At 43.6% G+C, this 1,110,966-nt stretch overlaps 16 protein-coding genes, 2 long non-coding RNA genes and 1 pseudogene across 62 annotated transcripts; 8 read left to right on the top strand and 11 right to left on the bottom strand.

The window, feature by feature from the left end:
- Positions 1-271: 271 nt before the first annotated feature.
- CACNA2D4 (calcium voltage-gated channel auxiliary subunit alpha2delta 4) lies at positions 272-121,973 on the top strand. Its single transcript, XM_088166047.1, has 40 exons — positions 272-282; positions 1,101-1,550; positions 6,245-6,326; positions 11,878-11,994; positions 13,443-13,502; positions 15,068-15,230; positions 17,429-17,560; positions 18,122-18,182; positions 18,698-18,848; positions 20,466-20,540; positions 21,558-21,647; positions 27,738-27,851; positions 28,869-28,947; positions 30,909-31,042; positions 31,920-31,937; positions 33,111-33,188; positions 34,442-34,522; positions 36,858-36,932; positions 37,824-37,910; positions 41,139-41,210; positions 45,455-45,516; positions 46,218-46,285; positions 46,402-46,447; positions 47,884-47,981; positions 50,099-50,192; positions 51,185-51,280; positions 53,487-53,614; positions 57,033-57,113; positions 97,911-97,972; positions 99,080-99,094; positions 101,489-101,533; positions 102,460-102,522; positions 107,783-107,853; positions 108,696-108,771; positions 110,532-110,584; positions 111,550-111,605; positions 112,942-112,962; positions 117,918-118,035; positions 120,186-120,298; positions 120,576-121,973. Exons 1-40 carry the CDS (start codon positions 272-274, stop codon positions 120,776-120,778), a joined length of 3,699 nt encoding a protein of 1,232 aa, XP_088022173.1. The 3' UTR covers positions 120,779-121,973.
- Positions 71,129-94,130, bottom strand: LRTM2 (leucine rich repeat transmembrane protein 2). 7 transcript variants are annotated; one of them, XM_088164623.1, is made up of 5 exons: positions 93,609-94,130; positions 82,018-82,169; positions 81,317-81,478; positions 76,878-77,468; positions 71,129-75,425 (listed from the first exon to the last, which is right to left on the bottom strand). In XM_088164623.1, exons 3-5 carry the CDS (start codon positions 81,381-81,383, stop codon positions 74,971-74,973), a joined length of 1,113 nt encoding a protein of 370 aa, XP_088020749.1. In that variant the 5' UTR covers positions 81,384-81,478; positions 82,018-82,169; positions 93,609-94,130; the 3' UTR covers positions 71,129-74,970. The 7 variants fall into 7 exon arrangements, with proteins under 7 accessions (XP_088020749.1, XP_088020747.1, XP_088020748.1 ...); XM_088164621.1 differs by having other exon boundaries at positions 82,018-83,120; XM_088164622.1 differs by lacking the exon at positions 93,609-94,130 and adding an exon at positions 82,981-88,680 and having other exon boundaries at positions 82,018-82,154.
- Positions 113,404-114,805, bottom strand: LOC148223512 (uncharacterized; annotated as a pseudogene).
- A 5,331-nt stretch (positions 121,974-127,304) lies between the features above and the next one.
- ADIPOR2 (adiponectin receptor 2) lies at positions 127,305-171,878 on the bottom strand. 2 transcript variants are annotated; one of them, XM_014870009.2, is made up of 8 exons: positions 171,722-171,878; positions 149,334-149,569; positions 136,787-136,906; positions 134,811-134,982; positions 134,197-134,383; positions 132,934-133,121; positions 131,570-131,763; positions 127,305-130,078 (listed from the first exon to the last, which is right to left on the bottom strand). In XM_014870009.2, the coding sequence occupies exons 2-8, from the start codon at positions 149,499-149,501 to the stop codon at positions 129,947-129,949; spliced, it is 1,161 nt and encodes a 386-aa protein (XP_014725495.1). In that variant the 5' UTR covers positions 149,502-149,569; positions 171,722-171,878; the 3' UTR covers positions 127,305-129,946. The 2 variants fall into 2 exon arrangements, with proteins under 2 accessions (XP_014725495.1, XP_014725506.1); XM_014870020.2 differs by lacking the exon at positions 171,722-171,878 and adding an exon at positions 171,357-171,378.
- Positions 171,879-180,434: 8,556 nt separating this feature from the next.
- On the bottom strand, positions 180,435-195,511 carry WNT5B (Wnt family member 5B). The gene is made up of 4 exons (XM_014870006.2): positions 195,384-195,511; positions 194,444-194,691; positions 187,605-187,897; positions 180,435-181,003 (listed from the first exon to the last, which is right to left on the bottom strand). Exons 1-4 carry the CDS (start codon positions 195,461-195,463, stop codon positions 180,545-180,547), a joined length of 1,080 nt encoding a protein of 359 aa, XP_014725492.2. The 5' UTR covers positions 195,464-195,511; the 3' UTR covers positions 180,435-180,544.
- Positions 195,512-209,694: 14,183 nt separating this feature from the next.
- On the bottom strand, positions 209,695-214,427 carry LOC148223513 (uncharacterized). The gene is made up of 2 exons (XR_015803633.1): positions 214,099-214,427; positions 209,695-214,010 (listed from the first exon to the last, which is right to left on the bottom strand). It is a non-coding gene; the product is annotated as an uncharacterized LOC148223513 (long non-coding RNA).
- A 772-nt stretch (positions 214,428-215,199) lies between these two features.
- On the top strand, positions 215,200-218,788 carry FBXL14 (F-box and leucine rich repeat protein 14). The gene has a single exon (XM_014870003.2). It carries the CDS (start codon positions 215,215-215,217, stop codon positions 216,415-216,417), a length of 1,203 nt encoding a protein of 400 aa, XP_014725489.1. The 5' UTR covers positions 215,200-215,214; the 3' UTR covers positions 216,418-218,788.
- Positions 218,789-263,472: 44,684 nt separating this feature from the next.
- ERC1 (ELKS/RAB6-interacting/CAST family member 1) lies at positions 263,473-538,669 on the bottom strand. Of its 10 annotated transcripts, none has more exons than XM_088164627.1 (20): positions 538,522-538,669; positions 527,598-528,433; positions 479,110-479,526; positions 467,721-467,795; positions 465,643-465,798; positions 463,813-463,896; positions 461,280-461,447; positions 454,974-455,141; positions 438,089-438,226; positions 436,480-436,620; positions 435,271-435,411; positions 431,670-431,705; positions 424,955-425,148; positions 394,835-394,970; positions 376,545-376,676; positions 360,973-361,133; positions 318,638-318,782; positions 295,246-295,347; positions 280,859-281,047; positions 263,473-270,233 (listed from the first exon to the last, which is right to left on the bottom strand). In XM_088164627.1, exons 2-20 carry the CDS (start codon positions 528,264-528,266, stop codon positions 270,096-270,098), a joined length of 3,390 nt encoding a protein of 1,129 aa, XP_088020753.1. In that variant the 5' UTR covers positions 528,267-528,433; positions 538,522-538,669; the 3' UTR covers positions 263,473-270,095. The 10 variants fall into 10 exon arrangements, with proteins under 10 accessions (XP_088020753.1, XP_088020754.1, XP_088020755.1 ...); XM_088164628.1 differs by lacking the exon at positions 538,522-538,669 and adding an exon at positions 538,335-538,404; XM_088164631.1 differs by lacking the exon at positions 263,473-270,233 and adding an exon at positions 293,583-293,649 and having other exon boundaries at positions 280,909-281,047.
- A 107-nt stretch (positions 538,670-538,776) lies between these two features.
- Positions 538,777-553,201, top strand: RAD52 (RAD52 DNA repair protein). Its single transcript, XM_014870002.2, has 12 exons — positions 538,777-538,882; positions 544,820-544,905; positions 546,213-546,314; positions 546,895-546,988; positions 548,808-548,875; positions 549,117-549,235; positions 549,322-549,397; positions 550,311-550,507; positions 550,712-550,848; positions 551,435-551,515; positions 552,033-552,260; positions 552,483-553,201. Exons 2-12 carry the CDS (start codon positions 544,822-544,824, stop codon positions 552,539-552,541), a joined length of 1,245 nt encoding a protein of 414 aa, XP_014725488.1. The 5' UTR covers positions 538,777-538,882; positions 544,820-544,821; the 3' UTR covers positions 552,542-553,201.
- Positions 553,202-555,017: 1,816 nt separating this feature from the next.
- Positions 555,018-651,983, bottom strand: WNK1 (WNK lysine deficient protein kinase 1). Of its 18 annotated transcripts, none has more exons than XM_088164643.1 (32): positions 651,195-651,983; positions 620,375-620,547; positions 616,585-616,805; positions 614,375-614,532; positions 598,834-598,922; positions 597,723-597,942; positions 597,171-597,507; positions 595,848-596,032; positions 592,561-592,818; positions 590,493-590,921; positions 587,206-587,277; positions 586,448-586,597; positions 584,908-585,381; positions 583,609-583,890; positions 582,829-582,920; positions 582,124-582,286; positions 581,688-581,804; positions 579,331-579,504; positions 578,504-578,555; positions 578,202-578,342; positions 576,390-577,816; positions 573,701-573,784; positions 570,656-570,742; positions 569,956-570,025; positions 568,410-568,486; positions 567,257-567,915; positions 566,188-566,390; positions 564,990-565,184; positions 563,689-563,781; positions 561,367-561,408; positions 558,133-558,320; positions 555,018-557,851 (listed from the first exon to the last, which is right to left on the bottom strand). In XM_088164643.1, exons 1-32 carry the CDS (start codon positions 651,966-651,968, stop codon positions 557,537-557,539), a joined length of 8,001 nt encoding a protein of 2,666 aa, XP_088020769.1. In that variant the 5' UTR covers positions 651,969-651,983; the 3' UTR covers positions 555,018-557,536. The 18 variants fall into 18 exon arrangements, 15 of the variants coding, with proteins under 15 accessions (XP_088020769.1, XP_088020760.1, XP_088020761.1 ...); XM_088164634.1 differs by having other exon boundaries at positions 570,656-570,733; positions 589,701-590,921; XM_088164635.1 differs by having other exon boundaries at positions 563,710-563,781; positions 589,701-590,921.
- A 2,333-nt stretch (positions 651,984-654,316) lies between these two features.
- LOC148223514 (uncharacterized) lies at positions 654,317-657,998 on the bottom strand. Its single transcript, XR_015803637.1, has 2 exons — positions 657,720-657,998; positions 654,317-655,169 (listed from the first exon to the last, which is right to left on the bottom strand). It is a non-coding gene; the product is annotated as an uncharacterized LOC148223514 (long non-coding RNA).
- A 21,007-nt stretch (positions 657,999-679,005) lies between these two features.
- On the top strand, positions 679,006-723,924 carry NINJ2 (ninjurin 2). The gene is made up of 4 exons (XM_014869926.2): positions 679,006-679,191; positions 720,403-720,634; positions 721,903-722,087; positions 722,885-723,924. The coding sequence occupies exons 1-3, from the start codon at positions 679,147-679,149 to the stop codon at positions 722,064-722,066; spliced, it is 441 nt and encodes a 146-aa protein (XP_014725412.1). The 5' UTR covers positions 679,006-679,146; the 3' UTR covers positions 722,067-722,087; positions 722,885-723,924.
- A 1,551-nt stretch (positions 723,925-725,475) lies between these two features.
- B4GALNT3 (beta-1,4-N-acetyl-galactosaminyltransferase 3) lies at positions 725,476-788,963 on the bottom strand. Its single transcript, XM_088166048.1, has 20 exons — positions 788,822-788,963; positions 750,350-750,453; positions 749,011-749,088; positions 743,248-743,343; positions 742,639-742,729; positions 741,745-741,845; positions 741,315-741,382; positions 740,715-740,793; positions 740,266-740,332; positions 738,400-738,528; positions 737,979-738,088; positions 736,856-736,956; positions 736,162-736,238; positions 734,169-735,162; positions 732,783-733,087; positions 732,293-732,446; positions 731,547-731,619; positions 730,958-731,111; positions 730,136-730,262; positions 725,476-729,392 (listed from the first exon to the last, which is right to left on the bottom strand). The coding sequence occupies exons 1-20, from the start codon at positions 788,961-788,963 to the stop codon at positions 729,284-729,286; spliced, it is 3,159 nt and encodes a 1,052-aa protein (XP_088022174.1). The 3' UTR covers positions 725,476-729,283.
- An 8,508-nt stretch (positions 788,964-797,471) lies between these two features.
- On the bottom strand, positions 797,472-809,274 carry CCDC77 (coiled-coil domain containing 77). Its single transcript, XM_088164649.1, has 11 exons — positions 809,085-809,274; positions 807,546-807,762; positions 806,580-806,722; positions 804,598-804,694; positions 803,291-803,348; positions 802,465-802,559; positions 801,392-801,540; positions 800,822-801,062; positions 799,832-799,957; positions 799,587-799,739; positions 797,472-797,859 (listed from the first exon to the last, which is right to left on the bottom strand). Exons 1-11 carry the CDS (start codon positions 809,126-809,128, stop codon positions 797,713-797,715), a joined length of 1,470 nt encoding a protein of 489 aa, XP_088020775.1. The 5' UTR covers positions 809,129-809,274; the 3' UTR covers positions 797,472-797,712.
- A 2,308-nt stretch (positions 809,275-811,582) lies between these two features.
- KDM5A (lysine demethylase 5A) lies at positions 811,583-860,571 on the top strand. Of its 2 annotated transcripts, none has more exons than XM_088164650.1 (28): positions 811,583-811,959; positions 813,798-813,875; positions 814,907-815,029; positions 817,179-817,349; positions 817,806-817,940; positions 823,004-823,109; positions 823,664-823,752; positions 826,699-826,857; positions 829,247-829,366; positions 830,451-830,609; positions 832,168-832,349; positions 833,758-833,920; positions 834,734-834,853; positions 836,050-836,244; positions 836,348-836,529; positions 836,793-836,917; positions 837,191-837,341; positions 840,071-840,188; positions 842,920-843,275; positions 843,820-843,958; positions 844,825-845,004; positions 846,396-846,557; positions 847,491-848,042; positions 848,815-848,958; positions 851,797-851,956; positions 852,451-852,671; positions 854,793-855,203; positions 856,680-860,571. In XM_088164650.1, the coding sequence occupies exons 1-28, from the start codon at positions 811,795-811,797 to the stop codon at positions 856,890-856,892; spliced, it is 5,079 nt and encodes a 1,692-aa protein (XP_088020776.1). In that variant the 5' UTR covers positions 811,583-811,794; the 3' UTR covers positions 856,893-860,571. The 2 variants fall into 2 exon arrangements, with proteins under 2 accessions (XP_088020776.1, XP_088020777.1); XM_088164651.1 differs by having other exon boundaries at positions 840,074-840,188.
- Positions 860,572-862,826: 2,255 nt separating this feature from the next.
- On the top strand, positions 862,827-901,179 carry LOC106849409 (sodium- and chloride-dependent GABA transporter 2). Of its 6 annotated transcripts, XM_088164653.1 has the most exons (17): positions 862,827-868,810; positions 869,870-870,026; positions 870,145-870,209; positions 871,536-871,757; positions 876,517-876,651; positions 877,518-877,658; positions 878,193-878,277; positions 880,430-880,562; positions 884,475-884,609; positions 893,291-893,394; positions 896,055-896,179; positions 896,728-896,840; positions 896,988-897,125; positions 898,174-898,276; positions 898,895-898,995; positions 899,389-899,559; positions 900,673-901,179. In XM_088164653.1, the coding sequence occupies exons 2-17, from the start codon at positions 869,926-869,928 to the stop codon at positions 900,790-900,792; spliced, it is 1,992 nt and encodes a 663-aa protein (XP_088020779.1). In that variant the 5' UTR covers positions 862,827-868,810; positions 869,870-869,925; the 3' UTR covers positions 900,793-901,179. The 6 variants fall into 6 exon arrangements, with proteins under 6 accessions (XP_088020779.1, XP_088020780.1, XP_088020778.1 ...); XM_088164654.1 differs by lacking the exon at positions 869,870-870,026; XM_088164652.1 differs by lacking the exon at positions 862,827-868,810 and having other exon boundaries at positions 869,913-870,026; positions 899,389-899,564.
- A 136-nt stretch (positions 901,180-901,315) lies between these two features.
- On the top strand, positions 901,316-946,847 carry SLC6A12 (solute carrier family 6 member 12). 3 transcript variants are annotated; one of them, XM_014869981.2, is made up of 16 exons: positions 909,006-909,117; positions 911,556-911,688; positions 916,580-916,776; positions 920,356-920,490; positions 920,774-920,914; positions 922,286-922,373; positions 923,934-924,066; positions 926,909-927,043; positions 928,510-928,613; positions 930,055-930,179; positions 930,450-930,562; positions 931,254-931,391; positions 932,683-932,785; positions 938,835-938,935; positions 940,000-940,170; positions 942,691-946,847. In XM_014869981.2, exons 3-16 carry the CDS (start codon positions 916,584-916,586, stop codon positions 942,835-942,837), a joined length of 1,827 nt encoding a protein of 608 aa, XP_014725467.2. In that variant the 5' UTR covers positions 909,006-909,117; positions 911,556-911,688; positions 916,580-916,583; the 3' UTR covers positions 942,838-946,847. The 3 variants fall into 3 exon arrangements, with proteins under 3 accessions (XP_088020784.1, XP_088020785.1, XP_014725467.2); XM_088164658.1 differs by lacking the exons at positions 909,006-909,117; positions 911,556-911,688 and adding an exon at positions 901,316-901,894; XM_088164659.1 differs by lacking the exon at positions 911,556-911,688 and having other exon boundaries at positions 908,995-909,117.
- Positions 946,848-965,579: 18,732 nt separating this feature from the next.
- LOC106849410 (sodium- and chloride-dependent GABA transporter 1-like) lies at positions 965,580-989,162 on the top strand. The gene is made up of 14 exons (XM_014869986.2): positions 965,580-966,097; positions 970,189-970,320; positions 971,011-971,111; positions 973,590-973,699; positions 974,063-974,195; positions 975,363-975,497; positions 976,925-977,028; positions 977,315-977,439; positions 978,122-978,234; positions 981,810-981,941; positions 982,664-982,766; positions 983,181-983,281; positions 984,041-984,208; positions 986,890-989,162. The coding sequence occupies exons 1-14, from the start codon at positions 965,857-965,859 to the stop codon at positions 986,992-986,994; spliced, it is 1,803 nt and encodes a 600-aa protein (XP_014725472.2). The 5' UTR covers positions 965,580-965,856; the 3' UTR covers positions 986,995-989,162.
- A 6,395-nt stretch (positions 989,163-995,557) lies between these two features.
- On the bottom strand, positions 995,558-1,093,990 carry IQSEC3 (IQ motif and Sec7 domain ArfGEF 3). 4 transcript variants are annotated; one of them, XM_088164660.1, is made up of 14 exons: positions 1,093,493-1,093,990; positions 1,053,089-1,053,169; positions 1,034,653-1,034,941; positions 1,027,562-1,028,640; positions 1,021,882-1,022,043; positions 1,013,252-1,013,374; positions 1,012,445-1,012,611; positions 1,010,228-1,010,367; positions 1,009,327-1,009,452; positions 1,007,752-1,007,851; positions 1,005,518-1,005,679; positions 1,004,692-1,004,784; positions 1,004,211-1,004,254; positions 995,558-1,002,015 (listed from the first exon to the last, which is right to left on the bottom strand). In XM_088164660.1, exons 1-14 carry the CDS (start codon positions 1,093,975-1,093,977, stop codon positions 1,001,578-1,001,580), a joined length of 3,489 nt encoding a protein of 1,162 aa, XP_088020786.1. In that variant the 5' UTR covers positions 1,093,978-1,093,990; the 3' UTR covers positions 995,558-1,001,577. The 4 variants fall into 4 exon arrangements, with proteins under 4 accessions (XP_088020786.1, XP_088020787.1, XP_088020789.1 ...); XM_088164661.1 differs by lacking the exon at positions 1,034,653-1,034,941 and having other exon boundaries at positions 1,093,493-1,093,525; XM_088164663.1 differs by lacking the exons at positions 1,053,089-1,053,169; positions 1,093,493-1,093,990 and adding an exon at positions 1,004,048-1,004,127 and having other exon boundaries at positions 995,558-1,001,998; positions 1,034,653-1,034,789.
- Positions 1,093,991-1,110,966: the final 16,976 nt, after the last annotated feature.

A 1,110,966-nucleotide genomic window follows, 5' to 3' on the forward strand; every position in this document is an offset into this window, starting at 1 on the left:
TCTCCATTCAATGTTTTCTGGTTTTATTTCCTTTTCGCTATTTCTTCTGTCACTTCTATTATGCCTTTTAAAATGCATCTGGGCTGGTTTTGGCTTGGATATGATTAATTTTCTTTACAGTTGCCATCCATACTAGGGGCCTTTATTTTATTTCAGTGTTTTGACAGCCAGTTTCCCCCTCCATGTCCTTAGAGAAACCTAAGGATCCAGTGTGGATTTGCATTTTACATTGCATTTTACATTCAACATGTCATTTGTAAATGTGCAAACGATGATTGGAAGGTATGGTAAGAAATGTGTCAATTCATGGCCATAGAGTCAAGCTGTTCAACAGGTTGCTGTAGTAATTTATGCTCTCTCTGCTGCCATATCTGTATTTATTTATAATTCATAATTCTCATAATCATAATGGGTTTCCACAGTGTGTCCCTCATCTGAGCGTGCAGTTTGCTGCTTCCTGCCATTCATCAAGCTCAGCCATTGGGCTCCTTTGATTCATTGCTCTCCAGACACAGATGAGGGGATGGCAATCTCTACAGAATGTTGGCCAAACTGCAAGGTCTGGCTATTAATAAATAATCATTCCCATTAGGAGGCGATCAGTTGAAACTGGCAGAGTCTTTTCCTCTGTGTCCCTTTTGCTTCTTGCTGCTCATCTGCCCTCCTCTCCCCTGGCTTGGAGGGAGATTGTCTTGGAGCTGTCCTGGATGCTGCCACGGCTCTGCCCAGCTTCATCATCCCCGTGCAAACCTCGGCACGGACCCGCTGGTACCTTCAGGGCTCCATCACTGCCCCAGCCCCCGGTGCCAGCCCCCGACTGCCTTTGGACAGGAGATAACGCTGGGACAACCTGCCAGCATCCTGCAGGTCGGGGAGGCCCTGCTAGGCTGAGATCAAAGGTCAGGGAAGGGTTTGGGGGATGTGGATGCAACCCCCGTAAAGCAGGCACGGCCTGACCTCCGACTGGAGAAGCCAAGACCCGTCTTCAGAAATCAGAGTAATCCCGGGTGATTTTATCCCACCCCACTTCCCTAAATCTGTGGCTGCTGCTGCTTGGCGAGGGGATTAAGGGCTGGCAGGGGATTACGGAGCCGCTGCAGCTCCCAGCGCGGAGCTCCCTCCTGGCGCGGCCGCTCCGGGGCTCGGAGCCGCTCCGGTGTTCGGTGTCCCGGGCCGGGCTCGGAGCCGCTCCGGTGTTCGGTGTCCCGGGCCGGGCTCGGAGCCGCTCCGGTGTTCGGTGACCCGGACCGGACTCCCCCGACGGCGCCCGGCGGCCGCAGCGGCGCTCCCGGGGCAGAGGCGGCCGAGGAGCCCCCGGGGCTCGGCCCCGCACGGGCTGGGCTCCCAGCCCGGCACCATGGCGAGGGCCACGGGACAACCCCGCCAGGGCAGCAGGAACGGCGGGGAGCCCCCGCACGCCGCCGGCCGCAGCCCCTGCTGATGGCTGGTGCCCGGAGGATGGGGCCCGGCGCCGTCCCGTGCATGATGATGCTCTGTCTGCTCTGCATCCCGCCCTGTGCCAGGGCCCAGACGAAGATCCCGCTGGAGACGTGAGTGTTTCTCTGTGCTGCTGGCGATGGGCAGGCGGGTGGGGATGCTGTGGATGGCACGGAGGGGACGGGCTCTTCTGGAGGGACACTAGGCTCGAGGGCGGTGGCGTTTCCCTACCTTGGCACAGGACACAGATATGGGAGGCACCAATTCCCAGGTCTAGACTAGGATGCAATGTCTAGACCAGTGCCCAGGTCTAGACTAAGATGCGATCCCTCTTCCTCCCCACTCGTCAAGTGTAGCAATGATACTCATCTCCTTTAATTAAGTACTTTGACATCAATTAATGCTCTGCTGGATGCACTGGGCAGCAGAAGGCAAAACCAATGTAAAGACGTGTTCATAACCCCCACTGCTGCTGCTGCTGTGACTTGCAGGCAGGCATGAGTGGCCCCAGCCTGGCAGCTCCCAGCTGAGCAGAGTGCTTTCAGTAGACACTGCTGGGTTTCAGTGTGCCAGGAAGATGGAAAATCTTCCACATCCCCAGTGTGCCAAGGGATGCACAGCACTGGCCACGTTCTGGCTGTGGAGGATGCACACAGGGTGTTTGAGGGTCTCTTTGCACCCAGATTGTGCAGGGCAAGGTTTGCAGCTCCAAAGCTCTGATCCCTTTCATTGTTCTGCATCACTACTGGCTGAAGAAGGCCTGGATAATGCACAGAGCCGTGTTTATTCGTGTGTGTGGCTGTCAGAGGATGTCACTGAGACGAGGCTAAATAGAGGAAAGAGGCCTCAGCACTTCTTGCTTGCGCTTGCTCCACCTCTCTACAAAAAGAGAAATGGTCCTTCCCAGAGCTCTGGAGCGAAGGAATGAGAAGTTGAGCTGCGATACAAACCTACCCAGCCATGGTTGGTGCATGCACTGCACATGCAGGGACTCGAGATGCATTTTTTGGGATGAGGGTTTGCAGTGTGCCCACGCCTGTGTGTCCCTGTGACGAGTGGCTCTGTCACTGCTGGAGAGCTCCCTGCACAGTCCTGGCAGCCCCCCAGGAGCCCAGCAGCTCTCAGCAACCCCAGTTTATAAAAACTTCACCTTGTTAAGCTGATTTGCACAAGTTAAATCCTATAAGGATTAAAAATGTCAGCACTGGCATTGGTAAAAGTTGTAGTGGGGCAGCTTTGGGGTTGTGGGTGCAGGAGAGCAGCTTGGTCTGGAGAGGAGACAACACTGCTCAGCGAGTTTCAGAAGGAGGTACATCTGAAAAATCAGCTCAAGTCAGCTTAAGCCCTTTCCCACATTTGGGGAAATGTTTTTTATTCAGAAGTTGCCAATAATGCCCCTACAGATGTGCCACCAATAACCATCTGACCAGGAGCTGCACTGACATTATCATGGGGGGGGTCTCAGGAAACTTTGCTTTTTTGTTCTTGCACCATCAATCCCTTCCCCAGCAAAAGTGCTTCTGATTTGGGTTTCACAGAAAGGGCACAGAGGTTACATAAGATAAAATCCAACTTCTGCCAACTTCAAACCATGCAAATCAACTTTCCAAGTCCAGGATAAATAGTGCATAGGAATACCTTTCAGCATTGAAGCCTGTGGTGTTTAGAAGCCAGCCTGTCCTTTCTGCTGTTCTTGTCACTGAATACAAGAGCAGGGATTAGAGGCAGGCAATCTCTGACCAAATCCTTTTCTGATGTGTTTCGTTATAATGTGATAGCCCTTTACTACTGAAAAAAAAAAAAAAAAAAAAACAAAGAGGTTTACGTCACTTTGCACAATTTGGAACTTATTCCTGTGTAAGAATGAAGAATAAACAATAGAAAAAGAGCTTTTCTCCTCTGGTACTAAAACCAGACCAAGAGCTGAATTAATCCCTGGTGTTTCAAATCCACTCATGAATTTAACCAAAACGCAAAAGTCCCCTTTTGAAATGAAATTTCAGTAGAGAAATACGTTGGCCAGAGGCCCAGAGGGAATAAATCAGCAGAAAATGGCTCTGTTTCATGGGTTACACGGGGACATTTTGGGGACACAAAAAGCAGAGACCTTCAAGCAGCAGCTGGGTTCGATCAGGGTGAGGTGACACAAGGCTCAGCCTGGCTGTGCTCCTCCCCAAGCTGTGTCTGGCTCTGCTGCACCGTGCTTGGATCACCTCCAGCTTATTCCAGAGCTCACTCAGCTCCAGCTCCAGCAGTGCAAAAATCTGCTCAGTCAGTTGCTAGGGATGCTGCTGGGGTGCAAGTTCAGCACACAAAGCATCTCTTCTTCCCCCTGGACACTGCTCTGCTCATCCACCAGCCACGGCGTGGGCAGGAGTGCTGGTGAGGAGCTGGGGCTGGCTGCTTCTTGTGGTAATGGAAACACTGGGAAACGCTGCTGGGAGAGGCAAAATCAGCCTGGTGTGGCCTCTTTAGGCTGCTCCTGTTGCCTTTGTACATCTGCTCCTGAGCTGCACAGAGCCTGAGACCTTAGAAGAAATTTCTCTGCAACCTGATGAATTTCAGACTGACTTTTCCTCTCACTTGTTTAGAAAAAAAAAAAAAATTTAGGGAAATGTATTTAAGTTCAGCAGGATGCCCTTAATTTCCCAGTATTCTAATGTTGCTCATTTCCCTGGCAAATAATTGTCTTTTAAATATGTAAATGCCAGTGTATTTCTGCCTTTTCACTTTCCTACTTTTCGGCTTCCATGAATGCCACCAGATATGACACGAACTTTTTAATGACACGAACTTTAGCCCTGCACACAGAGATTTGAGACCTTTGTGGCCTCTCATTCCTCTGTGCCCTTTAACCTTCCAACCAGTCCTCCAAAGCTGCCAGTCTCTGGCCTTCTCTTTGGTCCCCCTGTCTTTGTGCCTTGTTTCTCCTCTGCTTTGAGGCCAGGACAAATACCAGTCTCTGGGCCAGAGTAGACAACCCAAAACTACACAAACCCCTTTTTTAATCAAGTTCTGCTTTTGCTGGAAGTTTCAAGAACTTTCAAGAAGATGCTCAGCTGTACCTACTAATCAGAAATTAACACTACAGGCTCTTCCACCCTGCTGGGTTGAAAAATGTTGAGGGCTGGAAGGAGTAGGGGCACACTACATATATGACACAAAAAAGAGGTGAGGGGAGGGAAACAGGGTAAAAACAAACATCCCTGCTAAAATTACTATCCCTTCATGTTTATGTTTTCTCTTTCTATATAAAAGGTGAGGAGACTGGAAGATATTGGTTAAATTCAGCACAAAACATCTTGTATATAAAAGTTACAAAGCCAGCAGAAGCAGATGGGCATCAAGTTAAATGTTGATTCAGAGATCCTCACATCTAAGGGAGTGCATTAGTCACAACTACAACAAACAGGAAAGCATCCCATGGGATCCCTGTTTCTCGTTTCCTCTTTTATTCCAGGCTTGCTAGAATAACTCTGATATAGCCCAATAAATCCTGGTCTCCTAGAAAATACCTGTATTCTTTTTTTCTCTAAGAATAAAATGATGAGATAAAAGCTCTGGCTTTCAAGATGCAGAGCACAATGCAAAAAAAAAAAAAATTGGCTTCAGCTGGTGCTAGTTCACACTGAGTGGTTAAATATGAATGGCCCATTCCCAATTAAGGATTGATTTTAAAAGGCACCCACTCTCATGCTTTTTATATAGCAGTGGAGAGAGGTGCAGTGCAGAGCTGGAGCTTTGTGTTTGCACCAGATCATCCCCTGTAGCTTCCTGTGTGCAAGAGGGGAGTCTAAGCAGGCTTTGCTCGGTTGAAGGGAGCTCTTGTGATTATTCCACCGTGGCTGTGCTGGTTTGTTATTTGTGGTGCAATGCACTGGGAAATCAGGCCCTGAGGTTAAAGCTTCGAGCAGCTCCACTGGGAGCTGTAGGTAAGGCTCCTACACATCATAAATAAGAAGTGTATTCTAGTAAGTAGAGAAGGCTCCTTATTGCATTAAATAAATCTCTCTGGAGTGGATCCTCGTTGAGGGAGCTGCATGGAGGTGGAGCTGCCCAACATGTAGCAGCTTTCTGATGAAGTGCTCTGTCAATTTTGGGAGCCATCTATTTCAATTTGGTGTTCAGGCTGCTCCTCAACATCCAGATGTTCTCCATGTGGGACCACTGCCATCCATTATTTCCAGGGTGACACAAGTTTGAGGGGTGCTTTACAGTGACAATGTGCATAATCTGCTGTGGCATTTTCCAGCAGCAGCAGCAGCACCAGTGAGAGCAGAGAATTCTTCTGGCTCATCAGTCTCTGGCCTGCCCTGCTGGAGGAGCTGAATCCAAGGGGTGAATCATGACACCTTCTTTAAGTCCTGACACTTATTTCTCTTCAGCAGATTTGGCACTGCATGTGTAGCCCTCCACCCCAGGGCCTGCCAGGGAAGACAAATAGGTGTCTGCAGAAAGCAATTTATTTCACTTTCTTAGCAACAGAAGGGGCTCAGATGCTGTCTTAGACCAAATTTGTGCATCTAAAGTTGGGGGGGACAAATTCAACTCCAAGCACAGTGACTGAGACCAGCAGAACTCAGTGTTTTTTCCCTGCTAACCAGTGTCAAAGAGCAGCACTGTGTCCTGCCTTACTGCCTGTCTGGCTGGAGTCTGGGGACAAAACTTTGCTACTGTTGAAGAGTGGCTTCAAGAAATACAGGAGTTCATACTCAGGAAAATGGAGTTTCACCTGTCTGAAGAAGCAACCAGTTCTACAGACTTGGAGTCCTTAACATTGATTTTCCTTCTTTTGGCCTTTTTTTAGGGTGAAGTCCTGGGCAGATGCCTTTGGTGGGGAGCTGTACTCCATTGTGACCAAGTATTCAGGCTCTCTCCTGCTGCAGAAGGTAGGCAAAGCCTGGGAGGGCTCCTCTTTTTTTGTGTGTGTGTCACCTCCCCAAATGCCTCCCAACGTTTCCCCCAGGGTGGAGGAAAGAATAAAACACTGGTGTGCAGCTGTGTTTTAAAACCATGGAGTGCCATATCTCTAAGCCCAGATGATGCCCTGTGGCCATTCTCCATGAACTGGAGAGGGAGATCCATCAATGCCTTCCCTGCTTGCATTGCTGAACACCACCTTAATTGTACCAATCAGTGTTAAAAATGTTTTTAACAGCACTCCTCATGTTTCCCCTCTGATGATCATTTCCTGCTCTCCCATGCTGACCCCACATTCCTCCTTTCCTAAGTCCCTCTGCTGTTCATCACTCACCTGCTCATTGTCACCTCATTGTCCCCTCCTGAATCCTTCCAGCTGACACTATTTTTTATTTTTCTTCTTTCCCATCTGTATTCAGCCAGTTGTTTATCAATTCTTTGCATTTTGCCCTTAAGACTGCATCAGGCAGGTGCCCTGGAAGGGCTTTGCTTGGCCTGTTCACCAAACAGGCACTACTGCAGTAAACTCCACCAGCATTCAAGGGTGTAGCTCCAGGGGCTTTAAACACATGGTCCCTTTTGCTTAAGTCACTGGTGAATGGCTGCTCCTCTTTCAGAGCTGGGGATCTCTGCCCTGCACCTCCCAAGTGCTGCTCTGGGGGACTGGTGGCTGCTGACTGCATCCAAAGGAATTCAGGCTCCACTTCGTGGCCATCCAGTTCTTTTTTTCTTTACTCTTTCTCTGATTCTCCAGCACAAGCCATGAGTTGCCCCTTGTACCTTCTAAGTGTCTGACTTTTGTCCTCATATTAACAATTATAGCCACATCCCAGTGCAAAACACAGGATTTGGTATCACTTTCCTTGCCTTGCTGCTAAGCCCTGTCTCCCTGTCCCCTGTACTTCTGCTTTTTGCCTGGAGTAAGGGATCATATCCTGTAGCACTAACTTTGCTAAGTTTGACCAGGACAGGCTTTCAGCATCCATCACCAAGGTCTATGCTGATCATCAGCTCTTCTTGGGAGCAAAGAGTGACCCTGCAATAAAAAGCTGTCAGCCCTGATAAAGGCACTTCATGCACTAACCGTGGGGCAGCTGCAGCAGGATGTGGATGCAGGCAAAAATTAGGCTTTTAGCAGTTTGGATGATGCCTCTGCATTGCCTGTTTTCCCCTGGGGTCCCCAAGCTATAGCTCCCAGAGGCAAAGTGGACACAGTGGCTGTGACTCAGAAGGAAAATGTCACTTTGAGCAGGGGCTACAGATGAGCTTGATCCAATCTTACTCTGTCAACACTCCTGCAAAGAATTATCCCCTAAATTCATGTTGTGTTGCTCTCTGCCCTAACTTAACTTGAACAGTTTAGGCCCCTCAAGTTTGTCCTTCAACCCCACTTCTTGAGCTTTTTCATCTCCTGTTGTTTCCCTGGGAAATGAGGAAATAGGGGAGAAGCAGCCAGCACTCACTTCAGTTCTCCTCTCAGCCCCCTTTTCATTAGGTAGGTTTGGCACCCTCTCACAATTCATCATCCCAGAGGGCTCCCACTGCATCCCTGCCACCTCCAGCATTGCAAGTGGATGCAGACAGATCTTTTACTATTAAATATAATTTTCATGCACCTTGGCAGACCCCAAGTAACTTTATGTAGATCATCTCATTGGCACAGATTGTGGGCACATTTGGGGAACCAAACATACCAAAGTCTGGAAACTGAACACATGGATTTACCTGATTTACAGGTACCTCTCTGCATGCATGGGGGTGCCCAGACCAGCAGAAGGGTGGGGAGCACAGTGCAGAGGTCCAGGTGATTGTTTTTTTCTGTGCTTGTCTAATTCAACAGGCATTTTGTTGGAAATTCCCACTTTGAGGAAATACAAACTGAGATAACAGCACCTTTTTTTATCTTATTTCATGTCTCCCTTGTGCCTAATAGCCTTGAAGTAACCAGCTTATTGTTGCTGGGAGAGTCATGATTTTTCAGTACTTTGCATGTAAACCTTGTCTTTAATACTTGGCATAAACTTTGTTTTGTGGCTTTGAGATTGCTTGGTTTTCTTTGGACTTCTTGTTTGTTTCCTCCAGAAGAACCTTAAAATCATGTTGTAAACTCAAATAGTTGACATCCTACCAGGCTATATCATTCCCAGAAATCTGGTGAGCTAACAGATATCCCTGGAATCCCCAAGGACAGGCTTTTACCCTGCATCAGACCTCTGCCCAGCCATTATTAGAAAGCCCAAAAATCATGGCAAAGAACAGACAAACTTGAGGAGTTCAGTCAAGACGTTTTCCTGGGTGAAGATGAAAGGAATGTCTTTCACACTCTTAATTTAGTTCCACTAGCAGTGAGTAATGCAGCACTGTGTACTTCAATAGGCTGAGTTTTATGGAGGTGGGAACAAGAATATATATTTGGTGACATATCTCTGTTCACAGATAAAACTTAGGATACTGAATTCTGGATATTCCACTTTTAAATCACCACCCCCGTCACTGCAGAAGGGGAATCTTAATGAATTGCTCCTGCTGTTTTAAGGGAATGCTAAGTGCTAGATGAATAAGAAAAGGTTTTCTGTTAGAGCTGAGCTAACTTTTTGGCCTCTTTTCAACATCAGATCCTTTCAGCCTGTTCTCCTGAGCCCAATTCGTGTTCTGTAACTCGTAAAGATCTGATAGCCTGAACCCTAAGCACGGGTTGTACAGGATAATCTTGTACATGCACTTGAGCTGACTTTCAGACAGTATTGGAATCACAGCTCTGTTGCCCACCATTAGCATATCTTGGATGAATAGTCATCAGTAGCCAGAGATTTCCGTGGCAGAAATACAGGCATGCAGTGGTTTGCTGATTCATTTGTAGGAAAAAACCTGGTGTATTCCTTTGCAAACTGGAACTTTGCTGAAACTCCTTTTGGTGTTGGAGATTGGGGGTTTTTTCCTTCCCATCTCTGGGCTGGGACATGTGTGCCATTATCAGACTGCTCGTGATTTTTCATGATTACTTTTACCCTAGTAACATCTACTTGTGAGTACGTAAATTAAAAAAAAAATAATAAAAATAACTGAGAGGGGGGGAAAGCCCTGTTGGTTTTGAGGCTGTGATCCAAGGTAACTGGTGGCAGGTTGCTTTGTGAAGCATGAGCTTGCCCGTGCTGGTGTGTCCCCCCTTGGTGAGGGTTCCCAGCAGAGATTACCCTCCTCCCCCCGAGCAGGGCCTGATTAAACCCAGCCTGGCAGAGATCACTTCTGTCCCGGCAGAGCCATGACATGGAGCTGAACACCAGCTGGGTTTGTGCTGTGGTCTCATCACCAGCCAGGTTTGGGGCTTGTGGCATTCCTCTTCTGGCAGCGTGGTTACCCCAGCCTTCCTGCTCAATCCCTCCTCCTCCTCCTCCTCCTCCTCCTGCTGCTGCTTCCCCCCCTGCCCGTCCCAGCTCCCATCCCCAGCGCCGGGGATGTGAGCCTGGCGTTTTTAATCCAGTAAAACCCTTGCTGTTAATCATGCCAGACAGAGCAAGCAGCCTCCCTGCCATGCCTGCTGCGGGCTGGATGCTGCTGCTATTTCTGTCTGACCTCCTCAGCCTGCCCCATCCTCAAGGCATTTCTTCCTCTGCCTCTGCTCAGCCACCCTCCCAGACGGTCCAGGAGCTTCTTGAACAAAAGGGGCTCCACTGGCTCACCCTAAACACATGCAAATTCCTTTCCCTGCTGCTTCCCTCTAATTCAAGTGTCACTAGAGCCTCTGCCATCTCCTTGCCCTTTTCACCACCTCGTTGTTTTTTCCCAGCACAAGAAGCCCAGCCCTGGCTGAGGTTGCTGCTGTGATGCCAACACAAGGTGAAGATGGAGGGCAGCTGTACACACTGCAGACAAAACTGACACTGAGGGACCATGGAATTGCAATTGGTTGCCTTTGTGTTTCCACACTGCCCAGGAGATAAGGCTTTGTCCTTCCTGAAATAAGTTAATCATCCTGTGTCCTTTCACAGGTTTCTTTACTCTTTCTCCCTAGTTATATCTGTTAGCTGTGGGATTTTTTGGAAAGGAGAAATCGAGGCCATTGTATCCAGTCTTAAAAGAGGAGATTTAAGGAGGCAGATTATGGTTACACAGTTTTGATGTACTCTTGGGGTTTTTTTCATTCCTAGGTTATATGAAACATGGTGAGAATAAACTGGTTATCTCTAAAGCTGTGAGATTTAGCTCCTCCTCATTACAGCACCTCTCCCCCTGGAGGCAGCACCAAATAGCCATGCTCATAATTCCTAGGTTTTGGGAATTGCCTCTGTGGTGCTCTTGGCCTAAATTATGCTCTTAGATACCCAATAAATGGCATCATAACTGTCTGTCTCAGATTTCCTTGGCAGTCTCCCCTGTGAGCACTGAGCAGACCCTTCTTGCTGGAGACCTGGCAGGTTCCCTCTCAGATGTGGTGGCCCTGAGGCAGGACAGCCCCAGGACATGTGTGATGTAGGAAGAGCTGCAATGACAGCACAAAGCTCCATTCCCTTGCTCTTCCCTCTGCCTTAAGTGATCTGGAGGTGTGTGATGTGTTTAGTGCTGTTGTGGATGTCATCATATTGCACGGTTTAGGTTTTTAAAAGTTGGCTTGTGGATCTCAGGAACCTGGGTTTTTGAGCTTTCTGTGCTGTCAGGCACTGACCCCCTGGAGAACACTGCTTGTGACCTGAGGCCTTGGAGAAGGCTCCCAAATTTGAGTGATGGAGTTAAAATCACTGGTGTGAAGTTAAATAGGAGTATGTGTTTTCATATGATGGAGGGTTTTAAATCTGAGGTTTTATAATATAGTCATAGATATGGGACAAGATGGTGGATTTTGAGTAGTGTCTCTTTTGGTGCCCATCTTCCTTCCTCATGATTTTAAGTAGTAATTTCTAGTTGGACAATTAGTGCCACACTGAGAGTCACAAAAATTTGGTTATTAGCTTAAAAGTATAAATAAGTGTTATTTCTCTGTTAGACTGTTTAGCTTTAAGAGACTTTGTAGCAGCTGGATCTATCTCCATTTTGTTCACTTCTAGCTGGTGGCTAGAAGTGTTGCTGAACTTTCTGTACTTCTGATAAGATTTAATAAACAGCCCAAACACAAGAAAATCCATTTCCTTCATGTGTTTTTCTAATCCTGGCTCTGAGTGAAGACAGAAGAAACTCCAAACAAATCAGTAATTAAGTGATGCAAAACACCACCACCGTTACATTGGCCTTCTGCTTTTCTCTCTAATTTGTAGGCACTAATAGCTTCAGGTGCATTGCTGCTTTCAACAGCCACAAACTCACAAGTGGATCAGTTGTATTTATTTGGTCAAATATTTTGAGTTAATAGCCACTGTTCTGCATGCCTTGAATTATGTGATGAAAAAGGGGAAAGGCAAAGATGGAAGGTGTTAAAATCGGAGCAGTTGTTTCAACACCAAGACCATACCCAGCTGGCAGTAATAGATTCATCCCTCTTCTCGAGGACCTCCTGCTCAGCAGGATTTTCTTCTTTCCCTTGGGTAGAAGTACAAGGATGTGGAGCCAACTCTGAAAATCAAGGAGGTGGATGGCCTGGAGCTGGTGAAGAAGTTCTCGGAGCAGATGGAGAGCATGCTCCGCAGGAAGGTGGAAGCTGTTGAGGTATGACCGCTGGGCTTCGGGAAGGAATTCGTGTCCTGCCAGCCCTGGAGCAGCAGGCAGAGGCCTCCTGCCTGCTCCTGGAGCCTGTGTGTGGGTGCAGGGGTTGTGTGAGGACTTCCCTGCCCAGGCAGGAGCCTGCTGGTGCCGCTGGCTGCTCGCGCTGAGCTTTAAGCAGACACTGGTGGGAGGGCGTGGGCGTTCAGACAAGGGGATGCTGGCTTCTCCCTCTGCTCGAATTAGAAAAGAAGACAAAAACAAAGTCTGGAAATAAATATAAGGGAGCGAGCACTCTTTTAGGAGACAAGCTGTTTAAAGAAGTGGGGGGAGAAAACCTCTCGAAAGTGAAAAGATCCAGTTCGTCCTTCAGTAATGCACTCTGGCTGCTGAAGACTGGGGTCTTGTTTCAGCTGTGTGTGTGGCTCAAGGGGAATTTCTGCACCTCCTGAGCACAGGCTGCAAGGAAGGTGCTTGGGTTTCCAGCTGTGTACATGGGGAAGTGTGGAGGAGGTGGCAAGGGGTCTGCAGTGCAGGAGATCAGAGCAGGTAATCGTTCTGGCCCCTCTTGCTTCCTGCATCTAAGGATTTATCATATTCCCGTGTATTTACCCACTATGAAAAGCATATTTCTGTAGTCACAGAGCCTTGACTGTTTAAGGCTTCTAATGTGGAAAAGTCATCCAGAAACACATCATTTGAATCTCCAAGTGAAATGTGGGCATATTTAGTCCCAGAGCTTTGGCCCATAACATTAAATTCTTAGCCAGACTTTTCCAGTGTTTTCATTGCCTTATCCTTTGTGAAGGAGCAAAATGTAGTTTTGCTGAGACTGATGCTGATTGTGCAACCCTGAAAACATGTACGTGTTTAGTTGGATCCCTTCCCAGTCTGTACCAATCGAGAATTAGTGCCCTGAAGCATCATACTGGAGAAAACTGCCTGGTTTTATTGCCTTCCATAAATGGTAAGAGCTTATAAATGGCCACAGCATCACTGAGCCCTTTACGAAATCCAGTCATGGTCTTTGTCTCAGTAACAATGCCATACTGAGACTCCCACAAGGCCTTTTCCTTTGATGGGATACTGACATCAAGCTGGAGCTGAAATGCCTTTCCCATGGCTTTTTGGAAGGGTTCATGGAAAATGAAATTAAATCTGTCTGTTGTTTCTCTAAATGGACCTGTTTCTGTTTGTATATGTCCTGTGATATCTAAAATTGCAGGGACTCTGGAGTAAGTAGGTGTGAATACACTTGGCAATAAATAGCTGCAAATAATGTACCTTCCAACCTGTGAAACTGCAGCACAGAAGGACAGGTCAGCAGGGAAGGAGGGAAGTTTATAACCCCAGACTTGGTTGTGGTGAAGGAGGCAGTTGCTGATACAGCTGGAAGAATTCCTGGAGGGCTTTGCCACAGCATCCACTCACCTTCCTTTGTGTGCTTGCTTTAGAGGCTGGTGGAAGCAGCAGAAGATGCAGATCTGAACCATGAGTACAACTCCTCACTGGAGGTGAGTTTGTCCTGGTCAGTGACAAAATGTGGTACACCTCCTCAGAGCAGCCAAAAAAATGGGCACAGCCAGGTTCTGGGAGGGTCAGGAATTTCCTTGTCTGCAGGGCACCCAGCTCCTCCAGAGACTGCTGCAAGTGAGAGACATCCTTGTTGGCAGATGCCCAGCCTAGGAACACCAAAAGGATTTGTCCCTTTGGCTCTGGGAGGGGAAGGATTTGGGAAGACATTGCACTGCATGGTATTATTGGCATTACTTTTACTGCACAGCCAGTGTATGTGACACTTTAGTGCAAATTAGCTGGCACTTTGTGGGTTACTTGACTGGAAAATGAGCTAAAAATTAAGTGTGAATGAACAATGAGGAGGATGCTGTTACAAATACCCACAGCAAGCTGTTAATCCAAATGAACTGAGTTTGTCACCATCTCTTTCTTAACAGCTCCCATCATCTTTTCTGTACCAGACAGACACCCACTCATCAGGACTTCCCTTAAGGTGAAAGTCTGGTGCTGTCCAAGCAATTTGGATAATTGGCTTTCTGTTAATAACTGTTTGTTGTGGCCAAGCTATGGGATTATTGCTGGTGAAGGGAGCTGGAGTGAAAAGGCTGTGGAAGGAAGTCCTCTGTCCACAGGACAAGCACAGACAGCTTAGCAGAAGGACAGGCTATCCCTGTGAGTGCATATCAGTGCTGGGAAAAGTGAAAACACTCCTTGAAATAAAGCTAGTTGCTAATTCCATCTCCATTTTAAAAAATGTTTTACTTTTTTTTTTTTTTTTAAGAATCCCATGAGTCATGTTAGTTGGGTCAGCTGCCCTCACAGTAAGGGTCATGGGTGAGTTGGGGTACACTGTTCTGTATTTGCAAACTCCATTTGCATCCTCTGAGTGCTGCTGGTGCTTGAGCACTAATTCTTACATAACCTGGCTCAGATAAAGCCAGCAAAAAAATCTTAAAAACATAGGTTATCCAAGGACAAAGAATGCCCTGAATATACTAAAGTGACTGTAGGTGGTCAATCCCCAGTGACCTTCATGGGTGAGGGGGACACTGCATTTGTCTTTGAGCACCTTCTGCTTGATCCTTTGCTCTCCATGAGTGCCTGGAGTGACAGAATGAGGGGATAATCCTGGCTGGATGTCCATCAGGAGTTAACTCAGCCGGTGACAGCTGCAGAGACAGGGCAGGGGAGGTCGGCACTGTGTCCTGTGCTAAACCTGGGAGCCAGACCCACTAAAATACTTCACCTTTCCAGCTCATCCCCAAAATAAACCTCTGGGAGGCACAGGAGGCTGCCACGCTGCCCCTTTGCTCTTAAATGGCTCTTAAGCAAATCTCCTTTTGGTCATAGGGGCACATGACAACAACAAACTGGCCATAAACCATCATTTGGGCAGCTTGACACTTGCAGTTGGTAATAGCTTGTTTGTGGCTCATTTTGATCCTCTTTGAAGCCCTGATTCTCCATATGTCCCTTCTTTGTTTTAAAGAGTATTTCCCCCCATCCTCTGGCAGTGCTGGTAATTGTCCTGTTCTCTCTTTGTCTTTCTCTTTTTCAACAGTTTGATTACTACAACTCTCTCCTGATTAATGATAAGGATGAAAATGACAATTATGTGGAGCTTGGGGATGAATTCATTCTGGAGCCAAATGAGCATTTCAATAACCTGCTGGTGAACACAACCTACAGTGATATCCAGCTGCCCACCAATGTCTACAACAAAGGTAATGGCCTCTGCTTTCTCACTGCTGGTCGGCTGGTGTGGAAATTATCAGCAGTAATACTGTAAACAAGGATGGGAATAAAAAAATAGCAACTGACATGACAAAAAAAAAAAAAGGCAGGGTTGGAAGGGTGCTGTCCTTAGGGACAGTCGTGTCTGTGCTGTCACTGTGACAGGGCTCAGGTACAGTCTGCTCTTGGAAAACCTCTCCTGGTGGCCAGGCCTGGATCTCAGGCAGGCAGTGTGTTCTCCTACAGCTCCTCTACCCAGCCAGAGATGCTGTGAGACAAACTGAGGTGAGATTTTTATTGGCGATTGTCACCCTGGATGAGGGGTTCGCTCTATCATGGCCTTTGGTTGTCAAGAATCTCACTGGTGTCTGTGCTCACAACTGCTGTTATTTAGAGACACAATGGAGAGTTCTATTTCTCCCATGATTTCAAATCAGTTCCATCTGCTCTGACAGGCCCAGACCCTAAAATATTGCTGACAACAGAGCAACCAGCAGAGCTGGCTGTGGGTAGGTACAGCAGAACTGTACAAAGTGAGCTGCTGCCTGTTGGAACCCAGAAACCTGGGAGATTTGAGTTTTGTGGCACTGACCCCCAGGAGAACACTGCTTCTGACCTGAGCCCTTGGAGAAGGCTTCAAAATTTGAATGATAGAGTTAAAATCATAGATGTGTGGTTAAATAGAAGTGTGTGATTTCACATGGTGAAGGGTTTGGAATTTGAAAGGTTTAGAATATAGTAATAGGTATGGGACAGGATGGAGGTTTTTGGAAGTTGTCTCTTTCTGTCTTCTTCCTTCTTCATGATTTCAGGCAGTAGTTTCTGGCTGGATGGTTAGTGCACTGCAGGTCACAGGAGTTTGGTTATTGGGTCAAAAGTATAAAATCGGTGTTAATTCTCTATTGGACTGTTTAGCTTTAAAATACCTTGTAACTAGCTAAATTCAGCTCCATTTTGCTTGCTTTTAGCTGGTAGCTAGAAGTGTTGCAGATCTCTCTGTACTTAAGATAACCTTTAATAAACAACCAAGCCCAAACACGAGAAAATTCATCTCCTTCGTGTTTTTAATCCTGGCTCTGAGTGAAAACAGAAGAAAATGAAGACAAGCCACTAATTAAGTGGTGCATTTACCAACACTGCCCAGCCAGCTGGTTTCCTGCCCCTACACCTGGCCATGACCCAAGCAGCTCCTGTGGCTGCAGGATGAGCAGGAGATGGAGGAGAGCTGCCTCTGTGCCCAGGGCTCCTCCAGGGAGCTGTGTCCCCCAGTGCTCACTCCCCACCTTGCAAACAGCAGCAAGCCTGGCTCTCCACAGCATTTCTGGCTCTGCCTTCCTGTGGGACTGACTTTGGCCTCATCCCTGGGGAGTCACAATTCAGTTTTTCCCTCCTTTTTGACCAAAACTGCCTTTAGTAAAGTGACTAAACAGGGAGTGGTGGGTGAAAGCCCCACCCTTTTGGACACTAACGCAGTTAATCCTCCAATGACCAGTTTGTCATGATTCACTGTTCCTGCTGCTGCCCTCTTTGGTCTCCCGAGGCAGTGAGTCAACACAGACACCAAATATACACTGCCTCCTAGGAGTTCTTGGAATCTGCAGCTTCCTGTTGATTCTGAGGAGATGGGGGCATGGTGGGACAGCCTAGGCTTTGTCAAGGAAAGGGCAGGCAAAGAACAAAAGAAAGATTTGATGAGGAAAAGAGGAGAGAGAGTGCAACTGTGTAAATCCTAGAGCTCCTGTGTCTTAGGTGGTTATTCCTGGCATAAATTTAGACAGTCCTGGTAGAAAGGCTGTCAGTGATGCATCAGGCAGCTGCTTCTCAAGAGCCACATGTCCCCTGTCAGGCAGCTGAGCCCTGCCTGTAGGGTGTGCCAGCTGGGCTCAGCACTGTGATGGCTCTCCTGGGTCTCTGAGAGCATTATTCCAACCAGATGTAGGGCTCAAGGGCAAGCAGGGTTGGAAAGAGAAATGGGGTTAATAGTGTCTGACCAAGCTGAGATCACCTGTGGTGGCCAGGGGTGGCCTGGCCTCCAGGATTCGCTTGAATGGGCAGGGAACAGGATCCATCAATGTAAGAGCTTTGGAGAAGGTTGCATTCCTCATGAAGCTGCCTTTGTTCCCATCCCTCTCCTCCATCAGGGGTGCTGAATGCTCTCCCTTCTTCTACACACTTTTCTCCCCCACAGACCCTGACATCCTCAATGGAGTTTACATGTCAGAAGCCCTGAATCCTATTTTTGTGGACAACTTTGAAAGGGATCCCACACTGACCTGGCAGTACTTTGGCAGCTCCACTGGATTCTTCAGGCTGTACCCAGGTAAAAGAATAGAAATTGGCTTTGCTCTTTCAGTGCAACACAATAATTTTGTGGGGCAGGGTCTGTGCCATGGAAGAATCCAAGAAGAATCCATGGCCACTTGGTCAGATGGCTGCACACCCTTGTTCTGTGACCTGGCATGTGCTGGGGAGGGTAAAAGCAGAGATGATTGTGAACAGAGCCTGTAGCAGAGAATCTGGGATGCATCCCTGTCACTGCTGCTGCTTTTTTATGCTCTCAACCACCCCCTGGGAGAAAAAAATTTCTGTTGTTGAGAACTACATCAAAGTGACAAAAAGTTCAAAGTACAAGCAGTTGCTTCCCAAATTCGAGCAGACTATGCCTAGGTACATTTATTAAAGATGAACTTAATAAACGGTTTACTCAGAACTGCCAAAGACCGTGCAGATCTGTTGGTGTCCCTGCAGAAAGGCCAGTGCTGTGGCTGGCCAGCCTCGTGTGCTCCTGGGGTAGCCAGGGAACAGCAGCAGTGCAGGTGCCTGGGGAGCAGGTGCCTGCCTGCCCATGTGTGCTGATTGCTCCTGTTGCTGCTCTCCTCAGGAATAAAGTGGTTACCAGATGAGAATGGAGTCATCTCCTTTGACTGCAGAAACCGTGGCTGGTAAGTTTTGGCCAAAGCACCTTTCATCCTTCCTCTCTCCCTCTCCTCCAAGGTGGTTCCTTGGTAAGTTACTGATCAGTAATTAATGTCCTGTGGTGTTTCTTCAAGAGATGAGGATATATAAAGAAAGGTAAGATATATATATATATAATAGCAAGTTAGGAAGCCCTGCCAGCAACAGTTTTCCCTGTGGCATCTAACACGTGCCACATGGAAATTACACTTCTGTGACTGGGAGCTGGGGATATTTAAATTTCACAACTGTGGTGTGTTTACTCAGTCTGCTCAGCATGGCTAAAGCAGACTTGAACAATTGTCACTCTTGGCTGTGTCTGCAGTGGGCTCAGCCCTCCCCAGTGCAGGAAGGGAGGTGCTGGGGCCAGCTGTGGACAGCTGTGCTGGACAGCTGTGCTCATGGTGCATGTGCTGCTGTGGCTGGCACTGTGTGACAGCAGCATGTCCATCATCCCTCCTCCCTGGCTCTCACCCTGCTCCCTGTGTTCTTTGTTGTGCAGGTACATCCAAGCTGCCACCTCTCCCAAGGACATTGTCATCATCGTGGATGTCAGTGGCAGCATGAAGGGCCTCAGGATGACCATTGCCAAGCACACCATCGTCACCATTTTGGATACTCTGGGAGAAAATGACTTTGTCAACATCATTGCAGTACGTCTGCCTCCATTCCAGTGCTGAGCTGTGTCCCTGGTGCCTCACACCCTTTCCTCCTTCCCCTCAGCAGATCACAGTGTCCCCCCCTACAGCAGCACCTCTGTGGGATGGGGAATTAACCCAAATTGCCTTTGGGAAGGCAGCTTTGTGTGGTCAGCAGGGTGGCTGCCAGGTCATCTCATCTCTCCTCCACTGAGGACGTTGGCTGCATTTTTTTGCTTTCTTAGGGATGTGACTGCAACAGATAACAAAGGGCTGCAGAGAGATACCTGATCTGAGCTAATAATTCACCTAACTTGCCATAACACTGTATTTGGGTCCAGCAGCAGCAGTGTAATCCTCAGGATAACGTTTCCAGGCTAGAGAACTGCCACCAAATGCCTTTTTGTGCATCCTGCAAGGCTGCCCTAACAGCTCTGAGTTGATCAGCTGGAGCTGCATGGAGCTTGGTCAGGAAGCCTCAGTGTTGCTCTCTTTGTTTTTGAGCCCTGGCAAGGTGAGGATGGGCTGGTTACCCACAGAGGACCAGCACCACTGACCACAGAAAGCAAAACGTCTTTCCATGACTCATAGCAAGACTGGTGCCATGTTAAAGGCTCCTTGCCTTCTAATTTTCACAGCTAATTCAAACTCCATCTCCTCCCCAGGCTTCTTTCTATGATAGCTTGCCAGGACACAGCCACTGAGATATAAATTCTACTTTTTGTTGATAGCTTCTTATGTTAGCTAATTAGAAACTCCAGTGGCAACAATTCTGTCTTTATATGACTGGACAGATGGAAGAGTGAACAGTGTTGGCAGAAAAATGGAGGGGAGTCATTAAGGAGTTTGAAATATCATCTGTTCTTCAAAAACAATCCCAGAAATACCCTGTTTTATAGATATATTTATATATATATATATTCCTTTATTGCACTCACACCAAGAACCTGCTGGCTCAGAGGCATTACAGCCTGACCTAAGCTCCTATTGATCAGCTGAGCATCAGTGGCCTCTTAGGAATTGCACTCTCAGGAACCTTGCAGGAAAAGGCTCACAGGGGCCTTACCAAGCTTTATCTCACATGTAACAGCCTGGAATCATCCACTCCCCTAATTATCCCAGTCCAGTGGATGTGTGCTCACCTGATTTTTTTTTATTTTTTTTTTTTATTGCTCAGCCGTGCACCAGAAGCTTCAAACTTCAGGTTGTAAGGTTCCACTGGTGGCTGGGGACTCACAGAGTCCCCAGAAGTTAAAATTATGTGCAAAAAGTGGTAGAGGCAAGGCCAGGGATACAAGTTCATAAAGTGGGGATAAAAACTTTGTGGTGTGAGTGGGGAGAAAAGAAAAAAAAGTAACTTTGTATGTGTAAATATGCTCAGCTAGAGCTCAGCAAAACACTGTAATTAGTGGGTTATTCAAACAAACAGAAGATTCATCAAAATCCTAGTTTGCCATGGTCACTATAAACATAAAATATATGTTTATATTTTAAAATATCATATTTGTAAGGGAAACAGGTATAAAATGGCATAATGCTCCATGCTGTTTCCTGAACATCCACCTAGGGCATGAACCCATTTTGTGAATTTTCTCCCATGACAACCCCTTTGTTCTCATTTTCTCTTTGCAGTACAATGATTATGTTCATTTTATTGAGCCCTGTTTTAAGGGTATCCTGGTCCAAGCAGACAGAGATAACAGAGAGGTGAGTACCAGGCCCCTCTCAGGGTAACTCAGGTGCTCTTTTCACATAGGCAGAGCAGGGGGTTGAGATGCTGTGAGGTGAAACTCCAGGGACAAGGAACAAGGTTTTTATTTCAGAAGCCAGCACAGTTCAGGGCTGTGTGCTGGCTCTGGCTCACCCTGGCTGTGCCATGGGTTCAGCTGGGGGTGAGCAGCAGCCACAGCTTCCCTGTGTCCCCACTGCTGCCCCACGAGCACACCCAGCCCAGGCTGCCTTCTTAAAAACTGAGCAGAGGGCAAAAGGTCTCTGTCTTGGACACCCCACATCCTCAGCCCTCAGAAATGGGAATTACCTGTCCTTTCATGCAGAATATGTTCTCAGCCTGGCCTGATCCTTCATCAGGGTGGACCAGCGAGCCCTCTCTGAGGAGGGGTTTTGCTGCTCTGATCCAGGAGGGTTCAGCAGCCCTGAGGTGGCCAAGCTGTTCCACCACCCTCTGGGCTCACTGGTATTTTTAACTTCTCTCCCTGTTTTCTTTTTTCCTTCCTCTTTCAATTTTTTTAGTTTGTGTTACTACATCCCTGAACGCCTTCAACAACCAGATTTCTTTCCCAGATTAGCCCTAGGTCACAGAGTGACTGCAGAGGGTGATGTCTTCTGCAGTGTTCCCCAAAGAATTCCCAAATATCCTAGACACTATCTTACATAGAGGGTTTAATTTAAGCAGATCAATGCCATTTAAGTCATAGACAAGCATTCAATTTTTTTTTCTTTTTCCCCATCCTATCGCTTTGGGGTGTACACGAATTTTTTTTCCCTGAAGGAGCAGATAAGGGAAAGTCAGATTTCCAGCAGTTTTGCACCTTCCATGATCTTACATGGATTGTCAGTGGTTCACAGTGCAGAGACTGAGAAATGCAGTCCTGCTGGAGCTGGATGGGCACAGCCTTTTCTGGGCTTCCCTTTCCTTCCCTGGTCAAAGGGAACACCCTGCCTGCTACTCATTCCTGGCTTTTTTTCCCCTTCTCTTCATGGCAGCACTTCAAGCAGCTGGTGGATGAACTGCAGGCAAAAGGAGTGGGGACTGTGAGCAAGGCTTTGACAGAATCCTTCAAAATCCTGAGAGAGGTAAGAGCTGGTGCTGATGCTTGTGTGACAGGACATCCCTCGGGGTGCTGCAGTGCTCCCAGGGATCCCAAATTTGTGCCAAGCAGTGTGCAGGGCTCACCCATCCTAGGGGCAGTGTTGGTTTGTGCATGATGGCCACAGCCACCAGCCCAGGAAGGCTCAGGAGCCAGCAAGGCTGTGGCCTCACGAGTTTTCTTAATGAGCCCCACAACTGGGCATTGCCCAGGCACCTTTACAGATGGCAATAAAATATAACTGACCAGCTGAGGGCCACAGTTCTGGGTGTAAATAATGTTATTAGTGAGCAGTGATGATAATGAAGAATGTGAAAGATCATTCTTCAGATTTATTTCAATGTCGCTTTGCCGAGTATCAGTGCTTGGGGAAGAAATCACAGGTACAGGAGAATTAATCCCTCTGATATGAACCATAAATGATTCATTGCCTCATGTGAATAGGAAATTCAGTAGCCTAGAGGTAAACATAAAATTTAAATTATGTTTTGTAAGGAGTGGTAACAAGAAAAAGGACCAAGAACCAGCTGAATGCCTCCATCCCCTCATGGCACTGTCTGTAGTGGGATTGTGGGTCATAGAATCATAGAAGGGCTTGGGTTGGAAGGGGCCTTAAAAGCTGAGACAAAATACATCCTCCACTGACATATCTAAACCAAAGATACTTACAAGGAGAGAGTGTTGCCCAAGCACCCCAGTGGACTAACATGACTCCACTGCAACAATAAAGAAGAAACTCCTTGATGGGTAAAGAATGTCGTTTTTCTCTCTATTTAGCATTAAAAAATACAGTCAACAATTTCAGTAGTCATCGCTTATCTTGATTCTTGTTGATTCTTTCTTGCTTAATGAGCTCTAAACAGCTCTGAGATTGCTCTTGGACAGTACAGCACCCAGCGGTGATAAAACCTTCTGCTGTTATTCACTCACAAGTGAAGTGAGTGAACACTTCATGCCTTTGGCTGTCACCTTGGATCTGGGGACAAAGCTCAGGCATTTGAGCACCTGCAGATGAGGAAAGTCGTGCTCTTCTGTGCCTTGGAAGTGGCTGTCCATAAAACAGTGTTTCAGATACTTTGGTATCTTCATTACCAAAGAAATGTGTGAAACAGAGTGCCTTAACATCAGCAGCTGGAGCAGCCCAGGCTCTGCAAGTACCACAGCTTAAGGCAAAAGGGTGCCTTAAGGGCTCTCTGAAATCATCTCCTCAAGTTTCTTAGACCTGTACTGGTAATAGCAAAGGAAAAGGGTTTTCATCAGTGTGCCCCAAAACAAATCTGTGCAGCCACAGTCAGCAGAAAGGGGAACTTTGGTGGAATTGATCACCCCCTTCTCATCAGACAGAACTCCCACTCTCAGATTCTCCTGTTAATGCTCATGGGAGCATTCGCAAGAGAATGAAAATTGCGACATCACACTGATGAAAGAGCCTTTGCTGATTACAACAGACAGCCAGGAATAATATCTGTAATGAAAGTGGCTGCAAAATTTCCCTGGTAATTTTCCTCAGTCCAATTGCTCACAGCATTAATAGCCCAGCAGAGACCCACTCAATGAGGTATGAGTAGCAAAGAGGGGTTGAAGAAGAGCACAGATCTCTCACTGTCTTTGTTTTCCTCCATTATCCTCTGGGGAAGGCAGGGCATATTTTAATCCGTGATGCAATTTTCAGAGCAGTTTCAGGAGGGCAGTTAGCCAGAGACCCCCGTGTCCCTCTGCCATGCTCAATAAACCACTTGAACTCTCCATTTCCATGTAGCCACAAACCAAGTGGTTTCAATAAAATATGCATCCCAGGGAAACCGTGGTCTTAAGCACACATTTATCAAGTGCTTCAAAATTCTCAGATGTAAAGTGCTATCATTTGAGGTCTTTTCTTATTTATTAAGTTTTAATCTATCTTACTACTCTCTTCCTTGTTTCAACAAGCTTGGCCTGCCTTGTTCTCTCCCCTTTTTCCTGCAGGATTTTTACCGTTTTGTTCTGCTTCCAGGCTGAAGAAGCATCCTCCCAACAGTGTGTGAGTGCTGCAGCTGAGAGCTATCAGGTGCTAAGCAGAGCAGAATAATTGCCTTCCCTGTTTTACACACCGTGTATGTCCTCTTAACAGGACATAAGACAACAGCTTCGTTTTTTTCAGGCACTGTCACATTGTTAATTCCTATCCAGCTGATGTGTCTCTGCAGCATCCCTCCCCAGGCAGTATCCACCCTCCTCTTCTGTGTTCGAGCCACTGCCTCTCCTTTCCAATGTACGTGTGTCCTCCTTTCTCAGGATACACTCAGAGCAAGTATTTTGAAAGCTGTTGCTTTTCCCACCCCGTGGAGGACAAGAAAAGCCAAGTTTTGCTTTTCGAGGCCACCTTAGAATGATGTTTTCTCTTACCACCAGGCTGATTCAGTCATGTCTTGACTCACTGCTGATCTCAGAAATCACATAAATATTGAAGCTAATTGAGTGGGTCATTCCAGAATGGCTATAGGTGGAAAAAAGATGATGAAACTGGTAACAGATTGGATTTCAGTGAGACAAAAAATTCTGAGTAACTTGAGCAAACTGGTGCCATAAAAAGAATGAACCTGTATGCTGATTTAAGTAAACAAAGGTTTGTGGCCTCTCATGTCTTACTTGTGTGTATTTCATTTATGTACTCACAAGATGCGTGTGTTACTAATTTTTCTATCAGCATGCTAGATGTTTAAGGACAGTTTATCCATCCATCCATCTTCTGTGCTTTTTGTTGATTCCCTCTTCATCCTTTGGGCTCTTGTATAGTCCCAGTCAGGTCTCAGCCTATGAGGCAAGTAGTTCAGCTACACCTTCTGCAATTCTCTCCCTTCATGCTGAGCACAGATTATTCAAATGCTTTCATTAGTTTTTGTTTTAACCCTACCACTTTGTGACCCTGCCTCTAATTCATTCATCCTTTTCTTAGTTTATCACTTCAGCAGGTACCCAGCCATTACAATAATTTTCTTTTGATGATAAAGGATGGAGGCTCTAAAGCCTCTCTGCCTGACCATCTCCCTCTGTTTTTTATCATCTGGCATCATATTGTTTTTACACCCTTTCTTGCTTCTTCTCTGATCACTTAGAAATTGTTTCTTGATTCCAGTCACATTTTTATGGACCTGTATTCTACAGCATATTTTTCAGGATATGCAAAGCTCAGAATTTCCTGTTTACCAGTTCCTACTATTTTGCTTAACACCCTTTCTTGTTTCTCCTTCACTGGCTTTGTTTTCTTGTCTGCTGCTGATTTTCTCCCCATGAGACGCTTTCCACCAAGTTTGAATTTTCAGTAGTTCTGGAGGCCACTCCAGAGGCAGATCTGCATAATAATGGGGCAGGAGGAGATGGAAAGGGGCTGCTCAGTCTCCTGGTCAGACGTGCACATACTCAGCACGTGTGCCTGCACATCTGAGCCGTGCTGATGGTTCCTATTGCTTCACTAGGAGCTCCGTGCCAGCCTATAACTGCAGAGTAAAAGGCAGTGAGCAAACAAGGGAGTACCAGAGACTGTGACCCTGAATTAATTAGAGCATGCCTGTTAGTCCTGGCAACGTGACTGAAGTTACACAGCCCCGTGCCTCCTTCACTGACCCAGCTCTAGCCTGCATTTCTTCAGACATCTCTTCTGTGGACATGTTATTCCTCATCTCCCCTTCTTGCACGTTCCTGAGACTTCAGTCAGAGCAGGGAATTATGCTCGGAGCTTGCTGTGAATGCTGTCAGATCATTTGCTACAGCTGCAGCCAGTCACAAAAGACCTAAAAACCAGGGATTACCTCTTGTTCGTTTGTTTTCTAAATCTGTCTTTTTAATCTCCATTTCTATGACACTGATGATCTCATTTTCCCTGTTGAAAATATCATCTACTCCTGTAATTAGGAGATTGCTGGTTCTGATACAGCATCTAATTTCTCAGTGTCTCAGTATTATGAGTTCTGAAGTAAGCTTCGTGAAGAGATCTTAAGTAGTTTGATGAAATGGCGGGTGACCTTAACCAAGTGTTAATTTAATAATAATAAAAACAGACATATTGTAGATTGCAACAGTTTGGCATAATCTGCTTTCGTAACCACAAGGTTCATATATCTGTGATCTGAGCCCTGGGAATTCACCCTGTGCCTCCCTGATGGACACTCACACTGTTCTCCCTGCTAATCTGCACCCAGTTGATCTCTGTCCTAGAAATAGCTCACTTGGTGCTCTGGTTATTTCCTAACTGCTGGTCTTTAGCAGAATCCCATGTGGCTCTCACCTGCTTTTGTTCCTAAGAGCATCCTGTGTTTGTTCTTGTTGCACACCCTCAGCCTTTGCTGCCTGTCTCCCCTCTGAATGAGGGACACGAGGAAGGAGGAGCACATCCAGACACCCCATCCTGACTCAGTGCTTCCCACAGATGTTTCACCTGAGAGCAGCTAGTTAGAAATGAACCTATTACAGCACCCTTCTCACTCCTGGTCATCTCTCCTGGTTCTGGTCACAGCCAGAGAGGGGTTTGCACCTGTGGTCATTCAGAAGCTGGTGAATCCAGGCTTCCTGCAGTAAAGTTAAGGTACTGTGTGAAGTTGGAGGAGGCAGGACTGATAACATAGATGGTGGCAGAAGGTGACATTATGGTGATATTAGCACTGAACCTGGTAATTTCACAATAAGGGACAATTGCAACATAATTGTAGGAGGGGTGAAATTACTGGGGAAATCTGGGCTTGGAACTGGCTTCGAGGTAATCATGGTCATGATGTTAATCTGCAGTGGAACCACAGGACCAGCCACGCTGGTAAAGGCATTTGTCTGTCATAGCAGAGCATTACCAAACTTGAAAGGAGTTGGGAATTGAACTCTGAAACATCTAAAAACTCCCAGTTCACGGTCTATGCTCTTATTCTCCCATACAGGGATTTCATTTTCTGTAATTAATCTTGCCACTTGGATACCTTTTTTCTCATTTGTAAGATACAACTACCCTCTCCAGTTTAGAACTGCTGCTGTTTGATGTAACCTTAGTCACCCTTCAGCTGGTCTCCTGTATACTCTTCATCTTGCACTATCTCATTTATCTTTGTTAGCAGGAGAGCTGTCATCTCTCCTTCTTCCCATAATTTTTTAGCTCTGCATCAGTTTCTGTGCCCTCCTCTGTTGCTCAGGCTTTTCCTTGCTCAGAGCACAGCAGCAGGGAGAGGCAGGACAAGGAGAAGCACAGAGTGCCACCGAGCTGGCAGCTGCAGTGAAGTGGCTGCTCAGTTTTGTCCCTGGGATGGCCTCAGCTGCCTCTGCTGCTGGCTTTAGCACCGTGTTGATGTTGCATAAGGCTCTCAGTTCTCTAGAGCAGGTAGCTGGGGGCACGGGAAGCACACAGAGCAGGAGACAGGCAGCATTCCAAGGCTGGTTCTCCCTGGCTGGACAGGCAGGGTCTGCCTCGCTGGTCTGTCCAACACCTCTGCAGGTGCCCTTGGGAGCACGCCAGTGTTTGTACCAGAGTCCTGCTGCACTTCTGCTCTGCCTTAAAAATCCCTTATGCATAGATAACAGGTCAGCTGTCATGTCAGTGTACGGCCTCTCTCTCTGGCACATCCATAACCTTTCCCAGCTCTGATGGCAGTACCCTTTTTTTCTCATATGCTCCTGCCTTTCTTTGCTGTTCTTTGGCAGATTGATGGATTCACCCTGAAATAATGAGACTGATTTCCCACTTCTCTCACATTTTCTGCCATAAAAAGTGACAGTTACTGCTGTCAAATCAGAATTACCATGTTTATGGTCAATCTATATTTGTTTTGCATAAACTAATGCGACTGTGCAAGATGTGAAGCAGCAGGGAATCACACCCTTCCTCCACTTCTTTTCTCCTCATTATTTTACTTCTGTAAGGCCTCCTGTGTCTGCATGTGCCAGGCAAGGCTGTATAAATAAAAAAATCTATACACAGCATGCGAACACAATCCTCTTTCTGAGCAGGGTGAGGTTTGCAAATGGAAGTCATGATCTGGCCCACTGTAAAAAAACAGAGTGCAGTTCCTCAAAAACAGCCTGTGCTGGCATAAGCAGTGCTCTCCCTCTGTGTTTGTAGTTCAGAGACGCTGGCCAAGGAGGTCTGTGTAACCAAGCCATCATGCTGATCACCGATGGAGCCGTGGAGGATTATGAAGCTGTGTTTGAAAAATACAACTGGCCTGATCGAAAGGTTTGTCTGGGGAGTGATAAACAGAAAGGGAGGGGAAAGGTGCAGTTCTGGTGGGGTGGGAGTAGAAGAGAATAAGCCAAGCATTCACATAGTCCTGAATACCCTGACTGTAAATGCAAGCAAAGCAGCCAGGCCTGGAGACTTCCGAGGTGAGAGGATTACAAATGCCTATCTCTAGGTCAGGGAAGCTTTTCTTTTTCATCAGCTTTGTCTTATAAAGGTTTGTTTTAAAATGTTCTCCTGATAAGATTATATAAAGGCTGAGTTGAGTATTTCAAAATTAAAAACCAACTTTTGCTAAGAGTTTTAATTCCATGCAGGACTGTTTATAATTGATCCTGTTCAGGAAAGGTTTGGCTATTCTGAGTTCTTATGGCAGCCAGGGGAATGATCTAAACAGCCTCTCTAGGTGCCTTCCAGCCCTGTTTACTCTGATGTCTGTGATTACAGACTTGCACCAGCAGAGCTGGCTGTGAAAGTGGAACAGACCTCTGCTCATCCTAAACCCTCCTGGCTTATTTGTTTACCTCATCCCAGCTAGCAACAATGCACAAAGGGAGAGAAGCAGCCTAGTGAGAGACCAGAGCAGGGAGCTATTAAAACAGTTTATTTTGGAATTGGCTCTTTTGTTGGTGGTTAAACCCAAGAGAAATGGTAAAGCTCTCTAAATGATTCATGTGGCCAGCTGTTCCCCTGGGTAAAGGATTCCTGGGAGCCATAAACCTCTCTGCATGTGGTTGCTGAGTGCCTGGCAGAGCTGCTATCATAAAATCAAACAGAATTTGCACTTTTGCATTGTTATTCTGATGATTCTGGGTGCTACTTGGCTTATTGTAATTGGAAATCAAGTTCCAGGCCACAAAACAGGAAACAAATGGTGCAAGAGGCTCCTCTGCATGAAGGCAGAGCCATTGCTCCCAACACATTCACACCAGAGCACAAGAGGGTGCCAAACTTCAGCCATTTGGATTTGGTAGCACATTACAGCCTAATTCTCCTGTCTTTGCACCCTTGCAGGTCCGGGTGTTCACATACCTCATTGGACGGGAGGTCACTTTTGCCCCAAATGTGAAATGGATCGCCTGCAACAACAAAGGTGCTGTGCAGGAACGGTGCCCAACCTCCCTGCAGCCCTCCAAGGCTTACCCACCACTGCTGGGGCCCACAAGCCCTTGCTTGGAAGGCAACCTAAGGAAAAAGCAGACCCTGCTGGCTCACATGAAGTGTGCCTGTGTCCAACTAACACAAGTCCTCCGTGCTGAGCCACCACATTTTCCTGTCACCAAGCCAAGGGACACTATGACCGAGATTCATGCTGGCTGTAGTCCACCTAAGTCCCCTGTGCTTATTGTGTCCCAGTTGCTGGCTTTTGACAATCTGTCCAAAGCTCTGTCAAAGAGCCTGACATCTTTTGGCTGAGATATAAAACAAACATTGCTGCTTTAAAGATTTTACAGCAATTTTCACAAGGTCTGCAGGTTAACCCCTGTATCCTGGCCAAAATCTTTGTGTGTAAGTGATTTTCACTGAGGCACCAAAATAGCTTGTTAATCCCATCCCAAACCCACTGTTCTCTCTAACTGGCATGAAATTACGTGAATGAGAAAATCCATCCACAGTAGGTGAGTCACCTCTATGCATTTGGGGCCAGTTAAAAAGTCAAGTTAGCACTGTCAGAGTCTGCAAGAGTAAAGGAAGAAATGGAGGGGAAAAAAAAAGCCATCCATGTTTGGGGATGACCTGGCCTCTGGAGACAGTAATGCTACTTACATCAGTGTCCTGTTTAAACAGGGAAAGGGAGGGAAAACTGAAGCTGGGTGTCAGGTACAAACTGTTTTCCAGCCTGAGCAGTGGTTCCAGCAGAGCATGAAATGCAGGGGAACATTTGCAGCTGAAAACAGTTGATAGGAGAGCTGCTGGCCTGTGGAATGTCTGCGAGCTGGGGATGCTCAAGGCTCAAGCATTCATCTAATCAGCACTATGAATTGCACATAATATTTTTAGGTTTTGTTAAATGAAGCAAACCCCTGGGTATCAGATTGTATATTCAGTGACAGAGAATTCATGGTACTCTTGGTTCACTGTAAAATGTCAGAATGCACTCTTCTGAATAACCAGGTAACAAAAATGTGCTCTTTGCACTTGCATTCTCACTTTCCAGATCTGAGCTGTGCAGAGGGCTCTGTGATTTTGGTTCTTATTTCAATGCATTCTAGAACTCTTTGGGTCCTTGTTTTCAAGCACACTAAATCTGTTTCCACATCACAAAGCTTATCAGAACATGAGCCCTTTCACATGACAGTGTTTTCCTGGTGATAGGAAAGTTTTCCATCTCTCTGACGTATTCTACACCAAGTACAACCAATGCCTGTGGTGAGAAGCAGGACACAAGAATCCTCGTGACATTACTCTGTGTTAGCACTTCTAACCAGCAGCTAGTTCTGAGCACCTTTTGGTAACTTGAGAACATCCTTCCCCTTTACTCCTTATTGTAGTTTTAGAGTGCTGTAGGTCCAGCTGCAAGGACAAAGCTTTGGCAATAGGTAACTTGCACTTTTTATTCTGCTTCTCATGTGTAGATGGTAGTAGTTGCCATCCTTGGATGCTAAGCTAGGCAGACTGAAGAGTGCTGGAAAAAAATCTGGAAGAGGAGGTGGGAATTTGATCTCAATATAAAATAGGGCAGAACAAGCAGGTAGCCTGGTGAAAAACCTTCCTTGTATATGTTTGGCCTTTCAGACTAAAGGGAGTCTGATTAGTGGAAGGTTTTTGCCGAGACCTGAAGCAACATTTTGCATCTGCTTTGCACAAATCTGGTTATATCAAGACTCTTGTCTTGCACATTGCTTCCAATTTTAGAACAGAACCACTGCTTCAAAACTCTAGATTTCCACAGATGCTTTTGGATACAAGGTATATCAAGGCCCATTTTACAAAGGGCAGATTACCCACCTGGGTAGATACGGTCTTTGACATTCCGTTTTCTAGCTTTGCACTCATTTAGAAACGGGGGAGATGTGTCAGCAGAGTGACTCACGCCTCTGTTTCTCCATGAAGGCTACTACACGCAGATCTCCACGCTGGCAGATGTCCAGGAGAATGTCATGGAGTACCTGCACGTGCTCAGCCGGCCCATGGTCATCAACCACGACCACGACATCATCTGGACCGAAGCCTACATGGACAGCGCGGTAAGGACCCCGAGCACGAGTCAAAACCTAAATAAAGCCCTGGCATTCAGATAAAACAAGCCAGGAGTTGGTTGATTGATGGAAATGACTGGTCTCTGGCTCTACTGAGACAGACAATATTTCTTTTCTGCTTGCTCCTGGAGTTAAGATGACGATCATCTTCATGGCACGAAGATGATGAATCTTTAATTCATTCAGACATGAATCTGCAGTGACTCGGGTGCCCAGGACTAATCACACAGGCACAACTCCACCTAAGATGTGCTTCTGTGCAAGCAGGTTACCTTCTAAAGGATTATTCACACAATGGATTATTTATGGCTCAGGGCAGACTGATTTCCTCCAGCCCAGTAGCTACTCAAAGATACAGATTTCAGCTGAGGCAGCAGGCTCACTCCTTTCTTAAACTAACAAGACCTAACTCACCACAGTAGTCCTGAGCCCAGCCTTGTGGGCAAAGGACACATGGCAAAGGACCAGACAGTCAGCCCTCCCAATGTCCCCTGCTTTGTCTCAGGTGTGCCCTATGGGAAGACATTTGGCTCTGTGAGGGTGACATGGGGGTATCTGCTGCTGCATGACCTTTGCCAAATGAGGGCTGGGACATGGTACTTGAGTGTACTCATCAAAGCCTCCAGAAATGCTGCTAATTACCCAGGAAGTTTATTTTATCAGCAGACTTGCCACCTCTGGCACTAGTGTGTAGGGTCACACTTCCCAAAGCAGCCACAGGCATTTGTTTGCTGCATAGTTTGTTCTGCATCTTGTTTCTTGCCTTTTGTCTTGCCATTCTCTTCCTCTGTCCTAGCCTCTCCTGTCTGTAATTCATTCCTCCATTCATGTATTCATTTGTGTGTTCATCCATGTCTCCCACCAGCTGCCACAGTCTGAGGAGGTAACTGCAGCCTGTTTTTTGTGTGTGCTGTTTCCCTTGTGCCAGTCGGTGTGTCAGTGCCAGCCTTCACAGCCACAGCTGGCCTGTACATCTGGAGGGGTGGGGGCTGCAGCACTCAGAGTCCTCTTGCACCAGCAAGAAGAGGAAATGCTGGATGTACTGGTGAGCTGTGCTGTTGGTTCAGAGTAGGTAGGGCTGTCTGTGCTGTGCAGTGGCTTAATTCACCTGATCTCTTTTTCCACATGTCCAGTAAGTGCAAGAGAAGTTTACTTGCTGTGTGTTAGTGTCAGTGTTGCTGTGAATGGGAAGATTCCACAAAAAATTATCCAGAGAAGTAATTCAAGATACCAAGTCCAAATCTCCATCAAGTGACTAGATTGTTGACTTACTCCTTTATGGCTCCCAGCATGCTCTGTAAAAGGGACAAGAGGTCATGTCTTGCCTTGCTACTCACTTCACCAAACGAGAGATGGAAGAGATGCTACTGGCAACAAAGGATTAGAATCTTTTGATAGCTAGGCATGTTTGGGAGACTCCTTTGCATACGGCTTGCCTGTTTTACCTCCTCTTGTGTGCTTTTCAAGCATCTGCCCTCTGTTGAATGGGGAACATCTCTTATCCCATTACACATGCATGTCCTGTATCCCTCATTGAGATAGCTCACTATGGTGTGTCTGTTTGGATCATGACTTTGTCTCTTTTTCCTGAGCTTAGATGGTTGAGTAACAAGTGTATATAAGTAGGCTTTGTGTGTATTTGTGTCATTTAAATATTTGTCTGTGGTGTTTTTCATTTGTGGTTATACATATGTTTGCAGTATAGATGACACCTTGTTTGTGATTTTGCTCGTACTTATGTTGCTTTTTCTCTGTTCTGTGATGCTTGTGCTGGTGGTTTGTGCACTCAGTGTATAAGTGCTCGTGTCTACACTCATAAAGAGAAGGTTGTGCCACCACTTCTACAGGTTGCTGTCTCTTCATTAAAACAACTCTTCAATGCATTTCACTGACTTTCATCCCATATCCTCTTGGACACAGAGTATTTAGAAGTGTGGGAGGCAAGGAGGTGGCCAGTTGTAGTCCACATCTGGGTTCTTTGGGAACTGGAGCCTTGCCCTGGGGCTCCCTGGGGTGCTGCAGCCCTTGCTAACACACATGCTGTTGTTCTGTGCAGCTCTTTGCATCGCAGGCTCAGAGCCTGTTGCTCATGACGACAGTGGCCATGCCAGTGTTCAGCAAGAAGAACGAGACGGTGAGTGAGGCACAGGGGACAGGAGGCAGCAGAACTTTCAGGGGTTCTAAAGCTAAAACGCCTCTGAACCAACATCTGGCCATTAGGAAAGGCAGCAGACCTCTGGCAGGGTGGATGGGGATAATTTATCTGTCAGAACGATAGTCTGTCATTTCTTCAAAATACCCCTTAAGTATGACACTTCTCCTTGGTTTATCCCTTCCATTTTCAAACTGACCCTAGTTCATAGACCCTGAAATTTCAGGCTGGAAGAGATCATTACCTTGTGTAGTCTGCATTTTATTGCAGGCCTTTACCTCTCACATAGATGAGCCAAATACCCTGGTTTTGGCAGAAGTGTTATTGAAAAATGCATCCAGGCCCAAGCTCTCGTCATCGTGGTTTCCAAGTCTTTGTGAAAAACTAGTATCTAAATTCTGCTTTTAATTTTTCTGACTTCACCTTCCTGTCATAATGGCTTCCTCAGATTAAAAAGCCTGTACCCTTTAGTAAGTTCTCATGGGAAACATCTATACTGCCATAAAAATCAAACCTGTCTATCTTGGTAAGATTAAAAAGGTTGACTAATTTAGATGATTTGATAAGGGCATTTCCTCTGGGGTTTAAAACCCTTTAGACATTCTTTTCTGTAGCATTCCTAATTTCTCAGCATCCTTTTAAAATGGAGACTGGTACCTTAGCATTGCTGTACAAGGGATAAACTCTTCATGCAGGTCATACAGAAGATTGTCTGCCCTCTCCACCTGGGGCTGGCTGTAGCCTGCATTAGCACAGCACTGCAGTGGGAGCCTGTGTGTAATTTATCTATAGTGCTCTCCAGATGCTTATTAAACAGCCAGATCCCCATGTCATGGAGAGGGGATTTCCTTTTTTTTTCTAGGTTAACAGTTTTGTATTTGGCATTTGATTTAGTTGGCCCAATTTATCAACGCGTTCATGTTGGTTTGCATTATTTTCTTGACCTTATTGCTGAATGCAGGTGTTTGCCCTCAAAACTTGTTTTCAGTGATTTTATGTTATTTCTGAATCACAGTAGTGAATACTAACTAGTGTTGTGTAGAAATACTCTTTTCCATAAACACTGGAATAACTCTTTGGACTTTTTGAAGAATGTTAATTGGTTTTGAATAACCACTTTCACACAAGCCTAGAGGAGATGGGTGAGAGACTACTAGGGAGAGACAATAATGTGTTTTCAGGTAGAAAACTACCCAGGTTTTGCTTCTGAAAATGGATTCTCCTTTGTTTTAAAGCGATCCCATGGCATTCTTCTGGGTGTGGTGGGCTCTGATGTACCACTGAGGGAGTTGTTAAAACTTGCTCCACGGTATAAGGTAAGACTGAGATAATGCAATTGGTTCCTTTGCACAGTAAAGTCACTGCTCACACTTCCATGGGCACAACTGAAAAATCACTTCTCTGCTCTATAGGAAAAACTATGAGCATAAGGGAAGAGTTGTTGGAGGTAGTGGTGTGTGGTTTCTATATAGCACATATGAAATCATTCACTGCTACAAGCTTTTAAGCTGCTTCAGCAGCACAAGGACTGGGTGATCCAGTGGGTTGGCAAAAGGTCATGGAACCTTTGCATCCTGATGGTCACCAACCCAGATCCCTCAGAGGTGACAGCCCATATTAGAAGAATTAAAGTTTTATATCCAGTTCCCAATGGACAAGAGTTGCCATGCCAGCTGGCAGAAAATGTACTCGTTTCACTGTCAATATTCTTAGCAGAAAAACTGAGGGCTGAATGGATTATGGAGAGCCAACTCTCCTGTCATGCCTAGAGGTTCCTTTCTCCAGATCATCATGATGGTTTCTTGGCAGGACAGTGTACAGAAAGTTGGCTCTCACTTGCTTTGTGCTGTACCTGGATAGAGTACTTGCTCTCCAGAATTATTAGTCAAAAAACTTTCCATTAGCTCTATGTTCAATATATCTTAAAAAAAAAAAAAATTGTTCATCCATAGGAAATTCCCCTAGAGACATACTGTTTGGTTTGGGTTCTGCTGTAAATTCCAGGCAGTGACCCTTTGTTCAGGCTGCACAGCAGGAGACAACGAGCACATCCAAGGACCACCACGAAATCTGGAAATTTGAGCCAACATTTCAAGTTTTTCGCTTTCTCTTAAATAACTATCAGACAATTACTACCAGTGAGGCAGTTGTCCAAAATCTGATTGCTGAAGACTCACAGGACTGAAAGTGCTGTCAGAAGCTGTGAATTTCTGTGGTGCTTCCAGACATGGATGCAGGGCAGACCATTAACAGGCAGCTGTAGGAAATGATCCTGCAGACAGCCCTGGAACTGTGAGTGTCAGGGTGCCTGCATTCAGCATGCAAAGCTGCCTGCTTTGGGTCCATTTTTATATGATTAGTTTCTTCATAAGAATAATGCCTTTTCATCTCCCTTTCCCCATGTCACTCAACGGACAGATATACAATAATTTTTCTTCTGGGCTAAGGGAGGTCACTGTTCTTTCCTCCAAGCAGTGCCAGGAAAGGAAGGGGGGAAAAGTTTTGGATTTTATTATATCAGTAGCAGGACATATCTTCTCAGAAACTCCTCCAACTCCAGACCAGTTTGGAAACTTAGGATCCTCAATTTGAATTCCCTGGCATATGGGTCCAAAAGGATCAGTTCCAGTGTTCCAGACCACTGGAGCTTGTATATTAATGATGGTGCTTTTACAGGGCTGGGAAATTTCAGCTTTAATAGGCCAAAAAAGAAATTTGCTGATCCAGTGTCTTGGTTTTATTCTTGCCACACTGAGTTAAGCCAAGTGTGTTTTTCAAAAAGCTGGTTCAGGTAGAGACGTTCCAAGGTTTTGGTCTGGGACGTGTGAAATAGCAAATTGATTCCCTGAATGCAGAGACAGATTGTAAATGACTTACCTCCTCACTTCCCTACCATTATCCCTCCAGGATTGTCTCTATAGGAAAATAGAGTTGCAACCTTTTTTTTGAAGATGGAAACTTTATCCATTGTTGTTTTCCTTGAGACACCTCTTGTTTTGGCAAGCACAGGCTATCTGCAGGTTTTTAGCAACTCAGGGTGTAGCTGGAATTTGCATTATATATGGGGTTGAGCTGAGTAATTGTCTCAGGTCAGCCAGTGTCTGCTCTTGTTAGATCATGCTATTCCTTAAAAAGCATTTTAAGACTCCAAGCTTGTACAATTGGCCTGGGCTAAGTCTGGTCTTGCCAGCACTGAAACATAATGCAGAGCTCCTCTGAAGCCTGACTGGGTTTCCAGGGAAGCCATCTGTGAGATTCATCCCCACTTGTTCATTCAGTGCTCTGCAGTGCAGTGATGGGCACACAGAGCTGTCACCACTGGTTCTGTGCCGTTTGCAGAATTCCCCATCACTGCCCCTTTCCTTTTCTGCTGTGGAGAGCTCAGTCTGCCTCTGGCTGCTAATTGTCCACAATGACAATCAGACTGTAGGAGGGCATATTTTTCTGAATGTGTACACAAACCTGCAAATCCTTTTGCGCATCCAAGCACAGACAGATATCTGTTCTGGGATGAATTCTATTTTCTGCTTATTGATACCTTTAAAAGAAAAAAATACTTCTCAATATCGGTGGTGCCTGGGTATCAGCAGCACCCATTACTCAGCAGTGTTTGTAGCTAAAGCACTGATTATTCTAATGCCTCTTTCTCAGCTGGGTGTCCATGGCTACGCCTTCCTGAACACCAACAATGGCTACATCCTTTCACACCCAGACCTCCGTCCTTTGGTACGTACAGCTGTGCATCTGAGACCCTTTGCTGACTTGAACAGTGACCTTCAGCGCTGCTTCTGATTTCTTTGGGGTTTTTGAGCTCTGAAGGCCACCAGCCTCTGACATAGAGGCACCCAGGAGCAGGAGGGCCAGTTGACCTCATTGCTGAGATGCCAAGGCGTGTGAGGATTTTACATTTCAGACATGAGCTGGTCAGCACAAATCCACCTGCTCACAGCTATGAGCATTAGTGTGGTCACCACAAGAGAAAGCTGCTGTGAAGCCTCGTGGTGGCCCTGCCTTCAAAGAGCAGCTTTGCCCAGGGACACCACAGGGTGGGACAAGGCAAAGCCAGGCAAAAAGGTGCTGCTTTATCCTTCCACCATCAATTGGCCTCTCCCAGTTGCCTTCTCCCTCGCCCTGGAGGTCAGTGGAGTAGCCCTCTTGTGTCAGTTAGCTCTTGGTGAAAAGTCTCAGTCAGTGGAGTCAAAGCCTGACTCCCACCACAAAAGATCTCCTGCTGGTATTATAATGTTAATGGGATTATACTCTTAGCTGCAAGAAAAAAACCTGATTTCCTGCAGGCAAGGGTGTTGTAGTGATCTGTTTAGGAGAAGGAGGCCATAGCCTTTACCTGTAAGTTTAGCTGTGTTTCTGTCTGTCCCTTTCTCCTGGAGCTGCCTGTCCCACTGGAACTCCCCTAGCCCCTCACTGCCAGTGTAAAGAAACATGTGACATGGGATCAAGAAGACATTTGCACAAACTCTGCCTTCCTAGTCAGAGAAGAAATGAGACACCCCTCTTTTTCAAATTACACACCAATTCTCAAAGGGTTAGTTTAGGAAGTGATCTAGCCACTTATTTGAATATTCTTCTTTCTTTTTCTTTTTTTTTTTTTAATGCCAGTATAAAGAAGGAAAGAAACTGAAGCCAAAGCCGAACTACAACAGCGTAGATCTCTCAGAAGTGGAGTGGGAAGATCAGGATGAAATAGTGAGTGTCAGAAAGTGCATTTTGCTGCTCTTGTAGCACCTTCTCTCTACTACTTTGTGTGCCTGTATGGAAGATGTGGGGGGCACTCCTGTTGTTTTTCTGTGCCTGACTGGCTCTAAGAGACATGAATGGTTTACAAGAGGACAAAGCATGAAGGTCCCCTACCAAGTGCTTCTCTTCCTTCCCAGCATGAGATTTCCTTCTCATGGAACAAAGAAGTGCTGAGAGGAGGAAGCAAGCACTTTGGAGGATGCTCCAGTCTGTGTGTACAAGGCCCTAATGCTGCCCTAATATAAAGCCAGAGTAGTTTAGGAGTGTGGCAGTGTCCTGTGATGTCTCCCACACGTGCTGTATGTGAGATACAGCTGAAGTCACTCAACAGGATCAGGAGCAAGCAAGTACATTCATCAAGAGACTAAAACTAGCAGTCACTATTAATAACAGACATAGGGAATAAAGGACTTAGACAGCTGGGGGAAAAAAAAAATTCCAGAAGCCACCTTATTGCACAGGTGCAGAGGCACTGAAAGCAGTACTTGACCAGAGGGAAAAGATAAAAAATAAAACCAAACCCTTTTCTACTGTCTTTTGGGCAAAATTATTAACAAGTGATAGAGAAGAAACAACATGCACCTTTAACAGCTGCACACTGCTGCTTTGCACATCTAGGACCCCAGATAAAATGAGAATATAAAGAGATTTCTCTGTGGCTGGTTTTCTTTTACTCAGAACTAGGAGGAAATAGATACTTAAATTACGAAGATAAGAGCTGAATTTGGAGTAAGATAGAATTAGCTGTGAGACACATGCTTCTGGATTACAGGGGAGACTGCTGAGATAAACGGATCTGATGCTATAGATATCCACTTAAACAGGTAGGACAAACAGAGCAGCAAAGGATCAAAGGAGCTACTGCCACTAGTGTAGGCCAAGTATAAAGGTGACATCAAAGGAATTTGGGAGAATTTGAGAAAGGGAACACAGCAGAACTATGTAATGTGGAAAGCAAGACAAAAATAAGAGGTTTTACATGCAGTGGAACCACCAAGATGCAAGTTGTCAGCAGCTTTGTGTAGGTTCACTGATCTCTTATAGGACTTTGCTCCCACTGTAGTTTTCTCTCTCACTGGAGCCACTTTCAGAGCTATTCCTCTTTTCCTAGTTTGCTATTTTAAAAAAATAATTCAGGAAATGAAAGAAAGTTGCTTTGCTCTCATATTTATTTGGCTAGTGGGTTCCTGCCTGACCAAGTGACACTGATACCTGAATGCAAATACAATTGTAAGGTTTCTGTCCTTAGGCAATTAGAGTAAAACTATCCAGGACAAAAAAATATCACAAAACCAGCATGAGAAACAAAAGCCACTTTGTGTTCCTGTACTGCATCTTCCAGAAAAAAAGAAAGGTTGCAGTCAGAGAGGGTGCAGAGACATTCAGTGACGTGAGCAATATCTGCAGTGTGACTTCAGCAAGTCTAGAGGCTCTCAAGATACACCCACTGCAGCAGAAAGCTGCCAACATTTCAACACTCATATTTGTAGCTATGGTATTAGATCAATGACAGACTCAACATCAGTTGCAGTATAATCTCAGCAACACTGATAAGCAGCACATTCAGGCTGGAAAAATATGCCCAAGTGCTAATGATGTGTGATACAGCTGGCTGCAAAAAGAAATCCAGGAGAGGGAAGTTGGCATTGTCTGAAAAACACCAACTGCTGCATAATGGTGCAACCTGCAGCCAGGCAGCAGCAAGGGTTTGGGCTTGGCAACACACAGATATTCACAATGTGAGGGGGAAAAGGGAAAAAGGGGTCAGGGGTCTGGAGGGGAAGCCATACAAGGAGTGGCTGAGGTCTCTTGGTGTGTTCAGCCTGGAGGAGACTGAGGGGAGACTTCACTGCAGTTACAGCTCCCCTGAGAGAAGAAGATGGGGTGCAGGCACTGATCTCTGCCCTGTGGTGACAGCAACAGGACCCGAGGGAATGGCCTGGAGCTGTGCCAGGGCAGGCTTAGGTTGGATATCAGGAAAATGTTTTTCCCCCAGAGGGTGGCTGGGCACTGGAACAGCTCCCCAGGGCAGAGGGCACAGCACAGCCTGCCAGAGCTCAAGGAGAGTTTGAGCACATGGTGTGACTCTTGGGGTGTCCTGTGCAGGGCCAGGAGCTGCACTCAGTGATCTTTGTTTCCAATTCAGGCCATTCCATGATTCTAAACTCAGAACCCATAGCAAATCTTGCAGGCTGTCAGACCAGAACAGAGAGTATGCTGAGGCTCTGGAAGAAGGTCAAACACTCTTAGCCAAAAAGGAGTAATAGTACCAGTCAATGTTTTCATTTCCAAGATGTGGGCCTTGGGAAACATGAGCTTCATATTCTAGGTCTGTAAATAACCCACATCAAACAGCCATAATAAACAAAACCGTGGCCTTGTAAAGCCACTGCAGTTGAGACTGGCTAGCACCTGAATGGAGGCCTGTCTCTGGAAGTAAGGAAACAATTTGTGAATGAGTAAGTTACTTCCCACCTATTTTTTTCTAACCAGCCTGAAGCAATAGACTTGATATGCTCTGGCAGGCTGGACCTGAAGTCAAAGCCTCTGTACTTTTGGAAAAATTTCCTGGCTCTTTCTTGCAAGAGGCTGGGAGTCACTGTGAAAATTACATTTTACCTGTGGAACCTGGGTTGAATAAAGTGGTCTTCTCACTGCCTACCCTGCTCTCATACAGTCTTGCTTTGCTGTGCTAAACAGCTGCTTTGCTGCGCCTCAGAAGTGGTGCTGAATACAGCCTATAATTTATAAATCAGTTTTTAAAATGTCAAAGAGCTTTGGATTCAATCTGAGGGAGTTAGTAGGTTTCTCAGTTTTCTCCTCTTCCAGGCTCTCAAAGCACCATGCTAATGAATTTCTGGCTGCCAAACAGCAAAGTCTGTAATTGGGGCTGGCAATTTCAGAGATTCCAGATCCTTTCTTTTTACTAAAAGACATATCAATAAGCTTTCAGGATAAAGTATTACTATCCTGTATCACTTATCAGCTTGACTGTCCAAGGATTCTGATCACTGCAAACAGGATTTCTGTTTAAAAGAAGCAAAACAGAGCTGGGGAGGAGAGGGAACCAACAGTGATTCTTTCTGCCAGCCCCTGTCTGTTAATGATGAGTGGCTCTGTTAATTCCTGCTGGGCCTTGCTTGGAGACACTAACACCAAACCTGTTCACCTCTGCAGCTGAGAAGTGCCATGATCAATGGGGAAACAGGCTACCTCTCTATGGATGTGAAGGTCCCTGTGGACAAAGGGGTAAGAAATTATCCTTCTGTTCAGGTCACACAGGGGAGTGGATGGGAAGTGGACGCTGAAAAACCACAAAGGATGTGGTTTTTAATGTTTGGCATTCCTGAGTGTGAGGATTTTAGTATTTCACCACATATAAAATGCATGTGCTAAAGACATACAAGAGAGCATCATTAGAAGTGCTCGTTATACCCACCAAGATTCTGCTCTCTGAAAGGTACTGGAAATGTCTCTCAGCTCCCTATTTTGTCCAGGCAAAGCCAAAAAGCCTGTTGTTCATTGTTTATAGGGCTGTGAAATGAATCAGAGATATTCAAGAATAGGGGAAGACTATGCTGAACTGACTTAGACAGAAGGAGATTTGGAGATTATTTTGCCACCCTCTTTCCCTACCCAAAACCACTCATGAAAACTTTGTCCCTCACTTCGTCAGAATGTGATTCCCTTTACCTAGATCCAGGATTAAAATTCTATCCAAATATTTGCAGATGTTTTATGAAAAGTCCTAGTGAAATGGTGACTTTTGAACACTCCCTACCAGCTCTAGGGCAGGGTTATACATCTTCCTTTGGAATCAGTGCAAAATTATCTCGTACATTTATGTTCACTGGTACTTTTTCATTCATGTTTATTTAACTCTCTCGAAGATTTTGGCTTTCATCATTTCCTGTTAGGAAGTATTCCAGAGTCCTGCAAGTTACACTGCCCAAAAGTCTTCTATATTTCAGGAAAATTTTCCACCCTTTATAGAGAGCATTTTTTTTCAGTGACTGGCTGAACTACTCCCATGCTAAGCCACAAACCAAATGCTCACAGCCACTGCTGAAATGGGGCCATTTCCCACAAACCAAATGCTCACAGCCACTGCTGAAATGGGGCCATTTCCTAATGAAGACACCCTTCTTTTTCCTCTCAATAGTTGTCCTGCTAGATCTTGTCACTACATTGTTTCTCTCTGTTCTTGGTCTTTGCAACTCTCATGGACCTGTCGATGGCTTTGCTTTTCTTCTCCTGGGCATTGCTAACATCTGCATTTGAAATATTTGCACAATTTTAAGCTATTATGATTGTTCCTGTTGATTGTTCTATCATTTCTGGTGCCCAAGTACCAGAGCTTCACTGAATTATGTGACTGTTTCCCTGTTGCTCTGTATAGAGCAGCCATTCTCTGCAATAGGGTATTTCTGAACAGGGAGTCCCCAAATCTCTTTTCTGCTGTCCCTTCAATTTTTTTCTCCCTCCCACAGCTGCACTGGAACTGCTGCCCTCACTTCTGTGTTTCTTAGCTATTTTTTCCAGTTGCCATTTTTCCACATGAAACTCATTTCTCCTTTTCATCCAGCCTTTCTAATTTTAAGGGCTGCTCAAACACTTTTTTCAGTATGCAGAGAAATGTTCTATTTTGTCTTACAGATAGATCCCTGTACAGAAGGGCTGCTAAGGCAGAATCTGTTCCTCCCATTAGATTTTCTTCTCTCGATGGCCTGTTGTTTACTGTTCCTTTTTGTTTACAGTTCTGCAGCTAGTTCTCCCTTCATATCTTATTTAAGCCCACTTTAATTGATTCTTTGGAATAAAAGTTCATGAGAAGCTGTTTCAAGTACTTTATATAAACTCAGATATATTGCATGTCCTTTATTTCCTTCATCCATTTCCTTAGTTCTCTATCAGAAAAGTAATCAAGGTTTTAGAGCAAGATCTATTCTTTGTAGGTCTAGATTGCTTCTTTGCTAGCTTAACCCCTTTGTGCGCCCTCAATAACACTTCTGAGTCATCCAATGATATCTTTTAGTTCAATATTTTAGAGACCTCCTTCTGCTCCCCTACCCAGAGGGAAAAGAAGATAACAAAAAGTAGCCTTGGTAAAGAGATATTATTTGTTTCATTCTGCTGCTCTGGAAACCTTACGAAGCACAATAGGGGACTGAGGCTGTCTGTGACAGTTTTACTATTATCAGAATACACATGGAGTGGAAACCAGAAATGAAGCTTAGTAATTCCCACTTGTACTCTGCTAGCTGATGAAGCAGAGCAGCACAGAAACAAAGGAAGTGCTGACAGAGCCTTGAAACAAAGAGCACGAGGTGGCCAGACTGTGGAGAGCAGATCTGAGTGAAGGGGATAGAAATTATTCTGTCAGCCATGTAAATGTCGATACCCCACGTTGATTTCAGGAAGGTATCGAGAACAGAGTGAGATAGAGAGGAAAAAAATAAGGAACAAATACAGGAGGCAGTTGTTAGGGAGTTCTAAGGGCAGAAATGCCTCTGCTTGAAGCTTGAGTACAGAAGGGCTGCGACTGTGAAAGCAAAAGAGAGAGGACAAGGGTAGAAGTTGTGGGAAACCTCTGGTAATGGCAATAGGCAGGCCTGGATGCCTAGCACAGCATCCAGTCTGGAAATCCACATGTTCCCAGACTGCAGGGGATGGCAGTCAGCCATCCTGTCACTGTGCCAACATGCCCATGCTCTCCTTCCTTGAGCCCCCTATGTAGCAAAGTCCTCCCCGATCATCCTCGGCCCCACTTGGCTCAAGGGTGCCTCTGCTTCTTTTCCATCCCATGGATAAGTGGTGGTACCTTTAGCTCTCTTGGGGCTGGCTGAGCAGTCACCAGAAGAGGGGCAGGTGAAGAGAAAAAAGGAGGAACAGAACAAGCCCTGCTAAAGGAAAGGGTCTCAGAGTAGTGACCAGGTCTTTTCCGTTGCCTCCCTGCCTCCATGATGAGATCAAGACAGGCAAGAAAAGGGAGGGTTAATACCTTTTGTACCACCCACAGCCACCAAAACACCACCAAGTGATATTCTTTAGGGGTATCACAGCCCTTTGGAAGATCTTGCACATTAAAGAGAAATAACTTCATGGAAAGGGTTATTTAAAAATTGGAATGGACTGCCCAGGGAGGTGGTGGAGTCACCATCCCTGGAAGTGTTCAAGAAATGACTGGATGTGGCACTGAGTGCTATGGTCTGCTTGACAAGGTGGTGATAGGTCAAAGGATGGGCTCAGTGATCTCAGAGGTCTTTTCCAACCTCAAGGATTCTGTGATTCTGTGTGGTCTTGGCCCAGCAGAAGACCCTGTTGTTCAGCAGAACAGTTGCCATACATGGAGAGAGAGGAGGAAAGGGGTTAAGCCACCTGCCACCTCCTCACCTAACAATATCCTGAATCCCCATCACACCTAATGATATCCCCCATCCCTGTCAGCACAGTGAGCACAAACTTGGTGCACACTGTGGAACTGGAGCCCTCTGTGCCTCACTCCACTTCCAGGGCTGCTCAGCTGGAGCAGGTTAGAGCAGGCACGACTTTCCCTGGGGAACACTGAGTTTTCTGTGTTCACTCCCCTGTCTCCCACACACATCCTCTCACCTCGTTCTCAGACTGGGTCTAGGATTTTAAACATATTAGGGTTCATATACTGGCATAAGGCTTGGATAGAAACTTTCCAGAAACTTTTCTCTTTTGGAAAAGCGTTCCACTGAAATCAACACTTTCCTACAGGAAAAGGCCAGTCTGGCAAACAGATGAAGTTCTGAAGCAGCTTTCAATAATCTGAAATGTCTTCAGTTGAAATGTCAGTCTGAAAAAAAATATTTGCATGCGAATCAAAATGGCTTGGATCTGAAACGGTACTTTTTTCCCAAATTGAAAATGTAAATTTCTTTAAACCGATTTTTTAAACAAAATTGGAATATGCTAATGTTTTGTCCCACTTTGGCATGAAAGTAAATGTCAAGAATATCAGCATTTCCCACAGGAGTGGGGAGACTTGGCCCTGGCTGCCCACCCACACAGAGGATAGGTTTGCTATTCTGCCTCTCCTTCAACTCCATCCTTCCTTCCTATCTGCCCCTGAGCCCTGCTGCCGCTGGAGATGATGATGATGATGATATGCAAAGCTGTCAGGGTTGCTGTGTCTAGTAGAAGAGCAGCAGGGGCCCAGCACTTGTGCCTGGAGGGGACGAGAGGGAGGGCAGCTTCCCTCCACCCCTTCCTGCAGCCAGTGCAGGAGTAGAACAAAGAAAGGTTTATCTGCAGCCCTTGTTGGAAAGATAGAGTGGCTGCCTGGATCCTGAAAGTCTCAAGGTGCTGGATATGCTGAATACTGCACATTCATCCCAGCCTCCAGCCAGCCTAGCAAGGTGTGAGGTGTTGGTTTTGCTCAGCCTTGGGGACATTACCCCAGGTCCCCTTCACCATTGTACCCTTACTCTGTTAGATGGTCTCTCTTATTCATTCTCTTATTTCAGAAACGAGTTCTCTTCCTCACCAATGATTATTTCTTCACGGACATCAGTGGCACACCCTTCAGGTGAGCAAGGACCCATGTGGCACCAATAGAGTGTATCAGAAGTCTGATCAGGGACAGCAGATTAGTCCCCCCTCTTCATAAATCTTGCTAGAAGTCATGAGTAGAGCAGTAGGAATAATTGACTTCTTTGTTCCTATTGCCATTAAAATATTATTTGGGGTCAATTCAAAAGGAATATTATGATTTACCTGAAATTCAGAGTCCAAAAGCTATACCTTAGGTAAAGCATGTTGTTTAATTTCAGAGAAATGATACAGCTTAAATTTTCATTCCCACTCAATGTGGTATATGGTTCTGGTGTATGGCTCTAAAAAAACCCCAACATTGCTATACACTGAAAATTATAAGCCAACAAACAACAAATGAAGCAAATTGGGGGGGGGATTGGGGGGGGGGGGAGAGGGGGGGTGTTGGTTTTATTCCCCCAGCTGAAATGGTTTGAAACTGGTAGAGATTTGAGAAACGTTATCATGGACCTGAACCCACAATGTTGGCCAAAAAAATTGTAACTAGCAATGCCTCACAGCTCCACAGACAGGTTCCTTGGCCCCCTGTGCTGAAATCAGATCTCACTTAATCCTCTTCCGATGATGTTCTTTTCTTTAATAGCTGTGGAGGGAGTTAATGTCTTTAAGGCTTGTAACTGCAGGGAATGACACTTTCCTTGCTGACAAGCCCTTTGTTTTCCTTCTTGCCTGCAGCCTGGGTGTTGTGTTGTCCAGGGGGCACGGGGAGTACATTCTGCTGGGGAACACTTCCGTGGAAGAAGGTAGGGTAATCTGAAAGGGACAAGGGAGCTGCTCTGAATGTCACCACTTCCCCTTCGCAGCCTGTATGTGTCTGTCTGCTTCCTAGCTGAATACTCTATGTACTCTCTGGTTTCAGGTTTGCACGACCTGCTCCAGCCAGACCTGTCTTTAGCAAATGAATGGTAAGTGGAGGAAATCCTGTCAGTGACACAGGACTTTGTCATGATATTTGGGCAAAGTTCCCAGCAATCTGGTTTGAGTTCACCGCCCTCTGTGGCCGAGGGAAAAAAGCAGTGCTGTACCTGCAAAGACTTGATTGCCTCCAGGCAACTGAGTTGCACCTCTTCCTTTGGGAGATCCCACCAAGACTTGGCACATTCCTCTCCTAAGGAACAGCTGAGATTTATCCTCAGTCTTCTGTGCTCAGACTTACCTTGTTCATATTGCTCAGAACTGTCTTAACAAAACCTACACTATGTCAGACCTGTTAGAGAATTTTGTTGCAAGCTTGGTGAGAGATTGAAATGCTTTTTTAAATCCTAGTTTATTTTTGGTTGGCATCCTTCTGAACTGAGCCTAGACCTAACTTCTAGTGAACATGGAGGTGATTTATGACCCCTGTTTCAAGAGCAAGCAGAACTTACGGTTTTGCTTGGTTTGGATTTGAAACAGGGTGAAGCACGGCACTTTCCATTTATTGCTGTGAGGTTTGGGGTTTTCATGAACCCAACATTCAGTCCCACTCAGTCACATGAACCCAGCCTGTATCAAAGCCAAAATAACTGTATTCAAGCAGCCCTGCACCCCATCTCACCTCTCATTACACTGTCAAGTTTCACAAGCAGCACATTTGAGACACAAACAGCAACTTCTTCTACTCCTGACTTCAGGTGTCAGCTTACCACATTTTACATATTCATTTCTCTTAGACTTTTCTCATAAGTCATTCCTTTCAGCCCCTTTATGAGTTTTAATTCTCTCTTATAACCCCTTCCTCTCCCTTGTCCTGACAATGGAGCAATAAAAATTGGAAGCAGGATTAGAAGACTGGTTTCCTTTATAGCACAGAGCATTTCTAATACATTCTTCTGCTTCTCCCCAAACTGTGCCCTGAGACTTCTGCACTTGTGTCCCTGTGGGACAGCTTTTGTTGTCACCATATCACACTGCAAGATCATTCCTCATCTCACACTTTGTTCCTCTGTCTGTTATTTTTTCTGCTCCTAGTCTGGTCTCACATTGCACATGACCCTCTGCTTTTCAGGTCTCTCCATCACACTGTTACTGTCTATACAGGCACACGTACACATCTTACACAACATAACACAGGAAACTGCTGGCAGGATTTGGAATAGCTCTGTTGCATTGTGAGCTTATGCTGGAGAACACAGCAACCCTACTGAGCACAGCAGTCAGGTTAATTGGTGTTTGGTTTCGTGGTAGGGTTTGACTTACAGCCACACTGTTAGATTTAGAGTGGGCACAACATGCAGCAGTGGTAAAGACTTTGCAGACCAAGGTTTCTTGCTGACTTCCTTTTTGCAGTTGCTATCCAGGAGCATTTGTTTGACTGTGGTTTCTCTTTGCCCTTTTGGGTTTCTTCTTCCCATCCCACCAGGATTTATTGCATCACTGACATTGATCCCGACCACAGGAAGCTCAGCCAGCTGGAAGCTGTGATCCGTTTCCTCACTGGAGAGGAGCCTGACCTGGAATGTGAGTCCCAGGCACTGAAAGTGCCCTGCTGGGGTTTTCCTGTACCCATCACAAGGGAGAAGTGACTGTGACTAACTGATTAGTGACAGACTGAGCCCCTGTGGCACTTGCTTACACAGGCAGGACTGAACTCAAGCCCGGATTAATTCACAAGTGGAAATGAGCTGAGGAGCCACCTCCTTGTCTCCATCAGAGGATTTTTTTCTGTTTCAAAGCCGACACATAACTCAGCCATGTTGAAAGTCTCAGCATAGGAAATACTGGAAAGTGGAAGGCTTGACTGGAGCTTGGCAGGGGCTGCTCACCAGGTTTAAGACGAACTGACTGACTGGCCTAGAGGGGGCGATGGCAGGAGAAAAAGGAAAAGTGCTGAGACAATTCATTTTCCCAGGGACACCAGGCATCATCCTCCAAGGGCTTGTGGTGCCCTCTGGAGAGATGGGTTCTTTCAGAACAAGGATTATTAATGTAGTTTTCCAAACACAACAGGTAACTGATCTAGGAGAAAAAAATGGTTACATGATTATTATCTTTCCTGTTCCCCCTGCTGCCCATCCCTTGCACCAGGTTCCATTCTCCTGCAGCTGTTGCAGCACCACTGAAGAGTGAGATCTCTATCAGGGGTCAGAGATGGTGCATGGGAATTCCTTACAGCAATTTGGTTTTAGGATGTCCTTCAGACCCTTTAGTTGTGCCAAGTACAAGCTTTTGCATGTAATGCTGCACTTCAGAGGCACAAACCTTTGGCACGAGGATGGGAATCTCTTAAAAGTAAAATTAACCACAATCCAGTAATCCTTCCTCTCTTGCACAATGTGAGCAGACCCCTCCTGGCTGTCCTTGGAGTAGGCTGCAAAGAGGAGATGTTTGAGTTGAAGAGGCCAGGGAGGAGCTCTCCAGTTTCAGGAGAGCTGACTTGGAGAAATACGTAGGCTTGGAAGTGCTGTGGAGTAAAAAACAAGTATGATTTGAACACATGAATCCTGGATATGGGGGACCTGAAGAGGGAAAGATCTCATGGTAGGCTCTCATTTTGAGGCTTGAATAACAACATATGGAGAGAAGGATCCTGAGATCTATGACAAAGAAATTTGGGAGAACTTCAGCTAAAATATTAAAGGACACCTGGAACATCAACCCAGAAAGTTTCAGTGCCAGAAACACTGAAATGGTGAAGTGGCTTCATCTAGAACAGCACTGAAAGGGGCATTTCTGCAACATGATAGTCACCATGTTGTCACAGATTAGTGCAAGCAGGGCAATACAGAAACAAAGCAGGTCAGAGAAATGGGGTTCTGGGGCATGTCATTTAGTACATGATGATACCTTGAACTTTCCTAATCACTTCTTAGCTCCAGTCCAAAGTGGATTAGACTGGTAGCCAGGACTGGCTTGAGCATCTGGCGAAAACCAGGACAGGAAAATGTTTTGTGATTCACAGGAAGGAAGGGGGGGATAACAGAGAGGCCAGTGAGCAAAGGGACAGAGTAGAGGCCATAAAAAAAGTCTCTAGTGGTTTTGAAGGAACCTACTTGAGTGGAAGATGTTGGCTGGTATCCTTTCTACAGGATACCCAGAAGAAAGGTCAAGGCAGGGATTTGAGGCTCAATGAAAGAGTCAAGTGATGGTCTAATTCATAACTTCATTTGAAAGCCTCTCACTTGCCCACACTTGTTTGGGCACCACCTTTCCATAGTTTGCAGGGAAAGTGGTCTGATGATTTTGGAGATTAGGAAGAAATTCTTCACAGAAAGGGTGATTAGTTATTGGAATAGCTACCCAGGGAGGTGTTTAAGGAAAGACTGGACTTTTGGCACTCAGTGCCATGGTTTGGTTGACATGCTGGTATTGGGTCATTGGGACTTGATCTCAGAGGTCTTTCCCAACCTCATTGATTCTGTAATTCTGTGATCTTGGTTGTAACATCTGCTCCTGTGTTTTCCACCACCCAGGGTGTTGGGACCTCTTCTCTGCCCTACAGTTGGAGGCCTCTTTTTTGTGCCACATTGATCCACTGTCCTGGACAGGCAGATGCTCTTACCAAGGGACTCTCTTAACACATCTAGGGAAAAGCATGTCTTTCTCTCCTGATTTTTCTTCTTCCTTTTTCTCTGTAGGTGATGAGGAGTTGGTCCAGGAAGTGCTGTTCGATGCAGTGGTCACTGCCCCCATGGAGGCCTACTGGACAACACTGGCCCTCAACATGTCCTTGTAAGTGTAGGAGACAAAAATATGGATAGAACACCACTGAAGATGCATCTCCAGATTCTATGGATTTATGCAGTACCTGAAATAATCATAAACTTTTGCACAGCATACAAGAAACTGTAGAAATAGCTCAAAAAGCTGATAGCAATAGCTCAATATCTTTAGAAATAGCTTGAAAAGTGTCTCTCAGGAGTGAACTCCAGTAAGCTGGGGCTTCTTGGGAGAGTCTTTAGTTTGGTGAGGGTTTTTCTAGTGGAGAAAAGGAGTTTGGTCTTGTCTCTATTGGTGGTACCTCCAGACTGAACCTCAGGAAGACAGTGGATAGGCTGGCTTCAGTAAACAACTTTGTATTTTATTATTTCCACTGAGGCACCTGTTGCTTGTGGTGTCTTGTATCATGTCACACAGATCTTTCAGCAGACAACATGTTTCTTAGAGATTTACATGGCCACTGGACTCCTGTCCCCATTTCACTTCCTTGTATCCCTACAATAACAGAAGCTGAGCCAATGACAATCCTGCTAGGACATCCAACTATCAGCACAGCTTTAAATGGCTACACCAACACACCCTCCTTGGTCACATTCTGCTACCCTGGCCATTTTCTGCATCCTTGATCCACCCATTCTCCTTTTGCATTTCCTCTCCTGCACTTCAGCCTCATGAGAATAGCCTGGAGCAGAGCTAGCAGAGGCCAAGAAGGTTGTGGCCTTCTTGAAAGAGAATTAAGTGAGCAGACTTCAAAGGTTTAAACCTGAGCACAAGGGTTAAACCTGCTAGTTGTCATCCAGTAACAACCTGTTGGCATTAGCAGGGAGGAGTCAGTACCACTTCTGGTGTAAATGGGTTATATTGCAAATATAACCTGTATTGGTTATACTGGGGCCAGGGCTCCAGATGTGGCTTCAAGTTTGAAAGGCCCTCACCCTGGGACAGGGATCATGGCTCTTCTTGTGTGAGCTGTTTGCTTCTGCTTGTGTGTTTCTGTTCCACAGGGACACTGAGGCAGGCATTGAGATGGCATTTCTGGGCACTCGGGCTGGACTCATGAGGAGTGCCCTGTATGTGGGCTCTGAGAAGATTTCCAACAAGTAAGTCCCTAAACTGCATTTAGGGGGTTGCTATCAGGGTCTCTGAAGGGACAGCAGGAAATCACCACCAGCCTTAGAAATGCTTTTGTGGAGATAGAATGGAAAGAAGCAACACCTTGATGGCATTAATGCTGATTCACAGAATCAGGGTAGGGGGGCCTTTGTCTTCCTCTGGTCCTTTTGAGTTTTTCTTAAAATACTGTGCCAAAGTGCATTCATTTGAATGAAACCCTTCAACCATTCCCTGACTTCAGTGAGCTGATATAGAAAATGCCCACAGTTACTACATCTCCCCAGGACCATTGTGCAGTGCAAAGGCTCTGCACTCCAGTGCCCCAGCGACATTCCAGCTTGGCTGTGTTTGATCTTTGTGTCTCAATTCCTCTTCCAGATTTATGCTGTTCTGCCTCTCACAGTGCCCACATAGCAGCAGCATCCCAGTGAGGCGTTAAGTGATGTGACTGACATCTGTCACATCCCATTCACTCTTTTGTCCTCTCCCTCAAGGCAGTGTGTGTGCACTGAAGGGTTTTGACATGGAAAGGGCAGTTTGCATTCTGGATACGCAGGCTGGTGCATGCTGCCATAGGAAAGGACAGGTCATAGAGGCACACCAGCAGATGGAACAGAAAGGGACCATGTGGATGGTGGTCATTAGCTTCTTGGCAGCTGTTTCACTGTCCCCGAGTTCCCCAAACACGAGCTCTACACTCAAGCTCTGCTGTGCCTGAAAGGTGACACTCTTCATGTGTTTGAAGCAGTCTGAACAATTCAGAGTAGTCAGTCTCTGGCAACAGGGAGAAATGCTGTGTGCTGCAGGAGGCTAATGTGATGATTCCCGATTCCCCAGTGCTCATCAGGAACAGCATTCAGTGCTTTAAACAGTCACAGTCACCACACTGCAGGGACAGACCTCCACATATCCCATAGGAGGAGCATCTGGAATCCCCTGAAAGGAAGGAATCATAAATGAGGAATTATCATTACATCAAAATATGCAGCAAAACAAGAGCCTGAAAACAAAGGGATTTGCCAGGCAGGCTGTATGAACCTCCAGGGAAGCAAATGACCTGATTTTCATGAGGTCTCTCCAGAACACCCACTGCCTGTCTTGCTATGCTCCCAGGACACATCCTCTTGCCTTCAGAAACCCCTCTTTGCTCGAGCACTTCAGTTCCTGCCTCTCTAGGAATCACAGAATCATCGAATTTAAGGGGTTGGCATGGACCTTTAAGGTCATCTGTTCCCAACCCACTCTGCTATGGGGAGAGACACCTCCCACTAGACTAAGTTGCTTTAAGGCCATATCCAACCTGGGCTTGAACACTGCCAGGGTTGGGGCATCCACAACCTCCTTCAGCAACCTGTGCCTCACCAGCCTCACAGTACAAGATTTCTTCCCAGTATCTTACCTAGATTTCTCCTCTTTCAATCTGTACCCATTTCTCCTTGCTCTATCTCTACAGTTCCTAACAGAGTCCCTGTCCAGCTTCCCCATAGCTGGACAGGGACTTCAGACACTGGAAGGTTGCTGTAAGGTCTCTGCTCTGAGCATCTCCTGAGGAGATGAGGATTCACACACAGTTGCACAACCTTATGTTTGGGGTGGGTGGTCCTTTTTTGTAGGAGACCGCCTAATCCCCTTTCCTCACCTGCTCCCCATCCCCTGCAGTATGTAATGGCCACAAGCCAGCCGCACCCGTGCTTCCCTCGCCCACCCTGCGCTGCGGCGCTGCCCCCGGGGTGTCATTCCCGGTGACCCTTCCGTGCTGCCCGGTGACCTTTCTATGCTGCCCGGTTCCCCCCACCCTGCGCGGCCCTCGGAGCCCGCGGCCCTCGGAGCCCGCGGCCCTCGGAGCCCGCGGCCCTCGGAGCCCGCGGCCCTCGGAGCCCGCGGCCCTCGGAGCCCGCGGCCCTCGGAGCCCGCGGCCCTCGGAGCCCGCCCGGGGCTGCCGCGGGCCTGGGCCGGGCCAACAGCGGCACCTGGCGGCGGGCGCGGGAGGCGCGGCGGGCGCGGCCGCCCCTCAGGAACGAGAGAGGGCCCGGCCCTGCCCCGAGGGGACACGGCGGGACGCGGCCACACCGACACCGCCTCTCCTCGCCCATGGAAAAAGCCCCGGGTGATGAGGTGTCCCCCTGCATTGCACCGAGGAGGGTTGCCGCTCCTCCACACCGTGTTGTAACACAACGTGTTGTCTCCCGGCAGGAAATTCCTGACACAGAAGGACAAGGAAAGCATCTTCACCATGGACCACTTCCCTCTGTGGTACCGCAGGGCGGCCGAGCATCCCCCCGGCAGCTTCATCTACAGCATTGTCTCAGAAGACGATTCAGGTAACCCCAGCCTGAACACAGAGCAGAGAGAGGGAAAGAGGAAAAAAAGTCTTCCACACCTTTCATCCCACACTGAGCCCATCCCAATCCCTTTATCACTGCTTCCCGCAGAGTGGGAAGCGCTGAGACCTCCTCTCTTGGCGTTACCTTTGCACTAGTGAGGGGCAGAGAGCTCATGGGCAAGATACTGATCACAGCTGAGAGCAGAAGCTGCAAGGTGCGGAGAATGCAGTCAGGAATGAGTAATGCAGGGCTACAGAGGAGCAGAGGGTGGAAATGGACATGGAAATGGACATGGAAATGGACATGTAATGGACATGGTAATGGACATGGACATGGAAATGGACATGGTAATGGACATGGAAATGGACATGCAGGGCTTGGTAGATGGAAAGGTTTAGGGAAGAGGGAGCTGGGGGAACACAAGGTACTTCTGGGGCTGGAACACACACGAAACATGAGAAGGGAACAGGAAAGGTATAGCAGAAGGAATGAGACACAAAGGTGTGGCCAGGCTTGGGAAGGAACGACATCAGCCCTGCTGGATGACAGTAACAGCTGGCACTGGTGAGGGACCAGCAAACAGTCAGGAAGTCTAAGTTCAGAGGGTGTCAGTTTTTCCATCACCACTTTCCATGACAGGAAAGGATGGGTTTGTTATGGAAGGTGGTGGAGGAAAAGGGTGGAGGGGAAGGCTTTTCCATAGCATTGGTGTCCTGCATCCTTCTAATCCTAGTACTAGAATATGGCATCTCTTGCTCAGCAAAGAAGTTCAAACACCAGAGGAAAGCGAGGAATGGCTTTTCAATATCTCTTGCTTAGGATGTTGGTTCCTGTGAGCATGCAGGGCCAGCCAGGACCTTCTCAAAGGCTGGAAGAGAGCAGAAGGGCCTAAAAACAAACAAGCAAAACAAAATATTCATGTGAGACTCCTCCACAAAAGCAGAAATCCCCTCTGTGCTCCTCCCTGGCCCCTAGTTCTCCATCTCTGTCACGGAGCTCAGCACTGGAGCTGTTAAAGCTTTTTGTGGCACAGTGGTGGGAGTCTGGTGGGTGGGAAAGCAAGTAGCAAAAAGAAAACCAGCCTGGGAGGCAAGAGATGAACCAGGATGTAAAGGGAAAGGAATGGAAAGAGAAAATACTTGAAACCTACGAAAGCCTCTCTCCCCCCAACGCCCTTACATCTCACTTAAAAGACAAGTGTGGAGAGAGGAGGAGAGATGGCAGGAGGGACCTTTTACACCCCTGCAAGCCATGGTATCTGCTCTTTGGAACAGAGTGTGGGCTAGAAAACCAGGCAGTGGCACCCTGTGGGACTTCCTAGGACATCCATTACCCAGGCCACAGTAGTCACTGCTGGCTAAACATTGGGGTTGTGGCTTGTAGTTTTCTTAGAAGTCAGAGCTATTTTTGGGTAAAGACAGAGAATGAGTAGTTGGCACTATTCTTTGTTTTATACGACCATAGGTCAGAAGCTTCAGTGAAGCCCAGAACCCCACTCACCTGGAAACCCTGCAGGCACCTTGTAAGAAGCAGCACTTGGCCCTGAAGACCTTGTGCCCTAAACTGCAAGGGAGATTATTAATCTTTAGGGATGAGCAGCTGGGCTCAGAGAGACTGTGATCCATGGGATCACACAATATGCCTGGAAAGGGTCAGGAAATAATACCCAGTGCTTCTGAGACAGTGGTTCACTGTAAAGCAGAGCCCAGGCCTTTCCATATCATCTGATGAAGCAGGGCTGCCCCACATTTCAGCCAAAATAGGCCACCCAGTTTCTTATTAAATTCTATCAGATGCTGAATTCCCCTTTTCATGTTTTCCACAAGTCCCCTGCTGTGACTGGAGGTTTTCATGGCAAATGGACTTCTAATCATCTAAGAAAGAAAACCCCCAAGAGCTCTCTGTTGAGGAGGAAATGACTGCATGTCACCAGAGTCATTTATGCACAGCACCTCCTTCCAGCGTCCAGAAGTCTCAGAAATAAAAGGGCAGCAGGGAAGCCTCTGCATGTCAAGTAAAACTGTTCTTGCAACCTAGATTTTTTATGTGTTGGGTGGGGGGGTTTTTCTAGAGACCCTAATTGTATTTTGCTTCTTTGGCCCATCCGAGAGCAAGAAATATGAGGTTCACCATAAAGGCAGGATCATGCTCAAGTCATGTGAGCTGAGTATTTATTTCATAAAGGTTTTACTGCTTTTGACGCACTTGAGCAGGATAATCTGGCTTCAATCAAAAAACAAGAACAAAATAGTGAGAGTCTGCAGGCTAAACTGTGGTAGGCATTGAATTTTGTTCTGGACACACCTAGAATGATGAAGGCAGACATGGAAAGCAGTAATAGATGCTGGAGTTGTGGGGAAGGAAATGCTGGAGTGGGGGAAGAAAGAATCCCTGACCCATCTGGATTTCCATCGAGCATGTGAGGAGGAAACCAGGTGCAGACTACATAGATCAGACTGGCCTTCAAACTGTCCCCTGGCAATTCCCAAAGAGATGCCCAGCTGAAGCTAATCTAATCACTTAAAAAAAAATACAGAAATGGAATCTGCCACATGGATAATTGCAGGCTGAAACAACTGCACTGACAAAGAGAGATGAGGTTCAGTTGCTTGAGCCTATCCAGCCATATGATTTTAAATGCCCCATGGGAGATCAGAGATCTGCACAGGGCTGGCAGATGTGTCACAGGACCTACAGGATGCTTAAAGCAGCAGCTCAAGGATAATTGGGAGACCCTGGGGCATAAGGGAGTTCAGGCAACAAAGTCCCAGAAGAGTTGGATTCTGAAATGGAGTGCATTCTGGAAGCACCTGGCAGTGCTGTGTCTGCAGTTTGTAGTGCTGCCCTGGCTTGGGTAAGAGTTAGACATAAGCCTGGCCTTTGCTGTGCAGGTGTTATCAGAATTACCTGTCCTGCTTCTCCTCTGTCCACAGAGTTTAGATGGTGCATTGAGCAGAACAGCTCTCTGGCCTAAGAGAAGCTCTACATGCCCAAAATAGAGGAGGCCAAACCTTTATATTTTATCACAGAATTACGGAGGATTTTGGGCTGAAAGGAACCTTAAAGGTCACTTAGTTCCACACCCCTTGCCACGGGCAGGGATGTTTTCCATGAGACCAGGATGCTCAACCCAACACCCCCCCATGCAGCCTTGGACATTTCCTTTATGCTAAGGATGCCACTTTTATCATGAACCATAGAGAAGTTAAAAATAAAATCTACTCATAGCCCATTAGGCTGCTCTTGTGTCTGGTGTCTGGAAAGATGAACCCTCGAAATTCTGGGATGTTTCAGAATTGAGGCATATGTACACACTGTCCTGAATGGGAAAATGTGTGGGCAAGCTGCTCCTGCTGCATTTCTATTCCTCTCTGGGGGTAAGCTAACCGAGCCTGCTGTATTTGTGTCTTGACAGAGGGGGGTGGCCTGCCTAAAGTGGTGACAGTGAGCACGGCTGTGTCTGTGTCTGTGGACGGGAAGATGGGAATTGCTGCAGGTAGGACATTCTGGTTTCTCTTTTTATCTTGAATGAAATGGCTGCATCTTGCCTTGAGTGTGGGAGCTCAGAGCTGTTAGCTTGTCATTCAAGGGAAGTGACAGGAGCCACAATAACTTGTGGTATTGAGAACTAGGCTAAACAGAGAATAATGGAACAGGTACTGAATGGCTGACAGGCTTCTGAAAGGGAAATGGGCTGTTTGAATGGAAGCTTCCCATCTCCAGTGCTGGTGAATTTATGGATTGATACTTTCTCTGGAGTAGGTTGGGAAGTCCGTGCAAGTTTAAAACTTCGCAGGAAACGCTTTTGGCTTTGGAATAGCATCATGTGTATGCATCTCCATTGTTATCTCAAATGAAAAATAACTTCTGCTGGTGGAATGGGCATGTTGCTAGAACTCCAAGTCGGACCTATAGATTGCCAAATTTTTTGTTGTATCTGAGCTTTAAACTCCTTTTGACAGACCTTCACTAGACTGCATCTTCTTTTGGAAAATTCATGCAGCACATTTTTTCCAAAAGCTTTTCCCAAAGCTTTTGAAGATTTACCATTTTCTGTACTAATGGCTTCAGCCTTTATGAAAGTACATGGAGCTCAGAAGTGAAGCAGAGCAGCCATTTAACAAAACAAACCAGCATTATCAGTAACCATATCCAACTTAACCACTCAGAATAGGAATACTGGGGTAAGAGAAGATGCAGCTCCATGGAAATTGTTTTATACCTGGAAACAGTGACTAGAGGAAGAGACTGATGGAACAGGTAATGGAGTAATTCTATGCTGTGATGCAAAGCTTCTTGGGAAAGAATGGTTAGTGCTAATGGAGCCTTGCATGGTGGAAGGAATGGCAACTATAATGGGCAAAGAACAACTTCATTACAGGAGCACCCTGTAGGGAGAAGGCCATCCTTCAGATCACAGAGTCTGCCATTGCATTTGCCTAGGCTGGGTAGGAGACAGGGAATGTTCTTCAGTACTGCTAGTCAGTAAAACTGTAGCAATTCAACTTCATCTGATGAAGCATTCCTTAATTTCCAGGATTTCAGTAAGTTCTAGCAGACAGTGATACACTTTAACTATCACCTGGGCATTGAGAAAGTACTTACAAGCTGAAGTGTTATGAAATAGAACATTTCACTGTTATGCCCAAAGCCAGAAAATTGTTATGAAGTCTGCCCAAAGACTGTGAACAGAAATGGTTCCAGCAAAGTTCACATGAATAGGTGTTTGGATGATAGAAACTGCTCCCAAAACTGATACCAACTCACACTGTTACACCCAGCAGAAAATGAAAGAGCATTGAAACCACACCAAGGGCCTCTGTACAGCACTGAAACATTTTTCTAAGCATTAATTTGAGAGAAGAACTTTTTTTTTTTAAAGTTTGTTTTTATGATCTTTTTTCTTCCCTTTCATGACCTGTGGATTAGAGAAGAAGCACACAGGCAGTTCATCTGTGTTGTGGTTCAAGCCCAGCTGGAAATTAAACACCACACAGCCACTCACCCAACGTCCCTCTCACCCTTCCATCCTGGTGAATTGGGTAGGAGAATCAAACTAAAACTTGCAGTTTGAGATAAGAACAGTTTAATAATTGAAAATTAACTAAAATACAGTAATAATGGTAAATGATGATGATGATGATAAAAAAAGAATTAAAAGGAAAAACAAGCAATGCAAGATACAATTGCTCACCACTCACTGACCCATGCCAGAGCTCTCTTCCCAAACCCAGACTTGTCCCTCTTCTGGGTAACTCCCCCCAGTTTCTACAGTGGACATGATGTTCTGTTGTGTGGAATGTCCCTTTGGTCAGTTCAGGTCACCTGTCCAAGTTTCCTTTGTTCACCTCCTCACTGGCAGAGCATGAGACAAAGAAAAAAAACCCTTGACTTAGGATAAACACTTAGTAAAAAAACAAAACATTCTCATTATGAATTCAAAACACAGCACTCAAACAGCCACTGAGAAAAAATTAACTCTACCCTAGCTGAAACCAGGACAATCTGGCACTCAGCATAAATACAAGGAAGGAAACTTCTCTGTGGAAGCGCTGGAGCAAGAACAAGTGGCAGGAGGATCTGTCCCTGACAGAGCCATTTCTCTTCTGTCAGCAGCACTTTTCCCTGTGGAGATTTCCACCCACTCACTTGTGCTGAATACTGTCTGTGTGGACATGCCATGAAGGGGCAGGATCCTTTGCAGGGGGTGGAGGAAACAGCAGAGGATAGGGAAACAAATCATAACAAACAAAACAATAACAATAAGGTGAAAAATCTGTCATTTTTGGAAATGATGCAGAACCAGTTTTCTCACTGGAAACCATGGAAGTTGAGGCACACAAATGAATTTTCAATTGCTTTTGCTCCTTAAGGGTACCATGGTCCCTCTCCCTAGCAGGTACACTAAGTGGCCTGACCACAAGCACCTTCTGGTACCCTCACACATGGTGGGTGTTCTTCATTCCTGGTTTCTCATACTTTGATGAAAACAGCCCATCTCTGATCCATGGTATGGGTGGGCTAAATGATAGCATCAGGGCAAACACTCCCACCCAGAGGGTCCAAAGTTCTTCCTGTCCCCAGCTGTAGCCTCCACTGACTTCAGCAGGAGCACAAAGGTTTGCTAAGATAGGTTCCGTGTGCTGGCTTGGGTGTCAGTTTACACCACGTTTGGGGAGGTTCAGGGAGGAAAAAAGTGCTCTATTACCATTTGTTTCGTTTCCAGTAATCATCATCTGAATCTTTCATAGTAGAAGTCATTTAAAAACAAGGGCAGTAACTAGTAGTCACATTACCAATTGAAATACTATTTTCTCTTGAGGATGTCAGCTTAGAGAGTAAGGATGTAAATCTCACTTCATTTCTTCTCACAGTAATGTAATTATCCTGAATGGTTAGACCCTGATTCTAGGGGACTGTGAGAGGCTGCAGCAGAAATGATGCTGTGGAGAGCTGCAACATCCTGGGTACAGGAGAGGGGTGAAGGAAGGGGAGGGAGTGTGGAGGCACACAAGAGGCAATCAGAGCAGAATGAGATGCAGATTGTTGTTATTGTTATTCTGATGCCATCAGCCCTTACTGGGACTGATACCATGGTAATTTAGGTACAATACTACCAGAAGTTTGGTACCCAGCACTGGTTCCTAGAAAGCCAAATATCTGGGTAGACTTGTAGTTTCTGAATAAATGCAGCCACAGTTCTGTAAAAGGGGAACAACAGAGACTTTTTAGGTGCCCTTATGAAAGAATCAGTGGTATGAACTGGCCTGCCATTCTGCCACTGATCATTACTGTCACTTGTTTGACTTGATGGTGCTTGAGGGGATTTGTAAGCACTTTGAAATGTTCACTATGCATGCAGTGAAAAATTAAGCTCCAGGATTTACAGCCATGCTCATGGGGAGGGAGCACCCCCAGTGCCCCTGTGGGGAGAATGCCAGTGACAGGGAGCATTGGGCCCCTTTTCTTCTGGCAGATGAATGGCAGTCCCCAGCCAGGGCAGGGTAAGGCAAACTGGTAAAATCAAATGTCCAGGAAGATGACACAGGCCTGGCTGCTGTCAGGGAGTGAGGGAGCAGTCAGATGGGATTAGAGAGTTGCAGCCTGGAGGGCTGAGAGAAGGGATGGAGGAGGAAGCACAGGGGCCTCCTTCCTCCCATATCAGCCTGTTTTAGCTCAGTGGGAAATCCCAGAATGAGTTTGAGGGGGAGTCCGAGCTGCTCCTCCATCTTGTAGAGATGCTACTCCACACTCCAGGTGGAGAGGTGGCCAAATTCAGAAGGCAAAGGAAGTGTCCTTTGCCCTGTCCTATCCTCATCCCTTTTCATCCATCCCTCTCCTTCCTCCATGGGCCTGGGACGGGTGCACAGGGGGCTCAGGGTACACATGGATTTCTTGGAGGACGTGGTGTGAGCTGAGTCAGTGTGGTCTCCTTGGTGGGAAGCCACACAGGCAACCCTGGCTTGACTATACCTGTTTCTTGGAATGAATATTATCTACCTGCTGTATTGTACTTTGGCACTTCAAAGCACTATGCAAACATTAAGTAATGCCTGGATGATTAATTATAATTAATTAGAAGGCAGCTATTCTCCTGGGATGTCAGTCCAGTACCTTTCACGCACACTAACTGCGTTGGAAATGAGAAATAAGGAATGGTGATGGCATTCTCCCCAAGCCATGTCCTGCCCCAGATAGCACTGTCATCTGCTCCCTCCCGTGAGTCAGTAGCCTGGGGCTTTCTGATCCTCAGGCTGCAAGGCAGAAATCACATGGAGTTGCTGACAGAAGCTTTTAGTGATTTAAAGCCTCAGTGAAACCGCTGGAATCTGTGCAGGAGTTCAGCTGTCACTTTGGGCTGTGGATGACGTCTCTTTCATTGCCTGACCTTCTGGCTGTTCAACTTCTGGGGCTGTCAGCTGGCTGCCAGTCCCAACAGGGACAGGTAGGATTAGGATCCCTGCCATGGCTGTCACGTGGCAGGGATGGGAAACAGACAATGGGGCATGCACATGGTGTCCAAGAAAAATATTCCAAATAGGCATTTGGGAGATGCAGGTTTATTTTATACAACACTTCTCTCCTCTGTTGATATTGGAAGTAGCTGTTCTTACCAGCAGTTATTGGACCACAGTGAAATCATTATCCCATGACATCAGCAATTCATGGAGATGTATTTGGGGAGAGCACTAGGGAAGCTCAAACCAGGGGCAGAGAAGAGAAATGTCTCTGTTTTAAAGATAGAGTTTTGGGACACTGAGTTATCGAGACCAGTATTTTCAGAAAAGATCTGTACTCACAGCAGGAGCAGATTTTAAAAAATATTTTGATTCTTTTTTTCCAAAAGAATTTGAAATCAATCAGTCTGAAAAGTTGGTAATGGGGAGTAATTTTGCCATTTTACCTCTGGTTAAAATCCAGCCTCTGTCATTCTGATGGAAGCTCTTCATTTGAAAAGCAATTCCTGGCCAGCTTGATGTCTCTCCATCTCTTTCTTGATCTCCAGTTTTGGCTACCTGCTGTCTGCTACCAGCAAGCAGGAACAGGAGGGGCAGGTGGCTTTTTCAGCAGGACTGTTGCTGTGGCATCTTTTCAAGCTAATCTGCACACAATTCTGTATTCCTACAGTTTTGTTGCTTGGATCCAGCTTTCTCTCTGGAAAGTGACAGTAGCATCAGTAGAAGCTGTTAAAATGCAGGGAAATAAGCTCTAATAGCATAAGCACCTTTTCCATGGAAATAGCTGCATATAAACTGGAGAATTAAAATTATTTCACTAGGCTGGTTCAGAAAGCAGCATTAAGATACCCATATAAAAGACGAGGGTAGCTGATCTCTTGAATGTGTGCTGCAGTATTCAGAGGGAATGCTGTCCCTCTTTTTGTGCCAAAGGTTGTGCCAGAGTTTTCTCAGTCTAGAGACTTCTGTGAGTCCCTGAGGCATCACCAGGTGCCTTTATGGAAATCATGGTCCCCCTGGCATGCAGTGGTATGGTGGATACAAAGGAAGAGAACTCATTTTCAGCCCATCACCTGCTATGTCTGGTTTTTCCGTGATGCCAGCCCCTTCTGGCAATCCCCAAAGCCCGAGCAGTTTCTCATGCATCCATTTGATCCGACAAAATCAGAGACATCTGAACAGGCCGTGCCCTGGAAATGAGTCATGGAAAGTGTTGGGACACTCGTAAGGCAGACGTGCTGCTGATTTTAATGCTACCAGCAGCTGTGCCTTCTCCACCTCTCAGGACATCTGCCTGGGGGCTGCTATCAGTGGGAACACACTTGGCTGGTCTAAGGGTTGAGCCACTACTCTGCTGTCACAGTGTCCCCATGACATGTTAGTGTGCCAAAACCAGTGTCTCTTGCACTCTTCATCTCCCCATCTGCCTGCCTGCCACCCACTGCATTCTGCTTACACACTGAGCCTTGGGGTATACCTCTAGGCACCCAGGCTGCTTTTTGGGGTGTTCCTGGGGCACACACGAGCTGTTCCACAAGCCAGACAAAAGTGAGGTGGTTGCATTATTTTGCACTGGCTCTGGTCTTACAAACTTTGCCTTTTGTCAAGGTTTGGCATCAGAGCTGGGGCCACATAGTTCCCTTTTCAGAGCTGGTTATCCTCCTGCCGGGTCAGTGAACAGGCAGAGAGAGCAACATCTGCCTGCAGAACTCCAGATAGATGTCTCCATGCATAGACAGTAACAAGAGGGACAAATAAGACTATTTTGACCTCAAAAGAAGGCTAAAAATAGTCATGTGAGGCATCTTTCATAGCGTTCTGCTCACCCTGGCTAGACCTTAGCAATTTCTTTTTCTTCCATGGTGTTTGTGCTGTCTGCATAGGCTGTAAGGTTTTCAGCACAGTGACCATGCCTCCCCACTGTGTGTGCAGACATTGCCTCTTGCCTTGGGATGAGGCCTTGTCTGGAGAAAAACTGAAGACAATAGGCAATTCTGTACATATTTCTTTGTAGTCTTTACTGAGTGCCTGACTTTGTACACTGCACCACTTATGAGGGAAAAAGCTCTAAGAGAGTGAGCCCTGCCTTCCTCAGCCTGTGCAGGCAGTGCTTCACCCAGCACAGACCCTGTGGGTAGATTCCTGTACCCCAGGCCCTGCCCTCACCACCCCTTTCAGAAATTTTTCTCGGTGGGACCCCAACAGAAAATTGTGAGCGATGAGTTTTCTCATTTGGGGTGTGGTGAGGCATCTGTGCCAGGATATCCTTAGCCCTGGAGCCTGTTCCAGGCTGGAGCTCCAGCCCAGGACCCCACTCTTGCCTGTACATAGCAGAAATCTTCTTGCCTGAGGTTATCCATCACCACCACCTCTACAGCTCCTCTGATTGCCATGGTTGTCACTCTTAAAGTGAATAGAGCTCTTGACACTGACTCAGGAGAGTCTTGATATAGCTGGATTTTTTAGATTGGCACCCAGCGCCTTTGCCATGTTGCCTTTGCTTGCAAATTATTTGATATCATTTTAATTCTGAGCCGAATTAGAGCAGTGCATGGGTTGCCATAGCAACCATTACCTTGTGCCTTTTGGTCTGACTCATTGCAGACAATTACTCTTGCGCTCCAGGATTCACAGATGTGATAGGAGAAGAATCATGTGCTGGGCTTTCAACTTTTTTTGCTTTTAATTTCCTTCCCAGCCTCTCTTCCATTAACTCCTGCCTACCTAGCATCAGCAGGGCCCTGTATCCCCGCCCAGGGGTGCTCGAGGGAGTGCACTGGATGTGAAGATAAACGATGTGTGAGGTGATTTGTGCATGCATGTGTGTATCTGCATACATAAAGAGCTGCTCTGCAGTGCGTTGTGAGATCCTTGGGCTCCCTGTGTGCACATCTCGCTGGGGACGTGCACAGACACTCAGAACCACAGAGCAATTTGCACTTCCTCCTGTCTGTGGTGTTTCCCAGGTAGGTACAGGGTTGGTCCCTATGGCCATGGTGTTTTACCCAGGGGCTGCCAATAAGCAGCCGGGTATTTAGAGGGTCTGACAAAGTGCCAGGGTCATGAATGGTGCATGACCTTCCATTTGAAGCTGTGTGAAGATCCACAGGCTGCCAGGCAAGTGGCACTGACATCCCTGACACCACCTGAATCTCTGTGTGAATGCAAGGCCAGTTCACTACCCTGCTCACACCTGTCCCCCCAGTGCCCCATGTCTTTTATGCAAAGTGCATGGGGTAAAGTGCTGTTGTCTGTAGCCTTAGCACAAGGTATAAGTGATCTCCTGAGCTGTATCAGCACCTACAGTTTAGCAGAGGAGCAAAGCCACATGAGAAGATGCTGAAAAGAATCACATGAGCAGTCTGTAGATGTGAGGATGAAGGTGGTAAATGTCACAGCAGAGGAGGTTACAGGAAATGTCTTGTATGATGGTTTAGCTTAAATTCAGCCAAGGCAAAAGCAGACAAGTTTTGCAAGGTGAGAACCACAGAAACTTAGCAGGTCTGAGTACAGCTCCAGCCTCCTCCTAAGATACATTTTTTTAGCCACTAAACTCATCCTGAATTCTATTTCTCCTGCCCTACCTATCACCTAAGGCACAAATGTTTGTAATGGGATTCTGACTGACTTTCTGACTTTCTCTTCGCAAGACCTTTTTCTTCTCTTCCTTTCTCTCACTGGGACACAGAAACCCCACTCACAAGATCAAAGATAATTCTGGTTAGATGGCACCTCTACACTCTGCTGCCCAGTGTGTGGAAGGTGTTCTGCTGCTTACTCGTGGCATTGCTTTCACAGGCAGCAGTGCAAAGTCTGGAGTGTGGGGAGGGAGCAGATGAGCTTTTGGGGACAGTGTGAAGCCCCCATTTCTGTGTGGATCCTGATTCTCTTGCCTTCCATCTGTCTGTGATGACAAGCAGCTGCTTAAGCTGGCTCTGCAGAGAGACTGTGTAGAGTGGAAGAAAGGCAGACAGCAAAGAAGGCTGACTTGCCCAGCCCTGCCCTGCCCTGCCCTCCCTTAGAGGTCAGAATTGTAGGGATAAAGTGAGGATTGCTTACATATCAAGCTGAGCTAGACCTTGCAAAGGAGGTTAAAACAAACAGCATAATATTCTTCAGCTCTTTGGGGAATTAAAAAAAAAAAAAAAAAGAAAGAAGTAGGGTCACTTCTGGTCAATAAGAGTGAAGTTGGGATCAAGGAGTCTGTAATCTGAGCGAAAACCAAAGAATTCTCAGTGGCCAAGGTATTGATAAGGACAGAAATATCCTTGGGGAAAGAAACAAGCTGAGTGCTGTGAATAAGCAGCTCAAGCTGATTAGTGCACTCACAGTGTTGGGCCTGGGTGCTTTCTGGCCCTGGGAGAGCTGGCCTGTGGAAACACACACTTACAGCAAAGGGCTTTTTTCCATTCTGCACACAGTGGTGACACCATGCAGTCTGCAAAGGTGAAGATTTAGCAGTTAGGATTAAAGAAAGATGAGAAAGTTTGTCAGTCTCAGACTTTTAAGCATGACCTCTTGCAATGTTTGTAGCACTTTAGAGGAGAACTTCAAGGAAAACATAATTATTATCAAGCAGTTAGGGGAAAAGGGAGTCGGGCAGTATGAGTTTATCAGTGCTGGATAACACCAGTCCGAGCCATCATCTTTCTTTCAGATGATTGTTTTCCTGGAAGGCAAAAGAAATTTCAAAGGTCTCATCTCTGTATTTCAGTAAAGCATTGAACATGCCACATAAGAAACAATTAGTTAGACTGGAGAAGATCAAAAGAGGCAGAGAAGTTTTAAGGGGCAGGGAGGGAGAAGTTCAGTCTGGGAAGACAGCAGCATCAAGATCACCTATCAAAGTCTAGCAAAATGTTACTTGTCACACTGTCCATGGTCGCCCATGGGATTAGCCTTTGCTAATATTAACCTGAGACCCTGATCCAGATAGGTAGAGAGAGAGAGGATCCTGATGATTCAACACTAGAAGGCATTACTAGCACAGGGAAGGACCAGGATATTGCAGAGGAAACCTTATTTGACCTTGGCAGGAGTACCAGAAACAGAATGAATTTCAGTAGTACGATAGACAAGGTCATATGCTTGACAGCTAATAATAGAAATCTTCTGTAAGCTGGGAACTCTGAGAGATCTGGCAGAGAGCACAGCAAGCAGGACTGGAGGCAGTCCTTGTCTTTTGGGAACTGTTGAGCCAGTTTTGCCAAGTCTCAGTGAGGATCCTCAGTGTGGATCATCAGTATAAGCCGTACTCTGATGCTCACATTAAATTCAGGGAACCATTGTCATCTGCCAAGACCTGTCCTGAGAACCTTGCTGAAAGGGAGCCGGATAGACTTAGAGAAAGCATCTATCCCGAGAAAGCTCAGGAAAAAAAGGCTGGGATCTTCTGTATTAGGGGATGGGGGCATGATGGTGAGTCACAGTGTGGTTCGGTTGTGGACAAAGCAAACACTGTTGTAGAGCTTAGGGAGGTGTTCCCAGTGGGAAAATACATTGATGCTCCCACCCAAAGCTCTGTGAGACCTCTCCTCTAGTCTGTGTTACAGTTTTGGTCAAAGGAATACAGGCTGAGACAGGAGCAGACAGGATGGGGCAAATGATGAGAGGAAAGGGAAGTCTGATGTTGTGAGGAACCTGGGAGCACCCAGCTTGTTTAACCACGTGCAACCAAGGACAAAGCAGAGAGGATTGCTGTAATGAATGCACCTTGGAGGACACATTTAATCTAAAACACACAGTCGTATGGAGATAGTGTAGTACACATAGGCCAGCAAAATACTTAAGGTGCAAAACTAGAAGTGGATTTCTGTTTGGTAGGGTAATGCAGATTTACCCACAATTTGAGGTGTAAAGACAACAGATTTAAGCTGGAGCTTAAAAGTGTGTAAGAAAATGGTGGTCCCTTGAATAGAAAGAGCTGAGACTCTGTTAACCTGTAGTCCCTTGAGCAGGGAACAACTGAAGTCCCTGGCCTCACCATGTCACAGAAAAAAAAACACATCAACAAGCAAGGTAAACACTCAGAGAACTTCCCATTCACTGCAGTATTCCCCTTGGGCACAAGGCTGGGAATACTTACTCTATAGTTCACACACTCCGTGATTTTAGTCATGACTGAATAAAAATAAGCTTGTTAATGCAGCTGAAAACCCCAGCACAGGACCTTGAAGGCCAGAAGCTAGGGCTGACCTAAACCCCTCTCTCAGCCTTTGACATTGTGGTGGTTTCTCTTGATTGCTTTGAGTTTTGCAAAGTAAAGAACAGTGAGTAGAAAAACCCCTGTTTACAATAACAAACCCTTAAAAAGCAGATGGGGATGTGGGGGCTGGTGTGTTTTGTGACAGTTGAATAGACCAGAGCAGGGAGAATCTGAGAAGCAGCTGGTCAGAGGCACTCATTGAAAAGGGGATGATCAGTCACAAGAAGACAAAAATAAGGGAGAAAGAATAACTGGGGAATCCAAGACATTTATATCTAGTGAGAGATATGTAAAAAATAACCATCTGAGGCTGTGAGTGGATGAAAAAGTGGAAAATGCTAGAAGGGGATCATCCTTTTAAATAAAGGGCTAGATTTTCTCATGCCAAGAATTGTATAAATCTGGAGGCTCGTGTTTAAAATGCACTGAATTAATACTACTGTAAAGGTAGGATCAGAACCACTTACCCATAATCTGCCTTCCTCAAAATTACTTGTTAGGGTTTTGTCCTAGCAATTACCTTTGCCTCCATCTTTAAAGCAGGAACAATGTTCACACAGCCTAGTGAGTGTACTGTGAGACATTCTTTGGTGGGAAGGAGTAGAGAAAAGTGGCAAAAGTCATGTAGTGTCTACAATATAGAGCACAGATACTGGTGGATGAGGAGAATACTTCTAAAAGGAGGAGAAAAAGCTGGAAACAGTGTGACAGTAGGCTCCAGTGTTGTTCCAAAGGTGAGAAAATGCTTTCAGTGAACTCAATTAACTCAATCTGCCTATTGTACCTAAAAGAAGACTGAAAGATTAGTTGATTTAGAGTATAAAGTGGCTCTACAGAGAGAGCTGTTGGTTACTGAAGGTTTATTTTTTTTTAATCTAGTGGAGAGAATAACAAAAGCTGTGACAGAAAAACCAAACAAATGAGTTAGTAAGCATGAATGCTAACCATGAGCATGAATAGGTATTGTGAGAAGATACCAAGGGAAACAATATTTTTGCCTTTCTTGAGTGCTTTTCAAATCAAAGGTAGATGCCTTTCTGGAATATTCAACTTAGCTGCATGTAAATACTCATTGTTGGTCTTTCTACAGGATAGCTTTTCTAATTTCTGTTTCATGGACTAAACAGATTGAGCTCTTTCAGCTTTTCACAGGAAGGCATTTTCTGCCACCCCCAAATAATGCTTGTGGTTCTTTTCCACACGATTTCCAAGTAGCGTGCGATACACAGAAGGTCAGACTGGATGATCTAAAGTCCCTTCTGGCCTTTATATTCTCTGAATCTCTGCCTCTGTGAATTCATTAATGTTTGCAAGCTCCCAGAGAGCTGCCAAAGGCAAGCACTATAGAAATGCAAAGCATTGTTGTTACTCTGCATATTTCCCTTGAGCTTTACACGGAGCTGGTTGAATGTCGCAGGGTATGTCTGTGTGTATTCCCTCAAATGAAATACCTGCATTCCTCACTCCTGCAATGCCCTTTCCGAGTTGATTTTCTGCAGCTGTGCTAACAAACAAGTTTATTCCCAAGTTAGGACTGAGGAAAAGCAAATGTGAAGGGGCAAATCTCTGCCGGAGCCCCAAGCAAAGAGCAGTGCGTTGGTGTCCTGCCCCACTGCCTCCCTCCACGCAAGGCAGAGTTATTGTCAGCATCGTGCTCTGCTTTCTCCTTGGCTCCAGGTGCCCTGCACATGGCCTCTGCCTGGCTGCAGCACAGCAGAACTGTGGGAAAGACACATCTGGCCCTTGTTCCCCCTTTCTCTAAAGGGGGAAGAGCTGTGAGGATGCTGCCTTTTCCCCGGGTTTGCAGGGCTGCAACAGATGTGGAGAGCACCCTGGGATGATTCAGGAAATGTTTATTTATTCACATTTCATTCTGTAACTGTTGTTGTATTGCCCATTATTCTTGGAGAGGAGTCTATTTGGCCCTCAGAAATGCCATGCTAGGACTTGCATTTATCTGGTCAGAGGATAGGAGCTAACTCTCTGCCTGTGCTTCCAATCAGTGCTAGCAAACGCTCTTCAAGCCAGCACAGTGGGCTGCTGATGGATGACATACTGAGGAGGAATCCTATTTTTATTTTTACCTGATATATGTACATAATTACATGGTTATTATATAGGATGTTATATGTGTGCATGAGTAGGTATGCAAGCAGGACAAATTCATTGGTCCATATGAAATAGTAATCAAATGATTATAAATCAAATTGCAGAAAATCGCAGCCTGCTCCCAGGTAGTTCATGAACTGAAAAAGCCTAGAGTCATCAGATGAATGTGTTGGCTTTGCTTTTTTTCTGCTCTGTGTTTCTGGTATTATATGAAGTGCTGAGTAGTATTTGTGTGCACTCCTCTACCTATCTGGCAAAATTAGATTAAACTATGTGTCATAGACACCATGCTATTAAACAATAATGGTGACTCTCCTGCAGCACATACCTTTTTAGCAGAACAGATGCCTCAGCCGTGAGCAGATTAAGAGTAGCTGGGTTCTGCTCCCAGCTTCTCTCTGAAGACCAGACTGAGCATAGCAGGGTGACTGAGTACAGCAGTGTGAGTAGGGTGGCACAAGGGTTTGCTCGTGATGGGGTTTAACATCCTCCATGGTTTCACACATGTCAGGATGAGCTTATTCTTACAGCAAGGGAATGTGATGAATTGTGTATGTGGCCAAGTGGGGAATTTAAACTTCTTAGCTGTATGTGATAGACCTAGCCAGAGAACAGCTGGTGGAGAGACTCTTTTAGCTCTAGGGGTGACAGCTTGTGTAGTTGGGGGTGCAATAGGATTAGACAGCAATTTCCATCCATTTTGAAATAACCTTGCTCAAGAGGGTCAGGAATCTGGAGATGTAGGAACCCATAGCTCCCTATTTGTTACATTATGTTCTAATTAAAAAAAAAAAAAAAAAAAAAAAAAAAAAAAGAGAGCTTTTGGAATCAAATTTGACCTGAATATAACTCCATTGGCTCCTGCATTCTTACACTAGGGATTAATTTGGCCCTTTCTACTTTTATGTAATGAGCTGATTGCCACAGTATCTTATCCTTGTTACACAATCACCCTTGTCTGGCTGTGTCCCTGGAGCATTCAGTGTGTGTGTTTCTAGATCTAGGGTCTCACCTTCACCGACTGTGTGTTTAGTCCTAGAGCCTCACCCTGACTTACACTGATAGAGTGTGTGTGTGTGCACGCTCACTCCAACTTTTAACAGTGTGTGCAGACAAGAATATATCTGTGGGAATTGAGAGGCTTTCTCCTTTGGCTGGCTGAGTCCCTGTGGTGTTTGCTTCTGCAGGGGATAGGGAAAGAGTGAATGGTACTACCAGAGATCTCATTTAAACAAGAAGGAGCATAGGAAAATACATTCTTTATTATTATTCTGTAACAACAAGCCAGAAATATAATATACCTTTAAAAATTTTCTATCTCATGCCAAAGAAACCTCCATTCAATCATTTTAGAAAATCTTGTTGCTCTCCCTCAAACGGTAACAAAAAAGAAAAAAGGAATTACAAGTGTCATCTGTTCCCTGCAAGGGATGTGCCTGCCTGTCCCACAGGTGGATGTGTGGGGAAGGGGAGCAGGGGGAGCAGAAGGGGTGTTCCTGGTGGCCCTGCCAGCCCTACATGTGTTGGACCTGCCAGCCCAGAAGACCCTTTCCTGGGGGCAGGCACCTGCATGTGTCATTGGAGCAGCTGCCTGCATCCAGGTGGATTCCCCCCACGCCCAGCCGTGCCTGCAGGGACAACAGGAGCCACTGTCCCCGCACACCAGAGGAACCCATTGTCTGGGCACACAAGGAGCACTGGGTCTCATTCTGTATCCAGCATCCCAAAGAGCTTTGTTTCTGCCTGCTCTGTGTTCCCTGCAGTGCCTGTGGGCAGTGCAGCAGCTCAGTCTCACCAGGGCAGTCTGATTTCCAGGTGTGCTGGGGAATGGAGAAAGAACCTGTTTGCAAACAGTGCCGTGAAGAGGGCACTTCCCAGTGAGCCCTGGTACTCTGCTCTGCATGCAGAAGGACAGGTCCCCATCCTGCCAAACAGAGTATTTGCCTTCCAGCGGGACTCCTCATAGCCAGCCTTCGTGTTTCCCAGCAACACTCAGTTCTCCCCTTTCCTGTCTTCTCCTTTCCTGGGTGGGTTTCTAAACATAGCAGTCCCTTGTCTAGGGTTGAGATAAATCCAGACTTTCTGCTGTATAAATTAAAACAAAAAAAAGGAGAGGATGGGCAAGGTCATCACCATCCCCACAACACAGGATATAGAAAATATTATTAGCAACAAAGAAAAATTGGTCAGGGCAGGAGGAAGTCACAGGGAAGGTGCAGGGAAATGAGGATTTCACACCCTCAACCCCTGCATTGTCCCCTACCTTCTTCCCATTTGTTTCACCTCTAGTCTATTCCCTTAAAAACAGTCTCTCTCTTATCACACACACACACACACACACACACACACATACACACACACACATATATAGATCCCATTTGTTTTGTGCAATATGTCACCATTATTTGATGCAAGTAAAATATAGATCTATAAATATACCGCTCTGACTCAAGTCCCATTTCAAGTATGATTGCGGAGTCCAGTATGGTAAAGGGAGAGGTTCCCCTGAGAGGGAGGTTGGGGAGAGGTTTGGATCCAGCAGGCAGGGTCTGGTCCTGGCTTGCTGGGAATGTGGAGCAGCAGTAACACGCATACAGAGTCTGCAGTGCACCAGTTCTGCCCTTCAAAGCGGGCTAGGCTTGGAGCAGATGGGATGATTGGGGTGGCTGTACAGTGCATGGGGGAAGAGTCCTTCCTCCTCACATTTCACCAGCCCCCCTCCTTCTCTTCCTCTTCCCCACAGTGTGCTGGAAGCGGGGGGAAGCGTGTGCGCACACTGGTGGGTGGGCTGACTGCTTCTCCCAGTTCTTCCTTCGTGGCAGCCTGGTCTTCTGCTTCCCTGAAGAACATTCTCCTCTGCCTCATGTATCCCTGTGTTGAAGGGAAGTCATGCTAAAACAGTCCAGAGCATCCTGCCTCCCTGGCTCTGGTGACCCTGGGTAGTCCAGGAGAGGTTCTGCCGCTCCAGGCTTTGATTAATGATGTTGTGTGCCCAGGGGTCAGTACAACCACCTGTCTGGGACCAGAAGGAGTGAGGAGCCAGCGTGCATTTCCTGCACAGGGATCCAGTCACAGCGAGCAGGAGGGCTGTGAGATGTCCAACAGCACTGGGATTCAGATGGAGCAGGTGGAAGAGGTGATGCGCCCTGGCAGGGGCCACCTGCAGAGCATGCAGGTCTCTGAACACAGGTTCCTCGTGAAATACCCTGCAAAGCTGGGCTGGCTGCCAGCTTGTTTCCTGATGGCAGGGATCACACCATCCACAGGCACTGTGGATGCACGACCTCCGGTGTCATCTTCCTCGCCCAGGAATACCCACTGTGACGGGTTAGAGCAGGTTACCATGGCAATGTGCGCTCTCCCCTGGAGACAGCATTTTATCCCACTTCCAGTGATACAAAATGAGTCCTTATGTTTAGTTCCTTTCATGTTTTTTCCCCTCTCACTTTTTTTTTCCTTGTCAGGTCAGAATGAGCTAAGACTAATAGGAGGCACTGCAGTCTGAGGGCTTTAAAATCTGGTTAGGGGAAATCAGCCTACGTGACAGTGGCAGTGTGCATGGCTGTGTGTGGGCACACTCGGGTGCAGCTGTGGGTGTCACTGGACACCCCAGTGATGGTGGAGGGTGTGCATGTGAGCTCTGCTGCCTTCTGTGCCAGACCCTTCCTGGGCTCTCCCACATTTGCCATGCTGTGCTCCAGGTTCCAGCCTTCACCTCAAGACCCTCCAGAACTCTATCCACTCTTTTTGGTCACTCTGACTGCATCACCCTGTTCCACACACGCTGCTGGCCCCTGTGCTTGTGCAGCTCCTGGGCTGTGTGACTTCTTCCCCTGACACCTTCCCCTAGGCTCACACTACTCAGCACAGCTTATGCTCCTGGTAAGCCACCTCCTCCTCTAGTCTTTCCTGATGACCCACTTCTGATCTGCCAATCAAATAGTTCTAAATGGAGGCTTCATATCCTTACCCTCTCCATTTATTAGAGAAGACGTAAAATAGATAAGAACACAGCTTTTTTTTTCATTCTATGTACTTATTTCCACAGACTGGTGTTGTAATCTCAATACCTTTGCCTCTCTCCATCCTCTGCTGCCAGTTCTGCACTATGGCTGAGATGTTTTTGTTACTCCTTAGTGGCGTGTGCATGTTTTTTGTCTGAAGCAGAAGGTGATACCACTACTATGATCAGGGTAAGATAAAGTGGCTGGATGTATCCATGGCTGCATGCAGAGGGCAGGTTAGCATGGGCATGAATGGTAGCTCTGCATGTGCAGGTGAGGTGCCTGGATGCCTGGAACTGGGACTGGCTCTGTGTGTGTGTGTTGGGATCAGAATGAGTCAGTGTGTGTGTGTACAGGAGGATGGCTCTGTGCCTGTGCACCTGCAGCAGATGACATGTGTGCTCAGCTCAAAGGTTTGGACTTGGCCAGGAGCAAAAAGAGGGACCCTGTGCTCCCTGGCAATGTGTTAGGGTGATACAGATATCTTTCCATCTCTAAAAGTGAGAAGGGAGATCTCCCACTGACTGTTGCCCTACCGTAGGAACCTTGCCTCCCTTCTGATGTAATCTTGGCAGCACTGATTTGTAGGGTAGGCAGCAACTTAGTATCACACGACAGCAGTGACCCAACGGTGAGGCATGGACACTTCTGGTGTCCTGCTCCCCACATAAGGTTTCATACAGCTGCTCTCTGTTTGCAGAGAACTCTTGACAGGATACAGGACGACTCAGGACCAAAGCTGAGAGGATGACACAGGTTCCCAGAAGGTGCCAGCTGCCTTTGCAGCAGGCATGTGAGGGAAGCTCTGTGCAAGGGCATGAGGTACAGCAAGCACTCAAGGTCTGACTCTACTTTATTTGTCTGGGAGGGCCCAAGGGTAACAGGGCACAAAAATGGGCCTGGAGCAGAGGAAAAGAAATTGAGCCAGGTGCCCTGACCCCCAGAAGCATGTTGTACTACTTGGGTGAGTGGAGCAATAGCACAGTCTGTCTGGGAAGATGTATTTTGGGAGGACCCCATGCTTGACTGCTCTCAGGTACCTTTTTTCATCGCTGTCCCTTCCTTCCTAGAACAGTTTCACGCCACAGAAGAGATTTGTTTTTGTTCTTCGTGTTCTCCTTCTGTGTCACCCATGAGTGGCTGCCTCTTCTTCAGCTCCCGGTGGTACTTGGCCATGAGGGAGGCGTAGATGCAGCCATAGGCAGCTGCCACCACCATCATGATGCAAACGATGCCACAGACCACCCCTGCAATGATCACAGTGCCAATAGCCCGGCGCACGCTCACAGGCCTGTACCGCTGTTTCTGAGGGCATCCCACACTGGGCTCCACTTCTGTTTCTGGGCCTGATTTAGATTTGGAAGGAGCAGGGCTTCCTTTAGTGCAAGGCGGGCCAGTATTTTCCAGCACTGTCGAGCTGTTCTCGTCATCCAGCTGGGAGCAGTAGTTGAACATCTCCATGGGCACCATTCGCATGTCCTTTCCTTTCAGCTCCTTGGGCAAGGTGCAGGCCAGCTGGTCGATTTTCCCACCTGTCCAACAGAGAGAACAGGAATCAGTCGCAGCTCCATCCCCATACAGAGACAGCAGGGTTAGATCCTCAGCTGGGGTGAGTTCATGGGCCTCCATTCACACCTGCTGAAGTATTTTCCCTGCAGAAGCTTCAACCATGTCAGCTGGCCAGTATGCCTCTGCCTAGCTTGGGTTTGACACTAAAGCTCCTGGTGCATGATATCTGCATAGGCCAAGACATGAAAGCCCTCTGAAACCATTTAAATCAGCCTCATACTGTTTAGTGAGTTATGTAAGTCTCAGTAGAAGCACTTTAGAAGAGGAGAAATTAAAGTAAAAAGATAGGACCAGGCTGTATCTTCTCAAAAAAAAGAAGAGATACACGTCCCATCTTCTGACAACTAATCCATCTCTGTGAAAATAATGACAGATGTTGAAACAAATGCTTGAGTGAGTTTGAGCAATCTCCTTGGAAAGGGAGGAAAAAAAGCAAAGTTATGTCTGCATCCTTTCCACTGACTTTGTGATACGGTAGTCAAGAAAAAAAACAAATTAAAAAAAAGTGGAAAGTGGCACTCGTATGCTTGTTTGATTCTGCTCACACAAATGCCTATTTCAGACTGCAGTGTAGCCATAGGCAGAGATAATCTCCTTGCAGCATGGCTGTGATCAGCAGGGATGTGACAGCTGACTGTTGCTAGCTGCATGAACCTACTCATTGGTTCCAGAAACAGAAGGTCAGGCCTTCAATCCTCACTCCTGTAAAATGTGCCATCTTTCTTTGAGTTGAAGCTCCTGAAAGCATGTCATCCCATCAGCATTCCTGATAAGTGACATGTACCTTTCTAGTCTTCTGTGTTTCAAGGAAAATCTGGAAATACAAACTTGTCAAAAACTGCTAGGTTTGAAATGATGATTTTATAGCCAGTCTGATTTGGGGCCTGACTTGTTAATTTGAGCTGTAGGTTGGGTTCTCCAGTATGAGTTGCAGTATTTTTCCTAAGTGTCACTGTTCCCTAAGGTTCTTTTTTTGGCAGAAAACCTGGTGCATTACAGCCAAATCTGACTTCTAATTCTCTCAGTTTAAGAAAAAGAATGGGATGGCTATTTCCAAGTGTGAAAAGCATTTCTTCTCTTTAGGCAGAAAGAGTGGGGTGAATTCATAATCCTAAACTTTTAATGTTACTTGAGGAAAGTTCTTTCTTCTCTTAAGATTTAAAAAAAAGAGGTAATAGTTCCGATTAGAAACAGAACAAGTAAATAGGAGATCTAGGGCTGCTGGGAACTTCACAGACTGGCAGTGTTGCTATATGAAGGTGCAATGGCACTAAATTGTAGCGGGGTCCTCATGTTCTTCAGGTCAGCCTGACCTGCCAGTATCTGCTCCTGTTTCTTCCCTGCCTGCCTTTGCTTGCCTTTCCTGGAAGAGCAGCACTCCTCCTCTCCCTCCCTCCCGCAGCGCCAGCACCTACCTCGGTAGGAGAACCACTCCATCCAGTGCTTGAAATCTCGGAGGTTGCAGTCGCATTCCCAGGGGTTATCCCCAACCTGGAGTTGCTGCAGGCTGGTCAGAGGCTCGAAGGTCACCCTGTCCAGGCTCTGCAGGCGATTGGACCTGAGGGAGAGGGAGCGGAGGGCAGGCAGGTCGTCAAAGATGCCCGAAGGAATCTGGGCCAAGCCGTTGATGGAGAGGTCCAGCTGGCGCAGCAGGGCCGTGTGCTGTAGCAGGTCCTTGTCCAAGGCCCGGATGCTGTTGTTCCTCAGCTGGAGCTCTGTGAGGTTCCCCAGGTCGCTGAAGATGTTCTGAGGGAGCTGGTCCAAGAAGTTGTTGGATAGATCCAGCCTCTGTAGAGCAGAGAGGTTGGAAAACACTGCTCCTGGCAGGATGCTGAGTTTGTTGTTAAGAAAGAGGAAGGTCCTGGTGTTTGTGGGGATGTCCGAGGGAATGGAAGAGAGGCCCAGGCCACTACAGTCCACTTCCAGGTTGCCACTGTTACACTTGCAGGAGGAAGGACAAGCAAAGAAGGACTCAGCAGCACATAGTGAGAGCCAGCAGCCAAGCACTGGAAGGTGAAAAGCGGGGAAGAAAGAGGGCATGGATTAGATCAGTGCTTTCCCATCCTCAGCCACCACAAGTACAACACAGCCCTCACAGCAGGACTCTTCACTGCAATGCCCTGCAGTGTAATGAGTTTCCTCACAGCTAAATCCCTTTACCACTGGCCTGCATCCTGACAGCATGACTCTGGTTTTAGCCTGGTTTTTTTATGAACAAGCAAGTAAATATCCTTCCAGTTTCCCAATGAAGTCAGAACAGTGAATCCCAGTGGACTTTGCCAACAGATGCTGAAGCACTGGTACTTGTCAGAGAAGAATGGAGCAGACAGTGGTGGGAGGTGTCACCTCTGACAAAGGACAGCTCTTTCTAAACAGAGTAGAGAGAGGAGGGACCAGGTATATTTAAGAAGTTCAAATTTTTCAGAAACAGATATGTTACTAAAAAGCTTTTAGGAAAAATGGAATTAAAACAACCTACATTTCAGGTGTGCTCCTGCAGTTTGAATCCTAATATTTGTGATAGATAAGACTCAGATCTAAGACTCTAAATCAGGGTATTGTTTTCTTACCATGTTCACAGTGTGTCATATGGGCCTTGTGTCCACTTTTTAATGAATTACATTACATTACAAAGGGATGACCAAGACAACTGCTAAGAAGTAACAAGGAGTCCCTAAATCTCTGGACACCTGGTACTTGCCATTGCTCTCAAACCAGTTTCTGAATCCCATAACAACAGCCCCAAAAGTATATCTAAGTGGCCAGTGATCCCCCCAATCTAGAGATGGTAACTGGGTACAGATCCAGCATTGTTCTTATCAGGAACTTTGCACACATTCTGGATTACAGTCCTATGCAAATCATGGGGCAAACCCTGAGTCATGGCATGTTGGGCAGACAACAGACATGTAAAAGTTTAAACCACATCTGACCAAAATTGCCCACAATAATGGCATGAGGAAAAGAAATGTAATTGTGAAAAGCAGTGTCAGGAAAAGGGTTAACACATACACACACCTTTTCTCCTACACTATCTCAAAGTTAAGGGTGGACAAACCACAAATCAGCATTCTTTAGAGCTGCTCTGGATTCCAGACATGGGTACAGATCCTGCCAGTGGCACCAAGGCTCTAGTTACCAACCTTCCCTGGGAGCTAGTGGCCTTTCAAGCTCTCATTTTTGTGACAAAGAAGCATTATCAACAAGAAAGCAAGCTTTGTGCCTCTTGTCATTAGAGAAGTGGGAGTTATGTTTAAGCAGACTATGTAAAACATTTGTATCCTTCATCTTAGTTCCTTTTGTGGAATTGAGATCTCACAATGAATTCCACTATTCTCCAATGTGGGAAGCAAATTCAGCTCCCTCGCAGTTTTTAAGGTGACAAGTTTGAGCATTTGACTAAAACTGAAGCAGGTTTGTCTGTACATCATGCCTGTCCTCTCCCTTTCTCACTTTTCTTCAGAGAAGGCAGTCCCTTGGTTTGTAGAGTCTTTTTAGGGGTGAATGGTAGCTAAAGGGAATGCAGTTATTGTCTTGCCTTCCTGAACGGGCAGTCAGGTTCTTCTGTCCTGCTTTTCTTCAAGGAACCAACAAGCACGTGTTTTACTTCTTAATTCTAAAGGAATTGTGAAAACACTGCCACAAGAGAGGGAGCCAAAGGAGACCCATACTGTGGAGAAGCTCTGCCTGGAGCAGCTTTGCAGTCAGCCCTGTTCTTCCTTTCTTCCCTTGTTCCACTCTCTAGAGCTTAATCTGACCCACAGCCCATTTTTTTATAGCAGCTTTGCTTTGGTCAGCATTGTGCCTTCATACTCCTGTCATCCTGCACGGGGCAGGTTTTGTGTTCCCAGTGATCCTTGTGAGAATTGGCAGATTTGTGGACCAGTAGTCTAAGGACAACGAGCCCATTTGAATCCCAAGCTATATGACTTTATCAAGGACCAAGGGATAAATGTTCAGAGATAATATATCAGTTCTCTCTTATTTCATCCATCTTTTGCAATTCTTCAATAATTTTTTACTATCCTACAGCTGAGATCTCAGGTGTACATCAGCCCAGGCCATGCCAATAAATGTGCTCTTTTAAAGAGAATTATGGACCCTTATGGTGAAATGGAAGACAGATCTTTACCCAGAGCACCTCTGTGCTTTCTTGTCATGCAGAGGCTGGGACCCACAGCAAAAATCGCCATGAAATTAGATCATAGCCTATGGTCTACTGCAGTACAGGTAAAGACTGGCTGGCTGATATTTAATTCTGTTCAGAATACATCACACTCTTGTTGTAGGGAGAGAATTAAAAGAATGGGAGCTAGAGTGGGGAAGGGAAAGAGCCATGAGTCATTCAAGTGACCCCCGTCTTTTCCTGGATGCTTAACAAAAGCCCAGTATTAATAATAGATTGGCAGCTGTGATGATGAGATAACAGCTGCTTTGTACACCAAGAAAGGCAAGAGCAGCCCATGTGTAATGCTATCCAGGTGGCATTCTGCTCAGGGCTTATCTCTCAGAATGCCTGGCTGCCTGCGGCGCCGACTGGGTGGCTGTGGGGTTCCACCAGTGTGTGTGCTGGCAGTGGCTGGCAGGAACAAAGTCTCAAGCAGCTGGCTGTGGTTATGTTCAGGAAATGGATTTATGCCAAGCTTCTGCAGCCATGTAGGATATGCCAAAAATGTCTTGTTGTTACCCATATATTGCTATATGCTTTTGGAAATATTTTACTGAAATCATACAGAAAAGAGATTTCGTTTTCATTTCCCTGCAAGAAGTGCATCCACGAGGATGTGAGCTGAGGCCAGGGAATTCATTGTGTTGGTTGAGATGCAGCTCTACAGGAAAGAGAAGCAGGCAAGCAATAGACAGGACTTGAAACTGTCTTCCAGCTCTACAGAAAGATGGATAACAAGTGTTTTTGTGTTTGGGGAAGATCAAGTTACTTTGTAGGGTGTTTGGTGACTAGTAGGTGGCAGAAAGTTGATCCAAGTATATCAGATTAAGCCAAGACTCAGTAGCACTCATTGTAAATAATTTACACAGTCTAGTCTGTGAGGATGGATTACAATGTTTGTTTTCTGGAGAAGGAAATTATTCCCCCAGCTTCTTACAGCTGCAGCTCCAAATGTGACCAGGAGGACTGGAACAAGGGAAACCACAGACCTACTTGGTGCCTGGGCATGCAGTAGTGAGGGACACTCTCCAAGTGTCCCCTTTACTCTGCTGTGGTCCCCAGATGCTTCTCTGAGATGCAGATAAATTCTCAGAAGCCCCACATCACCGTAGCAGTGCCTGCTCTGCACTCAGGGGTACTCTAGCAGCTGCCCCAGCTCTCTGGGAATATGCACAGGCTGAACGTTTACAATTTAATTTGAAAGAGAGCTTTATTTACTCCTTGATTTTCACTACATGTGGCAGTGCCCAGTAGGAGAATTCTGCCTTCACATCCTGCATTTCCTTCTAAAATCTGTTATGACTTTTTCTGTGAAGAACTGGGAGCCTTGCTCAGCAGCCTGTGTATAAATCCCAAGCACACGAGGAGTCTGCAGCTCATAGGACACAGATTTGAGAACTGTTCGTGGTGGATCTTTGTGTCTGTCATGCTGTTTCTCACCTGCCAGGCCCACTGGAATTCAGAAGCAATCATCACTTGCTGTCCCACTTTAAGCCCATCTTCAGCTTTAGAATATCACTCTCCCTCCCAGCTAGCCTGGCCTCTAAAGGAATCAGGAATTAGTTCAAACATCTCCATTCTTAGCTGTCCCTCTCCCCTGTTCTTAACCCTGATGTGACCTATTTTCTTCCCACTCCCTTGACAAACAGGAATATTGTAGTTAGTACCTGAGTAGGCATTACTTACGACAAGCCTCTTGCCACCTCATGAGGAACCTGCTCCTCCACCGGTGGCCAGCACTTGTAGGCAGCATCGTGGTCTTCTCCAGCGTGTCCTCACATCCAACAGCCAGCCTGGCACACGGCCCCACAGGGAGAAGGAATGACCTTGTAGCCTGCCTGCCAGGTCCTGGAGAGGGAAAGCAGAGCAGAGCAGATGAGATTCACTAACCTGGGTGCAGCACACGGGGCTGAGCTCAGTGCTGTCCTTTCCCTTCCCCAATTAGTGTTTTGCCTTTGAGGCATCAGCTCTGTTTTGGAGGAGAAATGGAGGATATTTCAGGAGGCGCAGTGTGTTGAAGGCGCAACATTAATTCATTTTGAACCTCACGGTGCAGAAATAAAACCTGATTCACCTAAGTGCCAGAGAGAAGTTTGTGCTTGAATAGCCTGCTATGGTAGCTACATTAGCCTCATGCTCAGGGTTAACCTGATGAATTGCTAAGGTGACCCTGCCAGGGCAGCAGACTCCGGCTCATTCCTGTCGCCTCCACGCAGGCTGGTGCCACCTGTGCATCCTCTGCCTGACGCACGGCTCAGGCTCGCTGCGATCTGGGCACCAGCGGCTGCCAAGCTCCTTCTCTCCCCGCTCCTCCTCCCCCCGACTCCACCACACCCCTCTCTCCCTCCTTCCCCCCGCCACCCCATGCCGAATTCCCTATTCCCTACCAGCACTTCCTGTCTGTTTTAAGGTAAAATGGATGTGGTGGCTAGAGCAGCACAGCTTCAGCTTGGGGATTTCCCACTGCAGCAGCTGCAGGAGCTGAAGAGCGAGCGAGCCTCGGAGGAGAAGGAGAAGGAAGGACCTGAGGCGAGGGAGACTGAGTGGGAGTGTTGAAAAGAGAGGAATTGCATCTTAATTAGTAGAAGGAAAAATCCTCAATCTAATTAGAAACCCAAAGACCATAAACTCTCCCCTGACAATAAGTGACTGACAACAGGTTTCAACTTCCCTCCCGCTTCCCTTTTGGATACAAGGAGGCAGGAAAAATGAAAACACCACAAGCCCTTCTGTCCCCCTGCGTACTCTCTGACGTGCCACCCACAGTCACAGCAGCAGTTAGATGGACACATTTCAACCAGAGTACAGAAATAAGCCATCCTCCCTTCCCTCTGAGGGGCTCTGACAACATCCACAGCGGCTATTTTAGCTGGGTGCTGCACTGCCACCAGGACACTCTCCCCACACACGTGCCGGGTGCCTACCCTCCCCCAGGCTCCCAGACTGATTTATTTTATATGGGAATGTAAACCACTGGGAAATATTAAAATTATCATCTTGATGAAAATTATGTGCAGATTCAGTAGCTAGACTAGCACATTTGGAAAGCTGTTTAGATCATTTACCTAAATGCAATGCACCAAATACCTCTCATGGTACAGAAACCAAATCAACCTTCATCCGCTGCAGCCCCCCACTCTCCAAACTGAGCTGGAGCCCTTTCCCTGCAGTTCCCACTGAAGGAGAAGCTGCAACAAATATCTGTCCCCGTTTGGTGCTTGAGCTCGACCCGACCGTGAAGACTTTCAGCCTCCCCCATAGAAACGTCTCCATCCTAAAAGCCACCCCTGAAGTCTCCTGTCCCCGCCTGTCCATACGGAAAAGGAGGATGAAAAGCTGCCGGCACTTACCTGGAGGGGTTCTGCCTGCAGCCACTTCCACCCGACTCCCCGGACACTGCCCAATTACAGCCTCTTCCTTCCCTCTCCCTCCTTGACTTTCACTCCCCAGCAGCAGGCTTTCCGTGTGCTCTATTTAACTCCCTACAGCACTGGAATAAACGGCAGAGTTAAGCTGACAGCCACAGAGCCTTATCTGCCTGCTGGATAGCGCCAGTCGATCAGCTCCAAATCCTGTTGCCAAATGATCACGTCCTTGCTCTCAGCATCAGGGGCAGCCGCCTGCCATGCTCTGCCTTTCCCTCTTCCCCACCTTCACTCCATCTAACTTTGTCAGGGTTATAGATAGCTCTGTTCCTTGTGCTCTTGCCTTTTGGCTCTGTTTTGTAACACCCCATCTGTATCAGCTGGCTTGGTTCCAATTAGGGGGCTAAGCAATTAAAAAAAAAAAAAAAAAAAAATCCAACCCCCAAACCAGCTTCCTTGGTGGTGACACGGTTTCCCTCTATGGTGTCCCCTCAGCCCAGGCCCCTGCTCAGGCCATGCACTGGTGCCTCTCCCTGCATGCTCTGTGCATTTTATCCACGCCGTCCCCAGGCAATGATGGGGGCTGAGGGCAGGGCTTGGCACACCCAAACGCGGGGATGGGGACAGGGTCAGGGTTTCCACCCCCAGCTCCTTCTGCTCTGGCAAGGCAAGTCCAGCTCTTGCACTCATTTCTGGTACCTCACGGGTGCCTCCTTCCCTCAGGCAGCACCAAGGCTCAAGCAGAGAGTGCAGGGTGGGAGGAGCAGCCATGTATAAATAAGCCTTTTCCCTAAGTTTAGAATTTATTACAGTGCATAGTGATTAACACCTGTTCGGGCTTTAATGCTGTCTCCTGCACTGCAACATGCACTGAGATGGAGGGGCCTTGATAAACCCAAGATTATTTTAAAGCATGTCACATATATGCCACACTCCCCACTCCATAGATAGCATCCACCCTGTGTGCACTCATACACGTGTTCCCAAGGCTTGAAAGCAACTACCTTCATGTACAAATGCACAGAGTCACCAGCCTGGCTTACATTTACAAATATGTGCACGGAGTTGGGCTTGCACATGTGCCAGGGACTCTTCTGTAACCCATATTTATTAACCTCCATGTCTCCCACAAAGCTGCCTGCATCTCCAGGCATACCATATGCCCAGGTGGCAGAGCAGTAGATTTGGAATATGTAGAGTTTCTTGGCTGCTGAAAGGTGAGGGTCAATGAGCTTCTGCATTTATACCTTAGAGAAGTATGTTCATGGAGAAATTTTAATTCCAAAGATCCAGAAAAAAAACCCAGTTTCTCCTACGCATCTACTGCCCATAAGAACATTATACCCTTAGTGATTAATATTCCATAGTCAGGGGAGAGCAAGGAGGCAGAGAGGATTTTTAAGAGTTGTTTTTTTTAAAGGTTTCCTCTGGCTTGTCTTGAATTCTGACTTAATTAGCAGTTTTCTTGTGGCCCAAGAGATGCCTTCTGCTCTGCAGAGCACCAGGCCAACTGCATTCGCTGCCAGTGCAGCACTGGGAACGTGTAATCTTGGAGCAAATAGCACCTGCCCACACCTCCAGCCTCTTCAGTGCAGCACCAGATGTGTCTGGCTGCTTTCAGCCTGACAGTCAGGGATTTTTCCAACAGCAAGCACTCTGCCAGACCTAGGAGTGCTCCCTATATGCCCCCAACTCAACAAGAGAGGCACCGTGCCATCTGTTCTGAGCTTGCCTGGCATTGCTTGGATTTGGGGGCTCAGGGCTGGTCAGCATTGCTGGAGCTCTGAATGCTCTGAAGTCCCCCAAGGGCTCCACAAACCAGGCATTAGTCTTTCTCATGGGCTTTCTAGATGGTTCCTTCTCCCTAGAGCAACATGTCAGCTGAATACCCTGTGATGATCCATGGGGCACAGTGGCCAGAGCTTTCTTCCGTGTGCTTGGAGTTGCATGACTTTCCACATTCTGGAGAAAACAGGGTTGCCTGTGGGGCTGGTGATGGCCTTTTCCTATTACTGTTTCAAATAGGGCAGTAAAAGACAACTTTTTTCATTTCAGCTCAAAGCAACAAAATGAAATCATCCGTTTCTGGCCCATGGGCTCCAGTGGCCAAAAATACACCGAGCTGAAGTGCCACTTGGACATTTGGCCTGCTGTCAGACTCTAGAGGACTCTCTAATGAGGATTCCCCTAATTAGATTGAACAGCAAACCTTACTGCTGGGGGCAGGGGAGCGAAAGAAGGGGAGAATGCAGAGGGGATTGTAATGACTCTGCAGCACTTGCCAGGGCTAAAAACTATGGCAGGCACTATTTCTTTTTTGTGCCTGCTCCTCTGTGCCCAGACACCAGTAATGTTTGCAGTATCACTCCAAAGCCATGGCTTTTTGGGGGAGGGTCCCAAGGATCATGCTACGAGAACGGGGGAGGGTTTCAGTTTACTGTATCCACAGGCTGGTTTAGTAACTCTTCCCAATTCTGTGTCACCTTCTATCCAAAGCTTGCCATGTGCTCTATGAATGGCTCTTACCACAGCTGTCAGGCAGTGTTATTTTGTGTTTAATGACCCCCAGAAGTAAGGCTGAGGTAAGAGCCAGTAGTGCTTCTGCTCTGGGTAGGTGGGTAGATCTATCCCATTCTCCAGACAACAGCACTGAGGCTAGAGACACAGGTGACTGTGTCACTGGGATGAGACACTGTCAGAAGCAACCTCTGTCTCTGATTATCTCTCCAAGTTCCATGCACTAACCCTTGGATCACGGCTGAGGGATCAGACTCCGTTAACAGCCTGGCTTATGAGCACTGGCAGGGCATGTGGGTGACCTATATTACAGAAGGGTAGGTAGCAGAGACTGCAACAGATGCCAGCAATAAATTATCAGAAAGTATGCACAGACTTTCATCCCTCCCCCACACTCTCCTTGATGGCAAAGTCCCTTTCCCCTTTCCAATGCTGAATTGCTTTAGCCTTTATCAGAAAAGCAGCAGCGTGAGGGAGGGCATGGAGGACACTTTAAGGAGATTATTTTCTTTCTTTCCCCTTTCCTTGTTGCTTTTAAGATTCATGTTCTATTGCTATCACCCCATAATGGGGGGGATAGTGGTACTCCAGCATTTAGTGACTAAAGCATGTTGTTCTGTGCATCTCCCTTCATCTGCCTTTGGCAGGGCAAGAGGCAACAGAGACACAAAATCTGTGTGGCCTGACCACCACACCACCAGCGGCTTTAGATGGCATGGAGATCTCTCCCATTCTTGGTCCCCCAACAGACCTGTTAGTTGTGCAAATTATCGATCCCAAGAGGTCACATTGTCTCAGTGGCAGCCCCTCATTTGTCATCTCTTTGGAATGCAAAAGCACTCAAAGGTGGCAGAGAAGCTCAGCAGTGCAGTAGAAACATCCAGTGTGTGTCACTGCCCCAGTGAGCTTCCAGGCTAAAGAGCTGGGGCTTCATTTGCAGCACTTGCTGATGTATTAACACGTGTTCAAGATTCATTAGTGTTGTGCTGTCACAATCAATGGAAAGCACATTTTAAATTCATACAAGAAACTCAGCTGCAGAAGAAATAGTGCCCTCTGACTTGCAGTGATCAATCACAGCTAAAGGAAACACCTCATACAGAAAGCTGTAAAGCAAGTAGAAAAAGTGTAAAACCCGCTTGGTCTTGTAAGGGACTCTGCCACATTTCTGGCCTGGTGTGAATAAAAAACCTCATCCTTTTATCTGTGATGTGAAAAGGTCGAAAAGCTTCTGATTTTTGGATTGGCAATGTAGGCACCTCTGAAATGCAAATGTGGTGGTGGTAAAAAATGTTTCCAAGAAAGATCAACTTTATCCTCATTTTATGGAGAGGCAAACTATGATGCAGGTAAAACTGGCTGCTGATATTGGCTGGCTGAAATTTTAGTGGCCTTGCTTTTGATACTTCATCATTAGTCCACATCAGTTCCCTACTCACACAGGATTTTCAAAGCTGTCAAGTGCAGCGTTTGCACTTGGGTTTGTAAATGCTCTCCTGTCTTGCAGAGAGTATTTGTAGGCCTTATCAAAGTTACACAGAATAAAGGATTTTTGGCCAGGTTTTCCCAGTTTCCTGACGGGCCTGTGCCAAAAACAGGAGAGAAGTCAGTTTTCTTGATTCCTCGTTCCATACCTTAAGCAGAAAACACCATTTGCATCCCAAGCCTCCTTGACCAATGCACAATAATGAGACTGGGAAATTCTGGAGGAGCTGGAAATACCAAGGGCATAAAGCCTCAGCAAATCCTCTGAGAAATACAGAGCATCAGAAGGGGAGACAGGGAGGGTGGCACTGCTGGGAAAGACCCAGATTGCTGTGGAGATGTGGAATTCCTTGGGAAGCTGTGGAAGCAGGTGGAGGGAGCGGGATATCCAACCAGGAGTGACAGGAAAGTCCCAGCACAGTGAGAGTGCAGCATATGGAGGAGGCCCAGAGCAGCAGCAGGAGGAGAGCTGAGGGGGCAGTTGACAGGAAGAAATCCAGCCATGTGTGTGCCAGCATCTTCTCCAAGTATTACTGAACGCGACAGACCACGTGCATGTTTCCTCCCTGCAGAACGGAGGCAGCTGAGAAGGGAAGCGGGTGAGGGAGTGGGAGAGGGGCTCAGAGGAGGGACACGTGAGCTGACTTCCCAGTTTCCTCCTCTTTTTCTTGCCACGGGGTGATGTTTTTGTTCTTCTCACACTGTTGGCAAAAATTGGTAACCAAGTGAGATGTAGGGGGGGGGGGGGGGGTTCTACATGAAGGTTGAGATAACATTTTCTGATCCAGCTGGGAACAGTTGGCTGTGGGTGGTGGCTTGTCACCAGCCCTGCCAGTTCTAATCCAGATCCCAGTTTTTCTCATTCTCTCAGCTGTGGAGTGAAGAGCCTTCCCTACAACTTTAATTTCCTGCAGGGGTTAATCCCATGGTCAGTGGTAGCTCAGGCCCTTAATCCTTTTGCTCAGTCCCTTGACAGAAGGACTGCAGCCACTCCTGCCCTGGCAGGTCTGAGGGAGGCACCCTTCTGCTCCCAGTTCCTCCTCTACACCCCACGAGCATCCTTCAGCTCACTGGCATTTAAAATGCTGCTCCCCCCTTCCTGGCAAGCCTACCCCGGGGGTGTGGGTGGGTGGTACAACCAGGAAAAGGTTGCAGGCAGAGAAGACAGCTTGGTGGGAGAATCCTGGTGCTCTGGTCCTCATTCCCATCACTACTGTGCTCACAGGTATTTTCTGCACTTCTTGGCTGGACAGTGCTCTGAATCCCAAAGTATTCTCGTTCTTGTTTTTATTCAGGTGGTGAAGAAGGAAGGTGTGTATGGGCCCACATTTGGGAAGGATTCTCTGAGGGGTCAAAAATTTTAACATGGCTCAGTACCTTTCCTGGGTCTCTTACTTAGAGTCAAAGGATGCTGCAGATCTGTAAGAGGGAAGGTGCCAGCCTGTCTGAGATAAGAGATACATTTACATGCACAGAGTAGTAGATGGAGGTGCATCAATTGAGCATCAAGACAGAAAAATGTAAGTTTTTAATCAATATATGCTCTGTCCCTGGAGTGCTAGGCCAGATGCTGTTGAAGAGCATGACCAGGCTGCCAAATCAAGGGGCTTCCAGATCAATACCCCTGTTTACATTTTATGAGGGTCAAGGCACTTGAGCCACAAGCCTTTCTCTTTTGGTTTCTCATTCCAAAAATGAGGCAAGCTTTTGCAAGCCTGAGTGATCCCTTTCACACAAAATTCTCCACTTGCGCTTTTTTCCCATCATTCATTTCTGCATTAGCCCAAAAACTGGTTTTGCTATTTTCGTTGCCTGCATTTTGAAATACACTGGGCCCTTGAGCTCACTGGCCTTCCTTATGCTTGACTCTTGTTATTCTTTCTTCTGGTGGAGAAGCCAGCATGGTGAAGAACTGCTGCCACCAAAGCTGCTCCCCTTTTTCTTCACTCCCCTTGTTGGCTGTGCTTCCCTGGGTACCAGGCTCCCAAAATGAGCTGTAAGGGTAGTGGCTTGTCACTTTGGCAGCTGGAGCAGGAGGAGAGAGAGGATGTAGAAAACACTGGAGAAATGGAAGAACTTAACGAAGGTCTCATGAGGCTATGCCCTGGGCATGTCCAGAGGGGCAGGAACCATCCATGCCTGCACAGTGATGGGGCAAAGCATGAGATGCTGGCAGTAAAAATCCTCTCAGCTCCTCTCGTAAGGGAATCAGTGACCCAGCATGCACATAGCTCCTGGCAAACCTCCTGAGGAAAGGCTGACTCTCATCATTCCCACACAATGCATTTGTACTGGACTCTGAAGGAGACCTTTTCCTGCCTTAGTGGGTTGCAGAGATCTGTCTCAGTTGGTTGCCACTGTAGCACAAGGTTGTTGGTGCTGCCTCTAAGAGCCTGGAGCTGTTCTGCTTCTCCATCGCCCCCCATCACCTTCCCGGAGCCCCAAGAGGGACAACCCTGCAAAGTCCCCACAAACTGCATGGGATCTGGGCTGCTGCCTTCAGCTCCAGGGCTGCCTGCAGATCTCTGGGACACATTTATGCCTTTTACAAGCTGGGAACATTGCCCATAGCTCAACAAGATGTGGTGACAGCTCTCCCAACCCAGAGCTCCAGCCAGGATCTTTGGATGCATCTGGGTTAGCACACAGATCACAGCCTCATGCTGCAGAGCTTGCCGAGGCTGAGGAAGGTCTGTAAATTTGATGTGACTTTAGTTTTCTACGGGGTTTGCAGCTACAGAAGAGATACCTTTATGGCAAAGTTGACATCCCATCAAAATCACTAGAAGTGGTGTGGTAAGCAGGGCCCACCTTCAGCCCCTCTGTCCCCACACGGGCACCTCACAGCAGAGTCACAGCAGCATCACACCCTGCTTTGGGCAGCACTGGCACTACAGAGTCTCACCAGGAGGGCAAACGCAGCCCAAGACATGAGTGCCAAGCCAAGTTGCCTTTAACAGCTCATCTCCAGACTCAGGGTGAGGTCTTGCTTTCTTATCCCTTGTGTGAGAGCATGGTTCATGGGGAACGAATCTTCAAGACTCCTTGAAGTGAGGAGGAGCATGGTAGCAGGGAATGTCTTCCAAGTAACAGCCTTTTCTTGCAGTCAGTCCAGAAGTTCTGACTGTGTGGCTTTGCTGTAAATTTAAGTCTCAGTCCTTCCTGTCATGGGCATAGGGCATTGCAGAGCATAGATAATAGACAGTCTCTTGTTTTCCCATCCATTAAAATATAACGAGGAAACTGTCATTTTGTTAAAAGAAAAAAAAAATTGCCATATGATAAAACAGGCTAGCAAAGCCAAGGACTTAGATGTGAGCTTATACTTGCCCAACCTTCATTCAGCCACTTGCATGCATGCAGCACAGCACTGCCTTTGCTTACCCGACCAAGTACTATTTCTTTTTTTTCACAGGACCCTGTCCCATACTCAGTGCAAAGGATACATGATACTCAAGCTAACAATGAAAATGTTGTAATAAATAAGGCTGTTTTTATATTAAATTAGAATTAAACGGAATTAAACATTAAACCACAGTTTTGGCAGGAGGCCACAGTCTGTGCATTCCTAATTTTGCGGGTGCCCAACACGAGACCCTTGGGGCCATTTTGCAGAACTGCTGAGCACTCACAGCTGTTTTTCCAAAATGCTGGCAGCTTAACCAGCAAACTGGTACAATCTCAAGGACTCAATAGCACTGAGAGCCAAGAAGTCTCAGGCTCTGGCCCTGCACCTGCTGCTCCTTCCCTGTGTGGCTAAAAGGGGGAGTCTCTTTTCCCTTCAAAAGCCAGGAAAACAACCACTCTCTCTTGCCTCATCAGGAGCATAAATTCTCTATCATCAGCTACAAGGCAACTGTAGCTGCTAACATCTTCAGAACACCACAAGACAATGAATAGTGATGTATTGCCTGCAGGGCTTGCTTGGCAGGCAGTAAACAAATAAAACAGGCACACATTTTGCAGTACCAAAAAAAAAAAAAAAAAAAAAAAAAAAGGAAAAAAAAGAAGCCCCCTGCATCACTCCTTGAGCACCATGTAGCCAAGTACCTGAATGAAGCAGCTTATGAAAATACAGCATGTGATCCTACCAGTCAGGACTGCAACCTAGTGCAAGTGGCACGCTGCCTCCAGTACCAGTATTTCCTAACTTTCAACTGCTTGTTTTTACAATATGAATAATATATTTCACATAATCAAACCCCTCACAGATGAAGCAACTTTTCCTTCCATCTCAAGTCTGGAATTGAACTAGTTTATAGGAAAATATGCACATCTTCTTGCTGTTGCCATACCCTCAATCACAGAAAGGTTTTTTGTGAGCCAGCATTTTGTTAAAGCCACAGCAGGAATAAGGTATGTGTGACAAGGTATTTCCCTGCAGCAGGGGGAACATCCCAGAACTCCCACTCCTGCTTCTTTCCACTGAGGACTGAGCGTGTCATGGTGTAGCATGCTGAAGCATTACCCAGCTGGCAGGAGCATCCCAGTATGGTCATCTGAGTTATGGTTTGAGCCACCCAGGACTGGGACAGTTGTCAAGCAGTGTAAGCAGCTGCTTGTAACCAAACATGGCAAGTGAAGGAAAGTGCCTGCTCTGTCTTTTGACTCAGCAACAGGCAAGAGTCACTGAAGAGCTACCCAGAAATGCCCTTCCACAGGCTTGAGCCTCTCCCCATCCTATTCCAGCCTCTGCTGCTCCCTGAATGCTCCTGTCCAGGTATCCTTGTGGCCCCATGCTGCTGCTGACCCTCCCAGTCCTACTGAGACACAGGTCTGCCTTCATCAGGCTTCTTTGGTGCAGAAGAGCCTAGAAAATCCTTTCTGCATCAGATTTTAAAAAAAGCTGGAGGAAGGACAGGGAGCTGGAGTAACTCTTAAAGATATCTGAGCTGAGAGTACACCTTGCTAGCATGTGACATTCACTTTGCTGGAGGAAAGGGTAAAGCTATGATCTGGCATAAAAATTGCATAAGAAGGCTTCCCCCTTTCTCTTTGCAAACAGCCCCTTTGCTCAGATTTACCATAATTCCTCCAAGTGGACAGGATGCACTAACAGAGGCAGCACTGATGTCTGACAGGGAGACAACTCCCGCAAGCCTTTCACTCATGTGGAATAATTCCCTTGCAAATGTTGTTTGCCCACAGCAGTTAGAGGAAGATCTACCCCCGCCCCCTAATAGATCTGAGTGACAAAGCTCAGAAGAAAAATGGTCTGCAGTTCTGGAAAGGCTCCCTTCTCCTCACTGCTAGGAACGTTCCCTGCTTTGGGACAAGTCGCTGTCTGTGTTTAAGGGTTCCCCTGTCTTTTAAGGGTTTCCTTCTCCTGCAGCAGCAGCTGCTTCAGTCCTTCCCCAAATGAGATGTTAATTTCTCTCTCCATCCTTGACTGGCAGGTCAGACCCCTGCAGCAGAGCAGTGCTGTATCCTGCCTGCTGCCATTCCCATCAGGGCTGTGCTGGATGTGGCACATTCAGGTTACCTGGCAGTTCACGTGGTGGGCCTGGAGCCCAGCTTGGCCATGACCTGGTTGGAGCAACAGCTTCAAAATACCCTCTCTCCCCAAATCGGGAGAGCTCCAGTTTAACGTGTCTCTCTTAATTAGCAGGAGATGCAGGGACGGTAATAAACTGGTCGGGCAGAGGGAGGAGGAGGGGGCAGAATGCCCTGTGTGGGATGAGTGTGTGCACGTGTCTGTGCATGCGTATGTATGCACACACACACACACACAGGCTAACGCTTACATAGATACACCCGTGTCCATAGTGTGCTTCACCTCGGCCCATTTGGGGCCTCATTCTCACCCTTTCCTCCCCGTCAGGGCTGGAAAAGGCTGGGAAGCTTCTCTGTGCTGTATTTCACCCACCCCCCCCCTCAGTGCTGTGCCTTCCACCCAAAAGTTCAGAAATCACAGCCTCCCCCTGCAGAGATGCTGAAAACAACTCGGGACTTATTTTTCGCTCTACTTGTGATTTGGCATCCTTCACTTCATGTCCTGTGGTCATGTCCATGAGCACACACACCCACACACTTCTATAACATACATCCCCCCGATCCTAAAGCTGTGCACTGAGTGCTGAACCTGTTTGATTTTGGCCCGTACTTCTCCATTTTAGGTTGTTCTTACTGAGACAGCCGAGTCCAAAATGATAGCCAGCAAAGCCATCACAAGTCAGGCGGGTGGCCCCTCTCATGCTGACCCTTCTGAGAGCCCCGAGGAGGGGACAAAAGGCAGGGCTCACCAGGAGCTGCCCGGTCCGGCGTGACCCCAGCACCGAGTTCTCAGCCTCAAAGCTGCACCTGAGCCGCCTGTGGTGCAAGGAAAGCTGTCGCTGCCATTCTCAGCTGGGAGAAGTTGCTCCCGGCTGCCTGCACTGAAACTGGACTGGAACCAGTAAAAGCAGCAACCTCTGCAGCAGGTTTGCATGGGGGAAATCGCTGCCCATTTGTCAGTCTGGCACAGTGGAGCCTTGAGCACTGAGCTGCCTGGCACACGGTGCTGCCCTGGCTGCCACCCTCCTCCCCGGGGAAGCCGCTCCTGGGGGCAGCTCCACTCACCTCGCTTAACCGGGCATGGGGGAAAAACGCTGAAGGGAGACGTCTTCACTTACCTCTCTCAGGCTGGAATGGACTCTCCTGTGAGAATGGAAGCTCTCCCAGCTCTCCGAACCCGGTACAATCCCAAAGCAAATCCAGGAGAAAGTGCCTCTGTTCGCAGCTGGGCTCCCGGCGGACCCTAGCTGGCAGGAGCCCTCTCTAGCCAGCCGCTTGCCTCCCGTGGAGGGTAGGGGAGCCGCACAGCGAGATGACAGCGTGGGAAAGGGACTGTAATCCTCCGTAAATAATAAACAGGGGGTGAGAGAAAGAAAGAGAGAGGCGGGAGAGGGAGCGACTGTGCGCGGTGAAGTGACAGCTGGGGGTACATCTGCGATGGCAGCAGCACACGCACAGGAACGCGCACAGACAGTGCAGAGGAGTCACCCCGCCAGGCAGGCAGGATCTGCTCCCAAACACCCAGAGGAAGGAGCTCGGGAGGTTTTCATTCCTCTCAATGCATCCTGGAGAAAGGGCAGTTGTTGTCAGTGCCTCTGCCTCCCTCATCCCGCCCTCGCTGCCATCCCTCTCCGGGTGCCAGGAGCCGAGGGGCTCGAGGAGGGGTGAGGAGATGCCAGGGCGGGAGGAGCTCCCCGCAGCCCCTCGGGAGGTAGATTGGTCAGGCACAGGTTACAAGAGAAAGCACCGAGCGGAACAGTTCCTCCCCTCCCTCCATCTCTCCCCTGCTACAGCTGAAGACAATAAACTCGGAGAGAAAGGCGCCAGGATGAGAGGGGACGAGCCCATGCTTTTGTATAGGAGCGAAGGCAGCGGCTGCAGCGATGGGGAGACAGCGGGGGAGAACCCGGGGGGCTTGGGGGAAACGCACCCCCTTCGTTCCAGTGCTGCAGAGACGGTGGTGGGGAGGGAGTGCATCCAACAGGGACACAGCCGAGAGGTGCCCACGGTGGGCAGCACAACCCCGTGTCTGTTTCCTTAGAGATTCAGGGGAAACTTGACGGGTGCTGTTAGGGGGTAGTTGGGACGAGGGGAATGGGTGAAAGATTCCTTCCCCTGAACTTTGGGTGCAGCAGAGTGTGTTCAGCCATAGGTGCGTGTGTCAGATGCAGTGACATCCGTCAGTGACAGGCATTCCCTGCCCTCCCTGACATCGCCTGCTGGTACAGGGATGCAGTAAGCAGCCAAATCCAGCCCACTACCTCTGCTGGGATTTCCTTTGTGCTCTCCCATGGGCTCCCATAGCCTTCCCCCCCGAAAATCAGACCCCTATCTTGCCTTCCTGCATCTTGATGAAGACCTCACATTTGTAAGAATTACTCTTTTATTGATCTATTTCAACTACTCCTTCTTATCAGGTCCAGTATTGTAAACAGGCTTTTTTGGGCTTTTTGCTCATTTTAATTTGTCTGGAAGTTATCTTTTTAAGTGAAATTTTTAGAGGACTCAAAGTAAAATTTCAAGTTACTGATTCAAGAGGGAAAAGATTAAGAAATGGGGAATAAAGAATGCAAATGGATGGTACAGGCATGGCTGTTCTGGTACTTTCCATTTGAATCACAGATTTTATGTAACCATTAGACCAACTGTCATGAAAACAGGTTGTGAATGGCAAGGTAAATCTTGATAAGCCCTCTGCAGGATGCAATCCTGAGACTTTTTTATGCCTTTTTGTTGTGCAGCAGGCCCAAGAATTAAATCTTGGGGAAAGCTCCTTATGTGAACAGCATATGGATAATCAAAGAGAGAAGCCAGAGACTGCAGACAGAAAGAGAGGCAAGCAGAGGATGAGCTAATGAAGCAGGCATGCTCAGCAGGGGGATGAACAGGTGGAGGGGAAGGCTCTTCTCTCCATGGTGAACAGCTCCAGGGAAGGCCCACTGCAGCCACGGTTTGCAGGCAGGGTGGGAAGTGGTGCACAGCTTTGGGTACCGTGTCAATACAGTGATGCCTACCTGTGCCAGGTGTTCAGCACTGCTTGTCCTCCTGTTTTATTGCATTGCTGGGCTGCTGCAGTGACACAGGTTGCTTGCATATGAGTAGGAATAAAACTATTAGCCATGGTCTCTCTGGGGACTCTGCAGTGGCCATTCATCATTTCATGGACCTCAGATCTTCCTACTGATGCAGCATACCCTTTGCCACCAGAGCAAAAGGGCTCATTAACAATCAGCTATTCTTTGGAACAAGCACAGAGGAGTTTATTCCAGTTTTTTCCCTCTCACTTGAGCTATAACATCATCCTTATCTCAGACTGAATCACTGCTTTCCTCCTTTCTCCTTGACCTCACCAACAGTGTGAATATGCACAGATGACTATTCCTAGCACTGGGGGGGTTGATTGTGGCCTGCTTCTCCTCAGCTCCCATGTCTTAGGTCACCCAGATGATTGAAAGTTTCTCACAGTTCTTGCCAGCAGCTGCCACTTTCTGTCCCTGCCACTGGCCACCAGTCTGACCCCCCAGGTTTTCTTCCTCATCATGTTGCAGGCAGCTCTGTCCAGGCTGGGTAAGTGCTACTTATGCCTCCTGGGCAGAAGCAAGGATTTACAACCAGGGGCTAAGATCTCTCTGAAGAACTGTTTGAGGCCAAGTGTTCCCACTGGCAAAACCATGAGCCACTGAGTAAGTCTGCATTGACAGGTTAGTTATGTAGGTATCGACTCCTCTTCAAGTCTCATGAAAACTGTATGTGCTGGGTAATGCTGATATCCAACTGATGTGATCTGCTGTGCTAAGGGGAATGACTCTACCTTAAGATGGTTTGGAAAGATGAATTTATTTAAACCTGTGTACCAAATCAGATGCATGGACCTCATGGGACTCAGCAGCAACATCACCACTGCCTGCTGTCATGGTGTGCTGGTTTGTCAGCAAGGGCACCAAGCCAAACCATGCCTGCCACAGCCTTGCTGAAGCCAAGGAATCTTAGCCCAGGCCAGACTCAGCCCTGTCCTTCCTCCTTTGTTTGCATTCTTTGTCTTGTCTGGTTTGTGCTCTGCAAGGCTTAGGGCAATGCAGCTCTACAGAATCATTGCTTTCCCCCACAGACAGGCAGTCAGATTCAGTTTACAGCAGGGAGAGCTGGATGAGAAATGTGCCTCTGATACATGGGATTTGTAAGTAGGAATGTGACAAGGACACTGGTATAAAACACAGAGCTGATGCCAGGTGCCATGGTCTCTATACGTGAGGCAAGAAAATATACCACTGCATACTCCATATGTACGGGTATGAAGTTTTTAATTCATACCCATCTGAATTAGAGCATCAGATCATACTGTTAGCTTAAAAGCACCCACACGGCATGATTCAGATTTAAAGGATCTGTTCCCCCCTTTGAAGCTCCTTCTAATTCAGAGGAAATCTGTAGAAACAGTAACACTTCATCCTCCTGATATTGGTGTTGTGAAAAAAGGCTCCAGATCTCCCTCCCTGTATTTCTTTTTCTTCCTCACTTGCACTTTATGTTCTATTTCAAGGTCCTGCTTGAGGCTGTAATTCCTCCAGAGCTCTTGGATTCAACTAGTTGACACACAGCCCAGTTGTTCCCCATCACTGTGCCAGACTGTGCATGACTGCACTGGTTATTTTGTGTGCTTGTAGGCAGCCTACCCAGGGACAGCCAGGTTATCCTGTCAGGGAGATCCTGCACCATTCCTTCTCCTCTGCAACTATGCCTTAATTCAGGAGCAGGATGCTGGGAATAGAAGGGAAATTAAGCCAGGAAATTAGGACACACTTCATTAAGAAACACACATACACAGAGTTCTGCTTAGCCCACCGTGCACTAGGCTGGGAACAGGTAACAAATCACTATTCATAATCGACACTTTCTGTCAAGAGCATTCATAATTCTGTGCTTTTGTAGTGGCTTAGGAAAAATCTAAATCTCCGTGGTTCCCCCTTGAGACAGGTGGGTTTTCAAATTAATCCCTTCCCCACTGGCCTACTTTATTTCTGATTGATGCTGCATGGTGTAGGAGTTGAGGCTGGGGCGATCACAAACATCCATTCTGGCCAGGCAGATCTGAAAAAGATGAAGGAAAAAGCTCGTGCCACCCTTGGGGGCTTTGGAGGATTTGTTGTTGTTGTTGTTGTTGAACTGTTTGTAGCTTCATCGTGTTTAGTGTGACAGAAATCTCAGTACCTCGGTACAGTCAGTGTCCCTTTCTCCTCTCCCTTGTTAAACCTCTGACTCTCTTGGCAGTCTGACTCAGCGCTTACCATTCACACTTGGAAGAAGGTTGCAATTGTGATTTCCATCCCATCACCTTGGGCAAATACTTACTCCTCTTTTCCCAGCTTGTATCTGTCTTTAATGCTCCTCTTTTGATCCTCCCCGTTTTTTGTTTCCTGCAGCGGTGGGTGTGCAAATAAAGCTGGATTTGCTCCAACGCAAGTTTTGGATGGCCATGCAACAGGTAGGAGCATCAGCAATCATGCAGAGACACAATTTAATGCTCTTTGTCAGCAAGGTCAATGCTATGTTACGTCACATACGATGGCATTTTAATGAGGGCTTTCATGGAATTCATATTAAAAGATTTATGAAGTAGATTAGTTTGAAGTCACACATTTCTGTAATCCACTAATGCGGCGTGAGCCATGAGTCTGTTCTGCAGATGCCGTGGTGACAGTGTCAGCATTCTGGCCTGGCATTAGCTCTGCTGCATGTGACACATTTAATTGTGGAAATATGCTTGTGCTCATTCAGCCTTTCAGGAACCTCATGGAAATCTGCAATTTTGGGCACACAGAAAAAAATCTTCTGCCTTCTCTTATCATCTTGCTAATGATAACAAAACACTACCAGCTTGCCAAAATAAAAATTATTTGCTCCAGGGATAAGCTTTTGGTGTTGTCCTAATATTAGATACTCTTCTGGACTGAAAGAAGGGGGATAATTAAAACAACTCCCCTGGTCTGGGGAGCAAGAAAAATGAAACACCTTTCCCTCACCACCTAGGGGCTTTCTCCCCAGGCTTTGCTTTCAGGGAGGTCTGCTGGAAGGGTGAGCATGACAGGATGGTAGCAGCACACAGCAGAAGTGGCTCTCTGCTGTCAGGAGAGGGAACTGTCATCAGACGAGGATGACAGAGAAGATAGGAGGGCAGGAAGCTGCTCTGTGGTGGCAGGAGCATCCTCACAGGTGGGAGATCACATAAACCTAAATCTGAGCTAAAAAGATTTCTGCAAAGCACATGAGCACATCCTGAAACAGCAACATAGAGCTCCGTTTTAAAAACCCTGCTCAGGGCCATACCCAGGCAGTTCTCACACTAACAAGCCCTAGTGGGTGTTAAGTGAAGCTGGGAGGCATTATTAACGCAGGTGAAGCCATGTGCCAAGTGGCCACAAGCCGTGACCCTGGTAGGTGCTGGTGTGAAAAAAGGCTCCCTGTGGTTTCCCAGGATGTGAGTGCTGTTGGACAGAGGAAAGACTAACAGATTTTGTTTTCTCTCTCTCTCTCTCTCTCTCCTGCCTCACTGATGCTGTGCTGCTCTGGATGTCCACGCTGTGTCTCCCAGCCCAATGACAGTGATGTAAGTAGACAAAAGCTGGGGACAGGGAGGCATCCTGGCGTGCCTCGCAGCCAGGCTTGGCTTCCTAATTGTGTCATTTGTGTGCCATCATATTATAGGCACTGTCCCTTGTCTGCAGCCACTGGAGAGGGTCCAAACCTGTCACAGCTATGTTTGTCTTCACAGTAATTAAATGTCTTTGGCAAAGCTCAAAGTGCTCTGGGTCACAGAGACCTGACCAGCAGCAGGAGGATGCTGTGAGGTAGGCTGGTCTCTGAGGAGGGAGCTGTGCCCATGAAGCAGCAGATGGGGTCTCAGAGCAACCAGGGAGCACAGGCTCAGTTCTGCTCCATCTCAGGGGCTCCCTGCAAGCTGCCAGTGCTCTCAAACCAGGGTCCTGGCTGTGGTGCTGCTGCTGTATGGCCAGCCCAGCACCAGGCACTGCTGGAACTTTTCCAAGTCTGGAAATGCAGTGGCAGTGAGACTCAGCCCTCAGATTGCTGAGGAAGATGTGTGAGACACGAGCCCTTCTTGTGGAAAACCACTGTGGTTCACCTGGGTTTCTGTTCTGATATTTGAACCCTGGGCTCTGTATTTGTTATCCCCAAAGGCCATAACTGTGGTTTGTTGTGACCATGTTTCTCTGCTGACCAAAGGAAGGAACCTGCCGGGGTGGAGCACAAGGCCACCTCTAGGAATACATCCAGGGAAATAAAACAACCTCGTGCTGCTTTGTGGTGAGGCAGGGGTGAGATTGTGGCTTGCATTTGTGGATAAAGGATTTTTTTAAAACCATCATCCCTAGAGTCTCAAAAAGCCAGCTGGATTCGGAGTGTGAACATGTGATATTGCAAAGCTGTGGGACTTGAAACAAACTCAGGCATCTCCAAACCTCCTCTGAAGTTGAATAGAGGGACAGAAAACCAGTTTTGTTCTGCAAAACTCAAGGGGAGAAACAAATTCTAACTGAAAGTTACAGTCTTGTTGTGGTCTGGAATGGCAAATTTACCTCTTGTTTCTGAGAATCACCCAGAAAGGGAGATGGATTTTATGTCTAAGGGTTTTGAGAAAATAGTGCTTGGCTGGCTGAGAGCAGACTGCCTATGTGCTGTGCCAGTGTCCTTCCCTGACCCCAGAAAACCTCTGGAGGAAGGGGACTCCATGCACAGAAAAGGCAACACCGTGTCAGCTTTCTTCCCTCTGCTACTGGAGAAAATAGAATTAAAAAATAACACAAAGAGACAGACACATGCAGCCATGGCAAACTCTGAACAATTATGAAATCAATAAGCACCTGAAGGCCTTTGTTACTCACCACTTAACCCCTCATGTCCCCACCCAGTTCAATGTTGTGAAACACATGTCAAGTCCACTACACAGAAATTCTAAATGAAAGAAATGGATGGTGCCTTGGGCTACATGTGCACCATTCACATCCTATTTTATCATTAGCTATCTGGAGAATAAAGAAACCAACAGCAAGAACAACAACAAAACCCTGCCTGGGAAGAACCCTGATCTAAAATACCATGCTATGTTTTTAGTCCAGATACTAACAGATGCTGAAATGCATGCTGGTTTCTCCCTGGTGCACAATAACCTTTGCTTTCGCCCTTTCTTTACAAGAGCCTCCTCTGCTTGGAGTGCACAGGTCCTGCTGGGAGCGTGTCAGGGAGGCAGGTGCTGGATCTGAGCCCTCAGGAAAGGGCATGCTGCTCATAGAGGTGGGGAGTTGGAGTGGCTGACCTGGGAGTGGTACCTGTGCGTGCTGTTGAGCTTGTCCTGCTGGAAATGCCAGCAGAGCTGTATGGGACACTGTTCTGGAAACCTTTAACCAGCAGTCCCAAGGGGGAGGCAGTAAGATGAGCTCATGCCATGTGCTGGGGGATACACTCAGTGCAGGTGGCTCCGGGTGCAGCTGCAGGTTGAGCTCTGGGAGCCCCAGGCAAGAGGCCGTGAACTGGCACTGACCCTTGGCACAACAAAAGGCACCATGGGGACAGTGGGGGACAGCCAGGTGTCCACACAGCAGGAGCAGATGTCTCATCAGGACAACCCCAATCACACGCATGGACTGTGAGGGTATAAAAGCCCAGTTTCCTTTGTTTGGGGCCCCTCCTCAGAGGCACCAGCTTGATCTCTTTCTGTGTTGTTGCACCATTCATAAATTGCTTTAAGGTTCTGCATGTCTGAGACCCTGCTGTGGGAAAGCTGGAGTTGAACGAGTAAGGAAAACTTGTCTGGCTGTGTGAGTGTGGGGTTTGTAGGGAGACCTGTGGGGTCACTGCAGCTGCTGCTGCCTCAATCCCAGCAGTGAAAGCCTCTGGTGGTGGGGGAGTGACTGCCAGAGCTGCTCCTGCATGGTCAGTGAAGTTTCCTTCACACTGTGGTTAATTCTCTGCTTTCCCTTTGCAGTGCAGTGGTGTGGATGGAGCCTGTCCCCTCAGCTGTCAGGATGATGTAAGTTGCCTTGGTTTCTTCCCTGTACCTGTGATGGGTGTGATTGACCACTTGCTCTGTGGACATCTCTGTCTCCCCAAAAAAGGCATTGCCTTGTAGTGTCAACACAAGAGACTGAACAGCTGGGGCAGAAACCTCATACTAACAAGACAAATCCACAGTTTAGGTCTTCCCCCCAGCTGGGCCAGGGCAGAGACATTGGGATTCCAGCCAGTGAAAGCCCTTTAAAAATCTCCTTTAAATCTGTCTCCCTGGCATCCCAGATCTTCAAAAAAAATGTGGCTGTCAGCAAGACATGCATGCTGGACACCTCTCTTTGTGTCTGTGCCACTGCTTCAGCCTTGGTATCAGGAATATGTGGGACAGGAGCTCCTCTGCCCTGAAAAATAAGATCACCAGAGATTTTCTGTTGTATGTTCATGTAGGATTTTCTCTGCCTCCTAGTTTTCCCCTGCAAGACCTAAAGGTTTTCAACTAAGCTCTGTGCCTCCATTTCCTGCTTTGCAAAATAAAAATAAGATCAGCACTGCTACTCAATGGTGGGGAGAGGGTTATTTCATGAGTGGTTATAAGACTCTGAAATCTGAAGATGGAAAGCATTAGATGCCATATTATTAAAGAGAAGAGCACTCCAAATATCCTGTCTTCTCCCGAAGGATGCCTTGCCTTAACTGTGGCTCACAGCTTGCTAAACCTGCACAGAGTCTCCAGCCCTGGCCACAGACAATCTCTGTCACAGTTCATGAACTCAATACCTCAAAAAGGAGACAGAGAGGGAAAATTGTGTAAAACTCATGGTAGCTGAGCTGTGGGGCTTGGCATGGAAATGCTGAGGCTGTTGCCATCATCACAAAGAGACACTGCTCCATCCTGAACACAAACAGGGAAAAAGCCATCTTTAATATTGCTTCTCTTCATCTCTGCAGATTCTGAACTGCTTCCTCATTGACAACAACGGCTTTATACTTGTTTCCAAAATACCTGAAGAGGTAAGAGAGGATAAGAGAAGGAGGAGAGTGGGGTTTGCTTGCTCCTGAATAACCCACCAGAGCTGGTTAAAACAAATGAAGTTGAATTGTGTAATAAGGGTGGCTATGGTGTAATTAAATTCAACTGCACAGTGAGGGGGAAGGCTCCCAGCAGAGTGACAGCACATCCTGGGTGAGGAAGGAGTTTGCAGTGATTAGGAAGGAACTAGTCAAAATATCTTTTGATCAGAATAAAGGAAATTAGACTCCATTCCCTTGGCACAGATGCTATTGAAAGATTATCTGAGAGGGAAGGGAAGGGAAGGGAAGGGAAGGGAAGGGAAGGGAAGGGAAGGGAAGGGAAGGGAAGGGAAGGGAAGGGAAGGGAAGGGAAGGGAAGGGAAGGGAAGGGAAGGGAAGGGAAGGGAAGGGAAGGGAAGGGAAGGGAAGGGAAGGGAAGGGAAGGGAAGGGAAGGGAGCAGCACTTTAGAGTGTCTCTGAAGTCAAAGCAGGTGTTCTTCAGGAAAGGAAACTGAGGGGATGGTAAGAGCAAAATGCTAAAGGCAAAAAACAGAGATAAAATAATTTAGCAAATTGGAAATAGGAACACACATAAAGAATTGGAGAACTTACTAGACTTGCAGAGGTGAAAGGAGCAAGGGAAAAGGCTCAGAATAGAAATGAAAATAAGGTGTGTGGTTCCACAGCCATTTCTAGGGAGTTGAAGGGGTGCAAGTTGGATGTGACATCCTGTGCAGCTGGGTCAAGTCAGCACTACCAGTCACTGCAAAGTTGAGTTGCACTTTTCTATTCTCTGATAAATTCACCACAGAGCTACTTCTTTCGAAATAATTAAATCCCTTAGTTCTGGACATCAGAAAGTGCTATGTGGGAACAGTCTCATAAACTGCAAAGCAATAAGTCAATAGTAAGAGTGGGCTTAGAGAAGAAATGGGAAATGAAGAGGTTTTGTTGCTGGCAGAATTGTGGAGTTTCATTAAAATTGCCATTGTACTGGAGTCAAAGAATGCAGTTTGGGTATTTCCAAAAGGCAGTAGATCCAATCCCATAAATTACTTTCTTCAAGATGTGACATTGGATGGAAATTAAGGTAACAGAACTCCTGGTGGATGTGATTGGCACAAGCAGCACAGCTTCCAGAGGGAAGAAAACTTATCAGCTATAGTTCTTTGAAAGTGTGACAAAATCAGGAGATAAGGGAGACTAGATAACCTGTTGAATTTCAGTGCTCTTCAGCCTTGAACAGGGTCCCTTACAAGAAGCTGGTGAAATAGTGAAGCATGAAGTAGTGACATGGACCTCAAAGTATCTGGGACAGAAGAGAAAGAAGAATTTTTAGATGGTTATTTAGATGGAAAACATCTGTATGAGTCCCACGGTTTCCCATCTGGATTTGGGCTGGTTAGCATATTCAGAATGGGCTGGAAAAAAACATCAAAAAAGATGAGACCCTGCATTCTACAGGCAGTGAGTTCAGAGAGGCTGAGATGAGACTCTTGAGAGTCACAGAGCAAAACCAATCACCAACACAGAGGCACTGGGGGGGATACAGACAGATACCAAGGGGAGCTCATTGCAAGGGATAACCAACCTCTTCTCTGTAGGAAAGTGAAAAGTGCCCTACCCAGCACACTGAATTGCCCAGTAGAAGTGTCCCTTCAATGACATGGTGTGTCAAAAAACAAAAAAGCAAATAGAACTTGGAAAATAAGGGAGGGAAATGCTGTGAAAGTTACATTGGCTCCCTACTCTGGGAGGCCAGGTCCTACTGAGTGTTTGGGGTGGACTGGTGGTCTTAGGAATTGCAGTTTTCTCCTCTGACCCCCATGGCATTTTCAGAGATGCTTTCCTGAGTCCTGTGAGGTGTGTCCATCAGTGGAGACAACTGTGCCTTTTAGCTGCCATGTCACCTGTGTGTCCTCAGCACTGCCCTCCTGGGTTCTGCCTCTGTACGTTTCCCTGAATCTTATGGAAAATGGGTTTTTCCAAAGCTCATATCTGAAAGATTTGACTAGCAGAAGCATGGAATTGTAGTAGATTTGGGTAAATTATAAACATTATCCACATGCCTCCAAGATCAGGCATTTTGGCAAGCACCAGAGCTGTCCTCCTCCAGCTTTTACCTTCCCTCACCTCAGAGAGTTCACCACTGGGGTTTTTTTCTGATTTCTTTATTCTCTTACAGTTACTGTTTTTATTTCCTGGTGGCACCATGAGTCTCCACACTGTTAAACCCTACAGGGAATTCAAGACAGCAACACTAAACCAATGCCCTGAGTTTCCTAGCTTTGCCACCTGCATGTTGCTGCATGGGATCATTTGCTGCTTTGTGGCCTTGCCTGCCCCATCCTGTAGTCTTCCATCAAGGCATCCTTTTACATAATGCAAAAAAAATCCTGTACCTGGATTTTTGTGGATATTTTGGCTTTTCTGCCTGCCAGAGCTGCCTGCTGCCTGCACCTCCTTCCCTGGGTGACACTGGAAATCAGAGTCGCTTCCCACAGGAATGGGGTGAGGACAGACTCTGCTCTCCTCTGCCCTTGGAACGGGGGATCAAGGTGAGGGATTGGCTCTAATAACCTCTGTATGAAGGCAGCAGGAAGCTTACTGGAAGTTGGAAACCACCATGGAAAAGGGACTCGGGATTTTAATGAGTGACAAGTTGGAAGCTCTCTGCAGGATTACTTGGGGAAGAACGGGTAATCTCTTAATTCGAGCTAATCTCCCCATCCAGTCTCATCCCAGAGGAAGCAAAGAGTTAAAACACAGAGCCAGGAGAAAGGCGTGAGTGAGGACCAGGTGCTCTGGGAGGAAGGAAAAATAAGTGGCAAGGTCGGGCTGTGCTGCAGAGAGGGCTGCTCTGTGTTTTCTGCCATGGTTGCAGCTGTGCCCCCACAGCCATCCCTGCATTTTTAGCTGCCTCTCACTGCCAGTCATAGGCACAGCTGTGGATCCCAGGTCTTGAGCTCCCTCCACCTGCTGCATCCAGATGTTCCCTCACTCACTAAACCTCTTTTTCTAGGATTGCTGCCTTCTGGCTGAGGCATTTTGCAGAGGATGTCTGCAAGCTCTGCCCAGGTACTCCAGGAGCAGGGTGCAGGGAGGCAGCTAAAAGGTCAAGATGCCACCATAGCTCAGGACTTGTGGAGAAGCAAGGGCTGGCTCTGAGCCACACAACAAGGAGCCTGCCTGCCTGCCCAAAGCCTGAGCAATTTGGCAGATCCTGTTTGTCTACAGCTCCTTAGCGTACAAAAAGTGTAAATTGCTCAATAAGCCAGCAAAGCATGATGCATGTGAGCAGTGATGTAGCTTTTGAGTCATATGTGTTCTCTGAGCTGCATGTCTTTCCTGTGCACAGCCTGCACATGTGCCTGTACACTCAGCTGCAGGGGGGAGTGACACTGTGTGTGTCACACGGGATGTCAGAGCAATGCTTCGTGCTGTCAACCTCTGAAATGGCAAGGGCCTGTGGAAACTTGCCCAGAGATGGGAGTTAGGGGAAACACAGCAGAGGGATGCCTAGGACAGCAGCAGTCACTGGAGGAAGCAGGATGTAATGAGAGCTGCTTTACAAAATGTTTCTCTAGTACAGGATCACTTTGGTTTCTGCCAAGTGATGCTTTTCTGTGTTACTGCCTGCACAGGGTACCTAAAACAGCAGCAAGCTCTGAATGTCTGGTTTGGTGTTGGAGGCCAGTTTGCTGATGCTTTTCTGAACACACTCCCTAGGCCATACTCTTACTTGCACTAATAGTTCCTCATTCTTATACAAATACAAAAAGGAGAAATTTGGCCATACATCAGCATCTCTTGACAGGATGAGCCTCATTTACAGTCTTGCAGTGACCCCCTCTCCTTGCCCCACTGTCTGCAGCTTGCACTGTGTTAAATCTCACTGCTGGGTCTGCAGACTGGTATTAAATGGAAGCAGCTGGCCTCTTCACCACCCTAATCAGATTGAAAGAGCGAGGGAGGTGAAAAAAAGTTAGTGCTTGCTCAGGCACATTGGACTGTCTGAGACGATTACAGCCTAAATGCTCGAAGGGGAGTTGATGTTATGTATCAATTTATACAGTGAAATGACTTCTAAAGCCTTTTGGGAAGAGGCTCATAACCATGTAACACTACTGTTAGATGATTACCATGTGATCTTAGGTAAATCTGCCTAAGGGTTTGGGCTTTTTCTGTGGAATGTCCCACTCAAATAAATGAAGTCATCTGTCATCTGCTAATACATGCTAAATGACTGCTAGCCTATCAGTGGAAAAGCAAAACACCCCAGACTGTGTGAATGCTTCCATAAAACATGGGAACTATTTACTCTGTCAGGACCCATGAGCCAGGGAAACAGACAGAGGACAGCTCATATCCGCACTTTCATTATATACAAACATTTCATTTACTTGCCTGTGAACAAAGGGGTGGACTTGACAGGTTTGAAGCAATTTTGCAATAGATTTGTCATAGTTTAGTAAGCAGGAAGGCCAGAATTGTTTATTTGAGGAAATCTTTGCAGCAGCAGCTACCAGATTTGAGATTGGGTCCATATTTGAGGTTATTGACTCCAAGGCATCCATGGGACCAGAGGGCTACAAGCTCCACCTTTAGTTCGGGCCTGCAAGCAGGATTAGGGGGTTGTTGTTCCCCCAAATGCAACTTAGTTCTAGCTATGCCAGTGCACCTAAGCTACAGGGATGGATGATTTTGTGTTTTGTTGTTTGGGTTACTGCCTGCTCAGAACTCACATAGCAGTGAGTTGTAATATTGCATTTGCCACCTAAATAAATCTGTACATCACACTTGTGCATGGTGGGTCAGTTCATCTAGGACAGCAGGAGAGCAGAGGCTTCCAAAAACAATGTGGCCATGGGTAGCAGAGAGGCTCAAATGGAAGACTCAGGTATTCAGATCCAGAAAATATGGATTCCCAGCAACCCATGGGAGAGTCCAGGCTTCCAGTGATTCAGCATGCTTGGGTCTCTGCAGCTTGAGAGTCTGCCTTTTTCTGACACAAGCTGCAGGGACTTATGTGGGCTAAATCACTTTCAAGCGTGGTAGGAATGGTGCAGGATGCCCAGCTGGTGATGGGGGAAGTCCTCCCTCAAGCTTTCCAGCCAGCCAAAGGACAAAGCTCAGCATTGCCTCCTTATAAAAACCCTCCTTGTGTACAGCAAGCCTCTAGACAAACTAGATCAGCTGGAGCCATCAGGCATTTGGAAAATTTACAGTTTATTCTGTTTTTCCCTTTTTGTGCTTGCAGACTGGAAAATTTTTTGGTGCAGTGGATGGCTCAGTGATGACCCAGCTGCTAAACATGGGCATGTTCAGGCGGTAAGTGGGGGATCTCCACACTGTACTTCTTGTTCTTCACTGCTGTGTGGGTCAGAGCATGTTGGTCCTTCTAAGAAGCACTTGAGCAAGGAAAATGCTCATGCTGATGATGCATGTGACTCTCTTATTCAGACACAAGAGCTCCTTTAGCTACCTGCCCCCTCTGCTGACTGCTCAGCCATCATCAGCACACACACTGTTTCTCCTCATCTCTTGTTCTTCCACCTGCTGCAAAACACAGAGAGAGACAGAAACTTCCAATTTCTGTGTGGCCAGAGAGCAGCTGCTTCTCTCTCTTTTCCAGGACAAGATATGGGGGAACACTTCTTGGCATTTTAGGGACAGAAGTGCCTCAGTTCCTCCTGCCACTTGGAAAGCCTTTTTGGGGAGTGGTTGCCTGAGAGCCTCACAGATGCAGCATTGCAGCTGGCTGACTACATTTCTCTCTCTCTTAAAAATACTTCTGTTCATTTCACTCCACTCCCCCAGCTGATGTCAAAAGAGAGTTCAGAGTTTCAGTGGCTTGAAAACAGGAACTAGGGGGACCTAAGTTAGTTACAATTATAATTCCTCTGCTTCATAGCCTGCTTTACTCACTGTCTGAAATTAGGGACATATTTCCTCCTGTACTGACCCAGTTACATTAATCCAGAGCCTGTATTTCTTGCTCTGCAAGATTCAGCACTGCCCAAACAGCAAAGACATGTGTAAGCAGGTCACTGCTTTAGTGAATCCAGGAAACAGTTCATACATGACATTTTTGAGAAAAAGCTGACGTGTCTGTCCCGTGGGTGGCTGCATTGCTTGCTTTTGACTGCTTGCTTGTTGTGTTTTGCTTGCAGAGTGACCATGTATGATTACCAGGCAATGTGCAAGGTGCCCTACCACCACCACAGCGGCGCCCAGCCCCTGCTCAGCGTACGTATCTGTCACCATGCAGCTCTCCCTGGGCTGGGCTTCCTCCTGCAGGGCATCTCCAACATTCCCCAAAAGACTTTCAGGTGATGAGACTGTCCAAACTCACCTCAGGCACATTCCTGAAGCAGTGGTGGCCACTGATGTTGGTTTCCAGTGTGGCTCTCTATTGCCACATAGGATCTCACTAAGAATTGGAAGGACCAGGGAAAGGACAGGAGCTAGACTATGACAGGCTCTCCTGAAAGCCAAGGAATAAGCCAGCAGCTGAAATGAACAGGAATGCTTTTACAGGGTTTTATTCAGCTCAAGAAGGAGAGTTGCAATGTCAGGGAACAGAACATGTGGGGGAAAATGGCAATCACTGGGGAAGTATGAGTGAGCTTGGAGCAGAAGAGAGAGTGAGAATGCTGGTAGCCCAAGGAACAAACTAACAGAGTGAAGGGTTTTACCAGTACCCGAATGCAACTTCTCTTTAGGCTGATAGAAACTCATACTCTAATTCCCCTCCACCTTCCTACCCTTGCCTCAACCAGGCAGAACAAAGTAATTATTCAACACTTAGGCCACTTGAAACTGCTTGACACAACCCTAAACAGGGATGTGTTCATTATTGTTATGATCCTTTGATACTGGAAGGAGTGCAGGAAGTACTCCTTACAGCATGACATTGTAATTTTTTTCCAGTAAAAGAATTTTCAACAAAGTATTGCCTTTTAACAACATTCTTAACCATAACACTTTTAACAATGTCTGGTTTGCAATGGCTATACTTAAGCTGGCTAGATAACATATGGTGACTGTAGTGAAAATATTTGCTGCATTATATCCTCCAATTCTGATCACTGAAAGAAATGTCATAAACAATAAGATGCCAAAAATGGGGTGAATTGGGAAGAGAATAAAAATGTGAGCATTCAGCCTCCATCTCTCATCTTCCCCTCTTAGCAAAACCCTTGAAAAGGAAGGAATCAAGAAAAGTCAGTTTTCCATATACAGAAATAAAAATCAGTCAAATTGACAACCATGCCTACATTTTACTATTTGCTGACTTATTTTGGCTGAAGAGAAGTCATCAGTAAAGAAACATTATCATGAGTCCTGTGACTACTGCATCTGTTATGGGTTTGAGGACATGGGCATGATTATGAGAGAGGGAGATGGAAATTAGACGTGGTTACCATGAAGAAAAGAAGCAGCAGTATCCTCTGCAGATGAATTGTCCCTGGGATAATGCTGAATTTCCAATTTGTAGCTGAAAAGCAAGAAGATGATAGAAGTCATGCCATCTTGAGGAAAAGCTGGATGAAAGCACAGTTAAGCATAATCAATCAATGGCAGATAATACTAAATCCTGGGCAGTGCTGTCACTTGTCCTAGAAACACCACTTGCTCTCAGAACACAAAAGCATCCTAAACTGGTGGTGTCCCATTTAACTGTGTTTCTCTCCTGCTCTGAGCTCTGAAGGTCGTCCACACTGGAGAGAAATCATCAAGCAATTACATCTTCAAAGTCCTTCATACATTCCTGATAAACTCCCTGACCCTGATGGGGAGGGGGTGAGGAGGTATTATTAGTAGCAGGGCAACTCTGCTGGCTTTTGATGTATTTTGAACATTTTCCAGACCTTGAATTTCCAGCCTGTCTTCAAGAGCTCTGATCAGTGGAGAGTCTTGGTCTGAAATGCAGGGTCCTGCATAACAATTACAAATTCTCTGACCAGGTCCTTATGGTATTTCTCATTTCTTCTTTTGTTCTCCAGCCAATTTATGCCTTTGTAGCTGCAGTGAAGTGGCTGATAAGTGATTTCCTCATGTGAGTACCAAAAGATGGGGGTGTTTGGGAGGCTCAGGCCAGGAGGGGCAAGAGCTGGGAAAGCTGCAAGTGGATGCCCCCGTGTAGGGCATTGCTGTCAGCCTTCTCCTGACATTCAGCTCTGCACTGTGCTCCTGGGAGACACAAAGCTATTACTATTGCCATTTTGAGAGGCAGAGGCCCACAGCAGGTCTGGGATTTACCTGAAGTCACTCAGTACAAAGTGCCTGAGTCAGAAATAGGACTTGTGTCTCCTGGGGCTCTGTGCAGATCCTTGGTGCCGAGTCCTCTTGCCTGTCTTGTTTGCCCGTGAGGAGCAAATGCACATCTTCCTCTCACAGGGGGGGAAGGCTGAAGGCAGCAAGCCAAGCAGCTCAGGTCTGAGTGCCAGGCAAGGAGGGAGAGAGGGGATGCTCTCCTCTGGGTTTGGGTTCACCTCAGGCTTCTGGGGTGAATCAGAGTTCAAGCTCAAATGAGGATGGAAGTGCTGCTGCTCTGCTTGCTGGGTGTGCAAAAGGGGAGATGTGGTAAAGGTCCAGCTCTGAGGGCTTTAGCCTGTTGGTACAGAATAATTCCATGTAGTTACCTCCAAGCAGCCAGAGTGTGGGCTTCTGATGGCCATCATGCCTGCTCCCCAGGGGGGTCCTACAGTGGCTGAATCCCCTCCCAGCCTCAGGGGCTGCCATCCTTGTTCCTTCCTTCACTGGTGAGTCCCTTGCAGAGGATATACTTCAAGAAAAAGCCCATTCAGATCTCCTACAGCACAGATCTCACGATACAGAGCTACATTCTAGCATGTAGAGAGGGAAAAAAAATTAAAATTTAAAAAAATCAGGCTTGCACTGCCAGAAATTTGTAGTAAACATTTTAGAACTGATACTCACTGGGCAACAGGGCCATCTCATTGACACCTGCATCCTTCCAGGCTGCTGAAAAAGCATCCTCTGTTCTTGCTCTTTTGACAGCTTCCTTTTGGAGTTTAACATGAGTAGCTTCTGGCACTCAGACAACTTGGCAGATGGTGAGTACACAAGAGTCCAGCCATCCCATAGCACGTGAGTGTTGCAGCCACTGGTGATAGAAGAAACTGTATGGGGAAGCCTGGCCTTGTGCAAGGAGCCTGCCCTCTGCCCTACACCCCCTCCTGCATGGACACTGGAATCCAGCTTCCAGACCCCACCATCTGCCCCCCATTTCCACTCCATCCCAGGCTGCCACAGCACCAGGGTGGTCAGGGTGAGGTGTGTGCTGCTTGGAGCACACTGCTTGCTTCCCTCAGGGTAATTTGCTGAGGAGAGGGACGACACCTTTTGCTGAGGATCCCTACCCTATGTGCAGTGGGATGAGAGAGGCCATCAGTTGCAAAGAACTTCTGTTGGAAAGCCTCCCTTCCAGTCTGTGCAGGACAGGACAGAACAGAGCAGGGGTGGAGCAGCAGTCTCTCCAGAGTCTAGCAGAGGTCCCAGGAAGCCAGACAGAAACCTTAGAGTTCAGTAACACACAGAGGGTCTTCACTTACCCACAGGGCCTGCTCTGAAAGAGAGAAGATGATGGCACATAGTATTGCATAGCATTTGAGTTCAGCAGAGGGGCGTGTGTGGCTTGAAATCCAGACCTGTCCTGCAGCTGAAGTGCTGCCTGCTGAAAACACCCCAGGAATCTCTGCAGTCCCATCCCAGCCCCAGCAAGCATGGGGGATGTTAATGGCCCTGAGGACACTCAGAAATGAAGGGGAGGTGTGCTCTGTGCAGCCAAGCAGGGGCTCTAATTAGTCTTGCTAATGACTGATCACTAGCGGTGCCTTTAGTGGAGGCAGTGGTACTTTCCATGCTGGCTGTGGGGCTGGGTCTTCTGCACTGAACTCTCCTGGCATAATGAGGAAACAGTCATTTCTTGAAAGTGAAATTCCCCTCTAGAGAATGAGTTCTATGGATGCTGTTTAGGTCCCACTCTCCACCTCCAAAGAGATGGCAGTAGAAGCTGCAGCTGTCCCCTAAGCAGGATAACAGGAGTGGACTCATGCAGAAATTGGTGAGGAAGAGTCAGATGAGCAGGTGCAGTACTCATGGCAGTTCAGGACAGACTGCTCATTCAGGGGAATGGAGTTCCTGCTGTGGATATTCTGTGGCTGCTGTCTGATTTAGTCTGTGCATGAGGAAAGCAAAAAGGGAGGGGTCGATGTCACTGCTGTCCTGCTCATCACCATTTCTTTTTGTGCTGCCTTCATCTCTTTCCCACATCACCTCACCTCCATGACTGCTGTGTGCAAATTCATGTCTCCATGTCACTGCCATCCTGTGGAACTGTCACGTGTCTCCATCATCACTGTGTGTCTGTGTGTCATGGGACTTCTCCAGCCAAGGCTGTCTTCCATCACTGTAAGTAGAACCACCTAAGAGTTAAAAAAAAAAAAAAAAAGTAGAATTCACTAGAAATTCCTAGGCTAGGAAAGACTTTTTTCCACCTTTTGTACAGTGGGGGACTTGTAGAAAGGTGTGACAGGGCCAAGGCAGAGCCTGGCTCTGTTTCCCTGGTCTGCAAAGAAGAGATGCTATTGCTCATTTAGCTGGCTGAGCTGGTGATTGAGGGTCTGTCACTGAGAAGTTGATAAAAGAAGGAACACACGAGCCTCCTGAGGAGCTGCAGCCACAGACAGCAGCATCACTCATTGCTATGGCCTGGCTGGGCCTGTGGCCCATGATCCATGGCATGTCCTTCACCGTGGTTCCCAGCTGGCACATTCTTTTTCAGCTGTTATTCCCCAACCAAAGACTAACCCGTGCCTTCTTGCAGGAGAAATGACACGGGTCTTGTAGACTTCAGTTATTAAGAAGTAACTTAAGTCTTCTTTTCCACACACCATGGCTTAGCTCCTTCTGATAAATCCCAGCCCAGCTCTGGGATAATGCAGGAGGACTTTCAAGCGGTTCAACTGATAAGTATATGCTGTAGCTCATAAATCCACTCCTACAGAGTAGTTAGAAATTCCTCCAAGACAGAGTCCAGACTGTGGCTGTGTTTGTATCTCCCTCCTTCCATATCTAGCTTGTGTTTGCCAATTTGCTCTCTGCCCAGCAAGACGTATGTGTGAGACAGAGATGGAGAAATAGAAACTGTTGGAATGTCTTACTGGATGGAGAAGAGGAAGAGCAAGAGAGGGTGTCTGCAGATGAAAAAAATGAGTGTCCATGTGTGTGGGGGAGTAGCAGGGTGGAAGAATACTATTGGGGCTGGAAGAAATGGATTGCACATGTTGTTAAGAAGGGGCTGTAGATTTTTGCCAGAGACGTTAACATTTTCTTGACTGCACGCCAAGGCTGGTGTATGCGAAAAATATGAAGCGAAGGAGACATTTTGTGAGAGAGAAATTGAGCACACGCATTTTTTCCGGGTTATGTGCAGAGGAATTAATGATCAGGGATCTAATGCTCTCCCTTGCCTGGCTGTGTACCTCTGGCTCTGCAGCACTGAACCTATTTCTGCTTCCCAAGTTCTCTTGTTTTCTGGGAAGGTGAGACTTGCTGTTGGAATATGGGCGTGATGTATTCAGACTGCACTCATCATACAAATCTGCTTTTCAGAGGTGGTGAGAAGACATGTTTGCTGCCACAGATTTTTTCTCTGCTCTCAGCATCTCAGTTTCTCTCTGTGTTTATAAGGGCTTCTGCTTTTATGGACATCAGCACAGGTTTGAAAGCTTTTAATTAAGCCAAAAATATTTCCAGCAAGGCATGCAGCCTAGAAAGAACTATTTCTACAATTCTGTAGATCATAAAAGCTTCTTTTTTTTACTGCATGGTAATGTACACAGAAGGTATTTTACAAGATAGTTGGTTAAATTCTATGTTTTATATAGGTAACTAAGTGGCAGATTTTGTCATGTGTCCCAGAGGAAATCCTCTGATTTGAGTGCACGATTTATGCTGGTGGGAAAGAGTTCACAATCTGGACTCTATAGTTCATAATGAGGCACAGCAACTGCCTTTTCTGCTCAGAAGGATTGGTTGCCAAATGTCTGACAAAGTCTTTCTGGAAGTGCAGATGGTAGCAACGACAGCCTGGAATTAACTCACTCTTTGCTATAAAGTTTGCAATTTGTTATCAGCTCCTCTGGCTGTTTACTAATCCCTGACCAGCAGACTCTCAGGGCACTGATAACATTTTGATGTCCAGCATGTGCATGCAGGAGCTCAGCCTGAGCCTTTTGCTGATGATGTACATGCTTCTCTGAACCTCTCAATACTGCTGCAGCTGCATTGCTTCCCAGCAAATTAAGTGGCAGTAGGCTTAAATATAATCTCTGTCATAGGTCCTGTCTCTGTGCAGGAGTTAGATTTTCAAGCAGCTTCTTTTTTATTCAGCCAAAAAAAAAAAAAAAAAAAAAAAAAAAAAAAAAAAAAAAAAAAAAAAAAAAAAAGAAACAAGGAAAAAAAACCACTTTAAGGTCTGTACAGGCCACTTCTGCCAGTTTAAAAATACACCTTGGTGCTGGCCACGTTTATCCTGGGTATAGTTCATGCAGTCTCTTCAATTGACTTTTCCCTTGTGGGGCCTGGATCTCCAAGCCCACCATGACACCCCTCATCCAGCAGTGGCTGAGGTTGAGAGGCCTCATCAACTTCAATTCTGCATTTTCCAAGCTGATGGTCTCATTCACCCCTCCTTGCAGCCTGTCCTTCACACCACTGTATTTTATATTTCTTGAACTCCATCTGCTTTGATGATGTTACAACAGGAAGCTTGTAAAGGATATGATATTATAACAGGAGCTAGTAAAGGATGTCATCCTTTACCAGGGACAGGGGGAAAATGAGGTCCTGGTATGTCAGGGCTCTTTGCCACTCATGGCATGAGCCATATGTTAAATTCTTGCAAGCAGTTTGCCCCCAACTTTACGAGGTCACCTTTGTGGTCATCACAGCGATTCTTCTGAGCAAGAACTGCTCAGTCCATTGCCAACAGCTGTGCTGCAGTGGCAGTGCTGTAAATCCAGGGCCAGCTCAACGGGACTGTGATGGTTTGTGGCTGAGGGACCAATGTGTGGTCTTACCACAAGCATGTCCCTGAGAAGGGCTATCCCTGGTACAGGCTGTGATAGCCTGGCCACCTGTTCCAGGGTTTGGAGCTGCTTTCCCAGCCCCCAGTACAGTGAATTAAGGCTGAAAGAAATGCTGCTCTGTTTCTCACACTCCTTTATTCTTAGTTTGGGGATTTTCCTGGCCAGAATATACTTACAGCCCTGCAGCTGCTCAGAGCCAGAAAGTGTTTGCAGCTTCTCTCCTTACAGCATAAATGGGGATATTCTGCATGCCCCATCAGAAGTGTCAGAAATTCACCTCAGAAACAGGGTCATCTTCTGCTCACCCCAGATCTCCTCAGGGTTGTCAGTCCCTGTGATGGGTCCTAATCAGAGGCATTCTCCATCAGCAGAAATGGGAGAGGCTTTTCCCTGCCTCTGCAGCATGGGGTTTGCACAGAGGGACAGCAAATGGTGGCAGAGCACAGCCAGACAGCTCCTGGCTGGTGACAGAGGTGCTGCCGGCCCCTGGAATGACAAGTTCGGGTGATTAATTCAGTGTGAATCCAGGGTGAATACAGAACGAGGCATTGTGCTGCAGTCAGGCTCTGGGTGCTTTTGAATCTGTGCAAAATGAACCTCACCACGACATCAAAAGGTGGGTCCCATAGTCTGGGAGGGTTTAAAGCAGGGGGCTGCCTCCTGAGTGCTGGTTTTTGAAACTTCTGAATCAAAGCACAAAGTACAATTACCAGAGGCTCTGCACTGCAGGAAGGGGTTTGAGTGCCCATCATAGTCACCTGGGCAAGGCATTAGAGGCAAGATTGGGCTGCAGTTCCTGGCTCTTAATGGATGTCTTGTGTTGCTGGATTGCCATGGTGGAGAGAAAAATCAGAGAAAATCATGCCGTTTTTCTCTCTCTCGTGTAATCCACATTGTCTAGACAGCAAGCTCTGCGGGGAGGTGCCTGCTGCTTTCTGCCTGCTCTGGCAGTGCCTGCTGGGGGAGAGGAGACCATTGCTCTCAGCAGTGAGGGTTTTACAGTGATGCAAATCACCTATCCAATCATTGATGCCCTTCTGATGCCTGCTCACCATACTTTTGCTGATTAAAACCCAGGTTGCTGCATTTTTCTAAAAATCTTCAGCACTTCTGCTGCAAGGGGTAAACTGGACATCCTCCAGGTGAGGAGGACCCTCTTCCCTGCTGGTCCCCCCAAGAGCACTGCCTGTAGCTGCTGTGTGGGTGGGGGGCTGCAAAGTGAGGCTTTTGTGCTCAGATCCAAAGCTGATGTAGAAACCATTTCTGGTACTTGCTGCTGGCTGAGCCGCAGCCACCTCTGCCCTAGCAACAAAGCTTCACTTTTCCATCAGCAGCAGTCCCCTGTGTGTCCTACAGAGGCAGGAGCTGGCTTTGCTACCTCCAACTGCAGAAAATAATTGCCAGAACGGCCCAAGGCAGTAGTTCCAGGCAAGACGGATTTTGCTGAACTCCTAGAAAGAATGCTCTTGCTTCTTGAGGGAGGCTTAGTGAGGTGGTTCAGCTCTCCCTCATCCCCAAATTAGTTTGGGAGTCCCACAGAGTGTGACTGATGAGTGATGGAGCAGCTGCTCCATCCAGGAGCCAGTGCTGTTCATTAGCTGGGTCTCTCCTGGTTCTCAAGAGCTGTCATCTGTTTCCCTGTGGTCTCAGGCCAGATCTGTTTGCTGTGGTGGTTTCGTCTTGACATGACACATATTGAGCCCTTCCAATTTCCTGCTGTGGGCTCACTCCGAAATGTCAGGGCTCAGGAGGGATCAGCAGGTGATGAGAGCCCCACCACAGACACTCTGGGTTCCTGCAGGGGCAGAGCCCTTGGCACAGGCACAGAGGACCAGCCCAGGCACATGTTTTAGTGTTTAAAAACTGCGTGAACCAGGGCTGGCTTAGGCAGGAGGGATTTCGTCGACACGGCTCGTTCAGTAGCTCCTTTGAACACAGGAGTTCCTGTGCCCAATGTCCCTGCCTGCCTGGCTAGGGGTGTCCCTGGGCTGCTGTGGCCACTGCGGCCCCTCGGTGAGTCCAGGCTTGCTGCAGAAGGCGAGTGGCGATACTGGAGGCGTTTCTTACATTGGCTGGTTTTCCCACACCACCTAGTGGGAGCGGGGATCACTGCCTGGCTGCTTTCTGCAGCATCTCCTTCCCTCTGTTCTCGGTGGGCACCTGCTCCCGGCCACTGCTGGAGGGTAGCTGCTCCTCCAAAGTCCATCAGCAAATCTGGAACGTTTCCAGCTCCCCTGTGCCACTCACGGGTGTCCTTGTCTCGTCCCCTGGCAGCTCACAGGCACAAGAAGCACGACACGCTGCAGCCCTGCGACACCGAGTACCCCGTGTTCGTGTACGAGCCGGCCATCAAGGAGACCAACGGGCTCATCAACTGTGGAGACTGCCAAAAGTAAGAGCTGCAGCTCCCCTTGCAGCTGGGGGCCTTGCCTGAGGGCTGCTGGGCATGGCAGCAACAGGAGAAGGGTCACAAGCCACTGTGCCCATGGCACGGCCACCACAACATCCACAGCTCTGGCCACGGAGCCGTGCTGGACACAGAGAGGTGAAGAGACCAGGGTACTGATTCTTAATCAGAAAAAAACCCATCTGTTAATAAGCAGAGGTGGCTGGAGAACAAAGAGAACAGCATTTAAATATGTATCTTTCCATTCCACAGATTTCAGAAAGGAACTTTTTCTGTTCATTCATGTTTCTGGCAAAAGCTTTCTTAGAAAGTTTTCCCTTTTTTCTTCATTTCCCTCCTTTTCTGTATTTCAAAAACAAACAAACAAACAAACAAAAAACCAGGGATAGGGGGAAAAGTGTTAGACTGAAAAAACTAAAAACAAGGGTCCACTTTTTTACTGCCCATTTTCATTGCAAGTGAATGGACAGTCAAAAGTAACAGGAAAGTCATTGTGAAAAGAGGATATTTTCAATGGTTGCACAGTGCCATCAGCAATCACATGTCGAAAGGTGACAAAAAGATGAATTTCCACTGATTCAGCTTTTCCTAACATGAGATCTGACTGGAATTGCTCCTAAAAAAAAAAAAAAATCCTACCTAGTCTTCAGTATTGGATCAACTGCAGGAAAGACTTAAAGGTTAGAAAAACAGCTCTAGGAAAACCAGAGCCTTGCCAAATATTGTTTCAGAAGAGACTGCAGATTTGATGGCAACAAGGTATTGCATTAAGCTCTGGGCACATCCAGAGGAACTGAGTGACCTCTTTGGCTGGCAGATCTCTGCCACAAACAAAGCTTGGGACTGCCTCTTCCCTGCTGGAGGCAGCACCTCACCAGTGCTGGAGCAGCAGGTGCTGTGCCCTGCTTGGCTCATTTGTAGTTACAGCCTCTGGCTCCCAGGTGCATCTTGTGCATCTTTTATCCAGATATTTGGGAGAGACACGCCCACCACAGGCTCCGTGGAGCATTAGCATTAGCCAGGGCATGGAGGCATTCCTGATCACATTCCACAAGCTCCTGTGGAGCAGGGGTAGGCTGGGTGCTCCATGCTGGGCAAAAACATTGACTGATGCATGGGGCATCTCTGTGCTGGTGACTGAACCTGTGCATGGGTTGAAGGCTGCTTGTCAAAGCTCCCAAGGCAGTCATTAGTCAAGGAGCACTAATGAATGGTCAGCTGCTGTGTGCGTGGCATTCATCACCTTTAAAAAGGGACACAGAAATCCCCAGAGGCTGGAAGGCAGCAAGGCCAGGTGGTGAATAACCAGGGACACTGGGCACTCCTCCAGCACAGTCAGCTCGGCCACTGCAGTGGGCACATTCCCACAAGCCTGTACTTCTATTCCAGAAGCCCTCTCTTGAGGGATTCTCTTCTGGAATAGAAGTACAGGCTTCTGGGGATGTGCCCACTGCACTGGCCAAGTAAGTGACTTGGGAGTCACTGAGCCATGCACCAGTTGCAGCCTTGCAGCCCTGCCACCAGTGCAGGCACACTGGGCCTGATGTCCCTGTTCCTTCCCTGTGCCCAGTGCCTCCAGGACATGCTGGCTCCCTGCCAAACACCAGTTGGTCAGTCCCATCACACCAGTGTAGCCACAGTGTTACTGGGTTCCTCTATTTCTCTCTCCAGTAAGCTGAAATTTAGCACAGCTCTGTTCCTACCAGAACAACAGAATGCAGACACCCTTGCATTGTACAAGCACACATAAATATACATTAAACAGACACTGACATACCTCTGGGTGAAGCCAGGCTTTGCTCAGGTGTCATCTGCTCTGACATGCTGCCCCATCTGGGAAGGGCTTCTGTTTGGTTTGGCTGGTTAGCTGGGTTCTTGGGTTAGTTTTGACTTTTGTGCCTAGCATGGAGTTGTAGATTTGAGCCAGTTCAGAGCCAAAAAGGAGGCCAAAGAGGAGTGCCTATGGCACTTCTCCCTGTGTACTCCTGCTCACTGGTCTCTCCTGCTTTCTGCTGGCACCCTGTTTCCAATGATTTCTGTTTTCTTTCCATTTCTTTGCTGTGGTTCAGGCAATGCCAGGGCAGCTGCTCTGGGCTGGAGAGTTATGCATTTTCTCACCTGCTGTTCCCTTGCAGGATGTTTGTGGCACAGCAGATCATCAGCAGTAACCTCCTGCTCCTCGTCACGGACACTGTCTGCGATTGCAGTGTCTTCCCACCCGTCCCAATGGATGCAAAAGAGGTCAAATATATCCTTCCATGCACAGCAGGGATGCAGGGCTCCACAGGCCTTGTCATCTCCATGTTTGCCAGGGTGGAAAATGTGCTTCTGCTGCCATTGCCATGGGCGTGCAGAGCACGACCCGGCTTGGAGAGGTCTCCAGCCCACTCAGGGTGACTTGCCCTTCCCTTGTCCTCCCCGCTGGTGCACTTACACCCAGCCAAACTCACACCGGAGCCCCGTGGGTGTGTGTGGCATCCATCCCCTTTCCCTGCCCGCACTGTGGGTCCTTAACAGCCTCGCACACAACGCTTCAGTGAAGTGTGAGCGGATGCGCTCGCAGAAGCTGCGCCGGCGGCCGGACTCGTGCCACGCCTTCCACCCTGAGGTATCCCGGGACAGCGGGGCAGGGAGGGACAGCAGGAGGCCGGAGGGCACCAGGGGCATGGCTGTGCCCAAAATGTCTCCTCTGGTACCCTGGCATAGGCTGGAGCCTGCACGGTCCTGAATCCCCGAGGGGGTTCCTAGAGGGAGGATTTCACATTGGCACCACATGGGAAGGGCTTGAGCTCGGAAACCACAGGGTTAGGAGCAAGCACACACACACACACCCTGCTAGGAGCCGAGGAGGCTTCCGAGCCCATGGCGGGGCTGCTGTGGCCAACAGGAATCACACCAGTCCCTTCCTTGGCTCCTGGGGATATTCCGGCCACAGGCATTGCTCCCTCTCCCGAAGGTGACAGGCAGCAGGCGGGCTGACTTCTTGTCTCCCATCTCGCAGGAAAATGCCCAGGACTGCGGTGGCACTGCCGGGATCTCTGTGTGTCCGACGCTGCTGCTCCTGCCCCTGGTGCTGCTCCTGCGGTGACACTGCCTGACGCGGTAGGGACCCGGCGGGACAGGGGGAGGAGGTGGGGTCCCCTTCTGGGACACCCTCTGCGGCTTCCCGAGGTGTCCTTCACCCCAGGGTCCGGCACGGTGCCTACGGTGGGAGCTGCCGCCTCCTTGGAAGCCTGTGGCAAAAGGAGATGCGAGGGGCAGCTCCTGGCACAGCAGCTGCTGAGCGGCTCCTCCCCGACAGCGCTCAGAGCCCGGAGTGCTGCGATCATGGGCACGGAGAACATTCCACATCAGCCTGCCTCCCACGGAGCTACCTGGGCTGCAGGCGGCAGAGGGCTCGGAGGAGCAGAGTTGGCTTTAGGAGAGCAGGAGACATCACCTGCCTGCCCCTCGGGAGGAGCCGCCGGGATTTTGGGCACCCGGGTGTTCAAGCAGCATGTCCTGGTCTTGGGGGTGGTCCTCAGCCGGGACCCCAGGGGTGGAACACGGCACCAAAGCTGAACTGCACCAACCTCACCTGCAGCTGGACAGTGGGAGGCAGCACAGCTCGACTGGAGAGTCGTGCCAGCTCTGCCAGGGAAACCTCTCCTAGCACTGCAAAAGCAGCATCCGGGTTCTTGTCTACATGTGGACTTTCTTCTGGAAAGGGGTTTTGTATGACCCACCAGAGGAGACTTACCTGCTCTCTTCATTGCAGAAGCAGCTAAGAAAACAGGCACTTTTCCCCTCGAAGCAGCACTGCCCTGCTCAGGGCAGCCTGGCATTCCCAGCTGGTGGGCATGGGCCATTTCTCACAGAGCTTTATGGACAATGGGTGGTGATCACCCCTTTTTTCTTCTTTTTGTATGAACTGTTCCATACCATCTCGTTAAAAATAAATATATGGCATGTTCTACATAGACACCATAGCTTCAGCATGTTTGGGGGGACTGCAAACAGAGCTGTGGTGGCCCCAGGCCAGCAGGGTAGTACAGCAGCAGAGACTTTCCCTGGTCACTTTAGGAGCCTCCTGCACCCCTCCATGCCATCTGTGTGGCTCGTCACACCAAGATGTCACCTCCTGCAGGACAAGGACCCTCCTGGCTCGCTGCCTGACAAGCAGCACTGCCCACACGTGCCCTGCCTTGGGGAGCTGCAGGCTCCTCTCCAGGGCCACCATGGCACCCACTCCCACAGCCAGCACTGCCAGGCTGGACTCCAGAGCAGCTTCATCCTCACACCAGCTCTGTCTCTGCCCTGCACAGCAGGCACCCACAAACACACTCCAGGCATGCTAGGGCTGCTGTCCTTATGGCCACCCGTGTCACCTGACACTAAAGGAACAGGATCAGTCCCAGCCAGGTCCTGGCAGGGACCTTCCAGGACCTTGGAGTCCCACAGTGGGATTTTGCCTGGCTGGAGGGCAGTGCTACAGCAAAGAGGAGAGGAACCACTGCAGTACTGGAAGTAAAAGTGGAGGTGGAGAAGGTTCCAGGCTTCAGAGGCAGTGACCTTATCAGAGCCAGAGCAGCCAGGGGAGATGAAGGCAGGACGGAGGGAGAAGGGGCAGCTGTCAAGGCTGAGGAGCCAGGAGCTGCTCACAGATGGAGGAGCCGCTGGGCCAGGGCACCCCTGGGCTGGCACAGCTCCCCCAGCCCCACAGCCTGCCTGTGGTGCCTTGCTCTCCTGGGGCACCACTCTCAAGGATGACCTCCCTGTCAGAAAGGATTAGCAGCCCCATGTCTACTCAGCTTAAACAGGACACAGAAATGCACATTGCTCTGCTGTGGATGAGCCATGCTTGGCTTCAAGTGCACTAAGCCACAATAAACACAGTCCTGCAGAAGTACCTGCACTGAGACGGTAAGACCAGAGTTATACCTGGCTTAGTTGGCTCAGTGAGTTTGTCCACAGGTGAGACAGGAGTGAGAACTGGATTATTTCTTAAACTGAGAAATACAAGCAAAGATTTGCCTGACTCAAAACCTGAGCACACACCAGGAACAGCTTTCTGGATTGTTTGCTGTTTGTTTTGTTGTTGTTGTTGTTGGGGGTTTTTTTGCAGCAAAGGAGACCATAAGCAAACCTACCCAATTCTGGGCTCCAACACGGAGTTAAGCAAATTCCATTTCATGCTCTGACAGAGATAGTGACTCATGGCCCTTCAGCAAGAAAAAAAATCCCCAGGAAAAGCAGCTGCCTTAGCTTCCAACTTCTTCAGCCATGTGCTGGGCACAGCAGATGAAAATAGGTCAGCAAAAGCAAACAGCGAGCTGAGGCTGGAGGATCCAAGCAGCAGTGGAGCAGCTGTGAGAGGAGCCATCTCTCACCTCCAACTGAGCAGCATCCTGCTGCCATCCTGATACTCCCCAAATCCCAGCTGTCCTTCCTGCCAGACCCCGCCCGTGAGCACACCAACCAGAGGCAGCAGGGTTTGTTCTCTTAGGACAAGATGCAATGGGAGAAAATTCCCGGGTGGTGCTCTGCAGGCAGGGCTGTCCGTCAGACCCACATCTCACTGCTGCACAGATCAGGGGCTTCACAAGCCAAAAATCTGCAGCCGATTTCCTCTCAGGCAGGGGGACAAGGAGATGGGAAGGGGCCTGAATTCTCTCCCTGACGCTCCTTACAGGCTTCAGAAACACCCCACGGCAGGCTGAGGTAAGGCTGGCTCTCCCCCAGGCGCTGTGGTGGGCAGGGACACACACCTTGCAGTCACACACACCCTGACTCAGGGCTGGGGACAGAGCAGGCTGCTGGCTTCAACTGCGGCCACACAGGGATGACTTCATTCTATAAAACAGTGGGAAAATCAGCCCCGGATTTACAGCAGCTGTTTGCAGTTGGGATCAGGCACAAAAGGAGGCTGGCCTGAGCTGGTTTGGATTTAGCAAGAGACTGGCACATGCCAGGCTGGGTATAGCAGTGGCCACAGGCAGGAGCCAATGCCCCAGGTATGTTAAGAGGTGGCTGTGGCCCATCTCTGCCACAGCCAAGGACCAGTACCATGGTTCTGCTCGGTTTCATGCACACCTCAAGCTCCTCAGAGTTGCTTTTTCTGCTGAGAAAGCCCAGTGGCACTGTCAGCACAGAAAGCCTGAGCTCTCACAAGCCTCTGCTTGCAAGAGAGGAGTGCTGAGGGCAGCCCAATGCAGCAGATAAATTTGTGCTAAGCCAATTCTTCAAAGCAAGAAGAGAAGGAGCATCAAACACCCATGTGCTAAACACTCCATCAGCAGCTGGGCTCTCACTGAAGGGGAATTGCTGCTCCTGTCCCCCAGGCACCGGGGAGCTCCCTCATCCCAGCACAGGCTGTTCCCCCACGCCACCTCTGCCTGCCCTAGGCAGGAGCCTTTACAGCTCCTGTCATTCAAACACCTCTGTCACTGTCTCCGTGACATCAGCCACAGCCACAGCACTCTGCAATGGCCCCACTCAGACACCACCACATTTCTGCTATGGAAATTTCATCGGCCCTTCCTGCTTTGCTTCCTGCTGCTGCTGCTGCCTGAAATTTTGGGAGCCCTGGCTCCCCCACTTTCCCCAGGCAGGCCCCTGCTGGCAGCAGAGGAGGGCTGGGCACTGAGCCTTGTCTTTAGACCTGTTTGGCTCTCCAGGACCAGGCAGCTGCCACTGTCCCTCCCAGGAGCAGAGCCTGTGTCACACAGGGATGTGCATGGCTGCTCCTCAGCTCTCCTCCAGGAAGAGTGGGGACAGTGGCAGGAGCTGCCAGCCTCACTGGAGGCCACTCTTGCACCAAGGGTTGGCCTCTCATGGGCAGCAGGGAAGGAGACAAATCCCCATAGCAGTGACACCAGCCAAAGCTCCCAGCTGCTCTTGCTTGTCTGTCTCAGCCAGCAGTGACTTTCTTTAGCCCTGGCAGCAGGGGCTGGAGCCTGCTGTCACCTCCTCCTGCCCAGCCCTGAGGGACAGAATATCACTTTCCAAGCTGGCAGGAGGCTCCCTGGCAAAGGCAGCAATCCCAGCCTGGCTGCCCCTGCAGGCAGCAGGATGGGGAGCTGGGCCAGAGCCAAGGCAGAGTCCAGGCTGGCCACCGTGGCCAGGAGGTGGCAGGGAGGTGGTGGCAGCGGCTGCTCCCTCCCAGGGGGGGTGGCTTCCCGTGCCAGCAGCAGATGCCACCCCACAGCCCCGTCTGCCAGCGCCAGCACTGCAGCCTGGCCAGAGCCACAGAGAAAACTTGGGATTGGGGGAGCTCAGCTCCAGCCAGCGCCAAGACAACCCCCAAAACACCGGCACAGGTGGGGCAGGGTTCGAGGTGAGAGCACAGCCAGGCACTGGAACCAGCTGGGTGGCATTTGCCTCTCTAAGGGAAACTCACCATTGCTCTGGGAACTCAGCCAGGCCAGTGATTTTCCCATCTCATTTACAACTAGACCAGTTCAGTTTTATGCTGTAAAGATACTCTGTGCTCAGTGATGCCACTACAGAGATGAAGCTGCTACTAAACGAGTTCATGGTGAATCTCCAGTGCAACCTTCTCCCCACTCAGGAACACCAACACCTCTGTAGTTTAAACATGAATTTTACTGGAGAAAGGCAAAGGTGAAGCTTCCAGAAATGCCAGAAATCTTCATCACTATGAGGGTGATGAGACACTGGTACAGGTTGCCCAGAGAAGCTGTGGCTGCCCTATCTCTGGAAGTGTTGAAGGCCAGCTTGAATATGGCTCTAAGCAACCTGGTCTGGTTGGAAAGGTGTCCCTGTCCATGGCAGAGGAGTTGGAGCTACGTGATCTTTAAGGTCCCTTCCAGCCCAAACCACCCTGTGACTCTGGGATAAGATCCAGGTGGCAAACCAGCTCTGTGCACTCACCCAGGAGTGCTGGGCTCCCAAGGAGCAGGAACAAGGCATAAGGAACTGCTCACACTGCAGGGCTCTCACAGCAGCTGCCTTGGTCATGTTGGGCAGATTCCACCCACACTTTTCCTTCACTGCTCATTGCTCAAACCTGGAGATGACCAGGTGTGGCATTCTCCATGTTGCCGTGCACTCAAGGCCAGTATTCCTTCTTCAAGAGCAATAGGCACTTAGGAATCACCACATACACTCTCCAAGGAATCAAGCTTTTTAAGCAACTTCATTCCAACCACATTAGTGCTCTGCACTCCTGGAAATCAGCCTGGAGAATTTCAGCTTAGGCATTCCAGGCAGATACAGAAGCACTGTGCAGCAGGAGAGTTTGGTTCAAACAAGTTGCTTTGATGCCACACGGGAAGCAAGGGTTAAAAAAAGATAAAGGGAGAAAGAACTCAATTTTGCAAGGAAGCCTTTAATAGCTTCAACGAAACCAATCAGCTCTTCCATCCTGATCATGTACTTAATTTCTTTCCAGCTCGTTAGAAAGTTAGGCAATGGCCTCAGACACTCACCTTGATTGCAGCACTCCAATCCATTCTCAGGTACTTGGCAATGAATGAAGCAAATGATTCTTGGGAGAGGGCAGAGCAGGGACACAACTACACACAGAGGAGGTGGGACATATAATTTTATCCTGCCCAGACAGCTTTTAAGTATCACTCTTCTTTCTGGAAACAAACCCAATTCACATTCAAATGTGGCAGCTACTTTTAGTGTAGTCATAATTGGTGTGAAATCTGATACCGACATTCTCCATGTTCCTTGAATTTACTTTTCATTAAAATAACAATAATGGTAGTAATAATCCATCCTGAGACATCCATCAAGCTGCAGAGGTCATTAACAGGAGCTGTCTCTCTTACAAGTCACTGCAGAACACTCACCTTGAGTGAAGGAACTGACAAAAGCACAGCTCAGCTGAGGGCACCAGGCCTGGTGTGAGCCAACCCAAGAGCAGGATTAGGTGTGACCTTTTCAGGCAGTTCCCAGACGTTTGCTGACAGCCAAGGAGCAGCAGGAAGCCCCACCAGGCATAGGCTGTTGTGGCCACCACCAGCCCCTCTCCCTGCCCAGTCAAAGCCCACTCGTGCCAACACCAGCCCACCAGGAGGAGATGATGAATCCTTGACATGCATACAGGATAGGAGGCATTTCCTCTATACCAGGAATTTAAGTCCAAGCCTCCTGAACTTATTTTCTTTATTTCAACTCACCTAAAATTTTGCCCACAACCAGCAAAGTCTCCAGCAACGACCCTCTCTTCCCCCCAGCTCTTGTGCTTTGCACCCTTGCCCCTCTTGTCCACACAGTGCAGAAAGACCCAGACCAGACAATAATCAATTTGGTTCTTTTATTAGCAGAAGTTAAGAATACAGCAAGTAATAAGATCCCATCTTATATGGAACCATCACCAGAGTCCCCAGCCATCAAAACCCCAGAATGTGCTTCATTGCTTCCAACAGTAAGCAATTGTTAAAAAGAAATATACTGAACAAGGCCACTATTTAATGGGGAAGGAAAGAAGCTGTAGGTCCTAACTATTCTATGGCAATAACCTGCACACAGAGCAAGCAAGCCTCTGACTGCTGAGAGTAAGGCATTCAGGTGCCAACCTGGGAAGAGTTCTCAGCAAAAGCTACAGAAAAGTGCACAGCTAGGTTGTTTTTATTGGAACACACAAACTTCTTGAACAGAGAGACTGACTGGGTTAAGAATAGCAGGTGGAGTACTGTGTTTTTGTAATAGTTCTGTGCTGTGTAGGACCAGGTTACAATCACCCTTGGAGGAGTGAACGTGGGATAATCCAGGATGGAGGCTGCTGCTTCTGCTGGTACTGTTCTGAGGTATCCCAAAGCACTTCCAGCCAGCTCTGATTCTGATATGTACCACCCTTGGCTCAGACACCAGCACAGTTACTCCTTGTCTGGGATGCCAGTGCTATTAGCCCTTACACCCAAGGTAATTCCACCCTTTCCTTCATTTAAATACCACAGACCTGGGATAAACTACTTCCAGCCCTACGGGCATCCAGTGTCAGGATCCTACTGAGAACACATCCCTCTGAACTCGCAGGCTGCTGCAGCACCTCCTTCTGCAGGTGACCTTACCCTCAGAGGCTTTACTCCACTCCAGGGGTGAAGCCTTAATGCCCACTCAGGTTTAGGAGGGCATTCTGCTTCTACCTGACTCCATTAGACAAAGCGACTCCCCAAAACACACTGTGACATCCAGGGTATGGGAAGATCTTTGCAATCCATCTCTTTCTCTTGAAGAATGAAAACTGAAACTTGAGGGAATCTAAAAAAAAAAAAGAAGCACCAAAACCCAACAACAGCAACAACAAAAAAAACCACCTCACACAACAACCAACCACCCTTTACCTTCCTTCCCTGTGAAATACTGCATGGTATGAGCTGTTTAACTCATCTGTGAGAGAGGTAATTGCTCTGAATTTCCAGCTAAAGCCTCCAAGCAATACCTGTGCCATAACAAACAAAATGTTCAAGTTCCACCTTACTACTCCAAAGATTCTCCTTCAGTCTGGCTTCTGACTGGGCTCCAAAGCTCAAGCTACATCAATTACACAGGAGAGGGGTATTTGCCTCCCCTTATATAGGAGGTGTGTCTGCTCCACAGCAATCCAGCTGAACTCTCAGGTTTAGGCTTAAGAAATACCAGCAGTCCCACTGCTAAAGCACAGATGGAAAGCAGACCTAAGGACAAAAAAAAAAAAAAAAAAAAGGAACTGCATTGGACTGGTTAGGGATCTATTCCTCCTTAAAAAGAAAAACCTGCAAACTGCCTTGGCATATGGAGCCTGACACACAGGATGGTAATGTGCCTGAGGTCTGCAGTGCCTGTTAATTCCAAATCCTGGAGCACACAGCTTCCTCTTTCCAGTCCATCTTAACCCCACCTCTGTTTCCCCTCACATGCTCAACAATCTTCTGACAAGTCTATTACCATCACCCCTCAGAGCAAACAAAGCAGGCTTGCAAATGGCAACCATCCTCTCCCTGGGGGCCTCTGGGTGTAGGCAGGCACTGATGGAGTTGGACTGTTTGCCATTTCATGTGCAGTTACCCACCATGCTCCAGTTCCTAGGATGAGACCCAAACCAACCAACTGCAGGATCCATTATCCCAAAGCTCCCACTGCACACAGGCTGGGAATGCAGCTGTCCCCCACACTCAGGCAGGGAGCAGATGCACCTTTCCAGTTACTGGAGCACATCCATTTGCTCACACTGTGACCTGGATGACACCATGATTAATCCAGCCTTCACAACCCTCCTGTACCTGTCCTGAACCTACTCCAGGTGCTGGCCAGGACCCCACACTGCCCAGGGCATGCTGGCCACCAGGAAAATCTACAGGGCCAGCGTGCTTCACTCCTGGGAATTTTACCTGGTCCTCCTGCAATCATTTATTTTGTGCAAAATTGAAACAGTGTGTGGTACTTGCATGTTGCATTCTTTACAAAAACCCTTTTCCCCCCACCCATTGTTTAAAACATTTATATAAATTTTATTTAAACAGAAAGTTAGAAATCTTATTTACAATTTGTTTTTCTCCCAAAAGAGCATCTAAAATCAACGCCCAAACCCTCCAAGAGGATATAAATTTAACCTTGACTTTTTTTTTTTCTTTTTTTTAAAAAAAAGGAAACTGCTAAGCTATCCCTCCCCAATTCTACAAATAAATATGGCATTGAACAGAAGCCGATTTGGAAAGGGTCCTCTGTAGCTCAATCTGTAGATCCCAAGAATAAATTAGGTTTTCAGAATTTCCTGGTCTTCAAATTGATTTATTCCATTGCTTGAGGTATAGAATTTATCTTGATTAGTCAGAATCCCCATGAAGCTCCATGCCTCATCAGCTGAAACTTGGATTCTTCTTAGGTATTCCTTTTGCTAGGCCTGGATGCTTCACCCGTGCCGGGGCTCTCTTTTGGTTCTGCTCTCGGGCTGCAGCTGCCCCTACTGCATCCCATCCTCCTCTGAGCAGCCCCCTCCGACTGTGAAGCGGAATTCCTGCAGGTTGGAGACCCCGTGGAAGTGCACGAAAGCGCCAGCCACGACAAACACGTGGAACAGCTGATGGGAGTGGAACTGCGGGAAGGAAACACCTGCGTTCAGCCAGGGCCCTGGGGCCACCCTGCCCCCAAACCCAAACCCACATTCAGCTGAAGTACACAGTAACACAGAGCAGTGCCTCACCCAGGAGCTGCACAGCTCTCCAGGCTGTGTGGTAAAGCTCACCCCTCTACTATCTTTAGCAAAATAATCAAATTCTCCACACACACGCATCCTCCCCTTCCCTTCAGAGTCATCTGAACCAACTGGTCAGCCAAAAATTGTGCTACAGAACTGCTGTAACTCATCTTTGCAAAGGGACAAGGAGAATTGCAGAAGCTTAGGCAAAAGGCTTAAGCAGGACACTTAAAATTAGTTCCTCCACAAGATACACTGGTGGTTTATGGACATTTATCTCTCATACAGATAACAGGTACAAACTCTGCTCTGGTCACAGGCATTAAGTTTTAGCAAGTTGATTCTGCATGCTAGTATTTTATTCCTATACCACAGAGAAACAGAATAGAAAAACATGGAATTATATTAAAACCTAGAAATAACTGGATGTTCTGAATGAATGCCCAGGATGTCACTGATTGGAGTAGTGCAGAATGAAAACTGTGAGAGAGCTCCATGACAAAGCCTTGTCTGAGGGAAGCCATACCAATATGGATAATGCTCCTGAAATATTCCTACAAATGTGTATTTGCAGGCTTCATGGGAAGCTTGGAAAAGAGTTGGTGGTACACCAGTGCTTTGGAGATTAGCTCACTATAGTAACAAACCTGTGCACAAGCTGCTCAAACAACCCAGGTCTCATTCTCACTTCTGGTCTTCTTATGGGATCTTAAACTATCCTAAGTGCAAGTACAGTGGCCTTCCAAAGGTCCACTTTCCCTCATCTCTACTCTTGCTCCACCCAGCTCCTTTCCTTACATCTTCCTCAGGTATTTCTCCTCCAGTCTTCACAATTCTTTCCTTCATACCAAGTTTTCCACCCACCCACTTGCTCACCCCACTATCCCTTCTTCTGGGCCAGAGATTCCCCCCAAAGCCTACCACCTCTGTCCAGCATTTTCACTGGCCATACAAGATGAGGAGCCAGACATGGGGAACAGGAGAGAACATTGAGAACACGTTCCCAGAGAACACACTGAACATCAATGAAATAACCATGTACTGCTGTGCACAGAGGCAAGGTAAAGATGTGTCCGTGCAGGATCCTCAACACATACACACAAAAATGTTTGCAGTTTCTTGCTCATCTGTTAAAGCTATCCAGAAATGTACTGAGGGGAATCTGCACACCAGCAGCTACCTCAGACCAGCCAGGTTGTGACAACTTGGGAAGAGAGGCACCAGCTAAGCCAGGCTCAGAGAGCCCAGACTCATTTGGTCCCTGAAGACCTATGGCCTCTGGTGCAGTATTGATACTTGCAATAAGAAAACATTGACACAACATCCTTCAGGCTCAAGGGGAACCAGCTTTCAAATTGGTCTCCTCCTCCAGTCACTCAGTAGACTCACCCAGATGTCACACTTGCCAGGGAAGAATCTCTCCGGGATGCGGGCAGCATAGAGTGCAGCACCAGTGATGTACAGGCATGCCATGAGTGCCAGCCAGCCTATCTGCCCCATGGTGGCTGCCTTCAGGAGCCCCTCAGAGATGACAAAGTGCAGAGTGGGAATTACCCCACTAAGACCCAGACCTAGAAATACTCCTGGGAGGTAAAGAAAATGCGGGAGAGTCAGGTTTGAATGCAGTGGTGGCAAAGGAAGACAATGAAAACACAAAAGCTACAGAAGCAAAACTCAGTATTTGCCAAAGTAGCAGAGAAGTGACAGCTCTTGAAGCTGCAAGTCCCCAGAAGAGATTTATTGGAAAGGAAGCTAAAGAATGCACAAACTTCCTCCGTATACCAGAAGCTACTTAGTTATATGTTCCAGCAAATAGCTGGAATAGTTCATTCACTGATTGTGCCTGCCAGCTCCAGTGTAAGTGAGGCCAGTTCCTGCTCTTGGCCTGTAGAGGGAACTGAGACCACACAGACCGTGCCTCACTTCACCACAACCACTCAAGAGCAAGACAAGGAGACACAACAAAGAGATTGTTTATCATATTCTGCACAAGTACTCCTAGGAAACAGAAAAGCAGCATCTCTGCTGATCTGATCTGCCATGTAAGAGAACACTATTTGTTTAGATTTTAGCAGCAAGGACAGAAAACTTGTGGGCATGGGGGGAATATTCATGTTCCATACGAGATTTTAAGTTTGGAAAGCTGAATGCTCTGAAGGTACCCAAACCTGTCCAGAAAATCTAGATTTACTGTAGACAGCATGTGCAGGTTAAGAAACAAGAAATATTAATATTCAACCCAGCTGTGTGCACATTCCATAGCTGCCCTCTAAAGCTCTTCCTACCTCAAAACGGGAAACCAAATCTGGTTTTGTTCTTTTGATGAGAAGAGGAAAAGTCTTTATCTTAATATTGTTTTATCCAGGCAAATCATTCAGATTAATTCAATCATTCAATGATTTGCTATAAGAAAAGCACAAGCACTACAAGTACACATACACACACCAAGCAGTCAGTCGTTTTTTGAGAGAGCAAGGTTGCTAAATGCAGCTAGAAATCCTTTGTACCACCTTTCCTACTGCATGTGTTACTGTCCATTTCAGGAATGCACTTCCAGGACTGGCACCAGCCCTGATCTGTGCATCCAGCTGAGTACAAGAAACGCTGAAAGAAAACCCACCAAGCTCCCAATTCAAGAACATTAAGTCTATAAAATTATGCTCTCTTAAGTCTTCCCAAGGTGGTTTTTCCAAGTGGCAAGTAGGAAGCAGGAAAGACAGTCAAGAAGCAAAACAGTTGACTTCAGGTCTTACCTGCCCTTACACCCCGGTATTCAGGGGTGGCAAACATGTCCCATTGTGAGACAATTATGGCTGCAATGCCCAGGACACAAATCACAATCAAGTAGATGAAGCAAGGCTGAGGGTTGCAATAGAAGGAGTAGTACAACCATGGTACAAAGCTGCCCATTATGAGGAGTGCAATGCCAGAATAATCCAGCCTAGAAGAAAACAAAAATCAGTGTCATAAGAAGTGTGAACCTTTGGAAATCCTCACACCCACACACTCTTCTTTAGTAGAGCTACTGTCTACTTCTCACTGCAACTAAATTACTCTCACTATTGCAGCTTGGGTCCTGATGGCAACTCTTCCACCTACAGGAATGGATTACCTTGACAGACAGCCAGGAAGGCCATTTTTGAGACAGTCATCAGCAATACCTTCAGCAGCCTTTAGACCAAAGCTGACCAAAGCTTTCTGATGAAAACTCGCATTTTAGTTTCAGATGAGGAAAAAAAAGCAGTGCAAGAGCCCTCTAAAGACAGGGCACACAGTATATTCTGAGAACACAGCCAAGGCAAACACTTCAGTATCTGACAAGTGTGAGTTAACTGGGCATCAGCTTCAGTGATCACAGTCGATTAATGCTGCAATTTTTCAACCATGCTGGTTTTTTGTACACCCGTGTAAAAAAAGGAAATCCACAGCCACTGCTTTTTGCCACACCCTGACAAAACACTCCTGCAAAAGTTGACGGAGTTAGTTTTTCAGTAGGGGTTTTAACTGCTGGGCTACTTTAGAGGTGGTCTTGCAGATTACAGAATCTTAGGTTGAGCAGTCTTAGGAAATATCAGATATTCAGGAGCCAGCCAAAAAAGAACGTGCAGTGAAACCCAAAGACCAAGACATCTTGATACACACTGTGGAACTGTCTTACATAAGTTTAAGGTTCAAAGTCAGTCAGAACAGCTGAAATGACAGGAAGTAACGGTTGCACCAAAAATTCCAAGTCCTGCAACTAAGCTCAAGGCATATTACTTACAGCAGCAAATGCAAGCACATGCTTGCCAAACAGCACAAAATGATGGAGTTTTAAGACTCAAATGACAGCACAAAAACTCATGCTGAAACAAACTATAATTAGAAGAAGCTGCATTAAATCTCTGCTCAACTCTGTTCCAAAGTACATGCAGTCATGAAATGAACAACTCCCACACTGGGGCTCCAGGCACAAATCCCAGCCCTGTTTTCCCACCTGTTTCCTATTTGGCCTGCCCTGTTCTCTAGGCACTTACTTGGAGAAGAGCCGGGAAACACCTTCTGAGTGGCAATAAACTGTGTGGAAGAGCCATGAGAAGGAGAGGCAGAGTATGGCTCCCAAGAAGAACAATCCAACGACCACTTTCTCCTGCACAGGTGCTACAAAGGACATGTTTGGCCGGAACATGTAGAAGATTCCCAGACAAAGGAAGAACACACATCCTGAAAAACAGCAAGGCAGAGAGGTGTCAAGTTCATGCATACTGAAAGCTTTTTTTTCCTATGAGCATCACCACTTCCCTTCAAGGCTCTCACAAGCTGGAAACACTCAGAGAAGATGCAATCTGTGGCAAGAAATACAATCCCAATTAACACCTACACACTTGGGAAAGGAAGGCTCTAACACTAATTTATTAAGGATTAGGAAACGTTTAATGCATTTGTTTGTATAGTATCCATAATTAAACAAGTCCTATCCAGCTCTGATGGGATAAAATCAGGAGAGGGGTAACAAGCTGCTAATTTAACAGGTTACAGGTGGAACGAATGCTGACAACCCCACAGCCCTTTCTGTCTTGCTCTCTTTTCTTTGAGAGTATCAAAACCATTGGGTGAGATTTAGGATTAGATTAAAGCAAGCTGAGAGTACCTAAGAGATGTGTCCAGATGTTGCCAGTTTCTGTGTGTATTCTGAAGATGCTCTTGAAACAAGCCCGGAAGGAAGGCATGGGTGGTCTGTGTCCATGCAACAGGTAGTCATTGTCCTTCAGCCAGTCAGGCAGAACGTCGTGGGGAATGACTCTCCAGCGGCCCTCCCATACCTAGGGGTTAAAAGAGTTTAGTGAAATGCAGGAAGTGGAGCTCCATCATGGAAATAGTCAGAAAACCCATATTGGTAAAAGTGCTGGAGTTAGCCTGTGAGTGCAGTAAGCAGAAGAGAGTAGATGGAACATCTCTGGGGAAAAGGTTTTACACTTGAGATATCATGCTAAAGTCACTGCTCCCAGTTCAAAACTGTACCATTATGAATGCACCATCAGAGAAAGAAATACTTCAGCACTCCATTGGACAGGAAGGCTACTGGCTGCTTTTACTGCTGATGAAGAGAAAGTATTTAATTCACTTCCATGTTCTGTTATTTTACAGGCCACCTTTTCCATTTAATTGAAGAAGCCCATACCTAGTTCTCTCCAATAAATAAATGAACCTGATCCTCCACCACAAGCCAGTCTCACTGTCTATCTGCTACCATTTGGGGCAGGCTAGCAGAAGAAGCCACCCATTAGCACTAATAGGGGCCAGAAAATGTGAAAGAGTGAGAGCCCAGCAAGAAGAGTCCAACCCCTTATTCAGGTTGCTCCTCTCAACCTCACAAACAAACAGTGACAGAGCAGTTAAGGCAACAGACTCCTGACTCTCAATTCCATGGGATTTCTTCTTTAAAGGGAGAGAGGGGGTTTTGTGCACAGAGCGATTCTTGCAGCTGGCTCCACAGGAAATAAGTGTGCACAGATGTTCCCAGCACTGCTTCAGTAACACAAGACACATGGAGGCTTCAGTGTGGCAGCTTGGGGGAGCAGGGAACTGCTTTATGTACCGGGGCTGTTCCTGCAGGATTCCTTGGACTTGCCGGCGGGCTAGAGTTACGGGAGCAAGGCTGAAGGTTCCTGAAACACTAAGTTTAAAAAGCTACATTCTTATTTCAGTTTCAACAACAAGAGCCCAGAGTTTTTGAATCAATTCTCCACACTCGTGCGTGGAAGCAAAACAAAGCCATTCAGAATAACCAGCTCCAGTTTAAGACTGGGTTCTTAAATTAAACAAGAAAATAACTGGTTTAGTTCATGAACAAAAAATGTGAATTGAGGTAGAAATAGGAGGAGGGAATTAGTTTTACACAATTCAACCTACAAAATATTTTAAAAGAGGCAAAGATGCATAGAAAAAAAAATCAACAAAAGCAAAAAAAGCAAAATGACCCATACACACCACCAAGTAAATAAGGTCCCTCTGTAAAGATATCAAAACTAGTTCATAAAACTAGCAGGAACCAGTGTATAAAGGGGCAGCATTCCTTTCAGCAAGAAAGGAGAGCCAGAGACTGACACAGCCCAGTGGCTCTAAAAAGTAGCAAAAATTGAGCCAAGGTCAACAATTACAAAATCTATAATGGATTTACGTATGGTTTCAATACAGCATTGTTTTCAAGTCAGGGACAAAGCTTATTCTACAATAGATGCAAAAGGTGGTGGAAAAACAAAGTATTTGCAAATCTGAAGAAATCTGGTCAAATGACCTTGAAAGTCAAAGTGCCTCGAACCAGAAAGCTTTTGTTCTGCTTTGCATTCACAGGTGTTTCTCAAGGGACACACCTGAGTGGCATGAGCAGCTTTGGTGTCTCAGCTGTAAATCCCTATTGTTCCACGCTCTACAGTTTAATCCTGCACGACAGACAGATGCTGAGGAAGTGCAGTATTGCTACTTAGAACACGAGATCCCCATTTGGGGACAGTGAGAACCTCCTCTCCCTCACATTAGCACTGCAGCTGCTCCAAGTGGAATCTGCTGCCCACTGGAGCTTCCCAAAAAAAGGAAGTTACTTCAGCAGTTTCCACGTGCCCTTACCTTACACACAAATTCTTCCATTCTCTCCATAGCATGGTGGGCTTGTAGAAGAGGTGACATTCCCATAAAACCTTCATCTTCTTGAGGTGGCTCATCGTTGTGTTTATCATCCTCAGAACACTGGAGGGGAAAAAAAAACATAGAAAATGTATTGTAGAAAGATGAACAGAGGAAGGTGATGTTGTTTTCCATACAAAACTATGATTTGAGGTCTTGGCAAATAAAGAAGTCTCTCCATGTACGGCACTGAGAAAAGAATTCAGAAGAACAAGCAAAAAAATGATTACATTCTTAGGCATCCGAGAACAACTCACATGTTTAATCCATTCTGCATATGTTTCTAGCAGGTTTGGAAGCCAGCAGTGCTCCTCTAAGTCATGCCTCATTAAATCCCAGATATGGAGTCTGAGCCTTCCCACTTCTAGGGAAGGATTACTCCCTATTTTATGTTTCAATGTCACTGTGCTGGTGTTAATGCCTCTATAATGTACCTGGCATTTCAGGGTAATGAAAGGTAAGCCAAGGAGAGGAATTCATTTACCTTTTAAAATGTTTCACCTCAATTTGCAGTCCAAATACAAAAATCTATTCTGTTTAACTGACACTTCTGTTCAGCTTGTAATCCAGTACTGGAATTTACTCATTCATTTGATTTTTCAAGGTATTTCAGAAACTACTATGAAACTTCTGCCAGTTAGACAAAGGCAAGTTATCAAAGAAAAGCAGTAACAGGGATCAGAGTTTTAAGCAAAGTTCGAATAAAGAGAAACATCCATATCCTTGGGGAGTACCAAGAGATTTATGAAAAGGAAAACTAAAATAATTCACTGAGCTGGGATATGAGGCTGGTAGACATCATTAAAACTTTACAGGAACAGTTTGGTAGTTTTCTGCTCTATCATGACTAATCACATCATCTGCATATTTTGATACACACTAGCTTCCCATGGAGGAAAAAAGCAGGGGGCCATGGAAGTCCCACATTCCTGTTTGCTTCCTGCAATGCTCATGGCCCATCAGGGACTCCATTCAACACTTCAGCTTCCAAGGTAAACAAATTGGAGGAAGCTAGGAAGGAGAGAAGGAGCTTTTTGCACCCTTCAGATGTAAAGCAGAGAGCTGCCATGCACCACATGGCCATGCCAAGAAAGCTCCACAGTCAGCACAGAGGGAGACTGGCCCCCTCCACATTTCCCAGAACACTTCTCCCCATCCTATTCCCATACCACAGTTAACAACTTTAAAAATCAAGATGATGCATCAATAATACCATCCAAAGGGACAGAGAATATGGTATATAACCTCGCTTACTTTATCTACAAATTATTATCAGTAATGTTGAGATTAATGCCCTGAATTGTCAAGCCAAGGATGGGAGCTGGCTGTGCATTTGTCCCACATTACAGCTCTCTCCTTGGTGTCAAGCCTTATTAACTATTTCTGTCAACTCAATAAGCTGCTTAAAATTTTCATTTTTGAATAAATAAAAGGAGACTTCTTCCAGCCTACAGTGTGCCATCCAGAACCTTCAATATTTTGGAGGGTTTTGATGGAGAAATGACAGGTTCATACCAGTTTTGTACCCAAGTTTTGCAGTAGTCACTGAAGCTTCATCTTTCAAAGAGGAGGTCCCACCCCTCCTGACCCAATTTCTTACCAAGTTCTTGACCCAATTTTGCTTACCCAGAATGCCATTTTTGGTATGTAATATACAGTACACATCCTTCAAATTTTATGAATGACCTCACATTTGTCCACACTAAGAAAACTTGATGGCCTAAACAATTTCTTGTAGATAACCCATGTCCCTTGCACTGTCTACTCACCTTCATTTATCATTCCAGTGAACAATATCTTGTATTTTACAGCAATGATTGATATATTGACCAGCCCTAAGCAGATTCTCCAGCAGAAAAAGACAGTATTAAATACATTCACTCTGCCTAGGTTATCCCATTAGTCCTATTCAGAAAGGCATCAGGCAACAGCAAGATGCAAATAGGTTTAATATCCTTCTAAAATAGGCACAATTCCTGTTAGGCACAGGAATGAAAAGCAAATTTGGTTTCATTCTGACTCAACAACATTCACTGACATTGTTTCCCCACAACCTCAATTTTACTGGCCCTTTTTTACTAATGGCACTCTCTAGGATTCTCAGTTTTCAATATCATAAATAATTAACTCAAGGTCATGGAAACATAGAATGGGTTGGGTTAGAAGGCAGCTTTAAAAATCAACTAGTCTAAATGCCCTGCCATGGAGGTCTGGAGAAGATGCTCATGATAGTCTGCACAATTTAGAAACCAAAGAAACTTTTGGTTTCCAAGAGCGTGCCTTATGGAAAAGCAAGGATGGCTTTTAAGTTTTAAAAGTTTAAGTTCCAGTACATTTGACAGAAGGAGCACTGCTGTGCCTTTTAGCTACTCTAGAATTCCCTCCCCCAGCAGCACACAATAAGCAGCTCCAATGGGGTGAACAAGTTAATAACCCTCAATTTACACAACTGGGTGGACTGAAGGAAAAAAAGGTCCCTTACAGAATCAAAGCCTGTATTCATTGCAGTCTGCCCAGTGACTCAAAGCCAAAAAATGTTCATTTCCCCCTCTGCACATACTCTCATTTCTAGAATGATGGGAAGGCTTAAATTTGAACAGACTGTAAAGCTTGAAGAGCACAGCTATTTCTGAGCTAGTCCAAAATCCCTGCATTTTGGCCATGTGCCGACAAACAAATCATTACTGAGCTTCTTTTGGTGATAAAAGGAATTCATATCATATACACAGTCCAGATTACTGCCAAAAAATGGAATTGATTTTACTATCTCCTTCCTGCCATTAAACTGCAAAATTAGCATTCAAGGGAAAAAAAGCTAAAGCTCAGCTTCTTAGTCCTTTTCTTGCTAAGGAGGCAAAAGGAGGCCTTTTCTGGAAGAACCATCCTCCCTTGACTCCCTCCTGTAACATCTCCTTGGGAAGAGCAGTAAACTGTGCTTGTTGAAAGCCAGAAATCTACAGTGAAGGGCAACATCAACTCCAATTTTCACATGGAAGTCTGAAGGAGTCCACTGACCTTCAGTTCTTAAGGCAATGACTGAAAGGAAAGAACATCACTCTTCTGCTCAGAAGGCATATTGTAACATTTCCACTGTGACTAGCTCCCTTCATATCTCAGGACCCACATATTTTCTCCTCTTCAGCTGATTGTAGCAGAAATTCAGAAGTAATTCTAGACCTTAACAACATAAGCAAGCACATTCTTTTAGGACACATTTTCAACTATTTCTGTGTCCTGCCCACAGAATCACATTTTGAAATGAGAAACATATTGGGTAAATAGTATCACTTGCCTAAGACTGTGCAAGAAATGAGAGCCTAGGAGAAAACTCCGATACTCCCACTTTTAATGAGGTATGGTATATCCTGAATTAAGTGCTTCAAGAATAACTTCTGCCTTTGTAGATCACAAGCCAAAGGGATTTTCACTTGGCTGATGTTTCAGATGTTTTTACATAATCCTATTTACTCAACTTCTTTTAAAGCATCTCACATTTGACTAAGTAATTCTGTGAAGTCTTCAGAGCAGTTTAGAGTATCTTTAAATAAACCCCTGGTTTGTAACAAGCAAACTTGTTACAATCAGCAGCTGTCACTCTTCTGCTGCACACATGCAGCAATGCCTACAATCAGTCCTTCACATTAATCAAAAATCATGGCTTCTGGATACTCACACTCTAAAAGGTCTGGACACTTAACTCTATGGAAGTGCCAAGCAATCGTTCCAATTTTAATCCTACTCCCTGTGCAAATTCACAAAGTGTTAAAGCTACCAAAAACCAGTCTCTCATTTCTATGAGATGGAAATTATCCAACAGATGTATAAACATCTGTATAAATCTGAGCTCAGTAACGGTACCAGAGAATAAAACACATCTGAAGGACAAGTGAAAATATCCAGAGGAACCAGCTTTACCGGTTTATCCATATTCATTTTATTTTGTTAAGTGTTACAGCTTCTTTTGTGATAACAGTGACAGACAAGAATGTAAATGAAAAGGTAGAAATCAGAGAACCAGGCAACACACTTCCGGGGACAGATCATGACCTGATGGATTTCAGAGCATATTTTGGTAGGGAATCAAAAAAGTTTAATACCAAACTCAAGACTTGGAGCACCAGAGCAAACAAAGAGCAAGAAATCCAAGAGCTCAATTGCACAGTGCTGATCATTAAGTAAGTTTAAAAGTAAAATCTCACTTTTATAGCATAAAAGGTAAAACAAAGTTTACATTTAGTACAAGAATTTCTCGTCTGAATGCAGTCCAAAAATGTCAGATCACATAGCCAAAGATCCTGTTACAGAGAAAAGTGCAGTAAAACCTGCTCTAGGAAATGCAACATACTCCTCTTGTCTACTACAACAGCTTATCCTTCTGACACAAAGCTTCTATACTATCACTCTCAAATCTGTTCCCAGACACACTGTTTAAAAGTGTCCTTACTGTGGAAAAAACCTCTGAGAAGTCAAGTCATAATTGCAGAAGAAGATTCCAGAAACATCTTTTTCACTTTTGAGTAAGTTACATTCAATGGACTTCAAGTAAAGTGTATTTTCTTGAGGTCTGTAGTTTCTTGATGTCAGTTTAAAGATTTCTAGAAAGTTTCAGAGTTTGCACATGACTGCTCCTTGCACAGGTGACAAACAAGTTCTTGTTCAAAAAGTGTCATCAATGCTGTTCATTTGAGCGTGCAAACTAAAACATCACTGAAATCTGAACGGAGCCACCTTTACTCTGTAAAATGTGGTCACCTTCTCTCTCAGCCCCATCTGACCAATGCCCATCCCCTGCCCCAGCAGAGACCAGCAGCTCCCAGCCAGCTCCCTCCCAGTCCATGCACTGGGGTCGATGTTTCATGGTCTGGAATATTCCTTTGGATATCTGGAATATCCTAACTGGGGTCAGCTGCCCTGGCCATGCTCCCTCCCAGCCTCGTGTGCCTCTCTTCACTGGCAGAGCACGGGACAATGAAAAGTCCTTGATTCAGGGGTAGCACTGCTTAGCAACAACTAAAACATCAGTGTGTTATCAATGTATTCTAAATTCAAACCATGGAACTGTACGAGCTAGTAGGAGGAAAATGTTCTGCTATCCCAGTCAAAACCTGGACAATAGCAACTGCAATAAAACTCTCCTAAACCCCAGAAAAGGCACAAGTCTTATTAGAGTTTCTTCTCAGACACAATCACTACTCAGTTACTCAGGAGTCTAACTGACTGTGCACATACCTGTGTAGTATTAAGCTCTGGGGTTAATGAACTCCCATGTCTCAAAGTTCAACTGTCTGTGATGCCAATTCACCACCAAGATGTCACCAGTGCCCTAAATCTACCATCACAGGAATTTTCAAAGCATGATGCAGTCTGAATCTGTTCTCATATCCTTGCTTCCTTCAGCTGCTGACAGACACTCCCCCACTGTCTTCTTGATCAGTGCCTTGACAAAGCTCTGTGCCTTGGTAGGGACACAGGCAAGATAACTCAGAAAAGCCAAATGTCTTGATTAACACTGAGTCATGGCATGTTATATAACATGGTACTTATACATTATTTTCTTAAAACTCAAGTTACAAAACGTATGTTGTTGTATTTATAAAACCAGTTATCCTCCACATTAAACTGAAGTCACAAAGTCTAGACGTGACTCTGAGTTTTTGCTTGTTTATCTTGATCTCATCAGATGAATGATTAATAGTGCTTAACACGACATTCAAGTAATTTTATGTTCCTTGGGGCAGCGTGCCAGATTCAGTAACTCGAGAGCTTTCAGCATAATGGTCAAGATACGTTCAAGGCTATCATATAAAAATGTTACTTTTCTGATCGCAGTTCTGTAACATCCTTTTCACATTGCTTTTTCTCAGCAGCAACTCCTCTGTGCCCATTCTGTCAACTGACCTTTTATCAACCAGCCTTTCATAAGGGGCAAGCAATGGCTGCCATGCCATTTCTCCTAAAAGCCTGTTGCACATTTTTCAGAATTTCATCAACTTAGATTCTTTGAGTTGTAAGAAATAAACTGGAAACAGACAGCATCATAAAACTTTCCCTGACTTCCCCTAACTTCTGCACATACCAAGTTATTTTAAAGTAACAGCTTTGTTCTTTAGAATTCACATTCTCCCTGACAAGCTTGTAAACACAGCCACACCACAGTTTCCAAAAGGCTGACTACATCCACCTTCTAAGCAGGGTGTGCAAAGCTGTGTTTGCTGTAACTGGACCAAAAAAAGTCATTCATTAGCACAGTGCCAAAAACCTTTTAGGCCTGTTGGTCAAAATGTCAAGCACTTGGAAGTTCCTGGAGTTCAGTGTTTTTCCTTTGTAGGTCACCTTCTTATAAAAGATACAGTCCATTTAATATTGGAACTTGAGAACAGCTTTACAACTGGTCATGGGTGACTGCTTGCTGGCACTCATTAAAAACAAGCACTAACATTGAAAACTCATTTAGCAAATAGTCCTAGGACAAAGTCACATTTTTGTTTCAGCAGCCTTGCTACAACACTGATTAGAACTAGCTCCCTTCTTAAATATCTTCAGATGAAAAGGATCTGTTAAATCTCTGAGCAGCAACTACTGATTTTCTGTCAATGCCCAGTATCTGACGAGGGCCCAAGGCCTCAATGCCCTCATGTGCTCAGAAGTGGTTTGGGGGAGACCCTGTAGAAATTGTTTCTACTGCAGAAGAGTCTCATGTGCCATTTTCTGCTCCTCTGCCCTTGTTAATCCTGATAGCAGAAAAAGAAAACAAGCATGCTGGGCTTATAGAAAAAGAAACGCTCTGCTATAAAAATAAACAAAGAGCTTGAAAGTGTACTGCTGAACTTAACATAACAGCAGAGTCAATCAATCTGAAACAGCTGGAGGAAGATGCAAGTTAACCCACCAGTACAACACTATTTTTTTCTCTTATTTCACTGTAAAAGGTCGGCACGCCCCCCCACTGCTGCCCAAATCAGGCAGATAGGATCTCCAGGAAAACAAAGGCAAAACCTGTGGAATCCAACCCCTGTCCAGGGAAACTGTTGTGCCAGTGAATTATAAACAGAACTACTCCCTCCCTCTCTTAGTTTCAACACACAGCACAGCAAGCAATGGTTACAAAACCTGCTGGCAGGCAGCAAACTCCAAGCACCAACACTTCCCCTCCCAAAGCACAAAAACTCCACAGAAATAGGGCACAGTTGAATCCAGCTGCAACTCAACAGCCATCACCTAGGACAAATTCCTTTACTTCAGAGAGAGTTTTCTGGGAGACAGAGCAGACATGGAGAATGGCCATTTCCTACATATTAGCAGCCTTCTGGGCACTGCCCATGCATCACCAGTTTGCCTTTTCTGCACTCCCAAGCTCTGACAGTCTGTTCATAACCCAGGCACATCAACTGCCAGCAAGGGAGGCACCAGCATCCGACCAGCTCAGGCCTGTGGAGCCTGGAAACCATCTCTGTAAACATGTCCCATTGTCTTCACACCGTCTAAGTGGGAATATTTGGGAGATATTCTGCTCTGTGTACCAAAAAAATGCTTTGCTGTACAAAAAAAAAAATTACTATATTCAAGCACTTACTTCAGTGACTAGTAGTCTGAGTAAAATTCACATTACTTCCAGTTCTTAGAATAGCAAGTGAAGGAGAAATGCAGATGTTAAGATCTTTTGATCTGAAGCAAAATGTCAACTCACATGCTTTCAAAGAAATAACATTTCATCCCAAGACTTGCAAAAATGAAGGAAAGGAAGAGGTGATAAAGAAATCTACAGAACAGCGACATTTGAACACAATCAGCTTTAAAACGAAAAGAAATGTGCTTTGGTGGGGCCTCAAATTCGATTTTACCAGGCCTCTTCCATTCACACTCTACTTACAAAACCTGCAATGAAATAGAGGAAGAAGGCAAACACAGAAGCAAATGCCAAGATTTGAATCATAACACCAAAGAACCAATAGAAAAATGCCAGACTGAAAAGAAAGCTAAATGGTTTGAAACTTGCAAGTAGATCTACAAAGGATGAAATTTCACACATTCAGAATTTACAAATATTAGCTCCAGAAAGACTATTCTTAAGACTCAAATGTCTCCCTTTGACCTTCAAGATTTCATCTGTCTTTTTCACTGAGCTGGCATACACCAGAAAGTCAAGCAGACAATTCAATTTATTTACATGCACCCTTCTGCAACACCAAAAAGTCTGTCTGCAGTCTGGTTTTGTAGGTAATACATAAGCACTTCTGTAACAGAAAAGGCTTTGAGTAAGTTCTATGATTCAAGTTAAAAGTCTTGAGCCATTTGCTCACCCTCAATTACTCTAAAAATTCTCTTTTGTACCTGAAATTCTGTTACATCCTCCTGCCTTCCTCCTTCAAGTCGCTTTGGTATTTATGCTCTAGAAAGACTTCTGTAGGTACATGGAGATACCATGAAATCTCTCAGAGGTCAACTAAGTTCTCCTGTCAAAGCCCACACTCCCTGAAAAGCAATCCAGAGGAGTATTTCCCCAAATTTCTTCTGCTCATTCAGACGACTTGAGGGCTACACAAACCTCCTCCCAGAACCTTACTGCAGGTTATCAAACACTTCAAAGCAACAGGTCTCCACCTTTTGGGTACATATCGGTGCCACATCGGACAACTGCATGGAAGATGAAAGGAATCATCATCCAAGCACGGGAAAACCCATGACTGGAACAAAGCAAAGAAAATGGTTCCTTTGTCTACCTCCTGTCACTGACAGGTTAAAGTACAAAAGAAAAGAGTCAAGCACAGGGTTTGGGACTGCATAAAGAGCCCATTCAGCACATGGTAAGAAGTCACATGCATTTGATTGTGTCAGCTTAACAAAGTCACAGTAGGAGAGATTTCTTTAGGAACTAACACTGCTGGAATTACAAAGGCAGTTAAGACACAGAAAGGCTAGGACAGGAGAAAGGATGCTGTCCCAAAGGCAAGGCAATCCAGGATGCTGCAGGAGGGAAGCACCTGCTGAAAAATGCCTTATCAGCACATAGTGTAAACCAGAAAAAGGAAAAGAGGTTTGAACTGCTGAAGGAACAGAATTATGGAGCTTGCTTGATCCTTTTTTCATCATCGTGCAGACAAATGGTCACTATTTGTCTCCAAGTCACAGAAGGCTCACCACTCACCTGCCACTACACTAATGTCATGTTAAAAGACAGCAAGATGTGTCTCTAGTCCTTGAAACCCGTACTGGGAAGAGGGGATAATCTATGGACATATTTGCACTCTAGGAGAGAATAGAGAGTTATGGAATAAAATACAGACTGAGAGGTTTGGGTATAAAAAGGATATTGATGTTTCACGATTTCTGTCTTCTCAGAGGAATCGTTATGAAATTGGCAGATTAACAGCACTGGTAGAAGGATGCAGCTGTGTTATTATTATTATCTTGAATAAGTATGTTCAATATGGCTAGTAATTCTTTGCTACATATATCTACTGAATTAATTTACAGAAAGTAGGAACTTTAGTTTTTAGTTCACAGCTATGCAACCTCAAAGGTAGGTGCCAGGATCAAAAGCCTCAGGAAAAAAAAAAAACCTCTTAAGACTAAATCTTATTTCTTAATATCATCTTAATTTTCTTAGCAAAAAAACTGCTTTATTACTTATGAGGACCAATATTTTGGCCCATCAAAATCAGAAGTACATAATATACAATTCAAGCTGTGAGGAAGATGGAAATTAATTCTGAACAACATAATGACATGCTTCCATGCCTTCCTTCTTAGAAAAGACTATTAAAATAATTCATCAAAAATTCATCAACTAGTACTGCTTAAAAGCTCAGACTGCTTACTTCTACAAGTGGAGCAGGAAGTGGATATACAAGTAGGGAAAGGAATCTTGTATAGAAGAGTTTGGAGAAGATTTTATACAAGTACAGAGCAGCAATGATATAAGCAGGAAAATAAACAATGTCATATTATCACAAGATAAAAATACACATACTTTTACACTAATGCCTCAAGTCCTAGCCCAGTACATTTTAGAATACGTATTTATTATGATAAAAGCTTTTCCTAAGTAGTAACATTTAAAAGCATATTAAATGATGATGGTGGTTCTATCATCAAAACACTACACAGCCCTCATCCCCTCTCCTCATCCAACACAGAATTTTTACCATCAACTCCATCGTGGCTGCATTTAGCACCAGAACACTGATGGAGTGGGCACTACTTGAGACCTTTTATAAGGCTATGTTTAGCCTGAGCACTATTGCCACCAGCCAAGAACAATATCCTTATATTACTGTTATCTAAACATGAATCTCTTCCAGACCAGAGGAAAATCAGGCTTTTGAACTTATAAGTCACGCTAATGAACTAATAGGTCTCTCTGCTGAGACAGCTGCACAGAGCCAGAATGCACAGCAAAGCAGAAGAGTGAATCTGAGCTGACATTTGAGCAACAGCTGTGCTGAGGCTTACACGAGGCAGAGGAAGATGTACAGCATGATGTTTTTTCCAGATTATTTGGAACACTGCAGCATATCACATAATAAAGGCCATTTGGCAAGCCAATATTGGTACTTTTGACAGCAAAGTGTTTTGGGATGATCCATTAGAAGCATCAATTATTCAGCCTTTTAAGACAAAAAACCATTTAAAGACATCATACTAACAAACCCCAGAAATCACAGAGGACAGGAATAAAAGGATGAAAAAAATTGAAAAAAAGCAGGAGGCCAAATATGGCAGAGAAAGTGATGCAGATTAAGATAGAACAGCAAGGCCCAAATGGCAAAAACAAGTTTCTGTGACAGCACTTTAGAAGGCCAAGAAAGAGAAAAGAAATCAAACACGAGAAAGCCAAACATTTGTAGTGAGCCAAAACAAAAAACCCACAAACTTTTGTTGTATGGATGAAAGCAAAAAATTAAGAGACAACATGTGCTATTAATGCCTGAAAGAGAGAATGAAGGTATTTCAACCATTTCATTGCCAAAGTGTTAGAATTAAACACTGATTCATCCAGATAGTTCCTGTTCAGCTAAGCAAATGTACAGAAAGAATTAAAGCACATAAGCAATTATGGACATTTTCCTTGAGTATTCCATCCACAGGATACAGTTAACTCTCATTGTTCAACCAGGAAAGTCAGAGACAAGACAGAAAACAGCCTTCAAAGCAGATGATCCCAAACACAGCAACAGATAAACGTGTAAATTCAAAGTATCTGCTAGCATAACCCAACTTTTCTTTTTCTAACCCGTCTTGGCCAAGACTTTGCACCTTAAACACATGCTTCACAACCTTCCACAAAATGGGAAAAGACTGAGTGTTTCCCTTATCAGGATACTGAGAAGGTCCTAGAGAAGTTATGGCAGTACAACTGTGAGTGCATTGGCTTGGCTGCCTAGACATGAATACCAGTCCTGACTTCTCATTACAAGAATGCTCGGAACTAAATTCTGTAAGGGCTCCAACTCATCAAGCTGAGAAGGCAAATACCAGTTCTCATGTCAGCTGATCCATGACAGTGGGCCATGCACATACCCAGAACTTGTGGCAAATGCAATTACAGCCACAGCCCAACATACATTAAGTAGCACCAGCATGTTTTTGCTGCTGGCTAAAACCACACAGTTGCTGTGACTGAGCTGATACAGTAAACTCATTAATCCATGATAAATTGGATAGTGAGCCTAAGATGAATGCCTCTTCCACTTAACTATGCTGATATCCATCTGAATATATCCTGAGAGAAGCATTACTTACAGCTCTGGAACTTTCTAACCAGAAGGTACTTGAATCCAGTGCTTGGATATTGTCTCTGTAGAACACCTAATTAAGCTGTGAACCCCTTTCTGCATGTTGTGGCTGCTAAAACTTACAAAGGTTCATGCACCAAAAACTTACTGATACTGACACAGGCTCAGAAAACCTGGGAGCCACCAACTGCTAAAGATTGGGAGACTATCCTAGGATAGTCACACAAGATGCTTCCCCATGTTTTTGCTCTTCCCTGTGAGTCTGTTACTAGCTACTGGTCCAAGATAGGGTGTCATGCACTGTTCAGTCTAATTCCAGCAAGAATGCTTGCAAACAGATTTTTCTATCCTAATCATCAAAAATATACCAATTAGCCAAGGTTCTGATTACATGCAGTAAGAGCCAATACTTCTCTTTTCACTTACAATTAATTGAAAATTACAGAACAAAAATATTTTGTTATGAGCAGCATCTCAGCAGAACACAAAACAGTTACAAGTCCCATTTCTTTGAGGACAAAATAAAAACATAAAAGCTGGTAAGACTAGTTATGCCCAGTCTTGTCACCCAAGTTCCCATAAATTCAACTGAATACTTCTGGAATCTTCCTGGTATTATTACAGTTATTTAGCAGGCATTAAAAGGTTGTAGGCTCTAGGTCCACATTTCCAAAGGTTATTTAAAACACTGAAACATTTATACCAGAACTTTGATTGCCTGTTAAGTTTGCTAGGAAAAGAATCATGAGACTTACATTTTCCTGGTCAGAAGACAGTAGTGGTTCCTCTAGAAGAAGGCTCTGTTGAGAGCTGTCCTCTTCAAAGGCTGCCTGTGTTGTTGCAGTGTCAGACATGTGTCCTTTTCTGAGCCGCAGACCTGGCTCTGGAGAACCAGCATTATCGGGTTCCCTTAGTTCGTTCATGAGATGCTGGAAGCCTTCTCAAATATTCTCTTTCCTCTTGGTTCAGTTTGGCTGATTATGTCTTGGCTCTGAAAGACAAACAGTTTGTGTAACTCAACTGAAGTTAAAAAGAAGAGTGCAAAAGTTGGCTGGAAGGAGAGCTCGCTTGCAAGCTACCAAACAGCTATGACAACTGCTTTTATATGTGCCCAAAATCCCACAGGATCAATTACACAGATTTCTACACTGCTGGATAATGAATTCTCATCCTGAGAGCACTTACAGTTTCATACCCTAACACAAGTTAAACACAACTTTGAAAGATGACCAAAAGTGAGCTTCATAAAACAGTAAACCTACAAAACCAGAGCCAATTTTTATAAATCATTTCTACAAAATTGCAAGCAACAATTAGGCTGTTAATATTATTTAGAAACAAACTATTTCTCACAGGTACTCTATAATTATTGTATCTTTGCAGGTATGAAGCTCATATCCCTAGCTCAGTCATCCAGACTAAGTTTCACCAAAACAAGGACATTAAGTACTGGTAATAGCAATAAAGCAAAGCTCAAGCAGAGCTCAAGTAGCAACTAATTTTAGACAGACTGCAAGGAGAGCACTAGTACACAGAGTGATTATGCTTCCCTTGCTTAAATTAACATGGTCACAATCACTGCCAGGAATGGGTTTGTACCTTTACTTGTGCAAGGAATTAGAGCAGACAAATCTAAACATTGTTCATTCCATCAGAGCAAGCAGAAACAGGTAAATCCCCCAGAAAACAATAACCCATGATTTCTACTCAGAAAAGTAACTGCATTTTAGACTCACAACACTACAAAAAGGACTCAGGGTAAATTTAACTCAAAATGATAAAGATTTGATCAAACGTACAGAAAATTGATGACAGCTGTAAATCTGAGCCCTCATCAAGAGTATTATTGATTACCCATTTGTTTTGTGAGGTGTCACTTCGGCAGCCAGTTCAGAGAGACCTGTTTGACACTGGCAGCCTTGGGAGGCACAACCTTCAGAGAACTTTGCAGTCTGAGTGCCAGAAAGCATCAGAATGTATTATGAGAACGAAGGCACAGCTGAGGCTTCAGAATCACTCTGAATGACAATCTATTCGTTTTGCACTAATCACCTGGTGTCATTCTTATTACTGCAGCACCTAAGTGCCCTGATGTGACTAACACACAACATTAAGTCAACCCATCTAACAAGTTTTAACTTGCCAGTATGCATAATTAAATTGGAATTTTAGTGCCCAATAAAAGATGCTGAAATTTTTCATAATGTAGGAGGGAAAATTAAAAATATAAGATGGGGAATTGATATTGGCAGTTTTGTAATAAAATATCACCTCCAAAAAGCCAATAAATAACGTATTCTGTCCTTACAGGAACTCATTTAATTTACATATGATCACTGCAAGGTAATTCTCAGCTCTGACAAATGGGCTATAGTTAATTTTGCTGCAGCAGTTTGTAATATTATATCCCCTCAGCTACCTGGCAATCCTCACAGGAGAGAGCAGCTAATGAGCCAGTAAGAGATTCTGCAGAAATAAATGATACCTCAAGTTGTCCAGAGTTCAGTATGGCACACTGCTTTAATCACCCAGGATGGTAAGGTGACAATGTGACAGTAGAGCAGGTGGCATCCCCACCTTCCTGCTACCTCCACTACAGGGTCAGAAACCTCCATCTGAGAAGCAACATCTAAAACAGCCACAGCTGTTTACTTGGTAAACACAAGAGCCACAGGAGAATTCAGAGGAAGTTTAACAACATTACATAGGAAGCTCAGTGAAAAAGTTGAGCAAGTAGATTTTAAGAGCAGGAACAAATATGCAGAAAGCCACAGAACTGAAATCTTAACTGGTTTTGTCATATTTCAAGCAGCCCAATCACAATTCTATTTTTATGCAAGAAACATGAAGACATAATCACACTGCCATTTTGCCAAACTGATGTACGAAAGAAAAAAGTAAGCAACAACAACTACAGTTTGAAATGAAGCTAATGGATGTCTTAATTTGAAAAGCAATCTATAAGAGACAATTTCAGTACAGTATTATGCTGGTTTTGGATGGATAGCTGAATACCTGACTGCCCATAGGAAGTGGTGAATTAATTCCTTGGTTTGCTTTGCTTGTATCCACAACTTTTGCTTTACTTATTGAACTGTCCTTATCTGAACCCACACGTTCTCTCTTTTATGATTCTCTTTCCCATCCCACTGGGGCAGAGTGAGCAAGCAGCTGTGTGGGGCTTAGTTGCCTGCTGGGGTTAGACCACAACAAGTACAATGAACCAATTTGAAGATGTAGCTAAAATCAGAAAAATGCAAGTAAGCAGAGCAGCTGCTTTACAAACAACAGTTACACACAGGGACACCCCCCTGCCTGCTATTCCACACATTTCAAACAGGTAGTCAGTACAAACAGGCCTAGTTAGTTCCCCAGATTGGGCAATTTCATGAGACGTTTAACCAGCAAGTTTTACTGGTTCTTCTTTCAGCCAGATTGAAGCAATAGCATTGCCACTGTGTGCTGCATTGCCACTGATATTGCCTAATGCCTGTCCTTACATCACCTCTGTGACATTGTGGGAGCAATGCCCTGGGACACGGTACAGCCACACAACAGGCTGAACCACACTTGGCCAAGATGCTTGCAAAAGGCTCTTCGAATACAAGAGACAGGAATGCCAAGAGATTTTTACATTGGGCCTTGAGGATTTACTTCACCAGCAGTTGCTGCCAAGCACTCACTAAGGTTAAAAATAAAAGATGCATTTCACCTCCAGCAAGTGAGATTTGCATTCAGCAGTAAAGCTGATCTTCAGAGCTCTGCAGAAACAGAAGTTGTTGTTTCTTGAAATAACAGGGGGATTATTCAGTGAACTAAGATGCTTCCATGTCATTCATGCATGATCTTCACAGTGCTAAATATGCTTGCCCAAAAATGAACATGCAAAGGTAAGCAAGAAAAAAGCTAATCCAAAAGCATCACTACTGGGTTTTACTTCTTTTTAAAAATGTACTACTGACTGAATGCAAATGAAAAGTGCCAACACTTAAGTGTAAATAGCCTGAAATATTTGTTGACAAGTGAAAGAAAGCAGTGAAGATTATGAACAGGAAAGGCATAGGAGGTCCTTAAGTTCTATCATAAAGTTTCTATGACTCACAGTTCAGTGAAGGAGGACCTTTACCTAAGAAATCAGGAAATCTAAATATGGTCAGTAGCATCTAACCAGAAGATGACGGTTGAACCATTGTGAGCATACTTACTGCCCCATTCTGTCTAAGACTGCACAGCTCACAAAAACAAAAACTAGAAAATGGAAAGTTATACAACACTTGAGGTCTTGGAAAATATTGTTTTGTGTCTCATTGAGATTATAAATCTCATAAATGAAGTCCTTTAACATTTTTTGTAGCATGCAAATTAAAGGGTTCATTAAAATTAGCTTCCATTTAAAGAGGAAGTTGCTATTATGACTTAAAATCTACTTAATGATTGCATACATAATATCAGCATGTAGATGAATCAGTGAGTTCCTGCTGTGCTTAAAATAAGCTGAGAAAAGCATCTACAGAGTTTGGTCTGTTGGGTTTTTTAATACAGAAAACTTCTAAATGCTCTGTCAGCTTTTAGAAAGGATTTAGCAGTTTAATGCAAGCAGGGCTCTAAACACAGCCTATAAACACAAAATGAGGTTTTAGTCAATTCAGTGTGCTGCTGCCTTGTCACACACTCCTAGAGCAGCCTCAGCTGCTCCCTGCACCCTGGTTCAGCAGCAGCCAACCTCACAGGAAGCTCAGGAAGAAGCTGAGCAAATAGATTTTAGGAGCAGGAACAAATATTCAGAATATTTGACAGAAATAAAATCTTGACTGCCCACAGGAGGACAGTCAGTGCCAGTTTGTGGCTCAGCCCTGCCATCTTTCCAAGCAGAACTAGAAGGCAGTATTATTTCAGCATTCACTGCAGTTGTGCAATGTCACAGGAGTCAACATCCACAACTACAGCACATTTAAAACACTGCTTCACTCCTAAAGATGATAAGCAAAGACTAGTTAAACAAACTTAATCACCACGGGATAATGCCATTGTTCTCTGTATGACACTCCATAGGATAAGCACTGCAGCCCTTCTAACCTCCCAGAACTCATCTGGCACAAGGACTGATTTACAGCCTAGGATAAATGACACATGGCAATAAAACAAAGAAAACACATTAAGGATAGTGTTTGTAATTAAATTTAAAAGACCTGTCACTCCCTTTTGAAGATAAAACAGTCCTGGATGGTCAGAGTACCTCCCACTACCCCTAAACAAAGCAATCTCTCCAGTACTCCACTCTTGTCAGTATGTTCATTCCTGTAAGCAGCATGAGAATGATCCTCAAAAGGCATTTAGTTCTGTCTGGAGCTGTTATTTGGAAGCAGAATGAAAATTGCTTTCCCCTACAATCCCCTCTCAATTGCCTTACTGGCAGAAACTTTGCTGTTCAGGTAGGCAGTGGCATCCACTGTATGCCTTTTCCTTGCTGATCCTCCCCCAGAGCATCCATTAAAGCAGCACAAACAGTGTATACACAGTGGATGATTCCTCCTAAGATTAGCTCGTTTCCCCTAACAGACCTTAAGTTATCAAAAGAACAAAAAACCATCATGAAAATTTCAGGCTACACATTTCTCAGAACATTCATTAATGCTTAATGTTTAATGAAGGGCTCGAGTGCCCAAAAAAATCTTGTAAGAGATGCTGCATCGATCTACAAACTGCCTTGCCTGTGTCCGTGTGCCATGACAGTGGCGAAGCTGATTGAACAATAAGACTTCATCAAATCCCGAGCTGTTTAGGCAAGCTCTCAGTAACAGAATAGGCAAAATTCCCTTCCCAGGACTGCCAGCACAGGTACAAATGGCAGAGCACTTCCACTACAACCCATGGACAGACTGACTGGGAAAAGAACATAGCCTGTATAGGGTGATGGGGAATTTTGTGCCTATGAAACAGTTGATTTTGGCTACCTTGAGTGAAATAAAGTATACTTATTGAAATGCAGTTTTCTTGGCACACTGTATTTCTACTACTATCTTCTGGTAGGGAAGTTCTGTCACAAGTAGTAGCTCATAAACTGTATTGTAAGGCCAACTTGAAATAAGGGACTTTAATCTTTTTTAAATTTTTATTTATTTAGCAGTCTTTCAACGATTGAGCTTTTTCAATTCACGAGTTAAACATTCACAGTTAACATTCCAAATATTCTCTACAGCTACAGTCAAAAACAAAGCAAACAAGGCTACGTATGAACAGAAGGAGAAGGAAATTCTCACAGAAGACTTTGTTTTCTCAATGTACCCTAAAGGAAAAGTACGAATCAGCCTGTAAAAATTCTTTGGAGGTCATCTTTAACAATGAGGAACAATGAGGAAGTAATCCAACACCTCTTTTCTTCATGTAATTTCCCTAGATAAAGAGGCATCTACAAAACAAAGATTAGACTCCCGCAGAGGGTCAGTGGCCAAAAAGCTGTCTTTGTAACTTGTAAACTGTCACTGGACGCTTCAGCCCCAGCTATTTCACAGCAGGCTGCAGAGGCAAACAATCAAGCACATTCTGATGCATTTGGATCCAAAGAAAGGGAACAAGCCAGCAGCCTGCCTGCATTATCAAAATGCTTCCATTTCAGAGGATCCCATTACATTGTTACAACATTTGTCCAATTTGTACTGCAAATTGGACCCCATTTTTTTAACTGGGCTGAGTTATGTCAGAGGTTGGCCCACCCCCAGAGCACAATGTCCGGTCCTTACAGACTGGATGACTGCTGTAAATCAGTTCTACTCTTCAATAAACCAAAACCAAGGGAATTGCTACAAAAGCAGTACAAAACCGAGAATGGAAGTTCAAGTTCTTTTCACATTACATTCCACAAATATCCACAGCCCAGAGCCAGAAAACTTGCTTTTGATTCATTTTTCATTGAATGGCTCAGTTTCTCCAAGTGAGAAACACCCCATCTTTTGCTCTTTCATGATTTTATTTCTATGGCATGCTACTCACACCAACTTGCTTCATGGCTGCCAACAAGAAAAAGATGCAGTTCTTCTATGTTAGTAACACTTGGGATCACAGACTGTCTAAAAGTGAAAGACTGAAATTAAATGTCACTCTCCTCTTCAGTGAAAATTCAGAATACATACTTTTAGCTACTGTCTCAAGGGCACCGAATTCACAAAACTCTTGGGTGAAGATGAAGAAACCAAAGTATTTGGAGCAGGCACTAAAATCCAGAGCTAGACCACGAAACTGAGGTTATATTCCTTCTACCCCTCTACAGAGAGAATCTTTGAATGGGAATGTAAAGGGCACCAAGACAGCAGCAATCCAGAGGCACAAGCAAACACCTATCCTTCCTCCTAGGACGCCTGAGTTTCAATCTCTAAAAACTGCATCAAGAGCTTTTCCTGCTCAAGAAAATGCTCCAAGGCCTGGAGCAACTGTACAAAACCAAACACTGCAGCCCTGTTTTTAAAACCAAAGAGAAATATGCACGTTTCAGGCTGCAAACTTCCAACAGCAAATTATTAGGACAGCTGCCTTCAGTGCTTCTTACTGGCCTGCGTGGACATGTCTTCATTTAGATGCCATCACTGCAGATTTAAAGTCTGGCTGGTGCCCAGAGGGGGCAGCTCCACTTTCCCCTGTTTGGGCAATAAACAGCTCCACTGCTCCCAGAGGCACTCTGGGATGTTTGTCACAAGCCCTTCCAGGTGACTGTGGAAAAACATTGATCAAGGGAGGGGAATGAGATCATCCTTTGCCACCAAAGACGCAAATGCTGTCAAACACTGCACTGGCTCAAAGCTCTGCTGGGGAAACAGCGTGGACAAGGGGGCAAAGGGCAGCATCCCACCCCCAAACGTGTAACTAAATATTATAGGCAGTATTTTCCCAACCTATGAAAAACTGGCAGTTATCTGTTGGCCCCGACCTTTAATTGTTATAAAGGCACACACCATGGCCTCTATTACAATCTACTGACCAGGGGCAGACCAGACCTGGCACAGCAAACCAGACACCTTATTAAGATCACTAATTTTAATAGAGGCCACAGTAAAAAGCTGACACTCTTCCCAGTTTTTGGAAGTACATGCTCTCTAGTTTTATTGATAATCTTGATAAGGTTCACTCGTGAGGTTTGAGCTTGCTCATCAGTGTTTTGTTTAGTGGCCGACAGGTTTGGTTTACAAAATGCTTGCATTCCCATATCAGTAAAAAAACAAGAACGAAGCAAAGTTACTGCTTCACTCGCCCTCAGAAAAGGCATCTCTTCAGCTGAAAGCAGCACATGCCCCTCTCCTCAATAGCCACAATGTTGTTTTGCTACAAGTCAGACAACTAAAAAGTTGCTACTTTTCTGTAGCAAAAATGCTACAAGAACACTGTAGAAATAGCATTCACATCCACAGAATTGTATCAGTCCAGGATCAAAAAAATGGTGCATCATCTTTCAGATTCCTTCCTAAAGAAGCAGACTCACCATAACTAGGCTGCATCTAATTTATGCCAATTAGAAGCAGATTTAGTCATGTGGCTGAAGTTCCACGTAAGACCAGGTAAAGCTACTTATTAATTACTTTACTTCCTTAATGCAATAGCCAGAGAATAAATTCAGGTTTAAAAGACAAATATTGTTGAGAATTAGGAAAAGCTGATGTGAACATTTAGTTTCCTCTATATTTAGTGCCACTCCCTCAGATACAAATTTTTTTCCTGGTAACATAGTTCAAAATCATCTTGAATTCTGAAACAAGACCAAGGACACTGATACTGTAAGACACCACTGATGCAATTTAAAAGCAGAAAGGTTAAGTTAATCCTTTACTTTTTACTATCATATGACTAAGGAGAGATTTCAAAACATCCAAAGTCTACTTGTGAGAATACTGCTAAAATGAGGTAGGGTTGTACCTTGAACTCAAAACACATCTGTAGATCCTAGACCTAAAGACTCACACAAAACGTCATCTTGCTGTGGTTTGTTTGACCAAAATACTTTCTGCTGGTACCACTGTGTTCCTCACAGAGGTTTTTGCTGGTGTCTGTGGTCTAACCAGTACAGCCATCCCAGTGCAAATTCTAAGTCTGAAACAGTTTAAGATCATAAATATGTTTCATGTTAACTCACAAGTAATCAGGAAGCATTTTGTGAATATACATGTTAGGTGTTTTTCATGACTTAACACCACTTACTGGTGCATTCAGACAACCATTTTGAGACAGAAGGTTGTAGTGTGTGATCCACATCTCTTTCAACTCAAAAAAAACTAAAAAACCTTCAAAAGCAGAAAAGCCCCACAAACACACAATGGAGTTGAGGAAAAAAACCTGCAAATGAGCTGGGCAATGAGGAGCACCTACCTTTAATACCTTCGGTGCAAAAAATATATCGTGTCCCTACTCTGAAGCATGCATTTGCCACCCACCCTTTGTAACAGAGCTACACTGTTTCATAAGTACAACGAGGACTGGCTGTAACATTGGACTGGTGACTACGAGCACCATTATAGGAAAATAAAGATTATTTTTTCTATCAAACTATTTACAGAAGATCATTTACAACATGAAACTCCAGCAACAGCAGATTTAGCAAAAAATTCCTCAAGGGAAACAGACACAAAGTTTACAATTACAAAACCCTCTTATTACAAAGCAGGAATAAAGGCTTAATTTCACATAAACAGAAGAAGTTGGACATCCAGGTTGCCTTAATCATGGGCAGAATAGAGCATTTACTCTAATTATGAAATTGTGACATTCAGGGATCTGGGGACATGGAAGGAGGGGAAAACCATAACCTTGCAGCCGTGTAAATGCAGCAATGCCAGTACCAGCCCAAGCCCATGTGCTCCATATGGAGCCACAAGGGCAGGACTGAGGTTTATCAGGCTTTCTCTGCAAGAACAGCAGCTTTTCTAACCAGCCTAGATGCCATTTACTTTTGTTTACCGTGGTGTGATATAACCTCTAGTTATATTCCACAGAAAGAGGAATTTGCAGTGATGTTGAGAAATGACAACAGCAGAGGAGCAGGATGCAGTGCACAGGAGTACAGGCATGGGATATGAAATAGGACACAGCCTTGCCACCAGGAGACCCCCACAGCTAAAGAACTCATTAATGCACAGTCAAAAAATGCAGACCTGTTGCTGGGCAAATCTGGCTTTAGGGGCAACAAAGAAATTGTAACTAGCACAAAGGCATTGTAACATACATAAAGGCCACCATATATAATAAATTCAGAGATAACCTGAAGCTTTAGACCAATGAAGAAAAAAAAAAAGAGGAATAAAAACATATTAGCAAAGATACCAAGGAAACTCAAGTGGATCCTACAGAGAGGAAAAAAGAAACAGGCAACATCAACATCATACTCCTCCCAACACGAGTCCTAGGGCTGATAACCTGTTACCCTATCCAAAGCTGCTGCCCTAAAGACCCAGAGCAGCAATGGAAGGGTGAAAATAAATCCCAAAGAAGGGACAGAAACCAAAAAGCCCATGTGTTACAATTTTAGCTGTGTTTGGCAACATTTCTGTGTATGTAACTGCAATGTTCTTCCTAGAATCATTAGTCAGATGTTCATAAAGAAAAATTGAGTCACACTGTTAAGATTTCCATTGTACCAGCAATAAATTCTTGGCCTTGCTTGCATGCATGTTACTTTTATAAGCAGACACATGCACAAGGGGTACTTCCTCTTTGACCATAAACAAGAATATAACAGCAAGGGAGAAGGAATGCAAGACTCCATCCATTGTTGTCTTCAAAGTGTTACAGGAAAATTACAATAGAATAACAAAAACAGCCCCAGGAGAAACAACCAAATGGGCCACCTGAACTGGTAACATTCTCTGCCCAGAGAGGGAACTCTGTGCTGGGGTGACCTGTCAGTGCTGTTTTCCACCTAAGGGCCTTTCATACATATATACACCTTCCTATAATAGCACCTAAACACAAAACACTGAGCCTGGCATTCACTGTCTGTGCTTTCTGACTGCAGAAAGAATCTCTAGGTATCATAGGAGACACTCCATTTCTTTAAGAAACCTTAAGAACAGGAAGGAAACATGGCTGAGTCGATAAGTCTTCACGATCTTACAAGCAGGAAGGGTAAGAATTTCAGTTTATTTGCTGGAAAAGGGCCCAGACAGAACATGAGCAGAAAGCAAGAACTGGGTCAGCAAACTACTGAATAGTTATTTGTCCTAGTTTTCAAATACTTACTGAAGGTGTTCTTGCCCTAGCCCAACTGCATCTGTAAAAGGCATTAACAGATGTAGAACTACACAGATAAACTGTTCTGGAAAGAAGAAAAAATACCTTAGGCTGACACAACACCTATTGTCAATGGAGCTAGCAGATAAAGGATCTCTTTCTAGGACAGGTTTGTTCTCTCTCTGTAAGAAAAAGAAGCTATCTAGTGTCATTTTGATGTGAAGACAAACTACCATATGCACAGGTGTGGCTGAGATGCAACACAGCTCTTTAGATTCACCTGATGGGCACAAGAGACACAAGCTAAGCTTCCCAGCAGATACTGAGTGCTACATACAAAAGCCAGCACTAATTTGTACACCAAAGATGTACTCAGCTGAGTTCTCTGCCTGAGAACTCCATACAGGTGGTCAGATCTGAACAGAGCAAAAATATCACCTTACCCACCTGCATCCCCAGGTACATCATTATGGAAAGCATGAAAGGTTCTTCCAGTATTGACAGCACAGTAGTGGCACTTATGATTTTGGAAAAAAAGGAAACACTGACAGGCTGTAAGTCCTAAGGAAAGTCAATAACCAGTGCTGTGAATTTAATACATTAGAAAAAGCAGAAGGAAAACCTTGGAGGACCTTTGACCTGCCCAGATAACCAGGCAAGGCCTGACGTGTGTAGATAAGCTAGCAGCTGAAGCTAAGTAAACAAGTAACATGTGAAACAAGCCTTGAACTTATGAAATACAAAATCCAGTATCTATTTTTAGTATGTGCTACTTAATGTGTAATAGTTTGTAAGTTTTACATCACATTTTACACATTTACTAAATTATTTGAAAGGTTTCCTTTGCGATAGGAAACCAGAAGTGACAAATCAAAACTGCAGTTAAGATTTCAACAGAGCACAAGGTTTCCTAATCTTTGTGCCTACAACAGCACCACTCCAAACAACAATAAGAAAAAGTGAAGATACCAACCACTGCCTAAGGTCACACAGAGTCAGATCAGGTTGGGCAACCTCAAACGCAAAGAAGTCGTTTCTGACACAGCAACAGGCAAACCTTGAAACTTTTTGCTACAGGATGACGATTCACAAGGAAAACGGACAAATATACAGGGTAAATCCATCAATGGATATTAAGCACATGAAGCTACCTTTAGCTCTAAAAATCTCTGAATACCAACGCATGTCTGTCTTATGTTGCTTGCACATTCATGCTTAGAAGCTATTTTCTTCCTTAGGGGATGGACATCCTCACTAAAAACTCCCTAAAAGAGCTCACTCTGAGGAAGGACAGCAAAGGGCCTAATACACACAAAGCAGGAAATAAAATTATTATGAGACAGAAAACAAAAAAGTTTGTAGAAAAATGGATGAGGGCTGAAACAGCAAATTTCCTATGCAGACTATGCAAAGCACCCTAAGAAAACCAACAGCTCCCCAAAGGCATCCAAGAAGCAAGCAGGCATTGCCCTGAGAGGCTCTGGCCAGAGACTTACATAAGAGGACAAGGGGACAGAAAAACCCCATGGCTGCCAGATTTCTGCCTCCTCCCCTGAATGGTCAGCTTGGCTGGGACTGGTAGGTGGCCCTGCAGCTTGGCCAGGCTTCAGACTCAAAGGGTACAACTAGAAAGGTCAGGGACAGAGCACAGTCAAAGGCTCAGCTGGAGGTGCTGCAATCTGGCACATTTGGCACCCACAGGTCAGAATTTCATCCAGCAGCCAGGGACACATCAGTGATCCGTGCCATGCCACAGCCAGGGCACAACTCTCCCACTCCCCATCACCTCAGCACCAGGGACACACAGAACCTGCTGAGCACAGCCAGCCCAAAGCTTCTCGGTCTCTCTGCTTCAGCGAGGTCTTGTCACTTGAGCATGGGTGACACACAGGGACAAGAAAACTGAGCAAGTGAAGCACAAGAACATGAAGATGTTTCTGCAGCAGGGCTCAGTGCACACAGGTGGGTGTCACACAGCCTGCTTGGACTGCACACAAGAGGCTGCTCTGAGAGTCTCAAGGGCAGAAGCCTAAGCAGCAACTCCACAATGAAGGCAGAATCCTGAGCCAGATATAGTTTTACTAGTTTATGTTATAGCTCTTCTGGAATTTCAAGTTTTGATGAAATTTGACTTAAAGAAATCAAAACACTCAGTGTGCCCTAATTTTTGTCTTACATACACATTAGATAAAATCTTTTAACTATGATTTTTAGCTTCTGTCAGGGAGTGTGTTTAAACTGTCACAAAGCAATCTGATGTCATTGATTTCCACTGACAAAAGTCAGAACAGTAGGTGCAAATGGAAAAGAAAAAACTAACCTAAAAAACCCCACTCCATACAAAAAAACCCAAAACCCAAATTCACAAAACTGAAAAACAAACAAAATAAACCCTTCAACAATTCACTGCTACAGTTTATCTCCTGAAGGGGAAAAGAATTACATCTTCCAGTCCTGTCTGTGACTGGTTTATATTTTCCTGCAGCTCACCTCAACAATCAACTCCAATTTGGAAGCCCCACTTGTCAAACCCTCACCCTGTTACAGAAATATCCAAATTCATTGTAAGCTTCATTTTTGAGAAGTACAAGATAGAGCAATGAAACAAATATCTTGTACATTCCACATGGAGTAACACACAGCAGTTATCTACAACACTGCAATAATTTTCCCCAGCACACCAAGTATTCCTGACTCTAATTTGTTACTGCTCTCTCACAAATAGCTGTGCTACCTGTGAGGAAGCAAAGACCAACTTCTCTCACCTCAAATTCTTCCCTGGTTCTTGATGCTTGTATTCAACCTTAGGAAGGTTACAGTCCAAGACTGCTACAAGAAAGATGTGTAATCAACATGAAGGCTGTTTCTCCAAGAAAACTAAAAATTAGATAATAAATTTAAATAGAGAGGAAAAAAAATCCAAAGTATATGTGTCCTATACAGCAGTTTGTAAACATTTACATCACATTCGATGACAAAATGCATGCCTACAACTAAATTAACATCCTTCCATTTTTGTAGGCTCACTCACCCAGATAACGTTGACTTAACTCCACACAGTTACAGCTAAATTCCATAAAGATGCATCAGCACAAAACCAAGGAAAGCAGGAAATTTTCAACCATCTCCACTATATCATTCTCTACAAAATGTTCAACTTAACTCCAGATACCGTATCTTATCCAAACTCTCTGCCAAACAAATCTCTGCCTCGGTACTTGTTAAAGCTGATTTATTACTGTCAAATACATTAATCTGCATGTTAATCTGCCTCAGGTCACCTGAAGTTAGTGAAAAGGGACCTTTGTCAAGCCATATAAAATGTTGCTTTTGGGAGTTTGAAATAAGAGCTTGGGAGAGATCCTCTATGACATAAATATTACAGCATGAAAACAGCAAGGAACGCAGAAGACTTTTCCTGTAATCCATTTCCATTTTCTCTGCTTCACTTCATGGCATGTTGTTAAAGCCTAAAAATTCCCCTAAATGAAGGCTGAGTTTATCTTAGGATCCTGTGTCGCTGGAGTTGTAAAGCACCAGCGTGACAGCTTCAATCTGACATTCACTGCACTCCAGTGGAGGAGGGAAGGCTTGTAATTTATACAACCTACTTCATCCATACTGCAAGTAGTACACAAGACAGAAAATCTGGCTCCAACATTACACACACTATATTATGTACAGTGAGTGCTGGTAACAATTCTATAGAAAGCCTTACATCCAACAGTATAAAACCTCCCCAGGCTTCCTTATTCAACAATTCCAACAGAAAGCAGAACTGGTTTTCACTAGCAGACCACTTGCTTCCTAATATAATCAATTCTCTAGACAACTAACCAGACGACCCAAGATTTCAGTACAAACCAATCAGAAGTTCAAAGGTGAATAAAGACTGTTGGGCAATCCCTGAAGAGAAGCAGTTTTAACATACACATCCTGCACGTTTGCTTAGCAACTGGATCACCATAAGCAGCACAATATATTGGTACTGGTGTATTACCTGTCACGTCCTCTGAAGAAGCAGTCTCAGATGCAAGCAGCAGCAATGAGTATATTCCCTGCCTTTCCTTTTTATGTTTGCAGAGTAATTAATTTTAAGTGCCAGTAATTCTCAATTGCTCCATCATTAGCATGACTAAATGTCATTCTATGGCAGGAATTATGCGACTATGCTTTGGTCAACCCCAAATACCACCACTGTTACCTGTGACTCTGAATGGTGTAACAAATAACTTGCTTATGAACTGTTCATTTATTACAAAGACATTACTTCCATTACTGTCCAATTCATGAGTCCCTTCAGCTTGAAATGAGAAAGTGTTACCTCAAAACAAGATCTTCAAGAAGGAAGCACTGAGCTTTCAGGAAGTTTTAATGTCTACATGTGACAGTCAATCAAAATGTAATGTGATTTTAGGTGGTAGTACAAGAACTACTGGACACATCACACCTACTGCTAAAAGAACAGGAATGTGGAATTGTGCCTTTTCGAGGATGGCCTTAGCCTACAGAAAAGACTCATGTGAGTCTTGCAGGCAGATAAGCCCTCAGGCACTTGTATAATAATGAACTATTGAAGCAGAGCCAAGACATGACTTTTCAGAGGAAAACAGTCATGGGTTCTGCGATCATGCTTTGCTTCTCACAATGACTACTGTGATGTGTAACAAGGGGCCGTTTGATCCAGTTAACCAATCCAGAAAAAGTCAGCTGGAAAGGGCTTGCACGAAGGAATGAAAAACTAATGTGCTTTGAGAGCATCTTGTACCACTTTTCCAACAGCATTTTAAGACTCTGCTGCTCCCAACCCAACGTGTGCCCCGGTTACTCACAGTCCTGCAGAGCTGTACTGCTACATCAATCCTGACCTTATCCGAGCATTTGAGATCGTGGAGTATTATCTCAGACAGTCTTGTACATCACCTCCCTTTGCCCTCACTGACCCCTACCCTGGAGTCCTTCCAAGTCAGTTGACACAACTGGCATTTTCAACAGCATCATGTGCTGCTTGGGTGCTTGGGACACAAACATCTATGCCAGGGCTCTGAAACTTGGTCAGCTTCTCTTGCTGTCCATCAAGGATAAGCTGAACTTAAAATTGAGTTTGCCTTCATGGCAGAATACATCCTACCCTTAAACTCTAGAGCATAGGTTCAAAGCTAAATTAGAAGAGTTTTACAGACAAAGTAACTAAAACCAATAGACACCTCCTCAGATACTTTAGCAACAAGCCACTTCCCACTGAATCAAAGATTTCTTTTGTAACCCAGAAAGTTTTAACATTTTATTACTGACCTTCTTTCTTTACAGTCCTGGTTGATATAAGAATGCCAGAATAAACACTTACAAAAAACCCTAACAGAGAGAAAGGAGGCTGCAGCAAATTATACTCTGTGTTTCTGGGGGATGATCTAAAAAGAGAACAAATAATTGGTATATATTTGTATTTAAATAATATCAAATGTATATTTAAATTTCCTCTTCTATATCAAAAATGCATTTGAAAATTGCCCCTTGACAAATACCTTACAAATCAAGTCTAAGCTACCTAGCAACTTCCTTCCCTGCATTAGTGAAGCTCGTGAAAAGGAAAGGATTTTTATAAAACATCTATTATTGAACTAATTTTGTAATGCTGCAGATTTCACATGGTTGCCAATTATTAAAACGTCACAGAGCAGGAAGTCAAAGAGCAGTTGCACTTAACCACAGACATTAAGATAACCATGACACAAGCCTTTTTCAGCATCCTCCTTCTAGCTTGGAATACATAAGGGTCAGAAAACCACTAAGTAAAGCTTTTGTTGACTTTGTTATGCTTTTCTCAACTCTCAGAACACTCACCTCAGAAAATAATCCATTTTGTTCCCCACTGAAGGTACAGCAGGCAGAAAGCCAATAGTTGGCACTTTGTCACACAGTTACTTTAATAAAAATTATGAATAGACTCTTACTTCTATTTCTACAATCATGTTCCATTAAAACAAAAAACTATTTGCCTAAAAGATTAATATTGAGAACAGCAGAACATTGCTGTGACCAGCCTTGCAATGCCATATGCCATTCTGGGAAATACACAGACACACAAATAATTCTTAAACTAACACAATTTGCAAAGCACATTGCTCTTCAGGAGCAAATTGGCTGTATCATCTCAAAAGGTCTGAAAGTACCAGATTGCACCACCACTAACTTACCTCTGCAGCTTTAGTATATGTCTACATGCCCACGATTTCCACCAGCCATGGAGACCAACACATAAATTTAATTTATGTGTTTTACTTTTCTTCTTTAGGGAAGAAAACAGAAAAAGTGAATCCTTCAGTTTAGACCAGGCAACTGCTCAGTCTCAGGAGCAGTCCACCAGGAAAAGCAGAATTCTTCATGACGAAACCATACCTAAGCTGTCAGCTGAGAGATGCTGAAATGCATGTGACTCTTCATCCCAAGTCCTACTAGCCAGCCACTTCCTTGTTCCTTGTTCCAAATGCTGAAATCCCTTTCCCTGCAGCTACAAGCCTGCCAGGACTCTCAGGACTGGGATGTAGCCAGGCTCAGCTATACTTCTCTTTGCACTGCATGGCTTTTTCAAACAGCTCCCACAGCTGTCTGGGGGACATAGATATGTTTCTAGTACAAGCAAGAGTTAAAGATTAACTTACAGAATTTTACCACCAGCTAAAGGAATTTTAGTATTCAGATTTAATTCAAGTAGCCAGTTGGATTTGCTTTCAAAAGACAGCTTTTACTGCTTCTATTCAACTATCTAATTTCCATCACAAGCTCTGCATTTTACAAAAACCAGCAACAATGTACAGATATATGTGATCTTGAAGTCCTTATCATGGTTACATTTCCCAAAATCTAGTATCACCTACCAAATAGTTTGAAAAAGAAATCAAAGGAGTAAAAGTAAGTGTCTTTAATGAAGTCTGCAGAATTACGTGAATACTTCATACAGCAGGAAGGCCCAAGGCTCATTCCCTCCAGGAACAGCCTGTTACTCAAATATCCATAAACATCCAATTTACTAACACACACTTATGACAACATTTTGAGAAAAATCAAACTTGACAAGTAAAAAACATTCATCAGTAAGGAGCTAAAACAGGAACCTCGCCAGAATGTTGTCACTAAAACACAAAAAAGGCCACTAAAGGCTCCTACCAGCAAAATGACCCTTATCTAGACGTTGTAGAACTGCTTAACACATCCAGTGATCTAAAAAAATTCCACAGCACATAAATTGCCATCCTCTACACCCAAACAGAACAGCACAATTGACCTTGGCTTTACACAAACAATGGCAGCCTCTGCAACCCTCTAAGCAGATGGAACCTACATGTTGGAGAAAAAGAGCATTTGATTTGGTTGAGAAAAAGGAAAACTGGATGAACAGATATGAGAAATGGCTTTGGTGTACTTGTGATAAAGCAGTCTAGTGACACCTTATCTCTGAATACATGCAGATGATCACAGATACTCTTAGAAAAACAACCATTCCACAACAACAAACCTCTTTGGCAGCGAGCTAGACTCTTACAGGATCTATTCAAATGCAGGCAACATTGTAGCATAATGACATCTAGATCTATCTGGTGTACCTTTGCTTTTCATCATTAAGTGAGAAACACGAACGTTTAGCATTTTGAGATAAAATACCAGCTGGAAGAAGAGAATAAAACAAGGGAAAAAAAAAAACAAGTAGCCTTTCCCGTAGCATGTTTGCAATGCACTTAAATGTGCTGGCAGAGCACTGAAATACCCACTTGGAATATTCAGATATGACTTTCAGCCCATTCTGCAAGTAAATTGTCTCCTCTCTTGCCTACTGCTGCCTAAAGGTACCTCAGAGCCAATGATTACAGCTCTGCCTGTTCCAACACTTTCCTCCTGTAAATAGTGCCTGACTATTTTCTGTTCTCACAAGGGCTTAATTAGTCCTGTTCACAGTGCTACAGCAGCTGGCACATCCCAGCAAACTCCATTGCATTTTCACAGCTATTGAAATCCATCTGAACCATGCAGAACATTTTTCCACACTAACAATTATGTGTCCTGTGAAATTTACATCCACCCATATGCCTGAAGACCCCTTTCTGCAGTCAATTTAACCACAGGACAGCTCTGAGATGTCCCAAAATCACTGACACACATGCAGTTCACAGAAGCCCAAAGAATCCTGCCTGGTCAGAAAAAGAGACCCTCTCCTCCACCAACAGAGCAGCAGAGACATGCAACTCCAGAATACGTGAGTAATCACGTTAAATCAGAAAGCAAAATGCTATTTAGACATAAAATATTTGCTTTTCATATTTCTAAGCACCTTAATTTTGCCAACTCATTTCAAGTTCCTTGCTATTTCTCACATCAAGTAGCAACCATAAGCTGTGTGGCACCTCCTTTCCTGGGAGAGGCTGCCTGCTTATCACCACACCAGCTGCCCCATCTCCATGTGGTGAGCAGCCCTCTGGAAACACAAAGTCTGTCAACCCTGTCCTGAAAGGGAACCTTGAGGTTCATCATCAAATTGGACTAATTTAACCATTGGGATAAACTTTCCAGAAAATATATGAAATCACTGGGTAAGTTCAGTTTTACAGTTACTTGATAGTAAAAGTCTGCATCCCTCACTCCACAACACAAAAGGCAGGAGGTTGTTCTCTTCGAAGTTCTGCAACAGGAACTATGTGAAAACAACTCACCTCCTGCTTCTTATTAGCTTACACACTGACCTGCAACATCCTACTTCAAAAGTCAAATGTTCCAGTGGTAGGAACATATTCAAATAAATAAATGAACGTTAATAATGTCTTCGGAAATCAGTTTCCTGAAGAATCAGAACTAGCATCTTATTTGTTTCCATAATCTTAAGTTTTGAAAACCAGTTTCTGTGTTACACTTGTCTTGACAAACAGACAAGTTTCTGCTTTAAAAAGCAGAAGCAGACAGTCATCATGTTAAGCACAACCAGCTGAAATACTTGTAAAAAGACAAGGCATTTAAAACAAGTTCTATCAGAAAACAATAGTTTAAAATAATAGTCCTCCCCTTAAACACTGTCCCAAATACGTTTTCATAATCACCATCATTATCTTGTGCAACGTCTTTTCAAAATCTACCAATGCCGTCTGTCAGAAAATTCTCTGAATGACTCAGACAGACACTTTCAAATCATAAATACTCCAAACGGCTATTTCCATTTCAGAACTACTTCTGTTCAAGGATTTGAATTGCTGATGTAATAATAATCCAACGACCTCCTGAAGTTTCCTTACCAAGATTTTCATCATGCACAAATATCATGTCCACTGGCGAAAGCAAGCCTTGTTGCTTTGCACAGTGTCTTGGACAATATGGTTATGCAATCCCAAACTGTAAAACTTGCAAAATTTTTAGTGCCTAATATTGAGTATCTTTCATACATGAATGCTTGACACAGCTCCTTGAACACGCAACTGAAGACATGAGACAACAGCAGAGATCCAAGCATTAAAATCACTGGCATTACATGCCCCGCCAATTCCCATTAATTTTCCTTCATCACAGATCTACAGAAACCCTTGCCCAGAGCAAGAACAAGCTTTCCAAAGCCCAGCCTTCTAATCCTGCGTCCAGGAGTCAGGCTTCCAGTTTGAATCTCACCCACATTGCCAAAACCACTGGTCACTAGCCACTTGCCAAACTTGTAGCAATGTCACCAGCTCAAAAGCACCAACTCCAACCAATCCCACTCCATTAGGTCAAAGACTGGGGTAAGGGGGTGATGGAAAGCCTCACAGGTCTGGCTCTCTTGTCTCTTTAAGACAATTTAAGCTCCTATACCCATGGCATTTTAAATCTATATTTGAGAACATACATACAATACATAAGAACCCGTTGGAGAAATTTCATCATGAAAGGTTTTGCTTGAAGAAGTACACCAAAAATACACTCTTGTCCTTCACACCACATTATGTTTTCATATCTGATTTACGCTCAGAGAGCATCATTTTTAAAACCTGGGCTGGGTTGGGACGCAGCTTTTAGCTCCTCCATTACTTATTCTGATTCAGTTTTCCACATTAGCAACTATCCTCCATGGCTTTCACAGCAAAGCTGCCAACAACCTTATTCACACCCATATTTAGCTGTCAGCTCAGACAAGGGAATAATTTCTGTATTTTATCAACTGATCTTACACTTCCAACACAACAACAACCTTTTAAGTTGCCTACTTAACACACACTTATAGCTTTCATATAGGTTTAAGTGTCATAAAACAGATGAAGGCTCACACATTAACAATAAGTTATCCCTATAATGCAAAAACCACAGCATGAAATCTTCTTAACTGCAACTGGCTGGCAACCCTACAGGAAAAGAAAAAAACTAACTCAAAACACAAACTTCCTTTCTCCCATAAACAAGGCTAGGTCATAGCCAAAGATAACAAGGAGAACTGGCCATGTTTCATGATTGTGCTGCACCCATAACTCCATGACACAACGCCTACTTCTGTTGAGCACAAACATATTTTCCTCTGTTACAGCAGCTACTACAAATCTGAAGTAGTCTCAATAAGGTTCTGCAGCAAACAAGCACCTCCACACTGAAATACTACAAAAAGGCCTCTGAAATCTGAGGACTTTTACAACAATTCTGAGAGTGCTGTGCAGCTCTTCTCTTCCAGAACAGGCCTGTGAAGACCAGAGCTAGAATATGGAGCCAGAAATTCAATACTCCCTGACACTGACTACAGCAAGGGAGTAAAAAACAAGAGTTTAAATTACACTCTAAGACATCAACTCTTGAAACCAGATTATGCCAAGAAGGGTTTGCCCAGAGGGCCTAGCCAGTTTCATAAAATTCAATCAATTTTTAAAGATACATAAGACAATTCAGCTGCCTGAAAAAACTTCAATGCTGCAGGAAGAACACAAAGTTTCTTTAAACGAGGGGTAACATCTAAAAGCTTTTCTGCTGTGTGACAAGTGCATGATAGTTTACATAAACAAAGCGACAAAGCCCGTATGACAAAAAGGAAGTTATAATTTAATATTAATGGTTTTCTCAAAACAAATGCCCACACACCCACTGAAGCCACAAAATCAACTGACTTGTAAGGCTAAGACAAACACAAAAAGAAACTAACAGTGCTTGAAAACCCCAGCAAAGAACAGCAGCTGTCATCTCTTCTTTGTCTTCCAGGCGATTACCATATGTTTCAATGTCTTTGTTGTTCATCGCAAGCAAACAAGAGATGAATACCTGACTCTCTCGAGAAAAAAAAAACAACAACAGCAAAAAGTTTTTTTTAAAGTTTCTTCTGATGCCACTTGAGAATATCCAAACTGTGGTTACCCTAATATCAAGTATTTATATTACGTTATCTACTGTTGGTAACTGCAGTGTTTATAGACGTATGCACTTAAAAACACTCTGCTGGCAAAAAAAAAGGTTCTCGTACTGTGCAAGCAGAAGAATTATTATTTATATTGCCTCCGTAAGAAGATTTCAGGCGCAGCAGCAGATTTCCCTGCCCTGACAAGCAACAAGTGCACGGAAGGCAATAAACAAGACCCACTTACGGTGCTCTTGACCCACTTAGAGCGCTCCGCTGGCCTAAAGCCTCCTGCTGCACTGGGCGATGCCGCCGTGCCCCAGACGGAACCCGCTGCCCGCAGGCTCCGCTCGCCGCCCCGGCCGCCGCCCGCAGGCCCTAACCCGGCCCGGCCCGGCCCGGGCAGCGCCTCCGCCGCCTCCCGGCCCCGGCACCCCGGCTCCGCCGCCGGCCCCGCCAGCCCCGGCCGGCCCCGCCGCGCTCCCTCCCCTCCCGCCGCCCCGCACAGCGGCCGCACAGCCCGGGCGGGGATCCCCGGCCCCGCGGGCGGCGGCCGGGCCGCGCACACCCCGCGGAGCCGAGCGGGGCCGCGGCTCCCCGGCGCTCGCTCACCTGGCAACGGCCGGCGGAGGTGCTGCCACCGCCGCCCCCGTCCCGCGGCCGCCGCTGCCTCCGCCGCCGCCGCCGCCGCCCGCCCGGCCCGGCCGCCGCCTCCTCCGGCCCTACGGCGTCACCATCGCACGAGGCCGCCGCCGCCAATGCGGGACGCGCGGCCGCGGCTGCGCGCCCGGCGCCGGAAGGACGCGCGGCGGGCCCGGCCCGCCCCGGGCCGCTGCTCCGGGAGAGGCGGCGCCGCCGCCGCGCAGCCGCGCCTGCAGCGGAGCGGGGCCCGAGCCGCGGTTGTTCCCCTTGCCCCCCCCCCGGGAACGGGTTGGTGAGATCGGTGCGGAAAGAGGTCTGAGATACCGGGCCGATGTGTGGCCACCATGTTAGACCAGGGCACTGAGTGCCATGTCCACTCTGTCCTTAAACACCTGCAGGGATGGCGACGCCACCGGCTCCTGGGCGGCCCATTTGTTCTTCTGTAAAGAAGTTTTTACTGATGTCCAGCCTAAGCCTTTTTCAGACTCTGTGCTCTCGTCCTGTCGCTGTTGTCTGGGGGAAGAGCCCGACCCCCGCCTGGCTGCACCCTCCTGTCAGGGAGTTGTAAAGAGCCAAAAGGTGTCCCCTGAGCCTCCTTTACTCCAGGCTAAACACCCCCAGTTCCCTCAGCTACCCCTGGTAAAGCGTGCGTTCCAAACCCTCCACCAGTTTCATCGCCCTCGTCTGGACTAGCTCTAGCATCAAAAAGTTCCTCCTGAACTGAAGGGCCCAGAATGGGACACACGACTTGAGGTGTGGCCTTACTAGTACTGAGTACAGGGGGACAATCACTGCCCTGGTCCCGCTGGCCACATTCTTCTTGATCCGGGCCAGGATGCCATTGTCCTTCTTGGCCAACTGGGCACACTGCTGGCTCATGTTCAGCCGGCTGGTGACCAAAAGGGTCAACTCCCAGGTCCCTTTCCAGCTGGCTTTCCAACCACTCTGTCCCCAGCCTGTACTGCTACATGGGATTGCTGTGGCCAAAGAACGGAAGGGATTGGCAAAGAATGGAGTTTCCAGCCCCCAGCGATGGCCTCCGGGCTGGAGGGAGGTTCCACTTTTCACGGCTTCCTGTGTGCCCTGAGCAGACAGCAGAGCATCGCCCTCTCCTCTCAGAATCGGTGTCAGGGGAAACCCCAGCACTCCATGACAGAGGGGCCGCCTTTGTGAACAGCCCAGAGCCATCCAGGCACGGCATAATGCACAGCAGGGAAGGTTCTCAACAGAACAGGTAGCAGAAAGGACAAAAAGAATTATTATCAGCAGTTTTAAAGGCCCAAATAATAATAAACCCCCTGTTATAATACAATGATCATACCATGCTCATGCCCTCCATCCATCAGTCTTCTGCAGGACCTGAAGCTGTTACTAAAATGTCTTGTTTCTTAGCTTTGTTTAAATGACAGTGGTGCCAAGAGGATGGAGCCAGGCTCTTCTTGGTGATGCCAAGCAATAGGATAAGAGGCAACAGGCAGACACTGATGCACAGGAAATTCCACCTGAATATGAGGAAGAACTTCTTTACTGTACGAGTGACTAAGCACTGGAACAGAATGTCCAGAGAGGGTGTGAAATCTCCCTTTAGGGAGATATTCCAGAACCCTCTGGATGCAATCCTGTGCCCTGTGCTCTGGGATGGCCCTGCTCGAGCAGGGAGGTGGGAGCAGATGACCCTTCCAGCCTGACCCAGTCTGTGATTCTGTGATTCTGTGATTCTGTGATTCTGTGGTGTGCACATCCCCTGTATCCAGGGCAGCCAGAGAAGGATGAAGAGGCCCCACTGGACAGGGCATGGCACGGGGCAGGGAGGCCATAGCTGGTACAAGACCAGAAGGATGATGAAAACCAGACAGTGTTCCCAGGCCCGATGTCACAGGAGGCACCTGGGGAGCCTGGCTCGGGTGACACAGCCCAAATGCTGTGTCTGGTGTAGAGGCACAGAGGGGGAGCACCAAAGAGAACAAGAACTTGCCCTGTTAAGGAATGGGAAGTGTTGGCTGAGCAGCAGGAAAACCTATGTGACGTGGACATTTCACCTCCCAAAATAGTGTCCTTGGGGAAAATGGTGGAAACCCTACACCTGCGTGTTTTACAGTGTGACCAGTCAAAACACGAAAGGAGCACTGCTCTGTTAAAGGACAATCTTAGCAATTGCCAGGGAGAATAACTGGATGATTTGGAGAGCCTGTCTGTAATTTGTGTGGCTCTATGTACTTTAATGCTTTGCTGAGCCACACTCCAATCAGTACACTTGTCTCCACACCCAGAAATTTTAGCTCATACCAGTAAGTGTGAATGAGATAGTTAATGAAAGCAAAATTATCCCTATAAATTAATATTTGAGTTGTTTTGATCCCTAATACCCACAGAAAATAAATACATCCTGCCCATTCCTTAAAACTGTTTATAAAACTATGATTCCCTATTGTCTCCTTTAAAATATGTCCCATCTCACACATTCATTAAAGTTTTTGTTATTGTGAAGGGAGCAAGGTAGTACTGAACACTACAGTTGCACTCTTACACGAATTTACAGTTTCTCTCATCAATCAAAATGTATTTTGACAGCCACTGGGCAGCAGCATGAGGAGCAGCAGCTGCAGTGGCTGCTCCAGCTCCACCCCGTGCCTGTCAGATGAAGTATTTCCTGCCCTGTCTTTCAGGATTTCTTCTGTAAAATGGTTCTAATGATTTAAAAATATTTTGAGCTTCATTGACGAAAAATATATGTAAAAACTGCATGTCATTTTCATCTGTCATTTCCTGTCACCATAACTTAACATGTGCGCAGCCAATTAAGAGGGAAAATGAGATAGGAATACTGATTCAATAAATATTAAATAAAAGTAGTTTATTCTGGTTCAAGAGCCCGGAAATCAAAAAGCAAAGCTGTGCCCTGCAGTACAGCAAAACAAATTTTCAAAAACAGAGTTATGTACTGCCTGGGCATTCGCAGATTCCTAGAAAACGTAGCAATAATAAAATGTTCATTGCCTTAATTCCTTCAGAATGTGTTTGTGCTATATACACAGCCCTGTGATTTGTGGAAGTTGGCAGGTCATTACTGGTTAACTCTGTTGTTCCCAAGCAAGAGAAAACAAATTTGCCTGTGGCAAATGAAACTGAGACCTGCCAGAATCATCACAGTGAATTGCAAAGAGCTGCCACTCTAAAAAACTGGTCTAGGTGTTTGCTCAGGCCAAGATGATGCTAAGTGCTTGTGCAGTTCCTTGAGGCTGTGGACAAGACTGGGTTACCATTAGCTCCAACAGTGTGGGACTACCCCACATCTTTTCATTTTTTTCCTCTAAAGGCGGTGTTGTCCTTGCATGGTAATGCCCCATCCTGCCCATCCCGCATAATCTCGACGTTTTGGGAGTCTTGTGAAGGGCTGACACACGGATATGGCACTCTAGGAAGAGCCACAAGACAGATGATGATTCAGAATAAAACTGCCTCTGGGCAAGGAAGAGCCTGGACCTTTTTTTTTTTTTTCTCTCCAGGATGCGTGTTACTGCTGCAAACCTTTAAACTGCTCATCTCTGTTGGCTAAAACATACCTGAGCAGCTCCCTTCTGAAGCCCCCAGGACTGCTGCCAGGATGTGACAGCAGTGATGGGAAAAGGGCCTGGGTGAGGTCCTGCAACGTCCCCCACTCCCAGCCAAAAAAAAAAATTTAAAAAAAAAAAAAGAGTCTCCCTCTCGTCCCAAATCACCAGGGGCCCGACCCTCACCACACACTCAGTCCCACTGCTGAAGACTGGTGCAGCTGGAACAGCTGCCAGTACTGGAAGTTGGGGGGAGCTTCAGAGCCAGCTTGCATTGGGTGGGTGACATGGAGAGCTAACTGTGACACTTAGGGCAGGTGTCCAATTCGAGTGTCACAGGGCAGTATTTAGTAGTTCCTTTTATGGCTGCTGCATTTTATCACTGCTCACAGGGAGAGCTCCTGACCCTGCTTGATCCCCCTTTCTCTCTTTCTATCTTCAAGGAAATGCTATCATGTAGGTTCATACATTTTTTAATTCTGATGCAAAAAAAAAAATATATATATATATCTCAACTGTCATTTAAACAGGGCTAAGAAACAAGATATTTTATAATGGATGGAATACGAGTGTGCTGTGATCATTTTTTCCTACTGGGGGGTTTATTATTTTTATTTGGGCATTTACAACTGCTGATCATGATTCGTCTTTTCTAGCAGGTGTTCTGTTGGGCACAGAAATGTAACCTTTGCTTATCTTTGAGCTGGTTATATTTAGACTTCAGAGCTGGTATGCTCAGGAGGTGGCCCAGTCCCAAAGCCTGGAGCTGGGACAGGCTACCCACTCGACAGTGTCAGCATCCACAAGCCTTTGCACACAGGGTGTTGGTGCCAGGGAGTCAGAATATGGCCAGGATACACATCTGCACCAAGGGGATGGGATGCATCTCTGTGTCCCACGGATTAAACACAGCCAGAGTCTGCCTGTGAGAAGAAGGGGATCTGATATTTTGTTCACATCTGCCATGTGTCTGTCCTATGATAGTTCCTTCACAGCCTGCCCTTCAGTGAACCTCACTTCACAGAGTATCTGCTAGAAACTATTTAACCTGAAATGTAGTTAAACAAAAGCTAAATGAAAGTTAATGACCATATAAGCATCTGATTCTGGAAAAGCCTTGTGACAGACACTTGAGAAATGCCCTGTAGTCACTGGAAGGTATTTCCCAAGGTCTCCTTGGGATGTTCTGTAGCTGTGTCAGCAGATGAAAATACTGTCTATATTTCTGTAGCCACAGGTGATGAGGAATTGCTCCCACAGTGTAATTTAAACCTACTAGGCTTCTCCCTGGATGGGGTCAAGTGAGCAGAGACTGTTTGATTTCATATGACTGAAAAATATTTGCTTCATTTGTGCTTTGTCAGGGTCCATAGGGAACAAACTTTGGTCCATATATAAAGTGTAAGTTACACCAAGGCTGCATGTCTGGATTCAACGTGGCTGTTTCCTGAATTGCAAAAGGCAGCAGCTGCTCTGCTACTTTGAGCTCTGTGCAGGCACAGACATTTTGGGGACAAAGAATGGGAGCCTCCAAATTATTCAAGTGGCCTGAAGTTCAGCAGTGTTAAAAGGTTCGTTTAAATTTTCTCACAACCCTGCCACCTTCTTTTTTAGCATGATGAATGTCAACTGAAAGCTCCTGTTCAGGGATCAGCTATTGCTTAGCTTACCTTGCAGCAGAGCATACTGAGGCCTCATTCATTCCCACTCTAACTTAGGCAGTAGTTGCCAGCTGGAAAATGATGACAGATTTGCATCCTGTTCTGCTCCGTTTAGGAGCCCATGTTCACTGACTTGCAGTAACAGTATATTTGCATAGTGCCTTTAAGCCCAAAATATTTTAGTTTTACATGACTTAAGGGTGGCCATTTCTATCAGCCTTGAAGTGCAGCGACTTCAGGGTTGGAATGTGGCAGGCAGTTACCAGCCCACAGTATATAATAGTGTACTGTGTGAGTATCTTATCCATATGAAACTGCAGACAGAATTAGAGCAGGCAGAAACCAGGTTGACCTCCCTAAGCCTTACTTTAGCTACAAGATCTTCAATTGCCATAAATAAACAAGCCCTGAGCTGACCTCTCTTGTGTGGCACAATCCTTCCTCCAGCATTGTGCCAGAATAATTCTTTGGTGTTACAGAGCCTCCAAGGCTTCTGCTGAGCCCCCCAGCAACCCCCTCCAATCCTGCAAGGTGCAGCTGAGCCTCTCTGTGCCCAGCTGAGTGTCCCCACACAATGTGGGTACAGCTGTCTGCCTGCCAAAGTTAATGAGCAGAGAACTCAATTAATTATGCCTTCAATTAAACCTTTTTCCAGTCATATTTCTCAAAGATCTTTACAGAAAAAGGAGGTATCCTGCTCCTTATTTTATACAGAAGGAGGCTGGAGGCTAACATGCAAAGAAATTAAGTAACTGTTGGGGAATTACAAAGCAGATTATCATCAGAGCTCAGAATTAAGCTTAGCTCCCAGCCCCACACCCCTTTCTATCACTTTGTGCATCAAACAAGGCTCAACTTAAAATCCACCACTTTTTAATTTCCATGGGAAAGAAGCAGTTCTGCTGCAGCTTTCTGTTTTACTTCCTTTGGATTTGTATCAAGCCAATCTGGCCTTACTTTTATTTTACACTTACTACCACCCTATGGAGGTTCTTTTATGTGTGAGTGCCATTGAAATTAAGTTTGAAGCTAGAGTTTAGTGGGATCAAATTTTTGGATATAAAATTCACAGAAAATCTAGAATACTGAAACCCGGGTCTTGTGAAAAAAAAGGGGGAGGAAAGAAATCTAATGGTCACTTCTCTCCTATCACTGTATGGTCCCAGTCCAATAGGAACTGCTGGCTCCAAGCAGGCTGCCAGAGGTCTGGAATGCTGGGACAAAAGGCCAAAACACATCTTTTTTTCCATCCAGACAACATTTTAGGTGGAAATAGGACATATCCAGGGACACCAGATGAATAGCAGCCCTAACAATGCCAACTTTTCTGCTCCCAGAGTTGTTTACACCCACAAAATTAATCGTGGTGCCAAACCGCAAGGAGGGTTGTGACTCCCTAAAATGTGTGGTCTTTATCAGAAAGGCCAGATGAAGTAATTTTGAACTATTAGACACATTAACAATGCCTGAGGGTGTCATACACAAAGAGCTGACACCTTCAAGCGCTGATACAATAAGGATGGACAAGAACATGAGGTGAGGGTAGTGGGAGGAAAGTTCATTTTCAGATCTATCCAAGGTGGAGCAAATTTTATTACTGGGCTAGGAACAGAGTATCCCAGGAGTGAATAGCTCACACATTTGATCCAATCTTGGGCTCAGTCCAGCTCCCACTGAAGTTTAATGGGAGTTGGATCAGGCCACTGCACTCACATTTTTTCCATGCATGGAAAACTATTTCCGTTACTTTGAATTACAATACCACTGGCTTTGGATTTTATATAATAAAGTAAATCTAGGCCACTGTTTATATTCCAAAAAACTGCATTCTGGGATGCCAGCAAATATATTGCCTGTTGGATTAAAAAAAATAAAATAAAAACTGGACACATTGGTTTAAAAAAACAACAGCTCCTAATTATTAAGCATAATTTCTCTTCCTTGTGCTTTTCTGGAGTCCTCAAATATTTGAAGTATGAAAGGTACATATAAATTCTTCTCTGGTGGTTGAAATGGTGGAATCTGTAAAACTGCAATGTTTTATAAGAAACAGAGGTTTAATATAAAAATAATAATCTTCATGACTGGCTCATTGCTTATTGGCATATTTTAAAATTTACAGGGAAAAGAAAAAACAACACCCTTGCAATGTCAGTAACAAAGCGGATGTATATTAGCAAACCCTTATATTTTGGGAATTGGCATCTCTTGATGGTTCTGACTGCAAATGAACTCTGCAGATGCTGAGAGGTACAGGAAATGTCTTGTGCTAGAAACAGAATTTGCTCCCTGCTTTATGAATTGGATTGTACTAAAATCCCAGTGTGGCAAGACTGATTAGCAGACCTTGGTAATGCCTTCTGCCCTGGTACACTTTTATTACAGTCTTTTTATTCCCAAGGAAAAACACAGAGAAGACTTCCACAGTGAACATCCACCCACACTCTGGGAGCAAACGTTCCTGTGGTTAGCTGATGCTGGGGAAGAGCACTGCCCTCTGAAACACAGAGCAGTAAAAGAAAAGAACCTCACCAAAAATCAAACAAAACGCATGTATACACAAGCAACAGAAGGAAAGAAATATCATTGAGGGGCGTTTAATGTTAAAGAGAAACTATACAACTGGGCTGGTGGTGAGGAGGATTTCACAGAGCTGAACAAGGTGACCACCTGCATCCACTTCAGAGAGGAGAACTGGCAGCAGGATGAGGAGTGCAGCCACGTGCATGTGTGCAATGCTTCTTTCCACTGACAAAATATACTCTGCAAACATCCCTGGCACCGGCAGCTTTTCCTCTCTATTGAAAAATTAAGTTTCAGCATGGGATTTAAAGGAAAAGAAAAAAAAAATCCCTCACACACACAGCCATGTGGTTTGAGCTGGGCAGACTTCCCTCAGCCCAGGCACTACAGAAGAGCCAGGTGTTGGCTTTATGGGCACTCCCAGGCTGTGCACTGGTCAGCCACAGGTTGACCTTCCTTCCTCATAACAGCAGGCTGTGAACTTTCCTCTACCCCACTGTGGTCTGGGGAGCATCCAGGAATGGTTTACAAGACTGTGGATTTTAAGCCATACCCTTGTAGCCTTAGCTAACCTTCCCTCTAATGTGACAAAGCCCTTAGAGGGACCAAGAATCAGTTCTGAATTTCCCAGTGCAGGATTTGAAATCTGAATAACTAGGACTCACCCATGTCTGGCTGTAATTTCCAATGTGCAGTAACTATTGCAAAATGCTGAGATTTACTCATCAGAGAGAAGAAAGAACTCATTCCTCTTCCTCTCACTGGCTTTCTGTCTGTAATGAAAGAGCAGGTGCTGGTGTGCTTTGCCAGCACCTCCTCAGCTTCTTCACCCTGACTGAAGCATTGGAGGGGAGATGCACCCAAAGACAGATTCCCCAGCAGAACTGAAGGAACATCAAATTACCTGGCCTGATGGGGGGGGGGAGGGGAAATTCCAAAACCAAAACGTCTCTTAAATAAGCTTCTTTAATTATTATCACCATCTGTTTATTTATACAAATATAAAATATATTTATATAGATTTATATAATATAGATTTGTTGCTTTGGCGGCTCCTTTCATTTACAGACGTACTGGTCGACGATCTCTGTGCACTTTTTACACTTGACGTAACAGCACCAGTGGAACTTGCAGTGGCAGCGCTCCACCTGCACGCTCTTGAACTGGTCGTAGCCCCGGCCGCAGCACATCAGCTCGCAGCCGTCCATGCCCTCCGAGGTCTTGTTGCACAGCCTGCCCTGCGTGCCCAGCGAGCCCGTGGTCTCGTTGCGGAGGCAGTAGTCCGGGCTGGGGTCCACGTAGACCAGGTCCTCCTGGGTGGGCATGTTGAAGCGGGTGTTGACCAGCTCCAGCTTGCCCTTGCGGCTGATCCTCATGGCGGCGGCGCTGTCGTATTTCTCCTTGAGCAGGTCGCCCACCTTGCGGAAATCGGCCAGCTGCAGCCAGCAGGTCTTGAGGCTGCACGAGCCCGACACGCCGTGGCACTTGCAGGCCACGTCTGCCAGCTTGTACACGGCCTGTGGGGAGAGAAATGCAATCAGGCAGAGCTGGGTTCGTTCCCGCTGCACTGGCAGCTGGCTTAATTGCAATGAATTCATCGCGCTCTCAGAGCTGCTTTGATTATCCCGCAATTTCTGTTGTTTCGCCCTTCAGAGGAGACAAAGGTCTTCTCCTCCCCCTGTTGCGACTGCTGTGTTCCTGTTCCCCAAATATTTCTATTTCTGCTCACACTGCCTGCAAACACGACTTCCTCACCCCACCTTCTTTCCCTCTGCCAGATTTCTGCCTTGACAGCAGGGTCAGGAGCAGGAGAAAAAGAGAAGGAGCCCTCTTTGCGTGCACTCTGGAAATTCCCCACCTGGCAGACCACCACAGTGTGGCATGTTATTCCCATTCAGTGCTGCAGAAAGGGAACACACCTGGGAACCAGCCCATTTCCTACCACCTGCACCAGGACTCGACACTGTCATTACAGGGATACATCTGCATCCTTTGGAAATAAATCCACACCCTTTCCCTTCATCTCTGCCGAGAGGAGCTGGTCCAGGGGCAGTGTCCAGAGAGAGGCAGGCAGGGGTGGTGGTGCACAGATGGACACATCTCCCTGGAAGGCAGCTGGAGGTGCTCTCCAGGCAGTGCAGGGCTGAGCCGGGAGCCCTCGCTGCGTTCCTGCGCCATCTCGTGCCCAGCTCCCTCCACTAGCAGGGCTGTCACCAGGCAGAACAGCCGGGATTTCAACAGCACACCCAAGATCCTTGTGCTGCCTTTCCCCAGACACTTCCAGCTACATCTTCAGGAGCCTGCGGGGGCTGGAGATGCATCATACCCCTGGAAATCCAGCATCAAAGTTAGCAAAGAGTCTTGAAAATTCAGAGTGTAAAAACCTCATCAGAGCAAGCACAGGATGTTAAAGGAAATGGTGTTTACTCTCCACACTAACTGGGAAGTGAGAGAAATACTGAGAAATAAAAACCAAGGAAAGCAAATTGAAATGCAGGTTGGGTTTGTTCTTCCCATTCATTTCAGAGACAGGTACAAAAGTGCAATGCCACGTGAGCTCCTGTCAGCTTTCAGACACTGAGCTTGCCAAGCAAGAGCTGGGCATCCCCTTCCCAACAGAGCTACTCTGCGTTACAGCAGCTTGATCCCCCAGCCCTTGGCTCCTCATCCTCTCACCATCAGGCTCACATCTGCTCTCCCAAGACCATCCTGTATCCTGCAGTGCTTCTGCCAGATCCTGCATGCCAAGCAGAGAAGTTTGGCATCGGCTGCAAAATTACCACCAGCTGTATGTGATGGGGGAGAGCAAGGAACATGAGAACAAAATAGAGTGCTCTAAAAGAGATGGCCATGTGTCTTCCAGCTAGGTTTTCTGCTGAAAAAAGCAGCCAAACACAGAGGTTTCTTTTTTGCCTCACTCACTGACACAAAAGAAAGCTTCCCAGCTCCCTGCTTTCACATGCCAAGGTGATTAAGGCAATTGAGCATGCTGCAAGCAAAAGCTTCTGCCTACAACAACGTTCTGGACCAGCAGGGAGAGGTCAGAGTTCTCCTACAACAACTGGTTGCTCCTTGCTTAGCTAATGTCTAGTGCTTTTGACAGCTAGTGAAGATTCAATTTGGCTTAATGGCTAAATCACATGGAGGCCAGTCCAGCTCCTGAGAAAGTCAATGGGGTGAGTCCTTAAAACAGAAAAGCTTTGGTTCTGCTCCTCAGAGCTCAATTTACCAAGGCAATCCCTCATGGTGCAATGTAGCAGCTACAAGCTGGGAGTTAAGCACTTGTCTTGGATCAAACTACAACTGCAGAGGACCAACCACACTGTTACTTAAGGATTCCTGCTGTACTATGACCAGACAGGCTACAGCTGAATTTCCTGAGCACCAGACACTTACTATATCCTCACTGCACTGCCAGCCTGCTTGTTATAAGCCTGTGTTAGCACTTTTTGGTTATGGTTCTGTCAAATCCCAGGCCACTCATGCCTCCCTTGCCCTTGCATGTGTTTTTATAAAGTATTATGATTCTTCCTAATCCTGGGCTTTGTTCCTTTAGAAAAACACTGCAACTCAATCCCCCTCAGTTAATGTCATGGGAATGAATTCACTCTGACTTGGCTTTCGGCAACTGATGCTCAAAACATCTGGCCCATGTGGGCAGTAACTGCTCGGGGGAAGGCGAGGGCTACCAGTGATCACAGGTGAGCATGGTGCCACTCAGCCCCCCACAGCTCCCACCACCCATGTCCTGTGGAGCCAGCCATAGCTCCAGTTGCTAAATGACTCTGCCACTCTCCCCCTTCATTGCCCAGATGAGGAGAAAGCAGAGGAAATTGGAGAATTCCTCTCCAACCAGGCTCGGGTCAAGGTAAAGAATAACAGACCCCACATGCAGTTCTGAGGGCAGGATCTGATCGATGGCCATGCCACTTAAACAGGTTGAAAATGCCTCTAATGGAAGGGCTTAAAGCCCCTTCCCATAAGCCCAAGTTCTCTTCCAATTCTTTTAGTGCAGGAATGGGAACAGGAAGAGAATTAATGGATAATTCCTATGTGGTCAATTAGCCAGACCCCCTTCCAGGCTCTTCTGGCAGTGGCTGGAGTGACTGATGACTGAAGGCTGCCATATGCTGACTGGGTAAACAGCAAGGAAGGACTGACTGCCACAGCCTGCCAGACAGAGTGACAGATAAGGAAGGGGGGCAGTAAGAGAGGCTAATGGAGACCAATTGGAAGAAAAGACAGATGGAAGGAAAGGACATATTGAGATAACAGCCAAAGACAAACAAACAAGAGCAATAAAGCCAGAAGCCACCACCACAAGGACTATGATGTGGAGTGAAGGGGTGATGGGGTCAGGACTGCCTGAAAGATGAAAGAGCTCTGATTCCCTTCTGTTCCCCCCCCCAGCTCCTTCTGAGAACCACGGAGAGGAGGGACAATCCTCTCTCCTGCCACCAGAGCTCCTCAGGATTCAGTGAGAACTTTCTCACTCATAGGAAACTGAGCGAAGGGACACGCCAAAATCTGCTTTAAATTGGAAGGGATCAGCTGAAACCCTGGCTGTGAACGCAGGGCAAGGCTGCAGTGGGATGGCAGCTGGTGGTCACTCTGCAGTGCTCACTGCCGGGTCCCCAGCAGTCCTTTCATCCACTATAAACTTCTGGGAATGAGGAGTTACATATGCACCTTCCTACTTACAAAACCAGTATCTCAGAAGTTGAGGAATGCACACTAGACAGGACCTCCTGTGTTATTAAGTATGATCTCTTGCTATTGTAGGCACTGCTTCAAGTAACATTTTCCCTAAATGCATAGGATGCCCTTTTAAAAGCAATTAGGTTTTCAGCCACCATTATTCTGATTGCCATTCCAACAATATCTTTTTCTGATTTCCAGCCTATATGTATTTACTTTATGCCCATTTGCTATTGTGCCAAATTGGCCTTTTGCTTAAAAAGTACTTTTCCTTCCCTGTTATTTCTCCCACAAACACAGACATCAGTCATATCCTCTCTCCACTTTCACTTTACTAGGCTAAATATGGCAAGCTGCTCTAGCACACTTTCTTAAGAAAAGATTCCTATCCCTTGGGTCAGCCCTAACAAGCCTTTTCTAGTCTGAGGTCATTTTACTTGGGAATATGAGAACATACAATACTTTGGGGCCTCACGAGAGCTTAATACAATGGCATTAGTATTCCCCCACGTTGTATAAAAAGACTTATGTCTAGTATGTTACAGGATATTTACCACCTTCCAAGCCACATTACATCTGCAGTCATTTGCAGCCAACTGCTGCGACCAATTCTTTCCTACCCTTTTCCTAATGACTAAAGATGTATTTCATGCAAGGCCTCAAATGACGATCTTAATGTTGTTTTACTGAGTGTCATTAGCTGCTGGTACAGAATTCAGATTCTCCTCTGTAGTTATAATACCTGCCACCTTGGCATCAACAGCAAAGTTCATCAGCCCATTCCTAGCACTTGTGTTGAGGCTGAGAAACAAAAATCCTAAAGGCAAGTCCTTGATGAGCTCTGCTAATCAAGCTCCATTAAAATCAAGCTACATTTTTTCACACAACTTACTGACGTCTTACTTTGAACCAGTTTCTTATCCATCCCACAGCTACTGCAATTTTCAGTATATTTCCCAGTTTAACCAAGAATTTCCCATGGGGAAAATACCTCAAATGTTTCACAGTTCATGTAAATGAGACCTATCAGATCTAGTAAGCTTTTAGAAAAATCAGTGATGTTCTAAATGATTGTGTGATCAACTTTTGAAAAAGTCTTCTCAAATTATTTTCTGTTTTCCTCTGAGATATCCAATGCCCCCCACTACAACTCGAAGCCCCAAGAAAAACACTCACTCACTTTGGGTAGCAAAACTTCTCTGCCTTTAGACTCAGCCTCATCCTCACTGGCTGTCTCCTTTCTTCCAATCTCCTCCAATTTGCAAAGTTTAAAAAACTTTTGCTGTTTATTTTATTAGCCTTTTCAAGGTCTGACTCAGCATGATTTTTCCTGTTCTCACCTCCTCTTTCCACTTCTTGACCTCTAAGACAGAGCTTTTTGTTATTTATTTGCTATCTTTTTTTCCTCTCCATTCTTAGTAGGCTCTTGGTCTATTCCTAACAGCTTCTCTGTGGCAGTTATTTATTCAGTGAGGTCTGGATATTCTTTCTACAACTTTTTTTTCTCTTGTTGGCATGCAGAGTTGTAATGGCTTTAGCATCTTTGACTTGAAAAAGTTCCAGACCTCCTCCACATCCAGTTCCTCGGCTGGGCTTATTAATCAGCTCCCTTAGTTTATCAGGGTTTTGTGTTATGTTTTTTTAAATCCACAATCTTAATTACACGCTGGTTTATACTTCCATTTAATTTAATCTCGTCTAAAATGACTTGTGTTCATTTAATCAACATTACTGCAATTCACCTGGCACCTCAGACGAGGGGCCATAGTCTGTCTCTGGACCCCTCAAGGCTGTTGGATTCTCATGTTCACTCCTTGCTTTAGGCAGGGTATTTATTTGTAGTAACCCAAGTTCATGTTCCAGATACACAGGATGTTCAAAGCAAGCAATGCAGAAAAGAATGTCACATTCAGGCTACTACTCCAGCACACAAAACCCCATTTCTAAGCAAATGCAGAGCCTCTGCCTATCCAAGCAAAAAAAAAAAAAAACAAAAACCCAATCCCAAACCAAAACTCACTGAGTTACAGAGTTTTCAAGTCCAGGTTTTCACCTACTGCAAATTTTCCCCAATTGGATTTTGCAAAAGAACCAGGAAATACTGGCAATGCTTCAACCTGACACATTGATTTCACAACCAGAAATACTGAATAAATCATCTTTGGTGTCAAAATGAACCCAAAATTACACACAGAAAAGACAGACATCCAAGGGAAAGGGAAAGATAATTCAGTAACAATTAGAAGTAAAAAAGGGGAGAAAATTGATAAGAAAACCAAGGATTTTAGTTATGAATGTGCAGAAGAGCAAGACTAAACACACTTAATGGGATTTTTTAACATGAATTAGAAATAAAATTAACCTTTGAAAAGCTTACTTTTAGGGAAGAATGATAAAAACTTAAAACACCCTGGGGAAAATGCATGAATGTTCAAGTTAGTATTCCTGTTCTACTTTTGGAAAGAGGCAGGATTACACAGCTGCACTACAGATGAATGATGCTACACCTTCCAGGCTATTAATCACAGACAGAGGAATTGTGTGAAAAGCAAAAGTGCATGCACTGAATGCATACGAAAGCAGTATGGGAAAAAGGAAAGGGTACACTAAAATGACAGGGAAATTATTTGATGGCTGATGAGAACCTCTGAGAGAGCCTTCAGAACTCAATCTAGTTTGTGAAGAAAGAATGGTGAATAAATTACAGTAGATAAATACTTGTATGCCAAGGAAATTCTGATTACTAAGAGGGTCTTGGATTTAGCTGTAAAAGTCAGAAAAAGAACTGACTGGAAGCCCGTGCCAGATAAATTCAAATGATTACTAGGTTCAGAGTTGAAACAGTGATTAATGCTGGTATCATACTACAAAGGGAAGTGATGGATTCTCCATCCCTAGGGGTCCTCAGATCAAAACTGTGAATCTTCTCAGAAAGTGTTTGTCACCTAAATGCAAACTATTTATTGTGCCCACTACCAAGGTAACTGAGCAAGGCCTGAGTTTCAGAGATAGCCAGGCTCCTAGCCCTATATTCCCAAAAATCTAAACGATGGTATTAGAAGACAATTCTACATGCCAAAGGGTTCTGCTTTTTACCACCAGCCCGTCACTCTCAGAGCTCTGGGAAGCTGATTTCTCAGACATAAACCTTAAAAATGGGCCAGAACAGCACCTAGTTTATTTGGAAAGGGCTTAAGTGCCTGCATATGTGTGCCACACAGTATCTCAACAGACCCCAAAATTCACTGGCAAAGGAAGCCTGATATTAAAACCGGAATATTGTCCATATTGTAATACTCACAAAAATGCCGAACATGCTTTTCCTGGGCTATCACTGGCTTAGCCCCCATCAAACCTCCAAGGGATCTGATATCCAGCCACCCCCAGGTAAAGGAGGCAGCCAGCACTCAGTGCTCTTACCCTGCGGCCAGCCTCGTTGTTCTGCAGGTTCATCAGCATGCGAGCCTGCTCCTCCGACCCTCTCACGTAGTTCTTCTCCCTCTCCTTGGCATCCACGAACTCCTTGGCGAAGCGGTAGCCGTACTCCACGTTGTCCCCGCAGCCGCCCCACAGCCAGTCCCGGGGCAGGTCCTTGGGCCGGGCGGTTCGGCTGCAGCCACACGAGGACAGCTCGCCCTCGCGGCACGCGCGGCTGATGGCGTTGACCACGCCGGCCGCGCTCACCGCGTACGTGAAGGCGGTCTCTCGGCTACCTGCGACACAAGGGGCGACAGAAAAAAAAAAAAATAAAAAAAAAATCAACACAGCACGTGCGAGGGATTTGCTGGAAGTAAAGAATGCGAGGGCTCCATCCCCGTTCTGGGTTGTTGGCTGCTAGGAGGGTCCGTGGAGATCCGATGCTCCGAGCCGCAAAGCGGCCAACGTTCCCAGGAAGAGTCCCGCAAGGGATTGCCTTCTAAGGGGGTCTCTGGCAGCTCTCCCAGTGCCAGATACAGCTCAGCAAGCGTGGCCACAAGTGATCAGCTCTGATCAGTGATTTCAGCTCCCAGGCCGACTCAGGGACAAAACACAGAACCGTCATACGGTGATTCCACAGAAATTCCTTTATTATCCAGCAGCTTTGAAAAAGAAACCAAGGACGACAGCTCCCTTAGAATTTGGGGGAAAAACTGGGGTTTTTATGGGGAAAAGCAAGGGTGGTACCAAGAGGGAAAAACTAATAGGTTACAAAGAATTAACATGGGTACTAGGGCACAGTGGGATGACTGAAGCCTTTGGGAATAGCTCACCATGATAAGAAAAGATGTGCCAACCTAAAAAGCATCCTTCCAGGAAGGCTGAGATAAGCAAACCACAGCCCATTCAAGGGACATCCCTCCAAGGCAAGGCTGCAGGTGGAGCCTAGCAGGCCCATGGGCCTCCACACTGGGTAGCAACTCCAGAGGCAGGGACTGCCCATCCCCTTTACACTTTGTCCTGGTTTAGGGCAAATTTGGGAGGAACCGCTGAATGGGGTCCCTCTGGGAAACGGATTCAAGCAGTCCCTCCCCCAGCTGGTTCAGGGAAATATTTCCTCAGAGAGAAGTGGAAAAAAACCTGTTTATTTAACAGGCAAAGCACTCCCCAGCACAAAAATGAACAATACTAAAGAGCAAAACCTCTCACTGCTCTGATGAGATGACAAATTCAGAAGAGTCCCTTCCATGGTTTACAGCCCAGCTCAGGCTGTTCTCAGTCCCTCCATCCCTGGGAAAGGTCACAGCCCAGATGAGCCACAGGTGTGAGCTCCCGGTGCTCCTCTGGGTTTTCAGTCCAGAGCAGGTTCGGACAATTCCAAGAAAAAGGAAAAAAACAACCCACAGTCCAGGGAGCTTCTTTGCCTCTACTCTCCAGAAAAACTAACCAAGAGCAAAAGAGAGCTCTCTGCTGCTGTCCACTGCAGACAGCACAGTCTGTGTGAAGGATGCAGGGGAGCAAATGCAGTCTCTGATAACAAACTCTGCACCTCTTCTCTCACCCTTCTCTCCTGGAACCAGTCTTAAAGCTGCAAACTCAATATTCAACACCAACAGAACAGACAATTGGGGATACAAGCATCATAAAGTCACCCCAAGCAAGACATCCAATCATTCTATTTCATTGAGGAAACTCTCAACCAGCAGGTGGGTCATTCACTTGCTGAAATTACAGCCGCTGACTTAGCCACTGCATTTGGCAATAATCATTAAGAACAAGTAATGAGGCTGGGTCTGTGCAAAAGGAGTACTCTGGTTAACCCAGTTACTGCTCTGGAGTGCCTTTCATTTAATTGGGACATGCAGTCTTTGTGGGCTCCTCTTCACTGAACTAAGTTTAGTTTATGTAAGGTCAGCTGAAAATTATTGGTAGACAAAGTGAAGGAAAGTAATTTTTGCACTGCAACATCAAGGCAGGGGCTCTTCCACTGCCTGCAGAACCACAGTGCTGGAAGAAGTAAAACTCCCATGTAGACCATAATAAATGAAAAGACTTTCCATTAAGCAGGTTTACTAGGGACTGCCCTGCTTGGCGTGCATGCCCTCCACAGCTCAGCAGCTGAGCCAAGCAGCTGGATCAGGTCTCCAGCTCGGTATTCCTGGCAGGGATTCAGCCCCAGTGTGACCGGGGCACCAGCACAGCCAGAGCCCTGCGTGAGACCAAGCACCATGAGTGCTGAGTGTCTGCAGAGGGGGAGAGGGAGAAAGAGGCAATCCACACCTGCACTCTCACCACATGTCTAATAAATAGCTGAACCAACACCTTCAGAGCCATTGTGCTCATTACCAAACTTGCACGTGATAAAGAGAACAACTGCCAAAGCTTCATTAGAATAACCAATCTAATTGTGAAGGGCTACTTACACCAAACCCCAGCAAGATGCTCTCGAGCAAATTTTAGTGACTTCAAAGGGCAGATCCTCAAAGAATAATTTATCACCAGCTCAGGAGGTTCTCAGTGCCAGCTCCCTCAGCAGGGCTGAGCTGACGCATTTGGTGTGCTCTTGTTCCAATTTGCACGTGCTGACAATCCCTAATTAATAGCAGCTTATCACCAGCTTAGTGGTAATGACCCAAGACAAAGGCAAGGCTGTAAATAGCATCCACTTTGCAGAACAACTTTTGATTTTTTTACCTCACCTAAATGAGAGATGAACACTAAGGTTTTTTGATCGGGAACACAGCTGACAAAATGCTACATGACACATAATACAGAAGGAAGGTCCTTACTCGCAGGTCGTTAGAAGAGAACTATGCTCACCAAACCTCCCTGGTCCAAGAGATGCAGAGGAGTGACTCCTAGTTAAGGAAACTCAGATGAGAGTGGCCCATAAGAGAGTTAGGGCAATTCTTCAGTAACCAAAATCAAGCTTTTACTCATCTGTACTCATCTACTCATTGTTTTTGCATGCTATGGGTATTTTATGGTAACAGTCCAATGTAGAGTTTTGCCCCTACCTGTATGGAGAAAGCCCTGAGGACACACCAATCATCCTTTTAAGGAGAGCACTGCCCTGTCTATAGAGATTAAAATACATGCACGGAAAGGACCTCACACTGTGACAGCTCGTGCAGCAGAGCCTGCATGACTCCAGGTGCTTAGCATCCTTACAGCCTGAGATTCCCGAAAAGACACTGGGATTTACACTTTTACTGTCCGTATTTTAACCCTCTCCACCTGCCAGATGTAGCAGCACAACTCAGCCTGCAGCCCCTGCATCTGCACGAGTTTTTCAGGCTGCTGAGGATGGTGGTGGGACAAGAGGCTGGAACAAATCACAGCAGGGTGGGGTTTTTCGCTTTGGTTTCCCCCTCCCCCTTGCCGCCCACAAAGCAAACACTTGGAAAAGCATTTGGGTTTTCGCTGGTCCTCTCCAAGGACTGGGGTGTTATTCCGGACTCAGCGGTGGCCTCTCAGCGGGCTGTGGTCGCCGGGAGCTCGGCGGAGCTCTGCTGCCCTCCTGTGCCCGCCCGCCCGGAGCCGCGCCCGGGCAGCGCTGCGCTCCCCCGGAGCTGCTCCAGAAGGAAACGCGAGAAGAACGGACCCCGCTCGGGGACACCGACACCAATGAAAAATGAAAAAGTTTTCGTTTCAACTCGTTGTTTTCAAAAGCATTACCCCAAAGTTTGCCGATCTCGAAGAAAAACAAGGGGAAAAAATTTCTCTTTGTTCTCTACTTTTATGACTGTCTTTTTTTTTTTTTTTTTCCCTTTTAGCAGTTGAAAAGACAGAAGAGATAAGATCTTTGGCTCCAGAAATGACTGGACTAACCTGGAAACCCCAGGCTTGCATTTAGGATTCCTCTGGAGGAGATATGTTCTCTCCTCCCCTGAGGAAATTCTAACATGACCTTTTGGGGTGCTCAGTCCTCTCCCCCTCATAAATGTAGCAGTAAGGAATGTGTCTGTGTATAATGTATAGAGCTACATATACACACACATGCACAGTCCATAATCTGTATTGACAGAACAGGAAGCAACAGGAAGGATAATTTTTTACATCATTAGATATTGTTATTGAATAAAGCACATTTAAAAGCTAAGAGCAAGTCTTATAACAACACAAACACTAGGAGAAAACAGTGCTCCAAAGCAGCCCACTTCAGTGCTACGGGTGCCCCTCCAAAAGCTTCGTGTCACCGGACTGCCTCACTCCCATGAAAAGCACAAAATGAAGGTGTAATGATTAAACACAGACCGACCAGCTCTCCTGCTCCTGAGCTAAGTCAAGTTCTGTGAAGGGGAAAGGAAACTGATCTTCCAGGTTTCTGAGTGAAAGCTCTCACACAGATCTCCCAGGCTTTGGCCAAGTCAGGCTCTCCTCCCCTCTCACAATCCAGCTCCAGAAATCATGTAATATATGCCATGCTCGCAGTGGTGGGTGGGCAGCGAGGGTTGTTGGCACTCTGTGCACCTTCTGGGTCCTTCTTATCTCCTTTCCCCTCCCTCTCCACAACAATCTGGCATGTCTGTGCACTCTTGCAGATATTCTGGTCTCCAGACCTTTCTCGTGCCATTGGCACAGAGTACAGAAAAAGGGCTGTGGTCCAGATTTGGGGCTCAGAGGTTGAAAGTAGGAGACAGACACACAGTATGAACCCAGGGAAGAATGACTTTATATCTGGCATAACCTAAGAGATTGAAAGGCATTGTCTTCTTCCCCAGCGTGGAAAATACATTTGCTGAAATGATAAGCAATGATTCATTACAAAGTAGGAAAATGTAAAAGTAAGGAAGGTAATAAAAAAGAGAGGCAGCATCTCCTTCCACAGCAGCTTATCAGTGACACAGATAACAGCCATGAATCACCAAAGACCCGGGAATACCCCAGGACACCTGCAGTGACATTTTTCTTTTGTGCAGTCTCTTGCCGGAGTATAAACATCTCAATGTGCTCTAACTGACCAGAGAATGGTTCCAAAACTCTGCTGGAATAGATTTTCAAAGAGTGGGCAACTGCAGGCAGTCACCTCAGACACTGCCATCAGCAGATTCCTACCACAGATACAACAGAACAGGGCTCACTCAACAAGCAAATGCACACAAATACACACAAACCAAGGAGGACTAATGCCATACCCGTCACACACCTCTATCTCCACCAAAACACAAAGAAGTCTGCTCCCAATCTTAACTCATAGGATCAAATTCATTTTAGAAAGGAGAAATCCTCCCCCTCCCAGTATCCACTCTAGTTCCTTCTTCCTCTACACATTCTGATTCTTCCTGACAGCTTTTCATCTTTCAGCTCTGATCTTTGCTCTCTTAGTTCACCCTTACTTCTCTTCTCCACGTGTGGACCTTCTCATCACACCAACCCAGAGTTGCAGAAAGCTACTGGAGTATGAGGAATGCTCTAGAAGGGGAGATTCCTATTTTACTGCATCCTTGTGGAGTCACAAGTATTTATTTGGGGAAATGAAACACTATTGTTTATGTGAGGGAGTGACATCAGAGAGGATAGATGGACGTTATTTTCCTTTGGTGGATGAAATTTCAGTTTTCATCCCCCAAAGTTTTAATAATCTGGGACTGCATGCAGCCCCATCGGGCCACCACCCTTCCTATCAGAAAGTGAGAGATCAAGGATGCACAGATGCTTTGGATGTGTGACAGGAACTGGAAGTATGTGTAAGGAAACGGCATTTCCCAGGGGAATACCCCAGAGAAGAGCTGTTGGGGTATGAGCTAGGCAGAAAGGGAAGAATTAGAATAGCTCTGGTGGGCTGAATTAGGAATTCTGCAAGATTGAGTTAACATGTGCAGAAATATCCCTAGAATTCTCGAGGATGACACATGAATTTCAGGATCAAATGGAGGAGATCACAGGACTTTGTGCCCTATCGCCTAAACGCCCCAGAGGTATTAAAGATGCATCTCCCGGTGTCCTGCTGCCTATGCAGTTTCTTTGAGAGTGAAACCAAAACCAGTGCAAGCAGTACTGGGGGTACAGGAGCTGAAGGTCTTTTTCCATCCCTCGAGTTCACAACCGAGAAATACTTCTGATTCTTCTGTGTAAATGATTGGCTTTGTGGGTGGGAAACAAAACCTTCGGACAGGGGTTGTGGAGAGTGAGTGAGTGTGTGTGTGTTTGTGTGTGTGGCTGTTTTAACACCTTTTCTTTATTGGCCTGGCTGTCGGACATATCAAACCGAGCCCGGATTTCTCAGTTTCTTGCCATCAGATGACTGCATTTCAAAAGGAGCTGGGACAATGTAGCTAGGTCACACCTCAATTCAAGTGCAGCAATGGCCTGTCAATGTGCCTCTTATTGGGCAGGAATTATAAAAATCCCTTAAGTTTACACAGAAAGTGGCAGTATGGGGAAGTGGGGGAATTTCCATGCCCGAAGAGTCCGTATTTCCCACATCTCAGGGCTGCATTCCCTCTCCGAGATGCTGGGAACGATAACACGGGGCCATTGTTCCTGCCTCCAGCTTCTTCCCTCATTACCTTTAAAGCCCACCAGACAGAGGCAGCCCCCCTTTTCCTGACCTTCCCGTGCTCCCCCCAAAAGAAACTGTGTCCCGCTCGCCCCCCCGCTGGCTCCTGCTGTGGCCGAGCTGCATCGGTGCCACCAGCCAGGCACAGGCAGCATTCGGGCAGTGCCAGGGAATGGGACAGCTCGTTAAAGGCAGCTTCAGGAGCCGTGCTAATGGGGCTCATCACTCCTGCCTGCGTATTTGGAAGACGGGACAGAGATGCAGAGGGACAGTGCAGCTGCCTGAGCCCAGCACTTCACTGTGCTGCCGGGTGTACTTCTGTACTTCTAGGTGCTCCTACCTATTTTCATCACCCTCCCAAAGACGGAAGTGTTGTCCACCGTGCTGCAGTTCCACCGCCGCTGCCGAAACTGGTACTGGCACTCCTTGATGGCGCTGCGGGCCCCTTCCCCGATGAACACCATGTGCTCCTGGTAGAGCTGGCAGAGCTTGCGCTGCCCGGGGGACAGCCCCGGCAGCTGGCTGCACACCGGCTGGGCGCCGATGATGTACATCTCAGGCCTCTGGATGGGGTTCATGGCCAAAGACCTACGATGAGAAAAACATCCCAGGGAGTCTGGAGGGAGAGGCCCCCTCCGCGAAGCGCCCGACACCTCTCCCCACCAGCCCAGCCCAGCCCAGCCCCGCTCCGGGAGCCCGGGCGCATTTCTCATGTCAGCTGCCTCCCTCCACTGCTCTGCCAGATGCGAGGCTTTTCCAAGGCTCTAGCGGGAGCAACACTGTTCGTTTGTAAGCCGAGTTTAAACACAGAGGACACCCGGGATGGGGAGGAGGCAGAGAGAAAGCTCGGCACTTTCCCTGCAGCAGAAAGCGAGCAGCTATTTTACACAGCGCCAGCGAGCGATGCCTGCCTTTGAGCCAGGCTATTTTCCGCTCTTCGGGGGAAGGGGCTCCGCGGCTGCTCCCCGGGCTTTTGGCAGCGGGTAGGAAACCTTACCCATCCACTCCCTACACATTCCCCACATCCTAAAGCCCGGACGGCATTTCAGCGAGCCCGTACAAAAGGAGCCCAGAAATGCCTGGAGGAGAGGGGCTGCGTCCCACCACTCCTGAAACAGGGCAGGGACAGCGGGAGGAGAGAGGGGGGAACCTGGAGAGAAGCGAGCTGCTGCGAAAGAAGCCCGGGAGGCAGGGAAGTTCCCGAGGAGGACGCAGGGCAGGAGCTGCTGCACGGCCCCGGACGGTCCCGGACAAAGGCTCCGCCGGCTCCCCTCACTTACCACCAGGAGTTGGCGTCGGCCACCGGCGAGGTGCAGCTGCAGAGAAGCGCGGCGGCGAGGGCCAGCCTCGGCCCGGTCATGGTGGGCTGCGGGGGCAGCCCCCGCGGAGCCGGCCGCCGGGACGGGGCGCCCTGCGGAGAAGTGCCGAAGGAGAAGCCCTTGGAGCGGGGCCTGCGTGCGGCGGGGGCGCGGCGAGCTCAGCCCGGCTGCCGCCCCCTCCCACCCCGCAGGACCCTCCCCCGGCCGCCGCCTCCCGGGGGCTCCGGCGGCGGCCCTGCCTCCCGCCCGCCCCCGGCCCCGGGGCAGGGGCCGCGCTGCCGGGGCTCCGCCGCCGGAGCCTCCCGGTGCGGCCCGGGGGGAGCGGACAGACGGCGGGGCTGCTCTCACCCTTGCGGTGCCTGGGGGCCGCCCCCCAAAGCTCGGCTCGGGCTTTGATGCGCGCCCCGGTCCGGCGGTGCCGGGAGCCCCACGGCCGCAGGTGTGCGGGAGCCGGCGGGGCACATCAAAGAGCCGCGCTGGCCCCGCTGCCTTTGTAATGCAGAGGCGGCTCGGAAAGGAGCTGCCCCCTCCCCAAAACGGCCTCTCGAAGGGCCCCACGCCACGGCCCCAGCCCCGTGCCCCGGACGGGGGGTCTGCGAGGCTCGGCCGAGCCGCCAGCGACGAGCGCAGATAGGGCTGGCACCGGAGCCTAATGGCTTTATGGGCAGGGGAGGTGGACAGGAGAAAAGCTTCAAAGACTCCTCTTGTCCAAACACCCTCTCCCTTCCCCGCTGGAATCACCGCGAATCTCAAAGGCAGGGCAATCGAGCTGCAACCCTGTCCCTCCCGGACACCGGCAGAAACAAATGCAGGTATCCTGCACTGTGTGCAGGTATTTCTGATGTGCTCCTCACACCCTGCCTCCCTCATGTCGTAGGGAAACAGACACCTTATCACACCATCGACGCTGCCTTCACCTCTATAAGGCTTCCCACTACCGTCCTACCCTGCACCACCCGGTTCCCACCTCTCTTCCATGGAAAAATGCCCCACCCCAGCCTCCTCACCAGGCCTGGTGTCCCCCCAGCCCTGCCCCTGCCCAGCGGGTCCCCAAAGGCAGGCTGAACGTGCGGGTCCTCCCCAGGCTGCGGGGTACACGAGTACCCAGCCTTGCCGTCTGCCCCGCCAGCAGCACCCGAGACATGAATCACCAGCCTCGGCAGCTCAGACTGCTGAAGTGTATTTTCTATCGAATTCCTTGCACCCGCCACGGTGGACTTGCTGTGTTTGTTTGCAGCACGCTTCACTTCCTCCCCCATCCAGATGTGCTGTACCTGCAGCTGGTGGCCCATCTCACCTGGCAGGCAGATGTGGGGCTGCAAGTGCCAGAATTAGCCTCAGGACAAAAAAGCCTTGTGTGACCCAGCACCTCAGTGGGAGGGGAGTTTTACTGCTTGGGCACAGCGGGATCCATGTCTGAAGAAAACAGGGTGACTTTATTCACATCTTCTATATCCTCCCTTTTCCTCCTCCCACAGCCCCGAGCGTGACGGAGCGATGGCGAGGTGTATGTGTGTGTAGCCACGCATACATGTTTTGGGTCTGTTTCTATAGGGAATAGACAGAATGGAAAGTTTATCTCCGTGAGTCTGGGGAGGAAGGAAGTTGTGTATGGATGAATTGCTTTTCCATGACAAACAATGAGTCTGCACAGACATGGTGTGATGTCACCTAAAGAATTTCCAAGCCAGCCTCAGATACAGAAAACCTTTTCGCTGGCAGAGATGAGAGCGTCCCACCTTTCCATCTCGCCACTGCCAGAAAGAAGAACTAGGGCAGGGGGAAAAAAAATAAAAGACCTCACTGTCTCACACACACACAAGGCATGTGCCATGTAAATAGATGACATGATGGGAGAAGTGCATCTCCAAACTTTGCCCTCACCCCGCGGATTCTGAGAAAGGAGTAAACCATGGCGAGCCGCCCGGGTGCCTCTCCCAGCCAGGAATGTGAGACGGCAGCAGCTGATGAGGCAGCTCCACAAATACAGGTGATGTCAATGTCCATGTGAGCTTCTCTGAGCACATGTGCGCAGTTGCAGCACTCAGGGGGCAGCCAGGACACACCACCAGGCAGCCCTCCACTGGGGGTTCACTGACAGCACCGTGGCGTGGTGGAAACAAAAACCCTGCCAGCCGGAAAAGACTGGGAGATGCTCACGTGAAACTTGGTCCAGAAACACATGGCACTAATTAAATATCTCATTTTAAGCATTAATATGCACAGGCAGACAGTGATGAACGACAGTAAAGTGTTATGAATACTGCTGCTAGCAACCTGACTGCCAACGAGCACATGCAAGTGCTTGCAATCTTATTTTGAAACACGAGACATAAGTATTGCTGTATGGGATAAGATCGCTTCTCCAGCCAGCCTAATATCCTGTCAAAGGTGGCAACTAAAGGAGTTCCTTCAGCAGGAGAGGTCTCAAACTCTGAATTCTGCCTCAAATCTGCCGCTGGTGAAAGGAACTGCCATTCAGCTACTACGTGAATCATGGAAGCAAGTCCTTCTCAAGGTGCTGGAAATAATTTTTTCACTGACTGTGTTTATGACCTCAGATAAAGTGATAATAGCAGCTGAGGCATTGCTGCAGGGATTTGGGCTCAGCCAGCAACTTCCACACCAAAAGCTGAAAAGCACTTGGCTGGTGGTCTGGAGAATATGGTCTTCCCCTCTTGTGCCTGTTTCTACTTGCCACCAAAATCCTGAATGAGAGGTTTTGATTTTATGAATAAACAGTTTGGGTTATCTTTTAAGCTCAACTGCAGGGCTGGTTCAAACAGCTTTGTGACATTGTTTGCCCAAGCAGGGCTGGGTGGGAGGCATCAGTGACATTTTGTGAGGATGAGAGGTGGGGTGCAGTGGGGCTGCTGGTGGGCTGGGATGAATGATTAGTCAGAGAAGCATTAGGTAGGAGAGCCCAACCTCACTGCAGGCACACCACCCCTCCTGGACATCATCCCTGTCCATCGTCCCCCTTTCATCCCCCTTTCATCCCAAACCATCCTTCCCCTGCAGCAGCCCACTCACACCGACTCAGACCACTCCTGCTACACCAGGGGATGAAGGAGCAGGAGGAAGAACTCCAAAACCACAGGTTGCTCTTACTTCTTTGGCAAAAGGTCCCATCCCACCCCGTCCAGTGGGCAAGGATCACTCAAACAGCAGGAGTGAACCTGCTTGAGCACTGCAGGTCTGATGCTTGCACCCAGAGCACTAAGGATCACCTGGGCCAAGTTAGGAGCTGTTGCCTGAAAACAGAACATGAATCTCAACCCTTAGATTAAAGGTCTAATGCTTCTTAGAGGGCAGAGCAGTGGCAGCAAGCCTTCATCTTTGTAAAGCCTTGGCATTCTGCTGCATTCAACAGTCTGCTGCCCTAGGCAACTGTCTACTGTGTTGGCTGGCTGCCTGAAATTTGTACCTGTGTTTGCCTTTGTTCACTTTTCAGAGGTGACAACTGTGCATGAAGCATAAATTTACACATCCAGTTTCCAAAGTCACAGCGAAGCAGCTGGAGAGCTATCATGTGTTCCCAACACTGTCCCTGCCATGTTTGCTGGAGGGAAGCTGCAAGACTCCAAGAAAGGGAGGTCATGTCCATGAGATCATTTGCAAAGATTTGGCAGACTGTGAAAAGAGTTGAACCCTTGCTGGAAGACAGCCCTGATAAATGAGAAAGGGAGGGTTGGTTACTCATGCAAATTCCTTGTCCTACCCTTATTGTTTCTTAAAAATTCGGGATGTCCCCAAATGTGACACAGATCTTTATTGAGTGCTATAAGAAGTGTTGCAAGAAAACATCACTCCCACGTAACTCGTGTTCCTCATTTCTGCAACTTGTCTGATTTCTTCTGGTCTGGGCAGAACTGGATATACATTCTTCCTGTAATGATCATCTTTTGAGTTCCTGTTTACTCTTACAGCTTGAGTGGAGTTCAATGCTTGCTGTTAATGCCTCGCAATGTCCAGTGCATCCAGAAACAATTATTGCTTTCTCTGACACAAGGCACTCAAGATGTGAAGGATATCCACTGAAGCGGTCTCCTCAGCTTTAGGAGCCAGTAGAGATGCACTGCCCAGTGTCATGGTTTAACCCTCCTCCTCACCCCAGCTTGTATTGCTGAGCACACCATCACACGGTCTGGGAGATCCCTCTGGCCAGTTGGGATCAGCTGTCCCAGCTGTGTCCATTCCCAACTCCTCGTGCACCCCCAGCCCACTCACTGGCAGGGTGGGGTGAGAGGCAGGAAAGGCCTTGACTCTGTGCAAGCCCTGCTCAGCAATAACCAAAATATCCCAGAGTTATCAACGCTGTTCTCAGCACAAATCCAAAACACAGCCTCATACCAGCTATTATGACGAAAATTAACTTTACTCCAGCCAAAACCAGCACACCCAGGAAGGAGGCTTTCCATGTGCTGCTCCAAGGGGAATCCCTGCCCTCTGGTTCTGTGCCATGAACCTGCTGCTGACAGCATCAAGAGATGTATCATAACGTCCTGCTATCCATCTGCTTCTGGCAGACAGGCTTTAACCACAGTTCTTACTAAGACTTCAGGAATCTCATTAAAATCACATACTTGCCCATTCAGCTGAACCAGTTTCAGAGGGAGTGTAGATTAAAAAAAAAAAAAAAAAAAAAAAAAAGACAAGGGAAAAAAAAAGCCAAAATCACTTGAAGCTAAATTGCAGTCTTCACACAGAAACCTAAATCATCTTTTATCTCACCACTCCCTGACTAGTCTGGTTCTGTGCTGCTCCCCTGCTGCCAGCCTGTCCTCTCTCAGCACTGTACCACCACACTGCTGTACTGTGTTAGATGATTCTTCTAACTCTGTTAGATACATTCCCAGATCTAAATGTGTTTATTTAATTGCACTGCAATTATTACTTAGCCAGCAATTGGAGCCACCTCCATAGGTCCAGCCACAGCTGGGGTGTTACAGAAGGTGTAATAAAACCTTCTTAAAGTATCCCAGCACATCAGTCCTTCATGTCTGCCCTTTTGTCTTGACATTGCCTTGCCTCACTGAATTGTCTCTGCAGGAAAGCCAGATAATTCCTGCTTATATCCTGCTTGTTTCTTTTGGTACTTACAGAGTCGGTTTTATCTCCTGATGTGCTCATGCACTACCTTTTTCTGCATCTCATCACCTGTCACCCCTGCTGACAGATCCAGATTTCCTTTCAGCACTACCTTGCCCTTTCATTTTTCCATGACTCCCCTGGCCAATGACATCCAGCCTCACTGTCACCAGGGCATGTAGTGCAGCAAATGCCAAGATATACCTGCCAGTCTCAGCAGACTCAGTGACAGCTGTCCCTGAAGTGCCTCACCAAGGAGAGCAAGAATGGAGGAAGCTTGCAAATAAAGCCGAAATACTTCACAACAAAGGCGGCCAGATACTAAACATTTTCACCATTTTAAACCAGAATATGTATAAAGGATAATTATTCTATGAATAGAACAATTTTGCATTCATGAAAGATACAGAATATATGCATAGCCTAAGGAACATTGTCATTTTCAACACAGTATTTCATGACAGGCAATGAGCTCACTTGGAGCAAGACCATCTCACCTGCTACAAGAAAAGAATCAAACTCTAAAGATTAATCAGGACAAGATCCTCCTTCCTCTCAAGAGGATTTAGTGGTACTTGTCCTCACTCTCACAGCAGATTAAATCCCAGTGTTGAGCCAACCTGATCCACTGAGACCAACACAAGATGTCCCAAAGCAAAAGTGCAAGAGACTCAGCAGAAGCTGCATATGCTGAAACAAAACTGATTTAGATTTTTTGAAATCAAGAAAGAAGCAACACAGACCCATCCCTGCAGGTATATAGCTGTCTGGAAACTGTCCACATTTATGATATTCCCATGGACAGATCCAAGCCATCCGGTTCCATTATACATGAGAAATCTATTTGCATGTTGGCGGCCTCAGCTGAGAGCCAGAGTCCTAAACCAGGACATGTCTAGCCCAAATTCTGCACTTCTTGTTCCCACGACTGCTATAATACCAGGGTTTCTGGGGCTGCAGCAATCATCCATAATCACAAACTGAAACCTTCTGAGCGTCCTCTATTTATATGGGAAAGTGCCATAAGAAATTAGACCAGTTCTACTATGTATAATTATAAATGTAACAAATCATTAGATACATATATTTGAGAGAAGTACCAAGCATTATCCTCTGCTGACCATTCAGCAGCTTATTTAAGATGCCCACAGTGTCACAGCTTCCTTGCCAGACAAGCACCCCATCTCCTTAAACTGCACTAATTTCATCTTCAGAAAATGTTCCCCAGGCCCCCTCAAAGGAGCCATGGGGGTCAGGTTGAAACACAAGCCCAGGCAGAGTTAGGAAGCCCATGCTGCTGCTCCCCAACATCAGATTTCCAAGAATGAAAGACTCCATCCCTTAAGGCCATCTAGCTCACATCTAGCTTCCCCAAATGTTAAACTTACATGAAGGATTAACCATCCTAGAGGGGATGAGAAAAGCGAAAAGAAGAACACACATCCCTCCTTTGTTTTCCAGAGGCAAACCCTGGGAGCTGGTTTGCTACCTGCTCTATCTGACCATGGCACAGACCCCTCAAGCAGTGACAGGAGGGCAGCCCTGGTCCTGCTGGGGAGCTGATGCTGCTTGCAGGATTTGTAGGAGAACTCTAAACTCAGATTATAGTGGTTATGTGCACACACGTCAGCCCTCCTTGAAGGTTAGTAAGCATAAGAACACAAAGTTCTCTGACAACATGAGCAAGGAGGCAGAGCAAGGCAATCCAAGTCAAAGCAACTTCTCTGCAGAGATTTTAGGACAGGCCAGGGGATGGAAACAGTTGGATGACTTTAAGTGTTCTGTTCCTCACTCTGCTCTTGGAAAGCATGGAGCACCTTCATCCTCTCTAAAGGGGTGTCCAGCTCCCCCAGTCCCAGTGGAGCCATCCCAAACTGAGATTTATGTCTCTGCATCTCACAGGCCTGGAGCTCATTTTTGCCCTGGACATATATTCCTTTTAGCTTGTTCCATACTCTGTAATAATTACATCAACTGCCAAAGGAAATCAAATATTCAAAGTACAGTTAAACTGTTGCTGCAGTGGTTCTTAATTCTCCAGAAATGAATGACTGGAGGAAATGGAGATGCACTGTTTACTCCTGTGTCTTGGACATTCTGCACCTCAATGCAGCTCACAGGGACCAGCATCAGACTGGGTCAGATCAAGACCCTCCTGTCAGTTAAATCACTGCCAGCAAAGCCTGACATGTACATTTCCAAAGGCAACAGTAAACCGTTGGAATAAATCCAAATTCATTATAATTTTTCTCCTTCTTAATAGGCTCTTCAAAGAAGTTCTTACAATGTCTAGTCTAATAAAAATAATAATGGCCAGCTTTTCCTCCACTCTAGACTTGCAAAACAAGCACATAAATCCCTTAGACCCCACAACTCTGAGAGCCACTGTTTTTCCCTTACCTTACAGAAAGGGAAAGAGAAGTGCAGGAGAGGGTGAGTGACAGGTTAAAAACAGTAAATCTGTGGTGCAGATTTACCTCCATTCACTAAAGCATTAAAGCAAGTGCCTGAAAGTAAGTATATCCCTACTAATTTTTTGCTGAATCAGGATCAAAATTAAAATCTACTTGCTTTTTTCATTCTTTCAGCCATCAAATACTTTTGCCATCAATTAAATGTTGTTTCTGCTCAAATACAGTGGGTTCAAATACAGAACATTTTAGGAATAATGCCCAAGTGTATAATTGTACAATCTCCACAGTTTTCACAAACAGTTTCCAAACTGAAAAAGCATTTTTAAAAGCATGCTTACTGTGTTCCATATTTAAAGATGAACCTATAATAAAGGCTGAAGCACTATAAATAAAGCCCTGTCTATATCAGCAGATTACACCAATTTAACCAATTTCAGAACTTATCTTCTATACCGCCACACTTCAGTGAAGGAATTTCCTGTTAATTCTGGGTACAACCCAGAATTTAAGCTAAACCTATTCAAACTGTCTGGGGAATAGACTGCATACACATTTGTACCAAAAAGGAGATAATTTTATATCTCAACTTCATTCTAGCACCAATCACTTATGTGCAATTTGAACTGCAGAAAATAAAGGTATCCTGTTACAGATCTTGTTTTGAAGTTCACTGCCACAGGCTGAGGGCACAGAGAATGAACATCAGCCTCCTGGACAGGAACTACACAAAGCTATGATGCTGCCAAAGCCCCTGTGTTATCAGGGCAAGGCCTGAAGTGCAAGAACATGATAGCAAAAAAAAGGGAAAAAAATTAAATCTATGTGTTAAAATATTTTACAACAAAGCATTAGTTTGAAAGATGGCTCTATGTAAAAATTACCTGATTTGTAGCAGATGAAGTTTCCAGTATTTGTGCTAGCATTTGCTGCTTTGTAAATCCTTCCCAAAAAGAAAAAAAAAAGAACAACTGGAAAAGTAACTGAAGCTGCTAGTGCACTTTACTCAAATTTGTTCATTCTCATTGACTTTCCCTCAGTTTTCAAAGCATATTATATAGATATTTTAACTGCCAAAGCTATCCAAAAGCTTTCCAAAAAAAGCTATGCTTTTTTCCTGCTTCTCTTGCCAACACGAACTTTAATGTGACATTTTGGTACAGACACTAGAACAGCATCCATCTCCTCCTCCCACAGCTCTGCCTGCCCAGCAGGGCTAACGAAAATTAAAACTTGCTTTACATCAACACAGCCAGTGCAAGTTATCACCAGACCAACTTTCCACCCCTGGTGAGGCTGTCTGAGCACATCCTGCACTCCACCAGTGGCAATCTCATCCTCCAAAGAGCTCAGCCCACACCTAGGCTACAAAACAAGGAATCAGATTTCAGAGGTGCCTCTGGAAAACTGTGCTTTTCCTTTCCTGCTTTGGACATGAAAAATGCTGTAGACACAAGAAACATAACTCCAAGGGGTTAAATTATCTGGAAAAAGTGTGTGCTTATCTAACACCTCATCTACTCGGAAAGCAGTGTACAAGCCCTGGAACGACTGGCACCAGAGAATTTGGCCCTGAGTGGTTCTGAGAGTCCAGATGGCAACACCCACATTTTGCAGCCCTTCAAATACAGATTTAAAAGTCACTGTTCCCACAGCAGGTGCAGCTGGGCTGGATAAGGCTGCCCGATTCAGATCACTACGATCCTGCAACCTTCAGAAAGGCACTTGGATATTCTGACTTCTAATGCCAAGCAGTTTTCAATCCAGTTTGCTATGGAGAGCTGAGGGAGGGCAGAACTGCTTCTTTTGACATAGTGTAGGCTGATGTCATCTTTGAAAGATCATACACCTGCAGTGTAATACGGTGTGAGACTGCCACAAGGTCTCAGAATCACACCTGAAGAATTAAATGAGCAGGTACTGAGTGATTCTCATTCCTGGTGAAAATTCAGAGAGAAGGGTGTTTTCCTCAGAAGCAACCAGTGCTTGGAAGACTGAGGTTTTGGCCTCTCCTGAGGCCAAACTGTACCCTGGGCACAGGGTGGACATCAGGCCAGGTGCCCTGCAGGGACAGAGCTGCCTCCCCTCCCCACTCACCATCACACCTTTATGCTAATGGCACTTTCTGGCCATAGAACATAAATATCCTCCAGTGAAAACATGTAAATATTGTTATTATTTAGTCCATGCTCACACTAGACCTTGTGCAGAACTTAGCACAAACAACTGAGCAGTCTACAGAAGACGGCTTTTTTAAAAAGAAGGAAATGTGTTTTTTCCTTGAAACTAAAGGCAAAACACATAATCAATGGGAGAAATCCAAGGGGTTAAGTTCTTCCAACTGCCACTCAAGTAGAGAGAACTAAAATTATCTATTTTATGCTACAGTCCAAAAGAATATTTACAGTCCTGCAGATTCTCTCCCCAACCTCTTAACATATTTATTCTCTCTAGCAATATACTATTGAGTAAGTTGACTGGACAGGACTAGGGAATTTATACAGGTGGAACAGCTGTACATCTGGAATGCAACCTTTGCTTTACTGGACAACTACAAAGTTCTTGCAAAGAAAAATGTGTTTGTCCTGCAAAACAACCCCAGTGTATCCACAGAGAAGATAGGAATTGCTCGTCTTGCAGGAGAGGGAAGCATGCTGCATTGCACAGAGGGGCTAGAGGCTTGCTTGCAGGTGTGGACCTCAAGAAAGCTGCTGTATGAGGATATGTGCACCATCCTTGCAGCAGGCAAGGTGTGGGATGAAAGGGGGAATTGCCTGAGTCTCTACACTGCAGGGGAAGCAAGAAATCCTATTAAGGATTTATGCTGTTCCAGCAAAATAACTTCCTCACTTGAAGCAGAAGCCAGCTTTTTCACTGTCTTGACTTTGTTCGTGCTGACAGCATGCAGCTCTTCGGTCAAGCCCAGTGCCAGCTCTGTACAGAGAGATTCAGCATCAGGAAATGGGCTAGCAAGGCTCCTACTCCTGCTCTCAGTCACAATCTCACTTACCTCTGAGATGCACTTCCAAGACTTTGAGTGAACAGCCCTCCTGTTTCTGAACACTTATAGAGAGAAAGAAGTTATTTACTACATGAAATAATTGTGGTTTGAAAATACAGTGATGTGCACATTCAAAAGTATGTTCTAGAAAAGGCATGTATGGGAGATGCCTGAGAAGACATTTGTGTAATAATTACAGTGTGTTTTCATTTACACAGTGTCTCCTCCACGCACAAGGGAATACAACAAAATGTAGCTAATACCACATATCCTTACAAATAAAGGGACAGATGGAGAGAGAGAGTTTCATATGAAGGTTAAACAAAAAATTCTCTTTAGTGTCACTTTGGGGATTACAGGAACTGGAGCAAAACAAACATCCAGAAGAAACTTTGAAGGGCTGCTTCAGGAAAAGCACGTGTGTGCCACCACATCTGCATATTCAATATGTCTTGCTGGGACAGCTTGGGGAAAAATAGGAAGCTGGAAATTTTCAGTGTGGGAATTAGATGGAAGAATGTGAACCATTCTAAACAAAACAGAGTGAAGTTGCCAGCTGACTTGCTAAAATGCCAGTGCTCTCTAGGATCCCTTGAAACAGAGCTGAGGACTGGCCTTGCTGCTCAGGGAGTGGGTATGGAGCCAGGAGATCTGGGCTGGATTCCTGGCCCTGCAACAAACCCAGCATGTGACCCAGCTGGGAAGTCATTCAGCTCTCAGTTTCCAAAAGCTGATTTCATGCCTACCCTTCTGGGCACCTAGCGTGAGACAGCGTGAGCCCAAACATCCCGGATTTCAAACAAAGTTAAGCTGCAGGTACTCATTTCCCATCCATGAAGAACACACAGCTTGGGACTTAGTTTCATCACAGATGAAGCAGGGCTAAAACCTGCAAAGGAACCTGAAATGCTACAAAGCTCCAGGTATTTCATTATTAGATATCTTTTGCCACAGGAGAGGTGCTATGGATATGCAAAGGACTATTACTGAGTTACCTGTTGCTTCCCATGTCCTCTGGCAACTGTTGCCATTCTATAAATATTTTCACAGATTTCAATACATGTGAAGGTTTTTGTTTATTCTTCCTACTTCAGGGCATCAAGGAATAATATTCTCACAAAAGGATTCACTGTTCCAAAAGGAACCTAAAGAATACAGATCAAGATTGCTGGCAAAAAGCAGGGAACAACAACACTGACAAGACTAGGAAAATACTACATCTCAAGAACGAAATAGTGGAAAGACACTTTTCCACATAATTTAGTCAGCATGTATGCTGGAGGGGAAAAAACCAAACAGAAGTAAAAGCCATATTTCTAACTTATATTTTCTGTATACACATATTTTTATAAAAAGTTGGAACCATCAGAACTAGAGCAAGTTGTATTCTCATTGTACACGAGGGAGTCTGGAGACACAGATTAATTTACATTATACTGCAGGCAAAGGTTTATTACGGTTTTTTTAAATGAAAACTGTAGACACAAATTGAAAGAACAAGTGTAAAACACCGATCTTGTTCTACCCATTTATATTTCCACTTCCAGCATGGTGAACTCTTTACCTTCTTCCTGCCCTGTTTGTGTCTGCCCTTAATTTTACCCCTGCGTTTCCAGAGAGGATTTCCAAGATTTTTGTCGTGCACAGATATATAACACATGTTGGTGAATTTAGCTGCCTTAATGGGGTTTTAGAGCTTCCACATGAAGCCAAGAACAAAAGCAAGAACAAAAGATGTTTCTGAAAGGGATGTCCCCTTGTAACCATTTTTCTGTGCATCCATTGTAGTTGCACCAGATAACTTTCAGAAAATCAGGGGAATTTAGCACAAACAGTTTCTGTGCTGTTACTTCTAGGAATAAAATATTACAGTAACCTTCCTCTGGCCAGAAGCAATCCAAATCCTCCATTAAGTAAAACATTTTATTTTGAGTCTTTAGCCTGCCTTCCTTATAAAACTGTACGTTCTAACTCTCACCTTTGTGCCAAGCTCCAACTATGATTCTCATTTTCACAACATGTTTCCAAAACAGTATTGCCCTATTTTCCTCCAAGAACTTACTTCAGAGCTGGTGCTCATAAGCAGGTGACATAACTTGGTCCAATTCAAGTGAATTCCGATTTTAGAATGCCATTTACTACCTGAAAATGTGCTGGTGGCCACAGGCCAGAGGGGGAGGAGTCAATAGTTAAAAGTAATGCTGCAGTAATGCACGGGTACAAAAATTCTGTGTTTTAAGAGCCACACAACTACATCAGTGCCCTCCCTAAGCTGAGCTTAACCTCTGGTGAGTTTACCTTCCACTCTCACTTTGGCAAGAATATATGAATTACTTGTCCCTGGACCTCACTCTGAGGACCCCATGCAAGGCTTGACTGGAAAGCCCAGGGAGTGATGTCTTTTCTCCCTTGCAGCTTCTGACAGGGAGCACAGGGAGAAGCTTCCCTGACAGCCAAACACCCCTTACCTACAAGTAATGCTACACCTGCCCCGACTGCCTGGAAGCCTTGGGCAGAGAGAAGGCTGCACCCACTCTGCCAGAGCCTCAGCCAAGGGCTGCAGCATCTCCCCCATCCCAGGGTGAGTGTCCTGGCTGTCAGTGGAGCTACACACACAGAGCATCCATCTATGTCTGCCATCTGGGATTTGGACTAAACCTCTGCTACAATGGAAGATTTCCCAGACCTGCTGCTGTAACAGGTACCACACGGAATGTCAGAGTTTCTGCTGTGACTGCAGGGGCTGGCTGTCCCTTTTAGCTCCAGTTGTAGAGGTCTCTGAGTTCAATCCTCAGGAACGGCTTATGAAAGCAATTACCACCTGAAAGGTCTCTTTGTTTTTGTGCCACTGCTTTTAATAATAGCGATTGCATCAGATATTTTCTGCCATCTTGATCTTCTTTGGTTCTGCTAACTAAGAAATGACAAAGCCCAACGCTTAAAATAGAAGCCAATACAATGAACGCAAACACTCAGTTTGAGGTTTTACATCCTGCCCTCCCAAAGCACTTTCCCTTTGATGATTTTAACCACTGAGTACCAAGCTCCACATAAGCCCTGAAGGGTGTGACATGCATGGCCGAACCAGGGAATCACCTGCAGGCAGGGGCCCAGGTCGCCTGCTCTGAGCACCAGACAGTCCTGTCCCACAGGAGCAGACAGACAGACAGACAGGAGAGGCACATGGCATTTGAGGGAGCTGTCTGGACAATCACAAATTGTTTTGATTCTTCAGGCAGTCCTTTCATTTATGCTTGGTTCAATCTGTTACAGCAGCAACAATTGCTGGCCAATTTGACAGCAAAGCTGGGAATATAATCCAGACCTCCCACACTTCACATCCTCTGACCATTCCCCCCCATGTCAGCAGAGTTATGCTCTTGTCAGCTGACTGACAAGTTAAAACAAGACCTGAAGAAAATACCCAAATCCCAAAGGCTCAAATTTAGAGCTGGAGTCTGCACTGAAACATTAGCTCTGAATTTTGCCCCAGCATCTCACCATACATCCACAGTACATTGTATTTTGAATCAACCATCTGATTCCAGAAACTATATGGTAGATGAGAATTACTTTGTGCAGAACAAACCACGTAATTGTAAAATACAGCCTCATGTAGCACCTATTAGAGACATAAAGCCTGCAAAAGTACAAAAACCCACTTTTTTTTAAAGAAAGCATCATAGTGACCTAATCCTCACAACAAATCTCAATAGGCAAAAGGATCCCAGAATTACAATTTCCAAATAACCCTCTGATCATTTTCCTTATATTCTCTGACCAAAAAATGAAAGCTCCCAACCAGTATGAATTCCAAAGGGAATCCATTCACTGAACACTCTATGCTGACTTGTGTATGATATGCACACGTGCAGCACAGAATCATTGAGAACTTTTGTTTGGAAGGGACCTTGGAAAGGCCACCTAGTCCAACCCCCTTCCACTTTGGAAAGTCCACCTAATCCAACTCCCTGCAATGACCAGGGGCATCTTCAACTAGACCAGGTTGCTCAGAGTCCTGTCCAACTTGACCTTTAATGCTTCCAGGATTGCAGCAGCCACCATCTCTCTGGGCACCCTGTGTCAGTGTTTAACCATCCTCAGTGTAAAAAACTTGTATCCAGTCTAAACTGACCCTCCTTTAGTTTAAAACTATTAATTATTTCCCCATTGCAACAGTTCCAAAAGGACCCTTTTGGCTTCATTCATAAAGAAAAAAAGATTCCCCAAATTGAATTTGAAGAAGCTCAACTAAACCAACTTAAAACCCAGTTTAAGACCATGAATTGTATCAAACTTAGTTGATTTTTTGTGGTCATGCTTCAAATCTGATGAAGAAGGTCTGGAAACCAACTTGTGAAGGACAACTGTAGCCACGAGGAGTGTGGCTGCATCTAAGTTTAAATGGATCAAAAGAGAGAGAAAGGTTAGCTGGGCATGGGCTTTATTGTCCAAGAGTTTTTGTGTCGCTTCTGTCCTGCAGTCCCAATGGCCACTGCCCATAGGGAAAAAAAAGCCAAAGGCTAAAAAGGTTCCTGTGGATAAATTCACAAGTTTTTCACTCCACAGCTGAAGCTATGAAAATGCATCAATGCACATGGAGTAGGGTGGCAGAAGAAAAGGAAGGATAAGGAAGGACTCTGTTATCTCTTAAATGACTAAACTGAGCCAAAAGTTATCCTGCAAATTGACAGGCAAAAGTAACAAACAAGGCCAGGCTGAGATGGGAACTAGAGACAGACCTAGTGGATGTTATACCCAACCATGCAATAAAAGATGCAGGATAGACAACAGTGCAGCTTTATCAGCACAAGCTGCTTCCAATCATAGAAGCCACGAGTGAGTTATGTGGATCCTCCTGTACCCCTGCCAAGCAAAACTGTATGGCCTCCACTGAACACCGGTGTAACTGGAGGAAAAAAAATGAAGCATTTATCTGGCAAGTGCTTTCTAGAAGAGAGCGTGGCTGTTGGGAGCCACTCCAGGGGCTGGAATGCTAGAGATGGTTCCAGGGGGATGGAGCAGCCATCAGAGTGCATAAAAGACAGGCACGGATTTTTAAGAAAATGCAGTTTTTCACACAGTGATTACCACCTCCTATTTATACCACATGAGATCATGAAAAACATGGCACATATTCCTTTACAGCTGGAAACACAAAGTCAACTGAACAACCACGTGACAAATTGTTCCTTTTCATGCACTTCATACTTTGTCTTTCTAAACATCTATTTCCAAACATCTGTCACTTAAGACTGAGAAATAAAAATCTGCTGGAATAATAATTTCTGTGCCTTCCTCTTCCTAGATCAACACTACAGTAGATTAGGATTATGAATCCAAATTCCAGGCTGTTCCACTCAACATGTAAACCTTAACTGTTCACAAGAAAGGACAGATGGTCTAAGTATATAATACGTGAGAAAAAGAATTCAGTCTCCAGAAAATGCATCATCTACTTTACTCTCTGCTGGCCACACACAAGAGGCATTACAGACACAATATGCCAAGACACAAAGAAAAAAGTATTTCAGGTAAGCTTTTCGGCCTTGAAGAGCACGCCTTTTCCTACTCCCCTTCAAATGTGGTTTGAAAGGCTTAGGGAGAGGAAATACCACATTATTTCCATGGTAAGAGTCTGCAGTTGAGTTTGGGACAATACAGTGAAAGCCTTCATTAGCACTCTTTGAGAATGACTTGTAGAACTTGCTTGTAGCTTTGCCAGTTATGAGTAATGCAACAATCACTAAGATACACCAACACTTCTGTGTCACATTTCCTTCACACATTGCCTGATGTCTACTGGACTCAGCCTTCTTGTGAGCGATCCTGCTGCCTCCAGACAAGGAGTCCCTGCCATGACAGGTCCGTGAGATGCCACACCTTTCACCTGCTCCTCATTCCAGGGAAATTCGCCATTTCAGTTGTGATGCTCTGCAACTGATCTGAGCACAGCCGATCTGCAGAGAAAAAAATATATCGCTCCTAATCTTTTGCTTATTTACCTGGGGGTTAACCAGCCTCCCAAGAGCACAAACTGCAACAATAATGCTACAAAGGTAATACACACTGGGTGACACCCCTGTGTGTGACTGCAGCTCCACAATCACTAAAACCAGGTCTATGCATTGCTGGATCACCCAGGAGTACAAATTTCAGCGGGATCAGGCCAAGGCATGTGATCAGGCTGCTGCTGATGGAGCCAGAGCGCAGGATGCGGGGCCAGCGCCAATCCTGCTCTGGCCACGTGCCAGGCACAGGGTGCAGACGATACCTGATCTGGCTGGAGCTGAGCACAGTGACACCTGAGCCGGCATAAAGTCTGCTAGTAAAAAGTTAACCTGTCAAAAACTTCTTGAATTAACTTGAGCAGGCAGGGTGAATGAATACCAGGTCAGAGCTTCACATCATGTGGCCACCCCATTTTGGAGCCAATAATAGGAGCTGCACTGCTGGCTTTTGTGCGCTGCCAAACCACAGCCTAATGTCGATAGTGATGTTTATATGCATGGGGAACTCGGTGCAGGATCGGGGCCTCAGAGTCCTTCAACTCGCCTTGCCTCCAACTTAAAGCAAAAAGGAAAGAAAAAAGCAGAGTGAAACCTAAACGTTTAACCTCTAAGTAGTCAACAGAATCCACTAATATGGAATCTGTACATGAAGGTGGAGCCATGACTGCTTCTGTAGCAGATAAATGTAAATGATGATTAAAATAGAGCCTATTTCTTCAGATTAGTAAAGGCATCAGTACGGCAAACACATCAGTAACTAGGCTGATTTGTGCAGTATTTTAGCAAGCCAGACAGTATTAAAAACACACCCTGTCATGTTGAAAAAATGCAAACTTTATTTTTTCTTTACTAAGAAACGGCAGTTCTGCTCTTCTGGAACTGCTGAAAAGCCTTACCTGATGTCCGGAAGAACTTAAGCCATTTTTAATGCTGCAGCAATACTGCCCAGTGCTGAGATGTACACGAGTCCCATTACACAACGCTAGAGGCACATAGGAAACATGGTTTTCAAACATTCTTTCTTGAAATTGCTGGAAGTCACTGGAAATTGCTTGGTTTATGTCAGTACTTCAACAATTTTCAGAGCTAGTTCAGGGAGGCCATTCTGAAAGCCATTTTCAGAAGATTTTCCATTTCCTGTTACAGAGGCCCTAAAATGGTCCGTGCAGAGATGTAGGGCAACCTTGACAGCTACCCAGATCTGAGCTGTTTACAGCTCTGTCCTATCTCTCCTGCAGGCCTGCCCAGACAGAGGGTTCCCAAACTTTGGTCCTCAAGGCTGTCACACTGCCTCACAGCCATGCCACAGGCAGCAGCCGGTGATCCAGCAGGCAAGGGTGAGGCAGCCATCCACGTTCCCTTTGCCACCTTCCACAGCTGCATTAAACCCCTGTCCCTCCTCATGGGGCTCCCAGAGAGCTCGAGGAGTTACCAGCCAGCCCAGCAAACCTCGATGCAGAGGTGACCCAGTGGCAGATGCCAGGGTGAAGCGAGGGGGCTGGCTGGAGCATAGCACAGTGCTGAGCTGGAGTCTCCAGCTGTGCCAGGGGAGGTTTAGATTGGACATTATGAGGAATTTCTTCACAGCAAAGGGTGATTAGACATTGGAAGGGACTACCCAGGCAACTGGTGGAGTTACTGTCCCTGGAGGTGTTTAAGGAAAGACTGGACCTGGACGTGGCACTGAGTGCTGTGGCCTGGGTGATACGGTGGTGTCTGGTCATAGGTTGGACTCAATGATCTCAGAGGTCTTTTCCAATCTAATCGAGTCTGTGATTCTGTGAGCACTACTCTCTGAGGCCCTGCCACCCCTGCCCTGGTGGGGACCTGTCATCCCTGGGTGACAACACAGCACCCGCCATGGCTTCTCTGCACTGACAGGGCAGGAAGCGGGCAAGAACTGGGATTAGTAATGCAGTAGGGAAAGTACCACCAGCAGGGAGATGATCCTGCTTCTTTACTCAGCCCTGGTGTACTGCATCCAGTTTTGGGCTCCCCAGCACAAGAGAGACCTGGAGCTCCTGGAGAGGGGCCAGTGAAGAGTGACAAAGATGATGAGGGGACTGGAGCATCGCTGTTATGAGAAAAGGCTGAGAAAATTTAGCCTGCTCAGCCTCAAGAAGAGATGACTGAGAAAGGACCTCATCAACATTTGTAAGCACCTGAAGCATGAATCAGGAGGATGGAGCCAGGCTCTTCTCGGTGACACCAAGCAATAGGACAAGAGGCCAGCTTTATCAGGTATTTCTGATACACAGAAAGTTCCTCCTGAAAAAAAGGAATAACTTCTTTACTATGTGGGTGCCCATGCACTGCACCAGACCGCCCAGAACATCTGTGGCATCTCCCTCTCTGGACAATCAAGAACCGTCTGGACGCCACCTTGTGCCATGTGTTGGAGCTGGGGGTGGCCCAGGTGACCGCTGAGGTCCCCCCGGCCGGGCCGGGCCCAGGTGACCGCTGAGGTTCTTCGGGCCGGGCCCGGAGCCGCGGTAGCGCCCCCGGCGGCGGCGCGGGGCAGCGCAGAACTCGGCGGGAGCGGCGGGGGCGCCCCGCGGCCCGCGCTGTTTCCAGGGCGACGGCTCGCCGTGTTCCGGACCGTACCATTGCGAAAGCGGCGCGGGTGGGGGCGGGCGGGGGAAACAGGCCGGGCCCGGCGCCGCCTCCTCCCCGGCTGCCTCCTCCCCCCGCGCCTGGCCGCGCCTCCCCCCCTCCCGCGGGCCGGAGCGGCGCCGGGCCCAGCAGCGCGCGGTGCGGAGCGGAGCGGGCGGGCCCGGAGCGGCGGAGTCGGTACCGGCGGCGGGCGGGCCGGGCCGGGCCGGGCCGCGCCACCCCCTGCCCTCGCTGCCTCACCGCCGGCGCGGGATGCGGGCGGCGCGGGGCCGCGGGCTGTGAGCGGCGGCAGCGCGGAGACAAAGGGAGGCGGCGGCGGCGGCGGCGGGGCTCGGCGGCCGGCGCTGGGCACGGGGCGCGGGGGCCGCCGCCGGGGCGCGCCCGCCGGGATGCGGCGCGAGGCGGCGCGGCCGCGGCAGCAGCGCGGCGGCGGCAGCGGCGCGGCCCGCCCGGCGCGGCGGTAGAGGCGGCGGGGCCGGGCCGGCGGTCGCGCAGTAGCGTCTCCCGCGCCGCCCGCGCCGGCGATGTGAGGGCGGCGGCGGCGGCAGGAGGAGCGCGGCGCGGAGCGGAAGGCGGGCGGGCCCCGGGCGGAAGCGGGCCGGGCCCGGCGGCGAGGGGCAGCAGCGCGGCGCCGGCGGGGGCGGCCGGGCGCGGGCGGGCGTGCGATGGAAACGCACATCTCGTGCCTGTTCCCCGAGCTGCTCGCCATGATCTTCGGGTACCTGGAGGTGCGCGACAAGGGCCGCGCGGCGCAGGTGTGCACGGCCTGGCGGGACGCCGCCTACCACCGCTCGGTGTGGCGGGGCGTGGAGGCCAAGCTGCACCTGCGCCGCGCCAACCCCTCGCTCTTCCCCAGCCTGGCAGCGCGGGGCATCCGGCGGGTGCAGATCCTGTCGCTGCGGCGCAGCCTGAGCTACGTGGTCCAGGGCATGGCGGACATCGAGAGCCTCAACCTCAGCGGCTGCTACAACCTCACCGACAACGGGCTGAGCCACGCCTTCGTGGCGGAGATCAGCTCCCTGCGCTCGCTCAACCTGAGCCTCTGCAAGCAGATCACGGACAGCAGCCTGGGCCGCATCGCCCAGTACCTCAAGGGCCTGGAGGTGCTCGAGCTCGGAGGCTGCAGCAACATCACCAACACCGGCCTCCTGCTCATCGCCTGGGGCCTGCAGCGCCTCAAGAGCCTCAACCTGCGTTCCTGCCGGCACCTCTCCGACGTGGGCATCGGGCACCTGGCGGGCATGACCCGCAGCGCGGCCGAGGGCTGCCTGGGCCTGGAGCAGCTCACGCTGCAGGACTGCCAGAAGCTCAGCGACCTCTCGCTCAAGCACCTGGCCCGCGGGCTGGGCCGCCTCCGCCAGCTCAACCTCAGCTTCTGCGGGGGCATCTCGGACGCGGGGCTGCTGCACCTGTCGCACATGAGCAGCCTGCGGAGCCTCAACCTACGCTCCTGCGACAACATCAGCGACACGGGCATCATGCACCTGGCCATGGGCAGCCTGCGGCTGTCCGGCCTCGACGTCTCCTTCTGCGACAAGGTGGGGGACCAGAGCCTAGCCTACATCGCACAGGGCCTCGATGGGCTACGCTCGCTGTCCCTCTGCTCCTGCCACATCAGTGACGAGGGCATCAACCGCATGGTGCGGCAGATGCACGGGCTGCGCACCCTCAACATCGGCCAGTGCGTCCGCATCACCGACAAGGGCCTGGAGCTCATCGCCGAACACCTCAGCCAGCTCACGGGCATCGACCTCTACGGCTGCACCCGCATCACCAAGCGGGGCCTGGAGCGCATCACCCAGCTGCCCTGCCTCAAGGTGCTCAACCTGGGACTTTGGGAAATGACTGAGAGTGAAAAGGTCAGGTGAGAGGAGGAGGAGGGTGCCCCGAGACCTCCATCTCCTCTGGAGGGACTCATTGACTGACTGACTGACTGACTGCTGCAGAGGAGGAGAGAAAGAGAGAGGGGCATGCACAGAGACATGCTACCCACGCACTCTGGCACTGCAGGGAGGAACACAGAGAAAGAGGGTATGTCCTCGACCCTTCTGTGCTGCCTACCTATCCTTGCTGTGGAGGAGGAGGAGGAGGAGGAAGGGGGAGCAGGAGGACAGAGAGAAAGCACCTATCCATTTTCCAGGTCACGCCTCAAGCTCCGTGCTAGGGAGACAGAGCTCTCCCTTCCCACAGCATCCTTCCCTGCGGAAGAGGTAGAAGCCCACACTCTTATGCACTGGGGCTAGAGACACCCCTCTTTATCCCCACTCCCACATTCCATCCCCTCAAGCACTAAGGATGGATAAAGAAAGACCCTTGTTCTGCCATGTATTCAGAATAGATTATTTTTGGTTTATATAAAGGAGAGTGGGAATGGAGATGGGAACAAAAAATAGTAACAGCAGAAAAGGCTTCCTAGTTACACTTGTGTACCCAGCCACCCAGTCATCCTGCACTGGGCACAGACACAGCTTGTGATAAAACAACCATTCCACCTCTGTGCTTGCCCCTCCCCTGTCAACACATTTGTGACACAAATTCTGCTCCGTAGGTACATTGATTTTTTTTTTCCCCCCCTTTTAAATCTCTCTTCAGTCTCCAGTTTCATGTTATTGTCTGCTGTGGGTGGATACAACCTCCCACTATTCCAGTTCTCCACTGCACTGAGACTAGCCATAGCTACAGCCTCCCCTTTTGTCAGTCTGTTTCCGTGTCATCCTGCACTATGGGTAATGGAAAAGTCCAGGCACTCCATTCTCTCTCCCCATCTCTCCACTGGAGATGAATACATCATTTCCTCCTTCTCCTGTCTCTGTGGGGACTGGACACAGACCCCACTCTCTAACCCTTCCTGTGCACTGGAGGACACTGAGAGTTACTGAGACTTGTCTTCCCTTTCATCATTCTCTTTTTCTCCCTTCCTCCTCCTCCTTGGCAACAGGGATAGACATATCCAGCCACATATCCATTCCTCTCTGGGTCGGGGGGTGAGCAGGTAGAATGGGGTTCTAGCTCCTCTCTACCTGGAGGCCATGAGGAAGAATCTCCAGCTTCATTTCTGCTTCATTTGAGATACTGTGACCTGTTTTTATTTTTAAATGCATAAAAAAAATTACTGCTACAAAAACAGCCTCTTACTCTCCCATCTATCCCTTGCTTACATCCTGTAATTGATCCCAGTTTTCCTCACTCATTCTCCCCTTTACAGTATTCATTTTCTTACATGGTTTTATTTCTAAAGACATATGAAGTTGCTGTTCTTGTGGATTTTTAAGTACATTTTTTTTCTGCTGAATATATTCTATATATATAAATCTATATATGATGTCTGGCTACCTCGTTTTAATTTGTTACTTTTTTTTCCCCTCCTCGAAAGCCCTGGAATTCTTACAGGAAAGAGATTTTGAGACTGAAACATTTTTGTGCCTAGACTGGAATAATGCCCCTTGGGTTTGTTCTTATTTTTGCCTCTCCTCTGCCCCCAACCCTTTTTTTAATTTTTTTTTTTTTTTAAATTTTTAAATTTTTTTTTTTTTAGGCTTACCCTACTGTGTCCCACCTTCACATTCTGGTTGTGCCTCTCCCTCCCTCCTCACTGGGAACTGGGGACCCAAACTGTGCTTCTGCATTTTTACTCTTCTAGCACAAATATGTAACGTGAGAATCCATGCTGAGGATTGGGCTACTGTTAACAGAAATGTGTAAAATGCAAGTTTGTTTAAAAAAAAGAAGAAAATATATATATGGATATATGCAAATGCTTTCCCCTCCCCTCCTAAGCCACCTACAAAAGGTCACTATGCCAGGCTTCCTGTTTGTAGGTGGAGAGGAGCAGAGCTGGCCTAGGGGCCCCAGAGCTGCCATGTGAAGGGGAGGAGACTGAAGTTCATCTGTCTTATCTCTGTTCTGTTAATAAAATGGAGCTGGGTCTTTAGATTATTTTTTAATTATTATTTTAAAGAGGAAGAGTAAGTTTGGGTTTTGTTTTTGTTTTGATTTTTTTTGTTGTTTTTTTTGTTTGTTTTTAAATATCTTGGCTTTTTTTTTGCTTATCTGTTCAAAATCTCAAATCCTCAACAGTAACAGGCCAGACCACGGAGTTAACGCAAACCCAGAGACCCCTATGGATTAATTGTACTGTTTGTGAATTTGTATAAAAAATAACAAAGATCCTCTTAAAACATTTTATATTCTTACAATAAAAGGTTAAACATATTTATATAATAAAAGAGGAAATATGAAGTATGTTTTTGAAAAAAAAAAAAAAAAAAAAAGCCGTATCTGTGTTGTCTGTGCTTATTGAAGATGTGTATCTGTTGGGTTTGGTAAGAACAGCCTTGTGGCCAGTGGTGGGATTTGGGACTGGCTCTGCTGAGCGGTGGAGGAGGAGAAGGAAGGAAGGGAGCCTGATGCCTCCTGTGCAGGATGTTGGGTAACATCACCATGAGGAATTTGTAAGGAAGGGGTTTGGCAGGACCAGCCATGGCCGTGAGGATGCTGGCAGCATCCCTGAGGACAAACCCAGTTCAGCTGCTGAGTCTGAGGTCGGACAAACCTAAAGTGCTGAAACTTGCTAGCAGCCGAATTGACTACTTGGTGACAAAGGACAGCATTTGTCGGGGGTGGGAAACGCCTGTGTTTCTTAATTTTTCTTTTTTTTAAAGCTCCAGACAAATTCCATGGTGGAGGATTTTTTAGGGATTTCAATTACGGCCCTCCCCGGATGGAAGACCCGTCAAATAAAAACATTTCCCAGCAGTGACAACCACCAAAACCCCTTGCTCTTGCAGACCTGAGAAATCTGAAACGTCTTGGTTGATTTCCACTGCCCAGCCGAAGATTAAAGAGAAAGTAAGTGGGACTGTGTTAAAAAAAAAAAAAAAAAAAAGTTTGAATAATCTTAACGTGTCCTTTGTCCTCCACCATAATCTTTCTCCTCAGCGTTATGACTTTTAACCCGATGCGGTCCCTTTTTAGCCTCCCCGACGTGGGGTGTTTTATTGTTGCTGGAGATGGAGCTTAAGCGGTGTTTATAGGGAAGCCACAAAGCCCCGTCTCCCCCAGCCCGGCGGCGGGGCTCGCTCGCCCGCTGCCCCCTTCCTGCCTCGAAGGAGGGGGAATGCGAAATGGTGGAAGAAGGCAGAGCCATTGTTCAGGAAAGTTAAAAGAGGAGCTGTCCTTGCTTGCTTGCTCAGTCATGCATACTCAATCTGGCCGGGCCCGGGTCCCTATGGAAAGGAGGAGGGCGATTCTTCCCCTCTTTTTAACATTCCTCTCCAGGCCTGGCTGTATTTAAGCTGCTTTCCTCCGCGCCGAGGAGGAGGGAGGGGGATGGTCTGAAGTTCCTGTACATTTGCATTTTAAGCACTTCCAGCGCTGAGCAGGCCACTTTGTTCCCGCTCCAGCAGCCGTGCCCGGGTGCTGCTCCATCCAGGTGGGATGCTCTCCCAGAGGAGGTGCCGCACCTGCCCGCCCTGCTCCACCTCTGCCTCCACAGGTATTTTTGGCTGAGGCTGCACCAGGCATACTCTTGTTGCCAGCTCTATCCACCTCACCTCTTTTGTGTCAGTGCTGCATTTCTAAGGGGAAAGTAGTGCCTGACTCCGGCCCTCTTAAAAAGAAACACCATCTCTTCTGCATCCTAAGGACCTGGACCATCTCAGGGTCTGGACTTTGGGGCGTGTGTTGTTCTGTTCCCTCCTTTCCAAGACTTCCAAGCTTTCTGCTGGCAGTTCATTCACAAAAGCTGCATTGTTCACTTTAGGAAAAGCCACCACAATTGGATCTAATTGAGCCTGACACTATATCCATCTTCCTCTACTTGCAGGGAGGTGTTTGGGTCTGTATTTCCTGCATTAAGAAAAGAGTTTACAGTAACTTCTTGATGGAAAAAGAGCATGTATGTATGAGTGTTATAAACAACAGGAATTCCAGATCAGGTTCCCATAACAGCTGAAAACGTAATTGCTCCTGGGGTCAAGCAGCAGTCCCAGCCAAGAATTGGGAATGATAAACCTCTCATAAAGTACATTTGTTTCTGCTGGGTTTGGGTGAAAATGGCATCTCCTTATTAAGCCTCATGTTCACATGGATAATAGTTGGGACATTTATGTTTCAATATAATGTGTGTGCTCATAAGCTCCATAATCAGAACTAGGACAGAATTTTTTTTTCTTAAAAAATCCCCTGAAATTCCTCTCTCAACTTATGAAAAAAATCCCAAACCAAAAGCATTGCCCACATGGCCCAACATCCTCTTTTAAGGAGAACACAAGCCAAAGGAAGTTGCCAAAACCAAAGCCACCCTGAAGCTCAGTTCATAGACACCCTGGACTGTTCCCATAGATGGAGCAAGTGTTCCTCATCCCTTCCTCTCATGCTCCATTGTGACAGCACCTCCTCGGACACAGATGCATGCCAACAGCCATAGACCAATTACCACATAACTTCTCAGCATAACCAACCACTCTTGAATTTTTGAACATGACTCAGTGGGAAAATGGGGTAGAAAATCATAAAAACCACTCTACTACTTGGAAGTGAGCTCCTGTTTGTGTCAGTGAGCCCACAGTGCCCCAGCAGTGGCTTTGGTGCCAGCTTTCACAGCTGTGCCCAGCAGAAGTGGTGGGGCAGCAGGGCCCCTTGCCCACACCTGCACAGGGCAGGGCACAGAGGGTGGCACAGGGACCTGCTTTATGGAGCAGCAGCTCTGAGGAGCAGAGGGGCCACGCTCAAGAGGTGGTGGCAGAAAGCAGAGCAGAGCAGGAGCGATGTGGAGGAGGGATGAAGTGACTGAGCAGGACAGGAGGCAGCCAGGGACCCAGGGGCAGCAGCTGGGGATGCCAGCTCGCAAGAAGTCCTGCGTGTGCGTGGGCTCCCTGGTCTGCTGCAGCAGCTGCTCCCCTCGCCAGATCCACGGCTGGCTTCTCTCCCTGGGAGATGGGAGCAAAAAGCAGGCTCCACCTGGGTCCTACTGCCCTTGGACTAGCACATGGGAGGTCCATGCATGACAGATTTATACATTTTATACCTTCCTGCTGCACGCTGCGGGTTCGGCTGAATCAGTTTGTCATGGTGGCTCTGGGGTCCTTTGTTTCACGGTTATAAATAACGGGGTCACGGGGCAGCTGTCAGCCAAACCACCTGGGGCCTGTGCTATGGCCAGAGGTGATCTCCGTGCTAGGCAGCACAGAGCTTACTGCTGAACCTGCCCCTTGGGGGTCAGGGAAGGGTTAAAGTGAGACCTGGGTGGCCAAGACACTCGCAGATTTTGGAACCAAGGCTAGAAATTAGCACAGGCTACCATTAACAGCTCAAGGGGAGATGTCCCCGGATCTGGCAGCCTCGCTATGTGGGATGCTACAAGCAAAGTGAACCTTTTTTTGTTTTCTACCTTAAATGCCACTCTTTCGGCCAGCAGCTCTTTAACAGTGCCTTCTGCAGAGGAAAAAGATAAATGGATAAACTTGACTGGGGTGATGTGGGCTGGAACCCTCAGGACATCAGTGAGGCCCCACGCCAGAGCTGCTGGCTGGGCTGCACTGACACTCCCCAGCCTGGCCAGCCAGCCAGGCCCTCCTGCTCAATTCCCCAGCCCCAAGCTGCACGGAAGAAAGAGCTGGAGAGGGTTCATCAGGCTCCTGTGCCAGAACTTAAGCCTCCAGCCACATTTGGCAGGGATGCTAGTGCTTCTCCCCCTTCTTTAATTAAATTTACCATATGCACTAGCTCAATGACAGCCCCAACTGAAATCACATGATGGAGATTTTGAAAGATCTGAATTTCATCTGTCCCTGCAAGATGACTGGAAATGGGATTTTCCTAAAATCTGTGGTGTTTCTTAGAAAAGGTGTCAAAAGTTTAGTACCAGTGCCTGGACACGCCCTGAGCAAGTGTTTCCACATGAGAGGGTTACTGAGACATAAACCAAACTCATATCCTGCTACAGAAACTAGCTCAGATCTAGAAATGGGAACCTCCTCCTAGTTATTTTCCTTCCTCTGAGTCTTGTTTCTCTGGGCACCGTCTAGTGATTTCATGATGAAGCAATTTCCCCTCCCAACTTTGGGGAAAAAAAAAATCCCAAACAAATTTTATCTGAGCTTTGTCCTGCTCCTCCCTCTCCTTTGCCTCTTTCTCCTGCCAAACATCCCAGGTTTACAACCCTTGGATGTTTTTAGGGGTTTGGCAGTTGGCACACAGCATCACAGGGGCACGCAGATCCCAGCTCTGCAGCTAGCAGCCTCTCTCCTGGTTCAGTGAGCTGAAATGCCAATAAATCCCTGCCATTATCTCCCTTGGTGACAGCTGTGGTGGCACTCTTGGCTCCCCAGCTTCAGCGTGAACCAGGTGCATCCTTCAGTGCCATAAACTCCTCCTGCCACCCGCCGGGTAGGGGTCTTGTGAGCCAGGTGAGCTGGCTCCCTCTGCTCCCCCGGGCTCCTGCAGCTGCCAGGGATGCAGTGCCTGGCTGGGCTCGGGCACATCTCCCTCCATCCGCTTGGCCAAGGCACCCTGTGCAAATTGGCCAGAGGTGACTCATAACGAGATCCCTCGGGCTGCTCCTCTACCTAACACCCAGGAAAACCAGGAAAACAGATGGAGACCATGCTGCTGCCTGTGCTGCTGGCGTGGTCTCTGCAGTCGCACGGGCTGGGTGGCACATCCCCAACCCCATCCCATTCCTGTTCCCGATCTTCATCCCGTTCCCATTCCAGATCCCCATCCCCATCCCATTACTGTTCCTGATCCCGTTCCTGTTCCCGATCCCAATCCCCTTCTCGATCCTCATCCCCATCCCGTTCTCGTTCTCATTCCCGTTCCCGATCCCTTTCCCCATCCCCATCTCGATCCCAATCCCAATCCCTGTCCTGATCCTGTTTACGTTCCCGATCCCTTTCTCCATCCCTTTCTCCCTTTCCCCGCAGCGGCAGGGCCGGCTCCCCGCGGGTGCAGTGCGCGTTCTGCCCGCCAGGCGGCAGCATTGCCCGCCGAGTGCCGCGCCCGGCCCCGTCCGTAATTAACCGCAATTAACGAACGGCTCCGCACGGCTGCAGCCTACCCGCGGCTCCTGGGGGACACCCGTGGCACCCAGTGGGAGGGGCGAGAAATCGGATGGACTAAAGGGTGCACCTGTCCAGCCCTGGACACGATCCAGCACGGTGCAGCCGAGGCGGGAGGTGCAAAAGAATGGGGAACTCGAGGCTGCTCATCATCATCAGCAGTATTTGGTGACAGTGTAGGGTTCTGAGGGTTTGCACCATAAACCAAACTGGAAAGCCACAGCTGAACTGGGAGTCAGTCACAGAACCAGTGAATGGTCAGTAACCTAAACCCAACTTCTTTCAGTTTAAAGCCATCCTCCCTTGTCCTATCACTACACATCTTAGTCAGAACTCCCCTTCCAGCTCTCTTGTGGCCCATCTAGGTACTGGAAAGTGCTCCAAGGCATCCCCAGAGCTTGCCCTTCTCCTGGCTGAACAACTCTAACTCTCTCAGGCTGTCTTCACAGAAATGCTCCAGCCCTCTGATCACTCCCATGGCCCTCCTCGGGACTTGCCCCAACAGGTTCATCTCCTTATTATGTTGGGATGTGCATCAATGCTCCCCATCATGTGAGAACTTCACACCCCAGCCTAAAGAGCTGCCTCCTGGAAACCATCCATCCTAGACTTAGCACTTGTGCCCTAAAACTCCATCTCTTGACATCTGTAGCTCGACAGCAAAAAAATTTTTGTTTTTTTTTAAAGCACGCAAGTGTGAGAACGGTAATGGAGCAGGACCAAACTTAAAATAATGCTTAGATTATTTTATTTCAGGTTTTTTTGTGCAGGGTTTTGCTGTACTGTTGGCACAGTTACTCCACTGGATGCCTCTGCAGCGATTAAAGTATGTGGAGCTGCATGTGTGTGTCCTTTTTGGCAAATAAATTTAAATAGTATTTTTTAACCAGTTCTCACACTGCTGCTACAGGTACAGTGATGGTGTCTTTTTCGGAAGCAACTACACCTTATAATTTACAGAATTTTAATAATTAGTTTCTGCAGACTCATTACATACACAGACATCAAAAAGGGAAAATCCGCACTAATGGGGGGAGGTGGAAACAACTTGACTAAGGCAACGTCCCAGATCCCTGAGTGGCCAAAGAGTGCTTGGTGTCCACCCATTCCATCTCCAGTCCTGCTGGTTTCTGCCACCTGGAGCAGCACAAATGGAAATGAGCTTTCCAGCCTAAGGTTGTCCTGGAGAGGGAGGGTTAGGACAAAGAACATCTTCCTAGTCTCCCACACCAGAGTCACTCAGCAGCCTGGAAAAGCTGGTGTACAAGTGTGGGCTGTGGAAGAGCTCCCAGCAGCAGGAGCCCCTCCAAGAAACCACCTCTCTCTCCGTGTGCAAACTCCACTGCTGTCACAGCTTTTATTCCAGGCAATGGCCAGTCTGACCCGACAAACGCAGAGCTGACAGCCCAGCAGGGACACATCCCGACACAACAGGTACAGCTCTGCCTGCAGCCCTCCAGCTGCTCCTGGACATCTCCACCAGGACTGTCCCTGCACCAGGGACCACCCATGCAGATCAAAGGCACCACACCATCCTTAAGGCTGCAAATTCTGTCTCTGCCCATGGTCTCCCTTCCCCAGAGTCACCTGCCCATCAGCGCAGACTTGCCCAGACCACACGGAAGGGCCAAGCCAGCCACGGCGACTTTTGCCCTGCACACCCAGACCACACAGCCCAGTGGTGCCTGGGCTGCCCGCTCCCTTCCCATCACCTCCACTGGGATCAAATGCAGCGAGCCAGGGGGAACATCGAGGGGAGCAAATATCATCTCCCAGCACACCTGCCAGGGAGTCAGTGGGACAGGGGAGGCTGCATGTGAGCGGCCGGCTGTAGCTTCCACCCTGTCCCCAGTGCCAAAAACAAGCATGTTAAAGCTAATCTACCCCTGTCTCAGCTCAACTGCTTTTCTGTGACTAAGCCCCTTATAATGGTTTTACTAAAATCCCCTTTTGATGGAAAAAATCCCAGCTGGAAGTTTCGGGCAGCGGCACAATGTGCAAGTCTGCGTGTCCCTTTCCCCGGCTTCACAAAAGCCTCTAATCGAGTGGAAAATTTGCTGGAGGCCAGAGGTTTAGGCCTGCAATTATTTTTTAAGGGATTATCAGGAGAGAATGGCGGTACTTACGACCCTCCCTCTCTTTGTGCTCTGCTCTGTGCCGCTTTCAGATGGACTCAGCCAGAAACCTAAACCACCGCAGCTGGATTCAGCAAAACCAGGGCTTGGCTGGGCAGCTTGCCTCCTCTCTGTCTCACAGGACAGATCCCAGACTCCAGGTTAGATGAGTCCCACTCCACCAGCATGCCACGAACAGAAGTGCTTTTCCACAGAAGCAACACTCTCAGATATTTTTTTTTTTTTAAAGAAAAGCCTGAGAAAAAGCAAACTATTCCAGCCCCGTGAGCCTCAGTGAAGTGAAAAACCAAGGAGCCAGAAGGGATGAGGTCCATTGGACAGGCTGGGCTTTGGCTCTGCAAAGCCATTATGTAGGAGGTCTGACACAAGTTACTTGCAGCAAGCTCCAAAAAAGTCTTGGCACGGAGGATGCACACACTCTAACACCCAGCTTTTGAAGGCTCTCCTCCAAGGGTGGATCCTGGCACTGGGGTCCTCCGTGCTTTTGTGGCCTCTGAGAACAGCCAGACACCACTAAGGATCCAAAACACCTCCTTGGCTGGGCATGGAGCCACTCATGTCAGCGCCCTGAGCATGGGCAAGCCAGAGGAGAGGCACTGCTGGCCCGGCTGCCCCGGGGCTCCGTGCCTTGCTCAGAGCTCCCAGGAGCTGCCTGTGCTCACACATGGCCCAAAACCAGGTGCTGCTCCTCTTCCATCAAATTGCCACCTTCCCAGCCATAGCCAGAGGGAGCAGTGGTGTTCCTGATTCTCAACAGCAGCCTAAGGAAGCCCTGCTTTAATCCCTGCCTCCATTCACTCCCAGCCTATCCCTCCTGGAGAAGGCACGAGCTAACCACAGGAAAAAGGGCTGCTCTTCACTGGTCCCATGTAAGCCACACCAGAGTGTGGATGATTATTCCAGAATCAGAGCAAGAAATAAAACATCTGAAGGAAGCAATGGACCTCTCAGCATGTGGCACAAAGCAGCTGTTGGCTAAAACAGAGAAGAAGTTCATCTTTTGAAAGATGCTTCAAAACAAAGTGTCAGCTGCCACTAAGGTTTTTTTATCTTATCATGCTGGGTGTGCACCCGGGCAGGATGAGGGGCCAGGATGCTTGCCTTCTGCATGGTGGTCAGACTCAAGCACTTTGGGGCAGGAATTCAAGCAAAAAACTCAGCACCCAAGGGGTGTTAAACCAGAAATAATTAAAAAAAAACCCCAGACAAGCACAGAGAAAAAGTCAAACGAGGCATTTGCGGAATTATGATGCCTCAAGGAGTTAGGTGGTGCCTAAGCTGGGGATTTTGCAATTTTAAATGCTGCCTAAATGTCATTTGGCTTTGTTTTGGTGTTTTCTTGGATCAGATTTTTTTGCCCCTCTCGACCTCATTCTCTCCATCCACATGTACACTGTTTTTGCAGGATTTTAAGACAGTATGATAAAAAGACAAATGGCCAATCCTTCCCAAAACTGCTCATTAAGGCTGATGTGCTTTGAGATACTCTCTGAGTCTGCTCTCCAAGCCAGCTTGGGAACTCCAGTGTCCCAAGACAAGGAATGCAGTCACCAGTAAGGAGTAGCATAGGATGTGATCTGTGTGGTTCATTAGTGGCACTAGAAGTGTAAGATCAGGTGAAGAGTCAGCTCCAGCCCCAACTTCTCACCCAAATAAATGGAGCAATGTGCACAGTGCTACAGTAGAGCCATCCTTTACCACCTCCAAGGAAGCAGATTTTCCCCAGCCTGCTGTTCCCAAGAACCACTGGTGAGCCTTGCTGTTGGAGTCCTAAGTATTTCTGCTTATATAAAGTCTGCTGTCCACAGATAACCTTGAAAAGCCCTGCTTACAGTATCACCATGGACCTCCAGAGACCAGCATCCAAATTCTGCACAGAGGTAGGATCATATATACTTGGATAATTTCTGAAAAACGTTTATCTTACCTGTATATAGCCTGCAGCACCCTTACTCAACCACTTCCAGTTTACTTCTAATAATTTTTCTCTCTATCCACCTCAAATATTTTTATTTTTTCCCCCCAGATTAAGATGTGTTTTTAATGCTCTCCACTAGTGGCAACAGAAAAAAAAAGCTGATGAGCTTTCTGTTTCAGACAGACTCCTCCATCCTGGATGAACACTCCTTTCCCTGAGTCCTTGCAGATGCACCTCAGATGCTTCAACTCCACCTCTGTGAAGAGCCCAGTTATCATGTTGCATTGTACAGGTAGATTTCTAGATGTATGATAAACATGTCTGGAAACTATTACTATCCTCAAGAATATTACTGAGAGTTGAAACCAGAATCCCGACAACATAAAGAGATTTACCTCACCAGGATGCTATGCAGATTTCATATGTTTCAACATTATAACATTGTTAAGGTATATATTATAATGAAGATGTAACTTGTCACATGTTCTCATACACGTTCATTTCTGGCCTGAAGAAGGGGCCCTGCAGACAGAAGGGTTTCCAAACACGTCTGCAGTCACTGCTCTGGAGCTGTGCTGTGTCAGACACAGGCTGGGTGTTGAAAGGACTGTCTATATGCTCGGCTGCATATTGTTACAAACATTTAAAGAAGCTGCTGTTTCCAGAAAGGAAGGACAAGTTATTATAATTATGAAAGCTGGGGGGTTTCCAAGGCTGCTGGTGTGCCAGCAGAGGATCCAGAGCCAGGAGAGACAACCACGACAGGAGAATCTACAAGTGCCTGAGGAGCACCTACGCAACATCTGCGTGTCTCCCGCACCAGGTGCTGCTCCCTGGAGCACATAATTTGGGCATGCACTCAGTGTGCCACTCCTACCAGCCCCTGGCTTCCACCAGAACAATGTCACACGCTGCCTACAGCAACGTGCAGAGCGAGGAGCGCCAGCCCCAGCTCAGAGCAATCTGTCATTTACCAGGAATATGTTGTGTCAGTGCAAACCTAGCCCGCAGCTGGGAATTGGCAGGACATGCTTGAGGTATCACACTCACAGAGCAGGAACAGAAAAACTGCTTTGCCCACAACCACCCGAAAACTGCAGGCAGTTTAAGTCAAAAAAAGGAGGCACACAGAGAAGTCAGGGGTTAGGCTCCAAGAGAGACACAGATTCAGACTGCAGACAACAGGCTGCAGAGAGGAATTCATCCCAGCAGCAAGTGTCACACTGCACAAGGATGTGCCTTCTCTACAGAGGTGAATGCACCTATCACAGCTCTGGTCACTTAGTCCACGGATCCTTCACAGTTTAAGGATGGGAGCATCTCTCCTTTATGCATGAGTTATTCTCAAAAGCTGAGGCTGAAATCCTGGCAATAGTCACTTTCTTTAAAAGTGAAAGAAAAAAAACCCACCCAATACAACTACAACAAAAATAAAAAAAACCACATCCCGAGTCAAGAGTCTGCTGCAGCACAGAGGGAAAAAGTGCTTACCCTTCTTCAGGAAGAGAAAATATTTCTTATATCAGGCTGAAGGTGGCCATGGAATGGGATTCAGCACATGGATGCATTTCTGGAGGATCTTTATGCTAATAAATATGCAGGGGCAAAACCTCTGTCAATACAAATCCTATGGAAAATATTGCTCCTGTAGACAGAAGAGAGACCAGTTCTGTCTGTGTACTCAGGCACTGCATATATGAAGATATTTTAGAGGCCTCTATACTTAGCCATTGTGGTTTCAATCTTTCCCAGGCCAGAGGTAGCTGTGTAAGCATATAGTCAGCACTGGCTAAACAAGAACTTTTGAAACCATACTATTATTACCAAATTAGGGTGGGGGGGGGTGTTTGGTGTTTTTTTGGGGTTTTTTTGAAGGGGAAAATCTAGACTTCAAGATAAAATCATAAAAAAAGCTCACAAAACAAACAAACAAACCACGAAGAAAAAGAAACCCCAAAACAAAACCCTTCTAGCCCTTAGAGTGAGATGTGTTTTTCTCAGTATCTCTTTTCACTTAACTGCAGCCAGACCAGTCCAGGTCATGCTTTCACCTGACCTCAGCAGGATGGCAGCCCCTGGTCCAGGGACACCGTGGTCCTTTGGAAGCCACGTGTGTGACTCAGGCAGTGCAGCTCCTTCCTCTGAGTCAACACTGCCCCAGTGTTCCAGCACCACGCTGACCTGTTGTGTTTCAGAGGAAATAAATGGGTGCCTGACCACACTGGTGGCTGTTAAAGACAACACCAAGCTTTGCACAAACACTGGCACTTGGCTACGTGACCGCTCCCCGGTGTGTAATTACATTTCTGCCTTCCTCCCCGCTCTGTCCTGAATTGTTTCAATGGCTGCTGTGTTCCACCAGCCTTAAATGCAATCTGAGGCTTGGAGGAGCAGCTCCAGCACTGCCCAGATCCAAGAACCTGGAATTTTATTGCTGACCCCACCTTTGGTTGGCTGCATGACCTAAGCGTGTCTCTCCGACCTTTTCCTCTCCCTTGCTTTCCCCACGTGCAAAAGCGAGATCACAAGAAGAATCTCTTCTGTAAAATGCACTGGAAGACACTGATGAAAAACCCTATGTAAGTCAGCACCACAAAGGTGAATTATGTGCTATTAATTAGATACACTGATAAAACATTCTGGGACTTTTTTCAGTAGAAAAGGCATTAGGGAAAATAAGGAAGATTTGTGAGGAAAGAAATTAAATCTTCGGATTTTATATAATCAAGACCTAGGATCTTTCTTTAATCCAAGAGAGTCTTGGATTAAGGACCAGACAGGTATTTCCCCCTTTGATGTGAGGGAGTTCAGTGATGCCTACTCGACAAGAAATTCTCAAAAGGTGCTGAGCATTAGCTGAAGGTTTTTTTCCACAGGCAACTCAGCTGCCTATAATTACCTGAAGAAAAATTTGTCCTCTCCTTCCCTAATGCCAGTGCTTTGATCACATCCTACATTTGCTCTGGGGACTCCATTTTGGAGCCATGTGACAATTTACAACACACAGCCTGAAAAACCCCCGTGGATCTGAGATTTGGCACAAGCTTGCTGAGGGTCCACCAAAAGGTTTGTGACCCTTCTCAGCACAACCAGGAGCAAGTTAGAGTTTGGCACTGTATCACGCAGCTTGGGCAAGTAAAAAATGTGATCAAACTTGGAAGCTTTGACCAAGATGCACTTGGAGAGTTTTAGTTCAATTTAGGCATAAGCTCAGTTCACAGGCTGGAACAGAGGGCAGCCAAAGGATCTGCACACACCTGTATGGCAAAGGGCTTGGCTCAACACAGGTGACAGGGACTCACAGCAGCACAGAGACAGACACCAGCACTGTAGGTCAAATAGGGGATCCCTTCTGAAGAAAATCCCCCACCACTCATGCAAGTGGTTTGCAACTTTGAGCAGCCTTAAAGCTTGCAAATGGGATTCTCTCTGGATGAAACTACACTGCAGACTGTGCTTGAGGAGGGTGCTCTGTGCATTCTCCACATCCATGGGATCAAACAAGAACTAGTCCAGAATAACACTGCCCCACCCCACAGTGCTATTGCACGGGTGCCAGGTGTTCAGCACCACCTGTGCCTCCTCCAGGTCTGCTCCTCCCCGCCTACTCTGCCACCAAGAACTGAACTGGAGTGCAGAGGTGCAGCAGTACCCGATTATTTGGGATATCTGCTTTGGAGCACCCTCTGCTGGATATTACAATCCTTAATCCCCTCCAGGCCAGCGATGCTGGCAGGTTACCTGTGATCACCTAGCAAGATGCTGGGGTGTGGAAGTAGAGAGCCTGTCCTGGGCACCCCCAGGATGCCCTGGCACACAGTGCAGTGTGAGTGGATGAATCATTGTCCACTGAAAACAATCAGAGCCCAAAGACACACCCACCACCAAGAAAAGTCAAACCCAGCAAAAGCCTTCCCCACATGACTGAGCTGCTTACAGCTCACTGAGTCTGAAGGAAACACGCTGCTGGAAAAAAGATGCTGATGGGAACACCTGAAATGCATTATGCCCCAAGAGGATGGAGCTGCCCAGGCTCTGATGATGTAACATTTCCTCCTGCAGAGGTCACCTATCCACCACAACGCTGGAGCTGATGACTGGTAAAGAGGTAACTCAGGCCAGGGTGGTTTGACAAGACGGGCAATTGTCACCTTGCATCTGCAGTCCATGAGGAAAACAACAGCAGCCTCATATCCTACATTTCAGCCTTCGGGTGATTAGAAAGTTGTGGCCACCTCTGATGCTGGTAATCACTGAATGCAGAGATGTTCTGGAATGTTTAGGCTCAGGCAGTGACTCCTCTAAGCCAGTGCCCAGTATCAGATGTCTCAGAGGAAGGCACTGGAGGTTTATAGGGCCAGGAAGAGCTTTTAACTGGCTGCAGCTAGAAGACTGTCCAGGAGAAGGAAGCTCCACACCTTCTAAATGAGTTAGAATAAAATTAATAAACCGCAAGATTTTTATCCACATATCTAATCTTTTCTGCATTCTACTACATTCTCAATCTCAATTATTTATGTGCTGTAACAAATAAATAAGTTTCACGTGCGTCAGATGTTTTATTTCAGTTTCATTGGAAAACTTGTATTACATAAAAGTATACACAGGAATGCCTGGTTTACTTCTCTGTACTTCTGAGTTTATATACTTTTGTCACGTTGCTTTTTATTAGTCTTCACTCTAATGAAGGATGCATAATCTTTTTAAGTCTTTCCACCCCTCCAGGCATTTTCATCACCTTGTTCTGTTAAGTATTTGTAGCAGGGCGATCAGAAATGAATGCATGATATTTTATTTTTCTGACCGGACTCCCAGAGAATCGCTTGTCCTTCCACCAAGGAGATCACACAAATCCCCAAGGCCAGCAAAAAGTCAGGGGGGGAAGAGAGATGGAGGCAGCAGGATTTGTTTCACCCTCTCACACTGCAGAATTCACCACTACTGGAGGAGTTACACGCTCCCATCCCATGCCAGCCAGCTCAGCTGTGGTAAGGCAAGCAAAAGGCATTAACCCTGCTCCCTGCTAGGAAACAAAGTCCCCCACTCATTCCCCAGAAAAGTTAAAGGTACTCATTTCTGAGGGACTTTACAGTTCTCCAAAGACAGCTCAGAAATAACCTGGGAGGATCCCAGATGAAGGCTGGGTGTCTTCTTACATCTGTCTGGTTTCCGAGATGGAGTGTAAACAGTGGCACATTAGCTTAGATTAATTACAGGCTGCCGGTATTTTGCTTTCATGTAGCGAGCCCTGGGAACATAACACCGCCGATAATTAAATAGTGCCTTGCCATCAAAGGGCTCCAAACCACCCAGCAAAGCAGGCAGGCTGCTCAGGCAGGGCTGCTGGGGTGGCACACAGCAGCAGCTTAGCAGGACACAGGAACACAGCACGCTTGTTGAGGAAATGAGAGATTTCTACTGAGGCTACAGAAGGAATTATCACATGTTTTACATTAAGTACTGTACAGTCAGACCTGGGCAGGATTAGCATCACTGCCAGGAGACCTTCACCATTTGCACACAAAGTTTTATATCCCATGAGAAAAATAATTTCTCCCGTGATATGACTCCCTACTTAGTTTTTATTTTTTTTTTTTTACTTTTTTTTTTCCCGGAACAACGGCACAGGAATGAGCAATTAATGACTGAGGAATAAAACAAAGTTATCTCCTACTTTGTTTTCTGCAGGCTGAGAAAATACAGAACCAGTGATAGATGCCAACAGAGAAAAACTCATAGGAGTGGAGTTAATTTTCTGTGTCATCACACCCCCTCCTTGCCCAGCTCCTTCCACACACACCACTGCCCATCAGTTACTTGAGATTTTGTGCCACGGTCACCAGTGTAGTAACAGTGTCAATACTGGGGTGGATGACCAAACCTTCCTTCTCTTATGCCATATCCCATCTAGGTTACCACATCCCTGTTCATTTCCTTTTCCATCTCTACTTTTTCTAGTCCCAAAGCTGCTTTCCTGCTCTTACCCCATGCCCTTGAATCAATGCTGACCAAGGTCAGGGAAGACCACGGCTGGGGTGGCTGAATGAACTCCTCCTGTAAGGCTGGGCTGCTCCCCAAAACTGCAGCCCTGAACTCACCCAATGCTCTCTTAAATCACCAAAATGAGAGGTCCACGTGGAAGCCAAGGGGAGAGCAGGGGTTGCCAGGATGTAGTTTAATGCTCTCACTTGGAACAAGGAGCAGAACTAGTGGAGGGGTGCAGGTTTTTCCTGCCCACCACAGCTGCTGGCAGTGCCTCACACTGCCCTGCTGACAGGACTGGGAACCTGCAGGTCAGGAACCCAGCATCTCCAGATCAGCTGCCCTTTGCAGGCAGGATCTAGGGACTGGGGTTATTAACATACTGAAACACACACCACATCCCTTTAGTATTCCCAGAGCAACCCAGAAACTCCAGCCTGGGCATCAGCAGCACTACCAAGGGACAAAAACCTCATGCTGTCCTTACGAGCACAGCATTATCATGGGCTTCACACAGCCTGCCCTCAGTGCAGGGACAGTGACCAATACAGCAAATTTCACCTTTCCCAGACTTAAGGCAAGGCCACAGATTCTCTCCAAAACCCACTGACATGAGACATGCCTGGCCAGGAGGAGATCCACAGCAATGACAGCTACAGAGAGAAGGGCTCGGGAGGGAAAGAAGGGAGGGAGCAAACTTCACATAGGAGCAACACTGATTTTTGCACGGTTAACTGCATGTTGCTGTGGTTTAGTTAATAATCTGAAGTGAGACACGCTGCCAAGCAGTGCCTCCTCACCTAACAAATGCATCTTTCTGGCACCTCCTGCAGACTGCCATTGTCACACAACAAATGAACATAAAAAGCCATGAATATTAAGTCTGCACCCACAGCATTTGATACAGCAGCTGCAACATGCTTTAAGGCACCAAGCAATAAAGAACAAGAAACTCAGAGATAGAAAGCTACCAAATTTCTACAATACCTGCCAGCATTGTTCAATTACCTACCACCTTCCTATGAACCATGGACAGTCAAAACAGCAGGACCAGACACAGAGCCCAGAAATGAAGCTAAAGAAAAGTACTTCTCTGCTCTCTCACACTCCTGAGCAACACAGAGGATAAACTCCACCTGGGCTGGTTTAAATGGTAATTGTAATCTTTGCACTCTCTGCTGCCTGCAGGTGTCAGTGCCCAGGTGAAGCTCACTAAGGAAAGGAGCCACTCAGGTTTAAGAGAAGTCACAGAGGCTGGGTTAACCCTGTAAATCTCAGCTCCCAGCCCTCACCCTCACAACTGAATCCTCCAAGTGAAATCTGGAAGCCTTTATACCCATGAAGTGCATATCCCAGAGCCTTCAGATCTCTCACTTTAGACCAGGACCCCAGCGTGCCATGAGCTCTCTGCCTGGGTATGTTCCCCAGAGTCCCAGCAGATTCATCCAAAGCATCCACACTCTCCCTGCTGCTATTTGGGTGTGGCAGAGACCACAGCCAGCTCAGGTGGGCAGGGTCCACCCCTTGACACTTCCACACCCCAGGAATATCTTCCTGTCTCCTGAAATCACTCCTGCTGCACCAGCAGAGGAAGGCAAGCCAAAAAGCAGAACTAGAAACTGCAAAACCCAAGCCCTTTTTAGTCACCAAGCTGCGTTTTGTGGAGGGATACATTTCTGTTCCACCACCAGGGAAAGCCCAAGGTCTCCAGTTGTCAGTGTACTGCCAGTGCTGGGCTTCTTTCTGATATATTTAGAGCTTGCAGCTCCTCTACTCATTAAGCCATGATATTTGAGCTATGACTTTCATTGCTGCTTTCAAGGTAATCTATCTGAACAAGCTCTCAGATTGTAAATCTAGTTACTGAGCAAGAAAAATACGGCTGCCCCAGTGTGATTTTGTCGCTGCAACGAGCTTGGCTTTTTATTTGGAGGGCAGGTTTTATGTCTGTCTTGCAAGGACAAACTCCTGATCAAGACTAAAAATCTGGGTGAGACAACTGCCCAATGCATCTGACCCATGGCTGAAAATAAAAGCTGGCTTCCCACCTTAGTTTCCAAGTGAACTCCACCAAATGACGCAGCACCCCATACTGCATTTCACAGGCAGTACAGATATATTTAGCCCAGTATGCCCCTCCCAAAGCACAGTGTGGGGCACAACTGGCTGAGCACAAACCAGGCAGGAATACAGGGAAACAAGCCAGCCAAACCATCCTCTCCTACTCAGGAGTGTGGTTCTTGTTCACTTGCTTTGTTGAGCATAAACAAACAAGCAAAACCCCAAAACAAGGAAACCTCACAAGAGGAGTTTTATTTTCAGGTCAGGCAGCAAACCCAACAGTTGTAATTAAGTCCTGGAAATCAGCAGTTTAATTTATTTGTATTGTTGGGTGTTCTTTGTATTTCCATCCGAGAGTCAGAAAAAAAACAGCATCTACCCTTTCCCTAGAGGCTTTTGAGAGAAAAATGGTGTAAACACCATCAAGCATCAGCCCATGTGAACACAGAATCTCCTTTCACGGATGTGAAATGAGGAAAACAAGTCACTTGAGCAGTGATACTTGGGTGCCTGAAAAAGCACACTGGTTGCTTTTGGGATCTAGGAAAGCACCCGAGGGAGAGGAATTTCAGAGGTGTAGAGACAACTAACTTGCAAATGACTTGGTGTATTTCAGAAGGCACCTCAAGATGTTTCCAGGGGATCACCCCAGGGCTGTGGGAGGGTTAGAAAATAAATGTAGCTCTAGGAAGCGGAGGTTTTACCCTCAGGGCTCTGGGAAGTGATCTCCTCCTCAGCCTCCATCAAATCAGATATCAAACAGGTGAAATTATTGTGATTAGAAAATAGAAGGCAGTGGCTGCTCAGAAGCACCACCAGGCAGGGCTTTGGCACCAGCTGGTTGTAGGAGGTGATGATGATGAACCAGATGATGAAGCAGAGATGTTTCCAGCCAGAAAGCTACAGGAGGGCTGTCTACCTCCTCTCTGCCACACAGGGCATCTTCTTGGCTTCCATGTGGGGCAATCTCCTGGCTTCAGCTGAAGAAACTACACACTTAGTCATAAAAGACTTCTCAAACCAGGAAAACGATCCGTTGCATGCTAGAAATGAAGCAAGAAATCACAGCAAAACATAACAAAGTTGTGTGAACAGGAGTATCCTATCAAGACCCCTTTAGGCAGCTTTGCCTAACAGGGCTGGCTTTAGTTCAAGTCTTTGGGAAACTCTCACTCCAAAGGATGAACTTTCAGCTCCGAGCTGGCCCAAGCAGGGAGCGATTCCTTAAGGAGCCCTCAGTGCAAAACACAAAACATTTCTCTTACTATTTTCCTCATCCCCAAAAGGGAGGCAAGGTGGAGTCAGGGAGGACTCGTGGCCATGGTAAAACTTTAATGTCTGAGTAACAAGCACAGAGACTTTTGATTTCTCAGGCTTGCACTACCTCATCCTCTCCTGTGACAATTCAAGAGTGGAGTGGCTGTCTCCCAGACTTCCACTCCTTTCCCCTAAAGTGTGCTCTCTTCAGGCTTTATATCCATGTCCTTCCCTCAGCCAAGAGAGGCCAAGCACAGCTTTTTGCTCCTGTTATCTCTGCCCCAGACAGCCAGGAGAAGAGACTATTATTTAAAGAGGTGCAGAGTGAGACTGGGATATGATTGTAATTACTGGCCCCTGGGCACCCTACAATGTGCTGAGAAGCGAATAACCCTCCTCCTGCAGGAGAGCTGAGGAAACCTCTTTTTCTTATCTGACTTTTTAAAAAGCAATAGAAGATTTTTCTCTAACTAGAGGTAAAAAATTGTTTTAAAAAAAAAAATCCTGCAAGTAATTCCTGTCCCATAGGTTGTGTATGTATCACTGACAATGTCTGCTACCCAAATACTTAAGAATGACAGGCTAATAATAATGATCTTTTTATCCCTGACTGGGTGAGTGCAATGCTTGGAACCAAATTTATGATGCAAATATTTGAAGTTAAGATGTCAAAATTCAGGTCCCTTCTGCATGCTACCATTTCATCCATAATGAAAATCACTTGTTAAAATACAAAGAGCACGGTGAGCTCTTCAAACACAAACACCACTCTTCCCCTAAATATTGGCCAAAAAGGTTAATGCACTCACCTAGCTCATCACTAGTGATGTAATGTTTGTAACAGTCCCACCACACACAAGGGAGGTTTCTGTGAGAACAGGCTTTTCCCCTTCAAGAACAAGTCTCCTGCTCGTTTAGATTAATTGATTTCACACACAGTTGTTTATGTGTGTGGCCTTCCTTGATTTTCTGAGCTCTCCTTGCTCCAAACAAAACAGCTTAGGGATGCAGATGGAGCCAATTGCATTTGGGAAGAGGGGAGATAACACCTCAAAGCCAGACAGAAAAGGACATTTCTTGTTCTCTGGATGACGCTTTGAGGCAGCCTGACAAAAGCATGCATCTGGGGAATACCATAAAACTGCTTCACAGACACACTGCACAGAGCCCGGCAGGAAAAACCTCCCCACAATGCTGGGAAGGGGGAAAAGTAACTTCTGAGGAGAAAGATATATGGCAAGCTATGAGATTGCAAACAACAGACAACCAAGAAACTGTCTGAAATTTTAAAACATCCCGATTTCATAGAACAGCTTGTAGCTAGACTGGGAGAGCACCAGGGTCCTCATTTGTGCATGGAACATGAACCAGGCAGCTGTGCAGAGCACCACCAAATGCTGGTTCGGAAGGGAATTTCTTCTTTGGAAAGAAATCTGGATATAAATTTGAAAGCACAACACAGAGCAAGAAAGATTAACTGCCCTCAGCCTCTCCAGCCATGTGGACACACCACGGGTGCAATCTGCACTGAATTACAAGTCATCACTGACAAAGTATTGAAGTAGCCAGCCAGCAAAACCAGTGGAAATATACTTTTGTGAATCTGGTCAGAGAATAGAATCTCAGCTCCCCAAGGAAGGGCTGGGATTTCAGCATTTGCCTGCATCTCAAATAGGGATGAAAGGTCCAAATATTACAATGTTTCTTAGCATGAACAATTCCAAATGCTCTTGATTTGAAAACGCAGGAGTGGGAAGGAAGATATTATTGATAGAAACAAAACATTCAAAATGTTTCAGCAGAATTTCCTCTGTTTACCAGCACTGTACAAATGCAGGAACCCTGGAATCTTGTCTTCCATTTTGGTCCTTGCTGTGCAAAAAAGAAAGATGTGGACAGGCTGGAGAGGGTCCAGAGAAGGGCCACAAAGATGACCACAGCAGTGGGAAGCCTGCCAGTGAGGAGAGGCTGAGAGAAGAGAGAAGAAGAGAAAAGAAGGCTTGGGGGAGATCTTATCACCATGTTCCAGCATTTAAATGATGGCTACCAAGGAAATGGAGACTCCTTCCTTACAAGGAGCCACATGGAAAAGATAAAGGGTAATGGGTACAAGTTACTCCTGGGGAGAGTCCAGCTGGGCAGAAAAGGAAAACTGTACACAATGGAAACAATCAGCCATTGGAATAATCCCCCTGGGGATGTGGTGGATTCCCCAATATTGGACACTTTTAATATTTGCTGGACACGGTGCTGGGCCATCTTGTTCAGACTGTGCTTTTGCTTTTGATCCAAGGCTGGATCAGATGATCCTTGATGTTCCTTCCAAACTGTTATTCTGTGATTCTGTGAAATTGAAATGTTCATCCAAAATGAGAGCTTTTGGGGTGCTGACCTGAAATTTAAACTCTTGTTCTGGATTTCAACATGAAATGACATTTAAGTCGAAATGTCAATTGGAAACAGAAATCATTAGGTTTTGAAACATCACTACAGAAAAGCATGTTTTTCTTCTGAAATTTCAAATTAGATCAAACCATGCTTTCTTCTGGGAGCTTTCTTTTCATTTTACCATCTCTGTGTTTGTTTGTTGTGCTGCTTGAGGACTGGACATTTGCTCCAGGCACATGGATGTCTGCACTGGGGTTATCCACACTGGAGACACACTGGAGATTTCTTATAGAAGTCCAGGAATACACCTGCACCCAGGCTTTCTTAGGAACCTGAACTATTACAGAGTAATTAGCTATTTTAATTTAGGGAAATGGTCCCAGGTGTCAGACAAGAAGCAAACAGAAACTCAGTTTGCACACAGAGGAGGAGTGGGGTCTGCAGATACTTCTGGTTGCCTTCCAAAGCATCTCCTCTTCATCAGCATCCACGATTACACATCTCTCTCCAAAGGCTGGCTTTGCAAAACCTTGGAGAGGAAAAGGCAAGTGGACCTCTGGAAGCATTAAACTGCCTCTAAAAACTCAATACTTATTTAATATCATTCCTCTGCAGAAACAAACCCTACAAACAAAAGCCTAACTCCAGCCTCAGTAATCCACAAAGTTTTTGTGCAGACCTTTAGGCAGATGAGCAATCACCAGCACACTCTGCCCTGTGCAGGAACAACCAGCCAAAGCCTGCTGTGGAAGCAGGGACAATGACAGAAAGCAAAATTTCCCTAAAACCTGCTGCTTCACACCCACAGCATGACAATTTACAGGGAACTAGTCACAGATGCAAGGCCTCAGATTGCCACTCATCAAGACAGTCTGGCAGATCCACCCAGCACAATGCTGAGGTATGCCAAGAGGAAGCCTTGCCAAAGCAGGAGTGACAGGACCAGGTAATGAATTCGATTTGATGATGCTGGTATTAAAAGCCAAAGGTGTCTGTACATGTGGACAGAGCAGCTGAAGGGAAAGGCAAAATGTGTTTAGGTGGAGTCACAGCTGTTGACTGAGCAGACCAGCAGCATTTGCCTGAAACCAAATGGAGAACAGATTATGTTCAAGCAACTCTGGAGCTTTTAACATCAGAGCAGCACCTGCGAGTTGATGGACTCTCTGGATGCCAATCTACAGCTTGGGTATGGGTGTCACTTTGGAGCTCTTTCAATCCCAGGCTGAGTTTAGGAAGCTGTGACCATCCCATGGCAGTCTCTGACACCTGTCCCAAGATGTCCAGGAGCCACAGTTTCCACAGGCCTGGACCCTGCCCCTGCTCCAGCACCCAGCATACACATCCTCTTGCTCACAGCTCTGCTGGATAATCCTTCCCTGGCAGGGGACAGAGGTTTTGGGCTTTGGGAAGATCACCACCTCTTTTACCAGGAGGAAGAATGAGTTACTGAACCAGCTGGGAAGTCAGAGGATAATATCCCTTGTTGCCTTAGGGAGGTGCAGGAACTGGCAGAGGCCACAGGAAAGCTTTCCATGCCTGCTCCCAGGCATCCTGTGGTGGCCAACTTCCATCTGCTCAGCTGGGCATGCACTGCATGAAGCACGAGGTTTGCCAACTCAGATCTCACCCAGCTTTACCAAAAGCACCAACAAACTGACAGAACTTTCTAATGTATTTAAAACACATTTCCTAGTTCAGCCTTGTCCTTAAGCTAAAGTAAGGCTTAGGTAGCACAAACTAACTCTGTCTAAACTTAACTGCTATTCCAATTGCTTCTAGCTTGGTTTTATGGTTGACTTGAAAGCATTACCTGGCCTCTCTAAGTAGGGCCTCATCCAGACTTTCAAGGTTACTCCACAAAACTTTTTTTAGTTCAAGAAACGAAGGAAAAAAAAAAAAAGAAAAAAAATAAATACACACTCCTCCAAACACCGCAGTGTCAGCTGTGCTGACAAAGATGCCTCCACGGTCACAGCTGTGCCCACAGAAAATGCTGTGGCTCCCCTTCTTTCATGGCATAGACACAGTCTAACACAAGCAGCCAAACTCAGACAGTAAATTGTTCCTGGAGTGTGAGTCTGACCCGACTGGCACCATTTTCTTGGAAGATAAAGAAGTTTCATGTGTCTTGTAGATGACAGTTTGGGTTGTTACCTGCAATGGGGTTTTACACCACTGGGCTACAACTGTTGTGCAGAAATACAGATCCCTACATCTTCTCAGCATGCTGTGGAGGAGAGCTTTTGAGCCTTCCAGCAGGCTCAAAACAGCAGAGATGCTGGAAGAGCCTGTGCAGCTCCAGTAAAAACTGAACAAAGCCAGTGCTGCACTTACCAAGCTTACCCAGCTGAAAAACCTCCTTGCCATTCATAAAAAAATTATTAGAAGTTCATTCTGAACGCTGGCAGAACTCCCAAACAGCTAGTTAAGAATAGGTGGAAATGGGGAATAGTTATAAAAACAGAAGAGAAATTGGAACAGGTAATTGGTCATAATTCACAGGAGCCCTCACTGCACTCTACCTGTACCCCAGGCTGTGAAATCTCCACAGGTGGAATAACAGCTGCAGCCACCCACAAGGCTGCAGATGTTGCTGAGAAACCTGGTTTGTGCCCACCACACACAGGAGAAAGAGCTGACATTTTGGTCTAAAACCAGAAACTTCCATTGCAGCATACAGAATAATGGGGTTAGCCCATGAATATCTGCATCATCTCAATGTAAGACTGTAAAGCATCCGTTTGTTTTCTGAGCTGCAAAACTGGGCGAAATTGACAGTGATGACAGCCACAGGACACTACAAACCTTCCTAGCTGTGACATGGAAATGATAATGGCGAAATATTTACTAAACAAAACCCTGGCATGCTGCCAGGACCAGTATTTTCGGTAATTACTACCAAATCTAAAACATAGAATATAATAAAGGAACCTGGAGAATTGGTCGAGCTGTAGAAACAGAGGGAGGGGGAAGTAACTTAATTTTCTTTTGTACAGTATCAATTTATTATGATTGGAGGCAATTTTGAAGTACTCAGGAACACCTCAGGGAGTAATGAACCCGACAGACACAAAATTATTTTTTCTGAAAAATTTTCCATTAATGAAGACATGCTTGGGCTCATATGTCTCTCTCGACACTGTGATACATAACAAAGCTCAGAAAGGTTTTCCAGCTAAGCAAGGCAGATTCTCGTTTAATTTGCTTTACAGCTCCAACTTGTCCATAATAGAGGTGCTACAATGCTTCAGGACTCAGTTAAACAATGGTACCAAACCAGCCAAAAAGCTAAATACAGAACAACTGGAAAAGGAAGACAAATTTAGAGAGACCACTGAAATATTAGTATTCCTGTGACTTTTGTTAACCCTCTGCCCTTAATGATGGACAAAAACAAATCCGAAACACATGTTCCACCCAATCACTTCAGTCTCCCTCACCTCCAACCGAGATGGGAGAGTTTGCAGAAAATGTATTTTCCCTCAAAATCCTTCAAATAAACCAAGACTTAAATTTCATATGTAGTCACATATCTCTCTGTATAAAGACACAAAATGTTGCTCTGCTTTTCTTCCCCTAAGACAAAAACCATCAAACCCTGTGAGCCTTTCCCCTGAGCTACTTAAAACCACAAATTAATCGAAACCAAGAGCTCTTTACCCATCCCTGCACGCAACAGTGCCATGAGCTCTCCAGCCACAGACCAATTCCCAGGAAAATTCACTCCATTTGAGTATCCCTGGTACGTTCTGCATTAATTCATCTCGTTCTGTTTTGCTCCAGAGGCCAAGATGAAGCTTTGCAAAATGGACTAGTCACTTTGAGTAATCAAGTCCAGACTACTCAAGAATGCCCAAGTATCCGAAATAGCTGAACCTCAGGGAAAAACGGGACCTTTGACAGCATTTAGAGTTGAATACCCCAAATCACCAGTCATGAAAGCCCTGGCCTGGGTTACCTTTGCTCTGAATATGAGAGTATTAAACCCCAGGCCACCGGGTTAGCTCAAAGAGGGGCAGAGGAGGCCAGGACTCAAACCATCCCTCTCATGTGGCAGACCACAGCATTAGCTGCAGGCATGCCTGGAAACAGAGATCAGTCAGGGGTCTCCTGCAGGGTTATGCAGGACACTAATGGTTTGAGCCCAATGGTTTTATTTAGATGGAGAAGGCTGCCAGGTTGGGCTGCATTTACTGTCCCAAACTCAGAAATCCTAAAGAAAGCAAATTCTCTCCAGCCTGACAGAAAGAGGAGCACTCCCTTTCCTCTGTTTGTCCCTCTCTCCTCCTCCTCTGAACATGAGGGGCACATCACTCAGCTCTCAAACAAACTCACACAAAAGCCAGCTTGGGGAAGCCCAGCTCTGAACTAAGTGAGATAAGGAAGATGTCTTTGCAGGAAAACACCTACTGCTTCCCCACTGCTGGATCCCTACAGGAGCAGAAAGAGCCACTGTCCCTTTAGAGCTGGCCAGGGAGCAACTCAGCATGCCTGGCCTCTGGGAGCAGCCACAGCCAGGGAGGAAAACTGTGGGCTACAGTGGGACAAGGGGAGATTTCCTGAAGCTCGCTGCAGAATAAACACTCAGAGATGAGAGGACAAGGGACCCTCCAGTCCTGAGGGCTGTGAAACCAGATTTAAAAATAAAACCTACAAGAGGGAGAACTGGCTTGCCCGGGACCTTGAAAGAGCCAGCATCCGCTGAGAAGAGGGAGAGAGCAGCAAACCACCAGCCCCAGGCAGCCAGGAAATGCAGCAGCAGCCAGAGCCACAGCCCAGCCACAAGGGAACAGGTCAGCTTAGCAGGGATGGAACCGGCTGGGGAGTTAAATTTAGACAGGTAAACATTCCGAGGGGAAGAGATGGGGTTCACACAGCCCTCGTGTCTGCCCGGGACAGACCCTGGGGACAGCCCTTCAAAGGCTGCTGGGTGCTGAGGCATGGGGCTGTCGGGGCCAGGGAGCACACAACTCTGTGGGCATCTTCACCCCAGCATCTGCTCCAAGCATCTTCCTGCCTGGCAGCATCCCCAGCGAGCAGGAAAGCTGTTGAGAGAAGCGTGGAGGACACTGCAGCGTAAGGAAAGGTGCAAATCCTGGGTACACAGGGTATGGAGGGACCTTGCAAAGGAAATGTACCAGGGGAAACCCAACCAGCAAGACACAGCTTCAGCGTGGCCATTTGGGTGGCAGAGCATTTCTGAGCTCCCTTTCAGACGGAAAAAAAAAAAAGAGTAAAAGAACCAAAACCAAGGAGAGAGTCTTGCAAACTCAGCCAGCCTCCAGAGCTCGAGTCATCCAGACCCTGTGAACTGGAGGGGACACACAGCATTTCTGCAGCCCCGAGAGCTCACTGCCTGTTTTCCAGCTCCAAGGACAAGGCAAGGATCCATCCCCACTACAGGCAGACACGCTACAGCCATCTGCAATGGGCAGCCAGCAGCTGTGCAGTCACAGGGCAGGGACAGCATCCCCACCCTGGGGACCATCTGCCCCAGGGACCCCCCAGCTCCACCTCTCACAGGGCAGGGCAAGGCCTGTCTGAGCTTAATCCAGTCCTAAGGCAAAGCTTGGAAGGGGGCAGTAGATCACAGGGTCTGCTCTCATCTGTAATTCCGTCCGTACAGTCTCAGCCAGTTGTCTGTATAGTGAGTCCAAGAACTTGCACTTCAGTAAAACATCCCTTCCAAAGAGACACCCTGTCTTTGTGGGAAGGTTTTAAGAGCTCGAGAAGCAAAGGCTGCCTTTGGTCGTTTGTTCTGGAGGTTAATCACCCTGCTGTTAAAAACACTGCCTGTTTCTAACAGAGCTTGAATGCCCAACCACATGCCTGGAGTCCTCCTCTTGAATTAGAAAGCTCTCTGAGCACCAGCTTCTTTCAGAGCTGCTGAAAGCAGTCAGGTATCACACCATGCTACATCTTAATGATCTTTCTGAAATGCTACCCAGCTCCTCATTCCTTAAATCTCCCATTAGAAAAGGATTTTTGTAGTCCAGGAGAAATTCCCCTGAGCCCTCTCTGCACTGCCTTCAGTTTAAATAAAGTCTGTGTGCCTTCTCCCAGGAAGCAAAGCTCCCTTTCTATGAAAAAGTGGAATCAAATCACAGACTGCCCTGTCTTACATAACGTGCCTTGGCTGTCCACATCCTGATTTTACAAGTACTGTGTTTAAAAGTCTCTCTGAAATGCTCAGCGTATGTGTGTGTGCGTGTGTGTCCAATTTATTTGGAAATGATGAAATGGTTTTCACTCGAACTTTGATCAGCTGCTAGAAAAAAAAAAAAAGAACTTATGAATAGAAACAATTTATATTCATTTAAATGAGCAATCATGCAGTTTTCAGAAAAGAGCTGGTTTCCCTGTGTGCCTTGAAACCCAAACCCAACAACTTCAGGACAAAAGACTCAAGATGTGAAGCGGTCCAGAAACAGAGGGGCCTACTGGGCTAGAGAAAGGGACAAATAGCTTAAAGAGAACTTGAAATTTCACAGTATTTGATCTCTTCCTGAAAGAACGAGCTCCTGGAGACTTCGCTATACAAGAATGTTAATTTTTCTTTAAAACATAGGACCCCCAACTTTCTAGGACCCCCAGCTCTTTCCAAATTTCTGCTTTTTTTTTCAACTGATGTAATTAATTCTGGCAGATAGGGAGGGAAAGGACTGAGAAAGAAGATTTCTCAGGGCTAGGAACCTGCAGCCACAACTTCAGTTTCAGCTTTCCTAAACAGAGATCAGTCACATGTGGAAGATTTTCAATGTCCATGCACCAGAGGCAAGGGAAAGGACACAGGGGCTGCTTACAGCTCCTGAGAGGTGTGCTAATACTGCAGGAGCCTGGAGAGACTCCTTTCCACAGGGAAGGGATCTGTTGCAGAGGCTCCTGGGCACAGAAACGTGAGTGAGCAATGGAGCCTGTGAGCAGAGGAAATCCAAGGCTGGAACGGGGCCACTCGCTTCCCCAGCTCTGCCTTCTGACCCACACTGGCAGCTCATCCTCATGCTTCTCTCTTCATAGACTCTGCTATTTTCTTTTAAAAAGGATAAAAACCAGAGTAGTTGTGCTAGTTCTGCACACGTGGCAACTCATCCCATAGACTGGATGTTTGGGGTGAAAAACATTCCACCCGAATTCTTGCACAGCCCAGACTTCACCTTGGCTAAACCCAGGTGTCCAGGAACAGGACTTTGGTTTAAGAGGAGTCTGTCTCTCTCCTGCCAACCTTGAGAAAGCTCACTTCTTTCTCTTTGGGAAGAAGAGCACGTACCCAGCTTGGTTCTCCATTTACAACTGCATCTGTGTGACATAAGACAGGCACCTGCAGAAAAAGGGGTCCCTTCAACTCACATGGTGATGCCCAGCAGCAAATGTGGGAAGGAAGAGCCATGACAGCTCACACCTGAGCACTGGGGTGGGCGAGGCACCGGAGATGTGCATGCACCAGGCAGGCTCTGAGGGACAAAGATGAGTGTGAAGGACAAAGATACTTTGTGTGTGTCCAGTGCTGTGTGGCACAAAAGCCCTCATCAAGGGCACCAAGAAAGAGCCCTCCACACCTAGGCAGATACACAAGCATTGATGCACAGAGTCCTCGTGTGCAGGTGATGTGGAGCAGAGCAGATTGCACTGGAAATGCGCAGGTGCACACAAGGAACACGATGCACACATACCCAGGGTTTTGGCTATGAAGAAATTTAATGAAGAGCTTAAATACCAGTACACGTGTAAGAAACAGCTCTGTCACAAAAAATTCCGACCCCAAAGGTGAACAGGTGAGTATGTGGGTGCAGGAAGCAAGGCAAGAATGATGATGATGATGATGACACATTGTAGGGCAGCCAGGAATGCATTAAGAGGTAGGTGAAAGTTACGGGGACACTCACTTGATGGCAGAGGAAAACTATCAAAAACATGGGGCAACAAAGTCTACCAAAACACAAAAATGCGTTTGGGGAACTTGTTTTACCCATACCACTAAGGGAAGTATTACACCATAATTCCCAGAAGAAAAACCAAGTTTCATAAAATAGTGTGTCTGTCACAGACGTAACTGGGATGCTCATGCCCTGGTACTATGGAACTGGGCACACTTTCACTTCTCATCTGTGCTTCCCACACCACATGCCACGGCTTGTGCTGGCACACGCAGCCACCCCACACGCACAAGGACTCTGTGGGTGCTCCCAGGAAAGCGCTGTGCTCATGCCCAGGGAAAGGATCCTCACCTGACAGTAAAATCCCTGCGCTCACAGTAAGGTCCGCCTCACTGGAGTAACATCTGCTTTGTGAACTCATGTCTGTCATGCCTGAGGAACATCTGTTTCACCAGCACAGCGTCTGCCACCCGGGACGAGCATCCCTCATACCAGAGGGTGGCCTCTCACAGCCCGGCAGCGTCTCTCACGACACCGCAGGTCTCTCCCACCGCAGTGACACCACCAAGGCCACCCCGCCATCGGCGCTCCGCTGCCCCGTGTCGCTGCCGGGCTCACCGGGGGCTTCTGCCCGGCGGCGGCGGCGGGGCTCGGCCCCCGACGAACCCTGCCCGGGAGCGGGGCCGGCCGCTGCGGGCGCTCCGGGCAGAGCCATCCCCGCTCCGCCCCGACCCCGCTCCGGGGGCGCTGCCGGGGTCGGCGGCGAAGCGCGGCCGCTCTCCCGGGCTGCGAGCAGCGGCAGAGCCCCGGTACCGCCCGCGCCGCCTCCCGCCCCTTCGGGGCCCGCACAGGGAGGCGTCCGGCCCCGGGACGAGCCGAGCCCGGGGGTCCGCAGCGCCCGGCGCGGCCGAACCCCTCCCGCCCCCGGCCTCCTCCTACCTGCATCTCCCGGGCGCCGCGTCCCCGGGCGGCGGCTGCAGGTGAGCGGGCACCCGCGGCGGGCACGGGGCTCCGCGTCCCGCTCGGCGGCGTCGCGGCGGCCGCAGACCGCGAGGGGACGCACCTGCCCCGGGGGCGGCCGCCGGGCCGAGCCCCTCGCCGGCTGCCGGAGGGGAGCAGGGGGACGCTGCCGGCGCTGCCCTCCCCGCGGCCGCGCTGGGCTCCGGCAGCGGCGGCACCGAGCGCGGCTCCCGGCCGAAGTTGGCGGCGGCGGCGAGTGCCGGGCCCGGGAGGTGCCGGCGGATCCCGGGGGCTCCGGCCGCCTCCGCCCCGCCTCCCCCCGCCCCGCGCCCGCCCCCTGCGCCCTGCGCCCGCCCCGCCGCGGGCACCGCCGCTCCCGGGAAGGGGCTCGCTGGAGGGGGCTGGCCCGAGGGGGAGCTGCGGGCTCGCTGCCGTCGGGGGGGCCGTGCTGGCGACGGGGACAGAACGCCGCGGTGCCGTGCGCCGGAGGCCACCGGGCTGGCTCCCTGCCCGCGGCCCCGCCGTGCCCGGAGCGCAGCCCCCGCAGGATGCTCGGACACTCGTGTGTCGCTCCCAGCGCATCCCTGCCCTGCTCCCTCCCTGGCTCCTCGCCGGCTGTCGTGTCCCCGGAGAGCCCCGTGCCCTCCGCTTCAGCGCCCTGCTCCTGTGGCTCCTGGCCCGGGACACAACGTGCTGGGAGCCAGAACCCCTCCGGTACGGGCAGCGGGGTTCCTGGCCGCCGCCAGCCCAGGGCTTTTGACCTGGTGACCTACTGCTTCATCTCAGCAGGGATTTTTGACATCTGTCTCCCAGGGCGGGTGGGCGGCTGGGTTGCAATGAAGGTGCGAATGAGGCAGAGCCGGGTGCGAGGATGCTGTTAAAATAGACTAGCAAAGTTTGGCAGAGGAGACGGTGCATGAAGCTCTTGATGGGGCTGGCACTCAACAAGCACATCCATCCCTTGCCTGCAACACCAGGAATCACACTGGGGGCTGTCCCCCACCTTCCTTCCCATAAAACTTCACAGATTCACAGCCAGATCCCGTTCTCACTTTTCCTGGCAGAAGCAGGAGTAGCTGCACAGGCATTAGCAGGATCGCCGGGAATTTCTTTTGGTGTTACTGCAAGCGGTGCCAAGCCCCCGGGAGTGCTGGGCGGCTCCGTGCACAGGGACAGGATTTACATGCCTGGTCTCCGAGCTTGGTGGCAGCTCTGCAGCAGCCAGAAGTTACACTTGTTGGTTGTGTCCAGCATCTCTGGGCCTCACATCGTCAGGCATCCAAAGTCCCCACACAGCAGGAGCTGCAGAGCCTCACACGCAGTGCAAAGAGCACCTTCTGCTCCTAAACGTACACAGACTCACACATATAAAGATCCAAACAGAATTACATCGGGGAGGCATTTGGCCCCCTGGAATTTCTCAAATTTGTACTGGCTTGGGACAAAATGCAGCTTGAGACACCCACCCTGACACAAGTATCTTGTTTCAAACAGCTCTGAGCATCAATTTGGGTTCAGAGTGGAAATACATGAGCATTTTTAGAGGAGTGAGCAGGTAAGTGTTTGAATACAGGCTACACATTACAAGTAATTGAAGGCTCCAGCTGTCTTAATTTATGACCAACTGCGCCAGTGTTTCCCATCACTGCAGTCATTAATGATACTTTCTTTTAATGGGACTAGGAGATAGAGGAGGTACAGCTAGAGGTAAATAGTAACCCAGTGTTGGTGGCAGGAAATCAGGAGCCATTGTCCTCAGCTCTGTGTAACTAGAAAGATAATAGTTGGTACAGCAAATGCCAGCTAATTAGAGGGCAAAGGATGTCTTGAAATTGCAGCTGGCTGCAGGAACCTTTAGGTGCCAGCTTTTTCGCTCTGAGGTCAAGCCTGTTTGCCATATGGGCTGCTGTTCCCTGCTTGTCTGTCCAGCTTCTAACTTGCACATTAGGGATGCACAGAGGAGAGGCAGGGTGCTGCTCTGGGGAGCCAGCAAACAGCAGGGACCCCTCCTGGGGACCTGGAGGTGTGAAGGGGAGTGTCACAGAACTGAGGCTCGGTAACAAATTGCTTGGTGTGTAGAGTAACGTGCTTTTCCACTTTTGGTGCTACAAGGGACAGCTGGCCACAACAGGTCAGCAGGCCAGAGATCCTGATCTGTCCTCATAGGAATCCTCTTGGGGCTGGCACTGCTTCCCAGCCCGGCATGGTGTCTTACATCAGGGTCAGAGGGAGCAGACGGGGAAGGCGGAGCCACTGGACCACCAGCAGAGGTGGATGGGCAGCGCTGGATAAACGTGTTCCTTAAAATCCTCAGCTATGGGCCATGGAGATTATTCCAAAAATAGACCAGGTTACTGAAATACCATGCTGGCCTCAGCATAGTTCATGAGGAAGATGCGAATTCCTGCAGCTTTAATCCATCCTTGATGTCACCACTCCCGCTATGGTGGGACAAGAAGGGCCATTGGGAGATACGTACGTGTGTGTCAGGGTGTGCTGGGTGCCAGCAAAGGCAGGAGGGACAGCTGGGGTATGCATCTCCAAAACTGGGTGGGAGTGATTTCCCACCTGGCCTGGGAGAGCTTGAGAAGGATTGAAGTGCCCTGAGCCAGCAGGAATGAGGTGCATGGCCCATCTCAGAGGTCTGTGTCTCACAAGGGGGATGCCTTGGCAGTGCTGCCACTGCTGAGGACAAAAATCCCCACAGTATGAGTTGGTCATGGTGTTGGTGTGGGTGGGTGATGACAGGAGATCCCTAGTTGCTTTATCTCATTGTGTCCTCTCTGCTGAACTGTCTTTGTTTTTTTCCTGGAAGGAAAAAACTTGATTGCCTTCTTTTATCCTAGTCTCCCCCACAAGATTGATTTATCCTCCACCAAAACAACACCCTATGGATGTCATTCCATAGTTTTTGTCCACAGAAGCTATTCCTCCATCTACAGAGCAGGGCAGAAAAGAGAAGGGCACTTGTATTCAGCCAGAGTGATCCTTACTAGATGTTGCCAGTAAGGAGGGGCTCCTGTCTCCTCTCAGCTGCCAAAGGTGTTGTCCATGTGTTCTTTACATGTCCCAGTATGATTAAGCCTTGCTGATTTAATAATGGGCAGTATCCACAACTGGATCTGGGCAGGATGTGGACTCCAGTCCGTGACTAGAGTCTGGGATGTGACTAATATTGGTGGGAGACACTGTACAGCACACCCAGGGAAGATGTTCCATCTGCTCCGTTGCGAAAAGCATCTTAACCCATGCAGCTGCCTGGACAGCACAAGCTGTTTTATTTCTCTTCATCTCACTGGAACATTCCTATGGCTCCAACTGTCCTCATGCTCCTCCTTCTCTTCTACTACAGCAGTGGATCTTGTGTCTCTCCCCTCTGCTACCAGTGAGCGGGAAGAGGGTGGGGAAGTGCTCAGACTATTTGAGATGTGAAAATACTAAGCTCACTCTGCAGAGGACAGGAGCAATTTAGAAGGTATTAAGGAATATAAATCCTCTCAGTTAAGGGCAGGACCCTGCAGAATATATTGAGAAGCAGGACATCTTATCTCTAGAAACTCAGCCATGTGGCTCCAACTTCTCTTAAGGCGGGTGTAGCCCAGTCTAGCAGTTCTGTGGTGCTCATAAGCTCTGATCTCTTGGGAAGTTTCTTCCACCCCTGTTGCACCTCCACAATCATTTTCCCCCTGGTCAGCCAATCCTGTGTGCTCTCTGCATCCAGGGTAGAGCTGAGGCAGAGATGATGCCTATCCTGGGACAGCTTTCAAGGAGGAGGAATATTCAGTGTGCTTCTTTCATTGACATGGACCTTTTTTTGTCCTTTACCACTTGCCCCAGGTGGGGGCAATCCCTGTACTGGGATTACTTCCAGTAGTAGGAGCAAGTGAAAGGAAGTGAATTTGTGAGGAAGTGGACATGCTTCCAGCAGTGAGATTGTTATGAGTCACGGTGGAATTCACAGAATAAAAATCTGGAAATGGAAAAAAAAAATAATCTTGAGCTCCTGCCAAAGGAGAGCTCATTCCAGACAAGCTACCTGATCTGACCTGCCTTGCAGGTGTGAAAACCTTCATTGACCCACCCCCACATTCTCTACCTGCCCCTGCAAACACCAAAGGAAAGCATCGCCTCATTCCCAGCCGCTGCCCTCGTGGGAGGCAGCCAGTTTCCTTGGGGCATAAAGCTCATGACCTGAGAATCTGTGGCACTCCACAAAAGGAAATATAGGCTAAACTTCTGAAACATTTTCTAAAGTTGACGTCTTCCAAATGATGGAATTGTCTGCCCAGGGACACGTGGATGCTCCACTCCTTGAGTCAGAGAGGCAGGACCTGACAATGCAGGGGAGATGTCACTGCCCCTGTACAGGGAGAGACAGCGAGGGGGGAGAGGAAATACATTAGATGACTTGAATAATTTCCAGCTCTAATTGCTATGATTTTGCAGCAGTTTTCCCAGCCCCGAGTATAACATTAACCATCAAAGCACGATTTCATTCATGGTCAATTAAACCAGGATTCATCTGGTTTGACATCACCAAGAAAAATCCATCCTGGACTCAGGGACACCCCACTGAGAAAAGACAGGAGCCAGACAGGGGCTGATCACTGGTCATCCTGTGGGACAGGCAGAAGCTGCTGCCTTTAGAGGTGGACATCTCCAAGTATTCTCTTCCCTTGTGCCAGCACAGGACACAAAGGGAATGCAGCAACTGTATGATGTGCAAACACCTTTCCTCACTTCAGTGATGCACTAGTAGGGTCCCTGGGATTGATCTTTGCATCTTTGCATCTGTTCCTGCTGGCTGGGGATCTGCTCCAGAGGTCAGATGGAGACAGCCTGCAATGCTGGCTGGCTTGTGCAGCCCTTCCAAAGCCAGGCTGCCTCTCCACATTCAGTAGCTACATGTTACCCTCTGTCCAGTTTGCCCCTGCCCTCCTGGTCTTCCAACACACAGATCTGGGAACCCATCAAGAGGTTCAGTGTCTGGAGCTGCCGAGGTCCATGGCATGGAGGCAGGCTGTGGAATGGCTCTCCCAGGTCTTCAGCTCTCCTCCTTGCCACTCCACGCTTTTCCTCCACAGTCCTGGTGCAAAGAGATGAGCCAAGCCATTTACTGGGTTTAGAAAACCAAGAGATGAAATAACAAGAAGGCCTTGTGAGGACTCTAAGGTTTAAAGGATGCAGCAGTAACCAGGCTGACCTGGCGGCTGCCGTGGGGTGAAGCCTTGCCTGTCTCCACCTATGTTGGCAGCAAGGCTGGGGAGAGCACAGAGAGTTCAGGTCTCCTCATTTAGCCCTTTAATCATTAGACAGGCACTCCCAGCAGCGGGTTCTGTGGGCTGGCTGAGTTAAAGTGTAACTGCCCCCCTCGGCGGCCCCCACCAGGATCCCTGGCTCCAGGGACCAGGGCACACCAGCCTCCCACAGCCCTCAGTGCTGGCTGCCAGGGACAGCCTGAGCTCAGGCTGGCGTGGGAGAGCTGCTCTGCATCCCGTGGTGGTGTAGGGATGGATAGGACTCTCCTGGGTTTTGTTCCATGGAGCTGGGAGAGCTCCCCCATCCCTCCCTCCTAGGGACAGATAAGCATCACCTGTCCCATGGCACTGCTGGACAAGGGGGACAGGAGGTGGCCCTGGGGCCAGCCCAGGGTCCCAACCCTGTGCCTTGCCACATAGGGAGCACAGCTCCGTGGTTTGGGGAGGCACAGGGCCACGGCCATAGCCAGACAGTGAGGTAATCTGCCCCTCAACTCCCCTCTTCTCCGACCAAGTCACTCAATCTCTCCCACTTGGCTTAAACCCCGAGGTGAAGAGTTGTACATCCTTTCCAAAATTTTTATCGGCATGAGTTATGACAACTCTGAATATTCTTATTGTCCATTCGAATGGCTGATCCCCTTCTAAAGTCTTCGTTCTTGGCCTCCCCTGCTTCCTGTGGTAAGGAGCTCTGCAGTGTCATTAACCCTGGGATGGGCTTCAGTAGGACCCACAGCACGTGGGTGTGCAGCAGAGCCTGTGTGTGTGAGTGCAGAGAGGTGACAGTGCACCCCTGCCTGCTGGGGCTGGCACCAAGGGCTCCCCGCAATGCCTGACTGCCAGGGAATGGTGAAACCCAAAGGGAATGCTTGCCCTGCCAGCCCTCTCCCTCCAGGTTACTGGAGTGATGCTGAGCCCTCACAAATCTGGCAGGAAGATGGCTCCCAACAGCTGAGCATCCACAGGTGGTTTTGGGGAAAGTACACAAAAGGTTCTAGCTGAGATCTGTCAGACAGATGAGCCCCAGGCTCCCCTTCTGTCCCTCCATCCTGTGCTGCCTTCCTTCCTTCCTTCCTTCCTTCCTTCCTTCCTTCCTTCCTTCCTTCCTTCCTTCCTTCCTTCCTTCCTTCCTTCCTTCCTTCCTTCCTTCCTTCCTTCCTTCCTTCCTTCCTTCCTTCCTTCCTTCCTTCCTTCCTTCCTTCCTTCCTTCCTTCCTTCCTTCCTTCCTTCCTTCCTTCCTTCCTTCCTTCCTTCCTTCCTTTGTCTCTCCCTTTGTAATTCCTGTCTTCACTTACTCAAACAATCTTCCATATTTTTTTCCTTTGAAAGGTAGACAGGCTCTGGCTGGATCTAGCACTGATGAAGTGAGAGGGGATTATTCTCCTGATAATCACTGGGATTTATACCCCACAGCAACTTCAGCTAAAGGAGGAAAGAAACACAATTCAGACATTAAATCAGCATTCCCATGGAGCACAGAGATGTGTGGGGTCGTGCTAGGGAAGAGAGGCACGGGATGGGCAAAGAGGGTCCAGCCTCTCCCTGCCTGGCCCCACAGGCACCTCAGCAGGTGGGAATGGAGGGCAGAACTCCACAAACCCCAAACCTGGGGTGAGAGCCACTCCCTGGGCTTGCTTGGTGCCTCTGCGTCCCTGCTGGCTTGGGCACTCCCGGCTGCGGGGCCAGCCTGACGCCCTGGTGGCCCTGGGGACACACAGGTGACACAGCTGGCTGCTGGGGAGGGTGGCACATTCTCTGTGGCCTGGCAGGTGGAAGGGAAGGAAATGAAATGTGCTGAAACACCAAGCCAGGAGGGCGCGACCAGTGCCACCCTGCCACCAGTTGCCACCATTGCCACCAGTGCCACCAGTGCCACCAGTGCCACCAGTGCCACCAGGCAGCTGAGGCAGTGGGCAGAGGCTGGGTGAGTTGTGAACATCTCTGTGCAGAACAGCACAGTGTTAGGAGGTGTTAGGACTGTGGGGCTGCAGAGGGAGGGTCAGGGAGATGAGATCTGTGATATCATGTGTGTCTGCCAGGCGTGTGACTGCCGCTGCTGCCTGGGAGGGATGTCACACAGCCTGGGGACAGGCACTATTTACAGCTAGCGAAGCCATGGAACATTTCCTGGTTTTATTTCTGGGTCCCACAGATCCCAGGGACAGCCTGGAGGAGTTGCATCTCCTGTGCTGCTCTGACGTCCTCCTGCAAACCAATCTGGTGACAATAAAGCCTTTGTATGAAAACCACTGTGTTTTGTAGGCTCCAAAGTGCCCTTTGATGGCAAATGCCTTTGCTTAATAGTCTCACCTTCTCAGTGAGAGCTGAAGGGAACATAAATATAATCCCTGGACACTGTAGCTTCTAAACAAACAAACAAACAAACACACAAACACACAAACACACAAACATATAGCATGGGTAATATATGGGCTTACACAAACACCAGCACTAAAACACGCCAAGGAGGCAGAGATGGAAACTATAATAACCAAAGCACCAAAGTGCAGTCACAAGATACAAAGAAGGAAGAAACCACATGGCAATTGATGGCTTTCTTCTGAGGCACTCAGATGTTGTCATGAATATGGTCCTGGGGCCCGGGCACCAAACAAAGGGCTGTGCAGGGATACTGATGCTCCCATGGCACAAGCAGCCCTTGGCACATCTCAAGGGCTTGTTCATGGAAAAAGTGTGTGTGTGTTTGTATGTATTTACACATGCAAGAAACTAGAGATGTAGAAACCAATGAGTTCTAGCTCAGAATCCTGTCATGTACTCTTGTAAAGGTAAAATTAAAGACATCAGAATTCCCCCATGTAATTTAAGTGCAATTGTGTATGTGTTCTGTATTTTCTGTGGTTGACATCCTGAGGTGATGACTCTGAATTTTCAGCTTGAGACACGAATTTTCCAGGATGTGCACAGCACCTACATGCTAACACCACTTGTGGCATCTGAACTTACACCAAATCACTAAATGTTTCATCACATCCTGGGACTGTAATTATACACACCTGCAAAAAAACCAAAGAAAAACTCCCCAAAAAACCCAAAACAAAAAAAATCCCCAAACCCAAAGAAGCCGACAAAAAGGGAAGACACCATGATTCATGCCTCAAAACATATTTGCTCATGTGCTTAAGATCTTGTTTTTCAGTCTGGCAGGCATTTTTTGTGGATTGGATTCTTGTTTCTGAGCCTTTACCATTTACTGAAGCTACATTTTTCTTTATTTCCCTCCAGCAATGAGAGCTGGAATTCTTTTTTTGGGTTTATTTTTTTGGTAAATGCAGATGAGGACCCCCTTTCCATCACAGGGCTTCAGGGGCTGTGTTTGGAAGAACTAAATGTCATAGAAGTTTGTAACCTTGTGTTTTGACACCCTTGAAGATATGGCTTGTATATAATCCCTTTTATAGCAGCATGAATAACGTCGGGCACAGAGCTCTATGGAGAGCCAACAAGCTTTTGTGAGGTTCAGAGGGCCCAGATCTGCCTCTTGTGAACCTTCATGAGGATATAAAATTGGGTTTTAGGGGGCACCACATCATTCATTGTCTGTGAGTTACGGGAACCTTCCCAAGCACACGGCACCTAAACCCCCAGGCATCAGAGCTCCATTTAAGCCTGAATTCAGCTGGTACATGCTGACAGAGCAGGGGGAGCTGGCCTCTGACACATCTTTGGCTGATTTGCTCTGTATTTTCCTTTATTTCCTCAGCTCTTCTGTGTAGAGAAGGTGTCAGCAGTTAATGGAGCTGGTGCTGCAGTGAGGGCGTGCTTCAGGACACCTGGACAGCCCGGACCAGCCCAGGCTTGGCTCCAAGCTGGGCATGAAGTGGTGGCTGTCACTGACTCCTCACACATCCACACGTCTTCCCAAATGATGTGTGACACCTTCACTGCACAGCACCGGGCTGCAGCACACCCACAGCAACACAACCCCGGGGCTCCATCCTGCCTGAACCTGCCCAGATCTCATCTGGAGATTGCACATCTAATGATGAGCACGAGCAACAGAGCTGTGCTGAGCAAGGCCTCTCAGCAGAAAAACAAACCCAGGGAAAGCTGGCATCATCCTCCCGAAGCCCTGTCACTCCTGAGCTGAGAGCAAAGCTCTGGCTCAGCGTTAGGCTGGGTCACTTTGCTGGATCCAGGGCTGGTTTCACAATGAAGTCATGGCTCCTGCCTGTCACTCACACAGAGGAAGCCTCTGGGTCATCCCTGGTGATATTTGTCTGCAGCTCCATAGGTGGCTTTGATCTGCTCTTCTGACAGATGAGCATGAACCATTTTGTCACTGCTGCTGTTGTCAGGAGTCATCACTTCATTAACTAATGGGGGAAATTAGAACCTCCGACCATAAGGGTGAGGAGCAGCCTTTCCCTGGCACCTTGAAGCTCCTGTGCCTGGCTTGGGCTGCTGGGAGGAGACTGCAAAGGCTGCCATTGCCATGGCATTGCAATTGCATTGCACTGGCTGCCATTGCATTGGGTGCAGCACATCTCCAACATCCACCACCTGGCACAGTGCTTGTTTCTGAGGTTCAGTCTGAAACCAGCAGCTGCTGCCTGTCCCTGGCACACCAGGCTTGTGGGTGGGTGAGCAGCCAAACCCTCCTCAGGTCCATGAGGAACCAGGGGTGACAAATATCAATCCCTCCCTGCTGCACCAGGGATGGCTGTGCACATCCTGATGGAAGATGTGAACTTGCATTATATTTTAGTGACAAATCCCAGTCTTTTCATTTCCTAGTGAGGGATCTAATTTGGATGCAAGGTGTCATGTTGCTGCCAAACTAACAGGAGAGGATCCTTCAGAGGGCACTGGTAGGAAGCTCAATCTGTGGTGTCCAATATCACTGCAGCAATACAGGGTTTTGAATGCCCAAGGGGAAAGAGTTTTTTATTGTCTTGATCTGTCCTCAAGACAGTGTTCCACACTTCTCCATATCACTGGGGCAGGAAAAAGAGTCATCTTACAGTATTGTACTAGAAATGGTCACAAGGGAGTTTGCAGGAGACACCAACTTGTTCCCACCTCCTCCTGAAGGAGCAGCAGCACCAAATGCTTTGGGGTAGCAGTTCTTGTGTTTGCCATGCCTGCCAGATATCTGAAGGCTGTCCAAAGTAACCAGCAAACCACTTTGTATTAAAACTTTGCAACCACTTTGGATTAAAAAATGAAGGTAACAGAAGTGGGTGCTGCTTTCTGAGACGTGCAGAAAGCTGGCAGAGCTGAGAACTTGGGCACTACTGCCTCAAAGCTTTTTGCTGGTTTGTCATCTGAGGAGACAATGGGAGTCATGGAGTTACTGCTGCTGAACGGACTGCTGCAAGTGAGCTGAGCCCTGGCAAGTGGCAGGCAGTGTGCTCCTAGCCCCACACAAATCTCAGGCAAGGATGGCAGCTGACACAGTGGCTGCCAGCTACCATTGCCCTCTCCAGCCTTGCTGAGCAGCAGAAAGACCTTGCCATGGTCATACATCATCCTCACTGGATATTCTGGGTTTTCCATACAAAACCCTGTTGTAGGGCCTCCTCTGATGCAGACAATTGAGATACCAGCAGGAATTCCCACTCATCCTGGCTTACTTTACATCTTTAAAGACAGGAATATCCACCAGTTGTGCCTGGTGCAGCAAAGAGGCACCTTGGGAGCAGAGCCAAGCTGTGCACAAACTTGTTAAGAGCTTGGTTACAGCTTCAGCTGCATTCTGCTAAAAATGCTTAAACAAAATACGAAAAGGGAGAAGAGGATATAATGTACAAGTGTCATTCTCATGGATTTATACACAACAGAGTAGGTCCCCAAGTAAACTCCTATGTAGAGTCAAAATTATCAAGAAGGAGTCACTCGGGTGTCAGAGTGGGTGAGAGAGCAGCAGTGCAGACACTCATCTGTGATGCTGTGCTGCAGCTGAACCTCCCTGGCTTTGGTGGGTGCCATGAGCCTCTGGAAGTTCCCTGGCTGCTCCTGCTGCTCAGCCCTGGCTCTCTGAAAACCACCTTACACAGTCACCACTTGGATTGGGAAAACATACCTGAATCCAAAGTATGCTACTTTATAATGAAGGATATCAGCAAAAGTGGCAACAGTTCAAAATATCCATAGAAGGAGCTTTCTCAAACTTTGATGACTACCACCACCATGCTCATTATAACTATTAATGCTAAGTTAATTAAATCATAGATTAATGGCATGAACTGCTGCTTGAAGTCATGTGGGAACTAAAAAAATGAGATGCTGAAATTAAATTTACCTCCTTCTGCACTTTGCACTCAGTCTTTAAATCCCACGTGCATGTATTGAACATTCTCCAGTCACTGAGTATCTGATGCAGCATTTTGGAGCTCTTTGCAACTGCAGCCTACAAGTGTCTGCAAACATATGCCCCTTCTATGACATGTCAGTCACTTCAGCTGTCAGGCAGTCTCAAATATTTCATATGGGACTTTGGGAAAAGATTGTGTTGCTGCCTGGAATGACCTGGCTGGGAAAGTCAATGTGCTTTGTTCACAATAAGGAAGAACAGAGGAAGAACATCCATTTACCTCCACTTTAATGTCAAATCATATCTCCAAGTCTTTGAGTTCCTGACAAGCCTCAGGCAGTCTATGGTGTCTGATCACAGTTAATGCTCAGCTCTGTGGCTGAAGAAACAGAACTCTTCTTTGCTAGGTGAAGAGTTGGATTATAAAACCCACCAGAAATAAGTGGAGGCAATTACAGGTCAGAGATATGGGCATGGGAAAGTGCTGGAATGCCCAGGGAGCAACAGCAAAAACAGGAGCAGCCCTCCTAATGTCTAAGCTACCACTAGCAAGAGAGACAATTTAAAGAACCAAAGTAATGAGAGGCTTGTGACAGAGAACTGGTGGTCTTGGATGGCAGCAGTGATAGGGTTTGTAAAACTACCAATTCAAAGAAATCAATTAATCCTGCACACATAATGAAGGAAGCATCTGACAAAAAAAAAAATACCTCACTGAAAATTGCATCATGGACATATTAGGCATGAAGTCATTTAGATTTTCTGATTTCCAGACCTTGGTTTCCAGTGGGCAGCTCTCACAGTATATTTATGTATGATCACACAGAAGGGCACAGACACATATATGCATACGTGCACTTCAGGGCTTTGGGCTACAAGAGGATACACTGCTTAGAGCTAAAAGTAGCTTCTGTGCATTATATAAGAAAGGTTACAAGCGTTCATATACATTCCAAGACTTGTGGTTCCCCAAAATGGTGTGCCCTTACAGAAAATGAAGGGTTTACTCAAGCTGAACGAAAATCCTTCTAGGATGGGTTTTGAGCTACAGCAGCCACCCATCCTTTTTAGCAATACATAAAGAAGGCAAAGGTTTTATTAACTTGCCTTGTCACAAGATTTGTGTCCATAGACATTCTGGGAGCTGAATTCCCACTGAAGTAAGTGACAGCTTCACACAAATGGGCTGCAGTACCTGGGCCTAAATATTTAACTTCTTAGCCAACCTTCCAGAACACTTTTAATGTTTGCAATTGTAAACATTGGGAAAAGCTACTGGTCATGTACTTAAAACCAGATGGACTTAAAGCCCACGCCCTGAGAATCACTTGCTGTAACCCCCCAGCTACACCCAAGCTGGTCCCAGCTGTTCCACTTACATGTTACAATACATCACCAGGATATTCTGAAATAAGGTCTCCCAACACAAGGTGGATGGCTCTGTTTGCTTGATATACAAAAAGTTGTTTGCACCCAATTTCAGTATATCCACCTACAAAACATTTTGTTTCCCAGGTCATATGCCCTACTTGAGTTTGAGGGTTTTTAAAGACATTAAAGAAAGAGGACTCTGGCTATTTGCCTGAGATTTCTAAACATCCTGAAGCCCAGTGAGAAGACCTACTTGATGTCTCAAAATCCCAGTCTAAAGGTCACTAGTCACACGCAGATCATTAGCATGGGCAATTGGCTTTAATTAGTGTTTTGGGGTAATCTGGTGGTCTTTGGGCTGGCTGATGCACTCCTACTGCTTCAATCCACACAAGCAAAAGACATCTGCAGCATAAGCGCAGCAAATCCTGTTAGAAATAGGAGATCCTAAATATGCAGCTTCTCCCAGTGGATTGCAGATACGGTTTCAGCAGTTTCCCTGACTGGTGTGATTTAGAAAAGCAGGTTTTCCCAAGTCACCATGGCTAGAGCACTGCAGAAGGCCCATGCTTAATCAGGAGCCTCGGCAACACAGGGGCTGTGCACACCCCGACGAACCTATCTGCAAAAGAAAATGTTTCAAATCGAAGTGTGCTTGATCCCAAGGCTGACCATTTGCTGTTTCCACTGCTGCTTTGCCTGTTCAGTGTCACAGTAGCTGCAGTCAACACAGACAATTCTGTTCAGATGCCTCGTGTTTTACTGCACAATGCATAAAATGTAACCCGATAACACACAAAAGGCGTTTGGCATCTTCTCTTTTCAGCACGAACAGTGTTATTGTTATGGGCCATCCAAAACATGAGTCAGCCTGCCGGGACACGGCCCTGCAACTCACGGAGCAGCAGAGCCAGCGTGGGCTGCAGAGCTCAGCTCAGCTCTCCCATCTCAGCAGATGTGCTGCTCTCCCTGCAGATGTGCTGTCCCCGGACTCCTGACCTTTCACTACTCCTTTAGAAAGGACAAGTCCTTCAGAGGTGGTGTTTGTGCCATTATCAGACTGATGGGTACCCTGTTGTGCAGTAACTGGTTAAATTTATGTGGCATGTGGTCTCATTCAGCTGATCTGGACTGTGCTGCAGAAGCCAGGCACACCCTGGCCTGACAGGATTCACGAATTCTCTTCTCTGCCAAAGATGTCTGAGCGAACATAAACCAGACTGGGAACCAAAGGGCTGATGGACTCTTCCTTTCAAAGCTCCTGAGACCCTTAATCCCCACGCATCCTTTCTCCACACACTGCTTTACATGCCTGATTGAAGCCCGAGTGATTGAAATCCCATCAGCAAAGGGAAGGGAAAGCCCAGGCACTGAGATCAGGACGCCTGTTCTGGTTGCACATGTAGTCACTTGTACTGAAACAAGTCACGACCTCGAGAGCCTCATGAAATGATGAATCGAGGTCAAGCAGAAGGGACAAGGCCAGCAAGAGAGCCCAGAGAAAAACTGGCTGTAGAGACAGACAAAATGAGAAAGACATTGGTTACAAAGTGTCCCAACCTGGGGAGGTCTGTGCTGTCAGGAATTTAGGATAGCTGTGGAGGATCTGGTGGAGCGTGTTTAGCATGGACATTGTTCTACCAGTGGGACCCAGTGTTGCAATGCTATTCTCTTTAGAACAGTCAAAAACAGCAGAAAACTGAGATTTTTATAGTGACATTACTCAGGCAATTTCCCATGTCATCAACACTCGTCTGGAGACTGGACACTGGGTAGAGCCCATTTCTGCCAGCACTGCAGGAGCACAGCTCACCCTACATCACAGAGCCTCCTGACCCTCCTCTGCTCCTGAGGGACAGGACCCACATCCAGGTTTCACCAGGAACACGTTCAATAGGACAGCCTGGCTGGCCTTTCCACAGCAAGGCTTTCCAGGCACGTTGCTCTGGAAGATGTGATCCCAACACTGACTCAACACGAGAAGCACATCTGGAGTTCAGTCACCCATTAGCAACTTTTAAGTCACTGACTTGGAAAACAGGCAGGAGAGACAAAGGGGACAGCTGACTGTGACAGCAGCTGTTTTATCTCCACTCACCTGACCTGTGAGGTCCAAGGTACCTGGGACAGCCCTGTGCTTGCCAGTCCCTCACCTTCACCTTGCAGGCAGCCCCAGCTGTGTCCATGAGCATTGCCAGGCACGTGGTGCAGCCAAACCCCAGCAGCCTTGATCCACTGGCACTGATGGGCAACAACTGGGACCTCAAGCCTGGTCTCAGGGAACAGCCCTGCAGCCACCCAGCCCTCCAACCTGCCCTCCCCTCCTGGGCCTGCAGAAGAGGACACCAAGCAACATACACTGAAATAAAGACACGGCACAGAATTTTTAAATAATTTTATAATTTCCTGATGAACTTAGTCTGTGAATAAAAAAAGAAGAAAAAAAAAATGAACAAAGTGTTTATATTATCAAGGCAAAGTTGAATATAACACATTTTCTTTGCAATTTCATTATCCTGTCAGTAACATGACTCCAGCAATAAAACACATACAAGTTGAAGGCAGCGTGTGCACTTGCATCACGGACACCAATGTCTCCCGCTGCTGTCATTTCCAAAAGGAATTCAAGTACACTAGATCCCATCCCTAAAGCCTGCCTCCCCCTTCACTAAAGTGCAACACGTCTCTTCCAAAGCAAATGAGGGATCTGTGCCTGTGGAGCGGATGGAGGATCCCAGAGAATTCAATTCCACAGATGATTTGTGAACTCGGTGTGCAGCTCTCCTCATTCACTGCCTTGGAAGGAAACGGCAATATACTGTTTTAGTGGGCTTGGAGCAGCATGTTGGGCTAGCACAGAAGTTATTCCCCTGTTTGTGGTCCCATTGGATTCATCCTCCTCCAGCATCTGAACAAATAAAGGCATCTTACACTAAAGCATCCCCAGTTATACTGTAATGAGTGTTAATGAGGGACCAAATGTGGCCACCCCTGGGCAGGGAGCAAGGGAGGACTTGGCCTTGTCCACAGAGAGCTGGGAAGATGGGGCAGATAAAAGGAACAGTGTCTACTTTTAAAATTTGACTTCGAATTTGTTTTTTAAGATAACCACATTTTGTTACAAATAATGGTATATGTGACCAATAGATCAATTTTTTGCGAGTTTCCAAGTGAAAGAAACCAATGTTTTGAACAAAAAGCCCTACCAAAGCACCAAGAGCCTAATGGGAATCTCTACTTAAAAGCAAACCACATTGACTTGATTTTCAAGATCTGAACTAAGCTTGCAAAATGGGGACAAACAGCATATGGTTAAGTCTGATAATAAAAATACATTCACTTAATGCAATTCTTTAGCTATATTCATAGGTAAAGTGATTTGTCAGGGTTCTTTTTGTTAACCTTACATGCCAGTTTAGCCTCCTGTTGCTCCTTTCAAGCAATTCAAGTCTCTGATGCAACCAGAGCAGAAAGTGGCTGCTGGTCCTTTCCTGCCTCATAACATGCTTGGGTACGTGACCAACACCAGAGGCAAGGAAATACAACTTTGATAATGAAGCTACACACAACTACCTGCACTAGCTGATCTGCACTTGCTTGTGTCCCTGGCATCAAGGGGTGGGATGGAGAAAACAGAAAATTGGGCCAAAGTATTGGGCCCATTCACATCAGTGGTTCTCATCTTAGGGGACACCTGCTGTTGATAACTGCTACCAGAAAAGATTGACTTCCAAAATACTGTTTCATTCTGCCCATTTCTGTCTTACACGTGTACAGTATAAACCTGGGAAAGCAGGAATTTATACAGGGTTTGTAACATTTCCTAAGAGGCCAAGCTGCCTTGGACCTCAAAAGCCTGTGAAAGGCAACTGGTTATAATTATAAGCCCACAAATTCTTTTCTGTACAATCCCGAGAGGAGGAGTCACGGCTTTGTTGCTTCTTTACTTGAATTCCTTTTAATGAAATTTGTTTTTATATATTTTTAAAACACATCTTTTTCGGTTCTACTACTATCTTTTTTTTTTCAATCCGACAACAGACACACATTGTTGGTAACTGCCCCAGCCTTAGGACCACACAGACAATATCGACAAGCAGAAAACAAAACAGGAAAAAAACACCCCTGAAAAAGTCAGGGGAGATACTGATGACAGGGTTACAGCACTCACCACACACACTGGAAAAAGTCAGGATTTCTGAGTTTATGCTTTTGACACTAAAAAGTTTTGAAACAGTTTTTCTCTTTTTAAGTTTTAAAAATAGTCAGCGGACACAGCCATTTTGTTCAGAAGGATCTGCTGTTGCGTAAGGTTCCTTCCATTTATGTGGAAAAAACAATTAAAAACATAACTTTGTTTTTAAAAAACCCCTGACACTCCTCTTCCTCACCACGCAGATGAGAGGGGTCAGCAGAGTTGGCCTTGCCAGGCACGATGCCCCTGATGCCCCGTGCCCAGCCCTCCCACCCCGCTGGGGCAGTGTTGGTTATCCACAGCCTCTCCAGGTCCCTCTTCCAGTGCAGGCGTTGAGCTGAGGAGAGGTTTCCTTTCAGGATCAGATGCCTCGATTGTACTCTTTCCCTTTAGTTTTCACTGGAGTTGTTGAGGGATACACACGTTACGTATGCAGTGACATTTTTGCTTTAAAATGGTATCAGTGCACGACTCTACATCCTTTGTAAAGACCCCTGCAGTGGCAGCGATTGGCAATTAGTACAGGAGTGGGGACTCAACCCTGTCAAGCCTCATCAGATGTAAAAATTTCCCAACAAATTGAGCACTAGCAGCAGAACGGGTGGGAATTACAGGGCAAATGAAAAGAGATGCCCCTTTGATTCAAAAACCAGGGTTATCTCTACAAGATTTTTGACATTTATGCCCCCTTGTGCAAATTTCAGAGCCCTGAAGTACCAGGAGGTTTTCTAGAGAAGGGATATTCCAGCCGTGCAAGGAGAAACGGCACACGCGGTTCCGCCGTCACGTCGGACCGTCACCTTCTGTCCCCAGGACTTGGCAAAAACTGGATACTCCAAAGAGGGTTTGGCATTTTCTGGAGTCAAAGCTGGTTAAAGGCAGTCAAAACGAGAGAGGATACTTAGAGAAGCTTAGAGCTTCGTCTGGGAGCATGCCAGATAATTCTTCTTCCAATGGCAAACAGTGCTCATGTTCTCACCCTGCAATTCTAGTGTTATGTCCTTTTAGTGTTTTACATGAGGTTGGATTCAGAGGAAAATATGGACTTGGACTTGTGGATATCAATGAACAAGTGTAGTTGCAGTGTCAGCTTTTACAGTGTACATGGGCTTCAGGCTTCAGTTATTTTTTAGCCCAAACCCTGCCAAAATCACCTACTTAATTTTCTACAAAAGCTCCTTGAGTCCTTACATCCCTCAGCTTCTCTACAAATGACAGCTCGGAAGAAAAAAAAGTAATATTAAAGCGGTTAAAACTTTCACAGCTCTTGTAGCAAATGGAACTTCATTCAACAGGAGAAGAAAAAGCAAATTTCCCCAGGGTCTCTGGGAAGGGGCCCTGATTTCCTAGAGCTGCTGCACTGCAAGACCACTGGGGTAGGAAACTGTCTGCATCTGCCTGGCTGCTGACACTTGGGAGTCAGATTTAAAAGAGCAGCGGTGGGTTAGGCAACTGGATGAGCTCTGCAGGGTATGCCACACTTGGCATGTGCCTCAGATGCAATTCCAAGATGGGTTATGAGAATAAAATCCCTTTGTTGCCTTAAGGCCAATGGTGTGGTACTCCATACGAGTGAAAACAAAAAGCTTTCAGTGGTCACGTTCAGCATTAAATCGTGGCCAGAAGCACCTCCCAAACCCCCAAGTTCCTCAAGCTATTCACCACAGGATCTCTGTCGACACAGGATCAGAGAGATTACCTGAAACAGTTACTGGAGATCAAGTTGGATCAAGACTGTTCCTAAATGAGATCTGCTCCCTCCCTGAAAGCACTTTACAGAGGTCTAAGATCAATCTTTAAGATGGGAAGCCTACAAGACCTAGGAGATAACAGTGGTTAACGAGAAAAATCACCAGGGCCCAACAATTCAGATGGAAGGAACAGCAGGTGTGTGGCTGGCAGATAAAGGACCAAATGGCCAGCGTGAAAACCAGCCAGGCTTGACAAATCCTCCCTGGGAAGAGACGGGGAGATGTGTAAACAGTGAGCTTCACCTGGCTGTCAATGCACAGATCCTGCACACACTGCCAGGACAGCACCAGGCCTTTGGCCGGGGCACTTTCAACTATAGAAGTGCAGCCACAAGCCAAGTTAGAGATGCTGAAGAAGCAGCAGCACTTCCCTGTGATGTGTAAAGTCAGGGAACTGAAATAACAGCCTGAAGTGATGGCCCCGGGCTCCCATCCCCTCCCCCTGCCCCTGCCTCCAGCAGAAACGCTATCAAGGAACATCTCAGTAAGAGGTTTACAAGCAGGAGTCATTTGAACCATCGATAAGGGAAATTCCACAGCTTCTCACAGAGGAAGGATTGTTTTACAGCAGGGAACCAGGGCAGCTGGAGATTTGACCATATAAGTTAATGAGAGAGGCAGGAGGGGTGGCAGTGGTGGCCGATGATGCTGGGCTGATGGCTCTGATGCTTTTACAGGCGGCATTAAATTCCTTGAGTGAGTAATTAGGGGTGATGAAGAAAAAGCAAGGGGAAAGATTTCAAAACAACAGCTCCTATCGAAACGTGCTGACTCAAATAATGGGAGCAAAGGGGTGGTTCTGGGATGAGGCACGGCCCAGCAGTGTGTACAGTCACTGTCTGCTGGCCTTCCGGCATTCCCCCCTTCCACACATTCAGGTTCCCATTACTCTCCTCACACATGACACAAAAAAAAAGCTTCAGACACAGGCTGCTATTACTTGGAATTGCTTAAAGCTAGTTCTCCTGATTCGCAAAGTACTGGTAATTCCAAAGCTGGAAAAGGAGTGATTTGCCTCTTCTTTTGAGACTTACTTCTTCCTAGACACCCTGGCTGTAATGCAGCACCTTCTGCTGAATTATTACAGTGGAATCAATGGGGATGGGATTTATTTCAAATCAGTGAGTTTTCAGTAGAGTCTAAAGGTACATGAGGCTACAGTTTTGCCCAATTTTCAGTGCTTGTTTGGAAAAAGCTACAGGGTACATCTTCCCTTACTCAAACTTTTGCTGATCTCCTTTCTTGTTGGAAGCAATTAATCACTTCTAAAGATAAAAACAAGGTGTGAAAGACCGAGAGAGTGAGCTGTGCTGTGCATCTGAGAGATGTAAAAAGTGCAGTTTTTTTGAAAGGGCCTGGAACATTTTCCTTAGTGTAACAGCTTAGTGATTAAGCTCAAAATGTAGTAAGCCATATGGAATTAAACTGCAGGCTCTGGATGGGAGGTTTACTGAGAGGATTCATAATTAGCTAGTGACTAGAAAACCAAGATTTCTTCCACTGCTGTGTTGCTATTTGGTCTCCTTTTGCCTTCCCCTTGCTTTCTGAAGTAATATGAGCCAGCCAAAGGGAGCAGCTCCTCTAAGGAGCACATGGGGACGTGCTACAAGGTTCTGTCCTGCAGATGCCCCCAGACACACATAACCACTGGCAGCCAGGAAAAAATGTGTCTCCCCATTAATGCATAGTCCAAGAATGAACACCCAAGTCCTACTCATAAAATAGGATTTCTGACTTGCTACCACAATGACAAACTGACCTGGGATTTCAGGTTGTATTTCCTATCAGCAGGAGCTGTAATGAGCATTGAAGGTGGATGGGAATAACACTAAGGCCTCTCATATACACAGAAGAATTGCACTGGTTTAAGTAAAGCTGTGATTTTATACCTATCTACTCAGCTGGGTGCCAACTCCAGCAGAGATGCTCCTCTTCACAAGGGTTATTGCTCTGAACTCAAAACTCATTCCACGTCAATGTAAGCTAAACCAAAATAAATTAAATTATAATTATAGTACGAACTATGCTACTGATTTACCTAACTTAGCTTTTAAATTATACTTTTAAGCTAAATTATGCAAATTTCTCATTTACAGAACACCTAAGACTATTCTGATGACAGCTAGTGCTCACAAAGTTATGGCCTGAAAAACTGAACAAACTCTACAAGTTAAAGCTGGGAACTGACCTGTTGACCACACCTGCTTGAAGGAAGAGAGCTCTCTATAATGTAAGAACTTAGGAGACACAGACCTATGATGAGAAACTTCATCTAAGACCCCCCAAAAATCCACAGATGAAAACAGTTACCTCAAAAAATGTCCCACCTAGCACTTCAGAGTCAGTCCAGTGAACAATAAAAGCCTAAGTTAAGTAAACAGAAAGTACCAGTATGCCTACCTTTTTTCTCAGCTGCTAGATGAAATGACTAACAGGAGCAAGGAGGGAAACTTTCCTTTCCTCACTCTGTTATTTAAGAAAATAAGAAGCATTGAGACAGGCAGCAAGACCTGAGCTAGCTGATGCTGGCCAGCCATGAGCCATAATCAGAGCACACTCAGGTTTGGTTTTAGCACTATGAAATTCAGGCGTCCAACTTTCATGAAAATAAAAACAGGAAGAAGGAAAGAAGATAAGAAGGAGAAAGCAATATATTAATGGAAGGCGAGGGCTACTCTTCTGCAACCTCATGGAGAACTAGAGCTGCTTGTGTTCAGTGGATCCCCTCTTCTTTGCTCAGTAGACTTGGAAGAGCTCTGCTTAGCTGTATCCATAAGTCACCACCAACAAAGTCAACGGGGAATTGGATTCTAAAGTAGAAAGGCAGTGAGAAGATGAATACAAAAACTGCTGATTAATCACAGACTGGAAGAACCTAGAGAGCACGTAGTTTTTAGAAGGGTTTTTTTCTTTTTTTTGCCTTTGTTTTCTTTGTCGAAGGTGCACCGGAAGTTTCCATTCCACGTTCTGTCTTTCACATTGCTCTCCACTCCCATGGCTCCGTGGACTGACTGGGCTTGGCCACTGGTGTGCTGCTCTGTGGACGGGTGGCCGAGGTCAGGAGGACTCCTCCAGGGCGTTGACGACCTGCTCCAGGATGTCGGGGCAGTGATCCGCGATCTGCTGCAGGATGGCGTTGGCGAACTCCTGCAGCTCCACGCTCTCCCTCTCGCCCTTCTCCAGCTCGTCGTGCAGCTGCAAGAACACACAGAGACAGCTCAGCCCCTGCTCTGAAATGTGTCCACTGTGTGACAGCCCTGCCCAGCAGCCTCGGCTACAGCACCACTTTAGGAAGGGAGCTGACAGAGGTGACACGTGCTGGGCACTTCCAGCACCCCAGTCTTCCCTTGGTGACTCCCTCACCTGGAACCAAATGCCCTCCATCCTCTTTGTTCTTCATTCTACAGGACCAGGTTTGTGACCTTCCCAGTAAAGGCCACGTCCACATGATTTTAACTACTCCTGAATACATTGTTCTATGATAAATCTAAGAAAAATGTCCTCTGTAGAATGTTTTTCTGAAGGCAACCATATTCCAGGAGCAATACAGCAGTTTGTTAGTGTATTGCTTTGACAAGTTTGACTTTTATTCATGAACAGTTGGATGTTTCAAGTAATAGGTCATTACTTGAGAATTATTCCTGATACGAAATCAATAGGAATATCATACAATTATAAATAATCCACCCAGAGTTAACCAGAATTCTGTTTTTCCCGAGGAATTACTAATTTTCAGAAACCCTCTTTGCTCACTCAGTCAGAAGATGACTACACACAGTTGCAGTGGAACATACACAATTTCTGTTTACTAACTCTGCATTTCCTGTTGGGTCATTCGTTCTTCAGATCACTATAATTGGCTCAGAACGGGGGACAGAATTTCAAACTTTATATTATTCACTCTGTCTACAGTTTATAAACAGTTTCTCCAACAAGTGGTGTCCCAAACCATGTCACACAACATATGCAAACACAGCTTTTAGCTTTGAGCCTAATGCCATTGCCAGATTTAGGGGCCCACAGAGTCTTAATAAAGAGCAGGAAACATCTGCCTTCAGTAACCTGTTTAGCTGCTCAGCAATTGATAAAGTCCATGCTGGCCTGTGAACTTGCAAAATCCCAAGGAAGGCTGTAATTTGTGCAAGAATTTTAGGGATTTCTGTACTCACAGTGGTCTAAGGACCTCAGAGAACAAGGAGAAGCAGCATCCTTTGCTAGGTCAATGATATAGATAGATAGATAGATAGACAGACAGACAGATAGATAGACTGGACAAGCTTTCTAGAAGACAGCTCTGCCCTATACTATATATAAAAAACCTCATATATTTAGTGATAAGATTTTCTTCTAATTAAGTATATTCCCTATGAATGTAAGACAAGCATATATGTAGCAGGTACATACACTTAAGATGGATTCTGAAGCTTATTTCCAGCTTCTGAAGCCAAAGTTCTTTGTCACTTCGAGTTACTGTGAACAACCATCTTATCTTATTTGAACCATCTTTTAAATTTTGTGTGGCTTTAAAAAAATTAGTATTATCTGTCAGTTCTGTAACATTTCTTATTCCTAACTGATTAGTATTTTTATTGGAAAGCTACTATGTTAATACATGACATGGAAAGAATGTCAAACTGGCATTTTTCATGCCTGAAGGGATGACTGCTCATCAGTGTACAAATTTCTTGATCTGTGTTTTGCACTTCTGTAACACTGCTCAACGCAGGTTTTAAAAAGAGAGAACTATTAGGCAGCAGCACAGCAGGGATCATTTTACCCTGTAAGAGCACAATGCAGTGGCAAAGGTTAGATTTCTACAATTAAAATTCTAATCAGATACAACAGTATGTCTCTGTTTAGTGATGGTATCAAGCAAAGCACAGCAGATTGTTCCTGCAAGAAACACTGCTTAAAAACAAACAGCCTAAGAACGACTATGGAGTAAATAAAAATGCTTTTTAAGGAAGTTATGGTGCAGGCTTCTGTAGACAAAAGTGTGAGAAAGGAAATTAAAAGGGCAAGTGTGCTACAGTGTTCCCTTTACTAGGCAGGGTAGCATATAGTAAATTACTGGGGCTTTGCGTGCTGAATGTTAGTTTAATGTGCTCTTATGTGCTTTGTTCCTACTGGCTGCTGTACTCACAGAACAGCCATAGGAATCCGAGAGGGGCTCCTGCCAAGAATCACAATGCAAAGGCAACCTGATCCCACTCTGTGGAGTGACATGAGCTGGGAAGTGGGGAAAAGAGAGGGAGGGGAGCACTCTGGGCTTGGGTAGGGCTCTGGGGGAGAAGGGGGGGCTCAGCAGTAACCCATAATGGCTCAGGAACAGCGGGCTGTGGATTGAGACAGGAGTGGTGCTGGATATGAAAAGCCAGGGGACTGAGATTCAGGGACTGCCTCTGAGTCTGAGGCTGTGAGCCTGGTGAGATCCCAGCAATGCAGGCTGCCCCAGGTAGAGCAGCCTGCAAAGCACCCCAGCACTGGCCCTTTCCTGGGAGGGCTCAGAGACACGGCTGCCTTGTGCCTTCTTGGGCCAGCATAAAGATTGCACGGTGCCATCCACCAGAAGGGTGGGACGCCACGGAGCTGGGAGAGAGCAGACAACAGGAGAAACAGACAATGTTATCGTTCTCCTTTTCTTATCTGGCACCTGCAAGGGTCCTGAGCTCTCGGGCCACAGGAGGAGAACCAGGAGAGGGCAGTGTTAGCAGGCAAAGCAGAGGTCCTGCACCACCACCACCTGCCCAGCCAGCATCCCTCTTCCTGGCCTTTCAGCCAAATCCTCCAGGTGAAGCTCCAGAAGAGGACAAAGCAATTAAATTTATGAAATATAAGAGCATCTGCAAGAGACTGAACTTCAAAACTGAAAGAGGGTTGGTGGACAAGGGAGAATCCTGCAGGATGTTTTCTTCAGTGGGGCAACACTGCATCGTCAGTGAAGTGTCAGTTTCTTGCTCTACTAGTCAGCATTCATGTATTTATAAGAATCCTTATAAAATCAAGACAAGCCCAATAAAATAAGATCATGCCAAAACTAATAAATCAAATGCAACCAAACAAAAGTAACCAACTCAACCAGAGGAAGAAAATACTTCCAAGAAGAGAGTTTTTGACCATCAAGGGTCCAAAAGGAGATGGCTCTGAATGCTGAAGGCCAGCAACAATACTTTACAAATTAGCACAGACAGAAAGTCTACACAGCTGGCTGGCAGATGTCTGTGACAAAACGTCTTTGGAAAAACAGCAATGATAGCCTTGAGTTGAGTTTGCTAGCTTCAGAACAGCTAGATTTAATAATGTGATTCCTGCTTCAACAAAGACATCTTAATGGACTCTGTGGCTGGTGGCAGCATTTCTAGATCAGGGATATCATCTCCATTGACGTCACTCCTCTCAGCAGCAGCTGGGAGCAGCTCATGTCACTCCTCCACCAGGCAAGGGGAACATCCAGCTCTCTGTGCCAGGACTGCATTCACCTGCATGTGTGGAAGTCCAGAGTTTAGGGAAGTTTTTCTAAAAGTATTAATATCAGTTCTGATCCTGGTTTTCTAGATTTTTTTTCTTGTGAATGCAAGCTGATTTGATGTTATCTTCCCCATGCCATTTTTCTATGAAAATAAAGAAATGTGAACAATCCTTTTTTGTTGGCATTTCCAGTTGAGGATATGAGGAGATTCACACACTTGCCTCATAGAAATGACCAAAAATGAGTAGGCAAAGCCAGACATGTTTTTTGTCCACTGGATGACAAGTAAGAATAGACAGCTCAGAAAGAAAAGGACAGCAAGGAACCCAGAAGTGCTTCACAGTATTTATCTTTGGACAGAAGAACAGAAATAGCCTTCAGCATCTCAGGGGAAAGAAAGCTTGCAGATAATCTGCAATAGGTTCAGACACTTTTCAGCACTGCTGCCTTCCTTCCTAGGTTTAGAGCAAGTTATGATAGGAATAATTTTCCATTTATAGTTAAACTCCATCACTGAAAAAAAATCCCTAACAATTCACTGTGAATTTAGCTTCTCTGTTCCAAGATATTTCAGAACTTATTTAAAGATAAGTAGACACTCAGAGTCATATGAATGATACATATGAAGATAATTTCATAGTTAAGAAACAGGTTTTATATGGAAACTGGGTAAACTGTGTTCCTGCTCTGCAGAAGCTTTGTGACATCTGGTTTTCCCATAAAGCAAAATTAAGCTAAGATTCTTTAAAACTTATTTCTACTCCCCAGTGTGATTTTTGCCTCATTAACAATTCCACAGAAACACTGATGAAAAAAGGCAAACACAGATAAACTGGTATCTCATCTTGGCCTATGGACAGTAAACCTGAATATAGAATATGAAGAGCTTGTAGAGCAGCACAAAAAGAAAGTTGGTGGAATTCTATATGGATACAAGACTGGGATATAGAATTATATTTCTCCAAAGTTAAGTGGTTTTGGATCAGGTTATGGTTAGCCCAAAAAATACATTTAGACCTTAAAGTAAGCATCAATAAGAAATTACACTGATTTAATCTAAACCTTTGTTTTCTCTCAAGGTAAACTCCACTCAGGCAAATGGTCAAGAGCTTTTGCATCTACCCAAACAAACCAGTGTAAATATGTGTGTTTGATGCAGTGAGAGCTAATTACATACAAACCTTTATTTCTCAACTAAATACCTACACAAGAGCCAAAAGAAAGGGTTATGGGTATGGAAATATAGTCTGACCAATTTCAAAAACAAAAAAAGAGAAATTTTTACTGTAAATCCTTAAATATTTCTGTATGTGGAAATTTGGGGTTTAGGTTAGCTCTTTCAAATTATTTTAAAAAGCATGCATTTAAAAATGAAAATAAATTTTCAAATGAAACAGTCTTGTCTTTTTAAATACCCAGAATGCTGTAACATTGCCCATTTTTATTTGTATATGGAATGACTAATTTTAATCAAAATATATACTATCCATCATTAACATTAACTATTCTTAACTTGAAAAGAGATATGAATCCAAGCAGAATCCACAGCCCAGCACCAGGAGATGCTCACAAAGCTGTCACAAGGACCACAGTGTCTGAGCAAGGCCCAGAGTAAGAGAATTTACTGTTAACAGCAAAACATGAGGAGAGGTGAGCTGCCCTCGAGAAAACAAGAGAACAGCTTGGAGTTGTACCTTCTGCTTGTAGGAACTGCTTCAAGTGACACCCCTCTCATTTTCTCACACCACACACACACAGAAAGCTTGATGATGTCCTGAAATCAGTGTTTTTCCTTTTATATCTCATTTCAAGTCAGGAATTGCTAATGTTCCTGATTGATTGTATGTATTTTAATTAATATTAGCAATTTCGTTGACAAAAATGAATGATGTCACAGCATTATGGGCATGGCTAACTTAGAGATAACGTTTGTGATTTTAACCAGTATTTAAGAAATATGACATTGTTCTCATCCTCACCCAAACCATTAAATATAAAAGTTTAAAATACTTTAAAATGTAACAATTTTAGAGAGTTCCCATACCCATTGCTTTCTCAACCAAACTCAGGAAATAGATTTGCACATGAAGAAGGATATAAATTGTTGCAATTATTACTTCTAATTTCTAACAGAGACCAGAAGTGGACTGTTTAACTTTAAAATACATTATGCATTCCCATAAGATTACAAATTAAAAATAAATGACATAAATCAAGTGGGGGAAGATAACAAGCTAATAGAAGAGCAGTCAGAGAAGGAAGACAAGGGTTAACTCTGAAGTAATAGAGTAATTTAGAATGACTAAATGCAAATCATAGCAGAGTAATTTCTTTACAGAAACTAAGTAAGTTGGGTAATTCCTCATAGATGACACAGAAGAACACAAGCAGAATCTGAACAAAGAAGTACACAGGATGTTTATAAAATGGTTATTTGTAATTTAGAGTAGTTTATCCCACTTGCAATACTGTTTGTATAACAAATCAAAATATGTGTTGAATATTTTCAGAATTTAGCAATCAAATATGCAATTTTAAAATGAAATTTGTCAGCCACAGGTATGAGGTTTGGTGTCCTTTCATACGAAAAGCTTAGCATTGCTCTGTGGAGACTGAAATGAGAATTAAGTGCAAGGTAAATGTTGCTCCTTGGAACCAAGCCACGACTCTTTAGCTGACACAGCATGTTGTGACTGCTGCAGCAAAGTGACATTATCACCTTTTTCCTTCCTCTGCTTCGGGCAGCTGAGCAGAAAAGACATTCCTGATTTCTTGGGAGAGGATCAGCAGGCAGGAATCCCTAGAAGGTGCTTTGGCTGAAGCTGGTGCACAGGGGGAGGGAAGACAACCTTCCTGGCACAACAAAGGCTCTTTGATGATTATTAGGATTTTCCACAAGTCCCTCTCTCTGTCACTCACAGCAAAGCAGCCTCTGATGGAAATGCACCTGGCCCAGGTCTCCAAGACTGCTGCTGATGCCAGGTCACAATGCAAACGCTGCCAGAAACGCTTCTGGGGAAGGAGGGAGAGGATGAGTGTGCAGGGAACAAACTGGTGCTTGGGGGCCAAAAGAAACTGGCAGGACCCCCAGCAGCCTGAGGAAGCCAGGACAAGCTGGACATGGCTGGAAAGAGCTTCTGATGGCAGGGAGCCAGAGGAAAAAAATGCCTCCTACTCGTAGGGTTGAGAAAATTATTTTAATTGTACAGATCTTCTGTTGGTAGAAATATTTTTTCTAAATATCACTGCAGGACTTATTAAAAATAAGAAATTCTCTGTCATACGAGGTTCTACACATTTACAGCAGGATTTGAGGTGCTAAGAAACACTGCTAATAGTCCTTAAGCTATTAACAAATCTATCACTGCTATGATAGATTAAACACCAGAAAGAACCTACTTCTAATATCTGGTTGCTCTGTTTCATTGGCTCTTTTTATTTTCTCACACTGCTGCCTCTCAACCCCAGTGCAGTGCACCACCTCTGACATACTGAAGAGAGGATTTTCAGCAAATTCCAGTTTCTACTCCATTCTTTTCTTTTGTACAGGTAAGAGCAAAACAAAACCCAAACTATAAGTAAAAGTGTGGACCATATAATTATGTTCTTAATGCCATTTCCTTTCATAAAGGACTAAAATCCTGCACTTAGAGGCAACTGTCTGAAATGTGAAATGGAGCAGTTGTTCTACAGAGCTCAAGGATATTAACATAATGATACCTCTAGGACAAAGTGAAAGAAAATATGGTATTTCATTGAAATTGCTAGGATAATGCAATTATTTATAATGAATGAAAGGAATTTTTATTTCTTAAGTGTCAAGACTTGGAAGATTCCTCTTTTCTTCTGGTAACTTCATTTTTTTTTAATAAGAAAAGTCAAATAGGACATGTACTGGTTGAAGGATGAACTGAACAGTTCCAGAAACAGTACTGGGTAGCTTATTTGGGGACACTGGGTCAGCACTGACTCAAAGGGACATTTTCCACCACAGGAATAATTTAATGACAGTTCTGAGCACTTTAGATGCTTTACTGTCCATAACTTAGTCTAGTATATTATCTTAGATTAGATTTTGAGACACCATATACTCCTAAGTACTGGCTTCAGTTCTTCATTACAAATGGACCAAAATTTTACTACAATAATTCAGCCTCACAAAATGTGTTTGATAAAATGCCAACAAGGAATGATAAAGCATCTTGGCCCCACAGCTTGATTACAATCAATCTTCCCCAGGGATGTGGTCACAGCCCCAAGCCTGGCAGAGTTCAAGAAGTGTTTGGATAATGCTCTCAGGCACCTGCTGTGATACTTGGGAGTATCTTGTGCAGGAATAAGAGTTGGACTCTATAATCCTTGTGGGTCCTTTCCAACTCAGCATATTCTGTAATCAGTTGAAGTCACTAAGGACTACCACTGAATTTAATGGTAGTGTCAAGACACTATTATAGATAAGAGGGTCCAATTATTAGTCAAACTTTGAGACTACAAAATTATTTATGTGGCAACAAATTCCCCTTAGATCCATGGTGTTGATGCTGGCAGATACTTTTCCAACAATTATTTGTACATTAGTTTCTGTGGGTCACCATGGATGCACTGGAAGAGTGAAAAGGTTAAATTTACTTCATATACCAGCTACATCTACCAAAAGAAGCCACAGAAAACTCCTGTTGTTTGTACCTGAGCCTCCCCAGCAGGTATGAAAGACCTACCAGGTATATTGACTATAATGAAACATAGCAAACCAACCTTTGTCAGTCAAAGTTGCTGCAGTGGGAAATAACAGTTCCAAAAGCAGCAGTACGAAAATGAATTCTTAACTATTTATAAAAAACCCCCAAACAACCAAACCAAACTAGGTAATCTCATTGGTGAGAAGTGGCTACGTTGGCATCATGCTTAAATATTATTGGTGTTGGTTAAATGTATCCTCCCTAATCATGTTAGCACTTCTTAACATTCAAGGGGATTAATTTTTTCCCACTGAGGCTTGTAAAGCATTATCTACAGAAGATCATATTAGAAGGGACAGGAGTGAATTTAATGCACTGGATTTGAAGTAATTTACAAAACTCATTAAAATTCCAAAGATGCAAAACGGGTATTCTGTGATGGGCTTCTGCAAATCTGGAGAAATGATTCCCACCCCCCATGGGAATACTTTAAGCACAAAGGAAACTCTGCAGCTAGAAACAGAAAAGCTCCATGGCTTAGATGAAAAGTCTGCTTTGTAAATTGAAATATATCATTAGTTTGTCTTTTGCAACTGAAGCTTCTTAAATACCATCTGAGTGAGTCTGGGAAAGCAGAAGAGACAGCTACATTTTATTTTAGCTGACATTATTTATGCTTGGGAATCTTGAATGGCAAATAACTTTAAACAACTGCAGTGACAGCAGTGCAGAATTAAGACAATAATGTGAGAGGATAGAAAAAGAATTCTTTTCCCTTTCCAGAAAAACTTAGGTAATTCTCTTTTCTCACAATTTCTCACAATGCATTCTTTACTGGGTAACCCATAAATGTTGCTAATGGACTAGCAAAGTTTTAATGGGAAATATTATTTTTGGGCTTACTATTCAGAAGAACGTGACAAAGAAAGCCTTTCCTATTTTCGTTACCCACATGTCTTGATCAAATAGCAAACACCACCTGTCCCCACAGATCCTGATTACACATGAAGACCACCACAGCTATAATTAATGAGGCAATTCATTTCAGTGATAGCCAAGCTTTGCCCATATTCACTCTCATTTTCAGAGGTGCCTCCCCTAACATGCTACAGGTTTTGTGACCCACTGCTTCATCCCAATCTGACAGACAAGGTGGTTCAAAATAATATGCCTTATTTTTTGACTGATACCACAGGAACTGTAAGGCTTTAATAGAGGAGGATGGCATGCATAAAACTGAAGAAATTTTAATCCTGTCTCAGTGATTACAGAAGCCAGGAGGCTCTGAAGGGAAAAGGAATGTGTCATGCCTATAGAGGCAAATGTAGATATTGAGGGAGGCATACAGCACATGGTGAATCAGTAAATGTATGAAGACAGGCACAGAAAGAGAACATGACAGCCTTGTACCATCTCGGCCCTGTTACAGGCATATTTATCTCCAGAGGTCTGCTCTTCCTGAATTTTCAGACATGCTTCTGTTGTTTCTTGCAATTTGGCTGCTCTCTCCAATTTTTGAATCAAAATTCAGTCTTGAGTTGAAAGTTCAAGGAAATTAGTTTTAAAATCACAAAGGAAGAAAACCAGAGCTGAAGTGCTCAAGATAAGCTCAAGATATGTTCACTGACCCACAAATCCCCTTTTAACTGTATAGGCCTTACATTAGATTGTGTGTACACTGGATAGAGTTTGGTATAAAACATATGAAAGTGAATAGTGAAAGACTTGGCATTATAATCCAAAGTCAGGGTTAAAAAGACAAAATAAGTCACATTTAGTTCTGGTACAATTTCCTTGTAGTAGCTTAATTTGAAAAAAAAAAGGCACTCAGTAATATAGGACTAGAATAATAAAGTAAAAAAAACTGAAAAGAGAAATAAGAACGAGTTAGAAAAAAGGTTGTGAGGAATGGTGAATGATAGTCCAGAAACAACAGATAAAAAACTGCCAATGAAGGGATTAAGGAAGGCAAGACATTACCAGACCTGGGGGAAAGGAAGATTATTTCAGTAGATGATTTATAACTAGATTGACAGCCCCTTGTGGAGACTTCATCTAACAAACTCTTATCAAACCCTTTCAGTTCTATATTCCAAAACTCCTGGAAATACACAGTTGGGTTTCTGAAGTCACTGTGTGTGTGTATATAAGCATGGGTGTATCACATCCAGCACACTGAGTCCAATCTTGATTCAGGTATGCAGGTAAGGTGGGTATGAAGTAGAAATTACAGAATATTCTGTAACAGCAGGTAAGGACACTGCATTCATTTATATAAAGACACTTATAAAAATGTTGACTAAAATATAAATGGTTTATATAATTAAAGTAAGATTTAACATCTTGATGACTACACTGAATTATAGAGAGCAGCTAAAATTTGTTAACAGTTAAAATATGGCAAAAGTGGTATCTTACCATTTGATTTCCCATGACTGTGGAGATGAATAGCCCCATGTACAGATAAAAGAGCAACTAAAATTCCATAATAAATAATAAATGTCAATGATTTAGAAAAATTACTGACTCCCTTTATCAGCTGAAGAGCTCATCTTTGCTACCTGCTTTCACCACTCACAAATGCGGTTTCACCACATTTTGGCTTGGCACATCAGTAAAGCCTAAATCAGCAAGTTCAGGTCCTTGTTGAGAATTGGAGCCCACCAACTCACCTGCTCCTGGGTCATGTTGTGCAGCTCCTTCTCCCAGGCTGCCTGGTCATCATCCAGGTGGTAGGAGGCAGGCGGGGTGAGCCCACGCAGGATCAGGGGGTCGCGGTCGTGGCACAGGGCTGTCAGATGGCCAATGTACAACTTCAACTTGCTGCGGTTCTGGTCAAGTTCTAAGAGGGGCTGAATGATCTGAAATAAGAGAGCAGAGACAGTGAGAACAGCCTGAGACCCAAGCAGGGATGAAGGCAAAGATCAGCCTCCAAGTTACAATCTTGTCCAGCTTCACAGTGGGAAGAAACCTGAACACTCTTTCCTTCATACTTCTGTCCATAATGTACCAACACCCAGAAAGAAACCAAGGACAGTGGTGAAAGGGTGCAGTGATGACAGCTGTGTGATTAGATTGGGAAATCATGATGATATGGTGAAAAATAAAACAATATTAAACTGAATGCATTAACTCTACTGATTATCCAACAGTACTTCAGTTTAACTGTTTTAAAAAAAATGATTTTTCTGATAAAAGGTGTCTGTCCACAACTTGTCCAAAAGGTAATGTCAATATAGATTTTTAGCTCGTTTTGCCAACAAACATTTCATTGTAAATTAAGTATGCAATAAACATGGTCTAAAGAGAATAGTTTCAAATTATGCAAAAACACAACAATTCTAAGACGAATGCATCTCTATTGTAGAGATTGGACAGAGACATATCTCCACCAAAAGGTTAACATTTCAGTTTTTATAAGGTTTTACATAGTTAAGGTATAGTCTTCTATAGTTTTTGAAAAGGCAATGGCTTTTACTAAACATGCCAGGTTCTATATAACAAACTAAAAAACTGATATAAAAGGATTAATAAAGCACTATTTTATTTCATTTTACTTTACCCAATCTGAATCTAATCATCCCTCCTCAATGCAATCCGAACTAGAGTCATCCAGATCCCATAAAAAGTATCTGAAGAACCATTTCTCATTTTTTAACAAAAATATAGAGCTCAAGTGCATAAGTGCCTCTACAGGGCATCCTTTGCCATGACCTTCCACAAGAATACTGCTTCATTGTTCTACATGTTTGTGGGCACATATTTGAAACCACAGTATTGCAAACCTCTAAGGTTTGCAGCTGATGAAAAATTAGGGAAGAACTGGGCTTAGGGCCTCCTTTCCATAAAATGAGGTGCTGGGCAGGGAGAGCTGGGAAGCCTTGCCAAAGTTCTGGCAACTTCTCTTCGTGTTCCCAGGCAGAGGCTGCACCTGCTGTTTGTTAGTGGGCTGGGGATATCTTTTCAATAGGACACCTCTGACCCTGCTAATGAATAAGGAGTGAGATAATCTCTGAGTCAACACAACATGGTGCTGGCATTACTTTCAACAAAGGCTCTGGCTTCGACCCCTTTTAATAAGGCTGTCAGGGCTCACTTATTTTGTTTCTAACACTGTTTTACATGCATTAGTTTCTACAGAGTGTGAGGATCTGAGAGGCATGACTAAGCAGCTGACTAATGTCAGGCTCTGTGTCCCACACCAGCACATCAGGGTGCTGCCACAGCCACAGGCAGCCAAAGAAGAGGAGACAGGCAGGAAACCTGCAAGAGAGAGAGAGTGAGCTCATGGGCTTTAGTAAAAACCTGTGCAGCCTTGGGGCAATCCATCAAAAAATAATGCTTTGTTCTGTCAGGATGGGATGAGTGGAAAAGGAGGTGGATGGAGAACTGGCTGAAGGGCAGATGCCAGAGGGCTGCAGTGAGTGGCACTGGGTCTAGCTGGAGGCCTGTCACCAGTGGTATTCTCCAAGGGTCAGTACTGGCCCTGGTGTGTTTATTCATCCATCAATGACTTGGATGAAGGGGTAGATGCCTCCTCAGCAAGTTCACTGCTGGCACAAAGCTGGCAGGAGAGGCAATATGCTAGAGAGCTGTGCAGCACTCAGAGGGACCTTGAGAGGTTGGAGAGATGGGCAAGGAAGAAGTGTCTGAAATTCAGCAAAGTCAGGTCCTGTACCTGGGGAAGAATAACCCCATGAACCATCACAGGCTGGGGCTGACCTGCTAGGAAGCAGCTCTGTAGAGAAGGACCTGGAGCTCCTGGTGGACAACAAGCTGCCCATGAGCCAGCACTGTGTCCTTGTGGCCAAGAGTATCCTGGGGTGGATTAGGAAAAGCATTTACAGCAGGTCAAGGGAAGTGATCCTGCCCCTCTGCTCTGTCCTGGTGAGGCCAGACCTGGAGTGCTGTGTCCAGTTCTGGGCTCCTCAAGACAAGGGACATGGAGCTCCTGGAGAGGGACCAGCAAAGAGCAACAGAGTTGATGAAGGGACTGGAGCATCTCTCTTGGCAGGACAGGCTGAGGGAGCTGGGCCTGATGAGCCTTGAGAAGGAGACCTTACCAATGTCTGAGTATCTGAAGGAAGGGTGTCAGAGGATGGAGCCAGGTTTTTGGTGGTACAAGGAAATAGAAAAGAGGCAATGGGCAGAAACTGATGCACAGAAATTCCACCTGTGTGTGAATGGGTGACTGCAAACTGCAGCAGGGCAGAATATTATGCTGTCCTGTGTACAGGGCAATAGCAAGAGATGTTTTAATAGAATCAACACAGCTACATTTCACTTCCATCACCAAGCAAAACTGTCTTTAGGCAATTGTATCATCAGCTTTGGTTATTTACTGAATTTGCACTATGTACCCCAATTTATATCTGTTACCAAGATTATGATCTGAAAGTGTATTGCCTGTGCAGGTGAAAACTAGTGATGCTTCTAATTTAATGGATGTCTTTCCTATTTTTCTTACTATTTAGTTTGCCCACACAGGGTAAAATGATGGATTATCACATCTTAAGAAATTACTGCTCTATAAAAATGTAACAGTCAATGTCTAATAACTAACTAGGTAATAACTAGTCCAATCAATGTAGTAGCAGCCTTGTATTCTTTTCAGACACTAGAGTCTCTTTGATACCCATCAGATGCACAGACTCCAGTCTGAAATGAACCTGTCTGGATAACCTTCCTGGCTATTCCTTGTGAACAGAAACCCTCCTTGATGAAGAGAAAGCAGAGCTATCTAGCAAGTAAGAATGGAAGATTTTCATACAACAGTTGAATCTGACTGCTCAGGGCCAAACCCCCTGTCGAAGCACATTCCTCCTGCACCCTTCCCCCTTTTACCTCGAGCTGGAAAGAGGCCAAATGAGGCGTGTGAAAGTTCTTAACTAGCAGCCCTCCCAAAGCTGTTCACAGAGCAATCATTCCCCTCACTTGGGATCCATTAAACGCTGCCAGTCAAGTAGGAAGTGCCCTTATATCAGCGTTCCTGCCGTATCTAATTTGAACTGGCCACTTAGCAAGAGGTGCTGTGCTTCCCACACAGCAGAGCTGCCCCTGCCTTATCTCAAGAGGGTGTAAGAGCATTTGCTAAGTGGAAAAGCAGGGCAGTGCTGGGTTCATAACCCACACCGTGTTCTCATGATCAGCTCCGAGCTGCAGAGCTTTCTAGGAAAACAGTGGGTAAACAGAGCAAACCCAGGAATATCTTCTAAAGCAGCTCTCATTCATTAATTGCCCTGATAGGTTTAGGCCATCCTCATCAATGCATGGAATGAAGTCTGCTTAATGTACCCTCAACGTCAGAATATTGCTAATGGCCAGCTAAGTTTGACAGGGTTTCACTAAAAAAGGCAATCACTACAACTCTGAGGCAGAAATGTGAAATGCCTGACAAATCTCTCATGCAAACCCAAACCAACTCAACCCACTAATAAAGATATTTGTGAATATATTCCAAATTCAACTTGAAAATTTTTTTTGAGATTTCGTACATTTAAAAAAGAATGTTTGACTATGACAAATGTGAATTTAACTGTATTTTTACAAGTCACTGGGGCAAAAGAGCTTTAGAATGAAATGACACTGCTTCTTCAATGGTAGTCCTACTATTGCTGGACAATGGTCAACTGAAATATGAGTAACTGAATTTCAAGTCTTACATGCTAAGTCTCTGCATTTAAATACCTATATACACAGCAGTGTCTAGTGGAAATATGCAAAAAACACATAGGTGGTTATTTGGAAAAGAAAACTAACAAATATCCACAGACATCTGCAGAATAAAGAATGAGTTTAATCAATGTGCAATTCACCACAACCACCAGCTTTAAATTATGCCTTCTCCAGGCAGAAGGGTTAATGACCTGACCTTTCTCCCTGCTAACAATCCCTTTTTTTCTGAAGGAAGCAACCACTTTTCTTTTTCAGAACCAAGTAATTAACTTAACTAATTTCAGAGAATACCTTCTAAATTTCTACTTTAAAAACCTGCAGCTGCCATTTGCAACTGCATCAGTCGACCCTGTAAAAGTTATCTCCTTACACAACTTGCCTTACATGTCAGAATAATGCATCAATGTGGAGGTTGATCATGGATCAACAGCACTTATTGTTCAAATAAAAAGGAGAAAATAGCATTTTTTGACACAGCAATGGCAATATCAAGTGCCACATGTACATTTGGCACTGGCAGGACTGCTGTCATGCCCCCTATTAGCCTGACTGCCTTACTTGCACATACTCTGTGTGTATATATCCACTACAGAACCCTAAAGGACACAGTGATGCTGGTAAGTGGTCTTCATTTTGCAATCAAATAATTCAGTAGTTTTTCTTGACTTACCCCTAAATCTCTAAATATCTGAGAGAAAAAAACCTCCCCAAAAGTACAGCTACATCAAGAAGAAAAGAAAGCAGAACTGACAAGTAATCTCAGGGGTCAAAGTAAACAATGTGAGGTAAAAATGACAGTGTTTCTGCATTAAAAGTGCTACAAAGAAGTGTAAGTGGAATAAATCTGAAAGTTTTCAAGGAATTAATTAATTTGAGAAACAATCTAGCTTGCCAGCCTGGTCTACACACCGTGAGTGTTCATTGTAAATCCTGCACAGCACAAATGAAGAAGAAATTCTGAAAAAAATCCTAGCAGAAACCCAAAGCACCACCAAACACCTCTTCAAAACTTCAGACTGGACATAACAAATACCTTGGGAAACACAGTGCAGGTATTCCTTTATCTCCTATGAACCACATCTGTCATGTGAGAGTGGAAAATTATTTTCAAACTTTGTTACATACAGTTGCAACTATGCTACCCAACAAAATCCACTTCCCAAACTACCATTGCACAGGAGAAGATGGGGCCAAAGATTGTGTAAGCACATCTGTTTGTTAAAAAGAAATTATTTCAAAAGGGCCTGACAAATCTCTGTATACCTCCCTGTATCTGGGTTTTATTATAGATATTGCCAGACAAGGATATTTTGCCTCTATAGCTAAATATCTTATATTGGGAGGTATGAAAATAAACTAAGATAGTGAGTGACACAGTCTGGAAGTATTTGCATGGCAAATTGAATTATGCCTTCTTGCTCAGACCATTTGTGTTTGTTTGGCAACAAACACAAGGGTTCAACAATAATATTGTAACCACTGAATGCAATGGAGTTTTATGAGGCATGAATTTGGCTCAGAATGTGCAAAGCTTTCCCAAATTCAGAGCAATTTATCACTGATGTCTTCCCTTCATTATTTTAAATGGAAACAGAAGAAAGTTCTCAAAAAGACACATCTTGACCTCAGTTCAGTTCAGCTCAGTTCACTGATACACAGAGATACTTGGTTTCTTCAGAAGACCCCCACACAAAAGCTCAAGGACAGGCTCAGTATTCTTTAGGTTTGTTTTAAAGATTAAAAAAAAAAAAAAAAAGGTTTTAACTCTAACCTTCATAATTTTCTCCTCAGAAACCAGAACAATATACGTGAGGAGCTAAAAGATATTCTGGCTATTTTGACAGAGCTGTCTTACTCAGTTCCTTTCTGACAGAATCAATTAGGAAATCATTTTTATATAGCAAATTATTTTTGAAATTTTTATACACCATGAACAAATCCCATGGATTAATGATTTCCAGAGTTCACCCTCTTCACCTTGGGAAAAATCCAGACCAGAAAAAAGTAACAGAAAAAACAAACCAGGGAAAGGAGTTTTGTCATTAGCTCCCTCTGTTCAAATAAAATCCTTTCCCCATCATGTAGGTGAGGCAGAGAATTGCAGTGGGTTGGTAGGGTTCCTAAAGCACTCAAAAAGCACAAGTAGTTCTAAAATATTTTTATACATAACAAATCCAGAAGTGCTTTCCATGACACTGGCAACTTTCATTTATGTGGGCTGTGGAGCAAAGTTGGTAGGGAACCATGAGAGGAACAGCAGGGACTGCTGGAGATCAGAACTCAAATACTGATGAGAGGAGCCTGTAATTGGACCAAGGGGAAAATGAACTTTTGGGAATGAGATACCTCAGCAGAGCTGAGGGGGGTGTTTGCACACAGCTTGAATCTTACCTGTTTCCTCAATCCCTTCCTTTCAAAAGCAAGGGCACTCACTCAGTCTCTTACCCCTACATAAACTCCCTGTGCTGTGCACATCTCACACCTCTTTATTATTCAAATCTCCTTCATTTGAACTCTTTGCCCCTGTAAGTTGTGTTAGTTATCAGGTTAAATTTTTGAACAATAAATTAAACTATAGAAAGCTGTAAAACTGGGTAGTCAGGCTGTTGATACTGACAATTATCATCAAGGAAAAAAAAAGTAGTCCCACAGTAAGCAAGAATAGTTTAACAACTATTTGCAGCTTTTACACAACATCGTGGATTTAAACAGCATTCTCCTGATCAAACTTCCATAGGTGTAACTAGGCAAGTTTTGATTTCACACAATCAGTAAGATTTTATGCTGATTCCTTCTCTAAAAAAATATAGCAGCTTGAGAATAAGTAAGAACAAACCTGCTCATATTTTTCATGCATTCAAGCTTTCTAGCACTTGCTGTCTATGCAAGAGTGAACGAGAAAGCACACACATTTCTCGCTGTGCTGTATTTTGTCTGTCGATTCTTCCTATTACAAGGGGTAAAAGGCAACAGTGTCTCACATGCCTTTGTCTGAAAGCAGAACATGGCAGCAAGGCACTGGGAGAGAGTGTCCATGGCAGTGCTGATGTGTCAGGGCTGTGCTCTGCTGTCTGTTCCACTGCTAATGCAAACCAGAAGGTATTTCCTAAGTAGTCTACCAGAGAATACAATCAGTGCTTTTCCTGCTCAGATGAACTCCAACCTCCCTGGCTGCAGGTGACAGGAATCTTGGTCTTGTTCTTCTCTAACTCTGGGTCTTCGTTCTGCTGTTGCAGCTCTCTACCTGCTGAAAGACACTTTCAAAGCCAAGACTTGTGAAGGTTTATCTGTCCTCAGGAAGTCTTTTTGGAGTTGCTTGCTCCACATTCAAATGCAAAATTCCATGAATAAATATACCTATTTATACGTATATCTAGTAGTTCTTATCTAAAAGTTACTTTAACAATCAGATGTAGTTGGAGAGGCAGCAGTGAGCCTACTGTGAGATGGAACTGTAAATCCTGACATGTCCATCAGTCATTATGAGCTTTACCAGCCAGGAAAATACAGTGTCTAGATTGGCTACATGCCCTTGCAGTTTTTATTTCAGAGTTTATTTTCATAGTTAATACACTGGAAAGCAGGTTTGGGATTGGTTCTTTTTCTAAGATTGTTCTCCCCTCTCCCTCAGTTTCTTTCCTCCTAACTGACAACTACAAGGACTTGGCTGCAGCTGCTTGTCCTCTGAGTGTCCTGTCTAGGAGTGCCAGAGCTCAGAATAACTGGGACATAGTACAGACTGTCACACAAACTGCAAGGAACAACTCTCCTGGAAGTGGCCAGAAACAATATAATGTTTGAGTGCAGAATTCCTGCTTGCTACAAAGACCAACCCACTAGTAGAAGATTATGTTCAGCTGCAAATCAAAAGAGAAAATAAGACACAGACCTGGCATAATCTCATCTGGCAGAAATGAACGATGGCCTTTTTGCAATTGTTTTGCTGAAAAGCACAAATCTCTACAAAAAGAAACCAGCCATCTGTTTTGAATGTTTTAGACTGTAAGTATCTACTTGTGTTCTTCTTTGATCTGTAAGAATAATAGGAAGACAGTGATACAGTCCAGTTACACCTCGGTTGTGAGTGTTTAATTCATCCCAGAGCTGCAGATTACAAAATTCCATCTGGAGATCTTAGTTTTATCATTCTGGGATCAGAAAGAAGATGAACAATGTATCAAGATCAGTTCTTTTGTGCTCCTAGATATAACATTATTGGACAGAGAATACATTCATTCTGTATGAATGCATTCTTTGTGACAGATATTAGTTATTAAACAGCAAAATAATAGTTAAAAAAAAAATTGCTCTCCAGAAGAAGAAAAGGACCAGGAGTGTAAGCTGACTTTGTCTCAAGGAAAGCATTCTTCTCTAACCCTCCTAAGGGTGAATTAGTTACATCATCTTATTTGAGTGCATCACATTAGGGCTCTTACTAAAAGGTTGCCATCTGAAAAGGGGGAGTGAAGAATCCTGATTATCACCAATATGACAAAACAAATCTGGCTTCTGTCTCTCTGTCAGGACAAGTTTAAGCAATGTGAGATTATCTCATGTAGCTGCCTTCAAATTTTGCACAGGGTATGCCTCCAAGGAAGCACAAGACACTTTCACAATGCTTCTACAGACCTGGATGAAGAATTGTAGTAATATCATTATTATACTACACAATTAGTTTGTAGATTTTTAGAGAGGGGAAGGAATGACTCTTCAGAAGACAAGATATGACAGTAAAGAACAAGAGACAGTGGTCTAAAGAGCTTTGTCCAGCATGCTGGAATGGCAGCTCCTAGAAAATATGGATTATTTTCCTTTTTCTTGGGAAGGAATAGGCTCTTGGGGAAAAAAAAAAGATAAGTAGTAATAAACTCAAATACAGATCTAACACAATTTTGGGAACAATTGCAAAATGAGGTATTAGAATCACCATCGTATCAGTTTAAGAAGACAATTTCCAAATACCACACAGTAATAATACCTAGCATTTATACAGCACTTTTCCCAAGCAGAACTTGCACTTCTACAAAAACTTCAGCTCATTTTACATTTAGAGAATTTGAGACAAGGGAGAAAGAGAACAAGTGAGTGGTTGGAGACGATGCCAGGAAAGAATTTATCTTCTGAATCGTGGTCTAGTACCATGTCCAGTAAATTACAATGTAATATGAGTCAGGCATGAAGGCCTGGTGGTTTTGACCATTTTGCATGATCTAACAATAAAAGAGACCATATTGAAAATAAATCTAGTAAAAAGGCTTATGAGGTCACAGCATAGTGAGTGACAACACTGAGAACCTCTAAAGTGTGACAGCAGGACAAGCAGCTCTGTACAAATTGTCTTGTGGAGAGAGGATCACATTTATCTAGCGAATGAATGCCTCTGCAATTTAATGTCATTTCATGGAACTCACCATGAAAAACTATTTACTTCGCTAAAAGAAATCAGAATCAAATAATGTAGGAAAAAAAAAAATCAATGTTCTCCTCAAAGTTCCCAAAGTATAAACACTTTTAGTGTTGTAGTGATCCCTATGAAAACTTCACATGGTTTGACTGCACTGGCAAAGATTACATTAAGCTTTGTGAGATGAGCCAAATATTTTCCTGTAATAACTTAGCCCCTCTTTCCACCACAGACATCCATCACCTCTGAAATCTGAAGTGTTAAATTTTGCAAGTGCCTTCAGTGCTCAACTCACAATGCCTACTGCTTCTGACTTAAAATCTGTCAGAGTATTAAAGAAAAATGTCACAGAGCCCTTTTGTTTGACAATATTTTTAGGGTAATAGGAATTGCCAATATTTTCATCATCTCGAAATGTCCCCATTTTTATGCACTCCAGTTCCACGCTAGCTCTTTGACCATTCCACTGTCGCTCTACTAAGTACAATAACAATTTTTAATTAATTCTGAACCACACCCACACTTTCTCCCATTTCGGGTAGCACAGCTGTGCTTCACAAGACAACTGGATGAATTTAGCAGCTTGGGAAATCTCTGTATGGAAGCTTTGCCTTTCCTTCCCCCACGTGGCACACATCTGGCACAGATCTACAATAAGACACACCCACATACACACCTATCCTTTTGCATGTATTAGATCTCTTAAGGTGTACATTAATTTTATTCTTGACAAAAGTTAGTAATAACTAATTAAGCCAATGGCCAGAGCACTTTCAGCATTTGAGAAAGACCAAAGAGCATCCTCATGTGAAATCACACTGGAATTGATTTGGGTGTAGAGGAGGAGAGAGCTCCATCTGGGGAATAAAAGGAGTCATAAGAAATTCAGACAGCAAGGAAACGAGCCTAGTGAAAAATGCTAGGAAAGACTATTTCAGGATGAAAGATGGTATTTACATTGAACTATAAACTGAAATGTAAACTACCATCCTCAGAAATTACAGGGAGGGTGCATATGTTTATGAACAGTGCTCCATTTCAGGGGAGCTCTATCTGATAATGCTGTCATGTATAGACTTGGCACAATTAAATACTAAATTCAGTCAGTTCCAGAATGCTGGAGGGTAAAAGTCTTAAGACCTAAAGCATAAAAATAAAATAATGGAGTTAACTATTGCACATAGTTTTTTGGTCTCCATTTATTTTTCAGTATTGACTGAAGGTGATTGCATCCACAGACCTGAAGGAACTTTAAAAAACTAACTTATTGCCAAGTTCCATGTTATTAGTTACATTTTATCACTGTAATACATAAATTTAATTCAGCACATGGAGGTTAGGGACTCGGTAACTTACATCATCTTAGCTTTTACAAAGAGAATAAGGACTTTTTTTTTAATGAACATGGAATAGCACAGTAAAAACATGTACTCTGTTGGGAATAACTGGCTTGGGAAGCATCCATCACCTTTATACCTTCCCTGCTGATGTATGCACGACAATCTTGAGGCCGACAAGTTTCTCTGATGAGATGCGTGGAAGGCAAGGCTGCTGGCTGACTCATTATTTTGACTGGGATACTCTGTAACAGCTTTCCTGAGGAAAGTGCCTCAAACTGGAGAGATAAGCTGTATTTTATGTCAACCACTCATTAATTCAGAAAACCATGAAAAACCATACTCTTAGCACAGTCGCATTCTTAAATGCATCAGCACATGGGAGAGGAAAGAAATCTTTCTCTCAGTGTTTTCTACACAAACTCCATGTCTGCTCCAGAAGGGAAATCAGAATTATTCCTACCTTTATAGTGAGTGTCCTCTTCATCATTTACTTACCTGATCTCCCCTGTTTAATTTCTGTGCTTCAGCTGATCTTTACAAGCATTATCTCTAAAACTTGTAACAATGCACACGAGCACACAACCATTGCAACAGCGGTGATTCAAAAATGATGTGAAATCAACAGCGAGTGGAAATTAATGAAGCACTTTATCAATTTGTCCACTAAAGAGATTTTCTCAGTTCAAACCCCAAGGCATGAAATTCAAGTTTGACACTGCCACAGTTGGATTAAATTTTTCAGATGGTTGGCTTGAAAAGAGGGATTTGATCCATACAGTCAGACAGACTGCAGTTAATTGAGCAAGTGCAAGAGATGAGAGTGCCTTACTCTCTCATGAATGTTTTACAAATCTAATACAAAGCAATAATTTTCAGAAATGCAAGGATCCAAGATTTCCACAGAAACTTTTAGTTTTCTTTCAAACAGCTGATACGAAAAAATCAAATTCTTAGCAAAAAGTGCACAGAAACTCATGTGAAATTTTTTTTCTTAAAAGGATAAATGAGGAAGAAAAAAGTTTCATATAGATTTCTAAAATATTGTCATCAGTCCTTTAAAATACCTCAAGTACTTCAGAGAAACGTATTCTGCTTTAAAACTGATACTCCAAGGCATAAGTGAATCCTGTGTACTGTAGTGGACTAATCAGTATTTGACTCCTGGCCAGCAAGAGGTTTTTTTGCTAAAGAACAGGAGTGAGGAGAAAGGCTCTGTCCTCTGCCCTTCCCTTTTGGAAACAGGAGTTGTTGTGGGGACAATTTGACAGCAGAAAAGAAAAAAAATTGTGGACACGGACACAGAGAAACAAAATGTACTTTAAATGAAAAACAGCTCCAAATTTCTCCCCCATTGTTTTGAAAGAATGAGGGAGATGGAAGGGAGAGAGGAAGGTTAAGGGGATATTCCTCTTTGCCTTCACATTTATAGACAATTCATACTCCTGGTCCATCAGAGAATCCTGTAATGTGAGTTGATAAATCTCTGTGACTGCTAAGGTCAGCGTGCACGGCAGCAATCTCAGCAGCAGATCTCAACATGCTTAAAACCTTCAGGAGGAACATTATCTTCAGGAGGAACATTATCTCTGAGCAAATTCTTTACAAATCAGAATTGAAAAAGCACACATAGGTTTGGCTAGGGTGCAAACTGCTTTGAAAAAGAATCTGATTGAAAACGTTTCCTCCGTGAAGTCAATGATAAATGATATAAAAGACATTTCCTGTTCTCTCCTACTTGCACAGAAACTCAATTACATGCCCTGGAAAGTTCTCCCCACAACATGGTCAAACAATGGCAGGATGATTAGAAGAAGAAAATCACAAACTGCACAAAAACCACACGAGAAACACCCTCATGCAGAGACATGGGAGCAATGGGAAGGGAGCACAGCCAGGTTTCACAAAGCACAGGAGCGAGGTGTGGGAGTGAGTGACTGCTGGAAACTTTTCTATTGGCAGGAGAGGTTGGGTTCTCACCGTTCTGAACAAAATGGCTGAGCTAAGAGCATCTGACTGGTTATGCCCAAATACCCTCCTCCTCATCCTAGAGGTGCACAGGTGGCAATGGGAGGAAAGCCCCAGAGCAGCATGGGAATGAAATAAAGAGTTGGTTAGTATTTTAAAGCACATTTGTAAGTACAAACAGTAGAACAAAGCGTTTCAATTCCTTACTCAGTATTCTGAGCTGCCTTGAGGTACAGCTTTCTTTGCTCCCTTGTAGGCTTTGCCAGCATTCAAAATGTCCCTTTGCAAAGGGGAAGTGCAATCAGAGCCCCCTCCCACCCCCTCCTCCCCTACTGTCCTTTCCTGTGGGGTCTTTGCAAGAATTTCCGTAAATGTCTAAATTTTATTTCGATTTTACATGTTATCTTTTCATTTCATCTGTGAATGCTACTCTGCATTCATTTGCAAGCTTGTACTAAAGTTACATGCTGGAAATGGCTTCAGCTCTCTGTAGACTTCAGTGCAGAAACAGCAGATATTCTAACATTTGTGCCAAATTAAGATTAGGGAATACATTTAAATTTCAGTGTTAACAATTTCACTCCCCTGAAAAAGGGGAGTGAAACACCAAAATCTTCCAAAAACACAGCAGAAAATTCAAGCCAGTCAATGTACAGTGGAGGAAGGTATTAAATTAGGATGCAAAAGCAAGTTCCCTTGAAAATGAGAATTTTTCTGATAGTTTCTTTGTATACACTCCTTCTTATACATGAAAGGAGTTTTTTCAAGATCTATTTTTGCAGGTGGATAAGTAATTGGCTTTTGACATTTTCTGCTTGTACCTTACTCATTATTTCTGTGTATCACTTGGCTGGCACTTAAAGGACTAGAGTGAGATGCTTCCCTTCAGATCTCACCAATTTCTACATGAATCAGAGGACAAAGAGAAGCATTCCTTCACCCCATCGAGGCAGTGATTAATGATGGCTAATATTTTAATTAAACTGCAGTGGATGAGATTACAACATGGGATGTGCAATTATGTTGGCATTTTCTGTGCTACCCAAGGGATGGTTAATCTCTCTAATAGTTATCAAGCACACGGCTGTGCTTTGTAAATGCCACAGGAGGCTCCTCACTGCTTTGGAGATGGTAAATTGATTTTCCTTCAGTTCACGGCCCATTGAGTTTGTGAGGGAGCAGTCTGTGCTCATTTGGCACCGAGGCTGGGATTTCCTCGTGGGAAATGAAGGGAACTGCTCACATGCAATCCACAGATCAGAAAGCTGATCCTGGAGCATGATTTCCTGCTACTGAAGACAAGAAAAAGTCCTGGACACTCCTCACACTCAAGCAGTAAACCTGAGCTACTAAAATCTGAATATGTCATACAAGACTCGAGTCTCACATTTTAGGAGAGCGAAGTTTTTGTTCTTTTTCAATTTCTCCTCCTCTCCACCCACCTAACAACAGCTTGGTACCAGGAACTTTCACATTTCACAAGGCACATCCACATTTCAGGAGCTTTACACAAAGCCAACACAACAGCAACACCCATTTCTGGTTTATAACTGCATTCTGGAAGGCTACTTTTGTTCCAAGGTACTGCAAGCATGTCAGGGAAAACTACTTATGACACAAAATCATCAGACCTCACAGTAAAAATTACTTTAAAAACGAAAGAGAGAGACATTACCTGGTCAGGGGAGGGCTTGTGGTTGGTTTGGTTGGAATGGGATGAGGATTTGAGGTGGTCATCCTCATAGTTGTCAGCCATCAGCTTCATACGGTTCTGAGTCTATTAAATAAAGCAAGAAAAAAGAATCTCAGTCTACCTTCTAATGTTATCATGGAGACTAAAGGGAACAGGGAATTTATACAACTGCATGTCCAAAATCCATACATGGGAAAAAAACAAAACACATGCCTAGACATCAGTGGGTATTACCATAGAGAATTGGTAAAAACTGTGGAGACACATTCCAACCTGTTCCCTTTAAGGCTAAATTAATTTTGCAATTAAGTGGATCATCTGACTTGTACCTACTAAAACTTGTGCTATACAAGAAATTAATTTCTTCTTATAGATTCTTAGGGTTATGGTTCAGACACCAACTTGGAGAATAATTCAATGAAAACATGAATTAGGTGTCCCTAAGTCAACTAAGAAATCCCCAATGAAGCCCTCAGAAAGCAGTCAGTTTTAAAAAAACAAGAAGCAAAGCTGAAAATAGGTTATTACTTAAGAAGTCCATCCAGTATCAATATGCAAATCAGTTTTCAATTGATATATCAAAGAACATAAAAATTCTGAGACTGGTCAGAAAAATGTGAATTATACAAAAGCCACCCTGTCAGGAAATCAAAATGTTAATAAATAGCTATTGGGGAAGAAAAAGCGTCATAATGAAGGCTTATAAAATTAAAACCTGGACACAGTCAAGTAAAGAATTAGTGAAGCATGAAACAAGTTTCTTTGTCTTTCTCCAACTTCTTAGGAAATTTCAAGTTCCAGAGGAGATAGGATTTTTAAAAAGACACAATAGAACATAAATTATGTAAGAATAAATGGAATACCTGACTTTAACAATGTCATTCTAGGTAAGCAACTGCAAAGAACATTAAAATACATTACCTGGCTGTGCCTGTAAAGGAGAGTGTTATTGAGATAAAGCTCTTTGAACAGACTACCCTGAAATGAGTTCCCCGAGCACCTCCAAACACACACAAATAAGGAAAGAAATGCACCTGGAAGAATGTCCCACTTGCCCAGCAGGGCTCACAAAGGCCATTCAGGCAGCAATGGTACTCTGTGGGCAGCCAGAAGAGCTGGGTGAGGGCCTTTCAAAGGCAAGTCCTGCCTCCCCTGGCATTATTTGGGTGCCAGGGTCATTGGGAACTCACCCATGGAGCAGCCCCAGAACCGACTGGGGCATTTCTCCTCCCAGCTCAGAAGGCACAAAGAGCCCAACTTTGAGCTTTGTGAAATCCTTGTATTCTAAAGAAATCAAAAGGCTACCCTGACCTACCTTAGGTAGGATACAGAGTAAATTATCTACAGCTAGACATATGAAAACATCACACATGCACTAAAATTAAATGTCTTAAATGAAAGCTCAAAGATCATAGAAATGCCAGCTGTTGATTCAATCCCTTCATAACTCTATGGTTTCTCACAGAAAAGTCTAAGTTTAATGAGCATCTCGAGGCTAGAGAATAAAATTCTACTTTTCTCTATTCAGATCATGAGAGAGAAGGTCCAGGGTTTGAATCTGGATTTGATTTTATTTTGGAATAATTTAACAAAAGCTAATAGTAAATTGAGCTTAAGCAATAAGCAATTTAATCATGCAAAATTTTTATATTGTTTGTTCTGCTTTGTCAAGCAAGTTCTGAATTCCAAGTCTGACTCATCATTCGTAAATCACTACTTGAAACATGCTACATTAATCCTTAAACAACCAGTTTATTGTAAAGGCACTTTCTTAATATTTATTGCTTTATTATATTTAAGGTTGTCTCTTCAACAGTTTATTCTTTGCAATGAGAACAATTGATTTTAAACCATTTCACATTTCCTTGGAAATATTATTGTTTTGATAATAAATAATAAATTCTTACATGACTTCCAGTGTGTGTGTGTGTGTGTGTAGAAAATCTATTGAAACCCAGATGTTTAGCAGAATGCTAGTGTAGCACATTCAACTTTACTGAAAGAAAATGTAGCTCTTCTCAGACAGAGGCAGCATGTCTTATATTACATGATAAAAAAACAACAACCCAAACTATGTTAGCTGGCATAGGTAGAGAAGAATATAAACATTGTAGAGAATCACAGACTGGGTGAGGCTGGAAGGGACCACAGTGGTCACCTGCTCCAGCAGGGCATCCCAGAGCACAGGGCACAGGATTGCATCCAGAGGGTTCTGGAATATCCCCAGTGAGGGAGACCCCACAGCCTCTCTGGACAATGTGTTCCAGTGCACGATCACTGCACAGGTAAGAAATTCTTCCTCATGTTCAGGTGGAATTTCTGTGCATCAGTTTCTGCCCATTGCCTCTTGTTCTATTGCTCAGCATCACCAGCAAGAGCTTGGTCCATCTTCTGACACTGACAGACATTGATAATGTCCTCCCTCCCTGTCTCTCCTTGAGGCTGAACAGCCCAGCTCCCTGAGCCTGTTCTCATAAGAGAGATGCTGCAGACCTTTCATTATCTCTGTCACTCTCCCTGGACCCACTCCAGGAGCTCTGTGTCCCTCTTGAGGAGCCCAGAACTGGACACAGCACTCCAGGTGTGGCCTCACCAGAGCTGAGGAGCAGGATCACCCCCATCCTGCAGGCAATGCTCCTCCCAATCCACCCCAGGATACCACTGGCCCTCCTGGCTTCCAGGACACACTGCTGGCTCATGGACAGCTTGTTGTCCACCAGGACCTTCTCCTCAGAGCTGCTTTCCAGCAGGTTGGCCCCACCTTATCTCTGTCGAGCCTGGCTATGCCCCTGTCCCACTTCAAATCTAGTTTAAAGGCCTCTCAATGATCCCTGCAGAGTCCTGAGTAAGATCCCTTTTCCCTTCTGATACAAGTGGCCCCATCTGCTGCCAGCAAGCTCAGAGCTGTATAAACTGACCCACGATCAAAAACCACAAAATGCTGCTGTTTACACCAGTCCTGAAGCCAGGTGTTCATCTGCACTACTTTCCTGTTTCTTGCTCCATCATTGTTGCATCATGTGCAACTGGCAGCACAGAAGAGAACACAGCTTGTGCTCCAGAGCCCTTGGCCAGTTTTCCCCAGGCTCCCCTCCTCATTGTCCTTCTCCTTTTTGCTGGGACTTCACTGCTGCCCTCAGAAAACCCTAAGAGGATAACAACCAGTGGGCTGTACCAGGTTGGGAAGTTTCTTGATGATGTCCCTTACCCAGGTCTCAGGGAAGCCACACACCTCCCACTGGGTTGGGTGTGGTCAGCAAAAAGAACAAAGTCCCTCAGAGAGAATTCTCAAGTCAAACTGAAGAGGTTTTGTGCTTCTGTCACAATTTAAAGAGAACAACCTATTTATTAATAATATTTGGTAGCAGGTATTGAGAAGTGGCTGATGGAATTGGGTTGGTTTAGCCTGAAAAAGAAGAAGCTCTTTTAAATTACTTGATAGAAGTGAATAGAGGACATGAAGCCATTGGAGAGGATAGGACAGGAGATGACAGATGTAAAATGGAACACAGAAAATTCTGATTAGAGATCAGGAAAATTCTTTTCGTAATGAGGTGCATCAAATGCCAGAACAGGCTGCCAAGAGACTGTGGCATCTCCATCCTTAAAGATACTGAAAAATTCTTATTATTTGGAATTTTCATCAGAACATTTGAGCGTTTCAAAGCTCAGCTTTTCAGAAGAGCAAGGTAAGTTCCAAAATCCCTCCTATTTGCCAAATATGGTTGAGTTGCTTAGCTCCATTACAGCCCTTTGGACATTTCAACCCGGAACAACCTCTGCAGTGTCCTGATGATGATAAGCCTATGGATCAGTTCACCTAGAAGGGTATTTTCTATGTTCCCCCTTTAATTCAACTTGACCTCCCACTGCAGCTGCTGTTCATCTAAGTGTGCATGTTTGTGACAAGTCTTGGAAAGAAAATGTCAAAATCAGTATTGTGATACCATTAAAGAACCTAATTTATGCATATATTGTTGGAATTAGAAAAAAATCAAAATATGGAAGAAAAGCAGCTTATTTCCTGATGGATACCACTAAGAATTGTTTTCCAACATTTAAAGTTCAAGAAGTGTTGCAAATAAAATATATAATATTATAACATTTTACAATTCTTTTTATATCAAACACAGAAATAAAAAGCTTCTGCTTAGGACTGGACAACTAATGACGAATTTTTGCTTAGAAATTTTAACAATAACTGTAAATACATGAACTGAGTTTCTCTCCTATTGCTCCTCCACAGAAAAAAAAATGTCCAAAAGGATGGAAATTTCTAGAGCAAATGGCTGCTGTAATGATTTAAAAACAAACCGTTTACTTTTCTGTGGGGAACCACTCCAACATCCTGCAGTCCTGAGCTGGTTTGTCATGGTGCTATTATACAATCCTCTCCCACCTCATGAGGTTATGGCTCAGATCCTAGGGCAAGCATTTCTACATCACTGTAAAAAGTATGAACAACAAAGTGGTTTAACCACGGGGTCCTGTGAGAAAATAAATGAGCAGTGCAGACAAATCAGTTGTGTCAGGAGTGCTTTTGTCGAAAACCTCCAGAGCTGTAAGCAGAACTAGCAATGATAGGAACTGGATGTCAGATTCAAATTTTGCTTATAAAAAATACCATGTGCCCTGACAGGTACCTTCTTCATGCATGTGCAAAAAAAATGCTGGAATGAAGAAAATTGGATAAAAATCCACAACCCAAAAGGTTTTGTGATTTTTTTCCAGAAGGTACCTTCATTTCACATTTTTTTTGGGACAGATTCCATAAAATTACTCCTGGACCTCCAATTATACCTCCCCCAAAGCCCCCACAGCTTTTCAAAGTCCTTAACAATGCTCTTCTTCCAATAGTCACCATGCAAAAGAACAGTCCCAAACCCTTCAGACCGGTGTAAATTCTCAAAATTACTCAAGAGCCATCACACACTCTCCAGCTCCTAACTGAAAGCCAGGAATGACTGTGGAGGCCCTGGCTCTGCAAGACCAGTCTATGAACTGCAGACCACTTGCAAGGGTACTGCACCTAAAAAACCTCAACTTCCCCATGTCATATATAGAAATACCAGATCTCTCCCATCTCTCCCTTTTTGCATCCCAGAATTTCTGCAATTATCCTTTTGCCCCTTTGATATACTTATTGTTAATGTCTTTTTAACTTTCTGCCATTATTTAAGTCTTTCTTCTTCCCTATCCCTTGTTACAGCAGGCAGTTATATTAAAAGAAAAAAGCACCAGGAGAAAATATCAGATAAACCTATTTTAAACATGAATGTGAACAATCAGCATCAGGACTTCTTTAAACGTGCTCTCTTTGGTTGTTTCATGGTCCTGCCACGATTTCACTGTATTTTCATCATTTTTTTTTCCTGAGTACCATATAGTTAACTTCTGCCTGTATTCTATAATCACCAATTACTTGGCTAAACAAGAAGATTACCACTGTTAAACTGTTTCTAACATAAGCAACACCTGAGAACTTTCATTGCAAACTGCACATGTACACTATTTTACCTGCCAAAACTGTAGCCATAGTTAATTTTTAAATATTTGCTCAGTTCCTTGTTCATGGAGTACTGCTTCAAAGCACTCTCTCACCTGTAGGTTCCTAAAAATGTTATTTTATGTTCACTGATGTTCACTGCAGGCCACACTGGTAGCTTGCTTGTGCACCTCAACACTAAAGACCAAATTAATAGGTTTTATCACAGCTAAATTATGACATGAGAAAAACCAGAACTGATGCTGATATTAAAGTTTAGGGGAAAGTCAGAGACATACTCTGCAATCCAGCTGGTAAAGCCTAGAGGAGTGCTGCCCAGGTCTGACAAACTCTTTATTGTGGAATTCCACATATAAATTTGAAACCCACAGATTTAACAGTAGACATTGTTTATAATATATTTTACAGAATGTTTTTATTTGAAAGCTTGCACAGAGTTGTATGTTCTAATGAGAGTACATACCTTTCTTAAGCATTTCTGCAGGACAGCTAGTGTTCTGGTAACCATTACCCTGGAAAGCTTTTGAAACCATGTTTTATTCATGGGGATCACACATTTCTGTATCTCTAGAGAAGCTCTCTAAGGAACAGCAGATAGCAGATCATGAGCTCTGCATTCTCTCTGTTAATCCGGTCTACTTCACATGCTCATTGCACTAACTTCCTCAAAGACTTCACAACAAGTCTGTTCCTCCACCATGAAACACAGCACAAACCATGACATCAGTGACTCTTCTCTCATTTTTTTGTAGAATATTTGCGTGGGGTAATTTTGGTTTTGCTAACCAGTCTAAACAAGGTTTATTAATCCTTTAATGTAGAGTTTAAAAAACCCCACGTTAAGTAAATATTAATATAATGATGGTACTTGTGACAAATGAGTTTGTGGTGGAGGCAGTGTGTCGGTGCATTAAAGGAATTATCCCATTTTAATCTGAGTTGAATGTTTCACTGCAAGCACATGCAAAAGCAACAGATGTTTAGAATGTTTAGAAACATTTTTGTCACTAATAACATAGAAATATAATAAAAAAACTCAGGTGATTTTTCAAAGTGTGGGCTGAGTTCAGTATCACTGAGAATTATGCACTTGTGAAGGCTTTCAGACAGTTCTTTTCTACTTGTTAGAAACCTGCAGAAGTTAGTGTCCAACCAGCTCCCTGCTGGAATCTGGCTCTCAGAAACACAGAACAATCCTTATTATTGCTTGTTATTTGAATATGATGCCTTGCATCGCTACCTTGAGTACATCTACACCTACCTTAACTATACTGCCTTGAGTCTATACCTACCTAGAGCATTAGGACTCTGAAAGATTGTTTAACTAATTAATTCTGTGCCCCCTTCCCACTCATGATATTTAATGAAACGGAAGACATTTCTCAAATTTGAGGAAAGAAGGCACACTGATGGCTCAGTTGCCATCTTTGTTTGTAAGGTTTGAAAGACACATCATCAGTTAGGTTTGGCTTTCCTTTTAGCTATGTTTAAGATTAGCAACTGAGATTTCTTCATTAGCAGCAAACCAGCATAGATTTCAACTGCACAGACATGAAACCCATTCCTGTTACTACGTTTCTGTACATGCCAGAGCCTGTGTTTTGGTGAGCCCAGTAAAGAGCATGTGCAGATGCTGGGGTTTGTCAAAACTTGCAGGATTTAGCACACTTCTACCTGAGATACTGCCTTCTGCATTGGCTGCTGGCAATGTTCCAACAATATTACGTTATAAAGTGAAAGAATTTATCAGTCCAGTTAATTTCTGTGTTTAAAGATGTCATTTTCCTGTTTATCTCCCCACATGTGATAATTACTGAGAAGCTTCATCCTGAAGAATTCATACCTCTACAAGCCTTTGAACTAAACTAAAGAAGGCAGATCATCTAGATATGGCATACTCTGTGAGACTTGACATAAGTGGAGAGGATTAAAAATAAACTTGGAACTGAAATTTTCCCTGTACAGGAATGTGTCTCTTGGAACTTAGCTCCTTAGGAGATGAACAAACTAACCATGGAATTGCCCAGTGACAAAGTTAATTGAAATCTATTGCTCTGATTCCTGTATGAAGAAAACCAGTGACACACAAAAAATCCAAATCAGAGCTGTATTTGGGATTCCTTTTTGTGTTATACCGTACAGTCATTATAGTATACGTTCCTTTAGCTGTCTTTTACTCTCTTTAGAGATACCTCAAGATGTGTTTAAGATCAGTGGTAATAGAACTGCCTTTCTCAATTACTTGTTCCACAAAAGCTGGAACCTTCCCAGTCACAGGTTTGAAAGGAAACTAAAAATAAAAAATACCTCCTCTCATGGTTAACTACTCAGGAGAAAGACAAGCATGTTATTTCTTCGTCATCTTTCCACTGCAGGTAATGGTCTGGGGCAGAAATACCATGAAGTTGTGCCTTCCTGTATCTCAAAGATGCCTGAGCAAGTGCTGCAGTCTGAGGACATTTACAACCATACAGTAAAGAGAATTTGTAGAGAATGGGTGGGCTATGCATCAAAAAAACTACATTCAGGTAGGATCAGCAGGACAAATGGTAACCCATAACAACATCCTCAAAGAATCCTGGATCTCTCCCAAGAAATTATTGACTGAAATTGATTTGAAGACAGAACAGTAAACATAATGAGCTGCTGTTTCAATTCTTAAGGTAAAGTAAGAGAACTGGTTATGTTCACATTCCAGTTTTGAGCAGATAAAACCTCTAGGTTTAAAATAAGCAGGTATTTTATGGGTTATGAGCCTGCCCTGTGGTGCAGTTTGTTAGGGCAAATCTGATCTTGATTCTATGCCAGGGAAGAGAAAGGTCCTGCTGCAGAAGAGAATACAAGATCAGTATCTTTTGCTGCCACACACCCTTAAAACAGAAAAGACTGATTGATTTAAATTAGATTAACAACTCTTTTTTTGTTAAATTATGCTGCTACATCCACTCTTGGACCATTGTGTCGTCTCCACTACTTCTTTGATCAGTAAAGAAGTGATTTCTTTTGCAGACAGCACGGCTACCCCTAGAAGAGCATGTGAGTCCACTTTACTACCCCTTTTATATTGACTAATGAAATCTGCGTGGTTTGGATTTGTATTCTCCATCTTCTAAGCGTGGCCTTCAACCCTGTAACAATCTCTTCCTGCAGCCTGCCTCCCCCGTGGTGTCTGCAGGCAGGAGTCAGCTGGGACCAGTGTGAAAGTATGTATGTTCTGAACAGCCAGCCATATGTGTGTGCTGCAGCCAAACAAAACACAGCACAGCTCAGCTCTCCTTGCCTTCCCCCTGTGTGGGAGCTCTACTTTGGGCTCTTTTCACCTCTACCCAGCTGTGGATGTTAATTAAGTTTGTAAATTACAGAATCTTTGAGACTTCTTTGTCAAATCTGGTTGGAAATGGTCAATGAAGTGAAAAGTTGCTGGGTAGGAACTACAGCACAGCTAAGCAGATGGATGGCACTATCATTTAAGCTCTTCTTCTTTAGAGTCCAAATGAACACATTTTGTTGGAATTGTAAGAGTCTGGATGTAGACTCTCAAGATATCCTTGCACTAAATGCTACACAGAAGTGGAATTTTTTTGGTACATGCCTTTCTTTTGGATTCTGGGAGACTGACCTGCTACAAATTCCCAAGTGATCACCAGCAAGCAAGCCTCTCATGATTAGCTCATGTGTCTGCTGAATGTTTATTAGATACAGTTTATTGTCTCTTTAATCCACTTTGATACTTAACACCAAAGACAACTCATTTTAAGGAAAAAGTAAAATGCTACTTCTATAACAATGCAAAAGGAAATACCAGTCTTTGCCATGGTCCTTATTAATCAGACTGTTAAAAATTTCTGATTGTGCCTTCCCCCGTGCTCATTTTTTCCCTCTCACTGTGTATTTGTGGGTCCTAACCAAAAATCTGATCTTATGTTTTACAGAATGATAGAAAAGCAGAGACAAAAAAGCAGTGAGAAAAACAAGTTCAAATGTACTTTGGAGCATAAACTCTTCCTAAAAGCTTTGATAGGCTGGTAACATCTTTTACAAAGCAAAATGTAAAATGCATCTCAGATTATGCTAAAGTTGAAATACATATCAACATTTAATCGATCTTGTGATTACTTTAAATTGTGCAATTTAAGCATCAACACTAAGCACTACGGATAAGGTTACTCTTACAAAATCTAAACAAAATCTGAATGCAAACCCCCTCAATTACCTTCGTTATTTCCTACAGAACAGGCAAATATTTTTATCAAATACAGAACAAATTTTGCTTGACATCGTTGATGGGACTCCTGTTTCGTTATGACTATTGGCCTGAAATTTCTCCTTGCCTTTTCACTTCTGCTTCACTCCACACCCTGCTCATCTCATCCTCAACTACCTTACTCTGTCCCCCTTCCCCTTGTTACTCTATTTAGTTCTCCTTTCCAAAATAAATCCACTTGCATATGCTCAACTTCACAAAGCTGCCTGTCTAACACAACCACTTCAGTCACTCTGCTTTTGTCTCAAACTTTCTCCCAGTCTGAAACAAGAACGTTTCTCAGTCCAGTGGTACCTATGAACCCCAACTGGCAAAACCTCATACAGGAATTTACATACAAGATGCATCCCACTGCAAAATCTTAAAGGCTAGTCCTGATCCCCTGGCTCAACAAAATCATTTGTATGCCATCTGCTCATGTGTATCTACATACACCTTTCCTAGCTGAAGTGATCTGGAAGTCTTCCAATCTTTGTCTATTGTGACTGTGTTGTTACAATAAATATAGTAAAAGCACTCTTTTATCCAGCAATTTTTAATTTTGGAAAGTATATGCCAGTGTTTTGACCACAGACCTTTTATTGTTACATATTTGTATTGTTATATGACTCACCACTTCAACTGTATTTGCCTGCAGCTTCAAAGAGTTGTTAATAGCAACCCCCCCTCCCCTCTATACACGCTGCTCTTGGCAAAAAAAAGGACTTATGTACAGATACAAATTCCTAGATGCTAAAGTGATGTGAGCTGCTCAGTATCATCTCAGCACAGACTGTCTGTGACTGCCCAGAACCCAGCTCTGGGTGTATACACGAATGGATCTGTGTCTACATGATATAAACAGTGTTGATAGCAACTTTAAAAAAAAAACACATAACGAAACCTCAAGACTATTTGTGCTTGTTCTGAAATTAATTTTAAAAGCTGTTGCGTATAAAAGAAAAAGAAACCCAGTATTATTCTTTTTGTGCTTCGCTTTCATCTTTGAATCCAGGCAAAATCCTGCATGGTAACTGCTGGAGGGAAGAGTTGAAAGGGCATTTCCTTTGACAACCAGCAGAGCTTTGCTACCCCAAACTAAATAAAAGTTCTGAATTTTTTCTCTACGGCCAATTATTAGGTTTGACATCCACCTAGAAGTGCCGTGCCTCAAGAGCCACACAAACACACAGACATGGCATTCCTGTCTGTCCACACCATGTGTGCGTGTGGTCTGCACACACAGGATTCCTGTCCATCCTCACTGTCCCTGTGCTTGGCCCTCAGACAGAGGATTCCTGCCCGGGCACACAGTGGCACATGCAGAGATGGACACATGATTCCTGTCCCTTCCTCTGCTCCTGCATGCAGCACCCAACCAAGGAGAACCACAATAAACCAACACTCTTATTTTTCTTTTTTCTTGCTATTCCAGCAGGGGTTGTTTTTTCCTATTAAATTAGCATCACAGTTTAGGTACTAAACTAAAGAGACGGAAAAAACATTCAGGTTTTCTACTGTATTTGTGCCAAAATTATTCTTACCAAGGAAAGAAATTCTCTTATTCTCTACAAAATTCAGGGCACACTATGTGTAGAGATGTGCTAGTTTGGCCAGATGAATTTCTCTTAAGGTGTCTGCATTCCAGTATTCCTGTCTTTGCCTGCTCTATTCCTAACCTGTTGTCTTTCTGTGATTTACATTATATGATGCCATTACATATGAGTAGAGGCCCACACAATGGGGCCAATAAAGCACTCTGTAAAGCTTAGAAAAAATTCTTAGAGAATTCTCTCTGCTACAAGACCACTAAAAGAAAAAGATCTGTGGAACAAGATGAGAAAAAAGCCAGGCAATACCTCTGGTGAGTTTTTCTTAACAATCCTTTTACTGCTAAGTCATTAAACTCAAGATAGGTGATTCCACTTGTTAAAGAGCCCTGACAAAGCAGAGGAAGAAACAGAAAAGAATGAGCAGAAGGACAAGAGCAACCTTGACTGATTGATTTGCAATTAGAAGACCTAGGAGGAAACAAGGAAGCCTTCATATTTTTAGGCCCTCTTTGTATCATAAACCAGCCTTCTGGCTGACAGTGGAGAAGAACTAGCTGGTTTCGGTAATTGGGAAAGGGGGAAAGAGAAAAATCTTTTCATAATCTGATAGTGATGAAAAGGTCTAGGAAAATAAGGAATTAGTCTTAGTCTGCACTTCCCAGTCTGTGCATCCTTCCCACCAAATCTGTGAATTATTCATTTTTTTAGTGCAGAAAAACATACCTCTTGCATGCCTCCATATGAGATAGAGAAAACACTTGAAAGATGGTTGAAGATCTGTATATATAAGTAAATATATTTCCCCTTAGGGAAAAGTAAAAAGCAGGGGAAAACAAAAATGAGAAGGTACATTCCTTAATACTTCCAGAGAGCAAATAAACTTGTGCAGGCTTCCAAGGTTCAAACAACCTGTGAGTGTGTGTGTGTTCTTAAGGATCACTATATTGCTTTTATTATTTTTTCAACACCATTACTGTCAGTAGTTGGCAGAGGTTTGGGTTGCTAGCTGCAATAAAGGAGGCAAAGCCAAGGTTGCATCTACTGGTGTTTAGGAGATGGAGGGCACACTGGCTTGGTATCATAAATTATGGTAATGTTTCATGTTTAGAGGAAAACAGTGAGAAGAGTAACTTCTGAATTATTAAAAGGATTAAGAGTGGTACAATGATGAAACAGAATGTTTAAGAATGTTAGGTTTCCCACCCCAAACAAAAATCCACTGTAAAAACAAGAGATACCTTGGTTGTTCAAATCCTGAGGAAAAACTTGCCTGGAGTCAGCTGTGAGACCTCCATTTATTTTTTGTTTACTCAACTACAGGAAATACTTGTATTCATGGTAAGACAGACAAGCATTGGTGGTAAACAAACAGAAAGAGAACAAAGAACTGGGTTCTGTGACTGTAAAATTGTACTCAAAGAAAGAGAACAAAAGCTCTAATAAAATGGCTACCCCTTAACCAAGGCTGTATTCCACATAAAAGATCACTGCTTCCTCCAGGCACCAGTCCTGGGATGAGAGTTTAGCATATATTTGGGGAGTAGAGCTTTACAAAAGTTGAGAGACTAACAATCACATATACTGTTGATAATCTAAAATTTTACAACGTGTAATTGCAAAGGTAAATGACTTGCATTTGAAATTGAGGGTACATAATCAGAAATTTTTTCTTATATCCACATGATAAATGTTTGCTTATGCCAGATAAAATCAGACAGCAATCTTTTGATAGCTGAGTTTGAGACTTACTTTGTTTTCATTCAAAATTTTGGACTAATCCCTAAAAGCACTTCTTGCTACTGCAGACTCAAACCCCTTGGTAACATACTCAAGGCAAAAAAGGGCACACAGGAATGGTGCCTTTATTTTGTGTTCCATACAGGTCGGCTCAGGGACAGCTGAACTGTCCTCAAGACAATCTGCCAAAATCACTAACTCGTGTTTGACAGCATTGCCTCCAGACTCCCATTCAGGGAGGCACTGGAAGCAGAATCTCCTTCAGGATCAACTTTCTCAGCTTGTAGCTATTGGAGCTGGCAGCTGTTTGCAGACTCCCAAGTTCCCAAGTCAGGAGACTGCAGAAAAATCTCCATCCCCTCCCTGCCTTCACCAATGTCAAGTGGCAAACACATGACCTCCAGAGAAAACCTGCACACCTCTTCTCTGCTTGTGAGTATTTCTTCATCTTAGAAAAGGGCTGTAAAAACCAGCATGTACTTACTAAGGAGTAAATGCACCATTTGTTCTGCACCTAAACATGAATAGTAATATTTTAAAGACTTGGATCCTTCAGAACATAACCTCATGGACTGAACAGAACTGAGGGGAATCTGTAGCCACCAGCAGCACTCCATTTGCAGAAGCTATCACAAGTAACTGATGTCTAATTTCATAAATCTGTGCCTCATTTTGGCAGACCTGCTACACTGTCGTATCAATTTCTACAACTTGGTATGCAAATTAATGAAGGATTATTATCAAGAAGCTAGTCCTAATTGACAGCAACTTAGATTTCCAACTGCAAGATGAAACCTCTGTTTTGCCCTGCCTTACCTATTCATTTGCCTGAGATACTGTGTACTGGACTAGGCCCAATCTGACAGTTTCAAAAAGGGAAATTATTTTCAGAATTTATTGAGCTTAATACAGTGATGAGAAAAAAGATCTGTAGACTGAGAGATATTCCAGTGCATAAGCTCAAAAATACCTGAGACCACTGTTCATTAACAGTTGACTGCTTATTGAAGCTGAAGTTCATTCCATGCAGTTAAGACTAAATTTTTTCCATTATCAATTTTTAAGATGGTGGGGATTAAAATTCTCTTTTGCAGACAATGCATTTCTCTCTTTTCAAGCAAAAAAAAGCAGTGATTTATTATGTTACTCCCAAAATAACACAGCAAAATCACAAATATGCAATATATTCTATCTTGTAGATCATTAATTTTCATTACATATTCTAGGTGTACAATTCTTTCCATCATTCATTCCTCCTTCAAGTAAAGAACACATCACTAACACATTAAGTCATGCAACTGTTAATCTGTAATCTACTTGAAACCTTCTACATATTTAGTTTATGAACCCAATCAGTCACCTCATATCTCTGACCTCACCTTCTCCTTACATGTTTTTGGAACACACCTTGAATCATCTATCACTTCACCAGTTACAGGTCTTACACAAATTAAAACCAATACTAAAGCTGGAAAAGTGCCTTTCAGCTTTCTGCCACTACGTTTTAACTGACTATCAATGTGTGAATTGGTTTTTATAAAAGATAGTTGGTAATGCTACAGGCTTGTTAGGCTTTAAATTCAAAGTAACCCACAAATAAAGTTTTACTTTTTAGCTTGAGTATGAAACCATTCAGTGTGTTGCATGTTCCCTGAGGAATAATACCATTAAATGCAGAAAGAGGTAAGCATAATGTACCAAGTTAGCACAGTTTGAATGGAAATTAGGTAAAGGGACACATGTGTCTCCTGCAATTGTCACTTCAGGTAAAACAGCCCAGATTAACAGGAACCATTTAGTACAGAAAAACCTGCATCCAATCAATTAAATACCTGTAAGGATGCCTATACACCCATCTTCACCAAGTGCAAACAAGTAATTCAAAATCTTCCTGAACAATGGGTCTACATGATACAATTCAAATGCAATTGTAAACTCGCTGTATTTTCTGGTCATCCTTCAGACGTTGGCAATTCAAATTCCAAGAGTGATGCCAAACCAGCCCAGTCACAAGGACCAATGGTTGGAAAGTCTCAAATATTTTACCCCTGAGGCACATCCTGCCCTGGACAACAATGAGGAGCAGTCGTGCATGGGTCCTTCCCAGCTACCCCACAAACCATGGAAGTTAAGCAAAAGATGTACCCATAATTGTACTCCTTGAATGAACAACCATGGGAAATCCTGAGCTGTTCTAAACCACGCTCTGAGATTTTGCATCTATCTCATGACTCATCAGCTTAGACAACTATTGTTAGGAACTGTGTTCAACATAGTATTTGTAGCAAAGAGACAGAATGAATTCCATAAATAACTCTGTTGAATGTATGTATCATAGAGAGCTGTTCTAATATATTCTCTTTATTTAACTGGAAATCACTGTGAATCAGACTGGTGGTTTGGGCCACAAGAACTACAGGAAACCACCATTTGGTATAACAGTGATGTCAAATGACAGTGATCATTTCTACACTGCCCCAATGTCCAGCAGTACTATTCACAGACCAAGGAATGATTATTTTTCAGGCCCAAATTAGATCTTCTAGTGCAGTCTTCTGAGGAAGCTCAAGCTCAGTGAGCATTCTCACCTCTTAGAGAGTTCTAACAAGCCTGGTTCTCCCAGGGGAGGCCTAACAATCTTTCCTGATAGCCAACACCATCAAGTTGGTCACTTACAGGAATGGGACACAAGGTCTCTCAACTGCTAAACTAGACTAGTCCAGCAATCCTCATTTTCTAGAGAGGCAACGTTGCTTAAATAAATTCCTATAGGAGTTCATAAGCCTTATATGAAAGCTACTGTATATGTGGCACTAAATGCTGTTGGTGATTATTCACTTAATTTAAATTTATTTGTGTAAATTTTTAGTCCTTTTAAAAGCTGTAAAACTAGAATATGAAAATCTCAATATATGCAGCAAGTGGTGGAATATTTCTAATGGAGTGAAACAAGTTTTTGAAATCTGAACTCAAACTTGGGAAATATTAGTCCTTACAGTGTTTTAAAAAATGTTACAAATGTTTAGAGAGAAAGGGTACTAAGTACTGTATTGTCATCTGAGTTCCACGATACCTCCATAAATCTTAAAACCTTCTCTCTCTCTCAGTGAGGCAAAGCACTTTCCTCTTCCAGCAAACCCACACAGCTATACCCTAAAACCTCCAGGCATGGGCTGAAGGCACAAACAGAGAGCAGGCAGGGCTGTTTGCAGCAGTTCCAACAGAACCAAGAAGATGCACTCACATGGTTCCAGCAGGCAGTTCCCTTCCCTGGCATCGTGCAGCCAGACACAGCCAGGGCTCCTTTGAACATATATTTTTATTCAGCCATGCAAGAGGCAAAGGGTAAAGGTAAAGGAGGAGAGAGAGGGGAAAGAGTGTAAGTAATACCAGGGAAAGATGAAATGCTGCCCCAGAACAGACTGCTGACGCTGCACTGAGTGCTGTTAGTGTGCTAATAGATGCTTAAAAATGATGGGAAAAAAGTCTGGAACACATGGCAGGGAGAAGGTGCTTTCTTTTAATCTGTGAGGGCTCCTAGTGCTGTGCTCCAGGAAGCAGTGCTCAAGGGCATGACAAAGCCTTGCTTTCTGTGCCTGCTCGCTGCTGTCAGGGTGCTGGGGTCTGCTCCTGGCAGAGACTTCCCCCTTGACAGAAACAATTACTGAGGAGCAAAGCCTGGCAAAACAAGCAGTGCTGTGATTGATAATCTGGGTGCATTACAGGCCTTCGACAAAAGCCACGATGCTTAAATGTGACAGCTGGCAATGCTTGATGAGGGCCAATTAGTGGATATATATTAACTTCAGCCAGAAGTTTCTTCTGTTTCTAGTCCAACAGCTTCCTGAATAGGAAGTGTTCAGAGTGATTTCCCCCACTCCTGCCTGCTCACATGTATGCCAGCTACACTGCCAGCAGAGCTAAGAATATACTATAAGAACTACATATTTTGGCACTTTTGTGTATTAAAGCCAGCAATTGAAAAGCTGCAAGCGACCCTCCAGACAACTGGTGGTACAAGAACCTGAAAAAATGTGACTTTACTTTGACTCTACAGACCATGCAGTGGATAGGTGAGGCTGAGACTGCAGTGTGCATGTAGCAAGTCCACTGCAAGTGACGATAGTTCTTGAAATGCTTCACTATTCCTTGAAAAATTTCTAGCAAAGTACATTAATCTGTTTGTTTCTGCTTCAAGTTGGTTAACCTGGCATTCAGAAAACACCAGAACTTGGAGTACCTTCTGTTCTGCCCAGTTCATGAAGAAACCTCTGGCATGGCACCCTCAAACTCCTGTGCCTGTTCTTAACTTTCTTATCACAGAAGCTTTCTTTCCCCACTTTTACATCTCTTTGCACTCTTGCCAGTGCATGGGTACTATGGTAAAGAGATCAATAAACAAAGATGGATCCATGTGCCCTGACTCTCATCACTCATTTCAAATATTAACTCTTCTTCCTCACTATAAAGAAGCCACCACCACCACACTCAGACAACTTATATATTCCTAGACTTCCTAAGTTCCCTTCTGACAGTAGTTTGAGAGACGCCTCCCCTCACTGGAGGAGCCTCCAGACTGCTGGAACTTTTCAGAGAACAACAAAGGTTCTGTCACAAAACAGCACCACATTGAGCAATTACCTGCAGTGATTGTATCCATGTCACTTGAAGAAGAAATTTGCTTGCTAACAGGGTAATCACTCTCATCAGCCACAGTCTCAAATCAGGGCAGCTAAGGTAAAGCAAAGACTGACTGCAAGCCCTCACAATCTGTATTATTTCACTGGGCAGGGTGGTAACTAAAACTGCCAGAAGTGTGATCATGCTGATACAGCTCCACAGCAGCAAGAGGGAAACATTCGCCTGTGGGTCTCCTTTGGACCTGTTTTACATTTTCTTGTTATAAACAGAAATTACTCCAGCCAGTGGAACTTCAGCTTGGAAAAGTTCACAGCAGAGGAGTGTCAGGTGTCAGTGTGCAGAGTTTCCAGGGAAACAAGTAACAGTGGAAAAATATAATTTTTGGGGCTACTCTGGAATCTACAATTCTTTCCTTTTTCTCATGATCCCATGAACCACATTTACATGGGAAACCTGTCTTTGCAGTAACTTGGCCTTATAAAGAAAGCCAGTCAAAATCTTACAAGGAAGAGGCACAAAGTCGAACAGAAAAAAACCAGCTTTGGTACTTGCTTACTTAGATGAAATGTATATTCAATATTGCATAAATACTATCATTACCAGTCAATTATTAGTTATTTGGTCATTGCCAAATAATTCCTCTCCACTTGTGGGAATATTATAACAGCCCCTCAAAATCATTCTGGCCCACAGGGGAAGGCACAATCTTGATGAGGATATAGAGGCAGAAGGGAACAGCAGATATTCAAGATTCTTCTGAATGGCAAGGCTGACTACAAACCCCACACTTAGAATAGCACGGGGTTTCTTATCTCCCTTTATTTAAAATAGAAAGGAGCTCTTTTTGAGTGAACAGCAAGAGTGTTTACAGCAAAAACATGACAGGTAGTAAATATTTTTTTCTGTGCCCCTAATAGAAAAACACAGTAGTGAGCTCAAATTGCAGTAAGAGACATTACATATAATGATAAAGACAGATAAGGTTTAAAACGACTTCTCAGGACTGAAGGTCTCCTTCACTTTAAGAACAGACTTCAAGTCTAATTGGATGAATCAACTCAGTTGCAGAGAGCTCTCTCCTGAGGCCATACTCTCCACTATTTTTCATTAGCACAGTTTGCATGACAAAAGAAAATGTGTATTTATGAAATACATGGCGAAAGCTTAAGCTGGGTGGTTCTCTGAGCATGCTGATGTATAGAATGAAAACTCAACATGTTCTTAAGAGACCGAGGAACAGATCTGCAAATAACTTTTATTTAGGCATAGACAGCATAATAAAGCATATGTAAGTATTAATCTAACCTGAAGTCACATGACTTCAAGTGAAAATGCTGAGATTCTGCCATCAGTAACACTGAGTCAAGCTAGTTCCTGGTAACTTCTGCTATAATAATAATGAAATATTATCTAATAATACAAGTAAATATGGCTATTTACAAACAATTAATTTGAATAATACTCCAGGCTGTCAGAAAACACTAATGCTGTTCAGAGCCTTTTCAAAATGTTAACACTATTACTTCACATTTATGGCACGGCAGTGACAGAGATGCTGGTCAGGTCAGACACCCACTGTGCTACACACACACTGTACAAACACAGAAAATGACAGTCTCTGCTACACACAGCTCCTAGCAGAAAATTCCAGCTGTTTAACACTCAAAGCCCACAGAAAGGAAAAGCTCAGCCCCTTCAGATATGCCTTCCCTTTACCACTCAAAACTGTGGAGTGGTGCTTTGCTCTGTTACAATACATAGAAGCTGATATTAAAACATAGCTTGACGAGGAAAGGGATAAACTGCAAGCAGGCTATTTCCTAAACAGCTGAGCAGTGGCTGTGCTCCACCAAGCAGGCCAAAGCTCCCTGGGTCCCTGCCAGGCCGGTGTGACACCCCAGTGGGGCCCTCTCTGCGCCACATCTGGACCTGGTTACACAACTGCAGCTCGCGGCTCTTGCATCAGCCTGGCCCCTCCAGAGCAGCAGCCTCCCAGCCACTGCCTCTCCATCAGCTACCCACACAGACACAGTGCCCTGGAAGGAATAAATTGGGACCACATTAGCTGGCGACCCCAGCCCTGCAATGGCCCTGCCTGTCTGATGACAGAGGAAATCCCTCATCCAAACTGACAACCAATATGAAACAGGCAGCTGCATTTACTGGAGAGCCTGGTCAATGCCGAGTGCCTCATTAGGAAATGGGCTCTATATTGAGGCACATTCCTGCAATTCAGAGCCTAGAAACTCTAAATTAAAACAACATTGATGCCATATCCTCTTTCCAAAATGCTTCTCTTCATCCAAACTTTAATGCACATACTTAGAGAAATTAAAGAACCAAAATGTCTTTGGCAGGACCCCTTCCCTCTCTTGTGCAGCAGTACCCTTCCCATGTGAGTGGCCAGGAATGTGACAGTGTTGGGAAAGGGGAGAACACAAGGAATGACAGCAGACCCTTCCCTTGACGAACCTACATGTCTTCACTGATACTTTTAAATAAGCAAAATCACAGGAAATCCTTTGAACAAGTTTTTGTTTTGTGAGTGTTGTACCTTTCTACACTCTAAGAAAGGTCAATTAACAGCAAGTCAGGCAATGGTAACCAGCACAAGCAATGAAAAGTCATGATCCAAATCCTACTGTACATGCTTGGATCCATTCACACTCACTACTGCAGCACAGTCAGGAAACTGCTTTCCTAAAAGTACTTTGTCAGAAGCTCTTCCCAGCCTGCAGTGAGATTCAGCAATGTTGGTACCACAGCCTGCACAACTCTCCCCACAAACCACCCCTTCCCATATTGCCCAGCATTGCTGTGTGCATCCTACGCAGGCAGAAATGGGAATCTTCAACTCAGCTGTGTCTGACCACCAACTGACAGAGCTGCTTTCCCACCACAAAGCCTAAGCATTTCCTAGGAATGGGATGGACTGAAATACCGAATACTAATCAGGGAGCTCAACATCTCTGAAACACGAATGACTGAGGTCAGGATCCCAGCTCTGAATCTGAAGGGTTGAATAAACTTTTTGAGTTCCACAACTGCTTTTCAAAGTCTTCCAGAAGATCTTAATTTGTGGTATCACTTGGCTTCCTTGAACAGCTGTGTTTAATACATCTTCAAGTCTGAAACAGTTTTCATTCACAATTTCTACTGTAAATTTAAGAATTACAGCTAAACTTTTAGAGAGTTCCTGAAAGGTGACATGGACATGGTTCTGTGGAGCTGGCAAACAGATGGACCCTTGCTCTCAAGATGCAGAAAAGGGTCCATGTAGAGAAGGCTTAAATTAAGGAAGGAGCATAATCTTTTTTGTTGGAAAATATGAGGCTGGTGACCTGGAACAACTGAAGAGGAGTGCAAGGGCCAAGTACATAGAATATTTGCAAAGCACATAGAAAAATGAGATTCCCCTTGACTACATCAGTAATGAAGATCCTGTAAAATCTCACAGTCATCTCTTCTGACCCATCTCCTATTTCTGGGGCTGTCAAAGTTGGTGTGATTTGAATTTATTCAGAAAAAGTACATAACAAAACTACTGGCACTGAAAAAAAATAATGGAATTTTAGATTCTCTGCAGCTCATAGAGGTGATGAGTAATACTCTCCTATAATAAGCAATGAGTTCTTCTATCAATGTGTTGAAAGCTGCACACAAAAAAAAACGGATACAAGATGACACATCCTTTAAACACAAGACAGAATTCTAGGGAGGATGTGCCAAATCTCTGTTTGGTCACATAAATATTTCTCAGGTATGTTTTAAATATAGTTTAGATTGTTTATATGTAAACATTTATTCTGCCTTGGGGATTGTGGATGTACTGGAGAATACCTGTGAATTTATACTACACATAAAACTTTTATTTCTCCTATTCATAGCACAGATGTGTTGAGGAGATTACTTTCTGCTTTCTTCATTATTTTAAGATTAAAATCTTAAACAATCTTAAACAGTGACAAGTCTTTATAGCTGATGGCAGTTTTGGAACCAGAATAAAATCTTCAAAGGCATTTCAACAGCCCAATGAATTATTTGAAAAAGGACTATCACTCCCACCTAAGATCATGATTGTTATCATTACGTACCAGGAACAATTTCAAATTAATCTCCTTTGCAACTTTCGTTTATTTGGGAAATTAAGTAACCCACACATACACAGAAAACTACTTAGAACAGGCATCCTTAAAGGAAATGTCTCTTTAGGAAGAGTTTATGATATTGTTAAGACTTACCAGCACTGAAAGATAACAATAGGAATGACAACATTTAAAAAAATTATTTACCTGAAACCTAAGTCATTACAGATAAACACAATGTTAATATGTTAATTAAATATACACAAATTTTCAGCAGAAAAAGCTCACCACAAAATACTACAGATTGCTCCAGCTACTCACAAAAGATAATCAGAAGGAAACTGGGAAAGGCATGAAAGCACCTGAATTTCAGCTTAAGACAACATGAACTAAGAAATGTTCATTTCTCTTGGAATGAGTGGTACCATAAATTATGGCTGCTGCATCAACAATTACACGAACAAAGCAAGTAGTTGATATTGCTGTGACCACTTCTGATTCCTGTTTTAGCAGACCACCTGGCTGACCAGTGACAGTAATTACAACTGTTGCTCAAAAGTAAATATTACAAGACTGTAACCTATACTTCTTGCTCATTCTGAAGCTGCTACATGAAACCCCTAAAAGTACTGTTCTTCAATTAAACCATAAATAATTATCTTAAACAACATGGCCAACAACCTTCTTGTGTTTGCTAAGGAAGAAGCACAGAAATCCCTTATCACAATGCCCTGTTTTTGTCTTATGTTCTCTGACAGCAACAGAAATCATCTGGTTGACAGATGAAATGTTGCACATAAAACTTTATCAAGATGGAAATAGTGGCAATGAAGAAGCTGATACTGGATTGGCAGCAGCGTATGTGCTATTATGAGGAATGTGGCAAGGGAATAACTCAGGAAAACCCACCAGAAGTGCTGAAGTGAAAAATCTACACAGATTTTTTCAGATCCTAAATCTCTTATTGCCAGGGATGCCTTTTGCTTCCTCTGTGTTTTACTGGCAATGTACTTTTCACATTGCATTCAGTACTGGAACATAATATTAAATGCTTGAACAGAAACACATTTTTCTAATTGTTATGCCAACACAGAAAGATCTTAGAAACGGGAGAGGCCAGAAATAGGAAGGGACCAATCTCCTCACAAGCACAAGACCTCCCAGAGTCTATTCTAGAAGCTGGCACATGGTGCTCCTGTGGCAATCACAAATCCCAGGAGAGACTGTGGGGTGTAACATTCATATTTGAGCTCCACAGTTAGGAGAAGTTCCTTCCAATTAGGCTTCTTCCCCAGCAAGGCAAATACAACCCCCCAAGAGAAGTATCACTGCTTTTCCCTGAATCTCTGACCAATTGTGCCTGTAGAGGACAATAACCAATGCCCTCTTCATTCACAACTTCCTATACATCCTGTCACAGATTTACTACTCAGGCAGTGACATAAAGAAAACTCCCTCAGTGCTGAGTCCAGCAGCTCCTTTGAAATTGCTATTTATGCAATTTCTGTCCTAACATATGACAGGATTATACAATATTAGTTCCATAAATCATGGTAATAATCCCATATCAGATTATTAACTGGATTTTTCCTAGCCCTCCTGTACCCACCTGCTGCTTGAGCTGTTGCACAAGTCGGTCTTTCTCTCGTTTCAGTGCAGCCACTTCATCCTGAGTCTTCTTCTTAGAGGATGAAAGCTCTAGCAGAGCAATATTGGCATCTTTTTCACTAATGGCAGCAAGAAGGGCTTCTTGTCTGGAAACAATCCAAACAAATTACATTATTATCCTGCAAAACTTAGAGGACTTCTCTACAAATATTTGAATATACCATAAATGCTGTACCAGTGTGCAACTCTGAAAAGCAGTAATAAATATTTTTCTCAGGGCTACATGTCTGTTGATGGAATAGGAAGTCAAGACCCACACATCTCCCCTTTAACAACTGTGCTGATACCAAATTGCAGCTTACAGGGTAAGAAAAACACATTATGTCTTCTTCTGCACTCACCTTCTCCGTTTTTAATAACTATTCATTATTACTTCGGTTGAACATTTTCCCATACTCTTTCCCTGTAGCAGGAAACTCTTAGAAATAGAATTCAGAAACATTTTATACATACTGGGAAGAAAGGAGATGAAGATAATCATCCTAACTGTAAAACAGCAGTTCTCAAAGGAAGCCAGAGGACTGATTATGTTAGGGAAAACAACCTTTTGTCTTTCGGCTTTAATTCACATCTTTAGCTGGTGATATGAACAGGATTTCAAAGAAAACCTTGGCCTTATTGCCCAGTAGTATTGGCTTTTCTCACCTCTCATCACCTTGCAAAGAAGGAATAAAATGAGGTCCTAAATGTATGGCATCATGCATGAGTGATGATGAAAGACATACTGAATACTACACATTTCTTACCCACATTTCATCTAAAAATAAAGTTGCAAATGCACTTAAAGTTTTGCTGCAGCACTCAATATCAAGAAGTTTATTATCAGGATCCCAATTGTCTCAAAAATGTGAGAAAATCATGTATTTCAAGAGGAAAAGGTGTGTTTCCACAGACAAAACTGTTCACCATGTGACTGGACAGTGGACTTACACAACGGACTTTCTGTGTGTGGAATTTCTCTCTGGGTTTACACAGGTGTTTCTTGTACAGTCCAAGAGAGTCAGCTTGCTTTAAATGAACTACCAGCATATCAAAAAATCTCATAGATCCAGTGTAGGGTGTACTTGGATTCTCCCTAGATCACATCTAGAAAAACATTATTGTTTGCCTTTCAAAATATATTACCTTAAGTTAAAGCAAATTTTTTTAGGTACTTCAGGATAAAGTATTCTAAATACATTTATGAAGAAATACAAATATTCTGGTGACTTAATGGAGGCAAACAGTAAAAGAAAGGAAAAGGTGGACATCAGATTCCCAGATGTAGTGTCCCAAGATTGTAGGTGTGGGAACGATGGATAATGGGCGTGTTATTATTGCCGTTTTGTTTCTGCTGCTTTTGCTTTATGGAAAACTATCCAGTTTTGGATGTCTGCCTGAAACATGAAAAATACCAATAGGGTGAAGTGACAGAACATGATCCATGACCTCTGCTTTTTTTTCCAGCTATCGGTATCCTGGGAAAGACAGGCTGGCTTGGAGCTCTGGTCATTTTCACTTTCTTTAGAGTAATCTGTTTTGATTATAAAGAAACACTTATTCTTTTAATAGTAAGCCCACAATCCTCGCTGATGATTCAGGACCAGAGCCAAGAATATCTCCGTAACTCTATCTATGGAGCCATTACTCTGGTATGGAAATTGGAGGTGCCTCAAATAGCATGTAAGCCATATACCTTCTGCAATCAAATCCTTTGTTGCCCATCTCTGCTTCTTAAATGAAAACCCCAAGGAAAGGAAAATGAGATATGGATAGCAGTCCATCACTTTTCTTCTGCTGAAAAATCTTTGCCACCATGTCTTAGAAAAGAACTTCCTACTGGCCAAAACTTCAATGCTATGCTGTGAGGTGAAGGTGCTGGTCAAGAAGTGGGGTGAGAGTCATTGTGGCTTTCTGACTGTTTTCTGGAACTGAAACAAGGTGAAGTTTGAACAAAAGTAAGAAAAATGCCCTGTGCTAAGTGCATTGTAGCTGCATTTTTTACTTTAGCAAGCTAAACATAAACTGCTCCATGTGGGAGAAGTGCAGGTGTCATTGTCAGCTCTGCTGGAAGGGACGTGTCTGTATGGAAAGCTATTGTTCAGCAGAGCTTGCAAATGCCAAATGATTCCAAGACCATTAAAAGGACACACTGCCAAGCAAAAGTCAAGGCTTCTGACTGAAGAGAATGACAAAAGTGACTTATTTCCTTTCCTGAGAGCTTTATCCCAGGAAGGCCACTAGAACGTGCTGTGAGACAGGTGATGTGTCAAGAAGGATAAAATGGGCTGTCTCAATGAACAAACCTATCCACCAGTGCTGCAGTCAGTCCTGGAGGCTTGGCCTCTTCAGCAAAATGCTTCTCAGTTCACAACACTGGAGGTCCTGAGATGTTCTCATGAGCAGGCAAAACATGCTGCACAACCCAAGGATGCTGATATTTTCAAATGCTGGCTAGGGCCAGAGTCACTGAATGCTGACTGAAGTTAATTCAGGTATTTCAGATGCTGGTACTAGTGTAGTTGTGCCAACATCAACTCAGCAGGGGAAAACTGCCTATTTATCTCTCCACTGGAGCAGGTTCTGCAGCCTGCAGTGAGCTGTACAGTGGCTCACAAGAGGTAAGCAGGCTCTGTAACAGACTGAATACTACCAAAGGAAACCTGAAATGGCAATGGTGCAGTAAAATCTAGTGAAAACAGTTTCAAGTTTTCCTCCAAATTGGAAAAAATGTGAGATTAGTTTTTTCCTTCTATTTATGCTGAAGCCTTTCACTTAATGTGGATCAAGAGCAATACAGACTAGAGTGCTATCAAGACCAGTAGGTTTAATTCTTAAGAGACAATGATGGATACAATCTCAAGATCAGTATCAATATTATTTGCTCTGTTTGCAGTCTTCAAAAAATAATGTGAAGAAAGATGGGCTTGCCTTTTTAAAAGAGATGACTACAGAATAGTTACAGACTAGTAGAGCACAGAGATTTGACAACATACACAAAGAACAGTGTGCAAATGCATGTCTCCTTCAATTCTTGAACAGAAATGTCTTAATTGGGGCTACTATTACACTACTACTAACTACTAAAATAATAGAATCAAACTGTCTTCAAATGGGTTTCTGTGGCACTTGGTTTCAGAAGTTTTTGTAATTCCTCCACAGCACTTTCCTAGTAGAGGAGAAGACTTTTGGTAAAACACAAGGAGGTGAACTTTAAAAAGCAGTTTTGTGCTTTGCAGTACTGTTCCCAGGGTCATAGCACTAGAATATTTATCAGCTGCATAATTAGAAAGAATAACAGACTGTAAACAGCACTGAATTAATGATGCTTCAAAACATGAAAACTATACATATTCATTAAAAGAATATGTTTACATATGTCAGAGAGAACACTTATTCCATATAGAAATGATATAAATATATTGTTCTATGAAATTTTATTTCAAAGTATGAAATCTTTTCCTATCGGGAGTATTTCTGAAGTGTGTATGAGATAATATGAAAGCAATATCGATACCAGCATCAGCTTTGATTTTAATGTCATGGAGGAACTGGGATAATTCCTAATTATGCTATAGGATCAAATTTGTTTTCCTTCTGACTGGCACTAAACTAAAGTATTTAAAAGTCTGACACAAATTTTAAAACCTCAGGTAGCCAGAAGCTCAAAGCAATCCAGTCAGCTCCTTCAACAGAGACTGTTGCACTTCCACGAGGGGTGATTAAACTGCCAGCATTTTCAAGCTGGCATATTAAGATGAACTGTAATTATGGCTGTTGTGCCTTTAGTATACAAGAAAGATTCTCTTGTTTTGTGGACTGTTTACTCATGGTAAGGGAATCAATCACCACAGAATGACAGAGGTGTCACTCAGAAGGGACTTGTTTTGGTTGTCTGAGTTTTGTCCACTGCATTTACTGGAAGCCTACAGAAAATGCTGCTAAAAGCTTTTAATGCTTTCCTATCAGAGACATCTGTCAGATTACCCTGGTGAATCACTATCACACTAAGAACTGCATTATTTGCATATGAATTAAAAACCCTCCCATGATGTGAAAACAACAGAAAGAACTCGCAGGCAGACAGATTTGGATACAGTACTGTAGTGTTATGAGAGCTAGACAGACAGGCAACAGCTTAGAACATAAAAGCACTGGGACATGGCATTCAGTAATTTCATGCATTTAGCAGAATGACAGGGTTTGGGTGGGTCAAACTCAATAAACTCTTAAAAAGTAATTAGGAGCACAACACACATTGATTCAATGGGCCAGAACCCCTGGCTCCAACATCATCCTTTTCATCATAAACTGTGTTTACCACTACAACAGTAGTTCTCAACTCCACATTCTTTCCTACTTTTTTGCTCGTTATAGAACATCTTCAGTAAATTAAGAAACTCTGACTTGTAGTCAGACCTCATAGAAAGGAGACAGTCCTTGCAGAGCTCTGGTATCAGGATTTGGTTCTTAAAAGTAACCTTGAAAAAGGCAATTATACCAGTGAATGACATTTAATGATGCTAACAGACTAGTAACTCACTTAATATGCAAGCTGCCAAATTCTCCACCGGCTGTAATTTCTGCAGCATTTAAGATGCAGCTTGAAGTATCCCAAAGTGAGCAAACTGCTATCCAAAAGAAACAGTAGCTACCTCTTACTGCAAGGGAGTGGGAAAAAAATTTAACTTGGCAATAGGTACTACCTGCTTTTTTTCATTACAGCTGGGAATAATCAAACCTCAGGCTGCAAATTAATTTCCGAAGTACAGCCTTAAACCTTCAGATAAAAGGGATAATACCACACTCCTTCCATTCCAGTACTTGCTTCCTGAATCAGCACATCACCTTTGCCTGGCCTGGCTGGCACATCAGCAACCTTTCTATTCTCTGGTCTGTGCTCCTACAGCTACAAAACAGAAATTGAGAATTCAAGCAAAACAAATGAAGATGAAAACAAGAGGTTTTTTGTCATCAGCGACTTGAAGCTTTTTGAATGTACACCTTTCCACTGGTCTCTTCAATGTCATTGCATAACTGTGACCACAACTGGAAAACAAGATAAAATTACTACCTGCTTGTGAATACAGGTGTTTGGTCACAAAAGTGATGTCCCTTTAATCTTCCATTATAAGAATGGCATAATAATAATCAATGTGAATTCAATGAGCTAGGAAGCATTACCACTTGTACTGCCCTTGCTTAACAAAGATACTGATAATATATTTAGACTTTCCTACACATATTTCCTCTAACATCCCAATTGTCTAGAATTGCAGAACTCCTTAGTAGGGTTGATAAGCAATGCTTTTAAAAGTCTCTTCTCTCAACATGTTTGATAAAGTCACAATTAGTCCTATAAATATTTTATATTACCTTTTCCATCAATGTTTTAGCCTCTTCTTGTACTTAAGCTTTCCATCTTAATTTTATCACTTTGGCACCAGAGGTAAAAATTTGCAATTCCTAGTCATGCTCATGTCTCAGCTCTGAGCATTCAGAATTGCAGCCTTAGACTGCATCTGCCAGCATATCTAGAAAGAAATCTAACACTTTCACAGAGAACTTTCAAACACACTACTCATTTCCTGAACTATTTTTATTGATGAATACTTCAGCTAAAACCTGGCTGCTGCACATCACAGCTGCTAAACTGACAGTCCATGAGCCTTACTTAGGTGCCTGTGAAAAGTGGAAGTTCCCCAAGATGGCACATTTTAGAAGGAACTTTCAATCCTGGCACTCGATGTTATGGGAGATCTGTCCCTATGAAGGGTAGAATTTTTTTAAAGACAACCTTCCCTGTTTTAGCAGCCTTCAGTGCAGAATCTGGATGAGAGACAGCAGTACTTACAAGGCTCTCGAGCTCCCCAGAGCTGGCTTTTCTGAGAAGGAAATCCTGAAATGGGCGTTCTTTCTTCATCTGCAGTTTAACAGCAGTGCAGACAGCACAGACTCAAGGCATATTTTTCACCCAAGCAACAGAGGCCACCAAAATACATCCACCAGATTTTGAAAACTGACCTTATAAGAAAGGCAGCTCCAATTCCTTTTCCTGGGACACAGTCAAGTACAGGTTGAGCTTTAGCTTAGCATGTGGTTTCACCATCAGCTTAAGCTGACACAGGACTGGCTCCTGTGGCAAGAGAAGGTTCTGCCCTCCCATTTCCAGGTTCCTGCCCCTCCCTGGTGTCAGCAGCACTGGCTGTGTATCCCTGCAGCCTGAGGAGCCAGTTAAAACCCTGAATAAACATGAGGAGCCCAGATCCGACCGCAGGTTCCTCATCCCTGGAGGAACTGCAGCTCTTCCTGACGCTGTGACAGTGTCAAACCCTGCGCTGCCACAGCCGGCACTGCCAAAACGTAAGAATGGAAAATGAATCATGGAATTCACACTGATTATAACATATCAAACGACCACAATTACTACAGTGAAAACAATTGTCTTGATGTCTTTGTGAATCTGGTCCGGGTTGAAGGATGGTAGAAAGAAATTTCGGCTTTATCAGTCAAACTTTGACAGCAATACTGCAATCTTACTGTGTCTTCTGATCACGTGAAAAACTCTAGTCATGATTTATAACACATTGTTTAAAGAAAATTATCCAGTCTTTATACTCAAATCAAACAGATAGACCATCTACCTCCATGCTAAATGACTTCCATGTTATTTCTGGTGAGTATAACTTATCTCACTTCTCACTTCTGTCTCACCTCCATGGCTGACATTCTGACAGGTGATCATACCTGCCTTCCTCTATATCTTATCAGCTCACTGGAAAACTAGGTAAAGGCATTCATTTAGTTTTGGGACCATATTCATATTATCCCTATTCTCGGTGCATTGTGGTTTCACTCCTTCACCTGATCTTTTTGTAGCACTGGCTCTAGTATAGACTATTTATTATTTATTTTTATTTCTTTTGGGAAGTCTCATTCAGCATGGGCTTTCACAATTCTCACTTTATTCCTACAATTTCTGTTTCTCCTAAATGTCTCCTTCTCTTGACCAATTTTTAAGGCTGCTGCCAATTCTGTTTTGGATACAGATACACAGTTTTGTAACTTTCTTAAACTTTCCCCCTTTTGTTTGGGATGCAAAGACCTTAAAGTTTTAGACTTCTGATTTAAATAAATGCCCTGCTTCCTCTACATGAACTCCTGTGTTCTTCTGTCCATTTTACTTGCTACCTAGTAGTCTCAAATTCTCAGTTTATTACTTTAAAATTGGAAACTTCACTTTTCTAGCATAGGTTTTTTTTTTCTTTTAATATAGGTTTTATCCATTTGTGATCACTGCAGATGAAGTCAGTTTTGGTGATGATTTCTTCTCTAGTGTCATCATCACTTACTACAATCCTCAAGTCTTACACTGTTACAACTTGGTGATGTAGTCATTATTAAGTTTATAAGCCTGGCAGTTTATCTGATTTGTATCCAATAAATAGATACATCCTACAAAAACACATTTCTCCATTATTGCCTGTATTTAACACAACATTATACCTTAAATCCACAGCAGGATACCATCTACTCTCTTACTGCAACTTTTATGATCCTTACATTATTTGACTCAAAGAAATGTTATAATTTATACTCTTTTTTATTTCCTCAAAACCTCCAGTATAATTAATATACAACACCATTTCTTCCATTTTTAGCTTTCCTGAACAACTTGTACCACATTCCAGCTCTGAATATTACTCTATTTCTCACTAATTGCTGTTATCCCTGTGACATCCAGTTTCATGTTACATATCAGATGCCTAGAGCTACTTCATTTAGTTGTTCTTTTACAAACATCAAAATATTCTTCCATATGTACCATTTCAACAAATTTTCTTGTCAGAGCTATGGATTGCTTTCATTATTTATTGTCTATCTGCCTACCAACCTGGATTTGCCTCACCTAACCTCCTACTCCTTCTTCTCTGAGGGCTCTTCTGTACATTTGTTCAAGCTTCTCTTCCAGAATCACTGTGTCTGATTTCTAAAAAATTTTTTTTTCAAGGTCAGTCCTTTTTAAATTAATTCTGCAAAGGATGTATTTGGGCTTTGGTGGTAGTAACAACAGCACTAATGCTGATCTCTATTTCATGCTAACCCTAACTATACCTGTATTTCAGTCTTCTCTGGTTGCTGCTGCTGCCCAGGATAGGGATTTAAAAAAGGAGCACAAGAAATGCCAAGTGTCTGGATAACATGCATAGCAGCATCAGGGGAAAAAGAGGCTGGAAACAGTTTCATTAAACACTGAAGCATCACTTTGCCTCCTGCTCCTGGTAGCTCCAATGACTGCTGCTTAAGGAGTGCCAAAAAATGTATTTCTAAGAAAGCAGGAGTTGTTGAAAGGGTTGAGGACAGAAATGGAGCAGGTGTCAGGGGCTATGGATAAAATTTGGATATCCTTAGTTCTGTAATTGCAGCAGAAGGGGCCTGAGAGGGTCTCATTTAATTTCCTTTTTCAGATCCGGGTCTGAAAGCAGGTGTAGCTACTTGCAGTCCCTGAGTGCAGAAAATTTATTTGAATGGACATTACAGCATTTTCTGATGAGTTCTGAAGACAACTTTCCAGATGCTTGAAGCAACTGGCATTCTACAGTAACTAGGGAGCATCCTACCACTTTCCTTTCTGTTTTTACCTCTATCCAGTGCCTGTTCACGAGAAGAAACCAGAGCTCCATGCAGTAAAAAGTTTAAGAGGCTGAGCATGTGTACTCTGCTCCAGAACAAGCACTGTTAAGCCTGATCTAAACCATGCAAACAGACCTTTGACAACCCTTTATCAGATCCCTGCTAAGCACAGTAATGATACACTCCTATTCAAAGCCTTTTTTCATGTACAGATCTGAAGAGTTTTATTGAAAAAAGAGAAGCTCAGCCATCCTAAAGTAAGCTGTTACTGTTTTGTAATGAGACACAAGGTACATGAACCTTGAACACACAGAAAGTGAGAGAGCAAGTCATTCATGTGAGGAAGTTGGAAAAACCTCAATTTAGTATATTCAAACAACCAACACCTTTTCAAGTGAACAAATCTGAAGCTGTGCTTATGTTGTAGTTTAAACAAAAATCCAGCCCAAACTGCCTCATTGAAGAAACATGATCACTGATAAATTTATAGATGTAACTCTTAGCATCTTAGAAAAAGTAATAAATCTCCAATTTCAAGGCTATGAAATAGAGGAAACTGGCTCTCATGAAAACCTGCTTATACAATAGATAAATGAAAGTTCCTCTACCTTCTTCTAAGTAACATCTTGCTTATTTTGGTAAAGTTGACCTTTAATTGGTTGTACAATTGGTAAGAATTATAATTTGGTATCTACTTAGTTGTTAAAATATATGGCATGGGTAATTTCTTGCAAAAAAAAATCTTGCTGAATTTTCAGATGTTTAAATTTTATCTACTTTATGAAAAAAGAAAGTAAGTAAAAAAATAAAGGGGCAGAAAATAACTGCAAGGCAGGGTGAACATGTGTGATGTGGACAACTTCTAATTCTGAAACTATCCATAAGAAATAAGTATTTTGGACATCAATAAAAATTCTGAGCATTTTCTGAAGAGTACAGACTAATGAATTTACAGGAAAATATCAGGATGCTTCAGGTAGAAAAAGTATTTCAAAAACTGAGAGACCAGCACCAAAGAAAAGTGCTAGATTTTAAAACTAACAACTGCCAAATGCAAAACATCTAAACAAACAGTGTCAACTGGAATAGAAACATGGCTTAGTGGAGCTGAGAGTCAGGAGCTACTCTTCACTCCTGTCACTTGTGATTTGACCAAAACCCATTCATTTAACTACCTCTGTAAATGCAAATGCTACTATTTACTAAAGAGCACATCTGGTAACATCTGTAAAACAGGGACATTCTGAGCTGAAAACATTCTGAGACAGTCAGGTCTCTTTCTTTTTGTTGTTTATTGTTAGCTAAAAGGAAAAAGAGGATTACCAAAAACTTGCACACTTCAAGATGCCTTAATTCTCTAGGAGCACCACGACTGCACTGAGATTTTTCATCTTTTCAAGCAAGAAGCTACAAGGCCACAAAACTACAAAGGAAAACACCTGAGCAGCAAGAGGATTCCCCAGCAGACACAGGGCAGAGTGGGCAAGACAAGTGGAGCTGGCAGCCCAGAGCAAACCTGCCTGTATGGATTTATGGCAGCCTCCCAGTGCAAGGCCCATCTGGCTGGGAAGGGGGAGGCTGGGAAGACCATGTGCCGCTTACATTTTTGCCATTCCTGCTGCGGTATGGCGTGAATAAATCACAGGGCTGAGGTCAGAACAGCCAGCCCATAAAGTGATTCATGGGCCCAGCAGCACATTCCCCCAGGACTATGTACTTTATTACAGTAAACCTCAGAACAAGATACAATTTCCTGTCTCAAGGAGCAGCCTTTAAATCAGGACACCTGGACAGCCCCGCAGCCGCTTACAGAACAATGGTTGTGAGCCCCACCGCCGCCTCTCCCCGCTGGCCCTGCTGCCTTCACCCAAACACCACCCTAGGGAGCCTCCTCCTGCTGCACTGACTGTGGTGACAACACCATGCAGGCAACACACTCATATAATCCTATTCTTCAGCCACAGCTCCCCACCCAAGAAATAAATACTCTCCATATGTTGTTTTTTTGCACTCCATTTTAGGTCTCTTCTGCACTGTAAAAATTAGACTCAAAACGTTAAGGCAACAGAGGAATTGAAAGGGGAATCATTGGTTTCTCTGTTTGCAGGCAGACCTTGCATTGGAAGGGTTTTTTTTTTCTTCTTTGCAAGCTAAAGAATCTGACATGCAATTTTGGTTGTAATATGGATGTTCTCACTGTGATCAAGGGCTGTGATCTGAGTTTTGGATTTGGCATCTGGAAAGAAACTGAGGTGGTGACAGAGATGATGGTATTGTTAGACTCCTGAGAAATCTCCCTCCCACGTAAGAGTAATGTTGCTCTTACACCACAGGTTACATTTCCAGGAGAAAGAAAAGAGAACTCATTTTAAGCCACGAAACAAAGCAGAGGGTATTTTCCACTCTCAGTATGCTGTGGAGCCTTACTTCTCTAAAGATTTCATGCACACAGCCCTTGCAGGCTGCCATGGCTGGTTTGTATTCCCAGCTGTCCCTCAGGTAAGGGTGAGGCATGTGCTGGCTGCACTTCTTCTGTTCTCCTTGGAAGCAACTCTTCAAATGGGAGCTTCCCATGTTCACACAAAACAGGACAGAGGAAAAACTTGCTTTGCCTCCTTCAGATCCATAGTGGATCACCAAAACCAGAGCTAAGCTTGGGTATATTTTTTTTCAGGATGCATCATTCATGATTAAGAAAAGGGAAGGGAAGCTTCCTTCAATCATTCAAAGGCAAGATTTTCCTGCAGCTTTGATGACAGTAAGTGATTCTGTACAATCACTACAAACAGTGGAAAAAATCCTGGTAATTTTTACTCTTCAAAGTTCTTTAGGATCATAAAACTACATCCATAACAAGGTAACATGTCCCTGGGAAGCTGCTTCATGGAAAACAGACACACCTGAAAGATGTTCAGAGTACAAAAACATAGGAAAAAGTGATAGAGCAGAGGAAGTTTTGGGAAAATTTAGATGAGAATTCATCAAATACTGTAAGTTAAGAATGCTATTGAACTGGTCAAACAAAAAAAAATCTAGGTAAGGAAAAAGGAGAAGGAAAGGATTGATAAAACAGATGTAAGCAGCAATAAACCCATCTGATCCATCCAAGACCTCCTGAAACTATTTGTTTCACAATTACTTTTCCTACAAGTGAAAACAGTTGTGTGGAAAATAACTTCTTCCACCTCCTTATTTTATTTTGTTTTATGCTACTTAAAGGGTCTCTTTGACTTCTGTGGATTGTTTCAGAGCTTGCAGTAGGCAGAATTAAGGCTTATTGATTTTATCCAGTTTGCTGTCCTGTACAGAGTAAATATTTACATCGTACCCAACTACTCCAAATCATTTATTCTGGGGGGCTTAGGAAAAGGGCATCCACTTGGGACTGAAAGGCATGAGGAACTGGCTGCTGTCCCTGTGAGCTTGTCCCAGTGGTTAATAATTTTCACTGTCACAGTCTTGTGTCTATTTCCAACCCTTCTGTTCTCAGTGTCTGGATAATGATCCTTGTTTTGACTGTCTCTGCTTGAATCAAGTGTTTTAATATGACTATTATTTGATTTTCTAGATATTAGGACTATACAGAGTCTTGTGACAACTGTATCAACAATCCTATAAAACAGAACTAAAATCTTCATTCTCTTCATACTCTTTAATCCTATTTTTATGTAGCCAAAGTCCTGCTGCTGCCAAGATCACACTTTTTTCCACAACATGGCCAAATCCTTTCCAAGTTGCTCCTTCCCAAATAGTGCACAGTAGACTTGATATTGTTCTGATTTATATGCTTCATGTTCATAGGCACTTTGTGTAAATGAGCTTGCATTAAGAAGCAATTTAAATGGCCCTACATGTCTGCTCTCACCATTAGGGAACACTACAACATTTTCTGTATCACCTGCACTGTCATTTTAGACTTGCTTCCAGCTCACTGATCAAATGATTATCAGCATCAAGCCCAGCAAAAAATCTATTAAGCTATTAAACATCACTGTTGAGTTTTAACTGTAATGGGAAAATGCTGACAGCTAATGCTCACTTTAAGCATATTGTCCATACAGCACTAACAGGTAACATTAAGGGAGTCTTTTCAAGGGCATGTAGGGATAGAACAAGGGGTGATGCTTTCAAAGTGACAGAGGATGGAATTGGATTGGATATCAGGAAGATATTCCTCACTGTGATGATGGTGAGGCCCTGGCACAGGTTGCCCAGAGAAGCTATGGATGCCACATCCCTGGAAGTGTTCAAGGCCAGGCTGGATGGGACCAGGATGGAGCCTGGTCTAGTGGAAGGTTTGGAACTGGATGATCTTTAAGGTCCCTTCCAAACCAAACTGTTCTGTGATTCTGTCATAATGTTGGGAATTGGTATTCTACAGAAGATTAATTATAGTTAATGCAAAAAGTTACTTATATTAAAAAAGGTTGGGTTTTTTTTAACCAAACTTTAGAGATAATCAATGAATCGTATCACTTTTTTTGACATTATACATCTTACACAAAGTAATTTGACTGGCATTAATTAAAAGCCTATTCTTTATTTTATCAGAATATTCTATCAGCTTATTCATCACTCTGCTCATGAATTGCAACAGTTAATCAATTCATTAGCCACCCTTCGCCTGTTATTCTGCAACATTTCCAGGACTTCAGCATTTTCATAACTTCTAGAATTTCACCAGAATTCCAGTATTTATTAAACTTTCAAGGAGCCAAAATTCCCTTTAGCCAACTTCTCTAGTGTTCTTAGATACCAATAACAGTGGTATGCTACCCCCAACATGTGTGTAACTTCTTCAGCAGTTCCTTATGTTGGAAAGAGAAATATGAATGCCACAGTGCCTTTCTAAGAAGAGAGGCAAAACCATTTCTGTTCAAGTCCTATGTGATCCCAATTAATAATAAAGGATGTTACAAACCAGTAAAGTAATATTTTAGGCATACTGGATATACCACAAGTGGCCTAATAAAGTGAAAAAAAAAATCTTTCTTGATTTTATTTTTTTTCAGTAATTCTAATTACGCTGGCTATTTTACTATCAATAGAAAACAGCACTTTTTAATAATTGAACAGGATTTTTTGAATGCTGGCATCAAGAAAAAAAACAGAGGTCATTTAATCACTATAGCAAATACAAATGGTCTCCTCTCTGAAACCAAAGACAACATTACCACTGACTTCATATAGTAAGAGCTGTATTAAAGGACAAGACTCTCACTTCCTTCCAAATGGCTTCAAATATTCAATCAAAGTTCCCAAGAAACTTTCAGCATTTCATCTATCTACTTAAAAAGACACATAAAATCATACTTACTAAAAAGCTCTGAATATTTTAACGTTGTAAAGTGAAATTTGCAGACACTGAGAAATGTAATTTTAGCTCTACATGCTTGTGGGAATGCTTTATGCTGTCTCAGTCTTTTGTTAAATGAATGTATACAGGTTTGGCCAAAGAACTTGTCTTTCATTGCATTTTCAAGACCTTATTCACATGAGATAGTAACACACTCAGGGACTATGGCAGGACAGCACATTAAGTTGCTTAGCAAAATCATCTTCAGATAGAACAGAGATTAGCACTGGCAGATCCTTAAGAATTTTTTGGCTAATCATTTGCAGCAAAGTGCTTAACTGTGACACAGAGTGGCTTCAAGGGTGGAGTGAAAAAGCAAGTCTTGACTTTCAGGTTTTGTCTAGAACGTGTCATCTCCAATCCTATTTCAAAAAATCTGACAGCTAACATTCTATTATTAACATGATTTCACTGCAAAACAAAGTAAGGAAGCAAAAGGAAATGCAAATTGGTTTCTTTTTCCTCTCACACATCTTCCTTTTTTACTTACTGGTGCAATAGGAACAGGGGAAAGATAAAGGTGAGTAAGTAGAATAAATGTACAAATGAGAAACATCTCTTATGTCCTGTCCCCTTGAAGGCAGTTCTATTTAAAGGTAAACTTATAATTATAACCTATACAATCTTCTATTTAGAGGCAACCTTATCCCAACTGTGTCCATCAAGACATCCATGTGGGGTCTCTGACCTGAGATCTCATTTGTGCAACGTGCCAGGGATGCCATGACAAGCTGAGTGAAGTGCCAAACTCTCCCTGTTCCAGGTGATGTTCTTAGGTTCCAGCAAACACCAAGGGACCCCTTTTTTTCCTGCCCTGCAGACAAACACATCCTGTGAAGGTGTTACCTGGGGCGTGGGGTGGCAAGCATAGCCCAGCACAAGACCTGGGGAGGGGTTTAACACCTCTGCCTTTCATGTGGCTGCTCCTGGCTGGCTGCAGTGTCCAGGAGCTGGGAGAGCCCCTCTTCCTGCAGGGATGAGGACAGGCTCACAGCAGAGGTCACTCTGAGGGGAGGAAAGCAATAACAACCCGGCTGGAACAGACATCTTCTTCACAGAAAAGCCACTCATTTATGTTTTCAGTCTTGTACACCTCACTGCGAAAGATTTTGAAGTAGCTCATTTAAAAATAGAGCAGGAGAGTCAGCTCCAGAAGCAGAAATAAAGTACACACACTAAATATAACCTGTTCCAGCCTACAGAAAATACTTTTGAGAGTAATGGCCAAAAAGATCCTTTGGGAAAAAGAATGTTTTAGAACAAGGGGGCTATCACACTCTAACAGCTTTACAACATTAAAGTCAATGGCTGTTTTTCATTAACATGGCTGGTCAATATTATTTTGTTTAAATTAGCATTTCACTATCTTTGATGTCTTGAATTAGCTGCCTAGCTGTAGACATTTTCTTTTCCTTTTCCTCTAGTTGAGACTGCTGAAAAGAGTGAAAGAATGAAGAATTCTTCTACAGAAGAATTTTTAGTTTCTATTAAACCCTTTCAGAGCAAGAAGGGATGTCAGCATAAACCAAAGCAAGTGGAAGAAATAAAATGGCAATTGAGAAGAGATCCCAGGCTCTCCAAGACAGTCTCAAATGGGTAGCAGAGGATGACTGTGACCTCAGAGAGCACACTGATTCCTCAAAAAAATATGATTTATGACTGATGAGCAACGTAAACAGTATCAGACAATCTGCCTCCCTGAAGGACATAGACAAAAGCCGTGTTTAGATTAACATACTCTCCTAAATTTTCCACGTACTTCAATCACTCCAAACCCTCAAATATCCTGCAATTCTCCAATTATGAAAAAACAAATTAAAATCTAACAACTTCAAATGAGTGCACATGACACACACCCAGCCACGAATGGGACTTCAAACAAGTAACTCTCCCTAAATCTAAATGGCATTTTCTTACAAAATGTGAGAACTTTTTCAGGTTCAGAGTAAGTAAAGGAGGTACGTCCATGCTTCTCAGTAATTTTGGGAGGGGAGGGTGTGGGTAGAAGAGAAGGGGGTTTTCAGTGCAATTTGGTTACAAAGCTTGTTTGCACAGGGCTGTGCTGGCCTCATGGTGGCTATTCATAAGAGATCCCCAGAAGAGCTGTAAAGTCTGCCTATAGCCCAGGTGCTCTAATTGCTGTCTGTCAAAACAGAGCTGTTTTCTCAGCAAACATTTCAGAATGCCCAATGCTAAGTTGATTAGTTAGTGGGTTTCTGGGGAGGAGTATAAGGATGATGGCTGAGAGACAGAGAAAAATTGACGACTCGGAGACAAAACTTGGATTTCATTAAAACACTCCAGAGAGCATTTAATTTCTCAAAGAGAATTCCTGCCATTGAAAGGGAAGCAGGTATTAGGAAGGAGTTATTACCAATAATGTCTAATTCCCACTGCAAGGAACATGATGCAGTTCAAGGACCAGAGAGGTGTTATCAGTACAGAATCTGGCTCAGCTGTCCCCTGAGCATGGCTGCTCCTACAGAGACACCATTCCCATGCCAGGGATGACTCCCTTTCAGTACACCCAGTGCTCTCCCAGCCAGCTTCTGAGCTTTCTCCTGAGCACACAATCTTTGAGGGGCACCTCCACCTTTAGAGAGTGCTGACTCCTCATCCAGGCTGCTCTGGGTTGCTCATGGGCAAAGACAGAGCTGGCTCCCAAAAACGCTCCAGCAGCACATACCACACAGAGCCCATTGAAAGCACTTACATGAGCTCATCTGGTGGATCTGGACACAGCCTGAGCCTGTGCAGGGCTCGGACACCTGAGCCTGCCAACGCCAGAAAAAACACTTCTCACACGGGAACGCCAGGGCTGGGAGAGGGGGATAGCAGGAGGAGCTGGCACAAGGGAAAAAGGAAGGAAATTAGGGGCATACAGCACAGCAAGGATTCAGCCATCTTGTGCAATTAAGGAAACTCTTCACAGACCCTGGAAGTGGCAGAAGGCATTAGTGGTGTGTTCGGGCTGTGACTTACAGCTTCCTACCTCTACAGCCTGGTTAAGAAGGCAGATGGAACTCATCCACAACCACAGCAGCCCCTTACAGAGCCCTTCAGGAAGGGCTTGGTGAAGCAAGCTCATAATGGCTCTTCCTGTACATTATCTGCACTTCTGTGTTTTCCATTAGTAATCACTGCTCCTGAACATCCACAGTATTAAAGCAACGTCATTTGTACCACTCAGGTTACATCAGTGTCAACGCTTTACTCCAAGTCCTAGGGTTTCAGGGGTTTGGAATTTTGCCATTAAACTTCCTTTCAGGCATGGCAAAGTGGGGCTCTGCCCGTCCTCATTTCCCAGTCACCTTCACATAAAGTCCCACTGCAAGCTTTTAAGATGTTTTTGCTTTTCTTGAACAAGAAACGTCTTCTATTATTACTTTTGCTATTATATTTGACAACGGTAAATTGTGAAGCCTCAAAATGTCTATTAAATGATAGAACTAAAATGCAACACTTTGCTAAATCCAGTGCAGCACTGGAGTTCCTATTGGAGTGCACCTCTTCATTTTAGTGTCAGCTGACATATCTGAGACCACAGAGGGCAGGATAATGGGTACAGGGTATTTGAGCTATAGGGGTAGCTCAAATAGTAAAATCAAAAGTAGTAACATTTCATGATCATTTAGGTAAAAATGTTGAATTGATAACAAAGCTTAAGCATTGCAGTAATTTGACTAAAAATTCTAATGATGCAATGGACTGATATGAAAATTTCTGAGATTTAATATTGATTAACTAATTTAATTATTTTTATCAACACCCTGAGGAATACAAAACTAATATTATTCTGTTTTTCTTCAAACTAATGGTCATTATAGAGCAGTCTGGGAATGCACCTGTGAAGCAGACATCATGCCAAAAGGCCTTCAGCAAGCCCTCTGGCCCACTTGAAAAGGCATTTATTTATGTTATCACTCTCAGTATTGCCTCAAACCAGGCACTGGCTGCATAAGTAGAATTCACCACCCAGAATGACATGCACAGGTTCCCCTCACAGCTACTGGGCCACGCTCCTCCCAGTGGAATCAGTGCTGGGCAAAGAAATGAGGAACACATGAATCAACAGGGCAACAAAGAACACCTGTTTTGTTCCCAGTTCTAAATCAAAATCAGAACTACTGCTATGAGAGGATCCACCTGTAAAAGTGGGATCTGCAGCCCACGAGTGCTCATGAGGATACACATCAAAATCAGACAATTGCACACCAAGCTGTAGGCTGTCAGTGAGAAATGAATGATGACAGAGTGGGGACAGGGTGCTGATCACCTTATTGACAGCTGCTTATTGGCAGCTTGCTCCAGAACACTGCCCAGGATCTGGGAGATTTTGTCTCAGAACTTCAAACCCACACTGTAGGGTGCCTACAGGAGTCATCAGGCAATATGATGTATTTTAGGATGACTTTTCATTTCCTGTGCAGAAGGAAATGCAAAACTGGGGCTCTTTACTGACAATACTCAACAAAGTCCTCACTTCATATTAAGCTATTTTAAGTATTTTCTTTTTATATTGTCTTGATGTTGCACTTATAATCTTTACTGCTTATACCAGGTCAACAAAATGCTTTCCACTTTCCAAAAGCGTAGAAGACAGTTCTGCATTTTAAAAAGGAAGAACAGGTGGACACTGCAGTCTTCTTTGCACATTCAACCAAAGGTGGTGTCTAAAAGTTAGTCCTCTGCACTCTGAAAGCAAATACATCAGATATGGGGAATTGCCACAGGAAATATTCTGCTCTTCAGGGTTATTTTCTAGATTAACCATTGGTTTATCGATTGATTCTTAAGGATTAAGCCTTCAACTTCCCCATTTTGCTTCAAACCATAGTGACCACACCTGCATAACAGAAGCTGTTCCACCCAGGAGGATCCAGCTGTTCCTGTACCAGAAGGATCAGGAACAGCATCTGAAACATCACATAGCTGAGCCTGGACTGCTGTGGTGACCAAAACCAAGCACTGCCAAAATCTGGAGCTAATTCCTCTGTAAAGATGGAAGACCTGAAGAGCAGTCAAGTTATCAGTGAGTGTAGTGGACTTTGTAAGTGCCAAAGGTCATTTTTTAACAGGATAGGAGATTATGCAATGCAAATGCAACTCAATGGAAAAACTGGATCCAATTATAAATACAGAATTTTATTAAATACTTTCTAGCACATGTTGAAGAACAATAGTCTAAGTTGTTGACTTCTGTGCTAGAATTTGTTATTCTTCCAGCTAAGTTGCAAACAGACATTCCTCCTTTTGAATCAAGGGGCAACCACATTACTAAAAATTATCATTCTCTCTCCTTTCATATGAAGTTTCCAAATCAACCAAGGTTACCAGGGTTGCACGTTCCATGCTGATACCAATATGTCTGAAATGGAGCCTCTACAGCTGGCTCCTGAACTGGCACAGGACCTGAGGGCTCCAGATTTAACACAGCAGTGTTCCAGAATCAAATACATTTCTGTAACACAGACACACTGTTAGATCAAGCCCTTATGCTACCCGCCAAGAAGCTACAGCATCAAGGATTTTTGTGTCTCTCAAAAGAGACTTAATGTGGCTGTTTACAGATATCCTTTCAATCACAGCTTAGAGCATAAAAAGGTGGACAACATGAATTACTGAATTAATATCTTATCATCTAAATAGCTGCTATCCACACTGATCTTTTTAATCCTGTTTCAGTTGGGCCACTAAGTTCATTCCTGTGCAAACAAAGACAACCATACCATATAACCACTTTCAAGTGCAGTACAGTTTCCTCTTCAACCACTAGCTACCAGAAGATTTCCATAAATAACACTGCTCTGCTGTCTAACATACCAGAATTCTAACCAGAACCAGACTGGGGCCCAGAGCTTGAATGTAAAAAGATTCTCTGAGGCTTGATGCACAAGACAAGGATTCAGAACTACTCTCCTTGAGTTTTGAATTTGTAGTTAGGAAGGACATTTCCAGTTAGAGTCACATCATGCTGCAAGTTGTGGTAGCACTATACATAACATGGGGAAGAGCAGGGAGGAGAATTTTTCTTATAAATTTCCTTGAATAACACGGATTCCTTTGTAGTGGAGAGGTAATAACCTCCCAAACACTCTAGAACTCTAAACTGGCATGCAAATGGGAATTCCTCCATATGTTCAACAACTTCCAGTGAAAATTACACCACTCAAAATATCATACACAAGAATCTGAAGTTCTGTAGGCAGCACCACCTACTAAAATCAAATAGATGTGAGATTGGGCTCCAGTCATTTCTGTAGCCCCTCAGGTACGATGGATATAAATTCTCATGTTCTTACATTTCAGCAGATGAAAGGATCTCTGTGATAACCTTTCACACCCTAAAGCTGCTTCCTCTGGATGTAACTTGCACTGCCATTTGTATTCACATGAACAGTAGCAAACAGGATATGGTGGGGAAAGTTCACCCTGCACAAGCTGAGATGCCTCACTGCTGCAGCCACAAGACAATAAAAGAGATTGGTTGAGATTTTTACAAGTTCTGACAGCCAATTCCACTACTGCTGGCTGGCTCATAGGATTTAAATATCTGCATCTCAAGTTTTATAACTTGCCTCCCTAAGGAATTACTAAGCTTCTTTCCAGAGACTGTTTAGAAGGGAAACCATTCACTTTGGAAAAGACAGGTCTAATGCCCTTACTCTGGGGGCTCTGGTTTTGGCTTGGTCCCTTCTGTTCCCTGTCAGACACAACAAGAGTGAACCTGATTGCTGTGAGTCAACAATTCTAATCCATAAAGTTCAAACATCAGGATGCCAAGGACCAGGCTTCACTCACAAGCATTACTGTGTCAGGCTCTTATTTCCTGAAATTAATGGAAAAATCTGAGGTAAAGCAAGATAAAGTTACAATAAGGAGGAATAAAAACATGAGTGCAATTGTAGCAAAAGACAATCAGATAGATATTTCCATTACCTAAAGCAAACTTAATTTTTAGGTTGCAAAGAATCTAACTGTGTGATCAAACTTCTTAAAATGTTTGTAGGCATTTCTGAAAGAACTCCAAATCTGCTTCCTCCAATCAAGTCTTGCTGTTTTCACCAGCAATCAGGGTAATTGAAGTAACCTCAGCTCCAACTAACCATTTAGATCTGATCCACTTGGACACTTGATAATATACAGAAACATTGCAGAAAGAGGCATTCGTAAGAGAAACAGGATTAAAGCCATATGACAAAAATATCTGTAGATTCTTAGTGTTATACCACACCCACCTATAGGACAAACAGAATCCTGCTGCTTGTCTTTTTAGGAAAAAGTCCATGATTTTCTCAGCATCTTCCTTGAACGATTCCAAATTCATTTGGGCTCAATGTTGTTATCTCCTTAATTTCAGTACTCTGTGTTCTACAGAATACATTCTGTAATTTCAGCCTTTCAGACCTCACTGCCATGCTCTTCTCTTGGTTGCATTTCTTCAGTTCTGTTATAACCTGTAATATTGCCTATTGGCCCAGTCACTCATATTTTGCCAGCATTGAGAATTACAGTATTAAGGATATTAAACAGCACATCCCTATCTAAGCTCATTCCAATATTCACTTATGGACCTGCTGTCCAGGAATCTGTCTAAGCCACATTTGATCCTGCAGACACTGTCTCCACAGTGCAGACTTCTCTGTGGCCATAAAGCCTCAGGACCTGCTGCATAAAGAAGTGTCTTCCCATGTTTTAAGCATATTTGACACTTAGCAGAAGAGTAGATGTGTATCTCTGACCTCCTGTACCAGCAGCCTTGTCTACATCTGTGCAAGAGTTAAAACTCAACACAGAAAATAAATTCCCTCTTCCCATGAAGAAAATATTTTTTGTCACTCAGCAAGGGGCACAGTAGTGCATTAGTAAGCATTGCTACAGTCTCGTAATTTCACTGTAATGAAAATTTTAAATATCATTGGATGCTCTATTGGGTGTCCATGACGAGGTGTTGGCAGCAGAGAGATTGCAGGAGCCTCTGGGAGAAGAAATCAGGGCTGCCCTGTGCTGGACACAGCCAGCTCCTGATGGCTCCAGAGGATCCACTGCAGGACAGCACTCACCCCTCATTGCTGGGAAAATGTATTTTAGAAAGGGCAAAACCTGCCACACAGGCATGGGGGGGGTGGGGGGAAAAGGTGAAAAACAGCATTGGGAACACCAAGATCAAAGAAGAAGAAGGGGAAAGAGGTGCTCCAGGTACAAAGCACAGATCTGCTGAAGCCCACGGACTGTCCATGGTGGAGCAGATAGCCACTGTGCCCTCTTAGAGCCCCCATGAGAACAGATGTTTTCCTGCAGGACTGCAGCCCCAGGGGAGAGCCAACACTGGTGCAAGGAAAGAGCTGTGTGGCTGGAGAAGGCTCTCAGAGACAATGGAGGGAATACTGTGAGGCTACTCTGCTTGCTCTGATAGATTTGGGGGAAAAGCCAGGATTTGGGGACTCACTGGAACAGGTTTTTCAGAGAAGTTGAGGATGCCCAGTCCCTGGAACTTTTCAAGGCCAGGCTGGATGTGGCTTGGAGCAACCTGGTCTAGTGGAAGGTGTCCTTGCTCATGGCAGGGGGTTTGGAACTAGATGACCTTGAAGGTCCCTTCCAAACCAAACTATCTACAAATCCTCAGAGAAATCTGTGTACTGACCACACACACCCCATCCCTCCCTGCACTGAGAGAGCAGAGGAGTCCAGAGTGTTGCACTGAAGGGGAGTGTAGGAAATGGGACTGGAAAGGTGCTGTTTTATTGTTTGACTTGATTTCTCACTACCCAAACCTTTAACTGGCAATACATTCATTTTTTCCAAGGTGAGTTTGTTTTGCCCACAACAGTAATCAGCATCTCCCTGTCTTTACCACCATGCAGGAACCTTCCAATCCTATTTTCTACTCCTGTCGTGTTGAGGAGGGTGAGTGGCTCTTAGCCAAAGTCAACCCACCATAGATATATTTTTATGTTCCAAGACCAGCTTAGAAATACACTTGTAACATGACAGGGAAAAGTCTCATTGGAAGTAAGCCCATACATTCCCATGCCAGAGGTGGCTTTTAAAGCTGTTGGTAAAGTTCTAGGTATGAAATGGTGCTCAGAAGTGGACTTCCTTAACTCTTCAGGCTGGAGGAGGAAAAGATCAGCTTTTATAAAAATAAATTGATTGCAGTCATGGGCATCCTGGAATGTGAAGAAATGAATGAACTGTCACCATGCACCCTGCACAGAAAGAAAACTGTGCTGGGTGAAGAAAGATGCAGCTGAGCCAGTAGTGAAGATCAGGGGCACCTGCTCTTTAAAATGAAATTCCCAAAAAGCAATGGACCACAGCAGGGAAGTGCAGTCAAACAGTTTACTTTTTACCTGTTCTATGTATTCAGTAAGGAAATGTTATTTCTTAAATGCTGCCTCACCCAACACCTCTGCCATGAACTATACTGAAAATTGCAGTGTTAAAAAATTAGCTTCAATTCTAATATGATACAAGGATACAACAATCAACTCTTCAGTTTTAACAAGTACTTCTTTTTTTTTTTGCCCCTGCCAAAAACATTTTCATGCTGTATTTTTTCCTACTCAGCCAAAAGCAACAGTGATTTTGGCTCTATGCCATCACAATAATCAGCAATACCAAGAAACTTAATCACAATGGCAGCAATGTCAATAAAGCCCTGGAAGAAGCCAAAGGTTCTATATAACTTTATTCAAAAGGAAATGTTTCCTAGATTTAAGGGCTTCCCTTTAGCTCTATAGGATGGCATGAAACATGCTCTCACTCTATTCCCAAACTTGCTGTGGAAAGCAGCCACCTGGGTTTCTGAGGATGATCTTCCAGGACTGGAAGATCATTAAACAACAGTAAGAAACTAAAGCAGATCAAAATGGTGACCATGCAGCATCAGCAACTCTGACACACCCTGACTTGTGAGAATAGTCAACAAAAAAAGAGAAGGGGAGAAAAAGAAGGACTGAAGGAAAAATTACTTCTGGGTAGAAAATTACTTGGCATTTTCTAACCCACAATCAAGTTAAAAACCAGTGCATTCTCGTCTCCTTGAGAGTAAAAATATGGGAAGCTAAATCTGAATGGGCTGTGAAAGTTTGATGGTAGCCATCAATATATAAGTTGCTACCTAGAGTGCTAACAGATACTTCTAATCAACATATAGCTGCTTTTCTACTTGATTTTTTTTTACATTATACAGCTGTCCAAGAATAAGAAGACCATATCTGGAGGCTAAAAATCCACAAAATACTGAAACCCAAGAGATATTAGATAGAAGATAAAACTGATTGCCTTTATGCACAAGTCTTGCATAGAATAAATTTGGAAATTACTTTTGTTTTTTTATGTAGTGGCTCCAGTTTCCAGAGTCTGCTTCTCCACAAATAAACCAAGAAGAGGGAGAAGACAAGACTCATAAAGATAATGAGATCAGGATGACACCAGTATCCTTCTAAAACGTACACATTTAGTTGTTTTTCAACGGCAAAAATTTATTTTGTCTTCTCTGTATCAAAATGGTTTCTATTTTAGACATGAATAGTAGACACATACCACCAACAAGTGAATGTAATACAAAGTAAATCAGCAGTAGTATGTCCTTATTATATAATTATAGAACAGATGACTGAATTTTCATCTGTTCAGACAAGAACTTTTGAATCTGTTGCTCTAAGATATTTTAGGAGAAATTCTGACAGTGCTGATCTGATCAAAACAAACAAACAAACAAAAAAAAGCCTTTTCCTGTGACAGATTCAAGAATGCCATTTGGTAACCTTCCACCCTTTCTATTAGAAGAAAAGGAACATTTTAAGATAGAATGGCTATAAGATTCTTAGCAGCTCTGCTCAGTGTCACTGCTGGCTTTGAGGAAGGCTTGAAAAAGGGGTTCAGGGGACAGATTACTTTTTGAGATTAGTGGGCACTTAAGAACCACATCCCATTTTATCCTAAAATTTTGATTTTGAACAAATACTCTTTCCCTTCAAAATAAAAAAAATGAGAAAGCATACATCACTTTCATAAATAACAGTCCATGGTGCCAACTCCTTGGTACCTCTTCCACACTATCAGGTTAAAAATAATCCCCTCTTCTTTATGAATCACAGCATTCATGGTACAGATGAGGCACCATGTAAGGAGCAATTCCTTTGGTAGCAAAGAAAGTTGTTGGAGCCCTGACCACAGCAGATGATGGGCACTGGTACAGCTAACAAAGCACAGCAGTTTACCAGTTAAGAAGAGACACATCTAATCTGAAAGTGGTTAAGTACTCTGACTGTATAAGCAGGACTATTTGCATTCCCATGTTTTCAAATACTGCTAAAAGTCTACGTGAACAAGGCAGATGAAGTAAGAAATTCTGAAATTCTTGAATTTCTGACTCTGAAGAGAAGGGCATATGGAAACATCAAATAAATTGTATGAAAATATTTATTTCAGTCTTTCTGACTGCTAACAATTAAACACACAAATTAAGTTTTTATAAGGTTTTGACATGGTTCCCAACATCCCTCATATCCAATCCCACCCATTACACTTGCTGTCTTTTCTCAAGGCTGAACTTAGTTATTTTTTCTTTTTGGATAGGTTTGTACCTACAAAATATATCCCTGCAATTGACATGGGCAAGCCCATGAATGCAGACATTGTTACAGTCATATAGACACACTTATGCAGAGACAGCTTGGGCCTATGGGCTTAGGAAAAGAAGCTGTATCAATTTAAGTCATATTTATAATGACAAAATTGCATTCAGCCTAAGGGTCACACTAACGATTGTGCTGAGTTAGCCCTTTCTGGTAGGAGCAGAAGGGGGGGTAGGGGAAGAAACACCTTTTACCAAAATAGTTAAAATGCTATAAAAAAAAGTCAGTCTATGCAGCCCAGGCCTTATAAGGAAGTGTTTTTAAACATTTATTTCTTGAAACACAAGGTTTCAATCAACAGCCACCGGAGACTCTGGGGTCACGATCTTCCCTCTCAATGTTCTGCACAAAGGTCAGAGAGGTTTTTCCTCTATGAATGAAATTGCCTTCCAAACACTTCAGCTACGGAATAAACAGCTTCTAACCCAGCTTGCAAAACTCAGCATTGTTGTCTACAAAAAAGACAAACTCTTGCTAAGACATTTCATGCTTGTACTCTCTGCAGACTCTTTACAAATTAAAGGCCTGTAAAACCTTGAACCTTTATTAAGTCTGTCAGCAACAAGTAAGTTGAGAAGAACACCATATGTCAATGTAAGAAGCCTGGTGAGTACCTACACTATATTCCTCAGCTACCCCAACCAGCTTGAAGTGCTTCTTACACCTTGACATGGCAGTATATCCACACTGTGTTAGCACAGACATATAATGAACACTCGTGCTTGGCATTAGCTGGGCTTGTGTCAAAAGTAAAATATTGTGAGGTTACAGGCAATCTGGAACATGTTCTGATGAAAGACAGAGGTTTAAAGGAAAAGTAAGCAAAAAAAAAATGCTTTGCAGCATTTAAAGCAATGAAGGGAAAACAAAGCAATGCCTTTAGGATGTATCTCAAATCCTGATTGGAATATTTCAAGGATCAATTTTTATGGTCAAAAATGTTCGTAAGTGCCACCAAAGGTCAGAACTAAAAGGGAAGGGGCGTGTTCTGCACAACTTCAGATTTATTTTAAAAGAAGTTATTGTGCATCTCATTGTACACTTGACAAACACTCTTGTTGGTGCCACTACCACTGTTTGGTTGGGCTGCCTGGTGCATGAGCCCCACAGAGCTGCCCTGCTGCAAATGTCCTGTAGGGATTTCTTTGCATCCGCCGGTGATAAGTTACAATACTGAAACTTCTCCAGGAACGTATACTTGTTAATTTTGCTTTAGATGGATTCTATTAAAACGTGAAAATCTTGGCAAGGACCAGGGTGAGACTTGCCCACTGTCTGGGTCCCTTTCCCACCCAGCCAACAGGGCAGACTTTTTAGTTCATTATCACCTCATCAGTGCTCCTGTCAGCTGCCAGCAGTGAGAACTGGACTAAGCCACTCACTAATTCCTGGCCCTCCTGCCTCCACTGGAGCAGCAGTAAATCCAGAACAGATGGATGCTCTTTAACCCTCTCAATCCAGACACTTACTTTAATCAGTCTAATCAACCCACCCAACTCAGGAGGAGGAATGAGTGACAGACACAGGATGATGGTGGGATGGAACTGCTGCAGCGTGCATCCCTAACAGAAAACACCACCCTGCATCGTGGATACTCTGCTATAAGGGAGGCAGCTCACCAAAGGCCTCTCAGGTCACGAGCAGGACAAACCTCCTATCAAGAAAAAAAGCTGAAAAGGGATGGATTATAAAGCAGGGAAAGTTTATTACACGTAGAGATCTCAGCACATCACCCAAGCTATGAATGAAGACCAGAAGGCAAGGGGTGGCTTTTGGTTCTCCCACTGGAGTTGCAGTTGAAGGCACTCTAACAGCTTGCTGTCAGTCATCTCCTTCCCACGACAGGAGACATAATTTTCAAACCTTGCCTTGTGTTGTCTGAGACTTATGAATTGCCACTTCAGTGCACTAAGCCAGCAGAAAACTAACTTCAGAAAAATGTGGACATTTTATTGCTGTGTTAGTGTCCTAAATTAGTGTAGTGGAGTTTTGTGAGTTGCAGACACAGCTCAAAGGAGGACCTGGGAGAGGGGAGCAGGAGCACATGGGTCTATAGCTCAGCCTGCCCTGCAGTCAGACCACAGCTCCTCATGTTCCCAAAAATGTATTTCCAGTATTGGCCTGCAGACCACAGAGCACAGCTTCATTCACACAGCAGGGCTGAACCAAAAATTGCATGTGAAGTTTAAAATGCTTCTTAAAGGGGATTTTACTGTATAGTAACATCAAGAGGAACTCTTCTGTTTATTTCCATACTCATATATTTCAGTAAGACCTAAACAACTGTGGAGAACGTGGCTAAGTATAATACTCCGAAATAATTTTTTTTTTTTAAGATTCTCTGTATGATTTTATATTACCTGGCCTGCTACAGAAGACACAAATAAAAAAAAAAATAGCATTACAGTGCTCTGGCGTTTCAAATAGTTTTAAACACTTAGAGGCTTCAAGAAAACCCTCACCAAGTTACAAAAAAAAGAGCAAGAAAAATAGTTGCATATTAATTTTAGAGCTTGAAAATCTAAAAAAGGTCTTGGCTAAGGTAAAATTACACACCTACAAGAAGTTATGAATGCCATTTAGAACAAACACTTTCAGTCTTGCCATTCTGTAGCACGTTATGTATAAAAAAGGAAAGACACACAGGAACAAATTCAAGGAGTAGTAACAAAATGATAGCAGATCTGCAAACCCGAAGTCTAGGCCTGGAAAAAAATCCCAAAGTGGTAGCTCTGAATACAGATCAGCATATGGCATGAATTATTAGCAGCACAAATGCAGCTTAATAATACTTCCCCCAATCAGGCTACTTTAACCTCAGAAGTCCATGTGATTGCAGCTTCTCTCTTTTGGACCTTTCCTACATGTATATGAAATAGAAGAAGAGAAATGAAAGAGTCAATTAGCCTCTTGCCCTGTATCATGTAAACAATGAGTCCTGTTTGGACCTAACTGAAACCAGTTTCCTAAAACCAGGAGAGCTCGACAGGCACAATATGAAAAATAAAGCTTTAAAAAAAATAGATTTGTTTTATCACTTTTATAAATATGCTTGATTAAACCATTTTAAAAACTTGCCATTCTTGTATCGTTCACAAGAAAAGTTTGTCCTTCTCTTTGCATTTTTTTCAATTATAAGCCATGCACACAAAATTTAAGCTAAATCTCTGCAAGATTTTGCATTTACTTTTATATCTGACAACTTTAGAAGTTATAAGGAATATATAACATCCCAATTATTAACTAACACGATTCATTTTGTGTTAGTGTAACATCTCAATTATTCACTAACACATTCAATTATTAACTAACACAAAACATTTTGTTAGCATTTATAATTTTGCTCTTTAGCTAACACAGACCAACATTTGCAGGATTAGAGAGTGGTGCAGAACAGAAGAACAGCCAGCCATGTGTAAGAGAGACTGTTTTGGCAACTGGCTAATGAAATCAGAAGTCCCAAACAACTTTAAGGACCACTGAAAAGTTTAGTAACTATAGAAAAACACCTTCAAAGCTAGCTGTTCCTTAAGGATGATTACTGTAACAATCAAAAAGATGAAAACATAGCTGAGTTTAGTGTAACTGTGAAACAGACTGGGAAAATACTTGTGCATGTGGCTGTCACAATTCTATGAATTTTCAAGTGAAAAGACAATCGAGGACAGAAAAATTATCTAGCAAAACCAGAAAAAAAGAACGACACTGAGAATCTACTGTTGTTCGTTAAATAATAACGTGCTAAAATTACACAAGAAAAAAATATTGATCTGGGTTTGTTGTTATTTTTTTTCAAGTACATAGTTCAGCCATGCAATGAGCTATCAAATACATCCTCAAAGGAGACAGTGGAAGAGTCAGCTACTTGCAGTGTTTTAGGAATAAAATATCCTTCCATAACATGAAGAAACATCTCATTAAAAGACCCTTTCTGTTTCAGTGATGGTGACTACCCTATGGTGTGGCAGTGTTTTGGGACTAATCATTCCAAAGTTTATAGGCAAGTCCATGATCCAAAGTCATGAAAACAATAATTCCTAGTCCCAGTGAGCCTGGGAAGCACTGTGCTCCTGAATGAGGAGCAGAGGGCTTGGCTGAGAATGTGACCTTTTAGTGGGGCTCAAGTAGATGACAGAAGCTCTGTGCAAGCTGTGAGGTCTTGCAACACAGAGTGTGCTTACAGTGTCAAATTCTGGGATATTAGAAGTCATCTTGAAGTGATGTCAATGTCCTGTCAGTGCTGAGAAGCTGCCAGGGCAGACTGCAGTCTTGTCTCTCTAAGTGATGCTGATGGGAATTGTGATGATTCAGTTTTTCTTGGTGCCTGCCTTGGGATTGCACTGCCCAATTAATGGTATCCAGTTTCACATGAACTGCCCTAGGATACAAAAGACAGGAGGCCAACAAAATAGAAGGAAGATCCACATCTCTCTGAAGAGGCACTTGAAAGTGCAGTGGGGGAATCTACTGCACCAGGAATGGCAGTAAACTCCTAAATTCAGACAGCACAGTGCTGTTCTCCTCAGAACCAACAAATAAGGGATCAACAGGCACCTCAAAGCTGGCAATGAACTCCTTTCTTATCCAACAAACATCTTGTGTGTAAAATGGTGGAAGTCATAAGAAACATTTTTTGTAGTCCAGTGTAAATCAGAGATCATCACTGGTAGGCAGAGAACGAGGTTCTGAAGATCAGCCAGACAAAAGGAAGTGGAGACTTGAGAAACAGAGAAGATAGGAAAGAACCTCACTGTGCATCTCCTGGTCTCCTTCCTATTCTAAACAATCTTCTATCATGAACAAGGAAATTAATTTTAATACTGCTCTTTAAACAACACTTGAATAAAAGTCCTTTGTTAATTCGCAGCAGCAAATGAAATCTGTGGGAGTGCAAGATACAGTTAAATTACTTGAGGGTGGACTAAAAATCACTCTACTACAAGCAACTTAGACAGTTTATTCACACCATTTTAATTTTTCTGTGTTGAGTTTCCCTTATTCCTAAATAATATACTTTTTCTTTTTCCAAAGGCTTATTTCAGGAATTAACATGGACTTTGCAATTGCTTTAATGTTCTCAGATGGAAAGTGCTATATCTTGTCAAGTATCATAATGAGAAATGAGGGTCACAGCATAAACTGAAATTATAGAAGGCTGCACATTTTAAGAAAATAATCTATTCCTAGAATGTGGAGACTATTGTAACCCAATGCAAACTCCTCTTGTTCATTAAAGGTGTAGGTGTGTATTTCCAAGTCCCAGCAGACTGTCACCAACCTCAGCTGAAGTGCTGGGAAGTCAGGTAATGAAATACTTCCACTAGGCTATCCTACCTCTTACCTGAAATCAAAACACATAGTTAAGACATAAACTAGAAAAATGGACAGTGCACGAATTCCAAAGAGGAATGGGAGCCTTTTTTTTGTGAATTCCTACAGTTAATATTTAAAAAATATTTCTTTTAAGACTTATAGGATTTCCTTGGGAATAGAGTACCTGAAAGGTAGATTTTGTCCTTTACTATGCATGTTCCAGACCAGCCATATCAGCATACAGAATGAGAATGAAAGTTTAACTGGAAATCTGTGGCTGTTGGTGATGAGGAGTTAAATTTTCCATCATGATGGCATTTCATGATGATTTCATGATGATTTGGTGTTTCGTGATGATAGTCTGTTGATTTATGTAGAATTGCTTCCAAACTGACTTGGCAGTGGGAACAAGGGGTAAAGCAACTCTGAATAGCTGAGGGTTTTATTCCATGCATCAGACTACAACTTGACAGCTCTTAAAAAGTATTCCTACCTTGAAAATAGATTAAAGTTCCATTAAATCATTAATCTGCTAAGAAACTTATACAGCTTATCAGAGTCTACAGAAAATTACCTATACTTATAAAATAAAAATGACCCATACACTGGGTAAGTCACACAAAACACAAGTAATGCATGCACACTGCAGCCATGGGAGTGTCTGCATCACGAAAAGGTGTAACCACAGCTGGACTAAGGCAGGTGTACTCCAAAAAGCATTAGACATAACTTCCTACACTACTTACATATTAATACCACATTGCTACTTTGAGAATTAGTAAAAAGAAAATGAAAGTAGAATAGAGATCTGTTAAAAGACAGTGCATCTCCTATGTATGGGAATAAAACTTTTATGCTATTTATAGCACTGAGATGAAAACCATATAGCTGCCCAAAGCAATTTCTGCCCTTCTACAACTATTTTCATTAAAAGCCTACAAGTTCTGTTTCAGGAACAGGCAACTAAAGATGAAGTTCTTATACTTAGTTGTATTTAAGTTGCACTGAGACAGTATTTGCCCATCAAACAGAACAAGAAATTCAGTATCTGTATAAATACAGACGATGAGGATGAATCCATGCGTGTCATGAAGTAACATGGAGCACCCTGACTCCCCAAAACAAGGGCACAAAACGTGTAAAGACAGGTCTTGTCAGCTATGCTGTGTCCAGGCACCCCTGACATCCAATCCCCCTCCCCACACAGGGAGTGCTGTTCCCATGCTCTGTATTGCAAAGGAGGCAGAAGCTCCAGCAGCTGGGAGCCCTGCCAGGAAGCCTCACTGGGATGTCATTCCAAGGGGCAGTGCCTGACCCCAGAGCATTGCTCTGAACTCCACTGGCTTCTTCTGTTTGGGCCAAGTGCCACTGACACCCTCTGCAGCTCAGCACCAAACACCTTTGCCATTCCCCAACACTTGACTTGCATTTCTGCATTAAGTGCTGGTTTCTTTTGGATCCAAAGACAGCCTCACCTGCAGGGTTTCATGTTCCTGTCTGACACCCTTGCTGGTGATTTTCCCTTACTGCACAAAAGAACTTGCTCCAGTGCCTCTTTCACAACTGCTTCTTTGTAGTAAATGAAAGCCTTAATAATTGTATTTTGATTGTAGAGTTGATTAATTTTGACTTTGTTTAATTTGTGGCCTTTGCTGAGATCTTTGGGGCTGAGAATTAGAGAGCACACTGTACCACTGTACTTTGGACATAGGGGGTTTGCCAATTTATTTCTTGCCTCATTTGTCACAAAACCTATGAAACTTAAGTCCAAAGCCAGCTTCATATTTTTAAAGGCAAGGCAAAAATGTATTTGTTTTTCTTCTAAATTAACATCTTCTGGCTAAATTAATCTAGTTTTTCAATCTCAAAACCAGAGCCCTTACTAGCAATGAGACCCAAGTAAGAAAGAAAAATCCAAAGATCAGCTCAGCAAAGAAAAATCCAAAGATCAGCTCGGCAAAACAGAACAGATTGATTCTCTCCAATTACAGCACTGAAGTTGCAAGAAATGCATACTCAACTTTAGGTACAGACATATAAAACGAAAAATGAGGATGTAGAAAGGATCTGTATGAGAATATACTAGAAGAGAAAAATACTTGAAGAGCTATGTATCTTACACATTTCCCATGAAACATTTGTGTCTCAGATTGTTAAGATACTAAAAAAAAAAATCTACAAACCCAGTACCTTCAGGTTTTAATTCTTGACATCACTGAAGTTCTGTGGCCATGGCTAAACAAGTCACTTCATGTTTTGCTTTTCAGTTTACTCCTTTGAGGAACAAAAATGGCATTTCTCCATTTTTATTAAAAATATATGACTTTGAAATGTAAAATCCTTAGTGAAAAGAACTAAACTGAAAAACACGAATATTTATAGTTGCATTATTAATATTTTTGATGAAACTGTGGCTAGATGAGATAAAGGCTTTTTCCAAATATAAGAAGATATCCCTGGCATTCTTTATAACCTAGCAAGTCCTAACCCCTTTAGGTTTCCTGCCTAATGAAGGCTTGGAAAGGCAGCAAAATTTTTGCAGCTACCTTGAACCAATGAATTGAATTATTTTTTATTCCTTCCAATAAAAAAAGAAGTTTCCTTTGAATGGAGAATATTCCATATGAATTACCTACAAAAGCAAAGTTTCTCTTTAGAAATTGAGTCTGCAAGTCAAAGTATCAACCACAGACAGAACTGAGCCCACATTACATGAGGAACAAGCTCTGGCACATAATACATTTTTACAGGACACATTTTTCATTCTTACAGACATTCAGTAAGGAAAGTATGACTCATGAGGAAGAATCACAAAACCTGCTAGATAACATAGTCTCCATCCTCAACTTCACCTGAAGTACCCCCAAAGCATGTTCAGCTGTATTTTAACTATTTGTGATATATAAACATCATATTTGTTATGTAAAAACATTCCTAGGACTCCTCCTCACTCTACTGAGACCAATTTGAATTCCCATCTTGTTTCCCAAATCACCTGAACACCCACCATGGCATTTTGGCAATACACACCCTTTGGCTTTGCCTTGTCAGCCACTTCATTATTATTATTATTATTATTATTATTATTATTATTATTATTATTAGAAGAGCAGCAAGCCTGAGAGTCCTCTAAGGACATAACAGAACACAGGTTTCCATTTCAACAGTAAACTACTGTTTATTCTTTTCCAGCTACCTTCCTATTCACTTCACAGTCCCTACTTCTTGATCAGACAGTTCTGTGAGATGATGACACAAATCTTCGTGAGATCAAAAGTGCTCCATTACCAAAACTATGGCTCGGCATAAGGGGACACCTGGTTTGCCATGACTTAGACTCAACAAGTTAATTTCTCTGCCATTCAATACTTAACTGCTTTCTAAACATTTACATATATCCTTGACCATTTACTCCAATCCTTTTCTGATGAAATACCTCACTGCTCAAAGCAACTTGCAGTTGCCATCTCTTCACAACAGTCTCAGTGGACTAAAACTTTTATTTGTGACATTAAACTAAATGATCTAGCTAGTTGATTGTATAGCAAATACAAACTATATAATTTAGTTTAACCTCATATGTAAAGCTTGATTCCCAGATTACACAGTGGAAATAAACTACTGTGATCCTGTAGTTTTCAATTCAACATGAATTTTAAAGCTGTAGAGTGCCAGAAGATAAGCTGTAGATCTAGAGAAAGCTACAGCCATATCTATTTAGTGCTCGAGGCAGGCCTGGAAAAGGGGTTTAGGCAACACCAAATATAACATTGTGTCAAATCATTTTTCAGAATTCTCTGTGTTCCTATATGCCCTAGCTCCTATCCTGCAATCTGCAGAAAGCTATTCTAGAACTACTGAACTGGGGAGAACTGACTTAATAGCAGTGACAGCATCATGACATACCTCAAAGAAAGACACTTTCACAGTGCTTAGCATCATCTTTTAGGATTTTTAAATGAACAGTTCTGGTCAACTTCCATGTTTTTGATTGCAGTTACATGGAACCACTTTCACTGCACACAAAGTATCACCAGACAAATCCAAACCAACAATTCCTGAGTCCTATTACTACGGAGCTTTCTCAGAAATTCCACAGACCTGCAGATGATGCTTCTTATTTTGCCTAAAAGAAATCAAAAGCATTGCTTGGGAAGGGAAGAAAACAAAAAAACCCATCATGGATATTCCCATACAGTACAAAGACAAAGACTGTATGTACTGCCAACAACTTGACTCGGTTCTCCAATTTTTCTTACTCAATTCCCACTTGTTGTCCTCCAGGCTTGCAGGGAAGCAATTACTTGCTTCAGAGGTTATTCCTGTAATTAAAGCAAATTGACCTCACTTTTTTTTTTTTAAAAAAAAAAAAAAGGAATTTCTGTTCCACTCCAGAAAACAGACTGGAGTTAGACTTTGCCTTACCTACACCCTGCAAAGCCCCACTGTTATTTTAAAGCCAATAAAAGAGTGACTTGCACAGTGACCATGTGAGCACATCCACCCCTTGCGAGTTCCCTCCTTGTATTCTGAACTGTGTTGACGATGTCCGGATGGGATTTACAATTGCTCAAAGCTACTATTGTTCACACTACATTAAATCTACAATATATGCAATGAGATACCATAATATTTTCACTTGGAACTTCTATTAACCCACAACTTGACTGTATTTAATGAAATATGTAGTGCTCACAGAGTTGATTTATATGCATTACTATTTACAGTTCATGTTTATAAAAGAGGAAAAAGCACCCTAAGGAACTCATGGTTCTTTTGACTTTAACAGAAAGTAAAAAGTGCCTGATTTGGTTTAGCTCAGTAACACCCCTGGAAGCCCCAGAATCTTATAGCTGGATTAGGGATGGCGACAGGAATCACTGATGCAGCTGAAACAGCCAGCACAGGAAATCTACTTTTGCTATCAACCCTGAGCCAAAACACTCCTGCACATTCTAGAACAAAAATCACAGTCACATTTATGTTTCTTGTGTATAGAATTGTACACAAGCAATGTCTTTGCACACAGAAAAATTGGAAATGTACGTTTGTCAAGTGTTGTTCTAAGTGATGTGAAGAATTCATACTTCCAAGGGAAAATTCCAGAGATTCCCTTGAACAGATAAACTTTTTCTTCTGACAGAACTTCTAAGTGTGTTTAATTATACAAAATAAAAGCATACAGAATTATTAGCAGAAAGCAGTATATTGGTGTCGTTAGAGAAATCTATTCTCTATATTAGGCAACATATAACCAACACTCTCCCTATTCCTCTACCAATTTAACACTTGGTTATCTAGAAAAAAACAACATAATTCTTTTCTCTTAGAGAACATGATCTGCATACACGTTATGCTAAAACCAAACTTTCACCAAAACAATGCCCTCTGGGCAGTAAAGAACATGAAATTTTCTTGTGCTGCACCTGCTCCCTAAGACAGTCTGCTATCATGACTAGCAAAACAGAGAAAACAAGAAGGGTATTCATCCTCTAGAGCCAGGATTATGTAAGCCTAAAAAAAATCATGTATTTTATGATTTATATATACTCTGTGTATATATATGCCAAGATCTCTATTGATGAGATCTTTCAGAGCAATTTCTGTAAGAATGTTGCAATTTCTTAATAGAATGTGAAAGCATGACAAAACCTCTACATTTCATTCTCACTTGAAAAAGGTTTAATCTTCTTTCACCATCTAGAAAACTATGCCACTGAAGGGATCCCTTACACTAAACCCAGTCCCTGGAAAAATATATCCAGAAAAATAATCTCCCACGGAAAGGCAAGGGAACAAAAGCATAGTGCAGCTAAATTCTCCAGAAGTTAACTGGATCTCTTTCCCTCAACCCCTCCCTATAACATCAATAGTCTTAGAAATTACTGAGTGGAGCAAAATGCTTTAACACCACCTGGTGTAGTTTTCAGCAGTTGGCTTTGCTTCCAGGCCTGTCATGGCTCATTAAGATAGTACAGTACTTTCTGTCTGCAAGATTGTTCTCGGGGACCATAGAATTCAAGATAAAATGAGATACAGGGGTTTTATCACAAGACAGAACAGGACGCCAAGGTTTTAATATCTGAAAAGTTACAGAAGGAAAAGATTTTCAAGGTGGGTGAAGAGTAACAACAAACCAGTTAGAAAAGGTAAATATAACTTCCAAATACTTAAAGAAACAGAGTAGACCACAACAATCTAATTCTGTATGTACTCATATGGAGCATTTTGTCTATACAGGCTTTGCCAAAGGTTCATGTCATTGCTTTGCAGTTTTATCTGTGACACTCTGAGATTCAAGTTTCACTTCTATGAAACATCTGATCGATCAGTTTAGTGCTGCTGCCCAAAAGTGGGTTAAACTCTTCTGCTTGCTTCCATGATTCAGGGCAGCTAGTGTGAGTTGCATGGAAACAGCGTGGCAGGCTGCCTCTAGTGCTGCCAGAACACTCGAGCCTCAGAGTGCTCAGAAGGCTTGTGGACAACACAGGGGGACAGCAAGGATAACAGGACTCGTTCCTTAATTGCCAAGAGAAAAAAAAAGTGCAAAGGAGATTATGTTTTCTCTCGAGTTTTCACTTGAATTTAAAAAAATAGTAGCAAAAGACACCAAATTTACAGGTAACCAAGATCTTTCAATAATCTTGAGCCTCAAAAGACACTCAGTATATCTGCATGCTGTATTTCATGCTTTCCTACTGGATTCTGTACCACTCACTTGGAGATTAACAGCAGTTCCAAGGTTAGTCATGTCAAATTATTTAAACATGAGGTCTCTATTGTTTAGTAATTAAGAGATGGATTATTTTTCATATTTCAGACTACTTCAACTGAGTAGCTACAATTTAGTGGGGTGACAATACAGAATGAAAATAAACATATATGATTAAATATTTTATGCTTAAAAAGGACGAAACAGAATTGAAATGGACAAAACAATGGTAACAGGACACTAGCATGTTAATTTTCACTGTGTGCCCAGAAAAAGACATTTTAAAAAGAAAATTCCAAAGCTAATAGAAAGGAAAATGGACTGACATGGATGCACTTGTTCAGCTTTGCCCCAGACAGTGAATGCTACAGACACAGAGTGCCCCCTGTGGGACTTCTGCTTATTTAAGTGCAGTGAAGTAATCCCAGGGGAAGTTTAGGTATCCCTGCTGCCATCACGAGATATTCTGACACACCCTGCAAGCCCAGTTCACTGTGACCAAGAGCCCGTGTTGGGCTGGAAAGCCACACCTTGCTGATGGGATGGTCATGTGCTGCTGCTTTGTGGCACTGACAACAAACACAAAGGGATTTCCAACCACGGACACAGCTGTTCATCTGCTCTGTAGGACTGTTGTTAACACATATGCATAAACCATAACTTCTTTAAAGACCAGGAAATTCCTTAGATTCCAAGAAGACGCGTGGATGAGCTGACAAGTTATTGTTGGATGGACATTGATACTTTCTTCCTTTTTAGTTCTGTTCACCATGGGTGCACACAACCTGAAGCATTTTTGTTTGGTTAAACTGTTTGCAGGGCTTGAAATTACTTCACACCTCATTTTGGATCAACTGATTTTACTTTTCTGGCAAATAAACTGTGTCAATTAATCAGTTTCTTTTGGATTACTTTCAACTTCAGCTTCATACTCATACTTCCAAACAATGCTGCTTTATTGCTGGGAAGATGATCTTCTCAGAAGATAAAAAAACCTCAGCTTCCACTGACTTAATTTTCAGTTGTGAGTGTTCATGTGCATGCCTTAGTATTTTTCTTATCTGAGAGCCAGAAAATGAAGATGTGGACTCCTCCATCTATCAAATATTTTTAAGTCATACCATGCAGGAAAACTGTAGCAGAGATGTGGGTGAACAGTCTTCCTGCAGAGCCCTGCCTAGGCTGGCATCTCGTTTTTATGAGTATCCCTCCTGTAGCTCTCAGCAGGCCTTCCAGCTCGGAGATGAAGAAAGGAAGGCAGACAGTAAACAGCCTCATTAAACTACAGGCCTGGTTCATTTCTGATCACTGCCTCCACTCTGTATCAAAGAAACACTGGCTGTGGGATACATTCATGTCATTAGAAACTACTGTAATAAATACTCAAAAGGCTACTCATGTACAGTCAGACAAGAAATCAAAAGATGTTTTCTGACAGCTTGATTTTGAAACGCAAATTATTTTCTGTGATGACTATAAATTCATCTGCAATATCCTTGATTATTTTTCAAGAAATAAGAGGATAGTAAATTATTCTCAGACAACTAATAATCCTTCTGTTGTGAGCCAGCAGGATGAAAGATTCAACTCTGAAGTGCCAAGTCCATTATGTAAGTCTGCATACCTTGAATTATAGAGCTAGCAGCAATTGCAATTAGCAGGAGAAGGCATAATTCAGGAAAGGGCTATTGGATATTTTTCCAGGTCTGAAAGAACAGCTTGAGAAATGCCCCAACTGGGACTTTTCAATCCTGAAGCACATGACTAGGAAGACCCTTCTGACCATAACAAAAGGCCTGTCTATAAAAAACCCATGCAGACACAGTGTCTGTTCCCATTCCCTCTAAGTGCAGTGTCCACTGCTACAGATTTGGCAATTGCATGAGCCCGGCCTCAGATTAGACTGTTTGTGCTTGGTTATTTTCACACACTGCCAAAATTTGCTGACAACACCAGGAAAAAAAAAAAGGAAAGTAAAACTGGTGATTTTCAACAGTTTATAACTCAGCTCAGCCTAAGCAGGTTTTTATGGGACAAAGAACAGAGATTTCTCTGTAGACAGCACTTTATTCCTGCCTAATTTAAAAGATTTGCTGTGAATGATGGAAACACTAGAACTTCTTAAAGAAAACATAACAAAACAAAAATCCTAGCAGTTCACTAGTATTTCTCTACAGTAGATCAGGTTTGGTGCTATAAATAGAGACCATTATCTGCCTGTCTCATAATTATTCGCAATAAAGTTTTTTTAAAGAAAATGAAAATATTAGACTTAAAGGAAGAGGGCTTCAAAATACATAGTATTTCTTTAAGGAGTGAAATTTCTTGCTTGGAATAATTGACACTTAAGCTATGCTAGTGCCACACTATTCCCTAAGGAGTGTGAAATGATCTTCTCAGGGTTACAGAGTTAGTAATAAACACAAGTTCTACTCTAAGAAACAGTATTTTAAACATGTATTTTCACTAGCATTATATCTAACAACTTCCTATTAAAATCCAGAGGTAACTTTCTGGAGTCCCCTTGTTGCCTTAACACTTTCTTTCACTCCATATCTAGAATCTCCTAAAGCAGCATTTCCTAAGCTATTTTTCTTGTCTGCTCCTCAGCCCCATTGGCTGACTGCAGGGCCTAGGTTGTTAAATCCACACCTCTATCAAATCTCAAAGTTAATCAGTGCTGGTTTTGAGCACCTCACATTTTCCCACTGAAGAATGCCCTAAAACTTAGGGAACAATATTGCTTCACCATCCCTTTGAACACCATCTGTACAACAGCTAGTCTTTTCCATAAGAACTCCAAAAGCAGCTAATTGCTTCACAAAACTGACCACTTATTCAACTACCATTATTTTTCAGTTGAAAATGCAGTTAATACTTTAACAACATGAGAAAATTTTTGCAAAACTAGAAAACGAGTGCTTTTCATAAAAGACATAGGCTGGGAAAGCAGGGCAACAAAGAATATACTGGAGTTTCTGTATATAAAATAGGATATTTAATTGACTGGGAATCCTCAGTAGAGAATTGTTTGCAACAGAGCCTCATGGTGAGGGCGAGTTTCTGAAGTTTGGATGCCTTTGGCAGCTTTATAGAACTTTAAGAGAGACCAGCTATGACTAAAACACACTCAGCTAGTTAACTATACAAACGTAATGCTTTTTCCATCTTTCTCTCCATGTGCTGACAGCATTACCATTCTCTCCAGTGTTCTTCTTCCTTCTGAGCTACAATGGATCTACCAGTTCATGCAGTCCCTGATACCACATTTCAGTACAAAAACTTTCCAACAATAACTTACACAGCTAAGAGAGGTCATCATTTAAGAACTGAGTAGTTATATTAAAGGATCTACACAATTCCAAATACATTTCAAGATATACAGTACACTGCATGTAGATTTTAATGAGAAGGTTTGGCAGAGCAGTTTGGCAGAAGAAAGAACTGTCAAGTGATTGGATATGGGATACATCTCCAGTTGCTTTGGATTCCCACATCACCTAAAGAGCTATTCTTCCCATCCCCCCATACAGCAACTCTCAAGGCAGTCAAATTTATAGCTCAATAAATTTTTTTATTAAAAATAAAAAGTGTGGCTTTTAAGTACTGCAGTCCTCCAACATCCCTATGCCAGGTCTAGCTCAAACTGTTGTAGCTGAATATGAAGCTGGGGAGGCTTGGCCCACTTTACACAGCACATCTAAGTTAAAGTTTCAAGATCTAAGCCACCTCTTTCCATTTTGTAACAGCTGTTTTTCTATCCTTTCATTAAAAAAAAAAAAAGGAAAGAGACCAGTGTAGAATAGTTAAATAAATAAATAATGGCTCACAAAACCACAGTGGAGGAACCACTGCTAGTCCTGCCAATAAAAATGTTCCTTCTCTTCAGGGCTGGCTAAACAACTGAAAGTGTTTCTAATGAACTGCTGGCAGCACTATCCATCATTGCAGTAAATGGATTCATGTCTCCCTAAACTAAGGATAACTATTTATCTGTAATGCACAGTCAGAAATTAGGAAGTATTTAAGCCTGAGAAGTCTAATCCCTCTCTTCTCCCTACCTCCTCAAAGCCTGGTTTTATCCAGGCTTCCTTGTGTAAGGATGATTAGAAAAGTTTGACTGATAGAGAACTTCAAACTGCTCCAGTGCTAATGAATCATCAGCATGAGTTTGAAAAACAGTTGAGCAGACCAGACATCTGCAGTCTGATTTTAACATCACAAACACCCGACATTATGTTTATCTTCTCCCTCTTTTTCTTGTCATTTGCTACACTGCCTTGCACCTTACCTTGAAGTAGTTACAGGCTGCTCAAAGCAAGATGACACATTCATTAAACATAGAACAACTGAGTCCCAATAGCTGCTTAGGATCTTTGAAGATGCTATTGTGCAAATAATAGAAGTCTACTGTAAATAACCAAAAGGAAGAAATGTTTTTCAGCTCTAGAGGAAGTGTGAAAGTGATGTCAGTAATCCCTGGCCAGAAGTCACCTCTGAAGGCTCCACTGATTACAGATAGCTGCTATCTGCACAGACATATCCATGCAGGGGCTGTCTTTAGAACAATGAGGATCAGAAAGGAATGCAGTGACATTAATAAAACACACCTACAAATAATAAAAGAAAACACTAACTTCATTTCCAGGACCTCCTCCAAGTGTTTCCTTCTTTCAGCTCGTAGGTTGGTCAAATGGGTTTCCTTCTCAGCCAAAGACTGCTGTGTTGAGGACAACTTTGCTTTCATTGACTCCAGCTCCTGTTTGACCTTCTCCATAGCCATCATCAGCTCTTCTACCTAAAACATTTTTGGAGAAGACAGGAGGAGAGAAAAATTATGCAGTGTGACCAGCTGGAACTTACCAAATGTCACCACTAAATTGGTACACAAAGGTTAGCAGGGCATGGATGCTACTCAGCAATTCTGCAGGCTGGAGGCACCATCCAGTGCTGTGGACAGGAGGTTTACCCTTGACCAAAGCAGCATTACACCTTGGGAATTAACTCAGGTCACTGCAACATAACCATTACAATACAAACCTTCAACTCTTCTGTATTTCTGTTTTAGAGAATGTACCACAAGGATAAGAAGATGGCCTGAATATGTTAACAGCTGCCCACAGAAATGCAAGGTATTAAATGAAACACACTGATAATATACCAAAAGGATAAAAAATGTTCACTGTAAATGATGCCTAAAGAGAAACTACATGTGCACTTTAAGAACAAAGGTAACACTTCTAAAGGAGGGAGAGGAATGTGTTCCCATGAAGACGTGAGGCTACTTCCCTGAAAATACCATTTGAACAATGCTTTCAGGCTTGTGTTGGGATTTAGCAACGTAAGACATTCAAAGAGTGGCTGATGGCAGACAAGTACAGCAGAACAATGTTCTTATCTTCAGCAAACTGGAAAGATTCAGAATCAACATGATAAATTCTGCCAAATATTTTACACAAATGAAGAGTAATTTTATTTTGCATGTGGAACAGGTTCTGTCTCAGGTAAAATTTATCACTAATTAACATGCAAATTTACAATACATGCCTAAATCTAGCTACATATAGCATTCAAAAACCTTTGGATGTGCTTTAATAATTTTACAACATAGCTCAATGGCCCACATTATTTTCACTGACTACTGACATGACAAAACCATGTACGTTTTCTCTTTCCATCACAATCAAGTGTTGATAAACAATTTCATAATGTGCTTTCAATAGGAGAAACTTAAGATGCTGCTGCTGCACAAAACCAAGTATTTGTATAAATTTAGTATGCAAACACAGCACTACATTGCCTTTATATCCCTCCATAGCAGTCAACTTTTGATCCATCCTGGAAGTGAATTATTGAATTTACAGCAAGCTCAATTTCTACTTATATGTATTTACAAAGAGAGCTGAGTATGTCATTTGCTATATAGGTGCTGTAGGAGGGAAGTATGTAACATGCTTTAATAAATCCTGTACTCCTAAAGGCAGAGCTAATGACTCAGGACAAACGTGGATAATAAGACTGGTTTTCATCCTCAATCGGTGACAGAGCAAGAAACATTGCAATTGAGAATTAGGAGATTTATAAAAATCTAGCATAGACGTGGTGCAGAAAGCCTTTCTACTTCCCTCCAAATGCAGCTGCCAAAAGGTAGTATTCTTATGCTTCACAAACTAAATTAAAAAAAAAAAGCAATTATCATAAACTATTCAAATGTACAGCCAAGAATTAATCTAGTAATCAACAGACCAAAGGAGAACCTCAGTGACAAGCAGTCCAACCTGGCAAGCATGGATAATAATAATCAAACTTTCCCTGTTTTATTAGTGTTCAGTATATAAAACAAGATCAGAAAATCTGCCAATTTTTAAAACTAAGAGAAAACTCCATAAAATGAAATAGAGAAAAATATATCAGCAAAGAATGCAAAGAAGAACTGCAGAAATTACGAACAGCAAAAATACTACTGATGCTTAGAAAAATGGGGAGGTAAAGAAGGTGCATCAGCTGCCAGGATATCAGTTTCTGCTTCCTATGTGTGGATCAGAAATACCTACACATACATTTTCCTTTAAGCTGAAAAGAGGCATGCCAACTATAAACCCCTGGGCTTGAACAGAAAACCACCTCAAATCAACAAGCCCCCAGCCAACTGCAACAGTCAAAAGGGCCTGTGTCAATCTGTCAGCTGCCAAGATAAAACAATCTCTGAAGCAACATCTTCTCCACAATCAGGTTGGAAATATTTCTGACATCCTTCCTCCCACTGCCAGCCATCAAGGTCTGTGATGCTAACACTGAAGGACTGGTTTGCCTGATGTAGATCTGTAGTGTGACAACTCTGAGCTGTTTGGAAGACATGAAGAGACTGGAGCCTGGCATCTGGGACAAGGCTCCTAGGGAGAGGTGACAAATCCTAACTCTGAAAAGTATCTCCTAGCAGTGCTTACTGCAGGTATTTTATCTTTTTCTCATTGCTCTGTTTCATAACTCTTTTAATTCTTAGGTCATAGTTTGTATTTTTGCAGGCCAACAGAAAATTGATCTAATCATGTATTAGGAATGGCTGGAATGTGAGTTGCTTTTAAATTGTGCCAACAACTTGGTTTACAGAACTGTCATTACCTTCCAAGCTCTCCAGCAAGGACCATTTGTCACGCAATTAGCTAAAGACAAAGTTCACCAAAATAGTGATGATTGTATTCAGAGTAAAGACTTCATTGTTCAGATTTATCAGGCTGTAGATAGTCGGTGGGCCTATTCCAATAAAATTTCTACAAAATAAAACTTTTTTTTGGCAGCTTCTGAATCTTAGTGCAGACCTGTCCCACTAAGCAGTCCTGTGAGAAATGATTGAGGAAGATTCACTGGAAGCAAACTACTTGCAATGCACATCTAATACAACCTAAATAAAAAACTTCACATCTACCCTTGAATTGTGTCCCCTGAGAGCAGCTAATTATATAATAGAGAAAAAATATTTGCCAAAACCAGAGCTCTTGGCAACGCCGAGACATTTTCAGAGACATGCTGTTGACATTTTCAATTTAGCTGTGGGTAACCTTGTGCCCTGTCAGTTGTAGCTAGAAAGTCTCCACCCATTTCAGAAGATGCAAAGAGTGAACTCTTGCTACTCTTTTCTCTTTGCTAAAATGACAATACATAAAGCAAGGTGTATCTTTGACTGTCTAGGACTTAGCCATGATTCAGTTCTCTGCAGACAGGCCAGAAAGGTCTTCATGTATTCTGAGCAGAGAACTTAAATGGAGATTTATTTGTTCGTCATTTTTATGCCTTAAGTGACCTGACCAGATGACAGCTTATCTTTAAGGAAGAACATCAAGCTGAAATAAGTTTCCATTAGAGGAGAGATTTCCTGAGAGACTGAACAAACTATGTGAAAGAAGGCAAAGAATGTCAATTAGATCAGGATGGGATTCACAGCAGCAGCAAAGGTAAATGTCCAGATAGGACAAATACTTTGCATAGTATTACATCTCCTTCCTTAGGAAACATGAAACCAAGGTGGAGAGAAATGGCAGTGCAATAGGTGAAGTTTATTTATCATATCAATGACAGCCTGCAAAGAAATGATTTAATAACAAAAAAGACTTGAAGCCCTTTTCTATCTGCCATTTTAACCTCCCTGCTCCTACAGACTATAATTTCAGGCTCCTGCAACTGCAAATCAAAACCCAAATTTTTGCACATGGAGATACCACATTATCTCCAAATACGTAGTGGTTCCAGTAAGCCTTTCTGGCCACTGAGTAATGTGAAGCCAGGAACTTGGCAAAGAGCTTGGTCAAGTTCCCCAAAAGGCAGTAAAAAGAGCAAAACTGAGAAAGGGACTGTAAATAGAAAGTATTACTGAGGCTGGAAATCCTACCAGCCTACCAGCTCTTGGAATGATTTCTGGTGATCAGGACAGGAAAGCTCCAGTTTCCTCACCTGTAACATGAGAACTAATGCACTGCTAAGAATTCCTGAGACACAACTGATATTTTAGGCCAGGAAGAATGCTTATAGCAACTGACATGATTGTAATTATTTGCCTGTTAAAAATCAGAGCACAAAGACTCCAAGAGACAGACTGGTCACTAATGGAACCTCAGCATCCCCAAACACTTCAGGTTGTTTACATTACAATGTAGTGGCAGCTACCTTTTTTCTTCCCATTGTGAGCTCTCCTGAGTGATAAAGCATCACCTGAAGATAACTTTTCTACTGCACAGAAAATTGGAAAAGGCTTCTCCAGCCCTCTCAGGAAGATAGTTCAAGAGCTTAATTTTCTGCTTCCACCTTTTCAAAGAAGCAGAGCAATTCTGGGTCATGATCCAAGCCACAAATGCATCATGAATGCTGGAAACACTATGTAATTCACTACAGTGGGACTGTGCAACTCTAAAGCAGCAACGACAGAGCCATCAGTATGAGGGGAAAAAGAGCACAAAGCTGGACACTTGAAAAAACACTTACAGGGGCAGAGGCTCTACTCTGAAATGGTGATCCACACAATCCATGTTTATAGGCTATGTGCATACCAAAAATGAGGAAAAGGCTAAAGAATGGCCTGCACAGACACCACAAAGGAGAATGTTCTAGTCTCAAGTGATAGGATATGAATGCATCTAAATTCACATGTACAGGACTGGCATTAAAGATTGCAAATCACTGGTACACTATATAAAAAATACTTTATTTTAGGCTTTTTCTCACCTGCAGATTATCAGTTTTTACAGTTTTTTTGTTTTTCATCTTTTCATAGAATGGTTTGGGTTGGAAGGAACCTTTAAGCACCACATAGGCCAATCCTCCTGCCATGCCCTTCACTGGATTAGGCCCCTCAAAGCCCTGTCCAAGCCAGCCCTGAACACTTCCAGTGATGGGACATCCACTTCTCAGGGCACTGTGTTGCAGTGTCTTCATAAAGAACTACTTCCCTATGTCCAGTCCAAAATTATCTTCCAGTTTAAAACAACTGGCCCTTGTCCTTTAACTGGAGACCCTGGGGAAGAGCCTCACTCACTTTCAAGTCCCCTTTTTATACTTCAAGGGTGCAATGAAGCCTCTCCAGAGCCTTCTCCAGACTGAACAATTCAAGTTCCCTGGGTTTCCTCACAGGAGAGGTGCTCCAGCCCTCTGATCATCTTGGCCCCCTCTGGATCTGCCCCAGCAGGTCCATGTCCTTCCAGGGCTGGATGCTCCAGGTGAGGTCTCTCCAGAGCTAAAGAGGGGCAGAATCTCCTCCCTCAACCCTGCCAGACTGCAATTAAAAGTCTCAAAGGGCATGACAAAGGGACCTGACTGTTACACCAAGATCTCTACTCCAAAGCTGGAGACACAGTATTTTAGGTCAAACGTAGGAAACACAGTTTAATGTTTAATTACATACCTGGAATCAGAGTTGTTTTTATGCTTCTGATTGAAGGAAAGAAATTCAAGTTCTTTCAATATACATACAGATACAGCAGGCTATGGGATAGCTGTTTATATTCATTATTGTGTCTCAAAAGTTCCAGGCAGAATACAAAATGCTGGACTTTCAGAGGACACAGGTACCAACCAAACAAGTAATTTTACATAATCTGTGTATAAATCAATCATTAGAGATCTTTTCAAAACCACCTCAGCAGGCCAACAAGTATATTTAAAATTATTTTCTAAACATAGACCTGTTTTGTATAAACAAGAAATTAACACTGCAAGACAAAATGTAATAAGAATCTGTACTTTTGCACAAAATTAATTAGGCAAGCGAAACATCTTGCATTTAAAAGCCAGGAGAAGGAATATCAGAAGGGCTGAAAAAATAATTAACATTTCTCAAAGTGTCACTCTCAGATGACAGTCTCCCATTTATCTACAGCTCTTGAGTTTTAAAGTATTTTTTATCTCAGTATGTACATTGCTGAAATGATAAAGAGACTTCAAATTTCTGCATTATCTTTTACTCAGTTGAACTGATTAGACTGCAGAGAAGGAAAAGAAATAGACATGAAAAGAAAGAAAGGCAAAGACAAGAGATCTGGCTCCGTGTAAACTTATTTGGATCCCAGAAAAATTTCCTAGAACAGATGTTAAGACATGGAAAAAAGCACAGGCCAGACTTGGGACTTAGGCATGTAATTTAACTGCCTCCAGTAACATATTACAGGGAGAAAGCACAGAGTCTGACATAACTTGGATTGCCAGCAGGACCAGATGGTTTGCTTAAATCACAAGCTAATAAACCTTTACACAAAATAAGAGGGAAATGAATTATGGTTTCATCATAGCCCCATTTTTGTTAAAGCCATAGGGTGGCTTTAAGGTACTCTTAAAGACTACATCCAAGACACTTAACTAAATTCTTGGCTATTCTGAATTAAGGGAACAAACTTTAAATTCCTATAGATACTGGGAAAACTGTTAAGCACAGCTTTTTTAAAGCTGAAAATATCAGAGGAAAAAGGAGAGAAATCAGTAAACAATAACAAGAAAAATCCTTCTGTTCCTCAGTAAAATTATACTGTAATGTCTGATTTGTAAGGTAAGGACAGCCCTCAACCACAGAAGAGCTGAAAGCTCTTCCCCACTGACAGCAGAGGGGTGTAAAGCAGGATGGCTCTGTCCCACCACACAGGCTGGAGCTCTGGCTTCACTTCAAGCCCCTCTTACTCAGCACCAGTGCAGGGGAAACAGTAATTAAGATGTTTCTATACCTCACTTCTACCTGCATCTCAAAGGGGATGCCAGACTTGCAGCCTTTTGCCAAAGTCAGCCGTGTAGAGCATTAGAGGACTGTGGCACACTGCACATGGAGAAGGAGCTCTGTTTGCAGTAAAGAGGGGAGTCAGTGTTGAAGCTGTGAAAATGGCTGGTGGATTACCAGTTCTCCAGAGAAAAGGGAGGATCCTTTGAGCATCTGTAATATACAGCAGTAATTTTAGGGATGAACTCTGTCTTTCTTTACATTGCTGTCTGGCTTTCTTAAGGCTTTGTGCCTTTGTTTTTTAGGTTGTTTGGATTTTGTACATTCAGCATCCCTGATAAAATAGAGTGTCTTGGTGTCTTAACAGAACTGGTGCCACCATTCTGTTCTTACCTTATTAAATGGGAAAAAGGAGATGAGCAAGATAAAGAGAACAAAAGCCTGTGGTCTGAAAACCTACAGGATACTGCAGACGAATGCAATTTTTCTTATCACTGTGAAACTGAGATATTTAGACTGCTGATGTCTCTTATTTCCATGGGCTGGTCTCCCAACAAAAACTTCATTATAACAAGAGCATCTGATAATAAAAAGGAGTTAATGCTCTGTATTGCTCCTTGCTGTCTCCACTGATGGCTCTAGGCAAGGAAGAGCAGTAATGAGACTGACCAGACATCTAACATTACCATGTTCCTCCTGCAGAAGCCACACAAATATCAACAAGGAAGGCTCTGTCAAGGGGTTTCTTACTTGAGTATTCATCAAGTGCTTTTTGCTCATACTCTGAGAGCACTGAGTTTTTGTACAAAGAAAGAGGAATCCGGATTCACAGATGCTTGGAAAAGAGAAAATTCCTGAGCCTTCAGGACTCTGTAAGCCACAGCTGTGTCCTGTAAGGATATCTGGAGGTAGCTTTGACAGTTATATCTCCTAGAAGTGGGCTATAACCTACATAAATGAGTAACAGCCTACTGCTGGGACAACAGCTCTTGAGAAGGAAACAATAATTGCCTGTGCTTAACACAAACAAAATATTTGAGTCAGGCCTTGAAAAAAGTAAAAAAAAAAAAAAGAAAACTGAATTCTGATTTCTACTGAGGAAAAGAAAAAAAGAAATCTGTTTTAGTCATTGATATCTTAAGACTGTAACAAGTTACAATTCTATTTCCACATTTTCCTCAAGTGAAACCATTATCCAGTGAAAGATTCTCATTATGTTTTTTAATCTGCATCATCACACCAAAGGAAGCTGTCCTGTTTAACTTTACATGGATCTATACTCTAAGGAAACTGTCCTGTGTTTATCTTCCATGGCTAGCAATTCCCAACCCTTGGGAATACAGCAGCAATCCTAGGAATAACAATCCACCTTGAAAAAAACCTGGATTTTGATCACCTTTTAAGAATCTCTACAGAGGGAGAGACACTAGAATGCAGCACATGAAGCACATCCCGTGCAGTGCTGCACAAACTTATTTGGCACAATTTATCACATCCAAAGTTCTCTAGATCTATGGTTAATTCATGATACTCCAGCCACAACTCTAAACATGGCCATCTTCAAAATAAATTGCCCTTTCTTGGGTTCCATCTACTGCTCCTCAGGTAGAAGTGAGACTAATTGCCCAAGGATTCCAGCAGTTTTTTAACAGCTTTCTGCAGACCACGCTGATTTCAATTTTGCTGCATTTTAGACAGTTTCAGGTTAACTAGGGTATGTCACTACAGCAGACAGTTTAGACCTAACTGAATAATATTCAAAGTAAATATTTAATGCTGTACTACACAGCACAGCAAAGACTGTCAATTTATAGAGCACAGATTGATTTTCCAAAGAGAAAAATTCTGGGATGATGTATCAACTCACTACAAGCAGTGAAAAACGTTATGCTGATTCCATACACAACTTTAACACTCTTTTCCCAAAAGACATTAAGGATCATGAACATAAATAAATGAAAGCACACGCACTGCCATGTGAAGGTTGAACATGTGGCAAACTGAAGAAGCACAGTTTCACTGGCAAACTCAGCAAAGTTCCCACCTCCACAAACTTGTGGAAGCAGATCTTTAGCATTTTAGTTAGTAGAGAGCAAATAGCTGAACCTAACTACAATAAATAAAATGAACTTCTAATATCTGGAGCCAACTGAATTCAGGCTGAAATTCAGTGAAGGGTTTGAAGAAATCCATGGTAAACAGCAGTACAGGAAAGTCTGGGAGCTTTTGTGTGAGTAGGAAACATTTCCAATGAAGGGGCATCTTCAATTTAATGAGCCTCAAGCTTGTCACTCTTCTGAGTTTTTCTATATAGGAGAATGCTATAGAAAGCAAAACAATGGCTTTTCTTGCACGTCATAGACTGGGGGGGGAAAATCAATTATGTCAGAAAAAGAACATGAATCTAATGTTGAAGTCTAAAGAGCTTTTCTAATGCTTTAATCTACATATTATTGTATCACACATTTAAGTTCACAGAGAATGCAACTGGAAAAGAAATTTAAAATTAAAAAAGCACAGGACTAGCTTAAACAAATATTAACACAAGTGTTTGCATGGGTCCTCACAATTCCAAGCAAGCAATAATGTAACCAAGTCTGCAAGAATTTGATTTTCTCTTGAGCCACAACAAATAAAATGCTGTCTAGAATTAGGTGCTTAAGAAAATAATATAACAGGCAGAGAGATGCCAAGATAGAGCTTGGTCTGGAATACCTTAGTGAAAGGCATAATGTGAAATCAGTATTTCTCTATTAAACAATAAAAAGGGATAAAAATACAGACAAAATGATCTTAAAATCAGCACTTGCACCAAATTTATACAGAACAGTTTCCATCAGTATTTCTCATTTCATTAAATGAAAAGGTGAATTATATGGAGAAATGCTCAATGTATATTTTGCACAGAGGCTTTCAGTGTCCCCAATTCTCCTGAAAGTAATCAAATTTTGACTACTTTGCAATCTTAAACAAGAGCAACAAATTAAATAAAAACAAAATCATAATCTCTGGAGGAATTTAAAAGACAGGTAGATGTGGTGCTCAGGGACGTGGTTTAGTGGTGGGCTTGGCAGTGTCAGGTTGGAGTCTATGATCTTGGAGTTCTTTTCCAACCTAAACAGTTCCATGATTCTAAAAGGTTTAGAAGTTTTTTTGTCTATTATGTTAGAAAAAGATTTCTGCCTCAAAGTCATTAGGCATGATTTTCTATTCATTCTTCCCATCTGGAGGCAAAACACCCTCCAAAAAAACCCCAAAAAACCAGCCCCCAGCTCAGCAGAGCTGAGAAAATTCCACTCTTCCACCTCTTTAAAGGTACATTACTGAATGCAGAGGGAATTACATACCAAATTACCTCTCCCTTGCAGGGAGTGTGACTCAGTACAAATTTGTGTATTTTTAAAGGAAAAGGTTATGTAATCCATTTAAATATCTGGGGAAAAGAAGTAACATTAGGGAGATGCAGTGCTCCTAAAAATTACTGCAAACACAATCACTGGCAGGGACACAATGCACGGTGAACTTCAGTTACCCAAAATGTTTTCTCTAACCAAAGGAGAGCAATCAGACAAAAGAGTAAAGTAAATCTCTTGGAAAACAATGGTAAGATTATACTTTGGGCTGACACTGACTTAAAAAGGTCTTAAAATTTTTTATCAGTAAAACAAATTAAAATATAAGTTTTTAGCACAAAATTTTACTTAGTGTGAACTGTGTATTCAAATTACTTTGCACACGTACATATATACACACACTCAAAAGCCAAAATTATTTTGGCAGACTTTTACAGAAAAGAGCTTTTCAGAAGATACTCAAGAGAAGTTCAGCCAAAGAAATGTAAACTTCCTAGAAAAATCTTAGAAAAAATCTCCAGCACCTACACTCCCAAACCATATCTTGGATTACTGCCTTGATCTCCAATCTCTTAGCTCATCAAATTTCTTATTAGGAGACACAGAAGAAGAGACAAAAACATTCATTAAAAACAAACTGTCCAGCATGTATTATAGAGCAGTCAGAACTCTGATATTTCTGTGGTGCTTAGAAAACATCCACAGGTAAGTGATTCCTGAAAAGTTCCACTTCAGATTTTTCATTTACAGGGACCTGCAGGAAGTAACTTACTGTGTCTGAAATTGTGCTGTGAAACAATTCCAATTATTTCTCAACATATGTGAGAAAATATTTCAGATCTATTTCAGTAACAGAATGCTCAGCAAAAAAGATAGGTGTTTTAATTTATTTTGCATTTTTAGAACATACTTGATAGGACAGCATCCAATATGTGATAAATCTGTTGTAAATGTAGTTTCTATTCTAGTCTTACAATGAACTGTAGTCTAAACAGTATTTGCTAGAAAGTTAAAATCAAAATGGTGTTCTGATGGAAGTGCAAATGACAGGTTCCACTCAAAACTTGGTGAGAATTTCTGTACAGTAACTTACAGGTAGGACTGAAAAAGCTCTTGGAGGCTCTACATTCAAACCCTTGCAGATCTCATCTTTACAGCAGGAAACGAGAGAACTGTGAGGGAGGTTCTGGCTGAGCTATTAACCTATTTCATCTTTATTTTTCCCTAACAAACAGACAGCGATTTTGAAGTAGGGATACATGAGAGAGAATTTCAGGAGTGTTATTATCAGCACATTTTACATGTAGCGTGTACCTGAAATAATATTAACCCTGCTGAAATAATTTATAGAGACAGTGGGAGAAAGGAATGAGCATGAGAAAATACATTTAAACAATACATTACTTTTACAATATTCGGTCTTTTATTTTTTCCTTAAAAAAGGACAGCAGAAAAATCTGCCCTGTGTAGGATAAAAAGACACAGTATATGAGCACAGATACAGCTATTTATAGATCGACATACTTAACCTCATTTAAAATGTCCCACTGAGAACCAAAACTTCAAAAAACTTGATACAAGGTATCAAGATCAGACTGCCAAGTTAAAAACTTCAGTTTAAGTAACTATTAAGGAAGGAAGGAATGACGAGGTAATGGCTATTATTTTATGTATTTATTTGCCATTCCATTTTAGGGTAAGGAGTTAAATGTTAGCTGATACTATACAGAGAGTGCATTTAAGAAGGAGTTGATACTGATGAGAACACAGAGGTGTACCATTATCAGCAGGAATGTTATTTAAATTTCTAAAATCTTCTGCTTTTCAAATTTAAAGGAAATAAAATAAGCTAGAGAAATGTATGTTGTGGTCAGGCAATGCACCATCTCACTCAGAGAAATAGGAGCCCATTGTAAGTTTCTGGTAAAAATATTTTCAGTAATAATACTAAGCAACTTCTGCCCCCACAGGCTCCTCAGATGTCCCTCAAGTTCTGCATGGGGATTCATGAACCAGGGCAGTGAAGTGCTTCACATGAAAAAATCCCTTCAAAAAATAAGACAATTGTTACCATGAATTAGGTCATTGCTCCATTTCATAACACAGCCCCAGAACGACCTTGGCTGGGGAAACAGCAGGGATGTGAAAAGGAGAGCACGAAGTATCTTAGGTCAGAAAATATTTGTGAACTATGCCCTCCAATAAGGAAGGTTAAAAATCCCAGTATTTCTACTACTGTGCTCCTTGAGACAACAACCTGTTGCTAATTATTGTCTGAGTCACAGAACTTGAACTTGTGTTTCACTTGGTTTCACAAAAAGGGTCGCACTCTTCCCTGAAGATCAAAGCACATTTCCAGCATTGTCCTGGCAACGGTGCTGACTAGGACTCAGTTGATAGAAAGGAAAACTTCCTGCTGCAGGAGAAGGGATGGCAAAGATGCACCAGGACACTGAAAGGGTTTGTGAACAAGACAGGGCATTTTGTCAAAAAAAACCCCTCCAACAGTGTTTCTTAGGGAGCAAAACTGCTGCTGTATTTCCGAGCAGCAAAAACTTCCAAACAACTTCTATGTAATTATTTTTTCCCCCCCGAGGAACATGATAGCTTTTCTAAAATAAATTCAGATTTGGTTAATACAGAAATAGTGCCTGAATCTGCACTTACCATCTCTAGTAAAAAACCTTTATGATAGAAGTGTTTATCTGAGAAATCCTACCTTCAAGCCTTATGGGAGTACTTACAAAGAATTCTGCATACACCTTCTGGCCATCCTCACAGAGGGCTGAACTAGTGAGCCCAGCCACAGAACTACATAAACCCACAGCTGAGAGGAATTCACAATGGTATTTACACAGAGGATTCAGCAGGTGCACCATCAAAACCAGGTGACTACTATTAGAAAGAAAGGCTTGAAGAAGTTTCAAGCCTTCCCATCTGTGCAAGACTGCCTCATCTGCTTTCTGTATGGCAGGGTTTCTGTTATACAGATCAGGAGGGATAATAAAACTATGCCAGATATGGGGGCACTGCTCCCAGCAAGAAATGCCTGATTTTATTCTTGGGAAAGATTAAAAAAAAGAACAGGTCTAAAATCCTGAAATAAAGAGAAAACTTTAGTGAGCAGGAGACATATTGCATACACAGATTGTATATTAACACAGTTAACCCACTGTCACAGTTGATACACACTGACAGGGTATTTTCAAACACTGGATTAAAGAGGGCAAGATTTTAATCTATAATGGATATATGAGAACCATGAAATCCAAGGTGGCTTTGTGGACACTGTAATTCAAATCTGAAGCCTATAAAACAGCACAACACCACACATCATGAGATGATGGAGGGCAGGATTACACAACACAAGGCTACAGTAACAACACCAAATATTGGGGCAGAGGCACACACAAATGAGATGTCCTCATACCTTGAACCACCTAAAGCCAAAATGGTTGACCTCATGCACTGATTCATTAAAAAGCTTCAGACAGGCAGTGAAGTGGCAGAATGGTAGAAAAGGAGACAAACAAGAGAGGAAAGAAAAAGCATGCAATTAAAAGCAAATTACAATCAGTTTGAACAACATCAACATTTTAAAAATCACACACATCACTCACACTCGGTCTAAGAACATTCACAATCTGTTACATGGTTTGTGAAAGTCAATGGATTTGCCACTGTTAGTATATGGAACATGGAGTCTTGAATTTTGAAACTCTAATATTATCTGTGTTTGTCTTTCAAAATTCTACAAAGAACTTCCACAGGACATAACTGAACAAAGAGGGCATTCTTTAAAAGTAATTGAAGGAATATACTGAAAAACATTTGAAGGGAAATCTCTTCACCTTGGAAAAACAGCTACTTGCCACCACTCTAAAGACACCTGGCTGCATTTAACTGATACCAGAACAAAATCCTATTGGACAAAGCAAGGCACAGCAGGTCTCCCAGTGCTGAGCAGAACAAGACTCTGCAGATCCTTTGCTGTTGTGCTGATTTGTTGCTCATATTTTAAAAACCATAATTGGTGTGATAATTAGCAGTTTAGTTCTGTTGCAGTAAGCCACTGCTGTCATAGATGCCAACTTTTTTTCCTTCCAATACTGCTGCTCTCATTCCAGCCTCCTTTTCCCTCCTTACTTCTGTGTGCATTGCTACATCCAAATTAATTTCTTTTTTATGCTATTACATACCATATTCCACCAATCTTTACCCACAAATCTTACTTGTCTTGGCTCTCTTCCTCTCTTCTCAATCTCTCCCTTGGCCCTGATGGTTTATGATATTCTGGCTGTGCATTTCCCTGCCTTGTCTCATTTTTAAGATGTTACACCCAATTCCAACAATCTATTTTTTATATTTATATAATTATTTATTTTTATACTCTTTGAGCACCAGCTTCTAGGTGCTCAAAGAATATTGAAATGGTCACTTTGTCTTGTAACTAATTAATTAAAACATTATAATATCCTAGGCATCAAATCACATACTAGTTTGATTACTTTTGTGCCTCATCATAGAACCCAATGCTTTGTCAGATATGTTTTCCCTTCAAGGAGATGTAATCTTTCAAGTGGCATTCACTACTCAGTTAATATTTCTATTTCATGCAATTCTTTTTAAAGGCTACAAGAAGTCTGGAAAGAAGACATTCTTGAAACTGAGTTCCATCACACTGTCTAGGATCCTAAAATACAGCAACCAGAATCATCCTCAATACTTTATCAGCAAACAGCTGAGCTTGACTCTAGCTCATAGAGAGACAATTGTGACAATTGTTATCTTCAGGAAAACTTGGATTTTTACTTCTTTTTCATTAAAGCCTGTGATACTAGAATACACGATAAGAAAAATATCTTAAAATGTTTTGAAATGCACTTGATCAGAAGTGTGTTAAGTAAATAACAAAGACAAGGAGATTCCTCCATTGAAATGCAACTAACTAAATGCTCTTGTTTGCTTATTACCCTAAATATAGTGAAAAGCACTGAGCAGGCTCACAGAAAGTAAGACTGCCACTTTCAGCTACTGCTTCATAAACTTCATCAAAATCTCAGGATTTATTCATATCTTAGGGTATGCTTTCTTGATGATTACTTACCTGAGCTAAAATCAGGCATGTCCATGATTCTTTAGAGTTACAAGTAGCACAAAATCAATTAATGCAAGTTGAAAGTTTCTACCAGTGGCTTCAGTACACAGGTATGTATTTTCTGTGTGCATGCTTGGCTCAAGCCAAAGGATTTGTCTTTTTAACCAGCTGCTTTGCAAGTGCAAGGAGATTGTGGTCCATAAAGACAACCAGGCTAATAAAAACCATTGTCTTTCAAATATATTCAATGAGCAAAGTAAATCTAAGTATACCTCACACACAGGAAGGCAGCTTTGACAGGCAAGACAGATCAGAAGGGTTACTACTTACACCAATATTTCAAAAGCTCAGGATACCTTATATTTTGATTTTAATTTCAAGAAATTCTTACCTATGAAATACAACTTACTATGAAGGCTTTGCAGATTTTATGAGTGCTGTTACCTAACGGTGGAACAGACAAGATCATCAAAGCTGTGTTTCACGCAGGAAAGCAGGGAGGTTAGTACTTTACTGTCTGGTTACTTTCCTAGGAGGAGCTACCAGTGACTTTACAAGATTGCAGACCTGTTTCTCAGCATTGATCCTGGCTGACTCCTCTTGTGCTAGCACCATTTCCCGCTCTGCAGTTATCTGAACACTTTCTCTGAGTGCCTCTTCCAATTCTTCAATCCGATCATCCTTTTTACGCAGATTGTCCTGGAAAATGACGGGAGACTAGGTGAAGACGACTTGTTTGGAAGTACAGCCTTTTAACCAACCACGTTTTAAGCCAATCAAAATGTGCTTCTCCCTCCCAAGGCGCAATTGCAGGCAAATAATCTTCACACAGAGGAAAGAATGATGAAGGGATGCAAGAGTAAGAGGAAGATCACAGTAAAGAGAAAGCCAGTGAAGCAGGATGTCAGAGTGCTTGCTTGGTGTGGCTACACCACAGTCTTGTCAGATTATACAGCACAGAAAAGCAAGGATTGTTGGAAAATAAGGATTAGTAAGCAGTTCGGAAGAAGCAGAGAAGCCAGAAGTGGCAGGAAGGTAGCAGGCATTCAGAATTGCCCATTTGCTCACACATTCAGCAGCAGGTGTGGTAAGAAGGGAAACAGAGCACTGCACTTTGGAATTCGCCATTTCCAGGTTAAGAAGGAGAAAAGCAAACATTGACCCAACAGAGTTTTCCACTGTTCAGATTAAGTCTTAAAGGAAGTTTTACACCCAAGGCTCTCTAGGAAATATGAAGGACTCATCTGGGCTGTCTGAATCTCAGACATTCAAGTATCAAAACTCCCTAAAAACTTAAGGAGTTGCTCTTTGATTAAGAGCATCTTCACAACTGTGAGTTCAGATGTGCCTCATATGTTCAGACCCCTAAAGAAAACTTACTGCTCCTCAGAAAATATGTTTTATTGGTTTCTACAAGCAGCATAACTTAAATAAATATATATACAAAATGATTGTATTGTTATTGGTAAGAGAGACTCTTCTAACTTTAGTCTTGCAAGGAAAATAAATGTGTCTCTCCTGCTACTGCAGAATCAGCTTCACAGAAGGCTGCAAAGCAGGCTGTGCATACATGAATGCCCTGGACAATGGCTGCTTAACAAATCCACTGTGAGGGAGCAGCTTGATGGAAGATTTCTGCACTCCTTGTCTTGCAGACTGGTTTAGATCACAGGGCTCTGACGAGATATTAATGCATACTGAAGTCATACATGGCTTTTTAGCCATCTCACTAGCAGTGGAAGAATCAAAAATGCTTCTATTTAGAGATTTTGCTCTTTGTCAGATGCACCCCTTTGGCTTTGTCCGTTTGTATTTGGGACTGCAATTTTCTACTTACACCGAAGAGTTTTGTACCATACAAAGAATAAGGAAAAAGAAGACTGACTTGGAAAAAAAATTGTCCTTGCAACCTTCATAATGAAAAACTTTGTCATTGGAGTTTAACAAATGAATCTGACTTATGCCTTGACTCCTGCTTTCTAGGACCATATCCTCAAAGATAGTTGTGTGAAAACCATTTCTGACAGTCTCAAAACTGCTCCTTTCAATCAGTGTTCAAGCAGAGATGCAAAGCTTTGTAGCAGACTAGTGCAGGACATCTGGCACCACTGCCCTGTTAAAGAGCAAGGCTGGTGTTCAGCCACCAGCACGGGCAGCAGGAGTTGTCAGGCTTTGCAAGCAGAGCAGCTTTCTGCTGATGATTACATTCCAAGGTGGATTCTCAGGGCAAGTAAATGCTGTTTTCTAAGGAAACAAATGGAGAGATCTACATTTCAAAACCAGGAGTTGCTCACCATGTTTTCATATTTTCAGAATCTTTACGAACACTGATAACATCTTCCAAAACTACTTTATATTATGACAAGTGTAAATGATGTCTCGTCAAAAAGATGAATAATAAGGTTACAAAAAGCTCTGCAAGGAATACTAGCCTAGGAAATATTTATTTGCCTATCTGCATTACACAGTAATCATGAACTTTAGTCCTTGATATCTCATTCATGGACAGCCAAGTGAATGTGTAGTTCTCTGTGTCAATTAACAGAAGTGGGAATGGTACATTGGAACAGCGGCATTTAAAATGGAAATTCCTTTAAAATAAGAATGCAGAATAAAACATTCTAACATATAGGTATATTCACTCTTCATTCCAGGCAAACATTTCAGAGGTGAATTCAACACTATTAAATATGACACTACATAGTGCTCTATTCAGACAGGTGAACTCTCAAGAGACAGGAGGAAGAACAACTGGTGATACCAAGAATACAGTGCCATATTACCTGCATTTGAAAAATCTATATTCATATATAATTACTTTTCCTAATATAATACACAAACTTTTACATATATGATAGAGGGTTACAAGTTAAAAATTCAGTCTGACTTAGAATGAATTGCCTAGAAATGGTGAACTTTAATACTAACAACCACCAGTAAGGAAAGAGTGAGTAGAAGTTTTTCCTTTCTGTCTCCGTCAAACCTGGCTAAAAGATGTGTGATTTTACTCTTCTAGTGGTGTCACGATGTGTGTAACCACCTGACAAAACCACACAAATGACTGGCAGGAGCAGCAGGTTGTTGCTTTGTCAGGTAGCACCTCCATTAGTGCAATATAGTCTGAAAACACTCTTAAAGAATTGTTTCTAGCTCATTGGTTTGTAACTAACTGATTAGTATTTAAATACTCTTTTTTAAAATATAAGCTGCTGTCTTGTATTAGTAGATAAAATGGAAGTGAATCTTTTGATACACAAGCATGTTTTTCCAACTCTTTGGCTCTGAACTTTAAAACATGACAGGCTCATGCTGACCCGTGCTGCTGCTGCTTTCCTCCATTTAATTACACGAAGTATTCTACCTTTATTGTGATAAGAATTAAACTCTGGAAAAAGATCTGTCAATTTTAACTACAGTTATAACATTTTTCCTACGGTGACTGTTCCTCTGAAGCAATTATACCTTTGAGCATCACACCAATGGCAAATCTTCCTGTATATTTTGATAAAATACCAGAATGATGAACAGTGACAGCCTCTTTTCAGGAATCTTATAAAGATGACTACTCAGAAAGGAAAAATAATTACTTACCTGTACACTAACTGCATTCTTCAAGGTGTATTACCTACCCAAATACCTGCATGGCCCTCCTTCCCTTACCCCCCTGCATCCCATGTGCACGAGATTGCACAGCAGAGATGGAATTAGACTGGGATAGAGGAGACAGCTCTGCCTTTATGCTTACTGGTGGCAGCACACAGAAAATGAAAAACCCATTTGACACTGTGGGAGTGCCAAGAGTTCAGGCACAATAAAATTTTTTGCTACCTATGCTGTGATCCAGTTGCTGGTTCACATGTAAAACTAATTCCATACATGCCTGTCTGAAAGCCTGAAAGGAAAAGGAGGTGTGACTGACGCACATTTCTGGGCTTTTCCTTTCCCTTCAGGAAGGAAGTGGTAGCATGGCCAAGTGATGCATGTTAAAATGATATATCAATTTAATCTATCCTGCATTCATGTGATGTGTAATCCACCATGAAGTTTTATGGAAGTGCCTGAAATAGGATACATGCTTTCACCAAGGCATTTAGGTTCAATTAAAGCTGAGGTATCCTGGCAAACTTCAAAACCGTTGTCTTGAACTACACAAAGATCTTTATAGCCTAATTTCACTCCTGGAATTAAGGTGGGTTTTTCTAGTCAGCTCTTGGGGAAGATTAGTTAACAGTTTGAGAAGGCAATGAAATGATTCTTTTAACTGCTGAAAGCATTTCTAGGACTAGAGAATCACCTAGGTATGGAAAGTATTTTATCATATAACCTTGTAAATAATGCAATAGCACATTTTACCTCTGCCCTTTCCTAGACCAGATGGGAAGAGTGCAATACTGAAAGTGTTTTGCACTAGGAATCAATTACTCCTTAAACAGTGAAATCATTGCATCATTATAAGCCCTTATTCCTGTCATGTATTTCCTCAAGAAGCCATGACCTAGATAAGAACTTAATGACCTTAGTGCATTTTAGATGGAATACAATTCTCCCTGGAAAGAAAACCCTCCTTTGTAAACTGACCTTTCACGGGTTAAGTGGAACCTGGGAACTCAGGACTGTCAGCTGCCTCAAGTACTACTTAAAGCTTCCTCATGGATACAATCATTGAGATCCTGAGACAACGAATTCTTCAACAATATTTGGAGACAGTCCGTCCACATATGTTAAAATTTTTTTCCAGTTAAAAATATGAGGGCTTGATTAACTGTAACTCTAAAGTGCATGCTGGTTAATTAATAGGAAAAATTGAAATCTTGTTCAAAGACTTTTCAAAAAGTCTTCCATAAAGTTCCCTTGCTTCCTCTTTTTGGCCATAACCAGAACCAAATATGAAGAAGAAAAATTGGTTCTACTTCTAGTCAGCCCATTACTGAGGACTTCTGGTTTGCAATCTCAGGAATCTACCAAAAGGCTCACAAAATTATTGAAGGTGGGGTTCTGCAGTGTTGGTTGAACAACTGAACCTAGAAGAAAAGATGCTATGCCAAATACCTACTCCTCAGAAGAGAACAACTGGTGAAAATAAATTAGTTAGTTAAATAATATCTGCTTTTCTCTGAAAAATATCTGTAAAATCCTTCATGTCTTCCTAAGAAGGTCCTGAACCTCTAAGGGAATATACAGTGTGGTGCTACCAAAAGGAGGTATTACAGTTTCATTTGATTTCAGGAGCAAACAATCATAGGGCCTTAAATCTCAGGTAAGCATGGTGGATCCCCCTCATTCAGTTCCACATGCTGATTAACTACTTCAAGTCTCTAAACAAGAAAAGCACTCAAAATTGTCACTCATAAATGGGGAAATACCTCTTACACTGATGAGACAATACTTTGACTTTTGGGGTTTTCAAGAATATACATCAGGTAAATGCTGAAGGCCAGAACCCCATGATACAAAACCCAAATTATAGTGATGACAGAATCTAGCTCAAAAAGAGTGTTTGGAGTCCTTCTGCAACTCATCCAAAGCAACAGAAATCCATAAAAAACAATTTAATTCATTACCATTTCCTGAAGAAAGTGGCAATATAAAAAAAATCCCCCAAACCTCCAGAAACATTTGCTTGAAAAGCAGAATGAAAGGAAAGTTTATAATCTCCTGAAGAAGGAAATACCTTTAGGGTAGTGAATAGCTTGGTACCAAGATATAGCATAAACCCCAAACAACTCAGATGCAACACTAATGAGTGTGCAAAGAAAGTAACACAGAGGCAAACTGCCATGGAAATGCTACAATATACATTGCTGGGCACCCACAAGCAGTGGAGTTACAATAAGCACAAATGCTAATGCTGGCTGCATACAGCTGTCTTGGTGCTCTCAACTGGCAAAATTAAAAAACCAATGTATTGGGGGTTATCTGTGATTGGGGAATAAATCTCTGGCTGTTAGGTAGAAGCCGAAAGTATTCGGTTTATATGAAGTTCCTGTTTCTCACAGAGCGAGATGAAGAGTGGTTTTTGTAAGCACAGCAATAGTAGATGTAATTATCAGGAGCTGCTGAATGAAAGGAGCAGTCTGAGAGCTACAAAGTACAAACTGCCAAGCAGGAGCTCCTTGATCAACATTTCCTCATCTTTGGAGATCAGACCTGAGATACACAACGATTATGTCATTAGAACAACATATGTCAGCATCTGGAGGGTTGTATCTGCCAAATAAGACACATGGATTGGAATTCAAGCCTGACAAGTTACATAAATACAGAAAAATAACTACAGGAGACAAAAGGAGAAAGACTGAAGTAGAAGAATTTAATTCCAGTAGGAGTTGAGAGGGAAGTGCAACCAAAGCTGGCCACAGCACTGCATGTGCTGTATTGAAAACATGAACAATGGCAGAAGGTGATGAGTACATTTTTCTGAGAATACCACAGTAGAAAAAGAGAATATGTGTACATCCAGAATTTGTGTGCACTTGTGGATCATCAGTTGCAGAACGAACAAAAATATATTTACAGTAAAAAGAAAAAATGGGTAAATATTATTTCCAGACATGATAGGTTTAATATAACCAGCCCATTAAGATTAGCATGGTGAAAAAAAACTGTATGGAAGCCAACATGTTGTGAGAAATGGCCAGTGAAATTTTCTTTTTAACTAGAAACATAGAAAATGGAGTGATGTTTCAACTACACTGTCCCTGGAGTACAGTTTCAACTATACTGTCCTTTGAAAATACTCAAGAGTGATGCAGGACTATGAATGATGCTGCCAACAAAAATATGTGCTCTTCTGTACATGGGAAGGATGCACATTAAAATACATTTACATGGGAAAAAAACCACCCAAACCCATGAAAGTTGGAAAATAAATGTAGCAACTCCAGTGATAGACTGCAATGGACAATAACCAGATAGATACGAATTACTATCAATGGATCTAATTTAAATGAATGGGAAGTGAAAATAGGAGGAAAAAAATCCTAGTAAAAACTTAATGAAAAGAAAGACACATCATCTTTTTCTTAGAAATATAGAAAAGCCTTAATAAAACTCATGCATATTACTATTATTGCCTGACAATTACTAAACTGTACACAAAAATGTGTAAATAACTCCAGCCATTCACACTTTTTCCTTCCAAGATATTTTACATCTTACCACCCAGGCACGTTACTTTCAAAAAGCATCTCCAGAACATGCAGCACTTTTGTTCATCATCAGGAGGAAAGTGAAATTCAGATCCTGTGATAATGGTACAAAAGGATCCTAATCAATACTAGTTGAAGGAGGACAGAAAGGAAAAGGACAGCTCTAGATGCTACTACAGGCCCAGAGAAAGGAAAAGGCAGCAGTGGTTATTCCTGTGGGAAACTGGCAATGTCCTTTCCTGATAGCTGCCATCTCTTTGACACTTCTTTCCTGTTGCTGTAAGCTTGGTGCTCCCAGCACAGCAATCAGTTATGAATCTGGGGCTTGCACAGGCACTTTTCATTAGCAACAGCCCAGACAGACCCAAGCACCTTGCCAACACTAACAACCAGATTTACCATTTAGCAGCTGCACGGGGTGCCAGCAGCTTTAACATTTTGCTCTGGCTGTTGCAAATTACCACATTTGTAGTTTTTAAAACCTAGAGGGACAACGTTTCTATCAAACCACAGCAGGTCACTGCACGGACTATTGAAATGAGACCCAAAGCTGACAATACAACTGTGAAAATGATCTGAAGTGAGCAAAAGCAATAGATACCTCTAACTGTTAGGGGTTTTGTGGGTTTTTTGTTTATTTGGTTTGTCTTTCTTTTTCGGGGGGATGTCCGTGTTTTTTGGAGAGGTTAATTGGAAAAATGCTACTGTAACAAGATTTGTTCTTCTCTCATAAATCAATACAATGACTCAAGGCTCCTAAATTGACACGGGATTACAGAAAAAACCAGCAGCAGTTCTAACCAACTGCACTATTAACACGAAGCTCAAACCCATATGTTATTCCCTTGATATAGCCTTATTTGTCTGAACTCTCTTTGTAAATGTCAGTCCTGTCATCATCATTGTGCTAACATATCACAAGTCACAAGAGCTACCTTTCTTTGCTCATTTTCAATCCTTCAGCAGACAAGACCATCAGAGCACCACACATGGACAGCTACAAAAACCACTTCTCTTGTTTTCCCTCTTTTTCATACACAAATATAGGACAAAAATTGCTACTGATAAAAACACCACTGAGGAAACGTTTACTGAGCAGTTGGTCCCATTGAATCTCTTCCACTCCCTCAATTTTGAAGGGAATTCCTGCAATCATCTCTGGTTTTTGATTTTAGCCTCTGATGCCTCTTTCTTGATGTGCATCATAGTAGAGCAGCTTTTGTATTTGTGCTGGGAACTTCTTACTTTAAAGCAGCCACCAGATTCTATTGCTAACCACCAGATATTTTAAGCTAAAAAAATCCCTTTAATTTCAATCCATGAGGACTTTCTCCCCATCTTCAGACTAGAGATCAGTAAAACAATTTCCCTTCAGAAATAAATTATCATTGATTTTTCACGCCATCCAGGAATACCCCAATGCACCCACAATCCCCCTGAAAGTCAGACACATCAAGTGAAGGTAATTTCAAGGAGAAGATCTGCCTTGGTATAATATGGAATTGAGCTATGCATCAGCAATAGACATATTAATTTAGGGAAATGCTTGGCTTAAAACAATAAAAGCAGTTCTCAATATCTTTACTAGTAAATGCTGATCTGCTGTTCCACTGTATCCTGAGAATAAGCAAACATTTGAAGACGACGAGAACAGAATATGGTACAGAAAATGTAGAAATTTGACAATTAAATAGGAATGTAATCAGAAAAGAGTGAGCTTAAAAATACTGAAATTAGGTGCTTTAAAATAAAGCTTCTCGTTTGTGCATTTGCAGCATTACACTGACAGTAGCTTTTAACAGGCAACTTATAATATTCATAAAAATCACTATTAAAATTAATGGGCCTAAAACCCAAAAGAATGAGAAAGTGAAAACACATTCTGAGAGATTCTCACTTCTTTATATGAAAACTCCAATTGCTTCAATAAAAGCATGAACTAGTTCAGAGGAATGGGAAAAACAGTTATTGTTTCCCTTTATCCTCAAATATTCCAAAATTATCTCTATTATTCTAAGTCTGCAAAGCAGGAAAAAGTACTCCCTGGCCCTTGTCTTCACTCATTCTTTTCCATGTTCAAGTATTTAATTTTATTTAATATTTGTCTGAACAGAAGCCTGTCCTTATGTTTACTGTTTCCTTCCTAGCCTTTACCTCTCCTGTGTTTCCACATCCATTTCTCTGGTGGGTGGTTGGCATCACTGTACATTATTCACAGGGGAATGCACTGCTCACACATTCTCTGCTTTGCTCTTGGATACTTCTCAAATGGCTTTTTAATAATCCTCCTAACTAATAACATTTTCATAAAACTATTTATTCTGAGATTGCTCTCCTATGGCTAATCAGAACCCATCACATATATTTAAGATTGCTTCTCCTGACATATATAAATAAATACATACTTATGCTGAATTTCACCTGCTCCTTTATCCATGGGTTCCAGTTATGAGATACTTGTGGAGCTACATAGATTATCTTTCACTTAAAAATCCTGAAAAAAACAGTAACTATAATTTGGAATTGCACAAAAATGTAGTCTCATTTACAGAAAATATTACATCTGCCATTTTTTAGCTGTGCTCTAGAAGGACATGGACACCTGTTGCTGGATCACCATGTTCCTCTAGCTTTCATTTCCTTGCATTTCCTGCCCTGCTTTGGAAAATCGTCTGACCCCAATGATATCAAACTTTAGGAAGAATTCAAACGCAAGCAACAAACGCAACATAATGGTTTAAGTGAATTTTGTTGATGAATTTTAACTGACTACAGACATCTTCTAAAACGTTCATATCATCCTCCTTTAATCATGACTAGCAGACTAAGTTATCAATATAGTTAAGTTTTTCCCATGCCTGCATTGACATTTGAATGCACATCAAATTAAGGAGATGAAAGGACTGGTGCTGACTTCTAGTGTGTTACAACCTTCTGTCAGTTCTGAACACAATTTGCAGCCTAAGTCTCAATTCCAGTTAATATTTGCACATCACAGCCACAGCAGTTGTTCTGATACCTCCTAAGAATGTGTAAATTTTAGACAAAGAGAAAAATTTAATAGGAAAAGTGCTGATGAAAGAATAGTCCGATTTCTATATTGAAAAAATAGTTTAATGGTGACACCAATTTGGGCAGTTTAGTAAGCAAGATTAAAGATAATACCGATTTAGAATGAAATTAATTAGGTTTAGTACTATCTGAAATGAATTAGAAGTAAGTATTTTTAAGGAAATGCTTGAGTATTTGTTCCCACAGTATAGCATTAAAAAAAAATCCACGTGTATTATTTTTTTAAAATGAGTTCTGAGTTCTGCCTGAGGTCCCCATCATCGCCCCATCTCCCTTTCTTTTTCTATTGTGCAAAAGAAGAAAAAAGGAGAACAGCAATTTCATTAAACAATGAGACTATGAAATGAGCCATGGTAATTGGGCATTTTTATTCTTGGGGAGAGATGAGTTAGAAACCACTTTCAACGCAGTAAGTAAAAAAAAAAAAAAGTCTTATGAGAGAGACAGAAAAAAAAATCTAGAAGAAGGAAAAATGCAAATTTATTACCATTTCTCAGGCTCATGAAATAAGACACCAAAATGAAAAGAGAGCTGTTCTTCCCCTTCAATGTGCTCCTATTGTTTTGCTTAAATCTGGCCCTCAATGTTTTCTGCTCTCAGGAGAGACCTCCTCACAGGAACCACACCATGTTGTCAACAGCTACATTAATCTCTCTGACAGCTTTTAGGAAAGCAGTTTGAACTCAGATACTAATGTTGGGGAAAAAAAGCCTATGCAAAAAACATCCAGTGGTTAAGGCTGTTGGCACGCACTCAGCTGTGCAGTCCTCACTGGACTCAGTTTCTGGCAGACCATGAAGAGTACCAACCCTTCCCTTTGCCAAAAAGGCAAGAGCACAAATAGCAGGTTTCATCTTCCACTGACACATCATGTTTCTGCCCAAAAGACTGGGTGAAAGTGTGTCTGGGGAATAATATTCCTGATGGATCACAGAAAAATGTTAGGATGCAGGGAGTCTTCTTTCCTCTTAAAAACTCTCAGGCCATATAATGGCTTTCTCTCAATACAAATCTCAATCTGCAGTTAAGGGAAATACTGGGATAATTGGGAGACTGCCTAATGCTAGTTGTAAATAGTTACTTCCATGAAATCTTTCCAGCTGCCTGTTCAAAACTGTAGAGCATTTTTACTTTACATAAGAAATCAAATGGTTCATCTTTTTTAAAGATGTGAAAGGAATGAATTCATCTAACCTGAACATAATAAATGTATGGCAAACTAAACCAAACCATAAGTGAAAACTGATAGAGCAGATGGCTAAGTGTCTATCCAGGGAAATGCTTCTCCACTGCAACTGCCAGGGCCCTTCAAGCTTCCTTTCTGTAAATGTTAGGGTAACAAGTATTCTGAATGGAGCACTCTCTCCTGGTCAGACACAAGAGAAGGTAATTCCTTAACAACAGATTTAATGTCATAAACATTGATTATGTAGAGTAACAGATTCTATCTCTATAAGAACTGCCATATCAATTTAAGGATAAGGTAATGTATTTATTCCAATACTCTATTTTAGACAGAGAAAAAAGCTGCAACTTCTTTCTACAATTAATTTCTGAGATAAATCCTTTTCCATGTTCAGATGTATATCTTTTTTGTTGGTGCTTCAGCATGCAATATTTCATGCACAAGCAAAAATCAAGTTAGTTAGACCTGGCAAATATTCATCAGAAAAGTGCCTTCAATAAAACTGGAGATATGACTGTCCCCACAGTTTCCTTGTGGATCACAGCTCACATTGTAAGAATGTTAATGCATCAAAGCCTAACAAATCCAAGAAAACTAAGAAATGAGAGAGATAAATATAATTTTTTTTAATAGTCACCCCTGCTACCATATACTTTGTATGCAGTTGTTTGGAGAACTAGGTATTGGATTTCTATCAGGAAAAGTTGGAAACTGGTATTAGAAACAGACCCAGATAAACACTCCTAAGTTTTAATATGTATGAGAGATTGTCTTGATGTAAATGGAGAATTACTGTCTTGCTGGGTCCACCAGGCACACATGTGAAAGCATAAGAGATAAAAAAGGGATGCTTTTCTTACCTTGCTGAGCTTACTTTCTGGCAATCTGTTAGTAAATTTTCATGCCCTTCCTTGAAATCTACATTGTACTTTATCATTTCAAAAGAGAAAAGAGGAGAAACCTTTTATGTATGACAGAAGCTCATGCATATGTGCACTAATGTCTTGCTAGGATGGAAATATCCAACAGTGCAACTTTTACATGGAAATATAATGTCACAATAGTGCTACTTCATATTATGCATTTCTATCATTGTGTAGTATTTCTCCACTGTGCAATGAACTTTATAGTCCTATTTCTATGTTGCTGAATGATAAAAATGATTAAGGCAGTAACTCTGTGAAAATGTTTGAGTCTTTTTACAGTTAGAGAGCATTACCATTGAAGAATAACTGAGTCTTGTCTATAATTACTGTATTATTTCACACATATGTAATGAAATGAGGCTGTCTATCCACCATTCATGCATTATCTATGCTCTAAAAGTAGATGTATCCAGGAGTGCTCAATTATGATTTTTTAATTCCCCCAAAAAAGCTACAATTCAAATTAATTCCTTGTCACTCCCTTCAAGAAACCTCCCATCGCTCTAAGTGATGAAATGTGTAGCTAAAAGGTCATAATTTTTGGAACTTCTCCCAGACATCCAAGAAGGATAAGAAAAATCTCTCTTGACAGAAGGCTGTGACATGATCAGAACAAGAACTTGCTTTTTTCAAAGCATCTGCCAGGGTTAAATAAGTGCCTGTATCTACACTAACTGCAACACACTGTGCTGAAAATCACAATCCTCCAAATACATACAGAATGAAAAGTTTGTGAACACTGTATTTTCTGTAACATATTGTAAAAGCTAATGGAAAGGAAAATTTCTACTGGAATATTATATCACTAATGAACCATGATGCATTTTGATGTCTCTACTGCATATGTACATCCTGTTTTGTAATGAAAAGCCAGCTGTCACAGAATCTCTGAGAGAAAGACCTGGAGGGTAAGTTGATTCCAAAACTATTGGCTACTGCTGCCCAAATAAAAAAGGAGGAAAAATTTGCATACAATTATTTCAATTAGATTTTTATGAGCTATAATTTATCTTTAGAGCCTGTATTCGTTCATAATTGCTGCATTTTCACTAACAAAAGTCCCACATAACACCGAGAAGCAGACAGTAAAACATTGACTCATATTACCTCAGCACCACATTTAGCTAAATTATTGAGAACATGTAACAATATTAAGTTTCATCCTATTTAGTAACTGACAAGAAAAAACTCATCCTTTCAAAAAATACTAAAAAATTTCTTTAAAAATGAATTGCAGAGTGAATTGGTACCGATACAGTGACTGATGCCGTGAGCTCTGTCCTGGAGGACAGGATGAGGATGACCTAGACTTGAATGTAGCCTTAAGTGAAATGACAGAAATTACAGCCACTTGAGTAAGTGCTGATGGCACCTGCTCAGGCCCAGGGAATATTAACACCTCCAAAGCTGGGCAGAACAGGGAATGATCCAGGGGCAGGGAGGCCAAAACCTCCCCATGATGTAATTAATGGCTAAAAAGGACTGGGAGAGGAAGAGAGAGAAAAAGAACATTTCGATCTGAGCTCAGTGAGCAGATACATGTTTGATGTGTCAGACTGTTCTCTGGAACAAACCCTGCAGATGCAAGAAGAGATTTCTGCCAGGCTGAAATGGAGCAGCTGACTGTTTTCTGGGCTAAAACGTGTTGAGCTGTACACTCCACTCATCTGGCAGGCAAGGCTGGAATCTGCTATGCCAGTGGTCTATATGGAAATTAGAAATTAGCCAGGAACTCCACACTTGAAAGTCACTTATCCCAGGAAAACACCTAACATATTTAACTAGCATAATCAAATTGCTTCAAATCTGATGATGCCTAGAAAGTTTTCAAGAAGATCTTGAACTTTAAGCTTTGAAAGGTTCACTTCAACCATTTCTTCAGAAATTTTGTACTCACTGCCCAAAATCAAGTTCAGAGATTAATTAGGAAAGCACTATATTGCTTTACTAACAGCCTAATGAGAGCACAGTATCATTTTCATTATGGCACAGTATTACTGTCAAGAGATGTCCACCCCACCTTCAAGATCCAATCATAGCATACCAAGAGGAAATTCCTCAGTAATTTAAGCTACAGAGCTCCACTTGGGTTTTCAGGTTTCTGAGTGCTGGCACTGTGTGCACATGCTGTGGTGCCTCATAACAAAAGCTAACCACAACAGACTACTTCAGCTGGAAGGGACCTCCAGCAACCACCCAGCCCAAACCTCCTGGCCAACTCAGGGCTGGCAAAAGTTAAAGCATGTGGTTGAGAGCATTGTCCATTGCCTCTAAAACACCTGGCAGCCTCGGGCATTGTGGCTGATATTTAATTAATTTAGAAGGTTCATTTGATGAAAGGTATTTGCTTATCTATCAATTTCATTAAGCTTTGCCTGGATCATGGTAAAAACATTACTGAATGTAAAATTGAATATTTGTTTAGTTTAAAAGTAGAGTTCTTTCCACTGGAAGGATAGGTTTTTCCAGTATGACAAAAGAAATACAATATCACAAGAAACAAACTGTATATACTTGCATCTGCAATTCCTGGATTAGGAATATACATTAAATTATCTAAACTTGGGTGTGGAAAAAAAAAGAACTAATAAGTTTACCTGCTTTCTACAGTTGTTCATTAAAGCACTCAAAGACATCTTACACATTATCTGGACATCTAGTTTGTCAGCAGCAATTAGAAACTGATGGATACCTGCTGCAACACATTCAATAGTACACAAACCCACAGAATGGATATTCTGAAAATTCTGGAAAAACTCTAGAAGATGCTGGAGTGATAGAACAAGAAAATATGCATACTTCCTTTCAGAAGCCATTCAAATATAATGAAATTCCAGTAAATCTTACCTTTCTAGGACTAAACAGCATATTAATTATTTTTTACAATAGCCAAGCTTTAGTCACTTCAAGAAAAAATTTTCTACTCCAACCCAAGAGTTTGTTTGGTTTTTTATCCTGCTTACAGGCCAGACACTCATCAACCTCTCAGATCTCTGGAGAGTTGTGGTTTAAGGGAACTCAGGAGGAAAAGACAAATTTGGAAAGCCATTTATCCATCTCACTAGAATTGAGACATTATGGTTTGCATTCTTCCCCCACTCCCCAAAATACCAAATTTCTATCATCAGAGCTCTGTGAATAAACGAACATTTTGTTACTGGACTCAGGAAGAAATAAACCACAGGTCTGTTAGGGACAGGAGGAGAGGAGAGGAGAGGAGAGGAGAGGAGAGGAGAGGAGAGGAGAGGAGAGGAGAGGAGAGGAGAGGAGAGGAGAGGAGAGGAGAGGAGAGGAGAGGAGAGGAGAGGAGAGGAGAGGAGAGGAGAGGAGAGGAGAGGAGAGGAGAGGAGAGGAGAGGAGAGGAGAGGAGAGGAGAGGAGAGGAGAGGAGAGGAGAGGAGAGGAGAGGAGAGGAGAGGAGAGGAGAGGAGAGGAGAGGAGAGGAGAGGAGAGGAGAGGAGAGGAGAGGAGAGGAGAGGAGAGGAGAGGAGAGGAGAGGAGAGGAGAGGAGAGGAGAGGAGAGGAGAGGAGAGGAGAGGAGAGGAGAGGAGAGGAGAGGAGAGGAGAGGAGAGGAGAGGAGAGGAGAGGAGAGGAGAGGAGAGGAGAGGAGAGGAGAGGAGAGGAGAGGAGAGGAGAGGAGAGGAGAGGAGAGGAGAGGAGAGGAGAGGGCACTGTGTGCTTGGGAGCATGTTTATTTGACTGGATTTCAGACAGTCAACCAAAGAACATGCAGATCATATATTTTTAAACCTTTCATAATGTCTTATTATTAATTCCAGCCAAAACCACCAAGACCAAAATTATCTGAAATTGGTGCTTGTGTGTCCTGACCCCAAAGCCAACAATGGTTGCATTAAAAAAATGTTAAATATCTACAGTCCTCTCAGGTTTAATTTTTTTAATCGATTACAAGGCAGAGCCCTTTAAGAGTCTAGAGAGAAGACAGGTCTCCACAACTAAGAAACTGAAATGTGGTCCTGGGTAAATTTTACTTCCAGGAAACCAAAATGTTGCAGTCCTTGAGAGAGGGAGGCTATAAGCAGAGGGCTCTTCTAAAGGAAGGAGCTTTTATTGAACCTGTCACTTGTCATTAAACACTCCATATTTTACCTTAGCCTGATATTTTCATTAGAGCATACAGACCTTTTTCATCTGTGAATGAAAGCATTCCCTTCAGCCTTGTGCTGAATATGGGGAAAGGCTCTCTAAAATCGAGCCCACCCAAACAGGACAATTATGTTCACAAAAGCAAGAAAAGCACTAGGGAAAATCAAGTAACATTAATGCCATGGTAACCTGCACATTTCAATGTTGACTATCACATCACACTTCAATGTTAAATTATTTAATACATTTAATAATGTCTATTTTTAATGTCAGAAAAACTTGCATATCATTATACAGAAAGCACAAGATACCAGTGCAGAATAAAACACTACACAAGCAAAGTGCAGAAGAGTATGTACTGCTCTACAGGGATCTCTAGTTGGAAAACCTGAATAGGAAAAGGTAAAGATATCCATGCTATTTGTATTTTGATATCTATGATCTCTCAACTGCTTAAAACATTTTATAAGTAAAGAATTGGGTAAGAAATTGAAGGGGCAGCTATACATTCTTAAAGAACTCTGATATAAAGCAGCACCATTTTTTTCTGAGCAAAAGCTGCCTCATTGCTACCACCAAAGCTGTACCATCTCCTTGATGTACCAGAAACTGGTGTTAAATAGTTCTAACAGGACTTTAAATTCTCAGTAACTGAAATATCTGAAATATCACTCTCTGTCCACTGCTATGTAGTACAAACATTTTGCATGATTGACTGTTTCTTAAAAAAAAATTTAAAAGTGGTTTCAGTATGCAAATAGAAGCTGAGAGAAAACAAATTTCAGGCTTTTTTCAGAGTATTACATATGTGAAGAAGAAAGCAAAATGAAAAGGAAAAGAATAATTGGGGAGGGAGAGCCAGAAAAGGAAGCCATCCCTTTTAAAATTTGGAAGTGCTACATAAAAACAAAGATGATGGTCTGATGGAATAGTATCATTCAATAAATACATCATCCATGTAATTGCAAGGTAAATGTCAAGCACCAGGTGTCTTTTCAGACTTGAAATATAGATTTACTCAAATGCAGATTAGAGATCTAACCAAATATTGTAGTAGTTTTAGGAATTTTTAAAGACATTTCACTAATACCAGGAAGATTGTGTTATTTAAACATACCTGCCACATAATGAGAGCCTTGTGAATTGTCAAAGCATTACAGGCACAAAACCCATTAGCAGATGTAGAAATCCCACATTCCCGCCTTTTATAAAAGTCTGCAGTTATGAAATCATTCTCTGACACTTGGAACTTAACTATTTCAGTGTCCTGCACATACAAGACTGGAGCTGATGGAGAAAACCACAAAATGGTGCATCTGAGAGCATTCCCCATGGACATATACTTCTGTGGTTCTTTCGAAGTTTTAGCTGAAAACATCCCCCCAGCATCCCACAGAACAAAGTAAAGGGGTATCTGTCTGGAGAGAATTTATCTTTATTAGAGAACCCTTAGGATGTATTCTGTGTCTTCACTGTAGATGTATTAAGATATGTGGCTGATAAAAAGAAACAGAATTTAACCTAGGACAACAAAGGAAAACACCAAAGAAAGGATTGCTCTTTAAAGATTAACAAAATGAAAGACTACAGGGTAGGGTACAGTTTCCATGTTTATTTTCACTCACAAAACGAAAAGTTATTTTTGTAAATTAAAGAAAACACAGTCAAAATGTCTATTATTTCCACACATCATGATATCTTTGGGGTACTCTATGCCAGTAGTTTAATATTTTTATGACAGCAATTGAAAACTTACCATTTGATAAACCTCCTGCAGCTAATCTCAACACACAGCACACTCAAAAATATTCGACTTGCTTTTATACCAGTGACTTTCTTGTGCCTGGGCAGATATGAGGTGACCAGATAACTCTGTGGGGCAGCAGCATGATCATTTCAGAAATAAAGCCAACTGACCAGGAAGCACACCAAGAATTCATGAGGGAGAGTAAACAAGGATGACTACACACAGCAAAGATGGTCCTCCAGTTACTCCACGACAATTCCAGCTTTCCCTAAGAATACTTACTTGGTTATCTTTCACTTACTGAAGAAAAGACCCCAGTGTAAGGTAGAAGCAGCTGGGAAAATACACAAAACAGCTAAAGAAAAAGGCTGTTAGAAGAGCAGAGAAGAAAGAAACATCACACCAATCTCAATGCGGAATTGATATAATTATTTCAACGATGCACTTCATAACCAAGTAGACAGTTAAAAATACATTTTCCTGTTATGAAAATTGACTAAGATACAAAGGCAATTGAGAGAGGCTGCTTTCTTTGAAATGGTGTAGGATAGATGTGTCCTTGTAAACAATCAGTACCAAAGTTGTTAGGTAACAGCTATGAAAACAGATCAGGAGGTAGAGCAGAGAGCTGGCTCATTATCCCAATTGCATTAATTCTATCCCCATGTTACCTGAAGCTGTTGGGAGCTGTCATTAAGGTTATCCTCTCGTCTCCTGGCCTCCTCCAGCATCTGTGCACTCTTCTTCTTCTCCACTTGTTCTTTGTGCTTCAGATTTGCTACTTTCTTGTTTTGATCTTTGACTTGCCTGCAAAAGAGAGGAGCACTCAGAGCGTGGCCCAGAGCTGCTTCTGTCAGCCCCAGCGCTGGGCAGCTGGGCCAGGGAACAGCGGGACCATCAAGTGCCACCACCTCCTTGGTGGCACAAGGTCACCAGCACCAAACTCATCCTCAAGCATTACCCTCAACTGTTAATTCAGCCAAAAGAAGGCTTCATCTTGCTCATTACTATTAACCTAAACCAGAATATTTCTGAAACAAAGGCATTATTAATTATTTGGTATAAACTATTAATCAAAAGATGCACCTGTCCTCTTCTGACTTTAGGGAAGAAAACTCTTCTCTGTTCACACACACACACACACGTACATATAAAACCACAAACATCTAATAACCTGTTTTCCTTTGGGTGCCACTGTATCTAATGTGAGGAAAACGGGAGGAGTGAAAGGAAAAACTATTGAAACATGACTTGAATATAGAGGATTACCTACGAGAACTAGGAAATCTATTTCCAGAAGTAAAACAATTTCTTTTCAACCTCAAGATCTACCTGTTTTCTTGATATTTTGAGGGATTTCCTATCCTTTCTTTTTACATAAACAAGACACAACAAGTAAGAACAAACTATTTGAACATAATTTCCTTTTCTCTTGCACCTATGGACTATTTTTGATGATCCTGGCAGCTACCATTGCCTGCAGACAGGGTTTGGCCTTTCAGGGCATTAAGACACATGGAGTATTGAATCTAATTACAGACTCTTTAATCTCAGTCTCCTGACCACAGAGAACTTAAGTCTAAACTTTTAGTCCAATCAAAACAAAACAGGCTAGCTTTGCTTCCTCAGCCCTTTTCTCCATAATTATATCTGCAGTTTGGATTTTGGAATAAAAGACAGATTCTCTGGTTGCAAGATCTCCCCAAAACATCTTGCACGTAGTAGAGACGGCTCTTTAATTTACTGTTTAGAAAACAGAATGATATATCAGCTTCAGATCTGGTATGTTATCCACACAGACAGGGAAGAATGTTTCTTCTGTATTTCACAAATACTTTTAGAACAGATCACGAACAACCCTTCTTTAATATTTTCTTCAGAACTCATAACAAAAGCATGATCAAGAACGTATCTCTTTGTGATATATTTATGTTCAAATTATGTGGCATATGACCAGTCAGTGTTTTGAGTTCCTCCAAAAACATGTAGGTTCAACTCTGAGCTCTGCTTTTTTCCAATGTAAGCCAACTGAAGCTGAGAAAATTGTGAAGACAGCAAATTTTCCTTGGTGCTAAAACAAACTATTAGGGTGAAAAAGTGCTGATGGCCTCTGGAGACCAATAAAAAAAGGCAAGTCCTTTTCTGATGATGTTAAAAAATTACTGGCATACTTAACTACCCTGTCCAAGAGTTACAGCTGATTTGAGTCAGGATGCTTTTTAAACACAAGCAGTCTAATTGTTGAGTTATTCTAACCCAGTGCTGCACATTGGCAATGGGCACATTGCCCAGTTTGAAAGCAGACTTGCTCAGTGATTAAACAACTTATTGGAAATATTATGTTGGCACCAACTCAGCTTGTACAATACATGGTTCTATCTGTCCAATAAAATAAACACAGAAAGTACAGCTAAGTTGATGCAGAAAATGAAAATATGTCAGCTCAACAAATTCAATTCCATATGAGAATTTTTACTCAACTTCTAAATTAAAATTAGAGGAATTAAGCATTTTTTTATAAATTTGCAGAGCTAGATTCACATGTTGGGAAATTTATCTTTATTACTATAACCAACTAGTTAGATAAGAGACAACAATATTAATAAAGCCCCAACCCTCACCAAAATATGTCTGAAATAGATAATGTCCAATGTGGTCAAAAATGTTTTCAAACAAAATATTTCAAAGTATGGAGCAACTATTCAAGTATTTCAAAGGATGGAGTAACTATTAGGATATGTACTATTGGCATCCCCCTTCTCATGTCTCAACCAAATTAATGACATTTTAATATATCAGGTAGATGTTTTGAGACAAAGACAAGCTTTATAAAAGTTAAGTCTGGAAATTACCTAGTGCTTGTAATACTGAGATCAATCAGCATAAAACCTTTTACTAGACCAGGCTCCATTTAACCTGGCTTTGAATCATGTGCAAGACACAACTATCTCTCCATATCTTTGACATCAAAAAGGAACAAAAGTTGGGCCATAAACTTTTCAGATTATACAGGTATCTGTGGCATTAACTAAAATTTCCCCAACTGTTTAATTATATAAATCTAAGGTCACATGAAAACTCAAATCTATGAACCCAAAAAGGCTTAGAGTCATTTGATATACGAAAATACATTTCATCTCATCTCAATGCCCATGGTACCAAATGAAAATTTTCACATTTAATCTCATGCAGATAATCATGCAAAAGGTTCAGCATATACAAGCCCACAGCCCTTTGACATTTGCACCATGAAAGCTCTGTGAAGCTCTGAAGACTTCATACTATGGCTTTGTAAAGAATGCTCTTCATTCTCTGCCAGGTAACTTTCAGTCTTCAAAGCCAGTCAGACAATCATCTTTTTATATATGCAAACTATCTTTTAAAATATTTAAATATGTACTCATATTTTTAATATCAAGAGACCTCAAAAGCTTGCTTATTAGGTATCACCCCATTCACTGCTCAGTAAGACAGTTCTGTTGCTATTTTAAACACTGCAGTACTACTTATGATTGTTATAGAACAATTTCATTTTCACACCACCACTGAACAATGTGCAGAATTGGACCACATACTGAACTGGAACAATAAAATAAAATACAGAAAGTACGTGACTTAAGTGAGCATGCTGCAACTGGTACATTTTATGAGGAGACAGGCAAGAGGAAATTTTTTCATAATATATGTACACATGGAAGCTTATTAGGAAGAAACAGAAAGAAAGAAACAAAGCTCTGCAAGTCTCTCAGTTTGAGAGCTTCATTTTGTAAGCTTAATGTTCTTTTAATTCTTTTGAATATAATAGCACATATCCCAATCAAAGGGACAGTAAATTTTTTAAAATTTCATAATCTCTAGGAGTATTTTTATTAAAACTGAAAAAAACCAGCACAAGATTAAAGACAGTAAATAGAGAATGACTTATGTATAATGATGGCAAGAGCTTAGAGGTTTATGAATGTCTTCTAGAAAGCACTACTGTTTGTATGTACAGCAACAGCAAACAGCAATTTGAAACGTGCATGTGGACTTCTCATCATAAAATAAAGAGATAATGAACTTCTGAGAGATACAGTGCATTAAATATTACCATAAATACACATTCCTACTGAAACAACTTTGGAAAACAGGACTACAAAAGAGAGAAAGACTTCTGGTGATTCTCATTAAAGGTGGAGAGCCAGGTCACGTTCAGTGAGATAAAGCTTTGAAGAAGATACCAACTGGGACCAGCAGAAACAACAACAAAACTGACAAAAGCAAAAGTACCTCATCTCAGAAGATGCTTATTCTCAGAGTCACCTCAAATCAAATAATAAAAACATTACAGACATATATAAAAGGAGAAAAATCTAATGAGAATGTTTATGCTGAATTACAGTAAAGAATCCCACTCATTTTGAAAATAACAATTTCTTTTGCATTTTTAATAGAAATTTTAAGATAATTATCCTTTTTTGAGAGTCCAGCTCAGAAAACATTTTGCCCTCAAAAGTGAAAACTCTTTTCCATTATTTTGAATTTTTCTCCATTTCACAGTATGTCAGATCAAGTAGTGTTATAGTTGAATGTATCAGGTAAAGGAAGTAGAATCAAATTCAGGCTTCTGATTTAAAAATATAAACCCCAAAGTCTTTCAACTAAAGTCATGCCAAGATTTTCAGAATAAATAATTTCACATCCTTTGATTTTCGGTGCCCAATGTAGGTCTTGTGCCTGATGAAAAAATCCCCTAAAATTTCCTAATCTGGACACTAATCTGAAACCTAATGTTAATCCTAATCTGAAACCAAATGTTCGTATCTATGGTTTTACTCTTTCTTTAATGAAACAAAGCTGCATCACTTAAAAAAAGCCACACCTTTCCACTTCTCTATGAAATTCTTGAATTTCCAGTGGTGAAATACAGCCCAACACCATGGGGAATAATATCAACCAATCATAATAAAAAATTTCAAATGAGAAGATTTCATATTTTAAAATTATTTCAAAACAGGAAGACAAATACAAACAATAGAGGACCAGTGGAGCATCAGATATTCCTGAAAAGCAGCAAGTCACTTTGTGACCCATCAGAGTCCTTGGGAAGACCCTTCCTCACTAAGAAGACCAATTACTACATAGGCCCTTTTATTTATTAAGGCTTTTACGAAATTATTTTTGTCTGTACTAATGTCAATATTTTTTGCAGTTTATCTGTCTTTATCTGTCAAATCTCCTTGTCTTTTACTATAATGCACATCAGCATACATACAGCTGCTAAATCTCTCTTCATATGGATTTTCATACTATGCATTAATGTAATGTAAGCTATTATCTGCAACTGGTTATATTTTCTGACAATTTCAGATGTTATTCTTAATGTTAACTGAAAATATGAATAAGTTAATTTGAATTTTTCTATTGTATTTTAACATACTTTTCCTTCACATTTACGAGGCTAACGCAGAACAGTGTTTTTTAGAATGCTTCTGAGCCATTACAAAAGCTTCCCTGCAATGTGAAGTGTTACACTGTACACACACAGGCTGTATCTCACACAGTGAACCACACACCTGGAAGAAACACGCAGCTCTTGTGCACTGCTATAGAGACAGCTTCCTTTACTCTTTGACTTCGGCACTCAGAAACATTTCTGTGTGTCTGTCAGCCATGTCAGGATTGCTGAGCTCGACTTTTCATTGCTGTAGCATTACCACCACCCACAGGACACTCCACTGGTGCTGCAGGTACTAATCCTGATGGATAGATGAACTCCAAAAGCTTTACTGAACACTTTGCTCCTCAACATGACTTAAATTGATAAAGTAGTCAGCATGACTGAAGAAGCCTACACTGAAAAATGGATGCATTGCCCTAATATGTTATTTAGTTCTGAATTGCCAAAGTTCCTTGTGTTATGAAATATTAGGTTCTATAATGTGTAGTGTAGAATTACAGAATATTTCAAGCTGTCAGGGAGCCATAAGGATCATCGAGCCCAACTCCCTGCTTGTTGCAGGACTAGCTAAAACTGAACCATCCCACTGAGAGCACTGTCCAGACACTGCCTGAACTCGGGCTTGGAGCTCTGACCCCTCCTCTGCCCCAGTGGCCTCATGGTGAGGAGCCTGCTCCTGATGTCCAGCCTCAAATTCCTCTGATGCAGCTTCATTCCTTTTCCTCATGTCCTGACACTGGTCCCAGAGACCTTGAGGATGGTGCTGGCATTGCCTAAGATCTCCAAGCACTCTGTAGTCCTAAGAGACACGGGGGAGTGTCCAAATTATGATATTTACCCCAAAATTTCCTTCTTCACTTCTTTGTTTTTAAGGTCTGCCCCCACAAAATATTTTAGCTGGCTATATCCTTAACCATAATTTCGGAATTTAAAATATCATGAATACAGTGACATAGCTGAGTTGTTTGGGTTTTCCTGCTTTGTACTGCAGGGGTTTTTTTAAGTTTTGGTATACAAAGAAAAATATTTACATCCTGGAGTGTATAGCAGAAGGAAACCAAGGAAAAACTCTTCCCAAAAATGTTACTTTGTTTTGAAAATAAGAAAACAAAACCTGTTCTGAAAGGCTTTGATTTGGCTTTTAGCTGCTCAAAATTCAATTCACCTTAGTTAGGGTTGGTAACCAAATCATGGAGAATAATGGCAGTGTTTGGAAAGCCTAATTGCTTAACCACAAGAAAAAGTGAGTGATGAAAGGAAGATAAACAAGCTCTGAAGGAAACAGGACTGACCACATCACACAGCCCCATCACCACAACTGGGTGTGTGATTGACAGTCAAAGGGCAGTTGTCAAGGGCTGAACAAAGTTCTTCCATTTTACACATTCAAAAATTAGGATCAGGGGACTTACACACTGCTCAAGATCTACATGGAATTTTGTATGGCTGGGCTGGGTTTTTTTAAAGAGTGTGTTATCTGGGCCTTTTCCTTGGCTTTGGCTGTACTTAGCAGCTTCAGCTTCTCAATGAGTTTGTCACTACTTTTCAATGTTGTAACAGGAACAAAAATTGTGCATTAAATTACTACCTAAAAGAAACAATAATTTCACTCTGCTTTAGAAACTTGGTTTAATATTACGGCCTCTGTTGCACATTGCATCCAAGCTAAAAGAGCAGGCACCACACTTAAACTGCTCTTGTTCAACTGCACAACTCTCAGCTACCTCTTCTGCCTGTGAACCTCTCCCAAAACCTCTCATCGTTCTCTCAGCTCCTTGCTGTTCTGCACCACTTAGATGACAAGGTAAGGAATGCCAATGAAAATATTAACAGATCCTGAAAATTTAACTGGGCTGCTGCATGAGTCAAATTGTCCCATGGTGGCTTTAAGAGATGGGGGGGTAGACTTTACTTCTTGAGGCTAGGAAACTTTGATTTCTAAAAACAAAGTGTGTGTTCAGGTCAGCACTGAAGGACACAAGGGATGAAGGCTGTGGGAAAGTAGCTTGGCCCACATTTTAGGAACAGGAGCCCAACAGTGTCTGAACCAAGAGGTGTTAAAGTCAAGACTTCAAGCAGATCTTGACTTTACACTGACCACTGTCTTTCTTCAGTGGTCAGAATTATTTGCATGACATGATTTGCACATTCCTGAGGTGGTCAGCACATCAGCCAGCACATCTCTCCCTGTAGCTAAAACAACACAAAGATTTTCTTCCAGAAACAGCTGATGGAAAGATATGAGATAGGGGAGATGCCATATGAATCTAGAAACTCAATATAATTTAAAAAAAAAAAAGTTATCCCAACCCTCCTATAATTTAGACACACTCGGAAAAGAAATCTATCACCTGATTCATTAGCAACAGATGAGTTTACCAAGTAATAAGGTGGCCTAAGTCATTAATGCTACATGGAACATTTCATGAGGGAAATAAATAACACCAGAATTAATCAGGGTGCTCTCCAGTCACAAGACAGAAGCCCAGCTACATACAATGGCAAAGTCAAATGCTGCTTAGTATTCTCAAAAAAAAAAAGTAATAGAAGAAAAATTGCCCCAACCAACTGGCTAAAATTGAGGGATTATCAGTAGAGATTAAACAAAGTGTCTTTGTTTTAGTGCAACAAGTCCATACCAAATCAAGTAAACCAAAGGTTTGCTTCCAGACAGGGCCAAATACAACAAAACACTAAACAAATCTGGTAAACATCTATATCACCTCATGTTTTCATTAATCTCTAAGTATAGTTTTCTAGATAAAACCCTTTGCATCTATTTGCCTAGCTAATGAGCAGCTAAAAAAAAGACTAATAAAATGAATGTGCAGCTTCCCAACTACCAAAATTCTCAGCACCTATTTCCTAAGAAGCAAGTTCTGTGATGAAAATAATGAATACATTACCATAATTTCATAACTGGTGTAAGATTTTAAATCTAACTTCAGAGATTAAATATCAAATTAATTATACATCAGATTTGATAATTATTTTTGAAAGCTGACAGCAAATGAACTAGAAAAGAAACCTCTAACCTTAAAACCTTGCAACTTTGTTTTTATTGTTGCTAGGAACATTAAAAACACAAACTTCAGGTGAACTCTGAAAAACCTCTAACATAGTGGCATGGGTGTTCCTTTGTTAAGAAAAATACTAATACTTTAAGGACCTTAATAAAAGCATTCAGTAGTTCAACAAATAAGTTTGTCCTGATGTATTTTTTCCCTGCTTTTGTTAATTGAGCAAACAGATGCAAAGCCAAAAATGACATATATAAAATGGCTGATTAGGCTTTGGTGTGGATTCCTTCCCCCTGCAACATGCTGGGTTAGTTGAATTTGGCCCTAACAGTGTGGGAAGAAGTCCCAGGGGTGCTGTTCTCTTTACCTTTAACTCCAGCTCACAAACCAACTGCCCTGTGAACAGATCACACACAGCCAGCCACCCTCTGCTCAAGAGACCTGCACCATTGGGCTGAAAAAAGTGTTTTCTAAACAGCAATAAAATCTTCCTTATGAATGGCATTTTACTGAGGTTTCAGAGGGTATATTTTTGAGCTAAGATAACACATGTCTTTTTTAACTGCAGTCCCACAAGCCAGAAGAGAAAACAAATCACAATACATTGTTGTTTTCTTTCAGATGGGCATGCCATGTTTTAATTCCTTCTAGAACAATACCCAATACAAACAATTAAAAACAAAAATCAAATGTAAAAGTTAGCCATTGTAACCAAACAAAAAATTAATGTAAGGAGAAGAAAATTTTAGAACTAGGTATTTAAGAATCATACTAGATTAGCCTGAAACATCTATGTGTACGTAAGCAAACTATGAAGAGAGAAAAGTGCTTTCTAAAAATTTGCAGGAATTTGGGATAACAGTTGAACATTATTATTCTGTCCTCTTGATAGCTGTATGTTAAAAAAGCAAGGTATGTCTCACACATTTAAGCTGACTAATACTGAAAATCTAGTCTTCAAGCAAAAAGTATTAAACTAAGCAGTTGCTAAGGACAAAATCAAAAGCACAACAAATGCAGTAACTCAGTGCATGAGGATTTCTGATACAAAAAGAAATACATTCACAAGAACATTCAGAGTCTTGCTCTTCGGAAAAAATATAGGGAAGTGATGCTAGCAGGACCATGCTGAAAAATGTAAACTTGTCCATTTTGGAGCTAAAACCCTGATGATTTTACGTTACTGAGATGCTCAAAAATCTGGTACAATTTAGCTTATCTACTTGAAACAAAAATTGTTTTCAAGAAGCATCTTTTTAAAAGACTCTATACAGATGTGAACTGAAAAGTGTTTACTCTGTTAGCTATAAAGAAGTTATACAAAATTTGATCCAAAGCTGACCATTGCCAGAGACTATACCAGGAAATGCATATAAAAGGCTGGGGCTGGCTGAAAAGCCATGTTATCACTCTCATCAAACTGCACCTTGCTACAGCATCTCCCTCACCAGGACAATCTGAGATAAGAGGGACACAGCTCTGTTTTGGGATCCACTGCTGAGACCAACTTCTGGCAGCAAACACAGATCACAGAGTCTCTCAGAACACACATCCAGCATATTTCTTTTGGGTGCTCAGCAGTTATTAAGAGGTATTTCCTCTTCTGAAATACATTCTGAATCCCTGGCTTTGACAGCCCACATCAGGTCAGTATGAAGAGTGCCTGCTGAGATGATTTGTTACAGACTTTTGGCTGCCTGGCAAATGGGGGGCAGGAGCATTATTTGTAATAAATATCTCCACACAGGGCTGCACAGCTTATCTGAAGATACAGATGGTTTAATCCTCCTCCTCTGATACAGCTGTAACTCTGCCTTCTCAGTCTGGCACACACAGGAGAACACAGCCAGGAATATTCTGCCAGTTAAGTGAACACCAGTGGGTTTCTGGAGAACTCAGTGAGTGTTGTAAAGCAACAAGTGTGAGTCTCTCTTCATTAGGGCTCTCTCTAACAGCCCTGGTAAGCCATGGACAAGGTTACTGCCTTATAGAGTTGAGGAGGGATTTCTACCATTCCACAGCACATGGATTTGATACAGAACAACTATGTCCATGAGTATTATGAATACATACTTTAATTTTTAATATGTGATGGAGGAGCACATTAGAAAAACCTCTGGCAACAAGATGCTCCATGTGTCAGATATCTGAAATATAATCTCACTGATATCCTCTGAGATCAGAAGGTTGGCTAAATAAATTAGCTCTAGCTTGGAGAGTGTACTCAGAAAGATACATTCTTTATCTAGGCAATTATACTACTCCAGTGAACTGCTTTTAATTTGGTGACCTTGAGACAAATGAGGCAAAATTAAGCTTTTAATTGACCTGATCTCCTCATCAGGGCAACTGCCTTGATGCAGGATGTCACTGAGACATTTTCTGCCTTCCTTCAATGAACTAATTTTCCAAGTAATTGGGGAACACTCCTAATAGGAAATATTAGCAAACAACAGCCTTTGCTGTGAATATTACTAACACAAATACTATATGTTTCCTATATATCAGTGATCTTTTTATATTAAGGCATACATTGAAGGTTGAGAGATGTCAACAGTGTTGAAAATCTAATTCGTATTAATGAGGCTATGGTCAAAACAGAATACAGAAAGACAAGAGGAGCTTTCCAGTCCCTTTCTACTCAGAAATAAAATTTCTCTACCTCTAATTCCAGAAACAACTATTCCAAGATGTGGAAGAAAACACAGTGCACTCCTACCTCTCGGGAATTTTTAAGAAATCAAATTAAATCCCTTTGAAGATGGTGTTAGGTTTTTTTCCTTTCTGCTTGTGCAGACTGGTTTAAGGAAGAAATTAGCAGTGTGCAGACCCTTTAAACTAATTAAAAAAATTAAAAGCTTTAAATCAAATTCACTATGACTCAAAGTAAGTCTTTCCTTGCAGATATTGGGTAACTAAAAAGAGGTATTTACATCTATTTAAAAAAATTATAAAGAGACAAAAATGGACATGGGGAAGATTATACCCATAACAGAGTTCATACCTGCTCCTGAAATTTGGAATAGAATGTGTTTACCCCTTCTATTTAACTTTAGAATATTCTTCCAAATGTTTGTTCACACTCTAAGGTTTTTGCTCAAGTTACAATAATGTCTGAAGTTTGAAGCTCTTAAAAATAGAAAGCAGCCTCCTTCAGCTGCATTTCAGATGTCATTTATTCATGTGATCCAAGCTTAGTGAAAAAGAACACAAATAAGCAGTCAAAGGAAGCAAACTGTCAGCAACTGTGCCATGCCCCAGCTCTCTGAGCACACATCTACATACTCCCTATTAAAATGGGAAATCTGTGCTGGAAGCAGGAGACACAAGAAAGGGAAGTAGGCATGTCATGAACTAAGGAGAGAAAAAACAGTTATTTCCATCTCTCTGCTCACTTTTATATAATGCCACTGCATGGTGACTCTGCCTATTGCTTTTGCTGTGGGGAACGTTCCCTTTGCCTGGGACATATGATCATGAAATATTTCCTTTAAGAAGAAATTACATTAAGTGTTGCAGTTATATACGTGTTCTTCTCCAAACAGAACAGGAAAATTCATTATTTTCACATTCCAAGTCAGTGGCCACTTTTGCAAAGTAAAGTGTCGTTTTCCAGTCTCCTACTAAAGTTTTGACTATCATTTAATGCTTTCTCGCATTTTTTTTCCATACAGGATGGCCTTAAAGTAAATGATGAAAAAGAAATAAAAAGTGAGCAAGAGAAAATGCTATAAGAAAAGACAATTCACACTGATTTGAGGTATCAATCCTTTAAAATATGTTGGCATCCTAAATACCGAAAATGTGTTTGCTCTCGTGTATTTTACATATATTGCTAGGAGTTAGTAATTAAAAAAACTATTTCTAAGCTGTTTATTACTAATTGAAATTGCTAACGTATTTTGCTGATTGATTTGTGAAAGTGAAAAATGACACACTGAAAAGTGAAATGAATGTATCTAGTAGTTGATCTTAAGTTAACAGCATTAATAAATTTGGTACAATTACATGAGAATTCAGGGGCATCCTCCAAAACCAGGAATCCTACCATCTGAAAAGTAGGAATACACTTGTTATAAAAAACACTGCACACTCCAGGAACTAAAGTAAAAATATAATGTAGACTATTAAAGAGTCACCACAACAGTGGTGCTCCAAAAAGAATGCATTTTCAAAGGTACAGCATTTTCACTGGAGTATGGGAAGAGCCCTTTTCCTTTCTTGTGGGGTACAGTTGCATTGTGTCACTTCTCTTTTAGTTCCCAGCAAACGTGGCATAAACAACTCAGGACACTAAAACACCTGGGGCAGAGCAATAAGGAGATGAGGAACTAGTAGGAAAGCAGCCTCACTTTTCTGTTGGGTTGGCACCTTTTGCTTTCTTTGTCAAGGCTGGCCCTGAGCACTCCAGCTTGGCAACTGCCACTTGCTGGCAGCTGTGACTTCTAGGATGAAACGAGACTCTTGTCCATTTACAGAGAGCATTTTGCAACTCAAGTTTGTAATTCTCAGTTACTTTTGGTTTTGTATAAAATGAATTAAGTTACTTGTAATGGTAAAGTTCATTCCAAAGTGCTTCAAGGAAGCTGGAACGAAATCATTCCAAGCCTATTGCCAGCACAAAACTACCAACATTGCTCCATCCCAATTTCTATCAGATCTGTTCAGTATTGCAAACAGATACATAGGAATGTTCCATGTAAAAGCACTTTACATTGGTAGGAGTGTGCTGGGTCACTAAAGGGATAGGAGGCACTTTAACCCTTGGAGATGGGAGTTAATTATTCAGCAATGAACAGAAAGTGACAAGTGGAAATACTTTGTTCTCCAAGGAAGTGAAAAAAACCCATTTCTTTTAATTAAAAAGAATGGCTTATCTGCCGGATAAGCAGGAAATTAAGTAAGTTACTGAGAGCTTGATTAAATCTGTCTGAATTGCCTGGGGTACTTCAAAAAGATTATCTAGAAAAGCTGACATATTCCAGTATGAAAGGGCCCTCTATTGTCTGCAGATGAAGAACACGTTATGCAGAAAGAGGGAATACTTGAATACACCACCCAAAAGAACAATGAAATTGAAGAGAGCCATAGAAGAGAAAGGGAAAGGGGGAAGAAAGAGCTTTCTAATTTAATTTTAGCCTGAGAATGTTAAGCAAGTTTTTATCTTGCAGTATCTGTAATAGCCTACTTGGGATTTCATGGACAAGAAATTTTGTTTTCATTTTACAGTAAAGTGATTAAGAATGATTTCCAATTAACTGCCTGATAGCAATAGAACTGTTCACTGACTCTATAAACTGTGTAACTGTAACAAATATCTCTGCTTATCTAACGTATTTTTCATGTAAAAGATGAGGAATTATTTGCAGAGATGATGCACAGGCCTGTTAGGGAAGCTAGTTTCACAGGAATGAGGGTGGAAAACATGAGCTAAATGACCAGTGAAGTAATGCTCTCAATTGATAAGTAAAGCAGTGAAAGGCACATCTGAAACACGAGGGTTTGAACGCCCTCATCTGAGGCACACCTTGTGTGCAGGTCAGAAATGGAACTTGAACTTCACAAGTAATACAAGAACAAAAGGTTCCAGTTCAGGCACAGACTCAACTCCACTGGCGTGACCAGTAACTTCCCAGCCAGCTGAAAATCTCACAGCAGAAAAATGCTGCCTCAACAAGTGAGCTGAGAAGAAAATGCAGGGTCAACTATGCTCTAGTTTATTTGCCCAGAGCCTGAGCAAGAAAATGGATGTGACAAAAAGGGATGTGAAAACTGCAAATGGAAGATGGTCCAAATGATGAGACATAAGTGCAAACCTGATAACTACAGAGGCAAAACAGTAAATCCCCTCTCTGTCAGATTAAAGGTCACTGTCCCAGTCAGCTCTCACCAGCAAGAAAAGCTTACAGAGAACATACAAAAAATTTGTGAAACATAATTCCCAATTTTATCTTCCCTGATTCTATTCACAACAATAAAGTTTGAGAGTATCTGTGTTTATGGATGGGGTAGAAGGGGAGAGCTGTATTAGAAATCACAAAATAAAAATATCTGAGTAAACTACTAGACAAATCGAAGACCACTCTGACTTATATCACAGTGATACTATATTCCAGAAAGCAGCAATTCTTTTCAGAATCGCTTAAAAACTGAGAATACATCTAGAAATTTGCAAGAAATAAAAGTGCAGTGGACCCCGCTCCCGTCCCTCATCCCCACAATTTTTCTTCTTTCTTTCCTTACTGCTATACAATGCCATGAAATAACAAGACCATTTTTGCTTACCCTGCTTTATCAGATCACTATTACACAGAAATTCTTACCAAAACCACACAAAAAGTCTAGAGCTTAGCCAAGAATACAGATTAACTTACCACAGAAAGTCAGAATCATGGAGTAATTCTGTTTGCAGGGATGTCTGAAGATCATCACCTGGTTCAACACTGTGCTCAAAACAAGGCCAGGTGAGAGCAGGTTGCTCCTAGCTTTGTTCAGATGAGTTTTGATTACCTGCAGTGCTGAGAACTCTGCAGCCTCCCTGGGTAATGTTTCAGTACCCGACTGATCACTGTTTTCCTCTCAATTATCTCAATGGGATTTATACTGGAACAAGTTGCAGTTTGTGTCTGCTGCCTCTCAACCTTTTACTGAACACATCTGAGAAAAGTCTGACTCTGCCTTCTGTAGAAATTTTGGAGGTGTATTTTCTCTGGTCATCCACATCACTAAAAAGGCACTGAACACTGCTGATTCCCCTCTGAGCCAGTCACCTCATCACTGAATCAATCAGGCTGGTCAGGCATGATTTGTCCTTGTAAATCCCATACTGGCTGTTCCCTATCACCTTCTTTTCCTTCAGGTTCTTGCAGGAGGATCTGCTCCATGAAGTTCCCAGCACATGAAGTTACACTGACTGGCCTGCAATCTCCCACATCGTCCTTCTCATCCTTCCTGAAGATGGGTGTGATGTTTGCCAGTCAAGGGGAACCTTCCCTGACAGGCACAAGCTTTTGAAGGTGATAGAGAGAGTCCCTGCTATGACATCAGGTGACTCCCTCAGCGACCTGGTGTTCATCTGATCCTATTCCATCAACCTGCACATTTCTAATTTGTTTAAACAGCCTGCAACTCGGTCTAATCATTACTGCACACTTTCCCATTATGTTCAGGGATCTGAAAGGAGTCCTTACCAGGATAAAAGGAGGAAAACATGATACTGATCTGCTCATCCTTTTCAGCAACTCTTTAAAAAGTCCTGCCCGACTGCATTCTCTGTAAATATCCTATTATTGCTGAGTGCAGGGCCTGTTAAAGCTTGTAGGTACTGTCACTTATGGAACAGTTTGCACCAAGACTATTTTACCATAGACACATTCACTGGCTGGATTTTAGAATTTTAGCAGAAATAAAAATCTATCCATTTGGGGGGACTAAAATTTTTCACAGAAGCTAGCCATTAAAGAGGAAAAAATAACCTTCAGATTTTATTCCTTAGACTAAATATGATGTGACGCATATGGGTTAGTCAAAATGTTTAATGTTGCATGAAGTTTGAGTGATCATTTCGTTTAATCTTCTGATGATGACATGCTATGTAATTTGTTAGCTTTGGGATATAGGAAGATAAAGACATATATTAAAATGTCTTCTAAAAATAACACTGTCTTTCAATGTTTCAAATAATATGGTAAAAAACCTCACCTTTTTGTTATATCTAAAGAAAAGGAAATTGTGAAGGATTTCTCTCTCAGAGCATTTGACTTGGACCTCTTCAAAATTCACAGCATACTGTGACACACAAAAATCCTCCCTAGTGCCATGTCACTTGTCTTTGCAATGCTAACTCAGTTCAAAATCCTGCTGGTAACCAGCACACTTTGTGAATATGTGTGCTGAAAACAAAGGAATAACACAAAGAGAAAAATAACTCATTGTTTTTTCACATAATTAAATTAATTTCAGCAGGTAGTAGGAAATGAATCAGATCATGTGAGACTGCAGAAAAGTGAGAATTCTGAGATGATGTACAGCTGTGAATAATTGTGCTTAATTAAGATGCAGGCAAATGAGGCAAGAAAAGAGGACCTTTGACAGAAAAAGTACAGATTCCACTTTGAACAGAGGAGGAAAGCTCTGATAATCACTATACCTAAAGCAAATTTGAAAGGCTATGCCAGTGACTTGTTTTAAGGAAAACTACAGTTCTATTTTGTGACCTACACATTACCACCAGACCTGATAGCTTCATTTTTTCCCTTCCCCACTATCATCTCTATGATGCTGTATTTCTTCTCACTCACAAGGATCAGATAACTCTTATAAAAAGAGTACTTCTTAGTGTAAATAATTCCACAAAGCCATTTTTGCTCTAAGTAGAATTACAGGAAACATAGATTGAATAGAAAACAACTACTACAGATTGCTGTTTTTTTGGAGACAGTGAAGGAAATTGAAATGGAAACTTCTTTGAAGGCGTTTCTGTCTCTGCTGAGCTAAAACCACTGCTGACTCAACACGCTTCAAATTTTTAGCACTTCCTGACATGGTTAATGACCAACATTGTGGCAGAGTGAAGACCTGGAGTCTTCTGAAGGTATAAAACTAAAGAGGCAGCCACACTGGCAGTGAAATTTCTCCTGAGTGCCCTGGCACGCTGTCAGTGCTCAGATCCATGGCTTCCCAGAGGTCCAGCACACAAATTGGTGTGCAAAGGCATTTCCAGCACAGTGAAAAGCCCACAGGTACCATAGACTACACAGACTGCCACTAAGTACTCTGCTGCTTTGGTTTTGGCTTTTTAAAAGAATTACTGAATAGCACCTTGAGTTTCCTGTACTTGCAGTACATTTTATGCCATATTATCTGCTATTTTCTTATAGAAGGATGACAGTTGAAATATTTCCTTGGTGGTTAGACATGTTCTGTTTAATATATGTTTAAGACTCTGGAAAAAAGACTGAAATAATCCCCTCAGATTTAGTATTTTGTTTTTACTTTGATTTTATAAGGTTACACTTGAGTTGCTACACTGACATTTAATTTTACATGGACACACTTAGCAGACTTTTACCTGGAATCATGCCACCAGCCTGTACTCATCTAATCACCAAGCCACTTTGCTTGTGGAAATAAAGTTTACAGTATTTTATTATTACTTCCTAGAGCATCAGATTCTCTTTGGTATAGCAAAAAATACAGAAAACTTTCTTCTAAGAAGTGGATTATTTGCTTTAAAATATGACAGACACTACAATCAATTGTGTGATCTAAACTAACAGAAAATCTAACAGTAGAAAGCAGAACACTAAAAGACAAACTTCCTGTGGGATATCTCCTGTCCAGTTAAGCTGTTTGTTACCTAGTCTGAGGCTAGAAATCTTATTTCTGCATTATCAATATAGCTCATTCTTCCTTGAAAAACATGCAGTTGTTCACTATAGCACCTGACTGTCAGTCCTTTTCACCTTTATCCCAACTTTTGTGACACATATTCAAAAGAACAGCTTAGAAGAACTGGAGCATATGAATTTATGGTATTTTTTTCTATTTTTTTTTTCTGCTGCAGGTAATGACATCAGTATAGTGTTATTTGGCCTGTTACTCTAGAACTCAGTCAGCATTGGAGAGTTCTTTATGTGAAGCTGTCATCAGCAGAGATGCTTAGAAAAAAACTTCTTACAGAAAACTGCTTTAATCCCCATGCTTTCCAAGACAATTTTATTCACCATGAATCAGCATGACATCCACTCCAGATCCTTAAGACTTCTGAGCAGTAAGCACATGTCACAACAGCGGCAGTGATGAGGATTACACGGTTCTATTCTGATTCCCTGAGTTTGTCAACAGGAGAGAGATGATGAAAGCTTAATGGACAGATCAAAAAATTCAGAGGTATTGCACTGATTACTGTAAGCAAAGCTGCTCTTGATGAGAACAGAAATAATTCAGAGGATTTCTTCCTGTTAGAAGACAGACATACCCAACATGTTTTTCACATATTCCCTTCTTTTCCAGGAGGCACTTTTGCTTTGATGTCTGAAAAAATTGCTTTACATCATTCAGAGAAAAATACAGTTAGGCTTCCCATAGTAGCTTCCAAGGTACAATGTAACTTCACAGAACAGCTATTGCTTCATATGTTGTAGTCAATGATAATTAGGCAAACTCTGAAATGCTTAGAAAGAAACTAGTGTACTTCAACCACTGTAATTTTCCTGTTTGCCTCTTTATTTTGTTTCTGGTCAGCAGAGATTTTGTAATTCCAAGAGCAGTCATTCCACCTACTTCCTTACACTCCTGATTTATATTAAAAAATAAATGAAAACCTCAGCAAGTAACCATAATAATTTTAAAAATGGGAAAAAAAAGTAATCCAAAATAATCATTACCCGACTAGGAAACTGTGAGGACAGAATGGACAATCACTTTAACATCTTAGAAAACTCTTCCAAGTTCCTAATCCTAACACTTGGTCACCTCAAATCACAGCCATATCTTCTCTAGCCAAATTTTACAATATGCTCTAAAAATGTGAGAAATGAAAGTTATGGTTACATTGCCTGTGAAAAGAGAAATCACGCCAGGTCTTGGAAAGGCCACAACCAAAGAGAACCCTAAAATTGTTTCCCCTCTTATCATTAATTCCAGCATAGGCACAGGTATTGATAAAACCCTACAGCCATATGGATTGAAGTCAAAACAGTTTTGGTGGCTGGATTCCATAACATCCAGGAGTTTTTCAGCCAAAGCACAGCAAGCTCCACTCAGGGTGGTAAGAGGCAAATACAGACTGGCCCACAGAGTCCTGCCTGTGCAGCAAAAGGCAGAGAGGTTATTTCAGAGGAGAATGCTCACAGGGCAGGAAAAGCTTCCTGCTCGCTGTGTTTTTTGGGATGTGAAGGGGGTCATTCAAGGCCATACCTCCTCTCCCCAGTAATTACAAGTATGCCAGTATGACACACTGAGTATGGAAGGTATTGATGGATGACAACAACATGATTAACTTCCAATCTTTTTCCAGTTTGTGGGAGGAAGAAAAACACGCACCCAAGGCCACAAGTGCAGCGCCTGTGCCAAACCAAGGTCACGACGCTGACACAATTTAAAGGCGTCAGCAGCATCACAGCACTGGGGGATTCCAGCCACCACCACATTTTTCAGTGCTAACCATGAGCAGCAAAGTCGGATGTTGGTCAATAACTCAGAATTTTAGTCATTAAGTAGTGGCTTTCTGGGCAAAGACACTGCCTGAAACAATTATGATCATTCCTTCTTCAGGGAGTCACAGATGGTTTCTACTAACAGACTTTATCAGCAAAGACTAAAATCCAACATGGTTGCAGAGCTTTCAAAAGCAAATGATAATGTACTCTTACTTGTATTATTTAGGCTACAGATGTTTGCTCCAAGCTACTCTACTGAAATCTCAAAATCTGTGGTTAGCAATTTTAAAATATTAAAACAGAAAAATGAGCCATGGCTGAAAAGACTCAAAACGTATTGTCTCTTAGAACGCTTTCTTCAGTGGTTTATCACTTTTGTGTCTTCAACAAATGCATCCTCTTGCTAATTCACTTATCTGTAACCCTCAGCCCTTGGTTCTTTCTGACAGCACAGCACACTAAAGCTGCACCAAAACTAGTTCTGCAACATCACTGCAAGGTTTTGGGCACAGATGCAATGATAAAGATCCAGCAGTTAAAGTCTGTACGACCAGTATTTCAAAGGAACCACTTTTGCACTCCACAGCATGTGTATGGCTAACATGGCTAAAGGCCAATCTCCCCTCTTCTTAAAGTAACAGATAAAACCAGCAATATTTAAACTGTCTTGCTTCAGCTTCCTACTCCTGGAGTTTTCTCCCCTTAAATATTTCTTTGGTTAGTTTTCCCCCCTTCTTCTCAGTGCACAACAGCATTGATTTACAACGGTTTGATATAAATTCTTTCCTGCTAAACATGCACCCTATTCAACCCATCCTCCTACACAGACTTAACCAAATCTCTGATCTTTTATTTTGTAATCATGTAATTTGATGTGCAATCTTCTGTAAGATCTCAATTTTAGCTGAATACAGTCTTATAAACACCCTTTTAAAAGTGGATACTGACCTTGAGGTGAGGCTGAAGGGAGCAGCAAATCCAGGAAGGAGATGCGAAAGAGAAAGAGTTAGAGTTTGTGAAAACAGAGTTCAGAGATAAAGCAGTTCAAGAATAAAGGACAAAACAAGCAGATAAAAATCAGGTAATGACACACAGACACACAATCATTCACAAATACAGAGCTGCATGTTTTATAGACATCTTAAAAAATAAACAACCAAACCACCAAGAAAAAGAAATAAGAGAAAAAAGGACCTTTAGATTAGATTACACCATTTCAATTAGAGGCAACTTTCTGTAGAGAACATAGTCTCGAATATGTAACAGTTATTGGAAAAAGAAAATAAGCCATCTTATAAGAAAACTCTGGATTTACATCACATCATTAGCAAGTACCCTTCTTCCAGAATTCTGATGAACATTTTGAAAATACAGACTTTAACTATCTGAGATGAAACCTAATATCTTCCTTTACAACATCTTCTAAGGGCTTATTTTCTCTCCATGAGCAAGACATGTAATTTTTTTCACTTTTCCTGCAGATGATCCCAACTTGTCTAAATAGACTAAAAAGAAAGAAAAAAAAAACCCAACCACTGAGAAAAGTCCTCAAGACCTAAAGACTTGTTAAAGCTAAAAGCTCATATTTCTTAATTTTGATATTGAAGTTACCCCTTCCAAAGAGAAACAAAAAAAGCAGCTGCCTCTTCTTCCTGCCATATAATTCTCCTGTATAAGGTGCAATCTAAAAACAATAATGACCAAACAGGTATTTTTTGACAGTTCTCTCCAACATTGCTCAACAGCAGAACTGACCAAGACAAAATGCTGGAGTCCCTTGTATAACATGAGGTCCCATAGGTTCATTATTGCTTTTTTTTTTTTTCCCAAATGTCTCCAGTATCTTTCATAGGCATCTACTGTCAATTTCACTGATAAGAACAAGGTAAGTCAACAAGGAACCATAAATACCAATCTTTTCAATATGGTTTTAAATTTGGTGATTTTCAGTCATTACAAGAGAGACAAAGGAAATGTCCTTCTGTCCAAATTAGCAATTTGGCTTTCACATTTTTTGTACTTCTCCCATGGCAAAACTTCACTCTAAAAAGGCAGGGTATGGGCTGGATAAAAATATTTCTATAGGACAGGCTAACTGCTATGTTCTCTATTACTCTTGGTATGTGGAGGCATGTAAATGAAATTTGAAGTCCTTATTTATTGCATCAATTTTACTATCAACCATGTGGGGTACTGAATTTGTACAAGCAGCTGTTGTTGGTCTCTAACAGATTAACTAGTGCAAAGGTACTTTTCTTTGGCTTCTGAACCAACATTCTTCAAATCAAGCTCTTCAAGGACAGCTGTTGTAAAGACTGAATTATTTGGGGATTTGGGGAAAGATGAGACTTGTGAAATGCCAAATACCACATCTCAGCGTTTGATTTTGAAGAAATTTGAATGTTCCAAAAGCTTTGGTTAATTCAAACAGAAAAATGTGTAAGTAACAATTCTGACTGAAATCCAAGACTACAAACAAATTTAACAAGAGAACAAAAATGTGAAAATAAACAGCTGGTTAAATATGGGAATAAATACGGTAAGGGGAAAAATTTAGGGCTTCTCATTTTGTGTTTCAGAGATCCTTTGCAATTCCTGGTCGTGTTGTAATGATGAGATATTGTTTCTTCAGTTTAACAGTGAAAAACATACAGGCTACAACTCAGAACAGCACAGTAGAATTTAAATGAACCATCCAGTTCCTCCAACTGCTATTAAAGGTAGCATCTTTTGTTGGCACAGTATGAAGGCAAAACAGTATGTACTATGCTGAGGTCACCTGCAACTTTCTGTGTGCTACAGATTATTATTTAACCAGCTGCACGTGTTTTAAACAGAGAATGATTATTGCTACATCTCCATTTTGTTATGGAATAATTCTTTCTTCCAAAGAAAAATATATTTTGTGTAATGGCTAGCCCCTTTTCCAAGTTTTTGTTACAGAAGTACAAAGTCTTTTTAAGCAGTGTGGATTTTTAGAATAACCATAATATTTATCCAAACAAAAATAAGGACTATGTCTGAAAGCACATTAAAATTAGAAGAAAAGTCCATAAGTGCTATCACTCAAACTAAAACCAAGGCAGACACCTGAAACTGCCAGCTATTGGGAAATAACTGCAGATCTGCCATGGACTGGAGGTGAAGGCTCAGCTCATGGGCTACATCAGTGAAATTGAACAGAGGAGCACAGCAAGCATCTGCCCCAGGCAGCAGCCCCAAGCAAGCAGGACCAGAGACATACTGAGACATGCTCATTACAGAGCAAAATCACAAGTTTCAGTTTGCACTCTTTCCCTTCGAGCAGAACACACACTTGCAGCATTCCTTACAGGACCAGCCCCATTAACTGTGTGCTCCAATGCAACAGTCACACAGGGAGACAAGACAATTGTAATGCCAACTGGCAGGCTCAGAGAAACCTACTTTCCTTAAAATACCATCTCATTAATTTTAAAGATAGAGCCGACTTAAATCTGATCACTGAATGAAGATCAAAAAAATGAGATGCAAAAGCTTAATAAGCATTTTCATTAAGAAATCTGTATTTTAAAAGCTGTTGGTTATTCCTGCCACAATTTTTTCCTCATGCTTGTGTATTACAGGGAGTGGAATGTGCCTGCTACGTTTGTCTCAGATGTATTGAGGATGTAGTTTATGTAATGATTTTCAGTCAACCTTTGAATTCCCCTTGTTTGACAGTGAGTGATTGTGTATATTTATTACCCTGTCATTCCTTCAAAGCACTCTGACAAGGAACAATAGGCATTTGATCTTCCTTGTGCTTGTCAAAGCAGAGAGGCTATTTATGTTTACTTCTTTTGACACGTTTTCTTGATAAAAAGAATGATGGCTGGTCTTTTCCTTTTTTCTAGGTTGGTATTTAGAGGGATAGGGAAGAGATGGAAAGGCAGAGACAGAAGGTTTGTGTATGCATCCATGCACACGTGTATGCATGGATGTAGGAGCACAAACCCAGCCACAGATGGCCACAATAGAGCACTAAAATTACTATTTCACTGGCTTACTGGCAATTACTGCATACTCCTTTTGTTCTTTCTGTACTCCAAGACAATGCCAGGATCTGACACTTTCATTTTTACTACATCAGTTGTATAAAAGACAGCTTTGGTGGGGGTTTTTTTCACTCCTTTCACATTAAGTTATGAGTATGGAAATTCCCATATTGCTCAAAGATGTTGACTGAAACAAAGCTACCAAACAGGTTTTGAAGAGATGTAGTGAAGGCAGGTAACAGTGAAACTGATATGCAAACTAGGCTCATTATTTACGTGATGCTCTTTCTCCTCACGTTTATAATTATTTTAATTATATCACAGCCCTTACACTCTACTGATCTAACAGCTCGATTAGGAGGTATCTGCTAAATAAAATCCATTATTGCTACAATATAAGGCAGATGACAACTCTTATTACAGATAATAGGCATGAGAGGGAGTGCTTGAAAACCACCTTGATTTAATGATAAAAACAAGCAGGACTTCAGCACTACAGAAAATCTGGCAGGAAAAGAAGCCTTCAAAAACGTTCACAACCATTGCTTCTCATTCCTGGTATTTCTCTAGTGCAGGATCCTTCCTGGAGGATCCAAGGCTAGATCCTTAGTCCTGGGTTAGCAGACAAACCATGCTTTCAGACAGCTCACTGCTGAATTTAACAAAGGGGCTGCTCTGTACTCAGCCCCATGGACACGAATCACTCTGCTCAGTGTCAGTCATGCCTGCCTGAGCACGGATGTGACACCAGGCTGAGGGGGTCACTGAGGGGATGACACAGTGAGATCATTCAGCCCTGACCTCTCACCATGTCAGGGGCTGGACTAATTGGGCTTCTTTGACCTTGTATTTTAGAACAGCTGTTTCTGCAGCATCACAAAGTTTCAGTTTCTCCCAAAACACAGGAAGAGGGGAAGAATGGGAAATAAAGGGCAGCTAAATAAAGAACAAATTGAAGAAGGATATCCCATTATATGAAAAAGGTGAGGACGGACTGAGGACACACCATAAAATTACTGTGATGGGGCTTTTATCTGTGCTCTCTCCAGATGGATTTGCAATTACTGGCAGTGTATCTGTCTCTCTTTTCTTTCTTTAGATGTAGGTTCCAAAAGTGGTTAGTGAGTCTGAGTGTTGCTCTTAAGGCACTTTAACAAAGATTGGCTTCCAGAGGGCAGACAATTGCTTTCTGAAAATCAGCATACTTTCAAATGTCTGAAGTTAAATACCTTTAAACAAATATGCCTGCATCTTTTATTCTTATCTGTTTAAAGAAGTTATGTAGATATGAAATGTTTTTTGTTTTCCCCCTGTGCAACTTGATGTGGGACTTCAGGTGTGATGCTGATCTTTTATGAAGATAAAGCAAGACTGAGAAGAAAGAAATTACTTCTTCCTTTCTTAGCTTGAAAATTATGAGAATCTTAATATCCAACAGATCTGTGTGCTCAGAGGTGGAGCTGGGCTAACCATGGGCCTGACCACTTCTTTCCATTACAAAACCCTGTCCTCAGCTGCTTGCCAAATATTAAAAAGTTGTGCTGCTATTTCCCATGACAGGTTCAACCTAACTGGGGATTTTTGTGGAGAATTTCAGCTGTGTCCTTCACAAAAGGCAGCATTTTTATGGAAAAAATTTCATCATATACGGCTAAAGATGGTATTATTTCACATAAGATATCAATTAAAATTATAAAGCAATCTTCATTTTGGAATATCCTAAGTTGTGAGCTTTTATTAGAATTTTAATATTCACTTAAGCTATAGATTTGTCAGAGAAGTGGATGAAAAACACAACAGATTCTACCTTGTAATAATACCATACAACCAAGATAAATATAGTCGATTTACTTTTATGTTTTCCGGCACCAAAATTAAGTATTTAAAAATAATATTTAATTGTTTCAGGTTTTACAAAGCCTGAATCAGAATTCAATTTTTTTTTAAGGACTATAATCAGTTAAGACAATACAGAATTATAGCCATACCATCCCTCAAAGTTAATTTTAATGGTGATGATTATGACTTTATAAACACCTTTCTTTAATTTGACAACATATCTTTTACTTTAAATTATTTATATGCCTGAATGTGGTTCTTGCTTAAGAATGCTCTAAAAAACAATTTAAAAATTCACAGAAACAACAAACTTGAAAACCAAAGAATTATTCCAAGATAGGAGTAGCAGTTTGAAAGTACTTCAGCTTCAAACTGTTGACTTAAGCTTAGGGCATAATTTACTAGTACAGTTTCCTTTACACTATTCTAGGAAACTGTAAAGTTGATGGAAAATACAGCTAATTTCTCTCTCCATCTATCCTTCACAGAACACTACACAAACATATCTGTCTTAAAAGAGAGACAAAATAGGATACTATATTCTACTGTCCACATTTTTCAGCACTCCTCTGAGATCCCCCAATATTTTTTAATCTTTTATTTACTGTTCAGAAGAAATATTTAAGATGAGGAGTGCACCTTTCGGTTGCTACAAATCAAAAGTTGGAAGGTTTCTTCTTGAAAAGGGCATCCTTAAATTCTTTTCAGGAAAACTCTCCAAATCCTCTTTCTTAAAATAGCCACTAATTCCAGCTGTCCTTTACAGGACTGCTGGTATTTCACAGCTGAGTGCTGTCTTCCTTTGTTCCCAAAGCAAAATTTCCTTCAGGAAAAAAAGAAGCCCTGTGTCCTTAGAAGAACCACCTATCTTATAGAGTGACAATGCCAAATGGAAATCAATTTTAAGCCTGCAACTGGAACCAGGACTTCCATATCTATTCACTCAGTGCTCACTTCTGAAGAAGCATATACAGACACACTTCCTGCCACCTCTCAACTACAAAACCAGTTCTTACTTGCACAAATTGTGCACACCAATAGAGCTGTGTATAAACTACTCTGAAAGCTGTACTGGCTATGTCCCACATAAGGAGCATTAGCTTTTCTTTTTTTTCTTATTACAGGGTAGTGATCACAATAAAACTCAATAACAAGTCAATACTGACCTCTATCAGTGACACATTTTAGAACACTTGAAGAACACTGAGTTTTAGCTGGTTCAGGCAGAACTGGCAGCAAGAGATTAGAACCAAAGGTAAAATACAGCAAGAGAATTAGAATTAAAAAGCAACAGCTTCTGTCGAGTTTAAATCAGGGAAAACAGTAGCAAACTTCCTTTGGACTGTGGTCAGAACCAGCGCTTGTACTCGACACAGGCAGGTCCTGTCGAGCAAGGGAAAGCAGCAGCATTGCAGCAGCAGCATTGCAGCAGCAGCAGCATTGCAGCAGCCGGGCAGCAGCGGCCACATTCCAGCCCGGAGGAGAAAACAGAAGCCTTGAGGACACTCACTTTCCCAGGAAGTCCCACACAAACCCCCCTACGTGTTGCGGTGCGGGGACCAACACCTGGTAGGGAGGGTGCAATTTGCGGGAGCCGTGCTTTCTGAGGAAAGGCACAGTCACAAACATCCCCCGGCAAACAAAACAAAACAAAACAAAACAAAACAACACCACTCGGGGGAGTGGGATGGGACAAGGGGGAGGGAAAAGCAAGGAAGGAAACAGAACACAAAATGAGAAGTTACAGAGAGACAGGAGGTTATGGAATAGCAATACAAAAAGCAAACAGTTAGTTACAAAGGAAGTGAATAACCAGACAGCTACAAAACCCTCTACACCACTGCAACAGGGGACAGAAACAAAACTTACTGCTCACCCACAGAAGAAATGTGGACTTAGGGCCCACCTTCCCACAAGAAAAAGCAAAATCCTCCCCACAGAGAATATATACCAATGCACTTGTGCTTTCAACCCTGCATTCACTCTAGAGTATGTTTCAACTTTTGCATAGCATGCACCATACTTAATGTATTTGTTTTAATATCTTCTGCTTGAAAAGCAACATCTCCCACTCAGTAATTGCAACAGCTACTGAAGAGTGGAAGCATTGCCCTCTTTATGTTAACTTAAGCACAAGGCAGCTTTGCCTGCACTGAAAAGGTTAAAAAACAGTTTTCTGCTTTTAATTTCATCTTCCTTTCCCTCTTGTCTTTTCTCTTTCTCTGTGCATACTTCCCTAACAGGCAGCACATCTCTTCTGTGGATGAAACTGTGATGCCATTTCTCTCTCCCTGACAGCATATGGTCTAGCTGTCACATAGAACTAGCAAAGGGGAAAGCTACAGGGAAGAGAGACTCTCTTTTGAAAAATTCCTTTTTTTTTTTTTAGTAGTTATTCTCTGTATGTGACTTTTTTTCTTCTCATCTTGTTGCACATGGAACACTGACTGTTCCTGATAGGCACAGCAGTATTTGCTGCTCAGCTTGCTGACAGCTGCTTCTGCAGGCACTGAGGCTCTTCTTGCACTAAGGCTCTTCTTTGAACAACACAGTTTGATCAGCTGTAAAAGCATTAGAAGTCAAGATAATTTCTAGCTCGCTCTGCATGGACCACAGTTTAGGAAAGACTTTTAAAAGGCAAAATTATCTATTTTTTTTTTCTCCTGGAAACCAAGACTCTTCTAGCTCTAAAACATGACTGGATATATAGGTTCAGCCATGACAGAATATTTTATAAACAAACATTTTTGATAAAAACAGGACCAACCTATACATGAAATAGGCATGATAAAATCTCTGCTTTGTGCAAAAACTCATAAGAAGAAAGCAGCTTTCAGGGAATACTTGTTTGGGGGAGCAGCTGAAAACGACTGAGGTCAAATAGAAATTCCAACAATTATTCAGAAAAAGAGAAATTACCAGTCAAAACCTCACCATAAAGTATCTGGAAGTTTCTATCTCTTTCTCCAGTGCTGTGTTTATATTGCAGTTTCACCTGAAAAATCATTTCAGGTGTTGATACTAATCAATGTTGTGGCTCATTCAGCACATTAACAGCATCCAGATTAGATCTTTAGCTCATGAAGACTTTTTCTATTTCCACTTAGAGTGGTTATAGAACGTGAATATTCTTAGATTTTTCTCCTCCCCTTGATTTATGCAGCTGCTGGAAGTCACATGATAACAAAAGCAGTTTTTTCTTTTACATAGTTGAAATACCTATTCCCATTACTAGAAATAAGAGAAAAAATATTCTATCTTATCTCAGTACTAGTAGAAAAGATAAGTTAAAAAAAGAAGAGGACCGCTCAATTTTTTGCAAGACTGAAGATCAGAAGGTAAGAAGGAATGGATAAAACTAAATAGTCAAAGTATTTACTGAACTGTTATGGAATGGTATCTAGTTATTTGGGGGTTTTATGCTTTCATAGTAAGATTTTAGTCTGTGACTGAAACATCAAGAAACTACCATGTAATAGGAAAAACAGTAACTGCTTTCCAGATGTCTAGAAGTGCATCTTTTCCAAGAAAAGCATGCCTTCTAACTCTTTGAAGATGGTGTAAATGCTTCTATCTATAAAGGAGGAGACTCATCCTAATTTCTTTTGTTATTTTTCCTTTGTGAAATATAAATTTTTTTGTTTATAGGACACTTGATTCAATTTTTGATGCTTCAAGTCAAATCATGAATCATTTCTGAATGTTAATGTAATAAAAAAATCAGCTTGCATTAAAAGTGTATGTAAGGAAATTCTCCTCCTGCCATTTTAATCTCCTCTAGGAATCAGGCTGAGGAATGATGCATATTTCTGACTTTCTTTTCCTAAACAGTAGTTACTTCACACAAAAAAATAATAATAATTAAGGCACATGAATATGTTTCTTCCCCCATCTTATTTCTGATAGAAGCTTGCTGCCTGTACCTGCTCCCTGGGCAACTTGCCTGCTCTAAAGAAGATGACACAGGGAATGTCACACCTGAGATGGGGGCCCCAATAGGACTGAAAAAAATCACAGAGACAAATAATTTGCAGCTTTTTCATGTCTATACTCATTCAACAATACCAGCCTATTGCCTGAATGTTCTGCTGATTGCATTATGTACCAGTGAGCTGAACAATGCATCACTTAGGAAAAATGGAAAGACATTTTAGAAGAATATATCCTCACTTCTGGGTGTTCGTGCTTATGCCAAAGGCATGAAGAATTTTTTAAATAAAACAACTTAAAGAAAACTAACAGGATGTTGCTTACAGTCACAAAGGGAGAAGAAACCCAGCTGGCAAGCTGAACTGTTCCAGAGCTCTGTACATTTCAAAGAAAAGAGAATGGACTCCTTAGAAAAGAGTTTCTCAAATCATTCAGAGGGGTTCACAATTTGACAATCAGCAAGCCATGAAAAATAACCACTGATTGCAGAACTTTTAATGGTCTCCACTTAGTTGCCCTAATCTTCCTGACACTAAATTGTAGAGTAGTTAAATAGTGAAAAGACAGAAATTAGAAAGACTATTCTGGCACAAGGCAAATGGAAATAATCAAATTTCCATTTTGCCGCTCCAAGTTCGTGATTTTTCATTGGGAATGATAAAGTAAACAAAAAACCCCAAAGAGGTATTACTGCCCAGAAATCTGCTCTTGGCCCACTGCAAGGTGAGAAAATGACAGAACACAGAATCTAATTCAGGTATTTCCCAAGATCTACTACCTATAGCTGTGATACAAATGCCATTAAATCATAATAAATCATAGTTTTTTTATTGGGACATTATAGTCTTGAGCCTCCTGGCTCCAAGAGAAAGATGGAAAATGTTGTAAAGTGCTGAAGCAGGTTTTGCTTGTACAAAAGCAAATCTGCTCATCAGATCACCTGGGACAAAGTTTACCTGTGTCCCTACCAGTACCGAGTTATGAGGCCTGTCAGAACAATCTGAGTAAACAGTATCACAAGCTCTGAAGACTCAGTTTTCTTATTTGTTTTTGTGAGGGCCATTCCTAAGGTATTTACTGTATCAAAACAAAGAACTGTTTTATAAACACACCAAAATGTCAGCAGCTTTTCCTACCCTCTCCATTCCCTTACAGCTCTATCTACCCTTCTAGTTCTACCTACATCAGTCCTATTTTTCAGTAGCCAGGTAAGAAAAAGCACATGGTAAGACACCCTTTTTATAAGAGTGTAGCACAATAAAGGACCAAAGACAGAAAAACTCTAAACACTTTCCCAAAATAGGTTTTTAGGACAAGAAAAACAACTTATCTCTAGCATTAGTCAGCTCTTTGGGCTCCTTTTCTAACTTCACACCATTCTCACCTTTCCAGTTCTGCTATCTTCTTATCCTTGTCATTCTTCTCATTCTCCATCTCTTTCAGGATCTCCAGGAGCCGATCCACCTCAGCCTGAGCCTTGCCAGACTCCTCCCGGTACCGTGTCACCTCCCTTTCCAGCTGCTGCATGCGGTCACTCAGCTCGGGACTGGCCCTCGCCTCCAGGGTTGCCTCATGAGCCTGGCAGAAAAAGATTCAAGAAAAAAAACACTTCATTCACATGAATATAGGTTCAGTTATTTAAGGCATTTTTAACCTATATATTCTAGAAAAAGAAATCACAGGTTAATAGCCTTCAATAACTACATCAATATGCAAAGTGTCAGACCTTTGCACAAATGGTGCAAAGGCCTGTGCTAGTTCTGTGAGCCACACAAACCAGCATGAGTATGGCTACCTACTGAAATTATCTTTGCTTGGTTATCTAGGAAATACATTTTTCAAAATCAGGCTATTCGGACAAAAAGTACGTCCAGACTGAGGATGACATGATCCCAATGAACAGATTGTTTGGGGAGTTTTTTTTATGGCTTAGTTTGTTATAAAAATCAGTAATTTATTAGTAAACCTAATCCAATAGATGCCAAGCATGTAAGAGACAGGAAGTATGCAGTACCCATGCTGGAAGTTAAACCAGCAGACTAAGGACTATCCTTTTTCTCTCACCCTGCCCCTCTGCTCTTGGATCTTGAACTGCAATTTAATATCAATTAAAGCTATTTCAAAATTGCTCAGAATTGCTTCAGGGAATAGCAAGTTTGATGGAGCTATTGCCTGCAAAACACAAGGCCTTGATCTTCTCAAAACAAACCAACAACAGAAAATAAGACTACAGACTTTTCTCCACTCTGTGTGCAGCTGTGGAAAGTTGTTTTACAAGCTGCCAATGTTCTGCTCCAAAGCACACTCAGTCTAGATCTGATAGTATAGGACTCTGTTGCTTTTAAAGGTAATTGGAGAGAACTGCAGCAGTAAAAAACTCAGGGCAGAAAGCTGCTGCTTCCAAAGAACCAAACAGCAAAATTACATTTGGCTAAATCTGTTTAGTTATTCAGTAAAATAAGACTGGAGGAAAATATCCATTAATTGACCCTAACATTTTTGCCTTGAAGTGTATAGTTTTTAATTAGCTTCTTTAAAGTCAAGGCCACATTCTAGTAGAATCCAGGAAACTTGTGGAGCAGAATATTCTGGGACTGTGGAACATCTTGATGCCTGTCCTTAATGGGACTGACCTTGGGATGGATCTGGATTTCCCAAACAAAGGAAAGGTTCATGTTCCAGAGCCTCAGCCCTGGAGTTCTTGTCTGAGGGTCAAAACAAAGCTGTTGTGGCTTTCTTATTTTAAAAAACAAGAATTCCAGAAAGCTGATTACCAGGACAGTATTCTATCCTAACACAAGATGCCTGGCACTCACCAGGTCTCCCAGGCAGATGTCAGCAAGAGCACCCAATAACCAAAAATCATGGAAGAGCAAAACCCTCTCCTGAGGTCATGCATTTAGGAACACTTAAGAGGCTCCCTTCTTGTGAGTGACTTTCCAGTCAAACCCTGATACTCCTGTGTCACTGAACCCTAAGAATGAAAACCCTGTGTCTGGGCTTCTGGCTGAGACCTGGCCACAAGCGCATCCCTGTGAGCCTGAAGGCTTTGGGAAGCCTTTTGGAGTTAGGGCTGTCACTGCTTCCAGATTCCTTACTGCCCCATAAGCACTTCAAATTACACACCCTTGGAAAGGGCTCTCCACAGCAAGTGGAAGTGTAATTAATGCCCTGCCAAAAGGATGCAGACTCCAGGAGGAATGGCAGCAGTGAGACTGACAAGTGTGTCAGCTCCACGAACAGCTGCGAGCACCAGGGGACACACTTGGCTTTTCAAACGGCCTTGGTGGGTGTTTCTGAAATGCTTTTTTGGAATTTCCAGCCTGTGGGAAATCTGAAATACTTGATTTCATTTCCTTTTCAACTACACCTTAAATTTTAAAAAACCCCTCCAATCCTTCCTTCCCAAATACAGGGAATTGGGAATACTGTTTTGGGGGCACCTATATTCCCCTAAGAGACACTAAATATAGAGTTAAGTCTGGTTTTCACCAGGCAGAGCCTGAGTTCTTCTGTACTGGATTTAGGTATGTTTCCAACATCTGAAATTGTTTGTTTTAACAAATACTCCTCCAGGCTCTTTAAAGTCATCCAAAATACATGATCAGATAATCACAAAACTTCTTTTAAAAGAAAGCAAAGTTAGGCTGTCAGCCTGGCTTATTAAACTCACTAATTCAAAAGAAGTTATGAGACCTAATGCAATTTGACTGTCAGAACAGTCCTGATTTATTTTACTCTGCTAATAAAAGCATCTCCACAACAACCCAAGAGACACTACCGAGAAGAGGAAATAAATTTTCTTTTCTAGAGAATTAGCCAACAAGTCAGTGTGTCTGGTTCTTATAGAACCAAAGGGCTATTTACAGGACATAAATTATTAGTTAAGACACGTAACACATGTTATTTGTATATAATGCACATAAGTATGGATACTTTCACCTAACACAAAGAGAACGTTATGTGATATGCTGTAAACTGGAGACCACTTCCTGCACTGTGAGTTACTGACTGAGTGACTTTGGTCCATTTTGTGGGTTTTGTACAAAATACGTGTTTCATGACCATATCTAAAATCCTACTGGATTCATTTATTGTATAAGAGAGAAAACCAATGCATTTAGAGGTTTCCCACAAACTCACATCAAGATCTGGAACAGATGAAACTGGCTACCTTCCCAATGCAACACTGTGCAAAATAATTCATCTCGGTTTTTTTCCTTTAACCAAAAAGCTAAACACCAATAATGAATTCCTATATTCACAGTAAAAAAACCCACATACAACTTGCCCCGCCCATCAAAAGTGTGCAAGAACTCCGAAGTAGAAATTTTGTTTTTGAAGCAGAATCATCATATAAAATGACACATACACCAAGAGTTTCTCCTGTATTAAGAGACTATAAGAAGTGAATCTCCCTAAGTTTGACTCTCATCTCTGCCCGACACAGTACTTGTAAATCTGCTGCCATTTAATACAGTTACAAACAAATGTGATCATGTATAAAAGAAGTATGATAAAAATTAAATAAATTTGAAAAGCAGCTTACTGAGGGTGAAGGGAGCACTGCAGTTTCTCATCTCCACAGGTCACTGAGTTTACCTGATGTAGAGGTTATTTAAACCCTTTAATTGTTACTCCTGACCCTGTCATTACCCCTCTGTGTTCCTGTGTGGAATCAAACAGGTGCATTTAAGAGCACAGCCAAACTCGTGCAATTCATCCTGCACTGACCTACATAAGAAACAGTCACATTTTAGCTGGAAAGCAGCACCCTCTTAAACTCTGTTTTTATTAGCAAAGCTCATCTGATCACTATTAATCTTTGCCAGTGTGAATTCAGTTTCAAATTCTAAGTGGTACAGGACTGAAAATAGTTTAAGTTTACTACTCTGGATATGCTCTCCCAGTTCTTAAGAGGGACTATAAACTAAGAGGTGGTTTAACAGCTTTCTGCTTTCCTGCTCTTAGCCATCATTTCCCATCTGGAATGTGGTAAGTGATGGGGTGACTGCTTCAGGTACCTACAGAACATAAGAAAGAGTGATTGTTCCTCAAAGAAATAAATATACTCTAACTTCTATTGCTTCCACAGAAAATCAGCTGACAAAGCCAACTTCTACAACTAAAACAAAGATGACCAATGTTTCATAGAAATAACCAATATTTACAGATGGAGAGGAGTGGAAGACAAAACACATTAAAAAGAATTTTCTAAGTTGATATTTCTCGTGCCAAAACCCTCTTTTTTAAGAGGTAAGATAATCTTACACAGCTTAAAGTGCGCCAGAGACAGGGAACAAAACAATAGCACAGATCTAATTTAAAGGTTCTAAAACGTAAATAAAAATTCCAAACATTATGACCAAGACTCCAAATCAATACTCCTAAAATATTAACTAAATCAAACAGCAAATAATTCACAGCAAACACTTTCTACTTTTACCTAGGAATTAAAACAGTAAATTCAGTTTAACATTTCACATAGAAATGTTGCCAAGAACTTTTGGCCATGAAGTAAAAGTTCCCAAGAACCTGAAATCCCATTTTAATCTGCCCTCCTACCTCCAAGGGCGCCTCATGTCCCCTAAAAATAGTAAATGCACACACAAATACAAAAATATATTATGATTATTTACTGCAAAAGACAAACACTTTACCCACTTCCTCTACTTTTCCTACCACTAAGGCAGAAACTCAACTGATAAAACATTTGTGCTGTCTTCTATCGTGCCTTTATTAGTTTTAACAAAATTGTAAATTTAAAAAACAACCAGACTTTCTCCTCCTTTAGTTCCAAGGCTCTACACACCCCAAACTGTAAAAAAGCTTTTGTTAAAGGCTCTAATGGAAGTAAAAGGCTCAGGAAGTTCTCTGATATACGATGTACTGTTAACTTGAGTCTGTCACAGAGAGTTATTTGCTATCTTTTAACCAGCTCTACATGGTTAGTCTTTGGTAATGGAACTTCAAAATTTTGACACTGAATAATCAAGTGTTCAGTTGGCATCGATTCATAAAATTTTTTTTTTCTTTATGAAGAAACATAAAGATAGGAAGACACCTCAAGAGAGGCAATTTCCATTACTTAAACAAGTGATCTCTTCAGTGAGATACAAGTTCCCATGGATGTCATTAAACAGTAACAACTGGCCCTCTTTGGATTCACCCCAACACAAAGTGTGCAAAGTCAGGAGGGAACAGGACATCTCTCTTTGTGAGTGTATTTTAATCCCCCCACCTGCATCCTCTGATGTGGCCCTGACTCACCTGACCACAGGCTACCACAGTTTTATAGAAACAGGACTCCAGTACTGAACAGACATTTAGCACCAGTTCTTGGATATTCAAAGTATGGCTCTATACGTTGCTTATTCTGAACTGCAACCTGACAGTAAAAGAAATAATTCCCCAATTTTCTTTCTGTCACGATAATCACAACTAACTACTTCTTAATACCACCAGTGGGAAATGAGGATGCATTATTATACCTGTTGTGCAGGCAAAAAAGCAAAATGCAAATATATCCTGCCTTATTCACTCAATGCTTTCCTACAATTAAAAAGTATTTTATCATCTTATTTCTCTAGATGATTATCATCTCTCATATATAGCTGGCTCACTCTTGGAGCATCTGTCATGCAATATTGAAAATAGCAAGACCCTTAGCAGACAGTAATTCAGTGATGAAATGCTATACAAATTACCTCAGAAGGAAAAAAGAGGGAAAGACCACACACTGTGACATTAGCCATTTCCTAAATGCTGAATACTTAATTTTTCAAAATGAGTGTTATCTTCACAAGTTTTTCTGGGAGGCATAGAGTAGGTAAGTTTATCTTTTTATTTAGGTATAAGAATATCAGGGAGAAAACCTCTCCAACTTTCCCCTGCATGAGATGATGCTGAGAACATCACAGGATGGAACATTAAAAGCCACCAGAGACTCATAAGATGGTTTGGGTTGGAAGGGTCCTCAAAGCTCATCTCGTTTCAGCCTCCCTGCTGTGGGCAGGGACAACTTCCACCAGACCAGGTTGCTCAAAACCCCACCCAACCTGGCCTCCACAAAGCCTCCTGTACCTTATCCTGTGTGTTTGCTATATCATACTGGAGAATAAAATACAGTTTGCTCCCATATCTTCTATTTTCTGACTTCAGAGTCTCAAAAATTGTACATGCTATTAAAGATTTTGTGGGAATGTGCTCTCCTGACACAAGTTCTTCTGCCTATTTGCACCCATTACAATCGCTTTGTATTTTACCTCATTTTCTCATCTCCTTATCTATTTAGCCAGGTTTAAAGAATTTCTGATATGGGATGCCACAAAAACTGAACAATTGCAAGCCTCAGCAATTCTCTGACTCTCAGACAGTGATTGTCAGGATAGACAAGTCCATTTACCCTGAACATTGCCAAGAGTAACACAGGTATCAGACTCCTGAAAGTTCTGTATCACCAGGTTTTATGCACAGAGCCACAAAAGAAATCTCTGATGAAAACCACCTTGGATTACGTAATTTACAGTGTCAAGATATTATTATACAAACACTCCTTGACAGGAGTGCTCTTTGACATCAAACAGGAGGCTGGAAATAGGATCCAAAATTAAACTGACACAGTACCAGCAAGCTGAATGGTTACACAAGTTTTTAGCAATCTTTCAGTTGCTACAACTCAGTTGCTGTTTCTAATGTGCTGCTGTGCCCAGTGTTACAGAAGCTTGATTTGCATAGAAATTGCACCACCTTGCTCTGAAAATGCACATACAATGGAGATGACAGAAAAGCTACAGGACGTTTCAAGCACCAGCAGCAAGGGGAAACAAAACACTGACACAATATTAAGCTGTCCAAACAAAAATGCAGTTAGACCAAGGCACTCAAACAGTAAAAAACATCTCAGAAAGCTTTTTGGAACATGACAGGTCAGACATCCCACTGCTTTTTGTTTGTATCCATATTGTCCATACCCACTACTAAAGGAATTCACCAATACACTCCGTGTTGGTCCAACTATAAAAGCACAGGTGAATACACATGCAACACAAAAAATTAAATGTGCTGGCAACAGCATCTCAGATTGCCAGGAAACTTACTAGCTTGGATGGATGACTCAATAAAACTTCAGGGTGCTAAAGGGAGAAAGAAGACAGGAAAAGATGGAGAAAATTTGGGATAGGAACAGTGTGAGAGAGAAACAGAAAAGATGCAACAAGAAAAGAATTTAAAATAATAACTGCAGCATTAATTTACTAAGACAACAGAATTTTAATTAGTGGTTTTAGCATGCATTACTAAGCAGCTTTTGGAACATGAGAAACATGGAGAGTTACCCTGGTGCAGGTTGCAAATTCCATCTTGATTTTCCCAGTTTAACAGATTTTTCCAGCCCCCACATGTTTAAAGTAGTTCTTTGTTTGGGTTTACAGATGAGTTTCACAGATTGAGAAGAACTTTAATTCCTAGTGCTTCCTTTGTATCAATTTCAAGACAGCTGAATGGTTTAGAAAACTAATTCAGTCTCTGACACTATCTAAATGCTGAACACAATTGCTGTGTTTTTACTTTTATTGTTACAAGAAATCCTGATTTCCCTGGTAGCCTTTTTCTTTCTATGTTGAATACATCATTTATTGTCCCTTCTTTGGGGAAAAAAAATAAATTATCAGCTGAGAACAAAAGCCAGCCTCATCTACCAATATTATCAGCAATATTTTCAGTGTGGGAGAAAAATCCATGTTCAAAAATAAAAAGCAGCGGAGTCTGTATTAAACTAGCCAAGCTAATTCTTGGGAAAGACAGAATTTGGATCAACACTTCATTCAGTCAGTTTTTTTCCTGTTTTTTGAAAGATAATATTCTCTTGAACGTGAAGAAAAAATACCACAGCAGAAAAGAAAAAAAAACCAAAAACAAACAACCTCTGAGTGAGCCTGTTGAATGTAGAGGTATTTTCCTGGCAGGAAATCACTGCTAACATTTTCTGTTGAAAAGTTCCTAGAACTGCAGCAAGGGCAAGTTTGTTAACATATGGTTTTGACTCTTTTTCCTCCCTAAAAATAAGGAGTATATCTATAGGGAGAAAAACTATGCACTGGAAATGAAGATGGACAAAAATCCACTCATCTTTCCTGGAAAAACTTCTAATATTAGTTGGTCTCTCCCGTATTAGAAAAACCAAACGAAATAAAGTATACTGGCTGAGAAAGGCAAGACAGAAAATGCTGGGAAAAGAGTATCCTGAAGAAAAACAACTAAAGGAAAACTTTTTCACTGTAAAACTAATACATTAAAATAGTAGTTTGGACAAAGATTTTCCTAAAGAAAAGAAAAATCATCACAGAGCAGAACAGCACTTTACAAAAAAACAGGGAGAGAACCTCCTATGTGTGATTTGCCTCCAATGATTCCATCTGAGCCAAAATGAAGACAAGACACCAGGCCATGTAAACTCAACAGGGATTTATGAGCTGCTTTCAACCTTCAGAATCTCCCACTGCATCTCCTGCTGGCAGCAGGATGACAACTGAGCACAGAAGCAGTGAATGTAGAATAATCAGAACATTAGGCACACAGATTTGCATAACCACGGTATTATTATTTGAAAAAACAACCCCAATATGAAAACCACGGCAGTTTTTGTCACAAAGTCGAGGATCAATAACAAAACAGCTATTAGTGAGAAGAGGAACAGCAACAACAACAACAAGTGGATACTTCAAGTGAGACACTGGAGACTGACATGGACTAAAACCAATACCAACAACTTTTCAGCACCCTTGCACTCCACTTGGTTAATATTCGTGTTTAGTGTAAAATTAAATCCCTTTTACAGAAGAAGGGGAAGCTTGCATAGTTCACAGTTTCTCTGAGGCTCACTGTTTGGAGGTGAGCAAGAGTTTTTTTGCAAGGACTACACAAATCTTCTTTATTTAACAGTGGTCCAGTTCCGTCTCTTCTGCCAGCTCCTTAACTTCTAGGGCTAATAGATTTGACTGCAAGTACTCAAACTGTTCACTGGGAACACAAGGCAAGGGAAGCAAGACTGATGTTAGACACATCTCCATTCAAACTGTGGGGGAAGAACCTAAAAGAAAAATATTTTTTAGCCATTTACTCTTAAGGAGCTACATGAGAGCTTGCTTCCTGCATGTGACTCATGCAAATTTTCACTAAGATATTGTAATAAAAGAATGAACCTCTAATTCAGTTTTAAACTGAATGCTCTTATGTAGCCATTAGTTTTAAGGCTAATTATGACAATTTTTTGCAATTTTTAACAATGCAGTGCAAAAATGAGTTTTTAGAAGCTTTAAAATGGAGCTGGATTATCTGTCATAATTATTTCGAGGATGAGAAGGAACTAATCTGTCTGGAAAATGTCAAACTGCCTGAATAAATATCGGTAATGCATTTAAAAATTTCTTCTTTTCTTCTATGAATGCTACAATAAAACCCATTAAGAAATTAAAAACAGCTGGAAAAAGAGTTATTAAAGAAATATTCAAACTTACTATAGGCATAAAACACATTCAAGTGAATGTTAACTATATTTTCTTGAGTAACTATGAGTTGCTTCACATCAATAATGGTAGGCTATCCAATTTTTTTTTTTTTTTTTGTAGAACTGAAACCATCCTGACCATGATTTAGGTAGCTTCTTTGGATGAGGAGATGCTCTAACAACCTCTGGCAAATCTTAGCTATAATAGATTTGTCAACTCATTACCAGCAACACAGGATGAAACTGCACTTCATGGCAGAGAATTCAATGAAAGGGTCCTTCATTTCTCTGTCCTTCAGAACAGAGAAAGGTCATGTACAGAAATTTAAAGTGCACCTCATGCAATTATCATATCTTAATCGACCTCTTCAGATGTTGATCTGTACTCTGGATTATTATAAAATCTTGGATTTTTTTTTTTTATCAGCACCTCCCAGTGGGACCTTTTGAGTAAGAACTCCAGCGATGTATGAGGCCTTTATTTATTTTCCATGTCCATTTAGCAGATGTTCCTGCTAAGTACAGTTCTGAAATACCCACTGAAAACAGCCTGTGAGATCAATTACATGTGTACAGCTGCCTTTTCTTGCTACTGAGCCCTGTTGATGCTGAGTAACAGAACAGCTGATTTTGTGTGATAGAATGAAACAGGACAGACATGGGTCTAGATAAGCATGTACAGAGTTTCATTTACACCTTTCTCAGGTGCATTAACACCCACCCTGCACCCACAAACAGGAATTCTAAACAAGTCTGAGCTGATTACTCCAAATCACATACTTCACAGGTGGCATATTCTTCTCATTTGTTTTTATGCTTTCCTCTGGGCAGGGCCAACCCTGCACCTGAATTTATCCCATTAACACCTATAGGCATTGATAATTGGTATGTGAAATGTTTAGCTGTTATTTTTTTGGCTGTTGCATCAATCTAATGGCATTACTGCTGGTATGAACTGTACTGAAGCAGACCAAGCCTCAAACTCTCAGTACCTGTTAAGAAAAAAGCCAACAGCACTGTTACTGCATGTAGTGTATCTGAAAGGTACTTTCTGACAGGCTGAGCTTCACAGTTCTTGCTGAGAAGAAATTCAAAGAATTTTCTCTTAAGACCCCAATTTTTCTTTGTAGACATGGGCAATGTGTTTAGAACTGTATGCTTACAACACTAATATAAACATGCACTAAGATTACCTTCTTCAATTGTGTTTCCATCTTCAAACATTCTTCCTTTTTCTGTTCTAATGCTATTTCCAGTGTCTTGAGTCTTGAATCTTTCTTCAGTCCTGATGAAGCTAATGATGAAGCATGTTCCTTAAGATCCAGTAATGATGTCTAAATTAAAAGATGTGAAATAATCATCGAGTAAGTGTAATAGTTAGTTCCTTTTTTCTCTTTACTTTCCTCCTATGCCTTCACACTATGTTCAGGATCTAATTTATAACATTTTTTTCAGGTTGTTTGTGTCACTGACTTAAGACAGCTTGACTCAATTCAGGCTTTCAGAATCAAAATAAAACCTCAACTAAATTAATTTCTATATAATTTTTAAATACGGACAATTTTGTAAATGGGAACTTGTGCTCCAGTGACAGTGATGTTTAAGAAAAATTTGTTTTCAATAAAATTGTATTTAAAATAATATGTGGTTAGAAGATTTAGCCACTGAGAGAGTTGAAAGCATTTCTGTATACAGCTTCCATGGGGTAAAACTGATTCATAAAACTTTACTCCAAAAGAAATCTGAACAACTTTCTTTCTAAACAATTTTTGTGTTCACTTTTTTTCCCTGTCAAATGCTGATTTCCATGTAGACAAAAATCTTGGTACTTTCTGGGTTCATATTTTTGTATTGTTTTACTTTGAGTTCTGAAAAAAAAAAGACTGTAAGTACACAAGAGAGGAACAGAGAACATTTATATTTCTCTCATATAATCAAGGTAATTTGTCTAGCCAACTGGCTCATTACCAACAATCAACCTAATTAATCAAAAAAAAGACTCGAGAGTCAAAAGAACTGGCTGTGTAGTCTGCATAAAGGAACAAACATTATCCTCATGCTTTTGGCACCCACAGCTTTGATCAGCCTCTGCTCCTTCCTCCCCACATTCCGACTGGGACAAACTGGATCCCAGCCTTCTGCTGTCTATAAGCACAGCTCAGTCAATGCCATCACTGACCAGCTGTCAGTCACTGCTAACAAGATTAACTTGGGATGGCTGCTATCCCTGAAAAGGTGGTTCTGAAACACTGATGCTTTGCAAATTCTCAAATGATGTACTCTACCAGATCAGCTTTGTTGAAGGACAATTACTATAAAGGAACAGTTTTCTTCATCTCGAATGTAACACAAATAGAGACAACAAATAATTGTATCACAATAGATTCGTGTTGCTGGTCAACCTCTTTCTCTGTGAGATCTCCTTGTAAAATGCTGACTCTCTCTTTCAGGTCCTTAATGTCTTTCTTGTAGTTGTCGATCTCTTCCTGTTTTTCTCGTTCATCTCTGTCACGCTGCTCCTTTAAACGCTCAATGGTCTTTTCCTGACAAAAGAAAGCACTCCGTGAAGAAATCCCTCCTAGGCAATTCAGCTCCTGAGGCTTTTTATCACAACACTTCTGACACACTTTAAACGAAGAGAAGGAGTGCATTGCCATTTTCTTTTCTTTACAGTTGTAAAGATCCTCAAGGAGAAAACGTGAGAAATCTATGGATGCATGGCTGTGAAATACCAGGATTTCTGGATCCCTGAAAGTTCAGTTACTGTAACACTGCAACCCAATTCATCCGGTTCTGATTATCAAAATTAACCTAGACCAGGATGTATTACATATTCCTTTCTGATTTATTTAAATCTTACTTTTCTAAAATGTACAGTTAAATCAGTGGTTCTTTAGAGAAGAAGGGGTGTAGTGCCTATGTGATGCTGGGATTTATATACAGTATAAAAAGGCAGCAAAATAACTTTTCAGTACTCTAGATATCAGTGGAGCTTTGGATATCTTGGAATATGAAAGAACACAAGCAAATTCCCCAACCTCAGGTAAAGTTTAACCACAGTTAATAGAATCTAACAGACTAAAGGAGCTGTAGGGCTGCTTCTCTGGGAATCAAGAAAAAAAATATACAACTAGCCCAAGAAGTTGTCCCACTAAAAGAGAACAGGACAGTCTGTCTGTGAGCCGGTTATCTCCTGAAAATCGAGCATTAAAAAAGTCAATTTATCAGGAGAATCACCGCGGTCCCACTGTGGGAACGGCGCCGGGCCCGCCTCAGCGGCGCGTCCTGCAGCGCCCTCTAGCGGGGAACGGGCCCGACGAGGCCGCTCCGCCCGGGACGCGCACACGGGATCGGGATGGGCACGGGAACGGGAACGGGAACGGGATGGGAAGGGAACGGGATCGGGATGGGAACGGGAACGGGATCGGGATGGGAACGGGAACGGGATCGGGATGGGAACGGGAACGGGATGGGAACGGGAACGGGATGGGCTTGGGAACGGGATCGGGATGGGCACGGGAACGGGATTGGGATAGGCACGGGAACGGGATTGGGATGGGCACGGGAACGGGATTGGGATAGGCACGGGAACGGGATGGGCACGGGAAACGGATAGGGATGGACACAGGAACTGGATGGGCACAGGAACGGGACGGACATGGGATCGGGATGGGCACTGGCACAGGATCAGGATCGGGCACGGGATCGGGATGGGCACAGGAATGGGATCAGGATGGGCACGGGAAGGGGACCATGATGGGCACGGGAATGGGCACAGGATTGGGATGAGCACAGAACGGGACTGGGATGAGCACAGGACCGAGATCAGCACAGGAACGGGATGGGTACGGGATCAGGATGGGGATCAGGATGGGTACGGGATCGGGCACGGGATCGGAATGGGCACAGGAATGGGATTGGGATGGGCACGGGACCGGGATGGGCATGGGATTCGCCCGGGGCAGCACTGCGGGAACTCCCCAGGGATCTTGCAGGGCTCCCCACACTCACTTTTTCTGCCAACGCTTCCTCCAGCGTGGTCAAGGCAGTGTCAGTGTTGGTGGTGTCAGCCTGCAAGGATTTCACTCGATCCTTTAAGCTGCTCATCTGCTTCTCCTTGTCTCTCAGCTGCTCCTGAAGGTTTTCAATCTTGAACGAAAGGAGTCAATTTTAAGACAACAGCAAGGGAAACCATCCAAAATCAAGTTAGGGTATATGAAATAATTTAAATTATTCTTAAAGCAAATGAAGCCTAGTTCTTATAATCCTACCTCAAAACATCAAGTGATGTTACCAAACCCATCAAATAACAACAAGGAATCAGTAAACTTTCCTACAATCAAAATGTACCAGTCTTGTTTTCTGTGGGTGTAAAATTTCATCTGTTTAGGAATTCTGAATATATCTTTTGATACACTGAGAAGACCTAATGCCAACCCCCTTTCATGCATATATGCACATCAAAAGAAACAGACATGTTAACATGATAACATGTCAAAAACAAGTTTATCAACAGAGGAGTAAAGTGTACACAGACTTCTCAGTTGCTTCCTTTTTTTGTTGTTCTGACAAGTTCTTGCATCAGCAAATGCACATAATAAACTAAGGAATGACACGTGGCATGTAAGGTATCCAGCTCCAAAACACCTGCAGCAAGTTTCAAAGATATTTGCAAGAAATATTGTGACCAGACAACCTTAAAGGCTACCTAGTCCCTCATTCATAATGATAAATTAAAGCATTAACTAGCCTTTTGTTTCACCTGTTAGCAGCTGCTTGGTTACTGGAAATACAGTAACTGTACTCAGGTTTTAATCTTCAACCCTGGAAAAACAGAGTTTCTGTGATTACAGAGCAAATGGCTCTGTGACACTGCTCTGTGCACTAATGCTTTGCTATCTGTATTGAAATTACGTCTGGAACACAGTGGAACATGGGGACTGGTTTATCTTCATCATTTGCTTCTATTAGAAAAAAAAGTACTAGACCTCAGAATTATGCTCAAAACTGAATTTGGGCACAATGCTATAAAACAAAATTAAAGACCACCAAAAAACCATAACCAGAGCCATACCATGGCAGTCAGAAATAACTAAGAATTGAAAATTCCTTTTTTTATACACTCATATCAGTTGTTTAATGCCTTGTTAGCACACACTCGTAGCCCATGGAGCTTCACAAGAACCCCACTAGCTCTAACACAGGGCTGCCCAGGAGGCAGCACGCCCAAGAGTGGCTGCTTTTGACTTCAGAGCTCCCTGTGCCATCAGCTGTCTAGACAGGCTGGCCGTTTGGACAGCTAACCATGAAAATATACTACAAAAAAGGCTGAGTTATTCTTAGACTCGTGTTTACTTCTGGAGGAGAAACACTCTGGCCAAAGGCTGTGGCTGGCTGAAGAGGGGACAGTGCAGAGTGGCTTTCTGCTGGGAGCAAACCACACATGAGAGGCAGCTAAATAATTCAGCTTCAGCACATATGAAGGTGCTTACCAAGGCAGCACAAGCATTTATTTGCACAAGGCCAGCGTGCATTTTCATGTTTTAATTACATTGTTTGCTATGACAGCACTATGTATGACTGCTGCACCTCCCCACTGCAACTGCACCCTCTGCTATTAAAAAAACACCCAAACCAAAAATGTGACATGTATGAAGTGTGAACCTGTCTATTCCTTCAGTCTACATGCTTATTTTTCTGGAGCAATGAATGGTGGGGTTTGTTATCACTTAGGGAACAGCAGGTATGCCAAAATATTGCCAGTCATATTTAGGCATTACCTAAAAAGCCCAATGTAGCTCCAGCTCTGCATTTTGCAGGGTAAGATAACTGAAGCACCTGATCCTTAGATTACACAAAACTGGAACTGGCATTATAGGTCAAAACTGAAATATTTCTGTAATAATACATGCAGAATTTCCCTATGAAATCACACTCAACAGTAAATTGTCTCCATTCCATTTTTCTCCTAATTCTGCAATACTGTAACAAATAATAAATATAGGCTCTCTCTCAAATAATAAGTATAGGCTCTCTCTAACCTGAAGAAGAAAGCAAATAGTCTACACTCTGTCCACATATTTAATAAATGAAGAAATTTGCTCTCATGTCCTTTAAAGTAGTTTGAGAACCCTTTCAAAAAAGAATAGACAATGCATTCCCAACATTTAAAAAAAAAAATTTAAAAAAAATTTAAAAAAATGCACTCAGAACAAATTTTCAAATAACTGATGAAAATGAAACAGGTAACCAGAAAACCAAAATAGGTTTTCTTTGCTACCCATGAAAAGATGAAATAAATCTCAATGGAATCTCCAAGCCCTGTGGAACACAGAGGGGCACAAAGATGGAATGAGAACTGTTTATTCTTGAAATACTCAGAGAGGATAAATCTCCTCAGAAATATTCCACAAACCTAAGGAATATATATATATTACTGTACCATATTTCTAAAAACCTCCAAAAATAAAAAGGAAAAGTATATACTATTTTTAATTATTAACAGTCTTTTTGTCCTTGCCATATTTACTTATTTTGCAGCATAAAGCCAGCAATCTATGGCTAAGTTAGCAAGCTTATCCTTGCTGTAAAGGTACACAAAGCTACACTGGCATCATCTACTCTGCACACCGATTTTTCCATCAATAATGATTTACTGGAGTATTTTTTTCCAACATTACCAGTTGTCAGGCACTATCATGTTTGAACTTGGGTGATTTATTCTTAGTTGTGTGGAACTAATTATTTTGCCTTCCAGCCCTGCAGCACAGAGCAGAGGCAAGAGAAGCTTCCTCTAACATTCTGCTCCAAAGGCAGGGAAGCATTCTACTTCTTGCAAATACAGACTCAGTGAAAAGCCCACACAAATGCAAATTAAAAACAGCCCAGGGATTCAAACAAAACATCTAGTTAGATAGTCATCAAGGCCACTAGATTCCCAGATTCCTCTGGTTAGAGGTTACTAGATGCTGTGTATCATGCTTCAGCCAAGAAATTCTTCCATAGAGACAGTGTCCACCCTCTTGCCATGCCCTGGGGCAGGAGGAAATTGAACACTTCAAATACGATTTCTATTCTATCAGTGACTTCTTGAATAAATGAAGTGGGTTTGTGAACTGGTCATTAAATCTCTTCCACAATCAATTTAACACTTGATAGTATTCCTGCAGAGTAATACAGGAGCAGATGTGCAAAACAGCATCCCAGAGTTCTGTTTAGCCTTCCACTTTTTTGATCCCAGCTTTCCCCTGGGGGAGCAGCAATGTAAACAGGATCTCAATAATCAGAGGGGTTTCAGAAGGTTTCTGTTCCATTCCTGTGGCACAGCCATCCAAATAAACAACAACTTCACATAAGCTGTTACTTTTCCAAACAGTTCTTGCCTGGTTTTTATAAAGGCACTATTGGTCACTCCAGCTCCAGGGTCAATGACCACAAGGAGATGATGGATTATCACCAATCACAGGCAGAAATGTTTCATTCACATCAGGAATACTAACATGGGGACGAAAGATGCATTTTTGGAAGGAAGAGTGGGTGAGTAAGCAGGCATGTGATGACAGAACAGCTACAGCCCTGTCTAGGTCGAGACATGCTGCTCTCTTTAATGTAAAATTACTAATAGTAATTAAATAGTAATAAAAATTTGAGAGCCTACAGTCATACTTGAATTGCTGGAGTCTCATGGCATTTGAGAAGCTGAAAAAGATGGGCTTGCATCAAAATTAAATTGACAACATAATAATTAAAACAGACATGATTGTATAAAAATATTAAAAAAATACTGCTGTGGGGAAAAAAAAAGAGGTTAGTGAGAGATCACCTTAAGTACTCAGAGACTGTTCAAGAAAGCTGTACTACTCGATTTATAACTATTACTGTATTTCATGTCATGTTTTGGAGAACATAATGGAAGTCTGTAAGATATTACTGGGTAGTTTTCTAAGATTAAGCTCCAGTTTTATCCATGTCACACTGAAAACCTCACCATTATAATTGCCTTCCTACTGCAAAAGCACCACTAGAGCAGTCCTGCAAAAATGAATGAATTGCAAAAATGAGTATTTAATTTAGCAGTAACAGGTTCTGTGAGTGTGAGAAGTAAGGTCTGTCACATGAGTGAATATCATTCTGTACTGTACTGAATCATAACACTGAAAATAATGTTCCTGCTATTCATTTTAAAGGTTAAATTCCCAATACTAGCAACAATGTGATGCTTCAGGCAAAGCATGTCTTTTTACAAGGGTGAGATTTTAAAGTTGTTTTAAAGTTCAGGACAGATCTAACAATCTTTCTTTTTTTTCAATAAGATTTTGGCAAATGCAAATCAGAGTTTCTTCCAACGTTCAGCTACACTCAGAATGTTTTTGGAATTTTTTTTTTTACTTTTAGATCCAACCAAGTGATATTAATATGGTGGCATTGTTGTCAAGTTATATTCAGAGATTCTTGTTCTTGAACCATCATACTAAAAATCATCCCAGGGACTACTGGATTAATTTTTATTTTGCTTCCCAATAAAGTTTTATTTGCACTGCTCCTCTGCTGCAATGCTTACCTGGAACCCTACTGCCTTTGCAGCATCACGCTGGAATATTATGCACTTTGGAAATGTCCTGATGTTGCTGGCTTTAAAATGGTGGGATTTTTTAACACCTCAAACTGATACAGGGAGTCTTAGATGTATGTTCCTAACAGAGGAACATACAGTTACGTTAAGAAAAAGAACCAGGCTAGAAAGGGTGACGACAGCACAGAGGAGGACAGGACTAAAACTGAATTTTAAATGGCTACACTCCAGCATTCTGGTGCATCTTACACAATCAAACATAGGAACTGCTACACAGGGTCTAGTTAAAATTCAAAACAGCTCCTAATTAAACAAACAAACAAACAAACAAAGTTGCTTGATTTTCCAGGTGATAAAATCTTTGTCATTATTACTATTGTGATCGCCAATCTGCAAAAAGCCCTTTGAAATTAGCATAAAGCTCTGTAGAGTTTAGCTTTACAAAAAGAGTGCTTTGAAAGGACAAAGAATTTAGTTTTGTGATTTCTATTTAAAGTAAAACCTTAATTGTCAAATAAACGATGGTTCACAAACAGACACACTGCTACTGCTTCAAAACAAACAACTTGCAGCCAGAGAATAAAAAAGTCTAGGAACTGCAGGACACTTCATGAAATTAATGCCTTATTCTTCACCTAAGCTTGCAATCAGCTTGACTTGAAAAAAGAATGGTGTACAGCAAGAAGTGCTGATTCAAGAAAAATTGACTTAACTTGTACAGACAGTTAATTTTTTTGTACCTCTAGTAAAGCAGCAACAAAGAATTGACACTGATCCAATAGACTATTCTCTTTCCATTGCCTTTTCATACAAGGGTCCTTTGTAAGTATATTTATACCAGCCAGAAAAACAGTTGATTTATATTTAAATAATAATCTCTAAGGACATCTATTTCTATCCCTTTCTTTTTCTTTGTCTTCCTTTCTTTTGCACACCCAGTCACTCTCTGGTAGCACTGGTTTGCTGATCACTGCAAAGCAGAACTAAGAACAACAGTTACCATAAAGTGAATTTTAATTCTAGTATCTTCTAAATAGTAAAGGTTTTTTCTGTACTGTCACATTCCCTATAACAAGCAGTATTTGAGCAGATCTTTCAAATCATATTATCAGAATATTACTATCATGTTTGCAATCCTTTTCTTCTGCTAATAAATAGCTTGAATTTCCTTCAAACCTAACACAATCCTGTCACTAAAGTTTGCTTTTTCTGAAATCTCATACTGAGAGGAGTTTTCCTTATAAGCTTCTAAAGATACTCAAGCCCAATCCTAATAGTGGGGGAAAAAATAAAAGACTTAGGACTCCAAGAGTTAAAACTGATTTTTGAGTTGGTAAATATCCTGAAATTCACATTTTCATGGGAGCCAATGTATATGTTGTTCTTAAGCATTGTCTCAGTTCCAAAACACTGCCTAGAAAATATTACACATTAGAATAATGTGTAATATGTGTAATAATGTGTAGCAATGACTCAGATCCTCAGACAGCTGTAAACCAGTTAAATTTAGTTGTGGAATTGCTTCATTCTGAGGAGGTTCAATAACATCAATAGCCTGACCCAGTTAAAAGCAGAGTGTCTGAATCAAAATCCTGCCATGGACACTGCTCAGCACAAGGCAGGGGGTTTGAGATGAAGGGAAGGCATTTTTTAGCCCACTGATACTGGCTGTGTCTCAAAGCATACAAATCTTAATATGAATAAACAATACTTCATGCAAAATGCAACCAAATAACAGCAATATAAAACCTGGTCATAAGAGATTTGATTTGGCAATATGTGAGCCAGTTGGTTGGTTACATATGGTTAATTACACAATCCATTAAAAATTCTCTATCATTTGATTATCTTAGAGCTTCTCTGGGTGACCCCTTTTGTGTGCATCAGGTAAGAGACTGCAGCCATTATCCACCACCAAGATTTGAACCCTGGTTGTTCATCAAGACAATTTGTTGGTTCCAGCTTGAGTCAGATACTTTCATTCCCACAAGTAATTCAAAACAAAACAATGCTATCATAAATACCAAAACAAAATAGCTTAAACTGTGCTGCTCCTCTTCAATGAAGTTTAGATATTACTCATTTATTTCATATATATTAAAATGTCATTATACTGAGAACGATAATTGAAATCATCTGGTAATTAATTTCCCAATCTAATTACAAATAACATCCATTTTATTGAAATCCTGGCCTAATCACGCAGAATAACATCATGCTAATTCTCCTTTCAGCTGTGTCCTGACATTATGAAGCAATCTCTAAGGCTGTGTTTTCCAAAGTTTTACTCCTACGACCTACCAAACACAAAAGAATTAAAAACCCAACTATTCTGGGTTTTACTCACAACTGTTCCAAGTCTCTGAATAGGCTTTGACAGAAATGTGCACAGATTTGACTTGGGAAAGTTCATTACAGGGAAAACACAAATGCTACAAATTGGAATAATTTCATATTGATGGATCCCAAATGTTCAAAAAAAGGAAAACCAAAAGCACTTTATTGTGCAAGGCTGATAAAACAAGGGGAAAATTTGAACTTAGTAATTGTTAAGTTAGATCTGATATTCTGTTTTGTAAGAAGCAGAATAAAACTAACAAGTTGCAACATTGCTTTTAGAACATCTCAAGGTTCACAAGGTTAGCACTCAAAGTAACATTTTAGAAGTGTAAAGTGAAAAGGATTCTACACTAACAATTAAACTTCTTTCCTTGGATAAACCATATTTCATTGATAATTACTGTGAAAGAGACAGTCCTCGTTGTATGACAATTTGATCTCTGTTACTCAGCAATACTGATGATGTTTTTCTGACTTGCTTGAGATTTTGGTTTTGGTTCTACACAGAGTAAGGCTACTGTAATACTGATACCTCCCCTGTTAGACACATACAGTACAGTGTCACATACCACAGTCTCATAGCAGGAAAAAAGGTCAAGAAAAGACACAAAGAGAGGAAAGGATGAACTCCTCAGAGCACTGAGATAGCCATGAATGGAAATCAGGCAGCAGGAAAGATCAGCCATTGAGGCAGACCAATGGATAGGATGGGAACATGGGATTTAATGCTGATTATAAAGGAAATCCTCACAGCAAACTGAACTCCATTTACATTATCTTTTAGGCTCGCTCAAGCAGAAGGCTGTACAACTTGAACAAAGATTTTAAAATAAATTAGATTCAGGCACTGAATTACTTTGCCCAAATCACTGATTTATTATGATCAAAGATACACTGTAGGGTAAAACTGTCCTAATCCTGAAGGAAAAGCTCTGGAAAGGAGGGATGCTTCTAATCCCAGTGTAAAACATGGCCAGTCAGCTGCAATTGTCCTGCTTCATTCTCCTGGAAAAGATATGGAGTGATGAATAGCAAGGGATTAGGAAGTCATACTGTAAATGCTAAATATGAGAGTGTGTATATCTGTGTGTCTGTGTGTGTGTGTGTATTTGTCAGTATTTAGCTATCACTGCTTTTACAGAATTAATTCAGAACACAATGATAGGTGACTAAATATCAAACTCTCACATTAGTTACTGGTCCATATTCATAAATCCCAAAAGATTTTAGGAACCTAATGCATTAAATTAGTACCATCACTTGCTAGAACCTCTTCATCATGCAGAGGAGCATCCTAAGTATCAAATGCATGCTGTCCTGAGACAAAGGGACCTTAGTTTCTCTGTTACACTACTCCATGCTGGCCAGTTTTCTTACCCTTTGGGTGAAATCACAGATTTGAAAGCTGTAAATCTACTTGTGCCTTATGACAGTCCTAAAGACTATATAAATTTGTGCAGACACCCAGCTTTGAAGACTGTTCAGCATAGTGGGTTCAAAATTCACTCCTGAATCCAGGAAGCTATTGATTTAAACTGAAAAATGACTCCTTCCCTGCTCTAGGGAAGATCCCGAAGTGGACTAACACACTGATGTCTGTTCCAGACAAAACTCAGACAAAATCCCCAGGGGCAGAAAACGCCTGGTGAGCAAAGCTCTGGAAACTGTGATGCCTCACAAGCCAGAGAGCAAAGAGAAGCCATGTGAGGAAGACTGATGTAAGTGACCTCAAAAATGGCACACGCCCTTGCTTTGCCTGCCTCTTCAGTCATGGGGAAGTTTGTGTTTGTCTTGCACAACAGTGAATACACCAACAAAGCTTATTAGCTTTATCTTGCCAGAAAAACTACACAGTTAATTCATAATGAAGGCAAGGGGCCCCAGAGTTGGCTGTCTTCCCAGATCTCTTCAAGAAACCAGAATTTGTCAGTCTCCCTACCTATGAGTATTGTCCCATCTTGCCAATCAAGAGGTTATCTCAAGGCCCAAGGACATAGTATTAAAGTGACTTCTCCTCTTTCATGGATACTAAAAAAGTTCCTTCCATTTATGACAGATTTGCCAGATTTGCTCAGTTGTGGTTTCAGATCATACCAGAAACTTGCAATGGAGTTTCCCTGCAACTGAGCTGTTGCTCTCCATTTTGTGTGACACTGTTAGAGCAGTGTGCATCAATTTAAAACCCTTCCTCACCTGGTGCAGCAGCTCAACTACAGAATCAACATCAGCAATGTCACAGGCCTGCTTTCTATCTCTGTGTGAGCCTACTTATCTACAAGGGTTACTTCAGAAAAAAAAACCAATTAAGCACTTCAGTTACTAAAGTCAACAGGGGAGATTCTTTAATAACATCAATATAAATGGACAGAGTATTCCTTACTTTAGTTCTCAAAATAAGAAACTGCCTTGCTGTCTTTCACACAGAGCCAACATTTGATTTTTTTAAAAGAATATTAGCATACATCTGGGAATATAGGTACATATCCTACATATAATCCAGATGTTTTTATTTTTACTGTGGCACCACAAAATGCTCCAAAGAAAGTAATATAAAGAAGCATATTTTCCACTTAAAAATTCTAAATTATAACACAGGCAGGCATAAAACCTTATTCTGAATCCAGTAGGTTTGTCTGCCATAGATACTGCAGTAACAGTCATAACTGTGCATTAAAAATTACTGTAATAGCATAAATAGTATATTCCTTGGGTAAGTCCCTAGAGAACTCACTGTCACCTCTACCAGTGAAAATATCATGGAAAACACTGTCTCAAGCTAAGCTTGTGGACCTTTTAGATCAATATTCCAATCAGAAAAATGTATCTTATTAAAAAAACAATAATCAAAATAATAGAAAATATCAAATCTTTGGGATGTTCCTGAAGCTGCTCTAACAACCTCTGTATGCTAATAAGCCACCTTTAAAACTGAACTAGCAAGGAGCTTAAAAGTGATAGGAAGCAACTGTGCTATTCTCCTGCCCTAATATCATCTTATAAGTTGTACATTCCTATAAGAAAAACAAACCACCACAACACACCATGTCACCTGAGCTGGGCTGCAATTACTCTGAAAGGTTTTGGTAGACTGTCAGAGAACTGGAAAGTCAAAATGGAGGGGTAAGAATCCTACATTCAAAGTGGCCATGGCTCACTGTAAAATGAAACTAATTCTGTGTTGTGTCTTAATTTTCCACGTGGAAATTAAACTAATCTACCTGGATGGCAGAAATGGGAAAAAAAAAAATCTCACATGATAATTATGCTGAATTTGAACTCACATAATGAAGCCTCTTCAGTCTTCTTTGGCACTTTCATTGCTACCACAAGTGGTATTTTGAGGGAGATGAGGGATTAAAAGCCTGTCTAATTTTTCCTATTATTCCTCTAACTCAAGATAATACTATTATCTAAAAATCCCACCCTAGATGGTAAAATGATTCTAAAAATATACTGGTGAAAAGAAAACTTACTGCAGCATCTTGGACATAAAGGGTAACCAAGAAGCCAGAATAGCTTCTAGAAATCTCTAAAAGGCACAAATTTCAATTTTGTTTTGTTCAGTGGTCGTCAGCAAGCCTGTACCAGAAAGGTCTGAAGGAAAGAAAAAGCAGCAGCAGAAGAGGTCTGATATTCCTTCAGGGAAACAGAGACACAAGTTCCTCATGGCCCTCCAGGACACATCTTTGAGGTCACGTCTGTCAGATTTAATAAAGAAGCTCACACAAGCCTGTGGGGGTGTTTGGTCTTTTTTGTGACGTTTACAATCTCTGAACTGGGTTTAGAACCAGTTCAGTGGCATGACTTGAGACCAGGAGTAAGAAGAGCAGAAGTACAGCTCTGACAGAAGAAATACTCCTGTAATGGGGCTGGGTAAGTGTGGACACACACATTCACAGAGCTAGGGAATTACAGCTTGGAAATTCTTTTCAGGCCTGGATTTCTCCTGACTCTCAGCTCCATTCCCAGGCTGACAAGCTGACTGCAGCTTCAGTTAGGGAGGCAGTGTCCCAGAGTGATAACATGGTGAAAAACAGAATGGAATTCATAATAAGGATTAACACCTGGTGTCTTTCCCGTGGGACATCTGGAAATGCTGTCCCAGGGATGTTTTTCCCAATTGTCCAATGAACTACTGTCCTATCCTAGCTGCACATAACACACTTTAAATATGGGCTGTCTGTACAATAAAGTTGGCCTTTTTTCCCCAAAAGAGGTCGTTGTTGTCTTTTCTCTCTCTCTGCAGTGCAGTAACCACAGATAAGCCCAGAGGTCCTGCAGATGAGCACCTATTTCACCAGCTCCAGCTGAGCAGGAGGTGCAGCACACCCACCTTTACCTCCCTGCAGAATCTGGGCTGATGAGCTGAGCCTGTACTCTGGTGCTCCTCTTTAAATGTCCCTGATTCAAATACAAACACATTAAAAGCAGAGATGAACCTGCCCACAGGAACATTACAGAGGCAAAAAATCATCTGGTCTGAACACAGGAAGGCACATGCACACCCACTTTGTAAATGAATGTCCAGCCCATCTTTGCTGGGCCAGTCTTGGCCCTTTGCTGCTGAGTTATTCTTCACTGTCCAGTTCACACAGGAGAGACCTGGACACCCTGCAAGTATGACCAAGCCATTGGTCAGTGTGGACACTGACCAGTGTGTCACAGTGTGTGACACATTGGGACTTTCAAGCACTAGATGCCATCCTAGAGAGGCTCAAAGGCATGTCTCGAAGTTCAGCCTGCATTTTATGAATTCTTAGAAAACCATACATTCATTTGTAGGCAAGTTCAAGGTCACACCTTCGATGAAACGACCATAAACTGAATTAGACCTTTGAAAATGCAGTTTCTTCTCTGAGCTCTCTCATCTCCTCAGGGTTGTGGCACAGGAGCTGTCTGAGTAGGTAAACCTACTTCAGAGAAGAGAGAAGAAAATAAACTTTAAAGTACAAACACTGCACTTCAAAGTTAGAAATACTAAACCAAGAGTGCTGTTGTAGTAACTACGAGCACCACTGATTTTAAACAACTCAGTTACACATTTTGTTTGCAGCCCCTCTTTCCTGCCACACAGTATTTCTAATCATTAAGCATAAGATATTTATTCTGATTTCAAAATTTTCTGGAAAGCAGAGGACATTGATTTCCTGTGGAGAAAGGCAATGCTTCTTATTCAAAAGTGCAGGAGCATTTGAAACCTTCCCAAATTCTAGCTAAATAAGTCAGCACAGCCACCAAGGTAAAAAATAAATCTCTGTCCTTCCTTTATCACAGGTCAATTATTACACAGAGCATGGGGAGCTGCCAAAAACACTGCTATGTTCAGACACTAAAACTTGCATTTTATTTGCCTGCAGCTGCATTGCACAAAGAAGGGAGTGTTAACCCTTCTCCCCAAGACAAAACATGACCTGCCCCCAAAGCAAGAGGTGACTGATTCCCCGTTTTGTTTTTTCTTTCAGTGTACCATTGCTTATATTTTGTCCAAAATGCTATTTATTAAAATGCTTTCATTGCAAAATATTGATTTTTCTTTTCTCTTTTCTTCCTTGTCTATCAGCACAGATAGACAGATGTAGCAAAAAGAGTAATGAAGCACCATTTAATGTTTTTCAGGTTCAGATTTCAAATTTTCCCAGCATGGACCCTATTGTATTTTCAAAGATGCAAACCCTTGGCTTTGACTTCCAGCAACTTAAAATGAAATTTTATGCAAGATCCATTTTCAATGAAATGAGAAAAAAATAATCCTGAAGCTCTATAAAACGAAGTTTTTGCATTAAATTTTCAGACACAAAGCCAAAGTCTCCAAATTTCTAGCATATGCCCTACTTCCATTGTCTAAAATAAAGGTACTACCAAGCAACATTGCTGTATGAGCTTAGAACTGGAAAGACTCCAGGATTTAAAATATGAAGCATGTGGTTTCCTCAGCAACCTGGAAAATGTACTTTGGTGCCTACTGGGTATCAGTGATGATGCCAATTGTCATGTTAATTTTTCAGATCTTTGTTGTTCATAATCTTCTTCTGTGTCTTTTAACTCATCTCTAATCAGCCAGTAAAGCAAGTAAACCTTGACTTTTGGATGGCTAAAAAGTATATTTTATAGTTCACCAGCTTTAACCAATACAACAGAAATAATGGTTCACAAAACAAACCAAAACAAACAAAATGAGGTGCTCTGTGTTAATAAATCCAAACAGAGACCCTAAAATAAAGGGTGCATTTTAAATATTTTTTTGTTTCAACAGCAGCAATTTAGGATAGCACAGTTTTGGGCACCATGCCAAACAATTCCTTGCCAGTGTAACCAGGTGATTGCACATCTAAAACAGTCACAGAAAATAAAAAAATCACGAGGTCCAAATACCCATTCAACTATGGCTACATTCTAGTACAGGCAACCTCTAAATTTCAAAAGAAGTAACCAACTCTTCTTATATGGCCAAGTTATGCAAATAATTAATTTTTAATAAATTCTGTTATTTTCAGATCTTTATCACTTTAGCTTTAGCTCCAAATTTTCTTTGCACCTAGGATTACAAAATATTAGTGTACAAAATTTAGTTGATTAGAATCTAACTTCAAAAACATCCCACTTCAAAAATATCTGAGTATCTGCTGAGGGAAGAGTATTTGGTGAAAACTGGTTGAATAGTATCCACTAACCCAATTCTTAATTTGTTCTAATTCCTTCAACCCACTACATCTTTACTCTGTACCTTCTCATAACTGCTGCTTCCAAACACATATTATTTCCATAGAAAAATACTAATTAACACTATACAAGAAAAGCACTTTTTGTACCATGTGCCTTTCATGATCTTCCACTCTATTCAATTAAAATGCCTGAGTACCATTTAAACTTAAAACAAACATTTACTATCAGATAACTAAGCCAGCAAAAGAAAAACCCAGACAAACTACTACCTATATTATCTATGACCTCTGAAGATACTTTAAACTGGATCTTCAGATCTTCAACTAGAACATAAGACTAAAACCCAACCTGTCTGAACATCCCAGTTTGTAACCAGAGGGAGGAATAAAAACACTATTGTGCATGGAGGTAAAAGTTTAAAGATTGCCTTTTTTTTTTTTTTAATGGCAATAGAATTCTGAACTGTCCTGGAAGGTCTGAAAGACACCACTTGGATAAAGCAGAAAACAAGATGTGCACTTTAATAAGATGCATTCTAGAAATGCAAAACCAGAAAAAATAAATCACAGTTTATAAGGATTAAGAGAAAAATATTTATATGAGAGGAGCTACAGGCTTCTGACTTTGCAGGCAGAGGGCAGAAACAGCTATTTATGCAGTCATAAAAGGACAGCCATATATACCAGATAAAAATGAGACTTCATAACTTTTCCCTTGCACCTGAAACAGATTTTATTCAAGTTCTCATAACTTCCAAAATAATACATATTAAAAAATCAGACAAGTCCTTCCTTAGGTATTTTCTCAAGCTCTGCTTTTCTGTGGAAAAATGTTAAAGAGAAGAAGAAAATGCAAAGCCCTATCTATAGAAAATCTCACATCTAGTCTTCAATTCCAGGTCTGGACAAGTAATTAAAAATGTCAGTTAAAGACATCAATCCTTGAACTTTAAAGGCTGAACTTCCACTTATTTACCCCAGGCTATACAAAAAAACCAAAAGAATTACATGTTGTACCACAAACCTCAGATAAAATAATTGTCACCTGGATTCTCTACAAGAATATTCTAGGTTAGCTAGTTACAGAAACAGGAGAAAAAAAATCTTTGAATTTACAACTCTCACTATTTAACTGTTCATGTTAAAGAAAATGCCTCCAGCAACTTCAAGGCTAAAGCAAATTCAACTCTCTGCATGTGATTCTAGCTAGCAGCAGGAAATATATATTTTTATACATATAGGTTCTATGTTTTTTTATAGAGAACAGGCTGCCCAGAGAAGCTGTGGATGCTCCATCCCTGGAAGCCTTCAATGCCTGGTTGGAGCACCCTGGCCTAATGGAAGGTGTCCTGCCCATGGCAGGAGGTACTGGAACTGGATGAGCTTTAAAGTCCCTCTCAGCCCAAAGCATTTTATGGTGCTTTGTTTTGGTGGGGGTTTTTTTGGTTTTGGTTTTTTGGTTTTTTTTTTTTTTGGTTTGTTGCGTTTTGTGTGGTTTTTTGGTTTTGGGGGGGAGGTTTGTTTGGGTTTTTTTGTTGTTTTGTTGGGGTTTTTTTGTTGTTTTGTTGGGGTTTTTTTGTTGTTTTGTTTTGTTTTGTTTGGTGCTTTTTGGGGGTTTTTTTTGTTTGTTTTTTGTTTTGTTCTTGTTGAAGAAGCTCAGAGACAGGTCTAGAGAACACCACAAATTGCAGTTTATTATGGCAGTGTTATCCTCAGTGGAGCCATCCAGGCAAACAGGACCTCAAATCTTTCACCTAAACCCTAACAGACCTAAAGGCTTGGGTCCTTTTTTTCCAACCTGGAGAGACCAGGTACTTTTACTTGAAAGCAGCAGGGAACAGCTCTGAAAAAACAGGTCAGATGCACAAAGACACAAGATGAAACTGTCTCAAGATGGATTACAGTGGTGTCAAAAAAACAAGTATTAAAAAAAAGAACTTTTAGAGCTGTTTATAAATGATCTCATGAAAGATCATTCTCAAGTGTCAAGTAGAGCAAGAACGTGTGAGAAAGCAGCATAAGAGTGAATGGAAATAAAACAACCTCAGTGACATTTAACGTTTACACAAATGTCAGACTCCCCACTTCTTGGTTAAACATTCAGCTGGGATCTCAATCTGTGTCTGGAGAGTGCATGACCAATTTTATAAAACAAAAAGAAACACAACACAAAAATTAGGAATCTGTGTTTCTAAGAAGAAGAACAGTCAAAAAAATGAGACCGTGAAGACTGAGAATTAGGGCTTCTGCTCTGGAATTATTAATGACTTATTTATGGCTGAAGTCCATGCCTGAACTTCCATTCCCACATGATGTTTGCTGTAACAGAGCTGAACATGACCTAAACCCTCATGATTTACAGTTACAGACAAGAAGAAAAGGCATTGGCCAGGTGTCAGATATTAATCAATATTCTGAACTATTAATATCACAAGAATTCTGTAGAAATGTTTAAAGGTCTAGGGAAAAAACAGAACAAAAAACCCACATCCTCAGCCTAATACACTGAATAAGAGCTCCAAGAACAGCTTCTCTACAGAGATAGATTGGAAAAATGTACTTCAAGTTAAAATTTCTTGCAATACATGTATTTGGTTCTTTTCACCCTGTGCAGAGGAAAATTGGGATATATTGTGTGTGCAATTTGCCAACAATCATCCATAATGACATCCATTGCCCTAGGACTCAACGCCCTTTGGGAAACTTCTCCAATTTGTCTGACATAGTCTACATGTTTTTTTACCCAGACCTCCTCCAGTTCATTGATAAGCCTACATTTTCTTATCCAAAAAGATATGAAGGATAGTCTGATTATCCTATTCTAGCACTTCCCAAGAAATATTAAGTATGATAATATAGAATTTCTAAAAAGTTACACAAAGTTCTTCACAACCTTTCCAAGTAGGTTACAGAAAAATCATCCTAATTGCATTTACTACAACCCCCCATTCATTCAGTCACATATGTCATGATCAGCCAGTGCCCTGTGCTCCAAATCAGCGTGGCTTTGGTGAGGTACTGGGTGGGAAATGATTGATTTTTCAGATGATGTACCCTTATAAAAATGCCTCAGCCACTGGTAATATTAAAATGGAAGCAGAAGCAGCACATGCAGTCACTGACAGGCAACAACCTCTGTTTTGAATTCTATTTTTTTCTGTCAAAAATTCAAACTGAAATTCATCCTTCATCATATTCCTACTACATCAATGGACTCGAACATTAATCTCCAGAATGTACATCCCAGTTCAGGCTTTCTGACATCCCTGGAAGCAGAGATGTATCAGAGGTGTTCCTCTGACTTGGAGCTCTCCAACCTTACCTTCTTCTGAAGAACATTCACTTTGCGTTCCTTCACCTCCAGCATGTCCTTGAGGTCGTGGATCTCTCCTGCTTGAGTGCCCTTCTCCTCTGCCATCTCCTGGATCTGCTTTGTCTTCTTGTTCAGCATCGTCTCCTTCTCTTCCAGACGTAACCGCAGCGCGTCCACCTGAATTCACACATGCAGAACAAGCTTTGCTCAGCACTGAAGGAGAGAAACCTCAGGCAACTAAAACTACACTTCCACTGGGGAAATAAAGGGGAAATAGATTCAGAAATCTAAATCCTCTTTCTTTAAGAATTCAACAAATATGAGGACAGAACAGTTGTCATAAGTGACAGGAGACTAAATAGCAAAAATAATCAATTGTGTTATTCCCAACTATATGAGAAAAATGCTCCTTTCTTGGAAAACCTGAAATCATATTTCTCACGTACAACTCAGGCTTGTATCACACACAATATTGAATTTTTTTTTCCTCAAAATAGAAGTCAATACAATATGTGGTGGAGAAGTAGCCTCACATGCAAGGAAAACAGATCCCTTTATTTGAAACATTACTAATAATTAGAGAATAAACATTGACTCGTACCACACAGTCACTTTATATTCTAGGTTTGAATCACAGAAGTAGCTGAGCCTGAAGGTAATGAAAGGAGAACTCTTTGCAGCCACTGTAGATCACAACTGGAAAGAGGTTACCTTAGGATGGCTAAGAATATTTTGGCTTAAAAAGCAAAGTAATAGTTTAAATATAACATGTTTTCCACAGCATGTAGTGTTATATTAAAGGTAAAATTGAACAAATGACACAGCACAGGATATTGTGGGTGCAATTTGGACACACAAACACACTTAGAGCTCCCATGGCTTGAGTGAATTTAGAAATACACTCTAGGAACTCTGTGTTGACCTCAAACTTCAAAACTGCATGTTGAGCATCTTTTGCTTTTCCTTCTGTATTTCTCTTCCATATGTGAAACAGAGCTCACAAGACAAAGGAAATGGAAGAAGGAATCAGAGCTACCTGAATATAAACTTGATGACAAGAGTAAGGTCACCACAGAGCACAGACTAATCTCAAAGACTATTGTGGAATACGAAATCCAACACCACCAACCTGCTCACGATACCAAAAGAAACCCACTGACCCCTATCCACTCAGCATTCAGACAGAGCTCAAATCTGCCAGCCTGGCTGCTAATCTTATTTGACACTATCAGATTTGGTTCCCGTTAGCTGAATCCATTACAGGACATCAGTCACACAGAGTAAACAGGCTGATCAATGAATTTCTTGGTCCTTCTGCACAGCACAGGCTGGCAGAGACACGAAGTGAAAGGATGACAACGGCTCAACAACCCCAGCTGGGGTAAGAATTTAGGAATTTACTCTGCTTATGGTATTCTGAGCAACGTTTAGTTTTAACATGTTATTCTATTTTATTTTGAGTTACTAATGGAAAAGCTGTCTCTGAGGCCCTGCATTTCCAGTGTTCCACTCACAAAACTCTCTGGTGTTTTGTCTGCTTTCTTTTCACACAGAGCAGTAAGCACTTGCCAGTGGCGAAAAGAGCTGCCCTGCTCTCCCCATCAGTGCTGCAATCCTGCTGCCACCTCTGTGTCTGGAGCCTTCTCACTTACACATACGTTATTAAAACCACATTCCTGACCTCTCACCCAGCAAGTGGGGCAAGGAGTGTGATCTGCAGGGATATTAGAGTACCAGGTCTTACCCAAATATGATTTATAGGATGGATAGTGTTTGTGATGAAAGGTTTAGCAGGTGGATCACGCTTTGTCTTCTTTTTTTAAACATACAGTTCTATAGATTGATTAGGTATGTTCTTCCCTGGGAATCTTTGATATTAAAACTAAGAGTCACTTTTATTAATTCTTGAAGGGAAACTGAAAATCTCCCTCACAAGAAAATCCACATACTCTCAACAGTTGTGTTGCAAAATATTTGAGACAGTCCAGGTGCCTACAGCACAGTGTTAAGTGAAAAGAGAACATCTGCAAATAGAAATTTATCCACAGAATGCTTTCCATTTTCTGATTGATTATTCTCTTTGAACTCTATATTAGCTTATGGTTTTGGGTAAATTGCATTCCTGGTTTTATTTGTGTGAGGTCCTTGCCTAGGAAACCAAAGAAAACACTTTCAAAAGTATTTTCAAAGGCTGGCAGGACACACAATCATCACCTTAGCACTATTCCTGGCAGAACACTGCACTTGTTTATTCATGTCAACTCAGTTTATGCATGGCATCCTCCCACAGTGACAAGAATTGAGGTCTGTGGGAGTCAGGTGATGCCAACTTCAACAGAGTCATCTTAGGATTTTCTCAGTACATGGAAACGATCAGGCAAACATCTTGAATTCTGTAATGACAGTCTTAGCTTTCTGAATATTCCCAAACTATAGGGAAATAATTTAAATTTTCAGAAGTCCACAGTGAGTTTAAGACCTCACTGTGTTTCTCACTGTGCTCCTGAGTTTCAGGAGCTTGTGTTAATAGAACTGAGATTGAAAACAAGGGTATCTTTCTGAATTTTATCATCATCTCCACTGTACAGTAGCAAGTAGGTTATTCCAACCCTGATGATTCCCACTTGGGCTGAAGAAGATGTCAGTGATGCCCACAAAAAACAGCATACTACTCTTTTCCTGAGTGATTCTTCACATCTACCTGAACACCTGTTCAAACCATGGCTGAACCATAATTTAGATCAGTGAACCAAACCAAGCTTCACTGAGTGGTATCAGAAGGTAAAACCTCCCCTATGCTATATCCAAGCCCCAACTGCTCTATAACAGCAAAATTCTCAAGTTTAATTCTCTGTGGGTATGACTACAGAAGAGGCAGCAGAAGGAACAGATGGAATACCAATCCTGAAATGTGTCTTCAGAGTCTGCACAGGTTTCTAACAGAAGCCAGTCGCTTTTTAAAGCAGATGTTGAAGTAATTCTATGTCAGCATTCAGAATTCAAAGTGCACAGAGACATGAAATTAAAATTAGAATGTGAGGTGAGAGTTGCTTTTACCTACTGTAGCTATTGTTAGGTGAAGTCTCCAAGTATGAATACATTTTTAAATGTATGTCATTTTTAAAATGACATTCCATTACTAACTGGCAAACATATATAAAAAAAAAGAATTAGGCCTTTTTACTGATAGCATAGTCTGTAATTAAGACTTTAAAGCTATGTTTATTGACTGATTCGAATGCAGTGGCAGTTCACAAGACTTAATTTAATTCTCTATTTTTGACATTGATCTTTCTTTTTAACTAGATTAGAGTTGACTCTTCACCTCCTCATACCAATTGCAGCAATATCCAGGGTTTGTAGATGAGAGTGAATTCTCCATGAACATTTAGCTCCCAGCTGTCCAGACAACTTAGATTACACAATGGAGCAGAGGTGCACATGCCTGGCTTTGTGCAGAGCACGTTTGGCTCCTGCCAGGGTTACAAACCAGTGCAGGACAGATGTGCTGCTCCCAGGGCCTGCTCAGGTCAGAAGTTAGTTCAGCTCTTCTTCCTCAAGCTCTAACACAAGACATGAAGCACCTGAACACAGAGAACTCAGTTCTGTGAGCTCACCTCTATTTGCAGGTGTCAGCACTGGGTGCTGGGGTAGCTGGTGCTGATAAGTCTTGTGAGGAACACCCAGCTCCCATCTGAACACTCCTCACTAAATGTATTCCATTCTCTGTCTCTGATTTGGCAGAATCTACTGCAGTTTCAAAATGCCAGTGTAGGCCCCAATAAAAAAAGATCCTTAGAAAAAGTTATGTTCTAATGACACATCGAAAGCAAATAAAAACTTCCACATGATTAGATTCATTTTTCTACTGAATATTAATCTGAATTTACCATAGGAACAGACCAATTACAGAACCATGCCAGCTTGGGCAGTATACAAAAATAAAGAACATTCTTGTTGGTTAAAGCAACTTCCCACTGAAGCCACATAACTTCTGGCACTGACCTAAGCTGGAGGGCCCACTGGGTGAAAACTTTATATGGATAAAGCCTTAATTCCAACATAAACACTGACTTATTTTTTGTTTTGTTTACGAAGTGACTGTACAATTTGAGAGCTATTTTTAAAGTTTTCTAAACCAATTAAAAAGCTAACCACAGTATCCTCTCCACCCAATAGCCCTCAAGATAAACACCCCACAAACAGCTCACTGCTGTTTGTAGTTCCAGTGTGGCAGGTGGCAAATCCATTTTTGAGATATTGTATCAACACTTTCCCCATCTGTGAGCAGGGTCTTTAACAGAAGCCTAAATAAGAGGTAGAAGCTTATGGAAGTACTCTCTTTTCTTTAAAAATGTTTATTTAAATATTACTTTTAAAAACTGATCCCCCATAAAGATGTCTGACAATGTGTGTCAGAAACTGCAGCTCTCTTCCTCCTCACAACTCTCTCTAGGTGTCTTGAGAGAAGCTAATTGTGTTTTAACCATGACCAGTGCTGCCAAGAAGTGAGGCCAAGCAGGACCTCACATTCCCACCTCATTCCTAAAGAAAACCCTTGTATGGGAAAGATATCCTTTCCTTTAAAAAAGCCAAATCATCCCAGGATGCAAGGACAAACATCTCAACACTGCATGTTTTCAGCATGTTTCAATCCTATACTTAAGAGGATTACCTGTGAACACAGAATAAAGGTAACTGGGTAATAATTTAATTGTTGAGCTTTCTGACAAGAACTCCAACAAAGGTCAAAAAGATGAGATTATCTTTCAAAAAGTATCAGTGTCTTCTTGGAAGGAGGAATCCAGTTTGGTTTTGTGGCGCTACATGAGAACTTCATTTGGAAGCAGCCAATGAAGAACACATTCTCAATGGTTATTTAGTAATATTACAAGTCAGAGAGCAGAATAATTTTGTAAAGTACTTTGGCCTTTAGGTAAAATAAAATCAAGATGTTCTGAATAACTGTCAGCAGTATCTACCAACGCTATATAACCAAGTCTTCTTTGTTTTAAATACTCTGTTTCAATTCTGGACATTTTACTTGAATAAGAGATGAAATTATGACACTCTAGTGAAGTCTTTTAGCTTGTTAATAAAGTAAATTTGTTCAAGAACTTCGTCTCTCATGGGTAGAAAAGTATTACTATTTATTACTTAAAAGTGAGAAGTTTTGTAGGTTTGTCACAGTACTGCACATTTAACATATCTATATTCTTTTCAATCACTGCAATGGATCAAAGTCTGCATTTTACCTTTGAAAATGCTTATTTACCTAACACCTACTTTCAATATTTTGAAATTTAAATATTTCTTTTAAATAGACATGTACTAATCTAGAGTACACTCCCGAACTAGCAAAAAGGAATGAACAATTTTAACAGGGCTTTTATGATTGTAAATTGGAACACCTTCCCAGTTATACCCACTAATGCAATCTCAACTTCTACATAAATCTGAGAATAACCAGAAAAGCCATCCTGGAACATCAAAAGATATTTACTATGTAATTTCATTCCTGCATGTCCACAAGGCCATGAGCACCTACAGATTTACCAATTTTGGCTAAAGGAAAGCTAAATTAGGATAAAAAGTTCAGATCCATTTTCTTATGGTCTTGTAATAAGGAACCTTCTACCAGCGTCACCCACAAATTTCCTGCATGCCTTTCTCACAGCTCCTTTGGCTTTGACTCTTTCAGCTGTAACAACAAAGTTTTTGATGCATCACTGCCATCTTTTGGACTTCCACTAACATTACAGTTTTCCAAGCCAGGGACATTACATGCTTGCTCTTCAACAATGTCCAGAAGCAACACATTTATGCTACATTTATTATCTGTTTGATGTTCAGATATACACCTGGGTCTTACATAATACGGGAACTTATTATGCACTTGTCATCGAAAAACAATTTAGAAAATATTTTTCCTTTATCCTGGAATATGCATCATAAAGCATCAAAGTCCATATTTTAGGCTTACAAGCAAGAGTTCCTGGACATGCTGACAGTAGTGGTGAAGCCTCTGCAGAGTGTTTGCTACTGGAATCATTTTCCTTTTTCCTCTCCTCTAGCTACAAGGTCACTGCAAATAAATCCCCCCAGATTTCTAATTCAGCCAAGCACTTATGCACACATATTTGTCTTTAGATCAATCCTTGGCCTAGACAATCAAACACACAATCAAAGCTACAAAGTGCTCAGAACAAGCAGTACTGGAAGGCTGTGGGCTTGTACAACCTAAGAGCAGCAGAAATAATGGGTTTTGTCTCTTTCTGTGTGCACAGTCAGCAAGGACAGAATTGCCCACTTCACCTCTGTCTGCAGGATGGCAGCTCTTTGCTCTTTAGCTGTAAGAGACTCTTTGAGCACCTCGATGTGCTGCTTGCTGTCAGAGAACTGATTGGTGAGGGTCTCCAGCTTGGTCTGCAGGGCCAGCAGCTCGGTGTCCTTGCGTGACAGCTCCTGTTTCACCTGGCCAATCTGAAAAACACAGAAGGGATGGGCAAAGGGAGACACAGTTTACACCCTCCTTGCAAAAATTACTATAAACACACATAACCATCAACAAACAGTGTGATACTCTTAAATTATCCCACAGAACTATGAAGCCTTCAGTAATCTTGAGTGAAAGGCTGGCAAAAATTTGTGTCATGAGCAAAGGATTCAAGGAAGAAGAGAGGGGAACAATGTCATCAATTTTTCAAGGGAGGTTCTTTTGAATAGTAGCAGTCTTTTGTTATTCATCTTCCAAAGGACTGACCAAGCCCACATATGTAGCAGGAGTAAGGTTTTAATGAAGATGAAACAACTGTAATGACAAAGTACCCCCAGCCTGTAAGATCAGAGCACCTGCAGGTCTCTCAGCAGCACAATGTTTGCTTTGAAATGTCAAATCAGCAAGCTGCCCTCCAGCTCCTCACCTATCAATCCTCATGCTTAGAGAGGATGGAAAGTCACTATTACTTTTCCCACTATTCACAAAACCAGCATTTTATTCTATGAAATACATTTTAGTTTGTGGAAGGTTCTAGAAGCAGATGCAAATATTCATCAAAATAACACAAAAACTGTTTGTGGAATTGCATTTTGTTGAGAGCAATTTCCTAAATTTAATTTAGTGAATTAAAGCAGTATAGAAATGCAAATTTATTTTAGCAAATGTACGTTGGATTATTATTTAAAAAAACAAACAGTAAAAAAAAGAGAAAAGAAAGCAATGATATCAGCTAAAATCTTAATTTAAGTGCAATCATCACGCAGGACAATTTTTATTAAGTATGAGAAGGAAAATTAATAAGAGATGACAGGGAAGTCTAAATGTAGTTTTAAGTCCAAGTTTGCAACAAACACTGTTTTGCTTCCTGTCTCACAGAATAGCCCCAAAAGTATATTGTCAAATGCTTCAAAACAGAAATTAAAGGGCATCACAAGATAAAAAAATTGTTCAAGTCACTGTTCATGTTTGGAAACTAGGCACATGAATGAAATAACAGTATAATTTATAAATTTTTTTTAAGTTTTTGATTAGAATAAATGCACATACTTGTAGAAATAACTGAGAAAAAAAGCTTGGGTAAATGCAGCTTTATATTGACAATACTGTTTCAATAATGGGCAATTAAATGAAGAAAACTCTTTACCAAAGAGTATTAAAATAGTATCAAAATATGTAATCAAGGATTCCTGTGTTCCAATGTGAAAAACTATACATGAAGGAATGGGGAAGAAGGAGGACGTGCATTTCAAAAAAACCTCTCAAACCCATTTTATTAAATGGAACAATGAAAAGGTATGTAAGAATTTATGGAACTACTCAATTGCTTGCGTTTCACTTAATTCAAACCTGCTAGGTTGGGTTTTTTGATATTTTACTAAAAGCAAATATGCACAGAGGGTGATTCTGCCATCTATTTCAATTCACCCCAAAGCTATTGATGTCAGCCACCAGTTTCACAATACTGCCAGGAACAAGACAATGCTGGGAAGAGCTGAATTATTTACTGCTGGTTATCTTTTCTACAGTATCTAAACAAAAAAAACCTCCTGAAAAAATCTCACATGACACAAACTTTTTCAATTAGTAGGCAGCCTGAATCAGAGTAAAACTTTCTCAAAACGACAGATTTTTTGGGGCTCATCTCTGAACAAATATTTACTACATTTCATTACATGAAGATTCTCAATCAGCACCCTGGGATTCCTGTCTGTCTCCCATTTCAGAGCTGCAAGCCCACACTGCCAATGTGCCCAAGTGCTTTAGTAAGAATGCAGCACACACCATCCACACTTGCAAGAGAAGTAAAGATACCATCAGGTGCTCACATCTCTCTTCTTGATGACAAACCATGTTCACACTTTTGAGTGAATCTCTGACTTCACAGCAAAGGAATAACCTGAATTCATGCTGCTAAAATCGAGCAATCAGTTTCAAAAGCATTCAGCATCCAGATTTCGTTATTTTTTGTGAAACAATGTTAAGTCTTCAACACAAGTTTTCAAATTAGTTTTTTTAACAAGGAAAAGCAAATCTCTTTGAAAGACTGTCCCCAAAATGGGTGCTGAATGCTTTTGAAAATCTGCTTCAGTAGAGAAGAGTAGGTTATTGCCCAAACAGCTCATACCATTAAAAAACAGCAACAAAACAAATACAAATGTTCATCTGGAGAGTGATGTTATTTATGGACACCAGAACCATGTGAATAAAAAGGCAGCTACAAGGCTGAGCAGGCTGTTAGTTCTACTTGTTATATCAAGTCATGAAGAAGGTAAGAGAAGAAAGCCAGAAGAGCCAGCAAGCCTCAGTGAATGGCCACTGCACACAAAAGAGAGATCTTACTGCAGAGACCTCGGTCTGGAGACCAGCCACTCTTTTTTTCAGGTCCTCCCCTTGAGCCTCTTTGGCACTTAGCTCTTCCTTCAGTTGCTCTACCTGTCACGACATTGTTATGCTTTTAAATATTTATTATTTGTCAGCTTCTAGTCAGTCTGTTTCAGTCCAAATAACTGAAAGTGACAAAGAACTGAATAGAAGGATCAACAGTGGTCACTCATCTTCTCTTCCATTCTTCATTAAATCTTCTCAAAAGTTTAATGTCTGTGTAATTTCATATAGGCTGCCAGACAAGAATTTGATTATGAAACAGAAGATACATAGTTATGGTTATGTTTACATATGTCAAGTACGTGGCACTTATCCCAAGGGTTTTGAAACTGCAGTTCATAAGGAAATTACGACAGGAAAAAGGACATACTTCAGCATAAGAGAAATAATGTTAATTATCAACCTACAGCCACAAATCACTTACACAATACAATGCTGAAAAAACAAATGCTGTGCAATTACAGAACAAGATTGGAGATGGCCATGAGTCATGAGCAAACAGATACCAAAAAAGAATAAATGTTCTGCAGGAAAATAAGTGAGCAGACCAGGAGACAGAAGAGGTCCAGAGATCAAGTAGCTGAACAGATCCATAGATCCATAGAGGGAGAGGACAAGGGAAAATTGAAGAGTTGCTAACAATGAAAGAAGTAAAGAAAGAAGAAAAGATGGAAGGAAGTGATGCTCTAATCTCCTCCTCCATTCCTAATTTGAACAGGGTACCCTTCAATTCCTAAAAGCAACCCCGTGGGATAAAGAGCAAATGGAAGAACAGATGTAGTTACCCCAAGGTGTTTCAGTGAGCTGGTGTGAGGCAAGAGGAAGGAACACAAACTTGGTAGATGTTCCTACTTCAGGGCAAGTAATGCTGCTTTCTCCAAGCCACTTCACCCAGTATTCTTTTCTAGACCAATAATTTCAAGTAAGACAAATGCAGTGGGTTCCAGCTGTTCAGCACCCAGTACAGTAATTTTCAACCTCTCTTCCAGGATTTGTATAGTGCTTGCAGGAAGTACACATAAGCTAATTAAGACAGCCAGGACTGTTCACAATATACTCAAATTTACTGTGCAAGAGGGCCTGAACCTCCACTTAATGTTAGGACTCACTAAAAGACTGAGAAACAAAGAATGGATTGACTTTTGGATTTGAATTTTTGAAGAGACAGTTCAACAGCCAGGTCTTTACACCTGAGGACTAGCATGTGTCACTGCTGTATCTGTCCTGTATCCCAAACAACAGAAATTCATGTCAGCACCACCACTGCTGTAGACTCTACTCTCATGCTGACTCCACTGCTGGAAGGAGAGTGTAATGCAAAGTCATTATTGTGACAGTTCACACTCTTCTCAGCTTTTATATAATGACAAGGCCAAACAGTTAGACAACAACAGCTGCAAAAAGAAACATCCTTCTTTCAACAAACTACCTTTGGAAATACTTTAGACCAAATAAAACCTGGACCAATAATGGATTAGTAATGGTGTAAAAAAGAGAGCAGAGAGGAGAGAGGAGAGAGGAGGAGAGAGGAGAGAGGAGAATCAGGCATGACAATAAAAAGAGAACTTGGGCCACTGATCTTGCTGAAACACTATCATAACATTTTCAAATTGCAATTTAAAATTTTCTTAAATATTTTTAAGTTATTTTAGTGGCTGAACAGCAGGTATTAAATCGATTTTGCTTCCCAACATTTGACTGGGAACCCAGACCATTCCTCCTAACTAAAGCAAGAACATTTCTGTCCTCTGTAAGCTCAGTTTAACTCAGGGCTGCTGCCAGTGTTCTCAATACCTTATTTTTCATGAATTTGGAATGGCTGCGGTACACCTCCATTTGCTTCATTTCCTCCTCACGTTCCTCTGTGCTCAGGGCTCCATTTGACTTCAACATCTGAATCTCCTCTTCCAAATCCCGGAGGCCACGCTCCATGGAAGAAATTTTTGAATCCTGAAAATGATTAGAGGAGACAGGTAAAGACACACAGTTAGATTATTTGTTAATGTACTGCTGGAGTAAAACAGAACGAGATACATGTCCAATAAATTACCTGCCCTTAAAATGTATTTAAAAAGTTCTTAGAGAAATCAGTGTTCAACTCTTTACATATGAATGCTCAGATACTCATTTTTCAATTTATAACATGAAGTTGCCTTTTCAAAGCCAGCATAATCTACAGACATCTAATTCTAATTGAATGGACAGCAAAATGTGACTGCAAGAACAGCAAAAAATTGGGTTTGTGCCACTAGTTAATTTAAGTGGGGTGACAAATGGGGAACAGCAAGTCACCATAAGCAAGGAAAATGCACAACAATCTAGATTTGATTGGATAAAGCAGAAAAGGGTCTGTCAAGTATTCTGCTTGATATGTACAATGTATTAAACCTTTCAATGGGTTAAAAAAAAACCACGCAGGAAAATTAAAAAGTCAATCAATCACTATCCTCATACTTTTACAGCATAATCAGAGGTATTCATTCAGTGTACCTGGTTTAATTTTTTTGGTTTCTTTACAAGTCTCTTGTTTAAGGAACAGCAAGAACAGATTCACACAGCACACAGAGATTCATGTATATTCATGATCATGGATATGTATTTAGGAACTATAATCTCTTAAAGCAGTCCATTTTTTCTTATTTCATTTCCCCAAAATATTTAGTCTTTCTTCAGAGACAGATCTGATTTGAAACTATACTACAGACTTTGATAAACAAAACCTTTCTAACTTTGTCTGATAAGCAAAGCATGGCTGAAGAAAAAGCTGATTTTTACATATATAGGCTTTCATTCATGAGATGAGAATTTTTTAAAAGCAACATTATGAAGATCTAATCGGACCTCCTGCTTAATGTTTGATACTTAAGTTAAAAACTGATAGTTTTTTGCAACAAAAAACTAGAGGCAGTAAGGTGAAGTGTTATGTTGAAACTGACAACAGTTTAGTTGTCAGTGCTCACATCATTTCCCAGAAATGCCCCTGTGCTTCTCTTCTGATAGTAAAGACCCTTAATGTTACCAGATGGTCAATTAATTTTCATTACTATGGATCACAAAGATAACTAATGAGAATGACAACAAATGAAAGGCTTCAGAATAGAAAGATGGGATATAAATAAAGAAAACACTGATACAGAATGGAAAAAGTTGCAGGAGACAAAAGAAAGGAAAATAAAACAAAAAAGGAGGGATACAAAATGGAAAATTATAGCTTGCAAAGACAGTTTCCAATTTTTCAACTCTGTTTGTCCAAACCCTGTCTGATGTACTTGATGAGCAATACAATATGAAATATGATTGCATAAAGCTGTGTAAACCACACACTTGATTGTGGCTCCTGAGCTCTTGGCCAATTGCCATCAGTCCATTAAATACTTCAGCTAATGGCTTAAGGATTCAATCACAAAGTCATCTAGAAAAGTTAGGTTTATGATGGCATACAGATGTATTTCTAGCTATATGACCCATTCATTAAGTGGGTGTCAAGTTTGCTAACTCTGTTGAGACACAGAATGCAAAGCAGCACTTCAAACGTTGATAACACAGAAAGAAAGGAACCCACATTATAAAATCCCACAAATCTTTCATATTAATCTGCCACTCCCATTCTTGTAATAGAATGAACTTTTGGTTAACTGGAAGAAATGTGTATCTGTTGCTGCAGGCAGACAGAAGATGAGTTTCTACTGTGTCTGTCTCTTCAGTGATCAACAATAACAAATAAAAGAATAATAGCAAAATATTATTAAAAATATACTTATTTTAAATGACAAGACTGACAGAAGCATATGGTACTTGGTAGAGTCACCTTTCATATTAAAACCCATTTTCCAGAGAACAAATTCTACTGCTGCCCATGCACAATCATTTACCTTCATCTCAATAACAGTTTGGAGAGCTTTTGTCTTGGCTGTGTCAGGAGTGTTCTCAAATCGACGATGGATTTCCTGTACCAGCAGAAATGAAAGCAAGAGTTAGACTAATGGCAGTGCCCCAATACAAACATCATTACTAGAAGCTTCTCTTTCTAATACAGAGCATAACTCAATGCTGCTTCCTGATGTTGCCAGTTCACACATTTCATCACTTCTCATATCACAGAAAGGGTTGCCAAAAGCTCATTCAGTAGAATCCCAGCCTCAGTTAAAAAGACACAGCACAAAGTGCACCTTTGACTACCCTCTTACTCAAAATAAACTTAAAATGACAGCTGGGTCAGCTACAAAGCTCTATCATCTGCCTGCTCAACTAACCTGAATTTTTGATAGCTTCTCATGGAAGACATACACATAATGCACTTGACTAGAGGCTTACTGAAAACAGCAACACTGTGGTTTCTATTTCAACAAGTTATAAGGTGCAGCTGTTGTTAACTTTTTCCAGCATTATTTACCCCAGAGTGGCAACATTTAACTAGACAGGATGAAAATCTTTCTCAAGGCTCTTGGCCTTGAGCACAGCTGAAAATACATGACTGTACATCACATTGCTCTAGAGGCTCAGGGGATGCAGACAGGAGGATACAAAGTCCATGTGATATTTCTGTTGATGTAAATTCACAGAAATATCATGCTCTAGACTGCTTGCTAAGGGATAAAATTACAGAAAGCTGAAACAACTTGTTCTATCATATAAAGCTGGGGTTTCAAGCCAACATGTGTAAAAAGAGGAGAAACAATATAGAAACATTAATACTCTTTCACTCTTTGTCTTCAAACAGTATTGTCCTCACAGCACACTCTAATGTTAACTGCAGGAATGTGAATTCTGTTAGAATGTTAATCTTATATGCCAGAAAAATACTTTGGTGTCCATAGAGCACAAACTGTGATGCCAGTTAACAATGGATTGTGTTATATGCCCACACACAGTCTGTCCATCCCCTCCCCTCAAACATCTGAAAGACAAATCCACAAATTTGTATTTTCAATAGACATGGTGAAGAGTTAAAATTTTGTATGGCAGTCAAACATGCAACTAGCTCCACACAAGTAATTATTTGAATGAAAAAAGTAGAGTTGCACAGTGCTTTTCAAAAATACTGAAAACACTGCCTGTAAGATTGTGAAGTTCTTACACAGCTCTGAAGTGAGCAACATTGAAATGTGTTGTGGCATGACAAGGGCCACAAGAATCTTGAATAAAGCTGGCATAAGACCAGTTGCATAAGTTGATGCCTCTGAATGGTAATAACAAGAAAATCTAATAGAAGGTTTCTCTGGTTTAAAATATTCTATCTGTGTATTTTCTGAGAAGCTATTTTTACAAGTGTGTTTGCAGTGTACAGTAGTATTCTCTGAAATAAAAAAAAATCCTTCTGAAAAAATAAACCTGAAAACCCCTCTAAATACATTTGTTTCTCCTAGAGTCAACAGAAAACTTGAGAGCCTCAGCACAAATACTACTGGCAACATACAGACCAGAGTGGAGCAATACCATTATTATTCTACTTACCCGTATCTACATTCCCAAAATGGATTTACTCAAAGAAATTAAAACAAACTCTCGTGAGCTTTTAGCAACTGAGAAAACAAAGGATAAGAAGGTCAAAAATCAACATTGGACACTGAATTATTTTTATTTTAGTAGTTAGGTGATTTCCATGTGAGCAGAGACTGACCTGAGAATATAAAATCAGCTACTGCAATGGAAATGGGATAGGTGGAATAGGTGGCAGGAGAACTGTGTGTCTGTAAAGGGATGCTGACACAACAGTGCCTGCTTCTACCATTGCTCAGTGTTTTCCCAAAGAGAAAATTATTCCAGCCTCCTTCTTGAGAAATGCCTGTATCTCCTCTACCCCAAGTGATGCTCTGCACTTCAGCAAAGGAAATGTCCTACTTTTATCACCTGAAGTAATTCCACTGTGATTTGGATGACTTAGCCTGCTGAAAAATAACACCTCCCAACTCCTGACTGCACAGGAAGGGCTTCATTCTGGCAACATGCCTGTGATCCTGAAGAGCCTGAAAAAACACTACAGGCAGAGAGAGGCTCCTCTGGAACACAGACTGAAGGGTGGCTGCTGAAGGAAAGCAGGGCACAGATCCCCTTCTTAATTATGAAACACAGATTGCACCCATGTCTTTCAAAGAGGCAGAATGCAAAAATACTAATGTATCATATCTCTGATGTATTCAGATTCTGTTCTGGACACATCCCCATAGATGGATGAAAATTAAGATCTGAACCTGTAACAAAGGATTTTGCACAGTAGTTCAAAACACAGGGCCACACATAAATATCAGAATCAGAAAAGCAGAAATCCAACCAGTCCTTCATTCCTTGCACATTATCCATTCTGATAAAGTAATACTTTTTCATTTACTTTCACACATTAAGAACTTTTTTATGTAACTGCTGTTGTTTCCTAACAGGTTAGTAAAATTTAGCATCTTTGCACCTTTGAGTGCAAATTAAATTATTATAGCAAGGAGTGGCTCATATAAATCTCTTTTGTTTTTATTGCTTTCATATGTTCAGTGACTCCTTCATTTAAAAGTGAGAGCAAAAAGGAGAACAAAATTATGGTGCAAACTGATTCCAACTCTAAACCATATTCACAGGCAACAAAATTCCAAAATGGGATATTCTGTCCCAAAAAAAATCCATAACATTCAGTAACTAGAAACTGAAGGCTAGAAATAGTCAGAAGTTCTAAACAAGGTGGGCACCTTCTCCAGAGTTGGGGTTTATATTTCACCTTAATTTCTAATTAAGAATATCTATCTTCCTTTTCAAGAAAATCTACCACAGAAAAATCTGCCAAGTAGTTCGGCAGGCAGCACAGTGCCTCTGTATGAGGAACAATAACTCTAATTTTCTAGTCAGCATAATTACATAGAACAGCTGATCAAACACACTGAGAACACTGAATATGTAAAGAATAGCTGTGATAAAGTGATTTTAACACACCATAAATAGTTACAAAGTCCATCAGGTCTTTTTGAAAATAATTCAAAATTAGAGAATATAGTTCAGAATTGAAAGAGTCCTCAATATTGAGCAGTATTATCACTGTAAATTATACATATGTGCCTAATAATGAAGGTTGAATTTAGTTCAAACCTTTTCTTCCTTTATAACCTGGCCATATCATTCACTGTTATTCCCTCAGTTGCTCCTGTGACTGATTTTGCATGGAATTTAGAACAAATGTGAACACTTTCAAGCAATGATGTTTTTATAGCGGGGTAGGCTATATGCTTACAAATACAGCAATTTATCTCTCAGTAGCCACAACACAAGCAGTTTCCAAAGCAATAAAGGACATGCCTAACAACTCCTGCCAAACTTGCATTATCAGGCAGCACATTCCACATAAAGAGTAAAAAAACATGCCATTTCATACATTCTTTTTTTAAAAATCACTAAAAAACATTACGTGTAATTAAAAGCACCATCATGATTCTGGCTTTTTAAAATCTTAACTGTACTATCCATATCTTTGAGTAATCAACTATGATGGCCTATGCTGGATCTTTGTATCATTCATTGGACAGTTTTGACTAAAAACTGGTTTTATTCTCCAGCCTTATCCTCCAGGCCTTACTGAATGAACGTTGTATCTTTTGTATTTAAAGTTTAGTCTCTCAGATGGCTTTTCTGCCTACCTTGATTTTAGCAACCTAGTTCCAATTAATTACAATGAAATGCAAATGCTACATCCAAAGGAAAATTTCAGGAGCATCCATCAGCTCGGTATTAATGATCATTTTTAATTTAAAAATTTATGTAATAGTTATAGAAGTTAAAATACATCTTTATTTGTGTAGAAAGACAAATCATACCTGACTAACCTGATTTTCTTCTACCTGGCTGTGTGGCTAAGTGGGGAGCAAGGGGTGTTCCATGTCCCAAGGCCTCCAAACATCCCTGGAGGCAAATTTGTGAGCCACAGACTGGGTAGGTAAGTGGTTAACAAAGCAGGTGGCAATGAGCTGGGCTGCCAGGCTCAAAGCCTGGGGCTGATGAGCAGTGTGAGGTCCAGCGAGCAGAAGCTTCCCCCTGACAACCCTCAGTGCCTTCAGGAATGACATGATGAGACAGACAGCACTCCCAACAGCTTACACATACATGGAATTTGGGGAAGATAAGAATTGGATCAAGCTATGTGCCCTTGATGTGGAAAACCCCCCAGCCCAGCCCAACTGCACCCTGGGCTGTAGGAGCAAGAGTGCAGAAGCAGGAGGAGGGAAGCAGGTGGTCCCTGTGTGCATCACCTGTGAGACCACTGCTGGAGCACTGTGCCCAATTTTGGGCTCCCAGTACAAGAAAGGCAGCAATACTCAGAGGAGAGTCTGACAGACACATGATGTAAGGGGAGAGAGTGAGAGAAAGGTGTTTGTTCAGCTGAAAAGAAAAGGCTTGGGGAGAAACCTGATGCCTTCTAGAACTAGCTGGAGGCTGTAGAGATGATGGAAACAAAAGTCTTTTCAGAAGTGGAAGGATCATAAGCAACAGGCAGAATGTGCAGCACTGAAAATTTGGACCTGCTAATATGGAAAAGATTTTACCAGGAAAACAACCAAATGCTGGAGCAGGTGCCCAGAGAGGCTGTGGAATCCCCACCGCTTGAAATTGCTGGTTTGAGCAGAAGGTTGCATGAAATAACCTGTGGGAGAGCCCTTTAATCTGCATGACTCATTTATATAAATATCTTTACTACCTGGTGCCAGAAGGTGCCTGGATAGTATCACAATTGTTTAGTTTCACGATTTTTTTAATGCATTTTTTTCCAAAACTGCTCGATACCAGTAATTTTAACTTCTGTTTCAGCAAGATGTAAAATTGAACTGAAAAAAGAACATATAAGAGTCCTGTGGAATTTATTTCATTGCTGTTAAGAGTTTTTGCTGCTAAAATTATATAGTTATACAAGTCTGGAAGCAGTAATCATGGTAGTTCCTTCGGAAATTATTTCTGCATTTTTCCACTTGTCATTTCCTGCATTTGCAAACCCAATCAACATAAGTCCCTAAAAAAACCAAAGTGACTATTCATAAAGAGCATAACTTTGAAAGATGTGCTGGCAATGCACACACATTGATAATGGAGGGTGCCAGTTGCTTTGAAGCTCAGTTACCCCTCGCTAAAGAAACTCATCTCTGCTTTGCAATTGTATTAATCCATTGAAACGATTATTTCTAAATCCAATTAAAACTTCAGATATTAGGACACTTAAGTTTGTTAACAAAGGCTTCACCTAAAATGAGAATTAAAGCACAGCTTCCTGCTTATCTCGGTATTTTAATCAGCAGGAAACCAAAGCAAAATCCCTCAAAACTTTGGCATTAGAGTAAAAGCAAGGTAAGATGAGAATTAATTCAAACCATCCAATTAGCTTTAAGTAGCAAGTCATTGTGTGAATTCAAAAGCTGACGAAAAGTCAATTAAAAATTAAAACCTCAACCTTGCAGAACTTCACTTACATATGTGCTATTATTAATTTTCTCTTTCCTTTTAAAGGTGCAAAAGCACTCATTTTGTACTTAAATTAGCTTCCAACATATTAATTATATTTTTAGGTTTCTTTTCCTTCCATTACAAAGTTTCACATTTGTAGAAACAAAATTCCACAGATCTCACTTCTACTGAACAAAAGTGCAGGATAACCTGACCATCTCCAAGGAAAGCATAAGATACCTAAGCTGTAATTGGCAAACAAAGCAAATAATGTAACATGTATTGACAAAGATCTTCTAATATAACAAAACATCAAAAGACACTGAAGTTTCAGCATTTTAAACCCCTAATCCCCGGACAGATTTATGCATTGTTTCACATAGTTTTAAAAATCCTATCTGAAGGGTATGGAAGTGCTAAAATAAAATAAGACATTTTCTTCTAAGTTGAAGACTAGCCCATTCATATAGAAAAAAATTGTTTTGAAAAAAGTACAAGAATAATTTACCCCCCATGCCAGAAAAAGCATATGAAGAAACCTACTGAAATTTTATTAATTATTTCACTTTGGTGAGACCATAATTATAATACAGAAAAAAAACCCTGACAGATGACTGGAGTTCTGCTTCTTTCCATTTACTTAATACCCACACATTATTTAACCATTGTATAAAATTCAGGAATTTGCCATGCTAGAGTAAATGTTCCAGCTTTTTTTGTCGTCTGGAAAAACAGAAAACAAATACATTATTTTCCAACCTAATTTTACCATTTTTGAAGAATTATGAAGCTACCAACTTCTGATCTGAGGAGAGATGAAAATCATTTCATATATGTTTGAACATTTTTAACTGCCATTCTTATCTAAGGTGACATATAGAATATTCCTAACTAAAATGATGTTTCAAAAAAATTAAATACATAAAAAATACATTATGCATCCTTTCAAGATGCAATAGTTGTTTTCTTAAATTTTGACCTCCAAAACCTCTGTATGTTTTAAAACTACCTGCAGACCAAATAAGCAATTTTAATAAAGACATAATTATTTAAATTATCTTGATTTAAATGACTTCTCCCTTTGCCATTTGCTTCTAAAAGGTCAAAAGCATGAAGCAGCAATAAAAAGCAGAAACTTCATTTTTTATCTCATCAGAAAGATATTCCCTATTATGATGGCAGTAAGAGTTTCAGTTACTGAATCTATCTACTCCTGCAACACAAAACTTTTCTCTTGAAGTCTTATTTATGAAATCTTATTTATGTTGCAAAATCTTGGCATGGGACAAAAGCGTTCTTTTGAGTTAACTCTAATTGCTCCAATTAAAATTTTTAAATCCTCCTCTAAGCATGGAGCAGAAAAGGGTAGGAATTTTAACACACCCATGGAAAAACAATTTGGTTGCAAAACTTGTCAGGGCTCATTAAAATCCGGCCAGACAAGGGAGCCGAGCTCTCAGCACTGGGCACAGCTCATTTAGGTTCTCATCCCTCCCTTCTCACTCAGCTCCTTGCTGCTGCTCTTGGGCCAGCCCAGGATCAAGTTTGGCTAATCTAAGGCCAAGTGTGCTAGCCTGGTGTGCCTGCCTGCTGCTCTGGCCCATGGGGACACCGAGTAAGGAGTGCTCACACACATTTAGTGCCAGCTGCCACGATAAAGTGGGCACTGTTTGACTCCAAAGAGCCACAAAGGGGTCGCTCCGTGCACTAAGGGCATCCCAGAAAACTGTGGTGCTGTTCACAAACAGCACTTTGTGGGGTTGCCATTTCAACAAACACTGAAAAAGGAAAGAAATAATGGATTTTTCTGCCACAGCCTCTTTCCTTAAGCTCAATGTGAATGAGTGCCCTCTTGAATCACCCATTTCAGTGCCTGTTTTACATACAAAACCTCCCTTCATTTGTTAAGCACTCCATCCCTAACTCCTTCATTCATTTTTGTACTCAACTGGAATAAAAATCCATCTTGTTTGAATAGGCCCAATTAAAAAAATAAATAAAAATTAAAGTCAAAACTGTAATTTACTATCTAACAGTTTCTAGACACAAAGTCCTGTCAGTTCTTCCCTCATTCCACACTACTGTAACATGCAAGCCTTAACTCTAGAACTGCCTCCTGACCAAAAAATCTTCAGGATAAACAGCCTTCTTTCTGTTTCCAAATAAATGGTTGTGGTCAGCCATCTATACTTACAGTCCCTCTTGGACTGTCCTTACAAATCTTATCTGCCCACAGTAGTCCAAGTGTTTGGAACACCAGGTATGGATGCAGTCACATCATATTCTGCCAGAAGTTGCACTGATATTTGGGCTATCAATTTGTGTAGCTGAGAAAAATGCATTTCTAATCAGTGGATCTAGCACTTTGGGGGGTGGGGAGAAGGGAGGCTGTCAAAAAAAAAAAAAGCAAACTTGGTTATCTTTGGAGCTATGGACCATCACTGATAATTCTGCAACAGCCAAGTCTGGAACAAAGAGGCAGCAGTTAATTCAACTTGGGAGCTATTCTGGAAGCTGTAGTCCAGCTGCTGGATTTCATCAAGTATGTCTTCCTGGTATGAAAATAATTTTGTTTTTGAAAGTTAAGTCTAGAATACCAGCAACAATAATTGTCACTAAGACTGAAGAAGGGGTATTCAAAATAGCAGCCATCTTTTGATAAGCTATGAAGCTTAAGCTTGTTTTCCAGGGTAAAGGAATGTGATGCAGCCACACTATTATCTGCTGAAGTCACAGCATTCTGATGTTCAGTGAGACATTTAAGTTTTAATTATTTCTTTTAATGAGAGAATGTCCTCTGTATCAGTTGCTGAATACATCCTATGCTGGATATAGTAACTTTCCCATAGACTTATGTGAGTAATTTCTTGAGATTCTCAGAAGTCAGGGCAACAGGGAAAAGCCCAAGACACTCAAACTGCCTATGGAGATACCTCTCAGCAGCTGCAGAGAATCCATTTCATAATCTGGATTTGGGAGACAGATAGTGCCCTGGGATATGATCAAAAATACGTGATGCCTTTTATATGAGGAACAACTAAGCAGCACTGGAGTTTTCAGCCTAGAAAAAGGGATAATTTGGAATGGATATAACAACCTAAAACAGTGAGTGGCACACAGTTATAATCTTACCAGAACCACAACTCTATCCTCTCTTAGAATTTATTTTCCTTAGGAAATTCGTGCAATCTTTACTACAATACAGGCAATAGCAAAAGCTTAAGAAATAAATTAATTAATGTTTAATTTTCAAGGTCATACTGCTGACCACTGTAACTGCACTGTCTGATGACCTTGAGCCTCAACATCACGCTTTGAATTATATGTAGGTTTCAAAGTTGGAAAAAAACTGAGGGATACCTTTTTGCTTCAAGATGTAGATCTTTAGATTATTTCCAGCAAATATTCTATCAGAAATATAACACCCTTGCAGAGTCAGAAACAGCACGGGGGGATTCTGAAATCTCAGAACTTCTTTTGCTAAGATGGTCAAGACTGTTATTAAAATTTTTTAATGTGTTAGGACATGAAATATAAACTGACCTCCCAAGCTCTTGCGAATCCCTTTGAGATACTAATGCTTCCTTTAACAGCAAAGAAGGAAGAGTTTAGCATGGCTTTATTTAGAGAAGAGTTTAGCATGCCTTTCCAGATACTGGGAACACTAGATATAGAACCATCAAGAAAATAGATGCATTTCTTCAAGGCAGCTCAAAAATTCCACCATTAGTATCTGGGGTAGCAAAGGTCTAAAATAACCTACAACTATGGAAATACAGATGAACATAACAGAAGGTCAGCTGAGGAGGGTGATGCAGACACACTAAGAGGTGGCACACCTAAGAGAGACAACTTCCAAGTGTGAAACATGGATAACAGCTGTGAACCACATCCTGCAGAGCATCTGAGTGCCCAGGCAGTCAGATGCAGTCAACTGCAAGTTCCTCCAATTTTCTCTAGCCTGCCAGAGCCCCAGGCGTGAGACTTGAGTTTGATGCAGGTAAATCCGAGGTCACTTAGCTCAGCCTTGCTCAGAGCTTAAGGACAACACATGGGTAAAAACAAAACCATCCCTGTTGTCACCCAGTTCCATAAGGAGTTAATATGACACCATGTTTCTGAGGGTGCTCAGCTTCATGGCTGGATCCCACATCACATCCATGGCTTGAGCTACAAATGACATTATACCCAGCTTACACTTCTCAATGAATCAGGGCCAGGTAAGCTGCAAGGAGTAATTCATTTTAAAACATTTGATAAATGGCATTTGCACTTCTAAGTCGGTAGGTCATCTCTACCTCCTCTAGGAAGTCTTTTACCATAAAGACTGGGATTTAAATGACTGATGATTTCCAAATACACATGAATGAAACAAGAGTTCTTATCTTGCAACGTTTACTCATCAGCAGCAGGAACAAATGCAACCGCATTCCTAAAAAATTGCACAGCTCCTGCCAGCTTTTCATTTATGTTGCTGGACTTGAAGAAGAAACAAATGGAAGCCATTTGAGGCTCTTCCTGAAATAGTTACAAGAATTGGAACAGAATTATCATTGGTTGCTAAATAAAGGGAAAACTGTAGTGCAGAAACTCTGGAATCATATTATCTTCACTCCAGACACTCAAGAGATTACTGCTCTAAAAAAATAAATCTGGCCTAAATCCTGGCTCAGAAATGCAATGGGCTCCAGCTTTCTTATATAAATGCTTGCCACAAGCACTATGGGTCAGGCCCTGGAAAACATATGAATAAGAGGTATTAAGATGTATTTATGTGCTCCATACACTCATCTCAAAAAATTCTTCCAGGCCTTGCTTTCCTGACTTCTTAAGACAAGGACCTGAAATCCTGTGCACACATAGAGCTTTCCAAATGCTGAACCATGACACAGACACCAATGTGCAGAACAGAACATCAGATTCATACACATGATACACATGGATAGCTGTCAATTCATGCCTTCAGTCGACAGATGTAAAATAATCTTTACACAGAATCTTAGCACTAGTGAATCCATGAATACACATATTTATCTGTGCATCTACACAATCCATGCTGAATTACAAGCCTTTTAGAATATTAGAATACTTTAGGAGACTGAGAAGAGGAAAATGCATTTAATAATATCAAAAAAAGTCACAACACTGGCTACACAGTAACTCATTTTCTTTCATTTATTTTCCTTCGTTTTACTAAAATATTGGTATTCTATATAGACTACATTTTGTTATAATAAGTTTAAAATGATTACTAGTGAAGAATGCCTGCCATTGGACTCTTAAGGTACAATACAGACATAACAATAGTTTTTCTGTTTTCAGAAGCATGGTGAGAAGGAGTTACTATGTGTGCAGCAGTGTCCCTTTAAGAAATCTTTTTTTTTTTGGCTGTGCATCCAGGGCAGCTAATAGTTTTATCAAATACCCTTCACAGCAAGATGACTGTTTCCATGGGAACTGTAGAGCAATCATCCATTACTCTTGCAAAAGATTTCTCTCTCTGCTCATGATGCCTTGGGTTTTAGCTTTCTAGGCATCACTCTCACCTCAATACAGGTAGCTGCTTTCTCTCTAACTACAACAGAACAGAAGAATTCATTTTACAGGCTTTGGGACAATTCACCTCCAGAGCTTCCTATGGAGACTACATGGAAAGTGTCGCCCACAGCACAAAATGCCAAAAGGTACGTGCAAGAAAGCCATAAAGAACTTTTAAAACAGGGAACAATTTTGTCGAATCTAATGTAAAACACAGCTTATAGAGAAAATGGAAGATTCTTTCTTTACAACTGTGAAACGGATAGGAGACAGAGAGGAGTTTAAGACTGGAGATGAATGCTGAGTTTGGTCACTCACCTCTCTCAGCACATTGTTTTCCTTTTCCTTCTGTTCAAGAAGGCTTTCCAAGTGGTGCACGTGCATCTCTGCCTCAGCCAACCGTCGTGTCCGCTCGTGGTCTTCCTCAGTGGCTTTTGCTGACAGACCTTTACTCTGCAGCATCTCCAGCAGCTTTTTGATGGACTCATCACGTGCATTTAAGGTCTGTTTCTGGGTCTCAATCCTTAGCTCCATCTCCTCCAAGGTTTTCCGGAGCAGGAACAGCTCCTTGGCCTGGCGCTCGTGCTCTGCGTGCAGCCGCTGGAAGTTCTCCTCTGTCAGCTCTGCCACGAAGGGCTCGCTGGTCCTGCTGCTGCTGTCCTGCTGGAACAACTGGTTCAGGTCCCGCTGGATCCGCAGCTCGTCTTGGAGAGCCTGGATAGTCATCTGCATGTGCTGAAAGAACAAATCAGTAAAATCAGAGGATTCCCTCTCCACTGGAGAAATCAAGAAAACGGTATGAGCAACATCAGACCACCAACGAAGAGGAAACGAAGAGACCAACACCGGGGCTTTTTAACCAGAATTGAGGTGGAACTGGGTTATACTACAGAAAGTTCCAGTCCCTCCCATGCCTGGCAAAGGTTGCTTAACACTCAGAAGACTCTTGCTTGAGTGACTCTTCCACTTGCATCAACTTAAGAGTGTGACTGTTTCAAACAGGGAAATGTCACAGCTTCCAGCAACTTGTGTCACTACCCTTCCAAATATTCACCTGCCCTGTAGAACAATTCTGCAGAAGACCCAGAATTACTATCTTGGCAAAGCAGAGGGAACAGTGCTATTAGAATTTACATGTCACTCACAAAACTGTGAAGGTCTTCACACTAACTCTACACCTAGCACAGATTTTCCATTTGACTTAGAGAAGAGGCTTCAGCACGTAAGGAAGAAACACAGCTATAGAAAACTGGATATGCTGCAGTAGAAATGCTGCATAGGGAAAAAGGTCATATCATAAAATTTAATGCATGAGGATTTTAGCACAGAAGAGAAATTACCACCTCACAAACAGGAATATCAAATGATCAGCTGTAATTTGTTGTGCAAGACAATAAATCCTGTCTGAATGACTGAATACAGCGGGTTAATATAATGGGAGAATACAGGAAAAGCACAGTTCACCCACAAAAAAGTCCTTGCTTTATATTAGATAAATTTTTTCTTCTCTGCAAGACAGAAGTATCAAGCCAATAACAGAGAAGTACAAACACTGCATTTGATTACCAGGAACGAGATGCACACTGAGTGACACATCTCCCTTAAGTGAGGCAGACATGCTTACACTTCAGTCTGAGTGAGGGTGAGTAAGTCAGATGCACTGATCCCTGGGGTCTACATTTATATTACAAATATATATGTCTGCAATACAGCTACTTCCACTATTCACTAGGCTAAAGTACTAGAATAAATTCTATTCCATGACAAAGCTTGATGCACAGACACATTGATGAGGTCTAAAATGTAAAGATGGTGCAAAACTAATATTTTCTATAAATCCAAGTACTTCATTTTACTCAAGTATTTGTAAAAAGAGAAACTAAGAAGATTTGGTTTTAAGCACTACTTCAAGAATATATTTATCACAATTCTTACATAAAATGCCTTGAAGATGTTAAAAAGCTGTCTGGATGTGGCCCTAAGTGGCCTTGCTTGAACAGAGAGGTTGGACCAGCTGACCTCCCACCAAGCTCAAGCACTCTGTAATTCCACAAAATGACAGCAAATAGTATTTACAGCAGACTTACCTACTTTAATCTGTTTTAGAAACACAAAAGGTTAGTTTGGTTGTGCAGAATGGTGCATAAAGGGAGTTGAAACCCATTTTCTTTGCAGAAGTCAGTATTTTAGACCAAGTGCTTTCCCTCCATTTGTGTTCTGGCCTAAGAGCAGCTTTTCCCAACCAAAGTTGCTGTTCCATTGTCAGCTCACCTAAGACCACACTGCCACTAAAGGGAACAGTCTCGCTATTTGTCCTTCCTTAGGTGGTTGGCACTGACAACAGCATCAAAACTTCACCTGATGACTGAAAATCAGCCCCAGCAAAAACCAAACAAAAAGTCTTTGCAGCCAGATCTCCAACTGAGTTGACAGTGTGGCCACATCAGTGTTGATTGTGGTGCAAAGCAGGGGTGGCAGGTGCTGGCAGAGAAGAAAATGCAACCATCCTCTACAGCATCAGCATAAACTGAAATCAGCTTAAATGCAAAGCTCTGTGGTTGGTTAAAGATGCTGTAATTGCCTTTTCTTCTATTTCACTAACACAATACCTGGCAGTTAGTAATTTGGTTAAACTAAAACTACACTTCAGATTATAAAATCTGTGTGACAACATAGCACAGGTGTATTAGGTGAGAGAACAAGTAATTACTCTGTTCTAAAAGGTACATTGTGTTTATATATTGGTGGATGCTCAGATTTATGTTCAAGTAAGAGATAAAAAAAAATCTGAAGGGAATTAATATGGATTTCCAAAATGTTTTCAGAGATCACTCTCTTTTTAATTAAAGATCTCAGCTTTCAGTTATTGACTGTGATTTGGAGAAATTACAAAGTGAATGTCAGAACCATGTCCAAACTTTGAAACCGAGGCACTACAGGTAGGCAATCAAAACTACTGCACCTGTTTGATTAATGTGTGTTGGTTGAGCTGTAAGAGAAAACCTACTGCACTCATTAAAGCATTTGCCTCACCTGCACCAATAAAAGCAGCAGGACTACAACAGCAGTAGTGAGAGAATGTCCTCAAACTTTGTTAAAATTAAACAATAGCCCCACTAGATATAACTTTACAATTCCATACATGAGTTAATTCCATTTGTATTTGAGAAGCCCTACTTATTCACAGCCCAGCTGTGTGTTGTTCCTCCAGCTAACAAACAAATTCCCACATGCTTCCACCTGGCTCTCCACATACTGCTACTTCAGCATTTCCTTTCTCCCAGGCGAGAAAAGAGCTTCTTCTGAACAAACACATCATCTATTAAATGAAATTATTTCCTCTACTCAATGGTGTCTCGGAATCAAACTTGGGTTATTTATAAACATCAATGGCCTAAATCACCACAACCAAATTCTTACATTTTTACCATCTGATCTGCTGTGACATGTCATTTCAGGTTACATAGACAAACCCACAGAAATTATTTCCCCTAAATATGGAAATGCCTCCGTGGAACTTTTGGGTCACTGAACCAAAATCTATTATATTATTGAAATGATGTGGGAAAAAAAACCCAGTGACAAACAGGATTTATTGATATCTATCAGTCTGTGAAATAAAGACAGGGGAGTTTGGAATATCTGACAATTGGTCAGCAACTGCCTGTAATTCAGTTTCCCAGGAAAAATGAAGAGGTGGGGTTAGAGGAAAAGTTAGAGCTGAGCTTATGAATAACTCCCACTGTTCTCTGAACTGCTGCTCAGTCGAGAACAAACTTTATTATGTGAAAGGTAACTGGAAAACACACCACAGAAAATTATTCTGTGCTTTTGACACCCACTCTTTTCCAACATGCAAAATGTATGCAAAATGGATTCTTTTTTCTGCTTTCCAATTTTTTTAATGATTCTCAGAATAATAGAACAATATTCTTTACTAGGTGGTATCATGACTAAACTACTTTTTCAGTTAAAATTTCCTCTCTTCTGTATAATTTCAAAGAAAATATCCTTTTCCCCCTGAAGGTGCAGGCGAGCTTTTTTAGCTTCTCATCCATTTTTTAGACTTCACTTTTAAATCAGCAACTATCCTAGAAAGGCAAGATATTTTCCAAGTTCATGCAACACTTGCCACTGATACTTAATTTCTAAGACCTGACTAGAGATCTCAAGAAAACTAGAAAAAACACTGTTGGAATAGTCTTATCTAGAAATAAACATGTAAAAATACTTTTAATACCACTGAGCTTCATTATGTCATACTGTACCAAGTAAATAACAATCATGCTTTTGTGAAACAGTTTAATGAGGCAATGTAATTGAAGTCAAAGCTATTATGATGAACCTGTACTTTGCTTCAGATTTATTGCTCTTATCTCAAATCTTGAGGATTCCCTGTTTTTTTCAAGTATTGAAAACTGGTCTTAAAGGCTCACTACAAATTATAACGACAGCTGCAAATCACAAAGGTATTTTTGTGAGCACAGTTCTCTAGTCTCACTGGTTATGTCCAGCAATTTTTTCTCTTGACAGAGCTAAGCACCTTCAGGCTCATCTCATACAGAAGTCCTAAAAGGACACGGTGCAAACATAAACTCTTACACCAAGTGTTCCTCTGCCTCTGTTATTTCCATGTACCAACCAGGCTCTGCATAGAGACAGAGTTTGACTTTTATCCAGCAGCCCAAAATTCCCATCTCTAACTAGCAGAACATGATTCAATCTTTGCCTCCACCTGCCAGGACTCAAATTCACATTTCCCACACCTTGGCAGACTGGTGAGCTTCCAGCCTCCAGTGTGAGCAGAGCCCATGATGGAGAAGTTCCTGGGGTTTGGTTCCCAAAGCTGTTGCAGTCTCAGGGTGATGCAATGCACCCACAGCTGTACTGGTGAGTTTGGGAACCTTGCTGCAGGCAGCTCTTTTCATCTCTCTCTGTTGAAGCTTTTCCTTTTTGCATAAAATATTTAAAGATTCAGTAGGCCTGACAGAAAGTATTAAAGAGAGCACAGCTTTTTATTCTAATTGGTAGAATACATAAGAACAGAAAGACCTGAATAGCAATACTTCCAACTAACTTAAATGTTTATCATCTCACCATTCCTCAGTCAGAAAAAGAAATTTAATTGATATTCTACAGCCAAGACCTGTATTCTAACCCTACATTTTAGATCAAAAGGAAGCAGCCACTGCTACTATCATGATTTTGAAAGAAAGGATTAAATTGTGATATGCTTTTTAAAGAAAGGATTTCCACACTCATCTTTGCAAGACCAAGCTTGACCCACCAAGCTACAGTGTTTAATATTACAATATGCCTTTGTCCATTCGGGTTTGGATGCCTGATTTATGTTATTCATACTGCAGATAGTGTGTAACTACTGTAATCAGACATACAACTTATCCCATAATTTATTCAAGAAGTCTAAATGCCTAAATTAGACCTCTGGGTTCTGCAATGCCAGCAAGGCACCCTAAACACTTCCATAGTTAAGTTCCCCTTAATCTCCTCCATTTAAATTCTAAGTAGATTAAACCAAGAAAATTCCTTGAATTTTTGAACACCAAGAAAAAATACAGTATGTTCAAGAAAAGCGTGAAAAAATCGGCAAAAAGAAAAAGAATTTACTCTTTCCCAGAAACCACGGAAAAACATAACACAATTATAAGAGTGTCACAGAAATGTGTCACAATGAGGTGAGGAAGCATTGTTACATTCTGCAAAACTCAACCACTTTAAAAAAATTTCCTTGACACTGGGGGAACACTGAAGACTCAATTATGAGCAATGAATGTAGAGTAATGGTAAGGACAGGGAGAAAAAGAGAGGTCCTGTTAGAATATTTAGTGGATATAGAATACAGAATAATTATGAAAGCTTCTACCTGGAAGAGAGAGGTTCAAGCTCTTACTCATCTTCATGTGACCCAAAGGAGGCTCCAGTCAGGAAGCAGTAAGATGCTCTTGGGTGGATCTCTAACAAGTTATTCTTACAGAAAAGACTGAGAGAGATTCTGCTGTGCACAAATATCTGAATATTGAATGACTTCAAAATTCAAGCTTGGATTCCTCACGTCAGTGTCATAAAGGGAAGAGTGTCAGGGTCCTCATTCAAATTATCCAAGAGACCCCTTAGCAGCCCCCACATTCTAACTAAGTCTATTTCCTGCTTGGGGTTATCTCACTCTTACCAAATTCTTAATCAGAAATTCCACTCCACAGGAAAAAAAAACCAAAAAACACACATTACCAAGAGTTTTGCTGAAATCAGCAGATTCAATAAAAGCTTCTTATAAAAATATTACTGACAAACTTAAGATACTGAAAATTTCCTGGTCACTTCTACTTTTAACCCACACAGCCAGTACATCCTGTACTGAATGAACTTTATGATGCACATGTATTTGGCAGTTTTCTGCCAATCTGCTCAGCCATCAGGCTGTTCTTCATGTAGAAAACACTATGTGCTTGGACACACACAGGACAGGTGTGCTGCTTTTGGCTGGGGTAGAGTTATTTCTCTTGCTGTGTGGTAGTTAATGGCTGGCTGAGGTTAAACCACAACAACACATTTCCTTTTTTAATAATGTATCACGTAGTTCTGTATTTATTTTTCAGGTTCCAACTTAGGAATAAACAAAACCCAAAAAAACAAAGTGTAAAAAAAGAGACAAATGTAATGTGTTAATCAAACAAAAACTAAGTTTTCGAAGATGCCAGTTTAACAGTTGATCTGTCCTTTAGCCAATTATTTTTACAGCTGGCAAAGAAAGACAAGGTATACAAGCTTTCAGCTACAAAAGGTATTGCAGGTCTGAAATGTACTTGTAGTACCTATAAACATTGCCTTATTTTTATTTTTAGTTCACCGTGACTACAATGCTATTTCTCTAGAAAGGAAAGATACAATAATTATGATATATTTTATTTCACAAAGACAATTCTGTAAGGTCTATTCCTCAAATGTACATCACCAGAAAACAAGAGAATGTAAAGGTGCTTTTCTTGTCAGCAAATCCACATGCACAAACTTTTGCATTATGACAATAACTCTCATGTTATTGCATTTCAATATATTTGTAGGAGGATGAACCACAGATCAAAACAGACCACATGCAAAATGGCAGAGACCAGGATTTGGTCACTGTGTGAAATCACTCCCTCCCATGCTCAAAGAGTTAAATTTCCATTTCTGGGAAATGGATTCTGCTGAATGCTGTGCAGAAGCAAAGGCCTGGCTGGCTGAGGAGTCCCTGCTGACATTCAGCTGCAGCCCACGCAAAGACATTGGAAAAAGGGCTAATGTCAGGTGTCCAGCAGGGCTGGGAAGAAACACAACTTGCTGATTCCAGAAATGCTACATATTCCCTCTAAGATGGATCAGGGACTTGAAAATCCTGATTTAAATGGAAATGAGTGGGTGATTTTTATAGTGTTAAGCTTAGATAGAAAATACTGCTATGATTTTAATAGGATTTAATTTGTGAGAGTCAAAGAAAGAGACCTGTATTTTAAAGACAACCCTATGTTGCATTATCTCTGAGACAGCAGAAGGGCAAGATGGTAAAAAAGTGCTATAGATAAAGAGCTTAAGTTGTCAGTAACACATTTGTCAGCTGAACTAGAGTCACACAAAATGACTCATTTAAGGGGCAGCCTGCAGCAGCCTAATTCCTTTGCCCCGTTTATAAAAAGAAAAATCAGCCAAAAAACCCAACCAAACAAGTCTACAGAAATGAATTTAGAGTCCTAAAGGAAGCAGATCAGAAACAGCCTACTAAAACTGTAGCCACAGAAGAACCAAAACTGCAATGCAACCAACTCATACAAAGTATACAGGTACATCCATGAAAAGGCTGCAAGGTAAAACAAAGTGCAGTACACCAGGCCTCAGTGCTGAATGTCCACACACAGGATTTTATCTATGGTAAACATGAAGCAGCTTACCAAGAATAAAGGTAGGCTGTTTCTATGGTCAAAGTATAGATATGGGCAGTTTCTGTAGAATATCTCATGCACAGTTAAAAATAAGACTTACTCTAAAAATAATTTTGTGTCTATTCTAAATATTCTAAAAATATATTTCTGAAATTTGTGCACATACCTGAGCTGTAAGAATGAAAGTTCTGATTAGGCATAGGCAAACCTATTAAAATCCTACAAACCACACATTTATCAGTTTTTTAGCTATGAATATAATTCTGACAGTTCTCTGACTTCCTAAGGGAATTTGAGCTCTGTCAGACACCAGAAATGGTCTAGTAGGCAACAGAACTCAAAGGAAAATTATTTTTGAAGTCATATCAGTAAGTCCCAGCTACTCAGTGTTTACATTTCCAAAGGTAGGCTCTTCTGTATCAGTAGTTTACTGTAACTCAAAAGCTTTTTCTCATGCAAATCTTCCAAAAATCTACATTTCACACCCTTTGAAAGTCAGCATGTTATGATCCTGGAACTTATAAACTGGGCTCTTTTTAAGTGCCCCTCATCCTTCTTGAGAACAGGCATTTTGGGATTAGGGCAAATGTTTGGAATTTCTCATTGGAGTCGACAATTTACATACTGATTTTAAACTCTATTTCCCACCAGGCAGTCTAAATTGGGTTAGCATTACACTACTTAAACACCATGTTTTATTTATTTACAAATATGAGCTTTGATTTTTTTGTTCTTACACTGCTAAAAAAAACAAGAGCCCTTGCATATTTGCAGTTTCATACACTGCAGTAAGGCACCACTTTGCAGATTCTGTCTCCCCTGTCTGGCAAGCATAAGTTTCTTTTGTTACAAACTGCGTGTTGATAAAATGAATCCTTGTGCATGGTTTCTGCTAATAAAAAATAAAAAGTTAATACCCAAACATAAAACTGATCTACATTCAGGCCAGCCATGACAGAACTTGTAGAGTTCAATCTTAGCCCATTTTGCATGTCTACACAACACACCCAATTTCATCCACAGTACACATTACTTTTAAATTGCATCTGTGAAATCGGTGCTTAAGTGCCAAATTCAGCTTCTGTGAACCTCTCATCCCATGAAAGTAATTATAAATTATGATGGCACTTAGGGGAGAGAGAATTTTAACATTTACATATGTATGAAAGTCTAATATTTTCAAATTAATAGCATCTATATGAAAGGTGACTAATTTGTTAATAGATTAGGAGCTTTTCTACAAAAATGTATTATTAGTCACCTCAATTAAGGAGGTCAGCAAATCCATCTTTCCATTAGCTGATGCAAGGAATCAATCCAAGATAAAAGGTGCTCTGCTACACAACCTTTGATCTTGTGTTCAGTACTTTCCAAATATCAGCATACATCAACAACATGCTCTGAAAAGGAAAATAGCTGCTAATTTCCATTAAGAGAGTACTGTATGAAAAATCAATGCTCAAGAAAGCTGTTGATTACTCACATCACCCATCTCATCCAGATTTAAACCTTCTTCTACACTAGACTAGTTAGTTTGGAGAGATTACAATATAAATCTCAATGCACATAGCCATGTGTCCCACAAGGATATTTTGACCAAAATACCTTGAATAACTGCATCTGCATGCATAAACCAACTACGTCTCATATAAGAATATACAGCTGAGAGTAAGCTGGATCTTTAAAGCTTGTTGAGCAGTTCAAGATTGTGACTGCTGAAGACTGAATATTTCAAATCATTAGTTTCAATGTAAAACAGCAAGTTTTCAACTTCTGCTTGCCTACAGCAATACAACACTTTGTTCTTCCTGTCAATTTGGAATGCATCCTTCACCTGCAAACAACAATGGGAGATCTCCTGAGCCACCCAATGCTCAGAGACTACGGATGGGTGACTACAGCAGAAAGTGTTCTTTCCACACTGTGCCTCCAGAAATAAAGTTCTCAGCCAAAGAAATTATGTGTTTGTAAGCCCCATCAGACTGAACTATCAAACCTAGACAGCAGCTCAGTAATCTGCAAACACAGAAATGTACTAATGGTTTGTTTGCTGGCTATTTCAATGCATCTTCTTGAGAAGGGAAGACATCAGACGACCAGATACGGCCATAATTGTGAGAATAGTGCACCCAGGACTGATATGAAGGATCTCATAAACCACATTTGCTGTACTGAGACACGTGGAAAGTTCTTGCCAATGGAGCCTTTGCTCAGTGTTCAACCAAGGAGAGAACCAACAGCAGAAACAGCCTCTCAGCTGCACTGACCATGGGTGCAATGAGGCTTTGCCACCTCACAATTTTCCTTGAGATGATTAGATGGCAACATTGCAATGCAAAAGTAATCTCAGGGAGATGATTAAAGTGCAGAGGACCTGTATTGTCCCACGACTCATCCCTGTTTCACTACAAGATGGAACCAATTTTACTATGCCATGATTATGCTTCTTGTTCTGCTTGTTCACAGTCTCTCCAATGTGCCTTCCCTAACTGCTGCCTAGCCTACACAGAATTTTAACTGTTGCATTTTCTCACATTTGCTTTATCATTAATTCTTCAGGGACAGCAAACCAAGCTGCCTGGAAAAGTGTTTGTATCTGGTTTCCTTGTTTTAAGCCACAATAAGGAACAACTGCAAACCTTCCTACTCAGTCAAAAATCCAAAAGGCCTAAAACGATTGCTGAAACAAGAGCAGTACCCAGGTATATCATCAGCTACTGTAGAGGAACTACAGTTTGTGCACTGTTACATACCAAGAAAAAAACAAACCAACAAAAAACACCAACAAAACAAAAAGCAATTCATTCTCCCTTCTTGAAGTAAAAACTATGGGCCTTTTTGAAGTTATCAATGCACTACAGTCAAACACAAAGGCAGCTATTATTTTAAGACTAATTTGCTTGAAGTTCTCACAATTAAGACAAGTTCTTGCCAGAGAGGAGATACACATCCCCTTCCATCTTTACAACTTCTTTTTATTTTCTTTCAAATGTGAAGAGGAAGAAAATGGGAATCTCTAACAAAATTTACAGAAGCAACAATCATGGACAAAACTCAACTAAACCTGTGGCTTTTGACATGATACATGGTATTTTCAGTCCTCTGCCATGAAATATTGGCTACACTCACAAAGAAACAGACCTGAAAATCTTCTTTTCTGGATATGTCAAGTCTCTCACACCAAGTACGATTCTGGGAAGACAGGCAGTTCAAACGAATTACTAGAATTTCAGGATAAATTTAGAATATGGCTGCAGCAATCATTGTCCCCATGAAAGAACATATAAAAACCTCTGATCAAAATGTTCTGGCACTTACCCTCATGTTGAAATGACAGCAGCACCTCTGACAGCAAAGCAGAACACAGCACATTACACTGAGTTCTGAAGGAGCTTTGTGTGACTTTTAGGAGGCTGAGCAGTTTTAAGAGATAAGTGACAGAAAATCATTAAGAATTTGGATATCTCTGGAAATGGGAAGGCCTTGCACAACCCACCTTCACAGAAAGCATTCAAACTTCTGGTAGATGCAGTGATGGACGCAGCTTTGCAAGTACAAATTCAAGGATTTTCATTAGTAAGATTTTTACTAGATCCTAGAATGTGATAGAAAATACCCAAACAAAAGTGTTTTTCCATTCAGGAGATTGGTTCTTTGCCCCAGACATCTTCCTGCTAGGTACAAGGATTTTCAAAACAAGAGGCAATTCCCTCTGGCAGCAGTGCTCAGTCACCCACTACTGAAGACATCAGGTGCAGTAAGCTGGATTTTTAGTAGACATCAGAAATCCATCTGTTCAGAATGTGAACTAGACAAGCTGAAATGAGTGCCTCCAACAGGAATGACAGCTAGAATGACTTTTGTCAGTGAAAAGCTTTAGTCTGTGCTGTCTAACCTTGCACAATGCTCTAGATATTGAGGGAATAGAGAAGAACATAAAGGAGATCTGATTTCATGGCAATAAACATAAAACTATCTAACACTGAATAGTATTGCATTGCCCATGGATCACAATGGACAGTTGGTATAGACTGTTTCAATAAAATCATTTAGGGTAAATCTCTCACTGAACAAATGCTGGCTCTTAATAAATCTTTTCAGGACTTACTTAGTCATGAATTAGTACTACATGGCCATTCAAGCAGTTTGTCATGCTGGTAGGCTTCTTGCAGAGCAATGACTGAACTCTTGCTTCTTTACAGACCAGGCTGAGTGACAATACATAACTGTTCAAGACCTGCAATAATAGACATCAAATGGATAGAAATGCTGGGCAATAAAGACTTCTTGGTTCTTTATGCAGGCCATCCTGTAATCAAGTGCTCTGCATTTAAACACTGTTCTGAGAAACATCTTAATCTGCTGATAGATTTATATGAACAACTGTAAAGACAGAAAGGAGAATAGAATTCCCTATTGTGAGTTCAAGGCATCAATCCACCAACTGTAGCAAGGGCTTACACTTGTCTGAACAGTCATCTCAGAGCTACATGTTTTATAAGAGTCTGTTAATTCAAAACGAAAAAAAAAAATTGAAAAGGGCTTGTAGCACTGAAAATCTGGAACCCTCACTTGTCTTGTGTTAGACATTTCATTTCAGGGCAACACAACAAGGTGGCTTTGAGGACCCAATTGCTACTCATCTCTTGGACATGTTCTGGGACCTAGAGAGAATTATGGAAAGGACTCTCTCTTCTTCATCCATCTCAATGCAAGGCCAAAGGAGCAATGGTGGTACTTGTTTAAATGCTAAGTTTAAGGCACATTTCAGAACATTTCACTGTGCCTTCCCATATAAATAAACTCATATGTTAATTAAAAGCAGAGTATAGCTCTTTTTTAATCACTCAAATTGATGTCTAGATTAGCTTTACTAGACAGAAGATTCGTACACCTAATTAACACAGAAACCCTGAATACATTATTAAGAAATCACTCCACAACCCTGCATTTCATAATCCCTGCACTTCTTTTAGATTTCACCCAACATTAACGTATGTTTTACTCATCATTAGAACACTCTCTTGGCAAGTATCTTTTTTGAGATACTTTTGCTGTAGAGATTCATGACTGGTTTAAGGATAAGGAGCACATGAAGTGTTCTCCTCTCTCAGTTTCAGGGAATGAGGAGGAAGAAACAGGAAGAGCCAGCAGATCAATACCTGGCTGCGAGCCTGGTGTCACTGGCAGGATTTTGCAGTTTTTAATTATAGATCAGTTTACATGACAGCAGGCCTGCTGGCAAGAGCCAGGGTACACCTGTCTCAGAGGGGAAACAGGATCTCTGCACAGGAGCCAGCAGGGCTCATTGAGAGCTCTAAGCCACATTGCAAGGGGGAAGGGAAAACAAAGAGGCTCCAAAGAGAGAAGCCTGGGGACAGCACCTGTGAGCTTCTTCTGCCTGGGAGGGGATAGAGACCCACCAGCTGTAAATATTCAGATGTGCTAGAAACCACTTGAGGAAGCACCTGAGAACAGTCACACAGGAATTAGGGATGGTGCTGTCCAGAGAGGAGCAGTGGAGATGATGAAGGGTCTGAGCACAAGTCCTGTGAGGAACGGCTGGGGGAGCTGAGCCTGGAGGAGGTGCAGGGGACACCTGAAAGGAGGGTGCAGCCAGGTGGGGGTCAGGCTCTTCTCCCTCTGACAAGTGGTAGGACAACAGGAAATTGCCTCAAGTTGTGCCAGGGGAGGTTGGATATTACAAAAATTTCCTCAGTGGAAGGGTTGTCACACACTGAATGGGCTGCCAGAGCCAGTGGCTGGGTCACCATCCCTGGAGGTAGCTTAAAGATGTGCAGATGTGGCACTTGGGGATGGTTGAGAGCTGGGTAACAGGTTTTGTGGTCACAGTCAGTAATTTGTTCACTTTTTGTAATCCATATTTTATTTTTCTGAGGAAAACCTCATTAAAATCCTAATGTACAACATTCAATAAAGGACAACTGGTAAAAAGACACCTGGTATCATACTATGCTAAAAATAAAACCCCATTATTTGGTTATTTTTACCAGAAAAGGGCAGAGCAGCTCCTTTTGATTAAACTACCAAACAGTTCAAGAAACAAAGAATCAGCAGCAATTCAGCTGTTTTAATTTAAGTAAGAGCAGTTGAAAACACAGCTAGTTATTAAATTATTTTAAATCTTATATAGAATAGGTGGAAAAATGTTTTTTAAAAAATTGTATCACTACTTGAGGTACTGAAGAGTGATTTATGAACTCAAACCTCAGCTAGTCTCAGAAGAGAATATATAATGGGGACTAAAAACATTTTAAAAATTGCATCTTTCCTTGGTCAAGATTAAAATAATTTTTTTAAAATGCTCTGGATAACAGCCAAGCAAATAATGTAATTGCATTTCTGTGAGTCAAAAATCACCATCCTATCACTTTCTAACCACTGCTTCCCTCCAATCCTTTGGACAGCAACTGTCATGTTTATGTATGTGCTGGGATAACCAGAATAATACACCACCAGCCCTGAAACACAACCACAATATAAATAGTGAATCAAACTGTTTCAGCAGAAATGGATTCAGAACAGTAAATAATGAATGAAGAAAGACTTTCAGGAAAGCATTACCATTCCCATGGTCTAAAAGTCTGAGCACAAGATTTGTATGGAGAGGTGGTAACTCTACCAGCTGATAAACAGGAAACAGAGCATACATGTCCTTTATTAGGCTTTGCTCTTTTTGTATTAAATCTCTGAAACTATAAAGCAAATAACAAATACATTGCATTAATACTGGTCATGTATTTTTAAAATACTGTTTTATCTAGTCTATGTTTTTTAGAATTCACTACTGGTTTACTGCATATTGCATTTTTCCCCTTCCACACCCACAGCTCTGCTCACTATCCCACACACAGCTAATGGAATGAACTCCCTCCATAATCCCCTCCCCCCTTATCTGCCAGCCAGGTTTATTTCCTACTGAAACTGAGCAACATCACCCAGAGCAAAATTTCTCATTCTCAGCTTAAAACATTAGAAAAATGACATAAGCAGCAACTTTCATTTCTCTACAAGCCCTGCTCTGATCATCAGCTTCTCCTTAGAGATGTTTCTTCCCTACTCCCAAAAAGGGGTAGGTATTGCCATATAGATAATCAGAATATTTAACTGTACCCTTGTCTTGGGTTGTAACGTGACCAAATGTATGTATTCTGTCACCATTTGTTAAACCAGCTGGGGCAGTGATCCTCATCTCCATGGGAGATATCTCCTGTTAATGTTCCAGCTGTTAAACCAGCTGGGGCAGTGTTCTTGATCTTTTCCACAGCCCCTCCTTCCTCCAGGAGATATCTCCTGTTAATGGGCCATTGAGTCCCACTGCATGACTGATAAAATTACATCATCCCATTGGGAGATGCCCCACCCAGGGGGAGGAGCCAAACGTTTCCTACCTAGATAAAAATCTGAGATTTGGAACATCAGGGCAGCCTTTTCCCCACTGGATTCCAGAGGAAAACCAGACCCTTCTACCTCATCACTGGACCTTTGGAGGAAAACTGCACCTTCTACAGGAGCACTGCTCCAGCAGAACCACATCTGTCACTGCAGGAGGATGCAGCCACCATTGAATGGGACTGCTACCAACACCCTGACTGACAGTGTCAGGTTCTATTCTGACTTTGTCAGGGTTTTGGGGGATTTTTTGTATTACTGTATTTTTATTTTAATTTTTCCTAGTAAAGAACTGTTATTCCTATTCCCATATCTTTGCCTGAGAGCTCCTTAATTTCAAAATTATAATAATTTGGAGGGAGAGGGTTTACACTGTCCATTTCAAGGGAGGCTCCTTGCTTTATTAACAAACATTTGTCTTTCAAACCAAGACAACCCTGAAAAAGCAGCACTATGGTAGCCCAGACAGGACTGGTGAACTTTGTAACAACCTCTAGTATATGTTTTAAAGAAAATATTAACAATAATATTAACAGGTCAATCCTGTTGCTAATGTGAGGTTTCTATCTGAGTTGTCTTCCAGATAATAAATAATTTCCTTGAAACAAATCTGTGCATAACCGATTTAGACACGGTGGCACCTAGGCACTAAACATAACTTAATTTTCCCAGAAGGCAGACTGATAGCCTTACCAGAAAATTTGACAATTTATTTGGAATTGATCTGGAGGAAGAGTTTAACCCCAAAAATCTCTGTGCATCACCCTCCTAGCAGCAGCAGTGGCCATGAGTCACTGCTGTCACCAGGCTGTGGCACAAACAATACCCTTCCTGTGCCTCTCTGCTGCTGGCACTGGCAGTGACTCACCAGTGGCTCCACTCAGGCCAAGAATTCCTGGGATGCAGCTCCAGTGCCCACCAGGAGAGCTGCACTCTCAGCTTCACACATCCAGCAGCCCCAGCCAGGTAATAACCATGGTACCCCCACATCCTGCCTTAAGACATTTATAGATTCTCTTATTTCTCTCTCTCCTCACAGCAGAATCTGTATTATGAACCCTAGTTCAAAAGATAAAATGCTTGTCTTAACCAACCACATTTTTAAGGTTCTCAAAAGTTTCAAGGAGTCTCAATTTTTATTGGTGTGTCTGCTCTAAAAGCATTTTCAGTGAAGGAATACAGCACAAACACTAAGTCTCTAAAAATAAACAACTGTGATGACACAGCGTCTTAGATGAAAAATCAAGTATTCTTCATAGGTGATTTTAATAGAAAAAATACAATTATGTTAAATTAGTCTGACAGAAAAATTCCTTTTATTACTTAGGAAAAAAGTAACACAAGAACCTTGTGTTGACCACATCAAAACCAAGAGAATGTCACTCCATTTATTGCCTTCAGAGCATGAAAATTTATAAATATAGCATTTCCTTTCCCAAGACAGAAATAATTAAACTAGAAATAACTTTTAAATAAATTTAGTTACAAATTACAGTAAAATTAAATCAAACTACAAGTTACTGTAAAAATACATAGGCAAAATATGATTTATTAAAAAATTAAAAATTAAAATGTAATAGATGTGCTGCAAAAATGTGAAACTTTGGAAGTAGCTGTCTTACATGGAAAAAGGTACTTCAATATCCTCAGTTCCTGCTTACCCACCAAATTTTAAGAAATAATGTGCTTCATGTGCTTGAGTCTTACCATATATTTTAGAAGTATCTGTAATACTTCTAAAGCACATTGCCCATGTATAAGCAGTACTCCTCATGGGCAAGAATGAATATAACTGAAAGGACAAAAAACTAGGGAAAATACAAAAGTGCTGAGAAATCAATTTCTTGATTTCAGCTAAAACCAACTCTAGAAACCACAGGTAAAGCTCCTAAAAGAACGGGATTCTTATGGGAAATAAGGAAAAGAGTTCCTACATAGGTCAAGAAAGGATGAAAACAGTATTTCCCAGTAAGCTCTTTTTTCACAGATCCTGATTATATTGGAAAATCAACAAGAAACATCATCCTCACACTGGACTGTGGCTTTCCTGAAAAAATCTCCTCAGTCTTAATCCCTACCACTCATGCATGGGAGATTCCAGAAACACCTCTTTTACTCACAGTGACTTTAGTAACTACACTACATGGTCAGCAAGAACAGAGCCAGCCCAGATCATGTGTCTGGAGAATGATACAAGAGAACTGCCCACAGGCAGTTCAAGAGAAGAAACATCTCAGTTTTCAAAGCTGAGCTCCCACTGAGTGCCCATGAGTGTAAAAACACAGCGAGTTCAGTTCTTTTCTGCCTGATTCTGCTTTGTCAGGGAAGAGGCAAAGCCTAAAATACTGTGCCTCTTCTTGCCAGGAAAGCTGTATCAGTGCTAACATTTTTATTTAATAACTACGCCTTCTTTCTAGTAGCAGGAGCTTTCTTATTCTCCTTGCCAACACAGCTCTGCATGTGAAGCTGAAGAGATGACTATTCCCAGTTAGTGACATTTTGCACAGCAGCACTGTCTGAAGCACTCAAGGCAGACACTGTTAACCCTAAGGGAACCCCCCCAAGTATCCCCCAATTGCTCCATTTTCACCCCTTGTTCATGAAAAGCCTTCACACTGCTCCCAGTCACCACTTTCCCCTCAATCATGTGGATATCTCTGTTTTGAAGGAATACTGTAAGAATAAGAGCTCCATAAAAGTAGGTGGCATATACAGGAGGTGAACATAAACACAGAAGGAACATTTCAGATACTTTCCATTCATAGCTCCTGTTTTCTTTAAATGGTTGTCCACATGTATCACCACACTATGGGTGCCTGCATTCAGCACCTGTATTTTCCATGGATTACCAGAAAGCCCTAAGACTGTGCACAGTTAGAGCTTTTCTGCTGCCTGGACACTTCCATTAGTGTCATGCTTAACAAACATGAAATGTTCATGAATGAAACAGTACTTGCAGCTCTGTGGGTCTCCCAAAGGATAATTTTTCTGAAATGCTACAGATAGTGTTTGTCCCCAAACAATAAATTTCTCTCTCTGCTCTATTACAGCATGCCTCAGTGACCCAGAAGAACAGACTCTGAGGAGGAACTGTCAAACCTAGAGTGTTCCCACTGGGGAAAAAACAATTAAAAAAAACTTAAAAGGGCATGCTTTTAAAAAGACCAAGTTATATATAAATATGATGATGAAACTCATTAGAAGGGAGGTCATACAATACTGTCTCTGGTAAGGATAAACAGGAGATTTTGATACAGGCAAAGAAAAATCCTTCATTAAAAGATGTAACTCAAACTACCTGGGTTTCAAAGTTCAACTGTACATTGAAGAAACAAGGCAGAGGGCACAAGAGGATCAGTCCTCAGGTGCCTTAATTTCTACAGTCCAGTCTGCTGAGATTACAGCCATTAATATACCCCTCCCGTGGACAGATAAAAGAGAGGATGCCTTAAGCTCAAATGGTCAGTCTATGGTCAGTCCTTGTCTCAGGAGCCACTGTGTGTTTCCATCAGTGACTTCTGGCACCCACCAACTAACAGCACAAGACAGAATCACAGCATAGCCAGGGCTGGAAGGGACCTCTGGAGATCATCCATTCCAACACCCCTGCCAAGGGGTCACCAAGAGCAGGTGACACTGGAATGCATCCAGGGGTTTGGAATGTCTCCAGAGAGGGAGACTCTACAGCTCCATGTAATGAAGTCACCCTCCATGTAATGAAGTTCTTCCTCATGTTGAGGTGCAACTTCTTATGTTTTAGTTGATAACCACAAATTCTAAAGAAGACAAATATCAAAGGTTATTTATTTACTCCAAGCCTGTTGGTGTTTCATAACTGCAATCCATCCAGATAGTAATTAATCAGTAATCAGCTACATTCATTTAGCACAATTTAGATATTTGTATCAAATACATTTGCTAATGAATAGATTAAATAAAAAAAAAAAAAAGTTCAGGGCATTGAGACATTTATCAGGTGCTAAATCTCAAAAATACATGTAGGACTCTTACTGAGTCAATCAGTTGATCAACCAATCCAGAACAAGAGACAACATCTGGTCTGAAATGTAGCACTTACATCCTCAGGAAGATGAATGGTGCTTATTTTAGTTAGAGAAGCAGAACTTCTTTAGACATTCTAATTAAATTTCTGAATGAAAGAATCAGCAACAGGAAAATTTCAATCTGTCTGGACAGCACAGAAGACTTCACCAAAGCTATCAATTATAAAAACGAATGCTATACCAGGATGGATTTCTCTTTAGTGCACACAAACTGAGGCATGGGGGGATGCAGAGACAAACCACCCAAAGAAGCACATCTCACCTAGAGGCAGATCTTCAGTGTACCAGATGCATCTCCTGCAAAGGAGATGTGGGGTAGAAATGCTCTGAGATTCAGTTGGGGCATAAACATATTAAGGAGGTTTCTCTTCTAATTCTGTGCACTGCTCTTTCATAAGCCATTTATAATGGTGTTATTTCATGTTTAGTCACACCATTTATTTACTTTTAACAAAGGATTTGTGAAGTGAGTCTTAGCGGTAGCTTAGTTACAGATCATTCCTCACTTAAGGCTGTAACAAACTGGTGAACAGAACACTGCTTTGTGTGAGAACTGAAGGATGCTCAGCCTTTAGCACACTGCTCTGAGCATCCAGATGACAACCACTCTCACAGAACAAGCCCACACAAGGTAAAGGGTTGGAAGAAAAGTCGTCCAACCAGCAGTGGAAACAATGAGGGAAAGCTCTTCAGCACAAGGCACAGCACACCAAAACCTAACTAATAGCCACTGAAATTTCCTAAGCACTGGTCAGAAGCACTGTGAAGAACACTTAGACACAAGAATGAAAGAAAACTGAGGTCCTAAAGTGGTTGTTAAAAGAACCTGCATGAAGCCAACAGGCTAATGTTCTTGAGATGAATTTTGAAATCATACAGAGAGGTACTTTCTGAAGACCAACAGACCTGACTAGAAACTTAAAGAAAACCTCACCACTTCACATTACACCCATATAAGCTTTCCTACAGTTCATAAAGAAGAAATAAATGCTCTCTGGAATTCTGAGACAATCCTACTATAATCTCAAACACACTGTGAGATACCGATGTTGTACCTTTAGATGTAGTTCCTGCACTCCAAGTTCCTAAAAAGGAAAGCTGTTCATGAAAGCAATAGTCAAGACATCTGCATGAAGAGATGAAGGTTCCAAATCTGTGAGCATCTCAGTCATGCCAATATAGCTGAAACCATGTCAGGGACATCCTGCATTACCTTCTGCAAAACCCTCTGTGCAGAAGACAGATACATCAGCTGGGCAGCACAACAGATCAGAAACTCCAGGCAGCTCTGAAGAGACTTGCTGTGGAACAGGAGAATCCATGTTATTCTCCTGGATTTTAAAGAAGTCGATCTCAGATGCTTCCTAAATGGAAAATGGTGGGGGGAGACAGGGGAACAACCAACAAACCCAACAACAAAAACTAGCAAAAGGCAAAAAGCCAGTACCCTGCATCCTGGAGGTAACAGTTATGATACAGCAACTAAAATGTCCTACCCAAAAATGATTGCCAGTGCTCCCTGCAAGCAGAGAGCAGGCCACTGGTTCCAATCACAGTAAGTCAGGAACTAGTGAACCTCCAAGTGTTATAAAACGGGAAATTTTAAAATTTCTATTTACTGAAAGTGCTTTGGTCATGTCATCACCTGCAAACTGATATCCCACAGGAAGAGAAATCCATATGTTTTCTGAACTCCTTGTGCCTTGAGAACATTTATGCAAGACCTTGAGCAGACCAAGAATCCCAAGCAGCATGACCTGAACCCTGACCTTGGACCCCAGTAAAACGTGGTACCCTTTTACTAAATGTACAGTGTGAGTCTGCCTGTCTGGTACTCCTGCAGACAGGAGGGGTTCGTTAAAAGGGAGGGTAAGCAAGAAGCAGGATGTCACATTAATGACTCTTGGTATCCTGCAGACAGAAATTCAAGATAAAGCCAGGAACATGAGTAACCAAAAGTGACTGCTGAAGGGGATGGAGACTGAGGCAAAGTGAGTCATATGCTTCCCAAAGAACACTCAAAACATGCCAGTGAGAGAACACAAACTGAGCAAGTGACTGTGTGTAACTGGCAGCCTGCATGTAAAAATCATCAACAGATGACATTCAGGTAAACCCTGATGTCTGCGAATATTTAAGAGGCTAAATTATGAGATATGGTGGGCTCATCCATGCAGCAGGCTCATCAAAACCCTTCACGAGAGCAAGCCTTCAGCCTGGGCTTATGTATGAGGAGCTTTCTGGGCAGGGGAATCATCCAGGAGTGCTTTGAGTTGATCCAGTTGAAAGCAAACATTAATAGGTCTGAAGAGCTTCATATGTTTTACAGAATAATCCCAGAAGAGAGGCTTCCCCATCCATCCATCTGTCCATCCCAACTCCTTTGGTCTATATTGATAAGACTTGCAAAACCTGGTGAGCTCCCTCTAATCTCAGTACTGCAACATGTCAAGATTTAAACACACTGATCCCACTCAAGGTTGTATGGAAGCAACAAAATCCCACAGGAAAAAAAAAAGCCAGCTCTAACCAACATCATCTGGTAAAGCAGCCAATTTAAAGAGAAGCTGTGTAATAGGCCAGAGAACTATGGAGGGAGCAGAAGGAAGGATTCTGCACAGGCTCTGATGTAACTAAAGTCCAGTGACCACTTGTCACAACAGACTCATCAAGTAGTGTAATCTGGTATGAGGGATACAGGCATCTCTGAAGTCTAGGACAGAAGAAAAATTATTAAATTATTATTCAAGTCATTCAACAAGGTCATCAACTCAGGTAGGAAAGTTGATGTGGACACAGATTATTGTTCTCTGATCCAACTGCTGGGCTTGCTCATGTACAGGATGGAGCTGAAGACTTGCAAGATGGAAGGATCTTCCCTTGATGGCCTGAAGCAAGTCTTGGAAACAGGACTGTATGGAGAGACTGCCAAGGGACTAAACTTCATGCCAGACTCAGTGCCTACGAGCTGGAGGAGGAATCATGAGTTGAATGTTTACACAGATCCCAAACATTAAAGATTACTCTCATTCAAGGCCAAAACTGATGGATGTGTCCAGAAAATATTTAAGTAGTCTCCCCTCCCTTACCTGAAAGGCATTAAGACTGGAAATCTTTGTAAACCAACTATTTCCTCAGGGATCTGGTCCTCCAAGAAAACGTAAGTATTTGGCACTCCTGCTGGACAAGGGCATAATGGATGCCATTTAAAATAAGTCAGCTTCAGGAAATGAGACAGACACATGAAAGCAAAGAGAAAGAATGACTTAAAACCAGCTAAACAGCATAAAAACAAAGTCTATGCAATGCAAGCTGCTGCTCAGCCCTGTGCCACTGAAGGTACCATGCCAGCTGTGTGCTTGAGAGGCACACTGCATGTTTCTTTTACAATCTATGGATCCATTAAAAAAATTGGTTGGGACCTAGTCCAACCTCTCACTTAGAGCAGGGCTAGTAGCAACACTAGATCAGCTCAGCTCCTCCCAAACATTTATCCTTGTGCCATAAACCATGGCTTAGCAGCTTCATATATATTTCAAGCCTGACATACACTGGCAGAACTTTCCTTTTAGTTGGTTTAAATAGGAAATAAGTTGGACGGCATTTGTGCAGAAATAGTCCAAAATTTCATTCTCACTCATACACACATGCAGTAATTCAAGCTAGAATTCTAAAGCCTGTGTGTACTGCATTTATGTAATAATATTAACCAGAGAGCATCTCTGTTTGGCTAGAACTGTTCAAGGTAATTGTAATCAATTAAAGTTTAGCCTACAGACCTGTATTACATAGCAAAACTGCCTTCATCTTAAAAAATCCAAGAATTCTCACAGCTGACAGAGTATGAAAGTAGCAAAATGTAAGAATACTGAGTATTCAGATTCAGCTGCCTTTCTACCTCAGTGTTTTTCACAATTTATCTTGGCCAAAACCAAACCATTGCAAAAGGAGCAAAGTTACTATATGTAAAAATGTTCATGAAGTCCTTGCAACAGCAGTTTCCAAGTTAAAAAACAAAACAAAAAAAACAAAAAACAAAAAAAACAAACCCACAACAAAAATCTAGGAAAAAAATCAGTTAATAAATATTTATGCTTTCTAGACCACAACAATACAGCAGTTTTCACCAAAGATCAATAGTACCACATCTTTCAATTCACCATCTCCTACTTTTGCAAAGGCCTCTGCACTCCCTCAGGCAACCTCATTTCCTTTTCTCTTTATCTGTTCTGAACACAGCCAACTTCTATGCAATGGAAAACAGAAACCAGCTTAGTAAAAGACAGGTTTAACCAACCTAACAGGCAAGAGGAGTTGCAAGGAAGAAAAAAATCATTAATTTACTAGAATAACGATCAGCAGTGTTGGGATATGTAGGAAAAGTATCTGCCCATAAATCAGGCAATGAAAAAGGAAAATTATTTTATGGTAAGTCAAAAAATTTTCAGAGAAATCAAAAGAGACCTTTGTTTTCCTTCAATTAATATTTTAGGCTTCTTGCTACAGATTAATATTACGTGACTAAGAGTTTGCTGCTCCCTTTCTCTCCTCCCAAACTGGTTTTCAAGAAGTGTTTTCATACAGCAAGTAAGTGAGTTTGTATTATGGCATGACAGGCTAACTTGAAATTTAGCAGGCCAGCCTATGCACAGCTATTTCCTGCAGCTATCGAGGACAAAGCATTTCATACCACTGACTTCTTTAAAAAAAAAAAAAAAAAAGAAACTTTCAGCCCACACTGAGTGCAAATGAACAAAACTGACCTCAGAGGTGCTGCTTACCTATCAAATATCCTCTGCATAAATCCCACCAGGGAGGAACTGAATAGTAAACAATAAGTAATTAAAAAAACATAAATATTGTTCCATTCTGAGAAGGGTCTGACTCTCACTGCCATTGTGATCCTGAAGAAAAACTGATTTTTCCAACTTTGGAACATTTGTTCTGAGACACATGGTACTGAACGAAGCTGATCTACCCAGAGAATGCACATTACAGCAGTAATGACTATGAGTACTCTGTGTAGGCAAGGCATTTGTTATTTTTACATTATCAATTGCTTTTCCTGATATTCTAAGAGTTCTTTATGCCTGTTTCAGAGATATATATGTATATCTATATAAAAATTCACATATATATACAAAGTAAAAATTTAAAGAATGCTTATTAACAATATAATTTGAGAAATGTTATTACTAAGAAAACGATGCACCAAAGCACATTAAATTTTCAGTGCTGCTATTAGGCAACTAGTACCTAACACCCTTTTTATTTAATGTGGAGACAAACTGAAAACATTAATTTCTTCTAACCTCATCCATGAGGCAGGAAGTTTTCTTTCTTCCACAGCTTATGCAAAGGAAGTAGTAGGACAGAAATATTCAATTTCTTCCACCAACAGATATGATGAGGACTTTTCTGGGGCTCATTTGCTTAAAAGTACTAACTTAGAATTACTGCCTGTGGTATTTTTGAGTCAAGCTGATTCTGTGAGATTTTACTCGGCTGACAGGATTTTTTTAGTATTTTTTTTTAATGTTTTGGGGGGGAGAAAGCCCTCATGGCTTCAATTCTAACCCCAGCAAGTTAGTGCCTGAATTGCAGCAGCTGCATACTTCCCCACCTACAAACACAAAGCAGGGCATCATCCATTTCTTTGCATATGGATCTTCTGGAACATCCAGCCCCCGGGGCTGCCAGGGATCCCAGGTGCCAGCTGAAAAGCTCACCACTCAGACTCCCACTTAGTGGCAACGCTAGGAAAATGCCTGTACATCAAAAAGCGGAATAAAATTTAATTTGTTCATGAATTAAAAATGCCATTCAGAGTCAAATCACACTAACTCAAGGGAGACACATGCCCTAAAGATCTTATTCAAAAGTCACACAACTCAATCCACGTCTGTTTCTCTCCTGCTGTCTAACTGGCTTAGAGACACAAAAGTCAGAAGAAGAAAGGAAGCTTCTGATCATTTGCCCATCAGCAGCTAATCTTTAACATGTGCTCAGTTTTATCTTTAACTTGCCAGAGACAGAAGGTAACAACTGAGAAGTCTGTACATTTTGTTTAACATTTAGTTTTGTAACAGGGATTACAATGTCACACCACTAATGAGATTAGGTATTTAAAATTTACATGGATATTCTGAAATCTGTACAATTCATAAAGCTGTATCTAGCATTGAAATCTTCACTATAAACACCATAATTACCTACCTGTCCGTTAATCATTAATTTTTTGTTGGTTTTTGGTAATTACCACTATCTCTTTTGCTCTCCTTTTCCACAAAGTTGGCAGACCAAGGGGTACATGAAAGAACCATTAACTTTTAGGTCAGCCAGTCATATTTAGCAGTTCAAAGTGCTAGTATGAGCAGTAAGAAGTGAAAATAGCACAGGCCCCTGACACGAATAAGACCATTTTCACTGGGTTTTGGGTGCATTTATTGAGACCTGGAGAGGACTCTGACTCAGCCATATCTCTGGAACACACCCTGACTTAAGTCATTACAAAAACTTACATTCTACCTCTTGACCACTATGAGCTCCCTATGAGAAAGATACTAGTAGAGGTAAAAGGATTTCTGCTAAAAATGTAAATTAACTTTCAGCATGCAGTATTGTTTGACAAGCAATGAAACAATTACAGGGGCAACTGCTGAAAGAAACACTCCTTCCCACATAAACACCAGCATCAGGCCAACAGAGAAATCCATTTCCTAGACTCCTATGAACAAATATCCTTCAAAAAGTCTCTGACTATATAAACACCGAAATGTTATTGTTGCTTTTAAATTAGCTGGTCAACGCTTCAGGCATTTGAAGCTCACACATTTACTCTTTCTGACACCTTAAGCATAAATTGGCACAATATTCTACCTCTTCAAGTTTCATGTCCTTATACAATAAATTGAGAACAGAGGTCAGAAATTCTTTGTTTCTGTTAAACTTAACTTAGATCTTTAATTTTTAACAACTTGAGCAGCAGAAGTCATACTGAAAGCTAAAAAACACAGAATTAGCAAGTTAGCAGGACCTAGACAAAGGGAGATGTATATCCACAAAGGTGCTCTGATGGACCTCCATAGAGATATCTGAATATTCCAAATATGAAAGAGAATATACTTCTAGCTTCAAATTTTTAATCAGTATCTTGAATGCTGTGAAACATTTAGTGACTAAGATACCACTGTTACTTTTAAGAGATCATATATGCCTCTGAGGAGGTTAAACATGGAACTAAGTTCTTTGTACATCTGAGATTTAAAATTAGAACTGAAAAATATTTGCTAAGAAGCTTTTCTTCTTACAGTATAATTTTTAAGAGCAAAGCGATATTCTGTAGTATATTATTTATTTTTCAGGATACTCAATTTCTACTAAGGAAATTTTTTCCCCTTTACATTTTCAAAAGTATCTCAGAATTTAAACCAAAATCTGCCTATTCCAGCTAAATATAACATATAATTTTATTTATACTGATAAACTGTCAAAATTTAACTACAAAAAAAGTCATTATTACTGTGGAATATAAATGTAACATCTAGACCCCAAGGTACTGTAGAGCAATTTCTCAATATACTCATACCATCCCTTAGAAAATCCTTAATCTTGCTCAGCTCCAGACTGGTCAATTAACTGCTCACAGAAAGCTCCAAATTCTGCCTTTTCACATTTGCTTGGCTGTATCACCTTATTCCATAATTTTATCACAATATTGACTACAGTGATATCATTCCTATGTTTCTGAGTCAGGCAGACCAAAAACATCTAAAGTATTTTAGAAATAGAACTTTTACAAGTTCAGCCCTAAGCAGGTCACCAAAACCACATTTAACTGAGGAAGCAATCCAGTCTCACATGAAATTGCAAAAAAGCAGGAGACAACATGAGCTTCTAATAATAAAGTACTCATCATCAGTTAGTAGGAATATTTAGCCCAGCACTTCCTTCTCCACATTTCCAGAGCATTTTTAACAAACACACCAAGTTCTAGTTATAAGTGTATTTCTGCAGGTGTTCAGGTGCTGGCAGTGGGGTCCACAAGAGATCCTCTATAGGGCACAGCCACGTGTGGGGGTGCTTTAATGAAAATATATTTGAGAAAGGGCACAGAAGAACACCAGAAGAGGAGGCACCAACAGAGGGCATGAGAGAACAAGGTCAGGGAAAGAAGAGGAAGAAGAGGAAGGAAGATGCTCTGCCCTGAAGCATCCCTGCCAAAGGGACAGTGGCCATGGAGGACCCATACTACAGCCAAGGAAAAGAAAAACAGAGAGCAGCAGACAAACTGACACACCTTGACTCCAACCCCCTGAATCACATCCTGCCTCACTGAAGGGACCCAGAGCACCCTGTGGTGCTTACAAGGCAGACAAGAGAGGAGTCTGGAGTGAAGCTGAGGCTGGGAAAGGAGGAGGGATGGATTCCCCCAAGTGTTTTAATGTTTGTCTTTTTTTTTTACCCAGTAATTAAATATTTATGTTAATCTGCAATAAATTAAGTTGAATTCCCCAAGACGAGTTTGCTTTACCCATGACAGCAACTGGGTAGTGATTTCCCTGTCTTTATTTCAACCCTGGAGCATTCTCAGCCCTGTTCTCTCTTTTTGCTTCCCACCCCTCTGCAGCAGGGAATAAAGAAGCAGCTGTATGGGTGCCTGGGCCAACCCACCACAGGGATGTAACAGCACTGGCATGGTCAAATGTAACAGTAATATCATTACATTTGACCCAATTTTCACTTACTATCCTTAGAATTCTGCTAAGTCATTGCCAAAAGTATTGCCATTAAAGATGAGATATTCTTCAGTGGGGAAACTGAATAGCAGATAACCAGGCACGCTTGTACTCAGTAAGAAATCTTTATTTCCCTGAGCCACATCTCCAAGGGCCTGAACATTTAAACACTAATTTCTTCACAGCAAATGCAGAGTATGAACAGCACAGAAAAGATATAAATATGGGAAAGTGCCTACGACAAATATCTCCAAAAAGTCCTTCAAGATACCTATCCCTAGAGAATGAAACCTGTCCACCAGTCTAACCTGACTAGTGAGTATAAATAACAAACACTCACTGGGCAGCTTCACATTTCCACCAGTCGGGCATAGGCTTCAACCAGTGACAAACATACAAGTATCTTGTTTCTACATTTTCTTTAATAGTTTTATAAAGCCAAAGCAAAAGGCCCAAAGAGCAAAATTCTAGCAAAGTTAAGTGTCACCTGTTAAACACCTAAGTGAAATACTGTGAACTTAAGAATGTATTCAACTTGAACACAGAGTCAAAGAAAAATATTGTGTACCACTGGTTTCTTTTGAGGAAAGTGGTCTTTATGTCCAGGCACATTGTGGGTATGGAAATTGGAAGCCAGAAATTACCAGATTTTATCTAGAAAGGACACACACATATTTAGGAAATATAGATATGAGAAACCATAGAACAATGTAGGCTGGAACAACTGGAATTATTCTAACACAGTGTCCTGCTCAAAGAAAGGGCAGTGGAGTTAATTTACTCAGCAGCTTCCAAAATAAAGCTCTCAATATCTCCTAATTACTCTAATGATGAAAATTATGTTCCTTCTGCCTGGTAAGAACGAACTTCTCATGTTCCAACTTGTGATCACTGCCACATCTCTTCCACTGCACATCCCTGGGAAATCCAGCTGCCTTTTCCTCACACCTCCCCATGAAGCAGATGCCCTGAACCTTATTTTCATCAGACTAAGCCACACCAGTTCTTGCAATCCATACTCATGCCAGAACATCAGCACTGCCCTGGACTGCAGAGCTGGAGACTGGGCATGGCACTCTGCATGTGCTCCCAAATGTATGGCCCATGAGAAACATCACTAAGCAAATCAGTGCTGCTTCCCACCCTTTGAACCTGCCAGTCCAGCCACACATTTGCCTTTTTTCAGTTGCCAGATGGTCTCAGTTATCCCACTCATTCTTTTCAAAATGCAAACAAGGGGATAGCAAGGTAGGATACAGCTGGATAGAATACAACTATGCAAATAAAATACAGATTATTCAGAAAGTGGTATCAGGTACAATACAGACCTCAAAGCCAAATTTCAGAATTTTAACATCCCAAACCAAGATCAAAGGGAAGCTAATAGCTACACACACATCATCTACTTACAGAGTGAAAGTCTCCTCTGCTTTGAACGATAGCCCACATACATTCACACTGATAAAATAAGTATCAAATGTCAAAATATCCACCAGTGTCTTTCATGTGGCACTGACCATTTCTTGTTGAGTAACACAGATCAGATAAAAGACTCAGAAGTCTTGGCAGCTACACATCTGACTTTTAAGCACTTCAGAAGCACTAGTTTCAATATGGATGCTCTCTCCACAGAGGAGACTGTGATTCTACACTTGTTGACACAAAACAGAGCAGTAGAAGTGTTTATGTCTAACATCAGACAGGTTTACATACAGTAGTAATCAAGCATAAATGATATGGAAAAGATTATTATGGCACTTACTTTTGACTGTGAGGCCCTGGAAGATAAAACAATAACAAAGCAACAAAAGGCAGAATAAAATCAGCAGTTTCCCTTTTTGGAATTCACACCATTACAGGTATCATCCCTTTCAGAGACAGGCTGGCAACTCAGCAATCCTAGTAAAGATATTTCTTGTTACAGAGTGGAGGAAAACACTTTGAATTGATAAGTAGCAATCCTGAACCATGAATAATTGCGAATATTTTCATAGCACAACTATGGCCATTATGCTGAAGAAGATCAGGCTCCAGGGAGACCTTGCAGTATATTCCAGTACCTAAAGGGGCTACATGAAAAACAGAGAGGGAATTTTTACAAGGGCATGTAGTGAGGAGACAAGTGGTGATGGTTTTAGACTGGAAGAGGGCAGATTTAGATTATGTATTAGGAAGAAACTCTTCCTTGTGAGGATGGTGAGGCACTGGCCCAGAGCAGCTGCAGAAACCCCATCCCTGGTATGACTGGGATGGGGTTGGATGGGGCTTACAGCAACTTGGTGTAGTGGAAAGTGTCCCTGCCATGGCAGGAGGCTTGTAACTACATCACCTTTAAAGTCCCCTCCAGCCTAAACCACTCTATGATTCTATGAATAAATTACCTGCAAGGTGAGAGAGAGGAATCAATTCCTGCACTGGAGGTACTATCAGTGGCAATATTATCACTATGAACCTGAAGTTCAAGTAAGATGTACTAAATCCTCTTAAAATGGCAAAGGAAATCCATCACTGATTTTCTCTGCAGTATTTGAAATGATAAAAATAACACACCCCTTAAAACAGCTGTGAAAGAACAAGTTTTAATTTCTCAAGAAATGGTTAAGAAAGGAAGACTTTCAAATCCCATCTCATCTCTTGAGAAAGGTCCCTGGAGGTGGATAACTGAAGGGCCTGAAACTACACTGGAGTGTCAAATCCTTACAAATACACTCTCTCTATTGAGCAAATTCTTTACAAAAATAGTCTAGTTTCTTGAAACAAAAACCTCTTTCCCAAACAGCAATAATACATCTGGGAAGGGGAAAAATAAAAGGAATTAATTAATTAATACTTTAACACAAAAAGCTTAGAAGACCGAGCATTTCTACCATAAGAATCCCTGGCACTAAAATTGAAATTCTGGCCAGGAACAAGCCAAGTTCCTGGAGCCTGATCTCAGCTCTGAAGAGATTCACTGAGCTGGACTCAGAGCTGTAACAATTTCAGCAGGTGCAGACAGGTACAGGCAACACACACAATGCAGGGTGTGACTGCAACAGTGTTTTTGCACCTCGGTGCTGATGGTACAGGAATATCAACAACACAGGTGTGAGAGATCACCTGAACAAATCAAACACTCTGAACCCAAAGGGAATTCAGGCATGCAAGAAAGAACAACAAAACTTGTGAGGAAGAAGAAAATAAAACAGTTTCACCAGCAGACAGTGAAACTACAGAGGGGAAAATCCAAAATGAGCTAGCCAGACAGTGGTAAATCAGTTGTGTGTTTTCAACAGATACACGTTAAAGAGATTTAAAGTATTCAAAATAAATGCATGTTTTTATATATAAATATGTGCATATACAAACTCATGTATAAGCATATTTAACAGAAGATAAACAGAAAGGAATGTCCTGACACATCCCGAAGAAAAAAATTGAGACTCAGACTCATAAGGGAAGCAAAAAGGTCTCAGTAAATGCCTTTAAATCCTGAAAATAAAACAGAAGGGGAAAAAATTATCAGGACAGCAGTTCCTGATCAACATCAGGATTTCCAGATCCAGCTGAATGCTAGACTTGAAAAGCTGAAGATATCCATATAAATAACTGAAGGTTGAGTGACCAAATAAAGATCTTTCACAGCCTAAAATGAGGAAAGGTATAAAATTTGCCAGGTAGTTACACAAACCAGCATTTTAAAAGATTGCAATAAGGAAGATGAACCAATGAGGAATCTAAATTAGTGGTGAAAGATTAAAAAGTCAGATTGCTGTATGTTTACTTCACAAACTTTGGAAGAGCTTATGATAACATGAATGCTTAATTGGGAAGTAATGGGAGACTGCTGACATCTGTAATGAGGCATTACATAAAATATTCTGAAATGAACTTGCACACTCCAAAGTCAATGCCAGCACTCACTCCCAGGTATGTGCAGGTGTTCTGTGTGTACACGGCCAGGGTTTGGCAGTGGGGGCTGCAGGGTGGCCTCTGTCACAAGAGATCAGCAGCTGAACCCCTGCCAGACAGGGAGAAGAGCCAGGCAGGAAGGAGTGGAGTCAAGCCTGGGAAGATGGGAGACAGGAAGGTGATTTTTAGGATTGCTTTTGTTTTATCAGCCTACTGTTTTTAACTGGGGGAAAAAACCTATGTTAATTTTCCAAGGTGAGCCTGTTATGCCCGTGGCAGTAATTGGTAAGTGACCTCTCTGTCTTTATCTCAGAGAATTTTTTATTTATTTTCTGCTCCTGGTCCTGTTGAGGAAGAGGGCCAAGAGAGTGGCTTGGTGAACATCTGCCAGCTAGCCAAGATCAACCTTCCCAAAAAGGTTGTGAAGAAGTGCTTGTGCCACTGGACAAGCTAAAATCTTGGACTTTTTTTAACAAGATGCAACAGGATTATTCTCCGTGTAAGATTTATATCTGATATTTAAAAAAAAGGTTTTTTTAAAAAAATCAGGTCTTTAACTTCTAAAAACTGATTATAGGTGTGCATTTTATAAATTAGTTAAACAGACAGTGCATGAAGAACTAAAGTGTAGATCAGTATAAAATAGCTAACTATACTCTGAAAAATTTAACTGTAAGTCTAGAGAAAACCCTCAGGAAACTTGGATGGCAAGATTATTGAAAAAACTAACATGGTCTGACCTGAATTGAAACTGAACAGTAAGCCAAAGGCAGAGCAGCTACAGAACTGTCATAAAGACTAAACACTTCTTGAAGTTAAAAAAAGATCAAGTGACAACATAAGGCTCACCACAAAACTCTCATACAGATATGCCTACATGTTGATTAATATTTTAAATGCACCAATACCATCTGTAACATAATAACTTCCTCCCTCACAGATATATTTAAAAATAAATGATAGTCATGACCATTAGTTCAGTTGCTTTCAAACAGAAAAACTGTTCATAGAAGTTTAATGTAAACTTACAGAAAAAAATGAGAAAAACGCATCTAGTAAAGAAACCAACGAATATTTAAAAATAAATCTGCAATAGAATCAAAGCTAAAGAAAAGAGGGGAGGCAAAGCAAATCAAAAAGGTCTATGCCCTGAAAACAGCATTAGGAAAATTAACAGAATTTTTCAAGTAAGCTTGGATCTGTGGGAATAGTGTCAAACATAAGCCTTGAAGTCATCTGGATCCAATGCATTTGACTGCAAACTGCTCACTGTAAAGCCTGCATGCTTCATGAAGAAAAGAATACAGTGCTGGCAAGAGCACAAGAGCAATTGCCATCCCTGACACTTCCATTTCAGTTTTAGCAGACAAAGGGAGTTCTGATGCCTTGGACTGTCAGGCAGGAGAGCACAGCTCAGCTGCAGACACTCTGCAGTACCTAAAGCAAGGAGATGTCTGTGTTTGTTTCCAGTATTTCTGACACGTTCCAGTTTTAGCACTGCCAATGTCCTCAGTATAATTTGTGGGGCAATGCCCTGTTTGTCTCAAAGTCCACTCAGTATTACTGCATTTTATGCAGCTGAACATATGTTGCAAGCCCAGTCACTATAGAAGAACAAGATCTTGGGTTGGTATCAAGGCTTAGACTGGAAAACTTAGGCCATTATTTAGACTGGAAACCTAAGAACACACAAGACATTATTCCAATCTATGAAAACAGTTATGATACAATAATTCAGATTGGAAAGGACAGCACAAGGTCATCTAGTTTAACCTCTTGCTCAGGGTCATCTATGAGATCAAAACCATTTGCCAAGAAATTTATCGAGTCACATCTTGAAAATCTTCTATTTCTATCCATTATTTCTAATCCTCCCACCATGCAGCACCTAGTCATCTTTTCAAAAAAAACCCTCATTGTATGGGAAGGCTGCTATTAATCCTCTCAAAGCTCTCTCTTCACCAGATTAACCCATTCCATCAGCTTCTTCCCACAGGGCCTGTGCTTCAGCCCACCAGTCATGGCACCCCTCCTAGGAGATGCCACCCACATCTTTTTCTGCATTGGGCAGATCAGAGTTGGACAGAGTATTCTGCAGGCTAAACAAGGGTGAAGCTGGAGGAAATCATCACTGCACAAACTTCTCTATTACCACAAGGCATCACTGCCTCATGTTCACCTTGCTGCCCACCAGGTGCCCAAACCCCTTTTCCACAGAGAGCTCCCCACCCAGTCAGACCCTAACCTCTATCTTCCCTAAGAGCTTATTTTTATTCCCACCATCCTTGTTGAATCTCATGAGCCTCCTGCCCGTTCATCCCTGAATACTGAGTTCCCATGCACAGCAGCTCTGCCCTTCAGCAGATCAACTGCTCCCCTCAGGGTGATGCCATCTCAATGAATGGGACCTTGTCACCTCCATCCAGGTTCCCTGAGGAAGATGTGAAACACGACTCAGCTTGTTACAGACAACTGGGTAGTGATCCAGCCCTTAATCACACTCTGAGCCTGATCCTACAAGCAGCTTTTTACCCACCTGGCTGCCACCTAGAGCGTGGCATTCTAACTAGGAATGACAGGAGTGCCGTGGGAAACAGCAGTGAAAGCCTGACTAAAGGCAAGGTAAAGAACAGCCACTGCTCCTTCCTCATCCACAAACCCTGACATTTTATCACAGAAGGCAGTGAGATCAGGCATGATTAATCCTTGACAAATCCATCCTGACTGTGCCCAACCACTATCTTGTCATTGACATGCTCAGAAATGTGTTCCAAAAGGACTCTTTCCACAGGGACTGAAGCAAGAAGCACCATCCTCTAACTCCATGGTTTGTCCCCTGGCCTGTTTTGAAGACTCTGGAACATTGATGTTTCCACAAAGGAGACCCTTCCCCAGTTTCTTTAGTCTTTTAAGGATAACAGAAATAAGCCTTCCAGTGGCATCAAACAGCAATCTCCTCATCCTCAGATTCATCCTGTGGTCTTGCACGGATCAAGTCCTCTCAAGGAAGCCCTGAGTCAACTCTCCTTCAGTTCATGGCTGATAGTTATTCTCCCTGAGCCACATCTCTGATCACACTAAGGCCTGGGAGATCTCTGGTACCTGAGCAGATTGGTATATCACACAAAGATGTGACATTTTCTTCAAATGGGCTCTCTCTGCTTGCACACTGTGGGAGACTGTGGGAAGCCAAGTGGGAAGGATGAAGAAATTGAGTAATCTGTCTGTGGGATCAACAGTAGTCTGTGTTTCACAGTAAAAGTTCTCGAGTTCCACAAGCAGGAGATGGGGAAAAAAAAAAACCAACCAACCAAACCACCCAAAAAACACCAGTCTTCTTTATTCCTTTCCTTAATATTTGCCCAAGAAGGGAAACCTTCAGAAACCAAAGCATAATTTAACGAGTTTATAAAATTGAAAGGAAAATTCAATACTCATTTATTACTTCCAACCAAACTGTTCTGAACATAGATATTGTGAGCAAACAGTAAATGATTCACAAGTGTTGGCATAAGCAAGATTGATTTCATTCTAGAGTTCATTAAAAAACATGTTCTATGTAATAAAAATACATTTACAGTTCTAAGGTTATACATTTTAATCTTGTTTCCCTCAGCCCTGCTCCTTAAGGAACACAGTCATGTAAAAATCAACCTCTTGCAAAGTCACTCCTTAGTGAGAACAGTTCCCTGACACTCAGCTCACCCAAAGAATTCACTCAACTCTCTAAAACCTGTACCAGCAAGAGAGGACAGTGACAAATTATCTGAGATTAATGACAGCGGAAATACAGTATTTTTAAAACAAATTCCATCCAAGAACTACATTAAAAAATATTTGTACAGCTCAGGACTTCCTAACACTTGGGTTGACTCACACTGAATTGACTCTATTTACCATATGCTGACTGTGTGCTCACATTATTACAATACCAACTGCAACTCCTTTGGTGCAGAGACTGATGGGTACTAGAGGGAAAAAACCCAGCAGAGATGTTAATTACTGATACTTCTCAATGGATCTGGAATTTCATTGCAAAAAAGAATGAGCAGAAAACTGAGATTAATGGGAAAATACAATGAAGACAACAGCTAAATGTTTCTTCCAGAGAGTTTCTGTCAGGTGTTGATTGTCAGTTTGGTTTATTTCCCTACAGCTTATGGTATCTACACTCTTTTGTTGATCTGCCTGCTGGGGATTCAGAAGTTGCACAAATAATTTGTTATGATGAAGTCAATATAAAACTGTGCTTTGAACATCAGGTTTTATAGGAACTCCACAAAAAACAGGGCCCTTCTTGTTTCCATGTTAGCCTTGTAAACAAGTAGCTTGGATACATAATGTGTGTGTGCCTTAGGGCACAACCTGTTGCACAAAACTGAAACTTGTGCAATTTAAATGATTCCAACATCAAAAATGACATTAAAAAATTCTGCTACTCATCTCCCAACAGCCAGGCCCAGCGTTGAAGGGCAGAAAGAAAGGAAATGGGCTTAAGCAAGAAGAAACCAGCCCAAAGGAATACAAGAGATAAAATTATTTGGTAAGAAAAAACATGCATTTTAGCTACAAATTAAATATTGTACGTGATGGTACAATCATTTACTTCTAATACAAATACTTCTCTAATACATTATACTTTATGTTTTAGATCAGCTCCTATCATCTTGATTTAATAGCACCTGTTAAAAGTGCTATTAAACATATTGGTTAATAGCACCTCTTAATGACAAAAACCTGATCTGATAGACCAAAGTTCTGAAAATAACTGAGATGTTAATTCAGAGCCTGTTAACACAGGTTAAAAGGGAGGATGTCTCCTACTGGAAACTAAATCTCTTGATGGCATTTACAGCAGTTTTGTAACTTGGAAGCACTAACACACTGTCTTTCATTACTCATAATTCAGGTTTATCACGCAGTGTACAAGGGATGCAAAGTATCAGTTATACCAGGCAGAACCTCAGCCAGTTACTTTTGAACTAAATGAGATCATAAACCACCAAATTCAGGTAGTCATGTTCTGCCTTTTCCATTACAAAACACCTTACCAGTCACTCTGCTGTGTGCAAATATGCCCAATCCAGTCCAGAAAGAGACTTCCATAAATTAAGTGCAGCCTTTTTACCAGGCCTCCCATCACTCCAAAAGGGTAACGAGTTTTGCAAGTTAAACACCACTGCTGTTTGCAATATATATGACTATTAATAAAAAGATAGGCACCACTGATTTTCATAGCTTAAAGAGCAACAAAAGAAACCTGGCTGAATGGAAGATTAAGGGCAGAAATACCCACCCGAAGAGAATTTAAAAAAATATAACAGAATAGAGTATCTTCCCCCTTAAGCATGACAATATAAAAACATTGAGGTAAAATAACCCATTTTTATGAAAAAATATTTATTCTGCATTTTTATAGTGAAGTCTGCTATTTATGAAGTTCTGCTGGACCGAGAAGAATTTCAGAAAATTAAGTGCTCAGCAGCAAACCCTCAGTTTCAGCTATGCATAAGTCTGTATAGCATATTGAGCTTGTTGTTGGAACACTACTAAAATTAGTGCCCTCACTCAAGTGTTAATCAGCACAATTATATGCAGTGCATATGAAGGTGTCACTGCATCAACTACTGTCTGTCTTTAATAATCAGGTCTTTCTGCACCAAATCACCTGCCAACAAGCTCAACCTGTGAAGTACAGCTCTACTTTTCCCAGATCAATCTTCAAAGACTGTCTAGCATTCAGCAATTCACAAAGAAACATTAACAACTGTACTAAGTATAAAAGAAAGTGAATTAATGACTTTGTCCATAAACTCCCAGACTTTCAGATTAAAGAAGCTCGACATGAAACACTAGAAAAAGTTAATTAACAAAAAAGTGATGCTAAATATAAATGAATGACAATTCTCACCCAGTCAGAAAGGAGGCAGACCTTAGGCCTCTCAAAGGCACACAGATCTGAGCTAATTCAACCAAATGGAAAGGAGGAGAGGAATAATTTTTTAATATGTACACGCTAAATGGATTCTGCATTGAGAAAACACAGCATGCAGTTTTAGAAGGCAAATCTTGAATGCATTCCTAGTTCTAGCTAGAAAAGTAAAGAAAAAAGCTTTTCCTGGATAGAAACTTGGAACCCTCTAATTCACAAGCATTGGATTTTGAATCTTACTGCTGGAAGATGGAGGAGAGAGAACATACCAGCAATACAACCACTTGCTCAGCTGTTGTATGATAAGTGCAAAGCCCAATTTTAAAGCAAGTTATATTTAGGGACTTACAACCAACAGTTCAAACAAAATAAGACGGGTTTTGTAAAAGTAGTTTGAAAGTATACAATTTCCAACTGAAGTGGCTTACAAAAGACTAATTAGTAGAGGAACTAGTATAATAATCTAAGATGTTACACAACAGCAAAAAGTATTATAAATCATAACCTGAGCACACACAGCAGTACCCACACCTACTTCAACTCTTTGGTCAAGCATGTGCACAGACCTTCTCACAAATCCTGGCCAAAGCATGCTTCTTAAAACTTTTCTGCTCAAAACCATCTGCTGGTTCATACAAAAATGATTCTGTGTTAAGAAAAATCTGTATTACTCAGTTTATTGCAAGGTGATTTTTCAGGCTCGCTCTCCCCAAATAAATTACTGCAGATGACTCCATATTTTGGAACATTCCAGTCATAGTGAACTGATGAGAAAGTCTAAACACATCCCTGCAAAGAGGATCATAAAATGACTGAGTTAATTTTCCTTCATCCATAAAAGGTGCTGTTGACTGCACATATAGAGCACACTATTGACTTTCTCATATGAAAGTATACCTATGGTTTCTCAGAAAGGTCCCTCCTTTGAGTAACTAAGCACCCAGATCTATCACAATGGTTACACATTAACAGGCTCACAACCACATGGCCAAACCTGACCCATCACACACCAGATGAGGGAAAAAGATTTAAATGTTGTCCTCCAAAGCTTCCACAAACAGAATAATTTGACTTTACTCAACAGATACACAGGCTGATGAAGACTGCAAAATTCCTCTGCTCTCAAAAAAAAAAAGGCACACCTATGGTTGTAGGTCTTTTGTACAACTACTTTGGATAAATTACTAATCCTCACAAGCAACAACATCCGTTAAAATTAACCTATATGAACACCAAAGGACGATTTCAGAAAAGTACATAAATGTGTTATGCTAATGTGAGCCACACAAATATGCCATAGTTGATGAGATCAAAAAATTACCTAGATTTTTACCTCTGCCCTCTCCCTTCTCATCAGAGTTACTGATCAGCACAATCAGAAAAACACTGGAATACAGATATTTAACTAAGCTGTAACTAGCAATCACAACACTGTCATTTGCACTCCCAAACTGAATGAATAATGAATCACCAAAGAATCTTATTCTCCACATTTACCCAACTGAGGGAAATAAGGCAGCTACTTCCTAAATCTCCTGTGCAGGGCACATTTCCTAACAACCTATTTAAAAGCCTTTATTCTGCTTGTTCTTTCTGCCCATTTCCTTTTTCTAGGATTATTCTGAGATCCATCATTTCAGCTATTAGCACTAATCCTTAGCCTAAAGTTTTTGTCATCCTCTTCATGGATGTCCTCTCATCCAACAAAGAAATACTGAAACCTCTTGCAACAGAAGCAAAAAAAAATTTCAGAACTTCATGTAAATTTTTAGTCGATGCCAGATCCAAAAGGATGACCACTCTTAAAGAGCATTTCTCTTTCTCATCAATCAACTGCTTCTGTAGATCAGATCCAAGGCATTGACTATGGAGGAGTAACATTTTCCACAGTGACATTTTACTTTCCAAACAGGTTGGTGTTTCTTAGCTGTGTTGATGTTGACATTTGTAAATTTTTACAGCTTTGATATGATGCCCTGAATCCTTCAGCAAATCAAATGTTTACTTTTAAATGTTCCCATCTCTCCAAAGAGAAAGAGACATAAGATGAGCCAGGTGGGAGCTCCTGGCAGGGAGATGAGATGCTGCAATAGGCTGTGTGGCAAGGAAAGCTCCACCTATCTCAAATTACTTTTGCTGCCTCATGGTTTGTTTCTGTTCATGCAAGAACTGATATCCTCTTATAACATGTGAAGTCTTAATAAATTATGCCAATAGTAAAATAAAATAAAAAATAAAAAAATGCAAGTCTAACAACAGGTAAAGCCTGAGACAAAAACCTGTAGGTACAAGATTGCTCAAAGACAATATGCTACAACACAAACAAATGTTCAGAAAGCTTTTCCCTTCCCTCAGTCAAAAACAAGTATTTGTCATCTCAGACATGATTCCACTAAAAATCACACAATTTCATGATTCCTGTAAGGAAAAAAGGTGTATAAGCTTCATCACGCTGCATTAAAAAAGAGCAGTATTTGTATGGGGGTGTATGTACATACATATTATATATATTAACAATATATATTAATGCCAGGAGCAATCAACTACTATGGAAGAAATAGATCCTGTACAAACTACCCAAAGAAATGAGATTTTAATTCCTGAATGATGGCAGTTCACGTGCTGACTTGCTTTAATCTCAGAAACAAGTGACAAGAAGCATCAGAACTCTGTGGCCCCATATTCCTTGGAATCCACATGCACATATAATTAGAAGACCATCTGTTCACAAAATTCAACCACCCAAGGTAGCTGGTACCTGATCATTTGATAAGAAGGATCCAAAAAGTCCCTCAAGTCAATGTCAAGCCTGCTGTCTCATGTGGAAGGCTGCATCTGTGAAATGTTTTAGGCACTGCAAGACTCTTCAGTGAAGTGCCTCTCCTCCACAGGGCTGCTCAGGAGAACTCGATGACACTGTGTGTGTTGGCCAGGAAAAAAAGCATTTGATACAGATACCAGCAAGGCTTAATTTTGGACTACCATTTATCACTTGCTTGTTTTTCCAAAGCTAGGCTGTTACCCTGCTTCTCTCTCCAGCCCACTGAAGCAGGGGAAGGGGGAGGAGAAGGGAAGAAGCAGGAGGGGGTACCAGTGCAGAAACAGAAATACATAATAGAACCTGATTACAGCACAGATATAGAGGAACAGGCATTAAACAAAGCACCTCAAAGTAAAATTGATTTTTCACCCCTCTGCTACATTTGTAAAGTATTGAAAAATACCTTTTTACTGAACAGCTGATCTCCATCCCGTCCTTCCTCCCTCAATAAAAAAAGTGTATTTTGTGTTACATCTTCAAAAATTCAGAAAGTCATCACTCCATGACCTGATATTATTTTGCATGCTTGCAATGAACTGCCTGAGACGATCAGAAATCTTCACACTGCCTTCAAATTCCTTTTGATGTTGTGAAATCAAATTCTGGGAGAACCTAACTGCCTCCAACCAGTTGCTCACCCTTGTTGGTTTATACTATTTACTTTCCAAAATGGTGGTAACAATCATGAGATTTTAAAAGCAGTCCTTACCAGGAATTGCATGCAGCACAGAGCAGCAAGGACTGCATTTTTCCCTCTATTTTAAGGGGATCCTGGACCAGTAGCTCCCACCCAAGGAAGAGCAAAAGCAGCCCACTGCTCACACACCTTAATCATTTAAATAGCAACGTGAATAAGAAGTAGTATAAATTAATTATAAAACCTTGTACACAGCTCAACAAACAGCTTAAAAGCAACAAGCATCAAGCTCTTTAGGTTTGCTGATGATTGTACATCATTTAGCATTCCAGTTTACAAATGAAGTTGCTAAATTTAAACTGAAGAAGGCAGGCACATGGTATTTATTCCTGTAACTGTACTGAAGTTTAACTCCACTGATTTCTAAAGCAATGATCACTAGAAAAAGCCATAATGGTGTTCTGTGCCAGTATTTTGGCATCTGATCATGCTCATTTTGGGGAGCACACATGAAATACAAGACTATGTTATGCTTTTGGGAGGTTGGGTGTTCTTTTTTTGATTGGTTTGTTTTGGGGTTTGGGTTGAGGGTTTTTTTTGGGGGAGGGAGGGGTGTTTGTTTGGAGTGCTGTGAGTTATTTTTTCTTTCAAGAATACAATCTCCTTCCTGGGGTGAATCTGTAAGAAAGCTTTCTTAATGGAGGTCAACTGATAAAAATTTGGAATATCATGAGATCTCTTCAAATACTCCAATATTGATAGAAGGTCCTTCCTTTCTTTGCTTTATGGTTTAAATGTCAATACAGCCTTCACAATTGCAAAACATGATGTATATTGGAATGCCTCAATTTCCCCCAAACAGTACAGAAATTTTTAGTGTTTAATCCAAGGTTTGCAACAGGAAAAAAAATAAAGTTTTCTCAGGATAATTAAAGGAAAACAGACTATTTAGAATTCTTTGGAAGCAAAAATCATACTAAATCAAGGCGGGCTTTTTTTGGGATTTACTAAGATGGGAGTTCCAACTGCACTTTGCAAAACCTTGAGTTGCAATGTGCTTCTCAAGGCTGCCAATAGAACCAAACACCCCCTTCCTGCTTCACAGTCCGAGGTGCTGCTACTGCAAGCACTAAGCAATCACTTAGCCAGAACAACCAGTATCACCACAGAAGGAAACCAAATACACTTTGTCCTTATATTTTTTCCACTACAGATGGTGACTCTGACCTTTCCAAGAGAGCCAATATCAATCTGAAAATGCTATGCAAAAACGTAATTATGCAGACCTTGAGGGTTATGAAACAACGTTTTGCTGAAAAGATTTTCTTTTCAAGGTCTACTGATTGTTATCTTCAGACAAAAAATGGAGATATAATTATGATCCACTACATTTATCAGATGCAGCCATTTTTCCATGTGTTCAACAGATTATGTCAAAAATTATACAGAAAAATGACAAAGCATTATCCATTCAAGGAAAAAAAAAAGTGTAATCCTCAATAGCTATGTTACCTGCTGGCAAGCAGTTGTAATCTGATTTCTGTCGAGGATCTCAAATCACCACAAATCACTACTGAAAACATTGCTGTTTCATTGTGTCCCCTGAACACGAGTATATACAGAAAATGTATTTAAAGAATTCTGTACTGGAACATCTAGAGCACTACCAAGTTCATTCTCTTATTCCCCTCCTGCCAGTTGAGCCTAAGGTGTCATTTCACAATGTTTTTTTCTTCAATTACTAGTTTGGACAGCTGGCTTGGTGTGTTGGATAGCTCTTCACCAGTTATCCAACACTACTTTCAGAGTACAGAAATGTCCCCTCTAAACTCTTTTGGTCTCTAGCTTTTCTCTCAGAGTATACATATATACAAATATTTATCATTAAGTACAGAAGTTCCTCTGTCTTACTAATGTCTTAAGAATTAAAGGGACTGTTATGAGTATCCCAGAAATCTACTTTGCTGAAAAAAAACCCCAGTTCTTTCCAATTAACAGTTCTGTCATGGTGGCACACTCTGCTGGCCATCTTCGTATCTCTGAGGCTTCCTAGTATCACCAAACTGAAAAGAGTTTTTAAAAAGCTCTATTTCAGATTTTGGTCCTGGAGGCATACCTGAAAGATGGATGTAAGACCAGCACAACTACAGTCTTTTTTCCACGGCCTGGCAGTTCCACCTAAAGTGCTCCTCTCCTTTCTTCTCAAATCAATACCAGGCAGAGTAAGGCAACACATGAGAGTGGTGGATTTGGCACTGGAAAGCTGTAACATCAGCAGAAAACATCTGTAATGGAGGAGCACCTCTGCACTATTGCCATCATCTACCACTGCTGACTGCTCACTGGGTGACTAAGAAAGAGGAAGCCTTACACAGTTTCAAGCTACCTAGTTCATACTTTAGAAAGCAACAACCAACACTTAAGGGAAAAAATTACTAACTCAGACACCATAAATGCAACAATGCTGAAAGGAATGATGGCTTCTAGAGAAATACAGCATTACAGATAAGACTTTCCAGGAATATAAACACTAAATGGTGAAATAACACACTGCCACCCTAGGCAGTTAGGAGTTTAATATCAGACTCAATACATACTAGAGAAAGAATTATAGCAGAAAGAGTCTGCTCTAAGTTCTGCAGAATTTAAAGTAATTCCTGCTCCAGCTTAACAGCAAAAATAAGCAGTTAAACTACTAAGTTCAACAGCACCACTGACGTCATCTGTTTTATTCCAAGCTGCTTTTAAGTTGCTACTATTCCCCTTATATGTTTAATGGATCAAGTAGACAGCAGCTGTTCAGCCTATGCTACAGCTCAAAGCAACCCAAGGTATTAGATCCTACCTCAACAGGAATCACGGGACAAAAGGAGCCTTGGGGAATACAGATAACCACAAAATGTCTAGTTTTATTTCCTTGCAGAATTGAAAGACAGAAGACAGGCTGTTTTCTTGGGTGATCACATGACAATTTCTGAGGTTGTTACAAAGTGCTGCAACTTCATAAATGCTTCAGATACCAAGCACACTTGAGGAGGTAGTTTTGACTTATTCTGAAAGAGAACTGAATTAAAACTTCATGCTGCAGCTGGGGAAAGACAGAAGGAACCTTAAAGCTGGTAGAATTCTAGAGAGCCAACAGGCATCTGCCATTGAAGGAACTATTTAAATACAATACTCTGGGATAAAGAGAATGCCTTTAAGCAATGCCTATGGAACCATATACTGCACAATTAAACATCCAGAATGGAAGAAAGCTTAGTGTTTCTATCAACTAATAACCAACTCGGGAATGCAGCTACTAACAGAATGACACAGAACTAAGACACATCAAATTTTTAATACGTAATTGAAAAAAATTAAACCAATGAAGAAGTGAGAATCAATCTGATTTTCAGAGAGAGAATGTACTCTTTAGAAGCTCAGCCAGTCACATAACAGCAATATATTTAAGAGGTTAACACATGGACAACTACATTTCTGAAAGTAAGACACTCATTATACACTACTAAGAAATGGAAAATACTTCTGACTCTGGAGAAGAATGCTGGTGAAATGCTGGAATACATCCATCACAATAAAGTACAATGTTCTTCAAGTGCTTACCCCAAGCCAGGTGAAAGTCCTTTCAGAAATATTTTCTTGGTTAAACTCTCTGACTCAGGCATCCAAAATCTCTACCCACAAGAAGACCACAGAAATGCATCAAAGGAAAAAGAATTTTTCAGCAGTACCACACTATTTTAGTTGAAACATAAATCTGATCTTAAAAGTAGATCAGTCGAATGTGGGAAATTTCAATGCAGGGCATTGGGCATCAAATCTGCATTGCACTACTTATTTTAAGGCACAACCACCTTGCCATAAGCAAGTTTCAACTGAGAGGAATTCCTCTGTCCTTGATTTTCACATCACCCCACCACTGCCCAGTTTATAGGCAAATTATTTCTACCATGGTGCAAAACATCTTCACTGTCTTTCCTTTTCTGGCTTCTGATGAAGAGGTTTCCAGGGAAACTTCAGACCATACACACTAAAAAGAAGTTATTTTTCAATTCAGAAAAATACAGCTCCCACTAAAGCATGCTGAGGAAAGTGACACCATGCTAAACCAAACTCTTGTTTACTGGTTTCATCAATTCCTCCTTGAATATGCATAGGTTTGCATAACTGAGCAATCATTTGCACTCTCCTCTGGGCTTCTTGCAAAGAATGATTGGTTAGCTCATCCACACTGCACTGAGAACTGTCGTGCACTTCCAAGAATCTACAGGAATACTTTCCATGCTTAGTTTAGAGCTCTTCAAAGTGAGCTTTCAATGACATTCCCCATTTACGAAAAGAAAGGATTTTCTGTCTCTTCAGGATAAGTAACAAAGGATGAAAATAAAGCTCCACTCCCCAGTTGTAGCATTTGCTCAGAGCAGCTGATGAATCCAGCTGTGCTGCACCACAACTGGGGAAAAGACCACATCTGGGCAAGACTGCAGGACTGCCACCCATGTGAGAGCTACAGAGAGCATGTGCCTGGCATTCTCAGGATAATATCCAAAATATCCCTCCCACCTACTGCCCTCAGAGCACAACCAAAAGGCTGTGACTGCCTCAGGACAGGTAGCATGCTCTTTAATCTCCCCACTCGTCCTCTGAGCTTTACTGAACCCAGAAAATTCCCTGGAAATCAATAAGCAATATATTTATTTGTATATGTTCCCAAGAAGCAGGAAAGAAAACTCAAGACACAGGTGAGTTTACTCACAGAAGGCTGAGGTAGCAATCAACCAGGACTCTCATTTTCAGGTCCTTTTAACAACCCCCAAACCCAAGGGGCAATTCAATCACTCAAGCTGAGGCGACAAGAACAGCAATACAATCAGGGACAATCAAGTGTAGAAGAATATAGAGCCATGACCACAGGAAAGAGATTGAGATGACTATCAGATAATGGCATGAGTCAGCAAACATCTTGGCTCCATGAGCTTGAGTCAATTTTTAACAGTACACCTGACCTGAGATAAACTTCATAAAAAAGCACAAGCACTGCTTGTGCAAGAAGTCTTTTTTAAAAGTGATGTGCTGAAATACTCATAATTAAGTCTAAAACTCCAACTCCTGCAATTATACTGGAACTCATTTTAAAAGGAGGCTGAGGAGGTAATGAAGATATTTTCTGGTCCCCCAGCAGATCTGGGAAATTCTTTGTTCAGAGTCTAAACAGAGAAGTCTGTTTAATTACAGAAAATCCTATTAAACTGATCTTCCACATGATGGGCTGAAGTGACCAACTCCAAAAGGCTATAGAAGACACTATGAATTCAGAATTTAATTAGAACACACTGTTAGCTAACTATAATCTATTAATTAGCATTCCTAGTTTTTACAGCTCAATGCAATAATACCTCTTTACTTTTAAATTGCACCCTTCTTACTTTTGGACCAAAGTTATACAATTCTACCAGTGTGGTAGTAATTACAGGGATTGCCTAGAGAACAGCAGCCTAGAAATATCTGTAAATGTTTAATTAGGGGATAAAGAAACACAAAGAAAAAAAAACTAAGATGGAGAAATCACTGTTTTCTAATGTATTCATATTTAGTAATTGCTTAATCCAGTTTAAACCATGTATTCGTGGCACTTTCCTTGCAAGATTTCCAAAGCATTCTCAAATGTCAAAACTGATTTCAGAAAAAATGTTATTATATTCCAAGATAGTCTTTTCAATATGAAAACATGGCCAAAAATGTGAAGAATTTTAGAATTAAAAGACTTACCTGCAACTGAAATACAAAGAACACCAGAAAAGTTGAGTGATTGGTATCCCAGATATTTGTTATCCTGCTACTGCACCATTATAACTAAAATTTTCATTGCATTCCTGCTTCTAAAGAAATCTTACCTTTACAAAAAAAATTATTTAACTTCAGGTTTTCTGCATTTCAAGATGACATAAGTAAATGAAGACAAAGTGTCACACACCTTAACAAGTCTCATGCTTAGATATTTATCATTTGGTAAGAATACAGCTATAAAGCTAAATGACAAGTTCATGAAATAATTTCATACTATCTCAGGAAAAGCAACTTATTTTCTTCAAGTCATGCTCTTTAAAAAGTTAAAAGAAAACTGCAGACAGGTTCAGTGTAGTAGACTAATCACTTACCCAAAGTAATTTACTATTTCAGACAGGCTACCTGGAAGTATAACAAGCACTACCAGCACTACCCTTTTCCTTCAGCACTTCCCTCTCTCCTTCACCTTCTAAAGCAATCTTACAAAAAGCATTGCCCAAAATAGCAACTATACCTTAAAAGCTCCAGGGTCACGGCCACATGTGAATTATGGGGAACTTCCATTAAATGTGCTCGGATACTTAAAAAGCTCAACAGGGAAAGCAATTTTGTCATGATGAAAGAGGACTTACATTTCAGGGAACTTCTGGAGTTGGACACAGGGTCTGTTTTCCATAAGAAGAGTGATTTTTATTTTTTTTTACCTGACAGTCCAGAGAGGTGCTGAACTCACATCTGGCCAGAAACAACTGAATAGCAGGACACTCATTCAAAGGCAAATATTTACTTCAGGACTAAGGTAGGAAGGAGGTCTAGGTGGGAGAACTTTAAGAAAGCTTTTAATCAGTAGAACTAACTACAAAGAGACCTCAATTTTAACCAACCTCTCTATTTTATTTTAATTTGGAGATGCTTTTAAGATGCACAAGACTAAAGACCTAGACACCTGAGAATCTCTGTTCTTCTACCTATTCTCTAACTGGCCAGACCACTACAAAAAAACTGTAGGGTGCTTTAGGATAGTTGCATAACAAGATATGCACAGTTTATGACAAAAGAATTGCAGGCATATATTAAACAGTGTTATTTAAAAGCAGCCAAAAACACAATTTATATCTGTTTGTGAAAACTGCAGGTCTGGAGGTTTTAGCTCCAAATACCAGTGAGTATAACCTTGTTTTTAATGGCACTCTGTCCACATTTGGCAACAGTTCAGTTATACTGGGGCTCAGCAGTTAGTAAATTCTGCATCTCAGAGAAGTTTCAAGAGGTAAACAACAGAGAAATATTAATTATGAACAGAATAAATACTTCCAAAAGGAAACCGAGTGGTTACAATCAGTCCTAGGGGAAAAAAAAAAAAATCACATGACACCCAAGGAAAAATGAGCACTCAAGGTAGTTTACAAGTCTGACAAGAAACATCTAAAAACAGGCTTGCAAGTTGAAAACACATCTTACCCACATCAACTACCCAAGAAAAGCACCAGTGTAATTTATCTGCTTAAGTGTAACATGCAAATCTATTCAAGTCATTTAATCACGCTACCACACCAACACAGCAGTGACATCAGATGACAAACCTGGTTTTCTTCTTGCAAAACTCTATATTGCTCCTTCCAAATGGTGATTTTTGAAGCTTCATCCTTCCTCAGAGCTCTCTCCTTTTTGAGCTCAGGACTCCAGAAGGTCTTGATGCTGTTCATGGAAGAACTCAGCTTGCTTTCCTTCACCTCCACATCCTTGCGGAGCAGATCGTTTTCCCTCAGCACCTCCTTGAGCTGTGTCTGCAGGTCCATGATGGTGTTATCCCTGGCCTGGCGCAGCGAGTGAGGCACAGTGGATGCCATGCTCACCGGGGGGAGATGGTGCTCTCCGAACGCGATGGTGTCGCTGGCAACTCCGCTGGTGGCGATGTTGGGGCTGCTGCCCATGGCAGTCATGCGAACACCGTAAGGCAGCCGCCCCCCCGAGCGGCCCAACGTCATGGTGCTCTTCGGGGTGTCCGCACCCACGTTCTCGTGGTCACTTAGGTACATAGGGCCAGACGTGGCATAGGCAGCATTTAAGGACTGAATGTTTTCCATAGAAAGGGTTTTCCCACTGCCACCCCCAGTACTGCTCCCCGAGCTGCCTCCCGTGCTGTTGGTTCTCCGGTGGCCCAGGCGAGGCGAGCGCGGCAGGCGCGGGGAGCGCCCCGGGCTCTGCGTGCTGGGCTCCACCTTGCCCACTGAACGAGCACTTCCATACATGGTGAAGCTGGTGGTGTGAGGCAATCAGATAGGCAAAAATAAAAAAATCAGGAATGAGAGAATTCCTGGTAAGCTCTTCAATGGTTAGAAGTCAACTTAAGGCCAATCACAAGTTGTAACAGATCCGGTTGTCCATCTCTGAAGTCATGTGCTCACGATGTTCATACCTGCATCAATAAGAATAACACATGAAAATCTACATCAATAAAAAGAACACATTAAATACCTGGTTTATCACCAAATGTTTGTCCCATATTAGATTATATTCTACTATATTTAGTATTTTTAAATTTCTCCTAATAAAAAACCAATGTCTTATTTAAACTCTTATATTTAAACCTTCTATTCTTGCTTTTCTATTGTTATATTATCACACTAAAGCGGGAAGGAAAAGAGAATCCATCAATCTTCAAGCCAAAATTTTGTTGGCCATGACAGAGCCCTTCAGATGTCATCTAAGCTTTCTTCCTATTTATAACTGGCCCTAATGCTTTACCCCTTATCTGAGTAAGAGAGAATCAAAATTTTAAAGCCACTCAGTATATCCTTCCTTCAAGCACTGCCAGCTTCCACAGGACACAGCTTCTAAACCCTTGTGCTGTGAAATCACCCTGCAAATGGGAAGGCAGGACAGACTGAAATGATTCTGACCATGATCTCAACCAGCAGGTTCCCTAGCACAGCTGTCAGCCCCACTTCAAATGCAGAAGTCAGAACCAAAACTAAGAATAATCATGCAATCATTACTGACCACACAACTTAAGCAAGCACAGATGCAAATCTAAAAGAGGAGTCATGACCAAGCAATGAGACCAACAAGGTTAAGATGAACAGGAGAATCACAGATCCACTGAAAACTGGTTCTAGATTCTTGTTTTCTCTCAAACGAAATATAACTTAAATATTTGTTCAGGTTAAGAAAAGATTTTGATTGAAATATACTTCTCATTAGCCAGCTTAGATTAATTCCATTAAATAATATTTCACAACAGCAGGGAACTCTTAAAACACAGAACAGTACGACATCATCCTGCTGCTATTCCTTCGCCCCTCTGCTTTTTCTTTAAATAAAGACTCTAGTGGCATATGCAATAGAATTCCTTATTTTTGCAGTGCAATATGCTGCTGTTGTACAAGTGCTGGCAGGAAACTCTTTAGCACAGGGACCCTGGGCTGGGATCACAATTAATAGCCAAGATCTAGCAGAGAAGCAAGAACTAGAGCACTGTAAAACTTACTCCACTATACAGTTCTCACTTTTTTCCTCCACTGTCTTTTTCCAGTGTAAATCATTTCATGTTACTGCTGGGCTCAACTGAAATCAAAAGTAGAACACTGAAACATTCCTGATCTCATCAGATGAAAGAATACTAGCCAGTGTCCAAAGAGCAGCAGCATCTAATATTTCTCAACACTTGCCTTTCACACCAGCTTTCATTTACCTGCCCTTCTGCTCAGAAGTCAGGCTTGCCAGATATTAGAAATACATTTCTCCAAGCCAGCATGTTTGTGAGATAATCCCTGGGCAAACAGGTTAAAGATTAGGTTTAAAACAGTGATACATTTACAAAAGAAATTGTAGAAACAGTACAAGCGGGTGGAAGGAAGAGACCAAAACCTAATATTGCAAAAAAAACTGGAAAAGGATAGAAAGAAGAAAATAAAATCCAGAAAGATAGAAAAAAATGCTCTTTCGGAATGAGTTGGTATAGGAAAAGATACAAGAAATAGTTTCAAAATGTTTAGCTAAACCTTGAACTTTAAATGGCAAGCAAGGCCAGGGTAAGCCAGCATTTTGTCAATTCCACACAATTGCATAGAACATACAAGAGCATGAGGAATTATACAAAGCTTATGGAAATTGATGCTGCTTTGTGAGCAGTTCTCAAGATGTTCAAGTGCTCGCTCTGGTTTTTTTAAATGACAAGAAAAGCTAGCAAAAATATTGCTACAGAATATTTTAGAGCACATATGTAAAGAAGAACCAGCCAAGGAAAAACAGCCACCAGCATTAACTGAAATTATCTGCCAAAGCAACACCTACATATGTATTTTTTTTAATACAAGTTATATTTCTTCTATTTCAACTACACATCCTTATGCAAAACAGGACAGAAATATAAACTATGCAACAAAGTCTACAGTGTTCCCCTGAAGTTGCTTCAATAAGCAAGACACTGTGCCCCAGATCTGGAAGAAAAACACTTCTTCCAAACAGAAAGGCTATTTCAGACTAGCCTCACTGTTTGAGATAACAAAATGCTAAAATTGCTGCTGTGACACCACTTGAGCACTCCAAACAAGTCAGATATGATTCCTTAGACACAGCATAAAGTACATTCCACCAAGAGCTTGCATTCATTAGGATTCTCTTGAAAATTAATCCAAATCACAGCACTTAATTCATTTGCTAAAAACTCACCACGGTAAATCAGGGCAAACACTCATTAACAGCTTTAGATGAGTTTAACTTGAACCAAAGATTAGACTGTTTCAGTTAAAGGACTTCACCCCAAAAGCACCAAGTTCAAAAGCTGCTGAAGTCCATCGTTGTTGCACACAGAAGTATCACCTGATAAAGTCCTTACCAATACACCAGATGAGCTCTAAAGTTTTTAAACCATTTCTGAAGAGTTCCTCACCCTCAACATGGAAAATCTGCCACGGAGAACTGTCTTCTCCTTGCATTAGCAAACATTTTGTTAAACTCTGAACCCTTCCCATGGAATGGAAGGCCTTGGCTGCTATCCTGGACAGAAAGCAGCTGCCAGGTGGCAGAGAGGAGCTGGTGGCACTGCAGGTGCTGTGCAGGAACCACCTCCAGCTGTCCTGGGCAGGCAGGGGAGCTCCCAGCTGCCAGTGCTGGGCTCACTCAGCCCTGAGCTGTCTGCACGGGCAGGACCATCCTCTCTGCTACTCCAGAAACCAGGAATAACTCAAGCTATGAAAGCCAACAGCTAGAGCTGATCAGGGTTATGGGAAGGGTTCCCAGAGCTGGCACAGCTGAAACTCAAGGAGAAGAACTCTGCTATTGCTGCCATGCACTACACCACGCTCCCTTTTCACACAAAAGCACTAGATTAAGACGAAAAGTTGTCTTTGGAAACAAGCAAATGTAACCCTCCAGTATTTTTCTTGAAATGAAAACTTTCACTACACCACTGTCAGATTTAAAATTGTGAATTATCCCAACTATTAACTAAGTACATTCTTCCACACATGCAGCCCGTTTCAGTATTTCCACTGACACAGATTTGCTGCAGTTCAAGGTGAAAAAAAAATAAATTACAAGATAAAGCTTAACTCTTTTATTTTCCCCCTCTTTTTTCCTAGCAGCGTTTATCACTGACCATATCACTTTGTTGTAGAAGATATTAATACAGTTCACACTAGGAAAAAATCTTTCACCATGAAAACAGCAAAGTGACAAAAAAATCTTTTATTTTTTACAATATCAATTAATTAGGAAGAAGAAAGAATTCCAGTTTCCCTCCCAGAGTCCAAGCAAAAATATATGGAAGATTTCTTCCAGATAACATCACAACCAGAAAAGTTAGTTTTTCAATATTGTGACTCATACTAGCATTTTACTGGGAATATCACAAGTACAGTCTCTTATCTTCCATGAGGCCAACATGCAGCACTGTTACTATTTTCCTCTTCTACTGAGACTAAATTTAGTCATAAATAAATCATCCCTTAACCCTGCAAGATGGTGGTAACCACAAGGAACAATGTCCAACTGTGAATGTACTAAATGTACTAACCATCTTCCCTTGGCAAATTCTCCTGTAGATTTCAAAAACCTTTGTTTTTTCTGCCAATATAGGAACCCTTACCCAAGACTACAAAAAAAAAAAAAAAAGACATTCCCAACATAAAGAGCTTAAAAAAAACAAAACAGTTGAAGCAAATGCTAAATCATTTTTCCTCAAGAAAGCCTGCAGAACTTTACAATTATGAAACAAAATTCTCTTGTTCACTGTTCATTAAGGGAATAAAAACTTCAAAGAGCATCCTATATTCAAGGAAAATGAAAAACTAAAAAAAAAAAAAACCCCAAAACATATCAAACCAAGTAAAAACTTTATATGTATATCAATATATATTTAAATTGGCACAGCACCTTTGCAGACACAAAGACCTGACCTGATTTAGCATAAGTTGAAAATGCTATCTAGTAATTATGGAAATACTTGTAAAAGGGGTATCAGAAAAAAGAACAGGAAAGAATTACACAATATTGCAGAAAAGGGTTTGGAAAAGGACAGTTGCAAACACATTTTCAGTATAAAAATTTTAAAATAGGTAACAGCACATCCTGCTTGACGTGCCAGCTAAGAAAAATGTCTTCTCAGCTCACAGGTGACAGGCCAAAAACATTCAGAGACAGACACCATTAAGTGTGGAAAATGTTTATAATCTGGCAGCAGACATTTAAATGCACTGCAGTGCAACCTGTAGCAACTCAAATCCACCTGTTTCATTACAACAACCTAGTCCTGGCAGTGAAAAACAACAGAGAACCCAGCTTCCCTCAAAACATGCCAGGATCAGGACCTGGCATGCTACAACAACAGTAAAAAGCCACCTGCACAACTTCATGGAGATTTACTTGTAAGGCAATTATGACATGAGAGAAGGCAGGAATAGGAACATAAATCTTGTCAAAAGATCTGGTGGTTTTCAATAAAAGCTATATTGGGGCATTGTAGAAATGTAGGAAATTCTGGAGGGATCATTTGAACATCAAATTCAGTATAAAGAATGCAATAAAATGAGATTAGCAGTGCTGTCACACTCAGCCCCTATACCTGTTATTTTATGTGAACCAGTGGCTCAGAGGGCAGCAGTTCCTGGCTACAGCTGACAGAAAATAGAAGATTCATTTTAAAAAAAGTTCAGTTATCCTCTGGAAGATCTCTCTGTCACAAAAATTAATAATGCCTTTCATGTCTCCCATTACTCCAAGACAAACCCTAATAGCCCATTAGCTACTTCTAGGTAAGCAAGCAACCAAGTACACATGAACATGCTGCAGAAATATACGAGGAAAATGCAGCCTACGTTTTTTAAAACAAAAAGAATTTCAGAGTAACTCCTGCAGCCTTCAGCAAGTCTTGTGAATTTCTTTGCTGTAATTTCTGTTCAGGAACGACACCAGCTGACAAACTGCAACATCTATGGAGACAATTCCTCAATAGCATCAGTGCTGATAGTCAGCAGTGGGTCAGTGGGATCACAGACCAGGCAGGCATCTCACAGCCCAGGACTCCTCTAGAGCCTCCCAGCAGCAGACTGGCAGCCACTGATCCAGCTTCCAGAAGACAGAACTTCCTTGTCACACTGATTCCTCCGTGCACAAGGAAAGCTTTGAATGTCAGCTTCATAAGAAAAGCAAAGTCAGCCTTTACAGGAGGCATCTTAATCTGATAAAGGAGTGTAGCAGACACATTATAGACTTCATTAACAGAGGTAGCAATTGTTCCCATTTACATAATTCACACCCGAATAGTTAATGGTAAGTATGTCTAGATTACACAGTAGGACAGAGACTGCAGAGTAGACAGAACAGAGGAGAGGGCAGGTAGGAAAGATGGAATTCCAAAATAAAGAAAAGCTTACACTCCAATAAAACTCTGCCAGGAACCCAAATAGTGGGTATAATGAGAGAACTGACGTGATTCACCACAACTTAGAGGTGTGCTAACCAAGAGAAAAAATGAATTCTTGTTACTTCCTAGTCCACATCAGAGCTACAAAACCTATGGCTGCTACATTACTTTATATAAAAAGTGTGAAGCCTCTGTCTCTTAGAGCTATGTTGTAGATTTTAGGTTTGTCTAGGTTTGGGAGGTAAGAAGGCTCACTACTTTTCACATTAAATTCATAACTTATTACACACAAAAAGGACAGAAGCAAGTTTACTCTGGAAACAGCAAGCCAGCCAATGCTGGACACAAGGCATTGAACCCATGGAGTTCAGGGCTGTTTATCAAAATGTTCTTGTGGACTTGACAGCAAGAAAGCAATAAGGATGAATGAAATTAAGACAGAAATAAGACAATAAAGCAATCGTTCATATTAGAATTTTCCCCATTGCTAAAGAGCACATAAATAAATGCTGAAGCACTGTCATCTGTTTATATCCAATCCTTTTTAAAAGCTGGGGGGATGGTGGTGGTGGTGTTTGTTTTGTATTTTTTAAATTAAGTTCAGCTACTTGCACATCTGCCAGGTTCACTGACTGTAACAGAGTCCTTGTTCTGTCTCACCAAACACAAAACGTGAATTGATGCATTCTCCACCATACACACAGACAGAGAAATCTTCCCAGAAAAGCATCCCAGAAATCCCCAACACTCTTCAGGTGACTTTGACACATTAAATATGTTTTGTAAAAGGCAGGTCATCAACCCTGACCCTAACAGTTTTAGGGGAAAAAGACAGCATTCATTTGTCAAGGGACCATTTTGTTTCTAAACAGAAAGTGACATTGCTGTTAAACACTTCTTATATCTGAAAGGTTAGCAGAAATGGCACCCATACACTTGAAGTCACCATAGAACATGATAACATCGTAATTCCCTGTCCTTTTTAGACACCTTTCTGTTTCCCAGTCCCACGAGGTATCCCATCCAGCAAACACCACCTGCAAGTCTGTGATAGCCAGAAATATTCATTCATCAGTTTCCCAGTCAATTTCTTTCCCACACGTACACAATTCCTTTCATGGGATCCACTTACTCAACAAGGAAGACATAACACAGCACATGCTCTGCTCTACTCTACAGCACTTTCTTTGCAAAAGCACTTTGAACTGACATCAAGTTTTGTTTCCTATAATATCCCTAATACTTATATTATTGTAAATCTTGATAGCAGCACAGTCTGCTGTCACCATCACAGTTCCATCCCTTCCTAGCTCCTTTCCCAAAAAAAACAAAACCACAAAAAAGGCTTATTATGATTGTTATAATAAATACATATATTTCAGCTAAATCTTTATTTACTCATGTGTAGGAAGTCTGGTTAGGTGCACCAGGATCTCTTTTGTGCAATGACTGGGACGTAATTATAAGTCTCTAAATTTAAAGCAGATGTGAAGAAAAAAAAATACCCTCATGTGGCCTTTTTAAAGGCAACACATAAAAAGCAACAGGTATCAGAACTTCAACATATCACTTATATCACATATATCACTTCCTAGGGATAAACTGATTAAATAACTCTAACTCTTCTAATTATTTAGAATACTGAAGACCAGTAGATGTTAATTTTCTGTCACTGTATGGCTAAAGAGTTTATAGGCTCATTGTAGAGTATTAAGTCAATAAATCCTATGTGTTTGCATCCATGGCTGTTTCTCTCTTTCCCACAGGTGGCATGCAATCAACAACCCACTTCCTAACAGCAGAAACAAAATGTTAAAAGCACTAAAGATATTTCAGAAGCCCAGAAGTGCCTAGGAGCACCAGTGAACCCATGAAGACAACCAGCCTAAAGTCACCACGGGCAACATCACAGTGCAAGGCAAAGCATGCTCCAGCTACAGAAATTCCATCATAATCTCACCCTGACAACAACGCCGGGCTAACGATATTGACATAACCCACGTGCTAAAAACATCACTACTGCTAAATCAGCACTGGATTTCCTCGGATCTCCTGCTCTACTACTGCCACACAGCAGCCCACTGCACACCAGAGTTCAACTCCTGGCTTAAACAGGCAGCAATGATGGAACCCTCCTCACCTCACTGGCCACCCTCCTCACCTCACTGGCCAGCAAGAGTCAAGAACCCACACTCTGGGCTTGGTTCTATTATTTAAAAATCCACGTGCATCTCCCCCACACTTATATTTCTGACCAGACCACACTCAGCTAAAACAAGCCAGACCCTCCAAATAGAACACAATTCTCCAGTGGCTTAGCCAGGTAAGAGCTGAAACAAAACTGTCACCCAAGAGAGGTTTTTAGGGGAACAGGCTTGAAAAGAGGGAGGGGCGAGGGGATGAGAGATAACAATGGGAGAGTATCCTGCTTCACAAAGTAAGGAATAGCAGCAAGGAACTCACACACTGGTTACAATAGCATGGTGAAATATTTCTATTCATACAGCAGCACACAACTGCTACCAGGAACTGAGAAAGTGGCAAAGTCAAAGAAAGAAAGAAAGAAAAAAAAAAAACAAAAAACACTAAATACCAATGTCCCCTCAAAAAAAAAAAAAAAAACAAAAAAAAAAAACAGGGTTTCTCTCATCACCAAGATTTGCAATTCAGTAAAAGGGAATAGCCACATTAATACCAAACCTGCCTTTTTTGCTAATCAGGCCATTAGCCACATATTACAGATGAAAAGTTACGTGAACCAAATCTCAAAAAAGCTCATGACAGGATCAAAAAGAATGCTAAAAATTATGAAAAACTTGATGCTTTAATACAGCCCAGAAAGCAGGTTTTCTTCAGTTCAGGCTTGTGCTAATATCCCAAAAGTGATTTAATTACAGCTAAATTGGCTTCCCAGAAGTGGTGGAAGAAGTTCAAATTATATCAAAGATTATCATAAACTCACATTTCATTCTGCAGATCCCAACCTTTTTCTAGCTGCAGCCCCTCTTGCAGCTTGATGGATTCAGACAGTTCCACATTTCTGGATGATACAGTAGGCATAGACATGACTATTCTGGGAACTGCTGTTCTGTGATAAAGTTCTGAACTGTGCTTCCAGAACTGAACTACATTCAGTACAGCTGCTAACTAAATAATCATTGCTTCCCTTACCGAAAAATAAATCCCCTGTTTTACTACCAACTCTAGTCACAGCAGCACGGCCAAGGTGGTGATTTCTCTCTTCTCGTCCTATTTGGAATGGCTCGAAGGGTGCTGACTCATAATTGACCCTGAATTGGGGCACACATCCGAGCTGCTGCAGTTTCCAACACAAACTCCAGTACCGTGTCAGGCTGTAGCTCAGGAGGAGATGTGTGTGCAGCCACCTACGGCTACAGACGCAATAATCTCAGGGAGCAAAGGAGGGCAGGCAGCTGGTGGAGGTTACTGCTGCAGACATCCTTGCCCAGCTGGCCATTGTTTAAGAATTACAACACCACAGCCAAACCAGACAACTTTCTGTGGTTACAGCCTGTTGGACCTGAGGTAACACACTATCCAGCTATGACCACTCTGTATATTTGAGCGTGGCCCCCAAAACGTGTAAAAGACACATTGTTCTTCAGAACAATTCTATTTTCACCCATTTGCTTTCATTCTCTCGGCTTCTGTACTTCTTCCCAGCACCATCAGCACCTCCTTAGGTGTTTCTTTACATCTTTGCATCTCCCAGTGTCGCCTATTTCCACCTGGGCTTCCCTTTAAACCATTTCACACCGTACCAGCACAAACACAAACCGTAACATGAAACTTACAGAGCACATGCAACATTCTAGATTAAATAAATCGTGTGCTTCCTAAGAAACCTTCAGAGCTCACATTACAAACGAGACAGATGTGGAAGGGCAGCAATTCCTGACACAGGCTTCAGGATGGCAGCAGACTCAGAAACAAAGCACCGTGTCAGCTGACACTGGTTCGTAGTAGATGCAGTAAAATACATGAAACTCACCAGGCAGCGCTCAAAGAAAAAAACCATAAAAAACCCAGCACCGCCACAAGGTCTGGGCAGAAAGACATCGCTCCCCATTACCTCGGATGAGGTGACTGAGACAACAAAAGCGTGCGCTTCCCAAGGACAGGCTGCATGAGGAGGGGCGGAAAAACACGGCCGGGAAGGCGAATTGGCAGAGCAGGAATGACCGCCCGTGCGAGGCACGACCAGACCCCGCCCGGCCGCGAGCAGTGCCCGGCAGGACGCGGGCCCGCGGGGCGATGCGGCCGCCCCGCCGCGCTCCCCGGGGCCGGATCGGGGCCGCCCCGCCCCGGGCGGTGACAACGTGCGGGGCCCGGCGGGGAGAGGCCCCAACACCCCCCCCCCGGCCACCCCCTCCCTCTGCCCGGACACAACCCGCGTAGCCCCGGGGCGAGCCGCCCGCGGGCCCGGACCCACCTGCGCGGCAGCTCCGCGGCCACAGCCCCCGCCGGACCCTGCCCGGCCGCCGCCGCAGCCCCTGCCCAGCGCGGCGGCTGCTCGCACAGCTACCGGCGCCCGCAGGCCCCGCCCCGCCCCGGGCTCCCCCCAGCGGACGGCAAGGCGCGTTAACCCGACCCCCGCCGCCCCGAGCGCGGCCCCTCACCTGCCTGTCATCCCACGGGGAGGGGACGGGCGGCGCTGGCCGCGCCTGGCGCGTTAAGCAAGGCCGGGTCGGGATCGGCTCGGTTCCGCTGGGCCGGGCTCGGCTCCGCTGCGCTCCCGCCGCTTCTCCTCCGCCGCTCCCTCCCGCGCCCCCGGCGCGAGACACGCGCAGGCCCCGCCCCCGGCACGCCCCGCCCCCGGCGCGCGCGCTCGCTGGCCGCGCGGGGCTTCCCTCGGCCCGCCCCGCCCCGCCCCCGGCGTGCGTCACCGCCCGCGCGCGTCCCCAGGGAAGTTTGGCCGCTCTCCGGCGCCGTAGCGGCCGCTCCGGGCGGGAACTGCGAACGGGCCGCGGCAGGGCTCAGGTACGGCGGGCAGGGCGCGGGGGTGGCTGAGAACCGGGCACGGAACCGGGCACGGAACCGGGCACCGAACCGGGCACCGAACCCGATCCTCCCCTGCGAGTGGCTGCTGAGCAGCTCCGCCCGGCGGGCCAGAGGTGTACGCGGGGCCGGTGTTTCCTGAAGGAGCCTCGGCCGGACAGCGATCCATGAAAAATCCTTCCAATTGGATTTGCTATGATTTCAGGGTGTAAGGAGCCAACAGCAGCACTGACTTCCTTAGCCCTTTCTCCCAGGGGACACTAAAGCGAGCGATTATGGCAAATGGGTTAGGTCTGTCAGACTACACAAGGAATGACGCCTATTGACATGTAAATTATCACTGTTTAAATTAGTATCTTCTTGCCATGAATACAGCTCATGTAGTAATTATGTTATATTATTTCACCATATTATATATTGTATATATTATTATATTATTGCATCTTATATTATAATTACAATTTATATTCTAATTCAGACGCCTGGCAGGCTGCTATCCACTGAGGTCTAGATAACCGAACTTCCCTTTCAACTGTAGAAGCAGATTGTCCGCTTTAAATTAATTTCTGTAGAATCATATGGTGCATGCTATAGTATCTAAGCACTTCTGCCCTAAGATATCCCCCCCAAAAAAGAGATAATTTAAACTTAAACTGCTAAGAAGGCAGAAGGATGGAAATAGACATACCCATACCTCAAGTATCCTGCCAATTTCAAGGGTAAATGATTTTCCATTTAACAAATAAGCAAGTGTCAACCTGGTGCAAAACAGAGCTTAAGAGCCTTAGGTTTTTCGTCCCAGCTTAATTAGTGTGTCATCTTAATAGGGTCTTGCTGCCAGAAGTGTCATCTGTGCCTGTGATCATCGTGGGGTTTGTGCTGCACAGTTTGACAGATCTCCCACAGTGCTGAGTTCAGATGATTTCGTTTCCAGGCTGGATTAATTTCGTGCCTGGTAATTGCATTTGGGAAATCTGCAGGCTTTCTGCTCACCACTGGACAGGCTGCTTTTCCCTGCAAGTCCCAAACCATCACTCTTGGGTTAAAAACCCTGCTGTCTTTACCTTGCAAGGACTGAAGTGAGTTGTACATAAATGATGTGGCAATAAATCAGTCTGACAGGCTTTTAGAATGAAGTGCCCATGTAAATAATTTATTATATTTGAGTAATATTCCTGCCTGGTCTGGTCTCCAGAACAAGCTCTTTTCTTTTACTCTGCCTGCATGGGTGTGAGACTCCTTGGAAAGCAAATTGTTCACTTTTGGTTTTGTTACTGTGAGGTGTTATTCTTTCATACCTGGAAAAAAAACTAGTATGAAAGAGTTGTTTCTCTTTTCTTTCTGTTCCACCCCTTGGTCACTGTTTATTGTTATAAGTAATTTTTTAAATAATATCAAAAAGATTATTTGTGCAGGAGTACCAGTCAATCCCTTTAATGAAATATTTTCTCTATGGGTTGTGAGTTAATGCAAAGGAATTAAGTAATAGGAGAAATTAAACAGGATTTATATTCTTGGAAAGCAAAGGTATTTCAAATTTATATTTGTTTGGAATGACCTGTTTCCTAGGATGCTCCCAGTGCATTTTAACTAATGAAACTTTTCTGGACCCTTTGTAAGGCAAAAATGGGCAGTGGACTTTAAAACAGCCAAAATTACACAGCAAAGGGGTAATTGATACATACCACTGCTATTAAAGAAAATGTTTGGAGGCATAACCAGCAAAATTTGAAAAATATGCAGACTAAAACACAACAACACGTACTAAACTAAGCAGTTTGGGCTGGATTTGTAATTATTGGGACAGCAGACCCCTAAACAACTTCCAGCAGTTAGATTGATGTTCAGTGGACTTCTGGCAGCTGTGTAAAGGCTGGCATGACAGGAAACAGCACAATGAGTAAGGAGGTGAGTTTCTTATCCTGTGATCCAAAAATGCAGGAATTGACCAGGTAGGCTTTGTTTCAGATGTTAGATGTATCCAAAAATTCTTAAATAGAAACACACCACCACACATGCACTATTACTCTTCCAAAATTGCATAAAGGTAAGGAAGAAAGAGCTTTACCCTTTGTTCATTAAAAAGGTGGAACCAGAATTAGTGTTTTCTGTTCAGTGCAGGGAGAGTCATGATCCTAGACATGCCAAGAGTAAACCTAGCAGAGCCTGATAAATCAAAGAGTTCAGCTGTGCTTTAGGAGCCACACAGATCCCAGTGGAGTAAGTGGGGCTGCATGGAGGTGTCCACCTGACACGTGCTCTAACTGAGCAGGAATTGTCAGAGTGGTGCTTGTATGCCTTGAAAGAAAATAGATTTAAACTACTGCAGGGAGCTCACATATGCTACCTTATACCTTTTTTTCCCTTGCTACAGAATGTGGCCTGAAAGAGTGAGGGGCATGAAAAAGGCCCCAGAGGCCAGCTGTAGTCTAGAGGAGACACTCAGTCTCCTGAGCTGCCCCTGCATTTCCATGTTTAACCCATCCCTATCTTTTCCTTCCGTTGAAGTTAACAGAACATTACCTTGCTTTTCTCAAGTCATCAAGGTTGTTTACCTAGAGATATCAGAAATCAAAACTGGGGAGTTCTATTGTGTGCAGCTTTTCCACCAGCAATTGCATCAACTCTTTTCCACTCCTTTTAAACTGTGGAGTAGCACAGGCCTCTGTTAGGAACATCTGCTCCATTACACTTGAAAGAGGTACCTCAGCTCTGTGTTAAATCAGCCTTTGCATAACAGGCAAATCTACTTATAAAATAGTTTGGGGTTCCCAGAGGAAAGAAAACTCCACAGAAATATAAAACTTGTAAAGGTTTTTAGATGTTTTGTTAGAATAGTACAAACCTTGGGTTAAGTATGTGGCATTATCTTTAGTGCTTGCTAAATCACTTGTTGCTGCCTGTGTAACTGTTTGCTCTTGCTGGGCTCAGTGGAATTGCATTTATTGAAAGAATGTTGAAGATTTTCACTCAGCAGACCAAAGCCTCTCTGTGAAGGAAGCTTACCAGATATGAGGGTGAGGATGAATGAAAATCCCTCTGGATGTTCACAGCCTGTGCTGAAGTCCTGTCTTAGTTTGTGGGATGCTGTGATGAATTCCTTGGAAAAGCCACGTTCTCTAGCTGAGCTGTGGTGCTTGCACAAAGCACGGTATGCAAACTATTCTGAACTGATGCAAAACTGCCTGCTTCCACCTCACACTGAGGACAGCTGGGAACTGGCACTCCTACCACAGGGCATGGCTCAAAAGCCCATTTTGTCAAGGCAGAGCAGAACTGATGGAAAAGACATGATTTAGGAGCACCATAAATTTGTGGGGAGCGATGGACAATGGGATAGAAAGGCGTGGGAGGATGTTGGAAAACTAGGAGTTGTGTTCACACAATCATGGCAGATGAAGGTGTTGCTGCCATAGCCCCACAGTGGTAAACATACTTGAACAGATTAAATTCAGGATTATCTCTTCTGGAAGATTGGTTTATTTCCTGCACAGGAATTTGTGTACACACACATTTTTCTCAGCAGTGCTCAATTTCACCACCATGCAAATAAATACCTACTTGTAGAGTGCTGTTGAAAATTAGTATTTCATATCCAATTTCCCAAAACAGAGGTTGTTTTTTTTCTAATTATGTACCTAATGTGTTCAAATTTTGAAAGACAAGAGCAAAAGATGGTAGTAGTAAAAGCTGTTAAGTTTCTTTACCTGTTCTAGTTAGTCAAGGCAATGTTTTGGAGCACTGTGCAGCACCTCTAGTCTTGTGTGGACTCTTTCTCAGTGATAAGAAAACTTCCTGAGAATATTACCAGCTAAACTCAAAAGAATTCCCTGAAAATAATAAATAATGGTCGCATTGCCACAGAGATAGTAAATTATAATTTCTAGGTGCCTTTAAACTGATAAACTGCTTGTATCATCCTGCATATTCAAATGCATATTTGAACTTTAATTTTTAGTCTTTCTGGTTTAAAAATAGGGCATTTTTTAACACTGCTGAATGAGTCAGGCAGCCTCATACTACAGCCCTGGCCCCAGAGGGTGTCTGAGGCTCTTGGGCACTCCAGTCAATGGTTTATTATCTACTTCAGCATTAATGTTTCATGTGAGTTAAAACGCTGTGGCGAGAGGGCAGGGCAGTGAGCAAATAATATTCCAGTGAGGAATGGAAGCACCTTGGCTTCCCTGCCTCTGGCACCGAGATAGATTTATAGCTCCATTTGCAGAATTAACTTTTCTCTCTTCCCAGCTCCTACTCTAGTAATTTTTAATATCGAAGTTCTGTCACTCTGAAATGCTCAGACAATTGCTTTGAGACACAGGGCTTGGCTGTGCTGCACTTCCCCAATTGCAAAATCCCCCACACTGCTCTGATGGAGGGTTTGGTTTAAGCAAGGCTCACAGCTGAAGCTGCTCCTGCAGGTAAAGCCTGAAACTAAACTGGCATCCTGTCCACTCAAACTGGACTACACATAATTTTAATAATAACCACTGACAACTAAATTTACACTGATAATGGTGCACACCATATAAAAGCTTGAAGAACTTTGACTAAAACCAGCATTAAGCAATTTTGCCTCAAAATGCCACCCACCTACTTTACATAAATTGGTCATAGTGTTTGTGGGCAAGTGACATTTCGGTCATAGTTTCTTCCCAAGGGCTCACAGTGATTAAGATCTGATTGAGGCAGCTTGGGGGTGTGAGTGGAGGCAACAGTATTGTTGAAATTTAAATTCCCTTGGCCACACACCCTATTTATGTCTCTCTAATTGTCTCCCTCCCTATGCAGTGAACTCTTTGCTGAGCAGAGGAAATAGCCTGTTTAAATCACAGGTGTTTCTCCTGGTAATGTTGCTTTCCATTTGCTCTTTTCTAAAGCCAAATGTATTTACAAATTGCTGCTAACTTCTGATTGAAATGTATTCAAGTGTATGAACACTGTACAATTATACAAGTTTGGGACTGAAGAGGAATAATTCTAGCCAACCAAAATTAAGGAGAATTTTAGCTGCACTTGGCATAATTACCAGTGCTCACACTTGCCAAGGAAACAACTGGTATCCTTTTTCTGAAAATTGTTTGCCAAGTCCTCAGTAAACTTTGGATTTCTTGTTTAGAGACTGGAAAAACAACTTATTTTAAAAAGTGCCACACCTGGAATGCATTAGCAAAGCAGCATAATTTACCAGTCAGTCAGCACTCTATCTGCTGAGGATTTTAGGCTTTCTCAAACTGTTGTGACATCTCCAGCTCTCTTGTATGTCTGATTTTGTCCTGTATTTGTATTGCCTACAAAAGTCTGAGTGCTGGGCTATTAGTTGTGCTCAGCATTGGTGCATATCCAATAAAGGATTATCTCTGTGGGTTATTTGGGAGTGCTGCTGCAGCCCCTGGCACAGCTGGGTCCACAATCTCCCCAGCCCACTGCTCCAGAGCAGGGGGAGTGGCTGTGCAGTGCTGGGAAGTGTTGGATACTGCCTTGGAAAAGGGTGCCATCTGCTGAATTATTGGTACCAGTTCTTACAGTTCTGCCAAGTTCTGTGGTTCTCAGCTCTGCATGGTTTATGTGGTACCCTATAGTACCAGGCAGAATTATTACAATCAAAACAGCAATCTGAAATAAAACTGAGAAGTCAGGGTATAGCTGAGTAAAGTTTTAGAAAGTTGTCCCTACTTTTTATCAAAGTATTAATGGATATTGAAAGTGGTCCAGGAAGACAGTGCTGAAGAATCTGAAAGAGGGAATTATTTTCATTTTTCCTTCCCTGGCATGGTACAGTGCCTTCACATTTACTTAAAAGGAAAAGAAACACATAATTTTTTACCAGTATAGTATTTAGAATAAGCTTTTTGCCATGTCTTCATATAGACTGTCAGTTCTGTTCTCTTCAGTCATTATATTTTCTCTCATCTCTAGGGATGCCTGAGAGCCAGGGGAAGGACAGTGAGAGCAGCAGCAGCAGCAGCTCCAACACTTTGGACTCGGTGGCTTCCTTTGGACAGGTCAGTTCCTTTTGCCTGAGAGGGAAATGCAAACTGCATGCTCACACTACTGCAAATCTGCTCTGCATGTTTATTCCTTTTAAACTTAGGTACAGTAAGGCTGGAATTATGCTACACCCTATTGTACTTTACTTTTTTTCTCCACAATAGTCTTGGCATGCCTCAAGTTATAATCAATTGCTCTGGATTCTTCCCAAAAGGCTTTTAAATCTTGAACCTTAAAAGTGGGTCTCATTTTATTCTCTTATTCCCAGATGGCCTGAGTCATGCTTACATATGTTCTCAGTACAGGTTCAGAAAAGCCAACTACTTTCAGCTATTAAAAAATAATTTCAAAAAGTTGTAAAATAATTTGAAAAAGAAAACTGTATCCGGACTGAACAGAGCTTTTGGTGGTGAATTTTCTTCTTTATGAAGGCATTTCTACATAGTTCTTGAACGTGGCACAAGCTTGTGCATTCTCCCTTTTTCCTTATGCTTTTTTGTTACAGGCTTGCATTCTAGATCAGAAAAAGAGAAAGTTTTTACTCTTAAGTTTAAATAGAACCAAATACAAATTAGAGCAGATTGGCAGGAGTTGGAATTTATATGGCACACAAACACACTAGAAGATTCTGTGTTCTGCTGAGTTGTTAGGGCAGCCAGTACATACATACACAGCATTTATGATTTAAGTGTTCTGTCCCACTTCAGGCCACAACAACACAAGCTTTTTAGTTCTCAAATCCTTAAATGTACATTGAGGCTTTGCTACATTTTGTAAATTGGATTTCTACTAAGACAAACCTACACTTATAACACTTTAGGCTTCCCATGATGCTGGTATTCTCCAATGATAGCAGTGATGTTGGAGGTATCCAAATAAATTGGATAACTCAAGGAATTCCTTTTCTGACTGCATTCCTCAGCTGCTGTCCTCCCTGCCCTGCTGACATATGGCAGTGGAGTACAGTCCATCTTCAGTTTTGTTGGAGTCTTTAAATACACCTTTCTTATTGATCACAGAGATACTATGTTTTGGTTTTGAGCAGTAAAATAGAAATTTACATGTGTGTTTGTGGCTAGGATTATTAATGACAAATAATTGCTGCAGCTCAGGAATTAATACCTGTATCCATCAAGAGTAAGAGGGAAAAAGAACAGTCTAATGCATGTGTGTACCCTGAGGTGTTTCCTTGCCTGTTACATCCCAATTCCAAGAAATGGATGAACATGCACCCGTTGGGAGGACTGGGATAAAGCAGTGCTATTAGGAGAGGAGGGATGAAGCAGGAAGGTGAGATGTGTGTCGCCTTGTTTGTGCCCAGTACCAGTACACAGCCAGCGAGTACCGAGCAATCCAGCACGCCCTGCGACAGAGGCTGGGCCCAGACTACATCAGCAGCCGGCAGGCAGGAGGAGGGCAAAAGGTACGAACAAACATCATGTTTCAACTCGATTTTCCCAGGAAAACTAGGGTTTAAATTGTTACAGTATTCCTTATTTTTCTTTTTAAGGTAACTTCCCTCTTGTTGTTTAATACACAGATATGAATGCAAAGCGAGCATGGCATAAGTTCTGGCTTTTATTGAGCCACAGATCGTCCTTTTGCACTTAAAAAGATAGTTAATTTTTCAGTGCTTCATCCTTTACAAAGGAATATTTATCTACTTGTACAACACTGAGATGTTTTCCCTATTTTTTCCCCAGAATTGGACTATATAAAACATTATATAAGTGTCTGCATTTACTGTCTTTAGTGCCCACTCTGCCTTTTGTTGATTAAGTCCTATTTGGTGTTATATTAATCCCCACCACATTCGCTGGAAGAGAATGCACCTGAAGCTGCACCATCAGCCTTTTATTCACATTATCTGAACCTTGAACTTAGCTGGGTTTCCTCGGTGTAAGATGGGTATGTCTAATATCTGTTAAAAATAAAGTATGCAGAGATGTGTGCACAAGGCTACGTATTTATATATATTTACGTGTATGTGCTCCTCTTCTCAGGTCTGTTACATTGAGGGTCACAAGGTCATCAGTCTGGCCAATGAAATGTTTGGCTTCAATGGCTGGGCTCACTCAGTCACTCAGCAGAATGTTGGTAAGGATCTCTTGGGGGCAAACAAAGTCTTTGCTTCCTCTTGTTCCACTGTGAAGGAAAATTCACTCGGATAAGGGCCAGGGTTTCCATCACAGAACACAATTGGAAGGGACCACCAAGGATCACCAGGTCCAGCTCCTGGCCCTGCACAGGACACCCCAACAATCACACCGTGTGCTCAAACACTCCTTGAGCTCTGGCAGGCTGTGCTGTGCCCTCTGCCCTGGGGAGCTGTTCCAGTGCCCAGCCACCCTCTGGGGGAAAAACCTTTTCCTGATATCCAACCCAAACCTGCCCTGGCACAGCTCCAGGCCATTCCCTCGGGTCCTGTTGCTGTCACCACAGAGCAGAGATCAGTGCCTGCACCCCATCTTCTTCTCTCAGGGAAGCTGTAACTGCAGTGAAGTCTCCCCTCAGTCTCCTCCAGGCTGAACACACCAAGACTTAGCTGCTACAACTTCATCACTTCAAAGTACCTGGGCAGAGGCCAACTTCCAGGTGTCTTAACAGTTAGTAAAAACAAGAGAAATTGAATAATAACGAAGCTTCTGTGTCATGTCAAGACAGACTGGACTAGCATCACCACCAGTCCTTTATTAGAAACTTTTCATGCCTTCTTTCAGTGAACTTCTTTCTGACAACTCTGACTCCTTTCCTCACAGACAGCTCCACACAGCACTGACTCCTTCTCTCCTCTCTGCATGACTGGCTTACCCCAACCTGTCCCTTACCCAGCCTCCTCACCCTGTCTGTCCATAACACAGCATCTTCTCAGGGTGTATCCCTTACCTCCTCACAGCACAGCCAGCAGACTCCATCCCAAACTCCAGCACACTCTCTGTCTCCAGCTCCAAGTGTAACCTGTGGCCAGCTCACCCACTCTTTTATACCACCCATCCTCATTGGGCAGGCAAGGCTGTTTCCACTCCTCAGTGATCAGTACAGCTGTAATTCATTGGGAAAGATTGCCTTCTGCACTATCCTGTCAACCTGTCTTCCCACACTTGTTTTCATTTTAGATCTGTCATAGTCATTATTCTGGGTGGGTTTATGATTATTCTTGAGCTGGTCTAATCAAGTCTCTGATCTCTATGGGTACACTCAGTCAAGAGTAATTACAATTAAACTGTGTAACACCCAGCAGTCCTGGGCCAACTTTCATACTCATCTGTAATTTTTAGACTCCAACCAGTTCATATTCTCAGTTAATATTCCCCTAATCTTTAGGGACCCATCTTCTTCTGCAGACTTCTCTTCTAGCTGATAGTACTGAGGTTTTTACAACAGAAAACTTTGGGAAAACTTTTCAGCTATAACATGGTGTTCAGGTGATCTTAAAGCTTCAGCCTCTTCCATATTGATGATAGCTGAAATAGTATCTGCCAGAGGAGTATTGTCCTTGTTTGCAGATCTGCTGTACTTATGCTGAAGACTGGTTTTTGAAGTAGGTCAAAGCAGCAGCTTAAATTACCTTCTTCCTCTCCCCCACCTTCAGAAATCTTTTCTTAACTCAGGCTGATAGATTCTAGAAATAGAACAACTTACTTCATTGCTTTCCATCTATTCTGCACCACAGTTTTCTTTCCCAACTTTTCAGTCAAGAAAGGACTGACATCCTTCAAACTTCTACATTTTTCAGATAATGCCATAATTAGTCATTCCTTAGAAATTCAGGCATTCTGTCCCTGATAAAACCTTGTGCAAATTAATTGCAAACTGCATACTTCTATTAGATCACAGGAAAGAAATTATTTCATAGACAAAAATTTCTTTTCCGCTATTGTTTTTATAAATTAACACTTAAAATATCTCCTTACAGACTTTGTTGACCTCAACAATGGCAGGTTCTACGTGGGTGTCTGTGCTTTTGTGAAAGTTCAGCTTAAGGTAAGTGGTTTGTTTTTTTTGGTTGGCTCTGACTGTAGCTGAGCAATTGCCTGAAGCTGTGAATGAAAGTCCTTGCATGGGTCAGAGCACAGTCCTCAGGTACTGCTCTGCATTAGGGAGCCTGCTGGTGTCCTAAACATTGACCTTGCTGTGGAACAAACAGCCAAGAGCAAGTAACCAGGCTTGGGAAAGCACAGCACCTGCATGTAAAAATCCCTTTATGTATGAAATTGTACTGCAGGATGGGTCATACCATGAAGATGTGGGATATGGAGTCAGTGAAGGCCTGAAGTCTAAAGCCTTATCCTTAGAAAAGGCAAGAAAGGAGGCAGTAACAGATGGACTGAAGAGAGCACTGAAGTAAGTGAAGATCAGCACTTGCACGTGTTCAGAGGTTCTGTGGGAAGGAAGGGTTTTGAGTCACAGTGAGTGCTCTTGTTTCTCAGGTGCTTTGGGAATGCTCTTGGGAACTGCATCCTGGACAAGGACTACCTGCGAGCCGTGAACAAACTTCCCCGGCAGGTGCAGTACAGGGAATGCAGAGCAGAGAATGCAGAGCTCCCCCTGCTCCTGCACTTCCAGAGCTTACCAGGGGTGCTATCCCTGCCTCACATTCCTCAGGGCTCCTCACACCAATAGCCTTCCTAGCAAACGGCTCACACACACAGAGCAGAGTGTTCCTGAAGTGGCACCTCAGGAGCCACCATGGATCCTGCCAGCTCCTGCTGTGCCCCAGCTGGGGCAGGAGGCTTCTAGGCCTGCCTTGTGGAAGGAGGGAAAAGGAAACCTCCTGCAACTGCTGATCTGTGGGCTTTGATAGCAGAGCTGCCTTCAATCACAGTAGGACTTGCCCAGCTCTGCTAGAGGCCTAGAGCTGCAAGGCAGTCCTGTCAAACGCTGCAGGAGCAGATCCAAAGTGACACCTCACCTTCACCAGGTGAAGATGGCCCAGGTCTCTGGTTTGCCAGGATCATCACCTATTAGAGGCACTGCCACAAACCTATAAGGTGACAGAGCCAAAACGTCCCATCTTTAACAAACTGGAATGGTGCACCTTCCTCAGAACTCAGTAAAGACTGGCCTTGCCCTTTAGCACAAGCAGGAGAATGGACTGGTAAAACAAACTCACTCAGCAGCAGCCTTGTGGGGCTGTGAGAAGCTGTAAAATCCTGCATTGATCACCTACAGCTGTTCTCGTTTGCAGAGCAGTGTGGGGAGACCTCACCATCTGCCCTGCAGCACTGAACACTTAAACCAACACAAAGTCACAGGAATTCAATGATTAACTGACTGAATTACTTGGTACTGAAATAGCATTTCAGGTTTCTAACTTACTGTTCGACTTAGAGCAAACAAAATAGATTTTTAACCTGTGCTTATTTCATTAACTTGATGATGGCAATTTCTGAACCTTTTCTTTCTTCTCCTTTACCAGGTACCCCCTGAGTTAGACCTGGTTAAAGCTAAAATACAGGACTATGAGCCTGAAATAGAGAAAGCAAGATACAGCAGCTATATGGAAAGGCAGAATGGAGCAGGGAGACAGCACTGTGAGGTGACACCTGGCTGTGAGCCTGGCAAGACAGAGGCAGCTGTAGTGACAGCAGATCAGAAACAGCCCAATGCTCCCAGGTGAGACTGCTGTTATAAATTTATTTTTTAAGCTGTATTAGAAGTTACTGGGCCTTTTAAAACACATAGACAGCTCAGTGCCAAAGATGCCATAAAGCACTAGTTCAGTGGATTTTATTTACTGTTACTTCTTAATTAATTTTTTCTTTACAAAATGTAATTGCTGAGGTCCTGTTTAACTGTGTGTTTCTGGGGGGAGGACAGAAGCACAGACTCCCTGGCCATGGAATGTGATGCCACTTACCAGAGGAAACTGCGCCAGAAGCGGCTGCAGCAGCAGTTCCGGGAGCAGATGGAGAAAAAGCAGCAGGCCCCAGGAGTTACTCCCAGCAGCAAACAGGGTGAGAAGTGGCATTCCAAATTGGCACTTCCCACCAGAGCTGCTGGCAGGCACAGGTTACCCACAGTACAGGAGCATCAACACACCTTTGAGGCCAAAGGCAGGAGCATTGTCATATATCCCCCCTGTGTGTTCCAAAAGTGGCAGGAATGTCAGCTCTAAACCTGCATCCTTAAATCTGCAACTTTCCAGCCACCCTGAAGCAGCTGTTGCCAGCACCATCAACCTCCTGCATCCAAGCTGAGGCTGCAGCACCTGGCTGTGGTAGCTGCAGGCAAATACACATTGCCTGAGCTACTGATCCATGTCCCTTGGCTCATGGGGAGGTCTGGGGCCATGGAGTAGCAGGAAATGGAGATGGACAGGCTAAAAACCACGGTAAAGTAGCACAGTTGCTCATCAGATGTTATCAGGTACAGAATGTTGCTTCCCACATTCTGCTTCCAAGCCTTAGCCAGCTGTAGGACACAAGAGGGTACCTGGTGGTAGTACTGGCTGTCATTTCAGACTCGTGCTCTGCTAGGAAGGAGCCAAAGGGTGTTTCTGTATTTCTGGTATTAACCTCTTCTTGTGTTGCCTCCTTGCAGCGACATCCAATCCTGCCGTGGAGCACAGCACTCCAGCAGAAGTGCAACAGGAGCTGGCAATAGAAGAGGAGTTCTTTGCAGGTCAGCCAAAGAGTGATGAGCAATGAAGTGTTAAATCATTGGCATTTAAAACAGGTTAATTCACAATACAGTGTAAGGGTAAAAGCTCTGAAGAATTGGAATAACAGGAGTGTGAGTGATTCTGACCTTAACAATACAAACTTTGCCTGAGTGGCAAGGAGATGATATCCATCACTATGGGGGGTTTCACACTTAGGCTTTTCAGTAGAGTTGTTACACCTATTGGTAAACCCTTCTCCTGAGGTGATTCTGCACAGCACAGAATTTGGGGAGGATTTGGGGTGTGTCTTTTCTCAATATAACCATGGATCTTTGGGTCACACACCGTGGTGCCTCCACCTTGCTTAAGTCCGGAGCACAAGGGGCAGGAGCCTGCTGCACACTGACATAAGAGATGCTTTACAGTTGAACTTTTATAGTGGTCACTGCTTGTAGGAAAAGAATGTGCTGGTCTTGGAGCTCCTGCCATTCCTGTAGTACAGTACTGTGTCATGGATCCCCTTCTCATTCCTTCCAGATGATCCTGAACTTTGGGACATTCCCTTGGAGAGCATGGGTGCCAAAATACCAGAGCCCTCCTCAGCTGCACAGCAGGCACCTGAGATGCCCCATGGCCATCAGCAGATGAGCACTCGCAGCAGGACACCCCGCAGGGGGAACCAGCACAAAGCTTCTGCCAGGCTGGCACAGCTGCAGCCCCCTGCTGCGGCCCCCAGCACCAGCTGTGCCCACCAGCACAGCCCAGGTATGTGACTGAGCTCTGCCTTCACAGGGGCTCTTGGGAGATTGGGAAACTCCAGTGGGAGAAACATTCCTCTCATTTAGGCTGCAGATTCTGGGACAGTGGTCTTGGAGAACTGTTTTTTTCCATCCTACTGTCCTATCAAGGAAGAGTTAGAAAAAGAATTGAGGAACACATTTAGAGGCAGAAAAAAAGTCCATTTCTCACTTTGTTGCTGTGTGGCAGGGTGCAGCCCACTCGGGAGAAGTCAGAGCTTGAAGAAAAGGAGGCTGGAACCTATGTGAGGCACATCGTGGGATCTGTGCCTCTGTCATGGATTACATCACAAGGCTGCAGCTGGCTTTCCGAATTGTGTCACATGGACTCTGCTGTACATTATGGTGAAGCAACAGAGAAGAGTTTCATACAATCAGCAAGAACTTCATGTACTCTTAGGTTATTATGTATTTCTTTTTCTATAACCATGCCATTATTTGTGCTCTGCAGCACGAGCCTTGTGGCCGTATTACAAGTGGCTATTACCTGTAAATTGTAACAGAATGGATTGTTAAAAATGAAATGCAATTCAGAGCTTGTATCTCCCTCAGTGCTGCATTCCAGCACAGAGATTTTCAGTACAATGGGGAGCAGGGGGATCGTGGCCAGGGACAGAAGGAACGAGCTGTGGCCAGGCCGGGAGTGACATGGGCTGTGTCTGAGGTGCAGCCCCGCCCTTTGTCCCGTGTCTGCATGGCCGGGGCAGAGCCCTCGTTCCCGAGCCCGCTCTCATTCCCGAGCCCGTTCCCATTCCCGAGCCTCAGGGCAGGAGTTCGCCGGGGCCGCTGCCAGCCCGAACACGCAGCCTGCTCCAGTCCTTTGGGACATGAATGGGAGCTGCACTGCTGTTTTTAAATAAGTTTTCAACCCCTTTCAATACAGAAATAAACATGAATTTGAAAAACAAACCCCGCTGGGAGCTGTTCGTGCCTCTCTGCCCTGCCAGCCATTCCACCTTCCCTGCTGAGCGGCTCGAAAGCTGAAGGGCAGCACTGCACCTGCACAGCCTCCTTTGCTTTAGGATGGGCAAACAGAAACCTCAAAGGGGCCCGAGGCTACAGCAAAGCCAAAAGCTGGTCGGTCCTTCTAATTAGCAGGTCAAAGGAAGAATTTGTAAGCGGTATTGGAGGAATACTCCCTTCTCCATCTCGAGCAGCTCCGTGCAGGAAAGGGAGGAGTTCTGCTGGGTTGGCCGGTTCTGTTCCGGGCAGCACCACGGCAGGGCTCGGGCTCCTGTGTGTGGCAGGAGTGGTGCCGCCGTCCCCAGGAGGCCACGAGGGAAAGCAAGAAGAATGATGCCACATTTGGAAGTTAGAGGAAAACCAGGAAAATTTACACAAATTCTGGGACTAGACCAGCCCTGACATCAATTTCAAGCCTCAAACGGGACCTTACTCCCATAATTTGCCTCACTGCTCTGTCTAACTGTAAAGACATTTAGAATACTCAGCATTTATTCTTCTTCTACTCTGCCTTCATCACTTAATCAGTCCTTTTCCCTTAAAAGATCCTTTACTATCCAGGACAAAGAACAGAGATTGACTTCAGCACGGAAAGACAGGACAGGCCGTCATTAACGGTAATAGATTACATCTAGAAAACAGTTCCACATTTCCCCGTACTTGTTCCTGGCCAATTCCGTGCTGCCTCAGAAAAGTTCAGGGAAGAAGCACATTCCACACGTTTGAGTCATGCCCTCGCTGTTGAAACCATATACCTGCTAGGAGGGGAGCTAGGAGGAGACCTCCGGAATTACTGAATTCAAACTGCTCCAAACCTTTGCAATGAAAAAAATTCAAAAGTCTGAAACAAAAATGTAACGGCCTCAGCTTCCTTGGCTCTGGAAACTGCAAATATTGCTGTGCCTCCTCTAACAAAGTCACTCCCTGAGCCTCTCGCGATTGGTCCCTTTGAAAACGGCAGGAAAACTTATACTGGGAGCTTTTTTTTCCCCTTCCAGGCTTGCACAGCATGACTCATAACAGAAGCTGTTCTTAAAATGGAAAGAAATGCCGCAGCAATTAGTGTTTAGAAATACCAAATTCCTGCAGTTGAGAATGACGCTGTGAAGTTGCTCACTCTTGACCGTTCCAGTTCCGATCTGAGGACTGAATTCCTGTTTTTAAGGTCGCTGAGGAGTCCCTCCTCCCCGGCCCGCAGGATGGGAGCACATCGCTGCTGGCATCCAGCACAGAGGAGCCGGGAAGGGCCCTTAGGACACCCCGCTCCTGCCTCAGTGCTGCAAGCACGCACAGGACCCGCCAGGAAACTCCTCCCCTCCCTCCACCTCTGCCTCCACCAACTTGTGTCGTGTTTGGCAATTCGGTGACAGTCCCAGCCATAAAAGCAGCGACAGCCGATCCCTTCTCCTCCCTCAAGGTCCAGCCTAGGGATCGCTCTTTGCAGCACTTTGTTTTGGAGTGTCCTGCTAAACGCTCTTAACTCGTCACTGCTTTTGAGCAGTTAAGGTTCTCGTTAAATTGGGTTTCTAGTATTTCCTGTGACAAACTGGGAAATTGGGTTACAGTTACATCACTGCAGGACAAGGACAGAGGGGCTGGAACCTGCTGTTCCACAAGAAAACCCACAGCTCAACCAAAGCAGGTCTGGTTTATTTGAACGGCTTCATTCAATATTCTACAAAGGTAACAAACTGCAGCAAGGGGCGCAGTCATATGAGAAGGGTTCAGTGCAAAACACAACTAACTACAGCCAGGGAAGCCCAAAGTTTCAATTAATTTTATTTTTTTTATTTTTATTTTTACAGTGTACATTGTTAAATAATGTAAAGAAAACGCTTGTAATTCAGAAACAGATTTTATGTGGAAAAAGATACTCAAAGTGTAATATTAAACAAAATAATTTAACAGTTCAGTAGCATTAGTTTATTCCTCTAGACTTCAGTTATTCATCCACAGGAGGAGAGGGAGGGAGAAAAAAAAAATCAACGGTAAATAAAACCAGTTCTTGCATAACATTAAGTGAAGAAACGACCTCAAACTTATTAGATCAAATTTAAATAACCATGTGCTGCATCCAGCTGACCAGTTCCCCTGCCACGAATATTGCCCTTGTCTCATTACTGCCCCAGCTCTGTCCCTGCTCCTGTTTCCCTGGGTGTGCTCCCCTGCATCCATCCATCCATCCATCCTTCCAGAGGTTCCCTCCTGGCCTCAGCCCCGGGCCCGCTGCTCTCCTGCTCCCCCTGAGCCTCTCGTGTCCCCCCGGAGCTCCAGCCTGCTCCTGTCCCACTGAACCTCCCCCGGAGCTGCTCCTCTCCAGCCTGGGCCTGCCCTGCTGCCACAACTGCTGCAAAACAAGGGACAGGAACGCAAAGCATCTCACACGTTTCTTTGTGAAAATGGAAGAGTGAGAACATCTGCAGACACAAAAACTCCCCGTTAAGGCCCCAGCAGGGAACAGCACTCCGAGATTAAAACAAACGTGGACAAGTAACACCCCTGTGATGCACCAGCCTCCAGGACACTGGGGAGCTGCTGCCAAGCACCAGGAAGCTGCACCCTCATCCTTCACAGCTTTTTGCAGCACTACATAAATACTGGCTGGTATTATTTTGACTTTGAGGAGGAAACCAGTATTTCTTAAATACGAAAAGGGAGAATGACCAAAGCAGAAGATACAGTACAGGTACTAAGAGGTGACAAGTGACAGACAGTGACAGTCCTGGTACCAGCTTGAAATTTGTTAAGAGTGAACAAAATTGTAAATCCTCCAAGACAGACAGAGGAAACTTCTTGATGCCGGCTGTTTCAAGTACATCCATTGCCGGCAATGGACGTTGCACCAGGACAGTCTGTTCCTGGCTTAAATGAATTTTACCAAAAAAAAAAAAAAAAAAAAGAAAAAAGAAAAAGGTAAGAAAAGCAATCCCAGCAGACAAGCCCATGCCAACGAGCAATGGCACCTCTCCCTCAAGTCACATCCTGCCCAAACATCTTTACCACTTCGCAGGTGGAGTCAAACTGCATCTTAAGTTGGGCCTTTCCCAAAGATACACGTCCTCCCCATCCTCTCTCCGTTTCTGACCCAGCCCTCCTGCCTCCAGAGCCAATATTGGTTAAGTCTTGTTTTAGCTTCACCTGCATCCCTCTGTCCCAGCCCACCTGGCCCCTGTCACCCCACACCTTCAGCTCTGCCCACCTGGACAAGTTTCCCCACACACAGAACTGCTCCGGCCCGCGGCCGCGGTGACCTCCCCTCCTCGCTCCTGCTCCCAGCAGGAGCCCGGAGCGTCCCGGGCACTGGGCACAAACATCCTGCCCTCAACTTGCCCTCTGCCCACCTGGGCTCTGCTGGGAAGACGACGCTAAACTGCAGAAGCAAGAGAAGTCCAAGGCACTAAAATATCCAGCAAGCATACTGGGAGAACAGACAAGTATTCAAGTACATTAATTTATACAATTTTACATTCACATTTATTTATCTAATACAATGAAAATACAAAGGAAAAAGTTAAAGTGTCTCCAATAAGTATAAGGATATAGCTAGCTTTTTTTCCCATTTTTTTTCTTTTTAACTTTTTAACCCTCTATATTCCACTCATTTTTAAACTACTGTTGTCCAACAACATTTATATATCACAGTGTTTCCACATCAAAACTGATGGTAAGTACATGTCCGCAGGGAACTTTTAAAATTTTTTTTAACAATTTAAATTGCTCTAATGCTGCAGTCAAAGCTGTTAATATCTTACTTAAAGCAGTAATGACCTATCAAGCACGGGCTGCACCACAAGTCCATTCGTGTGCCCCATCATTTCAGAGCCAGATACGATTGACTGGGGGGAGGGAGAGGAGGGGGATTTGGACAGCTTTTTCCTGATCTTGGTTCTTCAGGAAGAGGTGAGAAGCGTGCTAAAGCCTCATGCTAGGGTTCAGCTCTCCCACCTCCACACGTGTGGACTCAGCCTCCAACCAGGAAAATTTTACAGCAAGACTGTATGAACTGACCCCATGGCTTCTCCTCACAGCTCTCACTGCACACAAGAGCAGCCCCCTCAGTGAAAAGCACTGTCCCATCACAAGGATGCTGATCATCCTCCTCCCCCTTCCAAGCGTGTGGGGAAACTCCCGCTACAGAGTTGACAGCAATGGTAGGAAAAGAGAAATCCATTCCCAGTCTGGCAAGCTACCAGTTCATTGCAGCACTAGTAGTTGATACAGGGCCCATCTCCCTCCCCATGTCCTGTCCCGAGGTGTAGCCAGCAGGGCCTCCGAGCGTGGCTAAGTGGTCCGCAGGTTGGAGCCTGGAGGGTTGCTGACAGACTTTTGCAAATTGCTGATGTTGAAGCTTTGCAAAGACGTGGCACCCACGGGCTGGAACTGGCCGAGCTGTGGCTGTGCTGGCCCCCCTGCCCCGCTCCAGGGCGGGGGGAAGGACGCTGCCGGGTAACCGTACTGCTGCGGGGGGCACATGGCCTTGCTGAAGGGACCTAAAGAGGTAGCTGATGCTGCAGGGATGGGCGTAGCACCCAGGGAAGGTGTCATAGAGATACAGAGCTGACCTGGTGCTGAGAATTTTCTTGCCATTCCAGGGCCCTGAAAGGTAATCAAACCATCGAGAGAAGTTACACAACTGTGCTTTAAAAACCACCAGTCCACCCCTTGATGCACAATCCGCTCCCAATGGGTATTTCCAAGGACAAATGGGCCTCCCCTTTAGTTTTCCACTTCCCTTCCAGAGCAGGCATTACATCCTCCACACAAAGAGACAGCTAGCAGTGTTCTAGAGCTGCTGCCCCGGCCGTGCTCTGGCTGTGTTTGGAACCCCAGGGAGACAGGAGGGCACCCACAGCTTCTCACCACAGGTCACAGCTCACCTCGTAGCTGCTGTGTCCTTTGCCAACTTTCTTGCCAGACAGGTTCATGGCGTCCCGGGCCCAGTTATCCACCAGCTTGTGCAGGTCATCCGTGAAGGTGCCCTTGCGGCTCGAGGCGATGGCCGTGGGCTGGGTCTGGGGGGCCTGGCTGTTCACTGCAGCCCCCACTGTGTTGGTGCTGCTGGTCCCTACAAACACAAACACAGCCATCAGCACTCGGCTCAACCTGCACCTGTCTGCAGTGCACTCAGTAACTGTGGTAATGGCACACCGAGAGTTAAAATGCCATGCAGATTAATTCTGAGTTTCAATTCCAGGACACACTGAAGTGGGAACTGCAAGGGCTCCTACAGGCATTTTCTCAGTTTCAGAGTGTTTCACTGAGAGGTTTGCTTTGCAAGAAGTGTTGCAAGTGTTCATCCTAAGGGGGAGTGGTAGCAGCCTACAGGTCTTTGTAGAAGAAAAATGACATTAGATTTCAGCACTGAATGATAGTACAGGCACATGGCTCTCATCCTACACCTTTTAATCGGCAGCAACCACTACTGGCACAGGTCAATTCCACCTTGGAGGACAATGCTGGATGCTGAGTAAGGAGCAGAAAAAAAATCAGCATCGCCAGCTGCTCTGTAGCAAATTATCTCTGCTTTGTGAAATGAAGAGAAAAATTCACCTAGTTTACAAAAAAAAAAAACCAAAAACAAAACAAAACCAAAAAAAAGCCCCAGTCAGAAACAGCAACTGTTGTTTCCAATAGCTGCCATACTTATGTTCTTGAGGATAAACAGATGGGACTGTCTTCATCCATCAAACAGCCAGGATCAGCAGGGAAAGTCTGTACTGCATTAAATTTTGTTTTTTGCTTCTAAAAGCATTTTTTTGCTATTACGTTCAGATTTCCTAAGTCAGAAGAATAAGCATTTGAGATGCAAACAACTAAAACAGCTTAAAGAAGGCACAAGTGAGAGTATTCCTCAGACAAGCTCTGACAGGTTTCTCTTTTCACTGCAAGAACACAAAACCCCTTCACGTAAATGCCAGGTTTCAGTTCTGCTAGAAAGCCTGTAGAACATTATATCCTGTGGGGGGGAAAAAACCAACCTAGAAGCTTTGTTTTGGATAGCCTTTCTATGCCCCTCAAGTTTATAAACGAGCAACTGCACTCCAATCTAGGGTTTTGAAAGGCAGACCTCATAACACGAAGCAAAAAAATCATATATTACCTAGGATCCTAAATTCCCAGCAGTATTGCAAAGTATCCTCATTTACAGATGTGGAAGTGCCAGTTAACAACTAGGGCAGATGCAACAACAAAATCAGCATCAGCAGGGCTAAAGACAGCACTGCTTGCAAACACTTATCGTCACCTATTCCTGAAGTTCCTCAAATATTTCTACTTGCTCCCTCAGGAGACTGCACCCAGGAAATCCATGAAAACCTGAGTTTATGGCAGGCATTTCTGGAGGAAAGCTATTTAGGAGGTGGATCACAGGAATGCCAGCAATGAACATCACATCTCTATTGCAAAGGCCAAATGACAGAGTCACTGTCTCTTGCCTGGCAGCTCCTTCCTCTGTCCCACTTTCCCTGGCCATCAGCCACATTCCTTGCCACCACTGCATCACAGAAAGAACTGGCTCCAAACCCCTGCAGGAATGTTTCGTACTGAGGAGTGGATTAGGAAGGTGACATACTTACTATGCAGGACAAATAAATAAAGTGTTACTGCCTCTGGTAGTGCTGAGGAGGGAAGGACATGGATCCATCCCACCAGTTCCAGCTCAAGCATGGAAATGGCTCATGGGCTGGGTGCCCACAGGAGTTGTTAGTGGGGGCAGACACATGCGAGAGCACACGGCAAGGGAAGAGAAAGGTTCCCTGAGCAGGGAGTGAGGCTGCAGCACTGGTGGAAAGGAGCAGAACACTCTGTGTGGTGCAAGGGAAGTCTGCTGTGAAGTAACAAGAACCTTAGGCATGCATCATATGGAAAGGGCTCTGGATACAATTATTTAATAAGAGCGATGATGTGAAAGGTGAAGTTAAATACAAATGAGGCAAAAGCAAGGAAGAGTTATTTGGGTGAGGGGGAACACTGCCAAAACCAGTAATAATCACATTCCACCGTGAGGGTTCATGCAGGAATTGACACACTTGCTCTCATCCTCTTCAGGATGGCCAGCATCCACTTGTGCTATTTCACATTTCCACTTTAATCACTAAGTACTCTGGATCCTGGACCTACCCTGGAGAGCCTCCTCAGGCTATGGAAGGGGCAGAGTTAATCGAGGCATATAGTACAGCACATTCAGCTGAAGAGATGACAGATCACTTAGGAAAGAGTTTTCCCAAGAACTAGATTAGGTCAGGGTGATAAATGCTGCCAGAGCTTTGTCTCCCGAAGTGACTTTGTCAGGGAGCTCCCACCTCAGGTCACAGACATATCAGCCTACAGCATCAGAGCTGAGCTCTCACCTAATGTCCATTTAAAACTGACTTCTCAGGAGTTTCACATTTAACTCTGACACACTCAATGCCTGCAGAAACTGCCATCTAGAAGAGGCTGAAAAGCAAGTGCTTCAACTTGTAGCATTCCATGGAAACAGCCCCCCACATTCCTGCTCGGTCACAGCAGCCGTCCCCAGTTCTGCTCTGACATGAGGGATCTGAAGTGGAACAGGCTCTCTCTCTCCAGCCCACTACCTAGAATGCCTTCATTCTGCCCTTGGATTCCTCCCCCCATAAACCACAGTCAAATGACACCTTTGAAACAGTCTTAAATGACATGTGCACACACAGGCTTTTCTGAACATCTCTTGCTTTGGGAGACACTGGAGATATCTGATGGCTTACTCCTAGACTTTTAAAACACTGGAGGAGTGTCTGCAATTGGATCCATCACTGAGGTGACAAGCCCCATCAAATCCCACACCAAGCAGCTGCTCTGAGTACAACTCCAGCACATTACAGTGAGCAACTGACCCTGATGCTGTTGCTCTCATTAGCGAGAGCAGAGCTCCACAGGGAAGGGGAGGCTCTGCCTGCCTCCACCTGGCTGCAAGAGCAGCACCAGACTAGCAAATATACTAAGGACAGAGCACACGTTAGAGGGCATAACACAGACAGACAGATGCTGTGCTGGAGACAGAGTCAGGGACGTAAGGCTTCAGTGACCAGGAAAAGCTGATGAATAGATTTACAATCAGGAATTGGAGATAACAGAAATAAGATAATTACTACAGAGCTGGTTGCAAGGACAGACTTTTTTCACCATCTTCCCTGAAGCACAAAGAGAGAGTAATTTGTTAAAGATAAGAGAAACAGTGAGAAATGTTTAGTATCAGGAAACATTACAAAAAGCTCGGTGAGAAACAGAGGACACAGCACAGCAGGGCTTCAACAGTCATTACTGCAACATTCTAGACAAACTCAAAGACTCATCTGACAGTTTAATCACAAAGAGAAGAGGCCCAGCCTCCTACATTTATTCTTCATAATTCCCAAACCATTGGGAAGAATGTCAGGAGACACTGAGGTCACAACTGTTATCACCTAAGGAAAACCAAGTACATCTTCCATTTTTGCCAGGACATAGGAAGCATTTTACAACTATCAAATTTCAACCAGCAACAGATTTATTTGATAGGTCAAGTGCTTTTAGTTTGTCATCCTCTTTCGTCAGATGTGTGAAAACAGCTCAGACATTCCCTGCCAAGCTGTACCACTCTGTTTCTCCAGCTGCACAGTTAAAAGCATCAATCACTGCACTGTTTCCTCAACACTGCTGATTCCAACCCAGTTGTTCTCCAGCTGTCACTCTCCACAGCAGTCTGCAACAGCACTTCAAGGACAAGGCTCCAGGAAGCAAGCAGCCTGCAGCAAGCCAAGTGCCAGGCCAAGCTGAGCCATGCTGAGTATTACCTGCTTTTACAGGACAGCTACAACACTCCTTTCAAAAGGAATCTGTTTTCCTTACATCAGTCCCAAAAGCAAGAGATACACATGCCAAAGTACTCTTACTGCTAGATGATGGCAAATTTACAGCAAGCCAAGGCCTTGGAAGTAAATGATACTCTCAGATATTCAGTTCAATGTCAATTCTAGAAACAGACTGGCTGTTCTTCATATTCCCTTCCCCCCGAAAAGGACAGGCCAAACTAACCATTTTAAGTTAGCTTTGGTAAGAATTTAACTTCTTCCAAGAAAGGAACATTAAATCTTGAAAGTGGAGGCATCAGTGCACATCTGCACATTAATATACACAGCAAAAACATTTTAAGCTGCTAAATTTGAAAAATTAAATAATTTTAGCTTTTAGATCTCAAATCTAGTGAAGTGGCATAGAGTTAGTGCAAAACTGAACAGCCAGGAAGAAGTTTCCCTCCCTCTGCCTCCTTCCTTTCTCAGAGGATGGGGCTGGTTGCATTGCAGCTGTCTCTGCAGAAGGGCAGGCTCAGCTCCCACACACAGCTCGGGCTCAGCTGAGCCCCTGCCAAGCACAGCCAGACACATGATGCAGATGTGTGGTACTGCCATGCAGTGCAGTGACAGGAGGGCTCCAAACTTCCTCTCATCGAGTCATTCCAGAGGGTGGGAAACAAATGTCAGACATGTAAAGGGTCCAGCCTGAAGAAGCAGCATGGGAGATATTGCAGCACTCCCAATAAAAAGCATCACACCAGCAGCCTTGGCTCAAGCATAGTGTTATTTCAAGCCACATCAGAAGTTTGAGGCTCTCTTGTAAGTCTGGCCTAATGTAAGTACAAATGAGAGGATTCTGAAAAGAGCTGCAAGCTAGCTTGTGAGGGCTGACAGAATGTCTGAAAATGTCTATTGACCCACCTTTACTTCTATTTGTTTTACATTTAATCTATCTCCAATTCACAGGAAAAACTTCTAAACCTGAGCCCATTAGTAGGTAAAGTCCTTTTGAGTTTGCCTGAAATTATTCTCCAGTGGTTTTAAAACCCATTTAACAGTTGGATCTTGAGCTGGCCTTCTGTTAACGAACACAAGCTGTCACTACCAGCTGCCTACAGGTGGCATCAAAGCTCTGCACTGCCACCAGCTCTGGTGCTGAGAGCATGGGGACACGCACCCAACTTGTGCTGCAAGCACACTGCTGGGGGAGGGCAACCCCCCACCACTACTGCAGTGTCCAGCTAAGGGATAACCTGGAAAACAAATCTTCCTCACTCTTCCAGTAGACAGATGGCATCCCTACAAGTCTCACATTGTCTAACGTGTGCTGAAGCAAAATTACTGATGGGCCTTGCTAAGTCTCCCCAGCTTGTGTCATTTCACTGACCTGTCCTGAAAGTTTCCTCTAAAGGTTTAGGGAAAATGAGTGCTTGTTACAGTGAGTTTAACAGCAGAGAACACCTAACACGAGAACCCAAACTTCTAAAGGTGTGCTAAGAGCAGCTGAGCCATAGGATGGGAGGGAATACAAGGTGGTAGATGAGGATGAGCTGCATGAAACAGATCCAAGCAGCAGAAACAAAAACCAAAAAAGACGAAACAAAAACCAGACAAGGAAGGAGTAAAGGTGTTACACACAAAGAGCCAAGCAGGGCGTACTCAGAAATCGGGTCCTCCTGCCACCAGGCTTGAAGGTCACTCTCTCAGATGCACAGTTAAACTTCGCACAGCCTGTGAGAAAACAAGAACGGGGAAAACAGAGAAAGGAGAGGAGAAGAGACAGAACACCACTACAAGATGTTAGCAACTTGAAACTGGAAGGGTGAAATGCAATCACGACACACAAGAATAAGTCTCAAAGTGTAGACCAAGGAGTACAGAGACAATATACAGAGTGAAGAGACTCCCTCGAGCACCTCCAGACATGAATCCAAGTTTGCACTGCTACTCTCAGGACCCAAACTAGAAAGGTGAAATCTATAGGAAAGCCAAATCCTGGCAAAAGTACCCAATTATTAAATGGTACTGCACAACTCTAGATGCAGGGAGATGATTCAAGTAGCTCCAAAATGCCTGAAACAGCTCCTTAAAAAAAAACCTCTATAGAAAATTCTTCCTTCAAGTCTGTTTCCATTTTCTGTATGTACTTCTCTAGATTCGGCCAAACCACACTTTAGAATTGATGTGTTCAAACTGTCTATGGCAAAGCTTTTCAAAAAAGATGTGCAAGGAGAAAAAACCTAGAACAGCTAAATTCAGATAAGTAAAGGAATCATCTCCTTAATGATGAGCAAAAAAAGCCCTCCTTACTGAACAAACCAGAGCTGTGCCTGAGAAATTACCTGATAACATAGTAATAACATACTAATAACAACTCACAACGTGAGAAACCTGAGTACATGAACAATTTACTACTCCCACCATTTCATCCTCCTACACTGACTCTTCCTTCCAGGATAATTCCCAGTTAAAGAACGTGAGCCTTTTTTTACCTTTTACTGTTAAAAACTCCATTGGCAGAAACAGCCAAAGCAGTTAGGAAGTCTAAAAAGACCAAGACTCCAAGTCTTTGGAAACTTCCAACCATTTCAGTTATCTGTTAACATCAAACCTTCTCTGCCCCTTCCTTGGTCTCACTTCTGATTTCTAACTCCTCAGTCTCATCAGTCTCTTCCTCTGAGCCAACACCTTTCCTAGGTCAGCAGAACTTTGCTGCCATCACTCCACTGCACTCTCTTGTGTTGTCCTTGGGGTTTCAGACCTCACCTTCACCTGAGTGAGAAGCTACAAATCCAGTTGCAAACAACATCCTTATCAGCCTCCCCCAGTAGCTGGGGACCCCAAAGCTACTTTACACCAGCTATTAAAAATCAATTGTCATGATGAAGTCAATCATTCATTTCCTCTGTTAATGACACTAATTGCATTTGGAGTCTTACCTTGGCCTGGCGCCGAAAGGCTGGGTACCGAGAGGGCACCATCACTGGTGAAGGCAGAGTAGAGATTTTCACTGGAAGGTGAAGGTTTGAGGGGCTGTAACAAATGGTTCTGCCCTGTCTCTGGCACACTGCCAGGAGGATGAAGGGTCTGCTGAGGGGGCAAGACTGATGGTGCACTTTGAGCTGACAGGTTGCCTAGAGGAAAAAGGAAGGCAAAAAGTTTTGGTTTCCATCCATTTTTGAACCTGGTCAAGCATGACAATCCAGGCAAGAGAAGGAGAGGTAGGGGGAGGGAACTACTCCAGTTTCTGACAAAGCAGTAAGACCAGAAAAATTCTTCAGTTTTAAGACAACTTTAAGCTGGTTTATGTGCTCACAGATCTCCTCTATCACACAGCAAAACAGAAATGAGCAGCCAGGGTGACTGGATAGAGAAATCTCAGCATGACATGGAATTAACAGAGTAAATACACAAGAAGCAGTAACAAATATTTCTGCTGGCACTCCAATACTGTTTGCTCCTGCTACAGGATTAGAGAAACATATCCCATTACCCTGAGAGTATCTGTCATCCACGTCACTCAATCGGTAACAGAACAAATTCCTGAGTTCTGTTTATTAAAAATGGTCTTAGTAAGAAAAGAAGCCTTGACAACTGAAACTGGTTCTTAATTTATAAGCACAACGAATCTTCAAATCCATCTTAAAAGGCCACTATTTTAACATCCATCAACTGTAATTTTCTGCAGTGTAAGGACACTAGTAATATCATGCTTAAATGGTACTAAATGAGAAAACAAAAACAACTCTGCAGATGACTAAAGAGACCAGACCCATTCTGCAAAATCAGTTTCAAGTGGGAACAAGCAGTTTATCTTTAGAAAACAAAGTTTTCTGCCATACTGTAAATGTACAATTTTCTTCTTAGTCAGAGCCCAATGACTAATATCTAAAAAATACAAATCACAACCTTAAAACTGCTCTTATAGAACAATGTCACAGTACCTTTCAGTGGACTGAAAAAGTCCCAAGCAAGACTACCAAAGAGCAAAAGTAATTTCAAGAATTGTAAAATAAATCCAGGGAGGAACAGGTACACACACACATACCTCAAAAGAAGGTACACAGACACAGATCTAAGAATGAGAGAAGGTACTTTGTCTATTTTATCTGCTAAAACTATTGAAGGAAGCCTTACCTGATAGCTGAGGGCTTTTATGTCCCTGGGAGCTGCTACGACTGGACTTGCTGCTTTTTCCCTTGGTAGGTCGTCTCCTTCTTCCTGAAAGGGGTGCAGCTGGGGGAATAATCACTGCAGGTGGGGCCTTTCCCAGTTTCATGTAGAGTGACTCAATCTCCTGCTTCTGGCGGCTCTGCAGCTCCTGGATCTCTTTAAGGTGCCTAACAAGTTACAAAACACTGGGATTTACAAGAATTCTATGTATACACATATGTACAAACAATTCCTCCCCTCTAGTCAAGCCTGAGATGCTTCTTTGGTCAAATTCTCAAACATTTAAGAAAGCAGGAAATAAATCTTTCCCACAAATAACCACTGAATACACATGGCAGAACACTTGCATTTTCCAGTGTGCTCTAGCCCTGGCTAGAATTCCAAAATTAAGTTCCCAACGTTGCAATCACAAAACCAGAATAAACAGAAGTACAAAAAAAGCATTCAAATGCTACAGGAATAGCTAGATCACTCATTTTCTCAGACATATTGCCTCGGAGACTTCTACACTGGTACTGCCTTACAATTTGTTTCAGAGCAGTTGCATACATAGGATTTAAAACTGCCAGCTACCCTAAAAAAAAAAAGTTCAGCTTTCAGTATAAATAAATAAGTTAGTAGGTCACTAATTCTAAATTCTTTCTCTGAGCCAACAAGGTCTCTTCACGAAAAGAGCCAACAGAAATGCATATCAGAAATGCAGAATCCTGTAGGTCATTTTTAAACAGGACTGTTTTTTCCACTAATCCCAGTGATATGCCAAATCTTCCTTAGATCTACACTCTTATCCAGAGTGCAGCTGGCATTCTACATACAATAAGGTTACAGGGTAGAAAATTCAGCCCAGCAAACACATATATTCCTCTTTTGTTATAACTGTATAGTGCTTTCCCACTGAAGAACCTTACTTCCCACATAAATGCTGACAATGGCTCCTGACACTTAGCAAAGGCTAAGGGAAGTATTAATTAATTATTCATATTAATCCTATCACACCTATTCCATACACAACCACCCAAAGACAAAGCCTTACTTCTCCCGTAACCGACGGAGCTCCAACTTCAAGTCTTCATCTTCAATATCCGACTCATTGTCACTGCTCATGTAGGAAGAGTTGAAGGAGTTGCTGAGGCTCTGAACAGGGAGGCTGATCTTTGATCCCAGGTGCTGCACAGAGTCTGGGCTCCCTGAGCCATCATCCAAATCCTTAGCCATGCCACTCAGAAAGGCAGCCTCCGGATCAGAGGATGGACCATTCATGTGTGGGGACTGCCTTGACTCCAGCTCTTTCTTGGGAGCTGCAGCTGAAGCAGCAACTTGTTCCAAGCCCACAGAGAGAGGCAGAGTCATTGGCTCTTTCTGGGCACAGCTGACCTCATCCTGAGCCTTGAGCACAGAGAAACGCCCCACTTGATCCGTGGTTGTTGTCACCTGGAAGCGCCCGACCTTGGTGGCCTGAGCAGCATCTCCTGGCAGTGAGAGCCCAGGAGCTGCCTCAGGAATGCCATCCACCACATCCAAGGAGGTGGCAGCCACAGCCCCGCTCTTCCTGCTCTCAGCCTGCTTCACCAGAGTGCTCTCTGGGCTGCTGCCAGAAAAGCTTGAAGAATCAGTGGAGGTGGTTTCAAATTGCACTGGCTTCGGTTCAGGTTTGTCACCCTCTTTTAGCACATCATCCACTGCCATGGATACCTAGAATAGAAATACAATCATGCAGACTTTCTTAGTTTTTCCTTACCATGATGCTTTTTTATTTCCCTTTAATGGTAAGATGCATCTGAGAGGGGAAAATAACTAATTTCCTAGGTACACCACAAAGCAAGCTACTGCTTCCCTCCAGGCAAAACACTGCCACGCAAAGCAGCATTTCTGTGTAATCTGTGTGGAGGATTAATTCCAAGAAACAGCAGCCTAACAGGACACAGCAGAGTGAGCATCCCAGCACAGTTAGTGAAAGAACAGCCCAACAGCTAAGGCCTGCCACGATGAAACCCTGTGTTCAGAACTCCAGACCTGCACAGACTGTGCAATCTCTGCCCTGAATGGAAACAGCATCTGCAGACCTGTAGGGCTTTCACAAGCCCTACATGGACAGCAAAGTCCTGCACAGGACACACTGAGCTGGCACAAGCAGGAAACACCCAAAGATGCTGCACCAAGAGCCAGGTGAGTTTAGCACCTCCTACCTGAAACCTTCCCATCTTCAGCACGCTGGCTCCTGCTGCAGCCACGGCACTGCTCTCTCCATCACCTGCTGCCAAAACTAAGGAAAAGAAGAATGCAATTACAACAACAATGAACAACAATTTATTTGAACTCCAACCATTTATTTTTATCTGCTTCAAACTCAACTATCTGTTAACTCCAAAGAAGCTTCTGGACTCATAGAACCATATTAATATTAAAATGTTAATTATTAATGTTAAGTTGAAGCATTTTTCTACAAAGCTTCCCTGCACGGTATATTTGCCAAAAGTACATTTTCAGGCAACAGTAAAAAAAGCACACTGATTTCAAAGAGGGATGTGAAATAGACAAGTAATAAAAAATAGAACTGAAATTTATGAAACAAAAAGCTTATTCTATTCTGATTCAATACCCAAAGTGATTACCTAAATTTCACAAGCACTGGGGACAATTTATTCACAGAAAAGGGGCAAGTTGAAGAAATGCCATAAACCACGTTTACTCAAAGCAGTCTATCTGAAGTTTTCCAAGCTGGACTCTTAGGTGTCAGCTCCTAATTTTGCTCGGTGCACTGACAGTATAAAGTTACAAAGCTGAGAAATAACATTCTGTTCTTAAATCAGTTCTATTGGACAGCTTGCTCTGTTTATCAAGAAACTTCCCAGTTTGTTTACCTTTACCTGCTAAATTTAAAAGGCAAAACTCATTCTACAGCAGATTAATGAATTCTACATTATAGTTCACCAATGTCCCAAAATGAGAATATTTCATTTGTTTTCCATCAAGGTTTTATTGGCTTCTGAAGGTTTGTTACTCAACTTTAGAGGCACATGCATGCTGAACAGTGTTTACTAGACAGTTCAAGAAAAAATTTCAGCACCATATTAATAGCTTCTTTTAAAAACACAAGACTTCAAAAATTAAAACAATTAGGTGAATACTGATAGGAAAATCTCAGATTATTTTGCAAGTGTTTTAATTCCCCCCCAACTCAATTCATGCAGATTTGAAAGTCATTGATCAACCAGACTTTAACTGGTGATCATCCACTCAACCTCCAGCTGTCCTAAAGCAGACAGAAGGAAGTCTGGGTTTCTTACTACCTTTCTTAAATTTTTAGTAGTTTAACCTTGGTTTCTCTGTTCAAACAGAAATGGAACACCCTTAGGTAAGGGAGAGAACACAGTGTCATGACACAAAATGAGTCCTACTGTTGTTGCCAGGAACATAGCACATGACAGAAAACAGTTCCTTCATGTCCTGATGCTGTACCTTAGCAGCACAGTGGTGACTCTTTGTGAGTCTTAATTTCACATTTTGGACAGCTTTAAATCCTAAATGAGTCACTACAACACACATGTATCCATCATCCCCCCTCCTCATGGCCTAGAGTGGAAAATTTCAGTCTGGCTACTAAAAACTAGTAAGACCCTCTCAAAGAGCTGCCATTCCATGACTTAGTAGAAAATATAACCTTCCAAGTGTTCAATTTTGATTTCTATCCCCATGCTGAGAAATCACCTAAAGTAACCATGGCTGCCTTACCATCCTTCAGAGGCTGTGTTGCTGTGGACACCGGCCCAGTAACTGTTGTTGATGCTACTGAGGGCACAGACTGCAGGTTCAGGAAGGAAAACAAAATAAATTAAAATAATTCGCAGTTTCATTGAATGCCAACAAATCCAACATACTGAATACTACACATTCTTTTTGCTTCCAACAGGGACAAAGTATGACCCAAAGACAAATGCAAGACAGGAGATTTTATAGGCCTTATAACCCTGAGACTGTGAGCAGATCATCCCTTGGCCTGTGCAGAAATAATGTATAAACAGGCACTTGGATTGTCAATCATTATCTTCATTCAGTAGAAGCTTTTAAAATTTCAGATCCACACTTTGAAACATCCCTCCCAAATTTAGACTGATCTATCACATATTGCTTGTTTAGTGCTCCTTCCCCTTATTCCACAGGCACTTCCATTTCTAGTTTGGTGACATCACCAGAAAAGTTGAAATAACTAATACCAAAAAACAGCCTCAGGAAATGATGTAACCTATTGCAATATACAGACTTTCCCGATTTTGGTTGACTCAGTCCCACAAACTGGAAGATGACTCTGAATTTTTATTTTTAAAAGTCTAAATGCTGGTGTAGTGATATTAAAGGCAGTGACCTAAGAGTACAATTTTGACAAAACACTGAGGTTTTTCAGACAACTAAACTGCCAATATTACAAACATACACAGGCAGGAGCAGATGTCACTGGGACCGTCTCTGGACTAAGGGTTCTTCTCAGTTGAGCATCCAGATCTTCCAGTGGCTGTTGGGACTGAGAAAGAAATGAGTAAAACAATGTCCCAGCCCAGGAAAAATAACAGCATTGTTGAGAAACAGACATATTTAATACTAAAATTTAAAGCACTCACTACAGCTTCCATATTTCTGCCAAGCTTCCTTCCTCCACATTTAGATTTAATGTGTACAGCACCAGTAAGACTGGAAGTAACTCATGCAACTTATTTGCTCAAAAACAACAGAACAGGAAAATTAACTGGAATTAAAAAAAAGAAAACTCCACAGTACCACTCAAAACCAATCAACCTACAAAAAACCCCAACTCACAAGTTCCCTCGGACAGGCTTTATAGATGGATTGACTTGAAGAGGATGGAGAGGGGCAGAATCTCTCAAGTGTGCTTATTAGATTTCAGCTGTTTCAGTTAGAATACAAGATGTTTTTCAAACTTGGTCAGTTGGATTGGGGAGAGGAAGGGAAGAAGATTTTACCTAAAAGTATCTTGAAGGTAAAAAATCTCCCAAAGTCTCAAAATGATTAAATTAGGGCCATGCCCATAAGATACACTGAAAGAAGAATGTATTGTCAGATACCATTAAGTTGCAATTCTGACCCTACAGATCAGAAATTTTCATCCAAACTTTAGGATTATTAATCTTTCCAAGTCTTTTACGTAAAAAACCCCCAAAAATTGTCTCTGTTTTTAAAACTGAAGCAGGGATCATGACAACATAAAAATACTACTTTCCATTGAAAGTTAGAGATAACCTGTTGAATGCATCTTTATCCTATTGGGTGCCAGGATAACATTCTTCCTGACTTGTGCAAAACAAAATCCCTGACAAAGCAAAACCAAAAACCCTAGGAACAATAAAGCCTGTCTATTATACAAAAAAAAAAGCAGAAGATGCAGACTTCTATGACTCCATTCAGAAAACCAACTGCTTAGTGATAAGTAATTTAATCCAACACTATAAAGGGGATGTTCACCTGAAAATACTAAATAATTCTTACCACTTATGCTCACAAGAAGATTTTTGCTTCAAGTAAACAAAGAACTATCAGAATGATCAGGAAATAAAGATTTCAAAGGGACCAAAATTAAGCTTGAGAGATTAATCTAAAGACACTTTATAAAGCAATTAAGGAATAAATAGAACAGTATTTAAGACTATGGAACAGACTGTTCAAAACTGGTCTTGAGATGACGTGAACACTGCAAATTATGAGTCTGCTACTAAGGAAAGGGAAAAAGTTGTGTAATCACCTACTAGTGACAGAAGCAGCATGGAAGGCAAGCCTATCTACTTTAAGACAAGCCAGTAATTTTCCAGATAGTATTATGTGACAGCAGCAAATGCTCTTAACAGTCAATTAGATTTGATCCAGTTGGTCTCTTCCAATTTTGTCTCAGTCCTGGACAATCCTTCTGAGTTCAAATGAGAAGTGAAATTCGCTAAGTTGTTTGCAAAGGACAAGAAGCAAGAGATCTATATTTGTGACTCTTCCATGCCACAAATCCTGCCAGAAATACCTATGACAAACAGGAAGTAGCCTTTTGCAGGGGTACTGTGGCTTGAGTCATAGAAGTGGCTACAAGTGCCACTTGAGCTTAGGGGAAAATACTACTAATATACTGAGTTTCCAGCAATGAAAATGAAAAGGATTATCAACTCCATATGATTGATTTTAACCAGCTGTCTCCTGATCCATCTGACACCTAACCATGGGAAGAATGCAGGTAAGAATTATCACCAAATTGTTGATGTCTTCTCTTCAGTAAAACCATGCTTCAGAAAGAACTGACTACAAGAGATAAACCAGCTTCTGCCTCTGAAGTCGGGGGAAAAAACAAGTGGTTTTTTCCTGCTCAGTTTTGAGAAAGAAGATACCCATTTCCCTGCTACTCACATGGCAGGAATATGGCTTATGGCTTGAAGATCAAGATGTAAAAATGAGCTACTTTTAGAAAATATTTCAGTTGAATAAGCCTTTTTCTTCCAATTTCAGATGTCATCTGCCTTAGTTGTACAAACCACACAGAATTGCAGACTGGGTCAGGCTGGAAGGGACCACAGTGGTCATCTACTCAAGCAGAGCCATCCCAGAGCACATGGCACAGCACTGCATCCAGCTGGTTACTGGATATCTCCAAAAAAGGAGACTCCACACCCTCTCTGGACAATCTGCTCCAGTGCTGCACAGGAAAGAAATTCTTCCTTATGTTTAGGCAGAACTGTGCATCAGTTTCTGCCCACTGCCTCTTGTTCTATTGCTCAGCACCACACAAAATATCCCAGCTAACTATTGTATACAAGGACAGAAGCTAAGCAGGAGAAGCCACTGCTGCATTTCAAGTCATGTTTTTGATAAGGAACTTCAAAAACTTTTTGCAAATCTTAAAGCCAAGTGAAATTAGAATGTAGTAATAACCACAAAATTAAAAAAAAAGGAAAAAACCAAACAAAAAGGCAATCATCAAAAGAAACAACCAAACTCCAAAACCTCATGAGGAATTCACAAAGGCAATTCTACATTTTCATAAACATTTCATGTATTATTTTGCTATGATACTCTTTTCAAAAAGTAAACAGGTTAGAGTTTTATGCACACACTTCACTGCATTATATTAAAAAAAAAAAGTATTTCAAGTTCAGATTAACACAGTAAAACCCTTAAGCCTGATTAGGCACTGGGTACAGCACCCCAAAGGGCAAGCTGCACAGAACCACAGAATGGTTTGGGTTGGAAGGGACTTTAAAGACCATCCAGTTCCAACGCCCTGCCATGGGCAGGGACACCTTCCACCAAACCAGGTCACTCACACCCAGTGCTGAAGCCACTCAGGCTGCTGCTACAGTTACACCAAAGGGGTTACTCAGTCAAAAGAAAAGGAAACCAAGAACATTAATAACATGCAATGGAGAGTTTAATTGAAACATGCTCCCTGAAGGGAAAAGAAGCAGATAAAATCTGCCAAGTTGTGTAGCACCTGAGTTAGTGAAGGTCCTGGCAAAGGTGGCAGCTGCTCACTGGAGGGAGTGCCAGCCGGGAGGTCAGAACCTATTGGTAGCACCTATGGATAACGAAGAGGAAACGCGCGGCCATCAGACATGGAACACAAGGATCACATACCAAGCTACAGTCAGTCATGTCATACAACACAAGCCTTAACTTCTTGGTTTTTGTAGAGAATTCCTTCCTGGACAGTTAGCATAGAGTCTTTAGGGACTTTTGCAACCAAGTTGGGGGAAGTTTGCTTTGTTTTTATTTTATAATCCAGATTTTCCTTGAGTGGTCACCATTTCCAGTTTAAACAAGCTGTAGTATTCAGGAATTAAGTATCTTGGGGATATTATTTTCAAGTCTGGAGGAAATGCTAAAATAATTATTCCAAGAAGCCTGAATTCTAAAATGGTGCAAGAAGTACTCAGTCTCCTTACAACAGATCTATGTTAACTGTCCATTAGAAACTGTGAGCTGCATGCTTCCAGCAAATTGTTCCAAGCAACATGACTTGAGAATAGGAACTGTCAGTGCCTGAGGATGTCTCCCCTTGTTGAGAAACAGATTTGTACAGCTCTCCCAACAATTTTTTGATCCACCACTTGTTTTTGAGCCTGAAGGGTGCTGATGACCCACAGAAGGTGATTAGGCCATGCAACTGGATAGGGGGAAGTCATCCAGGTTATGTGGAGGAGGGTTAGAGAGACTTGAAAGGTTAGAAGGAGGCATCAAAGCCTCCTCACCAGGTCAGACAGCACATTCCAGTTAGTTGTTTCCATTGTTAGGGAAGTGGGAAGTTCTAGGAATTAAGCAACCCATAAGACAATTTGCAATCCTTATTCTCAGCTGTCATCTCGAGGTCTGACAGTGCCCATGGAGTGTGAGCACACACAGAGCCTCGTGAGCTCTGCAGGACAGGCCTCAGTTCTGCCCTGCACTGTGTTAGCACAGCTTAAACTAATGCTTCAGATTGCAGCAGGAGCTGCCCAGTGAAGATGCACTTCCAGAGTTATCTATTTCAGCAGGAACCAGGCTGAATTGCATTAGCTCAGCTTTTTTGTACAGCAGGAACACAAGTGAGGATGTTACCTGTTCTGAGGCATGATAAATTTTTAAGCTGCAGTAACTTCATCATTTAGTTTATAAGTAAGAGGCAAAACATACTTTAAATACATTTCTAAGACAAACTGAAACACATTTAACTAAGTTAACAGTCTGGCCATAAATAAAATAAATATACAGACACAATCTAGCAAACCCCAGAAGACTAAAGCAATAAGCTCCTTAATGCTCAGCAACAACACAAAGTCAAACTAAAATTAAGCTTTGTTTAAAAAACCTAATTTATAAATGAAAACTTCAGAAAGGAGGTTGGATTTCTACAACTGACAATCAAAAACCCTGTAACATTTATTACATTTAAACCCAAGTCTTTGTAATTACAGGTTTGCAATTAGCAATTTGCTAACTGCTCCAACTGTTCCTGAATGAATACCATTTCCCTTTTTTTTCTAATATTTCTTTTCTAATTTTCCATTTCATTGAAATATTAATGGATGTCTTTGTATCTAGATTTCCTTATCAATTTTTTGGGCACATATTCCCACTCTTCCATAGCAGAGATTTTTTTACTGTCTTTGACTACAAAGAATACATGGGAAAGACTACTAATGAATGGAGATGCTGAGAGCATTGGCTCAATCTGAATGGCCTGAGACTGGTTAATAGCAAAGCTGGATAAAAACAACCAACACAAAGTGTTGATGAGTACAAAAAATCATTACACAAACAAAAAGAAGCAAGTATTAAAAGTTTCAGGTTTGTTAAATACCTGAAACTTTCTTCAATTTATTTCCATTTAGGGGCTACTTTTCCATTTAGGGAAAGGACAACCAAAATAATTTAAAATACTGAAATGTGCTGCCTGCTGTCTGCAGGCAGACATTTAATAAAAAATTTCACATGTTGTTATATCTGGTTGGTGAGCAGGTAACAACATCTATAGCACCTCTCAAGTTATTACTGTGTCATTATTTCTTTGTGAAAGTGTGTTTTGCTTGTAGAGCATGAGTCAATAAACACACACAAAAAAAAAGAGTCCATTTTCAGCTATCTTAAATTTCTCAAAATCCTGCTCTCATAAATCTAACATAACAAAAACAGTACCCAGGTATCAAATAAGTAGCAGAGAACCTAAAAAAAAAATCCTTTCAGCCAGTTTCACCCTTGACTGCAAAGAACAGGTTCATGACAGGAAGCAAAACTATGCTATCTCAAATCCACCACGTTGTGAAATATACAACCGACCATCTCAGTCTAGTGGTCATGTGCAAGATAAAAAGCTTTTTAAAGCAAGACATCAAAATTCTATTTGAAAAAATCAGTATCAAGAAAAAACCCCAAACAAACCACAGTTGCCTCACTGTTTGTAGTTTAAGAAGAAAAACTAACAGTGACATAAGAGACATCCCTCAGAAGCATTAAACAGAATTGGACTTTTTTTTTGCCCATTAGAGACAAAACAGAACACCTCTTGGGACACATAAAAAACAACCAGAGCATAAACCTTTCAATACTACATAAAATGAAGAAACTTCTTCCTGAGCAAATATTTTGCTTTACAAAAAGGATCCCGCCCAAGAAGGCTGTTTGTTACCCTGATCTGTGTTTCTTACCGGGACCCTGCTGAGAGGGGGCTTTGAAGGAGAGCTCCCTGGTTTCACTGCTGCTGTGGTGATGCTGCTCGAGGCTGACATGTAGCTGGCTGGGGTGATCACTTGCCCAGGAGTGGCAACTGGAGTCAGCACTGGCAAGCCAGTTGGTCCAAGAGGCAAACTGCTTGGAGGTATACAAGTGCTAATGGATGTCAGGGGTTTGGTTGGTGCCACAGCAGTGGTTGGGATGCCAGGAATAACTGTTGTTTCCATCACCAGCGAGGTCTCCAGAGACACTGATGGATGCACCGTGCCCACGTTACTGTGCTCACTGAAGAGAGAGCGTAGCTTTTCTTCCAGGGTCTTTATATCATCAATACCAGGGGCTTTAGACTGAGCATCAGCATCAGCCTCCAGACAGTGCACGTGAGGCTGGTTGGGCAATGGAGCTGGTTGAGGCTGGCTGTGGATCAAAGTTTGCTGTACTGCAGGCAAGTTAGTGACCGGTTGTGGCAAGACACCAGGTAAGGGAACCTGGGGCAACATTGGTGTTGCACCTGAAATCTGGGGTAGGACAGGTGTTGATGTAATTCCTGATGGAACAAGTAAGGGATGGATCACTGGCTGAGAGACTGAACCACATATGCTTGATGCAATCGAGGATGATAAAGGTGCAGAGATTGGAAGAGATAAGCCAGTTGCATTGCAGGGATGTGATTTATCCAGAGAGTTCCCACTCTCAGGTAGTGACTGTGGAGCGCTGACAACTGTTGTTTCTGCCAGGCTGGACACAGAGCCACTGCTGCTGAGCTGGGGAAGCTGCAAAGCCACGTTCTGAGCCAGAGACGGGGCAACAGACGTCTGTGGTGCTGCCATACTACTCACAATCTGTGGAGTAGACTGAGATGTCACAGCTGGTGCAGCAGCACCAAAAGCAGTGACACCAGGAACCTGGGCAGATGGCAGTGCCGAGGACGATGGTGTGCTGATACTGGGAGCAATGTCTGCAGTCACTGGCTGGGCTGGCTGGGACGTGGCAGATAAGGAGAAAGAAGCAGGGGCGCTCACGCTGGAAGCGACACCTGTCGATTGCTGTCCAGATTGTGAGGCTGGAGGTGGAGAAATAGAGCTTGGCACACTTGTGCTTGGTGCAACTCCAAGAGCTGCATTTTCTGAAGGCAAAGTAGCAGATCCTGGAAGAGAAACACCAGTGCTAGAGGAAACAGATACTGAAGAAGTAGCCACAGATGCAGGAGTTGCACCACTGCCCGCCATGGTAGAAAGTGCAGGTGGAAATGGTGGCATTGTTTGGTTGAACACTGGAGGAGCTGTGCTAGGTCCTTCTGTCATCTGAGCATGCCCCATCTCAGAGAAAGCTTGCTGCAAGCTCAGTGATGATGCTGAGTGGGAGAGATTCATTCCAGGACCATGTACAGGAGATGCTGCAACTGGAAGAAAAAAAGAAAATTATCAGTCCTTTTCCTATTCATTATTTATGAAAAATTCATTACAGTATTATTGTCTATGGTTAGACTAAGACTAGCATAAAAACCCCCTCCAACAAACCAAACAAAAAACCCCCACCAAAACAACAAAACACACAAATCCAGGCTTATATTAAAATACAGAATTAAGGTTCCAGAGTGTTGCAGACAGCTCATCAGCACTTTTCCTCCAAGAATCCTGCATGGTGTGACCCAAATTACGGTCACCTCTTACAGCATGGACAGCTCCCTACTTCCCCACATATTTTGAGAGAAAGTTAGTTAACTAACTTCACAGTTTTGATGAACATGTCTTAGGCATCAGCTTTTAAGAGTTTGGAGAACTCACCCATATCTGAAGTTTCACTTCCTCCAGCAGCAGCAGATGTGAAAAAGCCCTGCTCTTTCAATCGGCTCTCAGGGACAGGGCTGACAATGAACCGTCTTCCCGCAGAATGAACAACCTGGGTAAAGGAGCTAGAGGGAACCCCTAAACAAAAAGAAGGTGGATGTTTAGTGAGACAGGGCTGTGACTAAATACATAACCTGCAATATGGAATGTGAACTCCATCATACAAAATAAAAACTTGGCTGCACCCATCCGCTGAAACAGAAAAAGATAACTGTTGAAAAAAATCACAAAAGACTTACCTATTCTTTGTGGCATGGAAGATGTAGGATCTGGCTGTTTGAACTCTAATTTCTGTAAAGTAAGATAAAATTTAAACTTCTATTCTGAAACAGAAACCCACAAGATAGTTCTTAAAATGCTACCTTACTGAAATGTGGGCATTTAAGGGAAGCAGTAGTACCTGGGACCCAAGCATCATCACCAAACTAGAGGACTTCTGCCCAGATAAATGTCAGCTACATCATTTTTAGAGATTGTCAGCTTAGTGACTGTCAATTAACAAATTGATCTAAAAATTCTTTTGGAAATCCAACTGATTTCCTTAAACATCCTGCAGATAAATGGATGTTTCAAACTAGTTCTGGGTGTAATTAAGGCAGATATTCAGGAAATGTCACCTGAATGCTTTCAGCACCCAGCAGTTTCAAAACCTGTGTTTCCTAACCAAGTTATCCAATCTCTTAGTACTTCACTGGGTGAAGGGCCTGAGACCAGGCTCTCAATATTTAGTGAGGAGCAGAGGGTTGGGGTTTTACTGTCCTACCTCACAATAATCTCAAATCCAAGAAGCATCACCATTTAAGACTGTCTGTTTAGTGGACTGTTAGCAGATTCAGCAGCTTCGGAAGTCTTCAAACACATCAAAAAGTAAGAGGTCTGTTATTTAGCTTTCTAACTCAATTTTAGGCTCTCACTCTGATATGAAGCTCTCTCTTTTTATCTTTTAATTACTGATCTTTGATATCTCTCATGACAGGAAGTTTCTATTCCTAGCTAGCTCTATTCACAAAACCATACCACCCAAATGGAAGATACCAAGAGCTGAGGCAGTCTGTCCTTCACATACCTGTGACCCCGGGAAGAAGCCGTCATCCTTTGTCCGCATGCTCTCCAAGCCCTGATCCCCTTCTGGCTCCACGCTTGCATCCTCACTGAGCATTTCATCAGCTTTCTCAATAATCTCTCGTACCTGTTCTACAAATGAGTCTCGCTCTGTTGCTAAAATAAACTCATTCTGCACCTGTAAAAGAACAAAGCAGCATTTATTTTCCACGAACAATATACTGAAGAACTACAATTTACTTTTGGTGCTAATGTTTGTCTTCCCTTTGCTGCTCTTCTGAACAAGATGAAAGTGGCAACACCTTAAAGAAAAGCAATTGTTTCTCAAATTATCTCCAGCACAGAAGTGCGTGCCCTGGTTTAATCTTTGCTGTGGAACAACATTCAATCTCACTTCTTCATCACACTGTCACCTCAATCATTGCTTAGCACAGGGAAATTTAAAATTAGCAGCCTTATCTTACTGCAGTTCCTCCTGTCTAATGAATGCAATGTGCACTCACTAAAAGACACATTTAACAAGAACTATAATATAAAAAAAATTGAAAATTCTGTATTCCAAGATGTCTTCTGTGCTTCTCTCTTTTCATGCCATATACAACTTCTCTATACACGTTGTACATCACTGATTTAAAGTCTGGCTGTGGTACATAAAAAGCCAGTATGAATTATGTTCCAAATACAGGGAAAGATTGCTCAGCCTGTCTAGCTGCAATACATTGTATTGTGTTATGAAAATAACTTCTCTTGCTTATGTTGGACAAAACTAGTTTAAACATGTACACTTGGTAGTTAGAAAGGTATTTTTTATTTGGTCTAACCCATGAGAGTATTCTGTCTCCTGAAATTATGCATGGCAAAACCCACAGAGAATCTATGAAACAGAAGTAAAGCTGTCAGTCACAGAGTCTCTGCTGGAAAAAAGAAAGTGTCTCAGAGGAAAAGCTTGAGACATTACTTTACATCAAATTCCTGGGATTCAAGTAAAGAAAAATTCCTGGTTCAAGAAAAGGAAAGTCAGGCATGATGTGCTTATATCACCCTTTGCAATGCAGAATAATAATTAAAGAAATCTTCAATATTTGCAGTCTAGGACCAACAGGCACCTACATGGGATATGCCTAACAGTATTATGATTAAAAGTAAACAAGAAAGTCTTGCAATCTAAAGTTTGCTCAATAGTCAACAAGGAATCAATGAGCACAATGTTCCAGATTCAGATGTTTAAATCTGGTTGCACACTTAATTATGGGACTGCATTTTGGATGCAAAGTTCACTTATCTTGCATCTACTCATCTTTAAGTATTTCCTACTTTAGTTGCCTGGAGAGTGTTTGTGCCTTAGTTTTGGTTTTGCTCGTTTAGTTTTCATAAATCATACTCTTATTTCTCCACAGGATCACTTTAGGTTTAAGGTGAAGAAAGGCATTGGTGTACTCTCCATATTTTCTGGCACATGACCTCATGTTATTGACTGGGCTAATATATGTACTTAGGCAAGAACAAACTACTTCTTTCTCAGAAAGCCATTAGTGGCAGAGAATTCCTCCCATATCACTGTTTTGGTTCCTTGTGACAAGCACAAATCCAGCACACACCAACTCAGACCCTGCCACCTCTCTAAGCAAAAGACAAACACTGCACAGGTGCCCAAGAAGCTGGCCAAAGATACTGTGTTTTGTCATCCTCCCACTTCAGCAACACTAAAACCATCTCAGGCTTATTTAGACTGTACCAGACCAAAAATAAGAGTTTAAATTAAAAATAAAAGAAATGGAGATTCTATTCTATGCTACTCAATATGCTCACTTAAACGTATCTCTATAGGACAAATTCTTTCCTGTGCCTCAATCATATATTGAATGCAGAAGCCTTTTCTTTTGATAAAAGTCAAAAGCAGCATCAGTCACTATGTACTTTCAAAACCCAAAATGTAATTCCCCTTTCTTAGTTTAAAGACAGAATCTTTCTATTTTAATTGACAACGATGGTGAAACACTGGAAAAATAAGATCTAGCAATGTCTGCTCTTAGAAAAACAAACAGAATTTTTTTAACCTGGCACTTCCACAAGGATGCTTGCAGTTCTGAAAATGTCAGATTGGAAAAAAAAAAAACAAAAAAACCCCACCAACCAAAAAAACAGAAGCAGTATTTTTACTTGATAAAAACCTCAATTCTAAGGTAAAAACTGACACAAATTTTCATGTAACTTGCATATGTAACATTAATTCACAATCAGATTGCTAAACTACTGCCAAATTCCTAGTTGTGAGATAACCATGCTACATGGGAGACCAATTCTACACCAGAAACCAAAAAAACAACTGACTGGATTCTCCATCTCTAAAATGTATCTTACCATAATTGTAGCTATTTCCTCAGGGTTATCACCATCCAAATCAAATTTGAAAGTAACCATTTTCCGATTGTGCGTCTCCAGCTGGCATTCCACTACCCGATCACCTTTGTTTGAAACCTGAAGGAAAGAAAATAATGCTTCAAACCAAAAGCATAAGAATCTAAGTTTGCTGAGATTTTAAAGTTCACTGAGACAAACTAACTGGTATAATACAAACATGTTCTATCTTGCCAGTCTAACAAATGGTGCCATGATTTTTGCCTGAGGATGTATTAAATATTCTGGAATAGTGTGCGGAACCATTGGTAGCTAAGCAGGCCAATTTTGCCACATCTAATGCTCCAAAAAGCTCTTCACAGACAATATTTGGAATGCTTGTAGAGGGTCAAAAGCATATCATTACTACTGAACTGTCCCTAAAATAAAAAATACTCACGTTTAGAATTCTCAGTTTCGGCCTGGAAGTCTTCTCATGGCGAGAGCGACTGCGCACAGACCTGCGCATGTGACGTTTCGTTGTCCTCCCTTCGTGCCTCCCACTGGAAGCTGGGACATTCTCGTTGCCATCACTCAATCCTGAAGCAACATCAGAATGTGCACTAGAAACAAAAGGCAACTTCCTTTTAGTATCCATGCATTCCATAACTGCAACAATACCCTTTAACCCACCACATGATATTCTGTGCTGGGAAGTGGCATATGTGCGTTAATCATAGAGTAGAGGAAGAGTCCTGTTAACACTTCAGAATAGAAATTCTAACTCTAATTGTTTTGCTACACTTCTTGCAAGCTGAGTTGTACAAATCTATCTTATGTTTTCAAGTTATCTGGAGTTTGAATTCTGCTTAAGTGCCTAAAGGACAAAAAAACCTGTCTCTTATGATCCATTTGACATGACAAATAAAGTTAATCACTATACACAATCTTACTTATTTCCTCCATAAACCACAACCTACTCCACCCTTCATGACCCTGTTTTTCCTCTAGGAACTTTAGTTACTCACATCCTCAAGAACACTCCCAGAAAAAAAAAAAAAAAAAAAAAATCCTTGGTGAAAAAATAAATCTAAGGATTATCCATGGAAGTTTAATCTAACACATGACATTGAAACTCAGTCTGGTGAAAAGAAGCAGTGCTCACCTATCCATAGAAGAAGCCAAAGGAGTAGACTGAGCAGGCTGTGTTGCTGGAAGAGTCTCTGAAGAAGCAGTCTGTGAGACTCCCTGAGTACCCTATGGATAGAAACCTACAATCAAGAATCCCCCCAAAGAGTACAGTTCCTCTTCAAGCAACCCAGTAGTCTTCAGTGTTTCCTCCCAAACCAGCTGTAAAGCTGAAAGCTCTGCCTTTTTAGAAGTTTAAACAGCTGGCATCTAGGACAGCTTTAGTTTACTAAATACTCTAGAGCAAACTGCAGTGAAGCAAAACATCACCTGAGGGGGGGTTAGGAGAGGAAACCAGCCAAAACATCCTTTCTACTGCCACATGTCACTACAGCTGGCCATGCAGTCACAGTCTTACTAACAGAATGTGCAAAAGGCAAGCCAATGCAGAACACAAAGACAATTCCAATTCTCCCTGCAAGAACCACGCTGCAAGGAATAGGCATAATGATAGATTCTCAAAGGCTATTGATTGCAGCTTGCCTTTGATATGGCAAAAATGTTCTACAGTACTAGCAAGAAGTGAAGTGTTTTACTGCTTTTTGCCTGCAGGATGCACACTCACTTCCCAACAGAACAACCAGTGGCAACAAGGTCCCCACATTGGCATGACATTCTGCTGTAAGAAAAAGGTAATTTGAAATATTAACTTCCAACTGAAGACAAGCACAAGAAGGGATTAGTTCCCCACAGAGATACACTGTTGCACGAGTCAAACATCCAAACTCTACTGTTACATTATATTCCATATATTTACCTCCACGACTGCCTGCTGTGAGGAGGCAGATGAGGCCTGTTGTGCTAAACTCACAGGAGGCTGGGGCACCTGAACCTGTCCTCCCAGGCTGCCCATGGAAACTAAAACATTCTGTTCCCCATATGACTGCACAACAGGAGCAAGGTAGCCTGGCTGGGCCATGGCATCTGTGGGCAAGGGAGGGGACAGCACAGCAGAAGGAATGCTGGCAGAGGCCACAGCTGAGGAAGGTGCAACGTTCGAGTCCCCTGGGTACTGCGGTGCCAGACGAGATGGGAAGCCCTGTAACAGAAATAAGGGAATCAAGTCAGTGAATGGCAGAGTTAATTAGGAAACAAGACAGTAATAGAAAAAATATCAGAGGCACGTTCCAACCTTCTGTACTTGTTCAGGCACTCCCAAAATCTTCCCAAAGAAGTAGAGCAAACTGCTCATGCAGCCAGCATGCAAGGCACCATGTCTGAACAAGCAAATTCCCACTCACAGTCCCAAGTCTTAGGCAAAACAATCTTCATCTCCCAACTCTTGCAGCTGCCTATATAGCTTAAGATTTTAAAGCCTGAGATTAAAAATGAGCTTGAAGAATTTTCAGGCTGAACAACTACAGCTCAGATGTTATACAACTGCTGCTGCTTCTTGGGAATAAATAGCAAAAACACTCTTGTGTTCTTCCTGTCCTCTCATAATGAGCTGACCCAGAAACAAAGGAACATGTTTATCATTATTCAGGTTGCCACTTTTACAGTGAGTGATCACAAAGTCGCTGAAGCAGTCTGTGCCCACCAGTCCAGCAGTTCACAACCAGCATCAGGTACTTACGTCACATCCAAGATCCATGCTGCCTGACTGACTGCTATGAATTCCCTGTCCCACCCCTTCCCAGACTTGGAATGAAATACTGACATTGTTGAATATGCTGCCATTGATTTTCTTTCCAACACACATCTCCTTTTTTAAAAATTACAATTTCTTATTTTATTTTTCACCAAGCTGACAGTTCTCATGAATATATAGCTGTCCTCTTTCATACAGTGGTTGAACAAAGCCCTGCACTATGATTCTGTCATTTTAGAGAAATTCCAGTGCCAAATATGAAAAATTCAAAACGTCTGGTTGTCCAAGGAATTTTTTTTCTTCTCTCCTCCTTCAAATGGTTCTTTACCGCACAACAGGATTTATCCTAGCGGCTTAATGGCTCTCATATGAGAAGTGAGCTGGCCAGGGCACACGGCTCAGATCTGGTACCTTAGAGAAACGGGCAAAAATGTGGAGAAGAGGTCTGCTGGCTTGCAACAATACCTGGTAAAGAGCATCTCCAGCAGGAAGTGAAGCTTCAGCAGCTTGTCCAATGCTGACTGGCAATCCCACGGCCTGGACAGTCGGCTGCAGGAGCTGCGGGAGAACCTGGCTGGGCAGCTGAGCCACAGGCTGCATCAGTGTGGGAAGCTGGCTAGGGACAAGGCTTGGTCCTACAGGAACAGCAGCTGCCGCAGCAGACGTGGCCAGTGTGAGCAGTGGCTGATTGATGCCAGCTGCCATTGAAATGGGCAGTGACTGGAAACCTGGCTGAGCCACTGTCACATGAGGAGCTGCTACGGGCAACTGAGACACTGGGAACTGGGGAACCACGGAAGTTGGCAAGGCCTGTCCCACGGGTAGGAAATGAGAACCAATGGGGACTGATGGGGCAACTGAAGGCTGAGGGAGAGAAGATGCTGCAACAGGTAATTGAGGCTCGCCTTGGATGATCGACACTGGTTGGGAAACAGGAAGCTGGGGAGGTAAAGAAAATAGAGATAGATTTTTTTTTTTAAAGCAGGGTTGCGGAAAGCAGAGTTTTACACATTAGTCAAAGAAAGCATTATTCAAGTTACAGCACTCTGTTAAAGTGGCTGGGGAGCACAGTTGGCAGAGTGGCTGGGAAGCTGGCTGGAGTTCCAAACAGTCCTCACTTTGCAACACTTCCCTTGAAGAACTCAACAGGCTCTTGAAACAGACACTTACAGAGGGTGAAAGAGCAACATTTGAATACCCTGAAGCACTGATTTGTGCATAAACAGAATCAAATTCCCCTCAGCTCTGTCCCCAGACCCAAGCCTGCCTTCTTACAGCAAAGAAGGGCAAGTCTTACAACAAATCTGTCAGCTTTGAGTATGGGGACTAAAGCAAAGGAGAATCAAAATCCACTGAGCCAGCATTCAGAGAATGGCGGGGAATATGTCAATTAAAGCCAGCAAACGATGCAATTGGAAAGGCAGTTTAGATGAACAAGCAACAAAACAATAATTTTAAAAACAAAATCGCGGCTCACACATTCAACAGAGATATGAGCCAAAATGAAGCAATATTCAGTAACAGAAGCTTCTTGATCAGGAAGTAAAGGAGAAGAGCTGAGTAAGAAAGATGACAGAATGAAGAAAGGAGTCCTATAGTTCACTACCTAAATAAGTGAATATGTTTTATACATGTAATGGTGCAGAAGATAGACAGTGGATGGGAAACAGAGAAATGACAAGTTCCTGAACATCAGTTCACAGTACACCATTCATCAATATGCCTCCTGATATTTTTGACAATTTAAAGATCTTTGTGCATCGAAGTGCTCTCCTTCCCTCAAATTACTCACGACTACCACATGTAAAAGGGTTTCCGACACATTTTCCAACAAAACTGGCAGTTATAGTATAATACTCTTGTATAGTATAGTAAGAATACTCTTGTTTGGATGAATGTTTTGAAACCATTAGGAAAGATGACAAAGTGAAAGCAGCAGCATATTGAATCTACCAGCTGTGAAGAAGAAGAAAAAAAACAATCTGCTAGAAAGAATTTTGTTTACCTGTGTCCCAGCTGCTGCCTGAGGCATTGGCATGATCTGTGAAGTTTGAGTTTGAGAGACAGTTTGTCCAGGAGTGGTGCTGGCAGAAACTGAGGGCTGCTGCAGCTGGTACTGTCCAGGCTGTTGGGAAGAGGCTGGCTGCTGTGCACTCTGCAGCACAAAAAAGAGGAAGAAGCTGTGTTACCCTCTAACAGAGGTTTTTTAAAGCATAGCCTACTTAAATTCTGTTGTTTACTCTCTCCTAAGTGATCTCAGTGGTTCTTCAGAATATACCAAGTCAGTTAAGCTTTAGCAGTTACTTATTAGCATTACTAATAAATTCCATTATTGACACCAAATCTTGCAAGAGAATTCTCTCACCTGTGAAACCAAGAATGAAGATTCTATAAAGGAAGACAAAGCAGTTTAGAGAATGTTGCAGATCAGATTTCCAGTTAGAAGAAATCTTAAGAACAAAGTCTGCCTGTCTAGACAGTCTGATCTGCAAATCCTGATATGTCTCCCCTTGAAAAGGACCACCACTGCAAGCTCAGGTGGAAGTTGAGGAAGACATGCATGGGAAAACAAGCATTAATATGATTTTTAAAATAAATCTCAAAGTCAATGTGTATCTCATAGTATGTTAGACTGGGTGAGAACCAGAGGACTCCTTTGCTGCAAAACTATGGGTCAAATTGTGACAGAAGTAGTTAATTGCTCTTAAAAGAGTCATCAAAATTCTATACTGTGAGTCCTGAGTTTAGGAACTGTGATCTTACCTGCTGAGTGTGTTGAGTAGGCTGGGATGGCACCGATGCATTGCTTGAGGCTGGCTGGCCTTGCACCTGTGTCTGAAGGGAAACAAAAAGAGAATCAGCTGCGAAAATCTCCATGGTTTCTGCTGCAGGCAGTTAAAATAATTTCTGCCTGGAATAGGTTTCTAGCTTGTCCTTTTTGACAAGCAATCTTTCTGGCTAAATTTCATTACGACAACCAGAACCAAGCAGAGTGATCTGGAGGAGTTCTGAACTTCATTTTCAGTCTTCCAAAATAACCAATATAGAAAGACTCTGCAACCCACATGCCCCTCAACATGAGACAGATCAGCCTACCAGCTTCTTCTTCCACTGGTGATGCTTTAAGAGCAGGATGCCTTGGTATGGTAACTGGAAATAGATGCATTAAGTTTTACCTTTACATGTGCTCTAAACACAGCCAGGTGGGGCAATAAAAGGAGACTACACGGAAATAAAACTATCCATAAAAAAATCAAGCATGAAAATACACAGAATTCTAGACCAATTCCAAAGTACCCAGTACACATAATGAATTTCCTTTGAGAGGCATGTCAAAACACAGGCTAATAATCATTTCCAGAGTCACCACCATTCAAAGGCTACCAAGAATCAGATATGGAGAAATATGAGGGTTCACATTCTAGCTAAGACAGAATTTGAGTAAGCAACGAAAAAAATGGACAGGTGACATACAAATGAATGTGGAAGATGCAGAGGAAAATGGAATGGACTTCAATTATTATTTGTGTGGCTGAATTTTTTTTATCAGATCCCAGGATCTGCATTATTGCTTTTTGTGACAACTGTATTTCTTTAGCAGCTCTTGGGAGAGAACTAGACAAAGACCTCAAGATGAGTTCCCTCAGCATGTACCACTTGGGTGAACTGCCTCTGTAAGAAGCATATCTGGTGCATATGTATCATACCAGAAATATCTATGAAAATTCCTTAATGTTGTGATCATTCACCTTGCAGAAGCTCATTAGGAACAAATCTGTTAAAATTCCATACTTTTCTAATTATGGAAAATTTGGGGAAAGGAGACTGCCATTGAAGAGAACCATTTTTTTCTTTGCTGTTTCAGAAGCTTCAGGCCCTTCCTTGCTAGGATGTACACATGTGCTACATCCCACTGCTGTAACATGCTGCAACGTGCTGACATTGACTCAGGGTTTCAAATTCTAACCTTCTAATGAATTAGGTAAAAGATTCCAGAACTTATATTTTGCCAAAAAAGTGATCTCTTTTTTTGTTTTCCAGACGTATTTTATATCCATCAGAATTGCCCTCCTGAATTTAACAAAGGTTTATGGAGAAAAAAATCCCCATGTAGTTTCCAAAGTTTTGAGGAGCAGATTCATACTACAATCTCTACAGCACAGCAATTGTTACCTATTAGACTAGTGATGAAAGCTGTTCCAGCTTTACTAAAACACCTTTAATATCCCTTACAGAAAGCCTTAAATACTTAGCTATTGATCTTAACACAGGAAAATTATTATTCTTCTTCACACAAATCCCAAAGTTGCTAATACTCCAGAAACTAAAATGTCAAAGCCCCCAATTCCAAGGACAAAAGATGTTAGAGAGAAGTCTACTTAAAGTAAATCCTCTCTTTTCACAGAAAGTTATGAGACTTCAGACTAGGAGTGCAGACACAATGTATATAGACACACACCTCACAGTGTACAGAAGAGTGACCATTGCAAATGCAAATATCACATATGCTGATAAAACACACATCTCCAAACTAAGCTTCAGGCCTCAAATTTTGCTATTTAAAAGGACACTATATAAGGCTTATAGGGTGGCAATACCAACTAGCAACAGTTGTTTGTGCCATTAATTGACTACTCACACTGTTTAGCTTCTTCAAATACTTCTTCAACAAATACATTTCCAAATCCATGTACACATACATAACACAGCTCCTTCCATTCCTCTCTTCCCACTTTCTTTCCCCAAGTCTAGAAAAAGCTCTTGCATTTTGGACAGTCACCAAAATAACCTTGTTGTCTAAAGAAACATTATTTGTATGAAATTTCAACCTCTAATAAACATTAAAATGGCTAAAGAGCAGCAACAGAAACACAAAGCAAGTTGTACTACCACTGCTGATTCTGACTGTGAAGATACGTTTCATTAAAACCACTGTTTAAAAGCCAATTTGGTACTCCTGCAATCTCTCACCAAAAGAGCAGCCAGTCCCAGGAGGAATACTGACCATTTTTTACTTTTAACACAACAGCCCTGCCAATATTTCAGCCAAATCTGAACACAGACCAAATGGTTGCTAATGCCTCATTATTTCATAGCAACCTGCTTAAGTTAAAGAGATCCTAGTATAGACTCAGTGGAAAGACACCCCCACGAATGCTAATTCTTAGAACCACATGGAGCAGGTCTAAAAGCAAGGTTTCCTTTTTAGTATGACTTATAAAAAGCAGTGAAATTGTGGAAGGGTTTGCTCCTGTAACCTGAGGATAGGATGCAGGTGGTCCTGATGAAAGCGAGGTGGACAAGGCCTGCTGAGTTGAGGCTCCCTGGGGGAAGCAGATGAAGAGCTGCGACTCCTGCAACACCTTCTGAGGCAGCTGAACAATGGGCAATGAGAAGTCTGAACCAAAAGCAGAAGATGATCCCCCTGTAGGGGGAGGAGACTGGAAATCACCAGTGTCAGAGGAAGTCAGCTGTGAGGAATCACTGGAGTATTCTGGGCTTCCTTCTGGCCAGCTGCGCCTGGCAGAGCCCCCTCTGGGACCCGCTAGCCCAGCACCAAGATAGTTACACTGCTCCTCTGTCACAGGCTGAAGCCGACCATGCGACCCTATGCCTTGGCTGGACTCCTCTTGGCCGCTCTCCATAGAGCCCCGGCGACTCCTGTAGGCCCGTGGGGGTAAAGCTGCCCCTTCTGCCGGAGCAGAGCTCTGTGTGTGCACATGGAACTCAAAGACACAGCTCGCTCTGCCATCAGCACTGTGAGAGAGCACAGCCGGGGCCGAGTGCGGAACAAATACCTGGTGGAACGTCATCTGAGCTGGCTCTGCACTCAGGGGAGCTGAAACACTGGATAATGGAGAAAGAGGACCCACCCCAGAATCCAGCCTCAGGTTCTGAATGTGTCTTGCCAGGTATGTTTGCCCCGATTGAAAGTCGAACACAGAGCTTTGTGGAGGACCACCTTGCCCATGGTTTGACTCAGAGACCTGCTTCAAATGCTGTTCAGTCGCGTGAGAGGTATAAGCTACTGGATCATACTGCTCCGATACCTGTGATGGATAGTGCATGCCCACCAGATACACAGCTTCTGGATGCATCCTGTAGTGAGCATCCTCTGGAGGTGCTGGTCCAGATCTATAGTCACTGTGGACAGGAGCTTGCTCAAACACAGGATTAACTTGCACATGCAGAGGCTCTCCAGCGACTCTCTGAGCTGCTGTGCCCAGCATAACAAATGCCTCTGGAGTCCAATTGGTGGGACTACCACCAGGTGGAACTAAACTCTGGCCAGTCTTCAGCAATGGCTGGAAGTGGCAAGTTTGGGCTTCCAAAAATGAAGTGCTCTTGCGCCGCTGAGCAATTGCCACCTTCGGCGGGCAGACAGGTGGTGGCGAGAAAGACACCGGCCGTTCATGAACGTTTGGGAAAAATATCTGTGAATCTGGGAACGGTGGTGTTCCCCCACGAGGATGCTGAGGCTGTATTGACATGAACAAGACAGGTAATTCATACATTAAAAGTGAAAGCACATCAACATGCACAGTTCACTAGGTAGTTCTGCGAAGTAACTTTATAGAATTCATACTCAATTCATGGTCAAAAACATACAGTACTTAGGAAATTTAGGTGAGTTGTAAATATCCATTAAATACATCCATGGCAGGCATAGCTACAATTGGGAACATTTGCTGGTGTTAGAGCTGCTTTTCCAGTTCAATTCCAATAGTTCACAAAAAGAAACCAATTTTGCTCCTGACAATGGAATGAGACTTGCTGTCATGGCCTATCCATTGTGATCAGAGCTTGAAATCCAATCAACCCCCTGAGGTCACTGCCATATGTGGAATATGAAATTCAGAACTTGAGAGCAGCAACAATACAGAGCCTCTAATTTACACTTAGAAGATGGCATTAGATATTAGTATTTTCCAATACAAAACCCACAGTGCTAGTGTGTTCTGTATCCTATCCAAAAAGTTAAAAATAAACCTTTTATAAGACAAAATTGACCATTTAATCACTTATGATCATACCCTTTCATAAAGAAAATTAGCACTCACTGAAAAAAACTTAACCCTTGCCTGGGCAATAAGACATTCACAAGTTTAATAACAGCAGAGTCCTCAGACAATTCCACTCCATCTGAGGTACCACTTCAGACGAGGCTCATCTTATTTAAGAGTTGTAGGGAATATTTCACTAAAGAGAGTTCTATGTAAGAACATCAAACAATTTAGTAATTTTACATCTTTTCCTGTCTGCCTGCAGTATGCCCAGAGACAATGTATTCTCTTCCCTAATGGAAAAAAACCTTGTAGGAGTCAGTAGTAAATATATTGTCCAAGACAAATGGCATTTATGACTTTTTCAAGTTGCTGTTTCCACACTGTTTACTTTCTCCCCAGCCTCTTTTGTCCGGAAAAGCAGCAGCAAATTTCCATATTGACCGACTAATGAGAGGTTCCTACAGATTAAGTACCTTTCCTATGTTCTAAACCTGGTTCCACTTTACACAAAACTGCTTCTTATTTTGTGTAAACTGAAGCTCAAAATGGAAAAGTAACTATCTCCTCTACTGCACGTTATTTTTGTATCTGACTTTCTAAGAAACATGAAACTACTGTTTCTTCCCATTAAGAAGCAGTTGAAGTGGCATTTCTGATAAGAATTTACAAAAAAGGCCTCAAAGGTATTCATACTCTAAATATCTAATATCAGTATCACAGGTAGCCAAAGCTTTAAGAGTAAGCAGCCACAGCAATCAGGCTTTCAAAGCTGGCTGTTTTTTGAAGGGTTTAATTAACATTCGTTGTTTACTTAGAAATTGAAAAATAAAACTTCTGACTTTGGCTAATACGAACTAGACTTCCCTTTACCTTCTGTGGTACAACTGGGTAATTTACATTTATACTATCCTAGAAGACAAGAAACAAGCAGTCAGCCACTGTTTGATGTTTACATGTACTGCTTCATAGAAACAAATAACAAAATCAATATTCCAGCAGCACAATATAAGGAATTGACTCTTCAATTTCTCCCTTTAAAAATGCCCAGAGCCCAGGATGTATTTAATGATAACTTATCTTACTGCGCCAGGAGGCAAATGGTAACACATACAGGACTGACAGAGAGGGAGGGCAGGCTGGAGCGTCGATGCTTGCGTGGAGAGGCAGAGTGCATGGGCAGGACACTTTCCAGGGCTTTAGAAAGCTTTTCTGCAAAGGTTTCTTCAGGGACAGTCCGAAGGCAGAAAGGAGAAAGAGGTGCAGACAGCACTGGTGGTGGGGTGCAAGGAGCACTGAGAGGGATGCAGGACATACAGGGAAGAGCAGGAAGGTGGGGGACACAAACTGACATGCTACGACCACGTTGAAGCTAAAGGAGGAAAACAAAAGTTAAGAATTGAACACTTCAAAAAAAAAAAAGTAATAAAACCAGCAAAAACTATAATGAGGTAGAAAAAATGAAGACACATAATGGAAGGCCCAATATTGACTAATATGTGATACCACAAGATATGAGAATGTTGAATGAATGCCAAGACACACTGGGAACAGGCTGTGTGCACCTCTGGGGAGCCCAGTTTGCCTTAGGTTACTGAGCAGTGTGGAAAGCTCCCTGGTACCCTTATGAGAGAAGGCAGATCAGACAGAAAATGTTTTCTCTGGGGCCACAGACACAGCCCATAGAGTGTGTATTCAAAGGATCTGGTAGTCTGACAAATAAAAACTTACATACTAATGAGCTTTCAAACATTCATTAGTTTTTAGAGTGAATGTGTGTTTACAGGTATCACCTAGTTCCTCTACTGGGGCACTCTCTCTGCCTGAATTATGAGAACTAAATGTATGCAGCTGGCTCTTTATTAACTGAAACACTACCCTAAAAATTTAAACCTTACACCCTCTGTAACATGAGTTGTGGAAAAAAAACTCAGTTTAATCTGTGGAAAATTCTGGAAAATTAGTCTTAGACAAGCATCTTCCAGATGCTAGGCCAGTAAAAGCATCTGGATTTTGTAATCGTGCCACAATCCAGAAGGCCACAGGTCAAAATCCAATCAAATAGACTGAAGAAACAGAATAAAGTTTTGAGGTAGGATTTGCATTTTTTTGTTTGAGGGGTTTTGTTACTGTTTTTATTTTTTTGGTGTTGTATTGTGCTTTGCTGTGGGTTTTTTAAGTGAATGGAAACTTAATGTTTTTAAAGAGGCAGTATACACTTCTCATGGAAGTAGCTAATTAAAACCAAATACAGACCTCCAGAGAGAAAACAGCAAGATATTCAGGGGAGATCTGATTTGAAGATTTCTGTTGTGAGAAATCTTCCTAGACTGATTAAGAATTTGGGAGAGAGGTAGAAAAGAACTGAAATGGTTAACTAAATACATCTTCATCTATTCCAAGGCAGGAGTAGTTATACATCATTCCAGACTCTAATTTAGTTCAGAAACATCTCCACTGATGGAGACTACAATACTTATCTATCTTTGATGAGTATTAAAAAAACCCCTTCTCAAACAATAATTCCAAGCAATTTAGGCTTATCACTCCTTATTCTAACAACAATGTTGTGATCTGATTAGCCTCCTCTTACTTCATAGCAGCTTTTTACAGCTTTCTCTCTCCTCAAGCTTATCTTGTATAGACTCAATTATTTCAGTCCTCCCACATAAACCACATTTTTTGTATTTCTCCTAGGGCTTTTTTAACACTCTCCTCTGGATTTTCTCCCAAGCCACCCCCCAATTCATTCAACCAAGGTGTCTAGGATAGACTTACCAATAGCCAAGAGCAGAACTACTATTTCATAGAATGGGATGTTTGCCTTTTTTCAAAAGCATGATGTTTTTGACCATGTCCAGCTTGTGGTCCAATATAGTCCCTGACTTTTTAAAAATTTATTTTGTAAAATGGCTGCCTAGCCAGTGCTTACTCATTATGTACTTGTGTAACTGATTATTCCAGTTTTAGCACGAACCTTGTTCTTGTCCTGATCAAACTGCATTCTGTGAGTCTTTTTAAGGCCATTTCTTCAGTTGTCAATATAATTTCGACCTGTCAGCCCCTTCCCAATAAAGGATTAGTAGTCCCTGTAGTCTGTCAGCCTCCTGGTACCACTGTTGTCATCATACAGCATGAGCACATTTTTGCAGCAAACTAAGCAGCTTAGCTACACCACTATCATATGCTTGTTCTCCCTCCTCCTCCTCCCTAAAGATTCTGGTCTTTCAGCCTGGAAGCCAGCCATCCCAAGAGAGTGACATGGCTTCTGGTCCAGTATGTGCCCACACACCGAAGTATGGCTTATCCAGAAGAGCAGCTTGTTTAGAGGGATTAAGCACTCATCACCAAGGACTAACAGTACCACATACCTCAGGTTAAGTGTCATTGAAAAAGAGGGAGATGCTTTGATTGTGGGTGATCGCAGCCTGTTTGCCAAAATCCTAGTTACACCAATGATTCTGTAATAAAGCCTACAAGCACAGGTACCAGCAGAAGTGAGCACCCTCAATCTGAAGTGTCTCCTTGATGGTATTACTACATTATACCATAATGTCTGCCTCAGTCTTGGATTTTTATTTGTGTAAAAAAACAAGCGACAAGGGAACCACTGAAGACAATATAAAAGTAACAGAGGTTCTACTCCAGAGTTAGAATAGATTTCTGCAGACTCTCTTACTCAGATCTAAAAACATACCAAGGAAAAAACATACCAAAATAAAAGGGCAACACAAATGAACATAGTAGGAAAAGTATTTGTGCCCAGTGCAGACTTTCCAGGGAAAAGGAATACGCATGATGAGCAAATCAACACAAGCTAGAAATAAAACTGGGAACAAGGATGTGGGGTCTTTTCAGTCTGGATTTCTCACATGCAATATTCTGGAACAGTTAAAAAAAGTCTTACCTGCAAAATCTGTAATCAAAGTCTCACAGAACACACATAGCAATTTCATACAGTGGCTTCAATTACTCTAATCCCTTTCTACAAACTAAATCAGCAGCTTCATGCCTGGTAACTTCATACACTCATACACACACCACCTTCCCAAGCAAGATTAAAAACTAATTTTCATGAGGTAGTCTTGTTCTGAGGATGTGACTTCTATTCACAAAAATAACTAATCCATCATTCTGCTTCACTGCAGCCAAGATCAAATAAAAGCTTTAAAGACAAAGATGCTCTTGCACTTTTCCCTCCCCCTCTAAAATCAGTCATCTTGCAAAAAAAAAAAAAAAAAAAAAAAAAAAAGCCCCTAAACTCCTCCCACGCGGAATTTGTATCCTATGCAAAACAAAACATATGTGGAAGATGGCCTGGCAGACTTTCTTCTCACCTTCCAACAGACAGAGAAAATCAAGTAATTCCATGCATTTGCAGTGCTGTAAGGTCTGGCTTACCGCTGCAGGTGGCTGATATCCTCCATGCTGCTGGGACTGCACTTGGCCAACTGAAGCTGGGTATCCCTGGACTCCAGTGCTTGAGACTGACTGGTCGTGCTGGGAGCCATAGGACACAGCCTGCTGACTGCTCACAGATTCAGTGTACACAGATGACCCCTGGCCACTGTCAACTGTTCCATCAGCTGCAAAAGTTAAAGATAAAAAGCTGCATTTCAAGAACTGTGGTCTGGATTAAAAATTTCAAAGATCCTATAATTGATCAAATATTAAATTGATTTTTGCGCCATGTCACGTGGACCTTTATTAGCATTTTGCCTCTTGTAATATTTAAGCCGATTTTAAAATCGTTTTTTCCTTCATTATGCCTTCCCCTAAAACCCTGAAAAAATTACTCATTTCAGGAGTTCTTTGGGAAGATATTTAAGAATAAGCTACATTTCCTACAAAAGACTAGATTAGAATTAGAAACCTAAATTCCATATTGTTATGAATGATCTTTCAAGGTTTATTAATCATTATTTTTATTTTACACAGACATTTAAAGTAGGTGTGTTGTGCTGGCTGGCAGATGTACCGTGTAAGCACAGTAAGCGAACTAGGCACAATAGTCAATTTAAAATCCCTATTATCTAAAGAGCAGACAGTAATTTGCTTTTTAACTTTATCATTCTAATATGGAAGTTGTCATCTTCCACCATTATTCAAATACTGATTCAAATGCTGGCATGGAAGAAGAGGAAAAGACAGGATTATTAATTCATCTTTGCATGTACAGTATGTAAAACAGAAAATTAAGACCTTTCAGAAAGGAAGTTATGAACTGAACTACTTGCAGATTAATCTCATTTCCACTTTAAAAGTAAGTTAACAAGGATTCAAATAAGTGGTTTTAATAGCCTGATCTGCACTGGTGCAGGAGCATACAGCCGTCTATATACCAGAATATAGTATATAGGATATAGAATATATCCTGTATAGAATAGGCCAGAATATAATGTCCCTGTAGGAGGGCAGCAAAACCAAGGGCACGTGTTCATGCTCTAGGTGCCCCAGTTCATGTGGTATATTGCCTTGAAACAAAGAGAAACCGTTTTGTGCTAAGACACTGGGCTGTGAATCGTGCCAAGCCTTGGCTCAGCTGAACCACAGGAAAGCATCTTAGGTTGCTCTGCCTTCTAGTGGCCTATTGTTCTTCAGCAGCAGCAATGGCAGACAGCATCATCTTAAGGGATTTACTGCTGTACCCACCAAAAGTGTAAGACTAATGGGAGGAGCTGTGTAAGTGCAAGAGTTCCTAAAGAAACCAACTGAGGCACTTACAAAGAACAGATATACTGGGTTGCTGGAACTGCAGCTGTTGGTGTTGATCAGCTTCCGGCTCTTCAGGCTCCACTTGCGTAGAAACCGACGCTGAAGCAGTGGGGACAGGAGCAGTACCAGTGACAGACTGGGGATGCTTTGACCCTGCATGGGAAGCACTTGATGGCTGCTGTTGCTCCAGCTGCTGCTTCTGACTACCTTCTTCCTGAAGTATATTCTCCTGTTCTTCTTGCACCGACTGGCGCTGCTCTCGCTTGCGCTTAATCAAAGATACCCTGTCCTTGATAGCCTTCGCCATTGTCTTGTGATCCCCTTCACAGACATAGCCAGACTCCACCTGAAGGAGGATACATTCACAGAATTCACACTGCCACAGACAGCCCCTGGCCGAGTGCTATGACAAAGCTACCACTTTCTGGCACTACCTTCTCATCTACACACTTCTGAACCCGTTTACTTCTAGACAGTAATAGCAAAAGCAGAGGCTGACGGACATTTCACTGTCACACAACAGCACTACTTCCACAGCTTTGTCAGACCACCAGCACTTACCATTTCCTGTGCTACATCCTCTGGGACATCTCTTTCCAAATCAAATGAAAACTCTATTGCCTCATTATCTTTGTATTTGCCCTTGAGTTTTTTGATGTCTTCAATTCGCAGCCAGAGTTTAATGGCAATTTTTTCTCCATCATCTTCCTCTGCAAGTTCTACCCGTACTCCAGTCTCTTCTTGGAAGAAAGCATGATTCAAAAGGTCCTTAATAGCATATCTAGATATTGGGAAAGAATGTGGAAAGCACATTCAGTTATCAGGATTTCATCAAATATTAAGGAATAACCTTGCCCAATGCTCCCCTCATTTATTCTATAAGTTTTACGCCATTTTGAACCACCTCATGTTTGGCATAATCAGAAGCTTTGTCCTGAAGGTACAAAAGAGATTTACAAGCACATCATTAACAATCATAGTTAACAGTTTAAACTAAATGGAAAGAAGTGATGTGCAGCAACAAAATTAACTTCAAATGAGGAAAAAAAATACTAAACTGTTTAAAAGCAAAAAAAAGAATTGAACCTAAAAATACACAGAAACACCATCAGACATGAAACTTCGAGAGTTAGTAAAAGGGGATAAATAAACATACATGAACAAATCTTGTTCTGAACAGAACAGAGGGCAGCTAGAGGGTGGACAAAGGTCTGAAATCAGAAATTCAGTAAGCAACAACCATGTAAAAGCCGAAAACAAAACAAATCCCACAAATAAGCCAGTCACAGATTTCCTGTGATGGTATAAGTTAACCACTTGAAGTAGAAGCCATCTTGCAGAAAAAGGAGATAAAATGAGCAGCAAGAATTTAAAACTTATTAAAGAGTCCTCAAAATAATAAATCATACCAACAGAATCAAAGGGATAAAAAAATCCCAAAGAATTACAGAACAACCAACCAACCACTCCAAACACCTGGAAACCTGGAAGGATTATTTTTGCTGACAATCACTGAATAGCAATCTCCTAAAGAACAGAAGCTGCAGAAGTAATACTTGCTTTCCAACTTTCACCAGAACAAAGGAGACTCCTGGAACAAACTGGATTTGATATGGTCACACATAAAGGACTCAGAGCAGCTAATACCTGTATCTGCAAAGCAAGTACTCACCTTTCGCCCTTGTTCTGCCGAATGCATCCCTCAATAATCTCCTTCACTTCAGGGATTGCTACTTTATCAAAGCTGGCTGGCTTGACACCCTGAAACACACAAGCAAAACTAAGAAACTGCAAGGCCCGTTTGATTCAAGTTTTAATTGTGTTGACATGCCACCTATTTTCACTCTCTAGACAACTGACCTAAATAACTAGTGCAAATTAAGGCAAAGTCTGACCCCAGGACTACTGCTCATTTGTTTGTTGGGGACTTTTACAAACGTTCCACACACACCCCTTCTCATTTCCCAGCTACATTTCTGTAACAGAAGGCACTGGCACTTGGGTCTTCAATTTATGATGGGAGAAGTGTTTAGTTTCCATAGAAGTTGTGCTGGTTAGAGGAAAGTACACAGACTGGACTGAGAAAGGAAAGAAATGGTTCCTATGTAACACTAATGCAAGAAACCACAGGATTAATTTAACAGTCTTCAAAGCATTCAGTTGCTTCCCAAAATGTTTCCAACCTGCCATTATATGAAGTAATTTTTTTACAGGAAAAACCTTAGCCCAGGATGATCTGACTGTCCAATCTTAACCCAAAAACTAAACAACCAAAAACCTTCCAGTATCTTAGCTCTCCCCCAAAGGCCTGCTATACCTAAACCATATCCTGCATCATGGCTGCTGTGAGTTCAGATAAATGAGCTTAGCAATACAGGCCTGTACAAAAGCCCTTCCACAATACACAGCAACCCTTTTTCCAATGCATGCTAAAGCCACAGGGGGAAAGCAAAACAAATTCTAAATAAGATCAACCACCCAAAGCAGTAAAACAAACATGCCATGAGATGTGACCATCTGGGAATTCTGAAAAAACATTTCAGGCAGAGAGCCAGGCTTCATCACTTAATCACGGCCAAAAATGGTATTTTGGGGCTAATTGTCCACAACAAAAAAATCTGGCACCCAGGTTTACTTGATTCAGTCTTTAGTTTTAAACTCTGTATTTTAGACAGCAAAGTGAGAGAGGATGAAGGCATGCTGTTCAAATGTTTGAACAGAGCTTGTGTTTTCAAGCTGAACAATCCTGAAATTATACACCTGATACATCTGACCCTGTGTCACTGCTGAATGACAACTAAACACGAAGTGAAAACCACAGCTCTGAAGTACAGAAATAAATGAAATAGCAGTACAAGCATTGTGATTCGTGCCCTAAACAAAGAGTAATTCTCCCAATATCCTACTAAATACTCGTGACATCAAGACATGATCCTTCCCCATTCCTCTACTGTGAGAAGGAAACAGGCCTTGAAATAGAAAAGTTTGAATCTAAACCCTAGTCTTTGCAACTACTGACCCTCTACTCAGAGTTCTTAAAGGGAAAAAAAAGCCCACATTGCAGAAAGGAAACAATTTATTTGATAAAAACCATTATGCTCTTATAACAGAGAGGTTATCTATTTCTTTGGTCTAAAATTTGCCCTTGTGAAATTAGCAATTGAAATTCACTGAACTGCAGACTGTACTGTGACTAGAGTAAGCACTGAAACACAGGCTGCCAGTGAACATTAGCTGAATGCTTTCAGAAGCTTTGCTGACTATTAAGCCCTAAGAAAATCAATGGCCCAGGTAAAAGATCAGACCCACGTTTGGATGGGTAAGTTTCAGACTATAACGAGGCCTTATCAGAAACCTCCAGCTTCCAAGGACACAGAGCTCTCCACTCTCAAGGGATTTATAAAACTCTGCTCATATAGACTTGTCAAAGATGCCCACCTTTCATTATGACATTTAAAATGGTCCCAAGAAGTTCAAGTTAATATATTAAGTACAGATATTTCTATATATAACTAAATGCTCTCCTGTATAACATATATAACCTATGCAATAATTATTCAACTCCTTATTGCATATATTCCCATCTAAATTTGCCCAAGTTTAACACATGTAAGTCTCCTAAATAGCTCAAGCCTCAGGCATAGCAGCATGCACTGACATTCATTTACATTGTGGCAGCAGAAGGATGATGTCAAATCTGTGACCTCATTTCAGAAAACTAAAAGCTAATATGAAGAAGACAACTGGTACAAAAAAAAAAAAATCAGCATAATGAAGCCAAGATATGAATTTTGTTGTTAATTATTGTACCACATGCTCTGCTCTTGCACAGAGCCTGAAACGTTAAAGCTAAGCATAGATTTTAAAATCAGTAATTCAGTCTGCTACCCTGCATTTCTTACTGCTGAAAGAAATTATACACTTGTCCAGAATCTTCAGGCCCTTCCATGAGGACCATTTTACAATACCCCATTTTGGGAATTCCAAACCAAGAGTTTAGTTAAAAAGTGAAGCTCCTGCCAGGCTCCTCCAGCAGAGCTTCCATGTTCCAACTGCTCCCCAGAAAATCTGGAAAAACGTCACACTAGGGCCTAAAACAGACATAGGATTCCGTGTTCAAGCAGCTCCCTATTTCTCACTTTGCTCCACAGTCCATGAGAAGGGCTGCCTAAGCCTCCTCTCCAGCTCTGGACAAGCACTCCCCAGAGACTCAACTTCATCAGCTTTTCCAACCCTTCTGTTCCCTCCTGCAAGCACTAAAGAAGCATCGAACGATTTTATCCAACAAGATGGGGGTAGTATAAAAGATTAAAAATCAATAAATCAGGGAAATCTTTTCTACCCAGAGCTGCCTGTACACCTTAATCTGTTATCACACAAAATCCCAAGGGAGGCCAGGCCCTGAAGTTCACATAACCTTGACGTGTTCTTAGGAGTGCATGAGCTGGGCAGCCAAGCATACCTTCAGCAGTATCTGAACTCTAAGGCACTCAAGGAAATGTTAAGCCAGACAGTGTTTTCTGGTTTCACCACACTTAAAATAGTCACATTCCTATGTGCTGCTCCTGGTCCTCAAACTCCTTAGAAGAACCACAGGATAACTCAAATCCCAGTCTAGTAGTACTGTTTCCTAGTGGCAGTTCATTAAGAACCCAACAGTCAAATCCCACTAGCATTATTTCCAAGTTTGCTAAAGAAACAGCAGGAAGAGTTCTCACAAAGGAAAAAAAAAAAAGTGTAGACAGGTGTAACAGGCACACGTGAAAAATCAACATTTTCTCAAGCTACTGTTCTAAAATCACACAAACTGGCAGTGCTGCTGAAATCAACAGCCTCTTTTTCTCCATTTCCCATTCCCACACCCGTGTAATTTCCTTTCTTTTGCTAGCAAACACATTTATACAGTTGCAAATGAACCAAATCACAGCATGTATCAGACTTGAAACAAATCCAACCAAAAAAGGCTGCAGCAGTTTCCAGTGAGCTCAAGTTCCTTACACTGCTGCTCAAGCTCTCAGGTTTACAGAAGGACAGTCAGGGCAGAACTGCTTATTTTGAAAGGAACACCAACTTAAAATAAAAATCACTGAACACTTAGATTTTCAGAATACCTCTAAAATATGGATATTTATGTAGGTAGCCACAGATACAAAACTAAAAACTCACAGTTTGCATTTTAAGCATAAGAAAGATTTCATATTTTACTTATCTTAGTTGTGATAAAGTTTGTGATTTTATCAGATTTTAATCAGGTGAAAAAACATGTTCCAAAATTCAACACATAGGGTTATTTGATCAACTAAAGACGTCAGGTATTCTCAAAACACTGAATTTCCAGCAAACTTTTAAACCCCAAAGTATAAGCTATCCAGAACTCTTAATAACTTTTGTCTAGAAACATGTAAAATTTTGTGTTAGTTAGATCACCAGATTACAGAGTCAGTAGTTTAACATCTTTGTTCTAATGCAAGAGATACTGAAAATATAATTTACTTCATTAGAGAAGGTACAATCAATGCTATATAACTTCTACAACAAATCAAAATGAAGGCAGATGAAGTGTTACATACCCTCAGACACTCTAAATTTAAGAAAAAATACTTAGATTTTGACTAAAACCATAGGTGGAAAATAGCAGAATCAATTTTGATGGTCGGGATTTTAATTTACACTAAAAAAAAAAAATAGGGGAAAAAGTAAATTGAAGTTTAAAAGCTAAAGAACCAAGCTATGCAAAGCAGCTAAAAAGATTTGTAGAGAACTCTAATTCACCTCCAAAATACTCTCCTGTGGCTACACGCACTTGACAAAGCTGAAATTCTTACCTCTTTAGCACAATCCTTGTGAGAGCAGCAACAGTGGGACTTAACAATTACAAATATGGGACAGATTTCTCTTTTTGTGAAATCCATCGGGAAAAGAGAGGCACACACAGCACAGAGTTAGCAAGGAGCTATTTTCCGACGGGACTCCACTGGGCTGTGGATTTAACGCACAGCAGAAGGAAAGCAGACATCAAGGCTAGAAGGGAGCATTGTTTTCTCTTTGACATTCCTTGTTATTTTCCAAGTCCAGTACATGAGGCTGCAGAGATTCGAGCTCAATATCTGCTTTTGTCACTCTGATACTGAATAGAAAGAATCAGTAGAAGCAAGAGGTAAGCGCGTCCCGCTCTGCCTGCCCAGCCTCCCAGGAGGAGGAAGAGGAGACAGCAAAGGGATCCTTTACTTCCTCCGCATGTCCCCGCCCTCCCACCCGGCTGCCCTGCCTATCTCCACCCAGGTTTTCTGCAGGAGTGATCATCACACAGCTCCTCCTGCTTCTGCAGGAGCACCTGTTGGAGCAGGACGAGCAGCTCAGTGCTGTGCAGGGGAATGGAGGCACCTGCTGCAGCAGTGCCCACACAGCTCACTGCCACTCACTCTACATAAACACAGGTCAGCACTAAGGTAGTGTCATGCAACTAGTGGCAACACCGTCTAATTTCCTTTTTCTTTAATGTGAGGGCACAGAGATTTGAAGGCGAGTTTTGAACTGCTGGGCAATGTTAGAAAGCTGCATTGTTGCTTGGTTTACACCACATGCTCACAAGCAATCCAGTTATATTTTTTAGTACCTCTCACTAGGCTTCAGACCTCAACCTGAAGTTTGATTGTTTTTTCTTCTGATATCTAGTTCCAAGCAACCATTGTAAAACCCATTTATTAATCAAATCAGTTGGCCATAGCTTCAAGGTTTAGGGCTTTTTATTGTAAGGACATAAGGAGCAATGCTAAGAAAGATCACATACACTGTTTTAAAGATGAAGTTAGCAAATTAATTTTGTCAAACTAGTGGTAATGAACTGTGATAAAATTCAATTTAAAATTATCAAGATCACTTTTCACCCCAAAATAACATACTCAGTTCCTCAAGCATACCACAGTTATACCAGTAGTGTTTTTAGAGTATACATCATCAGTGTTGCAAAAGCAACATTCCACACACTTAATTAAAGCTACACTTTTCTGGGGTACATAGCATGACCTGCAAAGAACATTCAACATTTCAGCTTTCTACAAGTTGAGTCTATCTGTCCCAGTCTAACCACAACTCTTGATTGACTCTTTTCAAAGATGCCATAACTCTAAGAGCCAGAAAAGAATTCTACAGTAACTGATTAAACTTCTCAAACAAAATGTTCTAACATTGCAGTCCAGAAGCTAATAGCACCAGCAGCAAAGTCAAATCACACAAACAAAGTAATTAAAGTGTCTATATTTCCTTTCTGCTAAGTTGTTACCATTCCAGTTTGAGCCAGTCCCAGGCTGCCACAAACCATTAATTCAAGAATTTAAAGAGAACATATGATTGCAGTGGAAAAAAAGATCCAACCTCTTTCCCTCAATCCCAAAGAAGCCTTCAGGCAATGGTATATATAGCATTTGAACTGGTTTATCCCATGATCTCCTAAATTTCACTACCTGCAATTAGTTACTTACCCAGCCCTCAAAACCTGCGTGTTTAACCATTTCACCACCTCTACTTTTTCAGCTTAATCTTGCTGCCTGTTCTAAGAACAATCTTTCAGATTTTTTTCTTTATTTCACACAGGATACTCCTGAAACTGCTTTGATAATTCTCATCCCAGTTCAACTGAATACACACTATAATAAGAAAGACTTCAGCTTAAGATTTGCTCAGTTAAGAGACATATGGTTTGCCTACAGAGGACTGACTTTATTGTTCTGGTTAAAAAGCAAACTAGAGTAGTTTCTTTAAAAAAATAGAAACACATTATACTAAACAGAAGTAAAAACTGAGCTTCACTGATGTCAGTATTTTCATAGCAATTCATTCTGAACAATTGATAATTCTGCCAAGAATTAAATTGGTAAATCCTGCAGCATAAGCTCTGTACCAGATCAGTATCCCAGCAGAGCAAACAGCTTTACTGCAATACAAGCAGTGGAAGCAGATGAAAGCTCGAGTGAGGCAGAGGCAGCTGATGAGGCACTGGCCAGGCCAGGCCTCACTGCTTTCCCTGCTGATCAAAAGCAACGACTGCACATTGTGAACTTGACAGATCTACCATCTTCCACACCAAAACTTCACTGAAACACTTGAACCAACTGGCCTTCACCCTCTGCCATGCACAGTGTGTAAGTTATTTAAATCACACGACCCTTAACTTTCTCCAAACCAACAGGTAAGCATGTGTGCTCAGAGCTCAGAATCACACTGTGAAGACAATGGCAATGCTTTAGAATTTCTAAAAGCCTGCAGGCTGCAACCTCACTGATCACAATTTAGAAATTCTTCCTCCTCAATTTACCACCTAACCTCAAATAGATTGAGTCATTAATAAAAAAATTAGAGGTCAATCAAAACAACAAATTGCCAGATGTATAGAATTAAAGTTGTTATACACACAAGATATACCTTCCTCTTGACTGATAGCCTCAAACTAATTGCTTCTTCCTACAGTTAAATCTGTAGGAGAGAAGTTTTGGTGAACAGAACAAAACTGACTCCTCATTTGGCCAGCAATCATTGCTCCCTATCACCTTGACATACATATCCTACAGGTGATCCACAAGCCCAAGAGCTGGAGAATACTGACAGCCTACTCAACCAAGTTATCTCTCAGGGTCTCAATACTGGACTTTTATCTATTAAAGCCAGAGATTTTACACCATTCAAAGCCTTACAAGACTGCTATAGGATGCTACAGTTCTGTTACTTTGCTCCCACACATTTAAGTTTGAACAGGAACTAGTCATAACTCTTCTTAGAAATCACTGGCTGTATTCCTCTCCAGCACTCTCAAATAAAACTCAGTAACTCAAGTCAAAACCCCCTGTATTTGTGATAATACTGAAATGCTGTGCACTACCGCAGAATATATACTATGGCTCAGAGCTACCCCACTGACAAGTGATCCAGACCAGTAAAGAAATTATTTTAAAGTTTTTACTTAAGACAGAGAAGTCTACTGTTCTTCAGAACCACCAGGTAAATAAAGTATCATTTATTTCAGAAGTCCAAAGAATTTCAAGCTAAGAATATTGATTCAGGTTAAAAAAAAATTAATCACAACAGCTACTGTAATTGCAGCAAATCTAATGTGTAGAAGAAATTAATCAAGCCCCAGAACAGGAAATTTTATTTCTTAGTGCACAGCTGGCAAACAATTAGCATCTTGGTGCATGGAACAGTGAACAGAGCCTTGTTTAGAAACACACAGTATGAGGACAGGGGTTCTTCTGTAACAGTGAAGTCTGATTGGACAAGTAGATCAAGTATTAACTGTTCTACTCTTGCACAAAATCATAAAGGTTAAGATCAGTTGTCTCTATCATGCACAGTTCTTTAACCTCACCCATAGATGCAGGGATGCTGCCTCTATAATGTGAGCACCTTGAGCTAGCTCAATGACCCTTTGCTTCATTGGGACTTCAGCTTGCAAATGGCTTTCAAAAAAAACCCCAAAACCAGACATGCCTAGACACACATTTCAGTTATATATATTTAGAAATGCCACACTGACACAATACTAGACATGTCTGTCTTCTATTTTCAGTATGGAAAACATGTTTTTGAAAAATAAAATTGTATTACTTGCACTCTCTGCTTTAATCTACTCCCACTCTGGCAGAAAATCATTGTTCTGCACTCATTTTTAAGTTCATGTACAGTAACTTAAAAGCCACAGATTAGTTCCACTGGAGTTCAAATTAAATTTTAAAAAATAATGCAACATGGGCCACAAAACCCATTTGGTACCAGAACTAGCCTTTAGAAAGGATTATCTACTTAAAAGGCCTAAGGTAACGTTGCAAACACCAAAAATAGTGCACAATTCCAACAATGCACCAAAAGTCACCATGCCTTTTATTTTCAGACTTATTCTAATAGGAGTGAAGACTTTCCTGGAGCTATCCCATTCCTACCCCTTGCAACTATAGCAGTACAGCTGGCAGGACAAGAAATAGTAGCCTATGCATTCTTAGTGTCAGTATTTTTAACTAGTGGCACTCTAAGATAAATAACATGGAACCATCAGTCTCCCCACAGGAATGCTTCAGTGATTCACCAATCACAGAATTATAATGGTTCTCATCACAATGCAGAGCCAGGCATTTTAAAAACACTTATCACCTCACTGCTCCTAAGAGCCACCTTCCCACCTCTTGTTAAATTAACCTCAGTTAATGTAAGAACTAAATGGATATTAGTACAGAACAGAATATTAAATACTAGGATCATCATTTCAAGAGACCTGATCCTCAAAGGTACTTTAAAAACTTCTCAAACTTTTAGAGATACATTGTTTAGCCCATATTCTGTGAACTTACTTAGGTTTCTAAAAGTACATTTAGAAACTCTGCATTACTACTACATTTTAGAACTTAAATTACACTTGATTTTATGCAACTCAACCAATGTTCACAATCCCCCACTCCTTTTAATTCCTGATTGTCTTAAAATCATATCCTGTTCAAAACTGACAGAAGACAACCCAGGCTCATGAGTGAGCAACGTAAGAAAGTAATAGCTCCCTTTACTTCAAACCAAGTTGGTTTCACATCAATATTGACAAAAAAAGTTTTAGCTGTAATCTTAAAGTCTTGATGCTGAACACTGAGCTACTTTTAGAAAATAATTCAGTTGAATAAGCCTTTTCCCTTCCAAACTCAGCCATCATCTGACTTAGCTGTGCAAACCACATAAAATCACAGACTGGGTGAGGCTGGAAGGGACCACAGTGGTCACCTGCTCCCACCTCCCTGCTCCAGCAGGGCATCCCAGAGCACAGGGCACAGGATTGCATCCAGAGGGTTCTGGAATATCCCCAGTGAGGGAGACTCCACAGCCTCTCTGGACAATGTGTTCCAGTGCATGATCACTGCACAGGTAAGAAATTTTTCCTCATGTTCAGGTGGAATTTCTGTGCATCAGTTTCTGCCCATTGCCTCTTGTTCTATTTCCTTGTACCACCAAAAACCTGGCTCCATCCTCTGGCACCCTTCCTTCAGATACTCAGGCATTGGTAAGGGCTCCTTCTCGAGGCTGAACAGGCCCAGCTCCCTCAGCCTGTCCTGCCAAGAGAGATGCTCCAGACCCTTCATCAACTTACAGGCTCAAGCTGATCACTGCTTTTCCTTACCTGGATCATTGTAACTTGTTAAAAAATACTTCTAAACTAACAGGCAAGGCTGCTTAAGATATTAATGCTTCAAATTCTTGAATTCCCACCTTCCACTCTTAAGGCTCTATATTTCTGAACTGATGAGTCAATGACTGAATCCCCACACAGGAAGATTCTGCACTCTTAAAGCTGTTACAGCAAAATGCTTGTGACTGAGTTGAACAGCTACAAGAAGCAAGTGCTAGAAGTTTAAGCATTCTTTAGTTCAGTCAGCATGAGGCAAGGGAATTGCACATGACTCACAGTTTTCTTTTTACATTTCACACTTTACTGAAGTTTCCTCTTTGAAGAAATACAAGAATTTACCTTTTCTTACAATTAAACTGTTTCCTGTGTTTGGTTGAAGGGTTGTGGCCTTTCAATACCTGCTTTCACAAAAGATCACTTTCTCTGTTGGAGGGTTTCCTCCCCTACTTTTCCACTGATTTTTTTCAATGTTTTTATCACTAAGAAGGTTGATAGGAAAGGTATCTCTGCATCTATTTAAACCAGGTCAAGAAACCAAGTCATTCAAGGTAAAGAAAACAGTTTTATTCATGCCTAAAAAATGCTAGATATTGCTTCCAGGAAGTAGAACAGGAAATTAATCATCACTCATTAAGCACTGCAAGTAAAATTTAGCATATGTCTAAAGGTTTAGCATTTTTTATTTGCTACTTAAGATCCCTCAGGAAGAAGAAAGTAAGAGCTGGAATACTCTGCCTACTGCATCTCTAGTGAAAATGAAGCAGCTGACTGGTCTAGACAGTTATGATGCCTAACTTTTAAGACACTAAAGAATCATTTTATCTCAACTGATCAAACTACAGTACTTTGTAACTGCCTTGTTTCCAGCAAAGAGAATGACCTTCACCCTGACCAGTGAGTTCCAGTTCCCACCAGTTAGGGAGATTAAGGAATTTTAAACCAGTTAGATGCTGCCTGGTCAGGTTACTCATTATGTGCCTTGTTCCCTTAGGCCCTTTTTTAAGCTCTGGAGAACTGAGCAGAAAAATGTTATGCCCACTGTGGAACATTTTAGTACAGGACAACCTGTTTTTTTTAAAGTCAAAATGCAAAATGCCTTTTTTTCCCCCCCCTTCTCATGCTAAGGCCAGCTCACACAACAGACATTTGTTTAGAGAGAAGAGGCTGGACTTCTGGTGAAAGAAAGGACAAATGCAAAACTTCACTTCGTTAATATAACCGTGGAGAAAATCAAGTACAGAGCACAAGTCCATCAGGAAAACTTAAAAGGTAAGTTTATATAATGGGAGGGAAGAAAGAAAAAGGGAGTTTTCTGCTCATACTCAGATGATTAATGTATTTGAAACTGAGGATGGTTTTATTAACTTTTTTGCAATTAACATATTTGGATTTTTATGTTAACAGTAGATATGCAAGAAGGAGAAAAATCTGCATAATAAACATAGTAATTGTCTTTTTACTAGTCTTGGGGCTAGTCAATCACCTAGCAAATTTAAGCCTTGGGATATCCAAGTATTAGAAATCTAGATTTTGGGGCAACAGCTGAGGTTTCCATGGTCCTACCAGAGGCTGAGGCAAAGCAGCTGAAGTTACTGGAGTTAGTTATGTGTTCACTGCACTGATTCCCAAACAGACTAAATTAAGAAATCATATTTAAGATGTCTGTTCTATAAATATCTCTTTTTCCATTTAAATGCACGTGTAGCCCATTTTAAATATCTCCTGTGACAAACTGTTTAATTGCAATATGCATGGAACAGGTCAAGGAAAACATACCAGTCTCCTGAGAACAAAGTCAGACAAGGAAACCCTCCTGAATTTTACTAAGATCTTACTCTTTTTTTGTTGTTTTTTATGCAAGCAAGTATGTGGTAGAATTATGTATCTTGATTTCATTTTGCAGTGTAACTCTGCATTATTTGGATACAGAGCAGACTTGTAAAAAACCAAACAAACCAACAAAAAAAGGATCCTTTCCCTAATCCTGCAGCATACTACCCAGACAGCTGTGCTTGCATGAGAGGGCAGAGGAGAAAAAAAATCAACCAGGGGAGAGGGAAACAGTACTTTAACCATAGTGCAGCTTGTTATCAATTCACTGCAGGTTTAGATTATTTCTTTTCTGAGGCCAAGTAAGCATCAGTAAGTGCTCACTGGACACACTCGGTCCCAGCTGAGGAGACATAACTCAGATTTCCCCATCCCACAGGAAGGTAAAAATCTAAAGAGCTGCAACTTCTTTAAGTACTGACTACTAATTGATTTGGAGCCATTTCCAAAGAAGCAGAGGATGGCTTCAATAAAGAAAACAGGGTTTGGAGACAGAATTGCAACACCATGATTTAATGAAAACAAAGAGCAAGGCTGGGTTCCTTTATGCTTGAGTGACAAGCCATGCAGATGTCTTTCCTTTCTAAAGAAACTGTTAGTGAAAAGGTCTGGACTGAGTATGCTAAAGGGTGCAAGTACAAACAGAGGTCAATATTCTGTGTAAAGCTGCTGATTTCCTTACCAGAATGGTAAAACAAAGTTTGGCATAACACCTTGAGCCCTACAAATTCTGCACAGCTGTGGTTCTTAAGTTAGGTATATACCCAGATTACTCTTTAAAAGAATTATTTTAGATGAAGTAATCCAGAATAAAAACTTAATTGCACTAGTGTTTCTTGGGCCAGAGAAAATTCAAGAACTTTATCCCAGGAATGTTTTAAGGAATTACAGGAACTTCCCAATGAGACAGTGTAGACAGTATAAACGAGCATCTTAGGAACAGCAGGCTTATGCAGCAATGCTGTTGTCCAAGATGTGAAGCAACAATTACTGCCTGGGCCAAAAAATGTCTCATCTGTGAGAGGAACTTCAGCCTTAGATCCAAATTCTACATCTGTGCTTGCCAAGGTGCATTATTCAACAAAAAACTGCTTCCAATCATGAGGAAAGACCCTGAACCAAAGAGGTAGAACAGGACTGAGTACTCTGAGCAATACTGCAAAGCTGCAGTATCTGGGTATCAGAGCCATCCTTATCACAAAAGGGGTCAGGTCAAAATGCAATGCAGCTGAAGGCCCCCTAAAAAAGAGACCAATGCACAACCAAAATGTGAGAAAAGAACATAAGCTGGTATTACCAAGAGGTTCTGAGAGGGCACCCTGGGCATTAAGACACCTTTTACAAGATTCTGTCCTAAGCAATAGCAAGGATTTAAGATAACGGAGCAACTTTGCTTTTTACTAAGCCTAAGAGTTCCTGCAAAGAGGATGAGGGAAGTTAATTAATTTAAATACAAACGGTCTGCAGTGACTGGCTGCATATTTGGATCTTTTTGCCTTTGGGGTTTCAGTGGTTTTTAAGCTCCAACATGGTATGACCTTTCATGACTTTCACAGCAGACCATTGCTATTGTCCTTCCTTGTGCTCTCTGTATTCACCTAGATAAAATAATTCTTTCAATTTAAGGCACAGCAGGACTGTAGCTGCTACCTCAAAACACTCTTAAACATGTCCAGGGAGGTAGCAATGAAGGGGCTGAAATGGAGATGCTAAACATCTTCCACAAAACACACCCACCTTCCAACATACACGAGAAGGAGAAGTGTTGGTAAGTACTGACTGCTGCAGTCACCTTTGCAGGAGAGGGTTTTCTGCTCTACTCTGTTATTGACAGTTCACACAAAATTCCTTCAAGTACTGATTTTGGCAAATGGTTCACCCCTCACCCACAACTGCACATGGTCTAAACTTCTAAAATCTCTAAAATCTTCTATGTCTAGAACTACCTGGCTCTTTTACACATTGGTTCACAGAGCTTTCATGGGGTGATAGTGAAATAAAATACTCCTGGCATTCTCTTTTTCATAACACAGGTCTCTTTCCACATTATAGAACACCAAATCCTCCATTATCAGTTAAGATAGGATTGTGCTTTATTTCCAGATAACATTTCTTGCCTTCATTGGAAGCCTTCCTTGAAAATTCTTCACATTTTGTTTCTGGTTAGTTTTGAACAAACTGATTTGCAACTACACTAAAATAAACAACCCCAAATATACTAAGGCACACAGCCTTTCCAAGCAGACAAATGTGCATTTCATTTTCTTTACCTTCCTGTCTTTTGCTCCCTCTGAAAGAAAACAAGATTTGCTGGATTTCATATCCAAGTGTACCTTAAGAGCTCTCATGCAGTAAATTGAATAATTGGGGGGAAAAAAAATAAAAATCAATCAATAGATTTGATTTGTGTCAAAAAAGCAGAGTAGAATAGAAGGTGGTGTTGGACAGACCAAAAAATTGCCAGTGTTCCTCATCCACTTAAAATTTCCACCAGCAGCCAAAAACAGTGGGGAGAAAGGAGCACCACACACAATAAACAAATGGTAAGTGAAACCCTGGTAAGTCTCTAGGTAACTTGTTCTGCTACAAGACCTTACAAAGCTTTCCAGTTATGTACTTCAAAGATGAGGGAAAAGGCAAATTTGTAAGACCTGGGGATTTCCAAGCCTGAGACTGTCTCAACAGCTCATTCTCACCAACAACCCAGTTCCTTGCACTTCTTAAGGAACAGGCAGGGCAGTTACATTAGGCAATGTCCATCCAAAATTTGGGGCTTTGGCTCTGTCCATAAGCACAGTAAAAGACTGTTCCAGTAAGATATATACCTTTCTTTCATTGCTCCCAACTGCTTCCAGGTCAGATTATGCTGTACACAGAGTAAGGACTAGACTTTAGCCTAGTTCTTAAAACTCTGTTTAGAAAATTCCAGGTAAGTTTGCCAACACGCAAGAAAAATCCAAACCAAAAAACCAACTCTGTATGTATATAAAAACTTATTCTAACATCTGTGCAAAAAACTGAAGTGATCACTTAGGCCTTTTCTTTCCTTCTTCTGTGCCCCTCCAGTATTTCTCTGAAAAAAAGGGATAGTCTTATTTCACCAAGCCTCTTTTCAGAATTCATTGCTTCTGACATGAAGACTTCTCCGACAGTAAGTCAAGAATTATATCTGCCTTTTGCACGGTGAGGCATCAGGAATAAGAGTGTTTTATTTTTCCAAAGCTAGGCAAGTTGTTTATTAAATCTGCAGCTTCTCTGAGATAACATGTACCAAAAAAAATAGACACATGAGTTCCTGTTAACGGACAAAGAAATAAGCCTAGGGTTTTTTCTTCTTCTTTGTACATGTGCACAGGTATTCTGAGAAATCCAATGCAAGTTTTCACTTCCCCAAGCAGCCACCTCACTATTCTTTCTGAATGCTTAGGTCACAAGGTTGAACATGTTTGTTTCACTGCACTGGTACAGTCTTCACAACACCACCTCAGATATGACAGATTAAATGTAGCCACACCATACTGTACATTTCTAGCACTGCAGTTCTGCTTCCTATTCCCCTCAGTGTGGTCACATGGGCCAGCTCTAATCTCCTGATTGCCTTCTCAGCCCTGTTTGTTCTCTCCCACAATGCCTCCACCTCCACCACTACCTACACTTGCTCAGTACTTACCAGGGTGGAATAACTTCCTGCTATTTATCAAGAGTTTCCACTTCATCATTATAAGAATTTCCCCCAAAACACAGGAGCTTAGGGCCACTTAGAATTCAATAAATTATTAAAATCACTCTAGGTAACTGGCAGGCAGCTAAGCCAGTGCTCAAATCTGTTATCCAGATTTATTGTAAAGAACAAGGTTACCAGCTTCTCTTCAAGACAGAACTACTTCCACCATCCCCCCAAGTGGCTTACAAAATAATCTGTTATTATTCTAGTGCATTTTGTTGTTTGGTTTGGGGGCTTGGTTTCTTCATTTTTTTTTAACCCTATGTAATACCTACTTATATACTGAAAGTAGAGTATGAACACATGCAAAATTTTATTTCTATTCACATATTTTACAAGCTTCTGACAGACGTTCAGCGTGTTCAACCACCCTGTAACTTTATGCTCATCCCAAAATAATCTCTTTTCAGCATTTTTTTTTCCTCACACACGCTTGCACAGCACTGGTGCTACCCAGCTGTACTCCTTTGTCTTTAGGCTCAGTAGTGAGGAGGGACTTACACTGGTCACTCGGCGGTAGATCTGCGCGGCATTTTGGCACTCGGAATAAGGATATTCAGACGTGGCCATCTCTAGCATACACATCCCAAAAGCATATACATCAACGGACTCATCATATTTCTCCTCATACATCTCGGGGGCCATGAACTCTGGGGTACCTTAAATTAAAAGAACGATTCAGACTCTAAATGTCTCAAAGCGAGCAGAGGCTGCTGGCGTTACTCACCGCAGGGGCAAGCGGCTGGGCAGACCTGTGAGACAAGAGAAAGTGGAGGCAAAAAGAAGAGGGAGGAAACCCTTAGTGACTCTGTTGCACCAATGTACTTTGTGAGTCTTCCATTGCAAGGCCTTTATGGAATAGCAATGGCATGTGAGATCTGATGCAATTCCTGGTTTAGGTATGTTAGTTGATACAAATACTAGGACAGACTGGATTAGCCTGAAATCAAACGGGAGGGGAGGGGATAAGAAGAGGGGGAAAACTGTAGACTAGCCATAGGCTGCAAACCAAATACTAAGGAGAGTTAAGGCACTTACCTTTTCTCCCTGTAAGAAAAGAGGCACATTATACCTTGTTTAATAAATTACCTGACTGCCCTCTGCTGCAAAAGAAGTAGTACTGGTAAGAGCCCACAGCTAGTCTCTGACCTGGTGCTCTCCATCTACTTGCTGAAGTAGAATGGTTCGGGTAAGGCCTTGCAATGAAAAGCTCTCTTGTTACAAATATAAATCTCCGTGAAAAGAGGATAAAAGGTAATTTTCTGCAAAGGCCACTCACCAGAGCCCTTTTCTTCACATACTTACCTTCCCACCTGCAGTATATTTATAGGCCTACTGCAGATACAGGCATTAGTGAGGGACATCCTACAGTCAAAAATACTCAGAAATACAGAGAGATTGAGTTACAGGCATAGAGCGTGAGATTCAACAAGTCCCATTTAAATAGGGTGCAGAAAATTATTGTCCAGTGAAGCATCACAGAGCCCCTCTGCAAACAAAGGGTCTGCATTGTATGATCAGATTTACTTTAAGCCAGAGATGAAAGTTTGCTTTTTGTAAATTTAAGCACAGAATTATTTCCTGCAGATACCAGATTCCAGACAATTTACAGATCATTCTACAGCCCATTGCGTGTTTCCACCATGCTAAACCAAAAACAAAGTAATTGCAGTCATTTCTCCAAAGGCTAATCATTAACAGATAATGTAACAGATGGTAATTTTCCATCGATAAATTTGAAGATATGACAAATATGCTTAAGACATTATGGGTTTTAACACCATTCTTTTCTTCCCTATTAATACTTTGACCTGGTTAGGAAGCAGGAAATATTTCAGCGACAGCTTGCAAGAAAATTTACAGGTATACACCATTGATCCCAGCTAGGAATCTGGCACAGGACTGTTGAGTAATGTTGAATTTTAGCAAGCTCTAAATACTGAGAGCGAAAGAAACTTTATTCCCTGCAGTCTATCCACCCAACTATAAAAACAAAGCTGATAAAACCAATTCTTTTAAGAATTCACAAGAAAGATTACACTAGGTTCCACCAAACCAATTTCTGAAAAAGGTTATGAATGGATACACAGGGACAAAGCCAGAAAAAAGCAGTATTTCCCAATGCACCCTCCTGACTCACAAAAATCCACATTCTACAGACTCTCTGAGTAAGGCATTATACCACAGTCTGGGTCATTATTTAAAAACATATCTATAATATTGACTTTCTTTGGTATACCTCAGTTTCTGATTACTTACAAGCTACAAGAGATTCAATATTACCCCCTGGTGACAATAAAAAAAAATTTGGCTGTATGAACTAATGCTACACTAAGTATCAAAATGTTGTTTGGTCACCAAAATGTATTTGTACATTTCTTGAAGCAGCACCACACCGATGGTGAGATTTATATGTAGCAAAGAGTGGTTTTATCAACAATGTTCCACTAGATTGTTGGGCAGGACAAGAACTCTATATTTTGAAATAGCTAATGTTAATATATAAATATCAGAAGCACAACCAAAATTTCAACATGTCTTTGCATTAGGAACACAGAATGACCTCTGCAACCAAGAGACAAAGCCTACATATTTTCAGGCTTTGACCATGTACCTTTTTAGCATGTTTTTATTTTAGGAAAGTTCTTAAAACACTCAAGCCTCCAAAGAGGAAGACTGGCTCAGCAGCCTCCAAAACAGGAGAGGCTTACCTATCACACTTTTGGCAAAAGAAGCTCGTTTCAGGGTTGCCAGACCAAGGTCTCCAATCTTGACTGATCCAGTGGGGCCAGTAATGAAGATGTTGTCACATTTTAAGTCTCTATGGATGATGGGAGGAGTGCGTGTGTGTAGAAATTGTAAGCCCTTCAGTATCTGACGGCACCAGCTTCGTAGTACTTTAATTTTCATCACTTTAAATCTTTTCAAATACCTAATGAAAAAAGCAGCAATAGGTTAAACAGATTCTGCTAACAAATAGTAGATTAAACAATACCATTTGCTGTTTGGATGCAAAGAAAGAGCAATTAAAGACATGTATAAATTTAAACTTCTATTTTAAAATCTACCTAGGTGTTTCAGGATTTCAGATGAGCTAAGGATGATTCCCATTTACAAAACCTATCCCTTTTCTTCTAGCCAGCAGACTATAATGACAAAATAAAAATGTGAAAGCTTGGTGTACATAACTGATAACTCCTCTGCATACAAAATCGTTCTACAGTAATTAGACAGTTGGATTGCTAAATTTCAATTGCAAATATTTCAAGGCTCATGAATTATTCTTTATCTATTTAACTTCTTAAACACTTACAACCTCTTCCTTGATTAATTGTAACTGGGTGGGGAGGTGGGTCACTACATCCAAAATGTTAATAACCAATGAAGTACAGAGCTGTGGACAACTGCAAAAGCTCTGCAATTATTATTCCCTCATTTGTAAGAGTAGTCCAAGCACTCTGTTCAAGGCTTCCAAATTACATTCTAAATCTGCTTCAAGTTTACCTGTGGAGTTACCAAGTAAATTATAAATTCTTAGAGATCCTCTCCCTGGTGCAGGACAGGGTTTGATCACCTGAATCCAGATGGTACTACTCATTACCTCAAAACTGTGGACAGATACAGACAGAGCAGAGAAATCTTTAAAAAAGCTCTGTCAAAAAATTGAGGTTGAGGAGTTCATACATAAGCCTGTTTCCCCTTGCAGGTAGAGTGCAATCTAACCTTAACTGTTCTATCTTTGCCACTCCTTGAAACCCCGTATCAGAAGAGTTTTCATACCAAAAATATTTTTCAATGTGCATGACCTAAGACTAAGATCTTATTCTGTCACTTAACTTCAGCAGATTAGAGATGTCACAAGGTGAATAACCTCTGACAGTTTTTAAGTGCCTTCCAGCAGGGTTTTCTCTCAACCTCTTTGGGTAACACAATTTGAAGTGTGGTTTGTACCTTCTGAAAAAGTACAGGCTGGTCTGCACGTAGAGAAAGGACCTAGCATGCTCTGTAGAGCAAGGACTTGATTCTTGTTCAGACAATGTTATTCAGTCAGAGTCTCACATAAAGACCAGTTTCACACTACAGCAAGACTGCTAGGAAATTCTGTGACCAGCACAGTCTAGCAATCTTAAAACTAAAAGCAAGTTGTGTTCCATTATTTCATGGTAGTGGTCAGTTTCTCCTAGAGATTCACTTAATTAGGAGACACAGTTCTGATGAAATCAATCATCTCCAACACAGAAATGCAGTGTATTAATACTTTTTACTTTAATTTCTCCAGTTCAAAACAAAAACTGGAAAATCAAGTTGCTAGCAATGATCCTGCAGTGAAAACAAATCTGTAAAAGCAATTGAGCTATTTCCAGAAGAAATCAGGACTCAGAATGTAAAGAAAGGCTGGGGAAAAGCCAAGCCAAGGAAGGAGACAAACTGAAAGGAGGTTCTGAATCCCATCAGCTACCACTTGAATTCTTGCTATTGACATAACCCTCATTCATCTCTCTTGAGCCTGTTCCAAAGATCACATGGTAGGGGCACTTCAGTTCAGCATCTGGAATCCCTAATTACATTCTTAGTTACAAATATGCTAGTCCACTGCCAGCTTCTCACAGATGAAGGACCTGGATCCAACCATCACCCAGCACTGTGCAGTGTGGCAGTCGTTGCTCCATAACATTGTCCTGAATTAAGTCACAGGTCACTTAATGCAGGAAACAATTTAAAATGGAAGCACATATAAATACACAAAAATAGACAAGCCTACTAGCCAGTATGCTTTCACTATTCCTACTCTCATAGAATAACTTGGGCTTGAAGAGACCTCAGGAGGTTTTCAGTCTAAGTTTCTGTAATTACAGTTACACTAATATCAAGGAGTTATAGGAATCCTTACTAAAAAAACATGAGAGAAAATTTCCTTTAAGATATCATCACACTTGTATTCTGATCACTTTTTTACATCAAGTGACAACAATGTCTGTGTCTCAAGTATTAAGAAGAGCAACACTTTTATCAAAAGCACTTAAGGTAAACATACTGAAAAAAAGATATGGAAGTAACAGTCAAATACATGCAAACACAAGTGTACAGTATAAATCTGGGAATATGCCATAAGCACATGAAACACTTTATTAAGGCACATCTGACATCTGTCATATAGTTCACCTGCCAAGTCTCAAGTGAAGTGGACTAAAATAAACTAAGTCACAATTATAACTCCAGCTATACAAGAGTGGGGAAAAATCCTAGCCAGAACTCTACAGTTTAAAAGATCTTCAATTAAAGAGCCTATTACTTTTTTCTGGATTAAATAAAAAGACTTTCTTATTTCAAGGTACAAAACAATCCCACAGACAGAAAATCTGGGTATTTCTTCCTACCATCACCCTACTTAATAATTATCCATTATTACTTCATCATCTTGCTTGTGACACGACATAAGGTGTCAATCCAAATATTAAAATCTGTGAGAGGAATAAAGGAGTAAAAAGGGAGGAAAAAATAAATGTAGCACTACACATTTAGTAGAAAATTAGGTAAACTTTATTTAAAGGCTGCAAGACCATTAACTTATTACTTATCTGAAAACAGCACATGGAGCAAATCTATTATTTTATCTGAAATACATTAAAAAACCTGAGAAATGTCTCCACTGAACATATGGCTAAAGAATGTTGTCGTAGCCTTCACTGTCCAGTACTATTTCAAGAGACAAACACTTCACTGTTAACTGCAGCCCAGGCTTGCAATGAGCCATTTTTCTTCTTAAGAATGAACATTTGTAGCTATCAATAAGCACAATAAAAATCACAACACATTCACAGGCTATTTCAACCAAAGAGATGGCAAACTGCTTCTAGCTCCCACAGCCTGCTTTACACATGTAGGGTGTGAAAGCCCCTCCAAGAGTGAAACAGGCACTGAACCAAGTGAGGGATGCAGAGCCTCTTTATTCCAGAGCTGGCAGCTTTATTCCCAGCAGAGGGATGGTGGCTGGAGCTCCATGATCCCAGCCAGGGCAGAATGCAGGAGCCCCCACCAGCCCCCCACACCGATAGAGGCCCTCGCAATAGGTGGTGAATTTTTTTTTTCTTTTTACATGTTATTTGTATATGGTAACAGCCAAAACCTCCCAAGAGAGATGAATTAATTTGAGCTTTGAACTTTACCAACTAGCTCATCCTAAATGGAAAGCAGCTGGAGAAAAAAAAAAAGCAATTCTGAGAACTGAAAACTGAGTACTGCTTTCCTGAGCTCTTAAAATCCAAAAGTCTTGGGCATGTGCTTACTGGGACATCACATGTAAGAACTGATAAAGTTAAAAGATGTTTTACCATACCTGCAATGCTAGTAATGCTCCTCTTAAATAATAATGTTCCTGCAGTAGGGCATCCCTCAGCAAAAGGGCTCTGTTCACGTCTACTCTAAATATCATCTATTTCTAGTGCTCTGGTGTTGTGCTAACGAAATTGAAAACGCTGGGACTTGTCCTAATTTACTTACGTTTTTAATGTTCCAGACGTCATGAGTTCTGTCACAAGAACAATACACTTTTTTCCTTTGACTGTAGACTCCCAGGAATCATAGAACCTGACAATATTGGGATGCTGAAGCCCTTTCAGCATCCCGGCTTCCTCTTTAAATCTTTGTCGCTCTGACTTGGACAGCTTCCGATCCTAATGAAGAAAAAGAAAAGGTGCATCAGAAAGTTTCGCTTTATTTTCTTAATGAGAGACAGCAACTTGAAAACAGGTACACACAAGAATCAGGTTTCTTAAATGCCATTTGGTTTGCAATTACCTTCAAATATTCTGTTTTGAACACATTCTATTGAAGTCTTTTTATAATACGTTGTTCTTTATAATTCTATTGCTCTCAGCGTTAAGAACTGCAAGTCTGTAGATTAGCTCCTCTTTCTGCTTCCTCCTGCTTCACTCTTAATAAATTTAGCTGTTGCCTGACTTGGGGTGGAAAGGGGATGTAATGTCTTGAACACTTGAGTGTTTGAGAATGGTTTCAATGATCTGATTTCATCTCCCTCTCATGTTGTACAAAACAATAACCTTTCATTACTCCTAGACATCTATCCAGACCCCTGGTAACAGATGGGATTAGCCACCCATAGAGGGGGTTAAGCATCAAACCTCTGTTAACATACAGTATGTTCCTGTAGCTGTAGGCCATCAAGTGAATGAATTGGATTTTCTTTGATTAAAAGCAGAACCTCACGATTGAGCAAGTTTCCTGAAATCTCACGTCAACAAAACCAAAACCATGACTCCCAGTAGAGACAGAAAGCAATCTTTTGGCCTGAGACAGAACATGAGAAAGCATTCCTGGACAATCCTGTTGGATTACCTACCAACAGCTGGCTATCAGCTATCACCAAGGCTCCCAGCAGCACATCTCAAAGACAAGACATCCCCTTGTGCCATGCAGTGCTCTCAGTTTACCAACATGCACTGCTCACACCAGTCAGACTGACTGAGTGGCACAAATATGCAGTTTGCATTAAAAAAACATTATCTATTTCAGGATATACTTATAGCCAAGAATTTCAGAAGCATTGTTTCTCACAGTTATTTAGCAAAAACCAAAGACCTATTTGTCAGATGTGAGCAATAATTTTAAGTCACTTGATTTCACATTGTCTTCTCCATCAAAAGGAGGCAGTAAAACTATGCAGGATTTACTTATACTCCCATTGTCCTCCTGACAGTAATTCCTCTTCCTTTGTTTACAGGTCATGTGTTTTCTCAATAAATTCAGCCACAAATATCTAAACCATCCTACATTCACTAAGATCATCAACTTTTTCTAAAAGGTTCACAGAGTTCTTCAGGCATGGGCAAACTTCTTTTTCAGATGAAGCTCCAATTTTCAGAAGTATACAATTTCCCCAGGTAAAAGTCTGAAAACATGTTTGAAAACACCTCAGGGATCAGTTTCCTATTGGCGTCTATGAATGTCACTCACCTTTACAATTCTTAGAAAAATGCAAAATCCTTATCTATGACTAATTTAATCTACAGACTTTAAAAAGAATTCAATCCTACAACTACTTCACTCTGCAGAAATCAGCATTGTCACCTCTTCCCGTTCTTTCATAAGCGTACTTGCACAAGTTTTGCTAGAACATTTGCAGAAACACCCCAAAAATTGATCATCCATGTCTGCTTAGGTGTTGCAGGGGTTTTAATTTGTAATTAGTACTCCCATTTGAGCTGTTTTACCCATCTAATAGTTTTCCTTTCAGTATAATGAACAGGGCAGCACAAGTTCTGTTTCAAACCTCAATCTTAACTTCTTCAAACTGCTGTGAGACAGAAAAGCAGTGAGCTGCAAGAGGTACAGCTGACCATAACACACACTTCTAAGCAACAGTGCTTCAAACAACAATCACAATATCAACTTTCTTACAGGAAAATAAAGCAGTGTTCTCAGCCTCTGCACTTAACTCATATAATTCACTTTTTAAAACCACTGTATTTAGCTGTATAGTTCAGCTATTATATATGGTCATTATACAAAAAAGGCTGCAATAATTACTTTTATATCGCTTTTAAATAGTCAGTATGAACACCTGTATTCATTTTTGTCCAAACCCAAGATTTTAGATACACATTTGGATTACATTTCCTTTATTGTGTGCATACTAACAAGTTATCTACCACAAACACTGTTAATCAGTTTTAGACCTACACGTCACATCAAGTCAAGGGTATTTCATTTCATTCTCATTTTAAACCACGTAACCCAATCTCCCTTAAGGGCTTTATTCAGTTTTCCCTGTCCCTGTACTGCTGTCCCCAAATAGAAACTAACAAGTGCTAATCACTCTTATCAATGAACAGACTCCTAAGAGGCACCCACATTTGGACTCATTTCTCTCTCTGGTCACATCCATGGCAGCATCATGTTCCTGCAAATACAGCTGTGACGTTCAGCAGCCACTCAACACTTCAGTACTGGCATTAAAAACCCACCAAGACCGTGCAGTAGACTAAGTAAAACAACGCTGCTTTGAAAGTCACAGTGCCCCAGTGATCTGGGACAAGTTTGGACAAAGCACAGGCCAAAAACTTTCACCCAGGAACACAGCTATGTTTTTGCAACCAAGGAAACCCTGCACCCTTCAGTACATAACTGCAGCAGCAAAAGGGAACATTAAACAGAGCTGGAAGAAAAAGACAGAGAGGCCACTTGTTTCCTAAGCCCAGCAGTGCATACTACCTTTTACTACTCTCATTTCCTTGGACACACAGCCCACACCCTCATCCCTAACAGGTTTTTATATTCTTCTCCCAAAAGAACACCAATGTTAGGTTACAGAAGACTGTCAATACACAGACCTAACAACCCTAACATTCAGGAAAATATTGGATCTCCTGTATAATTATTCCAACAAAGTCTGTATACACAATGACTGGCTTTAGCTGTATGAATTGCATTCTAATGCGACTCACAAATGTCGGCCTGCAGGCCAAAATACAATTTAAAATTACACGTCCACTTTCAAAACCTGAGTAATTAAAAATATTAGACAGCAAGATCTCCCAGGCTACACAGAGACATACCAGAACAGAGCCCATTCCAAATGCGTGTTGGCATCCTTTGAGCTGTTAGTATGGGCAAAAGTGACAACTTCACCTCATGCTTGTTCTGTACAAAAATGCAACTTAAGCAGCTGCAGCTACTGAAATAAACAAGTAAAATAGAGCACTATACGTAATTTGGGAGACTGAGATGTTACCAGCCATGTTAGGTATAAATAGTTCAGGAAAAGCAGGGGAATGAGAGTATCTTGGCATCACACAGAATCCAGAAAGTGGCTGTACAGCATAGCTGTGGCAGAGAGAAAGAAGCCATCATCATTTAGTGAAAATTTAAGAGTGTTTTGCAAGACTTTGGGAAGGGAACAGTTTTCACTATTCTCAGTTATAACCATACTCCAGAAGACTCTCAAGCCCAGATGTGTCTGCCCAACAAGGCAGCTACTGGGGGCAGTGCTCAGAATCTACCATGGCCTCTGAACAGGAGTCTGCAGAAATTGCAGGATCCTCAGCTCTATCTCCACTTCTAAAGATGTAATCTTTAGATTACAAAAGCCTATCCCTCAAAAGATACCCTTCTTTTGATTAAATTATTCTAAGTGTGAATCAGATAGGCAGTTTTATCCCCTGCAGGCTTTTTCCTATAACTCACAGTCTAAATAGGTACATAGATGGATCATTTCCACACGTATTTGCTGTTTTCATTTGAAAGCAGAAATATAAGTTTCATAGATGAACATTCCAGTTTCACCAAGTACTGATTACTCAGACATTTTAATGTTTTTGTTGATTTTTTAAATTTTATTTTTTAAATCAAACTAAACAGAAACTAAACAAAGTAGAAAGACTCACATACAGTTTTCCATAAGCCCAGGAAACTTGAACAATTTTATAAAGAAGCCAGCACTTTAAGAATAGCTTGATATCCTATCCTTCAAAGGCCAAATAATTTTGGAATTCCCATTAATAAAATTTAAAAATGGACATACTCTCTCCTTTCCTGACCTTTTTTTACCATAAGCAACCTTAGGCAGACAAAGTCCTAAATCTAGAAGTTAGCGAATCACATTCTTGTAGTAGCTCAGCTGGCACATGCTAAGCAGATATAGCCCAAATATTTTTAAAAATACACAAAGCTATCAAACTATAGCAGAGCTTGCTTCCTAAAATGGATTTAACTACCTTATAAAATGGACACCATTGTTCTTCCTAAACTGATAGCTTCCCTGGAGGACCTAAGTGTCACATCCCAGTCACTGGGCTGCCCTCTGAACAAACTGAAACAGATGCATCAAGCCTACTCCGTCCATTTCATTCATTCCTTTCCACCTACATTAAATTGTTTTGACAAGCCAGGACAAACAGCAAGGCTTCCCAGCACGTGACTCGTGGTTCTGCAGTGCCAGGGGCCTGAAAGGAGACAAGAAGCAAATGAAATGATTGTTCGGCTCAGAGCGAATCAATAAGCTTTTTCTTGGCTGTTTCCATTTATCCAGGTCCTTCCCATCAGATTTGTTTTGGTCAGGAACATCTTTCAGTGTAAAATAGGGATACTGGAGATTCATGATAAACCAGGTACAGGTTTATTCTTCCACTGATTTCCTTAATTAGTGCAGCAGCACGAATTACACACAGCACTGTTACCACCCTCTTTCTACTCCTGTACCTACATGACTTACAGAAATGAAAAACAAACCCAAAATCAAAATAACTCCTGTCCCCCATCAAGATCAGCTATTGTAACAAGCCACAAAAAACAAAGCTCATCAGCAAAAATGCCTGTATTCCTCTGGTGATTTGTTTCAGCCAAGACTTACTATCTACTCAGACTAAAGTCTGGGACAATTCAACCAGCATTAAAGGGACAGTTTTGCAGTGGTGCACAGTGCACCTCACCCTCAAACACATACTGCAGGATACCAAGCAAGAGGCTACCAAGAGAAATACTCTACATGGAAGGAACTATATCTGCCAATTCCTGCTACACATCCTCCAAGGTGTTTTTCACTTCCTTAACATCAAGTACAATTTACATCGCTGAAGTGCCAGAGAACCTTTGTGCACAACAGAACAAACCAGACTCACAAAACTTCCCTTGATCTCCAACTACAAGTAAGTAGACTTATAAGCAATATAGGTCAAATTTAAACTGTTTGGGGTTTGATTTAAAAAAAAAACAAAAAAACAAAAAAACGCTCAGTGGATGAGCTGCTAACCAATTTAGAGCTCTTCCATCTTCCACAACATAAGGAAGATAAGTAGTAAAGAGGAAACAGAGATAGACTGAACACTTCATATACTAAAGACAGGTTTTACCAGCTTCCTGCATATCATACCACCAGACCCAGAAATGATACACAGCTACAGTGCAGGGAGAGTAACTGGGTTGTTTTGCAGGGAGGGTTAACTAGACTACAGCAACAGTATGTAGTTTTCACCCAGACATGCACTAGAAAAGTTAGCAGCAATGAACTGTCTTCAAGTGATGTGATCTATAAATGTACAGCCATGAGAGACTTCAAAGTGCTGTTGAATTATAGATAGTCTGAATCACAACCAAGGTAAATTATCTCTCTTTGCTGAGGTTACACTGAGCAGCATGTTATCACACATTCAAATGTCTGAAAATCTGAGTGAAGATATTGCAGCTCCCAGCCTATTATTTGGAAGAAGAAGTAGCATACAGAACAGACAAATGTTCTTCTGTGTGCATTTCTGCAGCATATGAGAAAGGCTTTGCAAGCCTTTAAGCAAGGTTAATGAGGGGTCATCAGAGGAGAAGCTAGCAAGACTGTGCTCTGATATTCGGCACTGTTAATGGAACTGAGGCTTTGTGGGCTGCAGTGTTCTCATCCTGAAAAAATCTAGCAGTTAAGGGGAAAAAAAGAGCACAGTGACCATTGAGCTAGATTAACAAAATATCAACAAAGAATCCACTGAGCTTAAAAATCATCCAGCATTACATAGTTGGTGCCTAGAAATGGAAGTCTCAGTACACAAGCATTGCATCTACTCTTCTGTGTCAGCACATAAAACACTTAATACTTTCCAGCATTAAAGACTAGGAGAGAGATAAAAGGAAGGGGAAAGAGACTGTTCAAAATGCATCCGTGTACAGCAACAGACAAATTTATTAAATTCCATCACTCTACTTTCTACAAACCACTGAACACAAAAACACTGATTAAATAGAGCTGAACAGCTGCTGTTCCAAAAGTATGTATGCAGGCTAAAAAACACCAGCTCCCCCAGCCACTCCTCACAGAGCCTCTGCTCTGGACCCATTGCCAGCCTTGCTGCTTTTCATTTGACATGCTCTAGCACCTTAATGTTCTCCTCATAGTGAGAGGCCCAGAACTTTCCAGTCACTTCCCTGCTCATCGTAGTTTAAAGAAAAAAGACAAAGCTTCTGACAGGTAGCAAAAGGCAATGCAAGGCCAAGTGAATGATTACTTACTGAAAGAATGATTTCACATTGCTCCTTGGCAGTCTCCACAGAAAGAATCAATTTTATATAAGCTACAGACAATCTTCATGGAGCATGCAAATAACCTTAAGAAAGATAATACTGAAGTATAAAACACATATCTAGCACAGCAGAAAAGAATAGGCTTGAAACAGTTACACGTTTTAAGGTTCCTGATCAAGAGTAAATATTTGCTGTAGGCTTCCCCTTACACAAAGTACTTAAAAACTCTTTAGGTTTCAGGAAAGTACACAAGTAGTCAACCTAAGTGAAACACTGAAGGATTATTCCCATTACTTTCAGTTTCCTGGTAAAAAGCACCTGCCTTCAAAATTTTTCACTGCTGGTTATGTGGAGGGCAAAGGAAAATGGGTAATTGATTTGATCATTTTCTTCTGTGTTTTAATTTCTGGCATTTCAATGCACTACAATAGTAGCTAAATAGAAAATTCATTGGAAGATGAAGTTAATTTGTTAAAAACACAGAAAATACAAGTGCTTCTTGTCCTCTCTCTTAGAATTGCTGCAGTTAAATGATGCAGCAAATGCACACTACTTATGCTGCTCAAATGTTAGAAATTAAGAAACAAATTATACATAACCTGACAGATAACTGATGGTGGGAGGAAGGAAAGGAGGGAAATGAAACTCTAAATGATCAAACAAAAGGACGACAGAAATCTTCATCAGTCACCATTTAGTCTAAGTCAATTATACATATCCTGAAAGAATTTGTACTTGAGCAAATAAGAAATTCATCTTTGTCTCAACACTGAAGGGGAAATATCTGCAAACTACAGCCCACGTATGTGACCAAGAGATTCCAGCACCACTCCCCATTTTATCCTGTGATTGTCTCTGTTTAATGAAGCTGTGACTCACCACCACAGGGTGAGGGGGCAGAAAACCAAGAATTCTGTTCCTCTGATGTGCTCACTTTCCTGCTTTTACATCTGCAGTAGCTCCTGTGCCAACAGTAGCAGTAGCAGCATCTAAGACACCTGGTGGCAGTAATGTCATGGACTTTTAACCTACACTTGAAGGGACATCCTCAGTGAGAGTCTCCTAGTGACACAAAAGGTATCAGAACTGACATCTCTGCCTGCTTGCACCAAGTTCTGGCATCGTTGCAAATACAACCTCCATCACGAACACGAGAGCACAAAAACACTAACAGTGATGACAATGTCTCTTCTTTATATAAGGTCACGAGAGTCTTCAAAGTACACTTCTTGATAACAAAGTTGGTCTTTTGTTACAGTAGCAGTGTGGGAATTTTTGTTTTCAGCAATGCCAAAGGTGACCACGCTGCTGGGATATTGCATTTGGATACCGTTTGCAACATTAGAGGGAAGGCTCATGGCCAGTGCTCACCAGAGAGAGAGGTGCAAGCACACAGCTTCCAAAAAATTCAGCCAGCATAGACTTTTATGTCATCACTCAAGTTTTAAGAAGCATTAATAATCTGTACAAACAGTCTCTCTTGGATGCTTGCTTTCCAGAGCTGTGTTATGTGTGACTATACAGATTAATACACATCTGTACTACTCCTCTCCCCAGGCCTTCACATCAGCAGCAACATCCATGGGCAAAGCAAGTAGCCTGAACTCAAGTCTGAACCAAATGCCCCTTCCAAAGAAAACAATGGCTGAGCTGTACATCATCTAATCAGATTACATTAAATACCATACTCATACTTGACCAAATCAATTACATATTTTCCTTTGCTCCCCACAAAACCAGCAAGCAAAAGAATTTAAACAGTAGATATGAAACCTAAAGCTTAGACATGACCTCCTCTGGAATCTTCCAGGTCATCAGAAATCTGGACTAAGAATGGCAAGCAACTGTTTAGGCTTCAGTCATTTCTATTCTAGGGTTGCTCTAGGCAGCATTTGTGTTTCCTTACGTGGAAGTCACAGGGAGAAAAAAAAAAAGATGGCTGAAAGTTTTATTCAATTTATCCATCCTGAGAGGCTTAACATTAAGGGACAGCAATCCCTTGAAAAAAATCCCTTTACAAAATGCTGGGCTATACAAAAATAATCAGTAAAAGAACAGAGAGCTCATCTATTTATTTTCACTTTTAAATTGTTATTTGATCCATGCAAGATAAATGGATAAGTTTGCTTTCTGATAGCAGTCCTCAAAAAGGCTTATGTTTATTACATACAGCTTATTAGAGAATTGAAGTGTTGGCTGAACTGAATTCTTGATGAGCTATTAACCAGCTGGACCATCTTGTCACTTGGCTCAGATGCCTCATTAAAAGTTTTGAAGAGCCCATCAGTTCCCATTTTGCAGTGAACTGATGGTTTTGTCAGTGAGAGGGAAGGTACATCCAATCACCTCCATTTTATTTTACTATGAAAACCCAGTTCTGCACTCAGGGGTGACAATACTTCAGGAAAAAAGCCTTCTCCACAATGCATTCTGGTGACCTCACAGATTTATTCATTCAATGCATTACAAGTGCAATTGTAGTTTTTTTGTTTCACGTACTTCTGTGTGGCTCAGAGTCCTTTTACGAGTAGCTGCATGTCTAGAACATTAGGGTAAAGCCTCAACTGATTCTGTTAAAGGCAAACCGATTTAGAAAAATCAAACACATATTATAATTCTTCATCTCACAGTCTTCACAAAGCTAATGGCAAACAGGAAAAGGCAGCTACAGCCACTTTTCAGCATGCTGCAAAGTTGCATCAATCTGTTGGCTGGAAAACACACACGAGTTTCAAGATGACTGCAAGGATTGACTATTAATGAGCACAGTAAGGGTTCAGAAGAACTAGGAATGTTCTTGTGCCTCTCAGCAGCTCCCTTGCAAAAATCTCAGCATAAAGCTTAGAGACAAGTATCAGATCAGCCTTCCCTGCCCCCCACACTCCTCCAGTTATAAAGTAAACTCACACCAGTCTACAGCACACATTGGCTTCAACACTGGTACACACATTGTGTTTGCAGCCTGGTTACCCTCCAGGAGTTACTCTTCCCAGCTTCCCTCCTTTTCCTGCAAACACATCCAAAAAAAGTACTTCATTTAATTTACAAAACAGTGGATTACTATAAGTTTTGACAGGATGACATATGAAGTGTAGGCCAAGTACTTGCAGCCAAGAGAAAATCCTTACAACAATCACTAGATAACTCCATGCCAGATATCTCTCATTTAGAGACAGATCTTTCATTCAGAGATCCTTTAGGGATCCATGAAAAAACTGCAAATAATTGCCAGGTGTTCTGCATGTTCTTGCAAGACAAAAGAAATCAAAAAGGGATCTCCTGTAAGGAAAGACTAAAGAGATCCAGAAACAATGAGTTTTAAGGGGTGACCACAATGTATGTTCTAGATGAGGACTCAAATACTTTCCATGAATACCAGTATTAGTGCTAGCATTTCACAAAAATGAAAGTCCTAAAACACATTGGAGAAGCACTTTCAAAAAATTTTAAGCCTATCTGGTATAAAAGTTTCCTGTGATCTACAGAATGCCCATCTTCACCTGAGGGTTCTCATAAAGGGAAGCATTAATTAATGCTTACCCAAAAGGTTGACTTATGACACCAGTTTCTTGCATCACTTGCATGTCTACTATAGACTTTCACAATAATACCATATACATCAGAGACACTTATTCCACCAGCACATTGTGTACATCTTTCTTGGCCAACACCATACATGACCTGCATCTAAAAAGTTACTCACAAAGTCACAAATATTTCAGACAGTACCAAATGAACCAGTAATATTTTAAATTATTAATACATCAATTTTAAAATATGCATATTATCTTTCATAGAGCAAGGAATTTGAGCATAGTTGAGTCAGGAGAAAACACTCAAATTTTTAATAGTGGACAAGTGGTAGGATGAACAACTAAGAAAACTGGCATGATGAAGCATACTCTACATCCAGATGGGCTTTGCAATTCAATCCTGAACAATTTTAAAATATATCAAAATACAAGACAAAATAAGGTGTAATTGAAATGCAGGTGAGGGACCACTCAGCTCCCTTTATCTAATGCAACACATACAATACATAACAACAGCCAGGGTTTTGCTGTATTCTAAATGCACAACTTGAACACAGAAGTACTATTTTTAAAGAGGATGAAAGGGAGAAAAACAAATCTACACAAACCCTTTAAGTGTTGGATTGACCTGCAAGAAAAGCCATTGACAACTAAAAATTCAGTGTTGTCAAACAGGTGAGATGAAAGTACCACGAGAGTAATCCCCAAAGGGAGACAAAACACACAGCTAGGAAAAAGCACTAGAGGAAGTTTAAGATGAACAGTTAAGACTTCTTTTCCCTTGGAATTTGGGAACTACATATGTAGTATTCCCACTGGCAAGGCTATCCTGTATTAATCCAAGGGTTTTTTTTCCAAAGAATACTACTGGGAATATCCTGCACTGCCAGAAGACCAGCCATGACCTAGAAGGCCTCAGATACTCAACACATTATCTATGAATCAGCTATTCAAGCTGCTAGAGCTTATCCAAAAAGTCTGTTTCTCATTACATTGTGCTTTAGTCACATACTGTCTGTCCTTGGTCTGGTGCCACTTCATTTCAATTGTTTGCACAGGAACACTGGAAGGAATTTCTTGAAGACAAACTATAATGCCTGTGCATGTCATGGTCCAAGGGGCCTGCCTTAAATGGGTCATCACAACCTGTAAACAGGCTTCTTGGTTTTCAATTTACCTCCTACTTTGTCCCACTGAAGAATTCTATATGCAGTTCAAAATTCACCTTAGTTGTGAACTAAAGGGCTTTATTAAAAAAAAAAAATCACAAAAGCATTTAAAATACTCAAATAATATATTCACAGTGAAATAGCTGATATTCTGTGCATCATATACAAAAACTACTAACTAGTTATCATGTTTAACACTGAACAAGTTCCCTTACACATAAAAGTATCTTTTAATGAGATACTTTTTAAAAGGTATCTTAAAATGTTCTTAGCAAATTGGCTCTGTCTGTGTTTTCTGTCTGAAACACACAATGTGTTCAGCAAGCATCCACACACAAAAAGCTATGGAAGCTGAAATTCAAAGGAAAGCAGTTCGTCAGAAAAGCTGTTCTGGTACTGCATCCTTTGCATCACTGGCAACAACTACATTTCTGTGGGGATAAGAGTGGGTGAGTGGATTTGAGATGTTCCGTATTTCTGTTTAATTTAAATTCTTTGCACTGCTACACAACCCCAAACAACATCCCAGTAAAACCATTTTAATTAAGCTAAAGACAGTATCATAAAGCTAACAGACACTTGGATCTGGTTTTAGCCTGAAATCCACTGAATAGTACTTTAGCCAAGTACACAGGCTTGCTCTTGCTAGAAAGAGTCAGTAAAGAATTATCTTTCCCCAGTCTTGAGATAACAAAGGCCACACAAGCCTGCTTTTCACAGGCAGAGACAGGACACAGATAGATCTCTGAACAGATGTCTAACAGAGCAGCCATATTCATTTTCAGAATAAGAGCCTCCTGTCCAATGAGCAGGATATGAATAGAGACAGGACACATAAACAGCAGTCTGAAAGCACCTGAGAACTAATTCATTTGCAGTTCTGTTACTATTCCAATATTTTCTTCAATTAACTCAAAAACAATCCTAATGCCAAAACAAACTTTCCAATAAAAACTATAATGCTTGAATGCCTATTATTAGAGATACTGATGAAAACCTCACAAATTCCTTTTAAGGGTAGCTTTGTAATTCTTTCCTCCTTAAGACCCTATCACTACAACATAAAATCATTTTTCCACAGAATGGCTACAATCCAAACACAGATCTCAGCTCTTTGGAGGGACAGCTGTGTGAAAATCTCTTGAGAGCTCAATTCTAAGACCTCTTTTCGTAGGGGATTGAAAGGTGGAAGTGTCATTAAGTAGTTTTAAAATCCTCAAAACTTAAGAACACTTTTAAGTTTTCTTCCTATTACCACAGGGTTTTTGTTTATATCTTGCTTCTTAGTTTGGGCCATTTAAACTGAATTATTTCAAAGGAAACAGAGGGAAGACAAGGACTTTAATCCTTGTTCTCTAATTGCTTACTAAAAATGAGGGCCAAGTAAAAGCACCTGCTGTTGCAGCATCTCAGAATTATTGGAAAGAGGCTTCAGTAGCCAGCAAATAATATTACAGTACAGAGCAGCAAGTGTTAAAACTCAAAATTTATAACTAACAGCACCAGCTTCAATACTTAACAGCCTAGAATTGTGAAAGAGGGACAAAATCAACAGACCATCCAATAAGCAGGAGCTGGATAGATGAATCACAGTCTCAGCATTACAGCCCTATCTTCAAAGCTGTTAGCAGGCTGAAAAATTTATGAACAGGCATCTTCAGAATGAGTTGCAACATATCTGTCCATCAGAAGCAGGCAGTCCCCCTTGTGATTTCACTCTGCAAGTAATAAAATCCAGACTGCACTGCAAACAAAGAACTGCACTTCTCCCCCTCGCCTGCTCTTGCCCTGAGCACTCTGCCTACAGAGGCTCAGAGGGTTTTGATGCAATTTTCACCTCTATGCTTCCAACACACATTGGCTCTCACAGATCTTTCTTGTAACTTCCTATTTCAAAGCACACTCTCTCAGAGAGACCTGCCCCATACTCTAAGCACCTTCTGGTGAAGGTTCCCACAGCCATTTGATTTGGCTCTGTCTACAGAGCAAATTCATGCTCAGCACAGACCAAACCGAGATAGCTTCAACATTCCCCATACTGAACTGCTGACTCAGTGCAAATGACTCCGTTTCAGAATTAGTCACACATGTGAGTATGTGAGGTGGAAACTGAAATTTATGTTGAAACTATGAACTCTTCTTATCTCAACGACTTCAGTATGCTTGTGCCTAAATAAGGATTTCACAAGACATCTACTGGCAGTGATCAGGCTTGTGGAAACAGGATGCTTTTCCAAGACAGGCAGTGGAATGGGATGGTGTTGTAAGAACACAGTGAAGTCTTAAGACCATAAATGAGATTGTAGCTTCATACTAGAATTATCAGTTATACTCAGAATTTCATTTTTAAAATTGAAGATAAAAATATTCAGGCAATAAAGGGGATAACTGCCTTTTCCTATTATGAGCTCCTGCCACTCCTTCCTTCCAGAATATGATTTCAAGTTTTAACTTCCCAGGAAAGACAAACACCATTAGACATAGCACAGACTAGGCTCTGAGCTAATTAAAAAGGAATTCCCATCCAATGTTTTAGACACTAGACACTAAAACAAAACTAAAAGCAGTCAAGTACTACTCTGATTACAGCTATGTTCAGATTGTTAATATTTTTTTTGCAGTTGTTTAATTTATATACATTTCTTTGGACTTTTAGCTTCCTCTCCTTCTGTACAATCATGACTTCTATTTTAAAAAAAGGAAAAAATAACACCACAAACGTTTCTCTAACTCAGCCATCTGTGTAACAACACTGTTTGCTGGTAGCCATTTTACTTAAACCCTGAACATCAAGAGAACAGTTTAATGTGAAAAATCCAAAAGGCATTTAAAAGAATTAACTATAAATACATAAAGTCTATATTTTAGAATACATTAGACAAAAAAAAAAAAAGGATTTTTAAAAATTGTTTTTATCAAATCTGGTAAAAATCAAAGTTATATATTCCACTCTTTCTATACCACTTTTCTCTCAAAGCCAATGGGAAAGCAGAGATTTTCACTAGGGCATTTGCTTTTAAAATACTACAAAATTCACCTTTCAAGATCTGAATTTACTACAACTAAAGTCATTTGAACAGTGTATTTTCACAGATTCTTCCTTCACACAAATTACAACATATTGGTACCAAAGCTGCTTCTCCATATCTGACTACTGAGATTAACAGCTGCAAAGTCTGCTGCTAGTACAAATAGAGACACTGCTGTTCCACAAAAGACTTTCTGCTTGAAAACTTCAATTCCTATTTCTCCAGAGAAACACACAACATGATGAAGCAAGCCATTTCTAAGGATATTAAAAGTTCCCAGCTTAAACAGTTGCAACACAAACAAGTGAACTGAATTACATTGTACAGCTTTGTACCCTGCATTTCCCATCCTGAGGGTTTGACTGGCACATGCAGTACAAAAGGTAATTATATACGTGTGAAACAAAGCCAACACACACTGAGTAAGTTCAACAAACTGCTTCATATGGCATCATTTAGATGCTGACACAGATTTTTCACAGGCTAGAGCATGGATCAAATCTTCTAAGTTTAAAAAAAAAGGTAGTTTCCAAGTAAGTCTAATCTAGAAAATGTCACCTCTTTTAAAGTTTTTTGATCTCAAAATTCTTCGTGGAAATACTTCCTCAGCATAGAGACAACACACTTGTCTCAACACCGCTTTTAGGTCCCTGCTTCACAGCTCTCAAGTACAAAATATTAAGGTGCCAATGGATGCAATAAAGCAAGTGTTTTTCTCTAAAGCACCGGTAACAGCTTGGCTGAAGCTTCTTAAACAATTAAGCTCAAGACGGACACTTGGCTTGAAAATATGCAGCCCAGGTAGTTAAGGTACACACCAGCTGGGCAACTGAGAGCAGACTCCTGTGACAGGACTCAATCTGAAGTGGTGCTGCCTAATGTATTAGTCCCATGTGTACCAATAAAGAATTTAAAAGCAGATGACCACTATGTAAATATAGAGCATTACCAACACACTTCTTCCTAAGCTTGTAAAATTACAGATCATTACAGAGCTAAACTGCAGAATGAACATGAAAGGCAAATACACTATTTTTCGTACTTTTATAAAAAAAGTGAGTATCAACAGACACATTGTATGCCAAATGATGGGTGGTAATGCAAAGAAATTCAGTCATATGGAGCTTATCAATAACTTTAACCAACGTTTTAGGCATCACCAAGTATCAGACTGAACATTCAAATATTAAATTGTAGCAGGATTTTTGACAGCAACACACAGAGGGGCTGCAAAAGTAAGCAAGGTATCTCCTCATATCACTTCACCCAAGGAAGTCCCCAGAACAACTTCCCTCAGGCAGCTTCACCTCACTGCATCCGGTGCTTGGATTTCCAGTTACTCAGCATGAGAGCTCATCCCTCTAACACTTCTAGAATCGAGTTACTGAAAAGACCTAACAGCAACTATTGCTTCACTTGCAGATCCTTTTCTGAGTAAAAACAGAAAACTACTGATGCACTTAGTTTGCCTCTTCTGAAGCCCAGCACTCCAAACACAGCATGTGAAGCTCTGTGCTTTGAACCACTCTTTAGTAACTCCAAAAGGTGTTTTTCTATCCAAAGCTCCACAGCTGCAACATCCAGACTGGATCCATGAGTGATCCAGAGGGACAAGTTCACTGCTTAGGAGAAGAAAAGATGAAACAGTAAGGTAGGAGACTGGACATCTCACATGTCCTTGACCCTCAGAATCAAAGAAAATCACACTTGATGTCCACAACCCATAAGGCACAACAGTCTAATGTTGCCCAAATCAGTAATAACTGGAAAATGGCTGCAGTGCCTCTCAAGTCTACTGGGAAGCCTTTTTCTGTCCTTCAGTTTATTCTGCATCCCTTTTTTCGGGGAAACCAGCATACTTGTCATGGAATAATCAGCTGGTTCCCTATAGTTAACTTACACAACATCATTAGTGCTAATAAGACACTGAATTAGAAATAGTTACAAAGCAGATAAACCAAGATTTCTCGTTCAAACTTTTTTTTCTTTCCACAGATGCTACAGCAGGAATTGCTAGGAACATAGAAGAAAACAAAAATCATGACAAGGATTTCAACAGGAAAAGGATAGAAAACAAACAAACAAAAAAAAAACCATCAAAACCAGAGTGTGATTATTTGGAGTTCCCAAGTTATACCATCACCAGTCACGGTCCTATAGGATTCTCTGGGCTAATGTGGGACATGTGACTGTACCGCCACCATTCAGGAAGAACTAAAAATCTAACAAGGCAACAGCCACAGATGCCTACAATAAAGTGAAACTAAACTGATAAAAAGGGAAATTAATTCAGCTCTGTTTCCCCAATAAGACAGTCAACCCCTCTTATCTTTGATGAATGTGTCCCAGGATGTGCCAAAGTGCACAGCACCACGACCCTTGATCTCTGCTTGACACAAGTCATCATTCAAGGCTCAAGATATTTTGCTATCCCAGTATGGGCAACAAACTGTTCAAACCCCACAAAACACAGCCAGGCCAACTGCTGTACTTGGTGCTTCTGAGAGCACACACTGATGAGTCCCAGATTCTCAAACTGTAAACCTGACACACAACTACAAAATGACCACTCACATGAGGTTCCAAATGAGAGACTTTTGCTGTCACCAAAGCAAGAGATCACATGCCAATATACAGCTGAAAAAACCACCAACATTTATCAGAATATAAACTATACCAGACAAGCTATTTAATAGAAAGTCAGAGAACAGGGAAAACTGAAGTCCCTCATGATTTTGAAGCAGAGGTCCACACACTTTTTAAGAAGTGTATGTATCTCCACAAACACCAGCAATCTGTCAAAGGAAAGCATGCTCTCCATTCCCAGCATCTAGGCCAACTGCATGGATTCAAACACAGGATGAGTTTTCCACTGAGGAAGGCATGAACTTCAAAGGCCACAAAATCCTCGTTAAAAAACTCCAGCACAGCTTCAGCCTCTTTAACTTCCACTAGACTCCCCAAACCTGTAGAGCTGCAATCACTTGTTCTAGAGTGGCTGCATTCTATTGGGCTTCTATTGCAGAGGCACTGCATTAGTGAATTCCAGCTGGAAACCATTTCTGAAACATAATGTACTGGGAATCAAAAGTGAAATCTATGCAGCAACTCTACCAATGTTTTGGGGTTTTTTTTTCTGGTGGGTTGTTTCAAGGGGTTATTTCTTGAAACCCTGCAGAGACTAGGAGCTAGCAGTGTGGTCAATTGCATTTATTGTTGTCTAAAAGCATAGATATGAAAGATGTCTTAGCTACCCCTTTGAACAAGAAGGCTTTTCAGAGCAACAGGCACAATTCCTCTCAAGGTTTGAGAAACAGGTGGTTTCACTAAATCACGTTCAATTTCTTCATTTGTTTATGGTTTTGAATAGTCTGTAGTTACTGCAAATTTTTGTTTCTTTTCTAATTCAGGTTCAGTCCCATGCACTGCAGTCTTCATTAGTCAAGAAGTACAATCTTGCTTTAAAATAATTTTCTGCAGAGGAGCTATTTTAAGTTAATGACCATGCCCATTCTCCCATTAAAGTGTTTTCTCAGCCATGGACTTAGCACTCAACATTTTTTTTATGGCACTTTGTTTCACATTATGCTCAGTAGCCCATGCAGCACATGACATTTTGTAACCAAATAGCCAATGGCCATTGGCAGACTTCCCCACCCCTCCTTTCTCAATATCCTTGGAACAAATAGGCTTATTTGCACAAAAAACCCTCTGCAACCTGCAAAATCATGTTAACCCCCTTAATAATCTGTGTCAAGCAGATTTATTACAACTTTCATTACACTCAATTCATTGCTAGCCAGAATCACACAGGTACCTCAGCTTTTCTGCCAGAAATACGTATTGAAACATAGATTGAGGATTATCAACTGGCCAAAAGACAGGGGTGATATTCTGGATAAATCTTCTTACCTAGTAAAACTAGAAAAGGAAAGGAGACTTAGAATTCAGAGCAATCCTTTAACAACTTTAGAAACAGCGTCAGTACAATGCAGGATCAGTGGATGAAACATTTTCATCAGCCTAGGAAGACTTCTGTAATACTCTTGAAAAAAATTATAACTTGGTCTGAAAAAAAGGATTTTTTATTTAAATTAAATGGTTCGCCTTCATTCTTTCTTCTCGAATTAGATCTTTGACTATTTCTAACACTTTCATGGGACATCTTTATTTCAAATTGGAGTAATGGTCCTCTAAACAAACAATTTGGTCACCAACTTGTGATCCCAGTGACTCCTGATAAACTCACAGCTGTTGGACTGAATATTTATACATGAAATAACTGATGTATTTCCATCTGGTCTTTATGACAAAAGGATGACTATATAAAATGGCAAATCACTACTGCTTCCAAACAAAACTTGGGGAAGAGGAAAGGGAAACTGCTGAGCTGGACTGCCCTTGACCCATGACAGACAACTCAGCTGTCACTTATGTTTTGGTCATTTGAGTAGCTGCAGAAAGTATATCTGAAATGAGACACCCTATTCAACTGAAGCTCAATCTCGTCTATGGATTTTTTTCCCTTCCTGGAAAGAAATTTGGCTTGGGAAGGGGGAAGGGAGAAGGCAAGAGTATAAAGCAAATTCCCAAGAGAACAGTAAGCACATTTCCATGGATAGGATTGACTTACCAGCTGGAAAATCTAAGTTTGGATGAGGCAGTTCCAGGAGTCAAAGCTTAGATGCAGGTTTTAAACATTCTCATTTTTACATAGGGTAGCTGACACAGATAACAAAATCTGCTTCATTCCAATGAGGAGAAGCAAGAAGAGGGGGAAGGGGGAGAAAATAAAATCCTTGTTTTGCCAGATGGCTTATACTGGGACCACAGGAGGATTCAGGAAGGCCAAGGTTAGAAAATAAAACAAAAAATTACATTGGCAATGACTGATACACTGTTTTGCTGGAGTGGGGAGGAATGAGGATATTTCCTGAACAGGTAAGAAGCAAGAACAATTACCATTCCCACACAGGAACAAGAGAAACAAAAGACACCATTTCCCTGAATATTATTGCCAGAGAAGATAAGGACAGAAGTCAAAGGGAAAGTGGAAAATAGCTCTACATCATCAACCAACTCATTCTTTCCATTCTAAATACCAATGCCAACTTCCTCAGATTTCATACCCCTCTTAAGTGACAAATTATACTTAAAACATCCCTACATTCACAGCCTGCTGCTTTTTAACTGCAGTCATCCACCCCGACTTAGTTAACGCTTATCAGTTGCGTCATTACCTGGTAGTTATCAGCTCTTTATTTAAGGTAGTTGCACTCCTTTAAATTGTACAGTTACCCAAACCATGTGGTTTGTTGCAAAAAGTTATCAAGACCAGAAGTTGAGCAATACAGAGTTTTGGACATGCTACAGCAGCAAAATCACACATCACAAGCATACTTCAGAAATTCGCTATTATCTTATAAGCTGCCACATTAGAAGCCACAACTGTTTTCTGACAGAGGTCAAACCACTGCAGAACTGCAGCAAAGCAAACCTTCAGCTCACCAATTCAGAACACAAACCAGCAATTTGCAGTAATAGTAAATAACAGAGCCTTCCACAAAAGAATTTTGGGAATTATTTTGCTGATGTTGAAAGTACAGCCAGCTACTTTAACACAGCTGATCCCGGCTTACTTCCTTTGGTTAGCCCAACCTAATCTAAAGCTACTTAAGCTTTCTTCACAAAACTGAACCATTTCTGTGCTTCACCATAATCACTGTTTGCACTAGTGTTAGTTTTCCTGTATTCCAAACCCATTTCCAATTCATAACCCTATCACTCGTATGGTTTAAAATCTAAGGATGCCTTCTCCCAGAGGCCAACAAACAACAGATTTTTTACAGTACACGTGTATCAAGCAGAAACCATTTATAGCTTGGGTACACTGGGAATTTTTACGAAATCTCTAGGTTTGGAGCAGACTATAAAATCTTTCTCACTCTTGTTCAACACTACACTTCAGACCAATTCAACTATGTATCTGAGAAAACTGACCCAGAAAACCTTCCAGAGCAGTTAGTCATCTACCCACTAACTAGGCCACAGATGCTGGTTTGGGATAGATGTCTCTCCAATTCCAAAATAAATTCTTTCAAACACTTAAATTATGGTCACAAAGTTTTTCAAAGACAAAATGTGCACATTCACAATCTACTACAAAATACCAAAAAACCCACAACAAATAGCAACAAAATGCTCAACTTTACAGGCAGCTGGGCTTATGGAGCTCAAAGCCTGAATGCTTCCATAAAATGATTTTACCTGCTCATTAAAGTTACACAAATATTTAATCTGTAAAGAAAACACAAACTGACGCATATCCACAGTATGTAGCTTACTCAGTAAGGTATTACTAATCTAAGATTATAAAGGGAAGCACTTGGGCAAAAAGCAGGCAAGAAATCCACATACTTCAGTACAAGTATTAAAATTATACTTTTATGAACTAGAAATAGGAAGACTCAGAATCAATTCGTAGTTTTAGACTTGCCTAAAACTTCAAAATGTCATGTATATCCTAAGAAACAAGGTCTTTTTACCGTTCCTCACCTTTGTATTATAAATGCTTTTTTACTATCCAAGTTGGTTGGAAAAAAAACACTTAAGTCAACACTAAAAACAGATTTCAGACTCTCCAACACCAATAAATCAAACTTCAGTTCTGCTAGGTTTTCTGTGATTCACCCAACTTGCAGAAATAAGATTCCATACTGGATGGGAGGAAGAACACTGCTTTTTTTGAACCACAGTCCCAAGATAAAAATCAAGGCACCTGACTGTTTTTCCTATCTGAAGTGTTATCATACACACTTAGTCATGTTCAGTTGCACTGAAACGCTGGAAGGAAACCTGAGTATTAAAGACAATTTGTGACAGATCTTCATGTATAGAACACACACAATACACTGGGGTGCTACAGCATTTAAGTCTTGAGCAGCAACCTTGAGGGCCTCACTTTTTTTTTTTGTTCCTGAGGGTAAATACTGAACCTCTCAGATATGTTCAGGCTTGTATAAAGAGATCAGCAAAAGAAATCATACCATCACCTTAACTGGCTCACAGTTGCCATCAAGAGGCAAAACATTTCAAATTCAAGCAACCTGTGCAATTCACCACCACCCCTCCAGGCACAAATAACCTAAAATACATTTCTGCTTTTGAGACTGCAGAAAGAAGCTCAAGCTGCACATAAAGGAAGTAGAGAAAGCCACAGGAAGAAAAAAAAAATGCTAAAACTAAACTTCTAGTCTTATTTTTGTATCAGACACGTCTGTTATTTCTCCCTTTCAGCATATTCTTCCTGGCAAACCAAATGACTGACTAAGCCCCAAATCAAGATAAAGACAAATAAAAAGCCTGCCCTCAAAGGGCATTTGATATACTGTCAATCTCTACTTGTCTACATCCAGAGGGGGCAATATTTAAAAAAAAAAAAAAAAAAAAATCCATCACTTCTCAGACAGTATTTCTTACAGTAGGATATTAATCTGAATGGACTGCTTCAAGAACTCTGACTCAAGTTTAGCCTCATAAAAACATTTTCAATTTAAGGAGGACTTGTAGACTGTGTTCAAATTAGCTGTAACAAAGCACATTAACTTAGCATCTTGCATTTTTACATAGACAGATAACTTACATTTCCCAAATGAAAGCATACCATAAGCAGCTGCACAAAGATCAAGACAAAACAAAAATAGTTCTATATTGCAAAATATTGGCTAGAATAGAAGTCTCATTTAAGAGAGGCAAATTTGACAACAGACATGGTAACATTTTGCAACATTTAAGCAAAACGTGGTACCAGTTCAGAAATTGCCATTAACAGATGCATATTACAAACATACATAGATTTGCAGATCCTTAAAATAATCAGCCTGGATTGTTGAAGCTTTTAACAGTAATATTTGGGGGTTATTGTTTGCATGTCATTAGTCTATCCCAGGATAGAAGCAGTCAAAATACATTCAGACTGGGGTCACAAACTTGCCACCAACAATCAGCATAGGAGAAGCAAATCACAGGTTACCCTAAGAGAGGAAAACGTCCAAGGCAAGCTGGGTTTAAAACTGAGTAGTTTTAAACTATCATGAGACTACATTAACTGGCCAAACCAGACAACATGGCTGTTGGTATCAGCTTTGTACTATCTTCCACTTAGCTCAGCAAAGCCGTTTCAGATCTGCCCCAGTTACATCAGAGACTGGTATTCCTCTTCTTTTCAAATTCTACTAAACGGTGGCATTAAACTCGCAATTGCGTAATTGTTTTTTTCCATCTTGACCTTTCTGCTTTCTGCTGCCAGCCCCAAGCCTGCTATCAGAACCCACTATCTTCAACTCCTGATGCAATGAAACCAGAAGTGGCTGAAACATGCAGATGAAAGGGATGATCCCGAACAGCTAAATCGAAACAATACAACTCCTACCTCATGCAGGAGGTCTCACAAAGCTTATTTTCCACACTTCCTGCTATCTTCCTGTAGCAGGACAAGAGCAGCTCAACAGGGACCTACTGAAAGGTTCTATCAGTGACTGCTTGTCTAACAAAGGCAACAGGATCAGAACCACTCTGGCCTATGGCTCCAAACACAACTTGTTATGTGGATACTATCAGAGTCTCCAAAGCTTCCTCTTTGTTTTTTAATCTTACCGGGAACATCTGAGGAGCCCTGCTACTCACTTGCAAAATTAGAAGACTCGAAATGCACCGCAGTGATCCTGTCCTGAGAACAGAGACTCCACAGAAGAGCTGCCCATAGATTCCCAATAGATGAACCAGGTGATTTCAGAACCATGTTCTGGGGCACACAGATCATGAAAAAAAATGGCACCACCTATATTTAAACACATTTATTCTGGTGTCATTGCCACATCATTTTGAAAGCTCATAGATACTTTAGTTACAAGGCCATCAAGTATACAACATCCTTTGTAAAGGATTTCTAGAGTCTAAGTGCACAGGCAGCATTCCCAAAGATTCTGCTTAGACCTAAAATGACAAATTCAAATGTAGCAGCATGTCTCTGTGTGATTTAGAATGAGCTATCACTGTAAAAACTGCTTGCTGCTTTAGATACATATTAATATTCACAGAGCTTCTAGAAGGCTATAACAACATAACACTACCAGTCCAATTTTTATCAGGCTGCCATTTACTTTGCCAAAAAATCACCTGAGAGCATGCTAAATTATTTGTGAGTCAGGCAAAGTAAAGCAGTGCTGCTTGGAATTCCCCAGGCAAATCTTGAAGCGCTTCAGACTAATCTGGATACATGCACAGTACCTGCCATCACCAGGTGAAAATGACAAGTGGGATGAAGTTCAGAAGTATGAACTGAATCTGAATTTTGGTGACTGCATTCCACCCATTACTTTATTCAGACTCTTTAGAAAAAAAAAGATTTTCCGACACCTGTGATGAACTTGCTGCATGGATCTCCTTTTGGGTTAAGAGGACAGCATAGCACAAAACATTATTAGCACAAAGTTTGTCCTCTGCAGCAAGGAGTCCAGGGGTATTCTGCAGGTTGTGCCCACAAGACAAGACACGAGCGAGCTCCCTGTCTCAAACACGACCTCCAGAGGCACAGATTCAATCCTAATCACCTCTCCACTTTCCCCAGCTCTCCCAAAGGGAATAAGGGCAACCAAAACCACACATTGAGAAGTGTTGATATGACAATTTGCAAATATACTGAGGAAACTGGAAATAGAGTAGAAAGAAGGATATCTGTAGTATCTTGACCAAAAAGATTCTAACGCTGTTTAAGATTCAATACACACCCTAAATGATTCTCAAAATGACCTACAAGACACTGCTTAGGGAATGTAAGCAGCTTCCACAAAAATACTTATGAAGCCACTATAAAAACTGAGTCTTGTTCATTTGGACAAAAATTTAAATAAAAGATTTTAAAATATATACAGATGGTTCATGTTAGATAAAAGCCTTCAACTACTCCAAGAAATCAATTTTCAGCATGACAAATCCTGCTATTTAGAATACAAACTGTTCCAAGTGTACTGGAAGAGCATTTTTCCATGTGTGGTGTACACACATCACGATCTAGTTAAAACCACAGTATTATGTGAAGTTCCAAGAGTCAAAACCAATAACTTCCTACTATCTGCTATTAAAAATTAATACCAACAACAACAAAACCCACAAACACATGCTAAGTCAACAGAAAGTCTTATGTCCAGCTGCAGGAGCACTATAAGTTTACATGATATTTATTATCTTTCTTATCATTTAAATATTACATCCATAGACTGACAATCTAAGCAGAAAAACACTCAACTTTCATTTCAACTTAACCACAATTTGAAAGAACCAATTAGTAATCTCAAAAAAAGGTAGGCAATCATTACAGGAAATGCATGACAGGAAGCATCAAGACTGCCACTGCTTAGCATCAGCTTTGTCACATCCAGGATGGAGAACCCGGGTGTCAGTCAGAGCTGTGATGTTTAACGAGCTTCTGCATGAAACAAAACCAACAGAGACAAAACAAGAAGAACATGTGGCCCAGAGGGATGTTGCTAACCAAAAGGTATTGAAAACTGCACTGCATCCATGGAGACTACCACAGATCTATTACTGCTTGTTTTATTTATTACTCTGCTCCACAGCTCTCAAAGGACTCTATACAGAATGTCTCCAGGGAGCTTTTATCAGGTGGGGTTTTTTTCCCCTTACAAAGAAAGATTATAGACCTGGTAGTTTTCCTCAGCCCTCCAAAGTTTTGTTATGAAGCTAAGTGTTTTAAACCACAACAGCCCAAAACAAATCTCATTTAAGAGATTTAATTCTGCACCTCTCAAACCCACACAAACTGACAAACAAGAGCCTGTTTATTTCCATAAGAAGTGCTGCATTTTCACAAAGTATTTATCAGATTATATTTATTGCCTCACAACCAGCCAGTTACAAATTGAACCACAGCCATCTTCAAAAGTGATATCCCTTTGAGGTAAGATTATTTTCCTAAGCAGAGGTCTCCTAACAGCTGCAGCTCCAGAATGTACTTCAAAAGCTGCCTTCTTTCTCTCAGGGTCACCTTTGTCAAGTCTGAGGGAGCCTGATCACTGTTTATACTTCTGCAGGTAATTAGTCTGGCTCCTTTCCCATGTCATTTATCAAGATGTCAATTGTATCAATTACAGCACAAACACTCAAGAATATGGCTGGGTTTTCATCTTTAGCTAAAGAAGAAGCTTTCACATCAGAGATTTGAAGCCAGTGAGTACCAGTAATTTGTTCTGCCCTATGACATAAAAAACCAGCAAAAATTTAGACTTTACTGCACAAAACTTCCAATTCTCTGCATATGCACATTTGGAAATCCAGCATCCTAAAAGTGCCATAAGCTCATTGTACACTTACAGCTTGGAAGATTTTACTTTTGGTAGTTTGGAATTTGTAGAGCTGAAAACAGAAGAGATAGTAAGGACAGCATGATGTTGACAGATTGTCACATACCTTGATTAATTTACATTTGTGACAAGGATGCAGCTGGCCCAGAATCAGTCACAAACAGGAGGCACATAACTGTGCTCACAAACTAGCAAAGCATTATAAACACTGATGAGAGGTACAGGGTAGGCATGGGAGCCAGCTTACTGCATTAGACTCGGACTTGATCTTACAGTAAAAGTTTCATAAAACGTATCTTTAAATAACCAGAATTAAAACAGTCAGAGTTTTCAAAGAATGCATATTTGTTTCAGGATATTGACTATTTCTCCAGAACTAACAGAATGTAATAGTTTTCCAACAGTGCTTGACAAATGAATTCCAGGTCCACACTCCCCAGCTTCCTCTCACTGCAGAAAGGTCTAGATCTGGTTTTCCATTTTGCTTTAATGTAGCTACATGATTGTGCATCAGAGCCAGCATCTTTGTAGTAAGGACTCCTAGTGAGCAATATGCAACCAGCTTTTTAAAAAGCAAAAAAAAAAAAAAAAAAAGACTACAGGATGCCACAGTTATGTGATATAAGACCTTTTTTGGTTGTCAAGACTTGAATGTGCAACTTCTGAAACATCCTCAGCTCTGCTAGTCCAGAAAGAATAGAGAATTTCAAGAATTATACATTGACTTCAGCAAGCTGATATTTATCATGGTAAGTCTGCACTGCAGTCTATACTCCAGAGTACAGAAACTGCATTCCATTGTTGTCTGTTGAGCTAAAAATCACCATTAAATACAGCTTTAAGACTACGAGATAAAGATAGGCATCTTTAAATCTGAAGTGTCAATAAAAGTGAAGCTATACATCACATCCAAGCTACTTCCTGCACTGTGAGTTTTAAGTTAACCTTATTAGACTCAAAAAAATTCTGACAGATGGAAATATTATTTAGTACCTCGCTGTTTCCTGCTACAAAGTGTCAGTTGCATTATCACTTTTACCAGAGTGCACTATGGAATCTCATAGTTCACATCCAGTTCTGGCATTGTGCTTGTTCCCAGCTGGTTTTTCATTGCTATTTCCTATGTAAGAAAAATCCATTTGTAAGCTGGAGTGCTTGTACACTACACTTGGTTTGTAGTTAGACATCTGCTAGAGAACTGCACACGTGTAACCTACACCAATTTATTACTCAGATGATTTATAACTGAAGGTAACCAAATTCAGTCAGCTTTCCCTCAAAGCACTAATGAGTACAACAAACTTTGTGCAGCACTTCCACCTGTCCAACTCATTTCTTACCCCTGCAGGCTCTGTGTTGCTTGGGGAGAGTCCTCCAGTTCCTTTTCCATCCCTCAGCAGCTCACGTGTTAAGCAGAATAACCTGACACCACACTGAAGCCAGAGTAAGAAGGGCAAAGCAATGTACCAGCAAGGAGGTACATTCATGAACTGTGGGTCCTTTCTGTCAGAGAACACAGGGGACAGGAGGGACACAGCTCACACCAGACATGCAGTGCACACCTTTTAGCAGGAGTGCATTTCCAGCCAATGCAAATACATTCATAATATCAGGTCATAGATCATGCTTCCTTGAAGAGAACACACTGCCCAAATGAAAAGTCTCCAAATGCCTCCAAATACACAGTTCAAAAGAGCCCAAGTTACCTCCACATCATCAAGCATGTTCCTATTTGAAAAGTTACTAATTTGAATAACCCAGAGCAATAATTCCAGACAGAAGATTTTGCAGTCCAGCAAGTGACTGCACCAATCTGTACTGTTCCGTGAATCAGCAGTTAAATTACAGTCTTGATTTAAAACCACTCACACAGGGACTCAGAGGGATGACACAATAGCACTAAGATTTGGCTTTTGTAGCCAACTGTGTGACTTGCTACCTCTGCCATATGAGTATTACTTAGCAAACTTAAAGCATCAGGGGAAGGGATCACATTTTAGCCACAACATTACCTGAACTGCACAGAGGTGACAAACCCACTGCTCAAACATAATTTAGAAAGACCACTTTTGTCAACATCTACCTACTTAGAATCCCTTTAATTAGTAACCCTAACTACTATTTTAGTCAATTTATGAGATGTGCTAATGACAACAGCAGGAGGCACACTTGACTCAGAATAACTAGATCTCAGATGAATACATACAAAGGGAATAAAAGTATTTGAAGGCCAACAGTACACCAACAATTTCCTTGCAGCAACTGAAGCTGAGCACTGGCACCAAGCAGTAGCTGCTGAGCTCTTCATAGCTCCACTACATGCACAGCAGGGCAGGTATTTCACATTTAAACACCTGCACACAATATTTTAAAGTAGGTTCAGTTACAATTTACTTCATATGGACAAGTCAAAAAGTAAACTAGGATAGTCCATCAGTCACACTTGTGTTGGGTTTTTGTTACATTCAACAAAATTGACTCATCTTCCACAGATCCAGAAAAAATAAAGAGTCTTGGCCAGGACCTTAGATTGCTGGAGATACTGAGAACATCACTGGCTCACCCAGTGAATTTCAGCTCTTCCCCCTTCCACTTCCTCCACAGTTCAATTTATCAAGCAGAAGGGGCAATTTAATTACAAGGCAATTCAAGAGCCTTGAGGACATGAGCAATATCCTCCACAGTTTCACTAGCTTGGGAACACAAGCTGCATTTCATAAACAGCATCTAAACTTCCTTTGAAAGGAAGTATAGTCATAGTCTCAGGTTTTGATCTTCACTGATACAGAGCACATACATAAAAATTAGGCATAGTTGCATTACTCAGAATTAAAAAGTCATTCTGCCAGACACCAACACAAAATCTTCAGTAGTGCTGTTTAGAAGACTCTGGGGACGTGGGACACCTCAGATGCCTGCACTTGCTAGCCGGAATATACAGAAACACTGCTATTGCTGAGGAACACTATTTCAAGACAATTAAAAGTAACCATCAGTTAGTTATGGTTACTGTAACACAGCATGGAAAAAAAAGTCATTCACATTTCTCTAATAAAATAATTATGATTTGAAGGTTCACCAATCATTTTGGTACAAATCAAGCATAACAAATATCAACTCATCAACAATTACATTTTCCTCTATAAGAGGATATATCCACCATCCCAATAAATAGCAAATTTCTTCTTTTCTTTCTAGTCACAAACAATATAACAGGACTTAATCTTAAAATATTATACTAGCTGTAGAGTCTAGGTCCTTCAGCAAATACTTGTAACAGCTATAAAATGTACATTCCTGTTTTAAACTTGTCACTTTGTACTGTCTTACTGAGAGGAAAAATACAGCCTTTGGAATGAGGTTTAACTTCACTCACAAGGCACTCCTGCAATGCAGTTCCCCTCTGAGCAATACATCAAGTATTTCCCCCTTGCAAATATTTTCATTCATGCTTTTTTGCAACTTGTCAATTTTAATACTACTCATGAAATTCACCAATCAACTGAAAGCCCAGCAACTTTATGACCATTTATAACAATGCCCTTTAAAAATGAGCTTCTTTATTAAATTCCTTCAAAGATGGTGCTTCTTCAGTTTGTCCACGTGGTACTGATGATGATGAAGACACTTCAAAAGGCAACATTAGTGAAAAGCAGCTGATGCCAAGCTGACATTAGTTTCTGATCAGTAAGTGTGAAGATTAAAACAGTCTTCAGAGATTAAAATCACAGAACTCAAAAAATGAAAATATTAAAATTTCAAATAAAAGTCATATAATGTTGACAGGTTATTAATCTCCTCAAATTGCACAAGTGAAGCTTCAGCAGAGCCCAACACTTGATCATTTCACTTTTAATTGAAAATCAATGCTGAAACAGACCACCACAGCAAGTATGTAGCTAGCTTAGAGGAGCTGAAGGGTCACAGAGAAAACTGGAAGCTTTCTTCCACAGTTAGTAAACACAGAACAATGGCAATAACATAATGAACCAAGACATTGCTAGAACGCTTGAGCAACCACCCAAAAGCAAATATGGATACAAATTAAGAACTCTTTTAATGAATTCCCTCAGCTTGACTAGAACAGATATACAAGTGCTTTTGAGAAAGTTCTGGTGCAATCAATCATTTGTGAGCCACTGACTGCTTAAAAACCCTACAAAGACATTTGGGATTTTCACCCAATGCTCTTTTGTCTGCCCTAAATTGGACAGGAACACAGTAATAAAGACATACTACATGCGCCCTTCTATGAATTGCACCAAAACCCAACACTGAAAAACAAACACTAAACCTTTTAACTTAACTGTGAGGCTTTGAAAACAAACCAGCACACCAGGTATTTGTTCCTGGTACTCCAAGCTCTTCCCACTTTTTACAGGTTGCTGCACAGCAACTTGCGTCTGTTATACAAGCTCTGACTCGCACGGAACTAAGGGTGCTCCTGCCATCCTTAAGACTCCGACACAACTCCGACTCTGCTCAGCCTAGAAACTTGTTAAAAGAGCAGCGTCTTAGTCCAGTTTAATCCACCAGTCATCTAGAAAGGCTAAACTTCAGGGCGTTTTCTAAAGCTCTGGAAAGAGGATAATTTATTTCCCCGTCCCTGTTAACAAGTATGAACCCTGGAAGTTGGAATGAAAAATACAGCTTTGCAAAACTAAATGGTGTGATACGCTACATGATTTGTGTATATTCTAGAGTTCTCTATCGCACGAGAATCCACTGCCATTATGAAATGTCTGTGAAATTAATGTTTTCACACTTTTTCCTAAGAAAAACACCTAAACAAATTCTGAAACACTAAGGTAGCTCAAGTCGACATTCACTTACACATCTTCCCTCATCCTCCCTGAAGCTGCACACAAGTGATTTTACAATCCTCCGAGCTACCTTTTGGAGGCGTAAAATACCAGACAGTATACGGAACAGAACTGTAGCACGTTTTGTGATGATAAAGCTAAAAGACTCTTCAGAGAGCACAGTATTTAAAATAATTAAAAGGCAAACCGACTCTACAGAAAGGATGCACCTTTCTTCCAAAGGATTGCCTCAGGCAAGGTCTGCAGTTCCTTACGAATTAAGCAGACCTCGAGCTGATGGGTTTTACCCCCTTCAAGCACAATGACTAGCACCTGGGAGAGTGACTGTGCCGTGATAATTCCCATTTTTTTATTTATTTATTTTACCTGTAGCTCGCACCAGGCAACTTCCACAGTGGTTTCAGTATCCAATCCTTTATACACAGTTTTGAAAGAGCCTCTTCCAATCTCGATGTCAAACTTCAGGAAGCGCCCATCCGGGGAGATGCCCACTGCCTTGGTCTCAAGCTCTTCGATGTCTTCCTGCTGCGTTCTCCGCTCCTCAAATTCCCGGCTGGCAGCTGACAGGCTGCCAGCGGCACTGGTAGGGGGTAGCGCAGTTGCCTCATCTCCCTCCTCCTCCTCCTTGGGCAGCAGCGGGGCGGCATCCTTGGCGGCTGGGGGCTCCTCGGCAGTCTGTCCTTCCAGGGGGAGAGGGGCGGGGGGCGGCGGCCGCGAGTCGACCTCGGCGACGGTGACAGGGGCGTAAGGGGTCCGGCCGGCGCCCTCGGGAGGGAACACCGAGGGAGCCGCGCTGCCTCCCGAGACAGGGGCCGAGGGCGCTGCAGGCTGCAAGCTGGGCAGCTCCAAGGCCGTGGCGTTGGAGTCGCAGATTACGCTCCGGCGGAAGAAGCGGTGCTCAGTGGCTGCCGCCCCTCGGCTGTCCTTGTCCATGGTGTGGCGGCGCCGCCGGTACTCCTCACTGCGGCCTCCGTTCCCCGGTCCGCCGCCCGCTCCACCGGCGCCGGAGGCTCCGTGCTCGGCGGCTCCCAGCTTGTCTCCGACGGAGCTGTCCGAGCTGGAACCATTCTTGGGCGGCGGCGGAGGCGGCACCAGGAAGCGCGGGCTCGGGGGGCCGCTGCCGGCGGCGTCCCCCGACATGGTGCCCCGGGGGAGCGCGGCTGTGGCGAGGCGGCGGCGGGAGGCGAGAGAAGGGCCGGTCACTGAGCGGGGAGCGCGCCCGGCCGCGGCTGCCGTTGCAGCTGCAACAGAGGAGGGTCCCAAGGGCTCCTCGCGGCGGAGCTGGGAGGCTGGGCCGGCGGGGTGGATCCCCGGTCAGCGTCTGCATCCATCCTGCAGCGGGGAGCCGGGCAGCGGGGCCGACATGGAGCACCGGGAGCGCTGGGTTGGAATGGGGGACAGCGAGGGAAGAGAAAGCCCGAGCACCGGGGAGGCCCCCGAGCCGGGGGGACGCCGGTGCTTCGCCGCTGCAGTTACTGCCGGCGATGGGAGAGCGAGCGGGGCCGGCCCGGGGAGGGGAGGGGAAGGAAAGGGGCCGGGACGCGAGGAGGGAGCGGGGCGCAGGCCCGCACGCCAAGAAAGCCGCCGCGCTCAGTCACTCGCTCCAAGCAGCAGAGGCCCGGGCAGGCCCAGGGCAGGGAAAGGGGTCCGGGGGGCTCAGCCCCGCCTCACCGGGGCGCCCATAGCGGCCGCGGCCTCTCCACCGCCCGGCAGGCGCAGCCACCGCCCGCGCGGCCGGGCCGCGCTCTCTCCAACAGCCGCGGCCGCCTCGCGCGGAGCCGGAAACCCTTCTCCTCTTCTTCTTCTCCTGCTACTGCTGCCCGCGGCCCACAGCTGCCGTGGCCCACAGCCGCCGCTCCCCCGGGCCACTGCCGAGCCGAGTCCGGGTGGCGCCCGGCGGGCAGGACGGAGCGCGGCCGCCCGGCGACGCCTCGGCGCTAAATGGCGACGGCGGGAGCCCGAACCGACACACGGGCCGGGGGGGAGGAGGGGCCGCGCCGCCGGCCACGCCCCGCCCGAGCCCGGGCCGCGCATCGTCCCCTCCCCCCCCGCCGCCGAGGGGAGGTGGCCGCTCCCGCCGCGCGCGGGGCACCATGGGAGCGGTAGTTTCCAGCGCCCGAGTCGCATCGGGTGCCGCCCGTGGATTCCCCAGGAATGGGAGGAAGGGAGGGAAAGGAGTGACAAAGGAGGATCCCGGTGTGCATCCAGGGTCAGGGGGCCCATCTGTTCTGGGGATGCTCGTCCTGCTTGCACTGCTCCTTTCTTCAAGTCCTGTGTTATACCCATATGTTAAATATTTTGAATGCATGTATTTATTTAGATAATGTCTATAAGTAGATAAATGTATTTCACAGAATATCCCGAGTTGGAAAGGACAAAGATCACCGAGTGCAGCTCCTGGCCCTGCACAGGACACCCCAACAATCACACCGTGTGCCCGAGAGCGTTGTCCAAACTCTCCTTGAGCTCTGGCAGGCTGTGCTGTGACCGCTGCCCTGGGGAGCTGTTCCAGTGCCCAGCCACCCTCTGGGGGAAAAACCTTTTCCTGATATCCAACCTAAACCTGCCCTGGCACAGCTCCAGGCCATTCCCTCGGGTCCTGTCACAGGTTACCAGACAGATCAGTGCCTGCTGCTTCACATCCCTTGGTGAAGAAGTTGCAGACAGCAATGAAGTCATGTTTTCAAACAGCCTCTAAAATTTTTTAAAATCATGGGCAACAATGGCTCCATGTAGCTGAGTACTGTCTGAACAAGTGGCAGTTTGGGTTTTTCCTCCATTTGGGCCATTTGAAGAGGCACTAAGTGGCCAAGCAACCTGAAATGCAATTAACTGCTCTGCAAATGTCATGAATCAAAAGAAAGAGAATTTGCAGCCTCTGCCCTTAACACGAGTGTTATCTTGTGGCCACTACAGTCATGCTTGTGGCTGCTGTAGCTGAACCCAGGCTCTACAAAACCCAGGCTGTGCAGCAGCCAGAGCCCACGTGAACCCTGACATGAATTGGGAACTTTCAGGTTAACAAAGCTTTGGCAAAGACGAGTCATCTGAATTATTTATATCATGTTCCTCTTTTGTATCAATAAACCAAAACCAAGCACTTTCCTTCTTACGGCAGCAGTCTTTTGAAGTCAACTGGCATGTACTGAGGAAGGAGTAAATGATTCTGTACCATGACTTTCAGGCAGCTACAACGCAAAAATTTCATTGAGGAAGAAAAAGAAAGTTAAGAAAATTCCCTGAGCAAGAAATATTCCCAGCAAACACACTGTTGTTTTAAATACTTTTTCTTAAAGTGACTTTTAAACCAGCAGTTTAGAGGAAGTTGTGTGCTGCTGATGTGAGGCCTTAACTCCTTCTGCAAAAAGCAGCACAAGTGGCTCTTTCAGAGCTCCACAGCTCCCAGCCACAAATCATCAACCTGGGCAATTCCCAAGTGCTTGTGTTCCTCTCAAATAAAATTTGACACAGTAATCACCAGACTGCTGTTTTCCTTCTGTACATCCTTCTGTCCCACTTTTTAGCCTTTGCAACAACAAACAAAATAATGGTACGGTTCTGCACAAAGAAACAAGCGTTTTGTTGTACAACTCCACAGTAAAGATTTCTGCGTGGCTTCAGTCTTCTAGGGCTTGACAACATGGATTTAGTTTGTGTATTCAATGCCACTTGAACTGCATTGGCACCGAGGGTAGACACGCTCCAAACCAACGCTGGGCTGAACGGGATAATTTGATTAGCAGCAGAGTGGCTGGATCGAAAGTGATTAACTCATAATTCAATAACTCAATCTGCCTCATCCCTGCAGCTCCTGTGACCGAGAGCAGGGTTCAGAGTGGCTGCAAGTATTCGTGGACGGCTCTGGGCAGCAGCAAGACAATTCATTTGTAGCAGCAGCAGGTGTATCCATGCTGTTTATACTGTTTAAAAGCAGTAGGACACAGTAGCAGGGCTCCAGCAGAACCTCTCCTGTAGCCCCTTCTCACCCAAATGCCTTTCACCCATCCTCCTTAAATATATTTTCCCTCGGTTAATTAAGCGAAAAGCTTCGCAAGAAAAAGGACTGCAGCATAGCCACAGGGGGCCCGAGGCGGTCTTCGACTAAAAACAAAAAAAAAAACCAAAAAAAAAAAGGTGGTAATTATGTAAAAAGGCACCTCCCCGGTGTCTGATCCAGCACATTCCTCAGCACTCCTGAAATTCAGGGAGGCTGAACACCCGGCTCCTCTCACTGGCTCCTCTTCTGGGCAGAGGTAGGCAGAGCAATCATCTTGGCAGGAAAAAAAAGAGCTGAGCAGCTGACCTGGAGGTGGGAATGATGGATTTTTGTCTTCTTTGGCTCTGAAAGAAAAAAAAAAAAAAAAAAGAAGTGGTATGATATTGGCAATTATATTTTATGTGGGTGTTGATTTAATTTTGTCATTCTAAAAAAAGATGAATGTAATAAAGAGTGTGGGCTTGCTTTCCCTTCAATTTTATTTCTTTTAATCTGTAAAACTCTGTTTAGGCTAAATGGAAAATTTCAGTGTTGCAGCAAGATTTAATAAGCCTGAAGTAAATTCTATATGTATTCTATGTTTAGAAGCAATTAATTAAAATAGTTTCAGTGCCAGAGCTCCTTAACCAATTAAAAATAGGTTTTTTTACCTTTTGCTGTAAGAAAAATCCACAGAAAGAAGGAGCCTGACTACACTTGAGAAATTGCAGGCAAAGAGACTAAAACGATCTTTTGATTTAATCCAAAGGGCTTACACTTGATATCATAAAAATATCTTTCTTTCAAGCCTTTTATAGTTACAATCATCTTGGTTGGAACAATAATAGTTTAGAAAATTACTTTGAATGAAGTGTGATTTAGAAGTTGACTGAATCAAAATTTTCTTCAGTTTTGCTTTCTCCGGTGAAATTTCATCCCTTGTTGGCATCCATGACCTGTCCATGTGACAAAGCCTTAATGGGAAGCAGCTATTCTCTATTTTCTCTTATGCAATACATTATGCAATACAGGAGGCTATGCCATAATTTTGATGCATGTGATTTTATTCCATAACCTAAGTGCTCTTCAAAGCAAACTCCTCATCTCAGTTTTATTGCCCATTACCAGATTGCAGCTACAGTGCCATATTAAAACAGTGACAATACAAGTTTTCCTAAAACAGTTTCTTCCTTTTCCTTGACGTTTCTTAAATCTAGGCCTCTGCCACGGTGTTCACTTTTGTTTCTTAAAGCTGAAAGTAAGTGAAATAAAATATTTCAAGACCTCATGCTTGAGAAATGAGAGTTTAACTTGCCAGATATTCTGTTTTCCTTTGTTTTTTCCCCTAGCAAGTCAAAGTTAATTGGAAACTCAATCTAAAACCTTCCATTTCTTTTATTTTAAGTGAGGTTTTGTACTTGTAAGTAGCTCTGGAGTTTGGGGTGGTTATGAAATCGCAGTACCCATCTCTAGGACTTATAGGTAGTTTAACTCTTCAAGCTCTGTAGTAGGTGGTCCATAGATGGTGTTGGATGGTGAGTCCTGGCCAAACCTCTGAACCTGGCTGCTCTCTCCACAAGCAGGAACCATGGGAATTGGAAAGAGGAAGAACTCTTACAGGGCTTAAAACCAAACATCCCTCTTTGTGCTCTCCTGGCTTACAGAGTCTGAAAGCTCTACAGGAACACAGGCCCACACTATGGCCAAAACACCTGAGAAAAGTCTGAGCTGTGGCTGAAGGAATAGTGAAAGAGGCAGACAGACTGTATGAGAAAAATCCAGGAATGATGAATGACGTGACATTTCTTATTTATTGCCTGAGAAAATATCAACAGCCCTACACCATAAAATTGGAGCAGAGCATGTGCTTCTTCATCAGATTGAAACATACATTTCCCTTTTATCCACCCATCCACCCTCATTCTAGCTACTAGAATAGAAAACAAAACTCTTTTTCTTTCCCTTTTTTCACTGTTCTCTTGAGCTACATGAACAAATGGATTCCAGGCACGCAAAAGTAAACCAGTGAGAGAAGAGGCAGAGAGATGTATCACTGGTTAGTTACCTGTGCTTTTGAAGGAACAAAGCACAACTTTCCACTATATTAGCAACCAATTTGAGTCTAGATTTCATTGTAGGCTGTGCTGCTGACTCCCTGTTGATTGTAGCTAATCTATCATTGTGTTTATTATTAGCATATTTATCTATGTACATTCGCCAGACAGAATCCATTCAGATAAATTTGAACAACAAGAACATGATAGAAGAACATTTAAAATAACTCAAAGGCTGAATTTTATCAGAGATGAGATTCAGTTATTGTTCATCTCATGTATATTTTAAACTATATCAAGCCATAATGGCAGTTGCTGTGACCAAATTCAATGCCTGTTCTACTGGGAGCACAGGAAAAGCATGGCTCACTTCTTTCTTCGTCATCTTCGTGGCCATTCTTGTGATGTTTCCTTATATAACGAGTTTATGGAGTAGTCAAACAGTGAGTAAGTGTTGTGGAAGCAGAGATATTTGCTGAAATCAGCGTCATGTTCTTCCTTTTTTCGTGTCTTTAGTCAATTGCTCAGGATGCCTCATCTATCTTTTCTCTCTCTGAGGCTTTAGGGAATTCTGTGCTTCACAGCAGTGTCATAACACTTCTAAAGCAAGTACAGAGGCAGGGGCACTGCTTTAATGAAGAGGAGCTGTTTGATGGAGGTGGGTGGAGGGAAGTGTGAAGAAGATGGTGATGCTGGGTTTGCAGCATCAAACCTGCAAACTGAGTGACTGATGCTGTGCAGCAGTCAGCCTGCCCTGCTTTCTGCTCACCACTCACAAGCTGATGAAAATCAATCACTCTCACAGCATGTCCAGTCCTGCTCGTCTCTACATCAAAGCACAAAAATAAAAATACTACTCACTTCAGTCAAAGCAGGAGCAGGCTCACATCCAGCATAATGAACTTCCTCATGTCCTTCAAAAGCATAGTCTGGTCCAAATGCAAAACATTAGTCTGCTCTGGTGCCATTTCTGCCAGATCCAGTACTGGATGATGCTTGCCATTTCTGAAATGTGTTGGACATTCCCAAAGGATGATGAGTGTTCTCCATGGCCATTGGCACTGGGGAGAGTGAGAGCACTCACCCTTCACAGTGGGGCTCAACACCTTGCAGAATGGAGCCCCTGGCAAGGCAGGATTCCTGAAGGGAAAAAGGAACATGTGATCATTTGGCTGAAAAGAGCAATAAAAACCTGGAGTAGCCTCCTCAGACCACTTCTCTCCTTGCCAAGTAGTCAGTGTGAGGAGTGATTGGCAAGTTGTGCATGTTACAGAGCTGTTCACTTCCAGCTTGGGCAGCTGGCTCCTCTTGCAGCCTGCCAGGACCAGGAGCAGAGGCACAAAGCTGGAACTTAACACGTGCTGGCAACCCACAGCTAAGGCATGGCTTTGTCAGGAGTGAAAGGCTTTACTGACAACATAAGCACACTGCTATTAAAACTGGCAAAGTTCTGTACCTGAATGACCCCTGCTCCACACGTGCAAAGTTTTCCCACTCATGTAGTTTCAGTGGTGTAATTATAATCCGATGAAAAAATATCCAGGGTAAACAAGCTCTTGGGGGCCACTGCCAGATGACACAGGTCACAGCAGCTCTCAGGTTGCTCAAATCTTTGTCCAAGACTGGAAAGAGAATCAGGGAGCTGCAGCTGCCTTGCAGATAGCACTGGATCTTCTGCTGTGCTTGATCTTAAGTGAAACACTCCAAGGAATCTACTTGATGTTTCTCAGAGACCTTGGGAGGCTGATGAGTGTCCTAAGGCTCCAGGTGAGAAGGGAGAGGTGATCTGAGTGTATTTGATAACTGGAAAAGCTCTTTGTTTCCTTTTCGTGCTTGTGGTACTACCATGTCCAAATAGTTACAAATAGTTAATGTCACAAACAGTTAATGACTGACTCTATCCCAAAACATCAGCCTCTCCAAAATGAGATACACAACAACTCATCAAGTAGCCTCAAATACAGCAGAATGGAAATCAATAGTTCAACTGCCTCTAAGATACTTTTGACAACATTTTGTCGTATTTCAATTACATACGTGTGTGTGTATGAGACACCTCTGCTTTAATGTCTTTCTCTGACAAACAGCTTGCCCAATTTATCTGCCTCTGATACCAACACGGTTCTGCAGTTTCGATCCTGAAACAACAGTCTTTTTAAATGTTTCTGTTTAATATTCTCGTTTTCTGAAAACAACTTCCCCTTCTCGTCCATGAACTATTTACTGCCACTGATGGCTGGAAAGCAAAGACATTGCCTTCTGGGGACACAAGAAAGTGTGTTTTACATCACAGACTATGAGGTGCAGTAGGATCAATGTCTTTCTGCTCAGACAGCTCCTCGACTGCCCTAGGCAGGGAGGACAAAGCCAGGTATGTTTAGATACAGTCATGGCTGCAAAACTTGCAGAGTTTGCAGCACAAGCTACACTAAGATAAGGTAGACAGATTTTCTATGGTGCTGGCAGTATAAAGGACAAATTATTAAAACTTTTGGACGAGTGAGTAATTCCCTGTAAGTTCACTCCATCCACTTTGGGATGCAGTGCTTAACTTCCCTGGGAGCCTGGAACCTGAACCACAAGCTGTTTACTCCCAGCACCTTCTTCTTCCCCATCAGTAGCTTCTCCACTGTGCTGGATGCAGGCACACAAACGTGCATTTTGGGCACCCAAATCTGCAAACACTACAGCTGGGAAACAGTACTTATTCCTAGGAACATTGACATTTTACATTGCACACAGCAGTAAGTGTCTGGAGGATCAGGCTATAATGATTATGTGATTTACAGGTACATCACTTCAGGTTCAAAACAATGCTGGTCATAGAAAGGCAAATAATTTGGGTCTATCTTAGAGTAGTAAAAATTCCCCACATCAAACACCAGTACCTAAAATCAGATCGACAAACAAGTGACAGAGACTACACAACAATCATTACAAGGTTTGCCAGGATTTTCCAGCAGAAAGAAATATAGCTCCATTCATTAGGACTTCTAATATCACAGTGACTAAATTATTTTTTAAAAACATCTTGCATTACAGGGAATATTCAATCTCAGGGGAAACAAACAGTCTCTGAGCAGCTTACACTTTTGGCAGCAGCCCAAGATAGCATGAGGCACAAATCACACAAATGCCTGAGTTTGTGTAAATTCTGTGCTCAACATCTGCATGAGCTTTCCTCCTAACAGTACAAAAATTATAGTGCAGTTTGTTTCTTTGTCCAAAATTCAAATGTCAATGATGCTATTAGATGCATCAGAAAAATTATGACTGTGCCTTGGATCTGAATCTTTTGTATCTCCTCCCTCTACCAGATATGTAACACCCCATGTGACTGATCATGTATTGACAGTCAGTTAAAACCAACAAAAATCAACAAAAAGAAGGCCAATCACTATGCTGTGATTTACCTAGCTTAAGGGACTAATTTCTGTTAATTTAATTACATTAATTTAAAAGGCCTAATTTCTGTTAAAATGTCGGTGTTAATGCCGTACAGAAGGTATTGAGGACTAGAAATGTGATTATTTGGGCATTACAACAGTCTATAAATATTTAAAGCATTAAACCCCAGAGAAGGTTAATGTAACACAGGAAAGTAACATTAGAACTACTGGGGTGAATTGTTGAATGGAAAAATGAACAAGTCTGAATATATTTGAATGTGAAATAATGTCCCAATAAGACAAAGCTGATACTCTATTACTTGACAATGTTTCAGTGACAATCCCTGAAGAGCATTCAAAATCTACTGTGTTAAAACATGCAAAATGAGAGATGCTTTAGAACATGAAACTGATTACTTATGCAAACTGCTATAAACAGAACTCATCATCCTGATTTTAAGAGCAATGAATTCATCATTGTCAGTAAAATGCAGAATTGGAAACACTTGGTTGAGATAAAAAAAAATACCCACCCTGAATATAGATATTTTCTTGGTCATCCACCCCTCCTGTTTCAAAACCAAGCCATACACCCTCTTCAGTGCCTGTAAAACTGGTAGCACCTGTACACCACGCCAGGATATTCAGCTGTTCATATCATTTTATCAATGCTGTTGGGATCTTTGTGCAGGGGAGAATAGTAACCACCACTGTGGTGTGGTTTCTGACCTGCTTGTTAGCAGCTCAGCTAACTCAGCTGGCTGGTTCAGAGTTTTTAAAAATGCAAGCTGACAACAACATGCTCTAAATGTTGGACTAAGCAATTTCTGAGTGCATGTTTAGCTTACTGTCTTGATTCCTTTTTCTTTCAAGTTTGCTTGGTAGGAAAGGAATATTCTTGCTTTAAAAAAGCTGATCATAGACAGACAGCATTTATCTGTATTTATTTACCTGTAATAAACAAAACAGGCTCTACTTGTGCAGAGAACACTCCTTATCTGGACACATGATATTAGGAATGCTAGAATTCTAACACAATCCTAACTACTTTTTGTTTGAATCCCATTAAGACCTCCCAAAGTAAGCCAAAAATTGTATATGGGAGCTTGTCAAATCTTCTGTTACCACTCAGAGATTTACTCTGTGGATTCTAAGAACCTTATACTTGCTCAGGATCATTAAATGCTTCCCTCCAAAGGGAGTTCTGTACATGCAGGATTTTGAGAGGACCAACACAAAGCCCTTCAGAGAGAGGTACAATTGAGTAGAAAGTTCTGATATGTGTGCCCAAGAGCAAAGGCAGCTCTAAGATTTCTGGGGTGTTGTGAATTCAGGGAGAAAAGGAAGTACTGAGGCAGCAGGTAGGGAAAAAATAAAAAGTTACAAGCCCATTCATAAGGTTTTTGGTTTTTTATGGTACAAATAGACATCACCAGTGACACTGCATGCTGGATCAGACCTGTCAGAAGGACAGGCAATAGCTGGAGGCAGACCACAGCATGACATCATGAGAGAGAAAGAACTTATCTAAACACAAATAACTCACATTTTCCTCAGGTTTCAGCTTCCAGTCTCAAAACTACACATTTTTGTTCTTCACACTTAGCTGTGTGAAGTTGTCCCACTAACCCATTCAACTCTGTCCCTTCTTTGTGGTCCTTAAGTAGTTCACTCCTTATTCAGATTATTAAGACACACAGTACTTCTCTCTTAGCCATCTATGGATTGTTTTCCTACCTGAATCCCAGATTGCACAATGGGGATGATTGCTGCTTACCTAATGTTTGTTATAAAACCTGTGACAGCATTTTTCCCTTGCTGCTCTACAAGAGGAAATAGCATTTTATTTGAAATGCTGTGCTGAGTGTCAGCATGAGAGGTGTTTTAAAAGAGCTGAGAAGTATGCTGTCAGGAAAATGTTTCCAGGCCTACCTTCCCTCCCACATCCAACTGTGTTGAAATAATCAAATGCTGTCCCACTCTGTACTTGGGAAGAGGATGACTAACAGCAGCTAATTACTGCTCAATCTGTTGCCCTCAGCAGCTATTGGTCTGAATCACACCCACTGCCACCAAGGGGCACAGTTTGTGGTGCAGTGGAGCTCTGTGTTGCTCTGGAGCAACCTTCATTTTTGGGGTCTTCCTTGGGAGGCAGCAACTGGGACAAGAACTGCACATATTAGGATGCTGTCACAGAAAGTGCTGCCACCGGCGCTGACTCAGCAGATGGCCTGAACAGCCTGGCTGTGAGCCTCTCTGGGCCAGCTCTGTCCTGCTGGGGCCCTGGGCAAGCCAATGTTACATTGGAAAGGAGAAGGTGGCCCTGGGCAAGCCAGTGTCACACTGGAAAGGAGAAGGTGGCCCTGGGCAAGCCAATGTCACACTGGAAAGGAGAAGGTGGCCCTGGGCAAGCCAGTGTCACATTGGAAAGGAGAAGGTGGCCCTGGGCAAGCCAGTGTCACATTGGAAAGGAGAAGGTGGCCCTGGGCAAGCCAATGTCACACTGCACAGAAAGGAGAAGGTGCTTACTGATTTCTGCCTGCTCCATCCTTGTGCAGCAGAGGCTGAACCTTGCTCAGTGGTACTGGATATTAGTTCCTGCTTTCTTCCCAGTTTGCTGCTGCAGTAGCAAAGAGTTGGCAGAGGGCCTCCTGTATCACATTTGATCTGTTGACACTTGCAGCAGAGCTGGACTCGAGCACTGTAGGAGTTTCCGTCTGGAGAAATATGGTAGCCCTTCCTGCCTCCTCCTTCCACTCCCCACGGAAAACCTCCCCTTTGTTTTCCCAGATTCTGGGCCAAATAAAATATACCAAAATAACACTGGAGACACAGAAGGAATCTCTTGCCTCAAACTTGGCCTCGGAGCAATCCATGCAACCATTAGTTGTCTCACAGTGAAGTCATGTGGGTGGAATCCAGGCAGGGTTTCACCAGCAGGGACTGCAGGTTTGCCCAGGCTGCTCTGCAAACAGGTACCCCCTTGTTTGTGGGGGCCAGAATGACCACTTACTCTGTTCTCATGCTAGGAGAATCCAGCATTATACACTTCAGCTGATTAATTTACAGCTTTCTAGGAAAGACAGGGACAGAACTGTGGTGATGTAGCTGCCTGCTGGCCAACATGCTGTGACATTTCAGAGTTGCATGGAGAAAGGCAGGAAAGCAATACTTTCACCTGAGTTATTAGAGTTCCTACCTCATTGCTGAAGCTTGTTATTATTTCACGGATATTCTCCCGAGTAATCATGTTATTTTGCTGCACTCATATAATGTATTCAAGACCTGACACCTGAGCCAGATGTTGACTGTCTATAGCATAACCCACCTGCACAAAGGCACCAGTATTATCCTGTTTATGCACAGCTCTGTTACAGCCCCTTAGGTGTGGGACAGCCAGCCCTGCACAGAGATATTGTATATTCTTTCAAAGATATGTTAGTGTTCTTTACTTGGAAGTAAGATAAGCATTATTATCAAGCTTCTGTCATTGCTGTCTCTCACCTGGGGTACCTCTAATGCTTCACCATTCTGCACAGTTAATGCTGCAGTCCCTTTAAGACAAGGGACTTAGAGAAGGTTTACATAAAATATAGCTTCTCTGTTTCTGCTGATGTGTGTTTGAAAAGCATATTAGTAAGTAAAACCTGTTTAATTTATCCCACCTTGTAGAGTTTTTCACCCCTGTATGCAATCAGTGTCAAGACAATATGTCTGGTGATAATGAATAGCCACACACTGTGCTGTAACTTCAATTCTTTTATGGAGCTTTAATCTCTTCCCAATTCCATCTGCCTGCTGTTCCACCAAAGGCCATATGGCTCTTCAGAGGCACCTCTGCACTGCTCAGGTGGGATGCAAGTGTCTGAAGAGGCACTTGCTCTTCTGAGGAAATTTCCATTTCAGGCATGGGCTGAGAATGGGGTCACCCACTGGTTGTGGACACTTCTGGGATACATTGCCTTAAAGACCAAAAGGGATCCTCAGCACAGCTTGACCTCTGCTATAGGACAGCACCTGTTCTCCTCTCCTAAATGTGATAAACCTGACTGGCTGAGCCACATTACAGCTCTAGGGGTGTTCAGCACCCTAACCCTAAACAAAGTCCTGAGGATGCCCCTCTGCAACTTGTCTCCACCCTGGCATGGAGAGTGTCAAGTCATCGAGTACAGACAGCAAGATAATGTAAACCAAGCCAAGTGCTTGGCCTCCATTTTCTCCTCCTTTCTCTACATTCCTCTCCTCATGCAGTTCTGCTCTACCATTTTCAGATGCAAATTGCTTGTAAAAATGTATATAGCAAATATTTTATCTTAGAAAGAAGTTCTCCCTAATGGTCTAGCAGCTTCTCAGTGGCAGCATTATTTGACAGATGTTCAGGAAAGAACTTTATGTCTCTAGCTAGGCTTTCACATTGACTAAAATGTGCTCTCACTTTTATGTGGAAACACTTCAGTGCTGACAATGAGACCCTTATCCATGGATACAGCAGACACAGCAACCAGCTCTAGATCACAGCAATTCATGAAGTGTGCTCTGGGTATCTGCAGAGAATTCAAGGTAACAATTGCATGAATGTTCATAGGATCATTGGTTAAGTAACAAGAAGAAAAACGTTATTTTAAAAATCAAATAATAAAATGTGTGAGGATTCCACTTTTCCTGCTGTACAAGTCCTCCTCCTCTTACCTAACTTCCTCTTGTATGAACTCCAGGTTTCCTCAATTAATTCCTGACAAACTGCCTTGCTCTGGCTTGTGTGTCTTATACTCCACATTCTTTAGATTTTTCTTATAGATGTTATGGCTGAGATTTTCCCCTTTTTTTGCATCTTTTTACCACATTCCCTTGCTCTTGCACCTAGCCCCTCGGTCTGGTTATGTGGTTCTCCACCTCTGTCTGCCTTCCCACCTTGGGTGTCATCACCACCTGCCCTCTGCTCCGAGCCTGCAAAGCCTCCATCAGAGGAGACCTCTGAGAACAGGTTGGACTCACATTTAGCAGAAATAGCATAAGCACAGTTCCTTCTGCCTTCGGGCAGGAAACCAATTAAAGGACTTACTGAGGCCCCTTCCAGACCTGCTTCTTTCTGATTCTATTATCCTTTGCATTAGTGGGAGAGCAGTAATGGAGCCACTCTTCTTGGCACAAACATTTCCAAGTGATTGTTATCTTGGGCTTGCAGCTGGAGATCCCCTTTTGGCTGCCTGCAGGCTGCAGCCAGTGCCAGGGCTCAGGCTTGCCATTTTGGCTTCAGAAATTACTTAAGTATCTGAGCCTCTTATTTCCATAAGGTAATCAAATTACCCTCATTTTCAGTTATTCTATATTTTACAAATACAACGGCCGTGGATACTTCTTATTAAAATTTTTCCTCCTTTCCTCATTCTGATTAAATTTGGTTTTGGAGGTAATTCTTTGTAGGTGACAAATAATTCTGCATGTAACACAGGCAGTACACAATGCTCACAGTACATCCTGAAACCATTTGGAGTGTAACTACTCTTTCAATCAGCCAATGAATTCACTGTCAGGTGTGCAGGTAGGATATCCCAGTTAAGAAATTCAGCTCTTTCAAAATTATTAATTTTCTCTTGTATTAAATTCCTTGGTAAATAGCTTTATAAAAAGTTTTTTAAAAATTGCTTTACTTCACATAAAAACATTCTAGAATGAATGCTCCATTATACCCATCCAGTTGCAAATTGCTGTTATCTGTTCAGAACAATTAGCCTATTATCCATCCTCTTAAAACCTGATACCAGCCCATCATCCTGGAGCCCGAAGTATAAAGCCATCCATTAACTTCCTTATACTTTGGATCAGCCCACAAAAACAGCTCAGTGTTCCAGCATCCTTCTCCATAGGGTTGCTCATTATCAGCTATCAGCTTTTGAGCTAACAGTTCCACACCGAGCACAAAGAAGAAGCCAAAAGCGTTTGCCTGCGGTTTTCTATTATTTTAAGGGCTTTGGACTGAACTTACATCAATATTGTTACTGGTGTATTTAAAATAATAGTTGAAAGAATAGATGACTGGAAAAAGGTGAGGTGGTTTGGGGAGGAGGAGGAAATACCAATGCTGCTGGAAAAACAATTTTTTTTAAAAAAAACAACAGTGTTTCAGTGAGGCAGGGTTTACAACAAGCACCACTGACTTCTGTGGAGTTACTCCTAAACCGTACTGAGAGAACTGAGGAAAAAGTAGAAATTTTATAGAGGTATGAACCAGTTAAAATGTACAAAACATTTCAAACAAAAATGGGTCTTTGAAACAATCAGAAGTTTTCAGAACTCTGGTACAGACAGTCCAAAGCTCAAAAGCTTTCAGGTTTGTGTAATCCTCTGAAGTAAATCCATGCAGCTCACTGGGCAGAGAACTCATAAAAAAACATTTTCAAAATCAAAGGCCTGACTACTATATCGTTTCCTTGGAAAATTAGGCTGTCCTTGTGCTCTTTGCCAGTTTTTAGTCACATATAAATTACAACATGAAGTGTATTTGTGGGTCACAGCATTTAATTTAATTTCTTTCTACCCATTCCTTGAAAGTACTCCCAGCTAGCTGTTAGTCTGAGAGGGAATTTCTAAGTGCAAAATATGATTTGTTGCTTTAGTTGTGCTCTATATTGTTTCTTTACATGTCAAAATAATTGTTTTTATTATCCTTTGGTGTGGGGGTGTATGCTGGACTTTGCACCACTTATTAGTGGTTTGTCATCAGTCTCATCTGTTTTCCTTCAGAGCCAGGATTAACAGAAAGGTGATTGAGACAATTCTTGTGTTAGGGCTTGGATGTTTATTATATCTTATCAGAAATTACAGAAAGTGTGACAGCACCTCCAGCTCCTTGCTAGAAGTGGGAAAAAATGGCCTCTAGCTGAGCCTGCTTCAAGGCCTTTTAAAGCTAAACAAACCAATAAAAGTTTAACACCTACATTATTTATCCTTTTGACCCAATAATAGATTCCCACAACCCTCAGAGTGGTATTTGCCTGACCAGCCATAGGTTACTACCCGAGTTCTGTGAAGAAGACAGAAAAAGAAGATGAACAAAGAGAAAGACATTACCCGAAATTGTCCATCTTGTTCCATAACCACCACTATACTATAAAACCTTTAAATTTAAAACCCATCACCCAGTGAAAATACACACATCTAACCCACTACACATTTGTGATTTCTAACTCACTATTCATATTTACAAGCCTTCTTCAAAGTTTCAGGTCCAGAGCAATGTTTTCTAGGGGGTCTGTGCCTGGATGCACAGAAAGCTTCAAAACTCCAGATTTCTAAAATCCAACACTTTGGATCTCTGTTTTGCTAGAACACAGGAGCACCTCAGACAGATACAGTAATGCATGGACAAAAAAAAAAAAAAAACAAAAACTGAAAATACAATCTTGTGATGTGGGTGGAATTTCTCTTCTTCTCCCCATTGCTCCAAGGGAGAGCTAACTGCTGTGTGAGACAGCACAGAACAGGCTGCTCATACCCACAAAGCGTCCCAGTGCTGTGGGTACCACCATCCCTCTCTGGGTGCAAAGTCCCCACCCCTGCCTGCTTTGGGACTATTGAAAGGTGAAGGTTTAGGTGGCAGAAGGACACGCTGTCCTTTCCCCCGGCTGCTGCTGGAAGCAGGGTGTGCTGGCCCTCTCAGAAGCTGGCAGGAGCAGCTGGTCCAGCTCCCTAATGACAAGAGCACAGATGCCGGGAATTTGCCCAAGGGCACGGGTCCCAGATGAGAGATGCAAATAGGGGAGAGGAGCTGCGGTGCTTCAGAGGGGGATGGACACAGACACAGTCCAACACAAAGGCAGCCCATTCCCCAAGGTATCCAACAGACTCGCTCTGGCTGGGAGAACCACGACAGGGATTTTTCCTATTTGGTGGGTTTGATTCATTATGGGGAAAAAGTCTTAAATTGAGGTGCTCTCAGGCCAGTGCCCGTGGTGCCCATTGTCACAAGCTGGCAAGAGGCAAGACCGTCCTGTGATGGTAAAGAACAGGAATTTCCTCTATCAGCATCTTTCCATCCAAGCTGCTTGTAAAGCTATTCTGCTTTCTTCCCCCCATTTTCACCTTCCTGTCTGAGGGATGCACACTGCCAGCAGCCTTGAGTGGCGAGGGAAAGCATCTGGTGGCAATGTTCCAAAGCAGGGCAGTGAAGGCTCAGAGCCTCTGTCTGCAGGTGACCTAGATAAAACACCAGCTTCCAAGGATGCTGTTTTCATTCACGTGGCAGGTGCTGTCTGACAGGAAAAATTTCTTTCTATACCACTTTTGGAAGAAGAAGAACTACTCTTCAAATAGTAATTCTACTATAATGAGAAGAAAAAAAACCCGAATGAGTCAGGATGAAGATAGTTATTTATAAATTGTTGATTTTGGAATCCTGTTTCAGGCATCCTAAAGCAAGGTGGTTGCATTTTCAGGCTGACTCATAATCCCCAGTATGCCTTCAATTTGCTATGGATTGTATATTGAGAAAGACACTGATTGTCTTTTGCCTTAGATCGAGGTAAGCTCGTAATTCCTACATGATGGGCAGCCACAGATGCCTGGTATAATTGGGTATCCTGGTCAGCATTTACACAAGGCTGGAGAAGTTTGTGAGAAATACTTTTGTTATCATATTTCTTAGTTTCCACTGCATGGGGTTGGTTTTTTTTTTGGTAAAAATTATAACAAACTAAACCACTCTTCATATTACTTAATGGTCACAGAAAAAAAATTCCTGTGGGAGGAATTTTTTTCTAGCATAATGACAGGTTTCACTAGGAAAAAATTCAGTTTATTCCAAAATAAATTCCGTTAGCATTCTAAGCCATTTTAGTGGGGTTTTATCTACCATAATCTAATCAGAACTATTTTTAGAACAGCAGTGCATAATAATATTAGGCAGCACTGATCTCTGAGACAATTTGAGACTCCCAGCCGACTTTCTGCTGGAGATGCGTGCCATAAAAAGCCCTATCACAGATTTGCCCCTTTGTTACAGAGGCTGCCAGACAGATCAAGGACTCAAAGGGCTTGCCATTTGAAGTCTGTGCAGTTTGAAGATGTGCTGTCAGGGACGAGTGTGGAGAAGGCTTTTGTTCTGCTGCTAGAGTAAGTGTTTGTAGATGAAAGGAGAACGCCTGCGCCTGGGCCATCAACCTGACACTTCTCCAGACATGAAATTCACTTAGAACTAAGCATGGGATGCTGGACTGAAAAATAACATATATTTATTTTTCCTTTGCTTGCTACTTTGAGGAGCATCCCAATCACTTCATAAAGGAATAATGAATACTGGTCCGTAATTAACCTGCTGGAATGGAGGATTTACAGCATAAAGAACAGACATTTGAAATTGCACAAGCCAAGTTCTGGGGCTACCTTACAGTAATTGTTTCCATTACTTTCAGTGCGTTTTGATCAACCCCTTAGCACTTCTGAAGGACAGGTATTTGACCATCTGTCAAAACAAACTGTGTCACAGAACCGTCACAGCAGTAGGACTTTTAAAACGTGAAAATTTATTCCTTGAACAAACCCCTCAGATCCTAAGTGAAATGCACTGGGTAAGACAGTGGAAACAGGAAATATTTTTAAGTTCACAGAGATTACTTTCTTTTTTTAATGTCTTTGACACCTTTAACTTATGCAGGGGTATATAGTAATGTAATTTCTTTTGTGACCCTGCAGAATTGAATATGAAAAGAGAGGGTGGGTCACTGTAAATCTTCATCTTATATTGTTAGATTGTGAACACACCTGGTCTTCTCACTTTACCCATCATCCAGAGCCCCCAGGTGCTCCTGCCAAGGAGCAACTGACTTTATACTGTAGCCTCTGGCCAAAGATCTCCAAGCACCTAATGTTGTTCACTACCTGATTATTTACTGTAGACACAGAGAGCACTTTGCTCATCATTGCAATTCAGCCACCCCTGGGACGAGAGACATCTCATCTGTTTTAGGCAGAGAGCAACTATTACACAAGGGATGTAAGCATAAAGTACTGAATATCATGTTCTTAATAAAACTAAGGGGGAGTTTTGGACAGAGATAAACGAAGAGATTTACAAAGAAAATGACGCAGAATTTTTACTGACACAATTAGTTAAATCCATGATTTTACCATATAAAACATTGCCTGCTAGATAACACGTTGGAGACTGGCTCAGGGGAAAATGCTGCCAACACTATTTTCTGGTATTTTTTAGGAGAAAAAGACTGACCCTGTCTGCATTTTGAGTACCTTGCAAGAAGAACTTGTGCCAGAGAGACAGACATAATGGATGACTGTACAGATGTAATCCCACGAGTTGGTGCCTACCACAAGGGCTCTGCTTTCTGCCAGAGGATGAGTCAATGATGGACCCCTGGCAGCCAAGGCTGGTATCAAGCACAGCACCTCTTCCTCCTCTCTTCTGTCTTGGCAGCTCATGCTTCATGGCTTAGCTAGGATGGACACACACACCCCCCAATACTTTCATTTATGCACACAAGGGAAAGGTTTGGTCTGGCTCCCATTGTTAGATTTCAGTGTGATTTAGTGGGTGCAGCAGGAGGAGACTCACTGGAGAAGATGCTGGCATCTTTTGTACCAGCATTTATTTGAGGTGAATTTCTGACCTCAAATGCCCTGTTCCAAATATATCGTATATAATATATAAAGTATGAAACTTACTGCTGCTGCCTGCATGAGAAAACAATTCTCTGTAACTTCCATCATCAACGAGGATGCCTCAGAGCTTTGAAGCAGACTTTGTGAGTAGTTGGCTGTAGCAGCCAAGTCTCAGATTCAAGCACAAAACAATGCAGGTGCTCCCAGGGCTTGAGGAGCAGATGGGTTGCTTGGTCACATTACTGATTCAGCCAAAGCTCAGCACTTTGTTTAATAATGCTTTGCTATCTAAGATTGGAGTGGCCAGCACGCTGCAGATTTGAACCTGTTCTTCCTACCACACCAAAGCAATCTGGATACTGGGCCAGATTTGGATCTCCCACCGGTTTTAACTGGTATAAACTATGTGATAACTGGGAACTGAGCTATGTGTAATAAATAAACTACTTAAGATCTCCAAGCACCTACTAGGAGCACTAAGCAAGTAGTGAAAGAGCAGTAAAGCCCCTAATACTTTGAAACCAGACAGTGATATAGTGATTGAAATATTAAGAGAGTGATTTGAAATCCAGAATTTTTATAAAATAATGCTAAGCGTCAGTCATTGTACAAGCTAATACTGAGAATAATGCAAGATCCTGTTAAGTCCTTAGGCCAGGAAGGATTTACAACTTCATTTCCCAATGGTAATCAGAAACAGTCCTGTAGAAATAAATGCAGTTATACTGGTGTAAAAGCCCAGAATTCAGACTACAGGGTAAAAGAAGATCATGTGTTGTTTAGTGAATCGCAGCAATCTATTTTTTTGCCACATTCCCTCATCTCACAAGCACATCTGGTGTTTTAGGAACATTGTATTCAACAGTGGTAAAAGGACACCAGGGCCAAGAATAACAAATGAAAAATGAAAACACTGGGGCCTAATGCTGATCTCATATGGGTGTAAATCAGAGGGATTCCAGCAAAGCCTCTGGAACCACCCCAGTGAAATACTTGTGTCCGATTCAGGATCAAAACTGTACAGACCAGTGATTTTCTCTGTCAGGCCTGAAATTCTTAAATTCCACTGGGAAATTTGCTGCAAAATGTCTTTAAAAGAGCTGCTCACAAATATCACAAATGCTGAGGAAATGACAAAGTACAGCAGAAAGAATTTAGTAGCTCTTGTGTCTGCATCAAGTAATGTAAAATACCCATCAAACCAGATTAAGTACAAGTTTTTGATTTGCAATTTGCAGCACGAAATACGGAGTTTGACCTCAAATAAATATATATTTTGCACGTAGTTACTGGATCAGTACGTGTTTGCTGTTAAGCCCCTGAAAGACAGAGAAAGTCTTTCCACTGACTGCAGGGTGGGTTGTTCTCAGTAACATAACCTTCTCAATAATATACATTATTGCACTTTGTATTTCTGATCCTGACCTGAGGCACTGCCATAACCACAACACTTGTAACACTTGGCAATTTAACTAAGCAGACTGTCTTTAAAATGTAAACAAATCCCAGCTGCTTGTTGACAAAATTGTTTGAAGACACCAGACCTTAAAACCTCTCAGTCCCTATTTGTTATAGGAACATCTTAGCAGGGAGGAAAAATGTGTGCACAAATGTCTGTATAGAAACCACTTCTGAGCCTGAAAAATTCTGTTTTCCCTTGGAACCCCACAGGAAAAACCCAAAAGTACATTCAAGACACAAATCCAATAACTGCATTGAATTTCCTAATCTCACCTTCCACTAATTATTTTGCCTTGTTGCTGTACACTTCTCAAGAGCTAAATCACATTAAATTAGAACCATTATAAAAACATGGGTCTTCCTGGAGACAAGATGCCAAAACATTCATAAATTTTACATTTGTCATTGTCGGGTGTTGCTGGTTTCATTTCTTCCCACTGCTCTTGTACTTTTACCTTTTTTAATAACTTTTCTCCTCCCTCCTCTTTCAAATACTGATGGAATCTCCCTGTCTCCCTTCAGGGCTGCTGTAAAGCTAAGTGTAGTCAAGGGGACTTTTTGTGGATTTAAAGGGGCTTTGTAGGAGGTACTGGCTTTATTTATCTTCCACATGCTTTTCTTTTAAAACACTTATTTGTAAATGACGTTTGGAGTGCCTTGCAGTCACTGCTGCTTCGGGGACAAGGCAGCCCACTGAGAACGATGCTCCAGCTCCTGCTGCACAAAACCTCTCCCTATTTTTCTCCGTGTCCCTCTAGGTGAGGATGCCCTTTTAAACTCTGCTTTGCCACAAGTCAGTGAGCTGCTTGCTTTGTAAACAGAGGAATAACCCACTCAGGGCTGCCCCTTGTTTGACTTTGCATTCAACGAGCATCAAGGCAAAGAGCAGTGAGAATGCCTGACCTTAAAGACTGAAGTTCAGTGAGAAACTCTGAGATCTTGAGGCAAAGGGTTTCATATTACTGACTCCAGTGTCTTTCATTGATTAGACGTTTTACAACTGATAGTGGCTTTCAAGGTTTATTTGGAAACTTTGTCAGGACGGCAAAGAGATGGGGGAAGGGAGAGAGTAAGCAAGGCTGAGGGTTTCTTTTTTATTTAATGTGTGGAGCCAGGATGGGAATAAACAAAGGTGGCAGAAGGGAATGCCATTAACACGCCATTTCCAGGTTTACCCCTCTGGGTCAGTTTTCTCTGGTTTAGGTGGAGAGGTGGGGGTGAACACTGGAAGGAGGGAGGGTGCAAGGGAAGGAATCTGGGAGTTGTTCACTGTAAAGGATTTATTCCCTTCCTGCTTTCAAAGTGCTTTCAACTCTAGCTGAAGCACAACAGAGCAATCCGAATATTAGGAATTCATCTGTGTGAATACCCCAGTTCTGTCCCAGCTGCAAATTCTAGGTGCTTGGTTAAATGTCATAGAGGTGAAATGGCACACAGGCAGAATCTGCTCAGAGCATGCAAAATGAGCTCCTGGGAAGATCTGCAGGCAGGGTCAGAGTCAGGCAAGACTTGGTTCAAGCTAAAAGGGGCAAGAGAGGAACTTTTGCCCAGTTCCCAAAGGCCAGATTTAGAGACTTTCAGAAGAAAAGTTGAAGGAGCTTGTAAGAGGAACTCTTAATTAGGTGAGTTTTCCAAGATTTACCCTGGAAAATGGCTTTCAAAGCCAACAGGCAGAGCAAGGCTGGGAAACACTGCTGAGGCCAAACCCAGATATGGACCAAGGCTGTAAGCACTGAGCTCAGTAGAATTACCCACGGGGAAGTTTAGGTGTCAGCAGTTTAAGTTCAGAAGCAAAATGGAAAATATTTTGGTCATCGGTTGAGAACTCAGAAGAAAAGTCTGCAGTATGGCTCACCAAAAGATGATGCCATGTTAACAGGGGGCTGTGTGGAGGGGGACACACGTGTGTGTGTGCCTCCTGACCCACTGGTGTTGAAAAAGTTTCAAGTATCAGCCTGTCTCAAGCTAGGGAGACAAAAAGAGAGCATGAAGCAACCTGTAATTTCTGTAGGCTGTGGCTGAGCTGCCAAAGAGAGGGGGTGTGTGCTGGAATGCACATAACCCTTTTCTAACCTCTCACACCTTCCCGTGTTGAAGATAAGGGTTGACATGGGAGTTATTTGTCCACTTAAGCTCCCAAAGAGCTCAAGAAGCTGCCAGTCAGGCTGTAGTCAAACTAAACTCCCTGTTTCTGGAGTGATATCTTCTGGGTTAATTAATATTCTTAATCTACATTTCAAGTGCAAATTTTCGACTAAGGGAGGAAAAAAATCGAATAGTCTTAGCAACCAGGAAAGAACAACACTGAAGCTTGAGAAACTGTTCTCCAAATGGGACAAATCCTTCTTTTGTCAGGCAAAGCAAGTCTGGGCTGCTAGGATTTCTGGGAATCATCAATAGTCAGTTATGTGAGCTTCAGGAGGTGACCTTGTACTCCTTACAACCTGATCCACCTGTATTCTCACTCTCACTGTGGTTTACCACGACACTTTAAAAAGTTGAAGAGTGCTAAAAGAATTTTTCTTGTCTAGAATCTGTCCTGGCCTTCTGGAGGAAAACAGTGATTTTTGTCTCAAGGACAAACTGAAAATTACTACTCAGTCAGACCCCACAAAAATTACAGTCTCTGCCCCAGACTGCCATTATCAATCCAAATGCGTCAAAGATTATTCCTCTATTATTTCTCCCACTTTCAGCATTTTCACCTGTGTTAATGCAGACTCCCAACAGTCCAAAACTCCCTGATAATTTAACAGGAAAGAGTTCAGATAACAACAACAGCACTCAGAGACCTATGAAATATAACCTATGAGGAGATGGCAAAAGAATTTTTGTTTTCTTAAATACAGAGAAGACTGAACAGAGACATGATAACAGTCCTCAAAAATGTAAACAACTGTAGCAAAGAGGAAGGAAATAATCTCTTCTCTCCCACGTGGAGAGGATAAGAATAACAGGCTAAAATTGCAGCAGGGATTTTTGTTTTAAATTAAGTATCAGCAAAACCACTTGTAGTTGTTAGAATGGTGTTACTGAAGCACTGGGATAGGTTGCCTTGGAAATCAACATATCTGGAGCATTTTAAAGTAGCCTGAGCCAACATCTGTGTTAACAGGGCATGTACCACCAACCTGCTGTGCTCTTGGAGCTGGAGAAGCAATGGGTGACTCTTTAATAATCTTTCTAGCCTTGCTTTCATAAAATTTAACGATTCACTGGAGATGTTTTCATTTCTCACCCTCTGGGAGAATTTTAGAAGTACTGCTTGCACATGTGTGTTCCTTGCCTCCAGAGCCTTCCTTGAGATTATTCTTCTGCTAAACATAAAGCTGCTCTCTGTGGCTCTCTCCTATAACAGGTGAAGCTAACCACGAGCTATAATCAATAACCAATAATGGAGAGGACTAACATTCCCAAAGAAACCACAGAAAATGGGCCTTTGCCCTTAGTCTCTTGCCTTCACTTCTGCAGTAGTGTGCACTACAGTTTTGCTGAGCTTTGCTGTTCCACCAGTGAAACACAGAAACCAGGACCTGGGACAAGGATGGTTGGCAGGGGCAGTCCCTGGCTGGCACAGGCAGCTGTAACAGGTAATCTTTGTGGCAAACTCAACAAACTCCATCCCCAGTCTGGTTCCTCTGCTTGCCCTTGCTACTCTCACTGGCTGGTTTCTTCAGAACATCAGCACTTACAGCCAAGAACCTTCCTCTACTCTCTCACCCAGCATTTTTCTTGGCCAGTTTATTAATTAGTTCCTGTGCTATTGCTGCATCTCAATCTCTCTAGAGTTTTCCAGTTCAGGACTGCTCTTGGTTTTCATTCTGTAAGGCTTAAACAGCTCAGGCTGTGTTCTTATCTCCCCAGGGAGTCAGGTGAATGCACCCATAGCAGATCAGCAGCACTCTCATCTCCTGAGTTAGAGCTGACATCACTCAGAATTCCAGGGTGGAGAAAGAGTGTCCCAAAACCAAACCCAACCCTCTGCTGTAATACAAGACGAGGGCCTTGGAAGAGTGAAGAAGTGAAGTTGTCCTGTTAGAAGTGCAGCTGTCCTACAGAAACTGTTGCTATCTTGGATGCTCTCTGAAGGATTTATTTTTCCTTCCAGCTGGAAGAAGTTCTGCCTGGTTTCTTGGGTGGCTGCACAAGCACTCAGGCTGGCAGAAGGCAGGGAAAGGAGTGGAAATAAGGAACTCTGCCGTGTGTGCTGCTCCTGAGTGAATGGGGCTGATGCTCAGAGCCTCCCCTCGGCTCCTGGTCTCACAAGGAAACTCATGGACTTGTTTTCATCATGCCCCAGATACACTCCACCCTCCTTTCAAGGAACACTTCCCCCATCCCATCCATCTCTAGCATGCTGTACCTGTAAGACTCTCCAATCAATCCATCAATCAATAGCCATTAGAACAGCCAGGTTTTGAAGGTGTCCCACTTATGTTATGCAGAAGAAGGGAGTTCAGGGGCTGCTTAGTCTAAAACTGGTGAGTGCTACTACTCATGTCACATAATCCCTTCTAGAAGCTGGGCTGCATTTTCTGTGCCTGAATCTCTGGAGCATTACAGTGGTGCATTCTTGCATCATAATTAACAGTGGAAAGATATTTTGGAAAATGTGGTTCTTTGTAATCACATTTGGAAACAAGTATATCTAAATAACTGTGTTCATTGAGGCACTCCTTTCTTGGGCAGCTATTATAATCCACTTTAAAATAAACCCACTCCCCTCTCTTCTCACATTTTTTGGCTCTGAGCTTTGTTATTAATGACACAGACAAACCACTTCCAAGTACAAGATTACTACTCTTTGCAATACCTCTCTGGAGAATGTGTTAAAAGAAAAAGCTCCTAGCATGGCACTTAGATATAATCAGAAAAAAATAGTTTTAAAAAGACACATTGTTAGTTATCATGCAGTCCTGCCTGAAATTTGTGCACTGGTAATATTTGTTCACCTACTAAACGAAATCATAGATACTTCATTCCTGTCTGACCACTAGAAAATATTTTGTAGTTGGTTTTTTGCTTATGCCACGTATAGAAAATAAAAAAAACTTTGACCAGCTTTCATGGGCTGTTTGCTGGAAGCCTGTTCACAAAGGACCTGTACAAGATGAAGTCCTTTTAACTCCCAGGAATGCCTTAATGGATACTGTTGGCATCCACCCAGGGTAAATTATCTATTAATAAGCAACATATATTTATAACTTGATCAACCATAACATCTTTTTATAGACTACAGTAAGAAAAAGTAAATTAAAGCAGGTAATTATCTATATTAGCATCTGTGCAATAGTATACTCACAGAGAATTTTTGTTAACATAGAGGTTCCTATCAGGCCAGCAAGTCAACAACAGCAGCAGATGGCTGCATTTGGGGTTAAATGCTCTTTATACTATGGGAAAAAAAAAAAAAAAAAAGGCAAAAGCCAACAGGTGCTGGAGAGCAGTAATGAGCAACCTCTTTCCCCTCACCTCCACTTCTCTGCACCATTCAAACAATCACTGCAGTGATAACAAGAAGCAGGCACCTCCGTTTTCATTCAAAAGTAGGAACCTTGGTGGTCACTTTTGGTTGTGGAATCAGCCTCATGGCTCCTGATGGGCTTCCAGCCTTAGGCTGAATCCTAGGGATGAAATGAGCTGTACCCTAGTCCTGCTTTCCTGTGTAACACCAGCCCAGTCCCCAAACACATCTCACTGCTTCAGCTCATACATCCCGGTGTTTAAAAAAAAAAAAAAGCTGTTTAAGAGGAATGCAGAGAGGTTAAATTCATCAGCACTTTGAAATGAACTTGCAGTACTAAGCACTAGTATTTTCACTGCAAAATGAGGCCTTTTGCTGGGAAGCATCAATGCAACAGGATCATCTACTGACAGACTTGTCAGCACTTTTAGGCAGGCTGGAGTATTAGAACTCCCATTTGGCTGAGCTGTTTAAACAGAATATATTCCTTACCATACATTTTCTATGTTACTGTAGCTACAGAAGTTCTCCTTCAAAAATCAAAATGCCTACCTCATTTGCAAGTAGCACAAAGTAGCACTTTCTCTAAAATCTAGAGAATTATTGCTGATATTTCTGCCTGAGGAACCCACCTAACAATAATAACAACAACATGTTTTTCTACACTGTGACTTGATTCCAGCTGCACACATTTCCATTCCAGTGCCATTCACAGTTGTTTTTAACTTCAGCGAAAAGCAAGTTTCCATTTCAGCAAAGACCAGACATATCAAATTCAACCCAAAAAAAAAAAAAAAGAAAAAAAGGAAAAAAAAAAAGTGTTGGGGAGGGGAAGGGAAGGACATTTTGGCTGGGGAGAAAAACGAGAAGGGACCGTAAAAAGAGTAAAGTGCGGATTTTCTCGGAGATGTAACACCATATAACAGGCACGACTTTGTGCACCTCGTTCCTTCGTTTTCCATCTGTCCATCCTGCTGTGCGCTGGGGAGGGAGGGAAGAGGCTGGGGTGGCTGGTGTGGAGGCACAGCCCATGCCAGGAACCTCTTGGTACTCTGGCTGCATCAGCGCGTCCCTGCCCAAGTGAGCTCATGGGGCTCGCAGAGGTAGCAGCGAGTGCCATGGAAAGTCTAAGAGGGGCGCTTGTTCCAGGGCTGCCCGGACAATGAAGAATGGGCTGCCACCTCCTCCTGTCGCCCCCCGGGCCATGCCAAGGCAGGCACATGAATAGCGGGTCTGTTCCAGCAGCTGCATCCCTGCTCAGCGCCGAGCGCCTCCGGCAGCTCAGAGCGCTCCTCTCCGCGCTCCGGCTGCGCTGCGACACACAGACACACAGACAGACAGACAGACAGACAGAGCTGTGATGGGCACCAGGATGGCCTCGGAAAGGGACAGCACCAGCCCGCACGTGAGTCACATCAGGGAAATAGGGGAGGGGGAAGAGGGAGAGAACAGCCACAATTTGGGGGGAATAGCCACAGCTTCTATCATTGCTCATCAGCTTTGGCAGCCAATTTCCTTTCAAAGCTCAGTTCTGCTTTTTTCCTCCGCTCGCCTTTGAAGAAAAACCAGCAGCAGGATGTCTGCTCTGCTCTGCCAAGAGCAGTTAGGAGCCTTTTTCCAAAAAAGTAAAGGTGAGAAGAGGGATATTACAAAAAAGAGATGCTTTTTAGGGAAGGAAGGGCGGCAGAGGAAGAGATTAGCCTTCAGCCCTCAGAAGGAGGCAGCACATACTCTACAAGCTGCACAAGTCTGATCTGTCCCTCATCTCACAAAGCCCTTCTCTGTTTGGCAGAAAGTGCTCTCAATCTGGAGAGGAGAAAAAGAAATAAATACAGCAAATACTGAGGGAGTGAAGAGGCCAAGGTTTCCTATGTAGGGCTTTTGGAGAAACAAAACTTCTTGGTGAAGCTCTTTCAGTTCTCTGTGCTCCTATTCTGAGTGTTTGTGTTTTTTAAGAAGGGTGTTTCTTGCGCGCAGCGTGCGTTCTCGGAAAGGGCAACTACCCAAGGGTTTGGAAAAAAGAAACTGTTAGAGATGAAATGGAATCAAAAGCCCAGATCACAAACACCCATCAAGCCTCAGAAGTTCAAGTCCAGATCTGCACTTCAGACAACTGTGGAGAAGGGAAGAAAATGAAGCATTGCCTAAGGCACAGCTTCCATCCCTGAGTAGGTGGCACCAGGGTCCAAATTTTGCAGCTGGTTTTTCTGAAATGGTCTCAGTCATTCTTAGACTTGGCAGTGGGGAAGTCACTCTGGGGTCACAATGTTTGTTTCTTCGGCCCACGTCAAAGAAATTAAAATTGTAAGATTTGTGTGGAAATAATCAGGACAATGCTCCTTAACTAGAAAGAAGGACTGAGACTCCCCAAACCTGCAGAGTGTATCTCCAGTGAGATACGAGGTGCAGAGCAGCTTTTGAAGACCTGGGAGTAGCTATGCTCAATAAGAGACACAATTGGTGAGGAAGTTGCACAGGCAGCTATGACAGTTAGTGAAAATGTGCTTTCTCAAGACTGGGAGAGATAAATGTTAGTCTTTCCTAGAATTGGACAATAAGGGGGAAGATATAAACATCATTAAGCCAGGAACTGATGGTAAAGAGAGGACAAGAAAATGGTGCTAAATAAAAAGTCAGATTAACTCCCTGTGTATTAAATCACTCCATTCAATAGAAAGTTTCAGGTCTATCACGAATTTAAAGTCCAGGTATAACAGATGAAAAAAATCAGCTTCACTGATTAAAAATCTCATAAACTACTGCAACATTTTTGGTTTACACTTTTCTCTTCCAACCCACCTTGAGGTTAAGTGAAGAGCCAAAAGTGATCACGAGCACCTTTGGCCCTTACAATACTCAAATAGGTAAGCCCAAAGGTTCCCTGAGCTGCAGGAGTGAGAGGAGCATCCGATCTGTTTGTAGGGCAGGGAGGTGTAGAGTGTGCACCACTGCACAGACTGCCCCAAGGATATCCCTGCTGCTGAGATTTCCTTTGTGACACCTCACGGGGAAGCCAGCAGGCAGCACAAAGCACAGGTGAATGCACACAGATTCCTGCATGCTTATGATCAGGAAATACACAGTGCTAGGAGAGGCAGTGTTACCCACCGGTGTGATGGATAAAACCCCTTCACCAAACCAGTCTGATTTGGGTCAGACTCCAAAGGATGTGAAGGCATAAGCTGCAAATGGACCAAGAACTCCTCTGGCTTCCATCTGCTTTCTGAAAACCCTCAAAGGAGCAGAGTTGACCCAGTGAGCATCGAGGCATGAGCTTGGAGCACCAATCATGCGATTAACACATGAATAGAGAGTGGCTTTTCCAAGACTCATTTATCAAGGAACAAAGAAAGTCGTGGGTACAAGGAGTCTCATGCATACCTTTACTATCACATGTAATTTGACTGCAAGCCAACCACTTTATTCTATAAATAAAGGCCTGAGTGAGCCTTCTTTGAGCTTTTCTGGCTAAGCAGCCTGACTGCATGGCAGTGATTTCCCCTTGCACTGTGACAACCCTCAAGATTGCTTCTCAAAGCAGAGAGCTTTTACCAGCAGCAGGTCTTTGGTAAGTGTTTGGGACTGCACATAACCCTGTAGTATGGTAACTTTGATTTTTATCTTGGTAATTCTGATGGTTTTTCTTGGTAACTTTTACTTGTGCCTTGGTAGTTTCAAATCATCGTGCTGTGCAATAACAGAGGGAAGTTTGCCATCAAACATTTTAAGTCGTTTTTACAACATCATATTAAAATCACTTTCTCAAACACCTTTGATGATGATTCTTGAAGTGATCTAACTCCCTGCTCCTGACAAATCGGTGTTGTTGGCAGAATCCTGAATCAGGGTTCAGGACAGCACCTGAGACAAGCAGAAATTCCTGTAAATGGCTTGACAGGTGAGGGGAGGAGTGGTCAGCGGCAGAGAAAAAAAAAAAAAGTATTTTTCAGTGGAAAGTACATTTAAAAGCCTCTGTTGAGTCCCTGCTCTGAGCAGTGAACGCAGAGCAGGTATCTCCTTGGAAGTTTCCAGCTGTGGGTTCAGGAAGATTTCGGGGAATGTGCACGACATGCTGTAATGCATGACTCACTCCTCAAAGAGCTGCTGGATGGAGTAGCAGGAACAGCCATGAAAGTTAACTGTGATACAACACAGGAATGGGAATTTTTATTTCTAGACCGAGGGTCCTGTGTCTGAAGCAGTTGCACAGTACCTCCTAGCATTTCTTATACAACATTTCCATGGCTAGGCAGGCAACTAAATTAAAACAATGGACTTTTGTCCTCATATAGGAGACAGCAGGAAAAGGCAATCAAGATTTAAAAAGGCTCTAAGGAGAACTGATCAGTCCCTAAAGTTTTTTTGCTTATTCTGAAGCATGAACAGGAGCTCACTCAGCAAAATTGAAAGTGTCTGTAACAGGACTCCCTCATCCAGCATGTCATCAGCCTGTGGAATTTGCCATCTCCTGGGGCAGGTTAGAAGGTCAAATATTGAGGCGAGCAAACATTGAAAAAGGGTCGGGAGGTCCAGTAACAATATTTACAGTTATGCAAGCTAAAAAAGGTACCTTCAAATTCCATAAGCCGATAGCAGGATAAAAATAAATATGCTTTTCAGTTCCCTACAGGCCATGGCACAATTGCTGACCAGACTACAGGTGGTAGCTTGCATTAGGGAAGTTAGACACCAGCACATGTGAAGTTAAATATACCCTTGGAGCATCCTTACACCAGTGGTTGATCCAGAAGTGGCACCTAGGACTGATTTTTAACAGCAAGAAGTATGTCCCATTAATCCACTTTTTCCCTTACAAAAATTTTCTTTTTTGTGTGCTTGGTGTGTTTCTAAGGAGTCTGTTTTCCCATCCTGACTTCTAGGAAGACCAACAAAACCTCAAACGGTGCAGAGAGAGATGCAAAAAGGAAATTGTACTGAAATAGAAAAAAGGTACAAGACTGTGCAGCTTTACCTAATTTATGCCAGCCAGTCAAGTGCCAGAAAATATATAAAACTGGAATGAAAATATTTTAATTTAAAATATTCATTTACCTATTGAAAGATAAAACTTTGATGTTATTTAATCCGAATGATGCATTTTTCTCCCCGGATGTCTCTACTTGTGGAACTTTTACCTTCTTTTATTACATACTTGCCATTGATGAGAAACCAGGCAGAGAGCAGCATGGTGGTGAGGTATATCCTGAGATAGCTGGGATCTGAAAAATATGCTTGGGATAGAAACAGAACAACCAACAAGATCCCATCACCAATTTCCTTTTACTTCAGAAAACATAGGTTTATAAATTAGAAGTATAGCTTTGATATAAACACTCTGGCTGATTTGCTTGTACTTCTCCATGCTATTGTCCCCCTGACTCTCACTTTCCACAGAGATTTGCAGGGGGAAGAGGGGAGGAGGGAGCCATACAGGAGAGTTCTTTTCAGCAGCAAAAAGCCCATTAAATCTGTTTAGCTGTGTACCTCAGCTGCTGCAGCTCACAATCTGGCATCTCAACACAAGCCTGCTTCATGGGTGATTTAAGCCAATGTCCCAGACTTGGAATGGGAGTGACTGAGACATCATTCCACCACTGCCAGCACAGCAGCAGCAACCAGGAGCAACCCCGAGGGCAGCTGAAACTCACACATATTGCCACAGCTAGGTCTGTTAGAGCCCCAAATGGATATTGCAGAGCAAAGATTGGGGCTGATACTAAATGGCTCCGTAGTTTTATTAGATTTACATTTTTATGTTTTCTTGCCTAGGTGTTACATTGCGTACAAATGGGATGAAATGTCATCTGTGTTCATACTGCAAAAGAGGTTTTATATTGTATGTTGTGTCTTTCTTTTTATAGTTTCTTACTCTTTGGATTAAAAAAAAAAAATTTACAGTCCTCTGGGATGAGAAGCAGAAGTAATACCTCACCATTTAGGGAATCATTCATACTTCAAAAGTAAAAAGAGTAAACAGCTAAAATAATCGCTCTGGAAAACAGACCCTACACTGAAATTTTTTTGGCAGGAGTTGCTTCATGAATACCTTGAATGGAAAATACATCTGTGGAAATAAAGACAGGTTTACAAGTAACTTGCAAGGAAAGTTTGTTGAAGTTGAATAATTTCAAGTAATTGCATAGTTTACTTCCAGTGCTCAGTTTTTGACCAGATCTACAGCAGGCAGACTTTAGAAAGGCAGATAAATAGAGTTAGCTACAGGTCTAACAGTGTGGACTTCTCCAAAATGCCCACAAAACAATTGGAAAGTCCCCCTTAGCCCAGTAAATCCCACCTCTCACATCCCACTTTCAGTCTAAATCTGTAAGGGCATGCAGAGAGTGTGTTCACAGCTGGGCTAGACTTTCAGTTTTTTGGTATTTTGTGGCTTTAACGTGTGCCTCAAGGCTGTGATGTGCTTACAAGTTCCTGGTTTGGGCATGTATTTGCCTGCTTCTGCAGCAGCAGCCAGTCTGCACTCTCTAGTGCTCCAGGACCTCTCCTCTCCTCCAGCCATTCCTGGAATGGTGGCAGACTTGTATCTCCAGCAAAGCAATGTCCTTCCCCAGTGGACTTCAGCAGCATTTTCTGGGTTTTGTATTTGGGCCTGGATAGTGAAAGGTGCATCGAGAAAGAAGCTTTCAAAAAGAAATCTAAGTGCTGCAGAAAAATCCATTTCTGTGGCATCCTTGCATGTTGTGTGCAATCCAGTCATCGAGAGTCTGAGGAGTTTATCCCACTGAGTTTTTAACCAAAGCAACTCAGTTACTCCAGCCTTTCAATCAGGATCCCACTGCCAGGGTTACACTCCATCACCTATGCCATTGATTTGATTCTGGCAAAGCTGGTGGGGAGAGATAAATTCAAGGAAAACTCTCCACTTTTTAGCAGGGTTAATGTTCTGGTTTGCTGTCCTGCAGTGGTTCCTGGGAGGATCACACATGACTGGGGCTGGGTGGCCATGAGAGCCTGTACAGACAACAGAACCCTCCTTTCAGTGGCAGCTCCCCCTCACTTCAGATCAGTAATCCAAAGGTTCAGCTCTTGGTGCAGCCAGTGGGAGAAGCAGGGAAGGCACTAACAGTGACAGTGATTGCTCTCACCAGATGCCCACCAGACTGCAAAATTTGAGGCTGCTCCTTGAGAGTAAAGCCTTGACAGGGCAGAGATTGACTGCGCCCTAGCTGGTCGAAAGACAGCTGTGAAATAGGATATTACACTTTGGAGCAAGAATGACCCTATGCTTTTCTTCCCCAGCTGCCAGGACCTGAAAGTGTGCATAGCATTACCTGTGCTGGTCCCAGAAACCAGCAACACTCACACCAGAACACAACAAATGAGCTCCCAATGTGCTGACAAGAAGGAGACTATTTCCTGCCATCAGTACTAACTGGTTCTTGGTTCTATTGTCAGATGTGACATTTCCCCTCCTCCCTTTACATTCCTCCTGCCTCCTCTACCTGGACGTGGCCAGATTTCCCACTGGGAAATGTTTGCTGTGTTCCCAAACACAGGGATAATATTTTTCATCTTGAGGAACTGGACTCAAGGTTTTAAGGTGTCTGTAGAAAATGAGGCACATGTGGAGTTAAATAAACCCTTGGAGCATCCTTACACCAGTGCTTGATCTGGACCCTCACACTTCACCTTAGGAGGGGCAGTGAAAGAAAAGTAGCAGCTCCTTTCTGAGGGAGGGAGCCTGGTTCCACACTGCACTGGACATGTCAGATGATCACAGAACAGCCAGGGTTCAGGTTACAATTAAATGTTAAAAGTGGTGAGGGACAAAGAATGGGCTCTGTAAAAGCAATCTGATGAAGCCCAGACATTTCTAAAGAGCAAATTGGGAGGGGTGGAGGGAATGACCTGGGTCAGGGGGTGCTGCCACATGCCCTGAGGTAAGGGAAGAGAAAACTAGAGCTTGACTGCTATAAAAGTTTATTAAAAATAGCAGAATTTGTTTATAAAGCTTGTACAGCTGAAGCAGGGAGAGCAGAAAGGGAGGCACAGGCTCTCCCTGTGGGGATGGGCAGGAGGTGACCTGGCACAGGAGCTGTGTGACAAATGGAACCTGTGAAAAGGCTTGCAGCCCTTTCACACACCAAGATACAGATACATCCACCCACACTTGCACCGTGCAGATTCGAGTGCACAGGGAGTTTTGGTTTTAGTGAGTCACCACTATCCTGGTGATGGTGGTGGTAACACAGCTCTGCTGTCTGGCCAACAGTAAAACACTGAGACATCTCTGGGACTGGGAATCCTCTGCAACATGAAATATCTGCCAGAACACACCTAAACTGAATTTTTCTATCTTTGGACAAATAGTTGCCCTTCTCACCTTCATTCCAGCCTGTGCCTGAGAGCTGATCCATGCTTCTCTCTGTTTGCCCCCAGCTGACACACAGGCACAGCATCTCCCCTCACCACTGGAAATGGAAGCCTCCAAGTCACCATTTCCCAGCCCTCCCTGTAAAATCTAGATTATTTTGCCACGTTTCTCATCTGAGAACCAAAAATGGACAGTGCTTCAGGCGTACAATAAGCACAGGCTGAAGTGTGAGCTTCTCCAAGTACCAAAGGGTGAATGGGCATTTTCACTGCCATTTCCCTGTGCCTGGCTTGTGAGTCAAGTGTTTATAAAACTGTCTCTGAGGAAAGGCAATACAAGAAATGAGCTCTACTACTGTAATCTAGACTGCCTCAGGTATGTAAACATATAACAGAAACATTTGAATTGGACACCAGAATGATGGAAGGGCCCAAGTGCAGAGGCTGCAAGATCCACATCACCAGTTACCATACACCTTGACACACTCCTTTGAGCCAGCCAAGCTATAATTCCTTGTCAAATTACATGAATCAGATATGTGACTCTGTAATTACAGCTGTGAAAGCCATTATACACAGCATCTTAGAACTTTCTATCCAAAATAACCCTTGGGGAAGAAATTTCTCATGAAGTTGCTTGGGTCAAGGTTCAGCGAGTGCTGGAAATTCTGGGGGAATCCTGTTGGCAGGTTTAGAGAAATGAGAACAAGAAAATGAGATAATGTTCTGGTCTGTGGCTTGTTCATGCTCTCTTGGGCTTTTTTTCTTAATTTTTCCCTAATATTTATGCATATTTGCAGGAGTTTTCACTTTTTCAGTCACATAACTGAATAATATTTTGTGAGATTTGAAAGAAAGGCCCAAATTCACCACAGACCTTGCTTATGTGAGAAAAATAACTGCTCCTACCAATCTAACAAGAGCCAAAGGGTGGCCAAAGATTCTTCTGTAACCTGTGTTTAATGAAAGAGTATTTCTGCAGAAAAAAAACAGCACAGAAATACTCTCCCAGGATTTGTGTGAAAACCAAGTTCTTCCATCCCTAGCTCTTCAAGAGTGCTATGAATATAAATGAATTTAATTTCACAATCTCCACATGGAGCAAGAGGTGTTTTCCTGCCTATTTTACAGATACTAAGTCAAGGCAGAGATGATTAAATGACCACTGACCTACCCAAGGGCACGACAGGAGAAGGTGACAGGAGGAGGAAGGAAAAACTGAGCATCTCTGGATGGAGGAATTGCCACAGAGCAGCAGTATTCTTTGGTTTACCCTTTTGTTCTCACTGGTTAAATTCTTAATCTCCATCAATTCTTGAAGGAATCATTGAAGATTTTTTTTTTAGTCACCAGAGACCACTCTGTTACTTCACAAAGTGTAAAGAGCATTAACTGAAGCTGTCAATAAGAGACCACACATAATTCCTTCCCCTGCTGAATGTTAACTTCAACATCCATTGGAAACACAAAATTTTGACACACTTTCATAAAGTTCAGGCACACAGCTGTGTTTGCACCTTTCTTGCTGGAACTAGAGTCACTCAACCATGCTGATGTAGCACGAAACCCCAAAGCCAAAGTGAAACAAGCTGAAATATGTTAAACAGAAATTCTGATTCAGAATGACCATACAGGTTCTTGATGCATCCTTTCAACTTGAACTTTGCACCTCCTTCTGGCTGATTCAAGATTAAATCTTGCATGTTGCTGTGTGATTTCAGGCTGTGGCCACACAGTTTTTGCTGACTGAAGCTGGAACAGGGAGGTTCATCCTTCCTCCTGACCACCATCAATTATTATTGCTGCCTCAAAGCAATGCTCAAAGTAATCACTCTATCAAGGCTGGGCTAGGAAACCTCCATTACTGAGTGTGTAAGCTAAGCCAGATCATTGTGAAAGAACTTGTTTAAGGAATATGTCTGGACAGAGACAGAAATAGCAGCTCCTTTACACAGGTCTTCATCTTACTGCAAAGGGATAATTCCTTGAATTCTTGAATATTTCTTAGCTGGCTATGTTAGCTGAAGATTTAGTCATTCTGTGATTATCAGAAGGCAACAGATATACCAACTGGGTTCTTCACTTAGTTGTAAAAAATAAGGCAAAGAGTTAACAGATAGAAATAAAATACAATAAAAACTATTCCTACATAGCATTGGACCCGGGGTTTTTCTCATCTTTTGCCCATGGTGATACCTCGACTGGCAATCCACACTAATCAGGCACACATCCAGCACAGGATTGATGTGCTACAGGACAACACACTTTGCTGCTGTTTTCTTTTAACCGGCACAGATCTGAACTCCATCCTCACACGCTGGATTCTTGGGAGCTGACTCTGGACCAGTTCTTTAGCCAGCCCCCATTTTTGGCACGTGGTTGTGAAGAAGTTGCCGAGGGGAGTTGTGTCAAAGGGCTTTTGCTCTGCTCCTAATGGCTCCACGTACAGGCTGAAGGAATCTGAAGCGCTCACGAAATGTGGTTTCCCCTCTGGTGTTTGCTGTTCAGCTGGCTCAGCAGCTCAACCCTTTAAAACCACTGTGAGTGGATTTAGCACTTGTGAAATAATGCTGGCCTGTTCAGACCCAGAGAGGGATGGGCAAAGTCCACTGGTACAATAAAAGCCCCTCTTACCTCCTTCTCGTGTCAGGAGCAATGGAGTTTGAGGGAGAAAACAACTCACATCCAGGTGCAGCTACACAGATACCATGTGAAAGAGACATGGGCCTACCAAAATAAAAAAGAAGCTAACATGTGTTCAGAGGAAGGAATAACTTCAGTATCCTAGAAGGAGAAAAAAAATAAAAAAGAAGAAAAAACCCACACCAAAACAAATACATCAAAACCTCACTAAGTAAGTATAGGGAGCAAATCACAAAGGAGAAGGAAAAAAAGAGGAGTACAGCCTCAGAAGAGAGCTCCAGCAGGGTGTGTGCCATAAAATGAATGCTAGTAAGCCAAACTGGGGGAACAGATACAGAGAACAGAGAGGCCTCTGTCCCCAGAAACCAGAGGAGATGGAGTGCCCTAACTCCTCCTAGTCTGAGCTACTTGGTGTTTTGTCCCTGAGCTGATCTAATGCCCAACTATTCTGCTGAAAACATAAAAAATGAGCTAACAGGCACACTATAGATCTGTATCCTTGTGTGGAGATTTGAACTCAGGACCAGGCTCAGACAAGAGCAGATGGCAACAGGTCTTGGTGGCTACTAATTAGATTGGCTTCTGATTAGTGATGTGGAGTTGAGGAGTCCTCTGATTCATTTCCAAACCCCTTTGCTCTGCCTTCAGCCATCCCTGAGCTACTGAGCAGGGTCAGTCTTGTGGTGCTCAGTTTTTTGGGCCGTGGCAAAGCTGCAGATCCCTCCCTGGAAGGGGAATGGGCTCGGGACTGGGCTGCTGGCCAGCGTGGTGTGAGCTCAGGTGTTTGGGGCCAGGGTGGAGCAGGGCAGAGCAGAGCTGTGCTTCCTCTTGCCTCATTCACACCCCGCACAAACAGGGACATTATCTCTCCTGTGACAGCAGCTGACTCAGATGCTTTGCCAGATGCAGGGAAAGGGGTCCCTGTCGTGGCCAACAGCAAAGAATGGCTAAAAAAAAAAAAAAAAAAAGATGCATCACTCTGTGACTGCAAATGATAACAATACATTCCTCTTTATTCTGATCCAAAAACAATTTTTTTCTTCCTTTGTTCTCCTCCCTGTGTTTTCCTATCTGATGAGAACTTGTTTCTCAGCTAGGAGCCCAGTCAGTCTGTTATTGGTGTGCCTAATATCATTTTTATGTTCCTCCCATTTTTTTGTTTTACATATTATCAAATGACTTAAGAAAAGTGAAGCTCAGCCAACCAAACCTCAAGAGTTATGCAAGAGCAAGTAGCCCTGAGCTTTACCACAAGCTCTGTACATTAAAGGTGCATGTCCATGGGTTGATAAATTTGTTTATGGAGTACACTGTGGGTATGCAGAGATGCAGATATGGCTGGTGCTGTTCCCAGTGGCTACCCTAAATCAGAAAACTCTGTCTCTAGCCCTGCTCCTGACCTCTGAGAAGCCAAGGACGGTATCTGGTGGAGGAACTCCTCCAGCTGTATCAGTCAATTCCATACAGATGATACAATTCCATACACATGATACATTTGTACCCTGCACGCTGACAAAACGCTCGTCTCTCGTTATCATCGCTCAGTGGGCGTAATTGTGAGGCTGATTCAGCAGAAATGAGAGCCGTGCTTGTGGGAAGTTTGTGTCAGGAGCAGCCAAACACACAGGCTGAGATTTACCCATCACAATCCCTGCGTGGAAAGATCCATGGGCTTTAAATGCCCTCTTCTCCTTTCGGTGCATTGTGAAGGGCAGGGAGGACTCTGACTCCTCTTGGCTGGGTGTGGATCATATTTGGGGGACCTAAAATTGTGGGAATATTGTACCTGCTGCAGAGCAGCATTCAGTCTGCCTTTTGCCCAAGGCACACACATTGCATACACTGTCAATGCTAACGTGTTGGTACCTGTGAGCAGAGGGAAATTCACATTCTGTGCTCGAGAGCTGCAGGAGCTGAGGTGTTGAGATGATGTAGGGAGGACAGAGGATGGATTACAAGGTAAAAGGTCTTCAGAAGGCCCAAGAAAACAAAACTGTTTGGTGCCCAGGGTCAAAAACTGGAGAGAGCAATTACAATGATTTCACTAAATATTTATCTCCCCGTCAGATAGGGATAAATATACGTCAAAAGTGACTGGTCATGGTGATCATATTAATAACTGCAAAAAAGTTTATTTTGCCCATTTATTCTGGTCATGCTAGCAGCAGCCTCAAACAGAGTATCAGGATGGCCAAACAGAATATGAGATGTCATGAATAAGAAAAAAAGAGGCAAATTGGCATTTCTTTTTGTTGGGTTTTGTTTGGGTGGTTTTTTTTTTCAGGGGGAAAAAACCAACAACAACAACAACAAAAAACACACAAAAAAACCCCAAAACAAACAAAAACCAACCAAACAAACAAAATTTTAAAAAATAAAATAAAAAAAAAACAAACAAACCCAAAACTGTAGTGAGTGCACAGAAAGGCACCACAAAACCCCAGGACCACTGCAGAACCAAATAAAGATAACCAAATAAAGACCACCACAACTGCCCTTCAAACACAATCATCCAGTGCCCAGTCTGCCCTACATGGTCCAGGATTTTTCTTCTTCCTTCCCATCTCTTTTACCCCTCCTCAAACATTTAGGAGTTAATTTGGACAGAGCTTTCTGGCTATCCCCTTACAGGAATCCAGCTTTGGTGCACAATGCTTACTGAGTGAGCCCCACTTGAAATCCAGGGCATTTTCTGCACCAGTGGTTCCCATTTCTGTCCCTTGGCCATCTTGTAGGGAGAAACTAAAGGATAAACACTAGGTACAGTGAGAAAAGAATCATAACAAACTTCAGCTCCTGCAAAGGTTTGTTTTCCCACTCCAAAAACTTAACATGTTCAGAGTCTGAATGTGAATGCTTTCTTCATGATAAGACTGTGTTTGCAGAATCTGGGCATTCAATTTTCAGAGAAATGGTTATTCTGCATTAATCTCCTCCCATTCCTATTCTGGCTCTGAGGTATTTGCTTCCCCAGTACAGTTTCCTAGGAAGGCCTCATTTGCTATACCCCTTTCCAAAGGTCTCTCAAAGCAACCTCTGCTCAGGAGATCTCTGAAAAACACAATTGTCACTAGGGGGATTTGGGCCTCCCTTTAATTCCTGCCATGCTCTACTATAGCTCCTCATTATAAAGTTAGCTCTTAAAGGTTCTTTGTCTCTGCAAGGTTGAAAGTTGCTGACTGAATGTCTGGGTCCAATTTTCTACCAGTCCTCTTTTAACTGGCCATTCTCTGCTATGCAAAGTGTTTGCATAATGCTACAAGATCATTCACACATCAATCTTATTTTACATTTCGAACCTGTTTTGCAAAGGGGTTAATGAGAAAACAAAACACAACCTGAATAATAAGTCACCAGAAAAAAAACACTATCCTAATCCTTTAATATAGAGCCAGAACAGCAGTTCTTCTCACAGAGGGAAGAGGATGGACGTTTTTCTAATCTGAGGATGTAATTCCCAGGGACAGTGTATGAGAAAACAGCAGTAATCTACAGAACACCCAGGAACAGTTGTTGAAAGATTCCCAGGGTGTAACTTTTGGCAGGACATCAGGTTCCAATAAAACCCTCTGAAAACACTAGCCTAACAACAACAAAAATAATAATATTTTATATAGATGAAGAGTCTTTTATCTAAGGCTCACTGCAAATGATGAGCAAGCTTCTTGAGGAGAGGTGAATAACACCAATGCTCCAAAGATGTTGCCACTGATTTAGTGATATAGAAAATAGGTTATTGTGTACAGACTTTGGAGGGCACACAGAAAAGAGTTAACATCTGTAGGCAAGTTTGGGAGCATTCTTTATGGCAAACTTGCATGGGCATTGTAATGTATTTTTTCCTGGTTTCAGTAAATCAAGTGCTGACATTCCACATCCACAATCTGAGCACCTGTACACAAATCAAGTTACCAATGATTGCACTGTGCAAATACACAGAGCACTTGCTGAGCTCATTCACAGCTACTTCACTCTAATGTGAAATTCTATGTACTCTGCTTCAATGTTTGCTCTTGTATGTTTTTGAGACTAGTCTGGACATTAAATATGTATATAACCATATATAAGTGAATGAAAAATTATCAAAGTCAGAGATTGGTGTAAGCTGTATGTGAACTGCTAGAAGTTTTGGATCCAGGCTTTCATTTTGCACTGTGAGCCCATCTCTGCAAGGGGGTTACCTTTCACAAAACCTGAAATTCTGCATCACTCTGGGCCATTCACATATGAATCACAGCCTATATTTCATATGCCATGCTGTGAAGATGTTGCTTGTGGTGTCACAGTGGCAAAACCCACAGTGAAATACAGCTTCTACTGCATCATTAACAGTTTTTGTGGATGAATTGGATTGCATATGACTTTTTGGCATGAACATATCATCAAACGTTGCTGCCCTGACCTTACTTAAGTGACCTTAAGGGGAACAACATATATTGAGAAAAGTGATTCCTTTCCTCAGGGTCTCTCAGTTCATATTTCACATGAGGATTACATCTTGTTCTTTGTAGCCACTTTCAGAGTCAGCATCACTCTTATTTCCCAGCACAGCACCCTCCTCAGACAGCAAAAGCTGTTGAGTAGCCTTTGTGCCTGGAGTAGAGAGACCCTGGAATTCCCACTCCCTGCTTACAGAAGGAAATTATGAGAAACAAGTCATGTTTCCTCTGTGTCCTAAGGGTAACAACAATAGCAACGAAGGTTTCCTCAAGACAGCCCCAGTCTCAGCAGTGACTAAGAAGCAGAAAGATTAGATATGGGGATGATCTAATAGCCTGCTGCTCCCAAAAGAGGGAAGCCCTGCTCCACTTCAGCCTATGACCCTTTGCTCCCTCCTTATCTCCTGCTCCCAGACACATCCCACCTTGCCCTTTTGCTGGAATTTACCAAACCCTTCTCACAGACAATTCAGTTCATTAAAGCTGGAGAAAATGGTCTCTTTTAAAGTTTTGGGTTTGATTTTTTTTTACATTTTTATTTATTTAGCTTATTGAGCTGGATTGGCTCAGAACAGAGTCTTGGGAAAGCAAAAGTGCAAGAGAGCACAAGAGTTACAGCAGGAACATTTGGTCTGGACTCTTTGATCACCATAGCTACAAGGTGTAACCCTCAGAGCTGAACAGAAGATAACTCTGTTTCACTTTTCTAGTTTCACTTTTTTCTTATTGTTGACCATAGCTACTTTCTGAGATAATTCGGGGAAGTCAGGAAGCGGATTAGCAGAATAATTGGTGTAATTCAGAAGTTGTATTCAGCTGCAAATGCAGAAGAGAGAATAATTCTGGCCTCTTGGAGCTGTATTATACAATACCACAAAAGAATGAAGAGGGGCAATTAGAATTGATGACACACAACTGGAATAGCTTTTCTGGGTTGAGCATACCAGGATGGCAAGGCACCACAGCCTCTAGGAGCTGTGTAATGCTTTACTCACTATCAGATAAACCCACATGGCTTCCCTGTGGCTTCAAACAGCATCTATCACTACGCTAAAATACAGAGAAGCATCGTGAGTCACTGCAGCACTCGAGTCCATTTTCTCTGTCCAGTTTTGCTTGCCCTAGACCTGGAGGGCACCTGGTCAGAATCCTTAAAGGACCTTCAATACCAGCATTCTTGGAGTGGTCTTGCCTCCCTACAAATGCACATGCACTTGGTTCTTTTGGCACTCAGCTCCTGAACAGAGGTGACAGATGTGCAGCTGCTGTTGTTAGACACAGGTTAAAAGTCTGCAAACTGGTCTTAGCAGCTGTATTTGGAAGTTAAATTCTGAGAAAGTGAACTGCTCCCATCTCCCCAGATTCTGCTCTTGAACAGCCTTATAGTCATGGTCAGATTTTTGTGGTGTTAAAAGAATGTTTTGGAATTTCTTGTCCAGCTATCTGCTCTGAAAACTTAGCAGATGACTAACTAGCATTCATCTCTATTTGTTACTGAGCCTAAACTTTTATCCCCTCGGCTTCTTGTGAAGTTCCACTCTGTATCTTTTCAGAAGCAGAGCCTGTTCTAATGTGAAAGAACAAACAACGTGGGAAGCAGCTCGGAATTCCAGTTTTCAAAAGCTCTCGTGTTAGATTCCCCCCTGAGCCCTTGTGCACGTATTCCTAGAGGCATTTGCACACATAAATCACTGCTTGCTTACATCTGGCACACGCACAGAGCTGCTTGGCACACTGCTCACATGTGCTGCAACTGCTGACTGCAGGCAGCTCTGCAGATAAACTCGAAGAAGTTCCTTTGTAATCAGGAGACACAAAACCCGACTGAGTATTTTGCTGATATTCTTTAGGTATCAGGCTCACTGCTGCCTGCCACTTCTTGGTGGAGTTTCTGCAGCCTTGCACCCGTGGGGTTATCAAAAGAGGTGCTTTTCATTCTTGGCAAGTAGAAAAGATATTTCCACATCCCAGATGTTATTTGTTTACCTTGCTGTACCTGTAAGCGATCACAATTTGACCAAGCTTCAATTTCAAGAAAAGCAGCTGTCTAAAGCAACAAATCCCATTTTACCCAGACCACCCCTCCCTACCCAGGCTGAAGAGTTTACTGCAGTCTCACAGAAGCACATCACTATTTTGCTTGCATGCTCAGCCCCAAATACAGAAGATATGGCCAGAGAAGTTCAAGCTAAAAATACCAATCTTGTGCCACAGTTAGGTAATTTAACCACCTTGTACCAGGGTAACTGCACATCAAATTAATTTTTCAGAGTGGTTTGTGAAAATTCCTTTGTAGTACAACATTGATTATATCTCTTTCAACTGTAATTTTTTTCCCCTGCAAGTGGGTCAGATTCCTTCTGGAAATGACAGCTTTTGAGAAAGGAATATTTCTTTTACTCAACCTGGAAATTTACAATCTGGTCAGAACTGCTTTGAGTTATATGCAAGTCCAGATCTGTACTCCTTTCATAATTGTCTACCGTGGTAACAAAGAGAGCAGCACCATGTCTGGTCCCTCAAGCTCTGTACTTGTGCCAACGATAACCAGTTATACTGGCATAATTAATTAATTTTGATGCATTAATAGTACAACAGTTTTTGTCTTTGCCAGAATATTTGCCAGTAGGATATGGCAAACATAATTTAACAAAGATTTTTCCTCTGTTAAGAGGGAGAACAATCCCCGATTTTAAAGAACAGGAGAGGGATCCTCATTTAGGGATTAATCATCACTTTGTAACTCCTGCAAAATTCACACTCCAGGCTCTGATTTAGTTATACACAATTGCTCTGGCTTACTAATTAAGAATAACACGGGTATTAGCCTTTCTTCTTTCAGGTTTTTAAATTGCTGATTTAAAACTTCTCTCGATGTGAGAAGCATTGCTAAATATCTGAAGTGTAAAATAGCAGGGACATTTGCATCTCCAGCCAAACCCACAGGGGTCGAAAAGAAAGGCAAGATTTACATCCAGCACCTCCTCCTATAACCTGGAGGACATCTGGAACTCTTCAACCTCCACTCCATAAGAAAGGGACTTCTCTCCTGAGGCTACAAAGCAGATTCATATTTTGACTCTCTTTGTGGTCACTGAGGGGGCTTGAGCTTGAAATTATCAATTCTCTCCTATGACTTTCATATGAGACAAAGCAAGAAATACTCCAGAGACACATGAAGCTGACACTTACAAAGCCTTTCTTGCTCTTCCACTGGAGTTCCTAAAAGGTATCCAGCTTTTCAGCTCATGGGGTGTTCCCAGCTATCCTGAGTCACACTCTATTTGCTGTGAATGGAAATGGAAGGAAAATGGATTCTCCATCTTACTTAAGTGAGGAAAAAAACATACAAACCACACCTTCCCTTTCTAATTCTAAAGCAGATTTCACTGTGTCCCACGTTGTTATCAGTACCAATAAGGCTACTCTTATGGTAGGAAAAAGATGATTTACAAGGGTCAGTCTACCACATCTGCTGGATATTATTCTAGGCCTTTACAAGGGGAGTTTTACAGTGCTGCTGAATGGCAGGGCTGATAACTCATCTCAGACTGATTAAGGCAACATTTCTTCTAATAACTCATTATTCAGAAAGATGTGATTAACTTTGACTTCAGTACTCTGCAGGGATTTATTATTTTCCTGATTCCTTTGAGCTTGCTTTGAATTATGAAATTTGATGCCAACTTTGATTGGGTTGCATCAATAGCTTTCTTCCCCCCCAAAAAAGCTCTCTCTTTGTTCACTCCTTTATGCTACCAAGACTTGTTAATCTTGTAGAATATTATAATAATAATAATAATAATAATAATAATAATAATAATAATAGTATCACACAAGATTACTTGCTGTAGCAAACCAAAGCTCCCAAGAGCACATGGCAACATGGGAAACACAGAGATGTGAGTAAGAGGAGATGGATGAGATGAAGAGCCTGGAGGCAGTGGCAGAATGGAGCATGGGCTCAAGGAGCACAGGAGCAGGGGCAGGCCTGCAGGCAGGTATTAGGCAAATAAGGCACAATCAACCCTGTCCCCATCATGAGGGGTTCCACAGGGAGCCACGTGAGCTTTTTCTGATTGACTTTGATGAAGGGATGCTGGAAGTAGATGGTTAAACCATTTCAGCTGGGACACAGTAAACATTGCCACTGGAATGATCAGCTCCTCCTGGCTCCTCAGTGTCAAGACACAGCAGGACTGGAAGCTGACTGAAAACTCATTCTGAAGATGATTGTGGTATGTGGGGTCCAAAGATGATTGTGGTATTTGGGGTCCTGGGGGGAAGTGGTGGTGGAGCAGCATCTGCTTTACTCCTCAGCAACTTTCAAACACATCTGGAGGGTTTGCACATTCCATATCCTCCTGCCACAGTAGCAGAAATGGTTTGGGGGGGTCTTTGGCATGGATAGAGTTGAGTAGAATGAAAACCATTTGTACTGGACACTACTATTAGATTTCACTGTGGTCTGTCTTTCTATGGGAGCCTGGATTCCCAAAGGAAAAGAATTGCCAGGAAGGTCCTCTTCTGCACATTTTTCCAGGTAGCTGCAATAATTTCTTTCATATGGAGATGTCATTTCCACAAGGCAGTGCTTCCTCAGTTAGTTCAAGGATATATTCCTGATAGTGCAAACTTGCAAGCTGCCCAGAAACACAAGGCAGTCAAATGGGGCTGCTTGTTCATTTAACTGTCAAATATACAGCTGAGGTAAGAAATAGTTTCTCCACTTCCCCCTCCATTTCTAGGTGTACTCAAGGGATTAAATGCATTTTGAAAAGTACTCATGTTGTGTTTGCAGCAGTAGCCATCTCTTACCCCAAGTGGAGCTGGAAAAGCTGAGATCCACTGCAGTGATTCTGCTAACATTCCAGTGACCTGACTATCCACAGGGACAGGGTATTGCTGATAGCAAGCCCTTAATTCTTCATTCTGTAGACCTAGCTGGTCCACAGAGGCTGACATCATCTGACCACAAAATACAATGCTAACCATCAAGTTTTTGCCAAAATATAATTTGATAGCTCAACACATTAAGATTTCTTTTGGAATCAGTGTCCACTATATATGCTATTATTCACCAGTGGCATGCATTCAATGTCTCTATGCAATCATCCAGCAGTCTTTTTTTTTTTTTTTTTTCATATATTTGCCAGGATGAAAAAAACAAGGAAAAATTTAAACCATTTTCAATGTGTTTCCAACTGTTGGACTAAGTTTTCTGAACCACATTGTTGAGTTGTGATCTAAATTAATGAATATTCTCCTGAGCAGCTGCTATTCAAAGGGTCTCCATTTTCTTTTTTGATTATGATCTGTAAACCATTGAACATGAATATTATCAGCTGGGACTACACATGTGGACAATCTGGGTTCATTATGAAGCAGGTCATAAGGGAAGTTACTTCTTCCCCTGTAGTCTGGAATAATTTTATAGTCTCGTTTTTGGAATGAAGAGTTCCTTTTAAACAAAAAAAAAAGTCCATCTTTCCAAATATATGCTGGTGTTGCTGTTGCCAGTTTGACAACTGTGACATATGAGCATTTCACAGGAAATCTGGAGGTTTTTTGGGTTTGTGTTTTTTTCCCCCCTCAGGCAGCTCAGAGTCCTGAAAGAGCTGCTGATGAAATATTGAACAAGTGTTGTTAACATCTACTTCCAGCAATATAACAGCTCAGCTATAAGTTATAGTCAGAATAAAATCTTGATATGGAATAGCTTTCCACTGGAAAATGTTTGAATGAATCTTTTTGAAACTGTGTTGAGAATACCAAAATTCGTGAAAGTTTTCCATCTAAATGTTTCAGAATGAAATTTTTAATCTTTTCACTTTGAAATAGCTCTTTATTTTGTATTTGTTTGACCTGGTATTTTATGTTACAGAACATCTACAATATTTTTTGACTCGTTGAAACATTTTCTCTCAACACAATATAAGATATTTTTCCCCTTTAACTTTTCTTTCCCAGACAATTTTGAAGCATTTAGCATCATCCTTCCAGGTCAGAACAAAAAAACAAAAGGGGAATGTAACCAAGTAATGAGGGCATGTTACCCTCTCTCTTCTGGATTTGAGCCACACAAAGTCTGGATTAGTTTCAGCTTTCTGCTGAAAAGCTTGGCTGCTCACCTCAGGCTGCAGGGATCACAGGATCAGCTTTGGACACTCTCAGGTTAAGGTTTCAGTGTCAAGGCATTGGCTGTCCCAATAGCATCCATACTCCCTGGATTCTGCAATTCTGGTGCTGTAAGAAGCACTGGGTGTGTGGTCTTAGCAAACACAGAGCAAATTCCAAACTCTCTAGCGAGGTCTCTTGAACAAACACTTTGTGCCTATAACACTCTGATTAATAAAATAGAGGAGTTCAGACTTTATGAGACTGTTGTGTGGAGGACTGAGATTTTCTGCTTAAAACTTTTCCCTTCCTTAATCTTGAGAAACAGAGGAAGATCTAAACACAGCTATCTGCTATGTAATTATTGATTATATGTAACTGCTGATTGAGATGCAAGCTATTTCCAGATGAACAGAACAATTTCAACTACACTGCAAGAAATTCAGTGATGGTTGCTAGAGCATGTAATTGAGGTTGCTACAGGTAAACACCAGCAAGGGCTGGGTGTTCACCAGCTCAAACCAGCTGCTACCCACACTGTTCCAGCACACACTAATGATCAGCCCCTTTCAAAAGGTTTACCTCTTCAAAAAATCATGGAAAGGATAGAGTTGGACCCCCCCTGCCATGGGCAGGGATTAGTTCCACTAGACCAGGTTATATCCAGGCTGGCCTTGAACCTTTCCAGGGACAGGAATCCACCAACCCTCTGGGCAGCCTGTTCCAGAGCCTCACCACCCCTACAGTAAATAATTCTCCCTGGTATCTACTGTAAACCTGCCCTCCTTCAGCTTAAGGCCCTTCACCCTTGTCCTACCCCTTGGAATGCATGCCTTTGGAAAATTTCCTTCTCCCACAGGCCCCTTTTAGGAGCAGGGAAGTGCCCCAGGGCTTACCCAGACTCTTCTCCAGGCTGAACAAGCCCAGCTGTCTCAGCTGTTTGCACAGGAGAGGAGCTCCAGCCCTGTGGCCAACTCAGTGACCTCCCCTGGACTTGGGCCAGAAGGTCAACACCTTCCCTAAAGGTAAACCCAAAAAACACCTTCCTAAAACATAAACCCAACGAAGTTTTGCATAATCCTGCTCACCCACCGTTCACATCTTTGGGATTTCATTGCAGCTAGGTGAAGCAATTCAACAAAAGAAACTTTTGATGTCAGATCTGAATGATGCACTGCCTTTTCTCTCTATTTAACTCTACAATTTATTGTCTTTTAAAGCCATGCTAGATTATTTATGGAGAGGAAACTAATAAAAGATACAGATATATGGCAGAGGTTTTAGAATGTTCTCTGGCAGGAAGTTATGCAAAAGCAGAGGTCACTGCAGGGAAATACATCTTCTCTAAAAAAAATTATTTAGTATTAAGAGAAATGCACTTTGTTATCATCACATGGCAAGGTCCTTATAAAAACCCTTGATTTTGGAATCTCTTAAATTTACACTTTCTGGCATCAATATTCTGATCCCACAGATCTGTTTGGACAAAGATGACAAATGGTAACTAGATTAAACTGAAGAATTGACTAAGTCTAACTTTACCTGCAGTGAAATAGATTAGTAGAATTGCAGCTAAATCAGCAGCAAAGCTGACTCAAGTTTACCAGTGAACAGCAATACATTTCAAAAGTTTAGGAAGAGAAACAGATACTCAGGAGTCCTTGGGGATCACTGAATTATTCAGTGTTGCCTTCTGAGTAAGGCTGATGCTGCACCACTTGGCTGCTTCTGTAGCAAATCCAGTAACTGGTATTTGACTGGAGCATGTGAAGGTGTCACATCTTGATTTAAAGATTTCAAGAGATGAAGAATTTACCCCCTCTCTTGGCAGGTTATCTCCCTATCTTCATTTTCAATTTAAACTTAACCTCAATTCAGCTTCCTGTTAGAAGGGAGTTTCTATGCATTCTCCAGCAATAGCTAAAAGTTGGTTTAGTACCTGCCACCAATTAAATCTGAATTAATATTTCATTTAAGCATGACAGCTGCCTCTCTTTCAGTTTCCCATTGCAACACATTTTATAGCATTATCTTCATAATTGTATAGCCTTTTTTTTTTCTGTGCACTCTCCAGATTTTATAGGTTTCTCAGCTGTTTCTCATGTCATTGTGATATTAAACAAATTAATCTTACAAACACAGCTCTGCTCCTGTCATCACTGTAGAACTGCCATGTCCCACAGCAAGCTCATATTCTGTGCTGTTTCCATTAAGATCCTTAAATCCATTTCTGAAACTGCCTTCCAGTTGGATAGCTCTTAATGCTCATGAGCTCTATTTCACTTGTATTGTATCTAGAAATCATTAGAAAGACTAGATATGAAAAATAGTTCGAGTAACCCTTATTATTTCATGCCACATCAATGCAATCTGGCCTGGCAAAAATTACCTGGCATATGGCCATACTGATTAGAATCAAGTTACTTGTTCATACTGGCTCAACTGAGGCTGGTTTCACTTTGTGACACACAAAGATAAATGATCCCCTCTTGCCTTCCCTATCTCCACAAATAAATATGAACAGATTTTTGTTAAATAACATTGGTTTCACTTGCCCCCTTAGCCATGTTTGCACCCTGATAGCCCTCCTGCCCTCTGTCACAGGCTGCCTCTCACATATTCTATTCTCCAGGCCTGCAAGGATCTTCTATGACACTTATTTCAAGCCAGCTTTGGGTTCAAAAATGCCACAGATAAAAACACTGAACTGCCTCAGCAGCAGTCAATCCTAGTTTGGATGGTTCCAGCTCTAGCACTCAACATCTGTGCCAAAGCCAGCTATAGCACAAACTAATTCTGGCCAGCAGAGCACATCTGGGGCTCATTAAGGGCTGCAAAGGGCAATAAATCTGACAGGGTATCATCTAACACAATCAATATTTTCAAATAATATTTTCTGAAACAAAAATCAATGCCCAAAAAGCTAAACCTCACTTTATACTGGGCACAGTGTTGTCTATTCCCTTTCCTGCTCTGCTGGTTGAATCCCATATCAAACTTTCTCATTATTTGTCCTCTGTTATCAAAGAAGCTGAGCTGGGCTCACCAAGGTCAATCTTGTTTTGCCTCTCTCTGTGTCACTCTCCTCTAGACTCCAAAGTTTGCTTATTGCTCAAAATTAAAAGTTAGTAAGAGAAAACTGTGCACCTCACACAGCTCTTCTGCTTACCTGGTGCTGTTTAGGCATGCTGGGGTTTATTTTTTCATTCTTTATGGCTGCTGGTTTTCATCTTTCATGGCTGTTTGTGAGGGTTGGAAAGCGTTTCTGCATTCCTGTGATGCTTGATTACATCACCCTGATTCTCTTTAAACACAAAAGAGAACTACTGAGTATTTCTGCTGTTCCTGAATCATTAAGATTTTCACCATCTTCTGCAAAGCAAGTGAGCCATACTATTGTTAGAAATTATTTTATTGCTGTTACCCTTTAAAATGCCTTACTGTCCTTAGGCTGCAAGGTAGGGGTGTCTTTTGCTTCCTTTCAAGTCTTTCCCTTCTTCATATTTCCACAGGCTCTATTTTACATAATTGCTGCCTCCTTCCTCTTCTCCTCTTCCCCATTTATCTGATATATTTTTAATGGCTGCCTTTGCTTCCTCACTTAATGAGGAGGTGCTGCTAACCAAAGATATCCTCGCTCACAATTATGAAATTGTGGTTTTTAGTCATCTAGTAAAGTTTCCTCAAATAATTTCCAGTTTTCATTCACATTTTCCTGTCTAGATCTCACAACTTCTGTCTGAGCTTCTCTTCCCAAACAAATCCATTCATCATTTTCTTGGTTGCTTTGCAAAATAGGCCATGGGGAGCATCTTGCACAAGGTTAGACAGAGATGTGGAAAACAGACTAGAAAGTAAATCTTGTGCCTTTCCTTAGAGTAGGTAGAAGATGGAAAGTTCTTCATTTAACATTCTAACAAGAAAAATGAGATTATTTTCAATGTCTCTTCAGAATATGCTGGACTAGGGTTCAGGTCCTGTTCTCATTTAGTCTAATTACAGAGTCATTACCTGGAATTATTAAGCTTGCACAGGCAGTCTCTTTTCTAGGAATTAACCAGCTCTATTCAGTTTGAAAATTATTGGAAATATGTTTTAGGCATTATTTCCAAAGAAAAGAGAAGCTACTGGGAAAATGAGATTAGAAAGTCTAGAAGTTTAAATAAGCACTAAAAGACCAAGTACTTACTTACTCATTCCTATTAAACTTTTCAGAATCTTGTGCTTTATCAACAGCAGTGATAATTTAATGTGCTGTTAGTCCAGCTCTGTGGCACTTGGGATCCTGAGGGAAAACACTAAGGCACAGCATTAACTTCCCAGATTTTTAGGAGTACATTGGTGAAAATGGAAAATGTGTAATGTCCCCTAAAAAACTGAGAACAGATGAATGGAGTTGCCTCATTGAAGCTCCTCATTCCTGTTATGTGCTGGGTTTGAGAATTATAAGGAAGCAAAGGACAAGTGTACGTGATGATGCAGGAGTTTACCAGAACTAAAAGTGCTAATGATTATGAAATTAGAGTCTTGGTTACAACTGAGCACTGATTAAGCAAAAATTTGGTAGGAATATAAAGCTACTTCTTGGTAGATTTTTGTTGTTATTTTTGGTTTTGTTTGAGGGCAAGTATGGTAACACACAACAAAAGAAGCATGCATCTATGCATAAGAAAAACTCCTAAAGAGCTTTTCTGGCTTTGTTTTCTGGGTGGTGGGGATTTTTTGTTTTGTTGGCTTTTTTATTTCCTCCTTAAATGAAGTTGTCTGCAATAGCATGAGGGAAGAGGAAGAAAGGAAGAGAACTTTTGGGAAAATAGTCTTCTTAATAAACATTATAGACATTATAATATCCAACATTACAGCTATTTAGTTGATTTTAATGCTGCTATTTGTGGGAAAATGAAATGGTGCACAAACCAGGTAAAAATGGCTAGTAGCCAGGAAAAAAGAAACACAGCAGAAGGAATCTGAGGTTTGGGGTATGCAGTAAACACAGATCTGTCAGGAGGAAAATGACAATTGTCAGCCTCAGAAAAAGAATTCTTCATCCCTGGTGTGCTACTGTTACTGTATAACTGATGCAAGGGCTGAGTTTTGTGTTTCATGCATAATGCAACAGGAGAAGTAATTCCAGTGCAGGGATAAAAAAGTTGATTGTTTTCCATCAACCCCAGCCTCCTTTCTTAGATAATTTTAAAGTTTTAAATCTCTTTCCAGACTGAAATAACGCCCACATAGTCCTATCCCCACTGGAGTTCAATTTAGTTATCTTGGAAACATGATGATGAAATGATACTGCACCTATTTCTCAGTTAAGGTGAAACCAAGAAAGTTTTATTTAAAAAAAAAGTTTTAACTGGGGCAGAGACTAGAACTAGCTACTAAATATTTTACTACAGAAAGAGATCTGGAACATACACAATTTTGTGCAGTAGATTTGGTTTTCTGTGCTGTTGTCAATTCTTTTTTAAAAATTAGGTCACTTTTTCAAGGAAACCTTAGTAACTGGCATATGTGGATATTATAACACTGCAGCTTGAAAGAAAAGTGCTTTATAACAGCAGCATCTCCCATCCTGTGTCTACTGTTTTTCAGCAAACAACAGGAGATTTGTCAAATTGGAGTGGCTGTATTTAGTCTCATGTTTACACTTCTCTCCAGTTGAATGCTAAATTAGAGTTGTCACATTGTCATAATTCTCTAAGCTTAGCTGTTTTGTTTTTTTTTTTCTCTACTCAGTGTTCCTTTACACATTCCTTCAAATTACGGGAAAATTTACTTTGAACATAACAATTTGAGTTTTTTCTGTCTTCTACTTCAGAAATATAAATCTAGAGATAGAGAGATGTAGATATATCCACACAAGGTGTATGTATTGGTCCTTACAAACCAAAAAACCAAGAGCAGGAGCTGTGGCTGTGAGAACATTGCTCTCTACCCAGTCTAATACAGATTTATCCTTACCTAACCTTTGACATCCGTCTCGAAAACACACCTTTGAGAGAAAAAAATCATCTCTGATGGCGATCAAACATTGCAGTAGGTTGCTCAGAGAGGTTTTGGAGACTCCACCCGTTTAACACTTTAGTGATATGACCCCGAGGTATCTCCACACTTGGCCGAGTTTTGAGCAGAGGGTTGGACCTGGTGCTCTCCAAGGGTGGCTGCTTTGCTTTAGCACCAGGAGCAGCAGTGAATCACATCCCCACCATCCCCACTGGCAAGTGGGAAGTGGTGCTGGGCTCACAGACCCACTGCTGATGATGCCTGCAGGGACCCTGAGGCTCGGCAAGGTCAGCACAGACAGCACAAGTGCAGGGAGAGCTCATGGGAGAGGCAGTGCTGGTGGATGCTGCTGCTGAAATCTTCAAATATGCATGCTGCTGCTCTGAGGGGAGGATTGCTCTTCCATCAGACTGGCCACAGAGGCAGCCTCCCCTCGACAGAAATACTGTTCTTGAGTACGTGAAATAATTATGAGATGAACATGAATGGAAAGTGCACTTCCTCTTGACCTACTTCCCAGGCAGACAAGCACAGCTTGATGCCCTCCTGTTTGGAGAGGTAAAATTATCTCTGCATTCCCTGGGCTCCACACATGCCTCTATTGTTTGGTACCAACCACACGGCTCATTATCGTGCCTACTATGCAGTCTCTCATAATGATTTCCTTCCCTCTCCTGTCAACACCCAGCTGACTAACCAAACTGGTTTCTGGGCAGAGAAGTGGACCTGTTTACCCCATCAATAAATACACCTCTTTTTTTGTTTGTACTGTGAAGGTAAACATGCACAATGACACTGTGAGCTGGCCTTGGGAAAGTGGCTGGTCATTCTGAGGTGCTCCAGGACTGTAGGCATCAGATTCCTTCCTTGTTTAGGGGGCAGACCTTTTCTACTCAGAGCCTGTGGGATGCAGCTTTTTACTCCACCACAAAATCAATTACATGTTCCATTAATGCCAGTGAAGTCTGGCTGGGCCCTGAGCCTCCATGGATAAATCCTGCAGCAGCTCAAGGGTTAGAGCAGGACAGTGGTACCAGTTCTGTGATAATGTCCTGGCATGAAGGATGTAAGCTCCAGAAATAGAGCTTTTGACACAGGGGCCTTTCTGTCTCTTCAGAGAGGTCTGTGGCTCTGATTCAGGTGTCTAAGTAGGGAGGAGGCTCCAGCACAGCACTTGCTGGCATTTCAAAGCTGTCAACTGTGCTGACACTGCATGGCTCTTTCTTAAAAAGAAAAAAGTTTGAATGGGAAGAAGTTGCTAGGATTTTCTGCCCTGGATATGTTTCCAAGAAAAAAAAATCAGTTCATATAGGCGTTGTTTTTTTTTTCTTTGGTATTTATTATAACTGATATCGTTCTATACCAAGTTCTACTGGAAGCAGTAGAGATCAAGTGGTGATTAAATGATATTTTAATTAATCCATAACCTGAATAAACCACATGGAGAAAAGTGATAAGATGGTGCATAAATTGCCACAACAAAATCTCCATTCCAACTTCCCAGGCAAAAGTCTATAGGCCACAAGGAGGAAATCTTCTGCTAGGAAAGAATCTGATCGTGGGTTGTACATGATAATAGTTATTAGATAATAGCTATTTCTGCAAACTTCACCCAGGATGAATTGTGGGTCAGGGTACATGAGTCACCTGCCAAGCCCTCCAGTGCGTCAGTGATAAGAGAACACAAATTCAAAAGTGCAGGTGCCATATCAGCAGCTGGAGTGGAGCTGGCAGCACAGCTAGAGACAATGGCCATTCCTGAATTCTCTCCTGGCCACAGTTTGGATGTTTCATCTCACTTTCCACATTAAGATATGACACATCTGAGTGGTGTGACCTCTGTGACAGATCTGGATGTCCATCTGAGCTCTCTCGCCTTGTCAGCAGTGATAATTTCATTCTGTTTGGGCATCTATAATTAATTGTTCATATAATCTCAGACATCACTAACTAATCTCACAACAACCAGGTGTGTCCAATAACCAACTGTAGTTCTTGATTTATCTTATCTCATCTCAGGTTGTGTGTGCATGTGGTTGTGGTTTTGGGGGGATTTTTTTCCCCTCCTATGTTACTGATGTAACATTCTTCCTCCTGAAGACAGCTCTGGTAACAGAATCATAGGATACTGAGCAGGGAAACTCCTTGTTTGAGATTAATTCAAGGAAACTGATTCATTATTTTGATTGTCAAAGCAAGCATAGCTTAAACTGAACTGGGCTCTGATTCTCTTAATTTATTTTTACTGTCTAATTAAATTTATCTTAACTAGTTAATTACACTAGAGAAGATCGCCTCAAATCCACACAAATGCTGAAGCCAATAGGAATTATTAATCAGCATCCTTGGACAGACAGCTACACCCCAGGGCTGCCCACTCAGTTCCAGCTCCAGTGGATCTTTCTTCCCCCCAGCTCTCAGCAGGAGCACAGCTGGCCATGGAGCCAGGCTCACATCAAACAGGAACTGCAGGCAAAAAGCCACTCCATGGCCATTTGCTTAAATGTTGCTTTGGTTTCCCCCATGCAAAGCACTTCCTGTGACACTTTACAAATGTCAGCACAATGAAGCCTGGAGTGCATTTCCATCCACCTCCTTCCAAGTGACTGGTAAGGCCTCAGACAGTAAAATTTTCCTGCACTGCTGCCTGAGCAAGGTACTGTGGTTGAGAGGTTCCCTCTGGTTATATCAGAGGTTCCAGCCCTGTTAGGCTCATTAAAAGGACCAACATTTAGCTTAGTGGTTAGGAGAGACCACTGTTAATTTTGAAGTGGGTGATTTATAAATTAGTTATTGCTCTCATGAGTCAGGAATGCAACAAGGTCTGAAATTCTGCTGCTGTGACCAGGGACAAACCCATCCAGGACATCCTGGCTCCACTGGCCAGGCAGGAACCAGGAACCTGCCACCCCATCTTCCTCCCCACACCTCTGCAGAGCTTCTCACAGGCACAACTTCAGCCACATGAGCCTTCCTAGTAACCCATGGAGGCTTACTAACTCATTCCTATCCAAAATCTCAAGCCCTCAACACACTTGGAAGCATCAGACCCCATTTCCTGGCTCACTTAAACTATCCCATCTGGAGATGTGGTACCCTAAGCCTCTCTGTCTGTGACCTGGGGTAGAAAGTGATGGTGTAGGCTCCTGTTCCTGCCAGATCTGGGACAAGCAGACCTTCACCATTTAAGGTTATACAGGAACACCTCCTTCACAGCACAATTGCTCTAAATCATTGCTTTAAAAACTTCATTCTCCTATTTCAGTTTATGCTTGCTTGCATTCTGTGCACTATCAGCAAGTGAGGTCGCACAGAATTTAGGTTAAGGCCAATTTTATTTCTAAACTGCTCTCTAATCTGATCTTTAATATTCCTTTTACATAGAACTGAACAGCCACAGCATCAGCTGCATGAGAATCTGAGCTCAAGACATAAAACCTCTCCAAGCCCTACTGCAGTGTCCTTCCTGCAGTGCAGGAAAGAAAAACTGAAGACTTCAGGGGGCTAAAATTGACATTCAGGACATGTAGTGTTAAAGCAGGAGAGACAGTTTTAACTGAGGAGAAATTTTATGGGAAGAATGTTTGTCATGTGGTTCATATCCAGTATTCAAAAGGACACAATATAGGGCTACAACTACCATTAAAAAAATATATCACATTTAATCAGGGCCAGTTTTACATCCACAACAAACTTCTGAAGTAGCTCCTTTTACAGTTCCCCTCCCAAGCTTTGTTGTAAACAATATTCACTGTTACCTTCCAGTCACTTCTTAGCTCAGGGTCTTGTATATTATTTAAAATGCAATACAAAAACCATAGCATTAAAACAAAATTCAGATTTAATAGAAAATTAATAAAAGGAAAATTAGGGAGAGCTCTACAGTTGCTGCATTTCTTTTACTGTATGGATACTTCCAGCACTATCTTAAATGAGTTACGTTAGCATCTTTGAAGACCAAAATTATGGTTTCTGAACTCTTTGCCCTTAGACTTCAATCCCTTCTTTGCAGCTGCTCAGATAAATTATTCCAAATTATTCAATGCACTTTTGCAATACCTCCTAACCTGGAATGCCTGTCTAGAAGGCATATAACCCTTTTTAGTCATAGTTAAATTTATAATCCAGCAGAAAAAAATTGTTAGTATATTAGCAGAGGCACAAGATAACAAAGTGATGCTTTCAGGACCACGCTTTGGGAGCATAATTTAATTTAACATTGTGAACTTAGGCAGAGATGGACAAAGATAAATGTTTTAATTGTTTAACTTCCATTGAACTCAGTGGAAGTAGGACAGGGAAGTCCCAGTACCATTTTTCCAAAGTGGGAGATATTGCTTCCCAGCAGCTGTTCCACTTCTGATCTCTGCCCAAGAGCAATTCACAATTTATGTTTAAAGCACTGATATACCAGTGACCATTTTTATAACCCATTAAATGACTGCCCTGAACTTAGCATGCCTAACTCTTACAGCACCATCAAGCTGGACTGAAGGATGGGAAGAAAAAGCAAAAACAATTTCATCCTGTGAATCCTTCTGTCAATATAGCAAGCTATAAACCAAAACAACAGAACGACCCCACCCTTGAAAGAACTCCAGGACAAGGGGAAGCCAAACTTAATATTTTTAATTACCAAGGAAAATCTTCCATTCTATCATTCTATAACCACCTTAAACCTCCCCCATGAGCTTTATTGTACTTTATCCTAAGGCAGGGCCTTGGCCAGCCTTCAAATTATTAAACTCTAATAAAGCAACACAGCACTGGACCCCCTAATTTCAGATTTTCTTTCTGTATCCAGGGGTCTGAGTGCATGTTGTGTTGCATTTTTCTTTTGCTCTGAACATAAGAAAAGGTCCCTTCTTGACCCAGTTAACAAGTAATATGCCTCATCCAACCATGTATCTAGTTACACCCCCCCCTTTTTTAACTTAGTCTATTCTCACATCTCCAGTTTTACAAACTAGAAGCTTTTTTCTCTTTGTTTTGTGTGTGCCTTTTGTTGTGAGGCAATTCCACCTCAAGATTTTGTCTGCTTCAGGTTTCTGTCTCATATGGCCAAAAATACAGGTTCTGGCACAAAACCCCACCTGGATTTTCCTGTTGGTTCAGAGTCATGTAACTTCAATTAAGAGCAGCAAGGCTGCACAGAAACCTGAACATTTCCTGTGCATGATCCTCTCCAAAACACTGTCTGTGTCCCCCCAAACAAAAGACACTGAATGTACCAATGAAAGAGGAAAATTGGAAAGAAATAGGCAGAGTGGGGGATTTGGTTCCAACAGTGAGCAAGGAGTCAGGAAGCTGCAGTCTGAGGGAAGGGAGGCAATGCTGCATCTGTCAGAAAACTGGAGCAGATTCTGGGTTGCTTTTGTTGCAGGCTGCCTGTGTGCTCTCAAGCAAGTCTGTGCCTGTCATAACAGGACACCCATGATGTGATGAGGTGTCCTGAAAATAGAAACACCCCCTCCTTGTGGGACATGTCCCTGCCTCTGCAACTGTGGCAATTCCTTCTTGACCTGAACTACAGTGGCAATTCTTCCTGAGAGGAGCAGAGAGCTGTTGTACTGATCACTTTACCTGCTTAGAGGCTCAGAGGGATGAAAGCTCAACCTGGGAACACCTCGAGGCCTCTAAGGCATTTCACTGAGTGATTTCCATTGCTTTGTAACTCTGTAAAGGTTTTCCCACCAGGCTGGCAGACCCTTTTAGAGCTACCACTTCCATATTCAAGAGCTGTCCTGCATAGATGAGTTCTCTCTTCTTAGTCCCCGTTAGAGAATGCCCAAGAAGGAGATGAGGCAGCTCTCTGTGGCAGGTGTCCATGGTCCCCTCCCCAGGGCACAGTGGTGTGTGCAAATTAGAGACCAGAACCCCCAGGTCCCACTGCTCATGGATGCAGTGCCATCAGCTCTGTCAAAACCCTCAGTCACATTCTTCCCTCTTTCCACCTGGATCCACACAGCTTCCTTTCTGTGGAGAGCACTTAAAGGGTGGCCAGGGCCATATAAAGCTCAAAAAGTGCACAGGAACCTGAGCCCTGGTGCCCTGGGGTGAGGTTTACCTGGGAAATGCTGCAGGATGTAAACCACCCTGGGAATGAGAAAATCACCTCCCTGATTTCATCAGCTTCAGAGGCTTCCCTGCATGAAAAAAATCAGTCCAGGTGGATTATGTTCACAACACAGGAACATATTGTACTTCTACAGGAGCTCTTACCCATCTCTCTCTTCCCCTACACATCACCCACGAGAGGATTCATGTTAATTCACAGAGAGGGAAAACTACAATCCAGGGAAAGCAACTAGGATGCCCTGAGCCACATGGCAAATGACAAATTAACCTTGGGCTACCTCACATGAAAAATAACATCAGGCCAGGGCTGGAGCAGTTCTAAATACAGAGATACAGGTCACAAGGCACCATTGCTATATGCTTGTCCCATTCTAAGATTTTTCTCTTCCCCTCCTCAAACATCTGCTACAAACCACAGTCAGAGGGGAACTGGACCTCTTGTCTGATCCAGTACAGCTGTTACTATGTTCTCTTGGTTTTAGGAATCAACCTGACCCCTCAACATTGGATGCAAACACGCTTAGACTTGGAAGGGGTTCAGTTTTAGGACCTTGCTTTATGAATGTTTTGTATTAAAATGATTTATATGAACATATTTGCTCTTTGGATCTGGCAGCAGCCTGCAATCAGACTCAACTTTTCTTAATATTTTGGGCCATAAGCCATCCAGCTTGGGGATTTATTCATCTTAACGTGTTTAGCTTTGTAAGCACAATGCAGTAGTTAGTGTTGTGCCTCCCGGCTGCTCTTCCATTTTTTATAAACTCATTTTCTCTGCTAACCTACTTTGAAATTTTTCTTCTGAAGCTGTTTTTAGTCTTCCCCTGCCCCTTTTCTTTTTGCTCTTCCCCTGCCCCCCCTGTTTTTTTCCTACCCCAAAACACTAGGATAAAACACTAACGACTTGAATAGGCTCCAGCTTCTATATCCTGACTTTGGAAATAATTGTTCCCACTAATCCTTTTGAGTACACTCCCAATTCCATATATTCAAAGAGCTGTCCCCCCCTCCCCACACACACACACCAGATTGCTTCTGTTCAACAATCAGAGATCATGCATCAGCACATTGTGATTGCTGGTGCCAAGCAGTTCTTGAGCCCCAAACTGCTCCTAATCTGTGGATGGAGGCTCCTCCAGCACCGGCACCGCCCTTCCCACCTTGTCCTCATCCTAACTACCTGGAAAAGAAAAATTATCTTGTATTCCAGCTCAGCCCTGCAGCCTGCCAGTCGATTCCTGGATCCCTTCAATGCAGTATCATAAACATACTTAACGAGGAAGTTTAATATAGATTTGGTAAGACAGTTATTTGAGTGATACATAATTTATGGTGCCCTGTAGCACAGGAAGCCCTGAGTGGCGTCAGAGTGAACAGATTCAAGAAACTTGCCAGACAGCAAAGGGGGAGAGGAGTGGGGAGAACAAGGAGACGGCAACCCAGGGAAGGAGGTGCGTGAAGAGCTCGATAGCAGGAAAAGGAGTGAAAGACAGACAAGGTAAAAGGCACAGGGCGAGAAAGGAATGGGAAAGGAGAGAATAAAGGAAGAGAGGAGGAGCTGAGCTGAAGATGCAGACGGGCAGAAGGGATGAATAAGAGATGAGAAGCACGGAAAGGCAGCGATGAAGAGCAGAGCACACGCTCGGTGCGACACGCGGGTCCCTGCGGGCTGCGAGTGCCGCAGCCGGGCGGGGAGCGCAGGGAGGGCACGGAGAGAGCCCGACCCTCCTGGGGCTCCGCTGACCCCACACTCACCCCGATCCCCCGCCAGCCACCGCTTCCCATCCCGCTCCCGACCCTGCAGCCACTGCCCTGCTTCCCATCCCGCTCCCGACCCGCCCGCTCCCCGCCGGGCTGGGTTTTGCTGTCAGCATCCTGCTCATTCCAGGAGCTGCAGCCAGAGCAGAGAGCGCTGGAGTTACCCTCTCAGCTGGGGACATTGCCAGCAGAGCCTGTCCGGTCTCATCCTCGAGTGACAAAGGTGCCCTCCTTTGGCACCCCTTGGCTCAAGGATGAGGCTCCCAAACGCTGCACTGTGGTGACATCTCTGCCCAAGAGACCTCGCCAGGTTTGCTCGCAGGTAGGAGATGAAACACTGGAGGATTTCCAAAGCAAATGGAAAGACCGAGTTCGGTAGACCACAGAACACAAACAGTGCTTGTCAAGCCCACAGAATGTGTGTCTGCCACTTCCTAGGCTTCCACTTCTGAGGAGGCACTGGCTCCGAATTCCTGTATGTCACTTTTTGGCTGCAGAACTCTCATCCAAACAGTTAGTGTCAATGGGTTCTCTGTTGAACTCAGCAGTGACCTGTCACAGAAGTGTAAGGACACCTCAGAGACAGATCTCCATCAGGACCAGTCTGATACATGGGGAGGGATACTAGGAAAGCACCTCTGATTTGTTTTCTGACATTTATGCAATATGAACTGAAGGCAACAACACTTGGCTCTGAGCAGGACCCCTGGTGAGCAGAACAGATGGCTACATTAAAAGGAAAAAAACCCTAAGCACAACTGGACTAGCCAAGAGCCTCCACAGAGGCTGAGGAGGAGGGACTGGCCCTGAACACTCAGTTTTCCTTCCACCTGCAGTATCCACGACGAGGTTTACTATTACTTCTGTTTGTGGACAGCAGCCAGGATACTTGCTTTTGTGCCAAACTGGAGTAAAGCAGCCTTTGTCTCACCAAATTCACAATATAGTTAGTATTGGCCAAAAGGCTCCTTGGGTGCCCCTTCTCTTGCACACACATGTGGCTGTGCACAAATCCATCGACACCCAAAACTCTGCAAGGGAATCCCAACACATCAGGTGAGCAGGGGCCTGGTCAGCACTACTCTTCCCAATGCTGCTGCTCTCTGTGCCTGAGCATGTAGGCTAAAAATGTTAAAATTTGACTGGACAAGAGCTGCAGGGGGTAGCCATCCCTGTTAAAGGAGAGCAGCTAATAACTGTGCTCTCAGAAGCATGGATTGAGGGCCAGGCTTGAATCCCTCTGCTTTCTGCTCACAGAAGAGGGACTGTGCTCCTCTCCTGCCCTGCAAGGTGACTCTCATTGTGCTTTCACCTCCATCAGCCAATGCTTACAAAGTATTTCTAAAGCTGCTGACTGGCCAATGCTGGGGAAACATTCCCTGGATTTTCCCTGGTGCTGGGTCCCCCGTGGTGGCCATCTCTGCACTCACCCCTCTGAGAGCATGGCCTACATTTGTGTCTGTTTTCTTTGGCATTGTCCAGCATTTCCCTTGGAAGGAATGGCCAATAATACAGTTCATACTCAGACATCACCCTCTGACAGAGCGCTCACATAAAGATTATCATTCCTGGGAGCCTCATGCTGCTCCACTGCCTCTTTCAGGCTGTTCTCCCCTGGGAATAGGATCACAAAACCTACAAAGTACACAGACATTTGCAATTAGATCTGCTCTCTAATTATTTTGTCCCCTAATCTGAAAAATGTGACAAGTAAACTGCAGGTTTCGTAGAAATTTAGAAAGAAGAAAATTTGGAGGTGGTTTGTGTTCTCCTTGGCCCAAAATCTGGCAGCTTGGAAAGAAATATTTAGATGAAGCTCCTCCAAAAGTTTACAGAAGAGAGTAGCTATTTCTTGTAAAAATAAATGCACGAACACCCCAAAGAATTTATCTTGAAAACTCATTTTAGTGTAAATTTTTCAGGTAGTTTCAGTGAACTGTGGAGCTCAGCATAACCTCTGGTACCAGAGCCTGGTTTCACAGGCCTGGGGACCTGAGAATTCCCTACAGCAAAACCAGAGGACAAGCTGAAAAAGAAAAAAAAAAAATTCCTTTTTTTTTTTTGCAGTGATACTGATCCTTCTTTCCATAATTCCTATAAATATTAAAAATAAACATAGAAGTGGGAGTTAAATATCTGCACACTTTTGAGTAAGAATTAAGCCTCTGACTTAGAAAACATAGATGGGTGCCTCACTCAGCCCTTTAGGGGATCTGTATTACTGTGCCACATTTGCACAAGAGAAAAAGGAAAGGGGATTTGCCTGGGGTCAGACTGAAGCCAGCAGGGTCCTTGCAGAGAGAGAGTCTGTCTCATAGGGAAAGCTAAAACATCCAGAAATGGGGCACAGCAAAGTGGCTCCAGCACCAGGTCATTCAGCACTGTTGTATGACTGGGACAGAGTTGTTCAGGTCCTAATTTCCCTACTTTTATAAAGCTGGCAATAGTGATAGAGCCCTCTCTTGGGAAAGTGCTGTTTCCAGATGTGCTGGCTCTGCAGCAATGCTTTCCAAGATGGGCTTGGTGTCTGACTGCCAGATCCAGCTCTTTGACACATTACAGAGAAGAAAAGGCAATAATCTCCACTCTCCTGAGGGGAATCCTTTCAAAGTGACTAGAAAGTCACCAGCTCTAGCCTGATGGCACAAATCACTTTGGTGAGCCTTCAGGTGTGTCCTGTGACTCCACTTTGGGTTCTGTTTGCTGAAAGGGAATCATTGAATCTCCTCAGTGATACCAGAGAATCTCCCATAGCTGTCTGGACAATCTTCCTACAGGGAAACCCAAGTTGCTTGTGAATCAGCTCCTGAGCTGCAGGAGTTTACAGCACTGAACTTTAAAGAAAGCAAAAGCAGAAACAGTCTTTGGAAAGATTTGTGTACATTCTGGCAGCTCAAAAAAAAGCATCAGAGCCATGCATTCACACCCCACAAACAGTGGTTCACTGCTGACAGTTCTGGCACTGGCATCCCAAGCAAATCCATCTTCCAGCATTAATCCAAATGCCAGGTCTCTGAGGACTCCTTGTTTGTTTAAGCCTCTCCTTATTTGAGACATCAGGCTTCCATTCTTAGCTGCTGGACTAGAGGGAACATTGAGGCCCAAATCCATAAAAAACCTGGATCTCTGTAACTTTTCCTTGCATCATGAGGAGTCATGTGCCATGTGCTGGAGTCAAGAGAAGGGCCACGAAACTGTGAAGGGGCTGGAGCACAGATCTGATGAGGAGTGGCTGAGGGAGCTCAGCCTGGAAAGGAGGGACCTTATTGCTCTCTACAACTGCCTGAGAGGAGCCTGGAGCCAGGTGGGTGTTTGGGGGCTGCCCATCACAAATCTTAAGCTACCCAGATTCAAGTTTAGTATCCAGCTTCCATCATCCCTTATCCTTATGGAGATCTGGATCTGCCTGGACTGAAAGAACTTTGAATCTGGAGTCACACCTTTTCCATTGTGAATGTTCCCCAGTTCCAGTTACTCCACACAGGGGAGCAGTACCTGCCTGTGTTTTCACATCCCAGATGGGAACATGCCATCACACCCACCCATGTGAAAGCTGTCTATGTTCACTGCCTGATCATCTGCCACACAGATCTCACGACATTGCAACTCTGCCCCATTTCACACTCCAGGTAAAGGAACGTGAGGGCAGCTCAAAAGAAGGATGAGTTTTCATTCAACAAAAGCTCCTGGCTTGTTTTTTTTAATTTTTCTCCACGTAGGCAGCCACAAACAGATGTCTCAGCCTCCTGGTACCAGTCACTCATTTAACAGCAGCTCTGCCCTGTTTGTACAGCACCCTTGTTCTCACACCCTTAACTCATCATTACACAGAGATAAACTATCAATGCTCAGCCTTGTGATGCTGCAAGTACGGGCTGATTCTTCAGGAATAAGGAAAACAGCACACGAGAGGGATCAGATCGCCAGCCCTGCACCATTTGGTAATGGTCTCTCTCTCTTTCAACAGGATCACATGTTTTTAAACCATCTAAGGGGGAGCAGTCCCTCACAACACGTTTTCAAAATGCGTTCACAGAACACGACCTTTTGCTTGTCTCTTTCCCTCAAGATGCCTCTATTCTACCTCTGACACCATGCTGTGATGTTTAAGTCTCAACTTACACGCAGCCTTGGAGTTTTTACCAGTTCTTTAGAATTCTACTTTTACCTCCTCTCAGCATCTTTTACCTTCTACCTTCCACAGCAAGAAAGAAAGGCTTTACAAAGGAGATGTGTAACCACAGAAATGTCACTGTCAGAAACTGTAAGAACTAAACGCTTTGAGCTATCATATTAAAAAGACCCCCAACCAAACCAAAAGTCCTTTCCTAGCCCAAGCCAGCCCCTTGTTAGGGATCACAGTTTACTAATAGTTCAAAACAGATACAGCCTTTCCTGTTCACTTTTTCATACAGGTCTTTGTCACATCAGGGTGACCACCAGACCAGGGCCACAACCCCCTTGCAAAGTTCAGCCCCAATTTCAGCATCACACACACCCCACACACACTGCTCTCCCAAATCAAAGAAAGCCACTCTTGCCCAAAGAGACCCAAGGTCACAGCATAACACAGGAACCACGACCCTTCCCTAGTGATCTGCCTGGAATATAGAGAAAAAATTACACTTTCTACTTTATCTGGGACAAAAGGAGCAAAATAGGACTCACCACTGAATGTAGGCACCTCCAGAGCACACCCAAAGAAATCTCTTCCCCTTTCCTGAGCAAAAGAAAGACAGAGACTGGCCCTTACTCCTGGTTTTAAAGGGTAACCCATCAGTTGATGGGTTTCTGATGCACTCAATAAGGCTGCTGGTCTTACTGCAGCTGACAGGAGGCTGATTACTCAGAACTGGAGCCTCTCTGCTATATGGAAGTGCTGTTTTTCTTTCTTTTTAAGAAAGAAGAGCACAGTTTATTGCAAACACATCTAAATCTCTTGTAACTGTTGCCTTTGCTAATGGTTTATTACCAGCTTGTGATGCTCTGGGTGAATAGAAATTTTTTTTTTAATTATTTGGGTCAAAAGAGCAACAGGTGAACTCACTTAACAATGGATGGCTAAAAGCAGCCAAATTACCTACACATTGCAATTAGGTTAAGGGCTGATTTGGCTTTTGTAAACAGCTGTTTCTTTTGACTGCAAAAAAAACCTGCCTGAATGATTAATTAGGGTTAGGTGTGACAGATCCCACCCCTTGTCTTGTTGCATTTTGGTGCCTGATGTTTTGAAGAAACCCTCTCGGTTTCAGAAACAAATCCAAGGACTATTTCATCTGCTTTAGCATCTTGTGTAAGACAGAAGCCAGCAAAAATTGTTCACAGGAGCTTTAAAGCCCAGCCCCTGAAGTCATAGAATCATAGAATTGTTTATGTTGGAAAAGACCTTTAAGATCCTCAACTCCAGTCACTAATCTAATACTGCTGAGGCCACCACTAATCCACGTCTCTAAGCACCACATCTGCATGTCTTTTGAATTCCTCCAGGGATGGTGACTCAACCATTTCCATGGGCAGCCTCTTCCAGTGTTTGACAAGCCTTTTGTCCAAGAGACATTTTTCCCAATATCCAGTCTAAACCTCCCCTGGTGCAGCTTGAGGCTTTTTCATCTTGCAACTTACTATTGCTTGTTACTGGGGAGAAGAGACTGCTCCCCACCTAGCTACAGCTCCTTTCAGATAATGTAGAGAGTGATAAGGTCCCTCCTGAGCCTCCTCCTCTGCAGGCTGAACACCCCCAGCTCCCTCAGCTGTTCCCCACATGACTCACTCTGAAGACCCTTCACCAGCTCCATTGTCCTTCTCTGGAATTGCTCCAGCAGCTCAATGTCCTTTTTGTGACAATCCCCTTTTGGGATTGTGAAGGGACAAGAACTGAAGCCAGGATTTGGGGTGCAGCCTCACCAGTGCTGAGTACAGGGGACAATCACCACCCTGCTCCTGCTGGCCACACCATTCCTGATCCAGGCCAGGAGCCATTGGCCTTTTTGGCCACCTGGGCACACTGCTGGCTCATGTTCAGCCAGCATCTCCAGGTCCTTTTCCAGCAGGCAGCCTTCCAGCCTCTCTTCCCCAGTTGTGTAGTGCTTCATGGAGTTGTTGTGACCCAGGTGCAGGACCCAGCTCTTCATCTCGTTCACCCTCACACAAGTGGCCTCAGTCCCTTGATCCAGCCCCTGCAGAGCCTTTCTACCACCCAGCAGGTCAACACTCCCACCCTGCAAACTGAGGGTGCATCCATCCTCTCCCAATGGAGATCCAGATCATTGGTAATGATATTAAACACAACACCCAACCCAAAGAGAAGATCTGTCTCTAAATCCCCTGTAAGTTTGAGTCTTGTGTGTGTCCTGAAGGAAGAGAATTTAATATTCCTTGCAAAATCCCTGGCTTTTGGATAATCTACATTATTGTAGCTCTGGACAAGCTTGTTTTGCACAAAAATACCGGTTATTTTTTTAACCTTGCTGAGCTCTTGAACATAGCAAATATCTTGTGCCTATTAATTCCACAAAGCTACTGTGAGGGGAAACTGGGTACTCTCCACAAGTTTAAAACATGCAACTTTGACTCCTTCCCAGGCTTTCTAGATAAACCCCAGGGAGAAGACAGCATCCCATTGGACACAGATGTGTCTGTTGGTTTAGCAATTGTAATGGTTTGAAAGCAAAACCAGTGAGAGACTCCAAGTCAGAAATACAATTTAATAGGAAAAAAAGAGAAAAATATAATACATGCAATAGTACAAAAAAACCCCACCACTGACAGAGTCAGAATGCAACCTGACACCCTGCTAGTTAGGGTGGTGGTAGCAGTCCAGATGAAGTGTTCTTGTTGAAGTAGTGATCCTGTAGAAAGATCTGCTAGCTCTTGTCCTCTGGAAACCAGTAGGTAAAGGCTGCCTTGGTGTTCCAAATCTCAGTTTTTATCTGGGTAAGAAATGTTTGGCTCCTCCCCTTGGGTGGGGCATCTCCCAATGGGATGATGTAATTTTATCAGTCATGCAGTGGGACTCAATGGCCCATTAACAGGAGCTATCTCCTGGAAGGATGGGTTGTGGAAAAGATAAAGAACACTGCCCCAGCTGGTTTAACAGCTGGCCCATTAACAGAGGATATCTCCCATGGAGATGAGGATCACTGCCCCAGCTGGTTTAACAAATGGTGACAGAACACACACTTTAGGGCACATCTTTACATTGTATCCTAGGACAGCAATGCAGGTGATTCCTCCTGTCTCTGCAGGGCATGAATCCTCACCTCCGGATCAACGGGCCCATGAACATCAACCACTATGCCACCAAGAAGAGCGTGGCAGAGAGCATGCTGGATGTGGCCCTGTTCATGGCCAATGTCACCCAGCTCAAAGCTGTGCTGGAGCAGGGCACGTCCTTCCAGTACTACTCCACCCTCATCGTGCTCATCAGCATCTCCCTCTTCTTCCAAGTGATGATTGGGATTCTCCTGATCGTCACTGGTAAGGTGGCCACCGAGGCAGGGTGCTGCAGGGGCAGGGTGCCCTGTGGGTTGGTTGGTGTGGGGGTGGGAGGGAGAAGCCTCTTCCCCCAAACCATTCCCCTCTGGCTCCATCCAGGGCTGGATGTGGGTGGTTATGTTACTCAGAATAGTGGGTGGGTTGTTTTTTTGTCTGCACATCTCTGAGCACAACTCTTCCTTCACTTCCCCACTGCTGGCCCCTGTCCCAGTGACAGAGTGGGGATTTGGCCAAGATGGGCCTCTTGCTGCCCCTGCTGTTATGTGCTCCTTCATGCAGCTCTTGCAGACTCTACATTTTAGCTATATTTTATATCTTACTTCGTCTGGGACTTAACAGAACATTTTAGGCAGAGGTATTCCCTACATTAACCTCACATTTAACCAATCCCACAGTTTTCCTAGTGGCCTACAGACAGTACATTAACACCAGCATTGGTTTTCTGATGCTTGCTCAGTGCTCCATCCAATACAGGAATTGCTGTATTTCAGTCTCCAACAGGTCCCAGTATTAAAAACCTACAGAATGCTGCATTTTCCTGTATATCCTACATGAGGTTTTATGGGAGACAGAGGATTGGGGGCTTTGGAAAATCTGTGATGTGCTCCCTTCCCCTGTCACACACACCACAGCTTTTCCTGGTGGGAGCTGTGGTGGGAGGAGACAGGGGACACGGGGCTACAACCTGGCTGCTGTTTGCATGGCTTATTGGCCAGACAGTCCTGGCAACCAGGGTATTGCTGTGCCTGAAGGGATCAATGTCCATCAGCCAGGAGCTGCCCCATTCATGTACCCAGGGCTGACTGCTGTGTCACCACACAGGTGACATCTGGGTGTTAGGAAGGACTGGGCTCCCAGTGCAAGCAAAGCATAGCTGACCTTGTCTTCTGTGTCTCACTGTGTTCCAAGGCCATGCAATGTTGGAGGGCACCATGGCATGTGTCTGGCTAGTGTGCAGCAGTAACTTGCCTTTTTAGGGTTGACCCATTGCAGGGCCACAGCACCTCCATGGCAAAACAAAGAATTTTGCCAAAAAACCAAAACAAGGTGAGTTTTTCTCTGCTCCAGCCTTGTATATCATCCTAGAGCAAGCTGTGGCTCCTGTAGCATTCCTGTGACTTCTCCCTCTCCTTTGTGGCCTCAGCACTCAGGGGCACCATGAACATTTACCAGGCAAGGGAGGCTTGCAGGAGCTGGGCACTTGGAGTCCATCTGCAAAGCCCATTCTCTTTTTGCATTGCATTGCACAGCTCGTTTGAACCTGAATGACATTGCAAAGCAACCCCGCCTGAATATACTGAACAACACTGCCACAGCTCTCATCTTCATCACAGTCATCCTCAACATCTTCATCACAGCCTTCGGGGTGCAGAAGACTGGCCTCTACCCCAGCAGGAATTTTGGACCTTATTAATTAATGGGGCAATGGAGTCAGGTAAGAAAGGGTGAGTTCCCATCACTGCCAGCCCCTGGCAGGGCTCTCAGTCTCAGAAAACATCACTGCAAAGTGAAGGCAAAGCTGCACAAATTTAAACAAAGCCTTTCCAGAGGCACGTTGCTGTCCCACAAGAGCCTGTGGCCAATGAACAAATTCCCTCACAGGAGTTCTCCTCACTTGGTCTCTAAAGCAGGAACACCAAACTTCCCAGTTGCTGGGATTTATCAGCAGCAAGTGGTTTTTGGAAGGCTGCAGAGCTCATGCTCAGGTGTGTTCTGGGAGGAATCCCAAGGCAGCAGCACTATCTGAGCAGAATAAAAGGAAGGTGCTGGGCAAGGCAGAAGGGGGAAGAGCTCTTTACAACAGCCCCTGTGTTTTGGCTGGGACTGTTTTAAGCACCTAATGCTCATTTTCAAGGAAGCCCTGTAAATAAGAGCTCATCCAAATGTTGGGTTCCCATGTCACATCAGTGAGGGAATGACATGTTCTTAAATCAAAAGCACTTCAGCTCAAGAAGCAGAATTCACACTTCTTGCTTACATGACCTGAAAAATGTAAACACAACTTAAATGCAACAAGAAAGCTCAACAGACACATGCTATGGTAAGGATGGATGCAAAGGCCAAAAGCCCCTAGAGAAACATTGCTGGTTTGGGATGCAGAGAGAGGCAAGGGCTGAAGAGCAGCACCCCACACATGCAGGGGCAGCTGTGGTGGCTGTGCCTGCTCCTCTCTGGCCATGCACACAGAGGGGTCTGAGCTCACCTTGCTGATGTTTCTTCTCTTCCCTGCAGGCTCTGAGCAGTGCAGCTCTCCTCCACGCTTCCACTGACCTCAGCAGGAGCCCATGGATGAATCCAGAAAACTGGGTTAAACTTCAAAACTCTGTGTGTCATAGCATCCCTGGCACCCTTACTCTCATGCTTTTGCAGTTCTGAGAGGTGGGAACATTGCCTTTCCAAGCTAGAGCAAACTTTGCAAGAGAAAACTGCAGGAACAGCAGCAGGTGTTCATTTTAAAAGTGCAGTTCTGTAAACCTCTTTTCTTATTTTAGCTTCCTGCTTCACATATTCAATATTGGCTCATTTGGTAGAGAAGAGTGAATGATTTGCTTTGCAGGCTAAATAAATAAGTCCAGCTTTTTTTTGGTCTCAAACCTAAGTTGATGAAGCAATTGTACCTAATAGTTTACCTCCCAAATGTTGGAATGGATTTGTCAAAACTAAAAAAGAAGTTTTCCTAGGAGCATAGAATGGTGTGTATATGTGAAGATAGCTAGAACCAGTTCAAATGTTTTCCTACTTGTTTAAAATTACATGTGACATAATTAAGAAAACAATCAGATATTTCCAGCACTGGAATATTAACAAGGACAGAAAATAGTTATTGTGGTCTGATGTCATCATCAGGGACCTATCAGGAATGATGTCAGAATAGCCTGACAATATTTAGTAGAAAATGAAGAAACATTATACATAAGGACACAGCCTAGGCTTATTACCACAATGAAAAATTACAACTGAAGAGCTTATTACTTTATTTTAAAAATCACCATTATGATTTCTTCTCATCACTAATATAACTGTTTTAAAATGTATTTGGTTTATAATGAGAGCTCTGGTAATTATCTTGTATTAGAACAATTTGTTTCCTTAAAAAAAATCCTTTGAATTAATGAGTTTCAAGATTTTTATGAAAGAGTAAAAATTTTTTGATCCTAAATTTTTTAACTCTATAGTAATGCTAAAAAATGGTATTTTAATAGTCCTATGTAAGCCTATTTAAATAATTACATGCTCTTTTGATTATTAAATGATTTTTCCATTGTACTGCAGAATCAGGAGTTTAATATGGAGTTCTCATTTTGTATATCCTTGCCACCCCCGAGAGAGGAATGCCCTGAAAGCATCCTCACACCAGTCTTCAGGAGCTACTGGGAGTGTCTGACACTCAGAAACAGACACACATAGATTTCATTTGTATTCTGTATTTGACTTTACAAAACCAAATTTGTCTCAGTCACATGTGGTGCTTTTTCTGAGAGGGTGTGAATGACCTTGCCCACGAAGGTGTGGGTAAGGCCATGGGCCAGCAGTGACTTCTCTGAGCCGAAGAAAAGTTGCATAAAAAGGGTAGGGTGGAAAATACCAGTTATGTATTTACCAGAACCTGAAGTGGCAAAGCTGAGCACAATCTGAGATGTGTTTGGGGAAGCAGGCAGAGACTTGTCCTACACTTTGTCTCGGGGATGACAGCTCTGGGGTGACTCTGAGTCTGCTGCTTAACTTGGTCCTCAGCCTTTGCTCTGACTGGCAGCAGAGAGGGGTGGATGTTTCTGGGAAGTTATCCCACCTCCTCTAGAAAAATGCTTCACTCCAGAGGTGGCAGAATGAGTTGCAGGCACAGCAAAAGCACAAACCAAGGGCTGTCAGCCACTACTGGCTGGCTGGGCTCATGGAAAGGTAAAAAATTACATATCCTGCACTCAGACCCTAAACCCTAGGACTCATTGCTTCATGGAGCACGAGGCAAAGCAATTAGCACTGATGACTGAATGTAAAGAGAGGGAAAAATAGAAAATATTCAGTTGAGAAAGAAGCACTGAGGGGAATTTCATTACCAGATCTTAACTTCATCATTGTTCAGAGAGCCATTGGATTGGGTAGGGCAGCATGTGAGGTCTGTGTGAGCAGAGGGGGATTCCTGACACTCATCCCAAAAGACTGGCAGCACACTTGAATACTTTCCCTCCACCTCCTTTAATATTAATAATTTCTTGTTATAGTGAAATCACACTCATTAGCAACCTTGGCTGCTTTTTTCCCTCTTTGTGTGCGACTCCCATTGCTGCCAAGCCTTTGATACTGAAAAAAGGCACAATTAAAGTGAAAATGGGCCAGAACTGAATCCAACCAAATAAACAGTTGCTGTGAAAGAGCTGACCTCCCATTTGTGTAAGGTGTGACAAGCACTGAGCTCAGGTCTAGGCTCCCACCTGTGGTCTTCTCCAGGAACTGTCCTCTGTTTGCCAGGAGGAACACTGTGTTTTCCACATTCTCCCATCACAGCACACTCATGCTTTGCTGGAATGTGTATCTGTCCACTGTTTCCACCTTGTTTCACATGACAAACCCACGCAGACAGGAGGAAAGCTGTGCTCTTGCCATCCCATTTTGTGCAGGGCTCACTGCTGGCTCACCTTGCCCACTGCATCTCCCAGCCAGCCCTTGCTGCAGAGCTCCTGCTGGCTTGGGCACAGAGTGAGTGACCTCTGCCTCTGGTCCTGCCTGTGCTTTCAGCTAATGGAGACAGAGGAGCACACCTGGATTCTAATCCCTGCTGCACACTGATGTGGGTGCAAGTGAACACACAGACAGAAGAGAGCTCTTGTAGGAAGACAATGTATTTATAAAACACGAGGGAGAATCTGTGTATCCCCCAGCTCCAACAGAGAGGTGGCCCAGGAGTCGTCTTGAAGGCACAGAGCCACTTTAAGGCAGGTAACTCAAAGGTACAACTCAGATCTTCAACACAAAATATGAAAAACAATCAACTTCAGACATTTGTAGGCAGTAAGGAGAGATGTTCATACCGGGCAAACATTAAGACAATCATGAAACAAACCATAATTTTCACACAATACACTTTGCTCAGATTAAAAGCCAGCCCTTTCTTCATTCCCTTGCTGGCCTGCAAAGCAAACCTGAGCACCACACTTCAGTCCTGAAGACACAGTCACATTTGTAGGCAGAGTCCCCTTGTCCTGCACCTCACACATGGTGGTCCAGACTCCCCAGCCTGGTCACATCCTACCCTGGAGAAAATCTCTTTTGCAGCACTGTCCATCATTTCCCCAGCCACAGAGCTTCCAGAGCAGCTTGCTCCTGGCCTGACCCAAGGAAAGTCCTATGCAACTTCCTCCAGCTGTCCAGGATGCACATGAAGGCCAGAAACTCCAGCACAGCTTCCTAAAAAGATCCTGGTGACAGAAATGTGACCAGCTGTTGAGGGGAGTCAGCTTCCTGGCCATGTTCTCTCACTGCATGGCTGAGGATCTGCTCCTGCTCTGCTTCCTGCTCTCCCCTCTTGGTGACTCTGTCTGGGGACAGAAACTGCAGCTTGCTTTGGAAGAGGGGCAGCAGCCTCAGAGTGAAGCCCAGCACTGCTCCTCAGCAAGGTTTGCTGCTGGCCAGTAAACTGGGGAGTGTGGAGCCCCTTCTCTCCCCACACCCTGCACTGAGGTCTCTGAGCATGTGGGCTGGAAGAGTTTTTGTTCCCATGGGCTCCCCAAGCTCCTCCATGGGGGCTGCCAGCTAGTGCCAATTAGTATTAATCACACTTACTACTGCTTGGATACCAACTGAGAATTCCCACTGAAAGGGAAGAACACTTGAGATGGCAGCTTCCACAGTGGGGAAACTGGCCATTGGGAAACTGGACTGAAAACCAGTGACTCCTTACATCTCCACCAAGGAGTCTTCACGAGGTAGTTCTGCTTACCACTGGCCTGGGTTCCAAGGTGTGAAGGAAGGAGTACAGCCAGTCACAGCTGAAAAATGGGAGGAAAACCCTCAAATTCCTCTGGCAGTGCTGCAGTGAGGAGTGCACCCTACTGTCCAAGCCACTCTCTGCTGGCTGTCCTCTGTGATGGGGAAGACTCATGGCATTTATGCCAAGTGAGTTCCCTTCTGGATGCACCTAATTCTTGCCAGTGTCTGCAAATGGATGCCAGCTGATAACCTGGGGTGCTGCAGACCACATCCATAGCCAGATGTGGAAGCACAGGGTACAAATAACTCCTCCTCCTCGTGCTTGACTGACAGGCTGCCACCAAATCCAGCAGTTCTCCATCTGCAGAGTGGGCACCATGCTGCTCCCAGCTGCTGCTGCTAACGCCTGGCCGTGTCCCTGCACTCGGCCTCTCCCCATTCCACAGGCATTGCGTGACACTGCCAGCCTGGACAAGCTGTGCAGGCACAGTCCTGGAGCCTGGAAAGCAGCTCACCTGCACACTCGTGGAGTTGTGCCTGTGTCTGAGGGAAGCACAGGCTCTGACTTGCACTGAGAGCATGACTGACACTGCACATTCCAGACAGGGCTTATTGCAACATTGCATCACAGGGATCCGGTCTCCCAAACTCCTATAATACTTAAAATTAAAAAAAAAATTCAAAAAAAGTGTTGACTGTTGTCAGCCTCCTCCCTATCAGCCCAACTGCCATGATTTAATTTAGTATCTGCATGGGTAAATTATTTTCCCTCAACAGAAGACTACCCTGGCTTGGGCAGCTGGCTGGGGCTGCCTCTTCTGGGATATTCAGTGTCTCCATTCTGGCAAGGCAAAGGCTCCAAGGATTCAGAGACACAGCCACCTCCTGTCTACTGCTCACCACAGCTGCACACTGCACAGCAGAACTTTCTGGTATCTGTTTGACTTTTTCTCAAATCCATCACTCACAAAACCCAGACTGATGCAAACAGATGATTTGACACGATTTCCATCTCACGTGCCAGAACTTGCATGTTCAGTTTTCTACTGCAAGAGTGGAACTTGATGGACTTGACAAGCACCACAGGCCCAGTAATAAATGAATGCCTGGTCTGAATTGGCATCTACTCCATCAGCAAAGAGCAAAAACTTCTAGTACCAGTCAGCTTTGCCTGTATTCTGCACACATCCATTACTCCTTCCCAGCAACTCCCCACAGAACTGGGCACCATGAGCAGCATCCTATGTCACACTCTCCTCCTCAAGCTTGAGACCTTTCAGCATGGCATGGGGACACTGAAGCTCCAGTGTAAAGCCCTGAGTGAGCTGGGATTTCTGGGTTCATATAGTCTCCTAAAATGGTTATGGGGTAAAGAAAATCTTGCCTTACATTAACAAAACTTAACTTATATTAAGTTTTAGGGGATAAGACTTCCCTGTAGCACCTGGCCAGCTGTGGGCTCTCTCCACAGTTCTTGCATCAATGACAGCAGGGGTTTGTCCATCCCTTTGTTCACTCAACCCTCTTCTGTCCTCACCATTCGTTACACTCAGTGCCTGTGCCAAGTCCTGAGGACACCTCCTCTGTACCAGGCCAGAGCTACCAGGGCTGTTCCAGAGATGAAGCACCAACAGCTGTGCTGGTTCTCCAACCAAGAAGCCTCTCTACATAAAATTCAAACTACAACAAGACACAACTGTGAGGCCATAACTTATTAAATTAACTTTTAGATGCTGCATAAATGTACAGGATTTTGAGAGTGGAAGACTCTGTCTCCTCTTCTGACAAATCACAACATTTCAACTAATAAAATATTGCCATTTCTTCCCTGCTAGGGTTTCCCTGATATTGTTAGGACAAACACATGTCTGTCAGATAAGGCTGGAAAGTTCCTCCTGAGATGCTCTGTTAGCTTCTCTGTAACCTCCACCACCCTCGGGCAGTGGTTCAATAATTTAGGTGGAATTGTAACATCACCCTTGCCAGCTCACCTAGCTACAGGCAAACGTGGCTGTTGTAAGAGAAATGTATTTGCAACTCTATCCATGGCCCATAAATTGCTGAACATGAGCACAGTTTTTCATAATGACCAAAGTGAAAAGCACAGAGAAACATCCAAGCACCAGCAGCCTAAAGTGCCTGTCAACTCCTCTGCATCCAGATTTCCTTAAGTCAGCACATGGGCATGTGGGTGCAATACTGATCAGAGAATTTTGGTCCCCTGTCCAAAATCATGGGTACTGGAGAGATGGCAAAGGAGAGGAAATGGGGATCGTTGTGGATTCTTTTGCTTTTTTTTTTCTTTTCACTCAAGTTTTGAAAGAGAAGCCGTGCTGCCCTAAATAAACCATTCTGGGCTTAGCTGGGATTTGTGTTTGTTTGGTGCAAGACTCAACAGGAAACAAGGCACCTCTCCCACTGTACCTTCCACCAGACTGCACGGCAGGAAATACAAGTCCTTCCCTTGCTGACATCTCCCCCACACACCTTCCCAGCCACACACGGATCCCACGTCCTGGATGCAGAGGCTGACAAGGGAAGCTCCTGCTCCGCCAGCCTGGTCACTCCTTCCTCAGCTGTGCCACGCCATCAGAGGGCTCTGGAGGCAGAGGAAGGGTTTGGGCACTCAGCTGTGTGCCCCAGTAAAGTGCACATCTGGATGAGATGGTAGACAGTGCTGCTGAACAGCTCTGGGGATGAAGGCTACGCTGTCTTCAGCTGGCGCCGGTTCCACATGCCCCGCTTTGAGTGAAACCAGTGGAAAAAGTTCCTCAGGGACAGACGTTCCACTTCCAGCCCAGCCTGTAAGATCCTGGCAGAAAGAAGAGCAGACTTAGGGAAAATTTCATCACAAAGATACTGAGGGACTCAGCCCCAGGTAAACTATTTTTTAAGTTGTGTTGTTGGCAAGAGGCTGCAAGCAAACTGGGTAGTCGAGAATAGCTCAGGGGTATCCCTGTATCCATAAGCAGGAATCTAATGATGCTCTCTGAGTGTTTATGCACCCTTGAGAGCAGGACTGGCCAGGAGGAAACATGGCTAGCAGCACTGGGTTGCAGTCAGCTGACAGAAAAGACAAGACAGGGCCCAAACCCTACAACTACAAACCCAGAGGCCCAGGATTTGTGCAGCAGAGATCCCTCATCACGAAATCCTCAGAAATTTGTACCTCATCGTCTTTAAATGCCTCTCCACCTTGGTCTTCAAGGCAATGAAATTGCTAAATGTTACATGGGAAATGTGAGAGACTCAGACTGTGCTCTGCAGTGCTTGAAGAGGACAAAGTCTTCACAATCACCAGTTCCTGATCTGCATGAGACCAACCAGCAGTGTGGCTGGAAGGCAGCAGAAGCAGCTCTTCTCTTACTAGTGGCTGCAGTAGAGCGTTTTGTGTCTCCTCAACTACTAGGTTTAAGGTCAGGATATGCTCAAAGACTCTCCCTCATTGGCCAAGGTTATAGTCCAAGCAGTCATGTCAATCTCCTTAGATCCCCACTCCCAGGATTGGATGGGCTTCCCCTCCTGAGCACTTGAACAGTGACAGTGGATGCCTACCTGTCCAGGAGTTCCCAGTCCTCTCCTCCCCAGCGGTCCCGAAACTCTTTTGTGTTCATGCCTCCAATTTTGTCCAGGTCAGACTTGTATATGCCCAGGAGACCAAACCCATTCACCTCCCAGTAGCCTGAGGAGAGCACAAAAGAGGCACAGCTTTGTTGGGGTTTTGAACCATTGATGGCTCCAGCAGAGCTGCTGGAGACTCAAGCTACTTTTAGCACAATGTTGACACCAGGGACTAAACTCAGCACCAAGGCAGAGCCAACCATGCCAACCAGCTCTGGGAATGAGAAAGGCTTGTGGACAGACAGCATGGCCTGTCCTGTCAACTTCTAGCAGAGCCTCTCATATCTCCTGTCTGGCAACACAATTCCTGGACTGTCTCAGCTTCCCATGGCTGTCCCTGTGCCTGGATGCCTCAGGATGGTCACCTTGGTCTAAAGGAAATCCTATCTGTACCACTTTTCTCTCTCCAACTCAGCTTGGTTTCCCTCCCCCCTGGTCTTCCAGCTCTGCTCAGGACAGGCTAAGAAAAGAGAGATATGGACAGACAGGAATTAAAAGATGGTTTTTCCAAGGTCCTTAAATCCATAAAGAGCCCTAGGAGACAACCAGGAGAAACATCAGAAAAAGGGCTCTGCTAGCTTTTTGATCTCAAATTCCAGGTACCTGATGCTGTTAAACTCCATCCCATGTCTACCACACACTCACCCTGTGGACCTGGAAGTACCTCAAGCTCCACACCAGTGCCAGAGGAACAAATGTAGAGGAGGCAGGCACTTTCTTCTTTCCCCCATTTTCCCAAAGTCTGAGCCCTCTTACCATCAGGCCACTGTGGGGACATGCCACAGTGCAGCCTCATGACCATGGGTGCAAAGGCCATCTTGCCTTCCACGCAGTGCTTCCTGATGGCATCAATGACTCCAGCTGGGAAGTGGATGTGGAGGTCACACAGGAAGACAATGCTGTGCGGGTCCTGGAACCGATTGTACCGGTTGGGAAAAAAACAGGTTGACTTTCAGTAAATCTTTCTTGAGGGGCAGGAAGAGAGATGGGAGTCAAAATCTCATTACTGCCTCAGAAACTGAGATCCCAAGGGCTGGCAAAACGTCCACTGACATTCAATGACGAGTGTGAAATACCATGACTGTGACCTGGCAGAGCCAGGATCACAAAGCTGCTACTGCTGATTTCCCTCCTGTCTGACAGTCCCAGCAGGTGGACCAAGAATCAAACAGAGCACAGAATAAAGAGACCCTTACTCTGGAAGGCCAGGAAACACATGTACATTTGAACTGCTCTGTGAGGCTATTCCCTTCCCTAAAAACCAGTGTGTTCAGTACCAGAGGCAGCAGTAACACCAGACACACACCACAAACTTCCCCACCCACCCAAGGCTCCCCAGACTCACCTTGATGAGGTCTATCCCTGCCTGGAGCCCAGCAGAACGCTCAAAATTCCCTGTCAGCTTCAGGTACTGATAGCTGGGGGCGAGAGGGGAAAGGGAATTTCAGTGGCACCGCAGGCAGCCCCACACCAGCACTGGGCTGTGGAGCTGCCCTCGCCCTGTGCACCCTCTGAAGCACAGGAAACCTTTGCTGGGGGAGTGCACAAAGCCCAGCACTGCTCCTGGTCCCAGTGTGCCCCGAGAGTCTTGCCCCTGAGCAGAGCCTAGCAAAACTCTTCTCAGCTCTAGCCCTGCTCTGCCCTAGGACTAGAACTGGAAACCCCTGACACTTAATGGAAATGACCAGCCAAGGCTGTTTCAGATCAGAGCAGGGTCATTCCAGCAAACAGAGCTCTCTGTCCCACTTCTCACAGCTTTCTTGTCTTTTCTGTCCTCCCCCTGCCCCATCACTGGGAGACTTGCTTTCTCTTCTCTCTTGCAATCTTGAAAAAAGAGACAAATACAATAAATTTAGCTGGAAAACTACACCAGGTATTGCCTTACACTTTTCTAACACTGTTCCATGCACATATGTGTATGCACATCATAACAAAACCACATTCTTGTGTATGTCCAAGGCTTGGATGGATGGTGCCTGTGGTGTTCCAGTTACAGCAGGCTGTGGCTGGCCAACACACAGAGACTGTCAGGTGTGCTATTTGCCAGCATATGTGTGTGAGTGCCTTTTTGTGACCAAGCAGTACTCTCACCTGTGCAAGGTAGACCTTTTCAGAGCCTTCTCTACATCCATGTCATCACTGCTGTAGTCTGTGATGATGATGCTGAAGTAGGGATCCTTGGTGACTCGGAGTAGCTCTTCCATGTCAGAGATGAACTGCAGCACCCAACGTGCCTGGTTTTTCACTGGTTGTATTGCAACAGGGAGAGAATCAAAACAAACTGATTTCAGCGGTGGTGTTTTTTTCTCAACAGGCAAGGTTTCTTGCCTCCTGTTAAACCCCAACAACCTTTCAGGGATGATGAAATAGGCCCAGGTCCACAGAGCTAAGGAATTTCCCACCATGTGAGAGAGGTTTTCTCTGAGCTTATAAGCCATGCCTGCTATCGTATTTCTGAGGGCATTTAACTTGGAGAGAACAGAAATTGCAAGTGACCCAAGCAAGATGACTGAGACCAGCTCAGACCCATGTCCAGGACTGCCCTCGTGGAGCAATATCCTGGAGAGGCAGCTCCCCTTACCTGGCACCACGAAGTGAACCACAGCCCGGTGATTCCAGGAAAACCCTTGGGGCCAGCACAGCTCGGGCTCGTTGGCCGCAGCCATCAGGCGCCGCCGGCGGCCCCACACCAGGCTCCTCATCCTCCTCTCGTCCTCGTGGCCGGCGCTGCCCTGCCAGCCCCGTGCAAAGACGTACTCGGAGAGGCGGACACGGCGCTGGCCCTGCTCCAGCAGCTCCAGCAGCTCCAGCTCCAGCAGGAAGCGGCTGCCGCGAACGCGGTCCTGCCGCTTCTCCACGTTCACGATGCGCCGCAGCTGGAACCGCCTGCAGAGACACACCGGGAGTGGGAGCATCCCGGCCACCGGCCCCTCTCCCTCCTCCAGCCCTCCTTCCTTTGGGTTACCACAAACCTTTCTGTCCCCGGCTTCCCCCCCCGCTTTGCTTCAGAGGTGCCATGGGAATGTTTAGCACCTGTCTCTCCTAAATCCGCAAGTGGCTGGGATTCCAGCCAAGAGAAAATATTTGGCGAGAGAAGTGAAATAAAGGTGACACGGAAAATGACAAATGTGCCTGAATGATTGTGTAGGGCTGGTAATAGTGAGTGTATTCAACACCACCTACAATGAAGTTGGCACAAGGACTATGTTTGGGCTACTGAAACTGGCTCACGACAGCTTATCAAACAAGAATATGGAGTGGGACCGAGCAATCATACAGTAAAAACTGTCAGGAGCTGTAGATTCAGAATGGCCAAAAGTGGATGAAATGCCAGGTCATGCCCTTTTGGATCAGAACAAGTTTCCCCGTGAGTTAAAAATCCTGAGAAAATCTTGTGTGTACTGATTAGTTACACCTGGCTGTGACTGGTGTGACCCTGAAAAAGTAAATGTGATCTTAATATTAGCATTAGACCTACTTCCAGCTAATAACACCCATTCCATAAAACACCCAGGATACTGGTCACTTATGTATAGGAAGACTAACACCAACTGAAGCCTGCATAGAAAAAGACTGGTAAAAAAATCGTAAAAATTAAGGCTAGCCCAACAGAAGGGTCAGGAATTAAGATGGTTTAGCTTATGGAGGCTAGAAGAAGTGTGTCTGTTTACCAGAAGTGATGGTAAGTCTTGAGAAGAACCATACCAAGAACCATACCAAGACCACGTAACAAAAGAGTACCAGCTTTTTTGCTGGTAGAAATAGGCTTCTTTGCCTATTTCTCAGGCAAAAGAAGTGTGCCTAAAGTCCAGTGTTTCACACCGATTCCTTGCCTGAAATCTTATTTACCACATCTAGTTCATCCTCTTCTTCCCTGATACCAATTACATAACTCAGAGATATTCCCCATGCAACGTAGTAAACCAGCTCTGGGACAGTGCCCCTTGGTTTTCTCACTGTACCTTACCCTTTACTCCTCTGGTTGAGCTTCCTCAGGAACACACGTGTAACTTCCAGGGCCTCACTTTCTCTGAGCAGTAGATTTCCCGAGGTGTTGCATTTCAGGTCGATCCAGTCTGTGCGCAGCATGTGGAAGTCCAGGTTGCTCATGCTGAAGGTCTGCTCCCAGTTGACAGCCTGGTCAAACACTGGTACGTAATCAAAATCCTCCTCATCTTCCTCCTCTGGCTCTCCATCCACCTCTTCCTCCTCTGCTGCTCCTCCAGACTTGCCCTTCAGAGGAGAGGCCACCTGTAGCTCTCCTTCGCCCACATCCCCGTTGGTGGCCACCTCATTAGCCATGTAGGGCTGGACCTGGCTCAGCCACTGTGGCAGCCTGGGCTGCTGGCTGGGGCTGGCAGTGCTCACTGTGTGTCTCCTGCCTTTGACAGAGTCTGGACCTCCTTTCCCAGCTGGCACGGTGCCTGCTGGCTGCAGCCTGTCCTTTGTAGTGCTGAGGCCTCCTCCAGGTCCTACCCCCTTGGGAATTGGGACCTCTGAGTCCCTGGGGTGGCCAAGAGACTGCTGAGACACAGTCCTAGAAGGGGGGTTTGCCCTTCTGGCAAGCACTCTCCCCTGGATGGCCCTGGCATGCTGCGGAGGGCTCCTGGAATTGTCTTTGACACCAGCTTTCAAACGGGGTCTCTTCGTTACTGGGTTTCCCTCCAGGCCAGTCAGTGTGAGGCTTTGGTTGGTAGAGGCCAGCATGGCTGATTTGACACCAGACCTTTTCATCCTCCTCCTCCTCCGTATCTCCTCTGCTGCATTGTCACCCATCACCGAGAGGAGCCGGCGGCGCTCCCGGAGGGAATAATCGTCGTGGATATTGTCACTGCCCACCACACTGCTGGGAGCATTGCCTGCTGGCCCTGCCCTCCCTGTGCCAGCCTGCTCAGGGGCACTGGTGCTCTCCACCTCCTGCTCCTCGTACTGCACATCATCCACGTTCCCCTCCTGGGAGCCTGCGGAATGAATCAAAAATGTTGACATGAACTGAATGAATGAATGAAATGAATGAAAAGAGTTACACCTCTGGCATCCTCCCTGAATGAATCATCCTCCCTGCCTTCCCTGCCCTGACCAGGCACCCACCAGGCAGGGGAGCAGCTACTTCTGGTCTCCTCTCAGTGCTGTCTCTCCTGCTCAGAGGGACAGGGATGCTCTCCCACGTGGGAGCTGTGCTCTGGCTGCCACCAGACCCCTCAGCACTCATCACCCACCACTGCCAAAGAATGTGGAGCTGTACAGTAGCACCCACAGCTGATCTGTGGGTTAGAGAGGGTTAATGAATGGGGTTTGTTTTGAGAAGTTTTCTCTGACAAAAGCTGTTGGCTTGGAGACCAAGAGAAGAGGAAAGAAGAAGATAACCAGGTAAAAAAAAACAACTCTGCAGCTGTGGAAATTATTTTGAGAAATGTCCTGGGAAGAATAGGGATGGAGAACTTTCCACCAATGACTGCTATGTTGACTAATTGTGACCAATATGAAAGTGTAAACTGTATAGAGGGTATAAAAGATGGTGTGATGTTATAATAAACAGATATTAATTAGCCTTCTGAAGTGTACTGTGCCTTTTGTACGTCGTGCCCACCCCTACAGTGACAGAGGTGTCTGGCTTTGCCCTGAGCTGTGGGTTTGGCCACAGCTCTGCAGGGCAGGTGTGACCAGAGGCTGCCACACTGCTCACCTCTGCTTGTGTTACTCCTGCCCATGGTTTTGCTAGAATTGCACCTTAGCTAAGGGTTTTCATGTTGTTTACTGCAGCCAGCTGTTTGGTGAGCTCCCAACCTGGCCTTAAGAGAAGTAAAAGTCACAGCAAAAGTCCCCTCCCAGACACAGCCACTGGCAGGGAAAGGCTGAGACTTCCTTGGCATGGGAGGTCAACAGCTTCTTTCAGCTGGTGCTGCTAGACCACCCACAAAAGTGACAGATAAAAGGCTCCTCTGGGTTCTGGCCCCTACTTGGCTGCTCTGTCTTTTCTCCAGAGTCCAGGCTCTTCTCTGGCCGATCCATTTTCATGTACTTGTAAAACCCAAATCTGTAGAGAGAAGAGCAAAACGCAAGTGTGATGGAAGTTACTTTGCCCTTTCCTGGAAGAAGATCCTGAGCACAGGGAGGCCACAATCAGCTATCTTGCTGGGAAAGTGACCCTCCTTATCCTGCAAAAAAGTCCCCCTGAATGGCTGGGAGTCCTTGCACGAAGTGTCTGATTGTTGCAGTAGGGAGCATTCAAGCAGCAGCTCCCCTGTGGGGCCACCACTGGGATCTGGGCACCAGTAAAGATGAGTGACATGCATTTCTTCCCCCAGAGGGAGGCCTGGTGCTGAGCATGGTCTGGCTTTCACAGTGACAGCTATCAGGAGGCTCCAGCCACTGGCAGGCCAAGTTTACTGGGAAGAGAACAAACATGCTCTGACTCAGCTACTGGGTTAGCAGTGCAAGGAAACTGCTGGTAGACCTAAAAGCCCTTGAGACCTAAACATATTTTCACTTAAGTTATCAAAAGAAACTATAAATGCTTTAACGTTTTGCAAGACTTAGGGGATCTTTAAGAATTAAGAAAGTCCTACAGAAATGAGCACGAAATTCCACACCAATTCCAGCCTTCAAGCTCCTCCCCATCCTGCTAATAAACTCGAATTTACAGCATGCTACCTTTCCAAATAATAAGGGTTTTCCTGGTAGAAGCATTTGTTGTCTTTCTCCATGTGGCTCAGGCGGCTGTAATCATTTGGGTAAACAAAGGATAAATGAACCTGTGAAGAAGGGAGAAAGACAAAGTGAAACCCTCACAAATGCCACAGACATCAGCCACAAGGTGACCCAGACATAGCTGCAGGATAACCAGCTGTCTTTAGAGGGAGCAGGAGTTGCTCACCCTTTGCATCTCCAGTAGCAGGCCGTGAGAATGGAAGACAAAGGAAGCATGCTAGGATACACATATGCATGTGTTGGATCCCAAAAACCTGGGATTCTTGAACTTTCTGCACTTTATGGCACTGACCCCCTGGAGAACACTGCTTTTGGCCTGAAGCCTTAGAGAAGGCTTCTAAATTTAAGTGATGAAGTTAAAATCACGGGTGTGTAGTTAAATAGAAGTGTGTGCTTTCACATGGTGAAGAGTTTTAAATTTGAGGTTTTTATAGTATAGTAATAAGTATGGGACAAGACAGAGGATTTTGGGTGGTGTCTCTTTTGGTCTTCTTCCTTCTTCTTGACTGAAGGTCATGGGAATTTAGTTATTAGGTTAACAGTATAAATAATATAGGTGTTAATTCTCTATTAGATGTTTAGCTTTAAAAGACCTTATAGCAGCTGGATCTTCCTCCATTTTCTTTGCTTCTAGCAAACGCTCTGTACTTTTTGATAAATTTAATAAACAACCAAACCCAAACATGAAACAATCCGTTTCCATCGTGTATTTGTTAATCCTAACTCTGAGTAAAAGCAGAAAAGACTGAAACAAGCCACTAATTAAGTGGTGCAAAACTCCCACCGCTGTTACGTGGATGTGCCTTCTCTCCCTCAGCATCTGCCCAGCTCTCTGTGAGCTGAAGTCCTGCAACAGAGTGAGAACTAACTGGGAGAGAGGTATCCAAGTCCTCCTGGAGAGATGTCTGTGGCTTTAGTAATCCACACATACTAGGTGGAGAATGAAACCCCCAGCCATTGTGAGGCTCCCTGTGAAGACAAGTTCAGGCCCTATGGCTAACAGGACCCCTTCTTCCTCCTGGTGCATGCAACACCGAATTTCTCCTGGCTCAGAAACCCAACTTACGAACTGGAGCCCCTGGTAGCGCTGCAGAGGAAATCCATTCACCAGGTAGCTGGGCTTGTAGGGGCACTCGGGCAGCGCCCGGCGCACTCGGGACTTGCTGAGCAGAGGCACTGCAGGAAAAGGAACAGGGACAAGGGCTGCAGGAGGAGTCCTGCTGCAACCCATGCACCAGCCTAGCTGCTTCTGCCCCTGGGCTCTACCTATACCTTAGTATCCAGTGGAATACTAAGAAACAGATTAAACAAACCTTCCTGCACAGCTCAACTCTTCACATTCCTTTAAGGCGCTTACACAAAAATATGCTTGGGGATGTTGTGTGAGCTGGGTACCAAGAATGGGGAGCTGGCTTTAGTCTGTGCTTTGTCTCCTACAGTGACTGATACTGTAGCTGCCATTTCCTCAGCTTCTTTGCAAGCCTTACCTTCATAAAGAGTGTCCCGGGGGTCAGGCTTCAGCATGTCAGCAGGGTGTGTCCTGCTGCTGGTGCTCCTGCGGCTGGCCAGCGTCTGCGGGATGTGCCCGACCTCATCCATCTTCAGAAGCGTCTCGTCTAGAAACCAGAGAGAGAACACAAGGGGGAGGAAGGGCCTAACTTGTTCCTTGTCCCAAAAAGCACCTCCCTCCAGTGCCAGCCCTTTCCAAATGGCATTGCCTCCATGGCAGTAATGTTGTCTCTGGAACAGGCAAAGGAAAGGCTCTGACCCAGAAAGTTGGAGATACAGAAGCTGTGGGGTGGGAGCAAGGTTTTCACTGAAAGCAAACACACAGAGTGATGAGTAGTGGAGGAAAATGACCTCCTGCCTTGGATACACCAGTGTATCCAGTGCTGAACAGGCCCCATGCTGGCAGGAACTACTGGACACCTCTGTATTATTAGTATGAAGTTTCTTTTCAACCAGTATTAAGTTTCTTTTCGAAGGAAATAAAGAAAGATGAACGGGAGGAGAAATCTGAGGAGCAAAGCTTTTGCCTGTGCTGGAAAAGGATCAGGATCTTGGGGAAGGACCTTCAGAGGCTGAGGAGGATGTTACTCCAGAAAGGGAATGAAGCCCCATAGTAAGCCAAGAACAACAGGAAGCTCAAATTCAAGACTGGGTATTGATTACATTTCTCCTTGGGTGCTGCTGTCACAAGACTTCATGTCTCCATGGATCTTACTCTAAAATGAGGGGAATTGAATAAAATATCCATGAGGGAAAAGCAATATCCTGCCAAGGGCACTGGTGTACAACTTTTGGGTACAGAACTACATGAGACCCCAGAAAGAATGGGATATCATGTGATGCAGCCAAAGGCTAATATGAACGAGGGAAAAGCTATGGGCAGCAGGCAACAGATTAAAAATGAGACTGCAGAACTGCACCTAACCGTGAAGGGATCTTCTGGAAGGTCAGTCTTCTATTCCACCTAACCCTAATTAGTAAGAAGAAAAGAACAGAAGGAAAAAGGACGAAGATGGAAAGCCTAGTCCTAGCCAAATGGGAGGTTTCAGAAAATACAGCAGCAGGTTGTGATCCAAGACACAGCAAACAGATGTCTTGATTACATCAGGGAGTCTTCCATGCACAAAAGGGCTGGTATGGAAAGAAGCCCAGAAATGTTGGAAGGCAACAGCAGTAGATATGGAAAGGGGGAATGCTGGCAGGGGAAACTGATGCTGACAAAGCTGGGTAAGGGTAAACAGTCAAAGGAGCTTCTTAACTGATAACACCATCACTCGATGTGCTAAGAAGGGTTTACAAAACAGAAGGGACTGGACTGATGTGTTTGCAGCAATCCAGCACCAACTCGAAGAGACCTGAGGCTGGTACAGAAGAAAGCAGCATCCCCTGCCATCACCAGTGCATCCTGTTGTGTTCAGGACCCAGACTGAAATCTGCTGAAATGCCACAGCAGCCCCTTCTCCCCGGCTGTGTCTGGCTGGCAGAACACCCCTGCAGCTCCCATGTTTTGGGACTCACTTTTCCCCTGGCTCTCAGCAAGCAAACTCCATCCTACTACTCTCAATCCACAACACTTCTCACCTATGCAGACTCTCCTCTCTGCCCTTCCTCACTACCTCTAGACTATAATGCTCCTATCTTACTTCTGATTCTCCTATGTTTAATAATGAGTCACACCCTTGTCCAGAAGTCTTTCTCCTGAGCTGTCTCCACCTTTTTCTCCCAATGATGTGTATGCCTGGTATTTGCCTGGCTAGACAATGATTCACGGTGAAACACTGGATGCAGACACATTCAGGAAGAATGGGGAGGTGCTTGGGAAAGCTTGTGATGAGGATACTTACTAGCAAAAAGGGAGAGATATTGGGAGTCAATGACTTTGAACTTCGCTTCTGGGTCATTCAGTCTCCACTGGAACAGAGAAACACATTGAAATGAAGCACCTCTGGAGTTAACCAAACCTGAACAAAGGGAACACACTACCCCTACTAGGACTGAATTTACCCAGCAGCAAAAGACTGGGAATGAGCTGAGATCCCCCAGGACACATCCAAACCAGGAAAGGCTGCAACAGACCCCAGAGAAGGCAGATCCATCCCAAGTAAGCAGAGGAAGGGGTCCTGACACACGGGCAGGACTGTCCCACACTGCAGTAGCTAAGGGCTCTGGAAGGGATAAGCTACATCTCATGCAATGAGGAGCTGAGGCCAGGGAAAGGAGGGAAATGGTTACAAACATCATTCCCGAGCTCTGTGGGGACACATATACGGGACCACCATTTCCACAGACTCACTGCTACTTCCACATGGTCTGTTCCTCTGTCATCCTGCTTGTGCAGCACCTCAAAGTAGTACCTGCCTGCCGATGACAACCTGCGAAGAACAAGGTGTCTGTCACCAGGAGCATTAAGGAACATTTCTTAGCTTGTCAGCAGACAATGAGTGGAGAGAACCACACCCATGAAACAACCTAATTCTCAGGGTAGGCAGGGTTAGCGCTGCCAAGAAAATCCAGATCCTGACAGTGAGATAGGTAGCTCCACTTGTGCACCTGGAGCACTCCAGACCCTTCTCAGTTAATTCTGAATAATTCCCTCTCAGTGTTGCCTGTTGGGCTTTGGCCTCTGGGAAACCTGGCCAGTTCCAAGGCAGGAAGCTTGGGATATAGTTCATACAGGGGAGCCTGGATGTGCTGGTGGCTGTTCGCTCCAGGGAAGAAAAATTCAGTGTTGCATTTCTGCAGTAAATCAGCAAGGCTTTGGAAATACCCCAGAGTAATCCCTTTCTCTGTATTGCTGAACTCTTCACGACAAACCTGAGAGCTTTTCCCTTGTTCTTGTGATTTCCTGGTCATGTGCAGAGGTGGCTGGGACTGAGGGACTTTGCTCACTCACCTCACCATGTTTGACTTCTGGCTTTGAAATTTCCCAAACTCTCCTGGTGCAGTCCACTCCTTCCCTGTCTGCCAAGAGACACAAGATGGCTCGAGTTAAGATGAGTTTCTTCCCTTGCTACTCCACTGACAATGATAAAAACAGAAAATTGAACTCCCCCTTCCCTCCAATTCCTCCTGATTTCATCTGTGAAATCCATCACCTGTGGACAGATTTAAGTCCCTTAATTGTGAACAAGGGACTCCCAATAGCAGCACCAAGAGGTAACTGGCTTAAGGTATCCGTGTCATACCCCATCTGCCATCATGTTGTCTGTAGCTGGGCAGGAAAGAAACCTGGCTAGTCCAAGGAAGCAGTAAGTCAGGAAAGTCTCTGTTCCCACAGAAACACTGAAGCCTCGATGGAAGAAGCCCTGCAGCATGCACTGTACCTTGCCCACACTGGCCAGCAGCTGGAGACCAGAGGGATTTTCATCTGGACTCAGCCAGAACTCGGCATTATCATCTGCAGCAATGGCAAACTGGAACTCTCCTGCAGAGAGAGGGAGGGAGTAAGTAGGGCTTTGGGGTAAGGGCTTGTGCATATAACAGATCCTGCTCCTCTAAAATGCTATCTTTGCCCTTTTTCCTGGTGACACCATCCTTCCCTTTTGCTCCTATCACCTTCCTGCCTTTGAATCTCTCTGAATTCTCTTAACTCTGCTGTGACTGAAAACAAACTTCACAGATATCACTGGTTCACTGTCCCTCCTGCACTGGCTTCACCTGACATCTAACCTGGAAAGCTAAGAAGTCTGTGCAAAGCCACCCAACACCCCTTCTGCTTTCAGAGCAAAATCTTGTGTGAGATGCAGTGTTTGGATGGAGGAATGTGTACGTGGAGCCCCAGAGGCAGACAGAGGTGCCTGAGGCTCTCTCTTTGTTTGGGGTCATGGGGATGGCAGCTGCAGGGCAGTGACCGAGGGTGAGTGCCAGCAGGCTGCTGGGGGCAGAGGGATGCAGCTGTGGGACACAGCTGGCAGCTGCTGCAGGGACATCAGTGATGTCATGGACAGTCCTGGCCATGCCAGGCAGGGAGGCAAAGCTCAGGGATTGTTTGTGCCCACACACACGCCACGGGGATGTGCATTCCAACAGCATTGTTATTTATCTAGCACTCCCCATCTGGCTTTTCCTTTCCACCCCACAAGTGAGGAGGCAGATGTGTTTCCAGTCATGCACACCACCCATGTGAGGGACCTGTTGTGGCACCAGTGGTTCAGCATCAGGAGGGGAGGGAGGGGATGGTGACAGGAGTCATGAGTGAAGGCACTCAGAACCCTCACCATCAGTGAAAGGATGCAGGTAGCCAAATATCCGGAGACCATAATTGGTCCATTTTGGGGACACGGCCAACTTCTTCAGCGTAGTTCTTGTCTGAAGTGGAAGAAGAAAAAATTCGTAAAAATAATTTTAGATGTGACAGGAACAAGGGGAGAACCAAAAACTCTGGGACGGGTGGGCAGAGGGTTTCCTCTGAGGGGAGGATGGGGTGCAATGGAGGCAGAGGGAAAAGAGTAAACCAAGTAAGAGATGAGGTGGAGCAGACGCTGCTGAGGAGGGAAAAGCTGCATGGGGGATGGCATTGAGATGGTGGGGACAGGACATGGCATGCCCTAGCCACTTGGAAGAAGAGCACCAAAAAAAGAGCTCCTTCAGACACCATGTCTGAGCCCTGGGATGTGAAATGATCCCCCCGTGCAGCAGAAAAGCTGCCACACTTGAGACCTTGTGAAAGCTTCCTGCTCCCTCAGGAGGAGCACAGAGCAGGTGGCTGAGAGGGAGGTGGTGGGTTTTAACAAAGAGCAGGACAGAGGAAGGCAGGGACAGGACGTGATCCACCTGGGAAGCTGAGCTGGGAAGTGCAGGACAGTGGATGTCATGGTCTTACTCACGTGAGGGAAGAGGGGGAAGTGGAGGTTTCTCCTGAGCTGCTCGATGGAGCTGCCACACCAGTCCTCAAACACGTGCAGGTTGGCCTGGCCCTGGAACTGGAAGGCAGAAGTGGGGCACCATCAACTGGTGCATCCAGCCCCTGTGTCCCTCCCCTGCTCCCACAGCCTTGGCCACAGCCCCAGTACCACAGTGCTGTGATCTGCAGGAGACCTGGAGCACAGCTGGGCTGGGAAAAGCTTGCTGGCCACTGTGGGACCCCAGCAACACACTCCTCGAAGGACAGACTTGATTTTTGTCACAGCCCTTCAGAAGGGAATCACTGCCTGCCCACCAGCAAAGTCCAAGTTTTCTGCCTGCAACCAGTGGGGCTGGATGCTGAAACTCTCCTCGCAGGACTGGCATCCAACAGCCAAGAATAAATAAGCTGGAGACAGTACAAGCTGCCTTAGATGGCAAAAGGCTGAAGAAAGGAATAAGTTGCCTTGGGACCAGGGAGGTTTTGCTAGGGCTGCCTTGCCTATATAAGGGCTGTGGGAGCAGGGCTGGGGAAACAGCCTGAACAGCACCCAAATGTCTACAGATGGCAGCAAATTCTCAGTTTTCGCTGGGGAGACTCGAGCAGGCCTGAAGCAGCACATTGCAGAAGGGTCCAACCTCTCCCTGCACTTCTGCCAGAGAAACTTCTTCACTGAGTTAATTTTTCCCAGGATGGCGGACTGGGGATGTGTTTTGAAATAAACTGTGGCTTGAAGGAAAGCCACGAAGCAGATTTGGCTCAGCACCAGTAATGCTCCTTGCAAGCTGTGGGCTTTAGTCGTGCACGTGAAAACAATTCCTGTGTGTAGGCAAAGCACATTCACAAGCACTGCTGCTCTGGAGGGGTCTCTTGTCAGCCCTGGTGTCCAGGGTTGATGAATATCTGCAAGCCCACAATGCCCCCACTAACACCTCCTCCTCTTCCCTCCTCTGCTGACACCCCTCAGCCTGGATTCTGCCAGCCAGACAAGAGGAAAAGCAGCGAGACAAAGGCAATGCAATTCCTCACAGCAATGCACAAAATCAGAGTGGAGACAGACAGAGGGTTCAGGGGGATGGATGCAGCCCAGAGAAACCCAGGACTCTGCAGGAACTTGTGATACAAACAAATCACTGCAAGCGTGACAAACACTTGAATTGGAATTTAATTGCTGTGCAGTCCGTGCCCCTTGGCCAAATCCACGTTCACACCCAAGGGTCTTACACTGCTTTTCTCAGCCAAATCAAATAATGACAACTGCTGTTTATTGTGGAACCTGGAGTGAGAGGAACAGGCTGGGCTCCCACAGAGAGTCACTGCCAGGAACTGAGTCCTATGGAAGTCTGCTGCTACCCACAACTGATGTTGGTTGGATTTTTTTTTTTTTTTTGGAGAATCGCTTGCACACGGCAGACAGCAGGCTCAGAGCTCTATGAAACGCAGCACAACACTCCCACACTGTGGACAGGCTGGCACTGCAGCCCGCTCCTGCCAAAGACAGACCCAGGGGATGATCTCAAAGCTCGGGACTGCCATGAAGCTGGGCTGGCTTTGACACGGGGCAGCCCAAATGCAAAACCTGATATTTATGAGGCAAACCCCAAAAGACTGGCTAGACTTGCTCAAATGTTTGCAGAGTAACACTCAGACCAGTCCCATACCAATTCAACACTTCACTGCAGTTTGAAGTGCAGTATTAGGGAGAGGGCTGCCTAATAAAAAATAAGGCAGACACCACTGTACTAGGTGCACCACCAATACTTAGAGATAATTCCTGAAATTTCTAGCCCAACACTCCTGCCTCCAAAGTCTTTACAAAGCCTCTAGAGAGGAGATTCTGGCAGGAGTTAATGAGATCACTTGGCTTTCCTGCACTCACAGGCACTAGAAATAATTAACTGGTAAATATTAAGTATTTCTCGCATGCAATTTTAAAATCTTTTCTAAATCTACAGATTTTCTCCTGAGTTACAGCAGCTTAACTTAGTTTCCTCTTAAAGAGAAAAAAAGAACATTATTGACAGATAAGGGCTGGCTGCCCAAAGTGCTGCTTTGGGACTGAAAACTGAGCTAGGCTTTAATTTTAGGCCCCCACAAGTCATCAGTGTAGCAGCTGTTTTGAAACTCTATCACCTCTGTCCCTTCAGCTCAATTCATAGCTGCCCATTACAGGCAGCTGAGAAATTCTTCTGTTCCCTATATGAGTATCCTCTCATGCAACATGCTGTAAAAATCTCCTGCTTGGGGCTTTTGCAGATTGCAGTTACAGAGCAACATCACCACCATTCCCAATTCCTACACAAAGAAATGTCACTGGATTTTCTAAAACGTGATTTTTAGGACATGATTCCAAAACATGGTTACTATATTTGACTTCCCACCTTGGAACTACCTGGCCCTGTTTTGCAAAGGGCTGGAAATTCAGGACCTAGCAAGCAACAAGTTCCCGTTCTCCCCTTAAAAATATCTGATTTGAAAGATGTGGATAGACTGATTTGGCCAGAACCAGCAAGAGAAGCCATGAGTGAGCTTTCAGTGGCAGCTGGATTTATTGTGACCTTTTCATTTTGACGGCTTCTCCTGCCCAGGAGGTTTTTCTGTGTTCCAACACCTCTTCCCAGCTTCTTATCACCCTGCTGAAATAGCAGCAGTGCACGACCACAGCTCAGACCTAGAACAGCCCCAGGTCACACACCAAGGGCACTGCCAGCACAGGGTGAGTGTGCCCTGGGGCAGAGGACAGTGTGAGTGTGCCCTGGAGGAGAGAACAGTGTCAGTGTGCCAAGGAGCACAGCTCCTTGGCACACTGACACTGTTCTCTCCTCCAGGGCACAGTGTGAGTGTGACTTCGGTATTTCCACTTCCTTCTAATGAGAAATGTTGCATTATCAGCCCCTGCTGCAAGAACTGACCATAGAGGAGGATGAGGAATGCAGACAACCCAGACCCAATCACGTCCAAACTGTCCTGGGGTTGGCACCACACACCCAGGGGCTCCTGCTGAGCAAGGGGGCCAGGGAAGAAAGATCTGGGCAAGCAGTAAAGCTGAGAGGATTGCAGCAGCAGAGACACGACCTGCTGGCCTGTAATTGCAGCAGGATGGAGAAGAGAAGGCTTTCCTAATTTAATCCTTTTGGCATCACAGAGGCAAATCAGCTGCGTAGCTGCACGCAGCCCAGGGCATGATAAACAGGGCACAGAGAGGGCCTGAGCCAGGGAAGAAAGGAGACATTGTGCTGCCAGCGAGGAGCTCCTGAGCTTGTAAGACTCTTCTGTGTCCTCAGAGTGGCTACAGCCCCTCCTCCTGCCTGGCCCAGCTCCCCTGACTGGGTGACATTCAGCAGCCAGCAGCTGGGCTTGGCTGCACGCTCTGCTGAGCTGGGCACTTGTGGGAATCCATCAAGACAAGTGAGCAGCACAGCCCCTGTCTGGATGGGCACGAGTAGACAAGGGAGGGCATCAGCAGAGACAGAGTGAGCAGCAAGAGCTTTGTCCTTCAGCCCTCTCAGGAAAGGAGTCTTCCTCTTTGGGCAGGTTTGGTAGCAGGACAACACTCCAGCCAAACCCCTTGGTTTTGTGCAGCACCTGGACAGGTGCTCCTGGACATCCCTCACACCTCCCTGCAGAGAGAAGGAAGTCCTGAGGCTGTGCAGACAGGAAGGAGGAAAGGACATTTTAAATGCACCCCAGCACTGCCCAGAGCTTTCTGCTCTCAGAGCTGAGCAGATGCTTTTGCAGAGGTAAATGAGAACAGTCTGGCTAACCAGACACTTTCCTGAAAGTTCTACTCACACCTACAGCAGTGTCAAATGGTGACACTCATATCCCACAGTGCAGGCACGTTTCTGAATTAATGAAACAAAACACCCCACATCTCTCCAGGCTGAGCAGGCCCTGGGTGATGCTGGGAGCTGGAAGAATTTGTTCTGATGCCTGGAAGTGATGGTAAGGACAGGGACCATCACAGGCATCTTGAGGAACCAGGAGCAAGGATGAACCCTCCTTTCCCCCAGATGCCAGAAAAAAACTTGATTTTGGGATTTCCAACGAGCATACTTCCCTACCACATTATCCAAGGCTGAAGACTTAAGCTGCCTATCTCATATCCTGAAACTGAGAGAGGAAAATTGAAACCTGTCCTTTTTTGGCAATGCTGGCTGCCAGCTCACCCTGCAAGCCTGTTAATTATTTATGTTTGTCAGGAATATGCCTCTCTATTCAAACCAAGACCAGCTCCCTGACCTGTGTGAGGCAACCTGGTGTCCCTCACCCCAGGAATCAGCCTGCAATTAAGTTATTAGAGATGCAGTGGGAAGGGCACAATGGGATTACAGACTCTGGGTAATTAATTTGGGCAGAGCCACAGCAAAACTGAATCCCCAGGCTGGGAGACATTTCAGTCAGTGGTTAGGAGCACAGCAAGCAGCTCTCTACAGAGTTGTGTCCATAAATCCCTCTTCACCTCCTGCAGCTGGTACTGGTGAACCACTGGTCTCTGTAGCCAGGGGGATCCTGCTGACCCTGCAGCAAGGCCAGGAAATTTTGTCTTATACAGCCAAAGAAAAAAGTGTCCAGGCCACAGTGTGCACCTCTAACCTGGCAAAGGCTCCCTGCACAGCAGAGCTGGCCACTTCCCAGATTCATGTGCTTTGGGAAATCTCTGGGAACAGGATCAGAGACATAGGGCAAAGCCTTAGGGAAGCTGGGAGATGCCACACAGAACCTGTATGGCTCTGTGCCATGGGAAGGGGGAGCAGCAAATGCTCAGTGTGTCATCCCTGGGCACAGCACAGCCCTGCCCCTGCCATCCCTCTGGCTCTTGTCTCATCTGGCAGCCCTGCATGCACAGAACTGCAGCTGCAGAACACCCCAGGCTCCAGCTGGCACCAGCACTGCAGAGCCCAGGCTCTGACCCACAACAGGTCAATGGTCTGCTCTGGTTCTGGGCTCTGGAAGGTGACTGGTGCTGCCAGGAAAGCCACAGCTCAGCATGCAGGGACCTGAACTGCTCCTTGCTGCGGCTGGATGAATACACTCTGCAGGGCCAGCAGCCTGCTTCCTCCCAGGGGAGCCACAGAGGCTCCTTAATTTGTGCAGGTCTCTAATCACCTTGAGGAATTTAGGAAGCTGGCTCCATTAACTAAATGCCCCCTGGCTGGTGTCCCTCTCATTAGGAGCAGGCTGCATTGCTCCCTTATCTGAAGAGGGATGATGAGATAAGGAAATGGGGGGAAAGAATAATTGAGGCACGAAGGAAACAAAGGAAGTGTTTACCCCGGCCTGCAAAGGTCACCAGAGAGGGTCTCTGTTCATGGAAGCGCCACTGAAGTGGAGAAATTTCCAGGTATGACACGCAGGATTTGGATGGTAAAAGCCAGAGCAAGAGCAGTGTGACACTTCTGTGTGCCACAGCCACGCATTTGATTGCTGAGTGATTGGCCCTACACGCCCCAGCCCTGAATAAACTTCACTTTTCAGGAAGGTAGTGGGCTGCCCGGAATTGCAGGGGGGTGCTTGGAGCTTTGAGGACTTGTGGAAACACCAAATTATCTGGAATCTGGACACTCCAGTCTTTCCAGATGATTACTCAGGTCTGTAAGTGTCATTAAGCAGGGAGAAGGTGACAGGGAGTGGACTTCCAGTAAAGTGAATTAATTTCCAGCCATACTTCCCTGCCTTTCATTTTTTCTGTACAGGTCTCCAGCCATAACCCCCCTCACACAAAATGATGGAGGAAGGCACCCACCTCTGGCATCCACGGGACAGGGTTGTCCACAGCTGCATAATTTGATTTATTCCTCCCACCTATTTGCAGCTCTTGGATCTGAAATACAAGTAGATAAAAGCCAAAATAACCTGATAAATGACACAGCACTGACACGGACAAGATGGTTCTATACAAGCTCTACAAGAATGTTCAAACCTCGTCACAAGAACATAATGAGAAAATAAAACAAGTTTTCAAGCTCCCTTTCCAAAGGGCAGGCCAGGTATCATGGACATAACGGGGTGAAAATGCTCCCTGGCTTTTCTGACAGCACATTTCCACTGTGAGCTGCTGAGGGAAAAGGATTCCAGTATTTTATAACCAGCACAGAGTTAAAGCTTAGGTCATTCTCTGGTGTTTTTCCCCATCTGTGTTTCACTGCCTTCAGTCAGTGTTGGATCCCAGAAACCTGGGGGTTTTGGAGCTTTCTGTGCTGTCAGGCACTGACCCCTGGAGAACACTGCTTTTGACCTGAGCCCTTGGAGAAGGCTTCTAAATTTGAGTGATGAAGTTAAAATCACAGGTGTGTAGTTAAATAGAAGTGTGTGATTTCACATGGTGAAGGGTTTTAAATTTGAGGGTTTTATGGTATAGTAATAGGTATGGGACAAGATGGAAGATTTTGGGTGGTGTCTCTTTTGGTGTTCATCTTCCTTCTTCATGGGTTCCAGGGAGTAGTTTCTGGTTGGTCAGTGTCACACTGAAGGTCATGGGAATTTCATTATTGGGTTAAAAGTATAAATACTATAGATGTTAATTCTCTATTGGACTGTTTAGCTTTAAGAGACCTTGTAGCAGCTGCATCTTCCTCCATTTTCCTCACTTCTAGCAGTAGCTAGAAGTGCTGCTGAACGCTCTGTACTTTTTGATAAAATTTAACAAACCAAGCCCGAACACAAAAAAATCCATTTCCATCGTGTATTTGTTAATCCTGGCTCTGAGTGAAAGCAGAAGAAACTGAGACAAAGCACTAATTAAGTGGTGCAAAGCTCCCACTGCTGTTACACCTCAACAGAACTGAGATGTGCTTCACTGGAGAGCAATAAATTCTCTCCTGAATGTTCACTTCTGCTTCTATCTTGCCTTCCTGTGCCACAAGCCCAGCCAGCCTGGTCCCAGTGCTATGGCTTGGTCCATCTAAAATAAAACTTCATTGACTGCAGTGGAGCCATTGTAGGCTCACCTTGCTGGGAGCCAGCTCAGATTTTGCCCTGTGGCAAGCTAAGCTCTCCTCCTGTGTGAAGAGAGAGCTGGGGCCAGCAGCAGAAAGGAAGGGCTGCCCTTCTGAATGCACAGAAGGCAGCCCAGGCATCCTCACCTGGGGTCCCAGCTTCTGTGCATAGTCCAGCTGAAGGTTTGTGTCCCCTCCTGGGACACTGGGGTCCGACAGAACCTTAGCCAGCTCCCTCCAGCTTTCATATCCTGTACAGAGGAAACAGAAAGGTGTCAGGGAACAAGGTTAAAAAAAGGTTACAAGGTTGAGAGACCTCTAACAGTCTGCAATGGTCCAGCAGAGACCAGGAGTTGTTTATGTTGCTTGGAGTTGGCTAACTGGCACAGAGAGAAAAACTGCCTTTATTTTCCTTAAAAGCTCTTCCATCCTTCTTATTAATTTAATACTTAAATTAAAAATTCATTATAGATCTAAAATATATATCAGAGATTTCATTAATCACCACAGGACTGGGAATTTCTTATAGATTACTCAGATAATCCCAGTAGTCAAACTAAAGAATATAAATTTTTATCAATTAGCAGCACCAAAGAAAAATAAGACAATAACTAGATTAATAATTAAATTAACCATCAAAACCATATTATTCTTATATGCACCTGTTTTCACAATAAAAGCTTCAATTTTCTTTTCTTGAAGGAAATTATGGACACTCATCTGCAACACCTAAAACCTTGGCAGTGATGCAGTTAAGGACACTGCTATTCAAGTGAAGCCACGTTCCACCTTCAAAGCAACTTCATTTGAAACTCCCCTTCCCTCTCATTCTGCTCAATCCAGAAGTCAGGATCAATTCTGATTTCCTTCCAAAACTTCGGTGACCTCCTGGGTTTAGGAGGAGCAAAGAGAAGCAGATGCAGCACAGCCCTGTGCCTGCTGCCCCTGTCACTGAGGAGAGCTCAGAGCCCCCAGCAGTGCTGCAGTGCCTCACACAATGTGATTTCCAGATGTCCCAGCAGTGCTGCAGTGCCTCACACAACGTGATTTCCAGACAAACATTTTGGCACTTAGGCACCAGGTGACCACTGCACAGCAGCTCCAGCCTGAGGGGCAAGTGCCAAAACCTCCATCAGCTGCAGACCAGTTCAACACACCAGGGAGAGCAGCCAGGCTCTCCCCCAGTTTTCTTTACAACTGGAAGTCATCCCCAAAGCTCTAGGAACAGCCAAAGAAGTTGGCTGCCTTGGGACATACAGGGAACCATCCTGACAGCTTCAAACCTGAGCATTCAGATGAATGGTCTGAGCCTTCTACACTTTTCCTACAGCCAGGAGTAGCAGGAAAATGCTCTGATGGGGAAAACCAGCCCACAGCTGGGGAAACATCTGCAGTTTCACAGCCAGCACACCCATCTCACCCAACCCACCCACCCACACCTTGCCCACCCCATCAGCTGCACGGACACTCTGTGCTGTGCCTTAGGCAGGAGCACGCTCCATCCTCGTGCTTTGGAGGGAGCTTTTACAAGCCACATGGCTTAGATCATCCCCCAAAACATCTCTGGGCCACACAGAGGCCAAGGCAAACCCCAAACCATCCACAGAATCCACTCACCATAGAATCCACAAACAGCCAGATCCCCCTCCCTGGCTGCACTAAGCTCTTCACCAATTATTTTAACTACAAACAGAGTCGAAAAACTCCTGTCTCTGCTTGCTCCTGAATCTGGGGCTCACAGGGTCTGGCAGAGGTGAGCAGAAAGCTGCCTCCTCTGGTGTGTTAATCAAAGGGGGCAATTAACAAAAAAGAAAGTGCAAAAAATGTGAAAAACATGAAAGTAGTCAGAGATTCAAGTGAGAGACAAGGCTCAGAGCCAGCTAGGGTGTCCTGCTTTCCTGGTGTGGGTGCTGGCTTGGATGTGTGAGCTTCATTCTCTGTTAGATGCTGAATAGTCAAAAACTTCTGATTAAGATCTTCTCGCCCCCAGATTCTGATTTGAAGCTCTGCATTTAAATTTATGACGAAAACTACCAAGGTCAGTATTTATCTTCTGCAGAAGATTTTTTAGTCACTGGGTGAGTAACCTACTGATTAATAAAGCCAAGCACAACTTGTGCTTCAGGGACTGACTGTCATGGGAAAAAAAAGGAGAAATTCCTTTGTCTTTATATAATTTTATGTGTAACTGCTGAGTTTCCCCCTTGTTCAGAGCAGTGAGGCAGAAACCACTGTTTTTGAGTGTCCTGCAATGGACACATGGCCCCACTTGGAATGGGGCTGACACAGACTTTGCAGCTCATGTGAAATTCAGCACTTGCTGCTTTGAGGGCTCCTTATAATAGTGGGAGAGAACAGCAGGCTTTTTTTTTTCAGAGACTAGACCCATAGAAGCACAGAATATGCTGAGTTGTAAAGGAGACACAAGGACCATGGAAAAACATCAGGGAAAAAAAAGAGGCAACAAAAGTCAGTTCACCCCAGGAGATTCACAGAGAGAAGACACCAAGAAAAGCAGTTTTCTTCTCTTGTGCAGAGGGGAGAGGTTATTTGGTTTCACCATTAAACTCAGCAGTTCACTGCCCTGAATAAGCTCAGGACAAAAAACCTGGCTCTTCTGGGAAGGGCTGCTGGCCACCAGAGCCACTCTGGCTGTTCCATGGCTGGCACAGAGCCTGCCTCCCAGCAAACACAGAAGCCTGGCTGCACACAAGTGCCAATGGCTGACATTTCTTTGACCCTTGGAAAAGAGAAGAAAGGGAGGCAATTCTCTGTGCTGTACAAATATTTACCTAACACATCAGCCAAGCACAGAACAGACAAAGGAGCTACGAATTAATCTGAAGGCAGTGATTTCCTTGCTGGGTAATTTGTGCTTTGGCAAGCCAATTCTCCAGCGTGGTAGGAAATGATTTTCAGAGTGTAATAGGATCAACACTCCCCTCAGAGAAAGTTCTTTGCACTCCAGTTCCTTCTGAAAAATTGGCTTTTCCCTGGGGGTCTCCAGGGGACACCCTTGGAGAAGGACCTGGTTTTGCCCATGCTTTCCTCACTAAAGGGAGGACAGAAAACACAGATCTCCTGCAGCTTCCTGCAGTCAGAACATCTCCTGAGGCCAGGTGCTTTCTCCACAGCACCTGCCACAGGATTGAAGACATGGCCTTGCAGGTCTCCTCTGCTGTGTGGCAGGAGTGTGACACTGCTGTCTCAGGAGCACCTGGGCAAGGTGATCCACCACAGGTTCAGCCTGTCCTCAAGCTCTCCATGAGCACTGCTCCTTGGCTCAAGCACTCTCTTGATGGATACTTGAAGTCAACAAGCCTACACCTGGAAAAAAGCAGGAGTCAAGAACTAAAATATTTCAGCAAACACTTCAGTGTTGCTAAGAAGGAATGCCAGAACTATCAGCTTTGATGGTTTTGCGCCAGTCCCTCTACAAAACTGGTTCTGGCTACGATGTGAAAAGGCAGAAAAACCACAGAGACAGAAATCAGAGGCTTGGGAAGAGGCTGCCTCAAAGCCAGGGGAAGATGCTGGGCCAGTCACTGGTGCCATGAGTCTGTCAGACAGATCCACGAGCCAGCTCCTTGCCTGTCTTCTGGGCTTCACTTCCCAAAGCATTTCCCATCACTTCCTCAATCACACCAGTTGTTTTCCAAGGCTATTTTTTCACCTCAAACACCTCCAAGGAAGGCAGCACCTATGCAAACACAGCCTGCCAGCAGCAGCAGCCAGGCTTGCTGCCACATACTCCCCCCTCCTTGGCATCAGTCTGATCTCTCCTTTCTGCTTTTGCACCCAATTGATTCAAGGTTCCAGTCTCACAGGGATCAGCCAAAAACATGAAGGTGGTTCTCCTTCTGAGAAAAGTGGTCCTTTTTGTCCCTTTTCCCAGCAGGCTGGCTGGCAGATGCCTGCTGAGGATCCAAATGCCCAGCAGGGCTGACCCTCAGCTGCTCCTCTGGATTCACGATGGGAAGCCCTCAGGACTTGAGCTTCCCACTGGAAATAAGAGGCAGGTGAATACAAAGACAAGGCAAAGAAGCTGAAGGGGAGGCTGAAAAAAGATGCTGCATTTTACAGCAGAGCCCCTACAAGAGGCAGCCAGTCTGGAGCCAGTTACCCACAGCTCCAGTGAATCAGCCATTAAGAGAGAGAAAAGCTGTACCAAGAGAAAATAAGATAGAGATGATTCTTGCCTAGGGTCTGGTCAGGTGTGAGTGCCATGTCTGCCTCTTCTCAGCCCTGCTTTTTACTGCTCTTGGGTTAAAAGTCAGCAAAGAAAGCTGCAAGTGGAGATGGAGAGATCTCACCCCACACTTAGGACTCTGCCAGAGCAATGCACTTGAAGCCCAGTTCAAGAGGAAAAAAAAAAAAAAGAAAAAGCAGAAAGCCACAGCCAGAGATAAGAGGCAGCAGTACCCAGGGAGCTGTCAGGCCTCGGGGCAGGAGTGTGACCAGAGCTGCTCTGTGTGTTCAGAGATTAGATCCACCCAGCCCTGCCATGCCCCTGGCCGCAGACAGCACTCCACATTTCAATTAGCCTGTGAAGATACCTGGCAATTGTGCAAGGGGAAATCCCAGACCCACTCAGGTGATCAACTTGCCCTCTGAAAGAAGAGATTTGATTACTCTGCTGTTGTTACTGCTGCTTACATAGCTGCAAATGCTATTAACACCCACATGCTAGCCAGCCCTTTTGTAACCCTGCTAAATGGCTTCACTCAGCAGCCTCAGGAAAGAGCAGGTCCACAGGCACAAAAGCATTTTCCTTCTTATCTGAGACCCTTCTCCTCTTCTTTTTGTTGCAAGGATAGGGCAAGAAAGAAACTGGCAGGAATGAAGCAGGGTGTGAAGCAGCATCCACAGACCCCTCATCGTGGCTTGATGTTTTAACCTTCCCTTGGATGGTCTTATTTCTCCTCTTACCCTGGTTGAATATTTTCCATTTACTTTTATTCCATGGGACTTCAGCATCATTTTAGGTCTTTCCCAGTGTTCCTCCTGGCTGAACTGGTATGCTGGTGCAATACCCAATACTCCCAGACATTACCACCAGGTGCCTTGCAAACATACTAGTCCAAAAGATGCTGGTGAAGATTGCTTGAAACTGAACACAAGAAGGTGTTTAGAGAGTTTGACATGCATTTCAGACACCCTGACCAGAGCAAACCCTACTGCTGGTGCCACTGCATAGGAGGCAACACCCATCTCCTGCCTACCACACACACCAACACAGCCCCACAACACAGAGTGCAGAAATCATGAGGATGAGGTGTAACCTGACCTTCTGCAAAGAGAGCTGTGGGTGAAGGATGCACTGAAAAGAGACAGCCAACAGTTTCTGGACATATGGGTGAGTTAGGTCATCATACATCACAGACAGCATCAGAGAAACTACCAAAAAAAACCCATTCAAGGGTTGGGCCAGGCCAAGGGAGTCTCTTTGGTTACTTATTTAGGTCAATTAAAAGGATAGACAAGAGTGAACTTCTAGTCCCCAGGTCAAGATTGGAACATCACTCCTGCAGTTAAAAGGATTCAAGAAGCTTGAAGCCCAGTGTTACAGCAAACCTTTCCACTTCTGGTTAGTGCAGAACACACAAATCGGGTTGCTGACCTCCTCCAGGGACAAAGCTCAAGTTAAGAACCATGTGTGCAGAAATAAATTACTCCATTCTTCCTCCAGGTACAACTCTGATTCACTGCTATGTGAATGGCTTTGCAGACTGACAATAAGCTGCAGAACATTAAAGGTACTTGAAGTATGATAGAGGAAAAGGCAGAGCACTGCACTTGGGAAAGAGAGGAAAATCAGCAGATTAACTACCCAGGGCACTAATGCAGTCTCACTGCCAGACTCACCCACAAATAACACCTTGCTGCTGTTCCCCTCTAGGTATAGGAAATGTATTTCATACAGCAAGGGAGGAACTGAAAAGCAGTGGCTGGGGCACTAACTGGTTTCATGGAAAATAGAATTCTTCTATCACTAAAATTTTCCATTGCCCTAGTTAAATCATTGAAACCACCCATGCCACACAATTATCTAGCAAACACTGCCTGCTGTCTGAAAGCTCAGTGAGGATATGCATATATGGAGATGCAGGGCAGGATCTGAATGAGGAAGTCCATCATGTAGCTGCACTATCCTTCAAAATTATGGGGCTGAGCCCCTGTGTCAGCTCCAGAATTCCTCTGTTTCAACCTAGAATGTACCAGAGCAAAACTATTATAAACTCTTGCTTGTCTGCACTTGCCATGCTGAAGGCACAGGAGGTTCAGAGGTTCATGTGAGCATGGAAAGGCAAACATGCAGCCAGATGAGATGCCCAGCCACAGCTTTGGCTGTGCAGCCACAACCCCCTGCCTGGGGGGACTTCTGCCCACGGGAGCCTGTGTCCTCTCCTGCCCATCCTCATCTCTTCAAACATGCAACTTAATCTCTCCTCTCCTCTCCTCTCCTCTCCTCTCCTCTCCTCTCCTCTCCTCTCCTCTCCTCTCCTCTCCTCTCCTCTCCTCTCCTCTCCTCTCCTCTCCTCTCCTCTCCTCTCCTCTCCTCTCCTCTCCTCTCCTCTCCTCTCCTCTCCTCTCCTCTCCTCTCCTCTCCTCTCCTCTCCTCTCCTCTCCTCTCCTCTCCTCTCCTCTCCTCTCCTCTCTTTTTCAGGGGAAGGAGAAAACATTGGCTCAAATGAAGGCCGAGCAGAAGAGCATTTACTGCTGCTTTCAGCTGCATAAGAAAAATGGCCATGATTTTGGCACTGCTATCTTCTGCAGCAAAGCAGGGAGAAATGCTGGCTAGTCTGTTACCCTCTTGAGCTATTCCATGGGCCATCTTAAACCACATAAAACACATATAGAAGCTTTTAAATCATAAAATATAATATATTTTCAACATTATGGCTATGATAGCTGTGCAGTTCAAGTCCTTAACTGCTGGCAAGTTCCACTCTTTAATTTACAGAACATGGCAATTGTGCTGCAATTATGGTGTGCTTGTCCCCCAGACACTGTGCTGCACACAGGCTGCCTCTGTGCTTGCCTCTTTGTACAATATTGCCATCAAAAGCAGCCTCTCTGTTTTTACAGTCTTCATGCACTGCTATAGAGGTCTCAAAACAGCTACAGCCAGTCAAAGAGGGCTGATTCCAGCCATACTAAGAACTAAGGTATTTGAGTAGTTCTCATCATGGAATCACACTTAACCAAGCCAGCCTTTTGCCAGACACTGTCTTCAAAATATGGGATTTGCATCAGAACACTTTGTGGTGTAAGATTTGCCTTGCTCAAGCTCCAGTACTTGGAGCATTTGGGAAAACCAGCAGGTAGTGAGAGGAAGACAGACACAGAGTCAGAGTTTTGTATGTAAGGCTAGGTTTTGATTTTTACTCCTGCTTCTAAGGTAAAAGTAATTTGCTACTTTGATGGTGAACTGTAAAATTAGGCATTCTTTGTTTCAAAAATATCTTTAAACCTTGAACATTTGCATGGGTTTCTACCAATTCACTCCCAGCGACTGCATCCTCAATGGCTGACTCACACTCTCCCATCTGCTTTATTTTGTTTTTAATACAAATAATAGTAACAGCTTAAAAAATTCCTACTGAAACCTCAAGGTGACTGGCAAGAAAAGCAGATGTTCCACCTGTTTTTGATCAAGTGGTATTCCTGGCACTCTCCCCATCATTTGGATGCAGTGGTGAAGCCAGGCCCTTAGAGACAGGAGGGGCAACAAAGGCTGCTCCACTGAGGTAACAAGTTATTTAAAGTTTGCCTCCAGTTATTTTAAGTTTACCTCAGTGTGACAGATCCCAGGCACTGCACTTGGACACAGACTGACAGGCTCTAATTCATATGTACTGCATCACTGTGAGCAGCAGTGAGGACCGGTTTTGCAAAGAGATGCATGTTTCTAAATGCTTCCTACCACCAACAGATCTGCTGCTTTGATGTCCACAATAACTGAATAAATGTAATTAATAAGAAGTAACATAGGTAGGCAGCTTCCCACCACTGAGCATGGGGAGGTACCTACAAATATCAAGAAAGAAAATGACAATTTTATGCTCAGCAGTCTTTGCCATTTGTTTTTCTTTCTGCAACAGGACTGTGCACAAGAGAGCTCAACAAGGTCATCCACAAAGCTTTCAGAAAGATTTGGTAAGTGCATTTTTCTCAACTGATCCAAACACTGCAGCAACAGATTGCCCAAAGAGCTTTCCAAGACTTTAATTTTGCAGGAGCTATATAGGATGTGGATCTGAACATCAGCTGAGGAGCAGACCTTCAAGTCAACATTTGTTACTGCCTTACCAAACACAGCTAATGCTTTATTTTTTTATCTTGGGTGAAGATTTTCTTGAAGACTCAATACCTTGCCACTTCCATGTAGATGCAGCATCCCCAAAATATCTTCTTAACAGCTTCATTTTCAGTCAGGTTCTGTGGAACTTTGTGCTTTAGAAAATGCCATTCACTGCTTCCATGAGAAAAACTTTACTTACATCTCTACTTGCCATTTCTATTTGCCATTTTGCTCAAAGCTGCTGTAACCATTTTCTTCCTCTGAATTCACCTGAATTTCGGTTGAACTGAATTCAGTTACTATGGATATAACTATGGGCAGAGGAAAATAAAGAAGGGGCTGGACAAAGACCTGCCAGAAATGGTGCAGGTAGGGTTGACCTGACCTCAAGGCAAGGAAGTAAAACAACTCTCAGAAATATCTTCTGATTTGTTTAAATTATTTTAAATTGCCCATGTTCCTGAGGATAGCAGAATGACTGTTCTGCCCATGGCTCTGCACAGGACGCCCTGCTCTGACATCAAACAAAGCCCTGAACACTTTGGGATTAACTGTGGGACAACAGCTCTGCTGAGGAGGAACTGGAAGCAGGCATACTGATAAATGTCAAACTCACAGCAGTACCACAAATCTTCCAATATAAAAAAGAGGAACTGACAGTGCAGTGATTGAGGTACTGCTTTGGTACTGCTCTCTAGGTTTGTCACATTGGAAACAAGCTGATGGTTGCATTTTGAGTCAGATTAAGATCTTCTAATAATGCTGCTGGGGTTTGGATGAGGCTCTAAAACTATTCCCAAGTATTTCAGGAACCTGGATGCAATCCCTCGTGTACAAGTTTACTTCCACAATTTTGATTCAAAATCCAAAACTGCAGCTTCTGGTTCAGACTTGGGTGTCATTGAATGATTTGTGCTGAAAGGAACCTTAAATTTCCAACCCCACTGCCATGGGCAGGGACATCTCCCACTAGACCAGGCTGCTCAAGGCCCCATCCAACTTGGACTTGAACACCTCCAGGGATGGGACATCCATAACTTCTCTGGGCAACCTGTGCCAGTGCCTCATCACCCTCACAGTAAAGAATTTCTTCTTAATATCTCATCTAAACTTGCCCTCTTTCAGTTTAAAGCTATTTCCTCTTGTCCTTTCACTACATGCCTCCATCAAAAGTTCCTTTCCAGCTTTCTTGTGGATTGTCTTTAGGTACTGGAAGGCTGCTGTAAACATGATCAAACATCGATTAAAATGGCAGCAAAAGGCAACTGGAATATCGGGAATATTCTTCAAGAATGTCTAAAATTTCTCATGAGATGCTGGCACCACCAAACCTACACTCAAAGCTTTATGTGACCTCTAAGCCTAAAAGCCAGCCTTCATCTGTCTTTGTGCATGCAACCTGACACCAGCATCTCCATTTAGCAAAGCTGAGATTTGTAACCCTGATTTCCTCTGAATCATCACCAAACACCAACTGCTAGTCAGGGCAGGCAAACATTTGGATAGGTAATGGAAAATCCTATATACCTAGGACTTAAAATATCAACCCTCAGAGTACTAAGGGGGCAAGAGCATGCTCCAGCTCTTCCATGACAGGGATTCAAAACTCCCATGGCCAAAACAAGCTGCCAGTCCTCCCTCCAGGCACCCTCCCTCCCAGCCAATGCAGGCTGTGCAATGGGACAGGCTGCAAAGCACACACACTTGCTTCTGGGACAGCTCTATTTACACAACATGGGTTGCTATGAGGAAAAATCAGGGTTGTGTAAACTCTCTTTATTGAGCTCTTACCCAGTGACATAATTCCAAAGTATGAACTTCTGAAATATTGTTTCGCCTCTGTCTGACCCAACTCCCACATCAATGTCCTGCTTTGGAACTCAAGCCCAGCCTGTGCAACACACTTGACAAAATTAATTAAGGAAGCAGGAACCAGGAGGAGTTCACAGAAACTTTTTATCCCATAGAATCACAGAATATTCTGGGATGGAAGAGATCCAGAAGGATCAGAGTCCAACTCCTGGCCCTGCACAGGACAGCCCAAGAATCCCAGAGAGCTTTGTCTAAATGTTCCTTGAGCTCTGTCAGGCTTGGAGCTGTGACCACTGCCCTGGGCAGCCTGTTCCAGTCCCTGAACAACTTCTGGGTGAAAAACCTTTTCTGATATTCAACCTACACCTCCACAGAGACAAAAAGAAAGAGCTTGTATTTACTGCTATCTAGTTTGCTAAAACACTCATGCCTAAATCCCACTGTTTGAGAGAAGATTTACTGAGCTTGCTGACTATCTTCAGCCTGCTAAACTGGGACACACTCCACTCTGATTTGGGATTATTTCTTTTAATGTGGTGTCTTCCAGTTAAAAACTTTCTCAAGAAGGCTTAAGAGACACCACACAAGGCGAGGCAAGAACAACAATTTTATTTCGCTCTGTAAATCTTGCCTTCAAAGCTCATTTGTTTGGGGCATCCCAGGATCCTTAAAAATCCTTAAAAATCCACCGGGGGTGGGGAGGGATGATGATGGAGGAGGGATGCTGCGGGTGGAGACATCCCTGGCGCATCCCTCCTGCAGAGCAGGGCTGGGACCGATCCCAGGGGCACCAGCACCCCCAAAATACCCAGCCCGGCTCGGATCAGTCTGACATCTCCCGTGTCTGGCTCTGCCCCGCCCAGCTCTGCCTCCTTGCTGCTGCCCGGAACACGATCCTTGAACTTTCCCCCAAAGCTTCCAGCGGGCTGCTGTCCTCTGCTCACAGCGAGCACATCTGCAGATGTGCGGACACACAGCGATAGGAAGTACAAGTGAGACCCCTGTGTAAAGCACAGCGCAGAGAACCAGGGAGGCTGATGATTAAAGCAATTTAAAGGACTTTTTAAATATAGAGAAGATTCGGTTTGCCTTAGCAAAGTACATGCAATAATAATGCACGCACTCAGTGCAGAAAGAGAAGAAACAAAGGATTCTGCTCTTAGTTGATCCATAGGAACATTTTGAAGCTATTGAAGATCTTTCTTATCTATCTCACCAGCAATTGTTAAACTGCATCTCATTTTTAGCTGATTCCAAGTGTAGATCCTTTCCGAAGACCAAGCTGAAAGAGATCCACATTCTTACAGAAAAAATTCAATTTATACTATATCTCCTGTCATTATCTCTCTACATAGGCAGTTTGAGTTGTTGCAGATTGTTGGTTTTTTTTTTTTATTGTGATGCAGCTTAAATATATTAATATTTTCATTATTATTATAGGTGGGAGTTGGAAACACAAATCAAAATGCTTTAACAGTGGAAATATGATGGTAAAATTGTGCCATCGCTGCACTTTGTGAATGACATTTAAGTTGCATTATAAATTTAACTCATTTCTGTGCTACCTTCTGTATTAACCAAACCTCTGTGTGATAGTGTTTTATCACATTGCCCTACATTCCATAAAATCAGGGGAACCATTTCTGCTGCTCTTTCAGAACTTGAAGGGAACTGAAAAATTACTCACTGGGAAATTTCTGGTTTGAGCTCCGCCCCAGACAGAACAAACTCAAGAGCCATTCAGGAGCTGAACTTTCTGCAGCCCAGGCTGCAGGGGCCAGCCAAAAGCTGCTGCAGGGCCCCTGTTTTCCACAAGCAATCCCTGCCACCAGCAGGCATTCCTGAAGGCTTCCAGGAGGTGATCCTTCACCCAGCAGGAGACAGCCGGGTTAGCTGCCTTGGAGCTGGGCCAGCGTGCCTCACACAGCTATCCTGTTTCAGTGGAATATTTAACTGTGCTGTAGCTTTTTACCACAGCATTAAAACTGCCCTTCCTACTGCTTAAGGTGGCTTGCAAGGAGTGATTGCAAAATGATAATTTTTTTTCCAACGGGCTGGAAATTTCCATAAGCCAAGGAAGAGGGCTTCCTACTGCCCAGCACTCGTCCAGCTAATGAACTTCAGCACAAACAAAACCCCAACAACTGTCCAATCTGCCTCTTGTGTAATTCAGTACAGGAAACTCACACAGTAATTCCTGTACTGGCTCCAGGATAAATATCCACTGAAAATGCCATCTGACATTGGTTATTTACATGCTGACCTGAGACTTCATCCAAATACCCTTTTTCAGTCTCTTTACTAAGTTTTACTGACCTTTTCCACAGGCTCCTAGTGTGATTCCTCCCAAGCTCCACTGACTGTTCAATTCCAGTCCTTTTCCATAATGGTAAGAGTGTACTGCCTTACACAACCACACAAATCAAAATACCCAAAATTCTAGCATGTTCTGCCAAAACTGAAGGCCAGAAAAAGCAGCTGTTCTCTCACCTGCATTTTGCCAAAAGCTGTTTGTTGTCTGTCCTTTATGTTCCTCTGACCCCAATTACTCACAAAGCTCCAGGTTCTACATGGCTAGGAGAGCATCAGGTCTGCTGCTCTGAAACATTACAGTGCAGTTCATGTTTTATAGAAGTTCCCAGTGCAAAACATTACAGTGCAGTTCATGTTTTACAGGAGAAGTTCCCAGTGCAGTGTCTCTTGGGATGGAGATGGGGACTGTGTGTATGTCCATGACTTCCTGGGCTCCAAAAATAGCCCAGGGTAGTTGACTCTTCAGTACTCTTTTAATCTATTTTTAATGCATGCTAATACCAAAGCTGAGGTTGGACAGCACCTCTGGAAATCATCTGGTCTGAACCCCTGCTCACAGCAGCACCACTGTCACCTAAAGCAGCCTGCACCAGAATCCCAAAGTCCTTTCCTGCAAAGCTCCCTGAGACCATCTCCCATGGGATTCTCTGAAGCAGGTCCCTGGACACAGCAAAGTTTTCTCTCACGAAGTCCTGGGCTGTGACTTGCCTTGTTCCGAGTCAGCTCCAGCCTGCTCACCACACGAGACAAAAATAATTTGTGAAACAGTTTGAAAACAGACAGCCATCTAAATACACTGATAACGCTCAACCTCAAAAATTTACAACTTCACTACTTTTGAAAAACCTGTCTTTAAGTACCTTGGAAGCAGAAGTCCCAAGGGAAAGTGCTGGGATTTGGGCCAAGCCACACATGTTCCTATTTAGAGCCTAGCCTAAAATGGCAATACAGTTAAATACTTCAGAGCCTGCAAGAATGCTGTGAGGTTTCCTCTCTCATTCTGTGCTCTCCATCTCTCCATTAGAGATGCACCTTCTTCACAGCAAGCTTCAAGTCTGTGATCAAAAATCTTTGTGATCCTGGAAAATGAGAATGTAGGGACAAAAGGTAAGAGATTGAATGCCAGAAGGAATAAGGTTTTGCAACTTAAGTTTATTATTTATATCTCTACTATATTAATGAGATAAGAATTTTTTCATTCAAATAAAGCAACCACAGAATAATATCCAGGCTACCACCTGGATATTATTCTGGATGAATCAGAATTTCATAGGCTTTATAAAACATGGAGCAGAAAGCAAATCCTGTTTTATTTCACGACACACAGAAGTGCCATTGTTAGACATTCTCTTCTGCTTGGAGAGCTGATGCCAAAATGATGCAATGGGAATTTCAGCAGGAGCTTACCCATCCAAAAAAAATCTGTTCTGAATGAATATGCTAACAGGTAAACTGGCAGCAAACCACAATCCACCAGGTTCATTTCTGTGCTGTTCTGACTCTTGGCAAGGCTTAAGCCAAGAGGAAGACCTGGTGGTGCAGTAAATGAAGACAGAACCACTCCAGGATGGCCCAATGTGCTCTCCCTCATTCTTTTAGCCAACATCAAGAGTGACACTTGCACAACAGATACCACACACTGGGGTTTTACCTGCTTTTAAGGATCTGGGCTGCTGGAGTGAGCTTTGTCACACCTTTTCACAAAATATGAAATCTGAGGTGCTGTTCAGCACTGGTTCAGACAGCACTGCAAAGATGGGGCTTTCATCCTGTCTGAAGAGCAGCTGTGTTGGTGTCTGAAAATTCAGCAACCTCAACAGCAGCACTGATGAAGGACCAGGACAAAGCTTGTGAGGAGTAAATACTGAAGGAGTCAATTCCAGCATGTCCTGGATGTCAGCATGCTCTCCTTGACTATTTTTCAGTCAGCTTTTGATGGTGAGAGTAACATAAACCTGATGTGAGTACTGTGAAGCTCAATTATTTCACTTTCTAAAACACCAAAAAAGTACCAATATGGAGAGTCTGATTCACAAGGGTCTGTGCACTCGGGCTCACACAGATTTGTTACAAAACTGCTACTGCTTCTATTGGAAAAATCAGGCCTCTGGGCACTCTGATCCTCATTAGAAATAATAATAATAAAAAAACCTTGCTTTCTAGTTAAAAAGAATCTGATCTGTGTATCTCAGAAGCTGGCAAAGCCTCACTGGGTTTAACTTCAAATGCTTGTAACTGCATAATTTGGAAATGTCAGAGCAACATTTTTTGTTCATCTTTGCATATGATCAAAAGCATGACTGTCACAAAACCAGAGACACACAGCATGTCCCAGAAGTTTGGTGAAATCTGCTCCCTAAAGCATTCAGTTGCTCTGAGCAACCCTTGTGGAGAGATGTCCTTTATGAACATTTATAACTATTTTGGGTTATCTCAAATAAAAGTTTAATTAGCAAGTTCATCTCTGCTACAGACTGTGAAGAGTTACAGAAAAACAGAGAATGCATAATTTGCCACCAGACTCCACAGAAAATTCCCATATGTAACCCCAGGAAGTATTATAGGTCTTTTTCACAAAACCTGAGCTCACTTATCTAGCAATGGAGTGGGCTCTCTGGATAAGCAAGCTCTCACCCAGCAATAGCTAAAAAGAGAGGAAACATACCTTGGGCTTAACACTAACTTAAAATTTTTAGCAAACAGGAAATATCACAGAAGAAAAAAACCCATATTTTTGTCTACCAACTCTGCAATAACAAGATGAGTCTCCAGTTTCTTCCATCCCTTCTCAGCTGGCCTCTCCATGCTCTTTATTTATTTTCTTTTCTCCCTCAAGGGCACTCCCTTGCTCTCTCAGGCTCTTAGAGCCTCTGACTATTTTGGGGGAACACACAGAGCTCCCCCTCTCCCAGCAGCCCTCCTGAGAGCTCTCTCACGTTTCCTGGCGAGCTCTGTCTCCTCTTTCACAGCTGCCTGCGAGTCCTGCCCCAGTCTTACAGCACTGCAAAGAAACACAACTCAAGAGCATTAATAAATGATAGCTGCTCCCTCCTCTCCCTTTCATCTCCTCCTCTCTGGCTGAGCAATCCTCCTGCCCCCAAGGCAAGGAGCAGGGGCCAGGCTCTGGGGCTGCCCTGTCCAGCTCCAGGACTGACTCCAGGACAGGCTGCTGTCTAAGCAGGTTGGTGACTGAGCCAAAATGTTCTCCTCAGCCTCCTGCCAGCACCTGGAGCGGTGGCTCCACGGGGTGGCTCCAGCAGCATTGCATTTTATCTATTTTATCAGGTGGAATTAGCCACCACTCCCTGGTCCTTCCCCGCCTGCTGCCCAAGGCTCTTCTCCCAAAAGCCCATTAGATTTTGTGACTCATCCCTCACCCCAGGGTAAATCTAAGAAAAGAAGCAAAGATGAGGTGAAAAAAAGAGTAACTGTCATAGGAAAAAGAGGTATAAGCTATTCTTTCCACCCAGGACTTTGCCATGTCAGACACGAGAAAAGCACCAAGGAAACCATTACAGCAAGCTCTCAGAGCTCCAGCTGGGTGTGATGGACCCCAAATGGCCCTGCTGACTCTTCGTGCTCATGTCCCCACAGTGCAGGGTCACATTTCTCACAGCAAAGCAAGTCCTTTCCCCTCCCCAGTCTGACACGATGCAGCACTGACCTCTAACAGATGGATGGGAACAGCATTTGGGGAGGCTGTGGTACCTGTGAGCCTGAGACAGAACAAACCCCTGGTGAAATCCTCGCTGCTTCAATACCACGAGCAAAGCAGGAGCCACAGGGGAGCACACTTGTTCAGCAACTCCATGTGCAGACTTTAAGTTAAGTAGGCCCCATGAGATGCCAAAATGCAATTACAGCCAAAGAGGTGATACAGAACAACGTCTCAGTATCCTGTGTTTTCTCTCTTTTTAGCAGCTTGCTCCAGTTCACTCTGCTTTTATATCAAAAGGATGTTTTCTAACCAATGGTGCTGCAAACCACAAGCTGGAAAACCAAGCCAGGTTATTTTTTGCTCCTTAAAAACAAAAACATCACCCACCAGGGATTTTGCCCAATGGTCAAAATTACCCAGCTGCTCATTTGTGTGCACAGCTGTATACAGTTTGTACAGAGCTTACAGCTAGAGGAGTGGAAGGAACAGAGCAAAGCCAAGCTGCCACAACCAGCAACATTAAAAGATTATTTTTACCACTCATCTTCCCAGTAATTAAAGTAGCCTTCTTCCAGTTTTCTGAGTGACTGAACCACCCTGGAAGAATCAACCCCAACATATTTTCAAATAGTGTTTTGGTTTACTCAGGAGGGCCAGTTTTTAATTCACTTCTTATAAGCATTCACAACAGGCTTGGATTATCTAAAGGCTAGCCTTAGCCAGATCAGGAGGAAAAGAAAAAAGAAACAGCAGTGCCTATACAACTGCTAAACAATATCAAATACATGCCAGGATATTTTTGTTTTGCTCCTGGAAGTTGCACAAGCAAACAAAGTGAAATAAATATGGTGGATTATCTATTTCAATTTTTTCACTCAACTCTAAGACTTTCTGCCAGAGATACAGTTCCTGAGCATGGACCAGAAACCACAGAGGACTGCCCAGGGCTACTCAGCAGGCAGACATGGTCCAAACTTACTGAATGTTGCTGGTTTCAATTAGGGACCAGAGCCGGTGCTTTAACTCCATCTTACAAAAACGGGTCTCTCTGAAAAGTCACAGCACAGTACCTCTCTGTGCAGGAAATAAAAGCCTTACGTAGGAATTTAGTAATTAGCAGATCAGGCCATTGGTTCATCCCATCAGATAATCCATCTTTGACCAGCAGCCAACATCTAATGTTTAAAAGGCAGAAGAAAACAACCTTCAGAAGTACCTTTAGCTGTATTACTTTACAGAGAAGGAAAAAAAAAACATCCTCATGACCTATAGAAACAGTCAGCTTATGCCCTGCAGCACAAATTGTGATTACTCTTTTCTTACCAAGCATAGTTGCAAGAGTTACTATTAGTCATAAAATTATCCAACCCTTAAAATAAATACCAGCCTCAGCACTTGCATCACTGGCTCCTGCAGCACTGGATTAACTATGCCGAGAGTACCAGCACATACACAACAGACTTATTTTACAAACAATGCTTTACAGGCTCATGGTGTAACTCCCATTAAATGGTAAATCAAGAGACTGATTTCATCTCTAAAGCCACTTTGAATTCTGCTGTAGGACCAGCATGAAGTTGACTCCACAGGGGAAAAAAAAATAAGGATATAGGTATCTCACACAAGTAAATCCTGTAACAAGAAAAGCTCTTCTGCCTCAGCACCTTTGCAGTTCCCTCTGAGACCTCCTGATATCCCTGACCATGGAAGCACACAGAGCTCGCTCCTCTGCTCCAGCCAGAGATGGATCTGGGTTCAAGGCAATGTCAGAGCTCACTCATGCCTGTTTATGTTCTCTTCCATTTTTAAAACAAAGCTGCTCTGGACCATATTGGCTGCAGCCCAGGGGAGCCCTGCAGTGGGCTTAGATCCAGCCCATGGCCTCACTCCATCTATGTTGGGATGAGCTGCAGCAAGCAAGGCAGACAGCTTTGTAGCACAGCCAATTTTTTACCATCCAGACCACGAGTGACTCCTGGGTCACTTCTCTCCTCCTGAGCAGTGCCTGTGTGACCATTTCTGAAAGAGGTTTCCTTGTATTTTCCAGTCTCAGGTGTAAGGTGTCCAGTTTCATTGTGGCCTTTCCAAACAACTCCAGTAACTCAGAGGGATCCAGTTATGCAGATGAGGGATTGACCATCTCAAATCTCATACATCCTGACTTTAATTAGCTCCCCATGGCCTGTCTTTGAGCTCAGAAGTGCTGTGGTAAATCTGGAGTAACTCCCCTGAGCAGAAGAGTTTTGAGAACACTTTGGATCCTGAAGTTCTGACTTTCTTTTTCACTCCTGCAAGGGCTGACCAGTAAATGGCCACGGGAGCAGCTCCAGGCCAACCCAGACTCCCAGGGCCCAGCTTTCAAACCCAGGTACCTCTAAGCCATCAAGTTTGACCACATCAAGCAGGGTGCTTCCTGGATTTAGGATCCTGTCATGGCATCCTCTGCTCCCCTCCTGCAGCTGTGGCACCCCAGGGCTGTTTTCACACACCAGCATGTGATGCTGCCATGGTAATTCATCCACGGGGCATAGTGGTGTCCTGCTGCCTCTGACTGTCCCCACCCAGCTGCCCCAGACCTAGTCCCTTCCATTACCCCCCACTCCTGACACTGCAGCTGCTTCCTCAGATAATAACCTAATTATTATCTTCCTAACCTAATCCCAGCTCATGCTCTGGCTACTTCCCACTGATCCCTGGCCTCTCCATCTCTTGATCCCTTTGCAACTGATCCAGGGTTGCTCATTCGAAGTAACCAGCACTGAAATTCCCCTACCATGGCAGACAGGCATGTCTTCTCCTGCTTTGGTGGTCTGTGCTAACAGCTGCACCCAGCCAAAACTCTTTTCACACTGGGGTTTAGCCAATTCCTTCTTGTTTAACAGCTCCTTCCTCCTCCACCATTGCCAGATCCCCAAGCAAAGTGCAAAGAGTTGGTACCTGCACACCTTTGCCCAGCAGTGTTGTGGCACAGGTAAAGGTGTGCTCAGGCAAGGTGTGTGCTGGGGAACCACAGAGTCACTGCTGCTTGCTCCAACCAGCAGCACACAGCTGCACCAGGAGGTTTCTAGAGTTGCCAAGAAGCCCAGATGACCTGACAGAGCCAGAGTATGCCTTGGGATTAAATAGATGGGTAAAAACAACAGTGTGCACATGGCCTGGAAAAAGTGTCCTAGACTGTGGCACTGTCCACATGAGTGTTACCTGTGACAGTTGCACTCAACTCCATGTGTAGCTGGTCCCCAGAGATGAGCAGCAACCCACACAGAGCAAGAAGGGTGGCTGGGGTCTGGATTCACCCCTAATTTCTGCATTTCCACCCATCCTCACCCAGTGTCACCCACTTCACATCCAGCTCCCTTGGCCAGGACCAGGCAGCCTCCTCTCTGCAACATCTCTAGCACCACAATGGAAGGCAGAGGGGCTTTGACATCATGCATTTTATTAGATTTACAAGCACCGCTCCTTCTTTTTATCCTCAATATCCCAATTTTTTCAGGTGATGAAGACAAGGCAGAAAGGCTCCCTGTGACAACCTGCTCTCAGGAGCCAGTACAGCCTTCCCTGGCAAGAGGAGAGGCAGCAGGCAGTGACTGACACCAGCTCCCTGCCCTGACCCTCACATCAAAGCCTTCCTGCAGGACACTCACTCACTGATGGGCTCTGCCAGCACAGGAAATCTGGCAAACGCTGCAGAGCAGGGGGGTTGCCAAGGAGACCTCTGCACCAGTTCCCTTCAGATGTGGACAAAGCAGACCTGGCCCTCTCAGTGCATCAGCAGAACAACATTTTTACATCAAAAAACGTGGAGAGTTTGTTACAGGGTTGAAATCTCAAGATCCCTACAGACTGCCTTGGTGTTGCTTATGTGCTGCTAACCTCTAAGAAGGTCCTGCAGTGACCAGACAACTACTACTAATATATTTTATCTTGGCTAATGGAAGCACAAACAAGACTCCCAAATTAAGAAAATTTCCTTGGAATTTTAAACTTTTTCAGCAACAATATTATTTTCATTTTAGTGAGCTACAATGACAACTCTTTAAGATCTCTGCCTCCTGAGGTCACAGAATCACAGAATATGCTGTGTTTAAAAGGACCCACAAGGCTCACTGAGTCCCTGAACTCCTGGCTTTGCCCAGCACCATCCCCAAAAGTCACATCATGGGTCCAAGACTGTTGTCCAAATGCTTGAGCTCTGTCAGGCTTGGTGCTGTGACCACCCTTTGAGTGAAGAACCTTTTCTTACATCCATACTAAACCTCTCCTGACAACTTCAGGTCACTTCCTCAGGTCCTGTCGCTGTCATCACAGAGCAGAGATCAGTGTTTGCCCCTCAACTTCCCCTCCTCATTCTCCTCCAGGCTGAACAGAACAATGCCCTCAGTCTCTCCTCATATTGTTTCTCCCCAAGGCCCTTCACCACCTTTGCTGCTCTCCTCTGGACACTCTCTAATGGCCCAATGTCTTTTCTACACTGTGGCACCCCAAACTGCACACAATATTCAAGGTGAGGTCACCCCAGAGCAGAGCAGGACAATCCCTCCCTTGCCTGGCTGGTGCTGTCCCTGATGTCCCCAGGACAGGGATGTCCCTCCTGGCTGCCAAGGCACTGCTGGCTCATGTTTAACTTGCCATGGACCAGCACCCCCAGGTCCATCTGTGGCACTGCCTGCCAGCATCTCATTCCCCAGTCTGTCTGTATGTCCAGGGTTGCCCCATATCTGCCACTTTCCCTTGCTGAACTTCATATGGTTGGTGATTTTCCAGCCCTCTGAAATGTCAAAGTCTCTCTGCAGAGCCTTCCTGCCTTCAAGGGAGTCAGCAGCTCCTCCCAGTTTTGTATGGTCTGAAAACTTAGTATCCCTTCCAGCCCTGTGTCCAAGTCGTTTGGACTCTCATCTGCTCTCCTCATGTCCAGAGCTGAGGTTTTGCTGGCACTTTTCCTCCTGTCAACAGAGATTTAGAACTTGATCACTTCATGGTCACTGTGGCAGAGCAATGATTGTGATGGTGGCACCAATCTCCACTTCAGCAAGGAGACCCTCTCTGTAGACGAGCAGCAGATCAAGGAGGACATCTTTGTGAGTTGGCTCCCTTAGGACCTGTTCCATGAAGTTATCATCCAGTTTTTCTGGTTGTACCACCTGTGTGATGCCCCCAGTTAACTTCTGGCAGGTTGAAATTGGCCAAAAGGACCAGGGGAGTTGACTTGGAAGTGTTCCCTTTGCTCCTCGAAGAATAATTTGTCCTTGTGTCATTGTCCTGGCTGGGAGCTCTACAGCAGCCTCCCAGAATGACATTTGTGTTATTTATTTACTCCCTGGTTCTTGCCCAGAGGCTCCCAGCTGTGCCACTGCCAAGTGTGAGCTCTGTACATTCTAACCCTTCTGTACATACAGTGCCACCCCTCCAGGTGAGGAGATGCTGTGGGATAGTGGAACAATTTGAAATGTAAATGCATGGCTGCAACTCTAGAAAGGAAATTTGCAATGGCCATGTCATGTCTTATTTATTCCAGGACCTGACCTCTCCCATACATCAGCATTGCTCTCCACCTTAAAGGATCCCAGGACGTAAAAGGACTGTAACATACTGCAAGCTGTGCAGTCCCAGGAGCTTGGCAGGAGGTAGCAAGGCTTTCCTGGTCATGAAAACATTCAGGGGAACACTGAGAGGCAGCACTAAGTAGGTGAGGTCAGCAACAAGCAGGTGCTTGCATGTGGGGTGGACAGGTACGTGTGGAGAGGAGTGAACGTGTGGGGAGCACAGCCACACGCCCAGACAGCACAGGGAGGAACGTGAAGCTGGGAGATGAGGTGGGTGGACAGCTCAGAGATGAAGGGATGCCTTTTGGCAAGAGGAGAGATGTTTTGTAGGGAGGAGAAGAGTGATGCAGAGCTTTGGGGGTGGAAGGAAGGAGGAGGGAAAAGCTGGTGCCACAACATAAAGGAGTGAACAAATGCTGCAATCATTGATGCACAGGCTGGGGTTATCCAGGTGCTGTGACTTCTCCTGGGCAGGGAGCTGGGAGAGGAATTGCAGCACACACCTGTGATGTGCCTCCAAATGTACAATGGGACAGTTTTACGTGGGAGGCAGCAGCATGGAACAGACGTGCTGGTTCCTGAAGTGTCTCACCTGTGGTGCCTTCACTGCACGAGCATCCCACACAGAGAACATCCCTGGCTGTCACCATGCACGAGGGAAGACAACAAGAGAAACCCTGTGTGAACACTGGAGAGAAAGTGCCTGAAAGCACTTGCTCCTCGGCTAGACAGCAAATGCAGAAGACAGCCTGTATCACTCACAATGTTTTAGGACTGCATCCAAGACTGATCCCACGAATCCCAGGCTCTATCTCAACATTAAGTAATGCCAAAACATCAGGGCAGAGTGTAACGAAGCCTCCCACTGCAGACGCAAGGCTTTTATACAGAATAGGAAAGCTGGTGTTGAAGATATGCCTCTGGTCTATACATAAAAACTTCACCAAGCACTGTCAGCATGTTGTTTAAGAGCAGCAGCACACTGCTTAGCTGCCAAAACCCTCACCTCATCTCCATCCTGTGGCCCCCTCTGGTTCAGAGTGGAGAGGGAAGAGCTGGATGTTCATTCCAGACCAGCTCACACAGGCCCCCTTGGGTAATGAAGTGCATGTAAAATTGCCCCAGCAGGGGAGCTCAGCATCAAATCCCCTGGCCACCTGAAACAACCCAAAGTGAAGCACAGGTGCTGCAATTCTTCTGATGGGATACACTTCTTAACCTGGAACAAACAGGTTTGATTAGATGTGCTCAGCAAACAGAAGGAACACAGGTGCCTTTGGAGCACAGGACACTTAAAAGGTGCTATCATGAGGCTACCTGGCACACAATGCAAAATTAGGGTTAGGCCTAGATTCTCTTGGGAGATTTGATTGCTAGTTTCTGAGTTTCTGAGCTCTCTAGTACTCAGAGCACACAGAGACTCTCTACATGTAGAACATGTTTACATTTAGAATTTGAGATACACACACTCCTGCAGAGAATAAAATTATGATTATTTCTATACAAAGCTACAGATCCAGACAGTACCATCACATCTACTTTAAATAATAATAGTAGTTTTTAAAGTATGGATTATTGACAAGGAAATGCACACAGAGAATTGTATGGTTTCATTTAAGCCATACAGTGAAATAACAAATCCCAAGCAACCACAACAGACATAGTTGGTAAAATCTGAAAGCATTAAAGAATAATGATAACTTATGTACCTCTAACTGCACAAATGGATCTACCACATCCATGAGAAAATTCACTAAAGCCTCATGCCTCTGTTTTGCCCTGCCAAGGTGGCCAGGGCTGCACAAGGGTTTGCTTCAAGCACGGTGGTGGCTCAAATGCTTTGCTCCCCACTATCACCACTTTCTCTCATTCTCTTTTTTTCTTGTTGTTGTAGTTTTTAACTTGCATATGCTTGCTCTGGGAGACTCCCCCCACAAGCGCTGCCTGATTTGAGAACCAGCCCAGTATCAAACACCTGAGCTGTCCTCCTCCTGGGGGCTTCCACTCTCCCAAAAAAGCTTTCAGTGACTAAAGCCTTAAGCTGCCTTTTCATTTCACTCCACAATTAGAGAAATACACTCAGATCTAATACCAGGGGATACAGGGGTCCTGCTCAGCCTCAGGAAGAGTAGGAGCCCACCCACTTGAACCACTCCAGTTTCAGGATGTGAGACAAGAGCTGTAAACAGTCTTGAGACCTGCTGAACCCAAGAAAGGCATCTCTGTGAATTTTAGCAGCTTAACTTTGAGCAGAGAACTCTGCAAGTTTTGTAAATGCCCAGCTCTTCAGAGAGGAGGGAGCAAAATATTACAGTGGTGGATTTTAAACAAACTGGGTGCAGAGCTTGAATTTAGCACAGGGACATAGGGGCACCCTCCAAGTCATACTCCAGCCCCCCTTCATTTGCCCAAGTGCTGGCAGTGCATGCTGTTCCAGCTTCAGGGAAGCACCAATCCCTTCCCAAAGCCTTCTCCAGGGCAGAGGGGGAGTGCCTAAAGCACTTGATGTCACGTAGCATCTTCCCAGCAACTCTGCAGGGCGCTGGGCCAGGATGCTCACAGCCTGGCTGGCACAGCCAGGGGAGCCCAGTGCTGCAGCTGGAGCACAGACTCCTCCTGGACAGCTTCAGACAGCAAAGGCAGGCCATTTCAAGTGGCTATCTGGTTAGAAATTTGTGTTTTTGTCACTAGACAGCATCAGAACAGAGTCCAGCAAGCGGAAGGGAACATGGAAGAAGCACTTCACCCACTTCTCAGTAAATGATGATCACTAAGGGCAAGGAGGTCCCTCTCATTGTTACCAGCAAGTGCAGGAAAAAGCCACTTTACCATCACAGAACAGGACTCATCTAGGAAAAGGCAAGTCCATCCTCTCAGGCTTGTGAGCTGAAGTGACACAAATGCTTTAAGCCCCTGGCCCAGCAGTGCCAGTGCCCCACAGGATCCATCCCAGCCCTCCTGCACTCCCACTGCCAGCACACAGAGCCAGGAGCTGCCAGCACCAGGAAAAAAATCTACCAGGACTTGCAAGATTTGTGTGAGAGGGGAAGAGAGCAAGACACAGCCACCTTTTCCCCAGCCTGTGGTGAAAGAAAGTGGTGCTTTCTTCACCTTGCTGGGTGTTTCAGGCAAAAACAGCAGCCCCAAGCAGGTCCTCTTGCAGTTGTAGGAGGCATTTTTGCCCATCTATTTTATAGTTTGCCTTTCTTCACCCATGCTAGAAATACCCTGATGTCCTTCACACAGACAGTCCTCACTCCACCTCCAGCAGGGAAGAGGAAAGGGAAGCCAAAGACTCACTTGACAGCTTTGTTTCCTTTCCTTCACCAGAGTGAAACCACAGAGGAGGGAGGCACCTGTGCCTAGAGCTGAGACAGGAGCAAGGGTGGACCCTGCCATCCTCTCCAGCTCCTGGAGCTCTCTCTCTTCCCCATCCATCTAAAGTGATGCAAACCTGGCACAGGGTTGGCACACATTGTCTGGACATGCCTCCAGACACAGAGGCCACTTTCCACGTTGGCTGGTCAAATGCAGAAGACACAGCTAGCAAAGCTATCCCAGCTGCTTCCTTTTCTCTGCTATTTGCAGAAAAAGGGGAATTTCACATCCCTTTGGGCAGGAACATCCATCAGACAGACTGTGAACATGCCTTTTCTTTTCTTCTTCCCACTTGGCCCAGCATTCCCTAGAAGTAGTGCCTGCCGAGCATTGCAGATAAAACACAAATCCCAGTGCAAACCATGTTAACATTTACTCTGACCTTTATTAGGCTGGCGAGAGGTGCTCATTTTGCTGCACCACACCCACGGTGTCCCTCAGACTGCCTCCTATTTCTCCCTGCAATGGTCACACTTTGCCATTGTGCTGCCCTTGCACATACTGCACACAGCTCTATCCAAGAGCTTTGGAAAAAGGAATAGGGTTTTAAACACCAGGTCCTCACCTCAGCTGCATTCTTCCACCCATTTTTTTTGCCCCAGGCTGTCCAGTTCAGGCAAGTGCAATGACTGGGAAAGGTCAGAGGTGAGGTCTGTATTCTGGGGACCCAGTTCCTGCCCCTGCTTTACACACAATAGCAGAGTTGGTTCACAAAAGGCAGGGTGGCAGCATGCCTGGGGAAGCCAAACCAGCAGGGCTGTTCCAGCAGGGTAGGCTGGGTCCAGCACAATAATGAAGTAACAGGCTCTCCCCTTGCAGTGAACACATTTGGAGCCCAGGGAATGCTTTTCCATTCACGGATATTAAGCATTTCAAAAGAATAAATAACAATCGTCACCGACACCTTTAACATAGAGCCTGATTGAGGCACGGAGGTCGAAGCAGCTTGTTCTGAAGCCTTGGCTGCTCAGCAGCAGAGACAAGGCTGGCCTAGGTCCCTGTCCACCCAAATCTGTACTGTAACCACCAGGCCACCCTGTAATAGAGAGCAAACAAGCTCTCATTTAGGGTGGGCAGCTACTGGGGACAGTGAAATCTTTAGCAGCTTGCTCTGGCAGGGTGCCAGCGGTGAATGGACACTTACTTTCTTAGGGCAGCCAAACCCCTGAAATCATCTGCCCAGAAAACTTTTCCACAAGTGCCTGAAGCTCTGAAGCTGTCCAGGAGCAAGAGCTGGCCTCCCTGGCTGTTTTTATGATATTCAAAGGGAGAACAAGAAGGAAACAGAGTTCTGAGAATGAGGATTTCCTACAATGTCCCAGGACTGTCTTGGCAATACCCTGCTCTCCCAACAGCTTCAGCATCCTGCCAAGCACCCCAGGGCAAGGCATCCCCACCCCTGGCAGGGAACCCTCCCAGCAGGGTGCTCTGTGTGGAGAGATTTAAGAGTTTTCCTCTCTACCCTGCCAGACCCAGCTGGGTCAGACACAGCACTTGGCAAGAGAAGAGCTCCCTGCTAATTTTATCCTCTGCTCTCCACCCAGCTCAGCTGCTGTGGGCAGCACCGAGGTGAGGGCTGTGACCTGACCACAGCTAAATACAAAGGAGTGGGGCACAGGGGGTGCCATGCTGATGTGGGCTGGAGCAAATCCCTCCCCATCCCTGAGATGGAGCCAGGACAAACTGCAGCTCCCAGGGGATCTGCTCCTGGACCCAGGCTGTGCTCTCATTCAGCCCAGGGGAATAACTGAAGCTGCAAACCTGCAAGGATCCCATGAGTTTGACACACTTTTGGGCAGTCCTGGAGCTGGTGCACCTTGGATGCTGAACAAAGAGCCTGGTCTGGCTCTTTGCCACCATGGTCCCTTCTCCAGCATGCTGCCTACCCCAGAATCCTTACCCAGGGATGGGATGCCTTCCCTGCTGATCCTGCAATGCTGCAGTCCCTGCTGTGGGAATTAGTGCTTGGGAGAGGAGATGAGCAGGGAGAATTTCCCCATGTCCAAATGCAAACTTGCACTGGTTCCAGCAAACAAGGCCTGTCCCTCTGTGTAAGAGGAAAAACCCCAAAAGGCATGGCAAGACAGAAAGGGAGCCCTGAGGATTATGAAAGAAGCAGAGACAGCATGAACCTCAGCAGATTCTGGATTAAATTCTACCTGACTATGAACCATAGAACTATATACAAACTAAGCATTTTTTATTCAATTTTCACTGTACCTAGAGAAAAGGGACTTCACATCCTTTGTAAATAAGGATTTAAAAATAAACCCCTGACTACATTAGCAAATCCTTTTTCTGCAGAAAAAAACTGGCCAAATGCTGAGCATTTGACACCCAGGACAAAGCAGGTAACCACACTGCCAATCAAAAATCTGCAGCACTGAGCACAGTGTCCTACACAGGACAGCCAGGTGTCTCAGCAGACACCAACCACAGTAAAAAGCCATCACACTACTGATTTTCAAAGTACCAAACACCCTTATGACACCAAATACATTTTTAACCATCCATGTAGAGCTGCACCTCTTTTAAACCTAAAACAGTGGTTTATTCTGTGCTCTCTTCTTTCTACATCTCTCTTTTTGATCTCTGTTCCAGCCTCTCTGCTCCACTGAAATCCCAACTATTTGTTTCTAATCTAGCCTTGAGTTCCTTCCACATTACAATATTTTAGTGGCCATTGGCATTTTCTGATCACTCTGCTCTGACACTCATCTCACTATGTCCCCTTTCTGGACACTCCTTATTTTTGTTCAATAATTTCTGTCATCTGTACTTGCCAGTGCTTCCTCTTCTGCTGGTTTTACCTTACACTTTTCTTTCTTCCTCTACTTCTGCATGAGCTGCAAAACTTGCTAAAATGCTTCTTTCCCTCCTTAATCTGCCTATGTTGCATATCGAATTAAAACAAAGAGTTATAAGAAAAAGGTGAAAATAAAATTTACAAAGAATAAAAATAAAAAACGGAAAAAAAACCCAACTAGTGATGCCTTTTGGGAAGCATGGAGTTTTGGGAAAAAACACTCAAGAAAGAGTACTGGAAGACCCAGAGTTAATTGGCAAAGCAATTCCAATTTGCAAAGCAAAGGAAATCGGCCGAATGGCTGGGGCTGATGGAATGCAGACAGCAATCAGACAGTTCAACAAACTGAAATAATACTAGCCAGACTGAGGCAGGGTACAGCAGGAGTTCAGAGAGGGAGTGCACCTTCCCCTGCCCCACCAGCACACACGAAGGGCCCTCTTCCCTGCTGGATCCCAAAAACCTGGGAGCTTTTTGAGCTTTCTGTGCTGTCAGGCACTGACCCCCTGGAGAACACTGCTTTTGACCCGAGCCCTTGGAGAAGGCTTCTAAATTTGAGTGATGGAGTTAAAATCACAGGTGTGTAGTTAAATAGAACTGTGTGCTTTCACATGGTGAAGGGTTTTAAATTTGAGGTTTTTATAGTATAGTAATAGGTATGGGACAATATGGAAGATTTTGGGCAGTGTCTTTTAGTGCTCATCTTCCTTCTTCATGCTTTCAGGCAGTAGTTTCTGGTTGGTCAGTCAGTGTCACACTGAAGGTCATGGGAATTCCGTTATTGGGTGAAGAGTATAAATAATATAGGTGTTAACTCTATTGGACTGTTTAGCTTTAAGAGACCTTGTAGCAGCTGCATCTTTCTTCATTTTCTTTACTTCCAGCAGGTAGCCAGAAGTGCTGCTGAAGGCTCTGTATTTTTTGATAAAATTTAATAAACAACCAAACCCAAACACGAAAAAATCCATTTCCATCGTGCATTTGTTAATCCTGGCTCTGAGTGAAGGCAGAAGAAACTGAGACAAAGCACTAATTAAGTGGTTCAAAGCTCCCACCGTTGTTACACTTCCCCACTGCAGCATGAGGTGCCAGTCAGTGAGATGTGCCTGGAAAGACCTGCAAGGAAGGGTGGCTTGTTTTGAGGAATCACAAGTGCAGAGCTGTGCTAGCAACATCAGCATTTCTTCAGAGCAGCAGCAGGGATGAAGATGAGGGCTGGGAGAGAGGGGGAAGGAACAAGACAGGTGGAGGCATTTATTAGCTGCAGACCTGAGCAGCACCGTGCCAGCAACAGAGAAACTGCCAATGGAAGAGAGGCATTGGCAGAAAAAAAATCACAAATTCAATTCAAATTAAATTCAGGCTCAATGCTGACAATCTTAGCTCCACTACTGGAGCAGGTGAGCAATACTAACAAGTAAATACAGAACATCAGCTACAGCCAGTAATTCCATGGAAAAGGGAAACACCCATTACCAAGGTTAAATTCTGGTAAACCCTGATATCACAAAGCATGTGCAATTCCCTGAAGAAGTAACCAAAACAGCAGAGACAGAATTAGAATACATCTTTTCAGGTATAAATAAGCTCCCAACATAGCAGTACAACTATCCTTCAACTCATGCAGCTCACAAAGTTCTTCCTGACTGAGGAAGCAGATGAAAAAGAGCAGGAGCAGGAATGGCCCTGGGAACTGGTGAGAGAGACAGAGCAGCCAAGGCACACGGTCAAAAAAAGGTGATGAAACAAACTCTGCCATGCTCCTCATCCCACAAACCCGACTGCTTAGGTCCTGAATAACTGAACACCTGTATAGAGAGGGCTTTGCCTCTGTCTGACAGGGGACAGCAGAATGATGGTCAATACCAAACCATTTACAGCTGGTGGTGCAGCCAGCACATGGAGGCAAACCAAGTACCAACTTAGCAAAACCTTTTTCCACAAACCACTGTTCAGGCCGTGTTTAGCACTGAAAATCTTTCTAGAACCCACGTGAATTTAGATCCATGCAGATGTTTACACCACTACCACGTGAGTGATGGCATCTCCCCTCTTCCTTTGCATCCCTATCTGCCTTCCAACAAAAAAAGTGGGCAACCACTTGCCTTGCTGCTGTGGGACACCTCTGTTCTGAACACCCTTGGAACCCCAGGGCTCAAAGCTCAGGGAGCTGTGGGTCAGCAGCCATGGTCCCTGCAGTTATAGGGCCCAGCACAGAAGGTGGCTCACAGCATGAAGCAATGCACAGGGCCAAGGATGGATATTTGGGAAGCTGGGACACCTGTGGCATGAAAGATGTGATCAACAAAGAGGCTGGGGGGGCTGAGGGCCCCTTTCCTGGGGACCCCACCATTCTGCTGCCTCCTGGGCTGCCCTCCACCTCCCCTTGGGTGCTTTAGGCTCCAGCCTGCTCCTCAGCCCATGCCTGGGATTCCCTGGATAAGATGGTGCCTACAATATCCTGGGGAGCAGGGAGGGGGAATGTGGTCCTATGTGACCCCCCAGAGATGCAGTTCCCTGCAGATGTTCAGCTCCCCACACTCAGCAAGGGATGAGCCTCAGCCTCCTCTGGCCACAACACAGGAGTCCCACAGAGCCCAAAGAGGGCTGTGCTTCCTTCCTCTTCAAAGTTCACCCTTGCTCTACTCTAGATTTAAAAACAAACCTCTTCACTGCCTTTTTGTTGTTGTTGTTGTTGTTGTAGTTGTCCCCTAACAAGAAAAAGAAGCAACACATGAGCTGGGAAATTACTTAATAATGCCTTAGCTCTTAATCCCTTGGCTAGGATGTTATTTTGAATTTCCAAGTAGATGCAGCTAACTACTCCCTCCCATTGGTGTGGGAGTACAGACTGTGGGGCACAACTGCTGGCTACAGAATTTACTCTGATACAAGCACACATTGATGTTTTCAAGTCTCATTTTGCAATTGCTCTTTACTCCTCATGCAAGGCAGACAATTATCACCAAGGTACACCTCTGGAAATTAGAGTTCAGTCAGCTTTAATGGGAAAACTTGGTTTTGGCAGATGGTTGGTTTATTTTGCATTTTTGATGGAAAACAAACAAAACACTCCCAACTTTGGCCTGCTTACAACAAAACATGGGCTGTGGCAGCTACTGCAGAGTGAGCTGCTGCAGCAGGTAAATGGAGGCTATTAATACAGGGTGGTCTGGACAGGATACTCTCAGCCCATTATAAACTTTGCTCTGCAGCTCAGATGGGGTTAATAGCACCCAGACATGACTACTGCAATTTTACAGAAAATTGCATTACGAAATATAAATAAAACTAATTTAGGAAGTGAAGTATTTACGAGAAGGGCTGCAGATATCTTAACTAGGTTCAAAGGAGTGGCAGCACTGAGGAAGCTGTCAGAGTTGCCAACTCCAAATATATGGGCCAAGCCCACACTAATGACATGGAAATCACTAAATAGCCTCTTCAAGGAAGGCAGAAATATTTATTTGGAATGGCAGGAAAAAATACACGTATCATAAATGCAGATTATCCCCACTCCAAGTGAGCTCTCCTAGGCAATTCTGTGGCCATCACAGATCAAATATTTTTACTGGTAAATGGAATACAACAGTATGTGACAGTGAACTACTGTTTAGTGAATGTGAATTTACATATTTCAGTGAAACACAAGCTGCCATGTAAGGCTACTAGTTCCTAATGCTCACAATTCAGAAGGCAGGAGAAAAAGAAAGTGAAAAAGATAAAACATGCCTGTTATAGTCAAGCCACTGATCTGTATTTGGTGTTTTTACATTACTGACTAGCACTGGCTGTCAATTTACAACTGGTTAAAAAACCAAACAATCCAAGAATATTTGAACTGCCAGAAATGAACATCGAGGTCACTGGAGTAAGAAAGGAAAGCCCCATAGATGATGCAAAGGCCTGGATTTACCATTTGTATCTCTGATAGGAGACAGTGCCACAGAAAAGGAAAAATAGCCCCAGATGTGAGAGTTTTGCCAGGTAAGGGTATCAGACCTACACTGTAAAGTCATCTCTGACAGCCTAATCCCTTTATTTCAGAAGTTGGGGAAAAAACCCACCTTGACCTTTTTTCCCCTCAAAAATCCCCAGGACAACTCAAATGAGAAATAATCAGAAAATGCTGAAATAACTAAGCCTTAGGAAATTATAAAATCAGAATTAATGATCTTTTTGATGCTTCAAGGGGACTCAAGTCCACCCAGCAAGCTCTGGATTGTCTGAAATGATTCAACATCCTAATGACTGATTACATTATGAAGGTATAATAATAATAATAAATATTATTATTCTGTGTAGTTGATTTAAATTACTTATTATGGCAACACAAATTATTTTTCTGTGATGTCTTAGGAGAAGTTAATGGCAGCATGATCTCAGACTATCTAAGCATCAGGAGCATCAAGGCCTTTGAACTTTGGTATGGGAAAGTCTTCTCAAGAAAGCAGAACTACAGAGCAGGTCTGGTCCAGATCCCAGTGCACTTTGGCCTGGCTCATGACACACACAGGCTATGAATTTCTAACATCATGAAAAGGGTGAGCATCCAAGGCCCAGACTCACAACTGTTTCCACCCAAGGCACGTGAGTCTTTCTGAAATCTCACACCATATGTAAATAAGCCAGCTTATTTCCTTTTCAGGAAAATTACTGCAAGCCTAAGAAAAGCAATGGAATTGGGAAATAACTGTAAGAGGCAATATCAGTGCAGAGCAAGAACAAATAGGAAAGGGAAGCTCAACAAAACACATAAATTCCTGAGGTATAGCACTGGAGGAAGAACCCCATCATTACTCCATTCCCAGCTGCCAGGACCTACAAGACAGTCCCTGCCCTCAGGAGAACATCCTGCCTTTTTCCATCCTGCCTTTTTCCATCCTGCAGATGTCAGTCATTCCAAGCCACCAGATGAGAGATGATGTCCATTTTCTCTCACATCTGCCTGAACTTGCAGGTGAGAGAAGGCAGAGCCTCTCTGTTACTGCAGCACACAGAAACACACCTCCAGAACAGAGAACCATTCCTCTGCCAATCCCGAGGTGTGGGGCACCCCTCTGAGATCCAAGTGATCCTAATCCAGTCCAACTCACAGCAGGAAGGTGAGGAATACATGCTGTTTTGGCACACCACGACATAAATCTCTTATAGTTAACCTGAGTACATGAAGAGATGACACAAGAGCTTATTCATAAAGGTAATATGTCATCTTGGCAAATTATCTGGGGATCTGCTGAGGCCAGATAAACTGCAGGCCGGGTTCCAAGAAAACAAACACCCACCTGGCTTCACGTTAGGTGGTGAAAAAGCACCAGGTTCACAACCTACCTGCAGCACGTGCCCCAGCAGCAGGGATGTACTGGGCCAGGACAAGCATGGCACAGCCAGCATGAATTCTGGGCTTCCCCACCTGCTGTGTCAATGAACCTGACAATCCAAGCTATAGGGGGATCCCCCTTGCTCCCAGCAATCCTGCATTCTCCCCTGGAGCCTGTGAGAGCAGGCTGTGCTGTGAACACGGGGCTGGGGATGCTGGCTCTCCTCACACACAGCAGAGCAGGAATGCCCAGTGCCTCTGCTCAGCCTCCAGAGAGGCTGCCCTGACCCCCAGCTACAGCCCACAGTGAGCTTTGGGAATGGGGCTGACACAGATCCCTGTGAGCTTTGGGAATGGGGCTGACACAGATCCCTGTGAGCTTTCAGAATGGGGCTGACACAGATCCCTGTGAGCTTTGGGAATGGGGCTGCCTGGCAGGGATCCCTGTGAGCTTTGGGAATGGTGCTGCCTGGCAGGGATCCCTGTGAGCTTTGGGAATGGGGCTGGCACAGATCCCTGTGAGCTTTGGGAATGGTGCTGCCTGGCAGGGATCCCTGTGAACTTTGGGAATGGGGCTGACACAGATCCCTGTGAGCTTTCGGAATGGGGCTGCCTGGCACAGATCCCTGTGAGCAGTGGCCTCACAAGTGTCCTTCCAAGCAGACACACCATGGATGTCCTTCCATGTACACACGTGCAAGTTCATGGTATAGGCACTCCTTTCAGTCAGGATGGGGTGCTCTGAGAGGGATACCTGGGTTAACAGCTTGCACACAGAGGAAATACACATTTCAGACACCACTGGAGACCACACGGCCCCGTTTCTCTCCATGTGCACTAAGGAACCTCGGGGGCAATTGGCTCTGCAGGAGAACGATACTCTGCATGCCCAGGCAGGTAAGCTTGAAAAAGGGAGGAAGGATTGCAAAAGGCAGCCTGTGAGCATGTGAATGAACCTGCAGATGTAGGTGTGCTCCTCCTTGTGCACGCAGGTGAGAGGAGGAAGTTGATACATTACATTAAATGTCCAATTTCACCTTTCTGGCAGATGCTCTTCTCATACAAACACCTGTACCTGCCCATTCACATCAGTACTCAGACAACCTGCAGTGCTTTTTAGTGGCCTGGATGCCTGAAGGTTAGAGCTCACCTGGTGCAGGCATAATTAAGAAGCCAATGTTCTGGGAAAGGAAAGGGATACTGAAGATGTACATACTGAGGAGTTGGAAGTCTTGCCATAAGGATTTCTTTATTTGCACATTTCCATGGTTTTTTCTATTTTCCACTTCAGACAGTGGGAGTGTGCACTCCCGAGTTAGAAAATCAGCAGTCTGAAAACCTGAGTGAGACACAAACCACGAACACAACCCAAGATAGGAAGATAACACACTCCAGAATTATTTACTCACAACAATGAAATGTGGAGGAACAGGGGTAGGTTGTAGCAGTTGGGAAGGGCAGGTTAAAAAAGGGGCCCCCAACTCCTTGTTCCTATAAGCTTCACCTCCCAGGACTCCACCCTACCAGGCATCCTCCTTGTGCCTGGCTCAGTGTGACACACAGACCTGCAATAAATCAGTGCAAATGATTTATAGACTCCTGAAATACCATGGGTCTCAGCAGCAGAAAAAACAGATTCTGCACAGCAATGGCTGGGAATGATCTCACCTCCAAGTTTCTTCAGGGATGGGGTTGTTTTTACCATGCTGACACAAGATTTCAGATCAAAGGGGGATTATTGCACATCCTGCCTGCAAACACAGCCCACTGACACCACCCTCACTCCCTCAGTCACACCTTTCTGCACAGGTGGGCAAGAGAGGCACTGCTGGGCACAGAAGAGAAGAACAGAGGGAGCAGGAGGAGTTGTCAGAGCCACTACCTTCTCCATCCAAACAGCACTGCAGCAGCTCTGGAAAGTGGCAGTATTTTGGGATGAGGGTTTTCCCCGAGGAAAGACCTCTCCCTGCCCTTGTCCCTTCCATCCCTGCTGCCAAGCCAACTGCATTACAGCAGTAAAGGCAGGATGCAGGACGTGCTCTCCAGCCCTCTGTGTTTTCTCCCTCCCCAACACTTCATTCACCCATGGAATAACAAAGTTTCCCCATCTCCAGCAGGAGCACAGTGTGCTGTGTAGCAGCTCGTAAAGATGAGGAAAACATTCCTAGTGGAGAGCCCACTCCAGAGAGGTTAGTGCCTGTCAGCAGCAGCAGTAAACAGACTGCCTGCAGCTCCCTGGCTTTCCTGGCAGGGAGGCACTGTCCTGCCTGTTACAACTTGTTTTGGATGACAACAGCAAGCCACATTTCGTGTGAGGAGAGTGTGCCCATCTTCAGCTCAAAGCAGCCTGCTTGTTTCTCTTCACTCAGTTGTAAACATGTTTAAGATTCCTAGGAACACCTACTGGGCAGCAAACCAGCCAAACATGCTCAATTAAAGAAAAAAAAAAAAAGGAATGAAAAGGCAAACCCCACAACAACAGAATCACCCTCCTACTCATGAGCACACAGTCTTGCCAGCAAGGCTCTCTGGGAAGAATATGAACAAATATCACCTTAATACACTCACATCACAAAAAAATCCAAGTTTTTTTACTTTACTTGACCAACTACTCATTTTAGCATCACCTTCAAAGGAACGCCATCACTCACAAGAGCCCATACAATCCCCTGTGCCCGTCCAGCCCATCCCAACCTCCCTCGAAGCTCAACTTTCCAGATCAACTTTGGCACACAGAAATCCCAAGCCGTGGTGTACAGCACGAGTCCTGCACCTCAGGCTGATCCCTCAACCTTTGACTTTAATGTTACAGCAGTATTTAACTCATGCCAGAGACTCTCCCAGCACATGGTGATGAAGCATCACGAATGCCAATGGATACTGATGATTACAGGATGCTCTCCTAGACTCCTTATTCACTTTTATCCAAACTATTAAATATGCATGACTTTGTTGCACAGCAAAGTTGGAAATACCTCAAGAGAGGACAGTCAAGGCCCCAATTTTTAAGCATCACTTCCTCAAACACCCAGCCCTGGGCATCTGACATCTGCTGTCTCCACCACACACTAATCTGGGGGGTAAGAGGAGGAGAGGACATAAAGCTCAGGAGGATCCACCATGTCTGAAGACTTGCTCTGAGACACTGACTTGAGAGCAGGCATGGTGTGGGGGCATCAGAGGGGCTTGTGCTCCATCTCATGCATGACTGAGAGGAAAAGTAATATTTTCTCTGAGTCCTTACAGCATTGCAAGAGGAGGAATCACTTCTCCAGAAAGAGAAAAAGATATTTGGCTTTCCATACACAGGCTGTACTACAATGCCTTTTAGGAAGGCAAGAAGAAACTCCATTACAGACACAGGAGATGGAAACAGTGATCTCCTGTAGATCTTTCAAGCCCAGCAGCTTTTCATCTTTCTGGCCCCAATGGCCTTTTAGCCTTTTGCCTAGAAAAATTGCCCAATACAGAGCTTTTGTATTTTATCATTAACTGTGGAGGCTGTTGCATCAGCTAAGTTGAGGTGGTAGCTCTTGGTCGGTCCCAGGAGTGACTTACAATAGGGTTCCCACCTGGGACATGCAACAGAAAACAATGCAGAAACAAGACAAAAACTATTAATTGCTTGCAGAGTCACTCCCCTCTATACCAGCTTCCCAGGAACCTGGAAAGAGTCACCACACAGAGTCACAAACACAGCCATCTCTGTCCCCACTGAAGAAATATTACTTAGTTTTAACGGCCAAAATAAAACAAATACTATTTGTCTTCTGCTCGGATTTCTGATTTCTCTTAAAACAAAACAGGCTTTTAGAGGTAGTAGGGCAGGAGGAAGGGTGGGGAAGGTCACAGACTAACCTTCCTCCTGTTAGCAGGTCCAAGGATTCTGGCAACAAGGCCAAGAAAACATGACACCAAGTGCCCAGTGTGACCACAGCCCCCTGTGATGCTGAGCCGTGAGGAACTGCCTGCCAGAGGATTTTACCCTCCCACCCTTTCCAGCAGCATTTAAATACCTTCTGTTTGCAATGAGCAGCAACGTCTCTGGTGGATTTGGGAGAACCTGGAATTTTATATAATTGAATTTTAATATAATGCAATTATTTTGTTCATGTTCTGTCTTCGTTGGTAGTAATTGTAGTAATCTCACTGTCTCCAGTTTCAGTCTTAAAACAGAACGACTTCCATAACAGAGATGTAAAAATAACCCTGTCTTAAAGCAAAGAGGAAGAACCCAATTCACTAAGAACATCGTTTTCTCCTGCACATCTCTGCTGTCCCCACTCTCTCGGTGCGGACATTTTTCTCATCCCCTCCTTTTCCCTTTGCATTGCTGGCAGTGAAAGGACCATCAGCTGTACAACTCCAAACACCTGGCTCAGCCCCTCTCTCCTCATTTTTAAAATACTTTTCACGTGTTTTTTCCCTTGCTTCTACACAAGCCCTCTGCCCACCTGTACAAATCTTCTCTAAGCATTTTTTGGTGGGGTTTTGCCAAAGTGATGTACAGTAAAAGGCACGGTGAGATTGCATGAAAGATGTAATGCAAAGTAGACTTGTAGAACAACTCATCTTCTCATTTCACCAGCCATAAAAAGAGGATTATTACTAGAGGATTTATCCTAGCCAAAGAAATCAGATCTGTTACACTGCTGAACAATAAATATGTGTTTTTAGTCTTAATATCACATATAATAGAGAACAAATGTACAAGTTTGTGGAAGTAGACGTTCCTGGTGCTCCTTTGCACAGTTACAGTCCAAAGCTTTAAGACAGAAACCAAGCTTGACTCGTGGGAGTAAAAATCAGGAGGTTTATAACATGTAATGAAAGGACCAGTACACTAGAAACTACCAACAGTTAAACACCAACACGCAGTTGAAAACATACTTTCAAATTAGATTAGTACCAAGTACGGATATCGTTTAAAAACCAGCAGCAACATCACAGCCTTTTACGAAACCGTGAGCCATTCGAAACTTTTCCGTAACTCCAAAAAGAGAAGCGCAAAAAGCCACAGCACACTGTCAGAATTTTCCTCTGCTTCAGAGGAAAAAAAGCGCTTAGCCGGAGCCCTGCTGTACTCCCGAAAGTTTGCACAAAGCGAGCCCGGCAGCCTCTCCAGGGTACGCATTCCCTCCTGCTCTGCATGCGCTTCTCCTCGCATCAAAGCATCTTTGCCGCCTTCCAGGTTCGCACCAGGGCACCAAGAACGAGAAACATCCCAAAGCCTCTGGGCTCTGTAGCTCCAGCACGAGCAGATTTGGGTAGGTTTGCGGGCAGAGAGATGGGGTGAGAGCCGGCAGGCCGAATGCAGGAAAGCAAACCCGCGGTGCCCCGCGCAGATCCCCGCTCCGACCCCCGTGCGAAGAGGGCACGGCACGGCTGCCGAGGATCGCGGGCTGCCGGGGCTGCCAAGGACGGCACCGCCCGCTCCCTTCCCTCCCATTCCCTTCCCTCCCGCTCCCGGGGGTCACTCACTGCGCTCGGGGGCAGCCTCGCCGCCGGCCACGGCCACCAGCTCTAGATAGGCGGCCCAGAGCCCCAGGGCCAGCGCGCCCAGGGCCAGCAGCAGCCGCAGTTGCCTCCGGCGCCGCAGCCGCGCCAGCAGCCGGCCCCGCATGGCGCCGCTCAGGGCTCCGCGCTGCCGCCGGCCCGGGCCGTGCCGCTGCCGGTACCGCTGTCCCGGGCCGTGTCGGTACCGCTGTCCCGGGACATGCCGCTGCCGCCGCTCGGCCCCGCCGCTCCCACCCCTGCGCTGCGCGGGGCGGGCCCAGGTGCGGGCGGCCCCCGCCTCCCTCCCCCCCGGGCAGCTCCGGCCCCGCTCCGCCGCCGCCCCCCGCACCTGCCTCCGCCCCGTCCGCTCCTGTGCTGCCCACACGGCACCGCCTCGGAGGGGGAAGGCAGCTCCAAACCCCAGTCACGGCCGCTCTACGGGCCAGCAGGAGTGTTGGTACATCCTCCCAGTGAGGGGATGGAAGAGGGGGAACTTCCCTCCTCTGGCGGGAGGGAAGTGGGATGAGAGGGGACGATTCAAATCACGCTGTTACTACACGCAGCTGAAGGCATTTGAAAATGTCTTTCACCTGGTGCAACAGGTGCTTGGAAGGGCGTTGGAAGGCTGGTGAAGCCTCCAAACCTGCGTTCCGCGATGTTACATGGTCAGATCCCTCAGCGGGAGGATGGCAGCGGCTTTCAGGAAGATCAGGACATTCTCTGGGTAAAATTACCGCTTCATTACATAGCTCAAGCACACTTTTGAGTTCTCAGAGTCCGTCCCATACTGTTGGTTTCATTCACATCCACCAAAATATCTTGGAGGCTGCAAACTGGATTCCTCCTCGGTGCAGGAACGTGGGAGATACTATCTGGGACGTACATCGTGTATCCAGCTGGGGAACTAAGCCAGAGTTACCTCTTTTCCGAGAATGTATGATGTGAGTGTTGGGTCATTGATGGCAACTGTTTTCCTTCATAGCTCCACTCCTGCACAGATGCAGCTCCTGTGTTGTGTTCCATGAACACAAGCTCTCATGCTGAAGTTGGCTTTTCATGAAATAGTGGTACTCCTTTTTTTTTCTTGAGATTGTCATTTAGAAGATGCAAAAGGATGGTGACTGTACTTCAGCTTTAAAAATGTGCCAAAAGCCTTTTAAATGGCATTAAGGAATATGGAACAGTAGTGTGAGTCCCAGCAGGCACAGGAGCAGCATCCAAGCATTAAATGATGAACAGCACGTTCGCAGCATCCAGGCAGCACTGAGAGATGCTGCTCTTACCTGTCACACACCTGGGATGCACCAAGGGACAAGAGGTTTCCCTTATATGGTTCCAGAGCCATCTCCCTTCAGCTCTGTGCTGGGGAGGCTCCTCTTGCTCAGGGAGAGGCAGAGCCAGAGGGTTTGTACCCCACTGCAGAGCTGCAAAGAGAGGTTTCTCAAGTTGGAAACAAACCCATGGTGGGGGAGCCTGGTGAGTGGCTCTGTCCTTGGACTTCCCCAGCCTCCCTGGGATAAAGTCCATTGTGCAGCTGTGGAAGATGCAATGCTTTGTTCCTCCTTCCTACCCCCTTTGAGGCTGCAGATGCACATCCATCATCTGAGCTTGAATAATGGGGGATAATCCCTCCAGTGTAAACAGAAAGAGCTGCCAATAGCCAGACACCACCAGTATCCACACAACAAAAAATGAGAAACTGTGTGCACTTCCATCTTTACAAGGCAGGACTCTCATGAGAGCATGGCCCTGCTAGTTTTTTGGTGGTGTGTTGATTTGAGGTTTATCCAGCAGGAGAGGAAAAAACCCAAGTTTTTGTATTTATTCAAAAAAAGGCAGAAAATTCTAAGAAAAAAGTGTGTAATAAACACAGATCTAAATTAAACTTTGTTTACCATTTAAAGAATGAGAATTGAATTAAGTATTCTTAGCAGAAAGTTGTCTGCATTTCTTCAATGAACAACCTTATTCTTGAAAAATAACAACTGTACTTTGTTGCACATTAAAGTAAGTAATCACATTTTTCTCTAGCAAACATTCGACTAAAATGGAGGGAAGGGAAAAGTGAAAGTGGAGGCTAAAAGTAGCATTGACAACTGATAAAGAAATTTTTCCCTGACAGAACTGTGCTGTGATACAAAAAAGCTCTTGTCTCTGGAGAAAAAGCTTATAGACTATGGCATGGTACTATCCTGTTACAATATAGTCATAACAGAACAGTATTAAGGAACAAAATTCATCTGAAAGTGTAATAAAAAGTGAAGTCATAAACTTGACTAGCTCTGCACTGTACTTAAAATAACTTATTTTGGACCACTTATTCATTGCAGAAAGAACAGATGTCCAGGAATAAGATTCTGGCAGTGTTGTTTAAAACCACCTCACATAATAGTTTTTATCTCAAGTCTACTAGCAGTCTTAGAGTCTCAAATTCTCAGGCATCCCAAGTCCCATGAGTGCATACCCAGACCTCCACCTGTCTCATGCTCACTGTGTGCACGGGCTGGGGTTAGCTCTTCAGGGAGAGGAGCAGCAGGAGAGCTGGAGGTGGTGATGCAGGAATAGGGCCCGTGGTGTGTGGAGCTGACCTTGAATATTGGACAGTGCTGCTGGCTTCAGGACACATCTGAATACCCACTTCAAAGAAATGGACTCTTTGCCAGAGGAGCCAACTGGAGTGTTTTTTGGCTTTGAGCTGCTGCTTGTTTTCTATTTTAGCTATGCCTCCTCATGATAAAAGCAGCCTTTGATACAAATGCAGCACTTAACACACATCTCCCATTCCTCCTGCCTCACCCCTCTCTACATCCATCTCTGAGCATCTCTGCCTCTTCTTGTTATGGTTTTGCTTCTAGTTATCTAACAACTGTTTCTCTGTTCTGTAAATCACTTTTAGCTCCATGCCAACATTGTTTCTCTGTAGGCTCCCCAAAGGTTCAATTATCTGCCACTTGCTCCTTCCCTTCTTTCTTCTTGTGTAATTTTTAACACTAATTGCCAGTTCCACACCAAAATACCCAACTGTCCCTAGACTTTACCACCCTGGTGGCTTCATACTCCTCTTACCGACCTCAGCTATGCTCTGAAGCACAAACAATGACTTCATCTCAACATTCTTCATAGAAATGGCTCAAAGGCCGAAGTGTAAGAGGACTAGGCAGCTTCTGAAGACACAGTTCCCCATTATTTCTCTTTTTGGCTCCTCTGGCATGTCTGGTGGACCAATCCCAGAAAAATCCCAGTCAATGCTGCAGTTGAACATCACTGTAAGGGAATCAGTGTGGCCCCACAATTAATAACCTATCAGCAGGAGGACCTCCTTGCCCAGTTAAGTGGTGTGATACACAGAGCTGTGTTAACATGGTCATATTTTACCAATTCAGTTGCACTGCCAGCTTTTGTATGGCATGGCCTGGGTTGGGATTTTTGACTTTCTTTTGCTGCACACACAGCCATGACTTTGACTGACAGGATCATGATCCCATTGCTCTCCTACAACCGGTCTGGCTTTTTTCATGATTCTGCCTTTTCACTGAATAACTCTTTCAGTAGCTGTCAAATCCTCACTGTCCAGATAAAGTTACACAGAAATGGTTGCCCTTCCTTTTCAACTAGCAAGAGGACACTTTCACATGAACTTCATCCAGTGCCTCTAAGAACACATCCTGACTGCATGTCCTGCCCCAGGAGTTGACCTGAATTACTTTCTGCACATCAGAACAATCTCTTCGTATCTAGATCACACACCTGCACTTCCTGAAAAGTGATTTTCTATACTTTAAGCTGAGAACTTTCAAAAGACTTTGCAGGCTTCAGATACTCATCATAATGAAAGAAGAATATACGCATTGAAAACATGGATTTCCCGAATTATCCAATCTAGTCTTGCATAATTTCTTCCTTCCTCTGTTTTAATCATAATAATATGTGGTTTATAGTTTAAATGACTGTGCTTATCAGCCTTACTTTTCAAGAAGTCCCAAAGATGCATCATAGTCATGTTAGAGACATTACAGGACACAAAGATAAGCAGCATTCCCTGTAGACATCTGTCCACCCAAGTTAGGGCTGAAGAGGAAAAACAGTTGTACTGGATGGTTTAGAAGTGACACCATACTGAGATAAATGTTTACAGTAAAAGAAAAGCAATTTGATCTCTGAATCAATACAGGAGCATTTGGCACATCCCAGACAAGCTTCACCAGGATAAATCCTAAGCTTTTTATTGAAATCAAACCCATTTCAAGAGTGAATCCCTTCATGCCTGTGCAGTTAATAATTGTCTTGCTTTAACACTGAAGCACTTCTGTGTTAAAAGCCCTTCCGAGTTTTCTGAATAAATCCAAATAATCTCTATTTACACATCTGTCCCCAGTCCAACAGAATCGCAATTCTTAAAATATGCAATTTAGTCAGTGCAACTGAACAGTCAACCCTATTGAGGACTCTGTTTTTCAAGCTGTATTTCTGGAGCTTACTTGCAGGGCAGCCACTCTACCCCATATTCAAAGATGCCCTTTCTCCCAAGTTCACTTGGTGCTAAATGGGAAATACCAGAAGTCCACCACACTCTTGTCAAATACTTTAGTCATAGCAGAAATGTTTCCTGCCAGTGGGTTAAAATATTGCTCACCTCTGATGGCCTGTTTTGGACAGAAAATTCTTAACTTTTGATGCAACCTAAGAATCCAAACTTGGCTCTTTTTTGTCTAAAACCTTATGAAGACAGCAGTCAAAAGGAATCACTGCAGCTCCCACCATTAACACTTTCTACAGTGTCCAAGAATGTTTTGGTGCATAATCCCAGCCTGTAGGCTAAAAAAGTGTGTATATTTCTACAGCAAGACTTGCACATTTAAGGGAAACTCTTTAGGGAGTAAAGGGGATATTTTCTCACAATTTAAAGCAGTCAAAATAGAAAAGCAAAATATTGCAGAAAAATTAGGAAGAAAACCCTTAAATGTCCATAATATACTATTTGAATGGGGACAAATAGGACATCTTTATTAGAAGTTTGACTGAGCAGGCACAAACACATTCTAGAACATCAAATTAAAATGTGTTTGTGAGCATTAAAAGTCTGAACAACATCACTTTGCATGAGTATGATCAGACCCACCAGAAAAAAAGTACATAAGCATGTTGCTCCCAGCTAGTCTCAAAAATACTACCTGGTTAACAAAGAATTCCTGGCTTACATAGAAACATTTCTATTCCAGAATATCAGGCTGCCAAGAGAGTCTATCCACAGTGGTAAAATGTAGATGTTTTCTGAAGTGATAACCCTATTTACATAAGCAATTTACACCTATAAGAACTGTTGATCTGCCTGAATGCAGTCACAGCATCAATTCACTTGGGAATTACTGCAGATTTTGATATAGGAAGATCACAACGGATTTTTTAAAATTTTGGTTTGGTTTTGTTTTACCTTGTGTAACCTTGCTGTGCAGGGTTAGCTGACACAGCATGTCCCTATAATTAAAGAAACTGCATGAAAACTAAAAAACTCCAACAAATACTGCATATAAATACATCACAGGTTTGAAGCCAGAAAGAACCACTAAATGATTTCCTGTTAGCTCATGTCATTATATTTCATTAAGTTCTAATGGGTCAAACCCAGCAACTTATTAAAACAAGCTACCTTCTCCAGAAGTAATTTTTTGATTTGAAAATAGAGATGAAGAACTTGTTACCTCCACACCTAGTTTGTTACAATAAGGGGAAAAAGCACAGTCTCCCTGTTAAAAATGTATGCCTTTTGAAATTAACTTCAGGTTCAGGCTACTTGTTGTTGCTCAGCTAGGATTGAGAGGCCTTTAGTAGGGTTTTTTTTGTCTTCAAGAGATACATATTAATCAGTCTTCTTTAAGCAAGACAAAATGAGCTCTTGCACAACTTTTCCTCTGAATCATCTGTGGTTCTATGCCTTAACCAATATTTCAACATACTTTCTGAAAAGTAGGCACTTACTTAAATGAAGCTACACAACAAGGTTTCCCCTACTCCTCTATTTATCCAAGAGATATTTTAGTATCTTGGCTCACAATAAGAACATTTGTCCAGTTCTACCTTTAATCCTGTACTATAGTCTCTCTAACCTTAGAAGCAGATACTTTGCAAATCTTTCAGATTCTGTGCTCCCACACTCATAACCTGGCATTAGCTGAATTGAAATGATACAAAGTCATACATTATCAGTCATACATTACTGACTTCAGTTAGCAAAAAAGCTAATCTTTGGAGTAAATGCTATTTTTTGATTTCTACCCCAAAATTGTAGGAAAAAAATTGAGTAATTAAGGTAGTGGAACTTCTCCCAGGAAACTTTTTTAAAAAAAACACCAATACTGCTTTGTTGACATTCTAAAGGGCAGTTGCCAATGGTAGGAAGCACTTGGCTCTTTAAAAGCAGTTCTTAGCACGAAGGTCCCCATTTGTTTTGGCAACATTTCACATGATCACGTGATGTCACACAGAATGTACAATACTTTGCACTTCCTGCACTTGGAAAAATAGTCAAACTTCCAAATGAAATAGATTTACAGAATAGACATACCATAATTTCCCTCCTACCTCCCCCACACAGGAAGTGATCATAGCTTAGTGACATACTAAGAATCATGTCCAAATTGCACTTTGATTTTGATACACTAGCAGATACATTAGGAATGTTGTCATTTTATTCTGTTCAGTCTTTCTGAAGTCTAAAGAATAGTGGTAAGGAAGACAGGAAATTAAACATTTACATCCTTCTTCCCCCAATACTTCCTCCCAGTCTTACAAACCTGAACGTCAAAGCTTGAAGTCCTGACCCAGATACACTTCATGGCTTTCAAGTGAGGAAAGTGTCATTTCACAAGCAATTCTTTCGCTTAGAACAGCTGAAAATAAACAGGATCCTATAGGTTCAAGAGACCTTTTTGCTAGGCTCCCATCAGCTGAATTTAAGTAGATGGATCTTGCTGAATGAGTGGTTAAGGCTTCATTATGTAGCAATTTTCAGAAGTAGCCTCTTGGGCTCTGTGATAGGATTGATATCTTCTCCTCAAGCAAGAAGTATGTTATTTCACATACAAACTCACTTTAATTAGCTTGATTTCTCTAAGAAAGTACCAGCCAGCTAAGAAAGAGTGAGAGTAAATGATGGATAACATTAAATACCCCTCTTTAACTGTCCACATCTCACTGGCACCCAAGTTGTTCATGAACCAGTTTCTGAACCAGTTCAGCATTTTCAGCTCAACATCCTTTAAAACAGCTCCTTGCAAGCTGCAGTGTAGTAGAGCACCCAGGGACAGACTGTCACCCACTCACACTGAACTCTGTGATCAATTGCCCTTAAGAAGACATAAAATAAAAGAACACAGAATAAAAACACAGAATAAAAGCCACAGTACAGGACCATAAGGGACAGAAAACTCATAACAACTGAAGCGGGCATGGATTTCTTAAGGGCATTTCTCCTCCTGCATTGCTTTAGCTGATGCCATAAAAACAATTCTTCCTTCTCCAAACCTTCACAGCACATAAACATCCATCTTCTCCATATCTACCTATGAAACACTAAATGAGGATCTGCAGGGCCACTTCCAAATCCAAAAGAAATTGCCTGCTTCCACTCACTAAGTTCTTCTCAAAGAGAAAGGAAGTGTTAGTAGCCTACATAGTGTATACTTCAGAAACAAGGTAAAGAAAGGTAAAGTAGGAAACAGAGGCATTGAAATCCCTTCTCCACTACAGATCTGCTCTCAGGCTGCAAGGTGGAGAAGATTTGCTGACACTACAGTAAAAGCATGAATACCTGTAATTACAAACTCAGCTGAAGCCATGTTGTAACCCTTGTCATGACTTCATCTGTTTTCTAGAATTGTGATGTCTGGTATGAAGATAATAATCATATGGCTGGAGAATCATTATATAGCTACAGTTACAGCTCTCATGTAGCAACTGGGCACCTGCTCTTCCACCCCAGTTTGTTACAGTTCAGTAGCAACAACTGCTAAAAAACTGCAACTGCAAAAGCTGACCATGATTTCTCTGCACATAACCATGATCTTGTTTAGAGCCACAAAGACAGATAATATGGTGGTTAAGAAAGATACTAGATCCCCTTGACTATGGGCTTTCCTCTGTGTGTTAAAACAACTGTGAGGAATGGGAAGAGGAATTTCAGCTGTGTAGTATCTCCCCTCCCACCAAGCATCCAGAACTCATGTAAATGTTGCTCATCCTTGCAGAAGAGTTCTATAATGGGTTATCTTCTCCCACCATATTAGATCAGTTAGGTTTGTTCCAATCAGGATAAACCAAGCAAAGAGGAGCCATTTTAAAATAGTTATCCTGTCCAGGACTCAAATATAAGACATTTTAGTGCACACTTTCTATATGAGAATTTCCATTTACATCCTGAGGTGCTAAGCACCAAAACAGTAATCATATAAACTATTTTAAAAGCTGCTTCTCACATAGGAAAATGTCAGCCAAAATTCAGATCTTCAACTAGATCTTTCTATGATTAATAACTTCATTATGACCATGTATGTGACTTATAATATGCACCAAAAAAATAAAGGCAAAGGACAGTATACACTGATCCCTACCACAAATAGATATACACACACTCCTGATGTATCAGTCATCATGTACTTTTAAAGTCAGTTTTATCAGGTGCCATCTCTCAGCTCAAACAGCAATATAATCTGGTACACTAGGAATGGCTCATGTACACTTAGGACATTAACTGCAGATTTCCTCAACCTTCTGTCAATGGATGCCAGGAAACAAACAAGCAGGAGCTGTTCTTACAAATGACTATTCAAGTCTAGCTTTGTCCTAGTCCTAAAATTAGGATGCCAGCTAATTATTCAGCTTCAGCAGTGCCGTAGTTCATCCTCTAAGCTGTAGATTTTTGTTTTTAAGTCTTTCAGTTCTCCTTGAATTTTACGTGTTAGTTTGTTTCCTTGGCAGACCTCACGTAGAATTGCAAGGTCCTGGTCTGGTCCCAAATTCAAAGCCACCTAAAAACAAAAAGAAAAACAAAGCTGTACAGTATACAATTTAGGGAGTATTATGAAAAGTATACAAGGGAGAGAACTCTAAAGGAGACCCTTTGCAGCCAGCAAAGAGGATGGTAAGTTAATAGCACTAGGACAATGCACAAATAGAAAGGTGCTCCAGAACCAAAAATAAAGAACAAAGCTTACATAATATTATGCTGTTGTATTATAGCACTGGCAAGAAAGAAATCTTAATAGCATATAACCATGTTGACTCATAGCCTGTTTACTCCTTTCTAGTTCCTGTATTATTTAGAGACACACAAAAACAGGCAAGTTAAAGTATTTATCTAGTAACTCGTATCTAGTTCTGAGTATCTCAGGAGATGACATCTTATCTTTTGCTATTAAAATTGGAGGTGTTCTAACTGCTGTGGCTGATCTGCTGCCCTCTGAACCATACAGGATTCAAGAGAAGCTCAAGTCCAATGCCTTGACTCAGGCAGTGCCACACGGCCTGTACTGAGTCTAACAAAGGCTGCTGGATAATCAGAATTCCTGATGGCAAGCTGGCCAGGGCTGACATTTCCTGTCACCCTGTAACTGGATAGCATGCCAGCCCAGCCACTTTCAAGGGCACAGCATTGGAAGCTGCTCTAAAATCCCTCTATTCTCTTGACCCTTTACAGTTTCTTATTGTGTCATCATGTAGTTCTCAGTCCAAGATTTTAATATGCAAAATCAGGAAATTTAGTCATCTCTAGTCATTTTGACCTCGAGTGATGAGAGACTGAATGATCACTCTGGAGACTTCTTGCAAGTATTTTGTTCCCCTGCCCTCTTGTGGTTAACAGTGTTAAGAAATTGAGACTACAGTGACAAGCATACCCACAGATATAAAACATACAGGTCTGCAGTAAAGGCATCATACACACTTTTTCCCACCCTTTCATATATTGCTGTTAGTGCTTAAAGAATAAAGCTGAAAAACCCACAGGCCAAAAAAAAATTTGAAGCCTTTAATCAAAATAAGCACATTAGTCTGTGTAAACTGAACTGTGCATCAAAAGTGCAGGAAAAGAATGAATCAGTAGCACTGCCAGACTCCTGCAGGAGAGTCTAAACTATGCCAAGATCATTCTCTCAAGTATATCATAGATAAATGTCTCATCCTAAACTCTAAGCAACATCAAGGCTGTGCCTTTCCCTCTAAGTTGTTCTGATGTTTTTCTACACATCTGGAAGCTACTACAGAGAGCACAGCTTCAACTTCCAGCCATCACTTCTGCAGTGATTTTTGTAAAGTCACGAGTGACATACTAAAGTAATAAAAACACTACTCACAATACTTATGATCTGCCTCTTACTGGAACAGAACACTATGGCTCTCACAAAGAAAATCAATCATTTTCTTTGCAGGATAAATTTCTGAATCAAACTACTGCCTTGCAATTTTGAGACAGCTAACTAAGCTACAGGTATCATGTAAGAACTTTTGAGAGTGGAAACAAAAATACACAGCTAATGTATAGGCAGCAGAGTGTCTGGTAAGCTTAATGCCTAATTGATAAAGATAAATCTTTTTTGTAAAATACAGAGGAGGCAAGTTTTGTCAGATACTGATATTTAAAGGAGTACTTAGAAAAGGTATTATTTCCTTAACCCTTGGGGAATACTATGTTAAATACTGAGAATACACATCTATAGGGTAAGCCCACAAGACTGCCTCAGAAAAGCTTAGCTGTTACCTTATAAATATGCTTCTCTACACCTCTCATTTTCTGCTGAAGCTGTTTAATGTCATTCTTGAAGCCCTCTACTTCCAAACTACGACGTTTTTCCAAGGCTTCACATCGCTGAGTCATCAGTTTCAGGCGCTTCTCCAGCTTTCCTGAGCGCTCCTATGGAGATGAAATCTCAATAGGCTACACAAAAAAAAAAAAAAATGCTGGCAGATCATCACACAGCCAGCAGATGATTACAGACTAGTTACCTTAAAGAGTTCTTTGCCAGCATCTCTCTCCTCACGGATCCTAGCCACCTCCCCTTCCAGGGACACACACTGCTCTCTGTACATGTGTGACAGGTGTTTTTCCTGCACTAGCTTGTCTTGCAGTAACTAGGACATAGGAGGAACAGAGAGAATTAACTCTAGACTGTGCTTACAAAATTTCACCCTGCTCTGGACAAGAAAGTATGATAACACTGCCAATATGACAGGAAAATAAAAATTAACAACTGGAATTAAAGTTGAAAAGTATGTGAGGACAATACTCTGACATCAGTCACATTACCAAAACCTTTGAATTAAGTTACCAGTTTTGTATGACTGCTCATCATTATAAAATAACATTCAACTAAATGCTGTAACTCCCCTTTCTTAGCTGCTTGCCCAGTACAGCATTTGAGAGGCATCTGCATTCAGGGGTAGATAGAAACAATTCCCTATGGCCTATTTATTTCCAATTCCTTATTCCAACCTCCCAGCTTCTCACTGAAAGTGTAGTGGAAGAGGAAGAAAAATTGAGACTGCTAGAGAAGAGCTGGAAGACATCAATTGAGAGAACTCATTCTCCCCTGACAGCAGCAAAGAAAATCCAGACACAGCAGTCTAAGACCATTAGCTCAGAGAACTTACATGAACAAAGAGCCATGTGCAATTAGCAGGTTAGAAATTCTTGGCCCCACTTATCACAGGGCTTACAGAATTAGGGATTTTTTTTCTGGGCATGAAAGAAATTGACAGTGACATGCTACCATAAACCCTAACTATACATTCTAGCTGAAATTTGAAAGTGATGCTGATTTTGAAGCAGGAGAGGTTTTTCATTTAGATTAGTGCCAACAACAGTGTAACTTAAGACAATCCAGTACAACTTTGAAACTGCTGCTGATAACTGTCTATTGTGCCAAAGCTAAGTGCTCGCAATTTTCTAGTCAAAAACTGTTAAAAGAGCCTCTACCAAAGACAAAAAAATATTACCTTTATTTCTCTGCTGTGGACTTTTGAATCTCCATCACTTTCTTGAAGCATCTTCTTCAGCTCTCTCTGCTTCTTTTTTCCTGACTCTGTGCTGAAAACAAGATGATCCAAGTCTTTGCCAAGTTTCCTCAATAGACTGTCCTTCTCTGCCATCCATGCTTTCTCGTTGGCTCTAGCACTAAACCTGAGCTGTAGAAAATCCCGGGTACTCTCATATAAGAGGTTTTGGGTCTTATGGAGCCTGCAAAAAGAGATCCCAGTGGAGTTAAGGTAGGCACTAGGAAGGAAGTTAATTTCATCAGTCATCACTACAAGTTGGAAAAAGCACAGAAGACAGGTGGTCTAAATGTGAGTTTAGCTCTTCTCATCTAATGAAAGAAGTGCTCTTCCAATGTGAGAGAGGATTTTTAATAAGCAGATTATTCCCCTCATTCCACACACACTAGCAGATGGCTGCATAATTTGCTTTTCTGCCTGCTGCAGGAAGCAACACATTCAAAGTCATAACGTCTCTATTGCTCCCACTCTTCTCATCTCATGACTACATCCCAGTCATGCTCTCACACTCACTTTTCTGTTACAGTTTTTATCTTGTGCTGGTCCCTCTGATGCCGGACCTCAGCTTCCTCCATCTGAATCCGCCTGTCCTCCAGGAGTGCCTCAACCTGTTCCTTGGCTAATCGTGTCTGCTCTTCTATCTGAGCTTGCAGGGCCTTCACCTGCACAAGCAAACAAAGACATTGCAGGACAAGGCCTCACACCAGCTCTGCTCCTGTCTTTTCAAGTCCCTTCAACTCCAAGATTTAGATCCAAAACTGTACCTGGTAACACCTTTGGCAGTTCTAATTTCTCAATCTTTTGCTTTTGTTTTGTTTTTAATGCTAAGTATTTCAAACAACTAAATTTTTTTTTTAAATCATGCTGTAGGCAAGAGAGGCATACTATAAGGAGCAACATTAAGATTTTTATATTGTTAAGATAGAAATTGCACACATCTAACATTGTTGAATATGCACAGACACTTCTGTACCTTTGATTGAACAAATAATAAAAACCACTATCAATATCTGCTGTACAAGTTTGTCCATTATTTGCTTTTAGTGATTCATTTCCTCATACTTTACATACAGCTTCTGGCAGCTTCCCCAGTTTGTGATTCTGCACATTTTATCTTTCATTCTGTCATGCTACCTTTACCTAAACTTCCATGGAGGTCTAGAAAAGGCAACATTTTATTGTATCAGTGCACCTTATGGGGGCTGTCTAATACTGTCTCAAACACATTGTTTTTGTCAAGCTTCCACAATACACCCAACCCTGCACATCTTCAGTGGGTTTAATGTAAATTCATATCTGCTATCAAATGATGGGAGATAACATCGATTACACATTCTATACTTAAGGACAACACATTTCAGTTGACATTACTGGAACATCTGCTTTCATAAAACTTCCAGAATCAATTCTTAAATTTACATTCATAGGAAAGAAACAGATAAGTAAACTGACAAAGTGTGAATCCATATTAAGATGCAGGGATTTATACAACTCTTACATCTACATCTTATCTAAGCAGGCAGCATATTTTATCATCATTTTCTGCAAGCCAGCAATTATGTCTATCAGTTAGCAAATGCTTTTACCTGTAGTAGAAGTGTTTCATCACCTTTTTGATATCTCTCAGAACTTTCTGGATTCTCTCCATTTGCTGATGGTTTTAGAGTGCTCTTCTCTGTACCTACAGAAGAAATTGAACAGAAGTAGGAAAGGGTTTTCCAATACACTTGCAGTACCTTTCCAAGCATGCCATATTTGTGTTCTGGTGGGCTTATAGAAACAGCGAAAAGGTTGCCACTGCTACACAGTCACAAGGACTTTCTAGGAGGGTTAGCTGAAAGAAAAGAATTCTAGAACTTTGGGTGATCACATACCTTTATCCCCTCGATCATATTGCAGTATCTAGGCAACCTCCTAATTTTGTCAGCATATGTAGAAAGAAAACTTGACATGTTTTCTTAAAATAAGTGATGAATAGGCAGATGCCACAGCTGCACAAACATCAAGGCTCAAATGAGTTTTGAGCTTGTTGGCTAATTTCAGACAATTTGATGAGAATTATTTCAAAAGAGAAAATTAGCATGTAGGTGTATGGACCCATACTACTGTTTGCCCTAAAGGCAAGCAGGACCTGACAGCTTGGAGTGGCTGTGGCAAGGGTGCCTGGCCAGTTGGTACCTGCACAGTTCCAGAACAGCCTCCTCCTCAGCTGAGCACATCAGGGACACAAGAGCCAGCTAAGGCTATTTTAAAGGATGTTGAAGGGAAGACAAGAGTATTGCATGGACACATTTAGGGAACTTAATGGAGATTTACCAAAGCATTCATAGACAGGAATTATTTTGGCCTATGGGAGACAGACACACAAAAAAAGCAAGGGTTGAGCTGCTGTTACTCAGCTTGGTGTGGTACCTGTGCTAGAAATATCATCTTGTTCCTGGGTCTCTGCTGGCCTTTGCAGAACAGTAACCTACAGAAACAAGACATATGCACTGAGCATCTACTTCCCCAAAGGTGCAGTAGTCAAGAACAAATCTTAAAAAGTTAAAACAGATATCCAGAAGAGCAGCATTATCTTACTTCTACCACAAGACAAGAAAAACATTCACAAGTGATGGCTGAGTTTTGCCATTACTGCCTCTATATTTTTCACCAGAACAAATGGAAAGTAATTCTGCCTTTGATGGCTTCATTAGGATGAAAATCAGCACCCTCAGTACGAAAAAGAGCATTTTGGAGACAAAGAAAAGAGGAAGGTGAAGATGTTATTTCCTTCTTTTATACTCCTCCTTGTCTCAGCAAGACATAGAAACATGAAGATTCATTAATCAGCACATTCATTCAAGAAACCGATTCATTCATTCAAGCCTGAGATAAAAGCTAAGTGATAAAAACACAAACTCAACTGTTGAACTGAAATCCACCTATAAAAATGGAGGCCATGAAAGAGCAAATTATAATCCCAATGCTTATCTTTAGGTTGATATTTCATAATAGGCCTAATTTTAGAGCTACTATAAACCAGGAATTTTAAAGCTTCTGCAAAGTTTTTGAAGAGCTTGAGCAGCTTAGAGCAACCATGACCAATGGTTGCCTTTTTGTGCACCTTATTCCAAAATAAATCCTATATTCCTTTCATAGTCTCTGTATATCCAAATCACTCATGACTTTGAGTAGGTTCAACTACACTGCACGTCATATGCACTGCCATTTAAACAATTCAACATCACTTCTGAAATATGCAATACAATGCTGTCTAGAGGGGATGGATGTTCAGTCTTCTGCCCAGGTAACTGCTGCAGCAACCTTGACACATTCTTCTTTACTGAAGCTCTAAGAGACAGGAATTCTAAGACAGCTGAGCTTCAAACACTGTGCCCAGTAATTTTCTGCACTTTTTTCCCCCCTCTTTTTGGGGTGTTTTTGCCATCTTCTTGACAACCATTTGCCAGACGACTTGAGACTCCTATCAGACATTTTAGAGGCATGTTTTGAAGACAGAAGTAGGCTGATGCTGAGAGGACCTACTTTCAGTGTCTTGTTCTTATTTACCTTTCAGCATTGCTACTAAAACCCAATGTTGCTACAGATCCCTCCTTCTTTTGGGCTCATTTAGCAGCCTTAGACTCGTGGGACAGATCTGGTTTGTGGTCAGATTCTGGGATACAGATACTCATGTTACAATTCAAAGATGAGATCTACAGAAAAATGGAACTTGCCTTATGTGGAGGCTGCTTATGAAAATATGTAACTTCTCCTTCATCTCTTCCCAGCAGAGCCAGGAGTCGTTGGATTTTTTTTCTGTCCTCCATTTCCCTGCATTCCAAAGGAAGTGATGAGCAGATTTTTTTTAAGTACATCACAACATTGTGACACACTATCCTTTTACTTTACCTATTGATATTTGCAAGTTTTCCAACCTGTTGCAGTTCCTAAGAATATTGCTTTAAAAGCCAGCTCCTAAAGACATTCTTGATGTTGCCAATACAAGAAGACCACCAATTTTGCTGACATTGGAGAGCATTTCTCTTGTCAAGTACGACAGTACTACATAGGCTGATACAATACCACATTGTGAAAACAATTTGCATTAAGAGTTCTAAATTACCTAAAATTCTTTCAAATTGTATGTGTCCATTGTTTCTAAAACAAGCTACACTAAGGGCTGTAACAGATTTTTTATCACACTCTTGAGAAGTGCCAAAGCACACCAACACATGTTTTGACTTAAGTTCTTAAATCTTTAATGGAAAAATTTATGCTGGAGCAAGGAAAGAGAATGAGGAGGAAGAAATAGCAGAGACAATATGTAATGAATTGGCCACAACCCCTATTCCCTGTCCCCCTGTGCTCCTCAGGAAGAGGAAAATTCATGAGTGAAGTTGAGCTGTGAGAAAGTTACTCTAAGATCTGGGTTTATTTCTCATTATCCTACTCTGATTTCACTGAATGATTTGGGTTGGAAGGGACCTTAGAGGTCATGTAGTTTCAAGCCCCTTGCCACAGGCAGGGAACCTTCCACTAGACCAGGCTTCTCAGAGACCCACCCAACCTAGCCTTGAACACTTCCAGGGATGGGGCATCCACAGCTTCTCTCAGCAACCTGGTCCAGTGCCTCACCATCCTCATAGTGAAGATTTTCCTGCCAACAACTAATCTAAACCCACCCTCTTTCAGTTAAAGCCATCCCCCTCATCCTGTCACTACATGCTCCTGTAACAGTCCCTCTCCAGCTCTCTTGGCCCTCTAAGTGCTAGAAGGCAGCTATAAGGGCTCCCTGGAGCCTTCTCAAGGTTCAACAGCCTCCACTTTCTCAGCCTGTCTTTGTAAGACAGAGGCTCCAGTCTTCTGGTTATTGAATTGTTAATAATTTCCCCCAGTCAAGTCTGTTTTGCCTGTGATGATAACTGGCAAATGATCTCTCTGTCCTTACCTTGACCCATAAGTCTTTTCTTGTATTTTCTCTCCCCTGTCCAGCAAAGGAGGTGAGTGATAAAGAGTCTTGGGTGGGCACCTGGCATCCAGCCAAGGTCAACCCACCAGAGATAGTTTTATTCAAAACTTCACATTCAAACTGGTAACACACAATTGAAATCTGAACCAAAGCCCAACTTCTGCTCTTCCTTCTACTACCAGAATAAGAGGAATAATACGTGAAAACATATTTTGCAACCCAACAGATTGCACTGCCCCTTCACTGTGGGACACATATTGAGAAAGTAAGAAAATTACAGCCTGAAAAATATTCCAGGCTGGAGCTTTTCAGCTCTGTTCCCAGCCGATAAGCTGGTCCAGATCAAGGCTAGGGACAATTTCTCCCAAGGTGGTAATTTGGTCAAGATAAAAAGGAATTAATAACAAAGATAGAACCCCTGTTGTGGTGTGTGACCAGGCCCTGGGAATGGGGTGTCTTCTCTCTGAACCAATCACCTTTTCTCTACTCTTGGAATTGTGAGTCATGCTATAAAACCAAGTATGTTTCTGAATAAACTTCTCTCTTTCTTCCTGTCATGAAAAACGACCATGTAGCTGTGTACCTTATTACCACTGCACTTAAAGGGTTAAAACCCCTTTCCACGGCTACATTCACTGATGTGGTTTTATAGGAAGTGTAGAATAATTGCTGTGAGGACTCCAGGTCTGGCTGAGAACACCATGCACCACGAATTGCTGCTGGCAGTGCCTCAGCAAGACAGCTCACCTGAGTTTCAGCCTGTCATTCTCTGAGTAGAGACGAAGCACTTGCTCCTTCTCCTGGAACAGATACACCTGCATATCACTCAAAGCCTTCTGCAGCTCTGCAATCTCCTCTTCCAAGTAGCGGATTTCCCAGTGCAACTGGTGCTGAGTGGAGAGAATGAGGTACTTGAAATGAAACAGAGCACTGGACAACACTTACAAACTGCTTGTGATCTCAGTCTGGGACTGGTACAGAACAGCCAGCTCAAGAATTACTTCATTCTCCTATAGTATTTGACCAGATGAGGGCAGTGTTGGAAAAATTATTTTAAAATGTTTCAGCTGGGAGTTCAGAGCTCTGAGAATCACTGTCACTACACAAGGGTGAAATAAGGCCTCAGCTTGGGTCTCCAGTTTCCAGTGGTTTCACTTCCATGCTGATGGTGAGAGCAGGTATGGGGAGTCTGACATCAACAAAAGCATAGTAAAGCCTCTAACAACATTATCTTTTGAAATAAATCACTGAAGAACGAACATTAAAATATCTGTATGATTTAGCAGTGAGATATCCAGCTAGTTACTATGTTTCATTTTTCTGCCTGGTGTAGGAAGCTACTAACCATTACTGTATAAAAAAAGCATTATGTTGCAACCTGCTCCTCTTTTTCCCATACAACAATAAGATGTACAGTACATACTTCCCCAAGGACTTTCAGGGTGCTTCAAGCACAGCCAGTGCTTGAGGAGGCACCTCAATCACCTCAGAAGTGACGGAACGAAAATTCCCACTGTGAAGACATAACCATGCTGTAATGACTTTAGAAGATATGAAAAAAGGACAGACAGCTAGATTTTAAAATCAACCCCAAAATCTACTTATTGACACATTACTGATAAATCCCAAGACTTCTGTGCTGAGTTTTCAACTGAATAAAAATACCAAGCTTGTGAATGCAGTGCATCATTGTTCAAAAACTCATTTCCTAACCTGCTCATCATAGGCTTGCTTGTATTTCTCCAGCCTTTTCATCAACTCCTCATGTTCCTCATCGAAGTCAGCAACCTTCTTGCGGTAATAGTCCAGGAGCTCATGGGAGGGGCTAAGGTGAGTCAAGCGCTCACTCACTGATGGGAGAGGAGTGAAGTCGTCCTGACTCGGGAACCGGGACTCAGCAGATCTGGATGAGGCACGGGGGGTTGACAGCCTGGACAGAAACAGTCTCTGATGACATGTAAGCTTCAGACAGGAAAATTAAACCACTTTTTAAAGTGGCTGAAGAGATTTTAATTTTTTTTTACACAGATTCGGTTTAAAACACAGATTAGCTTGATTGTTCTCTGGGTATTAACAGGAGATCACGGCATTTAGGAGAACCAAGAACTCTGATAAAGAGCAGCTTGCAGGTGTATTGTACCGTGAAGGAGGGCCCAACCAAGAGAAAAGAGATATTATGGAAGCTCCATACATTATTTGGGGAGGAAGACTATGAAAAGAAGAGAGTAAGACAGAACTCAGGGTCTAAAAAGTCCATTTCTGTTCACTTAGAAGCAGCTATCGCTGTGAAATAAACAGGAAAACAATCTGTGACAGTCACAATCACCCAGAGAGAAAAACGCTTTCTAAAAACAGACCATCAAATAAAAATTATAATTCAGGCTAGCTGATGCACCAGCCATTAAAATTTCAGGTGTAGGTCTAGGAATTGATGTGCTTTCCTTTCTGGTGTACTTGATGTTCTTATCCACATGGCTTGCCCACCCTCAGCCACTGAAATAGAAGCTGCCAAATTCTTGAATCTTATGTTGAAGTGCTACATGGAAAGCAAGTCAATTTTATAACTACATACTGTATTTTTCCTCAAAACAATATTTAGTGTATTCAAATATTTAATCTGTTCAAACAGGCACCAAATTTGCAAATAGAGCTGCAGAGTTTAAAAAAAACCCAAAAACCTTAGAAAGTGTTATTTTTCATTATTTATATTGATATGACAAACCTATCTTTGTAAGTGATACTATGAATAATAGAAGCTAAGAAACGTCTTGACTTAAGAGCTTTTTAGTGAAGACATAGTTCTGAATCTGGTCCTGGAGAATGGGGAATTCGGATGAGAAAGTGATTTGGTAGGTGACACTGAGGACATGGTGACCTTTATGGGGCCACTCACTAAAGCTGCTTGAATCAGAACCCCAGTGCACATCCACGAAAACTCTGGGCATTGTAGGAAAGTATTAAATACACGAAAGTGTAACTACCGCATGCAGGAACTTGCTGCAGGACCAAAAACGCCTTCAACAATACACTTAGAAAAATAACACTAGAAGCAAAGAGGCAACCCAGGCACAAGGTGAGCGCTTTACTGCTGAACTGAATAGCAGCAGAAATTGAAAGATGGAAGAACAAGGACGCACAGCAGGCACAGGAGCAGCCCAAAAGGTGCCTTAGGGCAAGCCAGTCTACCAGGCAGTAAGGAAATGCCTCCGGGAGCCGCGGCGTCCCGGCAGGAGCAGCCCCCGCACTCAATACCTGGTGGAGCGCGGGATCCCCGCAGCGCGGCCCGCTGAGCTCATCGCGCCCCTGCGGAGCGCCAGGCTCTCTGTGGGCGGGGAAGAGCGGCTTCGGGCACCCCGGTAGGCGGGCGGAGGAGGGTGGCCGGCGGGAACCCCGCTGGAAAAGACCCGGGATAAAGGTCCCGGGAGGGGGATCCCGCCGCCGCCTCCTCCTCACAGCCCCAACGGCCACACAACCGCCACACCGGGCCCGCCGCGGCTTAAACGGCACCACGCCCCGCCCCCGCCGCCTCCTCCAATCACAGACAGGCTTTCATGCGGAACAGACGGCCTGAGCCAATCAGCTCTCGCGGCACGGGCGGCAGCGGCTCCGCGCTGGTGCGTCTGGGAATTGTAGTCCCGGGGCGGCCGGAGGTTCCCCCGGCGCGTGCGCGGCTGCGGGCGGGGCCCAGGGAGGAGCGTGGGGCCTGCGCTTGGTGACCCTGTTTGTGTGAGGGCGGCGATTCGATGGGCAAAACAAAAGAAACCTTTATCCACGCCAGCAAAACACGCTGTGCAAAACGCCCCTTCTCCTTTGAAAATGGCTTGGCTTTCGGTAGCAGCTACAAGAAGTTACTGGCTCAAATTCTGGCTGAACTGAATGTGTCCTTTAGGTCATCCCGATGCCTTTTAGCTTCCTCATCCGTCTCATGTATTCTCAGTTGTACCTCGTAGTAATGTTGCCATTTATGCACCACACGATTTCCTAATTTATTAAGTGTGCTAGAGAAAAAACAATTTGCTCGGTAATAAGCCATGGTTCTTTTTTTTCCTTAACACTCTGTTAAAGACATAGACTTTCTGTATGACAAGGGAAAAAAAAGGCTTACTTACTAAACCATGAGGTTCTTCCTCATCACAATTTGCAGCTTCCTTGTGAGGGGAAGAAGAGAGGCAGGCATTTTTTTTCAAAGATGAGAAAAATGCCCCCTCGGGTTATCTGGGATATTTAGGTTTTCGCCGTTAAGAAAACCTACAACATTCCCAGCATTGCCTTCCAGAGACCTCCACTAGCCTAAACATATTAACATAAAAACAAAACAATCTTGAAGAGTCTACAGGGGAAACCAGCAAAAGACTGGATCTCAAAACAAAGCTTTTGAGCATGGATATTTTTCCTTCTGTAATTCCTGGCTAAATTATTTCTTATCTTAGAAATTGGATACGTGGTGATTCTGTCATTGGGAATCCAAGACATATGTACTTCCTCAAAAGAAATGTGGTACAGCTCATCAGAAGAAAGACACAACCAAATAATAAAAGAAGAAAAAGTGGAAGAAGCTCATAGAAATCTATAATTTCTAGATACTGGTAAGGAAACATCTGCATCCCACATGCTTATATAGTCTTACATAAAATTATCAAGTATCCATCTCAGAAACCCCTTACAAAATGCAAGAATACTTAGGAACAACGCAATAACCACAATTTATTAAATGTTTTACAAGATCAGTTTGGTCTTACTTGTAACTTCTGTCAAAATCAGCTATTTGCATTGGAGGTGTGTTTCCCTCTTGTAAAATGTGGGTGACACCTCTTTAATCTGGCAGGGAAATGACGCAGAAAAATGTTTTGATCTGCATGCAGCAGATCTCGTAAAGCCTCCTGGTAAATGGAGGAGGAAATTAACTTTTTGTGAGGCTGAAACAGAACGCCAGCATGGAGGTCTGAATAATGAGTGAGAATGAAGTGAAATGTGGTGTTTGGTAAACACTGAAGGCACAGTTCTGGTTAAAAACAAAAATACACGCGATTTACTTTGGAAGAGTGGATAGGTAAAAGATACAGATCTCTCTGTGACCAGCGATAGGACCCGAGGGAATGGCCTGGAGCTCTGCCAGGACAGGTTTAGGTTGGATATCAGGAAAAGGTTTTTCCCCAAGAGGACGGATGGGCACTGGAACAGCTCCCCAGGGCAGCGGTCACAGCACAGCCTGCCGGAGCTCAAGGAGCGTTTGGACAACATTCTCGGGCACACGGTGTGATTGCTGGGGTGTCCTGTGCAGGGTCAGGAGCTGCACTCGGTGATCCCTGCGGGTCCCTTTCCCATCCCGACACTTCCATCCGTTACCAGCGCCTCCCGAGGGCAGGGACGGCAGGGGCGGGGCCTGCGAGGGGGCGTGGCCCGGGAGGGGGCGTGGTCTGTAGCGGCGCTCCTGACGTCCGGCACAGACAATAGGCGACGCGGCCCCGCGGAACCGGAAGTGAAAAGCTTGGATTTCGTCGCACATTCCTCCGCGGCGGAAGTGGCAGTGGGTCCGCCCTCCCCGGTCCCCGGTCCCTCCTGCCCCTCGCAGTGCCTTGAGGGGCGGCGAACGGGGACGATTTGCGCTGGAATCTGTCGCAGGAGCATCCCCGGTTGCGGCGGGCGCGGAAGTCACCTCGGCAGAAGAAGCGCGGCGGAGGGACTACTTTTTGGATCGGAAGGCAACGTGCGAAAACTTCCGGGGAGGGCTTAGAAAGACGCGTCACTTCCGGCAGGCCGGGACGCGAGGAGCGGGGCTCGGGCGGGGGGAGCGGCCCCGGCCGGGACAGCGACAGCGGCATTCGGCAGCAGGTCCCGCAGCCCTGCCCGGCAGCGCCGCCGGGGGATGCGCCTCGGCCCCCGGCCCAGCCCCTGAGCCCTCCGGCTGCCCCTCTTCGCCCTGCGCTCCCGGCGGCGGCGGCGTCCCCCTCCCCCTGCGGCCATGGCGGGGGGCGGCGGGTCGCGCTACGCGGCCGAGTTCGTGCCACCGCCCGAGTGCCCTGTGTTCGAGCCCAGCTGGGAGGAGTTCAGCGACCCGCTCGGCTTCATCGGCCGCATCCGCGGCCTGGCCGAGAAAACTGGCATCTGCAAGATCCGGCCCCCCAAGGTACCGCCCGCCTGGAGGGCTGCGCCCCGGGGGTCCCCGGGATGCGCCGGGCCTTCTGACCGCGGCCGAGACTTCGGGGGCCCGGCAGAGGATGTGAGGAGCTGGGCAGGCCCTTCCCCCGCGCTCCGTTCTCGCTCGGGCTTTCGTGTGTCGCTTTCCATAGGCCGCGGTGTCCGTGCCAGGGACGCCGAGGAACCTGTAGAGTCTTTGACCTCCGGGCGGGGCTTTGTAGAGGCTTCTTTGGAGCAGCTGAGAAGTGAATAGTGCATGGCAGTGCCCGGGACTCCACGCTATTTTTACTTCCAAAACGCCAGCAGTCGACTCGTGAAAGCTGGGAAGGCTTTGTAGATGAAATGAGGCGTTTGCTGCGGGCGAGGAAGAGGGAGAAGGAAGGGTATTTGTTCGTAATGGATCATTGTTTATAAACATAATATTTAGACCGTTAAGAGGAGGACGGCCAGCCTGTTCGTGTACGGGCATTAGGGTTGTGCGCAGCTCTTCAGGAGGCAGCAGCTTCATCTCGCCGATGGCTTGGTAGTTACTGAGGGTCACCTGCCCAGTGACCTGGCAAGGCAGGTCATCACAGCGAGAAGATCAGGCAGCTTGGCAAAAGGCACTTACATCACTAAATTATTAAAGTACAAATAAACTTCAAACGCAGTTGTTAATAAGAGGCTTGAAAACAGTGAGAGAGGTAAAAACCTGTTAAGAAAGCATGTAACTGAGAACAATGTGGGCATAGAGGTTGCTGGTTGGATTTCATGGTTCTTTCTCTCCTGACCAGTTTTGGTTCCCGGAATGTGTTTAGTTGGTTTAATGACATGGTGAAAACTTGACCTCCAAGGGGCTGCCCTTTCTAAAATAAGCTGCATAGCTCAGGTTGAGAGGCCACAAGGAACGGCTCCAGATCCTGTTCATTGGGAGTAGCTGGAACTTTCCTGACTGTTGGATACATTTGTGTTTCTCCGGGACTGCTGAGCTGTTTGCCTTGCAGGGTTTCACAGGATGCACGCGTTGGGTTGATTTGCAACCTGCAATAATTACTAAATCACACGTTTCATACTGACTGATTAATTGCTCTTTTATATTATTAGAAGTTGTAAATATTTAAGGTTGTGCTTGAGGCCTTTTTATGCTGCAGCAGAGCAAATGAGAAGCATTTTGTGTGGCTTGTCCACCTGTAATGGCGTGTCCTTCCTCTGGTGCAGTCACTGCCAGTTAGACAATCTGCTGTAACCGAAGCTTTGGAAAAAAGTGCTAAAAAGCTGAATTACTTGTTTTGATGTTGTAATGCAGTTTTGAGAGATGGGGCTGGGAGGCACTTGTGGCAGTGCTGAGAAATTCGTTATTTAAGGCTCCATTTCTGTTAAAGAATTGGGCTCCCAACTGGGGGTCTTGTCTTTATTGAAATGACTGTAGACAAGCAGAAAAACGTTAGATGTGCTGTAATGTGACTGATTTAATCTTCGTTGCTGTTGACACTGAGGTTTTTTCAGTGTGCAAGATACATGGATTCTTTTTAAAAAGTAAATAAAGAATCGAACAGCTACAGTGTATCTCGTGTTTAAGCTTGGCATGAGGTAATGCATACTGAGATGCATTTGAACCTTATTTTCTTTGACATTTTTGAATCTATGAGGATCTTTCTTCTAACTAAAATATGGTGGGAGGAACATTGTTGTATAAGCACAAAAATGTCTTAAAATTGGAAAATTATATCACCAGTTGTTCTGAGAAACTAATTTACTGTTGGAAGCTTGTTTACTTAGGTGTTTGGTTTTGTGTATTTTTCAGAGAAGTTTCTGGAAGCAATAAAATGTCTTTCTGTCTCTGTTTAGGACTGGCAGCCTCCATTTGCATGTGAAGTACAAAGTTTTCGTTTCACTCCACGAATTCAGCGCCTGAATGAACTGGAGGTGAGCTTTTCCACTGTTGATATAATTTTGTGTTTGCACTGAAAGCAAGAGGTCTCCCTGCTTGAGATTTGCATCTTGGCAGGTTTCTGGATGGCAGACACTTTAAAAGCCCATACACCACATCAGTTTATATTTGACAGTGGCAGACTTTGTATAAAATAATTCTTCCTGGCTTTGAGAAAAATTTGGTTTTTATTTTATTACCCAAAATAACCACAAGAGTTTTTCATATTCAAGTGGAAGTGTCTAAAAGGAATTCCAAATATTATGTGTGTAGTAAGAGCAGCCAGTGTCTAGCCTTCAGAGCTCCACAGGCAGTGATTTTTTTCCTCTTAAAATATTTACTGCTGTTCTGATGCCTCTGGTTACCTCATAGTGTTGTGATAATGCCCTTTAAGCCTTAAAATGATTTTTATAGGCTTATTATAGCTGGTTAATTTTATGATTTAAAAACTTATGTGAGCTGTCTTAAAAGCAGTATGACCTCCATTCTGTCCTGGTTTTTCCTTTTCTCTACAACATTTCTCAAAGCCTTGCTTTGTTCACATACCAAAATGTCATTTGACTTGTAAATGGATTTCCTTATGGAAAGTGACTTCAGTACTCCAGAAGTCCTCCAGGGAGAAGTCCTTTTATGTGGTTAAGGCATGTATAAAAACTGTTTGTAATTCCCCTCCTCCCCACCAATGTATATTTTAATAATTGTTCTTGTGTTTCTTCCTGGAATGCTCATTATTTCATAAGCATGCATTTTGCTTTCAGACCGAGAAATTATTTGGTAGGAATTTTATTTATAGGGCCTTAAAGGCAGAGAGAAAAGCATATATAATTTTGTTTTTGCAAAGAACTTTCTTTTAACAACGGTTTTATTTCTATTTTTTTTTTAACATGACAGAGAAATATCTCCCCTGCCAACTTGCATGTTGAAAATGGAAACACTATAAAAACTTACCTTGTTTTCTCTCAGAACTGTAAGGTTTTGTCACATTTGATTTTGAACATATATGATTGTCTACCTTCACTGATTCCAGGCAATGACGAGAGTGAAACTGGACTTCTTGGATCAGTTAGCAAAATTCTGGGAACTCCAAGGGTCCAATTTAAAAATCCCTGTGGTTGAGAGAAAAATACTGGATCTCTATGGTCTGAGCAAGGTAAGTATATGTAGGCCCTAGGCAGACAGGGGTTTCAGTTTTCATTCAAGCTCAAGAAGCCAAGGAACAGGAAGGGCTTGTGTTACAGCACTAATCTCATTAATCCAGAGATTAAATAAGTGGGAAAAATATAATGAAAAAACATTTCTAATTTGAATGTTTATGGCAAACATGTCACAGTGTAATTAAATTAAGTTGCCATTGGTTGGATTCCATACAGCAGGTATTTATTACCTTGTATAGCTTGAATGTCCTGATGTCAGCTGGCCATTTGATTTTCAGTTCTCCATTTTTACATGTGGTGGAACTGCAGGAGTTTGAGGTGTTCTTTGGGAAGGCAGCAGTGTGCCTCTGTGCAGTTCAGCTCTGATCAACAATTCTGTAATGAATCATTGCAATTTCTCCTTCCTCCCTTCCAGCAGAGGTTTTTATAAACATGTATATTTGAAAATTTATAATGTCAACTTCAGGAATACTTACTTTAATTTCTGAAACAGACTTGGCTTAAGGCTGGCTAGAAATAAATATTTCTGTAGTTATGTTTGGTGAGCACACCGAGCTTCTTTCAAAGTTTATGCACAAATCTCTGTTGGAATTTGGTTTTGCACTGGCAAAATATATGTAGCATTATAAACTTAGCTGCTAATAAATATAAATAGGTAGATTTCTTCTTGCAGGGAAAAGACCGAAGTTCTGGTAGTTCTAGTGATTCTAGGTTAGAGCATCAGTTCCCATTCCCCATCAAGATTTATTTCTCTTAGGTAAGTAAAAATGTTAAGACCTGAGTATATTTTAGTTTTAAAGAAAGTCAAATATTTTGGAAAGCCTGGAAGGGCTGATAAAATACAGAGAAAAGCTGATAAAATGTTTTTAAGTATTTTTTTCTTTTTGTGTCTATGATGGCTTACTGGGATATGCAAAATATCAGAGGGATACTGGAAAATATCCGAGTCACTGTAATGAGCTGGAACATTTCAGTTGGCTGTAGATTTGCAGCTCGAAGTTGATTTGGTTTGTTACTGGCTTCTTTAGCTGTTGTTCATGCATAGATAATTTTAGAAAACAAGTTTTCCTGGAAATTTTAAAGATAAGTTGAAATTCAGGTGTGGTTTCATTTTAAAAGGTTTTTCTAGACCTTTTCTGTAAATACGAGGAAAAATAATGATCAATAATATTATTGTTTTATCTAAGTGTAACTCTGTGTGATTATGGGAGAAACCAGAATTAACAAATTTACTTGTCAGTGTCACAGTTACTCACTTTGCCTCAGCCTCACAAGCAAAACATGAATTTCATTCCAGTAACAAGATGTTTTTGCCTTGAGGTTTCTAACAGTATGTTAGAAACGTTAAACTTGAAATTTAGTCCTGGTATGTAAAGAAGTGCAATGCAAAACTACAGTGCTGTAAAAATGATATTAGTCTACAATAATATAAATGGAATTATAATCCATTTGTGTTTTAAGTTGCTTGGTATTGAAACTAAAAGAATGGAGGCAGTGGAAGTGTGACCTGTGTGTTGGAGGAAGCAACTCCTGCTGTTATGATCATTGCTTGCAGGCAAATAGTCTTGTTCTTAATTCCATATACATATAAATAATGGTAGTTCTGTATGTGGTTTACTGATCTCAAGCCAGTTGAAGTCACACATATTAACTGGACTCAGTTGGAAGGTAAATTCACTTTTCCCTCTTTTAATAGTAGTCTCTCTCCTCTTGAGGGTTTTGTGAGGGTTCTGAGCTCCAACACTCCCTTCTGGCTGGGGTCTGTTAGAATGGGCTTTATTGCTGGCCAGACTTGTGTTTTAAAGCAGAGTGCAAGTCTGGTGAGAGTTAACTTTTCAGTTAGTTCTTATGGTAGTTTTTGGTTTTTTTCCAGCACATCATAAACCTTAACTGTTGGACTCCTCCTGTCCAGAATGCAATTGACATTTGCTTGTAAATTAAAAATCACATTAAATACACAAAGCAATAAGAGTAAGTGCGTGCTTTGTTATTAAAGGACTAGGTCTTCTGGAAACAAAAGCTAATTTCAGGATTCTGTCACTTTCCATGGAACCTTTTAACATTTGGTTAGTTTAATTGATTTTTGCTTTACTCAGGCTGGTGAGAGCAGCTCAACCCCCTTAACTTTTTATTTCTACATTTCAGATTGTTGCCAACAAAGGAGGCTTTGAAGTAGTGACCAAAGAGAAGAAATGGTCTAAAGTGGCAAGTCGGCTTGGCTACCTGCCAGGAAAAGGCACGGGGTCATTGCTCAAGTCTCACTATGAACGGATCCTGTATCCCTATGAGCTCTTCCAGTCTGGGGTCAGCCTCATGGTGAGATATTTGCCTTTCATGCTATGAAGGGGGAGACCCAAAAGGCACACAGAGTGCTGTGTTATTCCATGTGAAACTGGGACACATGGGGTATCAGTGCTGCTAGAAGCTCCAGTTGTGCCAACAAAGACAGAACCACCCTTGTAGTTATCTGTGACAGAATAGTGCTGGAAGTTGTAACCTTGTATAGGACTGAAGTCAACTGTTGGAAAGGAAAAGATGGCAAAATATGATATACTTAATGGCAAATGTTTATTTTTCTCTTGATAACATGGTAGCTGGGATTCAGTTTTCTTATTTGAAGGGTGAATGAATTAATTGGCCTCTTTTCCAAATGGTGTGTATAATGCTGTGTGACTTCACTCGTCCTGTTTCTTAGCAAACAGAATGATTCACAGGCTGTGGAATGATTAGCACTGCCCGACCAACACAGTGTCCTGTGCTCTGCTCCTCTAGGGCATCCAAAAGCCTAACTTGGATCTTAAGGAAAAGGTGGAAGCCGAGGACCTCAGCTCAGATGCCCAGGCTTCCCCAAAGCAGGCTTCAAGGATGAATGTGATGCTGAAGAGAACCAGGCGTGTCAAATCCCAGGTATTTCTGTTAATCAGCTCTTACAGACAGACAACACTTCTCCCACCAGTGCAACAGCCTTTGGCTGTGGGAGCCTGCTCCAAAGCACCTCTGGGAAGCAGTCTTCGTTTAACTAAAATCCAGAAGAGTTTGTCACTCTGAGACCTGGTTTGATACAGCAGATGCACTGTTAGTGTCAAAACTTGCATTTTGTTTCCTGACAAGCTGCCTAATTACCTTGGTAATGAGTGTATCTCTGAAAATGAGATAGGAAGCTGCTTGTGAGTTGATGTTAAAGCTTCTGTAAAGTTCTAGAACTTTTAAAAACCTTTTTAAAATATGCCTCTTAATGACATAAATGCAAATACATGTAGGTAATGGTTAATTGTGGAATTGTATGTGGGACTAAGTATCTCAATATGGGCAGGCAGTTCTGAAGAACTGAAACAGATATGTGAGGAGATGATCAGTGATAGCTGGAGCTATATAGGAGTTCTACAGTTCTTCTGCTGGAAAGCAGTTTCCTTCCTTCTCAGTTACTGGTGTTATAGGAATTTCTGGTATTCTAGTAGGTGATACTAAATGCTGGGAGGTACCCCTGAGAAAATCTGAATTCAGACTGAATCACCACCATTTAAAATGCTGTCTTACTAGAAATAATTGTGGGGTATTGCCCTGATGGCTCTGTTGCACTATTTAAATTAGGCCTTCCCCTTTTGACAGAGATACTCCTTGCAGGCAGCATCCTGAGGCTTTTCATATGAAATCTGGTGGCTCCCTGCTGGCTCATCAGCAGAGCGTGGGTGAAAGCTGCATTTATATGCAACCAACTTCCTACTTGCTTCATACCATTCTAGACTTAGCTCCAGCCCCACAAAGTTTTTTTCAAGTGCTCTTTAACTGCTTTTTTTTTTTTACAATGCACATTTCTTGTCACTAAGGTATTTTGAGTATCTTTATAAATTTTCACCTTTTTTTTTCTGGTGATTTAGACTGAATTGTCTATTTTAGTGTGCTTTCTCAGCTTGCTAGAGCTGACTTGAAGTTATTTATCATAGCTGTGTAGCAGTGCATCACACAAGCAGTCCCAGGCTTGTTGATCTTCCCAGATCTCTCAGACAAGGTATTGGTATTGAGCTATCCAGAAAATCTGAGAGTGCTGCAGGAACTTCAGCAGTCATTTGCTGTCTGGAATTCTTCTTTGGATTTGAATGAATCTTATGGCAAAATGCCAGCGTGTCCTTCTTCTCACACATGGTGTAAAAGTATTACTGTTTTATTCAGGTCCTGTGGGATCTTTTTTCCTGCTGATTTCAGTAGAATTAATGTACTTGTCATTTCTACATGTTGGAAAGATGGTTCTTTGGTGATCCTGGCACGGTAAAGCTGTTTCATTTTGTTTAAAGGGCCTGTGATTCAGAAATAAGAGAGCTATTTAGATCATTTGCAAAATATATATATATATATTTAAATGCCTTTTATTTAGGCCTGTAGCCAAGTTATCTCTTAAGCATTACAGTTATTAAAATGGTGAAATGAGTTCTTGAATACAGGAAAAACTCATCCTACTTGCACAGACAGAAGTAGGTTTTGGCTGTGTTGGAAGCTGTGCATAACTAGCTTAAGTCATTCCTGGAGGAATTTATCCAGCATTTAGAGGCAGATTTTTCCTCTAGCCAGAAATGGTAGCAGTGCAAATAAATACCTGAGAACATGGAGACATTGTTCCAGATTTCAGTATACCTTTTTATTGTAGGCAGGACTCTGTTTGTTGTCTGAAATGCATACCTGGAACTGGACCAGAGATTGTCCTAAACAATCTTTAGAGAGCAGGTAATATGCAAATAATGTAAAAACCTGCTAAATAAATGTCATTCTGCTCTAGCTGAAACATTGAATGATTTGTGTAGTGTGCCAAGTAGTCCAATATCTGGTTAGTGAGCATGGATAATTCCACCTCTGCAGCTCCTTAGATCTTTTGCAAGTGCTAGAAGTGGTTTCCAAAGATCTTCTGCATCTTCTTGCACATAACTTACTTTAGGATGGGCAATGAATAAGAAAGTATAAACATAGTAATAAGAGATTTCTGAACTAGAGAATCGTCCTCAACAGTAGAAGCGGGTGAGAGACTTTGAAAAAGCAAATTCCAGGATTTTGGAGAATAAGAAAAATGAAAGAAGATAGGGAATGGGTGTTCTCTGTAAAGAGTGGCTTGAGAGTCTATGGATACTATAATCAAATGTTAGTTGAAAACATTGTCTCGGAATAGGAAAGAAATAATTAGATGATGAGATATTCTGTCCAGAAAAGTAACTTAATGCTTTATTTTCTCTTTTCTCTGAAGAAAGCTTTCACAAATAAAAGCTGGAGAAAGGCAGCTGAGTCCCTAAAGGCCTGTAAAGAAAATTACAATAAAAAGTAAATTAATCCAGATTAGGAAAAGAGAATATCTTTAAGGATATCTTAAATTTAGGAGAATACTTTCTTAGAAAAGGGTAGTGTATCTTCATAGATGATCTGTTAGGGTGTATTTTAGCTGACAAGGGATTTGTCTAATGAGGTTATGTCATGGTGATTTCTGGTAAAGAATTGCAGTACTGGAACAAAAAGTGCTGTCTTCTCAAATGGTATTAACTTAATGTCCAGAGAATTTTCTTAAAAACAATTCTAAATAGTGTATTTGCTTTCAGGTTTCTGTATGATTGCAGAATTACACAATAAAATAGGCTTCAGTTTTTTTTGCTTGAAAGATTTCTTTCCATGGGAATAACTGTCAAACAAAATAGTGAAACAAAAGAACTCTGGGAGATGCTGACTAATGCCCCCAACATGTAAATATTATTGGTTGTAACCATTGTTGCTTTGTGCATTGGGGATGGAGGAGTGGGGATAAAATGTTTCAGAACTGATGAGGGGTGAGACAAGAGAATAGTGAATGAATCCAGTGTAACTGGATTGTGTTATTAGGCTTGGCCCATATACAGGAAAAGCCCTTGGGTTGTACTTCCAGTTGAGAAGGTAAAAGACACAGTCTGTGTCCTTCAGGACAAAGAGGAGATAAGAATAGAATCACAGTTTAATCACGTTCATTTCACTTGTGTAGAGACAATATAATGTAAAAGTGAGCTGGAGTTTGGTGTTGTTAGTGAGAAAATGGCAGGGAATGCACGATTGCTGCTGCATCCATGCACTCAGTTTTGAGTTTGGCTTTTTTTACAATCTGAAAGGACACAGCAGAAAAAATGCTCCCTGAGACTTCTGAATACTTCTGGTATTTACCTTTAAGTATCAATATCCTGTCAGTGTTTGTGAGGTTGCATAGGAATCTAATTTTTAAAAAACATTCATCTTCCAATATGCAAACCATTCTTTTCCAAAACTCTGTAGCTCTTTCCACCTGAGCATGAATGGATTTCATCCACTAAGGTTTAGTGGTATCCAAGTAAATGAACAATGGAGTTATGAAAATGTATTTAAGTAATGTATTTTTAAACTAAGCTGTAAAACTTTGTTACTGCATGTTAATGATTTACTTTTAGTAAAATTATTTTTCATATCTCATTGTGAAAACTATCTTTGGTCACAGTAGTAGCAGAAGTTGAGAAGATTGTTGTTGAAATGATGTCTGTGCTGAAATATGTGGGTTGATTCTGTCAGGTTCTATTAGTTGAGAGAATGGTTGAGTTGTTAATGAATTTCAAATGGAAAGTGGGAGACTAGGAAGTCTCTGGGTGTTTTTGCTTATGGCTTGTAAGCCAAAAAGTGAGGAAGAATTTGCACAGCTGCACAGTGGGCTTACAAAGTTCGTCACATATAAAGTGAAAATAATTTAGTAGCAACGTATAAATGTTCAAAATTAGAATATCAGCATTAATTAGGTTGGAAAGATGCCTGTTGGCATAATGCATACCCAGTTCAGTGGGAACAGGGACTGTAAATATCACTCAAAATTCCTTAGAGTAATAATGCATAGGAAACTGTATCTTCAAATGTCTTCTGGAAGCAAGAAAAACAACTGATTTAGGTAGAAAAATCATCTTTTTTCATGTTTATTGCAAATGCATTAGAATTTATATTAAACACTATTTTGGAAGAATTTTTTTTTAAAAGAATTGATTAAAAACTTTAAAGGCATGTCACCCCAAGGGACAGGCATGAGATATCAGGCCATAACTTTGAAAAATAACATATGAAGTATCATCAGGGAGTTAACTGAAGAATTATTTCTTTAAAATTACATGCCCCCCTTCAAAATTGATAGGCTTGCTGAGATCTTTTAAGATGAGTGAATTTCAGAAGAAAGTTTTTGAACAGTGAGAATTTAATGGCCTTCTATACCACATCAGAGAGATTTTTCAGAGTATAAGGAGGCAGCATAAAAAAAAAGCTAAGGTGATTGTGTTGCAGATAAAAGCAAAATATTTTCTTCATTTTATTGTTACATTAGTGGCAGTGATGTGAGAAAATGAGGTAGGTCAGTAATGGGAAGCAAGAAGTTGTTCATTTGAGCAGAACATTTCAGGAAACATCGCTGGCAGGAGCTGTCACCAAATGGGTCTTTTTACTTCTGATTTGGAGCTTGCAACATGAGTAGCTGTGATCTGAGTTGTACTCACAGCATTTCATCACAAATAAGCCCAGAAGCAGCCAAGCTTAAGGAAGTTGGTTGGAACTCATTAGTGTTGTGTGGATATTTCTACTCAAGAAGCAAATAAGGAAATCCTGTTGAAACTGCATTAAAATCCAGGCACTTGACTGAATCATAATGATTTTGGAAAAAGTTGCTCTGGCATTTTTATTTTTTGCAAAATGTCAAACCTAGTTCTGTTTGGTGTAGAGGTGACTTCTTGTAGTTGATCAGGAATATGAGATGGGAAATAATTTGGAAATTTGGGACAAGAATTCTGTTTCTTACTCCATTTGCATATGTTCATTGCCTTTAGGAACAGAAAATCACATCTTTTCAGGCCTGCTTCTTTTGCTGAGCACGTGTTCTGGGAGAGTGGTATAGAGACAAATTGCGAAGAAACCTGGAGAAGAAATATTGGTGGTTTGTGCTGATGTGGTCTTGTTTTTATTTTTAGGCAGAAGTAGGAGAAATGAGTAGAAACACTGAACTAAAGAAGCTGCAGATCTTTGGAGCTGGACCCAAGATGATGGGACTGGCATTGGGAACAAAGGATAAAGAGGGTAATTAAATCTTGGGCTCTTTGCTTTCTGTGAGTTCTTTGCTTTCAGTGAGACTGTTAAATCTTCCTGAATGTCTCTAGAGACAGTATTAAGAAGGCAAATCAAAACTGGAAAAAGAAAGCTAAATATTCTAGGGTTTCATTCACGAGAGATTTACAGAGTGCTTCTTATAACTTGGCAGAGTTTCAGCTCTTTATATATTATATAGTAACAATAACAATTAAGCAGTTCCATGAACTGAGTGACTGAAAGAGAAAGCAGGATTTGAAAGTACTGAAACTGATCCTGCCAGTAAAGGGCACAACTTAGGTGTCTTAATTCATTGTTTTTCATAAGGGTATTGGGATCACCTGTGGGGATAAGCAAAAGATATTTTTCCTAATCCCTGTGGATTTTAGATTGGTCAGGTATAACATGACATTTTTGCTTTCTTTGGGTGTTAAGTAGTTTCTGATCTGAAAGGCAGGGTGCCAGGCTGGCTATCTGTGGTGTTTTTACAAGTTAAGTCTATCTTGATGTGCTATTAATAACATTTATTTTCATTTTACTTCAAGATGAAGTGACGCGAAGGCGCAAGGGAACCAGATCAGAAGCGTTCGGGATGCAGATGAGGCAGCGCAAGGGAACTCTCTCTGTCAACTTCGTAAGTCTGATGCCTTTGCTGTGACTTCTCATAGAAAGGACTTGGATTACTAAGATTTTTCTTTTTCCCCTGCAAGAACCCCCACCCCTCTAAACAGAGGAATGAATGCATGCAGCAGCAGATGATACTGTTATGGGAAGAAAGAACAGTATTTTGAAAAACATTCTGTGCTCTAGGCTTTTGTTTTAATCTTTTGGACAGGAAGGCTGTTGCAATGTGAAGCTTTTTTTGCTGATCATACTTGCTACTTGCTTGAATGCCTTCAGTAGTTCAGTTTTTGTTTGAGCTCCCCTTAATAGAACAACTATAATACTGCTTCTTTTCCTTGGAAGAGATTCTGAGGTGTTCCACTACTTCAAGAGTTTGTTTTTAGCAATTCACATCTTGTGTCTTTTCTGTTCTGAATTTGAATAGGAAAAATAAAACATTTAGTTCTCTGCTGTTTGTGCATGGAAAAGCAATGTACAGTTGTTCTTAATACCTTTCACAGAAAGTGACTTCCTACTTTTAAAGTGTCATAACTTAATGTATATGTGCAGCTATGAATGAAGATCTGTGCTTTTATTGTCTAAGGAATTAGACTATTCACTTAGAATTCACTTGCTCCTTTTCTTTCTCTTAGCCTGAAAACACTTACAGAAGCTTATCTTTAATTTCAACCGTGGAAGGCCAAGGCAACCTAAAGACTCTAGTAATCACATTGTTATATAGGGAAAAAAATGTGGGAGAATTTGGGTATTTAAAAATCAAATCACTGTGCCATTGCAGATAAGTTGTGTGTAACTTGAATTTTTTCAGTTGTGCTACTACTTCTGAATATATGGTTTTCCTAGGCCATGTAATTTTGATAACTCTAACTATGCTTTAATTTTAAAATATTTTGTCTAGTCTCTTGAGTTTTTTTTATTGAGCACTATTATTTGCTTCCTCTTTTCATTTAACGGGTATTTGTAAAGAAAATGAAAGTGCTGTACCAACAGAACTGTTGTTTTGAAACTGTGTTGCTTTAACACTATCTTTTGAAATTCTGTGACTTAGTACTATTTGGTTCCACACTTTTTTTTTAAATACTTGGATAAGGAAAGCAGTCCTAAATGCACTGGTAATGCATTTACCTTATATAACATTAGGCTGAAAAATACTGTGGTGCAGTTTCGTGTATATTTCTCCCTCCGTTATTTATATTTTTTTAAATTACTAAGTATGAAATTGATTTTATTGGGTGAATTACTAACAGGGAGATAAAATACAGCTCTATCTCCTCCTCTCCCCTTGTTCCATATAGTTATATATCATCATAGTCTTACACTGTTTTATTACATGGCTAGCAGGACTCTTTATAGCTATTTCATAATCACAGGTCTGCTTGTGAATATCTATTTCAGTGCAGGTTTTGCATTTGCCACATCCTCATTTGTGTTAACACAGAGGTTGTGTATGTTAATAGGAATTTAGAGAGAAGTTATTACCAGTGAGAGGTAGCTAGTGAGGACCATAGAAAATTTAGGATTGCCATTTTCATGCATTGTTAAGTTTTGGGAAGAGAACATGGCGTGCCTGCTGAGGTACCCTCCCTCTCTTCTATGTACTTGCAATAAAAGTAGCTGGTTTGGTGCTTTGGATAGGCATGATATTCCATGAGGGCCAGTGTGTGGATTTTTTTTTTAAAGGGCAAAATGATACCTCTCTGAGTAGAGCTGCATTATTTTTTAAAATAGTTACTTCAGAAACCCGAGCAGTCTATGTAAGAAGTATATTAGTGCATAGCTAGGAGGTTGCATACTTAACTAGGCTGCTGTAAGTTGAGATGGGTTTATCATTAACTATTTAATCCACCTGAGCCTAATCAGCTGAAATGCACATGTTTCTGTGGCATCTTGATTAAATTAACAGACCCCACCAAACGCAGCCCCACCTCTTCTGGTGTTGTTTTGAGCTGTGTGAAGGAAATACACACAGCCTGAGTTGCCACGGACTGGTCAGAGTAGTAGCAGAACTTGGAACAGGTGCCATTCATGAAGTTCATGGTGTTAGTAAAAATTGATATAGAAGGTAGTTTTTGTTAGTAAAAATTTATACAGAAGGTAATTTTTTAGCAGTGATAAAGTAATACCTTTTTTTTAAAGATTGTTACAGTTCTTCAGTATTATATTAAGTATTTCTATTAATTAAAGTTCTTTGCAGTTCTTTGCACAATACAGGAAACAAGAACAAAGAGAATTTGAAATCTCTTCATACAGTTTTCTCTCTGGCCCCAAAGAATATCTCCCAGTCAGTGTTACTCTTGTTGAGAGACTGTCTGGAAGAACTTCCAAAAACTGTTTGCAATTGTGTTGGACTTAATACTTCTCTCTTATCATTTGGAGTTTTTATCCTTTGCTTTGGAAAAAAGGAGAAAGAACTTGGTACCTTTACATGTGGTTTCCTTTGCTTCCTCGTGAATTTTTAGATTGAAATCTGTAGGTTTGTGGATTTTGTTATCTCTTTCTCATTGCAAAGATACCACTGTAATGTTGCAAATGATGTGTGTATTTCTGAAATACCTTTTTGAGATTTTCCTTAGCCATACAGTCTTTGTAGAGATTTAGTTTAAATTGTTTTCCATGATAAGAGGGCTAAAGAGAGGGAGTTCTAAAATCTGTAACTTACTCTTTTGCCTTAGAATAACATAAATGAGATGCTGCAAATTAGAAAGCAAAAGATAGTCCAACTGAAATGGATAGTTATTTTGCAGCACCCAAGTCCTCTTGCCCCCACATTGTGCTGCTTTGGGAATGAAACCTAAGCTATCATTATCAGTATTTTTCAAAAACCAGAGGAGACTGTTGATGCTCATATATTGGACTTCAAGATTTTGTTCATCCTTTGTTCCTTAGCTTAAGTAAGGCAGGCTCTGGATGAGAAACTTTTTGTAATTTTTTTCTTATTTTTTTTCCCCCTCCACAGGTTGATCTCTATGTTTGCCTATTTTGTGGTAGAGGAAATAACGAGGACAAACTGCTCCTGTGTGATGGATGTGATGACAGCTATCACACTTTCTGCTTGATTCCTCCTCTTCCTGATGTACCCAAGGGTGACTGGAGGTGTCCAAAGTGCGTTGCTGAGGTACAGTTCAAGAACTGCTGAAGCTTTGTGTGTGTACCTGGGAAGATCAGAAGAGGAGCAGTTCAGCAATCCATCCATGTAGAATGCATAGTTTGTTTTAGAATATTGTCAAGATGAGAATTTTAGCTGATGAGCCATAAGGAGAGAGAAACGTTCTTTCTAGAGCTTGGGCATAACCTTTGTTTATTCTATTGCCATGTGACAGCTAAAAATTTGACCTTGGTATATTAAGAACTGAAACTCAATTTGATAATCTGGTAGTGGGAAATTAGGAGTGAGAACTAGGGTTATAATGGATGCTTCCACGTCATGATGACACATTTTGTAAACCATGATGTAAATAAAGTGTGAAATTTAGGCATAACAGGGAGCTTTGATTATTGGAAAGACATAGCATTGTTCAGAATGGCCTGTAGCAGAAAGAACTAATTTAAAATTTTGTTGCAGCTATTTTGGATTTGGTTTAGTCTAAAAAAGGAACTGCTCAGGCTCTGAAAGTGGAAGCTAGTTGAATTTCATTACCCAAAAAAGAAGAGCTAGTCAGTTCCAAGAGATGATTGATCAACAGACAGCAAATATCACTTGATTGGCTTAGTATTTGTCTTAAGGAAACAAATTTTGCAAGCTCAGGAAGTTGGTAGATGTGTGATTCAGAGGAAGAAGCTTACTGTTTGTAACTGTAATTAAGAGACTGGCTCTCACTCTTCAGGCTGTGTTGTTTCCAAAAGGAGCAGTTGTGCCCGTGTTTAAATGCCCATTTCCCCTGTGCCCTTCCACAGTGTTGGCTCCTGCTGGTTCCCTTATGGTGGTGTTTGGAGAGTGGAGCAGCCATAGGAGCTGGATCAGCTCACTGCTCTCACCCTTCACTGAGACATGAGGTTGTCAAATGAACCCAGGCAAATGCTGTTTAAGGAGAAGTGGAAATTCATACCTACAGGCGAGGGAAGAGATGAAATTTTCCTTTTGGGCTCCTGCTCAGAGAGTGGATTAACCAGCTTTATTTTCTCTTAAGAAAGAGCAGTAAAGAAGTATTAACAAGCTGTATCAGTCCAATACAGAGTTAATTTAGAGACTGTAGTAGTAAATAGAGTGGCTGCAACAGTTTAAGAATGTGGAAACTCAAGAAATTTCATTATTGCTAGTAAAAACAGAGATAGGTTGTTACCAAAGAAAAAAAATGCAGGCAGGGACAAACTCAGGAAAGATAAGGTGCCAAGTAATTTTTACTAGCAAGTGATACAGAAAATAATTGAAAAATTTTGGAAATGCATTGAAAGTAAGAGAAGGAGAAAACACATGGCTATAAAATGTATTGAAGAGTAAACAAGTAACAGCACAAATATGTTTGAAGTATTCACTAGCACTTTTTGTCTCAGTTTTTACTTTAGATGTTAATTGTGCACAGATGCTTGATGTAATTTTACAGCAGGGTACTGGAACAGAAGCTGGGAAGAATAGGATAAGGGCTCTTTATATGTATTTAGGTCAACATTGTTTGACAGTGTTCACAGATGTTGTAGATTCTCTGTTGCAGGCTCCATTTAAGAACCACTTTGATACATGTTGGGAATTGTCTAAGGATAGTTGCTCTTGAAAAAAAAGAGAAACTACTGACGAATTCATTTCCAGTTCTGTTTCTTTGACTGAAAAGCTGACTATCATATAGTTACACATCATCTTTGTGTTCTGATACGTCTTATATAAATTAAAAAAAATTATAAATATATATATATTAAAAAAAAAAATATATATATATAAACATGGTGTCAGTTCCAAAGGAGCTGAGAAGAACACATTAGAAATGAGTGGGGAGAGGAGCTGAAATGTCCACCAGTGTTTTTTTGCTTTTTCAGGGTGAATGGGGACAGAACAGTGAAATACTTGGAGATTTTCCATCAGATGAGCCATGTCTTCTGTTGACTGTGTTGCTCTGTTCTAATTTCCTTTTTGCTCTTCCCTATGTGTTTTCACAGTGTCAGTCTGTTGATGATTTGCGATTTGATAAGACTGAAACACTGGTGGGGGGTTGTTCCTGTACAGTTACTCTGCAGCTGCTTGAATCCAGTGTGTCTACAGAAATGTCCTGTGGCTGCCTAAGCATCTTGTGCAAGTCTTGCTCTGTGGCTGGCAGCAGCAGCTGCTGAAATGTAGCTTTGGACATGAAAGCAGAAGTGTGGAGCACTGGGGTTACAGTGTTAGATTAGCTTCTGTGCCGTTAATTCTGCTCTGTTTCCGTTGTGGTACGGCTGCCTCAGCTGGAAAAGTCTCAAAACTGGTAGCTTGTTGTGCTGGGTAAGGACTCACAGCAGGACACTAGGGCTTCTTGCTAAAAATGTAACTGTGTCAGAGTCTGCTGCAGGGAACAATATTTCTGTGTTCTATCTCCTAGGAATGCAACAAACCCCGAGAGGCCTTTGGATTTGAACAAGCTGTCAGGGAATATACTCTCCAGAGCTTTGGTGAAATGGCTGATAACTTCAAGTCTGATTATTTCAACATGCCGGTCCATGTGAGTTTCAGCTTTTGTTGGGATTCCTTGTAAGGGAAAAGAAGAGGCTTCAGCTGGATCCTGGATTTTTGCTAAGACATCTTAGCCTGTTTAAAGAAGCACCATAAGCTTCAGACATGTAAACAAATTATTTAGCTTGATGGCATCTGGTCTCATTTCAACTTCATTTCACCCTTTGCCTGCAATGGACAGACAGCTTTATTGCTTTACTGTATTGGGCATCCTCTAGTTAAAGTTCTTGTCCTTTTTGATAAACTGAACTAAGTATCACGCTCTTGTTTGGCATAGGGGCCCTTCTCCTGCCCTTCCTATGCCTTTAGTCTTGATTTAGTTTGTCCAGTGGATAAATCTTTGTTTTCCTTCCTCTTACAGTATTTTCTTGTAGACAGGTCAATAGGCTGAATCTGTCTGATAATCACAGTGGTTTTGGGTTTTTTGGGTTTTTTTTTTTTGTTCTGCATCACAGCAGCATTTTTCAAACTAGCATTTCTGCTTTGGTACAGTTCCACTGTCCTGTGGACTGCATGCAGCACCAAGTTCTTCCTTCTGTCATGCTTCTTTGATAATTTATGGACATTCTTGCTAAAGCCTCTACCTTTTAAGGACTCCAATTTATGAGGCAAATTTGGGACGTGGAACAAAGCTAATTTTAAGAAAAAGCTTCATAAATAAATATAAGTAAAAGTAACGATGAGTTATATGAAGATCAAACTTCTTAACACAATTTTATGTCTGATTTTCCTTGCTGTTGTTTAGAAATCCTGGTCGTTATCCTCTGAAATATTTGGGAATTTGAATGCTGTTTTTTTCTCCTTGCTGCTTGATTTCTGTTGGCTGTCTCCTCTGCCCCCTGTGTTTTGCTGTACTTCTGGTGGTCTTTTGTCCCTCATAATGTGGTATCCTATTTCTGAAACATTCCAGCCACTATGGAGGAATACTGACCAAACTATGACTTGGAAGAGATGGAGGGGAGAAGGGGGAGTGATCTTGGTGTATGAAAATTGGTGGGGATTTAATAGCAATTTATTGCTGGAATGGTAATTTTTGTTATCTGCACATACCATAACGTCTCTTCTGCTTTCAGATGGTTCCCACTGAGCTGGTAGAAAAAGAATTCTGGCGATTAGTGAGCAGCATAGAAGAAGATGTTATTGTGGAATATGGGGCTGATATCTCATCCAAGGACTTTGGGAGTGGCTTCCCAGTGAAGGATGGCCGGCGAAAGCTGATGCCCGAGGAGGAGGTGAGGAGCAGGATATTCAAACTGACCCCATTCTTTTCTCTGCATAAGATTTCACTTTAGGAATTTAGGTCAGAAATCGGTGTGGATTTTTTCATGAAGAAATTATTGCAGGCTTTTGCACATACTTAACATTCCTTTTGAGCAGGGCATTAATCTGATATTTGAAGTTCTCTTAGAGATTTGGTTGCTGATAACCAAGGTCTGTTTCATGATTGAAGTCATACCTGTTTTCTATCACTTAATCTTAGAGGCAAAGATGTGCAAGTTGTTGCAGTTTGTCTGAGTCTGAGGAGACTCTATTAATTTTCTTGTTCCAAACCTTTTCATTATATAGTTAGCTATGGAAACATGATTCTGTCCTCCTCAGGAGGTTCTTAATGGGTGAAACAAACTAATTGGGTTTAGCTTGTTTCTCTGTGCATACTGTAAGAATGTAGATGTAGATACAGCATTCGGTTATAAAGAATTCTATAAAGATCATCTGGAGAGTACATTATCTATTCTCCCTCAGACCTTACTGTAGCAAAGCAATTTTTCTGCTGCTTGTGTGCTTAAATTCAGACATAGTGAAGGTGTGATTTCCTGATTACCCTGCCCAAAACCAATTTATACTGCTCCCTGGAAGAGGCAGTCCTGCTCACTAATGTCTTCCACCTATTCCTGCACCTTCCTGTGTGTGCCTTTGTTGACTAAGCTGTGATTGTGTAGCTGCTTAGCGAGTCAGCACTGATTGTTTATCTTTATGTATGAAGGTAGTCACTTAAAAATTTTCTTAACAAGATCACTTAATTCTTCTAACTCACTGCAATATCTTTGTAGTGTCAGAGCAAAGGAAACAGCAGCAATGTCTGTCTGAGCTGAGGGTCTGACCAGTCCTTTCAGCAGCTAAGGGATATATCTAAAATTCCAATCTGTGCCTACAGCTTTTGTAAAAGTGGAAAGTAGGTTAATGCTAGAGCACAGCAGTGGGCTTTTAAGGCTGTCTGGATTATAATTTTTTTAACAAATTTTGTGTATTTGAAAGTAAAGGTGAGAGTGCTTAACAGGTGATGCTGTCCTCTCGATAATGAGTGAGTAGGAATTTCTCCCCTTGAGAAAACTTCCTAAAATAATCTATACAGTAGATGAACATCAAGTGCAGCATGGTAAAATGGATGTTAAAAAAGCTGAAATAATAACATGAGATTCAAAAGGTGCCCTATATTACTGAAGACTTCTGTCTTTAGTTCTTCTGCTGATGTTGCTGGTATTTTGTTCCACCAGAAAAGCATGAAACCTGCAGTCTTGTGGTGGGTCAGAAATCAAAACCTAAGTGTACAAGCCTTGATCCAAAGAAGATGGCCTGTGTTGAAATACTAAGGCTGCTATTAAAATCTTAGTGTGATTATTTGATGACTACAGTATTTAAGGAATTATTTCTGTTTTTGATGTTCCATTGTTGCAGGAAAAATCCTATTATCTACTATAGAAATGGATTGGCTGACGTTTTCATTTGTACTTTTCTGAAATTGGTGTCCTTATGTTCTTCTGATTTGTTCAAATTTTCTCCTTTTGGCAGGATTATGCTCTCTCTGGTTGGAACCTGAACAACATGCCCATTCTCGAGCAGTCAGTCCTTGCTCACATCAATGCAGACATCTCTGGCATGAAAGTGCCCTGGCTGTACGTGGGGATGTGCTTCTCCTCCTTTTGCTGGCATATTGAAGACCACTGGAGTTATTCCATCAACTACCTGCATTGGTATGGGCTGTCCTTTGTGCATCTACCTTAAACTGCCCTATTTGCTTTAGGAAGTTTGTAGTTCTAAGTGCCTCTGCACACTGAGGATGTTTGCCTGTGAAAAGCTAAATGTGCAGAGTATTCTTAGCTGTGGCTGATTGAAAGTGAATACAGATGCTTTTTAAAGCATTGTCCTGAGTTTAAGGCCAAGCATTCAATTAAGGCAAACTCAGGACAAGCATATTAGCACTTTGCATTGACTGATGAAATATTCTTTTGTGGCCAGCATTCCAGTGTCACCATAAAATTGTGCTTTACAGGATCCTATCTTTTTTAAGAAAGTTCGGTTAGAGCTGAGCTAAGAGGTCACTGCTTCCCTCCTTTATGATTTGTAGTTGGGATGTCTGTGTGCTAGAAGTGGAATCTGCTGTCTCATGGCTTCTAGAGGCATCAGAGCTGACTGTTCAGCAGCAGATCCACGTATACCAGAAATGCTCCTTGTAAAGAGAAATTTGAAATTCTGCGTTTTGGAACAATCCTGGAAGTTCCTGTCTTGGCCGGTCGGTGTGTGCGGCGTGCTGCCAGCAGGGGGCAGTGCAGCCCGCCGAACCGCCGGGACTGCTGCTCCCGGCTCCGCCTCTGGGATTAATAATAATAATTATAATAATAATAATAATAATAATGATAATTCTTAGGGCTGTGCCCCCCGTCGAGTGTTTCACCAGACTCCTGCTTTTACTGAGTAAAATAGATTTTTCAAAATAAATCTCAGCACTCTAGGTGCTAGGTAATGACAGCTCGTTTTAAGAAAGGACTGGAGTAGTGCTTGAGTAATTATTTGTTTAGTTTTGGTCCTGTTCATCTTTTTGTTTCCTCATACTAAAGTAAGCTATGTTATTTGGCATTTTTCATCTTAAAAGTCCAGTGGTTTTAGTACAGGTTTTTAGTAATTAGTTATGAATATCAGAGAGATTGCATGTGTTTTACTCCACTGGCTGGTATACTGTTCTGTTGGTTTTAGGAATATGACTACTCCAAGCCTAATTGAATGGAGGAGTACCATGATGTTTCTTAAACTGTAGCTGTGACAGCCAAGGTTTTGTTTAATAAACCTAGTTCCTTCCTTCTGAAGGAAACTAATTGCCCATTTTACCCCTTTGGAGCATGGTAAGTGACAATTGTCTTCCATGTTAGCCTTGTCAAGGCAAATCTACTGCCAGGTACGCTGAGAATTGTGTTGGAGTGTAACTGATTTTTCAGATTACACCTAGATTAAAAAAGGTCTTGAATCAACAAGCATCTTCTTCGGGATGTACTATTGTAAAGTGGCTCATGAGGACAGTGCTGCAGCTTGTGAGGTACTTTACAGCTGGGTACCACCATCACTTCCCTCTCACTTATGTTCATTCCTGTGCTTGTGTTTTGGTAGGGGAGAGCCCAAGACGTGGTATGGTGTGCCCTCTCATGCAGCAGAGCAGCTGGAAGATGTGATGAAGGAATTGGCTCCTGAGCTGTTTGAATCCCAGCCTGATCTCCTGCATCAGCTGGTCACTATTATGAACCCCAATGTGCTGATGGAACATGGTGTACCAGTGAGTAGCACACAAGCATTTTTTATATAAGCACTTCTATATGCTCTCTTTTTTTCATTCTCTGCCAGATTTGTATAACAATGGTTTGGCATACCTCTGAAGAATTTTTATGGTGGGCATTTGCATATTTGTTACTTACAGGGTGTTTTTTAAAGCTGTTTTCTAGACTCTTCCCTAGATTAACCAGGAAATTTAAATTGTAACAGAAGTGAGTGTGCCAAGCTTCCAACATAAAATACCTTCCAGAACAAGCATATGCTGTGTATTACACTTAATTTTTAATGAAAAAAATCCCTTCCCTTGTGTAACAGCTTGTTTTTCTGAAATGCCTTTAAAAGCTTTTGACAGTAAAATACTTGTCTTATGTTCATTAGAAATCTCAGCATTACAAAATGCTTTTCTGACCAAACAATTGACTGCAGACCTCTAAGCAGCAATCACTATCATTTGCTTTTGTCTTAGGATAAATTGCTTCCCTGGCAAATACCTCAACAAAGCAAAGCATAAAATTTTTTCCAGAAGCTTTTGCACTTTGTGGTACAGAGGATTAAATGATGATAGAGAAACATCCCTTTTGAGATTCATAAAGACAATTTTCAGCTCTTGGCTTATATATTCAACTCTTCTTGAAAAAGACTGTTAATTGAGTATTCATGTTAAGAAGGCAGAAACAATCCTTAGCACTGTTGGGATAGCTGTGTTGCCTATGGGGATCTATGGGCACAGAAAGTGGTGTTCAAACATCTTGTGCTTTTGTGTCTTAAGCTGTTGCATATTACATATTTTTTCTTTCCTTTATCCTCTCCTTTTTAGGTTTTCAGGACCAATCAGTGTGCTGGCGAGTTTGTTGTGACCTTTCCTCGTGCCTATCACTCTGGATTTAACCAGGGATATAATTTTGCTGAAGCAGTGAACTTCTGCACTGCTGACTGGGTCTGTTCTTTTGTATACATTTGCTGTGTGACCTCTGCAAGTGGTGTGTTAGTAACTTAACTACCTGAACAGTCTTTACAGTTAAATAGTGTATTTTATGTTTATAGTTCTTGGGACAGCAGTTAGAAACTGTGGGAAGTTTCCATTATACAAAGTAATTTTGGTGAGCATGTAATTTTAGGCAACTTCAAACTGAAACTTTGGGCACATGTTTTTCCTTTTAAATTGGTTAGCCAGAAACTGGCATCTCACAGTAGCTTTACCTAGTATTTCTGTGATGCCACTTTCTGAATTTCATATATGTCCATGTCCTGTCTTGAAGTACTGTTGTCATTTGAATGTTGGAGGTAGGCTTATAGCAGTCTTTGCTCCTCTTTGGTGCCAGCTCATTGTGCCTTTTAATCATAGTAGTGCTGTTCTAATGGCTGTGCCACATCAGTGCATAGCTCATGTGGATTGTTCAGCAAATTGTCAAAGGAGTGTTCTGTTACTATCTGGGGTTTACAATTGGAAGTTGTGATCTCATCTCTAGCTTCGTTTTTTAAACTACAAACGGAAATTTTAGCCCTTTTTCAGAGACTTTTATTCATTCATCAGAAAAATTGTCTGCAGGACTGGCAGTGTGTCAGGGCTCTTTTTTTTCCCCTCCAGCACTCATGATGTAATATATGTGTGTAGCCTCTGTGAAGAACTGCTTAACTTGCACCAGCCACGTGAAATTTCCTTTGCTTATGTAAAATGTAACCGAAAATGTGTGGCAAGTTCATTTAGCGTCTTTCTGCTTTAAAAGGCACAAAATGAGTGATAGCAATTTTTGTTTACTCTAGCTATCTTGCATTAAATGTCTGTGTCCAAGCATAGTAATATCCAGAGGGGAATGTATTCACCTTAGCATAGACCAGATGACCTCTCTTTGGTGCCAGTTTCTTGCCACTGGAAGTAAAAAGAGCTTAGGACAATTCTTAAACTTTTGTCTCTGAGTTAAGTGCATAAGGTTATGGAAGATGCCCCTCCCCAGCTTTGATACCCTCTTTGTCCTCATCTGTGACATGATTTAAGGTTGTTACAATTTTCTCTGTCCCATCAAATACAACTCTTAGTGTCAGTCTTTTCCCAGTTTTTGTCAAAGGAAGGAAAATGGGAGCTTAGAGATGATTTTTTTTATTTTATTTTTTTTTCTCCCTGGTTTTCTGTAGCTCCCCATTGGGCGTCAGTGTGTGAGTCACTACCGAAGGCTGGGACGTCACTGTGTTTTCTCCCACGAAGAGCTGATCTTCAAGATGGCTGCAGATCCAGAGTGCCTGGATGTTGGGCTGGCTGCCATGGTCTGCAAGGAGATGACTCTGCTGATAGAGGAGGAGACACGGCTGAGGGAGTCTGTTGTACAGATGGTGAGTAATAAGAGACAACCCTTTGCTTGCAAAAGAACTTTTGCTTCCCTCTCCCTCTGCTTGCATTAGAATTTTTGAGCAAGTGGCTGATTCTTTTTGTCAGGGGGTGTTGATGTCTGAAGAAGAGGTGTTTGAGCTGGTTCCAGATGATGAACGTCAGTGCACAGCTTGCAGAACCACGTGCTTCTTGTCAGCTCTGACGTGTTCCTGTAATCCCGAGCGCCTGGTGTGCTTGTACCATCCCTCTGATTTATGTCCCTGTCCCATGCAGAAGAAGTGTCTAAGGTACACAGGATTTTTTCTCTCCCTACTTTTCTTCCATATCTAATAGTTTGCTGTAGCCGAGTGACCAAATACATTTGGTCACGCTTTTTTCCTCCTTTATTTAAGGAGTGTTTTTATCCTCTTTGTTTCTTGGTTCCTAGGCGAACAGGGATTGTACATGTTTTGTTTTTCTGGCCTTGCTGTAGGTGGAAAAACTCAATATTATCAATATCTTGACTTTCATATGGACATTAATACTTCTGTATTTTTTTCCATACCTTCAGGTACCGGTATCCACTAGAAGACCTTCCCTCTTTGTTGTATGGAGTGAAAGTTAGAGCACAGTCTTACGACACCTGGGTCAGTAGAGTTACAGAGGCTCTGTCTGCCAATCTCAACCACAAGAAAGGTCAGACTTCTGTCATTCCTAATAGGATGTCCTGAAACTCCTACATGTATTCTGTGCTCTCATTTAATGAGAGAAATATTGTGTTTTATGTATTGGAAAAAAGAAATTACCTAGTGAAGGAGTGCAAGAGTGTAATGCAGATTAGCACTGTGCATTTCAAATTGAACTACCCTGTTGGAACCTTGATTACAGGGCATTGAAGCAATCTAAAAATCTCGGGTTTTTTGTTTTTTTTTTTTTTGCATACAAATTATTTATGTGCTCTTATTACAGATGTGATTGAGCTGAGAGTAATGTTGGAGGATGCTGAAGACAGGAAATACCCGGAGAATGATCTTTTCCGCAGGCTCCGAGATGCTGTGAAAGAAGCAGAGACCTGTGCTTCAGTAGCACAGCTGCTCCTGAGCAAAAAGCAAAAACACAGGTAGGACAGGCAGTTTTTCACTACTTTCCATCTGCCTCTTTGCTACTTTGTTGGACTGGGAAGAGTTAAAATCCCTGAGGTCTTACTGTGTGCAAGCTTCTTTTGCTGTTTCCTTTCCTTAGTGCTGTGACTTAGAGAGGTAGGGAGGGGTGGAGGCAGGTACAGTTGCACAAAGGGCCAAAAGGTGGACTTGGTTAGAATGTGATAAACATTCTGCTTTCAGCTGACTTATGTACTGAAATGTGAAATGCTTTGGAGAAGTTGCAAAGAGAGAGAAGAGACCAAAAACAGTCCACGGTTTGAGCCAATCTGTTACTTTTTGGGAAGGCCCATGGGAGGCAGTGATGTGTGGCTGAAAAGTAGTGCCTTGCCTCAGTGACTTGGGGCAGTGTAACTCCCTTGGTTCTCTGTGTTGCCTGCTTTGCCTGTGGTTGCTTCAGCATTACTCTGTCTCCTGGCCCTGCCCCAGCAGTCTGCTGGATGTGTTCCTTCTTCTGCTGTCATGAACTTTCAGGAGTTCTTCCTTCTATTCTGAATGTTTTCTGCACTGAATAAGAGTCCCATAGAAAATAACTGAATGGGGTGACTGTAATTCTTGTGGCAGCAGTTGTACAGTAAATTATGTAGCTTGCAGTTCCTCTGTTGAAGATAAGATTTGGTTTTGTAGTTGGTTATATGTCTTACATGTGTGGTTTCTGTGTATTAAGACATTTTGAGAGATTAAAAAGTAATTACCTTGTTAATTATGCCCAACTTTGCTACACATAACATTATGCATACACCATAATTGCTTGAATTTGAACACTAAAATGCTGGTTGCACCACAGATACAAGTGTTACAATCTGTTCTAACTGGAAAACTGTTACACAATAGAGAAGCATTTTTTTCTGTATTTGGAGGCTAAAGCAGGTTCTCCTGCTTGTTTTTTATTGCTTGTAGAGCCCCACTGCCACAGAAGTATTACTCACTTAGAACTCTGATCCAGATGAGGGAAACAGTATGACAGGGGTTGCATTGCTCTGTTCTAGTGGAGTTTAATTATTTTGGTAGCTCCCATGGTACTCCTGGTGTGGTGCTGCTTCTTCCTCTTCCTCCTGCTGTTGGAGTATGTCAGCCCTCTCCGAAAAGTCCTTCAGTTGCTGAGATACATATACATATATAAAGTTATGTTATATGTAAGAAGTAACTGTTGAGGTAGTTATTTGGAGGGTTTCCAGAGCTACCCCAAGAAAGACAAGGGGTAGAAGGATTTGGCAACTTTCAGTGTCATGTCTGATCTAAAGATAAAGTAATTTTGAGAGACAAAAAAAGGACTTGAATATACATTTGAGGGCTGCTGTATGCTAACCAAAAATATTCTACAAAATTGAGGTTTGAGTAAGGTCTTGAAACTTCTTTGAACTGTGCTAGGCAGTGTAATTATAAAGGTCACATTCAGCTGTAACATTTCTGTTCATATTTAACACCTGGATAAGGATCACACTTACAGAAAGGATAAGGTTATTAAAAAGCAAATTAAAAACAAGTGCTCAAACAGAGCAATTTGGCAGGTATTAATGCAGCAATAAACTCCTAGTCAAATGTAGCAGAAGAAAATCTGCTCCTTATCCATCTCATTATGAATAAACCCAAAAAATTGATGATGTATAGCTGTGAAGTTCTGCCCAGAATTCTGTTTCTAAATCTCTACCTTCTCCTGGAAGTTGCTAGTTTCCACAGGCAGATAGTTTTACCTTTTTGTGCAGCACCTCATGCTGTGGCAGTCTGTGGCTGGACTAGTACCAAAATGCCAGTGTGACATTGCTGAATGTCCCTGCCCTAGCTCTGTCCCTTTGGAGCCCTCTACCCCGTTTGCCCTCACTCACAGGGATTTTGGGGGCACAGCAGGTCTACAGCCACTGCTCCTCCTCACTGTCTGTTGGAGCAAGTCAATGCCTGCAGGATTCTTTTTTCCCCTCTGAGGTGTGTAATTATGTTTGATCATTAATCTAAATTTTCCATTTACAATTGTATGTTAGGTCCATAGCATAAGATAGAACTTGCTTTCTTTACTATTTCTGCAGTATTAAATTAGCAGGGAACAGCTCTTCAGTATTGGAAATCTGTCATACTCGGGGAGTTGTGCCTGCCAGTGATCTGTACACCAAGTATTTAATTTGTGCAGTGTGTCACTTTGAAGTGTTTTACTCCATTCAGTGGGCTTGGTGCACTTGCTTCGAGTGATATTTAGTGGAAATGTCTTTGCAGAACCTGTCCCAATGAATATCAGTCCTCTGTTGCAAGGTCAGTTTCAGCAGTTTTCTGGCTACAAGAGAGAAAGCACCAGAAAATGAGACTTGTGTTCAGAGCTTGTTGCTGTTACATATCTCAGACTTCTTGGCAGTGCCTGGCATGGCAGTCAACTTCCTGAGCTGCCTAAAGCAGACTTTTTGGGGTATATTCTTCTATTTGTAACAAACTCAGTTTGAAACTCACCTAGACAGTTGTACCACTGAAGGGCAGGGTAAATAATCCTCAAGGGGCTTAGGAGAATTGTATTAAATTTTGTTTTCAGGATTTTGGAATTCTTGTTCAGTCTGAGTTACGTTTTTCTTTTTGAGTTCTTAAGTGATGAAATGGTTTTGGTAACTTCTCAGTAATCTCGATAGATAATTTCTGTCAGTGTGAATAAATCCAAGGATCATCATCTGATCTCTCACCTAATATTTAATTATGCCCATTTGTACAGCAGAGTGAGCCAAGACAGTGGAAGGACACGAACCAAGCTGACTATGGAGGAGCTTAAAGCATTTGTGCAGCAGCTGTTCAGCTTGCCTTGTGTTATCAGCCAGGCCCGACAAGTAAAGGTGAGATTGCATCTGCTCCTCTGATACTGCTGTGCCTTTTACTTTGTTCTGGTTTTGTGGTACTGTGTTTTTTTTAAACAGGTAATTTTGCCTGGTGTAGAGGATTGAAAGCTTCTGATGTAAAGCATATGTGCACTTTTTTCAAGGTACCTGGTGCAACAGGCATTGTCAGATGTGATGGTGCAGCTAAATGAAGATAAAAGATCCCCTTTCCCTGTCACTGTCCAGGCAGCCCAGTTCTAAATCTCTGAAGCAGTTACTCTTATTCCATCATCATTAATGCTTTCTGTAGAGGTGAAGTTTCTGGCTAAATCCTCACCTTTATATGTTTTTGTAGGAACCTCTCAGGGTTACATTGGTGTGCTTTTTCAGGGCAGCAGGAAAGCAGTGCCATATTCAGTTATTCCATAAATGCATCTCAGCCTCACTTTCCAGGCTACAGCCCTCTTGATCTGTATGCCTAGCCTACATTTCTTGCCTTTCATATATATCTTTGCACCTGTCTGTGAATGAATCTAGACTAATAAGTAATCCAGATCATACTGATTCCCCTGGCTGCTATTACCATTTATCATTCTGGCACTCTGCATCATAGCAAGTGTTTTCAGCAGCAGCCTTAATTTGTTTGTGTCACTGGTGATGAAATACTGAACAGTATTTTACCTACTAACCAACTTGTAGAAAACTCCTTAAAAAAACATCCTTAATAAAGATTATTTGCCTAGAGAAATGCTTCCTGAGATGTATGTTAATCACTTATTAACCTGCATGCTCTGCTTGTACAGTTTTACAGGTGTTGCAAAGTATTAGATAAAGGGCCTAAAATCCTGAACATTACTGTAGGTGCAGCTGCTGCTACATAGCCAAACATACAGTTTAAAAATAAGGGAGATTTTTTTAGAAGGCCTCTTTTCCATAAGTGTTTGTCAGTATTTATCCCTCCATTCATGAATTTGTATGAGCTTTTCTATGATAATTCAGCGTTGATAAGAAAGACATTATATTGGAATTCTTATTATTTACATAATATTGTTTTTTTTTTTTTTTCTGAAAACAATTTCCTTCATGGTGCTCTAGCACGCAGGTTTGCCAGGCTTGTTGATGCTGATCTTTGTCCTTCAGAGGAGTTCTTCAACCACTTTGTCAGCATCTAATAAAGTGGAAAGTGCTTTCTCATCCTCATATGATAGGATGGTTTTAGTTTACTTCTTTCCACATACAACCTAAAATTACTTACTAATATTTATTAATGAAATTTTATCATCATCAGTTAGGTAGACATGAATGATTGTTCCCCAAAGGGCTTTTTTGTTTTTAATGTATTTAAAACCTGTTTCTTATTAAAACATTCATTGATGAGAGGGCTGCAGGCATACAATTAACTCTTAGCAGTTTGAGCTTGTATTTTTGTCTACTACCTTTTCCCAACTAGTTGGTCTTCCCCTACCCCTCAGCATTAGGAATCTGGTTCTAGTTCAAGTACTCTGGCTATGCATGTTCTTGAAGCCTCAGCATAATCACTAGTCAATAAATAAATATTATTATTTTACTGATTACAAACTCTAGTCTTTTCGTTTCTGAATGAAGTCAGATAATGATCATTTTGCCTAAGCACTCACTAGCTTTTAGCATGGCATTTGAATGCAATTATCCATCCTAATGAATAGCAAAATAATTGTCACATTGGAGGATGAGTATTTTCTAACACAAAAGGCATTGTAATTATTAAACTGTAATAATTTACTGTTGCCACTATGAAGTATTTAGAGTATGTTCCCTAAATCAAAATCTTTATAAAATAGATATTGTTCTTTCTTATAAATGCCTTCTGATTTCCAGACAGTCATGGGAAGCAGCATCAGCCAAAAAGGGCAGTAAACTAAGGGTTAGGAAATGCAGGGTTTGCTCCTCATTGTGCCATCAGCTTGGCTGTCAGAAATGCCTGTCTTTTTGTAAGAGACTTGGGGGTGAATCAATTGAGTGTGTGCTGGTTGAATGTCCTTGAATGAATCTCCTGCAGAGATTCTTTCCTGTCTGTTTGCTGTCTTTGATTTTTTTTTTTTTCATTGCAGTGCCAAAGCATGAGGATGAGGACAACTGCAGCAGTGCAGTTGGATTTCTGTGAAATTGTCTCCTTTAATATGAGGGTTTTGCATTTTCATTTCTTTCTTTAGTGCAACAAAGCCCTGATGCTTATAAGTGGTGATCCTGCTTTAGGGAATATTACTTTCAAACTTCACCATTTTTATTTTCATGACCTGTGGTATTCATGTTCTTATACATCTCTGGCTTATTATTTCTCCTCAGCATGTTTTTTTCTGCTTTATGTTGCTGTCATTACTGTAATGCTCCTGACACTATTGAAATGATGACCTGTTTGCAGAAGTCCCTCTCCTTCCCACTATTTTAAAACTATCATTGACTGGGCAGCACTGTTCTGTTTTGTTGGCAGCTGTTGTCATTTGCAGTTGTACTATTTTAGGTGCAGAGTTTGATGCAACTAATATGCCTAGGGTATGAAACATTTGGCCATCAAATAAATTTAGATGGTCTGTTACTTAATTTCTGTCAAACTTGATGGCTTCTGACAGCTAGCTGGCATTGTGTGTAGAAGCTCGGACTGGTGATGTGATCACATACAAATTCACAGCTGACTGATCCCTCAGTTGGATTTTCTTTAGGATTCTGTGAGTGTTGTTTCCTAATTGATTTGTACTGTATGTTCCTTCAGAATCTGCTCGATGATGTGGAAGAATTCCATGAGCGTGCTCAAGAAGCTATGATTGATGAGGTCCCAGACTCTTCCAAGCTGCAGGAATTGATAGACATGGGCTCTGGCCTTTATGTTGAACTTCCTGAACTGCCAAGGTTGAAGCAAGAACTGCAGCAAGCACGGTGGCTGGATGAGGTGAGGTCCACCCTCTTGGATCCCCAGAGGGTCACCCTGGATGTGATGAAGAAGCTGATTGACTCTGGTGTGGGTTTGGCACCACATCATGCTGTAGAAAAAGCTATGGCTGAGCTTCAAGAGCTGCTCACAGTCTCAGAGAGGTGGGAGGAGAAGGCCAAGGTCTGCCTGCAGGCCAGGTGAGTTTTCCAAACTGTTCTTAGAGGTCACACACTTCTGTGTTTCTCATCCTCTTTTGAGAAGTGTGGTGAAAAGTTGGGTACTTGAAGCTGTAGTTGCCTTTCTTATTTTGTTGGACTTTTTTTTTTTTTTTTTTTTTACCTTCCAGCAGTTAGATTGCTCAAGAGTTGGATTTGAGATTGATGAATTGCAGATGTGTTGATTCTCTGTCATGTTGCACAGCAGCAGGAGGCTGAAGCTGTGGGTGTTGCTGCTGTCTTTGCTATTCATCCCCCTCAACAGAGAACCCTGACTATGCTACCAACATGAGACAGCTTTCTTGGTGTTTAGGGGTTGTTCTGCTGTGCCCTTGTGAGCTTGATTATGCCAAGCCCATCAGCTTTCTCACCTCCTGCTATTTGCTAACCAGTAGCACCCAGCATAGAGCCATGGTATCCTGCACTGCAGTGTAGTGATGAAGTGTCATCCCCAGCCTGTCAAATTTATGGCTTTAGATGACTGGCATTTTGAGAGAAGGCTGGAATTGGGTTTTTCTTGCTCTAGACCACGCCAAAGTATGATGGCTCTGGAGAGCATCGTGAATGAAGCAAAGAACATCCCTGCTTACCTGCCCAATGTGCTGGCACTGAAAGAAGCCCTGCAGCGAGCTAGAGACTGGACAGCCAAAGTGGAGGCCATTCAGGTAGGGGTTACAGCAGGGACTGGAATCTGCTGCTTGCACATCTTTTATTTAGATGTATCCTTTACTCCTAGCACCTCTCCTCACAGAGGTGGCCTGAAGAGAAGCCTTGCTATGGCTCTTAAATGTTCTTACCGGAGCTTGTGTACTTGATTTTCTTTTTGTGCATTTGTTTCCCCACTGGCTATGCAATTTCTGTTTCTCTTCCTTTTGTGCATTTCAGAGTGGATGTTAAAAGCTAGCAAATTCGTTATGATACGGTTTTTGGTTTTGGAACTGTTAAATGTGTTGTCACTGGAGATATTTAGCTGCAGAAGAGGATGCTCTCAAGTTTTCAGTTTTGGATCTGGCTGTGGAATTTTTTTTTTGTTTTTTCCCTAAAATGTTGTAAGATTTAATGGCACTGGTGGCCAGAATTTCCTGAAAGAGATGAATTAATTCAATAACTTCCCCTTCTACTGGTCTACATACATAACTTGATCCAGAGTTGAGTGATATTTCTGGGTGCTGATCACTGAACTAGAACTGCATATCTTGTACCAGGTACTTGTTGGGAGTTGAGGTGAAAATCCCAATTGATTTCACATTATCCCCTATACAACTCTTGCTGTTAGACAGCATTTAGGTAAGTGTCTGGAAATGGAAGTTTCTTACTCACTAAGCCAGCTGACCATGTCAAAATGACTGTTAAAATAAAAGCCGTATGAGAGAATTATTTAAAAAAACAGTAGCTTGAAACACTGCCCTTCTTTCCTTTCCTACGGAACTCTATTTTATGCAATGACAAAATAGTGTATGGCTAGAAATTAGGCTGGCACCTGATCTAATGGTGGAATCGTTGGCTTAGAAAAAATTTTCTTTCACCCTAGAATGGGAGCAACTATGCATACCTGGAGCAGCTGGAGAGTTTGTCTGCCAAAGGCCGCCCCATCCCGGTGCGCCTCGATGCCCTGCCCCAGCTGGAGTCCCAGGTGGCTGCAGCTCGTGCCTGGAGGGAGCGCACAGGAAGGACCTTCCTCAAGAAGAATTCCAGCTACAGTCTGCTACAGGTGAGCAATACGTGCTTCCATGTCAAAAGAAGACATTTGTCAGGCAGAAATTGGTCCTGAGGGCTCTCAGTTGTCTGGAGGGAAGAGCTGGTTCAGTTACGCTGGATTACAGTTGCTTTTCAGAATAGAACATAATTTCAGCTGTTCTCAGGTAAAAGGAATCAAAAACATAATCAAAAAGGTTAGTCCTGGTCTATGTATAGACAGCCCCATCTCTTGCTTCTGAAGGAAGAGGGAAAGTAAAACATTTTTTTGTTCATTGAAGAAATGTAGGCCTGAAATGGACAGAGACCTATCTCAAATGGATGTTTTCACTTGGCTCACTATTTAAATGTTAAGAAAATAGACCAGATACTTTATAAACAGTTTAACTATAAGAAAAATTGCTCAGCTACTCTTTATTTCACTTCAGTGGATGTAGTGACTGTCCTTGTTTTAATAAAAATCAATCATGTGTTTGAAGATCTATCATATCTACTTGACAGGCTTCCCTTTTCTAAGGAAAACAGTTCTGGTTCAACTGCATTCTCAGAGGCTGTATTTTTCATTAATTCTCTGCAGTTTGTCTTCACTTTCAGTGAGATGTCCAAATCCTGACAGAATCCCTACTCTCTGACTTTCCCTAGTGTCATGTGAAGTGCAGTAATTACATCTTGTATCTCCAAGTGTTCTGATTTTTAATGTTTTCCAATGGGATTTTCCCTATTGCAACTGCATCACACTAATTTTTGTTCACTTTGTGATACACTCTAGATACAGCTTCTTCTCTATATTCTTCTGCCAAACTAGTTATTTAATATGTTCTGGTTTTGCATTTTCCTGAATGTAGCAATTTGAGCTTTTCTATATTGAATTTCATTTGCTAGGTTTTATATTTAAGTATGCATTCTAACTAGTTATGATGACCTAGAGCTTTATTCTTGTTCTTAAAAGTGCTTTTCAACCTCACATATTAAAAGGCTTATAGCATACTTTTAGGGGTTTTTCAGGCACCAAATTGCTGATGTAAATATGAAATATTAAGACTTGATTGATAAAAGCCCTTGAAGTGCATGTTGAACTATGGATGTCTAACTGCATGTAGTATTTTGGTTAACTATATGCATGATGGTGTAATCTGAATAAAGTCTGTAATTTAATCAGAAAACACACAGTGGCTTTCAGTTTGACCTGGCATGTCACTGGTTGCTGATGACATTGCAGTTCTGTAACGATGAGGTTACTTCTCTCCTTATCTGTTTATTCTTTTTTTTTCCTAGCATTAGTCGACAGGTATCAAAGGAGTTAGATTGCTGAGCAGTTCTTGTTCCCTGTTGTCACTGTTGTCATTCTTTGTTGGGATGTCCTGGGCATCCTTGGCTCTGACAGGATAATTTCCTTGGTGGTTGCAGGTTCTGAGCCCACGGACTGATATCGGTGTTTATGGGAGCAGTAAGAACAGGCGGAAAAGGGCCAAGGAGTTGATGGAGAAGGAAAAGGAGAAAGATCTTGACTTGGAATCCCTGAGTGAACTGGAGGATGGGCTGGAGGAGGCCAGGGATGCTGCAGCTGTGGTAAGGAGCAATGAAAGGTGGTGGTTCCTGCTGTGTGGGCTTAAGTCATCTCTAATTGTAGAAATTCTAGGGAAGAACTGATAAATGAATTTCATTGAAAAAGATACCTCATAGTATGGTGTTTGACACAAGAATGTAGTTCAACTTTAATTGCAGTAAAAGTAGAGGGAAGCACAGTTCAGAGTGTAACTGCTGGTATTTAATACCATTGGATATGTCTAAGACTTAAATGCTCTTGGGTTACTATCTGTAGCTGCTCATCTAACATTTATTGAAATGATGTGGAAGTAATGAGATGCAATTCTGTCTTGACCAGCACCAGCCTGCAAATTCTTGGTCATGGACACTGGGCCGAGGGCAATGTTATATTTGGTTCCTCTTTTTTTGGAGGATATTCATGCTGCTTATCAGAAGAATTTGCTGTCATCTGGCTGCTCTTTCCCTGGGAACAAAGAAAATTTATGCAGGGCCATTAGTATGGCTTATACACAATCTATTTTACTGTAGTATGCTTGAAATATAATTACCTGAATGGAAACATTAAGGAAGTGCAAGTTGCTTCAGAAAATGTGGTCACTCAGATGCTTCTGAGACAATGCTCAGCTCCATTGTCTCAGTAAACAGATGAATGGAACAGATTCTGACCTCTTCTCTGGAGTCAAAACCTGTTCTTCTGGTGGCCTTACGACAGATTTAATTATGAACCTCAGAAACTTTGTAGATATTGAGAAGGTTAAAGTTTGCATAGCATCTCTATTAGAAGGACTCTAGGGAGTAATGGACAACTGAGGAGGAGGTATCTTAGATGAAGTTTTAATTAGATCACACAGTTGCTAAATTTTGGCTGTTTTGTTTCCTTTTCGTGTGTTGCCAATAAAATGAAATCTCCCTTAGCTGTGAAGGTCATGACACGTTTCTGTCCTTGCTGGGCAGGTGGCTGTATTCAAGGAGCGGGAGCAGAAGGAGATTGAAGCCATGCATGCTCTCAGGGCAGCCAACCTGGCCAAGATGACCATGGTGGACCGAATCGAGGAGGTCAAGTTCTGCATCTGCCGCAAGACCGCCAGCGGCTTCATGCTGCAGTGCGAGCTGTGCAAGGACTGGTTTCACAGTGGCTGCGTGCCCCTGCCCAAAACCAGCTCTCAGAAGAAGGGCTCCAGCTGGCAGGCCAAAGAAGTGAAGTTCCTGTGTCCCCTGTGCATGCGCTCCCGCCGGCCGCGCCTGGAGACCATCCTGTCCCTGCTGGTGTCCCTGCAGAAGCTGCCTGTGCGCCTGCCCGAGGGGGAGGCCCTGCAGTGCTTGACAGAGCGAGCCATGAGCTGGCAGGACCGAGCACGGCAGGCCCTGGCCACCGACGAGCTGTCCTCTGCTCTGGCCAAGCTCTCCGTGCTCAGCCAGAGAATGGTGGAGCAGGCAGCTCGGGAGAAAACGGAGAAGATCATCAGTGCAGAGCTACAGAAGGCAGCAGCTAACCCCGACCTGCAGGTAGGGATGGGAATATCTCCCTATTCCCTCTGCTTGCCTGATTTCAGTGCCTTGTTTTTCTTGGAGAAGCATAGGGGAGAGGGGAGGGCAGTGAAAAGCTGAGGACTACACATGGTAAAACTTCTTACTCAGTTCAGTGCTCCCCAGGTTTTGGCTGGCTTCTGTTGGATGCGTTGCTGCTCCAGGAGCAGCTTTGTTGCTCTGTACTCACTGTCAATAGCAACTGCTGAAGATGCTTGTAAGAAACATCAGGTCAGCTGTAACAGCTGGCTGTAGGCCTCAAGATGTGTAAAACAGTTGCTACTTTGGTGTCCAAATTCCATTTTCCTCTTGACAGAATCCAAGGTCTCCATATTTATAATTTCTTGTGGATTATCATTCCCAGTCATTTGGTGTCTTGTTAGTAAATTGCAGCAAGGAATGTAGTCAAGCATTGATAATTCCATAGCAGACGTCTTCACCTTGAGTGTGAGGTCAGGTCATGCTGTGGTGAAGAAGCTGTAATTTGTAGCACTGAAGAGCAGTATCTAGATCTTTCGAGTCATTATTAGTAAATAACAGGCAATCAGAATCTAACAAAACCTTTTACTTGGATATTTCGCTATCTTTTTTCACACCTTGCTGTAACTGGTCTCTCTTGTGATGTCCAGGCAGTTTTCCTCAGGCCAAAAGAACCACTGTTTTCTTTGTTAATAACTTTTGAGGTTTTTACAGATTTTTTTCCTGGAAACTTTATTGTTTCATTTCCATATTCCATTTTTTTTTCTTTTAGGGACACTTGACAAGTTTTCAGCAGTCAGCCTTTAACAGAGTGATAGGGAGTGTGTCCTCATCCCCACGGCAGACTTTGGATTATGATGATGAAGAGACAGATTCTGATGAAGACATCAGGGAGACATATGGCTATGACATAAAGGTAAGTAATCCAGAGCGATTTGTTTGCATGGAATTAATACAGAGCACCTGTCTTTCATTAATCCTTTTTTTTTTCAGAATATTTATTGTATCTTAAACTGTCCATGTATATGCTGCCCTAGCACCTGTGGCAGAAGAGGTACTTCTTGATTTTTATCTGATTGTCCCCATTCTCTGATCTATTATCAAGTTTTGCAATGTTTTTATGCAAAATTTCCAAAGTCCTGTTTGAATTTCAAAAGGTGCCTTTTAATGCTGAGGAAAAAGATGCACTTATGAAGGGATTTGTATTTATAACACCCTGGAGGATGAACATTTTCTTTATGCCCATTCAGAGATACCACAAGTCATAAATACAAGTATCTGTATGGAGAGCTCTTGAAAAGTTTTTGCTACAGTAAAAAGATTAGCCTTCAAAAACTGCATGCTGTGTAAGAAGTTGATGTTTTCATACCTTTCTCTTCATTGAGTCCTTGTATAAAGGGGGTACACGTGTTCCATTTTGGGGTGTGTAATTTTTTGAGACAAGATGTCTGGATCATGTTGTAAAATCAGTGTCTGGATTCAGTACAGAAATTGTAACTGCAGTTAATTTATTGAATTGTTTTATCTAGAGAAGAACTTCCATGAGAAAAGGCAGTTGTGGAGAAAAATATTTGTTTTCAAAGTATTGAAATGTCCTTTTGAAATACCACAGTTTCTTCTTGAGCAGTGTTTCTTTTTAGTGATAGTATCATCTCTGCCTTAAAAGATGCTATCTTAAGAGACATGTAAATTCTGCTAAGGCAGATACTTTCATTTATGGAGGGGCAGCTCATTCTCCAGGTATGATTTGCTGTAATGTCATATTTTTAAGTGTTTTGTTTCTCAGCAGCCTGATGCAAATACAAAGATTTGTCTTACAGTCCCCTCTGAAATGCCAACAAGAATACATTGCTGTTGGGTGCTACAGCTTTTAATTAATTTAGTTTTATATATAAAAGTAATTCCCAAAGCTTTCTTTGCATCAGGAGTCTTAATAAAGCATTTCTGGAGGATGTGGCATTTTCTGAGGCTGTGATAAAACATATGTCAAGAAAGATGGAATATGCTTGCCAGGATCTCAGGGTTTTACAGTAGCATAATTTCATTTGTTTAATAATTTTGTCATAATTTAAAAATCTTACTTAACCCTTTTTGGATGTTCATTGTATGTAATTGTAGAAACCTAAAAATAAAAAATCTGTTTAAGCAAAGCTTAACAGAAATGTTTTCTGTTAGGTAAATTAATATGATTGGAATAGAAGACAGATTTTCAGGCAACCAATCAAATTCTTCAGTTATACACTAGGAGAAGCAAGATTTAAAAACAACTCCAAAACAAAAAACTCAAACCCAAAGTTGATCAGAATTTAATTATTTTTATACTGTTGACTTTTAAGGGTTGGGTTTTTTTCAGTTTTTGCTACATAGGCGTGTTCTAGTGTGTTGAACAAAAGATACAGATTATTATGCATCGTGTATGAATTTGCTCTTGTTGTGGACCCTGCAGAAATAATCCTGAATTCCTAAGGATCCATGGACTCTATTTTGAAAACCACAGTCTCTGGCTTGTCAAGAGCACAGTTGTTACAAAATTAGATAGGAAAATATGATCTGTTTGATTATATTATATGTCTCTTAATTAAAACATGGTTCTTGCCAGTAAATCTTTGTTAGGAGTGCAAGAGCTATATTTTTCGTAAGATTTGTTCCAACAGACACATTCACTGGTTAAATCACCTATAATTTGTTTTCATTTTTTGTTCTTGTATTTTTTCTCATCTCTTTGCACTGGTATTGCCTATGGCCACTAATGATGATTTTTTAAAAATCGTTTTACATGTTAGCCCTGAACTTCCATTAATGTAGTATGATAAAATGCCCATAACAAGATAGATAACAAGATATATCTACCAAGATATAAACTCTTTACAGTGTAGAGAGAAATGCCTTCCTCTTTCTGAGTGTATTTATTGTACCTTTTCATCCGGACAATTTAAATTTGAACTTCCCACTTATAGTTCTGTACAGAAGTCATTAGTTTGTACATCACTTTCTCTTGAACATGCAGCTGAAGGCCACAGGAAGAGACAGGGATTACCATTCTAAACTGCTTTAATGTTGTGAAATGACAGTGTCTTGCCCAATACCTTGAGCTGTTCAGTGTCTTACTCAACACACTGAGCTGAGCACAAGCCAGTGCCATCATTACTCTGTTCATGGAAATATTAATGACAAAGAACTCAAGAAACACTCTTCTTGCAGTGTTTGCTCCTAAGTTAAGCTGATTTAACACTGCTGTAAAAGTACTGATCCCAGGGCAGTGTTTGACTGCCATTATATTGATATTTGTTTCTGTGCTGGAATGCCATTTTTCTTCCATACCTCTAAAATCTTAAATAATTTCTTTCTGTAGTCACTGTATTTTACTCAGCATACCTCTGCTTTGAGGAAAATACAAATCTTTACGGGCTTGCAGTCAGACTTTTCAAGCAAAATAATAAATTATGTAGGCTAAGAGAAAGCCTCTTTTCATCATGTTGACTTCTGAAGACCATATTTAAGGGACTGCTGAGTGAGGAAACTTGTCAAGTGTTTTTCATGCACTAGCTGTAAATATACTGACCTATCTCCATAGTTCCTCTATTCATCCACCATTTAAGTAGGGATATAATTTTTACCTTTCTTGGTATCTCTGAAGGAGTCCTTTGGAGAGGGACTTTAGGAGCAGCAGACTGCTCAGTCTTAGTAGAATTTACTTTGAAGTAGGTGTTTTCTGGATTCAGATGTTGCATGTTTTCTGTGGGTCTTTTTTCAGGACAATGCCAGTGTAAAATCTTCCAGCAGCTTGGAGCCCAATTTGTTTTGTGATGAGGAAATCCCCATTAAGTCAGAGGAGGTGGTGACACACATGTGGACTGCTCCCTCCTTCTGTGCTGAACACGCCTATTCCTCTGCTTCTAAAAGCTGCTCTCAAGGTATTTGCTTTTGTATACATTGAGACAAAATTAAGCAGATAACCAGGATGAGCAGTCAGTGAGGAGTGGAACTGCTGTGTTATCCATGCCAGTTGTGCAGGATATGTTGTCTGGAGGTACAGCAAAGTTAAATTGCAGTTAGTTTCCTGATATTTGATATATAAACCTATGCCAATGTGTTCTGGTTGTTCATGTTTCCCACCTTAAAATGTTGTAAAAATTTTCTTTTGGGTTTTATCTCTTCCTTTTATCTTTATGTGGCTTTTCCTGGGGAGATTTAGATTGGATATTAGGAAAAATTTATTCACTGGAAGGGTGTTCAGGCGCTGGAACAGGCTGCCTGGGGAAGTGATGGAATCACTGTCCCTGGAATTGTTCAAAAGACACGTGGGTGTGGCACTTGGGGACATGATTTAGTGGTGGGCTTTTAATCTTAGATAATCTTAGAGGTCTTTTCCAGCCTTAATGATTCTGCCTTGGCTCCTGCCTGAAAGGTTCTAGCACACCAAGGAAGCAGCCTCGGAAGAGCCCACTGGTACCTCGCAGTTTGGAGCCCCCTGTCTTGGAGCTGTCACCTGGAGCAAAAGCTCAGCTGGAAGATCTGATGATGGTAGGAGATCTGCTGGAGGTATCCCTGGATGAAACTCAGCACATCTGGCGGATTTTACAGGCCACTCATCCACCCTCTGAGGAAAGGTTTCTTCATGTCATGGAGGTGGGGAATGTGAAGAGATATTCTGGTGTGGAACAAAAATCCCACCACGTTCTGTTGGGGGTTTTATATAGATATGATCTTGAATAATTGAGTGCTTAGTTGCTTGTCATGTTTGGATTTCACCTGGAGGGAGTAGTAGTTTACAGAGAATAACAGAATAAGTGATCCAGTTCTTGATCACTCATGCCATAGCACTGTCCTCCACAGTTAACCATATTTAGAACAGTTTTCTCAAGTAGTTCCATGTGCAAACCTTATTTTAAAGGATAACAGGTTAAGGGAGGAAACACTTCTTGATTATGCCTGCAAACAGCTAATCTGCAGAAGAGTTACAGGAAGCATTTAGGAAGGTGAAAAATGACACTTATATAACATGATGCTTGTATCCTACTGAACTTTTTTACTGGGGAAAACATGTTTTGATAATGCAGACAATAAGATTCCTGTTCTCCCTCAAAATAACATAGACAGACATAGCAATTTTTCGTTTTTTTTATTGATATACTGTGAAGATGTTGCTTTGCTCAGCTGCCAGTGGATCAGGCAGGTTTCATCTGCTGACTCTGAGGTCGAGTCAAAATCACTTTTCTACTGATGCAGAGGGCAAGGGATGTGTGCAGGAAGAGAAGATCAGCTGCTGGGTTGAAGAGCTTGAGTGGAACCCATTTTTTGTCATCTGTCAGCTGCAGTTAGGGGTCAGTTTGACCATATGTAGCTATGGATTTTATGATGGCTTGTTGGGGTACTGAGCTGCACAGGAAGAACATCAGATGATGGTTCTTCCTTGGCTTTTTGGTGGTGTGCAGTAATACAAGATGGAAGGTTGCATGCTGTGAACAGTGAGGTAAGGTGAACATACTGCTTGGTGTCTCATTTTCTGCCTGCCATCCATAGACAGTGGGTGAGTTAAAGTGTTGCCAAACTGCATCAGTTAAAAGTGTGGAGTATAAAACTGCCCCTGCCTCCCAAGTACTGCTGCTTTACCACCTTTCAGCCCAAGTACTACATAAGCTTAATGTTCTTTCAGTGTAATGGTGTTGGCAGGAAGTTGATTGAAGAGCAGTTTGAATGCCAGAAAATAACAATTTATAAATAATAAGCCAGACTGTTATATTAATAGTTATATTAATAGTTAAGCAAAGCTTTTTTCCGGGGGAGTGGGGTAAGGAGTGTAGATTGTGTGTGCATGTTACATTTTCTGGTTAACCTTTATGAATACTTGCTTGACCAGCACTGCCCATTTTGAATTGAACATATTCTATGTCTATTTTCATACAAAATAAGTAGACTTCTGTGAAATAATCTTGAGAGGATTTTGTTTTGGGTGGAGTAGCTATATTAAGTAATGTACAGTAAACAGTCTCTTACTGGCTTGTAGTATGTTTCTTAATCTATTAATAATTAAGGTTAAAGTATATAGCTGCATTGACTGAAATCAAGTCAGTCCTGTTTGTACAAAGGACTACACAAGTGAATCTTTCAGGTATGAATGGGACTTGTCACTGTGAATGCTACTTGCAGGGACTGAGCTGGCCAGTTTTAAGCCCCATTTGTGATCTGAATTTGTTATTTAAGAGCTCTTGGTGACACCAGGATATTTAAAGTGCCTGCCAGTTTGGAAGCCATTCAAATAATTGATGTTGCTTTCTCTTCTTGCTTGAGTTGATGATATATTTTAAAAATTCACCAATTACTCTTTCGTAATCTCCAAAACAGCAGTTGCTTTCTCTCAAAAATAATTACAGGCAAGACTGACCTCAGATGAAAAATAAGCAAGAGCATCTAACAAATGATTAATCTTCTCAGCTTCTATTAAGAACAATGGGAGAAGGGAGTTGTAATTATTGCTTATTTTGCCTTCTTACCCTTGCTGATAATTTGCTTTTTCCACTGGGTATTTTTGGCTGGGTGTACTCTGACACAGTTTATAACACTTACTAATTTTTTATAGTATGGTGAAAATGAATTTAAGTGCTTTTTTGTTTAGAATTTGTAACAGTATGTTGTTGACTAGATTTCTTCATGCCATATCAGAGTAAAGGTAGAGGTAAGTGCATATCTCAGACCTCAGATTTGTAGAGAATTTGTATTTGAGTAAAATATGTATCTTTTTCTCTGAAGGATGACAGCATGGATGAAAAACCACTAAAAATGAGAGGGAGGGACTCTTCTGAGAGGAAGCGGAAACGAAAACTGGAGAGAGCAGAGCAGTTCTTTGGAGATATGAAGCAAAAATCTAAAGAGCTGAAAAAACTGGAAAAACCCAAGAAGAAGAAGCTAAAACTCACCATGGATAAGACAAAGGAGCTGAACAAGCTGGCAAAGAAACTGGCTAAGGAAGAGGAGCGGAAGAAGAAACGAGAGAAGGCAGTTGTGGCAAAGGTAGAACTGGCAAAGGAGAGCACAGAGAAAAAAAGAGAGAAGAAGGTTCTGGATATTCCTTCCAAGTATGACTGGTCAGGAGCAGAAGAGTCAGATGATGAGAATGCTGTGTGTGCTGCTCAGAACTGCCAAAGGCCCTGCAAGGACAAAGTGAGTTTCCCCCTAGTTCTGTCACAGGCAATTCCATGCTAAGTCAGGACCCCTGTGCCAGGTCGTATTTAAGTTGAGCAGCATGAGAAACCAAAATGATGTGGTTAGAAATGAGAGAGGATTGAGTAGTACTTGGGTAGGAACTGTAGAATTTCCCTATTCTCTTAGGTACTTCAAAACAGAAGATGGAAAATTAGAATGTGGGAAAAGGTACTCTGTTTTGGTTGAGAAGTTTTAACTTCATATTTTGTTGACTATGTGCAACATGATTCAAAGAATTAATTATTTGACTCAGAAATGTTTCTGGCTTTACTGTGTTCCTGAGCAGGAGTGGGATGTGTGATGTATTGTAGTAGAGTTTCTGTATTTCTTGCATACACTCTGTGAACAGTGATGCTGCAGGCTGAGTGATCTACAGATTTCAGTGGTTTATTTTGCTTGTTGGAGATAAATAATCAATTATTTTAGACCTGATTGGATTATTACAAAAGAAACTTGATCTGCCTCTCTCTGTGGTACTGCCTGTCATGATTGTCAGCTTTTAACACAGACTGATGATCAAAATTTTGTTTAGAATGTTTTTTCTGTACATTTCTGTACTTTTGTACTTTCAACAGATGAATGCCATACTTGTCAGAAAATGGTGGATACAGGAATGTAATGACTGAAGCTGTAGCAGTTGGTGTCCATTACTAATCACTTTGGAAATTCCTTCACGAGTAGTTGGCTATTAAAGTAAAATCTGTAGGGTGATAATGTTTCTTCATTTTATCTAGGTTGCCACTACTGTTGTTTTTCTGATACATTTTTACCTTCCCCTGTAAGTGGAAAGGAGTAACAATTTTTGTAGCTCTACCAGTGGATGCCATTAAAATGGCAAATCTGTTTCTTACCCTGCAAATCTGAGTTTCTGCCCACTGTCTCCAATTAACATGTACTTTTATTCAGAGATTACAGAAATCAAATAATTCATCCTCTTTTCCTTCCTACATTCTAACTAGTTTTTGTCTTTTCCAAATTGTTCTGCAGCAAGTTCAGCTCAAAGTTTATATTGAGCTTAAATGTTCTGACACTTAGGACTTAGATTTATAAAAGACACTGTTGGATAATGCAGTCTTAAGAGGGTGTTTGGAGACTCTCACCTGTGCTGAAATAACCATCCCTGAGCATTTTAAATGTGTTTCAGCACACCTCCTTTCATCTGAGGAGAACTGAGTCATCTTCCTCAAGGGCAGTAGAGTGTTTTTGTATTGTTGCACTGCAAGGATGCAGGAGGGAAAATGTTTGCTGGAAGAGTTAGCTTTTATTAAACTGAAGTAGCTTGTTTAAACAAGCTCTGTAGGGGCATTAATTTTTGCCCTAGAGCTTTTCTATTCTCAGTGGCTCAGGTAGGTTTAACAGAAAGTATTTTCTTCATGGGAACTGTGTCTGTCTGTCCTTCCTTGTGACAGACTGTGTTGCTGTGCTCTCTTGCAGGTGGACTGGGTGCAGTGTGACGGGGGCTGTGATGAGTGGTTCCATCAGGTGTGTGTTGGGGTCTCCCCAGAGATGGCTGAGAATGAGGATTACATCTGTATAAACTGTGCAAAGAAACCCCTGCAGGGACCCAGCAGCCCTGCCCACGCCCCACCTCCTCCCTTCTTGTTGAGCTACAAACTACCAATGGAAGATCTCAAGGAGACGAGTTAGCAACTGCTTGATGCCCAGAACTCGTTGGGAAATGGACCTCTGGAACCCTTCAGAACGAGAGGGCGTGAAGCTGATGTAGCCCCCGAGCTTCTCTTCCAAGGATGTACAGATGTGCAGTGGAGTTGGTCTGTTCCTCACAGCTGGCTTCCTTCCTGCAGTGGGAGTGTCAAGGCACAGTGGCACCGACTCATCTATGCAGACCCCGCCTGATGAGGAGCTCCAGCCAGTGCTTTCTGACTTGGCTGTTTCCATCTTTGAGCGTGGCTGTTGCTCTCAAGGACTGAGCAAACTCGAGGCTGTTAGATTAGACACTTGAGGGTGTTAGAAGTACATGTTGGCAGTGGAGCTGGCCTGGCACTGGTGGGCATAGGCTGGAGCTCTTAGACTTACCAGGTTACCCTAAGGAGGTGACCTTTGGAAGTTGTCTTTCACCTCTCCATGCCAACCCAGTGTAGAGCAATGTCTTGGGAGAATGAAATTGCCTCCATATCCAGGCAGCTAACACTACACTGTAAGGGTGGGAGCAAGTGGATGAATTTATTTTTATTTCTCTTTGTAGCTAAAGGGCAGAGGAGCTCAATCTCAGAAATCAGCAAAGGTTCTGTTTACCAAAAAAGAAACCCAACTCTAGTCCACTAGGCAAATTTTCTTTCCTCAGTGGGAAACAACCGATCTTCCTGTCCTGAGGAGGACCAGAAAGCATTGATAATGTTTAGCTAGACCAGAACTTGGGAAGAGCAGAGTGCTTCCCTTTCCATAGGGATGCTCTCTCCTGTTCTAGGCTCTGCTTAGAGTTCTGCAGTCCTGCACATTAAAGTTGTGTGGCACAGGATGGAGCTGGCAAGGAGGTACAGCAGCCAGGGCACAGCTTCTGAGATCTGTACCCAGGGATGGGAAGGAAAGAAGACAGCCCACTTACCTCAGAGGTTATACTGACATGTGCTTCTGTGAAAGGTTTCACTTACAACTCTTTCCAGTATCACCAGGCTATGGGCATGGCCTCCTGTGATAGCAGCAAGCAGTCTGCAGATACTGTTCACAGTGCAAACCCCTCCCTGCTGGCTTTGCTGGATGTGTACCAGTGTACAATCAGCAACAGTTCTTGTTTGAAGTTGCCCCTGGCTTTGCCAGAGGACCAGAGGGCTTGGGGTCATCCTGGGTGACAGTTGTTTTAGTAAATCCATTTTTAAAGAAGGACTTGTTTTTACTTTTTTCTAAATGTCTCAGACTACTGACTTGTTCTATAAATAGATTATTTTTCTTTGATTTTTTTATACTTACCACTGTTAACCAGCAGCACAGACAGAGGTTCACAAAGCAAAAACCTGCCCGTGGGCTTGGGTTTTTTTACTCCATTCCTTCCTTGTAGTACAAGGAATTAGCAGTTACCTTCCCCATTCTAGCTTGACCAGCTGCCTGTGTTTAAATAGGTAAATACATTTCATGTGCTACCTTTGTGTTTGGGTTTGTTCCTATTAGTGGGGCATCTGGGCCTTAATGACTCCAGTGGATGCTGGCCTTGTGTATGTGAATGTCTGAAATCAGCCCCTGGGCTGTCTTGTCCCCCTCTCCACTCGCTCCCTATTGTGTTTCCATTCTTCTGCAGTTCTAGGAGTGTTGTAAGTAGTGTCCAGTCTTACTAGGAGCTGGATTGGGATTTAAAGAAATATTGACAAAAACAAAAGTGTGCTGTCTTGACTGTTCTGTGTCCCTTCTCTTGTTCTCTAATATTTGCAAGTTTATTTATCTGGCAGAATTATCCATCCAAAAAAAAAAAACCAACTCAGCTCAGGTAGACAGAACTTTATTGTTTTCTTCTATGCGTGCCTGCTACCTGGGAAGAGAAAATTGTGCAAAAGAAAAAGAAATGGAGGGCAGAAGATCCAGAGTCTTGGGAGCTTTCAGTGCAAATTGGACACAGACTTCTAATTCCTGCTCCTTAAAGACTTAATGTGGTGTTAAAAGCAAAAGCAATCTGTGGTTAAGCATGTGGCTGAATGGGCACCCTAGCAAATTTAAGAGTATTATTTGTTTACTTATTTATGAAGGAGTCTATGCTTTGGATAGACATACCCTTTTTTGCCTCCAATTACTTTTTTTTTTCTTCTCAATGTAAACTTAGTTTTGGTAAACTGATTTAAACAGTTGTTACTTTTCCTTCAAGCTTTAACTGATGGTACTACATAAATGTTTCCCTATATGGAGTGGATAAACTCTGTGTCACAGATGTTTAATCGTTCCAGAAGTAGACTAGTACAAGATTTCTTAAAGAATCCCAGTGTTCTGTATTCTTTCCTGACTCCTAGAATTTGTTACACAACAGGGAAAATATGGTTAGCATCTCCTGTTAGCCAGTGAGCATATCCTCGTAACCATTCCTGCATTCTCTGTCACAGTGAAGTCATTGTATGTCATTGCCATCAACTGGAAAAGAGACCTTGGAGTAAATCCACATTGCATGTTCCTGTTTCTCTGCCTAGAAGGTGTGGTGGAGAGTGTTGACAGTAGCACTAGTTACAGCAAGATGGAAACAAACAGCACTACAATGCAACCGTGGTCATTCTGCTTGTAACAAGCACAGGAAAGAGCAAACAACAGAAAGAAATGTGTAAATCATATGCAAAAAGTCACATTTTTAGTAGCTGTTTTTCATGTAGCCACATGGAGAGCCTCAGTTCCACTGTTGGAAGGAGGTTGCCACACTTTCTTCTGGTCACAGATGTCTCGTCTGCTTTTGGATAAGGTGTTCATAAACTGAAGACCATTATTAGCTTTACATCTTATTGTTTTGAGCTTGTTTTTTAAGAGCGTTAATTCCTATCAAAGGATTGCTGATAGTATGAACTTATGAATAAATGTTAACTTTTGGAAAAACCTGTAGTTAGTGGTTGAAAAACCCAAAGCTACAGCTGTGGTATTGTCTCCAGATCCTAGGGGTTTGAATTTTTGTAAAAGCACATGGAGAGAAGCCAGCCAAAGCCAAGATGAAAGTGTTCTTATGGGTCTGCTACAGCTGTGGGAAAACTCTCTCATGCCTTGGGGACAAAATCTCAATACACAAGAAGCATTAGCTCATGTGTCTAGAAAGGTACATGCCTTAATGCTGTAGTCTACAAAGGCTACTTGCCACTGCTGGTGTTATTTCTTTTTGTGTATCTGCCACAAAAGGTCAAAGAAATTACCTGAGCTGTTGTGAGGAGCTGAAAATGGCTAGGGCTTGAGGTGTATAGCTTGTACAAACTATGTGTTTTCAGGTTTTTCTTGTAAAAAACAAGGCCCAGAATTTGGCTGCTTTGCTTACAGAGAGATAAATGTCACTGCTGACCTTCAGTACCATTGCCTTTAGGATTTATGCTTTTGACAGATCTGTAGCTGAATGCTAGTGCAGCCTGGACCATTGGTAATGAAGACTTAAGAGGTAATATTGTCGATATAGGAAGAGTCTGAAGGGGTGGAAACACAGTCACACAGCATAAGGTAACAGGCAGTTGTCTGGTTATATCAGTCACACTGTGAAACTTGCATTGATCTTTTCAGTTTTTAGAGTTGTAGAGTAATTTGGGTTGGGGGGTACTTCTGGAGGTCATCTGGGTCAGCCTCCTGACCAGAGCAGTGCTGACTTTAAAAGTAGGTGAAATTTTTCAGGGCTGTGTCCAATAAAATTCTGAGTATTTCCAGGGATGAGCATTCAAAGACTTCTTGATTTCCCATTTGGTTTTCTAGTATCTTCAGTGCAAAATCCACTTACTGTAATGTTCCTGTTGTCAGTCTGGCTCCATATTTTCTCTAATCATCCATTAGGTAGTTGTAGAGTGCAGATCCTGCAGCCTTGGTTTCCAAGCTGCACAAACCCAGCTCAGCCTCCCTTGAGCCATGGCAGGAGCTGCAGCCTTCTGAACAGTCTTGGTGGTCCTTGTTCCGTGCTGTACAATGTACTGAGGAGCCCAGAACTGGATCTGTTACTCTAGGTACAGCTTAAAAATGTTGATTACAGGGGAGAAATAACTTCCTTTAACCTGCTGCTCATACTTTTGCTGTGCAGCCTCCTCTGGGGCTGCCAATACTGCTGACTCCATTTCATTCTGGCTACCATTAGCCCCAGGTCTTCTGGTTTGTAATTTCTCAAATGCAAGACTTAAACTTTCCATCAGCACATCACTTCAGCCAGGAAAGATCCAACTGAGTGGGAGTTCCCTCCTCCCTCTGTTTTGGGCTCTGCTGCTCCTGTCCTCTGCCAGCATTGTTTGATGTCATCTGAGTGTGCTCTATGCCACTGCCCAGGTGGGTAAAACAAAACACCTGAGCTACTGCACTTGCAGCTGCTCATCTCCAAGATTTCAAATTGGTGACTGCTGAAACCCACCCCATTTTTCACTGCCATTTTAGGTTGTCCTTCTAGTCCCCAAGTGTGTTTTTCCTCTAAGTCAGGGTAAACACCCACTGTTCTCCCCTTGTCCACAGAGTTCATCACAGAGGGCAACCAGAGTGGGCTGAGATGATAGTGGTGACTGTTACCCCTCATGGGCATGGGTGTTGGTTTAAGGAGGATTGGTTCCATCTTTCTCCTCTTCATTGAATGAGTGTGATGTACAGAGGGTTCATCACAGTCTATCAAGAAAGTTGATCTTCCTATTTTTCCTAGGGTTCAGATGTTTTCCTAGGGGTGGAAAAAGTTTCTTCTTATCAGTCCTGAAATAACTTAAAATTGCTGTAAGAGGTTGAGTGCTGTAGTCTGCTAAAGGCAAGATTTGAGGCTTACTCCAGTTAGATGCAAAGGAAAAGCAGAGAACTCCTTCACATCCTCTCCAGCTGTGGTCACTAAGAATGTGCTTGGTCCAAGCTCTGCTTGGAGCACCAAGGCAGTGAGAGGAGGTGCAATAAATCCAGCCCTTATCAGCATTCCAGCCGTGCTGGAATGGCTTTGGGAGGGTGATAAATGCGTGGGGCAGTTGGAAACTGCACAGCAAGACATGGAGAGCACTGAGCTTTGTCATGGGATGGCTCGTGGCAAATGGGTGTTAAGTTGTAGGTAAAGGAAACGAAAGTAGCAAGGATTTATTGAAAAATAAATGTTTGTAAGGAACTATGCTCTGAATGGCTTTGAAAGAAAAGCTCTGCTGCAGTGAATAGTTTTAATCCGGGGTGGGGCGTTGTGTCTTAATTGGAGGCTTTTCAGAGGTCAGTTTTGGGTAGTCTGTGTATCACCTCCCCCCCAAAAAGGCATTTACAGCCAAGTGCCAGAGGAGCTGCTGTGGGTGCTGATATCGGAGGAGAGCAGCCAGCTCTGCACAGGGCCTGGCATGATAATTGGTGTCTCTGGCCACCTGGCACCTGCTTTTAAAGGGTGGGTGATAGGGCAGCTGAGCCAAGGGCTGCATTCTCTTGCAGGTTGGTCCCCCAAGCCATGGTTTCATTAAGTCTGTCACAGCCCAAATTCAAAGCTTTCCTGGTGATCCCCATGGGCGTGGCTGAGGCTCCCCAGGGGAAGGAGGCGTTTGCTGCTGCTGTGCTGTGACAGGAGCAGCAGAGCCCACTCAAATCCTTGTTACGAATCTGAGAAACAGCTCAGGTTTTATGGGATGTGGGATGTAAACACATTGTTTACCTCTGTCAGCTAATGATCGAACTTTTCCCTTCATACAGCTGGAAATGGAGTTAATCTAGGCATTGTCAGTGTATTAGTGCTACATCCCATTATTTCCTTTCCCACGGTCTCTTAAGTCACCTACATCCTGTAGATGCTTTAGCTTTGCCTAGAAACATTCCTGGGAGAGACAAGGGCTGCTGAGAGCACCTGGTGGAGGAGTGGAACCATCCCTGCCTGCTGCTGAGGGACCAGCCCCAGGTGAGAGTGGTGCTGCTGCTCTCACCCGCTGCCAGAAGGGGAGGCTCCACGGCTGTAACCCATCGCCAGGTTTGTATCCTGCTGCTGAGGTTGGGACACAGCCCAGTTTCTGTTTCTCACTTCCCAGGCCTTACCATCTACCATGGCACTGGTTTCCTCTGGCTTCTGCTACAAATAGTCTTGGAATGGTCAGACTCTGGGATTTAGGGCAGTTAGTGCACAAAGCTGAACAAATAAATAATGGAAGACTGCACAGCCACAGGAAAGGTGTTCTTAACTTACAGGATTTTTTTTTCTTGCTGAGTAATGTGATTGTAGAAGCTGATGGATTCTTGTTTGGAGCACAAAGTGAGCATGGCCTTTGTGTAACTCCTGTTTACAGAGTGTGCACAGAGTGCTGCTGGACAAGCAACACCCGAGATTTCTGCAAAAAGGAGCTCATTTTGCTTTGCCCTAAGCAGCAGCTGTTCCACATCCCTGTTCCTCAGCTCTAGTGATCTCAGAGAAACATGATTGTTTCTTGTGCTTTTTGCTTTCTTCCCCTAGGGCCTTTCCATTACACCTTGGACAGTCCCTGTTCTCAGGGAAGTGAGGCCAGAGGAAATCAGGATGAACTCCTTTTGCAGGCTTCTGTTTTGCTCTTCCCAAAATGCTTTTCCTTCGCAGCAGGGAGGTCTCACCTCCCACCCTCTAAGGGCTGCCTGGCTCCTTCCACAGAAGCTGTGTGACTGCTGACTGTCCATTGGCATCACTAGCACCAGATTTGGGCAGCAGTAAAACAGCTGTTTCCTGGTCTGCTCCTGTGAATCCATGAATTCTGTTCTAGCACTAGAGTGGATTCAGTTCAAACCTTGTAGTAGGAACCTTTCAAGGTAAATCAGAATATCAAAGACCATTTTCCTTTTTCCTCTAGATCCCAGTTATGGAGAACACCAAAATTAGAAGTTCCACTGGCTCCATGTTTTAAATTAATTCCCCAATCTGAATACATCACCATGAAAGCTCTGTATTTGGGCTGTGACACACTTAATGAAACCACATTCCCAGCACTTGTCAGATGATTGGCAAGCAGGGAGCAGGAATGGAGTGTCCTCGTCAAAAAGAGCTGAGATGCTGTGAGCCTCTCTGGCTGAAGGGAAGTAATTAATGCCCATGGTGGAAATACCTTGTGTTTGGGTTTATTGCTCCACATGACCTCTTGATCTAGTCAGCTCCCTGAGCATCACTGTTTGAATTCATGGTGGCAAAAGGGTCATGTGGCTTGGAATTTGATAGTCAAAGTGGCAAAGAGTGAAGCTCATGAGCAGCAGCACCTGCCCTTTCATTCCCTGCAAAGGGCTCTCAAGCCACGTTCTCCTTTTGGTGTGTGTGTAGTGAGACGACCCAACCAGCCCAAATCCACTGAACCCTCTGTGCTTTGTGCCTGGGCACCCCTTCCCTGCTCCCCTGCCATTCCTGCTCTTGGCTGGAGGGATTAGCTTTCTGCAGGCATCAGCTGCATCTATTTTGAAGCTGAACTTTTTCATTTCTGGCACTTACCACTAGAAAAATAAGATCGCCTTAAGTTATCAAAACTGACAAATTACTTTTTTTTTTTTTTTTTCTTTGAGGAAAAATGAATAAGCCTCGAAGGGACTTGGTGTTATATGTTGCAACTGACTACCAGAACAGGAATGACTTGTAGACAGAGGATCAGCCATGGTGTGAAGGCTTGTGATTCTTGCTTCAGGCAGAAATCCACCCACCTGGGAAGCTGCCTGAAGGCTCCAGGTCTTGCTCATGTTATGTCTCAGAGCAGTGGATGAGTGCTGGGAGTGCAACTCCTTTTCTCTGTCAGCAGGGCAGCCAAGGGCAGGTTAGAGAAGAAACCTGGCAGCACAGGTCCCTCTGCTTCCTCCTGCACTGCCTTGGGCTGCTGGTGACCAGAGGAGCAAAACAAGAGACAAAACTGCTGCTGCTGAGCAGTGGCCAGGAGTTGGTGGCTCTCACTCACTCCTTGTGCTCAGATCAAGGCTGCTTGTGATGTTTTTAAGAGAGGACATCTTCTGGCAGTGCAAGGATTTTTTTTAAAAATCTGCTGTAATTCTGAATTTTGGAAGCTGGAAAAACAGAACTCGTGTTTTATTTCTTCTTGACCATTTTTTGAATGCCCAAGTTTTCACTTTGTCAGCTTTTGCATAGAAAACTTTTTTTGGGAACCTTCTGAACACCTCTCACTTTGTCAACCAAAGACTAACTGATTATTGGATTCCTACCTGAATGGAAACTGTGTTCTGTGGTACCAGTGCAGTAGTCGTGAATTAAGTGTCTTTTTTTTTTTTTTTTACTTTACTTTTTAGATTGTTTAAATAAGTATGAACAGATGCTCTGAGATCACTGCCCAAATCTTGCTTGTTTAAATGCAGATTTTGGGTTTTCTGTCAGGAATCAGTTGACTACAGCCCTGTGTAAGCTCTGAGAAGTTTTTTCCTGCCAGAGCATCCTCCTTGCAGGCGGAGAGGGTGCAGGGACATGCAAATCCCTGCCCTCTCAGCGGCTTTGATCTCATTCTCCAGGCAGGCACTTTCAGACTTGTATCTTCAATTTAAAAGAGTAGGATGTGCAGAGCATAAGGAAAGGCCATCAGTGGTCCCAATATACAGTTCCCTTTCTATCCCTCAGTTTACCCTGTTCCTGATCAATCTGCTCATCCCATGCCTCTCACTTCTCTGCCATTTAAGCACCACTGCTGGAATTATGATTTCCTTTGGTATATGGTTCTTGGTATGAAAATGTCCTCCAGTTGTTTCATTGGCTGCAACAACAAACTGGTGAGTTTTAATTTCTTAATGCAGCTATCAGCTTTCACATCAGGAGGCCCATGACTGGATTTTGGAAGAGCAGTGACTTCTGCCCTCTCCCTAAAATGTGTTCAGGCTCTATTCCCACAGTTACTGTGCAAGGGAATAGCAAAGAGGCCTGAGAACTGGTGGTACCTCATGGAATTGAGGGAAAAGTAGGAGATGCTAAAAAAATAACTGAAGTCTTCAGGCTCAGGAGTCTTTGCTTGCTACTCAGCTCCTGCTTGTATTATATTGTGTTTTACTATTTTATAAATATATATATGTCTATAACTATACAAACGTGGGCACAGAATTGAGTGCTCTGCAGGCATCCAGTGAGGACAGGGTTCTTCCAGCCCCAGGATTCTGTTTCTTCAAGCCATTATTTGGAAGCAGTTATTCACTAGGGAGGCTGTCTCTGAATGAAGTTGTTTGAAAGGCTGCAGCAGGATCTTCTGCCATGCAGGAACTGCAGGCCCTAGTTTTTTTGCTTCTGCTACTGCAGTTTCAACAAGTACATGCCTTTCTGGGACAGAGCTTAGTGGCTCAAGCAGGAGTCAATCCTTTGTGCTTACTTTGGCTTCTTTCTCCACTGAGCAGTCTCCAGGTTCCTGTAATGTGCCAGCCAGTGTCAGCCTCTATTTATCCCCTTCCTGTTCATAGTTGTGGCAATTTTGCTCACCATGGCTGCTTTACTCAGCATTTCCAGGCCAGTAGCAGAGTAGTTATCAGATGGAGGAAATGCATCATATTTGCTCTGGCCTTTGGTTCCCAGATAATATAACAGCAAATTGTGTTCCTGGGAGCTGGGAGGTGGCTCAGAGATTGCATTGCCTCCACACACGTTTGTCCTGAGAGACAGAGGAGCACAGGGGGAGTGGAACTGGGGGGCACAGTTGCTCTCAGTGCTCAACAAAAGCCAGGTATGGCTGATGGCTTTTCCTGTTGGGAATGCAAAGCAGCAGCAGCTGTGCCCAGGCCACTCTCCTGAAAAGACTTTTGATGGTTTGGAGCATATTTCATTTTCAGGTAGCTTGCACAGCAGAAAGAGGTTATGCTTGTCTCCCCATAAACATTTCCCTCTCCTCTCTTCCCCTCCTCATTCCTCTAAGTAGGTGCCTTTTGAAACCCTCCTCTTTTTAGGTTTGAGGTGGCTTGGTGCTTTGGAGGAGAGAAATCCAACATTTGTTCCCTGCTTAGCTGGACATAAATGTGAAGCAAGACCAGACCTGGCAGTAGGTTCTGTGGTTCCAGCACTCCTGGGGTGGGCTGGGGCCAGTTCTTAAGTACATCTGTCCCAGACCAAGTCAAAGGACTGTATTATCTCCAGGGACTTTTATTCCACTTTTGCTTTCTTTGTGCTGTGAGCACTTCACTGATAGCTGCTGGTGGAAGACTGGGATCAAGCTGAAGGCAGAAATCTTGGCCAATGTTCTAAGGTAAAGAGAGAGAAAAATACAACATGAATCAATAGTGTTTAGGATTTTCCAGCTCTTCTCCTGGTTGAGATGTGAGGCACTCTGATAGCAACCAGACCAGGGGGTCCAGATCTCATGCTCTTCTCCAAAACGGGTGTTGGGGAGAAGTGTCTAAGCCAGATGTGGCCCAGCTGCACAGCTGCTCGGTGCACGGCAGCCTGCCTGGATCTGGAGGCTGCTGCAGGAGCTGCTCCAGCAGGAACTGTCCCAGTAAAGGGTGGGTGACAGCCTGGGATGGGGCAGGGAGGAGAGTGGCTGCTGTGGCTGGTGCCATCACCAGCCCTGTGCTCAGAGGAGGTTATTGAACAGGCAGCCTCTCATTTCACACCATTTTCAGGGAGGCCACCCACAAAGTACCCCCCCGTGCCATCCTGGAGGTTGGCATGGGAGTGATGCTTGTGGGACAGGTGCCAGCATCACACCTGTGGCATTGGCAGGTGCTCTGCAGCTGCCTGGGAGGGCTCAGCTTGCACGATTCCAGGTGGCACACACTGCTACAAAAACTCTTCCCTGGTGCTCTCCTTATTCATATAAATATATGTGTGTGTCTATCCAGGTATTTTTAAATGGTGTTATCTCGGTAGATCTCTGGATGAAATTGTTTTCCTCTTACTACAGCATGCATATTACCTAGTTTTTTTTTCCTTTTTAATATATTTTTTTTAAGATCCAAGTTTTTCCATTTCTCTTATTTCTTTCTTACAAACCTGTTTGGTAAAGCTTTGTTTCTGACTGTGCCTATTCTTCCCCTTGCCTTAGAGAGAGTTACACTCAAAATCTTAGACACTGAGATTTCATCCTTTGCATTTTTCCCTTTAGATTTTTCATTGCCTATAATGGATCAATTAAAATCCCTCTCAATTTCTTTGCCTTCTACCATTTCAAAAATATATATTGAAAGTACCTTTTCATTTCTGTAGTCTTAACTGATCTTTTGTGGTATTGTTGGTTCTTTTCTCTTTCTATTTTCTGTAGAAAGACTTTTTTTTTTTTTTTTTTGTAAATCAGTCTTTCAAGTAACATCTCCCAGAACCATATGGACTTTTCCTTAGTTCACTCCAGAATATGTGTCAAGTGATGCTTTACTTTAAACATGCTTTGCTCAGGATTTTCCAGCCTGCTTTTGCACTTGTAGATTTAATATTTCCCCTCGCTGCTTATGTTTACACTGAACATTTGTTTTCATTTTCGGGTTATTGTTGTGTTCAGTGCAGATTTATCTCACTGGGTGGAAGTCAAATAGTCTGTAATTGATTGCACATTTTCCTATCATAGTCTATTAGTTCCTGCCAATTAGCTTGCTGTCTTGTTGATAAGATTATTGCTATCTGTACACTGCAGTAACTGTGCTTACTTGTGAGGGATATTCATGCAGTGGTGCTGACGAATGCAGTGGTTTGACAAGCTATAGAAATATTTCCTTAATCAATCTCCTCTCTCCTTACACCAATCTGTTGCACAAGGCAAGATATTATTTGTCTTTACTGTTGTTTTTAATCTCTGCATTCTTACCCTATTTAACAGCTGCACTTTTCACTGTGAGATGGTTTTTGCACAAAATGAGATGTTTTCTGTTTCTCACCATATTGAATAATTTCTCTTCTGGAAGAGGAATTATGGGAAAAGCATCTTCTCTGGCTTTCAAGAATCACTGATTTGAGGAGTGGAGCTGTTTTATTTGGACCACCCTGTTTATTTACTGCAGAAGAGGAGCAGCTCTGTGTGGATTTTCCTGGTTCCTTTCCAAATGATATTCTGTGGTAATGACCACAGGTACAATGTTTAATTAATTATGTACAATGGGAGGAAAAAGTACTTAAATTTATTTTAAATCTGAATTTTTCATCAAATGACATTAGTTGTCACATTGTGAGATGTAGTGAATAACATGTTCATCTTCTCTGTCTTCCTTTTTCCTGATTCTTTTGTTGTCACCCCCTTTTCAACCAAGGCATCTGTTCCTGAAATGAGGAGTTGTTGCATATTCCATCACTCCTTGGTTGAATTAATTCCTCACCTCTGCCTGCCTCTCTTCCATTTCCCTCTTTCTCCTGTGGGAAGTCTGGTGCTGTGTGGATTTACCACAGATTCACGTGGTGACACCACAGTGTTTGCTGCTTCTTTCCTGTTTTTCTCTTCTACCTTCTCAGACTGCCTGTGTGTGTTTTGCTGCCTCTTTACACATCTCATATAAGGACACTGACCCCAAAACTGTTATTTTTTTCCCCTGTTCTCTCTTGCCTCAAAGATTTATCAACAGATGTAATAAAAATATTTTAAAACCTTGCCTCACATATATCCTTGCACCATCACAGCTGTGACATATCCACCATGAATAATATCCTGTTCTGTTTGCCTCTTTTATGGCCTCTAAGCACAGACCTAATGTCATCATTACCTGCTGTATGCCCAAGACCTCCTTCTGGAGCAAGAACAGCTTATTTCTGTTATTTCTTATGCTGGGTGTGCATAACTGGGGCTGGTTGTCTCCTTGCTGTGAAACTTTTCATCTACTGCTCCCATTGCAGCTTCAGGAGTGATGTCCTGGGATGGGGCAGCTCTGCTCCTGGCAAAGTCCAGTGGCAAAGAACAAAGTTTGCAACCTGCCAAATTTCTGAATGGGGCTGTTTTGGACCCTTAGTAAGAAGCAACAGAGCGCTTAGCTGAGTTTATTTCCAGCTTAGCTGAGTTTATTTCCAGCTTTGCTGCCTGCCACAGCAGAGTCCTGGAAATTGTGGCTCAGGCTGCCATGCAGGACCTTGCTCTTTGCCCTATGCTGCTAAGGAGCAGCGAAGGGAGAAAATTCATATTTTGTCTCTTACCTCTTGGCAGCAGTCTCGGGGCACCTGTGAGCGGTGTGATCCCCTTTTTCCAGGGACAGGGAGGCGATGGAGAGAGCGGGAGCCGAGCGGTGCCGGCCCGGGACAGAGCCCGGCGTGACCGGCGGGGGGAACGAGCCCCTTTGCACTGCCCATGAAATCAGTCATGTGTAGGTTTTTGTCCAGCCCTGGGGGAGTGGGGGGAAGGAATGTGGGTTGGGCGAAGTCTAGGATTACACCACCGCTGAATTTTTTTTTTTTTTTTTTTCTTTTCCACACTTTAAATAGCCGGCACCTTTCGGTCCTGCCTTCGCCTCTCCCGTCGCCCGCGCCCCGACAGCGCCGCACTCAAGGTAACAAACACCTCGGCTCCCTTTTCCTTCTGCCCTGCTCCCCCTGTGCCCCTCACCCTGCCGGGGCTCAGAGGTCACCGAGCATTTCTTTCTGCCTGTTTAATAATTTTCTAGCGTGGAGGGGTCCTCCCAGTCCTTCCTTTCAGCCGCTGTCAAACGCTTGCCGGTGTTTCTTAGTCCTCTTCATGTCCCCAGGTGTTTTATAAGGGGAGGGGAGAGGTTGAAAAGTGTTGTTTTGTCCTTTTTTAGTTCTCCCCGAATAGAGGAGAGTGCAATTTGCTGTCAGCGCCTTTTCCTGCTCTGCTGGCGAGGGATGAATGTCAGTGCAAGGCTGGGGGAAGGTGCTCTGCAGGGCGTGGAGCAGGGATGAGTGCTGCTGGCACCGTGCAGGGGAAAGCGCCCTCCTTGGCACGAGGTCCTCAGCAATCCCAGCTTTGACTCTGGGAATTGGGAAGAACCACAATCCTCACCCTCTTTGCTGCCAGCAGGGCATCCTGCCTGGAAGGAACAGGCTCAACCCTCCCTGATCCTTCCAGTGGTGTCCTCTTGGACTTGGGGGAAGGTGGGACAGTGAAGTGCTGCCCACCTGCTCTCTGCTGATCTTCTCTAAGCACAGATGTATTTGGAGATGGTGCCAAAGGATCTGAGAGCAGTGCTATGGGGAACTTTGCAAGAAATGGGCAGATGTTTGGAGGGGTAGACCTTGAGAAAGGCAAGATCCAGATGCCAATGACTTCATCCTGCTGTTAGAAGGAAGAAGCACCATTCTGAAAATCACCTTTTCATGCAGCCCTGAAGGTTTTCAGCAACAGTTGCTGACATCAAAAGGATAAACTTGTTTTCCTATAATTTCAGTTTGTTCTCTTCCCGTGTCTAGGATTTCTGTGTGCTTTGTGGCATCCACCACATGGTCTGTAAAACCAGGCCTTGATAGGCAGCAACAGAAGAGAAGAGAAACCTTTATAAAGTACATTGTTGTCAAGTACTTGATCCTGCCATCATCCCCCTCGAGCCTCAAGTCTGTTCCTCACATGTGACACAGTGAGAGCTCCAGCCTGAGCTGCTGGGTCTTCTGTGTAACACTGGGCTTAGAGGATGGGCAATTTAAAATAACGAAACTAATAGTGGCTTTTAAGGACTGGTTTTGGACTCAGTAGTGAAAATGCACGTGCACTCTTAGCATCAGCAGGAATTGGTATGAGGAGAAAGAGAAGAATACTTCGAGGTGTGTGAGTGCATGTCCCTGCCCCTCTCTTGCTCCCATGGTCCAAATTTCTGCCTCTTTGCATGGCTTGTGCTGAATGTAATGAAGGAAACTTTTTGAAGGTGGGATGGATAACAGAGTCCCCGGTGCTGTCAGCAATGGTGAAATGGTGCCCACACACCCTGGAGTGGAAAAGGAGAAGGAGGAAGAAGAGGAGGAGGAGCAGACACTGGAGCGTGGTCAGTGGAACAACAAGCTGGAGTATGTCCTGTCCGTGGCTGGGGAGATCATTGGCCTGGGAAATGTCTGGCGCTTCCCCTACCTCTGCTACAAGAACGGTGGAGGTAAGTGCAGCCAGGCCACCAGCACCACTCCACCACCCATCCCAGCTCCTCAGCTGTGCCCAGATCATGAGTCCAAAGAGAAGGTGCCAACCTGTCAGCATGGTACTGCCATGTGGACCCCAAACAGGAGTTTTGAACCAACTGGGACGTGGATAAGTTGCAATATCCCAGGGTTTCTGATGGCTGTAGCTGTGTTTCCCTGAGATGAATGGAGCTGTGCTCCTGCTGGTGGCTGTATGCAGGGGGAAGGCTGGGAGAGCAGGGAGAGAACTCAGCTTTCTGAGCCGTGTGTCTCACTACAGGCATCCTGTGCAAATCTGATGGGGGGTCCTGCTGGGAGAGGCCACAGGGCCCCTCCTCAAAGACAACAAAATGTCTTTGCAGGCTCTGTGAGCAGGAACTCAGGGGAACTCCCAGGAGTTCTTGAACACAGCCCCTGCTCTTGTGTGTGTCCATGGAGGGCTGTCCCCTGGGTGCTGGAGGCAGGGGCTGGGGACACGGCAGACTGAAGGGGACTCTCCTGCCTTGGGGTGTAAGTACAAAGCCACTCCTGCCCCACATGGTACCCCCTTGGCATCTGCCAGAGCTGTAAGGTGTGGGAGAGGGGACCCCTGCCCCTGATCCCCATGGCAGGGCTGTGAGAGTGCAGACGGACATGGCAGAGCCAGGGAAGCAGGGTGCACTGAGGTGCCAGCACTCCAGTATGGCTCAGGCTGGGCTCAGCCATCCCCCCCGAGGCCAGGCTGGGCTCAGCCATCCCCCCCGAGGCCAGGCTGGGCTCAGCCATCCCCCCCGAGGCTGTACCATGCCTTGGCAGCAGACTTGGGGGCTTCCACAGTTTGCGGCTGCCTTCTAAAGGACAAAACTTTAAAAAATAAGAGCACAAAGTTTTTTTCAACTTTGGCTCAGAGACACGTAGAGAGAGGGAGCTGCTCTCCCTGTCTGGTGTTAAGCTGCTAATTGGGCCCTCCAGAAGGGCAGGGGAGAGGGGAAGCAGAGCTTGGCTGGGAGCTGGCAGGGAGTGAGCACTGAGGACCTGGGGCTGAAATCCCCTGGCTTGAGCTTGGGGTAGTCTCATGGGCCTCACTAAACTGCTTTTACCCCAGTGGCATAAAAGAGGATTAAACACTGTTTAGCTACTTCCACGCCATGCTTTGTTCAGTGCTTGTTTCTTTTTGCCAGGTGGTCAGGCAGTCTCTTTCCCTCTTGAAAAACGAGAAATTTTCTGCATGTTTTTTTTCTGGGGGAAATGCTTCTTGGCTGCTTGTTGAGCTGTGTCTGATCCCATTGCTGCAACTTTCCTTGGGAACGATTCCATTGATGGGAGAAGGACCTGGAATCCTGTCCAGGCACCCCTTGCCCTGAGTGCTAGGGGAGAGCTCAGGGAGTGCTCTGGGGAGAGGGGAGCAGCAGAGGCAGGACACACAGGGACTTCTTTCCCTGGGGACATTGCCCTGAAGCAAGGTCCTGTGAAGCAGTAGAGGCTGTGAGGGATTTGAAGTCCCAGGCAGATCTTTCATCTCCTGCCCCCTTTCCATGAGGTGAGAGCAAGGATGGGGCACCAGGCTCTTATGTGGTGAGGAAAGCAGTTTCTGTAGGATTTCTCCTGGAGCAGAGCAGTGTGATGGGGTGGTGCAGGACACGAGGCTCCCTCCTGCCCCATGGAACCCAGCCTGCTGCAGACAGCCCTGTATCAAAACCCTTGTAACGCCTCCAGTTGGATTTTAAAAGTTGCCAGAGGTTTTGCCTTTTACTCTTTTAGGAATGCTGGTGCAGGCACTTGCTTCTCCCATTCTTCTATAAAGGTGTAGTGCTTTTATTTAATTTCCAGCCCCAGGTCAATCACAGCCAGCCTACAAGCATTAACTCTTGTGCAAGCACTCCCATCAGTCCCATATTATCCTTATTATCAGTCCCATAATTCTGCCCTGCTGGGTGACTCTCTCTCTCCCTTCTGAACTGTGTGCAGGCAGTGGGGATAACTGCTCTCAGCTCTTGCTTTGCTTGCCTAAATATGAGCCTCTTCAAGAGAATCTGCAAAATCTGAGTTATGCAAAGAGCCAGTCACTCTTCATTTCTTTAGGGATATTTTCACATAACGAAGGAAGAGTAGTCCCTTACACATTTAATGCTCAGTGCATAATAACCAAAGCCCTACACAGTAGACGAAAACAACAAAGAAAAGCAAAAAATTGATATTTTTGCTCTTGTTTGCTCTTGCTTTCACCTGCAGGGGCAGGGTCAGGCCCTCCCTGAGCAGGCTGGCCCCACGGATTGGGAAATACCAGGGAAGCCTGTCTGGTGGTGTGGCTGCTGGCACTGCACCCCCTCCCCAGCTCCCCACATCTGCCAAGGCCCCTCACTGCTGAAATGGGATGGGGAGGGCACTGGGGCTGGTTATGGAGTCATTTCTCCTCCCTGTGTCCCCTGCTCTGCCGATTGACAGGGGCCTTTTAAAGAACGCAGACACTGATGGGAGGAAGAGTCTTATTTTACTATGAACACAAAGGCAACACAAAAGTGAAATGATACATTCAATAAAACTGTGCACTTGGCTTTAGCAACAAGCAAAAGGAAGCAAGGTGATGTACCTAATCATTACTTGACAAGAGAAAGGACAGGGATTGAGAAAGACAGATACATCACCAATTCCCTAAATACTTCTACCACCAGCCAGAGTCTGCAGTCTTTGGGGAGCCCCATTCCACAGCGAGGATCTGGAGAACCCTTCCCAGAAACTGGGAAAATCCTACGTGGTGCATCCACCCATAGGTGAGGTCTCCAAATTCACCCCAAAAGTGGGTCCAGCTTTATAGGCCCGAATCAATAAGTCAAAGTGACTTGATTATATTTTTAGCACACAGACTCCTGGATCTGATGGCACACAGCCCGACCAGCAGGGCTTGGCCAGAGCCCAGACCTGGAATGGGAGGGTTTTCCCTTAAAATACCCTATAAACAAACCTCTATTCATGGCAGTTAGCAAAGTTGCTTAAAACGATACATTTTTTGCATATAATTACACAAGGTTCTACAGAACTGGCATAAGTGTCTTTGTCATCTGTTTTGAGTTAAATAATTACTGATGATGTTCCTCACACAGTGCCCAGCATTCATCCTCTAAATCAGCTCTGGCTCAGCACACCAGTCCCCCCACCTGGGATGCCAGGGGATTAGGGCAGATTGCAGAGACATGTCTCTGCAAATTTTTCCTTCCCTCCACTGTAGTTCTGTGCTATTTCACAGCCTACACATCAAGACCCTCTTGAAACCTTCCTGAAACTCGAGATAACCAGAGGTTAAGGGACAGGCCAGACTGCAGGCTGCAAATAAGGGAAAACTGGGCTGGAAAGCTTAATTTGCTGCCTCAGAGACCTCTCCCGGAGCTTAGTTAAATATAAACTTTTATATGACAACAGTCTTTCTTAGAAACAGGCTTGACTTTCATGATGATATGATTTGTGCAAGTTGGGAGTTGAGGGGATGGTGTTGAGACAACTGTTTCCCCTTCACCAATTTTTGTTTGCTGGTGGAGGGACACCATGTGGGCAGATGTGCACTGTTCCTGCAGGGCTATCACTGAGATTAGAAAAGCCCTCTAAGATCACAGAGTCAAACCATTAAGCCAGCACCCCTTTCATCTCCTGTTTGGGATGTTTGGGAGCTACAATGGTGCCTTCCCTGCCTATTTTGCTCGTGGATTTTTTTTTTCCCAAGAAGATGGGCTGTGGCTCTGTACCTGGCTAAAATGAGCATAGGATGGGAATCCCAGCCAGTCCCCAAAGTTCCCCTTCCCTTTCCTAGCCCCTGCATGCTAGCTAAGCTTCTTAATGAAATCTCCTGGGTTATGAGTCCCCACCAAGCTGAGCCCAAAGCCAGCTAGCATCACACAGGCAGGAAAAGGCCTGTGCAGGGAAACCACAATTAGTGTCTGGTTGGGTTGCCACCTCTGACCCTGCATGCCCTGTGAGCTCCCCACAGCCAAGACGATGCTTTCTGCTTGACTCTGCCTCTTCCCTGCCCTGTGTCCCTGCCTTTCAGCAGGGTCTGAACAGCTCCAGTGGCCCATGATGTGTGGGTGGCACGGGATGTGCATGGACCATCTTGCAGGGCTGTCTCCTGTGCTCTCTGGGGTAAAGGCCATTACTGCAATTAACATTAGCCTGGGGTAATCAAAAGCCTGAAGCACTGAATCTCTGTCTGGCTGTTCTGTGACAGGGCTGGAACAGGAGGGCAGCCCTTAGCAGCTGCTGTGAGATGCATCCTTTCCTGCACTGCTGCTGTGAGGTGCTGCTTTCCTGCTCTTCCTTTGCTCATCTGCTGCTTTTTGCCAAGTAAATGATTGAGCAGCCCCACAGACTGGGTAAAAGTGTCAGTCTCCATGTGCTCCTCAGAGCCTTGGTATTGGCATCCACGGGTTTGTCAGTTTATTCAGTCACAGTAATCAATGTGAAAGGAGCCACCAACCTGATTAAAAGTTGTAATGCCTCTACAGCAGAGTATTCTTCTGCATTTCCATATAGCTATTTACACCTTTCTTCTCCATTCTTTGTACATATTGAATTATTCATGTAATCACATCACTCTAGAGGATGAAATTTTATTTGAGGAAAATTTTTTTTTCCTGGCATCCTGTCTGTAACCTTCCAATCTCCACAGCCACCATCCCTCCAAGGCTGTCCCTGGTGACTCACTGGAGACAGCCTGACCTCATTCCCCTCGTGGGGCTTACTTTTCTATCTGCCACTTGAATCTGCCAGGTGCCTTCTTCATCCCCTACCTCATCTTCCTCTTCACCTGTGGGATCCCAGTGTTCTTCCTGGAGACAGCACTGGGGCAGTACACGAGCCAGGGAGGGGTGACTGCCTGGCGCAGGATCTGCCCCCTCTTTGAAGGTGAGTGGAGGGAGCTGGGAGGGCATGGGGAAGTGGGGGAGACCCTGGGACCCCGGGGGGATGAGCAGAGATGTCACCCCACAGCCTGGATTGTTATTTCCACACATCCCCGGCCCACCTGCCTGAGGGGTGCCCCCTTTCCAAAATCCTCCTGGAAAAACAGGTCGCCTTCTTCACCAAACAGTTCTCACTGTTACATTGCACCCCAGTTTCCTTCTTCATGGCCACAGCCTTGGTCAGGAGCTTTGTGTCCAATCAAGGTTGTCCTCTAAGAGGTAAATGAGGAAAATGCTTCTGGTGGTTATGAAGAACCTAAATCATGCTGCTGTTTTTTTAAGTTGATGCTCTGTCATCTCTGTGAGTTTGCAGGTGGTGCAAAACCTTACTGGTGAAGGTGTCAGCTCTCTTAATAAATTGTTAGTAGTCAGATCCTCTGTGTCTAGCACTGTTTCATGACATTATCCAGCCTCAAGCTTTCCATCATTTCCCTGAAAGTCACAGTTTCCTCCTCCTCACATGCCAAATCTTTTAGATGCTTCTCCAACACTGCCCAGGGAAGGTGTGCAGTGTTAATAAAAGAGCTTCCCAAATACAAGTGAAAAGGGAAAGTAAAAAATATTTAAAAATTAATTTTATTGGAAGAGCAGGTGCCTCACCATTGTATGTTTCTGCCCCTTGGGTGGTGCTCCAGCCATAACCTGCTCACCCCCTGCCCAGCGTCCCTCCCATTGCCACCCTTTCACCAGGGAAGGCTGTGGCAGGGCAGCAGGAAGAGTGACAAACGCTGGGTGAGCAGCTCCCAAAGGGAATCCTCTCCCTGTCCCCTGGCACGTGGGTCACCTGCCTTTGGGGCTCGCTTTCTGCAGGAATTGGCTACGCCTCACAGGTCATCGTCATACTGCTCAACTTCTACTACATCATTGTCCTGGCCTGGGCCTTGTTTTATCTCTTCAGTTCCTTCACCATTGACCTCCCGTGGGGCAGCTGTGACCACGAGTGGAACACAGGTGGGTGTGGAGCCCTTTCCCTGTCCTCCAGCAGATCCCAGCTGAGGGAAACCTGCTGCTGCCCAGGGCCAAGCCTCAGGAGAGTGTCTTGCTCCTGTGTGGGTGGGACATAGGGTTTGGGATGCTGGGTCACTGCAGTGCTGTTAGCACTTTTGTGGCAGAGCCTTGGTTGATCTTGGTCTTTGCTGGAGAGCACCAGTGCTGTGCAGTGGTGACTCCTGCTCTGGGCTCCAGCTAACACAGATGCCTTATTTCTTGGCATCTTTCACTCATCCTGTTCTGTGTGTTAGCCACAGACCCAGTGCTGATCACTAGAAGGAAAAATTAAATGCTATCATCTTAAATGCCTTAGATTTCTTGCCAGCCTTTCCAAGGAAGGGATTTTTTTTTTGATGCATCCTTGGGACTATACTATCCTAGAGTCAATGTCAGTGAGTCTCAACACTGTGGATGGACAGGGAGGGATTTTTCAGATCCTCTGGTACTCTGGGCACTGCTGCTTACAGTTCTCTTCTCCCTGGGCCCTTCCCACAGGGAACTGCATGGAGCTCCAGAAGGCGAACTCCACGTTCAATGTGAGCAGTGAAAACGCCACGTCCCCGGTCATCGAGTTCTGGGAGTAAGTAAAGGACAGGCCTGTGCACCCCTTCCCTCTCAGACAGCATTTCCACGACACCCATGGATATTCCACGTCTCAGATATCATTTCCAAAGGACAAACTGCAGTAGCACATCCTATTAATCCACCCTTGCCAGAAGAGGATAGAAGAGGGGAAGCTGGGCAGGTCAGAGTGAAGGCTCTCAGGGCTGTCAGCCAAGGTTAACTTCACTGTGCCTGTGGTGTTGCTCTGGAGCTGTGCTGGCATGCCTCAGAGCCACCTGATTTTGTCCTTCTCTGATGCTGTGTTCCTGTTCCTCTGGACCTTTTGTCCTTTTTGGTCTCACTGACCTCTTTCCTTTGAATCCATGCTGCTGTGTGATACCAGCATGTTCCCAGGAGGCTCTGGCATGGTGGGTGGTGACTTTTGTATGTGCACTGGTCTTATCTCAAAAACAGAAAAAGAAGTGATGTTTTCACTGTAGGGTGACTGATTTGCAAGTTATGCTGAGGAGAGAACCTCAACAAAATGGAAACGAAGTGCTAGGGTCAGATAACTTCACACTGAAATTTGGTGCCTCGTGTTGTTTTCTCCCCTTGTGTTGTTACCCTGAGGTCCAGAGCAGCTTTATGTCTGACACAAAGGCATAGGTCTGTTGGCTCTCTGATGATGCTCAGGCCCAGTTAAGCATTGAGCTCTGTCTGAATGACTGTGCAGGTAACCCCTCTGCTGCCACCCTGCATTTCCCATGGATGGATGGATGGATGGATGGATGGATGGAGGGCTCTGTCCCCATCTACCCTCCAGGGTGGATGGAGCACACACACAGCACCCACAGGGCTTCCTCAGCTCAGCACAGGGACATTGCTCTTAAACTTCAAAGTCTTTAAATTTTCTTTGTCTCCTGTGTGCTCCCTGAGCCTGTGCTCTCCCTTTCCCTGTTGCTCACAAGTGATTGGATGGTGACCTGCCTTAGACTGCTTTTCGTGTGGCTGAACATTGGAAAAGTTGTTTCTATCACTGCTATGACCACCCCTGTGTTAGTGGGGAATAAGCAGCATGGGACTGGAAATTTCCACTGTCCATTGCTTCCGATGCAGCATCTGTTCCTGCCCTCCCTGGGCAGGGAGGTAGGAGGCCAGCATTTCTTTGAGGAGCTCTGACCTGCCAGTGGGCTGATGGCACACTCACAGGTCTCTCCTGGCTGCAGTACAGCACCCAGTTAGTTCCAGTCCAGTGGCAGCCTTTGCACTGGTTAGAGTCCACATCCTTAGAAGCAGGCAAAGAGCAACACGACGAAGTGGATCTGAGAGAGCAGTGTGATTTTTCCAACCCTGCTCTCACCCCCTCTATCACCTGCAAGGCTGTGGGGCGAGGAGGGCAGCAGTGTGCCTTAGACAAGGGCTCTCCAGCAGCACCTTTATTTTGGGATAATTACTGTCTTTTGCAGCAGGGTGGACATCGTTGCTGGACTCCAGTGTTGTGCAAGTCTCTCTCTGCCTGTCTCAGGCTTGGGTTTCTGGGACTGCACCCTGGGGTTCCACACTCAGGTTCAACTGTGTGGTGTGGGAGATGGAGGAGGATGAGTCCTTACTTTTGTAAGTGATGAGGAAGATTTGGCTTACACATGACATGGAAAGGCTGCTATTATCTGACCTCATTTGTACCAAGGTCCACATAGCCCAGGATTTTTTCTCCACGCTGGCTGCAAAAGGATGCTCTAGGTGGCCTCCTCTGACTGCACAGTGGGGATTTTGGTTGGGTCTTAGTCACAGAACGGGATGCTGTGCTGCTCTGTGTCCTGAGGTCAATTATGTGGCTGCCTCAAAAGAGAGAAGTGTGCTGTGGAGAAGGAGTTGGACAGCATTGCTTCTTGGGTGGTCTGATGAATTCTGCATGGTAAGTGCAGTACATCCCTCATTTTGAGGATTGGAGCATGTCAGAAATGTAGGGGAACTTTGTGTGTCCATGTGTGACCTGCCAGGCTGGCAGCAGAGAAGAGCACTGCTTAATTCCTCTGAGGCTTTCAGCTCAGAGCTGAACCTTGCTAGTGAGACAGCTTTTCTCCCCAAAGCCACCAGACACTGAGGAGGTGAGAACCAGCATGGTGTTGGGAACATTACTGACCATCATCAGTGACCCTTGCATGTTCCTTTGCTTCCCCACAACGCAGGAGAAGAGTGCTAAAGATTTCGGATGGCATCCAGCACCTGGGTGGTCTCCGCTGGGAGCTGGCTCTGTGTCTCTTGCTGGCTTGGATCATCTGTTACTTCTGTATTTGGAAAGGGGTCAAGTCCACGGGCAAGGTGAGTCCTTGGTTCAGGTCAAGCCTCTTCCCTTGGTCACAGCACTGGTTCTACTCACCTTTTATAGGTTTGGAGTGGTTCCTCTGGGAACCACTGTCTGCATAAGCTGGCAGGAGCCTGTAGGGCTCAGTGTACAGCAGGAGTATGAGCCAGGCTCTGTGTTTTCTGTAGGAAAGGATGGGAGCACTGAGGCATCTCAGAGCATTAACTTCCAAGGTGTATATCCCTCTCTAGTGCCTCTCCATCCACAGGCCCAGGAGACCCTGCAGTCCTCTGTGTATGGGGTAGTTGCATATTCCCTTCCTTCCCACCACAGCATGAGCAAGCAGAATGTTTTTGCCTCTGCTGGCAAGTGCAACTGGAAAATCTTCAAATTCATTAGATATAGACAAAGGTAACTGTGAAGGTCCCAAAGTCGTCTCTGCCTCAGCACCATCGGAGTTTTTATGGTTTTTGTTTGTCCCAGCTCTTCCTACCATTGCCCATTCTCTAGTAATAAAGGTCTGCTTTTTCTTTCCCCACACTAGTCACCACATTATTTCTTTGAATGTTTTTGGGAAGAACTGGTGTGACCATCCAGCTCCATTCCATGCTGTCTGTTACAGAGTGTGCCACTCTCATTTGCCCTGACCTCATTACTTAGTTTCTGCTACTGCCTCCTGACCCTATTCCCAGCCAGCTTTGTCTGGAGCCAGCAAGAACAGATGGAAATGAAAAAGTTTAGTGTCTTTCCTAAATGTTGTCTTCTCTGCATGTCTTGAACAAGCCATCATGTGTGATGGTGTGTAAGTTTTAGCTGCACCCATTTCCATCAAGTTGATGGCATGGATGTTAGCAGTTTCTCTTGCTTCCAGAATGCTCTGGGATTATGAAACATGACAGGGAACTCAGGCAGCTTGCAGGGATGATATTTTCTGGTTTTCATGAATAAAAATAGAAGAAAAGAGCAACTGCTTGCTGTGGTGGCCTGGTAAAGGAAAACAGAGGCAGTCTAATAACAGCAAATATGATATTAAGATACAGCAAATGTAGTGTGGGAAGTCTTGAGAACAAATTCAATCTATTTTAGATACCAGTTCTTGGTCCAATGCAAGTGATTTCTAGCAAAAAGCACTAGTCATGTTTAGATCTTGAAAACAGAAACCTTCTTTCAGTGGAGCAACAGCATCCATAGGTTCATCAACCCTCCATGTATTTAATAATCTGACTAAAATGATGGCTGTGGGAATATAACCCCACTGGGAAAGAAATATTCCTTAATTCTGAGGATTTGCCTGTGGAGGTCAAACACCCTGAGCTGAAATCACCCTTCTCAGATCAGCAGTGGCTCTCATCCTCCAGCACAGGGACTGCCTGACCCCAGGAGTGCTCCTACAGGCAGGAGGTTGTCACAGATGGAACCACTTTGCCGAGGCATGTGGATCAGATTCAAATAAAACCCTGGATGTTGTTGACCAGCATGTGACAAAATGATCACACTGATCCCAGCAAGGTTCCTAGTGATGTAGTTAGTGCTAACAATGCCCAAAAAACAAAAAAGATTGGGTCTGAGCCAAGCACTGAGTAATATCTCATTGGATCCAGATGTTCCTGTTGTTAGATAGAAGTTTGGCAATCTTAATCGAGCAAAATATTCTCCAAATTCAGGCCCCTGATCTCAGTGGAGGTGTGAATGGCTGTGGAGTGAAAAGCTTAACACACTCATTCATGCAGATTGTAGAGGATGTTACCAAAATATGAATCCAAATCATCCCCCAGGTAGTACCCGTTTGTACCCTGAGCTCCTAAAACTGATGTTATTAAGAGATTTAGCCAAGAATGTGCAATCTGGCATCCTGGAAGAACGTGCACTAAGGTTCAAAGACAATGAATTGTTTTTATGATTTTTGTTTTAATCTTGCTTTCATGGGCTGAGAAAGCTTAGACTTGCATCCTGTTATTTTCTGAAGGAAGACTTTGGTTGTGTGGTAAATACAGTGGTGATGGTTAATCTTGCAGGACCTGTAGATTTGATTTACTGTCACTGTACAACTCTAAATCAGAGCTCCTTGAAAATTTGAGACTATGGGGAATGATGGCATTTACTTGTGCTGAAGAATCTTGTCCTTGGTTTCTACAGTGTGCAGGATGCAGACTCAGAGGGACAGGGATGAAACTGCTCCAGACATCTCAGGCAATCAGAACCTCAGCAAGGAGGCATTTTTCACTGATCTCTGTGTCAGTGTTATGCAAGACTGCTGAGATACACAGAGCAGGGCACATGAAATGTATAGAAAACCTGGAGCTGCAGATAGAGAGGATAGTCTAGTACTGGGCTTTTCCAAGGATGGGATATCTTTCAAATCCTGTCCTACAATACAATTGAATCACTGGAGAGTGTGTGTCCTGACTAGGGGGAGGACTTGCAGAATCAGGGGCTTTGGACATTGCTTTATTCAGATGGTGTCTATAGGAGTGGATCCAGAAAATAGAATCTCTTTTTGAATCACTACTCAGATCATAAAGATTACCCAGGGGCAGAGCAGAACTTGTCATACTGTCCAGGGAAATAATATACTTGTTCTCAGTAGGATGTCCCCTAAATGCAGAAACCTCCAAAAATGAGTCACAGCCTGTGACTCCCACTAAGGGATGGTGTGCTTTTAGGTGAATTTTAAAGCAACTTATTCTGGATGGATGGGCAGGTGTGAGAAATGGATCACTTCACATCATTCCATTTTGCACTTTCTTCAGAGATGAGCTCTCCAGTGCATAACTGCCAGAGCTGAGAAAAGAGCTGTAGGGTAGCATTCAGATGAAGCATGCTAATGCAAGTCCTCGCTCAGCATGTCCACACAGGAAAAACCTGAAGAAGCAACTTCTCTTTTTTTGGCCTAGCATGATAATGAACACCCTCTTCTCGAGGTGGTCAATAATTCTTTAAGGTGTGGAAGCAATGCAAAAGGATTAATCACATTACTTGTATTGTTGAGGTTACATGAGTCTCAATGTCAGTTTGTGTGGGAAACAGACTGCAATGTGGTGTCATTGTGGTATGGTACAGCAGCTAGCCTGAGCAGTCCTGAAAGTACCCTGGTAGTCCCCAAAGTGAGTGTCACATTTACCACAGGTGAAGTCCCTGAAGGGATTAACTGATACTGGTTTCCAGCTTTCCCCCAAGGGATGTAGCTCCTTTGCTAGAGGAAAGGGATTTTAACACTACCTGAGTGTGTCTGCAATGTTCATGGGGCTAGTGGCACAAAAAGCAAGAGAACACGTGTTCAGGGTCCTGTTTGGGTCTGCTTCCTTGGTGGCAATTCCGAGATGTGCAGCCCTGCTCTGCCTGAAATGCCCATGATGGGTGACTGAACTGGGGTCACTCAGAGGCAGAGGTCACTGCAATGGGAAGGGCTGGGCACAACCCCTCTGCCACTTCCAGCTCTGAGTTGGGGACGCCCAGCATTGTCCCTGGTGGTCCTTCCATGGCAATCATGTTTCAGGGTGTTCCCTGCACACCCTTTCACCCTTGCCACTAAAGGCTCTGGAGAAGGGACTGTCTGTGTGTCACTCAAACTCTGTTTGGAGTAGGGATCTGAAGATGGGAACAGCTCATTTTCACATTCAGGTAGATATTACACCACTGCCTTTGGTAGAGCCACTCTGACTCCAACCTGCTGACAGCCTGGCTCAGGATCTGGATCTCTCCTAGGACTAGAAAGGCTTTCTCTGGCTCCAGACATGCAATGGCATATCCTCAGTTTCCTGAAACACGTTTCTTTCTGCTGCAGGAGACAGCAAGGTGCTGAGCAAAGCAGCCTGACCTGTCCCCTGCCCCCCTCTCCCAGCCTGGGGGTCAGCTCTGTGCTGCTGGCTGGCACTGTGTGCTCTGGCCCATGCTGCTGTCTCACACTTGTCCCTTCCTGCTCCTCCCAGGTGGTATATTTCACTGCCACGTTCCCATATGTCATGCTGATTGTTCTGCTCATCAGGGGAGTCTCCTTACCAGGGGCATCCCAGGGAATCCTCTTTTACCTTTATCCAGACATCAGTCGCCTTGGGGACCCTCAGGTAAGGTGGAGGGCGGGGGAATGAACAGCTAAGCTGTGCTTGCATGAATTCCTCTGGCATCCCTCACTCTCTCCTTTTTGTTTTCCTACTCTCTTTCTTCTAATTTCTACTTTCTTACTTCTAATTTCCACTTTTCCCCCTCTGTGGCTGTAAGGCAGAGCTGTGATATTGTGATATTTCCCTGCTCTCTTGCCCTCCAGTGCTGTTCCCACATTTTCCTGTCTGAGTCTGAATTGCTCAAGGGTATGGGCAGTGGGATTTAATCCTTTATCATGACTGGTGCCAGCTGTCCCTCCCGTTTCTTGGGGTGACTCCTCTGCTGTTGGAGCCACTTTGCACCGTGCCAGCAGCTTGTGGGGATGAGCCCTGCTCCTGGCACATTTGCTCCATCTTCTTTGGGAAGCATGCTGGGTGCATGGATGGTGGAAGCCATGGCATGCAGCAGCAGCAGTCCCTGGGACCTGGCTGCCTTCCCCTCCTTCCCATCCCTGGTGAGAAATTCCTGCCTGTTTGACAGGAGGGTCAGCGCCCGACTGCTGCTTTTAATCTCTTTGGGACAAGTTCTTCCACGTTAAATCCTGGCTCCAGCTGAGCTGCTGTACCAGCCTTTGTGTGAAGGTGTTTCCAAAGGAGATTAAAGGGTGCCTGCCTGGAAAATAGGCCAGCAAAACCCTTGGTAACCCTATTAACTCTTTCTCGTCTAGCACCAGTGCTGCCTCAGTTGTTACTTTTGTGAATGGGAACATAAGTAGATGTATGGTAGGACAGCTGCTCCCTTGGCATGAAAATGCAGAAAAGCATGAAAGGGCATGAGGACAGGTCTGTGTTTGCTGTGATTGTGTCTCTATTTGCACTGATGAGGTGCAAGAGGCTTCTGAAATGAATTAATATTTTTGAATGGTGCTCCTTCTCTTATGAAAAGTCCTGTTGTTACCGTGGCTGTGTTGCCCAGGGGACTGAACTAAGCCACCTCAGGCGTGGCATGGTTGGTTCTAACTGTGTCCTCATTAGGTCTGTCCTGGCAAACTTTTTCAATTGCAGCCTGTGCTTTAGAAGCAGAGCTTCCTTCCAGCCTAGAAAATGTTGGCAGAAAGGCAGAGTAACCCTTCGAAGTAAGAGGATGGCTCTGAACCAGGGAAGGAAAATTCCTGAACCAAGGGAGGAAAACTTGCTTCTCCTTCCCCACTCCACATTCCCCAATGAATGCTTTGCTTCTGAGGGAGAAAAGCAGGATTTGGCAGCAATGGTTGCCTTCCTCTGGCATGTTTTAACCATCCTACTGAACCATGTGGCAGGACTGGAGTCTTCTCTTGTCTTCCCATCAGAGAGAGAAGTGTTAGTGCCCCAAGCCCCACATGTGTGTGGCTGTGCCCCCCATCTCTGTGCAGGGACTGTGGTGTGAGTCCTGCCAGCTCATGGGGACCAAGTTGATTATAACTGATTTGTGCTCAAAGGACAGTGAGCTGTAATTGTTTACCAGCCATCCTGCACTGCTTGGAAAAATTGAAGATTCTTTAGTGCTCAGGAAGGGATTCTGGAAATTAAAAAAAAAAAAATAACCTCTCTGATCTGAGCCTTATGAGAAGGCATCTCAAGGGGAGATTTAAATAAAGGGCAAACAATATACAAGGGGACAAAAATCAAAGCTCTTCTAAAGTATATGAAAAACTAGGTGAAATGAGGGGATGAATTATTTATCAGATTCTACCAGGGGAGCAGCAACAGCTGAGATCTGATTAAATGTCAGAATATCAGGCTGATGTGTGGAAATCATTGCTTTTCACCTGCCAAGTGACCTTGGACAGAAGTGGGAAATCCTGTCTATGAGAACTTAGTCAAGCTGATTGATGATGGTCTCTTCTGGCTATGAAGTGTACAGTGCCCTAAATCTTCCTGCATCTTCATTTCCTCAATCTGTGAAATGCCTGTAATTAAAATGGTAAATGAATTGCATTTGATAGGTAGATCAGACCATACAGACAACTGCCAAACCAAGGTGTTGAATAAGGAAGACCAGTTATGCTCAAATATGAGCAGATAACAGTAAAACCACCAAAGAGGTCACCTATCTTGAACTGCTTGTCCCCAAACAAAAGAACAAAAAAAAAATTTCTAAAAACGAACTCATAGTTCATGTTTTTAATATGTAGATTATTCAATATTATGATGTTAGCAAGTCAGCCATAACTAGGCCCAAGATCTTTTTCCACTCCTAGACTGCATTGCTGTGCTCCAGATGCATCCTGTGTATTTCACAGTGTGGACCAACAGAGGGTCTTGGGATCATCCTCCATTTCTACTTTTGATCACTCCACCCTTTGCATTTATCAGTTTTATCAATAGTTTTACTCAGCAGGAAATGCTGGAAATTTATGAATATGATTAAGGACAGGGATGCATAGTGGGATCCACCAGAAGATGAAACAAGAAGAATTTAGAAGTAGAACTAAGATTTAAGTGTATAAAACTGGTCATTGAAAGAATTTTTTTCAGATGCTGTCAGGCTTTCTGTTGATTGAAGCTTTCACATCACTGCCAGTCACTGTTTAGATAGACATATATAAAGAGAGGACAGATGGGCTTGATGCCAAAAGTGCTGTCTTATGTGTTTGGGTTTGCTTTAAAGAAAAGAAATGTAATAGTCTCCTTTCACTCTGGTATCAAGTCTCTCAGCTAAATTTCCTTAGGTTTAACGAGTGAGAATGGAGAAGGAGTTGGGCTCAGAGGCTGCTGAATTTCTGTCTCTCTGGAAAAGCAGCAAATGTTTCTCAACACTTATTTTCCTCTTGTAATTTCCAGAAAACACCCATCATGCTGTATTTGCTTGTACTTTATCCATTCTTTATATAAAGAAAGAAGCTTCTGTGATAAGCTGCTTTCCACCCATCCCAGATGTAGTGAAGGCCCCTGAATCTGGGGGCTGTATCCCAGTCCTGGGGCAGGGAAGCTCTGGAGGTGCCAGTGGTCAGCAGAGTTGTGCATTTCTTTTTGAATATCCTTCCCTACATCCCTCTAATTTTCTTTCACCCATTTCCCTGATGATTGTTTTTTGGAGTGTTTGCCCCTGCAGAGAGGACAGAAAGAGAAGGCAAGAGAAGACGCCCTCAGGTTTTTTTTTTTGGGGGGAGGTTTGTGCACTCTGCCTGGGGCTGCAGAGGGGGAATGCTGAGGTCATGGTTTGGACCAGGGCAGCTTTTACAGTCAATGCTGAGCTGAGGATAAACCCCTGCAGCCACCACAAGGGAGGATGAGAGATGTGTGCATCCTGCAGGGCCGGGACCTGCTGGGTTAACCATAGGCCCCTGTAGCCACGCTGGGAAGGGGTCAGAGCCCCAAATCGTGGCCCTTCCTGCTGCTGCTTCTCTGTGAGAGGGAAGGGCGAGCACAGGCCTCCTAAATATTATTTGTTCCCTGTATTTATTGTTTTCTCAGCGGATCTTTGCCCTGACACAGCATGCTGGGTTTGCACAGTTTTTTCCCCTTCTGCAGGTGTTGGTTTCAGGGCACAGGAGGTCCCACTGTGCCCGTGTGCCCTGGCGGGGCTGTGCTTGTCCCCAGCCCTGGCAGAGGGCTGTGAGCCCCTCTGGGGTCCTCTCTGCTCCCACTCTGGGAGAACAGAGGGCAGGCAGGGAGAACACAATGCTCCCACAGCCTGCCAGAGGGGCTGGGGTTGGAATCCTCTCCTCTGCCTTGCTGGAGCAATGCGTCCCCCGTGGTGTGAACCACAGCTGTATTTACCTTAGATGGCTTCCTCTGCTTCCTTGTCCCAAGCCTGTTCCCAGCCCTGCTGAGCCTGATCTCATAGCGGGAAGGAATAAAGTTGGTTACTGGCTGGCTGCCTGCAAGCAGCAGGGCAGGGAGGACCACAAAGTCCAGCTTCCCAGGCAGCCAGGAGCATCCCTTGGAGCATCCACTCGCCCCTTCACCTCCCCAGGGCAGACAGCTGTGTTCCTGGGGATGAACCACAAATCTGTTTTCTTGTGGTGTTTAACGTGACCCCAGTGCTGGGAGGCCCCTCCTGAGTGCAAAATGTCCCTCCAGGTCCCCAGGTGTCCTGAGGTATGGGGATAACATGAGGTCAGTTTTGTGGGGGCCTTGAGTGCTGGCACAGAGGGATTACTGGGAACAAAGCCCCTGTTCCTCACTCCCGAGGAGTATTTTTCAAGCAGGATTGGGAACACGATGCTTAGCTGGGTGTTGGCTGTGCAGACGGAACAGGAACACTTTTACAAATGTCAGTGACCCATTCCCTGTCCTCCTCTCTGCTGGGATGAATGGGGATGGGGGAAGAATTGCCCTGGGCTGTGCAGCCGGGCCTCAGCTCTGTGCTGGTGCAGTGCTGTGGGATGTGGGCTGCATCTTTGGGCTGTGGCCAGCCCTGAGTGAAGGGGAACGTCAGTCATCTGAAAATCGTGCCCTGGGAGTCTTGCAGTAAAACCTGAGGAGTCACCATCTCCCTTTCTGAGGCAGGGATGTGTTTGTGTGGTGCAGTGGGTGGGTAGTGCCAGTGCCACAGGCTGACTTGTGAGCTGTGAGCAAAATGAACTGTAGCTCAAGACTTGGCTGGTTTTTGCTCTCTGCTATGCATTACACCCTCCACACAGCGTGTACTCACTCTGTGCTGTGTCTCTCCTTGCTGTTTGGGACAGTTCAGTGCTTCTCAGCATGCCACCTATATCTGATGTATGGCACCCACTGGGGTTCAATGATGTTTTGCTCGAAAGTGGTCTTTCTGTTATTTGTAAGCACTTAGATCCTTCCTTAGGAAGTTCTCAATCTCAGTACTGGGAGCTATTAAATTCCAGTACAGATAATAAAGTGAATATTGCTGAGAAAATTAGGAGTGAAGGAATGGCCATAACCATCTTGTATAACTGCAGCTCAAGTGTAAAGGTTTTGGCTGAAAACAGAGTAGGAGGCTATTGCAAACTGGAGTAAACAACATGTTCAAAGAAATTGAATTAAAAATTAAGTAATCTGTATGGCTTAGAAAAATGCAGACAATAATTAAATCAAAATACCCATGCTGCCAATATGCCAGCAAAATCTGAACAGGATAAACTTTACCAATCTCTTTGGGAGCAGTGGCCAGAGAACAGCAGGATGCTTTTATCTGCAGTAGAAAGAGAGCCCTGCCTGACCCTGCAAGGCCTTTTAGTCAGAGTGGTCTGGGAACAGCTGAAAGAAAACATTTCTCTGAGTCATTACAGGGAGAGAAATGAGCACAGGCAGCAGGCTGGGGAGGAAAGGTTTGAGTAGCTGTTTGCTGAAGTGAGTGGCCTGTGTAGCCCCCATGAGCCCTGTGGGGCTGGATGGGCAGTCTTGCTGCTGGTGAGAGGCTGGAGGAGGCTGGACCCCTTCCACTCCCAGTGAGCCAGTGGGTCATGACCAGTGGGTCAGGAGCACACGTGGCATTAGTCCTGTGGCAGTCCTTTGACCTCCAGGCAATTTGGGAATTACAAGGAAACTGGGAAGGTTGTAGATGTCTCTTTGTTTGGCCCAAGAGCTGCAGTAACCTTTTAATGAGTGAAACAATGTGCAGGCAGCCTGAGCCGGTGTTCAGAGTCATGCTAAGTAGGATCATAAGCTCTGCAAGTCAAGCTTGGCTTTATTTACAGTTTCAGCCACAGACTGCCCTTGCTTCAAACGGGAGCATGTGCTAAGGCAGGTCCTGTATTCCCTAAAGTTATCCCTTTGGGGCTGGACTCCCACGCAGCCAGGTGTGCACCCCACAAGTGTGGGATTGGCCAGAGCAGACAGCAAAGTGAGGAGCCCAAGACCCCATGCTGTTCTCTGCTACACAGGGTTATCACTGGGCTTTAGAAATGAGCCACATCATAAGCCACAGAGCTAATGAAGCTTGGCCTCTTGATATTTGGCTTCCACCATGGCTGGTAAAGCACTAGTTCTTTTCCTGCCTGAGGGGTATTTCTCCTTTTCTTGTGTGATTTATGTGATATTTAACACTGGTAGACTCTTCTTCCCTGTAGCTTTCTGCTCAGTGGGGACCCTGAGTTTCTGTCTTTTTCCCATTCCCAAACTGTGGTGCAATTCATAGGTAGCTGATATCCTTGAGGTTTCTGACAACTGTTAAATCTGGTTGAAAAGCATCAACTGAGTCTAATGTTATGACAAGCGTGGGGTAGGCAGTTTAATGGCAAAAGTCTTCTTGTCTTGACAAATTAAGCTACAAGAGCTTACAAACCCCATGAGAGGGTGTGTTCTGAGCTCAAATTTTGTCACAGCACAAGCTGGCTTGTAGCTAGGCAACTAATTCAGCCGTAGATAAGAGATTTGGTTTGAGTAGCCTGGTTCAATAAACAGGCCCCTAGGTGAACAATGATAGGATATATTCAAATCCAAACAGGAGTTTCACCCAATGAAACTGGGTGAAATCCCTAAACTGCATCCAAAACTGCAGTTTAATGCAGTTCCATCCTAAACTGGAGGCGCCCATTGGTCAGAGAGCTGAGCAATCTGAACTCCCAACCAATCATATGTGTATGTTGGGAAATCCAAACCCTTTATTTAAAGAGAGAACCTTTTTATCCTCTATTTAAGGTTTATTTTAACTCCATTTTAACCTCTTTTTAAACCTCTATTTAAGGAGGGTTCATAAGAATAAAGTGCTTTTGTCATGTGAATCACAGAGTGTCGTGCTGTCTGTCCCTGACCCAGCACCAGTCAACGTTATAAAATTTGATGGAAAACAAGAGCTATAACAATGAACAGCAGAATAAAAAGCAAACCTAGCAAAGGATTTGATCCCAGTCTGTGCAAAGATGTTTAAATTATTGATGCAAAGGTGTCTGCTGGTCCAGCTCACCTTAGTGCCTTGCTGTGCCTAAAATGTAGCTGCAAAATGAAAGCTGTGGCCTTACTGCCCACGAGCACTCTGATGCTTTAGGAATCAATTTTAAAAAGACCTTTGATCTTTTTCTACTATTTTTGAACTGAAAAAATTAATATCTTGCTCTCTAAACCCATCTTTCCATTCATCTCCTAAAAGAGTAAGACACTGAGGTCAATTACTTTTTTGACTTCCCAGTGCCTAGAATTAGTTGTTCCAGTCTCATCTCATCACCTGTCCCTTCCCATTCTACAAATCAGAGATTTGATCTCATTCCCTGTTTGATCTGAAACCCAGAGTCCAGGGTTTCGATGGACTTAAGTGTAGGCTGTGGGGTTGAATGTTAGACAAGTGGCTTGCAGAACAGTCAGCGAGAGCAGTTTTTACCAAACCTAATCCTAGCAGCACTTGCCTTCTCTCCCTGCTGGGGTTTGCAGCAGTGGGCAGGGAGAGGATTTATTCTGTGCATCTGTGCCTTGAGCAAAATCCAGAATTTCTTCTGGAAAAATGGCAGCTAATGGGATTGTAACATGCCTTCATAAGCTCCATCAGCCCAGCAAGGAGAAAAAGTAAATATAAAACAAAACCTCTCGCCACATGATTGTACTTAGGCCAGGATGGAAGAGGAAAGGCAGAACCATGCATTAGCAAGGGTGGCCTGAGCAATGGGCCTGGTTGGGCAGGTGCTGCCCAGCATTGCCTCAGGACATGAGATCTTGGCTGACAGATACAGCTGTGATTTAAAGGCATCAAAACTCGTGGAAAGCACTGTGGTGCTTTCCATTGCCTCCTGTTCTTCTTGGAGGGGTTCTCGGGCAAGGCTGGCATTTGTCTGAGGGTTTATTGGCACTGCCACTCTGGGAGAGGAGAGTGGAGTCAAATGGAGACTTTTCTCATAAAGTTGTCCCAGCAATACTTTATTTCTGCTTTTCTTTTGTCTCAAGAATCTACCCTTCAGCACTGGTTGAATGATTGTCTTATCTCTGTTTTATAAAACCCCTAGGAAAAAAAGATCTTAGAGAACAGAGGTTTATTTAATAATCTTAGTCATTGCTTCATTCCTCACCGTTGGTTCCTGCTTTTGCTGTTGTCTGCAGAAGGCAGTGACAGTGCCTGAATTGGTGACTGCACACAGCTAGGCTTTCAGATGAAATTTGGCATTGACAAATGTCAGCCTTAGAGCCCTGGGATGTGTTACTGACAGTGAGAGCGAGGGGCCTCATGGGAATAACAGTGTTCTTGTATGTTCTTTTAGGAGCTGTCTTTTGCAATCAACTCTGTTTATTTCTAGTATTCCTCCACAACTGAATTTCGTTTAAGTTTTGGAGTTGTTACGTTAGGTCTTGGACGGAAGGGCCAACACCACAAGCTGTATGTACCACCTGTCCTGGCCAGTGGCAGACTGGGCTTGCCCAAATCAAGTACCCTTCCTCAGGTGGCACAGGGCTTCTTCAGCTCTCATGGAAAGTGTTCATCTCTCCTCTTCTTGCTGGAGGGCTCTTGAGTGTCACAGGGTGCTGCAGATTTGTCAAAGAAAGAAAGAAAGAGGTGGTTATGAAGAGCTATATGTGATTTGGGTGGGTGAGGCTCCTGATGTATCCCTTCCCTTTGGCACTCCTAGCTCCCCTGGGTGCCTCACTGAGCACTGTAATTCCTGGCACTGTACACCCTGCCTCTAGAAAAGCCTTGTTTCAATGCAGAGTCCTGCTGCCCTTCTGATCCCTGGCCTTTCTGGTGCTTACAGCAGCCTTTGGGCTCTGCCTCTTCCCATCTGTGCAGTGTCTGTGCTGGCCTTGTCTTCTCACCTATGTTTGCATCTCCCTGTTTGCAGGTCTGGATGGATGCAGGCACTCAAATCTTCTTTTCGTATGCAATTTGTCTGGGATGCCTGACGGCTCTGGGCAGCTATAACAAATACCATAACAACTGCTACAGGTAACTGCTGCCTTGAGCCTACCCCTCCTGAACATCAGGGATCTGCTGGAGGCTGCTGGCCTTTGGAAGTGTCATGATTTCTGTTTCTACTCAAGGCATAGGAAAACTTTTTCCAGGTGTTTTCTCCCCAGATCCAGTTCTCTGTGCTTTATACCCAAGGGAATTGTCTGTCTGTCCCCTCTTCCACACTCTGTAAAGTTAGATCTTCTTCACTAGCTTTGTGACCCCAGCCCACACTACAACCTTCCTTATTACATGGGTGCACAAGCAGCCACAGGGGGAGCAGAACTGTGAAATCTAATGGCTCTCAACTGGAGTCCTTTCACCTTGTGATTTATCCTTCTGTGGTTCATTTGGACCCAGTGACTGGTACAGCTGTCAGTGCTCTGGGTTCCTGTGTGCTATCTATGGTTACATATGAGCCTGCAGATGTGCCTTGTGTTTATTGCATGCTGGACTGCAGGAACAGAAATGGACCAGGTTGCCAGATAGAATCAGACTGCTGAGTTGAAGTGGTCCAGTGGAAATAAGCTCATTTTGCTGTATGTGTACCCATCCCTAGGGTTTAAAGGCTTGTGGGAAGAGGCCACCTCTCTTCCCACACTTTCTCTGCTGATTGGGCTGCTTCTGGCACTGACTTCTTCCCCATCTTTAAAATTCAAAATTGTGGTTGTTGCCATTTAAGGTCTAGGCACACCATTGTCTACATGATCCCTGGCTGGCATCTTTCTTCACTTCAGGAGTTCATTCCTGCTGCAAGGCTGCCTCTTCCCAACAACAGCTGGGCTAGGATGCCTGTTTCTTTTCATGTCCCTTCCCCCACATTCAGTTTTCAGAGAAAGAGCTGTAGGAAAGGAAGAGATAATGGATCTGTTTCTGGCCTTCAACATGTCCTTGGACATTAGCCCTTTGCATGCCCAGCCTAATAAGTAACATGGAGATGATGACAGGGGCTGCTCAGCAACTGGGTTGTAAAGACCTTCGGGAACTGCAGCTGGGAGTTGCTGTAGAAAGGGGAGAGATCTCTGTCTGCACAGGGTGCTGTGATTCTACCCTATATGCAGTTTGGCTTTTCTAGGAATGCTGGTCTTAGTTTTGGTGTAAAACCTTCAACTAGCCTTTCCCAGGCATGGATCCAGTTTTAATGAGTCACTCCTGTGCTCTACAGGCTTAGTTTGGGTAAGAAGACAGAACCAGGATTTAACAGGGGAGAGGGACATCAGCATGGTGCCCCACTTTGTTATACCAGGCCAGGTGTAATCTTTGGTGACCTGGAAAAGGATGTGGGCAGTAAAAACCATTGTTCATATGCAGTGGTCCAAGGTGGCATCAAACAGTATCAAGCATTTTTTGCTTCCTGTCACAGCAAGGGAATTCTTCATGTCTTCCTGGCCCCCTTTCAGGTGTAAATCTGCAGAGATCTCTTTGACTTGGCCATCCCCTCATTTTACTCTCTACCATGATACCCCTTCCCACCTTCCAGATAATGGGAGAACACCTTCCAGCCCATGCCTTTCCAAGGAGGGTTTGACCTGTCATGGATACATCCAGGGGAAAGAGGGAGAAACACCAGGAAGGACGAGGAACTGTTTGAAACATGTGAGAATTTGTATGAAATTACTGAGAACATAATTTGAGTGGAGAGCAGGCACTTTATAGCAACTGGAGAAATGAGGTTCTGGCTTGGGCTTCTCATTGGGTAGCTGGGATTAATGTAGTGTGGCCTTCCTTCTCAGCTGGGAGATTCACTGGGCCTTAAAAACCAAATGTAAAGGCAGAGGAATGGTGCTGGGTGCTGTGCAGTCCTTGACAATGCAAGAGCTGTGCTTTGGAAGGAATAATTTGAATTTGCATGATGCAGGGGCTCTGACCTAGTTAACATGCAAACAGGAACACAAAGCCCCAAAAATGCTATATAACTAAAGACTGATATAGAAAAATCACACTGGATTTGCAGAGTAGCATTTAATAAAGTCAGAGCAGGCCATGAAATGCCAGAAGGGGTGCATTCAATTTGGTTCAGAATATCTCAGAATGATGCTGCAAATGTTATTGTTGTCCCCAGGGTTGCAGTCACAAGAGGACTAGGGAGACTCGAGCGTGAAAAGGAATTGGATAGATAAGAGATGTTCAGTTTAAAGTGTTGATGGATGAGAATGAGATGAAACAGACAAAAGGGAATAGATCAGAGAAAATAAATTGGATGGCTATGATTATCTTTTTCTCATAATGCAAAGACCAGGAGATACCTAGTAGTGCTGAGAACCCAGAAGATTGTAACTGAGAAATCTATTAAGGAAAAAAAACATGTTCCCTTCTCAGACAAAAATAAACTGTTACATACTGCTACAGGAGGGACCAGGGGAGAGAGAGGAAAAAAACAGAAAAATCCCCTGGCATTTAGATGTGTGGGAAGACTATCTCATAAGCAAGCTTAGGTGAGCAATGCATCTTTATGCTGTCCTTGCACAAGGCTTCCCTTGGGGGAAGTCCTGCTGTGTCGTCCAGCCTGGGGCATCTTTCTGCAGCCCCTGGTGCTGGATCAAGCTGCAGGTGTGTTGGGAGAGACACAGTGGCTGGGGCAGAAAAGCAGGTACTGCCCTGGGGGCTGCCATGGGGTGTGGGTCATACCTGGCTTATGCTTTGCCCCCTTCTCCCAGGGACTGTGTGGCCCTGTGCTTCCTCAACAGCGGCACCAGCTTTGTGGCTGGCTTTGCCATCTTCTCCATCCTGGGCTTCATGGCAGAGGAGCAGGGTGTGCCCATCGCCGACGTGGCTGAGTCAGGTCAGTGGACACCCTGGTGGGATGGGGCTGTGGGGGTGCTGCCACTTGAGCCCCCGGTGACCAGGGGATTCCTGCAGCTGCAGGTTCCCATCCCTTGCTCTCTGGCTCCAAAAAGCAGGCAGCAATGAGTACAAATGAGTGCACGCTCATGAAGTACTGAGATGCAGTAGCTGTGGTTTGAGGCTAATAAAAACTGCCTCTAATGGTGAGGGCTAGGGTTAGTTAGCTGCTGTCTCTTGTGGGGAGGGTGCTGAGGTGACTGCATGGTGCACGCCCAGGCTTGTGCTGTGCTCCCTGGGCTCAGTCTTCCCCAGCTCCCAGTCCTTGCAAGTGAAGCAGCCAGAGGTTGCTGTGTCCCCTTATCTCCCTTCCTGCTTCTCCTCCCCTGCTCCAGGAGCCTGAGTTTCATGCACAGCACGGATATTACTGGAGTGACAGGCTGCATGGCCACAAGCTGTGCCTTGGCTGAGTGGCTGCCTCAGGCAGGTCTGAACCAGCTGTGCTGTGCTGATGCTGTGCCATTGCTCTGAAAGCCCTTCTCCCTGCAGGGCCTGGCCTGGCATTCATCGCCTACCCTCGGGCTGTGGTCATGCTGCCCTTCTCCCCACTCTGGGCGTGCTTCTTCTTCCTGATGGTTGTTTTGCTGGGACTGGACAGCCAGGTAAAACTGCAGGAGGGGAGTTATTACCTACCAGACAAAAGCCACTCCCTCTTCAGGACCGGCTTCAACTTGGCTGAGAGGGAGCCAGTGGGGCTGGAAAGCTGGTCAGGATGGGCTGACAGAGGTGGGATGTCTGCTTCTTTGCAGTTTGTCTGTGTGGAGAGTCTTGTGACAGCTCTTGTGGACATGTACCCCACCATCTTCCGCAAGAAGAACCGCCGGGAGACCCTCATCCTGCTGGTCTCCATCCTCTCATATCTGGTTGGCTTGGTGATGCTCACAGAGGTATTTTGGGCTCAGAATCACCTGCATGGTGCTTGACAGGACAGAGTGGGACCTGGTGGATGGTGAGGTCTGCCCTGGGGCCAAGAGCTTGCTGCTGAGTCCTATCCTGCTGCCTGCCCTTCTCATGCCATTCATGTTTTCCCTTCCAGCCCTTATCCCTTGTGGCAGTCACAGTCCTGATACTTCTCCTGCCAAGACTGGTACCTGGAGCTCTGGACAGCCTATGTTTTGGTTATAAAATTATCTTGATACAGACCAAACTTTACAGCTGTAGTCTGTTGCATGGGAAGGGTAGTGCCCTTGTCCTCCCTTCCTGAATGGAGTTACAGGAACACTTGGTATAAGGAAACTTATCAGGCCTGGAGTGCACCCCTTATCTATTATACTGATATGCTCTTTATTATCCTTGTGATTAATTGCCTGGGAGCTAAACTGTTCTTGTTTGAAACTTTTAACTCTGCTTAGAAATATGCGTGTGTGGATTGATGCTGTCAGAATGCTCTTGGCACTTTCTGTTTTGATTTGGGCACAGCTTTTGAAAAAGCTGTCTCTGATGTTGTATGTGCAACATCATGCCTGGACTAACCCACAGGCCCATTTTGTAGGCAGACCTGCAGACCTGGGCAGTGAAACAGCCAGGGTGCATGCAGTTATTTCCCTCTGCAAATTGGGACTTTAAAGTCAATCAGATGGATTGCATATCTTAAAGGGGGTTTCCATCTTCACTTCCAGCTACAAGAGCTGCCTAGGTTTTGTCTTCTCCTAAAACATCCTCATAATCTCTGGCAGTCAGTTGCCATCTGCTGTGCTGCCCTGCACTGAAATGCGAGGTTGCAGAGAGTCCTGAGAGCAGCAGGGTGTCTGCATGTCTCTGTCAGGCCTTGGGCACAAGGGATGTGCCTTTTCTGTATGGCTAAAACTCTGTCCCAGAGAGGGAGATGCCTTCAGCTCTGGAAAGATACTGAGTTTGTTTCCTGCTCTGGCTATAGCTCTTTGCCTGATTGCTCTCCCTTCTCTCTCACCTTGTTGCCCACTTGGGCCTTCCCAGGGTGGGATGTATGTCTTCCAGCTCTTTGATTACTATGCTGCCAGTGGCATGTGCCTGCTCTTTGTGGCCATCTTTGAGACTCTCTGCATCGCCTGGGTCTATGGTGAGTATGAACTAGGGGGGGTTCCACAGCTCTGGCCTCTCACAGTCTTGTCTGGTTCATTCTCAAAATGCTGGTCGGTAGCTCAACTTGGTAATTGCTTCGCAGTGCAAGGCAGAATCTAAACCTTGGTTTTGGTGCCCCTGGACTCAACTGGCAGGAACTTCCTCACAGGAACACCCTGGGGGATCTGCTTGGCAGATATCCCCTACATGTTCCTATGTACTCCTGCTTTTGAGACCCTCTTTCCTTGGGGAATTGGAGCTGTCTGAAAAATCTTAACCTGTGTTCAGAGGGCTTGAGGCTCAAACATTTCTGAGAGACATCTCTCAATCTTGACAGTCACCAAGTATGGGTAAAAACCTGGGCTGAGGTCTTAGCCTTGGAGATGCTGAGAGGCTGGCCCTGCTGACCTACTGAGCTGTTTTGGAGGTATAGGAATTTAGTCCAGGACAAAGACTGAAGCTGGCCACACCTCCCGAGGAGCTTCCTGACCCGACTGTTGAGTATGCTGAGGTTATTGCACTTAAACAGTGGTGAAACAGGACCCTGGACATGCAGACCTTGCTGCCTTCCTTCCCTGGTGGCAGTGAGGGATCCCATCCTTGCCCTCTTCTGCAGGTGCTGAGCGTTTCTATGATAACATTGAAGATATGATCGGGTACAGGCCATGGCCCATCATCAAATACTGCTGGCTTTTCATCACCCCTGCGGTTTGCATGGTGAGGACACACAGGAGGAAGAGCTGTGGGGAGGAAGATGGGCAGAGCTGGGTGCCTCTGAGATAGACACCTACATATATACAGAGGGATGTGCTTATGTATAGGGGGTTATGTGGCCTGGACTGTGGATGCCTTTTGTGCTTGTAGCTTTGGGGGCCAGATGTAGGGCTCAACAATGGGGAGAGGCTCAGCTGTGACAGAGATGTTTGCTGGTGGGACAGATTCCTTGATGCCATGACCAGTATTGCCCATGGGGGCTGTCCCAGCAAACCCTGTTTAACATATGTCTCCTATGTTGCTGCCCTGAGGTACTCCTTTTTACCATGAGTCTCTGTTTTGATCATGGTGTTGATTTTCTTTCTCTTTTTTTCTTGGTCTCTTTCACCTTGCCAGGCAACCTTCCTGTTTTCTTTGATCAAATACACCCCGTTGACGTACAACAAGAAGTATGTGTACCCATGGTGGGGAGACACCCTGGGCTGGCTGCTGGCCCTCTCCTCCATGGTGTGCATCCCTCTCTGGATTGTCTACAAACTCTCCACCATCAAAGGTTCCCTCAGAGAGGTGAGGTTGGTGCTCTGGGATCAGGGCATGGGCTGTGCTTCTGTGTTGAACTCCAGTCCTGCAGCAGAATCATTTGTGTTGCAGGTTGATTACCAAGGAGCCCAGAATAAATCAATTTAATGAGATAATTGCTATAACAGACCTGGGTTTTTTTAAGTTTTCCCTTGTTTGAGGCTGCTTCAAGCTGGCTGCTGCCTCATGGTACCCTTTTTTATTTCTTCTGACTATTTTCAAGTACTACCAGGAAAAAGGTCATTAGATGGAGAGGATAAAGATGATCTCCATGCTGCCCTTAACTGAGGCTTGAGGACTTGCTCTGAGAAAGCTCCAGATCCCCTGAGCATTATGGTCAGCTGAGTTCACCAGTCTGTGCTGAGGCCATAGAGTTGGAATGGAGGAGAATTTGGAATTCCCATCAGTCTTGGTGCTCTGGGTCTGTCCTGCTTGCAGAGTGATGCATTGCTGGTTGTCCTGTAATGCACTGGAGGAGCAGGGAGGTAGAAAACCAGGCCTTGTTGCAGATGAGCATCCCATCCCTGGCACAGCTCATGATTTCAGGGTGAGATTTCACAAAGAGTCCCGCCCCTGAGTCTCCTGCAAATGTTCAAGAATGGATTGTGCCACCAATGGGCCCCTGACCCCTGTGTCCAGCACAGACAGGGAGGAGTGGGAGCAGTTGCAGGGGCATGGCAAGGCTGCACAGCATGATGTGGTATGAGAGTAACCCCTTATGAACTTGTGCCAGTTAAAGCCAATCCTGTGTGCACAGGCTCTGTGCTGATGGAGGGCATGACCTTGAGGTACTTGGTCACCAACCTTCCTTCAGATTGTTTTCTAGCCCTGGCCTGGAGCAAATGGAGGACAGAGCTTTCCTACATTATCCCTGTGTTAGATATCTCATGTGTTCAGTGTTTGCCTTGGGACAAGTGCTTGGAAGATGAGTTTATCCCCTCAGTTTCTGAAGTATTGTCATTATTTTGGACATCTCTGGCATTTAGGGACCAGATCTGCAGGTGGGCCTGGCTGGCTGAATGAAACCCATGACTGGTAGGGGAGGGCCCAGGTCACTTTTTGTCCTTGCAGCTGTGTTAAGTGCCTGTCTTTGCCTTTCAGAGGTTCCGTCAACTCACCTGCCCACTTGAAGACTTGCCCTCCAGGCCAGGCACAGAACAGCCCCTCCCCTCCACCAGAGCTGGCCTCCTGATGCTGACAGAGCTCGAATCTCACTGCTAGGACCAGTGTGGCTTTCCTTCCCTCCCCCCAGGATGGTTTCTATACAGCATTTGCCACCTGTTGGATAACACAAGGATTCTTCACTTGCCAAGAAGACGGGGATTCCTGGGCTGACCTCCCTTCTCTGGAGGATTTGAAAGGCTGAGAAAGAGGCTGCCATGGAGATGGTCTGTGTGGAGTTGGCGATGCACCTTAATTCTCTTCCTGGACAGAGCTCTGAAGGGGCACATCAAGCACCAGTGTTCCTGAGCATCCCCAGGCTTCTGGCGGGCAGAAAGGAAGGACTGACCCTGGAGTAAGGAGTGTCAGAATCTCAGAGCTGTGGCTCCAGTGTGGACTTCGGGAGCTTCTCCATTCATTCCATTAAATCTATGTTTTTCCTGACTAGATCTGCTGTCTCTATTTTGTCCCACTGGCATTCCTTGCCAACAGCATTTTATGTGAGATGTGTGTCAGCCGAGCTGTGCTGGGCATCCAGGTCTGGATCCCTGTTGCACAGTGATATGGGAAGGTGGCCAGAGGAGAGAAAGCTTTGTTAGGGTAGGAAGGAAAACAGAGAACAGTGGTTTAGAGGCTTCTCTAAGAGATAGGAATGGGGTACCCCGGTGAAGTGCAATGCCACCTTCTGCTGGAGCCACTGCCAGCTCTCAGACAGAAATGTCATCTGTCTGGTGAGTCACTGGGCTGTTCCTGGGGTCTGAGAGGAGAACGTGGATTTGTGTTTTCTTCTTGCAAGTGAAGGGATCATGGGCAGCTCTCCCTCACCTCTGCAGGTCTGTTTTTTCTTCCGTGCTGTCTACCTTCCAGGTGCTCTGGAACATTGTTTTGGCTTTCCTGTGAATGGAAGAAGGGCTGAGTGCTGCAAACAGAACCTGCATGTTATGTCAACAAACAGGGCCCCTCGTTTCCAGGCTGTTTGGGTAAAAGAAATAACACTCAAAGAGTTTGTGTTTGAAGTGCTGTAGCCCCAGCATCCGAGGAGGGCAGCCAGAGGACACGTAACCCTGGGAAGCTGGATGGCTCCCAGGAAACCTGAGGAAGCTGGAGCCGGGACGGAGCTGAGCCAGCAGCCGGAGGCGCTCAGCTTCCTGAAGCACACAAGGTGGGCACCACGCTACGGCCAAGGTTTCTGCTGCGGCAGGCACAGGAAGGCGTGAATTAAAGCGAATTAAAGCGAATTAGCACAACCAGCCCCGTTAGCCACCAGGGGGCCCCAGGCCCTCAGCCTTGGCAAGGGAACGGGCCCCGCGGGCGGCGGCAGCGGCTGAGGGGCTGTGGGCCCCGAGGGCACCTGGCCTTCCTTTCCTTCCTTTCCTTCCTTTCCTTCCTTTCCTTCCTTTCCTTCCTTTCCTTCCTTTCCTTCCTTTCCTTCCTTTCCTTCCCTCCGCCTCCCACAGGGAGCGGTGATCTCAGAGCGGTGCACCCGGCTGAGGGACGCTGGGACTCGAGGGTACGGGGACCCGGCCATCCTCTTAAATTCTAGAAGGATTTAGTCCTCTAGGCAATGACGAGTTCCCGAGTTTGGTTTTCTTGGTCTTAGTTTTCCCCAGTTTAGTATTCTTGGAGCCTGGAAAGCTGAGATGGTACACAGGTCTACCTGGAAAAGAGTTATGGACTTGTTCTCATGGAGGGTGTAAAACTTGGAAGAGCACCAGGTGCTAAGGGGATTTGCTGCTTGGGAGCAAATACCACCTGGAAAAAGGTGGAAAAAGATGGAGAAAATAAAGATGATTTCCATGCTGCCCTTAACTGAGGCTTGAGGACTTGCTCTGAGAAAGCTCCAGATCCCCTGAGCATTATGGTCAGCTGAGTTCACCAGTCTGTGCTGAGGCCATAGAGTTGGAATGGAGGAGAAATTGGAATTCCCATCAGTCTTGGTGCTCTGGGTCTGTCCTGCTTGCAGAGTGATGCATTGCTGGTTGTCCTGTAATGCACTGGAGGAGCAGGGAGGTAGAAAACCAGGCTCCAGATGAGCATCCCATCCCTGGCACAGCTCATGATTTCAGGGTGAGGTTTCACAAACAGTCCTCAGCCCCCAGGATCCCTCTCTTTCCCTGTCTCCTGCAAATGTTCAAGAATGGATTGTGCCACCAATGGGTCCCTGACCCCTGTGTTCAGCACAGACAGGGAGGAGTGGGAGCAGTTGCAGGGGCATGGCAAGGCTGCACAGCCTGATGTGGTATGAGAGGCTGCATGCACAACCATGGGTTGCCCCCTTGGTAAGTCTGCACCTCCCACATCAATATCTCAAGTTTCTGCATGCCTCCCTCTCTGCCTCTGGAGAAATCAGGAAGCTGGAAGCTCAACTGGTTACCACAATTTTCATGGTCAGCCTCAAAGCCTCAGATCTCCAGATTCCCCTGCTACTACTGTGCTTCATGGTGCTCGTGCCTGAGCTAAGGGCAGTAAAGAAGTGGTAAATCCAGGAAAAGCCCCTTCTGGAAGAGATCCACAACATGATGGAAGACAGAGCCAACCAGCTGCCCTGCCTCTTGGGTATGGAACTGGCTGGTAAAAATTATGTGTCCAAAGGAGAGAGCTGAGTTCAATACAGAAGCTCTAGCAACAGATATTTTTATTCATGTAATTTTAACCTTAAACAGACTTATACTTTCATTTTCCAGTAATATCTATAAAAGATTTGTCCCACTGGGAAGATATTTTAACCATAATAGAAAACAGTAGTTGTCTGCAGCTCTCTCTAAAATCTGGCTGATGTAAAAGTCTGCTTGGCTGCATGTAGGCAAAGTGTGAGTTTGCTGAAAGGCTTTTGACTTGCTTTGTTTCAAAATAGACTGGTGTTCAGTGAATTGGGCATGTGGTTTATTGATCTGGTTATATATGAGCCAGGAAATCTCCCAAGCTTCTGTTATTACATGACCCAATTGCTGCAAAGCTTTGGATGAGCTAGGCAGGTCAGATAAGCAAGAGAACCAAAGGTTTTGCTGAATACTCTTAAATGTCTTTTTTCTGACATGACTTTAAGCAAAGTATTACATTTGATGATACCTAGCTTGAAATATGAATCAAGTATATTCTATCTTGCTCATTGAAAAGGTTGATGGACCAAATCTGAAATTAATTTATTTGAAATTTCCAGACATGACATTTTTTTCACAGCACTTTTAAGACTCCAAGCTTGAAAAGAATTTTTGGTAAAATTCAGAATATGGCATTTTCAGCATATAATGATCGTTTATGGTTTGGAATATGGTGAAAGGGATGTTCATTGCATTCAAGATCAGCATTGCAGTCTGTGGAATTTGCACTATATTTTTGCCAGCTGGGAGATGCTGATCTACCTTTAGAAAGAGGTGTGTGGTCACGGCGTATTTTCCACCTTCAGAATCCAAAACCTACAAATTAGCCCAAGAATTCAACCCATTACTTACTGGATAATAGGCATGAGATTAAAGAGCCTTTTTTTTCATGGATTGTTTTGTGGTGATGATCATGTTTTTTATTTGGTTTTTGGTTAGTTGGGTTTTGGTTTTCTGGGGTTTTTTGTGGTTTTTTGTTTGTTTTTGTTTGGTTTTTTTTGTTTGGTTTTTTGTTTTCTTTTTTTTCAAATAATAAGTTACCTAAAAATAAAGAAGTCCCTGAGATTCTGCCTCAGGTCATTGTTGCTTGGAAAGGATAACCTGTCCATGTCCATCCATGAAAAAAAGGCTCTAGTTTTCCCTTTTCGTGTTAGTGGTGCTTGGGGAGAAAACTCTGCTTTCCTTGTCCATGGATGGAGATGCTCACATAGGGCAGGGGAGAGACTCAAGGGCAGACCCATGGATGAGGATGCATCTACTGTCATGGAGAGCATCCCAAATCTTGGGATGTTTGAGCAGATGCTTGAGATTTCTTTTTCCTTTTGCTTTTGGTGGTAACTACGAGGCAGTTTTCCATGGCTATTGCAGAATGATGTATTGTGAGCTGTGTTGCACATTTTGGTGATAAGAAAGGTGGATGTGTTGGGTGCCATGGTTCATAAATGGAGAGAACAGAGTAAGATGAAGATGTTAACTCACGGGATACATAATCCTGTGAAGCAGAGATCCCCAAATAATCTGTTAAGTGTATCCTACAGGCGGGTGCAAATGAGCATATCCCCCAGAGCAGGGCATTTGTCTGAGCCCTTGTGTGCTAACATGGTTAGCTGCCTGCCAGAGGGGATCTGCATGGAGCAGATAAGGGAAGCATCTGGGAGAGCACAAAGGCACACTGGAGAAGCTGTTACTTCCAAGAAGTTACCAGTGGTTTTGTTACCCCTGTCTCCATCTGACCTGCCCAGAGTTGCAACACCTTGGGCAGCAGCTGCAGGCGCCTCTCTGTGTCTCCATCTGACCTTGTCCTTTGTGTCCTTGTGCCCCATGCATGGAGGTGTTTGCTGTCACATGTCCCTCAACACCAGGCTCAGCTGCCCTGAGGGAGCAGGGAGGGAAAGCAGGAGCAAACAGGCACATACCCATGTGTCCTCTGCCTGCCTTTATTCTGTGATCCTCTGTCTCTGATGTGCAACTCAGAGAGGCTGTTAGACTACAGATGGCTCCCCAGCATTGCCAGTCCCTCCTCCTGACCACCTTTATTGCTGACGCTGGGCTTCTATTTTTCCTTGCCTCATCCTCTCCCATAGCAGGGATGCTGTGAAACAGGGGATGTCTCACCCTGCCTGTACTTTCACAGATAAAGGCTCCTGGCAGCCTCCTCCTCCCTGGGAGCCCAGCACAGGAGCAAAGCTGTGGCTGCTGGAGCCCATCAAGGTTCTGTAGGGCCTCATTAGCTCTTGTTGCTTTGGTTATGTTCACTTGTGATTAGTTACAGTGAAACTGTTGTCAGAAGTCACAGGCTTACTCAAGCAGAAATTAGCCATAAACATGAAAAATAAATTATACCAATGCCTAGGGGAAAATCCCCTGCAAACATAGTGTTCAGTCAGCAAGGCATGTTCTCAACCAACGAAGCAACAGCGTTGTGCCCACGGGGCAATCAGCATTTTTCCTATTCTGTTAGCAAAAGTGTTAAAAGACAGGATTAGTCTGGACAAACGAGGGCAGTGGTGGTTTCTTCTGCAGGTGGCTCAGCGAGGGGGCAGCCAGGGCTGCAGGCTCCAGTGCGTCCAACAACTGTCCCAGCCACTGCCTCTGCAGCCTCTAATGTTTGTAAAGCACAGTTTGGGTTCATCCACAGCGTGTCAGACCTCTCCCAAAATCTGGGCTAGGGGGAGATTTGACTCGTTTTGGCTTGAAGCCTTGTGTTTTACTGGCTCAGGGACCGAGGACTCACTGCTGCCAGGGAGCATGGCCCTGGCGTGGGCTGAGGTTGGCAGCCTCCTCCTCTGGGCTGGCTCTTCAGCAGGCATGTCAGAGCTGCCTGAAAGAGAGGAAAGGGTGGGGACACTCAGATGATGGGAAAAGCCAGCATGTGTTCTGAGAAAAGAAATGGTAAAAGGAGATGCAAGAGGGAACTGCCAGCTGGCAGGTGGTGAGCAGGATAGGGAGGAGGACACCTCTGAGGAGGTGTGGGGCAGGTCTGAGGTTGGGGTCAGCCATGCATTGAGGCAAAGGCTGAGTTCTGGTCCCCAGCTGCCCAGAGCCTGGCAGGCTGGGGGAATCTGGTCCTTTCAAAGAGAGTTTTCCTCCTCTGCTCATGAGAAGAAATGGAAACCTGTGCAGCTGGCTCTGAGCTGGCAGCTGCAGAGGGAGTGGGTACCTCAGTGTGGTTGGACAGCTGTGCTTTCCCAGTTCTCCTGTGCTCCCTTGGGTGCAGTGATGGGGCTTCCTCATGAGGTGCTGTGGGAGAGCTGTGGAGATCTGGGTGCTGCTGGTGTGTGAGCTGCTCACAACAGAGGGTCCCAGAGCTGGGAGGGGTTCATGCTGACTTTTGGGGGAAGTGCTTTGGACACTTCCAGGATTTTATTGCAAACAGTGCTTCTCTTTAGAGGATGAGTGTTTAAGAGCAACCTCACCCACACTTATAGAGGAAGAGCCCACATCGTGAGGTGTCCTGCAGTCAGATTGTCACATCCTTTAGCAGCCTTCTCCTACCTGCACAGCTGCTCAGCCCAGAGTGCCTGCTCAGGGCTGACTCTGCCAGTGAAGGTGTCAACTGGTGGTCAGGGAGTGCATCATCCCTTTCCTTTCTCTCTCGGGAGGGGACTGAGCACGGTCTGTAGCCCACCAGCTGAGCTGCTCAGAATGTGATTTTTGTTTTTCAACCTGGGTCATCACACCAGTGAAATCCCTCACATGGAAGCTGGGGTGATGAGATAAATGTGCCCCTGCCCATAGCATGATTTTAAAACCCTGTGAATTATTGCCTGGTGGGAAACTCTGAAGCCCGAGTGTAACTTCTGGTACCTTCCAGGCTGGCAAACAGAAATAGCCTTTTTTCCCCTCCTGGAGAATGATTTTCGCACATAGCTGGATAAAGTTTTCATTTAGGTTGACTTGCTTCTTGTTTTACCTTAATGTCACAGGTCATTTCCCATCTACATCTTTGCAAAACCCCTACGATGTTCCTGTGAAACAGTTCAGTACAGATAAATCAAGTTTTTAGGTCAGCTCTGCTTACCTAGGCTTATCTCAATCCCCTTTTCATATCTGGATAACCTCTATTGCACCTTTTCCTCAGTTGTGCTGGGTCATGCCAATCCTCTGTGACAGGCAGTGGCATTGTCCTCTATGAGTAGGATCAGAGGCGATTCAAAGCCAGCACATGCTCCTCACTTTGCAGTCTTCCAGGACTTTGGAGATAGCCCCTAAAAGGCAGAAGATGGAACCTGTCCTGTCTGATGTTGATGCCAGATCTCACAAGGGAGAGCCTGTATTTCTTTGGGTATGGGACCACTCCACTCAACCAGTCCATGGGGTAGGTGAAAGCCAAGAGCTTTGAAAATGGCATGCTTGGAAAGTTTAATCCCAGAAACAGCCCCAAGTAAGTGGAGATGTTTTTCCTTACTGCCTCCAGAACTGGCCTCAGTGGTTTATCCTTAGGATCCCACTCAGTCCAGAGTTGATTCCCCTTACATATCTCTCCAGCATCATTTGTCCCCAGGGCAATCCAGCGTGCTCTAATGGGATCTGATTCACTGGCTTCTAGCACCCATGGAGGAGTTTCTAGAGATGGCATTACAAACAATCTCTATAGAATGTGCAGGCAGATAAACCTACTTCTTCCACACGCTGTGGCACTGAGGACTTTTGTCAGCTCCTGTGTTTCTCACTGAGGGGCTGAGAAATGCTCCTCTGGTGAGTCCAGATGCAGCTGAGCATGTGTTGGATATGTGCCCCGTTCCTGTTCCCTCCTCCATGCCGCTCTGGTTTGGCCACATGGGTGCATAAAAAGATCAATAGGAATTTGGCAGGCACATTAGCAGACAAAGCAAAAGACAAAAGAGTGATAGCATTAAACACAGCCATTAAAAAAAGAGAAAAGCTGAGTTGAAGTACCTTGAGAACAATGAACTGGAATGACTGCTGCTGGTGTTGGTCATGAGAAGCTCTGGGAAAACACATCAGGGCTGAGATGGATACAAAGAAATCTGCCAGGGCAAAGCCACAGAGGGATTGCTCACTTCTAGTGAGCACCCAGATGTTATGAAGACTCCAGCAGTGCCTCTCCTTCCTGACAGCTCTGTCCCATGAGCTGTGTTTGTGTTCTCAGCATGTGGCACAGGCATGGAGAGGGCTGTGTGATTCCAGAGCAAATGTTCCTTCTTCACCCATGCTTTGCCTTTTGCTCCACCTCCCTGATGGTGTTGGTGAGACTTGAGCTTGGCCACAGAAGGTTTAATGTAATGTTCTGTGGACATTCATTCTGCATGTTTGTAGGATGACATTGAGGGATGCCCCTACCCCACTGAAGTGGTGGAGCCCTAGAACAGCGGGAATATGTGGCAGCCAGCCTGGGCCATCTGTGGGGTCTGCAAGGGAAGAGTTCCTGCCCTGCAGAGATCAAGAGGACTTGCAGTTACTCCCTGACTGCTGTAGCTGATATTTACAAACCCTGGGCCTTTACCTTGCCCGCCTGTGGCTGCTTTCTCATCTTACTTTCTTGTCAGGGCCACAGTTCAAGGTCTGGAGAGGTGCATGCTCTAAGGGAACAGGGGAGAAAGTTCTGCCCTGATGCACCTCCCTTCCCTACGTCCCACCACCCACACATGAGCTGGGTGATAATTTGATGGGGGGAGCTGGTGGAAGGGGTGGGACAGGAGGAGGAGAGAGCGTAGTCTCTGCCTTAACTCTTGCTGTATCTCTTTGGCACTCAGTGGATTCCCTGCCTGGACTCCAGTGGGACGGGAGGGGTTTGCCTGGGGGAGACCTGCTCTGGGTTCAGGTGAGTTGGGCGTTTGCATGTTGAACAGACCTGGCTGGATGTATGTGTCACCCTGGGAGTGCCAGTGACTTCCATCCTCCTGCAGCCAGCTGCTGCACGCCAGCTGCTTGCCGTGCTCTGGAGAGAGGGCCAGCAAATCTGCAAGGGCAAAAATCTTCCCAACGTTAAGTAACACAAATTGGAAAATAAGGAGCAAATAATCAATTTGGATCAACTCAGGGAAGAGGTTTTTCTTACAGTGGTTCCTTTTGGAAAAGGAAAGGACAGCCTGAGATGCTGCACAGGGGGTGCCAGGAAGCTGAGAGCAAGGAGATGCCTGAAGGATGGATAATTGATACTGAAGGTTGTGGCAGCAGAGAAATGGAGAGAGTGATAGATAAGTACTCAGCAGAAATTTTGAGAAGAGAGGCAACAGTGAATGAGACAGGGACAGGGATGAAGGGCAGAGATGACTGGTTGATAATAGGTACAGGAGCCAAGGCACTAGGAGTGGAGTAGGCTGTAGGCATTTCAGCCACTGCCAGCATGAGTCCTCTCCTCCTGTGCTGCCCTGCAGAGGGTGCTGACCCCAGTGCATTGACTTGGGGGCTGCAGTTTTAAAAGATGTTCCTGGGAGTGCACTTCTTGTTCTTCTTGCCCCTGAGGTTTCATCAAATTTGTTCCTGTAGGGGTGAGGCAGGAAGACAGCCCAGTTTCTGCATATGCTAAACTCTTGGGATCTCTGGGCATATTTGTGGACAAATGCAGGCAGAATACATGAGGGTTTCATAACACCTGATCTGTGTCTTCTTAAATCAACAGTGCTTTTAAAGTAATCACTACTAATCAGGGCTTTCATCTCATGCCAGTGGAAATGCCATTGCCCTAGTTTTTCTTCTTCGACAGCTGCTGATACAAGAGGCTGAACCTTGGACCTGACCTTTGCAGCTCTGCAACAGCCTAGTTTTTCTGGATTCATGGTTGCAGATTGGTCCTTGCAGAGGGCAGGCTAAAGAGCCCTGTGCTATATCTCTACCTGACTGTGCTGCTGGGCAGGGCTAGAGGAAAGTTTGGGTGCTCCAGGCTGGAGAATGCCTACCTGGCCCCTTGAGGGTGCAGGTGGGATGCAGTCCCACCACATTACAATGTGGAATTATGGCAGGAACTGCTGGAAAACACTTAAGGCAAGTGCTGGAAAACACTTAAGACCTGCTCAGGGTCTGACACGGGGTGCTGGGCTTGTGCCGGGCTGAACAGGGAGCACAGTGCAGGGACAATCCCGGCAGGGAGCGCCTGTGGCCCTGCTCTGCTGCTCCATGCTGGCCACATACGTGTCTGTGCTGAGGGACTGGGCTCACACACACGCTGTTGGCTCCCCTCAGCCTCCCTGCAGTAAAGCATAAGGAAATGTGTTATGCCTCAACCTTGCCCGGCTTTTGGAAGAGTCTTGCTTGGGTGCTCTCCCCCCATGCTCACTGACAGCAAGTGCCCCCAGGCTGTGCTTTTGGGAGGTCAGGCAGGGGGTGCCTTCCTGGAGGAGTTTAGACCAAGTACCTAGGGCAGTGTGATGCCAAATCCCTGTGCTGCTCTCCCACCTCAGAACCACTGGCTGCAGTGCTGGCTCTTCTGCTCTTCGGCTCCAGCAGCTTTGCCTCCCACTCTTCCCTCAAATCTCGTCCCTAGCTGCAGGGATGGCATCAGGTGGCCAAGCAGGGCTGGGGGCTGGCAGCCTTTGTGTCTTCATCTGACCTGCCCAGGGCTGCTGGCTGGTGTCTTGCTCCATGAAGCTGCTGCCCCAGACAGGTGGCAGCCCTGTAGGCGTCCTGCACACTCTGTCCTGTCCCTGTGGAGCACTTGTGGGCTGTGCCACAGGTCACTGCCCCACTGTGCAAGGGACCTGTTTGCAGAGGGGGTACTGGAGCAGCATGGCTTTCACCCTCTGTGCCATTCACCTGCCCTGCTCCTCCAGCCAGTGACAGGAGTCGTGCTGGCCACACGCTTTGCACACAAGGACCTCTGAGCCAGCCTGATGCAGCCCCAGGACTTTGGCCAGACAGCTCCAGCCATGGTAGGTGGCTCTAGGGGCTCCACTGGGGCCTGGCTGGATCTGTGTCTGCACCAGACCTATTGCTACCACTTAGCAATTAAGACTACCACTTAGTCTTGGTTTTTTTCTAGGCTAGAGAAAGAAACCACCTCTGTGTTCTGTAGCCCAGAGTAGGGATGGTAATCCATGGATACTAACAGAGACTGATTTGGCCCTGGGAACAACAGCCTGCATTGCTTTTAGCAAGAGATTTGCCACTGATCCTCAGAAAAGTCCGGCCACTGTTAGGGGCTTCAGAGGGTCTCCTGTCCAGCAGCAGAAGACAGAACAGGACCTATTTGGCACCCTCCTGCACTGGGGATATGTGCTCTGAAAGCGTGATGCTCTATAATCCTTGTGTTTTGTATTGCAGATGTCCGTGCCATCAGTGAACTCACTCATAAGGAACTCACTGAGTTCCTTATCTCATTCTTTCTGGTGTCAGTAAGCAGCAAACTCACTGACTGCACAAGCATTGCTCTTATTTCACACTGGAGAAAACACAGGTAGGATCTGATTCTTGTAACAGCCTCCTGTGCCTCATAAACCTTGCTGAATAAATGCTTTGAGAGTACCCTGCAGCCCACAGAACCTGCAAGTTAATTAGAAACTGTAAAGAAGCCAACTAACTTTCAGTTGCTTGAAATGAAAGGCATTTTAATTTTGATTGCTGTCCTGGAATTGATCCGTTTTTCTACATCTTTCCTTGCCTTTTTCTGTTATGCAGCTGGAGTGAGCCATTCTCCAGCAGCATTCCCATTTGGAAGCAGCTGTCTCTGCTCACGTAGCTGCTCTTAGATTGCCTGGAAAGCACTTGCTTCCACTGCTAATATTTTTTTCTCTGTCTTGATGACCGATTCCAGTAGCAGCCCCCATGCACTGATTTAACCGGGCTGGTTCCTTAAGCTGTACCTTGGCACTGCTGTTCCTCGCTGAGCCCTGATTTTCTGTCTCTGCTCTCACAGCCGCCCCCACCTCCTGCCATCAAAATGCAGCGCAGGATTTCAGCTGCCGACTAACTGCTGGCTCTGATTGCGCAACCAGAGAATTTTCTGTGTCCTCCTGCTCCTCCTTTTGTAACACAGCCCAGTCTTCTTGCTTCCTGATTCCTCCCTCCCCATCTTAAATTGCAGTTTATGTGCTTGGTTGCTGCTTGTTTCAAAATGAAACCAAGAAGTAAAAATGCAGTGCAACTGTCTGCATTATCACGTGTGATTCTGCATTCTGCATTTCAAGCAGCACCTTCGAGTGTCCAAGGGAGCTTTAACACGAATGTTATCAGCTGCTTTTTAGAGACATTGCTGCTCCTTCTGTTTCACCATTCCCTCTCGAGATTGTCCTCATCTCATGTACCTTACGATAAAACAGCAAAAGAGGTCAAAGAGAGGATGTTAACTTCCCAGCAGTAGGAACTCCTGTCTGACAGCAGTTGGGAACTGGCAGTAAGCTTGCAGGAAGAAAAGCTTTAGGAGAATTGCTATGGGCTTCTTCCTCTGGTGCCAAAACTCCAGGTGGCTTCTCATCTTTCTTGTCTCGCTCTTGTTCCTTACCTGAGCAGCTTTGAAAAAGCCCTTTTTTACCCTGAGAGAGGCTGAGATAGCACCATATTTTGCTTCAAATGCCCGTTTCCTTCTTCTCTTTTTTTTATTACTGCCTCTCCCATTCAGTGGCATCTTGTTTCCAAACAAAGCCAAAAAATGTTGTTCTCCTTCATATCTGCATTGTGTCTTCAGCACACCATAGGCAACCGCTGAGTGACCACAGTGCTTCAGAGATGTCCTTGTTTTTCCTTGCCCTTTGTGACCATACTTGAAGGATCCCATGGTGGTAGGTGTGGGACAAACACAGTCCAAAATTTGTGACTAAGGGGAGACTGTCTTGCCTCATTCAAATGTTCAAGAATGGAACTTGTTGCTCTGGGTCTATGACTGCCTGCATGCTGCCTGCTCTCTGTCCAGGTCCTACAGGAATCCAGGTGTATTCTTGTTTTCCCAGCAATAAATCTTCTGGGGAAAAAATGTGGCTATCTCCATGTACCAAGCCCAGTACCAAATACTGTACTATTTCCTATGGAGCTGCATAGAGGGAGCTCTCTGTGGGAGTACGACAGACTACAGGTCATTTCTGAGAAGGGCAAAAGCCACCTCCTCCAGCACTGAGGGCTGAAAATACACCAGAGTACCTCTAGAAAAGAATGGTGAGGTCAGGGGGAGCTGAGGTGGGAAGGTGGTGGTGGTTGAGGGGGTCCACGGGAGGGGTAGACTCTGGATTGCATCAAGATGGTATTTCAGCCGTTGGGAAAACTTTATGGCAGAGGAAAATAAGAGGCTGGGAATGGAGTAGTCATAGGATTTTTCTCCAAACTTTGGGGAAGGAACAGCAGAAAAAGTGCAGGTGAGCAGTGAGGGGCACAGTCTTTACTCCAAATTCATGTATGAAGGAGGGAACAACCAAAGGAAGAGGAAAATGTTTGCCTGTTGGGGATGATGTAACCCAGTAGGTGGCTGTGACTGCTGTGGGAGAACCAAATTGTTCCTAGCTGGAAACAAGAAGTTATTTGAGTCCCCATCTGGCCTAAGAACATATAGAGCAGAGGCACAGTAGGATTAAATGTTCAGGAAAAGAGCCAGGAGGTGTATGAATAGGCTTTCTCATAGAATCAGCAGGCAAAGCAGAGAGGGATGTAGTGGATACGTGCAATGTGCATGGCTTTGTCTAGGAAAGGAGAAGTTGTGGTTCATGCTATGAATGGCCAGAACTTTGGGCACCAGTTTAATTCACCATCTGTTCCCACTTGAAAAGGTTTGATTTCATAGCCAGTGTGCTTCCCCCCTTTTTAAAATAGGAAAATGAATGCAGAAGTGCTGTGTCTCCCCTGCTGTTCTGTGTTTCTCCCAACTGTGTTAATTATTGCAGCATCCCAACTTCTATCCTTCATGTTTTCCTATTCAGGAGTCAGAGGACATGTTAAAAGTCCTGGTCCAGGTGTCCCTGAGGTGGAGGCTGGTGACAGGGTTGGGGCTGTGGGCTGGCACTCATACATTCCTTCCCAGGGCTAGGTGAGAGGAGGTCATTCTCTGATTGTGACCTTTGCATCCATATGTGAAACAGGTTTAGCAAAAATGAAATAAAACCACAAATATTAGTAGAAATAGGCTGGCTCTTAGATCCACCTTACATTAAAAGAATAAAAACAAAGAATTATCTAGTCTTCTCCTGCCAGTTTCCTGGGACATCCTCAACAAACCCAGATTTAAACATCATTGTACTTGATAATGTGCCCTGGTCTGCAGCAAATTGGAATGTGCCAAGGACTGTGACAGATCAAGCACGTTTCATTAAGTACGTGTTACTTTTTCTCTCACATTTGACAGTACGTGGAGCTCTGCTCCTCTCAGAGATGAGGAGGCTGTGCTGCAGCATTGGAATAAACTGATTAGCCAGCTGGCAGGCCTTGCTGCAGGCAGGCAGTGGGGAGAAAGGCCTTGCCTGGCCTTCAGAAGCTGAGCAATGGCTGGCAGGAGAACCTGATGATTCCACCTTCCAGTCCAACCCCGCAGAAGGGTAAAGGGAAGGGTGCAAATCTGGGACTGGAAGGACTGCTGAGCTACTGGAGAGCTGCAGAGCTGCAGCTGCAAGCCAGCATTTAGGGTGTGTGCCTTGATTCCTGGGTTCCACCACCTTTAAACATGGGGTTATAGAGGTTTGTAGGAAACTCTTACAGGGCTGATTCACCTTCACACTCTCATGTAGATCCACAGGTGTTGTAGCCCTCGGTGGTTTGGATCAGTGCAAGCCATACCAGTAAATAGGTCCTTTCCAGCTTATGGACCATAAAGGGCAAGGGCTGGAGATAAAACAGAGGTTGCTTCCTCAGTGCCCTCATGCATCTGCATTTGACACCAAAACTGGTAGTGCCCACTGCAGTACTGCCCATCTATAGGCTCTTACTGGCAATAGTTCAAAAAAACCTCTTGAATTTAACAGGGACCAGGATCTTTCTGCCATGTTTTTGAAGAGGAAGCTGTATTAGCCTGGAGGATGATCTTCACTAGCCCCTGACTGCTCTCCTCTATGGTTTATGTCCCCCTGATCTTGTTGCAGCCCCTCTTACACTGGTTGATGTCTCTCATGAGATTCTGTCCTCAGTTTAGCATCCATGTAAATCTGCTGCTATAGTAAACCAAATAGGATGAGTCCTTCAGGAAAGCAGATGGGGGAACAAAGCCTGTTGTTGCCTAGGGCATTTAGAGAGCAATTGGTATATTACATCTGATTTCCTTTCTTTACTTGAATAACAGGCAGGAAACATGCCTGTGTCAAAGAACTACTTGTTCTGCTGTGAACATTCATTAGAAATTGTCTTTTCATACATAAGCATCTTTCCTTGCCCCAGGGCCTGATATATCCAGAGGGTTAGCATTTAGGAAATAATTTTCTTTACAGAAGAAAATGAGACACTTTGATAATGATGCTGTCTTGTGTGGATAAGTGCAAGCTGGCCCACCAGCTCCTGCTCCCACTTCCTCCTTTCCTCATTGAAAACGACACCAAAACAAGTGCCATAGTGTTCCTTGGCTGCTGGGACAGCTAGGGTCTACATTTGCTCTAATTTCCAGTTAGGTCAGGGTTCCTGGTAGTCCCTACTCACCATGAGATGGCTCATACCTGGTGTTTGTCCAGAGGGACATGAACTGGAGAGACACCAGGCACAGGAGGGAGGGAACAGTTTGCCATCATGGCCCTGGTGCACCATCCTGGTGCAAAGGGTCAATAGAAGATTTGGTGGTCCTGTAAGGTAAAAGGACATCAAAGGTGATGAGGTCCTGCTCACCACTGACCTGCTGACTGGGAGAGGTCCTTGTCTTGAGCTGCCTCTACAGCCAAGGGAGAGAGCAAGTTTAAATAGTCTAGAGCAGATCCAGGGGCAGTGGAAATGTTGAGTGTTGTGGGTGATGCAGATTGTTGTCTCTGTTGCTCCCTGAAGATGGGGATGTTCCTTTAGGTGGCACAGAGGAATGAGAGATGTGCTATTTAAAAACTTATCAAATCACCAGCAAAATGGATTTGCAAATTGGTACAAAGGAACAAAACCCTGATTTCTTTGCAGTCCCAGCTGGTGGGAATGGAAGCAGAGATGCTGCTGCTTTGGAGAGACTTGCTTTCAGTGTATTTTCCTAATCTCAACAATGGAACGTGTATCCTTTGCTAAAGCAAATCACTTCTAGAAAGGCCAACTTCTGCTCAGTAATGCCACCAGTTAGATGTACCTAAATTTACATACTGATACTGGGAACACATCTTATTGTGGTGTCTGGTCCCCCCACTCCTCCTCCCACAAGTGTGTCCTGCAGCAGCTCCCTCCATCCCATGCTCTCCTTCTCTTCTGTCGCACAGAATCATGACAAGAGCCATATCCAAGGAAGGAGAACCCAATGGGGCCACCACATCTCCTGAAGAGATAGAAATGGAGGAAATGGAAGAGAGAGGCCAGTGGAGGAACAAAATGGAGTTCATGCTGTCTGTGGCTGGGGAGATCATTGGCCTGGGTAATGTGTGGAGGTTCCCATACCTCTGCTACAAGAATGGTGGTGGTGAGTTCACAGCACACATTCAGTTGTTCTAGATCTGTAGGTATGACAAGAGACATGAACGTGCCTGGACCCATTTCTCCTATGCCTCGTGTGCCCTAAGCCACTCCCTTATTTGCTCCCTCAACAAGTTAGTTCCTGCCAAAAGCAGGAGGAATAAAAACTCAGGGGTGAATCCAGCTCTCCACTGGGTACACTTTCATAAAACAGCATTCTCAAATCTGGACCCCTAAAAAATTGAACCCTAGTAACAATGTAAGGCTCTTGGACATCTCAAGAAATTATGGCTCTTTGGAAAATATCAGATGCTGTGACTGGTCAGAAAGCCAACATCAATCTCCTCCTACATATTTCCCTTTTCCTACTCCTGGTGTCAAATCCTTCTTTTTCAGGCCCTTGTTACAGAGGAGGAAAGGCTTAGATAGTGCTGGTATCTTTTGCTGATATCCTAGCCAAGGCCTGATACGCCCTAGAAGAGACTTCTGCCTCTTCCCCTGGAGAAATTCTCACAGTGATCAAACCACTACTAGGAAAATCCGTCCCCACAAAAGGTTCATTCACCTTCCCTTTTGTTTCTTTGTGTGGTTCTCCTTTTCTCTTGCAGTAACACTGCAATAAGATCATTACATGGTTAAAAGTAAAAAATTCTCATAACAATAAAATTACACGGGGAATAATTGACTGTCACTAACTTTTCTAGGTGAATAAAAATTTAACTTTATAAAAGAAAAGGAGGAATAACAAATTACATGTCAAATGCAGCAGTAACTTCCCTTTTGTTCTTGTTCACTAAAAACACCTTGAAATAATGGTCTGGGACTTGCTTTGCTCCCTCTCATTTTGAGGTTCCTTTCTCTGCAGGCCTTTCTTTTCCAAGGTGCCATGAACTTTCACCAATAGCTGAGTGGTTCCACTGTAATTTTTCCCAGGGCTTCCAAATTCCTGTTCTCTGTGCTGTTGCTGGAGTTTATCCAAATTAGAGACAATAAAATACGTCCTCAAAACCAAAGAAGGGCGGGGTAAGAAATGATTAAAGAAAATGGAATTGAGTTTTTCTTGAGCCTGGGATGATTTTTAGCAGATCCTCCAGTCTCCCTCCAATATTTTGATGGGAGGCACCAAGAGGAAGTCAGATGGGCACAGGTTAGAAAACACTGGAGGTACATTTGATTGAACAGCCCATCCTCAGTGATGCTTTGAGACAGGAGTCATGGGCTTTGCATGAAAAATTTCTTCCTGAGCTCAGATGAAATCTTTGCATAGTTCGTGCCTGTGGTACCCGGTTCAGTAGTCCTTGCAATTTGTATGCTAATTAGTGTAAGGCTACTTTTATTCACTTCAAATATCTCTTGAATAACATTTTTCTTTTTAATTAAATTGCTCTGGAATATCTAAGACTGTGATTCAGAGGGGTAACCAGGCTAGGCTTGTGAAAGATTAGGATGGAAGAGTCCTTCCCTCACAGCTCCACACGTTGCCTTTGCAGAAAATATGCTACTGCTGTAGAAGGTACTTTTCTCTCTCCAGGGCTCTAGGGAACAAGAAGACAGGCAATAGGACAAGGCAATGTCTTTTCCCATGACACTCAAAATATTCTTACCATTGGAAAAGTTATTGAAATTGCAAAAAAGGCATTTTCCACCTATAAATGCTATACCTCTGTCCCACCCTTACCCCCGAACTTGACACTGCTGTCCTGTCACTTTTTTCCACCTTTGGATGTACTGAAATGGTTTTACAGCTATGAAGACAGATGCCATAAATAAAATAGTGCTAATTTTCTGTAAAGCAACCAACTGCAAACTTATCTATTGCTGCATTGTCAAATTTGATCTAATTATTCAGCATCCTGAGCTTATTATTGACTCATAAGGAAAGAGGGTCTGTTTGTGGGGGCCCCACTCCAGGTTGAGTCTCCTTCAGTGGAGCAGCAAATTGAGGAGGGGATCACAGCTGAAGTTTCAGCTGGTAACTGCTGGGGGACAGTTAAGAGAGATGGGACAATAGAGGTGCAAGAAAACCATTGCTGTTCAGAGACCAAAATGGGACAAATTGTATCAGAGGAGAGGGTCTGGAATCTGCTGAAAGGCTCATCTGTGTGCAGGATAGTAAAGCTGTCTTGCAGATTTGCCATAGATGTCTTGCAGCACCGAAAGCAGCAGCTGCCTCTAGTTCAGGGTCTGCAGTTCTCATTCCCTACCCTTCAAACCTGGACTGAACCCTGAGAACCAGCCTCCTTTCCTCTGGCCCCAGGTCTCCTGCAGCTACACACAGCTGTGTTTAGGGGAAATTTGGATGTTCTTTGTTATTGTAACATTTTTGTTGGCTTAAAAACAAGGGCAAGTGTTCCTAGTTGCTCATTGTCACTGAAAGGAATGTCAGCGTGGATGCCTGTGCTGGCAGGGGAGAAGAGGGCCTGGGGGACAGTGGCTGAGAAAGGCACCCTAATTCTGGGTGCAAGCAGCTGAAATGCTCTCCAGGCACTGGCAGGAGAGGTGTTTCTGACCAAATATTTATTGTATGGAGTGCCAAGACCGCCACAGTTGATCCAGCGAGGAAGGCAGTCACCTTATCTTATTTGGAGGGGAGCAGAAGTGTGAAAATCTACACTAAGGATGTGGAGAAAGAGAGTGAGGTGACAGAACGAAGGCCAGCTGTGAAAATGAGATCTCAGGAGCAGTTTTGAGCAGACTTGTGAGTGTATTTGATGTTTTGGTTTGGCAGCATAACTGAAAAGGTGCAAAAAAGTTTCAGACAGCCGAAACAGAGCACTAAACCATTTTTTCAGGGCATTAAATTTTTTTGTTATTATTATTTTTTTCTTTTCTTATGCTTAGTTTATATTGGTCATTGTTTTGGGGAAAAAGCCTTGCTCTTTCTTTCCTTCCTCTTCCATCTTGACAAGGGTTAATCTGAGGGCCATTTCAAGCTGATTTCTATTCAGACATTTCTCTACATTTTAGCAACAAATGGATTTTGAACATAGTCGTTAAACTTCTTCATTTTGGAAATGCTGGAAAGATATTCTTTCCCTATTTCCATTCTTCTGGTGCAATCTGCTTTCCAAATTTGACGTGAAATATGTCTCAAGTAAATTTATATCCTGGCAAATTTATTACTTACTAAGAAATGTCACCAGCCTCCAGGTTTGTATCCTCTGGGCAAGTGGGAGTTTTGCTGTGACTCTCATGAAAGGCAGAACAAATGTGGTTATGTGAAACAAGGGCTTATTTTGTTCACCCCATTCCTGCTGGAATGAGGTCAGGAACATGAAGCAGGGAGAACTTCTTCAGCACTATCTTTTTTTAGCTCCTTGCCTGGCTATTCCTTACCTCTAGGTTTTGGCCCACACCAAATGCAGAAGTAATGCAGTAGCACAAGACAGAGCACCCTTGTATTTTTTTTCTGAGAAATTATGGTGATGGAGATCTTGTTTCTTTAGCAGACATTGCACAGTTAGTTTAGAGAAATATTTATGTTTATGTAGCTGATTCCAGCTGTGGTCCAAGGTACCTGGCAAGAGGTTTAAAGGATAAGGTTTTTGAGGAGGTTTCTGAGGCAGCATTTTACCCCTCTCTGCAGGAGCCTTCCTCATCCCTTACCTCATCTTCCTCTTCACCTGTGGGATCCCCCTGTTCTTCCTGGAGACGGCGCTGGGGCAGTACACGAGCCAGGGAGGGGTGACTGCCTGGAGAAAGATCTGTCCCATCTTTGAAGGTCAGTCAAGTTACAAGATTTACTGACAACACTTTCTAACAATTAGTGACTCACATAGTTTTTTTGATATATCATTATTCTTTTTTTTTTCTTTCTCCTTTATTCTCCCTCCCTTTCTCTCTCTCCCAGCCTTGTTATTCCTCCTGCTGCCTGCTGTGTGTGCAGAGGTGTTGGTGTTGCATCCTTCTTATCTGTGTGACCTGGGTCTTTGTTTGGGGTTAAGACTCATGTGTTGGGAGTTGGTTGTCAATCCCATCCTCACCTCCTTTGCTTTTATTCACAGGAATTGGATATGCCTCCCAAATCATTGTGGGATATCTGAATATCTACTACATCATCATCCTGTCCTGGGCACTCTTCTACCTGTTCAGCTCCTTCACTTCAGTGCTACCATGGGCCAGCTGCAATAACCCCTGGAACTCAGGTACACCTTTCCTTGGCCAGCTTCTAGCTTCTTTCCAATTCTCAGAAATTATTTAGGTTTTATTGAAAATATTTTTTTTTTGTTTGGACAAGAAGCTCTCATGAGGCACCATGTGATGTCACCAAAAAATAGGCATTTTCTGGCAGCACAAGAGATGGATGGTAGTTGTCAAGCCAATCTAGAGCCCTCCTCATGTGGCAGGAGCTTTTTATTAGCTCTGGTTTCCTTACTCTACCCCATTCCTGAGGAGTTACTGGGGCAGTTGTTGCCAGTGCCTGAACAGTTTCCTCTGTGCACTCAGCTTTTGGGTAAACCAGGCCACGCCTGCACTGTAGGATCTTGCCACTTCAGGTCTCCCAATGAAGGAAGCAGTAACACAAAGCTCTAAGGGCACTCTTTTCCTGGTTAAGCACATCCATACAGCCTCCATACCATTATATTCACCAGGGGTCTCATCACTTCGTGCTCACAGTTCACTTAACTCTGCCCTACAGAGAAGACCTAGCTTTGGCTTTTCTCGAGGCACTTGGGCTGAGCCTGGGAAGATGGGGTAGATGTGAGGTAATCCTCATGAATATCCTTGTCAGGACTTTTTTAGCATGTTGAACAGGTTGTTTTGCTCGGCAGCAACTTGGTTCCCTCCCTTTTTCTCCTGCGTCAGATGGTTAATTTCTGCAATTAGTTAAATTTCTCTACCCTGCGGGCCTTTCACTCATAGCTCCCTCTGCCCTTTCATCCCAGCAGAAGTAACCAGCCTTTTAAAAAGCTGATCCAATTCCTTCAGCTCTCCCAGAATGGATTTGTTTCTAAGGAAAGCTACATACATATGTTCTCTTAACATAGAGAAGCTTCCCAGCAACAGCTGGATTTCCTTGGTTTTCCTGTCTTTTGCTGGCAAAATGCAAGATGAGGTGCATTGGATGTGTGGCATCTCCTCTGTTTTTAGTTATTTCATGCTTTGTAACAGGGTCGGGGATGGCAAAGGAGAACATGAAGGCTTCTGTGGTGTGTGCATGCGTGGACAGGGAATGATCTGGAAAGAGAATGGGGTTTTCTATCCTGACTACTTGTAGTCTCTATCCCTCGATAATCTATATTTTACAGCCATCTGTTTTCAATTTGGCAGGGACTTGTTCTCTCCTTCCCCTCTTCCCTTCCTGAAGCCCCTCTAGTAACTGCTGCATTGGGATTCATCTCTGGGGAAAGCCAGAGTTTAATGAGATACAAAAATTCACTGAGATGCTCTGTAGCACAAGATGAAGGATCTGTGTGCTGCCAGAGTGAGGGTTAGGGTCCAGAGGGGAAGGAACATCCCTCATGGAGGAGCCCTAGAGAATTTCTCACCTCATCAGCTTCCTTTTCTTTTGGTAGATCTCTGTGTGGACATTCTGAATAGATCCGGCCTGGACAACAGGACCTATCCTGCGAACACCACCTCCTCAATCATTGAGTTTTGGGAGTATGTGATTGCTTTCCCTCTGTTCAGGCTCTCTCTCATCCAAAGGCTCCAGCTGCAGGACTCCCTGGGCGGGGGGCTGTGTGTCTGCAGGAGCAAGTGAGGTGCCACGTGTCAGATCTGCACACGGGGAGCACAAGGAGCTGCCGAGGAGATGGGCACAGAGCCCAGGGTGTGAGGACTGGGCACACCCCAGAGGCAGCTCACAGTGTGCCTGCCCAGGGGTGCTCATGTGCACCTTGAGGGTGTGTTCCCTTTCTGGCACCGAGGTGCCTGGGTGAGTGTAGCCACTGAAAGAGGCACCAAAAGCAGGTGAGGGCTTGCTGCAAGCAGGGGTACATGTGCTGGGTGTTGCAGGTTGGCAAGAAAACATGAGAGGCCAGGGCAGACTGAGCAGTCCTCCACAGTGAAACACGGAGGGGAAAAACTGCCTTTCACCTTCTTTTGACCCAGTCCTGCTTGCTGTCTAAGGGAAGTGATCCATCAGGCTGCTCAGGATCATTCCTGGAGAGCAGGGATCTGAGATGCATGCATGAGATGCCAGAGAAGAATTTACGGAAAGTGGAGAATTTTGACAAATTTGGAGCTGGAGACACTAAAATACAATCTGAGGGGTCTTGCAGCAGGCCAATGTCCCAGACAGGATCATCAGAGCACTCTGGAGAGGTTGAAATGACTGCTGGTGCCCCCCAACCACTCCACATGCTACAGAGGAAAGTCTTATAGAGAAGAGGGATGTCAAGGACTCAGCTTCAGCTGAGTTTGGGGTTTTTTCCCCATTTCTGTCTCCTGAAGTACCTTTGAAAGGGTTGACTGTCCTTTGTCTGTTGCTGCCATCACAGGGCACATAGAAGACTATATGTGCCTATGGTTGCAGAAAAAGTCTGCACAGTTCTGGCCCCCTCTCCTGCCCTGCTCCTTGCACATACTATTTAGTGAGAGCTGAGACCCCTCTGAAACAGTTATTTGGGTTTTCTGTAGATAGGGCAAGGGGACACTGAGGGAAATGGTTTTAAGCAGAATTTGCAGAGGAGTTGTAAGTGTGGGCTTGGGCTTCTGCGAAGTGCATGAGCTGCAATGCTGAGCTGTTGTGTGGCCTGCCTTCATGATGGTGAATCTCCAAGGAAGGAGGCTGAGGGAAGGGCATGGGAATCATAAAGATAATTTATGGTACATATAAGGTGTCTGTAGCATATGGGGAAGAAGAATGGTGGCCATGGGCTGCCAGTGGCTTTGGTGGCCTGCTTTGGATTGAGTTGTCTCTGCTGGGGAGCTGCCAGGCTCAGGGAGCAGTGGGGAGCAGATGTTGATTTTGTGTAGTGTGGGTCTGATGGGCATGGAGAGTGGGAGGGTTTGGGTCAGCTACAGGACATGGTGGAGCAGAGATGAGTAGAGAGGGGAGCTTTGAGCAGAGCTGGGCCAATTTGCATGGCTGGGAGCCTTGGGCAGATGTGTTGTAGATAGGCAGTTAAGTGTTTGGATGGGGTAATATGGGAAAGGTCTGTATGGGTGAGTGGGGTCTGGAGTGTTAATGCTTCTCTCCCTGTCCCTGGACACCGGCAGGAAGCGAGTCCTGGGGCTCACGGATGGTATTCACAGACTGGGCACTGTGCGCTGGGAGCTGGCTCTGTGTCTCCTGCTGGCGTGGATCATCTGCTACTTCTGCATCTGGAAAGGGGTCAAGTCCACAGGCAAAGTAGGAATGGAGATTATCTTCCAGTCCATAAGCCTCCTTGTACCCATCTTATATTTCTTCCCCAATCTTTTTTCCTTTTTCATGAAGTAGAGGCAGGAGAGACAGCACAAAAGTGAAACCTAAAACCTGTTGAGGCCATACTGATATACACTAGTTGTGTTTGAACTCTAAGAGGAAGAATAAATGAGTAGGTCCATCAGGGAGGGGAGAATGGGGAAAGAATTGGGAACTGAGGGGCGTTTTGAGTCACATTTTCACTTGCAGATACCCACAGTGACTGGTGGATTCTCTTCAAGTGCCCTTGGGAATCAGCCACTCACAGTGTGTTGTCCTGCTGTGGCTTGAGGGTGTTTTCAACAAGATCCTCTGCAGTGGCAGACTTCCCATCCCTGGCAATAATTAAACACTTGAGCAAAACAGACAAGCTGCTGCCTGTAACCAGCTCAGAGAATAGATAATGAATCTCTCTTGCTTTTTTATCCTGCAAACACTTGGGGTGGGAGAAGTGTCCTTGTTCTTTCTTTTGTGCTCTTTCTGAATCTGGAGGTTTTGGGTCAGTTGGTCACTTCCTGCATTTTGCTAATGAGGCTGGAGCCAATGCTTCCTCCTGATGTTTATCCTGTAGAGCAGATGGACTGGTTTTCCTTTTGGAGTGAATGAGTGATCGATGCCTTGGGCTGGGTGTTAGGGACACTGCCATGGCCTTGGCTTGCTCAGGACCTCTTTCATTCCTGGAGCTGCAATGAGATGGGTGGATCATTAATGATGACTGATGGTTAATGATTAGCCCTATGGTTATCCAGGGTATGTCCCAATAGCAAAGGGAGGGAACCAATTTCTGCAACAGATTTCTTCCTTCAAATCACCGTCTCGACTCTTCAGAAATGTTCCCTTTCATATTTGACACCTGTGTTTCAGTGTCAAATCCCATCTGCTAACTTAAAACTGCACTGGACACCCATTGCAACAGAATGAAATAACAGCTTGCTCCCTTGACTAGATTTTTCCCAGTTTTTGCTGGTGCTGACTTGTTGTCCATCATTTCTGAAGGAAGGAGGGCCAGACTCCACCTTTATGGGGAGAGGGGATGGATGGATGGATGATCTGCATTTTAAACCTTGAATCTCTGATGCCCCCTAATTTGAATACCACTGTGCCATCTTCACAAGAGAGATTGGGTGTGAGAGGCTGTGTGACCTGCATGGAAGAATAATTAAGTCACCTGAGGTTCTCTTTAGCTCTCAGCCTTCCCTACTGAGTTTCTCCTTTGCCTGGTGCTTCCTCAGTGTGCAAAATGTAACCTGCACAGGAAGAAAGCTAAAGTAGGCTGGTTTAGCTGACTTGGCTTGGCAAAACCAGACCAGAAAGTGAGAGAAAACAGTGACCACATACAGTAAATGGAATGGTCTTCCTGAGACTATGGAAGATTTTTCCATCACAACTTTTAGGGTATAGGGCTATTGGCTATTTACTAGCCAGGTGTTATGGACATGGTGCAACAATAAGAAAGGGGTTTTCTGTCCTCAAATATACTACAAGTCAAACAGGCCAGTTGTCTTCTCTGAAGACAGTAATTTTGAGCATTACAGGGGCATTGTCAAAAAAAATCAACTGCTTCCCTCTTTTTCTGACAATATACTAATATACAAGTGTTAGGAAAGACCCAAGAATTCTGAGTAGGTGCATAATTTTGTTCAACAGCTCCAGCTTAAACAGGAGGTTGTGCTTGCCTGAGAGGCTGCTCTAATCACATAACTCTGCCAGATCCTTATGTTTCTGCTTCTGTGATTTAAGGGATCCAAACTTAAAGAAACCATAGTGACCTCAGGACAATAATTTCAAATAACTCCATAAAGACTCATTTTCTTTTAAAAGCCTTTTTCTTTTATTCATTTTGCTCCATGTTTCTCTTCCTTATGTATTCAGCTGTTGTGCATAAATGTTCCTTAAAAGTGATTTCTGAAGGTAGATTTTAATACTTGTGCCCAAAGGAGTGCCATTATCATTCAATCAGGGAACAGCAAAGTACCATGTACTGTGACTTATTTGACCAATTATCACTAAGCACAAAAAAATACCATTTCAGGCCCATCGCTATGAATCCATGGAGTAAACAAGCCTCCACATTACTTAGATAAATTTTAGTAATGAATAAATTTTAGGAAGTTTCATCTTGCTCACAAATATTTTGCAAGTAGAAAAAAAGAATATGTTATGTTAGATAAATGGTTTAAAGACTATTAATTCTACTGTAATATTTATTTATATCACACACAAAAAGAAGTAAAAATAGGTACAAAAATAATGGTCTACATTTTCTTTAAAGGCTTTGAGTTGCCCCCATTTTTTAGCTGTGAGCTCAGAGGCATTGAAGGGATGGGAGTGACGCACGAGCACTTCTGGAAATGAGACCCCTCATAGGTGTCTCAAATTGGACATCAAAAGTTGATATTTCATTTGGAAAGCTCTTGCTGTGCATAGGACCATTTTAATAACTCATTAAAACTCAGTGACAGAAAGAGATCTGGGTTTCTTCTGCAGCTCTAGAAAGATGAAGGGAACAGCTGGAGAGCAGGGAAATTACTGACTCTAAAGAGAAAACAAAGCAGAGCAACCAGTGGCAAAGTCTTGGATGAAGAACAAAATGCAGATTAACTAAACCACCAGTGAGATGTAACCTTGATTCATTTCTTTCCCACCCCTCTTCTATGTTAGCAGCAGCAGCTACAGCCAACAGCAGAGTGAGGGAGGTTTGCTGGGGTGGGGGCCTGCAGATGAGATGAAGTGATGCTTGTCCCCTTCCCTGCTGACCCTCTCTCCTCTTGTTTCCCTGCCCCTGCAGGTCGTTTACTTCACTGCCACCTTCCCATATGTGATGCTCCTCATCCTGCTGGTTCGAGGGGTGATGCTGCCAGGGGCTGCTGAAGGGATCATCTTCTACCTGAAGCCAGACATCTCCAGGCTGGCAGACCCACAGGTGAGGGGTGGTGTCAAGGAAATGCTGGCCACAAGAATGTTCTCAATGCTCTGGCCTTTGGAGCTGAGCATCTAGCTGTCATCTATGAAAGGAGGTCAGGGAACCAGGATGCTTAAAACTTCTGAGAGGGGTCTAGCCCCCCTACATAGTGCATTCTTTTTGCTCGTGGTCTGCAGCATGTGGGTATATTAGGTCATTTCCACTCATGGGCTCAGCAAAACCAGAAGAGTATATAAAATATTTAGCATGTAACAGATAGTTTTTCTGGCTGTTAAATGCAGATAATTAAGGGACGGGTTATATAATCTATCACTTTTAATTTTTTTTCTGGCCTGGTTAGCATTTTGGCTCCATCAGGGCTCTCCCAGGACATGTGGGGTCCCTGTGCTTGCAGAGACCAAAGGCATGCATATAACGTGGGCTGTGACCAGCTGGGTTCCCTTCACTTGTCCTGGGGGCTGGTCCCACCTGCCTAGGGCAGGGGCTGGCCAAAGGGTCAATCCCTGCTGCCAGTCATTGGAGCTCGGGGAAACCCTCAGTGAGATCCTGCTGCTGAGATGAGGCAGAAGGCAGGGCTTTGCTTCATGTGAGATGTGTGTCTGAAGGGCTCCTGTGTACATGCCTATGTGTGAGAAATCAGTGTGAACTCAGGCAGCAGTGCCTGGGCTGGGATTCTTTGAAGGCTACCAAATTCCAACTGCCTGGATGTTTGCACCTGGAGGCTGCTTAGGGGAAAAAGTGGGGAACCTGGAGACCATCAGAAAGGTGGGCTGTTTCCTTGCCTACCTAAAACTCCCAGCTCAGGGCTTTCCCTGGGACTGTGTGAGAGCAGAGCTGCAGCTCAGCCCACAGTTCAGCTCTCCATGGAGGAGAGGGCTGGAGCAGTGATGAGAAACCCCACTCAGCTTTCCCCGTGGAATGCCAGAGCAAAGGGGAACCTGGGTGTGTGATACCCCACTGGTCTGCAATCTCTCATCCCAGCAATATTCTGCCCTTCACTGTGCACTGTGGCCTCAGAGAGGTGGGAAACTAGATCTGGGAGCAGGGAAGGGAGTACACAGATTGTTGATCACACTCTCATTTGGGGTGACTCAACAGTGGCTCTGCAAGAAGATTAATCATCTGGGCCATCCATATAGGGACCACAGACATCTGTAGTGAAAGCTTCAGATGGAGCCATGCTATCAGGGATGTCACTCTACCCTAAATGCAAAGGTGTGGGGTGGAGAAATGGTGTCACCTTGAGTGGGATGTGAAAATATGGTCTCCTCTAGAGCATTTTCCTAAAGAGTTTCCAGTTCTATAGCTCAGTTTTCCCAGATAGTATCCCAGACTCTTCATTCACTGTAGATCCCCTTTCTGTCTCACAGGGTTTGTTCTCCATGACTGGAGGAGTTATTGTTGACAGGGCACAGCCATTTGTTTATTTTATTGCCAGGTCTGGAGACTGACCTTCTCTGTTCCAGGTCTGGATGGATGCAGGCACTCAAATCCTCTTCTCTTATGCCATCTGTGAGGGGTGCCTGACAGCTCTGGGCAGCTACAACAAATACACCAACAACTGTTACAGGTAGGAAGAGCCTGGTCTCCTCATTTCCTTGTGGAAATTTTCTCAGATATCACAGAGCTGCATCAGAGACAGGCTCTGTCCCTGGGGGAGACCTTGGGTCGTGCTGCTGTGACTAACAAGCTGCTCAGAGTGCAGAAGCTGCAGAGGACTCAGCACAGGGATGGAGAATGGCTGAGGAAAGAGAGGAGTCCAGAAAATGGCTTTAATAGTGCTCTCCTGCACGAGTCAGTGTGGAAATGAGAGACTGGAGGAGGGGGAGGAATGAAAATGGAGAGTGTCTCCAGCCACTGTGTAGACAGCACAGTCTATTTTGACAGAGTGAGTGGGCAGGGGTTACATGGCCAGCTCTGCCATCACTTGCTAGGCAGGGGAGGTGGTACAAAGATGATGCCTGGGCCCCCTGTCTCCAGTGCTTTACTACCATCAGAGTAATGTACTGCCAGTGGCCTTCTGATCCCATCAAGGAGATTAATCAAGTCTGTCTGGCCTTCTCCTTGCCCTTGGATTACAGATTCATTTTATCCATGACCTGACATGGAGCTCAGTGGAGTCATCATGACCATTTTTGACACCCTCTACAGAGCCCTGAGAAGCAGGGACTTTGCTATTCTTTCACATATTGCTCCAGCACAGATGGTAAAACGGAATTGTGCTTGGGAGACATCAATCACTGCTCCTTCTGTTCTCCTATAGGTGCTGCCATGGCTATTGGTTGAGCAGTTAATACTTTTTCCTGGCTCTCCCAAAACATTTCAGTCACTAAGGAAATGATGTGCTGACACCTTCCTCTAATTTCTTAGGTGTGGTGCTGGCAGCTTAGCTCTGGGTGTACCAGATGTGGGCACAGTGCCTGCCCCATAGCAGCTGATGCTGTGGGTCAACTCTGGCAGCTGCCCAGGCAAGATCCAGGGGTGTGGGGCTTCCAGCCCAGAGTGCTACCCAATTTTCACAAGGACCAAGTGCACAGAAGTTTCAGGACAAGTAGCATAGCACATCCCAGCCTCCATCTGAGCATAGCTGATAAAGACAGAGTAAAGACTGCCCTTGTCATTGAGGATTTTTATTATCCTATTACCCTTGTTTTACTAGACCTGCTGAACCTGTGTGTCTTCTTGTTTCAGATACTACTCCTTCTTCAAGTTTCCTTTTGCAACCTCTTTTCTCGTTTTCTCTGTTGTTTTTTCCTATTCTCTGGACTCTTGTCATTTTTTTACTGCTATGTGCTGTGGTTGTGCCCCATTCCCCTGCTGTGCCATGTATAGTCCTATAAGTCTTGAACCCTTGGCTCTGCTCTGAGCTTTTTACTTCTGAGGGGTTCAAGAACTACATTGCTGTTTCTTGGTAGTGCTGTCTAGCTCGGGAAGCTGAGCACAAACATGATCCTAAGAGGATCCATTCTACAGCAGGAAATCCCCATTTCTCTCTGGTCTCCTTCCTGCAGGGACTGCATCATTCTCTGCTCCCTGAACAGTGCTACCAGCTTTGTTGCTGGCTTTGCCATTTTCTCTGTGCTGGGCTTCATGGCTCGAGAGCAGGGTGTACCTATTTCAGAAGTGGCCGAATCAGGTACGTTTTTCTGGGAGACTTCAGAACCAAGGGAAAACATTCAGGAACAGCCTGAAGGGGAGGGCACTCTTCTGAGGTGAAACCCAGAATATTCTTTACATCCTCTATTACTATGGGTGTCTGCAGGACCAGTACTCCTCAACACAGCTTTCAGCTGAGGGTGGGCAAGGAGCTGTGGCAATAGGAGCTTTGAAGAAGTATGTGAACTTACTCTGTGCTGCAGGTGGTGGTGTGAGGGACACACGTGGTCATCCTGTGGTCTGTTGGCAGGTCCTGGCCTGGCTTTCATAGCGTATCCAACAGCAGTAACAATGATGCCTGTGTCTCAGCTCTGGTCCTGCCTCTTCTTCCTCATGCTGATCTTCTTGGGACTTGACAGCCAGGTACAACAAACCCCCCTGCTCATCTAACAGGCAGGTGCCTGTCCCCACCCTGAGCATTCCCCACAGTCATTGGAAAGGATAAGGTGGGTCTGTGCTTTGCTGGTACCTTAAATATGTTCTCTACATTGTATGCAGCACTTTGACACTGTGGAAGCTCAGAGCTGGGGCCAATGGCAGGCCAGTGGTTATGTGAGCTGGCATCTTCTCCCTGTGTGTGTGAGGATGACCCAGCTACATCCCCCCAAAACTGTGCAGCCTGCAGAATGAGACCCAGCACAGAACAGGGCAATCTGGGATGGGGAATTGATTTTCTCCCAGCTGCATCCCACCAGAACAATCCCTGTGTCCTCTTCTCACAGGTGTGCCCATGTTTTACATCCCATGCCCCTGTTATGCCAGGAACAAACCCTGTGGAATTCAGTGTGCAACTCTGCTGCTGGCACAAGGGGAGCAGAGGTGTCCTGCATGTCCACTGGGCAGGTGTTTTGCTCTGTTACACCTCAGCCCCTGTGCCTGGATAATCAGGTCTTTTTCCTCTGTTTCTGCTGGCCTTTGGTGGAAGCAAGACAGATGAAAAGAAAAAATGAAAAAATAAGGATTTGAGTGGTGGGAGGACTAAAAGGACAGTGAGAGGAAGTGCGTGCTTGGGAAGGGAGAGACGCTGATTTCTCTGACCTGTTTTCTTCTGCAGTTTGTCTGTGTGGAAAGCATGGTGACAGCTATTATTGACATGTTCCCAGGAGTGTTTCGGAAGAAGGGACGTCGGGAGCTGCTGATCCTGGCCATTGCAGTCATAGGCTACCTGCTGGGCTTATTGCTGGTCACTGAGGTGAGTAAGGAGTAGCTGGGTTGTACAGCTGAGCACCAAACCCCTGCTACACAGCTCTGGAGGTCTGGGCAGAGGCAGCAAGCTTGTCTTCAATGCTGTTAATTGTGTCTCATTTCTAATGCATTAGCTGGTGTCTCTCACAGCCAGTGCTGCTTTGGCTCCGTGTGACACTGGTCCACTCACTGCATCACTGAGCCTTCCAGAGATCCTGGTCCCACAGCCCAGAGAGGCTGCCTGACACATGGTTTTGTGCAAATACCAGACCTGGGAGCTAAAACAAGACGAGCAGTTTGAAAACAAGCTCCTCTAAGGGCAGCGATCATTTGCTGGCTGCTTTCCACACAAAGCAGAGCAGCAGGAGAGGAGCCTGGGGGGTAATGGCTGTGCCATAACCCTGCTGGAGCCCATGGGAAGTCTGTGATCCCGGAACTAGGAGGAGCAGAGCTGTGCTGGTGTGATGCCATGCACACAGTGTTTGCACTGCTCTGCAGCTAAAAGCTGCACCTCTTCCTGCATGGTGCTGTGCTGTGCTCTGTGTGTACCACAAGCTTGGGTGAGGGTCTTAGCACTCCTGTGATGCCTCCATGAGCTCTGTAGTGACAGCTGATTCCTGTTAAATCCGAGGCACAGATGAATGATCCTCCAGCAGGACCCTGGCTAAGGATCTGCTGAAGGCAACACCTACTTTAATCAATGTGTGTGACACTGTGTCTAGAGCCCTTCAGCATTGTTTGAAAGCATCTTCTTGACCTAGGGACACTTTCTCTTGGAGAAATCACGTGAAAATTATCCATGGGCCTGTACAGGTAGCTGATGGCAACTGTGCGGGGCTCAGCTCCAAGTCAGAGGCAGCAGGAAAGCCACATACCCCTGCCATTGCAGAACTTGGAACTTGTGCAGTATGTAAGGTTGGATGAAGGTAAAATGAGGTATCTGAATATCCTTGCTCAAGATCACAATGTTTTGGGTATGAAGTTCTGCATTACATGGTCTTTCAAAAATGATTTTGGGAACTCCCTAACAGTTTTAAAACAACCAAACAAACCAGCTCCTGCTCTTATGCACAAAGAAGCCAGCCTAGGCCAACAGTATCATAAAATGGGCATGAAAAACTCTCCTGCCACCAGGCTTGACTGTGTTTTTGGAACAGAATGAGGGCAGCCCCAAGAGAAGGCTCTTCTCCCACCTGATCTAGGTTCAGTGCTTCTGCTGCTGTTCTGCTTGCCCCATTCATTTTTCCCTGACATGGAACAATCTTGCCATGGCTCTGTTTTCTCTACCTCTTCAACAGGGTGGCATGTACATCTTCCAGCTCTTTGACTACTATGCTGCCAGTGGCACATGCCTGCTCTTCCTGGCTATTTTTGAAGTCATCTGTATAGGATGGGTGTATGGTAAGTGGAGGACAAAAATCTGTCTTGTCCTTTATCAAGGCAAGAATGGGGGGTTGAGAAGTGAGAGTGGATAGAAAAGATCCTCAGGGGGCAAAGAAGTGCTGCAATTATGTTCTTTCTTGTCTAGTTTTCACTGTGTTTCCTTGCAACATTTCTTAATTGCTCCACATTTAGACTAGGAATGTTTTTTCCTTCTCTGTAGGTACCTCATATTGAATTACCTTGCTGTTCTTCCCATCTGCCCTTTGAATTAGAAAATCAGATATAGAGGAGTGACTGCTGTTCTTTGGTGCTTGTCCCTGTCTGCTTACACTGTGCATTTAGTTTAGTCCTGCCAGTTAATTTAACACAAAATTCTGGGATGCAAACTTGGTATGTGTTACTTCTGCGAGGATTCCTGCTTCTTATTTGCCCAGGCTGTGATGGCACTCAGAAAAGAAATAGGAGGGAACTGCCTTGGCTCTCAGTGAAGTCTGTAACTAAACCACTCAGGAGCAGGATAAAACTGAGTTTCATGAACTATCAGGAGGAAAACAACTGCCTGTTAGTCTGTGCAGTAAGAAGAGTCTCCTCTGATATCCTATGGGAGATCTCTTCCTGGCAAAGGCTTTGGTTCTTCTCGTTGAAGTTTGTGTCAAGGCTGATGGGTTTTGGGCAAAGCATCCTGTGTGTGATGCAGAGCAGCTGCTCCCTCTCGTTTCTTTGTGGAACTACACAAGCCTTATACCTCTAAGTATTGTGCACAGCTGTAGTAGATGCCAGCTTAGACCAGACCTCAACATCCCACAGTCACACATCTGCTGGTCCCAACTACTTCAAGCAACACTGCCATCATAACCTCAGGGAAAGATTGTAAACATAGCATCATGTTGGGTCTCAATGGTCAGAAGTGGATTCTCATGAAGGAATGCAATAGAAGAAAAATGAGGAGTGATACTTTCTGTGAATGTTCTTCCAGGTTTTCAAAACTTATAACTGAACCATAGAATGGTTTGGTTTGGAAGAAACCTTTAAAGGTCATCTAGTCCACCCTCTTGGCCATTTCCCAATTGACCAAATTGCTCAAAGCCCTGTCCAACCTGGCTTTGAACGTTTGCAATGGTAGTGCACTCACAGCCTCTCTGGGCAACAGGTTCCGGCTTCTCAGGATCTTCAGAGTCAAAATTTCTTCCTTGTATCCACTCTAAACCTCTCTTCTTTCAGTTTACAGCTGCTAGCCCTTGTCATGTCACTATAAGCCCCCTTTGTGTATTGAAAAGTTGGAACAAGGTCTCCCTGGAGCGTTCATTTTTCCAGACTGGACTGCCCAAACTCTCTTAGTCTGTCTTCACAGGACAGGTGCTTCAGCCCTCTCTTAGTTCTCATGGTCCTTCTCTGGACTCACAGCTCCACGTCTTTCTTGTTCTGGGAGTCCTAGAACCAGATGCAATGCTCACCTTGTTGCCCAGGAATTTCCAATGCCAGAAGTGAAATCTATTTCTCTTCTGTTATTTTTTTTCCAGTTGACTTGGCTAAGCATTTGTCATCCACAAAATGCTGCAGCAAGGGGTTCCATGGCTTTCTCAGATGTTGTGAGGAGTCAGTCTCTTTTCCTTGTTTGAATCTGCCATCTGCCAATTCTATTTGTTGCCACCTTTGCCCTGTTATGGGCAGTCAGTCCCTATGTGCTCCTTTTGGTGCTTTGGTTTTATAGATGTTGCATTGGCTGTTGTGCAGTTGCTGATCAAGGGCTCACCAGTTTCTCCAAATGCTTTATGTATAGCAGGAGCCAACTGCTACTTTGGATAAACTCCTCTCTTAGTGGAAGGGTAACCAATCCAGCTGCTTGGTCTTGGGCTCCAGGGAATGCAAGAGTAGATCTGTAAGAGAGACTTATTTTAGAAAGATGTCCTTCAAGGGAAGCTTACCTGACATCTTGCAGTAACAGGCCCTGGCCAGATTTTAATTTTTCACCTTCTGCCCAGTCCTTTTGGGATTTAAAGGGACATGGAGATCCCCATCCATCTGTGACAACACGGGGATCACCATTCTAGGTTGATTTATTAAACTGAATTATGCTTTGATGTTTAATGCCATTTTTACAGTCACACAGGCAACATACCTTTTCTGATGACCCATGGAGAGAAGCAATGGCAGGCAGTGAGTAACAGGAGAGGTGATGCTGCCCCAGCAGCCTCAAAGGGAGATGGAATAGTTGGGGACAGAGAAATGGCCCTTTTCCTCACCACCATGGGTTCATTTGTGGCACTCCACACGGCGTGCCTCTTGATATTCTGCTTTGCATCCATTAGGATGATTCTGGTCCAAAATAGTCAGAGGTAGTCAGAGGACCAAGGTGAGGTGTTACAGTGGGGAAAAAAAGTGACTAGTGCTGATTAAAGGGGTTTCTTTCCCCAATCCTGGAATTGGCAGGGCTGAGACTCTTGCTTACACTGTGAAGAATTACAACATTTCTGCTAACACAAATATGTGTTCTGAGTTTCCCCTCTCCCAGCACATATGCCAACCACCCACCACTTGGCAGCTTCCCCCTGCTGCCAGGCAGCTGCTCTCCCAAAGACCTGAGGATTTCCTCCCTACTGCTCCCTGCCTCTGGAAGGATTGCACAGCATTGGACTTACATCATGTTCCCTAGAGGAGAGTGCTGGAGGGATTCTGGTGTCCCTCCACCTCTTCTCTACTCTCCTTTCCACTTTAGGACAGGCAGCCCTTCTAGAAGCAGGCATGGGGTTTGAACACTGAGATTCACAACGTGGTGCCACCGAAATGGGCTGCAGAGGATATTTTCCAGGCAGTCACAGCATGCACATTATGATTAGCTGTTCCAGGAGAAAGCAAGGGCCTCCATTACTACAGGAGAGCCAGGGCTGAAATCATTAGGATTCTACACAGCTAGAGCAAACTGATGCCAGAGGGTACCCGTGGGTGGCCCTGGGGTAAACCCATGTTGTGCAGTGATAAATCTTTCTCTGGTTCTGTTGCTCATATGCAGCGTGGCATGGCAGCCTGATCCTGCCTGGATCCTGCCTGTTGGGTTTGCTCTGGCTCTGTGTGCTGAATGCTCTCAGGTTCACTGGCTGTGATCAGCCTTACATTCTTCTTCGTGGGCCATACAGGGCCTGCTCTGTGTGCCTGGTACCCAGAGGATGTGCAGTTGTGGTGCCACCATGCCTCTGTTGCTGGCTCTTTGCACAGCAGAGTGCAGGTGTTGGTGCTACAGGTTTGAGACAGAGAGGGAGCAGATACAAGCTTGGTACTGTGGCATGGAGCCACAGTCATCACCTATTGCAATGTTATGGGTGAAATTTGATATAGATGAATGCAAATAAATGTAACTTGGGAGAAAAGACAGAGATTTTTTTTAATGGATTCCAAGCTAGCAGAATTGTGAAACTCGCTGTTTTTTGAATATGGTGAAAGTAAAATTTAATCTTTGTCCCTTTTAATTTGGGTCTTGTTTACTGTTTTTATAAGCTGTGTAAAATGAGAAGGGCTCTGTAAGGACAAGAGATAAGGATGTAAACAAATCTCTAGTTAGGTTCATGTGAAATTTATTCCTGGGAATTTACATGGCTAAATGATTTGTCAGAGGAGCATGCAACCATTTTGATGAGCACAGGGAAGTGGTAGCAGCATTCATAGTTAACTGTCCAGTGACTGCATCCCATTCTTCCTTGTTTTGGAATATTGGAGATAAAAGCAAACATCTTTGTTTACTCCAACAAAAATCTATTTGGGAAAATTTTATGGTTTTCTCTGCAGGAGCTTTATCTAATCCTTCTGATGTGCTGGGAAGGAAGGGGACATTGCTCCAGTATTTGTTCTCCAGCTTCTAACTTGCTCAAAAAGCCAGTGTTGAGTGGTTAAACTGATGACTTCTTAAGCTTGATTACTTTTTCATCTGTCTGTGAAATGTAGAATATGTAAAACCTGCTGTTCCTGTACTCTCTGAGGATGTTCTTGTCAGTCCCCCTTGTGTATCATCACATCACTCACTGACTGCCACAGTGGCCATGGAAATTTAGGACCTGGTGGATGTCCTGCAGAGAAAAGGGACAAGGACAGGTGGAGGCACATCATAATTAACAGCATAAGTTGTGGGTTTTTTTTTCTTCTTGGAGGATGGATGTGTGTGTGTTCTTATTTTTGTTTGGCATTTTTGTATTTCTTTAATTGATATGTCCCTTTGACTAGATCCTGGATCCAAATTGGCAGGGAAACTTTATCCGCCATGAAGTTATATTATGAAATAATTTATCTGTCATATATCTGATATGACAGTGTGTTTCTGTGGAAGACACTGCTGTGTTCATATTCTAAACTGCAATTCACATGATCTATATGTCTCTTTTTTTCACCCTGTGGAAAATCTTGGCTTTTTGGCAAAATTAATTTTGTATACCATCTCCTTTCATCCCCAATATATTTTCAGAAACACTATCTGAGTCCTCATGATATTTACAGCTTGGAAGTTCTCTGGTGTAGGCTGGGCTCCCACACAAGGCTGCATGTCCCTTGATATACCACAGCTGCTTGTCTTTGCTTGAGGCTACTTGTTCACTTGCCAACTCAACACCAAGAGGTGTTCAAAGAACTATCCTCCCCCTTCCCCCCTCCCCCAAATACTTCAAAAAGCTGGGTTTAAAAAAGATTTTCTGCAAGCATTAGTCATGGGCTATAGAAAATAATGCAAAGAATTACAAAAAAAACCCAAAACCATGCATAATGTGCTTTTGCAGAATTACTATGTTTAAGGGAAATGTATTATGAGAATTTAATTCTGACACATAAAAATCACAAAGCAAAATGAAACTCACCAAACCTCAAGCACTCACAAGTGTGGCCAGTTCTCTAGGTACATATCTTGCCTACTCCAGACTTGTGGTGTTGAGATATAAAGAAGCAAAACCTTATCACTTTTGCAACTGGGAACTGTGGCCTGCCCATGAGTTCACAGATGGATGAACATCCCCAAAAGCAGAATCCTTCTTTATCAGCTAAGCACCAAGATAAAGCTTTAATAAGACAAATATGGTATTATTTCATCCCAGAGTTGCTTAACTGGTAACCCTTTTTCTGGATAGACTAAGTCAAGTTTTTTGTCTAATCCTGTTGTCTTATTTTGCCTGAGGCAGTCTGGTAAATCTGGTTAGAAAGATCCTAGGGCACCTTATAAATTACTTTTTGATTTTTCTTCATTTTAAATCTCTTTCTGGCCAACATTATGCTCCTGATACTTGAAGACATCCCAGAGTTTATTGCAAGGTCTGCTGAAATCCGTCTGCACTTTGTTGTCTCCTCTATGCCATTGCATAAGTTTGTGCTTTGGGTTGGGAAGAGTCAATGGTTAGAGTCTCACTGGTGGCAGGACTTTTAGGTACTTTTCTGAAATATATCCCATTCCAGGGCACCATGAAATTTAGGTGGGTCTCCCACACTGTTAACAAAACAATCCAGTAACTGAAACTAATGAGAAGAGAAGGAGGGGATCAGACCCCACCAGACAGCTCAGTGGACAGTACAGCAGCACTTGCAGATGGAAGGTTTGTCTTTCAGAAGAGTTTTAATTGCCAGGTTTTCTGAGTTTATGTCAATAATAAAATATTCTGTGGAAGACAGGCTCTTGAGATGACGGGGTCCTGTCCAATTCAGTGGTGATTCTTGACATGACTTCCCTGGTATACCAGCATGTTTATTTACAAAGAGAAGGTTTTGTTAGGTGCTCCCCACTCTCTTTGTTCCTTTTAGCACTCTGGACTCACACAATATGCTTAACCTGCAAGAGCTTTCCCTTGCTGCTGTGTAAACCAGGCACCTCTCTTCATCTTTCAGGGTTAAAATTAAACCCTCCATCTCTATTTAGCCACAGATGGGCCTTTTCAATGCCAGAAAACCCTATCACCTGCTGCTCTAATATTAGGCTAGCCATGTTTTCACCAGAAGTAAACACCAAGGATAAAGAAAGTTTGGGATCTGATGTAAATAGTCCTTGAAGGAAACAAAAGCAATCTGACCTCTGACTTTGTCTCTGTGCTGGTTGGTGACCAAGGTGCCAATCGCTTCTATGACAACATTGAGGACATGATTGGTTTCCGGCCGTGGCCCTTGATCAAGATCTGCTGGCTGGTGTTCACCCCGGGTCTGTGCTTGGTAAGTGCAATTATAACATCATGACCTGTCACTCTGAGTCCCCAAATTCTCAGTAGGAAAGGCTGATTTGTCTCCAAAGTGCTGCTGTAAATTTTTCCAACTGCTATGGAGAAGCAGAAGCTTGTCCGTAGCTGAGGTAGCTATTTATTTCCTTTGTAAAGCCTTGTGTTTTGCCTGGAAAATTAATTGAGCCTGAAAAGCCAACTGTTTATTGAGAAGGCAAAAGGAAGTGTATCCTCAAAGCCTGGAGAAGTTTGGTCAAATTACCTATAAATAGAAGACCAGTGAAAATTACCCTGTTCTGAAATACTTGCTTCAGTCTCTGTTCCTAGGACTTCCCAAGGTTCAGAAATATCTATAGCCATTTGCTTTCTATGTTATTAAATCTCTTCCAAAACTTCTGTAACTGTGTTTAAATAAAATGCACCCAAATTCAGGCAAGTTTTTGCCTGTTTTGAATTTATGTCCAGTCTTGCTCCACTGACTTTGACATTTTTTCTTAGCCAAATTCTGTTCTTGTATCTGATGTGGAGGGTTGTTTTCTTTGACCTCAGTGGGAATACAGATGATATCTATAGCTACAGCTTACAAAAGATTCCTAGTCCTTTGTCCCCAGGCTTCAGCAGGACTTGAAGATCTGAGAAATTTTCGAACCAGACCAAATTGTCTGAAAGCTTTGTAGCTAGAGAGCCCCAGGAGGGCAAAATCTGTGCCTGTGTGGCTCTTCTGGAGTGTTTCTGCCAGGCAAAACAACAATTCTTGTCTTTGATATGAATAAATTGCTGTCTCAATGTTGCTGGACCCTCAAAGCTGCTGCCAACTTTGCTTATGTTGAACTCTTCAGAAGCCTGAAGGCTTTACACTGCAGAAATGCCTGGCTGAGAACTCCTTGTGCAGCCAGCACACACCAGGCTCTGCTCACTGCAGCCAGCAAGGTCCCTGATGGCTCATGCAAGACAGAACACTCTGGCACCTTGCAGAGCAGCCAGTCCTTGCAGGCTGGCCAGGCTGCTGGGCTTGGCTGCCCCTTGGCTCTCCTTATGTTTGTGTTTTGTGTTCCCCAGGGCGTCTTCCTGTTTTCCCTGATCAAGTACACACCCTTGAAATACAACAATTCCTACGAGTACCCACCCTGGGGCTACATGCTAGGCTGGCTGATGGCACTCTCCTCCATGGTCTGTATTCCTCTCTATGCCATCTTCATCCTCCTGAAAACCAAAGGACCCCTGAAACAGGTACTGGGATTGTGGTCACTGGTTGTGTTGCTGTTGCTCCTCCACGTGGTTCAGAATGGACCCCAGGGAGGATGGACATGGCACATTTCTCCTCTGAGAAGGCAAGGGCTGGTGAGAGTCGCCCTTCCCCAGAATGTTCTGTAGCTTTTGTGGGCAATTTGGAGAGCTTGGAGGGTCTCAGCACAGCTCCCAGGCTGATACCAATGCAAACCAAGTGCAAAACTGGGATCTGTTTTTTGCCTTTACTTCTTGTCCCTTGTAGTCCTGGGTCAGGACCATGTTATTTTCAAAAAAAGAAATTACCCATAGTTATTAGAGAGGACCTGCTCACAGAGCTGTAAAAGTTTACCCTGTGCCATGCCTGAGCCTGTCCTCTTCACTGTAGACATATTTGTCATTGGAAAAGCTCTATCTAGGGAGATGTTATCATGGAAGTGACACCTCACCCAACCTGTGAAGAAGGATCTGAGTGATGTACAGTACATCCACATTACTACACAATTTCTCTTCCAGTCCTTCCCCATCCTCACTGCAGCTGGTTGGAGGTGGAGTGGGCAGAGGGAGCCGGTGAACAGGGGATGGGAGCATCCCTGTGGCTGTGGTGTAGATGTGACACTCTCATTGTAGGATCGTGGAGAGGAGGACCCTGCATTGCCCACACATCCAGGGATGAGCTGGGTACAGGAAGTCTTTATTTGTTCCATTGTCCCAGGGAAGGTGAATCTGTGGCTGACATGTCTGAGTCCCCACAGCTCAGAAGCTTTTGCTGTCTAAATGGGGGCTTGGAGCTGTCAGAGAAGTAATTGCCCACATGTCCTGCCTGTTAAACAAACAATATCTCTCACCAGGGGTAAACTGCTTCAAGCCCTTGGGCTGAAATGCTGTTGGGAATAGTGTTAATGCTCATTGTAGAGCACACCTGAGGAACTGATTTGGCCCATTCCAGATCGAGGGGTTTTCTATTTGTCCTGGTTTACATGATATTAATTGAAATTTCCAGGGGCTCCTCAGCTACATTAGTATGAAGAAATTTCCCAAGATGCCGTTTAGGTGTGTGGGAAAGAATTGGCTGCTAAATTCAGGGCAGAATCAAAGCCAGCCATGAAATAACTTCTAAGATAGTTGTGCTTGTTTTTAAAACAAAATTTCTCAAAATATACTTTTTTTTCCAGTCACACTCCAGAATTGTAGTGAATTAATTTCCAGACACAGATGTTTCCAGGAAAAGTCTTTGAATATTGCAAACCATTCACTGAAAGCAAGTTTGTAATTGGTAATTATGATCAGTCACTGCTACAAACTGTTTCCTCTCGTTACACTTGACTGACCAAGAAACACAAATGTTTCCTAATATCCCTGATGAAGACAGCTCAAGCTCTAAAGACTAAAAACTCACAGTGAAGTACCCACAGAGCAGCTGCAGACCAAGGCCAATTTTGGAAAACAGGGTGCAAATAGTTTTGAATAAATGAACGAAGTCTGTGATTTTGGCAGGCACTTCACAAGGAGTGGGAGCACTAAAACAAATCCAAGTTGTGGATGAATTGCCTGCTCTGCTTGTGATGCACTCTGCATGGGAGTGAGCATGCACTGTCCTGAACAGCTTGTGATGGAAAAAGTTAGTAACTGTGAAAGTCAGGTTTCAGCTGGGAAATGATAGGCTGTCCCATGGAGGACAGGTAGCAGGACATCAGCTGCAGGAAAGGGGGAGGAAACCAGGAGCTCAGAAGGTCATGTGGCACCAGAGAGGCTTAAAAGTGGGATTTAAAAAGACCAGAAATTCACTGCAGAGTCCCTGTGAGCCAGCACTTTTTAGTGAAGAGCTCAAAGATATTTTTATTTAAGAATGAACTCCCCGAAGTTGTCCCAACACTGCATACGTGTGTGGGACAGCCTGTAGCACCCTGCATTGCAGAGGACAGAAGGAGCTAAGGGCAGGCAGCTGCCTCACAAGCCCTGCCTTCACCATCACAGTCTGGCTGACTGCAAGAGGGCAGCTGAGGATGGTTTGGGGCAGGAGCCAGTCTGCAGAGGGACTGCTTTACCTGGGAAATGCCACTGAGGTAGGTATTGCCTACCACCCTCTTTTGGATCATAGCAGGTGCCCAGCAGCTGATGATCAGCCCATTTGAAAGTCTTCACTGCTCCCACCAAAATCAATGGAAAGCTGCTTGGTATAGGAAAAGAAACAGTTTTATGTTGTTTTTTTCCATTGCCGTGGAAAACGTGTGTGGTGCTATTTGCTGGCATCTTCCCTCACAGTAGCAGGTCTGTGAGAAGTGCTGTACATCAGATTATCAGTGCACAGCCCAGACTTGAGCTCAGAGGCAGAATAATTGTCACTGAGAGCAGCTGCAGTGAACCTGCTCTCCTTCTCTATTTCACAGCCGTTTGGGAGGAGAGGAAGAGGGAGCTGGGACTTTGGCTCTCTAGATGCCTTTGCCCCCAGCAATGATTGTGGGTCACTATTGGCTGTCAGTTTGTTCATCAGGTTAATTAACAGTGACTTCCTCCCCGCAGCGGCTGATGCAGCTGATTGCCCCGGCGGAGGATCTGCCGCAGCCGAAGAGGAAACACGGGGCAAAGCCGTCCGATCTGAGGCGTGAGGGATGGACTCCTCCAGTCCAGGAGATGCTCAGCATCACAGAGAGAGAAACTCACTTCTAAGGCACCTGGGATGTTTCCTTCAAACCCAGACTGACTTGCTCTCTCCTTCCCAGAGTGGTTTCTTTTCCCTTCTCTCCTTCACGTCTGTGACGGAAGCATCTGGGACAATTCCTCTCCTTCCAGCCGGCTGGTTGCACCCACTGGAAACAGCATTTCTTTTACACCCTGGGGACAACTCTTTCTGCCAGCAGCTGTGGAGGCTGCAGTATGCTTTTGTCAGAAGTGCTCTTCAGTACTGACACCGGTTGGGAAGAGTAAAACAACACTGTAGAAAAAAAGGAGAAAAAAAAGTGCATTCATGTTGGGAGGAGGAAAAGAAACCACAGTGGCGAGGGTGGTGAGAGAGAGCAGAGATTAAAGATGTGAAGGAGCCAAGTTAGGAATGCAAAAGCATGGAACGATGGGGCATTATCCCAGGAAATAAGTAAGCTGGTTCAGAGGTACATAAGAAGCTGGAGGATGACAAAGGAAAGTGCATTACTAGGTCACCTCTGTACAAGGGAGAGAGAGGCAGGAACATATCATAGCCAATGACAAAAGGAGGCTGCAGTGTCCGTGGTTACAGCTTCAGCTGTCACTGGAAGGGAAAGGAATGACACGGTGCTCGATGCAATCCTAGTTGTTGATGATTGATCTCAAGGCAGTATCAGTCTGGAAAAGGGGGTGAAGAATGGCTATCTAGGGGACTTGCTCTTGGTCAAAACTACATGGCCCAGTGAAAACACATCCAAGAGTGAAACCAATGAATATTTGACAATTTTTTCAGAAAATTCATAGAGTGCAAAAAAAGTCCCAGAGCAGTTGGCAAGAAAAAGAAAAAGAGCTGCAGCACAGCTGGGAAAATGAGACCCTGAGGACTGCACGCCCACAAATTTAACTGCAATGCTGGGGCATTTTGTAGAGGAATTATTGAAGGAGCTGATGGGCCTGATCCTGTTCTGCAGAGTAGCTTTGGGAAGAGGGTGGGAGAATGATTGCACTCCCTTGGCTTTGCTGTGGATGACTGCTCAGGGGATAAGAAGACATAATCAGGCACAATAATCATCAGTTCAGGCAAGAAAAAGCAAAATTAATAGGTAATATAGGTTCATTGGAAGCAGATTGTGTCGAATTAGAGGTTAGTTGTTGCCTGGGTACTCAAAAATGCGAGGCAATGGGTGGGAGGAAATGTGCTCTGATGGCGGGTTTGGTGCAGTGCCAGATGTCTCTGTCCTGTGGAGGCTGGGGCTGTAAAGCTCCTGCCAAATGCTGCTTCAATGCCTATCAAAAATTCACAGCTAAACCCATCAGAAAAGCCAGTGGCAGGACACAGCCGGGCGCTGTGCTGTGGCCGAGGGTACATGCGCTGGTGCATGGCTGTGCTGCAATATTGGTGCATCCAACCACGCCAGGGGATGGCCTTCAAAATGAATCACAGATGCCACAGGCTCCTTTCCTTGTTCCAAGTAATTGCTTTTCCCTGTGCTGTGTGGAGATAAACGACCAGCACTGAAAGTAAGCATGGAAATCAGGACTCATCTGTGCAGCTCGCTACCTATTCCAATTGCTATGGGAACCTTATCTGCTGCAGTTTGCTCTCAGTTTAACTGGAGAATTAGCATAGGGCAATCTTTTCTCCGTTTCATTTCCTTTCCTTTAAAAACTAAAAACTACAAACTGCTGGTAAAACGAACGCTGAAAGTCAAATATCAGAATTTGTACCTCTTTGGGACATTATCATTTGAGATGTTTTACTGTGGAAGATGGAGAAAGCTGGGAAACCTCATTCACATTCCCTGCAAAGGATTGCAGCACCACATAAGACACCATTTATTGTATTTTTTTTTGAAGAGCTGAATGTCATCCTGCAAATAGCTGTGGGAAGAGCTTAGCACCCAGAGGTTTGCAGTCAGGCCTCAGGGGAAGCAGTTTGGTGATTTTTCCTCTCCCTCCCATCAAATTATGTTGCTCATAATTTGATGGGGGAAGCAGCCCTGCCAATCTTGATTCTTGTACAAGCCTTAGTAGGACATTTAGCCCCTCTGCTCCTGCTGCCATGCCTTTAAGATGTGAGGTAGTGTTGTGCTGTCAGAGAAGTCATGCAGATGTGTTCACTAGTTTTTCTGAGGCAGTTGAGTGACACTGCAAAAATCCTAGATAGAAACAAATACCTCTTCAGTTTGGAACACAAATATGGTGCTGTGTTATTGACTGCATGAACTCGTTCTTCCTACTTATACATAATCCAATATCCAATAGCATCCCTACTCTGCCAAGAAGCAACTTCTTTTTATAAAGCTAGAGGAGGTATTGCTGTGCCCATTGAAAGCAATCATAAAATTTCCAGCATCAGAAAATTAATCCAGATGGAATTGACAAAGTTTCAGGAATTTTAAGTCAAAGCTCAGTGGCCTAGTGTAATTTAATTCCCTTTCCTTTAAAAACTAAAACACCACATACACCCAGCTGGGGGGAGAGGGGGGAATGCCATCAGGGGCTGTCTTTTGCTGTGCAACCCTCAGCACAATTAGAGACTGAGTAGTGGTTTGTTATATTTATACAAATGTCTCAGGCATTGCTGCATGCATGTGACAGATCTGACAGGTCTCTCTCAACCCCTGGAACTGGGCACCTCTGGAGACCTCTGAGTCTGATGGAAAACTGCTCCTGTTCTGCACACCACCAGGAATACATTACTGGAGGGTTGGTAGGGAGAGGAGGTAGACATTTATTTTTTTTTCCCCTGTAATTCTTGATAAAATGCAAGACACGATGCATTTGAAGCAAGAGAAGGTATGAGGTTTTCATACTGTGCTGCTCCTCACAGCTGGAATTAAAACACTGTATACAGAAGAAAGTATATACACCTGTAAACACCTAACTGCCACTTCTGGGTTTCCAGTTTGTTGTTCTGGTTTTGTTTTTTGGTTGGTTTTGTTGTTTTTTTTTCTTCATAAAAAGGCCATTTTCACCCCTCTCTCCAGAAGGAAAAGACAGGAACAGAGTGTTAAAGAAGAAATCAAGCCAAAAGGTCTTGTCTATTCCTTCCCCATCCTGTTACTCCCGTTCCCCCCTACTTCAGCCTTCACTTCCTTCTTCCTTTGACAGTGACAAATGGCAAAAAAAGGAAGGAAATGGTCATTGAAAACTTGTACTGGACAAAATTTGGAAAAAGATAAAACAGTCAAATATCACCAGGATATTTTCAACTTTTGCAACTCCAACCCTCAACATAGTTTTTTGGGGAAGGAGAATTTCAGTGGGAATTCTTCTTGCTCTCAAATATTCTTCTGTCTCAGGTGATCCTGGTAGCACTCGGGCAAAGGACAGTGACCTGCTGTAGCTTCCAATGAGCTGGAGGTGAGGTGCACCATGCCCTCCCTCCCACCCTCACCTTAGCTTTTGGGCAGGAGAGAAGCCATGCCCACCATAGCCCTAGTGCAGGGGTTAACTACCAAGCACTGGAACCACAGCTCCATCCTGGGCAAAGCTCTTGATATCCCCTGTGCAGGTATTGCAGTTTGCCAAGAGCTGGAAGACGAAAAAGGGTGGTAGGGACTGACCTGGAGGAAATGAAATCTCTTAGAAGAGCAGGGGTTTCTCAGATCTTAGGCTGTGTTTGTGTTGTGTGAGTTATGGGTATTCTGCAGTGGCTGTGTGGTTTGTGCTGGAACCTGGGGACTTCCCTGAGATTTTGCTTCCCTGGTGTGTGGCAAGAGGGGTTTGCTCAGGTGCTTTCCCCATCTTGAAGAGAGGTGGACCTTGCACAGGTAGAAATAAGAGACATGAGCCAAATGACTTAGTTGCACAGCAAATGAGGGCTGGGAAAGAGACAGTCAGCAGTCATGAGGGCATATAGAGCACATCGGGTCTTGCAGTCCTTTGCTTTATCAGGTTGCATGTGCTTGTGTGTGTTAACCTCTTACAAATTAGCTAAATTGTGTTTGAATGGGGTAAGAGGGGAGTAATGTTCACCAAAGGAGAAGCTAAAATAATAACTTATTTCAAAAATTAAAGATTAAAATTTAAGACTTGAGAGGCTGAGGAGATGTGCATCTGCTGCTATCCAGTTCCTTGTGCAGGGTAGCAGGAATAAACTTGAGGTATTAAAGGGAAACTCCTTCACTCCTGAACCTGCCACGGGAAGAGAAGAAATGTGCATGGATGGACAGTGCAGAGGTTGTTTTGCTTTGGGTTATTTTTTAAACCCACAATAAGCCCTTCCCCCTCAACTGCTTGTGGAGCATGATCCTGCCTCTGGTTTGAATCCCTGACCCACAACTACAAAGGAGGACGTGTATTTTCAGAGCTGTCTGTTCTGGTTTGTCAAGCCTGAGCTTGGAAAGCTTTGTGGAAAGGAAAGGGATTCCCAGGGAGAAGTGCTTTCAATGTCTGTGCAAAGCCTGTTGTGGGCAATTCCATCCTGTCTTGGTTTTGGTGACATGCCAAGACCATTCTGCTAAATGGCTAATGGCTTTTTGATTCTTTTCTCCTGTTTTGTTTTGGTTTTTTTACTGGCTGTAAAATAGTTTCCTGCCCAGCCTGGGTTACAGCCAGGATGGGAGCTCTGGACTAGGATGGCTGGTTTGGACCAGAGGCGTGCTTACACTCAATCATTATTTTCCAGTGGCCACTAAACTTTTCCAAAACATGCTTTATCGAGTGTGCAGCTTTTGTTGTAGCATGGTGTCGATAGTGGTCTCTGGAGGAGGATGGGAATTACAGGCCATCTGGTGCCTTTCTGGACCTCATATTTCAGCAGGACATGAAATAAGCTTATTTTTCTCATGGAGAAATAAACCCTCCCTCAAGAATAAAAGCAACCTGTCACTTTCACATATCCTGGAGAAGGGCCATCACTGCAACATGAGCTTCCTCCCCACGTTCTAGCTTTGAAGTGAGGATGACCTGAGAGCTTGAATGAGGGTTTTTTGATCAAGCTCTCCAGAAGCAGAACTCTATGCTGGAATGCTCTAAGCAGCATGCATGTGGGCCCAGAAGCTGCTGAAGAGAAATCCCATCAGTGCACAGCAGTGCAAATCAGTAACCCTGGATTAGCTGGGATGGTGGGAGGCAGCCTAGCAATGGGAACTGGCCTGGTGCTGGGGCTCAGAACTTTGTGGAAATCATGCCCAGGCAGCGTTAGTTTTTTGTGCAGTGCATTTGGATGAGGTAATGCCTTGGTTTGAAGGACAGGTGTCTGCCAAGAAAGGCAGGACCCTCTTTTTAAAATGGAGAATGTAAACCCCCTCCCTCCAAATTATTATGATTTTGAAATTAAGGGAGCTCTCAGGCAAAGATATGGGAGTAGGAATAACAGTTCTTTACTAGGAAAATTAAGATAGAAATACAACATTACAACAAACCCAAAAACACTGACAGAGTCAGAATACAACCTGGCTCCCATTAAATGGTGGCTGCATCCTCCTGCAGTGACAGATGTGGTTTAGTTAAAGGGTGCAGTTTTCCTCCAAAGGTCCATTGATGATGTGGAAAGGTCTGGTTTTTCCTCTGGAATCCAGTGGGAAAAGGCTGCCCTGATGTTCCGAATCTCAGATTTTTATCTAGGTAGGAAACGTTTGGCTCCTCCCCCTGGGTAGGGCATCTCCCAATGGGATGATGTAATTTTATCAGTCATGCAGTGGGACTCAATGGCCCATTAACAGGAGATATCTCCTGGAGGAAGGATGGGTTGTGGAAAAGATAAAGAACACTGCCCCAGCTGGTTTAACAGCTGGAACATTAACAGAAGAGATCTCCCACAGAGATGAGGATCACTGCCTCACCTGGTTTCAATGGATGGTGATAGAATACACACTTTTGGGCACATCCTGTATTGCAACCTAACATGGGTAATAATTCCCCAGACAGACTGGGTGGCTGTGGCTCCCCTTGGTGTGATACATCAGTCAAGGAACAGGGAGATGGTGGTGGGGTTCTCTCTTCATGCTCCATGCCATCCTGCCTCCTGTGTGTCTATCTCTCATCAACAACACTGGGTTCTCCCGCGCCAAAAATGCTTTTGCAGGGCTCAGTTTACGCCTGCTTTACACCTTAGCTAAAGCATAAATTACCAGCCAAGTAAAACAGAGGCTCTGGAGCAGCCTCCAGTTGTCCTGTCCCATAAACTGCCTTGTCCAGGACCCCAAGCATGGGAGTCTGTCTCCACATAGGCAAGCAGTGTGGTCAGGCACAGTTAGTTTTTTCAGAACCTCTGGGTGGAGGATATTTGAACACTTTTCAGAATATTCATTTTACAGTGTTTAAGCTGAAAATAACAGGAAGTAATTTTTTTTCTTTTATGAAAGAATCAGATTTCAAAAGTTATTTGGTGCCTAAAGTTTTTTTAATATGACCCCCACTCCAGCCTCTTTTGCAGTACAAGACAGGGGGTAGCATTTTCCTTGCATCTGGGAGTTTTTGAGCTCAGTCTCACTTTCCTGTTTCTATGGTCAAGGGAGGCAGCAGCAAAACCTTTGCTGTTTGGCTTTGGGGCCCCTGTGAGGCTTCATCAGAAGAAAGGGGGATGATCCCTTTTGGAAAATTGGAGGTTCAGAATGCCTCAATCACTGTCTCCATGTGGATGTGGGTGTTTTGTGCTTTGGTAGGGGGAGAATTGTGCTTTGGTAGGTTTTGCTTTAATGACATTGCTACTGTGACATTGTGACAGAGGCTGGTGGGTAAATGTGTTGCAGTCAGCGTTTTTAGTTCACGAGGTTTGGACTTATACTATAAGTAGAGGTAATTAGTAATCTTGGTAAAAACTTTCCAAAAATTTTTCCTCTCTGGAAGGAAGGATGTTTTAGTGACTGTGAGCAGAGGTGTCAGCAGCACCTTCTGGTTGTTCTGGGCAGAGTCCCTTGGGCAAGCTGACGTTGGATACATTGAGCGATGGCAAAGCAATTTCCCACCGTCCAGTCCTATCAATAAATGCAATTTCCCTGGAGGGTGGGGGTGTGTGAAACTCGATTGCTGCGACAGGGGCTGGTTCTGGTTGTGTGCATCACACAGCCAGGCAGCAAGGCTGCAGGCTGGAGATATTTCCCCTCTCAGAGAAGGCTCTGTCCCTTCTGATGAGGTAATAAATGACGTTGTTGTCCCTGTGTAGCACTTCACAGAGGAGCCAGCCCTTTGCTCTTCTTTTCCCCAAGGCCTGTGTACTTATCATGATGGAGCACTGTGGTTATACTGCCTCTGTGAGAAACCCTCATTTGCATCTCATACCCAAATCTGTCCTCTTTTTCCTCTGCATCTGTCACATTTTTCCCACACTCCTGTGCTTTTGAGGTCAAACACAGCTGTGCAATAAGGCTTCTCCCTGTATGAAAGCGTTGCAGGTTCTATTGGGAAGTGGCATAAGCTCCATCAGTATAACTGTGCTTATGCTGATTTAAAGCATCTACCTCATAGCTTTTATTAGCATAAGCCTCTTAATAAAGAGAGAAGAAATCGTAAGATTTTTAGGTACACCGATGTAACTAGATCTAGGGACACATTTACTTTAATGTCAAATTGCTTTCACAGAGTATGTTATTTCAGTTAAATCTTCCAAAGTATGTGAGGACACCTCTATTTATGTTCCATTCACACTAATTTTAATTTATATTAAGTCCATCAGGATCAAGTTTGAGCTTAGTTGAACATGATGTTACTGCTCACAGTGTTTTTGATGGATTAGAAGCAACAGAGCTAAATCTTTCCAGTCCCTTATGAGTCCCTTGCAGTTTCACTGACAGAAAAATGATCAGTTTTTTAAAACTACATTTATCAAAACAGCCTGCAGGCACAGGCACGCTTTCATCAATGTGACTATGTCCACTTATTACCCAAATGGTCTTTAAGCTGGAGTAATCATGCTTCAAAGTGGGCTACTCTGGTTTAATGTAGCCTAATTTGTTTTAATTTAGATGGGCAACACTGGCTGGGTAGAAAAGACCTGAGGGAACACCCTGCAGTGGATAGGTACTGCTGTTACTCAAGTCCTGCAATCTTCCCAGCAGAAATCCCATGGCTGGTGTCTGTGACAGCTCTCACCTTCTGCTTCCCAGGGCCTTGTGCTCCTTGTTGCTGTGCTGAGCATATCACAGTGACATAGCACACCCCGTGTCACTCAAACATCCCTGTGGCGGGGAAGATAGCTGGGAAGAAGGGGGTGAGGGAGAATCTGCCACGCTTAAAATCTGCTCCCAAATAGCTCCAGGGACACTAGTGGTACTAGGGGTACACCTGGGAACCTCCTGTGTCACCTGGACCTCGGGCATGCTTGCACTCTGGGGACTCCAGCCCTTGAAGCATGTCTGGAGAAAGCTGAAAGCAGGTGCCTTACTCTCACCAGTGCTTAGAGACTAACCAGCAATCAGATTGGGAGCTTGCTGGCTGCTGCTGGAAGGCAGGTACTGGTAATTAAACCTCATGCTTTGGAAAGCCAACTCAGATCTGGATTTGCCCAGCAGGAAACCGAATCTGTGTGGCAGTGAGATGCTGCAGGTGTCAGCCCCACCTGAAAAGTGGGCTGGGTACCCACAGGAATGGGCCATCCTCAAGCACCACCACCAGCTTTGCTGTGCCTGGGGAGGGAGACCTGATGGTGCAGAGGGTTGAGCTTTCACTGTGCTTTAGCTGATAACAAGAGCCACAGACATGATAATGTGTGTAGCCGTGTGCTTCTCTTCTCTCAGAAACATCCATGTGTACATCCTTATTTATTTCAATCAAATGGAAAAAATGGTCATGCACCTAAGACATACTTTACCCACACAAACTGGAGGTGAAGGCTCTCCATTGAAAAAAAGAATATGGAAAATGCCATAGAAGCATCTTTAAATGCATGGATTTTATTTTAGTGGCCTTTTCTTTCTCTTCTATCTAATATCCCTTTCTTCCCATAAGACATCTCAGGACTTGTCAGATTGATCTTCTTCATTTTGTGCTGGGGGACTCTTGGTCCTTCAAGTCTTACTTGCTGACCAAAAGCTCAGTGCTGATAAATCTTTAGCAGAGGAAAATTTTCTCCCAGGTGTTTCTCAACCACATGAGTTATGGTAAGGTCCACAGGAGAAACAACACAAAAAACACTGAGCTTAAGAGAACTTGGCTGTTTCACACCTGACAAAATCTTACTGCCAGAATATCCAGTGACATTATCTCAGAAATTCTCCCTGTCTCCAGAGTATTCCAGGGAAAAGAAGATGAATAGGCATGCACTGAACAGAAGTGCTCCAACCCAATCTATTTTTCATTGACAGGTAATTTTTAATCTCCTCCAGTAGTGGAAATTCCTTTTCTTTTTTTGTATTTATTTTCAGTTTTGTTATTGCCATATTTCTTTCACATTTTTATTCCTTCACAATGTTCTGTTTTGTTTGTGCTGTTGACAGCAGGAGAGATTTAAAAATGCCCAGACTTAGGAACAATTTCACCCCTTTCAAAGGGCTCCTAGCAGCTGCAGGGACAAGTGGCATAAATGCAGATTTAATACCAGTGGCTAGAGGTAATTGTAAATAAAATTACTCTCTGTGAAAAGTATTGGACAGGTTTCCAGAGCAATAATATTTCAAAGAAGCTGTGTGCCCTGGAAACATGGCTGGCAGCCTGTAGAGAGCTTTAAATGTGTGGGGCATGACCTTACCCTGTGCCATATAGGACTAGCTCATCCCAGCTTGACCAGGAATGCCCAAGATGAGGAGTAGCAGAGATTGTGGCAATTTTCCTGGGGAGAAGAGGTCAGTGAGGCTGGCAGGTGATTATGCTATGAGTATTAACAGTTCAGCCACTGGTGACAAAGAAACTCTGGACACCACAAAGGAGGGGTCTTCAACGGGCCACCTGGTTTGGGAGTCACATAGAGCACCTGTGAGTGGAAGCTGGGAGGATTGAACACAGGAACTGTCCTGCCTTACCGACCCTCACACCTTTTCCCTGTCTATTCCCTACTGGCCACCCCTTAAGACAGGATGGCTTGGGTGTCAGGAGCCAGACCAGACCTGAGCTCTGAGCCTGCTCAGGGAGGAAGGAGGCCAGCCAGCCAGCCTGGCCCCCACTGCAGGTTGGCAGGATTGCTGAGCTTGCAGAGGAGGAGGCCATGCCTTAGACTGGGCTCAAAACAGCAATGCCTGCCAGCTCTGCCCTGCTGGCCAGCTTTACTTCCCTTTGGAGGTGGTGGACTTGGTGGGCTGAGTCAGAGCCAGGCAATCTCATATCTTGTAACAGCTCTTTTCAGTGAGTGCAGCCCTATTCCTCTGCAAATTATCCCTGAGTGATTATACTTCTGCTTATATTGCAATGATTGTGTTAATGATTTCTGTAAATGAATTTTAAACCAAGAGATGTCTAGCCTGATTATTTGGCTGCTTTCACCACTGTCATCACATCCAACAGCTGTTATTTAGAAAACACTCTTTGCACTTGTGTTTACTCACACAGATTATATGGTGGGGTTGGGCTCTTTTCCTGGATATTTCCCAAGCCACCAAAAGCTTTGGAGGTGGCAGCCCAAATGCTTTGAACGCAAATACTGAAGCCAGCAAGTATTTGTCTGAGTATCTGCCAAGTTCTCATTTTCTGAGAACACACTGGTGAATCAAAATTTAGTCTCATGAACATTTATGGAAAACAACCAAGAGAGCAACTCCAAATTCCATATTTTCAAATGAATTCTGCTTCTCTTCTAAGGCATGTTCCCAAACTCATTTGGGCTTACTGGTTTGTGTCTAGTTCTTGCCAAGTATGAAATAGCCATGTTCTTTTCTTGGTCCCACTTCCCTTTTTTTTCTGCAAAAGCGGAGGTTGCTCCGACTGATGCTGAGAGACATTCTTTCTCTCCAGCACCTTTGATACCCACAGCCTGCTTCTGCCTCTAACTCACACAACAAATGTGATACAGAAAACATTTGTGGCTTTCAAATTCAGTTTTTACCCCTTCAGTAGAAATGGTCACTTTCTGGCCTGTTTTCTTTCCAGACCAGAAGTACATGAGGTGAGGAGATGGTTTGCTGTGCTTCCTGTGAAGGCTGTCTGCCTCTGGAACTGGTGTTTCTCACAGTTCTCAGGTGCTCCTCAGCCAGGACTCTTGGAGAGCTGTGAAAACACACATAACAGGCTGGTTCCCTCAGGCCTGAGATCTCCACCAGCCCTGCAAGTAAATTGCTTCTGTCTCCCTCTGTCTTTTTATTTTAGTAGGTGTCACATCAGCAGTTGGTCTTGAGCAGAGATTGAAGAGCGAGAGAGAACAGTGATGGATGGAGTAATGCCAGACTCAGAAAAGGGTGAGCTACAATATCTTGATAGCTGAAGTTTCACTCTTTCTGACAAAAGGAGGCCAGGGACTTTGCTGCTGGCTCCCCTCAGAAACTACCTGCAGGTACCTGCTTTAATTTGGTTGGTCTGGCCAAAGCAAATCTGACCCGGTAACATGGCATTACATTCAAAAAGCTCTCACCCAGCTTGGGGCTCCGTGGCAACTGCAAAGCAAGCTGGGCAGACGAGGGAGAGCTGAGCCTCCTGCATGGTCCAGCACATCCAGGGCTGTGCCTGCACACTTCCCAGCAGACAGGGAAGCATGCCTCTGCCAGTTCTGCTTTCACCAAGAGCTATGTTATAGAATCATAGAATGGTTTAGGCTGGAAAGGACCTTAAAGGTCTTCTAGTTCCAACCTCAGCACCATAGAAAAAGCTCTCCAAGACAATGTGAGTCTTAGTTCCCCAGGAAGGGATTTGATCTTGCCCCTGTAGGACTCAGCTGGCAGCAATTCCAGCAGTGTTCCATGCCGTGCTGGGTGATAATGGTTTCTCCGTTCTGCACTACGTGCTCCCTGTGCTTCCAGGTCTGGCCAGTGCAAGCTGTGCTCAACTGCAGAGATACAGAATGGGTTTCCTAGGGAGCCAAGGCAGCACATATTCCTTGGCTGATTTTTTATCCCAGCTAAGAGCCTAAAGGAAATATTCCTGAGTCAGATGTTGTTTACTTCTCTTTTAACTTCATTAGCTGCTAAATAAGAGGTACTCAAGCTCCCAGAGTGGTGTGGGGCACACAGATTCCCTGAAGAGGAGAGGGATGAGGGGGCTCTGTCAGACCCATAGCTTTCTTCCAGAAGGGATTGCCACTCACTGCATTTGCTTCAGCTCAGAGAGGATGCCTTTTTCTCAGGATGCCTCCAGCGTGTGCTGGAGAGACACTCAGCTCTCAAAGCCTCCTGGGTTTACCCAGTAAAAACAATTTTCTTTCTCCAATTTCCCTCTTGCTAGCCTTCCTGGCACCATTGTTTTTCTCCTTTAAGGGCCAAAAACACCTAATGGGGGTCTTACTGTCTCCTCCATACTCCTCTAGTGACCACTCAGTCTGAAATGTGATCTTTAAACATAGCCTATTGGCAGGATAATAGCACAGATGTAGGTGGCACCACAAGCAACAACCTCAACAAAGCTGTAAGGAGCAGGTTTTCCCTCCCATCCCTGTGGGGCAAGGGCTTTGGCCCACGAGCTGTGTCAGGTTTAGCTGTGCTGGGTTATTGCCTGCTCTAAGGGGGCAGGGGGGACCTTTAAAGAAGGAGAGTTTTGATAACAAGGAATAAGAACTGTGATATTACCTTGGTGCCCTCAGCCCACCTGAGCCTCCATGGAGCTGGTGCAATGTCATGAACGGGGTGAAGCCAGCCTTTGTTTGTATGTGGGGGCAGGCAGGGAGTCAGGTCACTGCTTTGTCTCCTCAGCACTGCAAGTCTATACACCTGCTTTTGCCACTACTTTAAGCATCCCTACCTCTATTTTAACACAAAGAGAGGAGCTGGTGAAGTGCTAAGGTGTCATCTCTTATGAGAATTATGTTTTAGCTCACTTGGGCTCTACCTCTCTGTCAATTCTGCCTCTAACAAGGCGATGCTCACAGCATCAGCAGCTCCCCCATGCTGCTTTTGACAGTGATTTCTCTCTACTCCCAAGTGGATGGAAATTATCTTGGAGAGAAAAGGAAAGGAAAGGAAAGGAAAGGAAAGGAAAGGAAAGGAAAGGAAAGGAAAGGAAAGGAAAGGAAAGGAAAGGAAAGGAAAGGAAAGGAAAGGAAAGGAAAGGAAAGGAAAGGAAAGGAAAGGAAAGGAAAGGAAAGGAAAGGAAAGGAAAAATTCTGCACAAGCTGTTTTAGAGACAATGACAAGATTTACACACTAAGCAACTGGTTATTCACACGTGGCTCCTTTACTTGGCTGATGGTTGGTACCTGCCACTTCAAATAAGAAGTATCCATTTTCCTGTGGCTGCTCCCTCCATCCCAAAAGCCTGGCCCATAGCCAGTAAAGCACTTGATCCTTGCAGGAACTAAAAAATTCTTGCAGGATCTGCTGCAGCAATGTGGGTTCAACCAAGCCCTTGCAACCCACTTGCCTGATGGCTCCCCCCTTCTTTGGCATCATTTGGAGGCTTTGTCCTCCCTCCTGCCCATGCCCTTGGAGCCTCTTCTCTCCCAGTGGCTGTGATTTTCCAGTGGCTGTGATTTTCCAGTGGCTGTGAGACCACCCCACACCCACGACATGCAGGGTGTTGATTTGACTGGACGTGAGCTCAAAGCTCATTAAGGACTTGTCAATAGTGCAATGTGAAGCAGTGTGGGGTGAGGCAGGGGGAGAAGGGCCCTGTGGCAGGAGGGGCTCACAGGTCCCCTGTGTGTGTGGGAGCAGGTCTGTACGTGCATCCCCGGGCTGGTGTCTCTGTGAGCAGCTCGGCGTGCCCCAGGGACCCGCCGCCGGCCGGCACCGGGAGGCAGGTGAGTCCTGGGACAGCAGCGTCTGCTCTTGGGGTGTGAGCACTGGGGGCAGAGAAGGGAATATCAAAGCAGTGGTGGAAAGAGCCCCCTGCCTGCACTAGCATCCCTGGGGAGGAGTGGTGCAGATGCTGGGCTCCCCTCTATCCACGCTGGGTTGGATGTGGGGCTGAGTGGTGCAGCACCCTGAGGACGAGGCAGGGTGCAGAATTGTTCCTGTCTTCCAAAAGGTGATGATGGAGGGCTGAGCAAATGAGGACAGCCCTGCCTGGCAGTCAATTGGAGCAGTGTGAAACGGAGCAGGTTTACCCACAGCTGCACCACTACAATGCCTGAATTTCTTCTGTCAGTTGCCATTGCCATTGCAATGTTGCCTTGGTCAAGAAAGACACCAGTTGCTGGGAAGGCAGCAACTTTCCTGTCTGTCACTCCCATGCAGAGCTAACTGGAATCTCCTTGGTGTTAACAGGCAGGTGGAGAAACCAACCTCCAAAATCTGCTCACTGAGCAAAATCCCAGGCTGAAGAGGCTGTTTCTGCTGCAGTAGAGATGTGGGGCATGGCATGAACCATCTCTCCCCCATGCTGCAGTGAGGGTGGCTGGGCAGGACCTGCAGGTGCTGCTCCCTGCCCTGCTGCTTCCAGCCAGGGAGCTGGCATTACCAGTCAGAGCAAGAGGGGAAATGACTGTCCCAGAGCATGACCTGAAAATGGTACTGGGGTCCCAAATATTGGGAAGCTTCTTCTGCCTATGGGGTGGGGGAAAATGTAGTGTGTGCAAATGATTGCTCAGTGAAGATGCTGTATCTGTACTTAACATGAAAACCTGGGGGAAGCTTCTCTGGGGAGGGTCTCCAGTGGTAAACTCAGAGAATGGGTTAGGTGATACACACATAAGAGGCATGGGCTCAGCTGCCCTTCCCTGGGGCTGGGAGAGCCCTCCTCAGCCTTATATGTTTCAGCCCCAAGGATCAGCATGACACAGAGTGCTCTAGGTTCTTGGTGCCCCTTCACAAAGGTCCTGCAAGCTCTGATGGCCTGTGGCAGTGGAGCTCAGCTTCTTTGCCCGTACAGCTGCTGGGATGTTTCTGGGGTCTGTGTCTGTGCCCTTCTTTCCCATCTATCTGAAAGAGACTCTGACTCTGGAGGAGGTAACTCACTCTGTCAGTGGAGCCCTCCCCATCTCTCCTCTGCCTCCACAGCACTGGAGACCTGGACAAACTCACCCATCCCCTTCCTCCCTCCCTCCCCTCCTACCCTCTCCCTGCTCCCTATCTCTCATGAGTGCTTCTTGGAGCTGCAGTCTGGATTCCAAAGGCTCCTCAGTTTGCTGGTGACCTTGCTGTGATTCTGCCAGCACCTGGTAGAGACCTGCAGCACATTTAATTTTGGTTCTTCTCCCTCCAAGAGAAGCTCTGCAACTGTTTGGGATGTTGTTGTGTGGAGAACAAAAATCAGGTTGAATACACGCAGCTGGAAATGCATTTTCTTATGAAGAAACTTAACAAGGAACAAGCAACGGATATCCTTATACTGCGGGTGGCATGACACTGAGCCCTGTTCACTGGAGATAGAGCAAGTGGGTGTTGTGTCTGGCCCCTGTGGAGATGCTCATGTGGTAAAGCCTGCTCCTGGTGCTGGAGGGCCAGGTCTGCACCCTGGTATGGACTGGTTGTGTGGGATGTGACTCAAATCTTCAGCCAAGACAACAAGTACAACAACCTTTCCTTCCTCTGCCTTATCTCCTGATCACAAGTCCTGGGGGAAGAGCTGCTCCTTCTCCACTGCTCTATGGAGCTTAGCACAAGATGTGAGGATAGGAGAAGATGTGAATGTTAAAGTGGTAGAGATAATGCCCAGCTAGTTGCAGGTTGATCCTGGACAGCAGGGGATGGTGCTCTGGGTAATGAGCATGTTTTCCAGGATGTTTTAAGGAAAACCTCAGCCAAGGGGCTGGAGGCTACTACTACTCTTGCAAAGTTCCTGCAGAGGCAGCTGGCTCTGGTGTTCTCTATTTTCCACCCCCAAAAATAGCATATGACCAAAGGGAGCCTTGTGGCAGCCTGAGAGCTCTGGGGCACAATTATGTCTCTGGTTTCATGAGAAGAAGAAGCAAGAGTTTGGCATCTGAGAATGAACACAGATTTTCTCTTCAGCTTGGCCATGCTGCAGCAGGAAAACAATGTTTGGTGAGGCTCTAGTCTTTTTGGAGCTGGATACTTGTGCCAGAGTGCTGACAGGCACATTCACAGGTGCCATGTTCTGAATGAAGGTACTTGGTAGCTGCTGTGATCCTGCCCAAAAGGAGCAGGGGGAAGGTCTGTGATTTTCTCATTCTTCTCCTATCTACCTTCCTCTTCGTGCTTTCATCTGAATGCAGTAACAGAAATTTGTTGAGGCAGTGCAGGGTTTTTACCTGCTCATCTTACTCCGAGGGCAGCAGGTGCTGGTCCATGTGGAACAGGCTGAACTTGTCTGTCCCCTGTGGATGGGTCATGTCCCAGTCTGAGCTTTCCAGCCCCACGGACAGACAGTCCTTTGCTCCTCTGCCATGCAAGGTGAGAAGAGATCACTCCCTGGCAGTGCTGGATAGTTCAGAGCAGACCCTGGATCATTCTCATGCTTGTTTCTGCTCTTTCTTGCACAGTATTTCTCCTTATTCAATTTTATCATTATTAAATTGTAGCAACAAAGTCCAGGGTGACTTTCTCAAGTGCATGTCATCACTTTTTTTTTGCAACACCAATTTTGCTGAATATGCTTAGTTCAATTACTTCATTTAAAAAAAGGAGCAAAAACTAAAAAAACCACCAAACAAACAAAAAACCCAAACAACGAAAAAAACAAATGGAAAAACCCAAACCAAAGCAAAACAACAACAACCCCCCCCCCCCCAAAAAAACCATTAAACCCCCCCCCCAAAGCATACCAAGACAAATACAGCAAATAACCACTGACATCACTTGCAACACCTCTGGAGCTGCATCAAATCCAGATTTATGTGTATGGAGTTATGATTTCTTCCCCCTCCTGCACTGCACATCCATGGCTTTTGCACAGCATTTTGTAAGACAGGGCAGTTTACTCCTGGAAACACCAAAATCTCACCCAGGATGTTGCTTCAGATCAGGATTTAAGCTAAAATCTCAGTTTGGAGGCAGAGTTTCAGTGAGGTAGTAGGCAGTGAGCAGTAACTCAGGCTGCATTGACTGTGACAGTGCAGCCTCTCTGGAGAAAAGAGAGAAGGGGCCAGCATGGATTGCTGTCCACATCCTGGTGGCAGTGCCTGGATACCACACTGGGCTGTCACAAACAGGCACAGGAGGTACAAAGCAAGTGAGAAATTCCATCTGAAACTGCCCTCTCTGTCCATTCCAGGCACTTCTGCCCCACTGATGTTCTCATTGAAGGCACTGGGAAGATTTTTTCCATTAGCTTCCCTGGAGTGGGATTATGCCTTTACCAAGGAACAAAGAGGGTCACCCCACCACCCTTCTTCTGGAGGAGCACTAACCTGCAGCTCTTCTCTCCCTCCATTGCCTACCTGAGGAACTTTGAGAGCTGTGCTCTTTTTTCAAGCACAGGTGAAACTTGCCAGTGAACTCAAAAAGTAACTGGGGTTGAGATCAGACAGATGGGTCTGTGCAGAATAAGGCTGAGCTAAAAATGTCCATGTTGCTTCAGGCAGGGCAAAAAAATAATGCAGCAAAAACTACCAACATCATGAAACTGGCATCCCAGTGTGACAGGTTGCACTATATAAGAAAAGGAAAACGCTTTTAAATTTAATCAACACATTTTAAATAAGCAGAAATAGGCCTTTAATCTTTTTAATGCAGTACTTTCACTGAGGAGGATGGAGACAGGGATGCCTTTAAGCAACTTATGTGTCTTTCCCAATCTGGAAACGTGCAGTCTGCTGCCATGAGGGAGTGGGATGTGACCTGTTCTTGATCCTCTAGCTGCTATGGTGGCTCAGACTAGGTCAGGACAATCTGTTAGGGCCAAAAAAAGAGTCCTGCCATCTCTCTGCTTCCTGGGGAAGTTTCTCAGGGACTAGGATGAGTTTTAAGTGAGAGCATTAAAACAATTCAGAGGCTGCATCATTTGCATCTTCCAAAAAAAAGGCACGAAGCCCTGCTTTCCTTAGGGACAATGTAAGGTGGCCACAGGCACTGAGGTGATGGCAGAAGGGGTGAGTGAAGTATAGCCTGTGGCCAGGAGCAGGACCTGACCCTGCTTTCCCCCATGGAGTGAGGAGCCAGAGGAAATTCAAGTGGGCATCTGGAGACACGGAGGTTGTTGCATTAGTTGGCCTCATTCCTCCTGCACATATAACACAAAAATGAAGATGCCCCTTGGCAAAGAGATCACATGGCAGGATGCAGCCAGTCCCAGTAGCTCCAAAAACATTTTCAGAGCTGTGAGGTACTTCCATAGCCCTCCTGGGATCATGGCTGAGGGGGTGAAAAATGTGTCCTGGCCTCATGTGAACGTCCCATTTATCTGATGGTTTATGAAATGTGGCTCATACCCCGACTGCCCCTTCTTCTCATCTGGATAAATTGTGATGTGGTGCCAACCTCACTGCCACATTATTAAGAGTGATGTGAGCTGCTGGTGGAAGAGAACATTGGACAGCAGCTGCAGGTCAGACCCAAGTATCAGCAACCCAAATCTTATGCAAGAGGATGGAAATGGGGGTGGAGCTGCAGGTCACCCAGCAGCTCCATCACCTAGGAGTGGTAATTTACTTTTTTCTCACATGTTCTGTGAGTGCTGATTTCTCCAACCAAGCAATCACCTGTTTCCAGGGGAAGGGAGATGAAATGTTGAGTGACTGCAGTGGCACCTCTTTGGCAGCATGCAGAGAGGGCTGTGAAGCACGGGCCCTGTCTGTCTGACCCAGCTGGACAGGACAGGGATGCTCCAGCCCTGAGTGGGCTCCATGTGGGGCCAGAACTCTGCCAGAATCCTCAAGGAGCTTTCCCCCAGCCCCTCCAGCTTTCATGGATGCAGGAAGCTCCAGCATATGCTGCTGCTGCTGCAGTGAGCAGAAAATCGACCGAGAGTCTGCTGTGCCCTAATGGCTCACAGCTCCAAACAAGGCACACAAACCTTGGGGCTACTTGGCTGTCATTAAAATGGTGTGGATGGAAGGAAAAGTCTAATTGACTGAACAACAGCCTGCACTGTGTAATTAAACTCATTGTGGCTCTACCTGCATGGGTCAGAAGTAATTTGTGTGGCTGTTAAATCAGTGACAAATAAGAGGTGGGGAGGTGTGTGAAAGTATTTCTTATATGGTTCCATAGATCATTTTGCCGTTTCATTTCAGGCAATTTTGTGCTCTTGAAATTTTTGGTTTCTGTCAAATTTGAGGAGATTGTTAATATAGGATGCTGAAGCAGGGGAAAGTAAAAAGGTCACTGTTGTTAGCAGCAGTGTTTCAGGAGGCAGAGTTTCAAGTGGCAGCAATACTTTCTCAGTGCTATTTTCTTATTTGAAGTGAAATCCCTCAAAAGAAAAGAAGGTCTGTTTGCCAGAGTGTTTCAGCCTGGCTCTGCATCTGCTGGGGACCAGGCAATTGTTTTTATTGACTTGAGCAACAGAAGATCAGACCTTCTACACAACTTGGTGAAACACAGGTCACTCCTTTACTGCCAGGAATTTATGGCATTAGCTTTCACTGATTGCTTGGAAAGTTCTGGCTCCAGAATATGGTGCATTTGGAAGAAGTGGAATGAGAAACCTGCTATAGTGTCATGTTGAAACTCTCTGACCTTGTTTTCAAGTCCTTGCAAAGCAGAGCCCACCTCCATCTAGTAGCTCTGCTCTTATTGATTATCATTTTGAGTCCTTCAGGTGTTTTGCTGTGCCCAAAGCACCATGTGCTTTTCAGAACAAATAATCTGACATGACAGGGAGCTGCTGAACTGACTCTGCTCTCTCTGGGCTGTCAGCACAGGACAAAGCTTTGTGCTCGTGCTGGATGAGACCCATGTGGGTAAGTGGAGGGGCTGACATTTTGTCCCAGTAGGACCATGTGAGCAACACAGGACTCAAACACTTGGCCGGGGGTGACTGCTGCCTGTGTTTTTGCTGGTCAGGGCTGTGTGTCTGGGGAAGGACATGGCACAGCCAGGCTGTGGGACATGCACAAGCCCTTCTGTCCTAATCATTCATCTCTGTAGAGAGAACAGTAGGTGGGATGGATCCTCAGTGGGATCCTCTTGCCTGATTTTCTATTTCTTGACTGTGAAGAAACCTCTATAAATCTAGCTTATTATTTCTGAGCTGGAGATGAAGCACCTCACTTTTCAGATAAGAAGAAAGTATGGTCTGCTGCTCCTTTATCATCTTACCCCAAGTACAGGAAATATGAGGTGTGACCCTCTAGCTGCAGTATCACTCCAGAACTGTGGCAACAGGAGCAGAGAAAAGAGCACAGGGAGAGCAGGATATAGAAATACTTTTTAAAGACAGCAGCTTACCTTCTAATTTTTTGTCTACAGAAAAGAAGTGAGTCTAAATTACTTCTGCTGAGTCCAATTTGTTATGTCTCCAGGCATAACTAATTACCCTGACTTAGCCCAGCTCTGAGTTCTTCCCACGGGTTTTGGTGCTATTTCTTCTATATAGATTTATAAAGTTTCTTTATTTTACTTTCCTTCTACGTGGTCTGTATAATCTTTTTCTCCCTGCCTTAATGAGAAGCCAGTAGCTGGTGTGACAGTGCTATCACAAGGTGTAGGATGGAAATGGGATCTGTCAACCAAAGCCTTTGCTCTGAGTGTCCTGCAATGGTCTCTTCTGGCAGCTGCTTTATGGGCCTTGTGAAACGATCTCTTCTACCCAGAAACCATTTTCATGCTGCCACTTTACTGCTGGGCTTACTGCAACCATCCTGGAGCTAGAGTGAGGGTGAGGCTCAGTGTGGGCTCCACAGCTCAGGGACTTTGGTTACTTTGCTTTGTCCCACAGCAAGGGGATTTCTGGCTTCTCCACCGACTTTTCAGAAGGAATTACAGTTATTTCCTGGTTCAGCCATTCCCTTCACAGTCGACAGAGTTTTTCTAACCTCAGTGATGAATTCTGTGGGGGAACAAAATCCACCTGCTATAATCATGGGATACCCACTGTAGTAAGCAGGAATCATACCGTCATTGAGCCTGGACTTAAGAGACCACTTTAGAAATTCTAGTTAATGAGTCCCCAGAACATCCCATGGGACAAATGGGTACTGTTTCTTTATGAGACTAGACTGCCAAGAGGAAGAAGTTTTAACTGCTAGAGCATGACACCTCTTTACAGCATTGATTTGTTTCATCCTGATATATATTCCTGATATTTTGTTTTTGTTTGTTTGTTTGTTTGTTTGTTTGTTTGTTTGTTTTCCAATGTTTGCATTTATGAACATTTTTGTCAAAAGACTTTTCTGGTAGATTGTAGCACTGATCACCCTCACAACTCCTGGTGAGGATTAAATTTATCTCTGTAAAATGGGCTGGGAAGTGCCAATAGAAGAGATGGGGTCTCCACGGTTTGCAGGCATGAAGCCAGTTTATTGACTCTACACATCAGCATATAAACCTTTGCAGCTATAGCTACAAATAGCAACAACCAAAACATTTATGTAACTAAGTAACATTGCTTAATCGTAGTTTTGCACAGACCTGCACAGGCACCTAGGGTCTTGCATGATTTCTCTCAAACAAGGCGTGCTAAGCACACTGTTATCTTCTGCATTCCTCTTTTAAGGTTCTGGGTTGGTTTTTTTTGCCAAGACTTGTGGACTACTCTGGCTAACATATCCATGTCAGTCACAAGCTGAGCAGTGCTTTGAGTCCTGTTCTCTACCTGCATTCCCATAGCTGAGAGCAAACCCCATGCCAATCCTGTCATCTGCACTGGCTGAGGACAGATGCTGAGGGGAGAGGGTAAAGCCAGGAAAAGTAGAGAGTGTCATTTCCTTGGAACAGTCCCTCAACCTCCAGCAACTTCCAACTCAAGGTTTTGCAGAATTGCAGCAGTGGATTCTGGTGGATTTTCCTTCCATTATTTACCCCCTTAATTTCCTGTTCTGAAGTCATAAACTCTCGACATCCAGCATGTCCTGGCAGTGGGGAGTCTGGCTCCACAGCTGCACATTTTCTACCGTATCAACTCTTGCTCTTTTTGAACCTACGACCTGCTGGCCATGGTTTAATCTCTTGCAGTTCTTGTGTCAGAAATGGTGAATACTTGTATTCTATGACACTGATACATTTATAGGCCCCTGCCAGCGACCTATTCAACAGAACAATGGATCCTATTTCATTTATACTCTCTTTGCATGGAAGTTGCTCCACACTTCTAAGCAGCCTTTTGGCTCTCTTCCATGCCTTTTCCTGACTTTGTAACAGCTTGTGTGACAGCAAGAGAGAACTGCACTTATTTTTCAAGACACGAGTGCAATATTGGGTTAGACACAGGAGTAGTAACATAGCCTGCTCTCGCTCTCATTCCAAATTGTTTTGGTGTGATGGTTATATACTTCTCAGGGCCTAAAATCAATGCAGGTATTAATTAAATTTTTTAGTCAGACTCATGCAATTAATCATCAGGCCTTTGGAGTCCTGACTTAGTGGGCTTTCAGTGGTTCACAGGCTGGCTCTAGTCACTTGTGAGCACAAACTGAATACACCTGGGGATTGCAGTACCACATGGAAGGTGGTGCACAGGGAGGAGCTGAGCACAGCAGAGCAGAGCAGAGATTCCCTTGCCAGGTGCACGGCTGTGCTGCTGCTGTGGTGAGGAATAAAGGCACGGGATTGCAAGTGGAGCACGTCCACAGCAGAGGTGCTGCTGCAAAGCTGTGCTTCACTGGCTGGGCCACACAAACTCTCAGATGGCTCTGTGGCTGCTGCACTTAGTTTTGGACCCCAGACCTGGGATCTGTGGCACCTTCATCGTGCCCTTCTCCACTGTCACTCAGACACACAGATATATTTCTCTGCTCTGTGGTGGGTCACTCAGAACCTGTGATTTTGCTGCATGCCTACTGGTTCCAGAGCTCTTCCTGCAGAGCATTGGGATGAGAAGAAGATAAGGTGAGAGTTGAGGGATTTGTTATGTAATGCTAACAACCAAGTCTGACACACTACATTGACACAGGACACTTTCTTTCTCTCCTTTCTCACCAGGAGCTGTGCCCAGTGCTTCCCATCTTGTCTTCACACAGCCAGGGCAGAAGCTGCCTTTCCTGCTCCTCCAGCCACTCAGCAAGAGTGGATGTACATCTGAGTCACCATGGGCAAGATGGACAACACCTCCGTGGAGCTGAACTCTCCCTCCGAGGTGAAGCAGGCAGCCCTGGAGGAGCCAGAGCCCATCAGCCCTGAGGTTGTGAGCACCAAGAAGAAGAAGAAGGAGATCCCAGACAGAGGCTCCTGGAAGGGGAAATTTGACTTCTTGCTGTCCTGTGTGGGCTATGCTATCGGGCTGGGCAACGTCTGGCGCTTCCCTTATCTCTGTGGCAAAAATGGAGGAGGTGAGAGAAATGTAAAATGAGCAGCCTTGTCCCCAAGCAGCTTTTGGTTTGGTGTGGGTCTGGGCAAATGAAATGAGTGGTCCTCCAGCTGAGAGCTCTCCCACATGGTGGGAGTTATTAAGTTGTCCAGAGACAAGTTTCAGTGATCTCTGGGCTTTACTAGCAAGTGCAGGCTGGGAAGAAACAGTCCAAAGAAATAAAACAAGCAGTTTGAGTTCTATCATGCTTGTGTAGTTGAAATTTGCAGGGCTAAAAAAAAAAAAAAAAAAAAAAAAAAAAAAAAAGAGTGAAGAAAAAAAATCATGTGAGACCTCATTTACTTACAGGGAGGGCTATGGACAAATAGGCATCCAGTTGGATTCTGGGGCACCTCCAGAGAATCCAGTTTGCATCTGTTAAAGGTGGGGTTCTCCTCAGTCTAGTGTATTCTTAAGGGAGTTCTCCCAGCTCAGCTACAGAATTTCTGCCCATCTTGGATCAAGTCAGACAACACACTTCTGTGCCTCAGCTCCCCTCTAAAATGGTGCTCTTTCTTCAGCCTTGTCAGGGAGATGCTTTTGCAGAGGGGAGTATGGGCAGGTGTCAGTAGAGCAGAGACTCTTTCTTCTCACTCCATGCTGAGCTCCCCCATTGCTTGTGCCTGTTACTAAAATAGCCTTCCTTTCTCCCCTTTGAAGAGCTGCTCACTTCCTTGAACCATTTTACAGACTTCCCACACAAGTCCAAACCCCTTTTCCTCACCTTTAAGGCTGTACATATAATCTAAGTTTTGCCTGCTAGTCTTCCCACATTGCTCTTTGCTTCCCTCTTAGCTCTTCCTAGCCTGGAGTCCCTGTCTCGAGTGCCACACTCATTCATGCTGCTGAGGGACTCTTCTCATGTTTCTTCTCCATGTCTTTGTTATTTTCCTTTTGCCTTTGGCTCTCATAATTTCTTGTATTACCAGCCCATTTCTGTTGTTGCAGGCAGTGTAGGATGCTCTTCTCCAACCCTGGAAAAGAGGAGAAGGGTCTTGCCCCCTGAAACAATGTCCATTTAACTTCATTTCATAGCATTTAAGGCTATCTAGGCCCTTTCTCTGAAGCATGTGGAGTGAGTCCTAGCAGGAGACCAGAAAGTTAGCGATTTTGACAAGAAGTTTTCTAACTGAGCATGTTGTTTTCATAGAATAGTAGAATATATTGGAAATATATTGGAAATATTGGAAAGGACCTTAAAGATCATCCAGTCCCAAACCCACTGCCAAGGGCAGGGACACCTTCCACTAGGCTGCTCAAAGCCACATCCAACCTGCCCATGAACATTTCAGGGACAGGTCATCTACAGCTTCTTTGGGTTTTGTGGAGAGGTGGAAATGTGAGGTTTATGGGAGCATCCAGGGCTGCCCCGGGGAGCCTGTGCCCCCAATGCCAGAGCCAAGGCACAGGTTTGTCATCTTTGTCTGGCCACTCTCTGACTGCTAGCTCTCCTCATAGGACATTTCCCCCGTGGCTAGTTCCCAGCACTGGTTGTAGCCAGCGTCTGCCCCTGTGCTTGCTGCATCATCTCAAGTCTCACATCAGCTCTGTCCTCCCCGTGACTGTCTCCTCACACATAAAGGTAGAGATGACACTGCCTATAATTAGATGAGGGGTGTTGTGAAGCTAAAATCGATCCTACAATCAAAGTCAGCCGAGAACCGAGGACAGAGGGTGCTGCGGAGGTGTGGAGCACTATTATTAGCATCAACAATGGCACACGGGGTGATCTCTGCCCTGGCAGCTGCGGGCACGCAGAGGGAGCAGCCAGGCAGATGAAATGCGGGAATTGCTCCCTGCCTGCTCCCGAACATCCTGCCTTTCCTGCCGCTTCGTGCCGTGCGTGCCAGGCTGGATGGCTCCTTCTTCTCCCGCAGCGGCACTGAAGGAGCGGAGCTGCCGGGCCGGGCGGCAGAGCTGATGCCCGGAATCGTAGCCGGGACCGAGCGGAGCTGCGAGCTCACGGCAGCTCCTTCGCAACCGAGCGGGCACCGCCTGGGCTCTGCCCCGGAGCACAGCAGACTGTGGGTGCGACTCTAATTTTAGCGTCCTGCATGTGCGCTGCTCAGAGCACGGCAGTGTGGGCTGCTTCCATTACGCACAGGCGAATTGAACTGAATGGAAATATTGTCGTGTCACTTAGCGCTGTCACACCGCATCGGCTCACGGCTGGTTTGCTCGGCGCAGGGAGCTGGGGCACGGCAGCAGCTCAGCGCTCGGCCCGTCCGCTTCACCCCGAGTGATGCCTGGGCTCCCTGCTGACCCTGCACGTAGCTGGATGTGTCCAGCTGTGCCCATGACTCCTGCAGGACCTGGGGATAATATCCATGCCTGCTTGGCGACCTGGCCCTCTAAAGCGGCAGTGTCATTGCCAACAGCGCTCAGCTCAAGGAGGTGGTTTGGTTTGTAGATTTTCCACTGTTCTCGAGAATCTTTGTCAATCCAGGATAAAAGACTTGTGTCCAAAAGTTTATTTGTTTTTTTTCCTCCCAACAGTCAAATAAGATCTTTCACCTACAAATCCTCCTGACCTGTTGTAAATGAGAAGTGCAGGATCGTCAGAGCTGCAGCCAAATTTCATTAATTGCTTGCACAGAAGCAAGAAGGAGACTTGCACTGCTGCTAAGGTCAGCCTCCAAACTGCACAGCAGCAGGGTGGCAGCAGCCGTGTCCTTGGAGCAGACACTGGCTTCCCGCAGGGCTCTCAGGGGGCTGGACCTTGCAGGCTGTGCTGTCTAGCGAGCACAGAGGAGGCTGCTGAGCAGGCACAGTGATGCCCAAAGCTCTTCTCTCCTGTGTGCCAGGCTGCTGGTGAAGCCAAGAGCTTGCACGCCAGCTGGTGATTCAGGCTCATGGTCACCGAGCTGCTGGCACAGGGAGTGTTTTCTCCCCACCACCCACTGCCAGCTCCTCTTGCTTGCTGCCTCCCATGGACTCCCATGCCGGGTGCTGGCACCTGCATCTCCCAGATGGGTTCAGCTCCCTGCTTGGCAGGCAGATGTCCCCAGCTGGATGTCCCCTGAGCCAGCATCCCTGGCTGTGCCTGGCTGCTTCCCTGCCCTTGGAGAGCAGCTGCTGGAGCCTGGCTCTGCCGGGTGCAAGCTGGGCCACAGCTCTCAGAGTGGCTTTGCTGGCTGGCTCCATGTTTGCTTTCCCACAATTATCTGGAGAAGAAGACTCAGACTGACAGCTCAGCCCTAAGGTTAGTGCAGGAATCAGTGGTGTCCTGAACACGTCCAGCTTCTTCTGGGCAAACTGAGCGTCCTCCCTCTGTCCCCAGCCAGCATCCTCTGCAAAAGTTTGTCCTCCTCAGAAATGATGGCCCACTCAAGTACATGCATAAGAAAGATAAAAAATGGGCTTTGTCCCACGTCCTAGAAATCAGGATGACCTGAACTTGTACAGCCTTCCAATCACACAGCAAGGCTCTCCTATTCTAATTGCTCTTCTGAAAACTGGGTGCCAGTAATATATCTAGTAAATGACTCTTCTACCTCCTTTCTAGTGATAAGATTATTTCCATAGGGACATGGAGAAAAATAATATTTTCACTAGGAATTTTAAGGGTAAAACCTAAAACACAGTTGGGGTGGTATACAGCACTATTACAAGAGCCAATACAGACTTGGTCACAGTTTTCTTAAAAGACTGAAACAGCTGTAAACAAAGAAAGCAGTGGCCAATGCCAAATATTCCTATGCACTATTCTCTTAAGAGGAAGAAGAATTGAAAGCTTCTGCAGGTAAGACAGAAACATCAACAAGTTACAAATGTCAGTGTCCAAGCTTTTGGGTTTGTTGTCAGATTGGGTTTAGCGTTGTCTGAACAGCTAACAAAGTGAGCTTGGCATTGCATTACTAGTGATGCCACTGTACATACCCACAGTGATAAGGGGAAGGCAGCAGTGACCTCAGTGGGAGACTCACTGCATGCACCAACTCCAGCTGCAAACTGTCACCTCTGGGAGAGGCTGCTCCTCATCACATGGGTGCTGCAGAGCAAGTAACTGCAGCTGGAGGCATTTCCATCTTGATCAAAGAGGGGACTGCCTGATAACATTGCTCCTTCTTCCAGGGGCCTTCCTTATCCCCTATTTCCTGACGCTGGTGTTTGCTGGGATTCCTCTCTTCCTGCTGGAAACTGCTCTGGGCCAGTATACCTCTATTGGTGGACTAGGAGTGTGGAGATTGGCACCCATGTTCAAAGGTACTGTGCTGCATGTTTGTGACAGCAGTGGCATGTAACTACAGGCAAAGGCCCATTAATGGTTTGAAGGCAAATCAGCAAATCCCTGGGGGCTGGGACGGGGTGGCAGGTGAGGGGAGGGTTTTTCCCTTCTGTCTTTATCAAGCTGTCCTTGACCTCGATGTCTGCAGTCACTAACATCACTGTGATCTGTTCAAGCAGTTTTCTGTGGTGACAAGGGACTTTATCAGCAGTATGGACTGTGATGGAGGGGCTCTGGTTGCAGAAGCCCCTTTGTCTTCCCAAGCCTCCCTACATATGCTTACTTCAATTGCATGGGAATGCAACCTGTTGCCATGCTTGAAGTAACTGTTTTCTAGAAGCCAAGGGTGATTTAGAAATGCCTTAGGTGTGGGAAAGTGCAATTCTGCCAGGGAAGTGACAAGATTCTGTTTTCATGGAGCTCTGTCCATGTAAGTATCAGTAGCACACTGAAATGTAGCATTGTTCCCCCAGTGGAAATGGGTGGCTGAGAGACATGAGGGAATGAGCCTCCCTTGCTGACCAGCTCACAGTGCAGCTTCAGCACATTCTGTGTGGATGAGCCAATTCCCTTTTCCTGGTTTTCAAAAAAACCCTTGCTGTGATGCCCATGAGCTCTCTCGGGTACTGGAGACCTGGATTGATGCTGCTTTCTGCCTTCATTTGCAGGTGTGGGACTGGCAGCTATGGTTCTGTCCTTCTGGCTGAACATCTACTACATTGTCATCATTGCCTGGGCTCTCTACTATCTCTTCAACTCTTTCACTGCGGTGAGTCCTGGACATGTTGCAGCATAGCATTGGCTGTGCTCTGGGTCCTCACTCCCACTTATGGGCAGTGATTTATGACCCACAGTGGGAACTAGCTGCCACTCTTTGCCATTTGTGCAAAGAACCCTTATCAGCATCGTGCTAGACCCTTCCTGAAGAGGTTCATCAGCCCCAGAGGCAGTTTTGTAGTGCTGTTGGGTAGTGATGGGATGGTCCCATCCCCTCTGCAGGAACTGTTCCCCACTCACATCAGTCTTTAAAACTCACCCTGTGTTCCTGTTTTATTTCTGGGGCTGCTAGAATCTGAGCTGCACATTTCCAGAACTGGTTCTCTCAGGTTTTGTCACATCATGGTCTTATTTCTCAGGATGTACTCCTTATCTTAATTAGTTCTTATTCATTCTTCTCTTGATAAATGATATCCACGGGTTTTTTTTCTTCTGCTGGGAAACTGATTCAGAAAGTATCTAGACATCTGCTTGTGACTGTCCCTTAATGTGTGCTTTGGTGTTATGTTTTATAGTGGGTTCCTCTTCCATAGCAGGGCCTTCTACCATATAAGGTTAGAGTCACACCCTATGTTAACTTCTTGGTAGCTGAATCATTTATTTCAGCCCAGAAACTGCTAAGTTTCCTTAATGTAACTCTCTAAGCAACCTGCAGCCTTAAAGACATCAACCCCATGGCTCAAACAGGATCTTCTTAAATGTCATTTAGATATAACCCTGAAATGCTAGTGTGGACACTGTACATCCAGTTTTACTTTTTGTTCCAGCAAAAATTTCAAGTATCTATCAAGGCTTTTGCTGAATCATTCTATTTGGCATTCCCAACTGTGCTTCTACCACCAATACCACCTATCACTGTAGGGTCCTGGATCTAGAACAAAATTATTGACTGTGGGTGATTAGATGCACCCTCAGGGATTCCCAAATAAACAGAGGTCTTTTCCAAAGTAACCCAACTACACCTTGGGCAGGATGCATCTTAGGATGAGGCTTTGGTACATTCAGGTGTTACAGACCCAGCTGGTGACTGTGCTTGCATGTACATAGGCAGACCCAGGTGTTTGGCTCAAGACCTTTTCTTTTACCAGAGATAATAATTCCAAATTCCCAAAAGGACCCAAGGTGCAAATGAAAAAGCTAGGCTGATGTCTGTCCCCTGTACCTCCTAAATTTGACTGAGAGTATTTTGATCTATAATAGGAACCCAGCCTGCCTTCTGCAGTTTCTGTCCTCTGAAATCCAGAGGAAATGGAGCAGCAGCAAACTGTCCCCCAGCCTGCCCCTCCTTGTGAGAATTGTGCCACTTCTCTAACATGCAGACATTGAAGAGCTGCTGTGCAGCACTGCTCGAGCCATTTTCTTTTCTTCAGAGCAGTTAGCAAGTCCTCAGTGAAATCACCAGGTGGGTGCAGTGGCCTGGGTGGCCCCTGGAATGTCACCCCCACCATTGCAATAGTTATCATTTTGCCAGGATACCACATTTATAGGTATCGTCTGCTGGAGTGAACTGATTTAGATGGAGCAGTGAAGGCAGTACTTAAAGGCACTGATGCCACAAGGCACTTAAAACAGAAAATATTTTTGAAGAGGTCTATGGAAGAATAGGGATGGAATCAAACATCTTCTTAAAGCTTTGTTGAGCTGCAGCCTAAGGTCTTATCTGCAGAGGGAAATCACTCAGAATAGCTGCTCTGCATTTATCTACATGCACTGTGCTTGGGAAAAGAGGTAGCTGCTCATGGAGACATATCTGAGCTCCTTTCCTTGGGCTGGCTCAGCCATGGAATGTTGCCCTGGCACTGCCTGCAGTGCCAGAGCTGATTGCACTAAGTCTGTAATGTTGGGCTGCTGTCACAGTGCTATGCACAGTGTAAACATTTCCCAGGAATCCCTTTGTGCTGCTTATAATCAGGGCAATGTACAGCATGAAACAGCTACTGTCCTGGACAACAACTCCTGTGCCTGTGTTATAAGTCTGTTTATGTAGACAACCCATTGCCTCCATTCTCAGGGCCATGTTAATTTTTAAGCATTGAAGTTGGTGTAAATGAAACATAAGAAACAAATCACTGCTTATTCTTTGTGCAGTAAATTCTAGCCACTTGTTGAGTGAAGCTAGCAAAAAGCTGTAATGGTTATAAACACAATATCCCTTAATAATATTTTAATTTGTAGGTATTAATTATTAATTGTCTTTCTATGTGGAGAATTGCTAACATTTTATCAGAGCTACCTAGCATTGCTCAAATCACATCATGATATTTTTTCCTGGAAAATCCTTGTCACAATTTATTGTATTTTGGAAAATTGTTCCATTATTTTAGCTACAAGGGAATGCTCATCCAGTGGAGCTGCCCATTCTCTTTGCAAAAAAAAAAAATAAATTCAGGGGTTTCATTTTAAAAGAAGCCAGATTTCACTCGGGAGGTGTTACAGGAATGATAACCCTGCTGTCCTTGTGCTGGTGCAGGACCTGCCGTGGCAGAACTGTGGGAACGCCTGGAACACAGACCGCTGCTTCTCCAACTACTCCCTGAACGACACCACCAACCTCACCAGCGCTGTCACCGAGTTCTGGGAGTATGTCCCCAGCCTGCCTACACCAGGTTTCACCCCCTCCCCGTGGTCATTGTGCCTGCCCACCGGGGCTGTGCCTGTTGGTTCCTTGGGCAGCTTTGGCAGGAGGGCATTACAGCCAGCCACGGGCCATGGTGGGCATGGCATGCACGGTGCAGGTCAGATGGACAGGCAGGCAAACCTCCTCTCCACCTCTCTTTGCCTCCTTTTATCCCATCACAATGAACCTCAGCTCTCTCTAGGGATTTGTGAGCTCTCACTCTTGTCTGCACCTGGCCCTTCACCCTCCAGCCACCTCTGGGAGCTCCCAATCCCTCTGCCCTTGGTTGTGAGACTTCCTCCTAACACAGTGTCTCCCACCCTTAGGAGGAACATGCACCAGATGTCTGGAGGCCTGGGGGAGCCTGGCACCATCCGCTGGCCCCTGGCTGGCACGCTGGCCCTGGCCTGGCTGCTGGTCTACTTCTCCATCTGGAAGGGTGTGGAGTGGACTGGCAAGGTACAGTGTGAGGGCTGGGTCTTTTGGTGCTGCCTCTCATTGCTGCTCCCAGTGTCCTTCAGACTCCATTTTATTTGTCTACAATGTTTAGAGGCAAAATCACAGCAGATACTATTAAATTCCTGACATTTACCTCTCATGGCTGTAATAATTGCTACCATATTTATGGTGATTTTCATTCCAAGTGTAGAGAACAGCTCTTGCCTGTAAGGGTCTGAGCACACATTCTTTTTGGGAAGAGGCATTTTCAGAAATTACTTGTATTTCCCACTTTGGGACAGCCCTTTGAGAGAGCAAAGGCTTCTTGTGACCTCTTCCTTTTGACAATCACAGTCTCTTAAATTGCCTTTGGTGGAAAAAAATCTCACCATCTCCCTAGAAAATTTCCCACCTGCCTTTTTTATATTGGTGGGAGACTTTCAGATGAGAAGCCCATTGTTATTCCCTGTGCAGTATTCCAGGCTAGCACAGCAGAAAGGTAATTGCTTTGTTTAATGAAACAGCGGTGCTGAGATGCTGGGATGTGTTATTTAGAGCACAGCATGGTGCAGCAGGACACTATTATGAAAGGAATAATCTAGAGGAGAGATCAGAAAGAAGCACTTCAGGGGTAGGTCACCAAAGCTCTTAACTTCCCCAGTGGCTTTCAAACAGGCTTTAGCTACACAGCCACAGCAAAGCCCTGGTGATTACTGGTGTGGGCCCTGTGATGAGGGATGGCACATACCTGTAAGATCCTGAAACAGTGCTGAAAAGAAAGCAGTGGAATCAAGACAACTCATTTTGCTTGATGCATTGATGTAGAGAAACACCAGCTTTGGCTCTGCAAAAAAAATGATGTGATGACTTAAAGGGATTACTTCTGTGGACTAAAATTATCCCTGTGCAATTCCCTTGTCTTTGGGCATTCCATTCAGACTTTGCCATGCTACTTTTGTGATTAGTGTGTCCTTGTGTATCATTGGCCGGGACAAACCTCAAACAGCCAGAAATGTTACTAGCATGGGAACAGGGGACAGCAAATGCAAGGAAATGCTGCTGAAAGTGGCTGTGCTTGGGAGCCTGTCCCCCTCGCAGGAGAACATGCTAGACTCCATGACACCGTGGGCAGGAGAGCTCCTGGACACTGGTGGGCTGATGGCTTCTCTCCCATGGGGTCTTTTCCAGGTGGTGTATTTCTCAGCCACCTACCCCTACTTCATGCTTTTCATCCTCTTGTTCCGGGGAGTCACACTGCCAGGAGCCAAGGAGGGGATCCTCTTCTACCTCACACCTGACTTCAGGAAGCTCTCTGACTCTGAGGTTTGTAGCCTAGTGAGGAAAGCTCTTATCTCCCAGCTGTCTCTGCATTAGGCTTCCCCAGGCACTTCTCATGAATACTGTAAGTACTTAAAATAACACTGGAATAACCCTGTTCAAGTATTCATGACCCATGTCCCATAGGCTGAGACAAAACTGAGGGATGGGTCCTTCGTGGGTGGAAATCTGTGCAGCAGCTCTGTTGTACTCAAGCAGTACAGTTATCCACAGGGTATGGGGAGTCAGAAGTTATCCTGCAGAGGGACCTCCCCTCTGGGCTGGGAATGTCCTATTTCACTGACTGTCCTAGGGCTGGTGGTCTGATCTTGTTCTGCTGGTCCCAGAGAGAGGACAATGTGGTGATGGCATGGGGACCTCAGATACAAGCACAGCAGCACACACAATAGCAGTTTTTGGAAGTGCTTGAGTGATGAGTAGTGGCCAGTAATGTGTTCTTGGTCACTGGAAGCAGAGAGGAGACCCAGGAGGAACAGGGACACTTGCAAAAATGACGTTTTTCAGGAGACACAAACTCTGTTTTTCAGCAGTGATACTCCTATGGTTCCAAAGTCACCAGTTGTGTGAGTGGGGACAACTGGATATCCATCATTTCCCAGTGAGGGTCCCAATGATCCCTCTTTCAGGACACTCTCTGTAACTGTGCTACCAACTGCATTTGCTCTAATGCAGGAAACAGGGCTCTCAAGACCAGAGAGTTGTGTAAATACTATGCAATTGAGAAACAAACATCTGCCTCATTTTCTTGAACTTTCTAAACTTTAAGACCTTAAGGCACTGGGACCAGCTTTGCAAGCTGTCCTCTGCAGTTGTTTGCACAAACAGCTCCATGTTGGAAAATCAAAGACATGCTAGTGGAAGAGAAATGAAGGGTGTGGATCTCTGAGTGGAGCAGCAACCCTCGGGGGCACATGTGAGAAAGCAAACACACACACACAGGCTCGGAAAGTGCAAAAGTCCCTTCTGATCTGCATGGGACACTGTTCAGAAACGCATGACCCTTCATCCATCCACATCCATCCCATCAGACAGGGGTGTGTCTGATGCTGGGCCAGGCTGCACTTTGATACACTTGACATATAGGGAGCATGCAGATCCCCTACCTTCCAGTACATCAAGGGCCCTACAGTAAAGCTCTGGAGAGGGACTTTTGACAAGGCCATGTAGTGATAGGACAAGGGGAATGGTTTTAAACTGAGAGAGAATAGCTTTAGATTAGATGTAAGGAAGAAACTCTTGCCTTGGCCCTGCTGACAGGGTTTCCTCAGGGCCCCAGTGGGCTGTACATCCAAGCACACAGCTCCACAGTGTGCACCCAGTCCCCCTGCTAGCCCTGCACTGAGCTGTGCAGGACATGGACCTGCAGCACAGTCTCCTTCTGCTGCACTCCTCTTCTGGCTCCTTCTCTGCAGGTCTGGATGGATGCAGCCACTCAGATCTTCTTCTCCTATGGCCTGGGGCTGGGCTCCCTCATCGCTCTGGGCAGCTACAACCATTTCCACAACAATGTCTACAGGTCAGTTGTTTTTTTCCATCCTCCTGTGTGGCAGGGAGTGCTCACGGGTGAGGCAGGGGGCTGTGGTGAATCTGCCTGATCTCTGCTGTCCCCTTGCTGGCAGCATGCAGCCCTAGGTGTGATCTCTAGAGGGGCTCCCTACCTGCAGGACACTTAGTATGTCACCTGTGCTACCCATCCAAGGCACAGGACCAGCTTTCCTCAGGGTTTGGTCTTTTATTAACCCCACCCTCTGCTCTTGGTAGAGACCTGCAGGTGGAGTTTTTTCTCTCTTTCTCTCTTCCAGAGACTCCATTATTGTCTGTTGTATAAACTCCACCACGAGCATATTTGCAGGATTTGTTATTTTCTCTATCATTGGCTTCATGTCACACATCACAAAGAAGTCGGTGTCAGAGCTGGCCTCCTCAGGTAAGCAGAAACCCAGGTTCAATTGCAACAGCAGCCTGTGAGAACCATTTATAACTGAGCCTGGGGTGCTCTTGGGTCTTTCCTGACTAGTCATGCTAAAGTTTTATTTTGCTGTAGTGAAATATTTAGGCCATTTGCTGTGTGAAACCTTCCTATGGAGAATAGATACTACCTGTGTTTTCAGTAGACGTGATCAAAATTTGGAGTCCCTTTTTCGTGCAGAATCTTGAGACTGTGATCGCAGAATAATTTTTAACCAAGATGTGTCTTTCTGTACAAAGACATATTTTGAAATTGCTGTCTTTCCAGAGAAAGCTTTTATCTCAAGAAACAGCATTTTATGATGGTAAACAAAAGGCACCAGGAAAGTTATAACCAGCTCTGAATATCAGTTTATTTTTCTAGCAAAGTGCTCCAGCTCCATTTGGAGCAATAGTTTGATGACTTTCTTGCTTGCAGGACTTGTTTCTCCAATCATTTCTGTCTCCCCATCTTATCCCTGTGTCTCCCACTGAGTTGGGGTATCATGGGCACAAAGGCCCAGGTGTCCCTAGCCCCTATATGGAAACCCCTGAGTTCTTGGCTGTAATTTTTGTCTCTCTTATTTAACCATGGCCCTTAGCTCAGACTTCCCATTAAATTCTTTGTAAACATGGGCTCATCCCTCTTTTCATTGCTGCAGGCCCTGGACTGGCTTTCCTCGCCTACCCACAGGTTGTCACACAGCTGCCCTTGTCCCCACTCTGGTCAATCCTCTTCTTCTCCATGCTGATGATGCTGGGTCTGGACAGTCAGGTGAGACAACCCAGGGACAAACTGGGGGAAGATACAAAAATGTCTTCAGGTGCAATGGTGCTGTCCCCTTCTGCACTTGGGACAGCCCTGAGCAGAGTGGGTTTTTACTCTCTCGTGGCGTGAGGGCTGTGCTTTCCTGCAGCATTTTGGCATTGTTGTTGATGCCAACAGCAACCCTGGGCAGAGCTGCAGCTCCCTGGCTTGGTCCATGGGTTAGCAGGGATAGATCCTGGCAGAAGGAAAGAGTCATGCCTTGGAAAAGGCTGGTACCCTGACTGCTCTGCCATCTTACCTGATGGCAAAGTTTTACAAGATACTTGAGGAGGAAGCAGTTATATGTAGCAAAAGGTCTCCACCCTGCCCCCTCAGAGCCCTTATAAAACAAACCAAAACCAATTCTCTCTGTTTTTTTCCTGATAATTCAGCATAAAAGTAGCAATCCAGTGAAGCAGTGAATTGCATGCCTTCCTTTTGAGTGCATCAAAATCAAAGGTTCCTGCAAAAACCTGCACTTGATCTGTCATATCCTCCCTTGTGCCCACATGCTCTTCTCTTGCAGCACAAACCACCAGTACAGAGTGGATGCTCTCTTGGATTGCAGGTAGTGCTCATAAACCCAAGCCTACTTCACAATCAGACTCAAACCTATTCCTGAAATGTCACACCTGGTTTCCAGGAAAATCTAATCAACCAAATACGGTTTGCAATCATTTCACACTCTCATAAACACTTCATAAAGCTCATGAATGCATTACCACAGACATTAATTAGAAAAATGACCAGAATTCAAATAATACCTAAATGTTCTGAAAGAAACTACATTTACAGAAAAAAAAATTATCTGCATGGATTATTCACTCAGTGCTGGTGAATAGTTCGACAATAGACACTCTAAGCACTCTATGGAATTAATTTGCTGCATTTGCTTTTAAAATACCCCTTGAAATTCGCCACATCTTTTCTGACAGCCAGTTTTGGTGGGCAGGCAGTCTGTTGGGGAGGCTGTCATTGCCTGGAGGAAGAGGCTGGGGGGAAAATGAACCATCAAAAGGAAAAGAAGCTTTTAAAAAGTACAGCTAAGTACATGTGAGGAAGCTTTCTGTCTGCATGCTGGAACTCTGGTTCATTCAAGCACACATCTGGCAGCCGTGGTCGAACTCCCCTCGGGTCCATGCATCCCAATACGGGTGCTCTGTGTGGCTGAGAAGGGAATAGCAAGCTGGTGACATTGGGAGAAGGTGGAGGAGACTGTCCTTCAGACAGAGGTGTCACACCTGTATTGAATCCCAAGCCCAGATTACTGGTCCCAGCAGCTTGTGTAATGATTAGGACGCTAAAGGGGAAAAGGAGCAAAAGAGAGAAGTTAATGGAAATTAAATGCTTGGGAAAGAAATATCATGGGGTGAGGCATGAAGAAGAGAAGAATATGTGCTAAAAATTGTGGCTGGAGGGGGTTGGTGGGAAAAGCAGAAATTTTTGGAAAGCAGACTGCAGTGGCAAGAACAGGATGCACCAGTGCTCAGCTCCTTGCCACTCTGAAAGCAGCATGCTTTCATTCAGGTGCCTACATGTGCAAGCAGCCAAGGTTTGGTGTGTAAGCTGGGAACAGTGAGCCCCATGCCAAGCAGCTGCAGTCCCTGGGGCTAGAAAGGTAAGGCTCCTCCAGGCTGCATCCCCTATGAAGTCTGAGGCTGTCATGAGGCAATTTTCAGTATATGGTGTGAAGGTTATTGCCTATTCCATGGCCAGAAAAAGCAATATACAACCATTTGTTTCTCCACCTTATCCATTACACAGGAACTTAATTTTGATAGGAGACAAAGAGAATTCAACTCATTTTGTAGCTCTGTTCCTCATCACCCATCTCCCTGTCTTTCCTCTGTGCATTCCCTGGTTTTAGTCATTCTTCTTGCACCAGAGGGCTGTCAGCTTTACTCCATCCCATTACCTAAGGCATCATTTTCTTTACTCCTTTTTTGCTGGACACCACCCTCTGCCTCTGACCAGGGCTGTTGTCCTCCAAATGCACTTCCCTTTCTGGTCTCAGATCCCCTGGCCCTGCCATAGCTCTGGCCATGCATCCATGTGGAAGGAATAGCTTTCAACAGTGGTTTTTTTTAGTCATGCTATCTGTTCACACTGTGGTGCCAGCTCAGTCCTGACTCTTCCAGACAACAAGCCAGGTGGGATGGGGTGAAGAGCTCACTGTCAATGACTATAAAGGCAGCTTAACCCATGCATGAACAGCAGAAGATGCTTTAATGGCACTTGTGTCCAACATAAAAAGCTTAGCTTATGAAAGATTCAATTGGAAGCAGTTGAGCTTTGATGCTCTGGGAACGCTGGCTTTCCATAGGGATGGATATAAAACCTTGGGCATGCACATCTCCCTTTACCTTGCTCTGGCCCACGTGGAAGCCAGCCCCAGCAGTGTGCAAGCTCTTCCACCATCCCTGCCCAGCTATAGGCTCAGACACTCAATTTTTCTTCCACACATCTTCCCAACCCTCTGCTGCTCTTTCTGGTCTGTAGATCTCCACCTCCACTCTTGGGGCTTTTTTTCTTCACAGGGACGGGGAAGTCCCTGAGATCAAAAAGTGATGAAACCACTTTCATTTTCATTGCACTAGCTTGTACATTTGCTCAGCACGACCAGGGAAGCCAGTTTGCTGCCCTCATAAATTCCCAGGGTTGTTGCTGGAGGCATGATGTGCTCTCTGAGAAGAGGTATGTTACTTGTAGTTTCTGGGAGCGAGATATAAAAGGAAATCTCACAATTTGTGAAGAGATAGGAGGGAAGGATGCACTTCACATATATACAGTCAAAGTGCCCTTGTGCCAGAAGGCAGAACTAGTAGGAAAACTGGAAGGCAACACTCATGGAGATTTCATTATGTGTTATGGTGCAGACAGCGTTATTGTACTGTGCCTGGTGCAGCTCTGCACAATCCATCCAGGGGTTTCCACCACTAGAAAGATAATGTGCTGTGAGAACAGGCTTTTGGTGTGCTACATGCATTTAATGTTGTGTGCTTCAAAAAGTGAAATAAAGTCAAGGACTGGGTAATCAGAGATGTTATTCAAATGCACACGAGACTGGGTAATGCAGGTCCTTATTGAATGTTTTAGATCATTGAACAGGACAAGTGCTGTTGCCACAGGCTGAGGAGAGCAAGAAGGGAAGAGCAATAAAGGTCCTGCACATGTCCCATGAGCAGCCAGATACACAACTTGGCACAGGGCCTGGCAGTGTGGGGAGCAGGGCAGTGATGGGGGGCCCTAGAGAGTTTGTGGGAAGAAACAGGAGGCTTTTCATGGGAAGCAAAAGGCAGAGATTTATCTCAGCTATTTTTAAGTATTTAACTTTGGTGCTCCTAGCTCCATCTATATTCAGTGGGGAGAAAGAGATGAATTTTCACAAGATGGTTCAAACCAACTTTGTGCAGAGATGCCTCTTTCTTTCCTAGAGTCTGGAGAGTCCATAAATCACTAAGATTCTCAACATCGAAGTTAAATGTGTGTGGGTTAAGTTACTTATATATATATATATCCTTGGTGTATGCCTTTTCCCATAGTTCTGCACTGTGGAAGGGTTCATTACAGCCCTGATGGATGAGTATCCTCGAGTCCTAAGAGCCAGGAAGAAGATCTTCATTGCAGTAGTCTGCTTCATCTCTTACCTCATTGGATTCTCCAATATCACCCAGGTACAGATGGCTGTGTTTGTACCTCCATTCCTGACACCTTTCTGGCCACTTGACACAGCACAGCACCACCAAAGCTTTGGGAGAAGTGACAGCATTTCTCCTATTCTGGATGAAGTGATTTGCTCATCACTGCTACATCTCAAGTGACTTAGGATACCTCCATAATTTTTACCATCATCCTATTGTCAGTCTGGCCTGTTGTTCTGCTGTTTGCAATAAGGACTCAAGCCAACAGAGCCCAAATTTAGGGAATGCTTGCTGCAAAGAGTTAAGATAACACAAAGAAAACCTGTCTGTTGGGGACTTGAACCTCTTGAGCTGAAGCTGAGGCTTACATGAGAGGAGGTGAGGGCTGACTGGTCTGGAGACCATTTGTGGAACAATGTGGGCCCATGAGGAGGCAATGCAAAACTCCAGGGAGGGGCAAAGCAGAATAAATTGACTCCTTCTAAAGCAGAGAAGTAGAAGAGATCCTAATGAATTTCTCCTCTTTTCTCCTCACCCTCAGCTATGCCTGAACAGGCTGGCTAATTGTCTGCAAGAGCACATCAGTTTTGCTGCTGGGAACCATACTCCAGTGGAAACATTGCAATAGTGGCTCTACTGTCCAAGGAAATTAACATTAAACCAACAGATATGTTCAGTAGCAATCCAAGCTGCTGGCTGATATTGTCGGTCATCATCTGTAACTGAACTCCTTGACCCTGTTTTTGTCTTTTCAGGGTGGCATTTATGTCTTCAAGCTGTTTGATTACTACTCAGCCAGTGGCATGTGTCTTCTTTTTCTTGTCTTCTTTGAGACCATCTCAATTTCTTGGTGTTATGGTAAGCACAAAACACTTTGTTCCTTTATTTTCTCCCTGGGCATGGTGACTTACTGAAAAAGCCACAGCCAGTGAAGACAATGACAATTTTGCAACTGAAAATAGCTTAGACTGATAACTTCAGAAAATCAGGAGTGGAAGGCTGTCATCTCACCTCTCCAGGCCATCACAAAGACCCCAGCACAGACTGGCAGATGTCCAGGGTCCTTCCCTCTGGGCCCTCAAGAGGACACCAGGAACATGGAAGCTGTTAGCATGAATTTGTGTCCCAGTACCCCATCCCCTCCAGCTAATGCTTCTCTTGCCACACTGTCACCCTCTTGCTGTGCCTGGCCTGGGCTCTGCCATGAGAAGAGGTGAAGACCACGATGCAGAGATGTTTTTGTTTTTTTTCAATGCTCATTTCTTCTTGTAGGTGTGAACAGATTTTACAGGAACATTGAAGAAATGATTGGCTACAAGCCTTGCATCTGGTGGAAGATCTGCTGGGCCTTCTTCACACCTCTTGTCTGCCTGGTAAGACCTGAGGAATCCTGTGTGCAGGAGTGGGTCTAGAAAGGCCTCTAGATGGGCTGTAGGGAAACACTATGTTCTCCACCCAGCACAGGTCTGGTGCAAGGGGGTCCCAGGCAGACTGGAGATGGGTAAAGGGATACAGGAGCCTCTTTCACTCTGCTTGCTGGAAATCACCCATTAAAAATTCTAGATTATTACTTTTAATCTAAATGGGGCCATCAGCTCTTCATGTTTTTCTTCCTGAGATGCCAGATGATAAGCAAAATAATTTAATGCTTTAAAAAGCTATTATTGGTTCTGGCTTTCAGCTACTCCAGCTTCAGCCTCTGACAGGCTTATGAGAACAAATGCTATCACCAAATGCAGGATAACTGACTGCAGAGCACTTTGGCCTTTGCAGGTACCTGCCCTTCCAGCAGTAGTGCAGGGAATGGTGTGACAAGGCCAGGGATAGGAAGATGAAGACTCCTGAGACCAGCTGTGAGGAAGCTCTTTACTTGCATAGGAGCTGCTGTGGGGGCACTGCTTGTCTGAGTAGTCTAGTGAAGAAGGAATTCAGGGGTACTCCAATTCCAGCTTTTTACATAGGATAAGAAGAAATTATATGAAATTACCAGTTGGTGGGCTGGAAGAATCTAGACTTATGTAAAGAGCTTTTGGGCTCCTGTAAGGCTGTTGGGAGCTAAGAGGGTAATGAAGCAAAGAATGGCTGGACCCTGATTTTCGCTTTCCCCTGCAATGGCTGGTGCTCTTTTTCAGGGGGTGTTCTTCTTCAGCGTGGTGGAAATGACCCCTCTGACACTGGGAAAATACGTCTATCCTGCGTGGGGACAAGGCATTGGCTGGCTCATGGCCCTGTCCTCCATGGTTCTGATCCCAGGGTACATGCTCTACTCATTCTTCACCTCAGCAGGGACTCTCCGGCAGGTAGGAGCAGCTTCACCACCCTGCTCTGGCTCAGGATAAGCTCCCCCCTGAACTAAAGCTGGACCAAGCAGACCCTGCTCTGACAGAGGTGTCAGAGTCCACCAGGTCTGTGCTGAAAGCTCTGTGCACCATCCCCCCCAGGGAGGGTTCAGATCAGTCCCAGGGCACTGAACAGCCTCCAGTGACACAGGCTTGCTGCCAGCACGGCTGAGCAGGACACCTCTAACCCTGGGAGCTCTGCTGGACAGGCAGGGAAACCTTCAGGTGGTCTACCCTTCTGTCTGTTGTTCCTCACTGAGGTTTGTGTGATCATGACCACAAACATGGAGCCCTCCTCCCCTGACTATCCCTTTGGCATGGGCTACTGGAGCCATGGAAGAGTTTGAGGACAAGTCCTTGAGGTTTCTTACCCAGAGAAATCCCAGCTCCTGATGATTCCTGGCTATGAGCATGTTTACTTGGCACTCTTCAGCAGGGAGATCAGCATCCTCCAAGCCTGAATCCTGAAATGTCTCAGGCTAGGCCCTGCTAGCAGCAGAAACAAACACAGGGGTGGTTTGTCATGTGCCTTTCAGGGAACACTCAGTGACTGAGGGGTTAGGAAGCAACAAAGACCCACAATACCCACCACAACAGTCTTGTTTAAAACATCATCTTTAGTAATTTGAGCAGGATTTTATGTAGCAGTGAATCATGAGTCTCTATGTCATACCCAGTACTTACTGTTAAGATTTTATTTACAGTGTTGACATTCAGCCTTGAGAGCACTGTGCCCCAAACCCCTGGCTCAGTGCTTACAGTTGTAGGAAGTTACCCCAGGAGTGTTGATTTATGGCTTTGCCAGCCCAGCTGGAACAGCAACCAGATGCCATCTAAATCACATGAGGTTTTTTTAGGGATGCTGTATTTTTAACAACGTTTGACTCAAAAAAGTTGTGGCTGGAATTACTGGGCTGAGGTCGGCTTCAGGTTCTCTGCCTTTGAGGTGAAGTTGCAGGTGGATTTGAGTTTTCTTCCTCCGAGCATTACATTTGGATGGGCTCTGATGTGGGAACCAGGTGGGTTTGGGATCTCAGATCTCCTTTCAATTTCTGGTTTCTCATCTGAAGCTGGGTTTAGCACTTGTCCTTCCTGCAGGACTCAAGCCAGGGTGTTATGTCAAGCCACTTTATTGGTTTTAGGTTGAAGGCCAGTGCAATTCCAACAGTAGGCCCTTTCTCAGACATTTACAGTGTTCCTTAATTCACTTATAATGTGAGTTGGAAGAGGGGGGAAGGGAAGCCTGAAAGTACAGGTCTGGGTTCAGCCCTTTGCCTTGTTTCAATCCTGTTCCACTGGAGATGGAGAAAGCACATCACAGCATCTGGGGAAGCCCAAACTGGTCTGCACCCTCTCAGGAGTAGCTTTGGTCCTCCTGACCAAAGGCTTGTGCCAGTTCTATCCATAACCCTTCCAAAGTGCTGTGTATTCCTGTGCTGCCCCAGGGCCTTGGAGAGAAGCTCAGGAGTGTGTTTCCAGCCATCCCCTCAGTATCTTGTGCAAACCATCAGCACCAGTAAGCAGCACGAGTGGCTGATGTGCATCCTCCCTCTCTGACTCTTCCTCTAACATTGCCCACAAACATCACGAGACCCAGACCCCCTCTCAATCATTCATAGACCTCGGAGTGAGCAGCAGATGGCAGCAGGAAGAAAGTAGGCTAATCTGTGTGTGTATGTGTTGGTATCAGAGAGACAGAGAGAATTTTTGGCCTCTTATATGCACAGATCCTGGATTAATTTGTAACAGAGCTGGAGCTGGAGGGAAATTAGATGCCAATCCTGAATAAAGTGGTTTTGACAGACAGGCAAGATTACAAGTCCTTTTGATCCTACTGAGCATGACTGTGAGAGGGGAAAAAAATACCATGAATGGCAGAAGCAGTTCAGTGAACATTTCAGGGAATTCACGCAGCAGCAGCCACTTCAGTGGTATTGGAGGGTAGGAGTTTGTTTCCCTTTTCTGGAAAGAGAGTCTACCTGTCTTTGTGATGTCTGTTCAGGTCAGGCTTAATCCTCCTCTGCATTTTCTTCTGCAGTGCACAGCATCAGTCCCTCCCTGACTGACAAAAGTGATTCATTCTTCTTCATCACTCCTGATGCTCAATCCACACGCCTCCAGTAATGATTTGCCCCTCCATATTTTCCTGGGTTCCTGCTTCATTTTACTTGACTCTGCAATTTTCGTTTGATTAGCTCAGGGTGACAGGAATTGCTGCTGTGCAAAGGTTTGTGCAGGTGGATGTTCTGATCTGCATCAAAGGCACAGACTCTAACCTTGTTAACCCGCTGTAGTTACTTAGTAATGCTTTGTAATCAACGCTAATTGGCAAATAGGTCTGCTCTGAAGCCTGTGGCATTGCAACTCTCTCTTCCTCCTTGCAGCTGGTCTTGCCTGGTAACAGTTTGCCTCCGTTATCAGGATGCTCCCCCTATTTCAGATAAAAGGAGGAGCTGCTGTGCTCTGTGCAGCATCAAAGCAAAGGTGACTCTCAGAGGCTTTTGGGGTGCTGCCAAATGTTGCTGGAGGAGTCACTCCATCCCCTCACCCTGCAACCAGGGTCACCTCGGGGCGAGGGTCCCAACCCTCAGCTGCTGCCCCCAGCCCTGGCTGACATCCTCTCTCCTTTCATTCCCGGGCAGCGTTTGCAGCAGATGACACAGCCCAGGCCAGATGTGCACGCCCAGAACAACGGCCTCCAGCCCAAGACGTCTTTGAACGGGAGGATCTCGGATGCTGCTGTGTAGGAGGGAAGCCTGAACTCCTCGCCCTGCCCTGTAGCTGCTCACTCAACGTTGTCCCTCCAGCTCCTGTGGCACAGCTCGCTGTCCCTGGCTCTGCAGTGGTTTTGGCTTGTCCAAGAGAGGACCTAGAGGAGGAGCCTGTTCATGGCTCTTCCTCCTGCTTGGCTGACCAAGGCCCTGAACAAGCTTACCACCAGGGCGTTGTGTGGTGACCACCTTCATCCTGCAGGCCCTCGGGGAGGAGAACCTGGTGCCCACATCTTCCACCTCCTGAGAGAGGTGGTGTCTCTAGAGAGCTTAGGCTGATTGTTATTCACTTGTCTGTTTTTCTTGCCTTTCCATACGAAACTTCACAGAGCATCCCCCAGCACACAGATGTGTTTCACCCCAGAGAGATTGCTGTCACCAGCTTCAAATCTCAGATGGCTGTTGATTGATGGAGCATAAAACACCAGCAAACACATAACTGGAGGGGATGTGCAGAACAAAGGATTCTAGTGCAGAACAAGGAATTCTAGTGAGGAATCCTGCATGTTGGTAGCTGTAGGACATCACCTCACACCTGAAGAAGGGTTTGGGGGCAGTGTGTGCTGCTCACAGTGCCATGTTTCATCCCTGCACACTCTCCAGACATGTTTACTGCATTCATTGGGGCTGGCACTGTGAACCAGAGCCCAGTGGAGCAGTCAACCTTTCTTTTCTGGAGCATCCTGCCCTCTGTAGCTGTGTGCAGTAGCCACACCCTCACCCTAAAAAGCAGCTAAAAGGGTAAATGGAGGGCTCTTTGCTACAGGCTGCTCACATCTCCCATACTGACCACAACAAGCTTCATGCAGAGTCAAGGCTGTGTGATAAAGAGATTTTTCCAGCACTGTGCAAATCTCCTCCCAAGATAAAGCAGGGTAGTTCCTGCCAAGCACCCTCTCTGGCTGTGTCCCTGGGTGGGAAACAATCAGGTGGAGCATGATCTCCATGGATGATTCAGTTTATATCTTTTTCAGGAAGTGGCCACTCCTAAATCCCAGCTGGTGGAAGGCAAGAATTCCTGAGGCAGTTGGCAGGATGTGGCCACCATGCTTAAACCCACCCCTGTGAAGCAGTGCTGATTTCCCTTGGGAAGTGCCTGTTCAGTCAGCTGCTGTCACTGGCACATCCCAACTCCCAACACATAAACCACAGAGGGCTGTGAGCTCTTGTAAATGGTGCTGGAGGAGTGCAACACCTTGAAGATAGCTGGGAAGTGTTTCAGAGCCATCCTACAACAGCAGCTTATTTCTTGGTTGTAAAGCTTTGTGAAAGGAGGTGGCTCATCATAGCACCACGTGTAGGTGTGACAGTGATGCTCCCAGATGTGCCAGCCTCCCAGGGACCCCGCACAGAGATTGTCCTTGTGCACAGAGTGTTTGATGAGCACACATGCTGTGACTTAGTGCTGATTATTGCACAGCATTGCCAGGTCTGCCCACGCTCCCAGCTTCAGATCAGAATCAACAAACTCATAAAAGAGCATTCAAGTAAAGGTACGTCCCACCCATTTTCCTACCAAACAGTTTGGTCTCAGAAGTGACACACTGCAGTCCCCCAGGGGTCCTGCTGCAGGTGACAGATGAGTGAGTTATGAGCCTTTGAACAATTGTCTTGCTCTCCAATAGCAGCTTCAAAATGCTGCAGGTTGGCCCTTGCTGCTTGTCCCTGCCACTCACCAGAGCATGGGCCAGCCTGCTCTCCTGCCAATCTTCCAGCCTGTGGAGCAGTAACAGAAAGAAGAAAAATTTTCTGGTGAAAGGTAAAGTCAGACCCCTTTGGGAGTGGGTCCCCTGCCAACTCATTGGTGCATCTTGATTAATGTGGCTTCAGATATGTAACCAATTTGTATTTGTACTCATCATTCTCAGCAGTTATGGCTGCTGGGCATTAAGTGCGTGTTTTGTGGTCTTCAGCAGCCTGAGCTGAGATTACACCCTGTCCCACCTGTAATTGTTACAGTGTTTGTGTCAAAAAAATCGTGGTTGTTAAACAGACATGAGGAAATGCTGTGTTTATAGGCTTGGTCTTGTAAAGCCAAAAGCCAAACACTGAAAGCTGCAATCATAGCTCATCACCATTAATCTCAGCCAGTTACAGACATGTCATATTTCCTTTCCCTTAATTGTCTGTGCCACTAGCTGGAAATTTCTATTCCAATTTCACCTATTTTTATGAACCGGGCCAATAAGGAAACCACTCTTTATAAACATGAATGTCCTTTGAGAGGGACATCTGTGCTCAAAAAATGTGTTAAAGCTCTAAACTTTGCAGTAATGACCCTTATTAGAGACCTGCTTTTGTCTGTGCATCCAGGTCCCATAATCTCCCTCCCCTCAAGTGCAGACTGAGGGTGGCACAGGTGAGTGATGGCCACTGGACTCAATTTTTGAGTGAGGCCATAAAACCATGGAAGGCTTTGTTTCCTCCAACTTCATTGGGGCAGCTCAGGCCTGAGGAAGAACTAATCAGTGACAGTGGCAATGTTTTTAACTCTTGGCCAATGAGCTTGATTGCTGGCAGAGCTGTTCAAAGGTTGTTCCTCCAGGGGAGTGGAGAAGAAAGGGTCCAGGAAACAAAGTTCTTTCCCTGGTTGCTGAGGAAATCTCTAAACCCCCAATTCCTGCTTGCTAGGATTTTAGCCATAGCATCTCTCTGACCTGTGGCCTTTCCTGTGGCACATCGTTCCAGATGTAGCAGCAGGGGTAGCTCATAATAACAATATTTGATGAGATTCAACCATTTGCTCAGTTTTCTGCTTGAGACCTTCTCCTTTGCACTCTCTCCTGCTCTGCTCTTTTTTGTTCTCTTGCCTCAGTCCTTCCTCACAATCATTTGTCCAGTGGAAATTATCTACCTCAGCTTTCTTCCTCCTGCTTTCTCAGTTCCACTACTGTGAAATTAATCTCTCCCTCCTTTCTCTTCTCCTTTCTCTTCTTTCCTCATTTTTATCTCTTCTATTATCACCAGTCTCTCTTTCTTCTCTCATGTGCTCTCCTTCCAGCTTAGAACTTCTTCCTGTGTGCCTGTAGCTTAACCTCTTGCTGTGTACATGCTCAACACTTCTGCCTACTAAAGCTGGAGCTCAGGATCCCACCGAGGACCCCAGCTTTTCACAAGATCCAGTCCCAATTTCCATCCCAATATCAAAATCATAATGAAGTTCCAGATATTTCTCTTCCTCTTTGCACCAGAAAATGCTGTGCCAAGGAACACTATCTCCTGGTATTACTAGAAAGACATTTCAACCTATATTCCACCAGTGTGCACAGAGCTGTGCCTGTTCTGAGAGATTTTGTGGCCTTTCCTGGTTTTGCACTGTGTTATTTCCACCCTGAATATTTGGATCTGTGAAGTCTGGCATGCATAATCTTGCAGGTAGGAATTTGCCCTTAGTCAAGCTCTGTCTGATGGAGTGATCCCCTTCTCCAGTGTTTCAAATTCATCCCATCCTTAGAATTAGAAGAGCATTCCCACCTCCATGCACAGGTTTTCCATCTAGTGAGAAATCAGGGATGTTGATGGATCCCCTTAAGCTCATCCCACACCTCTGAAATGTCACTGTGGGTGGGTCTGTTAAAGCAGCCATATCTGTTCATTGACTAAGAACTGATTTTTGTCCTGTTCCCACCACATCTGCTGGCCACCCCTCTGCTCCACATTCCTCCTGACTCACCCAGAAGAGAGGATACAGAGCCAGGGTGTGGAATGTTCCCCTCTCCTCACTGCTGTGGTTCAGAAGGGGATTGTGCTCCCCTGTGCTCACCTACAGCACTCCTGCCTTTTCTCTGTGCCCTCACCTCCCCAGCACCTGCCAGCCCCTCCCTCCCACCATAGGCAGCTGCTTGAAATAATCCTTTATGAAACTTCTTAATTCTGAGGAGCTATTTAGGGACCTGTGTTCAAATCCCTCTGAAATCCTCTTTTTCCTGAGGCCTGCAAAATATAAAATAAATGCCACTGCCACCATCCTCTGCTGCAGCAGGGGGTGACATGGGCCATGAGAAAGGCAGGATTTTTCTGGAGCTGCTTTCCCTGGAAATCCAGGTGTGATCTTCTCCCTTGGGAGAGAGGAGCTCTTTGTAAAAGACTTGTGCCATGTCCATGACAGGATAAATGCCTGTGCATGTGGCACTGCAAGGCTTTGGCTGGCCAGCCACTGTGCAGCTCGTAGTGTCTCCACAGCTCTATTAAATGCTGTGTTGAGAGGAGCTGTGCTGTGCATCAGGGTGCCCTTAAAGCTGGTGTCATTCTGGATGAGCAATTTCTCTTTGTCCATTGCCTGTTCCACGGGGCTTCTCTTGGGACTGAAGGATCCTGATTGCATTTGGTGGTGATGACCAAATGAGGAGGGGTCTGCATCACTGACTGGACATAGCCACTGTGGTTTGGCTTGTACTGAAGGCTACCAGCTTTCACCAAGCACTGCCTGCCTTCCTCAGCAGCTGAGCATGAGGCATGGTGCTCAGCTCTGGGTGGCTGCTGGCACTGGAGGCCACATGGTGTGCCCATAAAACACAGCAGGGGATGGGGTGCAACCCAGCATCCCCACTGCAGCCCTGGCTGAGGCAGCACTGCCCCACTGTGTGGGGCTCCTGACAAGTGTGTGTCCATCATCCCTGTGGGGCTGTCAGCCAGGAAGTGTCCATATCTGGAGATGCTCAGGAGAGGTTAGTGCTCCCCGTGCAGATACCTGACAGCTGTGATGCTGATGGAGATGCCTCCTGACAGCCCAGCATGATGCCACTGTGCTGCCAAGAAAACGTCACCAGCATTCACTGCAGCCCTAGGGACCAGCCACAGGCCCTCGTGGGGTGGCATGTGTCCCCACCACAGCTCCTGGGGACAAGCAGCCCTCACCCCCTCAGCTGCAGCCCTGTGCAGACTGGTCATGGAGGGATTTATCCTGGGCAGTCGAGGTGTTTCTGCTTCCAAATGGAAAAAACAACTCACGAGGATGGGACTTGTCTGAATCACTGGTGTGAGGATATGGGGAGCAGGCTGGCCCCCGAGGGTCCCATAGCCAGGACACAGGGGCAGGTAAACTGCTGGGGGCACTGCTGCCTGATCACTGCATCTCCCACAAGCCCGGGGTCCACTGCAGAGCAGGGCATGGTGGCACAGCTGGATGTTTTTCTCCCTTTGAGGGCTGCGTGGCTTGGGGAAGACTCTTGGCCAGTTTGCATTGCATCATGCTGTTGAGGGAAGTACAAATATCCTGCACTGACCCCATAAAGAAAAGCACCTGCTAGTTTTGTGCTGACCCAGATTCAGAAAAAAACCCCACTCCATATCTCTCCAGATAAAAGGTTCTATTGTGTAAACTCATCCCTTGCCATCAGCCCAAAGAGCACTGCCTGCTGTGTGCTCAGTGGCTCCAGAGCCCCTTACACAGCCCTGGGGCTACATCAGCCCTGGGGTGACGAGGGCAGGACCTGTGCCCCCTGTTTCAGCACACAGGCAGTGCTGGCTCCCTGCCCTGCTTTCTGCCCGTCCCCAGGGAGCCCGTGTGCCTTTGGGACACCGTTGGCTCCTGTCTGAGTGGCTGGGCCCATCCTCCCACCACCCTCCTTTCCGTGCATCCCCCTCCAGCACACGCCAGAGCTGACTGACACGGCTTTAAAAATAACTCCTAGGTGTGAAGGAGGGCAAGAGATGCAGCGGCATGACTGTGCCTGGTTGGAGAGGGACAAAATCCCTGTCTGCTTCTCCCCGCCCTCCTGATGGTGCTGCCATGCCCTGGCCAAGCAGTCCCTCTGGGTCTCTGCTTTCCCAGCCCGTGGCACAAATGCTCTGATGTTTTTTTGAAGCGCGTTTGGTCCTGCAGGGGGGGAGAGAAAGAGATCTGACATCTCTGTTCCCTCTCTGCACTTACTGCAAATGAAGGGATTAGGAGTTATAATCCAAGATTCTTATTTTAAAGCGGCTTTTCAGCTCTGTGAGGGGAACTTCAGCGTGATGCTCCTGGGGGAGGTGGTGACAGAGCAGCTGTCACAGCCCCAGTCACCCGGGTGGCGAGGCTCAGTGACACCGGAGTGGCTGTCGGAGGGGCACTTCTACAGGGAATGGGAGACCAGGCGGCTCTGCAAGCCCAGGGTACAGGGGGTATCCCACAACAGAATATCCCACCACTGGGGGTATCCCACCACTGGGCACTTGCCTTGGCACCAGGGAGTGTATCCAAGCACTGGGTCAGGTGCCACCGTCAGGTTGCACTCATGTATTACAGGAGTTTCCAGATGTTTTAAGCTCTGAGAAGAAAGAGTGGGCTCTTTCTTTGGGAGTGGAGGGCAGGTCTGTATTAGCCAGCACTATTTAAATGGTAATTTTTATACAAATGGGCAGCCCAGCCCCTCTGACAGTATCCCAGCCACTGCCTGGTGGGGATCCCGTGCACCCAGCACCGTGGGGACTGTCCCCATCCCTGGCAGCACCCTAGACCCCAGGACGACCCTCCAGCTGTGGGGACTCCTCTGCTGGGCAGAGCCTCGGGGTCTGAGCGAGATCGGCTGCTGCCAATCCCCCGTGGCAGCACCTGCTCTTGGGATGCTGAGTGCCAAATTGCACCAGCCCAAAGCATCCTGCAGCCCTTGGAAAGCTTCTGTCCCACACTGCCAGCAGTGTCTGCTGTGGAGAAATACAGTGATCTTTCTTCTTTTGTATTTGTTAGCTCCTTCTCCTTCTTCCCACTTCATTCATGGCAGACCTGTGCAAAATGTTAGCAAAGTGCTGGGGTTTTTTTTCACTGGCATCTCTGCAGCCTTTCCCTGTGCTAATTATTATAGCCCTGCCTCTTCTAGGACAAGTTAACAGATGGCTGGGGTTTTATCTTTGAACAAGCTATTTAAATAGGGCTCTGGCTTTTCCCTTGCACATTTCTTTCCTGGCTGCATGTCCTGAGCTGCTGGATGGGTTGTCCTTTTCACCAGGGATGCCAGAAGCTGTGAGCTGAGACTGAGGGCTGAGGTCAGATCCCAGGAGATGGGTTCTTTCCTTTCCTTTTAGAAAGGGAAGATAATTCTGCCCTCGTTCATGTGGCCTCATAGAGTGCTGTGTTTTGGATTTACTATGAGAATAATGTTGATAACACCCTGATGTTTTAATTGTAGCTAAGTAGTGCTTACCCTAAATTAAGGGTCTCATTCTCTGCCAGTGAGGAGTGGCACAAGAAGCTGGGAGGGAGCATGGCCAGGACAGCTGGTCTGAACTGGCCAAAGGGATATTCCAAACCATAGCACTTCATGTCTCATACAGAAACTGGGGGGAACTGGCTGGGAGCTGCTGATCACTGCTGGGGGATGGGCTGACATTGGTCAGTGGGTGGTGAACAATTGCATTGTGCATATTTCCCTCATTTCCATTATTATTATTATTATTTTGGGTATTAAACAATTCTTATCTCCACCCACAAGTTTTACCTTTCTCTGATCTCATCCCTATTCCTCCAAGAGTGGCGGGGGGAAGAGAGCAAGCAGCTGCAAGGTACTTAGTTGCTGCCTGAGATTAATCCACAAGATTAAAAAAAAATGTACTGAAAAGTTAAGCCTTTCACAATGGGAGGGAATAGAAAGATGTACATAGAATATCAGGATGGGTATATATCACTCTAACTGTTTTTACTGCTACAGCTTTGGTCCTACACTCCTGTGGAAAAAGATCCTTCTGTTCCCTGTGTTTGTTGTTTGCTTTTGGTTTTGTTTTTTTTTTCTAATGAACTCGATATTGTTTGGGGCACCATACCCTTAATGAGGAATAAGGATTAGGAAGACAGGATTCTTGTTTTCAAAAAATTCATTGATAGCTGTGCCACACTGTAAGATCCCAAGGCTGGAGCATGGGTGCTGTAAAAAATAAGATCCTGCCCTACATACCCGAGAACATTCCCAGCTCATGGATTGTATGGTTTAAGATAGAAAACAGCTCCTCTGACAGCTTTTTACCTCAGTTAGCTGCAGAAAAGTTGCTCCAAGACCCACTAAGTATGACAGAGTTCCCAAACTGGTAAAATCCCACAGCCCTGCTAACCATGCACCATCATCCTTGAGGCACCTGCTTATTTTCAGCCACCTTTCCCAGGTATATGTACATGACTCCAGGCTGCTGAATGAGGGATCTGGGCAGTGATTTTACAGAGGGGCACGTCTTCCCCATCAGCTGGTGATGACAGGAAACCTCGATCTGTGGGGAATGGTGGAGCCTGACTCTGATCAGCTGTGCCCCAGGCACCCCCTTTCAGCACAGAGCACCCCATGATGACCTGCACACAACAGTGACACTGCAGGCACGTGGCAGCTCTGGGTTTGTGGTGGCCTTCCTGCCACCACACTGCTCCCAGAGCACTCCCCTCTGTGTGCAGGCACTGGGATGGGTCTCTGACCCCGGAGGCAGCACCTTCCAAGCAGGCAGGGAAGCGCTGAGTTCAGTGGCAAGGCTGCATTTTGCTTTACAGGGCAGATAGAACCCACTTAGAGCAAAGCATTTGAGGAATGTGATTAACTGAAAGTCCATCTGAAAAGTCTCAGAGAAAAATTGCATCTCAAGATTCTCTGTGGAAAAGAGCAGTGTATTTTGATCAATTCCAACCACACTATGTATCAGTTATTGCACATAATGGATGCTGTATAGATATAACAGGGTACAGATGCACTGTGACAATTGTGGTATTTGCTTTTTGGGTTGTAATCCTTTGTACCAGCACTACCTATATATGTCTACATAGTATCCTTCCCACAGACACTTGCCATCTTCCAATTAATAATAGTATCAGTACATTGGAGCAAGTGAGGAGTATTTCACATACAGACAATCCGGTTTTATTGCTTTCATCTTTGCTTTACAGCCAGGTGTATGATCTGAACATCAGCCAGGAACTTTAATAATCTTCTGTTTCAAAACATCTTAGAAAATGCCTGTTTGTGTTGGGCTGATTTGTAATATATCCGTGGCACACAAAAACATAAATGGAAGCCTCTGAATTCCTGGAAATATCCTGTCTGTGTCTGGGAGGGCTTTCTGTCCTCCCAAGTGTTTCATGGTGGGCCTGGGGATCTAAGGGATTCTTTGAAGCCAGCAAAGAATTTGCAACCTCTAGACAGGTTTTTTTTTTAGCAGGTGCAATCTGAATGCAGCATTTACTGGACCCAGCTGCAGAGATGTAGCTTGCCTTCCCCCACCCATGGCTTTGGAGAGGAGAGCTTGCTTTGTGTGCACGTGCTTGATTCTCTCTCAAAGGTCAGCTTCATTAACCTTGGGGTCACGCTTTGTGTAAATATGCACTCATATCTGATCTGCACGAGAAATGTAATTTTCCTTACGTGTCTCCCATCCAAATGTTCCCCAGGGCTGAGCCTGTGTAGCTGGTGAGTTGTGCTGCAGTGGTGACGCTGTGGCCAGCACAGCTGTCCTGCTCAGGCAGCACACGGTGCCTGTGCCCCATAGTTTTGCCCAGCATGTCCTGTAGAGGTGCCTACACTCTCTCTGAGGTGTAGTCCTGTGTGCTGGCCGTGCTGTGAGCACTGCCCCACGGTGGGTGCTGCTCTCTGGTGCACGGGTTCCCGTGTGGCCACAGGCACAGGCAGGGAGTGCTCTGCAAGGCTGTGCTGGCCTCCCTCCCCAGAGGTGCAGCCTGCACAGAGAGCATCCAGCAAGATGCACAGCAACGAGCTGTGCCCCAGAAGGGCTCTCCCTTCCCCCTCACCGTTTTCCTCTCTGCCTCACTGCAGGGCTGAATTTCACAATTAAGTTGCCACCTCCTGAACAAGTTTATTGCTTCCTGCTTTCCTCTGGGAGCCTGAGCACTGAGCAGGCTGCCCCCGAGGCCAGCAGGAATCCAGGATGCTCAGCACTCCATGGGAGCATCCCTTGATGCGTGGCTGCACACGCTGCAGGAGCCCAGGGACACCGGGGCAGGGGCTGAGGCAAAGAAGACATTGGAGCACAAGTGACATTATCTCAATATAATTTCTAAAACTCTATTGATTGAACAGATAAAATACCTCTGATCTATTTTTTGTTATGTTTGTTACAAAATATTAGCCATTTGGACTCTTTGCTAGGTGTGACCACACCACTTTTCCCAAAGGAAACTTTTGTTGGTGATATTTACAGCAGGAGACAAATACAGACAGACAGGTGCTTTCAAAAGCCTATGCACAGGTAACACTTCTGTTGTTAGATTTTAAAAAGACACATTCAGATGGGGTCGTGACTAGTGTTGAAGAGCTGGGTGACTTCAAAGCTGCTGTCCCAGGCATGGTGGTGAACGAGAGGACAAGGACAGCTCTAGCTCACAAAACACTGCTGGCAGTCCCTGGAGCCTACACTACCACAGTGAGGCAGCTGGTGGGGTGGGAGACAGGGGGGGGGGGCTTGCTCAGCAACTTGCATTTCAAAGCAGAGACTCTGCCAAGCAGCAGCATCCTTGGTTTAGGGCTCAGATTGGTTTTGGAAACCTCAGAAACGTGTGCACATAGTTGTGGGTTGAGCCTTCTGAGAAACATGCAACAAAACTCAAACCCCTAACAGCTTGGAGGCCCTCAAATGTTCCAAATCTGGTGGTACCTTTCAGTATGAGTATTGATGAAATTCAGGTTGTGGACCATACCCACACCTTTCATCTATAGGAAGGAGAGAAAATATGAACAGTGGGATGCTTTGAAAGCCTTGTGAAAGCACTAAGTGTTGCTAACCCAGCAGCCAAGACTTTGACATTAAAAATTACTACAGCAGCAGAAAAACACTGCATTAAACCCAAATTGTTTGCAAGGCTCAATTCTCCTGTCACATTTCCCCATTCCTTTGCTATTGGTACAAACAGATTAATTTCACTGGGCCTGCACCAGCATGAGGAAGCATCAGGATAGAGCCTGATGTAACACAGCTCAGTCTCTCCTACTGTTCAGCAAAGCCACCTTCTCATCTGGCCACTGACTACCCAACACTCACTGCAGAACACTTTTCACGAGGTTTCTGTTTTCTCTCTCCCCCCACTCCTTTTTAATATAGAAGGGCATGAATTTGGCAGCAAAAAGACACTGGTTCATTTGGGTTGAGCTAATCTCTGCAGCAGCTCCCTGCCAGACTCCTCCACCTGAAAGATTGTGCTAGGTTCATGATCAGAATCACTGCTGTCAAGAGCTGGTGATTTTCCTTTGGGCTGGTCCCTCCAGGTGGGCTGTGGTACACATTTTGTCCTTCACTAGGTTGTCACTGAGATGCTCCTTCTAGCCTGCACCCTGACAGTCTGTGTGCAAGGGTGTCTGTTCACAGCTGTACAGCTAAGCTGAGTCTGTGTCTCACTGCAGTGTGGGAGGACTGTGGGAGCAGACAATACAATAGATCAGACGAGGTGCAGATATGTTTTAAAGTGCTTGTTATCCTTCGAGACCAACCTTCCTAGAAAAAAAAAAAAAGAATCTGTATTTTGAAGTGAAGTCCAAAGGGCTTGGCTCCACAGTGGAATTTTGACCAACCTGTTCCATGACAACCTGGAACAGAGTAGTTTTGTGCCTCTCCAGCTAAACCCAACAGAAGATGTGGTAGCCAGCAGGCTAGAAGACAGCAAGGGTTATCTACCTTTGCTTCTCTGTCCAAAGCTCAAGGCCAGCAGGAGCCTTTGCAAGGTCAGGGAAGCAGAACCAGCTTGCCCTGAGAGAATTCTGTGCCTCAGGTACCACAGCACTTCAGTTCACTCACTTCTACCCTTCATCTACCATGGAGAAGGGAGTCTCAAGGCAGTTTCCTTATTTCCTCTTTAGATTCTTGTAGCTCTCCCAATCAATTATTAAAGCAGCAAACATCTCTTGTAGGAACTTCATAGGCATTGTTATAAATATTTTATCTACAAAAATTATTTCCTCAAGTATCTTAAGGTTTTTTGCTGTTGTCACTTTGTGTTAAACGTCAAGTAAAATCTAATTTATTTTAACACACACACAGAGCTTCACTGGCTCACTGCACTCTGGAAAAACCCTGAACTAATACTGCCATTCCTCTCAGACAGTGAAATAACTACTGGGAAGGGGGGACAGTGCCAGTGCCTCCTGGACACCCATTCCACTGCAGCAGTGAGCAAACACAACAGCAGCCACACACTGCATTGACCAGACAATGGCAGATGCCACACATGCTTTCTTGGGAAGCTACGGGCAGCTCAGATGAGGCTCTGGCTGCTGTGAGGCAGCAGGGGCTCCCTGGAGGGAGTCAGCAGCAGACCAGACCAGCTGTGCCTTACAGCTGGCTGGGGGGTGAGGGGCTGAGCCCTGGCCAGGGGTGAGGACCTCTCCCAGCATCCAGTTCCAGATGTGGAGCATCCAAACTGCCCTGGGGAGCTGGCTAGGAGTAAGCTTCTCTGGTCCAGAGGGAGACTGGGCTTCTATTCAGGGTTTTCTTACAATCTTTTCTGTCATCTGCTTCTGCAGTCTTCCCTGAGGCTGTGCTTGTGGACTCCCCTTGCTATCACAGATAAAAGTGGCAGCTTGATGCCCAGGTAAGCAAACAAGTCAGACCTCTGGGCACAGCTGGATCCGTGGGTCAGGCTCAGACACAGGGGCACCTGGAAGTGAGCAGGCTCCTGCCCTGGAGGGGCTGGCCAAGTGCAGGAGACCAGTCACTCCAGCCCCTGTCTGATTCCCTAACTCCAGCTGGGCTTCTGCCCAGGTCACACGTGGGAACTCTCTCCCTGAACATTCCAGCACAGCCAGCAAGCATCCAGGGAGCACTGAGGGGAGCCTGTCCCTGATGCACTGTGCCTTTTGTCACTGGCACTGGCCCCAGAGATGAGCACGCTGGCACAGCCCCTAAGGGAATTGCTGTGTGGCTTTTACCCCACAAGGTTAAAAAAAAGTTTTCTGCTTCTGTCTTCACTGTCCCCCTTTTCCTGACATTTTGCACATCCCCACTACTGGCAACAAATCCTGCCATTCCTCACCCTACCATTGCATCATCAGCACCCACTGCTCATGTCTCAGCCTCGCATGGGAAGGAAGAGCATTTCTGTCTTTCTCTCATAAAATAAAATAAAAATAAAGGCCCTAAAAGGCGTTCTGTCCTATTTTAGAATCCTAAAGTTGATCTTCTTAAACCTTGAAGGGAGATAGAATGAGTGAGACCAAAGCCTTTAAGCTAATTAATACCTTCCCCTCCCTACTGCACAAAGAGATTTTTTTTTCTAAAAATACATCTACAGCCCATTTTTAATGCTGTCTTCCTTCACATCAATGTCCCCAATAAAGAAGAGGAGCTGAGCTGTCATGTCTATCTCAGGATCTGCCCCTCCTCTCACTTTGAAGCTGAGATAGAGAGGGAGAGAGAAGAGGCCTTGGAGCCTGGTATCTGGGCAGCTTTCTTACAGGAAGGGCTGATGGAGGTAAGAATACAGCCAGGCAAGAGATACAGATGGGACCTCACATCAGTGGTGTCCAAAAAGTCCCTTCCCTCTAACACAGGTGGAAGAGCCCAAGTGAATGGAAAACTTCACCCCAGAAAGGTGAAGGTGACACTCAGCTTTGCTTTCAGAGTACAAAAATGCAGGTGGGCAGGGAACAAAACCAGAAGCAGGAAGAAGGAAAGCAGAGGTGGGTCTGTTTTAGAGAAGACAGTCGTGTGTGTGTGTGTGTGTGTGTGTGTGTGTGTGTGTGTGTGTGAGTGTGTTGAGGTGGGAGGGCACCTCTCAGTGCCATCTCTTTGGAAAAGTACACATCCATTCCAGGAAGATCCCTGGACTGAAGCCCTCCCTTCTGCTCCCTCAGAACTGCTTGGTGTTTCCTTAGTAAGCATGCTCATACATATGCTACCATACAGGTGTATTTACACGTGGTGAGGTCTGCTAGGTCTCAGCAGAGGTCTCTGGTACAATGCTCCAACATGACAACAGAAAAAGTTTTGGTGTTCAGTGAGGCCATCTTTGTGTTGTACTGCAGCTCAGGACAGTCCCCCCATGTCCTCTCTTCCACTCGTGCACTCCTTCCTTTGGAACCGGCTGCTGCGAGGAGATGATACTTGGAGAGGATGAGGAGGAAGCGTGGCAAGTGGTGCAAGTTCTCACTCCAGCTCAGCAGGCGGCAGCCAGGGTGGCAGGGAGAACTCCACCCCCAGGAGTGCCCCAAGGTCGGTCCTTGGCTTGGGTGAGTCCGTTTCTCTCCGAAGTTTCAGGGTGGGTACAAACCTGTGGCCAGGTAAATGCAAGGCAGGAAAGGAAGTCGAGGAGTAGGAAAAGGAAGACAACGGTGCCTAGAAAGCAGCAGGTCATCAAACCTCTGGGGAACAGGGCAGCAAAGTGCTACATGGGGACAGCACGAGCACAGAGCCAGTGGGGCTGGCAGGGTGTCAGGGAATGTGAGCATGGAGGCTGGCAGTTTCTATAGATGGCTCCTCACAAACAGCATCATCTCGAGGGGAGACAGGGTAAGACTTAGGTCAGTTGGCTTTTTTTTTTTTTTTCTTTTCTTCTCATTTTACTAAAAAATAAATCACAAACTAGATCTCTGTAGGCAGAAAGGGTCCCTGGGAGGCGGTGGGGAAGGGAAGTGGGGAAGTCTGTGCTGTTTGGTGCTGGTGCTGTGGCTACACGAGGCTGCGTGAGCCACTGGAATACCTGCGCCTCTGAAGCAGCGAGCTGGGGGGACAATACTGGTGGGGATGGTTGTAGGGAGGGGGTGGAGGGGGCAGGGGAGGCTGATTGACCAGCTTGACCGGGGTCCCAGGGAGCCCACTGCCCACAGCACGCCAGGGGGTGGAGGTGCAGGAGTCAGAGGTGACATAGCGTGTCAGAGTCTGGTTGAGGGCCGGCTCCATCCGAGCGAGGCACGGCTTGTCCAAGACAATGACCTTGACAATCTGCTGGCACTGTACAAGTGTCCCTGCTGAGGCAGGGTGTGAGGGCACCAGTGCTGTCTCCAGCCGCTCCCGTGGCATGTTAAGACGCATGCTGGGCTGCATTCCACTCTCGGGCCCCAGGGCGGAGTTGTGCTGGTACGTTTGAAGCCTGTTGTGAATTGACACCTAGTTTAGAAACAGCCAAAGAAGCATTAAATGTTACAAGACTTTTCCCATCTGCTGCTACTGGCTGCCCTGAACCCCGCCACCAGAAGACCTCACATGCATTCATCCCTCCCTCGAAAATCCAGAATAGGCACAACCCTGGCTGCACAGTCCCCCTCAACAGCCCCATTGTCCCCATCTAGCCTAAGTGTCCCTGTCCTTTCCATCGTGTCAAAGACAACAGAGCCTGCGTTCCCAAATGCAGCGCAACTTTGATTATCCAAACAGCACAGGGAACACAAATCGACTCTAGGAGTGGAAGTGTCCGTGAATTCTCATGGTAATGAACAGACCTCGAGGTCATGCCTTTGTCCCCGGCAGCAAAAAGGAGAGGGGGACCAGACCACAAGGTTTCAGATAATCGAGGCTGTACTTTCAGCAAAATGACAGCAGCTGAATCTGAGATAGACAGTGACAGAGAAACCCAAGCCTTTCCCAGCTCCCTGCCTTTCTAAGTAGGAAGGTACACCACATGACTGGCTAATCTGTTTACAAAGGAAAAAACAGAAACCTGACACAGTCTAGCAAAAGGCAGCTCCCTCTGATCCACTTGATGGTTTGTCAGTGAAAGGAAATGATTTTCAAAAAAAGAAAAAAGAAACAAAAAATGCCCATCTAGCTCATACAATGATAAAAGAAATTCGTGATGAAATGGCAGCAGATTAGATAATCTCAGAGAAATGGAAAAGCTCCTCTGCTGGCAGAGTAATACTTGGTCAGCTGAAAGCAGGTAGGGAAGCAGGAGGTGGTCAGGGTTTCCACATTGAGATGCTGATAATGGACTCAAATAAGGGAGCTCACTGAGACCAGTCTGAAAAGGAGGAACTGGCCTGGACTGGAGGTCCCTATCAGGGGAAGTGCAGCAGGAAAATAATGCTTCCCAAATGATGGATGAAGTTATAGTTCTTCCTGGCAAGGAGGCTGATGCAGACCCCAAACCAGAGCTACGTTGCTGGCTCAAAACAGAATGTCAGTCAAGTGACAAGCCCTGGGTAGGAAACAAGTGCTCACAGGTTGGCACTTCCAGCCAGGCAGGGGTACAGATGGGACACTGGGCTGCCCTGAGGGTCTGGCACAATCAGCAGCAGCACCAGCAATTGGGAAGGAGAAGCTGTGAAGTGACCAAGCTCCCCACCATGCTGGAACAAGGATGAGCTGTCTGTCCCTGTCCAGGCGTGGAGGTTGCTCAGACTCACTGCACAGCAGGACACAATATTGTGCCAATACATTCAGGTGGTTGAACATCCCACAGGAAAATCTGGCATGAAGTGCCAGTGACATTAGGATACATGGAAGCCGTTCTATACAGGGAGACACTTCTCCCAACAGGAATAGGAAACTGGCTGGCAGAGGCACCTTTCCCAGGAAGGGGGTATCTGCAGGGAAATAGGGTGCTCTCCAGGGAAAAGAAGCAGCACCTACTCCCCACAGAGAAGCTGAATTCTTCAAGTAAATGTATGTTGACAAGAGGGGAAAGAACTACCCTGGAAAAGGGCAGGTTCAGGACAATGGAGATATTCCAGACGGAGAAAGAGTAGAAAGTAGTTGATAAGATTTTCAGTGTGAAGATTGCATTTTCCTGTTTCCTCACAGGCAGTGGGAGTATGGGTGTCTGTGAAGAAATAGGCAACCCACTGGATGCTAGACGTTCCTGCAAAGATAGATGTACACAGGACAGCCAAGCTCCCTGCCTGGGGAGGTGAAGCTCTAAGGAAAGTCTGGTGTACAAAGGCCATGCTTTATCCCCTTCAGGGGGATGGAGAGACAGAGCTGCAGAGATTGTGCAGGAAAGCTGGGCTGTGGGGAATTTGCATGTGATGCTGCATGGAGTTAGCATGTCAGGGAAGTCCTTAGTGGGGCTCTCAGTCTCCCCAGAAGCAGTGGGGTGGTTTAGTCCACAGCGTTTGGGAGCCTGGCCCATGAAGGATGTTACAGTTATAAAAACGGATTGAAAATGCTTTGAAGTTTAGTTTGGATTTGAAAGTTGTATTACCCGTCCTAGCAGTAACTTTTAATTGTATCTCTGGAAATTGGTAAAATTGTCAGTCTGGCTGGGGAGGCATTGATTAAAACCTGAGAAAAGAAACAACAGAGAATGTGAGAAGAGCTGAAGTGAGAGAGAATTACTTACCTCAGCTGCTCTGCACTCTACTTACCTCCACTGTGCTGTCCGAGACCTTCTCCCCCAAATCCTTCTTGCCTTTGAAATAAAACAAAAGATCTCACTCATGAGGTCTGCCCCTCTAGTCAAGAGCTGGCCCTCACACGGTAGACTGGAGAGTTAAAGGGAGAGGTGCAAGGCAAATCCAGACCCTCTCGCAACCTGTTAGCTGCTAGTGGGGTAGGTTTCACCTGTTCAGGGAAGAAAACTGGGCCAGGTTCTTCAGAAGTTAGCCATGCTAAGTAACACCTCTTTACCAGGTGTTAGAGCTATAAATTGGGTAATGAGACTTCAAGGGTTTTTCCAGGGTATTTGAAGAATGTATACATTCTCATATTTCCACTATTTGGCCAAGGCTTAAGGATACAAAACTGAACACTTCTTTTTGCAGTTATTCTCACAGGAATCAGTGAGAACTTATTGGTAAAGGCAGCACTTCTTGACCAAGATAAGCTGGGTTCTGGGTACCCTCTTACCTGTTGGAGAGCCTTGCTTAGACTGCAGTTCCATCTGGGCTCCATTGGTCCTTAAGGAGAGAGTCTTTGTCCCTTGCTGTTTCTCCAGTTCCCCTGCAAAACAGACATATGGAAATAAATGAGGATGGAGGGAAGGTCACCAGCATATTGAAGGAGCAAAATGGGAAGTGAACAAGGAGAATTAATGCAAGGAAGTCACCAGTGAGTGCCAAGAAGGGAGAGAGGAGCAGCCAAGAGAAAACAGATACTGGAGAGGATTTGACATGTGGAGAAATTTACATCTCTCCATAGGACCTTCTACATATGACCTGCATTTATACAGGACTGGCTAGTGCTGCACAGATGGGGACCACTGAAGCTGAGCTTCTTTGGCTCATTAGTTTGTACATGGAAAGGCCATCAAAGGCTACATGGCCATCTTGTCTGTATAAGGGCACAGACTGATACAGATTGCTTGCCCTGTTAAAGGTACAAGATCTATCCCAGCTATTTACAGATCATATTTGCATAGTCAAAGGAGTGTGGGACAGAGAAGAATCTTCTGGATGTGACAGTCTAAGCTTCCCTGTTCCAGGCCACTCTATCACACTCCCTGTTTCATAAGCATTATAAGTAGTTAAGTCTTTCCATTTCTCCTGCTGGACAGTGATCAAAGAGCCTGACTGCTTTCTCATCCTATCAGTGAACCCAGGAACAATCCTGTGCAGACTTGTGCTGCTCATCCTCTTTGCCCCTGTTCCTGAAGAACTCTTCCTTTACTGTTTCTCCCCTGTAGTCACATGCAGTGGGATGGCACTGGAGTGTGAATTGTAGGAGAGACCCTTACATTCAATTCGTATCTGTTCCAGTTCTGTCACTTCTGCTATTGACTCTTTCAGGTCTTCCACAAACTTCTGCATTTCCTCAGCACCCAGAGCACAGAAGTGGAGTACTTGCTTCTTCTCTGAGCCTGAAACTGGAGTCACCAGTGTAATACCATGGGGGTAATCTGAAAGATGTGTCAACAAAATAAAGAGGTGTTATGCATTCTTGATGGAGTAGTAGGTTGTTCTGGTACATCTGAAGGACAGAGAGTTTTCAGCATGAGTCCAATGGAATTTCACACCCAGAGTTTGTCACATTGTCAGCAGTGGGAACCTGTAACACTGCAGCCCTCCAAGAGAACAGAAGGACCAAGCTGCAGCAGCAAGGCAAAAGTCACCAACACCACAGTGCTGCCAAAACCTGAGAACTCCAGCTCTTAGTTACTTTTAGCTCAGCACTGACCTTGGGAACCTGAGCACAGGTTCTTTTTACACAAGGAATGTAAAGCCTTTCTCAATCTATGGAAGTGTAAACAGTGTTTATGAGGCCAATGACACTTTTTCTCCTGTGGGAGATACAGCAGGAGAGGTTGTCTTCTGGGGTCAAAGCCATTGCATCCACAGTGGCAAGACCTGTCCCCAGTCTGTCCTTTCATCTGCAGAGAACACAGGAGGTGTGATGGCACAGCATGGGTGGGGAGCTCACTGCCCTGTGCAGAGAGAATGGTAAAGGAAAGATGTGTGTTTGTAGGTCTCTGCTTAGTAATCCCCACAGGCAAAACACACAGGAATGTAAATGAAAGGCCATGCCCAGAGAGTGAAAATATAACAGCAAAGGCCTTACGTTTTAAAGATCAGATTTGTGTGCAGGGAGGTGATGACTGGAGATTCAGCCAAGAATCAGGAGAACATGAGAGTGCAGAGAACTTGCCACACTTTTGACTGGGCTTCCTCTATCATTTGCTCAATGGCTGATGGTTTCAATCCCTGTCCTCCTTTCCTTTCACATTCCTCTAAATTTAATTTCTGTCTTACCCTGTTCTGCTTTCACTTCTCCTCCATTGCTCCTACATCAGCCTGCCTTCTGTGGGCAGCCTTCCTTTATTAGCCTTCCTTTATCAGTCTTTTCCAAACAAGCCAAGGCCTAACCTGTTATTTTCAGCCAGCCCTCAGCTCCCCCTGTTTGTGTGCCAAGCCCTTTTCCCACCCTGTGTCTCTCTCTCACCTGTTCAGATCCCAAGGTCTTTGTGACATCTGCTTTTCTGTCTCTTCAGGGGATGCACAACAGAGTGCCTTTGCCAGAAGATCTCTGGGCACTCCTAGGATAGCCATGCTACCCCTGAAAGCTGATTCCAGCTCTGATTGTGCCTCCTGGGGATGCTCAGGTCCTTTAGTTCACACAGGGATGCGGGAGCCTCTGCATGCTGCAGAGCAGGGTGTTGGGAGAGTGACTCACGCTGCCAGTGGAGTAGAGGAGGGATGGAAAAATCTTAGTATAGCCAGAGTGCTGCTACATTTTGCCTTCCTTGCAGCATCCTCTCCATGTGCTCACAAAGCCCCAGGGGCATCAGCCATGCTTGCCTGGGACTGCTGTGCTGCCCCTGTGCCTGTGCCAGCAGGAAGCCTGCCCATTTCTGGAGCTCCTCCACGGCACAACCAGCCCCAATCATGACACATCATGGCTCTATTCCCAGACCATCAAGGTCAGGCTGACTAGGGCTGGCCTCCTGCCATGCTGTGGTGGGTGCTGTTCCAAGGGCTCTGCCTTTGCCTTGGGAAGCTATCAGCACAGCATGGCACTGTGCAGGGAGGTGGCAGCAGCACCTGAGCCTCTGTCAGCATCAGAGGCAGCAGTGGGGGTTGTGACTTTGGGAAGGAGAGGAGAGGGGCTAAAGCTGGCAGCAGCAGTTCTGTCAGCAAGATTCTGCACCTACAGTTGGCTTCTGGAAGCTCAGTAGGATGCAAATGGGGATTGATTCCCCAGTCTTCACCACTGGTGTTGTTCCTGCCACCATGACAAGCCAGATCCTTCAATGAGACCCTTCTGAAAATGCTCAGACCTAGGACAAGTACCAGGAGCTTCTTCTCCTCACAGTGCACCTAAAGAGTGATCTCCTTGGCACCAAGCCTCAGTTTTCTCTCCTCCACTTTTAACTCTGATAGAATCTCTCTCCTAATGCAAACTCACACATCCCCCTCCTTCCTTCTCCTTTTCCCTGCCAAACCCCTCCAGGAAACCCAGGAGCAGTGGACTTACACTCATTCTCAAAGAGATGGAACTGCATCCCTAGCAGGCCGACTGACTTGCAAAATGTGTATGTTGAGGAGCTTTTTTTCTTCGGGCAAAGCTTGAGGATCTGTTGGAGAGAGAGAAGCATCATTGGTTCTGGGGAAGAGTGAGGCAAGAACGATGCAAACTGCTCAAAGCAAATAAGCTTTCTGCAAGCTGATGCCTTAAGTTTTTTCTGTTCTGCTTGGGTGGTGAAGACAAAACAGTCCTAGCCCAGCTAAGGACTCAAGGACAATCTCTTCAAACCTCAGGCCCTAAGCATAAACAACGTGAAAAGAGGAGGGTGGGCAGGCAGGCAAGCAAGGAGGATGAAACTTCATGATTTGAGACTATTCATTGGACAGTTGACTTCTGTATGTAAATGGACTAAAACCTACAAAAATGTGAGGTCTCGGGACCAAGCTCTCTTTTGCTTCCATCTTGCAGCCATCCATGCAAGGCCATGACTGTAGCACTGCCAGGGTGTGGCCTTTGAAGGCCTCTCAATAAATATCTATTTATTCCCTTTAACTCTGTGTAGCCTCTGTTCCAGCTCCTCTAGGCATCAAAGCTCTGTTAAGTGTACATGGGAGCAATGTTTGGTGAATGGCTGGCTCTTTGCTGGAGAGCTGCCTGGAATGCTGCACTTGTAACAACACTTCTGGAATCCTGTAGGCATCACCCTGGGCCCTCTCAGCCCTCTCCCAGAGGTGCTGGCTTTTTGATTACTACATTTCTGACTTTGAAAAGGTAATTCTCTTCACCAAAGAACAGATCAAAAGGCAAAGGGAAGGAAGCCTGTCATAAATACCTTAGAGCTGGGAACACGAGTATATGACAATGCTGTGCTGCCCTTGTACCTCAGAACTAGTTCTTATGGATCTGGTTTATCCCATGGAGTAGAGGGACAGCAAGGAGCAGATCCCCAGGTTCACAACTGTGCAAATGGCTGCATAGGAATAGGTGGGTAAAGCTCTCTTATCCTCTCCTTCTACAAAAGGGTGTGGGTTTAGTCTTGCATCTGCTACAACCACAGTTTCACTTTGTCATTAAATTCAGCAAAATTCAATTTTGTTTGGCCTCCTTCCAGTCTCAGTGTAATTCTGCTCTCCTGTATCTACCTAATTCCATTGCTGGGGCAGGACACTTTCAAAAATCCTCTACACATTTGGAGGTCTGGCAAGTACTATCCAGTCTGCTACGGCCTTTTCCATGTTAGAGGCAGTGATTCTAAAGTGTCTGGCAGGAAAGATTTAAAGTGCATGAAAGGGCTCTGTCTACTATAGTACAAACAGACAAAGAAATGAACCTCCCTTTCATGCCTCAAAGGCATGAGAAAGAGCAATGACATTGCTTGGATGGCTGTGGGATGTGACAGTTTGTTTTTTCAAGGGTTACTGGAGTTTTAGATTTAGTAGGTTTTTAACAGTGAATGGTCCAGAGCTGTGCCTTACAATGTTGATGAACCGGGAGCTGTCCTTAGAACAAGGGGAAAATGGATGTTGTGGGCAGAAACCGGGCAGGTTTTATTATGGCAGTGCCTAATTGCCAAAGCACACTCACCACCAGCAGGTCATTGAAGAGGAAAACCTCCCGTTGGTGAGCTGCCTGCTTCTGCACCTTGTTGACATCGGTGACCTCGTACAGGCGGCTGCAGCACACCAGCCGGCGGTGGGGCACCGACAGGACCTGCAGGGAACACACAGGGGCTTGCAGGGGCTGAAGGGGGGCCACTGAGAGTCTGTCCCACCCTCACACTGCACAACCCTGCCCAGGGACACCATTGCACCCACTCTGCCCAGACAAATCAGCTCCTCACCAGCACTCCTTGCCACCAGTAACAGAGAACAGCCTTTGTGGTCTGGGTAAATCAGAGGGCAGGCTAACCTGTAGCCTTCTTGCTCACACATCCTACCTATGGCTTCCAATCCTTGGGTCACTGCTCGTCCTCTCTCACCCCACTGGACATCTGCAGGTTTTTCCTGGGCTCTGAGAAATCATTCTGCTTTATTTTGGATAAACAGTACGTACGTTTTTGCACTACAGATTGGTTACTGCCAAAGAAGCTGTCAGTGCATTTGGGGATCTCTTAACCCCAGCAATTTTTAGGGAATTCATTAGAGACAGATGGATAAAATTGTTTTCTGTCACTTTGCCTTTCAATTCCTACATCCTTAAAAGGCCTGAAAGTTTGAAACACTGCAGAGCTATCAGTTGAGCACTGGCAGGCAGGACCATTCATGGACAAACAATTACTGCACTAGATACTGTAAACTCTGGCCAAGGATATCCCTCAAAATTAGGAAGGAATGAGATAGCAGGAAATAAAGAGTTTGGAGAAAAAGGAGTAAATTTGTAGAGACAAGCAAAGAAAGTATTACATAAGAGAAGAAAGGCATAGAGGAAAAACACAGAAAAGAGGGCAAGGAGGGAGGTGGGTGCCAGCAGGGATATGGGTGCTCACCGTTTTCATTCCAACTATGGACTTCTCCACTTTGGTGACATAAGTTACATGGTCCTCATTAGATTTTAGCTCTTTCTGCTGGATCCTCTCATAGATCCCCACCACCAGATCCCGAGGGATGTCAGCACCGTCGTCCACCCCTGCCAAACACAGAGAATGTTGGGCAGGCCAGTCAGAGGGAAAAGGAAAGGGAAGAACCAGTGGCCCCTGGCAGGTCCCTATTGCCTCTGCACTGTGCCATGCTGGGAAGGCTGAAGGGGAATAGCAATTTTAGGCTGTCTCCTTTGTTTCTCTAATGCATCTAATGCACCAGCAGGAGAGACTGACAGCTCTAAGGCCAATGCAGTTGATTTCATTATTCCATTGCTCTGCATGGTGGCTCCTTTCCATGTGTTCCCTAAGGTTTAATAGCCACAATTTCACATTCATATATCTTGGGCTGCTCAGCAGCAACCCCTGCATTGATTTTGTATCACCAGCAGTGCTAGATGTGGAGAAGGCCTATGGTGGGATTCAGCAGCTCTTCCTGCCAGTGCAAGCATCAGCTCTCCTTGTCTGCTTGGTGACCTCCACCATTTTCCTTCTGTGTTGTCTCCTAGGAATAATACTTTCCTGCTGTTCTGTTTGTAGTATCTCTGCCTTGACCCTGCCCCTTTCCTCTTTTACATCTCCTTAGATAATTCTCCGGATTTTGCTGACTGACCCTTCAGAGCCTGGCAGAAAAGGTTTTCTTCACCCTTCCCTGAGCCAAACACTGCAAACCAAGCTGCCAGTCCTTCCTCCAAACTGAATTCCTCCAGTCATTTTTTATTGATTTTCTCTGCATTCTTTCCAGCTCCCTGGTGTGAGATGAACTATCCTGAGTGATGCTGGTGAGGAACTGCTGAGAAATGGAAAGGCAATGAGATGTCCTGGCTCCCTTACCTACATCCATGCAAATGTATCCCAAACATTTCAAACACAGGCTGCTGGAGCTGCTGGCCTGGGCATTGGCCTGTAGATGAGTCTGGATTGAACTATCTCTCCTTGGGGTGACATGCACTCACTCTAATGAGTTGTGGTGTGTTGCACACTGGAGTTGAGTGACCTTCATGCTAATTTAATTCATTGTGGTGTGAACAGACAGATTTTAAGGCAACTCTAAGTGTAAGTTAATATTAAAAAGCCCCCTCTTTTTTTAGGGCTAAGAATTGTAATACTAAAGGGGATGATGGCAGGTAGCAGCCCCATTCAGTGTCTGTGGAATTAACTTGAAAGAGGGCCTCAGTGTCACCTTATACCAGTCTGAAGCAGGTGACAAATTGTGGAAGGTGTGGGAGGCTGGGATGACACTTTCTGAACAGCCAGCAGGACAAAGAAATAAGTCAAAGGAGCCCAGAAAAGTAAAAAGTCTTCAGAAAATATAGGAATTTATGCTGGAACAACTTTGAGGGAGCTTTATCTGAATTGCAGATGTGCAGGAAGAGAAACTTGGAAAATGGCTGACCTAGGATGAGCTAGGAGTGAATATGGCTGGGAAATTAGACAATAATTTGTCTAGACATGATGTCAAAAAGGCCAAACAATACTAAGCTGCATTAGTAGATCTGAAAATAAGAACAAGGCAGTAGCTCTATCTATGAGTATGTTGTGACCACATCTGAAAAAGTGCTTTTAACTAGGATGGAAAGGACTGACCTTGAAAACAGAAGAAAAATCGATTTGGGGAACTGTTGTATCAGAATTGCAAAGAGGTAATGTATGCATGAACTCTGTCATGCCTACAGTTACTATAAGTAATTGCAGGCAATTAAGAAGGGGAAGATTTAGCCTGAAAAAAAGGAAAATGTGTTCATAGCAGCAAGTAGGGCTTGTTTAGCATAACCCAGCAGGGTCTAAGAAGGATGGAGCTGAACAATAGGAAAACGTAATACAATGGACTTTTCCCAAGCAATGATATATCTTAAAAGATGAAGCCATCTCTCAAAGGAAAATGGTTGGTTTCTGAGAAGGCTGGACAGCTTTCTGCAGAAAACAAAGCTAATTAGAATTTCCCTTCCCCAGCACCCTAGAAGGCATCTCAAAGGGCCTTCCAAGTCAGGCTCACAGGCAAGCAGCAGAAGACCTGGAGAAAGGCAGGTCCACCAGGTTTTTCCTGCCTTCATCTAGGCAGAATTTAGAAAAGCAAGAGGGCAAAAAAACCAACCCCAACCAAAAACCATCAAGGCAGGCCCTCACCTCTCAGATTGCGAATGAAGTCCTCCAGCATCATCTTCCTGTCAGGCTTGATGTTGGGGCTGTACATGTCCGTGTTGAGGAGGATGATGGCAAAGGCCAAGATGAAGATGGTGTCCGGGTTGTGAAACTGCTGGACCACATCTGGGTTACACATGCAGTACCTCTGGCTGCAGCAGGAGGGATGCACACACTTAACATGGAGCATGGGAGCCCTCTGCTCCAGCTTGGCAATGGCTTCATCACAAGCAGATCACATTCCTCCCTTCACTCCACCCCTCACACACAAGAGAAGGAACCCACTGCTCTCTGGAGACAAATTTCCCCACCACTGAAACTTTAGCCTGCTTGTGCTCAGGAACCAAAAAAATAAAAGTGAGACTGGAGAGGACTACTCAGAGTGTGTCAGTACATAATAATACAGGAGGAGTCTGCTCCAGCCTGCCTTGCTAAGCACACAGCACTCCTCTGGATGCACCAAGGGAGAATCCAGCAGCCCTGCAAGCCCTTCTTGGTGACTCCTGTGAGTCACCCATGAAAAGGGAATCCCTTGCTGGCAGTCACGTCAGGACTGGCCTCTCTCTGGCCCCTGGCACCCTTCATGCCACTGAACGTCTGACAAAGCCACAGCTGTGACACAGCAGTGGCAGCACAGAGGACTCCATCCTTCAGGAGCCCTTCCATGATCCTCCTCTTTGGGAGGGAACTCCGTGGACATTCTCTCCATGACTGCTGCTTTTTGCCTCGGGTGTGTTGTGTTCCCTGCTTCCCCTGGTTGCAGCAGTGGGGCTGCAGGGCTCCTTCTCTTACCTGAAAGCCTCGATGAGCCTCTCCACCTTCTGTGCTTCCCCCTGCACGCGGATGTGAGCCTGGAATTTCCGCAGGGCTTCGTCCAGCTCCATGCCTGAGAAGTCCATCTCGTCCACCACACAGCTGTGGGAGGGGGACACAGCCTTCATCAGAACATCCCCCCGTGGGTGACAGCACCAGGATCCTCCACTGAGGTACTGAGGCCCAGTCCCCAAGGAAATCCCATCACTATCGATTCCTGGATCCTGCTTACCACGGACAGTGATTTCACTCAAGTGACTCCTGCATTCTGCAGCTGGTGAGCAACTCTTGTGCTTTGCTATATGTTTATATGTGTGTGTGCATGTGTACACCATGATATATACATATCACACCATAGACAGGATATACATTCCCAGAGAAAGTATGTGTGTATATATATATATATATATATGCATTGATACTTACCTGTATCTATATAGCTATTTAGACATCTATACTGACATAGATATTTAGTCACCTGTATAAATATCACTAAGACCAGAATCAGTTCAGAGAAAATAGGAAATGGAAGCTGTTGTACAGAAATAACATGCAACATTACCTGTTCATCTGGTGTCACTTTGCATTTTGATGTAGTTCACTGCCCACTGGAAATTCATGTCAGTTTAGATACCCCAAGAAGGAGATGACACCTTTAATATCTCCCATTAAAGCATTCTCATCTGATAAAGGCCCTGCTGTTAGTCTCCAAAACCTACCACTACAGTTCTTGCTCTCTGTATTTGTCAAATAATCTACTTGTTCCTATTCTTACTGCATGGTATTTCAATCACTTGTAATGACAACACCTTTCCCATGTGGCTTCAGCACATTCTGTTAGCATATTCCTACCTTTTGTGCTCAGGTCATTACTGCAAGCATTAATCAAAAGACTAGACTCAGAAATTATGTCCCTTAGGCCCAACTTCCCATTTCAGCAGAGTATGTAGGCACTAATGTCTGTATCAGCCAATTCACTCCCCTGTTTATGATTCCTCTGCTAATTTCTCTCTCTTCCACTCTCAACAAAAAGTTTCTCATGTCCAAAGCTTTGTCCCCTGTCTAAAAATTAGTTATTCTAAGAAAGACAGATATTGAATTAATCTACTTTCCACTGACTTTGGTGTGTAAAATTTACCTTCCTGCTTGTCATTATTCCTTCCCAGAAATAAATTCTCTAAACTGAAATTCTGTCTGAGAGATGAAGAAAATCAAAGGTGCTAAAATCCCTTTTTCTTTAAACCTTCCTTAAATACAAAGTTACTAATTTGCTAATGGGACCACCCTGACATTAGAAATGCATTAAAAATTCAAGAACTTCTTATTTTCTGCTTATCTGTACCTTGGATGCAACTTCTATTAGCCCATTAACCCCTCTATTTAATTGTGTTTGGGTTACTTTGTCATGTGGTAAAGGATAAACTGATCCCAAATTTAATGTTACTAAGGAGGAAATGTTCCCCTAGACGGGTTGTGTGGGACTTTATGAGGAGTGGTACAGGGAAATAAGAGGGAGAGGAGATTAACTCTCTTCTGGATCCTTCTGCTTCCTAGGATTATCTGGAAAGTTTCCCAAAGAAATGTCTGCTAATAAAGGGATGTGCTGTTCCCAGTTTCTTCTTCCTTTCTGAGATAAACTGGGGGTGTGTCTGCTGCTCATTTCTAAGTGCTGCAGTTTGCTGTGGGTTGTTGGGAAGTGGTTTGTGAACTAAGCTAGTGAGTGCCATGTGCAGCTCTGCTAGAATAAAAATCTGTTGCACGATGCCTCCAATGGCTGAAGGACAGAGTTCAAATGCTCAGAGACATTTCTGCATTCCTCCACTGCCTTATTGATTCAGGAGTAATCATCATTTAACTGGGGTGACACCTGCAGAATAACTTACCAAGAGCTCTGACTGAACATAAAGTGCTTTGTATCTTCTGAGACTGGACTTGTTGCAACCTCAGCTAGGAATTTTGGGCTCTTTCTCTGCACAAAGTCTATATAATCGAAATTCAGAAACAAATAGGGAGCAAGGGAAGAGAAGCAAAGGGACTGTTCTCACAGGAAATCTTCCATGAAATATTTTTTTATCTCTCCAAGCGGTGGACTACAGAAATACTTGGCAGTAAGAAAAACTTCTTCCACTTTCCTCTTTGTTATTTTTGTATTTCTCATACTCAGTGCCTTGGGTTAGCATCAAGGCATTCTGCTTCTTAGAATTTATCTTTGATAGTAAGAACAGTTTTCCTCTTGTTAGTCTTTATTGTGCTCACAGCTGCAACCACCTCTGCACTTGGGCTTTTGTTATTATTTTTTAATCCTTTCCAGTGAGCAGTGTTTCTCAGCACTGACCCCAGTGATTTTGCTGCTATTGTCTGCTTCCAGACATGTGAACACTGAGTCTTTGCACACCCCAGGGACACCCACTAAGGTGTCATCCCAGTAACCCCAATCCACCAGCATTAAATCATCTATCTTTTGCCTACTCCTTCCCTCTTTGATCAGTCTTTCTCCCTCCACACAGGCTGCCCTAGCACATCCTCCCCTTTGTGTACCAATCTCAAGTAATGAAGTCAATGCCCTTAATACAGAAACCATCACTAGGACAAGTAGGATAAGGCAGCTGTTCATAGCTCTTTTCAAGCTCAAACAGGCATTGCTATACAAGTTATGCTTGGATTCTCCTTTGAGGGTTTTTCTCATAGACTGACTGATGCAGGTTTACTTTGTGTTGGAGTCTGAAAAACAGAGGCCTCTCTGAGTTCTTCAGAGAGAAATCAAAATGCAACAAGCCACACAAATTGAACACGCAGTGCATCCAGAGATTCCTTTAGCCCACTATCTTCAAGGATATGACTTTAGATCATGTTCTTGAAGTGAACAGGAAAAGCAACTCATAAACAAGCTGGTGGGGGCTGAGGACTCTTGTGCCACCTGTGTACATGAGGAGCTTGATCTGCTCTGATGCACCTCATAACAATAACAGAGAATTCTACACCAGGTTCCAGGACCAAAGAGGTGGCTCCTAGGTGGATTATCATGCTTAGCTATTGTCTTTGTTGTAGCCTCCTAGGCTACAGGGAAAAGATCCCCCCAAAAGTGGGTGGACAAAACGGCAGAAGAGCTGTGAGGATTTAGCACAGGACTAAGCATGGCAAATAAAGCCTATGGCAAAAGGGTTCAGTGAAGACAGGAAGCAGCTGTATCATGTGGGGCGGGGATCTGCTCAGCCAAGTGTAATGACCTATTTTCCAGCTTTTCCGCTCAGGTGACAATGCAGCAGGAGCTGGGATGCAACTAAAAGCATCTGTAATGAACCTGCAGCCTCTACTCAGGGAGGGAGCAAGGAGTGAGGCAGCCAGGTGGAAAGTTTAAAATCACAAGGCACAAAGATATTAATGAAAACCCTCCCTTTTCTCAGCCTCCCTAATTCTACAAGCTTTCAGATGGTGAATTAGGATTTGAGTGAATTATAGAAGAGCTCAGCTCCAGGAAGGAGACTGCCCTGCATGTCTGAACTGAACAGAAAGAAAGTTTGCAGGACTCCCCAATTCCATGTATCAGTGAGCATAGGTGTGTGTCCCAATCCTGCCTTCCACACCCTCTTGGGAAGGACAGTCTCTACAATGGAGAGAGGACCAGTCATCCTTTTCTGGAGAATGCTACAGGATATGTCTTGCCTGTTTTTCCCTGGGTCTGTCATGCCTACTCACTCTCTCTCAGCTGTTGGTAGCTCACATGGCTACTTGGGAATCTACTCCTTCCTGAGCTTCCCTGGGGACTAGGCAGACTCGAGCTGCACCTTCATCCTGTAAGGCCTGGCAGGAGAAGGCTGCTCTTACTCACATTTGGGGTGTGCTACAGCCCTGCTTGCAGCAGGAGGTCAGAACTGCCTGACACGTTCTTCCCTCTGTCCTGTTTCCATCACATCCTTATCTCTTGCTCCTGCTCAAACCCTCCTGTGGTATAAGTCCCTTACTGATCCTCTGTAGCATCCTCAGTGAGAAGGGGAAAGAAGGTTAGTTTGTGCTAACCTGACAAGTCCATTCTGTCTGTCCAAGAGGAACCTAACACTTCTTTGAGAGACAGTCCCTTTGCTGGCTCCCAGCTCTGCACTTCACAGAGCAGCTTTTCTCTCCCTGACTTTCCATGACAGAAAGAGAAGACAACATAAGCTTGACAGACAGAAGACCTGCTCACCCCCAGGGAGAATGTCTCCTACAGCAACTTCCACTCTTAACACCAACCAGACCCCAACTCAGCACAATGTCTCCTCTGCTGGAATCTCTGCCCATTTGTCCTCTGACAGCAAGTGCACCAGGACAGCCACATCTGCACTTCCAAGTCCCACGAGCTGAACACAAACCATCCAGTAGCAGCACAGCTGACTCCATTCATGAAATCACTCACATTATCTTGTTCATGAATGAACTATAAATGGAAGCAATTCCTAAGTCAGGAACAGGTGGAGGGGAAGAATGGACTAAAGTGAAGGAAGGAGAAGAAAAGCAACAAATAAACACAGAATGAAGAAAGGATGCAAGAATGATCACCTGTCTCATATTAAAGCTATGTGTTAATGCCTTCGGCTGGACTTTTTCAAAGCAACAGGATTATTTTTCTGCAGTACTTGACAAATTTATTTGATTAAAACGGCCCAGTACCACATAGATCCTTTAATGGGCCATGCTACCTCTCTCCAGCAGTATTTCCTGAACTGGTAGACACTGAAACCCTGGGACAGGTCCCCAGTAACTCCCTCTCCACTCACACTGCAGGACAGCCAGTGGAAGGAGATTCTTGGATCTTACTGTGGGATGCTAATCACAGTGAATGGTTATTCTGTGGGATGCTTAAAATAGGTTACAAGTGGGATTTATGCCCTGTAACACAAAATGCCTAAAAGCTGCACATCCAGCCTAAACTAGCACACTGAGAAAAACAACACTCTTGAGGGCCCCATGTCTCTCCATTGACAAAAGGAATTCCTAAATTTGTAGAAGACACTAAACTTGGAGGTGGCCAACAGCAGGTGAGATAAATCCTAGTTTTAAAGACTGACATCTTTTCTAAACAAGAAAATTACATACTGCATCTTCCTAAAGAGACACACCTGAGTGGTTCAGTACTATCAATGCTTGTGTGTCAATTATAGTCAGAAACTGTAGAAAATCTCCTGCTCTCTCTGTTGTTTCTCTGGCTAGCATGCAGAACTACTTGTGAATTATCCAGACACCTTTTTTGAGTTCCAAGAAAGTCAGTTAAAGGATGAAAGATAAAAGCAGGAAGATGGAAGGGAGATTATAATTTCAGGGCATTTAGGTGCTGGGCATGAAGGCGTGGGAAGGCAAAATAGCACACCACAGTCCTCAATCCTCATAAAATGCTTACCTCACCTAAACCCCTGCCCTTTTACATAAAAGGCTTTGCAAGCAGCATAGCACTTCTCTGGAGTTTCACATTTACTATCTGGGCAGTAAAGTGGGATCATCTGCACAGTGCCAAATGCTGCTCTGCACTCCTGAGCTCTGCTGTTTGACAGCAGGAATAGGCAGAGGTTGGCTTCTCTGTCAGCCAGCACAGCTTCAATACCTGCAGAAGCCAAGGAAGCTCTGCAGAATACAGACTTATGGCTGGACATTGCAGTTGAGTCTGGAGTTTGTAACCTGGGCAGCTCTGCCCTGCCTCCAAGTGCACAAGGGAGGCTGACACTTTTGCAGATGTTTTAAAAGCTGTCCTATTATTTATTCATGCATCTGGGTTAATTCAGCCTGGCTGCAGTAGAAACGTTGCTTACAATACACAATTGCAACATAAGTTTTCACATCGAGCGAGAGCTAAACTAACACAGCAAGTGGCATCAATAATTGAAATTGCTTTGGGGAGGTAGAGGAGGCTCCAGGGTCAGGTTTGGGATGTGAAAGAGCACAGACATCTCCAGGCTTGCTCACTGCAGGTGATCAGAGCCTGTCCAAGCACTACTGCCTGCTCATGGTCATCCTGCCTGGGCATTTGACCTTAGCAGGACCAAGTGCCTGTTCTTCTTCTGCCTTTGGTTTGCCTCTTCTTCTTCTCTCTGTGGTTTGGGCCACAAAAATGACTGTGATATTGGGTAAATTGTGCAAAAGCTACTGTATGAACTCTCCTGTCTGCCTCATGCTCTCCAGGGAATACCATGTACTTTAACATTGCTAAGTGTGGGTGGATGTGGGGACAGCAGGGCAGCCCTTGCAGTCTATTCTCCAACCTGTGTCAGTGTTCCTGAGCTAGTTTGATGGGAGTTGGATGGGGAATGAGAACCAGACAAGGTCTTAGACAGTTCTAAAATGCCAAAAGGTCTTTGATCTGCCTCTTGTTCCCATAGAAACAGCTCATAAGTTGTGACCGGCCCTTGAGATACAGTGCACTGGAAATGCCAGCACACTTACCCTACACTACACTGCCAGCCCTCTGCTTCCTGCAGCATGGACAGGAAAAATACCCAGGATTATAATTCTGGGCCATGATTTCTTCTTTCAATGCCTTGTTTCCATGCATGGCACGCTGCTGGGTGTGCAGTCATTGCCCATCCAGCTCTCACAAGCAGCTGATGAAAAATTTGCTTGCAAAACCCACCAACCATGCTCAACCATACCCCCAAGCTCAGAACCAGCACAGGAAGAAAGTACCTTCAAATGGCACAGCTACAAACAGCTGAACGTGCATGTTTTTTCCTTCCTGCTTTAGAACATTCTGCATGTATTTTAAGTCTACGTTAATCTTTGCCTTTAAGGAAGACAAATCAGCCATTTATGGTGAAGAGGGGATGGAAGCACAGATTGTTAATGCAACCATATCATCTGTTGCCTGGAGAGATCAGGCACAGTTCAGGCTTGAACCCTGAACTCAAACCCAGTTGTTTGATACATGTTCAGATACACACAGTCCCTGCCCAAGATATGTCCATGTACACACAGCCTCAATATCTCAGTTCCCATCTTTGAGCCTACAGATGTTAACAGGATGGGCAAGGTCACTCTTTCACTGGACATTTGGAGTGTCACCATGAGAGGGGCAGTGGAAACTTGGAGTAATGAGCATGGTGTAGTAGGGCCAGCTTCCCCAATGGCCCCCATGCAGAAACAGGACAGGCAACCCCAACCTAGCAGCTTCTGAGCACTGAGGCAGACACCAGGATTTGCAATAGGGACTGTTCCCAGGAGCTGCTGACACTGAGTTTGCAGTCCCATGTGAGGCAGAAGAACATGGTCATTTGCAGGGATGATGCCAAATTTAGGATTACAAGGAAGTCTCAGCCTACTGTTGTTGCAATATTTCCCTGTGTGTGCAGAGGCTAGGTTTAGACTTGAGCAGATTATCTGTCAGAGAAAGCAGCCCACACAATGCTTACTGGAGAAAAAGAGGCAATTACTTTTAATTGTAGTTCTCAGTGTGAAGAGACTGGACAGCCCATGTGTCTTGTTGCTGGACAAATCAATACTTCCACAGTATATTAAAAAAAAGAGATGGACGAAAGGTCAGGTAGGTACCTGCAGCAATAAGAAGCAGCAATTGCAGCTGGAATGAATTTTAAAATTTAGGCCTAGATTTGGCTCTTGAACTTTGGCATCCTCCAGTCTTTCTCTGGAGTAGAAGTGGTATGTGGATGGGATTTGCAGTTTCTGTATGGTTTAGTTCAAGAGAAACCACTGCAAAATTCAAAGGAAATAGAGAACATTTTGGAGAATGGGAGAATGTAATAAAGGACCCAGGGCAAAGGACTTCCCACCTAATGGAAAGGCAGCTCTCACTAAGAGCTGTGCTTCTGCATAATAAAAGAAAGACATAGCTGAGTGCTGGTCATACCTTGAAATGGGTCTCTGAATGAGCCAGACTTGAAAGAGGAGAGAGATGTAGGCTGAGAGATGCATGGCTTGTGACCAGGAAAGAATGGTGAGAGAATTGAAGGTAACAGTCCAGCAAAGGCAGCCACTGAACAGAAGCAGGAAGAAACCTCAGATTTTGTTCTGAAAAGGGGCAGTTTCTACTCAGCTCATTGGAGATTTTGGAGTGGGGATGTTCCTTAGCGCTCTGTGGCTGCTGTGGCAATGATGAGCCCTTAGTAGCATGTTTTCATATGCAGGCCTCCTCATCACCACAAACCTCCTAATTATCCTTATAATTCAGTTGGACAAACTCAAAGAGCCACTAATTTCCAGCCGGAACAGAAAGAGAACTGAATATGTAGCCAGCACTCACTTCTCCCTGCTGGTCTTACAGCAAGAAGCAGATATTTTTCCTCCTCTGCCTCTCTTAGTACTTCCTAGAAGGCATCAGAGGTACTTTATAGGGATGGGATGAGATCCCAGCTCCCAAACCTGGCAGCATCAGTGCTGAGATCCTGCTAGGTGAGCACAGGCCCCCTGAGGAGGGGCTGAAATGAAAGAACTGATGATATGAAAGGTGAAACACAGCTGGGAAATGTGTTGAGGGATGCCAGATAGGGACTGGCAGTGGTGGAGTTCCTGAAGAGTGGGGGTGAAGGGGTGTGCAGAACAACAAAGTGCTTGCTGGTGTAGCCAGGGGCAGAGTGGGCTGGCAACTCCTTTAGAATGCAGGGAGGAGGAGCAGAGATTTGCACACTTACTCCAGGACATCCCTGTTGAACTGCTTCTTGCTGTTGCCCAGGAATTCCCCGATCATCTGGCGGCTGAGCCCCTTCCTCTGCAGCAGAAAATGTGCCACCCCAATGGGGGTGTCTGGGATGAAACCTCGGGAAATCAGGAACTGGATACCTTTGTCTGGGTTTCTGAAAAGGAAGGACAGAGACATGGTTGTTAAAGTCTAAAAGTCAAGAGTCTTTCTGAATTCTTTAGAGAGAAATCAAAGTGCTAGAATTCAATTAAAATCTTTAGATGAATTAAAGTATATTAAGCCACTCACACATAAAGTAGAAGTGTAAGCTTAAGTTTTAAAATAAGCAAGTAAGTAAATAAGTAAGTAAGAGTAAGTTTTAAGTGCTTTTAGAAAATAGAAGTCTCAAATACCAGTATAAAAATGCAAGTTCTAGTAAAAGTTAAAAAACATAGTCCTAGATACTAGTGTTAAAAATAAACTTCCATAAAGACTCCAAGAACATAGTTTTAAATATAATAAAACTATAATAAGAATAATGCTTACATTTTAAAATAAAACAATATAAACCATATTCGTAGTTTATACGTAACCTAACATACTAAAAAACTAAAATTCTAGTAAGTTAAAAATAAATAGTTCAAGTTAATGTCTTTAGCTTGTTAAGTAATTTATGTATAAAAATCTATGCTTAGAAGAAAGCTTCGCTTTTTGCCTTTTGCTTTTGTTCCTGCTCTCTCACTTTTCTTCTCACTGCTGTCATCATCACCCAAAAAAAAAAGAGCTGCTGCAGCAACATTGGCCCTGCCAGGACCTTTGAGAGCAGCTTCTACTTCTAATTGAGACTTTACCTATTTAAAACTCTTTGCCAAAAACCTTAGCATAGACTTTAATGCTTAGAACTCTTTGCCTTTCAAGACTGATGCACCTTCACAATAAACAACTTTAAAACAACTAATAGCTGGTCAACTCTTTAAAAAAAACAACCACAACTCAACAAATAGTCCTCCAAGTACCAATAAATAACCTACACATGGTGAGTTTGCATCATGTCTTGGAGGCATTGTTGCCTCTGGCTCAGCCCATGGCTTGCATCAGTGCAGCCCTTGGGGTGTGCCTGGGCTCCTATGAGCTCACATGTGTGTCAGGAGTGGGACTGGTTGGGGTGAGGAAAAGTACCTTCCTGTGTGCCTCCCTAGCTGCTGCTGAGGACAAAAAGATGACATAGGACCTGCTGTGTCACTTGCAGCACCTGCTGGCACCTGGTAATCACAAGTGGCATCCCATTGCCACAAAGGATTCTGCTGCATTGTACCACACCTCATTAGTGACTCTTCTGCCATCAATCTGCTCCAGAGTCAAAGGCTTTTTCCTCTGGGAAGAAACTTAGGAGACATTGCTGCCATGGTCTATGGGCAAAGAAAGGTCAAGACTCTGTCCTGGGTTACAATGTAAAGATGTGCCCAAAAGTCACCATCTGTTGAAACCAGGTGGGGCAGTGATCCTCATCTCCATGGGAGATATCTTCTGTTAATGGGCCAGCTGTTAAACCAGCTGGGGCAGTGTTCTCTATCTTTTCCACAACCCATCCTTCCTCCAGGAGATATCTCCTGTTAATGGGCCATTGAGTCCCACTGCATGACTGATAAAATCACATCATCCCATTGGGAGATGCCTCACCCAGGGGGAGGAGTCAAACATTTCTTACCCAGATAAAAACCGAGATTTGGAACACCAAGGCAGCCTTTACCTACTGGTTTACAGAGGACAAGAGCTACCAGACCTTTGTACAGGATCACTACTACAACAAGAACACTTCATCTGGACTGCTACCACCACCCTAACTAGCAGGGTGTCAGGTTGTATTCTGACTCTGTCAGTGGTTTTCTTTTGTACTATTGCATGTATTTTATTTTTTTCTCTCTTTTTTTCCCTATTAAATTGTATTTCTGACTTGGAGTCTTTCACTGGTTTTGCTTTCAAACCAGCACAAACTCCAAGGGGGACACTTTTTCTGTTAAAAACATAATTTTGTTTTTCATACATTTTCAAGGTCCATTGTTAAGTGATATTTTTTTCCTTCCTCACTTGAGCTTGATGTTGGCTGCCTGAACAGAAATCCCATACTCAGATTTGCTTATCTCTTCCTCCACTTCCCCCACCCTTAGCTATGTTTTTCTTCCCTTCTCTATTGATTCACACCCTCAGGCAGAAATCTTTGTGTGTGAGAGAAGGCACCCAGAGAATGCTTTGTCAGAAGGGAGGGAGCAGTGTGCAGCTCCCAGACAGAGGGCTTTTCTCCCTCTGTGGCTGTGAGCATCTCTTTGAGAACAGCTCTGGTGCTGAGTGGGCCTGATTGCCTGGCTGTGGGAGTGATTTTGTGCTTCTTAATGTGCCTGTGTGTGTGCCTGCACACACAGCTCTTACAGAAGCAGAGTGGTTTGGGTTGGGAATGACCTTTAAAGGCTGTCTACTCCAACCCTCCTGCAGTGACTGGGGACATTTTCAACTAGGTAAGGTTGCTCAGAGATCCCTCCAACCTGATATTGTATATCTCCAGAGATGAGGCATCCACCACCTCTGTGCACAACCTGTGCCAGTGTTTCACCACCTTCATTGTAAAAATCTTCCTCCTTACATCTACTTGAAACCAGCCCTCCTTCAGTTTAATACCATTATCCCTGGTTCTATTGCCTGAGGCCCTGATAAAACATCTGTCCCCATCTTTCTCTCCTGGCTTTTAAGACCCTGTTTGTCCTGAGAGTGGCTGTGACATTACATGGTGACTGTCTCACAATGCAGAGATGAACAAAAGGCACATTTGTACTGTGCAGGAAGTTTTCTTCCTGTATTTCAGTCTGCCCCACTGAAGGGTCTCTATCACGATGCACTGTGCTGAGGTGAATCACTGCAGTGGCACGAAGATTGCCACATTTCTTTGGTTCTCTGAGCTGGTGGGTGGAGAGAGGTGAGAGGGTGACTTCATGAAATGATGTCATGCTTCCATCATTAATCCAAATTCAGGATTCTTTGTCAAGGCTCAAGGGATGAGTTTGCTCAGGCAGTTTCCTGGGGTGAGGATGAGATTTCAGAGCACATGAATGCATGATATGCACAGGCACAGACTGTGACATTGTCAGGTGGTGAAGTATGTGGGTGAGCAACATATGTCTAGCTATAAGGGGATCAGCATTCAGCAGAATGGCCTGCTCATTACAGGGGCCTCACGGGCATGTAAAAAGTAGATGGGCTTGAAATTGTTCTGCTTACTCTGTAATGTCAAAAGAAAATATCCTGGGCAGTGTGGCATCCCTGGGGAGAGGGCTGCAAGAACAGTCAGCCCATTAAATTTGCAAATATGAGACGTGCAAAATCTGATACTGAAAACTCCAGGCCTTCTTCAGGGAAAAGCAAAAATACACCTTCTTTATTATCACACAGACCTCCTGGTTCACCATTGAAGAGTACAGGTAAAGTTTCCTGCTAAGTGCAAAGGTGATATGGTTGGGACACAAGTCAAACTAAGCAACAGAGATTCATAAAATGCACATCCACCTGCACACTTTGGTGTTTGGCAAGGGCCAGTATGGTGTTCACAACACAAGGATGAGCTCAGTTACACCTGTGTGACTCCAAAGTCACTGCACTGACTTTGGATCCACTCCAGAGGAGCTGAGAGCTGAATATGGCCAGGAAAATGCACACACTGGCACGGATGCTAGGTTTCAATTGAGATGGTACATGCAAAGCCATCAGAGGATGCAGGATAAAACAGTCCAGCTGTGACAGCCCTCCTCCTGCACTGCCTAGACTGTAACTCAAATATTCTTTCACTAACAGCAGCCTTTCATCAGTTTTTCCCAGGATTCAATTTGTTCTCCACAAAATCCTGATAGCAATACAGCATCTCTGCCACTGAGCACATGCAGATGTATCCCATCTAGTGCAGCATGTAGCTTTTACCCAGATGTGCAGCAGACAACTCTACTCCCCTCTCTCCTGAGCCTGGTGCCTGCTATTCATTTTTAGTGTTGCAGGGGTGTTAAGCAGAGCCAGCAAATGCTGTGGGATTCCTCAGGTCCTGCTGGCTTTCCCTCTGCCCACGCAGCCAGCTGCCCACACACACTGAGCTATTACAGCAGTGCTGCATAATGAAGCACTCACCATTCCAGGGATTTCACCCCCTCACGGTGCAGCAGGGATGGGGGAAGTGTTTCCAGAGGCCTGCTCCATGCCAGAGCACTGCCTTCCAAAAATGCAAGGCCAGGCCAGATAAACTGTGGCAGGTTCCACTAGAAACTGCAGGCTTTCAGCTCCTGCTCCGGGGAAAGGCAGGAAAAAGGACGTGCACATGCACACACAGCCTCAGCTCCCTGCCCTATGGATCACTGCCCACATCCCAAACCTCACAAAACTGGCTTTTTCCTGGAAATAGACAGGGAAAGCAACAACTGAATCACTGCAGAAAGCTTAATGGCCCTCCCAGCCCCTTGGATAGGATGTCACAAGGGGAGCCACATGTACCCTAGCTACTGCTCAGAGATTGAAGAAATCCATCATTTCCCAGAGCTAACAGGTTATTTTCCTCACTCCTGTCCTCCAACCTGTACTTAGAACTGGAAATATGCTCTGAAAGAGTCACAAATCTGTTTTACCTAACATCACTTCTCGATGTGCTCTGAGACCAACCCTAAAAACTTTTCTTTCTGGTCCCTGCCTCCTGGAGTCCACAGCCTCCATGGTACACATATAAAAAATCCTGTGCATTGCCCCTTTATCTGTGAAAAACTTCTGCCTAGGGCGGCATAATGATCAGTCCTTGCTTTGACTAAAATGCCCACGCTAACGTGTGGAGAAACGTTCTCCTAGTATGGGTACATTACATCCTCATTATTAGGGGACTCAAATGGAAACAAAGACAGAGAAATGAGACTGTGATAATAAAGCAAAACCCAGTGTACTTCTCGTGGCTTGTTTAGATGAGAAAAGTCTCATCAGAAGGCAATGAGCAAATTTAAATCTCCTTAAAGGAGCTCAGCTACTTTCTGCCAATCCACATGTGACCCTGTGAGTTAACCTCTTCTGATGGTAACCTCTGCTCTGCTTTTGCTTTCACACCTACAGACTCCTCATAGGATATCAAACTCAGGTATGTGAGAGACAGGTGACTAAACCTGGTCTGTCAGGTGAAAGCCTACCCAAATATCTGAAGGAAAATGACAGCCAAGATGTAATTTTGTCATTATGACTCATACTGGGCTAGTTAAGCTCAAACTCTACCTCTGTGTCTCTCTCTCTCTTTACTTGGAATTGTCCTATTTTAAGTAACCAGGGCTGGGTTTACAGTCCCAGCTATGTTTGTTCCTTTGCAACAGAGTAGAGTAGAGTGATCCCAGGCTCAGCTGGTGGATGCCAAATACACAGCAACTGGAACTGAAGGTTCAGTGAATTGTGAGAGCATGGGCACTACTCATGGCTTGTTCCTCTGTTAGGCAGAAGAGAAGGACAGTACTTGGGAGAATTTAGGGAAAGAGCTTCTGGGAAGCCAACCTGTGTTGTGCATTGCATACCCAGATGGTCATGCCCTTGAATAGGAACGAACTTCCCTGGAGATGGATCTAGACCAAGAGCCTGCCATCATCTGTTCTTGTGAGGCACAACACAGGCTGGCAGAGAGAGGAAGAGCCACTTACATGTTGAAGAGGTTCAGCCCAATGCGGTAAAGGCGTTTCCTCATGGTGTCTGTGGAAAGTGTGGGGGACTTGCAGCTGGCTGGGTTCTCGCAGTGGTACCTCGGGAGACTGAGGATCATGGCCTGCAGGGCTTCTTTTGAGGACACCTCAGAGGCTGACTTGGCTGAGGTGGAGGTGCTGCTGCTGCTCAGCTGCTCTGAGTTGTCTGCATTCTCAGACTCCAAGGCTTTGCTTTGCCCTGCCTCACTGCTTGCATCAAACTGGAGTTTCTGCACGGCCATCTGATCCGGCTCAGCACTGCTGTCCCCTGTGCCATTAGTACTGACATCCACCTCGGTGGAAGTGAGGCTGTTCTCAGGTAAGCTCTCTGGGGCAGAGGGTAGTTCACTGGCTTCTCCCTCCCCTTCTTCTTGGCTTTCTTCAGCCTTGGTAGCTGGAGAGAGCCCAGCCTGGTCGTTGCTGCTGAGACAGTTTGCCATGGACACCGAGGTAGATGATGAGACAGAGATGTTCTTGTTGTCTATCTGAACTGTGACATCTCGAAAAGCCATCATGAGAGTGCTGCTGCTCTTGGGTAGAGTATCTGGCAGGAGACCTTCCTCCTTCTCCTGATCCTGCAGCTCAGCTTCTAAGTCTTGGTTTGGCTGCATGGAGCTGGCGCTGAAGGTCTCCCTGATCTGGTACGAGCCCCCATCCTGCAGGGAGCACATGGTCTTCAGGCTCCAGGTGCTGAGGGCATCATCGATGGATTTGGCCAGGGATTGGACTTGTTCTGTGAAGGAGTCCTCCAGCTCAGTGAGAGCCCCACTGATGGTGGCTGGCAGGGATGGGGACCTCACCAGGGGGATGCCCACGAAGTTGTAGCCCTCCACCAGGGCTTTCTCCGCGGAGAAGCTCTCCGAGTTCTGGACGCGGACTTTCCTCAGGGAGATGCGGCGTGGCATGCGGCTCTCCAGCAGGGAGTTGCGGATCTTCTCAAAGTTCTTGCTGAGCTGGTACTGCCTGAATGCAGTCTGGATGGTGCAAGCTGCCCTGCGGGACACCAGGTGGCCGCCGTATTTGTGCTCTAGCATTTCGATCTGAAAAACAGAGAACAGAGAGTTACTTTGTTAGTTTTTGCTAATTGCCTGCTGATGGCTTCTTGTTGCCCCACCTCCTGTACTGATTAGTCTTCAATGACTGTCAAAGGAACTTGTGACACTGAATTAACTTTTCCCTGCAGTGCCATGCTCCTGATTTCAACAGAAGGTTCCCATTTGGGCATGACTGGCAAAATCATCGGCACCACGAGCTTCCTCACAGCTGTTACAGGATCCTGCCCCTTCCTAGAGTGCCAGTCATAAAAGCTGGAGTCTGCAGGTGCCCTTCTGTTGCTGTAAGACTAGGGAGCAGAGAAAAAATACAGCAACACAGGCTTCATCCAGAAAGCAGAAGAAGCAATTTATTGCAGGAGTAGGCACATTTTTATAGACTGGTTCGCTGAACCAAGGATAGAATAAGCTCATTGGTCCAAGGAAGGCAGCACCTCTTGCAAACATGCTTTCACTAAAACATCACGTTCCTCACACACTCCTCCTGTCCACAACACCAGGTGCTAAACTTTGTTATTAATTCTTTCCCTTCTGTTTTCCTTTGAGCAGCTTGGGAAAACTCAAACTTCTGTTTTCCCTGGCTCTCACCAGCCTCCACACCCTTCCCTTTCAGAGTCACTTCTGATGCCCTTTGGGGCAAGTTCATCACTGCAAATACAACATTCCAGCAATGTGTCTTCCTGCTCAGTGGTGCTCTGTTAATGTCAAGCATTACGTCTTGTCTCAGAGTTTTACTAATGCTTTTCCACTCCTTATCAACCTTAGGAAATACTCTCAGTGAAAAGACAAATCATTCAGAAAAGGGGAAGAAAATTTAATTTTTAAATGCAGAGAATGCTGGCTTGATCTAGCACTTGACGAGAAATATAAACTTCCATTTAAGTTAGTGGAGGCTGGGTTTGTTCTGAGCTTGTGTCTTTTAAAAAGTACTCTGAATCCCAAAGTGTCTTCCTTTTTGATATCTGAGTTTTTTAGGTGTCAGCCAGCAATGAAAAGAAAAATACCCAGAAAAAGAAAGACTTTCAGTTTTGAAAGGTAAAAAAATCTGAATTTTAAATGTTAAGACAAGATAATAAAAACACATAGAAAGAGGATTTACCTGAGCTGAAAATGACAAACACATGTAAATACATCAACACACACCATCTCAACTGGCTTCAGCAAAGCAGGTATGGATGGTTGTTCCTGCAGTCTAGAATTTAAACTTCCTGGTAATCCCCCCACTCTTCCTCTGCAGCTGGGTTTTCACTAACAAGTTCCAGGAGAATGACAGATGATTTGGTTCCAATGAGTGACTGACAGAGGACAAGGGGGACAGTGTGAAGATGAAGGAGGAAGATGGGGTTCAAAAAAATAGAAGAATTAACTCGAACTACCTTCACTGAGGTTTAGGCTGAACTATGAGCTAAACTCTACATCACTGGCACTCCACAGGGCAGAGTGCAGGTGCAGATTGTAGTGTTAATATGTGAGTGCACACATATGGAGAAACAAAAAAAAAAAAAGATGAAGGGCAGGACTGAGAGTCTGGTGAAGTCAGTCCTGAATTAGCAGAGGATTCACTGCATCATGTGGTGAACATCAGCTCGTTAGCAGAACCAAAGGAGGAGTTTTATGGACTGCATCCTCATCCCCAGACATACCACTTGTCCCTCACCATGCCTTCAGTACTCAGTTTGCAAAACTGAGCTCCACAAGATCTGAGTTCAAGTGCAAATTGGTTTCACAGCCAAAGTGAGACTGAGGCATGAGCCTCAGCTCAGAGTCACATCGTGTCACCTGCTTCCTTCTTCTTTTTAATAACATGACGTAAGTTACAGATAAAACCACCAGTGAGTGATGTAGGTACACGTGAAACCTGGTCTGACAGCTATGAGAAGTGTAAATGACCTCTGGCATCTTTCCAATACTAACTCCTCTGGAAGTAGAAGAAGATAATGTGACCTTGGGAGATGACAGGCAGAGAGGAACAACATAAGCTCAGCCTTTTTGTGCCTGCACTGGTACCCTGGCTGTGGAGCAAGTACTGGGAGGCTGACATTTATGGAAGAGAGTGGGATGGGGAGCACATCCTTTCATATTTCCCTCTCTGGACATGAAGCAGGGACCTTTCCCTTGTGCTCAAACATCAGGTAGGCTTCTGTTTTCTGTCTGCCTTGCCCTTGAGCTCACCGTCTGTCCAAGGCAAACATCAAAGCCCAACACTAACAAACACCAGCAATTTTCTTAGTGATGGGCTTGGCCACTGCAGTTGCAGAGGTAGCTGGCTCAGAGCTCTGCTTACCCCTAATTTAAAGGACATTTTCCTAATACTTTCACTGCTGCCCTCCCAGAAAAGGTCTACATAAATGTTGTTGAAAATCACCCCCACAATAATCATGGATACAGTGTCATTTACCACAAGACCTGTCAGTTTTCGATAAACAAAGACATCTTAAATCCCACCATGAAACCAACACTCCTGACACATGTATTTAAAGTTGGGCTGCCTGGAAAGAGACTGAACTATCCCTTGGCCCATTCCTTCAGGAGGAAGGCTCATGCAGATAAATGTAAATTAGACCAGCAAGCTGCAAAGGCCCAACCCAGACAGTTATTACTGACAACTGACCATGAGCACTTAAAATAATGATCTGGTTAATTACAATGTAGAGCTAATCGTGTAAGGAGGGAAAGAGGAACAAATGGGAGGGACAGAATAACAGTAAAATGCAAAATAAAGCAGAAGCAAGAGCCTTACAATTATCTGAGGTTTCCAAGGAGGTGACAGCCATTCTGAAAACATGAAATTCATACGCTCTGATCTTATTAGAGGCCAAGACAAGATGTCATTGCTGATCTGAAGTAAAAGGCCAGTTTATCTCATGCAAGGACAGTGCCAAAAATGACAGACTTTAATAGCTAGTAAGGAGAGCTCCTTCTAAAAGTCTAAAGGAACAAAACAAGCTATCAGTACCTCGATAAAAAACATCACCAGCTTTCTGCAGTCCATAATCTCAGTCCTTCCAAAGGACTCCTTAGTCCTTTAAGGAGCAGAACTAATCTGAAGGGAGAGGACGGCCCAGCTAATCTGTTTTCCAGCTCATACCAGGGGTGCAAGGCTGGGTTCTGCATGTGCTCCACTGCCAAATGGCCTTGTCCAAAGCAAGGGGAATCCTACAGTATCTTTCAGCAGGTAGAACAGGGACAGGGACAGGGACAGGGACTGTTCCAAGGGATGCTTGAGAAGACTGGCAGAGCCAGATGCAGCATCCCCATAGAGAGAAGTGCCCTCCCCACCCTTGTTTGGTACCAGTGAGTCTCAATCTCTTTTTCTTTGCTGCTTATTGATGACTGAGACATATTCATTTGCTGTCAGATGGAGCTGACACTCCAAAGGAATTAAGCATTTCACACAGCTGTAGCCTGTGTTGTTCCTCTCCAGAGGAGGAAAGGGCATCTGTTAGCACCACAACAGTCATGGGTAATGGAGATGTATGTCTGGATGGCTGGAGGAACCTTCTCTTCCCATCTGAGAGGCAAGAAAGGCCAGGCATGATTGGCCTTCTCTTGCTCCTAATAAACTCCATGAATCACAAGTAATTGCCTACTTAAAGCTACTCTTCTCTGGGGAATGATCTGACAGCCAGCACCAAAGGAAGGGAAAAGAAGGAGGGGGGTCGGGGGGATTTCAAAGAATAATTAGCTTAATACATTTCTGGGCCTCAGTATGAACACTCCTTCTGAGCAATTCAGGCCTTGAATTAGAAATGGCTGCGAAATATTCACTGCCATGAGGGATTGCATATGTAGGGAGATTTAACAAGGTCAAAGTAAGCCAAAAGGCAAGCCAAGCTGCAGGCCTGGAGAGGGCCAAACATTTGAGGTGCACTCCCCATGGCTTTGTTGCCCATAGACATAAATTTATAAATCTGCCAGGAGAGACCACAGCTTGATCTTATTCTCAGTTAGCACTGGTTTTCCACCCATGTTGCCACAGAACAGGAACTCACCAACTCTCTAGGATGATGCTGAGGGGCAACAACTGGTGCAACCTTTGCAGAGGAGGCTGCACTTTACCCTTCTTCCTTACTAGCACTCAGTCCTCTCTCAAAAGGTAAATGTGATTTCAGTCATGCAGTGAGACTAAAAATGTCTCCTTCCACCCCTTTCTCTTACTGTAAGTTCTATTCCTGTATTACAAGTTCTGCTATAAGTAGGATTCTACTGGGACAGGGCTGTGCAGATCCTATCACCCTTCTTCCCATTTAATTAAGAAAGCTACATGATGAGTAAATTGATAGGAATACCCATAAAACCATAAACTACAGTGCAGGTGCGGAAGAATTATTACTCTTCACTGCCTGAAAATCCCCCCTTCCAGAGATGGAGGCAATTCACTGAAGACATCCATGAGTCTGGAGGGGCCCACAAATTGCAGGGCCCCTTTGCTGTGAGAAAAGTGGTTTCACCAAGGAGATAGGCTCAGTCCCTGCAAGGTCAGGTCTGGGAGGCACCAGACATTAAGGAACAATCAGCTGAACATGTCTGTCTTGTCCACATGCATCCAGGGCAGATTTGGCCTCTGCTACAAGAACAGTGATATGGCAACATGACCTTAAAGCTAAAACAACACAGGACAGACAATCCCCAGGACAAACCAGAGCAGCTCTAGGATACTGAGGAGGCTAAGCCCGTATATAGCAGTCAAGATGTGGCCCACCCTGAAGATATGTCACATTAGCTTGTGAAGCCAGTTAATTAGTATCTCTTATTTTTTTTTTCCTTGTGTGAAGCAAGAATTCTGTCTGAGCTGAGTATGCAGTATTTTGAGAAAGAGAGAGCTAAAGAGCCAAGGTGTCTCTTTTGCTCAGAAATCTATTGGGTCACTGATCTGACATCTATGTCTAGGGACAGCATCTGTGCTTTGAGGGAAGTGGTAGAGATGTCCCAGAAGTAGCAGCTTCTTCTGTGGAAACCTCATTAGCTGAGACCCTTCAGCTGCAATAGCACAGCTTCCACGGAACTCTCCCCCTGAACATAATCTGGACACTGCCACTAGTGTTCACTTGTCCTCCTCACCTCACAGGCTGCAGGGTCTGCAGATCCTACAGCCTCTGGTTGAGCTGCCTTCCCAGGGAAAAGACACAAATTATGCATTAGGTTCTGTTTTGCACAACAGCTGTCCTGGACTCTAATCTGCAGGGATGAGGAGGGAAGGGACACATTCCACCTGTGAGGGAGGAGGCCAGCTGCTTAGCTCCTGTCCCACTGTCTCCTCCTGGGAGTCCACTGGGAGATGCAGCTAGAGACAAGCACATTTGTGCTCTGGAGTTAGGCTGTAGCCTCAGGCACAGAAGGCAAGGCTTGCAACTTCTAAGACTGAGTAATTTTCTCTCAGCCTGGTAAATCTGCCAATCTCTTCAGCATCCTCCTCTGGACTCAGGGCAGTGGTGGCAGCAGTGCACAAACATCGTGGTAGATGCTGTGCAGGACACCCATTGAATAAAACCCCACTTCCTCTTGAAAGTTCATGCTAATGCAGAAGTGTGCTGGGGGCCTGTCCTGCATGATCCAAGATGGCAAGATGGTTCTTGGAGACTCTCCCATGAGGGAGGTCATTTGAAACAAACAGTTGCTGGGAGCTCTACAGACACTGTAGCTTGTAGCTCACACTTGTGAGCAAGGCACTACCCTTGGATGCTGCTGCTCTTGGCTGCCTGCAACCCATCTCTAAGCCTACACTCACAACTGAGTTTCTGGGTCCATTTTGGACCACTGAATCCAGGCAACGAGGAGCAGACACCAGCAGGTTTGGGTGAAAGGGTGACTGAGCCAGAGGTGGGGAAGCTGCTTCCTCCATCAGCCTCACGTACCCAAAGGGCAGGTTAGGCAGGGCAAAAGCTCTAGGTGAACAAAAGGCTGATGTATCTGCTGAGAGTCATTCCACCACGGTGCAAATGCAGTCCCACCCGTCCCATCCCCTTCTCCCACAGCCTGAGGAGGAGGAAGCCTTGGTACCTGTTTATTCTTTAGGTCAAGGGAGAGCTCATAATCGGAGGCAGCCGCATGGGAACACGAGGCCGTCCCTTTGCTGCGCTGCACTCTCACTGGGGAGCCCGTGTGGTGGAGGCTCGCCTTCTGCACCAGAGGGGAACACCCCGCTGCCTGCTCTTCTTGGAGCTCCTCATGCTGGGTTTTTAGCGTCAGCGTGTCGGACCTGCCTTCCTGGCCACTCTGTCTGCCGGCCTCCTTCGGATCCTCCGTTTCACACCCGGCTTTCTTGCTTGTGGAACCGCTGGGATCGTCACTGTGAACAAAACGCAACGTTTCGCTTGTTTTATTTGGTTATATTATATTTGATTTATGATCATGTTTATTGTTCGCTATACTCATTGCCCTGAGCTGCATTTTAAATGTCTGGGGAGCCTGGGCTGTCAGAGGTCTCCTCCAGTGGTGGATCAGAACTGGAGGCTGATCCAGCCAAGCTCTGATGCCTCCCTCTCTAAGGGCAGGCACCCCTGTAAGAACCAATCCTGAGTCCTCGAGCTGCCTGGCTGCCTTTGCTCCTGGTGCTGCAGTTGGAGGAGGTGAGGAGCCAAGGAGGGTGTCACGGCCTGTGGACACCTCTCCTGCCCTCTGGAGCAGCTGGCAATCACCCCTGCTCCACTTGCTACCTATTGTTCAGCATCTCTGCATGTCCCAAATCCCATCTGGCATAAAGCCTGGATCCCAAGAAACCAGTTTTCCCTTGGACTTTCTAAAGGCAGGGAAATGGGGCAGGGACAGCTGAATGTTGCAGAGTTTCCAGAGAAACTCTTGGAGAGTTGAGAATATAAAGGGGCATCAGAGCCAGCCAGCCCTGAGATCCTAACCCTTTGAAGAGTGTCTCCAATACAGCCATAGCAGACTCAGAGCTTCCATAAAGAAGCTGCCTCTCTCTGACCCACTAATTGCTGTGCCACTGAGATCTTCTGTAGAAAGGAAAGTTGTCTTTCCTCCTGTCAGCCCCAGCAGCAGTTGTGTGAAACCAGGGCCCGATAACAGTGCACTCTAAGAGAGCTGACATCTTGCTCCAGGCAGGATGGGATTAGCATATGTCTGATCCATTGAAGTGATGAGGAAGTCTGTACTTAACCCTTCTTGCCAAGTATATTCCAAAATCATCTGATTTCAAACAAAATTATGTTATTCTGGGGTTCTGTCTGAACCATGAGTGTGTTTGTTCATTGTTACCTTCGCCTCCTTCCTCTGGCTACAGAGGAATAATTTATGATTCCCAAGAGTGTGCAAGCCTACATAGACTCTGGCTGCTACTGCACCAAGTCCATCAAACACAGTTCCACTAATTTCCAAGAGATGAACATTCAGCTGAGAACAACATCCAGTCTGGAAATAATTATTACAGAACCAATGCATTTAATTTTGCTGAGACCAAGGATGTGTATTGCCTCCCATACTTAAACACTATTCAATTATTTGATTCACTTCTGAACCATATCTCTATCTCTTGGATTTGTTCCACATAAAACCAGTTCTGCTATCAACTAGATAATAAATAATCTTATGATTGGTGTTGATATCAGAGCAAAAAGGTGGAAATTAGATATGATTTTATGTAGTGCCCAAATTACTTAGAAGCTTTTTACTTATCTCGTTTTCAAAAGTGCTATAAGCCCTTAAGAGTCCAAATCTTCCAGCTGTAAATAGACCTTGCCTCCTAAGCTTCTGAGCACTTTTTCACATTTACTAGTACTTTAGAAGTACTAGTAGAAGTTTATTCTCTCTTAGAAATTTTCCCACAGTTTCTAAGAGGGCTCCAAATCTGATAAGCCAGGCACTACCATAACTTCAGAATTAAGAAAGATGAAGGATTTAAATTTAGAAACTTTCTTCTTTTATACACATGCCTAAATTCATCAGTTAGACTTTTTAAAAAAATCACAGAAGAAATCAGTCTCTTACATAAAGGCTATATAACCAACTTTGTCAAAGAGTATTAAAATGACGTCTTTGCATACTCATCATCAGGAAATGCATTAAAATGAGGCATAAAACTGCTCTTTTAGGTTGAACACCTTATCAAAGTTTGCATTGTTCTATTCCTGATGCCACCTTTTTCTCTACACCTAAAGATATTTTTAACTCTTTATTTTTAATTCTTTCTCTTCTTTGTCTATCCACATTGCAGGAAATCTTACTAAAGGACTTTACATATCTCACCGTAACATTTTTATTGGCAGCCCCTGTTATACCCATTCTGATTTTAACCAGCAGAGCAGCAATTTTTATCCTCAGCCTAAGGGACGATCAGGTGACATAGATTTGATCAAGTTTTCACTGTTTTTCTGTGGACTCCACTGGCTGCTCTGGGTAGAACATGGAGTGTGTGTAAGAGTTTTCAGCTGCTCTGGTGGGTACATCTCTCTCTGCTTGGTTTTCTGTCACACACAGTGTAGAGCCTGAGTGAGTAACATTCACAGTGACAGGATATCCTGCATCCACTGCCAGTGCAAAAGTAAAACCAGCAGGCTTTGAGAAGCAGACTAACCTAGACTGGGAGGGAAGGCTGGATGTCTCTCCTCCAACTCTGCTCAAAGAAGGGCCATTTTCAGAGGCAGATAAGGTTGATTTGAGCCTTTTCCAGGCAGGTCTTAAATATTTCCAGACATGAAGGTCCCCCAGGCTCTACCCTCAGCCTGCCCCAGCAACACTATAAGAGTGCTGGTCTCCAGCCCTGCTTTCCCCTTTATGTGGCCATGGACATGCTTGATCTGGACCCTGAGGGCTGACTGCATAACTTGGCCTTGGACCTGCACCATCACCACAGACCTACTGATGACTGGGCTGTGTCTGACCCTGGGTACCCTCACCACACCCAATTCTCACCCTGGCCAATGAGGCACAGGCTGTTGGACCAATCCAAAATGCTCAAGAAATGCTCATTAGGCATTGAGGTCATTCCTCAAGACACAGGAGGGCCCTAACACTGCAAGGACTGTTCAGTCACAGATGTGGGAGAAGCACCACCCACCTCAGCACTGCTCTCCCAGGGCATTACTGAGGCCCCTAAAGATTGTGCTGGGACAAGGACATCAGCTAAGCACAAACACATTAACCTTGCCTTCCTCCTCCATGCACACTCTGAGCCCAGTGGATACAGCCATACAGAATGCACTGTGCTTATGCACAGTGGAATTTCCTCAGGGTCAAAATTCAGTCAAACCAAAATCAGATTCCACTGGAGCACTCAAAGGCATTTTTCAGCTAGATGTTTTCATGCTAAATATAAACATTTTAACCCTGTGCTGGTTTGGCTGTGGTGCTATCCAGAACGCAATAGCAAACACTTCTGCTGAAGTGGGAACAGTTTCTACATGTTCTGATGTGGGGAAAAAAAAAAATGGCTGAACCATTGAACCATTTTTAAGTTCTTTTAGTGTGAAAAAAATCTGGGGGGAAAAACAAAAAGCAGACTTACTTCACCTTCAAACAAACCTGGGAAATTTCAGCTTCAGTGGTTAAGTTCAGTGGTTTATAAGCAGTGGAAAAAAGGGGTAAAGACTGATTTTGATTAGCAGCCTCAATGTTACCATTACAGCCCTATGGTTCCACTTACCAAACCTGTATTTCTCCCAGGTTTATTCTCATCTTGAACCTGTTTCTGAGGAGGTGTTTTGGGAAGGCCTATTCTTTGTTCTCTAGTAGCAATGACTGATGAAGCACCAAATAAGAAATAAAATACACTGCTAAAGATCAAAACTGATGCTATAATTAAATAAATAAAAAATTAACAATCCTGACATTTTCCCTCTGTCCTGAGTTGATTTGCATTGGTAACAAAATTGTTAACTAAAGAAGGCTCAGGAGCTAGTATATCACAGTAACAAAAAAAGCCCAAACAGTAAAAAAAATAAGTAGGGCAAGGAAAGAAAGTATAGCATGAAAGATCTCTGGGGGAAAAAAAAAGTTATTAAGCAAATTAGGGGGGTTCACTTGCTTTCCCTTGGCTAGTAAGCAGTCAGACTCCTTGGCTGTGGGATGAAAAAAAGGGAATGTACTGTTTCTTGGATGAGAAAATTGGTCTAACCAACTGTAATAATTAAAAGCCCCATGCAGAGTCTAAGGTGTGAATCCCAAAGTCCCGGCCAAACTCCAACTAGGCCAATTTAGTTTGAATCCCAGCATCACCCCTGCAGTTTCAGCTGTAGTAGGTGTTCTTTACTTGCTGTCCTCAAGCATCATATGCCTCCATTATTCACAGCTTTTACAGTCATACCATCAGGTTGAGAAGGTTTCTAATTTCTTTGAATTCTATTTGGTTCAAAGTTGCAATATTAATGTAAATCACTTGCAATCAGGTAAAAAAGAAGACTACAAATTCATCTGTTCTCTTCTTCCTAGATGTTCCTACATGATTTTTATGACCCATAATGAGCCTAGTCACTGTTACAAACATTTTCCATCTGATGTGAAAAATATCTCTCGTGTTTCAGGTATGTCCTGATAATTTGCACTGCTGACTTGTATATGACTGCTGCAGACAGGTTTGTTAACAGAAATGGTTACCACAGACAATCTGACTCAGGGCTTATATAAAGTCCTATCCCCAGTCTAGCATTTCAAAACAGGAATATCAGGGTTGTGAGCTAAATCCCAGTACTTGTTTCAAGAAGGCAGGATGGTGAAAAAGCTCTCACTGAAACAATTCAGCTGGCACCCATAAATATTTTTATTTGGCACAAGTAAATCAGACTTCTGATACTTAGCTTTTATGTGCAGGTTTCTCAGGAAGATTTTATATAAGGATTAGAGTAAGGGAAGGATGAGGGGAGAAGATGGAGGAGGAATGTTATAATAGTGAGGGATTTTTATTACCATCTTTTTTCTCCCTCCCTGCTCCTTTGGAAGCATAAAGACCAAATCAATGACACTAAATTACCAAGCTAGAGAAGCCATTTGCCCATTTCTAGCCATATCTGCTCCCCATGTCTGCACAGACTTGTTGTACCACTGTCTGTCCTGGGAGAGATATGCCTGCTTTGCACTTGCTACAGCATCAGGATGTTGCATTTCCTTGCATACTCCTCATCACCTCTGCTGCTGGAAATGCATATTACAGCTGAGAAAGGATCTGCACTTCCAATTGACAACTGTGGAGATGAATCATAATTATCTATTGCGTCTTGACTGTCAGGCTTAGACATTCCCATACTTCATGACTTGATGTCCTAAGTTACAATGTAAAGATGTGCCCAAAAGTGTGTATTCTATCACCATCTGTTAAAACCAGGTGAGGCAGTGATCCTCATCTCCATGGGAGATATCTTCTCTTAATGTTCCAGCTGTTAAACCAGCTGGGGCAGTGTTCTTTATCTTTTCCACAACCCATCCTTCCTCCAGGAGATATCTCCTGTTAATGGGCCATGGAGTCCCACTGCATGACTGATAAAATTACATCATCCCATTGGGAGATGCCCCACCCAGGGAGAGGAGCCAAACATTTCTTACCCAGATAAAATCTGAGCTTTGGAACACCAAGGCAGCCTTTACCTACTGGATTCTAGAGGACAAGAGCTACCAGACCTTTCTACAGCATCACTACTTCAACAACACCACTTCATCTGGACTGCTACCACCACCCTAACTAGCAGGGTGTCAGGTTGTTTTTGACTCTGTCAGTGGTTTTCTTTTGTACTATTGCATGTATTTATTTTTTCTCCTTTTTCCTATTAAATTGTATTTCTGCCTTGGAGTCTCTCACTGGTTTTGCTTTCAAACCAGCACACTTGAGAAACAACACTCGGCCCCTTGCCCTCAAACATTTCAAGGCAGTTTCAAGGCAGACCTGCAGGCAGGAACACACAGGTTGGACGCTCCAGACGTTACATTCCATTGCACCACTGTCAAATACCAGAATCACTTCATGGTCTGAAAGGAATTTTCAGAGTTCTCAGAAGAGTGTTTGCAGAGTGGCTGAGTGGCTAAAGAGGGCTCAAGGACCAGAAGAGTGTCTCTTCTCAGGGACAATAATGTTAGTCCTGTATGAAATTAAAAAACTGAGCTTTCTCACTGATCACTTCAGGGCGACAGAGCTCCCATGTGGTCACCACACAAAACTCATCTCTTGTGCCTTCCCCCCTTTTCCAAGAAAAAAAAATTGCAATTAATAAGAGCAATAACAGAGTAACAGAAAACAGCAGTGGCACCTCTGGTTTTGGTGAGTGGTTTAAGAGCCACAGAAGAAGAGGATGTTCTTGTTGCCAGGTACAATGGTTATGCAAAAAGGTCTAGCTAATCATACAGCAGGAAGCTATGGCTGTGAAGTGTTACAAAAGTACTGCAGAGGCTAATCTTGACTCTTTTTTGTGTCCCTGTGTCACTCCAGGAGAAGATCATATTTCTGTTTCCCATGTATAACTTACCAAATTCCTTCTTCATGGTATTCAAGGTCAGTGAGCAGGATTGTGACCTGTAACTGAGGCCAAGGCTACCTGGATTAGTTGTGAAAAACCACAAAAATTTATACATCCATTTCACAGTGCTCCTTATGAGGATTGGTTGGTTATTGTACATATACCGTTCTTAAATTGCTCTAAGTGATTAATGGCCTAATTAATTGCCTCTCATGGCCTTAGACTTATATGAGATTTCAAAGCTTTAGAGATGTCAGGATAAAATAAACCCTACAAAGTACAACATAGATAATTAGAAGAAGAGTTGACTAGCTAATGCCAGTAGAATGGAGCCCAGACCCCAAGTCTGCAAGAACCTGTACTCCCTCTGTCTTTCCAAAGCTTCCCTGCTCACCAAAAAATAAAAGAAAATCAACTGCTGACTTAGCAGGGTCCAAAATGCCTTTTCAGTTTATTTAATTTCAGTGTTCCCTGAGGACACCCATGATGTGAATGGGTTCATCAGAATTCAATGGGGAAAAAAAGGGGTGAGAAAGGCTTGGTAATATATTATGGGATCTTTTCAAGGTTCAGAGATTTCTGACATGCAGGGGGTCTGAGTGCACAAGAATTGCTTCTGATTTGCTTATAATTTCAAGTTTTAGGGTCATTTGGAGGCAATGCTTTCTGGGAGCCTGCTGAAACTGATGGAAGGCAAAAGTCTCCCGCCAGAAAGGCAGGGAACTTGGAACTTGATCTTGGCAAATCATCCTCTGCCAGCCAAGCTGCAGTTTTCTCAGACAGTCTCCCCCAACAAAGACAAATATAGGAACAAGATTCTGATTTTGTCCACATTCACATAACACCTTGCAAAGCAGTGGCATCAAGCCACACTAGTTTTACCCAGGAGGAATTAATGATAAGTAGCCAAGCTCATTACCCATCCCAGAATATATTACTTATTTCATAAAAGGTCTGGCCCACACACACCTGTAAAATAGATTTCACAGCATGGTACAGTAAATATATTGGAAATCAATTAAATTTAACATCCTTTAGCACAGACTGAACCAGGCAACATCTTTTCAGCATCACTTGGTTTGGGTGAGATGTATATTAAGCAGACAGAGATGTAATAATACTAGCAAGAGCCTCCTATCCCACAGGGACCAACATGCCAAAGTCAGGGCCTTCATTTCAGATTTTAGTCTTTAAACTTGATCCCCTTGTGCTGTGTAATTCCCACATTGTTGTGGTGGTGTGCTTTTTCCTACAGAACAACACTGCAGGAAGTAAATATTTCTGAAGCACCCCATGTCCTTGTGGTGCAAAAATGATTGTTCAGGTGTCAGACTGGGCTGGCTGCCAGTCTGAGGGCCTGGCTCTCCAGATTTCATCTAGCTGGGAACTAAGATCTCTGCTTTTCTAAGAGGACAGACAGGATCCTCCAGAGGGTGGCTTGGAATAGCAAAGGCAGAAGTAGTGTCCATGGTGCAAGGCTGGTGCTGGGTGGCTCTCATAGTTTTTTTCTTATAGTTCCTACTTGGGACACGTCCTTGTCACACTCGTTCTTTCTCTTCCCATCCATGGCTCCTGTTTCACCAGCTGCAGAGCAGAGAGGAAGGGGAGCCCCTTTGTGAGCTGCCTGTCACACCCTGGGGCTTGGCACCCCGGGCTGATTGCTGTGCTGTCTCTGCACGTTAAACACAAGCCCCACAGCCTGGCACTGCAGACAAGGTCACTTGTGGCTGCTTTGAACAGGGCACCTGTGCTTCACTGAGGTGTGAAGAGCACCAAGTGGACACTGAAGGCATAGGAGGTCCTCCTCTGCAGGGTTTAATTACTTTTATTTTAACCCCAGACCTCTCTTGCCTCTGCAATGTTTGGTAAACACGACCTTTTAGAGAAGGAAAAAACAGATGGCATCCTGCATTAGTGTAACTGCCCACTCAGCACCCCGGGAAAGAGAAACTTGGCTTCTCAGCAGCAGTCTTTCTGCCACTTTGAGTCAGATCTCTTGGCTCCCCATCCCTGAGGCAGGTTTGAACATCACCAAATTCGCTGATAAAAGCCTGCCGGTGCAATCATGCAGAAGATAGAATTTCACTGCTAAAATGATGAGATGAATTCAGGACTGGGAAGCAGCAGAGTCTCTACAAGGCAAGCAAAGATTGCATGTCCCTCAGCCCATTTCTCTCCCAGTCCAGCAGTGAGCTAGGTGAGGGACATGGCTCTTGGCATTTATAAACCTAGGCAAGGGCTTCTGCAGTCTTCTTTTTCTACCTGCTGTGGCAGACTCCAGGTTGGAATGCACCTCTGGGCTCTTCCCTAAGGCATCAGGGTCATTGATTTGTGAAGGCAGTGAGTGAGCCACTTCACAGGTAGATCTTGGTGTAACTCAGATAAATTTTATTCCTATTCTGAAGTATCTCAACTATTTCATCTCTTGTGATTACTGCAACCCAGCAGGTCACTGGTTGTATCAAACCAAACAGAAAGAAGCCTTGTTCTCCCCAACATAGAGGAACACAGCCATAAATTAACATCCCTCTCAATACAGACGATCCAAACAGCATTCACCGGCTTTATCCATATTTTAACTTTGCCACTGTGTTCAGATCTAGAGGTTTGCACTGCCCTTTGGCTGAAGACCAGGATAGAAACAGCAGGGTTAGCATTCCTTCCTCCTTTCCCCAACGCAGTGACCACCCCCACAGCCTTATGCAGTAGGCACAAAGCTCTACTTTTCCAGTTTTTAACCTATTTTTTCTCTGCTGCTTCATTTACACTCTGATCCACTTCATGTCACATTTCTTCCCTGAGGTCCCATTTCTTTTTCTATCTCTTTTTCATTCCCATTTGGAAAACAGGATGACTTAGCAACTTACACATTTGGTCGCACAAACTCAGTTTTCCCTATAGCACCTCAACTTTTCTTACCTATGAGGAATGCAAATTATTCCTACCCCTAATTCTCTGTACTCAGACATAGAACTTCTGGGGCAAGATCATAAAAAACCCATGAAGTTTGCGTAGACTCAACCAATCCTACTACGTTGTTGAGCAGTGTCCTGGCTGGTGTTATAAATGGCTTTATTCCTGTGGATTGCACCTTCCTCAGTGGAGGATCTAGGCCAATATGCTCTATTTTAGGACATTCTGTAACATCCTTATCAGATCCAGTTGTGCTGTAACAGCACAGAGATATTTTTCACAACACAATTCTGCATCATTCTGGTTTGTGCATCTCAACCTACCACACTCACATCATTCTGGGAAATTACAGGAATTAGTTATATTTTTCCAATCACCTCTGGAGGCATATGGAAAAAAGCACTAGCAGTGTATACATAGGGTAGCCTATCCCCATCTTCCCTCTTTCTGCAAAAGAGGGAATGAGAGATATTGCAGTCAACCCAGATACACAGACAAAATTAACAGCATCATAACCTGCTCACAGGAAAGCAGTGTGGGACACAACAAAGGTAACACACAACTCTAATCAGCAGGCAATTAGGTTCCACTGGAATGATGGTACAATCTGTGTGTGTCTAAAGAATCAGGTGCCAAGCAGAAGTGTTTAAAAGTTACTGGAACACATCTCCAAGTGATGTGGCCACAATTAGGTTTCACAGTCTCACAAGAGAAATCTCCCTGAACTCAGACTCCATTCATGACACTTTTCTTTAGGATGATGTTTTCTCACAGAAGATGGAGTAGTCTCCAGCTATTCTGCAGTTTTTGAACAGGTGAGATGACAGTCCAAAATACCTCGCAACTTTTTTGCCTGCACTCCCTCAGCTATCTATTTCTGTTTGCAGAACTCAGAGTGGCCTGAGCAGCTGCACAGTGTGCTCCTCTTCAGCATTTCAGACCCTTCCTGAAGTTCTCCCTGAAGCATATTAAAATCTGCCAGGGTCACATGCAGGAGAAGGAATTCTAGTGCACAGAGATATTTTTTGCAAAGGGAAAGTTTAGTGTATCTGAGCACAGAGCCTGTCCCATAGGGCTGACCAGAAGATGAACCTGCATAGAAGTGAGTTAGTGTTGCAGAGCACCAAAAAGACAAAGGCCTTTGGATTGTCATCACATTACAAGAAAATGTGTAATAAAAGGCCACAGTCTCATTGTGTCACTGCCAAAGAATGCTGGCATGAACAGCACTATTCCAGCCAAGAGACCTGCTCATTTATCTCCCGTTCATATGTTCTTGTTCCCTGCAGTTCCTTCTTTCATTTACACTATATTTTATCTTTCTGCTTTTCTGGCTCCTTCTTTCCTGTTATTCTTTTTCTTTGTGTAGTATGTTTGCCATCCATTCCTCTTACAGTAGCAGTAGTACTGTAACATTTATTGGGATGAGTGTCTCTCCCTTTCTTTCTCCTTGACTCTTTTTTTTCATCTCTTTGCCCTATCTGTCTCTGCCTTGTAAGCCATTAACAAGCATGTGGACAGAGGGTCCACAGAAAGCACCTGTCCAGTTCAACAGAGCACACACATGGTGCACAAAAGGTCTGCAGTGGCTCCATTTTGGGGGTGGGTGCATCTTGACTGATGCAGATCAGGTCAGACAATATTAGCAGAAGATTAGTGTGAATGGTGTGAGTCCATCTGCCGTTACTTTACAAAGCATCTGTGCCCATTTTCTAGTGCTAAGATACAGGGCAATTTCCAAGGCTGGCACAGCTTCTTCTCATGCATGTCTGTAGCATCATCACACAGAAAACACAGGATAGAGCAGGTGTCTATGTTGCATTCCTGGTATGCCTGGTACCAAAAAGTTGCCATAGTTTGGACAAGAAATTCTTTGCAGTACAGGAGAGAGAACATGAGGATGATCTGCAAGCCAGGGTGAACTGCCCACTATAAATGCCACTAACTGATCTCAAGAGCAGTTGAAAGTGGCTCCCACAGCTGTAAAGTTGGTTATCATTGATCCTCTTTCACACATATTACCATGGCCCCAGAAACAGCAACTACTGGCACATGTGGGAGAAAAGCACTTGAATCCAACTCTAAATTCCTCTAGGGCAGGACTCACATAAGCAACAGGGGAAAATAAAGAGCTGGAAGAACATGTGGCCAGGCAATGGCTTGATACAGATTCAGGCTCTCAGAAAATGTGTCTGATGGGCATCTTTGCAGTTTCAAAATATGATACTTCAAGAGTGTTTTCCTCAGCCTCTCTCTCCTAGCGTCTTCCACCTTCCCAAAGAAAGGTGTTGATAGAAGCAAGCGAAGCACCAATGTGTCAGAGAGACTCCAGATTCCACCAGAAATATTTTTTTTCCTGCTGAAGAGCCAATATATTCCTCAGTTTATTTCCCCACCCTCATGTTCTCCACACTTGCCTGAAAGTAGCTGCACCAGCTGTTGGAGAGGAGCAGGGAAATGCCTGTGTGGGAGAGAGTGCCAAAATGTCCTGGTGGAGCTCCTTTACAGGACTGAGACGATGCATCTGAAACTGACCTCCTGTTTCTTTGGATGCTTCCAGAAAGATTCCTCCCAGGTCCTAGTACCAGAAGATTTCCCAACTATACCTCCCTGCAAGAGATTCCCAAGGTTGTTGGTAACTATGATGTTAAGGATGTTTTCTAAAATATTTTTCACTTATAATTGTATCCATATTTACCCTAAATCTACATTCACAAAACATCTTTGTGATTCTGGACTTCGGCTCCTGCAAAGCAATGGAAGCTGCTAGTCCTCACTGTACAAAACTGTACAAAATTCCCATAAAAAGTGAGGAATCTGCTCACTCCCAAGCTTAGGAAGAATTCAGCTCTGGGTCTAGACATTACTCTTGGCCCACATGTTTGTGTTTCAGAGTGAAATCAAAACTCTGAAAACTGTGAGCTGGGGGAATATTTATGTGAACTTTGCTGACACATCTCTGCCTGTTTGCAGCTCCCCTGCAACCTCCAATGGTACTGTCTGGAACAGGATTATAAAGTCTACAGGGATGGAAGAATAAGAGATGAGCTGTTAAGAAGCAATAAAAAAAATCTTCACTTCATGCCCATGACCTCAATAAGGAAAAGAAATGAGAAGCACAAACAGGATGTGCTAGCAAAGCAGAAATGTTGCTCAAAATTATGTGTATATTCAAATGCAGTGCTCTGGAGGACTTTGTGGGGAGTGAAAGAAGTCAGGTTTGTGAACTCTGTGTATGGTCATTTGTCCTTAGAGTACACAAGACCATGGATGTAGAGGCTTGTTTTGCACTGGCATGACCACATCCTGTTAAGATTAAGCTGGAGTCTTCTTCATTAAGAATCAGAGAAGAATTCAGCCTCCATGGTCCACTAATTGTAGGAATATGCACTTGACACCACCAGCTGGAGGCCAATTCAGCAGAATTGTTAGGCTTCTTTAAGTGGAAGGTTATAGATCTGATTTGATACAGACTAGAATCATCATCACACTTCACACCTGAGCCAAAGCCACAGAACAGCTCTAAGCTGAGATGAAGCACTGACCTCCAGATTCTATATACAACATCCTGCCAGCAATCCTAAATCAGAAATTATAATTTCCCTTTTCATGAACTGGATTTGCATTTGTCATGTCAGGAAAGTTCAATCTTTCACAAGTTTGGATAAAATGTTGAGTAGCTCAGTTGTTTAACTGTAATGCTTAAAGCGTGATGGATATTGGTGGAAAATCATCACTATCCACCTGTTTACCAAGGTACTCCAGTGATGTCCAGAGTGAGCATCCACTTGAGTGGTTCAGTTCTCAACAGCTTCATGGGCCTCAGCCTCAAGGGACATTACAATCAGAGCCCAGACAAGGTCTGGGGATTTCTCAGGAGAATTTAACTATTAGAGAATCTAAAGTGACCCAAAGGCAAAGTGAGAACTTTGTAGTGGAAGGAGAGATGCTCCTGTGCTACAGCAGTGAGGAGTCAAAGAGGGATGTGATGCTGTGACAGTGCAGTGGATAAAATTCATGGCTCCTTTGTGCCAACGTCTCCCAACATGACTTCACAGGACAAAGAAAAAATGCATGTTCAATGGAAACAAAGAGTTCAGGTAAAGAGAAATGAAGAGTCAGAGACAGAGATGTCCAGAAGTAAATGAAGTCAGATTTTGGGCTTTAGGCATGTGCTGCTGAGGGTGCAGCACACTCATGCAGCTTGAAGAGCTATCAAGAAAGATGTTTGAAGGTTTGGTTTGAACAAACTGTCCAAAAGCTGTCCTTTCACTTATCAGCCTCTCACATAGAAAAATGGAACAACCAGCACCAAGGGCTTCCTCCAGCAAGAACACACATTTCCATTTCAGTACTTTGGTAAGTCACAAGTGGGGCAAGAAGGAATTTCTCCAGAAATGCAAGGAAGGCTGGCTTGGAGAATGGTCCACATGTCTCCTTACCACAAACTGCTGCCAGGAATTAGCCAATCTGTTACGGTGACTAATTCAGCAGCACTTTACAAATGAGTCCACAGCGGTTCAAAGTTTAAACCATATTGAGTTATAATTTCATTGGCCCACAATCATGAAGTATACACTTCACAAATTTGTGGCACTAATCATGTTTCAACCCTGATCTAAGCATCAGTATCCCTATTGGAAAGTGTGGAAAACATGAACAGAGCTTGTCCAACTTTTCCAAAGATATTTCAGATCCTAGCCCTTCTTCCAAGTACACATCCAAGCCCTTCCAGAAGACTGCTCTCTCTTCCTGCCTTAAAAGCAGGTCAGGTCTCATCTGCACTTCTTCCACAATGCTTCAGTACTCCAGTGCTCTTCCCATGTCCATTGCCAAAGCAGACCTGCCCCTGATGCTTAAAGTTTTCTGTAGAACTTTTCCCATCACAGGAGGAGAGGTGATTTTCTGCTGATTTCCTATTCAGTGCCACAGAGGCAGACTCCGAAAAGCCCATGAAAGGCAACTGAATGAATATGCTCTTCCCTCCAATTGTGACTCCATCATTTCCTCTCATTACTCTAATAGAAACAAATCTTTCTCATCTCAGCCCTATTACCTCACACAAAGGAAAATGGTATGTAATCCTTTTAGAACTGGGCTGCTGCTGGACACATTTTAAGGTCATTGTTCTGGGATGCCAGTCTCCACTCTATGTGACTGGGAGAAGTGGGAAATGCAATTACTAGGCTATTCAAATCCCTAGAATGAAACCCTGCCATTAATAGGAAAAAGCCGGCAAGAAAAAGAGCCATTGCTTTATGAAATTATAGGGTTTGGCTAAATTAGAGTCTAATCAGCACCTCAGTAAAGGAGCAGGGTTAGCTCCTACTGCCATCCCTGGAGTTTCTTCATGTCACTCAACCTGATGTTTGGCATCCCCACTGGAAACCCAACCTGCAAGATGGCTTATGGTCATGAAGGTGGTGATGTACAAGTCCAGTGGAGACAATGGTGAAGGATTGATACTGTCCTTTGATATGGGAAAGCTCTTAGAGTTCAGGAACAGAAATCTGCCTGCTGCTGCCATCACCTCATCCTGCACTTTGGCTCTGAGATTTTGACAGAATCTGGGATCAAATCTGTCTCTTAATATTCATGGCCTACAGCATCAGTTTGGCTAATTGCTGTTGCAACCCAGCTAAGCAGCCAGGTGGGAAATTTGCATTGCTAAACTCATGGAGCTGCAACTTCCCCACAAGGAATTCACATGCTGGAGGAGAGAAGGGGGCTAGCTCTGCTTGTGGCAGTCAGTGAAGCAAAGCAGAACAAGATGAGTGGGAATAATCTCAACCACCTCATTGAGCTGGCTTCTCTTGAATGCTTAGACACTGACATGTTCCTAATCATTCCCATCCATGTGAAGCCAAGGCATATTTAGCTGGCAGCAAAGAAAGAGCAAAAAATCTTGCAGAGAAATGTTAGGGAAGAAGAAGACACAAGAACAACAATGACCATCACAAACCACAAGCAGAGACAAACTTTTGTCCCAGATTGTACCTGGCAGTCAACCTCCAACTCTTATTCCCTGCATTTGCTTCTCCTCCTGCCCCTCTCTTGAGCTGCAAGGCGACTCCTGCTGGTCTCTGACTGCAGTCAGACAGTCCCTCATCTCACTGTTCTGATGTCCCTTCTCTTTCTCCTTCTCTGCTCTGTTTTTCCTGTCTCCCAAAGGATTCCTGTCCCACAGGATGAGTCTGAGCTCCTGCTGAAAACAGAACCATTCTTGCAGGTCCCAGACAGACGGGATGTGGGCTGAGGTACAGTTCCAGCTAGAGGAGGAGAAAGAAGCTGATCACCACTGGAATCTCCAAGTCCCTTGAAGAGCTGAGAGTCACTTCCCTGTTTATGCTCTTTATTAGTCCCTATTCTCTTTAATCGGCTTAGACTGATGAGCCGAGGCAGCGGTAGGGATCAGCCAGGCTGTTTAATTAAAGGATTGCAGCTCAGCCTTGCAGTTTGGGGGTTTGTGTAAATGAGCTGCAAGTACATTATTTAATCTGCTGTGCAGAGAGGAGTTGGGGCATTAATGAAGCAAACTCTAATTAAAACTAGATGGCTGATGGTTATTAGTGGCATCAGTTCTGACAGGATTGATCTCATTTAGAGAAACCATCAGGAAGGGGAAAAGAGAATAAACCCGAGCTGATTTATCAGAATTCACAGCAGCACCACTTGTGACTGGCTGTCCATTCAGTGGGACTCAGAAGAGCTGCAGAGGGAGCCCCTGTGTACCAGGCTCTCCCACCAGGAGCCCTGATGAGCTGATTTAGCTCATATGCTTGGCTCACCCAGGAACGATTGCCTATTCAGGCTGTCTGACCAGTATATTTCAGTCTTGATTGACTTTTGTTCTGCCTTGGTTCAATGGTGAACCTGTTCATGATTTGAGCAGGGTGACAGACTCTGTAAATGATATGATGAGCTTCTCCTAGAAGCCTACTGAGCCATTCCAGAACACTATATGGGTATCAGCTCCATGCTGACTCCGTGTTTTTCCCTCTCTGACATTCTCTTGCCTTCCTCACAGCATTGTACATGTGACTTTGGACATGAAGGAAGCCCATGGCAGGCTGCAGGACCTGGCAGAGGCTAGGAGATGTTTTATGGCTAGCATAAAGCTAAACAGTGAGTTCAATAACTCTCTGTGCTTGTTTCTCACCTTCAAATAGCCACGGTGACTTCGACCATCTTTATCTCTGCACAGAATATTGTGTCACACACAGACAGATTCAGGACTGCTGTTGGGGTTTGGAGGCATTAGAAATGGCAATGACATGAGAAAGACTGGGGGAAAAAGTAAGGAATACATGAGGCCTTCAGTGTGGGACGAGCTACAAAAGGCATCAAATGGACAGGAATAGATCAGCACTGAGATATGAGAAGCCCAGATGCAACATGATATAGGGGTCATTGTCATTCATCCCCAAATCAGGATTTTCTAGCTCAGACTCATCTTTGGATGCAATTTGCCAAAGTTTTTAAATTACTGAAACAGGTGATCACTCCTTCTTCAATTTATCTGACAAATCCCAGCAGAAGGAGGGCAGGCAAACTCAGGCTCAGGGGATAGGCAGGGCCTCTGGAATCAGCAGGACAAAAGGAAGGTCTGACAAAGAACATGACAAAAATGATCCTACAGTGTAAGACTGTATGACTGACAGCCTTGTAGAAAAAGAACATTCTAGAAACTAAGGGATATGATCAGAAATAAGAAGGAGTCAAGGGACAAGAAAGGGGCAGGGTCAAGGATGAGGATATAAAGAGAACACTATGGCAAAACTGATCCTTAGTTCTAGACAAACTAGAGCACTTAAACAAAACTCTCTCACTCCAGAAATGTAAGGGAGAAGTGGCTTTCCTTACCACAGAAATCTCTGTTGTCTCCTCTGCTGTCTCCTTTTCCTTGCCAGCATGTCCCCATCTGCCATGACAGGGCTGTCATGCAAACTTTACTAATGCCTGAAAGCCCTCAGCACAGACTGATCATGGGGATTAACCCTTCTATCTTCATACACAAATGGGCAGGAGAAGTCCTGCTTCTTTACCCTGTCTCCAAGTGTGGCCAAACCCTGTTTTTGACCATACAAACCCACCCACCCCTGTTCTCTTCACAGCTGTCCAGCACTCACTTTTTCTTGGAAGGAAATCAGAAACCATAATCTGCTCCAGTGAACAGAACAAGAGAAATATAATTTTAAAAATGCAATAGCCTCACTACTGCAATTTCAGCTGCCCAGTTCTGTTCAGAGCCCAGCTAGTAACTCAGGCTTTTTACACAGGTGCCAAAAGTCAGAGGTAAAAGTCTAGCAGTGTGATGAGAGAAACCTCTAAAGAGAAATCTCCTTGCTCTTGTCAGAAGGGTGATGAGGCAGGAAAAACAGAGTAGGTCCATAAGAAGTAAGGATGGGAAGTTGTGAGGGAGGAAGGAGACAGCAAGAACAGAGGAACAAGGCCAAGTGTGGAAGCTAAATGCAGTATATGCATCTTGAGTACCTCTGAAGCTCTTTGGACCCCTTGGTCTTGGCACTGACATCTTTCACTGATGAGGAAGAGTTGAGAACTTCTGGTGTCCCCACACCTGGCTACATTAGATACAAGCTGGTCACAGTTCATAGGACCTGTCTATAGCTGGTATAGCAAGCTCACACCATTTGACACAGGTAGAAACACTCCCTCAACCTTGTCTCAGGGTGTAAGACAGAACCCTGAGTTTTTTGGGTGACTTTTGCTGTATTTTAAATGTTATAGTGTGTGTGTCCAGGAACCTCATAGTGTGAGATAATTTGAAGAAGAGTGAAGCACGTGTGTGTCAGTGTCACATACAGTAAGAAAAGGTACAAGCATGAATGTGGGTTGATGGAAGTGGATGTTTGGAGAGGCTGAAGAAACATTTTGTGTGTGTGCATGATTGGAGATCAGGGGGAGTTCCAGGCAATTACACAACAGTACAAACAGTAATTTCTGGGAGGGAAAACAGAGGGGCAGCAATGCTGGGAACATGAGATGTAGGGGAGGATGGGGGAGGATTGGCGTGTGTAATAAATGAGTTTTGTCCAGGGCAGGAAGATCAGTGATGGATGTTAAAGAAGTAGAAAAAAACAAAGGTCTTGACATCAACAATTTCCCACCTTGGTGAGGAGTCTGGAGATGAAGGCTTCTGCTCTGCATCAGCTGCTGGGCAACAGAACTGGTGTAAAACAGTTTCATTCCTGTAAGAGAAAACAAACCACAGTGGGTCAGTGTTCACTCAGCAGAAGCTCAAGGGAGAATGCCATTTTTAGAGCTGTTCCAAGGGGACAGTGACTCCCAGTGATGCTGAAAGAGTAGAGTAGTCTAATTATTACATGAACATGTTTTACTCCACGGTGGAGGGAAGCAGAGAGAAGGGGGCTGACAGTTCTATTCCCTTGCCTTACCTGTTCTGCTGCTAATGTCAGCCTGTGGAGAATGGGGAAAAAGTGCACAAACTGAAAGTTTTCCTTCTAGCAGCATTTATTTCACAATCCCATACATCTAATGAAAAACAGTCTTGTCTGTCTTTAATTCTATTTCTTTTGGGACAGAAACATGTCCTTAAATGTGTTTTCTTGTATGTATTTCCTATGCACTGCAAAGTTGTTGAAGTTTTCTTACCAGTGGCTAAATTAGCTCTGCAGACATTTCCTGTGAAGCTTCCCTAGAGCACAGAAATGGCCTTAGCACATCACTACTGTGCATTACCAGGAATAGTAGTGGAACACTGATGGGACAAGCACAAGTAGAGGGACTGAGACCATGACAAGAGAAAGAGACTATAGTAGAGAAAAGCAAAACCCTAAGAAGTAACCAACTTGAGCAAAACAGGAAAGCAAAACACTAAAAACGGGTTTATTAGATAAGAAAGTCAAAATATTTCATCCAAAGGAAGAAATCTTTATGTTGTAGAAATTTTAGTGGACACTGGGGTGTCATTTCCATTAGATAGGTTTATAGAAAGAAATCAATTATGGTTATTTGGTATCTTCAGCTTGATGCCTCAAAAGAGGAACCCCAAACAAAGAAACCCCTGGATAATTATACCCTCATGATTTAGACTCCCCATACCTCATGTGAGAGTCCAGATCAACAGCATTATTGAGGTCTGGGGTCTCTTTGCTCTTCATGGTTTGGTGTTTTGTTACCAAATGGTCACCACTTGTTCTTCATATTCTCCTTAAATCAGTTTCAGTGGAGGTTTTGGTCAGTTCTGTAGTCAATGTGTCTTGTTTGAAAGACAGGTGTCTGCCAAGGAAGGTGGGAATGGAGAATATGACCCCCCCCCACTTCCCTTTTAATTATTCTGACTTTGAACTTGAGGGGCTTTCAGCCAAAAGCATGGGGGAAGTGATGCCTAGAGCAGCTGGAGCAGAGGCTAGACAGAGTTAAGAGGAATAAAATGGATATTTATTGAGGGGTCTTCAAAGGCCACACCCTGGCAGTACCAGTGCCACAGTCATGGCCCTGCCCAGATGGCTCCAAGATGGAAGCAAAAGAGAGCTTGGTCCCGAGATCTCACATCTTTATAGGTTTTAGTCCATTTGCATGCAATTAATGCCCAGTTAATAGCCTCAAATAATGAAGTTTCATCCTCCTTGCTTGCTTGCCTGCCCACCCTCCTCTTTTCACATTGTTTATGCTTAAGGCCTCAAGTTTGAAGAGCTTGTCCTTGAGTCCCCAGCTGGAATAGCTGTTTTGTCTTCACCACCCTGTGAAATGATCCTATAACCCCTAATATAAAACTAAAAGCTGCACACTCAAGCAGGACAGAAAAACTTAAACCTTAAGGTATCAGAAGGACTAAGAGCAGTTTTTCACTGGTATATGTAAGTACAACAAGGCAGACAAACACCCCCAGTGGTACCGACCCTGCCCAAGCACACAAAGCCCAGAGAGCCCCTTCCCACTCTCCAAGCACTTCCCCCTTGGCTGCAGAACCAGAAAGGCTACATAACTTGAGTATGTGCTCTCTGAGAAGTTAAACTCCAGAAAGCATGAGTCTTGTTTTAGCCTTTGAAAAACAGGTAGGGAGGCAATGAGACTTCATTCACTTTGGAGTGTGGATCTGCAATTTTGTTTCTTTTTAAATTCTTCTGGTAGGTGGCAATGGTCAACCAACTAAAAGGGTGGGTGCAGGGCTTGCTTTTTTGCCTGCGTTTTTCTGTACATCCTCTACTTTGCCTTCCTCAAACCATTGCAGAGACTGAAATTAAGCACACACTGTTGTAGGCAGATCAGGCAGGTGATTGTGGAGAGAATTTCTCCCCATCTGCCAGGATACTGCTGAACTATTCTGTTTCTAATTTATTGCTTTAAAAAGAAACAAAATATTGTCTCTTGGGGCGTACATGGATGAAACCTTGGAAGGGACAAGCAGTGAGAAGCAAAGGTGTTCTGGGTGAGTTGGGTGGTGCAAAAGAGGAAAGGACTCAAGGAGGAGGAGGAGGAGGAGGAGGAAGAGGAGGAGGAGGACTCAGGGAGGAGGAGGAGGCATGCTGGGGTAATTGCTGCCAGCACTATGACACCAGTGTGTGGAGGAGCAGCAGAGGACAAGGACAAGCACAGATGCAAAGGGAGGACTGAGAGCAGCCTGAGCCTGTCAGTGCCTTGCTCCATCTAGCTGGGATGCACGCTCCGGAGGCAAGGATTTGACAGTCCAGACCTATCATAAATGCAGAGATAGCTTGGCCCAGAAGTTACCCGTGCTGTCAATTGAAACATTAGGCCTCTCTCCTCTGAGAGAAAACAGCTGACTGAATTTTATTCAGCTGATTTTAACATTGCTCCTGACAAGAGATGTCCTGCAGCCTCGATAGGGGTATCTGTGAATGAACTGTCCAGCCACAGCAATTCCTGCTCTGTGATGAACTTCAGAGAGGTTTGTGCCAAACCTCCTGGCTAGCACAAGCTGTCTACTCAGCTCAGGAGCTAGCTCTACCTTTCTGGCCTCTCAGAAAGTTGGACTGTGCAGCAAAGGGGCTCCATGATTCATGCTGCCTTGGTCTTTCATTGATTGATCCCAAGGAGATAAGCTTTTTTCCTTCTTAAAAACTAGTGTTGTAGAGGGAACAACTGAGGTCTAAAAGCTGAAAGTCTCTGTAGCTTGCACAACACAAGGCCAAATGGAGCAAACTTTCCTAAAAGTCCCTTAATGCTTTATCTTCTCTTTGGACAAGTGCCTGGGGCTTTCTGCTAAGTAAGTGTTGCCCCCTAAGCATCAATGCCCACTAGTTTAGCACTGATGAGGGCTGTCTTGAAACAGAGATGCTCCTCTGCTGAGAGCTGTGTTATGGTAAACAAACCTAACCCCTTTTTGTTCCCCTGCACCCCCACAAAAGCAAACCCCCAGCCCAGACAGCATATGGAAAACAGTGGTGCTCCCTGCTCTCCAGCAGTCAGCTTTAATTAAACATATATCCTGTGTGGCCTGTTCCCAAAGATAAAGAGCAGCACTGTGTTTTTCTGCATGAATGATTTTAGACTACAAGACATGCCAAAACAAGACAGAATGAAAATTGTTCTCGCTACGAGTACACAGAGTGTACCGTGTACTTGTACTTCTCTCTACCATGGTGCAACATCCCTGCATCCATCCCACTGCTCTGGTCAGTGCTGTAGGACTGCTGGCACACTCCATAAATGAAGATCACTGGGTTCCCCAGCTGCCAGTACTTACTAACCTCTGGATTCTGATCCTTGAGCACTAGTGACTTGCATTTCCAGTAGCCTTGCCCTTGCCCAAGCACACAGCAGTTCTTAGAAATCTGACAGTGCTGAATCAAGCAATGTTCTATCAGTAAATAACTAGTCCAACTCATGCAGCCTTTCTGGTTTCTCTTTAAAACTCCACCTTTTGATGAAAAGCCAGAGGCTTTGACCAAAAGTCACTGCTTTTAGTGCTGGATATCTCAGCTTTCCTGGAGTCTTTTTCACTTGTTTCTATCTTGCCTTTTTTCAGGTAGCTGCCAAGAGAACAGATGGAGTTGCACAAAATCATGGCCTAGGAGGGAAGATTAAAGGCAGAAAGAGTCAAAGAAGAACTGAAGTCATCTCAGAAGTTTTACTGGCTGTTATCTTTCATAAGATAAGCACTGGGGAACCACAAACAGGAGCTATTTAACAATGCTAAGTTAATGAAAGGCCATTTGCAGTCCTCTGACTCCCCAAAATGAAGCTCAGTGCTCCATCTACCTACCTATGGAGCTGTGACACCACACAGCTAAGGTTAGCTGCAGACCTTACTCCTTCTATCACCTCCCTCCTGTGATAGATCTATTTTTGACTCCAGTCAACCTGGAACTGAGAGCTGGAGATCTCAAAAAGGCACTGTTTCCAAGAGTACTGTCTAACAACTGTCTAACTAGCTGCTTCTCCCCACTTCTTCACTTTTCACTGCAGAATACCACAAAATTTTCTAGCTGTCTTAATGGCTCATCTCAGTTGTAGGGCATTAGACTGGTGTTTTGGAGGCAGCTGAGTATGGGCAGGGCTCATATCATAAGGAAACATATGTGATTTAAAAGAAATTCAGAGCAATTCCTGGAATTTAGGTTCATTAAATTCCTGTAAATCTGATGGCCTCCTTATTGTTATGGGATACTGTTGACAGCAAGAATTTGATAAGATTCAGAGAGGAACCAGGCATTTTAAAGATTATCATATTAGAATACTGAATGCAGATCCTTCCCAAAGCAAATGTGTAGGACTCAAATTGACCAGCATTAAAAAGCCCATAGCTCTTCTTTACTCTTTCCTATTGAACATTTGATGTTGGCTATCTCAGAAAAACAGTTATACAAACCAGAATCACGAAAGTGACTGACTGAGAAAATTGTGTGTTAAGGGGCATGGGCCTTATTAACCAAGATAATGAAGTGTGGGAGTGCAACAAGCCTGAAACTATTTTGTTGCCTGGAAATAGAACAAACCTTCCCAAACAATGTTAGAATGATAATATAAAAGAAAACCTTTACTTGAAAGCCTTCAGGTACACAATATGGCAAATGCTGCACGTGGTACAGTAATTCTACAATTTTTATAAGGTTAGTTGACCTATCTTATATTGTCCAATTAGGAGAGTAGTTGGTTAGGTAACATTTCCCTGGGTACTGTCCCTTTGGAATTGGTCCAGGGGCTTCTTTGCCCCACTTTGTTTTTTTCTTTCCAGATTCTGGTTGGAAAACAGAACATCCTTGTAGTTATTTATTTTCCTGGAATAAAATTAAACAGTATTTCAGGCATGTAGTTAGAAGGTTAGTTTATTGTTCCAAAGTATAGGGGAAAAGGGTAGTAAAAGTAATAGGAGCTACAGCCATGCATTAGAAATCTACAAAGCTACAAATATATGAAAAATATAAACAGCTAAAAATCTTTTGGCATCAAGTTAATTTTATTTTACATTCCCAGCAACTATTGCAATCCCAACCTTAGTGTCACTGGGATTCGGGGATCAAGAATTTTCTTGACTTATTTCAGACCAGTGCCTGTCTAGCTCTGCCTAAAACCTATAACAGACTTCCATATCTAGTTAATTGCATGACAAAAATGAAGATGTGTCTTGATGATGTCTGAATTGCAGCACGCAGTCCTGCCTAACTAAAGCTGACTGCTGAAGGAACCCCACTATGCAGTGGCAGCACGAAGATGAGTGTACAACATACACAGACATGTTCAGCCTTGGCAGGATGCACTGCAGCCCCTCTTTCAGTCCACCTGAGTCGTTCTACAGCTCTTCAGAATCCTCAAAGCTGTTCTTCCTTCTTCTCTCCACCACTCAAAGTCATGCTAAGAGGGAAGAAGAGGGAGGAACTTGCCAGGAGCATCTATTCTCTCTGCTTGCCTGCCAAAAATGAAAAATCAAATATGTTTTGTAGTCTGGAACTTGGCTTGCCTTGATCATCTAATGAGTGTTGGAGAAAATGTCTTCTTCCATCTCTATAAATCTGATTATCAAAAGATCAGTGCTCATCCTTTAAAACTTACCTAGTCCCTGCTTAATCATCATATTCTTTTTTGGTACAAAAATTCATTTTAAGTCATACAGCCTTTGCATAGCATTACTATAAATTTCTTTTTTTAGTGCTTGGGGAGGGGATGAAGACAGCATTCCCATCACCAGAGTATTTACAGTTTCTCACTAGAATATGTCGATTTTAGAGACCCTATAAAATATCTTAAAACAAGTTGCCCTTGCTAGTCTAAAATACCATATGCAGGCACTAGTGTTTGGAAAGTGACAATCCAATGTGACACTGACGCAAATGTGTGTCTGGGAGCTATTGTGGGGGTTTCAGAACAGCACAGCTTGGAAGGATAAGCATAAAGCACCGTGCTGGGGAAATGGAATTTCCTGTGTTGGAGGAAGAGGGTTTGAGCCAATGCTGCTGTGATCTGAGCTTTTTTAGGTTAACTCATTGGGTGACTACAACAGATATGTCAAATGTGCCATTCATTTATCACCATCTGCTTCTAGGGATGGGGAGATTAATGCCATATCTTCCTGAACAGTTGGTTTCTCAGCTTACTTTAGTTCATATAAGTGGCAGGGATTTCTCCTGTTCATCTTCACTTGTACCTTGAAGAAATTCTTGGGGGCAAATGTGGCATGACTGGCAGATGGGTGCATGGATTTCAGAAAGAAATTGTGGTGCTTTGCACCACTTTCAGTACAAAGAACATGACCAGCAGACACATCCATGTGGATGTGAACAAAGAGGGTTTGAGCATTGAGGGTTTGAGTAGTCATGGACCCTCTTTAATGTAAGGTGGCATTTTTAGACGTGGGATCAGAGTCAGCAGTGTGTCTGGTAAATGGTGAAAATGAACTGTGGCCTCATGTTCTGGCTCAGCAGGATCTGTTCCTCTGCCATGAACCTAAACACTCAGTTTTCTCTTGGGTGACAGGCTACTTGACATAAAGATGTCTCCTGTGAATTCACTGTATTCAATGAAAATTGCTGCTGATAAGTCCATTTTGTTACCCAGAACCACTTGAAGGAAATCTCATCCCTTTGTTAAGTCTACCAGGTGTGCCTGGGCTAACTACCAGGTTTTCCTTCATGCTGGAAATGGGCAAGAGTGGGAAAAGGAATGGGATGTGCTCAGGAGTCAACTGCAGGGGGTGAGTCCATACTGGCTTCTGGGTCCAGTCTGACTGATATCTCCTTGTGACAGCCAGAAGCAAAGTCTGGGGCCAGGTTTTGGACCCACTTTCAGCATTTCTCATGCTAGCTAGGGCATTACTTTGTGCAGTTTTGTGGCTCTTGATGTTTCAGCTACGATGGGATGAAACAACTTAATCAAGGTGAACTAAGGAGGATAAACTCACTCTCAATTTATCTGTGGACTAATTCTTTTATAATCAGAGACAGTCTAGATGAGAGAAATTGTCCATAGGAGGAAACTTAAGATCAAATATCTACTGTATAAAATTGGATTCTTAAAGTAGTTAAATGCAATGTATTGCACATGCAGCGCCTTCATAAGAGATAGCAGCCTGAAGGGATTTGGAAATACTTAAATACTCTGGAAGTACTTAAATTGGATGGAATGAAACATTCCAATTTGGGACATTTGGATGGCCTGGGAAAAACCAGCTAGCTCTCTGTAGAGGGGTACTTGTATCTCTGATGTTGCTGTGTTGGTGTCTCTTACAGAATTACTTGTTGATAAAATACTCTTTGTGTTTATGGAGGATGATTCTCATGCTCCCCTATGTGTCCAGCAGAAGTGATTCACTCAGCAATTTCTTTTCTTGCTAATCTTTCCTAAGGGACAGTAGGAACAGGGATGAGGGAGATGATAGTACTTCACAATCAATTTTCAGGAAAAAAACTTCCTGGGGAGAAGAGAGTTTGTCATTAGCTGCTAGAGAGACTGGGGCCTGTGTCTCCTGAAATATTGTTGAATCACACGTTAATCAGGAGTCCATTCACTCCATTTATATTGGCATGGCTGTCTGCTAATTGGATTGGTGCCTGTAGGCACAAAAAAGAAGAGGGCAAAGTGGCCATGGGAGGAGGAAACACTGAGTGTTGGACCGTGCAGTGCAATGTGTACCTTGAGCCTCTTCAGACCCTCTGTCAGTGGTGGAAACAGTTGATGGCTTTTTGTGCTGGACAAGCCACAATGTCAATGTCTTTGGCTTGCTAGCAGGCTGAGTTGTGGCTCTCAGGAAAAGAAGCGAGTGTACAAAAGAGCAGTCTGATACTGTGTGTGTGTGTGTGTGTGTGTGTGTGTGTGTGTGTGCACATCTGAGAATTTGGAGGGGATCCTCTGGTGACACACGCAGCACTCACTACAGTGAGCAGAGGTTTCGTAAGTTGTAGCCAAAACTAAACTTCAGATATCACAACTAGGAAGCTGCTAAGAATCCAAAGCATGTGTGAGGGGGAGTTTGTGTAAGTTCCTGAAATAATTTCAGTTAAATAATTACCATAAACAGAAACTGTGTCAAATAATTTCTTAATAGAAAGCTATTTTTCCAAGGTAACATGTGACCTTTTCCAAGACAACATTCCTCACTTCCAAGTATCATCAATATCATCGTTTTTTTAAAGATTATATATGTAATGGAATAATTACATGTCAGCAAATGCCTGCTGATAGAGATCTTACACAGTTCTAAACATTTTTCCATACCTCTTCTATTTCGTACTATGCAAAGACCCTTTCTTCTTTGTTCAAATAATATATTTATAACTACATAAAACGAAAATAACTGGCAAAAGTTCACTTTTAAATACACTGATAAGCATTCTCCAAATCCCCTCCAGGACTTCATATAATAATTATTAGTTTGCCAGCCTCATACCAATGAGTATATGGTCCTTCTGAAGAGATCCAGAACCAGCACTCTGCCTGAATGCTCTGCTGGGAGAGCAAACACCTTTCTTCTTCTCTCCTATTTTGGGCCAATATGTATGAACACTAAAAAAAAGTGAAAGACTTGTGTTTGTGGAATTGGCAACCCCATTCATAATTACTGGGACTGTGAGATATAAACGGAATTTAGGTCTCTTCCTCAGTAAGAATAAATTATTTTTATTTTTTGAATGTGTCAGAATTGGACTCAGTAAAAGGATTTTTATTATGACTGAGTATTTGATCTGTTTTAAATCAAGCTTATGTTTTTTACTGGCTCCTCACTCATGCTTACCCCTTAGTATAGGAAGAAAGCCCTGGAATTTTCCAGAGGCTAAAATCAAAGTGTGCTTAGGACAGGAGAATGACACAAAAGTAAATTAAAGAGTGCTGTTCAGTAATGCAGAATCTCATAAACATGCAAATTAGCTCCATCCATAGCTCACCTCTGAGCTCTCTGTGCCCCTTGGCAGCACTGATGCTGCAGACCTGTCCCTGGCTGGCACTGCATGGCCAGATGTGCTGCAGATGTGCTGCTGGTGCCCCTGCAGCTCTGTACCCCCGCAGGCAGCTCTGTGCTCCACGCTGAAAACCAGCACAGCATGACAGTGAATTGCACCAGCAACTAAAGACAAGCTGAAAGCTCAATCCTACCACGCTGGGCTGATGTACTAAATGTCAGTGGTGATGTTCTACTGCACACTCAACAAGGATTTTCAGCATTGTTCTGTGCAGTAAATCCTGCTACCAGGGGCTGAGCTGCCCCAGCTCTGCTGTTGAGGCTTGACACAAAACTCTAACACAAGGAGTGCAACTGAATGCAGTGAGGAAGATCAGAGCTTGGCTTGCAGGCTTTAGAGCTCTGGTTTGGGGCTTTGGCTCTGGAAACACAATTACTACCACACCTACAGGTATCTGGGGCTGCTGCATCAGTGACCCCATAACTGAAAGTGGAACAATTTCCTAACAGGGAAGGACCACAAGGAGAATTAGGAATGCAGAACTGGACAGAGGTTGCTTGCTTGGGGCATACCCGAGGCTAAATGGTGATGACAGAAAGCTGAACTGCTTCTGCTGTGGGAAAGAGAAGAGCAGAGGAAAAGTGCAGGCCCAGTTGCAGAGCTGACTCTAATGCCTCAAGGGACAGATAGCAATAGTCACCAGTCCTTCAGAGGAAATTTAATTTTCCCATTTCCCTTCCACACACACTCACATGCTTCCACCAGGGGCTTGACATATGGAAAACAGGCAGTGTTTGAGGCTGGTTGTGGACACAGCAGCTGGCTGACACCAAGACCAGCTGTATTTGCATAAGTAATTGCCCTGGAAAGAAAGTACCATTTGGCACCAATGCAAATGGGGAGAGGATGCAACTTGAATGCTCAGCACATGACCATCACAGACACTTGAGTTTCAGCTAAGAGGAGATTTCACAGCTTCATAAAATCCTGACCTTGCTAAAGTTGCAGAAGAACAGATGGAATTAATGAGGTGTTCAAAGATTTGGAAAATGTATGAAAGTTGTTCCCTTTGCCCATCTTAACTGTTCAATAATTCCTGAGATTTATAACTAGTAGGACATACAATGTTCTGTCAGGTCAATTTATCAAGACAATGACAATTTAGTTTAGTCCTAGTCCCAGGAGCTGGATTATTTTATACTCTTTCTGGTGCAGCAAAACTGGGAAAAAAATTACCACAAAAATGGAGAAGGCATCTCTTCTCAGCCTTGCATACAGTAATTGTTCATCCATGCCCCATCTCAGAACAAGATATCAATGTCAGCTAACACTCATATATAGACAGGTAGATATAGATATATATCTGGCCAAAGATATATACATATACCTGGCCAAAGGAGCAGTCTTCAGTCAGTGATGACTATGGGAATCTATACAGCCTGCATCTGCAACCATATGTACAATTCCCCTGGAATTAAATGAGCTACTCATGTCTGTCTGTACTACTGGATATCTCTGTAATGCCTTATTCCAGCTAACTTGTGCCTTGTGGGAACTCTTAACTTGCTAAGCATTTCACTTACAAAACCACAACTGTTCTGTGCTTAATGAAGCTTGGAACTTCCTACCATGAGCTGGAGCCCTTTGTATTTGAAGGAAAAAAAATACCTATAAGGTGTGGTTCTGGAAACATAAGAGATTTTCCTCTATTGCAAGAGCCTGATTTCTGCAGAGATATTTTAGGAAAGTCTCATAAACAAATACTAGAATTCAGAGTGAGGAGCTGTGAGATTGATTATGCTTCTGCTCCTGAAACAAGATGGCTGATGCAGACTTTTTGAACTTTGTCGTACTTGCAGCTGGGCAATCTCCTCAAACAACTGAGATTTAACAAGTTTGCTTCAGTTCCCTGGTGCCAGCAGGGCTGTAGCATAAGCTGACACCATGTGGCTCAGCAGAAGCTGGCAGTGCTATTTGTGCTTTCACACTTCAGCTGTGAAGCCACATCAGTGATGGTCCCAGATCCTGCATGCTGGGATGTGACAATACCTCCCATCTTGGGAAAAGACAACAGCAGTGGCTGTATCTGCATCTGTGGTTGCTTTAGCACCTGGAGCTGTTGAACTCTTGATTCTTGTGGTGAACAAATTCTGCCTAGAGTCTAGTTTAGCCTTGGAAGCTGTGTGGTAGGGGAAATTTCAGTTTTGGCAGCAGCTGTGTGGTATAAAAAGTGTGTATTACAGGAAGAGATCCCAGAGCTCTACAAAAGGTGTTGTGAAGAGACAGTGAGGCTTCTCACATGAAAAAAACCTCATCAAAATAAGTTTTTAATAAAAAATCAACTTCTTGGCCACCTGGGAACACACTAGCTCATGCTGTGCTGCTGTTGACCAGCACCCCCAGGACCTTTTCCAATGGGCAGCTCTCTCTTCCCCTGGTTTGTAGCACTGCAGGGGGTTGCTGTTACCCAAGGACAGGACCCTGCAAGGACTTTGCCTTGTTGAACCTCACACCATTGGTCTTGGCCTGTTGATCCAGCCTGTCCAGATCCCTCTGCAGAGCCCCCCTACTCTCCAGCAGATCAACACTCCCAGCCAACCTGGGGTCATCAGGCTTTATACCTTCAAGGAGAACAATTGAATTTTCCCACCCTTTTAAGGTTGTTGAAGACCACCATCTATTTCTTTTTTCCAAAGTAATTTACCAGAATAACTGGAATACACAGGACATTACAGACCCTGTTTCTATGGCTTCACAGCTAGGTACTTTCATTCCTTTATCTCCAGGAACAACCACTGCCATAACAATTTTATTTTTGTGTCTCTACACTAATACAGTACTAAGGCAGTGAAGATAATATTGCTAGTTTCAATCCAGCACAGACAAGGCTCAGTGGAAGAGTACGTTGGGATGTTCTAGCAGGATGTTATTTTGGAACCTGCAAGGTCTTAGAATAGCAGTATTTTTCCTTGCCAAAGTTATGCTCTTGAAATAACTGAAGTAGAAGACTCTGTCTCATTAGGTCTTATGAGAGCAGGACTTGGATTCCATTTCCATGCTCACTTCCAAACAGTGACCCACTCTCAGTTCAATGGAGACAGAATTTCCCACCTTGTTGAACAGGTTGCATTACAGATTGGAGTCTTGTGGTTACTCTGCACTTGAATGGACCACGCTTTTTTTAGCATTTATTGAGATCTCATAGTTATTACTGCCATAGGATAGCTCAAGCCTCTTAGCAAAAGAATGCTGAACTGCATAAAAGGCATCAGTAGAGAAAAACATAGAGGGTTTCTTCTGCTTTAGCCATGGGGTGTAACTGTTGGCTATGACACCACTGCATGCTTCAGGTGCCATTGTTAAGGTACTGCCTGGAGCAGTTGGCTTTTCACAGGATCAGAGATCTAGCAAAGGTTAACCATATTACAAGTTATCCCATAAATAAAAGTTAAGGAGAACATACATGTACTGAGAGTTTCCCCATCAGCAAAAAATCTGCAAGGATTTCAGAGGATTGAAAATTTTCCCATGATGCACAGCAAGACCTCAGTGTTGAATCCAAGGTACAGAATATAAGGGAGGAGTTTGGAGGCCTCTATGGAATTCTTACTCTTTTCAGAGGAAACATATAATAACTGCTGTCAATATGCCAGCCAGAGAAGGGTAAATAAAGCTTGCAGTGTCTTTGACCACCTACTTGCTTGTGTAGGCATCAATTCTACATCTAATCATCCTTTGTCCTTTAAGTTTTTCCAAGGGAGAACAGGTTTGATTGAAACAGAATGTACCCTGGCTGGCTGTACACAATCCTTTAACATCACACTCCTGAATGCCAAACCTTGGTCTTACTAAACTGCTAGCACTTCTGTGCAGTGAGAAGGACAGAGAATGCCCCAGGACTGTGATAAGGCACCATATGAATACTGTTTCCAAACTTTTTAATCTTTCCCAGCACATACAAAAGGAGCAGCTGTCCAAGAGCAAGGGTTGAAAGGGAATCTGATTGTTATTCATCTGGGATCTCCTCCAGCTCCCACTAAAACAGTATTTCCACTGAGTTTGTATATAATCTGATTTCAAGTCTCATGCAGTGAATCCTAGCCAATTCAGCTCTTAAGGGCTGTCCTGACTCAAATGCTAACTATCTGCATCCAAATGAAGGCTCTTCTTACTTATGAACATATATTACTCTTCTATCTGTAGCATGAGAAATGTCATTTATTGCCATTGCAAGTGGGAGAATCAATAAACATGGTGTCTCACACAGCAGCTCCTCTTAGCAACGCCTATGTTGTCCTCCCTGTCTTCAAGCTTTTTACATTTGTAACTAAACACTTTCAAATGGAAATATTTGACTATTGGTGGCAGAATCAACAGCCTGATCTAAAGAGCCCCTTAATGATTTCATCCTGAATATTTCTTGAGCAAGGGTTTAGAGAGAGATTATGTGGCCAAGGCACACAGTTCTGAAAAATCCATGACTCACACAGAATCCACAATACATAATATTTATTTCCAGATCATAGACTACTCTGAGTTGGAAGGGACCCACAAGGATCATCAAGTCCAACTCTTAAGTGAATGGCCCATATCATATGGGGGTTGAGCCTGTGACCTTGGTGTTTTTAACACCCTGCTCCAACCAACTGCACCAATATCATTCAGCATGAGCCACAAAAAGATTGCAACAACAGCAAGAGAGGTGTCAACTGTCCCACTTAATCTCTCTCCAGTCTGGGTGCCAGTATTACAAAGTCCTACCGACTTACTGTATCCCACTAAGCCAATGCTGAGAGCAGGAACAGTCACACCGGTGGCAGGTGTTGAGTACTTCACTTTCAGGGAAAAAAAATAAGTACTTGGCCCACTTCCTTACTGAGATCAGTCAACTTGAACTCTTGTGGGTGCCAGGAACATTATTTAGGAGTGTCTGGAAAGACCTTTGATTCTTGGGCTGAAGACACTTGGAAAGAGGGTAGTGGTGGTGCATGCAGGAACACATCCCTGTGCTCCTGTGGTGCATGCCTTTGGGTGAGGGGTGATGATGATTTGCTGAGGCACTCCATGGAAGCCAGAGCCACCACAGCCTGTGCTCTACTTGTTTTTTTGAGGTAAACTGGAAATCTCAGACCTCAGTGATGTCAACTCTGAACTTCTCAGCAGGGCTAAATTCTATTTGAAAGGAAAAGATCAGTAGGAATGATCTCTATGTTTAGTTATCTCATATCTTGTCTTACATCATCCTCTCAAGAGTGTGCCAGAAGGCCAAAAGGAGACCTCTGATTGTTGTATAAATGACCTGCATAATAGGCTTTTCCTATTGCTGATATGGCATGTGGATGACTGAGTGAGCTGTGTACCTCTTCTGCCTAATTCTGAGTGACTGAAGAGGAAAACCTTTGCTCTGAATCACTGGGGACTTGAACCTATGCCTCTCTCCCTTCCTAAATGAGCTCAAAATCCAAAAAACTTTGCTGCAAAACGTGCTAAGCTGGATCAGAATTTCAGCCTCCACATCTTTTTCTTAGTATTTTCACTGGCAAATGGTACCATTGAATTTGGAATGTCATACATCTCTACAGATCTAATCATCAAAACATTAAAAATACCAAAAATCATTATCAGTCTTTGTCAGAGACTAGCAAAATGCTCCGTTTTTGCTTTCCTTGGCCTTTCTTACAAGTCTTGCCTCTTTTCAGGCTCCATCTTCCACCTGTTGGGAGAGGAAGTTTTGTCACCCATATTTGCTGCTTTGAGCTGCTGGAAAAATAGGAATTATGTGTAAGCAATTTAAAACTGTCCTCCTGAGAGTTCTCTCAGCAAACAGTGTTTGTAAGTCAAACTGCTCCACCTAAACTGACTCAAAGAGAAAATTGAGTTGTTAAGCACAGAATGCCATTGTCTCTGTCAGGCTCTCAAGTTCCACATGTCAGTTCTGGCTTTGGGACAGCATTAGGAATGTTCCAGTAGGTCTGCCTGATTCAGCCCATACTCTAACTTCTGAAGTTGTGGCACCTTGTGTTGTGCCTAAATTAAAATATATTAAAGCTATATATAGAGCTGAGCTTCAAAAGCTGTCTCAGAAACTGTCTCCCCTTTGTTACAAAGCACAGTCCCACTCATTTCTTTGCTCCACAGAGTGCTGTCAAACGTGTCCAGCCATCCAGACTCACTGCAGTGATAATGTTCATCTTTCAAAGGCAGTGTTTTCAAAGCCCCCCTCAAACCCCACTGGCAGACACCTCACACTATCCCCTGCAAGGGGAATGAGTAACTCATCTGTGCACACAGGGGGATGCTGAAAGGAAACCAGACAAGGATATTTGCCTGCTGTCACACGGCAAGCCTGTCTGTAGCATGAAGCTCCTACCATTCTAACAGCTCAGTCCTGGTTTCTAAGCAATAGCTCAAGCTTCCTCTCTATTCAGCAACTTAAACTACTGCAAAGGATTAAGTAGGCACTTAACACATATTGAACAGGAGCCAAAAGAATTAATTTCACAGGAGAAAGAAACCAGTACAAAGAATTAAACAAGTCAGGGGGTGAAAAAGCTGTGTGCTGCTTAAAAGACAGAAACAACCTACACTTAACTGCTAAAGCTTGTAGTTGTCAAATGTAGCCCTCCCATACTCGTTCCCCTGCCTTGATTTGTGATACTTTGAGGACCAAAAAGACTCTTTAACACAAGGAAGAAACTTCCCATAGAACAGAGTGCAAGTCACTTCTGCCCAGTAGCTTCCCAAAGGTCTCCCTAAAGTAAGTTCCTTTACTGGATAATCAGCACAGGGAACAGAACTGGGCACCTCTCTGTGACAAGAACGAAATCTGAGTCCAGATGCTGTACTACCTAACCTAAACTGTGGTCCAAGCAGACTGTGTCTGCCTCAAAAGCATTATGCTGTGTCTGTGTGCATTAAGCATTATCCTTGCTTTGACAGGGCTGCAGATGCTGTGTAAGCTGTCAGTGGGACAGCAAACGAGCTCACATAACCATTGAAAGGCCTTGAATCTGAGCAGTGTAAAGCTGGGCTTACAGGCTGATGAGCAAAGCAAGCCATTCACTGAGAGTAGTAAAGGTGACACAAAATGAACTGGAATGAAATGGTTCACCTCACTAATAAACCACAGAACAGGAAGGAAGCCGACCTGTGCTGCTCAGCTGTTACTAACAGCCAGCTTCACTGACTTTTAACCAGTCTCCTCCTTTCCAGAAGACAACACAGAACCTCAATAACGCAGTGAGAACCTCCAGTGATTCCTCAGCACACCAAGCAAGCAATACCTTTCTGTTGGAATCACCCCTAAAGCTCATGGAAGTCTTGCAGCAGCACACAAACAGGGAGAGCAGCACGAGGCTAAACATCTGCTCGTAGGTTGAGAGTAGAGAAGTGGAGCCCCTAATGTCTTCTTATGGAGAAAGAACCTTTTCCTGATTGAAATAAAAGAGGATCTCTGTGAGAATGTGTAGGTGTTATTAGGATTATTTCATCCAGTTTCCAGGTTTACTTAAACCAAATGTTCTCCATCTATTCTACTATACTGCAAAAAACAGATGGCACATATGCTTAAAGAAAACCAGAAATAAAGGGTTTGTCTAGAACTTGGGTTTATTTCATGGGATCATTGAAAATGTTACCTTTCCCAAGGCACACATTAACATGCTTTGAGTCCTCACACCTTGCCTGCTTCCATTCAGGCAGAAAGTATCTCAAGATGCAGGAAGTGCAGCATAATATACTTAATTTGGGTCGATATACTAAAATGATCAAACTGAAAAGTTGCAGCATGCCCTAACAGGCAACACCAAATCTCTTTTACTAACTGATTCTCACTAAAAGCTACTGCAGGCAAAGGGAAAAATAAAATGGAGAGTCAACAGGAACAAATAACAACAAATGTCCATATAAGCATTTGAAACATTTTCTCCTTATAAAATAACTCACACAAACAAATATTACTATTCTAAGACCTTGCAGGTTCCAAAACTACCACCCTCAAATAATGAGATTTATCCTCTTCTGTGCTTGATCCCCAAACACATTCCTTTATGTGGCACTCACAGTATGAGGAAGGAACACAAAAGCCAGGCTCTAGCATGCACATAGAATGGAAAGCAGCCTTATTCCCTCCTTCCATGTTGTTCTATCATTTTGCTTTGTCTTTGGTTTTAGGCTTGACGAATTTGCTAGCTTTTGCAGACAGGAATTCTGCTGTGCTCACCAGTAGGAATTGCTATAACTGTGCTTGCTCACATGGAATAGCTGTGAGTTTTCACCCCAATTTGTGTCAGCCATGCTGAACACCAGCACATCAGTGCTGTGCAGGCTCCCTCCTCCTGCAGACTAATCACGCTGCCTGGCATCAATGGAGGAGCTTTCAGAGTTGAGGAGTACTGGCACACTTGATTACTCCGCTAATCCTCTTTCAAAGGGCATTGTTGCTATTCTTGGATTAATGAGTAGGAAGTTTCCTTGCTCTGTTAATGGGTCCAATTAGAGGCAAAATTGTTGAATTGCTTTCTGACAGCTTGCTCCAAAGATGCCATGACCCATATCACTTCTGGGTGAAGCAAAAGAAGTCAAAGTATTCAGGCTTTTGTCTAAATGATAATTCATTAAACAACAACTAGTCAAAAATTGCTAGAATCCAAACAACCTCCTGACAAGAAGTGTTTGTTTGGCTCAAAAGGAGCACTAAAAGACTTTTAAATGTTGGTTAACTTTTTAAATGACCTTCCAATGAACAAAAAACAGTTTGCTGATTCTAAAGCATCACATTTTATTGAAAGATACAGATTCTCATGAGACTTTATCATACATTGAAAATGTGTGGGTAGCTTCTTAGCCAGTTTTAGTGTTCATAAATATTCTCAAATGTTGCCAGAGAGAGATTACAAGAACTTATGCTTGTGCTCAGTAGAAAGGGATTCTGAATTCTAATTTATCTTATTGGAGACTAGCCACTAGATGCTGTTATTCTGGTAGCACAAGCCCATCATCACAGACTGAGTGCAGTCTTTCCTCTCTCATTTAGCAGCATGATCCAGCTTGGCTTAGGGTGGCTGAACTTCACCTGAGAAATGAAATCTACTTTCCTGTAAAAGGGTGTCAGTACAGTTTAGAACTGCCTGTGAAGACACTCACCTCCTCTCCTGCACCCATCCCATCTGCTGGCATTCTGATGTCTGTTTCCATGCCATAGATATGGGAAAGATATTCAAAACTATTCATTGATCTGGTGCATTACACTGTCATCCTCATTCAGTAGTGGTGACTATGGGTACAAATGTGACTGCATTTGTATTTGGGAGCAGGAGGAGTTAGAAACCTGATTGCTGGAGAAGATGTGAAAGAGAGAAAAATTAATGCCTGGATGCTAAACTTGAGTGTCTTGAGCCTTCAACCACTGTGAGGAACATAGCTGGCCAAAGAAAGCAATGAAGCTACTTGTCCTCTGTGGCACTACTAACATATTTCATAAAGTTAAGGTAGAGCAGCTGTTTGGAATAAGAAATATAGGCAACTTTTAAAATACTCCCATTAATCCCCTAAGTGCTTTATGAGGAAGGTTGTGGGGAGAGAAAAATAGAGGGAGTATGCCACTGATGCCTACCCATCTCTTAGGTGGGATCTGGCAGTCAGCATGCTGCAGAGCTGAGGGAGGAGGAGCTTTGAGCCAGGAACATCTAAAGACTTTCCCTTGCAAAATATACTGGAAGATTATTTAAGGATTTAAGTAATTCTCAGAAGATCTAACTGCTCTTTTTGCATGAGTATTAATGAAAACTGAGCACCTGAAATGTCCTGGTAACTTTGGAAGACTGACCCTTTTAAAGTCATTCAGAACAGATGGGAACACTGCTGTTCAGATTCCAAATCTGAGATGTGCTGCTCCACTGTGAGCCCCTGAGAAGACAGTTTCTTTGCCTTTGAACAGAGCTCTCTTTGCAAATAAATGCTCGGATCAGCAAGCCATTTTGGATAGAAACTAAGAGCTGCCTGGATTGACTGTAGATTGCAGGTAAGCTAAAGATACCACACGACTGCAGGAAGTTCTCAGAAACCAACATTCCTTGAAAGATGTCTGGTTTCCTTAAAATTATTTCACTGTCCTAAACAAAGTGTACAGGCTGGATTTTGTGAGCTCCCACAAGAGTATGCCATTCTACTGCTTTTTTTACTGCTCCACAAGCTTCTGTGTGATTCTTCATCACTTTGCACTAGCCTTTTTGCACTTCTGACTATGTTGTTGCAGCTTAGAAAAAGAGAAATTACTCTTTAATTTGTTTTTGATAGCTTTGTTTCCTTTCACCAGTGGAACTGAAGCATGAGGAGCCTTTACATAAGAAAAATGTGGAAACAGGCACAGATTGAGGCTCAGCCAGTTCAAGACTGGCACTTAGAAATGTTTTAGGAATAAGACTGGGCATTACTTGTGTTGTATCCTTGCCACATTCAAAGGCATGCTTCTCTCCTTTGGAAAGAACTGGAGTGAAGATCCTTAAGTTTAGAATGACAAAATTCACAGCAAGGTCATATTCAGGGTGAGTCCAAAGCAGACAGACTGTGACAAATTTTTCCTGCAGTTGTTAGACCTCCTTTATCTAGTTGGAAAGATCTGTTTAGCAACATGCAGTGGGCACAGGTGACAAAGCTTCCTTGGCTGCTATAAGTGAATAAGTGTTAGAAGTGAATCCAGCTGGGCATGCAGCTGGATTGAAGACTTCCAACAGAAACTGAAGGGGATGCTGCTCTAAGTGGTACTCCCCCCTCTGAGGCAGCACTGCACCTGAGCCATGGCAGGGTGCTGTAAGGCTCAGTGCTCCCAGCAAGATGGAATGGTAAAGCCACCTGAACTCCTGGTAAGACTAAATGGATTTTTGTTGTTGTTATTGCTGTTCAATGCTTGTGTGTCTAAACTTGGAGTCTTCTGTCAAACTCCATTTGGTTAACAAAACTCACTGGGGCACCAGTAACAGCCTGGTCTCAGTTCACCAGCCCAACACCTGTACAACAGATTTTGTGGAATAAATGGCAATTGTGATTACAGGGAACTGCTGCCTTCTGTCCCAGAGGCAGCTGTGTCTCAGTGGTAAATAATGGGCAGTCTGAGTGCTCAGAAAGAAAAAGGATTCTGTAAATGGAAATTCATATTCTTCTGGCTGGAAAAAAAAGTACTCTGTCCCTCAGGGCAAGAGGGGAATTCCAGTCTACAGCCATTATTTGATGGAACTGTTTCCAATTACATATACTCTGAACTCCTTAATTCACAAACTCTTTTCTTCTAAGGGGAATAGTGCTTCTGAAAAACCTTGTTAAGGCAGGGTATAGAGTGAGATAATTCCTTAACTGCTTCAGTGCAAGCTAAGAATGCCAAGAATCACTCTGATAAAGTTCACACAACTATTTTAAACACATGGAAATTTAATTGCACTACTGTGCAATTAAGAGCCCCTGTGAAGTGCAAAGCAAAGACTCTAGCAGACCATAGATCTGGGATCATACAGGAAGAAAAGTAGAATCCATTGCAATTGTCATGGGCACCTCGAGAGCATGCTTGGAGTAGGTGGTGCTGCCTGGTCGTGTCAAAGGGATGCTCTGGGGTTGACCTGGGGGGCTGGGTACTGCTGAGGGCCATGAAGAAAGGAAAGGTATGCCTGATTTTCTTTAGGAATATTAAATAGCAAAGAGACTAAGGGTGAATTGAACTTTCACATCTGTGTACAGCTCCATATTACACTGATTCTGGATATCTAACATTGGCTAGCTGGAATGGATAAGATATTCGAGGTTGGAAGGATATTCTTTGTTGTTCTTCACTCAACAGTTCAGTGTCATAGCCTGAAATTTTCTGTCATGATCCTTAAAATGGGAAAGACAATTATTTATGACCTTTCCTATCACTCTCTTCTCCATAATCCACACCTGAACTCTTAAACCTCTGAAGGTATGTCTGGAACTAGACTGATTCAACTTTTAGAAACTAAACCCTAGCTGAGGGCACGAGGTGCCAATGAGATGTTAGCAAGCAGAGAAGGAGTAATGGTGCTTTGAATCTTTACGGGGTTGAGATTTTTTCTCTTTTATATACTACTCAAAATTTCACAGTCTCTACACAGATATGAAAGATGCAGACAATCTAAGTTCAACTCAACAGGTTGATCTTTTCATGTGCAAAGTGCCCTGAACAAAATTCTGTGGCTGCCTAGGAATAGACAGGTACATTAACCTGGGCTCTTGAGGTGTTATGGCTGGGGAGGAATTCGTTTGATTTGCATATGTAAGTCTGTGTCTTTCTTCCATTTGTTTTCTGCGAGATTCTAAACCCAAAGCATTTGTTGCATTCTTTATCACTGTTCCACAGCTTATCTGTGTTTTCAATCCTCACTCTCTCCTGTGGACAGCTTGGCTTGCTGGGTCAGGGTCATTGAGTTTGAGCTATCACACTTTATTTTTACAATAGTTAAGGCTTGTGTAATATTCTTGCTTTCTTTTGCTCTCTTTCTGTGACGTTTTCTAGTTCTGACTTCTGCTCTTTTGCTGGAGGCACCAAGTTTGTTGGAAAGGGTTTGGCTGCCTGCAGTGCACACCAAATAGAAGTGCTGTGGATTTTTGTCACTAGGCATGTACAGCATAGCTGCTTTTGTCTGCAAGGAACTAGAACCAGTGACTTTGTTACAGCTGGTACAGAGAGCTCCAAGTGTCAGGATGAAATTAGGAGATGCCAGCATTTTGTTCACTTTCCTCAGCCTTTCTCTTGCTTCTAATGGTTCAGAAGGACCGTGGCAGTCTCTGCTTCTCAAAAAGATCAAGGGAATGACACATTTACTGTTTGACCTCAGATGAAATCAAATTCCTCTGTCTTTCTAACTGTGTGATATTTTTGACCAATGGGAGATTCATAGGAAGAAAAACCTTCAGGGAGCAAAACAAAAAAAAGGAAAGAGTGTGATGGAAGCACCAGAGGTGGATGGGGAGTGTTAAAATAGGGTTTGGGCATGCTAATTCTGCCTTGGCAAATAATAAAGCTAAAGCTTTTACATTAATCCAAGGAGTACTCCAGTGAAGGGTAAGATGAAGAATTGGTAATAATGAAAGCAAATGGAGAATACAGTCAAGAAGAAAGAAAATAATTAAATTGTACAATCTTACCAAACAGATATTCAAATGCATCTGGAGGTTGGCCCTCAAAGACAAATCTGGAGGCTACTCCACTAATGTGCTCCATTTAAAATTCCATAGGCTGTGAGGTTAATTGTGGACCTCTGGGATCAAGCAATACTCACACATTTGAGAATGGGAAACTTGCCACCTTGCCTGTAGCTGTCCTCAAAACAACAACAATGCTGGATCTGAGAATGGACTGCTCAACATGCAGAGCATCAAGTCCATGTGATGTAGGAGCAGAAACTTTGGGTGATTAAGTGTCATGTTGCACAATGTGCTGCAGCTTTGTGGCTTCTAAATATTCCACAATTCCTGACAGGGGGAGCTGGGAGGAAATCAGGATCTGCTCCCAGGGAACAACAGGACAAGAGGGAACGGCCTCGAGCTGTGCCAGGGGTATTTTAAATTGGATATTGGGAAAATTCCTTCATGGAAACATCGGACAGGTGGAGTCCTCATCCCTGGAAGTGGCCAAGGGCAGGCTGGATGGGGTCTGGGGACAGTGGAAGGTGTCCCTGCCCATGGCCCTGGATAGGTTACATGCCTCTGAAATGTAGCAGTTGATAGCATTAGCTACGACCTCATCTCCTCCTTCCAGCTGTTCGTTGTTTTGCTTTGCTTTGTTTAATTAAGCCAGCCTCCTGAAGGAGAGGGCCATGCAGCAGTCATTCTGGTGTTTAACTTCCTTCTTACAAACCCCTGTTGTCACACAGCGTTGGGGCTGGGGTGATTACCAGATCCTTTGCATAAATCACTCTCCTGCAACTCATTTTTCTTAACAAGTTCTTGTATCAATGTTCTCTTTATTATCTCTCCCTGGGAAGGCTTGCTGTCTGTCTCAAGACCCTCAGTGTGTTAAAAGAGGAGGCAAAACAGAGACAGCTGATTATGTATGCATGTATTACAACAGACTGACTGTTGCTCTCCTGTGTCCCTCTAACTACTTGGCAGGGAAATTCAAGGTATAATACAATGTTTTTCTTTTTGCTTCTTTAGCATTTCTAAAGGATGCCTTCATATGACACTGTATTTTTAATTTCATATCTCCTTTCCTCTCACAGTTTTTATTCAAACTTATCTTCTTCTTCTTTTGTGTTAGATCCTTACCGAAAGGAACCTGGGGCTCTTGTTCTCAGCAGTGTGTGTCAGGGAAGAAGTAGGGGAAGAGGGATGAAGGCAGAGTAACTTACATTCCATTTTGTGAGGGTCATGGTGATGAGTTTCTCTGAGGTTTTTTTAATTTAGATATTGGACTGTGGAAGAAAAGTGTGTTGACATACCTGTTTGTGATTCTCCAGTATCCTTGACTGAATTAAACAAAAAAGAAGAAATAGGGTAACAAAGACTTCATATTTACCATACTTAGAAATAAAAAGTGTTAGGGCTAAAGTTAAAAGCAAAAAATATTTGCCCTTTGTCTCACTTGTGGTTAGAACCAGGATGGCATGAACCTTGAGATATGCAGCAGTGCACCAAAATGCTGTGGCATTGGGACCCATGCCACATCATTACTACAGCCAATTGTTCTCACACAGACAACAGCCTTTTCTGGTACAGTGCTGCCCTTCTTCTTGTCTGCTTATTCAAGATCTCTTTTTCAGTTAGCAATGCAGCCTGCATTTCTACCAAGGCTGAAATAACTTTTGCTGCTAACTGCTCAATCCAGCTACTAAAAGTTTAATTAAATCTGAATCTGTTGCCTGCAGATCCAGTAGAACATCAAGGGCCCCTGCTCTCTCCTCACTTCTGCCTGTTTATTGCTGTGGACTTCCACTTCATTGCCTTCCATGGTTACTCTCCATTTGTGTCAAGGTATCAGAAATAGAATGTCACACTAAGCATCTGGAAGACACTGGAAACAGATAAAATATATGAGTAATCTTCTTTTTAGGTCTGTAGTTTATTCTTGGAAAATCTTTATTTTGGAGACTGGTTTGGATGCTGTTTGGGTGATAGCTTCATCTATCTTTTCTTGAAAACCTATTTTTATGTAATTAATAATTAAAACAACAACATCAAAAGACTGATTGAGAAAATTGGTTTAGATTCTTCATAGTCAAATCCCCAAAGAGTCAAACACACAGAGAGGAATCCTGTGCATGGAAATTCAGCAAGGCTTTCTACCCAGAAGATTTTCAGCCAGCTATGGAATTGTCATGCTCTTTCCACCATTATAAATACAGCCTGGTGAGTGTCATGGGACATGCCAAGTTGTCAGGGGTGCATAGACTGTGTGCAACCTGCAGGCACACAAGTGGGTGCAAGCATCCCCACGTGTATTGCCAGCATTGTGCCACTGAAACAGCATTGCCATCTTGCAAAGCAGGCCAGGAATATCCTCAGTGGATGGACTTGCTATTATTAACTAGAGTACCTATCAGCAAATGAGGCAATTTCTGGCTTGGTGCTAGTAGAGATCACAAGGTTGTTAGGACAAAGAACAGCCTGAACTGTTCAGGGAAAAGGAGCCCCTGAGAAATGGAACTTTACACGGGACAAGGGAAAGGGAGGAGTCAGTAGCAAGTAATCAGCCAATGCTTGCACTCATCATCATGATGGGCAGGATAAAATTGAGATGTCACTCTTCCAGATCCCTATCAAGTTCTCTTTTATCTAAGTCCATAAATATGAAGCTACAGAGCCTTTCCCTCTTCATTTGAGGAACTTCTCTTTTTCCTTCATAATTTACATGAATATCAGCACTTGGGGAAGCAGAAGATTTATAGCAACTGTCTGTGGAAGAAGAGTGCAGGCAGGTTTCCTTTGTGCAGCTCTGCAGCTTCTTCCCACCTGCAGCACCTGCTTTAGCTTAGTCCTGAGCACCCATATTGCTGCCAGTACCCCCAAACCCTGCTAGCCCAGACCTACTCATCCACACAGCTCTGCTGCTCATGCAGAGAGATGTATAAGTTATTGCTTGTTCTTCCAGTGTGGATTAGATGCATTGGAACCCTGTCTTACTCTTTCTCATGCTATTCCAGTCTTTCTCCTTCACCCATCTTGCCACATGCAGCATCTGCTAGTCCTTTGCACTCAGTCTTCATCTGAGTCCTGCAGCATCACTTCCTCCAGTTCCCCATGTCTCTTCCTTAAAATGCAGACCTCGTGTGTTCATCTCAATTCTGCCCAGCAACCCCAACTTCACAAATGCAGTTCTGGACTTTCACAGCATCTCTGCTGAGTAAACTCGGATTTGCCACAGAAATATCCTCATAAAGGGTAGACAAACACCACTAAGTTCACTTTATTTTATCTTAATTCAAACACATGGTAGCCTACTGGGATGGTAGCCACTCTATGGCTGTGACTGTCATAGGAGTCCCCATACCACACTCAGCTAGCAGAGGGGAGTGGTACTACACAAAATCTACTATTTCAGTATAAATAGGAGCATCCTCTGTCGCAGCACCAGTATTGATAAATACATCTCTGAAGTTTGTGCCAAAGCACAGCCATGGCTGCTGCTCATCCCACAGCACCTGCCACACTATCTGCTACAACAGTGCAGGAGTGATGGGGCAAAAGAGGATGTCTAGAAGAGTGAGAGACACTCCTTCTGAAAGAGGAATCTTTTAGCTCCACACACGGTGGTCTGAAGGTTGATACTGAGGAAGGCTAGGCTTGATTTGAGTAGCACATGTAACTGTGGCTCTTTGTTTCAGTGTAGGGCAGGTAAACAGCATTTTTCTTGCTTCAGTCTGCATTTTAATTGCCTACTGAGAACTCCCACCTGTGCTTTTTTGTGCTCTGTCAGAAGTTTCCCAAGCTTGACTCCTCTTGCTTAGAATGCTCTACTTATTTTTCATTCTTGTAGCATGACTTCCTTTTTGCTTACTCAGAGTTTCTCCTAAGCTATCTCTGGGGCATTTTCAGTCCCAGGTTCAGAATGTGCTCACTTACTCTTTGAAGCAGAAAACATGGGTCAAAATTTTCTGTAGTCATCACTGCACCACTAAATAAAACAACTAAATGTGAAATTCTTTTAAAAAAACATTGGGCAAATATTCCCTTCCATCTTTCCTTACTGATGATTTTGTTAATTCAGTGGGTTTCTGAAATGCATGTAAGCCACCAGCTACAGAAACTGAGTAGAGGTGACATAAAGTACATCTCACTTAGACAATTCATAGACAATAGTGAGTGACTATATATGTTTATGTATTTTTTAATCCCTCATTCCTTCAGATTTCACTTTCCTGCCAGAGATTTATATCCAGAGATGTATTATATTTTAATAAGGATACAGGTGAATCATCCACATGCCACTTCATCCTATCTATCCTACTGCCAGTACATGCTGGCATGCCATGCCCCTTGTCCTCCCAAGAGCTATCTGGGAATTGAGCAGCAGAAACAGTTCTCAGCACTGCTGTATTCAAACACAGCCACTACAGTGTAGCTCTCACATTCTGCTCTCAAAGCAGAGCTGTAGAACAGAGGCTTGGGGCAAAGAGAGGTAAAAACTGCAAGTGAGGAAGAGGAACAAAGATGAACTCGGTAAGAATAAACAAGAGGTGCTGTCTGGAAGAAGCCAGTGAAGTTTGGAGAGGGGGTCTAAGGTCTTTTCTGAAGGCAGTAAAATTCTTGCTATCTTTGCAAATGCTACTGTACTACAAGGAGGCACTCAGGTCCTAACTTTAATTTGTGACTTTAACAGAAGGATTAGTAATAGAGAAATGTCATTAAATTGGTCATATTTTAACTATTTTTTTGTGAAATATCTCCAACTACTGCCACACTGGATCCCCAGGGAACAGTTACTAATTGTGCCTCTGGTTAGTGTTCACCTCAGGGAATTCAAAGCAGCAGCAAATAATACCAGAATGGAGAAAAAAAAAAAAAAATAGAGCTGGAAGATAATGAAGAGAGAGTGAGATCATGATACTCCAAGATCTTAAGTATTTTCAAATTGAGGAAATCAGTATCCATCTACAGTACAAGCTGAGAGGAGAAAGTAACCAACACAAATAACCCCTTGCTGGTAAGAGAAAGGAATTCCATAAAGATCCAAGGCACATTCACATCCTGAAGGCATTCTTGCCCTTGTTTCAGACCTCCCTTGCCAACTCTGCTGTTAAAAAATGCAGCCTAAGTCTACATTGAATACACCCACTGACTGTGGTACAAGTTCTGTAAGAATTCCCAGGGTGTTCCCACTCTCATCCATGCACCAGAGTGTGCCACAGAGCACTTGGGTCTGTGAACCACTGGGTCTGCCCCAGCACAGAATGGAAAACTAGGCAGGATGGAAGATCCTTTTCAAAGTGATGTCCCTAGGTAAAAGCTGATCAGGGTAAGCTAATGAAACTTGTTACCATCAAACCCTATAGCACAACCAGGAGGGATGGGCAAACACAAATGTTCTTCTTATTACTGGACATTAAAATTCAGCCCAGAATCCAATTAAGCCAGACATATCCATCATACAAGAGGTGTCCTTGGGTGAGGCAGGAAAGATCTGACAGTGCAAGACTTTGTCTGCATGACTTGGTGACTGCATGTGCCAGTTGATGAGGGGACAAGGCTGCCAACCCCTCTATTGCTCTATACTTAATAGGGGAACAAGGGGAGGGGAAATACAGCAGTGGGAAGAAGAAAGTGTGTCTTGCTAGGCAGTGTTTTTTGAAGAAGGTACTCTGTCAACTTACTAATGTGCACTTCTGTGTGTCATAATTACTTTTTGCTTCCCCAGACTGCATGCAGTGCCTGCCTCAGTAAGAGGCTTTTCCTTTGGCTTCCATGAGAGGAATATTTCTGGTGTCTTCCATGTGCTTGCTGAGCTTTCTGCCATCAAAGCAGACTGAAACAGCAGACAATAAATTCTTAAATTACCTTTTCTCTCTACCCCTCATCATTCTGTGAAGCTCATAAATGGTTCATTGCTGCAAGAAACCTTGCTGGACTTGCATATAATACACATTCACAGCCCTGCCAACCTGAAACCATGTGTCTCAGTTCCTCCTCAAATTCAATATTCAGTTATGTTTCCAGCCTCCACTGCTCATTCTTTCTAGTGTACATAACTGACACCGATCATGAATGCCCGTTAAGGATTTTTGGTCAAATTACAGATCTTCAATTGGCCAAAATTATTTCTGATATCAAGCTGTCCAGGGAGTAAATCAGATTTCATGATTTAGTGCAATATTATTTATGTCATAGAATGTTGCTGATGTTGGAGACAGGAATACAACATGGACACATTGAGTTCATGCAGCAACAGCCAAATTTTATTGATGTGCACCCCCTTCTATCAGGGCTTTGAATTTCCTGTGCTTACAGATGTGATTGGGTAAGAGCCTTAATTCCACCCAGCCCACTTCCCAATGGTAGGGGTGCATTCATACATCAAAGGCATTGGTTTGAGTTCCCTATTTGAGTTTGAAACTGCCCTATCCTTAACTCAGAGACTTGTTTACTTCTTATAATGAGCAAGGCTGGTCCAGTGTATGTCTGTTATGGCCAAATTATCTGTGCAGCTATAGACCAGCTAGAGCTGTCACCATAGAAGTGGTGCAGCTCAATATTTAACACTTCTTGTCCCATTTCTTTCTTTCTTTCAAGGCTCTGTACCTACCTGACAGATCAGAGCCCTGGGACACAGTTTTTACTCTCAGCTTTGACTGGTTGGGTGAACTCAACAAAACGTTTTCCATGTCTTCATTCCCTCCTGTCAAATGAGAACTGCCTTTGTAAGGACTGAAGGGTCTACTTCTAGACAGTAATGCAGAAGAAACATTATTATTATTATTATTATTATTACTTAGATTTACATGATATTTCTATTATTCATCCTGACACAAGATCTTGCCAGGGTTAGAGGTATAGTAGAGGAAAAGCTTACATGCTTGCTGCTTGATGCACTTTTAGATATTGGTTAGGGACATTTACTAACAATATTGCACCTGTGAATAAGTGTATTACTTCCTAAAGCACTTAAAATGCAATATTAATATGTATTTGTGTTTATCTCTTAAATGCAAGTGTTTCTGGTGTTCAATCTGAGAGTTGGCCATAGCAGACTGCAATGAAGCCTTGTAAAAAATTGCAGCAGAAAAAATGGGTTTTGATTCTTTTTATTTTATATTACTATTTGTGCTTGAGGTAGCAGGATGTAAATTGCTTAGTGAGGATTTGTCAGCATCTCAAATCTACATCACACAAATGAAAACAACTTCACAAGATGAAAATAATGAAGAAGGAGACCTGTTGTCAATGCAACAAAACACTGAGAGGTGTGTGAGGATGAATTTACTCTGGAATGTGAACAGGGATAACACCTTTGTTGTGTGTGTGTGTGTGTATCCTGTGAGGGGACCCCCAACATTTAACCTGAAAAACAGAGGTATTAATGTCAGGCAGAGACATCCCAAAAATTGTGCTATTTGCAGACATACTCCACTGTCCTCTCCTAGCACTCTGGGTATTTCTTGGAGATCTCCCAAGCATTGCCCAACAAGGTTGAACTGTATTGCTTTATGAGATCTGATAAACCTCTCACCCCACAGTGATGAGAACTAGTCACATAAACTCTGGGCATACAGTAGTTGGCTCCTTCCTTATGCCTAGGGGTTGTCTACTGGGCTTCAACCAGTCAGTATCTGTTTAGGATAATGTTCAGTGTTTGCTATTTATTGTTAATTTCTCCTGAGTGAGAGGCTTCATAAATATAGAATATAAACCCTGTCATTCCTTCCCTCCCCCAGCTATGCCCAGGCATCATTACAGTTGCACGTGTAAATGAACCATGCATTCAAAAACTTCACAGGAGTTTCTGCTGGGGCTCCTGGCCCTCCTGCATTCCACAGTTTCACTGAGTCCTCTCCCCTTGCCCTTGTAACTCCTCCCCACTGCTGTCCCCTCTTGCACAGATAACCTCTGCTGAAGCCCAAATGATGGCACATCCAATCTCTGAGTGCTGCAGAGGCTTCAGGCAGCATGCAGATGTGCACACGGCCGGGATGTGCTCCTGAGGCAACGCTCCAGCTGCGCTTCCAGGCTTGGGATTTGAAGACTGGGTTAATAGACTTAAAGCAAGCCTGAGGGTTGCCCTTAGCAGAGAGTAGAGACACACTTCAGATGCCTCTCATCCTCTTCTTCTCCTCTTCCCCTGTCACAGTACTTCCTTTCTTCTGCCTGCCTATAAAATTACTTGCTGAAAGCAAACAGCTTGGCAGAAGTTGATCCCTGCCTTAAAAACTAGTAGATTTTTTCTTCCATTTTCAGGAGGCTAAATATCTTTAAATGTCTGAGACTCAAACTCTTGCCAACACTTTTCATCCAATAAGGATACAATCTGGTATTCCCTATCAGCTTGTCTACGTGGCTGTGTAGGAGCCATGGTAAATGAGGTGATAAAGGTATTATAATAGTTCCAGTCAGAGCATGTCTAGTGAGAAAAATATTTCTGTATTCAGTTTAACAAAAAGGAGAAACATCCCTTTCTGAGCAGAAACAAGGGAACAGCAATGGATGTTCCTGAAGCTAACATGGGGATCATAGTTCCCATATGAGTAATAAAGAATTCTTGGGGGAAGCATTATAGCACTTGACTGTGCCATCCCAAATGAATGTCATGGCAAGTAAGCAGAGAATCTAACAGTGTGCAGAACTAACTCTAGTTCCAGCAGTGGGACAGAAGTCAGTTCAAGAAGATCTGTAACATCAGAAGATATGTATGATGTTATCTCATGTCTCTTTCAATTTGAAGCCACCACATTAAGTGAATCCAGACTTGCATTTAAGTGGTGACAGAATCTGGCTCTTAGACCTCCCTAGATTGTAAAATATTACAGAGCCACGTGGTCCACGTACTTCAGAAGTTTGACTGGACATAGATTTATTAGCATAGAACATTATAGAAGAAAATTACTTGAAGAGAGGTCTTTGGCATGGGTATCAGTGAATCCTCAGAGCAAAGGTAAGAAATTCCACAGATTCCCTGCTAGTTCAGATGAAGGTTAGTGGTCCAGTGTTTGTGGATATCAGGACAAATCCTGATACTCAGTTACTATGGTGAAGGGGGCCATGTGAGTACCTAGACAGACACAGGCAATTTACTGGTGCCCTACAGGGAATGGATTTTCAAATTAAAAAACAGCAAATTAAAGACAAGGACATTTGTGAGAATTCTGAACTGACTGCAGAGCTGAACTTCCCAAAAGAGGCAGAATCAGGATTCTTCACGGGGGGGGGAAAAATCAGGAAAAGAGGGGTAAGCTCAGTTCCATATCTGAGGTAAAAAGAAAGGAAAAAAACTCTACAAATATGGAGAGACACCCTCTGTTTTCAAAAATGCTATCACTTAAAAAGTCTGTGAAGAACCTTAGGGCCAAACAACACTGCTCCAGGAGGCAGATCCAAGGATGCTCCATGGACACAGGGTCTACTCAGGCACTGCAATACCAACATGCTGCATGTTGAGCTTGAAGAAGAAACAGTGTTAGAACAATTCTCACACTGGAGGAGAATAATGTGAACCACTTCAGAGGAGTGCCTGGAAAGCAACATGGCAAGCGGACTGAGAGCAATGTCCTGAATTTTAATAGAAAGTTCAGAATTTGAAGAAACATCCGAAGTACAGCAAAACCTGAAGGAAATCTCAAGCCTCCTTAAGATCTACAATAATTTCAGTGTGAATTTTTTACTTCTCTTGAGAATGACATAGATGCTTCAGTGAGCTTCAGCAAATATAAACTCTGTAGCAGTAACTGCCTCAGCAGCAGTCCATGCCCATGCAAATGTTGGCAGGTGGAACAAGATGATCCACCAACTTCACATGCAAAGCCAGGAGGAGCAACAAACTCCATTTGCCAGTGGTGAACCTCTACCAGTATGTCCCCTGAATTCCTACAGTAATTCCCTGATTCTTCATAACTTTAATACTCCAAGACTTTTAGGCAGCTATTAAATACAGAACACCAGTTCCAAGACAGGGTCACAGATTTGGAGTGGACTGTTCAGCCATACTGATGTTCAATAAAACATTTAGGACTTAGTCTTTATTCCCTAAGCAAAATGTGCTTTCTGTGATCATATAATATTTTCCTTTTTTCCTCCTGTGCGTGTGTCTCTTTCTCTCTGTGTGTATGTGTCTATGTTGGTTTCTGCTTTGTAACTGCAAATCCCACAGAGAGTTTCAACCAAGTTTGAGTCAGTTACAGTGATTTCAGAGATACTAACCTCTAGCAAGTTCCATAAAAGTAGCTGGCAGGGTGTAATAAAGAGAACTTTGTAGGTTCTCCTATGAGGAAAAGGCTGCTGAGTGAACTGAAGCCATTTCTCCACAGAGAAGCCTCCATGTTGGAGTGAGATGTTATAAAAGCCTCAACACCAGAAGCTTAGATCAGAACTCACATCTTGTTAGGCATCAGAAAATGTAACTGTGATACAAATCTTCTGGAAGTCAAGCTTCATTTGTTCTACAGATCACAGATCCCTTTGTTTTCAGCTAGAAGAGGGCAGGAAGGATAAGATTTTCCATTTTTAATTTTGTATTTAAAATCCCTTCAATTTCATCAAATGTTCTCTCTTAGATGTGTCTAATCATGGGAGATATTGATCCAATTCTATCTCTCTCAGAAAGTGCAACTTCAGACCACATGAAAATAAGGGCTGAGCAATGAGCATAATCTTAGCAAAAACAATAAAGATAATACAATAATACCTGTGTGAGAAGCAGGCTGTGCATACACAGCACAGAGAAAAAAAAAATCATTATCAAAAGAACAAATATATCTTTATAACCCTGAAGCAACAAAACTCCTACCACCTTATATTAAAATACCATAAGAGAACATCACAAACCCATTACAGGAAGAATGAGAATGCTGCTTAATGGTTTTCTCATTGTTCACTGTTATCTCTATGCATTGCTATCCACTGCTATTATCAGCACTCATTTACACCAGTGGAGGGTTGTGTATTTGTGTGTGAGGACAGATACCCAGAATCTGGTACAGATCCTCAGGTGATGTAAATTGTCATGGCTGTACTGACGTCAGTAAAGATGCACTGATTTCCTCCTCCAGCAGATGATTTGTTTTTCTGTATGTAAAAAGCACAGGAACTAGGTGCTGTTTCAGCTTGGCTCTGAGACACTTCTGTAGACAAATGCTCATGCAAATACGTTCTCTTTTTTTATGTGCAAATATACATATTGCCTTGCAGTACACATTGCAAGCAAGGACAGGAGCTTTAGGCTGCTTTCTACGCTGGAATTTAGAAAAAGGATTGTTCCTGATCTACCTGCCCACTCCTGTCTATAACAAGAGATCTCCAACTGCTTTGTCACAGATCTTAAAATATACAGAGATGAAAGGGTCAGTCCAGCATGACAAGTGTGTTAAAAATAAATTTAGGAGGCATTAAAGTTTGATTTTAGGACTGCTAGTCTAATGCTTGAACTGAGATCTTAGAGCCATTGAGCAGAACATATCCAACAGTCAAGACTCTCATTTTCTCACATAGGGCTTAACTAAATGAAATTACATATTCCAGAATAGATGAATACAAGAATAATACTAGTTTGTTTCAAGGTATATCTCTTTGAGGGAAAAAAAAGGAATATATATATATATATATAAATATACATGTATGTTTAAAAACTAGGTAAAAAAAAGAAAATGGTCACATTTCAGACTCCATCTTTATAAATTACTTTTCTTTTTTCCTTATTTGCTTTTTTGTGGTTCTACGGAATGTGGACCAAGTAACAACCACAAGCTACAAGTAATTCTGAAGTGAATTCCATCTCTTAAACAGAGAATTATTTCTGGCTTTCTATAACATTTTCCTAAGGGAGAAAAACAAAAGGTTTCATAACTGAGACTAGAAAAGAGAAATAAACCACTGCTGAACTAGGAAAGAAAGAACAAGCAACCTAAAATGGCATTATAGGGAAAATAACAGGAAAGCAGAAGATGAATAAACCCTAGGTACAGAAAAATTATGGAAGACAGGCAGTAGCTCTTTTTTGCTGTTTCAACATGCATTCCAAGGCAAAAGGAAAAAAATACAGCTGAGAAATTTCTACAGTCTAATATATATGTGTAGAGATATTTTTGCTTGCAGGAGTGCACATCATTTTATCATGTGAACTTTTTTTTTTAATGAGCAAGTACATGCCATAATTAATAGAAGACCCAAATTCCAGCTTAAAGGCTTTGTTCTGGCACTATCTAAGGATTAGATGAGCATCCTCAGGTGAGATTTTTCTAATTTATTCTGACTAAAAGTGTAAATAATTTCAAATATGGCGTTGGTGGGACTGTGTACAGTCTACCTCATGTAAGTAGCCACCTGCTGCATGCTTAAACTGTCTGAACCATGCCTAAAGTCTATATTCCTGTGCACATCATTTAATGAAGGATGTGGAAGTGCCAGTTGCTGTGAAGAGTGGGACAGCCAGCCCAAAAGTCACCTGGCACTGAGGCCCTGGCAGAAATTCTCAAGGGCATTGTTAACCCCTACTCAGCTGGGACATTTTTCCCTTGACACTTTTCCAAGCAGCCATATGTGCATTATTTTCAATGCTAACAGTGTTGCCATGTGAGTCCAGTGCTCCTAAAGCCTTCTCATAGAGCCTTACCTTGGATCTGCCTGGGAAGTGACAGCAGATGGGCTGATACAAAGCACGTGGAAGTAAGGTACCCTTGCCACCACAGAAGAGCAGCCTGGTTGCAACAGAACATACAGCTGAGTGACATAAAAATATCACCATCTTATCAAAAACAAAACCACCAAAATAACGCATTTGCATCCCTTCTTATTTAAGTATTTTAAATTTCAGCTTTTTGCTGTTGTTTTTACCCCCCCAGCTTCTCTTGCTAAATGATTAGTATAAGTCTTTGCTATTCCAGGTACTGTTCTAACTGGGTTCAGGACACAGACAGAGAGGAGCTGTCTGTCCAAAGCACTGCTAGACATTGTTTCACAAAAATTCCTTCCTTGATATTACTTCCTGATGTTCCCATCCCAGCAGGGAGATTTCCCACAATAGAAATGTCAGCCTTGACCCTGTATTGCTCTGTCTGGGACTTTATACAGCATCCTACTGAAGTCTTATCCCTGTGGGAGGAAGTCCTTGTGCTGTCCTTACTCAGCAATTTTATACCTAGTACTTCATAATGAACCCCTCCTAAGCCAAGTCCTTTTCCATCTCTCACTTCATCTATTATTTCTTAAATATTGTTGTGAATCACTAACTCCATACTCCTCTGCCCAGGATTTTATGGGCCCTGCTGTAGGTACAATGCAGGTGTGTGTGATAAAGAATGTCTTAGCTGATTGAAATGAGAGGAGTATTGATATGTCATTAAATTAGATGTAGTCAAGGAGAGTCTACTTTCTGTTTTCCTCTCAGGACGCTCTTTATGCCAAAATCATCTAAGCAGGACTTTAGCATCTGTGAAGCTGTGCCAGTGCAGACCTCTGTCATTTGAAACCAGCTTGCAGACTCCAAACAACTTCTGATGCTGAGACAGTACCTTGCTAGCAGGGATTTGCAGAACCCAGGGCAGCACCAGTGCAACTATTCCTGGTGTGTGAAAGCTCAGGGGAGTTAAACCCTGAAATATGCTGGAGGGAAATCTGAGACACTGAAAGAAGAGGGCAAAAGTAGCATTCCTTGTGTGGCCCAAGTGAAAGGGATGGATATCTGGGGTACACGAGCCATTCTGAATTGTTCTGATCTCTTTTTTTAATTGCTGGAGGGTTTTTTTGTGCTGGTGCAATGCGCAAATATAGCAAAATATCTCCCATTGAGAAATCAGTAGGATTCTTTCTAATGCCTTTACCCTGGAGATAATCCATAGAATAGAACATCAACGCATAGTTAAAAGGAAAAATTATGGAAAATAGCACCTCTGCATATGCAATATCTTCATTTTAAAGTTACATAATTGAGCTTTTGAAATTAACAAAAAAACCAGCAAATAGTCTCAGAACACAAGAGCAACTAAGTTACTTTAACATCATCTTTTAAAATGTGCCTCTTTACTAAGATAAAAAATTCTATCCTAAACCAGTATAAAATAAAATAATATAGATTTCAGTCCAGTGCAAATCCAAAATGAGCTTTAAGACCTCTGGGAAAACGTGATTTTAGAAAAATTCTTCTAAGAGTTCATGGAGTTTGTTTTGCATGAGGAGATTTCTTGTAGAGCAAACACAGGCTAATAATTTAAAGACAATACTTAGATCCATTATGTCATGCTAGACAAATACTGTTTCTATGTCTTCTTTTCACTGTTGATGACATGGTTAAAAGAAAACTTTAATGCCACTTTAATACAGAATGTTTGTGAATTTTAGCCATGTATTTTGATGGAAGGAACTATAAGGGATTATTAGCTATTATTCTAATATATTGAAGTCAGTTTTCCCGCTAATGCCTGGGCTCAGAATCGGAAGTCCTTCCACAGACAGCTCCTACTGAGAGTTTCTCTGATAAAAACCAGCAGGAATTTGGGTCATTTAGACTTAATCTGCTAAATTCAACCCTGTGGCATTTCCCTGATACTCAATGAAGGGTACTGGGGATTGGCAAAGAAGGTTGTGTTCCGATAAAGAAGGGATGCAAAATTTATACTCGCAGGATCTGCCGACGCTTTGGGATGGTCCCTGAAGACAAGAGGCTGCCGAGTAAGGCTGATCTGAGCTATGCTAATTTGGCAACCTGTATTTTTGAAGCAAAACATTCCATGATGAATGACCTTATTTTTTTGTTTTTAAAGCTGTGAGGTGCTTATGCAATAGCCTCCTAAGGTAGAAAGAGACAGATGCCGTGGAATAATAATCAGCCTAATTCTTGCTGAAAATCTCTGCAAAAATCTTTCTCCTTTTCCTCCTCACCTTTCTTAGGTAAGCTGAGTACCACCTTTCCCACACAAAGACATGCAACAAAAATTAGGGGCCTCTGCATAGGTCAGGAACTCTTCCATTTCCAGAGACAAGCTTGGTTTTGTTCCCTTTTAAAATGTAGGTTTTGTTTGGTTGGGTTTTTTTTTAAAGGCTTTAGAGAAAGAAAAATTGTCAGTTTTTACAGAAAATAACAACAAAAGTAAGACTGAAATCTTCTTTAAAATAAGAAAGATGCTTCTGTTGCAGAATAAATCCCTTGGAGAAGACTGTCCCAGCTGACATGAATAGTCACATGTGTCCAAAAGCTCAGTTCTTCACTTCCATCCAGAGCCTGAGGTAAGCTGGGCTGCAAAAAAACCTCAAACCTGACTCAAAATGAGCAAAATCCCTGGGCTGTGTCTGAGGTGAGAAGGACCAGCACAAGTCCACACTTAAACATGCTGCCAGAACCTCCTGTTTTGTGAGGGCAAAGGAAATTCCATTGCTGAGCAGAGACAGCAGGGCCTGGGTGCTGCTTTAACCCCTGCTTTTAGCCACTGTATCCCAACATTCTAAAATATCCTTTTTGTTCTGTTTAGAGTGGCCATTTTCTGTAGTGAGCAGTCAGTCCTCTACTCTTAACTAAGAAAAAAACATAGATAACATTGAATTTCAGAGTTTATAACAGTGAAAAACATATTTGGACATTGAGGGGGGAAGGAAGAGAGAGCAGATACCTGGTCTGTGCAGGCATTAACATATACGTCCCCTGCTGTCACACAAAAGCAAAAATACAACTTGCAGGTTAGCAAGCTGAATCATAAGGTATATTGGGCATCCTCTCAATAGGTGGTAAAAGACTCAACACCCTCCATCCAAGTTGCCTTTAAGCTAGATTTTGCAGTCTCTTTGATTTCCTTCTAACGGTCAGAGATGAGAGAGTATGAAACTCAGTATATACAATCAGTGGGGGGAAAAAAAGAACCTGCAGGAGTGAGAAATGTAGACTGTTTGGCATCTCTCATATTTCCTTTTCTATACAAAGATTTTGGTTTGCCTAAGCTATAGAAGGAAACAGAAGCAGTCTATTTTAATCTTCCTAAGCAAAGAATGCTGCAGGGATTGCTCTGTTATCCCCAGCAGCAGCCCTGACTTTCCACAAAAAGGGCTCCATCCAACCTTCTATCTGAAACAGAAAGATCATCATATGATATACCAGCAATCAGCTGTGTTCTTAATGCACTTCTCTTTGTATGAAGAAAAAATTTTGGCATGAAGAAAAAGACTCTACAGTTCTTCCCCCAGTCAAACTCCACTGCAAAAAGAGCTCAGATAAGGAGGAAGTATTTAGGCGTATGCATAGAAATTGATTCTTCAGTCTGTGTAATGACGTATGTTAGAAACTCTCTGCAGAAGCAAGGAAAGCCCTTGCCGAGATGATGTTTCTTACAGAGCCTTCACTGCAGGGAGTCACTCCTGAAAATACTGTGAGCTTGATTATGCATTTTTATTTGGGTTTCTTACTGGTTTGACTTGAGGGATTCAAACTATGCTATTCTGAATTTACACCAATTGGCATGAGTTCAGGATCTGGCCCCACTTCATTTTTAAACTCCAGCTATTTCATGATGAGTAAGAGCCAGATCCTGCAAAGGCTTACTACCTGCATTAATACTCTGAGGAGCCCACTCACTTCCTCTAAGTTGTGATTGCAAAATCGAGTCTTACGGTGCAGTATTTTAGAAGCAGGCATATGCTTTTTTGGGATTTAAGCATGCATTGACCGTACCTATTCCTTTAATAGCATTTCTTTCAATAGCAATATCTTCACTGATTTTCTTAGAATCACACGATAGATGCTGAGCTGTTATGAAGTGGTGTAACTCTACTTATACCAGTGGAAAATCCAGCTCCATATTATAATTCTGCTTGTGTATTCAAAACAAACACAAGAGAGAAAGGTCGCTTTATTTAAATTGTCAGAAGAGACGAGGAAAACATTTTGGGCTTGTGTATTCATTTGTGTGCTTCATATGTACTAGTGTGTTGTGCACTTCAATTGTTTTGACATCACTATAACCAAGACAATAGAGACAATTCTAAGAAAGACATTTGATCTAGTTTTACTACTTATATTAGGTTCTTTCTTGTCTAAAGGAAGCCACAGCAGAAACTATGCTCCTTCTCCTTCTAACTTTACTAACTCTGGCTTTCAACCAGAAAACATCCCCCTGCTTTCCAAGTGCCTAAACAAAGGAAATTACAATACTGACTGCAGCTGTAATTACCAGCTGGTGAACTGATGGCATATACTGAATACATAATCCAAGAGAATGTTGCTCTTCAATAGCAGCCCTTTCCACCACCTATAGTGCTGGAATGCTCATCCTTGTTTACTATACATTCATGCACACGCAATACATTTCAGTACCCAGTACTAGTAGTCAAGCTTTCTTCACTGAAGACAAGAGACCAACAAAAAATCAGGTGCCACTCACAAAAGCAAAAAAAAACCAAAATAAAACAACAACAAAAAAAACCACACCAAAAAATAGGAAAAAAGCCACAACCCACACACGAGGGCGATAAGCATCCTAAATGTCAAACCTAAGTACAGCATCTGTATCTCTATGAACCTATACACATCACGTGCAATAGAATGCACCCCTTACATCAGTGAGGGCAGGAAAACCCCAGCTCAGTCCAGGGATGATGGGGGTTTTTTGACAGATACCAGCAACTTCAGGCAAGCAGAAGCGACCACAACGCTGCCGTGCTTTGCGGGGCTTCTCCGTGCCTGGGCTAGACCGCACTCACGGTCGATCACGGACTTATTTATTTCTGACAGACAATGAGGGCACGATGCCGTGAGTGAGCACCGCGGCTGAGCTGCCCGAGGGGCTCCGAACGGGCTCCAGACACTTGTCCACAGGAATGAGCGCGGTGAACCGGGAGGCTGATGCGTCTTGGAAGCAGCATCCTGGCTTCTCCTTGCACTCTGCCTGCTCTCCCCGGGAACGCATGGAGGGAGGGATTCCCCACCCACCCACACGCTGCCTCTCCCTCCTTGCGAGGCTGCAGGGGGTACAACCCGGTGCCTTGCTGGATGCGGGCCCGCACAGAGCCCGCTGCCCTCCCGCTCCCCGCCGCCACCCCTGCCCGCCCCCTCTCCCCCTTGGCACTTACTCCGCTCTCCGGCTCAGGACGCCTTTGCCGATGGCCTGAGGGGTCTTGTGCTGGAGCAGGGCGGTGCAGCAGCCCTTGTCCCTGCCGTCCTTCTCGGCGGGGTGCTGGTGGCCGGCAGCCCGCCCGCCGCCGGGCCCCGCCGGTGCCGCTTTGCCCGCGGGCGGCGGCGGCTGAGCCGGGAGCTGTTGGTGGTGCTGAAGCGGCTCGGACTGGCCCGGCGGCGGCGGCGGCGGGGGCTGCTCGGCCGGGGGGCCCTGGGCCGGCTCAGCGGGGGCCGCCGGCGGCTCGGCGGGGGCCGGCTGCTGCTGCTGCTGCTGCTGCCCGCGGAGGCTGCGGTTCTCGGTGCTCAGCTCGTCCAGCCGCCGCTCCAGCTCGTCGATGCGCTGGCGCTGGGTGTGGATGAGGCTCTGCTGGTTCTGCACGATGGCGGTGAGCTCCTTCAGGTAGAGCACGGCGCGCACCGGGTTCTCCAGCAGGCTCTCCATGCCCCGGCTGCCGGCGCGGGCCCCGCCGCCCGCACGCCAGCCCGCCGGCGCTCCGGCGAGAGCGGTGCGGGGTGCGGGCGCGCGCCTGGCCGCCACACGGGCACGGGCACGCGCACCCGCGCCGCCGGCGGCCGCGCGCTCCCGCGGAGGGGCAGGAACGGGAGCGGGCGGGAGGGGCCCCCGCGCGGGCCCGCCCCCACCGCGCCGCGCACGCGCGGGAGGCACCGGGGCGGGGGGTCCCGTGTGTCCCGGGAGTGCGGTCTCGTCCGTTCACTCGGTGTCGTGAGTCCCTCGGTGCCGTCCCGGAGGTCACTCGGTGCCGTTTGTCCCTCGGTGCCGTTTGTCCCTCGGTGCCGTTTGTCCCTCGGTGCCGTCCCGGTGGTCTCCCGGGCAGCAGTGCCCACCGCCTCCCCCTGCCCGCCCGGGCGCCGGTGCCTCCTCGCTGCTCTGCCGAGCCCCGGGCTGTGCGGAGCCCTTCGCAGCCCCTCCAGCACCCGCTCTTCTCCTCCCCGACGGGCGTTTCTGAGTGTTGCTGTGCTTTCGTTTTCCAGGGTGGCTTGGTGTTTTCTTTCGGGTTCTTTTTCCAAAGTAACACGAATAATTGTGTCTGGTTTTGGCTGCCGTGTTGATAATGTCACTGTTTGTAGCTTACCTGGTTAGAAACATAGAATCGTTAGGGTTGGAAACGTTCTCCAAGATCATGAAGTCCAACCTTTGACTGAACAGCACCATGCCCGTTAATCTATAGCACTAAGAGCCACGTCTGCTTTTATTTGGGACTTCCAAACTTCCTGGACAGCCTGTGCTAATGCTTAACAACTCTTGCAATGAATAAATTTGTTTGTAATACCCAACCTAAACCTCCCTTGGAGTAGCTTGACATCATTTCGCCTTGCCCCGTTGCTGGTTGCCTGGGAGAAGAGCCTGATCCCCACCCCAGTAGAGGTTTCAGGGAGTTGTAGGGAGTGGTAAGGTCTCCCTTGAGCCTCCTCCTCTCCAGGCTAAACGCCCCCAGCTCCCCCAGCCATTTCTCACATGACTTCAGCTCCAGACCCTTCACCAGCTCCATTGCCCTTCTCTGGACTTGCTCCAGCAGCTCAATGTCCTTCGTGTAACCTGAATGCAGGGTTAAATCTCTCAGAAGCAGTTTCTGAGGAAAATGGATGTTAAAGGAGCTTGCTTGGAATTTCTGGTGTCCTCTAGGTTCTTTGGAAGAAAGCTAGGGATTATTGTGGATTTTTGCTGGTTGTGTAGGTGCTGTAGATGTGAGACCTGACAGGCAGGGCCTTTGCTGTTAGCCTCCATGCAGGTTTTCATCATTTTTCAAGAAATACCTTCTCTATGCCCTTCTTTATCTACAGCCATAAGTATTTGCAAACTTACAGCCTTAAGTCTGAAAAACTATCTGTGTGCTTTCTATTACATTCATCAGTAAATAACCTGGCTAAGGGTAATAAAATTATTTTCAGGAACTTCTGTGTAGATTCATGAAGTTATTTCTGTAATGGGTAAAATCCTATCCAATCACTGTGAGTGAGGAAGATCCAGGAACACTCAGGTTTTAGAGAAGTATGCCAATAGATTTGACTCACTGTACAAAAAGTGCAAGGCCACAGAATGAAAAGCAGCTGGTTTTAAGTGATTTTGAATGCAGAGCTACTCTGATTTTGCCTTTTCAGATCAGCAAAACCTGCACTGTAGCAAGGATTTCATGAAATGAGGAAAGAAGAAATGTGAAAGAGAATCTCTGTTTCAGATGAGCTGAAAAGTGTATTTCCACTCTCTTCTGTTTGCAGATAGCCTTAGGAATGCAAACTGATACAAACAGAATCAGGATTAAAAACTGTTCACAGACTCCTCCTAAATCAGAGCTGCTATTCACAGTTCTCTTCCAAGCACTCAGAGTGGCTTTGGGGTATCATGAAAAGTTGCCACATATCCCCTGTGTGTTGTGGGAAGACTCCAGAGTGAACTCTAAGGAATATGAGCATTCAAATCTGACACAATTCGAATTTTATTGGAAAATTATACAGGAAACTTTCCTCCATCTCATTGCCTTGTGCAATTGCATTGTGTTTCATTAATGTTTTATGACAGGAAATTGACTGAGCATTAAGAAACTGGCATTATTTAGCAAGGGGAGGGATGGTTATAGGGGAATGTGAAAAAAGGCACATGCAGGAATACAGGAGGTGAAAACACCTAAACTATATTTGGGGAAGAGTGGAAGTGATCATTTGAGAAATTGTGCTGGCATGCTGTCTGCTTTTAAAGGCTCTGCTGAACAGCAGCACTTCTGTCTTGCCTCACAGGAGCAGAGTCCAGGGACAGCAGTGGAAATAAACTGCTTTGGGCATTGGTAAATTCTGGGATACAAACAGGGGTGGCTGTGTGCACACTCACACCTGTATGAACACACACACACACACACAGAGCATTGTTAGGGGAGACTTCAGGCACAGATTGCTTATTTGGCAGAACAGAGGAGGCTGTTTTAAATCTTAAGGCAAGTCCTATGCAGAGTTCTGTTTTTGCAGTGGACATCATGTTCCTTTGCAGCTCAACTGGATAGAAGAGATGAAGAAATAAAGGTCATAGACATCACACTGGCCTATCCAGGTAAAGTCAGCCAGGTCATGGCATGTATGCTTAAGGAAATACTAACTAAAAAGAGAAAATAATCCTGATTTAGGTGATTTGGGCTGGGGCAAAATTGGGAAGTCTTGTGTCATGCTGCTTCAATGCCTATCCGAAGATGTGACTGTTACTGCACAGAGTGAACCTGATGTATTCACTCATTCTTTCTGCACCTTTAATTTGCTTGACCAGCCAAATTTGTACCAATAAATCTTTCTCATCAATTAAACAGAAACCTATGACCATGTAAGCTAAAACCAAGAAGATTACTAGGAGAATAAGAAACAAACTTGTTTTCTGTGCAGGTGTGGTGAGTGCTGGACAAAAGTGCTACAACCAGCCCTGACCTTCCAGGTTTCTGAAGAGAGCACGTGCCAAAGGAAATGCAGCAGAATGCTTTTGTGCATTATTTGAGGGACAATGCAAGGATCTCCTTACAAAACTTCAAGTGTTAATAATTGAGTTGCATAATCCTCTGTAATAAGAAAATCCAGTAAAGATGTGGAGGAATTCCTCCATCCAGGAGGAATCTGCAAGCACATCACCAGAAACTGAATTTCTTCTTTCTCTCTGCAAGCAAGATCCTGCATAGCCAGAAAATGCCTCCTCTTTTATCCAGCCATCATTGTGGCCCTTTGATTATGCTGCCACAATACCTAGCACACACATCATTTGCAAAGCTCTGCACACTGGTGAAGTGCTGTTCTGTAGAAGGTGAGTGGTAGGACTGTAGCCATCAGAAAAAGGGAAATGCAGACACAGAGTGGTTAAATGATTTGTCCAAGGCCATGCAGGGAGCTGGGGAGAGAGGATGCAGCAAGAGGGACAGGGAGGGAGAGAAACACATGATGACATCACACACACACACACCACAATAGATCTCTGATTTCAAGCATCTTTGGCATTTAGCCCAAACTTCAGGTCATGCTGCTGCTTCTCTCTTTAGGAGAGATATTATCTGGAAGGAAACAATGGTGAAGATAAGGAAAGCCTGAATTCTGTTAAAATTATTTTTGCCATAGATGATTTGTTGGTATTGTATTTTTCAAAGTACTGATTATTTTCAGTCCATTCCAGAAAAAATAATAACGAATAATAATGGATTAATAATGTTCTTATGGAATAAAGTGCTTTCCTTATCCACTTAGCAAGGTGCTTGGGCATTGCACAGACAATTACAAATAAAGTGCAGCAGAAGTAATTAAAATAAGCATGCATTATAAAGCCACAACAAAATGCAAATAAGTCAGGCCCCAGGATTTAATGGAAAGGTCTAATGCTACATGATTTAATTTTATATTTCTCTAGCTATTTAACTCAGAGTAAAATTAATCCATAAATAAAGGTATACTAATAAGCATACATGATAGGGAAGATAGTAACACCTTTAGGTGTTTCAACTGCAGTAAAACTTTCACTGCAAAATGTTCTTGTAACATTTTCTGAGAGGTCCTAATCTCACTTTAATTTTCAACACCTCACTGAAACTTGATGCAAGCAAATCACTCCAGCCTTTTTGACAGGTAGAGACTTCCCGTGTTTTTCCACTTGAAATTCAGTTTGAGGCATTCCCTTCTCAGTTACACTCTATCTGCTCTTGGACAGGAGGTCATCACAGCAAATCCGGGCAGTCTTTTCCTCATTTCTTGCATTTGATCCCAATTTCCTCCACCTTCCATGCCTCAGCCTTGCAAGGTAACAACTTAGAGCTGGTAATTCAGTATCCAAAGTGCTTGTGGTTGGAGAAGCAGGGCATATAGCTTCAGTTCTCAGCTATGATTCTGTCAACTTATTATCATAAGCTTGTGATAAGGGTTTTTATACTTCTACAAGACCTGCATTTCTATTGTCTTTATTTGAGGAGAAAGAGAATTTAGGAAGGTGTGTACAAGGACACGGAATACAACAAAGATTATTGGTGTTTAAGATCAAGTCCTTGGTACTTAAGGAAAGGCACATTTAATGTTAGCCAACTCCCCTTAATTAACCTAACATTTTCTCCCCTTCTTCCTGTCAGAAAGGCAAGTAAAATCTTCTCAGCTGATTTTTCCCATCAGATCTTAATTCTTAAGGAGAGCACACAAGGAAGCAAAGCACAAACCATATAAAACCCACAGAAGCAGAGTAAAAGATGGGAGGTAAGAGATGCAAGAATCATCGTCCTGTATTTCCATCTTTCCATCTTTCATTCCAGTTTCTGGGGGAAGACAGGGGCATTTTCAGTCTCACCTGGAGGTTAGCAGCTGCTAAGTAGAGAGTCTCAGAACTGCTTGCAAACAGCCTGCAGACCAAAAAAAAATCCGCAGGAATTAGATGAATAATTTCAAAATAGAGGATAGAATCAAGACAATCATAATGTTCTCATGCATAATTTATGGACAGAGAAAAAAAAATAAAGAGTGCATCTCCTGAATGCTTCTTTCACTCAGACTTCTTTCATTTGAGGCTGCATCCAAAACTGTTCAGATCAATGAGAAGATGTTTCACCATCCTGAGTCCAAGCCAAGTCACTATCTGCTTACAACTGTTGAACAGATGGATGAAATGAAGCTAGCACGTGAGAAGTGTGTTGCCCACAATCACACAGGACACCACTCAGTGCCTGTAATTAGAAAACATTGGAATCAACAGCAGTGTTTCCTCTGCTTCAGGTGAACACTGAGTAAAGGTGGGAGTGGTTCTCTGGCAGCCTCTAATCCAGCTCTGAAAAGCCAGATGTTGTGCTCTGCAGTCCTGACATCTGCAACAAGGTGAAATCTCTGTCTCTCTTGTGTTGTGGCTGTTGAATTAATTCATATTGATACCATAAAAGCAGAAGCTGTGGGAAACATCTCAATTTATAAATCAAACATAAAGAGCTGAGATGTGGAAAGGACAATTACTTCAGTTTCTTTCAGTTTTGGTTGGGTTTTTTTGCCTCTTCAGTTGTGTACAGCTAAACTGCCATATAAATATTTAAAACAGCTGTTCATCAGGAGAAGGTACAAATTCTGGATTGTAGCCTTAGTTGAGATGTGTGGTTTTGACACATTTTAAAATCCTGACTGTATTTGAACTGTGCTACTGCAGCCTTCTGTTATTTACTGCAAATTAAAAGGAATCAAGGTCTCTTCAGACTGCACTTCCCCTTTTCATGTTGCTAGTTACATTATCTCCTGCCTTTTTCATGAAATTAAGCTTTGGCCACTTAATTGATTAGTTCTAGAGAGCAAAAGCTACACAGAGACATTTTTTCTTCAGAGTCAGTCAGGTTTTTGTTTGAGCTGACAGTTTTTCAGTCTTTTGTAAATACTGCAGCAAAATAAAATAAAAAAAACCCACCTGAATATGAGCTTGATTCTCCCAATATCATCTGACTGGCTCCAAATTACATGGAGATTTTCAGAGGGGACAAGTTCATGTGATCTGACCTTGCGCCAGATATACAGGAAAAAAAAAGATAAAAGATAAAAAGAAATGGAATAATGTTAAGGGTAAATTCATACTCCAACTAGAAGGTTTTTCTGCAATGGCAGAAATCAAATACTGTCAAGAAAACAAAAACATTCATGAACAGGATGCATTTCAGCTCAGGCTACAATACAGCATTTTTCTGACGAGCAGCTGTTTAAAATATTTATGTCAGCTTAGCTGTGTTCCACTGAAGAGAAAAAAAAATTGACACAAGCAGCAGCATTTGTCCTTACCACATTTCAACTCTTTATGTTTGGTATATAGAAGACATTTTCCCTTTGCTTTTAATTTTGTGCTATCAGTGTGAATTAACAATTCAACAGCCTCAACACAAGAAAGTTCACCTTGTTGCAGAATTCAGCTTAAAGAAGGTAAGACCAAAAATCATAACACCTAGCTTTTAGCTGCAGGACCAAAGATGAAGATAGCAGAGGACTCTTCCTGCCTTTACTCAATCCTCATCTGAAGCAGAGATTCTGATTACAGACCCTCAGTGCAGTCCTGTTTCACCTTGACAATGTGTCTTGTTTGGTCTGTGCACAGGTTTCATAACAGGAGTAAGCAGATGCTGACTTCTCAGGGAAATTAAAGCCAGGGCAAATCAATAAAGCATCTGGCCTGATGTGCTACGTACTGTATAATCTCATGCAGCTTGGAACATGAGTTTAAGAAAAAATTTATCTCCAGAAATGGTTCTGGTACCACTGAGAAGATAGTAAAAGGTAGAGAATTTGTCTCGTTCCATGATATTTTGTCACTGTGGTTAATCTCTGTCATGGTTGACAAGTTGGAATATTTTTCTTGTATGAAGTTATTCTTTTAATTTTCCAGACATGAGTGATTATTATGCTGTTCTCTACCAGGGTAAAGAGCTCCTTAGTCCTAAGTTTTTTTCTCTCCTTGAAGGTGACTGATCAAATCACCTGATGATATTATTTTTAGCAAGATAAATGGACTGATCTCTTTAAATGGTGTAATTTTCTAAAAACTTGAATATTTGAGATTTTTTGGCTTTTGAGGTAATCTTTCAGACTTCCTGCTATGCAGCATGGTCCAACTGCTAGAGACAGCCCAAATGTTTGCTGAGATGTGCTCCTATCTCTTGTTGCTCATTATTTATGGGATCAGGCTTTTGCTCAGGTCAGCTTTTGCCTTCAAATCTGCTTGTAGACAGGATCTCTTCTGCTCAGACATGCTGACTTGTGACAAATATTTCCGTGTTCTATTTTGGTGTCTGAAAGAATTTCAAGGAGCATATGAAGAGATAAAACTCAAAACTGAAATAACTTCCTCCAGACTTTTCTTTGAGGAACACAATGGAATTGTTTCAGATATCCACCACCATCCACACAGCTGCAATTGACTCCACAGGGTAGAACCTCTGCCTCATGCACAGGACACAAAAGGTCTCTGTTTTGGGAGACCTGTAAAGAGCAGGAGATAGGTCAAATAGTGGCAGATCACAGGTCTAGCTTTTGTGTTGCACGAATTAGTTTAACATAAGGTTAAGCTCTGGGTGCAAGCCATTCAGTCTTGTGAATTTCTTCACAACTGATGTGATTTTGGCAATGGTTGAAGCCAATCTGGTGACAAGGCAAGCAGCTGAAAACTTACAATATTTACGTTGGCCAGAGAGAAATTCCCCACTGATTTTCTGGCCACCTTATTTGCACACCTCTCAAGTAAGAGCAACCGAGGAGATCTTTTTAGGTAGTGAGCAGAAGTCTCTTCTGAAACAACACTACACTCTTTTTTAAAAGATGAAAAAAAAAAAAAGCAATCCCCACATCTCACAGCAGCACTGCTTTGTTGTTCCATCCCTTGCAGAGATAATAGTTCAGCTACTCACTCTCTCTGCAGTGCTCACCTTGGGAAGCAAAGAAATGGCAAAGGACAAAGGGTCTTGTCCCTGGAAGGAGGAAGGGCTAAAGGAGCCACAAGCAGTAGCAGTGGTTGGATGGTGGGGAACAAAAACTGATGTGAATTGGGCAACACGACACACAGGGAGACTGATGGAAGTGACAGAAGGCAGGGACTGAGGATGCACAGGCTGTCAGTCCCTGTGCTGGGCAGAACTGAGGAGGGGGAAGGCTCATGTTTGGTCTGCAGCCAAGGCTGGTGTGGAAGTTGTGGAAGAAAAGCAAATGTGCAAAAGGGGCAGAAAGGTACCTTTAGTGCTCTCAGTAAACTGAAGAGAATGGCTGAGTATTTGTTATAAAGACATGCTGAGTACAGTCAAAAGGAAGACTCAAAACTTGAAAGTTGGGTTGAAGTCCACTTTGTAAGACTTGAAGAGTGTATATGTCTGGATTCTAAAGGAGCCAGAGCTATTTGCTGATGACTTAAATTATGATTTGTTCCCATCTGTTCAGGTTTGTACTCTGTTTCCCATTGAAATTACTGCTGGATGGATGTCACAGAGTGGTGATTTTGGACACATTCTCATTGGGTTTTAATTTTTTATGTGATGATTTGGGCCTTTTTTTACAGAGATCAGCGCAAAAAGGCAAAACACGACCAACTGTGACAGAATATATAAAACAGAATGAGCTGCCTACAGATAAATGAAAACAGTCCAAAATAATAGAGACCAATGTGAATCACGACCAAGAAGCTTATTTGTAATAATAAACATGTCATCTGTGTCAGATAAACAAATCACAAATATTTATTAAGATAACAAATGGATTATAAATAGAGACATCCCAAATTCACATCATGTCTCTCAGTTATAGTAGATATGAATTAGCAGCCATATCTGCCAAAATAAATCTGGCATTCTTACAGAGTCATCATTTTAAAAAATAATAGTAACAATAATAATAAATAAAAAGAAGGAGAGTACAGAGAAAGAGAGGGCAGACTGGCATTGTTTTTTATCTTCCACTAGTATGACATAGTTTATAGAGATCAGGCTGCATTAGTGCTGCTAAACGTGATATAAACATGACAATGATAAGAAAAAACTGGAGGCAGGGTTGAGGGAGAGGCTTCCCTGGTAGCTGCAGTTCTGACCCCAATCCTATAAGCTGCTCCAGGCAAGCAGGTGCATGAGGCCTCATTTTGAAATTAGTGAGTTCAAGCCAAGCACAAAAGTCTGTCTAGCCAAAGTATCAGCTGGCAACTTCCACTTACCTCCTTCTGCCAGTCTTTCAGAGGCAGATCACACTTTATTTATATGACATGAGTTTTGATACCATGAAAAAAAAATGTGATGGAGTATTTATTCTTTAACTCTGGTGGTTGTGGAATGAAGCCAGTGAGTTTAAAAAGACTAAAATTAATTTTCAGGAGGAATTAAATAAAACCAGTTGTTCTTTATTCAAACCTGGCACTTGTTTGTCATGTTGTCCTGAGCTCCAGGAAATGGAGAGGCTGAGATTCTGCAGCAGGGGGGATTTTTCCATAACATACATTCCTGTGTTTCAGACCATAGATTTCAGGACATAAACAGTACTGTACCAAACTGAACAAAACAAGCCTATAAAACACCAAATGTGACTGAAACAATATTGGGCTTGGAATGAATTTTTTTGTATTTCCTTCCCTTCTGTGAAGGTAATGGTGCATACTCAAGGCCAAGCTCTTGCTGTCTGTATTCAAAGGGGGGATGGAGGAACTCTTAGTGTGATAGTCTGCCTGCCCTGGTTGGATTTCCAAAGAGGAAAAGGAGCAAAACTACCTCATCATTGCTAGTGCTGATCCAGATGGATGAAAACAAGATAGAGTGTTGTGTCAGCATTTGCATGACTATCAGGAATACAGTCAAGAGCATGGGGCCAGACTCACCTCAGAGGTGCACAGCCACAGGATGAGATGCACAGGGCACAAACAGAAACACAGGAAGTTCTATCTGAATATGAGGAAAAGCTTTTTTACTTTGAGAGTGACAGAGCACTGGAATAGGATGTCCAGAGAGGCTGTGGAGTCTCCTCTGGAGATATTCAAAACTCAGTTTGATGTGATCCTGTACAACCTGCTTTAGCAGGGAAGCTGGGCTAGATGATCTCCAGAGGTCCTATCAACCCAGCCATTCTGTGATTCTGTGAATTAAGCCTAAAATAAAGTCAGGAGCTCTCAACTGTAAATACTAGTCACCATAAAAAGAGGTCGGTGCTGCCCCAACTGTCCTCTAGATATAGTGCGACCAATACTAGACCAATTTGAATTTTAATATATTCTTGTAGCTTGTTTATATTTTTATTTTCCTTCTGACAAGTCTTACATATTCATTTTGAGGTACACTCCAAAATCCTTCTCTTCCTTATGTTTGTATGATTGGATCCTTTCAGATATTCTTTCTCCCCTGCAGCAGTTGTTCTGTGAAGATCCTGAGCTATTTGACTCTTCCCTACAAGCCAGATTCTTGCTCCTAATGCTGTTGGACTGGCCTGTCCTGGCCATTTCTGTGCTTACCTATTTCTCTGCATGCCAGAAAGGTCAAGTCCCTGCTCCACACATCCACAGCTGCCCATGTTAAAGGCAGGAGTGCCCCAAAGACTTTGCAGGTAGAGGACACGGGTGCATGCAGCCTGTCTCCAGCAATCCAGCTCAGCACCTCTGCCTGGCAGCAAAACACTTGGATAAAAATAGACAAAGAAGCCTCCTCAAACGAACCTACAGGATTTGTGGGCTCAACCCTGATGCTCAGTGATAAATTCAAGGTCATATTCACATTCTGTGTAGTTCTGAGAACACGTCTTTTGTTGTTGATTGAAGCTCAGCCTGAGCTGGGACGTTAGGAGCTTGCCTGTGGCCGTGGCTTCCTGATGAAAATCCTTGGTTCCTGGCCCATTTTAGTGGATGTGCTCACCTACAAAACTGAAAGCCATGAGAAAATGGATGTAGTCATAAACTGTTTATTTGTCAAAGTAAACAATGAAAAGTTATTTGTGAATTTGGGATGCACTCACTGAATATTTTTGAGATTTAAAACAATGAAGACATTTTTTTTTCCCTAAGCCCTTTGTCTTCTCCCAGGAACACAAAAAGATTCAAGTCTGGAGTATTCTATAGATAATTAGCTCTACTATTTTAAATGAGCTATACAGTTGCACTAGTAGAAATACTAATAGAAGTACTTAATAAACAAATGCACTGGTTTTATTATGAAACAATGACAAAACGCTATTGAAATTTATATTGTGTTGCACACTGTAATTCTGGCCTCTTTACATCACTCTAAAATGGAAGGGGAATTAAAGGCTGAAGAGGGAGATATATATCCTACTGCTTTGTAAATGAACAGAAAGATTACATCTGTAGGTCTTAGAATTAAGTAGGGACCCGATGTTATAACACAAATGCAAAAATAATTCATGTTTCTAGAGAAAAATCCTGTGGAATTAACATGGCACCTTGGCATACAGCTATTACAAGGCAGTTAATATGGCATAATTTTAAGGACCACCAGGAAATTTGGCCTGAAGCACAGAGGAATTATAATAGCCACATATAGTAAGCTTTGATGTGAAATATTATAATAGCTTCATATAGTAGGCTTCATGTGAATACTGAAGAGCAATACAAAGCATCTGAAAGATTGAAATGCAAAACTAATAGTTTCATTGGAAATGTTTAACATGCTCATTCAGAAAGAAAATATTTCAGTAGGAATTTTGAATTTTCACTAAATTTCCATTGGAGTAGAAACTGGGAAAAAAAAATCTCTGAATCAAATGCCTAGGCTTTTCTATGGATCTAGTCCTTTGCTTATATTGCACATATCTGGAAAAAAAAGGATTACAGAACTAATGTTGGTTCCAACCAAAAAATAGCAAATAACTTACTCTGAAACTATGGAAGTTTTATTATTTACCAAATACACTGAAAACAATGCTTTGGACATGTCTTTGGAAAAAAAAGCAGGGTTTATTTTTTGGTTCAAACCACCAAAACAACTAAACCAAATAATCAATTATTTGCACAAATAAACCAATTTGAACAATTTCCCTTAAATCCTAAAACAGAAGCTTGCTATTGACAGCAAGGAATTCACAGGTGTGAGTCTTATTCCCAGGGAATATTGATTTATGTTATTTAGCTTTTATGTTTGAAAAGATGAAAAATTGTTTCCAGCTTGAAACTAAGTCTGCAGGAACATGCTTTTATTAAAGTGCAAATTTCATTTAAGTGCAAATTTTTCTTAATCACATATTACTTAATTTTCTGAAATATGTTTTTAGGAGGCAATGTCAAAAGTACAATTAAATGGTTCAGGACTAAGTCCTAATTGATGGTGACAATAATGAAAATTAATTATTTACTGAAAGCTTATTTTTTCTTTTTTTCCCCCTTGCTTTTACCTCTCATTATTCTGCTTGGAAACAGACTGTCCTAAAATTATTTGAGAGTCCTGCTGTCACTATTCAGACAAGCATTTGTCAGAATGTCTTAATACACAGTAATATTTTCAGTAGGCTTTTAATAGAACATCTTTCTCTCCAGTTCCTTTTAGTCCTAATCTTTAATGTAGGGTCTTGCATCTCTTTTTATGCTTCTCTTTTTATTAACTTTCCAAATATATTCAGAAATCCCCTAATTTGTATCCAGCAATGACTTATGTATTGAAGCATTAAAATGTACATTTAAAAACATTGAAGCTAATGTTGGAAACTGATAAAATACTATTAAAGTTCCTAGTTTAAATATACGTGATTTGAAAAATATGAATTTTTAAAAGAGCTATTTTTATAAAAAGGAAGAAATGTTCTTGAGAACTCCATCTTTTTTCTTCTCCTTTTAGGAATTAAAAGTCCAGAAGAATTTAAAAACAAAACAGAAAAAGAATAATGTCCAAAGCTGGGGAGGGAGTGCAGTGAATTTTCATCAGGATGCTGATTTTTATTCGAGACTTTCAGAGTGGAAAAAAAAAAAAAATCAATCTTCAATTTTTTTGGAAGCAACATCTAATATTTAACACCCACACTGTTCTAAATAAACTTAATGGATGTCAGAATCAAAAGAACAGTGATCTTCATAATGACTCACTAACATGGTAGCTGGGAGTTGTGGCTGGCTCCTTCCTCCTTGGGTTCATGCTCTCTTCACGTGGCAGAGGACAACTGGTGAATTGGTGACAACTCCTGACTTTGTTATGGCAGCAGAAGGACAAGGCAGCGTTGGGGCTCTCAGAGGGGACAAGATTTGGATAGCTGGTGTCTGGCTTGAATTCCAAATGATAGCTGGGACTGCGTGACAAATAGCTGGGTGTTACAGAATGTGAGTGTAGGATTGTGTGCATGGCTGTTATAGGATGTGAGGGTCTAACAGAATGTTGCAGATTCTGTGAGTCTTTAAAGTTAAACAAGTAATTGGGGCCTGTTGGGAGCATGGCTAAATGGATGACCTTAGAATACCTGTTGCTTTTCTCTTAGCCATGGCTGTTCTTAGTATTTCTCTCTTTCATTTATTTTTTTATAAAGGCCTGGTATGGGAGGTTTGATCTCTTGCCAGGTAGCCTAGTGGGAATGCTGTGTTCAGTTATGCAAGAAGCGTGGATTTGATCCCTGCCTCCTGTTACCATGCTCTTAGGAATACACGTTACAGAAATAAAAGCATTAGCCTGCAGCCACACTGCTGTGCTGTGCTCCCACAGATCTCACAGGTCAGCCCCACTCAGGACTCTCTCACAGAGTGGAAAGGAGCCACAAAATAAAAGAATATGCAAGGAACACTGTCCTCATCTGTGCTCCTCTCCAGGGACTTTCTACTCTTTGTGGTCTGTTGTTTTGTTACCGTTGTTTCACTGATATACCTTTATTTCAGAAATGTGCTTTTTTTTTAAAGTCAAAAAAGGTGATTACTGTGAGCATGCAGAATTGTGTGGTGGCAATGTGAAGAATGGCATTTTGTAGTTCACAACTGAGAGTCTTCCCAGCGACACTTAAGACAGAGAACTTTGCAATCCAGCTTTTCCTTACCAACCAGTTCAAGGTGCAGCAGAGACACTAGTTCAGTGCAGCCATACAAAGAGGTATTCTAACCTCTAATATTCTAACATTCTAACATTCCAACCTGTGCCAGTAATATAAGAGTCATTTTATACTCCTGTGCACACCGAAGAAGTTGCATTTTTATTGTTTATTGGGGGCAGAGGAGAGAGGAGTGGGTGGTGTGGTTCCTAGCAGTGCTTCAACCTGAGCCCTACGTGAGACACTGTGGCACATCGTGCCCTGGAGAACTCACAGTCTGATGGGCAGTCAGGCACAGGGCATCAGAAGGACTCTGGCACTCATGAGGAATAACTAATGTGATGCTGGGGAGTGATGTTTAAAGCTGTGACTCCAGGGCTGAGCAGCAGGCTTGGATGATAAAGGAGAAAGTGTAGAAGCTGAAGGAGTTTAGGGAGAGAAACAAGAGTGGTCGAGAAGGGCTCTAGTTTGTTCTACTCTGCTGCATTTTACCCCAAAGCCCCACTTCTAGGGGAAGAGGAAAGCTACATGTTTGTGAGGAAGTGAGTGGAAAAATTGTCTCCAGATATCTGAGTCAGAAGAAATCTTGTGAAAAAGGAAAGGGGAGTGCACTTGGCCCTTATTTTATCCCCCTGCAGTAAGAATACCTCAGAGGTAATACAGGTATTCATGTTATAGTTAGAGCATCTATATGCCTAGGGGGAAAACGGTAAGTAAAGGTACTTTGCCTTTTACTTTTCACTCCAAAAATGACAAAACACTGTTTAGTTTTGTCTCGTTTCAACATCTTGTGAGCATACACTGATCGTTAGTGTGCACTCAGACGAGGTGCTAATTGTCACCAGACACAGAACAAGGGACAGAGTTCCTTCCTGCCTATTCTTCTAAAGCAACGCTACAAGAAAAGCATTAGAGTCAGACCTGAAGCAAAATCTGAGCTCCAAACAATTCTAAAGGTTAGGTGAGCTCAACCTTACATCCAACTGCAATAGCAAAACATTCCTCAGATCTGAAAACCCTCAAAACAAGAGGGATGTCTGGAGCAAGAGCTGATCTGTGTTCTGACCTTGTGCAAAAGCAACTCAGACAGTTCTGTCTGAATGTTTGACAAATGCAGTTCAACAGACTACAAGAATTTCCAGCACCTTCAAAACACAACCACACCAGGACTATGTATTCTCCTCACCTTTGCTTTTTACATTTTTCCTTCAGGTTCTGAGTTTTATGTTATTAAATTTTGGCGTAAAACAGTATAATAAATATTAAGCAGCAACATTTTTCCCTCCTAAAAATATCAAAGATGGAAAAATATTATTGTTTCCCTTTTTCTAGCAAGAATAGTGAGGCACTAATTACCTGCTCAAGGTGACTTTGCTCAGTAAAAGATAACAGAAGAAAGAGCAAGTTAATTTAATGTTTTGAAGGTTGAGTGTTTTGGTTTGCCCCCCCTTTTTTTTTTTCACTTCAGAAAAAGCACTCTGGTGGGAAAATGCAGCTTCAGAAATGTGAGAATGAGTTCAAATACAATGTGTATCTAAAAGGGCTGGCTGCTGCACACGAATTTGTGGCTGTGACACAATAGATGAGAGATCAGTTTGTGTATAGATAATTGCAGTGGGTCTAGCCTACAGGGAAAAAAATGCTTTTATGCAAGAGTTCTGGACAGGGTGGAAGCATTTGAATATTATAGTGATGGAAAAGCTAACAGACAGAAGAAGACTCTAGACAGTAGTGCTCCTTTTGTTGGAGGAGAAAGATACTGTGTGTGACTTTTTGTTGGCTGGAACTTGCCAAAGCAAGGCAGTGCAGGGTGAGCTTGGTGGTCACAGGTGCCAGTCTGAGAGTGGCCCTTGCTGAACTAAAAGGATCCCGTCCTCAGGACCACCAAAAATAGCCAGTGAAAGGTTATGAAATGTATCCAGTAAACATTTTTCTGAGAGAGAAGAAACGGTGTCCAGTATTCCACTGGCTGGGAATGGAGCTGCTCCATCTCCACCAGCCAGTTCCATGAGCCAAGCCATGCAGCTGGATGGAGACTGGTGCTTTTGCAGTTCAATTAAACAGCGTCAAGCTCTCCTGATTTGCCTCTAGACTCTTTCTGTGCTGTTATCCACACCTGCTTGTGCCTGGTTAGACAGATCTTGTCTGCACAGGAAAGAAGTTTGATATGTGACAACATTGCCCAGGAATTCACTTACAGCCTCTCACTCACTACCAGGGTCTTCCTAGTGCTTTATGCAGTCCAGTGCTACCCTGCTACTGCTTCTCACCTAGGACTTGCTGTGTCCCTGCTGATCTGCCCACCCAGCCTAAGAGCCAGTCTTCCTTTTCTCTCTGTTAGCTCTCTTTTTGTCCTTTAATGATGGATTTTGCAAACCTGCTGGCTCCTCTTCCTCAGCTTGGGAGGGGGACATGGGAAGGGATTGCATCAGCCTGCCATCACCTCTTGCTTTCTCTTGAATTTTGTACATGGTTTGAACTGGATTTCACCAAGCAGCCCAAAGCATTTGGAGGTCTTTCCATCAGCAGTATATAAATAAAAATGGATAAGAATAGATTGGATTGTTGCTTCTTACATCCGTGTCCCCATTTTATTTTTGACAGGCCCTGACACCCACACACACACTCCTTGCTCAGACTCGGATAGAACTGATTTTTTATCTGCTTGAAGTTTTTGGCAGGATTTTCCATTCCTCATAGAGAGTTCCAGAAGCTCCTACCCTGGTCCTTAGTGCTCAGGCCTTGTGCACTTATGCTTTCCATACTTATGGCTCTTACCAGGCCCATCATTAAAGCATCACAAGGGCAAGAACTGCACCTCCTGTAGGCTCTGAAACACGGAAGCTGCTGCTGCTGCTGGCTACTGATCTCCTTTGCAACTCCACTGGGTCCAACATCACTCCCCCACTTCAGTCTGTGCTTCCCACTGCAAAGGAGTGGAACCAAGCAAACATTCTGCAACAGGTAATTTATGTAATGAATTTAC

The sequence above is a fragment of the Sturnus vulgaris genome, chromosome 5, assembly GCF_052056855.1.
Source record: "Sturnus vulgaris isolate bStuVul1 chromosome 5, bStuVul1.hap1, whole genome shotgun sequence".
In the NCBI taxonomy this organism is placed as follows: Eukaryota; Metazoa; Chordata; class Aves; order Passeriformes; family Sturnidae; genus Sturnus; species Sturnus vulgaris.

Bases quoted from the DNA above. Each gene is read 5' to 3' on its own strand.
- CACNA2D4 (XM_088166047.1), top strand. The intron at 17,561-18,121 runs GTAAAAGAATAG...TGCTCTCCTCAG, and splicing joins ATTCTTCAGGCTGTACCCAG to GAATAAAGTGGTTACCAGAT. The intron at 37,911-41,138 runs GTGAGTGTCAGA...TCACCTCTGCAG, and splicing joins GGGAAGATCAGGATGAAATA to CTGAGAAGTGCCATGATCAA.
- LRTM2 (XM_088164624.1), bottom strand. From the start codon at position 81,383: ATGCTGCCTACAAGTGCTGGCCACCGGTGGAGGAGCAGGTTCCTCATG. The intron at 77,469-81,316 runs GTAAGTAATGCC...TTCACCTTCCAG, and splicing joins GAGGTGGCAAGAGGCTTGTC to TGCTTGGCTGCTGGCTCTCA. The intron at 75,426-76,877 runs GTAGGTGCTGGC...TCTGTTGGACAG, and splicing joins GGAGTGGTTCTCCTACCGAG to GTGGGAAAATCGACCAGCTG.
- ADIPOR2 (XM_014870009.2), bottom strand. From the start codon at position 149,501: ATGAACGAACTAAGGGAACCCGATAATGCTGGTTCTCCAGAGCCAGGT. The intron at 131,764-132,933 runs GTAAGACCTGAA...TTTACCTCCCAG, and splicing joins ATACCGGGGTGTAAGGGCAG to GAGTATTTCTAGGTCTGGGT. The intron at 130,079-131,569 runs GTGAGTCTACTG...TCCTTCCCGCAG, and splicing joins CTGGCAAGTGTGACATCTGG to TTCCACTCCCATCAGCTGTT.
- WNT5B (XM_014870006.2), bottom strand. From the start codon at position 195,463: ATGACCGGGCCGAGGCTGGCCCTCGCCGCCGCGCTTCTCTGCAGCTGC. The intron at 194,692-195,383 runs GTAAGTGAGGGG...TTCTCATCGTAG, and splicing joins GCCGACGCCAACTCCTGGTG to GTCTTTGGCCATGAACCCCA. The intron at 187,898-194,443 runs GTAGGAGCACCT...CTTGTGTCGCAG, and splicing joins TGGGAGGGTGATGAAAATAG to GTAGCCGAGAGACCGCCTTC.
- FBXL14 (XM_014870003.2), top strand. From the start codon at position 215,215: ATGGAAACGCACATCTCGTGCCTGTTCCCCGAGCTGCTCGCCATGATC.
- ERC1 (XM_088164627.1), bottom strand. From the start codon at position 528,266: ATGTATGGAAGTGCTCGTTCAGTGGGCAAGGTGGAGCCCAGCACGCAG. The intron at 465,799-467,720 runs GTAAATGATTGT...AATCATTTTCAG, and splicing joins AAACTGTTATTGAGATGAAG to GATTCAAAAATTTCTTCCAT. The intron at 376,677-394,834 runs GTAACATGGGGA...GTCATTTTCCAG, and splicing joins ACAGCTCCCAACAGCTTCAG to GACAATCTGCGTAAAAAGGA.
- RAD52 (XM_014870002.2), top strand. From the start codon at position 544,822: ATGCCTGAGAGCCAGGGGAAGGACAGTGAGAGCAGCAGCAGCAGCAGC. The intron at 544,906-546,212 runs GTCAGTTCCTTT...GTTTGTGCCCAG, and splicing joins CGGTGGCTTCCTTTGGACAG to TACCAGTACACAGCCAGCGA. The intron at 552,261-552,482 runs GTATGTGACTGA...GCTGTGTGGCAG, and splicing joins TGCCCACCAGCACAGCCCAG to GGTGCAGCCCACTCGGGAGA.
- WNK1 (XM_088164634.1), bottom strand. From the start codon at position 651,968: ATGTCGGGGGACGCCGCCGGCAGCGGCCCCCCGAGCCCGCGCTTCCTG. The intron at 582,287-582,828 runs GTGAGCACTGCT...TTTTGTTTCTAG, and splicing joins TTGGCTTCTTCTATGGATAG to TGCACATTCTGATGTTGCTT. The intron at 570,026-570,655 runs GTATGTTTGTAA...CTGAACCTGCAG, and splicing joins TGACATCTGCTCCTGCCTGT to TCTGTGCCCTCAGTAGCATC.
- NINJ2 (XM_014869926.2), top strand. From the start codon at position 679,147: ATGGGCACCAGGATGGCCTCGGAAAGGGACAGCACCAGCCCGCAC. The intron at 679,192-720,402 runs GTGAGTCACATC...CTGTCTCTGCAG, and splicing joins GGGACAGCACCAGCCCGCAC to GGCATGAATCCTCACCTCCG. The intron at 720,635-721,902 runs GTAAGGTGGCCA...TGCATTGCACAG, and splicing joins GATTCTCCTGATCGTCACTG to CTCGTTTGAACCTGAATGAC.
- B4GALNT3 (XM_088166048.1), bottom strand. From the start codon at position 788,963: ATGCGGGGCCGGCTGCTGGCGCGGCTGCGGCGCCGGAGGCAACTGCGG. The intron at 730,263-730,957 runs GTAAGAGGGCTC...TGCTCTCCTCAG, and splicing joins GTCCCCACAGTGGCCTGATG to GCTACTGGGAGGTGAATGGG. The intron at 729,393-730,135 runs GTAGGCATCCAC...TCTTTCTGCCAG, and splicing joins GACTGGGAACTCCTGGACAG to GATCTTACAGGCTGGGCTGG.
- CCDC77 (XM_088164649.1), bottom strand. From the start codon at position 809,128: ATGAGCTCAGCGGGCCGCGCTGCGGGGATCCCGCGCTCCACCAG. The intron at 802,560-803,290 runs GTACCACACCAA...TTTCTTCTGTAG, and splicing joins AGATGATATTTCTAGCACAG to GTACAGAGAAGAGCACTCTA. The intron at 799,740-799,831 runs GTAACTAGTCTG...TCATCTCCATAG, and splicing joins CTGGCAAAGAACTCTTTAAG to GAGCGCTCAGGAAAGCTGGA.
- KDM5A (XM_088164650.1), top strand. From the start codon at position 811,795: ATGGCGGGGGGCGGCGGGTCGCGCTACGCGGCCGAGTTCGTGCCACCG. The intron at 833,921-834,733 runs GTGAGTAGCACA...TCTCCTTTTTAG, and splicing joins TGATGGAACATGGTGTACCA to GTTTTCAGGACCAATCAGTG. The intron at 848,959-851,796 runs GTAAGTAATCCA...GTCTTTTTTCAG, and splicing joins CATATGGCTATGACATAAAG to GACAATGCCAGTGTAAAATC.
- LOC106849409 (XM_088164653.1), top strand. From the start codon at position 869,926: ATGGAGAGAGCGGGAGCCGAGCGGTGCCGGCCCGGGACAGAGCCCGGC. The intron at 896,180-896,727 runs GTCAGTGGACAC...TTCTCCCTGCAG, and splicing joins CGCCGACGTGGCTGAGTCAG to GGCCTGGCCTGGCATTCATC. The intron at 899,560-900,672 runs GTGAGGTTGGTG...TTTGCCTTTCAG, and splicing joins TCAAAGGTTCCCTCAGAGAG to AGGTTCCGTCAACTCACCTG.
- SLC6A12 (XM_088164658.1), top strand. From the start codon at position 901,809: ATGGCTCCCAGGAAACCTGAGGAAGCTGGAGCCGGGACGGAGCTGAGC. The intron at 916,777-920,355 runs GTGAGTTCACAG...CCCTCTCTGCAG, and splicing joins CTGCTACAAGAATGGTGGTG to GAGCCTTCCTCATCCCTTAC. The intron at 940,171-942,690 runs GTACTGGGATTG...TCCTCCCCGCAG, and splicing joins CCAAAGGACCCCTGAAACAG to CGGCTGATGCAGCTGATTGC.
- LOC106849410 (XM_014869986.2), top strand. From the start codon at position 965,857: ATGGGCAAGATGGACAACACCTCCGTGGAGCTGAACTCTCCCTCCGAG. The intron at 971,112-973,589 runs GTGAGTCCTGGA...GTGCTGGTGCAG, and splicing joins TCTTCAACTCTTTCACTGCG to GACCTGCCGTGGCAGAACTG. The intron at 973,700-974,062 runs GTATGTCCCCAG...TCCCACCCTTAG, and splicing joins GCTGTCACCGAGTTCTGGGA to GAGGAACATGCACCAGATGT.
- IQSEC3 (XM_088164660.1), bottom strand. From the start codon at position 1,093,977: ATGGAGAGCCTGCTGGAGAACCCGGTGCGCGCCGTGCTCTACCTGAAG. The intron at 1,013,375-1,021,881 runs GTAAGTGTGCAA...CCCCTCCCACAG, and splicing joins TTCAACAGGGATGTCCTGGA to CTGTGTGGTGGACGAGATGG. The intron at 1,004,785-1,005,517 runs GTAAGGGTCTCT...TCTGTTTTGCAG, and splicing joins GGAACAGATACGAATTGAAT to GGGAACTGGAGAAACAGCAA.